The 1,006,913-nt window shown below is 40.1% G+C and overlaps 7 protein-coding genes, 1 long non-coding RNA gene and 1 pseudogene across 52 annotated transcripts; 6 read left to right on the top strand and 3 right to left on the bottom strand.

The window, feature by feature from the left end:
• Positions 1-59,975: 59,975 nt before the first annotated feature.
• On the top strand, positions 59,976-316,857 carry pde4dip (phosphodiesterase 4D interacting protein). 13 transcript variants are annotated; one of them, XM_087990726.1, is made up of 47 exons: positions 59,976-60,163; positions 75,195-75,271; positions 110,292-110,415; positions 114,093-114,259; positions 120,806-120,965; positions 124,392-124,445; positions 128,008-128,055; positions 159,257-159,394; positions 160,407-160,526; positions 164,239-164,331; positions 167,159-167,398; positions 172,422-172,580; positions 174,877-174,990; positions 177,374-177,511; positions 183,140-183,319; positions 184,507-184,701; positions 185,719-185,907; positions 187,816-187,921; positions 191,111-191,238; positions 193,821-193,937; positions 194,502-194,639; positions 196,619-196,731; positions 198,540-198,670; positions 210,584-210,690; positions 212,629-212,852; positions 216,390-216,822; positions 220,076-220,280; positions 221,778-221,894; positions 228,861-229,389; positions 231,146-231,381; positions 233,551-233,593; positions 264,867-265,120; positions 267,946-268,083; positions 270,011-270,187; positions 272,286-272,537; positions 276,266-276,397; positions 277,279-277,401; positions 279,633-279,822; positions 280,906-281,027; positions 281,474-281,683; positions 284,508-284,624; positions 296,586-296,797; positions 298,436-298,579; positions 299,115-299,253; positions 301,378-301,424; positions 303,710-303,770; positions 306,699-308,698. In XM_087990726.1, the coding sequence occupies exons 1-47, from the start codon at positions 60,023-60,025 to the stop codon at positions 306,836-306,838; spliced, it is 7,422 nt and encodes a 2,473-aa protein (XP_087846852.1). In that variant the 5' UTR covers positions 59,976-60,022; the 3' UTR covers positions 306,839-308,698. The 13 variants fall into 13 exon arrangements, with proteins under 13 accessions (XP_087846852.1, XP_087846841.1, XP_087846843.1 ...); XM_087990715.1 differs by lacking the exons at positions 59,976-60,163; positions 75,195-75,271; positions 110,292-110,415; ... (2 more) ...; positions 124,392-124,445; positions 128,008-128,055 and adding an exon at positions 146,413-148,521 and having other exon boundaries at positions 191,114-191,238; XM_087990717.1 differs by lacking the exons at positions 59,976-60,163; positions 75,195-75,271; positions 110,292-110,415; ... (2 more) ...; positions 124,392-124,445; positions 128,008-128,055 and adding an exon at positions 146,413-148,521 and having other exon boundaries at positions 303,719-303,770; positions 306,702-308,698.
• On the bottom strand, positions 310,931-356,355 carry LOC122554443 (5'-AMP-activated protein kinase subunit beta-2-like). 3 transcript variants are annotated; one of them, XM_043699503.2, is made up of 9 exons: positions 356,215-356,302; positions 355,690-355,759; positions 349,209-349,453; positions 341,266-341,432; positions 339,483-339,576; positions 333,301-333,415; positions 318,979-319,112; positions 317,117-317,185; positions 310,931-313,295 (listed from the first exon to the last, which is right to left on the bottom strand). In XM_043699503.2, exons 3-9 carry the CDS (start codon positions 349,374-349,376, stop codon positions 313,218-313,220), a joined length of 825 nt encoding a protein of 274 aa, XP_043555438.1. In that variant the 5' UTR covers positions 349,377-349,453; positions 355,690-355,759; positions 356,215-356,302; the 3' UTR covers positions 310,931-313,217. The 3 variants fall into 3 exon arrangements, 2 of the variants coding, with proteins under 2 accessions (XP_043555438.1, XP_043555437.1); XR_006312998.2 differs by lacking the exon at positions 355,690-355,759 and adding an exon at positions 318,711-318,855 and having other exon boundaries at positions 313,229-313,295; positions 356,215-356,355; XM_043699502.2 differs by lacking the exon at positions 355,690-355,759 and having other exon boundaries at positions 356,215-356,355.
• A 13,875-nt stretch (positions 356,356-370,230) lies between these two features.
• Positions 370,231-401,110, top strand: scyl3 (SCY1-like, kinase-like 3). Of its 5 annotated transcripts, none has more exons than XM_043699487.2 (13): positions 370,231-370,450; positions 374,692-374,877; positions 378,110-378,223; positions 378,379-378,435; positions 379,819-379,921; positions 382,158-382,263; positions 383,254-383,331; positions 384,742-384,881; positions 387,148-387,335; positions 390,167-390,335; positions 392,792-392,977; positions 393,659-394,425; positions 398,606-401,110. In XM_043699487.2, exons 1-13 carry the CDS (start codon positions 370,286-370,288, stop codon positions 398,657-398,659), a joined length of 2,313 nt encoding a protein of 770 aa, XP_043555422.1. In that variant the 5' UTR covers positions 370,231-370,285; the 3' UTR covers positions 398,660-401,110. The 5 variants fall into 5 exon arrangements, with proteins under 5 accessions (XP_043555422.1, XP_043555420.1, XP_043555419.1 ...); XM_043699485.2 differs by having other exon boundaries at positions 383,251-383,331; XM_043699484.2 differs by having other exon boundaries at positions 382,152-382,263.
• firrm (fignl1 interacting regulator of recombination and mitosis) lies at positions 400,187-461,157 on the bottom strand. 5 transcript variants are annotated; one of them, XM_043699475.2, is made up of 24 exons: positions 460,565-461,157; positions 450,612-450,651; positions 447,884-447,972; positions 447,076-447,180; positions 445,858-445,998; positions 443,370-443,535; positions 442,163-442,247; positions 441,675-441,813; positions 439,807-439,896; positions 435,492-435,556; positions 434,045-434,193; positions 432,737-432,866; positions 428,506-428,692; positions 427,030-427,112; positions 426,723-426,774; positions 424,736-424,825; positions 421,772-421,957; positions 419,864-419,986; positions 416,568-416,663; positions 411,818-411,931; positions 411,136-411,240; positions 410,396-410,473; positions 404,604-404,723; positions 400,187-402,371 (listed from the first exon to the last, which is right to left on the bottom strand). In XM_043699475.2, exons 1-24 carry the CDS (start codon positions 460,655-460,657, stop codon positions 402,186-402,188), a joined length of 2,712 nt encoding a protein of 903 aa, XP_043555410.2. In that variant the 5' UTR covers positions 460,658-461,157; the 3' UTR covers positions 400,187-402,185. The 5 variants fall into 5 exon arrangements, with proteins under 5 accessions (XP_043555410.2, XP_043555409.2, XP_043555408.2 ...); XM_043699474.2 differs by having other exon boundaries at positions 410,396-410,476; positions 442,163-442,244; positions 460,565-461,154; XM_043699473.2 differs by having other exon boundaries at positions 410,396-410,476; positions 460,565-461,153.
• Positions 450,421-492,254, top strand: usp1 (ubiquitin specific peptidase 1). Of its 2 annotated transcripts, none has more exons than XM_043699481.2 (9): positions 450,421-450,437; positions 466,571-466,742; positions 469,668-469,797; positions 479,164-479,271; positions 482,956-483,125; positions 485,528-486,285; positions 488,734-488,895; positions 489,251-489,452; positions 490,082-492,254. In XM_043699481.2, exons 2-9 carry the CDS (start codon positions 466,579-466,581, stop codon positions 490,833-490,835), a joined length of 2,448 nt encoding a protein of 815 aa, XP_043555416.2. In that variant the 5' UTR covers positions 450,421-450,437; positions 466,571-466,578; the 3' UTR covers positions 490,836-492,254. The 2 variants fall into 2 exon arrangements, with proteins under 2 accessions (XP_043555416.2, XP_043555414.2); XM_043699479.2 differs by lacking the exon at positions 450,421-450,437 and adding an exon at positions 464,984-465,006.
• A 405-nt stretch (positions 492,255-492,659) lies between these two features.
• dock7 (dedicator of cytokinesis 7) lies at positions 492,660-662,922 on the bottom strand. 16 transcript variants are annotated; one of them, XM_043699462.2, is made up of 51 exons: positions 662,775-662,922; positions 660,112-660,214; positions 646,189-646,364; positions 642,806-642,874; positions 642,580-642,709; positions 633,124-633,336; positions 627,714-627,799; positions 627,543-627,609; positions 625,426-625,575; positions 623,948-624,028; positions 623,486-623,651; positions 620,158-620,300; positions 619,903-619,996; positions 618,843-619,005; positions 602,290-602,407; positions 600,581-600,651; positions 596,715-596,853; positions 595,745-595,846; positions 592,385-592,471; positions 590,733-590,964; positions 582,199-582,363; positions 580,992-581,167; positions 579,997-580,086; positions 575,486-575,572; positions 573,845-573,940; positions 568,922-569,062; positions 568,061-568,174; positions 567,039-567,209; positions 565,594-565,733; positions 562,196-562,365; positions 555,788-555,942; positions 553,765-553,947; positions 553,184-553,319; positions 551,220-551,316; positions 549,049-549,066; positions 538,130-538,226; positions 537,248-537,382; positions 534,997-535,149; positions 534,729-534,887; positions 533,663-533,763; positions 529,981-530,173; positions 523,490-523,633; positions 518,277-518,408; positions 518,001-518,015; positions 506,652-506,777; positions 504,776-504,865; positions 503,614-503,850; positions 498,893-499,036; positions 497,600-497,706; positions 493,808-493,975; positions 492,660-493,138 (listed from the first exon to the last, which is right to left on the bottom strand). In XM_043699462.2, the coding sequence occupies exons 1-51, from the start codon at positions 662,810-662,812 to the stop codon at positions 493,096-493,098; spliced, it is 6,411 nt and encodes a 2,136-aa protein (XP_043555397.2). In that variant the 5' UTR covers positions 662,813-662,922; the 3' UTR covers positions 492,660-493,095. The 16 variants fall into 16 exon arrangements, with proteins under 16 accessions (XP_043555397.2, XP_087846828.1, XP_087846824.1 ...); XM_087990702.1 differs by lacking the exon at positions 549,049-549,066 and having other exon boundaries at positions 493,804-493,975; positions 538,130-538,244; XM_087990698.1 differs by lacking the exon at positions 549,049-549,066 and having other exon boundaries at positions 538,130-538,244.
• Positions 542,507-546,816, top strand: LOC148149154 (uncharacterized; annotated as a pseudogene).
• A 27,433-nt stretch (positions 662,923-690,355) lies between the features above and the next one.
• Positions 690,356-739,422, top strand: atg4c (autophagy related 4C, cysteine peptidase). Of its 5 annotated transcripts, none has more exons than XM_043699453.2 (11): positions 690,356-690,470; positions 695,892-696,075; positions 700,770-700,853; positions 706,368-706,601; positions 707,414-707,768; positions 715,042-715,112; positions 716,990-717,135; positions 726,393-726,471; positions 729,910-729,986; positions 732,222-732,341; positions 738,989-739,422. In XM_043699453.2, the coding sequence occupies exons 2-11, from the start codon at positions 696,000-696,002 to the stop codon at positions 739,166-739,168; spliced, it is 1,422 nt and encodes a 473-aa protein (XP_043555388.1). In that variant the 5' UTR covers positions 690,356-690,470; positions 695,892-695,999; the 3' UTR covers positions 739,169-739,422. The 5 variants fall into 5 exon arrangements, with proteins under 5 accessions (XP_043555388.1, XP_043555393.1, XP_043555389.1 ...); XM_043699454.2 differs by lacking the exon at positions 690,356-690,470 and adding an exon at positions 690,498-690,653; XM_087990696.1 differs by lacking the exon at positions 690,356-690,470 and adding an exon at positions 699,854-700,103 and having other exon boundaries at positions 695,942-696,075.
• A 672-nt stretch (positions 739,423-740,094) lies between these two features.
• Positions 740,095-765,298, top strand: LOC148149153 (uncharacterized). 3 transcript variants are annotated; one of them, XR_015758047.1, is made up of 5 exons: positions 740,095-740,410; positions 742,490-742,598; positions 743,310-743,466; positions 753,207-753,637; positions 764,060-765,298. It is a non-coding gene; the product is annotated as an uncharacterized LOC148149153 (long non-coding RNA). The 3 variants fall into 3 exon arrangements; XR_015758046.1 differs by lacking the exon at positions 764,060-765,298 and having other exon boundaries at positions 753,207-754,344; XR_015758048.1 differs by lacking the exon at positions 764,060-765,298 and having other exon boundaries at positions 742,490-742,602; positions 753,207-754,344.
• The last annotated feature ends 241,615 nt before the right edge of the window (positions 765,299-1,006,913 follow it).

Below are 1,006,913 nucleotides of genomic sequence, written 5' to 3'. Positions count from 1 at the left end.
ACAACATCACTGATGTCACACGCTCAGTGACTTCCGCCACCCCTACTGCCGTGTCTGCCACCACTTCCGCCCCCACCAACACCACTCACCTGCATTCTGCTGACATGCCCCCCACATATCCCACTGTCACCATTCCCGGCCTCCAGAACCCTGAGAGGAGCACCACCCCTGCTTATGACTCCACCCCCATTCCCCCCACCATCATACCCACTCCAGTTACTGGCTCCGCCCCCCACTCCCAGCTCCACACCCACACCAGACCCTAGCTCCCAGCCCTGCCAAGTTTTCACCATCCCTCCAGACCTTCCCCTCACTGAGGACGAACGATCAGTCCTCAGCAAAGGACTCAGCTTCATTCCCCTCCGTCCACACATCAATGAATTTAATACATGTAGTGACGTCGAACACTTCATCCGCCGCCTCCGCCTCTGAGCTTACTTTCACAATCAGGACTCCCGCCCACCTTCCGAGGACCCCTTCGCTCACCTCCAACACACTGCATCCACCTGGACACCCCGCGCTGGCCAATTACACGCCCTCGACCTCTTCATTTCCAACTGCCGCCGGGACATTAACCGCCTCAACCTGTCTACCCCCCTCCCCCACTCCAACCTCTCACCCTCACAACACGCAGCCCTCCAATCCCTCTGCTCCAATCCCAACCTAACCATCTAGCCAGCAGATAAAGGGGGCGCAGTGGTAGTCCGGCGCACTGACCTCTACACCGCTGAAGCCAAACGCCAACTCGAGGACACTTCTTCCTACTGCGCCCTCGACCATGACCCCACCTCCCATCACCAAACCATCATCTCCCAGACCATCCAGAACCTCATCACCTCAGGAGACTTCCAAGCCACAGCTTCCAACCTCATAGTCCGGGAACCCCGCACTGCCCGGTTCTACCTCCTTCCCAAGATCCACAAGCCTGACCACCCTGGCTGACCCATTGTCTCAGCATGCTCCTGCCCCACTGAACTCATCTCTACCTACCTCGACACTGTCCTATCCCCCCTAGTCCACGAACTCCCCACATATGTTCGAGACACCACCCACGCCCTCCACCTCCTCCAAGTCTTCCGTTTCCCCGGCCCCCAATGCCTCATCTTCACCATGGATATCCAATCCCTCTACACCTCCATCCGCCATGACCAGGGCCTCCAAGCCCTCCGTTTTTTCCTCTCTAGACGTCCCCAACAGTACCCTTCCACCGACACTCTCATTCGTTTGGCCGAACTGGTCCTCACGCTTAACAATTTCTCCTTCGAATCCTCCCACTTCCTCCAGACCAAAGGGGTAGCCATGTGCACACGTATGGGCCCCAACTATGCCTGTCTCTTTGTTGGCTACGTAGAACAGTCGATCTTCCTTAAGTACACTGGCATCACTCCCCACCTCTTCCTCCGCTACATTGAAGACTGCATTGGCGCCACCTCGTGCTCCCGCGAGGAGGTTGAGCAATTCGTCAACTTCACCAACACATTCCACCCTGACCTTAAATTTGCCTGGACCATCTCTGTCACCTCCCTCCCCTTCCTGGACCTCTCTATCTCCATTAATGAAGACCGACTTGACACTGACATTTTTTACAAACCCACCGACTCCCACAGCTACCTGGATTACACCTCTTCCCATCCTACCTCTTGCAAAAATGCCATCCCATATTCCCAATTCCTCCACCTCCGCCGTATCTGCTCCCAGGAGGACCAGTTCCACCACAGAACACACCAGATGGCCTCCTTCTTTAGAGACCGCAATTTCCCTTCCCACGTGGTTATAGATGCCCTCCAACGCATCTCATCCACATCCCGCACCTCTGCCCTCAGACCCCACCCCTCCAACCGTAACAAGGACAGAACACCCCTGGTGCTCACCTTCCACCCTACCAACCTTCGCATAAACCAAATCATCCGCCGACATTTCTGCCACCTCCAAATAGACCCCACCACCAGGCATATATTTCCCTCCCCACCTCTTTCCACCTTCCGCAAAGTCGATTCCCTCTGTAACTACCTGGTCAGGTCCATGCCCCTCTACAATCCACCCTCCCATCCTGGCACCTTCCCCTACCACTGCAGGAACTGCAAAACCTGCACCCACACCTCCTCCCTCACCTCCATCCAAAGCCCTAAAGGAGCCTTCCACATCCATCAAAGTTTTACCTGCACATCCACTAATATCATTTATTGCATCCGTTGCTCCCGATGCGGTCTCCTCTATATTGGGGAGACTGGACGCCTCCTAGCAGAGCGCTTTAGGGAACATCTCCAGGACACCCGCACCAATCAACCACACCGCCCCGTGGCCCAACATTTCAACTCCCCCTCCCACTCTGCCAAGGACATGGAGGTCCTGGGCCTCCTTTACCGCCGCTCCCTCACCACCAGACGCCTGGAGGAAGAACACCAAATCATCTTCCGCCTCGGAACACTTCAACCCCAGGGCATCAATGTGGACTTCAACAGTTTCCTCATTTCCCCTTCCCCCACTTCACCCTAGTTCCAAACTTCCAGCTCAGCATTGTCCCCATGACTTGTCCTACCTGCCTATCTTCTTTTCCACCTATCCACTCCACCCTCCTTCCCTGATCTATCACCTTCATCCCCTCCCCCACTCACCTATTGTACTCCATGCTACTTTCTCCCCACCCCCACCCTCCTCTAGCTTATCTCTCCACGCTCCAGGCTCTCTGCCTTTATTCCTGTTGAAGAGCTTTTGCCCGAAACGTCAATTTTGCTGCTCCTCGGCTGCTGCCTGAACTGCTGTGCTCTTCCAGCACCACTAATCCAAAACTATTCATAGACCCATCCAGTGCCTCTTAAATGTTGCAATTGTACCAGACTCCACCACTTCCTCTGGTAGCTCATTCCATACACGTACCACCCTGTGTGTGAAGAAGTTGCTCCTTAGGTCTCTTTTATATCTTTCCCCTCTCACCCTAAACCCATGCCCTCTAGTTCTAGACTCCCCCACCCCAGGGAAAAGACTTTGCCTATTTACCATATCCATGCCCCTCATAATTTTGTAAACCTCTGTAAGGTCACCTCAGTCTCCGACGCTCCAGGGAAAATAGCCCCAGCCTGTTCAGCCTCTCCCTATAGCTCAAATCCTCCAACCCTGGCAACATCCTTGTAAATCTTTTCTGAACCATTTCAAGTTTCACATAATCTTTCCAATAGGGAGGAGACCAGAATTGCATACAATATTCCAAAAGTGGCCTAACCAATGTCCTGTACAGCCACAACATGACCTCCCAACTCCTGTACTCAATACTCTGACCAATTTAAAAAAAAGCATACCAAACGCCTTCTTCATTATGCTATCTACCTGCGACTCCGCTTTCAAGGAGCTATGAACCTGCAATCCAAGGTCTCTTTGTTCAGTAACACTCCCTGGGACCTTACTATTAAGTGTATATGAGTTGTTAAAATTTGCTTTCCCAAATTGCAGCACCTTGCATGTATCTGAATTTAACGCCATCTGCCATTCCTCAGCCCATTGGCCCATCTGGTCCAGATCCTGTTGTAATCTGAGGTAACCTTTTTCGCTGTTCCTCCAATTTTAATGTCATCTGCAAACTGACTATTGGTACCTCTTATGCTTGCATCCAAATCATTTATGTAAATGACAAAAAGTAGAGGACCCAGCACCAATCCTTGTGGCACTCCACTGGTCACAAGCTTCCAGTCTGATAAATAACCCTCCACCACCACCCTCTGTCTTCTACCTTTGAGCCAGTTCTGTATCAAAATGGCTAGTTCTCCCTGTATTCCGTGAGATCTAACCTTGCTAATCAGTCTCCCATGGGGAACCTTGTCGAACGCCTTACTGAAGTCCATATAGATCACGTCTACCGCTCTGCCCTCATCAATCCTCTTTATTACTTCCGCAAAAAGCTCAAACAAGTTTGTGAGACATGATTTCCCATGCACAAAGCCATGTTGACGATCCCTAATCAGTCCTTGCCTTTCCAAATACATGTACATCCTGTCCCTCAGGATTCCCTCCATCAGGCTCACTGGTCTGTAATTCCCTGGCTTGTCCTTACCACTCTTCTTAAACAGTGGCACCATGTTAGCCAACCTCCAGTCTTCCAGCGCCTCACCTGTGACTATCGATGATACAAATATCTCAGCAAGAGGCCCAGCAATCACTTCTCTAGCTTCCCACAGAGTTATAGGGTACACCTGATCAGGTCCTGGGGATGTATCCACCTTTATGCATTTCAAGACATCCAGCACTTCCTCCTCTGTAATATGGACATTTTGCAGGATGTCACCATCTATTTCCCTACTGTCTATATCTTCCATATCCTTTTCCAAAGTAAATACTGATGCAAAATACTCATTTAGTATCTCCCCCATTTTCTACAGCTCCACACAAAGGCCGCCTTGCTGATCTTTGAGAGGCCCTATTCTCTCCCGAGTTACCCTTTTGTCCTTAATGTATTTGTAAAACCTCTTTGGATTCTCCTTAATTCTATTTGCCAAAGCTATCTCATGTCCCCTTTTTGCCCTCCTGATTTCCCTCTTAAATATACTCCTACTTCCTTTATACTCTTCTAAGGATTCACTCAATCTATCCTGTCTTTACCTGATATATGCTTCGTTCTTTTTCTTAACCAAACCCTCAATTTCTTTAGTCATCCAGCATTCCCTATACCTACCAGCCTTTCCTTTCACCCTAACGGGAATATACTTTCTCTGGATTCTCATTATCTCATTTCTGAAGGCTTCCCATTTTCTAGCCGTCCCTTTACCTGCGAACATCTGCCCCCAATCAGCTTTCGAAAGTTCTTGCCTAATACTGTCAAAATTGGCCTTCCTCCAATTTAGGACTTCAACTTTTAGATCTGGTCTATCCTTTTCCATCACTATTTTAAATCTAATAGAATTATGGTCGCTGGCCCCAAAATGCTCCCCCACTGACACCTCAGTCACCTGCCCTGCCTTTTTTCCCAAAAGTAGGTCAAGTTTTGCACCTTCTCTAGTAGGAACATCCACATACTGAATCTGAAAATTGTCTTGTACACACTTAAGAAATTCCTCTCCATCTAAACCCTTAACACTATGGCAGTCCCAGTCTATGTTTGGAAAATTAAAATCCCTCATCATAACCACCCTATTATTCTTAGAGATTGCTGGGATCTCCTTACAAGTTTGTTTCTCAATTTCCCACGGATATTGGGGGGTTTATAATACAATCCCAATAATGTTATCATCCCTTTCTTATTTCTCAGTTCCACCCAAATAATTTTCCTGGATGTATTTCCGGGAATATCCTCCCTCAGTACATTCATTGTCAAAAATGCCTCCCCCCTCCTCTCTTGCCTCCCTTTCTATCCTTACTGTAGCATTTGTATCCTGGAACATTAAGCTGCCAGTCCTGCCCATCCCTGAGCCATGTTTCTGTAATTGCTATGATATCCTAGTAATGCTATCCCTTTTCAAAATGCCACTCCCCATCCTCTCTTGCCTCTCTTTCTGTTCTTCCTGTAGCATTTGTATCCCAGAACATTAAGCTGCCAGTCCTGAGTCACGTTTCTGTAATTGCTATGATATCCCAGTCCCATGTTCCTAACCATGCCCTGAGTTCATCTGCCTTCCCTGTTAGGCCCCTTGCATTGAAATAATGCAGTTTAATTTATTTGTCCTACCTTGTCCCTGCCTGCCCTGACTGTTTGACTCACTTCTGTTCTCAACTGTACCAGTCTCAAATTGATCTCTTTCCTCACTATCTCCCTGCCCTCCCACCACCACCACCCCACCTTACTTGTTTAAATCCTCCCGAGCAGCTCTAGTAAATCTCCCTGCCAGAGCTGTTAGTCCCCTTCCAATTTAGGTGCAATCCGTCCTTCTTGTACAGGTCACCTTTACCACAAAAGAGATTCCAATGATCCAAAAATGTGAATCCTTCTCCCATACACCAGCTCCTCAGCTATGCATTCATCTGCTCTGTCCTCCTATTCCTGCCCTCACTAGCTCGTAGCACCGGGAATAATCCAGATATTACTACTCTCGAGGACCTCCTTTTTAAATTTCTGCCTTACGCTCTGTAATCTCCCTTCAGCATCTTAACCTTTTCCTTTCCTATGTCGTTGGTTCCAATGTGGACAATGACCTCTTGCTGGCCCCTCTCCCCTGTGAGAACATTCTGCATCCTCTCTGAGACATCCTTGATCCTGGCACCAGGGAAGCAACACACCATTCTGCTTTTTCACTCCAGGCCACAGAAACACCTGTGTGTACCTTGGACTAGAGAATCCCCTCACACAATTGATCTCTTGGAACCCGACATACCCCTCGTTGCATGAGAGCCAATCTCAATACCAGAAACTTGGCTGTTCGTGCTACGTTCCCCTGAGAATCCATCACCCCCTACATTTTCCAAAACATGGATATATCCACAAAAGACTCCTGCACTAGCTGCCTACCTGTCTTACCTTTCCTAGAGTTAACCCATCTATGCGACTGTATCTGAGTCTTTCCCCCATTCCTATAATTGCCATCCATCACACATTGTTGTTGCAAATTCGTCATTGCTTCTAACTGGTTCTCCAACCGATCCATTTGATCTGATAAGAGCAAACAGCATTTATGGCAGATATAATCCGCAGTAACCCTTAAACTCCCACATCTGACAAGAAGTACATATCACTCTATTAAAGACCATTTTTGCTCCTTCACAATCTATTGACCCAGAAAATAACACCGTCTTATTCCTCTACAAGAGGGGCCAGCAAGAGGTCATTGTCCACATTGGAACCAACGACATAGGAAAGGAAAAGGTTAAGATGCTGAAGGGAGATTACAGAGCGTAAGGCAGAAATTTAAAAAGGAGGTCCTCGAGAGTAGTAATATCTGGATTATTCCCAGTGCTACGAGCTAGTGAGGGCAGGAATAGGAGGTTAACTTAATAGTTATGGCTTATATTTTAAGTTTAATCAAGAGACATATCTCCAAAAATATATAACAAGAAAAAACCCATCTAGTTTGGCTTTGTTAGTCAAGGATGGTATAACAGTGGCTAAAAGAACTTTTGACGAGGACTCGTCTGCTGAGTATGGGCTGAGGTTAGAAACAGGAGAGGAGAGGTCACACCACTGCCAATCCTCCTCAAACAGGAGAGGAGAGGATTGGCAAATTGATTCTGGGCAGGAGTGAAAGGAACAGGGTGGTCATTATGGGGGACTTTAATTTCCCCAACAGTGTCTGGAAATACTATAACTCTAGTATGTCAGATGGATCAGTTTTTGTCCAATGTGTGCAGGATGGTTTCCTGACACAGTATGTCGAAGGGCCGACAAGAGGGGAGGCCACACTAGATCTGGTACTTGGTAATGAACCAAACCAGGTGTTCGATTTAGTGATAGGTGTGCACTTTGGAGAGAGTGACCATAATTCATTACATTTAGTTTATGCCACAGAGCTAGAGTCGTAGATTGGGGAAGGGCAATTATAATGTGATTAGGCAAGACTTAGGAGACATAGAATGGGGCAGCAAAATGCAGGGAATGGGGACAATTGAAATGTGGAGCTGGTTTAAGGAACAGATATTGCGTGTCTTTGATAGGTATGTCCCTATCAGACAGGGAGGAAGTGATAAGGTAAGAGAACCATGGTTTACTAAAGAAATAGTATTTCTTGTTAAGTGGAAGAGGGAGGTTTATGTGATGTTGAGGTGAGATGGTTCGGATGAGGTGATGGAGAGTTAAAGAATAGCTAGGAAGGATTTAAAGATAGAGTTAAGAAGAGCAAGGAAGGGATATGAGCAGTTTTTAGCAGGGAAAATAAAGGATAACCCTAAAGCTTTTTGTAGACATGTGAGGAATAAAAGGATGACTAGGGTAGGAATAGGGCCTGTCAAAGGCAGAAATGGGAAATTATGTGTGGACCCTGTGGAGATCGGAGTGATGCCGAATGAATATTTCTCATCTGTTTTGACTCAGGAAAAGGAGAATAATGTAGAGGAGAAGACAGAGATAGGGGTTATTAGACTTGAAAGGATTGAGGTTAGTAAGGAGGAGATGTTATCAATTCTAGAACGTCTGAAAGTAGATAAATCCCCTGGGCTGGATGGGATTTTTCTGAGAATTCTCTGCGAAGCTTGGGAGGAAATGGCCAAGCCTTTGGCCTTGATCTTTGAGTCATCATTGTCTACAGGTTTAGTACCAGAGGACTGGAGAATTGCTAATGTTGTGCCCTTGTTCACAAAGGGCAGTAGAGATGACCCAGGTAATTATAGACCAGAGAGCCTTATGTGTGTTGTAGGAAAAGCTTTGGAAAGGATTATAAGAGATAGGATTTATAATCATTGTGCAAGCAACAATGTGATTGGAAATAGTCAACATGGATTCGTCAGGGGCAAGTCGTGTCTCACAAACCTCACTGAATTTTATGAGAAGGTGAACAAGAATGTGGATGAGAGTAGGGCAATTGATGTGGTGTACATGGACTTTGATAAGGTTCCATGTGGTAGGCTGTTGGAGAAAATGTGGAGGCATGGGATTGAAGGTGACTTAGCAGTTTGGACTAGAAACTGGCTTTCTGTAAGAAGGCAACGAGTAGTGATTGATGGAAAATATTCAGCCTGGAGTCCGGTTACTAGTGGTGTGCCACGAGGATCTGTTTTGGGATCATTGCTGTTTGTCATTTTTATAAATGACTTAGATGCAGGTATAGGTGGATGGGTTAGTAAGTTTGCAGGTGACACTAAAGTCAGTGGAGCGGTGGGCAGTCTGGAAGAATGTTGCAGGTTGCAGGGAGACTTGGATAAACTGCAGAATTGGGCTGAAAAATGGCAAATGGAATTCAATGCAGGTAAATGTGAGGTGATTCACTCTGGGGAGAATAACAGGAAGGCAGAGTACTGGGTCAATGAAAAGATTCTTGGTAGTGTGAATGTGCAGAGGGATCTTGGTGTCCATGTACATAGATCCCTGAAAGTTGCCACCCAAGTTGATAGCGCTGTTAAGAAGGCATATGGTGTGTTAGGTCTTATTGGTAGAGGAATTGAGTTCTGAAGCCGTGATGTCATGGTGCAATAGTACAAAATGTTAGTGCAGCCTCACTTGGAATATTGTGTACAGTTCTGGTCACCCCATAGCAGAAAGGATGTGGAAGCATTGGAAAAGGTGCAGAGGAGATTTATCAGGATGCTGCCTGGTCTGGAGTGAAGGTCTTATGAGGGAAGACTGAGGGACTTGGGTCTGATCTCATTGGAGAGAGGAATGCTAAGAGGGGATTTAATAGAGACAAAGACGATGATCAGAGGATTAGATAGTGTGGACAGTGAGAGTCTTTTTCCTAGGATGATGACATCTGCTTGTACGAGGGGGCATAGCTGCAAATTGAGGGGTGATAGATTTAAGACAGATGTCAGAGGCAGGTTCTTCACTCAGAGAGTGATATGGGTGTGGAATGCCCTGTCTGCCAATGTAGTTAACTCCGCCACATTATGGGTACTTAAACAGTCCTTGGATGAACAAATGGATGATGATGGGATAGTGTAGCGTGATGGGCTTAGATTAGTTCCCATGGCGGCGCAACATCCCAAGGGCCGGAGGGCCTGTTCTGCGCTGTATTCTTCTATGTTCTATGTAAGTATTCACTTCTAACCTAGTTCGTACATGTACAGCTGTAAACAAAGAAATATTAATATTATTGAGACTGAAGTTCCAGTATTGATCCTTTCCTGGATAAAGACATCTCCCTTTCCATTGTGGGTAAAAACTTGGTCATCAGGTGTAGATACTCCCACAGTTGCTGCATGTGCACAGATCTGGCCCATTCCATGAAACTGCACCCTAATGGTCCCCTGAGCTATCTTCTGCTTCCTCTGGAGGTCACAAATGGATCATATCTGCAGTGACATAATGTAAAAAGCTCTGGATAAGGGGAGGGAAGGACGTACACCATTCATCCCTCATCCTGATGGCCGCCTTTGCGTGCATGGACCGTCAGTACTCAAACACCAAGTGTTGCTACATATTGAGATTCTACCTGTCCCTGGTGTTATTAAGGATGGGTCTGGCCTCATTGCTGCAAAATCCTACAAGTAGTTGGACTGTTCCAGATCACCTGTCCTTCGTGGGAAAGTTTGCAAAGAAAAACACCTTTGACCACAAGACCATCAGGAAGTAGTCAGCATGTAGCGTCATTGAGTCCATGATGGAAAAGGAAAGGCTGGATCCTGTCATATGGTTCCCTGAGCGGACTGTAAAAGCCATTTGGCAGAATGCCTCATTGCTAGAACTTTCCAATAAGCACCAAGAGGTAGCTTGGTTGATGGTGAAAAGGGCATTGCCATCAGATTCTTCGTGCATGCCCTGTCTCCGTGCATTACCGCGCGCTGCTCTCAAAGTGGCTGTGCTGGTCAAGAGATTTTCACACATCTCCTTTTGGAATGTGGCTTTGCAAAGAATGTCTGGAGAGAGATGCGGTGGGTTTCTTTCTGGGTTTTGGCTCAATGAAACAAGATTTTGCTCTATGGGTTGTTAGCCAGCACGCACACCAAGACAAACATCGACTGCACCTGGAAGACCATCAATTCGGTGAAAGAGGCTCTTTGGTCTGCCTGAATTTTGTTGGTCTTCCACTGTTAAGAGTTGACCTCAACCGAGTGTTGCAGGCTCGCACATTCCAAGGTCCAAGACTAAAACTTGGGGCAGCTGCCAGCAAGTGGAGAAAATCCACCATCTAGAATTTTTCTGCTAAAGCATAAAGAGGATCCTTTCAGTTGTTAGACCCTCTCAGTGCTTCCAATGAACATAAATAGTTTCCTACATAAGCAGAAAATGGTTTTTGTTTTTTGCAACTGGAGAGAAGCTCTGAGAAATGTCATAATCCCAATGTTTTAATGTTATGTTTCTTCTCTGCAAATGCAGACTGATTGAGGATATTCTTATATACTACTAGATCATTTTATGAATAAAGTATATTTTTGAAATTAAGAAAAATCATTTTATCAATTACACCCTTCGATCTACAAAGTTTATTTGATATTAACATGACTGGAACCAGGGATCGCCAACATATAATTAATTTCCTGTCACAAAGTAGCTCACTAGTTTTCCAACTCTGGCCTTTGTTTTTCATTGCTGGATGGTGGAATTTAAATTCAATAAAAATCTGGAATTAAAAGTCTAATGATCTAATGATGCCTATGAAACTATTGTTGATTATCATTTTAAGAAAAAAAAAGTCTGGTACGTTGTTATTCTTTTTGGAGAAGTAAACTGGTGTCTTTATCTGCTCTGGCCTACGTGTCACTCCAGACCCATAGCAGCATGGTTGGCTCTTAACAGGAATTAGAGACAGACAGTAAATGCTGACCCACCCACAAGAGTTCAGTATTAAAGAGGAAATGTGAATGTTATTGACTTTGAAATCCACCATTAGCTTTACAGTGAGGTCAAGAATTATTTTGCAATATCAAATGTGCTATTGGGGAAGCTAGGGAAGATAACACCAATGGCATACCAGCAATGATTGGGTGTCATGCTGGTTTCATTGCAATCTGTAAAGCAGGTCTCAATTTCTTCTCCTTTCCTGAACTACCATTGTAGGAGAAAGTCAGGAAGAAGGGCTCATGCCCGAAACGTCGATTCCCCTGCTCCTTGGATGCTGCCTGACCTACTGCGCTTTTCCAGCAACACATTTTCAGCTCTGAACTACCATTGTATCAGTCATCAACAGGCAGTTTGTGCAAAGTAATGAGGTTGTTAAGTCTCCTGTTGTTAGAACTATTAATCCTTTTTATGGAAAGGCCAAGCATTACAAAAATATAGATGTAATCTATGTGGACTTCAGTAAGGCGTTCGACAAGGTTCCCCATGGGAGACTGGTTAGCAAGGTTAGATCTCATGGAATACAGGAAGAATTTGCCATTTGGATACAGAACTGGCTGAAAGGTAGTTGACAGAATGTGGTGGTGGAGGGTTGTTTTTCAGATTGGAGACCTGTGACCAGTGGAGTGCCACAAGGTTTGGTGCTGGGTCCACTATTTTTGTCATTTATATAAATGATTTGGGTATGAGCATAAGATGTATAGTTAGTAAGTTTGCTGATGACACCAAAATTGGAGGTGTAGTGGACAGCGAAGAAGGTTACCTCAGATTACAACAGGATCTTGATCAGATGGGCCAATGGGCTGAGAAGTGGCAGTTGGAGTTTAATTTAGATAAATGTTAGGTGCTGAACTTTGGGAAAGCAAATCTTAGCAGGACTTATACACTTAATGGTAAGGTCCCAGGGAGTGCTGCTGAACGAAAGGACCTTGGAGTGCAGGTTCATAACTCCTTGAAAATGGAGTTGCAGGTAGATAGGATAGTGAAGAAGTCATTTGGTATGCTTTCTTTTATTGGTCAGAGTATTGAGTACAGGAGTTGGGAGGTCATGTTGTGGCTGTACAGGACATTGGTTAGGCCATTGTTGGAATATTGCGTGCAATTCTAGTCTCCTTCCTATTGGAAAGATGTTGTGAAACTTGAAAGAGTTCAGAAAAGATTTACAAGGATGTTGGAGGATTTGAACTATAGGGAGAGGTTGAATAGGCTAGGGCTGTTTTCCCTGAAGCATCGGAGGCTGAGGGGTGACCTCATAGAGGTTTATAAAATCATGAGGGGCATGGATAGAATAAATAGGCAAAGTCTTTTCCCTGGGGTGGGATAGTCCAAAACTAGAGGGCATAGGTTTGGGGTGAGAGGGAAATGATATAAAAGAGATCTAAGGGGCAACTTTTTCACTCAGAGGGTGGTGCGTATATGGAATGAGCTGCCAGAGGAAGTGGTGGAGGCTGGTACAGTTGCAACATTTAAACAGCATCTGGATGGGTATATGATTAGGAAGGGTTTGGAGGGATATGGGCCAGGTGCTGGCAGGTGAGATTAGATTGGATTGGGATATCTGATCAGCATGGACGAGTTGGACCGAAGGGTCTGTTTCCATGCTTTACATCTCTATGACTCTGTGACATTTCTTGATGAACTATCATCCAAGTAAGTTGATCTTTTGCTGCAGACTGAAATCCTATTGGTTAAGCAGAAGAAACATACTGTGCTGATTTCTTTCAGTTCTGTCAGGAATCAAAGATTTCGTGGAGTTAATAAACAAAGATACCATCTAATGATCAAACATTGTGTGGCTGCTTGATTTGGTATGTTTAATAGATAATGACAGAGAAATTGAATGCCCTTAAACTATGAATTGTGGGGGAAACAGAAAATAATTGTTCACATGATTAGTGCAGTGAAAGCTTTCAAGTTGAAAATAACCTTCCACTACAGCAAGTCCAGACAAGGAAAATGCACTCCAAACTCTGGAAGAAAATGAAACTGTTGTTGGGATCCTGGGCATTGACAAGTACAGTGATTTCCTGACCAGGCTTAGTCAAGAGTTCAGTGACAGATTTAATTATCTTGAGCAGCGGTAGTCCTGCGTGATGTTTACTTCAAACCCTTCATGGAAATGGATGTTAGTAACATTTATGAACAAATTAGAGTGCTATTTAACTTTGATTATGTCACTTTGGAAATGGAGATTGTCATTTTGAAGACTGACATTCTGTTGAAATCAAGGCAATTTGCCACAAATTAGAGGAGTCTTGTGGATAATGAAAAGTATAGTAACATCTGCAAAGCAGCAATGAAGTTAGCTTCCCTATTTGGTTCTATCTTTTGCAAATCTGTCTTTTCCAACTTGAATTTCATCAAATCCAAATTTCAAATCCATCTGAACGACTCAGTGAGTTAGTCTCTCAGAATTCACACAGATTATGCAGCCTGGTAGACAGTCTTCTGTATCAACTTTCATCAACAAAAGTAAATTCAGTTTTTCTTAATTTTTAAGTATATACTTTTGTAATTCAGCTTAATAACTAAATATTTACCCTTATCAATTCATATATTTCCCCATATACTGTATATATTTCTGATTAATCAGAAATAACTCACATTTAAAAGAAATGTTTGGTGACACCAGACCAGGACCATCAGACTTGAATTGGCTTAATATTAAACTAATAGTAAATTACTGGTCAAAATAATCAGTTATTGATTTTCTTTCCCAATTTGTAAGCAGAGCTGCAAGGACACATAGCACACAGGGGCAGGCAACCAACTCACTGATTAGACCAAGCTGTATCTTAGGACTATTTGCTTGTTTTCTTAACAATTGGCACCTTACCTGGGGGACGTACCATATCCCTCCCTTGCCTTTTAGATCCTTGCCCCCTTAGCCAGAGATAATAGACACATTGTACTTCTGTCTTGCCTTTTCGCACAGATTCAAAGACAGGAAGCTTGTCATATATGCCAGCAGTGATCAGTCAAGGGGGGGTGAACATTTTGTTGTATGGCACCATGCTATATCAACATCATACCTGCACCTTGTACCAGCAGCACACACAGCAAATGCACTGCATATACTTCAAAATAGCCAAGTTTCAAAGCCTAAGGGGAGTAGTCCTAAATCTGTTAAAGGAAGACATCATTCAGGCAGGGATCCCATCATACTAAGCCAAGTACAGCATCTGGTATTAATCCAGGGGCTTAGACACAGACAATTGGTTACTCTGGAAACTCCAGTCAGGATCCTCACCTTATAGGGGATGAATGTTGCATCCCAACCCCGCACCCATCTTTGCTCATTCTGCTGTATTGTGAGCTGTTCTCTCCTGGAATGAGAGAAAGAAAGGGATTAAGTGAGATGAATGTGGCTGGCACAGCTATCAGTGCTGGTGCAGGTGGGGGAAAGATAGTGAGGTGTCCTGAATAAGTGAGCAGGCAGTGCAAAGGCCATGCAGGGTTAGCGGTGTGGAGCAATTGGGTGGGCTAAGAGCGAGTGAGAGAAGATGTTGCTTGCAATAATGGGTGATACTGCAGGAATATTGGAGGGACATGTGAGCAGTAGCAGACCCATTCATTTCTGGAACCATTTTTGTAAATCTTGACTGCTCTCCACGCATTTGCATTCTTCCTAAAGTGTAATACCCAGAAATGTACACAATACTCCAATACACAAGTATTTTATATAAGTTCAGCATAACTTCCTTCTTCTTGCACGTTCTGCCCCTCATAATAAAGCCCAGGATATTGAATATCTCTCCACCTGTTCTGCCACCTTCAATGATCTATGCATATATCCCGCAGGTCCCTCTAGTACCAACCCCTTAAGTATTTTATTCCCTATTTTGTATTATCTATCCATGTTCTTTGTACCAAAGTGCTTCACAGTACTCTGGATTGAACTTCATCTGCCTTCTATCTGCTCTTTTCTATCAATTTATCCATGTTCTTTTGGAGTTCTACACTGTCCTGCTCACAGTTTACAATACTTCCAACTTTCATATCTTCAACTTTATTACTCAAACACGATTTCCTCTTTAGAAACCCACCCCAGATAATTGTTTCTGCAAGCTTCCCCACCACTGAAATTAAACTGGTCTTAATTGCCAGGCCTATCCTTATAATTTTTTTTTACATGCAATTCACAAGTCCTCTGGCATCTACCTGAGCTGAGGAAAGATTTAAACCTTATGGTCAGTACCCCTGCAATTTCCACTCTCAGTTCCTTCAGTGTTCTTGAATATATCTTATCCAATCCTAATAACTTGTCAACTGAATATTGATAGCCTATCCAACACTTTCTCTCTATCAATTTTGAACTCTGCCTATGTTGGAATATTACATGCAATTCTGGTCTCCTTCCTATCTGAAAGATGTTGTGACTCTTGAAAGGGTTCAGAAAAGATTTACAAGGATGTTGCCAGGGTTGGAGGATTCGAGCTCTAGGGAGAGGCTGAACAGGCTGGGGCTGTTTTCCCTGGAGCGTCGGAGGCTGAGGGGTGACCTTATAGAGGTTTACAAAATCATGAGGGACATGGATAGGATAAATAGACAAAGTATTTTCCCTGGGGTGAGGGAGTCCAGAACTAGAGGCCATAGGTTTAGGGTGAGAGGGGAAAGATATAAAAGAGACCTTTGCGGCAACGTTTTCAGAGGGTGGTACGTGTATGGAATGAGCTGCCACAGGAGGTGGTGGAGGCTGGTACAATTGCAACATTTAAATGGCATTTAGATGGGTATATGAATAGGAAGAGTTTGGAAGAATATGGGCCGGGTGCTGGCAGGTGGGACTAGATTGGGTTGGGATATCTGGTCGGCATGGACAGGTTGGACCGAAGGGTCTGTTTCCATGCTATACGGGTTTGTTTCCATGCTGTACATCTCTATGACTGTATGAATTTTCATGACAGAGCTTCCTCCTTTCCCACAATAGCCAGTGTAGCATTTACCTCCTTGGTAAAGTATTAATTTAACACCTTAACCATGTACATTAAGATTATAAGGTATAAGAGCAACAGTAGGCCAATCAATCTACAAGTCTGCTGTGCCATTCATTGAGATTGTGGCTGATCTGATAATCCTCAACTCTATTTTCCAGCATTTTCCCAACAATTCTTGATTCCTGTACTTATTGAAAAAGTCTGTCTATCTCAGCCTCGAATATACTTAACTATTAGCCTCAATAGCCCTCTGAGGTAAAGAATTCCATAGATTCACTACCCTCTAAGAGATAAAATTCCTCTTAACCTCTTTCTTAAATGAGCAACTCCTTTTTCAGAGATTAAGTCCTCTGGTCCAAGACTGTCCTACAAGGGGAAATAACCTCTACACATCTACCTGTCAAGTACCCCAAGAATCATTGTCATAACAATTAGCTCCTAACTATCTACAAATGATCTGACAATTGTTATTATATAACCTATTCACTCATTCACCCACATACTAATTCATTCCACCAAATTTCTTTCTGAACTTTAGAAACATACCTAATGATCCCATGAAAAGTTGCTGCACTGTTCTTCTTTTGTCATTTATCTCCACTGTGTTAAGGTATGGTTAAAGTGATCGGGGCTGGAAAGCCTGGCTTGCAAGGACTCAAAAATCAGCAATAATCGCCATTGGATCACTGCTGATGACAGGATTTGGACCAGTTTAAAATATATTATCAAAATGAGAGGAGAAGGTCAATTCACACATATACACACAAAAACAGAAGTTTAAAAAGTTCTATTATTTAACAGTTCCAATTGAAATATTTGAATGTGTGTAAGTCAGGTGAGAAGGGATGATCAAATAATCTTGTGCTAGCCCACACAGCTGATGGAATCCCACCATACCGGTGGTTACAAAACTGGTCATTTGGCGTAGGTTTGAGTGAGCTGAGGAGGAAACGAACCAGGTAACCAGGTAACGAACCAGGTACTGTATACTGGAGCAGAAATCACAATGTACAATAGGGGTTAAATCACTCAGTCTGGTTAATTACAAATCTGAGGTGGAGGAGGGAGCAGGAATGAAAAAATCAGAAAGGTGATGGCCAACTGAGATTGGTACGTCATCTACTGTAACATAGTTAATGTAATACAAGCAGGTGATTTGTGAACAAATTAATTACACAACCATTGAAATGCTTATTTGGTTTATTTGGAAAAATGCTTATTGTATTCCTTTGAAACTCCATGGCACTACTTTAACAAAGGTGTTAACCTGGTTGTAACAAACATAGTAATATGGCTGCGGAGATAACAGGGAAGAGGAATGTCAGAAGAACAGAGTGAGTTCACACACATCCCACAATGATGTTTTGAGACCTAAATTATCCTTAGTGAATTAGCATTGATTTCCAAGCTAAAGTTTGATCTATGTAGCCAGTGCAAAAGCAGCAATATGTAATTCAAATAATGTCAGATAAGGTCGGCGCAACATGGAGGGCCGAAGGGCCTGTACTGTGATGTTATGTTCTATGAAGGTTGTTTTGATTCCTGTAAATATCTCTTGGATTTCAAAAATGCTCTTGTCAGTGCATCAGGCAAAGGAGTTTCATAATATTCCATTATGTTACTGCTGGAGCTTGTAATAGATGCTAGATACTTTGATTTTACAATAATGACTATTTACTTTGAATCTCATGAACCATCGATTAAAACTGCAACAATCCAACATAATGCAGATGTTCTGCCTACCAGCTATTATCGTGCATTAACCGCTGGGAAAAAAAAGAGCAGTTCCATAATTAACAATTAGGGAATTAACTTCTGCAGTTTAAAACCTGAATTTCATGGGAATTAAAGGATCTGCTCTATGTTATTCTTTTCTTTTGCCTCCTTAAAGAGGGATTCATCGTCATACTTTTTAAAAATTGCATATTAAGTCAAAATGGTTCACTTAGATCTTAGTTGAATCCAATTAAAATTAAACAAATTGAAAGTATGCTCATTTGAAAGGGTTGAGCTATGGTCCAGTCACTGGGTCTAACAAAGGTGCTAGTTTTGTGGATGCTGTAACAGAACAGTACACTGTTGAGCTCACCCTGTAATATAAGCACACATTAAAACTGTGTGCCGATTAGTGCAAACGAAATGTCAAACACACGAACATTATGAAGACAGACATTTCCTCAACCTGTTTCCTATTGAAAGAAATTAAATCAAAACCATGAATGAAGCTCTAAGGGAATTGACAAAAACACTGGTGGACTGACATTCTTTAATCTGATACTCCTCTGGATTAAATCGTAATCAACGTGGGGGAACTCTTTAAACACAACATGGCATTATGCCTTGATTAAACATGAACAGGCAGTTTTAATTTCTTTCCACCGCAAAAATGCCCTTAATCTATACTGTGTAATGCTATCAATATGAGCTTTTCTCAGGAGAAAGGTAACAGTACACTTCCTATGAGCTCTCCCTTGATTTCTAAGAGAAGTCTGTCTAATGTTAAACCTTGAAAATTTGTCTCACTGCAGCCCTGCCCTGTCATGTCATGTTGATATTTAAAGAAAAATCCAATTTATATACACTAAGTTTTTCTCTGAACCAGTTTTTATGAGATGGAAAAAGGAGCTTGACCAAATTAAGATATGCATTGCAATTGTGACAGCAGTAATATTAACTTGAGTAATGTAAATTGGGATATTTTGTCATATGAAGTCTGCAACATGGATATGAGTTGTTGTTGAAACATAAAAGATTTTTGGTTCAGTCACAACATAAATGAAAAGCAACTGCAAATGCCAACACAGCAACTGAGTCAGTTGATTCCATCAACAGAATGCATTGGATATGACTAATAGTTTCTTCAACTAACCAGCATATTTAGAAATAAAGCTGACTGTATTATGCAAACTATGTCCTCATCTGAACACTATCCTGATCATAGTACTTTAGATCAGAAACTGATACTTAAATCCATACCATAAATTTCTCCAATTTCCACACTTTATATATTAATTTTGTTAAAATATTCACTGTTGTTGAGTAATAAAGTCTCAAATCACCTGGAGGCCACACCACGTTGCACATGTCTAACTTTTGGCATGAAACGGCTGTTTTTGTGGCTGCCACTTTGTGTTGCTGCGGTTTAGCTTCAGCTACTGAATGGTTGATTAAAATGATTGCAATACAAAATTATGCAAATGGATATTTTGCATCTGTGATTTCTCGGAATTTTGATCTAAGCATAACTTTCCTTGCCAAGCAATTTAGATGTTTACCAGGATTTATCTAGATGTATGCCAAATTCTGAACAGAGCTGGAAAGCATAAAAATCACCAGGGTGGTCTGATGTGAACAGAAATTGCAGACTATGAACAAAAGAAGGAAAAACCTTATAGATAGGCAGCAAATTAGATTTGTCTCAATAACATTGGTTTGGATAATTTTCCAAAATTTAAACACATACTCCTAAATCATTTACCATTTAAAGTCTAGGCTAATGTTGTTACTGGACTAGTAATCTAGAGACCTCCCGGATTAATAATCCAGAAACAGAAGTTAAAATTGTACTGTGCAAACTGGGAAATTTAAACTTTGTTTAAGAAATGCATCAGGAATAATAATCTAGTATCAGTAATAGCGATTCATGTAACTACTGGATTATCATAAGGAAGTGATCTGGATCAGTAATATGCTTCAGGGAATAAAATCTGCCATCTTTGCCTGCATTTGGCCAGGCCTAGATCCACCGCAGTGTGATTGACTTTCAAATTGCATGCAGGCTGCTCAATTGCAAGAAACCACCCAGAGAAACTGTAAATCTCTTCAGCAGTAGAACATAGAACATCACAGCGCATTACAGGCCCTTCAGCCCTCGATGTTGCGCCAACCTGTGGAACCAGTCTGAAACCCATCTATCCTACCTTATTCCATTTTCATCCGTATGTTTCTCCAATGACCATTTAAATGCCTTTAAAGTTGGCAAGTCTACTACTATTGCAGGTTCGCTCCTACTACTTTCTGAATAAACAAACTCTGACCTCTGTCCTATGTCTATCACCCCTCAATTTAAAGTTAAATCCCCTCGTGCTAGCCATCACCATCTGAGAAAAAGGGCTCTCACTGTCCACCCTATCTAGCTCTCTGATTATCTTATATGTCTCAATTAAGTCAGCTCTCAACCTTCTCTCCAATGAAAACAGCCTCAAGTCCCTCAGCCCTTCCTTATAAAACCTTCCCTCCATACCAGGCAATATTCTCTGAGTTCTTTCCAAAGCTACCACATCCTTCCTATAATGCGGTGACCAGACCTGTACCCAATATTCCAAGTGCAGCCGCACCAGAATTTTGTACAGCTGCAGCATGACCTCATGGCTCTGAAACTCAATCCCTCTACCAATAAAAGCTAACATACATATGCCTTCTTAACAACCCTATCAACCTGGGTGGCAATTTTCAGGGATCTATGTACATGGACATCAAGATCTCTCTGCTCATCTACACTACCAAGAATCTTACCATTAGCCCAGTACACTTTATTTCTGTTGCTGTTTCCAAAGTGAATCACCTCACACTTTTCTGCATTAAACTCCGTAGGCCACCTCTTAGCCCAGCTCTGCAACTTACCTATATCCATCTGTAACCTGCAACATCCTTCAGCACTATCCACAACTCCACTGACCTTAATGCCATCATAAATTTACTAACCCATCCTTCTACTCCCTCATCTAGATCATTTGTGAAAATGACAAACAGCAATGGACCCAAAACAGATCCTTGCGGTACACCACGAGTAACTGAACTCCAGGATGAACATTTCCTATCAATCAGCGAGCCAATTTCTGATCCAAACCGCTAAATCACCCTCAATCCGATGCCTCCATATTTTGTGTAGTAGTCTAACATGTGGAACCTTATCAAATTCCTTACTAAAAACCATATACACCACATCAACCACTTTACCTTCGAACACCTGTTTGGTCACCATCGCAAAGAACTCAATAAGGTTTGTGAGTCATGACCTAACCTTCACAAAACCGTGTTGACTATCCGTAATCAATTTATTCCTCTCTAGATGATTATAAATCCTGTCTCTTATAACCTCTTCCAATACTTTACCCTCAACTGAAGTAGGGCTCACCGGTCTATAATTACCAGGGTTGTCTGTATTTCCCTTCTTGAACATGGGGACAACATTTGCTGTCCTCCAATCTTCTGACACTAGACAATGACGACATAAAGATCAAAACCAAAGGCTCTGCAACCTCCCCCCTGGCTTCCCAGAGAATCCTAGGATAAATCCCATCTGGTCCAGGGGACGTATCTATTTCTATCTTCCAGAATTGCTAACACCTCCTCCTTGCAAATGTCAATCCTATCTTGTCTACTTGTCTGTATCTCAGTATTCTCCTCAACAACATTGTCTTTTTCCAGTGTGAATACTGACAAAAAATATACATTTAACGCTTCCCCTATTCCCTCAGACTCCACGCACAACTTCCCACTATCATCATTGATTGGCCCTAATCTTTCTCTAGTCATTGTTTTCTTCCTGATATACCTATAGAAAGCCTTAGGATTTTCCTTGATCCTTCCTGCCAACAAATTTTCATTATCACATTCCATCTGCTACCACCAAGGCTAATGGGCTGCAAGTGAACTGAGAAACCAATCTCATAAATATTTTTAACCAACCTGTCCAGGAGGTTATTATGGCACAGCTATGGGGCAGGTAGGAATTGAGCCTAGACCTTCTGGCAGAAGTTGGGACACTACCACTGCACCACAGGAGCCCTAGCCAATTTTATATTCTCCCACAATAGGTACGCTGTAGCTGATTGGCTGCCTTCAAATTAAATAAAATCCTGTCTTCACACATGTTGAGCAGTTGCTGTCCATTATCATCATAAATTTCACTGGGTATTGAAAATCACCCTTTTGTCCTCCCAACAAAGAAGTGGAGAGGAAGGCGAGAAACTCTATTCTGCAACATCACATAAGTTCATATGTATGTCATCTGAATGCATCTGTGTATATAATCACAAATATATTTGTGTACTGCTACATTATCCATTCCACACCTCCCATCCTTTCACAATATTCCTGAAGGAAGACACCTGCAAAGCTGGACACTTACTGATGTTCAAAAAAGCTTGTAGTGCAATAGATACAAATAGCACATTGAAACCATGGATACTCACAAATGACAAACAATGATAGCCTTCAATGCATCAAATCAGTTTGCATCTGAAAACAAAAGTCACGCACGTGCATGCAAGGAGGTACCAGGTGAAAGAAATGGAGATTTCTTTAGCCATGGGGCCAGAGAAACCATGTTATACCTGGGATTGAATGCTTGCACAGCTCTATATCCAAGACTGAAATAAAACAAAGAACAGCAAAGTGTGCTGTAATCCACGATAATGCACTGGTGCCCTGCAAGGCTGATTACTCAGCTCGATCTGCTATAACGCGCTTTTCGTTAATGTAAATTCGATGTAACCTGGTTCATGAATTGGGGACACTGTTTCTATAGCACGAACCTTTAAAGTGTGCATTGGTTATAATGCGGTTCCAGCCCAATTAGTTTAAATGGTGCTGCTATTCTGCGATTTTCTTGTAACACAGGGTTGCATGAGGACAGAACTTCCGTGTTATAGCAGAACAGACTGTATACCTATACACTCACGACTGTGTGGGCAAATTAACTCCATTTATAAATTTGTTAATAACACCAACGTAATGGGTTGGCTCTCAAACAATGATGAGAGAATACAGGAGATAGAGAGCTAAGGGACATGGTGTAAAGACAACAATCTCTACCTCAATCTCAGCAAAACGAAGGAGCTGGACATGGACTTCAGGAAATGGAGTGGAGGACACGCCCTTCTCTTTATCAATGGTGCTGCAGTGGAGATAGTTTAGCGCTTCAAGTTCGTAGGAGTAAATATCACTAACAATCATCCTGGTCCATCGATGTTGTCACTACAGTAGACCAAGAAAGTACACCAGTGCCTCTACTTCCTCAGAAAGCTAAGGAAATTTGGAATGTCCATGTTTACAGATTTCACCATTGAAAGCATCATATCCAGATGCATCACAACAGGGTATGGCAACTGCTCTGCCCAAGACTGCAAGAAATTGCAGAGAGCTGTGAATGTAGCCCAGTCTGTCATAAAAATTAGCCTTCCTTCTATTGACTCTGTATACTTCCCACTGCCTTGGGAAAGCAACCAACATGAAGACCCTCCCACCTCAGTTATACTCTCATCCACCCTCTTCCATTGGGTAGAAGATACATAAGTTTGAAAACATGTACCAACAGATTCAAGAACAGCTTCTTCCCTACTGTTATCAGACTTATAAATGGACCTCTCATCTATTTAGAATTGATCCTTTCCTGCACCTTATCTGATGACCCTTCGTCAGAATTCCACATAGATTAAGCAGTTGCTGTCCATTTTCATAATCTTCGGTTCTGAAGAAGGGTCACAGAACCCAGACGATTACCTTTGCTTTCTCTCAATAGACGCTGCCAGACCTGCTGAGTTTCTCTAGCAATTTCTGTTTTTGTTCTAGGCAAAGGCATTTTTCCACTGCTATGTATGTTAGGGTGACCACTGACTAATGTTAAGAATACTAGCCCAGACCATTATAGCATTGAGGGAATGTCATCATAGTCACATCACATGCAAAGATAGATGTCATTAGCAGCCTTCTATTCACAACCTTGTGTATATCCTTTAAATAAATAGTAAAAGGCTTCCAAATAGCAAGCCTGCCAGTATTACACTGCTGCAAAGCAGTCACTGTGGGACACAGAGTAGGACCCGTTCATACATCTCAAATACACCGAAAATAAAAGTACTGGATAATCAAGGCAGTTGGAACTGAACAGTGAACAGACCAACTGAAAACTGATTCCACGGTATGAAATGAGATGAGTAGCGAAAATAAGTATAAAATTATCCACTCCATAAAAACCAGGAACTGCACTGGAATGATCATCTTGCTCTCGAAATGAAGCCTCCAATATACTGCCTCTGGATTATTCACAGGGGAATTATCAGATTAATTTTCCTGCGCACTACACACCATTGCTACATGGCATTACACAACTTTTTTTTATTATTTCAAAAATTTACTTTATTCATAAAATATTTTGATGATCTATACAATTGGTCATGCTATACATATGTATACATTCTGTTTCTTTACATAGAGAGATCGGAATTAATCATTCGTATATACAGGTCTGTACATTTACCATCCATATATTTAGCTGAGCCTTCAGCGGAGCCCACTTAGTGAGAGGGCCCCCTGTTCTTCTTTGGCAGGCGGACGTTACATGGTGGTCTTTCCCCACCATGCCTTGGCGGCACCTGTCCCAAGCTTCAGCGCATCCCTCAACACATGGACCTTGGTGTGTGCCAGTCCGCAACACTCAGTCAGGATCAGCTCCTTCAGCTGGAAGATCAACAGGTTTCGGACAGACCAAAGAGTGTCTTTGACCAAGTTAATGATCCTCCAGGCACAGTTGATGTTCATCTCGGTGTGCATCCCAGGGAACAGACCGCAGAGCACGGAGTCCCACGTCACGGAGCTGCTTGGGACGATCCTCGACAAACACCACTGCATTCTTCTCCAGACGTCCTATGCGTAGGCACATTCCAGAAGGAGGTGTGTGACAGTCTCGTACTCCCGCAGCCGCTTCGAGGGCAGCGTGCGGTGCGGCAGAGTGCATATGCGACCAGTTCAAACAGGCCTTGAGGGCCAAGGTCAACCAAGGCAAGAGCGAGGCCATGCTCTTCGGGAACTGGGCCAACCAATCCTCCATCCCCTTCACCGTCAGGACTGACCATCTGAAGGTGCTGGGTATTTGGTTTGGAGGGGCTGGCGCGTGCGCCAAGTCTTGGGATGAGCGTATCAGGAAAGTGAGGCAGAAACTGGGCAGATAGAAGCTACGGTCACTCTCCATCGCGGGTAAAAACCTGGTCATCAGATGTGAGGCACTGTAAGTGTTGTTATATGTGGCTCAGGTCTGGCCTATTCCCAGAACCTGTGCCGTCGCAGTCACCTGGGCTATCTTCCATTTTATGTGGAGATCAAAGATGGACCGGGTCAGAAGGGACTCAATGTATAAAGATCTGGGCAATGGGGGAGAAAACACACCAATGCCACCCTCACCCTGATGGCCACCTTTGTGTGTGGCTGCATCAAGCTGTGCGTGGATCCCCGGTACGCAAACACCCAAGTGTCACTATGTACTGAGGTTCGACCTGTCCCCAGTGTTGCGAAGGATGGGCCTGGCCTCACTGCCGCAGAACGCTCCAAGTAGTTGGACTGTTCCGTATCACCTGTCCTTCGTGGAGAAGTTTATGAAGAAAAACACCTTTGACTACAAGTCCATCAGGAAGTGGTCAGCATGTAGTGTCTTTGAGGTCCTTCGGAAAAAGGAGAGGGCGGATCCTGTCCAGCGGTTCCCTGGGCAGACTCTCAAAGTCATTTGGCAGAATGCCTCATCACCAGAACTTTCCAACAAGCACCAAGACATGGCTTGGCTGGTGGTGAGAAGGGCTCTGCCTGTGAGATCCTTTATGTACATGGCATTATCCAACTACTGCAGAGAGCTGCAACCATGTGTAAAACAGTCAGAAGGTGGAAAATCAGAAATTGTGGGTCTCATATTCAGAAGGGAATATTAGAATTCAGTGTGCCTGTGTTTCACAAATACAGGAAGGGTTCAGGAGTGCATAGAGCTGGTTTCTGGCAAATGGAGCAGATTCCAGAATCAGGGCACCCCTCCCCAAAATGTCAATATTTGTTGAGAAATCGAACAAACAGAAAGTGAAATTGAAATCATGGACAGGACTGCAAATGAAGCACAGTCTGAAATGTGAGCAAAAGGAAGGAGGTATGGGTCATACTGGGTTATTTGGCTTATCAGTTTTACTGTACATACAACATTCATTTGGAAGTAAGGTTAATGCAAGTATTTAGGAATTTCCTATACTAGTAAATTAGAAAACTGATTAACGTGTTATTAAGATATTAATAAAGACTTACAATGCAAATGTTCATGAACCACTGCACATTTGCTTTCATAGTGTTTGACCTCATCAAAGCTATTTACTTGAATCAAAGTCTTTTGGACCCCCACCCAAGAATCTGTTAATCTGAAAATTCATGCACTGTTTCCCTGGAGATTGCATTCTAGTATTAAAATAGATTTTTTGTAATTTCAAAGTTTTAGGTTAAAAGTGAAAATGAATGGATAATGTGAGTGGGTGGTCTTGTCAGTAACTACCATAACGAAAAGGAGGATTTTTCATGGAAATGATAAAATACTATTTATATTTCTGTGAGTTTAGAAGATGCTGGGTGGATTCCCGTATTCATGTTGGAAGTGAGAAGCTCGGCAGGTGGGTGAGCTTAGTTGAGTGGAAGGGCAAAAAAATCATTGCAATAGTGGATGAAACTAAGCTATTAAGTTAAGAGAACCTTGAAGGCAAGCTGACCTTTGTAATGGCAAGCACTAGGAAACCTTTGTGCACCCATGTCAGGGTGCTAATTAAAAGGCAAGCATGCCAGAATTAAGTTTCCTTTCTCAATTGTTATCTGTGAGCATGCATTACAGGTCTTCAGATTTACGATTACACAAAAGCCATATGCAGTAGGCATGGCATTCAACTTGCTGAAGCTTAATTGAGTAGTTTTTCCTTTTTGCACATTGGAGAATGGAGTTCAAATATGGAATGATTGAGATTGGATTGAGGTTATCTAAGGGGCACGGGATAGGGAGGCTGCTCAAGCGAGGGAGTCTGTGGCATGGAGGAGAGGAAGTAGAGTTAACATTTCAAGCCCAGTGAAATGGGGTCACTGGACTCAAAATGTTAACTCTGCTTTTTCTCTATCCATGCTGCTTGTGCTCATAGAGTCATAGAGCATGGAAATAGATCCTTTGGTGCAACCAATCCATGCCGAGCATAATCCCAAACTAAACTAATCTCACCAGCTTGCTCCTGGCCCATATCTCTCCAAGGTAAAAACAATGACTGCAGATGCTGGAAACCAGATTCTGGATCAGTGGTGCTGGAAGAGCACAGCAATTCAGGCAGCATCCGAGGACAGGCAAAATCGACGTTTCGGGCAAAAGCCCTTCATCAGGAATAAAGGCAGAGAGCCTGAAGCATGGAGAGATAAGCTAGAGGAGGGTGGGGGTGGGAGAGAGTGGCATAGAGTACAATAGGTCAGTGGGGAAGGAGATGAAGGTGATAGGTCAGGGAGGAGAGGGTGGAGTGGATAGGTGGAAAAGGAGCTGGGCAGGTCGGACAAGTCCGGACAGGTCAGGGGATCGAGTTTCTGGAGGTTAGAAGCTAGGATGAGGTGGGGGAAGGGGAAATGAGGAAACTGTTAAAATCCACATTGATGCCCTGGGGTTGAAGTGTTCCGAGGCGGAAGATGAGGCGTTCTTCCTCCAGGCGCCCGGTTCTACCTCCTTCCCAAGATCCACAAGCCTGACCACCCTGGCCGACCCATTGTCTCAGCATGCTCCTGCCCCACTGAACTCATCTCTACCTACCTCGACACTGTCCTATCCCCCCTAGTCCAGGAACTCCCCACATACGTTCGAGACACCACCCACGCCCTCCACCTCCTCCAAGACTTCCGTTTCCCCGGCTCCCAACACCTCATCTTCACCATGGATATCCAATCCCTCTACACCTCCATCCGCCATGACCAGGGCCTCCAAGCCCTCCGTTTTTTCCTCTCCAGACGTTCCCAACAGTACCCCTCCACCGACACTCTCATTCGTTTGGCCGAACTGGTCCTCACCCTTAACAATTTCTCCTTTGAATCCTCCCACTTCCTCCAGACCAAAGGGGTAGCCATGGGCACACGTATGGGCCCCAGCTATGCCTGTCTCTTTGTTGGCTACGTAGAGCAGTTGATCTTCCGTAATTACACCGGCACCACTCCCCACCTCTTCCTCCGCTACATTGATGACTGCATTGGCGCCACCTCGTGCTCCCGCGAGGAGGTTGAGCAATTCATCAACTTCACCAACACATTCCACCCTGACCTTAAATTTACCTGGACCATCTCTGACACCTCCCTCCCCTTCCTGGACCTCTCCATCTCCATCAGTGACGACCGACTTGACACTGACATCTTCTACAAACCCACCGACTCCCACAGCTACCTGGATTACACCTCTTCCCACCCTACCTCTTGCAAAAATGCCATCCCGTATTCCCAATTCCTCCGCCTCCGCCGTATCTGCTCCCAGGAGGAGCGGTTCCACCATAGAACACACCAGATGGCCTCCTTCTTTAGAGACCGCAATTTCCCTTCCCACGTGGTTAAAGATGCCCTCCAACGCATCTCATCCACATCCCGCACCTCCGCCCTCAGACCCAACCCCTCCAACCGCAACAAGGACAGAACGCCCCTGGTGCTCACCTTCCACCCTACCAACCTTCGCATAAACCAAATCATCCGCCGACATTTCCGCCACCTCCAAACAGACCCCACCACCAGGGATATATTTCCCTCCCCACCCCTCTCCGCCTTCCGCAAAGACCATTCCCTCCGTGACTACCTGGTCAGGTCCACGCCCCCCTACGACCCACCCTCCCATCCTGGCACTTTCCCCTGCCACCGCAGGAACTGTAAAACCTGCGCCCACACCTCCTCCCTCACCTCCATCCAAGGCCCCAAAGGAGCTTTCCACATCCATCAAAGTTTTACCTGCACATCCACTAATATCATCTATTGTATCCGTTGCTCCCGATGCGGTCTCCTCTACATTGGGGAGACTGGACGCCTCCTAGCAGAGCGCTTTAGGGAACATCTCCGAGACACCCGCACCAATCAACCACATCGCCCAGTGGCTCAACATTTCAACTCCCCCTCCCACTCTGCCGAGGATATGGAGGTGCTGGGCCTCCTCCACCGCCGCTCCCTCACCACCAGACGCCTGGAGGAAGAACGCCTCATCTTCCGCCTTGGAACACTTCAACCCCAGGGCATCAATGTGGATTTTAACAGTTTCCTCATTTCCCCTTCCCCCACCTCATCCTAGCTTCTAACCTCCAGAAACTCGATCCCCTGACCTGTCCGGACTTGTCCGACCTGCCCAGCTCCTTTTCCACCTATCCACTCCACCCTCTCCTCCCTGACCTATCACCTTCATCTCCTTCCCCACTGACCTATTGTACTCTATGCCACTCTCTCCCACCCCCACCCTCCTCTAGCTTATCTCTCCATGCTTCAGGCTCTCTGCCTTTATTCCTGATGAAGGGCTTTTGCCCGAAACGTCGATTTTGCCTGTCCTCGGATGCTGCCTGAATTGCTGTGCTCTTCCAGCACCACTGATCCAGAACCATATCTCTCCAAACCTTTCCTATTCATGTACTTATCCAAATGTCTTTTAAGTATTGTAATTGTACCCAGACCAATGCTTCCCAGGGTCCTATTGTTCATCAAGTATCCCTTGCCTTGTTTGTTCTGCCCAAATGCATCACCTTATATTTATCTGGATTGAATTTCATGTGCCACTGGTCAGCCCAACTGAGCAGCTGTCTGTATCCTCTTGTAGTCTAAAGCTATCCTTCTCACTGTTAACCATGCCACTAATTTTGTGTCTTCTGCAAGCTTACTGATCAACTGTCCTACATTCTATTCTAATTCATTTATATAAGCCAAAGAAAGCAAGGACTCCAATTATGACCTCTGTGAGACCTCATTGGACACAAACTTCCAGTTGGAAAAACACTGCTCAGTCATTACCTCTGTTACCTGCCACTCAGCAAATTGTGGATCCCATTTGGCAAATTTCCTTGGATCTTGTGGACTCTTACATTTGCTATCAGTTTCTCATGCAGGATCTTATCAAAAGCCTTGCTGAAGTCCAGGTAGACTATATCAAAAGTATTGCCCTCATCTTCACACCTGGTCACTGCTTTTGAAAATTGGTCTGATATGGCCTCCCTTAACAAAACCATGCTGACTGTCTATCCGGTTTCCGTAATGACCATTCCCTCCACGATTCCCTCGTCAGGTCTTCGCCCCCCCCCCCCCCCCACCAACCTACCCTCCCCTCCTAGCACCTTCCTCTGCCACTCCAGGAAATGCAAAACCTGTGCCCACCCCTCCCTTCTCGCCTCCATCCAAGGCCCCAAATGAGCCTTCCACATCCAAAGTTTCGCCTGCGCTTCCACAAATGTGATTTATTGTATCCGTTGCTCCCAATGCAGTCTCCTCTACATTGGGGAGATAGGACGCCTACTCACAGAGCACTTCAGAGAACATCTCCAGGACACCCGCACCAACCAACTCTACTGCCCCATGGCTGAACACTTCAACTTCAACTCCCCCTCCCACTCCACCAAGGACATGCAGGTCCTGGGCTTCCTCTATCATCACTCCCTAACCACCTGGAAGAAGAATGTCTCATCTTCCACCTCGGGACCCTCCAACTCCATGGCATGAATGTGGATTTCACCAGTTTCCTAATTTCCCCTCCTCCCACTTTATCTCATTTCCAACTTTCCAAATCAGCACCGCCCTCATGACGTGTCCTACCTGTCCATCTTCCTTCCCACCTATCTGCTTAACCCTCCCCTCTGACCTATCACCTTTACCCCCACCTCCATCCACCTACTGCACTCTCAGCTATCTTCTCCCCAGCTCCACCCCCTCCCATTTATCTCTCCACCCCCAAGGCTCCCAGCCTCATTCCTGATGAAGGGCTTTTGCCCAAAACATTGAGTCTCCTGCTCCTCGGATGCTGCCTGACCTGCTATGCTTTTCTAGCACCACACTCTCAACCTTAATTAATCACTGCCTCTTCAAATGCAGAAAAGTTCTGGCACTGACAATTGCTTCCAGTAGCTTCATAACCACAGAGATTAGATTGACCAGCCTGTAGTTTCTTGGCCTTTTCCTGCTCCATATTTGAATAATAGTACCACACTGACTGTCCTCCAGTATCTCTCCAAGTGCCCCAGTTATTTCCTTCCTTGCCTCACTCAACAACCTAGGATTCATTTCATCCAGCCCTGGAGATTTATCTACTTTTAAGCATACCTGATCACTCGGAACCTCCTCTCTGTCTATGCTTATTTCTTTAATTGTATCACAGACCTTCTCTCTGATTTCTATACCCATATTGTGTCTCTCACTAGTGAATACCAATCTAATGTTCATTTAGATACCTACCTATATTGTCTGGCTCCGTGTATAAATTACCATTGTGTCCATAATGGACCCACTCTTTCCTTCATTATGTTTTAACTCTGAATGTACTTATAAAACTATTTAGGAGTTTATTTTAATTTATTTCCCAGTATCCTTGCATATCCCCTTTTAGCTCTCATATTTTCCCTTTTAAATTTCCTCTTGCACGTTCTGTATTCCTTGAGGGCTTCTATTGTTTTGAACCCTCCACATCTGCCATAAGTCTCCATTTTTCTCGGAATGCAATGCTGTATATCCTTTCATATGCAGGGTTCACAGAATTTAATGGTCACAACCTTTTTCCTTATTGGAACATGGTGGCCCTGTATTCTCCATATTTCCTTCTTAAATGCATCCTGCTATTTTGAGACAAATTTACCTGCAAGTATCTGCTCCCACTCCACTCTGGCCTAATCGTATTTGATCGTATTAAAATCAGGCTTCTTCCACTTGAGAACTTTGATTTTAGTCAAGACGAGAGGAGTGCTGGAAAAGACAGCAGGCCAGGCAGCATCTGAGGAGCAGGAAAATCGATGTTTCAGGCAAAATCCACAGATACTTCAACCACTTATCCAACTTAATGATCTAAATTATGTCCAGGACCATGCCCTGTTTTGTGGGGTCTTCTACGTACTGGCTTAAAAATCTGTCATAGACATATTTAAGAATTCTATTCCCTCCAAACTATTTACACAATAACTACCCCTGTTAATATTGGAAAGTTGAAATCTGTGCACATCACTACCCTCTTACTTTTACACTTCTCTGAAATTTGACCATATCTATGCTCTGCTATTTCTCTTAGACTGTTAGGGAGCTTATAGTACACCCCAGCAATACGATTGCTCCTTTTTGGTTTTTAAGTTCTACCAATACTGCTTCATTTGAGGAGCCTTCTAAAATGCCATCTCTCCTCACTACTGTAACAAGTTGACCTTGTTCCTGCCTCAGCTTAACTGCAGCTGAAACCCCCTTCGTGGTTTTGGTGTTCTCAATGAACCTTCCTAAGCACTATCTGCCTGACCACACTAATCAGCCCTCCACAATTAAGATCATTAAAAATTCTATGTTCTACCTCATGTTAAGTCATGCTCACTCACTTCTCATGTATTCAGTACCATACATTAGCTCCCAGAAAAGTGATGTCTGAATTTTAAAATTCTTTGTATTCAAATCACCTCATGACTTTGCCTCTCACTATTTTTGTGATCTTTTACAGCCATCCAAGCTCTCTGTGCTCTGCTAAATCTGGCCTCTTAAGCTTCCCTCATTTTAATTACTCCACAACTGGCAGCCATGCCTTCAGATGCAAAGGACCTAAGTAAGCTTTGGAATTCCCTTCCTAACTTTCTGCACCTCTCTTTCCTCACTAAAGATGCTCTATAAAATCACATCATAGACCAAATCTTTTTTCATCTAGCCTAAGATCTCATTGCATGGCCCATTGTTATTTTGTTCTTGACAACCTTGTATTGCACCTTAGGAGGCTTTATTCTGTTTAAGATGCCATATAAATGAATATTCCTGTTATGCTTTTCAATGACCATTCTTTTTAGTAATTATGCAACCAGCATTTCAAATATCTGCTACTAAAATAAATGGTAATAGACACAATAAATTCCATCTATTTAGTAATATTATGTCTATTACGAAAAGAAGTTAAAATTTGCTGAAAATCTGGTACTGATTAGAATACCTAGGACTGTGGCTTACAGCCATGTGAGTAGGCTTATCAGCCATAGCCACGGGCTGTCATCTGGGCAGCTCCACCATATGTGCTCACTTAAGATGTTCATGGTTAACATACATTTATTTAATTCAAATATTTTGTTTAATAGACGATGGAATTATTCATGTGATTTACACATTGCAGCAATTGGGCTATGCTCCAATCTTAATCCACCTCTAGCAAGAGAAGAAAAGCTTTAACAGGGCAGAATTGGAAACAGACAAAAAACAATCACTAAATAAAAAATCTGGTTACTGGGGCAGATTTATTTTTTTGAATAGAAAACAATATTAGTGAAACACAATTAGTGAAACCCTTCTTCAGAGCGTAATGAAACGTAAAACAGATTCTAATCTAGACCAGATAGAATTAAAATACATAAGTAGAAAAACAGAATTGAAAGCATGGATTTGGAAGCATGTAAAATATATTCACAGAACATGTCAGTAATGGTTGAAAGCTTGAAAGCAGTTAAAACAGATTAAGAAGAAAATCTTAAAGCCTTAGAAAAAGATAATAGAATGTCAAAGGTAGCAAGGATAGATTGATAAAAGCTAAAACAACAAGAATGGGATAGATTATGATTTGGACATAAAGATCACATACACTGTTGGCAGGTGGCCTTTCAGATTTATTAATTTAAAGAATACCATGTCTGCCAAAAATGATTCTCTCAGAAAACTTATTTTCCAAATTCTATTATTTCCAAATTTAGAATTGCCTGCAGGCATCCTTGAGTAATGTGACAGAATTACAGTCCTCACTACCCTCCTCCAACTTGAATAGTTTTGCCAATTTTTCTCCTCAAACAATCCAGTCAAGATTCCAAACTTCCCTGTTTCCTCACCTCCCTGCTGTAAAAGAAAAATTCATGTAGATACACTGGCGCTTCACTAAATTGGCGTACATCAGCATCCTTTTGGATCAACAGACATTTGACATATAACATCAAGAAAATGACTGTTGGTGATTATAGTGTACTCAAGTCAATGTATTAGTAATTTTAATGTTGCTTATTTACTTGAACACATTATCTATTTAAAAGATTGGCATTTGTTGTATGCAAACAGCAGAGAATATTGATCCATGAAAATAAATATGACCATTCCAGCTAGCTAACCCCCAAAGACCTTCTGCTCTTCACAGCCTTGGTAATTGCCATAAACAAATTAAGTACTTGCATTTGTCTGGTGTTCTTCCACCATCACCAGATACCAAATCACCTTGTAGTCAATTAAGTATTTTGTTAATTATATTTATTGTTATATGAGACAGAGCAGATCATTTCCACACAGCAAGCTTCCTCAAGTTCTAAAATGGAGGCTTTCGGAGCTATCTCCATCAAGTCTACCTCTTTAATTTCCTTAACTGAGGTGGCTAAAGGAAAACGAAGAGCAGAAATCAGGAAACAAAAAATGTGGTAGAATTCTAGGTTTAAGTTACAAATGATTCTTATGTATTAAAAGGCAGCCACCATAGTCCTATCTGACCATAGACTGCTCTCTCATTAGTGAGAGACAATTGATGATAGTTTAACCTAATGGTCACCCCACCTAAGATGAGGGGAGAGGTTGCGAAGGAGCGTCCTTCATGGCAGCCTTAGTCAGATTTGGAACTAAACCACACTGTTAGCATCACGCTGCATTGCAAGCTAGCCATCCAACAAAACTAACCAACCCCCTAATCATAGTCTTATCTGTCACACACAAATTCAATCACAGTTTTCTGTTTCCCAACCCTGACCACAACTGAGAGTGATATTGAAATAAGACCAATGCACTCTGCTGTATAAATGCCTTTGGTTATGCTGCTAGGAATAAAAAGCTCCCCCTTAATTATCAAATGCTGGAATATCTTACACTTTCCGTCAGATCAAAATTCAAATTTGAATCCTGTGAGAATGGCAAGGTGGCTCAATTGTAGCTTTAGTAGAATTAGAATCCCTACAGTGTGAATATAGGCCCTTTGGCCCAACATCCATACCAACCCTTCAAAGAGTAACCCACCTAGACCCATTCCCCTACCCTATATTTACCCCTAACTAATAACCAGACTACAGGCAATTTAGCATGGCCAGTTCACCTAACCTGCACACTTTTGGATTGTGGGAGGAAACCAGAGCACCCAGAGGAAATCCACGCAGACAGGGGGAGAATGTACGAACTTCAAACAGACAGTCACTCGAGGCTGAAATTAAACCTATGTCCCTGGCACTGTGAGGCAGCAGTACTACTCACTGAGCCACCGAATTGGTTAGCTTAGTGAATAAAGCAAAATCTGATTTTGTCCTCTCATGTGAAATTAGAGGGTTGAAATTAAACACATTTGAAAATGTTTTCTGAGATGTCTCACGGGCAAAATAAACTCCATGATATTTATTTTTTTACTAGTACTACAACCATGCTGCTGGTACAAAATAGGGATCCGTTACTCCAACCTTAAGTCTGATTTTTCATTACATAAGCTGCATTCTTATCTGCACTAAACTTGGTATAAATATACCTTTGGAGATTTTCCAAATCAGTCAGTTCAGGAGACTCAGGCTAAAGATTACAATATGCATGGTATGCTGCTGTGCCTATTGCATGTTAATTTTTAAAATAATTGTCAAGAAGACTGCTGTTCATCGCTTTGTACTTGTAAGCTCCATTTCATTGAATGGATACTTTTACCAAGAAGATCAACCTTTAGGATTCCAATGTTTTCTGCATAGAATTTTATTAGTGCAGAAGCCATGAGTTCTTCAGTTTTATGTTGAGCTAAATTTAAAAATAATTCTGTATACAATATTTTAGCTGATGTTCTGCCAGCGTATCTAGCAAGTATGCAAACGCAGCCAAACACTGATGTAGCTGAGAAGGATACTGGCAAGCGTAAAAGGAATGGGCAAGTCTTTCTATCCCCAGTATATTCCATATAACATCATAGAAAGCTTTATTATTCAGATAGTTTACCAAGTATGATTGCTCAAAGGCTAAGATCCTGATGAGACAAATACGATGCAAAAGAAAATAAATAAATAAAACTTGTACTCACTTGCCTTCATGAATAGGAATGCAAAACTTGATTTCAAATTGTACTTGCCCGACGAAAAACAGAGTTATTTGGACATTATTTCACATTTATTTTTGAAAATGCTCACGGTTTTGTGCTTTTGTGACACACTTTTGGTATTTATCACTTAACTGATGTTTCTTGCCGGAGAGACCAATTCTGACCTTTATTTGATTTGAAGTTTCAAATACATTATTTTTGTCAGTGTACTGATTGTATTAACAGAAAATTAGAACATGTAAATTACACTGTTCTTAATGGAGGTTTCCAAATGCAGCTTACATTCTTTCGCATATTATTAGATAATCTTTATTTTCAACACAATGTGTGGTGTAGCATATACCAATCTGTGATTCAAAATTTGATACACATTTACACTACTTCAGATCTTTTCAGACTACTGTGATAGTGTACTTTTAGCAAAGGTGCAATCTGCAAATACGGTCTTGACATTCCCATTTTTTACAATCTTCCCACACATTCTCATCCTGGTCAGCTGCAATGTTCCAGAGAAACCAATGAAAGATGGAGGAACAGTTCTTCATCTTCTAACTACACATATAAAGCCTCTGGACTAACCACTGTTTTCCACAACTTTAGACCATTAATTTTGGGAATTTCACTCCGTGCTCGCAATTCCCCCTCATCCCACCCTATCTCTGTAACCTCATCTTGCTGCCCTACCCTCTGAGATCTCAGTGCCTCCAATTCTGTCAACTTATTCAGCTTATATTGTCAATGAACATCATATTATCCAACACTGGACTTTGCCTTCAGTTGCCATGGCTCTAAGCTAAGGTCTGGAATACCTTCCTTAAACCACCCCTCTCTCTTCTTTAAGAGCTGTTTTAAACACCTATCACTTTGGCCAAGCTTTTGGTCACCTGTGCTAATTCATTTTGGGTTTTTTTCATAGAATCGTAGAATCCTTACAGTGTGGAAACAGGCCATTTGGCCCAATAGGTCCACACCGACCCCCCGAAGAGTAACCCACCCAGACCCATTCCCATACCCTATTACTGACATGTACCTCTGACTAATGTGTCTAACTCACACATGGGCAATTCAGTATGCCCAATTCATCTAACCTGCACATCTTTAATTGTGAGAGGAAACCAGAGCACCTGGAGGATATCCATGCAGACATGGGGAGAATGGGCAAACTCGACACAGACTTTCGCCCGAAGCTGGAATCAAACCTGGGTCCCTGACGCTGTGAGGCAGCAGTGCTAAGTTCCCTTGTTTTGCCAACATTTTGTATAATTTTTTTTATGTCTTTGCTTTAGGCAGTTATTCTGTCATTAACAAACACACTGAACCAAAGCTTTGTTTGTTTATGACAACCATTACTTTTTGCCTTTCATGACATCTTTGTGGTCTATTCTCTCCAGTCCTCTATGCTTTACCAGACTCCACCTTTTGTCCTATCTCCCCCTCCTCGCCTCTAAACAATATAACAACCCATCATATTTCTAGCTTCCTTCTGTTCTGATGAAGAGTCATGTTGGACTTAAACAGTTAATTCCATTTCCCTCTCCAGAACTGCTGCCAGACCTGCTGACGATTTCCAGCACTTTGTTTTTATTTCAGATCTTCAGCATGCACAGTAACTTGCTTTTAATACTTGACTCTTTGATGCTATTTCTATTTTTTCTGTAGCATATTGGCTTCTTTAACTTTACATTTCATTGCCATCCTTATTTGCTTGTGCTTTTACTTGGTTTTTCACCTTTTAATGGGGATTAAATGATTGGGTTCCTAGGAATGTCTATTTTGATACTAAATCTGTCATGATGACATGGGACAAGCCAGATGGACAAGTTGGTCTTTGCCTCCCTGGCATTTTTATATTTTTGTTTTTTAATGTGGTCAGAGTGATTATTTTATTCCTGGTTGCTTTTAGGCTATTTGAGCAAACTAATTGTAACTTTTTAATAAATGTGAGTCTACAGAAACACCAAATACTCAAGGAAAGAAACTCGCTGATGGAGCATTATATCTATATGTTCTAAGCTAAACATAAGTGCAGTCTAAATCTTTTTCAGTGGTTAACCACAGCAAAAATTTCAGAACTAGCTGGGCCACATTTGTCTGCGATTATATTGGTTTTCCAGCATTCTTGATCTGAGAACACTAGGCTCCTAGACTCCTGCCAAAAACCCATCTTCCTTTACATCGTTTTATAACATTTCCAGATGTCATAACTGCTGATATTTAAAGAGAGCTATTTAACTTAAAAATTTAAGTTCAGAATGGTTTGCAAAAAAAATGCCTGTGGGCTTTGTACTCGCTGAGTTAACACTTCAGAACATAGCCCCTTTGGCTATATTTTGTGAACCAGACAATTCAGAACTTTAGTGTTCTATTTGTTGTGAGCTGAGCTTCTGATCCCATCTCTCTCTGTGACCAAGACACCAGATTTCCATTTCTGTAACTTTGCTTACCTCTGAACCTACCTTAGCCCAGCTGAAATTATAATCTATGCCTTTGCCTCCAGTCGCCTCTATTCCAATGTTTTCCTTGCTGTACTCCATAAAATATCTGTTCAATCAAGCGTCTGCTATCTATATCCCAACTCACCCTAGGTCTGTCCAGGCTTCACCCCATGTTCACAATTCCCCCTGTGACCCCATCCCACCCTATCTCTGTAACTTCATCTGTGTGAACTCTGTGCCTCCAATTCTGTCAACTTATGTTGTTTACATTGCTAGTTTAAGTGTCGCATTGTCCAACACTGGATGTGCCTTCAATGGCCATGGCTTTATGCTAAAATTTGAAATACCTTCCTTAAACCACTCCCCTCTCTCCTCCTTCAAGAGCTGCTTTAACATATTCCTCTTTGACAAAGCTTTTCATCACCTCTGCTAATACCTTCTTACATGGCTTGGTGTTATATTTTGTTTAATAACACAGCTGGAAAGTGACATTTTGTGATGTTAAAGGCTCTGTATAAATACAAAATGTTGTTTTTCAATGTAGTTATCTTCTCAATTTGAACTTTTAATAGCACATTTTTTATTTGTGTCCAGTCAGTTTCTAATACTGAGTCATGCCCAGCTCATGCAGGCACCTCTGAGTTAACAAGCCTTTGGAAACCATTATAGTTTCTATTGAACATTCTAAATTCAAGTTATGAGTGCTATGTCTTTGTATAAGTGCTTGTAATATCATTTATCAATTCTGTATCCTCTAACCAGTTGAGTTATAAATAAACGTTGAAATTTGCTACTGAGAATGGGAGGATAGATTTAACTTATTTCTATTATATATTTTCAGTAATTAGTCTTTCCTAATCTTCTTTTGGTTCTTTGTATTTATTTTTATTTGAAATACACATGAGATCACTTTTTGATTATTGCAGCAGCCCATTCCATCTTTCTAATTCTTCAGTTAATTTTGATTTGGACAAGTTATTTGATCAAGCAAGACATATGCATCCTTTTAGTTTAATGTAACTCTCCTTCACTCGTAATCCTATAATATCTTTGGGATCTTTGATTTCCTTATTGATCTTGGAAAATAGCATTCAGTAATAGGATTGTTATACAAAAATGACAGTAAATTTCAGGCCAATTTGCAAGAAAATAATATATTAATGTTAAGTAGGCGGAACTTCCATCAGAACAACTGAAATATCAATGCATTTTTCTTATAAAGATGCTGACTGACCAGCTGTACATTTCCAGCAATTTCTATTTGATTTTAAATTTGTGATTTTTGCTTTTGAATGCAAAAGGCTACACTACAATGCGTGAAGAATCCTATCTGAAATGGATACACTTTAGAAAATAGTAACTAAATGTTTCATAAAAGAGAGGAAATACAGTGCTTATCATTTGCTTTACTTTCTTTTTCTCCATTCCTTACCTGAAAGACCCAATCTGTGTGTGGTGAACAGTTTCACAGGCATCAGACACCCTCCCACTGTTCATATTTTAAGACTGAAGACAGACAATGCAGCAAATATTTCAGACAAACAGTTCATCAATCTCTCAAAGAGACCATCTCCTACAGGCTTTAACTGCCAATGTGTGCCAAATCACTTTTTAATAGTACTCAAGGGACACCACTGAATACCATGTTGTATATAGACTTTTCAATATTTCTGGTGTTAGTAGAGGACTGACACTACCAGTCTGTCCACTGAAGGAATGGAGCACATGTTGAACTCATTGGAACCTGCAGTAACACACAATTTGTACTATAACTCTGATCTGCCAACTCCATGACACATGTCACTGGTATCAGTATTAGACTGCAGATAGACTGTAATACTGCCTGACATTTCAGTAACACAGTGTGTGACTTTGTACTTTTTTTTGTCAACTAAATATTTGTGGAGGGGAAGTACATGACTATGTCTACTGATAGTGCATTTTTAAATGGGTTGTAATTTTTAATCTAAACAAATTCATTGGTCCATCTCCTTCAGAACTCCATATGCATTGTCTTACTAGAAGTAATTATTGACTTTGTCCAATGCACTGATTCCCACCTTGAGTTACAATGGTAATATTAAAAGCAAGTCCAGAATGTCTTGTACTCTTTAACTGCCATTATTCTTTTGAGTGAAGCATGATGCTGTGCATAGCTTTATTTCCATCAGCAATCTCTACCACAGAGCTCTATAAACCATGTCACTTTGCAAAGGCTTAAGTGGCTTATCTCAGCTCACTGCAGTGTTAAATTGCCAAAAGTTTCAAATTCTGTAATTTAATCAAATTCTGTAATTCCTCTTTCTTCTTTTCCTGCAACTTTTCTCACTTCTTTTCCTGATCATATTGACTCTTTGACACTTAGTCATACAGCATGGAAACAGACCTTTCAGTCCAACTGGTCCACGCCAAGCATGTTCCCAAACTAAACTCATCCCATTTGCCTATGTTTGGCTCATATCGTTCCAAACCATTCCTATTCATGTGCTTATCCAAATATCTTGTAAATCTTGTAACTTGTAACTAAATCCTGCATCTGTCACTTCCTCTGGCAATTCATTCTTCATACAAACCACTCTCTGTGTAAGAAACATTGCCCTCATGTCCGGTTTAAATCTTTCTCCTCTTACATTAAAAATATCTGTCTAGTTTTGAAATACCCACTCTAAGGAAAAGACCTTGCTATTCACTATTTGGAGGTGCCAATATTGGACTGGGGTGTACAAAGTTAAAAATCACACAACACCAGATCGTAGTCCAACAGGTTTATTTGGAAGCACTAGCTTTCAGAGCACTATTCACCTTATCCAAGCCCTTCATGATTTTATAAATCTCTAAAGGTTGCCCCTAAACCTCCAGTGGAAAAAAAAAGTCCCACCCTATCTAGCCTATCTTTATAAGTCAAACCTTTTAATCCCAGCAACATTTGGTAAATCGTTTCTGAACCCTCTCAAATTTAATAATATCCTTCCTATAACAGGGTAACCAGAACTGAACACAATACTTCAGACAAGGCCTCACCAATTTCCTGTACAACCTCAACATGATATCCCAACTCCTATACTCAAAGGTCTGAGCAATAAAGGCAAGTGTGCTAAACGCCTTCTTAACCACCCTCTATGAGTTCACCTCTTGCTTCATCCAACTAGCCATATGTGTGAATATTGACCGTGAATACCAGTGACATATTTGACCATAGGGTGCAACATATTTGAGTACTGTTTGATCTTATTAACTTCTACTAAGAGATTCTGCTTAACAGTCAGGAGTACAATCTTATGACAGATCATCAATCTGAAACATTAACTCTGATTCTCTTTCCACAGATGTTGCCTGATTGCTTCCAGCATTCTCTTTTTGTTAGTGGAAATACTTTGGTTATCTTGTCTTCTGAACCTAGCTGTGCCAAGGTTAATTACAGCACCATCACCCCAGCTGAGATCAGCTAATGCAGAACAAATTGAGGAATAATGAATACATTTTGGCAAGAATATTGAAAAAGATCTGTTTCGTTCTTCAAATAGTGCCGGGGATTTTTAATATTTCCTTGACCGGGTAGACAGTGGTTTACCATCTCAACTGAAGGTTGAATAATACAAAGAAATTCAGGGGTAAAAATATCAAAAGCCCATTGTACAGCATAAAAGCAGGATTTAAAAGATTGTGAAACAACATGTGATATTTCAAGAAGCAGTGATAAAGTGACACCCCATTTTAAATTTTACAAGTCTTTATCAAGTTATGCAATTATTTTAAGTCGCTCATTTCTGATATTATTTTCGTTGAGTTCAAAGACAAGTTCACATGGTTATCTGAGATCCGGTACCAGCTCCAATAGTTTCATGGTCATTGACCGTACTGAAATCCAGCCTAGTTCCATGTGTTCAGGGTGTCACAGACATCACCAAAATGTAGGACCTACATTTTACTACTATGAACTTTTTGTTGCTAGTTAAGCAATTGTCACTCACTTCAGCTTATGTTGATTGGCATTGTTACAACTTCCTCATAGAAACTGTTAACATTTAAAAAGAAACTCAAACACGCAGGGATCAACTCAAGGAAGTTATATCATAAAATTCCATTTTTAAAACAGTTTAATTTTACGATGTAAGAAATAAGTAAAACAAACACTACTGTATAAACTACTATATAAACCGTCTTAGGTGCATACCACGATTTGCATCAAAAAACACAAAACATAGGCATGAATACTTTAAACTAAAAATTTCAACAGACCCTCCCAGTTTTCCTGAAACCACCACCCATGATCATGAATTTTCCTTTAGGGACCCATGTGAGCACCCACAACCAAATCTTGCCACTATCTCTCTGCCGATATATTCTATGCCTGTGTGCCTCTCTCCACTTTACCTAATGGGGGGGGGGGGGGAAGGGAGACAGTGCTCTGAAGGCTTGTGATTTTGGATAGAGCTGTTGGAAAATAACCTGGTGTTATGTGACATCTAACTTCATCCACCCCAGTCCAACACTAGCATCACCACATCACAAGCCTTATTGAATTCTTTGAGGATGTGGCAAAATAATTGATGAAGGCAGAGCAGTGAATGTGATGTACATAGACTTTAGCAAGGCATTTGATAAGGTTCCCCATGACTCATTCAGAAAGTAAGGAGGCATGGGATACAGGGAAACCTGCCAGTCTGAATACGGAATTGGCTGGCCTATAAAAGACAGAGGGTGGTGGTAGATGGAAAGTATTCAGCCTGGAGCTCGGTGACCAGTGGTGTTCAAAAGGGATCGGTTCTGGGACCTCTGCTCTTTGTGTTTTTTGTAAATGACTTGGATGAGGAAATGGAAGGATGGGTTAGCAAGTTTGCTGATGACATGAAGGCTGGTAGAGTTGTGGATAATCTGGAGAGTTGTTGTAGGTTGCAACAGGACATTGACAGGATGCAGAACTGGGCTGGTAGTTGGCAGATGTAGTTCAACCTGGAAAAGTGTAAGGTGATTCATTTTAGAAGGTCTAATTTGAATGCAGAATACAGAGTTAAAGGCAGGATCTTGGCAATGTGGAGGAGGAACAGAGGGATCTTAGGGACCATGTCCATAAGTCCCTCAAAGTTGCCACCCAAGTTGAATAGGACTTTTAAGAAGGCTTATGGTGTGTTGGCTTTCATAAACTCAATCCCCTTGTTAAAGAGCCCTGGTTAGACCACACTTGGAATATTGTGTGCAGTTCTGGTCACCTCATTATAGAAAAGATGTGGAAGCTTTAGAGAGGGTGAAGAGATTTACCAGGATGCTGTCTGGACTGGAGGGCATGTCTTATAAAGAAATGTTGAAGGAGCTAGAGTTTTTCTCATTGGAGTGAAGAAGGATGAGAGGTGACTTGATAGAAGTGTAAAAGCTGATGAGAGGCATAGATAGAGTGGATATCCAGAGACTTTTTCCCCAGGTGGAAATGCCTATCATGAGGCGACATAATTTTCAGGTGATTGGAGGAAGGTTTAGGGGAGATGTCAGAGGTAGATTCGTTACACAGAGAGTGGTAGGTGCGTGGAATGCACTGCCAGCAGTGATAGTAGAGTCAGATACATTAGGGACATTGGAACAACTCTTGGATAGGCACATGGAAGATAGTACAATGAAGAGTGTGTAGGTTAGTCTGATCTTAGAGTAGGATAAAAGGTCAGCACAACATCAAGGGCCGAAGCGCCTGTATGAGCTATATTGTTCCATGTTCTATGTTTACTTTCTGGGACCAAAGCAAGTTACCCAGCTCTCAGAAATTCATTTTGTTTTTCCCTCAGTGCTCCAGCTATTCTCCAAGGTGTGAAATTTCATGGGGATCCTCCTATTAGCCTTGGGCTAAGAGATCCTTCAACACTTCTTCAAACCCTCACAACTGTGAACTTTTCAACTCAACCATAATGTTCATTGCCCTCTTGCACAGTGTCTCCACTTTTACGGCCCTTTTGCTTCTGATTTACAGCTGTTAGGAGATCCCCACTCTTCCTTTCTCTGCCTGCTGAATTCAGGGTTTATACCCATCAACTAAGACACTTTTAACTCCAATCCCAAAGACTTCTAAAAAGATTCTGCTAGTGATTCCCAGAATTCCAATCTGGGCTCTATCCCACCTTACTCATGACTATAACAACAGAAACTAGTTGAAATATCTTATATTTTCAGAATAATCAACTATTAATTTCAAAATCAAATGTTTTGACACCCTAGCCTGAATTACTAATTTTAGTTTCTGATAACGACAGGGCAATTCTCACATTTACTGTATGCAGTTAGCCAGCTATACAAAGGTCACCATATTTATGGCTTACACCCTCTGTTTCTTACGTCATAAGTTCTTTCCATGATCTTACCTCCATCACATTTAGTGTAAAGAGGACATGAATTAGGTAAGGAGTTCTCCATACTTGAGTTCCTGCAATACATTCTGCGGATGTGAAACTCACTGACAGGAGTGCTGCATTGTAAAATTTACCGTGATACCTCAATATACTCAAATTAATTCAACAAAAGTTTGACTTGAACAATTGACACTAAAAACATCCAAAGAATCCAGAAATAAATCTATGTAATTGGGAACAAGAATGGTTATGTATTTTTATTTAAAAGAATGATGGAGCAAATGTTGTCAATGGAGTCTGCTGTCCCTAATTGTAATAGAAACAAACTAAGGAATTTGCTACTTGCATTATGTGCATTGTGGCAGTTATATATATTGGATGATGAGATCAGCATAGCAAAACAATAGTGTTAGAAGTTGCATTACTTTGAAAGTGGAGCAGGGTGTTGTAGAAACTGGTCTTCATGAACTCTTGGCTTTTTAAACCTTATTGTGAAAGCCTTGATATTGCACTCCAAACTCCAGCTCAATTGTTAGATTCCAAGTTAGAAACGTGGCAAACCAATCTGTTGTAGTGGAGTATGCATGTTTTCTGGTCTTTTACTAATTATACAAGCTATTTGTTTAACAAGAGTATTTAACATAATACATTTATGCTAAATGCTTCTTCAGAAAAATTTTATGTTTGGATCTAAATGAGGTTATGAACTGTAAAACCTGAGTTTGAATTAACGGTGCATTGATGAGATATTAGTCTCCGTCCACTTTTGCCAGCTAGTGCGCAAGGGTTGACTGCAGTCTTATACCAGTTTCAATATGTTAGTTCATGTGTGTTCTGCCTGAAGACAAGTCATTTAACAACTGTATCCTGCTGCTTTAACTTGAGTCATCTTCCTGGCTGACATTTTTTTAAGCGAATGTTTATTAAATTGGCAATTTCAATTCTAGTAGCCAAATGGCTAAGTTGTGTGAAATGCAAATGGGATTGATTTTGGGGATAATATTGAAGAAGTGTTAATGTGTTGTACCTGATTTGTGAGTGTTTGATAGCAACAATGTGTGCAAAAATTACAAGAGTGGTTTAATTTCAATCACTGGCATCTGCCAACTTGACTCATTAAGAATACAATTTGAAATTAAACATGAAAATGGTGTTTACATTTTCACTAATCAGATAGTTTGTTTGTCTTCCGGATAGTGAGCGACCAGCAAACAGCATGATAACTGGAGTTTGATTACAGTGCTTGAGTTATTTTCTCATCTGCAATTCAGACTGTGGTCATGTGGTGAGCCATACATCCCAATCCCTTTCGCGCCAGGCAATTACTTTCATGCTTTCCATTTACTGTGTTGTGTCCCGCAGTAGGAAAATTTTATACATTTGGAATTTTGCTTCCTATTTAGATCTTTCAGAAACCACACAGGAAGGGGAGTTAAAAAAAATAGGGAATTTATGTTTGATTACCTCTGCAAACCTTCGAATGATCAATTACAGGGCATCTGTGAGGAAACATAGTCTATGCATATCCCCTCAAATTATGGGATGGCAAGTAGAATCGAAGGACGAAAAGAAAAGAAGGGTTACAGAGGCAAGGGAATGAGTAAACAGTAGTCTGGTCTTCTGTACTGAGATTTCTTATTTTCCTGTAATGTGTAACCTTGGAATGACTTTGTTATGTTTGTGCTATATATGTAATGAACTTGTTCCAAAGCAGTGTCAATGTTTTATTTATATATGGTTTAATCTATTAGACTATAATTAGCAGTTAGAAAGTAATTTTACCCAGGCTGTTTATATGATGCCACTATAAATGAGTGTTTCCTCTCAACCTCTGAATAGATACTCATGTACATTAACGAGAGTAGGAATCATTGTACTAACTCAGTAATAACTCAACATCTACGTTAGAGAAAATGTCTATGAGATATAAATCTCTACTGGAATGTTAAGTTTTAAAAAGACCAATGTTTTAATTTTGTCAATATCAATAGTGGAATTACATCGAAGTATGTGGAATTGACAGCTGGTCGAATGCTCATGTTTATTCTCCACATATACCACACCTCAATAGCTTTCATACATTTCAAAGCTGAGTTTGTTTTGTGAAATTTCTCTCTATATATCTTATTTCTTAATCAAGGAGCAGGACAAGTGATCTGAGATATTAGTTTAAATCCCGCCATGACACAGGAGAATTTAAATTCAATTAATTAAGTAAATCCATAACAAGAAAAGCTGTTGTCAGTAATGGTGACCATTAAACTGCTGAATTGTTGTAGTAGTTCATAACTGTTTTGAAAGAAAGGAAATAGAATCATAGAGTCATACAGTGTGGAAACAGACCCTTTGGTCCAACTAGTCCACGCGAACCATGTTCCCAAACTGAATTAATCCTATCTGCTTAGCCCATATGCCTCCAAACCTTTCTTACTCATGTACATATCCAAATGTCTTTTAAATGTTGTAACTGCATCTGCATCCATCACTTCCTCTGGCAGTTCATTCCAAACATAAACCACACTGTTGTAAAAGAAAATGAAAATCAACTGGGTCCTTTTTAATTCTTTCTCCTCTCATCTTAAAAAAAAGCCCCCTAGTTTTGAATTCCCCCACTCTAAGGAAATGATTCTTGTTATTCACCTTATCTATGTCCCTCATAATTTAATAAATCTCAATAAGGCCACCCCTCAACCTACTACGCTCCAATGAAAAAAGTCCCAGTCTTTCCAATCTATTTTTATATCTCAAACCCTGCAATCTTAGCAAGACCCTGGTAAATCTTTCCTGAACTGTCTCCAGTTTAATAATATCCTTCCTATAACAGGGTGACCAGAATTGCATGCAATACTCCAATAGAGGCCGCACCAACATTTTGTATAACCTCAACATAACAGGAAGAAACAATGAAGGCAAGCGAGGCTAAACATCTTCTTAACCACCTTGTCTACCTGTGAAGCAAATTTCAAAGAATTATGTACCTGAACCCCAAGGTCTCTGTTCTACAATATTACCCAGGGCCTTACCATTATACAAGTCCTGTCCTTGTTTGCAATACCTTACAATAATCCAAACTAACCTCCATCTGCCACTTGTCGGTCTATTAACCCAATTGATTTGAAGTAATAGGAGACTGAATAATATTAAACTACCAGCTTGTAGCTGGCAGCTCCAGTTTTAGCATCGTTTCATAGAGCATCAGTTCCGTAGATCATCTCTCAGGTCTATTCACGCTGTTGTCTTTGGATCACATCGTTGATGGGTCTAACAAGAGATCTGATCCCCACCTGAGTGAAAAAGATCATTTTGTTTTATGTAAATACAAAAAACTCAACAATGCTCCTTATTGTGTGATCAATGCATTGGGACTTTGACCTTTTTGCATGGCAATGTGTACTCACCAACTTAAAAGTGAAATCTGCTGTACTTACTCAGTGTAGCTCATGCATCACTCCAGACTCACAGCAATGTGATTAATTCCTACTCAGATATGACCTAACAAGCCACTCTGCTATAGTGAAGAAAGCAGCTGACTATCAGTTTCTCAAGAACAATTAGGGATGGACCATAAATTCTGACCTTGTCAGCGATGGTCAGTTTCATAAATGAATGTTAGAAACAGGGTCATTTTTATGAGCTTACATTTCCAATGGAACACTGAACAATGAATTTGTGAAAGTAACCTTGCAATGACTGTGAATCAGAAGTTTCAGCATAGTATATCCAACCCAATACATTCACAGTTGTCAGCTCTCTTGTGGTTCATCATGTAATGGATAGTAACTTGGCGACTATCAATAAACTCAATATCATTTTCACCTCAGCTTAGATATTTTCATGTTTCAGTCTGAACCAAAATGTGTTCTGATGCAGAGAAATTGTGTGAGGATTTTCTGGTGAAAGATCAATAGAACCCCAGGAGGACCAAGATTAATTGTTAAAATTCACCAATTGCACCATTTCACCTTGGTTTCCTGAATTATTTTATTCAAATTGTGGCAGCAGATAGAAAGAACTCTATAAAAATTCTTCCCCATAGTCTTTAAACACAGATGTGGAACTAATTTTGTTTCACTGGTTATATCTGTTTAGCTTGTGCAGGTAGCTCATTCTCAGAATACCACATTTTAATACTAAAATGTTAAGAGTTTAAGTTTCGATACTGGTGAATTTGCCCCATAGTCCTATTCCTGATGCAGCTAAGATTGGTCTCAATGATTGTAAGATAAGGTAAGCAAAGCCTTGTTCTGCTGGTCACCGAAATACATCACTGCTGCAGTTATTAGGTATTAATGTTGTGTGGGATTCACAGCTTGATAAGGGAAGACAAGCCTAAAACTTCTCCCAATGGCTTAGTCGATAACTGCGTTGCTCAGCAAGTATTAAGCCATACAAATCAGAGAAGATTTGAGCTTGATTTTGATTAGTACTTGGTTGGTTGATCAAGCCATGGTAAATTCTCCTCATTGATCAAGATTAATTCCTCTGTGCTACAGCAGAGCTAACGTGCCATTTATTGTTTCTTTAATTGTTCATGGCATGTTGGTCATAGAGTTGAAAGAACTGAACCCTGTTGGAGTGGTTTATTGCCATCCAAATATGCTGAGCAATCTACTGAAAATGATTTGCAGGAGTTTGCCTAAATGCTAGTGGACCTAGCTCCAAAAAGGACACCAATGATTGTTCAACAGTCTTTCCCTTCAATCCAGAGAATACAACAGGAGAAATTTCTGAGGGGATTTTTATAGATTTTTTTATTTGTCTTTGATGCATGGTCAGTACACTAGGACTTTTATTGACTCGAGAAGTCTTTGTTGTCAAACACTTAGAGTCATAGAGATGCACAGCACAGAAACATTCCGTTTGGTTCAACTCATCCATGCCGACCAGATATCCCAACCCAATCTATCTCACCTCCCAGCACCCGCACATATCCCTCCAGACCCTTCCTATTCGTATACCCATCCAGATGCGTTTTAAATGTACTAGTCTCCACCACTTCCTCTTGCAGCCTATTCCACATACGTACCACCCTCTGCGTGAAAAAGGTTGCCCCTCAGGTCTCTTTTATATCTTTCCCCTCTCATCCTAAACCTATCCCCTCTCGTTCTGGACTAAATATTATGAGAGTTTCTGCTTCTACCACCTTTACGAGCATTGAGTTCCAGATTCCCACCATCCTCTCTGTGAAAACGTTTTTCCTTACATCTCCTTTAAATGTTCTGCTTCTGATCTTAAATGTATCCTGCCTCTATTTACCCTATCCATGCCCCTCATGATTTTATAAACCTCCAAGGAAAACAGCCCTAGTCTATTCAACCTCTCCCTATAGCTGTCCTGTACAGCTGCAACATGACCTCCCAACTCCTGTACTCAATACTCTGACCGATTTAAAAAAAAGCATACCAAACGCCTTCTTCACTATACTATCTACTTGCGACTCCACTTTCAAGGAGCTATGAACTTGCACTCCAAGGTCTCTTTGTTCAGCAACATGCCCGAAGACCTTACCATTAAGTGTATAAATCCTGTTAAGATTTGCTTTCCCAAAATGCACCTCACATTTATCTAAACTAAACTCCACTTGTCAGCCCATTGGCTCATCTGATCAAGATCCTGTTATAATCTGAGGTAACTGTCTTTGCTGTGCACTGCACTTCCAATTTTGGTGTCATCTGCAAACTTACTAACTATACTCTCTTAAGCTCACATCCAATCATTTTTATAAATGATGAAAAGAAGTGGACCCAGCACAGATCGTTGTGGCGCTCCACTGGTCAAAGGCCTCCAGTCTGAAAAATAATCCTCCACCACCACCCTCTGTCTTCTACCTTTGAGCCAGTTCTGTATCCAAATGGCTAGTTCTCCCTGTATTCCATGAGATCTAACCTTGTTAACCAGTCTCCCATGGGGAACCTTGTTGAACGCCTTACTGAATTCCATATAGATCACGCCCACAGCTCTGCCTCATCAATCCTCTTTGTTACTTCTTCAGAAAACTCAATCAAGTTTGTGAGACATGATTGCCCATGCACAAAGCCATGTTGACTATCCCTAATCAGTCCTTGCCTTTCCAAATACATGTACAGCCTGTCTCTCAAGATTCCCTCCAACAACTTGCCTACCACCTACGTCAGGCTCACTGGTCTATAGTTCCCTGGCTTGTCCTTACCACATTTCTTAAATACTGGCACCACGTTAGCCAACCTCTAGTCTTCTGGCACCTCACCTATGACTATTGATGATACAAATATCTCAGCTAGAGGCCCAACCATCACTTCCCTAGCTTCCCACTGAGTTCTAGGGTGCACCTCATCAGGTTCTAGAGATTTGTCCATCTTTATGCATTTCAAGACATCCAGCACTTCCTCCTTTGTAATATGGACATTTTTCAAGATATCACCATTTATTTCCCTACATTCTATATCTTCCATATCCTTTTCCACAGCAAATACTGATGCAAAATACTTGTTTAGTATCTTCCCCATCTCCTGCGGCTTCACACAAAGGCCGCCTTGCGGCCCTATTCTCTCCCTAGTCACCCTTTTGTCCTTAATGTATTTGTAAAAATCCTTTGGATTCTCCTTAACTCTACTTGCCCCCTTTTTGCCCTTCTGATTTCCCTCTTAAGTATATGTCTACTGCCTTTATACTCTTCTAAGGATTCACTCGATCTATCCTGTCTATACCTTACATCTGCTTCCTTCTTTTTCTTAACCAAACCCTCAATTTCTTTTGTCATTCAGCATTCCCTATACCTACCAGCCTTTCCTTTCACCTTAACAGGAATGTACTGTCTCTGGAGTCTCGTTATCTCATTTCTGAAGGCTTTCCATTTTCCAGCCGTCCCTTTACCTGCAAACATCTGCCCCCAATCAGCTTTTGAAAGTTCTTGCCTAATACCGTCAAAATTGGCTTTCCTCCAATTTAAAACTTCAATTTTAAGATCTGGTCTATCTTTTTCCCATCACTATTTTAAAACTAGTAGAATTATGGTCGCTGGCCCCAAAGTGCTCCCCCAGTGACACCTCAGTCACCTGCCCTGTCTTATTTCCCAAGAGTAGATCAAGTTTCTCTAGTATTTACATCCACATACTGAATCAGAAGATTTTCTTGTAAATGCTTAACAAAGTCCTTTCCATCTAAATCCTTAACACTATGGCAGCCCCAGTCTATGTTTGGAAAGTTAAAATTCCCTACAGTAACCACTCTATTTTCCTTACAGATAACTGATTGCTGTCATAGTTTGTAAGATCTCTAGTGGCACAACTGATCTGCTGTTAATTCTCTTTGTCTAAGAAAGTCACCTCCCAAAGTATGAGAGGCAATTAGCAGTTTCCAGACTGTCTCTAACCATATACATGGAAGGCTGACTAGATGAAGGTTGATATAAGTTTTGTTTGTCAACATTCAATGAGTTTCTTGTATGCAGAATCGAAGAGACCAAGAGTGGCTTGCAAGCCTGCTGCAGAGAGTGCAATGGCACTGTAAACATCTGCAAACTACAAATCATGTATACCGACAATGGTTAGTTTAGGTTCAAAATGGTGGCATCTGAGGTTAAAGAGTTTTCTGTCTGGACAGTATTTAATAACATCAGAGGACAATTGATACTTGTTAAGGTGAATAACCATTGTCAGATAGACTGTAAATAGTATGGAGATCATCAAACAGCCTTGCTTGTCTCCACTGTTATGGACTCAACCGAACCTCCTTAAAGTATATCAAGGAGATAGCCCAGACCCTAACCTTTATCTTATATAAAGGTAAATGTAAAGTGCTGTATTCCAGATATGATTCAATGGGTTCACTATTATGTTTTTCAGAAAAATGCACTTTATTCACACAGTGCAACTAACATACAAGCAAAAAAGAAGAATTGACATAATTAAGTATTTCAATAGAGTTAAAGTTAAGTAACATATTGTCTAACTATTCGTCATCAACTGTTCCAATCTAGCAACATCCCAGAAATACATTCTTGGCAAAGTCAAATTCAACAAAACAGATTTTCCTTATGTCCTGTCCAGGAATAAGGAACACCAAAAGAAACAATCTTGCAGCAGAGAGAGAACTTAAGCTTTTTGCTGCAGCAGAGAGAGAGCTGTATTGACCAACTTCAACTCCAAAAGCCCCATCTGAAAGCAAAACTAAAACCCTGGGTCTGTATGAACCTGACTACATCCACTCATGCTTCTTCTGTCTACTTTTAAAAAAGCACTCAGGGTCCTCAAAGCTGTTTACCTATCACTTCTGAAGCAGACATGGTATCAGCACACCTCTTCAAGAGAAACCGGACAGAATATCTCTTCAAAGGCATAGTATCATCACACCAGCTAAATTTTGTGTCTGTTTCAAATCTCCCACTCAAAACATTTGCAATGATATCCATGATGCAATTACAAGACTATGATTAAGTTTCTTAAGCATATAAATCATTGGAGCATAATCCACAGAGCCTTACAATTGTTTCATACATTTGTTTGGTCGGTAATTGCAATTAAGAGCTCTTAGAGTTCTTGACATTTTTCTTGGACAACGTTAGAGGTTGCTGTGGAAGTCCTTAGTCAAACTGTCATCTACAGGATGTAAGCAATTCAGGTAAAGATCTGGACCCACCCCGGGCATGGGGGGGTGGGGAGGTGTCTCTCTGTTCCGTGATCAGTCAATAAGCACTCACAATTGATCTGGTTCTTTAAGACTTCATTCTTTATTTTTTTCTTATGGCCGGGCACAGATCATCCAGAAACACAGAGGTTATACACATAGCCTAAAACAAAGACATTTTTATAGTTTTCTTAAAGAACAGTACAGGCCATAATTGTACAGTACATTCATACAATTGCCAATCAATTTACAATATAGTGTTATTTGACAGCTACTTGGTCCAGTGATATTTCCTGGGAACCAACTTTGTTTTCCAACACTCAGGCCACCCTTATCTCACTGAGTCTTTGCACCTGCAGTTGAAGGTCAGTTAGGATGGCCAGTAATGTCTTGTCTAGTCTAGTTATTTCTGTGCTGTAAAGGAAGCATTGTCCGCTAATCTCTATTGAAGCGGACTGTGGTTGGTCAATTATACAGCTATAGCAGAGTTAAAAGCCATTTTATGCAGCTTTTAGCAGAATTGTCAAATTTGTAGCCGAGAAGCCATTTTGTCATATTATTTGCATTGAAAGCCATTTTATTGCCACCTAACTTAGTAAGAGCATGTGTTAAGTGGTTGTTCCTGACAACAACTCGTTACCTCAGCCTGTATTCAGGTTTCAGATCCTCACAGGATAACGCCATCCAGAATTTTCTGTGCTATGGACAAGGAAAAAAAAAAATTTCACAGCACATTCTATTTTCATTCTTGAAGAATGTTACAATTATCACATTTCTGAATTTCAGTGGGGTTCTTTACCCTTCCAAAGCTACAGGAAGAGTACAAAGGTCTACCAGCTTTGAAGACCTCAGCCAAATAGCACAGAGCTGCAGGTTTTTTGTTCATTCGATTGCTTGTTGCAAATCTTCCATCATTAGGGGTCAGCCATGGATTTGATCACAGGACACTGCATCAACTAACACGGTGCATTGAAGAATTGTTCAAAATGTTCTTTGTAGAGTTGATGGTGGCACTGTCATCCTTCCGAAGAGAAGTCCATTCTGCGAACAAAGGGTATTTTGAAGATTTGATTTTGGTCTGCAGATGACTGTGGTGCCTTTTAAAAATCTTCACATATCATAATGCTCAAAATCTCTTATCATCACATGCCCTTAATCTTCAGATTATCTTTTGACTTCAGCCTTAAGCTGTAGAGCTGGTTTCTTGAGTTTTAACCTTGGTTTTTCCACCAAGCAGTGAAGGCTGCTTGTGTTTGTTTCAGGAGGTCACATATTTGAACATCATTTGCATTGAATCTATCTTTGTGACAATGGGACTTAACCTTGATGATCAGGGTGCAGTAGTTCAACACAGTGCGAAAGTAAGGACTGCAGATGCTGGAGATCAGAGTCAAGATTTGAGTGGTGCTGGAAAGGCACAGCAAGCCAGGCAGCATCCGATGTTTCAGGCAAAAGCCCTTCATCAGGAGATTTTCCTGCTCCTCGGATGCTCCCTGATCTGCTATGACCTGCTATGCTTTTCCAGCACCACTCTAATCTTGACAGTAGTCTAATACAGCTGACTTCATTTGATCTCACTGTTACAGAATTGAGTTGAATAAATGAAGATTTTCCTGATATTTCATGATCTGCACTTGGAATTCAAATCTTCAGTTTTTAGGATTAAAACATTAATCCTTTTCCTTTGGGGCCCTGATGTCTCGGTGCATGTTGGATGGTCATCACTAATTGAACAAGTCAATGATCTGTCCAAAGAGCATCAGTCCCCTGAATGGACCAAGTGACACAGACATTAATTAGATCATTAACCCAAGAAATAGCTTAATCTAACAGGTGTCAATGCTTAGATCTAGGATGCCGTGATGAAGCTCGAAGTAGAGAGCATGTTTTGTGATGAGCAGTGTGGTCACCCAACACAGCTGATTAACCATAACTAATTCTTCGATGCAGGGGATATTGATCTGAAAGAGGACACTCATATTAAAATACCAATCCTGCTTTTGAACTTTCAGGCATTTTCAGAGGTATCACTGATGATATTTCTCCAATGATTTGAGGTGTACATTGTTCATGTCTCTGTCTCACATATGAGTGAAGGTAACATACAGCCTTACATAACTTGAGCTTAGTGCTGTGCTTGAGGTCTTTGACTAAAAAAACAGTTTTTTCCTTAGATGGCAAAGAGCTGTGCTGGCGCACTGGGAGAAGGAGATGTTGAGTTTTGCCATAGATGTCTGCCTTTGCTGAGAGGGGACTCCCAAAAAATAATCCATCTGGGGTCCAATGGCTTATTCTGAACTTACACAGTAAGGGGGCAGTCCTACATAGCAGGATCAGACTGCTGGAAGATTTTCATCTTCAGGATGTTCTGCCTAAGGCCTGTTCTTTCACACCACTCCATGAACGTGCCGCCAATGCTTCAGAGCCTAGCCTCTGTGCATATGTGCAAGGATAATCTGTGTACTACAACTTGATGATGGAGATTGGGGCAATTTTGGTTTTGCACTTGAAGTGATATAGATTGAACAGTTTCCCACTTGTCCTGTAGAGTAGCTTGACACTGTTGAGGAGAGACATAGAGGTAAGGTATCATTGCCACATGAAAGGCAGAGAAAAACATTGGTGTGATGACCGAATTCTGCCTTTTAATGAGTCCACTTTGCACTTGTGTTGGGTCTGTTTTGAATCTGTTCATGCAAATCACAGCTTGCATGTCATCGTGCAATGGGTAAAGGATGGTGACATCAGTGTGTCCTTTTAGGACAGATTGAATACATGTGACAAATTTTTGTGAGTAACTAAATTTGTGGAGGATGTTCCATAATCCGTCCTGGTTACACAGTAGAAGGCTTTCATGAAGTCAAAGTAGGTCACGTATATCAGTTACTGCTGTTCTCTGCAATATTTTGTACTTGATTGCTGTGAAGGTGCCTTTTATTGGATGAAATCCACACTATGACTCAACTAAGAGCTCTTCAGACGCAAGGACGTGGCGATGAGGAGGATTCTTGCACTGACCTTCCCGATGGTAGATGGCAGGTCAAGTCCTTTTAATTATTGCAGTTAGTCTTGTCTTGAACATAGCCACAATTATAGCATTCCTGAAAAAGGGCTCATGCCTGAAACATCGATTCTCCTGCTCCTTGGATGCTGCCTGACCTGCTGCGCTTTTCCAGCAAAACATTTTCAACAATTATAGCATTGCCAAGAATGCTTTTCCATTGTATTTTAGTATTTTGCTGTGGATTCCATTTGCACCAGCACCCTTACTGGTTCCTGGATGTCTGGTGGCCTTTTCAACCTCCCATCAGTCTACGGTTGTGCTGAGATGGTGGTGCGCTGCATACTGTGGGGTGTGCTCAATGGCACTCGTGAGGATTGAGTCTCAGTTGAGGAGATCTTCAAAGTGTTTCTCTTAACAAACACTGACTGCCTCTCTGCCCTTGATCAGCACCACTCTGTTCTTAGCTCTCAGCATCCTAACTCTCACAAAATGAATGGCCATTTCAGGAAGGTTCTTGCACAGGGGACCATATTTCTTCAGTAGCTTTTAGAAAAGTGGAGAGAATAAACATATATTGTACACATATACAGCAAATGATGAATTTGATCAGCATTTTACAGCACAATGTGGTGAAGATTGAAATTTCATGCCATTGTGTAATAGTTAACCAATTCTTTTCTGCATTAACTTGAACGTAGAGAATCAATAGATTGCTAAAGGTAAATATTCCCACTCCATCACAAATGTCAGTCACTACACATTTAGAACAGATATTTAATCCATTGCTCTTTTTGTGGCATAGATATAAGTTACGTTGGCTGACATCAGAAGCAAATATTGCACAATGCTAAGATATTTATGGATATTTTAATAGACATTTTACAGATGCCCTATAATCCGGTGACTCACGTTTAGGCTCTTGTATATTGACGTTCTGTTTTGATCTGGTGAAAACAGAATATTGGGCCTCAGCCTACAGCATTCACGCTAAATACACACATTTCAGAGATAGAATAGTGGGAGGCAATGTGGGACCTTAGGTACTGTACATAGTTATTATACATAATGCTCATCTTGTGTTGACAGGATCAAAGTACAATAATATCCCTTCATGTGTTCTCAGCTGGGTAGAAAAGGGAGCTTTCCAACTGATATTTATTTCATGAATAATCAAATGTTGGAATCCAGTCTTTGGTGTTAGTACAGACTCCTATTCAATTATTAAGTGAACTTACTCTAATATGGTGCATATAAAAAATGTAAGTTCAAGCTTTGCTTACTTTCTAACAAGTTTGCCTCTGATTCATCTCACTTCAGTCCAAAGTGCATGACCTCACACTGAACTCCAGTATCAATATTTTTGATCACTGACTTAATCAGACTACTTCATTTTATCCCCTTGATCTTAGTATCTCCTACATACTTGGATAGGCAACTCACAATTCCTTCAACCAAGTTAGTTAAAGGATATGATGAAAAGTTGAGGCACAAATACAGAGCATGGGGAGTACCATTTGTCTCATCCCACTAGTCAGAGAATTACATACAAACACAGTGAATCATATAGTCCTTATAGTGCTGAAGCAGGCCATTCAGCCCATCAAGTCCACACTGACCCTCTGAAGAGTATCCCTCCTAGACCCACCCCATCCCTGTCATCCTTCATTTCCCATGACTAATCTACTTAACCTACACATTCCTGGACACTATGGGCAGTTTAGCATGGCCAGTCCAATTAAGCTACACACCTTTGAGCTGTGGGAGGAGACTGGAGTACCTGGAGGAAACCCATGCAGACATGGGGAGAATGTGCAAACTTGAGCCTGGGGTTGAACGCAGATCCCTGGTGTTGAGGCAGCAGTGCTAACCACTGAGCCACTCCAATGTGAGGCATTCCCTGATGTTATAGTATGCAATTTCCTGAGTTGCCTGTTCAAGGTATCTGTTATTTTGGTTTTTGTTGAGGAAAGATCCAGCTTCATTCTTTGAGAAACCTCAGATCAAATCTATTTTATTCAGTATATTATTTCCTGAAAAAACCTAATGCAATCAGACATTGTACAATGTACATTGTCAATTTAATCCTAAGTCAACTGAAGTGTGAAATAGACACTGAACCTTTGCTTGACACATTTGTTTACAGAACACAACATGACTATATCTGCTCCCTACTTGCTACTAGACCCCCGCATCCCAACTGTATCTCTTCATTAGCTCTAGGTACTTAATTAAACAATGATCTTCGTCTGTATCTTAATAGAAATAACATTATAACGATAGATCAATACTTGAATCACATGCAAGTATCAGTACACTACAGAAATTATCATAACTTATCATTTTCTTTCTATCTATTAATAAAAGCTGAAATAGAGCCAGTTGATAACATCAGGAGAAGCAATTTAAGTGAGAAATTCAGTCTTACTTGGTCAGCCGATTGTCATATGAACCTGGGTCATAGTTGCCACAGGAGTTTGCATTCTTCCTGCTGCTCATTTTTGCGTCCTGCTTTTCACAGTGCAATTGAAGTAAATGAATCACTGAAACACTTTGGGTTAGAACTATCTCTGCTAATGTTAATTGAACTCCTTAATATGCCTGGCTCATGGTATCTCTTTGCAAGTGGATGATATTATAAGCACTTTTTCTGAAACCAATGCAGTCAAAACAGAAAAACTATTTATTCAGAACTTTTCCCTCTTCTGAAGAAAGAACCTGAAATACTTATTCTGTTTCTTTCTTCAAAGGTACTGCCTGATCTACTTAATTTTTCCTGCATTTTTTGTTTTTCTTTCATACTTTTAATATCTGCTTTTTTATTCAATATAAAGTGAACTTTTCATGATTTAACTTAAATAACTCAGATGTCATAATCCCTTGCATTAAATTGGTATTAAATTTTGACATGACTCTAAAATCCATTGATCAAAATGGTGTTTTTCTACAATTCTATAAGTAGTTCCAAAAATATCTGCTTGATTTGAAATGCCATTGAGTGCGGAGAAGGAGACTAGCAGGCACCTGCCACTGTGAAACTAATAAGATGATGTGAAGTTAGTCAAGGCCTCTCACTAGTAATGGGATCGATTTACATCACTTGTGACACTTGTCATGCAAATGTCACAGTGTGCTGCTCTGTTAAAGATTCCTGTCATTCCTTTATCGGATAAAAAAAACTTTTGGCTTTCTCTCCATTCTAATGTGTGCTACGATGGCACATTGACTGTGTGCTGACAGAGTCCACACAGCTTTTAAAATGTTTCTTTGGTTTTAGTTTGTTTGAGATGTTACTACACTGAGTGGGGAGGGGGGCGGTGGTTTGCCCCCCCCCCCCTTAGCACCTGCCATGTCTAACGGTTACCGTACTCTTTCCCAGCATCTGAACGACTTGAAAAAAGAAAACTTCAGTCTCAAGCTCAGGATCTATTTCCTGGAGGAGAGAATACAACAGAAATATGAAGACAGCAGCGAGGACATCTACAAAAGGGTAGGAAACTTTACATCTTAGTCTGTGTGAGCAAAAAATTGAAAGGACTGTCTACTCAAGATATCAAATTACAACCTTTCTAGATAGACAAAGTAAGAAAATGAACAAGTAGTGCTTAGGAAGGAGTAGAACACAGGTTCAAACCTTTACCTCATTATTTTCTGATTTCAATTCTACTTTCAAATGATACATGTCAAACGGTGTCAAGGTACATTCCCACAGGGAAAAAGGTTACCCCAAGTTGCTAATGCACAACTTAGCTGGCAAATAAAGAGTGGTCCAGAAAGGTTTGTAAGACAGAAAAGGAATGAAATAATCAATAAGGAAAATGGCTTGCATAGTCTAAGCAGTGTTTGCATCAATAATTTGATGATCTTTCTGCCAGGCATTACTTGTGTTCAAATTCTGTACCTAATATACCTCAAATAGAAGTTACACACAAAAACTTCAACTGTAGTTATTCTGTTTGAAGACAATCGTTTCTAATTATCTGCAGCAATCTTGTAGCGGATGGGATGTTGCTTTGCATAAAACGTGGAATACATAATTCATGGTTTATAATGACCTGGAGTCATTGATGGAAAAAGAGCTCATTGTACCTGGATATCTATAATTGGTAGGATTTATTATCTAGTTAGATGTTCATTCTTGTGGGATTTGATATCCAACTGATTGAGCAAAACATCTCAAAAATATCTCATGTTTTAGAATGAAAACACATATGTTTATCAGTACCTATTGGTAAATTGATCAAATGATTTAAATAAGCAATCAAAAGAATAAGAATCTTTGACATCAATTTCAAACCTATCGACCTGGCAGGATTGAGTCAGTGTACTGTTATAATCATATTAGTGAGTTGGACAGAGGCGTGCTCAAAATAAACCACTGTATGATGAGTGGAAAAGTGTTTTTAGATGGAATACACTCAAAAATGTAGCCAATCATCTGGAATTTAAGAAGGATTTAAAGGTGGAGGAGGAAGTGGAAATGTTTAGGAAAGAACTTGAATCTGACCCTAGTTTCTGACATAACCTAGTATTGAAAAAACATTTTAAAAGCTTACCAAAAGCCATGTAACATTGCTTAGGAATCATTTAACAATTAAGTTTAAGATAATATGTTATGTGATCCATTTAGAATCTGCTTTGCAGCAATTTGTGAAAAATCTATGCTGTTCAAACTTTTTAAATGAAATTCATAATTCAGATAAGTAATGCTCAAATTTGCAGTGTCAATCTTTGTGGGCAGATAAAGAGAGGGTAATACCTGCAACAACCTCCATCTATATGATACCCTTACAGTAGGAAATAACATCCCAGTGCAGTTTTTAGGTGTCTAATCAAACAAAAAGCCAAAGAGAGCAATATTAGTAGTGGTGAATAAAAATTTTGTTAAAGAGTTTTCAGGTGGGTGTAAAGGAATGGTGGCAAGGATTAAGGACCTCATGGCCTACTCATAGCAAAGTGAAAGAAGCAAGGAATATCTACAAGATCAGATTTATTTTCTCTCAATTGTCTAAGTGTGGGGCGTGCATGCTTTATCAACATTAAAATGAGAGGCTTGTCATAGATACAATGCTTTGCACAGTTACAAGAGAATTATAAACCATCAATCACAGAATAAAAGCAAAGAAACACCTTTTAGAGACAGGATGCAATAATGAGTTCTTCATCAGTGCAACAGTTAGCATAATGTGTTCGGTTAGTTTATTACAGCGAGGGATAAATTATATAGTCATATGTTTGTTGCACCTAAGCATTTGACTCCACCTTCCTCTGCCTGAAATACTTTTTTATTTCACCAGGAACATTTACTATAGTGATACCATTCCCTTTAATTTCCAAATGAACTGGAGTCAGAGCATGGAATGAGGCTCAAAAGGCCAACATTAAGAGATAATGCTTGCATTGCAAACCTGCAGAATTTGCTGGTTGATTTGCACAACGACCCATTCACTTACCACATACCAAATCTCAACGTTAGCCTCAATTTTACTTTTAAGAATCCAGACCCTTGACTCCCATCCTTTAGTTTAAACTGGTCCTGTGTATCAATTCAAATAGTCTGACTGACATTTTTGCTTTGTGCCTTTGCCTATTCGTTCACACTCAATAGTGGTTTAGTGGTCTAAATGTCAGTATGCAGATCAATTTAGTGGGCTACACATTAACCAGCTCATTGGCAACAAGTTGACATCACTCTAATCTACATGTGTATCTAATTCTCAGTGATGTGATGAGTACATGTGTAATTCTGTGGCCATGTGGAGATAATCGCAATTATGTCAGATCTCTTGCAGTCCTCTGGAGTTTCTTGGAGTATTTTAACTCTACTGCATGGGTAAGCAGTTAAAGTGCTCCAAGCTATTTACTCACTGGAAATCTGCTTGATTCCAGTGTGTCTGATTTGTAACTTTTTCTTATTAACCTATTTTACTAATCAACCTAGTCATAGATTAATTATATGCCTCTGGAGCAGGTGGGACTCAGTCCAGGGTAGGAATATTGCCATCGACCCACATGCAAACCTTTTAACCTGTTCATGACAGCAGTGGGGGGTGAAGGAACTCACTTGAAACCAGTTGTGTCCTAATTGATAGATGTAAAACAAGACTTGATCATTCTTAATCTGATTCTAATAGCATTTTAACATGGATTTCAGTAGAATGGAAATGTAAAGAGATTATGAAGTAAGCTGTTTACGCCTCTTTGGGGCTAGGTGGTATAAGAATACTCTTCTAGACCAGCGGTAGCTCTCTTTCCTGTTCAAGTTATTCTATCTATCCTCTCTGCACTCCCTCCTATGATGTCCTTTTAAAACTCTCTTTACTACGTTTGGATGTATGTGAAGCTACTAATCAGTCTCTGCCTAGAACAACTGGAAAGCAGTGTGGTATTGAGGCCTGACTGTTAAAATTGCCATGGTCTCATACTTCCACTGAATCAGTCAGAAACTGTCTTCTGCAAGTCCTCCTTGGACTCCTGCTGAAAGTTAGAATTCACTCTACCTGTTTGCATGTAGCCTCATTTACTCATATCCCCATATTAATCTAACAGCTCCCATCTTTGGTGATACTTTTAGTTATTCCCCCATCTATAAGTGTATGTTATATGCTTAGTTTAGTTATACCCTGCTTCAACAAAAGTTAACAATTCAGCAGTGATGTTAATCAAGTCAATGGGTGGTGGTGAATCAGGTCATAGGAGAATAGTCACAGTCTGTACACTGTCCTATAAAGTTAAAAATCACACAACACCAGGTTATTGTCCAACAGGTTTAATTGGAAGCACACTAGCTTTTGGAGCGTCGCTCCTTCATCAGGTGGTAGTGGAGGGCTCAATCCTAACACACAGAATTTATAGCAAAAATTTACAGTGTGATGTGACTGAAATTATACATTGAAAAATTGATTGTCTGTTAAGCCTTTCATCTGTTAGAATACCATGATAGTTTCACTTCTTTCATGTGTAAATCACAAAACCTTTTTTTAAAAAGTTGCATTTTTGGGTTAGCTGTTAACAATGGTAATAGCTAGACAATATGTTGAAGGTGTTAGCCCCCTGTGTTCTCTGTCTATGCCATGATGTTTAGATTGATTCTAATCTAAAAAGTGAGATAACGGAGTTTTACATGAATTCATGCAGTTTTTGAGCAAAGTACAATGTAATCCTGCAAGTACAAATTCACCCCACAAAATATATGTGTGCATGTGGGTCTTTGTCTGTCTGGGTTGTGAGTGTGAGAAAGTGTATGTGTGTGTGTAGTGAGTGCAGAGTGTCTTAAGTCTGTGAGGGGGTGCATGTGGGAGTGTGTGTGTGTGTGTGGGTGTCTGTGTGTATAGGAGTGCCTGTGTGTGTAGGAGTATCTGTGTGTGTGTGTACAGTGCAATGGTGGTCACCTGTAATGTGACATGAACCCAAGGTCCCAGTTGAGGCCCTCCCTACGGGTACCGAACTTAGCTATCAGCCTCTGCTCGGCCACTTTTCGCTGCTGCCTGTCCCGAAGTCCGCCTTGGAGGATAGTCACCCGAAGGTCCAAGGTCGAATGTCCTGGACCACTGAAGTGTTCCCCAACTGGGAGGGAACACTCCTGTCTGTTGATTGTTGTGCGGTGCCCATTCATCCGTTGTCGAAGCCTTTGCTCGGTTTCCCCAATGTACCATGCCTCCGGGCATCCTTGCCTGTAACGTATAAGATAGACAACGTTGGCTGAGTCACATGAGTACCTGCCATGTACAAGGCGGGAGGTGTCCCCACGCTTAATGGTGGTATCTATGTCCACACTCTGACACGTCTTGCAGTGTCCTATAAGGTATTCAAAGCCGTCTTGAAAGTGTTAACAATTGTTGCAATACATTTTTATATTAAGACTAAGTTTCCAATCATTATTATAATTTATAAAAATGAAATTCTGCCACAAGCTGTGAATCCAGGTGCTTTATTTTGAGTGGGTACAGTCTTGACATATTGTCTAGATTCAGAGAGGTCGACAAAGTACTAAGTGAAAAATGATTGTGTTGTTGAATAGTGTGTGCAAGTTGAATGAATTTCAAGTACACTTCCCTCAGTCAGAAGGTTGCCAGTTTGACCTCACATTACTTGAAAGAATAACCCAGGCTGACACACTAATGCAATGTTTGGATGAAGGGTTAAACAAAGAGTCTGTCTGCATTTTAGGTCCTCATAAATAAAGATCCTGAGGGCTGGTTTAGTTTGTCATAACAACTTTATAACCAATTACCTACTTTAAGTGTAATCCCTATTCTATGTAATAAGATAGGACAGCCAGTTTGTAAAAAGCAAGGTCCAACAGAAACAATGACATAACTGACAAATTAATATCTTACAGGTATTGGTTGACAATTGAAAATTGGCTCTTGTATTCTTCAGGGTTTTTTTGTTCTGTTTTTGAGGCTATCTAACCAAATTGTGCACATAATCAAAGAAAACATGAGAACTCTAATTTATTTTCCTTTGTCCTGCTTCCTCTTTAATTAACACGTAGGAGAAAAAGTTATCACCCTACTTTGAACTCGACATGGTGAGTCAGTGATACATTAGGTTGTTGTCACAACATACATCTGCACAGTATGGGAATTAAACACCCAATGTTGCAGGATTTTATTTTTGTCCATGGGATATGGAATCGCTGGCTTTCTTTTGCATCAGGTATGACTCCAACTGGTGGAGCGTTTTTCCCTGATTCCTATTGACTCCAGTTTTGCAAGGCTCCTTGATGACACACCCGATCAAATGCAGCTTTAATGTCAAGGACAGTCACTGTCACCTAGCATTCCTACTAAACTACAGGCTGACACTGATCACAGCATTGACTTTGGGTTCTGGAAGTCACTGCCGTGCACAGACCTCAGAATTCCACACAGCCAAAAAAAAATTATCATCAGAGGAACACTGCTCTCCCCTCACTTGTGGAATTTAGCTTTTTGTCCATGTTTGAACTAAGGCTGTAATCAGATCAGGAGCTTAGTGAAGCTCAGTTTGAATTCTGCCAGAGCTAATTAATAGGATTTTGCTTAAAAACAATGCTGTTTGGTAATTCTTTCTATCACTTTACCGATATCAAGAATAAATTGATGGAGCAGCAAATGGCAATTTTGGATGTGTCCTTTTTTTGTGCACAGGACATGCATGGACAATTTTTAATGTTATTGGATGGATGCCATTATGTAGCTGTACTGGAACAGAACATTTGCTACAAGTTCTGGAACATAAGAATCAAAACAAAAATTATCCTGAATACTGTTTGTACACGCCTTAAAGTTTGGATGGATGGTTTCTAATCTTTGTAATCAACCCATTCAGAAATCATTACACATCTGTAGACAGGTGGGACTTGAATCTAGCCTTCCTGGTTCAATGGTAAAGATAATTTAACTGCACCACAAGAGGCCTCTGATTTACCGCGTTATAATCCAATTATTAGTTGTCCTAAATATGACAGACTAGGTAATCAATAACCTAATCAAGCAAATCCTTCTCAGATGTCCACCCTGTGTCTCATTGTAGAGACTTCTGGGAGTGTAGTCAAATGATATTCTCCTTGATAATTAATTTACTCTGTTCAAAAATGTGATGTTGATTTCTTTGTAGGCTGATGCTTTAGGGGAGAACTTGTCTTAGAATCTATTCCTACCATCAAAGCCACAAGATAATTAATAAATATGTGAAGGGTTACCATATGTGGTCGATGTAATGTCATTATCAGTTGGATTAATGCTGGAATATTAGATTCTATTCAGCAGCTAATCTCGGAAATGAAGTTCACACAGGGAGGATCAGCAGATGTCAGCTAAGCCTGTGATTGTGTCTGCTTAGAAGTGCAAAGCCTAGCAGGATTTCTCACCTAAGTATATAATTTTGATTTGTACTTGAATGTTGCAGTGTCCCATTAAATGAGAAGAGACAGAATCTCCTTCAGCTGTTCCACTCCATGTCTTTTTGCATATTTTATTCTCCATATGTACCAATGGTGGTTTTGTAGATCAATTGATGTCCTTTGTGTGATAATGAACCATTCCTGGGAAGGTTTCTAGTCTCTAAGTTTATTGATCTTGACAAAGCTAGCAATAGAGATATGGTAGGACTCAGTACCCTGGCTTTCAGAGGAGAGAAAACTATAATCACATAGGGCCACATTGGGACAGATTTGGACAGGATTTGGCCTAAATGTTTTGTCATCCGTTCTAGAATAACCTTTTCATTATTTATATTTGAAAATAACCACTTGGGTAAACACTAAAGGTTTATTAGCTAAAGTCAAACTGCAGTTTGAATTAATGCTCTGAGAACCTGGGGGTTTTTTTTAAAAAGAACTTTCCTATTTTATGGCAACGACTATACTTCAAAGGAACTGTATTGGCTGTAAAGTGCTTTGGGACAGCATGGTGTAGTCAAAAGCACTATATAAATACAAGTTCTTTCCTCCTTTTATTCTTCATTCAACGCAGTAAAAGAATATTTCTCTCTTGTACACCACTTCAGTGAGTATGATGAATGTGGTAACAGGTTCATTACTGACCTGCTACAAAATCTGCCTTGTACTTGGGAGCTGCCAGCCAATGGGAGAGTCATGTATCATGTGCAAAATTGAATTTATTCTTGGAACTGTTGTCAAGAAGATTAGATACCTAAATATAGAAGCTGATTGCTGGCTTCAGTTGCTGAAACAAATTATCTGAGAGAGTTTGGACATACAATCAGGCTCAGTCACTGCTAAGGAATAAGTAAAATCAGGGTGCTAATACTGATTGTACACAGTCTATATCTGATAATTTGAATGCAAAGATCTGGCTTGGCTAGCACAATTAAAATGGCAATAGTAAAACATGTACAGAATAAAAATCCAGAAATTGAAGTTAGCCAAACTTGAACCAAGGGTAGATTTTTATGTATATTTTATATTCTTCACTTAGATGCTATTCAATATCAATCTCTCATGTTTCCATTTGCTTGACAGAGGCTTAACATGTGGAACGCCATCTTAATTTGAGATAGACCAGCAATTTGAGAGCTATGCTTTAGACAGTTCAGCAACTTTGGTGGCCTAGTGTGGCAGGGGAAAGGCACAGGTGTGCTGTATTTCAGAGACCTAGATCTTCCCTATGCAAATGATATTAAATATGCTGCTTATCTTCAACAAATAAATGTTAGCTTAAAAATAGTTACAGCACTAGCTCAGTGAACTAAGACTGCTGAGCCACCTATATCACTAGGTTTCAAGTTCAGTCTGTAGGATGGGTAGTTGTTGAACAAGCTAATTTCAGCATGGCCAGCATTGAACTTGCAAAATATTTAGTAATCTTTGTTCTGATCATAATAATACAGAAACAGGAGTAGGCCATTTTGCCCATCAAATCTGCTCAGCCATTTTAAGACAACTATGGCGGACCAACCAGTTCATGCCTTTTTTACCTCTGCTATACTCGTAGCCCTTTGCTCAACATTTATTTTAAATATTCTCAAAGATTGAGCTTCTACATCAATGTGGCAGTGATTTTTTTTTGTTCCTTTATGGGGCAGGGGCATTGCTGTCAAGGCCAGCATTTATTGCCCAGGGGGCAATTGAGAATCAACAAAATTGTGAGTCTGGATTCATGTGTAGGTAGGGTCAGCAGTTTCCTTCCCGAAAGGATATAATGAACTAGATAGGTTTTTACAATAATTGACAACAATGGTTACATGGTCATTTTTCATGGTCAGTTCTTAATTTTAGATATGTTTTATTGAATTCAAATTACACAGTCTTCCATAGTGGGATTTGAACTGAGATCCCCAGAAAATTGGACCTTTAGATTAATACTGTAGCAATAATACAACTAGAAGTACAGGCACAGTTTTCCCAATCTGTCTGCAGATGACAGTCATGCTATCCAGGGAACAAGTCTGGTGAACCTTCATTGCAGTACTTCTATGGCAATAATATATTTCCTGAGATAAGGAGACCAAGCTACACACAGTACTCCAGATGCAGTCTAACCAGGTTCCTATACAATTGAAGCAAGATTTTACTATACCTGTACTCAAATCCTCTTGCAATAAATAGTAATGTTCCATTAGCCTTTCTCATAGCTTGCTGCACCTGCTTATTTGCCTTCAGTAACTTACTGGCAAGGACACACAATTCACTTGGCAAATATGCACTTTTCAACCTCTTATATCTGTTCTTTCTACCAAAGCGGATAACCTCTCAACTTTCAATATTATGTTCCAGTTGTTATGTTCTTGTCCAATTCTTGTCTAATTCTTCCTAAGAATGTTTTATATCTTCCTTGTAATACACATTCCTGCTTAGCCTTGTTTCATCTGCAAATTTAGAAATACTACATTGTCTCCACACACCCAAATCATTGATCTACATTGTGAACAGCCAAGGCCCAAGTACTGATCCCTGCAGTACCTCACTAGACAGTCAATGTGAAAATAACCCATTTATTCCTTATGTCTGTTAGCCAATCCTTAATCCATGCCAGTACATTAACTCCTATACAATGTGCTAATCAATTTTTGCTAACCAATCTCCTGTGGGGCACCTTCTCAAAAGCCTTCTAAAAATTCAAATGTGCTATATCCATCAACTCTCCTTTTATTCATTTTGTTAGTAATATCCTCCAATCTCTAAAGGTTCTTTTACAACAAGATTACTAATTAGTCTATTTTTCGTGACTTAATACTAAATCCACAATAGCTGCTTTGACATGCTGCTCTAGAAATCCATCCCAATACACTCCAGAATCTCATCCTCCACATCCTTAGTGCTTAGTGGCTTCACTGAGTCAAATCAGATTGAAGTCACCCATGATTACTGTGTTGCACAAGCTATAAGTTTCTCTCATTTCCTAATTTATACCATGCCCCACATGACCACTGCTAGTTACTATTAAAATCTCAACCAAATATCTGCTACCTCTTCCTGTTTCTTAATTCCAACCAAATTCCAGATACTGTTCTTCCAATCTGGGATCCTCCTTTACTCATGTATTAATTACATTCCAAATTATTCATGCAACTCTACCTCCAACTCCTTCTTGTCTCTCATTCCTAAATGTTGAAAGTTCTGGAGTATTCATTTCCCAAGCCTAGTCACAATGCAGCCATATATCTGTAATGGTAATTACAACCATTTACCTCTATTTGTACCTTTTTTTTGATTTTCTATCTTGTTGTGAATCCTGGGTGCATTCAAGATTCTTTAGTCATTTTGATATAGAGTCAGAGATGTACCGCATGGAAACAGACCCTTCGTTCCAATCCGTCCATGTCAACCAGATATCCCAACCCAATCTAGCCCCACCTGCCAGCACCCGGCCCATATCCCTCCAAACCCTTCCTATTCATATACCCATCCAAATGCCTTTTAAATGTTGCAATTGTACCAGCCTCCACCACGTCCTCTGGCATCTCATTCCATACACGTACCATCCTCTGTGTGAAAAAGTTTTATATCTTTCCCCTTTTGCTCTAAACCTATTCCCTCTAGTTCTGGACTCCCCGGCTCAGGGAAAAGACTTTGTCTATTTATCCTATCCATGCCCCTCATGATTTTGTAAACCTCGTTAAGGTCACCCCTCAACCACCGACGCTCCAGGGAAAACTGCCCCAGCCTGTTCAGCCTCTCCCGATAGCTCAAATCCTCCAACCCTGGCAACATCCCTGTAAATCTTTTCTGAACCCTTTCAAGTTTCACAACATCTTTCCAATAGGAAGGAGACCAGAATTGCTTGCAATATTCCAAAAGTGGCCTAACCAATGTCCTGTACAGCCGCAACATGACCTCCCAACTCCTGTACTCAATACTCTGACCAATAAAAGAAAGCATACCAAACGCCTTCTTCACTATCCTAACTGTGACTTCACTTTCAAGGAGCTATGAACCAGAACTCCAAGGTCTCTTTGTTCAGCAACACTCCCTAGGACCTTACCATTAAGTGTATAAGTCCTGTTAAGATTTGCTTTCCCAAAATGCAGCACCTCGCATTTATCTGAATTAAACTCCATTTGCCACTTCTCAGCCCATTGGCCCATTTGGTCAAGATCCTGTTGTAATCTGAGGTAACCTTCTTCGCTGACCCCTACACCTCCAATTTTGGTGTCATCTGCACTAACTGTACCTCTTATGCTCGCATCCAAATCATTTAAGTAAATGACAAAAAGTAGTGGACCCAGCACCAATCCTTGTGGCACTCCACTGGTCACAGGCCTCCAGTCTGAAAATCAACCCTCTACCACCATTCTCTGTCTTCTACCTTTGAGCCAGTTCAGTATCCAAATGGCTAGTTCTCCCTGTATTCTGTGAGATCTAACCTTGCTAACCAATCTCCCATGGGGAACTTGTTGAACGCCTTACTGAAGTCCATATAGATCACATCTACTGCTCTGCCTCATTAATCCTCTTTGTTACTTCTTCAAAAAACTCAATCAAGTTTGTGAGATATGATTTCCCACGCACAAAGCCATGTTGACTATCCCTAATCAGTCCTTGTCTTTCCAAATACATGTAAATCCTGTCCCTCAAGATTCCCTCCAACAACTTGCCCACCACTGAGGTCAGGCTCACCGGTCTATAGTTCCCTGGCTTGTCTTTACCGCCCTTCTTAAACAGTGGCACCATGTTTGCAAACCTCCAGATTTCTGGCACCTCGCCTGTGACTATCGATGATACAAATATCTCAGCAAGAGGCCCAACCATCACTTCCCACAGAATTCTAGCATACACCTGATCAGGTCCTGGGGACCTATCCACCTTTATGCATTTCAAGACATCCAGCACTTCCTCCTATGTAATATGGACAGTTTGCAAAGTGTCACCATATATTTCCCTACATTCTATATCTTCCATATCCTTTTCCACAGTAAATACTGATGCAAAATACTCGTTTAGTATCTCTTCCATTTTCTGCGGCTCTACACAAAGCCGCCTTGCTGATCTTTGAGGCGCCCTATTCTCTCCCTAGTTACCCTTTTGTCCTTAATATATTTGTAAAAACCCTTTGGATTCTCCTTAATTCTATTTGCCAAAACTATCTCATGTCCCCTTTTTGCCCTCCTGATTTCCCTTTTAAATATACTCCGACTTCCTTTATACTCTTCAAAGGAGTCACTCGATCTATCCGGTCTCTACCTTACATATGCTTCCTTCTTTTTCTTAACCAAACCCTAAATTTCTTTAGTCATCTAGCATTCCTTATACATACCAGCCTTTCCTTTCACCCTGACAGGAATATACTTTCTCTGGATTCTTGTTATCTCATTCCTGAAGGCTTCCCATTTTCCAGCCGTCCCTTTACCTGCAAACATCTGCCCCCAATCAGCTTTCAAATGTTCTTGCCTAATACCGTCAAAATTGGCCTTTCTCCAATTTAGAACTTCAACTTTTAGATCTGGTCTATCCTATATTCAATCCTCAACTTCATTTCTTCCAGTCTGCCTTATTACTTTTTCTACTTCCTATTAGCAGAAAACCTCCCTCCCAATTTGTGTTATCCATTAGGTTCCACAAAACTAACAACATTACTAGCAAATCTCCCTGTGTGGCTATCAGTCCCAGTCCTGTTAAGATGTAACCACTGTCATCTTTCATGGGTGGTATTCATGGAGCATTGTTGAGGTATCTTGAATTCGACAGTACCTCAAGGACACACTGTCTAGGGATAATTTGTGCTATTGGCTAGGCAAATGAAATGTACACTGAGCATTTGTTCGTGACTTGTACAATATTTGGTTTATCACCTTCCCAACTGGCATGCATTTTTAAGTATTTGATGCTTAAACATCTCATTAAACACAGTAATCTGAGAATGATCTGACAGCACAACTATCTGTGGCTACAAGTAAGGATGTTAGTTTTTCTTTCTGAATTTAAAATAAGAACATTTCCAATTGTATCATTACAAAGTCAATACAAGGCAAGTTGGAGTTTTCCAAATTTTACTGCTTTTTCTGATTAAGTTTGCCAGTGAGGTTAAGCTATTGGGATGGACAAGGTTACAAATCCCAGCCTTACCAATATCCACCACACACCTTCCCTTCTGGGCAGCAAGTAGAAATGGGGGGAGTGGGGATAAAAACTGGTGGAGTTGTATCCCCATTTCACAAATGGCAGGCGTGTTGGGTAATGATAAAAACAACAATGGAGAAGTTAAAATGAGAGAGAACGTGCATTAGAAAACGTAATGTACTGCACATCCACATGGTGAAAGAAATCAAATGGTTTGGGTGTGCCTTTTATTTTGTCTGTTATTTCTATAGGGATATTTTTGGCTATCTATTGTGACTTTGGTATAAAATCAGAATAAACAGTGTAGTTCGGTACAACCTCCCCAAAGTTTTTGCCAATTACTATAAAATGAGGCTCCTATGGTTTTCGATTTTTCAATACAGTATTAAATAAGCATTGTATTATGGGAGCTGCTGTGTTTTGGGCGAGAAGATAAACCAAATCCAACTGTACCCCTCTGGGTAGATATTTAAAAAAAATTATTCAAAGTAGAACAGGAAGTTTTTCACCGTCCTAGTTTGGAATTATGAAATTTTACAATGCAGAGGAAGGTCATTTGTTCATCATATCTGTGACATCACTTTAAAGGAGTTGTCCTATTTAGTTACACATCCAAGCTTCACCCTTATGAAGTTATAAGTTAAATCACTTTAAGTACGTGATCAGTTGCTTTTTAAAAGTTCCTGTGAAATCTGATTCATTCCCTTTAGTAGTGTATTTGAAAGTATACCCTTTAAAATAGTGCCATTGAGATTATTCATGTTGTTTCTCTCAAAGTGCATCACTTTGCATCTATCTGCCCATTTAAACATTTTGTCCACATTTTTCTACGGTATGCTACAATACTCTTCCCTATAATTTACTTACAAGCTTTATATTATCCGTTAGCATCAAAATTGCACTCCCTATACCCAAAACCAGTTTATCAATAAACAATGAATGGTCACTACAATATGATGACCCCACTTCATATTTCTGACCTATCAGAAAACAATCATTCAATGCTACACTCCATCTCAATGTTTTCATTCCCAAGTTACCACCATTCCTTTTATGTTTTTGTTTCCTGAATAAATAGCACTTTATTAGATGCTTTTAATGGCCATGTTTACAGCATCTTCTTTACTATCTTCATCAAATCTCTGTTACTTGACAAAAATCAGGTTAATTAGACATGATTTCCTTTCAACCAATTGTGCTGACTGGTGCTATTAACATTCATATCTTCAGGTAAGACTTAATTTTATTCCTGTTTCCAGTAGTTTTCTCAAGATTTACAGGTATCCCTAAAACAGATAATTCATTGTTTGGCTCATTGCTATTCCATTCCTGAAGAAGGGCCTGTGCCCGAAACGTCGAATCTCCTGTTCCCTGGATGCTGCCTGACCTGCTGTGCTGTTCCAGCAATAAAGTTTCAACTCATTGCTATTTATGAAAACTTAGTAATTATAAAGTGGCATTCTTGTTTCCAATAGTACAATGATGATCTTGATTGAAAAGTACTGCAAGTTCCCTTCCATTTTGTTAGGAAAGATGTGAACGCATTGGAGAAAGCACAGAAGAGGTTTACAAGAATAGTTCCAGGGCTGAAAGACTCCAGTTCTGAAGATGAATTGGAGAAATTGGGACTGGTTTTCCTTAGAAGACTGAGAGAAGATTTGATTTGAAGTTTTCAAAATCGTGAAAGTCTGGATAGAGCAGACAGGCAGAACCTTCTTGTTTGTTAAAGGGTCTAGACGACAGGGCACAGATTTTAAATGATTTGCAAAATAAGTAAATGCAATTTACTGTGATTTTTTTTTCCTACGGAGTGGTTAGGGTCTGGAATGTAGTATTCAAAAGGGCATTAAATAATGACTTGAATACAAATGGTGTGTAGGGATATGAGAATAGAGCAGGAGAATGGCATTAAGCCATGATGATCATTCAGAGAGTCACTGCAGACACGATGAGCTGAATGGCCTCTTCCTGCACTGCAGTAATCCTATGAAGTTACAGGCTATCCTGACTTGAAACTGTGTTGCCATTTCTTCAATGTCACTGAGTCATCCAGGAACCTGGAACTCCCCTCCTAACAACTCTGTGGATGTTCCTATACCACAAATACTACAGTGGTTCAAGGAGACAATTCACCACCACCTTCTCCGCAGCAATTTGGGATGGGCAATAATGTTATTTCAGCCAGGGACTCTGACATGCCATGAATAATTTTTTAAAAGTAGAGTGCTTTGAGTTGTGAAAGCTGCAAGTTAAATTCAATTTTGTTTCATTTCTTTAAGATTTAATCATTTTTATCATCTTCAATTTGTAATAATCTTATCTTAGATCATTAACAGAGTAATGTATTTGATCGTGTCAACTTGCAGCATGTGTATTCGATACTTAATGGGCAAAACACCATTAGTGTTTTTTTTTAAATTGCAGACATTGTGAAAGTGTCAGGTGCTAGGTAGACCTGAGCCAAAGCAAGTCGATAACCTAATTCATTGTTTCACCCAAGTCAACTCTCTTTCAGAACATCGAGCTGAAGGTGGAAGTGGAGAGCCTGAAACGAGAACTAAATGAAAAAACTGAACTGCTGGAGAGAGCCTCGTAAGTCACATTTATTGCTTCCTCCTGCACCATTGTGCTTGCTCTAAAGTTTATAATTATTGTAAAGTAACTCCCTCACTGTTTCCAGTGAGGTAATATCTGTCTGGAATAGCAATGTGTCTAATATATCATGCTAATTTGAAAAATTGGACGATAAACCTGTTTGTACTTTTCCTTTGTTTAAGGAAATACTCCAGACTGCATAAAATATATTCTTTCATACAAATGCCTGTTAAAATTATTTATTAGATTTATGCAGATGTGCTACCAAATATCTGCCTGCCATTTGAAGCCACTATGTCTGCTGGTTATTGGAGGCTTGTGTGTAAACAAAAGAACATGGTATTTCCCTGGTTTGAACTACCTTTTGCAGGAAATTTGAAGATTTTCTGAGAGGCCATGCAAACAGTCCCAGAGTGCTTTGTAATATGGCTTTTCGTTTTGCTGTGAAAATTCCAGTAAATCTTTGCGGGGCTCCAGTTTATCCATGTGTTACCATTGCCATCTATGTCACCTGCAGCTACAACTTTTCTCTTTCCCTTTGTGATCACCGTTGTAACTCTGCCCTTAGCTTAAAGCAGGTGAAACTCCATGGAGGCATGGGTCCTATCATCTTTCAGTTCATTTCCTTCCCTGTCTGAATTCCATATATGTAACCATCATCTAGCAGTTCTTCCCCTCCCAGTATCCATGTTCTGATAACTAATATGAACTGAGAGCCTTTAGATTGTGAATTGATTTCTACAATTATTTGATTTCCTCCTGGTGCAAAGATTGGAATTGGGGAGGGAATACATAATTCATGTTTCTTTTAAAAGTAGCTTTGAAATTGTTTGTAAGTTAACCAGCAAAAAAAATTGCCATATTATGGTTTGAGTTATTGTGGAATTAGATAATATTTTCTAACCTTTATTCAAGTTTCATTTGAAGCTAGTATGAGACCTGCAGCAGAATAGAGATTTGAAGCATTTGATTGATCGTGGGATGTTTGCAAGTAGATTTTAAAATCTGATCCTGACATCCTAATCCAACATGTGGTACTCTGCTGTGTCTTGCATTTTGTCCACTACAATGAGTTGAGATGTTGAAATTCATAAACCAGTAATGTGCTTTGCAATATCTAAACTTACGAGGGGAATAACTCAGTTTGGTTTGAGCTGCAATTTTTCCTGAGGAATCTCACTATCCTCTAACAAAACTGTGACATTGAATGGTTCTTAAATCTATGTCAATGTTTATCCACTCTGGTATCTTTTCCACTGCTCTCTCTTTAGGGCAAGGAATCATATGCAAGGGTGTGCTTCCACAGGCACCAATTGGTCATGAATCAAAGTTCCAACGTTTCACTGATGTTTAATTGTCTGTAGAAGGAAATTCAGAAATTACCTCAATCTCATTTCATCCCAGCTGTTACCACGAGATTTTGTAAATGTGGAAAGTTTGAGGGAAGGCAAAAATCTGGGATGTTGTGAAACTTGAAAGGGTTCAGAAAAGATTTACAAGGATGTTGCCAGGGTTGGAGGATTTGACCAATAGGGAGAGGCTAGGGCTGTTTTCCCTGGAGTGTCGGAGGCTGAGGGGTGACCTTATAGAGGTTTATAAAATCATGGGGCATGGATAGGATAAATAGGCAAGTCTTTTCCGTGAAGAGGGGGAGTCCAGAATGAGAGATATAAGTTTAGGGTGAGAGGGGATATATATGAAAGAGACCTAAGGGGCAATTTCTTCACGCAGAGGGTGGTGCATGTATGGAATGAGGTGCCAGAGGAAGTGGTGGAGGCTGGTACAATTGCAACATTTAAAAGGCATCTGGACGGTTATATGAATAGGAAGGGTTTATAGGGATGTGGGCCACGTGCTGGCAGGTGGGACTAGGTTGGGTTGGAATATCTGGTTGGCATTGATGAGTTGGACTGAAGGGTCTGTTTCTGTGCTGTACATCTGACTCTAAATCCAAAACATCATTACCGTAGTGTGTACATATACAATTTCTATATAGGGTCATTGAGTGAGGCCCAGAATTTAATCAAATTAATTGAATTTGTTCTCACCCAGAAGTGCCATTTTAAGTTCACTGCCTTGGTCTCCCCCATTAGAATTTGAAGTATGCAGTGGACAACTTTCACTTGGTTACATACTGAAATTCAACCTGTAAAATATGAGTACCATAGGCATGCTTACTGTGGCACTATCCTCACTCAGTCTAGCGGTATGCAGCTGTTTTATAGGGCATTTATATTGCTGTTAGGAGATTTGGACTAACACTTGAAATATCCATCATAGTTTAGTTAGATAGTCTAGCTACCGTTGCAATCCTCCTGCCCACCCCAAATCATTTCATGACAAATACATTTCTAACATGACAGAGTGGATAGATTTGTCTGCATCCCTCTCCACAGGTCTTCCATTCAAAACCTCGAGCCCTAGGCTTGACACAGTATGGGAGATATACTGAAGTACCTTCAGATACAATTGGTATGAGACTACTTCCTGCATGGAGTGTCTTATTATTTCTTTCAGTGCCCAGCCTACAGATCTAAATCTGCAACATTAGTTCTGGAACAGAGTAAAAATGTGGGAGTTATAGCTTAGACACACCTTTTTGAATGTGTTGGTACAGCTGTACTGTGGAAAGACCAGTTTCAATTACTGTCATGCAGTATCGTGCAATCTCAGTTTGGCAGCAAGTTAAAACAATAAACATGAAGGTTTGTTTAAATTCCACCTCTACTACTCTATAGCATTGACGTGCTATTTAGTATATATGTTTATGTAATACATATATATATATGAAAATGCACAATTCTCTTGAGCTTTGAGGGATGGGCTTTGTTAAATCACAGTCTGTATTCTACTTACATTATATACAGGGTACTTGTGCAATGCAGAGATTTCTGAAATGCCACATGTCTGGCACCATCTGGTGGACTAGTTGTACAGCAGTATTGTATATAATTACGTTACTTGGTCCTGATGTTCTTATAGGTTTATTATAGTAAAAATATTGGTTCAGTTTTCACTTTAGGAATGATGATGAGGATATCAGCATGAAGGATGTGACAATGCAGATCTTTCTCACTAGAATCAACATTAAATGTTAGGGATGGTCCATTCAAGTGTGAGTGCACTTTTAACAGCATGATAAGTCTTAATTACTTTCAACTGACTTCTTTAGGCCTAAGAAAACCTCTAAAAATGTAATCTGATTCTTTCAGATTTCAATTGTTGGAGACTTTATTTTAAAATAATTTTTCTTTCTGCAACCTTTATCTCTCAATGCCATCTACTTTTTACTTAGCTTTTTGCATATACAAATAAATTAATATTTAACTTTGACTTCCTGGTATAAATTCAAATGCATTTCATCAAGGATTCTTCATTATGATGGGTTATAAAGACATCATAATGTGTGCATATATCCTAGATGTTCTGTGGAGATCACCACACCTAAAATAGCTCTCTAATTATTGCAAGTTTCTACAGAAATCTACAGAAAGCCTGTGGGCAGCGGAAAGTGTATAAAACAGCAACTGTGTTTCTTCACTGCTAACCATAACTCTGACCAAAGTTGAGAATGTCATTACGGTTTCTCTTATTGTGTTTTAATTTTGAAGCTTAAACCTCTGTATTAATATGATCTGGAAAGAAAATAGTCATCTAGATGCCTGACATACAGAGATAGAAGATTATACTTCACAGTCTGCAAACAAATTTGCTGCAAATCATACCTGCTTATATAATGGATACATCCATCAAAAAGGATCAGTTTGGCTCTCCTGCTTCTCACACTAAACATGTCTCCTTGAAGCTGGTTAAAACCACTGAAAAAGCCCTGTATGTTTTCAGAAAAATCACCTGCATTTTAAGAAAAAAATCATTTCAGAATTCAGGCATTAAACTTTGAAAGCAATATTTAAATTTTCTGCTGTATTTCCAAAAGAGTCAGAATGGATAGAACCAGTCCAGAATTTCATGACTTTTTAAGATATATTTGGTTTTTGCACCCTCTTGTGGAACTATTGTGGGCAGTGGTTCTAGTATAGATCTGAATTAGTCCTCTCCAATGTGTATAAGTTTTAATTTGACTCTATACAGATTCACAATTTTGTCATTTTAAGCTGCAGACCAAGTGACAAGATCAGATGAGTGATGGATGTAAATAACTCAATATTTATGTGGAGAGGTTGCTCAGTTCTCTCTTTTTGCCACAGGTATATATTTTACTTCTCTAATAGTTATCAATAGTTTTTTTAAAAAAAAGTCATGATGAGGATGGTGCTGTTGTAAGTGTGAGCACTAATGAATTCAACAGAGCAGAATTCAACAGCACACATTCTACTACTTCTGTGCTGCTAAAATGGGCTGCTCTGCAAATGCAAGGAGATGCTGAGCTGAGGCCAGCCAAGTGTAGAAAAGGTTCATGTGGAGCACAGAATTGTGTGTTTTCTTTTCCAGTGACCAGGCAGCAGCACTTGTCTATAGACGTACATATCTCTGTCTGTGCTAGATTCATGTGAAACACAAAATTGATGGGTGAAATTGGGTGGCGATGGAGTCTAATAGTGCAATAGCTTGTCTGATTATGTGCAAGCTACATGTCATTGCCTATGCTCTGCACAGTGCTAGGTGTAGGAGGGTAATTCACAGGTCAGTTTGTTGCCAAATCACTGCCATTCATGTGATAGAGGCATCTTCAGCAATATAACAGGGGCAGGCCTGTAAGTAGGGTACTATTCCATTCTCTTAATTATAGGAAGCATGAGGAAATCTGTAGAATAATTTGGTGCCCGTGTTGTCAATCCAGCAGAGAACTTATTGGCCATGCACTGTCAAGTGAAATATGGAAATTATTATAATTCTCCATTGTGCTGGACTTCAAACTAATCTTTAAAATGAATCTCCTCTTGAATGAATCTTTGCCTCATTGTTTTGTATCAAAAATCAAAATATTGGTTGTTGATGCACATTTGTTCGCAATTCAGTTTGGTCTTGCAACTTTTTTCTGTTGCCCTCCTGAAACTGTTGACTTCTTTTGGTCAACTCAATTTTGAATGTTTTAATATATGAAATGTAGTAGAAAATCATCATTTTCTTCATTCATTCATTCATTCATTCATAGAAGGTAAGCTTCACCATCAAGACCAGCATTTATTACCAATCTTTGTCTATGGGAAGGTACTGGTGAGCCACACCCTTGAATCACCGGTACAGACACACACCAAAGTTTGGTTGTGTAAGGACATCCAGGATTTTGTTCCTAAAGTCGTGAAGTAAAAATGATCTAGTTCAAAGTCAGGATGGTGAGTGACTTCAAGGGAAATTTACAAGTGGTGTAATTCCCATGCTGGAGAGAATGAGGGAATGAACATTCAAGCCATTGGATGGAATGCTAATCAAGCAGGCTGCTTTTCCTGGATGGTGTCAAGCTTCTTTTAGCTGTATTCATCCAGGCAAGTGGGGAGTGTCTCATTACACTTCTGGCAAATGTTTTGTAAGTTCTTAGGAAGTTGGGAGGTACATTACTCACGTCACTGCAGATACCAGCTTCTGACTTTTGTGATCACAGTATTTAAGTAACTCGTCATTTTAGGGATTGGTCAATAGGTGGTGACCACCCTCCCCCAGTGTTGGTGGCGAGGGATTCAGTGATTGGATTGTTGTTGAATTTTGCGAGGAGGTGATTAGACTTTAATATTGATCTTTGCTTCACACTTGTGTGCCATAAATGTTACTTTCCATTTTATCAATCCAAATCTGAATTTTGTCTAGGTCCTGCCACAAGTGGACTTGGCCTGTTTCATTATCTGAGAACTTGTGAATGAAAGTGAATATTGTTCAGTTATCAACAAACAACTCCACTCGTTATATTATGATGAAGGGAAGGTCATTGTCGGAGCTTAGAAGATGATTGTCCTGCCCTGCGGAACTTCTCCAGTGATATTCTGACTTTAAGACAATCGGCTTCTAAGAAGCACAAGGAATTTTTCCACAGTTCCCAGTGACTTAAATTTTATGAAAGTCTTTATGCTACACTTGGTAATGTTGCCTTGATGCTGAGAGCAATCACAAAAACTTATGTGTTGAATTCCATTTTGTCTATATTTGGCCTAAGGTATCCATGACTTTGAAAGCTGAGTAATTTCTAGTCCAATTTAAACGTGAGTATCTCACATTCAAAATGGACATATCCACTTGCATCAAGATCTGGACAACATTCAGATTTGGCTTGATGCATGGAAAGTAGCATTTTTTGCCACACTATTAACTGACACCTTGAACTGTTGCAGTCTGTTTGATTGGGTATGCTCAATGCTGTTAAGGAGGGAGTTACAATCTAATCACCACCTCTTAACATTCAATGGCATTACCATCACTGAATCTCCCACCATCAACTTTGAGGCAGATTAGTCACCATTGAACAGAACCTCAACAGCCAAATTTGTTATGATTCTTAAAGGACACATGCATGTATGTGCACATACAATCCTGCATAATCGTTAGAAACTGTGGCCACTTTTAAAGTTTTTTATTTTACGTGTTAGCTTCAAATGCAAAGGCCTGCTGTGCACCCTTTATTATCACTATATCAGACATCAGCCAACAAAGGCCAGGCAATGGATCAAACCTTAGGTGTTGTCTCAATATCACAATAGGAAGTACAATTTTCATTAATCCCCAGTCCACGGGAGCCTCACTTTAAAATTCAAAAGTAAGGCTGACCTGAGAACTATAAATTTTCAGAATAAATACTAACATTTTTCTGTTCCAGGTTGGTATTAGCTTTAAATACAATTCGTAGGGCTATTTTGTTAGTATAAAAAAAGCTACCAAGCTCGCATTTAGGACTTAGACCTAATGTGACATATTACTGAAAGAGCCTTTTCCCTTCATAGATAATGGCCATTGTTCATCAGGCTCAAGCATACTCAAAATGCCTTTGAGAACAATGGTGCCATGATTTTACCATACTAAAAACAAGGCTAGCTAAACAACTGCTGTGCTGTGAAGGGTTATAAATCAAATAATAGTTCTACCACTTTGGGCGTGTTTACTTTTTTCTTTGTAATGGTAGAAGTGAACTAATATCTGTACTAAGAAAAAAATGTTGATTTATACACAATTAAGCCATGTTACAGAGTGATCAACACTATAAATGGCATCAACATTCTGAATTTCATTTGAGTCGTTCAATAGGACATTTGGTCCGAATTACAAGCCACAATTCATTAATTTGTGTGTGCATAATTTACAATGAGCAAGTCTTTGTTTTTATTGCTGAAGGTAATCATATGTTACTGACATCATTTTTGTCTCCATTAGGCTTTATACCTGATGCAGCAATGCTCACATCATCCCTCATAGTACAAGAAACTAGGCATGGTTATAATGGTAATGAAGAATGCAGCAGACATTTACTACAGTCAGCAATTATATGTTAATTATAAATATTACATTCCTCCCATGGGGCAGAATTTTTCCAGTGTGGGTTTTGACACATCCGTTGGGAAAACAATGAGACCACCTGAAATCCGATTTCTCAGTGTTGAGGAAAACGTCAATTCTGCAATCAAGTTTTGAATGGCGAGAGACAAACTTGCACATTTCAGCATTCAGTTATTAACTAATCTAGCCTCGTTGTTATGCAATTTTCTGTTTCCAACCTCCAGCAAGAAAGTAGATGGTAACAATTCCAGACATGAAACTCAGGTGATTTAATTGGTAACTCCAGCCCACTGCTCGATCCTCTGGGGCTCCACCTTGGACACCAGTCTTCAACATTTCAGAACATGCTCCATGGGACTGCCTGCAATCCTGTCGATGGATGTTAGCATTGGACATGGACCAGCCTCATTACACCCTCCTAGCACATTTCTGATGCACTTACAATATGGTTCTGCATTTCAATGTCGCACTTTGCAGAAACCCAGCACCCTTTCATTGTAATGCTGCTGCCAGGACATTTGTGCACAAATACAGGTATCCATCTCATGGTTGGACTTGGGTGAATCTCAGGATGCCTTGCTTACTCTCTCAGCACTCACTGACATTGTGCCTACTTGGGTGTTCACAGCATCTCTTCCTTGCCTTGTCTTTTTGAGTCTTTATCTCCTCAGCCAGAACTTAAAGATTCACAGTACTTCTGTCTTTCCATGATGTTTAGCACAAACACAAAGTCAGGTAGCTTCTCATGACAGTGATCAGTCAAGGAGATGGACATGTTGTTGTAGAGCATGATGTTATATCAATCGTACATTAGCATCATCTGCCTGCTGCATATGCAGGAAGCACATTTATTGCCCATCCTTAACTTCCCAGAGGGGAGTCAAGAGTCAACCACTTTGCTATAGGTCTGGAGTAATGTTTTAGGCTAGACCAGGTAAGGATAATAGTTTCCTTTCCTAAAGGACATTGGTGAACCTGCTGGACTTTTCTGAAAAGTGTTTCATTATCACCATTCGACTTTTAATTCCAGACTTTTGAATTTTGAGTCTCTGTATTAATAATATTAATAATATTATTAATAATCGAGTGATATTATCAGGAGACCATCGCCTCCCCTCAGGGGCAGTGTCTGATATCAGTTGAGAGGCATGCGTGTGGTCGATCAGCCACTTGGAGCAGTTGATGTTATTGTAACAGTCCAAGGAGTGGGCCACAGTCATCCCTGTAGGTCAAGTGCAAGCAGTCTGGAAAATCAGGGGCTCTATAGAGATTAGTCAGGATCTGGTCAGTCATCAGTAGAAGTTGTCCAAAATGCTGTATGAGAACCTTGTTCATTGACATACTGTGTGGAGTACAAATCCTGGACTCTGACACTTGACCACATCGTGCAATGTTACAAATCAATCCCACTAATGGCAATGATGCACAAACAATGCGTTGTGACCTGGATGGATTCACCATAGTTGCCAATGATGCAATTTTCTGTTTCCAACCTCCAGCAAGAAAGTAGATGGTAACAATTCCAGACATGAAACTCAGGTGATTTAATTGGTAACTCCAGCCCACTGCTCGATCCTCTGTTCCCATAGGGTGCAGGAGCTGCTCATTTCACAATTTGAACCATGAAACATTGTGTAACACAAAGAATGCTGAGCCTTTGTACCTTTATTCTTGTTGCATCTAAAATGATATTCACTCACACAGCTAATGGTAAGAAGTTAACATAAATTTACAAAGTTGAAAATGTCTTTACAATAAAGTGTCATCCATGATATGCCCTCAGAAGGACATTGTCTTCCTTTCCCACCAACTAGCCTAGGTGCAGTCCTCGGCTCCACAGCTGGGATAAAGGGAACCTTTTCAACAATGGAACCTGTTAGCCTTGGACCTTTGGTCAGGTGATCTTGGCGATGTACGTGACTAGAAGGCCCAGATATGTTGAGTGTGTCTTGTCCAGAGGTATGTTGACCCTCCTTGGCTGAACTTCTATGTAGATGATGGCAGCTGACAAATGGAGGATGAAGGCCCAGCTATCTCTAGTATCCCAAGTGGTGGGGTCCTGTACATGGTCCTACTCAGACTACTGTCCTTCCTTGTGAGGAAGGAGCACATGGAGTAAGGTCATCACCCTTCTTTTCCCCTATAGCTGTGCTGAGCAAAAAATGCCTAGTGAGATGGAGTGCAGTCCATATGTGTAACCAGCAGACACTGATTGGCTGGACATGGCTCTCCATGGAGAGTCTGTTTACAGACAGCTAGACTGTCACACGGCAGATGCAGCACTGTACAAACAGCGTCCAAGTCAATTTGTCTATTTTCTCCAACAAATCTGCCTGCTGCTTCAGTGTCTGTTTATGCATTTGGATGAATGATGAATGGCTGATACAATGGGGTCTTCTCTTGCCTTGAGCTAAGCAGGTCTTTGGTAGTCCTTTGAGTGAGTGACAGTGACCTGGGTCATTTCTTTTTCGAGCAGCTGCTGATATGTGCTCACCAGCACATGCCCCCAAATTAACCTCATTTTAAGTGCCCATTGAGTCAATACCTGAGCTGGTGGAGGCCTTGCTGATGTATTCTTTGATAAATTCAAGGCTTCTTCCTCAGAGGTGAAGGAGGAGATGTCTTTCAGATCATCCTCTTGATAGTAGAGACTCTGTAGAAGATAGAAAAAGAGAACAGGTCACAGAAAAGTGATAGAAGCTGGACATGTTAAGAGTACATTCACAGTGAGGTGATGGGAGAGCAACAAAGCAATGGACAATTATTCTTATTTGGTTGTCAAGTCAAGGAGGTTTTGACATCACCTCATGAATAGTCATGGTTCTCAACAGCTGGACAAAGATCCTCTCCTTACTGGGGACAAGGAGACAAATGTTAGTCACCCCATCACCTGTCTTGGCTCTCTCTGTTCTATGTGGGCTGTTTTCTGCTGATGTTGGGAGGGAGATAGGGATTGAATGAGATAAAATAGGATGACACAGATGTTGATACTAATGCATTTGGGGGGGAAAGTTTTGAAGTATCCCAAGTGAGTAAGGATTATCCTAATCTAGTTGAAGATTAAAGTCACCCATGTTTACTGTACTGTCTTTTTTAAATTCCATGCTCTCATCTCTTGGTTTATTCGGTCTTACCAAATAGCTACTATTAGGGTGCCACTTTTTATTTCTTACCTTCACCCAAATGGATTCTACATCTTCCAATCCAAAGTCATTCCTTGCCATTGTCAGTATGAGATGAAACAAGTACAATGTTACCCCCTCCACCTTTTCCCCTTTGCCTGTTGCTTTGGAAAAAAGTCACATACCCCGAATACTCAGTTCCCAGGTTTAATCACCCTGTCGCTGTGTCTCCATAATGGTTACAAGGTCATACCAATTAATCTGTTTTATTTTTCATTCGTTCATGGGGTGTGGGCATCGATGGTTGGATCAGCATTTTGTTGCCCTAGTTGATCTTATATTTGTCATTAATTTTGTTCTGAATACCACATGCATTCAAGAGCCACTAATTTTGTCTTTCTACTGACCTTTTTTTCCCCCTTTTAACCTTATTTAATGCTGTTTTTCTGTGTTTGTATGCTCGCACTTCCTGTCCCACTCTGGGTATCATTATCGAAGTAGCTGCCATATCCTCATCCTTGCAGCTCACATTTCTGCACTCCCAGCACCCTTTCCCCCAACCACCCACCCCACTTAGTTTAAAGCCTTTTCTGCTGCTTTGGCTATTTGATTCAGCAGGGCACAAATTCCTGCATATTCATGTGAAGGTTGTCCAACCAGAACAACTACCTCCTACTGCAATACTGGTACCAGTGCCCCACAAGCTGAAACCCATTCCACTTATATCAATCTGCACCAGAAAAGGGCTCATCCCAGAAACTGGTTGTCCTTCAAGATCAGCAAATACAGCCTGTGCTGGTATCTACGGAGGTGGTTTGGTTCTCCAACACTTCCACGTCCAGAAAGATAATCTTGTGATCTGTTTGACCCCCTTTGTAATGAAGTTGATATCAATTCAATAAAAAAATTCTCTTCAGAGTCCAGGTCACTTTCTTGTCTTGAAAAAAACCCCATGGCACACTCCAAGAGCTTTTAGAAGTTAGATTGCCTCATCTCTTGGCCTGGAATTCTCCTAACTTTCACCAGTGTTTTCTTTTTTTGAAAGCTAGTTACTCCAGAGAGTTCTTGAACTTGGGTTTATCCCTTTATATCAGTGATGGAAATGTGTTGCTGGAAAAGCGCAGCAGGTCAGGCAGCATCTAGGGAACAGGAGAATCGACGTTTCGGGCATTAGCCCTTCTTCGATTCTCCTGTTCCCTAGATGCTGCCTGACCTGCTGCGCTTTTCCAGCAACACATTTCCATCTCTGATCTCCAGCATCTGCAGACCTCACTTTCTCCCTTTATATCAGTGATCTTGTTTGGGACAGGTGAGCAGAGGTTCTGTCTCAAAATAAAGGGATTGCAAATACTTGTATTATTTTAGGATCCCAGGCTTCTGTGCCACTGTGTTTGTGGCACCTTGTAGTATTATTGCAGCAGTCCAGCAGAAAACAGAACAGTTTCTGGACTTGTGACATGTTGCCATTTACAAGCACTTTCACTGTCAACAGATACCCCTTTTTGTAATAACGATCCCAGTCTTTGAAATCAGTAGAGTTCCAGTTCCAGTTAGTGCTGTAACTTTCAAACATTGCTTTTGACCCTTTCTGCTTATATAAGTAGGCAATGATTACTTGTATATTATTAAATCCTTGGGTTGACTCATTCTCTAACAACAATTACTGTATTAGGAAAACTGAACAGTGCATTGTATGCCAACATAAATCTCCCTCACATAGTGTTTCATTCTGCACTCTTGATGCATGTTTCTATACATAGTTCAGTACAATGATAAAGGAGCTATATTGTATTTACTAAATTCCAGGCAGATGCAACCTGATATAGCCAATTGTTTCCCTTCCAGAAAGTGTCAGGTGACAGGACAACTTTAATACTTTTTGAGGAGGTCTAAAGTACAACTGAAAACATTATCCACAACTTTGACAATAATTCCATCTCCCATTATCACCCCTACAACAATCTGCTCTCAATTGGTTTTATATGATCCAAACACAATGACCTGTATTAGGGGGAAGATAACTTTTCACAGCAACTTCATTCCAGTTTTGTCCCTTACTTTCACAAAGGTTGACATATTGCCAACTTTATAAAAGACCGAGTGAGTCATTTTCAGGAACATCCAAATCTCATCCTTCATATGAGCTTGTACGTCCTTTCAATTTGATCCTGATTTCCTCATGACATCACAAATTCCACTAAAGTCACCCAAAAGTGATCAGGAAGAGATATCGGACCTAATTTCTTTCTTCAATAATGTGAACAATATACATTTCACGTTAGGCATACATCCTGACAAAAACATTTCAGATTGGAAATTATGAAGAGTGCAATAGAATTTACATTTTTTCCATACAATCAAAGTGCCTCAATACAATTTCAAATCTTTTGAACCTGCTTAATATTTGCCTTCCCAGAGCAAATTCTGCTAAGGCCATTTGTCATTAACTGACCTCAACCCGCTTCCTAAATAAATATTAGAAAAATCAGAATAGGAGTAGACCATTCAATGAATTTGTAGCTGAACTGTAGATGTTTTAATCACCTTGTTCAAATATGTAATGATGCAGTTCTGGTGCAGGTGAAACTTGAACCTGTGTCTTATGGCTCAGATAAGGCTCAGAACTGGCTGGTCTGTAAATGTTGTTGAATCAACCTATTTAGAGATGGTATTATATACCTCTGGAGCAGGTGGGACTTGAACCCAAGCTTCATAGCTCAGAGTTGGGGGCAGTACACTGCACCACAAAAACTCCTAGGGATGATCTATATCTTAACTCCATCCAACTGCTTCAACTGACGATTGTTTACATTTTTTTAATAGATATTTTTATTAGAAATTTAACATTTTTACAAATTTACAAAAATAAACAAGACTCTCAAGTACAAACATTGATATACAATTAAATCTTAAATAAATAATAACCAAAATTTAACAAAAGAAAAATACCGAGAAAGAAAAAAAACAAAACTCAACTAACTACTAATCTAACCTACAACTAACCAGAGCATAATATTAAGTCTCTTACATTATTCAAATAAGAGAAAGAGAAAAAGAAACACCAACGGATAACACAGAAATTGGGTAGTGAGATACATGCTCGGAATGTGTTAACATCAAATGTAACAAAACCCGTATTCGTGCGGGATTCCTCTTCCAAGGGACCCCGGACCAGCCAGGTTCGTAATCTTAATTAAATAAAAGCCCTTGTTAGGATAGCCGAAATATCTGTATATAATTCAAGAAAGGCTGCCATATTTTATGAAATAATTCGGTCTTTCGGTGCACCATATTTGTAAGGAAGTCAAGGGGAATACATTCCATAATTAATCTGTGCCAATTTGAAAGTCCAGGGGGGCTCTCAGCCACCCAGTTTACCAAAATATTTTTCCTTACACAGAAAGAAAGAATAGAAAATAATCTCTTCCCGTGCGTATCCAGGGAGGGTAAGTTCGAAAAGCCCAAAAGGAGAGATACAGGGTCCACTTTAATTTCCGTTCCTAAAATTTCTGTCAGGGTACTTGCTACTTTAGTCCAGTATCTATGGATCTTATGACAGGTCCATAGGCAATGTAGAAGAGTACCTACCTCTATTTTACATTTGGGACACATTGGAGATGCTCCTGCCTTAAATTTTGCCAATCGATCTGGTGCTATATGGGCCCTATGAAGTATCTTCAGCTGGGTAGCCTGAGTTCTGTTGCAGATGGTGATTCTTCCGGTTTTCCCAAATCTCATTCCACGTTTCTATAGAGATTTCTCGTCCCAAATCCTGATCCCATGTTTTAAGCAGATTGTCCATATCTCCCGATACTTCATCATGTAGTAAATGATAAATAGTACTGACGGAAGATACCCCCGTTGGTCGTAGCACTCTACATTCTCTATCTGATTTATAAAGACTTTCTAATAACATAGTCTTCTTCTGTATATAATCTCGAATTTGGAAGTATCGAAAGAGGTCTCCATTAGGTAATCCGAATTTCTGACGCAGCTGTTCAAAAGACATCAGGACCCCTTCTTTAAATAGGTCCCCTGGAATTGAGATACCCCTGGATCTCCAGAGTTTAAAAGTGGCATCTGTAAACCCCGGTTGGAATCCCCATTGGCGCATAGGGGGATGTTTTATGTGAGTTGCCCTCATTTTGCCGCATTATATTCCAAGCTTTAATTGTGTTTAGTATTATAGGGTTTTTACAGTGATCCATAATGATTTTCCTCTTGTCTGAAAATAAAAGGTTAATAAGTGGGCATTTTACTTGAGAAGCCTCGATGTCCAACCAGATTGATTGCGGATCAGAGAAGACCCAATCAGCTATGTAACTTAAGACCATAAGACATAGGAGCGGAAGTAAGGCCATTCGGCCCATCGAGTCCACTCCGCCATTCAATCATGGCTGATGGGCATTTCAACTCCACTGACCCGCATTCTCCCCGTAGCCCTACATTCCTTGTGACATCAAGAATTTATCAATTTCTGCCTTGAAGACATTTAGCATCCCAGCCTCCACTACACTCTGCGGCAATGAATTCCATAGGCCCACCACTCTCTGGCTGAAGAAATGTCTCCACATTTCTGTTCTGAATTTACCCCCTCTAATTCTAAGGCTGTGTCCACGGGTCCTAGTCTCTTCGCCTAATGGAAACAATTTCCTCGCGTCCACCCTCTCCAAGCCATGTATTATCTTGTAAGTTTCTATTAGATCTCCCTTTAATCTTCTAAACTCCAATGAAATACAATCCCAGGATCCTCAGCCGTTCCTCATATGTTAGACCAAGCATTCCAGGGATCATCCGTGTGAATCTCCGCTGGACACGCTCCAGTGCCAGTAAGTCCTTCCTGAGGTGTGGGGACCAAAACTGGACACAGTACTCCAAATGGGGCCTAACCAGAGCTTTATAAAGTCTCAGTAGCACAACAGTGCTTTTATATTCCAACCCTCTTGAGATAATTGACAACATTGCATTCGCTTTCTTAATCACGGACTCAACCTGCATGTTTACCTTTAGAGAATCCTCAACTAGCACTCCCAGATCCCTCTGTACTTTGGCTTTACAAATGTTCTCACCGTTTAGAAAATAATCCATGCTTCCATTCTTTTTTCCAAAGTGCAAGACCTCGCATTTGCTCACATTGAATTCCATCAGCCATTTCCTGGACCACTCCTCCAAACTGTCTAGATCCTTCTGCAGCCTCCCCACTTCCTCAGTACTACCTGCCTGTCCACCTAACTTTGTATCATCGGCAAACTTCGCTAGATTGCACCCAGTCCCTTCATCCAGATCATTAATATATAATGAGAACAGCTGCGGCCCCAACACTGAACCCTGCGGGACACCGCTTGTCACCGGCTGCCATTCCGAAAAAGAACCTTTTATCCCAACTCTCTGCCTTCTGTCAGACAGCCAATCCTCAATCCATACCACTAGCTCACCTCGAACACCATGGGCCCTCAACTTTCTCAGCAGCCTCCCGTGTGGCACCTTATCAAAGGCCTTTTGGAAGTCGAGGTCGACCACATCCACTGGGTTTCCCCGGTCTAACCTACTTCTCACCTCTTCAAAGAACTCCAACAGGTTTGTCAGGCACAATCTCCCCTTACTAAATCCATGTTGACTTGTTCTAATCTGACCCTGCTCTTCCAAGAATTTAGAAACCTCATCCTTAATAATGGATTCTAGAATTTTACCAACAACCGAGGTTAGGCTAATTGGCCTATAATTTTCCATCTTTTGCCTTGATCCTTTCTTGAACAAGGGGGTTACAACAGCGATCTTCCAATCATCTGGGACTTTCCCTGACTCCAGTGACTTTTGAAAGATCTCAACCAACGCCTCCGCTATTTCCTCAGCCACCTCCCTCAGAACTCTAGGATGTAACCCATCAGGGCCAGGAGATTTATCAATTTTAAGACCTTTTAGCTTTTCTAGCACTTTCTCTTTTGTAATGGCAACCATACTCAACTCAGCCCCCTGACTCCCTTTAATTGTTGGGATATTACTCATGTCTTCCACTGTGAAGACTGACGCAAAGTACTTATTAAGTTCTCCTGCTATTTCCTTATCTCCCATCACGAGGCTTCCAGCATCAGTTTGAAGTGGCCCAATGTCTACTCTTGCCTGTCATTTGTTTCTTATGTATTGAAAGAAACTTTTACTATCATTTCTAATATTACTGGCTAGCCTACCTTCATATTTGATCCTCTCCTTCCTTATTTCTCTCTTTGTTATCCTCTGTTTGTTTTTGTAGCCTTCCCAATCTTCTGATTTCCCAGTGCTCTTGGCCACTTTATAGGCTCTCTCTTTTTCTTTGATAGATTTCCTGACATCCTTTGTCAGCCATGGCTGTCTAATCCCTCCCCGGATAATCTTTCTCTTCTTGGGGATGAACCTCTGTACATTGTCCTCAATTTTACTCTCAAACTCCTGCCATTTTTGCTCTACTGTCTTCCCTGCTAGGCTCAGCTTCCAGTCTATTTTCGTCAGTTCCTCTCTCATGCCCTCATAATTGCCTTTATTTAACTGTAACACCATTACATCCGATTTTGCCTTCTCTCTTTCAAACTGCAGACTGAACTCTACCATATTACGATCGCTGCTTCCTAAGTGTTCCCTTACTTTAAGATTTTTTATAAAGTCTGGTTCATTACATAGCACTAGGTCCAGAATAGCCTGCTCCCTTGTGGGCTCCATGATAAGCTGTTCCAAAAAGCCATCCTGTAAGCATTCCATGAATTCCCTTTCTTTGGATCCACTGGCAACATTATTTACCCAGTCCACCTGCATATTGAAGTCTCCCATGATCACTGTGACCTTGCCTTTCTGACATGCCTTCTCTATTTCCCGGTACATGTTGCGCCCCTGGTCCTGACCACTGTTAGGAGGTCTGTACATAACTCCCACTATGGTTTTTTTGCCTTTGTGGTTCCTCAATTCCACTCACACAGACTCCACATCATCCGACACTATGTCATTCAGCACCATAGATTTAATTTTGTTCTTAACTAACAAGGCAACCCCGCCCCCTCTGCCCACCTCCCTGTCTTTTCAATAAGTTGAAAACCCTTGGATGTTTAACTGCCAGTCCTGATACCCCTGTAACCACGTCTCTGTGATGCCTACCACATCATAATCATTCATGATGATCTGTGCCATTAGTTCCTCTGCTTTGTTATGAATGCTACGAGCATTCAGGTAAAGTGCCTTAATGTTAACTTTCTTATCATTAGAGATATTGGAAGTCATAAGATGTCCTAAGTTATCCTTCCTTTTTGCTGCATTCCCAGTCTGTCTCAAGTTTAAATCTGCCTGCACATATGCTATCCTGCCGCTTATCTTTCCATTTAACTCCATACTCCCTGTCGCTTTCACTTTCCCTTCCCCCCCAACTAGTTTAAAGTTGGGGGGAAGGGAAGTCCTACTAACCACCCTATTTATCCTCTTCGCTAGAACATTGGTGCCTGATCGGTTCAGGTGGAGACCGTCCCAACGGTACAGATCCCCCCAATTCCAAAACTGATGCCAATGCCCCATGACGTGGAATCCCTCTTTCCCACACCAATCCCTTAGCCACCTGTTTACTCCCCTAATTTTCTTATCCCTATGCCAATTGGCACGTGGCTCGGGCAGTAATCCGGAGATTATGACCCTTGAGGACCTGTACTTCAACTTCCTTCCTAGTGCTCGATAATCCCCAAACAGGTCCTCCACCCAAGCTTTGCCTATGTTGTTAGTCCCAACGTCGACCACAACAACTGGATCCTCCCCCTCCCGCTCCAATATCCTTTCAAGCCGGTCAGAGATGTCCCGAACCCTGGCACCGGGTAGGCAACACACCATGCGAGACTCCCGATCTGGCTTGCAAAGGATACTACCTGTCCCCCTAATTATAGAATCCCCTATAACAACTCATTGTCTTTTTGCTCCCCCCTCTTGAATGGCCTTCTGCACCATGGTGCCATGGTCAGCTGGCTCATCCTGTCCAGAGTCCTTTTCCTCATCCGTACAGGGAGCAAGAATCTCATACCTGTTGGACAAGGTCAAGGGCTGAGGCTCCTGCACTCCTGAATTCCGGTTCCCCCTACCTGCCTCACTTACAGTCACACTCTGATGTCCTTGATCACTAACTAGATGTGAATTACTTAATCTCCCAAGTGTGACTGCCTCCTGAAACAAAGCGTCCAGGTAACTCTCCCCCTCCCGGATGCGCCGCAGTGTTTGAAGCTCAGATTCCAGATCATCAACTCTGATCCGGAGTTCTTCCAGCAACCAACACTTGCTGCAGATGTGGTCACTACCATTCACAATGGGATCAGCCAGCTCCCACATCATACAGCTACAGCACACCACCTGACCAGCCATCTCTGCTTAGTTAATTACTTTATTACTTTGTACAGGTTTAAGTTAAAATGTTTCCTGATACCTCTCTGCTATAGTCTTTTTTTAAAAAAACCCAATTAATAGATAAACACTACGGTTGTAGAGTCTTGGGTTTAGCCACCTTCCCGATTTATATACTCACTGCTTTCCTTCCCGGCTGCCCCTCTGGTCGTCGTCACTTCCCCCTGCTGCTCCCGCTCTTTCTGTGAAGAGAGAAAAAAAACACCGCTGCCCGCTACCGCTAAGTAATTTTAAAACAAACTGTCTTACCTTAGCTGTAGCCTTCCGGGTTCGTTTAAACTCAGCTGCTGCTCGCACTCAGAATAGGGAACTTAATAGGGATTAATAGGGTCATAATCTCCGGATTAATAGGGAACTTGACTGATATTTCCTAAAATCTGGGAAGTCCAATCCTCCCCTTGCCTGTGGAAGCTGTAGCTTCTTCAGCTTAATGAGGGGCCATCTATGATTCCAGATAAAGGAACCCAACCAGCCATATAATTTATGTAGTGCCAGCCTCGGCAGCATCACCGGAAGCATTCTCATAGGGTATAGGAGACGGGGCAGGACATTCATTTTAAATAGTGCTATTCTACCCAGCCAGGAAATTGGAAGGTCTCCCCATCGCTGGAGGTCCTGCCTTATCCTTTCCAGTAAATGCACAAAGTTAGCCTTGTATAACTGACCAAATACTGGGGTAATAAAAATGCCTAAATATAAGAAACCCTCCAGGGACCACCGAAAGGGAAAGTGGGATCCATCCACTAAGCGGGGTATCAAAGCAAGGCCACCCATTGGCATAGCCTCCGATTTTGAGAAATTAATTTTATAGCCTGAGAATGCACTAAATGTATTAATAACTTGGATTAAGCGAGGTATGGACCTCAGAGGATTACTGAGGAATAGAAGAACATCATCTGCATAAAGGGTAATTTTGTGTTTACCTGTACCAACCCTCGGGGCCGTTATATTTGGATCAGCCTGTATAGCTTCTGCTAGTGGTTCTATTATTAGCGTAAATAACAATGGCAAGAGAGGACATCCCTGACGGCAGCCCCTACCCACACTGAAGCTATCCGAACCTAATCCATTGATAAGCACAACTGCTTTGGGATCATTATACAGTGTTGAGACCCATTTGGTAAACACCTTTCCAATGCCAAACCTTTCCAATGTGTAAAACAAATATGACCATTCAACACTATCGAATGCCTTTTCCGCGTCTAATGAGACTACTACTTCTGGTATCTTTCCCTGATGGCAGGCCTGAATCATATTCAAAACCCTTCTAATATTATTGGATGTCTACAGCCCTTAATAAACCCCGTCTGATCCTCCTTTATGATATGTGGCAATACCCTTTCTAGTCTCAATGCTAACATTTTAGAAAGGATTTTAAAATCTACATTTAGCAAGGATATTGGTCTGTATGACACACAATCTTCTGGATCCTTTCCTTTTTTAAGGATAAGAGAGATATTTGCCTCTTTCAACGAAGGCGGGAGGCAGCCCTGACTGTATGCGTAGTTATATTTGTCCATAAGTGGACCAGCCAATATTTCTGTAAATTCTTTATAGAATTCAGCTTGAAAACCATCTGGGCCAGGTGCCTTACCGCTCTGAAGTTGCCTGATTACGTCAAGTATTTCTTGGACTGTTAGGGGAGCATTTAAGACCGATACCTGTTCTGGTGTTAGGTCCGGAAAGGTCAAATTTTTAAAAAATGATTGCATCCTCCTAGTCCTGTCTTCACAATCCTGCGATTTATATAAATCAGAATAAAATTTTCTAAAGATTGCATTAATCTTTTTATGATCATGAGTCAAAATACCCGTACTTTCCTTGATAGACGTGATAGTTTGGGGCCTTTTTTTTTCTTTGTAAGAAATGCTAAGTATCTACCCGGTTTGTCGCCAAATTCATATAACCTTTGTTTTGCAAATAATATTTCCCTCTTTGCCGTTTGGGTAAGCGTGGTGTTTAGAGCTGTCCTAAGGGCCATAATCCTTTGCAATTTGATAATAGAAGGTCTATTAGCGTATGCTGTTTCAGCTGCTTTTAAGCGAGCTTCAAACAGACGCTGTTGTTCTCCCTTTAATTTTTTCTGGGTCGCTGAGTATGAAATGATCAAACCTCGCGTGTAAGCTTTGATGGTCTCCCACATCATTGATGGGTTGCTAGCCATACCTAAATTAATTTCTAAAAAAGTTTTAAATTCTTGAGAGAAGTACTTTACAAATTTACTATCTTTCATTAGGAAGGGGTCCATGCGCCAATGCCGAGGGGATGTCCCATTGTTCCTCGCCTTAGTTTCCATATATACAGCAGCGTGATCGGAAATTGCTATACTACCTATTTTACAGGATGATATGGAATTTTTAAAAATCGAGGGGGCAAAAAACATATCGATTCTGGTATGACATTTATGTGGATTGGAGTAAAAAGAAAAATCTCTGCCCTGTGGATGGAGACATCTCCATACATCTACTAATCCTAATTCTTTGTTCAGATCCACCAATTGTCTAGATCTGGAAGATACTCCTGCAGTACTCTTGGGAATCCTATCTATTTCCGGATCCATAATACAATTAAAGTCTCCCCTTTTAATTGTATGACGGGCACCAAGAGCCATCAATTTTGAGAAGGCTTCCGTTATAAATTTAAAGGGGTGTGCCGGGGGGCAGTACAAATTTAAAATCCCATAATCCTCTCCATTTATAAGGGCTTTAATCAGAATATATCGTCTAGATTCGTCTTTTATCTGATTTAGGATTTTGAAAGGGAAATTCTTCCGAATAAGAATAACAACTCCCCTACTTTTTGAGCTAAAAGAAGAAAAAAAGGCCTGATCAAATCCACCCTGTCGTAATTTCAAGTGTTCTTTATCCAACAGGTATGTCTCCTGTAGGAGAGCTACATCAACTCTTTCTTTCTTTAGACTTGATAATATTTTCTTCCTTTTGACTGGCGAATTACTCCCCTTGACATTCCAGGTGCACCACTTAACCATAATCGTCCAGGCAAATCCGAGACCCCTCGGGAGGGGAAACCCTATCCAGAACATCCCGAGCATAGAGCATATAAAATTCACAAAAATAAAGGCTCTCTAATACACTCACAACAGTATCATAAAAAACTATTTCTAAATAATAAAAAAATATGAAACGTATTTAAATGGAGATTTTCCCCCTTGTTCCCAGGGGGTATCACTTCCTTTCCAAAGGTCCATCGTATCCTCTCCCAACCAGTGCCCCACCCTTGACCCAGGCGCTCCTCAATAGGATGAGGAGAATTCAAATATACTACAGAGCTAGAGTTAACAGTGGGCACCCTACCCCCATCCCCACCCCCCCCCACCAACACCAACACCAACACCTGGATATATTTGGTAATGTTAATACCATGTATAAAAATATATAACTATAAAATTACAACCTCAACAAGTAATAATTTAATAATACAAAATAACAAGGGAAAACAACCCTGCTCCTAGAGACAGAGGTAAAATAGAATAAGGTAACCACCTCCCCCCACCAACATTAACTAGACCCCCTGGCTTATATAGGATTTAAAAAAACCAAGGTGGGGGGAGAAAACCGTTAAGTAGAGAACAAATAAATAAATCCCTCTCCCCACCGCCCCAAGATAATATTAAACAGTAAGGTAAAAAAAAAAGAAAAGGGGGGTGATATAAACCGGAGTGGAGGGAAGGCAAACCAACATCCATTATCTCTTACAATTTATCTTAGAGTCCAAAAATTCCTTAGCCTTTTCCGGCGATCCGAAGTTATACACGGATCCTTCATGGTTAAAGCGTAGCATCACTGGGTAGCGTAAGGAGTACTGAATATTTAAGTCCCTTAACCACTTCTTTGCCTCATTGAATTCCTTCCTCTTTCGGACCAGAGCTGGGGAAAAGTCCTGGAATAACATGATCTTGGATCCTTTATAGATCATGGCTTGGGAATCTTTTCCAAGATTTCTAGAGGCTTCTAGGAGTATCTGCCTCTCCTTATAGCTCTGCAGTCGGAACAGGACCGGGCGGTGGACGCTGGTTCGAGCCGGGCCGGCATATTGCAACCCGGTAGGCCCATTCTACCCTTACCCGGCCTGATCCAGCCTCCAGATTTAAAAGTTGTGGAAGCCACCATTCGAGGAACGCTGTAAGCTGGCCTTCCTCTTCCCGTTCAGGAAGGCCCAGCAAACGAATATTTTTTCGACGACCTTGGTTATCGAGTTAAAAATCACACAACACCAGGTTATAGTCCAACAGGTTTAATTGGAAGCGCACTAGTTTTCGGAGCGACGCTCCTTCATCAGGATGAAGGAGCGTCGCTCCGAAAGCTAGTGTGCTTCCAATTAAACCTGTTGGACTATAACCAGGTGTTGTGTGATTTTTAACTTTGTACACCCCAGTCCAACACCGGCATCTCCGAATCTCGATTATCCAGGTCGTCAATGTGGTTCACTAAGGTCCGGACTCGCTGTTCGAGAGTCTGACCCGATCCACGGCCTATTGTGCTGTAGTTTCGGAGGTTGTGGTCTTTAGCTCCACCCCTCTGATTCGGCACTCGATTTCCTTAATGTCTCGGTCGTGCTTTTGCAGCGCAGCCGAGAGTGAGTCCCATCGACTTCAGGACTCTTCAATAAAAGCGTCGATCTTCGCATCCAGTTTGGAGATAATTTCCATGAGGCTCGCCACTGTAGGCATGTCCCCCGGGGCGGCTGCGGACGCCTCTGCTGCAGCTGGAGAGGGTAGGGGAGGGGTTCCTGCTTGCTGAGAGTTGCGGGCTTCCTTCCCTTTAGTCATTTTTACTGAAGATTAGATTGTTTAAATTTAATACTAAGCAACTAATTAAATTAAACAGCTATTTTAAATGATTTGGTGAGTGTGGTGGGGGTGGGTGACCCACTTTGCCCAAGTCATGGGAGGAGCACTGTAGACTCAGAATTACTGGGTCACCGCCATCTTGGATCCCCATTGTTTACATCTTTGTCAAGTAAGAACTTGTTGATTTAACAATATTAATCAAAATTACAACTGAACCGTTTACAAGTCGCCACTCACAACACTATTTTAAGTACAAAATTAAACTTATACCTAGTTTAACACTGAACTGTGAATACAACTAAATAATTGGAGGAATTGAGGGAAAATGTTTATTGATTTTCTTTATCAAATCATTTTCCAGAACAGGATATGTTAGTACTATTTGGTTCTTTTGTGAAGGGTGTATGTTATTGAGAATTTTTGAGCTGCAGGTCGCATGCAATCATTTGAACAACAATCTTAAATCCAAGTCCATATTGTACTTTGATCTGTAATTCATTTTTGTTTTGATTTGGGTTTAACAAAATTCGCACTCACTTGGAGAACTTGCACATATTATACAATAGAAATATCTGGAGTATATTCAAGGGCTTTCTGAACACAGGAAAGCATAATAGGGAATCTGCTGGATCAGGCATAAATATCGAGCACACAGCATGTAGCAAAAAAGTATGTTCCCTACCCTTTGATCAATACTGATGTCAAACTATGAGCATAATGTGTATTATATGTTTGTTTATTTGATTATTTTTGCAAGCGTTTACCTGTCTTATTGCTGTCTTCATCCTCCTTCTATTGACCCTTTCTTTCATGGGCATGAAAAGTTACTTCTCAATCAAATGGGCTGTAGATCTGCATCAGTTTTGCTGGTCAACACTCCTATGTAGAAGCTATGTGCAAATCAAAAAGCAATTCCTTGAAATCAGTCTTTTGCTCTTTCCTTATCACCCCACTGGTGAGCTGACAGCATAGATGTTCCGCTGGTATTCCTTCCCATTTTATCTTAGGAGGAAGATGAAAGAATAAGCATAGGATGCTTACCATTGTTCCTCCTACCGTGTAATCAGAAAGTTTCATGCAAGCTGCACAAGTTTGCTCCTTAACTTACTACAAAAAAAACAAGACAGAGGGCCACACATCTAACCAAATTGCTGCCAAACAATTAGGGGGTGTGCGGATGCCCATTCGATGTTGACCCAGTGGTGTATGTAAAAATACCAGCTATTGCAATCAAATTGACACACTTGCCTGTTGTTGTTCAGGGAATTACACTCAAAGAGAACCTGTTCTTGTATGCTTCAGACTCACTTCCAGTAAAACACCACCATAACCATGCCACTGTCACGGAACATGGCCTGTCATAACCAGCCTTTTGGGAAAGCAAGTGGATGTTGGATAGAGTAATAGATGGTTCTGTTTAGGATTAGTGACAGAGAGTGGGAACAAGTGTACAGGAGGTAGGGTGGAAGTGAGATAATGCCAATCAGAAATAGAGGTACAGTAGGAGGAGGAATGTGCAAAAGGGCACATATTCCCCTTGACTTCACTTTAAATGCTGACGTTGGTGTCTCTATTTCTTTCTGCACCATGTAATCCCATCCCTTCTGCCTGGTTGGAAGGAAGATAAATGTAGATCCATAGACAATAAAGTAACCTTAAACTTTTCACAAACATGTGACATCTGAAAGAGTCAGGGATGTTTTGAAGTGTTGTCACATTTCCAGATTATGATAGTTACTATGTAATGAGCTCACAATTAACTCCCATTCCCACAAACAGCAATGTCATGGTGTCCTGATAATCCTGTTTTTTTTCTGATGTTGCTTGTAGAATAAATATTGATAGGATACTGGGGATAATCTCTTAAAATAGAGTCATGCGTTCAAGCAAGCAGATCTTGGTTTAACATCCCACCCAAAAGACAGTGCCACCTCTCTGCAGCATGCATTCAATATAACACTAGAACGTTAACTTGATTTTGTTTCACAACACCAGGTTATAGTCCAACAGGTTTATTTGGAAGCACTAGCTTTCGGAGCGCTGCTCCTTCATCTGGTGGTTATGGAGCAAAGGTTTACAGTGTGATGCAACTGAAATTATACATTGAAAAATACCTGAATTGTTTAAGTCTCTCATCTTTTAGAATGACTATGTTGGTTCCAGTTCTTTCATATGTAAATCCCAGACTTTTTTTAAAATTTACATTCTCAAATGAACTTTAACAATACAGATTTACACATCTTATACTTCACAACCACCTGATGAAGGAGCAATACTCTGAAAGCTAGTGCCTCCAAATAAACCTATTGGACTATAACCTGGTGTTGTTATTTTTAACTTTGTACACCCCAGTCCAGCACTGGCACCTCCAAATCTTGATTTTGTTTGCAAGCCATCGAGATATTGTTGAACCGTATGATCCTTGGTAGCAGTGTGGTAGAAGAGGGGCTGGGAGAAGAAAGGGACAGAAATGCAAGACACACAGAGATCAACATATATAACAGAGACCTAAATGGGCTCAATATTCTCTGTGAGGGGACAGGTTTTGAATGTGTCAATGTTGGGCTCTACATTATCTGATTTATCATATTTACAGCCCTTTACAAATGACTAATATCAATTTGATACCTGTTTCATGTCTGTGCTGGTCAATAAATATCATACATTAAATGTGGTACCCACCAAAGCTGGCTCATTTTTCTTTGGTTATTTTTCTTTTCGCTGGTACAATACAATTCAGTTTGTTTTAATGTTCTGCACAACTAAGTTTCAACTTTACTGTTGCCAAATGGTTTGAAGTACAGCTGCTCAGGGTACATGTTACTATAAATGGAACTGGTGTAGAGTATTCCTGTGGGGCCTCATATACTCTGAGGCTTACACACCTGCTTTCCCCTTCATACTGGTGATCGCTAAGTAACCTGAGCTGTTGCAGCAAAGGTATTGGATTTACTGTTTAAAATACAGGATATGTTGAATTTCAAGCTTTCCTCTCCAGATTTAGATTGTGTTTTTGCAGTGTTGTATAGCAGCTTTGGGATTTACACTCTGTGCAGTATGGTATTTTAATTCTTGTTGCTTACCTTACTGTTAATCATATGACATTTCTCCTGGTTTGTACATCTTTCTATCACTTTCCTAGGGAAATAGGAAAATTGTCTTTTTTTAAATCTTTGGAGACTGGCAGTATTGTTAGCCGTTTCTTTGGCTGCATTCTGTATAAATGCAAACTGTAATGTTGCACTGTTTCATCTATGCAATGTCACTATTAAACTTCCTGTGTGGGCTGGCATCACTATAGGCTTTATGTTAGCATTATGTTATTGCAGTATTGACATGTGTGCTGCGCTGTCAAAGATGTGTTTAACACAGAATTATAAACTGGGATCCTACCTGCTATCTTAAGGAAAATGTAAAATATTCTATTGTGCAATCAAGAGGAGAGCCTTTTTTTTAAGTGTCTTGGCTAATATGTCCATTTTGTCAAATCTTAAAATGAAACAGTAATAGGATTGTAGGATGCAGCAGGGGCTCATGTGGCCAATCATATCACTTTGTAAGCACGTTCCAATTAGTCTTGCCCCCCGCCCCCAACATTTCATCATAGTCCTGCAAAATTTCTCTTAAAGTATTTGTTAATTTCTAAAAGTTACTGCCCAATCTGCTTTCCCAGGCAGACATCACATTCCCAATCATAATAACATGCTGTGCTAAAAAAAAAGAGGTTTTGCCAATTAGCTTCAAAATAATTTAGTTATAAATTCATTGTGGAATCTTGCTGAGCACAGTTAGTTGTGTTTGATGATATGCACGTCATCACATTAAGTTGCAGCATGGAATAAAACCTTTGTGCCTAATCTTTTGTAGTGTTTCTTTTACTTTGCAAGCAAATGCAATCCAATTTATCGTAACATCTCTGAACAGGTTGATTAGGAAAATATAAACTAACACCAGTCATCTATCTCTAATGAGGGAGCAGTTCTATTGTCCACCAGGACTACAATAACTTTAACTTAAAGTACTGTAGTTCTCTTCAGAATGATTGCACCTGCCAAAGATTCCTAGTTATAATAGTAGCTGCCAGCTTCTGCTTCACTTAATACTGTCTCTTTGTTCATAATCAATTCAATCAGTTGAATAACGAAATAAAATTAGGGAAGAAATTAAAAACAATGGACACTAAAATTCTTAACAATAGAAAGTTTAGATAGAAATCTCATTTAAATTAGATTTGTACTGGTGTGTGAAGAGAGTGTATGCTAGTTTTTGAAGAATTGCCTTCCTAGCCCCAGAAATGACCAGGGACATCCATATCAAAAACTCAATTTCCAAACTACTGGGCTGGTTGCTATAAAAGTTGAGTACAATTTGATGCAGTACAAAATGTTTTAATGGATTATTTGTGTTTCTGTGGGCCTAATTGTCTATGTGACAAAGGCTTTGAATTCAAGGGACACTAAAGTAGAAAGTTAGGAAGTCACATAATAACCCATTTACAGAAGCATCATAAAGGATCAGCAACAGGGAAGACCAATAAAGTAACCAATATAAATGGGTTCAAAGAATGGGTAGTTAATCTATGTTTGCTATTCCCAAAACAACTTAAATTGGTATGGATTTATGGTTTTATTTACCATTTGAAAGCAATGGAAATTTTTACATAAGAGAACTGATAGGTTATAGTAAGAAGAACAGATGAAAATATCCACTTTGGTTCATTCAAACATTGAATTTGAATCCACAATTTTCAAAATTTGCAGCTTAGTGCATACATAAATAATAAACTAACTTGCACTTGTAAAACAGCATATATCAATGAAACATCAGCTCTTTCCTTTTCCCATAGTTGCTGTCTGATCCTTTCAACATTTTCTGTTTATCTTTCAGTTTCAAGCATCTGCAGTTTTTTTCACTGGATTGTACTTGTTTCTTGCCCAGCCCATTATGGTATTCAGTTGAAGCAAAATGATTTCCTATAATCAGATTGCTAGCTGGACATATTAAGAGGGAGAGGAAGAATGTCCTTACAATGAAGGAGAATCTGAAATAAAGGGTGGGGGCAAAGAGAGCATATCGAACGGGGGTTGGAAGGAGAAAAACAATAGGATGTTAACCTGAAAGTGAGATGAGAATGTGAATTTATAAAGGAGGAAACACAATTGCAGAGGGAGAGATGGTGTGAGAGAAATGGTTCGTTTGAACCAGAAAAGAGAGACTGAACCAAAAACAGGGTGTAGGATACCTGAAAAGGGATATGGAAGGAAAACTAGATTAGGATAATAAATTAATCCACCAAAGGAGGTGATATTAACTTTTACCACTAGTGGAAAAAATATGTGTTAAAGCCTACTTTGCACCTCACCTGATTTTCTTTTTTCCTCATGAATGTTAATGATGCAGAAAATCAAAATGAAAATGGGCTGCTGTTTTGCTACCATCCATTTCATCTAACAATTAAAATGGAATAATACCTGCCAACATTGAACAAGATAAATCAAGGTGAAGCAGAAATGAGAGGGAGAGAGCAAGGGATGATAAAGTGGGAGAAAGATAATAGAAATAAATAGCAGAAAAGAATGAAAGGATAAGGAGTTGGAAGAGCTGGCAAGACATAGGGCATGTAGTTCACCTCTGCCAGTCCCTGCATTCTTTAGAATTTGAGGTTGAGATGGCTTTTAACCACTTGGAGAAGATTTTGAAGCATACTTAATAATTTTGTTTCTATTTACTGCTAGTGTTATGAAGATGAGCTGAATATAGCCAGACCTTTAGAAATAGTGGAGTGATCAGCATGAATATAGAGGTATCTATCAAAATGGCCAACTGCACATGTGCAAGTAGCTTGGTGATGTCATTTACTGGCAGAATGAATCTGCACATGCATAACTGATGTCACTATATTCCATACATAACGTGATGCCGGCTGCACATGCAATTGATTTTCAGGGAGCAGGAACAAAGCTTGGGAGTAGAAACATTGGATATGAAGTAATGCAGCCTTTAAGCCAGGTAGCTTCTCATAATAGACAAGGTAAAGATAGCAGCTCCAAGACGAATTTGGACTTGGGCAAGCACTGATAATACCAAGGGCTTTTACCCCCACTACTGAACACCACTTGAGGGCTGGCTCCAGAATTTAAGCGTCTAGCTGGACCCAGTTGCACCTGTCATTTGGCAGTGACATAGCGCTGTTAGATGGTGTTTCTGTGCTTGGGCACTTTTTGCTCCACCTGGAGGTGGCATTCCTAAGAAACACAGTCCGAAGAATAAAATAAACTTTTGCTTAAGCTTCAAAACGATTTGTGACCAGCCCTAAATATATTCAATAACAATGACCAACTGGGAACACTGGCTAGAGAATTTTGTCCAACCATTTGTACATGTGTTTAATGTGGCAACTGTATGAAACATTCTACTTTCATTAAAGCCAGCCATCATCCAAAGAAAAAGTTGTTCAACTGAGGTGGAAGGAATATTGGCAACTTCCTGTGATGCCCTGCCTCAGTATCATATCCACAGACTTTACAGCTATCTCAGTGTTTTATTAATAGTTCATGACAGCTGTGACCTTTGCATTTGCAAATGGACCTGACAGCAGTCTTAACTGCACTAGCAACAAAATATGACCTTCTCAATTGTGCAGACTGTTGTACCATGGAAAAGGCTATGGAATAGTTTAGAATGACATACAGCTTTCCCCCCCACACTGGAATGAAGTTTAAAATGTTAATACATTTTAAACCTCTCGTCCCTGCACAGACTGTATAAAGGCCAATGTTATTTGTGATGCATTCTGTTCTCCAAACTTTATACAATATGTTACACTTAATTACTAACTGCATTGGCGTGCCATAGCTATGGTCAGACTTCTGCATAGTGCAATACAAACTCCCATAAGCAAATTTTTACAATCCTGTTGCATCTTATGTGGCATCAAATGTTCTTTGATGGACACCTTTTGTATAGAGTAGCATATAGCTGGGAAGTTTGAACTCCTGATAGCAGAATATTGCTGCCTGAATCCTTTGGAGAATGTCTCTGACACTGATTGTAATGTTGGAGATTATGATCCTTTGTTCACCTAGATATTTACCTCTTCCTCCTTGTGTTGTTAATCCCAGGAAAAGGTCAATAAGGAGCTATCAGGAATAGGAAGACCTAGGAAAAACACCTTCTAATAACAGTACTCACACCCTCTCTCTCTAAACCCCCTTTCTGACAATATGTTCACTCACTAGCTCCTCAGCCCCTGACAGTGCTCAGTCTCCACATAACACTACTCAGTCTCCCCTGTGCTTGATGCTACTTCTGAGTACTCATCTCCCACCACACCTTCCCCAACATTGCTCAACTCCCAACAATGCTCAACCTCCTTCCTAAAATGCCGCCCTCCAGATGACCAGTAGAAGTGTATCATAAAGTATGAGCCCATTCCATCATCTATGCACAGAAACAATAACTACCAAATAATTTATTGAGATTTTAATAATCCCAGAATTCATGAACACTATCATCACTGCAGGAGTAACGCTGACGTGAACCTGAAACATGCTGTCACTTGCACAAAAGTAGGTTTTTGGAAGATATGCAGCTAGTGACTTTTGTGAATTGTTTGGGATTTTGTATATTTTCTAACTTGTTTGGTCAGGCAAATAGCTGGTATCCAAACTGTAGGTACAAGCACATTCTGTAATCCGTGACTTCAGTCTGTGCCTGTCAGTATGTGCTTGTTTGTACTGCACTGCATGCAGGACATCTTACCCATAGTTGGCTAATCATTAATCATTTGCTTCATGTGTTAACTAGACATTCAAAATAGCTTTCTGAGAAATGGTTTACAATTTCCAGTGTATTTGAACACACAATAACTCACGGGGTCCAATTTACCACTTGTAAATGAAATGATAAGCTCCGAGGATGTCAAAATATATGTAAATATGACGTCAGAGCTATTGCATACTTTGGAGGGTTAATTCTCCAGATAAGTTAAACTTAATTCATCTGTTTTAGAAGACCTGGCATGTTCATCTGGAAAGGAAACACCACAGAATAACTCCAGGACTATTGTTACAATCACCATAGAGACCATTGACTTTTAAAAGAAATTTGAACTTCCACTTAATACTTCAAAGTATGACACAACAAGACTTTATGGTTTAAGACTTCTACTGTAACAATCAGACTAAAAGCATTATTGTATAAATTCTATTATTGTAGGTAATATTTGCTTTAAACTATAGAACAAAACTTTCCCCTTCTCCACTTAAAATAACGGAAAAACCCACTTAACGTGTGTATTTGACATTGCACCTTTTGTTGTCATTCAATTTTGCCAGGACAGTCCAAGGTGATTCTTAACTCCAGTGGGTTTACTTCTGTTCCTTTCTGTCCTAAACTGGTAACTTTTGTAAGATATTGTGTTATAGGTTATCTTTATTAACTCATTAACCAGCTCACTATGTTAACTAATACTGGGTTCCTGTTCATTCATTCATAACCCTTTACTAACCCATTATTTATTATAAAATGGTTTCATTCATTTCATTCATAAAACTGCAGTTCTATAGTATATTTTACTATCACAGGATAGACCAAATTAAAACACCCCTTTCAACTATTTCCACTTTTTTATACCTTCAATTCTTATCAGCCCTTGCTGATATTTACCTCTGAATAAATATCAAAGACGACTAACCTATTCAGAACAATGCCATCCCCACCATTAGTCTCCATGACCTACCCAAAACTATGGAAAGATTATAATATTAATCAGCCCTTACCAACTGTCTCTCAAACCTGAATACGTTACGAACACCAAACGTTTTCCCCAATTAGTACATACTTGTTAAATACTTTTTAACTGGACTGTTATCCCTTTAAGAAACTAACTGTCGAATGAATGAAACTCACACTGGCAAATAGTCAACAAATCTCACAACCCAGCTATGGTAATCAGTTTAATATCCTTTATTCTCTTATTAAGTGTGGATGTAATTTCTAAATTATTTACAGCATATATGCCTCGTATTTTTACTAACACTTAACTTAAAGACAAAAGGGCTAACACCTCTTAATTATGCAAGCAGACCGGACAGACACTCTTAATCCCATCAGAAGTAACAGCCACCATTTAACAGATGTTTAACCCATCTCCGTCTCAAACCTTTGAGTACTATAGATAAAACGATGTAAAACCATAGTGTTGGAATTTTAATCTATGTAAGAACTGTATACAAAGAGGCTACTGTAAGAACTGTATTTCGGGATTCTATTGCCGTCTCGAACTTGTGTTACTGCAGTTGCTGAATAAAGAGGCCATTTTAGCCATTCACCCACTTTGGTCATTATTGAACACGACCCCACACTTTTCACACCATATCAGCCTTTCATGGTGAGGGTTATTGCAGATAATAGTCCCTCTAGTGCAAGCAAGGCCAATCTTCCAACCTCATTTCAAATTGTCACAAATTTAGCTTTTTAATGTAACTGCAACCTCTGATGCACACTGCTATGTTGTGAGCCATAGGGACCTGATCAGCAATGTATCTCGCACCTCTGGCTCAGGTGGGACTTGAACCCAGACCTCCTGCTCCAGCGGTAAGGACACAACCATTATGCTACAAGAGCCCTCCCAATTTTTTTGTTTAAATGTTGGAGGAAAATGAATGAATAGTTTAAAACCTAAATGTTTACAACCTAACCTTTTTAACAACTTCTTGGGAGTTTGGAGACTAGCATATTAACCTCAATGAAACATCAATTCTGCTGCTGTTGTCTCCACATGTGAGCTCTTTATACCTTCTTTCCAGAAAAACAACTCTTGCCTCCCTTTTAATTTTTTTCAGTTTTACCAGCATGGCCTGTTGTGCAGCAGTCAAGAATAGGTCTCACAACCCCCTTCATTTACTCTAATGACATAATGTTGATAAGATTGTTCTGTTTCAAAACTATTTGTAACACCATTCTTAAGTTCTAGTGACTCTTTCAACAAACATCTCTTTGGATAGATTCTGAATCTATGCTGGATGAAAAACTGTAAGATTAAAGTTGTCTAATCATTACATTTGTCATTAAAATATATATTTTTCTTTATTCTTCCATGGGATATTGGCCTCTCGAGCTGTGCCATCATTATTGCCCACCTCTAATTTCCCCTACCCTAAGTGATTTGCGAGGGCATTTCAGAGGGAAGTTGAGAGTCTATCACATTGCTAAGTCTGGAGTCACATGTGAATCAGACTAAATAAAAACAACTGTTTTCTTTCCCTAAAGGACATTAGTGAGGTTGATGGGTTTTTACAACAATCACTATGATCTCTATTAGAAGAGCTTTTAATACAACTTTTTCATTGATTCAAATTTCATTGTGGAATTTGAACCATTTCCCCAAATATTAGCCTGGAAAACCAGGTTAGTTGACAATATTTGGTGCGGCTGCATCTCCAATTCGTACTTTATCCTTCTATTTTCATGCTTTAAAATGTAACAACTTAAAGTGCTGTAACTAAAGTAAATGTGACAAGTAGTACATTGATTTATTGACATGGTGAAGTTTCTACCATCTGCCATAATGAAGAGACTACCAAGTGAACAATAAAAATGCTGATGTTTAAATATCAGTTAGAAGACTTGTGTGGGTGATAACAATATCTTCAGATATAGGAATGAAGTCAAACACAGAATAAATATAAATGGAACATTTTGTCCAATGACAAGAGGGCACAGTCAAAGAAGATGCATCCCACGTAATAGGTCAATTATTATTGGGGTACACAATGGGGTGAACACTCCCACAAGACATTTTAGCTATGAAAATCCTGATGGGTAAGAAGGTTGGTGGATAACTGAGAAGCATATAAAGGCGATTTGGCTGTATAAACAAAACACCAGTGTTTAACTGCCTTCTAAATCCTATATGAAGAGAAGGTTTTTTTCAACAACGTAGTCTAGTGATGAACATCTTTTGACATTGTAGTGATTGAAATGAGGTCAGCCAGCTGGACCTCAGAGAATGAGTTCCCTGATTGGGGCTGTTAATCTGGTTCAATCAGGAAGCCTTGGCTGACATAAAAAAGGTTGAGTGCCAGAGATACTGACACTCTGCCTCATACAGAGTCACATACTAGTACTATAGTCAAGGATTGTTCATCTGTAAATAAAGAGTGACTTGGTAATGGGATAATGGCCTCTGGAGTTATTTCAGCAATTTGAGCAAATAATAATTTCCTCCTCTTACATTTATCAGGAAAGCTGTGGAAAACCTGCACAACCAAAAAGAGGCCGACATTCACCAGAAATATGAAGAGAGACAACTGGAAACTGAGCATGTGCAAGCTATCTTGCATAATAAGATTCAGCTTCTGCAAGAGGTGAGTGAAGATTTGGAACAGCTGCGGCCTTAATCTGTGCTCCTTTAATTTAACTTCCATCATTTGAAGTAATTTGTTTTGTAATATCGCAGCATAGATGTAGAGGGCCCTTTAGCACATCTTCCTTGCCATTGGGAAAATCTTTAATTTTCATAACCTACCTCTACTTCAAACAAGCCTCAATTATTTTTAAAGGATGTTGTGCAGTTTTACTGTAGAGTACTTAAAGTACCAAGGTTACAGGCTGAATTCTCTACTCTCAGATCCTTCCTCACGTGAACGATGCCAAATTGTAATGCATTGTGGGGTCTTCCCATAGAGCAAGTTATGCTGTCTTAACAGATAGCCAAGAGTTATCAAAGTAAAGGTGTTGGAGCAGGCATGAGTACCGATAGATCTAAGAATAAAGAAAATATACATCAGATGAATTACTTGGGATCAGTCCTCATTTAAGTAATCTGGATTTTTAAAGTGGCAGGAAGGCAAGACATATTCTGGGGCAGACTATTCCTGCCATATATGTTATAACTAATGAATTATCACATAAAAACAACATCCTCAACTTGACTTTGTCTCGCACTTGTTAATGTTGTAAATTGTTACAAGTCATTTTGGAGGAGCATAATCAACAAAGTTGACACTGAGACAAAGAAGGAGACATTAGGACAAGTGACCAATGACTTGATGAAAGAGGTTTTGAGGAAGATTTTAAAACAGGAACAAGGCGGAGAGGATGGGAGTAGGGGGCGTGGAGTTCCAGCTTTTAGAGCCTAGATGGATTAAAAAAAAGGCAATAATGTGGCAAACGACCTTTTGGGAGTGGGGGCAAAATAGCCCAGAGTTGGAGAAAAACAGAGCACTTGGAGGGTTGTAAAGTAAGTTGAGTGTTTAGAGATAAGCAAGTATGAGATCATAGAGGAGTTTGAATATGAAAATAAGAATTGTAAAATCACGGGTTTTTGGGGGCCAGAAAACCACGTAGGTTATAAAATTTAGAAACGATGTGTAAATGGGACTGGATGCAAGTTAGGATACAGGCAACAGAGTTTTAGGTTAGCTCACATTTATGGGTGATAATTGGTAGGTTAGCCAAAGAAAGCACTGGAACCAATGAGTTTGGATGAATCAAAAATACTAATGAGAGCTGTGGCAGAAGCAGAAACATGCTATGACAGACCTTCAAACAGCAGCTGTTCCTGCTTTGAGAGATTCTTTCAGCTCATTCATCCAGGTTAGATTTTGCTTGGACTAGTGATGGTTCATGTTCAGAAGTGCTGGCTGGGCCTAGTTCATTTTTTGGTAGATTGAGAAAGGTGTTAGTGAGATTGTAGTAAATTGTTGAGGAACAACATTCCCATCACTTCCAGTAGAAAGAATCACTTGGGGGTTTCATGGTGCAGTTTACTAATTGGTACAGCAAAATCAGAAGTGAAATAGATTTGCATCAAAACCAACAGTTGGCATTTGTTCTTTACTCCCAAAAGGCTCCCTTGCTAATAGTTGAAGAACTTCATTTAGATTTGGAGGAAAGGTTTGGAGTGTTGCCACCTATTACAACTCCTCCTTCACTGCTATTAGCTTTCTTGTCTTTTTAGGGGGAAAAAATGGCAAAGCTATCTTTTCCTTAATGTGATATTGATTTAAATTAGAGTACGGGTACAGTGTATAATGAACATGGTGACAATTGTGTATTGTCAACAATTGCATATTGTGCAAGACATTTAGTGGGATTAAAGCATGTAAGGTTGTGGGTGCAAAAACGCTTGCAGGTGAGGATTAGAGTTATGACAGCACTGTGCTTCCTTCTGATTTTAATGATGTTTAATTTGAGCAGTTCAACACGGTGAAGGGGTGTTATTGCAAATATCATGCTTTGTACATTGAATTCTTCAAAGATGTAACTGATTTTCTGACCTGGTAGATCTATCAAATTCATCCTATTGTCATGCATGGAGGTTAACTGAGTTATTAGCAACTGCCATGTTCATCTGATTTCTTTGTCACTTGGCTTTTCTCCTCAGAATCCAGCAACATCCATTGCCGGGCTTGTCTTCTCTGTTTTACTTTCTCCAGTAGCAGTTCCATAGATAAGAATCTAGGGATACGCTGCCTTCATACAGACCTACCAAACAATATTTCTAAACTTAACCTGCATGATGTGCAATTTTGTAGCAAGGATCCCTGCTAATTTAACAGAAGACACCTTTTTGTGTAAACAGCAGAGATCGAGAGAATCCCTAGAAGAGTATAAAGGCAGCAAGAGCATACTTAAAAGGGAAATCAGAGGGCAAAAAGGGACATGAAATAGCTTTTGGCAAATAGGGTCATGAAAATCCAAGGGATTCTACAAATACAATAAAGACAAAAGATTAACTAGGGAGAGAATAGGACCTGTTAAAGATCAGTAAGATCGCCTACGTGTGGAACCGCAGGAGATAGATGAGATACTAAACAAGTATTTTACTGTGGAGAAGGATACAGAAGATAGAAAATGTGGCAAATAAATAGTGACATCCTGAAAAATCTCCATGTTATAGAGGAGGAGGTGCTGAACATCTTAAAACACGTAAGGTTTATCCACCTTTATCAGGTGTACTCTAGAATTCTGTGGGAAACTAGGGATCTGATTGCTGGGCCTTTTGCTGAGATATTTGGATCATCGATAGTCACAGGTAAAGTGCCAGAAGACTGGATGTTGGCTAATAAAGACTGAATAGGCTGGAACTATTTTCTGTGCGGTGCCGGAGGCTGAGGCGTGACCTTATGTAGGTTTATAAAATCATGAGAGGCATGGATAGCGTAAATAGGCAAAGTCTTTTTCCTTGGGGTGGGGAAGTCCAAAACTAGGTTTAAGGTGAGAGGGGAAAGATATAAAAGGGACCCAAGGGGCAACTTCTTCACGCAGAGGGTGGTGCTGATATGGAATGAGCTGCCAGAGGAAGTGATGGAGGCTGGTAAAATTACAATATTTAAAAGACACCTGGATGGGTATATGACTAGGAAAGGTTTAAAGGGATATGGGCCAAATGCTGGCAAATGGGACTAGATTGATATAGGATATCTGGTTGGCCTGCACAAGTTGGCATTAAAGGTCTGTTTCCATGCTGCATATCTCTATGACTCTAAATCCTCCAGCTGTATGCCAATTCCTAATGTTCCCCTTCAACATTAACCAAACACCAAATTTCAGGATTTCCTGTAACCTGTGCTCACCTGAAATGATTCTAACACACACATCATAATAGGATTAACCCACTTGACAGCAGACAAATGCAAAGCATTTCATTGGTATAAAAAGTTAATATTGTGCTCTCTCCAATCTTTTTCTATTCCCATCGTAGTGTGCTGTCTATCCTTGACTATTTCTTTCATCTATGTTCAGTGCCATAACAACATATACTAATATCAGCAAAGAAGTTGACACAAGTGTAAAGTGGGGACACCGTTTTATACCGCTCTGGACATTTTACCAACAAAAATAGAGATTTCTGGAAAAGCTCAGCAGGTCTGGCAGCATCAGTATGGAGAAGTCAGAGTTGACGTTTCAGGTTGAGTGACCCATCGACATGTCTTTTAGTGAGACAGAAAACCAGATACAACATTTCATCAAATACTTTGAGGTAACAAGCAAAACTTAAAGAAATTTAATGCAATTCTTATTGTGTCGATACAAACAGGAAGTCAGACTGGCCAAGAAAGAAGCAGAGAAGATGGTCGCTGTTGCAGAGGCTGAGAAACTCCGATCCCTTGAGTTGGAGGAGAAACTAAGCAATTGTAATCAGGAAAACCAAGAGAAACTCAAATTATGGGAGTCTCATGAACAAGCTCTAAGAGAAAAAAATAGGTAATGTACAGGGGACCTATGTTAATGTAATGCTTTGGAAATAAAAACACTGGGCCAACTTCTATTTAAATATCTGACAAAAAGGTATGTTGCAGGAATTTAAATCGCTGTTGATTTCTAATTGATATGGAGATCTGAATACATCTAAAATTATTCAGAATTTCAAATCAAGCTATTCCTTTCTTTTGTGATTTGAATATTATGAGACAGAATTTCCATGACTGATGAAAAGCTGATGCTTCAGTTGGTATGTTGTAACAAAGTCTATTGTTATGAAGTTGAAGGTGTGTACTGTACCTTTAAGAGAGAGTGAATGATGTTTTGCTAAGAGAGCTTGTAAGTGCCTGTCATGTGACTGACTAACAGCCTCAGAGTGTACTGGAAAATTGACAATATGTCACATTTGGCTGGGAAATAGATACCTGAGATGGTTGCTGTTTTTGGCAACAATTCAAATTTAACCAATCAGTTTAAATTATGCCTCGGAAACTCAAACCCAATCGAGTTTTAATTTATTGTTTTGCCAACATCAAACCAATGAGACGATCTGATGTTGGGGCGTTCAAAAAAAAGCAGGCAGTTTGAAAGTTAGACAGAGTAACTGCCATCGAGAGAGTAAATGCCATAAAGACAGAGACCCAAAAGAGTAAAATACAGTATGTCAGTTTTTACCTTTTCATATGAAACATCTTCACAGTAAAAACAAAGATGATGACCCAGGGATATCATCAACAAAAGAAGACAGACACAGATGATGACAGCAGCTGTATGGTTTTGAAATTAACTTGATGTAATTTTAATAAGCGTTTTATTGGAACAGTGTATTGTTATCGAGTTGGAGGCAGATAATAAGCAGTTGAGAGGAAACGGGGGTGCTTAGAGTTGTGAATAGTTGTTATTTAATGTTCACTTTTAAAAAATAAATTGAATATAAATAGTGGAATTTGGGGAGTTCTCTGTCATTCATATTTTAACAGATTATGAGGTGAGGTGAGCTTTTCTGGGTGTTGGCATCATTAACAGAGGGGTTCACCGTCATGTCATACCACTATTCTACCTATTTTAATAAAGCTTAAGGATTCTACAACATTATTCAGAGAAAGGTAGAGTGTTATTTTGTTGCAAAGTCTGTTATTTATTTCTCAACAACTAAATTCCTAAAAACACATGTGGTTCAACTTGTCAAGCGACCAGGAGACTTAAGTAAAAATTACAACCATTTACTTATTTATACATATGGAGAGACAATCTTAAAACATTGTCTCTGGCAAAACCCACAAGGTTTCGCCTCTTATAAACCTTAGGTCCGTAAGACCACAAGAAATAGAAACAAGAATAGGCAGTTCAGCTCCTCAAGCCAGCTCTGCCAGCATACAGAATCATGGCTGATCCGAAACTCTTCACATCCACTCTCCTGCTCTCGGCCTTAAATATACACAAGGACTCTGCCCCTACTGCTCTCTGTGGTTAGGAGTTCCAAGGACATTCAACCCTCTGAGAGAAATTCCAGTTATAGGGCTAAATCCACACACAGTCAGCATTAATGCCTAAAATATTGCACAAACATCCAGAAGAATAGATATTTCTTGAAACTGATCATCCTTTGTAGCATCGTCCACAGAGTCATTGCCTGAATGGAACCCATCTTAACTTTTTCCACAAAATTTGGAATTGTAGTATCATTCAGATATCTTTGTGGCTACACTTTTTTCTTTCATTGGTATAAGAGTGGAGTATTTGATATACATCACACCATGCCTTCCATATTCGTAATCAATTATTTTGATGTTTGGAGCCTGATCATATGCATACCATTCCAGTAATTCCTCTTCTGAAAATCTGTTTTCCAGGTGGTCACAAAGCAGTCGACTAAAAGGATTGCAGCACTGTCAGCATCACTCTTTAGAGTAGCCAGAACCACTTAATTTCATCATTCCATTAAAGAAATTCAACTAGATGCTAAATCTTCACTTTATTAATCTTGGCCTTTGCAAATTGCATAGCTTCCATTGGTGCCTAAAACAGCTTCACTGAGAGAATTTGCACGATGATGCCGTTCGCCCAGAATATCATTCAGAACTTTTAATTCAATACAATACTGTGACTTTGTGAGCATTTTTACACAAATTTATTTACTGTATCCTTGCACTTATGTGCAGTAGTTTTTGATCAAGAGTTTGTAGTTTTACATGAGCGCACTTGTGTTACCCGTCTTTGAGAAACATCAGTACATGCATAGATGATCATACAGTGGAGACACTTAAAGCTCTATAAAACCACAAATCATTTATTAAGTACTTACATGAATAACACACACTTTTAACTATTTTAGATATCTCAATACTTGTCTTTCATTACCCTGATTTCTATAACTAAATGCAAACATTATTATCTGGGAGAGTTTTTGTAGCTGGCCAGGCTGAAACCAATTGACGTCGTCACCTGATGTAGGGTACCTCTTTCACAATTTTAATCTTCAAATGTTGTTGAACAAATCGATTTCTTCAGGCTCTTTATACACCAGTCTCTGTGCCAAGTGTGTGCCTTATTTGGAATTACCTGCACACGTGACCCATCCTGAATGTTCTGTCCAAATGCATGCCTTCTTTGGACTTATCCATGCACATGAGCAATCTTGAATGTTTTGTCCAAATAAATGTCTGATCTGATACAACCAGTGGTTCCTAATTTCCTGTAGTTTTAACTGTTGGCAGATTTGACTGACTCAGTGTAATTCCATTCACAAAGCAGCCCATTGTTAGGCCTGTTATCAGGTTCCTGTTAACTTCAGCCTTATCCAACACTTGACAGTCACCTCACTTCATTCAGAGGTCGAAATATCACTGCATCATACTCTGTGACTGTGGCAAATTCTTTAAATTGCCCTTCCATCACAGATGGCCTGCTGAACATCATATGCATTGTTTTTCAAAGCATTTTGATATCATATATAATTTAAGGCCTGCTTCCAAGCATTACCCATTCCAAGATTTTCTCTGTTACATCATTGCATTGATCACAACAAATAGAGTTGTAGAGATGTACAGCACGGAAACAGACCCTTCGGTCCAATTTGTCCATGCTGACCAGATATCCCAACCCAATCCAGTCCCACCTGCCAGCACCTGGCCCATATCCCTCCAAACCCTTCCTATTAATATACCCATCCAGATGTCTTTTAAATGTTGCAATTATACAAGCTTCCACCACTTCCTCTGGCAGCTCATTCCATACACGTACCACCCTCTGTGTGAAAAAGTTGCCCCTTAAGTCTCTTATATATCTTTCCCCTCCCACCCTAAACCTATGTCCTCTAGTTCTGGACTTCCCGACCCCAGGGAGAAGACCTTGCCTATTTGCCCCTCATGATTTTATAAACTTCTATAAGGTCACCCGTCAGCCTCCGACGCTCCAGGGAAAACAGCCCTAAGCCTATTCAACCTCTTCCTACAGCTCAAATCCTCCAACCCTGGCAACATCCTTGTATATCTTTTCTGAACCCTTTCAAGTTTCACAACATCCACAACATGGCTGCAACTTTATTTTTTTCTTTCCAAGCATAACAGTAGCTCCACCTGGTGTAAATGCTGCTATCTTCTCTCAATCACAGTCACTGTTAACATAAAAATTGTTTAGTTGCTGCTACATTGGAGACACATTGGTTAGCATTCAGTTTCAAGATTGCTGCTAAGGTAGTTTAGTAAGCAAGTTCAGATTCTGATTGAAAATCCACTTTTTTGTGTAGAAATGTCTGTACTTTTGTCTACTGTCGACATGCGAAAAGGCAATTTGTGGAATTCATCTAGGAACTTTATCTGTGTGATGAAGTTAATGTACCCCTCAAATTCAAAGACATTATTCTTGCTAAACCAACTCACAATAGACCATACAACCAAAAGATATAAGAGCCGAATTAGGCCACCGAGCCCATTGAGTCTGCTGTACTATTTGATCATGGCTGATAAGTTTCTCCACCTCGTGCTCCTACCTTCGCCCTGTCAGCCTTGATCCCCTTACTAATCAAGATCCTATCAATCTGTCTTAAATATGCTCAGTAACTTGGCCTCCATAGCCTTCTGTGGCAATGAGTTCCACAGATTCACTACCCTCTGGCTGAAGAAATTCTTCCTCATCTCAATTCTAAAGGATTGTCCCTTCACTCTGAGACTGTGCCTTCAGGTTATATTCTCTCCTATTAATGGAAACATCTCAATCTCCACTCTATCCATGCCTCTCAGTAGTCTGTAAGTTTCAATGAGATCCCCCCCTCATTCTACTCAACTCCATCAAGTAGAGACCCAGAGTCAACCGATTCTCGTATGACAAGCCCTTCATCGCTGGGATCATTCTTGTAAACCTCCTCTGGACTCCCTCCAACACCTGCACATTCTTCCTTAGATACGGCAGCCAAAGTGGCTCAGCATATTCAAATGCAGCCAAACCAGAACCTTATACAACCTCAGCAGTACATCTCTGCTCTTGTTTTATAGCCTTCTTGAAATTAATTCTAACATTATATTTGCCTTCCTAACTGCATGTTAACCTTAAGAAAATTCAGAGTTTCTGCATTCTTCGTCATATGATCATAAATATCTTGCAAAGGAACTATTCACATTCATTGCAAGAACAATGTTGTCAGTTAGAGCTGTCACCATATCAGGATTAGTCTTTTTGCACTAATCTCATCCTTAATATTTTTCGTGTTTTGGTATGTATTAATAAAATTCCATTTTTGCATTGATTTTGTAAACTAATAGCAGAATCTGTTGCAGTTTTTAGATCAATACCACTTTTTTAGTTCCAATTTACAATTGTAACACTTTTTTTCCAGTGCCAAACACACCTCCAACATTTGCTTTAGAGCAAATAATGCTTAGGACATCGTCAGTTTAATGATTTGTGAAAATCTTACCAATTCGTACCTTCCATTAATGTGTTGAAATGACATTTTGGTTTTGATCATCTTGGAAAGCTATTTGTTTTTGTGCATAAATTTATTTTTGAGGAGCTTGAAGATTCATTTGCCTTCCTTTTTTCTTAAGAAACCTCAGCTTAAAAATATGAAAATGAATGCACCTTGCTACTTGCATTCTGGAATGCCTGCCTGTATGGTGGCTCAGTGGTTAGCACTGCTGCCTCACAGCATCAGGGACCTGAGTTCAATTCCATGCTCGGATGACAGTGCAAACTTCACAAGATGTTCTCCCCATATCTGTGTGGGTTTCCTCTAGATGTTCCTCCCACATTCCAAAGATGTGCAGGTTAGGTGAGTTGGCAATACTAAATTGCCCAAAATGTCCAAGGATGTGTAGGCTAAATGAATTAACAATGGAAAATGCAAGGTTACAGGGATAGTTTAGGGGGATAGTCTCGGTGGGATGCTCTTTGGAGAGTCAGTATGGACTTGATGGGCCAAATGGCCTGCCTCCACAGTGTAGGGATTCTATGATTCACAAACCTTGCATTGCCTGAACCTCCTCGTGATTGCAGACTGTAAGCTGCCTGCTCCTAGAACTTTCAAGTTGTGGTCTCGCCTCTTTCCCTGCCACAAGCTAACGTCTTCCTGCTTGCCTCTACTGGACTTGCATTCAGTCAGAAGCTGGAGCTCTGCTGCTATGGAAGCTGTTGCATGAGTGCAAAATACCAACTAATGGTTCAGAAGGACAGGGGCTTTGTGGCTATAGGGTGGGCAGACAATCCTGGGGTGTATATAGGTTTTTTCCCAATACATGCACAGCTTGCAGGTTAAGTTGCTCCATCTTTAACTTAATTTTCTTAAAACGCTTCCAGTTGAATCTATATTTAATCTTTCAGGTTTAACCCTTTCACACTCAACTAGTTTATTCATGCAATGCCAATTCTAGAATGTTTGTGTTATTTATAAAGATACAGTATTAATTTGCTTATGCAAAAATAATTACTGCACTCTAAAGATAAATATTTCACTTAAATATTCCACTATTTCATTATGTTATTGCTCTCCAGTAATTTTAAATAATGATTATAATGTGTACAGACTATAAAAGTTGTCCTAGAATTTGTAACTTTATTTTTTACTTTATTTGCAGATGTAGATTTGATCTTCTAAAAAGTTTTAAAGCAAAGCTGCTTTTCTTTCATGAATATGTCTTGAACAAGTAATGCTGGTGATATTTGGCAGTGTTGTTGAATTTGCATTGAAACATCAACTTTTGTTTGTTTGGCAATATTGAATGAATATCCTGCTGCCATTGTCCTTCTAATGACATCACATCTCAGTGGTGCTTCACACTAGATCAACTGGACTTGTGTTGCAATGCAACACCACTAATGCTCCAATGGATACCTCGTAGTGATCTTTCTGTCACAATGATACTGTTTAAAAAGTGATTTACAGTTTGAGCTTGTTAGATCTTTTAAAGGCAGTCCAACTCAACAGACGTGAGTGCAGTAGTCTGCCACTAAGTTAATGGTGTCTATTTTTAATGTACAGTATTAGGATTAAGTGGTCATAACTTTTCATTTAGGATTTTCAAACTAATGTAAATATCTTTTGTGCCTTTGCAGAATAATAGAGCAGCTGACCCAAGCACTAAGAACCAAAGATGTTCATTTAGGTCAATTAAATAAGGAAAATCAGTATGCGGTGGATAACCATGTTGGTGGTTTAGAATATCGTGTTGAAGAGCTCACCGATACATTACGGCAAAAAGAAAGTGAAGTTGAAGTAAGTGCTTGTTTAAAACTAAAACCTGGAAGTCAATTTGATTAATTGCCATCCACTTGATTTTAATTATGCTCTCATGGTGTCAACCTGTGGAAATGGCTGTAATACATTCCATTGTTTAATATTCCTGGTCCTGGATTTTGTGCAATAGGAACAAATGTGGGAAATTCAGACATGAAAGCACTTCATCCACTTCACAGTTCACTTCATTCACTGTCCATTAATTTTAATGGATGAATAATCTTTCAAACAACAATTCTAGCTCACTGACCTCTTAGAATGTTTTACCAGCTATGAATAAGACATGCTATGAATGGTTACTTTAACAAATTGAGGGAAATGACATTAGAAATGTAGCAGACAGGAAGAATCTATGTAAGCCTCACATTTTCGTATATTTCAATTAAATCTCCTGTCACCCACCAATCTTTCTTAATAGCTACATTTTTCCAGTCTAGGCAAGATCCTCATATCTCCTCTGCACCTTGGCTGGTGCATTCACATCCTTATAGTGTAGTGACTGGAACAATACACTGCGTGCACTCCAGTTGCAGCCTAACTAGAGTTTCATATGATTCTACCATAACATCCCTGGCCTTAAATCTGTGCCTCAGCTAAGAAGAAAAAGTATCTCATGTGCCTTTTTAACCAACTTATTTATCTGTCCTGATACCTACATATAGTTTGTGGACAGGCACTCCAAGATTCCTCTGCTCCCCTACCCTTGTAAGTCTTGTACCAATTTTTAATTATTCCCTACCTTTGTTGCTCTTCTCTAAGGCATACTGTCATAATTCTCTGGTCCATTTCTATCTCGGGCGACCAAATCAACACGGACTTTTACTATCAACCGACCGACTCCTACAGCTTCTGGATTAGTGGTGCTGGAAGAGCACAGCAGTTCAGGCAGCATCCAAGGAGCAGCGAAATCGACGTTTCGGGCAAAAGCCCTTCATCTGCATCGATTTCGCTGCTCCTTGGATGCTGCCTGAACTGCTGTGCTCTTCCAGCATCACTAATCCAGAATTTGGTGTCCAGCATCTGCAGTCATTGTTTTTACCTCGACTCCCACAGCTACCTAGACTACACCTCCTCCCACCCTGCCCCCTGTAAAAACGCCATCCCATATTCCCAATTCCTTCGTCTCTACCGCATCTGCTCCCAGGTGTTCCAATACTGAACAACCCTGAATGGCCTCCTTCTTCAAAGACCGCAATTTCCCCCCAGATGTGATCGACGATGCCCTCCACCGCATCTCCTCCACTTCCCGCTCCTCCGCCCTTGAGCCCTGCCCCTCCAATCGCCACCAGGACAGAACCCCACTGGTCCTCACCTACCACCCCACCAACCTCCATATACATCGTATCATCCGTCATCATTTCCGCCACCTCCAAACGGACCGCACCACCAGGGATATATTTCCCTCCCCTCCCCTATCAGCGTTCCGAAAAGACCACTCCCTCTGTGACTCCCTCGTCAGGTCCACACACCCCCACCAACCCAACCTCCACTCCCGGCACCTTCCCCTGCAACCGCAAGAAATGCAAAACTTGCGCCCACACCTCCCCCCAAACATCCCTCTAAGGCTCCAAGGGATCCTTCCATATCCACCACAAATTCACCTGCACCTCCACACACATCATTTACTGCACCCAATGTGGCCTTCTCTATATTGGGGAGACAGGCCGCCTACTTGCAGAACGTTTCAGGGAACACCTCTGGGACACCCAGACCAACCAACCCAACCATCCCGTGGCTCAACACTTCAACTCCCCCTCCCACTTCACCAAGGACCATAGCAACACGACGGCTGGAGGAAAAGTGCCTCATCTTCCACCTAGGAACCCTCCAACCACAAGGGATGAACTCAGATTTCTCCAGTTTCCTCATTTCCCCTCCCCCCACCTTGTCTCAGTCCCAACCCTCAAACTCAGCACCACCTTCCTAACCTGCAATCTTCTTCCTGACCCCTCCGCCCCCACCCCCACTCCAGCCTATCACCCTCACCTTAACTCCTTCCATCTATCGCATATCCAACGCCCCTCCCCCAAGTCCCTCCTCCCTACCTTTTATCTTAGCCTGCTTGGCACACTTTCCTCATTCCTGAAGAAGGGCTCATGCCTTAAACGTCAATTTTCCTGCTCCTTTGATGCTGCCTGACCTGCTGCGCTTTTCCAGCAACACATTTTCAGCTCTGATCTCCAGCATCTGCAGTCCTCACTTTCTCCTAGAAGATTTGAACACTATGGGCCACTTTTCTACTGCTGCAGGCTCTAGCTTTCTTCCCAACTATCAAACACATTGCCGATGTTTTGTATCATTTGATCACTCTGCTTTTTGTAATTTATATAAATGATTAAATGTAAGGAATTCAGTACTCAGCCCTGTAGGACATCACAGGAAACCACTGTTCAGTCATCAAAACGCCCTTTTATAAACTTTGCTTTATGCTACTGAACCAAATTTGGATCCAACTTTTCAATTGCCATTTAAACCATAGGCTCTTACTTTTTTCAAGCCAAACTGTCAGATGGGATTTTGTTAAAGGCCTTGCTAACTTCCACATCGACAACATCAAGTGTGTTCCTCTCATTAATGTTGAATATTACTCCTTGGATAACTCAATCAATTTGGACAAGCTGGTTACTTTTAAAAATGCCAGACCCCTGAATATTTCCTGTTATTATGTTTATACCATGCAATGTTTCACATTCTTCTTTAAATACATCAATTGCATCATACCCCCGTTAGTTGCAAAGTATTCATTTTGAAGCATGCCTCCATACATGTTGCCTTTTCTTTTTTTATCTCATCAGGCCCTTGCCTTTTTCATGCATTTTGTAGAACATTTTTGAGTTCTTCTTGATTTTCCACTTCTGAATGTTTTTATGCCCTCTCTGTGCTCTCCTAACTTCTTTTCAGCTTTATCTTTGGATTTTCTATACTCCTGTAAGCTTTCTGCAGAACTGTGTTGAGTTGTCAGTAAGTGACATAAACAGTCCTTTTTATGCCATACTTCTCCTATTCTCTGTGCACTTAGACATCCAGAGGTGGGGTGCCAGATTTGACAGTCCCACATTTTTCTTTATGGAAGCATGTTTGTCCTGACTGGTGTAGTATGGGTCTTTGAATTTGGAACATCGGAAAATGTACCGTTTTCATTTTAGAATGCTTCTGATGGGAGAACCAGTACATAGAGTCATAGAGATGTACAGCATGGAAACAGACCCTTCGGTTCAACCCAGTAGATAGTAAGTATTAGGTAGTCCATGGCAAGTTAAAGGTTATATGAGTTAGAGGCTAAAATTATGTCACAGTGCTCCTGACCAAGTGCAAAAAGAAGTCTTTCTGGGGAATAGCCTGAGCTGTTGATTAATGGCACATCCTGCCCCACAATTAACCATCAGTTATTTTCTGTGTTGCTAGGATTTGCAAGATGAACTGGGCAGAGAGAAGTTGCGGACCCAACAAGAAATGCAAGTAGGTGTCAATTACTTTATATCCATTACACTACATCAGTGTGAGATTGTGCCTTGTTTCTGTTCATTTTACCAACTTCAGTGTATTCATAGCTCCAATACAGCTAATTATGTTCACTGACACTGGTTCTGCCACATTTAATATCATGAGATACATAATCAAATCTCTATAACTCCATGTTATTTAGTCATCCTTGTTATTAACTACAGAGTTCATCTTGGTGTCTTCTGAAATAATGTGTACTCTGACATAGTTTACAACACAAAATAGGTCTGAAGTGTTATAGAGTGTAGTGAAACAGCTTTGTTTCCATTGCACTGGAAAGGCATTTGAGATCAGCTGAATCTGGGTTTTTTTAAATCCAAAACAATCCTTATATGAATGTAACAATTTGTTTCATTATTTTACTGAAGCTCTAAGTAGAGAATTTCAATTAATCAATTTGTCCAGAGTGGTGAATTAAAGAGATGCACATTATTCAATACTAAAGTGTAAGCTTTGGTTCTCTAATAGCTCCTTTATTAGAGAGTTGTGGGTTCAGATTCTATTTCAGGGATTAAGTACATAATATGGACTCTGTGATTGTCGTGTTTCTGATTAATGCTGCATTTCCGATGTCACTTTAAATAATGGAATTGTCTGTTTGTTCAGGATTTAGAAGATCCTGTGCCAAAAGCCAATTAACCAGTGTCTTATATTTACCTACATTACAATAGTGAGTAACTTCAGAATAATAAAGCCATAGAGTTTTCACAGCACAGGAAGAAGTCCTTGGGCCATCAGGTCTGCGCCAGTCATCAAACATCCTTCTATTCTGATCCCATTTTTCAGCACTTCGCCCATAGCCTTATGTGCTGTAGTGTTTCAGGTGTTCATCTAAGTAGTTCTTAAAAGTCTTGAGCATTCTTCCTCTACCACCTTTCAGACAGTGATTTCCAGATGCTCACAACCCTATGGGTGAAAAAATGTTTCCTCAAATTACTTCTCAAACCTCCTTGACATAAAACTGTGACCCTGGCTATTGACATGTCTAATAAAGGGAAATGTTTCTCCCTACCTACCCTGTCTCTATCTCTCAGAACTCAATCAGAATGTTTTTCCAATATTGTCCCTCCCTGTTAGACTGGTTGACCTGCAGTTTCCTAGTTTATTCCTGTCACCCTCTTAGATAATGATACAACATGAACTGTCCTTCAGTCCTCTGGCAACTCCCCTGTGACCAGAGAGGATGTAAAAATCAATGTCAAGAGTTCCTGCAGTCTTCTCTCTTGCCTCTCACAGCAAACTTGGATATAACTCATCCAGGCCTCGAGGTTTATTGAACTTCAAGCCTGCTATAACCTCTTACACCTCCTCCCTCTTAACAATAATTTGTTCAAGTATATCATAGTGCTCCTTCCTGATTCCAAGACCTACATTGTCCTTCTCTATTGTGATATTTATTTATTTAAAACCTAAGCTACATCTTCCGGCTCCATACAAACTAATGGGCCCTGCTCTTTATTTGGTCATTTGCTTGCTCCTAATATACTTATAAAATGTCTTTGGATTTTTCCTAATGTTATCTGCCAGTGTTTTCTCATGTCCCCTTTTTTGCTCTCCTAATTTCTTTATTATGCAATCCCTTGCACTTTCTATACTCCTCTCTGGCATCTGCTGTTTTGAGCTGTTAGTATTTACCATAAGCTTCCTTTTTATTTTTTATAATCCAATTCTGTACATACTTTGACATCAAGGCGTCTCTGGACTTGCTGGTCTTACCTTTCACCTTTACGGGAACATGTGGCCCAGCAAACTCGCTGTCACCTTTTTGAATATTTTCCAATGCTTTGATGTCAATTTTCCTGCAACTAGCTACTGTTAGTCCACTTTGGCCAGATCCTGTTTTATCTTCTTAATATGAATCTTGCTCCAGCTCAGGATCTCATTATCATTGAAATGCTCCCCCTGAAATGGACACATTTCAAGAATTCTACCCCATTCTGTATCTATACTTTGGGACATCTTGATTATTCTTATACATTTTCTGTCTGGAGATAATGTAAAGTTATTAAATTTACTGCATTTATTTTAATAATTCCTCAATTATCTGTGTATTTGTAAGGACTGGTGGCATATTCATGTGAACATAGAATAATAGGAACAGGCCCTTTAGCCGACCATATATGCATCAACCATGATGCCATTCTAAACTAATCCCATTTGCTTGCACATAGTCTGTATCCCTCTATTTTCTGCTTGTTATGTGTCAATGTAAGTGACTGAAAAGTTTGTGGGTAAATCACCACAAGTAACCTTTAATTTGGCTACTTGTTAAAAAATCTCATAATCAAGTACTGGAATAATAATTTAAGCTTTATTACGTGTGGCAAGCAAAATAACACCTCTCAAGTAAACAAGTTGAGCCTCCCAACCCAACTTGGTTGTGACCTGATTAATAGTAGAACTTGGCCACGATGCCAGTCTACAGTGTCGGTCTCTGAAAGTGTCCAGGGTTTGATCCTGATACAGTTTGTTCTTCAAAGTTCTGCTAAAAGGGGAGTTCTCATGTTTGATTCTTAGATTTTCATCTTTCAGCCTATGAAGCGATATATTGATGATTCTTTTGAGTCCTTTCATCCAAGATATTGATCATTCTCTTGAAATCCTTGAGACTGTAGCTTGCTTCCTTACCAGAAGTAACTTCTTTGTTCCTTGTTACATTTGGCCTTAAATGACTAATCAAAGGCACTCCTTAAATGTTTCTGCAGAGGAATCCTTCTCTTTTGTGGCAATAAAGCATCCAGTTTATCAGGCAGTTGTCAAAGTAGTTTTGTTTGTATAATCTTGACTCCCTGCAAAACATGGCTAATTGCCTTATCTCTATGTAACAGCCTATTTTTGTTGCTTAACAGCTTATTCCTGACAGTCATTGCTGCTGCTGCTTTCTTTGTGTAACAGTTTATCTTTTGATTCATTCAATCCATGAATAGTTAATAAAGTTCTGAAATCTATAATATCACGTGTTGCTATCATATCTGATCCTACTACTTCTCTTGGCAGCATGTTCCAGGCACTTGACACCTTTGTGTAAGACAAAAAGCATTGCCTCACACATCTCCTTTAAACTGTTCCTCTCTCACCTTAAACGTAGTATTTAACATTTCCACCGTGGGGTAAAACATCATCCATGTTTCTCATAATTTTACTTCTATCAGCCTACCCTCAGCCTCTGACACTCTAGTGAAAACAATTCAAGTTTGTTCAATCTCTCCTAAAATCTAATTCACTCCAATGTAACTACTGTACATCCTAGTAAACCTTGTGTGCACCTTCTTTGAAGCATCCATATCCTTCCTATAGTGTGATGACCAGAACTGCAAACAATACTCCAAATGTGGTCTACTAAAGTATTACATGCTACTATTTAAATGCCTTTTGAAATTAGCAAATGAATAAAGGGCCAAAAAATATTTGGAGGCATTGGTTCAAGGATGAATGTTGTCTAGGACTCTTGAAGAATGTTCTGATCATCCTTTGGTTCAGTATCTCACCTGAAAACATGTAACTTTTGACAATGCAGCAATCCCTCAACTACAGTATTTTGAAGCAAGAGGCTAAATTGTTTGAGGTAAGAAAACTACCATGAAGTCTAGCTAACAAAACATGTCTGCAATAAAGTTTGTGCATGCTCAGTGTCTATTTGCTTCTACAAGTTATGAGCAATGCAACTTATTGGAACTTTATGCTTTATTTAATGAGACAACAGTTGACTGACTATATGTTTAAGAGTCAAAGTGTGGCACTGGAAAGGCACAACAGATCAGGCAGCATCCAAAAATTAGGAGAGTCAATGTTTGGGACAAAAGGCCTTCATCAGGAATGGGAAGGGGGCTGAGAAATAAATGTGGGGGTGGGGCTGGGGCTGGGGCTGGTGGGAAGGAAGCCGGGAAGGTGACAGGTGGATGCAGATGGGGGAGTAATTGTGATGGGTCAGTAGGGATGTTGGAGTGCATGGATGGGATAGAAGATGGATGGGTCAGGCTAAGGGGGTGGTGCCGAGATGGAGGGTTGGACCTGGGATGAGGTAAGAGGAGGGGTGATTTGGAAACTAGTGAAGTTGATGCTGATGCTGTGTGATTGTAGGGTCCCAAGGCAGAAGATGAGGTGTTCTTCCTCCAGTTGGCGGATGGCTTTGATTTGGTGGTGAAGGAGGCCCAGGACTTGCACGTCCTTGGGGAAGTGGAAGAGGGAGTTGAAGTAGTTGGCTAAAGGGAGTTGGGATATGTTTAAGAGTCTAATCTCTTCTTGCAAGATTAGTTAATCTCCTTCATTTAATGGATTCACTATTGCACAAATGTTTCATGAAGATGCACATCAATATATTTGGAATTATGGGATGATCATGTTGAAAACATTGCATTGAGTCAAATTCAACACTAGAGCAATGTCAAACACTATTTTAATGAAAGGTCAGTGCAATTGTACCACTCAAACAAAATGATTTTTTGCGAGGCATTAAGACTTCAAATATAGACTATTCGGTGGCATGGTGGCTCAGTGGTTAGCACTGCTGCCTCACAGCACCAGGAACCTGGGTTTGATTCCATCCTCAGGTGACTGTCTGTATGGAGTTTCACATTCTCCCTGTGTCTGTGTGGGTTTCCTCCCACAATCTAAAGATGTGCAGGTTAAGCGAATTGGCCATGCTAAATTGCCCATAGTGCACAGGGATTCATAGGTTAGTTGCATTAGTCAGGGGTAAATATAGGATAAGGGATTGGTTACTTTTCAGAGGGTTCGGTGTGGACTTGTTGGGCCAAAGGGCCTGTTTCCACACTGTAAGGATTCTGTTCACAGACATATTTTCTCTCATTGTTGTGCTCCAGCATGTTAAAAGAAGGATCATGAGAAAGTCATCGTAATTCTGTGTGGCCCTTCCACTATTCCAGTGGTCAAGATCAGCAAATTAGAAAGGAAAACTGGACCTTGTGCATCTAAAAAGTCTAGTATTTCAAAACTTAGAAATACCTTTGACTTGCGTTCCTGTTTTGACCATACATTCTGTTATGTCACACATTGTTGGTTCAAACATAGGCTTGACTTTCTGCACCTTTTTGGAACAAAGTTCCATCAGAATAGGATTTTTACCCATCTTGCCAAATTTACTCCCAATCCAGATCAATTTCCTTGAGTTGGGATCATTGAAAAGGTGCATCTCAGTTGCTTGTGGATGCTTTCTGGCACCCATCAATGCAAACTAAATATTTAGGTGTTGACGCCTTTAATGGGAGATGCTGTCTGATCTTCAGAGTGCTTTAGCCCATGTAATGTTCCTTGCTTGCTCTCCTGACTCTGCAGGATGATATAGCAGTACTGCTGATTCATTCTGTTTGCATTGGTGGGTCCCTCTTAACAGCAAGCATCAGACCAGGTACTCGATATCCCAGTTATCCGTACCATTTGTTGGGAATTGGTGAATGTAAAATGACTTGCAAATCTACGCACAATAACAGAACAAAATACTGTGCACAAAATCTCTGTGCTCTTTTGTGAATTTTTGAAGTATACGGAAAGACTCTAATTAGTCTAATGTTTTTTTCTAAAGCATCATTCAATTTGTGATTTGCATTATTCAAGAAAATTTTAAATAACTATTATCTGAACGTAAAAATTTTGAGCAGGAGCAGATCATACAACTCCCAATCTTTTTCACAATTCAATAAGTTCATGTGATCTTCTGTCTTGAATCTACTTTTCTGCCTATTCCCATGTCCCCTGAAAGAAGAAAATATAGGTCCATGTCAGCCTAAACTCACTCCATAGTGGAACATATCATAATTCTTTAGGGAAAGAGCTCCATATATTCATAGTGAAGGAATTTTCACTTCATTTCAATCCTAAATAATTGATCACCTATCCTGAGGTTATGTCCATGTTATAAATTCCCTAGCCGGGGGAACAACTTTTGTCTGTCTAACCTGTCATGTCCCTTTAGAATTTGGTATGTTTCAATTAGATCACATTTGATTCTTCTCAACTCCAAATGGAATAAGCCCAATTTAGTTGGCCTCTTCTTATAAAGCAACAGCTCAGCCCAGGAATCCAATCTGGTGAACCTTCGCTGCACTGCCTCTAGGACTGCCTAGCTTTCCAATATCCTACCTCTACTGGAACGCTAGTATTAAAGCCATCAGTCCTTGGATTTTAGTCTTGTACATCTTTCTAACACTTTTTCACTGTGGATATTAATCACTTTAGGTTTTTCATTTTTATCAGTCCCTTGTCTACCCTTGCTGTCTGGGCTTCAATTGTCCTTCCTTTGATTTTTGAGACCAGCACTGCAAGCTAAATTGAAGCCATAGCTGAATCAGTAATTTTTTTTCCAAGATTGAGATCAGAGCTATAAGAAAAATGCTTCCTCTCCCTATAGATCTTAGATTTGCAATTTTTATAATCTTCAATTGTTGTCAAACCGGAATTCAGTAATGAAGAAGCATGCCTTTGTTTTATGTGCAGTATTAAAATAAATTGGGAATAGTACCTGGCCAATTAACCCTGACAAATACTTCAAAGGAGAGAGAAGCTAGGATGGAATTAGAAGTTAATAACATTCTCGCCTCATCTCTGGAATTCAGTTATTTTATTCATATTTGAATCAAGGTTGTAATGAGGTCAGGAGCTGAGTGGCCCTGTCGGAACTTAAACTGGATATCAGTGAGCAAATTATTGCTGAGCAGGTGCCACTTGCTAGTGCTGTTGATAACAGCTTCCATCACTTTACTGATGTTCAAAAGTAGACTGATGGGGTGGTAATTGGCTGAGTTACAATTTGTGTAGGCTTGGACTGTTTTCCCTGGAGCAGCGGAGACTGAGGGGTGACCTTATAAAATCGTGAGGGGCATGAATAGGATAAATAGACAAGGTCTTTTCCCTTGGATGGGTGAGTCCAGAAATAGAGAGTGTAGGTTTAGGGTGAGAGGCGAAAGATTTAAAAGGGACATACGGGGCAACTTTTTCATGCAGAGGGTGGTGTGTGTATAGAATGAGCTGTCAGAGAAAGTGTAGAGGCTAGTACAATTACAACATTTAAAAGACATTTGGATGGGCATTTGAATAGGAAGGTTTTAATGGGATATGGGAAATGGGACTAGATTAGTTTAGGATATCTGGTTGGCAAAGAATGTTTCTGGGCTGTACATTTCTATGACTTTATATCTGAGCAACTTTCCATATCTGGGTAGATGGCAGTGTTGGAACAACTTGGCTAGAGGTATAGCAGGTTCTGGAGCACAGTCATCAGTATTGTTATTGGAATGTTGTCAGAGCTCACAGCCTTTGCACTATCCAATGTCTGTAACCATTTCTTGTGATCATGTGAGTCAATCAAATTGGCTAAAGACTAGAATCTGTGATGCCAGAGACCTTTGAAGGAGGCCAAGATAGATCATCCCCTCAGCACTGCCAGCTGAAGATTGTTGCAAATGCTTCAGCCTTTTTCACTAACGTATGAGACTCTGTTGTCATTGAGGATGGAGATATTTGTGAAATCTTCTCCTCCAGTGAATTGTTTATTTGTCCAGATTGGACATGGCAGGACTGCACAACTTAGATCTGATCCATTGGTTATGGAATTACTTAGCTCTGTAATGCACTTGATGTGATTACATGGACTTTAACTAAGCTTGATAAATTTCCTCAAGAAAGTATGAGCCCAAGGAATCCAAGTAAAAGTGGCATATTGGATCCAAAATTGACTGAGAGGCGAGAAGTGGAGGGTGATGGCTCGAAGTCTCTTTTCAGTGGGGTTCCACAGGGCTCAGCGCTGGGGCCATTATTAACTTGTTTGAGGTGCACATTAACAATTTACTTAATGTGGAGAGTATGATCAAGAAATTTCTGAATAGAATCATAGAGTCATACAGATGTACAGCGTGGAAACAGACCCTTCAGTCCAACCCATCCATGCCAACCAGATATCCAAACCCAATCTAGTCCCACCTACCAGCACCCAGCCCATATCCCTCCAAACCTTTCCTATTCACATACCCATCCAGATGCCTTTTAAATAGTGTAATTGTACCAGCCTCCATCACTTCCTCTGGCAGTTCTATTCCATACTCCATACCACCCTGTGTGTGAAAAAGTTGCCCCTTAGGTCTTTTTTATATCTTTCCCCTCTCACCCTAAACCTATGCCCTCTAGTTCTGGTCTCCCTGACCCAGGGAAAAGACTTTGTCTATTTATCCTATCCATGCCCCTTATAATTTTGTAAACCTCTATAAGGTCACCCCTCAGCCTCCGATGCTCCAGGGAAAACAGTCCCAGCCTGTTCAGCCTTTCCTTATAGTTCAAATCCTCCAACCCTGGCAACATCTTTGTAAATCTTTTCTGAACCCTTTCAAGTTTCACAACATCCTTCTGATAGGAAGGAGACCAGAATTGCACACAATATAACTTCGCCCAACGGTCCCTCCAAGATCAGTTGTGAATTTCATTGTTTGTTAATTTCCCAGATGCACTCTGATGTCCAGCCATACATGAATTCAAACAGCAAAGGCAGTGTCAGTATCTTTCTGTCTCTCTCTCTCTCTCTCTCTCTCCTGCACTGACCTCACCATGTGCTTCCTTTGTCTGTTCTTCTCCCTTTTAAAACTACTGTGTTTTGACTTTTTTTTTCTAAAGTTCTAAAATAATATAACAGCATATAGAACAGTAATTGCTGCTCCTGAAATTCGAGGAAATCACCTCCAGCACCTAAAATACCTCAAAAAAGGAGCAGCTCTTACAGCCAGAAGTTTTTTCCGTCCTCCATCTTGGATTACCCAGAATCCTTTTTTGATGACATGAAAAATGGTAGGATGCTAAAACCAGCTGACCAGTCAACTGATCTAATCAGACAAAAGATCTGGTGGTAAGAGTGGAATCAATGATTGTGATAAATGGCCTCATCCTGATTTTCACTAAATTCAACTCGCAAAAGTTGGTGTTCTAGGCCAGAACGAGTTTGTGAGTGGAGAGACCTAAACACAGTTGTAAGGGCAGAATAGGTCAAAGGAAATAAAGAACTGGCTGAAAGTATGTTCTCTAAATTGCACACTCAGCTGTCTGTATTGGAGATGGAAATAAAAACAAGAAAAAAGGAACAAGTGTTATCTCCAACAATGAGCTGCATGCTGATCTCAGCTCAAAAAGATCAAGAACTTCTTTAGAATGTTTTTGTGACAGGAGAGGCAGATTGAGGAGTAGCAGATCAAGACCAGATACCCAGTAGAGAGTGTAGTTTAATGGGTTAGGAGCCTATAAAATAGAGAAGCTTTAATGGCTATGAACAAGCTATGTGGGAAACTAAGCAAAACAAAGAGCTGGACAGATGGAGAGGGTTTGCATATATACAGAGGGCAACCAGCAATGTTCCATAGGTGGCTATATATGGAGAAAGTGCTGCCTGATGGCACACTTAAGGCTAGACTTGTAGCTCAAAGTTTAGAGGAACAATTGGGTGACCCGGAAGTAAAAGTGAACTCTGCAACAGTGGGCAGGACGAAGTGAGTTTGAGAGTTTTCCTAGCACTTTTGATATCAAAGCAGCCTTTTTGGTGAGGGAACAATGTCAAAGGGAAGTATTTTTAAAGCCTCCAAAATAAGCTGGAGATACAGAAGCAAAAGTTATGGAAGTTAAACAAATATGTTTATGGGATAAATGATACATCCAGGGGTGCGGTATTTTTCAGTTAGGTAAAAACTGATTGTATTTGGCTTAAAGCAGATTCAGCAATTTTCCATTGGTACTTTGAAGAAAAACTAGAAGGCATTTTCTTAATGCACTTAGATTTCCTGAGGGTACAATGTGAGGCATTTGTAAAATTATAAACAAATTCAAAATTGAATATCGGGTTTTAAAATACATAGAATTGGATATTAGACTGAACTGGGAATAATCCTGAATCAACAGTCTTGCCTAGAGAATAGTAGTAGGATCCAAATAAATGGGGCCAGACCTACACAAAACAGACTCTACAACCAAAAACGAAGTGGATCATTCGAAAAGTTTTTAACTGTGCAATTAAACTGGTCTTATGTGTTCGACCAAATGTGTTCCATGGCGTACTAAAATTAAGCATTATGTTATAAATATACTATTATTGGAGAAGCATGTAAGGCAAATAAGAGATTTTTAAAAATTGTGTTGAAGACTGAACACTCAGATTTCCAAAGGATCCAGAATGAATGAAATTAATAATTTTTCGTGACATCTTGCACATTAATTTCTCTGATGATTATTTTAGTATTTAAGTAGGGTTTCCTCTGACTCTATTGGCATGAGTTTAGAGGGATTGTGTGGAAATACATTTTCACCCAGAGGGTGATGAGAATCTAGAACCCACTGCCTGTGGGGCTGGTAGAGGCAGAAGCACTCATCATTTAAGAAGCATTTAGATGTACACTTGTGACACCAAGGCATACAAGACAATGGGCCAGGTGCTGCAAAATGGGATTAAAATAGTTTGGTGCTTAGTTTTGACAAGTACAGATCTGAAGGACACTTTTTGGTGTGCTGTAGATGTCAATGATAGCTGCAGACACTTGCATTTGTAGAAGAGATAAATAGTGTGGGATATAGGTAAAGCAGTGTTACTTCTGCAATCATTAACTGCTTATGCAAGGTAAATGAACTCACACCAGTGTATAATTGTTTCAGCCAAGAGCTGAGTTAACAAGAATGAAAACTATGTGAAGGAAATATATAATTGTTTTTGAATTAGCTAAAGTGTGCATACAAGAATGAAATGTGCCTGCAAACAATGGTAGATGTTACAGACAAATAGATAAGGTGCTGTGAGGGGACGGGGTTATGCCTGTACAAACAATAGTTATAAGCGAAAACAAGAACAAACCACAATCAAGAGGTCATAAGGTCATAGCAAGCAAGGAAGCAGATGGCAGTAAAGGAGGGTATACCGAACAATGGTCTACAGCAGGATGTGGTCAAACGGCCTTGTGAGGCCAGAAATAGGCATTTTGTCACAGATAAGGCAACAGATAAACAAGAGTAATGGGCGCCAGTCTTAGAGAATTGGGAGATGTAAACAGGGGAGGAGCAGTGGGAGGAGGGAAGAGGAACGAATTACATAAATATTGTGTACTCGTTAAACTATTTTGTAAATAGACACCACACCCCTCTTGCAAGAGCATAATAAACGATACTACTGCTTCAGATCTTGTCTCAGACTGAAATTATTAAAGTGAGTGAGCTTCGTTTCTCACAATAGTGATGTATTTGTTGAGTATTTTAAAGGAACAAGTGACTGGTGAGTGCTGTGTTGATAACCATTCATTCAAGAACAAATGTCACTTGAACAAGAATGTCTTGGGCAGAAATTGAGGATTGATCTTCCACATCTGAAAATGATGTTGGAAACGAGATTCCAAAATTCAGTGGGTTGATCCAAGTCATCACCTGTTTGATTGCTTTACAAAAGAAGTGCTTGGCTCAACAAATTTCTGGATCTCCTCCAAGAGGGGATGTCTTGTATTATAATAAATTATGAGAACTAAAAAATTTCATAATGTAACCTTTTTTATCAAGATTGCGGTGCATAGAATTTATTACAGACTGCATAATATAAGAATATGATTTGTATTTTATTTTATGATCTTAATTAGTGTAATCAATGACAAGCTAGAATTTGGCTTGATGATTTTATTTTTGGTTTTAATGAGGTGGTCTTTCACTAAAACACAAGTATATGTTGCTGCAGATTTGGTTTTAACAATAAAGCAGGAGCTTATGATGCAAAAGAAATGAAGATGAAATTGAAAACATTGAACTATTTTATATATAACACACATTTTAAATACATTTTAAAGATTTTGTAACATGTCATCATTACATCCAGCAGTTCTCCTTTATCTACAGCATGTTACTTCCTGAAAGAACTCCGGTAAATTGGTTAAGCCTGATTTCCCTTTCATAAACCATGTTCACTCTGCTTGATTGCACTACATGTTCCCAAGTGGCCGGCTATAATTTCTTAAATAATAAGTTCTCGCATTTTCCTTTATAGCAGATATTTAATGGTAGAACAGGCTTGAGGGGCTGCGTGGCCTACTCCTAATCTTATGATATTACTAAGCTAGTTGGGCTGCAATTTCCTACTTTCTTTCTCCCTCCCTTTTTGAATAAAGCAGTTACATTCACTACTTTCTAAGGAGACCTTTCCCAAATCGGGGAATTTTGAATAATTAGAATTAGTGCATCATTAGCCACTACTTTTCAGACCGTAACATGAAAGTCTGTCAGGACTCGGGGATTTGTCAGTATGCACCTCCAGCAATATGTAGTGATTGTATATTTTACTTTTGAATTCCTCCTTCCCTTCTATTTCCTTATTTACAGCTATTTCTGACCTGTTATTTGTATCTTCTATTGTGAAAACTGATGTAAAGTACTTCTTTAATTTACCCATCATCTCCTTATCTTCCCCAGACACTCTCTTTGTCAGAATCCCACTCACTTTGTTTTTTAAAAAGAATAAAGTTAATGGAAACTTACTATCAGTTCTTTTATTTCCAGTTAGCTTTCTTTCTTATTCTAACTTTCCCATCATTAAATATTTGCCATTCTTGCTTTTTATATTCTGCGTAATCTTCTAACTCCCATTCATCTTTGTACAATTTATAGATTTTCTTTTAAGTTTAATAATATATTTAACTTTTTCTGTTAACAAGGAATGGCAGGTCCTTCCCTTGGATTTTTTTCTCAGTAAAATATAATTATTCAGTGTTGCTTATTGAATCCACTTAAAGGTCTGCCATTGCATTTCTATAGGCCTACTCCTTAACCTAATTTGCCAGTTCACTTTAGCTAGCTCTGTTTTCATACCCTGTGCCCTGCATAAAATACCTTAATGTGCTATAAATGAAGTGCAAGTAGTACCATTGAGTGAAGCTGGCACGTAGATTCATAGAGATGTACAGCACAGAAACAGACCCTTCAATCCAACTCATCCATGCTGACCAGATATCCTAAATTAATTTAATCCCATTTGCCAACACTTGGCCCAAATGCTTCTATACCCTTCCTATTCATATTCTGGATTAGTGGTGCTGGAAGAGCACAGCGGTTCAGGCAGCATCCAAGGAGCTTCAAAATCGACGTTTTGGGCAAAAGCCCTTCGTCAGGAATAAAGGCAATGAGCCTGAAGCGTGGAGAGATAAGCTAGAGGAGGGTGCGGGTGGGGAGAAAGTAGCATAGAGTACAATGGGTGAGTGGGGGAGGAGATGAAGGTGATAGGTCAGGGAGGAGAGGGTGGAGTGGATAGGTGGAAAAGGAGATAGGCAGGTAGGACAAGTCCGGACAAGTCATGGGGACAGTGCTGAGCTGGAGGTTTGGAACTAGGGTGAGGTGGGGTAAGGGGAAATGAGGAAACTGTTGAAGTCCACATTGATGCCCTGGGGTTGAAGTGTTCCAAGGCGGAAGTTCTTCCTCCAGGCGTCTGGTGGTGAGGGAGCAGCGGTGAAGGAGGCCCAGGACCTCCATGTCCTCGGCAGAGTGGGAGGGGGAGTTGAAATGTTGGGCCATGGGGCGGTGTGGTTGATTGGTGCAGGTGTCCCGGAGATGTTCCCTAAAGCGCTCTGCTAGGAGGCGCCCAGTCTCCCCAATGTAGAGGAGGCCTCATCGGGAGCAACGGATACAATAAATGATATTAGTGGATGTGCAAGTAAAACTTTGATGGATGTGGAAGGCTCCTTTAGGGCCTTGGATAGAGGTGAGGGAGGAGGTGTGGGCGCAGGTTTTACAGTTCCTGCGGTGGGAAACTGCCAGGATGGGAGGGTGGGTTGTAGGGGGGGGGCGGGGGGGGCCTGACCAGGTAGTCACGGAGGGAACAGTCTTTGCTGAAGATGGAAAGGGGTGGGGAGGGAAATATATTCCTGGTGGTGGGGTCTGTTTGGAGGTGGCGGAAATGTCGGCGGATGATTTGGTTTATGCGAAGCTTGGTAGGGTGGAAGGTGAGCACCAGGGGCGTTCTGTCCTTGTTACGGTTGGAGGGGTGGGGTCTGAGGACGGAGGTGCGGGATGTGGACAAGATGCGTTGGAGGGCATCTTTAACCACGTGGGAAGGGAAATTGCGGTCTCTAAAGAAGGAGGCCATCTGGTGTGTTCTGTGGTGGAACTGGTCCTCCTGGGAGCAGATACGGCGGAGGTGGAGGAATTGGGAATACGGGATGGCATTTTTGCAAGAGGTAGGGTGGAAAGAGGTGTAATCCAGGTAGCTGTGGGAGTCGGTGGGTTTGTAAAAAATGTCAGTGTCAAGTCGGTCGTCATTAATGGAGATGGAGAGGTCCAGGAAGGGGAGGGAGGTGTCAGAGATGGTCCAGGTAAATTTAAGGTCAGGGTGGAATGTGTTGGTGAAGCTGATGAATTGCTCAACCTCCTCACGCGAGCACGAGGTGGCACCGATGCAGTCATCAATGTAGCAGAGGAAGAGGTGGGGAGTGGTGCCGGTGTAATTATGGAAGATCAACTGCTCTACGTAGCCAACAAAGATACAGGCATAGCTGGAGCCCATACGTATGCCCATGGCTACCCCTTTGGTCTGGAGGAAGTGGGAGGATTCAAAGGAGAAATTAAGGGTGAGGACCAGTTCGGCCAAATGAATGAGAGTGTCGGTGGAAGGGTACTGTTGGGGACGTCTGGAGAGGAAAAAACGGAGGGCTTGGAGGCCCTGGTCATGGCGGATGGAGGTGTATAGGGATTGGATATCCATGGTGAAGATGAGGCGTTGGGGGCCGGGGAAACAGAAGTCTTGGAGGAGGTGGAGGGCGTGGGTGGTGTCTCGACCGTATGTGGGGAGTTCCTGGACTAGGGGGGATAGGACAGTGTCGAGGTAGGTGGACATGAATTCAGTGGGGCAGGAGCATGCTGAGACAATGGGTCGGCCAGGGTGGTCAAGCTTGTGGATCTTGGGAAGGAGGTACAACCGGGCAGTGCGGGGTTCCCGGACTATGAGGTTAGAAGCTGTGGGTGGGAGATCTCCTGAGGTGATGAGATTTTGTGTGGTCTGGGAGATGATGGTTTGGTGATGAGGGTGGGATCATGGTCGAGGGGGCGGTAGGAGGAGGTGTCCTCGAGTTGGCGTCTGGCTTCAGCGGTGTAGAGGTCAGTACGCCAGACTACCACTGCACCCCCTTTTATCTGCTGGCTTGATGTTGAGGTTGGGATTGGAGCAGAGGGATTGGAGGGCTGCGCGTTGTGAGGGTGAGAGGTTGGTGTGGGGGAGGTGGATAGACAGGTTGAGGCAGTTAATGTCCCAGCGGCAGTTGGAAATGAAGAGGTCGAGGGCAGGTAATAGGCCAGCACAGGGTGTCCAGGTGGATGCAGTGTGTTGGAGGTGGGCGAAGGGGTCTTCGGAAGATGGGCGGGAATCCTGATTGTGAAAGTAAGCTCGGAGGCAGAGGCGACGGAAGAATTGTTCGACGTCACGGTGTGTATTAAATTCATTGATGCGTGGACGGAGGGGGATGAAGGTGAGTCCTTTGCTGAGGACTGATAGTTTGTCCTCAGTGAGGGGGAGATCTGGGGGGATGGTGAAAACTTGGCAGGGCTGGGAGCTGGGATCTGGTGTGGGTGTAGAGCTGGGAGTGGGGGCGGAACCTGTAACTGGAGTGGGTGTGATGGTGGGGGGAATGGGGGTGGAGTCATGAGCAGAGGTAGTGTTCCCCTCGGGGATCTGGGGGGTGGGGATAGTGACAGTGGGGTCTGTGGGGGGCATGTCAGCAGAATGTAGGTGAGTGGCACTGGTGGGGGCGGAAGTGGTGGTGACCACGGCAGTAGGGGTGGCGGAAGTCACTGAGCATGTGGCATTAGCGATTATGTGAAGGGCGCAAGTGATGTCACATGATGCATGAGGAATTGTGAGGGGTGGAAGTGGTTGTGGGAGTGGCCATGATGGGGGCAGAAGTGACATCATCAATCAGCGTGGGGGTGGCAGCTGCATCAGCCGCATGGCTAATGGCGTCTGAGTAGATTCCGAGGCCAGGGGAATCTTCCTATTCATATACCCATCCAGATGCCTTTTAAATGTTGTAACTGTACCAGCCTCCACCAGTTCCTCTGGCAGCTCATTCCATACACGTACAAATTCTGCATGAAAATGTTTCCCCTTAGGTCCTGTTTAAATCTTTCCCCCTCACCCTAAACTGATGTCCTCTAATTCTAGACTCCCCCACCCCAGGAAAAAGACCTTGTCTCTTTACCCTATCCATGCCGCTCATGATTTTATAAACCTCTATAACATCACCCCTCAGCCTCTGATGCTCCAGGGAAAATAGCATCAGCCTATTCAGCCTTTACCTGTGTAGCTCAAACACTTCAACCCTGGCAACATCCTTGTAAACCTTTTCTGAACCTTTTCACAAAATCCTTCCTATAGGAAGGAGACCAGAATTGAACACAATATTCTGAAAGTGGCCTAACCAATGTCCTGTATAGCCACAATATGACCACCAACTTCCTATACTCCATACTCTGACCAATAAAGGAAAGCATACCAAATGCCTTCTTCATTATTCCACCTACCTGCAGCTCTTCTTTTAAGGAACTATGAACCTGCACTCCAAGGTCTCTTTTTTTCAGCAACACTCCCCAGAACCTTACCATTAAGTGTATATGTCCTGCTCTGATTTGCCTTTCCAAAATGCAGATTGAATTCCATTTGCCACTCCTCGGCCCACTGGCCCACCTCAAAATCTCATTGTACTCTAAAGTCACCTTTGCATGCACTACACCTCCAGTGTTGGTGCCATTGTATAAAACTCTGACATTTCTACCAAACTATACATTTAAATTTCCATTGTAATCAATTTGGTGCTAAATGCATGATCTAAATCTACTTAAACTGCTTTTGCACCTCTTATTCACTTTGTGCAGAGTCAGTAATGATAATAGCTTTTTTTAAAATTTATCTTGTAGCTGGCATCTTTTCTAAGACAGTCAAAGGATACAATAATCAGAATTGAAGTTGGGCCATTTGCCATCTTCTAATTGTTACACCATGCCATTCAGCTTCTGGGCAAAACTATCAGCACCATTCTTTGTTCTCTATTTGAAATCTGATGTTTCCCGAAGATTTATTTACTGTTTTGTGAAGTGTGCAAAAAGTAACCAATTCATTACATTACATTACAGTGTGGAAACAGGCCCTTCGGCGCAACAAGTCCACACCGACCTGCCGAAGCGCAACCCACCCATACCCCTACACTTACCCCTTACCTAACACTACAGGCAATTTAGCATGTTTAATTCACCTGACCTGCACATCTTTGGACTGTGGGAGGAAACCGGAGCACCCGGAGGAAACCCATGCAGACACTGGGAGAACGTGCAAACTCCACACAGTCAGGGAATTGAACCCGGTCTCTGGCACTGTGAGGCAGCAGTGCTAACCACTGTGCCACCGTGCCATTGTAACTACTTGACTTGGTTAAAAGGTGAACTATACTTAAAGCATTTTTCCTCATGCTTTTCCTACTGAGATTTTATTTTTATTCATTCGTAGAATGTGGGATTGTTAACCTGGCCAGCATTCATAAGTTAACTTTAGTTAACTAATCTTGCAATTATAGCACTCTAAATGACAATATCTGGAGTTAGTTTGTTTATTTTCTTCATAGTTCTGATCTTGAATTTTCTTCCACCTTTCATATAACTCCCCACCTCTCCACTCATATACACAAAGAATTCAAGCCAGAGCATTCATCAAGATCTCTTGTCACCAGGTATTTGGTTTAGTGATAGTACACTTTTTTCTTTGAGCTAGGCAGTCATAGATACAAGCGAGCTCTGGAGACTTCAGATAATTTTTATAGAATTAGAAAAACTCCAGTGTCATTGAAAAATAGTGGGTGGAATTTGATTCCTGCCTCCTCCCAGTATTCCAAATTTTGCTGGATTGATGTAAGGACGAAGGTGGCTAGTCCACATCCTGCACTTCCAAGCTGGCAAGATATACTGTGGGAATAGTCTCCTTGCCTCCCACAATTTGCATGAAGTTAGATCAACTTCTGGATCATTCAAAATTCATGGCTCCTCAGAAGAGCTGTGAACTATAATTAGAACATTTTGAAAAATAATTTGAAAAGGCCTTTCATGTGTTTTCCGATCTCCCATTCCAACACAGTACCAACTCATATCCCCCTCCCATCCCCAAAAACACAAAACCACTGATCTGTACAGTAACAGTAATGTGTGTAGACCTGTTCAGAAAACTACCCATCCATTCACAAATCATCTTTTGAAAAAAAAATTATTTCAACAAGCCACAACACACTGCACCACAGAGGAACTACGCAGAGCAGAGAAAAATCACCTATACCGTGTATTCAAAAAGAATGGGTATCCAATGAAAACAGTCTGCCGATTTCTCAGCAACAAACCCCAACAAGCAGACAAGACACATCCAGAAACCCTAGCCACTCTCCCCTACATCAAAGACATCTCGGGAATGACTGCTGGACTACTCAGACCTCTTGGCACCATGGGAGCTGACAAACCCACCAATACACTAAAATAGCAGCTAATGAACTTGAAAGACCCTATATAGACAAGAAGCAAAACTAATGTCATTTACAAAATACCTTGCAAGAACTGTAACAAACACTTACATTGGACAAACAGGCAGAAAAGTAGCCACCAGGATACATGGACATCAACTAGCTACAAAAAGACATGACCCACTCTTACATACAGATGAGGAAGGACACCACTTTAACTGGGACAACATATCCATCCTAGGACAAACCAAACAGAGACACACAAGAATTCCTAGAAGCATGGCATTCCAACCAAAATGTTAACAATAAACATATTGACTTGGATCCCATTTACCATCCCCTGAGAAAAAGAACAGGAAATGATATCACCATCCCAAGGAAACCTAAACACACAAATAGAAAGCAGGTTATGCCATCAGTGCTCCATTTGGAGGCTCACTGATGTTGTTACCTAGAGTGGTGATGAAACATCTGAAAATGAACCTTCCAGCTCAGTGAGCAAAGCCACATCCGTAAAACCATCCATACAATCTTATGAAAAAGGGTCAAACAGATTGTTAAAATATTCATGACAGGTTTCAGACATTTCACACAAGACTTTATAAAACTCTGGTTAGGCCCCATTTGGAGTACTGTGTCCAGTTTTGGTCCCCACACCTCAAGAAAGACATACTGGCACTGGAGCGTGTCCAGCGGAGATTCACACGGATGATCCCTGGAATGGTAGGTCTAACATATGAGGAATGGCTGAGGATTCTGGGATTTTATTCATTGGAGTTTAGAAGATTAAGGGGCGATCTAATAGAAACTTACAAGATAATACATGGCTTGGAGAGGGTGGATGCTAGGAAATTGTTTCCGTTAGGCGAAGAGACTAGGACCCGTGGACACAGCCTTCGAATTAGAGGGGGTAAATTCAGAACAGAAATGCAGAGACATTTCTTCAGCCAGAGAGTGGTGGGCCTGTGGAATTCATTGCCACAGAGTGCAGTGGAGGCTTGGATGCTAAATGTCTTCAAGGCAGAAATTGATAAACTCTTGATGTCACAATGAATTAAGGGCTACGAGGAGAATGCGAGTAAGTGGAGTTGAAATGCCCATCAGCCATGATTGAATGGCAGAGTAGACTCGATGGGCCGAATGGCCTTACTTCCGCTCCTATGTCTTATGGTCTTGAATATACTTGTGCAAATAAACATGTGACATTGAACAGTGATCCCAGAATTTGTTTTAACCACTTAAAGATATCAATCAAGGGAAGTTAAGAATTCTCTTCAATTTTCAAAACAAAAGCTCCTACTGAGATAATTCTTTTGGGTCTTAGCTTCCAGCCAAGGATTCATAACACCAGGTGTAAGAACTCTTTCAGTAGAGTTGGATAGTCATGGGGTAGGTTGGTTGGATGAGAGGATTATGAGGAATGATGGGCTTAAGGGGTGAGTGCATTATATTTTTTAAACACAATTGAGACAATGAACTGAGGCAGGCTTTCTAAACAGCCTGCCATCATGGCCAACAAGCTGCTGAGGTCAGTGGGTCCTGCTTTATCTCATCTTCTCGAACCCCACACCAGAGTATTGATCATGGGATTTGGGGTCTTTGCTAATGAGACAAGTCAGTAAATTGGGAAATCCCCCAATTCAGCTCCCCACTTTAGTAGAAAAAACCCAGCCTTAACGTGTCACTTTACTGAAGTATGGTTAGGAATTTTAATTTCTCAGATGATCCTTTAACTGAGGCCCCACGTGCACCCTCAAAGGAACGTTTTTTTTTAAAGTCACGTGGTACAAGGATCTGAAAGTTTATGGGGGATGAGCAGATAAATAGAGTTGAGGCCTCAATCATGGTCTACTGAACAGCAGGGTGGAACTGATTTGGTTAAATGATGTGTTGAGCTTTTGTTTACATACACAAGTGCTACCATATGGAACTGTGCAACTTTCCCACCACCAAAATCACCTTGGCTTTTTTTAAAAACTACCGCCAGTAATCATCTGTGTAGTTAATTAAATATTTATGTGCAGAGCCTGGTAAGTGCAATGCAAGCTATCAAAAATGAACAGGGGGTTAGGGTGAGAGGGAAGGGTCTAAATCAAAATGGATTTGTGCTCTTGTTTCTTATAATTACTATTAAAACCAGAATAGGTAAAGGTGACTTGGCTCATACTTATCCTTCAACCAATGACTCCAATTATCTGGTTATCTACCTTTGCTGTTTATGGGCCTTGCCTGTGCAAATTGTCTGCTGCATTTCTCTTGCACGAATAACTGCATAACTAATGTGTTTTAAGCAAAATACTACCAATGCTGGAAATCTGCAACAATTACAGAAAATGCTAGAGGCATCACCTGAATTCTGAAGACTAATTATATTGGACTCGAAACGTTAACTTTGTTTCTCGCTCCACAGATGCTGCCAGGCTTGCTGTGGTTCTCCAGCATTTTCGGTGTGCATTTCAAATATATTTTTGGTTGTAAGAGTACAAGATTCTGCAAGACACTATAATAAAGCATTTATTTTTCTTAAGTATCGCAATTTTAAAGGTCAGAACAGCATGGAACAATTAAATGTATTGCGATTTTTATGGATTATTAGATCATACCTGGCGCTATTCTAAACCTTTTGATTTAAACCAGGACTGGAAGCACCAAGTTATTCGTGGCTTACAGATGTTTAAAGAGTACGAGACAAGTAATCAGTTGTATTTTTAAAGTGACTGCACCGTTAAGCCCCAGGGAGTTCCCCCACGATGTGCGCCAACCTCGCACAAAACTACCATTCAAAGATAAATGCAAGACATGTTTTCCGAGACAAAATTATCGAGCCAGGTTGTGGGAACATGCAGTGTTTTCACAGTATTAACCCCTTATTCACAACATGCGGAAACCGATTTCTGTCCTTTTTTTGTGGGGGGTGTGAGTTCGTTTGAGGGTAGGGAGCCGAGTCCATGTTAAAACCTCCCTCCTGACGAGGGGAAAAGGTGTGGTGGAAACCGAGCCGGAGAAAGACATATTCCTCATGTCGACCGGCTGCCGGGGCAGAGAACCGTACCACAATGCAGGCGGGTTCCAATGAGGTTTGGCTGGTCCTTCCCCCTCGGCTTGGGAGTTCTGATTTCCAGCGGGACACCCCCCCGTAATTGTGTCCGGCCGAATGCGGTTACTTTGCTGTCAGTGGCAGTGCAGGGTGTGACTGTAGCACTGGGCTGAGGAGATGCAGAATGTAGCGGGTTCTCCCCAGGTAGCGGGTGGTTTCTCCCAGATGTCTGCCTGGAACAGTGTGTCAGCCTCAGCGACATTGTTGCCACATCACTGCCGGGTTAGATAGTTACAAAACAGCAGTTTCCCGTCCTGCTGACATCGTATCCGGGAAACCCTCCTAACGGGACGTGATTTAATTATTTTTGAGGAGAATCTCTCTCTCTCTCTCATTCTAGTCCCGTTACTCGGCCACTGTAGCTTTGTTTCGTGCCTTCCCTCTGATATGAAATTGCTCGCTTTCCTCCACCACTGACTGCGAGCAGCGAAGACGAAAGGATGATGCCGAGCTGATCACTGGGGGATTTCTTTTAATTGTCTCTGGCCGAGTTAATATCGCACCCCCGTGTAGCCACAGCGTTCCCGGCGACGTGAAGATGTTCCACAAACGAGTCGAGAATAAAACGGGCTGGTGTTCATTCGGCGGCACGATGCAATGACACTTGCTGGTATTGCTCTTCAGCAGACACTCTGAAATGAAATTTCTCGGGGAAATGGATGGCTGGTTGCTCTATGTCTGAAACGTAGGAACCACCGCCCGGTGCTTTTTTTTTCACCTGTAATTGTATTCAATTTAACGAGGATTGCCCTTAAACTGGGGACAAAGAAAACCACGGAACACTCAATTGTACGATAAATGCTGAATTTTAATCAGTTATTGCAGAGTGTTTATGTTTATGGAGTGTTATTAGTTAAACCGTGAACATAATATCAAGACTGGAAGTGGCGCCGCCCTCATACACGTCCAGATAACGCCTGAGTTTTTTTAACCCTGATTTGACGCCAGATAGATGGAGATCCACAAATGACTGACAGTCCAACATTAATGCGGGATACAGCAAAACTGTAAAGGCAGCTGTGTACATTAGGTGGTTTGATTGCACGCACGGATTTTGGTTGACTTCCTGCCGGCCTGGTTATTTGAAGCTTTGCTGCGGATACGTTATTTATTATTGATACAAACGAGCTGGCCTTTTAATTGTTATCCAGAACCCAGTGTCAAAGCCCACGTAGACTTAAGGCTGTGACATTTCTATTTACCTTTTAACACCGTGACTGGTTGGGTTTTTTTGTGCATTTTACCTCCTTTTAGTGTACAGTCAAGTACAAGCTGGAGAATGAAGGAGGTTTGTAGAATCTGTGCCCGGGAACTGTGTGGTAACCAACGGCGATGGATCTTTCACACAGCTTCCAAACTAAACCTACAGGTTATCCTGTCTCACGTACTGGGTAAAGAGGTATCTCGAGATGGCAAGGCAGAGTTTGCTTGTAGCAAATGTGCATTCATGTTAGACCGTATCTACAAATTTGACACAGTTATTGCAAGGATTGAGGCCCTGTCTATTGAGCGTTTGCAGAAGTTGCTCGTAGAGAAGGATCGTATCAAGTACTGCATAGCTAGTCTATACCGTAAAACTAATGAGGAGCCGAGTACTGACAACAAGGGGGAGGATGTTGCAGCGGAGAGCTCCACCCTGCCTGATGTTCGGTACCATGCTCTGCTACAGGATGACTTTGTATATTCTGGATTTGAATCATGGACAGAGCAAGGTGAGGAGGCCATGGAAACGCACAGCTGCCAGACTTCAGATACCTCCGGCTACAAATCCCGGAAGTGTCGCAGCTGTTCAGCCTTGCGTGTAACTGATGCAGACTATGAAGCAGTTTGCAGAGTACCTCGGAAGTTGGCAAAGACTGTTTCTTCTGATCCTTCCATGAAATGTGGAAGTAGTGTGGTGGGCAGCACAACTGCTGAGGAAGGTCTTGCAATGCCAGTCATATGTGAAACTATGCCCATTGGGCAGTGTGAGTCTAGGACATCTGTCTATGCTGATTCACTGGATAAAATGTCTCCAGCCTCTTCTGTTGAATCTCTTGGTCCTACGGTGGAGTCCTGCCCTGGGCACACTGGTGAAGCAGCACAAGTGGAAAAATGTGCCAAAGACGACAAAAGTCCCAAATCAGACTTTTCTGATAGCCAAGGAACCCATTCTTTGTTGCACAGACTAAAGCTAGACTTCATCCTTAGCTTAGTGAAGAATGTTGAATACAGGCCTATATCAAGTCCAAAAGGCAGCAGATTGCCAATTCCAGTCAGGCCTGCTCTACTGGGGTCTCAATCAAGTGGTACTTCGGTGGATGGGATTTCCAGGTCTCATTTACAGAACAATAGTTATGAATTTGTTAACAAAGAGCCCCTCAGGATGCACCTTACCTTTGACGTGGCAGATTTTGAAGAACTCTTTCAGGACATCCTAGATGAATATATTCCAATTTGTACCCAGGTATTTGAAGTATGATGGCTATCTAATTTGTTATCTTCCTATTATTCCTATCACCCAGTTTAACAGTTAGAAACAACAGCCATCAGAAAAATCTCTGTGTAACATTTGAGTATTTTAGTTTAGTTACTCAGTTTTTAAAGTTTAATTATCCATCCCTGTAGCTCAACACAAATAAACACACAACGTGCTAGAAAAGTTCTTAGGACTGGCAGCATCTGTAGCAAGAGAAACAGAGTTAACATTTCAAGTCCAACGACAATGAAGAGTCAGTGAATTTGAAACATTAAGCCTCTCTCTCTCTGTACAGATGCTGCCGGATCTGCTGAATTTCTCTGGCACTTTGTGTGTTTATTTCCGACTTCCAGCATTCACTGTAATTTACTTTTATCTCAGCATAAATAGTTGTTGAACATCTTCTGATGTGAAACCTAAGGCTTTTCTTTTTTATTGCTTTCATGTGCACCATTAGAATGAAACTTTCTGCCATCAGAGAGTGGTCCAGTGACAGATACTGATTGACATGGATAAATAGTTTGTGAAGTATTTAATGCATTCTGTGAAGTCCTAATGTGCTGATTTTTATTTTTGCTCTTCTGCCATTTTTTTTTGCTAGATCTTTGGTAGGCTTTGAAAGGCTTGGGTGTCCACCTTAGCAACAGTGACAGCCCAAAGAATATTGAAGGACATGCACAGAAGTAACATTGGCATTGGTGAAAATGCAGCCTCTTGCATCAAGCGATTTATCATTCTAGTCACTTGGAGTAAATCTCCTTTTGAAATATTGGAGATTAGTTTTTTGTTTAGAAAGAAGGGTCATCAGCAAGGTGGCACAGTGGTTAGCACTGCTGCCTCACAGCACCAGAGACCCGGATTCAATTCCTGCCTCGGGCAACAGGCTATGCGGAGTTTGCACATTCTCCCTATGTCTACGTGGGTTTCCTGCGGGTGCTCTGGTTTCCTCCCACAGTCCAAAGATGTGCAGGTTAGGTGAATTGGCCATGCTAAATTTCCCATAGTGTTAGATGTAGGGGAATGGGTCTGGTTGGGATGCTCTTTGGAGGGTCGGTGTGGACTTGTTGGGCGGAAGGGCCTGTTTCCACACTGTAAGTAATCTAATCTAATCTTAAAAAAAAGTGAGGGAAATCAGTATCGGAGAATGGATGACTCCTGCTGTAGATGGTAACCACCTGGAAGGCAACAGTCAATGATTTGCCCTGGAGAAGTAAATCGGTTCAGCCAAGTTTAATGGGTTGGTCTCATTAGACTGTCATTTTCCTACTTTCCTGCCATAATGGCAGTGAGCTTCGTGGGAAATGACTGTCTGGCTTTTAAAATTGGGCAGTAGGGACCTGACATTGGGAACACAGGAGAATGGTCCCCAGGACAGGCCAGTTGATTGTTGGCACTTGGGGGAATTTAAGTTCAGAGGAAAGGGGGTGACTGAAGACCTTGTCATGTGGTCGAAATGAGCACTCCAGGGCCACAGTTTGCTGAACCTGTTCTGAATTTAGCTGCTGTTCCTGGCAGGTATAGCCTGGTAGGGAAGTCGGGACTGCTGCATTGCTTAGGCTTCGGGTTCACAAGATCCAGCCCCAATGATGTAATCGAAGATCAATTTTATTTAAAAAGACAGGACTGCCTTGGGATGGGTGTATTTGCCACCAGCCATTTAAAATTTATAGTCAGCAAGGTCTAGACTCCAAAGAGAATATGTCATCCCCCACCCCATCCCATTTTTAACTGCCCCTTCTGATTTTTTGCCTGGTCAGCCAGCTATAATTAAAACCCAAATTCCACCATCAAGTCATTTCAAGTCCAGTCTATCAAAGCTAGTTGCAGAGTAAAACTTCCTCTGCTCTCTCAACCAATACGGTTGAAGTCGAGTCTGGATTAGAGTAGTGCTGGAAAAGTACAGCAGGTCAGGCAGCATTCCAAGGAGCAGGAAAATCGATGTTTCAGGCAAAAACCCTTCATCGGGAATAGAGGCAGGGAGCTTGCAGGGGGGAGAGATAAATGAGAAGGGGGGTAGGGGTGGGGAGAAAGTAGCATGGAGTACAATAAGTGAATGGGGGTGGGGATGGAGATGATAGGCCAGAGAGGAGGGTGGGGGAAGGTAGCAAAGAGTACAATGGGTAAATGGGGATAGGGATGAAGGTGATAGGTCAGAGAGGAGGGTGGAGTGGATAGGTGGAAAGGAAGATTGGCAGGTAGGACAAGTCATGGGGACGGTGCTGACTGAAAAGTGTCAAAAGGATTTTGAGGTTAAAGTGTAAATTTTCTGTTTCCCATATCAGTCTCCGATTGAGACTGCTAATTATTACCAGTTTTTGATAGCAAGATTGTGCTATCTTGAGAAGAACAACAGTTACCACCCATGGAAAGGGCATACTTTTATATCATATGAGTCCAGATGTCTGAGGAAAGGATCAGAATGACAGTGTCACCTGTCCCAGTGTCTCTTAGAGTAAAAATGTTTGTAATTTACACATTTAAATTTCTGTCTACTTTGATCAAAAGAAAAAGGAGCATCGGAGGCTGAGGGGTGACTTTATAGAGGTTTATAAAATCATGAGGGGTGTGGATAGGGTGAATACACAAGGTGTTTTCCCTGGGGTGGGGGAGTCCAGAACTAGACGGCATAGGTTTAGGGTGAGAGGGGAAAGATTTGAAAGGGATCTAAGGGGCAACTTTTTCATGCAAATGGTGGTGCGTGTATGGAATGAGCTGCCAGTGAAAGTGGTGGAGGCCAGTTCAACCACAACATTTAAAAGGCATCTGGATGGATATATGAATAGGAAAGGCTTAGAGGGATATGGAGTTCATGCTGGCAAATGGTACCAGATTAATTTGGGATGTCTGATCGGCATTGGGCCAAAGAGTCTGTTTCCATGCTATACATCTCTATGACTAGGCATTCAGCCCTTTGAGCCAACTCTGCTGTTCAGTGAGATCATGGCTGGTCTTCTATTAAACACCATTTTCTTGCACTATCCATGTATCTGTTAATGTTTTAAGATGTAGAATTTTCTTGGTCTCAGTCTCAAATCTACTCAATGACTGAGCCTCCACAACCCTCTGGGTGGTCAGCTCCAAAGATTCTTCGTTGTCAGTGAAGAAATTCCTCTCTCCGTCCTGGAAGACCAGCCTTTGCTTTGTCCAGATTTCTAGATTACACACACACTGAAATACCCCCATAAAATGCAACTGTTATCCCAATAACTGACTCTTCAATACTTGGATATAGACCATCCAGGGGATTTATCTACCCTAAGTCCCATTCAATTCATATAATGTTGGCCTTTAACTAACATTTCTTGCATTTCTTCTTTTATCTTAGTCTCTCAGTTCCTCATTACTTCTGGGAAGTTTTGTTATATTTCTGTCACTGAAGACAGACACACAGTATTTTTCTTTTTAGTTTCTCTGTAATTTATTTATCTGCTATTATAAATTCTCCTGACTTTGTTTTTGCAATGGACCCTCACTTGTTTCTGATGATCTTTCCTTTGTTACATACATATAGAAGCTTTTAGAATCCATTTTTGTTTATTGATAGTTTGCTTTCATTCTATTTTCTTTTTCTTGGACCTTCTCTGCAGAATTCTAAACTATTCTCAGTCCTCAGGGTTACCATTCTTTTGTCAACTTTATAGTTTTTTTTTCCTTTTGTCTAATGCAATCCTTTAATTTATTTTGTTGGTTACTGTTAAAACATTGTCCCTGCTTTTTTAATGCATTAGAGGTATGCATTTTTAATGTACGCTATGTATTAGTCCTTTAAATGTTAGCAATGCCTGTCTCATATCATACCTTTTTAATGTAGTCTGCCAATCTACCAGAGGTCAATTTGTGCCTTGAAGTCTCATCATTTTCTATCTTTAGATTTAAGTCTAGCTTCTGATTGAATACATAACTTGAAAGCTTAATGAGGAATGCTTTTGTATAATGGTCACTCTTTCCTAAATGCTCCTTCTACAATAAAGTTATTAATTAGCCCTTTTCTTCACACAATACGAGGCCTAAACTAACCTATTCCCTAGTTGGTTCCTCAATGTATTCTGCTAAAAGAAAACCTCATATACATTTCAAGAATTTGTCTTCCACAGCATTACCACTCTTTGGTTTACCCAGTCTATATATACATTGAAATCCTCCATGATTACTGTTTTATCCTTGATTAGAATCATAAAGTCCTAAAGCACAGAGACAGGCTCTTCACGTCAAACTGGTCCACGCTGATCAAAATGTCCATCCACACTAACCCTGTTTCCCTGCCCATATTCTTCTAAACCTTACCTAACCATGTATTTGTCCAAATGCCTTTTAAATGTTAATGTACCTGCGTCAACCACTTCTGCTGTCAGCTCATTCCATATGCGTACCACTGTCCGTGACAAGTACCTCTCATTTCTTGATTTATATTATGACTTTCGTTGTCACTGCTGTTAGGTTGCCTGTAAACACTTTTGCTGTTTCTTCAACTGATTCTACATTTCAAACTTTAAAACTTGGGGGTCATCACTTCAGCCCAAATGTTGTCTTTAACGGAGTCAACCGACAACATTTTCCCAAATTCCCGCCTTTCCTAAATGTCAGGTATCCATGGGATATCAAGATCCCAGTTTTAGTTTCCTTGTAGGCACATCTCTGACATGGCTGTCAGGTCATATATATGAATTTGTATTTTGGCTGACAGTGCATTTGCTTTATTCCAAATTCCACAGGATTTCAGATGCAGAGCCCTTAACTCAGTTTATTTTAATTATTTTTGTAAACTCTGACCCTGTCTGCTGGCACACTCTTATTATAATTTTAGTCTCATGTCATTCTCTGATTATCATTACCTTTATTGCTGCCTTATATTTCCCTTTAATTTACTCAATCTTCTGGGGATTGGTTTAGCTCAGCTGGCTGGATGGTTGGTTTCTAGAGCAGTGTGATGCCAACAGTATGGGTTCAATTCCCATCACTGGTTTGAGGTTACCATGAAGGACTTTCCTTCTCAAACTCTTCCCTTGCCTGAGGTCTGGTGGCCTTCAGGTTAAATCACTACCAGTCGCTTCTCTCTCTAATGAGAGAGCAACCCCTATGGTCTGGTAAGAATATGGTGACACAACTCAATCTTCTCCAAAATGATCTCTTTCCATCTCTGTTTAGTTTAAACCCTCTGTACTTCCCTAGCTATACGACTCATTGGATTAGCCCTACACAGTTCAGTTCTAGCCCATCCTACTAGTTTGAGTTCCTCATGAATTGAAACTCATTTCAATTGTTCTATGTTCATTTCTCCACACTAGTTTTTTAAGCCATGCATTCCTTTTTCTAATTGTTGCCTTGCAGCAATTTGCATGTGGCTTAGATAATGAATCCAAGATTATTACCTGTGAGTTTGCTTTGTATTTAGTACAAAGCTCCTCATATAGCCTATCTAGAACCCTATTCCCCAAACTTGCCAAGACTATTGATATATATTCAGACACGCCCCCACAACCACCACCACCACCATGACTTCCGTCACCAAACTCAACTTATTGCATATCCTCTTACTTCCATGCACATCTGAGCAAATATCCTGAACCTTGGCACTGGACAGGCAATACTGCAATCTAGGATTATCACTCTTAGATCAGATAAGGGTCTGATCTCCTTAAACATGCTATCCCCTACCAACAATTTCTATATTGGCAAGAATACTTACATCACTCCAAATGATAGAATAGGCTGGAAATTGTCATCTTCAGATCCCTTCCATCAGGACCAGGGATGAAGAGTCCAGCAAAAGAAATAGCATGAGGCAGCTTGCTCTCCAGAAACACCCCAATACCACCTTTTGAGAATATACCACATTTTAGATTAGATTAGATTAGATTAGATTACAGTGTGGAAACAGGCCCTTTGGCCCAACAAGTCCACACCGACCCGCCGAAGCGAAACCCACCCATACCCCTACATTTACCCCTTACCTAACACTACAGACAATTTAGTATGGCCAGTTCACCTGATCCGCACATCTTTGTGATGGTGGGAGGAAACCAGAGCACCCGGAGGAAACCCACGCAGACACGGGGAGAACGTGCAACTCCACACAGTCAGCCTGAGGCGGGAATTGAACCCGGGTCTCTGACGCTGTGAGGCAGCAGTGCTAACCACTGTGCCACCGTGCTGCCCTCAGGTGACCGGCCTCTCACTTGCTCCCCCTCCCCATTTTCTGTAGATGTCTTGGAACCCTTGCCAGTGAAAGCTGTGAAAATGACACATCAGGCTTTGAATGTTTTATATTATCATAATGATGTGTGAACATGTCTGTGAACCATTCATGCTAGAAATTGATCAGCAAAAATCATTACTACACGGTGATTACTGTTTTGTGTTCATCCAGATGATAGATGTTCCTTCTCGAATGTGTAACCAAGTGTCAGCATTGAGCAATTTCAAATTTGGCAAATTGTGCAGAGCGAAAGACCATCTGATTTGTCCTAATTAATGCCTTTCCTCACCCTGGATTTGTCATACCTACCACCTCTCTGTCCATCAGACAGATTTGAGGTATAGAATGTCTGGTTGCAGATCTACTTCTGTTTTTAAAAAAAGAGTCAGTTAACACCCAGAGCCTAAAATAAAAGTGGAAAATGCAGGTTGTTGATGTCAATAACATCTTAAATTAAAATGACATCCTTGTCATATTCCAAAAATGCTTCACAGAAAATATTGGGAGAGATTCATAAATCTGAAAATAGTCATTTCACTTGACTGTCTGTTCTATGCTTCACTTTGGACAATGTTAAACACCTGAATATTTAACATTGACCAGCAAGTAGAATAGAAAATAACCATTCTGATTTCTGACCGAGATTTAGTATAGGCAAGGATTACTTTGAAAAAGAAGAGACAATTAACCTTCGCTATTAGAAAGTATAGGTCAGAGATAGAGCTGTAACATTGAGTGGTGTAAATTCTCTTCCTGGGTGTATTCCTCATACACGACATGTTAAGGATCCAATTAATTTATCCTTGTGTTATATTTCCTTCAGAGGTTACTGTTCTTTCCAGTGTTCCACCATTTGATCAAGGAATCATTTAACACCTCTGGTCACCTGAGAGTACTGCTTTTTCAGGGCAATTTAACTTTGCTAATAACATTACTGTGCACTACAGTAACTCAAGGCTCTTTCAACAGTACTTTCCAGACCTGTGATCTCTCTCTCACCTTGACTTATTGCCTTACCATTTCCCTGTAATTTACTCAGACTTCCCCAAAATTACCACCCTCTGTAAATTCCTCTCTGGTTTTCACACCATACTGGCTTGGAACCATATCACTGGTTGACACTAGGTAAAACTTCTAGAACTCCCTTAACCGTATGTGGGTGGACTTACACCACACAGATTGCATCAGTTTAAGAAGATAGCTTAGAAACACACTTTTTGGGCTGATTAGGTATAGGTAGTATGGTTTCCTACCAGTGATGTCCACATTCCCATGAATGAATGAATGCATGATTAACAATTATACTGCAGATTTATACAAAGACTATATAAAATTGTTAAATCCAGAAACAGCTATATATCCACTTATAGGTTTATGTCCAATATTGAATACAAGTCTGTCATGTTTGTGTTTTCAATCATGTAATTCTAATAAATTAACCCTAAACATTAATTCTGCTTCTTTCACTGATCAGGCAGCATTTTTAGAGATATTTTGTTTTCAGTCCCAAAATTGCTGAGCCATTCATACTGTCATGAAAAAATATTTTTAAAAAAGATCTTACAGTTTAATAACTGCTCTCAAATATGTTTTACTAAAATACTTCTTGCTTCTAAAGCATCTTTCTTATTCTCTATTGCACTTATAAATTTCAACATTCTGAGAAATGTCATGGGGCTTAAAAGACCAACACTCAGCAATGCTATGCGGCATTTGCTACTGACATCATCCATCAATCACTGGACTGACTTGTTCAGATAATGACATTGCTGTCAAATGCCCTCTTAACATATACTGTGCTGCTGACATATGCTATGATGCAAGCATGCTGGTGTGAACTTGGCTAATGAATTTTGACAGGTCCTTTCAATGTGGGAGAGGTATCACCATGAGCTAATTATTAATTCACCTCTACATATGCCTGTTTACCGAAAGCAAAGTGGAATTTTGCCTGTGGTCATTAATTTCAGCTTTACCATCCTCATCACTACCTTAATGAAAACAGCAAAATCAATTTACATGAAGAATCAAACCTAGAAAAATTATAGGCCAAATGGCATAGGATACAGGTAGTGCATTTCCACACCAATCTGGTCTGTCCATTCATTTTTTTTAAGGAAAGCAATTATACTGTGAGTGGTTATATAATTCCTTTCTTCATTTCAAACTAACATTTATGTTCCTACTTTGCTCGAGTTTTTATTCACGAAGTCTGACTGTCTTTCAGAGAGCTTACAGAAGTGTTAAGAGTGTCCATTAGCAGCCCTGTCTGCTCTTGGCTTCCTAAAACAATTACAAGACAAAGTCAGATCTCAACTGATAGGTTCCTCTACTGCAAGAGAGAAAGGTGCAGGAACATCAATTAGTTAGTTGTAAGCAGTGAGCCTGGGGTTAAGCAGGGTATGAGGCAACTGAAAATTTAAGAAAGAAGAGTCACGAAATGCCTAAAACTTGCTGAGATCTCTCTTCACCTCAGTGGTAAACAAGTCTTCATTTGTAATGGTTTCAGCTAGCAATGAGAACATTAACTCTACAGGGTATTCTGATACCTCTTTTTCAATTTATTCAACTTACCCAATGCTACCTCCACTGAATGCTCAGTAGCAACTGTGCACCATTACCCAGTCTCATCCATTTAGCAGAGAAGCTGATCCGAATGATTGTCAGTTCAATAATCTACACATTTGGGAGGCCCTGAGGATTGTTGCCTAGATCTGCTTCAGCAATAAGTGAAGATGCAAACCCAATATTAATTTTTCTCCCCTACTTTTATGTCCAATGAAATGCATATAAGGTTTATATCAGCAATAAACAGACCTCCAAACTTAAGTCATGATTTCACATTTCAACTACTCAAACTTGCCATTGATTGACTTGGTGAACATTAAACATGTTTTCCTTGTCATCCAGGGATAAATCTGAACTGGGTAACACTCCTGATGCAAATGGTGGCAATCTTAATGTCAGCTACAATGATTTTAGTCTGCACTTGAGTCATCCCAATGATCTTTAATTTCATATTCTTGCAATCCATCAGAGAATGGGGAGCCATAACATTGAGTATTAAATAGACAGATACATCCATGGACTTAGTAATTTTAAACATTGTCAGGTTTTGAAGTCATTTCTTGTGCAGGAGATGTTTTCCCTCAAAGTCTGTCTCAGATTAGGAAGCTGCACGTATGGTGATGTTTGAGTATTGGGGCCAAATGGTTGAGGTTGGTATGACAAAATTAATAGATCAGCTGGTGAGCATGCAAACACCTTTTTGTTACTTTCTACGATTCTGGCTGAGAGTTGTAACACTTATTCCTGCTGTCAAGACATTGTGTTTGTTAATTAAATTTATTGTGATCATTTCCATTTAATGATAGTCAGCCATGGCTCATATTTGTTACTATCACAAGCTGAGAATAAAAGCCACAAAAAAAGCTGATGTTCAACTCGCATGAGTGGCATTTAGTTCAGAAGAAGCAGGCAAAATATTCCATGGTGATTTTTCCTGTGCTCTGTCAGTATTGTGCAAGCTGATAAAATAGATTTAAATAGGGACACCTTGCTGCTTCAGTTGTTTAAGTACAGTGTGTGATGTGATTCTTCAAGGGATCGTGTGGTCAAAACCTAGTTTGTCCTGAGTTAGCTGATCTCCACAATAACAGTAAGTGGCCTATGTGTTGGTGACAGGGTAAGGAGAAAATAACAAGGTTCTTGTTACTCGTTGGGTTTCAATGATTCAAATGTATGTATGGCAGAGGAGCAACACATTCAACTCATTTGTTCTCATGTTCTACACTGTTGAATATTTATGAATCTGACTATTATAGTGTGAATTATTGAGTATTTGGAGAGATTTTTGTTTTGTTTTCAGCACTGTCAGATCTCTTTGTGCCATTGTGATATCCAGAGTAATGAACGTCCGACTGAATGCTCAATTACATTTTGCCAGATTTAAAGGCATCAAAATTCTCAATTACTAAGTTGTGTTATGATTTGATATAAATTTATTCAACAGCACCTTCTAAACCTGCTACTTTGCTGACTGTAGAAGACATGGGCAGCAGCTGCTTGGAAACACCACTACTTCCAAGTTCCCCTCCGAGTCTCTCAATATCCTGGCTTTGAACTGTCACTGGGTCAAAATCCTGGAACTTCATTCCCAATAGCACTGTAGGCAACCATCCCTGGACTTCATTGGTTAAAGAAGATTCATCACCAACTTCTCAAGGCAATTCGAGATAGGCAATAAAGGCTGGTCTCGCCATTGGCACTCTCATTCCTTGTGCTAAATAAAAAGCAACCTTGTCATGCATAAAATAACACAATATGAAGTATGTTACAATGTAGGATCATGACTGAGTTTTTTTTGTTACATGTGCCTCATTTAGAGCAAAATGGACAGTTTGAAATAATGGAAGGAATTACTACGAAATAAGTGAAACTCTAGGCAGATACTTGGTGACTGCATGACGGCACTGCTGAAATATTTGAACAATTAATTAAATGTTTGACCATTCTTTTTCTCCTCAGAACCTGATTGAGGAGCAGCAGCAGCAGTTGAACCAGTATGAGTCAGCAGCTGGACAATGTGTCACTGAACTACAGAAAGCCCAGGCCCAGGTACATGGGCTGCAGGGCAGAATCCAGGAGACTGAGTCTGCCAACAAGGTGAGCAATTTATGATGATGCTGCTCACAGATATTGTTGTTTTGATTTGGATTTATAACCCAGTAGGGAGTACTGTATTACTGTAGCCATAGCAAAGCAGTACAGGTCCTGGAAGTCTTAACCAAAACAGAAACATTTGGTAGCATCTATGGTGAGAGCAGCAGTTCACGTTTTGAATTAAATACGTATTCTTCCAAGAAACTGTTGGACCTTTCTAAATCTTCAGGTACAGTATAATTTTATCGGGACTAGCCAGTAGATCATAAGTAATATGTAGAGCACAAAGCTGTTTTTGCTCTGTGGATCCATGTTGACAGGTGTCAGGAAACATGTTAATCTAATACTACTGGTTGGACAACCTTGCTGTTAAGGTACAAGAAAATACCAGACTGAACTACAATTAGACTTCAACTATTTCCCTAAAATGGTTCAAGGAGTGAGTAGGATGCATCTTTCCACGATGTCAGTGCTTCCTAAATTTTTTCTCGATGTAATCTCATTTTGAGGCTTGAAAACTGACATGATCCTTTGATAACCAGTGAAGGGGGAAAGAAAAGACCTATCAGAACAGGTGAGGGTCAGCCATTGCTGCTTCTGAGTCCATCATTTTGGGTCCCAATTCCCACTTTGGGAAGCCCTGAAGTATATGTCTTTAATTCTTCAAGACTATACTATTACAGTTGAAACCAGCTCATTATCTTTAGATTAGATTAGATTCTCTACAGTGCTCTGTGGAATTTTTAAAAGTTCATTGTCAAGTCTCCCATCAACTCAGAGTTTTTAGTAAATAGCCATCAAACAGATGGTGGTGGGTGGGTGTAGAGGGGGTGGTGGGGGTGATGGTGGAGAAAAAAATGTAACAAACCCCTTCCCCCCGCCCCCCTCAAAAGTCTAGTCTGGATAATAATGCTTTTAAAAATTAAAAATAAAGAAAAGAGTAAAGTTTTTAAATAACATTTCTCTCACCATGCTTAGTGCATGCGGCAAATCCGTTGTGACTTTATTTCCCCAGATGCTGCAAGAGAATCTAAGAGAAATGGAAAGTGAATTAAAGGAAATGCGTTACACACTACAGAAGCAGGATCGAACCCAGCTGGAGCTGAAAGAGGCTTTGAGAAGCAAGGAGAAGGAAGTAAGTGTCACACATATATGTTTGAATGGAATGAAAAAAAAAATTGATGGGAATGAATGAAACCTTAAGCTGAGTTTTCTTGCAAACCTTGAGATCAGGCCCAAATGTGGGTCCCAAGCTCATACTTGCTGATAGTGAGAGTGCATTGTGATAATCCTGGAGGAAGCCTCCTAATTGTTCAGAGCACACGGTTCAGTTGAAGGGAAAATGCAGGCTCCAGTGCTGCTAGCCAAGTAAAAGGCTGGCAGCTCTGAAGCACCAGTAACCTTGGATGGGCGAACGCTGCTGTGCTGATTAGGTGATCAAGAGTCTTTTTAGACAGGCCAACAAGATGCATCTGATGAAATGGAAGGCTAACCCCTCTGAATGACTGTTTGGAGCAAAGCAGGCAGCCTTTCTAGATGTCAGCTTCCTCTTCAGGTGATAGCGTATCTGGTTCTGGTGTACCCCTGTAATGCTGCAGACTATTGGTGGCCTTTGCAGACAGGAGGGGACTAAACCATAGCTAGGGAAATGTCAATAAGTCCTCTTAAGTATCTCCAATCAGAGCCTTGTATATGCAGTGAAAACCAAAAGAACTGTGGATGCTGTAAATCAGAAACAAAAACAGAAGTTGCTGGAAAAGCTCAGCAGGTCTGGCAGCATCTATGAAGAGAAATCAAAGTTAACATTTCAGGTCCGGTGACCCTTCCTTAGAACTTGTATGTACAGCTTGGCTCCCCAGTGAACGGCTAATACACATCCTTACTCAGCTCTTGAGAAACGTTTTCAGAGTATGGATGTTTTCGGAACATTTCCCGATGTGGTTCCGAATGTTTTTCCAGCTGCTCTGCCTTCAGGCTTGTTATCCAAGACAAAGGCTGTTCTACTTATTGAATCAAAGGGAGACCTGTACCAGCATCTTGAAAATGCTCTTGAATTGAGCCCCTAACTTTCCCTTTAATCATGCAAATTAATCATCTTCAAATGAATGCATACTTGCCATTTCATTGTTGGGTGTGATGGATGTGCTTCCACCACCATTTCAGGTTGCACCATCTATTAACCACAACAGCCCTTTTTGTGCAAAATCTCCTCTTTCGTTTCCATTCTCGAACACTTGTTAATTATTTTAAATCTGTGATCCCACTGATAACTAACCCATTAGTCAGGGGAAAATATTTCTCTATTTTTTCTTCCTCTGTTAAAATCCCCAAATTTTCAATACAATTAGCTCTCCTCTTAAGCTTTTCTTGCTGTTGCGAGTAGCGATCCTTGCCAGGAGATCTGTTGTCTTGGTATGCCACTCTTCGCTATGTTATGTCATCTTAATCAATGCACAATAGCTCCCCTGCACCCATTCTGTGGCATTCAGCATCCAACCATTCAGGTCAACCTCACTTTCTGATGCCCTCGTTTTGCCTCCGAGGAAAGTTCTTTGTAGCTTTTCAGCTCCAATCAAAAGACAAAATAGTGACATTTTCTTCTGTTGATGTCACTTCTTAGATTTTCTTTAGTCTTGAAATTTCTTGAAAATTCACCTCTTTATGGTCTATCTGTGGAATTCTTAGCATATACCTCGGCATCCATGTTTCAGACGTCTGTCTTGTCTTCCATGGATATTTATTCATTGTCTAAGTATTTGAGGCAAACAAAAAGTGGATTGAATGCAGCATCTTGAGATTTTACCTTGTTACAAGCTTGAAGTTTTTTTCCAAAACATTCTGGCAATTTCTATCCTTTTTCTGAATTATGCATCACATCTGTTATCACTTGCCCTAAATAGATAAACTTAATCGACCTCTTCAGTGTAACACCATCCACTTCAATCTTCAAGTTAGTTTCTTCTAGTATATTCCTTCAATGGTGTGGAAATTGTGCAGCACTTTCACAGGTGCTGATGCTGACGCTGCAGGAGCTGGACACTCCACTGCTGTTGGCACTGTCTTACCAGCAGTGGACAATGTAAAATAATGAAACTATTGTTTTCAAGGGTAATGTTAAATTCATGCTCAAGCCTAATAAGGCTCCACTCTGACAGCAGCCTATCAATATTTGCAAAAGCAGACTCATCAGGAAACCTTAACAACTCATCATAAAAATATTAGTCTTGATAGAAGAGACTGCAGGCATAATAGTTAAGTGAACTTGTTGTGTGCCATGTGCATTCACAGGCAAAGTAAATGGGTTAAAAGCAAAAAGAACTTGTTTAAACATGCTGGCAACAAATTGGTAAAGCAAAGTGTCAGCGGAATTCTACATTTAATTTCACTTCAGGATAGCTGCCAATTATCTATTGGAGTCTGCAAACTACGCAATCTTTTAAACAAGATTATAATTTTGGCTGCTTACTGTATGTATGTAAACAGCCTGGCTTGTTGATTACCACAATTTCAGTTGGAAAGGGATCTAGAAATGGGATCAGTCTTTCTTTCCCACTTGCATAAATGTTTATTGAGTTATTAAAGTTCTCCTGCATCTGTACTGCATGTTTATTGTCCTACATTTTACCCATCTCAGTCACTTTACCGAGCTGTGCCTTCATATCCTTGTAAATGTGAATAAAAGTAACTATAACACTAATCTTAGAACCAAACTGCTCTTCGAGGTGAATCTAAAATTCTACATACTATGATCATTGTCACCTAGAGGCTTCTTTACCATGTGGTTATAAATTAATCCTGTCTCTCTTGCTCATTAGCAGGTCTAAAATAGCCTGCTCTAAGAAGTTGCCCCGAATATGCTTTATAAATTAAATTCCTCAGCAAGCTTTGCCAATCTGGTTCACCAAATCTACATGTAGATTAAAATTACATGTGAGTGTTGTGATACCTTCCATAATCCAATTATTTCTTCCAGTACACTGTTCTACACTGAAGTCATGATTTGGGGGCCCGCAAATTGTTCCTGCAAATGATCTGTTGCCTTTGCATTTTCTTATTTATATTCAAATTGATTATACATCCTACTGTATCAAAATAAGGTCATTTCTCATTATTATACTAATAACATTCTTAAATAACAGAGCTACCCCTTCACCTGTTCCAGCTTTCCGGTGTGTTCAAAATATCAAATAACTTTAAAGATTTAGGTTCCTCTCATGGTCACCCTGCAACCATGTCTCTGGTAATAGCTATCATGGTATGTGTGTTTATTTCTGTCTCAGCTCACAATTCATCCATTTTATTACCAAAGCTGTCTGCATATATATCCAGAACTTCTAACTTTTTTTTCATTTCTTTCAATCTCTTATTTATTTATTGTTGCATTCTTAACTTTGTACTTTCTGACCTCTCCTGTTGCATTGTTATCATTACTCAAAACGCAACTCTGTTTTATCATCTCTTTGGTTGCCTTTGATTTGCCACGTATTTTCTCACATGATCCTTTCCTGCCTCGTTTTAGTTTAAATTCATTTAAACTGATGCCTAGATACTAGAGTCCGAGGAATGTCAAGATGAATGTGATAAGTATTGGTTGACTAATATGAACAACTGCCATTTTGAAATGGGCAGGCTGTGTTAGCAATTTTGTAATTGTTGTGAGAATTTTTTGAAACTTTACTGCCTTCAGTAGAATTGTTGTGATATACTGATGTGAGAAATTGCAACCAGAGGAAACTCTCTCCCTGGAAGTATGGCCATAAAGCCTTCAAGTAATTAATGGTTTTTTAGCTGGTAATAATAACAATGTGTTTGTCACCTCCTCATCCCCTACTCAACCACCCTTTTAGGTTGAAGAGCTTTATTGTGTCATCGATGGTCAGAATGAGAATCAATCCAAATTGAGGGAAATGCTTCACAGATGTCAGGTTGAAAACCTGAAGGTAGGTAATGAATAAAAAGGTAATTTAAATAGCCATGGGATATACTTCAAACATTTGTTGCCTTTTCTCTAATTCTGTATTTAATGTTCATGAATGGCTTGTTCAAAAATAGAAACTCTTAGAGAAACTCAGCAGTTCTGGCAGTAAGGCAAAAGTGAGGACTGCAGATGCTGGAAACCAGAGTTTAGATCAGAGTGGTGCTGGAAAAGTACAGCAGGTCAGGCAGCATCTGAGGAGCACGAATTCCTGATGAAGGGCTTTTGCCCGAAACGTCGATTTTCCTACTTCTAGAATGCTGCCGGACCTGCTGTGCTTTTCCAGCACCACTCTGATCCAAGATCTGGCAGTAAGCAGAGTTAAAATTTCGGGGTCCAGTGAGTCTTCTTCAGAACTGTTTGTAGGTAGGAAATGATAGTCTAAATGCTGAAGATGGGATGGGGGGAGGGGGAGGAGTACATGATAGGTGGAGCCCAAAGAGATAGATCAGAAGTTGGGCATATTAAGGAATGGGTAATGGTCAGCCTGGGAGAATCAAAAGCCGCTTATGGGGACCATTAATCGCTGACCGTGGGTTGGTTGTATAAGCAGCCCATGTGACAACATGGCCTGGTTGTGTGAGGATAGGGGAGGGACATGGAGAACATGCTCAGACTAAACTTATTGAACTCGCTATTGAGACCTGAAGGCTGCAGGGTCCTCAAGCAGAAAATGAGAAGCTGTTCTTCTAGCTTATGCTGAGCTTTGCAGGAGCACTGCCCAAGGCAGAGATGTTAGCCAGGGCACATCAGTTGTGTGTTAAATTGGCAGGCAACTGGAAGCTCAGCATCATTTTTGCAGACACATCATTTGTGTTCTGGAAAGCAGTCGCTCAGTCTGTGTTTTGTCTCTCCATTGTAGAGGAGACCATTAGCAGCTATTGATTCTCCCAGGCTGTCCACAATTGTTCACTCCTCCCCACCTCCTCTCACCCTATTTTCAGCATATATACTAACCTATATACTAACCTTTTTCTCACTACCATCAGTTCTGAAGAAGGATCACTGGATCTGCTGTTTTGACTCGGATTTCTTTCCACAAGTGTTGCCAGACCTACTGCGTTTTTTCAGGAACTTATTTTTGTTTCAGATCTCCACCATCCGCATTTCAATTTTTTTTGTCTTGTTCCAAATCAGCTTCAAATAATTCTTGCTCTCATTCTGTGTAAATCTTCAAGTATATTGTCCTAGATACTCTTATGCCTCTTTTTTATCCAATTGTGTTGATATCAACATCAGCTTCTTAGTTGAAATCCTCATGGAAATTCATTATATCCCTCATTTCTCATTCTAAAACTTTTTAAAACTGCAACCCAGTTTTCACCCCTGTTACTCTTTCATTTCCAAAAGGAAACCTAGGGTCAATGATTAGGACCTTACACAGCAGGAAGAATTTTTAGAAGTGAACTTATAATTTTCAAATGACTCTCCCTGTATAATCAACAAGATGAAAAATAATTGAGCTTTTGGTAGAATTAGGACAGAAAATGCTCTAAATACTTGGAAGATCAGACAACATATGTAAAGAGAAAAACGTTTAACAGTTCAGATCTGTGACCTCCCATTGTTTTTGTGGTGTTGATTGAAGGTGGTATGGATTCATGTACAGCAAACTCTGCTTGTATTTTATGCACTTTAAGAAGTAACCACACAGTCCTGATCTTCTACGTTGAGCTGGATCATTTACTTGAGTATTTTAGCCAGCAGTATGACATCATCTTGTGATTAAAAAGCTGCTAGTAATCCCACCATGCAGCTTTTGGCTACTGCGATGACGTTCATATTGAAAGAATGCACTAGTGCATTTAATGTAGTTGAGGGAGTGATGCCATCTTTAAGTTCTTTGGAAATGCCATCTTTAAGTTCTTTGAGATTAGATTCCTACAGTGCGGAATCAGGCCCTTCGGCCCAACAAGTCCACACGGACCCTCCGAAGAGTAACCCACCCAGACCCATTCCCCAATTCTCCACTAATGCACCTATCACTATGGACAATTTAGCATGGTCAATTCACCTAACCTGCACATCTTTGAACTGTGGGAGGAAATCGGAGCACCCGGAGGAAACCCACGCAGACACGGAGAGTATGTGCAAACTCCACGCAGACAGTCGACCGAGGCTGGAATTGAACCTGGGTCCCTGGTGCTGAGAGGCAGCAGTGCTAACCACTGAGCCACCGTGCTGCCCCAAAAATTTTGAACTAGTGCTGCTTCTGCTTCTAATTCCATGAGGCAGGATAGGGAGGTTTCAAATAGCATGTGCAGTTACTGAGTATCTGTCCTGACCTTGGGACCCACCAGAAAGCTTCAAAGCCAATTAACTACTTTGAAGTGTATTAATCATCGTAGGGATATTGTGCAAACTAACCAGAAGTGAGATAAATGATGAGATAATCTGTTTGTAGTGGTGTTGAAGATATCATGAGACTTTCTTCAGATAGTGAAAGGGTAGGTAGGGTTCTAACATCTCATCTGGAAGATAGCATTTCCAACAATGCGTCACTCCCTTGACGGCACTAAATGTGTGCTCAGGTTGCTGAATGAAAGGGCATCACCTTTGAATTGGGCTGAATGGAAGTACTGTCTTGAAAGTGAGCTATCTGTCTTTGTTTTGAGTTTGGAGGCAGTGTTCAGTGGGCATGAGGAGTAATGTTGAAGTAAGCAATATTGAGGTAAAGAATTGTATCCAAGATTTGAAAACTCAAATTGTTTTATCCTCATTACAATTTATGTGTGTTCTCTATTCCTTATTCCTCTCCACTCTGTACGTGTTTCTGTTTTCTCTGGGTGCAGCGTTGTGCATCCTGTCAGTGTACTGATGGACAGCTGGTACCACCACATGCCCAACAACAAGCTGAGCTGCTGGAACTGCAAAACGCCTCCTTTTCCAATCAGCTGGAGTTGCAGCAAAAGCAGAGGCTACTTCGGCAGAAGGAATACCAGCTCATTGAAGCCAAACAGAGAAAAGAACTTCTTGAGACTGAACTCAAGGAGATGCATCAGCAGAAGGAAGCTACAATCACTCACAATCAAGTAAGCATCTGGTGTTTCCAAAGATACAATTTATACGAGGAAAGTGTAATAGTTAAGATTGTTTTCTGGTCCAGTACACCTTTTGATGTTTGTTTTTCAAGTTGAGGAATGCCTGTACTATTACTAGATCAGAAAGTTTGCACCACACTGAATATATAATAGAGATTTCAATATACTTCAACAGTTTAATCCACAGAAAAGAACCTTCACCTCAACTTATCATCTGTGCCAATGAATGGTATCAAGAAAATCTTGGAATCATATTGACAATAACTGAGACAAATGAGACTTTCACACCATAGCCTGGCTAGATTTGAAGCCAAGTTTCTGAGGTGGAGAACAAATGGGCTAGATTTTCTAAGGAGTGACAATCATACACACATTACCACTTTGCTCCTTTTTTACAAAACAAAAGAGCATTTCTGATGGGAGATTCTGGTCAGAAATGTGGAGCCATGCTTCTATTCTGACTAGACCCTGTCAGTGGAAGGGAAGCCACGCTCCCTTTTTGACGTTCTGTAATTTAAAGGTCCAGCATCACAAAAAGTCACTTTGACATGCTATGGAAGAGTAAGTACACCAGGTGAGTATGGGATAGGGTGCCAGGTGGATCGGGAATGGGTGCCAGTTAAGTATTGGCATGTTTAGAGTAGATTGGTGTGGGGGGGGGCAATACTGATTTGAGGTTGAGTGTAGTGTTGGGTTTGGTGGCAGTGTTTGGGGATTGGGAGGTGTAGGAGAGTCAGGACCGGTTGTGGGAATTTCAGATTTGGGGAAGTGGGGAGATGTCAGATTAGTTTCTGGAGGACTTGGGAATCTGGCACAGTGTATTTGACAATGAGAGATTCAATTTGACCACTCATTTATTAGTTACCTAGGAGATAGGCTAAGTATTTAAGAGTAACACTTCCTGAGTAGCTATGTACTGAACTGTAGCAGCACCGTCCAAATTCTGCAATGTGAGATTTTCAGTTGTTTCCAAGCATAAGGGAATTGCCAAGCAGAATTTTCAATTTCCAGAAAATTCCTTCAAAGTCCGCTAAGTTGGGGTTTCTGCAGTGTCCCCGTGAGCAACTCCTATCTGAGCCAAAGAAACAATCAGCTGGCCATAGGAAATTTTCTTCTAATCTGCATGGCATAGCACCTTGGAAGTTCCTATGTAGGCCAAGTAGAACTTGGCCTTTTTAAGCAAAATGCAAAGGACTTTAAATGGCTGTCACACTTGAATCTTCAGGCTGTGCACAACACAAAAAATAAAGGTGTTTAGAAAGAACAAGAACAATGGGCTTAACTCGGGTGAAGTAGCAATCCCCATCAGATTGTTAGGCCACTCCTTTGACTTATCATTTCCAGAGTTCACTGTTATTGGCCTGAACTTTCAATTTGGATCTATTGAGAAATGAGCAGCAAACCTGATCTGGGAGTATTCCACACAGCGCAAGATCAGCACTGGCGGTTAAACCACACCCCTTTTTCACAGCAGTGATGACCGAATTCCAGAATTTGACAAGCTGCGTAATGAATGTAGGTGAGGGGTATATTGGCTGGGGAATGGCTGAAGTAGAGTGGCAGCTGGGTGGTTGAGGTGAAAGGGTGCCAGCTGGGGGATGCAAGGCTGGATTAAGTATCAGGTGAATGGGGAGGGTGGCAGGCAGATGGGTCAAGATTACAGGTGCTGTATAAGTAGGCGAGAGAGTAGGGTGGATCAGGTGCAAGTTGGGTTGTGCAGGAGTGTCAAACATGAGGGATAGGAGGTTCGGGTATCTTGGGGGCTTCGACTCCTGAGTGCAAGGCAAATGGTAGATCCGTGGTGACAGTGTTCAGGAAAGGCTCTGGTTGTGAGTGAGGAATCTGGGCTGATTTGAATGCATGCAAGGGGCAGACTACTTGAGGTGGTGTCAGGTGTTCAGCGATTACGAAGTGAGTAAATCTGAGAGATTGGGGGGACAGTTATATAATTTCCCATCTGTGATAGGTTTTGATTTCTCTAACTTCTGGGTAACACAAGGGCAATACTCAGTGGTCATGCCACTCAACTATTAAACTAAACCCCAGGCTAATGTTCTTGGGACCTGAATTTGATCTCTCAATGGGAAATACTGAATTTCAATCTTCACTACAATTTGGAATTAAAATGCTAACCCAATGATTACCATGTAGACATTGTTGATTGTCTGTCTTCTTTAATAATGTCCTTTTCAGAAAGAAATCTATTATCTTTGTGTGTGCTGGCCTACTTCTGACTCCAGATCCATTGCAGTATTGTTGACTCTTAACTGCCTTCTAAGATGGCCTAGCAAACAACTCAGTTGTATCAAACTGCTACAAGGTCTAAAGAAAGGGATGAACCTCTTGTCGATCTCCTCTTATTCCTACCTCTGCTAATGAATCAGTACTCCTCCATGTTGCCACCCTCAGCACCTCCTCCAAGTGGGGTTCAAGGGCGCAGGATGTACACCAGATGGCAGCCTTCAATGCCCATCGTCAAGGGTGGCTCAGTAGCACCACTGCTGACCAAGATATGCAAGCCCTAAAAGACATAAGAGCTAGACTGGATCTGTGGTAAGTAGTGAGGAGACCAATGAGGAAAAATTGTTGAACTCGTCCTCACCAAATTGCATGTCATAGATGTATCTGTCCATGATAGATTAGTGAGAGTGACAAAGTCCCGATTTTATGTTGAGAATGACCTCCTTTTGCATTGAGTGGCACCACCCTATATTAAATGAGAGACAGACTTGAAGTAGAAATAGCAACACTAAACTATTTCATGAGGTGCCGGAGGCCATCAACAGGATTGTACTTTACCACCATCTGTAAATTCATGGATTGGCATCACTCCCAACTCTATCAATACCATCAAGCTGGAAGGTCAACCCTAATTCAATGTTGAGTGCAAGATGGTATGCAAGGAGCAACATCAGGGATCAACCTGGTTAAAAATAGGATAAAATAAACCATGGATGCAGCATGTAATAGACAATGCTAAACAATCTCACAAGCAATGGATCAGTTCTAAGCTCTGCAGTCCTGCCGCATCCAGTCATAAACTAAACAACTAACAGGAGGAGAAGAATCCATAAATATCCCTATTGTTAATGAGGGAGTAGCTAAGCAAATAAATGTGAAAGATAAGGCTAAAGTATTTGCGTCCATCTTCAGCCTAAAGAGCTGAATGAATGATCCCATCTTGGCCATCTCCTGAGGTCATCAGTCAACCAATTTGATTTACTCTGAGTGATATCAAGAAATGGCTGAAGACACTGGATAATGCAAAGAATTTGACCTTGACAAAATTTTGACAATAGTCGTGAAGACACGTGCTCCAGGAATAGCTGCAACCCTAACCAAACTATTTCAGTATAGCTATACAGTGCTCAGTAACATTCTCATCACATCTCAGAAAATAAAGCAAGATCTGGACAAAATCCATGTTTGGACTGATGAGTGGCACAAATGTGACATGAATGTTGCTACTTAAGTGCCAAGCAATGGCTGTTTCCAAAAAGAGAGAATCTAACGATCACCGCTTGACATTCAACAGCATTGTCATCACTGAAACCCTCACTATCAACATCCTAGGGGTTACCAGAAATTGTACTTGACCAGACATGTAAATCCTGTGGCTACAAGAGCAGGTCAGAAGCTAGGGATTTTGTGGCAAATAGCTTACCCCCAGGCCCCCACTCACTGTCAACTGTCTACAAGCATAAGTCAGGGTGTGAGGGAATATTGCCCCTCTATCTGGTTGAATGCAGTTCTAACAAGACTCAAAATTTAACACCAGGACAAGGCTGGCTCGCTGGTGCTCGGTTCACCATCTGAATCAATCACTCCCTTGCACAATGCAGTGGAGCAATGTGCACAATCTACAAGGTACACTGAAGTAACTCAGCAAGGCTTCTCAACAGCAAGTTCCAAAACTGTGATCTCTACCATCTAGAAGGACAAAGGTAGCAGATGCAAGGGATCACTGCCACTTGCAAGTTTCCCTTCAAGTCAAACACCATCCTGACTTGGATGTATATTACTACTTCTTCACAGTTGCTGGTTAAATATGGAATTCACTTCCTAATAACACCCTGAGGGTGCCAAGCGGTGCAGTTTAAGAAGATGGTTTATCACTATCACCTCCTGTTGGAGATTGACTATATGTGCTGGCCCAGCCGGTGATTCCATATCCCATGAATCAAAACTTTTTTAAAAAATCAGGAAATTGGAATCCTCTGCAGCCTGTGACTCAACGCCCCTACTTCCTCAGAAGGTTAAGGAAATTCAGCATGTCCACAATTACTCTTACCAATGTTTATAGATGCACCAAAGAGCACATCTTATCTGGATGCATCACAGCTTGATATGGCAACTATACCTCCCAAGACCTCAAGAAATTAGAGACAGTTGTGAACACAGCCCAGTCCATTACGCAAACCTTCCATCGACTCCATCTACATGTCCCCCTGCCTTGGGAAAGCAGCGTACGTAATCAAAGACCCTTCCTAGTTCAGTTATACCCTCTTGCACCCTATTCCATTGGGCAGAAGATACAAAAGTTTGAAAACACATACCAATGATTTAAGAATAGCCAATTCCCTGCTGTAATCAGACTTATAAACAGTCTTCTGATATATGAGTTGATCTGCACCTTTTCTGTAATACTATATTGTGTTCTGTTACCTGATGTACTTACTTAAAATATGATTTGTCTGGTTAGCACGCAAAATAATACTTCTCACTATTTTGGTACATGTGACAATAATAAATCAAATTTAATCCTAATCTAATGTCTTGACTATATCCAAGTCACCCAGCTCTAAAATTTCATTACAAAAGACCATCTACTGTAGATGTAGATTTCCCACTAAGTTCTTGCTGTTTCTGGGTCCATGATACTGTGGCTAATTTTAATTTTGTTGCATATATGCTAATTCTATTTTGTTTTTATGATTTGCTAATTGATGCAGAGAATCTGTATTCCTTTTGTGGGAGGCTACCAATAATTTTAGTTATTTATAATATTTTTCAGGAGCTGCACAACACATTGCAACAAGTCCGGCAGGCCTACGTGGAGAAGGAACATCACTATCAGGCCCTGGAAAGAGAGCATCAGCGTGAAGTTGCTGTCCAGGAGGAGAACATCCAGTGCCTGAAAGAGCGGTTACAGGACAAGGAACATTTCTTGCAGGTGAAAATAGGCACCCAACCCTGGAATATCTGTGACACAATCCAGTTATTCTCTGCCATATAGATAGACACACTTCTTCTTTCCGTTGGCTTCATTCATTGATTTGTTTTTTTTATGCCATTCCTCCCCATCACATTTGAATTCTCAGCTCTTGTAGAGATATGGTGCTGTTTGGTATTTGCAACCTTCCTTGAAATCCCTGTGTTTCATTGGTGGATGAGCATGCACAGTGCTCAAACATCTCGGTTACTGATTGTATTACAGCTGAGTCTTTTTCAGGTCACTTTCACTTTCTGGGGAAGTCACCAGATCACAGTCAGAAGCATGATGTTGCCTCCTTTTAGTTTTGTACCATGTATTGATGTCATTTGGCACTTGGGTGTAGAAAGCTAACTGTTAGGCACCTGAGGACGGGACAGAGTCCAAGTGAGGAGAGTCGAAATTGTAGTTTGATAGAGCAACACCTGTGTGTATTCTGGTAGATGGTTCAGATGCCAAGTTGGTGAAGTCCCTCTTGAATAAAGTGTGCATGCCAGCATTGTCATTTGGGTGATTCCTTATCTTTGAGGCAGAAGATTGTATGTTCAGTCCTCACTCTGGGCCAAGATCACACCTCAGTGCAGTGCTGGGGAGTACGCATTCATGAATACTATCTGTATTGACAGTTTGTCTGTATTAGTAATTCAGATGGACATTAAAGATTCCATATTGCTATCTCTTTTAAAAAAAGAGAGTGCTCTCACCTGTCCACCAACCAACAAAAGCAAAGACTATAAACTGTAATAAATTCTGAAATAAAAGCAAAGTGCTGGAGAAACTCAGCAAGTCTGGCAGCATCTGTGGAGAGAGAAAACAGTTAACATTTCAAATCCCGTATGACTTTTCTTCAGAACCTTATAAATTTTAATTCATTTCAATGCAACATTTGTCTGAAAATGGTTGCTGCTTTTACCTATAAATTTTTTTTAAAAATTAACTTAAGTAAGTCTTTGTAAGTGAGATACTTTAGGATATTTCTGGAAGATGTGATAAAGTGCTGCAGAAATACAGGTTTTTATATAATATTTGTCAAAAAGTGCTTTCCTGACTAGTACTAGGCTTAACAGGTTAAAATCAGAAAATGAACCTGATTTTGTAGTCAGCAGTGATTGAACAATGCCATTACATTTGGTCTTGTCTTGACTTTCTATGGGCTATTGCATTGGAACTGATAGTGATTATAAATCCATTTTGGCAAAACACCCCCCTACAGCAGAACCAGTACCAGTTGGACACAGCAAGCAACTATGTCTCTGTCTGACCATAAAATTAGAGAGTCCTGACTGAGGCTTGCCAAATCTGAACCAGGAAATGCATGTTAGAATATTCAATTCAAAGTAATATAATGTACATAGAGCAAAATAAAGAAAGCAAGAAGTTCTGAATTGAGACGGAGCGAGAGAATAAACTAGAAGTAAAATAGTTTAAAGAAACTTTCCTTTTGTAGTTTCAGAAACAATTAAAATCCAAAGTTGTGCAACTGTATGCTTCTGATACTTGATTCCCAATGCTGAAGAAGCTGATTGACATAAAATTAAGAGTTCATCACTCTTAAAATATTTGCTTATGTGGGATTGAACACGCCATACCTTTTTCTGACCTCCTTGAAAGAAAGGTGATAGTGAGTCTCTCACTTTTAATTAAAAGCAGAGTAACTTGGAATGTAACTTCTAGATTTCGACATTGAATTTAAGTTGCTGGAAACTTCTGTCCGATTTACACGTTAATAGTGGTCACCACTAAAAGTCTCAGTATTATGGGCTTTTGCCTGAAACATCGATTTTCCTGCTCCTCGGTTGCTGCCTGACCTGCTGTGCTTTTCCAGCACCACTCTACTCTAGACTCTGATTTCCAGCATCTGCAGTCCTCACTTTTGCCTAGTTTCAGTATTATGTCTACAGCAAAAAACAGGTCAGTGTATAAAAATGCCAATTACATTTTCCAAGCAGTCTTTCTCCATCTTCCTGAAATCTGGGCATATTGAAAAAAGATGGTACTGTTCTGATACCAGTTGTCTTGACAGTGAATGAGTAAGTTTGGTTTCAAAATTATAACAGGGATTTTATACCTGCACATTATGTTGGTTGAAAGATGGGTTGACATAACGTCAATTCTTCACTTCGATACTTTAGCAGCTCTTGTAGAGAAATTTTAGTTCAAGCAACCTGGGCTGGAATCACAGCCAGATGTCAGTAAGAAAGGATTCTGTTGTAAGGCAATCACATTTCATCAAGGATTTATCTTGGTATGTTCGCAGCAATATATTGAACTCTTTGAATGCCAGCAGAATGAAGAACAAAGTGGAGAAGAAAGAGATATGCTGGTAGATAAACTGCGAGAGCGAATCAAGGAGAGAGATAAAGCTTTAGAGGTAGGTCAAACACATTGTGCTTTCTATTTATTTACTTCAGCTTAATGTACAAATTATATTGTTTCTTCCTCAATTCTATCTTTTCGGGCTTCTTTTGCTGAATCTATTCCTAACAAATAAGTATTTATTCTATTAAACTTGTTAATGACTAAATTAAAATCTGTCTCTATTTTGCAAGCATTGTTCCTTTAATTCTCAGTTTATCTTAAATGTTCTTTTCCATTACTACATTACAGTGCAATCTGGGGGAGGAAATAATCCATCCCTGGCCAGCATCTATTCGACACATTGTAATCTTAGTGGAAGTAATTTTTGTGCTAACTATTGTAAAAAAAATCATAAAATGACCCTCAAGGATGGGCTTCTGAGAGCTTAAGAAATGCAACTTGTGAGATTTCAATATCTGTCTACGTCCCTTCCCTCATTGAGAGAAGCACAATGAATTAGAAAACACTATTTATTAATGTGTATTTGTTGAGAAAAGGCATCCCATATGATATATTTATGTAGAGAAAAATGTATATATTGAAAGTACTGAATTTGAAACTGTTCATAGATCCCATAAATGTTGAAAGCATGAGCTGTCCATCAGAATAGAAAATAGAAATTTCCTCTCTGTGGAGAGGGGAATACATTTTAAGAAAAACAATCTGCAAGGACTTACTTAGATTTTTATCACAATGTTTTATTGTTTCTTTATTAGTTTAAAAATAAACTATAAAAAGAACACAAGTTAAAATTTATAGCAACAAACGTCTACAACAATTCAATTCACATTACTAAGACAAAGATGTTGAAATACATAGAATAAAATGGATGTAGTGTGCAGGATCAGTAAATTTTCCTGCATTTGTAGATATATAAGTAAGATTGAATATATATTACTCAGGTAAAGGTTGACCTTTAAATTGTATGTTGGAGAAGAAAATAGGCTTAGTAGGCAGAAGAGACTTTTCATATTCAATGCCCTCTTAAGTCAAAACTTTCAGCAATTTGGACAGATTGCATTTGTTCATGCAATCATTGAATGGAAAAAGAGTGACTAAATTCTTACAACTAAAGGAGAAATTTTAACAAGTGGTAGAAAATCCATGCCGTAACATTGCAATTCACAATGGTATGTATTTCTAAAGCCCTTTCTAATACGTTAAAATAACTCAAAATGCTCACTACCTATTTATTATCCATTTATACTTTAGTGTTAAGATCCCAGATCTCAAGGTCTCTGCAGCTTTCTAAAAATTAGGCAAGCATTTCTATCTTGTAGTGAGCTAGAAATACAGGGAGAACTAACCATTTGGATACAGAACTGGCTCAAAGATAGAAGACAGAGGGTGGTGGTGGAGGATCGTTTTTCAGACTGGAGGCCTGTGACCAGTGGAGTGCCACAAGGATCGGTGCTGGGTTCACTACTTTTCGTCATTTATATAAATTACTTGGATGTGAGCACAAGAGGTAGAGTTAGTAAGTTTGCTGATGACACCAAAATTGGAGCTGTGGTGGACATTGAGGAAGGTTACCTTAGATTACAATGGGATCTTGATAAGATGGACCAATGGGCTAAGGAGTGGCAGATGGAGTTTAATTTAGATAAGTGCGAGGTGCTGCATTTTGGGAAAGCAAATCTTAGCAGAACTTCTCCACTTAATGGTGAGGTCCTAGGGAGTATTGCTGAACAGAGAGACCTTGGAGTACAGGTTCATAGCTCCTTGAAAGTAGAATTGTAGGTTGATAGGATCGTGAAGAAGGTGTTTGGTATGGTTTCTTTTATTGGTCAGAGTATTGAGTACAGGAGTTGGGAGGTCATGTTGCGGCTGTACAGGACATAGGTTAGGCCACTTTTGGAATATTGCATGCAATTCTGGTCTCTTTCCTATCAGGATGTTGTGAAACTTGAAAGGGTTCTACAAAGATGTTGCCAGTGTTGGAGGATTTGAGCTATGGGGAAAGTTGAATAAGCTGGAGCTGTTTCCCTGGAATGTCGGAGGCTGAGGGGTGACCTTATAGAGGTTTACAAAATCATGAGGGGAATGGATAGGATAAGTAGACAAAGTCTTTTCCCTGGGACGGGGGAGTCCAGAACTAGAGGGCATAGGTTTAGGGTAATGGGGAAAGATATAAAAGAGACTTAAGGGGTAACTTTTTCATGCAGAGGCTGGTACTTGTATGGAATGAGCTAGTACAGTTGTAACATTTAAAAGGCATCTGGATGGGGAGATGAATAGGAAAGGTGTGAATGGATATGGGTCAGCTGTTGGCAGTTGGGACTAGATTGGGTTGGGATATCTGGTTGGCATGGACGAGTTGGACCGAAGGGTCTGTTTCCGTGCTGTATATCTCTATGACTCTTTGAATCTAAATCATTTATACTGTTTATTTCCAGTATGCCATTGATGAGAAGTTCAGTACTTTGGAAAAAAAGGAGAGTGAAATACAGCAGCTGCACCTGGTTATACGTGAGAAAGAAAAGGATCTGGAAAGATTTCGCTGCATCTTCTCCAACAATGAAGAGACTATCAATGTAAGTGGGCACACTGCAAATCTACATTAATATTTGCAGGAAGTAAAATGGGTGGAGTGATCAACAGAGCTGTGGAAGTGGACATATAGGTTTCCTTTACTCTGTTTCATACCCAGATGCTTTAGGTGGAAACTTAGACTGTTCCAAACCTGTGGGGGCTATTTTCAATTCAAACCCAATTTCCTAATGGGTGCAGTAACAGAGTACTGGGGGATACTATCTGAAATAAAAATAGGAAGTGCTGAAAACACTCTTCAAGCTGAATCAGTATGTTTTGAGAGAGAAACAAAGATAACATTTGAAGTTAATTGTAGGGAATTTAATGTGAACTTGCCTCCAACAGGGTTTGTACTTGATGTAGCATATTGTAGTATTGAAGAATCTCAGATTTATTCCAAGTAACTATTGTGTACAAATATTACACTCCTCGGACACAGAAGTGCATGAGCTAATATTAAGCTATTAGATTACAACAGAGGGACGTGTTTCTAGTGGCATGCAATGGCTCCAGTGATCTGAGGTAAGATAGATTAAGACCTTTAAACCCTTAGGTTACGTGTTATAATACGGACAACATGAGAATGTTTCTTCAGGGAATACTGACATAGTAATTGTGAGGCATAATGCAACAGAGGCTTATCAGAAAAATCACTGGGAGGCAGGATTTACCTATGAGGAGAGATTGAGGAAACTGGTCCTCTATTACCTTGAGTTTTGAAGAAGGTGAGGTGATCTCATCAAAACCGAGGACTGCATAAGTTCAGTCATTGAGCAGGTTCAAGATAAGAATCAGTGGCTTTCTGGAGACTGGTGATATTAAGGTATCTGTGCCTACTGCGGGAAAGTGGTGATGAGGTAAATGATCAGCCATCATCTAATGATGGACCAGACTTGAGGGGATGAATGGCCTACTTCTGCTGAAATGTTTCTGTTTCCTGTCCTTTGAATTGATATGCAGTTGACTGAAAGACCCCTGGTGCTGCTGCTCCTGTTGGAGCAGATGTTGCTGATGTGACTTCTGTTCTTCACTCTCAGCAGAGCTGAAATCTGGATCTGTCTAAACTACTCTCGTGCTATGCTGAAAGCTATCAGCAGGGTAATGCCACTGCAAGTGAATGCAGTCCTATTTAAGTGGAGTGCTTTCTAAGATGTTACCATTCACTGCATGACACTGATTGCTTTGCACAGGTATTGATGGTAGCATCACATTGCTGCAACAGAGCTTTCTGTGCTTGGGTATACTTCTGCATATGAAGATGATGCCTAGTATCATATAGTACACTTCAGAAATAATCACAGAAATAATCACAGAAATTTCCACTAATTCCTTTTCTCTGAGAGAATTTTGCACTGAAATCAGTATTCAACAGTACACAATGTCTTAGATTTCAGAAAGATAATTTCAGAAAATCAGTAAACGACAAAGGTTCCTTTCAACTGAAATAGTGGAGTAAATAACACAAAATAGTAGAGGCAATGTTGGACAGTTGAGTTGTAGAAATTTTACAACGGACTGAGGATCTGCATATTTTACCAAGAGACTAATGTGAAATTTGTCATAAGTTAGAGCAGAGAATCAGCTGAGATACAGACTCACCTCCTCCCCCGTCCCTCTCTTATATAAATACAATGGTTGACATCACTTAATAGGAATATCAATTACATCAAGAATCACATGGAATATTTCCATGAAGGAACCCATAAATTGTGCAGTGCATTTTTTAGATGTAATCTGTGTCTGTGCACTGCTGCAGACAGTGTCTCAGAATTAAAATCTGAAATGAATTATTTCCAGAGCCTTACATTTATGCTCTGTGGGATATCCGTACTGATGTTCATTTTATATGATTGTTTATGATGTGCGGTAGGCTAAAGCAGCATGTTGACTCAGTGGTTAGCACTGCTGCTTCACAGCACCAGGGACTCTGGTTTGATTCGTGCCTCAGGCGACTGTGCAAACTCCATACAGACATTCTCCCCGTGTCCTCGTGGGTTTTCATTGGGTGCTCTGGTTTCCTCCCACAGTCCAAAGATGTTCAGGTCAGGTGTATTGGCCATGTTAAATTGCCCATAGTGTGAAGTCAGGGGTAAATATAGGGTAAGGGAATGGGTCTGGGTGGCTTATTTTCAGAGGGTTGGTGTGGACTTGTTGGGCCAAATGGCCTGTTTCCATACTGTAGGGAATTTAATCTGAATTTGCCTCCAACAGGGTGTTGTACTTGATGTGGCATATTGTAGTATTGAAGAATCTATCATATTTATTCCAAGTAACTATTGTGTACAAATATTACACCTCTCAGACACAGAAGTGCATGAGCTAATATTAAACTATTAGATTACAACAGAGGGACATGTTTCTAGTGGCATGCAGTGGCTCCAGCGATCTGAGGTAAGATAGATTAAGACCTTTAAACCCTTAGGTCACGTGTTATAATACAGATAACATGAGAATGTTTCTTCAGGAGATACTGACATAGTAATTGTGAGGCATAATGCAACAGTTCATTTGCTTTAATTTTGAGCACACAGGTTATGACATCGATATAAGATATGGTTGTGACAAAATATAAAAGTAGAAGATTCTTTAGAATATGATGGCAAAGGTTTGATGCTGGACATTTTTGGGTTTTTTTCAATTATATTGCTTTCAGTTAGGAGTTTTCTTCCAAATATATGGATGAATAACAACATGGCTGAGGGATTGCAGAAATAGCCAACATTTGGTGTTCTATATCAGTACACAGATTCAAGTTACTTGTACAGATGATGATAAAGAGAGAAAGTGAGGACTGCAGATGCTGGAGATCAGAGCTGAAAATGTGTTGCTAGAAAAGCGCAGCAGGTCAGGCAGCATCCAAGGAACAGGAGAATCGACGTTTCGGGCATAAGCCCTTCCTAAAGAAGGGCTTATGCCCGAAACATCGATTTTCCTGTTCCTTGGATGCTGCCTGACCTGCTGCGCTTTTCCAGCAACACATTTTCAGCAGATGATGATAAACAAATACTAAAAGTTAGATGTACAATATTTTGATATACACAGGCAATATCTCTTAAACTTCAGTACATATGTAATTTGTTGCAGGTCTAAACCTTTAACTGCTCATTCACTGACAGCAAGTTCAACAATTCTAACATCCCTCAGCAAAGCAGCGGGAAAGTTTACAGCAAAGCTTGGATAAAGTGAAAGTTATGAACATGCACCCACACCCCACAATTTTGTTTTTGAGAGCTAATGGCAATCTGTAGTATAAACCACTGTCAAGTACCCTGCTTACAGCAGGTTTGTAGACACCGATTCTGAAAGAAGTGTTCCCCTAATTTTCCAGATGTTTTAGCCATCAATACTGAATGGAAGAAATTTGCATTTATAACCAGATAAGAACATCTGTGTAAGAGGTTACATCAACTTCCCTCTCGAGATGAACCCAAGGGGCTTTTTTTTAAAATCTAAGCATAACTGGTTATTGACATTCTCATATTGCTTTACCTGACATTCATGTAGTTACATTTGATCCCAGTATAAGTCCTCTACTTATGTTTGCACACTAGGGCACTCCATTCCCATATAATGTTCTGAATAGTTGATTTCAGTGAAACAACAATGAGGGGTTTGAGTCTCTCCCGCACAGTCATTATAAGGGCAGTGCTGTCTATGTTAGTTGCTGCAGTTCCATAGTTTTGTTTTGGAGTATTATAAACCTGTTCTTTCTACATGTGTGCACTCAGTGCCCCATCTCGAGATGTGACATTGACAACAAATACAGCTGTTTCTTGAAGAAAATTGCTGGGGTTCTTCACTGTAATTCCTCAAAGCAAAACCTTTCCAACTTTTCAGTTTTATTGAAGAAGTTCTTCTCACTCTGTATCCTGTTCAGTGGACCTGACGAGGTGCAAACAGAAGATGAAAACAGCATGCTCTTGGGAAAGAAGAAATTCATGGTTTAAAATACTTTTGATTGCTTTACCACGGACACAGGATTTCCTGCATAATTTGTAACTTTCCTTGTGGAAAACCAAGGAAAATGGGATGGTATTAGAATCCAGACCCAGGCTAATTTCCAGGTCTTGACCCATGTGTATGCAGCAAAACCTGGCTGGAAAAACCTTTTCCCTCTTTTCTGCAACTTCCCAGCGTTGACTTCTTTTAGTTTTTTTAAAATGCTGCATCCTTCACTTTGAATGAAATCACTTTACTGATTTACAGAATTTCTTGGTGATCCATTGTCACTGTTTTTTGCCACTGACTGAAATCATTGAACCTTTAAATTCTATTTTAAACCTTGTTTTCATGAATTAGAATTAGAGCGTCCTTTATTGTCATGTGTACTCAATTACAGGAGTACAGTGAAAAGCTTTACAATATTGACTCTTCTGGTGCCATCTTAGGTACAAGTTTTAGATACAAAAAGTGGAATAAAAGAAGTAGTTGCATTACTTTATCGTAACTCATAGTATAAGTTAGAAATAAGACATAGTTAGAAGGATAGACATAACATCAGATAAGCAAATTATAGATAAAAATTACATTGCAGTAGTTCAGCGCAGGGGCTTCTACACATGGTTTGACTGTCTGCACCAGACCCCAGTCCAACAACCATCCCATACCACTCCAAACCTCCAGTCTGCTCTGCACTGACTCTCAGCTGCTCCAAGGTAAGTTTTCTCAGGATTACTTCCCTGCCCTGGGACTGCAACTCCACGCCAGTCTCTGATTTGATAAATATCAAAGCAAATGCAGACATTCATTGTTTCACCACTAAAACACAATCCTAATTCACAAAACTCTATTGCTAATTTTGAAATTTACCTTGACCAGAAGCAGCAATTTGTGTGATCTCATCATCTAGTGATTGAGAAGTTGTTAATTATTTCATTGGAGTTGGCTGCTATATCTGAGACCCTATTCATTTTAGACAAGGATAGAATTTGCATACATAACCCTCTAAACTTCAGACCTCTCATTGTACTTCACAGTTGCTAAAATATTTTCAAAGTGTAATCACCATGATAACATGGTATTTGTATGCTCAACTAGTTTTCATAAAAGGTAATGTGATGAATAGCCATGATTCCTGATTATTTGAGGACTACGTGTTTGGCACCAGAAGAGCTTGCTTGTTCTTTTTTCTAAAATGGCATGTAAATGGATCCAAGGCCTTTGGATCAGTGTCACACTTGTAGGACCAATGATGCGAATGCCACTGATGCAAATACATTTTGCTGGCAATTCATTGATATGCCCACTTTGATTATATGCTCAAGTCCTGAAAATGAGCTGCTTCCCTGGACTTTTGACTGAAAGGCAAGAGTGATATTTCCTGATTCAAGACTGACCGAGTGTTTTAACTTTATTTTACTGATGAATTGGGCAAAGTATGTTAGTGCTGAAGCTAGATAAAATCATGCTTTGGTGAGGACTTGGCATTTGGGATCTGTTCCAGGTAGTAAGCCAAAGTTGTTGGAATTCAGTAAGTTCATTTTAAATATAAAGAATGCTTTTGCTGTATTGAGCAACGGGGGGAATGTCTGTGTCACATCTGAAATGGCAGATGTTTGATTTAATGAGCTGAGTGGCCTTGATCTGAACTACGCATGTGATTGTGATCTTTTAATTCTCTGATATTTCAGAGTCTGGAGAGCCTCATGAAAGGGAAAGACCTGGAATTAGAGCAGATTATGATGGCATACAAGAAACTCCATTGGCTGAAGCAGGAGATGGAGGCGAAGCATGTTCGTTTCTTGAAGGAAAAGGACGCGGTCAACAGTCAGCTGCAGGCAGCACTGCACAACAGCAACAAGGAGGTTGAGGTAGGAAGCTTGTGAAGCCACTTGAAAGAAAATCTCAAGCAAAGTTTTGACACAATAAATCATATTCATGATGATGCAACAAAATAAATTTCTGGAGATTTGCACTAGTCATGAAAAACAGTTGACATTTTTTTTTCCATGATCAGCCAATTGTGTTGTGCTTGATTATTTTACAGCAGGATATTGAAGTTCATAATCAGCCCAGGGAGCCATATATTGCAAATTTCAAGTGTTCTGTACCCTGAGAAGATCTGTGGTTCCTATTGCTTTCATCTAGTTCTGACCCTGATAGCAAATCTGCCTACAGGAAAAGTAAAATGCTCCCTTTAAGTTATAGAGTCTCTGAAATGAATACAGGAATAGGCAATTCAACCCTTTAAGCCTATACACCATTTATTAAAATCATAGCTAAGGTTGAATTTCAGCTCCACCTTATTGTGTTATTCTCGTTGCCCTTAATTCCCTACTATACAAATATCTATCAGTGTCTGGCTTGAATATGCTCAGTAATTGAGCATTCTTGGCTCTCTGGGGTAGGGAATTCAGCTTTCACAGCCCTTTGATTAAAGAATTTATTCTCATCTCTATTTAATTTGAAAAGAACTATTGGTATATAACTATCCACTCTCTCAATGATGTTCCCAGAAAATCGCAGTGCGCTGCATTTAATGCAGTTAACTGGTTTGGTAGTTGACATCAAAGTTGATAAATGGTGCACACAGGAATTTTACCTCAGCTTGCTAATTAATTAATTTCAAAGTTTCATTGTGGGAAGTAAAGAGTGCCCCTTTTCAAATTGTGATGCAATGTATGAGCGAACTTTTAAGTGTAGCTTAAATAAGACATTCACCTAATGTCTGTATGGCTTTCCTCCCACAGTCCAAGGATGCACAGGTTAGGTGGATTAGCCATGTTTAATTGCCCCATAGTGTGCAGGGGTGTGCAAGCTAGGTGGATTAGCCATTGGAAATGCAGAGTTACAGGGATACGGTAGGTGGGTGGGATGCCCTTCCAAGGGTCGGTATGGATTCAAAGGGCCAAATGGCTTGCTTCCTGTAGGGATTCTCTGAACGACATCTGGAAGAGGCAAAGTCAACATAAAGATATCATTTAGGATTGGCCCTCAGTGGCATGTTGGCAGAACACCAATTCCTACTCTGAACTTTTTGTTCAAATTCCCCGGGCAGGACCTGACCGTAATGTTGATGAGCAAGGTTAGCGCTGGGTCTGATAACATGATGGAACAGCTGAGGCTTCGGCTGCAGCTGAAGGAGCGAATGCTGCAGGAAGTGTTAAAAGATAGAAGCATGTTGACAATTGATCATGAGCAAGAGGTGGCAGAGCTGCTGCAAACCATCAACTCCCGTGATCAGCAGATGAAGGTAATGTGCTGCTTAAATGTTCTGTTCCTGTTTCTGTGGGCTTATTTCCCTAAAAATCTAAATATCAGTTCCTTGTCTACCACAACCTGATTATACAGCACGCATTGATTAAGGTCTCTATGTCCTATAGTTGCTACTTTTCAAATAACTTTGATTTATCTCTGTAATTGGTCTCTCAATTCTTATTAATCATAAACCCAAACTGTTGACGTTATTTATAACTCCTTTTGAAGAACTATCTCTACCTTTGTCTCTAACGTAACATTTTATGAATAAGTTTGCAATCCTGCATGACCGTTTTGGTACTAGAGAAATGCTGACAGAACACTGTCACTGTAATGCAGGTTTTATGTGCCTTCCATTAACACCTATTTGTGTTGCTGTTTCCGAAGGTTTTATTTTCTGATCAATATCCTGCAGATGTCAAGACTGTTCGCTGCACTTGCATTGACAATGACATTGAAATTTTATGGTGTAATAAGGAAAGGCTTTTTTTTCAATTAAGCAATTAGTACTAGGCAAAGCCAATCTAGTAAAGTAAACATTGTCTTAATCGCAGCTAATGTATGTTTCTATGGAAAGCGTGAAATGACATTTGAAGAATCAGATGGAGACATGTGGCTCAGTACTGGTCCCCACACACCACCTTGGAACATTTTACAGTGAAGAACATAATCAGTTACTAAATACATTTCTAGCTGCAATTGTAATTGGTAAATTATAGAACTAATTTTGAGTAGAGTCATTCCCATCAGTGAATGTGACTTATAAACATCCAGCAGCATTGGCAAACTGACCCTCTGTTTAATTTCTTATCTAATGGGCAACACTGCTAACCAAGGCATAATCGTGCACTGAAATGACCTTTTACATCAAGTAGTGAAGTGTGGGGCACAATCTCCAGAACATCCTGCCACAGCAATGAGAATGTTAGCAACCAAACAAAGCTGGGACATTTAATTTGCTGCTGTGGTCAGATGAGAGAACGTTTAATATTTCCTGTGTACTATTTTTCAGGATGCAACAGAGAAGTTGATACATACCTTTGCAGAGAAGAACCATGAGCTTCAGACATTGCGCCGCCAGCTGGTTGAAAAGGATCGAGAAGCAGCAAACTTCACCGAGCAGAATGTGTCCTCATTGGAGATAACAACAGAAATAGCCCACCTCAAAGAACTTCTCCAGGAAAAGGATCGAATAATCCATGTAAAGCCTTCAAGTATTGTTTAACAACAAATGTATTTTGCCCTGCACTGAATTCAGCGGTTTGTAGTGCTTATTAGAATTCCTTTGCTGCGTAACTAGACACAAAGAAACGTTATGGTTGTACAAGTACAAAATGAAACTGTGTAATTATGTGAGCCAATGCATGAGTTACCTGTAACAACAGAATTATCATTCGATGCAAGCTGTGCATATATTTATTGCAAGCCAGAGCCAGAAACGTTGGCAACTGAAGGTAAAGATCCACTGTATGCCTACCATTGTTTGAGTCTATGACTCCAGTTGCTGTCCCAGTAAAATGTCCCATTGCAATATTGATGCTGCAATCTGAGGAGATGGTGGCATATCAGTAACCATAAGATATAGGAGCAGAGTTAGGCCATTTGGCCCATCGAGTCTGCTCTGTCATGATTGTGGCTGATATATTTCTCAATCCCACTTATCTGCCTTCCCCTTGCAACCTTTTTGATTCCCCCTACTAATTAAGAATCTGTCTATCTCTGTCTTAAAGATACTTAATGGTTTGGCCTCTGCAGACTTCTATGAATAACACAGATTTGCTTCCCTCTGAATAAATTCCTCCTCATCTCAGTTTTGAAAGTTTGTTCTTTCACTCTGAGGCTGTGTCCTTGGGTTCCAATCTCTCCCAGTAGGGGAACCATCTTTCATGTCCACTGTATCCAGCCTTGGCCGTATTCTGTAAGTTTCAATGAGATAACCCCCTCATCCTTCTAAACTCCATTGAGTGCAGTCACTAGATTGTTTATTCAAAAGCCTAGACTGAATAGGCTAATTCACAAGTTCAAATCCTATTACTGAAACTGATGGAATTTAATTTCACTGAAATGGTTAGAAGTTGGGAAGTGTTGATGTCCAAAGGGACCTGTGTGGCCTTGTCTATGCATCACTAAAAGTCCAGTGTGCAGTTGCAGCAAGCAATTAGAAAGGTAAATGGGGTTGTGGCCTTCATCACAAGAACGCTAGAGGACAGGTTCATAGTTCCTTGAATGTGGAGTCACAGGTAGATAGGAGAGTGAAGAAGGCATTTGGTCTGCTTTCCTTTACTGGTCAGAGCATTGCGTACAGGAGTTGGGAGGTCATGTTGTGGCTGTACAGGATGTTCATTAGGCCACTTTTGGAATACTGCATGCAATTCTGGTCTCCCTTCTATAAGAAGGGTATTATGAAACTTGAAAGGGTTCAGAAAATATTTACAAGGATGTTGCCAGGGATGGAGGGTTTGAGCTATAGGGAGAGGCTGAATAGGCTGGAGCTATTTTCCCTGGAGCATCAGAGGCTGAGGAGTGACCTTAAAGAGGTTTATAAAATCATGAGGGGCATGGATAGCATAAATAGACAGGCTCGCTTGCTCTCTCGCATGCTCTAGTGCTTGCTCGCCCTCCCTCTCTTGCCACAAAGCAAAATGAAACATTAGCTGCTAGTACACATTCACTTTCACACAAAGAATAACTGGTTGGATCAGATACTGGAGCAATGATAATATTCAAGTAAATACATCCCAAAATATGTCAGCAGCTCGAGAACAACACTTGATGGAGGAATCTTACAAAATTTAGGCCAAAGGTTAATTCGTCTTTTACTTTTCACCTGTCTCAGATGTATGTTCTGTACTTTAGAAGGGCACAGATGTAAGTAGCACATATTTGCTGAAGTATAGATTTATTAGTTAATCAAGAAGTGCCACATGAGATTTCTTGGGATATCCATCCTGCCTGGAGCATCTTAGCTTTCATACCAGATTCTGTCGCTGTGTTGTGGTTTAAAATGCATTGAGATATTTTATAAAATTAACTTTGGTGACCAGCTGAGAGCATTTTACTTGGAGTGGTAATTATTTCCAAACAACTAATCTGAGCTGTTTCTGTTCAGGAGCTGGTGCAGGATTATCAGAGCAAGAATGAGCCTGCCTTCCAAACTGAGAAAATGGAAGCTTCTGAGCCTATTGACACTCAGCAGAAAGCAAATGGAAGGGAAGGTAAGTGAAATTAAGTAAGATTCATAGGCTTTTAGCTTCTTAGCAAACACAAAATAACTTTTCTTCGCTATGTTCTTAATAGGATTTTGACTATTGAATCTCAGTATTGTCAATGATTGCAAAATAGAAGTCGTCATCATTATCAATATTGAATTCTCATGTTACTAGCTGAATTCGAAATGTACTATAAACAGTATTGCTTCAGTAATAAAGGAAGTGGCTAAAACAAGAGCAACAATCACATCTAGAGTGCTCAGATGTCCTTTGGTCAGCATTAAATAGATTTCAGCTGCTAGTTTAACTTCTAAAAGTATTGAGTAAAGAAAGTGGGAAATGTCTCTTTGATGCAGTTGGGCCTACTCTGCTGCACTGTTTGGGTCAGAATTTCTAGCTTCCATGCTGTTATGTAGGGTGGGTAATTTATATATATTTTGATATCTTTTTAAAACTTTTGAGTTTTGTAATAAGGCCATGTGTTTTTTTGTGTTTGAAGAGTTTAACAATCAACTTGTAAGCAATTTTGTAGCCGTGGTTATTTCTTTTCAATATTAGCCTGCAGGACGAATAGGGTTTTTTTTTAATTACAGTAACAGGGTGTATTATTGATCATGTTAAACAACATATGAAACATGTTTCAATAAAGGCTTCTGGACTTTGAGTTCAGTGAAAATACCCATAGCCAAATGGAAAAAATAAGGTTTTGTTTGAATTTCAGTTTGGGGCAGGTTTGCAGACATCTTGGATGGAGATGGTTGTGTAAAGCAGTGCTCTTGAGAAAGCAAGTGGAAAATAGGTGACCTTACCACTGGAGGAGGTGGTTCCACAAATAGCCCCATCCTAAGTGGTAAAAGAGCTTAGCACATCAGCGCAAAAGATGTGGTGTAAGCATTTGCAGTAATCTTCAACCAGATGTGCCAAGTGGATGATCCACCTCTGCCTTCTCCAGTGGTCCCAAGCATCTCAGATCCCAGTCTTCTCACAATTCAATTCACTCCAGTTGGTATTAAGATAAATGTTTGGAGGCATTGGAACATGCAGAAGTTGTGGGCCCTGTCAACATTGTGCCAGAAGATTTGTGCTCCAGAACGTTTTATTCCCCTAGTGAAGCTTTTCCAGTACACTACAACACCGGTAGCTACCCTATAAAGTGGAAAAATGCCCAGGTATGATGTGCAAACAAGAAGCAAAACAAATCAAACCTGGTCAATTACTACCCCATCAGTCTATTCTCGATCATCAGTAAAGTGATGGACAGTGTCATCAGCAGTGCTATGAAGCAGCACCTACTCAGCAATAACCTGCAAATTGACGTCCAGTTTGGGTTTTGCCAGAGCCACTCAGCTCCTGACCTCATTACAGCCTAGGTTGAAACATAATCAATAGAAGTGAATTCTAGAGATGAGGTGAGAGTGACATCAAGGCTGCATTCGACCGAGTTTAGCACCAAGGACCTGTGCAAAACTGGCATCAATGAATATCAGGAGCAAATTCTGTGCTGGCTGGAGCCTTGCCTGGCAAATAGGAAGATAGTTGTGTTTGTTGGAGGTCCTCTCAGCTCCAGGACATCTCTGCAGGAGTCCCTCCGGGTAGTGTTCTAAGCCCAACTACCTTCAGCTGCTTCATCAATGACCTCCCCTCCATTATAAGATTAGAAGTGAGGATGTTCACCAATGGTTGTGCAATGGCAGCATCATTCATGACTCCTCAGATATTGAAGCAGTCCATGTTCAAATGCAATAAGATCTGGACAATATCCAGCCTCGAGCTGACCAGTGGGAAGTAACATTTACCAGTAACAAATGCCAGGCAATAACCATCTCCAGTAACGTAGTCTAACCACTACGCCTTGACATTCAATGGTGTTACTGTTGCTGAATCCCCCACTATCAACATCCTGGGGTTACCATTGTCCAGAAGCTCAATTTGGATTTGACATATAGATACAGTGGTTACAAGAGCAGGTCAGAGGCTCGGCATACTGCAGTAAGTAACTCACTCCTGACTTCCCAAAGCCTGTCCATCATCTTCAAGACACAAATCAGGAGTATGATAAAATCTTCCCCACCTGTCTGGATGGGTGCTACTCTAACAACACTCAAGAAGCCTGACTCCATTTAAGACAAAACAGCCTGCTTGATGGGCACCACATGCACAGGCATCCATTCCCTCCACCTCACTAGTAGCAGTGTGTATTACCCACAAGATGCACTGCAAAAATTCACCAAAGATCATTCGACAGCATCTTCCAAATCCACGACCACTTCCATCTAGAAAGACATGGCAGAATTAGTTCAAGAAGGCGACTCACCACCACCTTTTCAAAGGCAACTAAGACAGATAATAAATGCTGACCAGTCAGTGATAGCCACATGTGACGAGTGAATATAAAAGTAAGGGTTTTGACCCAGACAAGAAGTGCTTTGATCAAATCCTGAAGAAATTTCTTGAAGTTGAGAATATTTAAACTGATGTCTAAAAGCTCCAGGAAATGGCTGTCAGATTTTCCAAACTGGGAGTTGAAGTTACTGTCAAATTAATCTTCTAGTGGTGTTCAAAAAGGTGATTTTTCTCTAATGTATTGTAAAGGTTATTTTTGGGATTTGTAAAAGGACATTTTGGGTGATTGAGGTTATTAATTATTGTGTGCTGCAAAATCTTTTAAGATTTTGCTGTATGTAAATAGGCTGGTTTATTCTATTTTATTTTTATTTCATTTGCTTGATGAATTTGTTCTATTGTTGCAACCAAATCTACAACATTGTGTGCTTGTGTTCCAGTGAAAGACTACCTTATTAAAAACAAAAAAATAATCTACCAAGCCAGATTTCAGTCTGGGATCAGAATTATCCAGTAATATCATTGGCTGGGATCACAACAAAGGCTAGAACACAAATTACGCAAGGATTGCAGTTGATCAGGGAAATAATGTGGCTTCACTGAAATTTCCAGTTGGTTTTGTGCTGAAACAGGGGTGGATTACTGAATGAAATAGATTGAACTAATCATTACCTTCAAGCTACTAAAAAATGCAAGATGCTATATGTCTGTATCGCGGTCACTCATCTCTACTACTGTCTTCCCAATGCACAGTGTGTAAGAAGCAATAATCCTGTTGTGAGTTAAATCCTGTAGGTCATTTCCAATGTGTTGCACAGTCTGTAAATTAACCACATCTTTCTGTCTTAACAGCAGAACAGCCAACTTTAGATGGAGATGAAGCAATGGCTGACCCAGAACAAGAAGATATCAAGCAGATTGAGCTGGACCAGATAAAAGAGGAACTGCAGCTTGCTTTGAGGAAAGAGAAAGAAACTAGGGTGGGTTTTAATATAACTAGGGTTTTAACATTGCAGTATTGCGGTTAGTGAAATAATCTGAGTTTTCCAGGTTTGGGGTGCTTTAAAAGCTTTGCCTTTAGAACATTTTGGTTCAGATGTCATCTTCGGAGTGGTAATGTGGGAGATTCATGACTTTAATGCAGACATAGAGTTCTTGAAATACAAATTTGAGTCAAAAATTCCTATGGGAAGGATGTGATCTCACTATAGTTAATTTTGACTGTTAGCCAAGTGGAAGAAACTCACCCACGTTGCCCACTCCTGATAACTGTCCAAATATCCTACTGGAAAATACATATGTGTGGATGTTGAATGAGATTCTGATGTTTCATGAACAAATAACTGCCAGTACTTCATAATAATTTAAATAAAGAACAGGAGGTACCTTAAGGAAAAATGGGAAGAAATTGGTGTGGAAAATTAAAAACAGGAAACTAAAGCTTAGATTTTAAGAGTTTAAAGATTGTTGGAAAGCATCAACCCTCTGATGTTAAGTAGCATGAGATGTGAGACAAAATCTGGCAGGTATTCAGGCAAATCAAGTTCCAAAGCCAGATCAATATCCATCCAGCTCTGTTACTCAGAACAAAGTAGAAGAAATTCAACTTATTAAGAAGTCGAGCAAGTAAGTTTTCTCTCCAAATTTGATTTGAAGGTGCCGGTGTGTACTGGTGTGTACAAAGTTAAAAATCACACAACACCAAGTTATAGTCTAACAGGTTTATTTGGAAGCACTAGCTTTCGGAATGCTACTCCTTCATCAGTTGGTTGTGGAGAATAAGATCGTAAAACACAGAATTTATAGCAAAAGTTTACAGTGTGATGCAACTGAAATATATATTGAAAAAGACCTGGATTGTTCGTTAAGTCTCTCATCTTTTAGAATGAGTATGTTGGTTTCAGTTCTTTCATGTGTAAAGCTGTATTGTTAAAGTTCATTTGAGAATGTAACTTTTAAAAAATGTTCTGGGATTTACATATGAAAGAACTGAAACCAACATGGTCATTCTAAAAGATGGGGCGGCATGGTGGCTCAGTGGTTAGCACTGCTGCCTCACAGCACCAAGGACCCAGATCCAATTCCTGCCTTGGGTGACTGACTATGTGGAGTTTGCACATTCTCCCCGTGTCTGAGTGGGTTTCCTCTGGGTGCTCTGGTTTCCTCCCACACTCCAAAGATGTACAGATTAGGTGAATTGGTCATGCTAAATTGCCCATAGCCAGGGATGAATATGGGGAATGGGTCTGGGTGGGTTACTCTTCAGAGGGTCGGTATGGACTTGTTGGGCTGAAGGGCCTGTTTCCACCCTATAGGGATTCTAATCTAAACCTGATTAGAGCTGCCAGAGCTGAACTTCTCCAGTGCTGCTTCCTTTTATTTCAGATATTGCGGCACCCACAGTATATTCCTTTTGTCTAAAATTAAAGGAGCAATTTAACTAAAGCTAAATAAGTTTGAAAAAGTTGACAAATTGCAAGTCATTTTCTAGTTTGGAGACCTTGAGGATGAACAGATTGTGAATGGCTTATTTAACCTGCTGCTGTGTGATTTTAACTTTGTACTCTCCAAATTTGAGCTGCAGAATGAAGAACTAAAGAAACTGAATTGAAAAAAAGAAAACATGCTCAGAATAGGAAGGGTAAACTTCGGGGCAAGAAAGGAAAATGTTCTGGTTACTTTGCAGCTGATCGAGCAATCTGCAGTAAATTCCATGATGTGCATATCTTTGTGTATGGAATGAAGACTAAATAAGCCATTCACAATCTGTTCATCCTCAAGGTCTCCAAACTAGAAAATGACTTGCAATTTGTCAACTTTTTCAAACTTATTTAGCTTTAGTTAAATTGCTCCTTTAATTTTAGACAAAAGGAATATACTGTGGGTGCCGCAATATCTGAAATAAAAGGAAGCAGCACTGGAGAAGTTCAGCTCTGGCAGCATCTCTGGAGGGAAAAACCGAGTTAATGTTTTGAGTCCATTATGACTCTTTGAAACTGGGTTCCATCCAACTCTTTTCATCTTTAGTGTTTTGCATTGTGGATGATATTTAACTTTCCTACTTGAATCATAAGTATTAAAAAAAAATTACTGGCATCGGTGAATCTGTAATGAGTGCTGATTCTGTGTGCTCACCTCCAATACCTTTCAGACTATACAATACATATATAGAATGCAAAGCTGACTTTTAAAACCGTTTTAAATGTTTAACCCTTTTCACTTCACTTTTTAGACTTTTAGACTTTTAGACTTTTTATCATCTGTTTTCATTTGTCAGTGTTTGCTAGGTATTTATCACTCTTTATTTAAATATTTTTGAGAGATTTTGTTGCTAGTGCACATGCTTACAGGTATCAGGAACTGCAACCTAAAAAGAATGGTAAATTTTGGGACTTGGAGTGAATCATGAGTATTAGCAATAAATGTGACTTTATTTTGGGTTAGAGATGGTCAAGTGAAATATTCTCAAGTTTTGAGTGTTTTTAAATTTTACCAGCCTCCATACTTGATATATGATATGAGGGCATATGTCTGACTGTGGTTTGTGTTTATTCTTTTTCAGCTTGAGCTGACCAGACTGCAATCTGTACTGTCCAACCAGGGAAGAGAGTTCCAGTGTCAGACTGTGGAGATCGAAGTTCTCTCAAGCAACATTCCTATCAATGAGGAGTGTACTAAGGTCTGATGTGATTTATGCAGAAGTTAGCTTTTTGACATACAGAAGTTGTATGGAAGACCAGCTTCAAGAAGATCATGTGATTTTACCCTTTGTGACCACTCTTATAATCACCTGTCAGTTAGTGAGGTTATTATATTATGGTAAGTTAGGAGCAACTTTGCACTCTGAGCACATTCTAATTAGGAGGTGTACAGTAAGACTTGTGCAGACTGATTTCATAAGGGACTTCCGTGGTCAACAGATAAATGAACCATCCATTCAGTCAGTCTGGACTGGAACCAAACCTGGATTCCTAGGATAGAGAAAAACATCCTATCTCTTGCCTATTTGAGAAGATCTTGTTCAGTTGTCATGTAGCTAATGAAGACATTTTAGAAGATGGGTAAAACCTCATGTGAATGGTTTTATAAGTCTGCCAACATATTCATATATAAAACCTTGAACCATTGATAGTATGCTACACCCATATCTGGATGTATATACACCAGGCTTGGTGCTATTTGTGATTTATCAATTGGATTGCTGCAAAGTTGAAATAGTAATGTTTGTCTTGTTCTGCCATAGGATCTGCAAATGCAACAGGTACAGCAATGTGAATCTCCAGAAATGGAGAGGCATAAGCAGGAGCTCCTGGTCTTGAGGGAACAAGTGGCAGAAATGGAGTCATCTACACAGGAAAACATAAGGAAGAAGCACCATCAGGTATTTATATGTGCATGTACATCTGTGCAGGGAAGTATAATGGAAAATTTAGTGATAATTTAATGCATGGTTTAAGTTAACTTTGTTGGGTTATGACTCTCTTCTTCTTTATGCTAAATAGCAACTAGATCATTTCCTACTCATGAACAAGTCAAAGGTCATGCACATAAGAAACTGACCTGAAAAGAATTGGCAGATAATTGTAAGGTTAATCCTAGAATTCGACTTCAGAATGAGTAAATGCTGTTAGGATGCATGAGTAGCTTTTAAACAAAACCTTTCCCAAGTAAAACAGTGCTAATCTAGTAATAAGGTAATTTGCTCTATATCCTTGGAGGGAAATGGCAACATGATGGTAATGACACTGGATGAGTAATTCAGAGGCCCAGAATAATGCTGTGGGATCAAGGCTTCAAATCAACCACATAAACTAATGGAGTTGAAATTAACCTCATAAATTGAAGTTCAAAAAAAAATTTGAAAGTTACTCAACAGTGATAGTTAACATGAAAGTATCGTCAATTGTCATAAAAACCCATCTCATTTAAAATCTGCCATCCTTTCTTGGTCTAGCCTACATGTGACTCCACCCTCAGCAATACGGTTGATCTTTAACTGTTACTTAAGAGATGGACAAGTGTTAGACTTTGCGGTGCTAGTATCCCATGAATGAAGAAAGCAAAACTCAACAGTGCTGACTGGGTTAAGAGTGAGTGGATATTGCAAAATTTCTAGCACTGATGAGAAATCTATGTCAATTCAACCTCGATCATATTTGAAACTGATAGATGTTTGAGAGCACTAAAAAAGAAGGCAGGAATGACCAAAGATTAGACTGAATCCGGAAATGATTCTTTTAAACCCATTAGGAATGTATTGGTTATTTGTCTACTTTTTAAACACAGTAGTTCCAGTACCTACGGGGAATACCTTCCAAGACCTACCACGGATAGTAGCGAGCCTATTCATTTAAACGGGAAATTTACCTTTTCGGCAGATCCTGGTTCTGGAATGTTCCACATAATATGTTTGGGCCGTGGTAAACCGCTGGTAACTGAGACAGCAGAAACCAAGTCCATGGATATGGCGGTCGCCATGTATCTATTATCTTCTTTTTCTTTCCAATTTCTTAACTGTTCCAAAAACCATCTAGTTTTCCCCTATACACTGGTATTGTCTACAGATATTGGTTGCCTGCTGGTGCTCTACCAATCAGCTATTATTTACATACGCCTTGACAATGAATGTCTGCATATTATTCAGTTACATGGTAAAGTGGGTATCACAACCAAACTTCATCTCACTTTTCATATGTGTATTTCTAGAAAGGTTTTCTGTGTAATCATTGAAAGTGAATAAATAATCCCCTCTCTAACATGTAAGCTGAAAAACCGATTATAATGTTCTAGCGTTCGAGCTGAAAATGTGAAAATTCAGCACTGACATTTGAATAGATATCTGAATTAAGAGGAGGCCCCTTGACTTTACTCCATCATTTCATAAAATCATGACTGATCTGATTATTCCATATTTCTGCCTACCCACAATACCTTTCACTCCGCTTATCAAGAGAGTGTGGCACTGGAAAAGCACAGTAGGTCAGGCAGCATCTGAGGAGCAGGAGAATCAGCATTACGGGCAAGAGCCCTTCATCAGGAATGACCTGTAAGTTTAAAAATAATCAAGGTTCTGCTTGCATCATCTTTGGCAGAAGAGGATTCCAACAACTCTCAACTCTGAGAAAAACTTATGCTTATCTGTCCTAAATGGATAACTGCCTTATTTTGAACCAGTGATTGATTCTAGAATCTTGCACTGAGAAACATCCTTCCCACATGCATCTGTTAAGACCACTCAAAATCTTAATTGTGGAAGTTATAAATGTTTCAAATGAATATCAATATTAATAATCTATTTCATTCCTTGAAATAGTATGATATTTATTCCTAAATCATATGCTTGCTGTTGTTTACTGGCAGCTGATCTGGGCCCTCGAAGAGCAAGTTCAGGAACAGTTACGATTGAGTGAAGCTCTTAGATCTGAACGACAACTCTACATCAGTCTTGTTAAATTCCACAATCAAACTGACAGGTAAGATAAGGACCTGGAAGAACGCAGAACATATGCAGTCCTGTATGCATGTGCGTATGCCTTGAGATTGATTGTATGATTTTGCATTTCTGCATCAATATCCAATTAGTGCGAGCTACCACCTTTGGAAATGAGTGGTGTTCAATTTGATTCCTTAATTTCTAAAAAAGGATACATTTTGTATGTTTCTGCACCACTTACTAAAAAAGTGAAATCATTATAATTAACACATGTTGTAAAGCATTGAATACCACATGCATCATTTACGATGTCTGGCTGTTATTTTTGCCATCCTGTCGAAAGTTGCTCTTAATCTATATGTTGTAGCAAATAACTGTTAACTGCGTGCTGGTACAGCACAGCATGGGATTGTGGTTGCCTTGCAAATGCTGATAAAAAGGAAATGTCTGCTTGCTGCAAACTGAATGTTTAATACTTATTAACTAAACATCTGCAAGTTAATTGACCTGAATTCAGAAAATCATGACTGTTATGGGTTTCCTTCTGTCTCCTAAAGGTTATGATCCATAATGGGCTGCATGCATCCCTCAGAGGAAAAAAAAATTGTTATTTTATGTTATTTTCTTCTCCCAACTTGTGTTAGTCAAATAAGAGCATTGTTCCATCGTGCATTTTTTTTTATTCAAAGGATGAGTCACAGCTTGTTTTTTTTTTCAGGACATCCAAAAATAAGCAATATTCTGGCATTTCATTAATCTAACTTGTATAGAACTTTTCTGGTATCTGCACCAGTGAGCCATTTTATTGCTGATTTGGTGCGTAAATATTCAGAATGAGGATTGAAGAATTGCATGTCTTCATGTGCCAGTGAGCTGTGATTCCCTGTACCTTCTATTTGACACTTTTTAAAAAAAACACCATTAGGCAATTCATCCGTTCTGCAACTTTCTTGTTGTTTAAGTTATTTTGATTTTGGTTTTGCTAATATATTTGATGTCATTGTTATAGGGTTCAAAATATGGTTTACCATGTTTCTTGATCCCCAATAAATTCACATGATCGTCAACTACAAGCTGTATTTCTTGGCAAAATCTGATCTGGTTCATAATCTCGTCTATGTTGCAAAGCCAAACTTCAGTCCATTGTTTGGTAGTTCTTAATTCGGACCTCTTTTCCCTTCCAGTTCAAGGTGACTCCTAAACTCACCACTGTAATTAAGACAGAATTTTACGGTTTTACACCAGCAAGTGGGTTGGACCTGTAATTTTCCCTGCTGAAGAGGGTACATCCACATTCTCCTGAACAGAGGTTAAGGGTGCCCTGCTGGAATTTTGAGGCTGGCAGGAAAAATTCCGCGACAGAAGGGTAATCAACAGATCACATTTGGACAGAGAGGACAGAGGTGTGCATTCTTCAAAGGACTCCCTGTCCACATCTGGTCTGTCTACCCTTCACCACCACCACCCACATCACTGGGCCTCATTTCCCCTACCTAGTGAGAGAACCCTCTGCACTTATCTAGTTCTCGACTTTGGATAGAACCTGGACAGTGCCTGCCGTCCCACTGAGAGTGTGAAATGGCCATGGAACGACTGTGATTCACTAATACTTCGGGTGATGGAAAGGGAAACATGATTTGTCACAGACCTAATACAATGTTAGTAGATTGCGGAAATGGAGGGAATAAGAACAACGTCGTTTTATAATGATTGTGTCCTGCAGTCCTCCAAGCTAAGGGTGATGTAGCTGAGCCCTCTGTCTATTGTCCATTCATCAAGCACTATTTGTGATAATATGATACGGTTGATATTTGTCTCAAAATTCACATCTTTACTTAACTCTGACAGAGAAGATACGTTGCAGGCCGAGCTTTTGGCTATACAGGCACTCCGTGGACAACTGGAAGAGGCCCTCAGGAGGAGTCAGGAGCAGATCAGCCGTCTGGAGAGAGAATCTGAGATGCCAGCAGATTCTGGAGGTGGGGGAATGGAAAGACTGGGAAGTCTGCAAGAGCATGCGGTCTCCCTTACTGAGGGGTCTTGCGCCCAAGCAACATAGCGTGCTACTAGGATGGTGGTTTTCTTGAGAACCTTGCTAACAGGAAGTGCCTGCTTAATGCAAACAAGTTATTAACTGAAAGTGTGCAATGTGAACTGACCTGGATTTAGAAAATCATGATTGTATCCTATATGAGTTTTCTTTGTCTCCTAAAGGTCATGCACCAAATGTTTTGCATGCAACCATTAGAGGAAAAAATACCATTCCGTTTTAAGTTATTACCTTTTCCCTGTTTACGTTGGTTAAATAAAAGCATTTTTCCATCATGTCCTTGCACGTCCTCCATTTTGAATGTATGTATCCCATTGCTTTATCCTACCTATTAAAGAAAAGGTCAAGAATCAAATTGTTAAACAAATCTAGTTACAATTTCCTGAATAACTGCAACTTACTCTGACAACTTAATTGTTTGAATATATATAAAATACACCGTGTGAGTCCAGTTGTAGGTATTTGAAAATTGTGGCTTTATTAATCTGGTTTGCAACTCTTGATGCAGATTTCCCATACACAGATTAATTTTGTTACTCTAAAAGCTATTTTGTTGTGGATAACTCCAGAATTGGCCAAGTAGTAAACCTCGTCCCGAGGTACACTGCCACCAAGGTGGCATGATGTGCTTGAGGGTCTTGCTCTCCATTTGGGGAAGGACTGAGTTTTCACGAGGACCTTAAATGTATTGCATCGGTTGAGAGTGAAAGCACAGACCCTAACCTTCTCTCTGCCATAATGTGGCTAAGGAGACTTGAAACAAATCAAACATAGAAGGAATTTTGAGAACTAATAGCATTAATAAACTTCGTATTTTCAAGTCCTCCTTTGATGTTGGATGCATGAGAATGCAGAGCATGTTGCTAATATTTGCAAAAGCCAAAATTGAACTTAAGACCACCTTGTGACCAATTACTATCCAGTCATTGTACTATTAATAGCCATGAGTTTTATGTGTAACACAATATGCCACTGGATGTTCCAGTTTTATACTAATGCATCTTGCATTAATCATATCACTGAAAAATTATCTCTTGTTAGTTAGAGCTTACATTACAAATTGATGGTGGCCTGCATAATTCACTGTGTACTCTGTGACTCTTGTTGTATTACCCTCCTCCCCATGATGTTATCATTCAGTATAGAGGCACACAGCATCGAAACAGCATAGACCTTCAGTCCAACTTGCCCACACTGACCATGTTCCCAAACTAAACTAATCCCATATGTCTGCATTTGGTCCATATCCCTCCAAGCCTTTCCTATTCATGTACTTATCCAAATGTCTTTTAGATTTTGTAACTGTACCTGCATTCACCACTTCCTCTGGCAGTTCATTCCACACGTGAACTACTGTGTGTAAAAAAAAAAGTTGCCCCTCATGTTTTTTTAAAACTTTCTCCCCTCCCCTTAAAAATATACTCCCTAGTTTTGAACTCCACCACCATAAGGAAAAGACCTTTGCTATTCACCTTATTTATGCCCTGCATGATCTTATAAACCTTAGTAAGGTCACCCCTCACTCACCTAGTGAAGTTAGACCCAGCCTATTTTTGTAACTCAAAACATTCCACTCCCAGCAACATCCTGGTAAATCTTTACTAAAGCCTCTCCAATTTAATAATATCCTTCCTATAACAGGGTGACCAAAAGTGCACGCAGTACTCCAGAAGAGATAGCACCAACATCCTGTACAACTTCAACATGACATCCCAACTCCTATACTCGATGAAGGCAAGTGTGCTAAACGCATGCTTAACCCACCCTATCTACCTATGATGCAAATTTCAAAGAAGTATATACCTGAACTCCTATGTCTGTCTGTTCTACAGCTCCATCCAATTGATCAAGATCTTTTGTAATCTTAGATAATCTTCACTGTCCACTATACCACCAATCTTGCTGTCATCCACAAACTTACTAACCATGTGTCCTATACTCTCATTCAAATCGTTTGTATAAATGACAAACAAAAGTATCCTGGATTTCTCATCTGTTTGGGGTTGGTTAAAGGATGTTACTATACAGAAATGGTTTTTTTTAAGTTGTAAGACTTGCACACCTTGGAAAAGCAAGGAACAGTTTAATACCTTCTTACAGGAGCATTCAATAAGGTGTGTTAAAACAGATTATTATGTCACTATAGCTCAGCCCCTAAGACACACTGCTCTTCAGCTCCAAACCAAAAAAAGGTTGACAAAGTACTCTTTCTCCATAAAAATATGGCACCAGGGGGTTTAATTCTGCAAATACTGCAATTTCCAGAAATTCCACCCAATTAACTATCTTTAATGTGAGTGTCAACAGACTATTCTTCCATGGGGAACTTGGCATGCATGATTGGCACTCAGTTGGATAGCAATCAGGAATGGGAACACAGACCTGCTAATTCACATTTGATATTCTATCCTATTCCTCAGAATCATAATCTCCTGCTTGTACTTGCATTCTGCCTCAGTTTGGTATTTTCTAATATTTATTTGCCAGTGTGTGAAGAAGCAACTAAGGAAGCAGAGTTTGCCATAATTCATAACAGTAGTAAAAGCATATTCTTAAATCCATAGATCCTATAAATTCAATAGAATGTGTTAGCAATTGCTTTGAATGCAGGGAAAATGTCATGTCCATTTTTTTTTCATTTTCTAGGTATAGAAAATGATGATAATACTTCAAATATCATAACATTTGAGGCTGTGATGTGGGGGGGAAAAGAAAGGAGAAAATTAGGGAAAGACTGTAAACCAACCAAGTGAAGCCAATCACATTTTTTCTGACATCAAGTTCTGCCTAGTGAGCAAACTGGTGACACCTCAGGGGCTTCAAAGCAAACACTTAGTGCAGTTTTCCATCTCAGTTTGGAGCTGGTTTCTAATTTGAGGTAGCAATTTCATTTGTATTCAGGTACATTATTTGCTACCTTGTGCCTCTTTGGTTAGTTGTTAGTCTGCACTGAGATAGGTTTCATCCATGAGGTCAAATTTATTTCACGTACGCAAATGAGCAACTTGTGAGTATAAAGTTAAAAGGTGGCAGCATAATTTTAAATTAATAATTCAAGGCATTATGTACATGCCGACTTAGACCATGTTTGATTATTGCTTTGATAAATAAGAGATGATAGGCATTCTATTCATCATGGAATTGTCTTCTAACCCTGACTGTATTTCTGTACACCATTCATACATAATGGGAAGTGGGCTCTCGCTTCATTAGTAACTGTCACACCACTCTCGGAACATGTAAAAAGGTGGTAAGCACATGTCTCAATTAGACAGCAAAAGTTTTCATTTCAAAATACTGCACGAAAGCAACATGGAATTCAAGATGCAACAGAGTGCAATCCAATTTTTTTCTTGCTTCTGCCCACCTAATCCTTGAATTAATTGCTGAGTGGGGAAGGAAGAGAGGCACAAGTAAATGGTGGGTACTGATGAAAACTTCTCCACTATGCAGTGAACTGTGGTATTGAACTAATCTGCATATGTAATTACAACTGATGAATATGTCACTATTAAAGGACTAGATTTGATGAAAAGGCTCATTTTAGTAAGCATTGCGAATTATTGATTTAGTTACATTCTCGTGCAACTCACACAGATATCTGGTGCTGGAATAAAGTCCTGTATGATTGCTACATATTTGAAACTGAGCACTGCTTCTCTGGGCCAATACATATTTATGTATTTGGCATCAGGAGGAAATTATTCCACTGCCTACAGTTTTACAGATTGCAAGGCAGTGCTCCTCTTGCAGATCCAGCTTCATTTTGTCAGATTGTCCTGGTCTAGGTATAGTAAGTTTTGTGAATGGTGAGGTTTGTTGTCAGTATCCAGCAATGTGCAGCCAATAAGATTTTTGTACTATGCTTTCAATGTGACCTGTTTACGAGTAACACTTTTCTGTCTATTCTGTATTCACCAAAAACATAGCAACGCTTATCTTTCGAAAGAGTCACCCTTGATTGTTTATTATACATGGCTCTTAGTTCTGAGGAGAAAGTGAGGACTGCAGATACTGGAGATCCAAGTCAAGAGTGTGTGCTGGAAAGGACCGATGAAGGACTTATGCCCAGAAAGTTGATTCTCCTGTTCCTCGGATACTGCCTGATCTGTGCTTTTCCAGCACCACACTCTCGACTCTTAGTTCAGTGAATATGGCAAGAAAGGCCTTCTGCATGTTTTCAGCAGCATGTTGCATCTATGTGCTGTTTTAATGATCAGGGAACTGGAAAGAATGTGGTTTATATCAGCATGTTAATGAAGAAGATAGCCTTTATTGAACTGTTTCCTTTGTGATTACACACATGCAGCTGCAATTGAAAAGCTATAGGTGAGATACTATGAAACACTTCTGGAGCAGGTAAGACTAAAACCCAGGCCTTCAAGCTCCGACGTAGGGACACTACCACTGCACCACAAGAGCCCTCAAAGGTGTTCAATACAACATAAGATTTCAGTAATGAGCATTTCAGGAAATGCAAAAGTTTTAGGTGAAATTGTAATGTCAAGTTTCCATAGCTGTGTTACCTAAATTAGGTATAACAGGAGGCTATTCAAATCTTCAACTGCTAAGTCAGTATTCAGTATTGCTTTAGATTGTTTTCAGTTCTCTTCTACCTTGGTGTCATCTTTTGCCTCTTGTGAAGTTTGAATCTATTTCCCTTTTTAAATTCTTAAACTGTATATATGTTGAGACAATGCCAACTGGCTGCGTAAAAAGAGATTTCCACAAAACAAGCCCAAATCTTTCTAGGGGCCTTGAAACAAACTTTCTGTTATTGCATCTCCAACCATTAGTTTCTGCAGTGAAAGTTATGTCGAGCTTCCTTCAGCTTGAGTCCATTCAGCTTCTTATCACCACTAACTGTAATATATGCTTATTCTGAAAGTACCCAAGGAGAAATAGATATGCAGTACTGACTTCAGATTTGGTCCAGGCCCTCGTTCTTTCTCAAACTGAGTCCTAAGGCAAGTCATAATTGCTAAGACAATGATTCTCACTCTGCCACCACCAATCTCCTCCCGTGAACAGTCATTACTTCAGCAATGTAGCAGTATTTTACACATCAGTTCTTGACATCTGTTGTTACACTGGAATTAATGGGATTGGTTTTGCTGTCCACTGGACTAGGCAGAGCCACTGTACAAAGGAAATGAAATTACGTGGATAGACTCTTATAAAGCAGGAGAAAGTGAGGACTGCAGATGTTGGAGATCAGAGTTGAGAGTGTGGTGCTGAAAAAGCACAGCAGGTCAGGCAGTATCCAAGGAGCAGGAGAATTGACTTTGCGGGCATAAGCCCATTTCTGATGAAGGGCTTATGCCCGAAACATAGATTCTCCTGCTCCTCGGATGCTGCCTGACCTGCTGTGCTTTTCCAGCACCACACTCTCGGTATATATAAAGCAGTCAGTATTGTTTCCCTGTAATCTGTGGTTAAGGTGGATCTGTAAATCCACTCAAATTTACCCTTTGCAAATTTAGCACAATCCTCAGAAGGTTGCAAAACCAATTTATCATTCTTGAGAGTTGAAAGCATGGTAATCTTCATTTCATTTCATTTGATATCTTCAAACATGATGCGGGTGCATTTCAATGGAGGTTACTAGCACAGCCCAGAAACTGCATTTGGGAAATTCAATTATATATGGATTGGCACTTCACTAACCCAGTGTCTTTGCCAACTTGCTGTGGAACAATAGAGTAGACATTTTTACAGATCTGTTCGGGCTTGTGTGGAGAATAACTTGTACACGATGATTAAATAAAACAGATATCTGTTGATACGTTGTAATGACAAGCATCTAGTTTAGTACATTTACTCTCTGGTGTTGTATTCTATCTTAAGGTACTCAAAGTTAATCTTTTTTTCAATAACGGAAAAGATTTTAAACTTCAAAGTTGAGGCCAGCAAAAGTAAACAGATTTGTTTTATATCAATTTGTTGTTCGTCAAATTTGTTGTTCGACAATCAGGTTTGTCAAATACAAAAGAAGCTCTAATTTGATGTATGCTGAGTTAGTAGGGCTCAGTTAAGGTGCTGGTAGGTGCACTGCAGTCAACCTTAGTGGAATATTCACAGGAGAGCTAACTACCAATAGCTGCCTGGGTTGGCAATATACATGTATAAATGTCAGATGACCTTTCAATTGGCGATGGTTGTAATGCTCACAAAACCCTGGTACAATAGCCTGTTGACACTGAATGTGGGAATGAATTTTTGGAAGGTAATTTTACTTCAGCAAGGAACCAGTAACTTTGGGAGTGTTTAGAAGAGGAGCAGCAAAAACTAATGTGATGGGAAATTGCTATCTGGCCACCCACTTTCCCACATTGGGACATTTCAAAGTTTCTGGATGACTTGCCCTCTCTTTCTCAGTTGCTTTTAACAAAGGTTGAAGAGCAGGAATTCTATTTGCATGATCCACCTCTACAAACAAAAGTAATAGAGTTTGGTGAAGAGAATTGGCACTGCCCAAACACTGCTTACAAATTTCATGCTAGAAATTACAGAGATTACTCTACAAGATAATCTGAAAAAGCTTAAAATTGTGCCTAACATTATAGGAGCTCAATCAGCATTTTAAATGTTGGTCAATCCAAGAAATGTTAAAATTATGCTAATGACCCTGAAGCTTCGTTAGACTGCATGCAATAAGCATGGGCTCGGTTCAGGTTTATTTGGTGTTTGTATGTATTGATAAATTTGTGCTAGAAGACCAATTCTAGTCTGTCTGTTTTAATGCCTTTCTGTTCACAATAAAATATAATTTTAATTACTTTTGAACCAAGTTCTTCTAAGTACAATAGGAATAATCTTTGATCTGAGTCAGGAAACATCAATCCATTCACAGAGATTTTCAGCTCCTGAAAGAGTTAGTTGCTTGTGTGAGAGAAAATTTTCGAATACAATTCTCAGTCTTTATTTGGTTCATTAATCGTACCTGATTGAGCTACTTGACCATAACAGTGCTGCTGAGCAAAGAAGGATATGATGGAATCAGCCAAAACCCTGATGGCCAACCAGTGGTCTGTGGTGGAAATTTCACATGCACAGTGCTGAGTAGGAACTTGATGTAATGCACTCTTGTTGAAATAGCCTGCAGAGATTCATTGTCCATACTCATTTGAAGCATTGCCAATTGGATAGTGTGAAAAATGACTCCTCAGTCCATCATACTCCAGTGTGAATCAGTCCCTTCAGTTTCCAAGTGATTTCTGTAGGACCTGTTGCACAACGTCATAAATGGGAAATATTGCTGGTAATCCAAAGCTGTGGGAATTTCAATTCTTTTCCGGGTGTACCACGCATAGCAGGGTTACAAAAAAATCCCTCTTCACTGTGAATAATTGTGTTGGTATTTCATTGATGTGGTTTACAGTGATAAAGCTTAAAAGAGTTTCAAAGGCATAAAATACCACCTGCTTCACCACAGAGGAAAGCAGAAGTCATTTGATAATGTATACAATGTAGAACATTGATTAGTATCAGATTATCAGACAATAGGATGAGACTGAATGAGTTTGCTAGTGTGTTGCACAATGCAAATCTGGTATAGCCAATTATGCTGTAATCTCCTCGTACATCAATTTGCAATGCAAACTTAAATTATAGCCACTTACACTAGAGACCTCTGGTATACCCACTAACATTGAAAACTTCAAGAAACACCCAATGCAAATCTCAGGTACGTAAGTATGAAGAGATCATTTAGGGCTGAATTCATTGGAACCTAGATGCATGAGGGAAGATCTCACAGAAACTGACAAAATTCTAATAGGACTAGACAGGGTAAACACAGGAAGAATATTCCCAATGCCTGGGGAGTCCAGAACCTCGGGTCACAGTCTAAGGATAAGGGGTAAGCCATTGAGATGAGAAACTATTTCAACTAGAGAGTGGTGAGCCTGTGGAAATCTCTGCCACAGAAAGCAGTTATGGCTAAAACATTGAATGTTTTCAAGAAGCAGTTAGATAAAGTTCTTAAGGTTAAAAGTATCACCGGGTAAGGGGAGAAGGCAGGACCAAGGAACTGAGTTAATGATCAGTGATGATCAGATTGAATGGCAGAACAAGCTTGAAGGGTTGAATGGTCTACTGCTCCTATATTCTATGTTCACACTTACTAGCATTACAAACTCTGAGCTACCTGTTAATATCACAAAACTTTGATGTACTCAATGTATATCTAATCACCTTGGGAACTGTCACAATTATGAAACATTGTGTAGACTCAAGAGTAATCCTGTATGCCACTTTTGCAGATCCTTACACATTGGTAGTGCACTTTAGAAAATTATACATGTACGTGAAGCAGGTGATTCTCCACTTTTAATATGAACAGATGGAAAATTTAGGATCTGTGCATGCAGTTTCATGGTGTATCCTTCAGCTTGACAAGGACCTGCCAAGAGCAAGTGGAAAATTTAGCCTTAAATGAGTATTCAAATATTTTACGCAGAAAATTGTGTTTTTCTACAGGCTAGACATTTGTTTCTTTGTTTCCTCTTCAATTCTCTTGGCTCATCTTTGGGCTGAGGCTCAGTAGTGTAGGATCTGACATCTGGCTTAGGTTTTGGTCTTCAGTAGATTGGACTACAGTTGCCAACTCTCCAGAATTGTCCTGCAGTTTTCAGCAATTGAAAATTAAATTGCTTTGAGCAACATGAGAGATAAATCTCCAAGTCGTTGAAAAGTCATATTCTCGTACTTTACTCTGGACATTTGCTCATTAGTGATAAAAGTGTTGAAGATGATAAGGAAAGGTTGCTTGACTATAGATTATGCTTGACTATGAAGAGTTGGGCAGTCAGTGTAGGATATGTTGCTCCAGATTGATGGACATGATGCGTCATCAGTGGTGAGTGAATGGAGCCAGTCAGTTAAGGAGAGGTGATGGCCTAGTGGTATTATCACTAGATTATTAATTCATAGATCTAGCTGATATTCAAAGAGCCCAGGTTTAAATCCTGGCAAGACTGATGGTGGAATTTGAATTTGATAAAAATTTGGAATTAAGAGCCTAAAGATAACCATGGATCCATTGCCGATTGTTGGAAAAAAACTCATCTGGTTCACTAATCTCCTTTTAGAGAAGGAAACTGCCATCCTTACCAAGTCTGTCATATATGTGACTCCAGACCCGCAGCAATGTGGTTGACTTTTAATTGCCCTCTGAGCAATTAGGGATGAGCAATAAATGCTGGCCTGGCTGGCGATCTTCTCTTCCCATGAATGAAGAAAAATTAAGTATTCTCCAGCTCATATTCCCCTTGGACCAGAGAAGATGCAGAGCTGGTCTTATTGAGGTATTAATTTTGATAGGATATTCTATTTCCATCAGTTGGTATATCAGTAAGTAAGGGTCACAATTTCAAGACTGTCAGCAGGAGAGCTAGGAGTAAAATGAGGGGAAATGTCTTGACTCAAAGTTCTGAGGATTTGGAATGAGCTGCCTGGAAGAGTGATGGAGGTGGGTTCCATGCGAGGTTTCAAAAAAAAAAGAGAACTGCATATATGCTTGAAAGTGATGAATTTAGAGGACTACAGAAAGTAGGGTTGGGGAATGGGACTAGCTAGGTAGCTCTATCAGGAGCTGGTACAAACATGATGGTTCGAATGACCTCCTCCTGTACTCTAAATTTCTACGTATAACTAGGGTTGGCAAATGAAGCCTAAATAGTAAGTAAAATTTGAGTACTCATTCTGGGGTTGAAACAAATGCTGCTTCAGAGTTGCAGGAATGATAACCGCAAGTAGGCATTGTGCCTGAATTTTTTTGATGCTTTTCACATTACCCTCAAATTAGGTATTTCTTCAGAGCAGAGACTTGGGGTAATATATGAAAAAATTCCAATTTATAAGGGTCAGCAGTAAAAGGAAAAGCTGCTTTTTTAAAAAAAAACTTGAGCGTATTTTAAAAATTGAATTAGAGGTAAGCACTTCAAAGTGAATTTTAGTACAGTGACAGCCTTATGAATGTGGCTTTGACTCTCCCCAAATTTTCTTAGACTCTGGCTGATTGCAAGCATGGCTGTCTCTTTAAAAACTCTGAACAGGTTCAGTCAGCTTTTCTGTAATGTGAACATCAAGCTCCGTTGATAAAGTGAGTTATTTAATTTGATCTGCTTCTGTTACACATTAAAGTGATTGTAGTCGAGAGAGAAAGGGATGAGGCATGGATGCTGGAAATCTGAAGTAAGTCAGAAATTGCTGAAATGCACACTAGGTCAATCAACATCTGAAAGTGAAAAGACAGGCCAATGTTTTGGTTCTTCCCTAATTTTTTGCTGGCCAATTTCAACCTGATCTCATTTTTGGAAGAGCATTTTCATCTTTTATAAATGTTCTTTCAACATTGCTTTTAAAATTTTCTATTTGCGGTTTCAGCAGTTGGGGGCTAAAGGAAGCCTGTTAAGTGCTTTTGTTTCCACCCATACTGGAAAGACAACACATATTTTAATTGAATATTTTACGTGTAAGCTACTTAACATCAAAATAGTGAGAGGCTGAAAACTACAAATATTTACTGAAGCCCTCAGTGTACCCACTTAAATTGAAAGTCGAATATCCATTTTTAGCACTGGAAACCCCTGATATCTACATTTGTATTGCAAACCTAGTCTGTTCACCTATACTGCAAATCAAGAATCTGTCCTTTCATATTATATTGCAAATGTTTGCTATGTGCACTTAGCAATATCATTGCCAGGCAATTAATTTATATTGAACTGAAAATGTGTTGCTGGAAAAGCGCAGCAGGTCAGGCAGCATCCAGGGAACAGGAGAATCGACGTTTCGGGCATAAGCCCTTCTTCAGGCATTCCTGAAGAAGGGCTTATGCCCGAAACGTCGATTCTCCTGTTCCCTGGATGCTGCCTGACCTGCTGCGCTTTTCCAGCAACACATTTTCAGCTCTGATCTCCAGCATCTGCAGACCTCACTTTCTCCTCAATTAATTTATATTGAATAATGAAGTCCTCCTTGTTTTGATATGTTCCAAAAATGTGAACATCTGCTTCTACATTGCAGAATACCAGGCTATCTAATAAAAGAATAACATAGTCCATATTGCAGAACTGTGAAATTTGTGTAGTTTTACAGAGACCCTTGTTACAAAAGCCCAGCTTATGTGCCATGCATTGACTGTCAAATAAAATTTGGCAGCATGATAATATATTTGCTACAGAATAAAGTGTTGTGATTCAGTAGCTTCAATCTCTAAATGTCAGGGTACAATTATGGTGCACTTGCAACTAATATTTCACCTTTCATTCCTTTTAAATAATTTCTTGTGTTCTCTGGCATTTAAATTGATTTCACTTGCTCTTTAATGAGTAGTTGAGGAGACAGCAGGAGAAATCAGTTTCATTGAGGGTGGCCCTTCGCTGTGGTTTGGTCTGATTTGTTTGATCAAAGCATCTGCTTTCAGTACAACCCAATTCGAGATTCCAGGAATACAACTGGAAGAGCTTTAGCTTGGTAATGAAAAGATGGTTTATAAAACCAAATCCAACTGATATTCTACCCACAGTAGCAAAAGTGTTTTGCTATTCATCAGTCTGAGGTTGAGGATTTTAATTAACACCATGAAACAGGGAATATGAACACAATGCTTTAATATTTTAATCCCCTGGGAAGATAAGTGTTACTATTTCAGAACACATTGCAACTATAATTTAAATAAAATATGTAATCTTAAACTGGTGATAGTTAATCTAGATTCCTGTTTAAAAATGTTTGTAAATTTGGAAAGGATTTTTGTTTTGTTCTTGAAATGAATAAGTGTCAACCATTTGACATGATCATCCATTTATATACTCTGTCTTGAACCCTCCTTTAGAGCACCAAAGGGAGAATGCAGCAGGTGATGGGAGCGGTCAATGTGCAGACAATGCCCATCATGATGTGTTGAAAAAGCATCTAACACTTATGGAGCAGAATCAGCAGGTAACATCATAGACAACAGCTGAATCTATCTCAATAAAATCTATTCGGAACATAAAAAGAGCTTGCTCTACCCATTTAGCCTGTCCCAACCAACTGCACAAAGGGATACGTGATCTTTTAAAAATGTATTTGTTCAGGTGGACACAAAACTAGTGGTTCTGTAGGTCACAATGATTGTAATAGAAAAGTTGTTACCAACACACTTTCTCAACAGCACAAATATGAAACCAAGATTGAGTTTTAAATTATTGTACATTCCTGAGGATACCGTTTTTTTAAAAAAAATAACTTCCACAGTTCTGATATGATTAAATTAGATTCCCTCCAGTGTGGAAACAGGCCTTTCAGCCCAACAAGTCCACTCTGACCCTCCAATTTCCCTCTGACTTAACACTATGGGCAATGTAGAATGGCCAATTCACCTGACCTGCATGAGGAAACCCGTGCAGACACAGGGAGAATGTGCAAACTACACACACAAAGTTACCTAAGGCTGGAATCGAACCTGGCTCCCTGGTGCTGTGAGGTAGTAGTGCTAACCACTGAGCCACTGTTCTATTTTGACTCAAATGTAAGACTGAGTTTGAACAGGATATGATGGAAGAGCCTCTAGTAGGGATATTTGTGACTTTTAAGAAGAAGGTTCCACAATACCGTGATACCAAAGTACACAAAGAGAAGGAAGCATTAACAAATGTTGCGTTTCTGTTTAAAAACAATAAAAAATGCTGGTCAGTCATTAACTATACATCAGAAAAGATTAACTATTTTAACTGTGTCCTTCATCAGAACTGAATAGGAAAAATGGAGAGAGAATTAGCAAATACACTGGTCCACAGAGGAAGTTAATGGGAAATTGGGGAAACAACATGAAGCAGCAGTGAGAAAGTTTAACCTGGTTCCCCAGTTCATTTGAGGGCCTTGCAGGTCTCCTAGTGAAGTTATGGTCGAAGATTAGTGGACCCCTGTGATTCCTGAAGAAGGACTTATGCCCGAAACGTCGATTCTCCTGCTCCTTGGATGCTGCCTGACCTGCTGCGCTTTTCCAGCAACACATTTTTCAGCTCTGATCTCCAGCATCTGAAGTCCTCACTTTCCCTTTGTGGAATATTGCCCAGTTTAATCATAAAGGAGGTGTTGGGTGAGTGAGCAACAAGGGAACATGAACTTACACAAATATAATTTAAAATTCAACATTGAATAGTTTCTGGCGGGAAGTTAATTTATTCAGAAAGGAAAATACATCACCACAGGGTGGCACTGTAAACAGCAAGGTCATTGATTACAGTACATGAAGGGAGCCAGAACAAAGGATGATGAATCAAGTTCCATCATCACCTTATTCAGGATTTTATTGCTTTGAAATAAAACATACTTTTTAAAGGAATATTCAAACATTTTATTTTTTTCTTTCAATTTAAGAACACTGCATTTTAGCAGCTTTTAAAAGAATAGTGACTAACTCAGTGACTCACTGATTTTGACAGTGTGGCACCAATTGTTTTTGAAAATATATTTTCTCTTTTACTCCTTTATATCCCTTCCCACCTCCTTTCCTGAAGAAAGTGAGTCCTCATTGCAACTGGTGTGTGTTGTCAGAATGTTTAACTGTGAACCCAATGTTGTTATCATATATTGTTCAAAATGTGTACAGTAATTTCAGAAGGGGTCACTGGATAATGATCAGGAACATAGTTAATTTTACTTTCTGTAACTAAGGGGTGATGAAGCATCATCCCAATTCATACTGTGATCAGTGAATTAAAGGGTAAAGAGACATCAAAGTGAGACTGGTGATTAAAGTGGGACAGAAAGTATGTGAAATACAGACCAACTCTTAAAGGGACCTTACCAGAATTACCTACTGGAATCTATTTATTTTACTTTTATTTGTGACTAACATGTTATGAAATAGTAATTTTTTTTTACCTTTTACAGAAAGCTTTGTCTGATTCTAGACTTAAAGAATTTGATGGAAAAACAGATAATAGTATGCTGTCTCACATTACGTTGGCCAACACTACAGATAGTCTCGTCCAGCTCCAGAAGATGAAACTCGAAATGCACGGATTAATAGAGCAGAAAAAACTGGTTGAAGATGAACTAAATGAACTGAAGGCACAGATTGAAGCATCTGGATCCACCTCAGTGCTTGAGATGAGGTAATGAACACATTGCTTCTTGTATTTATTGAAATTTGGGGTTCTCGTTTTACAGTCAAGCCTAGTTTCTATAACATTTCTATAGCTTGGAGAATTTTGTGCTGGCTAAGCGCAGGTTAAGCTGGTTTTCAAGCTAAATTGATGCTGTTGTACAAAGGTATAAGATCAGTTCCTGCCCTTTCTTTTTTATCATTTACTTGCTACCTCTTGGTAATATTATTCACAGACTTGATAACCGCTGCCATGTGCAAAATATTGCTATCTGGACCAACATTGCACTACTTCTCTCCATTCTCCAATACCTTGTTGTCAGACTACTTGTTCAACATCAAATTAGATTAGGATAAAATTTCTCAAATTCAATGTTGGAAAGACCAAAATCATCATCTTTGACTTCTTTCCTGTCTCCATCCACAAGCTTTTCTCTCCCTTTGGACAGTATACAATGGTGAAAGACTGCTCACAACCTTGATATCTTGTTTGACCCTGAACTGAGTTTCCGACCGAATATCCTGAACATTATGACAGCTTACTCAAACCTCACCCATCTCTTCCCCCACCTTAGTCAACTTGCTACTGAATCAGCAATTTTTCCTTTTGTCATCCTTGGAGCTGACTAATCTAAATGAACCTATTTGTTTCAGTGGTCCAAGTTCCAATAGATTGAGTTCATTCTGGTTATTAACTGACCTTTCTTTCTATAAATGTTAATGGGCATGTTGATTTTTTTTCCTTTACTTGAGATTTTGAATTTTAACACTAATAAAGAAATACGTAACTTGGAAAATGAGTCTAGGTCCCAACCTTTACTTTCCTAATATGCGCCTTTACCCAAAAGCAAATTTTTAGACTCATTATTATGGTGGACAACTCATGTGCATCCAGCAGTGTGACCGACAGAAGGGGAGTTACGTTTACTGTTTCCTTTCCTATAAAAGCACCAATTATTTCCCAGACAATGATCATATCCCTTTCTCTTACAATTATCTGAGAATGAAGCAGACTGTACATAACCTTGCATTTTACTTGAGTCCAAAGTGATTCCTATCCATGACTTGTGCCATCATCAAAGCTGCCTTCTTTACAGTGGGATCTTGAAAGCTTTAAAATGAACATATGTTTAGACCATAAGGCAATGTAGGTCAGCCAGCACAGCGATAACGGCTGAACAAAATTTGGTGTGCAGTTTGTCACAAGTAGCAAAGTTTTAGATGAGTGTAAGTTTATGGAGGATACAAGGAGGAGTCTGGCCAAGAAAGATTTGGTATAGTCATCAAAAGCCAACAAAAGCATATATGGGGTTCATAGCAACTGAAGCAGGGTTAGAGACAGGCAATGTATGCAGGTGGAAGAATTATTAATGTTGGATAGTATATAAGATTGGAAGCCCTATTGATGGTCAAATCGTGCACAGGTTGTCAGACAGTGGCTAGGGATAGGAATACGGTTGATAGCAAGGGAATAGAGAATAGAACTATGACTGTAAATAATATGATGAAACTGTCAGTAAAGGTATTCAACTATTGCATTTGATTTTCATTGCAGCCTTGGGGAATCAACTGCTGTGCAGATATTTATCCATTGAAATTAATTGCAGAAAACCCTGCAAAATTGTATGTGTCCTGCAGGCAGAGTTAGATTAAGCATATGATAGCCATGGGTTTCCAACCACTGGAGAGGCTAACCCAGAGACCTCTTTGTATGTCCAGGATTATTTTCATGTGTAGTTTCAAGCCTGAATTCCCCAGAATACAGCTTGCCCCACTTTTATTCAAAACTGAATCAGTAAGATGATAGAAATTGATAAGGCATTGAAAACTAACAACCCCAACATTGCTGCTTAAAGTCATCACAAAGTTTCTGTCTACTAGTTACTTATATCTGAAAATGTGTTGCTGGAAAAGCGCAGCAGGTCAGGCAGCATCCAAGGAGCAGGAGAATCGACGTTTCGAGCATGAGCCCTTCTTCAGGAAAGGATTCCTGAAGAAGGGCTCATGCTCGAAACGTCGATTCTCCTGCTCCTTGGATGCTGCCTGATCTGCTGAGCTTTTCTAGCAACACATTTTCAGTTCTGATCTCCAGCATTTGCAGTCCTCACTTTCTACTAGTTACTTATATGTAAACTTTGAGTTTTTGTTGCCTACTGTATAAAGATTAACTCTTATTCATTCATTCACAGAGTCTGGCTGCCACTTGTCAGGCTAGCATTTATTCTGCATCCCTAATTGTCAAGAGGGCAGTTAAGAGCAAATCATATTGCTTTGGGTCTGGATTCACATATAGGCCAGACCAGGTAAAGGTGGCAGTCATCTTCCCTAAAGGAGATTAGTGAACAAGGTGGTTTTTCTGAAATCAAAAATGGTTTCATGTTGCTTTTGCTGTTGGATGCCAGTTCCAAACCCACGATATGCAACTCTACAGGAGCAAATCCTTAATGATTATGATGTCCTTCCTTAAATATGCAGATCCTTTCCCAATGGTAGTTTAATGTTTGCCCTGACACAGGAAGTAGTTTTAGCTTTCCTGACAGGCTGAAGCTAGTGAGAGCAGGATCAACAGAAGAAACAAAGTCCCCCTGGTAAGTTTAATTCTTATGGGGATCAGGACACATGGGATTGCTCCATTAAGTCTCAAAAAGGGATAACCAGATCACTCTTGCCCCAAATTCCCTGTCAACCTTTGCTGACTGATTTAGAATCCCCAAATGGGCTTAGGCGGCAGACTGCCAACATCAATAACTACGCAGTTAATTAGCACCAATCTCTTGCCCATTTTAGTCAGGGAAATGGCCAACTAAGAGAAGAGATTAAATTAAAATGCAAAAGGCAAAGGAAAGTTTTAAAATAGCAGCTAACGGGAATCTGATTTAATACAAATTAATCTTATTATAATATAGAAGTAACTCTTAACTGTTGGTTGTTCCCACATAGGACCATATACTTCACTTCTGAGTGTGACCATGTTAATTGATCAACTGGCTAATCACTTGAATAAACACAACTATTATCAGTTAATAAGGTGGTGATATGGGGGAGAGATTTGATCACTCTGTATCATTCTCTCAGACAATGAGCCAGCTAATCAAATTAAGTAAACTAGATCTGCAGTTGTCCAAAAGTAGAAAATGCTGGAAATGCTGAACAGGTCACACAGCATTTCTGAACGGAGAAACAAGGCTAACATTTCAAGTAAGCCATAGTTCTACAACAAGATTTGTAAAATTTTAGAGCTGTTGTATTTCTTAATCACTCATTATCTGATTTCAACAAATAGTTATTGAACAGAAAGTAGGAAAACAGTTTGTGGTGAATGAAACCGTGGTGAAGCAGGTTTGTTTTAACGAAAGTTTTGAATGTGTGACCTGTCAATTATCTGCAATACCAGAACTTGACCATTGGAATATGCTACAGTATTTTGATATCCTTAGCCCTATATTATTCCTATCTGGATTGTACAGTGTATGTGTGTATTGGATTTCTAATATATATTAACCACTGATGATATTATGCATTTAAATTTGAATTATCTCTTTGACAGAAATGCATTACTTAATCTGAATTCAGAGAATGCTAAGCAGAAAGAAAGTGTGAGAGAGGACCGATCGCTGCGGGTATGTTGGAAGGAAGGAAAGGAAAATCTGAATTCGTTGGGCCAGAGTGAGGAGATCAGAAAATTAACAGTGAAGCTCCAAAACTCGGAGACTATCATCAGTCTTTTGAAAGAACAGCTGGAACTTAACTCTTCCCAGACTGGAGAAGGACACTTTAATCCTGAGCTCATTGTAAATATGGCGAAAGAAATTGAGCGACTGAAATCACAGCTTAGTTTATCCCAGACACAAGATTCAAGGATCGGGGCATATACTCATGACAGAGGAACTAAGAGAGCCAGACCTTACTCATTGGATCTTGGAACTCTGTTGTCACAAAGCAACAATGAAACCCCAAGTGTGAATGCTGTTGCTCAGCAGGTTAGTTTGAATATACTAACTGTAATTTCACAGAAAATAAGCACTACCCAATGGTAACATAACTTGCACCTCAGCTTTATTTTTAAATTAATTTGCTGAATTATATTTCTGGGAACCATTACGTGATGGTTCCAGATGCAATGATGCTGAGAACAACACGAGAAAAGTTTGAGCCTGCTCTTATTGTCCAGATTTCTATAGTTTGTCTGGAGCAGCCCTGTGATTTGGTAAGACTATGGAGACACAAACAAAAGATTGGTGAGAAATATAGTTGAATAACTTCAAATTCTGGCTAGGATTATTTTCAAAGTTTGTCCAGTGAAAACCATAAAGCACTTAAGAAACTAAACTGAATATCATTTAATCCAGCTCGACAACAACATTTCTTTGTATGATATACACACTAATATCAAAACTTGTAAACTTTTAAAAAGATTTTATCTTCTTAAAATTTCCTTAACTTTTCTTTCACTGCTCTCCTGAAGGTGCTCATTCTTATTGGTCTATAAGGGAAAATACAATGAAATTATACTTTCCCCCAATGAATTTCTACTTGAGTGCATAAATTGTAGACAGGGATATACTGTAAACTGAATGTGATCTGTAGTTTTGTGAGTACAGACCACCCACGGTGCCTAATTCTTTTTTTTTATATTTGAGCCACAACATTAGATGAAAGGCTATGTAAGCATGTTTATGACAGTGGTGAACTACCCTTCCTCATCTTTTTTTTCAATTTGTCCACAACATTTTGATCTGGAGAACCACACTATTCTCCTCCAGTGCCTCTCCATAATTATCCAGCTCTATGGGATTGTTCCTTCCAGATTATATTATTATCCATCAATTCATTGTCAGAGGAAGGTATGATTCTTTGCATATTATACATATAAAACAAAGGCAGAAAATATTTCAACAATAAGGACACTTGTGTGTGGCATTGCTGGGACAGCCTTCGCTCGGGTCATGCTTAAAAGACTTGAGCGATCTGCGGACTAAGTATATTCAGGAATATATTTTGCTATTTCTGTGCTGCCAGATCCAGGAGCTATTTTCTCCTCCATCTCTAGTATCTTTTGTACTTCACACTGATGTGTTCAATACTACATGTCAGAAAACCTCTAAATGATTTTGGAGAAAATTGTCTGACTGCCAAGACGCCACTTCTCATCCACTCCTCTCATTAAAACAAGCACTGCACTTTACAGTTTGATGATACTACTTCAGACAGTTTCAGGATGAAAAATAAAATCAGACAGGGCCATGTCCTAGCTCTCACTTTTGTTCAGTACTTTCTTTGCTTTGCTCTGATCCTTCTTGTCTCTCAGATATAAGAAGAGTTTGCTCACATAGTAGATCAGATAGCAGACTGAAAATGAAAACAGAAATTTGTCACACCTTTTTAAGAGAAACCCCTCTGCACTGCTGCTTTATTTGCTGTCACAAACACCGTTGGACTATCGTCTCCCATGCCTGTATTCTCCTTAACTTTAAGCATCAAGAAACCTGTAGTTATGGGATAGAAGTCACTTTTTAAGTTTATTCGTTGGACGTGAGTGTTGCTAGCTAGGCTATCATTTATTGCCCATTCCTAGATGACCTTGAGAAGGCGGTGGTTTGCTGCCTTATTGAACTACTGCAGACCATTTGGTGTAAGTGCACCTATAATGCTGTTAAGCAGGGAGTCCAGGAGTTTGACCCAGTAACAATGAAGGAATAATGATATATTTCCAGGTGAGGATGTGAGTAGCTTGGACCAGAACTTCCAGATGGTGGTGTTCCCATGTATCTTCTGTTCTTGCCCTTCAAGATAGGGGTGGTCATTCTTCCAAACTATCTAAGGACTCTTCATGAATTTCAGCAGCAGTACATCTTGTAGATGGTACATACTGCCATGACTGATCATTAGTGATGAAGGGAGTGAATGGTACCACATACATAAAAAAGTCAAGCAGACTTCTTTATCCTGGTCAGTATCAAGTTTCTAGATTGTTGTTGGAGCTGCATTCATCCAAAAAGGTTGATTATTCTGAATAACATACATTATTCTGCTACAGACAATCTGTCTTGATACAATAATTTGTTACCTGCTTGAGGAAAACAGCAATCGTCATTGGCCAACTCCAAAAATATACATGTTAACATCAGGCTAACTGGAAGGACCAAGGTACTGCTTTATGGGGCCTCTGTTCTCACCACCTTGTGTGACTGTTAAATATGGATGACTTAAAGTTATCAAGAAGAAAAGCTCAACAACATGCATCTTTACAATTTGTAACATATTCAGACATCTTACGGTTGGTCAATGTCAGATGAAGTGGTCCTATCAAACATAAATCTCCCAAATAACTTGGCACTCATCAAGGAGAGGCAACTTCGCTGGCTCAGGAATATTTGCAGAAAGGAAGACAGACAGGTACCTAAGGATGGCAAGTTAGCCAGCCTCCAATAACCGGTATGATGCCCAAGATTCTGCTTCCACAGACTTAGCGTTACCCATCTATGCATCTGTATCCTTTCTTGCTCAAAGTTCTTTTCACCCATCACCTCTGTGCTCAGTGACCTATGTTGGCTCCCAGATAAGCAATGTCTTGATTTTTAATTCTTGTCTTTGTATTTTAAATCCCTCAGTGGCTTTGTCTGTCCCTCTCTCTCCAATCTCCTCCAGCCCTGGAACCTCAAATATTTGTACTTCTCTAATTCTAACCTCCTTTAGCATCCCTAATTGTAATTGTTCCATCACTGATGGCTATGTCTTCAAATACCTAGGTCCTCATTATTTCCGTGTCTCCTGACACTTCTTAATCTCTCCTGTCTCACTTTCATCCTTCTCGACATTCTATAAGATATATTTCTTTGCAAGGTTTATGGTTGTATGCCATAATAGCTCCCCATTGATTGGTGTCATATTTTGTTTTATACTGCTCCAATGAAAGGTTTCAGGTGTTTTTAAGTGCTATAAAAGTATAAAAAATGCATTTTTATGGGCATCTTTGAAGCTTTAACCTGTTTCAGCATATCTGTAAAATGTCCACTGAATGTACTTCTAATGACCAGTTTGTGTTGCAACTAATACCAGTAAATGTTCACAAGGGGACTGAACAAAATTCAAATGGTATCATTGTCTCTATAATGTGCTTGAAGCTAATTTTCTAAGAGATTGTTACAGAGAAGATAACTATGAAGTATTTGAAGTTCTGCTGGTCAGAAATTGCCTTTTAACTATTCCCTTTTGTTATGTTATGTTGCTCAGGTAACTTTGCAAGGTCTCAGCCCATGGCATCATGCAAATTCAAGTTTGGGGCAGCAGTCCAGTCTTCGACAACAGTCCAATCGGCTTCAGACCGAGCTAGCTGAATACAGACAACAGAACAAGGAGTTGCAGGAGAAACTTGTAGTTACCGAGGCCACGGTCAAGGCCCAGGACAACCAGTTGCAACAATACAGAGACTTACTCAGTACGTATCAGTTCAGTCTGCCAATTAGTAGAAACACCAATAGCAATGTCTTGTGCAAGGGGTTGATTTGGTTGTCTGCTGCTGTCCTTTTGGAAAGAGTTATATTTACATATCAGCTTCATGATTTTCACCGTCAATAAATTATCACTATCAGAAGACATTAGAATGGGGGATGGGGTGGTTTGTATCTGGGGCATAGTGTAATTGGCTGACCTACTAACAATATGCCTGGCACTGTCTGTGTTATCAGACAGTATGCCAATTTAAATGTTCTGTGTTCGCATTCATGGCATTTGCAGTGCAACTTCTGAAGTGAAATGTGCTTAAGTGGAAAGAGTGGGTAACACTTTTGATCTTGCATCCTGCTACGAATTAGTAAACCCATTGACTTGGTGAGAGAAGACAAAGTAACCTTAAGTCAAGGCTAATTTTTTTCCTCTTCCCACTTGCAGCAAAGTTGTCTAGTGAAAACTGACCAATAGATTTTGATGCAGCACGTTCCCCTCTTTCACAAATCTCTGATGATATTGAAGGACAAGAACCCTGATATCCATTGATGATAGAGCCATAAATGAGGAAAGTACTATGTATGACACACTGTACATCCTCAGTGTTAGAACACACTTGTTCATTTATGGACACATAAATAGCTGATACAGATTGTACCTCACTCTCTTGCTGTCCATGCTATGATCTGGGAATTTTGGGGTCAATGTGTATTCCTCTTCAGGTTTCTATTTTTCACCAAAGTTATAAATCATAGTTTCTTGTCAGTAGAAAATTAGATTTCTGTGCTACTCAATTAAATGAATCACTCAGGATGTTACTGTTTAGGGAGGAGAAACTGGAGGCACTAAACATACATTTTCAAAAATCTTTGAGAAAACCAATGGGTAAAGACAAGAGAGTGGAAAAAAAAAATACATTCTGTTCATGGGGAATAAACAAGGAAATTATAGACCTGTTAGTTAGCTCCGTTGTAACTTTGACTCCTGTATTATGGGTTCTATGTATAACACAGCTATTCAGCATGGATTTAAAAAGAGAAAACTGAACTTGATTAACTTGATATTTTGAGAAATACTACATTTCCAACATATATTTGATAAAGTGTCACTTAAGAGCTTATATTTATTATGAGTGAAATGGTGCCAATGGGACTGTAACAACATTGAAGAGAGGTGCAAATTGCAGAAAACAATATGAATGTTTGGCACCATAAATGGTGGTGCTAACTTTATTTGAAGACTCTTCGATATGTTGAGTTTCTGTGTATATCTGATACATTTTTGTCCTGAGAAAGAGAGCTAACAAAATCAATATCTGAAGAGGAACAGCACAAACCAAATCTTCCACCTCATGGTACAATGTATTAAAGTTGTCAATTACTGCACGAATGTGGAACCTCCAGCAATGTTTTATCTTATCAATAGAAAGATGTGTTTGAAATTTACTTGATGTACTATCCTTTCACTGTGGTGTTTGTCCATTTCCTAGCTGAATCATCAGTGGAACAGGAGAGTAAACAGGTGCAAGTGGATCTGCAGGATCTTGGTTATGAGACTTGTGGAAGAAGTGAAAATGAAGCAGAAAGAGAGGAAACCAGTAGCCCAGGTAAATATTGGAGCAACTCAGTGGGACGTTCTATCAGAAAGTGGATTGATGTTCTGATGGTAGTTTAACCTTGTCCTGGAGCCAGGAAAAGGGCACTCTGAAGATCCATAAACTTAGTGAACAGTCTTCCATTTTATTTTCTAATTTCCAAAGATTCCTATATTGAGAAGAATGGAAGCGTTAATGCAAACTTTAAGTTGAGGGCTGATGGCTATTCATGAGACACAGTACATTCTGATCCCTGCAGTTCAGAGAATGGATATTGCACTTGTAATGTTAATGTGTCATTCCTCTTTTAGAGAGGATTTTTGTCATATTTCTAAGTGTTTTTGTTTCAGTTTTCTGACATCTGCAATTTATTTATTATTCCTTTTTCACTGTAATTTCCTGCCAATTCCAAACAACCTTTTTTGTTCTGTATCTCCAGCACACCCTTTGAGTCTGTATATAGTTTTCCTTCATCAACTTCTTATTTGTTTGCATATCTGTGGATGTTGTTGCTGCTGCTGGCAATATTCAATGCTTTTCACTCATTTCTTTGTTCTTGTTTTTCACCAAATGAATGCCAATCAGATGTTTTACCTCTGACTGCTCTTCCTGTCTGATAATTCTCTGAGAACAACTGCTCTATTGCTTTCATTGATAATAAGTTGAATTGCCATATTCTGGCTGCTTGGATTCTGAAACACAACTATTGTTGGCAAAACTGTAGTATTTGGCATTATTACTCCTTGGAAACTGAGTGGTTTCTGTAGTTAGCGATTATCCTACTACTCAAGTAGTGGTTAATCTTGTGTATAAGGTGATGTTTTGGAAACCATAAAATCCAAACTCTTGTATTTATACCAATTTGCCATTGAAGTCACAGTCTCTCTGATGCAAACCTGCACATTGATAGAATCATACCCAAGCACACCAGTGAAGTCAGCTGTTCAGTTCCAGGCATCTGCACATGTTGAAGTGTAAGGTCAAGGGTTACCACCTCACTGATGAATGATGGGTATGTGTGTTTTTAGCAGCACACTAAGTTCATAATTATTGCACATTCCTTTGCCCCTTTAAAACTCATTTTATACTTGTGCATGTCAAATTCTCCAGTGTTATGAAAAAGATTACATGGTGGCTCAGTGGTTAGCACTGCTGCCTCTCAGTGCCAGGGGCAAGAGTTTGATTCCAGCTTTGGGTGATGATTAGTGTCGAGTTTGTACATGTCTGGGTTTTTGTAAGATACTCCGGTTTCCACCAACAGTCCAAATTGTGCAGGTCAGCTGGATTGGATATGCTAAATTTCCCAGTAGTGTCCAGGATAGGTTGGTTAACTATGGAAATGTGGGGATAGGTTGGGAGGCTGTAGGATGCAGTTTGAAAGGTTGTTGCAGACTCGATGGGCTGAATGGCCTTTTCCCGCATTGTAATGATTCTATTTTGAAATAACCATTTTTTAAAGGCCTATTTATGTTTTGGCCTGTATCGTAATCTCATGTATGTGTCTCAATCTTTCCTCTCTGTGCATATCTTTTTAACATTATTTTAATGTTTTTAATTTCCTGAAACAAAGACAGAAATTGCAGGCACAATTTGGTACATCTGGCAGCATCTGTGGGAAGAAAGCAGAGTTACCAGATTTTGCCAGCAATTTCTGTTTTTGTTCCAAATCTCCAGCATCTGCAGTTCGTTGATTTTTTTTTTGACTTCTTTTAACTTCCTGATCTGTTGTCTAAGAATTCTTATTGGAGTTGTTGCTTACCTTCCTTGTTGCCATCACTTTGGCATCAAGACCTTTGTTACAATTTTTCTCCTGTTTCTACTAGTTAAATATTTTAACATCAATTTAACCCCAGCTTACTTCACGACATCATCTCTACTATCTGCAGTGCTTTGTGACATGACCCACACCCCTCACCCACCAGAAGGTAGGTAGGAGGTACATCATATTTTAAAAGCAAGTCCTTGTTATTTTTTGAACATTATTTTTGTAAACATTGATTACTTGAAAAAGTGATTTTGAGAAGCATAAATGGATATTCTCTGAACTGAGTACTCAACAGTGTTAGTGAAAGCAGAGGATTTTCAGAAACCGGTCCAACATATTTTACAACAGTAAAGTAAGTGAATCTGCTTTTGTAAATCATTCACTAGCTGACTCAATTTGTTTACAAATGTGGTGCACCATGAAGGTGAAGACTATTAGTGCTGGGAAATGGCACAATTCCCTCTGTGAAATCTCTGGTCAGTGTTCCCAGGTCGGGTTTGACATAAGATGAAGCTTATCAGTGTTTGCTAGGAGAGGCACAGATGGTGAGAGTGAGGTTGAAAGTAACTCAATGCCCCAGTCAAGGCCAAGGACGAAGTAATTCAGGCAGACTTGATAAGAGCTCATTAACATTTTTAGCTCAGTTTCCTGCCCAGCAACCAGCCACATGAAGAGGTTGTCCAATGGGAAGGAGGAAATAGCAGCCATCAGATCACTGTCATGGACCTTTGGGTACAGTCTCTCGCTGTTGGGAGAGAGACAGCATATGGCTAAGGCAAAGGAGAGAGAGCCCAAGAGAGTAGGAGTGGGAGATATGAACTGACCATTCAGAGATGTTGTGGACATAGCCACAGTTGGGCAAGAGTTTGTAAGCAGAAAGGTGAGAAAGAGCCAATAATCATGACTGCACTTTGGGAGTGAAAGTTTTAATTGAGGGAAGGAGAACAGTAAAGAAAAACAGGGAGTATACTCTCAACCTGTTGTGCAAGCATTAGTTCCTACTTTAATGACTATGAATAATAAGGCATGTCACAATTCCATCTTGGATGGGATGATGCTTCATTAATATCTTTACGTCAGACACCCAAATAACACTTAAATATAGCTGTGACAATCTTTCTCCAGCCATACTCTGAAGTCCCTGCTCCATGATTCAGTTGTCAGGGGTCTACCACCCCAGGATCCTGCTTCTTTCTTAATTCTTTTTTTATACTTTCCATATATTAGCATTGCTGATTAGGCCAGCATTTATTGCGCATCCCTAATTGCCTTGCATAAGATGGTGAGCTGCCTTCTTGAACTATGCACCCAGAGTGCAGTTGGGTAGGGTTCCAGGATTTTGACCCAGCAACATTGATGGAACAGCAAAGTATTTCAAAGTCAGGCAAATATATGGCTTGGAGGGGAATTTGCAGGTGGTGGCGTTCCTATAGATCTGCTGCCCTTGTCCTTCCCGTTGATTGAGGTTATGGATCAAGGAGGTGTGGCAAGTTATTGCAGTGTATCTTCTAGATGGTCCATACTGATGAAAATATGTCAGTTGTAAAATAAGTGCATATTGAATGCGGTGGATGCATCGCTAATCGAGTAGAATGCTTTGGTCTGGATGTAATTGTGCTTCTTTAAGATGTTCCATTGAAAGCATGTGGAAGATATTCCATCATGCTCCTGACAATGTCTTGTAGATCATGCACAGACATTGGCCAGAGAGGAAGGGCCTCCGATCTGTTCTTGTACTGAGAGTATTTAGTGCTGATCCAGCTCAGTTTCTAATCAATGGTAACACCCCTAGGATGTTGTTCATAGGACAATCAGTGTAGTAATGCCATTAAATATTAAGGACCGATGGTTAGGGTCTCTCTTGTTAGAGACGTTCATTGACTGGCACTGATGATCAGTAGAAAGGGAAATTTGCACTACAGATCAAGCCTGGATATTGTTCAGGTCCCACTGCATGTAAACTAAATATTTGGAGTGGCAAAATGTGCTGCACATTATGCAAACATCAGTGAACGTTCCCACTTCTGACCTCATGATGGAGGGAAGATTATTTATGAAGCAGCTGAAGATGTTTGCACTTAAGACAATATCTTAAGAAACTGCCATGATGACCTTGGACAGCCACAATCATCATCTTTTGTGCTCTTTTTAGAATCATATAAGCCCTACAGTATGGAAGCAGGCCATTCAGTCTGAGTCCACACTGACCCTCCAAAGAGTACCCAGACCCAACCCCCTAGTCTATGCCTATAATTCTGCATTTACCATGGCTAATCCATCGAGCTTGCACATCCCTAGAAACTATGGGCAATTTAGCATGGCTAATCCACCTAACACATTTTTGGACTGTGGGAGGAAACCCATGCAGACATGGGAGAATGTACAAACTCCACACAGACAGTCACACGAGGGTGGAATCGTACCCAGGTCCCTGGCTCCGTAAGGCAGCAGGGCTAATCACTGAGCCACCATGCTGCCCAGGAGGGAGTTTGATCCCCTGATTCCCATAGATTTAATTTTTACTAGGGATCCTTGTGGCCATACATGGTCAAATGATGTCTTGATATGAAGGGCAGTCACTCTTACCTCACCTCTGAAATTGAGCTTCTATGTCCATGTCTGAGTAAAGGCAATACCTAAGTCAGTATCTACATGGCCCTGGCAGAATGCAAAGTTGAGTGTCAGTGAGTAGGTTATTGCTGAAAAACTGCTGTTTGATACCACTGTCGATGACCCTATGAATTATTTGGTTGATTACTGAGAATAGACTGGTAATTGACTGGTTTGGATTTGTCCTGTCTTTTGCAGACAGGACATACCTGGGCAATCTTCCATATTTTCTGCTAGATGCCTGTGTTGTAGCTATACTTGGTGCAGTTGGTGCTGGAACACAAGTCTTCCAGTACTATTGCTGGAATGTTGTCAATGTCTACAGCTTCTGAAGTAGTTGGCACCACCTATTTTTTTTTTTTGAGATCACGTGGAATGCATTGAATTAGCTGAAGCCAGCCATCTGTTATGCTCAGGACCTCAGGAGGAGGACAAAATGGATTATCGACTCTGCAGTTCTGACTGGAGATGCAAGCAAGTACTTCAGTCTTACTTTTTGCACTGTTAGCTCCCCTATCATTGATGGGAATCTTTGTGGCACTGCATCCTCCTTTTGGTTAATTGTCCACCTCCATTCAAGACATTGCAGGACTGCAGAGCTTTGATTTGAGCTTCTTTGTTGTAGAATCTCCTTGTCCTGTTTTTAGCATACTGCATCCACTGTTTGGCATGCAAGTAACTTTGTTGTCCTCTAACCAAGTTGACATCTCATTTTTAGGTATGTCTGGTGCTACTAGGTATGTTAGGTGTGAAGATGCACATTGTGCTGGTGAGACCACCTGATTTCTCATTGAGAGATACCCTCCATGGTGTAGTATTGCACTACCACTGCGCTACACGAGACAGATTTCTCATGTGCTCTCTGCACCTAGTATATCCTCCTGTACTCTTAATTTTACCACGGTTAATTTCCTGCCTTGATGGTAATGATGGAGTAGAGGATATGCTGGGCAATGAGATTGCAGATTGTTGTTGAGTACAATTCTGCTGCTACTGATGGCACAAGCACCTCTTTGATGCCCAGTTTTGAGTTGCCCGATCTATTTGAAGTTTCTCTCATTGAGCATTGTATTAGTGTGTCACCATACTATAGAGAGCAACCTTAATGTCTTTGGACATAACCTTAAGGACTTTGTCTCCACCCTGACTATGCTGCTCATTCCTACAGATATAGAGTTTATCAGTGCATCTGCGCTAATTCAATCAATGAAGACAAGGTCAGGTATGTTCTTCCCTCCGTGCTTGCTGCAGACCTGTCTTAGCAGCTGTTCCCTTTAGGTTAGTCAGTAATGGTGTTACTGGTGTTACTCTTGATGATGAATGTTGAAGTTCCACATGAAGAGTACATTCTTGTGCCTTTGTCAACCTCCGTTCGTCCTCCAAGTGGTATTTAACGTGGAGGAGGAGCACTGTCTCATCAGTTTTTGCTTATCGTGACATCTTGTGTCTCTTTCAGCTCCATTGAGTAGCCACTTCTAATTATCCAAATTCCTTTTTACATTTACTCATTATTCTTTATAAGAAATCTTTTAAGGGAAAATGCATTTCTTTCTATCTCTTACATGAAGTCTAATTCCCTCCCTGCTTCCCTATGCCAGATCTAATGTAATACAGTAATATTGATCAGGGCTGAAACTTTCTAGGTTTTTGGAAGTTGGTATGGAGGTGCTTTGGAGAAATCATGACAAAAGAGTTGTCTGCCTGGTTTCCTGATGAATACCTGCCTCCTGTTGCTTTCCCAGGAGTTGGCTGAGTCCAGTGCTGACAAATCCTAAACCTATAGGCAAATGCTAATCAAGCTTGTGGAGTGACTAATTATTAGCAACTTGCACAACACATCATAAAGCAGCTTTGTCAGTGTCCTGTGGGCTTCCTGCTGTGTGGGCACCCTTCAATAAGCAGGATCACCTTCATAGCACAACACCAGAACTCTGAGAGAACTGTAGAAATCTAATGGTTACTGGCAGAAAATGGCAAGGCTGCCATCTTCCCATGTCACAGCCTTACCATTGATTGAGGACTCTCTGATATCAGATATCTCCAAACATTGTCAACTTTATTTCGCTTTTCACAGACGTTGCCTAACCCATTGAAGATTGCCAACATTTTCTCCTTTTTGTTTTTCAAAAGCTATTAGGGTTAAGAAACAAAAATGACTGACACAATATTGTAGGTACAGGAAACTGAAAATCTCCATTGTTAGAGTCTGTACGTGCCTTGAAACCCTGGTATGATTGAGCATCGGATTAAATCTGGCATTCAGCTCAGGAATGATGCCTCCTGCTTTTGAGTAGACAGCCAGCTTTTAAACCATAAGACATAGGAACAGAATTAGGCCATTCAGCCCATTGAATAACAGAGCAAACTCAATCATGGCTGATAAGTTTCTCAACCCCATTCTCCCACTTTCTCCCCATAACTCTGATCCCCTTTCACTGAATAATCCCTCACAAAATAAAAGGGTTCTTGAGTGAAGGTGTAATGGAGGATGGCCAAGATTATCTTTCAGCAACTAATAAGAGAGACAATAGGAAAATAAGAACATTTCAGTTGGTGTTCAGTGGAAAAGTTAATTTAATTCCGTGTTTTATTTCTTATCTCAGAATACAGTGAAGCTGATTTACATCTGCACCCATGCTACAAGGAGAATATGATCCAGCAACATTCTTCACTAGAGAACCCAGGCTCCTCGACCTCAAACACTGCTTTTTCTCTCCCATTGTCAATGAAGTCCTGCCTCAGAAAAGGACTGTCCATTAAAAATGGTGGGAAACCAAATGAAATTGCCATGCTACAACAACATGTCAGTGACCTTAAGGAACAACTGACCGAATCCGACAAGATCATCCGCAGCCTGCAGTCTCGTATCCGCTCCTTCTCCACAACCAGTGATTATGCCTCCAGCCTAGACCGGCCACATAACATTGTCCTGGGTGACATGTTTCAGTCACTGCAGTTTGATGAGCTGTTTGATGATGATGTCTGGCAGTCTGATGGAGGTGACCATTGCCCAGTGATGACGCAGTCCAATACTGAGATTAAGAACCTCATTCACCGGGTGACCACATTAGAATCACAGCTAAAGACTGCCAAAATGACAGGTCCTTCATCTAAAGCTGCTTCTTGGTCAGGGTAAATATACAAATGAATTATTTTATATAAAAATTAATCTCTTTTCTCTCCCTTTGCAATTTAATGCTTCTCCTAAATACAACTATATCTGTTAGATATGTTTCATTGAACACAAGCAGTTATCTAGCACTTCAGTCTAGTGGTTGTTCTTCATTATGATCTTGAATTCAGAGTATTTGACTGACAGTTTTTACAGATGTTGTCCATTGCTGTTGAATCTGGTCTTGTTTTTTTTGGTCAGTGTATTTTCAGCAGTGTTTATTTGTTGGTAGTAATTGAGTATAAGACTTGGCTAATTGCAACTTCCTTCAATTGGGAATACTTGCAGCACACTAAAGTTGCAATGGCAGGGTTTGGAGTCATAAAGTCATACAGTGCAGAAACAGACCCTTAGTCCCAAATCATCCATGCTGAACAAGTTTCTTAAACGGAACTGGCCCCATTTGCCTGCATTTGGCCCATATCCCTCTAAACCTTTCCTATCCATGTACCTGTCCTAATGTTTTTTAAATGTTGCAATTGTACTGACCTCTGTCACTTTCTCTGACAACTCATTTCATATATGCACCATGAAAAAGTTGTTCTTAGGTCCCTTTTAAATCTTTCCCCTCTCACCCTAAACCGATGCCCTCTAGTTTTGGACTCCCCTACCCCGGGGAAAAGACTTGGCTAATCACTTTATCTTTGCCCCTCGTAATTTTATAAACCTCTATAGCATTACCTGGCAGCCTTCTATGCTCCAGACTATCCAGACTCTCCTTTTAACTCAAACCCTCTAGTCTTGGTAACATCTTTGTAAAACCCTTTTGCGTCCTTTCCAGTTTAATAATATCTTTCCTGTGGCAGGGCGACCAGATTTGTACACAGTATCCAAATGTGGCCTTACAAATGTCTTGTACAGATTGGCTAACAGCATATACACCAGAGATAATTTATGAATTTGGGCAGAGCTTTGACCATCGTGATTATTCTTTGGGAATTATTGTTTCTGTCCTTCACTATTTTCCATCGATCAAAATCTCAATGATTGAATAAAATCTGTACGCTTTTCTCATCTGCAATGCTGAAACTAAATGTAACAATTATATGTATTCAATTCTCATTTTCTTTCCTTGTTCATCATGACACTATGCTCTGAACTTGGGAAAGAATGATTTCATCACATAGAAATCTCTGGTCGGATGGAGGAGAAGAAGCATATGTGTTACCCAAATTGAATCCTTTCTTTATGTTATGTCTATCCAATCTAATAAATATCTTGTTCCAATAGGACAGTAGAAGCCTGGTTTCAAATAATTGCTTTTCTGTGAATATCATTTGAGGTTTCATATGACCTTGGGACTTTGAGTCACTTACATGTTTTAACTTCACTTTCAAGACAATGTTGCTAACTGCTTTTCCCACAACAATATCCCATAAAAGGATAGAGTTGAATCACCAGTTAATGATGTGTTTTGAGTGAGCCATGCTGTCTAGTGTATAGAAGAAATCCTGCTATTATATGAATCTTAGCAGAAGTTCTTTAGTTTCCATCTAAACAGAGATTTTGAATATGTCACATTCAGAATATTTCACTTACAACATTACATCATATTTCCAGTAGTGTACTGAATTTCCATCCAGATTGATGTGCCTAAGCTTTCAAATGTGCTTAGTCACTACCATGAAAGAATCCATTGCACTATATTTACCTTATTTTCTTTTGCATCTGTTTTGCTATTTACTCTTATTTGAATTATCCTATTTTACATTCCAGGAAATATGACTGCTTAATCCAAGCCCAAGCACGGGAGCTGTCTCACCTCCGTCAAAAAATGCGTGAAGGCAGGGGCATATGCCACATTCTGAAGCAACATCTGGGAGATACCACCAAGTCCTTTGAGGAGTTGCTCAGATCAAATGATATTGATTATTATATGGGACAGAGCTTTCGAGATCAGCTAGCACAGGGGAGCCAATTGGCAGAGAGAATCACTCTCAAACTGGCTGGTCGTAAGTTGCTTTTACCTTCTCTTGAATTGCTGGGTTTTTTTCACCATTGTACAGTACAGGGCTTTATAATGGTCATACTTATTTCTATCAGCAAATGAGTGAGGGCACTCCCAATCGCTGAATTGAATAAGTGCATTGCATAGTCTAGCCAGCGAGCCATATAACTTCTGTCTCTGTACTGTGCAGCAGTAGCTAATCTTAATCAATTTGGCAATAGAGAAAAAAGTTGTATTTGTATAGTGTCTTTCATGATCTTAGTGTTTCATGGCATTTCACAACCAATTAAATACACATGTGGTGTAATCACAGTAATGTAGATAAAGTGGCATTGTCTCACAATCAATAATGTGGTAAAACAATCATATGATTCATTTTGCAGACTGAAGGATAAATACTGGCCATGATTCAAGGAGAATTTTCTTGCTCTTGGGATTTTTCATGTACACAGAGAGGGGAGCAGTTTCTTGAAATGGCACCATCATTTCTCTTATATTGAAAGATCAGCCTAGATTATGTAAACTCTCTGGAGTGGTTCTTGAACCCATGACCTGGTGATTCATAACTAGCGTGCTATGACTGAGCCAAGGATGTCACACATTATTTGTTTGTGAGGATATTGGCATGGTTGGGTGTTCCATCGTTTGCCTTAGAAAAAGTGGTGGTGAGCTGCTGCTTTGAACTGTTGTAGCCCTCCGAGTATAGCTACACCCACAGTGCTGTTAGGAGATGAGTTTCAACACTTTGATTCTGTGACATTGAAGGAACAGTGACTATAGTTTTAGGTCAGGCTGGCTTGCAGCTTACAGGAGAACTCTGAGACAGTGGTGTTGCCATGTATTTACTGCCCTGCCCTTCCAGGTCAGACCGATTGCAAATTTGTAAGGTGCTATCAAAGGAGCCATGGGAGTGGCTGATGATGCACACTGTCTTGATGGTGAAGGGAATGAATGTTGAAGGTAATGGATTGGGTTCTGGTGAAGCAAGCTGATTTTCCTGGATAGTATCAGATGTCTTGAGCTTGGTTGGAGAATTGCACATGTTCAGGCAAGTGATGGCAATGCTGTTGAATGTCAAGGTGAAATGGTTAGATTCTCGCTTGTTGGAGGTGGTCATTGTCTGGCACTTAGATCATACAGATGTTATTTGCCACTCATCAGCCCTAGACGTCATATTCTGTAGGTCTTCCTGCATATGGACTTGGATTTCTTCAGTATCCAAGGAGTGACAAATGATGCTGAACATGATGCAAACATTGCCACTTCTGATCTTGTGTTAAAGGCGAGGTCATTAATGAAACAGCTGAAGATGGTTTTGTCTCAGCACTATCCTTAGAAACTCCTGCAGTGAAGTCCTAGGACTGAGAAGATTGACCTCCAACAACTTCAACTATCCTTTGAGCTAAGTACGACTCAACTGAACAAAACATTTTCTCCTTGATTCCCAATAACTCTAGTTTTGCTGGGGCTCCTTGATGCCATACTCTGTCAAAGCTTGTCACTCAGCTCACCGATGGAGTTTTGCTCTTTTCTGTATGTTCAGACTGTGACTGTAATCAGATCAGGAACCAAGTCACTTTGGTGGGACCACACTGAATGTCAGTGAGCAGATTACTACTCAGTGAGAGCTTGATAGCATTGTCAACAAATCTTTACAATGCTTTGATTGAGAGGAGACTGACAGGGGCAGTATTTGCCATATTAGATGTACCTTGCATTGTGTATACAGGAAATACCCAGGTGATGGCCTGCACTGGAACTGTACAGAACTTTTTGCTTTTCTAGAACAGCTAGTTTTGTAACACAAATCCTCAGTACTATAGCCAGAATGTTGTCAGGGCCCATAGCCTTTACCGTGTCCAGTGTCTTCAGCTGATTTTTGATGTCACATGTAATGTATCAAATTAGTTGAAGACAGATTATCTGCGATACTGGGAACCTCACCAGGAGGCCTGATAGAACATCCTTTTGACATGTCTGGCTTAGAGACATGCAAAGATACAGAAAGGATATTTAATTTCCTTTATCCCGAATTGAAGAATTTCTATTGTTCATTCAATTTGTAGCTGTTTGCCATGCTGGATTTGGAAATGTGGCATAGCTAGTAATTGAAAACTATTTAATTCACTTCACTGATGTTGCACTGAGGTGATTTTTTTTTGTGCTTTTTCAGGCGACCCTTTTGATAAAGGAGACCAAGAGCTGCTTGTTGTCAGGTAAGACATTACTAAACTGCTCACTCTCAGTGAAATTTCAAGTCAGCGTTTTAAACAAGTTCCATCAGTTATTTAATGGGTAATTTACTATGATATCAGTGCGCTGCAACTGTGATACCAGGTACAACTTTGTCTGAAATTCTTATTACTTTCACAAAGTTAACCCAATAAGTTACTGTTTCTGAATTTTGAGAGGAAAGAAGCTATTATGTGGCCAAGCTCTGTTTTCCATGCTATTTCAGTCACTATATTTGTAAGAAATTGTTTGATGCTCAGAATATCATATGAACTGAATTATCTTGGTACCAATGTAATGTGCTCCAAGTTCTGTTGATAGTGACTGGTCATTTGACTACAATTGCAAAACATTAGTTGAGGGAATGTTTTGAGTGTATATCAACATGGTATACTCAGTCCTTCAAATTTGTCGGATTCAGCTGTACAGAATGGCTGCGCTGTAATTGTTAATTTATCGATGTACACCCAGTGCACCTAATTGCTTGGAATTTTGGGGCCAATATAAATGGTTGACCCTTATAGAAGGTGTTAAAACATTTGAAGGTTCACTCAATTTTTAGATGATATGAATGAAGTGCATGCAATTGTGTGGATTTTCAGACCATACATGATAAGGAGACTGTCAGGAAGTTTGATTTTTTAAAACTTAAGATCTATGATAGAGGAGGAAAAATGTGTATGGTAATCAGAAACAAGTGAGTGGCTTAATGATTGTTGCTGAAATTGATAATTGGTTGGAAGTGTAGTACTGTCATTCTATGCTGAAAGTGAACTGATCACCATGCTGGTTCAGATCTCCTGCTGATTGCTTCCAATACGTAAGCAGTCAATCTATAATAAAAATGAAAATCATCCTGAGAGACTGTGGCAGACCTAGAGAAGCCAGATATACCTGAGATGCACAAGACAATATGAGAAAAAGATCACTGAGCGAAGAAACAAATTGATGTAGAAATAATTGAAACCAAATAAGAAATAACTATTGCACTAAAAGTCAAAAAGAGCAAACACAAAGGAACACTATTTTCTATTTCCTTTCTCTCACCTTTCTAGAATGATCATGTTGCTATCTTCCAATCCATTGAGTTGTTCAGAATCTAAGGAATCTTTGGAAAATTGCAACTAGGGCATCCAATAGCTCTGCAGTCACCACTTCTAGAACATAAGTCTAAAGTTTGTAAAGTCCTGGAGATTTTCTGTTTATTGTCTTTGTAATTTCTCCAGTGCCTGTTTTACTGATTGTTTTAAATTCCTCATCTCATTAACCTTGTGGTTACCCTGCACTTATGTTATTTTATGTGTGTCTTGTGCCTTCCGAGTATTTTCCTGACTGCAGAATCAGTTCCAATGCAGTATGAATTGTTTTTAGCCATCTGTCCAATGGTAAACTAATTATACTTGACTTGGGCAAGGAAGTAGGTGCTGTGTTATCAGCAGATAGCATAACATCATTAAACATTCTCACTCCAATCAGTTAAAGTTACAGTATACAGCAACAGTATATTAAAATACAGTATAACTACCACATTAGGAAGGTATTACTGGGTACAACAACATCAGAGAAAACAGTGTCACTAGGCTACGGTATCTTTGGGTTACAGTGCCAACTGGTTATATGATTATCATGGTGCCATAAGGGCACAGTGCCATTAGGATATAACTTCAACAGACGTACTGTCATCAGAATACGTGTTACCAGGAAAAAGTAAATGAGGCTGTAGTTTCATCATCGTACAGAACCATCACCCGAGTCGTGGCATAGGATTGCTCCTCTTTCTATCTAAAGCACCAATGCATCCTGCAGTACTCTTCCATTGTCCAGCAAAGCCTGATCTGAAGTCTACTGCTGGCAAGTTTGCTGGCCCAAATTGGTTACATCCTGAAACCACCATGCTGCCTTGGATGATAATCTGGTATTCAAAATTTACACCAACTTATAGAATCATAGTACCATAGAACCCTTCAGTGTCGAAGCAGGCCATTCAGCCCATCAGGTTTACATCAACCCTCAGAAGAGCATCACACCCGGATACATACCCCTGATCCTATCATCATAAGCCTGCATTTACCATAGTGAATCTACACATCCCCAAACACAATTGGTAATTTAGCCGTTCCACCTTACCTGCACATCTTTGAATTTTTCTTATCAGAAATTTAGAGCCCTTTACAGAACAAGGTAAGAGTAGAGTGGCAATCTGACTTACACTTCTTGGGAAAATTTAGCCCAGTATTTTTTCAGATGCTGTTAAAAGACATCACCATTGTGGAGACTTTTGTTTAGAAGATTGGAAGATCATTGCGTAGAAGCATTTGGCAGGTGTATTTTTTAGTTTGGTTTGTTATGAAAGTAGCTGAACATTATTGGTTTATTCTACAAATGCTGCTGAGTATTTTCAATGTTTTCTGTTGTTGTTACCTGCATTATGATGCCATTGCACACAAGGCCCATGACACTTACCTTCTTCATTTGTATTATTACAACGCATATTTGAAAAAAGTATTCTCTCTCTGTCATCTTTCCTACTAATAATCTGAGAGCTTTTAGATCATGGTTATACCACAAAACTGATTTTTTCACAGAAGGAAGAATTCCTTTAGTCTCAAACTCTGAGAGTGCCTTTTATCATTTTATTTGAAACTACATAAACAGGGAATCTTTCCATTTTAATTAACGCTTAGCAACCATAGACAATCTTCTCTATCTTCATCTTTTCAATTTCAGTTATAACCTGCACTATTGCCCTTGAATTTCCAGCTAGGTTTCTCAAATGAAAGTGAAGGCTTCTTTGCGCAGATTGTGTCTGTTTACTTTAGCAGAAAAACAAGCAGTTAAAACTAGCTGTATATGGGCATATAGTATGAACAATTTTTAAAAAGTCATTTTGGTGTAAGAGTCGATAAAACCATCTGGAAAATTCTACAAAGTCCTATCTGTTGGTTACTGCAAGCGTACTTGCAGTTATGAATTTCTCTTTGAAAATTTAGAGGACAGTTGAGAAATTTATTTTCTTTTGGCTGACACTTGACCTGGGTGTGTGATGGATTGAATCTTCATTGGAGCCAGCTCAACTGTTACAACAATGTGATGAGCAGAAGAGATGGTTGGCAAAAGCATTGACTTTTGCTGCCAAATGTGTGGACAGGCCAGCTGGCCATTGTGATCTGTTTCTAAGCCATATAAATGAGCTTGAGGAAGAGATTTATGTCAATTTCTGCCTCCATGTTAGAGATAAGAACACAAAGGTTTCTGTTATTTGTTTCATGTGAAGATCTTTCATGTTTCACCAAAGTCCACTGACTTCCTTGGGCTATATGCCAACCAATTCAGAGAGGTTCAGTGGCTCTCTATCATGCTTCCATCAGCACTGCTGAGAGTTTCCAAGACACTCCAGAGCAATTTATACATGGTCGATGCAAGTAGGCAGAACAGCAGACCAAACTGCTTTGGCTATACTTGATGTATTTAATGCAGATAGATACATCATACGTTTTTGTTGCAAATCTTATACATCTCCATTACTCAGTTCACTCTTCCTTGAAGTGTAGTCCCATAGTGGTGGCCACTTTGCATGCAAGTAGCCATTTATCATATGTGACCCAAGGTCATTCATGATAGGGACATTACAAGTGATTTTGGTTTTGTTCTTGCATGATGTATGGTTTAGGGTTACAGGATAGCAATCAAAGGAGTAGGTATTTTTTGCTTTTTTTTTAGGTCAGAAGTGGTGACAATTGTCAAACACCCAATCGCTGCTGAAATTAATATAGGGTAAATTAACAGAGGTCAGGAACTGAGACTGCAACATTCTTTGATTAAATAGCTTTATACACAGTACATTTACCAGTTAATCTACATTTAAGTTGTTTTCAATGTGTTTGTGGTTTAATTTTAGATGCACAGCATTGTGGAACTGCACAAATTAGTCGATGAAATTCCCAGATTTGATTCACAATCAGTGTTCCGTTAACTGATTTCAGCCAGCTGGCAGTGGAAACAGTGCCCTGGACTTTAACAATGCCTCTGTGTATTGAGCTGGGAAGTTGTAAAATTAGGTGGAAAGAAAAGAGATGCTATACTCATTATATTCCAAAATGCTACACTGAGCAAGCTGCTGTCCCAGCAGTGCCTACTGTGGCTTGGTGACAATGCAGGGACTGAAGAGCCAGCAGTTCTTGGGGACAGGATCTCATCCTTTAAACAGACAGAGGTTTAATGTCTGGTAATAAAACTCATTTGGGGCTCCCAGAAACATCCAATATGTCAATGCCTCCAACTTTCTGGTCCTTGGACAAAACCACTGCTGCTGTGTAAAATACAGGCCATTATACAGGGCCGCTGTATCATTGGGCTAGGGAGAGAATTGTATTGAGTTTGAGAATGGCCAATGATGTGAAATGATATTATTAAAGCAGCAGCGCTTATAAAACTGCTTCATGTTCAGCCAGCTTGGTTTGTACTGTGAACACTAATTCCGGCTGAACATGGACAATTACTTTCGGAGCCCGTTATGATTAGAGGGAATTGATGAATTAAAGTAGATTGTAAGCAACATCTTATCTTCTTCCACAGCTCTAACTGTCAGCACTGTGCCATCAGTGGCATTTGCCTTACAGCATTCTGTAATCCGGTGTGGTGAGTCTGTGTTGAAGTAGTCAGCGGCTTCACTAACTATGCTGCAGAGAGTTGAAGGGTAGTTCACATGCTTATGGGCAAGTTCTGAGATGAACAAACATTGCCTTCACTCTTTCGCTGCTGGATCTCAGCAATAACTTTCAAATGAGTTGCATTCCATAACAGGAATGGTAGTGAAATACCAATAAAAATGGCGTTTTTGGTTATTTCTGCACCTGAATGTGTTTAGAAGGAGTTGATTAGATTAGATTAGATTAGATTACTTAGTGTGGAAACAGGCCCTTCGGCCCAACAAGTCCACACCGACTCTCCGAAGAGCAAGCAAGCCTGAAGGGGGGATGCGAGGTGGGTTCAGGTATTGACCGACAGTGCAAACCTCAGGTGGGTTTGTGAGTAACTTGTTGAGCCATAAGACTGATGGCCATTACTTTCTGATGCATAGTTTCATGGTTCTGGCTAAACTTCCTGCAAGCAGCCATTTTTGTCAGAGGAGTGAAGGTTAGGTCCAAAGGGGGAGAAAAAACCTGCAGGCCTGGTTGATCTTTTCATCCCAGAATGTGAAGCACATTATTTTCTCATTATGACATCTACTTGTTTCAGTACTATTGAATGTATTCATTCAATAATTATATTGCACTCTTATATTTGTAAAGTGAATAGTGAGAACTGTAGGCATTGGTGGTGGTTGTTAATATGGTTGACTAATTCCCAAACTGGGATTCACACTTTGGAACATAATTTTGTTGACTCATGACAATGAGCTTAGTGGACTGGCGTGCAGTTGTGGTTGAAAAATTGGTGAGTGAATATTAAGGAATGGGAACAGATCCTTAACAACTTCTTGCCACGAGCCAAGACTGCAGTCGGCAGCTGGATTGGGATTGCACAGGCAGTTAGTTGAGATTGTAAGCATCCAATGGACCATGATTTTGTAGATGTTACCATTTTCCATGGGGGACACAAGTTTCAGATGACATTAATAGCTTGCCTACGGTAAGGAGGTAAGAGCACATGGCAGGTGATTGTTCGCTGAAACTAGTAGCCACTGAATCCTCTTGTGTTTACAGGCAGACAGCCTCAGATCAGAGAATTAAAGGCTTTGGAACTTTAGCTTCAGGTTCAAGGCTGTGGCAGGAATTTTTTCAGATGCAGGGGGTTGTATGTGGCTGTCCGTTCTCCTTTGGAACAGCCAAGCAAGTTTGTAAACAGGAGGGAAGGTCTACTTCTGTTCATATGTTCAAGTTGTCTCTTTTTGCACAAAGCTTCCCCCAATTGTATGCAAGATTCCTGAGAAGTGACCATGACTTTAACATCCTGAGACAATCCTACAGGCCTGAACACTTGACTCCTCCAAACATCACCTTGATGAATCCAGAGTGACAAGACATATCGACTAAATATCCTGTGGCCTTGATATGAATGTATTAAAATCTCTGCTTTCCCCAGTGGCTTGTATTCAGTACCTGCCGTTTGAATGTCTCTACATATGGTCTAGGCCATCAGAAACAGAAATTGCTGAAAAAATTTAGCAGGTTTGGCATATTAAGTCCTGAAGGCTGCAGGCTCCCCAAGCCCATGCCAGCATATAGGCTGCTACCACAACCAAACCACACTCAGCTACTAATAGTCTCTATTTGCAACTATTGATTCCCTAAACTGACTATTACCCATTCCTTTGTCCAACTGATGATCTCTCTCTAGGTTCTATCTCCACTATTGTTTACTCCTCCCCACGTCCCCCTACCCCATTTTCGGCATACATACATACCTTTTCCTAGCTACAGTCAATTCTGAAGAAAGGTCACTGTACCTGAAATATTAACTCTGCTTTCTTTCGACAGATACTGCAGGACTCCAGCAATTTCTCTTTATGTTTCTTTATCTGCAGTGTGTGTGTATATTAGATGGATAGTCATGGCCTACTGGTATAGAAAAGCCTTCAGAGAATAAAGAAAAATTTCAGCAGCTTTTGGTAGCTACAGGTTTGACAGTGACTCTTTCTTTCTCTATTTATCTTTCTCTATCTGGTATAACATTAAATTTATCCATACTAATTTACATTTCCTTCTTATCCTCCTGCACTGCTAGTTTTACAATTGGGTAATCCTGTTAAGATACATCATTTGTTATTCCATAAATATGTGAAGGGGAAAAAAAAAGATAGACAAATGTAGGTCTCTTGCAGTCAGCAACCAAGGCAATTATAATGAGGACTAAAGAAATGGCAAAAGACTTGAAGGCACCAGGCAAAGTGTAATTGAATACTCCTCACTTGCCTAGGTGAGTACAGTTGCAAAAACACTTAAAGCTGGGGCAAAATAGCTTGCTTGACTGGAATCCTATCTACCATCTTAAACATTTGGTGTCTGTACTACTGGTGCCCAGCAGCAGTACTGCATGCTATCTGCAAGATGCAGTCCAATAACTTGGTAGCCAAACAAAGATAGCAAACCTATGAGAATACCATAACTTACTAGTTTCATTCCAATGCACACACCTCCCTGTCTTAAAATGATACTGTTCCTTCAGTGTCACTGAAATTTCCTCCCAAACAATACTTTGGGTTTACTTAAATCTAATGGAGCGCAGTGGTTCACAAAGGCAGTGGGGCAACATGTTCAATGAATGATAAAATATCCACTGTAACAGTTTTCTAGATGTGGCCAAAAAATTTAAATGGTTGAAATGTTGAGCAACTTAAGGATTTAGTTCACAATCTGTCATCAATATACCAGGATATGGAGACATTTTCTTTCAAGAAGTCTAAATTTGCCTATTTAACTACTAATTCTAAGAAATAGAAGATAACTGTTGCTAAATTTGCCCACCTTAATGATTAAATAGGGAATTCACAATTGAATTGAATAATAAACTAGTCAAGGAAAATGGGTATTAAAATAAGGACATTAATTGATGAACTGACCAACAGCAAATCTGTAAAGGTGTAAGAACATCTGAAATAGGAACAGGAGTAAGCATTCAACCAGCTGTACCATTTAATAAGAACATCACTGATCTATCTCAGCACTATGTCTTGTATAATAACCTACCCCCGATGTTTTAATATCTCTATCAATCACTTTTTAACACCAGCCAAAGGGAGCGCACAGTGCTGGATCTAATTCTGGTGAACAAAAGGATACAAGATTGAGAGGGGATGAGCAGGGTGGGTTGGAAGCAGCTGTTTTGAAGGGTCAGTAACAAGGGGGCATAAATATTAAGATGAGGGGTAGGACATTTAGAGGAGATTTGAGAAAAAGTATTTTCACCCAGATGATGGTGGGAATCTGTAATGTCCACCTGGAAGGGTAATAAAGGTGAGAAACTTTGCAACTTTAAAATGTACATGGATAATCACTTGAAATGACTTAGCATTAAAGGCTATGGTAAAACAAAAAACTGCAGTTGCTGGGGATCTGAAACACAAACAAAAATTGTTGGAGAAACTCAGCAGGTCTGGCAGCATCTGTGGGAAGAAAGCAGAGTTAATGTTTCGAGTGTACACGACTCTTCATCAGAACGTCACCAGACTCAAAATGCTAACTCTGCTTTCTTCCCACAAATACTGCCAGATCTGCTGAGTTGCTTCAGAACCTCTATCTTTGATATGAGGATATGGGCTAAGTGCTGGAAAGTTCTCCACAGACTTGAAGGACTCTTCTGTGCTGTGTGACTCTATGAGACAGTCTTGAACCTACTCAACAATGAGTGTCCTCAGCACCCCCCCCCCCCCCCCACCCCCCCCCACCCCCCCCCCGTCATAGAGTTACAAAAATTGATCAGCATCCGCATGAAGCAATTCCTCCTTGTCGGGGTTTTAAAAAACCTTCTCTGTATTGTGACACTGCATTCCTTGGTTCTTCAGATGTAAATAAGATTTCAGGGTTGCCAACTGCTCCAGAATGAAAGAGCCCAAAACCACCTTGTTTAGAAAATAAACGTAAGGTGATGAGGTCGATTTCTCCAATGGTTAATATCGTTTGCCAGTTAGTTGTATTTGTTATTTAAATGTACCAATTTTGAAAGAGTTTTAATCTTTCAAAAATTCTATTTTGAAGCATAGAAATTACTAGTTCCTTCCTTTCTCAAGCTTATTATAGGGTAGTAAAGAGCAGTTGCATTCTGGGCCAGCCCCATAACACTTATGAGAGAGTGGCTCTGTTTCCTTAAAACTACCATTGCATTTGGAGAAAGCAAAAACAGGATTCTCAAACTAGAAGTGGGTTTTCTTCTTCACCATCTCGCCTGCCCCTTCGAGAACATGTCCAATTTTTATTCCATTATAGGACAACAATGTAGCAAATCAATAGGACCATATGGATTCATGCTGCTTTTTAAGTTTGTACCTATAATCACACACAGCTTTATTAACATTCTGCTTACTGAACATCCAGAGTATGTTACATGGCATGTAAAGAAATATTTGCATCAGTGCTAGATTTTGTGAAAATTACTGTGATGTATTCATGCTTAAACATTCTGTCCTTACTGAGCTATTCAAGGAAGGTAGTTGTATGAACAGATGGCTTAACCTTGCATGCCCCTTGCTACTATGGATATGATCACTCTAAGAGTTGTAGGAGCAGCAGGTGAGGAGGATAACAACCAGGTGGATTTCTCTACCAGAGTAGTAATAGAAAAAATAATGATCACAAAGGGGAAGAAGTAGTCTGCCATATATTGAAACTCATACGTACCTTGCTTTATTGTGCACTCTTGTAACTTGCTACACCTAAACCTTGCACACTCCTATCATTTGGTAAGCTTTGAACATGGAAATTTCTGCAAAGGTTACTAAGTTTGCACTGGATGCAGAACAACATGGATGAGACCATCAGGATGACCATCACTGAGCACTCCTCAGTGATAGCTGCAGGATTTGTCAAAAGTCAGTTTTTCAATGAGTTTTGATTTGTTTACTCAAACTGCTTTTGCACCACTACCCTACCTCCTCCTCCCCCATACTGGCAGACAAATGACAAAACCTTTAATTTAGCACCTATCCCAGAATAGATTACTCAATCTTGTAAACATTAATCATCTGAATGACCAAAACAATTGCATTATTTCCTGGATGACCATGAATGAGAAAATCCTATTCAAGCCAAAGAACTCAAAAGTGAACAAAAGCCTGTAATTTCTTACATCATGCCTCTGGATATCAGAGTGCACCATTCTTTGTCTGATAGCAATCTTCCTTCAAAATCAGGAGGTTGTTTGTTTCGGATCCACTCCAGACTTGAGCACATAATCTAGGCTGATACTTCAGTGCAGTGCTAAGGGAGTGCTGCATTGTCAGTGTTGTTATGCTTCAGGTTAAACCAAAACCAAAGAGTCATAGAGATGCACAGCACAGAAACAGACCCTTCCATGTAACTCACCAATGCAAACCAGATATCCTAAATTGATCTAGTCACAATTGTCAGCATTTGGCCCATATCCCTCTAAACCCTTCCTATTCATGAAAACATCCAGATGCCTTTTAAATGTTATACTTCATCCCTCTCGAGTAAGTATGAAAGATCCTATGGCTCTATTCATACAAATACCACACTGTGCTCACGGATTATGTGGAGCTGCTCTCCTCCATGTTCCTTTGTATTAACAGAGGGCTATCTGGCAGGCCCATTAAAGCATCAGTGTCTTAGTTTGAATGTCAATTCAGCCTTGGCCTGTAATCAAAGTGTACAAGGGGCTCTTGTGGTGCAGTGGTAGTGCCCTTACCTGTGAGCCAGGAGGCCTGGGTTCAACTTGCATCTGTTCCAGAGAATTGTCATAACATCTTTGAACAGGTTGATCAAATAATAAGTAATCCTTCATTTTGCCTACCCATTCAACCTATCAATATTTTTGTAATTTTATGCTTCCATTTACACTGCTACAATATTGTCTATATCTATTTCATTCTCAAACTCAACTGTGACCTTCTGTGCTATAATCTAAGTAGTTAACAAATAAGATGATTAGTTGAGGTCCAATCACAGACCCATGTGAGACAGCGTTAGATACAGCCTGCCAATTAAATTACTTACCCATTATCCCTGATCTGATTCCTGCTTCTCAGCCAATTGCCTGAAAAAAGTCAAAATTTTACCTTTTAGTTTACCTGAGCTTCAACTTTAGTTAATTTCTTATGAGGTAATTTATCCAAGATCTTCAAAACGCCTATGCAATTAACTTCCATAGACATCCCTCTGTCCACTACATTAGGTACATCTTCAAAAAATTTACAAAATCACAAAAGTGTTATGGAGCAGAAAGTGGCCATTTGGTCCGTTGTGCTTGCAATGGCTCAATAAATAAGCATCATTATACCTAGTGCCAATCTCCTGCATTTTTCCCCCCCATACTCTTGCACATTTCTTATCCAAATATCCTCTTGATTGAATTGTTCAATCATTCTTGACTTATCTAATATAAATCCATGCTATTTAATGTCACACCAGCTGAAAGTTTTCAAGGTGTTTAGATGTTTATTAGTCTTTAATTGCAGTTTCTGCTAATTTCCCAATGACTGACTGACATTAGGCTAGTTGATGTATATAATAAAACAAAGAACTGCAGATGCTGGAGGTCTGAAACAAAAACATAAATTATTGGTGAACCCCAGTAGGTCTGGCAGTATCTGTTCGGAGAAAGCAGAGTTAATGTTCAGAGTCTGATGAAGAGTTTTGCAGCAATTTCTGTTTTTCCATCTGATTTATAGTTTTAATTTTTGCTCTCTTGCCTTTTTAAAAATAACAGTCCAATGTTATTTGAACATTTCCCAAGTAAAGAGAATTTTGGAAAATTTCAGGTTAGACATCTGAAATGTTCCTACCTCCTTTCTTTAAAAACCCGCTGGGAAGAAAATCTGGTCTTTCGACTTTAGAATCCATTGCCATTATTTTCTTCTTCACTGTTAATTTGCTTATATCAATGTGAGTTTTTGTTCCTGATTCATTAGTAGTTTTCTAAAGATATCCTCCACTAATGATAATGGCACAAAGCAATTATTTCATTCCAATCACCTCGATGTTCTGAAATTGTCCCTATTAAATTTATCATCACCTTGACTGATGCAGCAACTTTCAGTCATTTGCTTATTTAAAGGCTGCAACCCTAATTTCCAAACTACCCAGTATCCCATCAGAATCTACTCATGTTACATGCAAGTTGTGATACTGAATTACCTGTGGATACTTAGATTAATTGTGCCAGCAGTGGCAGGTTAAATCCCGGACTCTAGAATAAAAGGGCCTCCAACGTGACATTCAGAGTCATAGTGATTAAAAATAGCATCTCCCTCAAACTGTACCTCAAATCACAGCTGTTGAAAGGAATTTCTGCAACTTTACTGGATCTGATTCCAGCAAGCCTGTACTGTATTTATTTTGGAGGCTCAATCAGATTTTCAGCTGTAGATATTCAGTCATTGAGTATATTTAAGATAGGCGTTAGTGGGTTTTTGGATACAAAGGGAATTGAAGGATAAGGAACAAATCCAGGAATGTTATGTTGAGATAGATGATTGTCTTATTGAATAGCAGTACAGATCCAATTTCTTGTGACCAATGTAAGAAGCTTTTGCATCATGTGCTTAATTGTTTTACAATGGTAATCAGCAGAATCATCAGTTTGTTTTCAGAAAATCTTGGGAAAGGGTGATAATGCGATAGAGTATATTTTGTCAAACCTCTACAAGTATGTGGAGGGGTTAGTTTTCTTTCTGTGGTGGATCGCTGACTGACACATTGATACAAAATTGCTTTCACGTGATTTTAACTTATTTTCAATGGGTTAATGTCCATACTAAAATAATGCACACTATATTAGTCAATGTAATACCGGAGTGATTGAAACCTCTTGGATCTATTTGGTGCTGCTCACAATCTGCACTGGCTACAAGTCAGATTGCCTGTATCAGTAAAAAAACATGAATATTTAAACGTTGCAATCAAAGCTCTCATTCTCTGAGCACAAATGCCACGCTCCACTTCTCCATAATGGTTTGCCATCAATGTGAGCACTGACAGTCGCCCTTCTCTGTGGCCATGGGTTAGAAGTGTTGCAGTATCTGCATCCTGAAAATATAGCAAAATCAAATTACTAACATTGCTGAACAGCAATGACAATCCCTGCATATACTTGTGGAGGATTTGTAAAATAAATGCACTTTATTAATATCAGCCTTTTCCAAGATTCTCTTTTTACTAAATATGCACCTGTCAAGTTTAATGACTATCACTGTAAAGCAAGAAATTGGAGTATGCAAAATCTTGTTGCATTGACCATAGAATGAGAAGTTGACCATTCATCACTTTGTGAGGACATTCTTCAGCATAGGTATTGCACTTGTTAGACATATCTTGTAGATTCTGGTTTGATGCTTGGCTGGCATTAAGCCTTTGAAGGTTTAGCACTATCATTGTAACCACTTCAAATCTTATTTATTATAACTTCAGGTGAAGTTTGCCTGACTCTATTCATCCTGTTTTGGTTTTGTTTTGGAGAAATTATTCGCAGATAAACAATAGCATACCAACAAACTATTGATCAATCTGCAACAGAACCCTGAATGCCCAGTCTAAAAATTAATAAAAATAGTAAAATGTTAGGATAGTTGAAATACTTTTCATTGTGGACAGGAGTAGGCTGTTTTGTCCCAGCATCTGTCCTGTCATTCAGTGAGATTGTGGCAGTACTACTCTAAATATCTATCTTTGCTTAAATCTGTTGACATGGAATCATAGAGAATAGAGGCAGGAGTAGGTCATTGGGCTCTGCAAGGTTACTCCACCATTCAATATTATCATGTCTGGGCATCAAATTCACTCTCTGTCTCCAGTCCTGCCATCTCAGGAATTGGTCTTATTAATCCTCTTGCAATCACTCCATAGCCAGAAGATATTCCCACTGGTAAGGAGACCAAATCTGCACACAATTCTCCAGGTGTAGTCTTACAAAGGCCCTGTACAATTGCAGCAAGACTTCCTTGGTCCTGTGCTCTAATCCTCTTGCTACCTTCACCGCCTGCTGAACCCACATGCTTACTTTCAGCAAAGCACAAGGGCACCCAGCTCTCATTGCACTTACATCTCTCCCAATCTATTGCCATTCATATAATCATTTTGTTGCCGAAGTGGATAATGTCACATTCATCCACATCATACATAATCTGCCATGCATTTTCCCACTCATTAAATTTGTCCAAATCACACTGAAGCCTCTGCATCCTCCTCAGAGCTCATCCTCCCAACCAGCTTTGTTTTGCCTGCAAACTTGGAAATGCTTTCTTGATCTGTTGCAGTCCATTTTGTGTATGAACCCCCATAATGCTGTTGAGGAGGAAGTTCTAGTATTTTGACCCAGCGTTGAGGGAATGGTGATTTGTTTCCAAATCTGGATGGTATGCGGGTTGTATAGGGAAACTTGCGCATATCTGCTGCCCTTGTCCGTTTAGATGGTAGTAGCTGTGTGTTTGGAAGGTGCTATCATGAGAAGCCGGAGTGAATTTCTGCACTGTATTTTGTTGATGGTACTCACTGCTGCAACTGTGCATCCGTGATGAAGGGTATGAATGTTAAAGGTGATGGAAAGGGTGCCAGTCAAGCAAGCTGCTCGAGTATTGTTGGAGCTACATTTATCCAGGTAAATTGAGAGAATGCCATCACACTCCTGACTTGTAGATGTTCAACTAATTTTAGGAAGTAAGGAGGTGATTTATTCACTGCAGCATTCCTAGCCTCTGATCTGCTTTTGTAGCCACAGCATATATATGAATAGTTCAGTTCAATTTCTGGTCAATGGGATCTCCCAGGATATTGATAGTGAAGGATTCAGCAATGGTAATGCTTTCAAATGTAATTGGGCAATGGTTACATTCTCTCGTTGGATATGATTATTGCCTGGTACTTTATGATGTGATGCACTTGCCACTTATCAGCCCAACTTAGACATTGACCAGGCTTTGCTGCATTTGAACATGGACTGCTTCGTGTCCGTTGAGTCTTAGCTGTTACTGAACATTGTGCAATCATCAGCAACCTTCCCCATTTCTGACCTTTGTGGTAGAGGAAAGGTCAGTGATGAAGTCGCTCGATAGTTGGACCAAGGGACTTTCAACGACCTTGACCATGTTCCTGTGTGCTGGATATGACTCCAAACAGTGGAGTGTTTTCTGATTCCACTTTTTGTAGGGCTTCTCAATGCCACATTTAATCAAATGCTGCCTCAATGTCAAGGCTGGTCACTATCACTTTGCCTCTGGAATTTGGCTCCTTAATCCATGTTTGAACCAAGGTTGTAATGAGGTTAGGAGCTGATTGGTCTGAGTAGTATCCAAACTGCATATCACTGCAGATTATTGCTATGCAAGTCCTGTTTGATAGCTTTATTGATGACTCCTTCCATCAGCTCACTGGTGATTGAGAATAGACTGATAGGGTGGTAATTGGCAGGGTTGAATTAGTCTTGCCTTCTGTGTACAGGATATACAGTATCTGGTCAATTTTCCACATTGTTGGATAGATGCAAGTGCTGTAACTGTATTAGAACAGCTTGGCTATGGAGGCAACACATTCTGGAGCACAACTCTTCAGGACTATCCAGAATGTTGTCAGTCCATAGCCTTTGCAGTATCCGGTGCTTTCAGCCGTTTCTTGATGTTATGTGGAACAAATTGAATTGGTAACCTGCAAATCATCTGCGACATTTTTCTTCCCACTCCCACACTGTTACCTCTGGTTTCCATCAAGAATCAATTCTTGGCTTACTCGTATTTAGCATCACATGATGTCCCTTAGTGACGACATCTGAAACACAGTGCCAGTTGTCATGCGTACACTAATGAAAGCCATCTCTGCCTCACCACCAGCTCTCCCACTTCCTCCACTGTCTGTAAGCTGTCAGACTGGCTGTCTGATGTCCGTTATTGGATGAGCAGAAATTTCATAGAGTCATAGAGGTCAACAGCGCAGAAAAAGTTCTTCAGTCCATTAAGGCTGTGCTGGTCAAAAGTAATCACCTAACTGTTCTAATCCTCTTTTCTAGCACTTGGCACAAAGTCTTGTATGTCTTGGCATTGCAAGTGTATATCGGAACTCTGCTTAAACGTTATGAGGGTTTCTTCCTCCACCACCCTTACAGGCAATGAGCTCCAAATTTCCACCATGTTTCCTAACATCCCCTCTAAATATCCTGCCCCTTAGCTTAAATCTGTGTCTCCTTGTCATTGATACTTTCACCAAGGAGAAAATTCCTACCTACCCTGTTTATGCACCTCATAACTTTATGCTTCTCAAACACTTACCCCTGTCTCCTCTGCTCCAAAGAAAACAATCCCAGTCTATCTGATACACATACACACACTCTCTCACAGACGCTCATATTTCCCCCCCCCCCGACACAGACAGACAGACATAGACAGACAGACACACACACAGACACATACACACACCCACATACACAGACAAGACACACACTAGTGGCATATGTTACCCCACAACAAGCTTCTCACCATGATCAATTACCACTAAGTCTGATTACTTTGACAGTCTTAAAATCATCTGGCTCTGTCACTGCTCAGCTTACCTGCTACTGAAACATCTGTTCATGCCTTGGTTAGCTTTAGATTTGACTACGATAATGCTATACTGGTCAGCCTCCCACATATACCTTTTATAAACTCGAGGCAGTCCAAAATTCTGGTGTTGATTTAATTATTCATTGTAAGTCCTGTACATCTCCTTTGCACTCGTTGATCTACATTAGTTCTGGATAAGACCATTTTAAAATTTTCATCCTCAGTTTCAAAATTCCTCCTAGGCTTCATAACCCTCTGAGTTTGCTGTACTCCTCTAACTCTGGCCTCTTGAGCATCCTGAGTGTAATTTTGCCACAAATGGTCGGCTTCCCCCACCCCTGCTATAAAAACTATTTTCTCCATAAACTTGTCTGCATCGACTCTTTTAAACCTATCTCTATGATTAAAGTTTTGGTCATCTGTCTAAAATGTGGCTAATTTGGGTTTATTATAATCCTATTGTGAAATGCCTTGGGATTTTAAAGATGCTACAGGAATACAGTTTGTTTTTATTGGCCCTTCAATGAAGTAATTCACTGGCAGGAGATCAACTTTCAGATTAGATTCAACACTATCACTTAATGGCTTCTCCTGATCCTATGACCACTTCTTTCTTGGTAGACTGTCTTTCTGGCACCAAAGATGCAGGAGCCATAACTTCTCTGACTGAACCAAAAGGAGAATGAAACTATAATTTCCCTCATCACATGTTCATTTTTTATTTACCACTTTTTCCATCAATCTTGTGCTCATTCCAACTAGCGTCCCCCTCCATGACTCGCTATCTGTTCTCCATCTATTTCTGTTTACTATCTGCTTCCCATTTCTGAAGAGAGATTTGGGATATTTTCTGTATTAAAGACTTAGCTATCATTTAATAATAGTAAACACTAATGGTCGGTTACAATGGAATGTTACAAAATAGTCTTCTGTTGTTTGGGTATGGTTTACTTCCTGGCAATATCAGCAAACCTGACCCATTTAAACACAAACCATATGTAATTCAGAAAATACTGGATGGTTGATGTATCAGTGCTTTTCAGAACAATTGCCTCAGTCTATGATGTTGTTGTCATTCTTATTCAGAAGCATCTTCTTACCTTGCCCCATCACTCCACCCCTGTCCAAAATTCTTTGGGATTGGGTCTGATCATTACTGGCTTTAGCCAGACCTTTTTAAAATTATTTCTGATTGTCTTTAGGGAAATAACCACAATTGTCCTCCGATTGGATTATTGCCAGTAATTCTGTACTTGAGTGGATTATCCTGCAGGGAGTGGGGGATTTTATCTATTGAGGTCTACTCTGTGGTACATCTGTGCTTTGTAATCAGTGTGCAGCTGCTAACCAGCAACTGTCAATTTTTACATCCACTTATATTCATTCAGTTGCAATTTTGTTTACAAAAGGTAATATTTAATCAGTTTGTTGCTGTTTGAGGAATGTTCCAGAATTTGCTATTGGACAAATCAGTTGACCTTTACCCTTTTTGGCAATGTGTTGATATGCTTTGACGTTTGTGTTAAGCCGCAGGGAGGGAAGGCAGCAGGGGAGGAGTAATGATTCTGTTAACAGTTTAAACTGGACAAGACTGAGAAACCGAGAAAGCAAATCCTGACGTGCAAAGAACTGCAGCTTGTTGACTTTGACTGGGGCAGTGTCTTCAGCACTATGAATAGTCAGAGAATAATGGATCTGAGCTTTTCTCTGTATAAAACTGTCACAATCAACTAACTCACTGTTCCTACTTGGCATATGTGAAGATGGATGCGGATGTCCAATCGTATCATTCTTTCCCTCTTCATGGAGCTTGATTTCCTGTCGTTTTTATTAAGGTGAAGTAAATGCTCACAGTGTTTCTCATTGAATGCCTCGAGGTTCTTCTGACTGAGAGATGGCTCCTCTGTGGTTGGCCATGCTGTCAAGGAGCAGCCCTATCTACAGAGACTCCCTCTTTTCCTTCTCCTTGTATAATGCCCGTAACCTGGAGAAGGAAATGAGTTTACTTCGCAAACAGATGGAGAAAGAGCGAAGTCTGCTACATGAGCAGCTGAGAAATTTAAGACAGCAGCAGCAGATCCTGGCTGCAAACAGCAGAGAGGAACTAAACAAGTAAGGAGCACACTCTAGCTTTATCTTAATTGGTGAGGCAATTGATTGTACCCTGAAGACCCTTTATTTAAACAAGCTGTCAAATGCGTAAATAAAATGCTAGTTATGGTTTTTTTGTGAAATATGATGTCTCTGCAAACATGTGGAAACTTAGCCAGTTAAAGATTAAAGGAAGAGAAAGTTGCAGACTCAGTATGACGGTATCAGTTTGAAATGTGGTTAATCAATGAAAATGTCATCAAAGTTCATTGTTCTGTGAGTGAGAAGTCAATATCTGTGACGTAATGAGATTGATGGGGTTTACTTCATTGCAAGTTTTAGATGCTGGGCCTTGATTTAGGAAGACAGAGGTGTGTGCTCTGTTTTTATTGTTAAACTGCAGTAGTTCCATATGTTGTGATTTATATGAGTCATATACAAATTAATACTGTTGTTCTACATAGATTAATTACATTGTACATATAGGTTAAAAATGTCAGTATTGTGTATATTGTGATAGTCTTTGTACATATGGGTTAACATTTTCCATATAAGTTGTTGCAATCTCTATTGCTGATTAATATAGTTACTGCATGTATGTTATCATAGGTTAATGTGTTTGTGGGTTATTACAGGTTAATATGGTCAGTCTGTTTAAGTTATTATGGTCTATAAAATAATATTGCTGCTGTATGTATGTACACAGATCAATTAATACACTACATATATACATATATAGGTTATTACAGCTACTATGTGTAAACATTAATCTCTATATTAATGTTATCGCACATACAACTCATTTTGCATTTAGGTTAGTACAATTGCTATATATACCAGATAACAATCAGAGAGTCATTAGATTCATACAGCACAGAAACAGGCACTTCAGCCCAACTCTTCCATGCTGATCAGGTTTCCCATATTGAATTAGTCCCATTTGCCTGTGTTTGGCTCCTATCTCTCTCAATCTTTCCTATCCTTGAATACAGATGTAGGTGAAGTTATCATATGTAGTGAAAGCAGATACTGTATTCACAGTTTAATGCAATAGTTGTAAATACAGGTCAATACTGCATTCAGGATTTTGTTTTGTGCAAGGCACCAGGAGTTGTATTTTCAAAGCATGTGACTGTATTAAATGTAGCTGAATGCGTTTTTTTTGTACTTTTTTTTTGTATCAAAAGGTTACTCTAGTTTTTGTATTTGCAGGTTAACATGTTCATATTTATGCCATATGCCATCCCAGATGCTATATGTCTAGATCAATATAATCTCTGTAAGTGCGGGTTATATCACTGTATATTCTGATTAAGTGTCTTGTCTTAGTGCATGTGTAGGTTAATTTACTCCATACAGCTACTCTATACAGCTACTCCATACAATGCTTGTCCAAAAAGGCTAAAGTAATTGCTATGTTTACAGGTCATGGCTATTACTTATTTTATATACTGAATGTATATATAATATATGGAACTCTGAAGCTGTTTACACATGTTAAAGTACTTACTGTACAGTTATACCATTGGTGTTTACAGTATTTTGTCTTTGTAGACATAAATTAATGTCCTAAATGTATAGTACATATAATAGAGTAAGTACAGGTTAATGCACTTATGTATAGTTAGTGTGATCGTTGCATATACAAATTAATATTACTATATATAAACACAATGAAGAAGAAACTATGCAAAATAGTTCATTTATTTGTTGTATGTATAAATTAGTCTCATCTGGATTGGTACAAATTACGTAAATTTTATTACATAATCTCTATACAGGGCTAATACAGACAGGTTGGTACAGACCATTTGCAGAGAGATTAACAATTGTTACTACAGGTGACTACAGTTCTTGTGTTTATTGATGAAGCCACAATACAGGTTAACACAGTTGTACACACAATGCAGAACATTGAGCATGCAGGTAAATGAACTGCAGTGTGTATTGTATATGGATGCAAAATGTAGTTGACATGAGTATAAGTTAATATGCTGTATACATGTTAAAAATTGTCATTGTTAGATAATAATGCAGTCACTGCACAGAACTGATATTCTAGGTATTTGGTTGCCGATCATTGAAAACAAAGCCTACAGAAACAAGAAATACAAGGATTATTTCAGCCTCTTTGGCCTTAATGAAATCTGTCTCTGTTTTACTTTTCTAAAATTTTCCTCTCTCCTCAGTTGGTATATTTTTATGATGTCATTTTGGGTGGGTCCATTTTAAGTAACCCTTCTATTTTGGATCACGGTTTATAATTAAGTCTGGGATAGACTGTTAATTATTACCTGCACATCTGAAATGAAAAAAATATGGTTCAGAATCACAATATGTGTTTTAGAGTATAGTGGATTTCATTTCCTCTTTAATAACAAATCTGTGAATGCAAGGTACCCCGTTCCACCCATTTTTTGAGGTAGAAGAGAACTTTACATCCATCACCGTGCATGCTTGAGGCTAACTCTCGGTATTGGATATAAAAAAAAATTCATTTACCTTCTTTACTGTGCAACATACCATCAAATATTCCTCTTTCCTCATCTGAAGCCTAATGGCATACAAGGCAATCAAAGTACCTGCTTTCCAATACCAGATTTTCCGGGAACGTGTTGCTACTGTGTCGCTTGAGATGCAACTCCACCTCAAGCAGGAGACCAGGACACACTCCCACTCTTACACCTTTCACAGCTGGTATCCAGTTGATAATCCTCCATGGGTATCAAGTCCTGCACTAGGAGCAGAACCTAAACTTCAGACTCTGAGGCAGCGATGCTGTCACTGCTTCAGAACCTTCTACACACCCAGAACTGAAGGGAGAGAATTTTAAAACAAAAATAAATTGCTGGATAAACTCAGGAGTCTGGCAGCATCTGTTGGAAGAAAGTCCATCAGACTGTTAGCAGCTAGGAAAAGTTATATTTATGCTGGAGCTGTAGTTCGGGAGGTGGGGGGGGGGGTGAATTTGGGAGTGGAAGTGGGGATAGGTGGAGGTAGAGGTCAGAGAGAGAGAGAGAGAGAGAGAGATATGAAAGGGGTAAGTAAATGAGGAGATTACAGATAGAATGCCAGAACAGAAGAAAAGCTGAATAAGTATAAATTGTAGTTGTAGTAAACGGGAGGATGAGAATAGTGAAGTCAGAACTAAGATTTCAAGATTGGAAGGAGGCACTGGCAGGCAAGAAATTGGTTTGAAGTGTGTCTACTTCAACACTAGGAGCATCTGGAATAAGATGGGTGAACGTGCAGCATGGATTGGTACCTGGGATTTCGATTTGCGGCCATTTCAGAGACATGGGTACAACAGAGACAGGAATGGTTATTGCAGCTTCTGGGATTTAGATGTTTCGGTAAGAAAATAGTAAAAGAGGGGGTGTGGTGGCGCTGTTAGTCAAGGACAGTATTATGGTTGCAGAAAGGATGTTTGAGGACTCCTCTACTGAGATAGTATTGGTTGAGATTAGAAACAGGAAAGGAGAAGTTACCCTGTTGGGAGTTTTCTATCGGCCTCCAAATAGTTCCAGCGATGTAGAGAATAGGAAAGCAAAGATGATTCTGTATAGGAGCGAGAGTGACAGAGTAACCTACATCTGTATTCAAGGATAGGAAAGATTGAGAGAGAAATGAGCCAAACACAGGCAAATGGGACTAATTCCAAATATTGACTAGGAATACTATAGTTCAAGTACTTTAGATGGGTCCGTTTTTGACAAATGTGTGTAGGAGGATTTCTTGACACAGTATGTAGACAAGCCAACAAGGTGCAAGGCCACATTAGATTTGGTACTGAGTAATGAACTCGGCCAGGTGTTAGATTTGGAGGTAGTGGAGCACCAGATAGTGACCTCAATTCTGTTATGTTTACTTTAGTGATGTTTACTTTAGCTGGAGGGAAGGCAACTACAATGCGATTAGGCAAGATCTAGGATGCATAAGATGGTGAAGGAAACTGCAGGGGATAGGCACAATAGAAATGTGGAGTTTATTCAAGGACCAGCTACTGCGGGTCCTTGATAAGTATGTACCGGTCAGACAGGAAAGAGGTTGTCGAACGAGGGAGCTGTGGTTAACTAAGGAAGTTGAATCTCCCTTCAAGAGGAAGAAGAAGGCTCATGTTAGGATGAGATGCTTATGGCTCAGTTAGTGCGTGTGAGAGTTACAGGTTAGCCAAGAAAGACCTAAAGAGAGAGCGAGGAAGAGCCAGGAGGGGACATGAGAAGTCATTGGTGGATAGGATCAAGGAAAACCCCAAGGCTTTCTATAGCTCTATCAGGAATAAAAGAATGACAAGATTAAGATTAGGGCTAAACAAGCATAGTAGAGGTAAGTTGTGCGTGGAGTCTGAGGAGAAAGGGGAAGGACTAAATGAATACTTTTCATCAGTATTCACACTAGAAAAAGACAATGTGGTTGAGGAGAATACTGAGCTACAGGCTACTAGATTAGATGGGATTGAGGTACATAAGGAAGAGATGTTAGCAATTCTCGGAAGTGTAAAAGTAGATAAGTCCCCTGGGCCCGATGAAATTTATCCTAGAATTTTTCTGGGAAGCCAGGGAGGAGATTGCCGAACCTTTGGCTTTGATCTTTATGGCGTCATTGTCCACCGGAATAGTGCCAGAAGACTGGAGGATAGCAAATGTTGTTCCCTTGTTCAAGAAGGGTAGTAGAGACAACCCTGGAAATTATAGGCCTGTGAGCCTTACTTCAGTTGTGGGTAAAGTGTTGAAAGGGTTATAAGAGATAGGATTTATAATCATCTAGAGAGGAATAAGCTGATTAGGGATAGTTAACATGGTTTTGTGAAAGGTAAGTCATGTCTCAAGCCTTAATGAGTTTTTTGACAAGGTGACCAAACAGATGGATGAGGGCAAAGTAGTTCATGTGGTATATATGGATTTCAGTAAGGCATTTGATAAGGTTCCCCACAGTAGGTTATTGCACAAAATATGGAGGCATGGGATTGAGGGTGATTTCGTGGTTAGAATTAGAAATTGGCTAGCTGAAAAAAGGCAGAGGGTGGTGATTGATGGGAAATATTCATCCTGGAGTTCATTTACTAGTGGTGTACCACAAGGATCTGTTTTGGTTCCACTGTTGTTTGTCATTTATATAAATGACCTGGATGAGGGCATAGAAGGTAGAGTTGTGGATATGTGGATAGTGACGAAGAATGTTGTAGGTTACAGATGGACATAGATAAGATGCAGAGCTGGGCTGAGAGGTGGCAAATGGAGTTTAATGTGGAGAAGTGTGAGGTGATTCATTTTGGAAGGAGTAGCAGGAATGCAGACTACTCGGCTAATGGTAAGATCCTTGATAGTGTAGATGAGCAGAGCGATCTCGGTGTCCATGTACATAGATCCTTGAAAGTTGCCACCCAGGTTGACAGGGTTGTTAAGAAGGCATACGGCATGTTAGCTTTTATTGGTTGAGGGATTGAGTTTCGGAACCATGCGATCACTCTACAGCTGTACAAAACTCTGGTGCGGCCACATTTGGAGTATTGCGTACAGTTCTGGTCACTGCATGTGGAAGCCTTGGAAAGGGTTCAGAGGAGATTTACTAGGATGTTGCCTCATATAGAGGCAAAGTCTTACAAAGAGAAGCTGAGGGACTTGAGGCATTTTTCATTAGAGAGAAGAAGGTTGAGAGGTGACTTAATTGAGACGTACAAGATAATCAGAAGGTTAGATAGGTTGGACAGTGAGAGCCTTTTTCCTCAGATGGCAATGGCTAGCACAAGAGGACATAACTTTAAATTCAGGGGTGATAGATATAGGTCAGATGTCAAAGGTAGTTTCTTTACTCAGAGTAGTAGGGGTGTGGAACGCACTACCCTCAACAGTAGTAGACACGCCAACTTTAAGGGCATTTAAATGGTCATTGGATAGGCATATGGACGAGAATGGAGTAATGTAGGATAGATGGGCTTCACATTAGTTCCACAGGTCAGTGCAACATTGAGGGCCAAAGAGCCTGTACTGTTTATAATGTTCTATGTTCTAAGTGATAATATGAATTAAGAGTAGGAGAAAATGGGTGAGCTGTACTGACTGTAATTTGTATAATGTGATAATGGGCCGAGGTGTATGTGAGAATTGGTGACTATGTACTAAAAGCAACCCAAGTCATAACAGGATTGGATGTGGGGTGGCACAGTCTCTAATGTTATTGAACTTGATGTTGAGACCTAGGTCTCAGCTCCCCGTTCTGTAACTGGATCCTTGACTTCCTGACCCATAGATCGCAATCAGTAAAAATGGGTGACAACACCACCTCTATTCTACTCCTCAACACCAGTGCCCTGCCAGACCTTGCTCAGCTCCCTTCTATACTCCTTATACATTCACAACTGAAGCCAAATTCTGCCCCAAATCCATTTGCAAGTTTGCTGACGACATCACTGTTATAAGTTGGATCTCAAGCAATGAGGAGACAGACTACCAAAAGAGATTGAGGACTTAGCAGCATGGTGTAAAAACAACAATCTTTTTATCAAAATTAACAAAACAAAAATTTACAGGCGGCAAAGTGGTTAGCACTGCTGCCTCACAGCTCCAGAGACCTGGGTTCAATTCCCGCCTCAGGCGACTGACTGTGTGGAGTTTGCACGTTCTCCCCGTGTCTGCGTGGGTTTCCTCCGGGTGCTCTGGTTTCCTCCCACAGTCCAAAGATGTGCAGGTCAGGTGAATTGGCCATGCTAAATTGCCCATAGTGTTAGGTAAAGGGTAAATGTAGGGGGTATGGGTGGGTTGCGCTTCGGCGGGGCGGTGTGGACTTGTTGGGCCAAAGGGCCTGTTTCCACACTGTAAGTAATCTAATCTAATCTAAAAGAGCTGGTCATTGACTTCAAGAAATGGAGTAGTAGAGGGCACTCGCCCTGTCTACATCAACGGTGGAGATGTTTAAGAGCGTCAAATTCCTGGTAGTAATGATCATCTATAATCTGTCCTGGTCCATCCACATGAACGCGATGGTCAAGAAAGCACAGCAGCGTCTCTCTTTTTCAGAAGGCTAAGGAAATTCAGCATGTCCACAAAGACACTTACCTTTTTTTAACAGATGCACCACAGAAAGAATTCCATCTGGGTGCACCTCAACATGGTATAGCAACAGAGGGTCAGTTAGACTCGAAATTCAGCTCTTTTCTCCCCTTACAGATGCTGCCAGACCTGCTGAGATTTTCCAGTATTTTCTCTTTTGGTATAGCAACTGCTGTTCCCAAGACGGCAAGAAACTATAGAGAGCTGTGAACACAGCTCAGTCCATTATGCAACCAGCCTCCATTCACTGACTCCATTTATACTTCCCACTGCCTCTGGAAGGCAACCAACATAATCAAAGATGCCTCCCAGTCCAGTTATACTCTCGTCCACCCTCTTCCATTGGACAGAAGATTCAAGAACAGCTTCCCTGCTGTCATCAGATTTTTGAATGGACCTCTCAAAAATTAATTCTGATCTCCCTCTCTGCAACTTCTCTGCAACAGTAACACTGTATTCTGTAATCTGTTCTAATATCCTGATGCACTTTGTGTGGTATGACTTGCCGGTATAGCACATAAAACAACACTTTTCACTGTATCTTGGTACACGTGACAACAATAAGTTAAAACAAATCAAATAGAGGCAGCAGAGTCCCAAGTGGCAAATGAGACACTGCTTCTTTGAGCTTGTGTTGAGGCTTGCCAGAACACTGCAGCAGGCCTGCATCAGAAATATTGGCATGGAACACAGTGGTGTGTTGAGGTGACAGGCAACTGGAAACTTAGGGTCATTTCTGCTGACAGAACGTAGGTGTTCTGTAAAGCAATCACCCACTCTGTTTTTTGTCTCTCCACACTGTGAATAGTGAATAGAGTAGATAATATTGAATGCAACACAAGTAAATTGCTGCTTCACCTGGAAGATATGTCTGGGGCCTTGGATGGTGAGACAGGAGAAGGTAAAAAGACAGGTATTACACTTTCTGCAATGGCAAAGGAAGGTGCCGTGGGAGTGTGAGGAGATGTTGGGAATAGAGGAAGAGTGGACCAGGGTGAGCAGGAGGGGATGGTCTCTGCGAAATGCTGACAAGGGGAAAGAAGAATATGTATCCAGTTGTGGCATCCTTTCGGAGGTAGCAGAAATGGCAGCTTACAGTCCTTTTGGATGTAGAGGCTGGTGAGTGGTAAGTTAGGAGTGAGGGACCCAATCATTGTTGTGGGAATGAAAGGAAGGGGTAAGGGCTGAAGTACGGGAGATGGCTTAATTACAAAGTCAGGGTTGGACCTGACAGCACGGAGTGCAGTCAGTTCAGAGAGAGATAAATTTGAATGGGTAACGGGGCCAGAGAAATTAAGATTGAGAATTGTCAGTGTGACCTCAATGAACAAGTCAAATGTAAGGAAAAGACCAGAGATACAGTTCCAGATGGAGGGAGAGTGTTGAAGGAATCTGAGGGATGGGAAGAGGACTCTCACCTGAAGAAACGGCATGGAAGCGATGGAAGAAAAATTCAACATCATGTCATGCCTGAAATTCATTGAGATGGGGGTTCAGAGGGACAAAACTGAGACCATTGCTGAGGACAGAACATTCAGTATCAGACAGCAGAAGGGCAGAGGGATTGTAAATATCCAATAAATGGTGGGGTTGGGGAAAGGAAACTTTTGACTTGTGCCTTATATAGATGTAAAGTCAGCAAACTGTTCCCAGTTATAGCCTGTGCCATATTTCAGGCCTCATTTACTGCACTATAAATCCACCAAATTATTGTCCTGCTGCTTGTAGGCTAAGAAACAGCTAGTTCAGCTGCCTACAGATTGCATCTGAGGGTGGGTCTGATGTGATACTGCCAGCAGTCACTTGAACACACTGGCAATGGAGCAAAGATTTTCCTGGGCCCACAAGAATAAAAATAATGTATAGCAAAATCTTTTTGGTCTCTACTATCAGAGTCAAGTACAATATCCAATGCATGCTCAGCAAAGGCTGTGCCTGTTCATTGCTGACCTTTTACATTTAAGATGTTATAAGGAGAAATTGAATCTTAGTTTACAGATCTAAGGAGCCTATTAGCTGTTTTAGGCAGACATTCAAGCAACTAAATATCGTTCATGCTTATAATGAAATTAGGAAACCCTCTGGAGGTGGAGGCTCCACAATTATCCATGTCCTAAATGAAGAGTATAATGCATTAGTGCAAAAGACAAGGTTAAAGAATTTGCAACCTCTTTCACCAGAAGCATTGAATTTATGATTGAACACATCGAGAACTCCAGTGTCATAGATACCAGTCTTCAGCCAATTCAATTGATCCTGGATACCACAGCAACCAAAGGTCCTGACAACATTCTGGCAATAGTACTGAAGACATGTGCTCCAGAATTAGTTGTGCCCCTAGCCAAACTGCTCCAATCCTTTAGCTGTACTTGTTAGATAAGGAGTTTTAGGATTTTGACCCAGCAACAGTAAAGGTCTGGTGATGTAGTTCCAAGTCAAAAAGTGTGGCACTGGAAAAGCACAGCAGGTCAGGCAGCATCCAGGGAGCAGGAGAGTCGATGTTTCGGGCATAAGTCCTTCATCAGGAATCAAGTAGTTCCAAGTTCAGAACGTTTGTGGCTTCGAAGGGAACTCACTGTCTAACAGCTCTGTCCTTTAATACTCAGCCAATTCAATCAATTGTAGCATGAAGCTACCTTTGATGATGGATGCTGAAATCCCCCACCTGTTCCACCAAGTGATGTTCACTGTGGAGAAGTATTGATTCAGCAGCTTGGGGTGGGGTTGGGATGGTTTCCTTGTCCATGTTAGATGTCCATACAATCTCATGGATCCCGGAGTCTATGTTAAGGACTCCCAGGTGCACTCATTTTTTCTTTACTGTATGTCACTGTGGTGCCACCTCAGGAGTGGTGATGGTGGTGTTTGGGGCCTGAAAATTTTGATTCTGTAAGAATACCTATATCACACTGTTGCTTCACCTTTCTGTGAGACAGCTCTCCCAATTTTGACACAAGCCCCAAAAAGTCCCAAGGAGGATTTTGTAGGGTAGACAGAGCTAAGTTTATGTTTTTAGTTTCCGGTGCTTACGTTAATAATGGGTGTTCCATCCAGATTCATTAGTCTTTGCAGTGGTTTAATACAGAGTTGAAAAGTGTGGCGCTGGAAAAACACAGGTCCGGCAGCATCCGAGGAGCAGGAGTATCGACATTTTGGGCTAAGCATAGAGTAATGTTATTGTCACATGTAAGGCCAGACGAGGTGTAGTCGATAGATTTCCTTCCCTAAGGCCATGAGCAATCTAGATATGCTCTTGTGGCAATTGATAATGGCTAATAATTTTTAATTCTAGATTCCTATTGAATTCAAATTTCACCATCTGACATGGTGGAATTCAAACCTTATCCTTACAGCAGTAGCCTGGAGCTTTGGATTACTAATCTAGTGATACTGGCACTGACCTGCTGCAAGTCAAAGAGGTGACGGTGGCTTTCCGGAGATGGTGGTATTCCATAAGATGTCAGAGTAGAAACAGGCCATTCAGCCCATCAAGTCTGTTCTGCCATACAGTGAGATCATGGCTGATCTCATTATCCTCAATTCCACTTTCCTGCCTTTTCTCACAATCCTTTGATTTCCTTACTGACTGAAGAGGAAACCTTTCCACATCTAACTTGTCAAGTTCTCTAAGAATCATGTATGCTTCAATAAAGTCACCTCCCATTCTTCTAAATTAAACTAAACAGTATATGCCGAACTGACTCAATGTCTCCTCATAAGACAGTCCCTCTATACCCAAAATCTGTCTAATGAAACTTCTCTAGTCTGCCTCCAATGCCAGTGTGTACTTCTTTAGGGGCCCAAAACTATTCAGTGTTCCAGCTGTGGTCTAACTAATGCTTTGTATAATTTTAGCAAGATGTATCTACTTTCGTATTCCATTTGCTTTGAAATAATGGCCAACAATCCATTTGCCTTCCTGATTAACTGTTGAGTGTATGCTAGCTTTTTAAGATTTATGCATGAGGACTCCAAATCTGATGTAGCTTTCTATAGTGTGTTTTTCATTTAAATAATAATCTCCTCCTCTAACCTTCCTTCCAAAGTGCATAACCTCACAATTTCTCACATCATATTCCATCTGCCAAGACTTTTCCAATCTTGCTTAATCTGTCCATATCCTTCTGTACACACTTTGTGCCAAACTCACCACTTGCCTTCCCACTTTGTGTCATCTACAATCTAGTTAAAGTATATTTACTTTCCTCATCCAGGTCATTACTATATATTGTAAATAATTGTGGCCCCAGCACTGATCCCTGTGGCACTTCACTAGTTAGAAGTTGCCATCCTGAAAATGATCCCCTTATCCCAACTGTCTGTTAGTTAGCCAATGCTGTCTATCCATCAAATAAGACATTAGGCTAACTGTTTCTTTTGACATCTTCCCTTTTTAATGTTTCTTTTGACACCTTCCCTTTTTAAGTAAAGTTGTTATTTTCCCAGATTTCCAATATTCTGGGACTTTCTCAGAATCTAAAGAATCTAAAGATTGTGGGCGGCACGGTGGCACAGTGGTTAGCACTGCTGCCTCACAGCGCCAGAGACCCGGGTTCAATTCCCGCCTCAGGCGACTGACTGTGTGGAGTTTGCACGTTCTTCCCGTGTCTGCGTGGGTTTCCTCCGGGTGCTCCAGTTTCCTCCCACAGTCACAAAGATGTGCAGGTCAGGTGAATTGGCCATGCTAAATTGCCCGTAGTGTTAGGTAAGCGGTAAATGTAAATGTAGGGGTTGGGGTATGGGTGGGTTGCGCTTCGGCGGGGCGGTGTGGACTTGTTGGGCCGAAGGGCCTGTTTCCATACTGTAAGTAATCTAATCTAATTACTACAAGTGCATCGACTATCCCTGTAACCACTTCTTTCAATATTCTAGGATACATCCCATTAGGTCCAGGACACTTAACAGTCTTCAGCCGCATTAGATTCCCTCGCACTTTTTTCTCAAGTAATAGTTTTATATTTATTCCCTTCCCTCTTTTTGCCTCTTGATTATTTAGTAACTCTGGAATGCTATTACAGTCTTCTGTTGTAAAGATTAATGCAAAATTTTTATTCAACTCCTCTAACTTTCCTTGTTCCTCATTACTATTTCCCCAGCCTCATTTTCCAAGTGGCCTATACTAAATTTGACCTCTGTCTTTTTTAAATGTGTTTAAGAAGCTCTTGCAGTCTGTCTCAATATTTAATTGCTTGCAAGTTTACCCTTAAAGTTTTTCTTCTCCCTCTTTATTTCTTTTTGATTTTTTAATGGTTTTCAAAACTTTTCCAATCCTCTGGTTTACTACTAATCTTTGCCACAAATGTCTGTTTTTATTTTCAATTTGATGCTACCCTTAACTTCCCTGGTTAACCATGCTTGACTTATCCCCTTCCTCGAATCTATCTTTCTCACTTGGCTGTATCTGTGCTGTGAGCCATGAACTATTTTCTTAAATATCTGCCATTTTTCCTCAACCTACTGCTATAGTCCTTCCCCAGTACACTGCAGCTAGTGTTGTCCTTTATTATTTTATAATAACCTTCATTTCTGATCCAAGTTCCTCCCCCTCAAACTGATTGTTAAATTCTACTTATTACAGTCACTGTTTTCTAGGGAATCTTTTACTCTCACGTCATTTAGTGAACCTGCTTTATTACGCACCACTAGATCCAAATAAGTCTGATCTTTAGTTGGATCTACAACTTATTGTTCTTGGAAATTGTCCTGAACACCATCTGAAGGGTAGTTGATTCCTCTCACTGGTTCTGAGGTTGGGTCACTCGACCGGAGACGCCAATTCTGATTTATCTCCACAGATGGTGCCAGACCTGCTGAGCTTTTCCAGCAATATTTATTTTATCTCTGATTTACAGCATCAGCAGTTACTTCAGTTTTTATTTTCATTCCTCTCTCACTCAATTGTTACCATAATTGCAGACTGAACAAAGAACTTCAACAGAAGAACAAGCTCATTGAATCCCTCAACTGCAAATTACAGAGTCGAGCAGACACTCCGTCCAGCAGCCATGTTCTCTCAGACTCTGAGCAGTCTGACAGGGCATCGCTCGCATCAGAGGAACAGGATTCTACCAATGATGACCTGCAAGTTTTTCATTATGAAGTTGATTCGAGCAGTGAGTACTCTCACAATGATCAGCAGAGAGCAGAGCTTGAAACATGTACTACAGCAGGTATGTATAAAATTAAGATGATTCAAACTTTTAAACACAAAAAAAAGCAAAGAAACAAAATGGTTTCTGCAGCCTGTTTGATACATATTGAGATTAAATAAGTGCACCAAGTTGTTTCTTCAACACTTGCATGAAGGAATTACAATGGAAATGAAAAATTATTTTGAAGTTTCATGATAATGGAAAGATTACATGATCAGCCTGCTCAGACATGTTAGACACATCTGTGAAGCAAGTAAAACTTAAATCTGGAATTTCTAGTCCAGAGGTAGAGACACGATCACTACATCACAAGAGCCCCAATCATAGGTATTTTCTTATGAACCTGTTCAGAGATGCTATTGCACAACTCTGGAGCAGGTGGGACTTTAACGCTGAGCCAGGAGGTCCACATTCGAGACACTACTGCTGTACCATGAGGACTCTAAAAGACTGGCATTCTCTAATTAACCTGTTCAGAGATGTTATGACATAACTCTGGTGACAGGTGGACCTTGAGCTGGGTCTCCTGGTCAAATGTAGGGACACTACCACAGTGCCACAGGAACTCTTGAGCTGCTCACTGAAGATCAATGAGATGCAGCTGGCCTCTTCAATGTGAGTTTAACTCGGGAGCAATTCCAACTGGATGCACGTCTGAAACTCAAAACCCCCCCGTAATATGGTCAAATCATCAGAAACATTGTACTCCATGACAAAACAAACAGCAGATTGTGACACGAACACATATTTTATCCCATGGGATGCAGTCCAAATTTATGAGCACAATGTGGGATTCTACCCTTTAAATATTTATGCAATATCAATCCAAGCACTTCGCAAAGAAAACACCAAAGTATTACTCACACCTGCATCAATATCATATATCTAGTACAAACATTTATACTAGATATCTCTACTTGTCAAGTAAAATGCCAACTAGGCTCAGCTCTCACCTCTAAATCACAGGTTGTAATTGGGCTTGATGAGCTGGCTTCTACTGCTTTATCTGACATGCTAACTTTCAGAAAATAAATCAAACCAGGTTCCAGTTTGCCTATTCCATTAGTTCAGCTTGGATGTTAAAGATCCCATCGTGCTCTTGAGGAGGGGCAGAACGGTTTCTATGTCCGGGACAATATTCTTCATTGAGAAAACATCAGCACTGGTGTTTTTGGAGTGTTGCTGACACTGAATAGCTGCCACATTGTCTTTAATAACAAGATGCACTGCACTCCACAAAGTAGTGGATTATGTGAAGTGTTTTGTATTTTGCAGTGATTAGACACTGTTATGGGTTTGCTGATTGTCATTTAACCGTAGTTACTGTAATAGCTATTCTGTTGGATGGCTGTCTGTGACAAGCAGCTTCTACTCACTGGTGAGCTAAATGTAAGAAATCAAGGTCTTTGAACACTTGTTCTCCATTCAATCTCTCTCTCATGATATTGCTGCTGGCTATAATGTAGCTCATATGTACTGCTCATTCCAGCCTCAGGTGATTACAGAAATGATCTTGTGTCAGAGCATTACTTAATGACATAACAATGATCTCCCAGCATCAGACACTGAGCTCATCACTTCATCCATCTTAAATGGACTTTATTTCACAGTTCATTTCTTCTGAGCAATTGAAAATAACTATACTAGCAATTTTTAACCTCCTCCTTTATATGAACATTTGATTAAAATTTGACAGCCTACACGATGCACAGTTCTGAAAAGTATTACATTATAATCCATAGCCTGGACTGCTTGGCTGAAGTTCCAAAATTCAGAAATAAAAACTTTCTGGATGATAGAACGATGTTGGCACCTAAACAGAAGTGTCACAGAAAATATTGCAGATATAAATATTATCTGAAACATAAAACAGTAATAAAACATTATAAAGCAGTAATAAAAATTGTTTGACTTATCCAAATAATGTATCCTCTGTGCTTCTGCTCCCAAAGTACTGTAGCAAAATGAAGCTGTATGAAAATGTCTCATTATTTTAAACATCTCCATTAAACCTCTTTAGCCTTCTCTATACTCAATGGAAATGTCTCAGTTTCTCAAGTACTTCTTCCTAGTTTCTCATTCCTTATATCATCCTACACTTGTTGTGTAAGCTTTCTTTAGTGGGCAAGTCAAAACAGCAGACTATACATTTAAACATAGCATAACAAATATTATGCACAAATTCATCACTACTTATTTAAAGTTGTAATCAATATGCCTATTTATAAATCTCCAGATTTAGTTTGCCTTTTTATGGTTTAGTTATCTATCTATCCTTGCACTTTCAGGTTGATGCCCTAAGGTCCCAGTTCAATAACGATGCTGAATTCTTTCATTGCCTGTATTAATAGTCCCACAGTTTTTTTTTTCAAAATATGTTATCTCCATTATGTCACACTTGATACCTATGTAAATATTCTGCTGAACTACTTGTATTTTCCTGAAATCCTTTTAATCTTGTTAATGTTTGCTAAACTTCCCACTTTTGCATCAAAATTTAATTATCTGTTTATTAGACCAAAGTTTTAAATATGTAGATATATACCAATAGCAACAGCTGTTTAACCTGTCTGTCGTGACATTCATTTTTCTATCCAAACTGCTATTCATTTTCTTGTATTGTATGCCTGATTTTTTTTCTAACACGCCTCATTTAAATGACTTTATCAAGTACTTTATTTAGTACTCGTTCCCTTTACATAGCTAGGTTGCAAATTTGGCTTGAAATTGCTCAAAAAAAACCCCAAAAAAAACTAAAATTTCCCGGTCAGAATATTTGTGTGTACATTTGTGTGCTTGTATTATCTGGGACATCTCACGACATTAACATTTACTCTTCTCAGATGATCAAAGTAATTGTGAAAATCCATCCCAACATTCATCTCTCGCATCTGCTTCATCACATGAAAATCAGCCAAAAGGCAGTGCCACCATCACACCCTTACAGCAACCCTGCACGGACACCGTTAAATCAGAAAAAGGTATGGTCAGAGGCTGGTCAATGAATTGAGCTTAAACTGGAGCACTAAGCTGAGTATAGTGGCTTCAATACATGAAGTGGGAGGGAAACCCAGTTTTTCTTTTCTTTTTTGCTGCAGTGTTCTAGAAGCTGCTTTCTCAGTATAATGTTCAACATTGTGTATGCTGAGTTGGTCCAGTGTAGCACTAGCACCACTTGGTGCCACTTGTCTTCAGGGGAAATCTATTGGTAATATACAATTACTACAAGACTTTTAGCATGAAAATGATGATATGAATATGAATGGATGTGTTTGGAGCTGTTTCCCATACTTCTCAGTCACATTTTCTTGCAAAACATCAAAAGAACTCCAAATTAGATATTCACACTTTCCTACTGGTGAAAGGTCTGATAACCTCAGCAAAATAATGTAACGAGTGAATAATTATAGTAGATAAATAGGAGCACCTTCTGCAAAAACTGCCAAAAAGATTTTCCCATGCAGGTAAAACTGGCAGAGCAGCTGGTTGTCATTATGCATCCGTTAATAGTTGCACAGGCTGTATAAGTTGGTTATACTATACTGGAAACTCAGATATTTAGAGTTCAGGTTCCAAATCTGCAACACCGGAAATGAAATTCATCAAATCTGTGCCCAGACCATCTTTGCCATTGAAGCTCATTGTGTTCATCGATCTTCTTTAAGGAGATAAGCCTGTCTCCAAATCCCATTCAATAAAACAGCATGGGATATCATTGATTATAAAACATAGTCACTGTGGTATGTCCATCAGTACTGTCTTGTGTCAACCAAAAGGGCTTAATAAATGCAACATTTTCCAAATCCCAACAACAAGCACATTCTTAAGAGCAACTTGGCAGAAAGATGAATGTTCATTAGCTGCCATAACACACTAAATAGACCCCTCGCTTTGGACCCGCGATAAACCACGGATTGATAAACCTCAGTTGGAGCAGTAAATCTGTACAATGCAAACCAATTTAAAGTGTTTGAAGGGATAATGGTTTGGCCCTGCTCTCTATGAAATCATTTTGATGGTACGTTTGTTACAAATGTTCCTGGGCTAGGGGGAAGAAAAATAAGCCTCGACTTCCATTCTTGATCATTATCCAGTAACTCATGCTGCACAAAGTGTTTGTGTGTAGAGATTGGATGCAGGTTGGATTGGCCCCTTCATTGCCTCACCCTCAGTTTGGATTCTCACATGAAGCATGTCTTTTGGATTAGATTAGATTACATTACATTACAGTGTGGAAACAGGCCCTTCGGCCCAACAAGTCCACACCGACCCGAAAACCACCCATACCCCTACATTTATCCCTTACCTAACACTGAGGGCAATTTATCATGGCCAATTCACCTGACCTGCACATCTTTGGACTGTGGAAGGAAACCGGAGCACCCGGAGGAAACCCACGCAGACACTGGGAGAACGTGCAAACTCCACACAGTCAGTCGCCTGAGGCGGTAACTGAACCCGGGTCTCTGGCGCTGTGAGGCAGCAGTGCTAGCCACTGTGCCACCGTGCCGCCCACGGATGAGAGAGCAGCTGGTGATTCGAATATATCCAAGCAATAACTTGAGCTTTTTGGGAAAAGAAGGGAGAAATTTGGAGGAGAGTAAGAAATATTTCCTTGTAAAACAAGTAGTTTCCAATTCATTAATGTTTTAATCTCTGCACCCTTACCACTTCAGAGAGTTGAACTATCAGACTATTTTTCTCAGATTGTCACCTGCCAATGTAATGTAAATTCAGCAGGACTTGGTGAACAAAAAGAGTCAAACCACAAATTAGCAATTCCTAATCCTACACAACAGGAAATAGGATTTGAAACGTCTCTGCATTTACTGTGTTTTATGTTCAAGTTTCAGTTCTTAAAATATTTTTCATATTATTTCTATTTCCAATTCTCCTGTTAATCTATAGGCCACTATTGCAGCAGTGTGACACCAAGCACTAATACCTGTCAGGCTTCATATTGTGCTGACTTCCCTTGTCAGTTCAGAAGCTTGCCCTTTGGCCCAGCTTACCCCACAGCCTCAACATTTTCCCTGGCCGAGGTCCAGCAGGAACTTCAAATGCTGCAAAGACAGCTGGGAGAAAGTGAGAATTTTGCCTGATATTCTGCTTGGGTAACAGACCTGTGTAACTGAGAGCATGTGCAAAACAGCATGATATGGAGTGGGGGTATAATTGGGACACTAAAATAATTTCTGTATTTTAACTTTTCATTTAATTTTTCTTCTTTAAAACCTGACATTTGTTATATTTTTCTTCTAAACTATCTTTCAACTCAGAGGTTCAATCACTGATCTGTGTTAAACAAATTTGGAGGCTGAATAGGTTGGAACTGTTTTCCCTGGAGCGTTGGAGGCTGAGGAGTGACCTTATAGAGGTTTATAAAATCATGAGGGGCTAGGGTGGGGGAGTCCAGAACTAGAGGGCATAGGTTTAGGGTGAAAGGGGAACAATTTAAAAGGGACCTAAGGGGTGACTATTTTACGCAGAGGGTGGTGCGTGTATGGAATGAGCTGCCAAAGGAAGTGGTAGAGGCTGGTACAATTACAACATTTAAAAGGCATCTGGATGGGTACATGAATAGGAAGGGTTTCGAGGGACCTGGGCCAAGTGCTGGCAAATGGCACTAGATTAATTCAGGTTATCTGGTCAGTATGGACGAGTTAGACCGAAAGGTCTGTTTCCATGTTGTACATCTCTATGACTCTATCATAGCTGAAATGGTTATAGTGACTCTAAATTTGGCCTCAACATTGTAGAAGGAAAAAAAAAAGATGGGCTTCCCATTCCTGAACACAGAGCAGTAATTCTTGTTCGTATATGTTTATGTAAATGTCATGGAACAATAAGATTAAATTAACTGGAATACCCTCAACAGTTGAACAGTCTGCCTGCTCTTCATATTGCGCTAATTGGGTGAAATGTGCATGGCAACTGGAACCATGGAACATACCCACAATTGTTAACACTGTAGGACAATTGTACCTAGGAGAAGGAGAAAATTGGCAAAAAGAAACAGGGAAAATTCAACAAGCCTGTGCCTCTAGCATACCTCCGATGCCAGATGACAAGCAGGCTGGATTAAAATTAGAGTCTAGATTAGAGTGGTGCTGGGAAAGCACAGCAGCTCAGGCAAAAGCCCTTCATCAAGACTGAAGGATTAAAATTACACTACTATATTTCCAATCGGTATTTCGTTGGAGTATGGCTCAGCATTGAAGACATTGAATTTACTCTTCTATCTCAAACCTTGTTGTGGACATGAATTGTGTTGGAATTTCCTAAGAAATTCAAGGGTTGGCATTCAAACAAAACAGGATTAATAAATGTAAAATATGGCAGGCTTGGTGTCAAGGGAATAATTATAACCTATTATTTTAACGTTGTGCTATGCAAATACCTTGCACCGGAAAATTAAGCAATTGAGTAGATGCACAAAACGATGTTTTACATCTCCAGTGATGAGCCGCTGATCAAAATACAGAGTATTTTTGTGATAGATTCACACAATACCCACAATAACCTTTCACTGCAGCTTTGAATGCCTTGTTTGGGCCCAAGAGACATTCATTGTTTAGCATGATGAATACCTATTGCTATTAACACTAAAATTGCTAACCAACAACATTTGCTTGTACAAATGACAAACCTTTTAACCTTTGACACAAACTAACATTAATGAGATTGTTGATCCTCGAATATTTCATGTATAAGCTGCAGTTCTGTATAAACCAATAAGGTGGGTAAAATGCCAAATTCTATTGCATGATTTTTGAAAATATGTCTTGTTGAAAGGACCTCATTGTGGCCTATGAAGTTGAGTAAAGAGGAGCAGATGTGGATATGGTAACATTGTGGAATGAAACAATCTGCTACCAGATCCAACATTTCCTGAAAGAAATCAAGGAATTTGTTCTTCATGAAAAATCTTTGATGTGATACATTTAGTGCTGATGACAAGGCGGTCCTTCAACAGTTGCACATTGTATAAGTACAATAATTGAAAACTACTAATGTTACAAATGGGCATTTATTGTTGGCCAGACATGATGGTTTGAGTTATTTTTGCATTTTGTAGACTTCTGTAACTCTTTGAAAGTCAATAAGATGTACATTTGCTGCTTCTGTTATTTTTTTTCTTCCTCTCAACTTTCTGAACCTCCACTGAAAATAACTCTTGCAGATATGACCTTTTCTGGGACAGGCACCTGTATGTCTCCACATTTAGGACAGGTTGGCTGTATCTCTCAGTCCCACAATGCACTTCACCAACAGCAAAGCAATACCAACAACTTGCAGGAGATCTTGCGAACCAGTAATAGTTATTTGGACAACAGTGCTCTCTGGGAAACAACTATTCGACCAGTGAGAATTGGTACAGTTGGGGATTTGTCCTCTGGATCATCAGGATACCAATCGGGCACTAACATGGCAGGTAAAGAAATTTTTGCTTTTTAATTCATTAGAGCAGCATTTATTGCCCATCTGGAATTTCCATTGAACTGAATGACTTGCTAGGTCATTTCACAGGGCAAATATGAGTCAACCACATTGCAGTGGGTTTGATGTCATTGTAGGTCAGACAGTTTAAGGACAGCAGATTTTCTTTTCTATAAGATATTACTGAGCCAGATTGGTTACTATGACAATTGCAAGTGGTCACATTATATGATTTTTTTTTATTGAATTCAAATTTTACCATATGCCATGATGACATTCAAACCCATATTCCCAGAAGATTAGAGTCTGGGGCTCTGGATTGCTAATCTAGTTGCATTGCCATTATGATAAATACTTGGTTAATGCTTCGTACTGATGTTATACAACTTTTTAGAGACTATTTTTGTAAGGCTAGAAATGAGGAAATGTTATCCAGTGTAAATGCAGTTATGATCTCAGCTTCCCTATCTCTATAAACTCCTCTAGTACTAAAATCATTCCCATGTTCTACATTTCTTTAACTATAGTGTTCTGTATATTTTCTTTACCTTTGCCCATTTTTAACAGCTGTGTTTTCAGGCATTAAGGCACTGCCTTATGGTAATATTCACCCATTTAATTGAAACCATACCCAATCAGGTTGCTGTATTATGCCTCGGCCAGAAAATTGAGCTCAGGATAAGAAGAATCAGAAGGGCACTTACAGTCATAGAGTCATGGAGATGTACAGACAGAAACAGACCCTTCGGTCCAACTTGGGGCGGCATGGTGGCTCAGTGGTTAGTACTGCTGCCTCACAGCGCCAGGGACTCGGGTTCGATTCCGGCTCGGGCAACTGTCTGCGTGGAGCTTGCACGTTCTCCCCGTGTCTGCGTGGGTTTCCTCTGGGTGCTCCGGTTTCCTCGCACAGTCCAAAGATGTGCAGGTCAGGTGCATTGGCCATACTAAATTGTCCATTGTGTTAGGTGGATTAGTCATAGGTAAATGTAGGGGAATGGGTGGGTTGCTCTTCAGAGGGTTGGTGTGGACTTGTTGGGCCGAAGGGCCTGTTTCCACACTGTAGGGAATCTAATCTAATCTAATCTAACTCGTCCATGCCGACCAGATATCCTAACCTAATCTAGTCCCATTTGCCAGCACTTGGCCCATATCCGTCTCCACCCTTCCAAGTCATGTAACACCCCAATGCCTTTTAAATGCTACAATTGTACCAGCCTCTACCACTTCCTCTGGCAGCTCATCCCATACATGCACTACCCTCTGTGTAAAAAAGTTGCCCCTTAGGTCCCTTTTAAATTTTTTTCCTCTTACCCTAAACCTCTGCCCTCTAGTTCTGAACTCCCCCACTCCAGGGAAAAGACCTTGTCTATTTACCCTATCCATGCCTCTCATGATTTTAGACACCTCTATAAGGTCACCCCTCAGCCTCCAATGCTCCCGCACTCTTACAGTTTACATGTCCTCTTTTGTGAAAAATTACAGTTGAGTAGGAGGCATGTGACAGTCATTCCCTGGAATGCATTAAGGCTTTTTTAGAATTCTCTACTGTCTAATATTTTCGAAAGCCATCCTTCCTTCATACCTCTGTTTGTTCGTCTACAATCGTGTTTTTGCTTTGATCACCAATAGTATCTGATTTTAGTGCAGAGTGCTGAGGGACACACTAATAGTCGGGGCAGCTGCCTCCAAGGCACACTGGGGAAAGATCACCTTCTAAGGTATTTCACTAAAGTAAAACGAGGGTCCGTTCAGTTCTTAGACCCCTCATTGCCTCAAAATTAAAGTTAATAGTTTCTTGCATGAGTAGAAAATGCCTTTGTTTTTGCAACTGCAGGGAAGCTCTGAGAAATGTCAAAGTTCTATGTTTTACTGGGTTTTTCTCTGCAAAGATTGAGCTGAACTGATTTAGAACCTTTGTATATAACTTAGAGATGATATTTTTTGACTAAAGAGTATTTTTGCAATTAGAAATATCAGATTTCAGTGCAACTCTGTGAAGTGTCTTTAAGGTCTTTTTTGCATTAGAAAATCATGAAATGCAATTGGGTATTGTAATTATTAAAGCTTTAGCTATCAAATTCTTAAAATTACTGTGACCAATTAAAACATTAGGGAGTGAAATAGATCTTATTATACTCCATATAAATTAATTTGAGGCCTTTTAAAGGGATTGCTGAAAAATGCAGCCAATAAATTGATTTTGAAGAAAAAACACTTGGCTTTGAGTGGAAGCGGAGTGCTTCTCCTGACCCCAATTGAAGACTGTAATTGTTTACAACTTGGAGCTAGAATTCCTTTCCACAATCAGAGAGCTATTAGTCTGTCAGGAGCAAATGAGGATGAGAAACACCCTGTGAATGGAAGAGCACAAGAGAGCCAGATGCTGTGTTTGGAGGAGAAACTTCTCTCTGATTCTGTCTGTATCTCTCTGATTCTGTCTGTATCTCTCATGTGTGGGACAGTGGGGGTCGCTGGTGGCCCACGCAATTGATTCTTTTTCCTGGGTCATTACATGGACAAATTCCGCATATTTGCTCTTTCCTACTACACATGAGATGTGCAGCAAACAAGGTGGGCGGCACGGTGGCACAGTGGTTAGCACTGCTGCCTCACAGCGCCAGAGACCCGGGTTCAATTCCCGCCTCAGGCGACTGACTGTGTGGAGTTTGCACGTTCTCCCCGTGTCTGCGTGGGTTTCCTCCGGGTGCTCTGGTTTCCTCCCACCATCCAAAGATGTGCAGGGTCAGGTGAATTGGCCATACTAAATTGCCCGTAGTGTTAGGTAAGGGGTAAATGTAGGGGTATGGGTGGGTTTCGCTTTGGCGGGTCGGTGTGGACTTGTTGGGCCGAAGGGCCTGTTTCCACACTGTAATCTAATCTAATCTAATCTCTATACTTATTGCTGGACTGTGGAGTAACTAGTTGCTGTTTTGTGGTTTATATCATGCAATGATTATAGTTTGTAGTTTAAGGTGGAAGGGACACCAAGGATGACTGAGGGATTGGGCTGGATTGATATGTGCAGAGGTCACTGACGCTGACCAAAGGTGGGTGAGAAGGCAGCAGGGTAACCAGTGGAGGACCTGAATAGATTAATGTCAGCATCCTCTCCAAGAACAAAGTCAGTGAATGCCTCTGGGTACCCGATTAAATATGGCTTCACAGCTTTCAACTCCTTGAGGTAACAGCAGTAGTGCTGATTTTCTGCTTGCTCCCAGCCAGAAAATTAGCTGTGTTCTTTGTATATCCCTATGAAATGGGCTGAGAGGCAAGGAAAACTAACCTGCCCCTGAGCAGAAGTGATGCTTGCCTCCATGTCTACTGATTAACTTAGACTGTGCTATAGCACTGTTCACCCACTGGGTGAATCCATACCTACTCAGGTCAATGAACTAGCTTTGACGGCAGTAATGTTGTAATTATGTCCAGGTCAGGGGAAGAGGTAGGGATGGGAAAATCAAAAGGGTGCTTTTTTGTGATGCATTCCCCACTCTCTCACATAAAGTTTATGTGCAATCTTTAGTGAAAAATTACCATTGAGTAGGAGGCAAATTGCATTGTTCCCTAGCATATATTACGGTTTGCAGAAGACATGCCAAACAAAAGAAAAAAATGAAAGTAGAAATAAAATTAAAAGTTTGATCATCTCCTTGTTGATGGTAATATATTTTTTAAAAAGTGAGTTGTGCTTTTGTTATAACTTTTTATTTCTTTTGAGTGTAGGTGCAGAGTTGCTGGAAGAACATCTTCGGGAGATTCGTACAATGCGACAACGCCTAGAGGAGTCTATCCATGCAAACAACCGACTTAGGGAGCAACTCGAAATGCGTCTGGCTGCTGCAGCCATGGAAAATGGTAGGATGATCTCAGAATTCATACATTTTACATTCTACTTCAAATAGTTGTGATTTTGATGACAAAGTAACTTACCAAAAGATGTTTGAGGAAAAACCTGTCAAAAATGAGACTATATACTTCATGCTCCCACAGCAACATCAGAACTAACCTAGTAGGTAGTGGGATGATTCTCATTGCAGCTTTCATTCTGAAGGCTAATTCCTAATCTTTACCTCTTACATCTCTGCAGCAACGTGACTGAGATGTGAGGTTCAGCAGATCAGGGCACTAAACCTGTCTCTTTATATTGAATAGGTAAACCCTGGCCGTCTCCCAGTGAGTTCTCGGGTCTTCAATTTGGCATTTCTTGATGGTTCCAGCTGTAGTGGCTGCTCCTGTGGCATTAGCGCCATCTTTCTTTGGAAACCATTTCCTGCCTGTATGATTGGCTCTCCCCTCCGTTATATTACCCTGAGGATACACCTTCAATGATGTGTCCTCTTTCTCCAGATGCAGCATCAGAATGGCCATGTAAATGTTGGTGCAGTTGAACTGTAGATCCTCCCAGATGGGGCGGCAGCCTTTTGGGGGTGAGCTCGTCCTTATTAGGGCGGCAGGCCAGCAGCAAGAACCTGGTAAAATGTGGCCCTGGATTCTGCTATCTGACCAAGAAAGTTCACCCATCCCTTGCTAACTATCTCTCAGACTAGTGGAACAAATCTACACAAAGTATTTTGTATCTTTGTTATTTGTAGATACAAAATAGTACATGTGTCTACAAGTTTATCAGATGACTAATCATTTGACACTTTGTCAAATGCTGATTAACTGGAACCCTTGATGCAGATTTTTCACTCCCAGCATTTGTTTCTGACTTGGTCCTCCTCATTTTCTTGTAGCTGGTGCTCCAAGCAACACCTACATCCAGGGACTGGAAACAATGACTCAACTGTCAGAAGAAAACCGAAAAATGAGAGAAGAGATTCTGACTCTGCAGAGCCGGCTTTCTCAAGTGCCCATGGGTTAGATACAGAACAAAAACTAAAATTCCCTGTTTTTCTCAGTAATTAGCAGTGCACGAATTGCAGTCTCAAATATTGCACTTTTCAAAGCACTTGTTCCAACAGATTATTTTGGTTGTTCATTAGTTGATGAATAAAATGGACAATTCTTAAGAGCTGTTCGATATTTCTCATGTAGAAAGCAGGAACACTGATGGTTACAGCTTGAAGAACTGTGGGGTATCATATGGAGGAATCCTCCACCCATATTCTCACCCTTCACTTTATGTAAAAACATCTTTCAACTGTATCAGTCATTCCTCCAGAGGCCTATGAGGCCAACAGTTCTTCCAAGGAGCTATTTTAAGATAACTGCTTGTTTAGACCAATACTTAGCATGGTGCAGCTGTAGGCTTGTCTTCCTCAAATGTTAAATAACAATCTTGTTTCTAGTTAGTGATGTTTCACCTCTAGCATTTGAAAATGAATAGCACGAATGTTGTTGGCATAGTGCTGAGTTATAGAAGATTGGAAAGAAAGTTTCTCCATCTCTTTGCTTCCATTGCTCAGTTACATCTACATGGATTTAGGTTTGCAATCAAAAAGAGAAATGGTTGAATTCCACATTTAACTAGTCATTCGAGGATATAGATTTGGTGTCAAAGGAAGGAAGAAATTAGTAATTACTGGATGAAGCCTATATATTATCCCAAAAAAGTAGGGCGAACTACATAATGAGTGATAGGTTTTTTTTCTTATTAACCTGCTCTGTCAGGATGTCAAACTTTACTTTAGTATCTTTCTTGTCATCCACAAGTCCTGCTGAATTTAATGGCCCCATCACAATGGCATGCTGCTGGTGGTAGCTCCCACCTTCACCTAATCTACTTTTCAGCACTGCCACTGATGTTACTCTTGCCAGAAGTACAGAAAACTTCCCAAAATGTCTGTACCTTCAGAAGCAGTAATGTCAGTGATAAATGCTAAACAAATTAGCTCTTTGAACATCCTAACTATGTTTATCTTTTGAGTTGTGTAACCCATATAAGGAGCTGGTGCCACAAATACAGCCTTTGTGTAGTAAGCAACAGACTAGCTGAGGAACTTCTTAATCCATTGCTTAAAGTGCCTTTGAATGCTGGCTGGTGTTGCTGTACCTAGTGTAAATTCTCAATAGGAAGTGTAACTCGCAAGCAAACAAAAGTGTAGGTTACACCTACAATGTTGTTAGGAAGGGAGTTCCAGGATTTTGATCAGTGACAGTGAAAGAACAGCAAGTGCATTTTGAGTCACTGAAATGTCATCCTCAAAGCCTATTCATCATCTATCAGCCACAAGTGTAATGGAATACACTCTACTTGTCTGAATGAGTAAAGCTCCAACAGTACTTAAGAAACTCAATACCATCCAAGACAAAGTAGCCCAATTTATTGGCACCCTATCCATCACCCACAATATTCATTCCCTTTATCACTGATCACAGTTGCAGCAGTGTGTATAGTCTGAGATACACTGTAGTGATAAAGCAAAGTTCCTTAAACAGCACCTACCTTCAAAACCATGACCTCTACTATGCAAAAGGACAAGGGCAGCAGATGCACGGGAACACCACCTCCAAGTTTCCCACCAAGCAAAACACCACTCTGTCACTGTATCTTCACCATCACTGTTCAAGATCCTGAAATTCTGTTCTTAACAACACTGTGGATGTATCTACATTATGTGGATTGTAGCAGATACAGAATGTAGCTCACTGCCACTACTTCCAGTGCAGTTAGGGATGGGTATAAATATTGGCATAAATTAAAACGCTTGCATCTGGTGAAATAAATAATAAAAACATCAATGGTATATAGTTTGGAGGGTGGAGAAACTTGTAGGTGGTTTTAGTTACATGCATCTGCTGCCCTTGTCCTTCTAGGTGATAGAGGTCATTGTAATAGGATGTCATTATGTACTATATAACTTTTCATCTCTCCATTTCACTCTGTTCATTTAAGATTCTCCTTAAAACTTACCACTTGATCAGGTTTTGAGGCAAATTCCCCATTCCTCCTCCTTAGCTTGGAGTAGATTTTACTTATACCTTGGTGAAAAGGCAAGAAATGTTTTTCCATATTAATCAAAGCAAGTTATTTTTGTTTTTGTTTAAAAGTAAAATTTGCAACTTTTATATGCAATCTTCATAAATAATACGCAATTAATGTTTAACATTGGTTGTGAAATTAATTGTTTTTATTTTAAATCCACAGAACAGGCCAAAGAAATGGAGCAACTGAGGGAGAGTCTGTTAGCAATCAGGGCTAGATATAAGCTGTTGGAGACAGAGCTGGATCAGTGGAGAGAAGAGAACAACAGATTGCAGGCCCAAGTCAGGGACACACAGGAGGAAGCACTACAGCTCAGAGAGCAACAGCAATGCAGCCAAAACAAAAACAAAAGGTATTGAAATCAATGTTCTATTTTTCTAATTTATGTATATGCCAGTGATGTTCATTCTACTTGTTCCAAGAGCTTGCATTACTCAGCTGGATTCCATCCAGCTTTGAAGTTCCTCAAAAACTGTTCATTGGCATTGTCGATTGTCAGAAAAACCCATCTGGTTCACAGATGTCTTATGGGGTTGGAAGCTGCTGTCCTTACCTGGCCTCACCTACTGTGACTGACTCCAGACCCACAGTGACTCTGAGTTGCCTCTGGGCAATTTGGGATAAACAATAAATGCTGGCCTAGCCATCTACATCCCTTGAATGAATATTTTAAGAAACACAATATGTCCTGTGCATTTCTGATTTTAAGTGAGCTGTTTCAAGGAATTAAAAGTTGACTGTGTATTTTCATGCATGGGTTATGCATTTGCATTCCGTACAGATAATGGGCACAAAAAGTCACAAAATTTAAAGTATTAAGTAAAATGTGTTTGAATAACTTGCATCCAATTCTTAGTGGATGTGAGTCCACATTACAGAATTGGCATCTATAGTTTACAAATATGTTGGCAGTGAAGGTAACAATAGGCAGTGTGTAGAATGGAATTAGTATTTTATACTGAATTGAAGCTGATTGCTGGAGAGTATAGAGAGCTCTACCCAAGAGTTCTACACTTATACAATGCCTCTGTGTGCTGGCTGTGATAACAAAGCAAAGCCAAGTGACATTCTTCATTTATGTTCCGTACATTGGTCCTCACATACCATACTTATATTGAAGCAGAATGGTAGCACGTCAATGTCATAATTAAACCAGCTGATGGGATATGATAGTTCAATGAATTCCATTCCCAAAACAGGGATTAGCTCAAATTGTCAGTGGGGATTTGAAGATCTCACTGAAACAGATTGTCTTAGATGTGTGAGCAATAAGGAGGTAAAAATTTCCTCTGTGTGTATTGTAGGCAAAACCATATCCTTGTTTCAGAACAAAATTTACATTTTTTGCTTCAGAGTAGGCATGGATGAAATCTTATAGACCCACGTTAACTCTATTCTTCCTCTTTTGCCTTATCTGTTTTGTCAATCTGCCCAGGCTTTTGCAGGAGATCACTATGCTACAACAGCAACTAAGTGAAAGTCACCAGCTACTGCATTCTCTCCAGTCTGAGATTCAAGTGTATGAGAGGCTGTATGGAAAGAAGAAACCTTTCCAAGGTAGGAAGAGTCTATTCATATTTAGATTCTTTCAGTTCTATTTGAATTATAAACTATTCTGAAAAGCTAGTGAAATCTAATTCTAGATTTTTGTATTTATTATAAAATGATTAGAATGCATAAGAAACCCACTTAGACTGTCAAGCCCATGCCAGCTCTGCTAGAGAAGTTTAGCTAGTCCCAGTCCCTGGCCCATAGCTCTGCAAATGTTTCCCCCTCTTGTCTTTCTCTATTTCCCATTGGAAATTAAATTTATTTCCACCACCCTTTCAGGCATTGTGTTCCAGATTATAAACACATTGATGTGTCAATATGTTCTCCACTATTTGGAAAATAAGGTATCACTATCCTTCATCAATCACAAAATCTCAGGCAATTTGGCATTATAAATTCCAAACAGAGACATAAAGATCACAATTATAAAAGTTGTGTTTTCTCCCTTACAGTTTACTCTGGAAGTGCTCAGCCCCACAGTGACATCCGTGACTTCCTAACCCAAATCAGAGGCCTTCGGATTCAGCTGGAGCACAGTATCCATACTAACGGCTGCCTACGGAAACAGCTGAAAGAACAGATGGATGAACATCGACCAGCCAATCTTAATATCAATCATTCATCATCTAGCGAACATGGCAACAGTAAACAGATGTTCCAGGGTAAGACGACTAGAGATGCGGTTGATATATAGAGTGAAATTAAAGTCAATGTAATGAGAAATGGTTTGGTGGCCTAGTTAATAGTGCAGTGAAAGGCAGGAGTGGGGATGTAATGGGACAGAATTTAAATCTTCTAATTACTGAAACCATTTAGATTCGTTATGGAATGTGCTCCATTTTTTGCTTTTATTTACAATTTTCCTGAATTACTAATTCAAATACAAAGTATTGAAGCACTTTGTGCTTAACTCAGTTACTGCCAACAAACTTGAGATTCACTGAGAGAAACACAGTTGTCAACTTTATACTCTTAATGTGTTTGGCTCCCTTGGAAAATCTTGAAAAAATTGTAGCTTTTCAATTCTTCTCATTCAATTGGGTCTTATTTTGTTAAGGTTGAAACTTTATTGCTGGAACAGCACAGCAGGTCAGGCAGCATCCAGGGAACAGGAGATTCGACGTTTCGGGCACAGGCCCTTCTTCAGGAATGAGCAGAGAGTGTTCAGCAGGAGAAGATAAAAGGTAGGGAGGAGGGACTTGGAGGAGGGGAGTTGGAAATGTGATAGGTGGAAAGAGGTCAAGGTGAGGGTGATAGGTCGGAGTAGGGTGGAGGCGGAGAGGTCAAGAAGAAGACTGCAGGTCAGGAAGGCGGTGCCGGGCTGGAAGGATCCGGCTGAGACAAGGTGGGGGGAGGGGGGATGAAGAAACTGGTGAAGTCCAAGTTCATCCCCTGCGGTTGGAGGGTTCCCAGTCGGAAGATAAGACGCTCCTCCTCCGACCGTCGGGTTGTTGTGGTTTGGCGGTGGATGAGTCCAATGACCTGCATATCCTCGGTGGAGTGGGAGGGGGAGTTGAAATGCTGTGCCACAGGTTGGTTGGGTTGGTTCGTCCGGGTGGCCCAGAGGTGCTCTCTGAATCGCTCCGCAAGTAGGCGGCCTGTCTCCCCAATATAGAGGAGGCCACACCGGCTGCAGCGGATGCAGTAGATGATGTGGGTGGAGGTGCAGGTGAATCTGTGGCGGATATGGAAGTTTCCCTTGGGGCCTTGGAGAGAAGTGAGGGGGGAGGTGTGGGCGCAAGTGTTGCACCTCCTGCGGTTGCAAGGGAAGGTGCCGGGAGTGGTGGTTGGGTCGGTGGGGGGTGTGGATCTGACAAGGGAGTCGCGGAGGGAGTGGTCTCTACGGAAAGCTGATAGGGGAGGGGAGGGAAATATATCCTTGGTGCTGGGGTCTGTTTGGAGGTGGCGGAAGTGACGGCGGATGATGCGCTGTACATGGAGATTGGTGGGGTGGTAGGTGAGGACCAGTGGGGTTCTGTCCTGGTGGCGGTTGGAGGGGCGGGGCTCAAGGGCGGAGGAGCGGGAAGTGGAGGAGATGCGGTGGAGGGCACCGTCGACCACGTCGGGGGGGAAATTGCGGTCCTTGAAGAAGGAGGCCATCTGTGTTGTACGTATTTTGAACTGGTCCTCCTGGGAGCAGATGCGGCGGAGACGAAGGAATTGGGAGAATGGGATGGCGTTTTTACAGGGGGCAGGATGGGAAGAGGTGTAGTCCAGGTAGCTGTGAGGAATTGCCTCCTCTATATTGGGGAGACAGGCCGCCTACTTGCGGAGCGATTCAGAGAGCACCTCTGGGCCACCCGGAATTGCCTCCTCTATATTGGGGAGACAGGCCGCCTACTTGCGGAGCGATTCAGAGAGCACCTCTGGGCCACCCGGAATTGCCTCCTCTATATTGGGGAGACAGGCCGCCTACTTGCGGAGCGATTCAGAGAGCACCTCTGGGCCACCCGGACGAACCAACCCAACCAACCTGTGGCACAGCATTTCAACTCCCCCTCCCACTCCACCGAGGATATGCAGGTCATTGGACTCATCCACCGCCAAACCACAACAACCCGACGGTCGGAGGAGGAGCGTCTTATCTTCCGACTGGGAACCCTCCAACCGCAGGGGATGAACTTGGACTTCACCAGTTTCTTCATCCCCCCTCCCCCCACCTTGTCTCAGCCGGATCCTTCCAGCCCGGCACCGCCTTCCTGACCTGCAGTCTTCTTCTTGACCTCTCCGCCTCCACCCTACTCCGACCTATCACCCTCACCTTGACCTCTTTCCACCTATCACATTTCCAACTCCCCTCCTCCAAGTCCCTCCTCCCTACCTTTTATCTTCTCCTGCTGAACACTCTCTGCTCATTCCTGAAGAAGGGCCTGTGCCCGAAACGTCGAATCTCCTGTTCCCTGGATGCTGCCTGACCTGCTGTGCTGTTCCAGCAATAAAGTTTCAACTTTGATCTCCAGCATCTGCAGACCTCACTTTCTCCTCTTATTTTGTTAAAGATGGAGAGAGGTGTTAGAAAAATTGTACAGTGTCCTGGCAAGGTCACAGTTGCATATTTTGTCATGATATATCAGCGTGTTATATCTGAATATCTTAAAAGTCTTGCACCAAGTGTGAAAGGGTTACACTTATGGAGCTGCAAATGTAGCAGTCCCTGCTAATCTGCAAATTTCCTTCACAACAGTGGTTAATCTGCAGTTGGCCTCAATACTTTCTGAGCATAAAGGATCAGGAAAAGTTAAACAATTACATTCAAGTTGGAAACTGATTTGGTGTCATCACCACATTTGGAAATACTACAGTTGGTTCCCACATCCAAATCATTTGTATAGATTGTGATAGCACTGGAGCCAACCATTGATCCTTGCAGCAAATCCCTAGTAACACCCTGCCATCCTGAGAATGAGCTGCTCTCTGCTGATTATAGTTCTTCTAAGATTAAACTTAAGTATTGATTTTCCTCTTTCCATTTATACTTCTTTGCAGATTGTGTGCCATCGCCACCTGTTCGAGACACTGGCTTGTTCTCGCCATTCCAAATGCACTCAAAGGCAACTTCATCAATGGAGGATTTTAAAATGGAAGACATATCACGTCAACATGGTGGGTATACAGCTTTATTTGTCACTATTTGCTATCCTTCAATTAACTAAAGTTTGAATATAGCTTCACTTGTTTCCTTCCTACCTCCTTCCTTGCTTTGGATGGGAGAGCAAGGAAAAGCAATATGAAAAATAGAGTACAATTCTGAAGCGTGCACAAGAACAGAGAAATGTGGGACACGAGCATAAACCACTGAAGGAAGCAGGGCTTGTTGAAAGGTGATTAGAAAAGCATATGGGATACTGGGCTTTAGAAATAGAGACAGACACGATAAAGCCAAGGAAATTATGATGAACCTTTATTGAACACTAATTCAACTTCTGATGAAATGTGTCTAATTCCAGACACTACATGAGGAAAGGTGTGAAGATTTTAGACAGGATGCAGAAAGGATTTGCAACAATGGTTCAGGGGATGGGGAACTTCAGTTACAAAGATAGTTTGTAGAAACTGGGACTATTCTCAAAAGAGAAGATTAAGAGGAGATTTGATTGAGATATTTAGAGTAGATAGAAAGAGGCAGCCCTATTACATTAGGGATGGAGAACCAAAGGACACCAATTTAAAGTAATTTGCTTAAAAAAAATCCAAAGGCAACATAGCAAGCCCCTCATTATGTGGCTAGTAATGATCTGCAATGCACTGCCTAAAATAATAGTGTATGTAGAAAAATTGAGCTTTCAAAAGGGAACGGGTTAATCATCTGGAGAGAGATAATTGCAGTACTCTAGGAACACAGCAGGGGAGTGGGACTAGCTAAATTCTTTTTAAAGAAAAAAGCTTGATGAACTCAGTGGCCTCCCTTTGTGATGTAATCATTCTATGGCTGCTGTCTGAAAGAATGGGATTTAGGTCTGTTGCATCCTAGGAGACTGACACTTATACTGAGCTAGGATCAGTGGTGCTGGAAGAACACAGCAATTCAGGCAGCATCCGAGGAGCTTCGAAATCGACGTTTCGGGCAAAAGCCCTTCATCAGGAATAAATGAAGGGCTTTTGCCCGAAACGTCGATTTCGAAGCTCCTCAGATGCTGCCTGAATTGCTGTGCTCTTCCAGCACCACTGATCCAGAATCTGGTTTCCAGCATCTGCAGACATTGTTTTTACCTTATACTGAGCTAGCTCATTTTCACAATGCTAACAAGATGGGAGTGTGAGGAAGTGGAAATATCTGTTCTTTAACTTGATATGCACTTTCAATTATTGGACTCAGATTACACTTGTGGTTGGTATGGAAGTCATGTTGTGGGTTTTAGAGTATGGAAACACTTTTTTTGATACTGTTATGATCCTGGATGGGACATTCAAATTTACATTACAGTCTGGTTAAGGACCAGTAAACATTTCGTTTGGAGACAAAGTTTGAAATCTCAGATAATTACTTAGAGAATAAAGTTACAAGATTCCATAGATTTAAGCAATAAAAATAAACTTTATATTTGCTTATCAAAGTTGTAAGTACGCCTTGTACTCTTAACATCCAGAATGAACATGAGGTAAACACAAATTAAAAGGAAAACTGCACGTGAGATGGTCAATACAATGAAAACCGATCCATCAAATTTCTCAGTAACTCACTGAGACAAGAGTGATTACTTTGAGTCACAAAAATTCTTTAAAACACAATTCTCTCCTGCAAAGAATTTCAGCCTTTCTCCATCAGAGTAAGTTTAATCCGTAGCCCAACAGCAGCTCTGCTCCACCTGTGTTTTATCATATAATAATTTAATGTATTCTGTTATCCCTCTATTATTTCTATCAGTTTCTTCATAAGAGATTTGCACAAAACTATATAAAATGACATGGAGCTCTTAGTTCAGATGCTGAAAACTAAAATGAAATTGAGTATTATTGTGCAGTAATGGGGAGGTGATTGTGTAGTTGCATAGCTGCTTGACTAGTAATCCAGAGACCCAGGTAATGCTTTGTGGGTTCATATATGAATCCAACCATGGTAGATGGTGGAATTTGAATTTTTAAAAAAAAAATTAGATAAACGGTCTAATCATTGAGTGTAATGTTAGTCCTACATGGAGAAAAATCTGTCCTTACCTGGTTAAAACAGAGCCATCACTTAGCATCAGAAACAGCCAAACTTGGCCATGTTGACCCTGCAATATCCTGGTTATAGAATCATAGAGTCATTCAGCACAGAAACTGACCCTTTAGTCCAACCAGTCCATGCCGATCATAATCCCAACTAAACTTGTCCCACCTGCCTGCTCCTGCCCTGTATTCCTCCAAACATTTCCTATTCATGTATTTATCGAAAAGCCTTTTAAACGTTGTAACTGGACCCACGTTCACCACTTCCTCAGAAAGTTATTCCACAAGTGAACCACCCTCTGTGTAAAATAAATTGCCCCTCATGTCTTTTTTTAATTTCTCTCCTCTCACCTTAAAAATATGCTCTCTAGTCTTGAATTCCCTCATCCCGGGGGGAAAAAAACCCTATCATTAACCCTATCTATATTCCTCATGATTTTACAAACTTCTGTAAGGTCCCCTCTCAACCTCCTATGCTCCAGTGAAAAAACTCCAGCCTTCTTTTATAACTCAAATCTTCCATACCCAGCAACATCCTGGTAGATCTCTTCTGAACTCTTTCTAGTTTAAAAACATCCTTTCTATAACAGGATGATCAGTGGACTCAGTGCTCCAGAAGATGCCTCACCAATGTCTTGTACCTCACCTTGCTATTTAAGTCAACATGACTTAAATAGCAAGGAGAAAAGCCTGAGTTGTCTTTGATATTGGTAGGCTTTATGGGCTGACGAGTGGTAAATGGAATTTAATCCCAAAAAATATGAGGGTTTGCATTTTTGGAGGATCAACAGGTACACACTTGCCTTGTTGGATATTAGGACTCTAGGAAGTACAGAGGATCATAGGGACCTTGATTTGCATGTCCATGATCCTTGAGGACAGCAAGATAGTTATGAGGTGGTTAAGAAGGCATATGACATACTTACCTTTATTAGTCAGGGAACTGAATACAATAGCAAGGAGTTAAGATAGAATTGTATATAACATTAGTTAGGCCACAGCTGGAGTACTGTGTGCAGTTCTGATCACCACACTGTAGGAACGATGTGACTGCACTCGAGAGGATGCAGAAGAGATGCACCAATGTGTTGCCTGGATTGGAGCAATTCAGCTATGAAGAAAGACGAGATAGGCTGAGGTTGTTTTCCTTAGAGTAGAGAAGGCTGAGGGGAAAATCTGAATGAGATATTTAAAGGTCTGAGGGGTGTAGATAGAGAGAAACATTTTCCCTTAGTTGTGGGGCCAAAATCTTGGAACTTGAACATAACGGGAGATTCTGTGTGGCAGATGGTAGGGTTATTGGTAGAGTTTACTATTCTGAATTGTGTCAATGTCAGAATAGGGTTCACCCAGTTCAGGGGACAGTTAGGGAAAGTTTCAAGACTAACTGTGAACTCTTTGCTTTAAGGGGGATTAGCATCTCCTCCGTTTCCCGCACCGCTGCCCTAACACAACCACCCTCCAACCACAACAAGGGTAGAGTCCCCCTAGTCCTCACATTCTACCCCACTAGGGTCCAAGTCTATAACATTATCCTCCGCCATTTTTGCCACCTGCTGTCAGACCCCACCACCAAAGTTAATTTCCCTCCCCACCCCTATCCACTTTTCGCAGGGACCGTTCCCTCCACGACTTCTTTGTTAGGTCCACACTACCCACCAAACCCCCCTCCACACCCGGAAGTTTCCCGTGTAGCCGCACAAGTTGCAAAACATCCCCCTCAGCTCCGTCAAAGGCTCCAAAGAATCATTCCAAGTTTGGCAAAGATTCACCTGCATTTTCTCCAACCTGATTTATTTCATCCGTTGCTCTAGATATGGTGTCCTTTACATTGAAGAGGCCAAACACAAATGTATGGCGCGGTTCAGCTGACGTTTTTAGTCAGTATGCTCCAATCAACCCCATCTTCCAATCATCACCCATTTCAACTCCCCCCTCCCATTCTCCCAAAAACATGTCCATCCTGAGCCTCCTCCATCATCAAAACAAAGCTACACACAAGCTTAGAAAAATGCCACCTCATCTTCTGCCTCGGGAGCTTCCAACTAAACGGCCTTAACGTGGAATTCACCAGCATCCAAATCTCTCCACCCCACCCTCCCCACCTCGTCCCAGGTCCAGCCCTCCATCTCCACCCCATCCCCTTAACCTGACCTCCCTGTCCATCTTCCTTCCCAGCTATCTGCTGCATCCGTCCCACTGACCAGTCACAACTATATCCTACCTGCATCCATCTATCACTATCCCACCCACCTTTCCCCCCAGCCCCATCCCACCCTCTATTTATTTCGCAGTCCCTTCCTCCCCCCTCAGTCCTGATGATAGGTTCCAGTCTGAAATGTTGACTCTCCTCCTCTGATGCTGCCTGACTTGCTGTGCTTTTTTCAGCTCAATTCTTTATCCACCATGCAAAACAGTCAATTTAAACTATTGAATAAAAGACCTCATATCCCGTGATACTCTGAATTGTCCTTGCCAACTGGCCTGTAAAATACACAGAGCAAGGGTTTCATTCTAGTGAGTTTGGGGAGAGGAGTAAGATCTTTAATCTGTCAAAACTTTGATAAATCTTTGCTTTGTGCATTTTGGAAGGTGTCCTATCTGAGTCTGGCTTAGTTCAGAATTGATAACAAGAGTCACTGCTTATTCATGATATGTTAAGAGTTGCCAAGATGCTTTTGTGCTTCATCAGTCCAATTGCTGTTCCCATTCTATGCATTTCCTGTCTTTATGGGCTTGATGAGAATGGTTTGTATGGTCTACATAGATTTTGGCAAAGTCTTGACAAAGTTCCATATGGCAGACAGTTGTGAAAGATGAGAACACATTTGATCAATATGTGAGTAGCAAGCCAAAATTGACTCAAGTGGCAGAAAGCAAAGGTTAGCATGCTGTTTTTGTGACTGGAAGACTGTTTCCCATGCAGTTTCATAGGGTTATGTTAGGGATTCTTGCCATTTGTGTTATACATCAGTGAATCAGGTTAAAAATCACACAACACCAGGTTATAGTCCAACAGGTATAATTGGAAGCACTCTAGCTTTCGGAGCATCGCTCCTTCATCAGGTGATAGTGGAGGGCTCAATCCTAACACACAGAATTTATAGCAAAAATGTACAGTGTGATGTAACTGAAATTATACACTGAAAAATTGTCTGTTAAGTCCTTTATCTGTTTGAATACCATGATAGTTTCACTTCTTTCATGTGTAAATCACAAAACCCTTTTTTAAAAAGTTGCATTCTCAAGTTAGCTGTTAACAATGGTGATAGCTAGACAATATGTTGAAGGTGTTAGCCCCCTATGTTCTCTGTCTATGCCATGTTTAGATTGATTCTAATCTAAAAAGTGAGATATTGGAGTTTTACATGAATTCATGCAGTTTTTGAGCAAAGTACAATGTAATCCTGCAAGTACAAATTCACCCCACAAAATATATGTGTGCATGTGGGTCTTTGTCTGTCTGTGTGTGTCTGTCTGGGTTGGGGGTTGTGAGTGTGAGAAAGTGAGTGTGTGTGTGTGTGTAGTGAGCGTAGAGTGTCTTAAGTCTGTGTGGGAGTGTGTGTGTCTATGTGCGCGCCTGTGTGTGTGTAGGAGTGTCTGTGTGTGTGTGTATAGTGCAATGGTGGTCACCTGTAATGTGACATGAACCCAAGGTCCCGGTTGAGACCCTCCCTATGGAAAAGTGGTCCAGGACATTTGACCTCGGACCTTTGGGTGACCATCCTCCAAGGCAGTCTTCGGGACAGGCAGCAGCAAAAAGTGGCCGAGCAGAGGCTGATAGCTAAGATTGGTACACATAGGGAGGGTCTCAACCGGGACCTTGGGTTCATGTCACATTACAGGTAACCACCATTGCACTATACACACACACACAGGCATTCCTATACACACAGACGTGCACACAGACACCCACACACCCTTACAGACACACACACTCCCACACTCTACATGCACCCCCTCACAGACCTAAGACACCAACTCTGATCTTGGCCTTCTCACTGGTGATGTAGCCTTCAGCCGTTTAGGTGGAATACTCTAAAACACTCTCCCTGAAGCATTCCATCTTAATTACCTCATATACAACTATCCTTAAAATTGAATTATTTGATAATCATCTTGATCACCCCTTCTTGCAGCATCTTCTTTGCCTCACCGTAGGTCTTCATCTGATACCTTCCCTGTGAAGTACTTTGAGAAGACTTTCTCTGTTAATACTAAATGGATGCAAGTAATGGTGTTATTATTGATGTTGGAAAGATAGGAGATCAAAATAAACACAAATGAGCTTTGTGTGCAAATCAATTCCAATTCCTCAGGACTAAATGTTAACGACAGTAAAACTTGTACTGATAGTTAGCAAGTAACATTTTGTGTGCACAATTTCAAGCACTGACCATTTCCAACAGAGAAAGTCTAATCAGCTATCCTTGAAGTTCAATGGCTTCACCATCACTTAATCCCCCACCATCGGCATCCTGGGAGGGGGCGGGGGGGGGGGGTTCCCATTGTCCACAAACTGAACTGGACTAGCCATATAAGTACTATGTCTACAACACCAAGTTAAGACTGAGTATTCTGTAGCAAGTAATTCAGCTCCTGACTTTCAAGAGTCTATCTACGTCTACAATGCATAAGTCAGGCATGTGATGGAATACTGTCTATTTGCCTAATTGAGGGCAGGCAAGAAAATGGATTCTATCCAAGCCAAAATATCCTGCTTGATTGGCACTTCATCCTCCACATTAAAAATGCATACCTTTTAATGCACAGTATGGCAGGATTAGGATTAGATTAGATTAGATTACTTACAGTGTGGAAGCATGCCCTTTGGCCCAACAAATCCACACCGACCCGCCAAAGCGCAACCCACCCAGACCTATTCCCCTACACTTACCCCTTCACCTAACACTACGGGCAATTTAACTTGGTCAATTCACCTAATCTGCACATTTTTTTTTGGACTGTGGGAGGAAACCCACGCAGACACTGGGAGAACGTGCAAACTCCACACAGAGTCACCTGAGGCAGGAATTGAACCCGGGTCTCTGGCGCTGTGAGGCAGCAGTGCTAACCACTGTGCCACCATGCGGATGTACCATCAAGAAGATGCAGTACACCAGCTCACCTTCTACAACATAATTAAACCTGTGATTTACACTGTGCTTGAGAACAAGGGGCAGCAGATTAATAGGAACACCATCCCTAAGAAGTTGTGCACCATCTTGACTTGGAACTAAATCAATGCTTTTTTGCTGGTGTAATGTCAAAACCCTTGAACTTTTAACAGCACAGTGGGAATATCCACATGATTCAAACTGCATCAGTTCAATGGATAGATCACCACTGCCTTTTCAATGGCAGTTTGGAATAGACAGTAAATGTTGGCTTTGCCAGTGATGTCTGCATCCCTCATATTGAAGTACTATCATGTTCCCCAGCAGCAGCGATGTAATTTTGAATGCTATAAAATTACATATGCTGCATGGTGACTAACAGCTAGCAGAACAATATACTGATGAGGATTTATTTTCCAATTGTCACTATTTTTATACAAACCTACTAATAAGGAGCATGACGTTGCCTCTTCAGTGTGCTCTCCCATTCAATGAGGTCACGGTTGATTTGATGACTTCACATTCTTGCCTAACCCTGATAACCTTGCACTCACTTGCTTATTAAGAATTTATATAACACCTGCTTATGAATATTCAAATTCCAGGCTTTCCAATGCCTTTTGAGGAAGAGAGTTCCAAAGTCTCACGACCCTCTAAGACAACATTTATCCTCATCTCTGTCTTAAAAACTTTTCATGCATGAAGACGCCCATTGTCTTTCTGAATCTCTCACTCGATAATGTATTTTATTTGTTCTGCCAAAAGAATTTTGCATTTTCCTGCATTTATACCAAGTTTGCTAGATCTTTGACCAATCAAATAATCTATCTATATTCCGTTGTAGTTTCCTTATGCCCTCTTTATAACTTATTTTCTGAGCTATTTTTGTGACATCAGCAAATGAGCAACATTCAGTCCATTCATTTATATGAGTTGTAAGAAGTTGAGGCCTTGGCACTCATCTCTGTGGTATATCACTTGCTACATCTTGCCAACCAGAAAATAACTATGCTTACTCTGTTTCCTGTTAACTATCCAAACTTCTATCCGTGCTAATATGTTACCCCCTATACTATGAGCACTTATTTTCCCAAATAACCTTTAATGTGGCAATTATCAAGTTCGTTCTGGAAATATAAGTACAATACATCTACCGGTTTCCCTTTATCTGCAGCACAAAAAAAACCCTCAAAAAATTGTTTATGCATAATTTTGGTGACCAGAACTATACACAATTCCATATATGGACTAACCACTGTTTTAGACAGTTGCTGCTTTACATCCCTGCTTTTGTAATCTATAACTCGCCAAAGAAAAGAAAGCATTTCACACGCTTTTTCATATTCTCTATCTTTTCTGCAACCTTCAAGGATCTGAGTGGCATACGTTCCAATGTCTCTTAGTTCCTGTGTCCTACTCAATATGCTCCTATTTATTGGGTATGCATGGGTTTATTTGCTCTCCTCAAATGAATTTAATTTTGAACAGATTATTCTATTTAGAGTTATAGATATGTACAGCACAGAAACAGACTCTTCAGTCCAGCTTGTCCATGCCGACCAGATATCCCAAATAGATCTAGTCCCATTTGCCAGCATTTGGCCCATATCCCTCTAAAACATTCCCTTCCATATACCAATTGCCTTTTAAATATTGTAATTGTACTAGCCTCCACCACTTCCACTGGCAGCTCATTCCATACGCGCACCACCCTCTAGTTTTGGCCTCCTCCACCCTGGGGAAAAGACCTTATCTATTCACCCATTCATACCCCTCACGATTTTATAAAATGCTATGAGGTTACCAACGTTCTTTCTATAGTGGAGAGACCACAATCGCGTGCAGTATTCTAAAAGTGGCCTAACCAATGTCCCGGACAGTCATAACATGACCTCCCACCTCCTATACTCAATGCACTGACCAATAAAGCCAAGCATACCAAATGTTGTCTTCACTGTCCTATCTACCTGTGACTTCTCTTTCAGGGTCTCTTTTTTTCAGCAACTCTCCCCAGGACCTTATCATAAAGTGTATAAGTTCTGCCCTGATTTGCCTCTCCAAAATGCTGCACCTCACATTTATCTAAATTAAACTCCATCTGTCACTCCTTAACCCATTTGCTCATATGATCAAGACCCTATTGTCTCTGAGATAATCTCTTTTGCAGGCCATTACACCTCCAACTTTGGTGTCATCTGCAAACTTACTAACCATACCTCCTATGTTCACATCTAAATCCTTTATATGAATGATAAAAAGCAGTAGACCTAGCATCACACCTTGTGGCACACCACTGGTCACAAGGCCTCTAGTCTGAAAAGCAACCCTCCACCACTACCCTCTATCTTCTACCTTTGAGCTAGTTCTGTATCCGAATAAGTAGGTAAAATAGAAATATAGAAGATAGGAGCAGGCTGAGGCCATTCAACCCTTCGAGCTTGCTCTGCTATTCATCACCACCGTGTCTGATCATCTAACTCAATAGTCTAACTCTGCTTTCTCCCCATAACCTTTGATCTTTTTTGCCCCAAACGCTATGTCTAGCCACCCCTTGAATACATTCAATGTTTTGGCATCAACTACTTCCTGTGGCAATGAATTCCACAGACCCACCACTTTTTGGGCGAAGAAATGTCTCCTCATCTCTGGCCTAAATGATCCACCCTGAATCCTCAGACTGTGACCCCTAGTTCTGGACGCACCCACCAACGGGTACATCTTCCCTGCATCTACCCTGTCTAGTCCTGTTAGAATTTTATAAGTCTCTATGAGATTCCCCCCTCACTTGTCTGAACTCCAGTGAAAACAATCCTAACCCAGTCAATCTCTCCACATACATCAGTCCTGCCATACCCAAATCAGTCTGGTCAACCTCGACTGCACTCCCTCGAAAGTAAGAACATCCTTCCTCAGAAAAGGAGACAAAAACTGCGCACAATATTCTAGTTGTTGCCTCACCAAGGGCCTGTATAACTGCAACAACACATCCCTGTTCCTGTACTCGCAACCTTTCGCAATGAAGGCCAACACACCATTTGCCTTCTTTACTACCTGGTACTCCTGAATACCTACCTTCAGTAACTGGTGCACAGAGACACACAGATCCTGCTGCACACTCCCTTCTCCCAATTTACAGCCATTCAGGTCGTAATCTGCCTCCTTGTTTTTGCTTCTAAGGTGAATAACCTTGCACTTATCCAAATTATACTGCATCTGCCATTGATTTTCTCACTGATCCAATCTGTCCAGATCATGCTGAAGCATCTCAGCATCCTCATAACAGTTCACCCTCCCACCCAACTTGGTATTACCTGCAAACTTTGAGATGTTATATTTTGTTCCCTCATCCAAATCATTAATATATATTGTGAATAGTTGCGGTCCCAGCACTGATCCCTGTGGCACCCCACTAGTTACTGCCTGCCATTTTGAAAAGGACTCATTAATTCCTATTCTTTGTTTCCTCTCTGCCAACTAGTTTTCTGTCCATCTCAATACACCTCCCTCTATTCCATGAGATCTAACCTTGCAAACCAGTCTACCATGAGGAACCTTGTTGAAAGCATTACTGAATTCTATATAGATCTTGTTTACCACTCTGCCTTCATTAATCCTCTTTGTTACTTCTTCAAAAAACTCAATCCAATTCGTGAGACAATATCCCAAATCAGTCCTGTCCCTCAGGATTCCCTCCAACAACTTGCCCATCACCGATATCAGGCTTACCAGTCTATACTGGCTTGTCCTTACCACCTTTCTTAAATAGTGGCACCATGTTCGCCAACCTCCAGTCTTATGGCACTTCACCTGTGGCTATCGATGATCCAAATATCTTAGCAAGGGGCCCAGCAATCACTTCCCTAGCTTCCCACAGATTTCTACCCCTGACCAGAGGTAGATCCCGGAGATTTATCCACCTTTATGCATTTTAAGATGTCCAGCACCACCACCTTTGTAGTATGGATATTTTTCAAGATTTCTGAAATAGTTTGTTCGAAAATCTGTGCTGTTTTATACAGATAGCAGTGTGCTCCATCTGTCCTTGGCTGCGTCCCTACGTTCATGGTGGACAGCTTGGATTGGATGTCATGCCTGTTTATGCATTTGTGAAATACTGAGCTGGGAAATTCCTCTGACACACATTCCCTTCAGCATTTCCTGTTTCCTTACAGCCAGTATCCTCATTCACAGATGGATCGATTCCTTATACATTGAAATCAGAAAATGCACAGACTTTTTCATGCAATTTGCTGGTTGGAACCACTGCCCACAAGTTACAACCTGTTAGGTTGAAGGATCCAACTTCCTAAAGTTGGTGAAGGGGCCATGAAATGTTTACCTATATCCACATCTAGAAGCGGACTCAACATTTTTATGAAGATTTTTATTTTCTTGTAGTCAGCAGGACGATTACCCCCATTCCTATCGCATAACAAATATCATAGTCCACTGATAGGTATATTTTTGCCATTCAGTTGCTCCTTAGCAGAGACCAGGGATCTGGCCCCAGACCATGAATAGCCCAGCTAGAATGTTCCTAGGATCAGGGTGGGAGGGGCAGAGATATGCTGTTCAAAGGTGAGTGACAGATCCCAGCCTTTCTCTTGGGAAAAGAGAAACATTAACAGCCCTATGTAGACATTCATCAGTGCACTATTTTTAATTAACTGGTTTCTGTTGGGGTGAAATTTCTGAGTGCTATTTTAAGTTAATTGTGCGATAGTGCAAAGATTTTCAATTATTTAATGTTTAAGGACATGCATTGAGGTCCATGTACTTTCTTTATCCCCGTTTTTAGATGGTTATTTCAGCGATTCCATGAGCCAGGCCTCATGCTCTGGAATAGATGATGAGTTTGCCAAGAAGAATGGCTGTCATGTGATTGGGCATATTGATGACTACAATGCACTTCAACAGCAGATCATGGAGGGCAGAATATTGGTTCAGAGAATGGAGTCTATTGTCCAATCCTGTGTTAATGCTGCTTTTCTAGAAATTAATGGATCTAAGGTAAGAACAGGAAGACGTTAACTTGCTTATCACATTATTGCTAAATGCATTGGACAATTAAAGCTATCATAGAATCCCTACAGTGTGGAAGCAAGTCATTTGGCCCATCGAGTCCACATCGACCCTCTCAACATCCCACCCAGAAGTTGGAGGTGTAGTGGAAAGCGAAGAAGGTTACCTTAGATTACAACAGGATCTTGATCAGATGGACCAGTGGGCTGAGAAGTGGCAGATGGAGTTTAATTTAGATAAATGTGAGATGCTGCATTTTGGAAAAGCAAATCTTAGCAGGACTGTCACACTTAATAGTAAGTCCTAGGGAGTGTTGCTGAACAAAGAGACCTTGGAGTGGAGGTTCATAGCTCCTTGAAAGTGGAGTTGCAGGTAGGTAGGATGGTGAAGAAGGCATTTGGTATGCTTTCCTTTATTGGTCAGAGCATTGAGTACAGGAGTTGGGAGGTCTTGTTGCTGCTGTACAGGACATTGGTTAGGCCACTGTTGGAATATTCTGTGCAATTCTGATCTCCTTCCTATTGGAAAGATGTTGTGAAACTTGAAAAGGTTCAGAAAAGATTTACAAGGATGTTGCCAGGGTTGGAGGATTTGAGCGAGAGGAAGAGGTTGAATAGGCTGGGGCTGTTTTCCCTGGAGCGTCGGAGGCTGAGGAGTTACCTTATAGAGGTTTATAAAATCCTGAGGGACATGGATAGGATAAATAGACAAAGTCTTTTCTCTGGGATAGGGGTGTCCAGAACTAAAGGGCATAGATTTAGATTGAGAGGGGAAAGATATAAAAGAGACCTAAGGGGCAATTTTTTCACTGAGGGTGGTATGTGTATGGAATGAGCTACCAGAGGAAGTGGTGGAGTCTAGTACAATTGCAACATTTAAAAATGATCTGGATGGGTATATGAATAGGAAGGGTTTGGGGGGCTGTGGGCCAGGTGCTGGCAGGTGGGACTAGATTGGGTTGGGATATCTGATTGGCATGAACAAGATGGACCGAAGGGTCTGGTTCTGTGCTGTGCATCTCTATGACTCTAAGTTCAGATAAAACAGCTGTTGCTGTGTGAAATAACTCCACCCAAGGCCAGTATCCTGTCACCAAATATTTTTTTATTTAAATGTGCATAGTACATAACACTGACCAAGCTACCTTAGAATTGGCTCCTCGAATGAACAGAATCCCTGACACTGTTTATATATGTCAGCCAGGACTCTCTGATCAGACCAGATTAACAGCCCCAATCAGGGAACACATATTCTGTCAGGTCTTCCTGGCTGACCTCATTCCAATTAATACATTGTGTCAGTTCATCCTTTCAAATAGATACTGGATAAATATATATTGTTGGGAATGGAATTGTTGTTATAAGAATAGGTAAAGATCAAGTTGATCAGATATTTTACACAATATTGTGCTTTTGTGCTCCTGGAGTCAAAAGTAGGAATATCAAACTTGTGCCTTCATATAACTTAGTGTATCAACTGGTACATTTATCTATTGAAATGTTAATGTTTCATAACATTTTATGAGGAAGGGGTGCATAATATAGTTTTAGTCTGAGTACATTGGGAGAGATGTATAGGGCTAAGGACTGGCACTCATTAAGGTTATCCTTCTTATCTGATGGGCAGGATTTGGATCATCAGACTGTAAAGCAACTGTTCTCCAATACTAACACTTTGCGCCAGATCCTGGATGAAACTTGCTCCTTACTGAAGATGTTCTGGAGAGCTGCTTTACCACATTCAGATGGTGCTATGCAGAACAACCAAAAGGTATAAAATATTTGTGTCTACTGATGGTGGGCAGGCAGGACTGTGGAGTTAACGCTACAATCAGATCAGCCATGGAAGAACAGGCTTGTGTAATCAGTCACCTACCCCTGTTTCTTAAAATGTTATACTCAGGCATAACCCAATACAAATGATGCACAACAGAACATGTTATTGTAAGATTGGTTTATTCCCCAAACACTTAGAAGGCACATTTTTAAAGATGGACTCCATCCTTCTTTTAAATCAGATTAGATATGCTACACATTTTCCATGATCTTGTCACTATAAGACTAGCACGTATGGGAACTTGCTGTGTGCAAATGTCTGCCATATTCCATGCATCATTGTTTTATTGGTTGTAAAGTGCAATGGAACATCTCCCGATGAAGACAAAAGCAATCTTAATGCAAGACTAGTAGCTTTCTTGCTAGCAGTAGCATCCAGTTAGAAGTACAATTAGCATTGCAATATATGGTATCTCATGGCATTATTGTAAACATCATGGTTTAAGTTCAGTTGCTGTGATTATTTACAGGAGCAGTCAATGAAGGAAGAGATATGCAGGCTGAGAAATAAGATAACAGAACAGGAAAGCCTGCTGCAGAATGCAATCAGTCGGCTGAAGGCTACAAATCAAGTGAAGGAAGGAATGGAGCAGTTCATTGTCAATCAGCGTATGTAAAAACAATACTTAAAATTGCCTTACTGTATGTGGATATACAACAGAAAAGCAAATTTATTTGACAAATTGGATTCTCTTATTCCCTTTAACATGTCAAAATGCCATTTTTACACAAATGGAAAGTGACCATAAGCTCTCCCAAACCTTAGGTTAATGCCCAAGGGGATCTTTTTGTGAATCTGAGTCCTTGGGCATAATCTTGTTTAGGTAGTGAGGACCCATCTGCCAGCTGGAGAAATAGAGGGACCAGGGCTGTGTGTTCATGGAGAGGCCCACCAAACCACAACAGGCCTCCTCATAGAAGGATGACCCCAAGGGCAGAGATATTGCCTGGTCATGGTCAACCATTCTGCAGGTGAAGCATTGGCTGCTTTCAGAAGGACATTCTTTTTCACACGTAGATAATCTTCCAGGGGGGCGGGGGTCATGGCAAGGAGAAGGGGCACCAGTAGCAATTGTAGAGAGATGGATACCAGTAACACAATGCCTCACTCCACTCCAATTTCTAACGTCCATTTTCTCAATCATGAACCTAGTGTCATTGATCCAGGGATCCATATATCAAGTGTCTCAGGTGCTGTGTACACCATATGGCAATAGGTCTGCCAGGAGCAGCAGTGATATGAGGCCATTAACTAGCACTTAAGGACCACAACTGGAATGTAGCAGCTTCCACAAACCCCATTATTCTGCCTATAGCAATACTCTTCCTATCTTGCCTCCAAAGCACAGGATTGTGAACCTTTTGTTTAGGAAATGTGCCAAGTTTACTGTCATGTCATAAGGCTGCACAATTGAGAACAGTAACTTTTATTTCCCAAAATGGTTGGATTTGAATAAGATGGGAAGTTAAACATTTAAAGTCTGAAGAAGGAACCCAATCTGCCTTCCATTTGGCTCTGTATAATTTTAAGATGTGGAATGTCTTGCAGGTAACCAATCCACAATGAAGAAGCATTATTTGGTAAACCCTTTGTAAAACTGCAAGCATGTAGCCTTCTTAAAGTTTTTCTGTTTATAACCCTTGTTGATTGGATTTCCCAGGCCTGAGGTGAATAGAGCCGTGTCCATCAGGTAGATCTGTCTCTGGGTCAGGAGGTGCAGAAATGTGCCCTCAGTATCCAACAAGCTAGTCTACAAACACACTTCTATCCCCATAATGTCACCCTGACATTGCTTCCTCCTACCTGGCAACACCACCAATTCTTGTCCAATGATCACACCTGACGGCCTTAACAATGTACTGTACAATCTTTAATTTAACATTGACAGACATTATCCTTGAGCATGGTTTTTTTTCTGAAATTTTTTACCTGGGCTGCGAAGTCTATCTGGCTGGTTTCTGGTGTGGAACTTGTATAAGAAAATCTCATTCCTGCTGTGGATTTAAAATTTCATAGTCTTCATGTTTTCCAAACCATAACTCTTCCCAAAAACTCAATGTGGTGCTAACTAGGACCTCTGATTCTTCAGTAACTCTCTATTTCAGTGACCCAACACATTTGAGTTCAAAAATGTAATACTGATTTAATCCCATGGCAGGAAATTCATTCAAAGAAATTATTGCCGGTTTACCCACGAGTCTATCAGGTGAGAAGAGCAGAGTCCAATTTACATAGACCAAAGCTGCTGGATTTAATAAACCACTGAAATGGCTGCTTCTCTGCCTAATAAAATCCAGGCCCCATGGTAGATAGACCAATTTAGTTTTCCACTCCTTTTACTACTAACAAACTCACCTTACCCTTGATTATGGAGTTAACAAAAGCATTCATGATTCTTGTTCCCATCACTGAACAGAAACTCCTGTTGGAATGGTGCATGGTAGGTGACCACAACAAGACATTCCTTTTTTTATTCCTCATTTTCTAAGTGTTTTTGTAGCCTATTAACGTCCAAGATTTAGATAAAACATAAGACGACCAGTAACTCACATGAGATATTGGAGGGAGGAAGGTTCCAGCTATGTATAGAACTTGCTGAATTACCAACTTAGAAGAGCAATTCATGGGGGAAAACCAGAGGGAAATTGTTTCTGCAATTAACTACTATTAGCAGTTGTTGGGTTTATTTTCTAGTGATCAGAATCTGCTAACAGCTGCAATTCTTCTTTCAGTAACAAGAACACATGATGTTTTGAAGAAGGCAAGGAGTAATTTGGAGGTAAGCTTCCACTTGACTTGAGTTAATTGGAGTAACTTATAAAAAGGTCTTAAAAATATGTACCTTTCTTCCTACATTGTCAATGTAAGTAATTAGAACAACACCCTCTTATTAAATAATCTGTCAATTAAATGTAATTGCAGAGGATTTCATGGTAATTTAGCCACAAATGCAATATCTTTTGAGGCATTCCTCATTTTTAGTCCCATTCCCATTTCCCATGGTCTTTGCCATAAGGAGTAACACTACTCCTTATGTGTTTCAGCTAGATTCATCATCTTGTCACAGAACTGCACCTACCCCAAAGTCACTTGCATAAATTGACAATCTAACAAGGTTTGGTGAAATTTGGTGCAGCCAGCACTGGATCATTGATGAACATAGCTTTCAACTTCTCAATAAGATGCCTGGCACTCCACTCACCAGACTGATTTGATCCAATTGAAGGCCAAGATAGTCAGTGGAACAGCTGTTGTGCTGAAATTTGTGAATTGGCAAAGTTTCATCACAAACTCAGCAGTTTGTAATTTCCTAAAAAAAATTCTAATTATTCCAAGTGGCACTCCCAAGTGTCGCTGTATATCAATACATGAACTACACAATTCAAATACTACCACTTGGTTCAGTCTCTAGAAAGTTGCTGGGGCATTGCCTCAGTTACTGCATTCACTTCTCTGCAGTTATGCAACATCTGGTTGAACCATCATTAGGCAGCAACTTAACCATGCTGTGTGTGTGGTGGTGGTGGTGGGTGGGGGGGGGGGGGGGCGCGGCACGGCGCAGTGGAGGCTCTCCTACTGCTTTAAATGGGTTCAATCAAATGGTTTTCTAATTTGGTTTCACGTGAGTTTATTATTGTCACATGTATTAAGATACAGTGAAAAGTCTTGTTTTGCATGCTATCCAGGCAAATAATGCCAAACACAAGTACATGATGATAACAAAACAGAATGCAGAATCACAGCTACAGGGAAACATCAACTCTAATTTATCAGAGCTCTGTTCAAACATCGCTAATAGCAGGGATATGTAATGTGGACTGGAGTTGTGTTTTCACCTGGTGTCTCAGTGGTTAGCACTGTTGCTTCACAGCACCAGGAACCCGGGTTTCCTGCCTCGGGTGACACTGTGTGGAATTTGCACATTGTCCCCGTGTCTGCGTGGGTTTCCTCCGGGTACTCCAGTTTCCTCCCATAGTCCAAATATATGCAGGTTAGGTAAATTGGCCATACTAAATTGCCCATAGTGTTAGGTGCAGGGTTAATATAGGTTAGGGGAATGGGTCTGGGTGGGTTACTCTTCAGAGGGTCAATCTGGACTTGTTAGGCCAAATGGCCTGTTTCCACACTGTCGGTAATCTAATCTTTTCCTGCTGGTAATGCTATGATTAGCTTGCTTGTATTTTGGTGGCTTATAAGCAGAGTAGGGTAGGTTAGCTCAGTTGGCTTGATAGCCTATTTGGTGATGGCAACAGCATGGGTTCAGTTTGTACATCAGCTGAAGTTACCATGAAGGCTCTCCTTCTCAACCTGTCCCTTGCTGAGGTTAGTGACCTTCAGGTTAAATCACCACCAGTCACCTTTCCCTAATGAGAGAGTCTGTAAGACCATCAGCAACTTTATAAGTAGGAACACATATCCAAACAGATCATGTTCACAACTGCTCAGTTTGCCAGGAAGATTCAGGATAAAGTAAAGCTAATTTGTTTTCCCCTTTGCTCACTATTCATTATTCCCTGATTAAACAAAAATGGAAGACTTCCAACTAGCCCATTAACTATCTACTCAGAGGCAATAATAAAGGCCAGCAGATATTTGACTTACTTTGTGGTCCATTCTGGTTTTTTTCTCTTTCCAAAAATAAACATCTAAAATTTGCTTTTGATAGCAAACCAGAATAATTGAGTCCTATTCTTTTATATGAGCCAACTACAAAGTATTTAGTAGAGTGCGAGTTTATCTCAGGAAAACACAATTTGTACATTTTGCAGCAGATGATACTTTGATATGGATAACAAAAAACCTCTACATGCTGTTTATATTTCATTTTTGTCCAAGGGGCCTAATAAAAAAGAAAGGGCAAAAGGACTCAATTAAGGGATAGTTAATTCTATACTATTCATTTTACAAAAAAAACTGGTGTTCAATAAACCATTATTGCATATATGTGAAGAAACAATTTCAGTAAAATCTCATTGCAATGAAGTTTCAGATTTCCTATCTAGAACCTGTTGTTTCTCCTTTCTGACATTTTCTTCCCTGTGTGCCCTTTGTTTTTTTTGTGAGTCTGTTCAGGTGAATGATTGCACAATTGCTGGTGTAAAACCCTCCCTGAATGACGACAAAGGTTGGTAATGATGTATCTGTATGAGCATGTGTCACAAAAAGCCAGACTGATCTGGCTCTTCACTGATTGTTAACACTGCTATACGTAAAACCATTGCATGAGTCTGTCATTGTAATTTCTGTCATTATCTCGTTTACATCTAACAATTCTGTCCTCAAGCATTCACAAAAAGTGATTAATATTAAAGTAAAACCTCATTGACATCTGCAAGTATTTTATCCAGACGTGAACTGTACATAAAAATTCAGACACGTTACCAGTGGTTACACTTCGAATTAAGTAGTTGTTAAAAGTCACCAAAGCCTAAATTCTTTACTTCAAGCAAAGAAATGAATATACAAAATGGTGAGACTACAGAAATATTAATGCTTACTATATCCATTTTACAAAGCAATCAAATGCAACATCCTACCTAATGCTGATTCATGAAATTAGGAAGTGGGACAAGTAGTGGGAAGAGTGTTTCACTACTGTTTTCACTAACGTAACAGCAACCAGGTGTTCCTGACTTGCAACTGTGACTCTGATCTTCCAGAGGTTATGAGAATAGCGAAGTTCCTCTCTGAGCGTATTTTTGAACCATCATGGACGTGGGGTAGAAAATACTTCGTTTCATACAAAATTACAAATAAAACAAAGTAATGAATGGTCGTTTTCAGAAGTTCATTATGCAGGTTCCCCAGGATCACTGTTTTTCTTTATGTAGTCTTGGGTATCTGGGCAAATTGCAGATGGCAACAAAACTTGGAAGTGTTCTGACTTTTGCGGTACGGTGGTGAATTTCAAGAGGACGAAGACAGGCTGGTGGAATGGTCAGACATGTGGTTGAGAAGTCTGAAATAATTCATTTTGGTAGGAAGAGGCTTTAAGGGGTAAGATTTGAAAATGCGTAGAGAGAGATCGAGGGATACATTTGAACAAATTAACAAAGATTGTAGGGCAGGTTGAGAAGGCAATGGTGCATATGGCATCCTGAATTTGAAAGTATGGATAGGGTACAAAACGGAGTGTGATGAGCCTTAATCTGGAAGCGTTACAATAAGGAAAACTTGTTGATTGCACAGAAATTGTAACTTTTTAAACATATTTGTAAAGGACTTTTAAGAGTTTTTATCAATTAGAAGTTTTTTTAAAGAAGAACTGGTACTAGCAACCTTTGTCCTGAGAGAAGGATAAACATAGGATGGAAAATTCACATATTAAATAACAAAGAGACTGCAGCAGGGAAGATCAGAGAGGCTAGTGTGTGATAGTTAAAGATTTTTCAGGGTAAGAGCAGAATTGTGAAATGGACTGTTCTGCTACTTTGCTTCAAGATTTGCCAGTCTGTTTAACAAGGTTTATTAAAGAATACAGCTAGTCTCTGGGGAACCTGTAGCCTTGTGCCAACAAGACATTTGTAAACCCAAGTGTATAGGAGTATGGTGTTTAGTTGTCAACTGTCTTTATGGATCTTGAAAGGAATGAAGCTGCTATTTCAGATTAGTCAAAGCCCAAATTCATAAATGAGTGGAGATCAAGCATACGAGAGGCAAAGTTGGAAATTGGTGTCACAGTTGTATGGGAAGTGAAAGGAATGGTTGTTACCTCATAATTCTTGCTCGATCAGTGTTTTTTAAAAGAAGTTACTTATATTTACTGAGATCATAACAATAATTTCTTCATTGAGGATTGTTTAGTTAAGAATTCCCCCATGGGGCTTGTATCACAAGGATGTTTTGGTAAACCTATGAGAAACAGTGGATCAGTTTGGAGTAATGTGTCTCATACCAGGTACTACTGATGGGACTGTTGAATAAGAGGAAATTTGATAGCAGTGCTTGAAACCATCCCCATGGACAGGTTCAAGAACGTGGGGACACCAATTTAAGGTGGTTGGTAAAAGAAGCAATAGGAGGGAAAAACCTTTTTACACGTGAATTGTTAACATATAGCCTGAGAGTATGGTGTAAGAAGATTCAACCTTGGCTTTCAAAAGGGACTTGAATAGTTATTAGATAAATTAATACATTTCAGGGCCTCAGTTGCTGTTGGAGAGTTCCAGCATGAATGTAGTGGGTCAAATAACCTCTTTCAATTCAACAGCCATTCTATAACAGTAAATAAGGGAAGTATTTTTGCTGAACATGAAATGGTTAGTAATCGTGACAGCAACCTTTGCAGCAACAATTTAAATTCTTAACTGGAAACTTTTTTAAGGAGTCTGCATTAACCCCTTACTGTAATATAATTATAGATTGGCAATTCAGGATATATGAAATTGAGTAGGGCAGTGTCTCTAACTGTTATGCTTTTTATATAAATGATGTTTAGTTATTTTTACTGTTCGTTAAAAACATACTAGGCTATTTTCCTTTATTGCATTCAGTTGTACTCTACAAACTTAGAATTTACACAGTTTTTCTAATGAAATGACTGGACTAGTAGATTCATAAGTTTTGTACCGGTGCACAATCCTTTAACCAAAATGCTCGGAACTGGCTGGTTTTTGGAGTCCAGAATTTTCCGAATTTCAGAATAAGTGACAGTTTGATGGTGAAATTTTTTAAAAATCTTAACAGAGGAGCACACACATTAAGTAAAACAAGGCCTTGAAACAGAATCAAGGCCTGCTGGTGCTGGGCCACACACCCCACGTCGCATCTGAGTCATATGCATCAAGTGGGTGTTGACTTGGGTTAACTGTTTGCACGCTAAACAATCTTGTTAATAAGAAAAAAAACTTTAAAAACCTTTGGACTTTGGAGCCTTTTGGATAAAGGATTGTCTACCTGTCTGATATAATCTCTCACAGTACCAACACCACAAAAGTTTTCATTTTGGAAACACTTGTATGTCATTTACATGCTTGGCATATCTATTTTATATTATTGCATTTGTGTTTTACCTGGCCATCCATGTTGATGATAGCACTATCTTCCTTCCCAGCAGAAATCTCAAAGCTTGGTTACAGCTGTTCCAGAAGCTGGAACTTCATGAATTCTACTTATCCAGAAGCTGAAGCAAGAAGTCTGGGACAAAGTTCACTGTCTGGGAAGGGTGGAAGATATGGCCACAAGATAGTTTAAGTAGAAAACTTAAGCAGCCACCATTTTATTGGTTTGTTTTCTCGTTCGAAAGACAACACAATATTAGAATCTTATCCAACAAAAATAATTTAGTCCCACAACATTTGAAAACAAAAGTAAATTGCATCCTTTGTGTTTCCAGAAAGAACTAAGCTACATAGTTTGAACCTAACAGTGACTTCCTTCTGATTCTACATAAAAAAAAATGTTTAACTTTCTATTTCAAATTTTTACCTAAACAGAAAAGTTATTGGTGAAAGGATCTTGGTATCTTGTGCCCCCACAAAGGCTATGAGGCTTACAGCCTAATTTAAAATGCAATCTTAAAGGTATTGAGAAATTTAAAAAGAAATGTATTTCAGAAGTCTCAAAATCTACTGAAAATTCTGGTCAAGAGTTATTTGTAGTAATATATATATTACTACAAATATGTTTATTGTGGAGACAAAGAATGTACATCAAGAAACATTGAGCCTAATGGTAGCTTTGGTAAATATTGTCCTGATTTGAGTTTGTGCAATTTAAAGCAGAAAAGTCTAATTTGGTAGTGACTGGAAATATACCTCCCAATATTTGCTGCTAAGTGGAATGCTCACTGAGTAATCATTAAACAAAAAGTATGTGCAATAAGTTTGCCTTTGAGGCCAACTGCTGCAATGTGAGCTTTATCAAGCACTGGAATAAGACAAAACAAATTTAAAAACCTTTAACAATATCTTGCATTGTAAATTTTACTTTACAGCTTTGATTTAATAATGTTGTATAGTGGTTGAGAGTACGGTACAAAGTTAAGACAAGGCTGGATGACATTGTATTTTCTGCTGTAGATTATTAGAAATAGAGAATTTAGCACTGGTATTGTTTTTGCCTGCACTGTATATACAGCATGGTGCACATATAAGGTCAATATGTATGCTTGGGTATCTAATACACAAACAAAAGAATGGGCTTGTAAGAATTAAGGCAATTCAATATATATAGAAAACAGATGTGTATGAAAGGTCATTCTGTGTAATATACACAATACATCTGTATACACACAAGGATTTTTGGGCTAGTTGGCTTTATAATTCAAGACCCAGAACTTCTGTTCTTTAAACAGTTGGACACCAGACACTAAGTGATTATTGGCAACTTCCTAGTGTTTGGAGTACACAATGACAATGTTCCCAATTCTGAGACACAATGGGGTTTTCCTGCATTGGAAGTTTGACCCAGACCCAAAAGTCCTGGGATGGTAAGTACTGTTGGTAATGTTTGCCCAATCTGGGTCAGAAAATAGGAATTTTGGTCCAGATTAGACAATTTGGGTCATTATGTAATATAAGGTGCCATTTTTCTAATTACTGAAAAAGTTCTGCAGCTTGAGAATTTTCCCCATGTGGCTCTATAGTTGAAAATTATGGTTTCAATGGATCATAATTATTAAAACTGTTAATCTGGTTTTCATGGAGAAAAGATGACTTTTCAGTATTCAGAATTTGTTTGGGGTGCCAAAGCATGTGTTTGTGATTTGTTTTGCATGGTCATTGTATATTTAATGACTTTATTTAAAGCCAGGGATCAAGAAAGACTGGGGTTGGTTGTCAGGAAACTCAAGAAAAACAAAATATTTTCCATGATCTAAACAAATGATGATTGATCACTGATGTTTGTTAATAATTCAGGGTTCCTGTACACAGTCTATTTTGCAACAGGCATCTCCTATGGCACCACTGTATAAAGCGTATATACTGATCATTATGTAGTGTCTTTCAGGTTGTATATATTTTCCCAGTGTATATACATTCATTTGTATAATGGATTGTAGCAGTGTATGTATGACACAATTCTGGGAAATAAAGTTGTGTTTTTCCTGGATTGTTTTGCGAAAGCCATTCTGTGAAAACCTAAAGAGGTGTGGTTAATGTATTAAACAAGTTTGTTTTCTTCTCATGGTCCAAATAATAGACATTAAATGCTCAGTGCCTGTTGACTCCTTACTCCTCTGTTTAAGTTCATTTGGTTGTATTCAAACTAATGCTCATTTAGCTTCTTAGATGAGAATTGCAGCAACCAAGACCATTTAAAAAAAAAATGGTGGTGCTGAAAGGAGAACGATCCTTGAAAAACTGTTTCATATATAAAGCTATCTCCTACTTGAACCTTGGTTCAAGTATCTGAAGTAACCACTGTCTGCAACTTAGCGTCATAGCATGGAAACAGATCCTTTGGTCCATCTTGTCCATACCGACTAGATATCCTATCATAATCTAATCGCATTTGCCAGTACTTGGCCCATATCCCTCTAAACCCTTCCTATTCATATACCCATCCAGATGTCTTTTAAATGTTGCAATTGTACTAGCCTTCACCACTTCTTCTGGCAGCTCATTCCATACACACACCATCCTTTGTATGAAAAGTTGCCCCTAGATCCCTTTTATATCTTTGCCCTCACCCTAAACCTATGCCTTCTAATTCTGGACTCCCCACCCCAGGGAAAAGACCTTGTCTATCCATCCTATCCATGCCCTTCATTATAAACCCCTCCGACGCTCCAGGAAAAACAGCCCAGCATCTTTAACCTCTCTCTATAGCTCAAATCCTAAATCTTTTCAGAATCCTTTCACGTTTTGCAACATCCTTCCGATAGGAAGGAGACCAGAACTGTACACAATATTCCAAAAGTGGCCTAACCAATGTCCTGTACAGCTGCAACATGACCCCCCCCAACTCCTATACTCAATGCTCTAACCAATAAAGGAAAGTATACCAAACACCATGTTCACTATCCTATCTACCGGTGACTCCACTTTCAAGGAACTATGAACCTGCACTCCGAAGTCACTTTGTTCAGCAATACTCCCTAGGAGCTTACCATTTTGTGTATAAGTGTATCCTAAGATTTGCTTTTCCAAAATACAGCACCTCGCATTTATCTAAATTAAACTCCATCTGCCACTCCTTAGCCCATCGGCCCATCTGATCAAGGTCCCATTGTACTCTGAGGTAACCTTCTTCACTATCTACCATACCTCCAATTTTGCTGTCACGTGCAAACTTACTAACTGTACCTTCTATGTTCACATCCAAATCAATTATATAAATGACAGAAAGCAGTGGACCCAGCACCGATCCTTGTGGTAGACCACTGGTCACAGGCCTCCAGTCTGAAATGCAACCTCCCACCACCACTTTTCTACCTTTGAGCCAGTTCTGTAGCCAAATAGCTAGTTCTCCCCATATTCCATGAGATCTAACCTTGCTAATGAGTCACCCTTCAGGAACCTTCTCAAATGCCTTACTGAAGTCCATATAGATCACATCCACCACGCTGCCCTCATCAATCCTCTGAGTTTTTTTGAAGAAATAACAAAATCATGTTTGTGAGACGTGATTTCCCATGCACAAAGCTATACTGACTATCCCTTACCGTTCCAAATACCGTTCCAAATTCCCTCCTACTGCTTGCCGACCACCGATATTAGTTTCACTGGTCTATAGTTCCCTGGCTTTTCCTTACCTTATTTTTCTTAAATAGTGGCACCACGTTAGCCAACCTCCAGTCTTCCGGCACCTCACCTGTGGTTTTCAGTGATCCCAAATATCTCAGCAAGAGACTCAATAATCACTTCCCTAGCTTCCCATTGAGTACACCTGAACAGGTCCAGGGATTTATCCACTTTTGTGCATTTCAAGACATCCAGCACCACCTCTTCTGTAATAGAGACATTTTTCAAAGATGTCACCATCTACTTCCCCACATTCTATATCATCCATGTCTTTCTCCACAGTAAACACTGATGCAAATTTAAAAAAAAAAAATTATATTTCTCCTTGGACTTTTGAAAGATGCATTTAAATAATATTTCATTGCAAAAATTTACAAAGAAAGTAAAAGCACTACATTCTTGAATACAGGTGTGGTAACTAACACTAATGCTAAACAAGAAAACAACTGATCCAAGTGGTTTTAATTTCTAACATATATCAAGTTCACCTTATCTTCAATGTCTGTGATAAGAAAATGCATCATCTTTGTAGGTGTGTGTGAACTGTGAATATATTACACAACAAAATTGGGGCTTATGGTTAAGAAAGCACCAGCCATTATGTAATAAGCTGATTTTATTTTTGTTACAACCTTATATAGTATACACATCAATTTATACAGGAAGTGCACTCCAGTATCTGTAAAGACAAATATTCATGCTATTCCACACACAAATCTAGACCACTTTGTGCTCCAACAAAAATCTGTACAGGAAACATACTTGCTATTCAATCACAAAGGAGTGCAAAGAATCAACAATATAAGGCTTTGAAATTCTTCAAACAATTTGTACTGCCCTCAGAACACTGGATCATTTGGTACAACTCAAATGTCATGTTTCCCATTGTTTCAAAGGAAAGCTTTTCCAGGGTGCTAACAAATTTACCTTATAATGCATAGTTACTGTACTCCAGTTCTGCTAGCAAGTGACAAATCAGCCAGCGATTGCTTCAAATACTTGGGAATATAAATTATTTCCCAATTCAGTTTCTGCAGATGAGCAACAACCCCAGCTATTAGACTTTGATATTCAAATAAGATAGTTATTTCAAATCTTCATGCTTGTGCACTTTTAACTTGCAGCTTTAGATTAGTTTCAATTATTAGCACTGATAAAAATTAAATGTCCCTGCAGCACCTGCATCTTAAAATGAAATAAAGACTCTTGACTTGTCACTTGGCAGTAATTCAACTGGCGGAACAATCAGTTAGATCAACTTGATCCGAAATCATTAGCAAAAATGATTCCATGGCTATAATGCTCTCCTAGCTGCCCTTTCATTGAATCGCTGAATGACATGGCACTGAAGGATGCCAGGCGAAAGTGAGGACTGCAGATGCTGGAGATCAGAGTCAAGATTAGAGTGGTGCTGGAAAAGCACAGCAGGTCAGGCAGCATCCAAGGAGCAGGAAAATCGATGTTTCGGGCAAAAACCTTTCATCAGGAGGAAGCCAGTCAATCATTGCACCTGTGCTGGCTCTTCAAAAGAATGATTATCGCACCCTCCTGCTCTTTCCTCATAGCTCTGTAAATATGTTCCCTTCAAGTATTTATCCAATTCCTTTTAGAAGAAACTATTGAATCAATTTCCTTTCAGGCAGTGCAGTCCGGATCATGACAACTTGTTCTTCACAAATGTTGCTTCTAGTCGTTTTGTAGTCAACCTCCATCCATATCCTCTGACTACTGGAAACTACTTTTTCTTTATTTACATTATCAAGATCACTCATAATCTTAATTATTTCTGCCCTCAAGAGAATAACCCCCAGATTTTTAAAATTCTGTTCACTTCACTGAAGTCCCTCATTCTTGGTACATCTTGCAAAAGGCTTTGCTTACTATATGACGTTTCATACTCTGAAGTCACTATTGCTAAAGCCAAGGATCCCAGATGTTTTTCTTTAACAAACAAAACTTCTCAACTTGTCCTGTTGCTCTCTAGGATCTTTGTTCAGTTCCATATCGGTGTTCCCCTGCAGCCAACTGTACAATTTGGTTTATATTACCATTTCTCATTCTGCTATCAAAGTGTATCATTTCACACTTCTCTGCATTTAATTTCACCTATCTGCCAGTTTCACCAGTCAGCAGGATTCTGAACTTATTTACCATTATTTAAAATCACAACAAAAATCCTCTGTTCAATGCATCAACTCTGTGCAAATGGAGTTTTAACCAGTTTCTAATATTAAAACTCTAATTACAATTTTTTGTTTTATTTTTGTCGATCCTTTAAACAGCTTCTTAAATACATTTGCTAGCTGGGGGGAAATCATTATTTGGTGTACTTCACATTTTGCAAACCAATATTCTAGATAATAAGTTCCATCAAAAATATTCACACCAGTGCATCTACATTAAATTAAATAGCTGTGCTGCTACATATAAAGGTTCAGGTATTAAAAGATAGCACATTTCTACATACTAAACAGTCAAAGATTTCAATCAAAAAATTTATTTTACTAAAATAAAAAAGTTGTTTCACTCCCCGAAGTCAAATGTAATAAATTAAAATACTAGGATTTTTGAAATATTTCAAAATCATTTGAATTTCAACTGTAAGTTTTTCCTTGTAAAACAGCTCATCATGGCTGAGATAGCTCCTCAATTTCAGATGCATTTCAAGTTTCCCAAAGTACAAATCTAAAGTAAACATTCTGCATTGCCCTAGTTGATGCCATAGCATTGTGTCACACTTGCACGTCAATCTGGTAAAGTGCTTGTAACTATTATGTAGAAGGCAACCAACACAAACTGCTAAAATCCTAATGAAGCTCCATCACTGAATAGCCAACTAACAGACATTAATTTACCATTTGAGCATGCTGGCTAGAAATGGCAGATCAGATTGGCTTATAGAGTAAAGTAGTAACATATTTCTTCTTATATCGATGGGTGGCACTAAGAACCATCACACCATCCTAGGATAGAAAAGCAAGGTATTTGTTAAAAAACTGAAGTACAGCATTGACTTTAAATTCATCTTGACATGTTTAAGCAGGTTGTTCAAATGAAGATCAGTTGAGGTACTAAATCATTGAGCAACCAATAGTACTGTGGAGTAATGAGCTTCTACTATGTGGAAAATAATGCAGTTAAACTACAATGAAAAACAATTTTCTCATTATTGAGCTAGGAATCAAATTTTGACATAAGTTAAAACAACTCTTCCTTTAATATGAATTGTCAAGTTCACTTACTCAGAAATTGCATAAATCAATTAAATCAGCTCATTGAGGTGCAGTTAAGATTTCTGAATAGAAACAGATCAATTCAGCCTCTCAAGCCTGGCTTGTGAAAATCATGGCTGATGATGGTGTGAATAAGGGGCTCCCCCCCCCCCCCCCACCACAGTAGCTCAATTTTGTAAATCAACTAATTGCTGCACAAATAAGCCACAGAGATTAGGAATGTTTCACATACAATGTATAATCTCTACTGAGTTAACTGACTGTATCTAAATCGCAATAAGTACAATAAGCCACTCAGCTCCCTTGCGGGGGTTACCATTCCAGAGTTCTTCCTGACTATCATTTTGTATGTCCTTCTTCTGTCAGAATGAGACCTAGGTTTGTTTCTGAAAGTTCAATATGTTGGCCTGGGACACAAATTAAGCAATGAGCATTTGAAAATGTTACCAAAGAGTTTTCAGCATCTGTGGAAACATACTCTAGCGGCTATTATTGGAAGTTTGAAAATATAATTATATTAAGTTCAATTCCTTTCTCACCTCAATCTCTCAGACTGAAAAACAATTATCAAATTAGACTAAATGCTCAAGGTGTATAAGGATAAACAGGAGGGCAAGGATATTGACATGTATAGAAAGAAAGAGTCAATATCACACACATTTTAATGTAAAAAATACTATTTTTGTTAAATAGCATGTCTCAGTTTTGGTAAAGAAAGCACAAAGCCCAGAACGAAGACAGGATAGACAATAAACCTTCAGCTTTTAGCTCTCCACTGGAGTGAGCATTCTCAAGGTAGTGGCCAGAGTTTGTGACTTATATCAGATTGGCTGTCCGCTGGCATAAAGAAGCAAGTTTCATGGGGGCCTTGAAGAAATATTGTGGACCAGTATGGACCAGTGCAGCGCTGCAGCAGCCTAGGTTGAATTTATGAAGCCTAGAGAATGCTCCTGTGTCAAGTGCACTTACTTTCTAAATTCTTATTGGCTGCCATTTTCACTTTTATTTGACTTTTTTCTCAACAGCTACAATTGCATAATATATCTTATCTAAAATTTCATTAGTTTGGTTCTCACTTTCGGTTGGCCCACTGAAATCTCATAGGCAACTGTCTATATTGTTAGTATTGGAAAATCTGTATAAACTGAGTACTACATGGAAATTCTTCCTGACTATAAATCCAGTGTTGGGATGAACTAATGTCACTAAGATGTCATGGCATTCATGATTGTTATGGTATCTGGCCACTAGAGAGAGCTCTCTTGCTGGGTGAGTTATGACACTAACTATTTGGCATTCTTAGCAGAGTAGGACCTATCCCTTCATGCCTTGAAATATTCAGACTGCAGCAGAAGAAAATTCAGCAGGAAGACAGAGTATTTTCTCCAGTTGTCTTTCAAATACTAGCTCCAAAAAGATGGCTCATTTTGTATAAGGAAAAGCATTGTTTGGAGGGATATGGGCCAAGCGCAGGCAAGTGGTACGAGTTTACTTTGGGATTATGATCAGCACAGACTGGTTGGACTGAAGGTTGTGTTTCTATGCTGTATAATTCTATGATTCAGTTTTATTTAACCTGTGCTAATTTGCACATTGCACAACCAATCATCTGTCAATTATTTAACTGTAGAGAGAGAAATAAGTTCAGCATTCAAGTCCATTCTTAAAGTCTTAAGTCATATTGGACTTGAAATTTTAACTCTATTTTTCTCTCCACAGATGATGCCAGATATGCTAAGTTTCTCCAGAATTTACTTTTTATTTCAGGTTTACAGAATCCATAGTATTAAGATTTTATTTGACTCTTGTGGAATATTGTAGGCAAACCTTTTGTCAAGACTGTCAGAACTGTGTCTTTAGAAAGCAAGTGAGATGGGGCAACTTAGAAATCCAACTGCACAAGGAATGCCTTTGACAACACTAAGTTTCTTTGTAAGCGTTATGAATTAATAAATTGTCCAGTTCAAAATGATAATAAAACACTGCTATTAGCCTCATCTGAGAAGAGCTGATTGAAGTCCTCCTAACGCCTGAAACGCATTTCTGAGACTTCTGCATTTCTGCAAGCAGCAGCACATACATGAGGGCACTGAAAATCTGCCCCCAAAAGCCCAAATCATCTGATAAGATTCACAGGGATGACCAGAGAAAAGAATGCCTCACAAATAGAATAGAAGGAAAGGATGAAGAATTGCTCCTCCAATTGTAGACTGATTGTTTTCTGTGATAGGTTTATTAGTAAATTTATAAAGCTAGTCTATGGGAAAATTGCAATGAATGCTATTGCAATGAACATTGTCAATTGCTAAATTTAAATCTGAGATGAGATCTGAAATTCAGTAGAAAGGATAGTGGTGATTGTTTAAAATATTCTCACTTTGTAAATATACAATGGAAAAGGTGTGATCTCATCAGTTTGGGGGATGACTTTTACTGTAAAGGAGCATCCAAAAGTTATTTTGAAAACACCATTTGATAACTCACGCTTGTTGACTTGTGATATCGAGAAAATTAATGTTTTTATTCTGTGTTGTCGTTTAAAATCTAATAGGGCTGATATTATTTATTGAGGATATTGATGAACGTCTAAATCTTCCTTTGTGCAAATCCAATGCCCTGGAGATCAACATAAATATAGAAGGCAAAAATAGAAATTGCTGGAAAAGCTCAGCCGGTCTGGCAGCATCTGGGGAGAGTATTCAGAGTTAACATTTCAGGTCAAGTGACCCTTCCCAGTGTTCTGAGGAAAGGTCACTCAACCAGAAATCCAACCAGGTTTTTTTTTATAAATATGGAAGGTAATATTACCACATGACTGCATCAACTAATAACAGAGTTAGTGGGAAAGAAGAGAAAAAGCTCCTAAAACCTTAAAATTAACTCTGAAAATCAAAAAGCAGTCCTCAAGGGGTGCCCCTGAAAGATTATTATTTTGTAACTCGGAGCAGACCAGATTGCACACCATCAACTGTAATGCATCACTTGTTCTGAAAGTAGTGGCTCTGATGAAGAATCCTGAAATATATGGTCTGTCATATGTAGAAAGCACAATATAATCTGCAATGTTCAAAATCAGTCTCAAACAAAAACAACTGTTTGCAACATCAACTAAACTAAAAATAAAACACAGCAGATACTGGAAATCTGAAATAAAAAATGTGCTGAAAATTATAATTGAAATATTAATTTTGTTTTCTGTCCACAGATGCTGCCAGACCTGCCTGCTGAGTTTTCTCAGAATTTCTGTTCTTATTTATGTTCAGAAAATATTGCCTGATCAAATACGACTACCAAGAACAACCTGGAGCCACACAGTCATGCAAGACCTAAAATGTCTGACATAAGGTTCCACAATGAATGGCATACGCGTAAGACAAAGTTTTAAAACACTGCTTATTCCCTTGGAGTTGTAGGTGATAAGTATAGGATTCTCCTAAGTATGTAGCTAAACTCAAGAAGACTGTGCTTAGAGTTTTTAGTAATTCTGAGTAGCTATCAAGGCTTGAATATTTTAAGGACTCAATAGAATTTGAAATATACAACCAACTTACTTTTATGGAAAGTGCATATAGATGATTCAACATCACATGGTTCGGTTCAGGTAGTAAAGCTGGATCACACTAGGTGAACAAGGTAAAATGCTGATTAATCTTGCAGTCTACCAATGGCTTACATAGATTATAGAATAAAGATTAATAATTAGTTGAACTGTAAAACAAGTTTGCAACAGATCTCTGAAGGCTGCTTAAAAATCAACAAATAATATAATTCCAATCTGAACTATTTGTATCAAACTGCAATCCAGATCAAATCCTGAAGTCAGAAGGGAAACAAAAACTTCAGGAAAGGTGAGACAACTGTGGAAGGAAAATAGAAAAGTGCAAGAATGGATTGAAAAAGAACTGGGTTTTAAAGGGTGAAGGATTCATAAATAAAACAGCGAAACAGTAGTTAAGGACTAAATTGGAACTTGAGGAAAATACAGTTTTGTCTTCCAAATTAAATGCATCTCGACTTGCAGGATCATCTGAAATCAGTGCAATGTATTTCATAAATACAAGAGGATTTAACACTGACAAATCCCCTGGACTAGATTATGTTTATGTGAGGAAAACAGGGAAGAATAGAAAAGAAACGTCTGGATTCCTATGAAAGTATGATCTCCAATAACTGATAATTCTATGAGTGACAGGTCTAAGCAGAGACAGTAACACTGAAACAGGTAAAATAATTTAAAATGACACAAATACTTATCTAATAATCAAAATTATTTTAATAGTCAACATTTATTTAAAATGGAGAAGATTCATGGTGAGTAGCCTTATAAATTTATAGAATATCTTTAACAATTTCCTGCACAGAACATTTAGCAAAACTACAAATCATGGAAAACCTGAACAGAATGTGAGATAGAATTTATTTTTGAAAATAAAAAAATGGTGTATACTGGTGAGAAATGTTGTGGTAACTAGGTTGTTGCAGTCAAATTGACTGAAATTGCAGAATTGTGGACCTCAGTACAGTCAGTTCTTCTATAACACGATGTTCACGTTCTTGTGCAATCCCATGTTTGAGAAAAATCACGCTTTAGAAACAGCATTTAAAATGTTGGTACTGTAATCATGTTACAGCCAACATACTTTTAGAAGGTCACTATTGAGAAACAGCGTTCCCAATTCATTAATTGCATTACAGCGAATTTATGTTGACGAAATGCACGATATAGTAGAACAACCTGTATTTGGACTCCAGTAGTTTCATAGCTACATAAGTTGCAAAATTTAGTTAGAAGCTTAAAGCTCCAGAGGGCACCAAAACAGAAGCAGCAATAAGGACAAAAGAAACAGCTTGTAAAGAAAGAGTTGTTTGGTTATTCAGTTGAGCAGACAACTGAAATTTAATATTAATATTACAGGTTGTAGGAAAATGGAGCAACATAAGTAATAGAAAGAACTGGGAATTACATAGTACTTTTCACAATTTCAGGCTGTCACAATAGTTTATAACTAATTAAGTACTTCTGAAATATTTTAACTCTTATAATCTTGTGAAACAAATCCAATTTCTGCACAGAGGTTCCAAAGAGAGCAATGAGATAAATGAATAGATAATCTGTGTGTTTTTTTTTTAAATATTATAACATACCTTTGATGATTCATTGATAGAATTTAAGGTTGGAGTTTATTTCTGGAAAAAACAAAATGTGTCCTTTCTTCCACATAAGCACTTGACAAATGCATTTAAAAACACTGCGTTCCTGCCTCTGTCTTGTATGTACTATTAGAGGGTTCTGAAGATTTAAAATTATATATAAATTGAAATCAGTTGGAATAACGCAGGGACTAAATGAGAAGATGAAATAACAGATTTGTTTGTGGTTACACCAGCAACTTAATCATTTTAATTAACTTACTGAAATGTGTGTGTCCTTGTTGAGAATGACCTGGAGAAGATGGGGAGGTAAAATGGGAGGCGCCTTAAAACGTTCTTCAGGTCTCAACACATATATATCCTGATGATATGGACCTGGAGGGGAGCTTGACAAATCTAAAATAAATGGAATATTACATCAGTATAAAAATGTATACAAATAATAAAAAAATGGTTTGTTTCCTCTCAGACCATAGTGTGGCATCATTGTATACAGCCCATCCAATTCAACACTAAGTTATAGGAGCAGGCTTTTCAGTGCATTGAGCCTATTCAGTCATTCAAGGTCATGGCAATGCTGATGGTGACCTTAACTCCACTTTCTTCCAGGTTCTCCATAACCCTCAACTCCCTTATCAATCAAAGAAAAATCTGTCTGACTCAGCTTTGAATATATTCAATGACCAATCCTAACTGCAGTCTGTGGAAAGGAACTCCAAACACTACTGATCTTCCAAGAAAAGAATTTCCTGCTCATCCATCTTAAATCAGAGACTCCCTCACATTTTTAAACACTAACTAATTCTAGCTTCCACCAGAAGTGGACACCTCCTTTCTGCTTCTACCAAAACTGTTCACAGTACTCCAGTATAGTTCAACCAATGTCCTGGTCATTTAGCAACAGTTCCCCACTTTTAGGTTTCATCCTCCTGGCAAATAAAAATCAACATTACATTTGCTCTTCCAATTACTCCTGTCATTTTTGATTCATGTCCACAGATACCAGGACCCCTTTTACCTTAGCATTCTGCAGCTTCCTACTATTTAATCTTTTTCATTTTTCTTGCCAAAGTGGACAACCTCACATTTTCCCACATTATACTTCATTTGCAAACTGTTGGCCAATCACTCAACTGACCGAAATACCATGGCAGATTCTTTGCACCATCTTCAGAATTTTCTACTTCGATTTAAATCATAAGTAAATTTGGCTATTATACAGTCTGTCCCTTCATCCAAGTCATTAATATAGATAACAGATATAAATCATTAATATAGGTACAATAACAAATCTAGCAACCTCGGAATCAAGGCGGTGCAGAAATTTGGATATTTCCGGATTTTCAGTCATACGTTCCGATCATTCGTAATTCGGGTTAAGCTAGGCCATGTGTGTTCGAGGCTCACTTGGAGCATTAAACAGACAGTACATTAAGCCAGAACTATTCTAGAGACAATGCAGTACCTCACCAAATTTTCCAAGTATGTTTAAAATAATGTATTCAATTAAAATTTATGCCAACAAGTGATGAGTTTTCAGACAATCTGTTTGGATAGCTGGATTTTAGACTCTACTTACAGTTGAGGACTGGGCACTATTCCCAATGGTAATCACTAATTAGCTTGCCAACTTGAGAATAATCCATGTATCTCGACTCTGATTCCTGTTAGTCAGTCTGTCTCTAAGTGTTAATATCTCAATCCTAACACAGTACCTTTATGTGGCATCTTATCAAATACTTGTTTGGAGATGCAAATATGTTACATTTATTGGTTCCTCTTTATTTACTTTCTTGTTACAATATCAACAAACAAAAAAAAATTGTCAAACAAAATTTCTCTTTCACAAAAACATAATAACTTTATTGTAATTTTCTACATACCCGACTACTACCTCCTTAATTATGGAATATTTTAAACTAACTTGTCTATAGTTTCTAGCTTTTTGTCTCTCTCCTTTCTTGAATAGTGGTGTTACATTTGCAACTGTACAAGGCACTGGGGAGGCCACATCTGAAGTACTGGGCACAGTTTTGGTCCACTTATTTTACCAAAGATATTATTTCATTGCGGGCAGTTAAGAAAAGGTTCACTAGGATGATTTTAGGTGTACAGGGATTATCTTATGAACAAAGGATAAACAGGTTAGGACTCTACTCTTTGGAATTTTGACGAATGATGAACCTGTTTGGGAGAGGTCACAGCACAGAAACAGAAGTGAATACTTAAGCGTGGCCTAACAGTAAGTCTGCAGTAATGAGTAGAGTGGGTTCTTTCTTGATTTTATGTTTTATTGAGATATGACTCTTGATTAAAATAAAAGCCATAACAATTAATTTAACCTGGAGCAGTGTTGTGCAGAGGAATAAGACAGTGCTATTTTCTGGGTCTATAGATTGTGAAGGAGCAAACATGGCCTTTACTAGAGTGATATGCTCTTCTTGTCAGATGTGAGTGTTTAGGGAGAGTTTATGGGTTACTGAGGATTATATCTGCAATAAATGCCGTTGGTTGCGAATCTTATCAGATCAAATGGATCGGTTGGAGAGACAGTTAGAGGCAATGAGGAATTTACAAGAGCAAGGGAATGTGATGGATGGCAGTTATGGGAAGGGGGGAAAGTCGCAGATACAGTCACATAGATGGGTTAACTCAAGGAAAGATAAGAGAGGTATGCAGTTAGTGCAGGAGTCTTCTATGGCTATTCCAATTTCAAGCAAGTAATGGATTCTCAGGGGAATGTAGCACAAACAACCAAGTTTCTGGTATTGAGACGTAATGCAATGAGAGGTATGTTGGGTTCCAAGAGATCAATTGTGTTAGGGGACTTTCCAGTCAGAGGTACAGACAGACGTTTCTGTGGCCAACAGCGAAACATCAGAATGGTGTGTTGCTTCCATGGTGCCAGGATCAAGGATCAATGGGGGGGGGGGGAGGGGGAAGAGGGGCCAGCAGGAGGTCATTGTACACACTGGAACCAATGACATAGGAAGGGAAAAGGTTGAGATTCTGAAGGGAGATTACAGAGAGTTAGAAGGAATTTAAAAAGGAGGTTCTCGAGAGTAGTAATATCTGGATTACTCCTGGTGCTATGAGCTAGTGATGGTAAGAATAGGAGGATGGAACAGATGAGCTGGTGTATGGGAGAAGGATTCATAATTTTTTATCATTGGAATCTCTTTTGGGGTAGAAGTGACCTGTACAAGAAGGACGGATAGCACCTAAATTGGAAGGAGACTAATGTACTGGCAGGGAGATTTGCTAGAACTGCTGGGGAGGATTTAAACTAGTAAGGTGGGTGGGCGTGGGACACAGAGACATAGTGAAGAAAGAGATCAATCTGAGACTGGTACAATTGAGAACAGAAGCGAGTCAAACAGGGCAGGCAGGGACAAAGCAGAGAACAAAGTAAGACTGATAAATTAAACTGCATTTATTTCAATGCAAGAGGCCTAATAGGGAAGGCAGATAAACTCAGGGCATGGTGAGGAACATGGGATTGGGATATCATAGCAATTACAGAAACATGGCTCAGGGACGGACAGGACTAGCAGCTTAATGTTCCAGGATACAAATGCTATAGGAAGGATAGAAAGGGAGGCAAGAGAGGAGGGGCAGTCGCATTTTTGATAAGGGATAGCAATACAGCTGCACGGAGGAAGGATATTCCCAGAAATACATCCGGGCAAGTTATTTGTGTGGAACTGAGAAATAGGAAAGGGATGATCACATTATTGGGATTGTATTATAAACCCCCTGATAGTCAGAGGGAAATTGAGAAACAAATTTGTAAGGACATGTCAGGTATCTGTAAGAATAATAGGGTGGTTATGGGTAGGGGATTTTAACTTTCCAAACATAGACTGGAACTGCCATAAGGGTTTAGATGGAGAGGAATTTGTTAAGTGCATACAAGACAATTTTTTGATTCAGTATGTGAATGTACCTACTAGAGAAGGTGCAAAACTTGACCTACTCTTGGGAAATGGGGCAGGGCATGTGACTGAGGTGTCAGTGGGGGAGCACTTTGGGGCCAGTGACCATAATTATATTAGTTTTTAAATAGTGATGGAAAAGGATAGACCAGATCTAAAAGTTGAAGTTCTAAATTGGAGGAAGGCCAATTTTGACAGTATTAGGCAAGAACTTTCAAAAGCTGGTTGGGGGCGGATGTTCGCAGGAAAAGGGAAGCTGGAAAATGGGAAGCCATCAAAAATTAGATAACGAGAGTCCAGAGAAAGTATATTCCTGTTAGGGTGAAAGGAAAGGCTGGTAGGTGTAGGGAATGTTGGATGACTAAAGAAATCGAGGTTTTGGTTAAGAAAGAGGAAGCATATGTAAGGTATAGGCAGGATAGATCGAGTGAATCCTTAGAAGAGTATAAAGGCAGTAGGAGTAAACTTAAGAGGAGGCCAAAAAGGGGACATGAGATAGCTTTGGCAAATAGAATTAAGGAGAATCCAAAGGGTTTTTACAAATACATTAAGGACAAAAGGGTAACTCGGGAGAAAATAGGGCCCCTCAAAGATCAGCAAGGCGGCCTTTGTGTGGAGCCGCAGAAAATGGGGAGATTAGTATTTTGCATCAGTATTTACTGTAGAGAAGGACATGGAAGATATAGAATGTAGGGAAATAGATGGTGACATCTTGAAAAATGCCCATATTACAGAGAAGGAAGTGCTGAATGTCTTGAAATGCATAAAAGTGGATAAATCACCAGGACCTGATCAGATGTACCCTGGAACTCTGTGGGAAGCTGGGGAAGTGATTGCTGGGCCTCTTACGAAGGTATTTGTATCACTGATAATCACAGGTGAGGTGCCGGAAAACTGGAGGTACGCTAATGTGATGCCACTGTTTAAGAAAGGTGGTAAGGACAAGTCAGGGAACTATAGACTAGTGAGCCTGATGTCAGTGGTGGGCATGTTGTTGGAGAGAGTCCTGAGCGACAGGATGTACATGTATTTGGAAAGGCAAGGGCTGATTAGGGATAGTCAACATGACTTTGTGCATGGGAAATCATGTCTCACAAACTTGTTTGAGTTTTTTGAAGAAGTAACAACGGGAATTGATGAGGGCAGAGTGGTGGACGTTATCTAAATGGACGGCATTCAACAAGGTTCCCCATTGGAGACTGGTTAGCAAGGTTAGATCTCATGGAATACAGGGAGAACTAGCCATTTGGATACAGAACTGGCTCAAAGGTAAAGACAAAGGGTGATGGCGGAGGGTTGTGACCAGTGGAGTGCCACAAGGATCAGTGCTGGGTTCACTACTTTTCGTCATTTATGTAAATGACTTGGATGTGAGCATAAAAGTATAGTAAGTTTGCAGATGACACCAAAATTGGAGGTGTAGTGGACAGCGAAGAAAGTTACTTCAGATTACAATGGGACCTTGATCAGATAGGCCAATGGGCTGAGAAGTGGCAGATGGAGTTTAATTTAGGTAAATGCGAGGTGTTGCATTTTGGGAAAGCAAATCTTAGCAGGTTTTATACACTTACTGGTAAGGTCCTAGAGAGTGTTGCTGAACAAAGAGACCTTGCAGTGCAGGTTCATAGCTCCTTGAAAGTGGAGTCGCAGGTAGACAGGATAGTGAAGAAGGTGTTGGTATGCTTTCCTTTATTGGTCAGAATACTAAGCACAGGAGTTGGGAGGTTACATTGCGGCTATACAGGACATTGGTTAGGCCACTGTTGGAATACTGCGTGCAATTCTGGTTTCCTTCCTATTGGAAAGATGATGTGAAACTTGAAAGGGTTCAGCAAAAATTTACAAGGATGTTGCCCGGGTTAGAGCATGTGTGCTATAGGGAGAGGTTCAACAGGCTGGGGCTGTTTTCTCTGGAGCGTCAGAGGCTGAGGGGTGACCTTATAGAGCTTTATAAAATCATGAGAGGCATCGATAGGATAAATAGATAAAGTATTTTCCCTGGGGTGGGGGAATCCAGAACGAGAGGGCATAGGTTTAGGGTGAGAGGGTAAAAGATATAAAAGAGACGTAAGGGGAGACTTTTTCATGCAGAGTGTGGTAAATGTATGGAATGAGCTGCCAGATGAAGTGGTGGATGCGAGTACAATTGCAACATTTAAAAGGCATCTAGATGGGTATATGAATAGGAAGGGTTTGGAAGGACATGGACCGGGTCCTGGCTGGTGGGACTAGATTGGGTTGGGATATCTGGTCGGCATGGATGTGTTGCGTCTGTTTCCATGCTGTACATCTCTATGACTCTATCTCATTGGAAAATAGAGGATTCCTAAGGGGCTTGACAGGCTAAATGCTGAGAGGATGTATCCCCTCATTAGAGGGTCTAAGACCAGAGGATATAATCTCAGAATAAAGGGATGCTAAGTTAAGACTGAAGATGAGGTTAGATTTCTTCTCTGAGAGAGTTCTGAGTCTTTGGCACTTCTTGCCACAGAGAGCTGCAACAGCAGAGTTCTTGTGTATATTCAAGGCTGAGATTCTTATTGCTACCAGTATTAAGATCAAGATAGCCTTTAGGCCCCTTCAGCCTGTTCCGCCAATCAACAGGACCATGGTTGGTCCGAAATTCCTCACATCCATTTTCCTGCCCTTTGCTCGTAATCCTCGATTCCCCAACTGATAAAGAGTCTATCTCAGCCTTGAAAATACACAGACTCTGCCCCCACAGCTCTTGTGACAAGGGGATCTAAAGACTCAAATTCCTCTGAGAAAAGACATTCCTCCTCAACTCAGTCTTAAATTTGAACCCATTTATTTTGAGACTGCCTTCTGGTCTTAGAACCTTCCATGAAAGGAAACACCCTCTCGTTTCCTTTCTATACATTTCAACGAGATGACGACTTCTAAACTCCAGTCGAGTAAAGTCCCAGGCTGTTTAGCCTTTGCTCATAAGACAACACCTCTATACCAGGGATCATCCTAGTGAACCTTCTCTGAACTGCCTCCGATGAAATTATATCTTTCCTTAAATAAGGGGACCAAAACTGCTCACAATACTCCAGATGTGCTCTCATCAGCACCTCATACAATTACAGTAAGACTTCCCTACTCATATACACCAACACACTTGAAATAAGGTCCAATACGCCACTAGCCTTCCTGATTACCGGTTGCACATGTAGCAAGGAGAGTCAAGGCTTATGGGAAAAGGGCAGAAAAGTGGACGTGAGGAATCAGCCAGGACCCTACTGAATGATGCAACAGGTTCAAGGAGCTGAACAGCCTACTCCTGTTCCTATTTCTCATGATCTAGGGAACTTTAGAAGGATACAACTAATTCACCCACTATTTCTTCACCATTCATTTCAGACCCTCAGATGCAGAACATCAGTTCTGGGGACGTCGTCAGCGTTTAGTCTCATTGATTTCCCTATTACTAGCACAAATTCAATGTAAGGAGAACCTTTTTTCACTCGGGGGGGGGGGGGGGGGGGGGGGGGCGGTGAGTGTCTTTGAAATTCTCTACTTCGATGGAGATAGATGTTTTAAATATCTTTAAGGTGCATGTATATAGATTCTTGATCAACAAAGAAATGAAATTGACAATATGCAGGAACGTAGAGTTGAGGTTAAGATCAGATCAACTGTGTGGAACACAGTTGAGGGCCAAGTAGCCGTCTCCAGATCTTAATTGAGATGGTTGTATTTTTCTTCTTGTGATCATAATTATTTCCTCTCTTTTGCATTTTTTTTCACCTATTTTTGAGATGTTTTCTGTATTTTGTATACTGAACACAGATACAATCCAAATCTGCTATTTTATTGTTTGCCATTATTGATTCCCCAGACTCATCCCAAAAGGGGTGAATGCTTATTTTAGCTGGATCTTTTGCTTTTTATACATTTATGGAACTTTTTTTACTGTCTATATTTATATTAGTTGTTAGTTTATTCCAATTTCTCCTTTTTCTTAAGTTTCTTAAGATTTTTAAAAAATTCCCAATTATCTGGACAACCATTAACCATTTGCAGTATCATACAACTTTTTATTTGATTTGATGCCAGACTCAAATTTCACAGATTAACCATGGATCATGCAACTTTCCTGTACAATCTTCTATACAATCACAGAAAATGTGAAATATCTCCTTAAATTTTGTCAATGCTTCTGTACCATCTTTTAACATATCTTTCCATTCTAACTCTGTCTTTATAAGTTTGTAATTGCCTGTATTTAAGTTTAAGACAAGAGTTTGAGACCAAAATTTCCCATTATCAAACAATGTGAAATTCCAGCAGGTTATGATCACTTCTCAGAGGATCCTTTACTATCCTCCTTTCCTAACAGCATTGTGAATTTACCTGCGCCAGAATAACTGCAGTGGCTTGAAAACATGGCTCACCACCACATTTTGGATTAGAGTGGTGCTGGGGCCCATACGGGTGCCCATGGCTACCCCTTTGGTCTGGAGGAAGTGGGTGGATTTGAAAGAGAAATTGTTAAGGGTGAAGACCAGTTCAGCCAAATGAATGAGTGTGTCTGTGGAAGGGTACTGTTGGGGACGTCAGGAGAGGAAGAAACGGAGGTCTTGGAGGCCCTGGTCATGGCGGATGGAGGTGTAGTGGGATTGGATATCCATGGTGAAGATGAAGTGTTGGGGGCCGAGTGAGTCCTTTGCTGAGGACTGATTGTTCAATTTCTGATGAAGGGTTTTTGCCCGAAACGTTGATTTTCCTGCTCCTCGGATGCTGCCTGAACTACTGCGCTTTAGGGAACATCCCTGGGACACCCGCACCAATCAACCACATCGCCCTGTGGCCCAACATTTCAACTCCTCCTCCCACTCAGCCGAGGACATGGAGGTCCTGGGCCTCCTTCACCGCCGCTCCCTCACCACCCGATGCCAGGAGGAAGAACGCCAGGACATCAATGTGGACTTCAACAATTTCCTCATTTCCCCTTCCCCCACCTCACCCCAGTTCCAAACTTCCAGCTCAGCACTGTCCCCATGACTTGTCCTACCTGCCTATCTTCCTTTCCACCTATCCACTCCACCCTCCTCTCTGACCTATCACCTTCATCCCCACCCCCATTCACCTACTCTATGCTACTTTCTCCCCATCCTCCTCTCATTTGTCTCTTCACCTTTCAGGCACTCTGCCTGTATTCCTGATGAAGGGCTTTTGCCCGAAACATTGATTTTCTTGCTCCTCGGATGCTGCTTGAACTGCTCTGCTTTTCCGGCACCACTCTAATCCAAAATTTGGTTTCCAGCATCTGCAGTCATTGTTTTCACCACCACATTTCCAAAGTCAATTAGGGACAGGCAATAAAGCTAGCCTTGTCAGTGATAACATCCCGGGTAAATATGAAGAGTATGCAGTTATTTAATAATCCTGCCTAATTAGATATTACCAAGTCAAAAATAGCCTGTTCCCAGATTGGTTTCAATATGTTTAGCTTCAAAATACTCCCAAAGACACCTTATGAACTCATCCACTCAGCTATTTTTGCCAATTTGATTAATCCAATCTAAATTCAACATTTCAAACAAATATTATAGTACCTTTCTTACAAACGTCCTTTTTTTTATATATATGTATAATTGTCATGTGGCATATAAACCACTCCTACTGTGACTTCTTCCCTTTGTTACTCCTTATCTCTATCCAACTGAGTCTACATTTTGATTCTTCAAACCAAGATAGTTTCTCATTACTGTACTGACCAAAGCCACCACACCCTCCTCTTCCTGTTCTAAAATGTCAAACATCCTTGAATCTTCAGCTCCTAGCCACATTTCCTTTGCAACCATTTCTTTGTAATAACTATCATGTCATACACTAGAACGCTATATGACATAGGAGCAGAAGTAGGCCATTCAGTCAATTAAATCTATTCTTCTATTCAATAAAAGCATGACTGAAAATCCTCTACTTTCCTGTCTTTTCCCCATAACCCATGATGATTAAAAACCTATCTATTGCAGTCTTGAATATAATTACTGACCCGCCTCAATAGCTCTCTGTGGTAAAGAATTTGACAGATTCCCTACCCTCCGAGAAAAGAAATCCCTCCTCATCTCTATCTTAAATTCATGTTCCTTTGTTCTGAGATAATGCCCATAAGGGGAAGCACCCTTTCCACATCTATCTTGTCAATTCTTCTAGGGATCTCATATGTTTCAAGGAGGTCACTTCTCATTCTTCTAAATTCCCATGATTATAGACCCAACCTACTCAACTTGCCCTCAAGCGATACTCCGTCCATACCTGCTATCAACCTAGTGAACTCCAGTGAACTCCTAGCCATTTTATTTTTATTCACAATATTCCAGCTGTGGTCTGGCTAGTGCCGTGTATGCTTTTAGTAAATCCTCCCTGCTTTTATACTCCATTCCCTTTGAAATAAAGGCCAACATCCAATTTGTCTTCCCTGTTACCTGGTGAATTTGGATACTAACTTTTTGTGATTCATGGATCAGGTCTTCCAAAAGCCTCTGTTCCATAGCTTGCTGCAATCTTTTTCCATTTAAATAATATTCTTACTGCCAAAATGCATAACCTCACATTTTCCTAGATTATATTCGACCTAGCCATTTTATTTTTATTTGTTTTCATTTCATCATTCTTTATTATTAATTCACATAGCATTCATAAGAAGAACCTTTCATTCTGTACCCTGAACTTATTTCGCTACGCCCTCTTATGTTTGACATACTATCTCTTCCGGTCACCTTGATTTCCATTTCCACATTGCTAGCCTGAAAAATTGCCTTAATCTTTCACATTAATTTTCTAAATCCTCTCTCACATAGATCTTACCTCCAGTCCATTATTTAGTTTAAAGCTCTCTCAAACAGTTCAAGATATATTTGACAATATGCTGCAGTTCAGGTGCAGGCTGTCCTAATGGTACAGCTTTCTTTTTCCCCAGTCCTCATGCCGATGCCTCATGAATCAAAACACGTTCCTCCCACACCATCTTCAAGCTATGTGTTCAACTCTAATCTTTGTTTGTGACTCAAATAATAATTTAGAGATTATTACCTTTGTTGTTCTGCTTTTTAACTTACCTGTTATCTATTCATACCCCTTCTGTAGAACCACTTTCTTAGTCCTACCTTGTTAATGGCATCCACGTGGAGTACATGGATAATTGGATATTTCCACACTCAATCAAAATTCCTTTCCAGCTTGGGAGTTTTCAAGATTTGTCACCTTGGCCATACAGAATAGTAATTTCCCCCCAAAGACATTCTCCCCTGTGACAACTTCATTAGTTTTTAACTGCACTGACTTGAGTAGCTCCATGCAGCATGGTGCTACGGTCAATTTGTATATCCTCCCTGCAGTTCATATTCTCAACTATAAATCTCAAATCTGTTCGGAATATTGCCAGGACTAAGACTCCTCCATTGCTACCTTCTGAATCCCCAGAAATGTCTTGCTGTAGTCGCAATCTCCTGTCCCTGATCACAAACCTAAACAGAAACAGCTAGCTGAAGTAGTAATGATTACCTTCTGTAATAAACTGCTCAGTTAACTTTCCCCACTTCATCATTGAACATAGAACATTACAGCGCAGTACAGGCCCTTCGGCCATCGATGTTGTACTGACCGATGGAACCAATCTGAAGCCCATCTATCCTGCACTACAGTATTCCATTTTCATCAATATGTTTATCCAATGACTATTTAAATGCCCTTAACACTGGCGAGTCTACTACTGTTGCAGGCAGACGTTCCACTCCCCTACTACTCTTGAGTAAAGAAACTACCTCTGATATCTGTCCTATATCTATCACCTCCCTCATGCTAGCCATCGCCATCGGAGAAAAAGGTTCTCACTGTCCACCCTATCTAACCCTCTGGTTATCTTATATGTCTCAATTAAGTCACCTCTCAACCTTCTCTCTAACAAAAACAAGTCCCTAAGCCTTTCCTTATAAGACGTTCCCTCCATATCGGGCAACAGAGTCATAGAGATAGGAACCCTTTCCAAAACTTCCACATCCTTCCAAAAATGCAGTGTCCAGAACTGTACGCAATGCTCCAAGTGTGGCTGTACCAAAATTTTGTACAGCTGCAGCATGACCTCATGGCTCTGAAACTCAATCCCTCTACCAATAAAAGCTAATACACTGTATGCCTTCTTAACAACCCTATTAGCCTGAGTGGCAACTTTCAGGCATCTATGTACATGGACACCGAGAAATCTTTGCTCATCTACACTACCAGGAATCTTACCATTAGCCCAGTACTCCTTATTTCTGTCGCTCCTTCCAAAGGGAATCAACTCTCACTTTTCTGCATTAAACTCCACTGGCCACCTCTCAGCACAGCTCTGCAGCTTATCTATGTTCCTCTATAAACTGCAACATCCTTCAGCACTATCCACAACTCCACCGACCTTAGTTTCATCCACAAATTTACTAACCCTTCCTTCTACGCCCTCATCCACATTATATATAAAAATGACAAACAACAGCGGCCCCAAAACAGGTGCTTGCGATATACCACTAGTAACTGAATTCCAGGATGAACATTTCCCATCAACCACTACCCTCGGTCTTCTTTCAGCTAGCCAACTTCTGATCCATACTGCTAAATTACCCTCAATCCCATGCCTCCGTATTTTGTGCAATAGCCTACTGTGGGGAACTTTATTAAAGGCCTTACTGATATAGTACTTGCATTTCAGAATCTAGATAATAAACATGAAGCTGCAGTTCCCCAAGTTACAGGCACTCACTGCAGATATACTAACTATGGATCACATAAGTGTTCACCTGTTCCGATATGCTACATCCACAAGTCATCTGCCCTGCCAAATTTAATTAAGCCTTCAAGTTGAGAAATATAATTTCTGCTTGTCTGAAGTTATAAAAGTGGTTTAACTATTAAATTATAAAGTTAATGTAATTCTTACATCTCCCCATTACTGATTTGAATCCTGGTTTTAAAACTACAAGCCATAAGCTGAATGCATTCACTGAATCTCTTCTCAGCTGCTCCTTTTCCACACATTTAAATGGAATTACAGAATATTTCTAATTCAATGCTTGGAAATTACCACAAAAATTATTACTTTATGTTACTTAAGTATAAGCTGTCTTCCTGAGTGCAGTAATTCTGGTGAATAACAGCTTCACAATTGCTGGGTGTTCTCTAGACATTTACCCAAACGTCAAAAAAGACACCATCATCCAAACTCATGACCACTTCCATTGAGAAAGACAAGGATAGCAGAGACATGGGAACACCATCACCTGCAATTTCTTCAACAAGCCACTCACCATTCTGAGTTGGAAATATATCGCCATTCCAGGGTCAAAATCCTGGAATTCCTTCCCTTACAAAATTGTGGGTCAGCCTACAGAACGTGGTAGTTCAAGAAGGCAGGTCACCGCCACCTTCCCAAGAGCAACTATGGAAAAGGTAATAAATGCGAGTCCAACCAGCGATGCCCAAATCTCACAACTGAATTTTAAAAAATGTTCACTTACAAATCAAAACAACATGCATTCGTTGAGTATTTAACAATGGGTTGCATTAGAGGCAAGCCCAATGTAACTTTAAACCAATATCCACTTGAAGAGACACTACAAAGGATCCCTGCTTTTCTTTCCCCCTACCCTAGTCCGTATGTGAAAAGGTCAATTCCAACAGTCTAGTTTCTGTCCGAGCTGAACTCAGCACAGACCAGAAATCAAACCTGGGGCGTTCTTCACTGTTAGGGTTAGAATTACATCAAATTGTAGGTGCAGGAACTCAAAATAACCATTCCATTGAAGTCACTGAAAGGAAGGTCAGTATTCTAAACTACATTATATGGTGTTTTTCTTTAGTATTATTCTCAACTATTTCAGGCCCAAAGTTTACATTGGTAATACATGTGACCAGTCTCCAAATGTCATGACCATTTTCCAGATTTCACACGGACTAGTCAAACATGGATGTTGCCTGGACATTCCCTGTATATATTACTTCTCTCTTGGCACAGAGTACCTCAGTACCACATTAGATAACTTTCACTATACTGTTTAACAAGTCAAATCATCAAAATTACAGATGTCTTTCATACACATGAAGAGTCTTCAATTTTAACGTTCCTTCCAAATACTCTAACAAGAAATGCAAAAATCATAAATTATCTAAAATTTCACACCTATCACTACACAAATAAAATGTTTAGTTGGTGTGTCTTACAAAGATAACTAATTTTCTTTGCAAAATAAGCACACAAATTGGAAAGAAAATGAATACTACCTTAATCAATTTAAAGCATATCAGAGGAATTTACTCCAATATTTTACCAACACTTACCTCTCAGTCAACACCCAAAGTAGATCATCTAGGCATTGACTGCTATGCTTCCAATATTACAATAAGCATTACATTTCAAAAATTTCTCAATGGATCACAGGCATTTGGGACAATCCCAGGTTATAAAAGAGATTATATAAATTCAAGTATTTTCCTTTACTAGAAACAAATGAATATTAATTTGTTAAATACGTTGTCAATTTCATCCTGCCACCCAGATGTACATGTTTTTCCCAATGGATTATCTTTTTTAAAAAAAGCCTTTAATCAACTACTAACATTATTTTGACTGACTGTGCCCCCTACAGCTATACATTCCTCACCTGAAGTATCTGAACACTCTAGCGAGTCCAGTTTAAGAGCATCAAATACTTCAAAATCAGATTTCTTCACTTGAATGACGTTATTGATCGTCCCGAGCTGACTGGTTATTACTGGCTGTAAAGAAAGAGAAAGATAAAGAAAATTCAGGATTCTTTTATAGTTGATTTTAGTGCGCTCTGGTCAGACAATACTCTATGTTCCCTTATTAGTGATTTTGTGGAAAATTATTTCATGCCAAATGTAAATTCCATTTGTCGCCAAAACAAATTAGTCCTTAAAAAAAGTCAAAATTTCCAACACAGGTTGAAACATTTGGCCTTTCACGTCAGTAGTAGCATTCCCCATATGCTTTCACATTTTCTATTTTGAAGCATTTAGCAATTTTTTTTTAGAACGATATGATCTCTACCTCAACTGTTACCTGAAATTAAAATAGTTATTAGAATATGGAATATTTTAAATATTTCTTCTTGTATTAAATCAAACGCACCCCTTTTGCATATTCAATGAAAACAAACAATATTACATTGTTTACCATCTCAAAATATTTATTAGAGTTCTCAATCTTTGTTTTTTTTTCAAAAACCCATTAATAAAACACTTCTGCCCAGTTATAACTTCTCATTTCTGATAATTTTATAAAGTTAATGAATCTTTACTGCATTTGCCACTGGTACAATACCACTTATAACAGACTGTCCAAAACAGCATGCAATACTTCCATTGTGACCTATTCATCATCATTATATCCAATGTCCTTACAGCCAAGAAACAAAATGCCTATGCTCTTACCTTTAAAGGTGTACATACCCCAAAGCCTTAGAACCTGTCATGAGGAGTTTTATTGTTTGGTCCACACTTGATGGAAAGGATATCACATTTCTCTGCACTGAACTAAAAGGGTATATCTACCAGTTTGCTGCCCTGTCTATGTTCTGTTATAATATCCGGCATTGTTTCTCACAATTGCTATCATCAGCAAACGTTGAGACAATTCCTCGATGCGACTTCCAAATTACAAATACATGTCTTCCTTTTTAAATGTTTATTTTAAGATCACTGGAAATCTCAGACTGATTTAAAGCCAATAAAGTACTTTGAAACAGCGACTATGCTTCAAAGGTAGGAAACATGGTGGCCAAAAAGCACTCCAGAAACTCCGACAGCAAAAAGATAGTACACAGAGAATCTGTTGTTGTTTTAGGACAAATATTGGTCAAGATTCAAAACAGGGAGATGGGATCTTTTACATCCACCCAAGTAAGCAAATGAGGTGCCAGTTTCGTGTCTCAATTGAAATCACAATGACTGTGATATTGGCCATACCCAAGTACAAGTCCTGAAGTGGGAGTTAATCCCAAAACCTTATCACTCAGGAGGACAGAATGCTACCAAATCACGCCTGATGTTTACTCAAATGAAAATCCACCTCAAGATAAGTAGTCAGAAGCATGAAGGGAAAAGCTTATTCAGGTCCCAGGTGATCAACATGTGAGATGAGTTGAAATGGACTGAAAATTTTGGATAGCATTAGTAAAATAAATTCTAGAGTAAGGTGTGAATGAGTATTTCTTGGACCTCAATTCATCTGAAGTTAGGTATCAGTTTTGAAGCAATTCACCACACCACTTTCAGAGCTTGAATATCTTTATTATGCCTTAGAAATGACAGTATTTACGCACAGCTAATCTATGGGAAAGATGGCAGAAGGTGAGATGGTTCAAGCAAGAAAAAGATAAAGGGTCCCAGATTCTGGGTAATCCAAGATGGAGGACAGGAAATATTTCTGGTCCTCTTTTGAGGTACTTTAGGTGTTGGAGGCGACTTCCTCGAATTCCAGGAGCTGCAATTAGTGGTTTATGCTGTTGCTTTGTTTTGGAACTTGGGAGAGAAAAAAAGTCAAAACAACAACACATTTAAAAGGGAGAAGGAGAACAAAGACAACACATGGTGAGGTCAGTGCGGAGGCGAGAGAAAGAGTGGGGGGGGGGGAAGGAGAGAGTGGGGGGGGGGGGGGGGGAGGAGAGAGTGGGGAGGGAGGGGGGAAAGGAGAGAGTGGGGGGGGGAAGGAGAGAGTGGGGGGGAAATGAGAGAGTGGGGGGGAAGAGGGGGGTAGAGAGAGAGAGAGAGGAGAAAGAGGGAAAGTGGGTGGGGGGAGGGGGGAGAGAGGGCGGGAGAGAAGGGGAGTAAGTCTGCAGTAGTGAGTAGAGTGGGTTCTTTCTTGATTATGTGTTAAGAGATATGTCCCTTAATTAAACTTATGGCTTATATTTTTAAGTATTAAGTTAGCCTGGAGAGTGTTTTGTAGAGGAATAAGAGATTGCTATTTTCTGGGTCTGTACATTGAAAGAAGCAAAAATGGCCTTCAGTAGAGTGATATGCTCTTCTTGTTGATGTGGAAGTTAAGGGAGAGTTTATGCGTTATTGAGGATTATATCTGTAATAAATGCCACTGGTTGCAAATCCTATCAGATTGAATGGATTGGTTAGAGAGACAGAGGCAATGAAGAATTTACAGGAGCAAGGGGATGTGATGGATAGCAGTATTAGGAAGGGAGAAAAGTTGCAGATACAATCACATAGATGGGTTAACTCCAGGAAAGGTAAGAGAGGCAGGCAGGTATTGTAGGAGTCTTCTGTGGCTATCCCTATTTCAAACAAGTACGCAGTTTTGGAAAATGTAGGGGGTGATGGATTCCCAGGGGAATGTAGCACGAACTGCCAAGTTTCTGGCTCTAATGCAACGAGGGGTATGTCGGATTCCAAGAGATTAATTGTGTCAGGGGACTCTCTAGCCAGAGGCACAGACAGATGTTTCTGTGGCCAGCAGCAAAAAATCAAAATGGTATGTTGCCTCTCTGGTGCCAGGATCAAGAATGTCTCAGAGAGGGTGCAGAATGTTCTCAAGGGGGAAGAGGGACCAGCAGGAGGTCATTGTACACATTGGTTCCAATCACATAGGAAGGGAAAAGGATGAGATTCTGAAGGGGGAATAGAGAGAGTTAGGCAGGAATTTAAAAAGGAGATCCTCGAGTAGTAATATCTGGATTACTCCCATGCTGCAAGCTAGTGAGGGTAGAAATAGGAGGATAGAGCAGGTGCATGCATGGCGGAGGATTCACATTTTTGGCTCATTGGAATCTCTTCTGAGGTAAAAGTAACCTGTGCAAGAAGGACAGATTGTACCTGAATTGGATGGGAACTAATATACTGGCAGGGAGATTTGCTAGAGCTACTCAGGAGGATTTAAACTTTTAAGGTGGGGATGGGGGGGGGGGATCCAGGGAGATTGAGGAAAGAGATCAATCTGAGACTGGTACAGTTGAGAACCATGAGGGCAGAGCGGTGGACGTGATCAATATGGACTTCAATAAGGCGTTCGACAAAGTTCCCCATCGGAGACTGGCTCGCAAGGTAAGATCTCATGGAATACAGGGAAAACTAGCCATTTGGATACAGAACTGGCTCAAAGGTAGAAGACCTTTGAGCCAGGTGGTGGTGGAGGGTTGTTTTTCAGACTGGAGGCCTGTGACCAGTGGAGTGCCACAAGGATCTGTGCTGGGTCCACTATCTTTTGTCACTTTTATAAATGACTTGGATATGAACATAGGAGGTATAGTTAGTAAGTTTGCAGATGACACCAAAATTTGAGGTGTCGTGGACAATGAAGATTACCTCAGATTACAACGGGATCTTGATCAGATGGGCCAATGGGCTGAGAAGTGCCAGATGGAGTTTAATTTAGATAAATTCGAGATGCTGCATTTTGGGAAAGCAAATCTTAGCAGGACTTATACACTTAATGGTAAGGTCCTAGGGAGTGTTGCTGAACAAAGAGACCTTGGAGTGCAGGTTCATAGCTCCTTGAAAGTAGAGTCGCAGGTAGATAGGATAGTGAAAGCAGCATTTGGTATGCTTTCCTTTATTGGTCAGAGTATTGAGAACAGGAGTTGGAAGGTCATGTTGCGGCTGTACAGGACATTGGTTAAGCCAGTTTTGGAATACTGCGTGCAATTCCGGTCTCCTTCCTATTGGTGGGAGGGCTGAAGTTTAGAGTGAGAGGGGAAAGGTATAAAAGAGACCTAAGGGGCAACTTTTTCATGCTGAGGGTGGTACGTATATGGATTGCGCTGCCAGAGGAAGTGGTGGAGGCTGGTACAATTGCAACATTTAAAAGGCATCTGGATGGGTATATGAATAGGAAGAGTTTGGAGGGATATGGCCACGTGCTGGCAGGTGAGACTAGAATGGTTTGGGATATCTGGTTGGCATGGACGAGTTGGACCGAAGGCTCTGTTTCCGTGCTGTACATCTCTATGACTCTATGAATACAGGGCTGGATTAAGATGAAATTTGGAAATAGGTACCAAGAATGTATAATCGATCTAATTAAGCAAATTATTTCTGGCAAAGTCAACTGAAAACTTAACTGAAATCTCTCAACTCAGATTGTGAAACAGAAAACGTTCAGCTTCCCCCTAATGTTTGGACTGTGGCATAAAAAGGTTAAGAGAATGCAGAGTAGATTTTCCAGATGGTTGCAAGATTGAGGGATATTAGCTTCAAGAGTAGGTAGAAGAAGCTGGCATTCCTCTCCTTGTAGCAAAGGAGGTTGAGGGAATATTTGATAGAGGTATACAGGAGTTAAACAGGCACAGGTAGGAAAAGCTGTCTCTATTAGTTGACTACACAGACTAAGGTATACAGGTTTATGGTTTTGGGCAGAAGATGCAGGGATATTGTTAGAAAGAACATTTTTTACGCAGTGATGGTAATATCCTGGAACATGCAGACAGTGGAAAAAGAGATGATAAATTATTTCGTAAGAAAATGGGATAGGCACTTGTGGGAAATGAATTTGCAGGGCTATAGAAGTATAGTAGGAAAATGGGACTGATAAAAATGCTAAACCGTGTTCTAGCATGGATATATACAGGCCAATTTGTTCCCACTGTGCCATTATGACTCTATTGTCTGTCAAAGATTTATACTCAATGATCAATGGCTTTGATAAATAATCATTTTCCTTTAAGACGAAAACATTAGCATTGGTATCATTAGTATCATCAAGATGTGCAATTGTAAAAATATTAATTATGATGCCTCTTTAAATTAAAACGCCCTTAATCTTAGATATCTGCTCAAGGATGTTTACATCTGAGATTTGGAGGACTTCAAGGTATTTCCATACCTAAAAGAATATATTTATCTTGAAGGCTAGCACACAATTGGTTGCTTGGATTAATATGTTGGTCAGTAATGATAGGTTAAGTAAATTGGGCTTTTATTCTCCAGAGTTTGTAAGAATGAGAGGTGAACCTGTTGAAACAATCAAATATTCTGAAGAGGTATGACAGAGGGAACTTAAAAATGGGAGCACATCTTAGGATAAGGGGTTAATCAAATAGGTTTGAGATCAGGATGTTTGCTCACTAAGAGAATAGCAAATCTTTAACATTTTCTATTTCAGGGGATTGTAGATTCTTCATTGTCTCAGCCTTTAATATGCTTACAAACAGAATTTTGGTCTCAGAGAAACATGGAGAACAGGCTGGAAAGTAGAATTGAGACAAACACCAGCCATGGCCATCTTGAATAGCGGAGTAGGATTAAAGTGTTCCATGGTAATTTCTGTTCCTATTTCATACATTTTAGGATGAATGCAGTCTTATTGAAGCAAAGTATGTCAAAATTTGTCTAACTTTAAAACATTAATGAAAATTCTTTACTGACCTTATACTTTTCTCAACTTCGATAGATTTAACTGTAAATATTTTGGAACTTTTCCTGATGATTTTATATGTTTTTAATGAATTTAAACAGTAAGGTATCAGGTCCGTTCTGGATCGAAACAGAGTATGCTTGGTAGTATCCAGCAGTAGCAGGATTATTATTTATGGCCTAAATGACCCAGTAAGGCAGGGGAAAGTCCATTTGAGTCCCTGCTTTGATGCAATACAGCGACCTCATTGAAAGTGTGTGAATACGAATGGCATGTTAAGTTGTCGACTTTCCTCAAAACTTAGAGAAGTGGCATAAGAAAAACAGCCTAATTTATCATATATGTAACATGAATGCTTATCCAATTTGTTTTTTCTCCCTTATTTATTACATTGAAGCTTACAAATACAAGCTCTCAAGTTCCATGCTTAAGTTCATGTTAAATTAATGGCATACTTACCTCTGCAGGATCATGAGCCCACTGCCCATCTACAAAAAATTTGTATTGGTGTTCCCCTTCTGGTAGATCAAGAATAGCAATAAAGTCATTATGGCTGTAAAAAAATATACAAATACTAAATTTACTATCCATCAGTTCATTATGAAACCTTTTTTTTGGTTTTCTCAATTTCCTTCAGTTTATTATAGCATCAACATAGAAATTCAGTTCTAAGTACAGATGACACCATTCAGTTTCTTACCATTAACATTTGTGGAGCAGAGTGGGCATGTTTCATCACGGTTTACTTCTGGACTGCACTTTAAAAGGGCAAGACAGAACCAAAACCCTTTATATGATGTTATGGATTAAACAGCTATTAATAAGAAATCCTATATTATTACAATTTGTTTCTTGCAAACACATTTTATCATGCTTGATGGAAAATGTGAAGTTTCATACAGAAATGAATATTTTTAAGATGAAAATTTGATTTTGATCTTTTGAGCCTGAGCCATAGAGAGAATCTAGTGCTTCTGAAACAGCATGAGAAAGGGAGGGGATGGCAGATTCATGAAGAGTGAGCAAAAGCAGGGATACTGGCTTCATGAAGAGTAGGAGAGACAGTGGAATCAATAGCCTCTCAAACAATGTGACAGAACTGGTCAGCTACACCATAAAGGGAAGATAGACCCTGTATGAGAAGGACAGTGATGGCTTGAAGTGAAAACCAGGGTCACAGAAACTCTTCAACTTGTTTCTTCCTGTAAGAGTTGAATTGAAACACCACAGAAAAGAAGTAGGTGGGTGGGTAATGGTGGGCATTTCTTCCGTGTATTTTGTATGACAACTGATTTAAAACAGGAGACTATTATAGCTGAAGCGTTCTGTTAAGAAATATATCTTTAAAATATTATCCATCCAAATTAATTAGTTAAAGAGAATAGAAATGTAGTATGTGAGAGGTAGTTAACACCAGAGCGAAATACAGTTAAGTATACGTGCATCAAATATTGACTGCTCAAAGAACTGTGGCACAGAGTTGATGAACTGCAGACACTACCACACTTCAGGGAGAGGGACAGAGACGTGGATAATGTGTTTCAGGATGCAGTCACACCCCTTTGATTAATTACATCAATTTAATCCATGCTTAGAGACACGACGATATGACTGTGTACAACAGAGGTTATGGAGATCCAGAATTTGGCATTGGAGGAGTCTCAGCCAGTTGAGGAAGATGTACTGTGTGGTCACATTTTATCAGAGGTAGGGTAGATCACTGTACTCATTCTACCATTGTGGAAGATACATTGGCACTTACTGTTATCCTATCATTGATTCAAACCTATGCACTTCAATTCTCTACAGGCATCAAATGATCCACATTCATTCTACATATTAGGAATAATGCACTTTAAATAAGTGGAAAGCTTATGAACATTCATATTATTAAGCTGTGAAGTATCATACTCTATTTTAATAATACTTCCAAACAGACTTGTAGCTCTTTTGCATTTTGCTGGTCACAACCTTCATCCAGTTTTCTAGACTTACACAACTGCAATATATTGTAACAGGGTGAGAAACATAATCTGCGAATGGAAATCCAATTTCTCAATACTTTTGCTTCAAACTTCAAATCATGTTGTTGGATTAAATTAAATTGAAAAATTTACCAAAATTAAAATGAACCTCAATGCAGCTTTGAAATAGGAACCTTCACTGAGGCTCAAGAACCATGAAGTTTGTTTCTTCTACTATGAGGTAGATTCTCAGCAAGTTGTAAACTGCACATATTTACCTTTTAATAAGTGGAATCTTGGTATGCCAGTTGTTGAAGGATCCAGATATGAACACTTCTTTCCCGCCACCCACCCAGCGAATAACAGTGGGACGAGCTTGCTTAGGAAATTTTACAGATTCGTCTACATCAGGTTGCCAGGATACAAATTCCTTATCAGTGAGAGGCTACAATATCAAAATAAACATTGAGAAGGGGAAACTTGAAGAAAGTTACACACAGAAGTAAACAGCATTAAAACTACAATTTCTATAGAATCATATGGTAGCAGTAAAACAGTGGTTTCTCGGTAACTAGATAGTTAAATTAAACGGTTAGCGAAGAGGGTGAACTTAGCACACAAAGGAAAAGAAAGTTTTTGTTTTAAACACAGAATGGTTACAGCCAAGGAGGTGGCAGTTTTGCCTGCCTATGCCAGTACACTGCAAGAGCAACTTTGACTAGTTCTAATTCAAGATGACGGCAGAATAGAGCTTTTGAGCTCAGGGCTTGCCCGTTTTTCTTTTTTTTTTTCCCTCTTTTCTCATGGTTCTTCTTCTTTTTCTTTACCCCATGAAGAGCTCCGTCGTGGCAATGGTATCAGTGGCGAGTATGGGTTTCCAGCAGCTTCTGCACTAACAAGGTGAGCCCAGCACTGATTCATGGCTGCTACAGCGAAGGTGAGTTTGGTGGCCCGCTGCAACTGCATCCAGCACCGATTCGTGGATTGGCAGTGAAGGTGAGTTTGGGCCCAATATGAGACCCGGTGGCATCAGCAGTGGCTGCATAGGTGAGGTGGACTCTGAGCAGACTCTTGACAGGTTGGGTTTGGGACTATGTGGGACCTGGCAGCATCAGTTGTGGTTGCTTTGGCAAGGTCCAGCAAGGACTCATGTGGCAGCAATATCAGCGGAGGTGAGATGGCACTGAAGAGTGGCAATACTTGTTCTGGCAGCACGGCAAGGGGAGTCATGACTGGCCAATCCAGGCCCATGACTGAGCACTTAACAAGAGGGGTTGAAAACTTGAACTTTATTTCTTTATTTTTCTAGTTGATATTCTAAGTTTTTGTCTCCTTTTCTGTGTTTAAAGGTAGCAACAATATACAACACTTTTCACTGTCTTTTGTGACAAAATACATGTGACAATAAATCAATTCATCCACTTTGTCAATATAATACTGCAAATCTTCTCTTCAGATAATTCTCGAACTCTTTTGAAAGCCATACCTTAACAACATTCTGAGGCAGAGCCTTCCAGCTCCCAAACACTCACTGTGTAAAAATAGATTTCACTTCATACTGGCTTCAGTTATAATGTCAATTACTTATATTCATAATCTTTGATTCTCAACCTATCTGCCAATAGGGCCATTTCTCTGTACAGTTCTCATCTCAAACTTTTCCTCCAAGGAGGACAGTCCGAACTTCACCAGTATATCCATGGTCATATTGTATTTCCCTTAACCAACACACTGCTCCAGCAACCAGAGAATATTTAGTTTAAGATGCCTCCATCTCATTCCCTACAGCACAGTAGCAAAGTTCTTTTTTAAAAGTTAGCACTTAGTATCAGGCAGTTCACTGCTAGTTAACAGACTGGATTTCCTAATTAGCGACTTGGAGATAGTGAGAACTGCAGATGCTAGAGAGTTAAATCGGATAAAGGGTGGAGTTTCCACTCCATCCTTCCCACTGACCAATCACAACCACCTCCTTCCTGTATCCACCTATCATTCCACCCACCTTTCCCCCAACCCCACCCCCCTTATTTATTTCTCAGGCCCTTTCCCCTCCCCCAAGCCTGATAAAAAGTTCCAATTTGAAACATTGACTTCCCTTCTCCTCTGATGCTGCCTGACCTGCTGTGCTTTTTCCAGCTCCACTCTTTATCCAATTTCATAATCAGTGTACTGATTATATCCCCTCCTCATTACTCACAGAACTCCACCAGAAGCTCATGGAATTCCGAAGTGCCTCCTTGAAATTGTCTTTTCTCAATTCCAACACTTCATCCTTCTCTGGAATTTTGTTGCCCAAGATTACGATAGGCAGTAGGCAACAGGCCACATCCTGGGCTTCGATCACAGTGGCAAGTGATGTCACAGGCCAGCAGCCCATTGAAGACACTGATCATGTAACCTCCCAGAATCCAGCAAATTGTTTGGTCTCAAAGGCCAAGTCCTGTTGATACTAGTTTACAGAGGTACAACCTGAAATTGAAGACTCTGATCCCTATCTTTTATGTATCCTTTACAATGCTTTCAAAGTTTTACTAAGGAGTAGCGATGAGAAATGAGGGTGTTTTTGTACACCAAGCCTCTATTTATCAAGACCCATATCCAGTATTCTTACTAACAGCTTTCTCAACTTGCCTTGTCACTTTAAAAGATACCTGCACGTAAAACTCAAGTTCCCTCAGTTTCTGCAAACCCTTTAGAATTGTATACTTTATGCTGCATTGCTCATTTTCATTCTTCCTACCAAAAAGTGTACCAGTTGATGTTTCTCAGTCTTAAATTTAATCTGCCACGTCTCCTGTGGTTAAGCAATAGCCATTACAGTTCACAATGCTTACAATTTTTGTTTATTTTATAAACTTTGAAATTTGTCCAGAACTTTGAAGTTTACATCTTTAACACAGAAAAAATAACGATTCTAATACTGATCTTTGTGGAACCATAAATATGTAATTTTTTATATTCCTCCAGCTCAAAAGACAAGCATTGACTGTTTCTTTCTGCAGAAAACTTCACAGAAATGCTACCACTATCACCTTTATTACACAAGCTCTACATTTGCTCTCAAGCTTGTTATCTGGCACTTTAAAATATATCCTTAGAAGTATATTCAAAGCTGAATTAGACAAATATTTAATCAATAAGGGAATCAGTAAGGGTTATGGGTTATAAGCCTCATCAAGTCTTGTTATTACTTCATCAAAAACTCAGTTTAACTAAACCCTTCATAAATGCACGCTGGCTTTTTGAATTAATCCATGTTGTCCAAGGGACTATTACTTTTATCTTGGATACTGTCTTTATTAGCTTTCCAGCTGAAAGATCAAACAGTTAAACTGACTTTCTTATGTATTTTTACATTCACTCTTAAAAAGTGCAACATCTGTAATTCTCCATTTGTGTGCATATTAGATACATAAAGTTATACAATCCAACAATATGACAAAACAGACATCCTACAAATGTTGACTTAATCATTTAATTAAATGGTTTAACAAATACCTTTATCAAATCTCAATTCCCCCCCCCCCCCCACGCCACACCCAAGTAATACTGCAAAATAAAATTAAAAAATACACTTTTTAAAAAGAGGCATTTCTCGATCATCATTAGAAAAGCATGTAAAAAAAAACTTCCCTTTACGATGAACATATGTTATTTTCATCTCCCATCAAATTTGGGAGTTGCTTAATGCTCAAGACAGAACACATCATAGCGCCAATTGCTGATTCTCTTTTAGCACAAAAACAAATCTACAAATGCATTAGGTTAAAATAAAAAAAAACAACATTCACATCTCTTCTCTCCAAGATATACTATTGCCTGTTCGATATTATAGCTAATATTGTTAAGTGTTTTTAACTTAGAAATCCAAAAAATGGACAACAAAAAGTAAAAGAACAGACACATCTATTCCTCTATAACTGAGGAGGACAGTTGGATTCTGATCAGACATTTCAGCATCGAAAGTTGTGTATTTTGTCAACTGTCTGAAAAAAAATTGAATTATCTGCAGTTTTGCACTTCATGAATCTTGCACTATATCTCTCAATATTTTGATTTTTCACATGTTCAATTAATTTCTAATAAGTGTTTCCTGTATTTAAATGGCAGAATGTAGCTTACTTTGCTTCATTCTTCAATTTCTCTTTTTGATAAATAAATTGGACCCTGCCTAGATGTATCACACACAATTCATGATAATTATAAATTTATATAGTTGAATGGAATGGGTGAATGATTCCACCAATTAATTACAGTTTTGACATAGAAAGTGCAACACAGAAACTGACCATTTAGCACAAACAATCCAGGTGGTGCTTATGTTCCACACAAACCTCTTTAATCAATCTTTTTTTTAAAATGTCATTACATCATAGAGTCATAGAGATGTACAGTATGGAAACAGACCCTTTGGTCCAAACTGTCCATGCTGACCAGATATCCCAACCCAATCTAGTCCCACCTGCCAGCACCTGGCCCATATCCCTCCAAACTCTTCCTATTCATATATCCATCCAAATGCTTTTTAAATGTTGCAATTGTACCAGCCTCCACCACTTCCTCTGGCAGCTCATTCCATATACGTTCCACCCTCTATGTGAAAAAGTTGCCCCTTAGGTCTCTTTTATATCTTTCCCCTTTCACCCTAAACCTATGCCCTCTAGTTCTGGACTCCCCGACCCCAGAGAAAAGACTTTATCTATTTATTCTATCCATGCCCCTCACAATTTTGTAAACCTCTATAAGGTCACCCCTCAACCTCCGACACTCCAGGGAAAACAGCCCCAGCCTGCTTAGCCTCTGCCGATAGCTCAAATCCTCCAATCCTGGCAACATCCTTGTAAATCTTTTCTGAACCCTTTCAAGTTTCACAACATCAAGGTAGCGTATCGTCCAACATGGGGCTTGAACCCACGACCCTGAGATTAAGAGTCTCATGCTCTACTGACTACGTCTTAACTGTTTTAACGTTATTCATTTCAACTACAATTCCTCATAAATTCTAACCACACTCTCAATAAATACTTTGGAATTCCACTAGAATATTTGTGCCATTTTACACTCCGCAGTGAAAATATCTTCCCTAATGTCTACCTAGCTGAACCCTTCCATAATCGTCAAGCTCTTTATTAGGTCACCCCTCATCTATTTCCTGGAAAAAAAGGTCCCATTGTGTTCAATCTTTCTGTTTTTGCTAGTTACAATTTTCAGTTGTGTTACTAAATTAATGTTAGACTTACAAACTGCTAAAAGGAGTCAACTGGACTGCCTGATAAATAATAGAATCATACAGTACAGAAGAGGACCTTAGGCCCATCAAGTCTGCACTGACAATATCTACACTAATTGCATTATCAGTCATTTGGCCCACAACCCTTGAATGTTATGACATCAAGTACTCATCAAGTATTTTTTTTAATAGCTATGAGGTTTCTTGCTCAACTGCTCTTGCAGGCAGTGCATTCCAGATTCCCACCCCCTCTCGGTGAAAAAAAAAGTCCTTTATTTCCCCTCTAAACTGCCTGCATTTCACCTTAAGGTCCATAAGAAATCAGAAAAAACATAGGCAGTTTGGCTCCATAAGATTGTTTCACCATTCAATATGGTCCTGGCCAAATTAATATTCTTCATGTTCACTTTACTGCCCTTTCCTCATAAACTTTGATTCTCCTATTGATCAAGAACTTATGTCAGCCTTAAACATACATAAAGTTTTGCCTCCAAAGCACTGTGACAAGGAGTTCCAAAGACACACAACCCTCAGAGAAGAAATTCCTCCTCATCTCAGTCTTAAACTGGTTCCCCTTTATCCTGAGACTATGCCCTCTAGTCCTAGACTGTCCCATGAGTGGAAACAACCTCTCAGCATCTATCCTGTTGAAACATTTAGTATTCTTAAGGGGCTCAATGAGATCACCTCGTCTGAACTCCAGTTAGTAGAGTCCCAAAATGTTTAGTCTTTGTTCATAAGTTAATCCCTCCATACTAGGAATCATCCTAATGAACCTTCCCTGAACTGTCTCCAATGAAATAAAATATTTCCCTAAATAAGGAGGCCAAAATGGCTTACAGTACTTTGGATGTGGTCTCACCAGCACCTTGCATGTTTGCAGTACAACTTCGACTCATACTCCAAACCCCTTGAAATAAAAGCCAATATCCCATTAGCCTTCCTGATTAACTGCTGCAGCTGTGTGCTAGCTTTCTCTGTTTCATGTACAAGTACTCCAAGTCTGTTTGAGTTGCAGCTTTCTACAGTGTTTCTCTCCATTTAATTAATAATCTGCTCTTTTCTTCTCCCTTTCAAAACAAACACCTTCACATTTTCCTATGACTCCTCATTATGGACCTTTCTACTGAGGTGAACAGATAGTTTCTGTTCACACTGTCCATGCACTTCATAATCTTATACACATCAATCAGGTCCCCTCAGCGTTCTCTATTCTAAAGAAAACAATACTCGCTTATGCAGCCTCTCTTCATAGCTAAACTACTCCATTCCAGGTAACATCTTGGTGCAGTCCTCACCGCAACACCCCCCATCCCATCCCTGCCCATTCCCACTAAGACGCAATGGTAAACACCACCATCTGAGGTCTTCCTGCTGCAGTTAAATAGGGGTCCGCTCCGTTATTGGACTCTGTAGTGCCTCAAACGCTTGTAAGAAATGTCTTCAGTTTGCTTGGATACAGTCAAACTCCAATGCTCGTTTGTTTCCTTAATATGCTACTGGACAGAACACAAACACACACACACACAGACTTTTTTATGAATAAAGTATTTTTTAAATTAAAAATTAATTATGCATGACTGATAAAGGCAAGTGTCCCGCATGCCTTCTTAACTATCTTATAATCCTGTTCTGCCGTTTTCAGAAATCTGTGGACAAGCACTCCAAGATCCCTCTGAGCTTCCTAGTGTCCCACAGTTCATAAAGTACTCCCTTGTTTTCTTATTTTATCTAAAGTGCATCATCTCACATTTACCAGAGTTAAATTTCATCTGCCATTGATGTTCCCAATCCTTCTGTACCCTCCTGTAACCTAAGACCATCTTCCTTACTGTCAACCACTTGACCAATCTTCGTGTCATCACAGGTAAACTTACTTATCATCCCCCATATTTTCTGTTATATAATTTACATGATATAATAATTCAGTTTTACGAAAATATAAATTTTGTAATATAATTTTATTTTTCTCAAGACAAATTAGCTGTGAGTAATTTACACCACTTTACAATTCCATGAGCACTTATTCAGGTAGCCACTCCTCATATCTGGTGAATTGTTTGAACATGGGCACCACTCAGCCAAGCTGATTTCATTCTTACTCGGTGTCAAGTACCATTCAGCAAGATCCATGGGTTACAAATTAGTATAAAAACCAGAGTTTTGTTTTTAAACTCACTCAAAGAGCAACACAAATGTCAATTGTGGCCAATCAAACAGCGCCATGAGGAAATTAGCTAATTTAGCACAGGCCATGGATTCAACTGGGCACCTTCTTGGTCTACAAGTCTCAGTGTAAAATCCCAAGTACATTGTGTCAAAATAATATTTAACTACTTTACTACAAACATTGACTAAAAATCCTTACTCAGCATAACAAGAAATAGTTGAAATTTCATGGTAGTGTGCATGAGCTTAAGTAGACATAACAAGATCCTTGCAACTTCTCAAAAAGCAGGAGGAAAGAGGTGCATTTTTGAATTATAGTCACTATTGTTGCAAACTCACAACAAGCTTGTAAACAGAAAGAATCCATAAATAGTAATAATGATCTCTACTGGAATGAAGGACACTAGGTGTCCAGAGAACTCCTTGCCCTTACAAAAGATTAGATCAATTGGACCTATTATGCCCACCTGAAAGGGGCAATCATGGCCTCAGTTTAACATCTTACCCAAAAGATGACACCTCCTATAGTACTGCATTGAAATGTCAGGTTAGACTATGTGCTCAAATCTCTGAAATGGCGCTTGAACCAATAATCTTTTTAAATAGGATAGACCATTACTGAGGCAAGGCTTTAAACTTGGTGTCTCTAAGGATAATTTTGCTATGTCTTTGTACAAATATATATTTTTATACATATTATAAAAAAACATCCGTTATAGTACAAGTCAACACTTTCAACAACTCAGTTTACAAACTTTTTTTCTTACATGAAGGAGACTGTATACTTATTAGGCTAGAAATTAGTATAGTTTCATACTGTACCTTTGAGTCTTGTGTATGAAAAATATTGGGGTCATCTGTGCTGTCCACCATGATTTTAGGACGTTCATTCTCTTTTGATGATGGTGAAGATCCCATGCTATCACTTCGGTGGGACTTGGATCCTCCATGGCGATCTGTTCCCATACGGTCACTGCTGGTGTTCCCCATTGTTGTGACAGTATTGGTACTATTACTATGGTCAAAATTTCAAAAACAATATAGCTCCACACACACTGTCTGGGTATCTGAAATAAATAAGTGATTTCGGTTTATGGAACTAAAGAAATACTTCTACCTTACAACAGAGGAAAAGCACCCAAGACTGGATAACATTTAGAATGGAATTGATGAGTGGTAAATAACATTCGCATCACACAGTGCCAGGCAACAACCTGAGGTAAGCAAAATATCTTTCCTTGACGTAACCACAGCTGCATCCCCAATTATTAACATTCTGGGATTACCATTGACTAGAGACTTAAGTGGACCAGCATATAATTACCATGGCTACAAAAGCAGGTCACAAGCAGGGGATTCTGCAGGCAGTAACACACCTCTTGACCTCCAAAGCCTACCCATCATTCACACTATGAGTTAAGAGTGTAATTAAATACTTTCCACTTGCAAGACGCTTAACATCATTCAAGCCAAAGTATCCCGCTTGACCAGCATCCTAGACACTAGCTTAAACATTCACTCGCTCTACAATGGTCACAGTGTGCACTAATTACAAGATGCACTGCAGCAAGATACCAAGATTCCTTCCCCATAACAAATGTCAAACCTGTGTCCTCTACATCTGGGTTTCCCAGGCTTCAGCCCGTTTAGTGGCTGAGGCTCAGCTAATGTTGGAAATTTCCCACGGGCCAACCAAGCCCCTTTCCAGGTCCAGTCCGCAACCTCAGGTATGGCACCTTACTCAGCTCCCAGTGTACCCAAATCTTTGAAGTGATCAAGGGATAGGCTTATGAAGGTGCACCAGCTTTTAGAGGAGACCAGAACTCAGGGCCATTGGTATGAAACCTGTCCCATTAGAAATTTGGAGAGTGGGGGAATTTGGAACTTGCTGTCACAGGGAGTAGTTGAGGGGAATAGTATTGATAACACAGAATGTGGAAAAACACAAGGGAGAAAGGAATGGAAATAGTTCCTGAAACAAATATGAGAGAGACCCAAGGGGCAACTTTCTCACACAGAGAGTGGTACGTGCATGGAATGAGATGCCAGGGGAAGTGGTGGAGGCTGGTACAATTTGTAACATTTAAAAGGCATCTGGATGGGTATATGAATAGTAAAGGTTTAGAGGGATATGGGCTGGGTGCTGGCAGGTGGGACTAGATTGGGTTGGGATATCTGGTCGGCATGGACGAGTTGGACCGAAGGGTCGGTTTCCATGCTGTACATCTGATTAGACTGGATTCCCTACAGTGCGGAAACAGGCCCTTCGGCCCAACAAGTCCACACCGACCCTCCGAAGAGTAACCCACCCAGACCCATTTTCCTCTGACTGATGCAACCAACACTATGGACAATTTAGCATGGCCAATTCACCTGACCTGTACATCTTTGGACTGTGGGAGGAAACCAGAGCACCCGGAGGGAACCCACACAGACAGTCACCCAAGGCTGGAATTGAACCTGGGACCCTGGTGCTGTGAGGCAGCAGTGCTAACCACTGAACCACCATGCCGCCCATGACTCTAGCCCTTAGAAGAACCAGGAAGAACACAGACTACAATATCCTGACAGGCATAAAATTCACACTAGAGAACAACAACAGACTCCCATTCCTAGATGTGACAGTTGAACATACAGTTAACAGAGAACTTCAAACCAGCGTCTGCAGAAAAACAAACAGACCAAATACTTAACTTCAGAAGCAATCATCCCAACATCCACAAACAGAGCTGCATCAAGACATTATTTCAATGAGCTACATCACACTCAAGCTCCCAAGAACTACAAAAAGAAGAAAAATATCTCCACAATGTTTTCAAGAAAAACATATACCCAATAAACACAATCTGCTGATTTCTCAGAAACAAACCCAAACAAGCACACACAATGCAACCAAAAACTATAGCCACATTACCTTACATCAAAGACATATCAGAAATGACTTCCAGACTACTCAGATCCCTTGGCATCATGGTAGCCCACAAACCTACCAACACACTTAAAACAGTGACTAGTGAAACTAAAGGATCCATTAGATACTAACAGCAAAACTAACGTCATTTACAAGATACCATGCAAGAAGTGTAAAAAGCACACTGGACAAACAAGCAGGAAACTTGCCACCAGGATACACCATCACAAACTAGCCACTAAAACACATGACCCACTTTCACTAGTTTCCATACATACAGACAAAGAAGGACACCACTTTGACTGGGACAATACACACACCCAAGGACAGGCGAAACAATGACATGCATGAGAATTCTTATAGGCATAGCATTCTAACCAGAATTCCATCAATAAACACATCAATTTAGATCCTATCTACCTTCAGTATCCACCTTAAGAAACCTATAAAAGTGGGGCGGGACATACCAGCGCTTCACTAGGGACTCTCACTGATGTTACCTAGTATGGTGACAAAATATCTGAAAAGAAATCTTCCAGCTCAGTGAGCTAACTTACATACTTATCATCAATCTGAACTACAAATCTTCCCAAAAACTGCTAACACAGGAATACTATCACCTGCGAGTTCCCCTCAAAGCCACACATCATTTCGGTCTTTCTCTGTTCATCATTTTTGCTTGGTAACATCTATAGGGCCATACTTTGCAATTACAGTTTAAAATAGTCTTTGCAAATGACGCTGGTATTAGCAAATCAGACTAAACTGATCATGGAGGTTTAAAATAGTTGCAACAGAAAAACAATGAAATGCAAACATCTGTATAGCTCAATACCATCACAATACACTTACACAAAAAATGATGGTCAAAGAAGCCTCACGGCTCCTGCACATTATTCCTCCTTTGTATTTATTGTATAATGTAAATCAAATTCAATACGGCACAAAATAGATCCTTTATTCATTTAATTCTTATTTTAATACATCAGCTGGAAGATGAATCAGGGTAGAACTGTATTGACACCCTAATGTCTGAAGAAGGACTTATGCCCGAAACGTCGATTCTCCTGTTCCCTGGATGCTGCCTGACCTGCTGCGCTTTTCCAGCAACACATTTCCAGCTCTGATCTCCAGCATCTGCAGACCTCACTTTCTACCCTAATGTCTGTCTAGCAAGAGGTAAATCAGATTCTCTCACTGATGCAATTGGCCCAGTGGATCTTAATAACACCCCCTAGCAAGGTGGCAAAGCTTATCTTCCTTAAAAATGCGAGCAGCAGGAGGCTATAATGCATTTCAAGCCTACTCCATGATTCAGGAGAAAGTGAGGTCTGCAGATGCTGGAGATCAAAGTTGAAACTTTATTGCTGGAACAGCACAGCAGGTCAGGCAGCATCCAGGGAACAGGAGATTCGACATTTCGGGCACAGGCCCTTCTTCAGGAATGAGCAGAGAGTGTTCAGCAGGAGAAGATAAAAGGTAGGGAGGAGGGACTTGGAGGAGGGGCGTTGGAAATGTGATAGGTGGAAAGAGGTCAAGGTAAGGGTGATAGGTCGGAGTAGGATGGAGGCGGAGAGGTCAAGAAGACGACTGCAGGTCAGGAAGGCGGTGCCGGGCTGGAGGGATCCGGCTGAGACAAGGTGGGGGGAGGGGGGATGAAGAAACTGGTGAAGTCCAAGTTCATCCCCTGCGGTTGGAGGGTTCCCAGTCGGAAGATAAGACGCTCCTCCTCCGACCATCGGGTTGTTGTGGTTTGGCGGTGGATGAGTCCAATGACCTGCATATCCTCGGTGGAGTGGGAGGGGGAGTTGAAATGCTGTGCTACAGGGTGGTTGGGTTGGTTCGTCCGGGTGGCCCAGAGGTGCTCTCTGAATCGCTCCGCAAGTAGGCGGCCTGTCTCCCCAATATAGAGGAGGCCACACCGGCTGCAGCGGATGCAGTAGATGATGTGGGTGGAGGTGCAGGTGAATCTGTGGCGGATATGGAAGTTTCCTTTGGGGCCTTGGAGAGAAGTGAGGGGGGAGGTGTGGGCGCAAGTGTTGCACCTCCTGCGGTTGCAAGGGAAGGTGCCGGGAGTGGAGGTTGTGGATCTGACAAGGGAGTCGCGGAGGGAGTGGTCTCTACGGAAAGCTGATAGGGGAGGGGAGGGAAATATATCCTTGGTGCTGGGGTCTGTTTGGAGGTGGCGGAAGTGACGGCGGATGATGCGCTGTACATGGAGATTGGTGGGGTGGTAGGTGAGGACCAGTGGGGTTCTGTCCTGGTGGCGGTTGGAGGGGCGGGGCTCAAGGGCGGAGGAGCGGGAAGTGGAGGAGATGCGGTGGAGGGCACCGTCGACCACGTCGGGGGGGAAATTGCGGTCCTTGAAGAAGGAGGCCATCTGTGTTGTACGTATTTTGAACTGGTCCTGCTGGGAGCAGATGCGGCAGAGACGAAGGAATTGGGAGAATGGGATGGCGTTTTTACAGGGGGCAGGATGGGAGGAGGTGTAGTCCAGGTAGCTGTGGGAGTCGGTTGGTTTGTAGTAGATGTCCGTGTTGATTCGGTCGCCTGAGATAGAAACAGAAAGGTCTAGGAAGGGGAGGGAGGAGTCCGAGACTGTCCAGGTGAATTTGAGGTCGGGGTGGAAGGTGTTAGTGTAGTGGATGAACTGTTCAACCTCCTCGTGGGAGCACGAGGTAGCGCCGATACAGTCATCAATGTAGCGAAGGAAAAGATGGGGGGTGGGGCCAGTGTAGTTGCGGAAGATGGATTGTTCCACATACCCTACGAAGAGGCAGGCATAGCTGGGGCCCATGCGGGTGCCCATGGCTACTCCTTTTGTTTGGAGAAAGTGGGAGGATTCAGTAAGTTCACGATCAAGTTGTTACCTCAACAACATCTTCCTGCCCTACAGTCCAAAATGTACTGATCTCAAAGTTTTAACTATACTCATTAACTGAACATCTATGACTTCCTAATACATGGATCTTTAAAAAAATGGTAGTGAAGAAAGTATTCATGACAGATCAGCCCCCATAAATAAATGGAGAGAGAAGGATGAGAAAGAGGACCCCATGAGGGACATGACAAGACTCTGGGTTTGCCTACAATGCAAGGACTCCAGCTGTTCAAAAAGGTAGCTCACCACCACTTCTACAGGGCAATTAGGAATGGGCAATAAATGCTAGCCTGGTCAGTGATACCCATATCCCATGAACAGATTTTTAGAAAACAGAAGAAAAGGGATTGGCAGATTATAGTAAATCATCTGTGCCGATCCTGACTATGGGGAACTTGGCCCGAGAAGCAAAACTGGGATCTCAGCCACCCTTACCAGATGGATATCCACACTGCAAGACAGACAAAGGGAAAGGTCAGTGGCCAAACTCAAGATGCTCACACCAGACACTGATCAATGGCCTCCAGCTGCCTGAATTAAGTGGCCAACTCCAAAGTGAACCACGTGTTAGTCCTGGTAGTCCCAGACACACACTGGTATTGAGCAACCCAACCTGTTCATTAGGTCAGAATGCAAGAGTCAGAGCAGTGGCAATCAGACATTTCAAAAGGGTGAAAGAGAGAAATTCCCATAAAAGTGAAAGGATGAAACGAAGATACTAAAGGCTGAGTGTAAAACAGAGAAAAAGACTTTAAGGAAGTGAGAGAGAGAAAAATAGATAACCCTGAAGATCCAAAGGGGCCAGCACAAGAGGTAGAGGGGAGAGGTGAAGGATCAAATTGGGGTTGGAAGACTCCCCTCCCCCCTTCAAACAGCATAGGTAATCATAAAGAGATGTCAGCCCTAGACGCGCATGGTCAATTCTGCCAAGAGACCTAGAGTACTGTTTAACTTCGGAATCTCCTTCCGTTCGACTGGGCTGACACGTTTGTGCGCAAATTGATGCAGCTAGGGTCCGGGATTTAGCAAAACGTGAGGTAAATTGGATGAGCGGGGAAGGCAAATAGTTGGTTCAAACTTGACCGTGTTTGCCGCTCGTTGGCCTGTCATGCAATTTCCCTGCTCCAGGATTAAGACTCCGCTTTGCAGGTCACCAGCAACGAGTCGAAGAAAAGGCGGAGGGGGTCTGGCGGGTGAGTGAGTTAAGGGGTGGGGGGCGGATAGTGAGAAGAAGAGGGCTTTTCTAAATCTTTAATCGTTAGGGAAAAATACTGAACTTGTTTGAAATCTGAGCCTTAATAAAAACTATTTAACGTGCTTTAAAACTTTTTTTCATATTTTAATGTCGGTTTATTTTAACTATATAGTAAATATTAGTGGTTTTGTTTCTGAAGTGGCGTTACTCTTTGGATTTTAAAACTGGCTAACATTGGTAAATGTTTTGGGAAGCACTTGACCTCGGCTCAACAGGCTAGAAAACATTCCAAATTCACACCACAAAATTTGACTACCTTTGTTACACTCCAGACCAGTGTATATACATTCTTCCCCAGGCCAGTGTTTCCTCGCAACTTGCAATTGCTTTAATAAAAAAAGTAGCGTTGTAAGATAATGCAAAATGCAGATGACGTGACGGGTACACGAGTTGTTCTTATAAGGTATTTCGATTTCGTTGCGGGTGACCTCCACATACTTATACAAACCGAGTGGGGGGAGGGAAGGTGTTTTTGAATAATAGTTTACAAGGCGCACAACAGCTTGAAGTGAAACACTTTTGTGTGGCAGCGAAATAGGTGGTCAGCTTGCATTTGTAAATATTGCAGCTACATTTGCCACGAAGCAACGAGACAAAAGGGCTTGAGCAGCAAATACAGTTTGTGAGCGCAGTCCGGCCTCTGCTGTCAAGTACAAGAAAAGACAAACTGACTCGACACGACTCACTGTTTAAGATCCTACAAACGTCGTCAACCCGCGTCTGAACAGGAGGAACGAGGCCTCCTTTAAAGGCGCGACTAAATTTAGGTCCGACAACTCACCCCTTCGTTTTGCTTCGAAGGAAGGGGACGTTGAAGACGGTGACAAGAGCTGGGACACTTGCTGATGTGCTGTGCTGCCCCGGCCTCAGGGACGTTATTAGCCGGGACAGGGGTGAACCTGTTGCTCTCGCGCTCTCGGTCCCGCCTCCCCCCCCAGTCAACCGCCGTGACCGCTGCGCGCGCACGTGTTTCTTTTCACCACCTCCCCCCCGGGCGCTCCATCAAGGTTCAGGCCAAGTACCTCATGAAGAAGGCCATCTAAATTTGAACATTCAGATATTGCCAATATCTATCTCCTGCCCAGCATTAGTATTCTGCCAGAGGGGCTAATCTTTTAAATTTTTAGATATTTGTTTGCATTAGCAGCAAGGGATTTGAAGTGTGAATTAAACATGTACGACCTACTTCAGTGCACTAGCAGCCACTGCTCAGTGTCGAGTCAATGAATATGCTGTTTATGTTACGTATCCTGTATTGACATCAATGTTTGTAAATTGAATAATTATAACACTTTTTAACAAAATATCAGTTTTATCTGTATCAATATTTTGGTTTCAAAGAACAAAGTATATATTGTGTAAAATTGGGCCATTGAAAAATATAGGTTACAGAACAGATTCAGATGCAGCATCATCATAGGGCTGGTTTCTAGGACTGATAAATATTTTAAATAAGTTTAATTTTAAAGATGTTAAACTGTCTTTCAGATGACACTCTTTCACAATAGTGACATTTTAAAAAAAAAATCAATACAATTACCTATGAAGGACTTGCTGAGAAGTGGAGGGTGGAGCTGGCCAGAGTTGATTGGAAGGGAAGACGATGGAGCAGCAAAGGTGGGAGCTTCTGGGGGTTGTTCAGGAGGCAAAGCAGAAGAAGAAACATTCTGCAGGGAGGGTGAGGCAACATGGCTGACAAAGGAAGCCAGGGACAGCATGAAAGCAAAAAAAGGTACAATTTGGGAAGCCTTTAAAAACCAGCAGATGGTGATAACTATAAAAGCACAGGAGGAAGACCATGAAATATGAGGGTAAGCTAGCTAGTAGTACAAAAGATTGCATATAGAAGTTTAGATGAATAAAAGAAAAAAGAGAGGCAAGAGTGGAGATTTGATTGCTGATAAATGAGTAGAGTAACTTTATTTGTTGTTTCTACCATATACAGCTGATACAATCAAAATGAGACAGCATTCGTCCAGGATCAAAGTGCTATGTGAACATATACTTTACATGAGAGTACAGTCATACACAGGGCAGCATAAGGTGCATTGAAAAATGCAAGGCAGCAGTAATTCCTGACAAGACAAGACAATAGGCACAGTGGTGGACATTTTGCAATGTAACAATGAATGATCAGTTATAAAATGTTGCTTTAGCAGCAATTCAAAAAGTCGTCCGAAAATTGCAAATGGAATAGAGTGCGATCATACAGTTTTAAGGAGCCCGATGGCTTGGGGAAGAAACTATTGCGCAGTCTGGCGGTGCAAGACCGAATGCTCCGGTATCTTCTACCAGATGGTAGGAGGGAGAAGGATTTAAATTAAGAATTTTGTTAGAAACGAATATCGCTTCTCAATAATCGCTCTAGACAAATTCAGGAAAACAAAGTTTTATTAACAAGTCAAGTCTGCAGAGTCGGGCACCCTTAAAGAAAAGGCGCGCTGAGGCTTACAAAGTCTCCATTATATATAGCACAAGTCCCTCCTCTCCTTGGCTCCAACAAGCCATGAGGTTCACATTCTTAAAAACATCATTATTTTTATCACAAAGTCTGCAACAAAAGGCTCCAGAGTCTCCAAAGTTTGTTGTTTTTCTCACCCTGTAGTCTTATCAGTCAAAGGCTTTAATCTGAAACAGATGTCTCAAGTCGTTCCCCCATCCTGGAGTCTTATCAGTCAAGGACTCATCCTTCCCTGCTGTGTGAATGGCTTCATCAATCAAGAGCCTGCTTGTTTTTACTATCGCTCACAAATTGTCAGCATTCTGCACAATTTAAACTACTCTACTTTTGAGTATATAAAATGGTTGTTAGAAAAGAAACAAAAGTTTTGTCTTTTATTATAGATCAGTCTGTGGTCCAGGCACATCTTAAAGTTTAAACCGAAATTACCTCTCACAATTCCACCCTTTTCTTTCTTTAAGATGTGCCTGACCAAGATAAGCCCCCCTTCCCTCAAGGGCCCGGGAAATCCTTGGTCTTTCGCAGCAACATCACTTTAAGTTCCCGTGTCCCATGTTGTGGAACCACCACTGCCTGGAGTCGGGAAATATTTTTCTGAATTAAAAACTGAATACAGGGAGTTAGGCAGGGTAATACGAGAAGAAGAATCATGCCTCCCCCAACCACCAGCAACGCCGTGCGCCACCAGCTACCACCTAGGAGACCATCCCACCATCCGATGCCACTAAGAGGACGCCAAGATTGTACTGGCACATGGGCCAATCTCCGAATTTCATCGGAAATTTTCAAAACCGCTTTACCATTATCGTCAATTTCTAGACAGCAGTTTGTCAGGTTAAATTTCCCGCACACACCCCCCTCCGAGGCCAACAGATAATCCAAGGCAAGTCGGTTTTGATATATAGCAGCCCTCATCTGATCCTGCTGCTGAGCCAACAGCTCTAGGGCCAGGGCAGTCTGGTTAGTAATGACCTCTACGACTGCTTGGAGCCTGATAATTCGATTTAGCATATAGATAGGAGTGCGATATCCCCATGATCCGTCCTGTGCCCAAGTAGCCGGCCCATAGTATTCAATAATCCGGGCCGGTGGCCACTCATCCCCCCAATCACTGACTTGGATATCCCTTGGCGACCTACGCAGGGAGTCAAAGAGTTTAACTCCCAAATCATCGCCTTCCTCCCGGGGTAATAGGAAGAACGCAGGTCGTATTAGACCTAGGAAGCATACCCCAGCCCATCCCATGGGCAGTTTGGAGTATGCCTGATTACCGCATATCCAAAATAGGCCATCTGGAGCAGGCCCTCCCTGCCTCACAACGTCATCCCACAACTCCTTTACCCCAGGGACGCCCTCATAAGGACCAGGACCACTGCAATTCCAGTATTCGGATTGTTGACCCCGTGGCAGAGTCTGGACAGGATTATTCCAGCATTGATTCCCCTGACAACCACCTCTCCACACTCTTTTCATGCCATCGGAAGGGTCAGCACTTAGCTCGTAAGAGGAGGAATCAGAACGTAACCGAATGCAATTTTGATGACCTCGGTGTGCAATGTACCAAGCAATATTCTCAGGCCACCATACTCGCGTGGTTGCATCCAATATATTCTGACAGGGGCTAATCCCTACCTTCACGGTCCCCTTGCCTTCAATACAGAACTGGCCCTCAGGGCTGTTTGTCAGTCTCCACCCCTGGCTTTTTCTGTCGTTGTCATGAGTCCAAGTGGTTTGCAGCAATTCCCCTATGTCTAAGCTTTGACCAGTCCACGGCCATTGTTCTGACATATGCGGCCCCCCACAGACCCAGCAATTGCTAACATTTAAAACAGTGGCTATTCTAGAGGTGAGATCAATAAACAGGTTTTGTGTAACATCAGGGAGTTCAATCTGTCCTTCTACCTCTTCGTATACAGATGGCACTTTAGGGAGCACGACCGTTCCCTGACGGTCTTGCTCTTTCCCCAACCCCCGATCAGGGATCTGTATCTTGGTCTCCTTGACTCTGTCAACCTGCTCCCTGAGCAACACGAAGGATAGGTCCCACCTCCCAGTTTTGCTAATACACACCCAGCGGTCATTTATAGGGCATCCATGGATTTTGCCACCGTATCCTTTATTATATACCTGATAATAGGGTCTCCCATCCTCCCAACATTCATGGCGTGCACTCACATCGTAACACCTATCGTCCACATAGGAATGGGACACAAATGATCCCGAATAGATTCGAATCCCAAGTCTTACTGTAGTTCGACATTTGTCACATCTCCCCTCACCCTCCCCCACATACAGGAGTAAACTGATCAATATCCCCACCAATACAGTCCAAGTAGAGTTCATTATTGCTGTCTTTTCAGTTTTACCGACAACGGCTTGTCCCCTTGCTCGCATGTCCAGGTGCTTTCTTCTTCAGGCGGAACAGGCCCCTTTATCCTTGATGCGTGGACCCACCCTTTTTCTTTCGTCCGAACAGCTGCTTCAGTTGTTAACAGAACCAGGAACGGTCCTTCCCACCGCAGCTGGAGCTTTTCGGCCTTCCAGGTCTTAACAAGTATCCAATCTCCGGGCTCCACCTTATGCAGGAGGAAGTCGAGTGGCGGAGTCTGAGCCAAGAGACCTTTCCTCCGGAGTTCTGCAAAAGAACGGGATAAGGCCAGTAAATAGGTTCGGATAAATACATCCCCCCCTTGTAGAGTGGGACATCCATCAACCTTACTCCAATACGGTAATCCGAAGAGCATTTCATAGGGGGAAACCCCGACATCTCGGCGAGGTGCCGTACGTATCCTCATTAGGGCAATGGGCAGGCACTTTGGCCAGGGTAACTTAGTTTCTAACATCAGCTTAGTCAATTGGGTCTTGAGCGTGCCATTCATTCTCTCAACTCGACCCGAACTCTGAGGATGCCAGGGTGTGTGGAATTTCCATTGGATACCCAGGGCATTACAGATCAAATGGTGTAGCTTAGAAATAAAATGCGTCCCGCAATCGGAGTCAATAGATTCCATTATGCCATATCTCGGGATTATGTTCTCTAACAACAGTCGGGCCACGGTTGGTGCATCGTCTTTGGCAGTTGGGAAAGCCTCTACCCAGTGAGTGAAATGGTCTACTATTACTAGCAGATATTTCCATCTCTGTACTGGGGGTAATTCTGTAAAGTCGACTTGGATCCTCTGAAATGGCCTAATCGCTAGGGGCTGACCACCAGCTGGCATAGAACGCATGGCTTTCTGATTAATACGCCGGCAAGTGGGGCATCCGACTACCTCTTGTTGGGCTAATGTGTATATCCCCCTGCATACATAGTCTCTCAGGATTGTGTCACACATGGCTTGCACCCCCCAGTGGGTCTGATGGTGTAATCGGTGCAGAATACCCCGGGTGATCTGTTTGTTCAGTACTTGTCTCCCATCAGGAACCGTCCACTTCCCGTTAGTATCTAGCCGGGCACCCAATTGATCCATTTTATCAATCTCCCCCTGGGTGAAGACGGGTTGTTTAGCGAGCCCTTCCCTCAACGGTATTAACGTTAACAATTGGACGGATTTTTCGACCGCTGCCCGCTTGGCTTCCTCGTCTGCCAGCCGGTTTCCCACCGCTTCCGGTGTCGACCCCTTCTGGTGACCGGGTACATGGACTACTGCAAGTTCCGTAGGTAACGCCAGGGCTTCCAACGTTAGGCTGATCATTTGTTCGTGAGCTAATTCCTTTCCCCGGGAAGTTATCAATCCTCGCTCTTTCCAGATTTTCCCGAAAGTATGAACGACTCCGTATGCATACTTTGAGTCAGTATATATGGTCCCCACTTTCCCTTCCAACAACTTCAGGGCCCTCTGGAGGGCGTACAACTCACAGGATTGGGCTGACCACTTCCCGGGCAGTCGTCCAGACTCAATCGTCCGTTTCGTTGCACCATCTATAACAGCATAGCCACTGTATCGTACTCCACTGATGCACCGGGAGGACCCGTCGATATACAGTTCCTGTCCCTCACCCAGCGGGGCTTCTTGCAGGTCCTCTCGGCTTTTGGTCTGCAAGTCCACAAATTCCACACAATCATGCTCCTGTTCCCCGTCTGCAGGACGTCCGTACAGAAACTGGGCTGGGTTGCAACTGAGATCTTTTGCAAAATTGAGATCGTTCCCGGTCATCAAAATCGTCTCATACTTTAGGATGCGAGAGTCTGTTAACCAGCGGTGAGCCTTTTGAGCCAGTATGGCACTAACCGAATGTGGGGAGTATACTGTGATCCTTCCTCCAAAGGTAAGTTTTCGGGCCTCTTCTACTAACATTGCCGTAGCTGCCACTGCCTGTATACAGGTCGGCCATCCACATGACACAGGGTCTAACATTTTTGACAAAAATGCAACCGGCTGACGTTTCCCTGCCCGCAGCTGAGTAAGCACACCCTGGGCAATTCCGCCGGCGCTATTAACATATAACTGGAACGGTTCCTTCAGGGTGGGTAAAGCCAATACCGGAGCTCGAATCAGTTTATTTTTAATAATATTAAATCGCTGCTCCTCCTCATCTGACCAGTCCACCTTTTGTCCTTCTTGTCCCAGTTTGTCGTACAAAAATTTTACTAAAGTGGTGTAACTTTCAATCCATATCCGGCAATACCCTACTAGTCCCAGGAATTGTCTGACTTCCTTCTTCGTCCTGGGTATTGGCATACCCGTAATTCCTGATATTCGTTCTGGCGTGATACGGCGGTGCCCCTTACTGACTTGATGGCCCAGATATCTTACTTCTCGCTCCACAAACTGGAGTTTTGTCCTGGAGACGCGTAGACCCTGTTTCCCCAGGAAGTTCAACAGGGCAACGGTGTCTGCTCGTACCTCCTCTTCTCTTGGTCCTGAGAGTAAGAGATCATCGACATATTGGAGCAATTGATTCTCCGCGTTACACTGAAATCCTCCTAAGATCTGCTCCAGTATTTGTCCAAACAAATTAGGTGACTCCGTGAATCCCTGCGGCAAGACCGTCCATCTTAACTGTCGCTTTCGTCCTGTGAAGGGATTCTCCCATTCAAAGGCAAAAAGGTTCCGACTTTCTTCGTCAAGGGGGCAACTCCAGAAAGCATCCTTCAGATCTATTACACTGAACCATTCATGTTCGGGGGGAATTTTACTCATTAACGTGTAGGGATTAGGTACCACCGGGTATCTAGCCTGGACTACTTTATTCAACCCCCGCAGGTCTTGCACCAGCCTATATATCCCGTCCGGCTTCCTCACAGGGAGTATTGGAGTATTGAAAGGGGACATGCATTCCTCCAGTAGTCCATCTGTGATTAATCTTTCTATCACAGGTTGTAACCCCTCCCGTCCTTCCATAGCAATCGGGTATTGTTTCCTTCTTACCGGGTCTCTTCCTGGTAACATGGTGATTTGGAGAGGTTTGATGTTTAGACCCCCTCTGTTCCCCTCTCGGTACCAAACTTCCGGGTCTATTTGTTGATCATCTTCTTCGGTGAGGGCGAACAACCTTACCACCATTTCCCCGTTACTTGGTACCGTTCCGATCCCTAGTTTGACCTGCAAGTCTCTTCCTAACAAATTAAACCCCGCCGATGGCAGTAGAAGGAGGTCTCGTTTAGTAGTTCTGTTTTCATATCCAATTTCCACGTCCTCCACCACTGGGACTTGTAATTTATGTCCTCCAATTCCAGATACCCCCATAACTTTTCCTCCTGCTCGGATGCCGGGAGGTATTTGGATTATACTTGATCTTTCGGCTCCCGAGTCCACCATAAATGTGATCTCCGATCCTTGGGGCCCTACTTTCAAGTTTACCAGGGGTTCCTGTCGATAGTCCTTTTGCCCCAAGGGTAGGAACCCCCGACCTCCCTAATCTTCCTCCATCAGGGCGTACGACCTCACCTCCCGCTTGTAGCGGGAGCACTCCCGTTTAAAATGTCCCTCTTCATTACAATAGTAACATCTGAGTGTCCTCTTCGTTTCCCTGTCGCGGTCTCACGTTCCTCCACTCTTCCTTTGTTCCGGCCACGGTTCTCTTTTCCTCTGCTCTTGCCACGACTCTCCCCTTTCCTGTTTCTGCCACGGCTCTCCCTTTTCCTTTCTTCCAGCTGTCATTTGTTGCACCGTTTGCATCATTATCTTTGTCGCCTTCCTTTGCTTCTCATCGTCCCTTCTCACAAACACCTTTTGCGCCTCCCGTAGTAATTCACTTAAAGATTTACTATCCCAATCATCCATTTTCTCTAACTTCTTTCGTATGTCCGGCCAGGCTTTTGATACAAACTCTACCCGTATGAGTTGTTGCCCCACGTCCGTCTCAGTGTCCACCCCAGCAAACTGCTGCAAATTCTTCCTAATCCTGTCTAGGAAGTCCGTAGGGGTTTCCTCCGGGTTTTGATGATTACCAAAGGCCTTGGTAAAATTGTGCCCCTTCGGGGCTGCGTGTCTTATTCCTTTTATCCAATATTCCCGCATGTCTCTCATGTTGCGCCGTCCTCCCTCCGTGTTCTTATCCCACTCGGGGTCGGTGAGGGGAAACTTCTGCTCCCCTCCTTCTCCCCCCTCTCTCTCCCAGACCAAGAGCGCAGCTTGTCGTATCATCTGACGCTCCTGGCTAGAGAACAATGTTTTCATGATGGAACACATCTCTTCCCACGTGTAAGTATTCGGACCCAGGAACTGATCCAATTGTTCAGCAAGTCCCAAGGGGTCCTCTAGAAGACCCTTCATCTCCCTCCTGAAATTCCGTACTTCAGTACTCATCAAGGGAACGTTCACATATCCCGTCCTTCCTTCCTCGCCCCCCATGGGCACTTCCTGGAGTGGATTCATTCTTGCAATCGAGACAGGGTTTTGTCTGTGACCCTTTTCAGCTTGAGATCTGGTCTGTACCCCTGAGGTAGTTTGTGATTCCTCCCCATTTTCTTCCCCTTCCCCTGAATCGTCGTCACCCGAAGGAACATTTTGTGGGGCAGACGGGGTCACGTAGGGCGGCGGTAAGTGATCTAAAGGGTCCCATTCTTTCTGCCCTTTCGAGTCTTTATTAGTTACTTGCATTTGGCAAGATATCGTAACCGGCAGCCAACAAAGGGCATAATCACTTTCTTCCAGATTAACATCAGGTTTTGAATTGACATATAAAATGAGGGCTTGCCGGACCCAGTCTTCGTCAGTACCGAATCTAGGCCACCACACTGAGTCGCCCTGAATAGGTTTCTGGGACCACTTTTGACAGTATTTTACCATCTTCCTTTTAGATTTTCCCTTTCTTCCACCCTGATCCCAATTATTTAGCATTTTCCCTAACGGACTATCGTCAGGTACCCCGGGGTATGTGTCATTGTCCCTGTTTAAGCCTACCTTTCCCTTAATCACCTTAGATCCCTTATTTCCCATTTCCGAGGACTTCGTATTTTTCCCGTGATAATCTATCACAATGTAGCCAATTCCCGGACCTTCAGTCCCGTGATCGCCCAGGTTCCTTTGCAGGCACCCCCGGTCTTTGGATTCCTGTGTCCTACGTCTCTGTGACACAAATCACAGGCACGCCGTAGGTACACGTTCCTCCTCAAACACGGTCTCTGCAAAATCCCTCACAGGCGAGCCCCGGTCTCTAGATTCCTGAGTCCCACGTCTCTGTAGAAAAAATCCACAGGCACCCCGTAGGTACCCAGTCCTCCGGAAACACGGTCCCCGCAAGTTTTTTCTTACCTGGGTTCGGTGCACCGAAATTACTCGATCGTTAACCGTCCCCACTGCCTCGGGTACACCCCTCCTTTGTTTTCCTGAGCCTCCCGGATATCACTCGCTCAAGCCGCGCGGGGCGACAAGCAAGGAATCAGGGACTGCTGAACTCAGCAGGGTGCACCTTCTCCGATATCCTTCCTCAACTCCCCTTGCGGCCGGAGTGTTGATCCCGGATGACGAGCCCCCAAGTTGTTAGAAAAGAAACAAAAGTTTTGTCTTTTATTATAGATCAGTCTGTGGTCCAGGCACATCTTAAAGTTTAAACCGAAATTACCTCTCACAAATTTAATGCAGGGAAAAGAGACCCCGATGATCTTCTCAGCTTTCCTCACTATCCATTGTCGGGTCTTATGATCCGAGATGGTGCAATTCCTGAACCAGGCAGTGTTGCAGCTGGAGAGTAGTAATATGAAACAAAAAAAAGGCAGAGGAACTGAATAGGTACTTTGTTTTTGTCTTCATGGTAGAAGACACCAGTTGCATAGCTGAACTTTGAGACTCGGGTCAGAAGTGAGTGTAGTGGCCATCACTAAGGAAAAGATCTGTGGGAGCTGAAAGATGGAAAATCACCTGGACCGGAGAGAAACAACCATGGGTTCTGAAATACAGTCGGTTCAGATATAACACAATATTTCTGGTCCCGTGCAATCTTGTGTTATAAGAAAATCGCATAATAGCTGTTCCATTTAAACTAATGGGGCTAGAGTTGTGTTATAGTCAATGCACCATTTAAACTAATGGGGCTAGAGTTGTGTTATAGTCAATGCAAGTAAGGAAAGTTCACATTCTTACAAATAACTATCCTATCTACCTGTGACTCTACTTTCAAGTAACTATGAACCTGCACGCCAAGGTCTTTGTTCAGCAATGCTCCCCAGGACCTACCATTAAGTGTATAAGTCCTGCTCTGATTTGCCTTTCCAAGTTGCAGTACCTCACATTTATCTACATCCAGGTTCAGTTGGAAGGATGTCTGGCCTTGGAGGGCATCCAGAGGAGTTTTACAAGAATGATCCTGGTACAGATGGTTTTGTCATATGAGGAGTGATTTAGGATTCTGGGTTTGTATTTCATGGAGTTTAGAAGAATGAGGGGGATCTCATTAAAATTTACAGAATACTGAAGGCCTATGCACAGTTACAAAAATAGAAATTGTAACATCTGTGGACAGAAATCAGAGTTCACACTTCAGATCTAACAACTCTTCCTCAACTGTCTCCAACGGATGTGGAGTCATAGGAGGCACTTGGACCTAAGGACACAGCCTCAAAGTGTAGAATTGAGATGAGGACAAATTTCTTCAGCCAGAGTGTGGTGAATATGTAAAACTCATTGCAGCAGAAGGCTTAGTCCAAGTCATTGAGCGTGTTTAAGTCAGAGATAGATTAATTTGTCACTAGTAAGGGGATTAAGGGTTATTACCTAGGTTTGAATACAGTACTTCAAAGCCCTGTATTTGTGTTTGTATACCCCCAGAGAATTAACTATTTATTTATACAATTTCTTTTTTGTTCCTTTTGTAGTCTGGAGGCATGGGCTGGGGTGGAAGGACTGTAATTCTGAAACTTTTTATTTCTTTATGTTTCTATTTTATTATGATTTTTGTATTTTTCAAATTTATTCCTCAGAATCTGTAATTAGGCACCTTTGTACCTAATCTGGCATCATAAGTGGTGACTTGTAAACGTTTCACTGTCCTCATGTGAGTACATGTGACAATAAAGCTAATTCTAATTCTGTGTCAGGTAGCAAACATGGTAATTGGTCAGACTCGTTTTTGAAGCCTTCCCGAGAGCTTCAGTGGGTAAGGGAGGACTCCCTACTGGAGTCTACTGAACTTTACCTGGTTCTTTCCCTGTGATCATTCAATTGCCTGGAATAAAATTCTTACAAGCAGTCCGTTAAAGGTTTAGCACATTTATTTAAACATTTACTACAGTATCACAGTTACAGAGTAACAAGACACCAAGCCCTAGTCTATTTAGAGGTTCTAAAACCTCAGCAGAGTAGCGGTACCAGCATTTACCAACCTCTGCTCTCTCAGACTACTCCGAAAATGGCACTCACAATCTTTAGTATTCATAAAATTTTTGTCCACTAAACATGTCAACCAAACTCATGCTGTTGAATATGATGCCCTTCCCGCATTCCTGCTGTGCTTGTGATGAACTTGTTAGTCTTTTGATCACATTTTATAGAATAGCAATGACGAAACTGCCCTTGTACTGACTCGGGTGATGACAATAAGTATTGATATCTCTTAGGTTTGGTCACATACTCATTACCTCATGTCCTTGTTTAAACCTGATTACTGACTTTTTTTTTAATGCCTTAAACTCATTCCTCATTGTTTTCCACCTCATGTGCTTGTTCATTAAACTCTTTATTCAAACCCCTTTTGTCTTTCCTCGTAGGTACTTGAAGTGATCTAGATTAGAGTGGTGCTAGAAAAACACAGTAGGTCAGGCAGTATCCGAGCTCACTTAAAGTGATCTGTCAAAGGCTTTTGTTCCTCCTTAATAACTAATTGTTAAGTTCCATAGCTGCCTAAATTTGTTCTTGTACAGAGCTGGACTTCCTGCTTTTCCCAGCAAAGTTATCTTTCTTAATACTTTTTTCCTTTTGCTTTATTTCTAACATTCTTTGGGCTCTTTAATTTTATGCTTTTCCTTCGTGTTCTTTCTCATCATGATCAGCATTTGAACATATTAGTCAAACTTCCACAGTATTAACAATCAAGTAAAAGGGTATTCTTCAGGTGAATCAGAGTTGCCACCTGGTAAGGAGTATACAGATGTACTTCAGAATCCTGTTTGTGCTAATTTTTACATCTTCCCACCTTAAACTTCAATTTCTACAATAACAACGGAACTACCTGATCTAAGTCTGCAACATTGCATTTACACGCCCACCAATTCTTTTGATAGCACCCTAAATTAAGTAGGAATTTGTCAGGATATTGTTAATATGTGCTACAAATAGGGTGGCATGGTGGCTGAGTGGTTAGCACTGCTGCCTCATAGCACCAGGGACCCAGGTTCGATCCCAGCCTCGGGCGACTGTCTGTGTGGAGTTTGCACACTCTCCCCATGTCTGCGTGGGTTTCCTCCCACAATTCAAAGATGTGCAGGTCAGGTGAATTGGCCATGCTAAATTACCCATAGTGTTAGTGCATTAGTTGGGAGTAAATATAGGTGAATGGGTCTGGGCGGGTTACTCTTTGGAGGGTTGGTGTATTCTTGTTGGGCCAAAGGGCCTGTTTCCATACTGTAGGGAATCTAGTCTTAATATGCACCTGTTTTCCCTCTGACTCTTAGATGATACCAAACAGTCATAGAGATGTACAGCATGGAAACAGACCCTTTGGTCCAACCCGTCCATGCCGACCAGATATCTCAACCCGATCTAGTCCCACCTGCCAGCACCCGGCCCATATCCCTCCAAACCCTTCTTATTCAAATACCCATCCAAATGCCTCTTAAATGTTGCAATTGTCCTGTAAAACATTGGAATCCTGTGGCTCATCTAGAATTGCAAATACAAAAAAAACCTTTGCCAAGCTGGTCTATAAAATGAAAAATCACACAATACTGGATTGTGGTCTGACAAGTTTATGTGAAAGTGCAAACTTTCAGAGGTCCTGCTCTTTCCTCAGCAGAGGGTCCAAAGGCTTGCAGTTTCAAATAAACCTGTTGGACTATAATCAGGTGTCGTGTGATTATTGACTTTGTCCACCCCAATTTAACACTTTTGGTGCCTCCATATCATGTCTATAAGATGCCAAATGGGCACTGATCCCAAACACAGGTTTATATTTGAGGAGCTAAAAATCTTAGTGTTAGAAATCTTCTCCGTTTTCTAGTTTCTAATTTTTCAATTTTTTAAAAGATTTTATCTCATTTCAGATAAATAACCATCCCTTAAGTTCCAGATGAAATATTCCAAGTGTCCTCATTGTTTTTCCTTTCCCTAATGTCTGAAGGTATTATTTATTGCATTATTTATGCATATTCATTCAAGAAATTCAAACAATTGGTGACACAGTGCTCACTTCTTTCTACCATCTGGAGACGTCTACAAAGTTAAAAGTCATACAACACCAGTTTATAGTCTAATATAACCTGGTGTTGAGTGATTTTTAACTTTCTACATCTCCACGTTGCATGAATTAATGACTGTCAATGATTTCATCCTTTCTTCTCTTGTACCTTGACAGATGGGCCTGAGTATATTCTCAGGGGTTTTACATGATTCTCAATGAGGAAGAATGGGAGACGAAGACCACTCATTCTGAAGAAGGGTTACTGGTCCCGAAACGTTAGCTCTGCTTGCTCTCCACAAACGCTGCCAGACCTGCTGAGTTTTTTTTACTGCAGTTCTTATTTTCGTTTTAGATTTCCAACATCCGCAGTTTTGTTTTATTTTAAAGAGCCATCATTGTTAGGGTGTTGGTACCAAACTCTGTGCCTGTGAGAGCAGCTGACTGTTTACACCACAGTCTCAGCCCCTGATCCTGAGGGCGCTCCTCGCAATGCGCATGAATGGGTGCACAGACAGTGCTTCCGGGTCAGCCGGAAGTGTTGGGGGGGTCACTTGTTCTTTGGAGATTGTTGTCCGGTTTCCCAGCGGATTCGGACGCCCTGCTTTCCCAGGACATGGGCGCAGAGAGCAGTGCGGCCCGGAGCTGCCGGCTGGAAGAGCCGCCGTTCACTCTGCCCGCCGGTCTGAGCGTCTATCGGGCGGTTTTGGAGGAAGAGCAGCCGGTGTCCGTGTTCATCTATCAGCGGGGGAACGAGGAGGCCGTCAACAAGGCAGCCAAGGTAGTGGAGGCCCCTGGGGAGGGTGATGCTGCCCTGAGGGAAGGGGGTGTGTGGGTAAGCATGTTTCTAGCCCTGCCCTGCCATTCCCTTCCCCTCCCCCAGACTTTGGGGTGATCCTGCCTCTGCCGTGAGAGTTTGGGGAGGGGGAACCTGTTCCTGCTCCAAGGTGGGGAGAGCCCTTAACTCGAAGACGGCCAAAGTAGACCATAAGATGATGAGGAGGCTTCTCGCCTCATCATGGGGGAGAACTTTAGAGATCAGCAAGGCCACTTATGTGGAGTTACAGGAGATGGGTGAGATACTAAACGTGTGTTTACTGTGGAGAAGGTTATGGAAGCAAGAGAACTTGGGGAAATAAGTCACGATGTTAGGTTCTTTTCCTGAGATTTCACACATGAGATGCAATTCGCACACACCAACTTCTGCTAGGTGACCCCTCTGATAGTCTTCGCAGGCGTGCAAAATTGAGTCAGAAGAGAGACCCCAACCAAAGAAAACACATCCCCTTTTCCAGATCAGTTGGCAATGCTTATAGATACTCTGGCCACCCCCACCCCACGATGATGGAAGTGCCCTAATCCTGGGGAATCGTTATGCAGATGATTTTGCGTTGGGGAATCACTGAGTCACGATGTAGGTGTGATGTGTCCTAGCTTCGGGGTGGCCCCGCAAATGAGTTCAGGCTCTGCTTGTTCCTCAGAAAATGTAGGTGTGATAGGCTTCAGCATTAGGGATGATCACGCAAACGAACCTGATTGGTTGGGGAATGGCTATGAAAGTATTTCTGAATGGAAGAGATTGAATGAGAGTTTAATTTGATAATAGTAGGGGGTAGTAGTAAACGACTGTCTAAATGGAGTGGGAGTAATCTGCATTCATGTTTGAATGTCATCCCCACCCACTTTCAGAATGTTCAGTCAGTGCAGCTTAACCATTTAATATTACATTAATGTCCAGAGAGATATTCAAATTTAATCTTTTGACATTACAGCGATATCTTGATTTGGAGATGCCAGTGTTGGAGTGGGGTGTACAAAGTTAAAAATCACAACAGTTTATAGTCTAATAAGTTCAATTAGAAACAGTGCTCTGAAAGCTAGTGCTTCCAATTAAACCTGTTGTCTGGTGTTGTCTGATTTTTATCTTGAAAAGTGTAAATATTACAGAGGAGGTAGTGTTGGATATCTTAAATCCCTGGGAGCTGATCAGGTGTACCCTAGAACTTTGTCAGGCACTAGGGAAGTGCATGCTGGGCTCCTTGGTGAGATATTTGTATCATCAACAGCCACAGATAAGATGCTGGAAGACCTGGAGGTTGGCTATCGTGGTGCCACTATTTAAGATAGCTAGTAAGGAAAAGCCAGGGAACTATAGACTGGTGAGCCTGACATCAGTGATGGGCAAGTTTTTGGAGGAGTTTCTAAGGGACAAAATTTACATGTGTTTGGAAAGGCAAAGTCTGATTAGGAACAGTCAACATAGCTTTGTGCATGGGAAATCATGTCTCACTAACTTTGAATATTTGAAGAAATGACGAAGAAGATTGATGAAGGCAGGATGGTTGACATGATCTACATGGACTTCAGTAAGGCCTTCGATAAGGTTCGGTATGGTAGACTGGGTAATAAGGTTAAATCACATGGAATATAGGGAAAATTAGCCATTTGGATACAGAACTGGCTGAAAGGTAGGAACTAGAGGGTGTTGGTGGAGGGTTGCTTTTCGGACTAGAAGCCTGTGACCATTGGTGTGTTGCAAAGATTGATGCTGGGTCCACTGCATTTTGTTGATTTGGATGTGACTGTAGGAGGTGTCGTTAGAAAGTTTGAAGATGCCACCAAAATTGGTGGTGTAGTGGACAGTGAAGAACATTGGCCCAGCTGGTTAAGGTCCCAGTGCATTTTGAGGAAATGGGCTAAAGAATGGTAGATGGAGTTTAATTTAGATAAAGTGAGGTGCTGAATTTTGGGAGGGCAATTCAGGGCATGACTTAAAAGTCCTGGAGAGCATTACCAAACAAAGAGACCTTGGAATGCAGGTTCATAGTTTCTTGAATGTGGAGTCGCAGGTAGACAGGATAGTGAAGAAGGCATTTGGTACACTTGCCTTTATTGGTCAGTGTATTGAATATAAGATTTGGGAGGTCATGTTGCGGTTGTACAGCTCATTGGTTAGGCCACTTTTGGAATACTGCGTTCAGTTCTGGTCTCCTTGCTATAGGAAAGATATTGTGAAACTTGAAAGAGTTCAATAAAGATTTACAAGGATGTTGCCAGAGTTGGATGATTTGAGCTTTAGGGGGAGGCTGAATTGACTGGGGCTATTTTCTCTGGAGCATTGAAAGCTGAGGGGTGACCTTATAAAGTTTATAAAATCATGAGGGGCATGGATAGGATGAATAGCCAAGATCTTTTTCCCAGCATGGGCGAGTCCAAAACTAGAGGGCCTAAGGTTTAAGGTGAGAGGGGAACGATTTAAAAGGGACCTAAAGGGCAACTTTTTCATGCTGAGGGTGGTACGTGTATGGAATGACCTGCAAGGAAGTGGTGGAGGCTGGTAAGATTACAACATTTGAAAAGCATCTGGATGGATATACAAATAGGAAGGGTTTAGAGGGATATGGGCAAATGCTGGCAAATGGGACTATATTAATTTAGGATATCTGGTTGGCATGGACAAGTTGGACTGAAGGATCTGTTTCTGTGCTGTACATCTCTATGACTCTAGGCTTTTTCACTCTACTTCTCCACTACCATGATAAGAAGTGCGTGGCGATGAGTGAGCTTTCAACTTGTGATAGATGCTTTATGACATTGTGGAAGTATTATTGCACCTGTCAAGCAGAGGTTGCTACTGTAAGTGACATGCTTTCTTAGGGATTGATGCCAGCCATTTTATGGCTGCATTCTGTTGGAGTTTCTTTCTTCCATGTTAGCTAAGGGAGGAAATTGGAGCTGGGAAAATCAGATGTGGAAGGGACCGTGATTAACCAGGTATCAGTTGTTTCAATGAAATAGTCCAGGTTACTATTAGTAATTTGTCAACTTTTGGACTCTTTGAAACTGACCTCAACTGTAACTGATGGTTGTTATGCCATTATAGCCTTCCACCCAAGTTCTTTCATACCCAAATGTGTAGGTAGGGGTATGTCTGCCACTTTGCATTGTTAGGTATAGGGGTCTGGGTGGGTTGCTGTTTGGAGGGTCGGTGTGGACTAGTTGGGCCGAAGGGCCTGTTTCCACTCTGTAGGGAATCTAATCTAATCAATTGAAAGCAAACATTGTGTGTAGTGTTGTGTCCCGGATAGCCTTGTTTCAACTGCAGAATAACTCAGCAAGGAAACGTTGGTATGAATGATCAAGGCAACACAATTTAAGTTTATTTGCTATGTATCCGTCTTCATCTGTAAAGAGAAAGGGCAAGTTTGTACTTCAGATGTTAACTGATTTTGGTGTTCTTTCAACATTCTGTTTGTGTTTCATTGTACAAAATTAAATCAGGAGATTTTTGCATCTGGTTTCATCAAAGAATGAGTGAGCATGCACATTCACAACTGCAACATCTCAGCATTTTAGAGTAAAATGAAATATTTTGAATGCAGTCACTCTGGTAATTAAGAAAACATGACAATTTATTTGCAAACAGCAAGGCCTCATAAACAGTGAGACAAGGATGATCTATTTTAGTGCTGTTTGTTGAGGAATAAATACTGACCGTGGCACTTTGGAGAATTCCCAACTGAACAACCACCTGCTCCATCGTCAACATGTAACTGAAAAGGAATATTAGAAATGGACGTAAAAAGAATAGATTCTGGAACTGTAAAAGGTTTCAATATTTGCAAGCATGTTAAGATTTAGAGTTAACATTTACAGTAAGTGTTTCAGTTTAACCTTTCAATGGAACAATGTTGATTAGCTTTATGATGACCAGTTGTTTGCACACAATTTTAGTTACAGCAGTTTTGGTTTAGTCTTGATACAGTGATTATAGTCATGGAGGTGTTGAATTTAGGTAAATGGTGTCAGACTTGGAGGAAGTATCTAGTGTTTTCTTTAATGTGTGGAGGAAACTTTTTCAAGTTAGCAAAGCACTTCTTTCAATAACAGTAAAGTTAATATGCATTCAGAAGCCCGTGAATTCTGTTTGTAGGATACAACAGTTAAATGCTCTGAAAAAGGATATCTATTGCAGTTGTTTTGAGAGTTAAAAATGTAAATATCACCACCTGTATATTTCAGCATTTGAAAACTTTACGCCATCCATGCCTGTTGAGGTTCTTATCAAGCACAGTTGAAGTTGATGGAATCCACTTGGTTACTGAACGTGTGCAACCTCTGCATATCATCCTTGAAGATCTTTCAGCAGACGAGATCTGTGCAGGTATCTTTGATGTGCTCCAAGCACTGATCTTTCTGCATGACCGAGTAAGTACAAGGTTTGGAAGCAAGCACTTGTTAAATTTAGCTGAGATAAGCATCATTGTCTTGTTTGTGTGAAAGCTATCATCAAATTTTGTGATTATGTTTGGGAGATGAGTTACACTTATAAATCTGCCCCTTTCTATTTCCCATGGGAAGATTGGGTTTTCTCCTTGAACAGCTACAATCCTTGTGGTGATGCTGCCAAACTTTGTTTCCATTATTCTGACACAGCAATAGGGAAGGTATGATGATGGCGGTTCAAGTCTGGATGGTATATGACTTTGAGGAAAAAACTTGAAAGTGATGGGTATTCCCATTACATTCTGGCTATTTTCTTTCTTATTTGTGGTAGTTATCAAGGAAATATGTGACGTTATAAATGAATCTCCATGCATCTTTGGAATCACGCTGCAAGACTATTGCTGACAATTGAAGTGGTGTTTTTGAGTCAAATGGCACCCACCAATCAAACTGTTCTGCCAATGTTCTTGTGTTGCAGCTACTTCCAACTAGGCATATGGTCAATAGCCATTATGTTAATGATGTAAGCTTTGTGGGTGATTTAAGCAGGAACGGTGATGATTCATTTGTTGCTGACTATCCAGCCTTGTTCTACTGTTCGCCGAGCTGGGCATTTGTGTTGCAGACGTTTCGTCCCCTGTCTAGGTGACATCCTCAATGCTTGGGAGCCTCCTGTGAAGCGCTTCTGTGATGTTTCCTCCGGCATTTATAGTGGTTTGTCTCTGCCGCTTCCGGTTGTCAGTTCCAGCTGTCCATTGCAGTGGTCGGTATATTGGGTCCAGGTCGATGTGCTTATTGATTTGAATCTGTGGATGAGTGCCATGCCTCTAGGAATTCCCTGGCTGTTCTCTGTTTGGCTTGTCCTATAATAGTAGTGTTGTCCCAGTCGAACTCATGTTGCTTGTCATCTGCGTGTGTAGCTACTAAGGATAGCTGATCGTGTCGTTTTGTGGCTAGTTGGTGTTCATGGATGCGGATCGTTAGCTGTCTTCCTGTTTGTCCTATGTAGTGTTTTGTGCTTACATCATTAACATAATGGCTATTGACCATATGCCTAGTTGGAAGTAGCTGCAACACAAGAACATTGGCAGAACAGTTTGATTGGTGGGTGCCATTTGACTCAAAAACACCACTTCAATTGTCAGCAATAGTCTTGCAGTGTGATTCCAAAGATGCACGGAGATTCATTTATAACGTCACATATTTCCTTGATAACTACCACAAATAAGAAAGAAATAAGTTGCATCAAGACACTGTTCAAAAAGGGCCACAACACCTTGCAATGCACCTGCAAAAAAAGGAGTAAGAAGAACACTTTTACAATGTATTTGCCAAAAACGGATACCCGTGCAATTTCATCAACAGATGCCGAAGGGAAAGACAACGGAACGAGGACATGCCGCAACCCAAAGGACTAGCCACACGACCATACATCAAGAGCATTTCCGAACTGACAGCCAGACTACTGCGATCACTAGGACTCATAACAGCACACAAACCAACAGCCACTCTCAGACAACAACTCACCAGAACGAAGGACCTGATACCCAGCATGAGCAAAACCAATGTAGTGTACAAAATCCCACGCAAGGACTGCACAAAACACTACATAGGACAAACAGGAAGACAGCTAACGATCCGCATCCATGAACACCAACTAGCCACGAAACGACACGACCAGCTATCCTTAGTAGTCACACATGCAGATGACAAGCAACATGAGTTCGACTGGGACAACACTACTATTATAGGACAAGCCAAACCGAGAACAGCCAGGGAATTCCTAGAAGCATGGCACTCATCCACAGATTCAAATCAATAAGCACATTGACCTGGACCCAATATACCGACCACTGCAATGGACAGCTGAAACTGACAACCGGAAGCGGCAGAGACAAACCACTATAAATGCCGGAGGAAACATCACAGGAGGCTTCCAAGCACTGAGGATGTCACCTAGACAGGGAACGAAACGTCTGCAACACAAATTCCCAGCTCAGCGAACAGAACCACAACAATGAGCACCCGAGCTACAGATCTTCTCCCAAACTTTGAGCCTTGTTCTACTCTTGCAGCCACATGTTGACATTGCTAGTTCTATTAATTTCTGGTTAATGATGATTCCCAAAATCTTGATGAAGGTCTCGGACATGGCAGTCTGGTTGAATGTCAGAGGAGTAGTTAAGCTTTCTCTCATTTCAAATGAATGTCACTGCTATTTGTTTGTCATTCATCAACCTAATCTGTAAAGCACTATGGGCTCCTTGTAGTATTGGAGGTGTATTAGATTAGATTAGATTACATTACATTACATTACATTTTAGTGTGGAAACAGGCCCTTCGGCCCAACAAGTCCACACCGACCCGCCGAAGCGCAACCCACTCATACCCCTACATTTACTCCTTACCTAACACTACGGGCAATTTAGCATGGCCAATTCACCTGACCTGCACATCTTTGGACTGTGGGAGGAAACCGGAGCACCCGGAGGAAACCCACGCAGACACGGGGAGAACGTGCAAACTCCACACAGTCAGTCGCCTGAGGCGGGAATTGAACCCGGGTCTCAGGCGCTGTGAGGCAGCAGTGCTAACCACTGTGCCACCGTGCCGCCCACTAAATATAGTTGAAGGCCCTACAATAGGCAAGAACAAAACGCTATTCAGCCCTTTTGCTGCTTCGCCATAAGGATCTTCCCTTAAGCAATGGTTTGAGTTAAATCCTGGGATTGAGAGATTTTTCATAACCTCAAGGTCACGTTGTACATGAAGTATAACTTCACCTGCCAGACAGTATTTTTATTTTTGCTCTTTACTGTTGTTTTGATAGATTCCTTGGTGCCACAGTTGGTTTAATGTGGGTGGCCTTGATGTCAAAGAGAGTACTAATCTGTTCACTGAGCAAATATTTGGATTATTGAAACATCCCGGATCTCGTTTTAGGGCCGTTTGGCTTAATATTTGATTTAGTCCTATAGCTAGAAATAATTTGTCTAGCATTCTTGGCTTGCAATTTTCTCAACAAGTCCTTTGTTTTCACTGCAAATGAATTGCGTCTACTGTTATTGTCACATTAATTTCATCAGAATGAAGTCATTTTGCGAAAAGACATTCCTTGCATAGAATTGCATTAAAGACACTTTCATCTTTTAGCCATTACTAAAATATTTCAAAGTATAAAATTGCATCACAATATTATTCCATTGTATCACAGGGAAAACTGAGCCACAATAATGTATGCATTTCATCTGTGTTTGTAAGTGAGGATGGTCACTGGAAGCTGGGCGGTATGGAGTCCATGTGTCAATTCTCTCAAGCATCAGCTGAGGTGAGAATATTTCATTTTAGTCCTTTTCGCAAAAGTCCATTTGGTCAATATTACCTTTATCTATTGCAGAATAAAACTTGATTTGTACTGTTCTTGGAAGTTATTTTAAAACTTTTTTTTAAAAAAGGTTTAATACGTGTTGTTTCTTTTTACAGTTCTTGTCCAGCATCAACTCGTTGAGAGATTTGAGTAGCATTGCTCCTGAGGAGCAGGTGTGTCCATAATTATAAAATACAAGCAATGTTTTAATTCTTTATGAAAATCAATCTTAAGATTTTTTAACAAAATGGGGAACTGCTGTATGAGATATTATAGCATTCTGGCTAACAACCATGATTTCAGATATTTTTGTGTTACGAGCACCTTCATAATTGAACAATTCTAACATGCAGAATTTGCAAGAATGAAGAACAGTTGTGTGTTAGTGCCCTGAATGCATTTTGTTTTATTCATGTACATTACTGAAAAGACAATTGGCAGAGGAGAAAAGAATAACTCTTTCCACATTCCATCCACATGTCTCCCTCATTCCTGCTCCTGCCTGAAGGCTTTGCTGTAACAATGTTTCATGATAACAATAGCTCACTGTCTGTAACCAATGACCCTATATCTGGATTGCACTGCCTTTAGACTGTGGTGGATGCAACTTTAATTGGGACGTTGAAAAAGGAATTGGACTGTTACTTGAAGGGGAAAAATTTGCAAAGGAGTGGTACCGGGTTGATTGCTCATTCCATTGTCGGATTGTGTGTTAGCTGATAATTTGACTGAAGCTCACAGTAGGAGAAAGTGAGGACTGAAGTTCACAGGAGTCAAAGCAAAACTGTGAAGGGACATGCAAAAAAGGGAACGCCCCTTCCTTTCTCTTTACCCTGTCTCCTCACCCAATTCTTCCTGATCCTGGCAATGTTAAGACCAGATGTATATTATCTATTATCTCAGCAGAAATAAGATATTTGCCCGGAGATCTTCCTGATTTGTTCAATATAACACGGAGCATTGCTCTACCTTGCTAGCAGTCTGTGTTGTTCTGCAAGGTACAGTACTTCCAAAAAGTATTTGTTTTCACCTGAGGATGTAGGAAAAAAATTAAGTGATGAAGTTGAGACTAACACTGAACCAACATACACGACTGCTTTAAAAAAAAATGAGGGAAAATAAGCCTCTGTGTTGGGCTGTGGGCAAGCGATAATATAACGCATAAATGGTGTAGTGAGATTCATTTTCTTTTGATTAGAGTTAGGAGACTGCACTAACAATCCCAAACCTGGCGATGCTGGAAATATGAAACATGCAGATGATTCTGAAATCACTCAGCAACTCAGTAGAACATATGGGGAAATAACAAAACAACTAATTTTTCAGTACAACCTTTTGTCAAAACTCACCAGTCAGGTTGTCATTAAATATATGCATAAATCTTGTTCAATATGTTTGATGCCTGAAATTTCCTGACAAGAGTGTTGTTAAACAGTCAGGAAGACAGCATGTGCCATTGTAATGTATAGCAGTACTGTCTGAAGTATCGGTTTGATGCAGATAGGATGCAACTTAAGGGCAACAGCATGTTATTAAAAGAAGAAAAATGTATTTAGTCTGCAGGCTTTCAGATTCTTCCTGAAACGCATGGACATGCTCGAGATGCTTACTCATTTGGGGTGATGGTTGAGAAACTCCTTCCATTGCTAGGTGAAATGGGTAAGGATTTTCATGTTTTTCGGTTATCATACATAATATGTGTAATTAATATAGCTAATGACTGTCAACAAACTATCAGAAATATTTTGGTCAATTCAATTATTTGTTTCTTCCCACATAAGAATCGCAGGTAGATAGGCTAGTGAAGAAGGCGTTTGGTATGCTTTCCTTTATTGGTCAGAGTATTGAGTACAGGAGTTGGGAGGTCGTTGCGGCTGTACAGGACATTGGTTAAGCCACTGTTGGAATATTGCCTGCAATTCTGGTCTCCTTCCTATCCGAAAGATGTTGTGAAACTTGAAAGGGTTCAGAAAACATTTACAAGGATGTTGCCAGGGTTGGAGGATCTGAGCTATAGGGAGAGGCTGAACAGGCTTGGGCTGTTTTCCCTGGAGTGTCGGAGGCTGAGGGGTGACCTTATAGAGGTTTACAAAATTATGAGGGGCATGGATAGGATAAATAGATAAATTCTTTTCCCTGGGGTCAGAGAGTCCAGAATTAGAGGGCATAGGTTTAGGGTGAGAGGGGAAAGATATAAAAGAGACCTAAGGGGCAATTTTTTCACGCAGAGGGTGGTACGTCTATGGAATGAGCTGCCAGAGGATGTGGTGGAGGCTGGTACAATTGCAACATTTAAGAGGTATTTGGATGGTATATGAATAGGAAGGGTTTGGAGGGATATGGGCTGGGTGCTGGCAGGTGGGACTGAATTGAGTTGGGATATCTGGATGGGTTGGACCAAAGGGTCTGTTTCCATGCTGTACATCTCTATGACTCTAATTAGTTTAGGTGCTTCACTCTGTTATTTCTAGCTTTTTTCAGAAGATCAGAAGCTTTTCAAGCAGAATAGGCCATTTGGTCCATTGGATGCCAATTGGCTGCTCAGGAAGGACATACTTGATCTCCTTTGATTAAAAATCTAACTCCGCCTTTCATATATTCAGTTTCACAGCCTCCACAGCTCACTGGGGAAGAGAATTCCAAATAGTCTCGAATAAACTCCACATTAAGATCACTTCTCATTCTTGTAAACCCCAAAGAGTGTAGGACCACCTTCTTGACTTCGTCCCAGGAATCCGTCTTTAGACCATTACAAATACAGTTATGTCCTTCCCTAAGGAAAAGAGACAAAGAAAAGGGGAGGTACTAGTACTCTAGGTGTAGTATCAGCAAAGTTATGTACAGCTGTAGCGTGGTTTCCCTATGCCTTTCCCTTGCAATAGCCAAAATTCCATTTACCTTCCTAATTACTTGCTGTACCTGCATGCTAAAGTTTTGTGATTTTCCTTTTTTCCTTGTCATCATTGTGCTCTTTGTTACAACAGATGTTGAATAGGATTGTCAGAAATCATTTTGAAGCATATTGATAATCTGGAGAGTTCAAAATGGTTGTATTGAGCAGTAATCCAGAAACCAAGCAGCATTGGTTAGATACTGTGATGTGGGGATGAAAAGTATCATTTTGTGCAAATTTGTCTGTGACTCTAGAATCATTAGAGAATTTGAATGGGAATCTTGAAAGTCTATATGCTTTTTGCTGAAACCTCTAACTTTTACAAACCTGTGTAATAATATTTCAGGACTCTGAGAAAGAAAATTTGAGTTAAGAATTCTGGATTAATGAAAGTGAAATTTGAAAGGGAACATTAGATAACTCATGATGCAGTGATGGTTAGGATTTTGGCAATGGAGGAAAAACATACAAAAGTAATGTTCAAGGAAAACCTTGAAATGCTTACTTTTTGAAAACTAATTATTTCCTGAACCCTGGAAACCAACTGAGACTAGTTGGATAGCTCTTCAAAGAGCTAACATTGGCACAAGGGGCTGAATAGCTGCTTCGGTTAAGTATCATTGATTCCATAATTCAACAGGGAAAATATATTCATGTAAATTGTGTTGTCATTAACAAGAAACTTTTATCAAAGATGTTGCAAATCAATGAAGTCCATTTGAAGTGTTGCAGGAAATGAGGAAGTATGTGGCAAGTATAATTCTGTAAACAGCAGTGAGATAGTGATTAGTTAGACTATCTTAGTGATGATTGAGGGATAAATGTTAAACAAATGCTAATGAAATAGTGGCATCAAATGTCAATAGGTATATTTTGTCCTAATGCAATATCTAAGATACATAGATTTTTAAAAAAAATTCGTTAAATGAAGTTTATTGGTCTTTTGTGTGTTGTATGTTAAGCTGTGTGTGCGCAGTTAATGTACTTATCCTCTAGTTGCAGAACATTTGCTGACAAGTTTTCAAGAAGCCTTAAAGGTTTCCCTCTTAAACCCAGACCCAATGCAACGTCCATCTTTACAGAGTTTACTGACTCATGAATTCTTTAGGTAAGCATAGACATCTTTCTCATTTCTTCAGCAGGTTCTTAAATGGACCATCTTTTACAATATTGCTTCCTTATTTAGTGCAGTTTGTGGGTGTGAAATAGTGTTATTGCCACTTCACTGAAAATTTGTTTGACAGTATGAAATAGCAAGTAATTAAACAATCATTGGTGACAGTGTACCTCATGAGATCTATTTGTTTTGTGTGCATGATTTGCTATCAGTGCTGTCAAATCTTCAACCTACTAACACCATCATCTATCTTCAGTATGTCAAAGAAACCAAAGAATAATTTATTGTGCTCGAATGCATCAGTTTGAGCATTGAACAAATTTATGTTAATGTAGTAAATTGTCAAAACTTCAGTTGTCTAGAGGGTGTAGTTTGACTGCCATATTTAGAAATGATTAAAATAAATCATAAAGTTCATAGTACTTTCCACACACACATCTAAATTATCACAGAAAATGCAATGCCATTTTGTCACTGTACAAATGGTAACAGTATTCCATTTTTTAAATTTCAGTGACACCTTTGTAAAAAAAAAATTAATGTGTATATTTTGGCAAAGGTATTCAGTGTTCAGAAAGCATATTCTGTAGATTTCTATTGCAGAGTATATAATTTTCACGCAATGGTTAAATGAAGAGTAGTGTCGTGATAAATCTGATACTCATTTAACTCCATTTAGAAAACAGAAGAAAAATTGTAAACCGATGGCAGTGTGTTCATCTGTCTATGAATACCCTGTGTACATTTGCTTGATGCTGATAACAGACCTTTTGAATTGCTTTGAATTTTATTTGTAATAGGTTGTCATTTTGTGGAATTAGACTTAGTAAATTTTGGGTAGCTTCCTGGTATTTTCGATTGTCAATGAGAAAAATATGTCTCTGATCAAACCCATTTTATGCACTGACACAGTTTAGAAAGTTGATGTTTGGTACTTGGTGATTGTAACAGTTGGTTGATAAATGTTCTCTCTCACAGCAGGAATGAGTTCTTGGAAGTAGTGAATTTTTTAAAAAGCTTGACATTAAAAACTGAGGAAGAAAAGAATGAGTTTTTCAAGTAGGTATTTTGTTTCTGTTACTGAGTTTTATTTTTAAAATAAAAATTATATTGTACAAGTGCTACAAAATGATGATTATCTGACAATTACTTTTAAATATATTCAGCAACTGAAAGGTGGGCTGTTAATATTTTCACTTTTGTCCCTACCTACATCCATATGAAGCAAGTAAACAGTGGAAGCACTAACTGACATTTTACTCCATCGTTATTGATGCTGAAGTCAATTATAGCACTCCTACACCAACTCCACATAAACATGTCAATCAAACCTGGGACTTCCAAAAGCTTGAACCTGCTGTAGTTAGTGCATTTATGCGCTCAGCTATCCAAGGAGATAAATCCATTCAACCCACTTGTTTCATCCTTTCACTGATAATATTTAAATATTTTCTTATCAATCTGTTCAGAGATGTTGTGGCATCTCTCTGGAGCAGGTGGGACTTGAATCTGGGTCTCCTGACTCAGAGCTAAGGAAAATGTTACTGTGCCACAAGAGCTCCTATCATTGCTATTACATATTAAATACTTTTTGAAAGTTAGGTTAATTCAGCAACTTCGGAAACAGCACCATTCTAGTTATTTTACTAATGGGGAAGCAATGACCTAGTAGTATTATCACTAGACTATTAATTCAGAGACCCTGGTAATATTCTGGGGACATGGGTTTGAATCCTGCAAAGACATTTTGGTTAAGTTTTAATTCAATAAATATCTGGAATTAGAATGATAACTAATGATAACCATGAAACTATTGTCAATTGTTGGGAAAATCCATCTGGTTCGTTAATGTCCTTTAGAGAAAGTAAGTGATGCCCTTACCTGGTCTGGCCTACCTGTGTCTCAGACCCATTGCAATATAATTGACACTTAACACAATTAGGGATGGGTAATAAACGTTGGCCTGGCCAATAACACCCACATTCTGTGAATAAATGAAAGAAGGGCTAATTTAGAGGCCTGGACTAATGACCTGTGGGTGTGAGTTCAAATCTCTCCATGGCACCTGGGGAAGCTAAAAAGCTAGAATCAGTAATGGTGATCAGTGTACTTATGGGTGCAGTGGTGATGTGATTCCTTACATCATATTGGATTGCAAATAATACTGTATTAATGTCGTATTTTCCATTCTGTGACCTTTGTGTGTTTCCTCAAATTAATTGCAATTAATGTTGAAAATGGGAAGAGTTCTGTGAAGCGCAAACTAAATTGGGTTGATATTGCCCAAATCTATTTTGCCAAAAAAGTTAAAGCAAGAAGGGGATTTTCATCAGAATTGCAAATTTTCATGCAGCACTCTACTTTGCATGTAGAAATATGCCAGACCCATTATATTTCCTAAACTGTTAGCATTTTCCCCAAAGTAGGGTTTGCACCTCTAGAAGTATTTGATTCTGTTTTGTCATGCAGATTCCTATTGGATCGTATTCAGGGCTTACCTGAAGGTCTCATGGCCTCCCGCCTGGTGCCACAGCTGCTAACTCCATTGGTGTTTGCAGAACCAGTAGCAATTAAAAGCTTCCTTCCTCACCTTCTCAGGCCAAAGAAGGGTATGTTCAGTGTATGTATTCATCATACAGTCTAATAGCGTATAGTTGGTTCTGATATAACACAATAGCTTGCATGAGAAACAAACTCGTGTTATAAGAAAATCGCACAATAGCCGTGCCATTTAAACTAATGGAGCCGGAATACTGTTATAGCCAATACAGGTAAGGAAAGTTTGTATTCTGCAAATAACTGTTTAAATTCTTCAAATTTGTTAAAGCCAATTTATGTTCAAGAAACATATGTTATAGCAAAACTGCCTTTATCTTTCAAATTAATATTCTTCAGTTTGAGGATATGCCTTTATGAACGTCATATATATGTTATGAGGTTGAAGGTGTGCACTGTACCTTTGAGAGAAAGAATGCTGTTCTGAACTGAGAGATTACAAGCACCTGTGTATACCACTGGTGTACTGTACAATTGAAAATATGTAACATTTGGCTGTGAAATGGATTCCTGAGTTTTGGTTGCTGTTTTGAAAACAATTCAAATTTAACCAATCAGTTTGAATTATGCTCCATGATACTGAAACCCAATCGAGTTTTAATTTATTATTTTGCCAACATCAAACCAATCAGACGATCAATGTTGGGGGTATAAGAATGTGGACATTTTGAAAATTGGTCAGAGGGCAACCACTCTCTCTCTCGAGAGAAACTGCTGAGAGCTAATTGCCCATCTAACATCTTGCTCTCAGAGAAATTAGAAAACACTCTCTGTCAAAGGTACCTTTTCATGTGAAACATACTCGCAGTAAAAAGAAAGATGACGACCCAGGGAGATCAGTAGGAAAATGGAAGACAGCAGAGAAGACAACGACTGTGTGATTTTCAGATTAAGCTAATGTAATTTTAATAAGTGTCTTATTGGAACAGCATATTGTTATAGAGTTGGAGTCAGAGAGTTAGCATTTGAGAGAGGGGATTAGATTACTGAATAATTTTTTTTTTGATTGTTCACTTTTAGAGTAAGAAAATAAATTGATGTTAAACAGTGGAATTTAGGTGTTCTCTGTCACTCCTATTTTAACAGATTACGAAGCGAAGCGAGCTTTTCCAGGTATTTGGTTTAATTAACAGAAAAGGATCGCTTCTGTGTTGTAACATTATATGAGGAATTTTAGTTTAGGTGTGACAGCAAGACCAATTGATCAGCAATGCTATAGCCTATCGAATGGAAATCTGTTATTGGGGATCCACATGAATGGTTGGGAAATGACCTGCTATGTATAATTAGGAACCAATGTGACCTGTTACAAAATAGTAGACTAACATGTGCAAGAGAAACATCAATTGACCTTTTGGGATTTGACCTTTTGGGATTTGACCTTCAACTCTCCGGCAAAGTTACATTGTTATTTTCTTTTCATTGTTGACTTGACTTGCCGTATGCTTCCAGTATTTGTCGTTTTTCTTGATAATCTTGTCACTGATTTACCATTTTTGGTTAAGTCCCAAGTTTGACTAACCCATGGCGTTTTCTGTTAATGTAATAATTATTTTGCCTCCAAATAAACCTGTTGGACTATAACGTGGTGTTGTGATTTTTAATTTTGTCCACCCCAGTCCAACAACACCTCCTCCAAATCTTTGCTGTTTGATGTGATTTAGTGGTCTTGCAACCAGCATGCGATTTATATTGATAGGATTTTGTGCTAATACTTTGCAATTTCTTAAAAATTTAAATCACCTTTTAGACTGATGGGTGTTGACCTCTGCTTTCTATCACCTGCAAGTGTCCTTATGAAGTCAGTTCTGTCCACCCTAATTGAGTTCCAAATGACAATGCAAAAAGTATAAAACAACCCGAAATTGTCACTCTCTGAAAAGCAAATTATTTAAGTTGTGGCTTACATCACATCAATATCTACACTTATTGTACATAGTACAATTTAATGTGCAAGTACTTGAAATTTGTACCTAAAAAGTCTCAAATCATGAAAGTGGTTGATTGTTTCAGTGCAGTACATTTAGATGCCCCAGCCATAAAATGTCTGATACCTGTGGTTAGGGTCAGGCACAATTTTGGAGGATCATATTTTGTATTTGTTTGTTTTAGATTAGCATGGAATGTCTGACCCTGACAATAGATAACTGAAGTGACAGGAGTTTAAATTTCAGCACTTATTCTCCATATCTTGATGAACACAGTGATGTCCGTTGAAATAAATGTTCTGTTGAGGAGAAAAATATGAAATATTGCACGGTGTTCGCTGCAAACAAAAGTACATAAAAAGATTAAGTTGTTTTGTTTGTATTTCTCTAGACTCACCTAGTGATGATGAATTCAATAGCCTCCTGTCACCCAATGTCTTTCGAGATCATGTGATCCCAATTCTGTTGAAACTTTATAGTGTGCGAGAGGAGCATGTGCGAATGGTGCTGTTATCTCATCTGGACACTTATGCTGATCTTTTTCAATTGGAAGACCTACAGGAAATTGTTCTTCCACAGGTCAGTGAAAGATAAGAAGTTTAAATTACCGGGACAAATAAGATAGAAGACAAAAAAAAAACAAAGGACTCCAGATGCTGGAAAACTCAGTAGGTCTGGCAGCATTTGTGGCGAGAAAGCAGAGTTAATGTTTCATGTCCAGTGACCCTTCTTCAGAACTTGCTGTGGTGGTGCTCTGATGCATCAGCTGCCCCTATCCTTTTAGATGGAGGTGTTCATGATTTGGAAGGTACTGTGAGGATCTTTGGTGAATTTGAGCAGTGCATCCTGTAGTTAGTACACACTGCTGCTACTGAGCATCTGTGATGGAGGGAATTGATGTTTGTAAACGTGGTGCCAATCACGTCGGCTGCTTTGACCTGGATGGTGTTGAGCTTCGAGTGTTAGAGCTGCACACGTCCAGGTAAGTGGGGAGCATTTGATCACACTCCTGACTTGTGCCTGAGGGTGAACAAGCTTTGGGAAGTCAGGAGCTGAATTACTTGCAGTATTCCTAGCCCCTTATCTGCTCTTGTAGCCGCGGTGTTTATGTGGCAGGTCCAGTTGAGTTTCTGGACAATGGTAACCCCAATATTAGTGGGGGAATAAGTGGAGGTGGCACCATTGCATGTCAAGGGGCGATGGTTAGATTATTTATGTTAAGTGACAGTCATAGCCTACCGTTTTATAGGAAAGATAGAGGCTTTGGAGAGGGTGCAAACAAGGTTTACCAGGATACTGCCTGGACTGGAGGGCTTGCCTTATGAATAGAGGTTGACTAAGCTCGGACTTTTCTCTCTAGAGAGGAGGAGGAAGAGAGGTGACCTGATCGAGGTATACAAGGTAATGAGAGGCATGGATAGAGTCAATAGCCAGAAACCTTTCCCCAGGGTAGGATTGACTGGCATGAGGGATCATAGTTTTAAGATATTAGGAGAATAGTGTAGAGGAGACGTCAGAGATAGGTTCTATATGCAGAGAGTTGTAAATGCATGGAATGCGTTGCCAGTGGTGCTTATAGAAGCAGAGTCATTAGGGACATTTTAAGTGACTGCTGGACATGCACATGGACAGCAGTGAATTGAGGGGTGCGTACGTTAGGTTATTTTAGTCTATATTAGGGTATAATCCTCGGCACAACATCGTGGGCCAAAGGGCCTGTTCTCTGCTGTACTTTTCTATGTTCTATTTGTGTGGCACGAACGTTACTTGCCACTTGTCAACTCAAGCCTGGGTATTGTCCAGATCTTGCATTTGAACATGGACTGTTTCAGTACCTGAGGAGTCGCAAATGGTTCTGAGCAAACATTCCTACTTCTGATCTTATGGTGGAAAAGTCATTGATGCAGCCGCTGAACATGATTGGGTGTGAACGCTACCCTGAGGAACGCCTGCAAGGATATCCTGGAACTGAGATAACTAATCTCCAACAGCCACAACTAGCTTCCAACCAGTGGAGTGTTTGCCCCCGATACCCATTGATTCCAGGTTTTCTAGGACTCATTGATGCCACATTCAGTTAAATGCAACCTTGATGTTAAGAACTGCTAACCTCATTTCTGGAATTCTGCTGTTTTGTCCATGTTTGAATCAAGGCTGTAATGAGGTCAGGAACTAAATGACGCTAGTGGAACCCAAACTGGCATCAGTGAGGAGGTTATTGCTGAGCAGGTGTTGCTTGATGACACCTTACATTATTGACTGTTGAGGATGTGGAAAGGATATATGTCATTTGAGAATCTAGTAATGAGTGCCACTTTTTCAAAATAAGGCGTTACCCATTTAAAACTGAGGGGTTTTTTTTCTCCTGGAGGATTGTGTCCCTCTGGAACTAACCCCATCAAAAGGTGGTGGATGCATAGCCCTTGAATATTTTTAAAGATATTTTTCAAAAGCTGGTGAAGTGTTATGAGGGTACATGGGAATGTGAATCAGCCATGATTTTATTGAAGGTAGAACAGGCTTGAAAGATTAAATGGCCTCCTCTTCCTAATTTGGATGTTCCTGGATTAGACATTGTGCTGTACATTAGTGCTTAATGATAATAGTTGTATTTTATTCATGAAACAGGTTTGCAGCCAAAAGGCTGATTTCCAGTAAAACTTGCATTACTTGGGCTATATGTGAATTTGCAATCAAGTTAGAAACATGATTTCATTGTAGTAACAAAAACAGTTGCAATGGGTAATGGAAGTTCTAAAACTTATTAAGCAGATACAGTTGCCTGCCCTAATCACATAAGTACAGATTATTGTGGAGAGTGCTGTGGTTTTGCAAGGTACAATGACAGTAAGTTGTGACAAAAATTCTTGTAGAACATCTGGACCAAACAAAGTCTAATGAAAAGCTTTTTATATTAGTTGAGGGATAAATACTCATCAAAATACTGGAAAGAATTCCACTGCTCTTTAGATTCACTTAAAGAATCTGTTACACTCCCGTAGGACAGCTGGGTAATTGTCTAGATCTTGCATTTGAACATGGACTGTTTCAGTATCTGAGGAGTCGCAAATGGTCTCATTCGAAAGCCAACACTTCCAATAGTATAGAATATTCTAAGTATTACACTCGATGTGTTCGACATCTTTTTTTTCACCGAGTCATGGGTAAGAGTGCTACCAATGATCAACAGGTGCAAAATCCATTGCAGCTAACAATGGCAGACTTGACTTGAGACATCCTTCTAAGCTTATCTGCAGCTGAGACTAAAATACTATCAACTGGGTGTGTAGACATTAGAGGTCCTTAAAGGATATTGAGTGCTTCATTGCAGTAAGTGCATCTTCCTTCAATCAAGATATTTACTTCTGATATTCATGGAAAATGTACCAAACACACCTTTTCCTGTTTAGGTGCTACTAGGACTAAGAGATACCAGTAATAGTCTGGTATCAGGAACACTCTGCAGCCTAGCAGTGTTGGTGCCACTTCTTGGAGCTGATGTAGTTGTTGGAGGTGAGAGAGCAAAGATCTTCAAACGTACAACACCTAACTTCAGATCAACTGAGATCACCCCTGAAGGTAGGTAACAAAGTTTCTGATGTTTTCTGTGCATCCCACATCTTTACCAGAGAGTTATAAATAGATTATCTAAGGAAAGAAATTATTTGCCTTAGCGGCTATACTAAATTGATTCTGGGATGAGAGGCTGAGTAAGTTGGGCATGCGCTTCTGAAATTTAAAAGAATGAGTGATGATCTCATTGAAACATTCTAGATTATAAAGAAACTTCCCAGGATAGACATTGAGAGTTTGTTTCCCCTTTAGGTTCCCTTCCAGAACATGAGCAAAATCTCAGGATAAGGGGTTCTCCATTAGGATTAAAATGAAGAGAAACTTCTTCACTGAATATCTTTGGAATTCTCGACACCAGTGGGTTGTGGATGCTCCATTGTTGAGTGTATTCAAGACTGTAATAGACAGATTTTCATTGTCTGAGGGGTGTGGGAAGCATGCGGAAAAGCCAGTTAAGACAGAAGGTCAACCATGACTATGTTCAATTTCAGAGCTGATTTGAGGGGCAGTATGGCATACTCCCGTCCTATTTCTTACCATAATAAGTAGCCAAAATAATGCAAAAAGGCTACAGAGAGATATAGACAGGTTGTATGAGTGTAAGAACACGGCAGAATGTCGTGAAAATTGTGTTTTTAGAATGGTAATGGTAAGAAACTGGAAATTGTTGACTTTGGAAGGACCTGGGTGTCCTTTTACATTAGTCAGAGAAAGTTAACATTCAGGTACAGTAAGCAATTTGGAAGGCAAATTGTTAGTTTTTACTTCTAAGGGGGTCAGGAATACAAGAGTCAATAAGTTTCACTGCACTTATACAAGGCATTGGTGAGGCCATACTAAGATTATAATGTCCAGATTTGGTGTCATGCCCAAGAAAGGACATATTTATCTTTGAGCGAGTATGACAAAATTAATTTGAGAAAATCTTGGCTATTCTTCTATCTCAATCCACTTTCCGATGCGATTCCCTCTTCCCTTAATAACCAAAAAAATCTATTGACCTGTGAGAAAATTGTCCATGTTGAGAGAAGTAGATTAAACATATTCTTCTGAACTCCAGAAAGCATAAGAGATGATTGAAGTGAAACATCAATTCTTAAGGGGCTTGAGAAGGATAAATGCGAAGAAAATATTTTTCCTGGCTTAGGAATCTAGAAAATTTCACAACATAAGGGAATGGGTTTGGGTGGAATACTCTTGAGGGTTGATGTGGACTTGTTGGGCCGAAGGGCCTGTTTTGACACTGTTGGGATTCTGTAAGAGAGATGGCTGCTTGAGCCATGCATGTTTCAATATGATCTCTGCTGATCATCAGTTTTAACTGAATTTTTCCTAGTTCTTCCACATTGTTTGACTTATTGAGAAACAAAAAATGTTTATCCCAGTCTTGAATAAATTTGTCAAATTTTCACAAGCTCCTGGGGCAGACGATTCCAAAGATTCATATCACTTAGTTTAGGAGTTCAATGAAGAGGATTTCTTCACTATCAGCTTTTTCTTCTATAATTACCAGCTGGGAAAGAAGAACCTATAAATGTCTGCCCTATCAAACCCCATTGGAATCTTTTATGCTTCAATGAGATCACCTCTCACTATTCTAATCTCTAGTGTGTTTAGGTCTAATTTACTCAACCTCTGTTCATAGAACAGATCTCTCATCCTGGGGCCCATTAATTGAACCTTTGTACTATATTCAATGCAAGTATCACCTTCCTTAAATGTGGGGACCACAACTGAACACAGTACTCTACGCAAGGTCTTGTCAAAATAGTAAGGCATGCTTATTTTTGTGTTCCAGTCCTTTTGTAATAAAGGCCAAATTGCTATTTGCCTTCCTAACATGCTAACCTTGTGTTCCTTGTACAATTGCTCATTTAGGTCCTGCTGAACAACATTTACAAGTTTGATACTAAGTTCTACTTTGCCATTCATATTGACAAAGTGAATAACTGTACACTCTTCCATGTTATACTACATTTGCCAACTTATTGCCCACTCCACTTGATCTGTCTATATCTCTTAGCAACCTCTTTGTCTTCCTCAATTTCTATTTCCACCTAGCCTTGTTTCCTACATTACTCCAGGTCTATCTAAATCAATAACATCCAGTGAAAATAGAGTGCCAAGTCCTGATCCATACTACATTCTGATAGTTACTGCCTAGCAACTTAAATATGTCCTGTTTAACTCTACTTTTTGCTCCTGCTCAGTAACCAATCCTTCGTTCCCCATTATTTACATTTACAGAATTTTATTTCATATCTTGATTGATTAACCATACCACCTCATTGAAATGTCAACTTAACGTTGTTTTTGTTTTGTGCGCAATGAGCATAGAGTTGCAATGTTAGAGTTCTATTTGGAGGGATTAAAATGTTATTAATGGAAATCTATGATATTATTCTGATGTAAAAATGCAACAATAGCTAAAGCAAATTTGATTTATCTTACATTTTTCTAAGGCTCCCCTGCACATGTCAACAATAGTCATGACCTTCACAGTTCTCTGGCCTTAAACAACAATTCATTCAAACTGTTTTCCAAGATCTCTGAGCCAAAGAAGAAACCCACATATGAGAAAGAAAAAGGGCACACAAATCTTGCTCAAATTCAACACCCTTCAAGGTTTCAGATACTGGGAAAAGCAGGTAAACTTTAGAAAGGCAAGTCTGAATTTGTGCAATGCACTGCAGTGAAATTGGGCTTTTCTGAACTGTCACATATTGAATGCATGTGAGAATGATCCAGTTGTCAAATATTTATTTGAAACTGAGTTGGCAATCAGTACACAATTGAGGACTGTGGAATCATAAATAAATTAAAATCGTGCTTTCATATATTCTAACTGTTGATTAGGGGGTTTTACATTAACACATTGGCACTGAAATACACAGGTAAGATTTTCATTGGCATAAAGGCTGAACCATTTGAAGCAGATCCAAGTTTCATTAAAAAAGGTCTATTTATAATGAACATTAAGGTTTTTTTTTTTTAGCAATTCTCTAAGCAGCTAAGCTGGACATTTGTCTTTTTAAAAAAATTGTTTCCATTTTCTGAAGGCCATAACATTGGAAAAGGAGAAGAAAATGATGTCTGGTCAATAGTTAAATTATAGGTGTGTGCACCCATACAAGCTTTTCCGAGTATTAAATATATACTAGATCTCCAAACTTGCCTAACTCAGTCTTTGCATTGCCTGTTTAATATGTTTGAACAGTTTCTAATAGGTAAATATGGTTCTGACTAATAGTGATCACAGTTAATTTTTATTCCATATATTTTTATTGTAGTTATAACTTAAGTTTTATTTTAATCCTTTATGGACATAGCCCAGTATGAAGCACCAACATCCATAATGTCAATGAATGGTATTCGTGGGAATGATATTTCTGGAGCTGGTAGTACACAAAATTCAGTTCTGATCCATGAATTTGCTGAGGATTGGCCAGACTGGAGCAAGTCAGAGGAGAATGAAAGAAATGTAGGAATTAAGATTGAACGTACAAAGGATTGCATCAGCACAGGTAATCAATCTGAGATGAAAGACAAATCATGGGATGACTTTGAACCTACTCTCGATGATCATCCTTGCACAATAAAACCAGAACAATCAAATAAGCAGCAGACTTCTGACTTGCCTATTACTGGCAGTAAGGCCCAGTCCAAAGGCATGAAACTTTCTTTAGCACTGAAAACTCGTTCTGTTACATCATGTGAGAATTGGAGGAATGATAACTGGAACCAGCAGAACATATCAAAAAAGGAAAGTCAAAAAGCAGTTTCAACTGGACAGACATTCTCCAGGCAGAAAACTACTGCACAGAAAACCTCTTTAAACACTGGGCTCGGAGAGGAATTCACTATAAATGTCAAGAAAAAGCCACAGAGGGACCCTGAATTAGATCTGTTTGCTGATATGATACCAGACATTAAAGTTTCTTCCACAGGTTTGTTAATGCCAGCACAAAGAACAGAACTAAATGTTACAGCCAAAGCAACTGAAGAAGCATCAAAATGTACAGAGAAGACTCTGAGAGCAGACAGTAATTCACCAACTCTAGCACTTGCATCAAAGTTTGCAGCAGACATTGTTGAGGTGAGTTGAAACTTTAAATCAAGGGGCACGACACATTTTCCTGGTACTTTTTAACTATGGTCTGAAAGAGTAGGATAGAAAATTTAGAAAATGTAGGCTTCCTCTTGTATCTTGAAAATATGTTTTCGATTGTTCAACACTATAGTGATCAACACTATAGTGATCAACAGTTCAACACCTACTAGTACTTTATCAAAAAACTGAGTAATGTGTCCTGTGTATCTTGAACTGCTCTGTCCATTTGTTGGTTACAATGGTGTAAGGTTTCAATCTATAATGCAGTAGAGACCAAGATCTTCAAATCTATGAATGATTGCATAACTTCCTTAATTTTTTTTAAAATATAAATGAAGTAAATTCTACTCAGCATTTAAATATGGACTCTCAATACATGAGTAAAATTAGATAAAATCTGCATGGATTTGGAGCAGGAGTACTGAAGCACATGGAATACACATTTCTAAGTTTTAGAACATAGAAAGTTACAGCGCAGTACAGGCTCTTCGGCCCTCGATGTTGCGCCGATTTGTGAAATTAATCCGATGCCCATCTAACCTACACTATTCCATTATTATCCATATGTATGTCCAATGCCAATTTAAATGCCCTTAATGTCGGCAAGTTTACTCCTGTTGCAGGCAGGCCGTTCCACTCCCCTACTACTCTGAGTGAACAAACTTACCCTGATATCTTTCCTAAATCTACCATCACTCAATTTAAAGCTGTGTCCCCTCGTGTTAGCCTTCACCATCCGAGGAAAAAGGCTATCACCATCCACCCTATCTAACCCTCTGATTATCTTGTACACCTCTCAACCTTCTTCTCTCCAATGAAACAGCCTCAGTTCCCTCAGCCTTTCCTTGTAAGACCTACCTTCCATACCAGGCCACATCCTAGTAAATCTCCTTTGAATCCTTTCCAAAGCTTCCACGTCCTTCCTATAATGTGGTGACTAGAAGTTTGCAACACTCCAGGTGTGGCCTTACCCGTATCTTGTACAGCTGAAGCATGACCACATGGCTCCAAAACTCAATCCTCCTACCAATAAATGCCAACACACCATATGCCTTCTTAACAACTCTAATCAACTTGGGTAGCAACTTTCAGGGACACAGGTTCATCCATACTGCCAAGAGTTTTACCATTAGCCCAGTACTCTGCATTCCTATTACTTCTTCCGAAGTGAAATACGTCACACTTTTCCGCATTAAACTCCATTTGCCACTTCTCAGCCCAGTTCTGAATCTTATCTATGTCCCTCTGTAACCCATAACATCCTTTGGCACTATCACAAGTCTGCCTACCTTAGTGTCATCCGCAAATTTATTAACCCATCCTTCTACACCCACATACAGATCATTTATAAAACTGACAACAGTGGCCTCAAAACTGATCTTTGTGGCACACCACTGGTAACTGAGCTCAGGATGATCATTTCCCATCAATCTCCACCCTCTGTCTTCTTTCAGCTAGCTAATTTCTGATTCAAACTGCTAAATCACCTTCAATCCTGAAACTCCGTATTTTGTGCAATAGTCTACTGTGAGGAACCTTATCAAACACCTTATTGAAGTCCATATACACCACATCAACCGCTTTACCATCTTCCACCTGTTTTGTCACCTTCTCGAAGAAGTCAAGTTAGTTAGGCACAACCTACCTTTCAGAAAACCGTGTTGACTATCCCTAATCAAATTCATCCTTTCCAGATGATTATAAATCCAATTCAACTTTTTCCAACACCTTATGCACAACCGAAGGAAGGCTCAGTAGCCTGTACCAGGGTTGTCCCGACTCCCCCTTCTTAAACAAGGGAACGACATTTGCTATTCTCCGGTCTTCTGGCACTACACCCTGTCGACAGTGATGACATAAAGATCAAAGCCAAAGGCTCTGCAGTCTCCTCCCTGGCTTCCCAGAGAGTCTGAGGATAAACCCCATCCAGCCCTGGGGTGAATTTTCTGATCTTCCAAAATTGGCATATCCTCCTCTTTGTCAACCACAAGCCCATCTAATCTGGGAGCCTGTGTCTCCGTATTCTCACTAACATTACACTTTTTCAGTGTGAATATTGATGAAAAGTATTCATTACGCGCTTCCCCTATGTCCTCGGATTCCACACACAACTTTCCAGTACGGTCTTTGATTGGCCCTAATCTTTGAGTCATTTTTTTTTATTCCTGATATACATATAGAGGGCTTTAGGGTTTTCCTTGATCCTATCCGCCAACAACTTCTCATGTCCCCTCCTGGCTCTTCTTTGCCCTCTCTTTAGATCATTTCTGGCTAATTTACAACTCTCAAGCCCCCTAACTAAGCCTTCACGCTTCACTCTCACGTAAGTCTTCCTCTTCCTCTTGACAAGAGCTTCAACTTCTTTAGTAAACCATGGCTCCCTCTCTTGACAACTACCTCCCTGACTGATAGGTATATACTTATCAAGGACCTGCAATAGCTGTTCCTTGAATAAACTCCACATTTCAAGTGGTTGCAAAATACTTTTTATTAGCACTGTTGGCTCTCAAATTCTTAATCATAATATTGAGTTACTGGCATGTATAATTTGAGACGTGGATTAATAACTTCCAATTTATATTTGTCAAATTCTAGTTTTAGTTACCTCTACCTCTAAATCTACTGTAGGATACATTTTGAGAGTTTTACATGCCAGCACAATGTTGAGTACGTAAGCATTATTGTTTCAGTAACCCAATGATATCCATATGGATATATTCTGATTTAAGAAATCTTTAAACAAAATCCATGGGTTGTTTCAATGTAATTTATTGTTCACCCAATTGCTGTTAATATTGTTTTCAGTATCTGTTCAGTTTAGCACAAGTTTTAAAATTATCGTAAAATTTAGGGAATTTCTTGTTAATTATTGTTTTATAGTGTATGTATGATATGTGAAGGAAGTACTATTTTTGATGGTGCTTTGCAAAATTTCTAAAGGGGAATCAATATCTTTTATCATTTTCAATTCCAAAATTTCACTAGAGATTTCCATAGCTTTGATAGTACATTGTGTTTGATGACCCAACAATTTATGCGAGACGAAGTTAGTGTCACAGACGACTCAGCAGGAGAGAAAGATGATCATGGAATATTCTTGTGGAGTGATTGTGATGAACCCTAATTTCTGATGCAAAAGCAAGGGATGGCGTAAAGCAAAATTGAGTGCAAAACAGTAGGCCAAGAAACATCATATGCACTTCTCTGATTGCAGTCTCATTTTACAGTGGTGTGGTGCAGGAAATTAACACTGGCCCTAATACTAAACTTGCTGGGCCTTTCACTGGGGCAGATGCATGATAATGTTCAATAAATCTAGAAGTTCTTAGAAGTCTTTCATACCTTAAATGTTTCCCATCCAACAGCCAGCCTTGAGACCACCTGCAGCGTAAAGGCTCATTCAATCAGTTGGGGAAGTTGGAAGATCATGTGCTTGTGTGATAAGCAGGTAGTGGCTAGAGAAATCGGTACTTGTTTGGAAGCAGTCTTGCTGCAGGCCAGTTGAAAAGGCACATAACTTATTGACTTAGCCTTGCTCATTTCCTTTCACTTGCCAGGCATGCTGCTGTTGGTTAAAATGAAAGTAGCCAATTGGGTTACATGTTGCCAATCAATTCCCCTCCCAAGATTTGATTGGGTATACTGCATCTTTAAAGAGATGTCTGCATTGTCGGGTTGGCTTAAAATTTTAAAAAGTTACTGGACATAAGTGTGTCCATTTTGTTCATTAATTTTAAAGTGGAAAATGGGGTACACGTGTATTCTAAAGGAGCAGAGGAGAAAGCAGATCTAGAATGGGTCACTGTGACAAGCAACTCTGACTGAAACATCTCTGAATATGTAGTACTTCTAATGACAGTGGACCCAGTCTACATGCAAGCTGGCAGGAAGTCTGGGAGCACCAGAGGCAAATAGAAAATCTAGAAAAGATGTTTTCCAATGACAAAAAGATAAAAATTTCTCCCACAGTCCGCTGTATATTTACTATAAATATATTTATTAAAATGCAAGATACTGGGGTATAACAATACATTGTCACTGCTCTGCACATGTAACTATTTGATGCCTTAAGTCTTTTTGCCTAAGGAGAGCCTAGTTTATGGGAAGGTAAGATATTGTATATATTATTATATCTTAAATATGTACTGTGTTTGGTCTTTTTCAGGTGGAAACTGAAGGCTGGGAGGATGATCTGAATTGGGAGGATAATAGTTGGTGAAATTGAAACTGTGCCTAAAACAATTTTGTAAACTAAGGTCAACATCTTTGATACTCAAAACTCAAACACTCTGGCCATATCACCTCTCCCTATTCTTTGACCAGTTTAGCTTTTGTTTAGTACAGTAAATATTGCTGGCTGCAATAAAGATCGTGGTATTTTGTTGCCTCTGCAAATACGTGAAGAAACAGTTTTTAAGGGTATCTGAGAAAGATATGTTGGGAACTACACGATGCCATCAGCTTGTTCATGTTTACTGAGATGCCATCTTATTGATATTTACCAAGTACCAGAAAATCTTTATTTTGAAATGGATTCTAATAGTAAAAATCTTATATGTTATTTGGAGGAAAGGTGTACTGATGGCTTTTCCTCTGTGACTTGCGACTAACTTACCCTCCAGATTAAAATACAAGTTTCTTTGGTGAAATGTTCAAGTAATCTAGATTTGGGTAAAAAGTGATCATTTACTGTTTTTCTGTGTACATTTAAACTAAGTGTAACAAAGCAATTTTGCTTGCACTTCAGCATAAAATGCAACCTGAGGCTAGCCCAGTGCTCCCTATTAATACAGTAGATTAAGACTCCCTGGAGGAGTTAATCTCATGCAGAAGTCACACTAACCTTAAAAAAAACTAATTTATGCTCTACAGCTTTAGAGGTAGAGCTGCTGGTGAAGTCAGCGTGCAGATACCAAAACTGAGTAAGTGCCCCATTAAATGCCAAATGTTTCTCTCCAATATAGCATTTATATTTATTAACAGTGTAAAGTCCTACCTTAGAAGCTCCTTACTACCTGTTTAAATTGGTAAATGTAAATATTGCAGTGCCACATTGGAGAGATTGCGATTAGTTTCTTTTTTCCTGTCAAACAACAGTTTTAATACAGTTAAGTATCAATTCTGTCATGATACATTAGGGAGATTAAGATGGCAGAAAGATATGTTTTTAGATTATTGAGTGGAGGCAGGGCCAAAGTTTTTCATTTTGGTGCCATGTACATCTAGACTAATTTTAACCCCATATCAAACCAATGACTTAAGTTTTGGGAAATCACCAGGTTAGCGAAGTCTTTGAAATATTTGTTTCAGGTGCATGTAAATACTTTGACTCAAAATACCAAATATAATATTTAAATCAAGAGCTTGATACATTTTGCATATTCATTTGTGCAGAAATATTGATGGGATTGTACTGATTACTTTCATAATTACAACTATTGTGTTTGTGAACTACGCCAAAATAGTTCTAATCGAACATGTGGTTGTATTTCTGAACGTATAAATTTTAGAAGTTTTTTTTCTGATGGAAATATTTGCTTTCAGTTAGTAAATGTGACTTTAAGCTCTTGAAGTCTGTTTTCACAGTTGATGTTCCAACTCAGCAGCAAATAAATAATTCTGTGACTATTTAGTTACACATCAAATATACATAGGAATCCACTACTTACAACCAAAACGTTCTGGGTACTGAAGTCCTGTTAGAATGAAGAAGCAATTTGGTAGAACAAAAGTTAAAACAACGGCCTTCATTTTTTGCATATTGAGTCTTTATATTTGAATTAAATTATCCCTATTTACTAGCTGTCTATTTGAATTCACTTAAAATAGTTCTTACTGAGAATATGTACACAATGCAAAATAACTTCAAATTCAACTGTGATAATTAAACTTGTAGATCACAATATTTGGCATGAAAACCAAAAGTTGCATAGTACAAAAATGAAGCACGTTATATGGTAAAGCTTTTCCTGTTCAATATTAATCTATCTCTGGCATTCAATGTCAGATTGACTTGATCCTTGCCTTAGCACTGTCACGGAGGATAAAATTCAGATTTTTTCTTTTTAATTTTATTTAGTAGATCAGACTTAGATTCAGAATAAAATGCAATCTCTATGGACAATTACTGAATACACACTACTTTGACACAAAGAATTGCCAATGAACAGTTGAATTAGCAAATATCCATTTATAATGTTTGATTCTACATAATTTTAGTTATACAAACTAGCTTAAGTAATTTAAGTGAAAGGTATAAAACTGTTCATTTGTAGTCAGTTTAGAAATTGCAGGATTTAAGCAGATCAAATATGAAGGACTTAGAACTGGAACACTGGGCAAATTAATGTGAATAATCTGGGATTGGTAGTTTAATCACTTTAATTTCTCTTTTTCCCTTCAAAATTGTTAGATCAAGACATTTAAGCATCAGTGACAGTGCATTTGGAAGTTAACATAAGTAAAATGTATTTACACAAATCCTTATTCAGCAGTGTACCAAGTTAGATTAATTTAAGGATATTCACTCAACTGATTTATTTAAAATGTTTAGGTTTATTTTGAAAGTGAATTCCCAATTTTAAAAAAGCCAACTTTAAAAAGTAAAATAATTTATTGGATTCAAATGTATTAATTTTATATAATAAAGACCTATTTGAAAAAAAAGTTACATTTAACATTGGTTTTGTACTTAATTGCAACAGTGACCACATCCAGCAACAAAATCTTGATACTTCCAATTTTAAAAACACATTCTCATTGCAGATTTAAGCACTCCTTTGCAGCAGAAAAAGGAAGATCAGCTTCTTGCTGGCTGGCAGAATGTCAACACAAAGTAAGATTATCACCTCGTGCATGTTCACTTTAGCTCTTACAGAATTACTGTTTCAGAAAGCAACAAAAAATTCTAAATCTGTATCTAAACACATTAAAAATTTACTAACGAATGAGCAACAAGTACATTATGTATGGTTAATTTGATGCAAATCAATCCTGGAACATTAGTCACATGCAATTCTAGACTCTTTTGGTGATCCTGAGCAAACCTGCTTCGCATATGTTCAGACATTCACAGCTCCACTCAGTTGTAAAATGTTGGTAGAGTTAAGAATCAGTACTGTTCATTATTAAACAGAATTTGTTCCATTGGAACTCTGCACTGCTTTTAGGATCTTTTGAGGGTACTGTACATATGGTGAATTGCAGAATGCTAGAGAAGTGTGGCCCTTTTGATCTGAACTTTCAATAAAACCTGTGTAAATTTGATAACATTCGCTTGAGTAATCCCAACTTTCACATCAATTATTAGACTCTGAACTCAGTTGAGAATTTAGCACTGTGGTCACAGTTGTTTCATCAGCTTTGTGACTGTCTTAATTGTGTTGTTTAACTCCAGTACCACAGATTTTTTAAAATATTGGTCAATTAGATGCTCAGTTATCTACCTGACTAGCTCAAGTAGGTACTGCTGATTCACTTTAGCTCTTACAGAATTACTGTTTCAGAAAGCAACAAAAAATTCTAAATCTGTATCTAAACACATTAAAAATTTACTAACGAATGAGCAACAAGTACATTATGTATGGTTAATTTGATGCAAATCAATCCTGGAACATTAGTCACATGCAATTCTAGACTCTCAAAAGATGGTTGACGGACATTACTGATCAATTCCATTATAGTGATGATGGTCTTGCTGCAGGGAGGAATAACGATGTTGTAATTTCTTTAGACTGTCATGTACTTTATTGCCTGCAATTGTTCAAAGCAGTGATCGTTGTATGTAGGGCTTGTAAACGGGCCTTTATCCATTCGGGTGCTGGTCCCTGTTTTATCAAGGTCTGCAGTGTTTTAAAAGCATTTTCTGCCGCTTCCAAGGCTCTCTCATACTCTTCATCAAATTGTTCCAACCGGGCACGTTTAGCAGATGGCTGAGAAAACAAAAAAAAAATTCAGTCCTACTAACAAATTCTGATGGTACGAGCTCCTGTAATGGTTCTTCACATCTGCTTGAAGCACATTTTACTCCCCTTGAGGGTTCCTGTAGGAACAGGTGTAGGCCATTCAGCCCCTCAAGCCTGTTCTTCCACTCACTAAGTCCAAATGCTGATACTCTTGATACTCTTCCTTAAATCTAAAAGAGACAAATTTTTATTAACTGAATAAAATAACTGCCATTTGAGGAAGTATTCCAAGCCTCTAGTGGTTTTTACATGTAGGAGAATTTTCTAATGTCTCTCGAGTAGCCTATTTGTAGGCCTTGTCCTTGTTCTAGAATCTTAAATCAGTGGAATTAGTTTTGTCTGTCCTGTCTTTTCCTGTTAATATCCTGAAGACCACTATTAAATTGCCCCTTTAACCTTCTAAATTCCAGAGAACAAAGGCCAAATTTATCTATTTTCCTCAATATGATCCCTGAAGTCCAGGTATCATCCTTTGTAAACCTGCATTGAACTCCCTCCAGGGCCAAAACATCCGAAGTGAGGTCTACCAAGTGTTTTGTATAACTGCAACATAACATCTTCATCCTTGTCCTGCAGCCCTTTAGGTATGAAAACCAGCATTATCAGTTTTGATTATTTCTGCATCTTTTATGTCATTTTAAAGAATTTTGCACCTAAACCCTCAAATCTTGTTGGATAGCCACTGTATTTAACATTGATTTCTTTCAGAAGGCACAATCATTTTCAATCCAAAATGGATAACCTCACATTTGCTTGCATTAAAATCCATTTGCCATACTTTGTCCATTACCTAATCTATCCATGTCCTATTGTAATTTTATGCTGTGCTGTCATCATCACTATCTACAATGCTGCCTAGTTTTGTTTTCAGCAAATTTGCATTTTTGACTTTTAATGACTTGGATAAAGGCATAAAATGAATATTGTGAATAATTCAGGCCCCAACACCAATCCCTGCAGACACCCTAGTCAAACCTTGTCAAGTTCAGTACCCTTTATTCCCTCTACTTTCTCACATACTGACCATTGCTCCACTTCCCAAATGGCACTAGCAAAAATCCTCAAGGAAAGTGGTGTAACTCCAGTTTAAATGTAATCTATCCACCTGACCTGGAAGGGATTTGATGATTCAGATATCTGAATCCCTCCCTCCTACACCAGCTCTTTAATTATGTATTCAGTTGTACTACCTTCCTAGTTCTGGCTTCACAAGCATGTGGCATGAGGGTTATCCCAAAATTACAACACTAGAGGTCCTTTTTTTTAAAGATCATCATAGAATCCCTATAGTGTGGAAACAGGCCTTTTGGCCTAACAAGTCCACAATGACCCTCTGAAGAGTAACCCACCCAGCCCCATTCCCTTACATTCCTGTCACTAATGCACCTAACCTACACACCTCTGCACTGTGGGAGGAAACCAGAACATCCAGAGGAAACCCACGCAGATGAGGAGAATGTGCAAACTCCACACACAGTTGCCAGAGGCTGGAATCGAACCTGGGTTCCTGGCACTGAGTGTGCTAACAACTGAGCAACCGTGCTGCTCCAAATTTGTTCCTCATTCCCTAAATTCCTTTTGCAGGACCACATCACCTTTCCTGCCTGGGTCATTCGTTCCAAAATGAACCATAATAATGTCTGCTGTTCACACTCTCCTGTCCACTAGCCTCCACTGGAGCACTGATTCCCTTCTCATTCTTTCCTCTAACACAAATACAACAACTCTCAGCAAAAGTCACGTGCTGGAGGCAACTAATTTTCTTCACTGCTGTCAGTACTTGTATTGATTGGTGAAAGGTACCAGCTGTCATTACAACACCATGTGACACGTGAGTTGACACCAGATTTTCGAAATATTTCCAAGAACAAAAAAGGATTATATTTATAAATAGGGAACAATTGTCTTTGCTGATCTCATTCAGGGTAGCAACTTAGATACTATACCCTGTTTTAGGTTTTTGGAAATGAGTCAAGCTATCTGGTGCTGATAGCCATTGTAAAACTCCATTTGGAAATATGCATGAATGATTAAGCCATGACAGATTAGGCTCAGTTGTGTTGCATTACATTGTCGAAGTCTGTCAAAATTCATAACAATTGCCACAAAGACAAAGTACCAGACCATGGTCACTAATCATAATTAAGAAATAGTGAGCCTGCAGTTAAAATCTTCTAAAGGAAGTAGCAAAGTACATACCTCCACCACAGAGTCATTCACTGCACATCGATTTAGGTGAGTGAAATGTGCATCTAGAATTGCATTTTGTTGTTTTAACCTTTCCACTTGTAATTCCTTGGATTCAACTGTTGTGATCACCTGTGAAACAAAAAGAAAACATTTAACACTGGAAGGGGTCCTACAGAGAATAAAACTTTCTTCATTTGGTTTTTGCAGAAGTTTAAGTTTTAGAAATTTCATGAGGTTTGCGAGGGTGGGCACTGCATTTAAGTAATCAATCAAATTCCAGAGAAACCTAGCAAACTCTGATCACCAACTCTGGTTTGATTGCAACTCCTTTGTTGACATCTTTAACATCTTGTCTGAAGGTATAACAACTAACTTGATGAAAAGAGTTAGCTTAATGTTATCACTGAAAAATCCAGGATCCAACCAATCTTATAACCCTGACCAAAAACATTGTTTTCCAAATTTAGATAATTTCCATGTCTTCATTTCTGTTAATACAATCCAAGCGGAAGGACATTAAGCCTAGATTGTCTTGGATTTTCATTAGCTAGGAGATCTTGCATTCCTATTCAATAAGACCATTAGACATAGGAGTGGAAGTAAGGCCATTTCGGCTCATTAAGTCCACTGTGCAATTTAATCATGGCTGATGGGCATTTCAACTCCACTCACCCTGGCCCTTAAGTTCTTGATCGCGCAAGGAATTATCAAACTCTGCCTTGAAGACATTTAATGTCCTGGCCTCCACTGTGCTCCTTGGCAGGCCCACCACATTCTGGCTGAAGAAATGTCTCCTCATTTCTGTTCTAAGCTGACCCCTCTAATTCTAAGGCTGTGCCCACAGGTCCTAGTCACCCTGACTAACGGAAACAAATTCCCAGCATCCACCCTTTCTAAGCCATGCATTATCTTAAGTTTCTATTTGATCTCCCCTCAAGCTTCTAAACTCTAATGAATACAATCCCAGGTTCCTCAGCCGTCCATCATATGTTAGGCCTACCATTCCAGGGATCATCTGCTGGACACGCTCCAGTGCCAGTATGTCCTTGCTAAGGTGTAGGGCTGAAATTGGACACAGTATTCCAAATGGGGACTAACTAGAGCTTTATAAAGTCTCAGAAGCACATTGCTGCTTTTATATTCCAATCCTCTTGAGATAAATGACAACATTACATTCGCTTTCTTAATCACGGACTCAACTTTCAAGTTTACCTTTACAGAATCTTGGACTAGCACTCCCAGATCCCTTTGTACTTCAGCTTTATGAAATTTCTCACCATTTGGAAAAAAAAAGAACACAGGCATGGACTATTTTCTAAAGTGCAAGACCTCGCATTTACTCATGTTGAACTTCATCAGCCATTTCCTGGATCACTCTCCTAAACCTTCTAAATCTTTCTGCAGCCTCCCCAACTCCTCAGAACTATCCACCTAACTTTGTATTATCGGCAAACTTCGCCAAGATGCCCCCAGTTCCTTCATCCAAATCATTAATATATAAAGTGAACAGCTGCGACTCCAACACTGAACCCTGCGGGACACCACTTGTCACTGGCTGCCGTTCCAAAAATGAACCTTTTATCCCAACTCTTTGCCTTCTGTCAGACAGCCATGCCAGTACCTCACCTCTCACACCATAGGCCCTCACCTTACTCAACAGACTCCCATTAGGCACTTTATCAAAGGCCTTTTGGAAGTCTAGATAGATAACATCCACTGGGTTTCCCTGGTCTAACCTACTTGTTACCTCTTCAAAGAATTCTAACAGCTTTGTCAGGCACAACCTCCCCTTAACTTATTCCATGCTGACTTGTTCTAATCCGACCCTGCACTTCCAAGAATTTAGAAATCTCATTCTTAATGGATTCTAGAATTTTACCAACAACCGAGGTTAGGCTAACCGGCCTATAATCCATCTTTTGTCTTAATCCTTTCTTGAACAAGGGGGTTACAACAGTGATTTTCCAATAATCTAGTGCTTTCCCTGACTCCAGTGACTTTTGAAAGATCACAACCCACACTTCTGCTATTTCCTCAGCCACCTCCCTCAGAACTCTAGGATGTAGCCCATCAGGGCCAGAAGATTTATAAATTTTTAGACCTTTTAGCTTTTCTAGCACTTTCTCTTTTGTAACAGCTACCATCCTTAACTCTGCCCCTGACTCTCCTTAATTGTTGGGATATTACTCATGTCTTTCACTGTGAAGACTAATGCAATGTACTTATTAAGTTCTTCAGCTATTGCCTTATCTCCCATCACTAGTCTTCCAGCATCAGTTTGGAGCAGCCCAATGTCTACTTTTGCATCTCGATTATGTATTGAAAGAAACTTTGACTATCATTTCTAATATTACTGGCTAGCCTACCTTCATATTTGATCCTCTCCTTCTTTATTTATATCTTTGTTATCCTCTTTGTTTTTGTAGCCTTCCCAATCTTGATTTCCCAGTGCTGTTGGCCACTTTATAGGCTCTCTCTCTTTCTCTGATACATTTCCTGCTTTCCTTTGTCAGCCATGGCTATCTAATGCCCCCCAGTCCCAGTTGTTGCTCTACTGTCCTCCCCGCTAGGCTCTGCTTCCAGTCTATTTTTGTCAGTTCCTCTCTCATGCCCCTGTAATTACCTTTTATTTAACTGTAACATCACTACATCCGATTTTGCCTTCTCTCAAGCTGCAGACTGAACTCTACCATATCATGAATCGCTGCCTCCTAAATGTTCCCTTGCATTAAGATTGTTTATAAAACTGGCTCATTACATAGCTCTAAATCCAGAATAACCTGCTCCCTTGTGGGCTCCATCACAAGCTGTAAGCATTCCATGAATTCCCTTTCTTTGGATCCACTGGCAACATTATTCACCCAGTCCACCCGAATATTGAAGTTCCCCATGATCACTGTGACCTTACCTTTTTGACATGCCCTATCTATTTCCCGTTACATCTTGCACCCCTGGTCCTGACCACTACTGGGAGGTCTGTACATCACTCCCATTATGTTTTTTTTGCCTTTGTGGTTCCTCAAGTCCAGAACACAGACTCCACAATTTGACCCTATGTAATTCAGTGCCACAGATTTATTTTCATTCTTAACTAACAAGGCAACCCCACCCCCTCTGCTCACCTCCCTGTCTTTTCGATAAGTTGTAAATCCTTGGATGTTTAACTGCCAGTCCTGAACCCCCTGCAACCATGTCTCTATGATGCCTACCACATCATAATCATTCACGATGATTTGTGCCGTTGAATTCATCTACTTTATGAATGCTACAAGCGTTCAGGTAAAGTGCTTTAATGCTAACTTTCTTACCATTATTAGGGATATTGGAAATCATTTATTGTCTTAAGTTATCCTTCCTTTTTTGCTGCATTCCTAGTCTGTCTTGAGCTTAAGCCCACCTGCACACATGCTATCCTGCTGCTTCTTTCCCTTTCTCTTCCCTCTGACTCAGAAGTTTAAAGTTCTACTGACCACCCTATTTATTTTATAAGATTACTATGCAAATTAATAGCTGCCTATAACATAGCGTTTATTGTTAAAACAATAATCAGATTAGAATTCTGAAAACACTTGTCCAACAAACTACATAGCAAGCAACATAGCCTGTTGTGTGCATACAGCCTTGAATTCTGACTTCTGTGCGATTGTACTTTTATTTTCTACAATTCTATAAACTAAGAACAAAACAGTTTAGACACTAAGTTCCACTAGTATACATCCCAATCTTCAAATGATGGGTAGGTCAGCACATCAATGCAAAAGGTGAGGCTTAAGTACTTGCAACTACCTTCACCCAGAAGGCCAAGTGGATGATCAATCTCAGCCTCCATTGGTTATCCTAGCATCATGGATGCCGGTCTTAAGCCAATTAGATTCACGCCATGTGACAACAAGAAATGGCTGGAGGTAATGGATACTGCAAAGGCTTTGAGCCCTCAACATTCTGGGAATAGTACTAAATGAGCTTGCTCCAGAACTTACTGCACCCCTAGCCAAAGTGTTCCAGTATAACTACAACACATTTCAGCCTTGGTTCAAACATGGCCACCTCAACTGCTTTTGAGAGGTGAGTTGGGAGTGACTGCCTTTGACATCAAGGCCACATTTGACAAAGGAGCCCAAGCAAAACTAGAGTCAGTGGGTAGGGTGGAGAATCTCTGCTAGTTGACGTCAAACCTGGCACCATGGAAGATCAGTGTGGCTGTTTGAGGTCAGTCACTTCAGCTCCAGGACTTATTCCTGGAGGACTTTGTCAAGATAGTGTCCTTGGCCCAACCACCTTCATTAAATGATCGTCCATCCATCCTAAACTGAGTGGTGGGGATGTTCACTGCTGAATGCAGAAGGTTCAGTACCAGTTGTAACTCCTCAGATGTTCAAGCTGTCTATATTCATTTACAAGACCTAGACAATATCAAAAGACCTAGACAATATCAAAAGAACCACGCAATGACCAACTTCAACAATGAATGTCAAAGGATGATGGTTATATTTTATGGTATCACTGAATACTCATTATCAACATCTTGGGGGTTTCCACAAACCAGAAATTGAACTGAACTAGCTACATAAATACCAAGACTATTCTTGTAGTGTTGGTATTTAAGAGCAGATCAGAGATTAAGAATCCTACAGTGAGTAACTGAACTTCCAACACCTGTCCATCATTTGCAAGAGACAAGTCAGGAATATGATGGAATACTCTTCACTTGCCTAGGTAAGTCCAGCTCCAACAACACTCAAGAAGATTGACACCACGCAGGATAGAACAACTGACTTTTGCCACCACACCTATAAATATTCACTTCCTCCACCATCAGCACTCAGCGGTGCACTGAATACCATTGACAAGGTGCATTGCAGAAATTCACCAAGGCTCTGGGTATAGGTTTGCTCGCTTAGCTGGGAGGTAACACCATAGTAGGTAACACCATCAGTGAGCCTCTGGATGAAGCACTGGTGGCATAGCCTGCTTTCTATTTAGGTGTTGAGATTTCCTTGGGTTGGTGATGTCATTTCCTGATCCTGAGAAGAAAACCTCAACACAAACAGAAAGCAGGCCATGCCACCAGTGCTTCATCCGGAGGCTCACTGATGATTTTATTTGTACAGTGATGAAACATCTGAGAATGAACCTTCCAGCTCAGCAAGCAAACCTACATTCAGAACCTCAACCTGAGCTACAAGTCTTCTCAAAACTTTCTATTCACCAAGACTCCTTAGGCAATTCCTTCCAAACCTAGGACCACTACCATCTAGAAGGGCAAGGGCAGGAGATTTTTGGGAAAACCACCATTTCCAAGTTCCCCTCAAAGCCATTCATCACCCAGACTTGGAAATATATTGTTGCTCCTTCAGTGTTGCTGGGTCAAAAATTCTGGATCTCCCTCCCTAATGGCATTGTGTGTCTACTTATACCAAAGAGACTGCAGTGGTTCAAGATGGCAGTTCACCACTACCTTCTCAAGCTGAACTAGGGATGAGCATTAAATAGTGACCCAGTCAGCAACACTCCCATCCCATGAATGAATAAAAAAAATGCCAGAACTGTTTGCTTACTTCTGAGCTTCTTTTTCTGCTTTATTAATAATTGAATACACCTTGTTTTTGGTTCCATGAATGGGCTTCAAACTTTAAATATTAGGTTTAATATTAAGTTGAGCTAACTTTTTCTCTCATGGTAGTTCTACAAATAAAATAAAGCAGAAAAAGAAGCTCAGAAGTAAGCAAATTTTATCATTAAACAACTTAAAAAAAATAGGAAATTAGACTTTCATAGGAAACAGTTTAAGTTAAATGTACCTTGTTCAAGAAGCTTACAACTCTGCACTTTGATTCTCCTGACTCAAGGCTTTGAGGAACCACTTCCTCATGGCATGTCTTCTAAAACAAGAAGAAGTTTTATCAGTGACAGACTATTGAGTCAAAATGGTTAATGACAAAACTACAAATTGAATCATGTATCCTGCATTATAAATCAACCACACTAGTTAACATTTAAGTGGGTTGGAATAGTGCTGTCTTACGGAAAAGTCACTTTTTCAAAGCTGAAGGGGCAAGTTTTTGTTAACATGAATGGACTACAAACTTCCTCTCTTTTGAAGTGATAACCTTACATAACCTCAAACATCATTATTGAAGGAAAAATAATTTAATTTGATCAACTTTATTCATAGTTATTAGTTGTCATTCAACAATCTATAAATTCCCATGAGCCAGGCTGTGCAGTGAGTACTATATAAATTCAAGTATTGATTATTGTTTGAAACCATTTACACTGCATGCTTCGTCAGAGTTCACAATTCACTACACAGCAGATCCAACAACAGATCAGTTTTGCACACTCATTACAAAAATAGCTCAGTCCATTCATAGCAGATATGAAATAACAGACTATTATACGTCGATGATTGTTCCCAGACGTAACTGATTAACTGTCCTAGAAATATTTAATATGCATAAGTTAGTAACTTATACCTGCAGTATAAATCAAACTGTGTAACTGCACTGAATACTATAACTATGTAAGAGTGATTTGTTACCTCAGCAAACAATGTGAATCCTTGTAGTGCATGTTGAAGAATTAGCCAGGATTTGTCTTCTAGAAGGGATGCAAAGAGGCAAGGCAGCTTCAGAAGGACTGCATGCTGCAGGGAATTGAAACAAACTCTCAAATCTTTATAGTTGAAGGTAAAATCGCCACGTTATCAGGGGTAAACTAAATGGTTTATTCAACTAGATATACTGTCTTTACCCTCAATCCCAGAATAGACCTGTAATTACAGCAGCATCAACACTTAGTTACAAAGTAGACACTTATAAAAAGCACTATGTAAAAGTAAATGCAGGTCTTTGTATTTAGATGGATTGAATGGAAATTTTGTAAACTCTCATTTCTTCGGAGTAGATGTAAATTTAACCTAATTTCTAACACATAGTCTGCAACTCAAATAGTTTTGCAATTATTAGAAATTTATCTGCTGTGAAATGTGAAAGCTAGACCAATAGGGTAGATAATGTTCATCTAAGGATGATCCAGATTACATCTGCCTGAGGAATACTTCATAATCGCAGAGTATAAAACCTAAAAAAGTGGTCCATTCCCTAGTCATGACATACCACAGATTCATAAAACAAAAAAAGTTAAAGAATGAGAGCAGTAAAATAATTTTAAAGGTTTCCTTAGGAGACATTGGGATTTAAAGATGACAAAACACAGAATACCTGAACATCTGGTGGTATAATTATCTTTCCAAGGGAACTTAAGAAGTCCAGCGCAGCAATACGAACAATATCAGGGGGATTCAGAGGAAGAAGGGAATTGAGGAATAATACCACCTATTGCACAAATAGGATAATTATTATTCTAATAAGAAAAATCCAACAGTATTGAATTTCTTTTCCTGAATTGTAAGATTCTCCTAACCATATCAGAAAACCACTAGACTTGGCTTTTGACTAATAGCTACATCTATGTCTTCTCATTAACCGCTAAATCATGCCCTATTTTACAGCATTTCCCATCTTGAGAAAGCGCATAAATATTATAGTTCTTCAGTAACTAGCATTTATCCTAAAACCAATTAATATTATACTGAGAATTTGATGATTTATCTTTCTATACATTCATATTATTACAAGATATACACACAGATCTCATCATGAGGTGCCGGAAGACTGGAGGTTGGCAAATGTGGTGCCACTGTTTAAGAAGGGCAGTAAAGGCCAGCCAGGGAACCATAGACCGGTGAGCTTGACCTCGGTGGTGGGCAAGTTGTTGAAGGGAATCCTGAGGGACAGGATGTACATGTATTTGGAAAGGCAAAGACTGATTAGGGATAGTCGACATGGCTTTGTACGTGGGAAATCATGTCTCACAAACTTGATTGAGTTTTTTGAAGAAGTAACAAAGAGGATTGATTAGAGCAGAGCAGTAGATGTGATCTATATGGACTTCAATAAGGCGTTTGACAAGGTTCCCCATGGGAGACTGATTAGCAAAGTTAGATTCCATGGAATACAAGGAGAACTAGCCATTTGGATACAGAACTGGCTCAAAGGTAGAAGACAGAGGGTGGTGGTGGAGGGTTGTTTTTTTCAGACAGGAGGCCTGTGACGAGTGGAGTACCACAAGGATTGGTGCTGGGCCCTCTATTTTTTGTCATTTACATAAATGATTTGGATGTGAGCATAAGAGGTACAGTTAGTAAGTTTGCAGATGACACCAAAATTGGAGGTGTAGTGGACAGCGAAGAGGGTTACCTCAGATTACAACAGGATCTTGACCAGATGGGCCAATGGGCTGAGAAGTGGCAGATGGAGTTTACTTCAGATAAATGCGAGGTGCTGCATTTTGGGAAAGCAAATCTTAGCAGGACTTATACACTTAATGGTAAGGTCCTAGGGAATGTTGCTGGACAAAGAGACCTTGGAGTGCAGGTTCATAGCTCCTTGAAAGTAGAGTCACAGGTAGATAGGATAGTGAAGAAGGCATTTGATATGCTTTCCTTTATTGGTCAGAGTATTGAGTACTGGAGTCGGGAGGTCATGTTGAGGCTGTACAGGACATTGGTTAGGCCACTGTTGGACTATTGTGTTCAAAGTTTGTGAGAAGATTTGTAGCTCGGGTGCTCGCTGTTGTGGTTGTGTTCCCAGCTCGGTGAACAGAACCATAACGACTATTGTGTGCAATTCTGGTCTCCTTCCTATCGGAAAGATGTTGTGAAACTTGAAAGAGTGCAGAAAAGATTTACAACTACGTTGCCAGGGTTGGAGGATCTGAGCTACAGGGAGAGGCTGAACAGGTTGTGGCTGTTTTCCCTGGAGCGTCGGAGGCTGAGGGGTGACCTTATAGAGGTTTACAATATTATGAGGGGCATGGATAGGGTAAACAGGCAAAGTCTTTTCCCTGGGGTTGGGGAGTCCAGAACTAGAGGGAATAGGTTTAGGGTGAGAGGAGAAAGATATAAAAGAGACCTGAAGGGCAATGTTTTCACGCAGAGGGTGGTACGTGTATGGAATGGGCTGCCAGAGGAAGTAGTGGAGGCAGGTACAATTGCAACATTTAAGAGGCATTTGGATGGGTATATGAATAGGAAGGGTTTGGAGGGATATGGGCCGGGTGCTGGCAGTTGGGACGAGATTGAGTTGGGATATCTGGTCGGCATGGACAGGTTGGACCGAAGGGTCTGTTTCCATGCTGTACATCTCTTTATGACCCTATGTGGCCTCAAGACACCTCCATCCCAATTGTTACAAATGCAAATTTTATAAGATTGTTATGTTTTGGGGGTCTTTGAAATTTAGGGCAAAATTAAGATGGGCATTGAGAAGGAAGAATCCACAGGTTATGTACTATTAGCTTACAGGATATTTTCTTAACAACACTGAACCTCACAGTGTCATCTGTAAGGATCCAAGAGAGCAGAGTTAGAGGAAGCAGTTCTCTATGGTTCACCAAACAAGACAGTATGTGGAAACCTGTGCTTGGGTTGAAGGGAATGATTTCATGAGGATTTAAACAAGAATGGAAAATCTGCCCAAAGATCTCCAGGATAATCCTAATGCTCAGGATTTAGAAGTTGTTGCTGTAAAAGGAAATAAAAAGCAACTAATCCACAGGAAATAAGAATCACTTTGGAATCATTTTGGGAGAACTGTGTGTCTACTTAAGGAACAGAGTAAAGTATAACCCTGGAGAGAGATTTTTCAGACATTTTAAGTAAGGGCTATTCTCTGTATTTTAGAGTATAAGTTGCCTACTGAAATAGTGTTTAGTCAATGTTACTGTAAGTTTCAGTATTACAGTATAAGTCTTAAAACTTAATCTTGTCATGTGATCCTTTCAACTTTCACTGGAAGACTGACTTACTTTCAAGATGGTATTGGTCTCAATTAGAATCGTAAGAACATTACAAACACTTCACAGAAACATAACAGAAAAAACATGAGAACAGAAGGAGTGACCAAAAGTTTGATCGAAGTGGAGATTCTTAAAGAGAGATAGCCACAGAAAGGCAAAAAAGTTTGGAACATGGAGTCGTATACAACATTTGCAGAAGTAAGCCACTGAGGGTAATGCACAGGAAACCAGCATGAAATAGGTTGAAACTTTAGGGGAGGCTTATTGTGATTGAGGAGGTTACAATGATAGACAAGGCCACAAAAATATCTAAATTGTGTCCGAGCTGAAGACATGAGACCCAACTGCCTTCGCAACCTTTATTCTCCCTTCGAATAGATTTATGTGCAACTCTTCCCAATTATCCACCATTTCCCAGTTTTTGAATTCTTTCTGAGGCCTTAAATCACATCACGGTTTCACAATTCACAGTTTGTGTGGTCAAGAGAGGAGGGGAGGCTGCGAGATAGGTGAATAAACTGACTAAATCACTGCATGGCAGTGTTCAAGCCGTTTTGGAGAATGCAGTTTTAGTCATTGTGGTTGTGTTTTTTTTAAAGCAACAGGGACAAAAATCACAAAAAAGAGAATTCAATGAATTGAGAGAAAACTATCTTAAAGTCTTTAACACAGATTGTAAATATTTGTCGGCACTCCTTAGAAAAATAAACTACTAATGTCAGTATACCTCCCTTGAACAAGACAGTGGAATTATCAATAGAAAACACTGAGCTAGTGGAAATATCAAACAGTTTATTTTGTCTGTCTTCACTGTGACAATGCTGTCACTTGAAAAAAAGCAAGGACACATAGTTTTGTGAAGGGGAGGTCGTGCCTCACAAACCTTATTGAGTTCTTTGTGAAGGTGACCAAACAGGTGAATGAGGGTAAAGCGGTTGATGTGGAGTGTAAAGATTTCAGTAAGGCATTTGATAAGATTCCCCATGGTAGGCTATTGCACAAAATACAGAGACATGGGATTGAGGGTGATTTAGTGGTTTGGATCAGAAATTAGCTAGCTGAAAGAAGACAGAGGGTGATGGTTGATGGGAAATATTCATCCTGGTGGGGTACCACAAGTATCTATTTTAGGTTCACTTTTATTTGTCATTTTTTATAAATGACCTGGATAAGGGCATAGAAGGATGAGTCAGTAAATTTGTGGATGACACTAAGGTCGGTAGAGTTGTGGATAGTGACGAAGGATGTTATAGGTTACAGAGAGACATAGATAAGCTGCAGAGCTGAGCTGAGAGTTTAATGCGGAAAAGTGTGAGGTGATTCACTTTGGAAGGAGTAACTGGAATGCAGAGTACTAATGGTAAGATTCTTGGCAGTGTAGATGAGCAGAGAGATCTTGGTGTTAGCTTGTATTGGTAGAGGGGTTGAGTTTTGGAACCATGAGATCATCTTGCAGCTGTACAAAACTCTGGTGGGGCCATAGTTGGAGTATTGCATACAGTTCTGGTCACCGCATTATAGAAAGGATGTGGAAGCTGTGGAAAGGGTTCAGAGGAGATTTATTGGGATGTTACCTGATATGGAGGGAAGGTCTTATGAAGAAAGGCTGAGGGACTTGAGGCTGTTTTCATTAGAGAGAAGAAGGTTGAGAGGTGACTTAATTAAGGCATAAGAGGGTTAGATAGATTGGACAGTGAGAGCCTTTTTCCTCAGATGGTGATGGCTCGCACGAGGGGACACAGCTTTAAATTGAGAGATGATAGATATAAGACTGACGTCTGAGGTAGTTTCTTTACTCAGAGACACAATAAATGACATGTGGAAGAGCAGGTGAAACTTTGATGAATGTGGAAGACTACTTTGGGCCTTGGACAGAGATGAGGGGGGAGTTGTGGGTGCAGGTTTTGCAATTCCTGCAGTGGCAGAGGAAGGTACCAGGAGGGGAGGGTGGGTTGTTAGGGGTGCGGACTTGACCAGGTAGTCGCGGAGGGAACGGTCTTTGCAGAAAGCAGATGGGTTGGGGATGGAAATATATCTCTGGTGGTGGGGTAGGGGGGTAGAATGCACTGCCTGCAACAGTAGTAGGCTCGCCAATTTCAAGGGCATCCTTACCTGAGCTATCAATAATGGCCCTACTGCTTGAATCAACAGTGAAACGAGAGAAAGAAGCAGAGAGGTTGTCTGCTGAATACAACGCTGGCTCAGGACCTGTTTGAAGAAAAGGAAAACTGTGTTCATATGGAAGCAAAATAAGATTATCAACATTTTAAAAAGTAAATAACTTAATTTCTGTTCCACGCTCCTAACAAATGTTTGCTTTAGTTTGAGTGCTGATACAAAGATATTATTGGAGGATACTAAGCACCAGGACATTTGAGAGAAACCCAGCAGTACATCAAAACCAAAAACTGAAACTGCTGGAAAACTCAGCAGGTCTTGCACCTGTGGACAAAAGACAGAGTTAATGTTTTGGGTCTACAGACCCTTCTTCAGAACATTATCAAAAATATACTCAGGGAGAAACTACAAGTACTGGTTTCCTTCCAAGAGGCTATATTGAAGCAGAAAAATATAATGGAGAAATAAGGAGAATCGTTAGAGATGAATGAAGGCAATATATTGCAAATGCTGGAAATCTGCTACAAACAGAGAATGCTCAAGAAACTCAGTAGTTCTGGCAGTACCTGTGGAGAGAGAAGCGGAGTTAACATTTTGAGTTTGGTAGGACTCTTATTCAGATGTTAGAAAATGTCTTCAATATATATCTTTGAGGCAGAGAACTAGTACATATAGTCATAGAGTTGTACAGCACGGAAAAATAGACCCTTCGGTCCAACTCACCCACGCCGACTAGATATCCTGACCTAATCTAGTCCCATTTGCCTGTACTTGGCCCATAAGCATCTCATCCACATCCCGCACCTCCACCCTTGAACCCCAGCCCTCCAACCACAACAAGGACAGAACCCCCTGGTCCTCACCTTCACCCCACCAACCTCTGCATAAATCACATCATCCATCGACATTTCCGCCACCTACAAACGGACCCCACCACCAGAGATATATTTCCATCCCCAACCCATCTGCTTTCTGCAAAGACCGTTCCCTCCGCGACTACCTGGTCAAGTCCGCACCCCTAACAACCCACCCTCCCCTCCTGGTACCTTCCTCTGCCACTGCAGGAATTGCAAAACCTGCACCCACAACTCCCCCCTCATCTCTGTCCAAGGCCCAAAGTAGTCTTCCACATTCATCAAAGTTTCACCTGCCCTTCCACATGTCATTTATTGTGTCTGTTGCTCCCTTTGCGATCTCCTCTACACTGGAAAGACTGGACGCCTTCTAGCAGAGCACATCAGAGAACATCTCCGGGACACCCCAGCAAACAACCCCACCTCCCCACAGCCAAACATTTCAACTCCCCCTCCCACTTTGCCAAGGACATGCAGTTCCTGGGCCTCCTCCATTGCCACTCCCTCACCACCTGAAGCCTGGAGGAAGAACGCCTCATCTTCCGCCTTGAGACTCTTCAACCCCATGGCATCAATGTGGACATCACCAATATCCTCATTCTCCACCCCCCACCTTACCGCAGTTCCAACCTTCCAGCTCAGCACCAGCCTCATGACCGGTCCCACCTGTCAACCTTCCTTCCCATCTATCTGCTCCACCCTATCACCTTTCCCCCACCTCCATCCACCTATTGCACTCTCAGCTACCTTCTCCCCAGCCCCACCCCCCCTCCCATTTATCTCTCCACCCTCGAGGTTCTCAGCCTCTCCTGATGAAGGGCTTTTGCCTGAAACGTTGATTTTCCTGCTCCTCGGATGCTGCCTGACCTGCTGTGCTTTTCCAGTACCACTCTAATTTAGACTTGGCTCATATCCCTCCAATCCCTTCCTATTCATATATCCATCCAGATGCTGTTTAAATGTTGCAATTTGTACCAGCCTCCACCACTTCCTCTGGCAGCTCATTCCATACACGCACCACCCTCTGTGTGAAAAAGTTGCCCCTTAGGTCCCTTTTATATCTTTTCCCTCTCACCCTAAAACCAATGCTCTCTATTTCTGGACTCCCCTAAGACAGGGAAAAGACCTGGTCTATTTATCCTATCCATGCACCTCATGATTTTATAAACCATTATGAGGCCACCCCTCAGTCTTCGACGCTCCAGGGGGGAAAACAGCCTGAGTCTATTCAGCCTCTCCCTATCACTCAAATCCTCCAACCCTTGCAACATCCTTGCAAATCTTTTCTGAACGCTTTCAAGTTTCACAAAATCCTTAGGATAGGAAGGTGATCAGAATTGCATGCCATTCCAAAAGTGGCCTAACCAACGTCCTGTAAAGCTGCAACATGACCTCCCAACTAAAGACTAAAAAGGTTGTTAATAGTGGAGTAAAAGAAAGAAATGTAAAATAGGTGTAAATATAATTGTGAAAGGGAGGGAAAATGTCCTCTGTATGAACAGCAAAGTCAACAAGGCACAAACAAGACAAGGGTATGGTTGGGAGGTGGAAGACAACATATTATAAGAAAAATAGATAACAGACATAGTGCAATCAACTTCTGAAGCTTTTGAATTCAAATATCAAATCCTCAAAGCTGCAAAGTGCCGAAGCAGAAAATGTGGTATTGTTCCTCCAAATTGCTTTGTGTTTTGTGTAGAAAGGCTTATCATGTGAGCATGACAATTTACTGAAATGACAAGGAACTGGGAGGTCAGGATCATTCCTATGGACAGAGCAGTGGTGTTCTGCAAAGTAGTCACCCACTCTGCATCTGGTCTCGCCAAAGTAATTAAGATCGTGTTGTGAACAGTGAATGCAGTAGATAGATTGAAAGAACTACAAGATTGTACGGCTTTGGACTGTATGGAGGGAGGAGGTGAATGGGCAAGTTGCGATTGTATGGTAAGGTACTTTGGGGGAGTGAGAAAGTATTCGGAATGATGGATCAAGATGTCATGGAGAAAGCAGTTGCTGCAGAATGCTGAAAGTGGAGGGGAGGAAAAGGTGTGTTTGGTGGTGGCATTCTGCTGGAGGTGATAAAAGTTACTGATGACACTTCTGTGGAGGAGAAAGACGTGCTGTGTAAAAAGACAGGACATTCTAGTTATAACAAAGGAATCAAGAATTTCAATTTTATCATTACTGGTGGTATCTTAAATAGTTTAACAGTACATGTACAGCCAGTTCAATTATTGTACTAAGCCATTCTAGCTGAATCAGGACTGGCTCAGATAAATATGGATCAGATAAATATACTACTATCGAAGGTCATGCTGCTTAACAACAGTTGTATTTTCTGGTCACATGATCAAATGTGCAAGCAATGCAGTATTCTACACATTTTAGCAATGTTTGTAGATGAAAACATCTGGTTCATTTTAACTGCCTGCTCACCTGTTCCACAGTGAGGACTGACCACATTGGACCAAGTACTTCTGTGATCAATAATTGCAACTCTGAAGTCAAGGCTTCCCCATCGGCATGACACACAGCGACCATAGCAGCAAGTGCAACATTCTGACAAAACAGAAAACCGCTTATGACCAATGAATTGTTTATCATAATTAAGCAGACAAAATATCTGGCTGTTATTGTTGATTTACATCAAAATTAAAAAAAAAACTTCAGCAGTCACAGGCTAGTAAATTAAACAACATTGATATGAAAAAATACAATTTCATTATGAAAAACAAACATTTCCAGAAAAGTAGAGAGATGTGAATGCTGTTATGTTATGCTTTGGACTTTTGATTTGGCTATTCTAAATTGGACTCTAGTTTCAATTGAATATTATAATTTATCTTTTCAAAGTTGCCTATAGTACTACCAGTAGTTCTGTTGGCTGGTTGATCCCCTGGTGAAGGTTTTGCAAAAAATATTCATTTGATTGTACAGAACTTGAATACTACTGAAAAGAGAGTTAAGTTGCAGATGCTTTACATCTTGCAATCGTCAGGACAAAAGGTATGAACATCAAATTTCAAATAATCAAATAGTTTATATTCCTGATGAAAGAGGTTGATTGCTTGTTAAGTCAACACTGAACAGATAGGTTGTTACCATGAAGAAAGCAATGAAAAACTATAGGCTCCAGATTAATCAAAAAAAGGTGAAAAAGGTAATTTTTGTTTTTAATAAGCACCATGCATTGAAATTGATTCTCTGCAAACTAATTGTGCCTTCTTCTAATTACTTGAGAGCTTGGGGGGAAATTAGTTTCCTGTTATGGCAATGTCTCAGCTAGTCTTGAAGTAATATCTGTTCTGAATGTTTGAAATTTGACATCTTGCAATTACTTAGTCAAAAATAAGACAAAAAGCTGTGGCAACGTTTTTCTTTTTAGCAGTAAATGAAAATTGAGAACACATGCACGTTCTGAAGAGGAGTACACTGGACTTGAAACAATAACTCTATTTCCCTCTCCACTTATGTAACCAGACCTGCTGAGTTTTTCCAGCACAGTGTTTTTATTTTTGCTTTTTGTGGGACTGGAATGGGCAACCCCACTCCTAAAAGTGTGCTGTCTACTTTGGGAGAATATTAATGTGCACTAGGTACTACATTCTATGATTTATATTTTGGCAAAGTAAATTAACATCACTGAATCTGTGACAAAGTTGCAACATATAACAACATCAATGATGCAGAACAAGGAAATCTATTTGTTGTATAGTGCTAATTACCTTTGAGGTTTGGCATCTCAAGGGCTCCAGGGCTGTACCAGTTAAAGTTTACTGATAGTTAGAGGGGATGCATTCATTTTGCACATTTCCCCAACCCGATAAGAATCTTGTGTTGCTGGGTGGGTGAGTGGCTGCTGAAATCAAAGTTTGTCATTTTTGTTTGTGTCAGGTAAATCCCAGTTTAAGCTGGCCAAAGTTGCAGCTCAAATGCAGAACTACATGTCCAATATAGGAGATGATGTAGGCTTGCTGGTTAGTTGTATTTTGCTTCAGCAAGTAGATGGTGAACTACTCCAAAGATCCCACCCCTATCAAGTCCCTGCTCTGACCCCAAGTTCTGAGTGTGGCAGTAACATCTTATAAGTTGAGATGGATCACTGGAGTGGAAACAGACTCCTCTGTCTTGGTGGGGAGGGGAGAGGGTTTAAAGAGATGGTGGAACATAAGATTCATTCTGCTACTGGGGGGAGCAAAGACTGGAATAGACCATCCATACTCCTAAAAGTGCACTGTTTCAGGAAGATATTCTAAGAGTACTGCTTTCACCTATGATGTAGAGCAAGGGAATCTATTGTTCTATCTTTGTTAATCTCAAATGAAATTAATCATTGTTTCTTACCACTTGTTCCAATTCTCCCAAGGTATGCTTGCTACTCTGCCACTTTAGGCACTGATCAACCGCTGTCCTGATGATGTCAGAAGTGACAGGTTTCTGAAGGTCAGCAGGGAGAGCTTTAACACTAACTTGCCACCATATCAATAAGTTGCTAGGGTCCTTAGGAGAAAATGTGTCTGTAAATAGAGCCTGTAAACAGAGTGAAATGAGATTGATGGCTCAAATGAAAGTGCATTATCACCAACCAGCAAGTATTTTAAGCTACTCCTCAGATATGCATTAGCTGACAAGCGAAGGACAAAAAAAAACTTTGACCAACCATTTATGAACAAGTCTCAGCCTGGAAAGCAAATTCTTAATTTAATATGCTAAAAGAGAACAGGAAAATATTAAACAGCTCATAAAAATTGAGTTTGCCTTTTGAATTCTGAAAGCTTTTCCTTTTCTTCACGCACCACTATCCTGAAACCTTCATCAAGCAGTAACTCTGTGATATCTATTTGTTGTTTACGCTGTCCATTGCTCACGTTAGGAACTGATGGTATGTACGAGTAGAATGTATGATCACAGAAAACATCTCAACCAATTATCATTCATTTAGGGTAAAGAAAAAAGTTTAAAAATTCATTCATGGAACATGACTATCACTTGATAAGGCTAGTATTTATTCAATCGATAATTGCCTTATTAAGACTGTAGTGAGTACTTTCTGTACTTTGTTAGACTCCCTGTAAATTAAAAGCAAAATGTGGTAGAAACTAAGTGGATCTGGCAGCATCTAGGGAAACAGAGAAACAGAGTCAATGGTTTAATTTAATGAATAACCTTTCTTTGGAACCAAGGCTATGTAATGTAAACACAGTACACCCAGAGTGTTGCTAAAGGAGTCCCAAGATTTTGACCCATCAACAGTGATATACTTACAGGTCAGGATGTTCTGTGACTTGGAGGAGAATGTATTCTTATGTGTTTGTTGTTCCTGTTCTGCTAGATCATGAAGGTTATGGCTTTGGATACTACTGACAGAAGTGCATTAGTAAGGTGCAGTATTGCACTGTGTAGGACATTAATTTCTTTTATCACGAGTGCACCGTGGAAACAATGTTTGAAGTGGCAAATGTAGAAAAAAGTGTAGGCTACGTTCCTTAGGGACGGTTGCCTCTCTGCAGATGAGAGCATTTCTAGGATTCCATCAGAAAATAGAAGTGCCTCATTATTTGTGAGAAAATACACTTCTAGATCAGAATCTAAAGACGTTTGTGCATATCCCTGTGATTTGTACATTGGGTGGACAGTTGGGTTGGATGGGAAAATGAAAGTTATTGACATCTTTGCTAACTCATTTACATGTAGCTGCAGAGAGAGTTTTTGGTTCTTAACTCTACCAACAAAATTGATGCTGGCGTACTTCAAAGTAGAACTCTAGCACTTGCTTAACTCGTTAAAACCTCTTGGTCGCACATGTGCAATTACTTATTTGCAACCCTTCCAAATGTAGAACTTTCAGTCTAGAGTCATAATTTCATGTTCCTATTTACTTTATACTACAGGTTGGCACTGCTCTAAGTACTGTCCTACAGTCAGAATCTGGCCGTTCCATTAGCAGACACTATGGTTACTTCACAGTTGTGTAGTAAAACCAGTAGAACTTTTCTGTACAACAATAACCCATTAAACTGTCATTTACTCATACAATTTCATTGTCTCAAACAAATTCATACACACTCACCTCATTCACTTTCTGTTACCCATACTAACACACTCTCTCACACTCGAAGGGGAAAGAGCCATTTTCAGCCAGGCTGCAATGGGGACTGGACCTCAGGTGGAAGACAGGGCAAAGGAGCCATTTGTAACCATGTTGAACTCACAATCAGAACAAACTCCAGCAGCCTCTCAGTCATACCATCTTTCATGCTCACTCACTCCCCTCATATCCTTGTCTCACACCTTCTATCACATATTTACTCTCTCCCTCCACCACATATTAGATTAGATTAGATTACTTACAGTGTGGACACAGGCCCTTCGGCCCAACAAGTCCACACCGACCCGCCGAAGCACAACCCACCCATACCCCTACATTTACCCCTTACCTAACACTACGGGCAATTTAGCATGGCCAATTCACCTGACCTGCACATCTTTGGATGGTGGGAGGAAACCGGAGCACCCGGAGGAAACCCACGCAGACACGGGGAGAACGTGCAAACTCCACACAGTCAGTCACGTGAGGCGGGAATTGAACCCAGGTCTCTGGCGCTGTGAGGTAGCAGTGCTAACCACTGTGCCACATTCTCTCATCCTCTCTCTTCGACATACACTCTCACTTATTCACATTCTTCCTCTCTCACTCTCGGTCACAAATACTCACTCTTAGTCTCCCTCTTTCTCTGTCTCACACATGCAGGGGGAAGGAGCCATTATCAGCCAAGCTACAGTGAAGAGTGAACCTTAAGGACAAGGCAGGGTGAAAGGAGCCATGCCCATGTTAAACTCACCTGTTAGAAAAGTCTTCAGTAGTTTTTGACAGAACTGTCCACAACTCAAATCAGATAATATAGAAAGAACTTCACAGATTCTGGCACTTCCTAATGGTCTAATCTTTGCAATTGTTCACAATAACAACACTAGTTAGGTTGTTTGGCCTGTCAATGGGGGTGTTCTGCAGCAGATTGGCAGTTTTGGTTACTGGCCATCCCTGTGATGGAGTATTCAGCAGAGCCACTCTGTGATGCAACCTCTGTCCATCATCGTCGTCGTCGTCATCATCATAGATTGGAAGTCATGACCCACAGTTTGGGAAGTCCTGCATTGAACTATTTAATTCTAAGCTGAGTACTTTACAGCTATAGATAGCATTATATCAGTTCAAAGCTCATCTCAATTTGTCAGCAAGATCCACTGAGATAAATGCATCTGCCAAAATCCAGTATTATTTCCAGCCCTGCCCTCTTAAAGACTAACCTGGTGGTTTGCTGCCATGAGAAAAAACATACGACGGAGCAGTAAGGATAGATGGGACAGCTGGTAACACTCTCCAGAACAAGATTTTACCTGAAATTTAAAGTATGATACAACATCAGTAAATTACAAAATGCACGAAACTAGGATACGGTTCTTCTAAAGTAAAGACTTGCTTGCTATTTACAATACAGATGAAACAGAACCACATATTTTTCGCAAAACATAAATACAGCATAGATGCAGCTGTTATATAATCTCAAACAACCTTAAACTTTCTCTTTATGTGTCTGGACCTACAGTATAAATCTATCCATAATATAGTTAATTCATAACAGTGGATTAAATTAATATAAAAGAAAACTCATTATCTTTGGAAGGGAAAAACTGATGGATCTTTAATCAATGATAACTTTAGCAAACATCTAGCTAAAAAGAAAATCGAAACAAATGTAGATCAGATTCCCTAAAGTGTGTAAACAGGCCCTTTGGCCCAACAAGTCCACAGTGACCTTCCGAAGAGTAACCCACCTCGACCCATTTCCCTCTGGCTAATGTATCCAACACTATGAGCAATTTAACATGGCCACTTCACCTGACCTGCACATTTTTGGACTGTGGGATGAAACCGGACCACATGGAGGAAACCTACGCAGACACAGGGATAATGTGCAAACTCAACACAGAATAGTCGCCCGAGGCTGGAATTAAACCCAGGTCCTTGGCACTGTGAGGTAGCAGTGCTAACCACTGAGCTACCATGCCACTCCAACATGAATTTCAAAAGGACCAATTGACAAAGTTTGATAAGATGAGGAAATGCACTATACACAGCCTTTTGAAAAGTCCTTATCATATGAAGTTGCTGGGGAAGAATAAATGATGTGAAATTAGGGAGAGCAACACATGAATTAAAAATTTGGTTTGAAAATTGGAGAAAACTAAGTTTCAATTAAATGCCAAATAGTTGGAAGTGACTTATTGTATTCCACGTATCACTTCTGTGTATATTATCGATTTGAATATTAGCCTAATTGCTAACATTTTACCATGTCATGTTTTATTAAGATCTGTATGGATTTTTTGTTTTACAATGAAACAGACAAAATTTAAAGTTTGAATGTGAGGATGTATTTTGGCTAAAAATAAACAGCTGTCATGGTACTGAATGAAGATAGGCCTGATGCTCTAAATGGAGATTTAGATTCACAGATTATTAAAAACACATCAGGTGATAAGTTAACATGAAATCTTAAATGAAACCTTAAAGAAGACTTCAGATAAACTATCATGGACAGTAACATGTTTCAAATACACAAGGGATACATGCACATTCAGTAGAGTGGTGCCTGGTATGAGGAAATGTACATACAAATAAAGTGTGAAAAATAAATCCGTTGTTCATTAAAATACCACAGATTATGGGTGAAGTATTAAATGTACTTAAAATTCTGAAAGGATGGCCCAGAGTAGCTATAAGTAGTTCATTTTCAATAGCTGTAGAGTCACAAATAGAAGGTCTTAGCTTATACTTAAGTTTTTACATTTTTAGAACAGAGGGCAGGAAAAAACTTATTTTATATTGAATATTATGAAACTATAAAATTCCTATCCAAGGTTAGTAATTCATGCAGAAATAGTCAACATGCAAAATTAGTTTTGAAAGTGCGATGTGGAAAAAGAGGTTGAAGAGATATTGAAACAGGGTAGGTAAATGGGATTAGAATTATTTGGTCACTTAACAACATAGAAATTGGTCGATGATAAAGATCAAGGCCCATCATTTTTACCATGTCAGTAATGCATGCTATAACAATTATGGAGTTGTTGACTAATAAGGAGCAATTATTTTCAAAAGCCGAGAAACAAGGCAAGGCAGTTTTTAAATAAATCAGATCTTCATTTGGATGGTTTGGCACTTTCAGTTTTCGTTGTCTCCCTAAAAACTGTAATGACAGACATGGCTACATTTAAACATGATTTTGCTTACCAACTGGGCTATGAGAGACACATGATGGGCACAAAGTTCAGCACTTCCATAACTGCAAATGAAAACATAGTATAAGATACTTCAGTAGAGGATATGACTATCAAAAAATAAGCCTAATCATTCAGCTTTCAATGAATGAATTTACATCCCCAAAATAGTTGTATAACACTATTCACAATGTACATTAACTCATTGAATTTAAACCCATGTCAGCATTTTTAAAACATTTATTTGCCACTATCAAAAAGGTATAGGCTAAAAGACTTATGCAGATCACACATTATATTTAATTTTGCTCAATACCTACCGTGCAAGAAAACACCATGCATCTGCAGCCAGTAATGCAGTTAACATATGAGGATTGAGTACAGCATCCAATAAAGCATACTCCTGTCATAAACAGCACAGATTTGAAATAAAAACGATATAAATTTAAATTGAAGCTAATTATGGTGTACTAAAATATTTAACTGCAAAGATATTTTCTATAATAATAACTATTCTCAATACTTCAAAATCAGGTTAAATTGGTTTGTCACAGCATGAACATGCAGTTATTTGTATGCTTTTGTACAACTATAAATTTACTATCTCAAATTTTGCAGACATGAAGAGCAAGAAGAAAAATATTTTAAACAAAGGAATACAAAACCAGTAGGAATCAAGACTAACTGAAAAATCACCAGATAAAAGATTGTAAGAGATTGTAGCAAAAAACACCTGGGTCCAGATGTTCTGATGGCAAGATAATTGTTGCAAGAGCATGGACAACCGTGCATTTTGAGACCATTGAGAAGTCCTGATGCAGCTGACCCTTGGGTATTATTCTTGATGCTAAAGCCTCTCATGGGAAGGTACCTGCCACCTGGAAGCCTTCAAAAATGTTCCCAGCTCTGACCCAGAATCAGGGACACCAGAGGATTCTAACTGATTTAGCTCAAATGTTATGCAGGAAAAGTTAGTGGAACTAAAAACTGCTTAGACTCCGCGCTATTAAAGTGGCCTAGTCCCTGACTCACCACTAACCAGCACCCCACAAATCCCTATTCCCTTGCCCCACCCCCTAATACGTCTGTCACTCTCCCACATCCCACCAAGCCTCATTTAGAACCAAAAAATCTTAAGTCCAGACCAAAAACCCTTCAGACTCCCCAAGGACCAACACCGTCCAACAAATTCTCCACAACAATCCCCAAGATAACCCACCCCAATTAGGTCAACTCATCAGTCAACTTCCATCCAACATCCCCCCCACCCCACTCAATTTGGAGCACTTATCTACTTACCTGGCAGGCTATACTCTCACTCAGGTGGCATCACAGCCCCCTCACCCAGCTGGCATTATCAGCCCTTTTACTTAGCTTACACAACACCTTTCCTTAATGGATGTGAAGTTGATGTTAGCACCTATAAATCGGAATTACTGCAGGAATTTTCAATGCTGATAAACATCACTGCTGGCTACATGGAAACTCCAATAACTCAACCAAAGACTTCTATATTTTTGATCCTGATCTTACCATCAGGACCAAAGACATAAATGAATACTAAAGTTCATATTAACCACCATGCTAATGATTTCTGGTATGCTTTGTAAATGATGGTACTACGCTACCATATATAGCAGCAGCTCGTGGAAATACACTTCATCTTCATTTTGTAACGGATCTTGTGAATAATTCTTAGTACTTTTTTTCGCAAAAGGAGAATACAAGGAAAGAAAATTTTCTTCAAAATAGCTCAAAGAATGGAATGCTTACTTTAAGTCAAAGTTCACACTTACCAAATCTGGAAAAAGAGAAGCTGGAAGAGACGTGATAAAGGAGCACAGATGAGTGCATACATATTCATAAAGGCTGATATTTTTTAGAGCCTGTCCATTACTCATTACTCCTGGCAACTGCACTGGCAAAGAAAGCTCTGCATAGCATCGGTGGAAGTTATGAAACAGTACATGGACCAAAGGTAACCTAAGGACAAATAAAGAGATAAAAGGTAGGTGCAAATGTCTGTTTCTTGCTGAAAAACATCTGTCATCCTTTGTTATTCCCAGTACAAATTATGTCAGCCTTGACAGTCCTCTGTGGTAAAGAATTCCACAGATTCATACCGTCCGCAAAGAAATTCTTCATCATGCTGCCTCACAGCGCCAGAGACCTGGGTTCATTTCCTACCTCAGGCGATGGTCTAGGTGGAGTTTGCACGTTCTCCCCGTGTCTGCCTGGGTTTCCTCCGGTTTCCTCCCACAGTCCAAAAATGTGCAGGTTAGGTGAATTGGCCATGCTAAATTGCCCATAGTGTTAGGTGAACGGGTAAATGTAAGGGAATGGGTCTGGGTGGGTTGCACTTCGGCGGGTCGGTGTGGACTTGTTGGGCCAAAGGGCCTGTTTCCACACTGTAATCTAATCTAATCTAATCTAATCTAATCTAATCTAATCTATTTTAAATTTGCAAACCCTTATTCTGAGATTATGCCCCTTAACCTTAAATTCTCCCATAGCAGGAAACGACCTTTCTGCCATTACACTTTAAAGTCCCCAAATAATCTCCTGTTTCAATACGATTGCCTCTCATTCTTCTAAATTCCAATAAGTACATACTGAACTGCTCACTGAGGCTCAGTCCTGCCACTCAGCCCCTGACTTCATTCCAGCCTTGGTCCAAACATAGTCAAGAGAGCTGAATTCCAGAGATGAGGTGATATTGACTGCACTTAACATCAAAGCCACATTTTACTGAGTGTGGTATCAAGGATGAAAATGTGTTGCTGGAAAAGCGCAGCAGGTCAGGCAGCATCCAAGGAGCAGGAGAATCGACGTTTCGGGCATGAGCCCTTCTTCAGGCCTGAAGAAGGGCTCATGCCCGAAATGTCGATTCTCCTGCTCCTTGGATGCTGCCTGACCTGCTGCGCTTTTTCAGCAATACATTTTCAGCTCTGATCTCCAGCATCTGCAGTCCTCACTTTCTCCTATGGTACCAAGGAGCCATATCAAAACTGTAGTCAATGGAAATCTAGGGAAAACTCTCCACTGGTTAGAGTCATACCTGGCACAAAGATAGTTGAGGCTGGAGTCAGTCCTCTCAGCTCCAGGAGTTCCTTAGAGAGTATTCCAGGCCAAACCATCTTCAGCTGCTCAACCTTTACAGATAATTGCGCTATTGCACCCTTTGTGACATATTGAAGCAGTCCATGCCCAAATGCAATACTGAAGTGGAGGTGCGGTGTTGGACTGGGGTGTACCAAGTTAAAAATCACACAGCACCAAGTTATACTACAAAAGGTTTATTTGGACTATAAGCTGGTGTTGTATGATTTTTAACCAAATGCAATATGACCTGGCAAATTCCAGGCTTGGGTTGATAGTTGGCAACTAATATTCACACCACACAAATGCCAGGTATAACCATCTCCAACAAGAGAGAATCTAACTGTCGCCCCCTTGACGTTGAATTCCTCCGCCATCAACATCCTGGGGGTAACCAGAAGGTGAACTGGACCAATCCTTTAAGTACTGTGGCTGCAACAGCAGGTCAGAGGCTGGAAGTTTCACAGTGAATAATTCAGCTTCTTAAAAATTCATTTGTAGGAGGAGGCCATCACCAGCTAGGTGAGCATCTCTATTGCCCATCCCTAATTACCTAGAAGGCAGTTAAGAGTCAACCACATTGCCAAGGGTCTGGAGTTACATGAAGGCCAAGTAAAGATGGCAGTTTCATACCCTAAAAGGACACTAATGAACTAGGTGGATTTTTCCTACAATCAATATGGTTATCATTAGACTCCTAATTCCAGATTTTTAAAAAAAATTCCAATTCCACCATCTGCCATGATGAGATTTGAAATTGGATCCCCAGAACATTACCTGGCTCAATGGATTAATAATCTAGGTTAATACCACTAGGCCATTTTCTCCCAATTCCTCAAACCTGTTCACCATCTACAAGGTACAAATCAGGAGTGTGATGGAATGCTCACCACTTGCCTGGTTGACTGCAGCTCCAGAAACTCAAGAAGCTTCACACTATCCAAGACAAGTAGTCTGCTTGACTGGTTACAGATGTGGTGCCACATTCATTCTCTCCACCACCAATACTCAGGTGAAGCAGTGTGCAAGACATACTACAGAAATTCATCCAGCTCCTTTGACAGCACCTTCCAAACTCATGTCCATGATCATATAGAAGGCCAAGATCAGTAGATATCTGGGAACACCACCACTTCCAAGTTGCTCACCATCCAGGGGTGGCACGGTGGCTCAGTGGTTAGCACTGCAGCCTCACAGCAGCAGGGTCCCAGGTTTGATTCCAGCCTCGGGCGACTGTCTGTGTGGAGTTTGCACATTCTCCCCGTGTCTGCGTGGGTTTCCTCTGGGTGCTCCGGTTTCCTCCCACAGGTTCAAGGATGTGCAGGTTAGGTGAATTGGCCATACTAAATTGTCCCATAGTGATTGGTGCATTAGTCAGCAGGAAGTGGGTCTGGTGGGTTGCTCTTCAGAGGGTCGGTGGAGACTGGTTGGGCCGAAGGGCCTGTTTCCACACTGTAGGGAATCTAATCTAATCTTGAAATGCATTACAGTTCCTTCAGTTTCCTTAGGTCAGTATACTGCAACTCCTTCCCTAATGGCATTGTAGGTGTACCTACGCCAAACTGATTGCAGGAGTTCAAGAAGGCAGTATACTTTCTCAAGGGCAACTAGGGTTGGAATAAAATGCTGGTTTTGCTACCGATACCCACATCCTGGGAGTGAATGAGAAAAGCCAAGTCAAGGAAATAAATTGAACAGCAATGCTTGCTATTCTATTACAGATAATAAGTCGTACAAAATCAAATACAGAAAGGGAATTGGAAATTTCCAGCACAATACCTTGTGAGTCTAGGCATGAGATCAAGAAAATAGGAGCTGCCCAATATGGGTGGAAATAGGTTAATACATTGGAGTGCCACATATGCCACTCACTATGATAATGTCATGTGGACTTGTAGTAGTAGTGGGACGTACAGTGTAGGATCTCGAGGCAGTGAGACTGAATATCTGGTTCTACTCAAAGTCTCTGTAACGATATCTATAATTTCAATGTGACCTGTAACTAGTTGCCAACATGTGAAAAATTACATCTTGTTAACTACAGCAAACCTTTCTAGTTTCTCTACCATATTAGAACAAGCAGACCCTATAGTTTCCTACACTTAAAGAGGATAATGGAAGCAATGCTCATCAATAGCAACAGTTTAAACAGCATAGTGAGCTGGCTTATGCATACAAAAGGAAGCATTGGTGCTAGCATTAGTATATTCGCCTCACAGTATCCTACTGTAATCCCAAATGAAAGCTTTCTGCCACCAACACAACTGAGCAATGTCAAGCACAATTTCAGTGCTGGTGTGATACTCGCTAGGCAAGCTGTATGTCCCAACAAATCTGCACTGCACTGCTTAATCAAACAACATGTTTCCTTCAGCTGTTCACAACAGGAAGAGTACAGACCATTCTCAGCCAGCCTATGTTTGAAAAACCCAAAACATCTTCTCTTTGACGTGATTCCATGACTGGGATGCACTTGCTTTACAATTCTGACTTTGGAATATATGAACAACAAACTTAAAATAATCAGTTGAGCTCATAAAAAAGCTCACTCATGCTTGCTAGAAGTCACATAACATTCATAAACAAGCCCTATTCTTCACAAATAAAATGAATATGTTCAAGTGCCATACCATTTTTGAATTATCCAGGAGGTTGAGGAGGGAAAGAGATTAGCAGATGAAATAATTTGCAATTCATGTATTGCTCAGTTCCACACCATATTGCATAATGATCCAGTAGGCTACTGAAACTTAATTCATGAATGAAAATATGTGGAGTGAGAGAGGATTATGTTAGACTTACAGCATAAAGTCTTGTACAACAGGTTGCCATTAGAGGTTTATTCAATTATCATCCAGTACTTTCTACTGGAACCAAACAACTAAGCATGGTTGCGTTTGAAAATATTCATGCAGTGGTGGCCCTTACCTTGGCTTTTCCTCTGAAAACTGGCTGCCAGAACACCAAAGACTTTGAATCTCACAGGACTGCGAGGAAAGTTTGCCTATTATATTAATCAGCAGCAAACATTGTGGAAGGGCCAGCTCCAAACTGAAATCTTAATATGAATGAGAGAGATATTGAGCAAAGTTCCATCACAAAGGCCACAGTTGGCTGAATCAAACATTTCATTACTAATTAAACGAGATATTAAAAATCTGTTGCACCAAAATTCAAATTGACAAGTACAATTGATTAATTAAAATAATTGTTCTGTTTTAATTGATAACCACTATTAAATGCCTTCGTCTGGAGGTTCACTGAAGATGTTACCTAATATGGTGACGAAATATCTGAAAATGAATCTTCCAGCTCAGCGAACAATCCAGAGACTAGTATCTTTACTAAGATGGCTTTAAGCAAAATAGAATCAGAACACAGAAACAGAATATTCATTCTCTCTCTTTGCAGCATCCCAATCCACAAAATTGTTTGAAAAGAACAAAATTTCTGAAGAAAATGAGCTAGTTTTTCTCTTTAATTTCTAACTCAGACTGCAGCTAAAGAAATGAGTATTGATGAATTAGAATGCAGAGGTGCTCACTACCATGCTATCTTTCACATAGTTGTGGGAAGAAACTGGTTCACATCATGTGACACTGTCTTTTTTTAAAATGGGCTATTAATTGAGTAGTATTCTGATATCAATGATGAAAGCCAAATTGGCTGCACAGATGCAAGCCTGCTGAACTGCCTGTTCTAGGAATTCTCAGATGTCTATCTAGCATCCTGCGATGCGGTATCACACAAATTAATTCCTCTCCCTTAATTTGTTAAAATCCTTTAAAACTAACCTACTTAGCTATTGGAACAATGGACTAGATTCAAGCTCAACTGCTGCAAGTAACACTATACACAAAATAAGGCTATACTTAGTACTTTACAATGACTTTTTTTGAAGCAAAGGAAAATGTATCAAGCAGGAAATGTCATCAAGTGCCACCAGCGGTTTGTGAATGCAATTATGACAGAGAATTTTCTTTGCTGTATATTACAAGCATATTTATGATTTTATTCCAAATTTATTACACTAATGTCACTGTTACTTCTCTCACATTTCATTATCTCAGACCAAGTAACTACGTAAGCCCTTGATATTCATTAGAGTCGTAGAGACTCTAACTCTAAAGCAATTTTGACTGGAATTGTGTTCTGTTCCAACTGGAAAAGGATTTAACCTCACGGACAAAGCTATTTTAAAGAGATGAAATCAATGTTATTTTACCATGAACTCACCTTGGTTGATTTGTAAAACTGTCTCCACAAAGGGCCTGAATGATAGCAGCTGAGACATAAGAGTATCCATAGCAACTGGGACAATGGAAGCAAGTTGATCATATAGTTCATCAGACAAAACCGGTGCATACAAACTTGGAGGTAGTTTACTGCACAAAGAATTATAATGATAAATTAGAATTTTCCACTAAATGCAAAAGTGATCATATTTCAGAATCACATTTTACCCATTTTCATTATCTTATAACCATGAAAATTATTTCAAAAAACTGATTAAAGCGCATCAATCTGAAATATTGGAAAATACGGGCCAATCTGAGTTGGAATCTCCATTTCCAATACATATTAAACAAAAATTTACTAATTTAGCCACCCATGATTTTCCAGGCCAGACTTCCAATTAGATAGCTAACCATGCGTGGAGAATCTTTTTTTCACTGTCACATTCCAGTAAATAATCAAATGTTAAAGGTCCCAAAGGCTCTTTGAAAAGTTACTGAGAGAAGATAAGCGTGCAACCTAAGCCACAGAAGGAGTGTGATAGCACATGGTTAAGAGAATAAGATTGCAGATTGATTAGGTGCAGGTGGCAGGAAGACGAGAGGATAGCATAGGAATACTTGGATATAGGAATAGAGGGGGTGGAGGGTTTGGAGTGGGGAAAGTGGGAGATGGGTGTGGTTGGAGGGTCAGTGGAAATGATTCAGGAGTCCAGTGGACAGATGAGGTGAACCATGATAGAATTATCCAGAAGTCAGAGCAGAGTCAGTTTTAATCCTCCAATTTTTCCTAGGTAACCACTCAGGCAACTGAGTTGAACCCTCTGAAGTCTCCAACTCCAGCTCAAAGCTAGAGATTTTTTCAGAGGGTTCTGGAAGTAGGGCAATTGCCCATCATAAGTCTAAACATCTTGAGCAATCACCAGAACTTCTGAGAGATGCAATAGCTATCTGTAAGTGACTGTTTAACCAGACAGAAACTGTAAGATCAGGGCCATCAATTCTGTTTCTCTTCATTAATGCTACCTAACCTTCTTCAGTAACATTCATACCCTGTGAACAAATAATGAAGAAATGCATTCGAGACATATCCTAGCATGGCTGAAAATGTGTTCAGGAAGAAGGACTCATGCCCGAAATGTCAATTCTCCAGCTCCTTGGATGCTGCCTGACCTGCTGCGCTTTTCCAGCAACACATTTTCAGCTCTGATCTCCAGCATCTGCAGTCCTCACTTTCTCCTCGAAGATTATATTCTAACATGGGTCAGCAACATCAGGAAAAAGGGGAAAACTGAGGGAATAAAACAACCCACCCAAACGAAACATTATCCACCAGATTTTAAACCTGTGACATTCAGTCGGACTATACCTCATCTATATTCTAAATTTACTCCAGAGATCAGTGATCAAATACAGAACTGCTGATGTTTACTGATATGTAGCCTTACCTGTACATCTGAAGGTAAAAATGGTGCAGACGATGACAAGAACTTGAAAGGAAATCAATAAATTCCTAAAATCGAGAGTCAGAAACAGAAATCAAACTTAGGTTGATGCTATAATCAAATTATAAATGAAAATACCAGTTAATCCTAGTTCAACAGAAATCATCATCTGAAACTTCAAATGCATTTAATTCATTCAAACACAGATTATTAAAACTCATGGCATTTTTATTTCTAATGTAAATAATAGTTATTGGCAAAGATATTTTCAAAATTTAGAGTTTCCTTTGATAGTTATTGATGCATTTAAGGATAATTTATCCAAAATTTGGAATCTACCACTTCTTTACTGTGATACTAATAAACATACACATTCTTGCTATGTAATGCTGAACCAGTAGTGCAACAGAATGATACTTTGCCTCGAAATATTTAAGCAGCAAGTATATTGTATTTTGTGTAATTTTAAGCAGGACTGAATGATCCATGCCAAGTTATAAAATCCAGTTTCTTTCTTTCAAATAATCAATGTAAAAATAGAAATATGTCTAAAATGATTGCAAGAATTACGTCTCTAAATGAAAGAAAGGTCTCTGCATTAAGCCTTTTACGAAATGGTAACTTTAAAATGTGCAGCATTCACTCATGTAATATATACATAAGATCATAAAGCACTTAGTACAGGAATATGCTGTTTAACCCAAGTCTGTTTCGCTATACAATGAGGTCATGACTGATCTGTGAACTAACTGAAACTACACACTTTCTCCCCATATCCTTCAACAAAGCTGCTTTCCAAAAAAACTGCCAGTTTTATGTTTAAAATGAACAACTGACTTTTACAATAATTGTCATTGTTTAGTTTAGAGTTTCCAAACTTCATTCCTGATTTTTAGACAATGCCACCTAGGCCGAGATTTTTCCAACTAGACAGAACAGTTTCTCCCCCTCTACATTACCCGTTCCCCTGGCACTACTTAAACCTTCTAAATTCCAGGAATGCAACTCTGGTTTGTTAAAGCTTCCCTTAATTTAAAGCTTAGAATCTAGGCAACAATCTGGTAAGATTGTACTGCACTATTTCCAAGACCAATGTATTCCACTTAACTGTAGCATAATTTCTCCTCTTGATTATTTCTTTCATAAATGACAGGCAGGTTGGATTTGAAGTATGATGAAATGTAATCCTCTCTCCATTTCTACTTACTGCGTTTGGTACATTTTATTTGGTTACATCAAGTACAACACTTTCAATGGCTGCCATTGGGACAGTTCATAAATAATTATTTAAGAGTTTCATATAGGCATGTAACGTTTGAGCTGTTTTAGATCTATGAGATCATTAACTCCCTTGCTTGCATCTTGTGATGTTTTACTGTTTGAATATACAACTTTAATTTCAAGGTTTGTGTAAAGATTTGTAGCTCTGGTGTCAGTTGTCGTGGTTGTGGGTATGTTCGCCGAGCTGGGAAGCTGATTTTCATTTTTTGTCCGTTAGTTTTGAGGATACATTCTAGTGCAGCTGGAAAGTCTTTAGCTTTTGCATCCCTATGGTTATAGTTGAGTCCCTCAGCTAGTAAGGCTTTTTCTGTGACTGTAAGTTGCCTGTTGGAGAGGTTTCTAACCCAGGTGTCTATCATGTTGTCTTCTCTGCTGTTGGTTAGCTTAGTCATTTTGTCTTGTAGTGCCGTTCCCTTCCTGTATGTGGTCCTGTTCTGTCTTATACCTGTTCAATTGTCACGGTTCACTTCTGATTTGCTGTTTTTGAAATTAATGATTTCTGGCATGCAATTTCTTGTCTGCACCTGACTAGTCTGTTGTGTGTGCCAGTAATCATAACCTGGATCATCCTGAGACTGTTTCATCTGACTGTTTCCCTGGTTTGTGGTTTATTGATTGGTCTGTATCTGACACAGGGTAGTAGTATCCGATTCCTTCAGCATTCATGTAGGGATCAGAGTTATTCGCAGGTAGCGCTTAGGCAGTTGGCACAGGATTCCCATTTCCTTGCCTGTCTTAGCGTTTCTCACCCGTAGGTGTTCAAGATGTGTGTAAAGATTTGTAACTCGGATGTCAGTTGTTGTGATTATAGGTATGCTCGCCAAGTTGGGAAGTTGATCTGCAAATCCCAACAACCACAACAACTACTTTAGTTTATTTAACTTGTGCAAGGTGTAGTATGGGTAATTGAATACTTCTTTCAAAGATCTACCAAGGCACGAGAGGTTAATTAGCCAACATCCGTGCTGTATCATTATATCACTTTGCTTCAGTACTTCAATAAGTATAATTAGCTTTTTTGGTTATTTTCTGCACCTATCCATGACATGTTAATCATCTACGTATGTGGACACAAGTTTCTTGGATCTCTACTGTTTCTATCTTTTTACTTTTTAGCAATTGTATGCACTTTGCAGGTCAAATTTACTAACATGGAAATTCATTTGGCATAATTTTGCTCACTCACCTATTCTAAAAGTATCGCCGTAATTATGTTTTCATCTACACTGTTTATAATGACTTGCTTCATAATCATACTTGGATAAGTGCTTTTCTATTCAATTACAAAAATCTTCAGTGAATGAAGTGAATAATTGAAGTTCATCACAAATGTTTGTGGGAAGGTACAAATTTGAACAATTTGAGTATCTATCCAAACTTCCTAACCCATCTCCTGCAATGCAGATCATTTCCTAAACAGGATTAATAATCTAGTTTCAATCCCATGAGTTGCAACATTGTTAACATTCTTCAATGTGAAACTTTATACCCTATGTAAAACCACAAAAAAATTGTAGCCCAAAAAGAAAAGGCATTCAGCACATCATATCGTGCTGGCTGAATAAATTAGTTGCCCACTAATTCCACTTCCCAGCATATAGTCTGTATCATTGATAGTGAAGAGAGTGGTGGTCAATTATAGGATGACGATGAACCCTGGCCACATCTTCTGTACCAACACACAAGTTACCATATAACTTTCTAATGGGTTCAGCTTTTTCTTCATACATCCTCTTGCTCTAATGTACTGATAAAAGATCTTCAGATTTTCCTTAATTTTACTGATGAATATTCTTTCGTACACTTTTTGTTTTCCTTCACCCCTGTACTTTCCATACTCTATGCTTCCTAAGTCATTCACTTTGTTTGGATTGTCATAGCTCTATTTTTCTGATTTACCACAACCTGCATGCTTCTGGATAACAGTGGGCTCTAGATTTGGCAGATTCTGAATTAGTGGTGCTGGAAGAGCACAGCAGTCTTGGATGCTGCCTGAACTGCTGTGCTCTTCCAGCACCATTAATTCAGAATCTGGTTTCCAGCATCTGCAGTCATTGTTTTTACCTCTAGATTTGGCAGTACCATTCTTTTTGTAAGGACTGTCTACACTCTCCATCAAATCCTACTTTGAAGACCTCCCACTTATTTTCCTAAGTAGCTCTTTCAGTCCACTTTTGCCAAATCAATGTTCAGCTTTATCCAGTTTGAATCATAGAATGTTTGACTTCCTCCGATTTGGAATTTTTACTGATGTTATATCTTTATCCTTGACTCATTCGACATTATGAACTTATCCAGGTTTGCTCCTAAGATTAACTCCAGAAATGTGCTCCTGGTTGGGTTTATTAAGTACTTTCAGCTGTATCTGCAAGTGCATACAATGAATATACACAGACAATCTCCTGCCCGATATGTTCATGAACTATTCAAAAATAAATCGAATTAGCTTTGTCAGGAATGACCTACCATTACAAATATATGCTAGTTGTCTCTCTGACTGGGTGAAAATTATCAAGGTGTTCAGCTGCTCGATTCCTAATTATACACTCTAATAATTACTCAACAATAGACAGTAAGTTAACCAGTCTACAATTCTATAGTTCTCCTCAACCTCCCAAAGTAGCAGAGTGACATGTACAAGTTTGGAATATAAAGGAATACTGCCAAATAGCGAAATTATTTGGAAGATTATCATTCAGGAATCTACAATGTTCATATCTATTTCTACTAAAACCTTTGAATGGAAGCCCTTGAGATTTATCATTCTTCAGTATCACAATTTTCTTCATTACAGTCACTTGCCTTACATTAATTTTAATGAATCCAAACCCCCAATTCAATATTAATTTCCTTGGGAATTCACGTTATCCTGTTTCCTATTATAAACACTAACATAATCATTCAACATGTCCAACATTTTAATGTTTTAATTTAGAAATCTCATGTTATTAATTTTCAGGGATACAAATTGTTCCTGATCATCCTCCTTTTCCCAAAATAATTTGAAAAATCAGTACTTGATAACAGCTTGTATTACCTTGACATAATGCACCAATGTGTTGGCAAAAAAACGGCAGAGCTTCATGGTCTTCTGGAAGAGTTTGCAATCAGTTGTATTTGTATTGCCCTAAATGAAATGCAGACATTTAGTAAGGTATAAACTTCAGTTCTATTGCATTAACTCATGAAAGCTTATGTGGAAATGATAACTCTTAGAAAGATTTAAATTTAAGTTAACTCATATCACAGTAAAAATTTACAAAAATCAGCAGTTAAAGGACTTCTATAACTATGTCTAAAATAGCTAAGGGTTTCAACATCCTCTGTTTAAAGACATTAGGAACTAGTTAGCAAGAAATCTCAGCAAAATTAGTCAATACAACAAATAGTGAATATATAAGGAGCAGGTGGAACAAAAAGGATATGTTGCTAAACTTGGGAAGCACAAACAAATTTCTTGGTGTATCTAAAAAAAATTCAAATTGTTGGATACATTCAGTGATAAGAATAGTAAATTTTTAAACAAGTATGTTAGCATTTGGAAAATTAATTGAAAAATAATAAATCATTGGTGGAATGGGATAAGAAGGAATGAACTTCCTGAGGAAGTGGCAAAATTGGGTAGAATTACAATGTTTAAAAGACATTTGGATTGGTACATGAATAGGAAAGGTTTGGAGAGATATGGGCCAGGACTAGACAGGTGGGACTAGTTTAGTTTGGGATTATATTCGGCATGGACTGTTAGGATAGAAGGGTTTGTTTCCATGCTGTATGACTCTGAGTCGAAGAGAGTAATGATTCCTACTGCTGATCACAATCTAACACACCTGTTAGAAACTGTGCACATAGCAGCAAGATTCACTTGGTTGCAGTAATGCTCTAACAGACAAATAGCTCTCAACGTTTTTAGCATTTAGGCACACATAGGAACAATGACCACTTGAATGATTTATCACAGGCTGTTGGTGCTTAAGTTAATAGCTTTCAATTTATTTTTCAAATTTAGAGTAGTGGAGAGGAACTAAAATAGAATTTATGTTCAGAGCCCAAATTTCCAGACATATTCTTTCTTATTGGCTGGATGAGCCAATGGCTAGGGGATCTTTTGGCGGTGGCCAGGGGAAGGGGCAGACTGGAGAGGAAAATGTTGAAAGCAAGAAAAATCTCATTTCCATCCCAAGATAAAGTCAACAATGACTTCCTTGTTCTACTAAGCTATTCAAATACATCTAAATATTGGTGAGACATGATCGGTTTCAAGAAAGATTCTTTTGTTTAGTTTAGGTCTTGCACATATCTCATTTGCCACAACTTGCTCTTCCTCTTTTCCTACTGGGAGAAAATGAGAACTGCAGATACTGGAAATCAGAGTCAAAGAGTGTGATGTTAGAAAGTTATCTAAGGCTTAAAAGACTGAACAGCAATCTAGGTTTGTGGAATACATTGTTTTAATTGCACGTAACTGTGATCTTTTGCTATTACATTCTACGTCTTATGGTCCTGCCCTACTAGTTACCCGATGAAGGAGCAGCACTCCGAAAGCTAGTGCTTCCAAATAAACCTGTTGGACTACAATCTGGTGCTGCATGACTTTTAACTAGGTTTTACTCAAGTAAGAGCTGTACTACTTTTTAAACGTGTTTTGTCAAAGTCAGCACTACCAGTGACTTAAGAGTGACTGAACCTGGCAGCTTAGATAACAATTGATTAGCTCCCTATCTCTATCTCCTCATATCGTAGATGCTCAGTTGTGCTACTTTAGAGGAGGATAACTGATAATCATTCTTGGAGATGCTAATGACAATGTTTATGAGAATGGTAATGCTTAGCTAAGGTTTATTGACTGAAAAATATCACACATTAAGTAAGTTTCATACTTAAATGCCAAGAACCAATAATTACCATTCCTGTAGATTGGTGAATTTGTTCAGCTAATTGCAGACACGAGTTGTAAGAATAGAGAATGTCCTCACAGAGACCAGTAATAAGCTCATCATGTGGCAGCTTTGTCTCAATCAATGCCCGGTGCTTCACACTTATTCTGGAAAGGATGTCAAGTTGTTTTTAAAATCATGTATAACTATGCTTATTTTTCTCTAGCCAACGGAATTGAAAAGTAATTCAATTTTAAATCAAAGATACATACATGCTCTGTTATAGTTCACTCTGTATCTTTCCTTTCCATGACTTATGGTCAGAGGTGGCCAGCACTTAACAGACAAGTATCAGTTGTACAGTACTGTCTGTTTCATGAAGAAATATCCTTAGAATTGGGTGGTGTAATAACTATTTTTGTGAAATATTCTAAAATAACAGCATTGGTCTTCTAGAAAACAAAACAGGGCATTGGGAGACAAAGAAAATGTTTTACCAATACAGTTTGTACTTACTTAATAAGGAATTTCCATGTGTTAGCATGTAAAGCATGATCCATTTTGGAAATGACTGAACAAATCTTCAAAATGTTGTGAACTACTGAAAAATTGGAGATAATTTTAAATAAATATGTGTACCATAATGTCAAAACCACAAACAATGATGATAAATATTACTCCCAAACATTGTCAATATCCAAGAAGCATTAAGATCATCTTAATGAGTCAAGTAAAGCAATTTCTCAGAACAACTTTTTTTAAAAAATCAGTGATAGGTTAAATTTCATGCAGAGAACTGTGTTGTGATGTATTTTGATTAGAAAGACAAAATGCTGCAGGTGACAAGGCCGATTGTGAAAAATGTTTAAAATGCATTTTGGATGCTGGGCTTTAGAAATAGAACAATAAAGCACAAAGGCAAATTTATAATACAGTTGTATATTAAAAAAGCAATCTGGGCAATACCCTTTGAAAGGTTGTGAAGGCACTGGAAATGGTGATGCTAATAATGAGAACAGCGGTAGGGATAAGGAATTAAATTACATGGATAGATTGAAGAAGCTGGCATTGACCTCCTTTGAGAATATTAGGAGATTTGATGGAAATCATCAAAATCAAGACTGACCTATACCAGAGGACACCAATTTATGTGCGTTATTAATAGTGACATCGTTAGCATCACCATTATTTTCACAATAAAATCCAGTTGAACTGAACCGCTACGAAATAAAGTAACATTTTTTTTAGATTACTTAGATTAGATTACTTACAGTGTGGAAACAGGCCCTTCGGCCCAACAAGTCCACACCGATCCGCCGAAGCGCAACCCACCCATACCCCTACATTTACCCCTTTAACCTAACACTACGGGCAATTTAGCATGGCCAATTCACCTGATCCGCACATCTTTGGACTGTGGGAGGAAACCGGAGCACCCGGAGGAAACCCACGCAGACACGGGGAGAATGTGCAAACTCCACACAGTCAGTCGCCTGTGTCGGGAATTGAACCCGGGTCCCTGGCGCTGTGAGGCAGCAGTGCTAACCACTGCCCACAATTTGTTTGCAAATTGACAGATTACCAGAAACCAAGGGAAAACGTTAAATATTTTTAAGAAAGTATTATTGAACATGCAGACATAAAATCAGATAAATTAAAAAAATTATATAGTTGCTTAAAGAGATAGCAGACAAAAAAATACAATAGAATATTCCAAACGCACCTACCACCATACATGCAATATCATCATCAGAAGCACCTGTTGATTCCAAAACTATCCGATCCAAGAGTTCCATGAACCCCTTTTGAAGGGAATATGCTTCCTTAAATAAACATTGTAGCAGGTCTGCAACCAAGTGCAAGTGACCACCGTACAAAGTCTCACTGTCCTGAATACAAGTAAAAAGCAGAGGTGTCAACAAGAGCAATTATGTACAAGACAGTTTATCAATATCATGACAAGTCACTTGTTTGAATTCACTACAAATATTCCAGAATGTCTTTTTTACACTTGAGTACTTGGCCTGAAGTAGAAACTCAGTGAAATTTAACGCCCTCCAGTGGCAGGTTTGGTGCAAGAGTGGCAAGTGAGGATCTGCCACTTATAATCCCTATAGTGTGGAAGCAGGCCATTTGGCCCATCAAGTCTACACCAACCTTCCAAAGAGCATCCCACCCAAACCCAATCCCTACACTATAAATCTGCATTTCCCATAGTTAATCCACCTAGCCTGCACATCCTTGGAAGGAACCACAGTATCCAGAGGAAGTCCATGCAGACATGGGAGAATATGCAAGTCCACAAGGCAATCGCCTAAGGTTGGAATTGAACCTTTATTCCACCTCTGTCCAGATTAGGACCCATGGACAAATTTGTCATCCCTATCGAGGTGCTAAAGGGAATATTATCACCCACTTAAAGGTCTCATCCTGCCACTGTTGATATTTACATAGCGGGAGGCAGGGTACACAACACACAGGGAGCCCAAAAAAGTAAATATCGTTCGGGTTTCTTGAAATTTTCCAGGGGCATGGTCCATAATTCAATGCCTGATTGAGGGTATCTAAAATCAGTAGGTGTTGGAGCGGAGAGGTATTCTCTGGGCTTTAATATCCTCCCCATTGCTCCATACCACTCCTAATTTATTCACAGTGCCTGGGTCCATCAGTGATTTTAAGCCGCTGGTGACTGCATCCACTGCCTTCTTACTGTCAAGTGATGAAAAGCTACTGATTTCTGACTTGCCAGCAGATCTCAGTGGGTGAGAACCCCAGAGCTTTTAGTTCTGGGAAAATCCTGCCATTGCCTAGTTATGTGCCGCATGACACTTAATTCCCAGGGAGATGAGATGGAGCTCCTATCGGCTCTCAAGTCTGCAGGGGAGATCACCATCACCTCCATTACATACCATCTTCAATTTTGCTTACAATATAATTTCATAAAATGTATAGATATTTCCTAGCCTAAACATACTCTGCTGAATAATAGAAATAAAAAAGTGTTATAAACAGTGCAAATGTCTGCTTTTACAGAAGAACTATTCTATTCTGTCTCTTTGACTCTATTCCCTCCCTTTTACTCCCCCCTGAGAAATTACTATAGATGACAAGAGAAAAACAAAAAAGAGAATGATAAGAACACTGATAGCAAGAGATTAAGAAACTAACTTGAATTTATAGAGACCCTTTAATGTCTTAAAAAAAGACCAGAAGTACAAAAAAATACATTTCTATTTGATGGGAAGATAATGACGATAGCAATTTTAAAGGGAGAAAGAAAGTAGCTAGAGTGAAAGGTTGACTTCAACTATTTGCTAGCATGGACCAGAAGGGTACTAGCACTGGGAATGAGTTAAAGGAAGAGGTTGGTAAGTTTCAAAAAAAGCTTCAGTAGTACTTGGGGGGGTGGGGGAATACAAGATTCTCAGATTCAGTGCTAGGATAGAGGATAATCGGGGAGAGATTGAGCATGAAGGAGGATAAATCTATCCTAAAAAAAGCTATAACTAACAACCTTCTGATGTTTTGTTTAGTAGTCACTATCATATTTGGTAGTGCAAATAGTTATGCTTCAAAGATAGAATATTGAGATTCCAGAAATGTGGGCACATGTTCTAAAATGACAATGAGAGGAAGCTGCATCAATGTGTCATAACAAGAAAATGTTGTTGTCTTTTGGATGAATGGTTAAATTGTGGCTCTATCTGCTTTCTCAAATGGACAAAGAAGATCTTATGGCACTACGTGAAGAAAAACAAGTTCTCTCAGTATCTGAAATTTATGCCTCAATAAACATCACAGATATAGATTATCTAGTTATTAATGTTGTTATTGAGACTCTAAGATATCATTGAGACTCTGATTGACATTGTTACCTGTATCACAACAGGGTCAAAACTTCAAATTTTTTTCTGTCATGAAGTAACTACATAAATGTAAGTTCTTTTTTGAGTCAGTCAGTCTCAATGGAGATTACAGACGATTTCTAGTACTTCCCAATTTAAATTTTTCAGCATTTTAGTATTTTGCATTCTGCAAAAAAAAAATTCCTGCCCCCATTCACACATCAGAAGGAGAGTAAATTCCACTTAAAAAGGGATGATACACCTTACACTTGTTCAACTGTACCAAAGTTCACCCTCATAAACACAGAATGAGAAATATCCAAACAGAAAATAAAGCATTGCTACAGACAATTTCACATGTTTCACCTTGCAATGACTAAAGGTATTCTTCAGGACATGAAAGACAGCCAGAGATAATGAATGGACGCTTGACAAGGTTAGAGCTTCCTCAAGAGTGCACATATGCTGCACAATATTCATCAAAACTTCCAAAAGTTGGACTTGAGTCTGCATATAGAGAGCAACAAAATTATATGAGCAGTTTACAGATGAAAACATCCAGGGGCATCATAACCCATGTTCGAAAACATTCTGTTTTGAAAGTACTGAAGTTACATTAATATTATTAAATTTCACACCCCTCCCAACAAGCCTATGGTACTGACAGAACTAATAAAAATGAGTACAGTTTTATAGGGGGAGGGGAATTAATGAAAATAAAGTCTATAAAATGTAATGGTATACAAAGCCATGGTAAAAGAAGTTCCATTTCAGGTTCTACATTACACCAAATTTTGCATTGGTTTGGCAGATAAGATTTCAAATATAAGACAGCTGGTCAGCCACTACTGTGTCTTTAGCAATTTCAAAGCCACTCATGAAGTTCACGTGGTACTCTCTCTTATTTTCTGCATCAAATGTTACCTTCCATTATTCTATTCACTTACATTGTCTAACTCATTCCATAATTTCTGAATTGCCTGCTGCAATTTCACTGCCTTTCATAGTTTGACATAATCTTCAAATTTGACCATTTTGCATTGAATGCCTCAGTCCAAGTAATTCATGTAAATAAGAAACTATAATCATGCCAGCGTTGGAACATGATGAATCCCACTCAATTTCTTCACCCACACTTCCATAATGTGTGCACATTATCCATCTTCTTTTTCCATTCCAAGGACATATATGAAATACCCATGGTTAAGTTTAACAAACAGCATTAGTTTTAAAATTTTCCAAATGCCTTTTCAATGTCTAGGTATATCATTATAGGGCTCACCACAATTCACTAGACATGTCACTTTCTCAAAGGAGTTGCTTAAATCAGTTAATCAGAATCATTCCTCTGAATCTACACTGACTTCAGTTTACTAAGCTTTTATTATACAGGTAATCTTCAAGTTTACTTGTTATATATCAGATTTAATATTTTACAAGGGATAGAAGTAAAACTAATGGCTCAAATGCATGTATTTGAAATCAATCATTCAGTGGATAATTCACATCACTAGTATAATTTAAAAGAAACTGTAATTATAACACGAAGATTAGTAATACTATTTAAATTTTAAAAGGTCCTACCTGTATAGCGTTCCTCAGTACTGCCTGCAGTTCACTGTTCTGACTGGATAATGCTCCTGCCTGTTGACATAATTTACTTGCAAGCTCATCAAACAATGTCATGGCCTAGATGGAAAAAAAATCATGGATTAATCTTTTAATTGGGAATCATTTGTGGTCAGTGAAGCTAAAAAATGAGGAAGTTGCTTTAAAACTGGTAAAAGAAATAAATATGGGTAACGGTGTGTAATTGCAAAATTTTCTTTTGACTTACGAACTATAAAGCAGCTTCATAGTGTTGTTTCATTATTTTTACTCTAGCCCAATGCTTATTTTTTATCTTAAGCAAAATCCATATGTCAGTTAGGCTTAGAAATAGCAGTAAATAGCATCATATATCAAAGGAAACTGAAGGGTGATGGCCTATATATTCAATAGCCACCAATGCTTGTCCAGTATGTCCAGTTTTTTTGTTAATGGGGGAAAAAACAAGAGAATTTATGTCAGCCTGGATGATGCTAAAGGGGTCTCACTGCCTTTAGGGTAGGGAGAAAGGAGACAGCCAGAATTCCCTCCCCTGATCACCAGGCCATGAACCCTTCCAACAATGAACCAAAGACGAAGTAGGTGAGGACCCAATGGAGAAACATTCTGTCAATACCCTACACAGTTTGATGGCCACTTGGTCCCTATGAAACAGTTATTGAGCAAGGAGTGAAGAATATTGGTAGAATAAAACAAAGCAGGCTGCATGTTTTGGAATTTTGTTTTAAATAGTATCTATAAAATAAATTTTAAAATGTACAATCAAACTGGAAATTTCACATACCTTGGGTAACACCTCAGAAAAGAAGGTATGCTCTATATCAAAAAGGCTGATGTGTGGCAGAAACTTGCCTGTGAGAATCTTCAATATTCCTTAAAAAAAAATTAAGAAATTTTAGCCTTTGATTCTCTGGAGAATCTAGAACACTGTCTCAGGACATGGCGATTTATGTTTAGGACTGAAATGAGGAAACATTCATTCAAAGAGTTGCAAATCTTTAAGACTGCTGAAGGTTATGGATGCTTCATTGTTAAGTACTTTCAAGGTGGAGACACCCATTTTTATTTGGTCTAAGGCAATCAAGACATATGAGAGCAGACAGACAAGTGAAGCTGAGCCAATTGATCAGCTATGATTAAAATGAATGGCAAAGGAGCATGGAGGAGTCATATAGTTTAGTTTTTGTGAAGGGGGTGCAAACTGCCCAGACATAATTGAGATGGAGATTTTGGGAAGTAAGGTGAGAAGAATTATGCAGATGGTTATGCTACTGTTCACTTGGAATAGAGTACATTTGTAATACAGATTACAATCTTTTATTAACAGGAGATTCTATAAAGAACATCTGGAAGGGTCAGGAATAGAGTATATATTGAGGAAAGGGTTTTGAACTTCAAATCGCAAATAATGACAGAAAAAGAATCAGCAAAAGCACGAAGTGGCACTAACCATCATCAATGTAGCATAGGAAGATAGTCAAGGTAAGTCTAATTAGGCATAAATAAATTGTTTTAAAAAGTGGATAGAAATCCTTTGGGTCCTATTGCAACATCATTAATTTGAAAGGCTTCAGAAATATGAAGCACAAAAGGGACTTTGCAGACCTAGTTTAGGATTCTCAAAGATAACGTGCAGGTTTAGTTGGCAGCTTGGAAGGCAAATGCAATGTTAGCATTCATTATGAGAGGACTTGAATACAACAGCGGGGATGTACCATTGAAATTATATAAGTATCAGGTCAGTCAGCATTTGGAGCAGTATGAACAATTTTGGGCCCCATATCTAAGGAAGGATACTCTGGGGTTGGAGTAGGTTCAGAGGAGGTTTACAAGAATGATCATAGGGATGAAGGACTTCTCACATTAGGGGTGGTTGAGCTCTCTGGGTCTGTACTCAATGGAGTTTAGAAGGATATGGGTGGAGTGGGATGGGGAATCTCATTGAAACTTACAGAATACCAGAGAAGCCTGGATATCGTTGAAGTAGAGGAGACTCTTCCACTAGTAGGAGATACTAGGACATCAGTATACAGCTTCAGAATGAAGGCACCACCCTTTAGAACTGAGATAATGAGGAATTTCTTTGGCCAAAGAGTGATGAATCTGTGAAACTCAGCTTCTACAGATTCTTGTGGCATTGAGTCATTGAGTGTATTTATGACAGAGATAGATTGATTCTTGAATAGATAAATAAATAAAGAGGTAATGGTAAAGTCAGTTTAAATGGACAGGAGGAGACTGAAATAAATGAAATATAGTGACAATTCTGCTACCATCTCTAATGGAGAAGATGGAAAAAGACTGTGTAATTTTGAAACGTATGGAACCAGCAGACAGAGGAAGATGTCGAGAGACATGAGATTTGTGGTATTACAAATGATCTACTAATTTTGCGTACCCTTGTGAAATGTATAGATTTTTATAATCATTCCCAACAACAAAGTAGAATTGTAGCAGAATCATAGAATGCTTAGAGTGCAGCAAGAGGTCATTTGGCCCATCAAGTCTGTACTGACTCTCCAAAAAGCATCCTCCCCACACCCAACATCCCCACCCATATCCCTGTGACCCCAAACTTATCACAACTGATCCACCTAATCTGCACATCTGTGGGTATTACAGGGCAATTTAACATGGCCATTCGACCTCACCTACATATCTTTGGACTGTGGGAGGAAATCGGAGCACCCAGCAGAAACCCACACAAACACACAGAGAACATGCAAGCTCCACACAGTCACCCATGGCTGGAATTGAACACAGGTCTCTGGCTATGAAGCAGTACAGTGTACATGGAAAATTAAAACCTGTGTAGCAGTCCATTATATAATTAAAACTCAAAATACATTAAGTTGATTTGTGCTGAAACATGTCTCAAATAATGTTATGCAATTAAGTGGCTTTTCACCCCATCACCAATGACTCCAGTCTCCATCAGTGCAAAGCCTCATTAGTAACCCTGTATAGGATTAGTTTACTTCCGTTAACTCCAGGATACATACTAGACAATTCCATAGCAAATTCATTGTCAACTGTTGCCAACCTTCCTGTCTTCAAACCTACTCAGTAAACAATCAATGAGGGCATAAGTCTTTAGATAACTGTTAAACAATAACTTATTTCTGTTCAATAAGACATGAGGAATGGGGAGGTAGATGGTGTCAAAGCTCAAGATGACATATTTATATTGCGTGGCAGAGCAGGCATGCGTGGCTATATGGTCTATTGCTGTTCCCACGCAGTGTGCTCTTGTGACATGGACTAAGCTGAAAACTGAGATAAGTTTATCACAGGGAAATTGCAAAGGACTCAAGATGTAAATTACATTCAGATAAATGGTAAGAAGCAGAGTACTTTATTTTGAAAGTTGTCCTTCCTACATATTTTCTTGAACTGTTAAGCATTTAAATGGGAGGTATTGTACAGCCATTATTTCAGCTCTTGATTCTGTCTATATAGTTATTGTGCCCTACAGAAAGGTAAGACAGCTGACATACATAGTCAGTACTTACGTAATTGTTCATTACTGCTTTCATCATTCTGATATATAGAGTAACTGGTGTTAAAGAGAATATCACAAGTGAAACATAAATCCCTGACCAATTGCATGGATGAAATAAAATTTAAAATTACCCACAGCCAGAAACTGACAACAAAATAAATCATTGTTAAATAATAGATCATAAGTTTACAGAATAAAGTACGCTATTTGTCCATCAACCCTACCCCAACCCTGAACCAGATCATGACTGATTTGGTTATGGCCTTTACGGCCACATTCCTGCTGGTCATTCCAAACACCACTTTACCCTCGACTTGTTTTGGTAATCAAAAACCATCTATCAATCTTGAATAAAGTCAATGATTCAGCTTCCACTGTTCTGTGGAAGAGAATTCACAAGATTAATTCCTGTTAGAAAATAAATTCCTGCACCTCTCTATCTTAAATGGCCACTGCTTATTATAATTGATTTATAGTTCTCGAACACCTCATGCGCCTCCTCATTTTCTGGGCATCTACTCTGAGAAGTCCCTTATGAATCTTGTACTTTTCAATAAGATTATTTTCCATTTGTATAAATCTCAATAAATTTAGGCTCAACCTACACAACTATTTCTCATAAGATAAATCTTCTCTGCACTGATTCCAATGCAAATATATTCCTCCTTAAGGAGAACAAAAATGTATACAGTGTTCTAGGTGCAGTCTTAACAATGCCTTGTATAGTTATAGTAAAACATCCCTATTTTTATACAACATCCTCTTTGCAATAATGACCACCATTCTATTTGCCTTCTTAATTATTTATGTTATCTGTATTAGTGACCATGAGAAGATTTGTAGCTCAGGTCGAGGTTCTGAAAGTAAGTTTGCTTTAGAGTTCCAGTTGGAATGCCATTCTTCAAAGAATTCTCGTGCGTGTCTCAGTTTGGATTGTCTTAGGGTAGATGTGTTGTCCCAGTCAAAGTGGTGTCCTTCTTCATCTGTATTTCAGGATACTATTGATAGTGAAAAAACAGCTCTCCCAACCATCCAGGCTTAAACTTTGAGTCCGCTACATGGACGACATCTTTGTCATCACCAAACAAAACAAATTAGAAGAAACCTACAACACCATCAATAACATCCTCACAAAAGTGAAGGAGAAGAACAACAAACTGCCATTCCTATGTGTCACAGTAGAACAAACACTCAAACGGGGGACTTCAAACCTGCATCTACAGGAAAACAACACACATAGCTAACTACAAAAGCAATCATCCCAATACCCACAAACAAAGCTGCATTAGGACATTAGTTCAATGAGCCACCTTACACTGCAGCACAGAGGAACTACGAACAGAAGAGAAATACCTATACAGCATATTCAAGAAGAGCGGGTATGCAATAAACACAGTCTGCTGATTCCTCAGCAACAAACCCAAACAAGCAGACACAATGCGCCCAGAAACCTTAGCCATTTTACCCTACATCAAAGACATCTCTGAAATGACTTCCAGACTACTCACATCTCTTGGGATATCATGGTGGCCCATAAACCTACCAATACACTAAAACTGAGGCTGATAAACTTAAAAGACCTGATACAAACAACAAGCAAAATGAATATCATTTACAAAATACCTTGCAAGGACTGTTACAAACACTACATTGGACAAACAGGCAGAAAACTAGCCACCAGGATACATGAACATCAACTAGCCACAAAAAGACATGACCCACTATCACTAGTGTCCTTACATATAGACGAAGAAGGACACCACTTTGACTGGGACAACACATCCATCCTTGGACAAACAGAGACAAGCACGAGAATTCCTTGAAGCCTGGCATTCCAACCAGAACTCTATCAATAAACACAGGGATTTAGACCCCATCTACCATCCTCTGAGAAAAAGAACCAGAAATTACATCACCTGCCCAAAGAAACCTAAACACATAAATAGAAAGTTTGGGAGAATATTTGTAGCTCGGGTGCTCGTTGTTGTGGTTCTGTTCGCCGAGCTGGAAATTTTTGTTGTCTAGGTGACATCCTCAGTGCTAAGGATAGCTGGTCGTGTCGGATACCCGCGCAATTTCATCAACAGATGCCTAAGAGAAAGACAACGAAACGAGGACATAGAACAATAGAACATAGAACATAGAACAATACAGCACAGAACAGGCCCTTCAGCCCACGATGTTGTGCCGAACTTCTAACCTAGATTAAGTACCCATCCATGTACCTATCCAAATGCCGCTTAATGGTCGCCAATGATTCCGACTCTACCACTCCCACGGGCAGCGCATTCCATGCCCCCACCACTCTCTGGGTAAAGAACCCACCCCTGACATCTCCCCTATACCTTCCACCCTTCACCTTAAATTTATGTCCCCTTGTAACACTCTGTTGTACCCGGGGAAAAAGTTTCTGACTGTCTACTCTATCTATTCCTCTGATCATCTTATAAACCTCTATCAAGTCACCCCTCATCCTTCGCCGTTCCAACGAGAAAAGGCCGAGAACTCTCAACCTATCCTCGTATGACTTCCTCTCCATTCCAGGCAACATCCTGGTAAATCTTCTCTGCACCCTCTCCAAAGCTTCCACATCTTTCCTAAAGTGAGGCGACCAGAACTGCACACAGTACTCCAACTGTGGCCTAACCAAAATCCTGTACAGCTGCAACATCACTTCACGACTCTTGAATTCAATCCCTCTGCTAATGAACGATAATACTCCATCGGCCTTCTTACAAACTCTATCCACCTGAGTGGCAACCTTCAAAGATCTATGTACATAGACCCCAAGATCCCTCTGTTCCTCCACCTGACTAAGAACCCTACCATTAACCCTGTATTCCGCATTCTTATTTGTTCTTCCAAAATGGACAACCTCACACTTGGCAGGGTTGAACTCCATCTGCCACTCCTCAGCCCAGCTCTGCATCATATCTAAGTCCCTCTGCAGCCGACAACAGCCCTCCTCACTGTCCACAACTCCACCTATCTTTGTATCATCTGCAAATTTACTGACCCACCCTTCGACTCCCTCATCTAAGTCATTAATAAAAATTACAAACAGCAGAGGACCCAGAACTGATCCCTGCGGAACTCCACTTGTAACTGGGCTCCAGGCTGAATATTTACCATCTACCACCACTCTCTGCCTTCGACCGGTTAGCCAGTTTTCTATCCAATTGGCCAAATTTCCCTCTATCCCATGCCTCCTGACTTTCCGCATAAGACTACCATGGGGAACCTTATCAAATGCCTTACTAAAATCCATGTACACTACATCCACTGCTCTACCCTCATCCACATGCTTGGTCACCTCCTCGAAGAATTCAATAAGACTTGTAAGGCAAGACCTACCCTTCACAAATCCGTGCTGGCTGTCCCTAATCAAGCAGTGTCTTTCCAGATACTCATAAATCCTATCCCTCAGTACCCTTTTCGTTACTTTGCCTACCACAGAAGTAAGACTAACAGGCCTGTAATTCCCGGGGTTATCCCTATTCCCTTTTTTGAACAGGGGCACAACATTCGCTACTCTCCAGTCCCCTGGTACCACCCCCGTTGCCAGTGAAGACGAGAAGATCATTGCCAACGGTACTGCAATTTCCTCTCTTGCTTCCCACATAATCCTAGGATATATCCCGTCAGGCCCGGGGGACTTGTCTATCCTCAAGTTGTTCAAAATGTCCAACACATCTTCCTTCCTAACAGGTATCTCTTCTAGCTTACCAGTCCATTTCACACTCTCCTCTTCTACAGTACGGTCCCTCTCGTTCGTAAATACTGAAGAGAAGTACTTGTTCAAGACCTCTCCTATCTCTTCCGACTCAATACACAGTCTCCCACTACTGTCCTTGATCGGACCTACCCTCGTTCTCGTCATTCTCAGGTTTCTCACATACGCATAAAATGCCTTGGGGTTATCCTTGATCCTATCCGCCAACGATTTTTCATGCCCTCTCTTAGCTCTCCTAATCCCTTTCTTCAGGTCCCTTCTGGCTATCCTGTATCCCTCCACTGCTCTGTCTGAATCCTGTTTCCTCAACCTTATGTAAGCCTCCTTCTTCCTCTTTACCAGACATTCAACCTCTCTCGTCAACCAAGGCTCCCTCACACGACCATTTCTTTCCTGCCTGATAGGTACATACATATCATGGACACGTTGTATCTGCTCTTTGAAAAAGTTCCACATTTCCACCACATCCTTCCCTGACAGCCTATGCTCCCAACGTATGCTCCTCAAATCCTGCCTTACAGCATCGTAATTTCCCTTCCCCCAATTATAAAATCTACCTTGTTGTGCGCACCTATCTCACTCCATAACCAAGGTGAAAGTCACAGAATTGTGGTCACCGTCACCAAAATGTTCACCCACTAACAAGCCCACCACTTGTCCCGGTTCATTACCGAGTACCAAATCCAATATGGCCTCCCCTCTGGTTGGACAATCTACATACTGCGTTAGAAAAGTTTCCTGGACACACTGCACAAACACCGCCCCATCCAATCTACTTGATCTAAAGAGCTTCCAATCAATATTTGGGAAGTTGAAGTCGCCCATGACTACGACCCTGTGGCTTCTGCACCTTTCCAAAATCTGTTTCCCAATCTGTTTCTCCACATCTCTGCTGCTATTGGGGGGCCTATAGTAAACACCCAACAAGGTGACTGCACCTTTCCTATTTCTGACTTCAGCCCATACTACCTCCAGAGGCAGATCCCCCTCAAACTTCCTTTCTGCAGCCGTTATACCATTTCTAATTAGCAATGCCACCCCCCCTCCTTTTTTCCCACCCTCCCTAATCATACTGAAACACCTGTAACCAGGAACCTCCAACAGCCATTCCTGTCCCTCATCTATCCACGTTTCCGTGATGGCCACAACATCGTAGTCCCAGGTACCGATCCACGCCTTAAGTTCACCCACCTTATTTCTGATACTCCTTGCGTTGAAGTATACGCACTTGAGCCCATCTCTGTGTCCGCAAGTAGTCCCTGTCAGTGCTACCTTCTCCACAGCCTCCCTACAGTCTTGGGCATCCTGACACACAGCTAGCTTACTTGCTGGACTACAAGTCCGGATCCCATCCCCCTGCCAAATTAGTTTAAACCCCCCCGAAGAGTGCTAGCAAACCTACCCCCCAGGATATTGGTGCCCTTCTGGTTCAGGTGCAACCCGTCCTGTTTGTACAGGTCCCACCTTCCCCAGAATGCAGTCCAATTGTCCAAATATCTGAAGCCCTCCCTCCTACACCAGCCTTGCAGCCACGTGTTCAACTGCACTCTCTCCCTATTCTTTGCCTCACTGTCACGTGGCACCGGCAACAACCCAGAGATGACGACTCTGTCTGTCCTAGCTTTTAGCTTCCAGCCTAACTCCTTGAGCTCTTGAATGACCTCCCCACCCCTCTTCCTACCTATGTCGTTGGTGCCAATGTGTACCATGACTTCTGGCTGCACACCCTCCCCCTTAAGGATTCTGAAGACACGGTCTGAGACGTCTCGGACCCTAGCACCCGGGAGGCAACAAACCATCCGTGAGTCTCGCCCATGTCCACAGAACCGCCTGTCCGTTCCTCTAACTAGAGAGTCCCCTATAACTAGCGCTCTCCTCCTCTCCCCCTTTCCCTTCTGAGTCTCAGAGCCACAGACCCCTTCCATGCCACCTACACCTGCAACGCTGTCCCCCCCAACAGTTTCCAAAGCTGTATACTTATTTTTTAGGGGAACGACCACAGGGGAACCCTGCACTGCCTGCTTCTTCCCCTTCCCACCTCTAACTGTTACCCAGCTACCTCTGTTCTCCGGTGTAACTATGTCCCTGTAGCTTCTATCAATCACCCTCTCAGCCTCTCGAATAATCCTCAGTTCATCCAACTCCAGTTCCAGTTCCCTAACTCGTTCGGTGAGGATCAGGATCTGACTGCATTTCCTGCAGACAAAGTCGGCAGGAGTATCGGTGGTCACCCCTACCTCAAACATCCTGCAGGAGGAACATTCCACCGCCTGCGCTGCCATGACTGTACACTTTCTCCAAAAACAAGAACACTGAGTCAATAACACTGAGTCACTTACCTGGGGTCTAGAACACACCTACTCAAATACTAATCACTTACCTTCCCGCCCATCTATGCGCTCCAACCTCACTTCCGCTGCTCCCACTCAAATGACCGTTGGTGATTAAAGGGTGAGTATTTATACTCACAGTTCTCCTTCCCGGCTGCCCCTCTGTTTGCCGTCACTTCCTCTGCTGCTCCCGCTCTTTTTGTGAAGAGAAAAAAAAACACCGCTGCCCGCTACAGGTAAGTAATTTTGAAACAAACTGTCTTACCTTAGCTGTAGTCTCCCGGGTTCGCCTTTACTCGGCCGCTGCCACAACCCAAAGGACTAGCCACACTACCATATATCAGGAGCATTTCAGAACTGACAGCCAGACTACTGCGACCACTAGGACTTATAACGGCACACAAACCAACAGCCACCCTCAGACAACAACTCACCAGAACGAAGGACCCGATACCCAGCATGAGCAAAACTAATGTAGTGTGACAAAATCCCATGCAAGGACTGCACAAAACACTATATAGGACAAACAGGAAGACAGCTAACGATCCACATCCATGAACATCAACTAGCCACGAAACGACACGACCAGCTATCCTTAGTAGCCACACACGCACACGACAAGCAACATGAATTCGACTGGGACAACACTTCCATTATAGGGCAAGCCAAACAAAGAACAGCCAGGGAATTCCTAGAAGCATGGCACTCATCTACAAACTCCATCAACAAACACATCGACCTGGACCCAATATACCGACCACTACAGCGGACAGCTGAAACTAACAACCGGAAGCAGCAGGGACAGGCCACTATAAATGCCAGAGGAAACACCCACAGAAGCGCTTCACAGGAGGCTCCCAAGCACTGAGGATGTCACCTAGACAGGGGACGAAACGTTTCCAAAAAAATTTCCAGTTCGGCGAACAGAACCACAATAACATAAATAGAAAGTGGGACATACCACCAGTGCTTCACCAGAGGCTCACTGATGATGTTACCTAGTATGGTGAAGAAATGTCTGAAAACAAACCTTCCAGCTCAGCGGACAAACATACATCTAGAACATTACCTATATGTTACCATCTTGTGATTTATGTACAATGAAACACTGATTCCTCTGTCCTGCAGCATACTCTCACAATTTAAATGATGATCTGCTCTGCACCTGTCAAATTGTTGCCCACTCACCTAACCTATTTATATCACTTTGCAGACACTTTATATTCTTCTCATAACCTGTTTTCCTATCTCTGTATCTTCAGAAAATTTGGCTTCAATTTGTCCCTCCATCGAAGTCATCAACATATATGGTAAATAGTTGAGGCCCCAGAACACCTATTTGCAGTTCTCCAATAGATATTTTGTCAACTTGAAACTGACCTACTTATCTCAACTCTCAGTTTCCTATTAGTTAGCATGTGCTCTGTCTGTGCTAAATACATCACTCCCAACCCACAAGCTCTTATGTTGTAACCTTAACGTTACACCAGAACAAACACTTTCTGGAAATCCAAATACATACTTCTACAGATCTCTTTATCTACCTTGCTTATTGCATCCACTGTTAGATCTGTCAAACATGATTTCCTTTCACAAAACCATTTCAATTCTGCCTGATAGTAGCAGAACACAGATACAACATCTATAATAATGGATTTGAACATTTTCCCAAAGTCAGATGTTAAACTAACTGGCCTATATATTTTTCCTTTCCATTTCTTTCGTTTCTTGAATAATGGCGTTACATTTTCAGTTTTCAAATCCACTGGGACCTATTCAGAATCTCAGGGATTTTGGAAGCTTACAACCAATGAATTCCTTTCCTCTGTAACCACTTCCTTTAAGACCCGAGAATACAGGTCATCAGATCCAGGAAACCAGTCAGCTTTTAGTCCCATCAGTTTTCTCATAAATTCTCACTTGTGATGGTTTTAACTTTGAGGTGAAGATAGGGAGTGGCACAAGATGAACTGCTCCTTCAGAGCCAGTACAAACAACAGAACAAAAGGACTTGTTTGACTCCATTCTATGAAGTTCCTTCCTTCATTTATGTCCCTCGCTTTTCTATTGTCCTTAGGATGCTTTTTGTGTTTTCAACTACAAAGGTGGACACAAAATACTTGTTCAGTCTTTACCATTTCCTTGTTTCTCACTGTTAATTTCCCAGTCTCACCTTGGAGGACCAACACTCATGTTAACTACTCCTTTCCTTTTTATGTAATTTGTAGAATCTTTTGCTGCTTTTAATAATTCTTGCTAGTTTTCTCACATACTACAACTCCTCATTTTCCTTTATAGTCATCCTTTGCTGGCTTCTAAAACTTTCACAAACTGGCTACCACTAATCTTTGCAGCAATGTATGCCTTGTTTTCAATATGATGTCATCCTTAACTTACTGATTAAGTCAATTTCCAATGAGAGATGACAACAAAAAAAATGTACCGCTGTAATATATAGTGCATACATATTTATATTCATAATAGATACATCTAAAGAATGGATAATTAGTTTACAATCACTGTTAATTTCTTGTTACGTCTAATCATATCATAAGGCATTTAACCACAACTATCATTGTGCATCACTGCTGCTGCTGCTACAAAATAGTAGAGCTAACAACCAACCTGAAAAGTACTCAGTATGGAAAAGATAAAATTCTTTAAGTAATATCTATTATCATTAGATTCCAAGCATCAGAAATACCCCTCAAGATGGTATCTCATGAAGTACCGTGCAAATTCATTTTAGCTGCTCAGTATGGAAAAGCAACAGAGGGACAACATCACTCATGATATTAGTTTCAAAGAATGCATGATGAAATCTACCAATGTTGTACCAAAACATATAACACAGCCTGAGGCAGTATCATATGCCCCTTCACAAATTAAGGATGAGTGTGATCCAAGGAGACAATTGCCCTGGATATCAGAATCTCTGTTGCAGTCTTGCACATAAGCCAGAAGGCCCTGGAAAGGGAAAATACAGAATCCGCTGGTACACTCAAAGCCTTTCACAACAAGTGAACGTTACAGGGCACTTTTGGGTACTCCTTGACATTTAGTGCTCCTAAAGTATGCCCTTGGTCTTGATCAAACAGAGTTTAATTCCAGAGTTTAATTACTGGAGGGAAAAATTATGAGAATCATCCTAAAGACCGAAAATGCTCTGACAAAATTGGTTACAGTGTTTACTTCATTACAAAAGTGACTTCACTTCAAATTACTTCAGTGGCTGTGAAGTGTTTTGAGACAGTCATTGTGAAAAGCACCTTTTAATTCCAAACTTTCTTTCAATTCAAAGCTAGGCACAGACTGCATGACAGCCATATTCTGTAATTACTTGGCTGAAACTAGTGGTATCAATGAAGATTTATTTTAGGTATTAACTTGACTCCAAAAAAAAGGGACATTGTTGCTCTCGTGCCCGATTTCATTTTGATTTAGGATTTCAACTTTTTTCACATTATAACTGCAGTTATTGTACAATGCATTAGTTAAGTTTCCTTTGCCAGGTCCAGAGTTGCTCCTGGTTAACATTTCGATAACTTATGACTATCGTTATCCCATAATTCATTACGTATCACATTTTTAAAAAAACATATTTACCCCATTCTAATTAATCAAGAACATTCACTTGGTAACTCTGCTATAAGATTTGCTAGGAGAAAGTGAGGACTGCAGATGCTGGCGATCACAGCTGAAAATGTGTTGCTGGAAAAGCACAGCAGGTCAGGCAGCATCCAAGGAGCAGGAGAATTGACGTTTCGGGCAAGGAGCCCTGCTCCTTGGATGCTGCCTGACCTGCTGCACTTTTCCAGTATAAGCTTTGCTATAACTGTTCCAGTTATCATTTTTGGTAATAACAATTAAACTACACAACATCAAACAGTTAAAGGATATAATAAGTTCAGAGAGAACAGTTCCCATCTTTTTCTTACACATCTCCTCATTCCACTGGCAGATCTCTTCTAATAGACTGTTCTGAGACATCATAAAAGTTTCAAAATACTCCAGGTTAATGAAAAGGCAGACTGTATGATATGTACTCTTCGTCGGAAGGAGTCACAGAAGAAGTGAACTAGTATCTGACATTTCAGCAACAATTGACGATTATCACTCAGGCCTGTTCTCGTGTCTGAGACCGAGGGGCCATCATTAGCTACCAGCGGTTTCCGTGGAAACCAGTAAACTTGCCATGAAATCCAACAGTGCCCCGTCTTATATTTTTCTCCGTCGTTTCAGCAAAGCCTTGAGCTTGTTAGTCTTTAAGTATAGATGCAGTATTGTGCCAACTGAGGACTTAATCCAGTTGCCCACCTCCTCCTTGCTCGGGACAATTTCCAGCAACTCATTACCGGCGGGAATATGTGCGCATGTGCACAGCATGCCCGTGCGCGGGCAGGGGGCGGGTCATGACCGCTGATCTACCACGCTTGTCCATGACCTGACTATGTTGAGACAGTCGATCAGTTGTATCTGGACCATGTCTCATTTCATGCTTCACACTGACCTGTGGAAGTCCTGGGAATGTGTTAAGTCGGTTGTGGAAGCAAAATAGTGGAGATATTGGAAATCTGAAATAACAGAGCGGCTGGAGAAGAGTCTTATTGGACTCATAATGTTAACTCTGCCTGTCAAACATGCTGAGTTTCTCCAGATTTGGAGGTGTTGGTCGGGGATGTACAAAGTTAAAAATCACACAACACCAGGTGTCCAACAGATGTATTTGGAAGCACTAGCTTTCGGAGCGCTGCTACTTCATCAGGTGGTTGTGGAGTATAAGTTGCTCCAGGACTTTGTTGTTGACATTGTGTTCACTATACTTTTGCAGAAGCACAACCAGTAATACGTTTGAATGAAAGCTGCTTTGATTTCATCCCTATTCCCTCTAACTAATCTAATGATAATTCCTGGTAATATGTACTGTAGCGGCTCTTCAAATTGTAGGGAATATAATTGATTTCCGATTCTTGTTAAGAAAAAGTTAGAACTGCCATAAAGCTTAAAATTGCTCAAATTAAACTCATCAAGAAAACTTGCACAAGTACACTGAACCTCCTCTGTAACCAAGTATCCAACAATTAAGTCTGAGATTGTTTTTAATCTGATGAATCGACATCTAAACAAGACAACAAATCTCTCAAATAAAACCTGAAAGGAAAATTTACCAATTTTAAAAACTTGAAAAGTCAGCAACTTGTGAAACAGAATGCATTCCTGAAGAAGGGCCTGTGCCCGAAACGTCAAATCTCCTGTTCCCTGGATGCTGCCTGACCTGCTGTGCTGTTCCAGCAATAAAGTTTCAACAAACAGAATGCATGTACATTGCATTTGAAAGTTGCTGGCAAAGACTTACCTCAATGCATGGAGTTGTGATTTTTTTAATTGAAGAGTTAGATAACAGGTTTCCAAAGGTCATTGTCATATTATTATGTTCCTCTTCATTTATCATTTATTTTGTCTGATGATTTTTATTTTATTTTGGTTTAAAGTATAATGTGATTCCATATAGATTCAATCTTAGATTATGCACTACCTAAATCACCCAACAGCTTCACTATACATTTACCTGATCATGTTTTCAGCACCAAACATATATTTCTCCTAACTGCTTCATAATCAATAGATAAAATTAAGAGGTGAATTGTTTTTCACAAATTCATTAAATTCCACCTTGAAAGGATTCTCCTTCTCCCAAAATCATTGACTTTGGTCTTGACATTATTGTCCAAAGCTGTGACATTGATAGCTGATTCCAAATATTATTGCATTTGAAAGAATATAATCTCAGAATTTCCCTGGATGCTTCAATAATATTTAAACTAACCAAATGAAGAATACTTCTGGGATCATGAAATCTACGTATTTTCAAATGTCTTGGTGTTAAGAGCAAACTTGAAAAGCATTATTCACTTAAAATTTATATTTTAAAAACATGGTTTGAGAGGAAAAAAAATCAAATGTTTATGCACCTTTTGTACCATTTAAATTTTACATTCTACAGAAAGCTATATGAAAGGTCTTTCAATGTCCTGGTTTAACTTCACTTAAAATAATCTAATTAATTTTTAAATTAATTAAAATAGTCTAGTTATCTTGTCTGCATTGCCAAGCAATAGAAAAATAATTTTTTATTGATTTTTGATGTACTTTTAAAAAAGAATCTTAAATAAGTTAACAAAACATTTTTGAAAATAAATGATAAAGAACAAGGAAATGAGTTGTGAGAAGGATTTTTCTTCTTTCCACTTGGAAAGTAGATGGTGACTTATAGGTGTGGTAACTGCCAGCAGAGCAGGTGGGACGAGATCATGGTTGCATAGTTTAAAGTGTAATAAAAAATGGTGTGGGGTAAGATAAAGGCAAAAGGGATGATGTTGTTTAGGGTAGTATTTCCCAACACTTCATCCAACTCTAGCATTCAGCTGTCCCTGATTCATTTCCCATACCCAGCAGCCACAATCAACAGATGGATGCTGGAGTCCTTCTCTGGTTTCTATTCTTCCTGATATCCCAATTAAAACTCATTTCTGAGTTGCTCCTTTGCTTTAGTACCCATCCTTTCTCTAATCTCCATACATTTAAGATACTGTGGTTTTCTATTTCCCTTAAGCATCTCTAATATTAATCATTCCACTATTGGTGGCAGTTGCCAAGAACGAAAGTTCAAAATCCCAACTATGCCTTTTTCCCATTTTGAAATACTCCTTAAAACTCATTCCTTAGCCAAACATTTGGCCAGCCGCCTTACAGTCAAGTATATACCTAAGACTGCAGATGCTGGAGATCAGAATCAAGATTAGAGTGGTGCTAAAAATGCACAGCAGGTCAGCAGCATCCGAGGAGCAGGAAAATTGACGTTTCGGGCAGGAGCCCTTACCTAGGTCCCTAATCTTGCATTGTAACAGCCATGTGAATCTCCTTAAGTTTAAGGTACTTGAAACATTTTACCATGTGCAAGGTGATGGGTGTTCTGTTAATTAACTGGTTGTTATCTTTAAAAATAAATATTAGTCTCAAAAATATTTTAATTACATTGGAGAAAATCTGATAGCTCTGGGCAATCCTGAAACATAGGAGAAAGTGAGGACCGCAGATGCTGGAGATCAGAGTCAAGAGTGTGTTGCTGGAAAAGCACAGGTCAGGTAGCATCCAAAAAGCAGGAGAATCAACTTTTAGGGCATAAACCTTTCATCACAAATCCTGAAACCTACACTGTGTGGCTGAGACAAGAGAATAGTTCTGAAGAAGGGGTACTGGTACCGAAACATTAACTCTGATTTCTCTTCACAGATGCTGCCATACCTACTGAGCTTTTTCAGCAACTTCTGTATTTGTTTCTGACAAGGGAATGTTTCTTGGCTCTGTGCAGGGATTTGTTGCTGAGTGCCAGGGATCTTTCATAGTTCTCAGCGATTGTGTAAGCAATGATTCCTAACTCTCATTCTGGTTGAATAATGACTCCTGCCTATGGTTAAACAATGATTCCTGACTCTCAATAAACAGTATTCCAGCATCTGGTTAACAAACGATTCCTGACTCTTGATAAACAGATTCCTGTCTCTAGTTAATGAATGATTCCTGACACTTGATAAACAGTATTCCAGCATCTGGTTAACCAATAATTCCTGACTTGATAAACAGTATTTCTGCCTCTGGTTAAACAATAATTCCTGACTCGATAAACAATTCCTGCCTCTGGTTAAACAATAATTCCTGACTTGATAAACAGTATTCCTGCCTCTTGTTAAACAATAATTCCTGACTCGATAAACAGTATTCCTGCCGCTTGTTAAACAATAATTCCTGACTCGATAAACAGTATTCCTGCCTCTTGTTAAACAATAATTCCTGACTCGATAAACAGTATTCCTGCCGCTTGTTAAACAATAATTCCTGACTCGATAAACAGTATTCCTGCCTCTTGTTAAACAATAATTCCTGACTCGATAAACAGTATTCCTGCCTCTTGTTAAACAATAATTCCTGACTCGATAAACAGTATTCCTGCCTCTTGTTAAACAATAATTCCTGACTCGATAAACAGTATTCCTGACTACAATCCGACCCCGTTGCCTCACGCCGGCTGCTACTGCGTGCGCTCACCGTACGGACCCATTTAGTTCACTAAGAAACCTCCTGCAAAAATTAAAGGTGGAAGGTCAAAAACTAATGAATATCAATTTAAATGACAATTAAGAGGGCTATTTTAACACCGTTCAAACGCACAGAGATTAATATAAATATCATTTTAAGTAACGGAAGGACGAAACAGGCGTTTACACTAGACAGTTTTAATGGGTCCTAGTACTGGAAAAGGCGCCAAGCTCTGTTGACAGACGGTGAGTTTGTGCGGTAGGGAGTAACGTCCTATCGGATATCCCCTACCCCCGGGGAGGGAATGGAGACCTCTGACATCCCCCTACCCCCGGGAAAGGGAATGGAGACCCCTGACACCCCGACCCTGGAGGAGGGTAGAGACCCCTCCCCCGACATCCTCCTGTCCCGAGGGAAGGGAGTGGGACAACCTCATCTCCGTGCCCCTTGGGGAAGAGAATAGAGAGCCACCCGTCCAGCCCTGTCTGGGGGAATGGACAGAGATGTCCTCTCCTTCCCCCACCCCACCCCACCCCACCTGGGCAGGGGACAACGATTCCCCACCAACATCGGGACGAGACGTCTCTCACCCCTTCCCGGAGGGTGGATGACGAGCGGCTGAGAAAGACCCCTTGGGGATGAAGGAGGGCTGGGGCTCGCCCACTTTTGGGGGAGGGAGCGCAGATGCGCCGGATCCAGGTGCGGGGGCAGCGCCAATCTCGGTGGCACCGAGTCTGTCTGTAGTCGATATACCTTTATGTACGGAGTCCGAGGAGTAGTTCAGAGAGAGTGATGGGGGCCTGAGATAGGGGCGGTGGAGAGAGCGCAGAGGCTGGGAATGCGGTGAGAGAAGTTAGTTGGGGTAGGGTATGTGGGCAACTTGGAGGTGGAAAGCAGGGGATGGGAGAAGGGAAGGCTGAGAGAGGTGAGCGCCAAGTGGCCGAAATTACTAAAATAAGCATCTTCAAATCTCTCCTTCGGGTTATTGAAACTAAACATGTTTAGATCTATGCATTAGATATATCAATCCTATTACTTTATTCACCTGATAAATTTAAAAAATACTCTCATTCACGAGAGAGTGGCAAGAATCAAGGATAGATGTTTATGGTGTCATAATGCCAGTGACATCACAAACTAGCTTGAACTGATTTTGTATACAAATACTTAGATCTTTTTTCAGTTGAAATTCTAGAAACCGTTTTCTTTTACCAATTGAAAGTATTCATGATTACAGCTGACCATAATATTCCTGACTTTTCCCCTTCCAATACAGGTGATGAGTTTCCACATGTTTGTCAACAGGTCTGTTAATACACAGTACTAGGATGGATTCTGATTCCTGTGTAAATTCAGTAGACGATAATGTATCAAAACAGAAATTGCTGGAAAAACTAGAAAGGCCTGGAGCAGCATCTATGGAGAGACAGCAGAGTTAACATTTCAGAACCAGTGACCCTTCAGAATGGGTTAATATTCAGAAATATTAACTCTGCTTTCTTTCCACAGATAGTGTCAGACCTGAATTTTTCCAGCAATTTCTGTTTTTGTTTCTGAACTTCAGCAACTGCAGTCCTGTTTTATTTTATTGAGGAGATAATTATGTATATTCAATCGACAATATTGTTTCATAATTTATATTTAACATTGGTTTCGTAATGCAATCAGGTTGAGATTGAGAACTGGTTTTAAATATGAAAGAACTTATCATGTAGAAAAATGATATTTAATGAGCTTCTAGACTATAAGTGTAAACAGAAAGCTGTTTTAAATTCTTTAATCAGTGAAATTAATATCTTTGTTTTATAGTGAATAAGATGCCTGGACTTGTGCAAAATGAGAGCAATGGAAGGGGGAGCCCAACCAAAAGGAAACGACTTTCTCTTAAGTTCTTTCAGAAAAAAGAAACCAAACGAGCACTGGATTTTACTGAGAAGCAAGAAAGTGAACAAGGCCCTTCAGAGACAAAAAAACTGGATAAGTATGATGTGTAATGAATTAGTCCAAATATTCCTGCAAAATTGGGTCTTGGATGATCACATTTGTTCAAACACCTATGTTTAGTAAAGATCTGACAGCTGAAGTGCACTAATCCAAAGTTATAAAACTGCATATAGAAACCATAAGAGAAAATGCTGGAAAATCTCAGCAGATCTGGCAGCATCTGTAAGGAGAGAAGAGAGCTGATGTTTCGAGTCTAACTTAGTCTAACTGAGTTAGACTCGAAACGTCAGTTCTTTTATCTCCTTACAGATGCTGCCAGACCTGCTGAGATTTTCCAGCATTTTCTCTTTTGGTTTCAGATTCCAGCATCCGCAGTAATTTGCTTTTATCCAGTGCATATAGAAATGTATTCTGGTTTGTATGTTGTTTCAAACATGGTGCTGTTTTTGTTGTACATTACATATTCGTGCTGCTTTGGCAGAGGAAGTGCAGTTAATATTTTGCCATTGTTAGTGCTTGAGATCATTGCAAATCAGTAATTTCTAGATCCTACAAGACTGAACTGAATGGAGAATATTTGAAAGGTGGAGTACAGCTATGATATGGGAGAAATGGTGTAATCGAGAATATCGTGAGTAAATACGTTTATGTGTCTGATGTAAGATGCTGTCTAGATTATAGTGGTGCTGGAAAAGTACAGCAGGTCAGGCAGCATCCGAGGAGCAGGAAAATCGACGTTTCGGCCAAAAGCCCTTCAGCAGGAATGAAGGGCCTTTTTACCATTCCCCAGACCCCCCCCCCCCCCCCCCCTCACTGAGAACAAATGATCAGTCCTCAGCAAAGGCCTTACTTTTACGCCCCTCCGTCCACACATCAATGAATTTAATACGCATTGTGATATCAACACTCCTTCCACAGCCTCCGAGCTTACTTTTTCAATCAGGACTCCCGCCCACCCTCCAAGGACCCCTTCAGTCACCTCCAACACACTCCATCCACCTGGACACCCTGTGCTGGCCTACTACTCGCCCTCGATCACTTCATTTCCACCTGTTGCTGAGACATTAATCTTGACCTGTCTACCTCTCTCCCACTCCAACCTCTCACCCTCACAACGCGCAGCCATCCACTCCCTCTGCTCCAATCCCTTCATTCCTGATGAAGGACCTTTGCCCGAAATGTCAATTTTCCTGCTCCTCGGATGCTACCTGACCTACTGTTGCTTTTCCAGAACCGCTCTAATCTAGACTCTGATTTTCAGCATCTGCAGTCCTCACGTTTGCTTGATGTAAGATGATGTTAAAATAGGCAAAATTATAACATACACCAACAAGGAAACTCGTAAGATTAACTACATGTAAACTGTTTTGAAGCCAGTTGCTAGGTAACATTGCATTTAATGTGCCATCAGTCTGTCCTGAGGTGTTCTCCATGAAAAAATGTCTAGCAAAAATAGAAGCTCTTTTTATTTTGTTAAAATATTTCATAATTTAAAAAAAAATCTTATTTTAGCGAATTTAAAATATTCACGCAAGTATCTAATCAGGACTTCAAATTTGTACATTAGATAATTTTTAACTTCATAGAATATAATTGCAAATGGAAATTTACATAAAACTATGACCTGCTTCTAGTGTAACATTTATATAACAATGCATCACAACATATAAATTGAATTAAACCTGGGTGAGGGAAAGCAGCGGTGAACTCAGGGAGAAACAAACAAGAAAATCAGTGCCTCTGATTAAATGTCACCAATCAGTATTTGCAAGTTTGGTTTGATACCTTCAATAGGCTAAGGCTGTTTTCCCTGGAGCATTGGAGACTGAGGGGTGACCTTTATAGAGGTTAATAAAATCATGAGGGGCACAGATAGGATAAATAGACAAAGTCATTTCCCTGGGGTGGGGGGAGTCCATAACTAGAGGGCATAGATTTAGGGTGAGAGGGGAAAGATGAGAGATCTAAGGGGCAACTTTTTCACGTAGAGGGTGGTACGTGTATGGAATGGGCTGCCAGAGGAAGTGGTGGAGGCTAGTACAATTGCAAAATTTAAAAGGCATCTGGATGGGCATATGAATAGGAAGGAAGGGAGGGATATAGGCCAGGTGCTGGCAGGTGGGACTAGATTGTTGGGATATCTGGTCGGCATGGACTAGTTGGACCGAAGGATCTGTTTCCGTGCTGTACATCTCTATGACTAACATGGAATTTCTGCTAAGAGATGCTCAGAGGCTCCCAACTATGTTTGGTACTCTGAATTAGCCTGTTCAGAGGAATCTTGACTAATCTACACATTTGTGACCCATCTACTTGACACCTTGTTTTCACAAGATGGTTTTATAAATGGTTGAAGGATGGCAGTTAAAAACAAAACTTTTTTTTTCACGAAGGTATACTGGCTACAAATTTCTTAGCTCATCAATTAACTACAACATTTTCCTGACAAAAATAGATTTTGGCTGACTAAAGGTTCTGTGGAAAACTTGTTTATTTGAATCTGTGTTTTTTTTCCTTTGTGTAATTATTGCTTGTAACAACATTGTATCATTTACAAGTTGAGTAATTTTTTCCCTTTTATCCAGCAGTCAAATAGGAAATATGGGGAATAATTCCAAATAGGTACAATATTCCTCTTTCCACTCCCTTCAAATTCTGTCTCTAAGTCACACAGTTTCTGTTAATTTAGATTTATTTGTATTGTAATATTTTTGCCCCCAGCATGTCAAGATCTCTCTCAGGCTAATTTCTTGCTCATTCTGAGCACATAATGAGCAATATTTGTGTCAGTTTATTTATCTGATTTGCAATGGTCCCATGCAGAACTTAGTGATTTTTTTTTCTCTCTAGTTTATGGCAATTTGTGTTTTTACCCGATGTGAATACTTCAATGCAATCATTGAAAATAGTTTGATCCTTTTTGTTCAGAATTACTGACTATTGTATTTTATCACTGAAATAGATGTGAGAAGATTGTGTCTGGAGCCCCTTTGATATCTTCTGCTGTTGGGTATGAAAAGAGGGAAGAGCTTCTACCTTTTGTGGGCCTGAACAACCTTGGAAATACATGTTACCTCAATAGTGTACTTCAGGTAAAGTAGTCATCTTAAAGGTAGTGTCAATTCATGAATTATCTTCATTACTACATTTAATACAAATACATTAATTTTAATTTTCTGATTTTGTATTTTGGGAGCATGTACTCTGAAATACGTTAATCAACTGGTGCTTTTTTATTTGTTTAGAATTTTTCAAATCACTTATTCATTTAGACTAGACTAGACTCCCCACAGTGTGGAAACAGGCTCTTCGGCCCAACTAGTCCACACCGACCCTTTGAAGAGTAACCCACCTAGACCCATCTCCCTCTGACTAATGCACCTAACACTATGGGCAATTTAGCATGGCCAATTCACCTGACCTGCACATCTTTGGACTGTGGGAGGAAACCGGAGCACCCAGAGGAAACGCACGCAGACATGAGGAGAATGTGCAAACTCCACGCAGACAGTCTGGAATCGAACCTCAGACCCTGGTGCTGTAAAGAGATAGACTAGCCTAAAGCAAAGAATTCCATTCCCTCAAACAACATTGTAGACATTCTAATAGTAATAAAATTGCACGTGTGCATCTGTTCTACTTCAGTTGCTCCATTTATCCATGTGAATTTATTTTGTGTATCAACACTGAAGGATTGCAAAATAGATTATGGTTAATGCAATTTGTTCAAATTCAGTTTGCAGTCATTTATAATGTGCATAGCTGCACAGGCTATTTTCTTATGATACAAATTTGTCTACAGTGTGTTTTGTGGTGCTGCTGCTTTCTCGACCATGATATTTGCTTTTGATTACATTGTTCAAATCAATTACTTTTCCTGCTGGTCCATTTAAAGAAAAAAATGGATATTTCAGAATTTTAGGATAAATTTATCTTTCGTCTTCATAAATGTAGCACCTTTTTACTTACAAACTAAGTCACTTTCAAATGCATACCAAAAAAAACCCAAAGTTGCTAAGTGTTTGATCAAGACTTACCACTAAAACACTATAAGTTAGTGAAAATCAGCAGTTTTGGCGCTGCAGTAGTGAGTTTCCTTTGTAATTTCTAAATTCATGACATCATGAATAATAATTGAGATAAAGTGGCTGGTTAAAAGTTCTATTGGCCCGTTGAAGGCTGAGAGTGGAATATTGTCAATGACCATGAGGAAATGGCAGTCATGCTGGACGATTATTTTGCTTCAGCATTCATAGCAGAAAAGGGGGGTAGCTTGCTGGAAGTCCCAGAAAGAAATTAAGAGGATCAGGGACAGGGTCGAAACAAAATTAGCTTGGGTAAATCATCAATAATGGGGAAATTTAACAGAACTGAATCCACAAGATCTGATTGTTTCCACAAACGGGTGTTAAAGGAGATAAGAAAGCACATCGCCAATGCCCATACAATAACCTTTCAGAGTTCACTGAATTCAGGAATTGATCCTCTGGATTAGAAATTTGCTTGTGCCACCCTACTCTTTAAGAAGGATTACAGGGAAAACTGGGGAATGACTGACCAGTTCACTAACACATTACGGTAAGAAATTGTTGGACCCCTGTAATCAAGGATAGGATAATTGATCATCTCAAAGATTTGGTTAAACCGAGAGAGTCAACATAGATTCATGAAGGTAGGTCATGCCTGACACACTTTTGTAGAGTTCTTTTTTGAAGAGATAACAGAAGTAGCGAACATATGTGGACTTCCAGAAGGCATTTGATATTGTCCCACGCTAATGTGAAAACCCAGGGAACTGAGAGCAAATTACTGACATGATAGGAAATTGGTTGAGCATCAAGATGCAATTGGAATGATGGATAAGTACTCAAATTAGCAAATGTGACTAGTAATGTCCAACAATGATCTGTGAGGCTTCAGTTATTCACAGTATGCATTAACAAATTAGATAATGGCGTGAAAAGTCAAATATCTAGATTTCTGAAGACAAAACATTGGGCAGCATTGTAGATACTGTTGACTCCAGTATAAAATGACAGCAGGATATGGATTGATTTTTGGTGAATGGGCAAAGCTGTGGCAGAATGGATTGTAACATAGGCAAGTGTGTGGTTGTCGGTTCTGGACCAAAAAGGGGTAAATTATGGTATCATTTGGAAGCACAAAGTTAAAATACAATGGATGTTCAGGTGGTTCAGGTTCATAGCTCTTTAACATGCCACGAATAAATGCAGAAAATAATCAAGAAGGCTCATGGAATGCTGGCCTTCATATCTAAAGGGTGGAAGTATTGGGATGTAGACGTTAAGCTGCAGTTATATAAAACCCTAGTTAGACCCCACTTGAGCGCTGTGAGCAGATCTGGGCACCACACCTTTAGGAAGGATGTTTGGCCCTGGAGGGAGTTCAGTGCTGGTTTACAAAGATGATACCTGGACCTCAGGGGTTATGCTATGAGGAGAGATCACACAAAGTAGGCATTTGCTCTCTAGATCACCCTTAGCCTTCCTAAAATCTAATCAAAGTCTTCAGGATATTAACACAGAAAGACAGGGTAGATAAAGAGAAGTTATTTTCATGGGTTGAAGATTCTAGAACCAGGGCATGGTTTAAGAATTAGGGCCAGGACATTCAGGAGAGATGTTAGAAAACACTTTTACACAAAAAGAGTTGTGGAGATTTGTAACTTTTCCTCAAATGTTGGTTGATGCTAGAGGCAAGGTACTAGTATGGCTGTCTGGCGGAAGGCAGAGAGTGGTGATAAAAGGGTCTTTAGAACATAGAACATAGAAGAATACAGCGCAATACAGGCCCTTTGGCCCTCGATGTTGCGCCGATCCAAGCCCACCTAACCTATACTAACCCACTATCCTCCATATACCTATCCAATGCCCGCTTAAATGCCCATAAAGAGGGAGAGTCCACCACTGCTACTGGCAGGGCATTCCATGAACTTACGACTCGCTGAGTGAAGTACCTACCCCTAACTTCAGTCCTATATCTACCCCCCCTTAATTTAAAGCTATGCCCCCTTGTAATACCCGACTCCATACGCGGGAAAAGGTTCACACTGTCAACCCTATCTAACCCCCTAATCATCTTGTACACCTCAATCAAGTCACCCCTAAACCTTCTTTTCTCTAATGAAAACAGCCCCAAGTGTCTCAGTCTTTCCTCATACGATCTTCCTTCCATACCAGGCAACATCCTGGTAAACCTCCTCTGCACCCGTTCCAGTGCCTCCACATCCTTCCTATAGTATGGCGACCAAAACTGCACACAATATTCCAGATGCGGCCGCACCAGAGTCTTATACAACTGCATCATGACCTCAGGACTCCGGAACTCAATTCCTCTACCAATAAAAGCCAGTACGCCATATGCCTTCCTCACCGCACTATTTACCTGGGTGGCAACTTTCAGAGATCTGTGTACATGGATACCAAGATCCCTCTGCTCATCCACACTACCAAGTATCCGACCATTAGCCCAGTACCCCATCTTTTTGTTATTCTTCCCAAAGTGAATCACCTCACACTTAGCTACATTGAATTCCATTTGCCACCTTTCTGCCCAGCTCTGCAGCTTCTCTATATCCTGCTGTAACCTGCCACATCCTTCCTCACTGTCAACAACTCCTCCGACTTTCGTATCATCCGCAAACTTGCTCACCCAACCTTCTAACCCCTCTTCAAGGTCATTTATAAAAATGACAAACAGCAATGGTCCCAAAACAGATCCTTGCGGAACACCGCTAGTGACGGCACTCCATGAAGAAACTTTGCCATCAACTACTACCCTCTGTCTTCTTCCATCCAGCCAATTCCTAATCCAAACCTCCAACTCACCCTCAATGCCATATCTCCGTATTTTCTGCAGTAGCCTACCATGGGGAACCTTATCAAACGCCTTACTAAAATCCATATATACCACATCTACCGCTTTCCCCTCATCAACCTCCTTCGTCACCTTTTCAAAGAATTCAATAAGGTTTGTGAGGCACGACCTGCCCTTCACAAAACCATGCTGACTATCCTTGATCACATTATTCCTATCCAGATGTGCATAAATTCTATCCCTTACAATTCTCTCTAAGACTTTGCCCACAACAGAAGTGAGACTCACCGGCCTATAGTTACTAGGGTTATCCCTACTCCCCTTTTTGAACAAGGGAACCACATTTGCTATCCTCCAGTCTTCTGGCACTACTCCTGTAGACAAAGAGGACATAAAAATCAAGGCCAATGGCTCTGCAATCTCCTCCCTTGCTTCCCAGAGAATCCTAGGATAAATGCCATCAGGCCCAGGGGACTTATCTATTTTCACCTTTTCCAGGATTTCCAACACCTCTTCTCTACATACCTCAAAGCCATCCAATCTTCTTATTTGTGACTCAGTATTCACATCGACGACAATGCCCTGTTCCTGAGTAAATACTGAAGAAAAGTATTCATTCAGTGTCTCCCCAATCTCTTCCGCCTCCACACGCAACTTCCCACTACTATCCTTGACTGGACCTATTCCTACCCTAGTCATTCTTTTATTCCTAACATACCTATAGAAAGCCTTAGGGTTTTCCCTAATCCTACTGACTAAGGACCTTTCATGTCCCCTCCTTGCTGCTCTTAGCTCTCTCTTCGGGTCCTTCCTGGCTACCCTATACCTCTCAATCGCCACAATTGAACCTTCACGTCTCATCTTGAGATAAGCCGCCCTCTTCCATTTAACAAGGGATTCCAATTCCTTATTAAACCACGGCTCCCTCGCACGACCCTTTCCTCCCTGCCTGACAGGTACATAATTATCAAGGACACTCAATAGTTGCTCCTTGAACAAGCTCCACATATCATTTACACTCTTGCCTTGGAGTCTACTTTTCCAAGCCACACATCCTAAGTCATGCCTCACCGCATCATAATTTCCCTGACCCCAGCTATAACTCTTGCCCTGTAGTACACACTTATCCCTCTCCATCACGAGAGTAAAAATCACCGAATTATGGTCACTATCCCCAAAGTGCTCACCTACCTCTAATTCTAACACCTGGCCTGGTTCGTTACCCAGAACCAAATCCAGTATGGCCTCACCTCTTGTTGGCCTGTCTACATATTGTGTCAGGAAACTCTCCTGCACACATTGAACAAACACTGACCCATCTAACGAACTTGAGCTATAGCTTTCCCAATCAATATCAGGAAAGTTAAAGTCCCCCATAACAACCACCCTATTACTGTCACTCATCTCCTGAATCACCTTCCCTATCCTTTCTTCAATGATTCTAGGACTATTAGGAGGCCTGTAAAAGACTCCTAACAGGGTGACCTCACCTTTCCTATTCCTAACCTCAGCCCAAACTACCTCAGATGGCAAGTCCTCATCCATCGTCCTTTCCACCGCTGTAATACTATCTTTGACAAGCAATGCCACACCTCCCCCTCTTTTACCCCCACCTCTGACCCTACTAAAACATTTAAATCCTGGAACCTGCAACAGCCAATCCTGTCCCTGTTCTAGCCATGTCTCCGTAATAGCCACAACATCGAAGTCCCAGGTACCAACCCACGCTGCAAGTTCACCTACCTTATTTCGTATACTTCTTGCATTGAAGTATACACACTTCAAGCCACTTTCCTGTTTACAGACACCCTCCTTGGAAATTGATGCCATGTTCCTAACCTCCCTACACTCCAGGCCCTGCACCCTGAAGCTACAATCTGGGTTCCCATGCCCCTGCAGAGTTAGTTTAAACCCCCCCCAAGAGCACTAGCAAACCTCCCCCCAAGGATACTGGTGCCCCTCAGGTTCAGGTGTAGACCATCCTGTTTATAGAGGTCCCACCGTCCCCAGAAAGAACCCCAGTTATCCAAAAACCGGAATCCCTCCCTCCTGCACCATCCCTGTAGCCACGCATTTAAGTGTTGTCTTTCCCTATTCCTCGAATCTCTATCACGTGGCACGGGTAACAAACCAGAGACAACAACTCTGTTCGTTCTAACTCTGAGCTTCCAACCTAGCTCCCTGAAAGCCTGTCTAACATCCTCGGCACTCCTCCTACCTATGTCGTTGGTGCCAATATGGACCACGACTTTGGGCTGCTCCCCCTCCCCCTCCAGGACCCGGAAAACACGATCAGAGACATCACGTACCCTTGCACCTGGGAGGCAACATACCAAACGTGTGTCTCTCTCGTTCCCACAAAACCGCCTATCTGTGCCCCTAACTATCGAGTCCCCAATTACTACTGCTCTGCTCTTCTTCACCCTTCGCTTCTGAGTAACGGGGACAGGCTCCGTGCCAGAGACCTGAGCCCCGTTACTTACCCCTGGTAAGTCATCCCCCCTCTCCTTCGCGCTTTTAAAGGGGGAAAAAACCTACCCAGATAAGCTTACACTAACTGCTTCCGGGTCTCGGCTGCCCCTCTGGTCGTCGTCACTTCCCCCTGGTGCTCCCGCTCTTTCTATGAAGAGAGAGTGAAAGAGAAAAAAAAAACCGCTGCCCGCTACCGGTAAGCACTTTTAAAACCAAACGGTCTTACCTTCGCTGCTGCTCGCACTGGAAATGACCGACGGCTTCGAAGGGTGAGTATAAATACTCACCGCTTTCCTTCCCGGCTGCCCCTCTGGTCGTCGTCACTTCCCCCTGGTGCTCCCGCTCTTTCTGTGAAGAGAGAGTGAAAGAGAAAAAAAAAAACACCGCTGCCCGCTACCAGTAAGCACTTTTAAAACCAAACGGTCTTACCTTCGCTGCTGCTCGCACTGGAAATGACCGACGGCTTCGAAGGGTGGAAACCTACTGGGATGGAAACCAGTAACTCGTGGTGTTCCACAAGGGTCACTGTATACATTAATGAACTGGATGAAGGAGCTGAGGGCATTCTGGCTAAGTTTGCAGACAGTACAAAGATAGTTAGAGGGGAGGCTACAAAAAGATTTAGACAGGGTGGGAGAGTGGCCAAAGAAGTGGCAGGTGAAGTACAGTATGGGAAAGTGTGAGCTTATGCACTTTGGTAGGAAGAATAGAAGCATGGACTATCTCCTAATTGGGGAGAAAATTCAGAAATCTGAAGTGCAAAGGAACTTGGGAGTTCTAGTCCAGGTTTCTCTTGTTAAACTTGCAGGTTGAGTCATTAGTTAGGAAGGAAAATACAATGTTGTCATTCATCTAGACTGTACTAGAATATAATACCAGGGATGTACTTCTGAGGCTTTATAAGGCTCTGCTCAGAACACATTTAGAACATTGGGAGCAATTCTGGGCCCCAAACTTACAGAATACTGAATGGCCTGAACAGAGTGGATGTTGGGAAAATGTTTCCATTGGTAAGCGAGAAGAGGACCCAAGGGCACAGCCTTAAGAGTAATAGAAATACCCTTTCAAAATGGAGATCAGGAGAAATTTACTTAGCCCGAGAGTGGTGAATCTGTGGAATTCATTGCCATGGAATGCTGTGGAGGCCATGTCATTGAGTACATTTAAAACAGAGATAAGTTCTTGATTGCCATGGGGATCAAAGGTGACAGGGAGAAAGCAGGAAAATGGGGTTGAAAAATCTATCAGCCATGATTGCATGGCAGATCAGACTCGATGGGCCAAATGGCCTAATTTCTGCTCCTGTCTTGTGGTCTTAATTGTTAAATTTAAATCTGAGATTGACAATTTTTTTATTAAGCAAAGGATAAAGGTCACAGATCAGCCATAACCTTATTGGGTGATAGAGCTGCCTGAAGTGGCTTAGTGGCCTGCTCCTGTTCCTAATTGGTCGGTGTATCTTTTTTATTTTGTGGTTTCATAACCTGAAATTGACTGTCGCAATTGTTTCAGTAATTCATTATTCTGAAGTGCTTTGAGACCTTTGAGAAATATGAGGTAGTGGTGCTACTTCTGTTTCCCTTTTCCTGGATAAGCATGTGAGCAAACAGGAAAAACAAAGAGCTACAAGTCAGACAAAAGGAAAAGCTGCATAGAGTTGTTAGACCCTTCAGTCCAACTTGTCCGTGTTGACCAGATATCCTAAATAAATGTAATCCCATTTGCCTGTGTGTGGCCCATATCCCTCTAGACCTTTCCTATTCATGTAGCTATCCTCCCATTTCACCTTTGTTTCTGTGCTATTTAAAAGTCCCCAAAACCAATGCTAAAATAAAAATTTACAACTTCAAAGGACAGGGGAAATCCAATTGCAGTGCTGGGGAAAACCTCTAAACCCAGGAGCAGTTCAAAGGTCATGATCTTCACTGTCCAACATTTTTGCTTTTGTAAAATGCATCTGCTTTGGTTAATAAGCTAAGAGTCTTTGTTACCTTTTAACAAAAACTTGGATTATTTTTAAGTTAGATTTTTAAAAAGTGGTTTTGAGTTTTAATAACATTACATGTTCAGTGTTCATTTCTTTTAGCTTTACTTCCATTTTCAATATTACTTGCTTAGTCAAACATCAGATAAAATAAACTCATTTTAAATATGGATAGATTTCGCCTCCCACTGACCACTAGGGGGTAACATATTAAAATAATTTATATTAGACTTAGTGTGGAAACAGGCCCTTTGGCCCAATAAGTCCACACCGACCCGCCGAAGCACACCCACCCAGACCCATTCCCCTACATTTACCCCTGCACCTAACACTAAGGGCAATTTAGCATGGCCAATTCACCTAACCTGCACATTTTTGGACTGTGGGAGGAAACCAGAGCACCCAGAGGAAACCCACGCAGACATGGGAGAGTGTGCAAACTCCACACAGTCAGTCGCCTGAGGCGGGAATTGAACCTGGGTCTCTGGCGCTGTGAGGCAGCAGTGCTAACCACTGTGCCACCCATGGCACGGCACTAAAGTCATAGAGTCATAAAGATGTACAGCATGGAAAAAAATATTTAATTACAATGAAGGCTATTTGAATTTACTGAATATGGTTAATTGTCATTTGTGGTTTAGTTGGTTGCATTGTTGATAATCAGACAAATGTAAAAAAAATCTAATGATGCTACTTTGAAGAGGTACAGGGGAGTTCTCCTCATGGTCCCAGAGTATATCTCCATCAAACAAATCATTTTAAAAATTAACTACCTGGCTGTTACTGTTGGTGAGACCTTTCTTGGAACAGAGGTTACTACCTCTCCAATATGACAGCAATGAGTACATTTCAAATAGTACTTGCCTGGTGTAAAAGGCATTGGGATATCTTGAAGTTGTGAAAATTACTCTTTTATAAAAAAGATCTTTCTTAGAGTAGGATTGATAATTTATTTTAAGTTGGAATTATATAATTGATTCAAAGTATTAGTTTTCAAGAATTATAGAATTTAGATGAGGGGTTAATGAAACACTTTGTCACAGTTTTGATGAACGAAAGAGCCTGTTTCTATGCTATAATGTATGATTATTCGGCGGATCTGTGTGAAAATTTGTATTGAATTATGATCACATTTGGTTAAAATGTAGCTTTTGTAACAACATAGGTGTTGTATTATTGCCCTGGATTTAAAACTGGGATGAAATACATGTATGACATAATCTCTGAGAAACAAGGGATACTGAAGAGTGAGGAGGATCCCAAAAAAGACCAGGTAATCACTTATAAAATAACTTGCCAGTGTTTTTATGGGATGTTTTCCTGCTTGCTTGGGAAATTTTAAAATGTTGCTACTATTGTAACTGCATACTCAACTGTCTGTTTTATGTTCAGAAAATAGCTTATTGATGTGTGGTTCTACTGCCATTGGTAGACTTCTGGTATTTTAAATGTTTATTGATATGTCATCTGGTTGATTGATGGAAATACTGTGGATAAGGTGAACTTTTCTTTTGCCATCATAAAATTTCCATTCTGGGAATAAAAAAAGCTTCTCCTGTTCTCCCCCATACCCTGCCGCTAACCTCTCTGTTCCCTCCTCCTGCCCTCCCCAACCCCCATCATTCTTTTCTCTTTGAGGGTCACTGATGTGGTTTATGGCCAACAGGAGTAATTGGATTAAATTGAATACCTTTCTGACCCATTACATAGTACTGCATCACACTGGGCATTAGCAAATCAGTGCTAATTGCATCCAGGAGAACATGTTTAGTCAGCATTTAAAAAACCTAGCAAGGGAAATTGTTCTAGGACCTAATAATCAGAAATGAGTCTGGATAGGTGGAAAGCATATTGATGAGTAAGCATTTTGGAGATTGTGAATAATACTCAGATTTAGTATAGTTATGGAAAGGATAATGATGGGCTGGGAATAACAGTTTTAAATTCAGGGAAAGCTAATTTTACTAAGAAAATACAATTTGCCCCAAGTGGACTTGCACATAAAACCGTCAGAGCAATAAACGGCATGCAAGGAGGAAATAGTGGGAGTATTTGGGATCTCTACAAGAGAATCTTCGATGACAAGAGATATAATGATTTAGGATTAAGAATAATATTGACAAATACTGAGGGCTCAGTATGGCAGAGTCCCTAGAACAGCGTATAGGGCACGATGGAGCAAAAAAAAGTTAAGAAAGCAAAGAGAGTTCATTAGAAAGTGTCAGTAGAATAAAGGAAAGCTGATAGGTGTGCTTTAAATACATAAAGGGCAAAAGAATAACTTGGGAAAGATTTGAGGCTCATTAGGTAATGTGTGTAGACCTGGAAGACATGAGTACAATCCTCAATGAATACTTTGTGTCCATCTTCCCAATAGAAAAAGAAAGTGCAGATATGTTAAAGTACAGATATGAGACAGCTCAGGGAATCCCTTGTGGACTCAGACTTGTAAGCCTCTCTCATGGTTCGTCCCAGAAGTCGAACTCATTAGTGGTATGAAATAAAAAACTCTTACAGACAGTTTAGTTTAATCATTCCCTTCATTTAAAAATAGCATCACTGTTCCAACATAACACTGATACCTATAAGCCAAGCTAACTGGATTCTTATAATCCAGGGAGTAGAAATCGCTCTTCTTTCAAGAGCCCTGGCCAGCTACTCTGTCATACTATCAAAAACACAGGTTTACGTTGGCATTACTGTCACAAACACAAAAGTTAATAAAAGCACTGCATGTTCTGAAGTAGACAGATAATAGTGAAGGACAACAATTCAGGAGAGAAGTTAATTTGATATCCAGTTTCATTCACCGGTCAGAATTAAACATTTTTATTCATTTCACAAAGGAACAGCCATGAATGTTATCACTCAGTGTCTTGTTTATACAGACTCACTGATGTTAAGGCAAATGTTCTTAATTATCTTATCCTCCCAGCTACACCATTTTCTAGTATGCAGCAAATGTGTTCTATAATTCAAAATTACATTTTAGTCTAAATGTGTAAGGACAACATTTAAGGCTTTAAACTTCCTTAGGTATCGACATCAGGGTGGAGGACTATGACATATTAGATGAAATTAACATTGGGGAACAGGTAGTATAAGCAGATTTGAGAGACTTAAAGATGGATAAATCTGCAGGCCCAGAAGATGTATATCCCAGGCTGTTGAGGAAGGTAAGGGAGGAGATATCAGGGGTCTTCACAATAATTTTCAAATCTTCTCTGGCCATAGGTGAAGTGTCAGAAGACAGGGGACCTGCTACACTGTCCCATTATTTTAAAAAAAAAAGGGAGGAAGGGATAGAACAGAAAATTACAGGCCAGTCAGACTAACATCAGTGATGGGGAAGTTGTTAGAATTCTGAGGGACAAAATACATCTGCAGTTGGAGAGACATGGATTAATCCAGGATAGTCAGCATGGATTTAAGAGAAGATAGTGTTTGATAAATTTAATTGAATTCTTTGAACAAATAACAAGAGGTGTTGATAAGGTTAATGCATTTGTTGATATTGTCCTCAAAGCTTTCTTGATTTTCATAACAGAATGGTCACGGAAGTGAGAGCTAATGGAAACTAAAGCAAAGTGACATACTGTGTCCAAAATTTGGCTGTGAGCCAAGAAGCAAAAGATGATGGCAGAGGGCTGTCCCTGTGATTAGAAATCTGCTTCCAGTGGATTTGCAGAGGGATCGGTACTGGGGCCCTTTCGGTTTGTGGGGGCATTAATGATTTGAATTTAAATGTAAAGGGTGTGGTTGAATTGGATGTAGATGATAGGAACATCAGCAGGGTGGTGAATAGTGAGGAGGATATCCAAGAGACTGGTCAGCTGGGCAAAACTGTGGCAAATGGAATTCATTGTGGAAAAGTGTGAAGTAATTCAGTTGGGGAGGGGGGCTAATGGGGCAAGGAATTACATAATGAATGGTAGGACCTTGGTGTGCATAGCTGCAGACTCCTGAAGATAGAAAGTCAGGTATATAAAGCAAGTGGGATACTTGCCTTTATTAACCAAGGTGTGGAATATAAGAGCAGGGAGGTTTTGCTGGAACTGTACGAAGCACTGGATAGGCCAGAAGTGGAATTTGTTATAAAAAGCATTTGAGTGTTCCAGAGGAGGAGATTTACCAGGAAATTGCCAGCCTGAGCAGTAAGGACAAATTGAATAGGTTGAGGTTGTTTTCAACAAAGGTTGAGAAGGGACATATTAAGTGTAAAACTGAGAGACATAATATGTTAGTAGAAAGCAAAGTTGGGATGACCACCTCCATCCCCCAGTGGTGGGACTCTGGAACTCACTACAGGTACACAATCCTTGATCCGAAATCTTTGGGGCCTGTCTTTTTGGAATTTGGAATGTTTCTGATTTTGGAATAAATGACATTTTCACAGTGAAATTTTAAAAAATTACCAAACAGCAGACGCATGTATGAATAGTACCTGCACTAAGACACAATTGACGCCTGCCAGTGCTGGGTCACCTATTCGCATGCAAAGATGACCTTTCACAACCCACAAATAAAATCAGATTTTGTAGCTTTTTGGATAAAGGATTGTGTACCTGTACCTGAAAAGTGTTGGTCTCCTAATGTTTTGGTAGCATTTAGATATTAATTTGTAAAGCATTGTCTCTTAAGTCTGAAGGCAGGAGCTGGAATTGAGATGTGTAGTCAGATCTTTTTTTTTGATTAGTAGAGATATGATGGGCCAAATGGCTGCCTCCTGTGCTGCAAATGTCTTTGAGTTTAAAACTGTCAGCAAAGTTAAACTTTTAAGAGGCAAACAATGGCTACGTAACCAAGATGATACTTGCAGTATTTTTAAGGTTTTTTCTCTCTAAAGAACAATGTAGAACTGTTAACCTAATTAAATGTATCATGACAGTTGCTACATTTGACAGATTTGAGACAACTAAACTTTGAAATAATGATCTGTAAATGCTCTGTACTATAGGACATATTACATAGTCAAGAGGAGTTGCCAATCTGTTTAGAGCTGATCTGCAACTTGCACAGCTTGATTGTATCAATGGAACAGATACAAGCCAACTATCTTCTAAATGCAGAGAATTACATTGAGGGTGAACTTGCTGCTCAGCCTAAGAGACTGATGAGTACACTGAAGTAAGTTTGTTTTAAAAGTGTAATAGAAACATTTGAATGAGAAAGTGATGAAATCAGAAATTAGATCCTGTGTTTAAAATATTTTTAAGGCACTTCTGAACAATACACCTATATTGAATGGTTAATTGTGAACTTAAAAGAAAATTGAGTATTTATTCAGCCAGAGACTTTTTAAAATTATGGTGCATGTCTTTAATATAATAGAAGTGAGCAATTATGAAAAGTTTTTTTTTTCCCTTTTTCCTCCTTTCTGCTACTTCTGAGTCTTCTAGGACAGTGATAGCTATTTATTAACTTGCTGATGTGCCAATTTCTCATCTGTGAACATTTTGAAATGTCTGCTCAACATTTAGCCCTGAAACACACTGCTTGCAAAAAAAACTGAAACCTTTTTCATGTTTATGCTATTTACAAGGCTGAACACTGACGTGTGTTTTTTTTTGGCTGCTGATGTTGAACGATCATATTTGACATTCAATACGATTTCCTAACCTAGCCTTGGAAATGGCATTAGGGAGGTCGGCAGTTGGGAAGTTAACTTCATTCTGCTTCAAAACAAAAAAAGCCGGAAGCCACTTACTTCCTACTAGGATAATTCGTCCATGTAGATATTATGAGTGTGTCTGTGGGATGCTGATCCTTTGGGTAATCAGACCCTGTCTCAGTTTTCTCCTTGCTTACGGTTGCTAGAATACAATTTTCTCACCTAACCCGGGTAAGCATTGTAGCTGATTTGTAATAATTCTCCTGTCACACCAGTTGAGATAATTAAATCGTGGAATTGAACCAAATGAAACAACTATTCTTCTAATCTTTTTATCTCTAATTCACTGCAGCAATGTACTGATAATAGAACAATTTATGGCACTGAGGGAGGTCATTTAGCGTTTGAGGTCTTCAGCATAGCAAAGGGTAATTGTTTTTGACCAGTACAGACTCAATCACCTAATTATCCTAGTCCCATTTTCCAGTGCTTGGCCCAAAGCCTTGTATGTCTTGGCATTAAGAGTGTACAACTGAATATGCCTTAAACGTTACGAGGGATTTTGCATCAACCACCTTACAGGCAGTGAGTTCCAAATTCTCATCACCCTCCGGGTGAAAAAAAATTCTCACATTCCCTTCTATTGGGTCATTCTCAGTTTGTGACTACTGGGTTACTGCAATGATTAGTGTTTTGTTCCAGCCATTTACAATCCACATCAGTAGATGTGGAGACCAAATGCAATATTTCTAAGTTTGCTGATAAGAGAAAACTACTGAAAATAGGAGTTGTGAAATTTTAAGGGGATTTAGACCGGTTAAGTGAGTGGGCAAGAAGATGGAATATAATGTGGAAAAATGTCAAGTATTTATTAAAGGGTGAAAGATTGATAAATGTTGATGTCCAAAGGTACTTGGATGTCCTTAAGTCACTGAAAGATAACATGCAAGTGCAGTAAGCAGTTGGGAAGGTAGATAGCATGTTGGCTTTTAATGCAAGAGGTAGGAGCAAAGGAAGGTACAAAACCTTGGAGTGACTGTACCTGGGAAGGTTCACCACACTTGGGTGTAAGAGGTAAGGAATCCTAAAGCAGTTAACTAGCCATTGACTGCACAAAGCCTATCCACCATCTACAAGTCACAGGTCAGGAGTGTGATGAATCCTTCTAATTTGGCGGCACATGCAACTTCAAGAACATTTTAAGAAGCTTGGTACCATCAGGGAAAAGCAGCTCACTTGATTGACATAATGTCTGTAAATATATATTCCCTTCATCACTGATGCTCAGTAGCAACAAACATTACCTTCCAAACTCATGATCGCTGCCGGGCAAGAGAATTGATCTAATTGAAGCATAAGTTCTTGAATAATGCTTAACAGGGTAGTTGCAGGAAAGATGCTTCCCCCAAATGGGTGTTTAGAAACAAGGGTTATCATCTCCGAACTGAGATCGTGAATTTCTTTACGTAAATCTTCACCTCCACCTCCAAGGGTTGTGAAGGTTCAATCGTAGTGTACATTCAAGGCAGACATCAATGGATTTCTAGTTAAAAATATCAAGGAAACATAAGGATTGTGCAGGAAAATGTGTTGCAGTAAAATATCAGCCATTTTTAGTTGAATGGAGGAGCAGGCTTGAGGGGCCAAATGGTCTATTTCTGCCGCTGTTTCCTTTTTTCTTTAAAAAATATATTCATTTGTTCCTTGCTTTTTATTGATAAATGTAATCCTTCTGGAAACACTGATATAACGTTAAGAGTCTATTGTACTTCTACTCTATTAGGCCATATGATAGATTTGAGTTGTGCTTACGATGAACAATGCCTAATAGAATCAGTAAAGTTTTTTGGTTTTTGTAAAAATAAAGTTAAATGATATTTGAATGGAATAATATATACATTGTCCATCTGTACTTTAGAGAGCTGAATCCAATGTATGATGGATACCTACAGCATGATGCTCAAGAAGTTTTGCAATGTATTTTGGGATATGTCCTGGAGGCTTGTCAGTTGTTAAAGAAAAGTGCATCTGTTGAAGAAAACATCAACTCTGACACAACTGTGAAGAATAAAATAAACAGGCCACTTGAAACTTTATCCTCTAATAACCTGATAACTAGAAATAATGCAGTGCAAAATGACCATGAAATTCCTGATCTAGAAAAAGAGGAAATGCTGAAGAAAAAGAAAAATGGGAAAAGAAAAAGTGATACACAAGCTGGAAATGCCATGAAAAAATCAAAGCTGCCTAGGGATCTGAAAAAACTAGAAGAGAAACGGCAAACAAGGCAGAACAGAAAACTTTCTGGAGATTCTATTGAACAAGAACCTGATGTTGATGCTCAGAGTGTATATGAAAATGGTACTGCACGCTCATTTCCTCTGAAGAAAACAGAACTTGGGTTAAGATGGCTGAAACCGACAGTGAAGCAGCCAAGTATATTTTCCAAATTCTGTAGTCTTGGCAAGCTAACATCAAATCAGGGCATCAAAGAGACAAGAAAGGATGGTGAAGTAAATGGAAATCAACCACGTTGTACAGATGTGGCAAAAGAGGACAGTCCAACAGACTACCACTGTTCTGTATCAGACTGCAAGACCTATTTTGCCACAGGAACCACTGATGAAACAAATGGAGGGCTATGTGAAATTGAAGACAAGAACACAAGGAAAGCAGGTTGGTGAGCCTAACTATTCCTGAGAGTTACTTTCTCTTGATCTAAAACTGGAACAGCAAAGCAGGATTTATTAAATATCTCAACAAAACTTCTCAATACCAGCATGATGTAGGCAAACATAATTTCCAACTAAATATTCTTAGTGCTGTGCAATTATGCTCTCAGCATCTCTGTCTAGTTTTCACACCCATGGAGCTAGAAAAGGTCAAATAAGAGCAAGCCTGGGGAAGAGAATGAAAAGGAAAGCTAAGAGGTAAGAATGATGAACTAATTTATTTTAATTAAGAAACCATTGGACTTAATGAGGTGGATGTTGAGATATTCAAAATCCGTGAGGTGAAACAGATGAAATTACCTAAAGGTGATATTGGCTAAACTCAGTTATTTGTGTAAATTTAGTTTGCTTCTGTATATTGCTTTTTATAGTTGGGGCTGAAAAAAAGATGTAAAGTTACCATATTGACATTTCTTTGATTAACTATATTCTATCTAATACAACATGTCTATGTTTTTTGTGAAATATGACTGAAAGGACCCCAGTCAAATTTCATAGAACTAATCATTTATTCTCCTGTTGCACAACTTGTGCTCTTTTTCAAACTTCATATCTTTTTATTTACAAGGGGGGAAAAAAGTAGGGTTTTTGTAATTAAATCAGTCCAAAGGACTTAGCACATTATTAAATCAATGGAAAGAAAATAAGTCGTTGAGACACCAAAGTTAACTCATTTGTCATTCTTCTGTGGTCTGTTAAAGAATCTTGTTTGGTTGACCATGCTTCTCTCTAAAGCATGTCAGATTGACTTGCTTAATCTGTGATGCTATGAGAACACATACTCTTAACTTCAATGGATTGACCAATAACTGGGTCCAGTTGCTTAAATTTAATGAATTAATACTTAAAATATGTTTCTCCTACTTCTAGTATGCATGGTGAGAACTGGAAGGGGTAGTAATTAGTTTTTACAAAGAATGTTTTAAAATAAATGGTATAAATAAATCATTACTTACTTTTGTTCTTCATAATTACAGCAAGTTATTCCTGATATGCGTTGCATGTTACTTTTACTTCAGTGTTATCTGAAAACTTGTATGATCCTTTTATACCAGGAATAGTTATTTCTTGATCTTGTTTCAAGCCACATTTTTTTTCTCTTTTGCCTGTGTGTTATTCGTAATAGAAACCTGACCCGTCTTTCCGCAAATGCAAAATGCAATTTAGCAAGTTGAGTGAAAAATAAATATTCACTTCCAGAATATATTGCTCCACTTTCAGTTTTCAGCCTGTCATCTTTTTAATTTACAAATACTCAAGTGCATTTTTCCTTATTCTTTACCTTGTCTTCCCTTTGCTAAATTGTGTTTTGCATTTGGGGAAAGATAGGCCAGGTTTCTATTACTAATAAAACAGGCAAAAGAAAAAAAACGTGGCTGGAAATAGATCAAGAAATAACTATTCCTGGCATAAAAGTAATATGACCATGAAATTAAATTACGAAGTAGCTCTTTCTGTAATAAAGACCCTGTGCAAAATAAGCATTTAAAGAGGTAGCATAGAAAAAAAGTAACTTTTTCAAAGTTGATTTAAAAAAAATACTCAACACATCAATTCTTTCCTCCCTAATGAGAATTCACATTTCTTTCTTAATCTAAAGGATTATAATGTGAGGTAGAAACCTCATTCCTTGCACTGTTACTTTAAACTAGCTGGTTCAGTATTGTCTGATTTGATTGAGTGTACGACATGATCCACCTGATTCAAGCACTTTTTTTTTCTGATGTTAGGCCATTCTTCACTGGCTCTGATTTAAGATCAGCCTTAAAACTAGTTAATCTGTAGTTTCTTACTGAAAAAGTTAAAGTCTGTTTGTCTTTCATGCCCACTCATTCCTTTTTGATGTATTGCTGTTCCTTTGACTTTTTTAGTGTTTTTGATTTTCTTTCTACCTGCATTCTACTTACCTCCATTTGTTTTCTCTAAGCAACCTATGTAATTTAAATACAACTGAAGAATCCTTTGTATTGTTCTTTACCTCCACTTCCTGCATTCTCAGATGACCAGTTCCATTTCTAAAAGAGTCTCTAAAAGGGAAGCACAGGTAAAGAATAAGGTAAAATGCACTAGAGTATTTGTGACCCATAAATGTTGAAATTGCCTGAAGTTTTTCTCCACATCCACTTCCTCCTGAACGACAGTTACTCAAAGTTTCAATCCTTCAGAGAGTATCAAGAAATAATTGCATCTCATTGCTTCCTATCATTAATACCCCCATTCAGAGTGCCTTAATAGAACCTAAAACAGGGAGATTGTAGATGGTCCCGTAAACTGAAGCATCCCCTTCCTATATAACATAGAAATTTGGGACATCTTAACAAATTATACTTTCATGATCATGGGTCATCACACTAGCGCTATTGACAGTAACAATTACTTTTGATGTGTTTAGAGTTGTCTGGCTTTGAACTGCTGGATGGAATGTTCCAAGGACAGTTAGTTTTGAGAACACGGTGTTTGGAGTGTGAGTGTTACTCTGAACGAAGAGAGAATTTCCAGGATATCAGTGTCCCTGTTCAAGAAAGTGACCCAAAGGAAGGCGATGGTTCTGAGGGTAAGTGAATAAGCAAAAGGTATCTTTACAGGTGTAGTGAAAATGATTCCGTTTAGGGTCAGGAAATGTAATACAGGATTTTACTGTGGATCACATGGTTTTAATTCTGCATTTAGGTGAGGTGGTGAGGGAAGGCTTTGGAAAAGAGTAGAGCTGGATTGTTCCTCTGCCTTCCATGAAAGTTAGCTTTTTGAACAATAACTTGTGTAAGAATGTAGTACAATGGTCAAATTACTCGAGTACTGCATCCAGTTCAGCCAAGACACAAACCACAAGGCTAATTCCTCACGTGAAAGGGCTGAGCTGTTAAGATAAACTGGAGTAACTTTAAATAGTCATATCCCTTTTCTTCCAGTATCTCCAGAACCAAAAATGGAGGTGAAAACATTAAAATGGGCAATATCTCAGTTCGCTTCAGTGGAACGAATAGTTGGTGAAGACAAATATTTCTGTGAAAACTGTCACCATTACACAGAGGCTGAACGCAGCTTGTTGTTTGACAAGATGCCAGAGGTTGTTACTATCCATTTGAAGTGTTTTGCAGCATGTAGCTCAGAGTAAGTATTAAAATATGAAACTGCAAAATTGCTAAGAATCCTGTGGGTTCAGAAATTTATTGGAGAAGATAAAATTGCATGGCAAAATTGAAGATTAAAATAAAATTAAAATATTTAAACTTCATAGTTACTTTTTTTTTACTATGTCGAAGGGCTGAGGGAGGGTAACTCCCTTTTCTTGCGAACGTTTTAAACAAATGATTGGTTAAAGTCAAAGTCTGTAAAAATGGTATACACATTTTGGATACACAGAAAGGGGGAATGTTCATGGTAATTAATCTGAAATTGCTTTGCCAGCTTGTGTGGGCCAAGATGAACACCTAAAACTAATTGCAAGCTCAGTGACAAGTTGCTCATGGTGGACAGAGAACCAAATCAATTCCCGTACGGTATTTGCTACTTCCAGCAAGTGTCTTGCTATAAATGGTGTACAAGCCTGTGTTAGTTACAATGCAGCAATTTACTGGAACATGGCCATTTATCCTGGACATCTTTACAATTAAAATGTTTACTATTTAAATGTCACATTTCGAATGTAAACATACTATATTTTTTTTCCAATGTTATTTCAATAACATTGTATTCTTGCTGAATGTGATCATTGTTGTTGGTTCTGGGCTTATTTTTAGGTTGGAGCCCTATGGCAATCTATCAAAAGTGAATACTCCTTTGCTGACTCCTCTTCAGCTTTCTCTGGAAGAATGGAGCACAAGAGAGACCAGTGACTTCTATGAGCTGTTTGCTGTAGTTATGCACAATGGGGTGAGCATTAGTAGTGGTCATTACACAGCTTATGTAAAAATGTCGTATTTGGGCAATCAGGAGATGCCCAAAGAAGAATCTGCATCAAACTGTGCAAATGATATGAAACAAGAACCATTCTGTGAAGAGGAGGCAAGAGGCTCTGTTTGTTCACAAGAATATGATGGGGAGAGATCAGTGAAATTGAAGGGAAACTTCCAAACAGCAACAACTGGTAAAACAACAAAGAAGAATGCAGAAAGTGTTGGGCTCCTTGGTGGACAGAAAAGTATATCCAGTTTTGATCTGCTTGTCCCCAACAACGATCCTGAAAAACCTGGGACAAGACTGAAAGAAAATATGAAATCTGATAATTTCAAAGAAAAACCTGTTCATTCTGTTAAAAACCAAAGTTTTTGCAACCAGCAGCTGAGAGTGTTTGAAACTGGGAGAAATAAACCTGAAAATCAGATTTCTCAAAGCTGCTGTAGTCTGCTGGAATATGAAGGAAAATGGATGCTGTTTGATGATGCTGAAGTGAAGCTTACAGATGAGCAAGAATTTCTTAGCTCTCTTTCTCCATCAACCTCTTGCACATCAACCCCATACCTGTTGTTTTACAAGAAAATGGCAAACCCTTAAAACAACTTCACCTGAAAGAAATTGCTAAGAGTGACTTTACCACAGGATGTTTTCTTTCACTGCTTATTCTTGTACATATAACATAGCGCAGTGTTTTTAAACCTTGAGTCCTTTGTGTCATTTGCCAGTATAAGCTGTCTGAACCACTAATCGAGCACACCTAAACCAGCCTGATAAAAGTGTCTTTCCAGGTTTGTTTAAATATGAAGATTTCTAGGCACTAATTTTAAAAGCACATTTTTTTGCAAATAATTGTGGGTTCAAAATTGGTTTGTTGCCTACCTGCAGCAGAATTAAATTTTACAACTGTGCATCTCTGTATCCCATTATTATTGAATGTTTAAAACTCCTTGACACATTTTGTCCATAGTGTCCCAACAGCCAACAACTGTAAACCTAAAGAATATGATCACTTTCAAATTAGGGTTGCATTGTAGCAAATACTTGACGAACTTTATATTTTACTGAAAACCCCTTCTCCCAGTGCAGTGACATCATTGCTTTCACCATTTCTCCTCTTACAATTCAAGGACAAGATCCTCAATATCTCTTTTCCTGCAATCCTGAGGTCAGTCAGAATTTGTGCACTGAGTACCACAGCAGATAGTCCTAGCTGAACACTTTTTGTGGTACAAATGATTGGTTTTTAACTGAAATGTTGGTGATTTGTGACCGTCAAGGGATGAAAAGTACTCCATTTTGGTGGATTGGTTAGCTTAATCTGGAATATATTGACAGGTGTGCTTTTTAAATTTGTATTATAGATATTTGTACTGTAAATATAAATAAATTTGTATAAAGTTTAATTGTATAACTTATAGTATGTAGTTTCTAAGAATTTGAAAAACATTTCCTCTAAATTTCCACATCCCTGTAAATGCAATTGTCAAAGTTGTATATAAAAGACCAATGGGGACTAACGTTTAATAACCTTTACTTGAAATATGTCTTGCATAAACATACATAGATGCATTACTTGCCTTGGGTCATCATTAAGGTGTATCCTCTGACATAGCTAGAGTTGAGTCAGATCTCATCAGATATGGCATTGATAACCCAATGAGCAGATGTACTGCACAGTATAAAACAGCCTACAAGATGTAAATCACTACTTATTTAAAAACAACCCACTACCATGCATGTCTGGCACAGTTCCATGTTTTTTTTTTAAAAAAAACTAAAATTCAGCATTGCCATTTTTTCTTTTTTTTTTCCCCTGTGAATTGTGGGATTTCAATTAGGAAAACATGCAATGTTTTTTTTTCCATAATTTTTGACTGGGTACAGTATGAAACCTATTGTGAAACAACATTATTCATGCTGGATGGTGTGAGAGTGAGTTCAGGCTCTTTGTATTTCTTTTTTCAATTCTACTGTAAATTGGGAAAGTCACTTTCAATAAACAGAACAATGAGTCTATATCCTCTGTGCTAAATTTTATTTTGACTCTTCTAGCTATTTTTACCCTCATTGACTCGGTGTGTGATACATTTTCATGTAAATTCCTCACAAAGCTGAGATAGTTATAGCAGCTATCAGAACCGTTTCTAATCCAGCTTTCGGCCAAGGCACTAATAATAAGTATATTACCTGCATAAGAGAAATCTGACTTGGGGAATTCTCATCTTTTTGATTATAACTTATTTCAATCAAGGTTGCTTCAGCAAGTGGAAAGTATTCGCATACTTTTTATCCAGATGAGTTTTCAAATAATGTTGGTGATTTAATGAAACTTAAACCTCAGTGGTATCTGCTTAGGTTGATTAAACAGAAGCAGAAACTACTACAAAAATGAACAAGTTAGAGAAAAATCAAGAAAGCTACCACGTTTAAGTAATTTCAAAATTTAATAGTACCTTTTTCAAAAATAAAAATGGACTTATCAATGCCAATGACAAACTTCAAATCTTGTGTGAATTTCTTATAAATAATACATCAACTAATAGTAAACAACATTAAGAACTTTTAATACATAATGGTAGATAAATAGCAGGTAATGACTGATTAGTGAATCTTAACAGTTGTTACTGCTAATAACACTAACTACAGAGACTGTGCAAGCAAATGTAACCATGTGTTGTAGTAATTACTAGTACCATAACAAGCCTCACTTAACCTCTTCACATCATTTAAAGAAATGTAGTGTATCAAAATCTGAGGTATGAATTTGTTTTGATGTCCATATTTGTTTGAAATGAATAGGGTTTTGTTTTGCTCCTTTCATCACTTGCAAGTATAGGTAAGTACCAAGTCCATCTTTTCAGATGTCCACTTTGCGAAGACTCAATCTGCTGAAAGAATCTCTGTAAACATAACATGTAGGAATTAACCAGTTTGCATTTCCCATGTTTCTCATTTAGGCCAACAATATTAGAAAACACTTCTTCACCCTTTTTCTTAAATGGTGTGACTCATGCTGGAGTACATCTCCAAAGGATTGTGTCCAAGTGGCATGGTTTTATCAGGATTCCGGTTCTTAAATTAACATCATACGTACACATTTCTAGCTCAGTTGGAAACTGACTGGTTTTTGTGATTATTGCAACAACCATTTAAGATGAAAGCTAATTTGTTGAGTTTGGGAACTAAAGTTAAACCCTTGTTATATGGCTTATATTAAGTTCATCAGATGGTAGATGATTGAACCTTGCCAACTATGATTTTCAAATCAGCAGCTGTATGATAAATGCAATGGACTTGTTTTGTTCTTCAGTTATAACGCAACCCTTCATGAAATCCACTGTAGAACATGATATTAATTAGATTGTAAGAGAGAACGAAGTTTATAATGCATATGAACAATTAACATCTTGCCTTAATGAAATGTCTCCTGCTCTTGCATAAGAATTTCTTGTCCAGCACTAATGCAAATAATTTGTATCACAAAAGTATATGTGCCAAACATACTTAATTGCAGTCTTATGAACTAAAGCAACTTGGGTGTTGTTCAACACTAATTTGAACCTACCTACCTATGGCAGCTGATTGGCAGGACAGGTTTGTAAAGCTGTGGAATTTTCCTGCTTATCAAAGGCTGAAGAGCTTCCTTGAGGCGGTGATAGTTCCGTTCAAGCTCACGTTGATATTCCTTCTGATCAGGACCTATCAAGCTTTTGTTTTTCCGCAGGGCATCCTCACATCTTAATTAAACAAACTGTAATTAGGAAATGTATAACACCCCATCTCCCTGATTAATGAACGTGAAATGAAATTGTCTAGCTACTGTACATTGAGTAGGCCTTTTTAACCATGGTAGTCATTTGAAAATTTAAATTGCATGCCAATGTTTTTATTCAATATATTTAAACTCATTTTTCACCTTTTGATTGCTCCCATCTTCGCCATCAAAGTGAATGACCTGTAACTAGCATCAGTTAGTCAATTCTTCTAGGAAGATTTTTTTTTTGCATTTAGACCAGAATCCCTACAGTGTGAAGAGGTCAATCAACCAATGGAGACCCAGTACCCCTAACCTATACCCGCAACCCATGTTACCATGCTGATCGACATAGCCTACACATCCCTGTATGCAACAGACAATTTAGCATGGCCAATTCGCCGAAAGTGCATTTCTGAGAGAGGAAACTAGTGGAAACCTATGCAGACCCAGGGAAAATGTGCAAATTCCACACGGGCAGTCACCCGAAGCTGGAATTAAACCCCAATCCCTGGTGTGTGAGGCAGCAGTACTAACCACTGAACCACCAGGCCACCCATTGTACTATACTTAGATTTTTTTTTCTCTCTTTCCTCTTCCCCCCCCCCACACACTTGAGTGAACTTTGCACAAAATATTTCAAACTGTCACCCTGCCTCAAACTTATTTTGAAAATCAAGGAAGTTCTCTTAGAGTCATAGAGATGTACGGCACGGAAACAGACCCTTTGGTCCAACTTGCCCATGCCGACCAGACATGCCAACCCAATCTAATCCCACCTGCCAGCACCCGGCTCATATCCCTCCAAACCCTTCCTATTCATATACCCATCCAAATGCCTCTTAAATGCTGCAATTCTACCAGTCTCCATCACATCCTCTGGCAGCTTATTCCATACACGTACCACCTTCTGCATGAAAGAGTTGCCCCTTAGGTCTCTTTTATATCTTTCCTCCAACCCTGGCAACATCCTTGTAAATCTTTTCTGAACCCTTTCAAGTTTCACAACATCCTTCCGATAGTAAGGAGACCAGAATTGCATGCAATATTCCAACAGTGGCCTAACCAATGTCCTGTACAGCTGCAACATGACTCCCAAATCCTGTACTCAATACTCTGACCAATAAAGGAAAGCATACCAAACGCCTTCTTCACTATCCTATCTACTTGCGACTCCACTTTCAAGGAGCTATGAACCTGCACTCCAAGGTCTCTTTGTTCAGCAACACTCCCTAGGACCTTACCATTAAGTGTATAAGTCCTGCTAAGATTTGCTTTCCTGAAATGCAGCACCTCGCATTTATCTGAATTAAACTCCATCTGCCACTTCTCAGCCCATTGGCCCATCTGGTCCAGATCCTGTTGTAATCTGAGGTAACCCTCTTCGCTGTCCACTACACCTCCAATTTTGGTGTCGTCTGCAAACTTACTAACTGTACCTCTTGATCAAGCCTTGAAGCAAAATCACCCAAAATTCTGGTCGTTAAAATGTGAGAGTTTGCTGATTATTTAGGTTATTTAGCATATTATTTAGGTTATAATTTAACAATTTATAAAGCATTTCATCGGCTATAAAATTGAGAACCACTTTCACAACATCAGGACATACCAATGCGTTTTACTGAAATTCCTGTGTCATTCATTCTATTCATCTTTTAAAGAAAAATAAATGTGTGACGGGAACAAGTAAAACTTTGAAACAAAAACAGACATTGCTGGAAAAGCTCAGCAGGTCTGGCAGCACCTGAGCAGAGAAATCAAAGTTTTGGGTCTGGTAACCTTTCCAGACCCAAAACATTAACTTTGATTTCTTTTCACAGATGCTGCCAGACCCGCTGAGTTTTTCCAACCACTTGTTTTTGTTTCTGATTTACAACATTTGGTTTTTAAGTAGAACTTTTTGAGTGGGCTACTGCTCTTCTCGCCAGGATGGCACTTGACAATTCAAGAAATTTTCTAAACAATCTGTTTGGATGTCATTGCACATCTCTAGAGCAGGTGGAACTTGATCCTGGACTGAGAGTGTGTTGGTGGAAAAGCACAGCAGGTCAGGAGCAGGAAAATCGATGTTTCAGGCTGGAGCTGTTCATCGGGAATTGGCCTGAAATATCGTTTTTTTTTTTGTTTTTTTCCTGCTCCTCAGTTGCTCTCAACTCTGATCTCCAGCATCTGCAGACCTCACTCTCTCCGAACTTGATCCTGTGCCTCCCAACTCGTAGGTAAAGATATACTACCACTACACCACAAGGGACCCATAACAATTTTACACTGGGCCCAACTTCAAGAACAGTCAGTGTTCAACAACTTATACTACTCCCAACCAGATGGTTTAAATAAACAATGTGCACACCAAACTGCAGTCTACCACTCCATGGAGTGGCAATGTAAAGTATGACAGCATGTATAATTTCAAACATTTGATTTCAAATGTAACTGACTTATAGTGTTCTGAATCCAGCTGTCTGAAGTTTGGTACTAAATGGTTGTCAATACTTTATCTTTCTGAGTATGACCATTGGAAGAAGGTGGTTGGAACTGTCATACCAGGGTACGGCAAATTAATTTTAGAAAGGTGGTGATAAATACAGGAATCCTCGAAATCAAATGCTTATTTAGCCCCACAGTATTTAGTCTGGATTCAATAGCCCTATTTTGAGCAATAACAATGTGATATGCAAGATTAATCGTTGGATGATTATGTAGTAATGCAAAGACTCTTGTAGTATTAATCTGCTATATCATAAAATTACACCTCCAATGCTGAAATTAGTTATAAAACGTACATAATTGTAATATCCATTCCTATGCAAGTAATCAGTACATTGCAGTCTGAAAAACAAACTGACAATGTCAGGTGAGCAGAGATTTGCTGAATGTTGTTTTGACTGCTAAAGTGAATGCTTGAACATAAAATGTATGTTATGCTTCAGTTGTACATACATTGGAGACAATTCAGTGGTTTACTAAATAGTTGCAAAGAACAAATTGTTTTATGGTGATAGGTTAGATAGGCTGGGCCTCTCCAATCAGAGAAGTGAGGGGGCTTGATTGAAATGTGCAAACTGATCTTGGCAAGGTGGATATGAAAAGGATGTGTGCACTTGTAGATCAGCCCAGAACTAGGGAGCATTTTCAAAGTTAAGGATCACTCTTTTAGGACCGGGATGAGAATTTCTAATGAAGGCTATGTGACTTTGAATCTCTGCCTCAAGATCAGAGTATTTTTAAGGCAGAGGTGGATAGATTCTTGTTAGACAGAGAATCGAACGTTATTAGGAACAGATGTGAATGTAGAATTCAAAATCTAAATATATCAGTCATGATCTTATTGAATGGTGGGGCAGGCTCAAGGAGCTGAATGTCTACTCCTAATTTATATAATTATATAGTAATACAAAGGAGGAGTGTTGTTCAGCAATAGGACACACCATCGCCTGATGCTTTATCCTTGAAACATGATTTTTTTGTTATAACCTTAGGTGGTTGAAAGCCACAACTGAATATGGGCTTTTCTGATGTTGCTAGTCTCTGAATTTATGACACAGTGTAATCAACAGCAAAGGTAAACACTGCACTGCATACTGTGGAAAACAGTATAAATTTATACCTTTTGGTGAAGTCTTTGAAGCATAGACGTAATTTGTTGTGATGTCGGAAAAGTTTGGGATCATTGGGTATTTCAGACAAAAACACTTGAGCAACTTCTAAAGGACCCTGTGTGGAGAATAAACGTAATGTAAAAGCCCAGCAATTGTTTTGCCTTCCATTACCAAAGAACGTTTACAGCAAAATGCAGGTGCAATACTAAGAATTTTAAATAACATGCTTGACTACAGAATAAGGAAAAAATTCATGTCTTTGGCTGACTAGTGTTGTGAGTTTTCAATTCATTCAAAACAATACTAAAATAAAACCAAATTTTGAAGAGCTTCATTTTAATAATGAAAAATTATACAAATTATACTTTGAACCTTTGCCCATTAGTGTTTACACTTTTTGTCAAATATTCTGGCTTTTTAGTTTAACCTTCTCATCTAACCTACTGCTTCGCTTCACTTTTGTTATTTTATACTATGTTCCTTCCATCAAACTTAAAGGTGATTTTTTTTGTTTTGAAAGATTTTCTCGGTGACTAGGTAGATTTTGATCCCAAAATTATCAGAACTGGTTGTGATACATAGCATTGACAACACTGATCTAGGCATAGGAGATAAGCATTTCTATTTGCTGGCCCTAATAGCAATTAAATCTAACATCTATTCTATTTACACACATTACACAATCAATTTAAATACAAGTAATTATGTAACTATTTTAAACTGGACTTAATACTGCAGTATTTATTTGTGCCTTAATCCCTACAATTGAATCAACGTGCTTTTCTTGTTTTAGAATGTTTGTTAGTATCAAATGTTCCTTTTCATCGCACAATTTCATGGGAAGGAGCTGCTGTGTGTACTCTAAATACTGATTATTCAGTTGTGAGCCCAAGCTGCATGCGTACTACTGTATTTGATTTGGAGTATGAGCAAGTAATGCTACTGTCAAACCTGTTCACATTTTGAAAGACACACTTCCTGAATGGGAATTAGCAGTAGACATTTGAGCTGATGTTATCCTCCACTCAGCCAGAGGTAAATGAGGTCAATTATATAATGATGATTATTAACTATTAATATTAACAACCTAAAAACAAAGTGGAGACTAAGCTTGGCCCTACCTGGACATTCTGGCTTACATGGTGGTACATTTGTCAAATAACCTTTCTTTGAATTTCCCTGAATGGGGTTCCTACATTGGTACAGAATCTAAAAGAACATTGTCATACAACTTTCATTGCCTGAGTATACAATTTGGCTAATGTGCCAACAGGTTTCTTTCTGTTAGTCTGAATCCATACTTGATTAACTGTTGTTCCCACTGAGCCCTGCAACACCATTTGAAGCATCTTGGGATCAGCTGGATCTTGATGTGTTGCAAAAGCAAGCTCTTGAGTTTTCTTCTGCATGTCTTCTATCGCCACTTCAATTGGTGTTAAAATAACCTGCAGACAACAGTTTGATCAGCTATAATTTCGAGCTATGGTTTCAAGCATAACTTTCTCAGACCACATACATCATTAAAAGACTGCTTATTTATTAATCCTGGCTGAATTCATACATGAGGTACAAGCATAGAGGATTAGTGTCAGATTTCATAGCTCTCACCAGTATACATACTGAATGTAGCAATTGCATTTGCACAGGTTTGACTTATCCATTCACTTAACCCAGTCAGACAATGGGAGAAAAATAAAATTGAATGAACAGCAGTTTATTATGGGATCTCATTCATTCCAAGAATCTGGACGAGCCAGCATTTATTGCCCATCCCTAATTGCCCTTAATGTGGTGGTGTCTTCTTCAACTGCTGCAGTCCATAGGGTTTGGGTTCAGTCATAGTGCTGTTGGGAAGTGAGTTCCATTATATTGACCCAGTGACAGTGAAGGAATGGAGACACGGTTCCAAATCAGAAAGGTATGTGGCTAGGAGGGAATTTGCAGATGCTGGTGTTGCCACGCTGACCATGTCTTTCCAGGTGGTAGATATTGTGGGTTTGGAAAGTGGTCTTGAAGGAATCTAGGTGAATTTCTGCAGTGCTTCTTGTAGACTATACATACTACTGTTACAATGCATTGATGGTGAATGGACAGAAAGTTAAAAATGGTAGTTGCTAATTAGGCAGGTTGCTTTGACCTGATGGTGTCAAGCGTATTAATAGTTTTCAGAGATGCAAGTTGAAAGCATTCCATCCCATTCCAGACTTGCACATTGGAACAAGCTTTGGGGAGACAGGGGCTGAGTTACTTGCTGCAGAATTCATAGTCTCTGACCTTCTTTGGCAGCCATAGTATTTATATGGTGGTTTTAGTTCAGTTTATGGTTAATTGTAATTCCTATGATAACAGGGGATTCAGAGGTGATGTTGCCATTGATGAGTAGATTCTCTCATTTGAGATATGTAATTGCCAGACAATAACTGACATATATGTAATTTACCACTTATCAGCCCCAAACTGAAATGTAGTCTACATCTTATTTCATATGGACACAGACTGCTGCAGAATCTGTGGAATTGCACACAATGCTGAACAGTGTGTAATCATCAGCAAACGTTCCCACTTCTGACTTTATAATATGGTGAACCACCTGAAGATTGTTTGACTAAGAATAGTACCCTGAGGAACGCCAGCAGTTAGTTCCTGGGACTGAGATGATTCACCTCCAACAACCATCTTTCTTTGTGCTAGATATAGCTCCAACCAGTAGATTCATTTGACCATGGTTGATTAGGAACGTAAAGGACTGTATCTTTCAATCTGATACTGTGGCAAAGATTAGTGGTAAATTCAGAGAATTGGAAAGGTTCCAAAGAATACAATATGGTGAAAGGAATAATAATGAGGGAGAAAATAAAGCATGAAAGCAAGGTAGCATAATATAAGATCAGACAGTAAAAAAGGAAAATAAAGCCACTATAAACATAAGCCTCTTAGAGAACAAGGCAGGTAAATAATGAGAAGCCTGGGAATGGTAGAGGAGTTGAAAAAATATTTTGCATCAGTTATCATGGAGGACAACAGACTAATACCCCTCCACAGCCCGATAGCCCCTTCCCCCACAACTGTAGGTGTAACACCTACCCATTTACTTCCTCCACCCTCAGTATCCAAAGGCCCAAAAACATCTTCCAGGTGAAGCAGCACTTTACTCAACCTAGTCTACTGCATTTACTGTTCACAATGTGGTCTCCTCTGCATTGGGGAAATGAAGCACAGACTGGGTGATCGGTTTGCAGAACACCCCTGTTCTGTCCTCAAAAAAGACCCTGAGCTTCCAGTTGCCTGCCGCTTCAACACTCCTTGGCCAACATCTCGCTCTCAGGTTTGCAAGCAGTGCTCCAGTGAAGCTCAGCACAAGCTGGAAAAACAGCTCCTCATGTTCTGCTTGAGAACTCTACAACCTTGTTTACAAGGGTGTTGCCAGGGTTGGAGGATTTGAGCTATAGGGAGAGGCTGAATTAGCTGGGGCTGTTTTCCCTGGAGTGTCGGAGGCTGAGAGGTGACCTTATAGAGGTTTATAAAATCATGAGGGGCATGGATAGGGTAAATAGACAAGGTCTTTTCCCTGGAGGCGGGGGGAGACCAGAGCTAGAGGTCATAGGTTTAGGGTGAGAGGGGAAAAATTTAAAAGGGACCTAAGGGGCAACTTTTTCATGCAGAGGGTGATACGTGTTTGGAATGAAGCTGCAAGAGGAAGTGGTGGAGGCTGGTACAATTGCAACATTTAAAAGGCATCTGGATGGGTAGATGAATAGGAAGGGTTAGAGGGATATGACTCTATGACTGGTGCCATAGCAAGGCTATTCCAGTACAGCTACGTGGAAATTTAGAAATAAAAACAGAAATTGCTAGAAAAGCTCAGCAGGTCTGGCAGCATCTATGGAGAGAATTCAAAGTTAATATTTCGGGTCTTGTGACCCTACTTCCGAACTGATGGTAGCTTGGAAAAAAGCTGTTTTTTTTATACAGAAGATAGGGTAGGGTAGGGGTTAAGGAGTGAATGATAGGTAAAGATAGAGCCCAACGAGAGAGAAGATCAGTTGGACAGACAAACGATTGGATAACGGTCGGCTCAGCAGAATGAATAGCTACTAATGGAGACTAGTAGTGGCTCACAATGAGTTGTGTGTAATAGCAGACCATGTGATGAGTAGGCCTGGTGTGTGGAGGTTGGAGTAAGCACATGGAAAAATGTGCCTTAAGCCCTAACATTGTAAGCAGACTTAATGGATTGAGTCTCCAGTCTCAGATGAGATGTATCCCATGCGGCCTTAAAAAGGGAAGGGAGTAGATTGCAGAGGGTTGGACATTCACTTTGAAATCCTCTCTAGACACAGGAGAAGTGCTAGAGGATAGGAGAAAGTTAATATCGTACCATTATTTAAAAACAGTAAAGGGTAAGCCAGAGAGCTATAGGCCAGCTAGTTTAACATCAGTGGTAGGGAAACTATCTGAGAGGTATTCTGAGGAACAAAATTAATCTCCACTTGGAGAGACAAGATTTAATCAAGGAATCAGCATGTCTTTGTCACGGGGAGATCATATCTAAGAGATTTGATTGGGTTTTCAAGGAGTTGACTAGATGTTTGGAAGAGGGTAGTGCCTACTTGCGGAACACTTAAGAGAATACCTCCGGGACACATGCACGGAACAACCCCATTGCCCCGTGGCCTAACACCTTAACTCCCCCTCCCACTTCATCAAGGACATGCAGGTCCTGGACCTCCTCCATTGCCAAACCCTTACCACCTGATGCCTAGAAAGAATGCCTCATCCTCCATCTTGAGACTCTCCAACCACATGGGATCAATGTGGATTTCACCAGTTTCCTAATTTCCCTTCCCCCAACCTTATCCCATATCCAACTTTCCAACTCGGCACCTGACCGTCTTCCTTCCTGTCTATATGCTCCAACCTCATCTCCGACTTTACACCTTCACACCCACCTTCATCTACCTATCCCATTCTCAGCTACATTTTCCCCACCCACCCCTCTCCCATTTATCTTCAGCCCCCTTAGCCCACAAGCCTCATTCCTGATGAAGAGCTTATGCTCGAAACGTCGATTCTCCTGCTCCTCGGATGCAGCCTGACTGGCTGTGCTTTTCCAGCACTGCACTCTCGACTGTGATAGCACTGCAGACAGTGCAGAAGAGATTCACTTGGATGTTCACAAGGAATGGAGCGATTCAGCTATGAAGACAGACTATATAGGCTATGTTTGATTTCTTCAGAGCAGAGAAAGTTAAGTGGAGGCCTAACTGAAATGAGGCATAGATAGGGTAGATTGGAAGAAACTTTTTCCCCTTAGTAGGGAGGTGAAGAGATTTAAGATAATGGGACAGGTGTTTTGGAGGTGATACAGGGGAAGAATGTATTCACTTAGAGGGTGGTTGGTATTTGGGGGTGGTTGGTATTTGGAGCTGGATGCCCAGAATGAACCATCACAACATATAAAATGGACCTAGAGCAGATAAGTACTTGAAGGCCAACATGTTCACAATGGGCTGAAGGGCCTCTTTCTGTGCTGTAAAACTGACTCTAAGCCTTTTGGATGTAATTTGTTTAGAATGCATGGAGGAAAAGATTACTTTTGGAAAAAAAGGAGCAGTCTTATTTCTAACAAAACATTTTCCACATGCTTTTAAGAGGATATCGTAAAAATACTGGACTTCTCATGGAAACACCAGACTGTATGAATGGATTTCAATAATCTATTAGTTGCTGATGAGTCAAAATAGATTGTATAATCCAACTGTATTAAAGTAGTGATGACATATATCTCAGGATCTGTGCAAAAATAAAATGATGAAAATGGGAATGTTGTAGTCTATTGCTGCGTATGTTTGCTACTCCCTTTTAAAGAGAGTTATACGATGTTACAAATGAAATGGCAACATTCCTGCAACAAATGTTTACAGCAAAATAAAATTTACAAGTTTACAATATTCACAATATTTGTTTCAACTTTGAATTTCATCAAAATGGTGTATGGTGAAACATTGGTTCATTTCCTTACCTCTTCTTTCTGGGTGACATTGATCCTGGTTTTAATGTAAGGGAACGTGTGCGAGACAGTCAGGATGGTCTTCCGTTTGAACTGTTCATGAAGGTCACCATGAGCTCGGCCATCCAGTGTGAATGGTGTGCAATACATGAAACGTCTCAAATTGTAGTTTTTGTCAAAATAAGTAATCCTGTCCTTCATTTCGTACGTATCAAAATATGGTTCCACATAAGTTATTTGGATGTAGGCCTGTAAAATGTTGTAAACCAGACGAATGTCACACACAGCTCACATGGAAATCTATTTCATTCAAATCACTTTACTACACTGATTCTGGATAGATGTCTTGGAATTTCTCATTATCTGTATCATTACAGCATTGTGAAGAATTTTAATATGATAAGACAGGATCTGGCCAAAGAGGAATGAGTAGTTACCGGCAGGTATAAAAATGTTGCTACAATAGTACAATAACACAACTCACAAATGCCATTTCCAGCATATCTATGCCATGCTCATTCCTTCAGTTGGTTTTTTTCACTGGTGATCATGTCACTGCTTTGTTAAAATGATCCCATCCCCACTATTTTCAAACTGCAGGAACAGTTCCTCGAATCCAGTAATCTGTCTCTCTGCCTGAAGCTTTCCTATTATTTCCTCCTGCTTTTTTTTCCACTTTCCCCAGATCCCAAATTTCGCTGCAGTTAGTGGGATGTGGCACCACATTTCAACTGCACTGTGAATCGGCTAAAATGTAAATGGGTTCAGTGGAAAATTGTGGCAACTAACATATTGCACCTTCAAAGCTTTAACCTTCATTTTTCATTATTTACTCATGAGTTTTAGAATCAATGTCAATGAATGAAAACTGTCCATGATTGTTATAACATCAACTAGGGCACTATTACTAACATTCAACTCTAACCAAGGAAGGTAAAAGCCTCAGATTTAGTGCAAAGTTTTTGAGTGGATATTCATTAAGAATCAGTACCAACTATAATGCCATGCATGGCCAAATAACCTGGCAGTACTTATGGCTGGTGTCGCCAGGAAAAAAAAGGAATGAAAATTTGAGGTACAGGATTTGACTAACTAAGCCCAATAAGGAACAACGTGTTTGGGAAATGATGGGGAGAAAAGTGATAAGTAGCTAATTCTACAACAAGTTATTCACCTTATTAGGATCCAATTTACACTTGTCCACTGGATTGGAATCTTTGATGACTTCTACAACGTCCTCACCAAAGCGTTCACCATAAAATGCCTAATACAAGACAAAATGCATAGATAACACTGATAAGTAATACAATATCATATCTGAAGTATTTGAAAATTCATATCTATGGTAAAATCCCCCATTGTAAAATGACATTTGCAGCACCAATTATGACTTATTTTCCAATTTAATCAAATGCTTCATTGTTGAACTAATGGTACAAAGACAGCCCGGGCATATATATTTAGTTTAAAAATTACACTGAGTTTGCCCACAGCTTCAGAAATTATGTCAAACATATTCAGATCTGTCCACTTGTACTTTACTAGATCAACATATTGTTTTGTGGGAAGTATACTTCAGGATAAGTCATTTTTCATCATTTATTTACATCTAGAAACATAGAAAATAGGAGCAGGTGTAGACCATTCAGCCCTTTCAGCCTGCTCTGCCAATCAATATGATCATGGCTTATCGTGTTCCCACTTTATCCCCCCGTTCCCCTTGATCACTGTAGTCCTAAGAACTATATCTCATTGCTTACCGAAAACAGTCAATGTTTTGGCTTCAACTGCTTTCCGTGGCAGAGAATTCAACAGGCTCAACACTCTGTAGACATTTATTTTCATCTCTTCATGTTTTATGGCTTTCTTTGAAGCTTTTCTCTCACTTCTTTGTTCATTTAAACAGCAGGTACATACCCTGTTTTTGGATTTTAAATGTCTGCCTCCTCTCATGACTGTTACCTCCAAACTCAGAAAAATCCTTTTGGGTGAATACATCTGGCTTTGAGGCTACTGTTATCCCTGCCTTTAATAATTTCCAGCCAGATGTTGTCCACTGCCGTACTGTGATCTTTTCTGGGACATTCCCCCCACACACATGGTTATTTACAACTGTATCCCACTAGGTAAACTCAGTGCTCCCAAACAACAAGCCAAGCTGTTCCCCCACAGAAAACATGGAATTCCCTTCTGATTTTTCATGGTTGTACTCTGCTTTCTACTGCTTTTGCCCAGTGTTCTGCTCTGTCAATTAAATCATCTCCTGTAGTGTTCAGCTGTTTTACTTTAAGCTCCCAAAGAATTCAAGAGGGCTTTCTGCACAAGCTTATGTTCTTTCAGGTATCTGTCAAGGACAGCAGACTTTCACACCACCCTCAGCAACAAACCCTTTCCTATTTGTGCAATTGCTTCCTTTGGGCTGCATCCCTTTGCCATCCTTCAGTTTTCTTCACAATCCTGTCTGCTATGCCCACCTACTTTACTCTTCCTTTTCCCAGTCATATTGTTTACCTTTATCTCTACCTCCTAGCTACTAACCCCTGAATAAGAGCTTATGCTCAAAACGTCGAATCTCCTGCTCCTCGGATGCTGCCTGACCGGCTGTGCTTTTCCAGCACCACACTTTTCGACTCTGATCTCCAGCATCTGCAGTTCTCACTTTCTCCTAGCTATTAACTCAGTCTATCTTCACATTCTCTGGCATCTGAATCTTCTCCGTATTCTCTTCCCTGCTTCTAATCTTATTTCACCTACTCCTCTATCCTGCTCCAGTTTACCCTCTGCTGCTTTCCTATCCAGTCAGAACATTTCATTTTAACAGCTTCAGTCCGATGCTGTCACACACTCATCTGTCTACTCCAAACCAATAATCTTCCTACTTCTAACCTTGTTTGACTTGGAGACTTCAAGTTGGTTTCAATTCTGCACAAACAAACCCAAGCTTTACTGCCTAGAATATATTTTAAAATTAAAAACAACTTGCTGACAATTTATTGAAAAATATTTTTTCAAAATAGATCATTCTTAAAGTTACATCAGAGCTACCTCACCTCAAGCCGATGAGAGATTTCAGCCAGTTTTGTTATAGCTGGCTCTTTGTAAACAAACTCTTGTTCATCCAGGTCACCAAACTTGGATCCATAAAAGCCAACGCGGAAATAGGTACCAAACATCCTCTTTCCATCCTACAGAAGGGAATTTTTATGGTTATCTTGTGAATAATCACACAATCCCACTGAAGCAATGATTCTACTTTCATTTCTCAAGTATAATACATGAAGCACTAAAAGTCCATTCTGTTCATCTTTTCCACTCCCTCCACAGCCTGCATATATCCTATACCACTCACTTTAACTAAACAGAAAGTCTAAATATTCATTTATTCCCAAAAACAACAAATTAACTGGAATCTTATGATCTCTGTCATTTATCCTCACCTCTGGAATAAGTTCCCTCTCACATTCAACGTCAATCATATACCTTCTAAAAGGTATTTCCTTCCCTCCATCCCAGAAAATTTAATATGGTGGGTATGGTAAACTAAGGGGTGTATGTCAGTGTCATTCTGGAGATAGCTACTGAAAAACATGTGGCCAAAGAAGTGTGAAAACATAACTGAGAAATGCACAATATATTTTGCCCACAGTTGCCACTTGCCAGAACATTTGCAAAAAATGTAATATCAAATGTACTGCTTCTTCCAAAAAGTACTGAAAATTGCTTCCCACTCTTTCTCTCCCAAAATATAGGTCCTCCCTCTTACTCAGAACAGCTTTGCCTCAACATAGCATCTCTCTGAGACATGATGGTGGCATTTATATTCTGCCTTCCTGTAAGTGCTTTGTTGGTATCAATATTTTGCAGGTCCATGCTTTCCTACATACATTACTTCAAAGCAATGATTGATTGGGTTGTGATTACTGTTACGACATTGCATTTTAAATCATTACTAGTGAAATTTAATTCTTTCAATACTAAATGAATACTGTAAATAATATTCAATGTAACACTTTTAACATTCTCCCACAGCTATTGTGAAGGCACTGACCCAACACTGGAGTTTAGTTTCATGAGACCAACATACTTTTTCTTGTCCTACAGCCTACACACTGAGATACCAGTCTGGAGCATCTTTGGTTCTGGGTATCTGCACACTATTATTCATGCTGCTTCCTTCTGATCTCTAAATAAAATGTTTCAATCTCCTAAGAGTCATGGGGTCATACAGCATGGAAACAGACCGCACAGTCCAACTCACCAGCACCAACCAGACATCCCAATCTGACCTAGTCCCATTTACCAGCATTTGGCCCATATCCCTCTAAACACTTCCCATTCATATATACATTCGGATGCTTTTAAATCTTGTAATTGTACCAGCCTCCACCATTTCTTCTGGCAGCTCATTCCAGATATGCACCACCCTCTGCATGAAGAAGTTGCCCCTCAGGTCCTTTTCAAATCTTTCCCTTCTCACCTTAAAACTATGTCTTCTGGTTTTGGATTCTCCCACCAGAGGAAGCTGATCTTGGCTATTCACCTGACCCTTGTCCCTCATGATCTTATAAATCTCTACAAGGTCACCCCTCAGTCTCTGACACTCTAGAGAAGACAGCCCCAGCCTACTCAGCCTCTCCCAAAAGCTCAAACCCTCCAAATCTGGCAACATCTTTGTAAATCTTTTCTCCATCCTCTCAAGTTTAACAACATCCTCCTTATAGAAGAGTGACCAGAATTGTACATATTACTCCAAACGTGGCGTCACCAACGTCCTGTACAATCACATGACACCCCAACTCCTATACTCAATGTTATGATCAATGAAGACAAATATGCCAAACTCCTTCTTCAGTGCTATTACAACTATGTTGTTCGGGCCCATAAACTTTGTAGTATCTAGTGCCTTCAGGTATTTCTTGGTACCATAGAATGAATTGAAGGCTGAGGACTACAGGAAGAGACAGAGATGGATCATCCACTTAGCACTTCTGGTTGAAGTTCTGCCTGAAGAAGGAACCAAATATTTCATCCCTGTCTTTCACACTGAAGCAGAGCTCTATCATTGTAATGGGCAGGGATATTTTTGCAACTTCCTCTTCCTGTTAGTTCTTCAATTGTCTACCACCATTCATAACCGAACGTGGCAGGACTGCAGAATTTATTTCTGATCATTGTGTGCAGGATGATTCACACTACTTCTTTTATTTGGCGTACAAAAATCATACGTTGTAACTTCACCAGTTTCAAACCTCATTTATAGGTGTGCGTGCTGGTGCTTCTCACAGAACAATGACAGATTCCTCAGCTTAATGGCAGAGTGGAGGATAAGCCAAACCATGAGGTTATTTGCTGTCATGGATGAGTAATTTCAGTGCAATGTTGTCAGTAGCTGGAAGCTAGACATCCAATAAACAATTACAATAAGAAGAAGGGATGATATTTTAGAAGGTTCCTCAAGTGAGGCCATATGGTAGAACTTGAAAACAAAAAGGAAGAAGCACATTGTTGTGAGTGTACAATTGATCCCCAAACAGCCAGGGATAGATGAAAGGATAGATATGTAACAGATTTAAGAGAAAGGATTATATTCATTGGAGTTTAAAAGAAAGAAGGGAGATCTCATAGAAACCTATAAAATTCTAACAAGATTATACAGGTTAGACGCAAGAAGGATATTCCCATGGTGTAAGAGTCCAGAACCAGGGGTCATGGTTTAAAGATTAATGTAAACCTTTTAGGATTGAGAGGAAGAGAAATTTATTTACCAGAGAGTGGTGAATCTGTGGAATTTACTGTCAGAGAAAGAAGCTGAGGCCAAAATATTACATATTTTCAAGAAGGAAGTAGATACAGTTCTGGCAGCTAAAAGTTTATAAGGTCACCCCTCAGCCTCCAAGCTCCAGGGAAAATAGCTCCAGCCTATTCAGCCTCTCCCTATAGCTCAACCCTCCAAACCTAGTAATTGTAAATCTTTTCTGCACCCTTCCAAGCTTAACAACATCTTTCCTACAGAAGGGTGACCAGAATTGTACGTAATATTCTAAAAATGGCCTCACTAATGTTCTGTAAAGCCACAGCATGACATCCCAAGTCCTATACTCAATATTATGACCACTGAGACAAGCATGCCAAACACCTTCTTCACCACCTTAGAACATAGAACATAGAACAATACAGCACAGAACAGGCCCTTCGGCCCACGATGTTGTGCCGAACTTCTAACCTAGATTAAGTACCCATCCATGTACCTATCCAAATGCCGCTTAAAGGTCGCCAATGATTCCGACTCTACCACACCCACGGGCAGCGCATTCCATGCCCCCACCACTCTCTGGGTAAAGAACCCACCCCTGACATCTCCCCTATACCTTCCACCCTTCACCTTAAATTTATGTCCCCTTGTAACACTCTGTTGTACCCGGGGAAAAAGTTTCTGACTGTCTACTCTATCTATTCCTCTGATCATCTTATAAACCTCTATCAAGTCACCCCTCATCCTTCGCCGTTCCAACGAGAAAAGGCCGAGAACTCTCAACCTATCCTCGTACGACTTCCTCTCCATTCCAGGCAACATCCTGGTAAATCTTCTCTGCACCCTCTCCAAAGCTTCCACATCTTTCCTAAAGTGAGGCGACCAGAACTGCACACAGTACTCCAACTGTGGCCTAACCAAAGTCCTGTACAGCTGCAACATCACTTCACGACTCTTGATATCAATCCCTCTGCTAATGAACGATAATACTCCATAGGCCTTCTTACAAACTCTATCCACCTGAGTGGCAACCTTCAAAGATCTATGTACATAGACCCCAAGATCCCTCTGTTCCTCCACCTGACTAAGAACCCTACCATTAACCCTGTATTCCGCATTCTTATTTGTTCTTCCAAAATGGACAACCTCACACTTGGCAGGGTTGAACTCCATCTGCCACTCCTCAGCCCAGCTCTGCACTTCACTTTCAAGGAACTTTGCACCTTTACCCCAAGATTTCTTTGTTTGGCAAGGCTCCTCAGGTTGCTATCATTAACTGTGTAAGTTCTGCCATGGTTTGCGCTACAAAAATGCAACATCTCACATTTATCTAAATTAAACTCCGTCTGCACATTGGTTCATCTAATCAAGATCCCATTGTACTCTGAGATAATCTTCTACGCTGTCCACTACACTACCTAGTTTGGTGTCATCTGCAAACTTACTAACCATACCCCCTTTATTCACATCCAAATCATATATATAAATGACAAAAAGCAGTGAAACCAGCACGGATCCTTGAGGCACACCACTACTCAGAGGCCTCCAGTTTGAATAACAACCCTCCACCCACTACCCATCTTCTGACTCCCATCTTCAAGCTAATTTTGCATCCAGTTGGCTAGCTCCCCTCGGATCCCATGTGACCTAACCTTACTAACCAATCTACCATGTGGAACCTTGCCAAACGCTTTACTGAATTCCATATGGACAAAGTCTACCACTCTGCCTTTATCAATCTTCCTTGTCACCTCTTCAAAAAATTTAATCAAGTTAGTGAGACATGATTTCCCACCATGCTGACTATCCCCAATCAGTCCTTCCCTTTCCAAATGCATGCAAATCCTGTCCCTCAGAATCCCTTCCAACAACCTACCTATCACAGACATAAGGCTCACCAGTCTATAATTTCTGGCTCTTATATACTGTAACATTCCTTTATTTACATCTGTAAAGGCTACGCTCTTCAGCACCATGTTTAAGATATCTCTCTTTCCTCATGCACATCCTGGACTGGTCTCTTCCCTCTTATTGATTCCAGAGTCACATCATCAGTTACACATATGTATATCACAATGTTTCACATTAGGTAGTACTTTGTCTCTAAGTGGGCATCCTTCACAGGTAAATTTAGAACATGTTTGTGGGATCATCACAGCTGAACCCAATTCTGTCTTTACCCAAAGCCTGTCAATTAGAAACAATTATTCCTGCCCTCTAGTCTACAGGGTTACTGATGTGATGGTGGCTCAGTTGCTAACTCGGGTGAGATAAGATTGCTTAATACATTTTACAGATTGGCCAGAGGATGTTCCTGATGTGGTTTGTATCGACACTGTGCAATCTGTTTGGCAGCTGAGACAAAAATTATTTTTATATTTTAAAAAACTGAAACAAACTTCTCCCTCCAAGAAACCTCAAATGCCTAATATTGCAGCATTTAAAATACATAAATCACAAAAGATTAAACCATTACAATCCTATTTTTTTTGCTTTTTCTGCTTCAGCAATGGGACGTATACTAAAATTACTGTAATAATGACCGATGCTCCAAACATTTAGCTCTGGTGGTTGCTGGGAGCACAGAAAGAGGTGGTTCAATTGTGTTGAATATCAATGTGTAAGTCTCGAATTTATCAAAAGATAATAATCTAGGCTATACTAATCTGGAAAGTACTATTGGATGAATAGAGTCAATTCTCTCTGAATGATGTTACAGCAATAAAATTCAACAAGTGTCCACTATAGAACTAAAATACAATTCACCAAAAGCTTTGGGTAAGTCTAAATTAAAATAAAATCTTTTAATTGGTAATCCACACCAACATATGCATTGAGAACGAGAAGTACACACAATTGTTAATCAAAAAAATAAAAACCTTTAGAATGTTAACGAATGTTAGAGAATTAGAATATCACAGAGAAATGATTGCTTATCATTCAATATGGATGAGAATGAAAACTAAAATACATAAACTGCTTTGCAAACATGGAACTTTGCCCAATTAATCTATTTTGTATATTTTATATTGACTCATTTTTATGTGAATGCAGCTTTCAAAATGTAATTCCTCTCTCAGCCACATGTCTCTCATTATTTCTGTTTATTTCAATGGGCTGATTTGGAATCTCCATGGAAATGTTTGACACCAGTTCAAAGTCTGTAATCTGCATAATCCTTTTTTCCAGAAAGGCAGAAGGATTAATTTTACATAGATTTCTACTCTTTGGAACTGCATCCTTTTATTTCTTTCATTAATCAGGATTGATACTCACCAGGATTATGCTTCAAGAAAACAACAAGTTGTTGCTAGTCCTTCTGCCACTGAGAGGGCAAGTGAGTAGCCTGTCGCTCTTCTCTGGCACTGCTTTTTCAGTAGTGCATAAGAACCAATGATGTGGCAACAAATCACTGAGAATTTAAAACTGTCTTCACAAAGTACATCAATTTTTAGCATTTTACTTTGATAATGCTGTAGAGTGGGTGAACCAAACTTGTGTCTTTCCATTCTGTCATGTCACATTTGAATTACTATTGTGTATATACTTTAGAAGTGTTTTCGGGTATATACCTTATTCAGTGTAATATTGCCTACATTTTGGCAACACATAGAAAATATACATGCAAATAACAGGCAAGGCAGATTAACAGTGGAATTAGCAACGCAGAACACACAAATCAGCCACAAATCAACACAGGAATAAATACTAAACTTAATGGCAAATTATTTAAAATAATAAAAATTGCAACATGCACGACGTGATACAGAGATCATTTAACAAAACATATTGTGGTATATTCACTCCTGATTTCCCCTTTTATGTAACATGGCATTAAGTACAAATATTTACGGTTAGTCCTCCTCATAGAAGTATTTGAAAGATCTGCTTCTTTGTAAATATGCATGCATAGTTTTGTTAAGGTTAAGTCATGGCTGACTAACCTAATCAGGTTTTTTGATGTGGTCACGAATCATAGAATAGTTAGAATAGAGGAGGCCATTTGGCCCACCATTGTCTACACTAGCTTTCTGAAAAACAATTCGGCTAGATTCCCAGCCCGCTCCACTTTCCTTTCCCTGTGCTGCTGTACGTTTTCTCCCTTCAGGTGGTTATATAAATTTTGTCTGAAAGCCATGACTGAATCTGCCTCTACCACCTCTCAAGCAGTACATTACAGATCACAAGACCATAACACTCAGGAGCAGAAGTAGGCCATTCAACCCATCAAGTTTTCTCTTCCATTCAATGATATCATGGCTGATCTGATAATCCTCAACTTCACTTTCCTGTTTTTACAACACAACCCTTGAATTCTTGATTAAAAATCAGTCTATATCAGCCTTAGATACACTTAATGATCGAGCCTCAAATGCCCGCTGTGGTAAAGGATTCCACAAATTCACTAACATCTGAGAAAAAAAAATTATTTTCATCTGTCCTAAATGGTGACCCCTTATTCTGTGATAACATCCTCTGATCCTAGACTCTCCCACAAGGGGAAAAAACCTTTCTGCATCTACAGCATCAAATCTCCTAAGAATCTGGTAGGTTTCAATAAGGTCACCTCTCATTCTTCAAAATCCCAATGGGTACAGGCTATACCTACTCAATCTGTCCTCATGAGACAGTCCCTCCAATCCTGGGAGCAGCCTCATGAACGATCACTGACGGCCTCCATTGCCAGATTATCATTCCTTAGATAAAAGGCCCAAAACTGTTCAGAGTCTTCCAACTGTGCCTTTGCATAGTTTTAGCAACATTTTAGCAAAGGTTTCCTACTGTTATAGTCCATTTCTTTTGAAATAAAAGCCAACAATCTATATGCCCTCTCTATCACCCACTGAACATAAACTTTAGATTTCTGAGATTCATGGACGAAGACTCCCTAGAACTTTTATTCTGTAACTTTCTGCAGCCCAATCCTCATGAGTCTTTGCAAAAATAAGAATTTCCCTCATGTACCACTGCTTCTTTTCCCAATCATTTTGAATCATTGCCACCAGTTTTTGATCCACCCATCAGTTACTATCTACTTTGTCCAGACATTTCATAATTTTCAACCCCTGCATCAAATCTCTTCTCGACCTGCTATTTTGTAAATAGAACAGCATAGCTATTCCAATCCAGCCATCTATCACTCATCCCTGAAGACGTTACCTGAAATTTTGTCAGGCCTTTTCTGAACCCTTCACACATTTCCTAAAGTACTGAGACCAGAATTAGAAACAATGCTGTTGGTGAGGCTGTCATTCTTTTATAAAGATCCATTGAAATCTTCCTCATCTTGTCCTTTAAACCTCTGTTTTTAAAGCCAAGGGTCCTACATGCCTTTATAACTACTTCCCAAACTTGTCCTGACATCTTGATAAGTGAGTATCAAAGGTCCACATGGATGTCCAGAAGGCATTCAATAAGACTACAGACAACAAGTATTAGACAAAATGGGTGTGCAAAGATTTGGAGGTAGTCTTTTCGTTGGCAACTAAATGTAAGAGGCAGAGAACAGGAAGAAATAATTTATTCTCGAATTAATGAGATGTGGTAAATGGTCTTCCTTAGGGATATGCCTCATCTTTTCACTATTTATTGACGATTCACAATAAGATAGTGAATGAAGAAATAAAGAAAGATGACTCTATTCTGTTAGGTGCAACATCATGTCATGTAGATTTTGCAGTAAGTTATGGACAAATTAGGGGAGTAATCAAAATTAAGGCGGAGCAAGTTTAATATGTGCACGTGTAAGGCCATCCACTATGGCCTCAATACAAATATTTTCGAAAGGGCAAGAAATAGGACAGTAAAAGAGGGTAAAGATTTGGAAGTCTAATTCAATATCATTAAAAACTGGTAAGCATGTACAAAAAGCAATCAAGAAGTTAATTAAATGCTGCCTTTATCTCAAAGGGATTGGAATACAAATGAAAGGAAATTATCCTTAGTCACATACAGTATTGGCTCAACACAACAGGATCAAAAGACAGACTGAACAAATTTAACTTTGTATTTCCTTCACAGAAGATTGAAGGATGATCTGATTGAGATGTTGAAGTTGTTAAGAAAAACTGAGATGGCTCATGCTGCAAAAATGTAGCGGCGTGATCTTAAAAAAGGTAAAGTTAGGCTAAGAGTGAAACCAGAAAGCATTTCTTCATACAAAGTGGAGAACAAGAACTCTTCTTCAAAAATCCAAGAATGCTCTAATAATTGGAGCTTTTGAGACTGAAACAGATTCTGGTGGGTAAGGATGTGGAGCAATGGTGGACAAAGAGAAATAAAGTGTTGATCAGCACAGCTTAATTAAATGGCAAAACAAGTTCAAGAGATTGAATGGTCTACTCCGATTTCACATCTCTCAGAAACTTTGTTTGCAATTCCTGTTGTTATCTAAGCAAATGTAGCACCCATTCTGCATACCTATCCTCGGCACATTAATGTGATGAACTGATGCTGATTTGATTTTTGTGATTTCAGTTCAGTGGAATCAAGGTGGAATTAGGAATTTGCAAATGCATGGATTTCATAAGAAAATGTTGTTCCTGAGACAAATGTCAGCAGAACAATGGAAGTTATTCTGCTTTTCTTTTAAGAATACCCCAGGTTCATGGGTGTCAAATATTCCTGTTCATGTATCCAAAATATGAATGACATTATCATCCCAATTTTCATATAACTTTCAATGAGGGAATGCTTATTCTTCCTGTGCAAAGTGACAGAGAGTATCAGTTTTGGGATTTCTAAAATTCCATACTCCTGAGTGGTGGGGTGACTGCACCTCAACAAGCACAAGCAAAATATTACCAGGAGACAGCAGGAAGTTCTCATCCTTCTCAACGCAATTTCCATCACTGGCCCTTTCCATTTTCAACAATACTTCAAGGTGAGAACTAATCCTGGCAGCAGCTTCCTTCTGATCGGGGATTATGTAGAGACAGGTAGCAAATAAAAAGGGTCCAAGAGCAAATCCCTTATTTGACTGAATTATTGAACGATAATCCAAACTGGAGACCTCCTAACTGTGTGGACAATAGTTATACTAAGCTGACAAGACAGCCACTGCAATAGGAACAGACTTTCTCTTTTCAGTTGCTGGTGAACACTGAGGGTGTGCCTGAAATCTTTAAGTGACCAAACTCTGCAACTACAAGTGGATTCAATCCAATTAGGCATAATATACTTTGGTTATGTTGTGATGATTTCTACTCAATAGGAAACTCAGTTCTTTGGTTCACAGGCATTACGATGTTTTGGGCAATAATCGTTCACTCATAAGTTAACCAAAATGTGGCAAATGCAGGATATCTACATAGTGATTTAGACATTATAAAACACAGCTTAAATCTAGTGAACTCCACCTGTTTTATTTGGAGCTTCAATTGTGAATTCACACTTACAGATAAGTCTTTCACATATTAAACTTCACAGGGGACATATTCATTTTTACCAATTCTGGTTAACAAGCTTTTGTACAGCAATTAAAGACTTATTGGCAGGGCTCCAATTCAACCTTAATTGAGTACAGTTTAAAGCTAGCCTACAGTATTCTAAACTAAATACTGTTCAATAATCACATAAAATAGAAAGGATGTGGCCTAGGCTAGGGTGGTATTGACCTGCCAAAATTTGCAGAACATGTAATGTTCAAAGCTTATGGGACTGAACAAATTGGAGTGAATTTTGCAGAATTATTAAAAATATTTAGTCATATAAGACAACGATCTTGATCCCAATAAAATAAATGTTCGTGTATGGGTTGAATGATAAAATCAAAGATTTCTCCCACAGGAGAAAACAGAAGGTGTGTGACTGACATCAAATTGTAATTTCTTTCCCCAAAACAAAATGTCATCGAATGCATCAGGCGTCACAATAGGTCAACAAAGTGGAAAACTTACCACAATAAGATAGTTATAAAAGCAGGAGGAAGGGGTCAGCATCAGGGCGAGAGAGAGAGAGAGAGAGGGAAAGAGAGAGAGAAAGGAGAAAACATAAATTACTTGAAAAGGGCAGGGATTATTGAAACAAAAAAAGCTACAATTCTGGCAATAAAAATAAATTTTTAAAGACAGCAGCTATTAGCTCCACTCTAAACATCACAGCACAGCGTGCACTAAGCAGTATAAAAGGGATAGCATACTCAGCACATCACAAGATAAATGATGGAGGAAGTAGTGGAGATCAACATTAATCACAACTGGAGAGGTAAACAGGCTAGGGAGATACTTTACCATGCAATGTTGCAATGTGTGACTTGTGAACAATGGACACAAATAATTGCATTGAGAAAAACATGTACAAACTAAGACTAATAAAATAAAGAAAACCTTACTGCTAGTAGCTGTGAGAGGCAAATACATGTTGGTGAAACAAACATAATTAAAAGCTAGTGATAATGGAAGTGACTCATTCACAGGACTCTTCATTAGTGAGAAAATGTCTATTTACAAGTACCGACTGTGAGATCTGTTTATCTCAAAGCATTTCGCATGACCATGGCAGAAAAATCTTACAATTCTGCGGCCAAAGGAAATGGCTTCGTAGCCAGACAATACAGAACACCCACAGCCAGTACAGATGGGCAAAGCATTGGCATGAATCTTACATTAAACATTAGTGTTCCAACATCAACAGAAATAACACCTACCTCCCAGCCAGTGCTCTGTATAACAGAAAGTAGAGTCGTGTCAAGAAATTACACAACAAAAAAGATCCTGTAATGTTTGGGTCAGGTGCAAGAAGAAAAGCATGCAGACGCAACTTTAAATAAGCACTTTTTACATATTATTTTCAAGGATACACTGAATTCTAACAGCAAAAAACAGAACTAGTCAACTTTAAGAAAATAATCTAAAATCAACTATCCATCTATTAAAGAGAATATTTGAAATTAAATTTAAATGAAGTGTGTGAAATAAATTACCTGATGGACTATCTTGCTGAAAGCATCTTGGAGTTTACCATGAATAGTTGCCAGTTTTTTTGCATCACGATTAGCCTCATGGATTGGAATAAGAACTTTGTAAACTTCATTAACTGCCTCATACATTCCAGCCTGTTAAAAGTCCAAAATTGTGCAACAAGTGAAAAACAGAAAATTCAGATTCCTGCTCAGTTATGCTACCAAAGGTAGCGACAACCAATTGATAACTTACAAAACCTCAGACAGCAAGTATCGACATCTCATTTCACCATACACCCACCTGTTCTGTCCTAATATTTATACAGTGGGTTCCCTAATTACGAACATCTGACTTATGAACGTCATACTTACAAGCGCAATCCCAAATAGGAATGTAATTTTAAAGATCCATCGCACAAACATTTCCTCTACATAATAAATCCTCTAAACATAAGTTTATCCTGTGTTGTGTTCTGACTTGCCTACAAAATGACTTGCAAATGGACTTGACAATAGTATTACCCACAGATACTTGGTAGGCTAATGATTGTAACTTGAGCACAAATGCACACTCAAATCTAATGAATGGCTGACTGGAATCAGCATATTCAGAACTTCTGCTGAATACGATGCTTCCTGTCACATTTCTAATATCTCCTACTTTAATTCAAGACTTCAGAGGATTCTAGTGAATTAACTAAGTAGTTACTCAAAAAACGTCATACTAAATACATAGTCTGGAGTAGCTATTAAACTGGAGGAGGAAGTGAGGACTGCAGATGCTGGAGATCAGAGCTGAAAATGTGTTGCTGGAAAAGTGCAGCAGGTCAGGGAGCATCCAAGGAACAGGAGAATCGACGTTTCGGGCATAAGCCTTCTTCAGGCTTACTGTCAATTCTATCAATGCAATCTTCCAATCATAGAATTGGGTACAAATCTGTTTTCATAACTGTATTTATCTTTCTATAATCAATAAAAATGTCAGCTTGATCCATCTGGTTTCAGAACCAACACAATTAATGAACTCCAGTGATTTTGACTAGGATCAATCAAGTGGCCCGCAAGTATGTTTCCACCTGAGCTAGTTTTTCAGGATTTTACTGATAAGGATGTCATTTTATCAAAGCTGACTCTGCTACATCCACATCATGTCTGGTTAGTACATCCAGGTATATCTCAACAGATTACTGCATACTTTCTCAGTAAGACTCTCCCATTGCCTATTCTCCAAATATGAGAACACAATGTCTAACTGCCCTAATATTTCTGTGTTAGCCAATCAAATTGCCAGAAGTTCACTTTGAGAACTGTCTACCTCTCCTATTTCACCTTCATTACCTCTGTCATTTTCGACTCCTCTTACCACTTGACACATTTGCTCTTCTTTATCCTTTTCTACACATGAAATTTTTTCAGCATGTTAATGTGACATTGATTCTTCTTCCTCCAATCAGGGATACTTATTATATGCCACTTTATTAAACATTCTAGCTACTTTATACAGACCACTGAAGGTTCCCCCTTTAAAGATGACAACACCAATACTTCAACTCCCACCTGAAGCACATTAGTTGCTCAATGTTTATCTTCCTAGTCTATCATTTTCACCTGTGGAATGTTTAAATGTCCCTGTGCCACTCTACATGCTCCTGCGAGTCTTTCTAGAAACAGGGACCTATAATCCAACATTCAGTATTCATCTTTCTCATTCAAGAATTTCTCCCTAACTAATTTTAATGGAGCTCTAGTCTCATGATCACAAACTAATTCAAATGAGGTAAATCCAGTAGATTAATTTGGAGAACATCTGGTAACAAATAATTTAAAAATCTAACCCTTATCCCAACCCTGTGGATATTCTTGACATTATGCCTTAATCATGGTTTTGAGTCTGATCGTACCTCTCAAAAGCTCCTTGATTATGTAGACCACTTGATTAACCGCTATACTCATGGTCTCATAGGCGCTGGTTAATAAAAAGTTTGCTTTATCTATAAATATGAAGATATACTGAGGTCCTGTTTACACTTTTGGCAATGGTCGTACACAATCCGCTATCATGTATCTAAATTGTTCTTCAAAAGCTGATATAGGTATCAAAGGTAAAAAAATAAAAATTACAAGTCAAAAAATCAAAAACAAAACAAAACGATCTTTACACTTTGCCTGATACAAAAAAAATGGATTAACAGGAATTTTGAACATGATTCTAATTAGTAGGTGCATTTCTGGAGACAAAACCAATTTTGACTTTTACAAATGTATAACCATCTAATATATAGCTACCAGAGATAATCATTTACTGTTCAATAAATGAACTTCGCGTTTTCTGTAGGATATTTTTGGATTACATCGGATATGAGGCACAGAGGCAGAAAATTCAAACATCCAGTACAAGACAACATTTACACTTCACATAAGACCATAAAACTTGAGAGCAGAAGTAAGCCATACAGCTCATTGAGTCTGCTCCATCATGCAGCGAGATCATGGATGAACTGACAGTCCTCAACTCCACTTTCATGACTTTTCCTTACAACCCTTGATATACTTATTGATGAAAAATCTATCTATTTCAGCCTTGAATAACAACACAGTCTGACAGCCCTCTGCGGTAAAGAATTCCACAAATTCACCATCCTCGGACAGAAGGAAGCTTTCCTCTAATCTGTCTTAAATGTACGACCATGTTGTCTGAGATTGTGTCCTCTAGTCCAAGACTCACCCATGAGGGGAAACAACCTTTCCACATTTAGCCTGACAAGTCCCTCAGAATCTTGTATTTTTCAAAAAGGTCCCTCTCATTCTTCTAAATTCCAATAAGTACAGACTCAACGTACTTAGTTTCTCCTCATAAAACAGTCCCACCATACGTGGGATCAGCCTCGTAAACCTTCTCTGGACTACCTCCAAAGGCAGGATATCTTTTCTTAGATAAGGTGCCCAACTAGTTATACTTGTTACCTCCTCAAGGAATTCTTGTAAATTTGACAGGCATGATTGCCCCTTCATTAAGCCGTGTACTCTGCTTGATTACATAATGCATTTCGGAATGCGCTGCAATTACATCCTCTATAATATACTCTAACATTTTCCTAATTACAAGTATTAAGCTATGGTTTTAAGGAAAATAATTATTTACCATTTCTAACACCTCCATATTATTGCCTGCACTATTATCATGCCTGTCCCTTCATGCTCTATTCCTACCAGAGCCTTCCTTTCTTTAGTGACATGCCTGTGAAATATTTTGCCATTTTGTGTTCCTTGATAATTTAATTTTGGAGTTACGCTTTGTCTGCATAACATTATAAGATTCTTTCCTAATCTGATTGTATTCACGCTAATCGTTTGCTGTATCGTCTATCATCTACCTTGTTAATGGTTGCCTCTTTCTATACCCTCATTTATTCCTTAATGTCTTTATTTGTAATGGAGTTTCACTCGTGTTTAATTTATTCTTTCCTTTCAATGAATTACATTTTTCCTATACTCTGTTGACTGTTTCAATTATTTCTCACTCGTGTTGCACATTTTCTTTTCCCAGTTCTATTCTCAGTACCACACAGTTAGTTTTTCTGTAATCTATTAATGTGGGTTTCATCATAATCCTATACCCTTCTACTGAATCTTAATGCATGTTATATTATAATCACTATTGCCGAGATACTCCCCCTACTTTTTTTTTTAATCTGCTCTACTTCAATACCCATTACGATTCTCAACAGCAAATCCTTCCTACTCGGATTTGTTTTCTTACAAACAGAGTTAGAAAGAGACCTATACATATTGTACTAGTTCCATTCAATTATCTCCTTTACCCATGTCTTCTGTTCAACTAATATCAGGTAGTTAAAATCTACCATTATTATTATTCCATGCTCTTTAACTATCTTCCCCAACATGAATCATCTGTTGATTCCTTGACATGGCAGAATTATGTTGATTTTGAGCAAATATCAGCACACTCAGGGTTGTGAAAAGTGAATTTCAACTAAGAGATAAATTCTAATCCTGAATTCAAAAGTATAAAAATTTGAAATGGACCATATTGATCATGAATTTAACAACATAGACTGGCATCAAACCCAGATGAATTTTGGATACTTCATTGGCAAATAATAAGGCCATCAGGTCAACAATCTAAGGCTGAGTTAAGTAGATTCTTGATAGGGGAGTCAAAGGTATAAAGGGTAGACAGGAAAGTGGAGTTAAGGTCACAATCAGATCAGCAATGGTGAAGCAGTCTCAAGAGATTGAATGGTTTACTCATGCTTCTAATTTCTAAGTTCATTTGATTGTATATTTGTTTCAGGCATGTTGGTCTCTACGTAACGGCGATTTGCACTAACTGCGAGGAGGCTTGACAAAATGATCCTTGGAATGACCTTGCTATCTATTTTTTGGGAGTTAAACCTGAAATGATACAAAAGAGTTCAACAGAGCATCAAAGCAAAAGGGAAACCTATGTTTCTACACTTTGAAATACAGCACATTGGCATAAGAGCACAATGTGCTACCAGAACAAATATTCCTGATGAAGGGCTTTTGCCCGAAATATCGATTTCCCTGCTCCTCGGATGCTGCCTGACCTGCTGTGCTTTTCCAGCACCACTCTAATCTAGACTCTGGTTTCCAGTATCTGCAGTCCTTGTTTTTACCGACCAGACCAAATAGTCTATGCAAGACATGGGCCACTTGTTAAAAGATTTTCCTAACCAAAATTTCACCAACAGGACCAAAGAATGCATCAAATATTGTAATGCTTAATCCTTGGGCAATGGAATCTCATCTCTGCTAGCATCATCAGTAATCAGAAATTAGAAGATCAGGAAGTAAATTACAGAAACAGGTGTTACCTATTGGCCCAAACTGCATAATACATATTGTAGATTGGATTTGTCACTGATACGGGATAAAACTATTCTAACAATATTACAAATGGAGAAAAAGTGAATCATGAAAAGGGGAAGAAAAATGCAGAATGAAAAGTAACTTCAAGTCATCCAATCCATTCTATTTGCACACCATGCAAGGTTCATCCAATAAAGGGGTCTATCTACGTCGTTTACTTTCATGACGGAAACTCTTTGACTACATGCCTCGCTCTCCAAAGCTTGTCAAGTAATACCAATTATTCATTCATTTCTAAATCTCTACTATTCAACACTGCCTGTTGCCCATCATAGATACCATACCAAAGCACAGAGTTGACAAATTGAAATAATACTTACCATTGAAAACAGATCTGCAGCTTGCTCCAACAATCCCACAAGACCCGCCTCTGTGAAATACTTCCCAGAGCAGATTCCTTCCTCATCTGGTGAAAGAACATCGTCTGAAACTGCAGACTCTTCCAAAACATTGAAAGAAATATTCTACAAGAAACCAAATAAAGGTGTAATTACTAAGGACAACATATATTAGATTAGATTAGATTACATTACAGTGTGGAAATATGAACATAAATCTTGTAATTATTAGTCAAAGCAGTGTGGTACATCTTTCATTTATTAAAGTTTCTACTAATGCAACACATAGAAAACAAATGTAGTTATAACAGCTCAACTGCATTATTGTCAAGAGTCACAAATAAAATCAGAGTGGAACTATCAAGTCGGCCTTGTTTCATGGGAATCTTGAGTTTCTTGTCCTCCCACCCGAGGAAACATTTATCTCTATTGCACTGGCATTTTCATGGTTTTCCTTCACTTTATCTTATTAGAGTCGATATGGATGTGAGATTATCTCTGACACTATTATACAACAGTCATGAAATACTCTGTCAAAAATCCAGGGTAAGTAGAGAGAGATGTTAGGATAACCCTGCTTCTAGTGTTAATTTGTTTTTGCTACAACTCCCACATGTGAAAATGTGCATCACAAGTGTATAATACAGCAAAACAGACTGAGAGAGAGAGAGGGAAGCAGAAGAATGAAAAGGACAAATATATCATAAACCAATGCTATAGTTTACAGCATTATAGGATGCGATATCTGCTTGATTTTCAGAACAAAGCAGGCATGTTATCAATATCTGGGCACATCACTCTGATATTGACATGGCAGTGATCCAACAACAGTACATAAAGCCATAGTCACAAGCATACCACTACAAATTTGATTATTCATTAACCTTCTTGGGATCGAGTTTCTGGTAGCTTTACATCTGGATTCTGGCAGAATCAGCTGACCCAGTGAAGAAAAAAGAAATTCTGAGTTACACCTAAAAGCATTTACAGGGGAATCCTACAGGGATTCCCCTGTAAATGGGTGATGCGGGTTATGGTCAAATGCATGGAACATTCAGGTAACACTGGGAGCATCTCGCTCCGTCTTTCACCTTTTTCACAAGCGGTGTGACAGGTTTCTGACTATGTCGCATCCACTTGCCAATTAAGGAGGATTGCTAGTTGTTAAACACTTTGTTAACAGCCCAATATACATCACTGATATTTATCAGTATTGTCAAATAAGCCAAAGCCAATAAAACACAACATAGAAATCAGAGTGTGCACCTGGGAGATTCACCTCTCCACTTGTTCTGAATCCAACATCTCAGCGCACTCTCGATGGACACCAACACACACATCCCATATTCACAAAAATCGGCACCCGTTATGTACCAGGCTCTGAAATCTTTATAGCACATCTCTGATTTTTGTACTTAATGTTGCATGGGCAATTCTCATTGCAGTGAGCTGTAAGGACAATGTGCACTTAGGGACATGCACCCAGTTCACACACAGGACCAGTTAGGTACCAGTCAAGTCAAGGGAGATAACTTTCGTACGGGGGTCCTGACACAGTAAGTATAGGACAGCTTCCAATACCAGTTCATGGCAGGCTCAGGGTGGTCAGACTTAGGATCCTCTCCACAGAAGGAGTGAGTAGCTGAATGTCAGGCAGCCCACGACCCTTCTCAACTCTCTCTGCCTTACTGCAGGCTGTTTTATTCCTGAAATGAGAAAGTGAGTGCCAGCAATGTTACTTTTGATGCAGTTGGAGAGGTGACCCAGATGAGTGAGTAGGCAGCAGTAGGGGGAACATGTTGCAGGAAATAGTAGTACAGCATGATTCTTGATTAGAGATGGAAACATTTGCATAGACAGAGTGAACGTAAGATATCAGAGAGAAGGTGGTGGCACTTACCCTGCTAGAATGGAGACTGCTGTAATTTGGATGAAAACCTCAGACAAGGCTGATGTATTCTGTATTGTGACCTCCACTGATGTCATAGGGGACAAGGAAGCCCTGCCTCTGAATCACCTCATCAGCAGAACCTCCAGGTCTCTGCCCACATAGCGAGGTGCCCATTTACCCTAGTCTGCCACTTCCAAGGCAACTATCATGAATCTCGTAGGTAGGGCAGCTCAGGATTTTCGATGCTTGTCTGGGTACATTATGGGCTTTCAAATATGGCCGTGCGCCTAAGATACCAGTCTTTTGGCAGATCTCTACTGTATGGCAAATCATTCGGGGAATGGCACATGGTAGGATGGAGTGGAAATCAGATGTGCAGGGCATCATCAGGCAGGATAGGTAATTAAAGTAGCAAAGTTAGTGTGTGAGAGAGAGAGAGAGAGAGAGAGAGAGAAAACACACTAGGACTTGTGGTGAAAAGCCCTACGAAGAACACAATCAAACTCGGACTTCATCTAAAAACAAAGTAAATTCAGTCTATAATTTCAGGTTTTCTGCTATCTTTAATGCAGATTTAATAGGAAATTTTCTAGATCAGGTCCCACCCATAAAACCAGTTGTGTCACCAGGTCAACAATTCAACTTTCTGCTATACCAGAAAAGCTCAAATTGAAATTATTGTCTTATCAACACATGTACTAACATATTAAATGCATTTATGTATCTATTGGATGTGGACGGATTCACTGGTTGGACCCATCCCAAAGTGCCCTCAAGAAAGTGGTAATGAGCTGTTTTCTTGACCACTGTAGTCCATCTGGTCCACAGTGCTGATAGGGAGGGAGTTTCATGATTTTGACCCAGCGACATTGAAGGAACAGTGAAATAGTTTCAAGTCAGTATGTGGCTTGTAGGGTAATTTGTAGGTGGTGCTGGAAAAGCACAGCCGGTTAAGAAGCAGGAGAGTCAATGTTTCAAGCATACAACTCATCAGGAATGAGGGAGTGGCCCAAGGGGACTGAGAGATAAATGGAGGGAGGTGGGGCTGGGGGAAAGGTAGCTAGGAATGCAACAGGTAGATGAAGGTGGGGATGAAGGTGATAGATCAGAGAGAAGGGTGGAGCAGATAGGTGGGAAGGAAGATGGACACGTAGGACAGTTCAGGAGGGCAGTGCCAAGTCGGAAGGTTGGATCTGGGATAAGGTGGGGGGATGGGAAATGGGGAAACCGGTGAAATCCACATTGATCCCTGTTGTTGGAGGGTTCTGGTGTTGAGTGGCTAGAGTTTGGCAGTGGAGGAGGCTCAGGCCTTGCATGTCCTTGGTGGAGTGGGAGAGGAATTAAAGTGTTCAGCCATAGGGTGGTGGAGTTATTTAGTGCATCTGTCCCAGAGATGCCGCTCTCATCCTTCTAGATGCTAGTTGTCACAGGTTTGGAAGTTGCTGCCTAAGAGGTCTTCGTAAATTTCTGCTGTGCATCTTGTGGGTGGTACAAACTGTTTGCTCCCTGATCATTGTTTACTCTGAATTTGCTAGGTCTCCCTGATGTCATATTTCGTCAAGTGTGGTCTTGATTTCAAAGGTTTTCATTCTCACCTCCCCTTTCAGCTCTTTTGTCCATGTTTGAATCAAAGCTCCAATGAGTTCAGGAGCAAAGTGGCCCCAGCAAAATCCAAAGTTAGCATCCAAGAGGAGGTTATTGTTAAGGAATTTTGAAATACTGCATTCCATCAGGATGTTGTGAAACTTGAAAGGGTTCAGAAAAGATTTACAAGGATGTTGCCAGAGTTGGAGGGATTTAGCTACACTGAGAGGCTGAATACACAGGGACTGTCTTCCCTGGAGCATCAGAGGCTGAGGAGTGACCTTATAGATGTTTATAAAATCATGAGGGGCATAGATAGGATAAATATCCAAAGTCTTTTCCCCAGGGGAGTGAAGTCCAAAACTAGAGGGCATAGGTTTAAGGTGAGATGGGAAAGATTTAAAAGGGACTTAAGAGGATCTTTTTCACGCTGAGGGTGGTGCGTGTATGGAATGAGCTGCCGGAGGAAGTTGTGGAGGCTGGTACAATTACAACATTGAAGAGGCATCTAGATGGCCATATGAATAGGAAGGGTTTCAAGGGATATGGGCCAAATACTAGCAAATGGGACTAGAGTAATTTAGGATATCTGGTCGACGTGGATGATTTGGACCTAAGGATCGGTTTCCATGCTGTACAGCTCTATGACTGAGTGCTGTTTGATTGCAATGATGAGGAACCCTTCCATCATTTTATTGATAGCTGAGAGTAGACTGACAGGGTGGTAATTGACTGGGTTGGATTTGTCCTGCTTTTGTGAACTTGGACATACCTGAGCAATTTTCCACATGGATGTGTAGATGCTACTGTTGTAGCTGAACTGGAACAGTTTGGTTAGGGCCACAATAAGTTCTGGAGCACATATCTTCAGCTCAATTGCTGGAATATTGTCAGGGCCTATAGACTTTGCAGTAACCAGTGCCTTCAACTGTTTCTTTATAACATGTTTGATGAAGAAACTCACTAGTATAGCAACAAAAATAATAAATGATTGAGCGCACTTTTTGTTAAAGTAGTCATGTTTTAAAATGTAGTTATAAACAGAAGGCGGATTCAGAACTTATGAAACGTACAATTTTTGTGATCAACCTCTTTTTTGCTGTTTTAATAAAACAGCAACTGGTTAGGTACATCACAGAATTTCTTTTAGTTCAAAGAAAGAAGAGAAAAATAAACAACACTTTTTTTTATATTGTCCGATGATACTGTTTCATGAAAGAGTTTGCAAGTTTGGTGTCACTTTAGACCTCGAGATGAGCTTCCAAGCAAAAATCAATGGCATCAGTAAGATTGCTTATTTTTGATTTTGCAACATCCCTGAGTTGTTCTAGTGCTGAACATCTCATCCATGCTTTTGAGACTTGCAATCTTGTCTATTTAGATTCACAGAATTGTTCTGATCCTTGAGGACGCCATTCGGCAGATTCTTGTCTCTACACATTTCAACTTAATGTCAATCTCCTGATTTTTCCCATAGCACTGCATGTTAGCTCTATTTAAATAATCATCAAAAACACTCTTGAATCGGACCTGACTCCACATTTCCAGGCAGTATTCCACATCCTAACACTTCATTGTGTAACATTGCTTTTTTTCACCTCACATTCGCTTCTTCAGCAAACTTTAAAACTGTGCCCTCTGATTTCCGATCCTTTTGAATGGGAATGGTTTCTTCCTATTGTCCAATTCATTCATGATTTTGAAAATTTCTATCAAATCTCTTCAGTTCTTCTCCTCTCCAAGGTCCTTATAATTGAAGTCTTTCTCGTCAATTTCTCCTGTGAAATCACTTTCCACATTCAACCCCTTGAGATCAACACTTGCATCAATACAGCTTGCATTATCAATATGTATTATGAAATTGTTCTTCTGTGCTTCATCACTTTAAATAACTGAAAAGGAGAGGTTCAGATGCTGTGTATATTGGACCCAATCACTCCTGAACATCCTCAACATTGATCCAGAATCTCAGACCATGAACTCTTAACAAAATAGCATGTCCCAACACACATCTGAAATGCTCTGAATAAAAGTCAGTCACTCAAGACTCTCCCAAATAGGTCCACAGAACTTAACTGTAAAGTAGAACCATGAAACCAATCTGTCCTCCCTTAAGTAATCCAAACAGATGATTGTTTCATACCAGCTAATGGAAAACAGAAAGCAAAATAATTTTGATAATCAGAAAATGTGAATGAATGATAATGCACGAGGCAAGATTTAAAAAAATGTTAATGCAAGTTTGTAATGGGGGAAGGGAGGCATGTGCAGGAGGGCTCCACATCTGCAGACATTTATTCCTTCTGAGGTAAAACCATCTGCTGTGAGTAATTTCTGTGCAGGGGATGCAGCTTCCTGTATATGAGGTGATATCGGACTGACTCACAACAGAAACGCTCACATTTGGATTTTATCCATTGTTCCAAATAATGTCATATTTGTGAGCATTATTAACTAATTTCAACCAGGACCATGCAGCAACCATCAAGTTGAGACTAGGTATTTCTCTGTGCTAAAGGGGATGAAAAATCAACGGACTGAAAGGTGAAGACTGAATAACAAAACTCCTTCTACAGCAAGAGGAATGTGAATTATGCATAACCCACTTGTCAGGGTGATTCCTTTTGGATTGTTCTGAACATATGTATGGAAGTGAAATTTCTCTGTTAGGGTTGGATTGCCAGCATTGTATTACAACATCGGTGTCTGTGCTGCTTAGACGGTAAAGGCATATTACATGCAGGCTGATGATTACATAGAAGTTGCTGTGCAGAAGCATGGGCGTTTGGTCCAAGCTTCTATGCCTTTATTAATTGTCCACAAAAGCCTGCTCCCACTGAACTTCATCTAACCCTGTCTTCAACATATCCTTCTCTTCCTTTCTTTGAATAGGGTTTCCCTTTCAGAGGAAGCAAAAATCATGTTACAATTCCATATTCAATATAATATACACAAAATAAACAGAGAAGAAATATGACAATAACTTACAAACTCCTACCTGAAAAGTTACACATCCTACAGGAAGATACTTGCGATCTTCCAACATACTTAAGTACTCTGCCACTAAAGCTGCTGAATGAACAAGGCACTGTGCTGCTTCAGCACGATTGCTCTTCTCTGAATGTTTTCCAGCCATGTTTTGGAGCCAGGTTAGCCGCAGATCTGGTGATGTCTGGTATCCTTTAGCAATTCTTCGAGGAGCAAATGGAAAACAGAATTACCAATCATTGATAAGCATCCAGTCTGAAATTTAAGTTATTGCCAGTACACTGATTTACCTTTCCTTCTTCTCCCATCCCACCAATGCCCATCCCTAAAGGTTCTTCTTCCTCTCTTGAAGATGTTGCCTCATCTCAACATTCATTGTATCCATTGCTCCCGATGCGGTTTCCTCTACATTGCGGAGACTGGACACCTCCTAGCAGAGTGCTTTAGGGAACATCACTGGGACACCCGCACCAATCAACCATACTGCCCTGTGGCCCAACATTTCAACTCCCCCTCCCACTCAGCCGAGGTCCTGGGCCTCCTTCACCGCTGCTCCCTCACCACTCGATGCCTGGAGGAAGAACATCTCATCTTCCGCCTCGGAACACTTCAACCCCAGGGCATCAATGTGGACTTCACCAGTTTCCTCATTTCCCATTCCCCCTCACCCCAGCTCCAAACTTCCAGCTCAGCACTGTCCCCATAACTTGTCCTACCTGCCTATCTTCCTTTCACCTGCCTATCCATTCCACCCTCCTTTCTGACCTATCACCTTCAACCCCACCCGCATTGTACTCTTTGCTATCTTGCCCCACTCCTCCCCGACCTATCACCTTCATCCTCACCCCCACTCACTTATTGTACTCTATGCTACTTTCTCCCCACCCCCACCCTCCTTTCATTTATCTCTCCACCCTTCAGGCACTCTGCCTGTATTCCTGATGAAGGGCTTTTGCCCGAAACATTGATTTTCCTGCTCCTTGGATGCTATCTGAACTACTGTGCTTTTCCAGCACCACTCTAATCCAGGATCTGGTTTCCAGCATCTGAAGTCATTGTTTTTACCATCTCAAAATGCCTCAACAGTACTATCCACTCTTTGGTATTACATTTCACTTTGCTGCCTAGGCAGCCAGAAATGGCACACGGTTCAATTATGAACAGCATTCCAATCTGGTTCATACCTCAATCTATGGACATGAGTATAGGGTTTGGGAGGTCATGTTGCTGCTGTACAGGACGTTGGTTAGGCCAGTTTTGGAATATTGCACGCAATCCTGGTCTCCTTCCTATCAGAAGGATGTTGTGAAACTTGAAAGAGTTCAGAAAAGATTTACAAGGATGTTGCAGGTTTGGAGGATTTGAGCTTTATAGGGAGAGGCTGAATAGGCTGGGACTGTTTTTCCTGGAGCGTCCCAGGCTGAGGGGTGACCTTATAGAGGTTTAAAAAATCATGACGGGAATAGAAAGGATAAAAAGACAAAGTCTTTTCCTTTGGGTGGGGGAGTCCAGCACTAGAGGGCATAGATTAGGGTGAGAGGGGAAAGTTATAAAAGGGATTTAAAGGGCAACTTTTTTGCGCAGAGGATGGTGTGTGAATGGAAGGAGCTGCCAGAGGAAGTGGAGGAGGCTGGTACAATTACTGCATTTAAAAGTGATTTGGAGATGCTGGTGTTGGACTGGGGTGTACAAAGTTAAAAATCACACAACACCAGGTTATAGTCCAACAGGTTTAATTGGAAGCACACTATCTTTTGGAGCGACACTCCTTCATCAGGTAGTAGAGGACTACCACCTGATAAAGGAGCGCCGCTCCGAAAGCTAGTGTGCTTCCATTAAACCTGAAGCATTTAAAAGGCATGTGGATAGGTATATGAATAGGAAGGGTTTGGAGGGATATGGGCCAAGTGCTGGCAAATGGGACTAGATTAGGTTGGGATATCTGGTGGGCATGGACGAGTTGGACCGAAGGGTCTCTTTCTGTGCTGTACTTCTCTAAGATTCTATGTGTAATTTCGAACAGGTCCTCTTTGGTATCAAGCAATACTGGCTAATTTTCTTGTTACCTCTTCTGCTAAGGGCTACAGAAACCAATTATAGCATTACAATGCCTGCCCTTTCTGAGATCAGAGCAAGCACTGCAGCCCTTCTAGCTGCTGACTGAATTGCACATCAGATAGTGCATTCTATAATGCTGCACCAGGACTCTCCACGCTGGTGGTTAGATTAAATTGTTTTACCTATTAGTGAAATCAGCCAAATGAGGCTGGAGTGTTTTTTATTTCAGGTCTCCAAACAATGGCAGTACTTGGTTTTTATCCTACAGCACTTGCTACCCAAAGAATTTCTTTTTAATTTTAAAATTGATGAATACTTAGTTTTATCTATTTCTATAGTTCTAATCAGATATGTTGTATGAATTTTTTATTGGTTATATAACACTATTATCCATTGCACCGCACACAAGCCAGCTTAAATTGCAAGAGAATGATAGTAAGTATAACTCTGATATTCCCTGGGTTGGAGGCGAAGCTCAGCTGCTACACTTGCCCACCATTAGGAATGTACGGCAGGTTTTAGATTTATCATGTGAAGAGTTATATTATGGTAAGGTGAAGTACATCCTGCAGAAAAAATGCATTATTTCTCTAAACAACATTGGTGATACACTAGTACTTTAACCAAATGACCTTCCTTGATATGGCTCACAGAATCTATAACTCTAATGCTATATGTTTTTCAAGGTTCAAATGGAAATTTCTTACAGACCCTGTTGGGTTTCACTAAAATTCTTGTTTCAACAAAATTAATACATTGTAGAACCACTAGTTTGGAGATTAATTTATTTTGCTCTGCTGAGTTGCCAATCACAGATATACTGTGGTTGGAGATACAGAATCTAGGCTGGCATTTTTCTATCAAGTTGAAAAGGAAGGGACTGCCAAGCACACTCTGGACACTAGCTTCACAGTTGGAAAGCAAGTAAGAGGCATTTCTGCTGCTTTTGAACAGCTGACGGCTTAGCTAGATTAGGAGCAGAGAAAGAAAAAAGGCTTATGAAAGGATTGGACATTCTGGCAGCAGGAAACATGTTTCCGCTGATGGGTGAGTGCGGAACCAGAGGACACAGCTTAAAAATACGGGGTAGACCATTTAGGACAGAGATGAGGAGAAACGTCTTCACCCAGAGAGTGGTGGCTGTGTGGAATGCTCTGCCCCAGAGGGCAGTGGAGGCCCAGTCTCTGGATTCATTTAAGAAAGCGTTGGATAGAGCTCTCAAAGATAGCGGAATCAAGGGTTATGGAGATAAGGCAGGAAGAGGATACTGATTAGGAATGATCAGCCATGATCATATTGAATGGCGGTGTAAGCTCGAAGGGCTGAATGGCCTACTCCTGCACCTATTGTCTATTGCTTGGTATTGTTCCAGATTCTTATGCAATGATCCCACTAAAGTGCTCATTTGACTATCGAGGAGGCAGAATGATGCTCTATAGATCACAATTAAATTGCCAAATGACACTCATGGCCCATGTTTACACTTGGTTACTTGAACAAGATACCGGAAACAAACACTGAATTGCATTTGTATGAATTGGATCTTTGAGTAAAGCAGTGACAAGTGGTATGAATTTGGAAGAAAGATAGAAATGACCATGTCCATTTGAGAGGTGAATATCTTCAAGGTATACCTGTACATCAGATCAATGAGCATCTCTGGATCTTCTTGGTGTTCTTTCATTTTCACGGTGTCTGACAGGATCATATGGAGATTGAATACTAGATCCTGGACCTACAGCATGGTAATAATGAACTCCATTACAATCAACAAATCCATCCGAATTCTAAACACACCCAAACGGAGAACCATTTTTGGAAATTATTGAAATACAGTCCAACCAGGATAAAGAAAACAAACAAAATAAAAATGGCAATTTCAACCAAACCTCTGTCAATTCAGAAACTGACTCAAAGATTTGTTTTCTTTGGTAATAATATTGTGCATGGTAATATGAAAAGAAACTTTAAGAGACTTTAAATCATTTGATGAAGTGGATATATCTTAATTTCAATGTGAGAAACATGACAAATATCTGACTTAATTAAGGGAACACTGTACTAATGAAGATCAGACTTATTCTCTACAATAGCTGATATTCTACAACAACTTCTAAGTGAACCAATTACAAACTGCTTTATGATCATGTGGATAGAGTGTGATTAATTTTTCTTCACCTTTCTAAGATATTTCTGTTTCTCAGTGGTTCCCCGAAGTGCAAATTCCTGACACTATGAATCTGATATAGTAAAAACTTACATGGGTTGGTGGATAATTTATACAGCAAAAGGGAAACAATTTTAGACTCAAATAAGGAAACCTTTATTGAATTATGAAGTAAGGCCATTAAAACCAACTAAGTATAACCACATATCAAAATAGAAAATGCTGGAAATACCAGTGGGTCTGAAAGCATCTGTGGAAAGAGAAGAGGAATTAATGATTTTGATTGGTTACCTTTCAGCATTAGGAGCAGAAAGTTCTCCAATTGTCATGGTCAATGTTTATTCTTTCACCCAACATCATTAAAAACCTGGTCACATATCTCATTTCTATATGTGGGATCTTGCTCTGTGCAAATTGGCTAGTACATTTCCCTACATCACAAAAATGACTCTGTTACAAAAAGTGCTTTAATTTGCCAGAAAGCATTTTGTGATAACCTAAGCTTGGGATAGACACTCTGTAGACTTACATACCTGGTCAGGAAAGGTAGTTTCTCTCAGTTCCAAGTCTTCTTCAGCATATGTCAAAATTGTCTTTAAAGATCGCCTAAGGAATTCTTCATTAAAGTTCTGGGATGTACCAACCAGTGAGGAAAGTGACATAGTTACTTGCATCTTCACTCTTGCAAAATTCTGTAAGCAATACAATTTTTTTTCAAAATGTCAATGGTATAGTTTATAAACATAAAGTATAAGAAATGCATTATTCTTTGAGGGAAAATGTGGTTCAAACATTGCTTACATTGCCAATCTCAAAATTTTGTCTCATTAGGAGATAGAGTGAGGCACTTGCATGTGCTCGGATTGTGCCAATACTGCTGCTGCAGTGTCGTAAAAGCCTTAGGCACAGATCAGCACACAGTTCAGTTTCTTCTTCAAAAAGGAGTTCAGGAAACTGTAACAACAGGAAAAAAAATTAACCATTTTTGAACTGGTTTTGATCTCCCCTACCCTCTGGAAAATACCCTTGCTATTCACCTTATCTATGCCCTCATGATTTTATAAACTTCTATAAGGTCACCCCTCAATCTCCCGAGTATGATTTTACCTTTAAAGAAGTTTCTTGACGAGGTATTAAATTGTAAAAGAAAGGGTACAAGCACATTTTAAACATTGATGCAGTCGTACAAGTTTTTAAAACTTAACAAGGATGATTCACTGTATGGACCAACAAGCCAATGCCAAGTAGCTGTAGTGACCAAATCTAATCTATTGCTATTAATGATCTCTTAAAATCCTAAATTCGAGAGGGCAACAGATTTCCTCAACCCGAAAGAAGGAAAAAAGGGGAAATCCACTTTTGAACTCCCCATTTTAAATGATCCCTCTCTAACACGTATTTATAAAATAAATTCACAGGATGTGGACATCACCAGCTGTGCCACCATCTACTGCTCATCACTAATTAGCACTGAGAAGGTGATGGTGAGCTGCTTCCTTGAAATGCTGCAGTCCATATGGTACAGGGATAACCACAGTGCTGTGAGGGAAAGACTTTTAGAATCCTGACCCAGCAACAGTGAAGGAATGACAATATACTTACAGATCAATTAGAATGAAAATATCAGTAAAGCAAGAAGGAAGAGCGAGAAGAAATCTTTGAGTTAACAGAAGAGATTACACATTGATTATGAGATATATTGAAATGAGGTGGACATATGGAACATAACACACTTATCCTATTCCTAAGAATTTCTACATTCACAATTATTGAAATGTACCCAAGCATTGAATAAACAAACACAACAATTTGACCATTAATTTGCCAAAATTAGAATAGCTACTTTAAGCACAGGCATATCCTAAAATGTGTTAAATGCCTTTGCCAGGACGAACAAGTTACCTTGACCACACATTGACTGTCAATCACAAAACAATGGATGGAATCTTTCTATCCCAAAAAGCTGAGGAGAACGTGGTATGAGGGAACATAATCAGACAGGTTGGATCGGGAAGGACCTACCTTACCTTCCCACTATCACCACAGGAATAAAGTTCTAGGTGGGAAAGTCTTCTCACACCGTCACCAACTGAGACCTTTAAATGATTAATTGAAGAAAACTTAAAGGCCTCTTTATACAATCATCTGCCTTCCTTACATTCAAATGATAATGTGAGCCTGCCAGATTGGGGTGAGGAGTCTCAATTTGTCTCAATCTGAGGATGATAGGAGGTACAGATAGGGGCTGGGGGTCAGCCAATGAAAACCAAATTTTGCCTTGCTTTGTACACCCCCAACTGCCCTCTAATCTCAAGCCACAGCCAAGAAAGAGGCGTATCAGCTATTCCTGGGTTTCTACATTGCTATGCTAGCAGCAGTTGTGGCCGCTGATGTGGTATTGCTGCAGCTCCCAGCGGCTGCCAACCTCTCATCGGTCAGCAGCTTCATGCAAGGCAGGACATCGCTGTCCTAGGAAGAGATCCTAATTAAAGCCCAGCGGGTGACCATTTAAGTGCCTGATAGGCTTTCATGTTGGGGTGGAATTTTGACTTGTTTTGTTCCCATCTCCACCAATGCTTTTACATTTCATTTAAATATTACAGTTGTACTATATAATATGAACTGTTGGCATTTCATCAGAACTGCTCCTGATGATGGTTTGGGTTTCCAATTTCAAGACTGCTGAGCAAATGGATACCACTGGACCTGAGATCCAGTGCTACAACCTCACTGTCCCATGTTCTCAAATAAGAGAATGCAGGGTAATGACTTTGTCTTATCTCAGCTTCAGTAGATTTAATGAGAAAATTTCAAAGAACACAACCTCTTAAAATGATTAATGATTTTTCTACATTCCTGCAAGGAATGGCACAATGCCCACTCAGTAATAGCGTGGACTGGTGCAACTAAAACAAGTTCAACATGAATTGCAAACAAAAATAAATTTATTTCCTTAATTTAATTTGCTGCAGTGTGCTTGAGTAGAATGCGGTTTGGTCTGAGATCTTCAACAAAAAATTCTAACAATTACCTATAATACCATAACACCTACCTTAGATACCAAGGCTCTCTGGGTAGCAAAACAATGTTGTAGGTAAAGTGCACTCTGATTACATGCCATAGTGTGTAGAAGAACCTTCAAGACCCCTCCCAGCACACTCTCTTTGGATTCTGTCACGGAAACAGTCTAAACATGTAGATGGTAAAGATTAAAAATAAATAATTATGTATTTAACAAGATTCAAATAGAATCTTTTTTACAGTATCAACACTCAGGTAATCCTACTGTTACAATTTTGTAAACTTAAATTCTTTTTTAAAATAGTGTACTCATTAATAAAAGGATCCTAATGCAGGCAATCAGGATACATCATGAATGCTTAGATGTGAACTATCACATTAGTTAGGTATAGAGATGTCCCAACACAAGCCCAATTACCATTCCAGGAAAGGGATAGTACTGAATGATGCAGATCTCTTTACTCTACCCAGACTTCCAAAGCTCAAAGTTCATCCTCTTTAACACCAGAATGTAACCCATTTATCAGAAGCCATTTATGGTGCATCAAAGAGATTTCCATTTTTCGCCCAGTACGAGGGACATTTAAGACTCTGTGTTTATGCAAGTTAAGAAATAGGTTGTAATTGTCCTAATTCCATTTCACACAGGACTCTTACGACTGACAAAGATAAACTTTCATAAATTTTATAAACTTTATAAATCTGGGCTGAATTTGAACATGCACAATACTGCCCTTAGCATTATGTCAACCTAATTACATGAAACCTAAGTCAGTGAGTTAATTTACAGGATCAGGTGAATGAAAAGATGTCAAAAATCAAATATGATAGCGTACTGACAGTGGAAAACTTCTAAGTTCCCACAGATACCTCACCATCACAGTCTTTTGGCAGCTATTTATTGATCTCTTACCTGAACAATTATTTCCAAAGTGTCCAAAATAATAAGGTTTGCCTCGGTTGCAAGGTTACCATCAATCAGTGCCTCATGTTCCAACTCAGCCCTTGATCTGTCACATATAAATATCCTGTCAGAAAAGGTTCAGATTCTTGCTTTAGATGTTTAAATGTTATAATCTTTTTTAACATTTATGGTTAAGAATGCAGACTAAGTCAATCTATATATTTACTTTATATTTTGTGTGTTAGAAGTTAGTCTTTGAAACCAATTTCATTCTGTTTTGTTTTCTATTTCCTTTACTATGCTCTTACAGGCTTACTCTAGTTCTATGGAATAATGCAGGATAAACTCCAATGCCTCAGGAAATGTGTGAACCTAGACAGTGAGTGTGGAAAGGCTATTCCATGAGGGCAGAAGCTAAGACAGGCATATTCTTGATTATTTTGTTTCACAGAACACACTAGGAAACAACTTAAAACAAGAACAATGATTAATGTTCCTTTCTTAATTTATGATTTGATGTTTAAAAATAGGTTCCAAGTACTTTTTTGATTGCATTTAGTTGACTAACTCCAGGTTTAAACAGGGGAGGTCACTGATATATATAGCTCAGATTAGAGTGCACTTATACACAGCCATCAGAAGAAGTGAAAAGTATGTATTTTAATTTGCACAGTTAATCACACATCCAGCACAATATCATTGGGAGAACAAAAAGAGAAATATAATCTGGAGACAAGGAAGAAAATTACTTTTTCTACAGTAGATGGAGCTCCATTTCTGAAACAGTCAATGCATACAATTTTTCATGAAGCAAACTACATAAAGTTTACAACTGAACATCATCTCTGTTTTTTTGATAAATATATTGTTCAATACTCAGTTTCTGAAAAATATATTTCTATTATCTTTTTATTAACTACCAGGATAATGATTGTCCCAAAGCACAAGGATGGTAGCTTCAATGTTTTGACTTGATTACATGGTTCCTTTTAGATTCAGCGCAAATTGGGCTTTATTGTGGATTCAATTTAAAGACAATATTTCAATAGAATTTACTTATTGTTTCCTTGAGAAAAAAATAAAAAAAATTCAAATCACATGACTGTGCCTTTATTCTGAACCCACACCACACCTGTACTTATCCTACATTTTGCATTTGGAAAAGCCATGTTTCCAATGCAATGATAAAAGTACCTACTAAATCACCTCAGCCCTTTCCAGTTTTTCTAAATTGTGAAACACTATATTGAGGACAAGTTCATGCTCAAAAAAGATGGTTTAAAAAAAGCCAAATAAAATTCAGCCAATTAGCATTAAAAGGCAATAATTTCAGATTTTGAACAGTGGAATATAGTAGATGGGAAAGATGGGAGGATATAAAATAATTGAGTGTTGTGGAAAGAACAAAGTGGAGAAGAAGTCTAGGATAAATTAATTTTAATAGAAAAAGGAATGACATAAAGTAATGCACTTTCATTCCTGAAAAGTTCAGAGAAGTAATTACTGCAATAAAATAGAAAGATAAGATGTTGGTCTGATTCTGATTCTAAAGTAAACTGTTCAACTTGAACAGGTCCCAGCTCCGCCAGAAATGGTCCCAATGCCTTAGGAATCTAAAGCACTTGCTTCTGCACCATCTCTCCAGCCACAAATTCATCTGCTTTATCCTTCCATTTCTATACTCACTACAGTGTGGCACCCGGAATAAAATGAAGCTTAATACCTTTAAAGACCTACTTTTCAATACCTTACTTTACTCTCTACAGTCAGTTTGCAGGAGCTTTCTTCCTTTGTAACTGATCCCAACAAAGATCACAACCTCTGGCTGTTCACCCTTCCTCTTCAGAATGCCCTGCAGCCATTCTGCAACGTCTTTGCCCTTGGCAGGCAACATGCCATCCTGGAGTCATAGCTATTGCTACAGAAACACCTCACTAATGAATCTCCTATCACCTCTATCTTTTCACTTTCTTGCACTCCAACTGAGTGGCTGAACCAGCCACAGTGCCATGGCCTTGGCTCTGATAGCCTCCACATAGGAAATCTCATTCTCACTGTTTTCCAAGGCCAAAACACGATTTGTGGGTGAGATGCACTTGGGAAATGCCCCCCTTACTTGCCTGGTCCCCTTCTTTTGCCCATTCATTTTTGTCCTGCAGCTACTTAAGCTGCAGGGGAACCACATTCTGAAATTAGTTATCCATGAACCTCTCAGCCCCATGAATGCACTGTAGTTTGGGTTCAAAGTTTGGGTTGCTCCAGCCAGAGACAGCTTTTGCATACCCAGTCATCCAGACAGATGGGAGTGTCAAAGACTTTCCAAACAATGCAGATGAGCAAATGATTGGCATGAGCTCCCCAGACATAACAACTAAATATTATATGCATCCCAGCTTTAATTTTACTCTTATTCCTACTTGAGTATACACTTGAAAAATTCTTATTTTGTTTATGTCAATAAGCCCTTAATTCTATCAAGTGAAGAAATTTAGATTTGAATTTCAAAAATTTTAATTATCTATGCGAAGTTTTAAGCTGAACTTACTGTCTTAACCTATATTAGTAATATCCACAAGAGTAAGGCACAAGAGATAAGATAGAAATTCTGACAAATTATTACTGGCCCTCCTGTGACCTCATTCATTGATTTTTTTGAAGTTGCTGCACTGCCTGTTTACTTCTGGGATCTCTAAACTCTCATCCATTCTTTCAACCTCACTCATGCTCTGGCTTCCAAATCCCACACATGTCTGTCACCAGTCTGACTGCTTGTAGGACCACTCTGCTCTTGTTTCTCCATTTAACCTCACTACCACTGCTACCAAGACCTAGATAGATCCACCACTGGTCTGTTTGCATTTTGTGGGCATCTAAACAACCATGTGAAAAAGTGCCTCGGTTTTATACTGTTGGTAAAAAACAACACAAACCCAACTTAGTTAATTGCCACTCCATACGTCAACTCTCTATCATCAGCAGAGTGACGGAAGGAGGCATCAACAGTGCTACCAAGCAGCACTTGCAAAAGAATTACTGGCTCAGTTTATATTTCACCTTGGCCGTGCAGTGCAACTCCGGTCCAAACATGAACAAAAGAGCTAACGTCAAAAGAGAGGTGAGAATGATTGCATTTGAGATCAGACAGCATTTGATCCATATGATCAAATGTAAAATCAAGAAGCCCCAATGAAACTGAAGCAAATGGGAAAGGGAAAAATTCTCTGCTGTTTGGAGTAACAGTTAGCATAAAAGCAGAATGTTGTAGTTTGTGGAGGTCAATCATCATAATCTCTGCAGGGATTCATCAGGATAGTGTCCTAGGCCCGAGAAACTTTAATGCTTCATCAATGACCTTCTATCCCTCGTATGGTCAGAAATGTGGATATTCGCTGATAGTTGCACAATGTTCATTGCTTTTCCCAACTCCTCAGACACTGAAGGAGTTCATGTCCATTCACAGCACGACCTGGACAACATTGATGTTTGGACTGAAAAGTGGCAAATAACATTCATGCTACATCAACACCAGGCAATGACCACTTCCAACAAGAAAGAATGCATCCCTTTACATTCAATGGCATTACCATCAATGAAACTCCACTATCAATATCCTGGTGGGGGTTATCATTAGCCAGAAACTGCAATCAGCCAACTACATAAATACCATTGCAGCAAAAGCAGTTCAGGGTATTCCCCAGCAAGTAATTCACTTCCTAACTGCCCAAAGCCTGACCACGATCTACAAGGCACAAGTCAAGAGTGTGATGAAATACTCCCCACTTGTCTGGATAGGTGAAGCTCCAACAAGACTCAAGAAACTCAACATAATTCAGTACAAAGCAGCCTGCATGATTGGCACCTGACCTAACATTTTCAACATTCTTTTCCTCTATCACAACACAGAGTGGCAGCTGTGTGAACCATATACAAGGTGTTCTGCAGTAACTCACCAAGGCATCTCTGAAAGCAGCACCTCTCAAACTGGTGATCTCTACCACCTAGAAGGACAAGGGCAGCAGGTGAACAGGGAAACCACCAGCTGCAAGTACCCCTTCAAGCCACATACCACCTTGACTAGAATTTTATCATCATTCCATCAATTTTGCTGAGTCAAACTCCTGGAGCTCCCTTCCTAACAGCACTATTGGTGTCCCTACCACCCTAAGGGCTGCAACGTTTCAAGAGGGCAGCTCAACACTGCATTCTTCAGGGCAATTACGGGTTGGCAATAATCAATGGTCTTGTCCATGCCCATATCCACAAATTTAGAAAACCAAAATACTGTACTTTTAGTGATATCACCAATGGGTAACATATAGATGTAAAAATGAAAGGACCAAAGATAGGTGTTGGCGACACCAAGGATATACAGTGTAGAAATAAAACATGAAGACATTAGATGTGATTATAGGTAAGAAAGGAAAAATGTGAGAACAGTCTCACCAAGGTGAATGAAACCTTACACTGTACAAGTATACAAGATAAATGTCAGAATTTCCGTGGATGTTTGGACCTCAAAGAGAATCAAGGGTTGTTTAGTTGATGCAAAAGATGAAAAACCAAGTTTTTGGAGGTTCCTTGTGCAATGGCGAGACTTCGACTGGAGACATAAGAGAAACAGAGAATCCAACACAGGTCAACAGATACGGAGTGACAGCTAATATCTGAATTCATGTTTGAAGGTGCCACGGTGGGAGGTTAGCAATATCACATTCAAAGATTAAGATGCAACAACTGGAACTGTAAAACTATTCCTTCACTGCTGCAGCAGCAAAACCCTGGAAGGTGCTTCCCAGCAGCACTGTGGGTGTACTTGCAGAAGACAGACCACAGCAGTTCACCACCACCTTCTCAAGACGAATGACGTACAACAAATGCTGACCTTGCCAGTGATATCCACATTCTGTGAAACAACTAAAATTGGCAAAGCACTAAAATAAATGTAAGTCTGGCTGAAAATATAAAAAGATCTCCAGGGATGGTGTGAAGTAGTGTCCACTTAAGTTTCTCAGCAGAAATGAGCAGCTTCCCTATAGTTTTTGCACCTAAATGCAGCAACATTGCGGATATGTAAAATAACCTAGGATGATGCTTTTTAATGTATTGTTACTGTTTAGATTCTAAAGTGCATCTAAATGAGTTTTTGGATTTTGTTCTTTGAAATTTCTTTTTAATCAGGGTCAGGTTGTAATTTGGAACAATAAGCTGGAGATGGATTTTCCAAGAAATCATGTGCCTTTAGCTGAATAACTGTAAAGGCAAACTGGTCAGATAATTGCTGTTTTTCTTGTGACTTGAGGTTTTATGACCTGAAGAGAACTCCAGGGGTCAGATACAGTTGGCAGTTCAGAAGAAATGTCTCACCACAGCGGAAGGGCTGTTTAGATTTGTCAATCTTCAGCTCAGCAATAGTCTTAAGCTGTTTTATCAGTCCAAGAAGACAAGGCTAAAAAAAGGCTTTACTTGGTTTTCCTTAGAATTCACTGAGAAAAATCAGACATTATAGCCTATATCTGTTTGTCACAGTGAGAGACAACATGAAGTGAATCACATCTAATAAATGTGCTGAAAGTTGTCAAAAAGAAACACAACCTCATCAGTTAATTAAGAAATTTTAAAGTGAAGAATGAGAGCGATGCTTCATTAGCATTGAGTATCTGTAAAGGATATTACTTGGAAAATAATTTGATTGAATCCTTTTGCTGTTTATGATAAATTCTTTCCAATTTATCACTGTACTGAACTTTGTTTTCTTTGCTTGTGTATAATAAACTTATGTTCTTTGTTAAAATACATTTACAGCCTACTGTGAGTATGTTCAGTGACTGATTACCATAGTAATTGAATTGCAAAATTAAAACTTGTGGTCTAACAAGTTAGCTTTCCTCTGGAATCCCAATCAGCTGGGATCATAACAACGCTGGCAAAATAAGATAATGGCTCAAGCAACAGGAGATGATAATTAATCTGGAATGTTGTCCTGTTCGCATATACTTAAGGACTGAAACAGATGACTACCTTGAACAACAAAACCTACAGACAAATCAATGGAACACCCATGGGATCTCCGATATCAGGGTTCTTAGCAGAGGCAGTAATGCAGATACTTGAGCAAACAGCTCTGCCAACCATCCAACCCAAACTCTGGGTCCGCTACGTGGATGACACCTTTGTCATCACTAAACAAAACAAGTTAAAGGAAACCTTCAAGACCATCAATAATACCCTAACTGAGATAAAATTCACTAAAGAGGAAAATAACAACAAACTGCCATTTCTAGATGTCACAGTAGAGCGAACAGCCAATGGGAAACTTCAAACCAGAGTCCACAGAAAAACAACACATACAGACCAAATATTGAACTACAGAAGCAAACAGCCCAACACCCACAAACGAAGCTGCAGCAGAAGATTATTTCAACGAGCCTACACACACTGCTGCACATAGGAACTACGCAGAGCAGAGGAAAATCACCTATATCGTGTATTCAAAAAGGATGGGTACCCAATGAACACAATCCGCCAATTTCTCATTAACAAACCCAAACAAACAGACAAAACACATCCGGAAACTCTAGCCACTCTCCCCTACATCAAAGACATCTCGGAAATGACTGCCAGACTACTCAGACTCCTGGGCATCATGCTAGCCCACAAACCCACCAACACACTAAAACAGCAGCTAATGAACTTGAAAAACCCTGTACAGACAATGAGCAAAACTAACGTCATTTACAAAATACCGTGCAAGGACTGTAACAAACACTACATTGGACAAACAGGCAGAAACCTAGCCACCAGGATACATGAACACCAACTAGCCACAAAAAGACATGACCCTCTCTCACTAGTATCCTCACATACGGATGAGGAAGGACACCACTTCGACTGGGACAACACATCCATCCTAGGACAAGCCAAACAAAGACACACACGAGAATTCCTAGAAGCATGGCATTCCAACTGGAACGCTATCAACAAACACATCGAGTTAGACCCCATCTATCACCCCTTGAGAAAAGGAACAGGAAGTGACTTCACCACAGGAAATGACATCACCAACCCAAAGAAACCCAAACATATAAATAGAAAGCACAAATTTTCAGCATTGCCTCGCATGAAGCCTACTGAAGATGTTACCTAGTAAGGTAACGAAACGTCTGGAAATGAAACACCAAGCTCAGCGAGCAAACCTATATCCAAAACCTCAACCTGAGCTACAAATCTTCTCAAAACTCATTATAACAGATTACATTTAAGAGGGATAATATGTACTTGATAGAAACTCCCAAAACCAGATTTAAAGGCACAAAGCTAACAAAATACAATACAATGCTGAGTTTTGCTGGAGAATTCAAAAGACAGCATTTATATGTAGTTCTTAGTGAGCTCAAAGTCTTCTCCTAAAAGAGGCAAAAACTGATGACACTGTTTATTTGTGATTGATGGGAATACTATGAAATGGGAGCAGATAAATATGTGAAAAAGTGGTGAGGGGTGGCAAATGATTATTCTATCTACAACATTTAATGAAAGTATAAACATGCTTTTACAAATAATTTACAGAGCCAATCCAGTTCATCCCAGAGAGGCAGGATGAGTGAAGAGCTATAGAGAGGAATAAAGAGCTAGATGAAAGTAGACCAACGCATCTCAACAGAGGGGAAACAGATAGAGATGCTAGAGAGAGAAAAGGATTAAAAGAATGAAATATTCACTGGCAATATCTGACCAAGTAACAAAGAACGTTTGAGTGTAAAGTACAATTGTCAAGTTAATCATAAAACCTACTCTGAACCAACAAAGTTACACTTCGGGACATCACTGACAACCTTAAAATTACTGGCATAATAAGACTCAGTATGCACCACAAGTAAAATTGTCAGACAAGTATTTTCATTATGAACGGGAAATATCCTATTATCTGCTTAGAGAAAAATGAAATTAATAACAAAAAGAACCTCATTTATATCATAAATAAAGTGTTGTTTACAATAGATCAATTGAACAAATCACACCAAATAAAGCATTACAAATATGAACAGGTTAATGCCAAATTTTGCATTTCTTCATTCGTGCTTCACTTTTTCTGTAAGTGCAGTTTTAGTGTTTTATCTCCAAGCTGCATGCAAATCAGCAAACAGACCAGCACAAGCAGAATTCCCCCAGAACTTTCAATGACCAGGCTCATATGCTGAGGAAGCATTCTGCAAACATATTTCAAGCATTGAAACAAAAGCACACAAACAGCAATCGCACAAGAAGACTGAATAAGTCAAACAACTTAGGTAAAGATAAGCTGATTCTTCCATGGTGTTCACTGGTCATTTTAGTTTGATAACAGTACTATTAGTTTTCTACCTATAACATTAATTTTGTGAAATCATTTGGATTCGACAGCAGAAAATGCATACATATCAGTGGCCATAGCAGCATTAAGGCAAACTAGACTGAAAAATTATAAAATTTTATCTCACTCAAAGCATATGTGATCTCATTTGCATATACTCAAAACTTTGTTATTTTGTGTGTTACTACATTCTAGTCAACATCAATTTGTAATGTGTCAGTGTTCCAACATCTCGCTGAGCAATATTGCCAGCTTCTCTTCCACTCTTTCAATATTAAGCGAATGTGACTAATATTTTGTCTAATACTATATATAATCCTCTTTCTGTATCTTCTTTCTCAGGTAACGGAACTATGGGGTATAACTATCTTGTAATTATTGCAGTGATAAAACTGTTTCCGCTATTTTTATGGTCCAGTATAAGATAAACACAATATCGTAAATTTATTTGGAGGTGGGGAACACTGTTTGGTTAGTGGATTTGTCTCAGCTTTCAAAGACAAAGCGTCACTGGCAACAAAATGAATGGCTATCATATTATTCTGAGAACCGGCAAAGTAACCATTTTGTAAAAGTGTCTGGACATTTGAATTGACCATCTTTGAATATTTTTTCAGTTATCCCAGAGTTGCTAAATCTACCCTGCTATACAATTTGGATGAAATCAGGGGAATGGATCTAAGTTATTTTACAGAAATAACTTCTGTTGGAAGTGGTTCTGCTATTAACAATATAGTTATGTCCCAAAGCCATGGTATGTAAGAGTACTGGAGCCACAACATGCTACACCATGGAAAGAGGGAAAAGGTTGCACCTATAACTTGCTATTAGACAAGTTGCTGCAGCACATGAGAAAATATTTGTGAGCATCAGAGGGACAACCTCTTGGTGCCCATTTCAGGGACAGTATATTAAAGGAAGCAGTTCTATCCTTTTGTGTTGGGATGTAGTTTACAATGAGAATAAAGAATTATTAGGAAGAAGTACTTCCAAAAATGAAATGTCAACCTCAGAAAAAGAAACTTGGATTTGTAGTAAGTGCTTTAAAGGCAATGAAGTACTTCTGATGTATAATTATTGCAGTAGTGTAGGAAATGAACACGATTCAGACCAAATCATTATTTGGCATTCAGACACTCAATAACATGCACCCTGCATTATTTTAATTTTTGTCTTTACTTCTTGACTCATGCCGGGATACAATATGAAAAATGCCAGCGACCCTCAGTATTCTACCCAAGGAAACAGTTTACATGCGTGAATCATGATAATGAGTGTTTATACTCAATTTGATTGGGCAGCCCATCACAGCTCATATCACTGTCCACAATCAAACTCATCATGTTGTCACTAAAGAGTGATCAGGAACAGGGATCTTAAATATCTGACAGTAAATTGTAGCTTTCCTGCCATTCCCCAGCTAAGATCAGCAAGAGAAGTGAAATTTCCTTGCGAATTGACTTTTGGGTAAGGGTGTGGCAAAATATGCGATGTCATCACTGCGTTTGTATTGAAATTGTAAGACAATTTATAAGGTTATGGTATTGACTTTGTCACTCAGTATTGAGATGAAATGCTCCCCCTAGATAAAAACACTTAGTACCATATCATCTACAGCATCCATAAAAGATACCACTAGAGCTTAAATGCAGAGGAATTTGAAGAAAGAACAGGAACATCATCAAAATATTGACACATGAGTTTTCTTGATAATGTTGAAAATCAACACTAGCATTGGCAACTAAAAGTGGGGAGTATTATTGTAAAAAGAGACATCCCATCAAAGTTTCACACCTTGTTCTTATTGGGACAGATGCAAGAATACCAAGTTTCAAAGACTATACAAAGGAATTATTATCCTCCGTGCTTTTGTTTAATTCTCAATGGTAACACTACAATCAACCAGAGTGAACTTACAAACCATCATTACCCTTTGCGCATACAGTATCAAGTGATGTTCCTCTGAGATTTGGTATTCTTGAAATTCCATCCTGATGAGTGCAAGAAGCTATTTGAGAACATGCTTCCTTTTTAGTAATACTGAAGTTCTGTACTGCCAAGCAGTATTCAGAAGATTCAGAAGATAAGCAATTTATAAAATGTACTAGCACTTACAAAACATGTTGTATTTTTGAATCTTGTCACAAAATTCATAGACTACAGCTAAAATTAGCAAAGTTAGTCAAAGTTTCTTGCACATCACTATTCAATAAACCCTGGTTTGGTAGCGAATATGCATGAATGTCAGAATCAAGCTTAGCAACTATCACTTCAGTGTAGCAGCCTACTGAACAAATAAAATAGCCCCATAGATATGGGAGGGATGCAGGCATTCATGGAATATCAATTATATTTATCATGTCTATGCTTTCAGGAGAGCGAAATAGTTTCTTGCCGTTCTCACACTATAATTATTAATACAAGCAAAAACACACACACCCTCCACTAGCAGGTTAATGCACCACATAGAAAGTAATCTCATCCCAGATATAACCCAGGGATGAATTTACAAACTTTTATTCTTTTCATCCACATTATGCAGAAGCAGGAATGGAAGCAGCAGCCAGTGTTACCATACCTGACAGATTTCTGGCTTCTTTAACAAAACAGCACATGTGAAGAAATAATTACAGCTGTGGGTTAGGATATAGGCAGTGAGACAGAACAAGAACAAACCTTAACACCCAATAATGTTAAAGTAAGGTTACTACTGGCAACCAGAACTGACTAAGTTGGTGAAAGCTATTATCTGTGTTGTAGTCAGCCATACAGACTGGGAACAATAAGAGGTTCTGTCCTCAGTTTGTGCTAAGCTAACAAATATGAGACAAGTTAATGGCAGTGGCACTAAAGGTGAGCTTAGTACAAGCATAGGAAGATATAAGAAGTACAGTAGTCCATTGGGCTCATTATATGCTTACATCAACTTGCACAGAATATTGTCACAAAATTCATGGACTCAAGATGAAATTAGCAAAGTTAGTCAAGCACTAGTTAGCCCAGCACTACTTAATAAACCCTAGTGGATAGCAAATATGCAAGAATGTCAGGTGAAGAAAGATTCAAGCTCAGCAACAATCATTTCAGTGTTGTAGCAGCCTACTGAACATATAAAGTAGCCCATGGATAAGATGTAGAAGAGATGCAGGCATTCATGGAATATCTATCATATTTATCATTTCTACGCTTTCAGGAGAGGAAAATAGTATAAAGGCTCATTATATCTTTTAAAATATTCCAAACACTTCACATAGAATAAAAAATCAGTGAAATTAGGTTAGATTAGATTACTTACAGTGTGGAAACAGGCCCTTCGGCCCAACAAGTCCACACCGACCCGCCGAAGCGCACCCACCCAGACCTAACACCTAACACCACGGGCAATTTAGCATGACCAACTCACCTAACCTGGACATTTTTTGGACTGTGGGAGGAAACCGGAGCACCCGGAGGAAACCCACGCAGACACGGGGAGAATGTGCAAACTCCACACAGAGAGTCGCCTGAGGCGGGAATTGAACCCGGGTCTCTGGCGCTGTGAGGCAGCAGCACTGTGCCACCATGCCACCCACAAAATGTGGGAACTACTTCATATTAATAAAAGCAGATAGTGCAATACAGCAGAAGAACAGGCCCTTTGGTCCACCAATGTGATACTATTCTAAACCAATCCTACTTGTATGCACATGGTCCATATTCTTCTATTCCCTGCCTGTTCATGTACCTGTTTGAATGTATTTTAAACAGTGCTCTCACATCTGCTTCTACCACCTCATGAGAGCAAATGAAAGAGTTGCTTTTCAACTAATGTATGATTCCTATATGGCAGATTCTTCTAGACCATCAGCAAGTCCCCATTCTCCTTGTGCAGACCAATGAGTTTGGTAAGTATGGCAGTCCCCAGGCAGGATCTTATTATTTTTAGAGAAAATGGTAAGTTGGAACAGCTTTTGGGTCTCAGGGCAGCACTTACAGGCACCCACTCATGCAACTTTACAGGATGTGGCTTCCTACTTACTCATTCCTACACTAATTATTTGAATAAAGGTGGCTGTTGAGCTCACAAAACTACAGGCCAATCAGAGGACCTGCTTGGAAGGACAGCTTTACGACCATGTTTATGGGGCAGCCTTTGACTACTTGGGCAACATTGCGGTTTTGGTTCCTCTAATCCCTGCAGTTCGGAACTCTGAATGAGACTTTTCATCCAGGATCCCTAGCCAACCACTGGCAAGTCACCATCAGAAACCTGCCCAACCTCAGCCTCAGGGAGAGGAGGGGCCTGTCTGGGCATCACCAATCAGCCTCTAAGCTCCTATTGGAATGATGGCCATTATCCATTTCATCTCATCTCCAACATGATGAGTCAGAGAAGGAAGCAACACCCTAGTGCTCAACCTTCCCTCTGATTCCACCCTTAAATTGCTTCGGTGGAACCAGTAAGATTTGTTCCATCAGGTCCAAGTCCGAACTGTTCCTGACCTGACACTTTTGTATGTTCACTCTCCAACAACAGTTATCTGAATTGTTAGGAAGAACAAAGACTCTGGTATTATTTTTTTCAAAAAAAACCTTTCCTTAGCTGAACTCACTGAGAGTAGTTGCAAAATTTCTAGCACAATATTACCTCCAACATAAAGAGCATTATTACACATGTGCACTGTTAATGATAACTATCTACTTCTATGTGCCAAAACTGGAGCTTCAGTTTTCTCAACAAGTCAATTAATCTTCAAATACTTAACTTACTTGTCGAGTTTTTCACTATTTTGTCGCCAGTGGGTCATATCTTTCCTCCATCTCAGATTTTCTTGGCTTCCAAATGCACTTCCAGAAGGACTTCGCTCTGCATATCAAGCACAAAGATGGAGCATTAAATTGAGGTCCCAGTGACTGATGCTTAAAGGGCAAAACAGCACTTGCTATTCAAAGCTCTGCTCCAAAAGATGATGTGAAAAATTATGAACTGTCAGCTCCATACAAGGATCAGTTAAATTTTATTACCAATGCAAAATCAGATATACACGTGACAGAAAAAGTTTAACAAATATGCAGAAATATCATTTCAGAGAGTAAGCAATTGCCCATGGTAAAATCAGACTTCTCAAAGGCAGAAAGGTGAAAGTCAAAGAAGATTTTCGAAAACTAATACACCAAAATGGGATGGAAAAGAGACAAGGTCAGAAGATAGTGAAAGCAAAGAAAATTTCTGGGATTGGCTGGTTTGGAACCACAGTTGCCATTTATTACTGTCTAAAAGGAACAAAGGTTTCTTGCTTAAAAGAAGATGGAGTAAAATGTGGTACAGAAGGTGTTGCAATACAGATTGAACTAATCTGTGTTGGAGAAGCTGACTTGCATTTATGCAGCAATAGGTAAGAGAGAGGATGAATTGTATTAAACAAGTATATTTGCTAAAACATGAAATATGATGAACACTTCAGTGCATGTTCAACTGGAATTCATGAGAATTTAGTTGTGCTTGGAGAACAGAGATATGCTGGAGGCTGGAAGAACACAATAAGCCAGGCAGTATCAGGAGGTGGAGAAGTCGATGTTTCAGGTGTAACCCTTCTTCAGGACTGGAGGTGGGTGTAGAGGTAGCTGCAGATAAAAGGGGTGGCAGGGGCAGGGTGGTGGTGGGGATAGGTGAAGACAGGTAGAGGGTACAACTTGGTTGGTAAATGGGAAGAATGAATCCAGTCGATGGAGGGAGGAGTGGGAGGGAGAGAGGCTGGAGAGGGAGTCGGGGGATGGGAAGGGAGGTTATTTGAAATTGAAGAGCTCAATGTTGAATCCTCCAGGCTGTAGGCTGCTCAGGCAGAAGATGAGATATTGTTTCTCCAACTTGTGGTGTGGTTCACTGTGGCAATGGAGGAGGCCGATGATGGTCATATCGGAAAGGGAGTAGGAAGGGGACTTGAAATGGGAGGTGACTGGGAGGTCCGGTCGGTCCCTGCAGGCCCTGCTGCAATGCTCAGTCCCTAAAGTTATGTTCGGTCTCCCCAATGTAAAGAAGACCACACATTGCTCCTGATGTGGTCTTCTCTACATCGGGAAGTCCAAATGTAAATTTAAGGAATGGTTCACTGAGTATCGCAGCCAGACCTGCAGGAGATGACCAGGCCTCCCAGTCAGCGCCCATTTCAAGTCCCCTTCCTACTCCCTTTCTGATATGACCATCCTCGGCCTCCTCCATTGCCACAGTGAACCACAACGCAAATTGGAGGAACAACACCTCATCTTCCACCTGGACAGCCTACACCACAGAGAACTCAACACTGAGTTTTCCAATTTCAAATAACCTCCCTTCCCATCCCCCAACTCCCTTCCCAGCCCCTCCCCCTTCCTTCCACTCCTCTCTGCCACCAACCGGAGTCATTCTTCCCACTGACCAATCAGGTTGTACCCTCTACTTGTCTTCACCTACCCCCACTTCACCACCCTGCCCCTGCCACCTCCTTTACCTGCAGCATCCCCTCCACCCACTCCCAGTCATGAAGAAGGGTTACACCTAAACATCGACTTCTCCACCTACTGATGCTACATGGCTTGCCGTGTTCTTCCAGCCTCCTGTCTGTCTAGTTTGGATTTCAGCATCTGCAGTTTTTTGTCGCAAACAGAGATATGGTTGTGAAACAAGGGACTGACAAATATACAGTGACAAAAAAAAGGTAAATAGAGAATAATGATAGTGAACCAGATTAATATACCTAGTTGCCCTCTACTACGACGAACCATCTCCTGCCGTGCGCCAATGCTCCCAAGTATTGCTTCTTCAAGTTTCGCTTTCATGTCCTTCGATTTTTTGAATGTCAGACTATTCATTCGTTCAAAAGCTTTCTTCCCCTGTATTGATTTGACCATAAGGTTAGTCAATGTTAAGAAATTGTCCCCTAAACGCTTATGTTTTTGCAAGTGCTCATTTTTCTTGGGATAAATTCAAGAAGCGGCTACATTTTTGGGGTGTCTTCTGGTGAACTTGGACAAAAAGTGTTAGTAAGGCATTTGACCACAGAGGGCATCAGAAAAAAAGTTCAATTCTAACTTCATCTGACAACCATATGTATGTGAACATTGCAGCAAAAAGCAAAGGGTAACAGTCAAAAGCATGAATGTAGATGGTTTTAAACCTTTCACCCGAGTGAAATAACTCATACCAATTGTGGTACCTCCGCTGTTGCCCCTACTATTCATGGTTGACAAAGTGTGCAATGTACAAGCTTCTCAACATATTTTAAAAGAGACCATAAAAGAAACACAAAAGTTAACAGTGCTTCTGCTGCAACCGTACCTTGTATTCAAAGCATGACACACACAGATACATCAAGTCCAACAGGCGGTTTAGTTGGAGAATGGAGAGATCTGCAAACCACTTTTGTAAAATCATGTTGTCTGCATTTTTTAAAACCCAGAGAAGGCAAATCAACAAGCTGCGGCTTGATTCTGCTGAGAAAGCTGTATACTGGCGCCCTGTCTAAAACAAATCAAGGAAAAAGTCTGTTATTCATATTCCAACTTTATGGTTTCTAAGTATTATTGAAATTCTATCATTGACTAACACTCATTTGCTTTCTGCCATTTCCAGTATCCCACCTTTATATTTCCTATTTCATAAATGCTGTTCTTAGATAATCTAATTGGGAAGTCTAAGCTTGGGTTAAGGTAGCATTTCTGCCTGAGCCAGATCTTTGGGTTTAGTGCCACCCCAGAAAGTGAGGTAAATAATCTAAGATTACAGGTCCATGCAGTACTGTGGGAGTACTGCATTGCTGCAGGCACAATCTTTCAAATTAGAAACTGTAATAAGGTTATCTGCTCTCTTAAATGGACATAAAAGATTCTGTTTGAAGGGAGACAATTCACCCAACATGCCAGCTAAAATCTATCCCTCAAATGATATCACAAACAGATTATCTTATCATTTATCTTACAATGGAAAAGGATATGGAAGATATAGATTGTAGGGAAATAGATGGTGACATCTTGCAAAATGTCCAGATTACAGAGGAGGAAGTGCTGGATGTCTTGAAATGGTTAAAGGTGGATAAATCCCCAGGACCTGATCAGGGGTACAGGACATTGGTTAGGCCAGTGTTGGAATATTACATGCAATTCTGGTCTCCTTCCTATCGGAAAGATGTTGTGAAACTTGAAAAGGTTCAGAAAAGGTTTACAAGGGTGTTGCCAGGGTTGGAGGATTTGAGCTCGGAAGAGGCTGAACTGGCTGGGGCTGTTTTCCCTGGAGAGTCGGAGGCTGAGGGGTGACCTTATAGAGGTTTACAAAATTATGATGGGCATGGATAGGATAAATAGACAAAGTCTTTTCCCTGGGGTCAAGGAGTCCAGAACTAGAGGGCATAGGTTTAGGGTGAGAGGGGAAAGATATAAAAGAGACCTAAGGGGCAACTTTTTCACGCAGAGGGTGCTATGTGTATGGAATGAGCTGCCAGAGGATGTGTTGGAGACTGGTACAATTGCAACATTTAAGAGGTATTTGGATGGGTATATGAATAGGAAGGGTTTGGAGGGATATGGGCCGGGTGCTGGCAGGTGGGACTAGATTGTGTTGGGATATCTGGTCGGCATGGACAGGTTGGACCGAAGGGTCTGTTTCCATGCTGTACATCTCTATGACTCTATCAGCTGTTTGTGATACATAGCTCTGAGCAAATTAGCTGCCATTATCCCATACATTACAACAGTGACAAAGTACCTAATCAGCTATGAAGTGCCTTAGCATAAAGTTACAACGAAACAGACTAGTCACCCCAGCCAATCCATTCTACATGAGCCTTCTTTCACCATACTTTGAGTAATCTTATCAGCATAACCTCCAATCAAACAGGCTTCAGGAGTTGAGACTGATGAAAATTAAGAGAGAAAATATGAAGTATTTCATTTCAGTAGAAAGATCGAGAGACAATATAAACTAAACAGTGACATTTTAAAGAAGGGCAGGAACAAAAAGACCAGTGGTCCCAATAAGGGGACACTCTTTGAAGTTAGCAACATAAATTGAGTGGCCCTTTAACAGAAGATAATTAAGTGCAAGTAACTTTTTTTTAATATCTTGTTCTGAAAGTTATTTTCAAATTACTGTCCATTAAAGGCACGACAGTCAGCTCCTTATCTAATTCTTTCACAAAGTATCAAACAGTGGAACTCTTTATCCTCTTAGTCCTTGTTTCTAGATAAAACCTTAAAACTGTTAGAGCTCAATCTTGTCTACTCTTTTTTAAATGGGTGATGATGCATTTGAGCCTACGGCTCTCACTTAAACTCCCTAGTAATAAAAAGAGAAAGGTTTGTGTTACCCCAGAAGTCAGCAAGAAACTACTCGGTCGGGAAAGCTGTGGAACTGAGGCTCCTGCGATTGCCATGGCGACGGTTTGATTGATCATGTTGCTGCTTTCACTCTCATAATCATCTGCAGTTACAACATTGGGACGTCCTCGCTGATTGAGGGATTCTTGCAAGAGAGGAAGGCAGAAGAAAGGGGAAAAGATAATATCTAATATCATACCCGAAATGTTTACCTCTGAAAAAACATTCTGGAGCAACTAACTCCCCAGTAATACTGATTCAAAAATTAAAGTGTGAATGTTGCCTAGACAGATTTGTCATGTTTTTAGGAGACTGGATCTAAATTTCTCTCTTGTGACTTATTTCTGATTTACAGTCTCTTGGAAACAACTTCCAACAAAAACTGGCTTTCTGTTAAAAGAAAACAAACCTGTTCAGATATGCTATAACACACCTCCATGTCGGATTGTGCTTGAACCCAGGCCTTCTGGAAAGGTTAATCTCTCAGCAGCTAACTACCAGATAAGAAGCACCTGAGATGTTGGCACTCATCCAATTCTTACCTCTTGATAATTGCCAACAATTAATCCTTCCATAAATGGAGACCATGCCTTCAAACACCAAAGTCCCAAACTCTGATATTCCAACCCCACCCTTCCCCCAACCACATCTCTTTCCCTTTCTTTTCTCCTTTAAGAGACTCTTCAAATAAAACGTAGATTTGACTTAGCTTTTGGTCATCTGTCCTACGTGCAACTGTATGTCAAATTTTGTTTGATAATACTCTTATTAGCATCGTGGGGAATTTTGCAACAGGAAAGGTGCTTTATAAATACAAAATGTTGTTGGTGAAAGAAGTCCAGAGGAGGGGGGATTTCCTGTACCAACAGTGGAGTTGAAAAAGGAGCCAAGTCACACTCCTCGTCCTTTCTTTGCAGCTGCAACAGGCCTCATCTTCTCCTGCTACTCCTCCCCAAAACCAAGGGCAACCCCTCACAAAATCCCCAAAACAAAGCACTCCTTTCTACTGGTGGCTCATTTCAGGGCTCCAGTAAGGTAGAATAGCATAGCACTCATTCTCCATAGTTGAAGGCCTCAGAATATTTCCAGGAAAAGTGTTGATACAGTGTTGTTGAAGTCATTTTCAGATGCAATGTCTTATTCAAATGCACTTTATCTCCATGGCAACAGTAAAAACTGAGCATGAATTTAAGTAGCATTCAAATCCTCCGAACAATTTTTTACTCCCATTTGGAAAGGCTGTTGATTGAAGTGTTATCCATCTTAATAGTATGCAATCTCTTCATGGTAATTTTAAAAATATCAACCTGTTAGAATGTTTATGTCACAACTTTATGGTTATCTGAGGTGGGACTTGATCCTTGGGTCAGCTGTTTCTAGAACATACTTCAACACCTTACTGAAGACAATGTGCCAAAAGTGGGCTCAACTGACATTGATCATGAGCCAATGTTGGATATCACAGAATTCCTTTAGCACCTAAATGTACCAGGAAAATCCATCCCATAAAATGTAAAAAGTATATTTGACATTAAAAAAATGGAGGACAAAGAGATAAATAGAAAGGGACATAAGAAGAGTTCCAGTCGCAACTACAGAACAAGTTGTATTTTTGTTTATGGAATCATCAAAGGGCATACATGTTATGCAACACATTGTTCATTTCAGAGGGCAGTTAAGAATCAAGTAGATTGTAGTGGTCTGGAGTTACATGTCAGCCAGACTGGCTAAGGACAGCAGATTTATTTTCCTAAAGGAAAGTAGTAAAACAGCTGGGTTTTTATGATACCAAAACAGAAAATGATGGAAAATCTCAGCAGGTCTGGCAGCATCTGTCAGGAGAGAAAAGAGCTGACTTTTTGAGTCTAAAAGCTTTGATAAAGGGTCAGTTAGACTCGAAACGTCAGTTCTTTTCTCTCCTTACAGATGCTGCCAGACACGCTGAGATTTTCCAGCATTTTCTCTTTTAGTTTCAGATTCCAGCATCCGCAGTAATTTGCTTTTATCCTGGGTTTTTATGATAATCATTGATTGTTGCATGGCACCAAAACTGAAACTAGGGAAGAGGTGGGATAGTATGAAGTTATAAAGGAATATATCTTCCAACTCAAAATGAATATCAAATTCCTTCAAAAGTAACTGATGATTGAACCATGTATTCATTAAAACATGGTTATGTTCATTGTACTAGCAAGAATAGTGTTTTTGTTTTGTGCTAAAACTTTTAAATGGATTAAACAGCAGGAGACATTGTGATGGGGATTCTTTTAGAATCGATGAGCTTGGATTCATATATATCTTCTGGTCTTAGCTCTTTTCCAGTTTCGCTTCACTTCTTCAAGGAGGCACAGGTGAATGATGCACTAACATGCAAAGTTTCTTAGTCACTGATTGAAGGCTACACCTGGTGTACATAGATTACAGCACCTGGTGAGGAGAAATAAATCAGCATTCTTCAGGCTTCAGAGTTTTTAATGAAAAGAAAAATGTACCAGCTGCAGCCGTCTCAAAGCTCCTGCCAGTATTTTGCAAACTCATAAGCTGTTCAGCTGCCCAGAATCCAATCAAATAATTGTTGTTATATCCAACAGTCTCTCTTATTCACAACAGGTCACAACTCCACACACCAATCAGCTACCTGTTGCTGGCTGAATTTCACTTTGTACAGGATTACAGAGAAAAAGCAAGAGAATGGAACCCAATGCTTATTCAGACAGACAGTGCAGGTACAATGGGTCAAATGGCTTCCTTCTGCAATGCAACAATTCGGTGATTCAAGAGAGAGGTGGCAGTGACTACACATGACAAAGTATAGCATTAACGAGACTTGCTAAACCAAAGGCATTGCGAATTAGGGGAAAACTCTCACTGGTCAGAGTCATACAAGCACAAAGGAAGATGGTTATAACTGCTGGAAATGAATCATTTCAGTCCCAGAAGGTCAGTGCAGAAGATCCTCAGGTGAGGTATTTTCGAATTTGTTCAGAGATGTTATTCCAAATTTCTGGAGCAAGTGGGACTTGAACCTGGGTCTCTTGATGTAGAGGTAGAGACACTACCACTGCACACGAGAGTCCCGTAGTGTCCTCGGTCCAATCATCTTCAGCTGCTCCATCAATGACCTTCCCTCCATCATAAAGTCAGAAATGGGGATATTCACTGACTGTACAATGTTCAGTACGATTTCTACTTGCTCAGATCATGAAGCAGTCCATTCTTATTGCAGCAACAGCTGGACAAAATTCAAGCTTTGGCGACTAAGTGACAAGTTACGTTCATATCACTTAAATGCCAAACAAAAAGCAATTACTCCTTGACATTCAATGCATTACCATGAATCCCTCACTGTTAGAATCCAGGTTACCATTGAAAACAAATTGAACTGGACCAGCCATATATCTACTGTGGTTGCAAGAGCAGGCTGACTCTGCGAATTCTAAGGCACATAATTTACTTCCAGACTTCCCAAAGCCTGTCCACCCTCTGGAAGGCAGAATGAGACGGATTATTCTCCACTTGCCTGGATGATGCATCTTCAACAACGTTCAAGAAACTCAACATCATCCAGAATACATCAGTTCATGCTCTCGGCACCCAATCTACCTTGAGCATTCAATTTAAACAACCACTTGCTCCACCACAAATGCACAGTGGCAGCAGTGCATAATATATCCAAGATGCACTGTGACAAATCAACATGAGTTCTCTGACAACACTTTCAAATCTGTAATCACCTCAAGGGATAAGGGGAGTATAGAGCATGGAACACCACCATCTGCAAGTGGAGGGGAGGTGGCATAGTGGCAATGTCATTAGATGAGTAACCCTGAACCCCAAATTATTATTCAAGAGATGTGGGTTCAAATGTAAGCAAATATTCAGTAAAATCTGGAACATGCAACAGTTAGCTTAATGGTGACTATCTAAGTGTTTACATTTGTCATAAAAACAAATCTGATTTACAAAAGTCTTCAGGGAAGGCTAAAAAAATCTGCCATCCTTACCTCATCTGATCTAATTGTGACTCCGGACCCACAGCACTGTGGTTGACAATTTGACTAACCTCGCAGACCACACAGTTCAAGTGCATTTAGGGAAAGGCAATAAATGCCAGAACAGCCAGATTGTCCACACTCATGAATGAATAAAGCAAAAATGCCCCTCCAAACCACACACTTTCTTTTACTATCACTATTTCAAAATCCTAGAAATCCCTTCCAAACAGTAATACAGAGGTACCCTAACAAGATGGCCTATGATTCAAGAGGGCAGCTCACCACCATCTTCAAGGGCAATTTAAGAATGGAGAACAAATGTTGACTTCACCAGAGAAGCTCACATTAAACATTTTTTAAAATCCACAGATTCTACAGGATTTAAATTTCATCAAGTGCCCCTCGAGTGTGGATATTATTAGACAGTTCAACTCTAAAGGAGGCACTATGGCCTCTTTTGTTTTAATCAATTCAAGTACACATCCAATAGGAACATGGGATAATAATCTGAAATATGAATATAACAGCAATTCATTCCACTTTAACTCCAGTCATCACTGAAATAATGATCAAGTGCAGTTAAAGATTGACAGTTTCAAAACACTTCTTTTGCTTCTCAATACAAGAACACAATGCAATGAATTCCCATTCTGGATCAACTCCCCCTCTGACAGCACTGTGGGTGTACCTTCAACACATGGACCACACCCAGTCAAGAAGGCAGCTCAATAGCACCTTCTTAAAGTCAATTTGAGATGCACAATCTAGCCAGTAATGCCCACACCGATGAAGAAATAAAGAGTTAAAGCAGTTTGTATAAATATCATACACAGCATTTTTAGGTCTTCCCTTCTCGAACTTTGCAGTTTACTGATGTCTCATAAAGACAGTCCTTTTTAAAGCATTCTTCTGAACTTGAACTTAACTATCAGTTTCCTTGATATGGAGGTGCCACTGTTGGACAAGTCCAAAGTCACACAACACCAGGTATAGTTAAGTCACCTGATAAAGGGGTTACATTCCAAGAGCTTCTTTACTTCAAATAAACCTGCTGGACTAAAACCTGGTTTTATTTTCATTCAAAGGGAAACCCATTGGGGTTGATGTGAGATGTTTTGCTCTTACTCGTATTTCGGGTGCACTTTTGATGCCAAGCATTAGTTTTTAAGTTACTTGCAATATCAAGGAAACTTCCGGCCATCTGAGTTCACTGGTTTTGTAAAATATCAGCTGCTGCACTGAGTAACTTACCCTCAGCATTGTGCTGGAAATGTAAGAAATGCCAACAATTCAGTTTTTCTTGTTTGCTCACCCTCAATATCTCTCTTTTTAATGGTCTCCCATTTTAGGTCTGTTATTTACCTTTTATCTTGAAAAAAAACGTTTTGTTTGCTGCAAGCTGATTTTTAAGATCATTTTTCATGCACTCAAAACCCTGAAGCTTATTCATGAGCAAGGAACAACCAAATCTAGTAGGGGCACTAATCTAATGAGTAAACCTGGCAACACACCAGATTAAAATGAGCTGCAGAACTCATTCATGACTTAACATCTCCTAATCCTTTCCTAAGTCCTTTTGACATTATGTTACCTACCAGATCTGTGCAAAGTTCTGCAGATTGTTCCCAAATATAGCATCCTTATCAACACTAAGCTGCATTTCTGAATCAATATTGTCTCCACTACAAAGATCTCAACCAGTGTAACATCATGTAACTCAGCCCTGCTTTTGTCACATATGCTTTTGTCACCTTCAGACTCAATGGATCTCCATTTCCCTGGTTAGCCTCCCATTGTCCTGAAACTTCAATTCATCTAAATCTCTATGAGCTGTTTCAAATGCTACCTAATCTTCTGTATTACCCTTGTAATACTGGCTTATATTAGCTACAGTTGCCTTACATTTCAAACTCTAAATTTTCATCTCCGTGTTCAACTCACTTCACTACTTTCCCTATTTTTTCAACCTCTTCCAGACTTACAACCAGCCCCAATTGCCAAAGCATCTGTTCCTCTTCTTCTTCCATCTCGCTCAACCCTCCTCCCATTGGTTGCCCCTTCAGCCATGCTCTTGAATTCCTTCCCTATGCCCATCCATCACTCTGCTTCAATTTTGTGCTTCAGAACCCTTCTAAACTTCACTTCTAAATCTAAATTTTTGGTCACCCCTCTTGTTAGTTCCTTCAGCAGTCCACTAATTTTCCCTCAATATTAATAAAAAACAATTCGGAATGTGTTTTTATTTTATTGCAGCATTTAAGTGCAACTTGTTGCAAGACAAACTTTGTTAACCTTGTGAGTGGCCATGCAATGGAATTCTAACAATCCACTCTATATTATTACATGCCTTTACAACAAACAACTTTTCTAATTTCAAAGAGACTCAGCAAAAGGTTAAATTACCTGTGAAATCATATAGCTGTGGCACAGACTCCATTATGATACCAATTATCGGTAAGTATAATGTGGCTACCCGAGCTTTCACATCTACATCAGCATATCGAGGATCGGAATCATGACTCGACAGCAAATTATGAACAACGTTGATAACCTTCTTGTGCAGTCCAAACAAGCTGTAAAATTTCAAATTATTCTGAAAGATCATCGAAACCACCAGCACAACATTAACATTTACTAGCTCAAATACTATTCCTATTTGTATCAAAAAGTTTGCCACCACAAGAATTAGATTAGAATCAGAGATTCATAGCCAAGATCAAAGTTAAGAGTGATAGGTTTACCTAGGGCACATTTCCAAACAAGTCCTTTTAAAAACATTCAAATATATAATTATCATCAATATCTTTTATTTTGTTTTTCTATTTAGCTAATTTTTCTATCCGCAAATGAGCACTTCTTCTACTTCATCCCTTCACTATTCTTACAGCTTCTTTCTTTGAGTTTCAACCACACTTTTAGCCTGTATGTAATAAGCACAAAGACAGAGTGCAGCTCTGAAGTTAGTTTTAAGAAATGAAGCTGGACAGGTGAAACGTGTAGCAGTAGAAAAAGTGTTGTTGGTAATTTTAACATAGTTACAGAAAAGGACAAAGACAAAGCAATAGTTGGAGTTCTAAATTGGGGTAAAGTAATTTTATTAAGTTGAGGAAAAATTTGTCAAAAAAGTAGACTGGGAGCAGATGTTTGAGCATAAATCAGTTTCAGAGCACTGATAAGTATTCAAGGAGGAGATTGAACAGGTTCAGAGTAAGCATGTTCCCACAAAGAAAAAGAATAAGATGCCCAAATGTACAGCTGCCAGATGTCAACCGTTTACAGCATAAGATAAGGCAGAAAAGAAAAGCTTATATCTGACACCAAGAATTACAGAAAGCTGAGGAGAATAAAAATGGAGGGGGAAATTAAAAAGGTAATTAGGAAGGCAAGGAGCAGGCTTGAAAAGATATTGGGAAATACCATCAAGGATGGTTTATGAATACATTAAGAGTAGGAGGATAACTAAGGAAAGACATGGTCCCTTAAAACACGGTAGATGCAGATGACATTGGTATGGCTCTTGAAATATATTTTGTGTTCATCTTTTTGAAAAAGGGAAATAATGCAGATATTGTACTTAAGGAGGTGATGCATGATAATTATAAGGAGAGAAGTATAAATGGGATTAACATGCAATGAAGTGAATAGAAAGCCAGGGATGATGAAATGTATCTCAGACTGTTAAAAGAACCAAGAGAGATAATAGAAGAAATCACGATTTCCAATCCTCATTAAATACAGGAGGATGCAGCCCAGACTGCTAATGTTCTGGCTCTCTTTAAAAAGGGAGTGAGGGATAGGCCAAATAATTGTAGGCAAAAGTGAGGACTGCAGATGCTGGAAACCAGAGTTTAGATCAGAGTGGTGCTGGAAAAGCACAGCAGGTCAGGCAGCATCCGAGTAGCAGGAAAATCAACGTTTCAGGCAAAAGCCCTTCATATTTAATTGTAAGCCAATCAGTACAAGTTCAGTAGTGGGCAATTTTTTAAAATCAATTCTGAGAGATGGGAAAAACTGTCACTTAGAAAGGCACAGATTATTCAAGGACACTCAGCACGAAGTCGTAAAGGGAAGATTTTGTCTTACAAACATCATGGAATTTTTTAAGGAATTAACAAGAAGGATGGATGAGGATAATGCAGTTTGTGTGGTCTACATGGATCATAGCAAGCCTCTTGACAAGGTCCCACATGGCAGACTGGTTAAAAATAATTAATATCCATGGGAACCAGGGGTATATACCAAGCTGGACACAAAATTGGTTCAGTTCAGGAAACAAAGGGCAATCACTGATTGATAGCTTTGCAATTGCAAGCCCATTTCCAGTGAGGTTCTGCAGAGATCAGCACTAGGACTCCTGCATTTTGCAATATATGTTAACAATTTGGATGAAAATGTAGGGGGCACGATCAAGAAATTTTTCAGACAATACAAAACATTGACCATGTGTTTAAAAATGAGAAGAATAGCTGAAAACTGCGAGAAAATATCAATGGGGAATGGTCAGTTAGGCAATAAAGTGACAAATGGAATTCAAACTAGAAACGTATAAGACAATGCACTTGAGAAGGTCAAATAAAGAAAAAGAATAAACAATTCTTGGAAGAATTCTGCAAAGAAATGGAGGATGCCGGAGTGAATATCCAGAGATTCTTGAAGGGAGAAGGATACACCAATTAGGTGGTTAAGAAGGCATATGGAATCCTTTTGCTTATTAGCTGAGATACAGAATGTCACAGCACTGTTATGCTGGGACTGTATAACTTAATACTCAGGCCACAACATGAGTGCTATGTGCAGTAATGAACACTTCATCATAAAATGGATGTAACTGCATCAAAGAGGGTGCAGAGGGCATTTTCAGGAATGTTGCCAGGACTGGAAAAATGCAGCAAAGAGGAAAGAATAGACAGGCTGGGTTTGTTCTTCTTGGATACTTGACTGAGATGTTCAAAATTCCGAAGGGCCTGGATAGATTGGATGAGAAGGGCCTTTTTACTTTAGCAAGATGATGAGTGCCTAGGGGCAGACGTTTAAAGTGATTGGTGGAAAGAGTTCAGGGGAGATGAAGAAAAGATAGTTCATCATGCAGGTGGTAAGGGTCTGTAACTCACTACCTAAAAGAGTAGTAGAAGCAGCAACCCTCACCTCATTTAAAAGGTGTCTGGATATGCATCTCAAGTGCCATAACACATTCTTTTGTATTAAAGGCTATTGGGCAGTTTTCTTCCTAAATACTTACTGTACTTGTATTTTAACATATGTGATTTGTGTATGCCCAGGCATCTGGATTCCTCTGAACACCAACATTTTCCAGTTGATCACAATGTAGAAAATATTTTCAATTTTTCCAAGATTGATTATTTCATGTTATTTTATATTTTATCGCATTTGCCACTTTCTTGTCTACGCACTTAATCTATCCAAATCCTTTCTGTAGTTTCTTTATGTCTTTCTTACAGTCTCTTTTCCCACTTAACTGTGTACCAAATTTAGATATATTAATCTCAATCCTTTCATTTAAGTCACTGATATATGATTCTAAATAGCTGCAGGCCAAACACTGATGTTTATAGTACTGCACTACTCACTACCTGCCAAATGCAGAAAAAACTGTTATTCCTATTATGTGTTTTCTATCTGTTAGCCAATCCTTAATCCATACTGTTACGATGTTCTTTCATCAGGACTAATGCGAAACAAACTTTAATTCCCTCCCAGCAGCGCAAAGAAGGTTTTTTTTGACATAAGTAATAAAGACCCGAAGACAAACATACTACAAACACACATCTTTTACAACTTACCCCTCTGCCTCTGGGTCTAGAATAAGTGCTAACTCAGTAAGTACAAGTCCCGCTAGGTAGTGTTGCTGACGGAATGGAACTGACAATTCAAACATATTAGCAATCTTCTGGTCTTGAACAATTGTAGAAAACCCAGAACTCTGGAAAATTCAAACAAATTGGAATTAATAACAACATCAGAACAGACAATTGAATTTAACTAAATCAAACTTATTCTTCAAACAATTCCACTGTCATATGTCAGCCTTTTTCCCAAATCCCTTTATTGGTCTTTTCTTAGATCAGTTTTTGGACTAGTCTTAAACATTGTCTTGGTGACTGCTGCAATCTCTCACCCTGATGGTGTATTCCACAGTCGCAGAACTCCACTTGTAATGTAAATTTTCCTGTTCTTTCTTTAAATTTTCCCATCCTTTCAATATTTCAAGGATCCCAATTAAATTGTTTCAGAATTACACTCTATTCCAAGAAGAACCATTTTTGACAGATGTTTCTTGTATTTTTCTCAGACAGACATCATCTTGGAGACTTTGTGTTGTGCTTTACATTTCTACACCTTTCTTATGGTGTGGAGCACCACTCTAATCTTGACTCTGATCTCCAGCATCTGCAGTCCTCACTTTCACCCAAATGTGCATTAGCAGAGTGAAGTCTTGAGCTAACAAAGGTATGAATGAGGCCTTCAGCAGCTGAGGCAAAGGTGGAGTTAAGTGATGTTATTAAGGTGAAAATAGACGGTGTCAGTGATGGTGCAAATAAAAGTTTGGAAACTCATCTCCAGATTCAAGTGACACCAAGGCTTTGAAGAGTTTGGAATCAATAACTGGTGGTTGCAATTTGTTGTGATAAAGGAAATGTAAAAGGAAATGTCTTCCCAACATTTCATAACATCCTGATTTTTTTTAAATTTTGCCATAAACCCACCATTTCATCAACTTTTCATGGTCATTTTCACTTGAGGCACACTTGCTCTCATGTAAATCAAACCCCTCTGCTTTTCTACATTACTTGTTTTTCCAGGTACAATTACTATTTTTAGTTAAAGTTACAAAATTTACTGTCTCACATTTACTGACTTTGTACTTCAAGTACAATCTTTTGTCCATTCTGCCATCTTGTCTTTCTCTCTTTGCAGCATCCTTTGGACCTCAAAATTATTTACTATTCCTTTTTTTTTGTAGCATCTGCAAATTTGGATCCAATTCACTCTTGCCTTATATCTAAATTATTGCTGGGCACAGTGAACAGAAATGGTCTTACACAGAATACCACAAGACACTTCCAAACATTCTAAGAAATTACAGGTACCTGCAATTCTGTATCCCCTCTTCTAAACAGTGTACAATTCACCTTATTTAACCTTATCCAATAATCTTGTGTCTAGTAGCTTTTCAATGGGTTTCTGAAAAAAAACTTCAACATCACATGGCAGTGACAAAGTGTACCTGGCTTGTTGCAGAAGATACAGAGGGAGATGGAGAGGATGGAGGTGTAAGAAGACTGCATGGTAAGTTCAGTGTCACATAATGCTCATGACTGCAGACGATTCGCAGGAAGTCCAATCTCAATGACACAAGCATACTTGGAGTCTGTAATGCATAAAGCTTTGAAGAAACCTAGACAAATAGTAGGCAGAACTTTTAAATAATAAAATCACTAAAAATAACTAAATAAAACTAAAGTGCACAGATCTGTAGGCCAATCAAAATAAATAAATTGTTTACGACAACGATAATGATTAAAGTGAGTCTTTCTATTTGGTGGACGGAGTTATGCTCAAACTTTCAGCGGTGTTGCTGTATTTGTCGACAGTAACTATATTTCAGAAAGTAATGGAGAAACACAGCAGGTCTAGCAGCATGTGTTCAGAGAAAAACAGAGACAATGTTTCAAGTGCAAGGGACCCTCAAGTAATGTTGCATATAAAATAAGATGGGATTTTTTGCCATACTATGGAAGGAAAAATTGCTATAATTGCAAATTCTTTCTTTTATTATCATACCTAAAAAATTTATTATCAATTTTACTATTTTAAAAAACTGCTTACAGTAAAGATAACCCAAACAATTTTAAACCAACTTATCTGTTTCCTGTAGAATTGATTTTCATTACGCATGACACTTCAAAATTTTCTGCTGAGTGGGGTAATGGAGGTTTGTGGGTGTGAGGGGTATATTTTCCATTTCAATGCATCTAGGAACTGGACCAAGCTTTCATCAGTTTAATGCAGCACTAGTATGACGTTGTCCAGTTTGCTGCCAGCTAGCTGACCAAGGAATAGATCTGAGGATCTTCCTGGTATCTGTGGTTCAGCATTACATTAGATAGCAATTGAAACATCTGCGGTTCTTTAACTCTCTAGCTATTAGATGGTAATGACAAACTGTAAATCACATATTTTTAAAATGTCACAATCTGTTTAAAGATTTTTACATCCTGAAAAGTTAGGTAGGTATGTGTTCATTACCTGCTTCCAGTATGTTTTGGTTAGGGTAAAGACAAAGCCACGATCCATCACTGAAAACAGGTCATTAAGAAAAAACGCAAGACTGACATTAAGTCGCTCAATCAGTTCTATATCCTAAAAATAAAGAATAAATCATTTGCACCATGAGCATCCTTTTGTAACTCTGAATTCAGGGAATAGGGCATATCATTAAAACACACAGAAAATTTTCCACTGGGATTGACTAAGTCCAAAATTCACTAGGATAAATTTAGCTCAATGCAAATAATAGGTCTGCTGGCTAGGTTAACTTTTAGCACCCTTTTCTTACTGTTCTCCCAATCATCTATAAAGGCATTTACTTATATTTGAATGGGTTCATGTTGCCATCCAAAATCCTGTACCCTGTCCAATAAAGTCATTCTTCATGCTTTTACCCAGACAATACGAAGAAAACCATGTCTAGCACAACAATTAGTAAACCCACATTGTGATAAGCCTTCACTGGACCCACTGGATAACAATCAGGGGAAGAAATTTTGGCTGATCATTTTGCTCATTAACCCAGAAGTACCCCGACTGGTACTATTCCTGTACTCATGATGGTGACTGATTGATTTTTGGATATCAAAGTATTACGGAATATAGGAAAAACTTGGAGAGGTGGAGTTCATGTAGAAGAGCAGCCATAATTGTGCAGAATGGTGAGGTGGGTTCAAAGGGCTGGAAGGTCCGCTCTTGGCTCCCATTTCCACATGAACTATTCCCCGACATAAAACATTAAACATAGCATAAACTGGGGTCAAATGTGGTTCTATCTGGCTAACAGGTTCACATGCTCATATGTGTAAAATCTGAAATAAGACTAAATTCAGCTGTTACCTTCTGAAATCTTGTCACTATATCCCCTGCAATCATGCTAACCAATGCAGCAATGTCATCCATGAATCTTTCTGGAAATCGGGCTTTTCTTGAGGTGTCAAGTTTGTCAGAAAAATATAAATGGTGCACCATGCTTTTCACCTATTCAATCAATAACATATTACACAAACATTAGTTCTAGATGTAAATATTAATAAGAACATGCAGAATATTTTGGTTCAAGTATGGAGACAGAATCAATGCAATAATCTCTGGAAACTGGAAACTGCTATCTGAACCATAAGGCCTATCCTTCTACTCTTATAGCTTCAACCCACTGACCCACCTACAACCACCAACCCATCACCCTACCTCCCCATTAGCTAACTAACTCTCTTCAAAAACATAGCTGAAAATGTGTTGCTGGAAAAGCGCAGCAGGTCAGGCAGCATCCAAGGAACAGGAGAATCGACGTTTCGGGCATAAGCCCTTCAGGCTGCCTGACCTGCTGCACTTTTCCAGCAACACATTTTCAGCTCTGATCTCCAGCAACTGCAGCCCTCACTTTCTCTCTTCAAAAACATATACAATTGTTGGCTACACCAGCATTTATTGTATCCATCCACAAATGACCTGCAGAAGGTGGTCTTGAGCGGCCTTCTTGAGCCACTGTTTTATCAACATGAATTGGCTTGAACGTGATTGAAGAATTTAGACCGTTACTTGTAGAATGCTAACTTTCATCAACTGTATCGGTTATAATGCGATATCGGCCCCATTAGTTTAAATTACGTGGCTACTGCGCGATTTTCTTATAAACCAAGATTGCATGATAACAGGACTATCGCATAATATCAGAACCGACTATACTGTATCTCCCCCAAGACGACCTTACATATATGGTGCACCATAAAACGGAGCAGCTTTATAAGATGTGGCGGCCCTTTCTAAATTATATAGACACAGACTTAACAGTAATAGTATCAGGGCCTTATATAGCCATGGGAGTCAGTTTGGGCAGCTTGTGGGTCCGTGGGAGGGGAAAGCAGGAAAAAATATGGGTACAATGACTGGTGCTCCGCGGATAGGAGCTTCAGTGGAGGTGTGGTGAGTGAAATAGAATAAAGTAATGTGATATAATTTAATTTAAGTTAATTTGAATTCAGCTTAATTTAACTTTTATTCAATTTGATTGTAGTTTAGTTTAAGTTAAGCAGATATGTTTGTTCTGGTAGAATAGTAGACAGTTTATTATTAATAGTATTGTGATATGACACTGTTGTACTATCTCTACTTTTTGTATTTTGGTATTTTCTTATATACAGTTGCTTTTGTAAAAAATTTGAAAACGCTTTTAATAAAAATATTTATTAAAAAAAAGGAGTGAGTGCCATGATTTTGACCTAGCCACAATGATGGAACAGTAATACAATTACAAGTGAGAATAGTGTGTGGCTTGCAGAGCTTCTTGTTCCCATCAAGCTGCTTTCCTTGTTCTTCTAGATGGTAGAAGTCATGAATTTGGAAGGTACTGTTGAAGAAGCCTTGGTGAGTTACTGCAGTACATCTTGCATATGATCCATTGCTGGCACTATACGTTGGTAGTGGAGGAAGTGAATGGTAATGGTACTGGAAGGGTGTCAACCAAATGGGCTGCTTTGTCCTGAATGGTTTCAAGCTTCTTGAGTGTCGTTGGAGCTACACTCATCCAGGCAAGCGGGGATTATTCTATCACATTCTTGACTTGTGCTTTGTAGATGGTGGACAAGCCGTGAAGGGTCAGGAGGTGGGCTTTGTGCTGCAGAATTCCCAGCTTCTGACCTGCCATTGTAATCACAGTAATTATGTGTCTTGTCCAGTTCAGTTTCTGTTCAATGGTAACCCCCAAGATGTTGAAGGTGGGGTATTCATGATAGTAATGCCACTGAATGTCAAGATTTGATGTTTGGACACTCTTGTTAGAGATGGTCATTGCCTGGCACCTTTCTTTTTCTTTATCCTTTCATAGAATGAGGACATTTTTCTGGCAAGACCAGCATGAGTTGCCCATCATTAGGTCCCCTAGACCTGAATGGTTTTCTCAACCATTTCAAAGGCAAAAAAGATGAGTTTTTATAACAATTAATGACAGTTTTATCAGCACCATTACTAAGGCGAGCTTTTATATTCCAAATGTATTAACTCATTTCGAATTCCAACAATCCATGACATTTGCCTGAGTCTCTAAAGTACTAGTCCAGTCTAATTAACATTACACCACTACTTCCACATTGCATTTGTGGGCTGCTAATGTTACTTTCCCTTCTAGTTGTCAACCAGGCCTGACTCTTGGTCCAGGTCTTTCTACATTTATAGAAATACCACTTCAGCATCTGAGGAGTTGCAAATAATGTTTAATATGTGCAATCATCAGCAAACACCCCCACTTCTGACCTCACGAAGAAAGGAAGATCATTGAGAAGCAGCTGAAGATGGTAGGTACAAGAATACTAAACTGAGGAACTCCTGCAGAGATGTCCTGTGGCTGAGATGATTGTCATCCATAATCACAATCACCCTCTTTTGTGCTGGATATAACTACAACCAGCAAAATGCTTTACCTTAAATATCTTTTGACCCCTCTTACAAATAGAGGCAGACAGCTGAACCAAATCAGATTTCTACCTCTGTATTTACAACACAGTAAAATTAAACTAGCGAAAACCCCAGTAGTTACTCCAATGATGTACCAGGCTTTTGAATAACTAATCCAAGACTTAGTGAATAATTAATACCAGACATGGGTCTTGTATCTCAAATAAGACTTAACTATTTATTAAATACACAATAACTACGGCAGAGAAAAAAAAATTAAACAAAGAGTTAAACTGATTGATGCCTATTCTTTAAACCCCAAACATTTGTTTTCAGCCTCCATTCTCACAAAAAGACAGACAGGCAAACAAACATAGTTAAGGGATAAATAGAAGAAAGTAACAAAACTGATCATATTATTTAAATGGGTTTAGTGGGGCATTGTTTCATAGGTATTAATGTGGACTCCTTAGTTGCTTTTCTGAAATGTTGATCAGGGTCACCTTTTCAGTTCACTCAGGTATAGGTAGTAATACTTCTAACTCAGCTTTATATTCTCAGGTTCTGGAAGCTGGTGTGGGAGATTGGGCAGAGAACTTTGAAAACTTGTTACGTTGTCAGAAGCCAAGGTCATCTCCCCCAGAAAATACAGCTCAAAAACAACTCAAATATTGATTCTACTCTGACAGGCTGATTGTCTCTTCCTAAGACCTCAATTACCATTCAATGACTGCCATCTGCTTGAACATAGTGTCTTTTCCAGACTTGCTGGAACCAGTTCCTAGGTACTGACCTTATTAATAGTCAACTTCTACACTCTGTCTAAATACATCGTTCTTCCTAGGGTCACTGCATCTGTTGGATCATTTTTGGGCAAGACTCAGCTTGCAATTAGCCTTTTGGCCTGGTCTCAGAAACATAAAAAAGTTTATTTAGTCTGTTATTCTTCTTTTACCATAAAATGTTTCATAAAGTCCAAAAGTCATCTTTAGTCCCAAACCAAAATCACTAAAAGAGTAAAATCAAAAATAATGAATAATCAGCAAGATTTCTACCACTCCAGTTTTTCCTACATGCCATTCTCAGCCAAATCTTGCCTTATATTAAAGGGAGTCACCTCACTTCCCCTTTTGAATTCAGCTCTTTTATCCATATTTAGTCCAAGGTTGTAATAAGATCAGTTGAGTGACTGATCCAAACTGAACATCAGTAGGCAGTTTATTGTTGCATATGTGTCACTTGGTAGCACTGTAGGTGATATCTTACATCACTTCGCTGAAAATCAAAAGTAGTCTGATAGGGCAGTAATTCACCAGGTTCGATTTGTCCTTCTTTTTGTGTAACAGGACATAACCAGGCACATTGCCAAGTAGATGCCAGTGTTATAACTGTATGTCTAGGAATCTAAACTCATAATTCAGATTCTTAATTGCTAGAATCATAATTAGATTAGATTACTTACAGTGTGGAAACAGGCCCTTCGGCCCAACAAGTCCACACTGACCCGCCGAAGCACAACCCACCCAGACCCATTCCCCTACATTTACCCCTTCATCCAACACTACGGGAAATTTAATTTGGATTGTGGGAGGAAACCGGAGCACCCAGAGGAAACCCATGCAAGGCACGAGGAGAATGTGCAAACTCCACTCAGAGAGTCGCCTGAGGCGGGAATTGAACCCGGGTCTCTGGTGCTGTGAGGCAGCAGTGCTAACCACCGTGCCACCCATAATATTCATTCAAAGTTTTTCCAAGTTCATTAATTAAGACAGGTAGAGCCAATAAATGAGTTGGCTCAGTAAATTGAGTTAAATGAAAGATGGCTGTCACATGAGCTAACCGCACACAATTTCAAAGAAGCCTCTATCCATATAACAGCATTACTTTCAGAGGCAACACTGCCTCATATAAAATGGGTAGATGTATGCTTTAGGAGACAAAGTCAAATGGTCCTGGTGCCTGAGCTCTTAAATTACTATACAAATAAAATAAAACTAATTTCATAATTGAGGGCTGAAACTGACTTCTCTATCAACCAGGAAGGCACCCTGCCAAGATGGTTGTTGAACTGAATTTTAATATAACCGCAAATCCATAGCATGAACAAGGTTCATCCAGCAAATATGGATCAGGTTCATATTGCAGAATCAGTTCCACCTTTGGTAGGTACAAGAGTGGTTTGTGATTTAGGATATTCTTTTATCGGGCTGGAGCTAAAATCATCAGTGTGCTCAGAAATTAAATCATCATAACAAAGATCAAGCCTTTCCCACAAATTTCTTTACCAGCTAATGATGAAATCTTTAGGAATCATTAGCAGGATTAAATTGGAGAGTTCACAAAGATGTTGCTTAATGCTATTCTACTCACCATTAATTCAAAGAAGAACCAGGCCTGGTGTAAAGCAGATTCACGCACACTCCCACTGCTCACAACCCATTGCAGCGCCAGTTCCTCGTGTAATAGCTGAGTCACAACACAGTAAGAATTATAAACTCTTCCAATATAAATTCCAGAATAAGGACATAGTCATTCTGCCTGACCTCTACAAACATAACGAGATGGTAAATTAAGTATTTTCAATCTTAGGGGTTTTTTTCAGTCCCAGCTGAATTTAATTAACTGTCTATTTTTAAACAATAACCAAATCTGTTTGTAAAACAATAAGTATGAAAGCAACACATCTCATGAAATAGAATGCTTTTATCTCTGAGGGAGATAAAGGGAAGACAAGTAGTTTCAATCCCTAATTGGCACTGGGTTTCATTCCATTACATTTGCATGCTGGACACCTGGGATGATGAAAATGAGGACCTCCACTTGACATGAAGAAGTTTACCAAATAGCAGATCCACAATTGAAATCAAAAAGATTTATTCTTCATCTGAAAATCTGATTTTCTAGATCTCTAGCAGCTTTTACTATTTTACTATTCCAAAATGACTTTCCTGCTATATGCTGTACTAGCAACAAAGGGTCACTGTACTCAAAACATTAACTCTGTCTTCTCTCTTTAGATGCCATCAGATCTGCTGTGTTTCTTCAGCACTCTGTCTTTGCTTCAGATTTCCAGCATTTGCAGGTCTTTTGAGTTTTACACAACATTCCTAATGTTGTTTTGACAGTGAACAGATAACTTAGTGGAGCCCAAAGATGAAGCTAAGACCTTCTGAATTGATGTCTGGAATAGAGTGGTGCTGGAAAAGCACAGCAATTCAGGCAGTATCAAGGAGCAGGAAAATCGACGTTTCGGGCAAAAGCCCTTCAAGATAGATTCATATCCAGTTATGATCTGTTCAATGCTGGTGTAGGCTCGAAAAACCAAATGGCCTACTCCTGCTCCCAATTCTCACCCTCTGAAAGACCATAAGACATAGGAGCAGAAATTAGGCCATTACCCTTTTTATCTTCTGAATTGATGTGACTTAGTGCATTACTTGGGTGCATTTATTCAATGAATAAAGGTAGATTCAATTTTAACCTCTTAGCATTTCTAAGGGAAGAACTATCAAAAGACTGTGAAATGCATGAATTGTCTCCATTGCTGAATGATTTTGAATGATTCCTTTATAAAACTTCAATATCATTACAGAATTAAAATATCAGCCACTGCTGCAGTTGTTAAATATGCCCAGTGCAAATTTTAGACATGGATGATAATTAACCACCAATTTGTTGAGAATATGTCCCCAATAATAAACTGCACGGGCAAGGAGGAATCACCATTCTGATGTTTGCTTAAAGAAAATTTTGTTTCAAGTTCAGCCCACTGACTGCGTTCTGATGATTTGTGACAATCGAGCAGTGCAATTTTACACAATGTAATACATAAACTGAATTAGGACACTGCAGACTATAAATGCTGCGAACGTTCCTCAGCAAAACTCAACTTGATCAGGACTGTAATCTCCTGAATCTGATTAGGCAGAATTAGAGATAACATTCAAGACTTCCTGGCGTAGACTTATCCCACCTTCCTCACTTGCCTCACACAATAGTACTGTGCACTACCTTCTTAGTTGGTAATCGTCCTGTTAACGTTTGTAAGAAACTTGTGCTCTCGGTATGCGATGACATGCGATTACTTCGGTCCATCGCCTATGGAGTGGAATGAATGTTGGTAATAGATTGGTGAAGTCAGATATGGCATAATGAATTTATTAAAGCTAATGCAGAGGAGTTGGAAGCATAAAATACCTTCTGCCAAATTATATTCCAAGAACTATGACTGTAATTTCACATCCATAATAGGGGTTTTCACGTTATTTATGTCTAAAACTGATTTGAGAGCAGAACAAGAATTTGAATAATACATTATGTTCTGATGTGTGCTTTGCTACTGATATTATTTGTCATAAAATGGATTGGAACATCAACATACAGTACTTCTTGTTCAAATTATTCTATTAAAGTGCACATTAAACAAAATATTGCATTTCTTGTGTACATCATCTGTGTTGAGTTGATTACCTACATATCCAAGTCAGTTAACTTCATTCTTCCTGATTGTTTAAGTGTATCCAGTAGAGAGTTTTCAAATATTACATGGACTTATATATTGACAACCATTTCTTCTTTGATATACTCTCTGTCACATATTCCTATTGCTATTTTAATCAAAAATATTATGATGAATGATGTTCTAATGTTCTTTTTTCTTTCACATAAGTGACATATTTTTATGCAGAATGTCAGAACTGCAAAGTGCTTTGCCTTCTCTTCGCTTAGAAAATCATAAAATGATTACATAGAGTCAGTATGGTATTATGAAAATTAAATTATGTTTGACATATGTATTAGAATTTTCTGAGGATTTAACTAGCAGGACAGGTTAAAGAGAACCTGTGGATGCTGTATACATGGATTTTCAAAAGATATTCAATAAGGTGCCACGTAAGAGGTTCTGCACAAGATTCAGAATAAGGGTACTGAGGATAATATATTAGTCTGGATTGAGAATTAATTAGCAGACAGAAAACAAAGAGTAAGAATAGACCCAACAGTTTCAGATTGAGAGGGTGTAACTAGTGTGTTGTCAAAAGGATAAATGTTTGGGCCTCAGCTATTTATGATTAAATCAATAGCATAGATGAGGGGACTCAGCATAATGTATTCAAGTTTATTAATTGTACAAACTTAGGCAGGAAATTAAGATGTGAGGAGGCACAAAGAAGCTATGTAAGGATACAAACAGGGTAAGTGATTGGACAATAATGTGACAGATGCTGTATGATGTGAGGAAATGTGAAGTTATCCACATTGGTAGAAAGAATAGAAAAGCAGGACTGATTTTTTTAAAGAAGGTGAGAGACTAATAAAAATTGTGGGATACATGGAATTTAGAGACAATCCATGGGAAGTTAACATGCAAACACAGAAAACAAATAGGAAGGCATATGTCAGCCTCCATTCCAACAAGGTTAGAATTCAAGGCTAAAAAAATTTTGTTTCAATTATATACAACATTGACAAAACCACATCTGGTGTACTATATATACTGACAGTCTCCTTACCTAAGGATATAGTTCTCTCAGAGATAGTATAAAAGATTCAGTAGATTGATTTTGGGCAAGACAGGGTAAGTCTATTGACAGTAATTGAATGGAATGAACCTAAATTTTCAGGTTTTTAGGCAAATGAAATCTTAGTGAATTGTGAAATTCTTAGGAGGACTTCATGAAGTAGATCATGAAAAGCTGTTTCCCTGGCTGGACAGTAGACAATGAAGGATAACAGACATTTTTTTAAACTTCATTTGTGGATTGAGTGTTGCTGGCTGGCCAGCATTTATTGCTTCCCCCAGTTGCCCTTGAGAATATGGTGGTAGACTGCCTTCTTGAACTGCCACAGTCATGTGCGGAAGGTACACCCACAATACCATTAGGGAGCAAATTCTAGAATTTTGACAGTGAAGGACATATTTCCAAGTCAGGATGGTGAATGGATTGGAAGGGAATTTGCAGGTGGTGTTGTTCCCATGTATCGGCTGCCCATGTCCTTCTAGGTAGAAATGGTCATGGATTTGGAAGATGCTGTCTAAGGATTTCTGGTGAATTTCTGCAGTGCATCCTGTAGATAGTGCACAATGCTGCTACTGAGCATTAGTGGTGAAGGTAGTGGGTACTTGTGGATGTGGTGCCAATCAAGCAGACTGTTTTGACCTGGATGGTGTCAAGCTTCTTAAGTATTGTTGGAAATGCACCCATTTAGGTAAATGGGGAGTATCTCATTTCACTCCTGATTTGTACCTTGTCGATGATGGCCAGGCTTTGGAAAATCAAGAGGTGAGTTACTTGCCAGAGTACTCCTAGCTGTTGACCTCCTCTTGTAGCTATTGTGGTTATGTGGTGAGTCCAGTTGAATGTCTGGTCTATGGTAACTATAGGGATGCTGATAGTGGGGAATTCAGTGATGGTAATACCATTGAATGCCCAGGGTGGTGGTTAGATTGTCTTTTATTGGAGATGGTCATTGCCTGGTATTTGTGTGGTGTGATTTTACTTGCCACTTGTCAGCCTAAGCCTGGATATTGTCCAGATCTTATTTGCTTTGAACACAGATTACTTCAGTACCTGAGGGGTCACAAATGGTGCTGAACATTGTACAATCATCAGCGAATATCCCCATTTCTGACCCTTTCAATTATATTACAGGAAGTCAGCCATTAAGGACCAAGAGAAGAAGACATTTCTTAATGTATTCGTTGAAAATCTTTGGAATATTCTACTCAGATTGGGATGAATGGATTTTTGGAAACAACTAGAATCAAGAGAGTTTGGATAAGAAGGTGGAGTTGAGGCAGACAATCAGCATTTTCTTTTTGAATGAGGGATCATTTGGCTGATTCTTATTCTTATTTCTTACGTTCTACTGTCTTGCAATTTTCATGCTCTGAAAACCCAAGCTCAGTACTACCTCAGTAATTTCAGGTTTATATAATCTTTTATTTTATGCTTTTGAATTTTGATAATCACCCAATTTCTTCCTTATTTTTCTTGTCCACCAATATCAGCTAAGCATGTTTCTATAATTTACAAATTAGAACATTGTACAGCTTTTCTCTTCTTTTTAACTGGGATCAGTTATACATGTGAAATTACAGTGCAAATAGTTTTGAAAGATTTACACACAAACCTTTGTAGTTATTTGGTGCTTAGGTATTCTGCAGCTCAACTCACAAGAACACAGGTTTCAACATGAAGAAAATAGATTTGGATGAACATGTAACACACAATTCAACTCCAAATTAATGAAATGTTAATGTAAATACTTAACTTAAATGTTCCAATTTCAATCCATTATTCTCAAGCCTTTTGGATGTCTATTTGCATCATCTTGATGTAGAAGTAGTGTGTAACCTTCACTTCCCATCAACTATTCTAGGACTCATCATACCAGAAATTATGGCTGCAGATGTTCACCTCTTCACACTTTCCTCAACATCTGTATATTGAGGTTTATGTCCAGGTTACCTTAAGCCGCACCTTGAAGTCACAAACTTCTTGATGAAGAAAGCAAACCACTTACAGAGTTTGGCCAAAACTAACAAGAGAAGCCTTCCTGAAATAATCTACTTTCATCTGTATTTTTGAAACTAGAGAACAGGGTTTCATTGGAGTCCTTTTTAAACAATGCACGAAGTAATATATTTCTAAGCATATGGATGCTGTGATAACAAAATAAGTCATGATTTGTTTTCATAACTTGTCCAAACTTGTCCATAAAATGATGGTAATTGATGACTCATGAGTATGTGGCACGAGGCACAAGTCAAGATGCTTCACTTCAGTTGCAGTAATATATCTACAATTTCGGTAAAGTTTAAAAGTCGACATAAAAGTTTTTTAAACCACGGCCAGGTCAAGTGTGAAAAAACAAAAACAAAACTAATACTATTCTTTCAAATTTAATTTAGGGATTGTACCTATATCTATGCAACACTATAGGTGTGTCACTAGCAATGACAGAAACTTGAAGTCATGAGTTAGTCCTCACATGCAAGAGTTATGTACACCTATTAACTGTATAGACCAGAAATGTCACTTTCTCAGAATTCACTGGTACAAACTTGGTAAAGCAGCCTGGAACAGTATGTTCAGGCAACTTTCAACACCCCTGGAAATGATTCAACTGTTAAAAAGTGAGACATAAATGATTAAATAAACAGTGAAACACATCTCTCTCCTGAAGTAATTAAGGATTGTTAATTTGTTAATTTCATAACATTGAAAAAAATACATACTATAGAACTGTGTGATCATGAGATAATGCACCATGTATTCCATGCATTTTTATACAATAGCATGCACAAGGACTCAAGCATTAAGTTGTAGAAAATGGTCTTAAATGAAGTAAGTAATAACTTACAAATAAAACTATTGAACACAGGCAAATACTAGGAAAACTCAAGAGAACTGAAGTCCAGAATACTCAAATAATGAAAATAATGGGAAATGGATGGAAGTAAAAAATTAAGCTGCAAAATAATGTCCTGAAGAAGATATATTAGCATCTGAATCCACCTGCATTACTTCAGTGCTTGATCTGGGGGGACTTCTCCATGGGACAGTTGGGCCACCAGCATTAACCCAGGAATTGGAACGATCTAGTCCCTGAACAAGTGAACGAAGCAGATGGGAGAGGGAATTTTAAAACATTTAGCTGGAAGGTGTATTAATTTCTCAAAAAATATATAAAGTACAAGGAAAATGTATTTAAAGAATCTCCTATAACTCAACTACAACAAAAGTGTTGACTCTTTCTGAAGTTTGAATGAGAAGCCCTCGAGATGCTCAAAATGGCCATTCTTTGATTTGATAATGGCAGTTAAAGAGGGTAGAGAAAAAGAACAACAAGGTAGAACTACATATTAATTCCCACTTGATTACAACACCTGTACTTTCAAGTAGGCAATGATCAATGAATACAACTCACTGATTTTATTTGGTCATTGTCAAGCAAACGGTCTTGTGTTACAACATGTTAACACAGTAGAGACTACAAGTCAAATTTTCCTGGTCTACATGATTTAGAACTAGGCAGTTCACATAAAAGCTATGCCATTAAAGTAGTTATGGAACAATTTTTAGTGACTGAAACGAAAGGTTAAAATTGCACAATGAAATACCTGTGCCAAAAAATAGCAAATTTTACTTAAAGTTCTTGAACTATTTAAATGGCTTAATTAAAACACAGCAAACTGATTAATACAAAGCATTATCTCAACTTTGCAGCTGCTTCCTACCACAGGGTTTAGTGGTGTGCAAAACTATAAAGTGATAAGCTAATCTAAATCCGGGTCTGGAGATGAAGGATAGAACAGAAAGTATTTCAACTGGAAAAGAAGATAATCAAAAAGGACAATTCTATCCTTTCTACTCACATTATCTTGAATTATGTTTTACTTTATTGTAAATAAGATGTTCCTGTTTAATAATTCATAAGTTCAGTTTGAACACTACATGTATCTTAAATCCTTATTATGCACATCTGTGCCTAAAAATAGGAGATCATTTACCTTGCTGCCAATAATAGTCCTCACTTCATCATCTGGTGAAGTTGGAGTACCTGAGATATCAGGGTTGCTGTTACTGAGACTCCGGGACCGACTAAGACTCAGGCTGGCCAGCCTTGCTGCTGAACGTGCCATCGTAGCATAATGCATAGACCCACCCAATACACAGCCACCGGGACCTGTGCCAAGGATTCAATCATGATCAGTGCACAATTTCAAATTCAATGCAAATTCAGCTGATGCAACTCAGGACAGGACATGAGTTATATATAAACTTGAAAATGCAATTTTTGACAAGACTCAAACTCAGGTGGGTAAATAATGATATAGATCAGACACTATTAATTTGGGAAATTTGGTTTGAAATGGAAGTGCAGAAAGAGATGTCAAGAACAATAGAGCTAATAGAGTTTGGTTCAGTCAGAAACGCCTTTCTGATTCCAGTTTGTCATTAATGCAGCAAGTGTCACCTTTTTTCTCAAGTCTTTCATATCAATTGATTATAACTAAACAGGATTAAAATGGATATTTACTTTGGCCAGGGATGGTGTGCCTGGAAAGGGGGAAAGAGGGCTGGCAACACATTACTTAAGGAATTATATGAGGTAAACAGTGACAAATATTAAAAAAACAACAGAAAACATAATGAAATACATCTTAAGGGTCTGTTATCAACTGGAAAGCAGGACAGCCCTCAACCTGTTTTGTGATGATGAACCAAATTATTTTTAAAATATTTTCAAGAGATAACCAGGGCCAGCATTTGTTGCCCATCTCTAATTGTCCTTGAACTGAGAGATTTGCTGAGCCATTTCAGAGGACAATTAAGAGTCAACCACATTTCTGTGGATTTGCCATGTCGGCATACTAGATAAAGAACATTACTGAATCAGATGACGTTCTGCAGGATTCAATGATAGTTGTTACCATTATTGAGACTTTATCCCAGACTTTATTAATTGAATTTCATTGCCATGGTGGGATTTGAAGCAATGTCCCCAAAGTATTAACCTGGGACTTTGGATTGCAAGTTCAGTGACAGTACCGAAATGCCACTGTCTTCCATGAAAACATGAGGCAAATTTAACCCTATTTTGCACTCTCAGTCATCATTTGAGATGGCACTTCAAGGTAGCTGGTGCTTTTATATTACTATACTCTTTAGTCGTGTGGGACACATTAAGTTATGGTGCTCAAATTCTGGTCTCACCTGGTGACGAGGGGTTTGACTCTGTGCTTGGGAGACGGAAAACATAGTAAATGTATGATGCCAGCAAATTGTTTCTGCCATGCTGGTCCTGGTTTGCTTCTAGGTTTTTGTGAAGTCTGTTAACAATGGATGTCATTGCTTCAAATGATGGTTGTCCCATATTTACTAAAGAATAGAAAGAAAAGTGTATAGAAGGATACAATCACAGAAAACGAAACTGCTGTTTACAAACATATGAATTAGGAGCAAAACTAGGCCCATGAGCCAAGGGACCGTTAATCATGGTCTTCCAGGGAAAGTCTTAAACCCTAGATTGGATAACATTAAGTTTTCGACTCATAAAATCTGACAACGGAACAAATAACAATATTCATCATGGATAATTTCAGAGGTTAGTGCTAGCTTTGTCCCTGATCTACAGAAATATGCATTCAATGTCTGATTACAACTTAAAAAGAAAGACAACCAATTATTGCTCTCTTTGGTCCTGCATTATTTCTCTATTTCCATAATCTTCTTCAAAAATGAAACTTCAATTTTCTTTTCTGGAAATCTAATCAATTTGTATTTTTATCTCTGTAGAAACTAATTTTCCATCTTGTCCTCCTCAGCCAGATTCCCAAGCCATCACTTAAAAATTCAATGGGGAATGTACCCAGGTCCTGGTACCCAGCAGCCATTTAATACAGTACAGTATTAATTGGATGGAGACGGAGAGGATATCCTTCCCCAGAAAGCAGCCAGCCAACCTGACTGTCCAGTGGGGACAGCAGACTTCACATGCTGGATCCCAATCAGAAGATGGGAACCTTGATGGAGGAACCCCTGCTTCAATTCTCACTCAAGATTCAAGAAAGAAAACTTGCCAGGCTTCCCCACCATCATCCAAAGCCAACCTGACCTCCTTCCTATCCTAAAAATTATAGCTGTGCAGGAAGTGACACTTGTAAATTTCAGTTCTCCCACAATCCGCTTGTCTGACTCCAAAGTTGCCAGTGGGTGGTTATAAAATTCTGTCCCTCTTTCCACTCTATATGGAGGAAATGGAGCAGATGTTCCAAAAGACATGCATCAAAGTCCAAGATTGACTTTGTTACAAATGATGTAACACTATAACCAAATCAAACACTTCACAACAAATATTGTGTGCAACCTATCAACAACTGAATTTTTTGGCAGGTAAATACATTTGTCCACAGCACTGAAAGCCTAGCTGTTTAAGAAAAAGGCATGAGCACAAAATGCACTGAGTACATTGGACAAGTAGGTGGCAGATGGAGTCTGACATAGAAATATACAAAATAATGCATTTTGAAAGTGAGACCAAGAAAAGGAAATGTTCTGGATGTAGGTTTGCTTGCTGACCTGGAAAGTTCATTTTCATGTATAGGGTCTTGAACTTGAAACACCTTATACAGACAACAAGCAAAACTAATGTCATTTACAAACTACTGTGCAAGAACTGTAACAAACTGTAACAAACACTACATTGGACAAACAGGCAGAAAACTAGCCACCAGGATACATAAATGTCATCTAGCCATAAAATGACATGACCCTCTCTCACTAGTATCCTTACATACAGATAAGGAAGGACACCACTTCGACTGGGACAACACATCCATCCTAGGACAAGCCAAACAGAGACTCGCATGAGAATTCCTAGAAGCATGGCATTCCAACCAAAACTCTATCAACAAATACATTGACTTGGACCCCATTTACCACCCGCTGAGAAAAAGAACCGGAAGTGACATCACCATAGGAAACGACATCATCACAAGAAATGACATCACCAACCCAAAGAAACCCAAACATAAAAGTAGAAAGCAGGAAATATCAGCAGTGCTTCGTGCAGAGGCTCACTGAAGATGTTACCTAGTATGGTGACGAAACGTCTGAAAATGAACTTTCCAAGTCAGCAAGCAAACCTACATCCAGAACCTCAAAATGAGCTACAAATCGTCTCAAAACTCACTAAAAGAAAATGTAGCTTAAATGGTAACATTTTATTCAGTGTCGAGGAGCAGGCATTGATATGGAGATCATCGGTGGTGCTACTCTAAGTAGATATGGCCTTATAAAAGCAAACGCAATTTTTGATTTAAATCTGCGAACAGAATAAAATAAAAGATTTTACAGCAAGTGTCTGTTGTTATAGCCCTCACTGATTATTTTTACTTTATTCTTTTATAAATTTTAGGCTGTATCTATGAACTACGGAATGTGAGCTGAAATATAACTTTTGGACTGTGAGTAACAGTCCATGTTCAAGGGAAAAAAACAGATCAAACAAGCATTTGTTTATCCACAATGCCAGGTTTGGAAGTGAATTGCAGGTTGGTCCCTGATCAAAACATTCTGTAGATACTTCAGCAGCAAGTAAAGCTTTATGTTTAAACAGATTGCAGAGGTTGGCTATTAATGAGGCAAGTACCTATGAGTTGGTTAAGCAAGTTTGGAAAAGTCTTTATGCCCAAGTAGATGCTGAATGGTAACTGCAATCTCGCAGAGGAGACAGTCAGTTTGTCAAGGAGTGGTCGGCATTAGAATTGGGTTTTGGACTATGTTTCTTGTGAAATCGGAGTCTGACTATTGATGCTACAGCATGAAGTTTTGAAAGCTCCATGCCTAACCTTCCACAAAGTGAACTGAAAAGGGGACCCTAATCAACATCTTTAGAAAATCAACCAAGAAACCATCATTATGCCTATAGAAGAGCACATCATGAAAACCACTAACATAATCTAGCCAGCCTTGTCATTTTCTTTTACTTATCCCATAACTGTGTTTGTCTGTCTTGTCTTTTGTGGAGCTATAAATAAAGGTTTTTGGGTTAATAACATTTTCCAATTAGATTAATTTGTTATTTAATTTTGCTCCACTCAAGTTACTATATTGCTAATAAATTGCTATGTCTTTTACTTAAGCCACAAGCTGGTGTTGAGAATTGATTATTTGCAAGTCTAGGATTGGTTATTCAAAATGTCTGGTTAGGAACCACTGAGGTCAATTTTGAGGGTTTCAATTTTACTCTTGAGAATACAGGGGTAGAAACGCTATTTAATTCGGCCATCTGTCTCCAAGCCATATCACTGCAGAAATATCGAACGCTTTTGTCAAAATATTGCAGAACTCACTGGATGCCGTAGGGTTTGGCAGACTGTAAAACCGTTAATGTGAGATCAGTTAGCCTAACATATATTGCTTGGAAAATACTAGAATCCAATATTAAAAAAGAAATAGCATGACATTTAGAAAACATAAGAAAGGGAAATCATATTAAAGTTTGGTAGAGTCCTTTGAAGATATAACAAGCAAAGCTGATAAAGGCAAGTTCTGTAGATATACACTCTATTTTGATTTCTGCAAAATATGCAATAAAGGTTCAGCATAACAGTGGGTATGTATTAGCATACATTGGGGATTGGTTAACACAGAGAGCAAAAACAGTCAGGATTAATGTGCCTTTTTCAGGTTGGAAAGTTGTAACAAGTGGAGAACCACATGGATTAGGCTTACGGCCTCAATTGTTTACTGTCAATTCTACCTCCTGCCCAAAATTCACAAGCTTGACCACCCTGGCCGACCCATTGTCTCAGCATGCTCCTGCCCCACTGAACTCATCTCTACCTAACTCGACACTGTCCTATCACCCCTAGTCCAGGAACTCTCCACATACATTCGAGACACCACCCACGCCCTCCAACTCCTCCAAGACATCCATTTCCCCGGCCCCCAACGCTTCATCTTCACCACTGATATCCAATCCCCCCACACCTCCATCCGCCATGACCAGGGCCTCCAAGCCCTCCGTTTTTTCCTCTCCTGACATCCCCAACAGTACCCTTCCACCGACACTCTCATTTGTTTGGGTGAACTGGTCCTCACCCTTAACAATTTCTCCTTCGAATGCTCCAACTTCCTCCAAACCAAAGGGGTAGCCATGGGCACCCGTATGGGCCCCAGCTATGCCTGTCTCTTTGTTGGCTACGTAGAACAGTCCATCTTCCATAGTTACACCGGCACCACTCCCCACCTCTTCCTCTGCTACATTGATGACTGCATTGGCGCCACCTCGTACTCCCGCGAGGAGGTTGAGCAATTCATCAACTCCACCAACACATTCCATCCTGACCTTAAATTTACCTGGACCATCTCTGACACCTCCCTCCCCTTCCTGGACCTCTCCATCTCCATTAATGACGACCGACTTGACACCGACACTTTTTTACAAACCCACCAACTCCCACAACTACCTGGATTATACCTCTTCCCACCCCACCTCCTGCAAAAATGGCATCCCATATTCCCAATTCCTCCACCTCCACCGTATCTGCTCCCAGGAGGCCCAGTTCCACCACAGAACACACCAAATGGCCTCCTTCTTTAGAGACCGCAATTTCCCTTCCCACATGGTTATAGATACCCTCCGATGCATCTCGTCCACATCCTGCACCTCCGCCCTCAGACCCCACCCCTCCAACAGTAACAAGGACAGAACCCCCCTGGTGCTCACCTTTCACCCTACCAACCTTCGCATAAACCAAATTATTAGATTTTAGATTACATTACATTACAGTGTGGAAACAGGCCCTTCGGCACAACAAGTCCACACCGACCCACTGAAGCGCAACCCACCCATCCCCTACATTTACCCCTTACCTAACACTACGGGCAATTTAGCATGGCCAATTCACCTGACCTGCACATCTTTGGACTGTGGGAGGAAACCGGAGCACCCGGAGGAAACCCACGCAGACACGGGGAGAACGTGCAAACTCCACACAGTCAGTCGCCTGAGGCGGGAATTGAACCCGGGTCTCTGGCACTGTGAGGCAGCAGTGCTAACCACTGTGCCACTGTGCTGCCCTAAATCATCCGATGACATTTCCGCCATCTCCAAATGGACCCCACCACCAGGGATATATTTCCCTCCCCACTCCCTTCTGCAAAGACCGTTCCCTCCGTGACTACCTAGTCAGATCCACGCCCCCCCAAAAACCCACCCCTCCCATCGTGGCATCTTCCCCTGCCACCGCAGGAATTGCAAAACCTGCGCCCACACCTCCTCCCTCACCTCCATCCAAGGTCCCAAAGGAGCCTTCCACATCGATCAAAGTTTTACCTGCACTTCCACCAATATCATTTATTGTATCCGTTGCTCCCGATGCGGTCTCCTCTACATTGGGGAGACTGGATGCCTCCTAGCAAAGCGTTTTAGGGAACATCTCTGGTAAATCCGCACCAATCAACCACACCGCCCTGTGGCCCAACATTTCAACTCCCCCTCCCACTCAGCCGAGGACATGGAGGTCCTGGGCCTCCTTCACCACCGCTCCCTCACCACCCGACGCCTGGAGTAAGAACGTCTCATCTTCCACCTTGGTACACTTCAACCCCAGGGCATCAATGTGGATTTCACCAGTTTCCTCATTTCCCCTTCCCCCACCTCACCCCAGTTCCAAACTTCCAGCTCAGCACTGTCCCCAGGACTTGTCCTACCTACCTATCTTCCTTTCCACCTATCCACTCCACCTTCCTCTCTGACCTATCACCTTCATCTCCACCCCCATTCACCCAGTGTACTCTTTGCTACCTTCCCCCACCCTCCTCCCTGACCTATCACCTCCATCCCCACCCCCATTCATCCTATTGTACTCTATGCTACTTTCTCCCCACCCTCCTCTCATTTATCTCTCTACCCTGCAGGCACTCTGCCTCTATTCCTGATGAAGGCTTTTGCCTGAAACGTCGACTTTCCTGCTCCTTGGTTGCTGCCTGAACTGCTGTGCTTTTCCAGCACCACTCTAATCTAGAATCTGGTTTCCAGCATCTGCAGTCATTGTTTTTACCTTGTCAATATACACGGTAGAGTGCAATGTTACCACAGCTGTTGACAATACAAAAATAGCTAGGATGGAATGTTGTGATGGGGACAGAATAAATCATCAAGTGTAATCAATAGGTTGAATGAGTGGACAAAAACCTGGCAGATTAAGTATAGTGTAGGAAAGTATGAGGTCATGCACTTTGGTTGGAAGAATCAAAAGGCAGACTATTAATAAAATGGAAAGAGACTCCAAAAAGATTGCAACACAGACAGATCTGGGCATTCTATTGCATGAAACACAAAACGTGAGCAGGCAAGTACAGCAAGTAATTAAGAAGGCAAACAGAAATTTAGACACACAGAGAACAGGAGCAGAAATAGGCTATTTGGTCCTTGAAGGTGCTCTGTCAATCATTGTGGTCATGGCCCATCATCCAGCTCAATAACCTGTCCTGCTTTTCCCCCAAATCTTTTGATTCCTCTAGCCAGAGATGCTAAAACCAAATTTTTTTTTCAAAATGATACAATTTTTTGGCCTCAACTGCTTTCTGTGAAAGTGAATTCCACAGGCTCACCACTCTGTGGTGAAGAAATTTCTCCTCATCTCAGTCTGAAATGGTTTGCCCCATATCGTTAGACTGTGACCCTTGGATCTGAACTCCACTGCCATTGGGAACATCCTTCCTGCATCTACCCTGTCTCGACCTATTAGAATTTTATAGATTTCTATGTGATCCCCCCTCATTCATCTGAACTTGAGTAAATGTAATCTGAAAGAATTCAACCACTCCTCATACAATAGTCCTGCCATATCAGGAATCAGTTTGCTACGTTACCTCTGTAGCAAGAATATCCTTCCTCAGATAAGGAGACCAAAACTGCATACAGTACTCCAGGTGCAGTAAATTTCACCTTATTGCTGTGAAATTGGAGCTTAAAAACAGGGAAAACTTGTTACAAAGGTCTTGGTAAGACTGCACCTGGAGTACTATGTAAAGCTTTCATCCATATGTATAAGAAAAGATATACTAGCACTGGAAAGAGTTGAAAAGAGATTTACTTAACTGATTCCTGAAATGAAGGTGATGAATTATCAAGAGTGGCTAAATAGCTCAGGCATTTATCCATTAGAGCTAAGAAGAATAAGTACTTAATTTATTGAAATATACAAGTTTCTGATGGTTCTTAAACGAAAGCTATTGAGAAGATGTTTCCAGTAGTGGGAGAGTCTCAAACTAAGAGACATTGTTATAGAACAAAGGGAAACTCATTTAAATCTGAGATGCAAAAGAATTTCTTCTCTCAGCGGATGACGAATATCTGGAATACTCTATCTTCAAAAGCCCAGCAAGTTGTGGAATATAGATTACTGAAAGAGGAGGTAGACAGATTTTTCAAATATTGAACAGTTAAAGGTTATGAGGAGCTAGTACAAAAAAGGAGTTGAATTTTGAGGCGGATTAGCCATGTTCATTTCGAATGGTGGGGAAGGCTTAAGGGACTGAATGATCTTCTCCTGCTTTTACTTCTAGGTTCTTACACATTGTCCATCTTTGCCCCACCTCAGTGCATCTGCTACTGAAATCCTCAATGATGCTTTTATTACTTACAGGTTCAACTATTTCAATTTGCTCCTGAACAGGATCTCATCTTCCACTCTAGATAAACTTGTAGCTTATCCAAAACTCTATCCTACTTGTAGCAAGTTCCACATAACTATGCTTAATATAACCTAAGACTTCACTTCCACCAATATTTCTATTCTGAGATTTTCATCTGTGTTCAAATTTCTCCAAGGCCTCAATCTTCCCTATTACTGTTAAATGTTCTGTTTACTGTGATTCTGTCCTAATTCCCCACTCCTTTTGCCACGTCACTAATGTTCAGTATCTGCAATCTTGCCTTGAATTTTGTAATGCCTCTTAATTATCTCCTTGATTGGATTGGTATCCACGTGTGTCTGACTCTACTCCTGTCAACACCTTGGTATTTTGTTATATAGGCTAATGGTAGTATTAATCCAATTATCAGACATATTAATAAATGATGTTAGGTCCTGTATATTTTTACCTGCCCAACTTGGATCTGGCACAAAAGAGATATTTGCTAATTTACTTTGGGAGGGGCAGCATTGCCATTGAAAGCTATTTTTTATTATGAATCATTGTTAATTTGATAATTGAAATGAGCCATTTGTCATTGAAAGGTAGATTACAATAATCCTGGTATAAGTACATAATCCTATTTAAAATTTCACACAAATTTCCCATTTTTCAATTTGCTTTCTGAAATTTGTCTAAATAATGCTTGGGTAAAATGCACTCTCCATAAACTCAGATAAGAGATCATTGCTCGTGTACATACCTAAACAGTAGGTATTAGCTAGTTACTTCACTGACATTTGCATTCACACTCATATATTTAAAGCTCAGTGATAAATGTACAGTGATCAGGATCACTGCATAGTCCGGAGTATGACTGAAACAATCTTAACACTGAAATAGCTTTGTATTTTAATATAATATCTCACAATGCAATTGCCAACAATGAAATGACTGGAAAATATTCATAATTAAATGTGAATCAATTATTGTGCCGTAAAAGTGCAGCCCACATCCAACTAAAAATGTGGACCACATGGTTAATGACACATCCAAAAGAAAAGTCACAATGAAAATAAGGATTGATGAATTTGACATACCAATCTGTCCAGCGATTATAGGAGGCCTCACAACCAGTAAGACGAGTTTATCCAGAAGCTGGTGGAGGAATCGTACCACAGGCTCCAGTTGAGCTGAACTCAAGGCCGATATACTGTTCTTCAGCTCATTCTCCAGGTCATTCTCCAGAATTCTCAGATCTCCAATTCGTACAGGAAATGCATGCTCCTCCAGGGCATGGACCAAAGCAAAAAACTTATCAAGGTATGGATCCTGCGTTAAATATTTAATGCATATCTTAAAAACAAAATTCATGTCAAACATATCTCTGCTTTCAGTCTTTACAAGTACAAAGGGTATCAGAGCTGACTTTTAGACTTGGACAACATAAGTTTATTTCCTTATATTATTTAGAACAATGTCAGTTCTAGTACTGTAATCATTGTTTTGATAATATTTGTGACGATTTATGTACACATCTCAGTGAGTGGTCTTGATGCTGGAACTTTATGCATTCACTGCTCCAATAACCCACTTTATGAAGACATTTCTTGCAAACTTTCCCTCCTCACATTCTTGATAATGTTTAGTGGTTTCTCTTCACCAAACCTCCCACCAGCTGGCAAAATAATTTCATTCTTCAAAAGTTTGAAAATCTTTAATAGATTTCCCCACCAAAACCTCCAATACAATCTATGTCAAAGTGCTCAAGAACCTGATACCCCTTCTTCCTGAATTCTGTATCACATTCTCCTTCTGCAAAGTGAAGATAAATGTGAAACACTCATTTAACACACTACCTCTGGTCCCAAGCACAGATTGCCCTCTTGATCCTAATGATCGCTGCTCTTGGTTATCATCTTCCTCTTCATATACTTATAGAATAGCTTGGGATTCTCCCTAATCTTACCTGCCAGTGCTTTTTCATGCCCTGCTTTCCTCTCCTAATTGCTTTCATAAGTTCATTCTACACTTTTTATACTCCACTGGAGCCACCATTGATTTGCTCCCCTTGTACCTCTTAAAAGTCTCTCTTTTCCTTCTTATGCAGTCCTGAATATTCCTAGACATTAAAGGCTCTCTGGGCCTGTGTAAAGGGAAAATGCCCTCCACAATTCTGCTGTAGATTTCCCAGAAGTGTATGTAATTTACTCTCACTCCTATTTATTATCCGTTACGTGCTCATTTTTAGAACACCACTTCCTGTACATTTTTATTTATTGTAATACGAGTCTTACAGGGCTGTCCTTATTATCTTTAAGATTTTGGGCTCTTTAACTAATTTTCAATCAATTTTAATATTTCTGTTATATCTCAGGAGGAGAAAAGATGATCAGGTCCACATTCACTCATCTCATTTCTTTCTCAATAAAGCCCCATACCACCACACCTGGCAAAAACCTAGAAACGTACAGGCAAGTCATGAATCTCTGTCAAAACTTTCCACTTAAAATATGTTGAAATAGCATCTTTTCTACATCCTTCCTTCCACGGACCTACTCCACCATTTTCTTACCGAAGTTATGAATGGATAAAAACATTCAAAATTCAAAGAATATGCTTGTGATATAAGAATATATATCGGATTTAATGCATATTCAGTTTAGGGAGAAACTATGAAGCTAAATTCAATCCTCAAAAAGAGCAGCTTTATTTTATAACTAAGGGCAAATCAGGCATGGTTTATTCTCACCTGAGTGTGAACAGAGGATACAGCTATCACCTCCACGTTGAATACTCCCTTATGGTTATCCACCCACTTCATTCCAGGCAGTGGTACCTGCAATAGTAACAGGATCCTGTACATTCAGAGATATAATATGCCCTAGTAAAGGTTCATTCAGTAAATATAATATTCATATCCCTGACAAACATGAGCTTCAATTATTGAATAATCAATTCTAAAAGAGAAGCCTGTTCTGGAAAGAGAGAACTTACCAGAGAAGCAATACAGGAAAAGGGAAAGAGACTTGACTGCAGTTTAAGGTTAAGGTTGCCAGTCACACTTGAGCAGTTTCAGCTAATCTGGCTTTGTTTACATTTCGCACTGGAAACTAGGAAATGGCTGCAGCTGCCGAAATTACATTGTTGTTGAAAACATGAATCTTCATCTAGAGGAGTTACTGAAAGCAATTACAAAGAACCTGTTGGACTGTCCAAAACTTCTAATTATGCTTGTCTTTTTACAACTCAAACTTTCACAATTAACTAGTAATTTAAACGTTTGGATCAAACAGAGCATCTGGCGCAAGAAAAGCTGGCAGAGTTGAGACATGAAGCTCTTACTTACAATACTTCCAGGTACAGCTCTACCTGGAAATATTGAGTCAAATCTTTCTCAGGCCTTAGGAAAACAGAGACCTGGGCTCATCTTGGTTCACAAATGAGAGACTGTGAGACTTCACAAGAAGCCATGTTTTAACATGGAGTTTGCAAGCCCTGAACAAGTGCTACTATGTACCATGCATAAGTACATTGTAAAAAACGTGATCATTCTGAATTTACAATAACTGAAACTAGAAGCTCACACTTGGAAATGTACCGTTACTTTATATGATCACCTATCTGACCAACTATAATTCTAAGATTGAAGATAAATAGACCTGTCCTCCTAATTGCCATACAATGTCTAAGAGACTGCTATCTTTCCCTAACACCCAGTGTAGCAAAACATCTTGTCATTGTTTAAGACTAACCATGATCCACCCTTCTGACTGACTTAGGATAGCCCAACCTGATGAGTGACAAGACATATTGAAGCTCCATCACTGAGTTATCACTAATCCCCTGGCCAGTTGCCCGACTGGTTGTGGTCCAATGCCTGGATTTTAATGAAATAGCACTCCTGATTTTGAATGTCCCAATGGCTGATGAACCATGTCAAAAGACCTATACTGAGATCAGGCACTGCTCTTGACTTACTGTGCTGGTGTCCCCTGAGTGATGATAGTGTTACTTGGCTGAAGACTGGTGCCCTTAGGCATGGCTATCCGGTTTAAGCACAGATAATGTATTTGCTAGCATGTGCTGTAGGAGTGTCACTGACATAGCTTAGTGTAGTATGACATCATGTTCACCCAATTCTGAAGAAGGGATACCAGACTCAAAATGTTAACTGTTTCTCTATCCACAGTTGCTACCTGACCTGCTGAATGTCTCCAGCATTATCTGTCTTTGTTTCAGATTTCCAGCATCTGCAGTAGTTTATCTTTATTCAAATTTTTAATCCACTGCCACTTTGCTTCCAGGTATGCCCATTTTGATGTTATTCTACTCTGCGACAGAATTCCCATTTTAATCTTTTGGATTGATCACCTTCATTGCTTTCCACCTTTCTCCCAGTGTTTGCTGAAATTTGCTGTTACGGGTACATCTCCTTCCTCAGTAATTATTTCCAGATCCACCTTAACCCCACATGGATTCCAACTCAAGTTCCATCCTTCATTTTCTGAATCCACCCAAAGTTTCAGCTATTTCTAAGACATTCGACATGAGACAGCTGTGCCCACTGCATTCTGAGATCTTTGCTTAGTGCCATGCGCTGTCACATGCACACTCAACCTTTCTCTCCATTGGCATCACCTTCTGCAGTCTCAAAGCAGTCCTGGTCCCCAGTTCCATTTCATTCTTCATCTCACTTCACTCCTTAACAAGGAACATTTTCTCTTCCTTTCAGGTGCAAGTTACTGATGCCTGTCTGGATTCTTCTTCCTTTCCCCTTTCAACCACCTCCATCCCTTCATCCAATTCCACTTCTTGCTGTGAATTCACCAGTTCTGACTCACAGATACTGCCAGACATGCTGAGCTTCTCCAGTAACTGTTTCAGATTTCCAGCATCAGTAGTATTTTGCCTTTGTTCACCTCTTGACTGATAACTGCTGCCAGCCCCAAGAAGCCTCCTAGCTTTGTATCTGTGCTAAAAGGCAATGCAAGACAGATATATGGTAAGTTCTGAATGAGGCAGCAATACGTAGGAAGGCAAGTCAGCGATGCTATAAGCATCCAAGTAGTGCAAAGTGAGAGAGCACTAAATGAGCAACCTAAGTACCCTGAGATGGACCCTGCTCCACAAGATGGGTGCCTGTCTCTGCGAGCAGTGACCTGACAGCAGCAACTCAACGCAAGATGCTGATACATTCTGAAGTACCGTACTGATGTAGGTAACTGTAATCGAAGTAAGTTGGAAATGTGCCTTGATGATGTGGTGAGCCAGGGCGTGTCCAATGCCAAGCTCCATGGATAAAGGATGCAGGTGATCATTACCTTGGAGCATGCCCTGTGATGTTGGGAAATGATGGGCAAGGTGGAACGCTGGAGATCAGCTGGAGGTCAGCCCATCATGACTTCCATGTCAAAAATTGTTGCTCTGTGGTTTCTCTCCACATGTGGGAGTATAGCAAGCTGCATATAGCTGAGGTAATGATGAGATGTCAAATCATGCAAATAACCTTTCACTGTTTACTAACATAGATTTTGTCTCACCATTCAAAACTTGGGTTCAAAATTTGATTTCCTTTTTCTTTATGTCACTGTACTTTCACCATTGCCTACATGATTCAGAGACTGGGAAAATTCATCCCTATGTCTCTAATTATCTATTCAAAATCTATTCTTTTTAAAAATCCAAAACATATTTATAAATCTTTCTGTAACAATCCAGTTCCAAAATGATTGCCGTGCTACAGATCACACAGCTTTACACAGCAGATGTGGCTCAGAAGGTAATGCCTTGCCTCTGAGATGAAAGCTCTACATTACAGTCTCATCTGTTGGCAATAAAAGGAGTATTCACAACATGGTTCAATAGGTTAATCATTTCAATACTTCCTCACTATTCTCCAAAGGGAAAGAAATGCACATTAAGATATGAAACAAATAAATATGTAATTACTGTCAGCAGGAGTGGAACTCAAACACTGTTGTCAGAGATGAAAGGGTATCTGCTTAATTACTGCATCATCCTGTCAGCCTCGCCCAGCAAGCAGTAAACCTGTCTAATTATCACGCAGAAAGAAGGCAATCCAAACTTTGAATTATTTTCAACAACTTACTTCTGGAGATAATACTGAGTAAGATTGTGGAGGCTTCTCAAGAGACACAGGAAGGCAGAACTGACCAGTTTTCAGGCGTCCATTCTGCAGCATTGGAATCCACTATAATTAAAAGAACAAAGTGAATAAAATGCTACTAACACCAATTTTCAATGTCCACATTTTGTGCATCTGCTTGGACTGTGCGTGTGGTGGCAAACTTTAAGTTATTCCCATAAATTATACTTCCCCAGGACTGCATGGATGAATACGCTGAGAATGACCTGTACCCGAGGATATTACTTTGAAACTCTTACAAAAATAACTGCATGCATGTCACTGGTATCCCTTAATGAAATGAGCTAATACCAGGAAATTAAGAGGCATATTATAATAATAAATAATAACATCCTTCCAGGACTGTGTGTGCTATATCACATCTGGAGGAATTTGTTCACAGCAAGTGTCACATGTATTTTCTATGTTTTTAGCACATTGCAGGATTAAACAACAATCGTGATAAATCCAATAGAAACAAATACAGTTAAAACAGCTTTAAGTTTTGCAGGGTAGTTCAAATACAGGGACCAAAGTGCTTCCAGTTTTCAGTCCTTAAATTTCTTCATCGAACCCTGACTTCAGCTGAGTGCACCCAGCCCAAGGACAGAAAGCATTCACACTCCCGACCGCCAGTTGGTAGCAAATGCTAGAAAGTGTAAGTATTTGTGGACACTGAGTACAAACAGATTAGCCTTGATCACAATGGCCACATCGCCTCTCTTAACTCAAATAACTTATTTACACTCACTCATTAAGACTCTGCAAAGTATGAGAGTCTATGTCTTTCAGAGAAGATAGAAGTGGTTGTGGGAAAAAATAAAAACAGCATTCACAAAGGAGAAGTTTAAACGTTTTGAAATTCTATTTTTGAATATCACACAAGCACTAGCACCATGTCATACGCCATAAAATCAGAAAATGTGGCTGGTACCGTGTATCCAACTGGGGTCTCCAAAGGTGTATTCTGCTTCTGTTGGCAGCTGACATGATAGAAAGTGAACAGCAGATGATGGTGATCAGTCAGATAAGCAGGAAGTTTGATTTTTATTTCTTCATGAAAGTCAGGTGATCTATCAAAACAAAAAAAGAAGCATTTCACATAAAAATATATTTTGTCTTTGTACTTTGCCTTTGTGCAATATGATAGAGCTGTATCACCCAATAGCAACAAAGGTGATCATCTCAAACATCTTACATGGTTCCCTCATTCACTGAGTTAATCACCCCACCTCATGTACTAGAAGGAGTCTGATCTTCTCCACAGATATTGATCCAAGCTAGTTGCCATAACTGAAATAAGCAGCCTTAGATAAGGAAGAGAATAATCTTCCATTGCCAATGAATATCCAGTAACACCATGAAAAAAGTGTACATTCATACAGTATGAGAGAATGTCTATTCTTGGGTTCAAACTGTGCATTTTCAGGGCAGAGGACTATAACTCCCAGCATGCCCAGAGCTCCAGCACAAATTCAGACAGTGGCAATGCATTTGCAAAGGATTTCAAAACAATTATTTTTTAATCAAAATTGCAACCACAGTACCATGAGTTTGGTGTGAAAATGTGACTGTGTGACTTATTGTGCAGTATAAAGCACATACCACGGGACTGCAGATGGTTTGAATTTGAGCCCATATGTCAACACCAGCCTGGAGCTGAATAAGCAGCAGAACGGCACAAGATTCACGTGACCAAAGTGCAGTTCTATCAGCTCTGAGGAGTCTGCAGGGAGCTAAAGCTCAATATTGATCTGGTTGATTTCTCACTGCTGCTGAGGGGCTGGGACTCAGAGAAGCCCAGAAGCAAACATCAGGTCACTGAAGGTGTCTGTTCCATAAAGCTAGGTATAAGTGAGGATTGCAGATGCTGGAGAGTCAAAGTTAAAAAGTGTGGCACTGGAAAAAGCACAGCAGGTCAGGCAGCATCCAAGCAGCAGAAGAGTCGATGTTTCGGGTATTAGCCCTTCAACCTCATCATCCCAGGAGATCTCCCATCCACAGCCTCCAACCTCGTAGTTCCCTAACCTCACACCAACCGGTTCTACCACATTCTTGATGAAGGGCTTATGCTCGAAACTTATGCCCAAAACATCGACTCTCCAGCTCCTTGGATGCTGCCTAACCTGCTGTGCTTTTTCCAGTGCCAGGCTTTTCGACTCTGTTCCATAAAGCTGACAACTGGGGCACAGAAAATCCTATGTGCTGTTGTGCTTTGCTCAAAGTAGCTACAAAGCTGGAATCATGCTGGTGTTTGCAGACTTTTAAAGTCAGTGGAATGCATTCCTCTTAATTTTAATTGAGCAGCAAGTAGACGTTCAGGAAGTCTAAGTTGGTGCAGAAGTTGAAGGGAAATCAAAAGCTTATCCTCGAAAGAAATACATAATTTTAAAGGATTTTTGTGACTGACAGTGATCACTGATGCCTGGATTGTTTGTTCATAGGATCTGCTGAGTTTTTGTTTGAATCATTTGGCTCTTACCTCCAGATTTTTATTGAACTCAAATCCAATGAGATAATAGAAACTAAGAGAACAACGTGGTACAGTAGACAACCCTTTATCCAAATCCAAAAAGCTCCAAAATCCAAAGTTTTTTGGGAAGTTTTTTTTCTCATTAACAAGGTTGTTTGGCATGTAAACAGATAACCAACTCCACACCCAAACAATGCATGTCACTCGGATGCAATGGGGGGGTGGGGGGGGGGGCGGGCGTCAGCGTGGCCCAGCACTGGTAGGCCTCAATTCTATTTCAGGGCCCATTTTACCCAGTGAGTCTGCTGTTAGGTAAGATTTTTTAATATTTCGCCATCAAACTGTCACTTAGTCTGAAATTCGAAAAATTCGAAAAATTCTGAATTCCGAAAACCAGCTGATCCCAACCATTTCGGATAAAGTATTGTGCAGCTGTATTTACTTTGACTCTGTGTGCTCGTGGAAATCAGTCCAAATCACTCTCGGCCTTTTCTCACTAAAATATTACTGAAGGACTAGAGCACATGCAAACAATACAAATTTTGTTCAGTTTATAAGAGATTTCGATCATGACACCTGTGGGTATAATTTTAAGCAATATCACAGTACGGACACACTGTTGAATGTGAGACATTCAGCTTACAAAGCTCCCAATATATCTGATAGACTAATAAATGAATGCTAATGCTTATAGCAACTTCAGGACAGTCCAAAGAGGTGATGGCCTAATATTGCTAGATTGTTAATCCTGAGACCTGATAATATTCTAGGGACCCAGGTTTGAATCCTGCCATGGCACATGGTGGAATCTGAATTCAATAAATATCTGGAACTAAGAATCTATTGAACCCATTGCCAGTTGTCAGAAAAACCCATCTGGTTTACTAATGTCTCTTGGGGAATGAAACTGTCATCCTTACCTGGCTTAGCAGGAGGCTGGAAGAATACAAAAAACCTAGTAGCATCGGGAAGTGGAGACGTCAATATTCTGGGTCTAACCCTTCCAGGCCCTGAAGAAGGGTTACAACTGAAACATTGACTTCTCCACCTCCTGATGTGGCCTGGCTTGCTGTGTTCTTCCAGTCTCCCGCTTGTCTACCATGGATTCCAGCACCTGCAGTTTTTTTTGTTTCTAATCCTTACCTGGCCTGGCCGACATGTGATTCCAGACCACAGCAATGCTGTTGGCTCTTAACTGCCCTCTGGGATGGGCAATAAATTCTGGTGTAGACAGATCATCCCACGAATAAATTTTAAAAAGTGAGAAAACATGCACCTTGTCCCTTCTGCAAGCTGGCTAGTTGCATCTGAGATCATTTTTCCTGATAACAAGTCCTATCATTTCTCAATTCTAATTGCGAAAACTGACCTAATAATTTTTATCTTTCAAGTCAAGTTTTAGGGTGAAACCTGATTAAAACCTCACTATCCATAAGTCACTCCTATGTTGTTCTCTACTTAGTGCAGAAAGTAGAAGTGCGTAGACTTTAAATTCATCGCAAATGGGCCTGTGAATAAAACTCTCTCCAAAGAACACATTCACAACAGACCCCTCATACCAGGCAAGCATGAGCAAGAATACTCTTAAACAAGAAAAAACAAACTTCCATTTTTCAAATACATTTAAAAATCTCAAAATATATCAAAGCACTTCCACAGCCAATTAATTAAAGTTGAAGTGCAGTTTCTACTGCTTTATAGTCGAACACTATTATAGCCCAAAAAATATGAAGGATAAATGTTGACCAGGATACAGTAAAGATACTGTTCAAATACTGACATTGATCCTTTATATCTTCTTGAATAGCTTAATGATGAATACCAGTCTGGCTAGTGACCACTGCAGCCTGACAAGGATTAGTTTTTTAAAATTCACAGAAATGTTTTTACTATTTTAAGGGTTCAGGATTGAATTCTTCATTTAAATCATACCAGAAAGTTCTCAGCTGTGTAACTTTATGAATCAAATGATGGCAACACATAATAGTAACATTTTAACATCAATTACACCTTCAGCGGTAGTATTGGCAAAAACTTCTAAAATGTGACACTTCTCAACATACAACTGCTATTGCTTATGGTGTGTGGAAGAGTACATAGGAAAAAGGTGAACAAAAATAAGCAGGAAAGCAAAAAGCTCAATTTAATCAATGAACCATTCATTTCATTAAAATTTAAGTCTCTATAAATGAATATCTGATTTCTATGTTTGTCTTTCTTCCTCATCTGTGTAATTCTAAACTGAACTACATATGTTGCTATAATGCCCTAGTGAACAGTGATGTTAAATGCAAGTAAGACAGAAACGTTTCTTGACATTTTCTTACCTATTGTGGTATATTACTGCAGTATACGATTCTTTTGTAAACTCTGCACAACTTGACTTGCCAAAAATGACCTGAAATGGTAATAAAATCAGCTGCATGAGTAAAGTTCAACGAAGACGCATTATTTAAGTAATAGCAATGGCTTGCCTCTGAGTCACTGGTTCAAGCTTCACTCTACAAACAAACAGCGAATCTTGGTAGACACTTCAGCGCATTGCTGCATGGTTCATAGAATCACAGCAGTGTTATGTTCAGAGAGAGATCAGTTGGCCCACTTTGTCTGCACCAACTGTTCATTACTACTGCTTTTTCCTTCCGTGTTTGCACATTATTTCTATCCAAATAATTATCTAATATTCCCTTGAGAGTCTCAATTGAACCTACCTCTGCCACACTCCCAAAGCATTCTTGCTGTGTGAATAAGGTTTTTTTTATCACCTCACATTTACTTCTTTTGCAAATTACTTTTAATCTTTTCCCTATGGTTCTTGATCCTTTTATGAGAAGGTACAGTTCGATCCCTATCTACATTATTTACATGTCTCACTATTTTGAAAACCTCCATCAAATCTTCTCTTAGCCTTCTTCTCTCCAAGGAGAACAGTCCAAACTTCTTTTATCTATTCTCAAAAATTACATTTTTCACCATTCTGCTAAATTTCTTCTGCATTCTCTCTCCAATGTATTCACATCCTTCCAGTAATGCGGTGCCCAATTCTTCAGCTGAGGTCTAACAACTGTCTTACATAAGTTCAACATCACCTCCTTGCTCTTGTGCCCTATGTCCCTATTAACAAACAAACACAGAAAATGCTGGAGCAACTCAGTAGGTCTGGTAGCATCTATGAAGAAAGAAACAGAGTTAATGTTTTGAGTCAGTATGACTCTTCTTCGGTGATTTTCTTATGTGGAGATGTTGTATAGTTTGGGGACTGTAGTCATTGGAATTTAGAAGAATGAGAGGCGATCTTCTTGAAACATAGAAGAATCTTAGAGGAGCAGACAGGTTAGATGCAGAGCAGTCGTTTCCCCTTGTGAGAGAGTCTAGGACCAGAGGAAATGATCTCAGAACAAGTGGTAACACATTCAAGACACGAGTGAGGAGGAATTTCTTCTCTCAAACACTAGTGAATCTGTGGAATTCTTTACCGTACAGGGCTGCTGAGACTGGGTTATTAAATATATTCAAAGATGGGATAGACAGATTGTTAATCAGTAAGGGAATCAAACGTTATCGGGAAGAGACAGAAAAGTGGTGTTGACAATTATTAGATCAGCTATAATTTCATTGAATGGCAGAGCAGACTCGTTGGGCTGAATGGCCCACTTCTGCACCTATGTCTTACAGTCTTATCATAGCATTAAGTACCTTGTTGATGGCAGTATAATGCGTAAAGTCAATTCCTATTTCCCCCTACATCTAACCCTGGCATCACCTGATAGCTTTCAACTGATTTACCTTTTCGTCTTTCCTACTCTATTCAAATTTATTTGCTCTGCACAAAAACCTTAAAAACTCAACAAACTTCAAAATTAACAAGTTTGAGAAGATTTGTAGCTCAGGTTGAGGTTCTGGATGTAGGTTTGCTCACTGAGCTGGAAGGTTTGTTTTCATGTAAACAAACTTTCCAGCTCAGCGAGCAAATCTACATCCAAAACTGTCACAATTTTGATAGAAATTATACAAAGTTTGAGACCATTTGCTTTACCTGCATTGCATTGTTTTGGTCTTCTCCAGACATAAACTGCACTTTCACCGTAATATTTCTGGCAGAGCCCTGACGATTTGCAAAATTGAGACTCTGAGGATACACATAAAGTAAATTCCTATGGAATTAAACAACAGCATTAATGAAATGTAAACATGCAGCTAGGATTTTCTTATATCAATAACACCACCTTGTTACAAAATTCAAAAAATGAAAAAGAATACAGAAGTTGTTTAATCTTTCAGATAACTGGATAAAAACTGTAAGATCCAGTTCAATGTGGCTAAATGTTGAGGTCTGGAACATGGAACCAAAAATAGAGTTGACAGTTCTGTTCCCATCTGTCCTTACTCTTAACTGTTCACATGGCATTGCCATCTCAATTGCATTAAGAAGATGGCATTGCACTGCCTTTGTGGCCACTTGCTCAGACATTTCAGACAGTAGTTAAAAGTCAACTAAGTTGTTATGAATCTAGAGTCAGGTAAGAAACAGATTTCAACTTTTTTACCACACCCTAGAGATCTGTGCCAATTACCCTAAAAGCTGCCGTGATGTGTATATCCATGATAACATTCAGATTCCTGTGGCATTTCAAAGGTTCAATGTCTTACAAGATGGGTACTGGGAGACAGGGGCTACTCTCCAGATCAATGGGTGATAACTGTACACAGCCCCTTAACTGAGACAGCACACAGATCCAATGTAGCCTGTTCTTCCACCACGACCACTGGAACAGACTGGCACTGGGAGGCCTTGCTAAATATTCTAGACACAGCATGCTGTGCTCTGCAAAACTAGATCTGGGAGAGTTCTGTGGAGCAAGATGAGGACACTGAGCAGTAGGATGATAGAGGTGCACTGTTTGGTACAACAAGCTAGATAGATCTTAACTGACATCCACTTCCAATAGATGTGAGTTTGATGAGGTTATCATTCAATGAAAGTAAATCAATTGGTGTTTAAAAGCAAGCAGAGTATTTTTGGTTTGGATTTTATTTGATCTTGCTTTTCCTGTCATTCAATAAAAGTGAATGTTATGAAACCTTTTCAACATGTGATGTTCCCACATTGAACAATGACAAGGTGTTATGCTTCTCTGGACCTTAGGGAAAGAGTAGCACTCCTTCAGATAGGGTTCTAACATGGTATGGCTCTAAGGACAAGGAGCCTCTGTATCTTGATTTTTGCAGCTGTGATTACTATGGCACTTATAAAGAGTCAATACATCTACAATTGTGATATTTTACTTCCAATGAAATATCACCCATGCCACCTAGGTGTCTTCAGCAGCTTTTCTTTATCATTGGTCTCGCCACGTTGAGTACTGTGAAGGAATATTTCTGGCCAGCAGTGTTTGACCTGGTGCACAGCTGGTCTTTAAATATGGCGTCAGTGTTACGAATCCAGGAAGTTCTAGGCAAGAAAGCAACTTCTGTCGTTGGTGAGTACTCAATAGTCCAAGCACAGTGCCATGGAGGCCTGGTGTATTCATACTGATGTGTACAGTGGAGAATTGCATGGGAGAAGCCCTTCACCAATCGCCCTGAAATTGACACTTAGCTGATTTTTGCAAAAAACCAGAGACTTGGTGTTGACCTCCACCCTGTGCTGAATCAAAAATCCAAGAGCTGTGGTTTGCCTGTAGAGTTGCAGCACTGCTTTAATATCTACTATCCATAACCTAAATCAAGTTTCTTGAGTTACTGTACTAGATTGTGCCTGTTGTTTATTGGTTAAAGTCTCACATGAACAAATTAATATGAGGAGAGAAGACAGAGTTAACACTTTGGTCCAGTAACCTTCCTTCAGGACCAATTCTGAAACATTAATTCTGCTTCCTCTCCAGAGATGCTGTCAGACCTGCTGACTTCTCCCAGCCATTTCTGTTTTCATTTCTGATTTCCAGCATCCATAGTTCTTTGTTTTTTAAAAAATTAGTATTTGGATTTGAGCTCAAATTATAAAGCCTGAACTTATAAATTCTAGGCAGTCTTGAAGGTAAATTACCTAAACAGACCAAAACAAAGACCGGAAATTGGAGTTAAAGGTGTTCCCATCTCTAAGAGTATATGCATTCTCCTGTAAAATGCAATATGTTTCTCCCTATATACTGAGAACAGAAAGAGTTTAAACATGATCCCTCATTTGTGTAGCTTTGTAACAGCAATTTCCCTCCGTAAGCTAGGGGGATGTGCAATGAGGCCTGGTGGTCCTCATACACCAGTCAATGAAGTTAAGAATGCAGGTGCAGCGAGTGGTAGCTAAAGGCGAATGGTATGTTGGGCTTTACAGTGCCTTGGTGATACCACAGCTGGTATACTGTGTGCAGTTTTAGTCTCCTCATCAGAGGAAAGAGTTCTTGCCATAGAGGGAGTGCAGTAAGAGTTTACCAGACTGATTCCTGGGATGGCAGGACTGATGTTTAAGGAGTGGTTAAATCAGTTAGGATTATATTCACTGGAGTTCAGAGAATAAGAGACAATCTCACACTAACATATAAAGTTCTAACGGGATTAACAGTTCCGAATGACTGGGACCTCCAGATCCAGAAATCACAGTCTTAGGATACAGGGCAAACCATTTAGAACTGAGATGAGGAGAAATTTCCTCACCCAGAGAGTGGTGAGTCTGTGGATTTTGCTATCACAGGCAACAGTCAAAGCCAAAAACACTGTATAATTTCAAAAAGGAATTGGATATAGCACTTGGGACTAAAAGGATCAAAGGATATGGGTGAAAATCTTGACAGGTGATTGAGTTAGATGACCAGCCATGATCACAATGAACAATGGAGCAGACTTGAAGGGTCTGCATGACAGATGAAATATAATGTGGCTAAGCGTGCTTGCTGTAGTGGCCGGTATATTGGGTCCACGTCTATTTGTTTGTTGATGGAGTCCGTGGATGAGTGCCATGTTCCTAGAAATTCACTGGCTGAACTCTGTTTAGCTTGTCCTATGATCGTTGTGTTGTCCCAATCGAATTTGTGGTTCTTGTCATCCGTGTATTGCGACTAGGGACAGCCGGTCATGGCATTTAGTGGCTAGTTAGTATTCTTGGATGCAGATTGTTAGTTGGCTGCCTGTTTGTCCTATACAGTATTTCTTGCAGTCTTTGTATGCAATCTTGTAAATTACATTTGTTTTGCACATGATGGGTATAGGGTCTTTTGTCCTGGTGAGTTATAGAGTCATGGAGTCATAGAGATGTACAGCAGGGAAACAGACTCTTCGGTCCAACCCGTACATGCAGACAAGATATCCCCACCCAGTCTAGTCCCACCTGCCAGCACCCGGCCTATATCCCTCCAAACCCTTCCTATGCATATACCCATCCAAATGCCTCTTAAATGTTGCAATTGTACCAGCATCCAACACATCCTCTGGCAGCTCATTCCATACACGTACCACCCTCTGCGTGAAAATGTTGACCCTTAGGTATCTTTTATATCTTTCCCCTCTCACCCTAAATCTATGCCCTCTAGTTGTGGACTCCCCGACCCCAGGGAAAAGACATTGTCCATTTATCGTGTCTATGCCCCTCATAATTTTGTAAACCTCTATAAGGTTACCCTTCAGACTCTGACGCTCCAGGGAAAACAGCCCCAGCCTGTTCAGCCTCTCCCTGTAGCTCAGATCCTCCAACCCATCTGCAAACTTACTAACTGTACCTCTTATGCTCGCATCCAAATCATTTATGTAAATGACAAAAAATAGAAGGCCAATATATTTATAAAAACCCTTTGGATTCTCCTTAATTCTATTTACCAAAGCTATCTCATGTCCCCGTTTTGCCCTCATGAATTCCCTCTTAAGCATACTGCTACTTTCTTTATACTCTTCTAAGGATTCACTCGATCTATCCTGTCTATACCTGACATATGCTTCGTTCTTTTTCTTAACCAAACCCTCAATTTCTTTAGTCATCCAGCATTCCCTATACCTACCAGCCTTCCCTTTCACCATGACAGGAATATACTTTCTCTGGATTCTTGTTATCTCATTTCTGAAGGCTTCCCAATTTCCAGCTGTCCCTTTACCTGCAAACATCTGCCCCCAATCAGCTTTCAAAAGTTCTTGCCTAATATTGTCAAAATTGGCCTTTCTCCAATTTAGAACTGCAACTTTTAGATCTGGTCTATCCTTTTCCATCACTATTTTAAAACGAATAGAATTATAGTCGCTGGCCCCGAAGTGCTCCCCCAATGACACCTCAGTCACCTGCCCTGCCTTATTTCCCAAGAGTAGGTCAAGTTTTGCACCTTCTCTAGTAGGTACATCCACATACTGAATCAGAAAATTGTCTTGTATACACTTTAGAAATTCCTCTCCATCTAAACCTTTAACACTATGGCAGTCCCAGTCGATGTTTGGAAAGTTAAAATCCCCTACCATAACTACCCTATTATTCTTACAGATAGCTGAGATCTCCTTACAAGTTTGTTTCTCAATTTCCCTCTGACTATTGGTGGGTCTATAATACAATCCCAATAAGGTGTTCTTCCCTTTCTTATTTCTCAGTTCCACCCAAATAACTTCCCTGGATGTATTTCCAGGAATATCCTCCCTCAGCACAGCTGTAAGCTCTCCCTTATCAAATATGCCACTCCCCCTCCTCTCTTGCCTCCCTTTCTATCCTTCCTATAGCATTTGTATCCTGGAACATTAAGCTGCCAGTCCTGCCCATCCCTGAGCTGTGTTTCTGTAATTGCTATGATATCCCAGTCACATGTTCCTAACCATGCCCTGAGTTCATCTGCCTTCCCTGTTAGGCCCCTTGCATTGAAATAAATGCAGTTTACTTTATTAGTCCTACCTTGTCCCTGCCTGCCCTGACTGTTTGACTCACTTCTGTTCTCAGCTGTACCCGTCTCAGATCGCTCTCTTTCCTCACTATCTTCCTGGGTCCCACCCCCTCTCCACCTTACTAGTTTAGATCCTCCCAAGCAGTTCTAGCAAATTTCCCTGCCAGTATTTTAGTCTCCTTCCAATTTAGGGGCAACCCGTCCTTCTTGTACATGTCACGTCTACCCCAAAAGAGATTCCAATGATCCAAAAATGTGAATCTTTCTCCCATACACCAGCTCCTCAGCCATGCATTCATCTGCTCTATCCTCCTATTCCTGCCCTCACTAGCTCATAGCACTGGGAGTAATCCAGATATTACTACCCTTGTGGACCTCCTTTTCAAATTTCTGCCTAACTCTCTGTAATCTCCCTTCAAAGTCTCAATCTTTTCCCTTCCAATGTTGTTGGTTCCAATGTTGTCTGAGCATTATTGTCGGAACCATGGTTGCCTGTCATGAATCTCAGTGGTCGGAGACATCTAGCTGTCAATTCTGAGACCCTTTTTATAGAAGGTAGTGTGGCTACTGAGTTAAGTTGTGGCATGTCCTCGTTATGTTATTTGTCTATTAGGCTTCTGCAGATGAAGTTTCGAGGATATCCGTTCTTGGCAAAGACTCTGTAGAGGTGCTCTTCTCTTCATATATCAAGAGAGCTGCAGTGTGTTGTAGCCCTTTTGAACAGGGTCCTATTGCAGTTTCTCTTGTGTGTGTTCGGGTGGTTGCTGTTGTAGTTCAGGATCTGGTCCGTGTGTGGCTTTTCTGTACACTTTTGTGGTACATTCACCATTCTGTGGTCTTTCTACCATCGCATCCAGGAATGGGAGCTGATTGTTAGTTTCCTCCTCTCTTGTAAAGCTGATCCCTGTGAGCATGGTGTTGATAATCCGATGTGTGTTGTCGATTTCTGTTCTCTCAATAATAACAAAAGTATCATCCACATATCTGATCCAGCGTTTGGGTGGGATTTGTGGGAGGGCTGTTTGTTCCAGTCTTTGCATCACTGTTTCTGCTTAAAGCCCAGAGATAGCTTCCATGGAAAGTATCAGATTGCCATGCTTTCTCACAGATGTTGCATTTGCTTCTGATGAACTCCTCTAATAAATTACCAATCCTCACAAGCCAAAACATTCAGTAACAAATTTAGAGCAATCAAGACAACTCAGAACTAAATTCAACTCCATAAGATTCAGTATGGAGAAGTACTGCGGTAATCTATGTCTTACATGGTTCGAGTCCTCAATTAAGTACAGGCAATTTTGGACCTGTTGATTTGTAATGAGGCAGATTTAATAATTGATGCTTAGAGTAAAGGATCCCCTCAAAAACACTAACCACAACATGGTACAATTTAACATGCAGGTTGTAATGGAGGAACTTGGTTCGGAAACAACTCTACTAAGTTTAAATAAGAGCAATTACAAAGGAATGAGGTCAGAGCTGGTTGGGGTGTACTGGGAAAGGCGTTTCACAACAAAGGTGGTTGATGGTTTATGATTTACTATATGGTTTATAGTTCATGGTTTACAGCAAAGACATTCCAATGAGGAAGAAGGATTCTGGGTAGGGGATAAGCCTAACATGGATAACCAGGGAAATTAAGGAAACCATCAGATTGAAAAAAAAATACAATATGGCAAAGATTAGCAGAATGCAGAGGTTCGGGCAAGGTTGAAAAACTAACAAGACATGACCAAGAAATTAATAATAGAAAAAATATTTGATAAGCTTACAATTAATATGAAAACAGACAGCAAGAGCTTCTTTAAATATATCAAAAGGAAGAGAGAAGCCAAAGTGAACATATATCCCTTAGAGAATGAGGCTGGAGAAACAAGAATTGGGAATCAGGAAATGACAGAGGATTTGAAGAAATACTTTGTACCAGTGTTCAAAGTAGAAGACAGTAATCGCATTCCAAAATTACTAAATATCCAAGGGGCAAATTGAGGACAGGAAATAAGTACAATATATGTCTCTGGAGAAAAAGGAATTAGGGAAAGTCTTGGCATAATATAAACAAGCTGAGTCAGTATGGCTTCATGAAGAGGAATTATGCCGACAAATTTATTATAATCTTTGAGGAGCTAACAAGCAGAATGGAAAAACAGAAAGTAGTGGATAGAGGATTGGCTAACTATTAGAGGACAAGAAAGTTGGGATAAGGTGACCATTTTCAGGCTGGGTAATCTGTAACTGGTGGTGTGCCACACAGATCAATGATGAGGCAACAATTATTTACAATATGTATTAATGACTTGAATAAGGAACGTGAACGTACTACAGTCAAGTTTGCGGATGACATAAAAATAGGTGGAAAAGTAAGCAGTGGGATCATATGAAATCTGTTGAGGGATATAGACAGATAAGTGAAAGTGCAAAAACTTAACAGATGGAATACAATGTAGGGAAATGTGAAGTCATGCACTATAACAGCAGAATTGACGAGTTGAATATAATTACATTTTTTTTAAAACTGCAGAAATCTACAGAGCAGAGGGATTTGGGGATCCTTATGCGTAAATCATAAAAAGCTAGCATGAAATACATCAGATAAAAGGGAAGCTAAATACAATGGTGACCTTTATTTCAATGAGAACGGAGTATAAAGGCAAGGTTTTGCTAAAACTACAGAAGGCACTAGTCAGACCACAGCTGGAATACTGTGAACAGTTTTGGGTCCCTTATCTAAGGAAAGATGTACTCATATGGAAGCAACCCAGAAAAAGAATGATACCACGTCTGAAGGAACTATATTATGAGGACAGTTTGAATAGATTGGGCCTATACTTATTGGAATAAAGAAGAATGACAGGAAACTTTATTGAAAAATATGAATTTCTTAGGAGAATTGGCAGTGCAGATGTGAAATGGTTATTTCTCCTTATGGGGTAAAAACAATGACTGCAGATGCTGGAAACCAGATTCTGGAATAGTGGTGTTGAAGCTCCTTGGATGCTGCCTGAACTGCTGTGCTCTTCCATATTTCTCCTTATGGGAGAGTCTAGAACCAGAGGGCATAATCTCAGAAGAAGGGGTCACATATTTATGACAGATATGAGGATGAATTTCTTCTTCAGAGGGGTGTGAATCACTGGAATCCTTTACTACAGAGGGTTATTGAAGCTGGATCATTAAGTGTGTTCAAGACTGAGAGATGTAGATTTTTAATCAGTGTGGGAATTAAAGGATATGGGGAAAAGGAAAGTGGAGTTGAGAAGCATCAGATCAGACATGATCACATTCACTGGGGTAACAGTGAGTCTACTTCTGCTCATATGTCATCTGATCTTATGAAATGAAAATGTATTTCAGGGCCTTTAGTGTAGGAATGGTACACTAGTTTGTAATTTTAATGTTAATTTTGTTCAACATTATGTTTTTCTTAATATCTTATCAACTATCTCCCTGTTACTTGCTGAATTTATTCGTTTATTTTTGTTACTGCATAATTGATATATTGTTGCGTGTTTTTAACATGATTACTTATTCTATACATTAATTTTTCAATTTAAGTGACACTGTAATTCAGTCTTTGGGTTGCAGATGTATTCCTTGAATACCTTACAACTGTAACTATGTAGAATCATGCATGATGAGCAAGTGCTTGGATGAGGTATCAGAGAGCCAGCAGTTGTTCAAGGAGCTGTACTGGTGTATAAGTTAGCATGTGTGAAGGTGAGATGAGGATTAAATTGGATAGTACATAATATCATACTATTAAATAGTCTGCTGGCATTCCCAAGCCTGCTCTAGTGAAGTATATCAATCTGGATGACAGGAGTTGCCTGCAGAAATGAACCCCAAGCAGAGGGGTAGAAAATTGGCCAACCTGTCTTCCTGGAGGCCCAGTAACATCAGTATGCCCCCATCATTCTGGTTTGGAAATCTCAGCCCTAGTGTATGAATACCCAAAGCTCAAAGAAAAGGTGTACAGAGGTGTTGCTACAGTTCTGATTTTTAAATGCAAACCTTCAAAACATTTGTCTTTAGTGTGGTTAGGGCTAGAAAATATGCACCATGCTGTGGTTCTGTTCGCCGAGCTGGAAGTTTTTGTTGCAAACGTTTCGTCCCCTGTCTAGGTGACATCCTCAGTGCTTGGGAGCCTCCTGTGAAGCGCTTCTGTGGTGTTTCCTCCGGCATTTATAGTGGCCTGTCCCTGCTGCTTCCGGTTGTCAGTTTCAGCTGTCCGCTGTAGTGGCCGGTATATTTGGTCCAGGTCTATGTGTTTGTTGATGGAGTTTGTGGATGAGTGCCATGCTTCTAGGAATTCCCTGGCTATTAAAAGAAAAAAATGGCCAAACTAACACACAACAAAGAGGACACCACAACACACACCTGGGTTAAAAACCTCTCCCACAGACAGCTCACAGACACGGAAAGAACAATACTGGCCAAGGGACTCAACTACAACCACAGGGACGCCAAGACAGCAGACTTCCTAGCAGCACTAGAATGCACACTCAGGAACAATGGACTGACAGAAGAGACACAACAAACAGTGAGACAAAGTATTGTACCCCTGATAACAAGGAAAAGACAAACACATAACCTCAACACCAAGGAGAGGGAAGCACTAAAATCACTAAGAAACGATAAGAACATAATCATACTACCAGCAGACAAAGGCAGAATGACGGTCATCCTGGACAAAGCAGAGTACATCCAAAAAGCACAACAACTACTTGCAGATACCAACAACTACCAAAAGAGGGAGTTTGACCCCCCCCACAGCTCACAAATAGGATAAACAACATACTAAGGAACCTACAAAAAAACGGACAGATAACCAGGTCGGACCTGCAAAGAATGAAACCTGAAAGCAACAACACCCCCAGATTCTATGGACTACCTAAAGTGCACAAACCAGACATCCCACTCAGACCAATAGTATCACTACCAGGCACTCTATACAATCAACACAGGAATTCTTGGATATCATCAGAAATATACACATTGACAAGGAAGAAACCATGGTCTCATTCGACGTAACGGCACTGTTCACGTCTATTGACAAAGCCCTAGCCAGAGAAACAATAGCCAACCTGCTGAACAGACATAACAGACAACAGGACGTTGAACCCAACAACAAAGACGGCATACTTAAACTACTGGACCTGTGCCTCACAACACACTTCACATTCAACAACCAGATATATGAACAAATCAACGGAACACCCACGGGCTCACCGATCTCGGTACTCATAGCAGAAGCAGTAATGCAAAGGTTAGAACAAACAGTCTTACCACAAATTCAACCCAAACTCTGGGTCAGATACGTTGATGACACCTTTGTAATCATTAAAAACACGGAAATAGAGAATACACACCGGATCATCAACTCCACACTCACAGGAATCCGATTCACGAGAGAGGAAGAAAAGGACAACCAACTCCCATTCCTAGACATGAGGGTACAGAGAACACCAAACGGAGAATTCACCACTAAGGTACACAGGAAAGCCACACACACAGACCAAGTCCTGAACTATGAAAGCAACCACCCCAATACACACAAACGAAATTGCATCAAGACACTATTCAAAAGGGCCACAACACACTGCAGCACACCAGAACTGCAAAAAGATGAAGAGGAACATCTATACAAGGTATTTGCAAAAAACGGATATCCTCGCAATTTCATCAACAGATGCCTAAGGGAAAGACAACAGAACGAGGACATGCCGCAACCCAAAGGACTAGCCACACTACCATACAACAAGAACATCTCTGAAAAGACAGCCAGACTACTGCGACCACTAGGACTTATAACAGCACACAAACCAACAGCCACTCTCAGATAACAACTCACCAAAACGAAGGACCCGATACCCAGCATGAGCAAAACTAATGTAGTGTACAAAATCCCATGCAAGGACTGCACAAAACACTATATAGGACAAACAGGAAGACAGCTAACGATCCGCATCCACGAACATCAACTAGCCACGAAACGACACGACCAGCTATCCCTAGTAGCCACACACGTAGTTGACAAGCAACATGAATTTGACTGGGACAACACTACCATTATAGGGCAAGCGAAACAAAGAACAGCCAGGGAATTCCTAGAAGCATGGCACTCATCCACAAACTCCATCAACAAACACATAGACCTGGACCAAATATACCGGCCACTACAGCGGACAGCTGAAACTGACAACCGGAAGCGGCAGGGACAGGCCACTATAAATGCCGGAGGAAACACCACAGAAGCGCTTCACAGGAGGCTCCCAAGCACTGAGGATGTCGCCTAGCCAGGGGACGAAACGTTTGCAACAAAAACTTACAGCTCGGCGAACAGAACCACAGCAACAAGCACCCGAGCTACAAATCTTCTCACAAACTTTGACTGTGCACCATATTACACATCAGGGTGATTACTGCATACTGATTCAGAAAACACCGCATTTCATAAAGTATACATTCAGCCAAGGAAAGAGAAAGACAGATTGCAGCATACAACTCTCTGACATTCTCTTGGGAAATCTTTACATTGCAATGACCGGACAGGCAGGAATGAAATTTTCCACCCAGGATAGTGGCAGTGACATGAGAAATTATGCTAACGGTGCTGCAAGTTACTCAGGTAACTATAATGTTAAAACTCACTAGGCATCTATTGTTCACTATGACAATGGATTCAAATATCAAATAAAAATCAGGGTGCTTGGGAAGTCAGATGGGTCTTTTTACTAGGCTAATCGCATTGTGGCAGCAGAGAAGTCAACTGCAACAGATTGTATACACAGTTCAAGGGATATCTGGGACACACTTCCAAAGATTAAATGCAATATCAAAAAGAAGAATAAGTAGGATTCACAATCAAAATAAGGCAGGACTTTTGGGTACACGAGATATTATTTACTTTAGGTTTAATTAGATGCATCATTGAAGGATCTCTAAATAATTTATAATGTCAGAAGAGAATATATAGGATCAGGAAAAGTATTAGTACCATAATTATAACTGGTAGACGGACAAAGCATTAGAATTAGTCACCCACATAGATACTTTCCATCTAAAAGACTTCCTGTGGACAATGTCAGTGTTGCTGTACCGTTCGAGTGAAACAGTTTCTCATTCAGTGAAAATCATTCTCCTTAAACAATCTAAGTGTTACAGACTGGTTAAAAGTATAACTCAGAAATACTGCCCTAGTGTTGGAAACAAATGTGCCATCTGCTTTTGCATTTAATCATATAAGTCCAGCCTTCTTCAGTTACTTCATCAATGATCTTCCATCTATCATGAGGAGGTCAAGAAGCTGGACAGAATCCAGAACAAAGCACAGAATCCCTATAGTGCAGATAGAGACCATTTGATCCATCATGTCTACACTAACCCTCCGAAGAGCAGCCCACTCAGACCATCCCTCTGTGCAACCCCCCCCCCCACAATTCAGCTAGCCTACATATCCTTGGACTCTATGGGGCAATTTAACAGGACCAATCCATTTAACCTGCACATCTTTGGACTGAGGGAGGAAACTAGAGCACTCAGCGGAAACCCATACAGACAGTCACCCAAGGCCAGAATCGAAACTGGGTCCCTAATGCTGCAAGGAAGCAACGCTAACCACTGTGCAACTGTGCTGTCCCAAGTAGCCCGCTTGATGGCTTCACATCCATAAGCATTCAATATCTCAAACACTAACAGACAACAGCAGCAATGTGTATCATCCACAAGATGCACTGCAATTCATCAAGGCTCCTTCCTAACCCACAATCACTTCCATCTCAAAGAACAGTGGCAGCAACCAGAGAGGAACATCAATAGTTGCAAATTACTCTCCAAGCAACACATACCATCGCTGGAAATATACCAATGTTTCTACAATGTCGCTGGGTCAAAATCCTGGAACTCCCTCCCGAAAAACATTGTAGGTGTAGCTACAGCAAATAGAGCTACAGCAATTCAAAAAGACAGCTCACTGCACCTTCTAGGGCATTATGGATGGGCAATAAATGTTGGTCCAGATGCCGATGCCTTTAAACCCCTGAATGAAGAAATTTTCAAAAATGTCCAGGGAGACCAAAGGTTGAAATCTCTAAGTTCAACAGAGTTTGTTGATCTCAGCTTGGAAACAAGTTGGAATTGTCATTACTGGAACTGCAATGTGTTTGTGGGTGTGCAAGTTATGATATTGTTTCAGTTGAACTGCCTACCAATTATTATTACTTAGGTTCACACATAACAAATGGTCACTTGGCCAAAGTGCCTGATAGAGCCAGGGATTGTGGAAATGTATCAGTTACTGCTTTCAGGAGAAGAGAATCAACTTGGAGAAAAACAATAAACCATCCAACTGTTCATTCTATTTATTGTACAAAATTAAAGAATTATTTCTCTATGGGAATTACGGATTATGAGCTGAATTTTAACTTGCAGGAAGCAGAGGTTGAAGGCAGGAAAATTAACAGTTCATCAGGGACTGGGCTTCCACATTTATTTGAAGGACATTAGACTGCACATGAGCATCATTTCATTAAAGGCAGCTATCATTTTCAATCTGTTAAATGGTCAATTATAGCTCAAGGAAGTCGATAAGAGATTGTGGTGGTGTAGCGCACTGCATCACCAGTGTCCATGTGGCACCTATCCCATTGGAAGTGAGCCTAAAATAAACTCCAAAAGAACTGCGGATGCTGGAAATCAGAAATAAAAACAGAAGTTGTTGGAAAAGCTCAGCAGGTCTGGCAGCATCTGTGAAGAGAAATCAGAGTTAGCGTTTCAAGTCTGGTGATCTACTGTACTCACTGTATACCCATGACTGCATTGCCAAATACCAGACTAATGCCATTTACAAGTTCGCTGATGACACCGCCATAGTCGATCGAATCTCAGATGGCGATGAAACAGACTACAGACTGGAGGTGGAAGACCTGGAAAAATGGTGCACTGAGAACAACCTAGCTCTCAATGCCAGCAAAATCAAGGAGCTCATTATTGACTTTCGGCGGGATGTTACTCATCCCCTTACACATTAAAAACACAGAGGTATATGAGTGGAGAATGTCAAGCTCCTGGGAGTGGTCATCAACAACAAGCTTTCTCGGACTCTTCATGTGGACGCACTGGTTACAAAGGCCCAACAACGTCTCTTCTTCCTCAGGCAGCTGAGGAAATTTGGCACGACAGCGAATACCCTTGCCAACTTTTATAGGTGCGCCATTGAGAGCATTCTGTCTGGACATATCACTACCTGGTATGGGAACTGTACCATTCAAGATCGGAGACAGTTACAGAGAGTGGTGAACTCGGCCTGGACAATCACAAAGGCAAACCTCCCATCTACAGAATTCATCTGCCAGGCCCGCTGTCAAGAAAAGGCCGCCAGCATTCTCAAAGCTCCATCCCACCCTAGCAATGTTTTTCTACAACCTCTACCATTGGGGAGAAGGTACAGAAGCCTGAACACATGCACCAGCGGGTTTCAAAACAGTTTCTACCCTACTGTTGTTAGAATACTGAATGGACTCAAACTCTTAACATTCGCTTGTACCGGTGTTTTGTCGCTGTTTACCTATTATTTACTTATTTATGCTACTTAACTCTGATCTGCCTGTATTGCTCGCAAGACAAAGCTTTTCACTGTGCCTCGGTACACGTGACAATAAATTCAATTCAATTCAATTCAGAACAACTTTCCTTCTTCCCTTATATTGATTCAAAATAGTTACAGGCCATGTTTGAAAAATTAAACTGAAAACTGTTCACTCTATCAATAACTCTGTGACATTTTCATTTTATTTCATATTTTACTCATCCTGTTATATAACTGCGGTAAACTATATTAAGATTTTCCATTACTTAGTAAAAACATGATTTTCTTGATCAGATCAAGGCCTTTCATGAGATATTTTTACACAGAGACATTAAAAATCAATAAGTTTCCCCTTTTTGTATAAAACATTTATTGAAAGATTAATCCTTAAAAGACAATATATCACAAATAACACTACAATTTAAACTTTAATTGGGGTAAACAACATTTAGATGAAAGAAAAATAATGAATTTCAAAAATAAGGATAAAGGTGTGCAGTATTCCAAACCAAACGAAAAAGAGAAGAAATTGAACATTTCACCCATGATTTCTCATCGGAACTATTCTCTTGCAGCATCATACACCTAATCCCACTGATTCTAACCTTCTTATCCTACTATTTACAGTTGGCCACTTCCAATTTCTTCCCACAAAAACAACTAAAATGTTATAGCATTCCCCAGAAAGAGATAAATGAACACTGTATAAAGTTGTTGTGGTTCTGTTCGCCAAGCTGGGAATTTGTGTTGCAGACGTTTCGTCCCCTGTCTAGGTGACATCCTCAGTGCTTGGGAGCCTCCTGTGAAGCGCTTCTGTGATTTTTCCTCCGGCATTTGTAGTGGTTTGAATCTGTCACTTCTGGTTGTCAGTTCCAGCTGTCCGTTGCAGTGGCCGGTATATTGGGTCCAGATCGATGTGCTTATTGATTGAGTGTATGGATGAGTGCCATGCCTCTAGGAATTCCCTGGCTGTTCTCTGTTTGGCTTGTCCTATAATAGTAGTGTTGTCCCAGTCGAATTCATGTTGCTTGTCATCTGCGTGTGTGACGCACGCAGATGACAAGCAACATGAATTCGACTGGGACAACACTATTATTATAGGACAAGCCAAACAGAGAACAGCCAGGGAATTCCTAGAGGCATGGCACTCATCCACACACTCAATCAATAAGCACATCATCTGGACCCAATATACCGGCCACTGCAACGGACAGCTGGAACTGACAACCGGAAGCGGCAGAGACAAACCACTATAAATGCCAGAGGAAACATCACAGGAGCGCTTCACAGGAGGCTCCCAAGCACTGAGGATGTCACCTAGACAGGGGATGAAACGTCTGCAACACAAATTCCCAGCTCGGCGAACAGAACCACAACAATGAGCACCCAAGCTACAGATCTTCTCACAAACTTTGAACTGTATAAAGTAGCAGAAAAGAATAAAAAGAGAAAATAAGTTTAAAATATCAATCACATCTCTGGATCCCTCGTAGTTATCCAGCAATCTTAATGGATTGACAGATTAGGAAGGGAATCAGATCCCTATTGGTTACAATCATTTAACAGTAATCAGCACGATTAATCAACTTGCTGAGAATCATCATTTTACTAGTTGATGACATTCCAGACAAAGTTTCATAATAGTTTGAAAAAGTCTTAAAATCTTAGTCTGAAAGCAGTATCCAAGTTCACCTTATCAGCTTTACTCAAAACTGCATAGATACCACATTGCATGCTGTACTGCACTGACAGGCATATTTACACAAGGTGGGGTTAAAAGCTGACAACGTAAATTCCAGTTATAGTTGACAAGGTTCATTCAGATACCAACTTCAGTCCAACAATTGACTTTGTTGTATTTGCAATTTTATACAAGCTTCATACCTATTACAAGGAGTACAGACTGCTGCCCTCTGCTGTTCAACAGGATTAGCTGTAACTCACACAAAGAAGAATCCACTGTCCTGAAGCACAATGTTACATCAAACCTTTCACTGAACTTCTCAGTAGCACACGACTAAACATCTTTTACATAACTCATATTCAATAAATGCCAGAATGCAATTGCAAATAGTGAAAATTTTGTCCTCAGTGTTTATTTTTAAACATTAGAATTACTTATGCACTGCACTGATTTAAAAATATGACCATCATTCGCACCTGTAGGTAGTGTATGGCACGTAAACATCCCTTGATGGGAATTCCAGGATATCCTTCGTTGGTCTGACTCTTGTATCTGGATATGGTTTCACTTGCAGTAATTCAGGAGTCAGGCAATAATGGGGATTTTCTGGAGCCGGCGAGATATCTATTTTCAGCTGAGCTATATACAGATAACAACAAAAAAATGAAATACTGACAAAATTAAAAGATGCCATTCCACAAAAAAATTAACTGAGATAACATTTTCATTTATTTGCTTTTGAAGCTTCAGCTTTGTTTTTAAAGCTGTCATAGAAACAGAAGAAGGTCATTCAGCCCATCCCAGCCTGCTTCCCCAATCAATTCCATCATGACTGATCATCTACATCAATGCCACTTGCCCGCACTAGCGCCATGTCCGTGATGTTATTAATATACAGGAGTCTATTAATAGTTTTTTTTCTTGAATAAACTCAATGTCTGAGCTTCTACAGTCCTCTGGGGTAGACAATGCCAAAGACGTACTACACTCTGAGTCAAGAAATTCCTCCTCATTTGAGTCTTAAATGATCTTATTCTAAGATTATGTCCCAAAAAAGTCCAAGAAACACCTCAGTTACATCCACCCATCATATCCTATATGAATTTTGTAAATATCAATCACATCACCATTCATTCTTCAAAACTTTGAAGAATACTGGCCCAGTCTCCTAATGAAGAACTCCCACAATCCCAGGGATTAGGTTGCTGCAGCTCGAAGGCATCCCCTCTCTGTCAAGTTTATCCTTTTTGTCCAGTCTGTCCAATATGCCAGGGAGATTAAAGCTAAAAGATGTAAATCTGAATTAAAGGCAGAACATTTTGGAATTGATTAACTCTAAGACAGATTTCGAAAAGTTAGGAGAAAGTGAGGACTGCAGATGCTGGAGATCAGAGTTGAGAGTGTGGTGCTGGAAAAGCACAGCAGGTCAGGCAGCATCCACAGGGCTGGAGAATCAACGTTTCAAGCATAAGCCCTTCATCAGAAATGAGGCCCCTCCAGCCTCATCAGGCGGACACTATTCAAAGAATAACTTGCCTGTGATTGGGCGTAGTCTCCGCAGAACCGATGAAGGTCTTCTCATATCAGCAAGGAATTTATACAAGTCTTCATCACTCAGCCGATCTCCTTCCTAGATATTGCCATGAGGCGGAAGAAAGTGGGTAAAGGGGCAAAAAAGGAGAATGAAAGGGATTCAAGTTCTATTTATAGATATATTCCACACTGATGTAACAGTCTGTTTTAGTTCTCATTATATATGATACAAAGTGGTTTCAAATTATTTCAGATTACCTGTTTGAAGAAATTTGTGACAGTCAGTGTGGCCGGTCTGAAGCTCGAAAGGTTACACGATTCATCTCCACTGGTCGTGCGCTCAAGAGACCGCCTTCCAACAAGACCAGAATTCCTTCTTTCTGACCAGGAACCCTTCCGCTCTATCAGAAAATAGTGTCACACCAGTTAAAGGAACAGTCAGTAGCATAGGAAACGCCTTACTTTCACACATCTAAACAATGCTAAATGAGCTTGCAACAGTTAATTTTCCCATCACAGTGCTAGGATAGAAGCTTTCATGAAATAACCCACTCAAGCAACCATTCTTAATGAGTAAAGCGAATAATAATTGCCAGTGACGTGTGTGTGTAAGTTTCAATGTGTTTCACTTTGCACTCAAGTTCACATTCAGCAGAATTTCTCCTGATCACCTGCTGTTACCGTCAGAAGCCAGAGGACTGTTTCACAATTTCCCTCAGGTTTCTGCCAATGCTCTGCAAAGTTACACTAAAAAGTAGTGAACTGTTAAATGTTGGTATGATGCTGAAATTAATTTTCATTAGTATTAAACTTTTAAAGGCAGCTTAAAAAATTCTATGTTTAGTTACAGTACTTAACTGCTCAAAAAACTTCATAACATGATCAAGGACTCAAATCAAAAGGGTAATGGCTCAAGGTCCAAGATTAGAATGGAAAATGCTAAGGTAAATAAAGAGAGACAGTTTCCACTGATTTAGAGAGGTCTGACAAGACCACACATTATGTTGTCCCATTAATGGGGAAATATATAGCAAGTTAGGTTTGTATGTGGAAATTATGTCACAAATCTTTCTTGAAGCAGTCCTTTGATTCTTTTCAAAGGAAATGACATAATTGAAGAAATATAGTGGGGACGTGAGGAAAGTACAAGAATCGAATTAGATTAGAGGCTCATGTAAAGTAAATATTTGCCTTGGTAGACGGAATGACCTGTTCCTGTTTTAACAATCAAGCATTAGGTAATTCTATATCACAAAACCAAATACCTTTCGCTCAAGGGTCAAAGTAGCAAAAAACTACAGTACAACTTATCAATACATAGAACCAAACATTGTTATCTAAAACATTTTTGTTTTACATAACCTTGTTTTTATATTGGTAATATTTTAAACTGCATTTTGCAAACCAAATTATACTTTTGTTACTTCATCAATTCAATATCATATTTATGTTGAAACAACACATGAAAGCCACCATTCCTGATGGAACAATTCTAGGATTCTGTGACTTAGATTTATATAATCCATTATTACATCTTTCAGAAGTAACTTAAACTGGACAAAGCAAGGCATCCAAATGCATATAGCAAGATCGTATAAAGAACAATGTTTCATTTCTTTTTTTGGGAAGGAGGAAAGTTGGTTGGGATAACTGTGAGAATACTTTGTATGTTTTTCCAATCCTATCTGAGGAATAACATTCAAGTACGGCAACAGAATAAGATAGGACCCTAGTTTAATGGCTTACCTGAAGGGAACACTTCACAATATCTGCTTGAACTTTCCAGCCACAAAGTTTGGCCTGCACTCTCTAATTTTGTTGCTCTAGCAGATTATCTGAAAATACCATACCCTGTTTACTTCCTCTATTCTCTCCTAAATCTTCAGTAGGCCTGGAATTTCACTTCAGTGATCGGTTTGTGGCCCAAAAACCTAGATTCTCAGGTATTTCTCATATTTAATCCCGCCAGCTCTAGAAATTATCTTTCATTTTCTTCTTTGCACCACCTATAACCTTACTTTTGAGAACCATAATTGTGTTCAGGACTCCAGAAGCAGTCTACCCAGAGTACCATCTAGAAATTGAGCTCAAGTGATTTAGTAATAGCCATACTGCTATGCACCTCTGAAGTTGCTATTTCACAATACTCAGTGCCCAATTGGTACTTGTCATGCAAAAGCAGCATTTTGATACATCAAAACCTGATCTGTAGCCTTATTGAACTGCTGACATAGTGTTAGGCCACTGTCCTTCTGTTTCACAATAAAGTTAAGATGCAAATTAGAAACAGGAGGAGGTCATTCACTCCCCCAAGCCTGCTCTGCCATTTAATAAAATCATGGCAGCTCTGATTGTGACCGCAACTCCACATTCCCACCTAACCTTGATACCTTTTAACTTGCTTGTTAGTCAAGAATCTACCCACCTCTGCCTTAGAAATACTCAGTTAAAAATCACACAACACCAGGTTATAGTCCAACAGGTTTATGTAGAAGCACTAACTTTCGGAGCGCTGCTCCTTCTTCAGGTGGTTGTGAAGCAGGACCATAAGACACAGAATCTATAGGAAAAGATTACAGTGTTATGCAAGCAAAACCTAGGTTTATTAAATACATCATTTTACTTGCATGACACTGTAATCTTTTGCTACAAATTCTGTGTCTTATGGTCCTGCTTCATAACCACCTGATGAAGGAGCAGCGCTCCTAAAAGTTAGTGCTTCCAAATAAACCTGTTGGACTATAACTTGGTGTTGTGCAATTTTTAACTTTGTACACCCCAGTCCAACACTGGCTGCTCCACAGCTTAAAAATACTCAGTGATTTTTCTTCCATCACTCTCGGGGGGGGGGAGAAAAAATCTCCTGTCTTAAATGGGAGACCCTTATCTTAAACTGTGACATCTCTGTCTATTCTCTCTCTTACAAGGAAACATCCTATGAGCATTTATCCTGTAAAAGTTCTTTCAGGATCTTAAATCCTTCCATAAGATCCTCTCATATTCTTCTTCTAAATCCAATGCATTCAGGGCCAACAATACCCAACTTTTCCACAGGAGAGAATCCCTCATCTGAGGGATTTTTTTTTATTTAATCATTTAAATAAATGGAGATAACTCATTTTTAAAAACAAGCAACCTGGGCTGATGCAGAAGGTTATAAACTCACATTTTTGGGAGCTGGGTTCAAATCTAATCCAAACTAATGGAACTGTGAACCATCTGAAATTCATTTGTTAAGTCTCAGTCCAATTTCTGAAAGACTTTATCCCAAATTGCGCTAAATCTGTCTTGGGGACTCCAACATGAGTAACATGAGAAATTGATAAACAGACTCTGGTGCGTTTCAAGAACATTTTTAAAGTTGGGGCTTAACACAGAGCAAACCTTTGCAACAAAACTGTATTATGCTAATACTGGGAGTGATTGGTACTGACCCTGTGTCCCTGAAACGACTGCAGTCACCATCTCAGAAATCCCTCAATTTAACATAGAAGGTAAGGCCACCAAATAATAAATATCTAAATACAGATGTATACACTGTTATTAGAATTTATAACAAATATACTATTCTGGAAAAGGGTTCTACCTCCTGCTCCAATCTCAGAGTCTGTACTATCTCGCTCTAGGCTTCCCGCACTGTTAACAATGTTCATTAGATGTATGGCAGTCCAAGCAAAAGGCATGCGGTACTTTCCCAGTCTGAGACAAAACTGCTCCGCTTGACTTCTTAGCTTCTCCAACTTTTCTTTGTTCTGTAGTAAAAATAGAAAATTAAAAGCAAATAGTCTACAAAACACAACGAAACAAAAGTGAAACTACTGTCCTCCTCTTCTTCAAAGTTGCAACTCAATCTCGCAAATCAGTCACCAACACGATCTAATGTCCTTTCCTTGAACAGACCAAAATAAAACACACACACTTGTTGAAATTGGAACAAAGTTACTGTGTCTCAATTACAATTTACAATCAAAGTTAACCTCATTTTGAAATCACCATTTGTTGAACATTAATTCCTAATATTTCCAAAATATTTCAGAAAAGTTCCTACTTTGGTTGTATCAGATTCCTTGAATATCATGTATGGTTCTGCACATTCACCAATATCTCCTTGTTGTAGGACTTTCTCCAGCTGAAAAAAAAGCACAAGAAATAAACATTATGGTAGCAGCAGGAACATATTCTTCCAATGCACCACCGAATGCAAAAGTTTCATCATTTATATTACAAAATTCTACTGATCACTGATTCTATAGTGAAGCTATCTTGGCATTGAATATCATCGTCGACCTTGCAGCAATTTAAATGTGCCATTTAATTCAAAGAGGCATGAAACAAATGGGTGTCAAGCTAAAATGATATTAGGAGTGGTGACCAAAAGTTTACTCGAGCTGAGTTTGAACTAGGATGATGAGAAAGGAGAGGAAGCTTCAGGGCTTTATGAAAATCATTTCACAGAAGAACATAGATGATTGACAGGAGTGCACAATAGGGTGAATGCAAGGAAACAATGAACAGAAGATTGTTTGAACAAGAGATTATTCCATCTAGATGGAGCACTACCCTAGAAGGATTGAGATACAAACCTAGGAAATATAACTTTGTGGCCTTTGTGGACTTGTACTATAAAAAGTGTAAACAACAAAGAATTTGGATATGGTGCAGGTTAGAAAAACAATATCAGAGTTTTGGAAATGAAGTCCGTGCAAAGTGAAGAATAGGAGGCGAGACCAGCAAGCAAAAGAGTAATCAAGTGACATGACAAAAGACAAGGATGTTGGTTTCAGCCGCTGTTGGACTTTAAGAACAGAGGCTGGCAATGTTATAGATTAGAAGGCAGGAAGGTTTATGATTATAGAACATAACGATATAGAAGCAAACCAAAGAGTAGTGTAGTGAACACCCTTGGACAACGGCGATGTGAGCCTGAGCGCGGAGTTGAAAAAAATCAGTCAGGGTTAGATACTTTTATGAAGGCAAAAGGAAATTTGTTCTCCATTCTCATTACTTTGTACTGCCTTTAGCAAGAAAGCACAGGGTATAAAATCAATCACCTCTCTTCCTACTACATAACAAAAAGTATTGATCATTTTGACTCCTACACATAGACTCAAGGACAAGATAGGTATTAGATTAGATTAGATTACTTACAGTGTAGAAACAGGCCCTTCAGCCCAACAAGTCCACACCGACCCGCCGAAGCGCAACCCACCCAGACCCATTCCCCAAATTTACCCCTTCACCTAACACTACGGGCAATTTACCATGGCCAATTCACCTAACCTGCACATTTTTTTTTGGACTGTGGGAGGAAACCGGAGTACCCGGAGGAAACCCACGCAGACACGAGGAGAATGTGCAAACTCCACACAGTCAGTCGCCTGAGGTGGGAACTGAACCCGGGTCTCTGGCGCTGTGAGACAGGAGTGCCAACCACTGTGCCACCTACGGTATCTGGTACGTTACATATCGTTAGTCAGTAGCTTGAAGGAGGAAGAACAAATAATGCAAAATAATATTTATTCTTACCTTTATAACTAAAAAAACATCTTGGCATGGGTATGTGATTGAGAAGATTGCTGATCGAGCCAGTGTTGAAATGGCTGCAGGAGGAACATGAGGCCGCAGCATGCCTTTAATTTGCTCAGAATTCAAATCAAAGAAAAAATTTTCTGAAATCTGTTTTTTAAAAAACATTACCAGTTAGAAAATTATGGCTTTTTATTTCTGAATTTTGCAAATACAGTTATCTGCGAAATCAAGGGACAGATGCAGAACAGTTCTACACTGCTCTCTAGAGATGTACAAATGAAACTTCAGTTCATAGAGAACCTCGCATTACAAGCAAGGCAAGAGCAATAAACTAGCTCTTCTAAAAGATTGTTACTGGTAAATAAAACATGCTACTTAAAAATAATGAAAATATTCAGTTGTGAATTTGTATAATTTTTTTAAAAAGTGCCTGTGTCATTCCCCAGATCAGGTGCTACAGTTTAGGTATATTGTGAAGCTCCCAACTTGCTCATAGACATCATAGAAAAAAATGCTATTGCAACAGTATAATCATTTTGAATTCCTAGAATGGGTACTATTTGGCCATCTGAATCTGCTTCCCAAATAATGCTAAACAATGGATAGTTCTCAGATATGGACTCATCGCACCTAATATCAATACAACTTTTGGAGTAAAGAGAAAGAAAAATGGATAGAGGAGGAGATGAAGAATTTCCATCCCTCAAAAAGTACATGGATAATATAGCAGATCTGACAGGACTGGAAAAGAAATAATAAGGTTCCAAGTTTCTGATGAGCCGAAGCCTACTTCCTGTGTCCTGCCAACCTAATTCAGATAAAAGGCACAATCACTTTTCCTTGTTAACTGTTTCCATCATTTCGACTTCACTCACCTACAATCCCATAACCAGTTCTCACAATCCCTACAATCTTAAGTACGTTTTAACCTTGAGCAGTACAACACATCGCTTTTTGAAAATTGTGACATTATCTGCGTAGGTCAATTATTTGCATTGCTTTTAGCTGCTAATTGATTTATTCTTCTGTGTAAATGTATTTCTGATAATAAATCCTTTCTATCACTTTAACCCAAACTCTATGGTCCATTAATGTGGTATTTTTCTGTTTATCAAAAGATTAGGAATGCAACACACAAACACTACATAATCCCTTATATCAAACCAGCGTTATAAGCACAGAAATATCTTGTAACTCTAATGCATATTTGCCTTATGCTGTACAATTTATGTTTCTACCCATAGGTAATGTGAATTTGTCTTTGGAAACTAGAACCTGCTTTTTTATATCAGCAGCAACAATTCAAAAATAGTTCAAATCCAGACATTAGTTGCAAAAATCAGCTGCATAATATTAAAATGGTGTAATATTTTCAGTCAGCATTTTACAAAAAGTTTGATTACCATTAGACTGGTGACTGCAAATCACAGTTACAATACACAGTTCAATTTGCTGGGTGACAAATACAAATTTTACCAAAACAGAACCATATGATAAGTGGTTTAAATGAGAGCTCAGCTCGAAGTTATGTTATTCAAAATATCTCATTTAAGATTTACTTCTATTCTGTTTTGTTCATGCATGATTGAGCCAGAACTGGAAGATCCCACAATTGTGCTTTTAAACAATTGATCTCAGCCAAGTAGTAGCTGAATTCTCAATGTCCCTGGGATTGGTGGACCAAAATTATTACACTCTCCACTCTCAATTCCTATCCAGTGAAAATTGTAAATGTATGTGTAGACTCACTACTACCTGTTAATCACATAAATAAAAGTGCTGGAGAAATTCCACAATTGTGGTACCATCTGTGGTGATAGAAACAGAGCTAATGTTTTGAGTCCAATGACTCCAGTACTTTTTGTTTTTATTTAACTTTCTCTAGATTCTGCAGTATATATTAGTCATATATATACTTATATAAAATCATATATTTTATATTATTCATACATTCTTTGTTAAACACATAATTATAAAAGTCATTTCAGTACCTTTGAGGTACTATAGAAGATATTGTCATTATTAGTGGAATCACTTAAATAGGCTTCACACTATCTTCAGGACAGGGGGAAAACATAGGAATGAGATTGGCAAAAAACATAAAGAATACCAACCTTTTTTTTCTCTCTAACATCATATAAAGCCAAACTTGCAAAAATTGGCTCAATTTCAATTTCAAATCTATAAAGAGAAGAATTATTTTGTTTTTAGATCACAAGGTATTGTTTTATAAATGATGTATAATTTAATAATTCACGTCTCTTCATGAAATAAAGTACACATACTTCAGCGATAAACATTTTACAAGCAGTCTTTGACCGAAGTGCTCTCTAGGAACTTCAGGAATACTGTGCCTTTCTATTGTATCATCCTGTAATCATTTTGAAATACAAAAGTTAGATCATCTTTAATATAAGGCCTATCAACCAATAAAGCCACCTGAAAAAATAGATCATGAAATATCTGACAAGTATGTCACACAGTCACAGTTTTCATTTGACAATTTTAGAGACCTTCCATTGTGTGGAATTGAGCTATGTCGGGATAGATAGTTCTAGCTTCAGCTCTTTGTCCTGACTTTGCTTATTTCCAACTGGGATAGCAGATGAAGTTGCAACAATTAGCCTTGCCATTTCTGAAATAGCTATAGAAATCAGGTATTGATAGCTACCCACTGCAAAATGCATAAGGACAGATTTGTGAGGTTTGCAGAACAACGACAAATATATTAACATGGAAAAATATCCAAGGACAGTTCAGATGGGACATCATTCGAACATAGTTTCACCCAAACCCAGAACTGGAGCTCACAGTCTATGAAGGTTATAGAAGCAGAGGTAATAATTGATTTAAAAAGAGAAGCTGCATGGGCACTTGAGAAAAATAAATGTAAAGGTCATGGGGATACAGCAGAAGAATTGAATTGATTTTACTTCTTGACAGATAGTCAGTTTGGTCTCAAAAGTTTGCTGGACACATTCTTTATATGACCAAGAAACATAAGGTGCTATTAGAGCAACTGTCTAAATGTTTCTGACTTGGAGAGAGAGCTGTGGGTATCCGTGAACTTTGGGTTGGATTTTACAGAGCGATAGATTACCAGACGTTCAAGCTAAAAGTTGCTCAGCCCTTCACTGACAATAAATCTGACCACCCAACAGCGTTAGCATGCAGTGGGTGGCCTTATGAAGAATGACTTCTCTAAAGTGGGTGAGAAAAATAGGCTAAGGGGAAAGTCAGTCGGTAAGCAATGGTAGACATTTAAGCAGATTTTTCAGAATACTCCGCAAAAATGTATTTGCTCAAAAAGAGCTTGATGAGAAGGATGAACGATCCATAGTCAAAAAAGGGTTCAAGGAGAGTATGAAACCAAAAATTAAGGCATACAAAATGGTAAAACTAATGATAGGCCAGAGGTTTAGGATTTCTTTTAGGAATCAGCAGAAGATCACTAAACAGGAAGACAATTGATTGTAAAAGTAAATTGGCAAGAAATATGAAAACAAACAGCAAGAACTTCTATGATTATATAATATGAAAGCGAGTTGCTACAGGGAGTGTGGTACCCATGAAGATGTACTGAGGAATTGATCACAGAAAACATATTTTGCATCAGTCTTCATGTGGAGAACACTATAAATATCCCAAGATGTCAGGTAAGCAAGATACTAATGAGAGACATAGTCTGGTATCTCAAGAGACAAAATATTTGACAAATTAATGGAATTAAAGGCAGTTAAGTTGCCAGGACCTGACCACTTGCTTCCAAAGGTTATAAAGGAACTGGCTGCAGAGATAGTAGAGGCATTGGTAAAAATATTCCAGAACTCATTGGATTTGAGGAGGGTCCCAGTAGATTGGAAAACTGATAATGTGATGCTCCTGCGCAAGGAGGGAACAGAAAGCAGGAAACTCTTGACCAGTAAATCTAATGTCTGTCATTAGGAAAATGCTAAAGTCTGTTATTAAGGAAGAAATAGCAGAATATTTAGAAGAACGTAACTCAATGAAATAGAATCAACATGGTTTTGTGAAGGAGAAATCACATTTGACAAGAGTTCTTTGAGGATATAATAATCAGACTGAATAAAGGAGAATTGGTAAATATAGTGTATTTGGATTTCCAGAAGGCACACAGTAAGATGCCACAGAAAAGGATATTGCACAAGATAAGAGTCCATGGTATTGGGAATAATATATGAGTGTGAATTGAGGAATGCTTAACACAGAAGTCAAAGAATCGGGATTAGTATGTCTTCTTCTGGTTGGAAAGATGTACTGAATGGTATACCAGAAGGATAAGGTTCATTAATCCTGATTCTTTGTCTTCTGTGTTAAGCATTCCTCAATTCACACTCATACATTATTCACAATACCATGGACTGTTATCTTGTGCAATATCCTTTTCTGGGGCATCTTATTGTGTGTCTTAGAGTCATAGAGATGGATAGCATGGAAACAGACCCTTCGGTCCACCAAACGCCTTCTTCGTTATCCTATCTACCTGCGACTCCACTTTCAAGGAGTTATGAACCTGTACTCCAAGGTCTCTTTGTTCAGCAACACTCCCTAGGACCTTACCATTAGGTGTATAAGTCCTGCTAAGATTTGCTTTCCCAAAATGCAGCACCTCGCATTTATTTGAATTAAACTCCATCTGCTACTTCTCAGCCCATTGGCCCATCTGGTCCAGATCCTGTTGTAATCTGAGGTAACCCTCTTCGCTGTCCACTACACCTCCAATTTTGGTGTCATCTGCAAACTTATTAACTGCACCTCTTATGTTCACATCCAAATCATTTATGTAAATGACAAAACGTAGAGAACCCAGCACCGATCCTTGTGGCACTCCACTGGTCACAGGCCTTAAGTCTGAAAAACAACCCTCTACCACCACACCCTCTGTCTTCTACCTTTGCGCCAGTTCTGTATCCAAATGGCTAGTTCTCCCTGTATTCTCTGAGATCTAACCTTGCTAATCAGTCTCCCATGGGGAACATTGTCGAACGCCTTACTTAAGTCCACATAGATCACATCTACTGCTCTGCCCTCATCAATCTTCTTTGTTACTTCTTCTGGAAATCCAAATACACTATATTTACCAATTCCCCTTTATTCAGTCTAATTATTATATCCTCAAAGAACTCTTGTCAAATGATTCTATTTCATTGAGTATCACATTATCAGTTTTCCAATCTACTGGGACCCTCCTCAAATACAATGATTTCTGGAATATTTTTACCAATGCCTCTACTATCTCCGCAGCCAGTTCCTTTAGAACCTTTGGAAGCAAGTGGTCAGGTCCTGGCAACTTAATTGCCTTTAATTCCATTAATTTGTCAAATATTTTGCCTCTTGAGATACAAGAATACCCCTCTCATTTGTATCTTGCTTATCTGACATTTGGGATATTTATAGCATTCTCCACATGAAGACTGATGCAAAATATGTTCCCTGTGATCAATTCCCCAGTCCAAGGGCCTCAATTATTTACTATCTGCATGAATGACTTGGAGGAGGGGGGCAATTATAATGTGTCAAAAATTGCTGACAATACAAAAATAGGTGGGAAGGCATCTTGTAGCAAGGGCAGAGGAATTTGCAAGAGGTTACAGATAAGTTGAATAAGTGGCAGAAATTTGGAGGAAATTTTTTCATGCAGGAAATTAAGAAGTCATGCACTTTGGTAAGAAGAATCAAAAGGCTGACTATTACTTAAGTGGAGAGTGGCTCCATTTAAGTGAAGCACTGAGGGATCTGGGTGGTCTTATGCATGAGACACAAAACAGTGAGCTTATGAGTGCAGCAAGTAATTAAGGTAAATGGATTCTTTACTTTCATTGGGAGGTTGGAACTAAATAATAGGGAAGTCTTGTTGCAACCATACAGTGGGGGTATACCAAGAGTACTGTGTACAGTTTTAGTTCTTGTATTTTAGAAAGGCCAAACTGGCAATGGAGGCTGTTCAAAAGAATTTCAACAGACTGATTCCTGGGAGGAAAGGGTTGACTTGTCAAGAACAGCTGACCAGGTTAGCCTTATCAGTAAGTTTGGAGCATGAGAGGTGCTTTTATAGAAACATGCAAGATTCTTTGGGTATCTGGCAGGGTAGAGGCTGAGATGATGTTTCTACAAGTGGGAGACATCTCAAACTAGGAGACATGGTTACAGAATAAGGGGACATTCATTTAAAACTGAGAGGTGAAGGAATTTCTTCTCCGAAAGGGCGCTGAATGTCTGGAATTCTCTACCCCAGAGAGTTGTAGGGACTAGAACACTGAAAGTATTTGAAGAAGTAGATTTTTCAAATATGAAGGAGTTGAAGGCTGTGTGAAATTGCTACAAGTGAGCAGTTGAGGCCCTTGGCAGGTCAACTATGAAAGCAGAAGGCAGGAAAGGCTTGAAGGCTGAATGGCCTACTTCTTTCCCTATTTCTTATGTTCTGAGTTGCATCAGCATTGGACTTGCCCCTCCCCCAGTGACAGGAAGTGTGGTGGTTCAGAAAGAGGCCAAGGGATTGTACTATCTTGGAAGTAGGCACAGGGCACCTTCGACAAAGTATTCAGCCTTTTCCTGCCTGCAATGAAAGGTGCTATGACCCCGCAGATCAAAAACATGCAGTGGATACACTAGAACACTACTAATTGGCAGTCAATTGTCAAGGTAATGACTTCAACAGACCTGAAGGTAAATCGGCTGCCCAACACCATAATTCCCACTCTGGAATATGCGGGATGGGTCAGGAGACAAGAGAAGGCAGCGAGCTCGTCACCCATTTTATTTTGTATGCCCCATCCTCCAAATGTGGCTTCTTCAAAGAGCAGGGAGAAAACTGCATTTTGCCAGTGGCGACCATAAATATTATTTAAAAGGAACTTCCAGAAAAATACACGTCGCTCAATAAGTGCATAACTCCTGTTCTATTGCTTATATGAGAGTGAGGAATTGAAAAATAACAAAGCAAAGGACCAGTAGAGTAAGTATGATAGTGCTGAAGGAAATGAGGCAGAGTCACTCCCAAATCAATTTCCACACATGGCTGATCTCAAGCCAGCAACTGGGAAGCAGCAACCAAAGCACCTGTTTGACGTCTAAATGCAACTAACCACAAGCTCAGTTTGGTTGGGGTGTGCCCATGATAGTCTGAGGAGCAGAAGTTAAAATTATATTAAATAAAAAGAGGAACTTATCATTGTACTATTCCCAAAAAGTTAATTTATACCAAAAAGGCTTAAACATTTTGAAAGTGGAATTAAAACTGCTCATATCACGGTGTATGACTCAGTCGGTTATTGTTAGTTTATTCACAGTACAAGTTATGTTGTAACATCCACAAAATATAATAATTATTTAGTTTGTGAATCATTGTTTTGCTTATCATCGAATGGAATGATAATACTGGATATCAGAACACTTCCCAATGTAAGGAATGGTCTGTCAGCAACAAGCCCTCCCAGGACAGGCATAGCACAGGAAAGGTACAGAGGAAAACATCATCTATTCTCAGAAAGTTCCCCTTTCTATATCAGTCTAACACTTCCTACATCTGCAATCCCACAGATTCTTAGTGAGGTGACCAGTTAAACAATATTATTTTGCACTATTATTGCTAAACAATGTTATATGAAAATGACAAGAAAAAAATTAAAACTAGATAGCACACAGCACTGTCAAACACATGAGTAATTTTCCAACCTCATCCGGTGCAGGATAAAGTGCAAATAGCTCTTTGTGTCGATTTGCCTTCCTCTGTTCTTCATTCTGCTGATCTATTTCTTCAATTGGAGAGCGATCAAGTAGATTTGGAAGGACAGCATCAGGAAGTGAATTTTTCAGATCAAAAATACTACATGCCCAACTACCTCTAGGTGTATCATCTATTGATACAGAACGGCGTTTCAAATCATCCTGTAATCAGAGAGACATTTATTTAGATCTATGCTCAAATGTTTTGTTTAAGATCACAGTAAAAGTTGTTCAAGGGCCACTCTCAGAATACTAAACTGCAGAGAGCAGAATCAGGCCCACAATTCCACAATGAGGTCCTAATTTCAAATATACTGTGAAAACGCAAGTGCTCAATGAAACCCTGCATTTTTTGCTCTGGAAGACAAAAACTGCATGGTGTATATAAATCCAACAAACAGGGGCAATTCACTTGCTCTGTGAATGCCAGCAAACCCTTCTAATATTAATCTTGCAACTCATTCCACTTTAATGATCAAAGAGAGAACAAAACACTGCAATAAAAGAAAGTTAAGAAGACACATGGAACAACAAATCTGCTTGGGCATTATCTGCGACTTCACTGCTACTTTAAGCACATTTTGCAAAACAAAGGTCCGAGGGGATGTTGCTGAACAAAGAGACCTTGGAGTGCAGGTTCATAGCTCATTGAAAGTGGAGTCGCAGGTAGACAGGATAGTGAAGAAGGAGTTTGGTGTGCCCTCCTTTATTGGTCAGAGTATTGAGTACAGGAGTTGGGAGGTCATGTTGCAGCTGTACAGGGCATTGGTTAGGCCACCGTTGGAATATTGCATGCAATTCTGGTCTCCTTCCTAGCAGAAGGATGTTGTGAAACTTGAAAGGGGTCAGAAAAGATTTACAATGAGTTGCCAGGGTTGGAGGATTTGAGCTACAGGGAGAGGTTGAATAGGCTGGGGCTGTTTTCCCTGGAGAATCGGAGGCAGAGGGGTCACCTTATCGAGGTTTATAAAATCATGAGGGGCCCCACCCCCAATCAGATGACATACCCTAATCCACCCTACCTCCACTAAGCCAGACATCCACCACACAGCCTATCTACCTATCCATCCTTGACTCACTCCCAACTCATCATTTATTCATTCACTAACCACACTGGAACACTTGAGACCTTTCAAAAATTGGCTAAATATGGCAGCTGATGTTGAAAAAACTGGGAGGGTATGGAATAAATGGCAGAGAAGTTGAACAAATTGTTATCATTAGTCTTCACCTTACAAGTGTTACGGACCTGACCAAACCCCCCTCAAAATGTATTAAGAAGACAGCCCAGACTCCAACTTCTTATTTTAAAGACAATTGTAAGGTGTTACCTTCCAGATGCAATTTGATTGATCAAACTACTCAACGTTAAGCAAAGCACACCTCATTATTACGCTACAGTTAAAATACAGACAAAATAAAAATAAAAGATTTGGCTTAACTGTAATTCTATTGGAATGCTTAACAAAATAATATATACATGAACTACTACTAATTAACAGTTCCAATATGATAGCATCGCATAAACATACTCTTGGCAATGGCAAATTCAGTAAAATAGATCGTCTCGCATGCAATTCCAGCTTTTAGCTGCAACAGAGAGAGGAATAAAAACTTCCACGTCCAGCCTCAAGATCCCAGCAACTGCTGAAAGCTAAAGCTTAAAAATCCTGGTTCTGTGGGAGCTAGACCCTACATGTTCAGGCTGCTTCAATTTCCAAATTTTAAAAAAATCCCAAGGCCTCACAAGCTGTTTACTTCATTGGCTTTGAGCAATCTGCATGGCACCTCTGTCTCAACCTTTCTTCATAAAAAGGACAAAATGCAACTCTAAATGCCACAAAACACATTATAGCCTTCCAAAAATACAAACAATCAAGTGACAAATGGAGGTGAGGAAATAAATACAATAACTAGTAATAGAGAAAAGTGCCAGGGAAACTTGTGAGAGTAACGACCAATAAAGGACCTGATGCGATGACGAAGTAAAAGAAGTAACTATAGCAACAGTTCATGCACTGTAGTGATCTTCGAAGAACCTTAGATTCTGGAAAACTCCCAGAGGATTGAAAATTGTCAATGCAACACTTAATTAAAAAGGGAATTAAACAAAAACAGGTAACTATAAGCCATTTAACCTAACATCTGTTATTTCAGAAAATGTTCCAGTCTAATTTAAAGGATGAAATAACATAGCATCAAGAAATAATACAGGTTGTTCTGCTTTAATGCGCGTTTCTCTAAAGTGAATTCGCTGTATTACGATTGACAAATTGGAGACACTGTTTCTAAAGTACAACCTTTTAAAATATATGTTGACTGTAACGTGATTACACTGACAACATTTTAAGTGCTGGTTCTAAAGCATGATTTTTCTATAATGCAGGACTGCACAAGAACACAACCATCGTGCTATAGAAACATTACCTGTATGATGAAGCAAAGCAAGATTGGCTTCACAAAGGGGAATCCTTTGGAGAGGTAATAAGCAGGATAGATATAGGGAAAGCAGTGGATATAATACATTTGGATTTTAGAAGGCATTTGATAAGATACCACGGTTTAGGCTACTTAAGATAAGAGTTGGATGTGATATATTAGAACGGATAGAGGACTGACTAACTAATGGAAGTCAGAGAGTTGGCATTTGATGGAAATTTTAAGGATGGCAATCTGTAACCAGCGGAGTGCCATAGGGATTGACACTGAGGCACAATTATTTATAATATATATTAATGGCATAATCGAGGAAAATAAATGTACCATAGCCAAGTTTGCAGGTGATGCAAAAATAAGCAGGAAGGCAAGAACTGAACATGACACAAAGAGTCTGCTGAGGGTTATAAACAGGTTACGCAAGTGGGTAAAAACTTGATAGATCAAAAATAATATGGGAAAATGTATGGTTCTGAATTTAGCACGAAGAAGAGGAGTTGAATTTATTTAAATAGAGAAAGACTGCAGAAAGCTACAGCTCAGAGAGATTTGGGATAGTCCTACACGAATCACAGCTAGAATGTAAGTTCAGCAGGTAATAAGGAGTACAATTGGATTGTTAGCCTTTATTTCAAAGGAAATGGAGGATGAAAAAGAGACATTTTGTGAAAATTAGACCACAGCTGAAATACTTTTGATAATTTTGCTCCCCTTATGTAAGGAAAGACTTACTAGCATTAAAGGCAATCAGAGAAGGTTCACTAGGTTAATCCCAAGTATAGAGGGACTGTTTTATGAGAAGAAATTGAGTAGCTTGAGCCTGTACTCATTAGAGTTCAGAAGAATCAAAGGTGACCTTTTGAAGCACAAAAGATTTTCAGGGGATGTGACATGGTAGATGTGGAAAGATGTTTCCTGCTGTACAGTCTCGGGCTAGAAGACATAATGTCACAATAAGGCAGATGATAAGGAATTGCTCCTCTCAGCGTGTCATGAATCTATGGAATTCTATACCACAGAGGACTGTGTGGATAACTATGTTCAAGGCTGAGATAGACAGATTTTTATTCAGTAAGGGAATCAAGGATTAACAGGAAAAGACAGGAAAATGGTCTTGAGGATTATCAGACCAGCCATGATCTCACTCAATGACAGTGAAGACTCAGTTGGCTGATGGCCTATGTCTTTTCCAGGGATGGCTGCACGTGTCCGCTGAAAGTGCAGCATCACTGCTGATTAGAAGACCTGCCCCATTATTTCAGATATATTTTGTAATCCTAGATATATATAATCCAATCTGTGAGAAAGGAAGGATCTGTGTTGAAGCACAGAGGAACTTCTTCTTTGCTCAAGAAATATATAATTATAGACAACAAATTTACAAATGAATTATATCTGGTAAATTAAGTCAATGGTTGTGAGCATTTATGTGGTTAGTATTTCATTTTTTTATTCAAGGAAAAATGAAGATTGACTTCAACATCCTTCTCAATGGAGTACAAACATGGATGAGTGATGTCCCTGCAACAAGTGGAATGAGTTTACACTGCTCCTTGTTTCCACTAGTTTGCTGTCATCTCACAAAGACTGTGTGTACTGTGTCCGACAATCTATAATGTTTGTTCTGGTCTACAATCAAAAACTTAACTCAGAAAGCACCCCATAATGAAGCAGGATGGACTTCTTTTACTTCACTGAAGTCTTATAATCAACATCTTTGTGGTCGCCTAATCAGTGTCATTTATCATTAAGTTAAAAGTGGCATTTTGCTGTGGGCCCAGTAAGACTGTCTCAAAGGCATTTACTGTAAGAAAACTGCAGCCAGCATACAAAGGAAATTCTCATCTCAATAACAAGAGCCACATTTAAATTGAGGTCAAGAGGTGAAAGGTCATTATTTGATTTATTCATCTTAACTTACACTGTTTATAATTAAGCAGCCCACAATCTTTTTTGTGAAGGAAACTGATGAGGATCAAACTGTTGAGATGTAAGGAGGTGAATATTCAGTAATTTACTAAATTTAACTCTGGGATGGGGGTTCTTCTGCAGAACATTTTACTATTACTACTGATCCATCTTTTCTTACACAATAAGTCTGTCAACTGGACATATGTATCAATGCTGTTTGTTGGGCCTTTCTTGGGTAGATGCCTTGTTTGTTTCTCTAAGTGAGCAGAACTCAAGCAACTGACTGTGTGACTTTTAGAGGTTTCAAAATACATCAGGAAGCACTAAATAAAATTTAAATATTATGATGTCATGTAACTTTAGATACCGGCAAAACAATTGTAAATACAGACAACTAACATTCAACTTCCCATCATCTGTGCCCAAGCTCTTCATAAATTGAAATGATTTTCTAAAAGGACAAATACTGACATAAAAAGCTGCAATAATCATGAACATATGAAAGCAACAGCACTGAAATTAGGATGTCATTTCATGACTCTGTAATGGCCGATCAGTCAGGGTAGGCGCATGTGTGTAAAAAACTATGTTTTCTTCATAAGACCATAAGACATAGGAGTGGAAGTAAGGTCATTCGGCCCATCGAGTCCACTCCGCCATTTAATCATGACCGATGGGCATTTCAACTCCACTTACCCGCATTCTCCCCGTAGCCCTTAATTCCTTGTGACATCAAGAATTTATCAATCTCTACCTTGAAGACATTTAGCGTCCCGGCCTCCACTGCACTCCGCGGCAATGAATTCCGCAGGCCCACCACTCTCTGGCTGAAGAAATGTCTCCGCATTTCTGTTCTGAATTGACCCCCTCTAATTCTAAGGCTGTGCCCACGGGTCCTAGTCTCCTCGCCTAATGGAAACAATTTCTTAGCATCCACCCTTTCCAAGCCATGTATTATCTTGTAAGTTTCTATTAGATCTCCCCTTAACCTTCTAAACTCCAATGAGTACAATCCCAGGATCCTCAGCTGTTCCTCGCATGTTAGACATACCATTCCAGGGATCATCCATGTGAATCTCCGCTGGACACGCTCCAGTGCCAGTATGTCCCTCCTGAAGTGTGGGGCCCAAAACTGGACACAGTACTCCAAATGGGGCCTAACCAGAGCTTTATAAAGTCTCAGTAGCACATCACTGCTTTTACATTCCAACCCTCTTGAGATAAATGACAACATTGCATTCGCTTTCTTAATCACGGATTCAACCTGCATGTTTACCTTTAGAGAATCCTTGACTAGCACTCCCAGATCCCTTTGTACTTTGGCTTTATGAATTTTCTCACCGTTTAGAAAGTAGTCCATGCTTGTATTCTTTTTTCCAAAGTGCAAGACCTCGCATTTGCTCACATTGAACTTCATCAGCCATTTCCTGGCCCACTCTCCAAACTGTCTAGATCCTTCTGCAGCCTCCCCACTTCCTCATTGTCCTTTACAATTTTCTTTTAAACAAGAAATGGTAAACACTGCCCGACTGAAGATGGCAGCTATAGTCACTTACTGGAAATGATCAGGACGTTCCAGAACATTCTTTAAATCAAAGCAAACCAGCCCAGTAGCACATCCTTTAACTCATGGAGATTTGACCTGCTACCTATTGTGACTATAAGCTGCCTATAGGTGTCCTGACTTCCAAGATGATCATGATATAAACGAATTGCAACTTAATACTAAGAATGAAATGCATTCTATTGATCACTGAGATGGACGTACAGTATCTCTTTAGCCTACACTAGAAATGGGATGAGGACAATCAAATTATCTAATTTCTCTGAATAGTTTTGCAGAAATCCCCTGTCACATGACTGGAACCTGGGTTTGTTGAAAAGTTTAAGCGTAAAGATATATCTTCTGACTTTAATCACTATCTTAGATCACAAGAGTTGCTTTTGGCATAGTGACTTAGCCTGCCTCTCCATCTTCCACTCTCAAAAGTCTCATCTCTACAAATAATCACTTTGCCTGCCAAATTTGACCATTTCTCTGAGCATAATACAGCACTTCCAATTTCTATTTGTCTACATACCAGCTCCCACAGGAAAAGAACTGCTATAAGATCAGCCAACTGACAGGTTGAACAGTGACTCGCCAGACTCTTAAATCACGAGAATTAATACCATTATTTCTTTTTGAGAAATTCATAATTGTACCTTCTTTCCTTTCTACTTGGGATGCCAGTATTTGTGAACAAAGTAGTGTTTTGAATGCTTTGTTTAAAAAGCCTTACCTCTGGTTTTATTTGAAGAGGTTTTGCTATGAGTTTACTTCTAAGATTGAAACTGAAAAGAAATGGGTTTTGGGAAGATTTACCTCAGTAAGGCACAGGAGTAAAAATGAAAAGGAGTAAACCTCTCTGTTTTAGGCTTAAAAAAGAAAAAGCAATCATGATTTATTCTACTTCCTCCCTGTGGTAGTTACAATATTGAAAACAAGTAGCTCAGTCAGCTTCAATTGATTCAAATCTCCTGTTTAATTCACACCTGTGTGATAAATTGCATATATAAGACATTGATTGTTCAACTTGAAAAAACAATGAAGGCAGACTCGGGAATATACAAAACGATCCAATTTAATTGCTATGTTAGAATAACAAAGCAGAGAGAAGAACATGGATGCATAACAACAGAATCCAGAACGTTGGCTTGCTCACTCATTCTCTCTCCCTGTCTGATTTATTCAACATCTCTGAATTCTCATTCACTCTGAACTCAAATTATTTACAGATTCTGTTACTGCTGCTGGACAAGTCCACAATTAATCAACTGTATCCTCAGGTTGAAAATGTGTTGCTGGAAAAGCGCAGCAGGTCAGGCAGCATCCAAAGAACAGGAGAATCGACGTTTCGGGCATAAGCCCTTCTTCAGGAATGAGGAAAGTGTGTCCAGCAGGCTAAGATAAAAGGTAGGGAGGAGGGACTTGGGGGAGGGGCGTTGGAAATGCGATAGGTGGAGGGAGGTCAAGGTGAGGGTGATAGACCGGAGTGGGGTGGGGGCGGAGAGGTCAGGAAGAAGATTGCAGGTTAGGAAGGCGGTGCTGAGTTCGAGGGATTTGATTGAGACAAGGTGGGGGGAGGGGAAATGAGGAAACTGGAGAAATCTGAGTTCATCCCTTGTGGTTGGAGGGTTCCCAGGCAGAAGATGAGGCGCTCTTCCTCCAACCGTCATGTTGCCATGGTCAATCCTCAGGTTTAAAATCTAATATAGAGTCATAGAGATGTACAGCATGGAAAGAGACTCTTCAGTCCAACTCAGCCATGTCGACCAGATATCCAAAATTAATCTAGTCCCATTTGCCAGCACTTGGACCATATCCCTCTAAACCTTTCCTCTTCATATGCCCATCCAGGTGCCTTTTAAATGATGTAATTGTACCAACCTCCACCACTTCCTCTGACATCCCATTCCATACATGCACCACCCTCTGCGTGAAAAGGTTGCCCCTTAAGTCCGTTTTAAATCATTCACTTCTCATCTGAAACCTATGTCCTCTAGTTCTGGACTCCCCTAACTGAGGGAAAAGACCTTGTCTATTTACCCGATCCATGCCCCTCATGATTTTATAAACCTCTACAAAGTTATCCATCAGCCTCCAACACTCCAGGAAAAACAGCCCCACCTTATTCAGCCTCTCCCTATAGCTCAAACTCTCCAAACCTGGCAACATCCTTGTAAATCTTTGCTGAACCCTTTCAAGTTTTACAACATCATTCTGAAAGGAAGGACACCAGGACTGCATACAATATTCTAAAAGTGGCCTAACCAATGTCTGTACAGCCCAACATGACCTCCCAATTCCTCTAATCAATACTCTGACCAATAAAGAAAAGCATACCAAACGCCTTCTTCACTATCCTATCTACCTGTGACTCCACTTTCAAGGAGCTATGAACCTGCACTTCAAGTTCTCTTTGTTCAGCAACACTCCCTAAGACCGTGCCATTAAGTATATAAGTCCTGCCCTGATTTGTCTTTCCAAAATGCAGCACCTCATATTTACCTAAATTAAACTCTATCTGCCACTCCTTGGCCCATTGGCCCACCTGATCAAGATTCCGTTGTACTCTGAGGTAACCTTCTTCACAGTCTACTACACCTCCAATTTTGGTGTCATCTGCAAACTTACTAACTATACCTCCTATGTTGACATCCAAGTCATTTATTTCACAGAGTCTAATGTGTAGTCTTATTTCTCCCTGTCTGTCTTTTAAACTCTCTCTTTTAAACTTATTACCTGTGTTTGTCAATGTGTCTCATGTTGCGCCTTTGATTATTTTTTTCTCAGGGTTTTTGGCTAATAAGATTCCTCGTTCTTTCACTCAGGAAAACCTTGGCAATTGGCTCCTTCATCTTCTAGTGAACTACATTTTACATGAATTGTGATATCAACGTGCTAAAAAATTGCAACCAATTATGAAGGGGTTAAAAAGAGGGTAACTAAAAGAGGTAGCTAAATCCTCAATCTGTGTACTTATTATTCTATACAAATAAACCACACGGACTCTTGACTGGATAGAAAGGAAAACTTGAATTTATACAGCACCATGGGGTGCCATAGTGGCTCAGTGGTTAGCACTGCTGCCTCATAGCATTAGGGACCCAAATGTGATTCTACCCTCAGACAAATGTCTGTGTGGAGACTGCTCATTCTCCCCATGTCTGCGTGGGTTTCCACGAGGTGCTCTGGTTTCTTCCCAAAGCCAAAGATTATGTGGATCAGCCATGGAAAATGCAGGGTTCCAGGGACAGGGTTGGGAGATAGGTCTGGGTGGGATGCTCTTTGGAGGATCGGTGCTTCCATCCTGTAAGGATTCTATGATTTAGAGCCTCAAGATGTCCCAGTTATGACCAATTAAGTACTTTTGAATTGTAAATGTAGGAAACACACATAGCCAACACCTGAAGCATGTGATAATCGCCACATACAGTAATCTGTTTTTGCAGTGTTGATACAAACCTGTACTTCACACATAATTTTGTTTAAATATTTTATAGTAAATACTTCACCTGATCATCTTGATAACTGTTGGTGTCTGGGATTTCATCCGACTCAAAGATCTGTTTTGGTAAACCCTTCTGCCTTTCTTTCTGTTTGTCAAGTGTATTAGGATTGAATCCTGTGCTGAGTTTGTGGTACCTGGTTAAATGAATTTTAAAAACATCACGCTACTGTTGAACTTCACTCAAAATTTGAAATGAACTTTGGTGAAAAAATATAAAACTAAATATTTACTTGCGATTCACGATAGCCCAATCCTCAGTATAAGTTTTTACACAGTCCCTGACATGGGGATCCACATCACTGAAAATAAAGATTTAAATATCATTAATTATAAAAATTGTATTTCAAACAATGTGGATAAATTAATTTTCACAAGATATGCACTACTTTGAAACGGTTTCATTGATGATATAAGATAATGGTAATAGGACCAGTACCCTTAAAATGCCACCAGTGTGTGGGAAGTGGAAAGGAAATTCCTCCATAACTTGAAGAAACTACTGTGCTCAGTTCTGGAAAACCCACCTTAAGAAGGATGATGAAGCCATGGACAGGGAGATAAGAAATTTGGATGGTGCAAAGATTAAGATGTTTTAGTCAGAAAGAGAAGAGAAGCAAGAATTCTCCTAAATATAGCAGAAAAAAGTAAAGAAAAAGGCATTGTGTTAACTGTGTTAAAATTGTTTTGGGTTTTTTTTTAAACCAGGTAAATAAAGAACTAACATTTCTACTAAGTGACAAGACTGGTCATAAGTTTTAGATCAGCAACAATAAAGATACAGGAATTATTTTTTCAAGTGTTAATAAAAAAACTGAAACATCCCTTTCCTATACAAGTCAGCTCTCAGATTGTCCACATAAAACTGCCAAATTAAGACCCCTTTAATTGTTAGCATATGCATTGTGAAGTAGGCCAGTATGTCAATTGTTTTATTTCACACAGTCATAACTTTCATCTCATTGCCTGGGTTCAAACCCTAAGTTCTAATATTGAAAGGGCAGGGTACTGACTTACGACACCACATGTTCCACACGTTATAAGTAACTTCATGAATATATTTCATCTTGCTGCGCTTCATATACATCACTAATTGATGTTTTCTTCAAATATTTACTCAATCCGTTCTGTAAAGCTAGTTTGGATTTTGCTTCCAACCCGGTTTCTAGCAGTATACTCCAGGTTTCAGATTATGGAATAGTCCCATGAATGTAGACTTTAAACCAAATAAACATTAGTTCCCTTCCACAGCTTAATATTTAGAATATTCACCTGAATACAAAAAAAGCATTCAATACAATTTCAAGAATTTAAATATTAAAAAAACTTGTTTGGACATATTTTTGAAGTATGCGGGCCTGATCTGTGTACGTGAGGGGGTTTAGTGATTAACTTGTTCGTATGTGAGAAAGAGAAAGAGAGAGAGAGAGAGACTTGGAATAATAATAGGAATTTGTTAGCAGTGTTAGAGGTTTATGTCCAGCATCAAGAGAACTTTGAAAGATGATGATCAGTTTCCACAGAGCTCCTGTCTACTTTCTTTCAAACCCTTCACCAAGCTGCCTGGTCCTGGGAATATGGCACTACATAATAGCAGCATGTCCCCATTAAACATTCCCTGGACAGGTACAGCATGGGATTAGACACAGAGTAAAGCTCCTTTTACTATTTTAAACTGTAAGTAAATCTCTCTCTACACTGACCTCATCAAACACTCCCACATCAGGGACAGCACAGGGTCATAAATAATGTAAAGTTCCCTCTGCAATATCCTCATCAAACATTCCCAAGCTAGGGACAGCACAGGGTTAGAGTAAAGATCTCTCTACACTGACCCCATCAAACACTCCCTGGACGGTGGCAGCATGGGTTTAGATACAGAGTAAAGATCTCTCCACACTGTCCCATTTAACATTCCCAGGAGAGGTACAGCATGTGGTTATATACCTCCTTTTTTCAAAGAAGTAAACCACCCTCTGCACTGTCCCCATCATTCACTCCCAGGACAGGGACAGCATGGGGCTCAATACAGAGTAAAGCTTCCTCATCACAGGGTGATGAAAGAAGTGTCATAGTTGTGAAAGGAGGGACAGAGACATAGAAGCAAATTGTTCTCAGTAATTAAGAGGTGCAAAACAAGAGGCCAGAGATACAAGATTAAATAGAAGAGATTTAGAACAGAGTGTAGGAGAAATTCTTCAAACAATTAATCTGTGGAATTTACCATGAAGGTTAGAGACTGAGACAGAAATGGTTAGGATATAGGAAAAGGTGGTGAATTAAATGGTGGATAAGGTGGGTAAATCTGATTAGATAGAATATTTGTGAGGAAGAAGTTAAACATCGACTCAGGCTGGTGGAGCAGAATGGCCTGTATTCTGCTTTGCATTTGCTACGTGCATTTACAAAGTTACCGAATGATTTTCCTCACAAGTAACTATGGTGGAAAACAATTCAGATCCTGCTCTAATCTTCTTCCCAGGAAGTTCCAAGATAGGTCTGTGAGTGCTGTGTGTGTTGTGTGTTACTGCTTACAAATGTTTCAGGTGTGCTCTGAAAATGTATGACAGATTTATGGTTAACCTGAATGTCAAACACGTCTCACCTGAGGAGCTGACTATAAAGATTGTCGATTACTTTGTGGAGTTTTGTGGCGAGCACAGAGGTGGAGGAATTCAAAACTAAAGGTCATAATTTTAAGGTGAGAGGAGAAAGATTTCAAAAGGACTTGAAGGAGACCTTTTTCACACAGCGGGTGATTTGTATGTGGAATAAACTTCCAGAGGAAGTGGTAGATGCAGGTTCAGTTACATTTAAAAGACTTTTGGATAAGTACATGAATAGGAAAGGTTTGGAGGGATATGGACCAATGCAGGCAAGCTGGACTAGTTTGGTTTGGGAATGTGGTTAGTGTGGACTAGTTTGACTGAAGGGTCTGTTTCCATGCTGTTTGACTCTATGACATTCTGTGATCATAAAAGACATTGTAGAAATGCAATCCTCCGATCCTTTCTATATTATTCAAGAATAATTTGCATATAGAAATCAACTCAAACTTGCTCAAGCGTTCAATCACTCGACCTCCAACTTTTCCAGAACTTAAACGTGCAAATCTGTGGCTACCTTGTTTCTCTCCTCTTCCAACTGAAGGCACAAATCAGAACATTTACAATCTCCTTAGGAATTTCTTCAAACAACTAGCCACACTATATTTGATAAGACCCAATCTTTGATTTGTCTGCCTCTTTAGTTCCTCCACATGATTTTGAAATCTGCCAGTATATTCTTAAAATTAGCATTAAATAATCAAAAACATGCAGCTCGACAAAGTAAATAACTTTTATTTCAGCCTCATTTTTCTAATTAAGTTATAGAAAGATAAAATAAAAACTGTGAAATAATGAAATAAAAACAGAAAAGTTTGAAAATGTATAAACAGACATATCATTATCAGCAGCATGTATTGTTTCAAATGGAACTCTTTAAACAATGAAACTTTCTGTTTCTGTGGTAGGCTATTGTGCAGTTATAATCTTATTGTTACAATTTTTCTTTTTACATTTAACATTAAGATTACACCTATTTTGGTTACACTGTTGGGAATTATTTATCTTACCTTTCTTCAGGGACAGCTTGCACCAATGTTCGGCATTCCCTGGGGCTGTAGATAACTTCAATGTCATCTGGAGGAAATTCCAGCAAGTCCCTCAAGGGACCTGCATCAATTATTGGGGGGTGCATTAACACATAATCCTCGAAGTCCACTGGATCAACTGCCTCAGTTAATGGAACCTAGAAATTACAAATTCAGAATTTATAATCTGCCATCTGACAATAATTCCATTAACACAGCACCTAGCAAGTCAGCTGTGACAGTCAACTGGGTGGCGACAAAACATTTGTAGATGAAAAAGGATGTTTCCAGATGTAGGAAAATCTACAATGAGAGGTTATTGTTGTAGTTGTTCAAGGCATATTTGCCGAGCTGGGAAGTTGGCCTTCTAGGTTACATCCTCAGTGCTGTGGAGCCTCCTGTGAAGTGCTGCTGTCCTGCATCTGTTGGAATTTATTTGATTTTGCTCCTACTGCTTCCAGTTGCCGGTTCTGGTTGTTCATTGCAGTGGTCAGTATTTTTGGTCTAGGTCAATGTGCTTATTGATGGAGACCATGGATGAGTTCCATGCTTCTCGAAATTCTATGCTATCCTCTGTTTGGCTTGTCCTATTATTGTTATGTTGTCCCAGTCAAATTTGTGGTCCTTGTCATCTGTATGCATAGCTACTAGGGGCAACCGGTTATGGTGTTTAGTGGTTTGTTGATGTTCATGAATGCGGATCACTAGTTGTCTCCCTGTTTGTCCTGTATAACGTTTTGTGCAGTCTCTGCATGGAATCTTGTAAATTACGTTGGTCCTGCACACAATGGATATTGGGTGTTTTGTTCTGGTGAGATATAAAACTAAGATGAAGAGAAGTTGTTGTCATTAATCTATGAAATTCACAACCGCAGAGTGCAGTGGATTCTGGGCCAATGAGTCAATTTAAGAGATTAGATTCCCTACAGTGTGGAAACAGGCCCTTTGGCCCAACAAGTCCACACCAACCCTCCAAAGAGTAACCCACCCAGACCCATTTCCTTCTGACTAATGAAGCTAACACTATGGGCAATTTAGCATGGCCAATTCACTTGACCTGCATATCTTTGGATTGTGGGAGGAAACCGGAGCAAACGGAGGAAACCCACGCAGACACGGGGAGAGTGTGCAAACTCCTGAGGCTGGAATTGAACCCGGGTCCCTGGTGCTGTGAGGCAACAGTGCCATGTCTATCTCAAGAGGGAGAGAAACAGATTTTTTTAAAAATACTAAGAGTTAAAGGATTAAGTAGAGCAGGTAGGAAAGTGGAGTTGAGGCTAAGATGAGATCAGCCATGATCATATCAAATGGCAGAACAGCCTCGAGAAACTGAACTGCCTGCTTTTAATTCTTATGTTTTTATTAAACATAATCACTTATAGAGCCATAGAGATGTACAGCATGGAAACAGACCCTTCGGTCCAACCTGTTCACGCCGACCAGATATCCCAACCCAATCTAGTCCCACCTGCCAGCACCCGGCCCATATCCCTCCAAACTCTTCCTATTCATATACCCATCCAAATGCCTCTTAAATGTTGCAACTGTTCCAGCCTCCACCACATCCTCTGGCAGCTCATTCCATACACGTACCACCGTCTGCATGAAAAAGTTGCCCCTTAGGTCTCTTTTATATCTTTCCCCTCTCACCCTAGACCTATGCCCTCTAGTTCTGGACTCCCCGATCCCAGGGAAAGGACTTTGTTTATTTATCCTATCCATGCCCCTCATAATTTTGTAAACCTCTATAAGGTCACCCCTCAGCCTCCGACGCTCCAGGGAAAACAGCACCAGCCTGTTCCGCCTCTCCCAATAGCTCAAATCCTCCAACCCCGGCAACATTCTTGTAAATCTTTTCTGAACCCTTTCAAGTTTCACAACATCTTTCCGATAGGAAGGAGACCAGAATTGCACGCAATATTCCAACAGTGGCCTAACCAATGTCCTGTACTACCGAACATGACCTCCCAACTCCTGTACTCAATACTCTGACCAATAAAAGAAAGCATACCAAACGCCTTCTTCACTATCCTATCTATCTGCGACTCCACTTTCAAGGAGCTATGAACCTGCACTCCAAGGTCTCTTTGTTCAGCAACACTCCCTAGGACCTTACCATTAAGTGTATAAGTCCTACTAAGATTTGCTTTCCCAAAATGCAGCACCTCGCATTTATCTGAGTTAAACTCCATCTGCCATTTCTCAGCCCATTGGCCCATCTAGTCCAGATCCTGTTGTAATCTGAGGTAATCCTCTTCACTGTCCACTACACCTCCAATTTTGGTGTCATCTGCAAACTTACTAACTGTACCTCTTTTGCTCGCATCCAAATCATTTATGTTAATGACAAAAAGTAGAGGACCTAGCACTGATCCCTGTGGCATTCCACTAGTCACAGGCCTCCAGTCTGGAAAACAACCCTCCACCACCACCTTTGAGGCAGTTCTGTATCCAAATGGCTAGTTCTCCCTGTATTCCATGAGATCTAACCTTGCTAGCTAATCAGTCTCCCATGGGGAACCTTGTCGAAAGCCTTACTGAAGTCCATATAGATCACATCTACTGCTCTGCCCTCATCAATCTTCTTTGTTACTTCTTCAAAAAGTTTGTGAGGCTTGATTTCCCAAGCACAAAGCCATGTTGACTATACCTAATCAGTCCTTGCCTTTCCAAATACATGTACATCTTGTCCCTCAGGATTCCCTCCAACAACTTGCCCACCACCGAGGTCAGGCTCACCGGTCTATAGTTCCCTGGCTTGTCTTTACCACCCTTCTTAAACAGTGGCACCACTTGAGCAATGGGATTCTGGCTATGAAAGGAATGTGTTCAGACATAATCACATTATATGATCCAGGTGACTGGAATACATAACCATGACTTTATTTGGATCACTGGCAGTTGAAGAGAGCAGGTAATATGAAAAATCGACCCTCTGTGTTTTTACCAATCTATAGAACTGGACAAGCAATTGAGAAACACTTGTTCTCGCTATCCAAGCATGCCTACTGATCTTGACAATACAAGTACTACAGACAGATTTAAGAATAACTAACCCAACACTGTGACTCCAAAAGAACAGAGAAGTCAGAAGCAGTAGGAGTACCAAGTGAAAACAGCAAAACCACTGAATTCAACCTGAGGTCTGCCAAGTCACCAAATTTATAATAATAAATAATTTCAATTTTACTGGACTCTAACTTATGTAATCCACCCTTCCCACTCTGTATTCAGCATGTTAACGTTGATTGCGTGCATGTGAAAGAGCTTTTTTTTAATCATTTTACTTAGACCAGATTAAATCAATAAAACATTCCTCTTCTCTTTTATAAAAATATCCAAGAAAACCAATCACGCCTTTTATTGTGGCAACACATAAACAGTTAAACACTCGCAGAATTGACAAGCATATCCATTGATTTTTTTTTAAATCCTGTTGTGGTCAAATGAAGAGCAGGAAAAGAGGGAAACCCATTCAACCGCTCATCATTTGTTCATTACAAAGAAGAGAGAAGCAGAGATGCAGACAGATTTTGGAAGGGAATTTGAGAGCTGAGAATCTAGGGAGATGCAGGGACCGCTGTCAATGGTGAAAAATTAAAATCAGGGTTGCACAGGAGGTTAGAGTTTGAGAAGTGCAGAGAACTGAGGATTGTAGAGGAGAACCCAAGGAATAGGAAGGCTAGGCAGTGAATGGGGTTTGAAATCAAGAAGGAGAATTTTGAAACCAAGCATTGATGGATGGAAGCCAGTGTCAGTCAGTGAGTTCAGGGTGATGGATGAACGAAAGTGAGAGGTGAGAGTTATGAAGTGACCAATAGAATTGTGAATTATATCAAATTTCCATAGAGCTCAAAGTATAAGCTTGGCAAGAGAGCATTAAAATAGTTGAGTGGAGGTAAAGGTTTTAATAACAAATAGGATAAGGCAATGACAGTAACCATAATGGTTCTTGGGTGGAAACAAGCAATCTTGGTGACTAAGATGGTGTGGGGTTATATGACCCTTATCCTTCTGAAATTTAACAAGGTTATATAATAAAAGAACTCCAGAGTGTTTTGCAATCAGGCCTAAATCCAAGGGAAACAATGAATAATAAAGACATGATTCAGTTTGATATTTTTGTTTTAAAACAAAGGTAGTTTAGGCTTTGCTGGACTGGAAACCAATGTAAGTCAGTGAACTCAAGAGTAATAGATGAACAGAACTTGGGTGCAAGTTAATAAAACCAAGGTTAAGAATTCAAGCTACAAAAGAGAAGTTCAACTTTCAAGAAGAAAATAAATCCATTCATTAGAAAATAGAAGTCTCTCAAAACAAGCTATACTGTAGAAATTTCAGACATAATACACACAATGATATAGATACGGTTGATTATTTTAAGACCATAAGACCATAAGACATAGGAGCGGAAGTAAGGCCATTCGGCCCATTGAGTCCACTCCGCCATTCGATCATGGCTGATGGGCATTTCAACTCCACTTACCCGCATTCTCCCCGTAGCCCTTAATTCCTTGTGACATCAAGGAATTTTATTTTATTTTATTCTATTTTATTAAACAGTGACCATATTTTATTGCATACCATATGTTACATTCTTAGCATCACCTCAACTGGGTCAGACATCAAGAGAAAGGGTCTGAAACAAATAATTGCAGTGATTTGGTTGGTTTATTTTTCATTTTCTCTTCACTAAATTGCTCACTTTAGAAATTAGATGACTTATTTGGATTTAATGTGCATATGCTGCTTTGGTTACTTATACTTAAACCTGTCAAACATTTGAACAAATCAGAATTTCTGAATGAACAGTTATTAATTAAGCCAAACCGAAAAATGAGATTTGGATATTTTCACTGTTAAAGATGTGCAAATATTTAGATGCGGCATACAGATTAACACTGTATAGAAAATATTGTTCAATCATAATGCAAGTTCATATATTAAGATACAAAATACAGGGTTAACATTGCAGGAATAACATTATAAAAAATTAACTGCATTCATGCAATACTAGTATTTATTTCAGCCCATAGGGTACAAGTTCACAATGCAAGAGAATGATCAAAGAGTTGAGAGAAATCTTTGACTTTATCAGAAAATCGCCAATAGAACTTTTAAAGCATCACTCAGATTCAATACAGTGCATAATATTCTATTCCCAGTCTCACAAACTGAGCAGAGTCAAGCTAATTTAGCAAACAAAAATCTAAATGATTTCACATTTGTCAAAAAGCCCCACGAGCGTTCAAGGAAAAAAATCCAACTCAAGCTCGGCGAAATTTTGCCAAGTGCTTAGAAGTTATAGAGGGAACAAATCAATTTAGAAAAGTTATATACATGTAACCCAATTCATAGTCAGCTTCTAGCAAAGCTAAATCCAAGGTCAAATGAATGGAATTCACTGGTCCAACTTGATTAAAATCCTAAAATTAGTGAAATCATTAAGTCTTTTCTCACAGATGTGCAAATAGGAAATAAGGCATCCACATATAAATCTTCTCTTCAAGAAATAAAGGATGTGATACTCCACTCTGCGGATGGTTCAACAATTTTAGCCAGTATATAATAAATCACAGATGTCAGCCAATACCAGATTGGTCTTCTGGTTTGTGAGGAGTGAGATATCAGCCAAGGCAATGCATAGTGTAGAAATGCAACTAGATTGTGGTCTTGGGTTGTGATGGAAATTAAATAAGGAAAATAAAATTTGGCAATTCTTTCTACTCCCAATCACTGCTCTCAGACTGCTTGGTGAATGTGCACACTTGTGCACTCCACATGTCAATTGCCAATTGACACTCAGAGTGTACTTTACAGGAACTGTCATTTACGTGAGTGACTAAAATATGGCCAGTTGCTATGGTACTGTAATACAAGTTAGCATCTTTGGAAAAATGAGAACAATAAGTTGGAAAAAGACAGTTAGTCTTTTTAAAAAGGAATATTATATACCAAGAATAAATTAAATATTGCCATACCTTGACATCACAGAAGATACACTGGCAGTATAAAAAACCCGTCGGGTCATGTTTACGCATGCAAGGCTATTTTATAAGATCTTCTATTTATCAATTTTGCTCATCCCTAAAGATCTGTGATTTAGCACGTATTTTTTTTATAGGGTCATATGGCATAGAAACAGGCCCTTCGGTCCAACTCGTCCTTGCCATACAGATTTCCCAAACTAAACTTGTCCCACTTGCTTGTGTTTGGTTCATATCCCCCTAAACTGTACCTATCAAAATGTCTCTTCAATGTTGTAACGACACCTGCTTCTACCACTTCCTCTTCCAGTTCATTCCACACACAAATCAACACAAAATGTTGTCCCTCAGGTCCCTTTCAAATCTTTCTCCTCTCACTTTAAAAATATGCCTTCTAGTTTTGAACTCCCCCACCCTATGGAAAAGGCCTTTGCCATTCACCTTATCCATGCCCCTCATGATTTTATACACCTCTATAAGGTCACCTCTAAACCGCCTACACCCCAGTGAAAAAAGTCCCAGCCTATTCAGCCTCTACTTATAACTCAAACCCTCCAGCCCCAGCAACTTCCTCGTAAACCTTTTCTGAACCCTTTCCATTTTAATAATATCCTTCCTATAGTAGGGCAACGAGCCCCATACACAGTACTCCAAAGGTGGCCTCGGCAACATCCTACACAATTACAACATGATGTGTCCCAATTTCTATACTCAATGGTCTTCTGCTTAAACTGTAAAGAACAGAACTTTGTTCATTAAAAATGTTGCTCCTGGGTGTTTTTTTTAATGGTTGATTGCAGATTGATACTAAATGAGACTACAGATTAGCTTCCCTACAGTGTATCCCTTCAGCCCAACAAGTCCACACTGACCTTCCAAAGAGTAATCCACCCAGACCCATTTCCCTCTGACAAATGTTTCTAACACTATGGGCAATTTAGCATGGCCAATTCACCTGATCTGCACGTCTTTGGACTGTGGGGGGGATACTGGAGCACCCAGAGGAAACCCACACAGACGCGTGCAAGCTCCACACAGACAGTCACCTGAGGCTGGAATCAAACCTGGGTCTCTGGCACTGTGAGGCAGCAGTGCTAACCACTGAGTGACCATGCTGCCCTATACTGCAGTTGATGTCAATGGTACTTCTGCTATAGGGCGTCTTTCGTTAACACAATTGGGCTTTTGCCCAAAACGTTGATTTTTCTGCTCCTCGGATGTTGCCTGAACTGCTGTACTTTTCCAGCACCACTCTAATCTTGACTCTGATCTCCAGCATCTGCAGTACTCACTTCCACAATTGGTTGTAATGCAACTGGGTGAATAGGGAACACTTTTTCTAAAATGTAAATTTTTCAAGTGCGTTGGCTATAACGCAATACATCGTCAACACTTTAAGTGTATTAGTATTGTGTGATTTTTGTACAGAGTGGGGCCACATAGGAACACAGCCACAACATAATAGCAGAGCTACCTGTTTGGGGTTAAGATTAACTAGAAAAATGAGATGGCATTGATGAATTGTCTTTCAGCAACTGTATATCCATTAAAGGGAATTACCTGTCATGGAGGTGTGATAACATGTCTGAAGAGGTTGATGGGAAAAAAGGGTCGTTCAGCACAGAGGTAGTGTCCCTATCTCTGAGTCAGGAAGTCCAACCTGAAGTCCCACCTGCTCTGCAGCAGTGTCATAACATGTCAACAAAGGTTGATTTAAAATACTGGAGTACTGAAGGATAGTTAGGAGACAGAGATCAGGATTAGGGTACTGCTGGAAAAGCACAGCAGGTCAGGCAGCATCCGAGGAGCAGGAAAATCGACATTTCAGGCAAAAGCCCACAGAGATCTAGAAGTGCATCTTGTGAATAGACCAACTATTAATGCTGAATTCTTGCCTTGTTTTCTACTTCATCAGCTGGCTTGGATCCAATTTAGCAGTCTACTGTTGATATAATTGTGAACTCTTGAGACTTACTTCTCACAAGCTGTTAACTACTTTCAATATAATTAGCTACTTCAATTGTACTTACACATTTTCAAACATTTATAGAACTATCATATTAATAGTCTACTGCATGTGCACCACTGGAATTGTTCATCAACTTCTGTATGAAGCATTATTTACATTTCAAAAAACAATAGCAGTTATATAATTAATCTATTTCTGTTTTTGAATCACTAACAAGGTGACTTGGTTTGGTGAATTGGTACTGCTCGTTGTCAACCCAAGGTGTAACAGACTAGGAAAGACATATAGTGGAACTGTCAAAGCCACTGAACGATCTGGACAATGGTGAGTCAGTGGAGAAGATAGAGCAAGATCAGCAGAAAAATGGTTCTCTGTTTTGAGAAACAAAATATTTAACTCACCGACCAAGTTTTGAATGGCAAGATAAGAATCTCATTAGGAATACTTAGTTGCCTATTTGCATCCATTTGCATGTATTAGCATGCCATTATTACCTAACCTCACCACTTTGATATCTGCTTCCCACTTCTCCAGTCACCAGATAAAAACTGCATGTGCCAATTCCTGACATGAAAGCAATAGAGGGTTCCTGATGATTTAACTTGCTGCTTGACCCTCTGGCCTTCACCTTAGACAACAGTCCCCATTATTTCAGGACACACTCCATGGGCTGCAATTGCCCTCACCCGCACCAGCATCTGCCCCTCCACCACATCTCTGTCTATAGATATTGATAGCAGATATGTACCACCACCACTACCCCCTCGTGGCACATCTTCAATTTACACAAAATATGGTTCTGCACTTCAGTGCTGACTTTGCAGCACACCTACATCTCTTGTAGCAATGTTACTGCCAGGAGACTTTGCACACAAGGAGAGGACCCATCGAATGGACCACGGTGCATCTCAAGGTTGCTCGTCTCGCATCCACTTGGATACTCACAGCATCTCTGCTTTGCCTTGCCTTTTTTGCTGTTTACTCTATCAGCCAGAGCTTAAAGGCTTGTCATGACTGCCAGCAGTCATCAGCCACAAGAGTGTATGGCACCAGGATACATCAACTTCATCTCACACACACACTGCGCATGATTCAACCAGATGGCCATGTCTCAAAGCCTAAGGGAAGCAGCCATCACTCAGACCAAAGCGGACAGATTTCACACAGGGTTTTCCAGCGCAGTAAGCCAAAGGCAGCATCTTACATCAGGAGGAGAAATTGAGGACTGCAGATGCTGGAAATTGGAGTCGAGAGTGTGGTGCTGGAAAAGCACTGCAGGTCAGGCAGCATCCAAGGAGCAGGAAAATCAACGCTTCAGGCAAAAGCCTTTGAAGGGCTTTGCCCGAAACATCGATTCTCCTGCTCCTTGGATGCTGCCTGACCTGCTGTGCTTTTTCAGTCCCACACAGCATCTTACATCAGTCCAGGGACTTGGGCAGTCAGGGAAAAGGTATTAATAATCATACAGCACTGAGAATCTCATACTGTATTTGTGCAACTTGGCTTCCCTTACATTCATCTGAATAAGGTTCCTATGTTAAAGGTCTATGTTGAAGCATTGCATGGCTCTCCTTAATCCCACTGTATGGAAGAGTAATCATAAATGTCCAGGACCAGGTGCCTCACAGGATGTTCACGGAGGGACGAGAGCTATCTTCTGCAACCATGGTTGATGAATCGATTATGCAAGTCCCTGAATACAGCCAAGTGTAGAGACAATGCAGGCTAATCTTCAAATAGGGCCACAGAGGTGCAGATGATGAGCTTCCTGAAGATAAGGTTGCAATACCTGCATTAGTTTGGGAGAAGCCTTGTAATGGGTGGCACGGTGGCACAGTGGTTAGCACTGCTGCCTCACAGCACCGAAGACCCGGGTTCAATTCCCGCCTCAGGCGACTGACTGTGTGGAGTTTGCACGTTCTCCCCGTGTCTGCGTGGGTTTCCTCCGGGTGCTCCGGTTTCCTCCCACAGTCCAAAGATGTGCAGGTCAGGTGAATTGGTCATGCTAAATTGCCCGTAGTGTTAGGTAAGGGGTAAATGTAGGGGTATGGGTGGGTTGCGCTTCAGCGGGTCGGTGTGGACTTGGGCCGAAGGGCCTGTTTCCACACTGTAATGTAATGTAATCTAATCTACACACCAAACAAATGTGCCACATAATCCTAGCATACCGTGTTTTGTGTGACCGTTGCAGGCAAACAGGGGATGTGATGGACTGTGAAGATCTGGGAGAGCAGCAGTTGGCTTCTGAGGAGGAAGATGAGGACATTGAGCAGGAGGAAAATCACCCTCAACAACGACAGAGCCATGCAGCGTCAGGCAAACAAACCAGACAGGACTTAATTGGCCCCCACTTCCAATAGATAAGAGTTAGATATGATTATCATTCACTGACTGTAAAGTATGACTGCTCAAAATGCAAGCAGTCCCATCTGTTCCCAGATGCGAATACACCTTTTGTTTGTTCCTTCTTCATTTTTGCTGTTGCTGAATGTAAGTGACAGTCTTTAACCATTTGCAGATTTTCCAGTCAGTGGTGATCCTACACTGAACAATTAGAAGATATTAGACCACACTGGATATTGGGGAAAATAGACGTACTTCGTTAGATAGGATGATGGCAAGATCAGGCAACCTGTGTAGTTTTTGTTCTTAATTAGCAATACATTGACAAATATGCCACTGATGTGCCCTGTGAAGTATTTCCTTTGGTTGCTCTCCCAGTACATGCACAATGAAGAACAACTCTGGGCTGGTAATGCTTGACCAGATGCATGGCTAAGTTTTAAATTTAGCACTGCCATTGGGAATCCAGAAGGTCCCTTCAGTCTTGAGTGCTTCCACCTTTGGCAAGAGGGAAGACAGGATAAGCAAGATGCCATAGAGTTGTGGTACCTCGGTAATGAGGCTAGCTTCGGAGAATAGCATGAAAAATCTCACCGGGGTTCGTGGAGAGAGAAACCCTCTTGAAACTCACCAAAATTGACGTTTAGTTGATTTTGGATCATATTCAGCCAATAAGATCAAACATTGCTCTACAACAAGGTAGTTAATGTCAGTAGAAATGGCATTAGAGACTCTACAATTTATTTTAGCATTTTTGGTCTAGGTAAGAAGATTCATCCTGGTCATTTTTTTGTGATCTTTATCCAATAATTTCTGTTCCATTCAAGGTTAGGGCAACATTATGCTTGGCTATGAAACCATTCGCACATAAATACAGTCAGTCATTTGGGTGAATTTTCCCATGGGCTTCAAAACCTCAACACTGGGTCCAGAAGAGGTCCTGAGCCCAATAATATCATCTTCCTGGGAGTGGACTCCAAACTGATTGCCTTCCCATTCACCATCCTCGGAATCAAATTCAAAACTCTAAATCCTGGAGTACTGATAGCAATTCTTTGATCATGCACCACAAATTATTTCTTCCCCCACCCCCGACTTCACACCTGTCATCCTCTTTACATTCATGATTTTTTTACCTGTGTTTTCTCATTTTCTAATTTATTAAAGAAAATTAATTTACTGTTTATTTCAACTTCTAAAAACAGATTCCTAAATTGGTAAAGTTATCAAACTCATGGAAGAAATGAATCCTGAAATATCTAGAAGTTTAGTATATTATCTCAAATAATGCCATGGTCACGGTGGGAAATTGAACAGTTTACTTTGGGCATACACTATCAGCATTGAGTACGCCTATGTGTTACAGCTTATACGCAGTTGAAGTCCCCTTACAAAAGAGACAAGAGTTCAATTCCTCCTCACTTCTAACCATTCCCAACCTGTTGTCCTTTATATACAATGATCACTCACACTGTCATAACAATAAAGTAACCTTCACATTATTACATTGGCCTGGATTTTGCAATAGAAATGGCAATAAAACTATTAGCTATCATTACTCCTCTGAAAAAACAGTAAATCATGGAATTCACACATGAGCAATTAAATGTGGAAATCCAGAAGGTGATGTCAGTGATTCAATGCTTCTTTATAAGGTGTTGCTTATGTACTTCCAGCCTATAATTAATTACTTCAATGTTTAAATTATTAGCTTCACTAAAAAGTCCCTTGAAAATGACACACCTTATCGAATAAGGTATAATCTAAGGTATCTTAAATTCGTAATGACTGTTGAATAACATTTCTATCACTGATAAACCTATTAGTTGAAATCTCAAATTTCTAAATTATGAAAAACAAATTCATATATTTTTGAAATTAGCTATTTTAAGCATTATGATATTTCAATTTTTATCTTAATCACTCATGTACAACACAACTTTTATTTTGCTCCCCGTAAAATTATATTACAAGGTGAAAGTATCTTCAGTGCTGTCAACATTCTGAGTAGCTGTCTATGAGAATTATTCAACGGGATTACCCTGTTTGACAACATCACTGTTGCTGAACACCTGTAGACTCCTTTCATTTGGTGATAGATGCAAATTAACATCAAAAAAGGTGAAATCCACACCACAGAGATCGCTAGATCTTCATGGGCAGCTTTCTTCAAAGTCAGCAGTGAGCAGCATTGCGTTGCCGCTGATCACAAAACCTGGACAACTAAGACAAATCATTGAAATATGTAGAACAAACATTAAGCAGATGTCTTAAATAAACCAATCAACTACATCAGTCAACATAAAACGTTGGAAACAGTTTACCAAGTATCAATAGAGTTAATATATCTGCTTATCTTTAGAATAGAAAAAAGATTAAAATTATTGTTCATTATTATACTAAAACAATGGATGTTTGGCAAGGCAATCATTCAAATTTCAGTTGTTCTTCCAGTAAAAAGGAGACCACTCTTTGAGCAGTGAATACAACATATTTAATACAACATATTTATCTTCCAGTACTGTCAACAGGTTTCCATTTTAAATTTTAAGCATTCTTTTCTCTTTTAACTCAATGATTAACCTATCCTTTTTTTCCCACTTTTACTGTTTTATTTCAGATTTTAAGTTTTTCATTGTTTTGTTTCAATAATTACTTATTTAGTTGTGGGAGGTTTAAGGACATCTTCAATTATCTTCAATTTCATTCCAGTTATTCAAAATGCCGGACTTTACTGATTGCCAAAACATGCAAACCAAATGGCAGTTCAGAAGTATACCTTCTTTGATAGAATCAGAACAGAAGAGACAAGCTATAAAAACTGATGGTTAACTTAGCTAACATACAGTGTTTGCAAAGATTGTCATAATGGCAGTCCAGCATAAGTCACAGAATTGAATTAGCTTAAAATAATTCAATAAATTCTAAATGTTTGGTTACCCACGTGTCACTAACGTGGGGGTAGACAAATCTGTGGAAAATGCCTTAAAAACATGTGCTGTTTGATGCGCTCTGTGTGGTATATAACCAGCTTGTTACTCATATTTACCTCATGTTAATTGTAGGCATTAGAATGGAAGTCCTATTACAAATTGTAAATTATTTCACTGTTCGGACTTTGAACTGTAAAGTTTAATTTGATTATTCAAAACCATATCATTGCAAAGATTTTGTTTCTTTGGAAGTATCCGGAATCTCAAACTTTGCCTACATTAAAGAAAAGTTACTATCCTCAGCCAGTAATAATTGTAATCTGTTTGTTTTGTCAACAATCACAACTGTTTGTAGATACCTTTACAGTGGAGCTCAAACCGTCCTCCTCCAACCTCCACACTCTAGTACTTTACAGTATGGATGGATGTATAGAAAATTAGGAACTGGTTATAGAAACCCTACTGTTACCTTGATGGAGGAGCAAATAACCCAGCATACATCTGAGATCAAATATAAGACTGTTGTTCTCTAATGGCTTAGCTACACTCTTCAGTAGTGTGATTACTAATTAAAAATTGAGGAAACATCAGATTTAACAAAAATATTTGATGAAGAAAAATAAAGGCCAACAATTTCTGAACATTCTAAAACATAATTTTTAAATTAACTTACTGAATGGTGAGAAATATTTGCCCCTACATTGAGGTTCTTGAGCAGCTGTGGTGAACTACCATATTGGCCAGAAATCTGCTTCCTTACTTCAGCTGCTACAGTCCTAGATGGAAGAAAAATACTCTACTTCAGAATATTGTATCAGGGATCTCAAGCATATTGTATTGTGTCCAGGTTAGATTCAGAACACATCAACATTTTTGTTAAAAGTACTACAGTACTATGTCAGAGTAACATTAGAAATGACACCATGAAATTTGACCTATGGAGAACGTGGGATCATGTGTATAAAACAAAGGCATGCTAAACCCTGTTTACAATATGTATCAGCTTCAGGTGCAATAATAAATAATGAAAGTTAGCAAATAAAACACTTATCATAGGTGACTCAGAATTTCAGAGAATTTGATAATTTACATGGGTCAAAGCAAAACCTTCAGGAAAAAAATGTTTTACAAATTAAATTTAATCTGATGTACAGGAGATGATTTGTAATGCTCTTGCTTTTCTGGTGAAAACCCCAAATTCTTCAATGCCTTCAATGGGCGGCACAGTGGTTAGCACTGCTGCCTCACAGCGCCAGAGACCCGGGTTCAATTCCCGCCTCAGGCGACTGACTGTGTGGAGTTTGCACGTTCTCCCCGTGTCTGTGTGGGTTTCCTCCGGGTGCTCCGGTTTCCTCCCACAGTCCAAAAAATGTGCAGGGTCAGGTGAATTGGCCATGCTAAAATTGCCCGTAATGTTAGGTGTAGGGGTATGGGTGGGTTGCGCTTCGGCGGGTCGGTGTGGACTTGTTGGGCCGAAGGGCCTGTTTCCACACTGTAATGTAATCTAATCTAATAATAGCATTAGCTATTTTGATGTTGAGTCATGTCAACTGAGAACATTCTAAGGTTGACTCTGCTCTCTGGTGAATTAACTGGTTTCAGGTTGGGTGTCAAAAATATATGATCTGGGAAATATTTTGATCCTGATCTCAATGGCTATATGGGAAAGGCATAATTCTTAATTAGAGAAAGGTACTGCTGTCCTCTACTCAGCTAATTTCTATAAACTACATTTGGATAAAACTCTTCCCTAGCATCCAATCATTATTAGAATTATTGGACAAAATAGAGTTAATATAAATCATTCTTCAAAGTCATTTTCTAAACTTTGATGTTAAAAGTTGTTTTGGAATGAGTTGCAGTGCAATGAAGCAATGCCAGACTTACATCATTCACAGAATTATAACCTTTAAATGAGTGATAGAAGCTGAGAATCAGAATGCATCAAGTTGGAAGTTGCAGGCCACAATTGGACCTTTTTTTTGTGTCACCTCTTTGGGTTCTGGGATTTCCTGCGGATTCCACAAATGAAATTCTCCAGCCACAAATTCCATGGTCAATAACATACTTTCCAATTTTTGATCGCATAGTGTAAAATGCCATCATTGTTTCATTTAAATTTTAGTATTTTAAAATCACATTTGTAATGTAGAATGATTCAAATAAAGATCCAATTTCTGTAAATCCTGAATACAGTTCTGTAAATTCCATTCCTCCCCAAAATTAAGTAATAATTCTGAAAAAAGTTTAAACATTACAACTCATGGATAGTTAAATAGTTTTTAAGTCTTTCAAATGAAATATTTTCAGAAACATTTTAAAAATATTTTATCTCTGCGCAGATGCAGCATGTTTCAATGGTGTTACTAAAAAGGTTTTTTCAATTCAAAAATATATATTTTGCAGACTTCCTTGGAATTAGCACACTTGATAATCCTTTAAATTTACTTGAGATTTAATGAGTAAAAGTGTATTCTGGACTTCAATCATCTTTTTAAAAACAATTTAAAACTTGCTCAAGTTGACTCTTCATTATCTTCCTGCGTGTGTAAAAACTCATATTTTAACAGTTCAATTACTTTTCACACTTAAATATTAGCTGTACCAGTTTCCCTGTGCACAAAATAACAGCATTAATTGTATCCTGTAAAAGTGAACCAGGAATAACAACACTGTAATGTTTGCTCGTGTACCATTTACTCGTGTACTTTTTTTTAACATAACGTACACTATTTATTGATGCAGCATGTCAGATGGCCGTTTATTTTATAATATTTAGTACACAGTGAAGAAAATTGTATTCTATTGAGTTACACTGTATCCATCATGACATTTTCTCTAGTGTTCTTCCCGACTGCATTTCGATTGCAGATTACATTTCACACCGTAGTGTTAAAACAATGTGCACCACATCCCATCATTGTGCCTAGCGATGCGCTTTCTGTCGAGTCTGTATCACAACACATCTCCTCACATTACAGTGGATTGTATAGTGAATGCTACTATTGTATAAGATGCTCTTGCACAGTATTTAAAACTGCCCTGATTTAATCGCAATCGGTCATTTATGATTCTGCAACATTTGCATTTATTCGTTATTATATATCTCCTGCATTATAGTTTATTAGTTGCAGCAAATTGATCATTCCTCCTGCAAATGCGATGCCCTATGCTAGGGTTTTTCTTTGCTCCTCTGGGGGTGACAAAGCGGGGGCCACTTGGGCTGGGCTGGGCTGGGCAGCCGGGGGTGCTCAGGCCTCCACTACCGACCGACCGCTGTTCAAGGGGCAGCCACGGTTCTACGGAGCAGTCGGTGGGGAGGGGGAGATCGTTTACCTGCTGATTTTCTGCGCGAAGGCGCGGCGCTCGGCCATTTGTACCAGCAGAAGAATCAGCGATCAGGGCGGCGGCGGCAGCAGCAGAAATCAGAGCCCCCGGCCGGAGGACACTGCAGGCTGGGGCCTCTACCGTAATATGCCCAAGATTGCCACCTCTACCATAATACACCGAAGACTGGAGCAATCGCCCACCCGGGAATGATCCCGTCGTCAGAGGTTCAGTGGAGGGACTCGCCCACTGTCATGCACTTTGGGAAGGTTTCTCCCATCTCACCTAAGCAACGATTGAGCATTACAACTAAATTCAGTGCCTAAACTGGCTGCAGCCAAAGGTGAAAATCAGCTCAGGTTACAGAAAGTTTTGCTGTATAAACATTAGGTGAGAACATAATCAGCCAATACTTGTCTGTTGTCAATTAGCTTATTGTCAAATGAGAAAATTAGGAATAGGGTAATATTGACAAATATTCACAACTGAAGAACATATGCTGACATTAAAATAGACCCTGTAAGTCAAAATAGTTTAATAGAAACACATAGTAATACAGGTTAGTAGAAAAAAGTGACAGTTGGAGAAATATTTTCAGCAGTGACTGGCTATACATCTAAATCTACTGGTAAATTATAAATATTTGTATTGACTAGTAATTTATATATACACAATTAATCCTCCTTAAGACTGGAGTTATACTTAGCATCATTACCAACAATGTCATTTTAGTTAATTAGCCTGCTTCATATTGAAACAAACACAGGAATTGCTGAAGAAGTTCAGCAGGTCTGGCAGCATCTGATGGAAGAAATCAGAGCTAATGTTTTGAGTCTGGTAACTTTGAAATTTCTCTAGAGTTTCAGAAATCAGAGTTCTCCAGCAATTTCTGTTTTTGTTTCAGATCTCCAGCACAAGCAGTTGTTTTACTTGATATGGATGCTTGTTTATAAAATGCGAATATAATCTCACCCAGTTAAATTTAAAGTGCAACCAGATATTGACCCAGTTTAATTATCATCTTAAATTCTTTTTTTGTTAGTTCTTTATTTCTAAGAAACTGCTTCTTGTTTTCCCTTTCTAAAAAATCTTGCAATTATTTTTCCTGAAGTTGTTGACACTCCCAGGATATTGTTGAGGATGTGTTAGACATCATCCAATAACTGTTCCAAAAGGACTTTCTTCTTATGTCAGCATGTATGTGACCTTGAATGAGGCAGTTTGCCAATCTGAAATTGATTGTCCTTGTATATGACATTTACAGATCTACATTTTGCAGCAGGCAAATGATTGCAATAAGGACTGGGAATGCTGTCTGTCTCCTAGTCTATGATGCTAATGAAATTCTTATCATGGCATGGACTGAGATTAGTGAACTCAACACAAACTGAGCATCTATTTGGGACTTTCTGGTTTCGATGAGTCTGTGCTAAATTCATTAAGTTATCTTATCCATTAAGGTAAACATTGTTTTGGAACTGAATATAGAATAATTATTACAATGTGTTTGTGACAAAAGAAGACAGCTATTATGTTGTATTTCAATATTAATCTATATGGATAGAGTAAATTTGTTTTAAAAATTGAATTCAACAAAAATGAAAAGGTGAAACATTGTTGATATATTGACTGTCAAAGTGAACAGCCCTAGAAAGATTTGCTGGAGCTGTGATATCCATAAAGTCAGTGGTATCGACTCCTCAAAGATATAACCTAGTAAAGAAAACTGCTCTCTTCCTTTGGCGCAAGATAAAAATGTTTAGAGAAAGCTCAAAACTTAGTAACAAATTTTGTAGTATAGAAATTGCTTTTCTTGATACATATAGAATTTTGCATGGTTGCCTCCAGAAAACAATTACAAGTGTAGTTTGATAATGTATGCAATGTCACGGCAATCCCCAAGTACATCACAGCTACTGAAGTGCTTTTAAAATGTCACAATCAGCAAATGCAGCAGAAAATGTGTGCACTGTACAACCCACAAACTGGCAACACCAGACAAATCATCAAAAATATCTGTATTTGTTGTTAGCGGATGAGCCTAAAATTTGGACAAGAATACTGTGCTGCTCTTCTACAAGCTGTGTTGTGGGATCTTTTACAACTGCCTCAAGTAAGCTCATACAGTCCTCATTTAAAATCACATCTGAGAAACAGCATCCCTCTCAATAAAATACTTCCTCGGTACTCTACTGAATTGTCAGGTAGATTACAAAATTAAATCCAAGACCAACACTTAAACATACACTTTCTGCCTCAGAGACAAGAATGATATAATTAAACCAAGGTTGATATTCGCATTACAAAAGCAAAATACTGCAGACACTGGAAATCTGAACTTAAAACTGAAATATTCAGCAGGTCTGGAAAGAAAAAAACAGGGTTAGTAGTGTCAGAACTCTCTGCATATCTATAAAATGGTGGATGGGAGGTCCACCCATATTTCTGAAGATCTATTGTTTGCTGTTCAAAAGAGGATGGGATGGATTTCAACAAGAACTTAACTTAACGGACCTTCAGTGCTGAGTTCAAACAGACCTCATTCTGGCTGTTGCAGGGGCTATAATCTGTAATGTGAAAATAAATGAATTGATTGAGTACACCAAAATGCTTGTGAAAGGCAGATAAGGTCTGTGAAACTCCTTTTCAATCACTCTTTATGAAAAAAACAGCCTTACGTTTTCAGTGAGAGTTAAAACAAACCCCTGCTGGATTGCTTTGATGACTAGGCCATTTAGCTTAGAAGGAAACTTATCATTTGGTTGTGCAGTTTCAATAGAGATCATTGCTGATGTTTCCCCAGAGGCTGATATTATGCCATTATCAATGCTTGGATGAATTTCAAAAACTATATTTATCTCAGCAGAAATGTTGGGTTCACAGTTTGATTGACAGTTTAGAGTTGAAGGATTAGCTACTTTTGTTGTGGGGTTTGAACCAAAATGTGTTTGTTTGTAACCACTTGAGGAAATTTAGAAGCTTTGAATGGATTTATCGAACAGCAGTTTTTAATAATCAAGTGTGTATGAGTAAGTGTTGTAGTGGATTGTTAGAATTCTTTTATTTTTCCACATGACCCCCGAGCAGTACCCATGATAGATACCAGGGAATGGCTACAGAGATGGCATGAGACCATTGCAAGTTATTAGGAGATAGCTATATGGGGACATCACAGTGGGTGGGAGGCACATAACTATGGGGTGAAGGAAACTTAGGGGTGTGTGAGCATGAGTTGGCATAGAGGTATGAAGTCATGAGAGGGTGTGAGTGATGAGGGCCACAGGGTCTAACAATATCTAGAACAACTGGGATAAGCTTTCAGCAAATTTGGACAGGCTTTCTAACCAGCTCCCTTTGAGATTTGGTTAGGGGAAAATGATCAAGGGAGTCGATGAGCTGGCAAGGAGAGCATGAGCAGCTCTCGGTAGGGGGAGTTAGGTAAGGGCCAAGTGATAGATGAAGAACTTGGGAGGAAAGGAACAAATGGGCAGACTTAGATGTTAAGGATTGGAAGATGTAATAGTGTTTGAAACATCTGGAGTGAAGTCAAATGAACTGAGGAGGGCTTTCTAACCAGCCTGCCTTCTCAGGCACTGCTTATGTTCTGCTTCCAAGGAGATTAGGCCTGTCTACAATCCATAAAATACCCTCCACCCCACGTGAAAATTACATGTTTGGAGTATTTTGTTCTCAAAGCATGCCTTATCAATTGGAAAATTTCATGACTTGAGCTATTCACCTGGTCCATCTCAAAGCCCTTTATAATCATCCAGTGAATTTCTCCACACCTCCCTATCCCACATCCAGCAGCTGAGAACTTTTAGCAGCCCTGGTATACATCATAGATATTGCCTGTAAGACACTAGGTATGTCTTGGCTTTTAATTCTCAGACATTAATCTGCTTGTTTGTACAAAGGCAAAATACTGTGGATGCTGGAAATCTGAAGCAACTATAGAGAATGCTGGAGAAATTGAGGAGGTCTGGCAACATTTATGGAGAGAGAAGCCAAGTTAATGTTTCATGTCTGATATGATTCCTTTGAAAAAGTCTTACGAAGACTCTTCTTAAAAAGAGTTATATCAAAGATGAAATGCTAAATCTGTCTCTACACTTTATCAGGGCAAAAGTGAGGATTGCAGATGCTGGAGATTAGAGTCGAGAGTGCAGTGCTGGAAAAGTACAGCAGGTCAGGCAGCCCCTGAGGAGCAGGAAAATCCATGTTTCGGGCAAAAGCCCTTCATCAGGAATGATCATTTGCCTGAAACATCTTCTGTCTGGTCTCATTATGACCATTCCCATATTCTTTCACATTATCCAATGTAGAAACATTGCCTTTACCTATCCATCCTTCTTACATGTAATTATATCTTCACATTCTGAAATACTCTACAAAATGAATTTTATCTTTCAGTTTTTTGGCCACTCATTCAACATTCTTCTTCGACAATGCCACTATTTTCCACATTTTGAACAAGGATTTTCTGCAGAAGAAGTCATGGATGAAAAGAAAAAATATGAAAAAACACAATAATATCAAATAAATGTAACTCTCTTCTACCTCTTAAATATAATGAAACAAAACACAGAAACTGTACCACAACTGTCTAGCAACAAACCTATAGATCTGAGATACAATTAAATGATAAAAATACAAACCAGGAAGTAAGCATCTGAGAACAATGCTCTCCGGGTCATTGTTCAATGACTGACATGTGCCTTCTGCTTTCAACTTCTACGTGCACACTTTCCTAATGGAGTGGTGTTTTCTGTGCACTGTGCGATGCTTGTACTATTTTCTACCATTTGATGTATTAATATAATTACTCATGTTAAGTGTCCAGCAAAAACAGGCTAATCCGTGGTACAGGGTAATTCACAATAGCAATTCAGTAGGTGGACTCCCCTTAATTTTATGATGGAGTTCCAATTCTAACATATGTCAGTTTATTAATCCAGTGCTGTTGACTTGCTCCTAGCTGGTCCTGAAAGACTGCAGGTCCGTTGATGCAGTCAGGGCAGAAAAGTAGATGAGCAGTTTCTACTTGGCCTGTAGAGATGTGAGAAAGACTACTCTTCTTAATAGAGTCATAGAGATGTACAGCACAGAACAGACCCTTGGGTCCAACTCTTCCATGTCGACCAGATATCCTAACCTAATCTAGTCCCATTTGCCAGCACTTGGCCCATATCCCTCTAAACCCGCCTATTCATATACCCATCCAGCTATCTTTTAAATGTTGCAATTGTACTAGCCTCCACCACTTCCTTTGGCAGCTCATTCCATACACGCACCACCCTCTGTTGGAAAAAGTTGCCCCTTAGGTCCATTTTATAACTTTCCCCTTTCACCTAAACCTATGCCCTCTAGTTCTGGACTCTCCCACCCCAGGGAAAAAACCTCATTTATTTACCCTATCCATGCCCCTCATGATTTTATAAACCTCTATAAGGTCACCCCTCAGCTTCCAACACTCCAGGAAAAACAGCCCCAGCCTATTCAGCCTCTCCCTATAGCTCAAATCCGCCAACTCTGCAACATTCCTTGTAAAACTTCCCTGAAACCTTTCAAGTTTCACAACCTCCATCTGATAGGAAGGAGACCAGAATTGGATGCAACATTCCAAAAGTGGCCTAACCAACGTCCTGTACAGCCGCAAAATGACCTCCCAATTCCTATACTCAATACTCTGAACAATAAAGGAAAGCATACCAAACATCTTCTTCACTGTCCTATCTACCTGCGACTCTAATTTCAATATCAATGAATCTGCACTCCAAGGTCTCTTTGTTCAGCAACACTCCCTAGGATCTTACCATTAAGTGTATAGGTCCTGCTCTGATTTGCTTTTCCAAAATGTAGCACCTCGCATTTATCTAAATTAAACTCCATCTGCCACACACAGAGTCATAGAGATATACAGCACTGAAACAGACCCTTCGGTCCAACCCGTCCATGCCGACAAGATATCCTAAATTAGTCTAGTCCCATTTGCAGGATTTGGCCCATATCCCTCTAAAGGCTTCCAATTCATAAACCCATTCAGATGCCTTTTAAATGTTGTAATTGTGCCAACCTCCACCACTTCCTCTGGCAGCTCATTTCATACATGCACCACCCTCACTGTGAGATAATAAGTAAGCTTTAGACAGACTGAAGTTTATAGAGCTGGAAGTCATCTGGGAAGGAATAATCAAATCTGGAACTAACAAAGTTATGTTTCAGTAGGGTGGAGCTAAATGATGTTAATTGGATGGATATGTTCTTTGCAATGGAGAGTATATGAGATTGATTCAGCTTAGTTCAAAAAGCACTAATTCATTTTAACTAAAGCCATTCAATTTGAGGGAGGGATTGGAGCTGTGGAGATGATTTCCTTGATCTTTCGGATATTATAAAATTATCCAGGAAAGAATGTTGGACAGGCAGTCTGACAGTGTAAGTGAAGTAGATGAGAGGTAAATGTCATCAGTGTACAGACAACATGTTTATCAAGTGATCACACTCAAGTGAACTCAAGTGAATAACTAATTTGAAAACTTAACAAAGTTAGCAAGTTTTGAGAAGATTTGTAGCTCAGGTTGAGGTTCTGGATGTAGGCTTGCTCGCTGAGCTAGAAGGTTCATTTTCAGACATTTTGTCACCATACTAGGTAATATCTTCAGTGAGCTGGGAGTGTAGCCCGCTTTCTATCTATGTGTTTGGGTTTCCTTGGTTTGGTGGTGTCATTTCCAGTGGTGATATCATTTCCTATGGCGATGTCATTTCCTGTGGTGGCATCATTTCCTATGGTGATGCCATTTCCTGTTCTTTTTCTCAGGTGGTGGGAAATGGGATCCAAGTCAATGTGTTTGTTGATAGAGTTCCAGTTGAAATGCCATGCTTCTTGGAATTCTCGAGCATGTCACTGTTTGGCTTGGCCTAAGATGAATGTGTTGTCCCAGTCGAAGTGATGTCCTTCCTCATCCGTATGTAAGGATACTTATGAGAGTGGGTCATGTCTTTTTGTGGTCAGTTGATGTTCATGTATCCTGGTGGCTAGTTTTCTGCCTGTTTGTCCAATGTAGTCTTTGTTACAGTTCTTGCAATAATGCAGAGACTCGAAAAACAGCTCTGCCAACCGTCCAACCCAAACTTTGGATCCGCTATGTGGATGACACCTTTGTCATCACTAAACTGAAGAAATTAGAGAAAACCTTCAAGACCATTGATAATACCCCTACTGGCATAAAATTCACTAAAGTGGAGGAAAACAACAACAAACATCCATTCCTAGATGTCACAGTACAGCAAACAGCCAATGGGAAACTTCAAACCAGAGTCTACAGGAAAACAACACATACAGACCAAATATTGAACTACAGAAGCAAACATCCCAACATCCACAAACGAAGCTACCTTAGAACATTATTTCAATGAGCCACCACACATTGCAGCACAGAGGAACTACGCAGAGCAGAGGAAAATCACCTATACAGTGTATTCAAAAAGAACGAGTACCCAATGAACAGAGTCCACCAAACTCTCAGCAACAATCCCAAAAAAGCAGACAAAACATGTCCAGAAATCCTAACCACTCTCCCCTACATCAAAGACATATTGGAAGTGACTGCCAGACTACTTAGACCCCTGGGTATCATGGTAGCACACAAATCCACCAACATACTAAAACAGCAGCTAATGAACTTGAAAGACCCTATACAGACAACAAGCAAAACTGTCATTTACAAACTACGTTGCAAGAACTGTAACAAACACTACATTGGACAAACCAGGCAGAAAACTAGCCACCAGGATACATAAACTTCAACTAGCCACAAAAAGACATGACCCATTTTCACTAGTATCCTTACATATGGATGAAGAAGGTCACCACTTTGACTGGGACAACACATTCATCCTAGAACAAGCCAAACAGAGACACACTCGAGAATTCCTAGAAGCATGACATTCCAACCAGAATTCTATCAACAAACACATTGACTTGGATCCCATTTACCACCCCCTGAGAAAAAGAACAGAAAATGACATCGCCATAGGAAATGAAGTCACCACAGGACATTACATCACCAACCCAAGGAAACCCAAACTCATAAATAGAAAGCGGGCTACACCACCAGTACTTCATTGAAAGGCTCACTGAAAATGTCACCGAGTTTGGTGATGAAACATCTGAAAACAAACCTACAGGCTCAGTGAGCAAACCTACATCCTTAACACCAAGTAACTAGTTCAGTTTATTATGATCCATTGGGGCCAAAGAGAGCTTTACATTTATATTTACTTGCAGAATCTCAAGAAGTCACTAAATACTTTGCAGGCAATTTAATATTTTGAAGTGTAGTCACATGCAAGAATTGTGACAACCAGTGTATGTATAACAAGCAACCAACAAACAGCAACATGACAATAACTGGATAATCTAATATTGTGATGTTGGCGAAGGAGGAATCAGGACACCAGGAGATCTATCTCCCTGCTCTTCTTCAAAAACTGCCATGGGATTTTTATATATCTGTCTGAAGGGCAAATGTGGCTTTAATTTAACATTTCATCTGAAAAATTGAACTTCCAGAAATGCATAGATCCCTCAGCAGATTTCTTTTCATAAAAAAGTTAGGGCTTTGTTAGCAAGGGCAGCATGTATTTCCCATCCCTAGCTACTCTGTACTGTATTGGCATGTCAACCTAGATTTTGTGCTCATCCCTTGGGTGAAATTTGAACTCACAACCTCCTGGCTCATAGCTGAATGAGTTACCACTGCGTCACAACTAACATTCAAATATGTATTATTATGTCTTATAATTGACTAGGTATCTGATTTTTATTGATGAGAATGAGAAAGTGTTTCAATCAGCAACAATTTGTACAGTAAATCAATGCAATTCATGCAAATTGTATTCATTTTGCTGAGTACGGATGCTAAATTTAAAAATCTGTCTCCTTCTTATCATGAATCATGTTTGTATTGGCATTGAAGTCTTTGGAGATTAGTGTCAGGCAGGCATTGAATAAGATTTGGTGTGCAAGGGCGAGGGGTATTGGGTGCAAAGTACATGCAGATGTCAATTTGGACTCCGAAATGATCAAGCTCCAATGTTTTGCACCACATGCCTTTAGATTAGTGGTTCTCCAACATTTTTTGCTGAAGAATCAGTTTTCAAATGGATTAGTATCACGGACCCCAACTGAATGATAATATTATGCTCTAATTGAACACCTAAAATGTTTTTTTAATATCATACTTATAAAGACCAGTTTTACTTGCATATGTCAGTGAGGTGGGTGCACCTGCAAATGTCAACCTATCCTTGAATATTCCCCAACTTTGAGAGATATCCAGTCCCTCTGCGCTGCAGATGTAGTGATTAGAATTCAGTTTGCATGTCATATTGTTTTACAGACCTCCGGGCAATTACAATATTAATTGATTAAGAAGGAATAGCCTAGATCTTATTTTTGTAGGAATAAATTGGAAGCTTTATCTGCTGTACTTCTACCTCAGTATAATTCACAATCTCAAATGCCATCTCCACCCTAGACTTTCTCTGAAGAACAACCTGATCTGTGTCAGGCAATTTTAAAAATAGCCATAATATATAAATGCAATTTATTACATATAGTCTCTGTTGTATTGCTAGGTTACACGTCACATTCAATTTATTATACATTGAGTTGTATAGTCATCAAAATAATTTACATTAATGTGCAGAAAACTGCTACCTTGTATACATTCATAATATACATAAACTGAACAATAGTATGTCCAATATACATTGTGAATTTAATGTTATGCAGTTTGATACTGTTACGACATGGTAATGAATCCTTCTGCAATTAAACCAAACACTCAGAAAAGCTCACCTCACCTTGTAATCACCATCATCTCATTGGTTCGAGGCAATGGCAAAAACAATAAATTCTAATTTGATTGGGTTTTAGTATCCTGGGGGATAATTTTAAACTGATTGGTTAAATTTGAACTGTTGTGAAAACAGCATCCAAACCTCAGGTCTTTGTTTCACAGCCAAATGTTACATATTTTCAATTTTCCATTACACTCTGAGACTGCTAGTCAAGCACATGACAGGTGCCTGTAGGCTCTCAGTGCAAAACAGCTTTCATTCTCTCTTCAACTTCATAACAATACACTTATAGCTTATGATATTGTCAGGTCCTATTATGCAGTGTGTTATATTTACATTTTATGCACTATATACAGCTGGTCTTAATTATTATGAAGTTGAAGACATGTACTGTACCTTTAAGAGAGTGAATGTTGTTCTGAACTGAGAGATTACAAGCACCTGCGATATGACTAGATGGCAGTGCCAGAGTGTACTGGAAAATTGAAAATATGTAACATTTTCCTGTGAAAGGGATGCCTGAGTTTTGGTTGCTGTTTTGACAACAATACAATTTAACCAATTAGTTTAAATTATGCCCCAATACACTAAAACCCTATTGAGTTTGAATTTATTGTTTTGCCAACATTGAACCAATGAGACAATCTGATGTTGAGGGGGAGATAAAAGGCAGACCTTTTGAAAATTGGTCAGAGAGAGCTACTGCTATCGAGACAGAAAAGCCTAGAGATCTAACATCTTGCTCTCCAAGAAATTAGGAAACACTCTCTATCAAAGGTATCTTTTCATATGAAACATACTCGCAGGAAAAAGAAAGATGATGACCCAGGGACATCTTCAGCTGGAAGAAGACAGACACAGGAGATGACAGTGGCTGTGTGGTTTTGAAATTAAGTTGATGTAATTTTAATAAGTGTCTTATTGGAACAGCATATTGTTATAAAGTTGGAGGCAGATAAAAAGCAGTTAAGGGAAAGGGGGCTTAAAGTTGTGAATAGCTGTTTAACATCCACTTTTAGAGTTAAAACATAAATTTATGTTATTTTCTTTAAATAGTGGAATTTGGGAGTTCTCTGTCACCCATACTTTCACAGATTAAGAAGAGAGGTGAGATTGTCTGGGTGTTTGGGTTTAATTAATGGAGGGGTTCACCTATGTGTCGTCACAGTTAATTATGCTGTAAATAATGCATTCGACTTGTTCTAACATATTTAAAATGTATGTTGTATCATTGCTGATCCTGTTGTGTCATTTGTTTGCAATTTGTACTACAGGTACAAATTCACAATGTGTACTACATATTTTCTGTACCATGTTGTGCAATTTACAATTTATTATGCAATATTTACAATATGTATTAGAACCATAGAGTCATACAGCACAGAAACAGGCTCTTCGGACCAACTCATCCACACTGACCGTACATCCCATTTTGAACTGGTGCCATTTGCCAGCATTTGCCCCATTTCCCTCAAAACCCTTCCTATTCATATAGGAATAGCTATTCAGATGCCTTTTAAATGTTGTAATTCTACCCACCTGCACCACTTCCTTTGGCAGCTCATTCCATACATGTACCACCCTCTGCATGAAAAAGTTACCCCTCAGGTCCTTTTTAAATCTTTTCCCTCTAACTTTAAAGCCTAGCCCTTTAATTTTAGATTCTTCCACTCTCGGAAAAATACCTTGGCTGTTATGCCCCTCATGCTTTTATAAACCTCTATAAAGGTCACCTATCAGCCTTGGCATTCCAGGGAAAAAAGGCCCCAGCCTCTTCAGCCTTTTCCTATTACTCAAACCCTCCAGTACCGACAACATCTTTGTAAATCTATTCTTCACCCTCTCAAGTTTAACAACATCTTTCCTATAGAAGGACAACCAGAATTATAGGCAGTATTCTAAAAGTGGCCTCAACAATATTCAGTATAGCTAGAACATGACATCCCAACTCCTATACTCAATATTCTGACAAATGAAGGCAAGCATGCTGCTACAATGCGGGGTAAACTATCCTGCATAACTTAAACCAGAAACACTGAAAAGATTTATCCTGTGCAGCAATCTGTGAAAATTTGAGAGGCCAGGAGCTATTTAAAGTATAACAGAGAATAATTAACGAACAACTTTTTACAACTTCTTCCTCAAACCTATCTTTTACTTTCCCCTTCTACAATACTAGCCCGATAAAACCCCCAATTAAGATTTATAAAACAAAACTTCTTATCTCAAAACCAGGCAGCTTTTGGCTCTTCTCTGTATTCCTGACTTCTTTTCTTCTTCTTAGGGATCATGCTCTATGGGTAACTGATCGATAAAGGTACCTTTCAGAGTGCTATTTTTCGGGCAGTCTCTACATGCTAGCTTAGCATTTTACTCCCAACTATTCAATTCTCCTCGGTCTTATACCCCCAAAGCATCATATTGTGTCATTGGCTTTTAAGATTGTCAATATACTAAATTCAAACTTGATTGGAATTTGGTATTTTTCGAGGTAAACTTAAACTGATTGGCCTAATTCAAATCTGTTTTTATCTCCAGGCAGCCAGCTACCCTAGCTCCCCTGTGTTGCATTGTATCTTATTGAGTACACTTGGTGCTGTCACTGGTGGCTTTTAACTCTTTTAAAGGTACAATACACCCACATTTTCATAACACCTCCCCCCTTAAGAAAAAATGAACCATCATAATGAAGGATGGCTTCATTTTTTCTATCTTTTTAAACACATTACCTTAACATACAGATAACATTAATATAACTTCATCTTAATTTCTTCCCAGTATGTATTTAAAACATTAAATAAATACAAATCTCATCTAAACTCTTATCAGTTAAATCCACGATAACGCATCTGCGATTACATTCTTCCCACCCGCAACATGTATGATTTTTAAATTAAAAGTCTGTAACATAAGACTCCAACGAAATAATCTCTTACTCTTGTCTTTAAAGCGTTCTAAAAATGTAAGTGGACTGTGATCCGTGTACACAACCGTCTCCGACACATTGTTGGTGACATACACATTAAAATGCTTAAGGCCAGTACCAAACTCAATAGGTTCCTTTTCAATTGTGGAGAATTTCCTCTGGTGGATGTTGATTTTTTTCAAAAAGTAACCAACTGGCAATTCAATCCCATCCTCATCTTCCTGCAGGAGTGCAGCTCCAACTGCTATGTCACTAGCATTGATGGCAACTTTAAAAGATTTTGAAAAGTTTGGTGTATCTAAAATTGGTTTGGTGGTTAATATTGGCTTTCAAATGGTTGAATGCCCCCTGTCTTTGTTCTGTCCACTGAAACTTTGTGTTCTTCTTCAGCAAATCGGTTAATGGTGCCACTACACTGTTGAAGTTTGGAACAAACTTTCAATACAAACCGCTGAGTCCTAAGAATCGAAGCACCTCTTCCTTTGAGGTTGGTCGTGGAAATTCTTTGATGGCTTTCGTCTTTGAATGCAGTGGAGTCACCTTCCATGACTGATGTAACGTCCCAAGAAGGTCACCTCTGCTTTCATGAATTCAGTTTTATTTATCACCAGTTTTGTTTCTCATAGTCGTTCAACGAGCTCTGCCAATTGTACCATGTGATCCTTCCAGGACACACTAAAGATCACTACATTATCCAAATAGACTGCACAGCTTGTTAACCCAGCCACAACTCTGTTCGTGTGTCTTTGGAATGTGGTGAGTGTGTTCTTCATTCCAAAGGGCATCAATTTAAACTGATATAGCCCATTTGGGGTTACAAACACAGAAATTTATTTCGCCGTCTCTAATAAAGCGGCCAGTAACCACGCATTAAGTCCAACTTGGTGATGTAACAGGCTTGTCCAACTCTCTCAATACATTCCGCCAATCAAGGAATTGGATATGAATCCAATTTTGTAACAATGTTGACCTTCCGATGATCCACGCAGAATCGTTGAGTCCTGTCCGATTTGGGAACTAAGACAATCAGCAAATTCCATTCACTCTGGCTTGGTTCGATGATGTCCTTGTCGAGCATGGCTTCCATCTCAATATGGACCTGTCTTGCTTTGAAAGTATTAAGCTGGTAGCGGTGTTGTTTTATTGGAGCAGTATTCCCTATGTCTACTTCATGTACAATAGCATTCATCCTCCCCATCTGATTCTTACAAATGTCCTTATACTGCAGTAACAAATCTTTCAACTGTGTTCTATGCTCTTGAGACAGATAGCTTACTAACCTATCCCACTCCTCAAGGACTTCTTCATTTTTTAATCTATTTTGAGGCACATCAAAATCCACATCATCTGGATTTGATTCCTCACCGTGCGAGGCAGTAATTGACCCTCTTTCTTTAGTTCTTTCTCTCTAGTATAATACGGTTTCAACATGTTCACATGACATACCCAATACCTTTTTTTTCCTATCTGGCATCTTTACTTTTTCTCAATTTGACAGGGACCATTAAACCTGGCTTTGAAGCAATCTACTATTACTGGTATCAGTACTAATACATTGTCCTCTCAGGAAAACATTCAGAACTTTATCTACCACCTGCTTCATTCTACACTGTGCCCTCTTTAGGTGCTGTTTAGCTCACTCACCTACTCAATTTAATCTCTCCCTCACCTCTGATACATAATCTAAGTGTGAGATCTCCAACTTTGGTCCTGTCAATTTTTCTTTAATTAATTTCAAAGGGCCTCTCACATCATGACCGAATATTAACTCAAAGGGAGTGAACTGAGTAGATTTGTTTGGGGCATCTCTAATGGCAAACAATACAAGTGGGATATCTTTATCCCAACCATTCGGGTAATCCTGACAGCATGCTCTCAACATGGCCTTCAAGGTGTGATGCCACCTTTCTAAAGCTCCCTGGGATTCAGGATGATACACACACTGGATTTAAAGTGCTATACGTAAGCTATCCATAACCTCCTTAAACAGCCTAGGAGTAAATTTGGACCCTTGGTCTGACTGAATCTCTTTGGGTAGCCCAGAAGAAAACTACTGACTCCTCTAGCACCTTTTTTGCCTTGATACTCCATAATGGAATTGCCTCCAGAAATCTGGTAGACACATCCATTATGGTTAACAAGTACTGGTTCCTGCTTTTAGTTCTTGGGCGGGGACCTACACAATCAATTATAATCCGCATGAAAGGTTCTTCAAATGCGGAAATTGGCAACAAAGGTGCTGGATTTAGTATCGCCTGTGGCTTACCTATCATTTGGCATGTATAACACATACAGCAAAAGTTAACCACATCCTTGTGCATTCCAGACCAATAAAAATGTTTTTGTATCTTAGTCTGAGTCTTTTGTACTCCTAGGTGATCTCCTACAGGTAGTTCATGTGCTACTTGTAAGACCTCCTGTCTGTATGCTATTGCTAACACAATCTGGAGCACTTCGGCCCATTTTTCTTTTGTAATAACCTCCCCATTTCTGCCTTTAAGATAATAACCCTCTGGAATATTCTTTGCCTCCTTTTCAGTGTATGCATCCACATATATGTATGTTTTATTGTCTTGTCTTGCTGTTGCAAGTCCCTTAGCCTTTCAGGACTAAACACTTCTGTCTGACCCTCTGTCTGTTCAGGTCTTTCCTGCACCATTACATCAAACAGGGTATCTGCTAACTGAACCTCAACTCCTTCATCTTTCTCTTTACTTTTCACTTCATGCTGTGACTTATGATAGTGCAATCTGGTTACCACACAGTCTGGGAAAATACCAGATATTTCTGTTTTAACCTCCTCGGTTTCTTGGTCTTCCTTGGGCTTCCCCACAACAAGGGGTGTCACACCCATCTTGGATCCTGCCAAATCATTCCCAAAGAACAAACAGAATTCCTGGAACTGGCACTCTGTCAATCAGTCCCACTGTAACATCCCCAGTCCTGAGTTGGCACTCCAACCTGATCTTACATAGGGGAATGGTAAATTTCTGTCCACCTATCCCACAAATTACCACACTCTCGGGTAACAGATCAGAAAGAGTGCATATTCGCTCGTCCCTTACTATCAGCGACTAGTTAGATCCTGTATCTCTCAAAATTATAACTTCTTGTCCCTCTCCCCCGTTCTTTTTCAGTAAACTTTGCCCACAGAGGTGAATTCTTTGTAGAGATCAGGTATTAACCCCATACCCAGCCCTTGCCAAAGCTGTGCACTCTCCTGCAGCTTCTTGACTCTTCTCGGGGTCTCCTTTACTATCTTCACAAACGCCACTGGCTTAGCTTCTTTTATCCCAGAATGCCTTTCGTTAATGGCCAGCACTGTGTCCTTAAGTGTCCCTTTCCCACAGTGGAAACACCTGAAGCTTTTCACCTTCTTTCCACCCTCTTGGGCTTCTTTTTCACACTGTGGTAAATTCTTACCACTGCTTTCTACTCTTGGTTTCATAGTGTAGGATCTCCCCTTCTCCCAACTTCTATCCCTCACAGGACGAAATTCTGGCCAGAAGCTTGTCTTATGCACCAAAATGTATTCATCTGCTAATTCTGTTGCCCTTCTCACTTCCTGAATATTCTATTCCTCCACGAGAATTCTAACCATCTCTGGAAGTAAGTTTCTAAACTCCTCAAGTAGCATAATCTCTCTTAGAGCCTCAAAGGTCCTATCTTTACGTCAAACAGGGTATCCGCTAACTGAACCTCAACTACTTCATCTTTCTCTTTACTTTTTGCTTCATGCTGTGACTTATGACAGTGGGGTCTGGTTACCACACAGTCTGGGAAAATACCAAGATATTTCTGTTTTAACTCCTTGGTTTTGATCCCATCGATCAAAGTGTCTATGTTTAGTTCTTTCAAACTCAACATAAGTCTGACCTAGTTCCTTCTGTGTGTTCCTGAACCATTGTCTATGTGCTTTGGTACCAATTCAGAAATACTTACAATAGCCGATTGAACCTCTTCATAATCTATTGACCCCTCATCTGACAGTGCGGCAAACACCTCACCAGCCCTGCCTACCAGTTTAGTCTGAAGTAGCATTACCCACTCTATCTGCATCACCAATTTTTCAAATGAAATAAAGAAGGCTTCAACATCTTTTTCATCAACTGTGGCAGAGTTTTGACATATTTATATATATCACTACCTAGTCTTTTAAACTCCATCATGTTGACTTTACTTTGCTGACTAAGTTGCATCTTCTCAAGTTCAAATTCTCTCTCTTTTTGCTCAGTTAAGAACCTTCTCTTTTTCTTTTTCCTCTCTCACCCTTCCTTCTCGCTCTCTTTGCTCAGCCAAGAATCTTCTCTCTCTCTCTGTTTTTTCTCTCTCTGCCTCTCTCTATTTATCTTCTAATTCCATTTTCCTCAATTGTAATTTAAATTTTATTACCTCTATTACACTTGTCTGTTTCTCTGACACACCTAATTGTTTGAGTAATTCCCTGACAATTTCAACTTTACTTTTGTCCTTGGTTAAACCCAAATCTACCTTATTTGCTAATTCTAATTTGCTATTTGCCTTTTTCTTTCCTTATATACTTTCTTCGCAAATTTGAGAATAATCTTCAATTCCCAGAACTGCTTTAGCAATTTCAAGAGCCATTTTTCTCACTTTTAATTTAATCAACCACAAGTCACTGAAATTAAACAAAATGCCTGACCTAAGTTTTATTTAAAGATCTAGGACACTCACCTGAAAGTGTTTAAGTCTGCTGGGATTTTTTGTACTCCCAAATCTATTCAAATCTGTCTAAGTTAGTTCAAATCATGAAGACGAGCCCCCAAACTGTTACAACATGGGGTAAACTATCCTGCTTAATTTAAACCAGCAGCACAGAAAAGATTTATCCAGGGCAGCAATCTGTGAAAATTTGAGAGGCCAAGAACTATTTAAAATAAAAATTAATTAACTAACAACTATTTACAACTTCCTCAAACCTATCTTTTACCTTCTCCTTCGAATACTAGTCTGATAAAACCCCCAATTAAGATTTACAAAACAAAACTTCTTATCTCAAAACCAACCAGCTTTCGGTTCTCTGTATTTCCATCTCCTTTTCTTCTTCTTGGGGATTCTGCTTTATAGGTTAATGATCGATAAAGGTACTTTCAGAGAACTTTTTCGGGCAATCTCTTCATGCTGGCTTGGCATTCTACTCCCAACAGTTTAATTTTCCCCGGTCTTATACCCCAAACCATCATATTGTGTTATTGGTTTTTAAGATTGTCAATATACTAAATTCAAACTTGATTGGAGTTTGGTATTTTTCGAGGTATAATTTAAACTGATTGGCCTAATTAAAATCTGTTTTTGTCTCCAGGCAACCAGCTACCCTAGCTACCCCAGTAGCTGGACCACATGTCACCTTGTGTCTTATTGAGAACACTTGGTGCTGTCACTGCTAGCTTTTAACTCTCTTAAACGTACAGTACACCTACATCTTCATAACAATACCAAATACCTTCGCCACCCTATATAACTGCAACTCTATTTTCAAGAAAATATGCAACTGCATCTCCAGGTCTCTTTATTCAGCAACACTCCCCTGGGCCCTACGATTAACTGTATAGGTCCTGCCCTACTTTGCCTTACCAAAATGCAACATCTCACATTTATTTAAATTAAGCTGTGTCTGTCATTCCTGAGCCCATCTGATCATGATCACATTTTACTCTGAGATAATCTTCTGCACTGTCCACTACACCACCTATTTTGGTGTCATCTGCAAACTTACTAACCATATCTCCTATATTCACATCCAAATCATTTATATAAGTGATGAAAAGCAGTGGACCCAGCACCAATCCTTGTGGTTCACTGCTGGTCACAGGTCTCCAGTCTGAAAAAATCCCTCTACATCCATCCTCTGTCTCCAATCTTCAAGGTGTGGACAAATTTAAAAATCACACAACACCAGGTTATAGTCCAACAGGTTTATTTTGAAGTACTAGCTTTCAGAGTGCTGCTACTTCATCAGGTATCTGTCCTTAATTTTGTCTCCAACTGGCTTGCTCACCGTCAATCCCAAATAATCCAACCGTACCAATCGGTCTGCTATGTAAAGCTTTGTTGAAGTTCATACAGACAACGTCTACAGCTCTGTGTTCATTAATCTTTTGTGTCACCTTTTCAAAAGAACACAATCAAGTTATTGAGACAGAATTTCCCATGAACAGGTACAATATCACAATTCCACTGCCCTTGGGACTGAATCCATGCCAGATTTTGTATATTTAGTCCATAGCTGCATGGTGTAAAGACAATGTTGTGGACTCGGCCCGACTCCTCAAAACATTTTTAAGCAGGTAGCCCAGACTGTAACTTTGCTATTTGTTTCAGGTAAGTGTACAGTGGATATCCCCAGAGTGAATTAGCTGGTCGAACTGCCAAGTTTTAAACAAGCAGAATTTATTTCCAAAATTATGGAATGAAACACAATGAACAGAAAATAGAATCCTGAATAACTTATCCTATCCAAAAACACAACAGACTATCCCGACCTTAAGATGTTGTTCCAAACATATTTGCAACAATCCCCATAAATACCGTCTTGGCACAAAAAGTAAAATCAAGCAAAGACTGATAGGTTTTCAGTCAGAGAGAGAGTACCAGGGTGGATTTGCTTCCAGCAGTTTTTCTTTACACACCCTGCTGCTGAACCAACTCTAAACGAAGACTAGCTGCACAGCTATTCTGGCCACTCCACTTTGATTATACCGGATTTTTTTTAAGAACATAGAACATAGAACATTACAGCACAGTACAGGCCCTTTGGCCTTCCATGTTGCACTGACCTGTCATACCAATCTGAAGCCCATCTAACCTACACTATTCCATGTACGTCCATATGCTTATTCAATGACGATTTAAATGTACTTAAAGTTGGCGGATCTACTACCGTTGCAGGCAAAGCGTTCCATACCCTGACCACTCTCTGAGTAAAGAAATTACTTCTGACATCTGTCCTATATCTATCACCCCTCAATTTAAAGCTATGCCCCCTCGTGCTTGCCATCACCATTCTTGGAAAAAGGCTCTCTCTGTCCACCCTATCTAACCCTCTGATTATCTTATATGTCTCTATTAAGTCACCTCTCAACCTTCTTCTCTCTAATGAAAACAGCCTCAAGTGCCTCAACCTTCCCTCGTAAGACCTTCCCTCCAGACCAGGCAACATCCTAGTAAATCTCCTCTGCACCCTTTCCGAAGTTTCCACATCCTTAAAGACATGAAAGACTTAGGCTGGGCCCCAATGAACCTTTCAAACCCAGCCTAGTTGGAGCCTGGTCAAATACCCCCTCTCTGGAAAAAAATCAAGGGCACAGTAACTTTGAGAAAAGGTGGTGACCTTATAGAGGTTTACATAATCATGAGGAGCATGGATAGGATAAATAGACAAAGTCTTTTCCCTGGGATCAGGGAGTCCAGAACTAAAAGGCATAGGTTTACGGTGAGAGGGGAAAGATATAAAAGAGACCTAAGGGGCAACTTTTTCACACAGAGGGCTGTACGTGTATGGAATGAGCTGCGAAAGGAAGTGATGGAGGCTGGTACAATTGCAACATTTGAAAGGCATTTGGATGGGTATATGAATAGGAAGGGTTTGGAGGGATATGGGCCGGGTGCTGGCAGGTGGGATTAGATTGGGTTGGGACATCTGGTCGGCATGGACGGTTGGACCGAAGGGTCTGTTTCAATGCTTCACATCTCTATGACTCTATGGATCTATGACCAGCTTTGTGACAACAACAATCTCTCAATGTCAGCTAAACAAAGGAGCTGGTCATTGATGTCAGGAAGCAGAATGGAGGGAACATTTTTGTCCGCATCAATAGTAGATATCAACAAGCTCCTGGGAGTGATAATCACCAACAATCTGTCCTGGTCTATGCACGTCAATGTGATGGTCAAGAAAGGACAGCAAGGTCTCTCTCTCTATTTCCTCTGGATGCTAAGGAAATTTAGCATGTCCACAAAGACTCTTACTAATTTTTGGAGGTGCACCACAGAAGCATCTATCTGGATCCATCATAGCATGGTATGGCTGCTATTCTTCCCAAGATCACAAGAAATTACAGAGAGCCATGAACACAGCACAGTAATTCGCTCAAACCAGTCTTCCAACTATATATGTCCCACTGCCTCGGGAAAACAACTAAGACCCCTCCCACCCTGACAATACTCCCTTCCATCCTCTTCCTTCAGGCAGAAGGTATAAAAGTTTGAATACGCTTACAAACAAATTCAATAACAGTTTCTTCCCTGTTATCAGACTTTTGAAAGGGCCTCTCAAATTTTAATTCTGATCGCTGTATCTGTGGCTGTAACACTGTATTCTGCATTCTGTTCTGCTCCCCTGATGCACTTTGCATGGATGATCTGCCTGTACATCACACAAAACAACACTTTTCACTGTCTTTCCATACATGTGACAACAATAAATCAAACTATATTAATCTATTTCCAGATTTCAGTTTGGACTATCTGGAAATCTACTGTCCCAATGCAATTAAGTCGTCTGGTTAGGTTTTTTAAAAAAAATAAAACACAATTAAAATCAATGATTGGAAGATTATACAGATGTGCAGTTTTTAGAAGCTTGAACTGAAGTACTCTAGGTATATATATTTGCCAGTTTCTGGTGTTCAGTAATGTATATGCATACATGCAAAATACTGCAGATGCTGAAAATCTGAAATCAATATGGAAAGTGTTCTAGAGACTCAGCAAGCCCAGCAGCACCTCAGGAGGGAAACGTGAATCTATGGTTCTCTCTTTACAGATGCTGCTAGACCTGCTGAGTTTCTCCAGCACTTCTTTTTTTCTTTTGGTATGTTGCAAATTCTTAATGTGCATTATATTTACAATCTATTTACAATGATTAGGAGTAGTCAGCATGGTTTTGTGAGTGGGAGATCATGCCTCACAAATTTGTTAGAGTTCTTTGATGAAGTGACTAGGAAGGTTGATGAAGGTTTGGTAGTAGAAATAGTCTATCTGGATTTCAGTAAGGTCTTTGATAAAGTTCCACATGGTAGGCTGCTCTGGAAGATTAGATCGCATAGAATGCAGTGAGAGCTGGCAAATTGGATACAAAATTGGCTTGATGGTAGGAAACAGAGGATAATGGTGGAAAGGTGCTTGTTGGACTGGAGGTCTGTGATTAGTGGTCCAGGATCGGTGCTAGGCCCATTACTGTTTTTCTATCTATATTAATGATTTGGATAAGAATGTACAAGGCATGATTAGTAATTTTGTTGATGACATTAAAATATGCGGTTTCATGAACAGTGAGGAAGGTTATCAGAAATTGCAACAGGACCTTGATCAGCTGAGGAAGTGGGCCAAGAAATGGCAAATGAAATTTAATATAAATAAGTGTAAGGTATTGCATTTTAGAAAGTCAAATCATGGTGAATGGTAGGACCTTAAGGAGTGTAGTGGAACAGGTAGGCAGGGCAGTGAATCAGGCTTTTGACATTTTGGCATTCATCAATCAGGGCATTGAGTATAAACGTTAGGAAGTTATGTTGCTGTTGTACAGGACGTTGGTGAAGCCGCATATGGAGGGACAGTGTTCAGTTTTCATAAACCTTGTTATAGGAGTGATGTTATTAAGCTGGAAAGAGTGCAGAAGAAATTTACAAGGATATTGCCTGGACTCAATGGTCTGAGTTAGAGGGAGAGATTGGATAGAGTCATAGAGATGTACAGCACAGAAACAGACCCTTCAGTCCAACTCGTCCATGCCAACCAGATATCCCAACCCAATCTAGTCCCACCTGCCAGCACCTGGCCCATATTCCTCCAAACCCTTCCTATTCATATACCCATCCAGATGCCTTTTAAATGTTGCAATTATACTAGCCTCCACTACTTCATTTGGCAGCTCATTCTTTACACGTTCAATCCTCTGTGTGAAAAAGTTGCCCCTTAGGTCTCTTATATCTTTCCCCTCTCAACCTGAACCTATGCTCTCTACTTCTGGACTCCCCGACCCCAGGGAAAAGACTTTGTCTATTTACCCTATCCATGCTCCTCATAATTTTGTAAACCTCTATAAGATCACCCCTCAGCCTCCGACGCCTCAGGGAAAACAGCCCTAGCCTATTCAACCTCTCCCTGTAGCTCAAATCCTCCAACCCTGGCAACATCCTTGTAAATCTTTTCTGAACCATTTCAAGTTCATAACATCTTTCCGATAGGAAGGAAACCAGAATTGCACGCAATATTCCAGCAGTGGCCTAACCAATGTCCTGTACAACCGCAACATGACCTCCCAACTCCTGTACTCAATACTCTGACCAATAAAGGAAAGCATACCAAATGCCTTCTCACTATCCTATCTACCTGCAACTTCACTTTCAAGGAGCTATGAACCTGCACTCCAATGTCTATTTGTTCAGCAACACTCCCTAGGACCTAGGACTGTGGGCGGCACGGTGGCTAGCACTGCTGCCTCACAACACCAGAGACCTGAGTTCAATTCCAGCCTCAGGCAACTATCTGTGTGGAGTCTGTACATTCTCCCCGTGTCTGTGTGGGTTTCCTCCGGTTTCCTCCCACAGTCCAAAAATGTGCAGTTTAGGTGAATTGGCCATGCTAAATTGCCTGTAATGTTAGGTGAAAGGATAAATGAATGGGTCTGGGTGGGTTGCTTTTTGGAGGGTCGGTGTGAACTTGTTGGGCCGAAGGGCCTGTTTCCGCACTGTAAGTAATCTAAATCTAAAAACCTTACCATTATGTGTATAAGTCCTGCTAAGATTTGCCTTCCCTAAATGCAGCACCTCGCATTTGTCTGCATTAAACTCCATCTGCCACTTCTCAGCCCATTGGCCCATCTGATCAAGATCCCGTTGTAATCAGAGGTATCCCTCTTCGCTATCCACTACACCTCCAACTTTGGTGTCATCTGCAAACTTACTAACTGTACCTCTTATGCTCACATCCAAATCATTTAATAAATAATGAAAAGTAGTGGACCCAGCACTGATCCTTGTAGCACTCACTGGTCACAGGCCTCTATTCCGAAAAACAACCCTCCACCACCACCCTCTGTCGTCTACCTTTGAACCAGTTCTGTATCTAAATGACTAGTTCTCCCTTTATTCGGTGAGATCTAACCTTGCTAACCAGTCTCCCATGGGGAACCTTGTCGAACGCCTCACTGAAGTTCATATAGATCACTTCCAATGTTCTGCCCTCATGAATCCTCTTTGTTACTTCTTCAAAAAACTCAGTCAAGTTTGTGAGACATGATTTCCCACGCACAAAAGCCATGTTGATTATCCCTCATTAGTCCTTGCCTTTCCAAATACATGTACATCCTGTCCCTTAGGATTCCCTCCAACAACTTGCTGACCACTGACGTCAGGCTCACTGGTCTATAGTTCCCTGGCTTGCCCTTTCCATCTTTCTTAAACAGTAGCACCACATTAGCCAACCTCCAGGCTTCTGGCACCTCACGTGTGACTATTGATGCCTCAGTAAGAGGCCTAGCAATCACTTCCCTAGCTTCCCACAGAGTTCTTGGGTACACCTGGGGATTTATCTACTTTTATACGTTTCAAGACATCCAGCACTTCCTCCTCTGTAATATGGACATTTTTCAAGATGTCACCATCTATTTCCCTACATTCTATATCTTCCATGTCCTTTTCCACAGTAAATACTGATGCAAAATACTCATTTAATATCTCCCCTATCTCCTGCAGTTCCACATAAAAGCCACCTTGCTGATCTTCAAGGGGCCCTATTCTCTCCCTAGTTACCCTTTTGACCTTAAGGTATTTGTAAAAACCCTTTGGATTCTCCTTAACTCTATTTGCCACAGCTATCTCATGTCCCCTTTTTGCCCCCTGATTTTTCTCTAAAGTATACTCCTACTGCCTTTCTACCCTTTTAAGGATTCACTCGATCTATCCTGTCTATACCTTACATATGCTTCCTTCTTTTTCTTTAGTCATCCAGCATTCCCTATACCTACCAGCCTTTCCTTTCAACCTAACAGGAATATACTTTCCCTGGACTCTCGTTATCTCATTTCTCGTTATCTCATTTTCCAGCCGTCCCTTTATCTTCGAACATTTGCGGCCAATCAGCTTTTGAAAGTTCTTGCCTAATGCTGTCAAAATTGGCCTTCCTCCAATTTAGAACTTCAACTTTTAGATCTGGTCGAACATTTTCCAACACTATTTTAAAACTAATAGAATGGTCGCTGGCCCCAAAATGCTTCCCCACAGGCCCTGAAGAAGGGCCTGTGCCCGAAACGTCGAATCTCCTGTTCCCTGGATGCTGCCTGACCTGCTGTGCTGTTCCAGCAATAAAGTTTCAACTTTGATCTCCAGCATCTGCAGACCTCACTTTCTCCACCTCAGTCACCTACCCTGCCTTATTTCCCAAGAGTAGGTCAAGTTTTGCACCTTCCCTCGTGGGTACATCCACATACTGAATCAGAAAATTTTCTTGTACACACTTAACAAATTCCTCTCCATCTAAACCTTTAACACTATGGTAGTCCCAATCTATGTTTGGAAAGTTAAAATCCCCTACCATAACCACTCTATTATTCTTACAGATAACTGAGATTTCCTGACAAATTTGTTTCTCAATTTCCCTCTGACTATAAGGGGTCTATAATAAAATCCCAATAAGGTAATCATCCCTTTCCCTTATTTCTTAGTTCCACCCAAATAACTTCCCTGGATGTATTTCCGGGAATATCCTCCCTCAGTACAGCTGTAATGCTATCCCTGATCAAACACACCACTTCCCCTCCTCTCTTGTCTCCCTTTCTATCCTTCCTGTAGCATTTGTATCCTGGAACATTAAGCTGCCAGTCCTGTCCACCCCTGAGCCATCCTCTTGAGCAGTTCTAGCAAATCTCCTTGCCAGTATATTCGTCCCCTTCCAATTTAGTTGCAATCCGTCCTTCTTGTACAGATCACTTCTACCAGAAAAGAGATTCCAATGATCCAAAAATGTGAATCCTTCTTCCATACACCAGCTCCTCAGCCATGCATTCATCTGCTCTATCCTCCTATTCCTGCCCTCACTAGCTTGTAGCACCGGGAGTAATCCAGATATTACTACTCTCGATAACCTCCTTTTTAAAATTCCTGCCTAACTCTCTGTAATCTCCCTACAGAATGTCATCCTTTTCCCTTCCAATGTCATTGGTTCCAATGTGTAAAATGACCTCCTGCTGCCCCTCTCCCCCTTGAGAACATTCTGCACCCTCTGAGACATCCTTGATCCTGGAACCACGGAAGCAACACACCATTCTGATTTTTTGCTGCTGGCCACATAAACGTCTGTCTGTACCTCAGACTAGAGTCCCTTAAGACAATCGATCGCTTGGAACCCGACGTACCTCTCATTACATTAGAGCCTGTTTCAATACCAGAAACATGGCTGTTTGTGCTACGTTCCCTTGAGAATCCATCACCCCCCACGGTGGCACAGTGGTTAGCACTGCTGCCTCACAGTGCCAGAGACCTGGGTTCAATTCCCGCATCAGGCGACTGACTGCGTGGAGTTTGCACGTTCTCCGCGTGTCTGCGTGGGTTTCCTCCGGGCGCTCTGGTTTCCTCCCACAATCCAAAAAAGTGCAGGTTGGGTGGATTGACCATGGTAAATTGCCCATAGTGTTAGGCGAAGGGGTAAATGTAGGGGAATGGGTCTGGGTGGGTCGCGCTTCGGTGGGTCGGTGTGGACTTATTGGGCCGAAGGGCCTGTTTCCACACTGTAAGTAATCTAATCTAATTTTCCAAAACAATATACTTGTTTGAAATGGGGATAGCCATGGGCTTTTCAATTCCTCATTGCCTCTAACTGCCTCTCCAACTGATCCATTTGATCTGATAAGATTCGCAACGAATGGCATTTATTGCAGATATAATCCTCAGTAACCCGTAAACTCTCCCTGAACTCCCACATCTGACAAGAAAGTGTATCACTCTACTAAGGGCCATTTTTGCTTCTTTCAATCTACAGACCCAGAAAATAGCACTGTCTTCAAAACACCGCTCCAGGTTAAAGTAATACTTATGGCTTATATTTTAAGTTTAATCAAGAGACATATCTCAATAAAACATATAATCAAGAAAGAACCTAATCCATTCACTACTGCAGAATTATTTTAAAACCATGCTTAAAACATCCACTTATCTGTTTCTGTGCTGTGACCTCTCCTAACAGATTCCTCCAAGATATGCTTAGACTTTTTCTTGAGAGCATAGGAGACTGAGGGGGGAACTTTATAAAGGTGTATAAGACCATGAGAGGCATGGATAAGCTTGAATGAACTCAGTCATTTTCCCAGCGTTGGGGGATCGAAGACGAAAGGGCATCAATTTAATGTTAGAGGGGAAAAAATAAAGGGGAACCTGAAGGGCAACTTTTTTACACAGTGTGGTAGGCATCTGGAATGAGATGCTAGCGAAATTTGTTGAGGGAGGTATGTTAACAATATTTAAAAGGCAAATACATGGATAGGAAAAGATTAGAATGATATGGACCAAGTATAGGGAAATGGGGTTAGTTGGACGGACATTTTAATCGGTTTGGACCAAAAGGCATGTCTCAGCGCTATAATATTCTATAACACATTTGTCGATCCCATTTACAATCTATTATAAATATCAATTCCTAATTTACAGTCTCATGACAACTTATATTTTATAACGTGTGCTGATTCCTCTTATCAAATACTGCACTGTCGCCACCTTGATCCAACTGTCACGTCACGTGCGGCTATCTGGCTCCGAGCATGCGCCACTGCTCCATCCCGGTCAGAGATGTTGGGCGGCGCCATCTTGGGGAAGGAGTTGATCTTGCTGTCTCCTTCCGTGTGAATATGAATAATGTATAGGCACATATTGTATCAGAATGGGGATCTCGCAGTGATGGTATGTACAAGTGTCCTCGGAGAATGGGAACGGCTGTGGCTTGTGCTTGGTTTTTCGCTTGTTCCCTGTTGTACGCTCAGTGTTACTGCATGATTGACAAGGGAAGCCAAGAACAAATCTGCGATAATCGTCTCCACTCGAACAGGGCGATGTAACTCACAGTAACAGTGCATTATTTCACAGGTCAATAACTATTTAAACAATAATCTGTTATAGTTTATTTGCTACTAGTTACAAAAGCATCCGCATTCATTTTGAATTATTTGTAAGTGGATTACCTGGATGGAAAATCGCCCGAAATGGGAAGACACCTAAAAAGTTAATTACTTTTTCTTTGCCTTGGTGTCATTTTAGAATATGGTTATCCGGGAAGCAGCACTTTTAAAGGTTTTAAACAACTAGTGCGAGATGAAATCCTAGAATCATGCTGTATTTCATTTTCCCTGCCCGCCCAATTTTGATAATTGACAGGACTGAATTGGGCAAAGTTAAGGAGAATAATTGAATTTTAAGTTCTGAATTTGCCTTTGACAATAAAAACCTTAAAATCTAATGCTGGTGCATCACAAGACACAGAAGTAAAGAAAAATTTGTTAACTTCTGAAGGCCAAGGCAGAGTCCAAACAATCCAGTCAAAATTCCCCAAGCTTTCCCTTCTCTCAGCTGCCATTTTTATATTCCTCATTAAAAGAGAAACCGTAGTGAAGAATTCTTCTGGAGTCTGAACCCTTGGAATAAAGTGGCAATTGTACTGTCACTTGGGTTGATTTCTTCACATTATATTTATATATCAGTTCCATTTACATTTGACTTTGAAATGTAATCATTACAGTAGCTTTTGAATAGGACAGAAAATGTAATAGTTTGGAACCAAAAGTATAACGTGCTTTGCAAATAAAGCTGTGACTGAAATATCTATTTGATTTTTAAGGTAAATATTTCTTTGTATACTGCTAGGTTGTATGGTAAACAGCAACTGACGTTTGAGGGAATATGATCATTTTGACGGTTATAGCTTGGTTTGGTTCACCAGCAAATCAGATGATTTCCAAAAATAATTGTCTTATTACGTACCATGGCAACTTACGTTTGTGCCTTTTACATTGAATATTTATCAGCAACGTAGATATAGCGCTAGAGTCAACATGAGGACTTAATGGCTTGCTGTAGCTATTTTACGGGAAAATATAACTTTTTTGTGATCTCAAAGTTCTGTCTTTGCCATGTCTAAAACAAGTGCGGGTAGTACTCCTATGATCCTAAACCTTGTATTAATAGTCATCTACTTAGCTAATCAGAATAACATTTTAACCAATCTACCCTCTTACTGTTGGCATCCAGGCACGATTAAATTCTGCTCAATGAAAGGGGACTCATAACTATAGCATTCATCAAACTTAAAACACCTTTTATGTAGTATAATCTGTTTAGATTTATCATTATCTTCATCATCCTCATGTCATATCAAAGACCACGCCTGTTCACTCTGAAATTCACAAACCATCGTACTTAAGTCACATCTAAAGCACCTGTTAGCATTTCTTAGGTATTCCCAAGACTTGTTTATTGCTGTTACTTTTTAATTTTCTGCTAATATAAGTAGATTTGCTTTATGTGTTTTTATAGGTGTCAGTGTGTTTTCAGTCAGTCAGGTGTACTGTCTCCTGTCATGGTGTTTGAACTATTTAGAAACCTGGTAACTGTCAAGATTTTTCATTCCTTGTGTCACAGTGGAATACTTAATTTGTTCCATGAAATCTGAAGGGAATAACTTTCTTCAGTTTTTCTTAAAAGTAGCGGGCAGTGTTCAACAGAGGATCCTTTTCTGACATGTGGTCATCAATTAGAGCCAGTTATTTGTCTGTAAAAGATACCATAGCACAATCTAGTAACTTAAACACTAGAACTGAGACTGGCATCTTAAGTTGAACTTTTTTAACCTTTTGTATCATTTTCAAAATGTAATTACGTATTCTACCATGGATTATCCATTCATTTTCCAAACTCTATCAAGTCTAACCATGATTTGGAGATGCCGGAGTTGGTCTGGGTGTACAAAGTTTAAAAATTACACAACACCAGGTTATAGTCCAATAAGTTTAATTGGAAGCACAAGCTTTCGGAGCATCGCTCCTTCATCAGGTATTTGCTAACCAGGCCTTGCAGAAATTTAACAATTCATTTTTCTTGTAGATTCTATCCAGGAATTCTACTGAATCCAATCCTTCAAGGGTTAATGACTCTCATCTAGTTGCTAATGCCTTCCTTATAATTTGACTTTGTGCAGTAAGCTGTGCCACGTTTTGTTTTCTTTTTGCTGTATCCTGTGCCCACATATTACTTTCATTCTTCTTATGGTCCAGACTCCAAAAACATCAAAGGCTAATCATGCTCTAACAATTTAAATTTGATTTTTGAAATTTTTCACAAGCCCCTAGGATTTTAGTTTTGGGCCCAAGAAAATGTAGTTCTCAAACTTCACTTTTGATAACCATCCAGTGGTACCATGTCAATTCAAGGCAAAAAGGTATTAAAGGTAAAAATGCAGATGCCTTTGTCAACAAATAAGCTTTTATTTATAAAGCTACAAATACATTGTCCACCTCCAATCCATATTGGTGCTTAGAGTCTGTTATATCTGAGCACAGTGCAATTTCCCCCAATTAATCCACAGGGATCAATGCTAGGTCCACTTTTGCTTGTCATTTTATATAAATGATTTAGATGAGAATATGGAAGGCATGGTTAATAAGTTTGCGGAAGACACCATGTTTGGTGGTATAGCGGATAGTAAAGAGGTTATCTAGGATTACAAAGAGTTCTTGATCAGTTAGGTCAATGGACTGAAGAATGGCAGAGGAAGTTTAATTTGGATAAATGTGAATATTGCATTTTGGTGAAACAAATAAGAGTAGGACTTATACAATTAAATGTAGGGCTTTGGGTAGTGTTATAGAACAGAAAGACCTAGTGGCTCAGATACATAATTCTCTGAAGTTTGCATCACATTATAGATAGGAGAAAATGAGGACTGCAGATGCTGGAGATTAGAGCTGAAAATGTGTTGCTGGAAAAGCACAGCAGGTTAGGCAGCATCCAAGGAGCAGGAGAATCGACGTTTCGGGCATGAGCCCTTCTTCAGGAAGGGATCATTCCTGAAGAAGGGCTCATGCCCAAAACATCGATTCTCCTGCTCCTTGGATGCTGCCTGACCTGCTGCGCTTTTCCAGCAACACATTTTCAGATCACATTATAGATAGGCTAGTTAAGAGTGTGTTTAGCATGCTTGCCCTCATTGCTCAGACCTTTTGAGTATCGGTGTTGGGATGTTATGTTGAGCTTGTATAGGATATTGGTAAGACCTCTTCTGGAGTACTGTGTCCAGTTCTGATCATCCTGTTATAGGAATGATATTATTAAGTGGGAGTGGGTTCAGAAGAGTTTTACCAGGATGTTGCCAGGAATGGAGGGTTTGATTTATAAGAGGCTTAATAGGCTGGAGCGTAGGCGGTTGAGGGATGACCATATGGAGGCTTATAAAATCATGAAGGGTATAAATAAGGTGAACGGAAGGTGTCTTTTCCCTAGTTTGGGGGATTTTAAGACCAGAGAACATATTTTTAAGGTGAGAGGAGAAAATCTTTAAAAAGTTATGAGGGACAGTGTTTTACAAGGACAGTGGTTCGTGTATGGAATGAATTTCCAGAGAAAGTGGTGGATGTGGGTACAGTTACAATGTTTAAAAGACATTTGGATACGTACGTAAATAAGAAATGTTTCGAGAGATATAGGCCAAGCTAGGACTGGTTTTAGTTTGGAAATATGGACGGCTTGGACCGAAGTGTCTGTTTCTCTGCTGTATGACTTTAATACCACCATCTGAATAAACTAAATAAAGGGGGGGGGGGGGGGGGGGTTCTTGTGGAACAGTGATGGTGTTCCTAGCTCTGAGACAGGAGATTTAGGTTACATACCAGTGGTGTGTAATAACATCTGAGTAGGTTGATTAGGAAATATCTATATAAATAAAGGGGGGGGACCTCTTGTGACACAATGATTGTGTCCCTCCTCTGGGCCAGGAGGCCTGGATTCAAATCCAATCTGGCAGTGTTTGATAACATATCCAGATAGTTTGATTAAAAGTAACTACATGTAAATAAAATTAATAAAGGTTTTCAAAATAGACCTTAAACTTAGCACCTCTGGAAGTGCAGCTTTTCCTCAGTAATGAATACAAGTATGAGTCTTATGTATTTAAATATTTGGAGCGGAGCTTGATCAAATGGTCATATGACAAAGGAAAATGTTCCGTCAGGACTGATGCTATCAGGAGTTTAATGGGAGCAGGATTGGTGAGGAAAATTGGAGAAAGGAACAGAGAATATTTAATAAGTTAATCTCATTATCTAAAATTGATCTGAGAAAATAAATGGATGAGTTGTATAGTAAGATAGAACCCTCAATATGAGTTTGCTGTCATCTTTTAATCATATGCTGGAAATTTGCCTGCACTGACTAAACATAGCTGCAATCCCAGACTTAACTCATTTCTCAGCCAATTAGAAGTACTAAAGATGCTGACTTTACTTCAATACCCAAGTCTCAGGAATTAATTGAATAAAATATTTCCAAGTATTGATTCCATCATCAAAAACGTCAGGATAATATTAAAACAAGTATGTTTTAAAGAAATAATTTTAAATATTAAAGAATAATTAATATGTTAGAAATAAAGTAAATGTTTAAACAACAGAGGGAATGAGAAAGAAAAACGTTAATTTTGAAAATAACCTTTCTCTATATAAAATTGGGCATTTGAAATATCCCCTTAAATATGTGCAGTTTGTATTACAATAAGAAAATGACTTATGACACTAGGATAGCTCAATACAGTATACTCTGGATATCTATGTTCATCTACTCAGGTCTCTTAAGCTCCCCAGTTTCACTTGTTCCACCATGAGTAACCATGCATCCAGTTATCTAGTTCCTAAATTTTGGAAATACCGCTCTTCACCTCAATGCCTGTCTGCCTCATTTTCTTTTTGAGATACTTTGTCAAACCTATTTGTCATCTGATCTAAGTCTCCTTGTGTGACTTCATATACAGTATCTTATTCTATAATGTTCCAGTGGAGTCCTTTGGGACATTATATTACATGGATATAAGTTGTTGCCATACTTTTGTCGCAGGGGTATGTATTTGAGTTAAGAATGTTTAATCAAAATTGCTTGTCATTGCAGTTATTTAATCCATTTAGTGTGGGGAGCTGGTGGCTAGAGGATTCACTCATTGGTCTTTCATATTACAAAGTATAGTTACCATTGAGTCATTTTAGCAATGTTTGTATCTTGAATTGCAGGAGAACCCTTCTCAATTCAAATATTACATAACCAATACTTCACTGTTTCATCTCTCAGTGAGTTCTGTGCCTTGTGTTTGATGTCTGCTCCAATCTGGAATAGAGCAAAGTATTCCTGCATCAAAAGAACAGAAACTGGAATGGCAACATCAGCCAAAGGCTGAAAATGGAGGATACCGAACCTGATGAAGTGGATAAACTGAAGGCGAAGTTTATGTCAGCATGGCACAATATGAAGTACAGTAGGTGTTATTTGTACATTTTCAGAGTGATTAGATTAAGCATACACATCGAACTATCAAAAGGCTACTAAATTTCAAACTAAGTGCTCATGTTAAAAAGTACAAACCAGCTGCTCCAGTGACATGTGTAAGCCATGCACGTGAGGCAATACCGCGTTTGTTCTCTGATCTGGTTTAATTTTGGTGGTCTCTGGTAGTATAGTTAGCCTCAGCTGGGGAGGAGAAGGGTACTACTGTTCCTTCTCTTGGTCTTGCTTCATTGGCTGTTGACGGAAGTCATGTTGTGGATGTTGAATGAGAATAGAATTGGACATGCTGTGATGGTCTCTATGATTGAGTAAGCACAGCAGATCAGGCAACATCAGAGGAGCAGGAAAATCGTCTGATGAAGGGCTTTTGCCCGAAATGTCAATTCTTCTGTTCCTTGGATGTTGCCTGACCTGCTGTGCTTTTCTAGCACCACACTCTTGACTCTGATCTCCGGCATCTGCAGTTCTCACTTTCCACTCTAATTGTGTAAGCTATTCCATAGCATAATTTATGGGTTAGGAAGTTACTCAACTCAATGGGTCCATGCCAGTTCCCTGTAAAGGAATCTAGTAGCTCCCTATAGCGATCTATTTGCACCCCGTAGCCCTACAGGTTTATTTCTTTCAAGTACCCATCCAATTTCCTTTCAAAATCTTTCATTGTTTTTGCTTCCATCACTCTCATAGACAGCAAGTTCTTCCTTACATTCCCCTGCTTTTCTTGCCCAAAGTCTTAAACCTGTGACCCCCTAGTCATAGTGCAATCAGCTAATGGGAAGAGTTTTTCCTTGTGTTACATTATCTCAACCTATCACAATCTTCTACACATCTATCAAATCTCCCCTCAATCTCTTTTAGGTAACTCCAGCCTTTCCAAACTAGATTTTTAAGTAAACAAGCCCCATCCTTGAGATCAGGGATCCTGCTAAAGTATGTGGTCGTGCAGCTACTCCAAGGTTCTCTGCATGCTGAGCTGCGTGCTAATGCATTGACTTCCAGGTTCAGAAGTTGCTGCTGTGCAGGAGCCTTGGAGGTCCATGCACCAGAAATAAAATTCTGATAAATCTCCTCTGCAATCCTCCGCTGCTTTCTTAAAATGTGACCAGAACTAGATGCAGTATTCTGATTGGGACCTAACCAAACATCAACTTCAATGCCTTGTGTACTCAATGCCTCTGTTCCACTATTTTGAAGCCCAAAAATCCCATGTGTTCAACTAACTGCTCTCTCAGTAATCTTGTCACTTTCGAAGAACAATTCACATGAAATCACAGGTTCTTCTGCTCCTGTGGGCTACTTGGAATTAAGCTAGTAAGTCTATATTGCTTCTCCCATCCCTTCTACAAAATGCATACCTTACACCATCTACCAGAACCTGCTGCTTTCCATTCTAAAGCCAACTTTTAAAAATTAACTTGCATACTGGCTGTCCTAGTCTATAAAGGTAAGTTTTCAACCAACCTTTTTTATATGTTTAAAAAAAAGCAAAGAATTGCAGATGCTGGGGGAAATATGAAATAAAAACAGAAAGGGCTGGAGAAACTCAGCAGGTCTGACAGCATCTGTAAAGCGAAAAGGTGTTAATTTTCCAAGTCCAGTGATCCTTTGTCAGAACATTTGTCAAAAGGTCACCGAACTCGAAATGTTAACTCTGCTTTTTTTTTCTCTGTAGTGGTTGCCAGATCTGCTAAGTTTCTCTAGTACTTTTTGTTTTTGTCTTTTATATGCTACATTTACTTGCACTTTTTTAAAATCCATTTAGACAGCAGCCATTATATTTTGTTCATCAACTTTCTCTGCTACGTCATTAAAAAATTCAATTAGATTTGTACAGCAAGATCTCGCCATTATGAACGACCAGTTGGAAGTGAAACTGCATCGTAACTGGCAGTAATGGAACTAGATCTTGACATAACCCAAAACCATTAGAAGGGAAAAGGAAATGAGTCTGTGTCAATAAAGACCGCACTAATTGAGACCTTGTTGATGCCTGGAGAATCTTGTCTGTGGCATGAATATTTACAAGCTTAACCCCTGTTTCAAGACTTGAATGCATCTAGCCTGATACTTCAGTCTACATAGAGGAAGTGAGATATTGTTGAATGTAGTCTTTCAGATGCATCATTAAATGGAAACTTTCACTGCCTAGGTGGATATTCAGTTGCTAATTCCTTGTTTATTGTGAGGGAATTGAATATAAAAGTAGGGAGTATACTGGTGAGATCACATCTCGGCTACAGTGTACAATATTTGTTTCTATATTTAAGATAGGACAGAAAGGTGTTGGAAGCAGTTTAGAACAGGTTTTCCACACGAATACCTAGAATGGGTGGTTGACTTATGAGAACAGGTTAGATAGACTAGGCTTGTATCCATTGAAGTTTAGAAGAGCAGGAATTGACTTGTTCGAAATATCAATGATTTAGAGAGTATTTGACAGGATGGATGTTGAAAGCATGTTTCCCCTGGTGAAATTAATCTGGAAGTAGAGATGACTGTTTCAGGAATTGTCCGTTTAAGACAGATGAGAATTTTTTTCTGAGATTTGTGAATCTTTGGAACTTTCTTTCTCAGAAGACAGTGGAATTGAGAATCCTTGACAAAATTTAAGGCAGAAGTAGGCAGATACTTGATAAGCAAAAGCCTTGGAGTTGAAATTAAAATCTGATCGGTCGTGATCTTTCAGAATGTCAGAGCAGGCTTGAAGGTCCGAGAGCCTACTCCTGTGCCTAATTTACATGAATATAAAAAGTTCCTGTGGGTCTCTTCAAAAAGGAGCAGATATGTTCTCCAAGGTTATCAATTAACATTTGTTGCCCAATACAAACTGCATAAACAAATTATCTGTTTCATTGCTATTTGTGACATCCTAATCCCATAATTCACTGACACATTTGCATTCAAAGCAACATTGCCTAATTTCAAATGTGATAAATTGGCTGTGAAGATCTTTGGGACATCCTAGGGGTGTGAAAAATGCTTAAAAAAAAGAGAGATATACCTGGCAACCACAGACCACTGGGCTTAATGTAAATAGTGGAGAAAGTTTTAAAGATGTTAAATTAGACCAAAATTTAATTGGCATTTCAAAAATATGGTTTTTATAAATGTAAATCAACACAAATTTGTGAAAGGCAAATCATGCTTGCCTACCCTTTGATGAACTAATGGAGAGGGTCATGCAATGATATTGTGTTATACAGACTTTCAAAACGCATTTGATAAAAGTAAAACATAATAGGCCTCTTAGTAAATTGGAGTGCATAAAAGGAAAGGGGCAGTTGATCTGTTTATACAACTTAGGAATAGAAAGTGGTAAATGATTAGCTTTAGTGCCAACTTTGGTACAGTTGCTCTTTTTAGCATTGTGGAGATCTAGACTTGGGCATAATTGCAAATGTTGCGAATTACACAAAATATCAAAATGTAATGTCCTATACAGCTGGACCCTCAAGTTCTTTCGACTGCCATTGTTTCTAACTTTTCATTGTTAAGAATGTTCTAGTCTTTTTAAATATAAAACCTTTATCTACCTACATTAAATCCATTTGCCACAGTTTATCATTTACAAGTCTAGATATGTGGCTTTCCATCCTACCACCTAATTTAGTGATTTTGATGGTTTTTCTAAAGTAAATAAGGAACAACTATTTCATGTGGCAGGCAAGTTGGTAAGCAAAGGGTGCAGATTTAAACATTAAACAATAAAGGAATGAAGGTGCCAAAAGTAAAATATTGTTGTTACACAGTGCATTCCAGATCAGAAGTCACCATCTGACAGGATGGTTGAAACATATTCAACAGTAACTTTTAAAGGGGAACTGGATAAATATTTGAAGAAGAAACATTTGCAAGGCGATGAGAGATGGTGGAGAAGAGGACAACTGACTGGAAAGCTCTTTGACCAGGCTATTGAAGTTACAAGTGATAAAAGTGCAATATGTTTTGACCACACTGCTACTCTGTAACAAAGTGAAGTTGAGTACTTCTGAAATTCAGGTTAATAAGGAAAGTATTTTGGAATGAAATGAAGTGCTGATGCTCTTAAATTTATTCTGTAACCTTTTTTTGACAAAAGACCTTATTCACCATAATCAAGTTTATAAAATTCATGGTATTTCAAATTTGTTTGTGATAAATGTTTGTAAAAACTTGTTTTTAAATGTAGCACAGATTTGTCTACCAATAATTTGACACAGACCAGAGGTAGAACTGGCCTGCGTGACTCATTACATGCTAGATAGCGCAATTATTACCTAAAGCCTTGGGAGCAATTATCAAATATTTGCTTGGCAAATGCAAGTTTTAATGTGTAAGTAAGCTCTATTTTGTTGTATAACAATTCACTTTGAGCACGACTGAAAGTATTGATGATGTCAACACTATAAATGTTCTATATTTATTCTCTCACCTTACCAGCAAGCTAATTTTATGCTGCTACCCCCACGTACAATTGCACACATTAGTGAAATCTAATTTCTTCAGATGCTAACTGTGCAGCTTTTTGCCAATGGTGGTTTTATTTAAAGAAAGTTAAAACAATGGGCTTCTGTATTCTGTCAGTGAAGCTTTGTCAGTCATTCTGGAAGTATTAGAAAATGCCCCATGAAGTGCTTTGTAGTGTTTCTAGCTAATAATACTCTTGTCTGTTTTCTATTCCTTCAGGCTGGGTTGTGAGAACCAAAACAAATTTTAGCAGAGATACTCCTGTCTTTTTGCTGGGAAAATGCTATCATTTCAAGTCAGAGGGTATGTACCAATACTTGCTTTTGATTTTCTAAAATGCTTTATTCATTTCCGTTTATAATTTGACATGAGGGACGTTTTGTAGGTTTGCATTGTTATTTCATTTTAAGGACTAAATTTGTGTATAATGATTTTAAATAAAAATAGATAATGCAAAAGGGAGCATACAACTCAGCCTCCAAAAGAGCAAGATTCCATGATAGGTATGAATCTCTGAGAAGGAGGTGACCTGAAACATTGGCTCACCAATTCGGTCTTCAATATTCACTAAATTCCTAGCATTTTCTGTTTTCTTTATTCATCTTTATAACATGCAGGGTTTCTTCTTTACCTGTGGAATCAGAAGTCAAATCACTCTTCTTGATGTTAGATGGTATTGCAGCAAGTTGGAAAGCGGCAATCCATTTCCCAAAATTCACCAACATACAGGCCAATATTAGCCAAAGTTGTTATTCTTCCTCTCTGTTGAACAATGTTCCATTTTGTACAAAGATGCTTCAAGATGTTGGAATACGACTGTGGTTTCTCATGTTGTTTACAAAATCCATTTCTGATAGTTATAATTGGGATAGAATGCATAGAAACATCCATGGCAGACCTAATGACCACCTGATTGATTTTGGAGTCATTTTAAAACTAGAGAAATTTCCTGACATCATCTTTCTTCTAGTTCAGTAGAGTTATACTTTAACATTAGATTAACATATTGAGTGATATACAGCATCAAATGCCGTAACAGGAAAAATTAATTTAAGAGTACATGCACCTTTGTCTGCTTAGTGCTTTGTAATACAACATATCTAGATGCTTCGTAGGAGCATTATCAAACAAAATTTGTAACACGGAGAAATATTGTGCCCTATTTTGAAAAAAAGGTGTAGTCATAAAGGTGATTGGTTTTAAAAAGCATTATAAATGAGGAAACGGTGGCAAAAATATAGAGAGGAAATTTCAGTGTTTGAGGCCTTGGCATCTGAGCATGGCTGCCAATAGTGGAGCGATTTAAAAACTGGGAACCAGAATTGGAGGAGCGCAAAAATTGCAGAGGGTGATAAGGCTGGAGGAGATTGCAAGTGCAAAGCCAGGCCAATGGAGGAATTGCTAGCCAAGAATTGAAATTTTGGCTATGGTTGATAGGAGCCTTCCTAAATCAGTGGTGAATGAATGGGACATGGATAGCAGAGTTTGGATGAATTCAGGTTTATGGAGGATAAACATGATGGGGCAGCCAAGATAGCATTGGAATTGTTACGTGTGGAGATAATGGTTGAAAATTGTAGCAGCATATGAGCTGAAGAGAGATAAGATTGTACGTTGCCATGGAGGTGGAAATGGGTGGCCAAAGTAATAGTATAAGTATTGAAAGAATGGCTACATTTGTTTGTTCCAAATAGGCTGGTTCACTTTCTGATTTTTTTGCCAGGAAGAAAAACTGTGTTGGTGGCAAAGGAATTTGATTTGTGTCCGAGAAAACATTTAAAGCACTGGACAATGCATGTGACAGTTCAATTTGCAATTATTGTTGACACATACACAAATATATTAAGAAATGAAAGCAACCCCTGATTTGTGAAAGGCAAATTATGTTTGCGTAACTTTTGATAAACTAATGGAATGAGTTGAGGAAGCTAGTGCAATTTGTGTTGTGTTAGCTATTGCAATTTGTGATGTGTTATACAGATTTTCCAAAGACACAATTTAAAGGATGATATAATAGATTTGTTAACAAATTGACGTCTGTTGGATTAAAGAAGTAGTTGTTCTGTTGAAAGAAAATTTACTAAGGACAGAAAGCAGCGAGTAGTGGTCAAAGGTTGTCTTCCAATTCAGGGAGATGTGCAGTGGCATTCCACAATGATCATTAACCCTGTTTTTTGTGATTATAAATGTTGGCTTGAACCGTGGAAAACCCCTTGCTCTTTTTTTTTAACAGTATCACTGTGTTCTTTAAAAGCCATCAGAACAGATTCAAGTTCTCATCTGATGGACAGGATCTCAACAGTATAGTGTTTCCTTAGTACGGTATCATGAGCAAAGGATATGGGTTTAGATGTGGGAGAAGGATTTGTTTGAGGTGATTGTGCTACCAGCTGAGCTGTGCTAGAATGAAGTGAATTACATCAGATGAGAGAACAGGTGAAAATGATCCGCTGGTTCAGTTCAAAACTTGCAAATCATTATTCAGAGAAACATCTGGACAATTATTGATCTATTTTGTTTTTATGTTTTGAGACTGCCTAGGTATAGATTGTTTGTGTAGAATTAAATTTGATTTTTCTTCAAAAGAATCTTTAAAACATGGATATTACACAGTCTCGAATTGCTAACAGTGCTCTGAAAAATTGTTTCTCACTTGTGAAAGCTTTACCCATTTGAGTATTGTATCACTGAGAGGCAGTTGATGCATAATAATCTTTCACTGCAAGTACTGTTTGATTTCATATCTCTTTGCAGAAGATCATTATTTGAAGAGTATTTGTTCATTTTGTAAGAACATAAATAACAATGTTAAAAATTGCACAACACCAGGTTATAGTCTAAGGTACCTTATCAAGGAGCAGAACTCCGAAAGCTAGTGCTTCCAAATAAACCTGTTGGACTATAACTTCTTGTGTGATTTTTAACTTTGTCCAGCCCAGTCCAACACCAGCTCCTCCACATGGTAAATAACAATGTCAGAGTGCAATATTTTTAATAGTGCAGTACCTCATTCTTAGCACTTGATGTCACTGCAATCAACATTTAGATTAAAATATGTTACATTGTTGTGGTACTTGATTTCGGCCACTGAGTGGCATTGCAGGAAATCGCGTTGTGTGTAGCAATATTTTATAGTGCTGTCTGTGGCTGGTACTGAATATCATGTTATGATATTTGATATGCAGTATAAGAATCAGGCATTATATACATCAGGAATTTGTAAGCAATAAAAATGACTTTCATTGGTGCAAAAGGGTTTTTAAATTTTCTGTAGGGAAAAAGAAATCAGAATGTTGGAAAAAAGTGCGATTAGAAAAGCGGAAAAGTTTCAAAAGGAAATTGGGTGGCTTCTTGAGGAAAATAAACCTGCTGGGCTTCAGAGATACAGCAGTGAACAGTAATGGAACTGACTAAATTGTTGTGTGAGAGTTCACATTAATTTAATGCTCAAATGGCCTTCTTCTGCACAGTGAATCTCATTCATTAAAATCAGAGACAGAAGTTTGTGATTCAGACTTCTCAGCCTTTGACCTGTCTTGTAACCACTATTTATTTGTTGACCAGATCTTGTTGCAGACAGCCATTGCCTGCTTCATTAAAGAGGTACTAATGGAACAGTCAGTGACCATGCCCAATTCTGACATTCTGAGAGATGAAGAGTCAGTAGCAAGGCAACTGAAGGTGATTGGGCCTTGGCATAATCCTGAGGAACCCCAGCATTGATGTCTTAGAGCTGATACTATTGCCCTCTAATAGCTATTAACTTGTTGACTTGATATTAGGTGTGGTTCTAACAAATGGTGAATTTTCTCCCATTCCCATTAACTTTACATTTTGCTGAGCTCCTGGGTAGCATGCTAGATTAATTGTGCTTTGATATCAAGGTTAGTCACTTTCCCTTCACCTCTTGAATTTACTGCTTTTTTCTCCACATTACTTACTGAAGCATTCTGAATATTGGTTTGTAAGTGTCACTTAACACCACTGTCTTCCATTACTTCGGTAATTGAAAATAGACTGTTTGGATGATAATTGGTGAATTGGATTTATCCAACATTTGTAAATGACATGTACCTAGACAAGTTTGCATATTGTCAAGTAAATACCAATTTGTGTTTGTTATAGAAAGATATCGATAATTCTGGAGAATAGAGCTTCAAAACTATAACTGAAATGTAGTCAGGGCAAGTACCCTTTGCTCTTTCTAATGCTACTGGATATTATGTTGAATTAATTGAAATGGCTGTAAAGGATCTACAAATATGGGTAGCTCAAGAGGAGATAGAAATGGATAATTCACTTGACATTCTGGCTGGACTTGGTGACTAATGCCTCAGCAATGTTTTTGTTTGCACACACATCATTAATCTAAATGATGTATTTTCTGAAATACAGAGAAATCTATGACTACATGTTCATAAGTTTTGAAGGTGACATGGCAAGTTGATAAATTATTTAAGAATGCATGTGTCGTACTACACTATGTAAATAGCAGCATCAAATTCAAAATCAAACAAGTCATGATGAACGTCAATGAATTTCTATTTAGTTCTTCTACTGCTATAATTTGGACTCCTACTTTAGGAAAGTGTGGAAGAAGACACAGCATGACATAAAGGACGAAGAGCTTAAGTTATGCAGCAAAGTTGACAAAACTGACATTGTTCTCCATAGACTAGAGAGGTTGAGGGGAGATTTTTATGAAATATTTAAAACTGAAAAAGTTTGATAGAGCAAGTATGTAAAAACTACTTCCTTTGGCAAGTGCACTGGCAAGAAGCCACAGATTTAAAAGTGTGATGGATTCTGTGAAAGTAAGTTTTTCCTAATAGCCAATCTAATCCTACTTCCACTGTTTTTACAGTTACACTGTAGTGGTAGCTTATTTCTTTAGTTCAAATAATCTATTCACATGAACAAAACATTATTTCTTCATTATTTGGAAACAAAAATTTTCATCTTTTTAAGTCTACTGTTGAACTAGCGTGAACTCTAGAGTGTACTCGTGAACTTTAGCTACTCTTGAAATAAATGCATTGAACTAGAAATCAATGCCTTCACAAATTAGCTATTGCATTTTCCTAAAATACAGCATTGGACACCCTTCAAAAGTAACACTTTGGCCACAAAACACTTGTATGTGTGCTTAGGCTAAAGACATCCTGTACTGAAAAGCTGCAATTTCTTCCTTTCTGTTCAGTCTGCTTTAGTCATTCATTCTACAAAAGGGGAAGGAAAGTCTTGAGGGATAATACTTTTGTTTTAAAGTATACCCCCAATGTTTGCCTTTAGTTTTTTAAGTCAAACTTCTGCCTAAACAAGAGAGGGACAAAGGGCTTAACTTTTTAGTTGCTTGAGTGGTGCCTGTGACCTCAAACAGTCAGCTGTTTCTTAAAGACAGCCAATTAGCTACAATGTGAGGCTTCAATAACAGACATAGTAGAGGCATCCTGCCCCCTTCAGGTTTTGCTGGCCAAGTAGTTTTCAGTCGATTGTAGTTCAATTATAAGCAAACGTGGAATAAAAATGCACTTTGACACATCAACTTCACTCCTTTCACAGACCAGATACAATACACCCTTTCACAATTTCTATCTAATCTATTTAGTCAGTTGATGGAAGTTTCTGCATAAGTAGTCCCGGATCTCCAAGGTAATCAAGTAAGCCTCTAATGTTCATCCATCCTCGTTCTCCACCATTCAGCCCTTGCTTGCACTTCTCCGCAGGCAGAACAAAATACCTTTTCTCTGTCTGTCAGTTTAAGTAAGTGCTTAAAGGCCTTTTTTAAAAATATATTTTGCTGTTTGCACTTTTTAGGAATGGTTGAAAGTGCGTCAGGCTGCAGAGATGCAGCTACAAGCACGGAAATGGTTTTGTGTAATGTGAATCAATTCCGTAAAGATTTCATCACTAGAATCTGGCTAACGTATCGCCGTGAGTTCCCACAGTTAAAAGGTTGTACACTCACAACAGATTGTGGCTGGGGCTGCACACTGAGATCTGGTCAAATGCTTTTGGCCCAAAGTCTTCTGCTCCATTTCCTTGGACGAGGTGAGTTTGTTTTGTTCTGATTTAATAGGTAATAAATTTTATAATGCTAGTTCAGTTAAACATTAAAATGCTTAGAGGATGAATTCACTGAATCTTATTTGAACCTTCGCTTGATCATTATTCTGTGCTATGTTGTTCTGCAATGGGATGGTGATGGTGTTACAACATTTGACTGCTGAAAGGAAGATATCATTGAAAATCACTACCTGGTGGCCCATACTGGAAATATATATGTTTAGTACTGCAAGTGAACACAGGGTCAGGTTCTACAATGAAGAATGGCCATTGATAAAATACCAGAAGGCACCAGGCATTTGTGTGACCACACCCTGGAGAATCATTGCTTTCAAAGGGTAAATTAAGTAACAGGAAAGTAAAGTACCATTTATGGCTACAATAAATCATCTTAAACCATTTGATTGCAGTGAAGGACATTGTAAATGAGTATGCATAACCCTTAACATGTTCTCCCCAAAGCTCTGTACTTCCTCCATTGTATTCCTTAGCTTAGAGGTCAGATGGATGACCTGGTTCAATACCTCTACCAGTGCTAACCCTACTATTATACTTAACAAGAATATTAAACTGCATTGAAAAGTGAAGAATCCAGGCAGATTGATGCTTTTTTTTAAGGACTGTGAGACTAATTGAGATGCTGCTCCTGCATGCTTGATAAAAATAACTAAGTCATGATTGGATGACAATGAACCACCAGTCTTTTGTCCCACCGCAACATCAGTTTTCTGTATCATGAAGAGAATCTCTAATTTTATTTTTCAAAACTCTAATTGATGTGTTATATTCCCTTGCAGATTGGCTCTGGCCAGATGCACTTCAAATGGTTACCTTAGAAACTGAGCTATTCAAAGCCAAGCAACCAACAATGTCTGATGACTTTGCAGGTTTTACCTTCCTGCCACCTTTAGAAAGTCCACTACAGCATATGAGTGAACAGCTGGGCTCATCAAGTAATGAAAAACAAACACTAAAGTTAAATCCTGTTAGTACAGCAAACGAGGATGAAAAGTTCCATAGGAAAATAATTTCCTGGTTTGCAGACATTCCAGCAGCTACCTTTGGAATGCATAAGTTGATAGAATTGGGAGAAAACTCTGGAAAGCGAGCTGGGGATTGGTATGGGCCAGCTGTTGTTGCCCACATTTTAAGGTAAGTGGATATTAATTCTTTTTATTGTTAGCATAGGAACATAGGATTCCAGAACAAGAATAGGCTATTTGGTCTTTCAAGTCTGCTCTACAGTTTAAATAAGATCATTATTGGTCTGGTTGTGGTCTTAATTCTACTGTGCCTCAAAACCTTCACTCCCTTGTTCATGAAAAATCTAAGACTGTCTTGAATAAATTCAATAACTCAGCCTCCATTACTTTACGTGAAAGAGAATTCCACATACTGACATCTTCTGAGAGAAGAGGAAATTTCATTTCCATCTTAAAAGGGAAATCACTTATTCCTAAACTACATCCCCTAATTCAAGTTACCCTGACAAGAGAAACATTCTCCCTGTATCCACTTTATCAAGTATCTTCAGGATCTTATGTTTCAAAAAATGACAACACTTGACAATGTGGAAAATTGCTCAGGGATACTCTATATACACAAAGCGGTTAAATCCAGCTTGGCCAATTACCGTCCTGTCATTCTACTCTAGATCATCAGTGGAGTAATGGGGAGTTCATCAACAGAGCCATCAAGCAACACTTGCTTAACAATAACCTGCTTACTGAAGTTTCGTTTGGGTTCCACTAAAGCCACTCAATGCCTGGCCTCATTACAGCCTTTGTTCAAACATAAACAGAAGAGCAGAATTCTGTAGGAGAGATGAGAGTAACTGCTCTTGACATCAAGGATGCACTTGAGTGAATGTGGTATCACAATGTCCTAGCAAAACTAGAGTCAAAGGGGATCGAGGAGCAAACCTTCTGCTGGTTTGAGTCACACTGAACATAAAAGAAGGTAGTTGAAGTTGTTGGAGGTCAGTCACCCCAGCTTGAGACATCTCTGCAGGTTAATCTACTAGCCCCAACCACCTTCAGCTGCACTGTCATAAGGTCAAAAGTGGAGATGTTTGCTGCTGTTTGCAGAATATCCTGCACTATTTGCAACTCATCATTTATGAAGCAATTCGTGTCCAACTGCAGCAAGACTTGGACAATATCCAGGCTTGGGTAGACAAGTGACATTCATGTCACACAAGCTCTTGGCAATGACTATATTTCTAACAAGAGAGAATCTAACCATTGTCCCCTTGACATTCAAAGACATTACTCTATCTGAATCCACTGCTCTCAACATTCTGGGAGTTACTGTTGAACAGAAAATGTTTGAACTAGTTGTATAAAAACTGTGGCTTCAGAAGCAGGCCAGAGACTAAGATTCCAGTGTTGAGTCACCTCCTGACTCTCCAAAGCCTGTCCACCATTTATAAGGCACATGTCAAGAGTGTGATGGAATACTACCCAGTTGGTTGGATGAGTGGAACTCTAACATTTTTCTTTACCTCTAATTGATTCTGTATCTTGCTCTTTCCAAGTCATTGCTTACTATTGTGCTAATGGCATTCTTAATTCATAGATCTGCCATTTTACGCACTTTCTGTCTTTGCTAAATGCCAGATTTCTTTCAATATTCAGGTGTCAGCCTTGATAATTCTGCAATCATGTCTCTAACAGCTCATATTTCCATCTGTGCTAACAATCTGTGCTGTGTTGTAAATTCTTCACATTTTTAGAAACCAGGACTTTCACTACTTTTCAACCATCTTTTCAAACTCTAATTTTATCTTCTGGTAAACTGTTAAGTTTGCACTTTGTATCACATCCTGTTAAACTCTAGTTTAATAAACCAAATTGCTGTCCTGTTCTAGAATTTCTTTGTTATGCTCTGATTTGCCAATCTCCTCTCACAAGATCCCTTCTGCCAACTACTTGATTAAAATCTTCTCTGTTGCCTTATGGTAGTGATATGACTTGCCAAGACACTACTTCCAGCATGGTTTAGATGATGTGTCCCCAAACAGTCCAGTTCCCCCTGACCTGTCTATGTCATTGGAAACCACGTGAAACACAACAACTCAGTTTGACCCCTTCTACTCCAGATTCCTCTCCAGCTCAGAACAAATGACCTAAACCCTGGTATAAGGCAGGTAACTCAGTCATCCAGACTGAGGCTGTCAGGTGCAGAGAACTATAATCCATGTTACCGTATGTACCCTACTACCGCAAAATTCCTTTTTACTCTTCCCATTTGAATGGCTTCCTGTATCATGTTGCCATAGAAATTTGCTCATCTACTTTGCAGCCCTTGCCGTCATCCATGCTAGCTACCAGATCTTTGAAAATTTTCGACAATTGCAAGTGCTGAGGCTCTTTCACTTCTACCTTCTTAGCTTTACTTGTCTCTTCTCCTGTCTCACATCCTCCTGTTCCTGGCCACTGATCAAATTATAAGACCGTTAATTATTCCCCCATTCTAATACATCACAGTGTCTGTAGTCAGCTTCAAGCTCATGAAATCTGAACCACAGTTTCTCAAATTGCACTATTTAACTCCAGGTGTGATCATATTGTATCATCCTTGGGTCTATTGATTGCCACACACCACAACTCAACACATCTCCTTGCCTGACATCTTTATTGAGTTTAATTTAAGTAATTCAATTTAAAAATAACACTCAATGATTATCTGTACTTTTACCAAGTGGTTTAACTAGTAAGATGCAAATCTAAAGGAATACTTGTGTTCAATCAGTACCAGTTTAAACTGCTGCTCCTCCATTTATGGATAGCGGAAAATAAGTAAAACTAACTTTGGCTCCATGCTCAACCAATGAATGCTGATAGCTTTTAGCTCAGATGTCCTGCTGTTGGTTTTTCACTCCCTCTCTCAACCCACTCCTTTTGTGTTTCAGCTCAGGACAATACCACTTTCTTTGCAGTATCAAATCTCTGCGGTCTCTAACTTCTCAAGTTCATGCTTTATCCAGATGTGCTGAGTGACAAGCTGCTCTCTTCATCTTTATTTACAAACTCAGTACAGGACACTATTCAGACCTAAAAAATATAGATAAAATGACAAAAAACAATTAGAAGAGAGTTAACAATTGACAGTACTGTGGGTTCCAGAGTTTCATGGTGCAGAAAATTCAAGATGCAAATTGCACTATGTCTTGGTTATCCCCAGTAAAGTTTTAACTCGCAAGAAGGAAATCTGCAATGGCATATTTGCTGCTGAGAAGAAATGAGAAAAAGTTTAGAGGAATGTTGTATCTAGAAAGCAGAGTTAAGGAAAGTTGAGGATGAGAGAGGGCACAGAATCTGACCGGCATTACCTTTATATTTGATATTTTGAATACGTTTTTGCTCCTTCCTTGCCCAGCTAGCCAGATAACTACAAATAAAAGAGCTGGCATATACCATGCTGGATGGTGCCAAGTGTCTTTTCATCTGCCTTCTCCTGTAGTATCTGAGTGGAGTAAGGTTCAAATTTACATTTATTTAGTACACAAAGGCATTGTGTATTAATATGCATGGCATCCAATATAAACTAGGTGTGTCACATTGCGAGGCCGACTGATACTCTTAAGTTGATTGTCAGTGTAAATCTTTTCTCTCTCAAAATTATTTTGCAAGTGTTGTCCAATCACTGAATCACACCTAATGTCATTTGTTCTGTTATGTCTTTGGCAAGGGTTAGCTATTTATGTATGGTCAGTAACATGTTTCTTGTGAACAGCTGAAATATTCTGTTTGACGTGATCCACATGTCTTTGGCATATACAGTCTATATATCCAGCAGAAATTCAAAAACCACATTACTCATTTGTGTGATAAGCAGACCATCTCAGGAGTGTTCAAAGAATTACATTGACAACCAATTTTGCATTGTTACTCGAGCTCACAGTGTAGCACACTGGTAGCTGTATGTATTAATATACAAAACCCTGCTCTTTACAGGCAAAAGAATGTGTACACAAATTGCATCTGTTTCAATTCAACAAAATACCATGTGCAGATCTGATTCCTACAATATAAGAAGAATGTGACTGCACTAGAAAGGGTGATACACCACAAGCTGCCTGGGGTAGAGAATGTGAGTTATGAAGAAAGATTGGATGTAGGCTGTGGTTGATTTCCTCAGAGTAGTAAAGATAGAGAGTGGGAATATGATAGAAGTATGTAATATTTTGAAAAGGGGCACAGTTAGTGTGATTAGATTAGATTAGGTTAGATTAGATTAGATTAGATTACTTACAGTGTGGAAACAGGCCCTTCGGCCCAACAAGTCCACACCGACCCGCCGAAGCGTATTCCACCCAGACCCATACTCCTACGTTTACCCCTTCACCTAACACTACGGGCAATATAGCATGGCCAATTCACCTAACCTGCACTTTTTTGGATTGTGGGTAGGAAGGCATTTGTTTCATTAATTCATCAGTCAGTACCCAATGGGAACAAACTTTATGAATTTAAGCAGGATTAGATATTCACTTAGGAGAGCTTGAAAATGGGATTAGTTGACCAGTATGGACACAGTGCATTGAATGACTGCCTGCTGTGCTGTATATATCTGAGTCTATAAATTGGTGTGAACCATTCTTTGGCTCATTGACCAAGATCTTGTACTCTCTGGTTTAAAGTTAAGCAGAGTTTGGCACTTAATTGTCAGTCATCATTAGCTTGTACATTCATCATGTCAGTATCTCGAATCAGAATCCATTTCCCAACCAATTAGGACTTTCCTCTCATTCTCCCATACAGTAGTATTTCTTTCAGTTTGTTCTGATTATTTTTTTCAGCAGTACTGAAGTTCAGTACTGCCAAGCAAACTACTTTAGATATGTTCAAATTGGGATGATATTGAATTTGGGATGGAATTTGCAACTATTTATATTTCCAAGACATTTTGAAGCTATATGCTTTTTTGGTAGTGGCGTTGCAATGAGCTTGATAATTTGGTGCAGTGAATCCTTTAAATAGTATTTGCTGTAACTACAGTATAATAGTGATGGAAGGATGAACATTAATACCATACAGCACAGGAACAGGCCCTTCGGCCCAAGCCTATGCCAATTCCTAGTCCTTACATAGATATGCCACATATTGCCCATCTATCCCTCTGCTCGCCTCCCATTCATGTCAATCAAGATTCATCTTAAACATTACTTATTTGCCTGCTTCCACCAGCTCCACTGGTAGTGTTTTCCAGGCACCCACCACCCTCTTGTGTAGAAACATTTTCCCTGACTTCACCAGTCTACCATCAGGAGTACAACTCAAGTGTTTGCTTTGAACAAGGTAGTATTCAATTGCTTAAGTGTTGTTGCAGCTTCATCTGTCCAGAGACTAGTGGATTATTGAGCCCTCCAGATCTACAAAGGCTTTGAAGGTCGAAGAGGTACTACACATGTTACAGATTGTCAATCCTTGCCCATTATTTCTATGACCAACTCAGCTAAGTTCCTGGACACCACAGTGATTTTGCTGATAAAGGAGCTAAGCGCTGGCTTTTGATTTTTGGGCTTTCGCTTGTTCAAGATGGCCATTATTTGAAGTGAATGTACTAAATGTCAGCTCCAGTGTAGATATTTTCCAAGTCCTGTGAGCAAGGGCTGTTTGATTAACAAAGAATTGTGCATGGAGCTGAGCACTAGAATTGTCAGTGAACAATCGCACTTCTGCCTTTACAATAGTGGGAAAATCATTGAGCAGTTGGGGATAAGCCAGGGATTTTGCCTAAATGAATTCTTGTTGTGATATTCCAGGGTGGTAGTGATTGTTCTCTGACAACCACAGAGAACCACACCTCTTTTTGTCAGGTGTGATACAAACTGTCAGTGAGATTTGCTTCAGCACCCGTTGACTTAGTTTTTTACTCAGCTTTAGTTGCATATAATTTGACCTTGAGGGCAGCTACTCCAGCCTGTCTGTCTTGCATCTAATCCTAGAGTTCTGAAGTGAATGGTACATTCTGAACCTGAAGTGTGCATATGGAGCAGGTTATTGCTGATTATTCTCATTGTGTTAATTAGGAGGAGTCTGTTAATTGGTCAAATTAGAATTGTCTTGGATTATTTGTGTTCTGCAGATCTTCTGCATCACAATTGGAAAATTGTCAGATTCCACAATCTTTGATATTTAAATGACGCACAGTAATTGTTATTAATTAACAAGAATGATAATTAAACTTGCTTCATAATTGAACCTTATTGCATTTCAGAAACCCATGTTATGATCTTTTCCTTCTGTTTCCTCATTGAATACTTCCATTCCAAGTCGGCCTCTTGTCTTTGCTTCCACATGACAAAGTCATTTTCAGTCTTATTGCCTCCCACTTTGTTTCTTTTCTCCCTAAATGCTTAAACTGGAGCATTCTCTTCCTCTCCAGACAAGATAATTATTATTGCAAAGATTGGAAAGTGATCTTTTGGTCCATTTCACTAGCTCCAGCATTCAGAACTCAGAGTTGGTAAGTTGTTTCAGCTGTAAGCACTAGACATCCAATATGATAATCTCATGCCTAAGCCCCAAGAACACTCTTTTAATGTGAGAAAATGCATCCTTCAAGTGGGACCTAAACACAATGCAATTTTACAAGATATAAACTTGTATATTTCCTCTGTGTGATAGAAATGGACTTCACAGTTTGAATCTGATAAGTGCTACTATTTGGCCTATTCAATACTTTAATTGGGTCTGAATTAGTCTAGCCAGGGACGGGGAATGACTTGTGTTGACTGGGGCAAGATTGATTACTTTTAAAGAAGTACAAAGCATTCAAATATTTTTTACATTGACCCTAGATAGCACAAAACATAAATCTACTACACTTCCTTCTATTGTAACACCTGCATAATATTAAGAAGTGAAAGTGTTCTTGTGTAAGAACAGCTTGAAAGTTAGCCATTGAGGAGATTTGGTGCTGAAACAGATTAACGTACTTTGATCTACTGTTAGAACTGATGGAATATTGTAACCCCACTGTATATTCAATTTCAGTATTAAATTGGTAAATTCACGCATGCCTTTAAAATACAGAAAAGAGATTAAAAATATAACAAAACAGTAAGGGTAAGCTTAATTAACATTGGAATAGAGGCACATTTTGGGCAGAGTTGAGGATTTACTGCGCGTGTATTGTTGCTGTGTTTAGAAGTGTTTGCCATTGAAATAAAATTCCTGAAATGGGCATTTCATTTTCAACATTGATGTATTGAGTACAAAATAAGTACTTCAGATAAAAAAAGTTGCTTAAAATGCTGCTGAATTGCTGCACAATATTGATGCATTGTACTCTGACCTCAAATTATTTCCTCTCAGTTAAAATTCAGCTGTTTGAGTTTTTCAAAATAAAATCAGTCCAACTCAATTAGCATTGATTCCAAGGTGACTGTCTAAACCTATTTAAATCCATTGCTTAGGAGAGCAGTGGAAGATGCAGTGGAGCCCGAGCTGCAAGGAATAACAGTTTACGTTGCTCAGGACTGTACAGGTGAGTGACACAGTATGGTAATGGGAAAAACTGACTGGGCATCTTGCCCAGTTCTGCCAGTCATATGAAATTGATGATGCCAGGCAGAGCTTAACATTACTGAACATAACTCATGTTTGATATGTTGAGTCAGTGCTTCTCTGTTGTACATAAGGGTAATTTAAATCCCTTTTTTAATGCTTTCACTTCAAAATGAAGATCAAGGGGGTTGTGGCTACTCGTGTATTTACTTATGTATATAAAATGTCATTGTATTGTAAACTAGAACATGCATTTTCAATTAGTATAAAAGTCAGAAATACATGCGGTATTGAGCAGGCCAAACAGCAACAGTTTAGTTGGAATCATACAACTGGAGAGCTTCTTCATGTTTGAAACAAAAAGGGGGAACAACGAAGACTAAGTGTAGTAATACATGTAAACACCTGTACATATATAAATACACGAATGGTATTTACAAATCAATTTAAATACTTTTGCTGGATAGGTTAGAAACAGTACTCAAAAAAGGAGTGAGTTCTGTTTTTATTTCAATGGGAGTGACAATGACCTTAATGGGAATGTCACTGAACTAGAACTCCAGAATGTGCTGTTCCAGCATAAAAGTTCAAACTTGAATCTTACCTTGGCAGACGATGAAATTTGATATCAATTAAAAGCTGGTCTAGTGTTGACCATACAACCACAATCAATTGTCATAAAAGAAAGTCTAGTTCACAGATGTCCTTTAGGGAGGGAAACCTGCCATTCTTTCTTGATCTGGCCTGCACCTAACTGCAGAACATAACAATATGGTTGATTATGAACTATCATCTTGGCAAATAAGGATAGGCAATAAATCCAGCCTATTCATCAACACCCTCACCCATGAACTAATAAAAACATTTTACATGGCTGTTTAAAAGTAATTGGCTTTGCCTTTTCATAAGCATTTTAAAAAATGTATTTTTATTCAGTATTTTCATACTTTTTTTGTACTCTAGAATTAGAATGACTATGAATGGAATGCAATATGTCACTTTATATATTATGTGAAGCTATTTAATACATTAAAATTATGGGTTCATTTTGTAAGATATTTGAATGTTAGTGATAGTGTTCATGGGTATTCTTCAAGTTATAAATTGTTTCTAATATGTTAAAGATGCTGTTAATACACTATGCCATATCTCTTAAATCCAGAATCTTATGCATCCCAGAAGGTATAAAAGTCTACCTCTTTCAGCTATAATGTATCTTGCTTGAAAGAGGTTTGGTGAAGTCTCAACTTGGGCCCACAGTATAATACTAGCTTTTATTTAGCAGTGGTTGACAGTAAAATTGGCAACGCCACTCAGGCTACAAGATGGTTAGTATGAAAAAAGGTAAATGTCAAATTCTGAAGAAGGGCTTGAGTGCACAGGAATAGCCTAGCGGACATTTTATTTGAACATAATTTTATGAAATGTACTCTTTGTATTTATTATTTCAAAGCAATAAAACAGCTTTTACATTCTCAGAAATCTAATATTGCCATTTTTGGTTTAAAAGGAAAAAACTGAATTTGAAGTCAGACTAAGTAAAATATGTTCTTTCATTAATGGGAAACATAGGTGAAAGGCTGAGAGCCATTGTGAAGAACATGATTGTAAAGGCTGAAAAAAAGCTGTAAAATAAATACAGGCACTAAGCTTGACCATCTAAGGCTTGAAGTATATCAGACTAAAAGTGATGACAGTTTCAGTATCTTGAGAGAGAATAAATTGGAATAAGAGACGATACTGAATGTTTTGGATTCAACACCCAATAAATCCAGGGAAAAGTGAGTGCAAATTGGAAAACACAACTGGCATGTTGGAAGAACAAAACTATTATTAAAGTGTTACTATCTTTTTCAGTTTATATTGCTGATGTAATAGAAAAACATTCACAAGTTATTGGATATGGAGTACCAAAATCATCAGACAGGACAGCTGTTGTTATCCTAATACCAGTGAGACTTGGAGGGGAGAAGGTCAACCTTGAGTACAAAGAGATTGTAAAGGTAATGGTGATTTAATATTACTTCAGCATCTAAGACATATATTAAGTTTATAACTCCTTAAATTCTTCCATTTTTCAACAGGAGGCATGTTAGATCACCAATGGTGAAGATTTAAAAGGGCAAGTTCACTTTTTGTAATGCTTGATTTTGGTTTGAGATAGAGTGGTGATTGGGACATATTAATAAACCTTGGAATCCTTGCCTAAAGAGGAATAGCCACCTTCCCGTTGTTCATCCTGTAATGTCTGCTGAGTAGTGTATGTGTCAAATGAAACAAGCTTCATCTTGATTATAGCACCGCCCTTGGTTACATAACTTGTTTGGCATTGACATTAGCTCTCATGTAAATACCATAATTCCCATTTGAGTAAGACACTGGAGGTTGATGGGTGCTGAAAAACGAATGCATCAAATTTATCAGCTGGTGGGTTTGTTAGGTGGATATGGTGAAGGGACAAATAAGCTACTAAACTATCTTTATTTAGAAGTATACAGATTGATGGGTGTTGACATTTGGAATGCCAACAAATTGAAACATAATACTTGGACTCTAATCTTTACACTTTTTGAACTCCGTCAGTTAATCTGGTCATTGTAAAACATTGTATCATTTTATTGAAGCAAATGTATCCAGACCGACGAATTGCAGGAAATTTATAATTGCTCTCTTGTACAAATGCTGTTCCGTTGACTGGATTAGTATCCAGCTATTTCATGGACAACTGTAAAATTTATTTATTGTCAACAAACTCATTGGTTTGGTTAATTTATCTATCAAAAATTAATCTGTTAAACTACCAATTCTGGGTTTCTCTCAAATTGCAAAACCACTCCATTAAAGTCGCATTCAGGCAAAGGCATTCTTTTAGGCCTGCTGGTCGTGAGGCAAATGGGTGAGTTGTATATGGTGGCAGAAGGGCTGTCACATTAGCTGAATAATGTAACAAGGCCTAAAGCTCAGGTTCTGGCTGATCTCTGACCTGCAAGTTTGGACTCGTGCTGTCTGCACCTGATTAGGATGCAAACTGGTCATAATGAATTCCCAGGACATTGATTCATTGAAAGGCTGCAGTTCCATAGTGGAAGGTGGCTTCAGCATCTTGGCCATTTGGCTGTGGTTTGAATGTAAGGTGTATTACTTCCAGTTCTGCCGTCCATTTCAATGTACACGCATTTCAATGCACACGCATTTCAACAGAGAATTTTTAATAAAAATTGAAAAAGGGAAACTCCTCAGTTCACTAATTCTAGACAATTTATAATGCAACCTTTGTCATTTCAGCTGAGTTTATCTAAATTAGTAGTCACTAGGATTTGAAATCAGGACTTTCCATTGTTTGGAAATTATCCAGCTGAACTAGGCAAGGAGTAAGTTTATGTTAATTTTGTATTTTCACTGAAATTAGTTGTAACATTTTCGAAAGCATTAAAGCACATTGAATGGACCTATAAAAATGTTGTCTTGCCTTTGTATTAAAAGCCTCTTGAGCCACACAATAAATTACCTTTTCCTTTGGCCTTGAAATTATCCACATGATGAACTTTTATTGTACTTCACTTAACATATGAAAAGTATGCTAACTAAGCAGGCTAAACTTGGCAGGTAGTAAATACCTTGAATATTTCTACAGTCAAGGCCACTTTGTCATTTAAAAAGTATACTGTTGTTATGTTCATTGTAGAGAATTGTCTATAAATGTAAGTCAAGGCTAACAGCTCTTTAACATTTGTCTTTTTGTGGTCAGTGAAAATATTTGATTTGAGTATTTATAAACCTTTAAGGTGTTTTAAAAATGCTGCTTAAAAAAAATTGAAGCTTCCTGATTTTCATGATAGGTTTTTTTTCCCACTATGCTAATGACCAATTTGGATCAACAAAGTTCCAGATTCCTCAAGTAACTAGTTTCTGTTAGAATGCTGGTATTGCTCCCTGTTGAGAGGAAAATCATTAGCCAGAATTCCTGCTCCTGATGTTGTCCAGTTACCATCACTTGCTGGGGTGGGGAGAGATGATCTCTTTGTGTTTGAATACATACAAATTAGGAGCATAAATAGGCCACATAGCTCTGTAGAATCAGGGCATGATACTGTTGCCTTCTGGATAATGTACTAACTGTTCAGGAACAGGCATAGTAAATATCAGAGGAAGTACACTGTGGTTCAGTGCAATCCTTCAGTATAACTCAAAATGTAATATAATTTCCTGGAAAAATGACAGAGAAGAAAATAAAAACTGACATTAGAGCTTCTTTAAATGTTATAAAAAGGAAGAATGCGGTCAAAGTAAACATAGGGCCCCTTAAAAATGAATCTGGGGAGATAGTTATGGAGGACAAGAAAATAGCAGAGGAGTTAAACAGATATTCTCCAATGGTCTTTGTTTTGGAAGGCACTTGGACCTTCAGGGGAGGAATTAAGTGGAATCACCATAATTAGTGAAGTAGTATTAGACGAATAGGGCTAGAGGCAGATGAGTCCTCAGGTGCTGATGACTTGCATCCAAGGATCCTAAGAAGTGATATTAAATGCATTAGTTTGTAATTTTCCAAAAGTCCTTGGATTCTAGTGAAATACCGGAGGATTGGAAAACGGCCAAAGTGACATGCCTATTCAAAGAGAGAGGAAGATGAAAATGTGGGTAACTATAGGTGGACAAGCTTGACATCTATTTTTGGAAAAATGTTGGAATCAATTATTAACATAGTAATAACACATTTGGAATATCATAATCAATAGAAGCATGGCATCATGAAAGGGAAATCCTGTCTTGACTAATTAATTAAAGTTTTTGAGAAAGTCTCAACTAGAGTGAGTAGAGGAAAACCAAAATATGTGTTGAATTTGGACTCTGATAAGACATTTGACAGATACCACACAAAAGGTTAAGTCTCAAGAGGCTATGGTTTTGGAGGTAACAAATCAGCATAGATTGAGAATTGGCGAATGGCAGAAAACAGCTAGTGAGGATGAGGGGTTCTTTTTCAGGTTCCCAAATGGTGGGGTTCCACAGGAATCAGTGCTGGGACCACAACTGTTTACAATATATATCAATTACTTTGAGGAAGGGCATGTATGTACTGTAGCTAAATTTGCAGACAACTTAATAGGTGGAATAGCAAGTTACAAAGGGGACACAAACTGTTTAGAGAGAGATATTACTAGGTTAAGTAAGTGGCCAAAAGGTTGGCAACTGGAGTATGATATGGGAAAATGTAAAGTTGTTTACTTAGAAAGGGAGAAGCTGAAAACTGTGTTGCTGGAAAAGCGCAGCAGGTCAGGCATCATCCAAGGAGCAGGAGAATCGACGTTTCGGGCATAAGCCCTTCTTCAGGGCTTATGCCCGAAACGCCGATTCCCCTGCTCCTTGGATGCTGCCTGACCTGCTGCGCTTTTCCAGCAACACATTTTTCAGCTTAGGAAGGGAAAACAAAAGAACAGTATTATTTAAATTGAGAAAAACTGTAACAGTGGCCTAACCAATGTCCTGTACAGCCGCAACGTGACCTCCCAACTCCTGTACTCAGTACTCTGACCAATAAAAGAAAGCATACCAAACACCTTCTTCACTATCCTATCTATCTGCGACTCCACTTTCAAGGAGCTATGAACCTGCACTCCAAGGTCTCTTTGTTCAGCAACACTCCCTAGGACCTTACCATTAAGTGTATAAGTCCTGCTAAATTTTGCTTTCCCAAAATGCAGCACCTTGCATTTATCTGAATTAAACTCCATCTGCCACTTCTCAGCCCATTGGCCCATCTGGTCAAGATCCTGTTGTAATCTGAGGTAACCCTCTTCACTGTCCACTACACCTCCAATTTTGGTGTCATCTGCAAACTTACTAACTATACCTCATGCTCGCATCCAAATCATTTATGTAAATTACAAAACGTAGTGGACCTAGCACCGATCATTGTGGCACTCCACTGGTCACAGGCCTCCAGTCTGAAAAACAACCTTCCACCAGCACCCTCTATCTTCTACCTTTGAGCCATTCTGTATCCAAATGGCTAGTTCTCCCTGTATTCCATGAGATCTAACCTTGCTAATCAGTCTCCCATGGGGAACCTTGTTGAACGCCTTACTGAAGTCCATATAGATCACATCTACCGCTCTGCCCTCATCAATCCTCTTTGTTACTTCTTCAAAAAACCCAATCAAGTTTGTGAGACATGATTTCCCACGCACAAAGTCATGTTGACTATCCCTAATCAGTCCTTGCCTTTCCAAATACATGTACATCCTGTCCCTCAGGATTCCCTCCAACAACTTGCCCACCACCGAGGTCAGGCTCACTGGTCTATAGTTCCCTGGCTTGTCCTTACCACCCTTCTTAAACAGTGGCACCACATTAGCCAACCTCCACTCTTACGGCACCTCACCTTTGTGGGCGGCACAGTGGCACAGTGGTTAGCATTGCTGCCTCACAGCACCAGAGACCCGGGTTCAATTCCCGCCTCAGGCGACTGACTGTGTGGAGTTTGCACATTCTCCCCATGTCTGCGTGGTGCTCCGGTTTCCTCCCACAGACCAAAAATGTGCAGGTTAGGTGAATTGGCCATGCTAAATTGCCCGTAGTGTTAGGTGAAGGAATAAATGTAGGGGAATGGGTCTGTGTGGGTTGCGCTTCGGCGGGTCGGAGTGGACTTGTTGGGCTGAAGGGCCTGTTTCCACACTGTAAGTAATCTAACCTAATCTCACCTGTGACTATCGATGATACAAATATCTCAGCAAGAGGCCCAGCAATCACTTCTCTAGCTTCCCTATAGAGTTCTCGGGTACACCTGATCAGGTCCTGGAGATTATCCACCTTTACCCATTTCAAGACATCCAGCACTTCCTCTGCTGTAATCTGGACATTTTACAAGATGTCACCATCTATTTCCCTACAGTCTATATTTTCCATTTCCTTTTCCACAGTAAATACTGATGCAAAATACTCATTTAGTATCTCCCCAATTTTCTGCAGCTCCACACAAAGGCCACCTTGCTGATCTTTTGGGGGCCCTATTCTCTCCCTAGTTACCCCTTTGTCGTTAATGTATCTGCAAAAACCCTTTGGATTCTCCTTAATTCTATTTGCCAAAGCTATCTCATGTCCCCGTTTTGCCCTCCTGATTTCCCTCTTAAGTATACTCCTACTTCCTTTATACTCTTCTTAGGATTCACTCGATCTATCCTGTCTATACCTGACATATGCTTCCTTCTTTTTCTTAACCAAACCCTCAATTTCTTTAGTTATCCAGCATTCCCTATACCTACCAGCCTTTCCTTTCACCCTAACAGGAATAGACTTTCTCTGGATTCTCGTTATCTCATTTCTGAAGGCTTCCCATTTTCCAGCCGTCCCTTTACCTGCAAACATCTGCCCCCAATCAGCTTTCGAAAGTTCTTGCCTAATACTGTCAAAATTGGCATTTCTCCAATTTAGAACTTCAACTTTTAGATCTGGTCTATCCTTTTCCATCACTATTTTAAATCTAATAGAATTATGGTCGCTGGCCCCAAAGTGCTCTCCCATTGACACTTCAGTCACCTGCCCTGCCTTATTTCCCAAGAGTCGGTCAAGTTTTGCACCTTCTCTAGTAGGTACCTCCACATACTGAATCAGAAAATTGTCTTATACGCACTTAACAAATTCCTCTCCATCTAAACCTTTAACACTTTTGAAGTCCCAGTCGATGTTTGGAAAGTTAAAATCCCCTACCATAACCACCCTACTATTCTTACAGATAGCTGAGATCTCCTTACAAATTTGTTTCTCAATTTCCCTCTGACTATTGGTGGGTCTATAATACAATCCCAATAAGGTCATCATCCCTTTCTTATTTCTCAGTTCAACCCAAATAACTTCACTGGATATATTTCCGGGAACATTCTCCCTCAGCAAAGCTGTAATGCTATCCCTTATCAAAAATGTCACTCCCCCTCCTCTCTCGCCTCCCTTCTATCCTTCCTGTAGCATTTGTATCCTGGAACATTAAGCTGCCAGTCCTGCCCATCCCTAAGCCATGTTTCTGTAATTGCTACGATATCCCAGTCCCATGTTCCTAACCATGCCCCGAGTTCATCTGCCTTCCCTGTTAGGCCCCTTGCATTGAAATAAATGCAGTTTAATTTATTAGTCCTACCTTGTCCCTGCCTGCCCTGACTGTTTGACTCAAAGAGCTTTTTGAGAATGAAAACTTGCTATAATTTGTGCTCATAATCCAGCAGGCTTGGGATTGGATCTTTGCCAGACCAGGGAATTTGCCAGATCATGGGAGGTCGTGTGGGCTTCTGGCTGGTGCCATCCCCTCACAATGAGACCAAACCCCAACATATGGCCTGTCCGTCTGCTCTTTCTGACTGCCTTAGCCATTGATATTCCAAAGGAGGATGAGGTGTTGGTGCTGAAGAAAGACAGCATCGTATCTGTGCTTCAGAATACCAGCACCTAGAAGACTGAGAGTGACAGAGAAAGGGATCTGATCAGGACACTTGATTAGTATACCCAATATGTAACTAGTAGTAAACTAGATCAGCAACTAGCATTTAATCATTTGATAGGAAGTATTGACTTTTTTAAATGGACATCAAAATTGCCCAATAGGGAATGTTTGTGGGTGTATCTTAAACCGGACATATTTTGGATAATAAGACTACTGAGGTTGCCCTGCTTAAGTTTGCTAAATTAGCAGGGCACAACCTGCACTGTAAAAAGTAGATTAAAAACAGAAGGTGCTGGAAACCTGATATAAAAATAGAAAGTGATGGAGAAACTCAGCAGATCTGCTGGTAGCTGTGGAGAGAGAAACAATTAATATTTCAAGTCTAGCACCTCTCACTGATAATTTACATTTTATATTGGTGTATAAGTTAACTTTTTTTTAAGCATGTTCGTTACAAAGTGAAACCAGCAGATCTTGTATTCAAATTTCAAAAAGATATTCAATAAAGTGTATCAAAAAAAGTTAATGCACAGAGTACTGGCTCAAAGATTTTGGATGAATAAAGAATTGGTCAACAGATGGGACTTGTGCAAATGGGCCCTTTTCGAGGCTGTAGCTATTGATTTGCTGCAAAGTTTAGTGGTGGGGCTTGCTATGTACAGTCTATATTAGTAACTCAGATGAAAAGACTGAGAATAGCATATCTAATTTTGTTGACATTTTAAAGCTACTTGGGAATACAAACTGTGGAGAGGACACAGAGATTCTGTAAAATGATATAAACAGGTTTAGTTCTGAAGGTCACTGAACTCGAAATGTTAACTCTGCTTTCTCTCCACAGATGCTGCCAGACTTCCTGTGTTTTTCCTGAAATTTCTATTTTTGTTTCTAATTCTCAGCAACCCCAGTTGTTTTTCTCTTTGAGCAGGTTTAGTGATTGGGCACCAAGCTGAAATGTGAGATTATTCACTTTGGTTTTGTGTATAGAAAGCCAGAATATGTTTTCAAGGCATTAAACTTGTAAATATTCTTGTGCAAGGAGTACAAAAGCTTGTGTGTATTACAAGTAATTGGGAAAGCAAATAGCTTGTTTGCCTTCATAGCGAGACTTTGAGTACAAGAATAAAAACCTCTTGCTGCAATTGGATGGAACTTTGGTGAGCCACACCTAGAATACTGTGTGAAATTATAATGAAGAAAATGCTCTCATTAGAGGCAGTACATCATAAGTTTTGCAAAAGTGGTCCCTCCAGGGATTGTCATATGATTAAGGCTAAGTAAATTGTTTCTATGTTCTTCATATCTTAGTAGAATGAGCATTGATCTCATTGTAATACAGTCAAGATTATGATTTACATACCAGGACAGACACTAAGATCATTTCCCTTGACTGAGGAATGTATGTCATGGGGCCACAGTTTTAGAATAGGGACCTAAGTTAAGTGGACTGAGGTGAGGAGAAATTCCTTCATAGATTTTTTTAACAGCATGGAGCAAGTCTCTTCAGCCCATCATGTCTGTGTCAATCATTAAACATCCATTTGTTCTAATCCTATTTTTCAGCACTTGGCTCATAGCTCAGCAACTCTTCAGTCAAAGGGTTGTGACACTTTAGAATTCTCTACCCCAGAGAGTTGTGGATATACCATTAAGACTGAGGTAGATTTTTGGTGTCTCTGAGACTTAAGAGATATGGGGAGCAAGTGGGAAAGTGTAGTTGAAGCTGAAGATGAGCTTTTTTATATTAGATTCCCTACAGTGTGGAAACAGGCCATTCTGCCCAATGAGTCCACACTGACCCTCCACAGAGTAACCCACCCAGTCCCATTTCCCTCTGACTAATGCACCTAACACTATGAGCAATTTAGCATGGCCAGTTCACCTAACCTGCACATCTTTGGACTGTGGGAGGAAACCGGAGCACCTGGCGGAAACCCACACAGATCCTGGGAGAATATGTAAGCTCCACACAGACAGTCACCCGAGGCTGGAGTCAAACCTGGGACCCTGGTGCTGTGAGGCAGCAATGCTAACTTTGATCATATTGAATGATGGAACAGGCACAGCAGACTATATGGTCTTCTCTTGCTCCTATTTCTTATGTCCTTAACTTAGAATCATCGAGCAAAAGAGGGAATTTGAAGGGGGAAGCTTTGTTTTAATATACCTTAATTTATTTGCAATCTATTATCATCTAGGCAATTAACGAGCAGTGGATGTTTGATTGATACCCATATCTTCACTAGAACCATCTGTTGGAATCTCTTGAGAGCAGCCCACATTTCACAGCAGGCGTCTCTTTATTTCAGAAATAGGATACTGAAAAGTGTTGAGTTCAACCTCATTCGGGTGATGAGCAGAGGAACTTGGAAGTTGGGTATTTTCTTTACTGTGGGAAGTAGTCTGCTTGTTGGTTCGTCCAATGACTGTGGCTGAAGTAGCCTTCATAGGTGATGGAGATGATTTGTCTGTGCGATAGAGTAAGCTAGGTAACAGCAAATCAATAGCCTTTCTTGCACCTCCTGATTTAATTCAAGGCAATGGAGATAAAAGTCAGGAGAAATGTGTAACTGGCTGCTGATCCATTATCACCTGTGTTACTTTATATAGTAATATTACACCATATCTGTTCTACCTCACCAAGTGAAAACTTGCATTTTTATCAGTTCGAAAGATGTGCAAATTGGTTAGATTAAGAAATTTGGGTAGGATTGAAAATAGAACTGTCTTCACCTTTTTCCTGATTTAGAAAAAAAATTTGGTATATTTGGCATGAGTTGGACAAAGAAGAACATACCCTTAAAAAGATTCAATTTTTTTAAATAGGGGATCTTGAGTCTTGAGTTCTGCGTTGGAATTATTGGTGGAAAGCCAAAACAATCTTTCTACTTTGTGGGATTTCAAGGTTTGTGAATTTTAAATACTGTGATTTTGCAAATACTCAGCAATGTAACTATAGATTTCCCCTTTTGTGTTGTAACGGTGTGTTTGTATTGTATGATATATTAGGATATTGACAGTGGTTTTGTTATTACATAAAATTTTCATGTGCTTTTGCATAAGTTCTATTTTCCCAACAGAGTATGAGTTCTAATATTCTAAATGAACATAGTGACAACATTGAGATATTCACTTCTTAACATAGCAATGTTTACCTCGCGAGTCTGTCATTTGCTTCAGTGCTGTAAATGCAAAGGGACTAACTGTTGTCATGATGGAATGAGAGGGTAGAATGTCTAAACATAATTTCTTGCATAATGACATCATGCAAAAAAAGCCAACATTTTGTAATATATTTTGGTATGAATTGTATTGTTATTACATAAAAATTGAACAAAATGATTTAATAATTTTGCAGTGGCTCTAAGAACTTTATAGAGCTAATTTTAGTCTACAAAACAAAGTATCAAGACAAATAATATTTTCAGATTTAATGCAACCAAAAAAGACCAGTGTTGTTGCCTATTAGATTGTAAATGGGTTTATTCATGAAGAGTGTGCTGTTCTTCCAGTGCTCACTGACAACCATACATTTAGCAGTAACTTTCTGTTTAAGATTAAGAAATGTTTTAAAATGTTAATCTGTCCCCTTCACAACCATGTTAATTCTAATTGTTTTGGCATGAATTTTTGAAAAATGGGTTTTAAATTAATTGACAATGTTTTTTTTTCTATTTTGATCTCCAAAATGTATGGTGGGAACATTGACACAACAAAGGAAGAAATAAATGACTTTAAATGGTTCACAAATACTGTATTAGTCAGGAACAAAATGCAATTAAAGTTTTTTTTTAAAATGATGAATGGAAACCATGTGAAACAAAGTTGTTGGCTGCATATACAAATAATGTGTTTTTAATTTTTAATCTTTTTAGAGTTAATTTTAGTTGTCCTTGATTATAAACTGTCTCTTCCTAAATGAATGGTACTGTCATTCAATTTTTTTTTCCCAGTAATTTGCTTACTGCCAGGCTTATGCTGACTGTAGTTACTCAATTTCGTCACACCCCAGTAAAATTGGCTTTCTCCGATTATGAACTTTTACTCCAGGCTTATTTCTGTCCTATTCTATGGTGATGTAAAATCTGATTGCTACCACCGAATTATTCTCCCAATAATATCCTTCCAATCTGCTCAGCTCCATTCCTAAAACTAAGTCCAGAACCCCTCCTTTTCTTTTAGGGCTTGCTATATTCTAGTTCAAAATGTTATTCTTCACACATTTTGCAAATCCTACATCTTTTCCGTTTATACTGATTCGATCCTAAATAATGTTAGAGCATTTGAGTCCACCTACAATCACAGCTGTATCATTGGTGTTCCTTTAAAAGTTGTTTATTCTCTTTTTTTTAATCTGACTGTTTGGAAGTCTACTGTACACTCCAAGAAATGTGATTGTCCCTTTTTGTTCTTTAGTTCATCCTGTGGACTTGTTGATGATCTTTCTAGCTTATCATCCCCTTTACAGTTGTAATTGTTCTTTTAACCAATGTTGCAACCCTTTTTGTTTTTATCCATCTGTTAGTCTCATCTCAAAATTCTTTAACAAGGAATATTGCGCTGCTGTATTTTCCTTCTTTAAGCCATATTTCAGTAAGACCTATGATATAATCCTTCTGAATATTTAAATGTGCCTTTAGCTAATCTGTCTTGTTTGCTAAAATTCCTGAATTGAAATCTATACCATTAGGCAATAGTAAATCCATTTGTCTGTATTGTAGTGTATATCCTCTGCCGCCTTCAATCAGTCACTGATTTTCTGCTTTGCATTTCCAACGTTGCTCATTTCTCTTCTGAACCTGTGTTGGGATAATTTAATTGAATGGTGGAACAGACTCAAGGGGCTGAATGGCCTGCATTAGTTCATATTCTCTCTGAACGCTGTTGTTTACCTACTTGGATTACACAATTAAATAATTGGATATTGGCTATCAATTTATATTAAAATCATAAAATACAAGCCAGCTGTTCACACAACCAATCTTTTGTTGGTGCTCATCCTCCACATGAACAAATCCAAATCCCATGATCTGGTCTTGTTCCAGTATCCATTTATTTAAGCCACATATCTAACCTATTTTAAATGTTGACATAATCTCAACTTCAATCACAAACATTGATAACATTTCATAGTCTAGTTTCTTTCTGTATAAAAAGAAATTTCTCCTTTTTATCCTAAATAGTCTCCATTTAATCTTGTACCTATGTCCCCTCATTTCAGCTGCCTCCAACTCAATATAAACATCATGTTTCTATCAATTCTGCCACATTAATAATAAATGCATCCATTAAAACATCACCTAACCTCTGTTTTAATGTAAGTGGTTCCAATTTTTTCTAAATCTTTGTGTTTGAATTTTATCAGACCAGGCAGCTTCCTGGTGAATTTGTTTTGCCCAAATATTCTTCCTTAAATTTGAAGCTTAAAACTGCACTCAGTACTCCAACTGTAGTCTTAAGTTTTTAAATAAATTCACTGTTACATTTCAATTTTTATATTCTATACCCCTTGCTATAAAACTCAGTATTCCATTAGCTTTTTATAGCCTATCCATTTTAGTTTTTAATCTCTTGTGAACCTGACTCCCTGTGACACTGCTGCCACAAATCCTCTCATCTTTCACATTCAAATTGTAATTATTTTACTTCTTTAACAAAATTTTTAAAATTCACATTTATTGGCATTAAATTCCATCTGCCACTTTTTTGCGCATTCAGTCATCTTTGAAACTTCCTTTGTTCCTCCAGTATTATTTACCATGCCTCATATCTCAGTTGTTTACAAAGTTTTACATCAGTACAGGATCCCCAAACTGCGTGGACCACTTATGAGGGTGACCAGCATTATATTGCCTAAGGAAATGTCTAAAGCAAGATTGTAAACTTGTAACATGCAAACTGTTGCCTCCAATGCTTTACATGAGTTATCAATGTCTACATGTTCGTCAACTAAGACAGAACTCGTTCTTTCTTTACATCATTGCATGTAAGTTTTTTCACCATGATCACTGGATAATAGTTGACTTCTTTTGTTCCAAAGGCTTAGAGATCTTTTAAGACCAGCTGCCTTGAGTTCAAACTTTGGCTCAGCTATATACAGTTCTTTTAATGATGTTTTATAAAGATTTCTTAAATAAGATTGAAAATACTGTGTAAACGTTTTCCTAGGCAGTGCAATTTGACAGCTCAAAATGCAATCTTACTTGAAAATAGAGTTCAAACAGCAAACTATATTAGCAACATGATGTGGTGGACATTAATTATTCTACAAACTGTCTTGATAAGTTTGGAGGATTCTCATTATATATTTTTGAATTTCTTGTGTTTTGTTTGGACTTTCAAGATGATAGTTTGATCTACATGGACCCTCATTACTGCCAGTCATTTGTGGATGTCACACCGAAGGATTTTCCACTTGAGGTGAAGTTTTGTATGTTGTGTGAAAAGTTTACGTTATTTTGTCCTTTTTGATTTGATTGAATTTTTTTAACCAAAGTACATTTTATTCCTAAAATAAATAAAACAATTCTATCTTAGTTGAAATTAAAACAAAGGTTGGCATTTACCAGTGAGGATAGATGTCAGGACCAAATGTGGATCCTGAGCCTACTTTGGCAGGCAGTTAGTTTGCTATGGTTCTAGCACAGCTGGAGGGCTGACAGCTCTGCAGACTTAACCAAATACGTGGATGCTGTTGAGGCACAGAAAGAAAAAGAGGATACCTCCGTTTTGAAGCAAGTGGGAAAGGGTACAGTTCACTTTACTAGGAGAAATTGAGTACTGCAGACACTGGAGCTCAGAGTCGAGAGTGTAGTGCTGTAAAAGCACAGCAGGTCAGGCAGGATCCGAGGAGTAGAAGAATCGATGTTTTGGGCATAAGCCCTTCATCAGGAATGAGGTTTGTGGGTCGGGGCTGAGAGATAAATGGGAGGGGGGGTTGGGGGAGAAGGTAGCTGGGAAAGCGATAGCTGGATGAAGGTGAGGGAGGAGGTGATAGGTCAGAGGGGAGAGTGATGGACAAGTCCAGAGGGCTGTGCCGAGTTGGAGGCTTGGGACTGGGATAATGTGGGGGGGGAGGGAAGCTGTTGAAATCCACACTTATCCTTTGTGGTCGAAGGGTCCCATGGCGGAATATGAGGCGTTCCTCCTCCAAGAGTCGGGTGGTAACAGTTTAGTGGTGGAGGAGGCCTAGGACATGCAGGTCCTGGGCCTCCTCCACATTACCAATGTCATCTACTGCATCCGTTGCACACAGTGTGGTCTCCTCTGCATCGGGGAGACAGGACGCCTTCTTGTGGATCTTTTCGGAGAACATCTCTGGGACACTTGCACCTACCGACACCACCACCCCGTGACTGAACACTTCAACTCCCCCTCCCTACTCCGTCAATGAGCTTCCTCATTTCCCCTCCCCCCACATTAGCCCAGTCCCAAGCCTCCAACTCGGACTTGTCGATCACTACCCCGTCTGGCCTATCACCTTCTCCCTCAACTTCATCCACCTATCCCTTTCCCAGCTACCTTGCCCCCAACACCCCCCTCCCCCCCAGCCCCGATCCACAAACCTCATCCCTGATGAAGGACTTATGCCCAAAACATCGATTCTCTTGCTCCTCAGATGCTGCCTGACCTGCTGTGCCTTTCCAGCACTATACTCGCAACCCAGTTCACTTTACTGCCAAGGCCAGCAACTGCATAGGATCACAGGAGCAGCACTATTGTTGTTGTGGGCCCCTACATTGGGCTCTAGAGCCTCCCCAGAGTTCCTGAGAGACCTGTCAAAATCACTGTCAATTAGACCTTTAATTATTCAAATTGGTTGCTGTGCCTCCACTCAGCAATTGGACAACTCACACAATGGCTGGTAAAATCATGCCTTCCTCACCAATAATGTGCAATTGAACAGCTTTTTGAGCTATTGCTTTTTGTAAATTCTTTCTAAACTTGATAAGGAACGTTTTTATTGCCATGATAGTCAAATGGAATGCATTTCATTTTCAGGCTCTTCCATACATATGGTACAGTGCAAGTAAGATGGAGATTACAGTTTCCTCTATAAACTGTTGACTTCGCAAGCATCCTATTCTACCAGTGCATAATTTCCATTTAGCCATTGTATTCTTCCTGAATGAGGTCAATGCTAAATAACATATAGTTCAATACATACAGCATATACTGATCAGGAGCTGGTTTGAAACCAGCTTAAGGATGTTTTTACGTGTGACTTTTAGTGAGAAAAATGAAAAGAGCCTTTCATCTGATTTGCCTTGTTATACTGGAGCATAAGTCCTAATAGTGTCCAATTTACTGAATCTTTTTTATTAATAACACTGCCCTGCGTAAGGTTTTTATATTGTGTTCTATCGAAAGTCAGTTATAGAATGTGTGTTGCAATGTCTGTTATGAAGTGCGCTTTCTGCAGAACAATGCATATTATGTAAAGAAAGGTGAAGCTGCATGTAATGATATCAAACTAATCAATGTTAGTCTTAGTGTGCCTTTTGCTGAATGGTCTCTTTCTGTGCCATAATATTTTTTGTTTTCCACGGTTCTGTGGTTCAGATGATTTGGTTACATTAATAGTACTGTATAAATATTCTTGAATCAGTGGAACCTTTTTTCTGATAGACTCATTCTGCTACTTTGTACTTTCAGTCATATCACTGTCCTTCTCCGAAAAAGATGCCATTTAGTAAGATGGATCCCAGCTGCACAATAGGGTTTTATTCACACAGTAAAGCTGATTTTGACAAAATAATTGATGAAGTAACAAAGGTGAGTCTTAAGAATTGTTATTGAAATAAGCTGAAGTGTTCCTTCAGTATTTCTTCACAAATATTCCAAAAGAAGGATGGAAATCTGCCACCCTCACCTGATGTGGCCCACATGTGACTCCAGACCGGCAGCAATGGGGGTGACTCTTAACTGTCCTGTGGCACTGTGCAGGAAAACTACACAGTTCGATACAGATACCCCAAGGAGTCAGGTCAGCACCAACCTACCTCATGGGGCCATTAGGGATGGGCATTTAATGCTGGCTTGGCCAATGGTACCCATATCCCATGAATGAATATATAACGTCATTATCAGACAGTCACACTGTGTTTTGTCTGCTCTAAGGTTGGCAGTGTGAAGCGAGAGGACAGTTGGTTGTTTCCTGACGTTATCCTGACAAATGAGACACTGAGAGAATATTTGCATGTTTAGCGTTAATGAGGCTGGTTTTAGACTTCTGATTTTGGCACCATGCCAGCTGGTTGTCAGAGCCCCCTTCAGCCTGTCCTGCAGTGTCACTGTCTTGTCAGAACTGTCCGTCTCAGGGAGATACACAGATGTTTCAGTGCTGCAGTCAGATGTCATTCTCTCGCCCTCCTCGGAAAGGAAGGTATTCTTGCATGTGTGTTGGGGATCTGGACACTGTGCAGTGCTGATGTTGTTAGCACACAATCAGCTGCTCTGAGGAGGTCCAGCTGCAACGAGAGAGGTTCCAAACATCCAACACCATTGAGCCCCTCCTGGAGGAGAGGGGACGTGGGTGGAGCCTGTGTGAGATTTTCTATTTCCCATTGCCATTCATCCCCTTGCCGTGGAGTCTGCCAGATTTTGTAATTATTTCTGTGTTGTCTCTGATATGAAAGTTTACACCAGCGAGGTGGTGGAAATGTCAGCGGATGATGTGGTTTATGCAAAGGTTGGTAGGGTGGAGAGTGAGGACCAGGGGAATCTGTCCTTGTTACGGTTGGAGGGGTGGTGGTTGAGGGCGGAGGTACGGGATATGGATGAAATGCGTTGGAGGGCATCTTCAACCACGTGAGAAGGAAAATTGCGATCTCTAAAGAAGGAGGCCATCTGGTGTGTTCTGTGGTGGAACTGGTCCTCCTGGGAGCAGATACAGCGGAGGCGGAGGAATTGGGAATACGGGATGGGATTTTTTTCAGGAGGTAGGGTGGGAAGAGGTGTAATCTAGGTAGCTGTGGGAGTCGGGTTTGTAAAAAAAAAAATGCCAGTGTCAAGTCAGTCGTCATTAATGGAGATGGAGAGGTCCAGGAAGGGGAGGGAGGTTTCAGAGATGGTCCACCTCCACCTCCAAACGGACCCCACCACTAGGGATATATTTCCCTCCCCACCCCTTTCCGATTTCTGCAAAGACCGTTCCCTCCATGACTACCTGGTCAGGTCCACGCCCTCCAACAAACGACCCTCCCATCCTGGCACCCTCCCCTGCCACCGCAGGAATTGCAAAACCTGCGCCCACACCTCCTCCCTCACCTCCATCCAAGGCCCCAAAGGAACCTTCCACATCATCAAAGTTTCACCTGCACATCCACCAATGTCATTTATTGTATCCGTTGGTCCCGATGCAGTCTCCTCTACATTGGGGAGACTGGACGCCTCCTCGCAGAGCGCTTCAGGGAACATCTCCGGGACACCCGCACCAATCAATTACACCGCCCTGTGGCCCAACATTTCAACTCCCCATACCACTCTGCCGAGGACTGCAGGTCCTGGGCCGCCTCCACCGCCGCTCCCTCACCACCCGACACCTGGAGGAAGAACGCTTCATCTTCTGCCTCAGAACACTTCAACCCCAGGGCATCAATGTGGACTTCACCAGTTTCTTCATTTCCCCTCCCACTACCTTACCTCTGTTCCAACCTTCCAGCTCAGCACTGTCCTCATGACCTGTCCTACCTGCCAATCTCCCTTCCCATCTATCTGTTCCACTCTCCTCTCTTACCTATCACCTCCATCCCCACCTCCATTCACCTATTGTACTCTTTGCTACCTTCTCCCCAGCACCCCACCATTTATCTCTCCACCCTGGAGGTTTCCTGCTTCTATTCCTGATGAAGGGCCTTTGCCCGAAACGTCGATTTTCCTGCTTCTCGGATGCTGCCTGACCTGCTGTGCTTTTCCAGCACCACTCTGATCTAAACTCTGGGGAGTTAGCTCAGTTGGCTGGATGACTAATTTGTGATGCAGACTGCTGCCAACAGTGTCGGTCAATTCCTGAATTGGCTGGGTGAGAATAACATCTCCCTTCGCCTGAGGAATGACAACCGTCGTGGATAAATCACCACCTCTCTTCTCTCTTTCTATTGAGAGAGCAGCCTTATGGTCTGGTAGGACTGTGGTGACTTTACCTATACCTTACAGTTGTTGGCCTTGTATCCATTAGCTTAATATTTCTCTCACAATTCTTAGGAATTATACAGCCACACTGAATCTATTGTAGGACCTGTTTTTGAAGCTATAAAAAGGTTTGCTAAACTGTTGTGCTTGTAACAACTACATTTTTAATACATTTGTGCTTTGGTTATAGTGCATTTTAATTAATATTAACAAAATTCCAATACCAAGCCAACTCTGCGCATCAGCCAAAATGTGGTCAATTGGACGGATGTGGTTCACCCTTTGTTGGGTGTTGAGGGGTGTAGGGAATCAGGCAGTTCATAGAAATGTACTTCTCAAGTGCATCTTGTTTATTTGTAGTTTAATACCAGCAGTGTACTGAAAAGACATTGACATATTATCCTTTCAGTTGAAAGTTGGGGGCAAAAGGTGATGAGTTGAAATCCTCATGGTTGTATTTCAATTTCATAAGAATTCTTTGGAAAAGAGAACTGAGAAGTCAGAGAAATAGTTAGAGTTATAGAGATGTACAGCATGGAAACAGACCCTTCGGTCCAACCAGTCCACGCCGACCAGATATCCCAACCCAATCTAGTCCCACCTGCCAGCACCCGGCCCATATCCCTCCAAACCCTTCCTATTCATATACCCATCCAAATGCCTCTGAAATGTTGCAATTGTACCAGCCTCCACCACCTCCTCTGGCAGCTCATTCCATACACGTACCACCCTCTGTGTGAAAAAGTTGCTCCTTAGGTCTCTTTTATATCTTTCCCCTCTCACCCTAAATCTATGCCCTCTAGTTCTGGACTCTCCGATCCCAGGGAAAAGACTTTGTCTATTTATCCTATCCATGCCCATCATAATTTTGTAAACCTCTATAAGGTCACCCCTCAGCCTCTGATGCTCCAGGGAAAACAGCCCCAGCCTGTTCAGCATCTCCATATAGCTCAAATCATCCAATCCTGGCAACATCCTTGTAAATCTTTTCTGAACCCTTTCAAGTTTCACAACATCTTTCCGATAGGAAGGAGATCAGAATTGCAGGCAATATTCCAACAGTGGCCTAACCAATGTCCTGTACTACCGCAACATGACCTCCCAACTCCTGTACTCAATATTCTGACCAATAAAGGAGAGCATACCAAACACCTTCTTCACTATCCTATCTACCTGCAACTCCACTTTCAAGGAGCTATGAATCTGCACTCCAAGGTCTCTTTGTTCAGCAACACTCCCTAGGACCTTACCATTAAGTGTATAAGTTCTGCTCAGATTTGCTTTCTCAAAATGCAACACCTTGCATTTATCTGAATTAAACTCCATCTGCCACTTCTCAGCCCATTGGCTCATCTGGTCCAGATCCTGTTGTAGCCCTCTTTGCTGTCCACTACACCTCCAATTTTGGTGTCATCTGCAAACTTACTAACTGTACCTTACGCCCTTTTTGATTCCCACTATGCCCCTGGCCTTTCCCTCTGTAGAAACTTGTATAATTGCTTCTTGAAGACATTAATATTATTCACTTCTTGAAGACATTAATATTATTCAAGAGATGCTTCTGATTTATTGTACATAGGCTATAAAGTCTTATTGGTGAGAAAGTTCTGCCTCATTTCCCTTTTTCATAACTTGTTCATAACTTGGATCCCTTGATATTTAAATCCTTAAGTTCAATGAGCAGTTTGACTGGGCAAACTTTGTCAATTTACTTCATCATATTAAACTTCAATCAATGCACTTCTTGAAGTATTATATTTTTGAATCCTATTGTTGTTGCTCTTCTCTCCAACTTATGCTTTTCTGAAGTGCAATATTCCAAAATTTATCTCTGTCAATGAAGAGTCTAACGTTGAAGTAACCATAAATATTAATGCGTTGATTTGGCCTTCCAGCATTTTTCATGTGGCTGTCCCATATTATCACCAGCAGGTGGCAATATTGAAAGTAAAATAAATTGAGATTTGGCAAATCACCTACATTAGCACTCTGACTTAAATGAAGCTTTTCACTGTGTGGTTCTGATTAATTTGCGACACAAATGAAATAATTTAAGTTAGTTTGAATGGGGAAAAAGTGATTGTATTAATGAGTATGAAGATGTGCTTAACTGTACAGAAAGTTAATTTATTCTCAAGTTCCTATTCTGGATAAAAATTAGAATTGGCTATTTTAAATGTAAAAACTATTGATTTAACAGATACAGTAGTTCAACTGTGGTCAGAATATTAGCAAACTGTTGCTCAGGTGCTTTCTGCAAAGTATCTTATGTAATACTTGTGCTCTTTTGCCTTTACTCTAACTGGTCATGCTGTACAAATCAATCAATCTTATAAAATGAAAAATTGAAATGCTGCCTTTACATTCTCCTTATATTTCAGTGAAGAGCCATGTTTGGCGGAATGTAAAATTGATGTTGAAGTTTATCTTGTTTAGTTTAGGGCTGGTGAGTTAAATTAAAATAACACCCAATCTCCCTTTCAAATCAGGGCACGAAGCCCTCCATAAAAGCCAACTTAGTTCACTTATTCACTTCAGTTATTGATTAATCTTTAAATTTTCTTCTGGTTTTAAGATCCTTGAATCTCTCATGGCTTCCTTTTCTATCCTCTTGTAACTTGAGAGCATTACTTTTTAGCATCAGATACAGCTTGTATTTGACAGAATTTGGGACTCCTTTTCATAATTTAACCCTAATTTGATTAATTATTACCATCCTCAGTTATTTTACACAAGGTATCCTGCAGATTTGATGTTAGCACACTAATATTTCATAGCACAAAATGTCAAATAAGCATTGTACAATTGAAAATTTCACTAGAAAATTAGTTTGCTCGGGCGAATGCCTGAAAAAGGTGGCCTTACAATTCGTAAAGTACATCACATACTCAGACCAATGGTCTATTAATTGAAAACCAAAAAAACTCAGGTGGTCTTTCAATGTGTGACATTAAAGAGGAGCAGTGACTGACATCAGCTTTCTTCAATCACTTATTGTTTTATCAGAGGTCAGTCATCCACACTGTGCAACTGAATACATATATATGAAATGTATGAATGCCTTCTACCAATGCACAGTGAGTAGATGTAACCCAACTGTCTGCCTGTGGGAATTTTAAACTGTAAGCACTGACAAACTTAGTGGCTTTGTTTTAGTGATAATCCCTGGTATGCTAGACAGCCCAGGAGATTCCCAGGTTTAGCTACTGCTAAATTGACTAATTGGAGTATGGTCAGTGGTAAAGTGTTATGGTTAACTTTACACAGATAGGGAAATATTAGCCAAGTTTTCTGCTCTGAATCATTAGCTCAGGCTGCTATTCTAAATTACAATCTCTGAATTCTGAGAATGTAATATATATTGGAGCCAGAACTTTTAATGATGTTGGTTGTTGTGTATTAAGATCAAAAACAGCAGAGGAGCCTGCATGGATGATCATGAGCCCTGAATAGCTTGTTGCTAGAAGTGGCCAATTAAAAGACTACTGCTGGGACTGCTCCCCAGAGCTGTTGACTCAAGAAACATTGATAGATTTAGTGGCTGCTGAGGCTGTGGGAAGAAGAAGGCACTTCCATGTTGAAGGCCAAATACATTTTCTAATTTAATATGCCAGGGCCGGGATGGTGAATCCCTCCCACCCCAAGTAATCTTAGTTTTAATACCTCTACCATGACTCACTTTTGAGGCAGGATCTCTGATAGTATCAGCAAGCTGCAAAACCAAACCTGATCCCTTGCGCACCAACTAGATTTTATCAGGAACCGCATTAATGCCCATTGCTGCCAGACGGTGCTCCATTGTCCATTGTGTTTAAAGGTGGCTCTGCTCTTCCAATAGAACCTGTTAGGGGGCTGCCAGGATTCACTTAGCATTCTACCATGTACAGAGACGGTCATGACAACAGTTAAATACTTGCAGAGTCAAGTTGGTCCATTAATTGATCACAGGCCTCTGGTTAGTGGATGACCATGTCACTACCATTCTTATAGTGCCTTCTCATGCCATTTTATCTCCCAAATTGCTTCTGAGCCTGTCTTCATAGAGCTGTTAAAATCCAACCAACAGAGTGAAAAGGGCCAGATTGAGCTACTGTGACCTTGTGATACTCACTAGGTAGAGTCCTGCTTGCATAAAGCCAGTTTTAATAGCGGTATCAGAATACGACTGTTTTGGAGGTGGACAGAATGTCAAAGACACAAGTAAAAATAACTTACCCTTTGTAGAAATGAAATGTGATTCAAAAACGTAAAAAACAAATTCTGAGAAGTTTTTTTTATTTAAACTTCAGGTTCTGAATTCACCGTCTTCCAAGGAGAAGTATCCATTGTTTACTTTTTCAAGTGGACATGCTAGAGATTATGATATTGATAAACTTTGCATGCCGAAAACTGATACAGCTGCACAACTCTCAGAGGTTCCAAGGAGAAAATCAGAGAAATTGAGTAATGAGGAGTTTGTCTTGCTGTAACAGGAATTTCATGGTAAATATAGTGGGACTACCCTGTCAGTGCTGGCACCTGTGGGTGCCCATTAATACTGATGTACAGAAAAATCTGTAATTATACAACTAGATGCTGTTCAATTAAAACTATTTTGCAAAAGTACAAAGATATTTTACTGTATATAAGAAATGTAATCTTACCTAATATGTTAGTTTCTGAATATGTATAATTGAAATAAACTTTTTAAATTGATTATAAATAAAATTATGTAAATATTGAGTTTATTTTCCCATTTTAACAGTTTTTCTTAATCCAGTTTTCTACATATATTTTTATTTTACCTGAGCCTCTAACCTACATCACAGCCACTGATCAGCAGAAAGAGTGACCAGAGATCATCTCAGTGGGACAGATAACTGAACCAGTAATTAAGCAATAGCCAAAACATTTCTCTGCCATTCTATGTCACCCTTGACATAGATTTCTTCACAGCCAACTCTGCTATTTCATTATGGCTTCTCTCTACCCAAGGTCTCAATTGCTGTAAAGTATGACCTCTGACCTCTTCCTCTCCTCCTTTAACATTTATGGGACCTCCCATCCTATAATTCCATTGCACTCACAATGGGGATAAAATATTTCTTAACTCCATTAGGAATTAAATTTAATCCAAAATGCACTTTTTTATTTTGTTCTCTGCTAGGTGCTACTTGCACTTAACTGAGCCTTGGTGACCTGTACTGGCTGCCTGTCCCAAATTTAAAAAGCAACCCATTTCTGCTTTTGGGTTGATGGCTTTTCTTATGGGTAAACTAAAAGACGCAGCACTTGGCATCCTTATTAATGAGTATAAGTATACTAAAAGTATTATGGACCTGGCCAGATCCCTCAAAATGTTTTAAGAAGGTAGCCCAGATCCTAAATTTTTTATTTTTGTTTAGGCAGATGGAAAATGGATATTCCAGGGGTGATGCAGTTGGTCAACCCATTCAGCTTTAAACCAAACAGAATTTATTTAAACATTACGGATGAAACACTTAACAAAAGAAAACAGAATTTAGAATAACAATTTATATGATACGGCGAAAGTGAGGACTGCAGATACTGGAGATTAGAGTCGAGGGTGTGGTGCTGGAAAGCACAACCGATCAGGCTGCATCAGAAGAGCAGGAGAATCGACGTTTCATAACCCAACTGACGTGGTACCACAAGTTAACAAAGCTGTTCCAATCTCTGCAACATCCCATAAGTACACAACTTGGCAAAAGGTAAATTCAAATACAGGTTCTTACAGGCAGCTGAGATTTCAGAGACAAAGTCCAAGCAAGACCTCTGTTGAAGCATGGAACCTCTTTTCACTGTAGCTGCTTCTCTAGATCCCCGGCATTTCCTGACTCCTGCTAAAACTAAATCAAGCTTTAACAAAAACCTGAACTGGGAGAACTCGCCACTCCTTTGCCGTTGGTCAAAATAACCATTCCAGACAAATTGGCACATTTGCCTTTATGGCTTCTCTTCAGAAAAACAAGGATAACATAACCTAATTAAAGGGGCAGCATCGTCACAAAAGAGAGTGAAGGTAGTTGATCATAATTTCACTGAAATATTAATCCATAGGCCCAAGATAATGCTCTGGATGAAGGAATCAAATCCCACCATTGGAAATGATTTTAAATTAAATTAATAAATCTTAAATTGAAAGCTAGTTTCAGAAACCATAATTGATTATTGTAAAAAAAACTCATCTGGTTCACTAACGTCCTTTAGAAAAAGAAAGCTGCCATTGTACCCAATCTGGTCTACATGTGACTCCTGACCTACAGCAATTTAGTTGACTTAAGTTGTCAATGATGTGGCCTGAAACTCAGTTCACAGGCAATTAGGATGGGCAACAAATGTTGGCCTTGCTAGTGTCACCCATGTTCCATGAAAGAATAAAGGTAAAAATCAAGGTGTACAGAATTTATTTCTGGGAGTTATGGTTGATTTGAAAAATCAAGGATGTCCATCTTTCTTCTCACCTATCAACTCCACCCTTCCCATGAGCGATGTGATTGTTTGCTGACAATTTTTGTACATAGCATTTTATGGCTTTTGATTGGTTTGCATTTAGTTAAAATCAGCATCAAATAGAAGCTGAACATGGGACCTAATTCTGAGAACTTCAGCCTATCCATTTTCAGGGAGGATATTACATTCTTGATGTGGAAATTATTTTAATAGATTTTCTAAGCACTAGAAAGGACATGTGAACCCGTCTGACCGATTGCAAAAGGACATTGATGGATTTACAGTTAATGATTATGGAAGATAATGTATGTGTCTGGTTTTTTTTTTAAGGGGGAGGGTGGTAATTAATTTTGTGTTTATCTGGTCAGTATTGGGAATAGAGCAATTTCTAATTCAGGGACCCAGTGCCAACACCAAATGCTGTCAGGTAACTTGAAGCATGGTTTGGAGGTTTTCGCAACATGGCCTTACCAAGCACTCTGAAATGAGGTGTAGCATTGATTAGATGCAGGATAAAGCTTCCTCAATACTGTTCATTCAAAATATTCAGCTTAGTTTTCCATTGTATTTTCTTTACTGTTTATGTTACAAAAAACACCAAATGTTGGAACTGTTCAGCAGGTCAAACAATATCGGTGGAGAGAAATAACATTTTTTTACTCATAAGATGATACCCAACCTGCTGAATATTTCCACTATTTTCTGTTTTTATTTCAGGTTTCTAGAATATTTAGCATGTTGTTTTTGCCAAACTCTAGTTAGTATTAAGTGCCAGTGCAACAATGAGCTTCAATATCTTTCATGATCAATCTTCTAGCATGAGACAGAACAGTGAAAGCCCCAGAATATTTAACTCACCATGTACTGAGTGTCCATATGGTGGAGGGAGTTCATAATCTAATCCTGTCCACACCCAATGTCCATGTGGGCACACATTTCACAAGAGACCCAGGATTGTATTCATCAGTGGGAACTGGCTGAATTTTCCCCTTTCAAGAGTGAGGATCCTGAGATTAATTACAGCTTTGCCACTAACTGATCCCAACTAACTCAACGCAGGCCCAGCATTGAACCTGGAACCTTCAAAATCAATGTAATTAAAAATCTCAGCAAACAAATGTAAGGGCATTAGTTAAGCAGATTTTAAAAACATGTTTAAAGCGAGCAGACACAGAAGTTGAATCTGAGAAATATGAAAATGCTGTCTATTTATGGGTTGTACACTGAGCATTTAAACCACAGGAAACAACCCACATGTAAGATCTGTTTTTATGACTGTTCAATTGGCAATGTAAGCAATGGTTTGTTGTCATGCTAAATACAAATTCTTGTTATAGGTTGGTGCCTGGCTTTCTTCATCTGTATTTGAGAGTCCATTGAATTGATGGTAAACAGGGGAACAGAAGGAGAATTCATTGAGAGTTTCTTGGTTACAGATTAAAAATGGTTGGTATGTTGCAATGAAAGAATAATTTTTAATTTAATTGTGTGACCATGAACATTTTGCAATCGGTCAGACGGGTTCACATGTCCTTTTTGAAAATGGCGTAGAGAGTTACATACATTATAAATTCAAAAACATGACCACATGTTCTGAGGATTTTTTTGTTGCAGTTTTTACATGAAAGGATGCTTGTACTGGGATCCTTTTCTCTGAGGGGATACACTGTTCAGTGTGTATTTACAGAGAGGTATGAATATTTGATTAAATGAGTCATGGTCTCTGGAGAAATTTAATAACTGTGGCATACACAGCACGTTCCTTTCACTGTTAACACAGCTGCCAATAATGTCAGTGACATTCAGACCTTCCAAATCTAATATATTCTGTGGAGTAAATTCCTGGTTACAAAGAGATCTATAAAGTGACACTATTCAGATATCAGTTTTGAACTATTATCAGACCAATTTACTGTGTCTAATTTGTAAAGATTTTTTTTCCTGTGGAAATGAGCAACCATGGGAAAGAGACAGAAGCTTACACACCAAGCACATGACATTTGGGGCCACATAACTTCAGTCATTTTGTTTAAAAGCAGCTAATGTCAGAAAAATAACATTAAAGTACAAATAATGCCATAGAAACTATTTTTAAGTTTGATGTTCATGGATAAGCAGGTTGTTTTTCAATAACTTAATCAATTTCTCCCTGTTCAGTTTCAGCCAAAGCTTCTTTGCCCAAAGTGACAACATCTCATGAATGAATCAAAATGATGACTGCTGGACAGCTGTTACTTTATTGGAGAGGGCTAATCACAGCCAAACCTGATCCTATCCTCAACTTGAATCTACACACAGCAGGAATCACTAGATGGTGAGGATTAAATTGGAATTTAAAGAGTACTCCGCCTTCTTAAATTTTATCCTGACATTATCAAGATTAGCTTTCTTCCCAGAGTGATGAAGTTTTAAAACTCCAAAAAAAACCAAGAAGCATAAAGTCAGAGTGTGTCAACAAAAATGGCTTTTTACGAATGCTCTGTATGTTCCAATCAACACCACCTTCTGCTGCCAGCTATTTCAACTCCCCCTCCAATTTTCCTGGCAACATGTCTACCCTGGGCCGCCTCCACTGTCAAATTGAGGTCACACGCAAACTGAAGGAACAAGACCTTACCTTATAGCCCAATTACCTCATCATAAAGTTCACCAGCTTCAAAATCTCCCCACCCAAACCTCACCCAAGTCCAGCCCTCACTCGCCTCCCTGCTTCATTGACATTACCTAAGCTGTCCATCTTTCTTCTCACCGATCAACTCCATCTTTCCCACTGCCCATCCCCACCCTCCTCTAGCTTATCTCTCCATTCTTCAGGCTCACTGCCTTTATTCCTGATGAAGGGCTTTTGCCCGAAACGTCGATTTCGAAGCTCCTTGGATGCTGCCTGAACTGCTGTGTTCTTCCAGCACCACTAATCCAGAATCTGGTTTCCAGCATCTGCAGTCATTGTTTTTACCTCAATCACAATAACCTACCTGCATGCACCTCTCAAATATCACCTACCTTTCCCACATCCACCTATCACTATCCCACTTACATTTTCCCCCAGCCACCCTCCCTCTATTTATTTCTGAGCTCCCTTCCCCCTCAGTCCTGATGAAGGCTCCCGACCCAAAGCGTTATCTTTCCTGCCCCTCTGAAGCTGTTGGTCCTGCTGTGCCTTTCCAGCTCCACGTTTTATTGGTCCTGATTTGCTTCACAATGTTAAATATTCAATTATTTCCTATGCAAATCTGCAAACTGTAGAGAATGGTCAAGTTCTGGAAGTCATTTTGAATGTGCCTGGATGCCAAAAATACAATAACAGCCTTTTTGATATCACTGTGTTGGATCAAGCATCAGGACAGAGACATTTGAGGAGGAAGAACTGAGAACAGCTGGGATGTTGCATTAAAGTATATTCAGGTTACTTGCCTGTAGTTTCTGGCAGCAGACCATCAGAGATGTGATTAAAAGGCAACATCAGTAAATCTATGATTCAAATAATGACATCACCAATGAGGAAGTGATGGGATATGATGGCCAAGGAATTAGCAGCACTGAGGAATTTAGAAAATGGAATTCAGTTGATCCAGTTATATTTAACAGCAGCAAGAATCACCCAGGAGAGAGAAATCTGCAGAAATGTTCATCTCTATGGAACAGGATATTGAGGCAATTTGTAAAAACTTGACTGCCATACTCGTTAGGATCAGGTAGCATGAAAAGATTGGATACAAATGCATGATCTATATAATTTAGCATTGTTTGGGACAGTGCTTTAAATAAATGAGATGGCTACTTCATCACATGCTTTGCAGAAATTTAACATGTGAAGGAAAATAATTTCTGTGTGTTTCAATCGATGCATGTTTATTACATGTTTATTAGATTCCCTTCTAAATGCACTGAATATCATTGTTGTTAACCTTTGTGGATGGAATAGTTTTTAAAAAACTTTCAACTTTGGAAATATTCCTTATTAGCAAGGCAATCATAAGGATTAGGGTGGGGTTTCCTAAACTTTATCCTGGTTACTGCCCCCCCCCCAAAAAAAAAATTACTGCCTCAGATTTTGTGATACCAGAATGAAACTTTGGGATATACAGATTTTTGAGTCATATGATGAGGTGTGCTTTGGTTCTTGAATAGAGGGGTTGGGTGGAAGACAAAAATAGAAGTTGAACATGGGAAAAGTTGATGAAAATATCGGGTTTCTCCAAACATGTAACGTACTCATACACAAGCTTTATTTTGCAGTGTCAATCAAGTCTCCAAGATCAGTGCCTAAGGCCATGTCCACTAACAAAAAAGACAGTAACTAGTTAAGAGGTGGCCACATCTGCTAGAAATCAGTATGAGCTCCACAGTAACCAATGCTGTCTCGGAAGCCGCATACTCAAAATCTCATCTCATTATCTTAGTATGGTTTGCACAGTTTAAATTCTCGCACCACGATAATTCTTTTACATATGGTGATTGCAAGAACTTGTTAACTCATTCCAATCTTATTTCCAAATATAAAGTAAATGTCTAGTGTACAGACTTGTAGATTTTTAAAATATGAGATTAACTTTTTTCTTTGAACAAGTACCTTGACTGTATATGCTTTTTGTCCATGGGCAGAAAGCAAGGCAGCATGAAGCATAGCAAGAAACCAGAAATCTTCAGCAGTAGCATGGGCTGCCCTAAGCAAATATTCCAAACTTGTGGTAGTTACCATCTTAGCAGTCCAAACTTTAATCTTGAACAGTGGGCCAATTTTATACACAATCTGTGGCTAGCAACTGATGCATTCTATTTCACTGTTTTTTCCAGTGCTATCTTTGAACACGGGCAGTGGGAGTCCAGATAAGAAAGCCTTGAAGTTGCAGTTGATGGGAGTTCCATCTTCAGATATACATCAAGCCATTTCGGAAGTTTGCTTAATCCAGTAAAATATAGAACTACTAACAGAGTTCTGGAAAAGCTTGGCAGGGCATTAAATATCGAAAAGAAAGTGTCTTAAGTGGAACCCAAATCACAATTGCTCTGGAACTGTATTTGTTTCAGGTAGTAGAGGATCTGTGGAATTCTTTACCGCAGAGAGATATCAAGGCAGTGTCACTAAGTATATTCACAGCCGAGTTGATTGGATGTTTGATCAGTAAATGACTCAAGGATTCTCAGGAAAAAACAGGAAAGTGGAGTTGAGGATTGTCAAATCAGCCATGTCACACTCAATGGGGCAAATAGCCTCTGCTGCTCCTCTGTCCTACGGTCTTATATTTGCCAGAAGGAAGAAAGGTGGAATAAGGAAGGTGAGTGTACGAAAGCACTGATCCTCTGATAGCCAAGGATCATGTTTACTGACAGCTGTTCAGAAGAATGGTTCAGCCTTCATTGGTCTCCCCATTATGGAGGTAACCATACTGTGTGTAGTGGATACATTGTATGAGCTTGATGTCAGATATTTAAAAGGTGTTGGGAACTTGAGTTACTGGCATGGGTAGAACTGGCAGGGCAGGTAATCCAACTGGTTTCATTACACAAGACTGTTAGGATCCTTTTGTTTTCATTAGAAATTCATTTCTTTTTTAAAACAGAATCTACTTTGAATTTCATGATTTACATTTGGTATGATCAGAAGGGAATAAATTTAAGTAGCATCAAAATAGCGCACTGAAAAATTGAAATTGAAGCAGAAAATAATGGAAAATCATAGTTAATATTTTGAGCAAACTTATTAGAAATTTTATCTCATGATATGCAAAAACATTCACATCTGATGCTTTTATTGCCCACCAACACTTTTTGCATAACAGTTTCAGTTATGCCATAGAAAAACAGTGAGGAAAAGAATATTTTGCCTTTGTCCACTTTTGACATGCAAGCAATTAAATAGTTTGTTACAGGGTTGCAATAAACATTGTGCTAACTCAACAGCAGTCAGCTGTAATTGTGATCATGAATCACATCAATTGATAATCACAGTGAGCAAAGCGTCAGCAACTTAATGTTTTAATCTAATCTTTTGTCAAGCATGAACTGTTTACATTTAAAACAAAAAGGTAATGCTTCATGGGCAGCTATCTGAACATTACCAATTACATATTTATAACATGTTCAAACACTTGTTTTTCAAAATATCATTTTAATTTTTAGTGAGTTGAGGATAAAATACTATTATCATGATAGATGTATTCGATTGCAATTTATAACATGTTAAAGAATGTGTTTCAGTAAGAACAACCATTTAACAATAATTTTTGAATTAGGAGGTTGAGACTAGAGGTTGATGGTGCTGATTGGATGGGGGAATGCTGAATTATGTAAAATACATTTAAATGTTAACGCTATTTTTAAAAAAACAACTATTTAAAGTACAAAAAAATGAGTGGTGTTGTCCTTGTAGAGTAATGTAATCACTAAATATACAGAGTACTGTATTAAGGTGAGGTATTTCGTACCTACTATCTGTATCCACCTATCACCATTGCACCTACCTTACCTCCAGCCCCACCCCCCCCCCAACCCCCATTTATTTCTGAGCTCCCTTCCCCCTCTGCAGACCTGATGAAGGGTCCTGACTGAAATGTTGACTTTCCTGCTCCTCTGATGTTGTCTGGTCTGCTATGCTTTTCCAGCTCAACATTTTATTGACTGTAACTTCCAGCATCTGCAATCCTTACTATCTCTGAGACATTTAGTATAATTTGTTTACCAGATACCATTTCTGACTTGAAGACATTAGGAAAACAGCGTTCGACCTACCAACTTGAAAGGCCATTTTACACCTGTTTGATTTTGTTTTCTATTGAAGTCAATGGAAAAGAAGATCAAGCAATGTGTATTCATTGTCACCTGATTTGCACTATTACCAAAGATGAATTTCACTCGTTGGGTAGCATTCAAAAATAAAACTGGATTCTTGCTTTCAGTTCACATGCTGAAAACCTCTGCTAAATCATCAGATCAGTAAACTATTTCAAGCACCAGGATTGGTGGCTAAATCTGCTTAATAAAAACCGAAATCGTTAGAAAGACGTGGGTCTCACAGCAAGAAATAAAATGTGAGATTGATGACCTTGCATCAGAATTTGTGAATTAGAAGTGTGGCAATTAACCACAGTAACCTTAACAAAAGTACAGATAATAAAGCACAGATCTCCTTGATTGTTATCCTACATTGTTTAAAAAAAAGTATAGCTTTATATGGAGAAGTCAACCCAAACTAACTGCAAATCCTGTGATGCTAGATAGGTATCCAAAAACCAAATAATAAAGCTCCACATGAGATTATTAATTAAAATCAGAACTGTTGGAAATTGCCACAAACGGTGAAGATGAGAAGTTGGCTGAAATGCAGTTAGGAAACAATGGGTACTAAAGGATTAATGTAAGAATGGAGGAAGATTGCTGACAGAGTTGCCCTTTTTCATGTAAAACTAACTGATCTCAGAAACTTGGATACAGACTCAACATTGGACAACAATGCAGAAGATGCAAAACCTTTGCTGCTTCTGCTCTGACTGCACCTGACCGTTGTGTCCAGTTCTGGTCAGACTGCATCTTGAATAATTGGTCCACTTCTGGTAACATTGCAAACTGAGCATCATTTGCAGTGTTATACCTCATTGGGTAGCATGCTGGAAATCAAACTCCTCTATGCCATGAGTACAGGATTTGGGACTTCTGTTGAGGTTGTACAGGACATTGGTGAGGCCACTTTTGGAGTATTGTGTTGTGTTCTGGTCGTCCTGCTATAGAAAGGATATTACTAATTTGGAGAGGATGCAGAAAAAAAATTAAACGATGTTACCAGGATTGGAAGGTTTGAGTTATAAGGAGAGGCAGGATGTTTTTCACTGGAGTGTAAGAGGTTGAGGGGTAACCTTATGGAGGTTTATAAAATCATGAGGGGCATGGATAAGAAGAAGAGCAAAGGTCTTTTCCCCAGGGTTGGGGAGTTCAATACTAGAGGGCATAATTTTAAAGTGAGAGGAGAAAGATTTAAAAGAGACATAAGGGGCAATATTTTCACACAGTGGTGGTTTGTCTGTGAAATATCTGCCAGAGAAAGTGGTGGATGCAGGTACAGTTACAACATTTAAGAGAAACTGGATAGGTACACAAATAGAAAAAATTAGAAGCAAATGGGCCAACTGCAGGCAATGGGACCAATTTAGTTTGGGAAAGATGGACAAGTTGGACTGAAGGGTCTGTTTCTGTGCTGTATGACTCAATGACTCAAATTTAAAGACCTTATCAAAGTTTGTATAATTCTCCAACTTACCTGTCTTTTCAGAGCCAGGATAACAGCAAATATGGACTAGAGTTCTGTACTTAATAAAAATTACTATTTATTATAAATAGATTCTAGCTAGAGGGAAATAACTATGAACTGTTGGCATATAATTCCATTAGTTAAAACTCTAACTTCCTGACAAATTCTCTGTAGACACACATACAGATAGACACACACAAAAATAAAATGGTGTATTGGTGGAGGAAAGGCAGCTCAATGGTCCCTGATCACAAGGTTCATTGAGATGTACCTTTTGGTTTGTCGTGTCTTGCTACCAGGTACCTTCACTTGCAGGAAGCACAGAATGACAGGTTCACGACTTATAACGTCTCTGACTTATTCGTTAAAAGCAATAGATTAAAGCAACTAATGATCAAAAATAAACTATCTTACTTCAGGATTGAGGTATTTTTTAACTTCAGAGAAAAGGACTCCACCTCCCCTCCAGAGAACTGAAGGTTTCTGGTAATATTATTCACAGCCACAAGCTGTTTAGCATTCTGGGAGCCAATCACACAGTTTTGGTAGGCAAAAGGATTTTGTCACAGACAACTGGTTCCCGAACCCATGGACTAGTCGGCTACATGTTATCAGCAGAGTCTCACTTTGTACATGCCCCCTTGGCGTAAGTCTATTTGTAGACTTTTACTGCTTTCTCCCCATAATCCTAAATCCTTTTATCAATGAAGAACCTATTTCTGCTTTAAACACATTCAATGACTTTGCCTCCATAGTCCCCTGCAGCAATGAGTTCCACAGGTTCACCAGCCTCTGGCTGAAGAAATTCCTCTTCTTCTCAGTTCACTCTGAGGCTGTGCCCTAGTCTCTCCTATTTGTAGAAACATCTCCACATTCACTCTATCCGGGGTCTCTCAGTATTCTATAAATTTCAATTAGACCACATCTTTATCCTTATAAACTCAGAGTACAGCCCCAGAATCCTCAACTGCTCCTCATATGACCAGGCCTTCAACCCCGGGATCATTCTTGTAAACCTTCTCTGGATCCCTTTCAATGCCAGAACATTCTTCCTTAGAATTGTGCCCCAAAACTGCTGACAGTATTCCAAATATGCCTCATCAGAGCCTTACACAGCCTCAACAGTACATCCCTGCTCTTGTATTCTAGCCCTCTTCAAATGAATGCTAACATTATATTAACCTTCCCAACAGACATCTGAACCTGCATGTTAACCTTAAGAGAATCCTGGACTTGGAACCTAAGTCCCTTTATGCTTCATATTTCTGAAGCATTTCCCCATTTGGAAAATACTCTGTCTCTATTTTTCCTATGCAAGTATATAACTCTATACTTTGCCACATTGTATTCCATCTGCCACCTTTTTGTTCATTCTCCTAGCCTATTAAAGTTCCTCTGCAGTCTCCCTGCTTCCTCAACACTACCTTTCCCTCGGTCTATCTTTGTGTCATCTGCAAACTTAGCAACAATGCCCTCAGTTCCTTCACCCAGATCATTAGTGTATAGTGTGAATAATTGTAGTCCCAACAGTGACCCTGCAGAACTCCGGTTGGAATCCTGATAAAGATCCTTTAAACTTCCACTCTTTGCCTTTTGCCAGTCAGCCAATTCTCTATCTTTGCCAATACCTTGCCTCCAGCAACATCTTTTTGAGCAGCCTCCTGCATGGCACCTTGTTAAAGGCCTTCTAGTTAACCTACAGCCAACTGGGCTCACTCTGCTATTCAACATGTTTAGGGCTGATCCTCTATCTCGAGGCCTTACTTCAATGCTCTCCCCTATCCTTTGACATCTTTAACTTCTATCAACCTTTTTTTTTCATAAATATATTAATTCATTTGCACCTCCACAGCCTTCTGTAGCAGACAATTCCACAGGTTCACCACCAATGAAGTGAAGAAATTTCCCCTCATCTCAGTCCGAAATGGCCTATCATGTATCCTGTAACTATGACATTTTGTCCTGGGGAAACATAATTCCTGTATCTAGTCTGTCCATTCCTGTTAGAATTATATGCATTTTAATGGGAGCCCTTCTCATTCTTCTAATCTCCAGTGAATACTGGCCCAGTCAACCCAATCTTGCAGCATAAGTCAAACCTACTATCCCAGGAGCCACTCTGATAAACATTTGCTGTACTCCCTTTCTGGAAATTATATCTTTTCTTAGGTGAGAAGATCAAAACTGTCATACTCAAAGTGTACTCTCACCAAGGCCCTGCACAGCAGTAAGACTTTCTTGTTCCTGTAATCAATCCTATTGCAACGAAGCCAACATTTCAGCTGTCTTCCGGATTGCTTGCTGCACCTGAATGTTTCCTTTCAAGGACAACCAGTTCCCTTTGACATGAACTTTTCCCAATCTATCATGATTTTAGTAATACTCTGCCATTCTGCTTTTCCTACTAAAGTAGACAGCCTAAGATGTATCCATGCTATAGTGCATCTGCCATGTATTTGCACACTCACTCACCTTGTCTAAGTCACCCTGACACCCCTTTATTTCCTACCTCAACACTTACACTCCCACCTAACTTTGTCATTATCAATTTGGAAATTTTACATTTGATTCCCTCATAAAAATTGTGAACAGCTGGGACTAAACTGATACCTGCACACAGCACTTGTCACCACCTTACACTCCAAAATCAACCCATTTATTCCTATTCTCTGTTTCCCATTTTTAAACAATTTTCAGTCCATGCCGTATATTTCCACCAATCCCATATGCTTTGATTTGGCTCAATAAGGTCCTTTGTAGCACTTTCTCAAAAGCAATCTGAAAATCTAAATGCACTACCTCCACTGGTTATCCCTTGTCTAATCCACTAGTGACATCCTCAAAAATATCCAGTAGATTTTTCAACCATGAGTTCCCTTGCATAAATCCATGTTGATTTTGTGTAATTAAGCTGGTATTTTCTAAGTGTACTATTATCACATCCTTTACAATGGATTCCAGCAGTTTTTTCACTATTGATATTAGGCTAACTTAAATATCTGTGAGTCTCAGTTTCCAATCTCTGTTCTTTTTCAAACAGTGTGGTTATATTTGGCAATATTTATTTCAATCTTTTAGAACTACAGAACTTTGGAAGAGAAAATACTGTGTGCAGTTCTGGTCACCACACTATAGGAAAGATGTGATTGCACTGGCAGATGTACAAAGGAGATACAGTTGAGTGTGGACCTGATATGAATGTATAAGATTATGAAGAGCATCGACAGGGTGAATAGAAAGTTGCTATTTCTCTTAGTGAAGGGTCATTATCAAGGGGGCATTATTTTAAGGTGAAAGGCTGGAGGTTTAGAGGGGAATTGAGGAAAAATGTTTTTAACCAGAGGCTAATGGAGGTCTGGAATGGACTGCCTAGGAGGGTAGTTGAGCGGAAAACCTCACAAAGTTTAAAAACTTGGATGAGGACTTGGAATGGAGTAACTTTCAAGGTTACTGGCCTAGTGCAGAAAAGTAGAAATAGTGTAGACAGCAGTAAATTTTTGGCAGTACAAACTTGATGGGCTGAACAGCCTCTTCTGTACTTAATGGTGCTACGATTCGATGACAACTAATGCATCCACTGTTTCCTTGATTGCCTCTTTGAGTATCGTAAGATATGCATTGTCACATCTGGGGATTTATCAGCTTTCAATCTTATCATGTTCTCCAGCACTACATTTTATTGATATTCACTTCTTTTATGCATCCTTCTCAAAAGACCCTTGCTTGCCTAACATTTTTGAGGAGTTATTTGTGTCTGGTTGTGAATACAGAACAAAAATAGTTGTTTAATTGTTCTGTTTAATTGTCAGTTCCTTGCCATACATTCTCAATGTTTGGGTGAAGATTTAGCCACGAAACGCCACGACCAGCTATCCTGAGTAGCCACACACGCAGACGACAAGCAACATGAATTCGACTGGGACAACACTACCATTATAGGGCAAGCCAAACAAAGAACAGCCAGGGAATTCCTAGAAGCATGGCACTCATCCACAAACTCCATCAACAAACACATCAACCTGGACCCAATATACCGGCCATTACAGCGGACAGTTGAAACTGAGAACCGGAAGCGGCAGGGACAGGCCACTATAAATGCCGGAGGAAACACCACAGAAGCGCTTCACAGGAAGCTCCCAAGCACTGAGGATGTCACCTAGACAGGGGACGAAACGTTTGCAACAAAAATTTCCAGCTCGGCGAACAGAACCATACATTCTCAATTCTCCAGTTTCAGACTGTAAGGGGCCTATGTTTGTTTTCACTCATCGTTTTCTTTTTGCATTCTTATGGAAACTCTGACAGTCTGTTTTTATGTTCCTTTTAAGTTTACACTCATACTCTATTTTTCTCCTGTTAATTAACCTCTTGGTCCTCATCTGCTGAATTCTAAACAGCTCTTAATCCTCAAGCTTGCTACATTTTCTAGCAAATTTATCTGTTTCTTGTTTGGATCTATAATGTCTTTGATTTCTTCTGTTAGCCATGGTTGTGCCACATCTCCTGTCGTGTTCTTTTGCCTTCAAAGAATGTATAAATGCATAAATACTTAAATATTAAGTATTTGTTATGCCTTTTAGTGAAGTTAACCAGTTGATTACAGCCAACTCACTTTTCACACCTTCATAGTTTTTTTGTTTGAATTTAGGATCTTAGGTTTGGACTGGACATTTCATTTTCTATCCCAATGAAGAATTCTACTGTGTTATGGTCACTTTTTCCTAAAAGACCTCTCACTGCAAGTTTACTAATTATGCCTTCTCATTGCAGAAAATCTTGAATAGTTTGTTGTCTAGTTGGTTCCTCAATGTACTGGACTAAAAAAAACTTGCATACGCTCAAAGAATTCTTCCACCACAACCTTATTGCTAATGTGGGTTCACCCAGTCTTTACATAGATTAAAATCACATATATCAACTGTAGCGCACTTATTGCATTTATTTCTAATTTCCTGTTTAATGCAATTCGTTATCTCTATTATTGTTAGAAGGTGTATAGACATGTCCCATTAATATTCTCTGCACTCTATTGCTTCTTAGCTCCATTCAATATCTAGAGTTCCTGTGCTAATATCCTTTCTCAGCATTGCACTGATTTCACCTTTCAATAAGAACACTACCCTCCCTCCTTTTTCATTTTGCTAGTCCTTCCTAAAGATTGAATTCCTTTGGATATTCAGTTCCCATCCTTGGTCATCTCACAGCCATGTCTCCATGATCACAATCATGTCATAACTGTTTCCAACTATCTACCTTTTGTGAATGCTTAATACATTCAAATGTAGAATTTTTAGATTTGTTTATTTGACATTTTTGCACATTTTATTGTATCCTATCCTTACTTGCTGCTAAATCATCATTCCGGTGCCTTTTACATTGGCTTTCTATTGTTCTATTTAACATTTCCACTTTTGTTTCCTTCAGGCTTGTCTTCCTGTGCAGGTTCCTGTGTCCCTTCCACTCTTGTTTAAACCATCCCGCAATATTGGTGAACATTTATTAAGGAGTGTGAAGCAGGGTTTCCATATCTGCTCTAACTGCGCATTGAGCATTGTGTCCAATTCTCATCAGACAATACCTCGAGAATTGTGTGATAGGTTGTGCTGACAAGGCCTAAGGATTACAGGCTGGCTGTGTAAAGGCATGAGGGATAGAGTGGCCTAGTGTTATTATCATTGGACTGTTAATTTCTAAGATCCAGATAATGTTCTGGGAACCTGGGTTCAAATCCCACCATGGCAGATGGTGGAATTTGAATTCAATAAAAATCTGGAATTGAGAGTTTAATGATGACTGTGAACCTATTGTTGATTATCAGGAAAAAATCCATCTGGCTGATTAATGTCCTTTAAGGAAGGAAACTACCATCCTTACCTGGCCTGGCCTACATGTGACTCCAAACCCACAGTAATGTAGTTGAATAGGGATGGGCAATAAACACTAGACTAGCCAGCAATGCCCATGTCCGGTGAATGAATAAAAACGGACAAGGGGCACAGATGAGGCTTTGGAGAGGCATATCTGATTGACAGACCCTTTTTCCTTCCCTGTCCCCTGACTTATCTGTATCCCTCTCATCCTCCTTTGGTCTACCCTTCCTCCTCATAGCTACACAGACCACATCCCTTGCCTTGATCACCTACTTGAGCCTCTTACCTATCCATATTGGGTTCTCCTGACCACTTTCCTTCTTTCCTGCTAACAATTGTAACTTCAGTTTTTAGCTTAAATTGGAAGTTGGTTTCTCGACCTGAAAAGATGGTCTTGAAGAGGTAATTTGACAGGGTTATATATGATCGCATGCAATATAGAAAACTTTTATATAGAACACAACTTTAAAATAAACCATGGGAGTGGATGAAGGAGAGAATGTGTTTAAATTGGTAAAAGTTAACCCTACCTGAAAGTTCCTTGCACAGTGATCAAAGCATGAAGTAGAATTCCAAGTAGAGTTCTACATAAAAATCCTGAACTCATTGAAGACAAAAAGTATATACTGCATGGAATTTGACAGGTACTCTCAGTGCTCGAAGAGATAGTATTCTGGATGGGTGAATTAAGATAGTCCAAAGGGATTTCTCATCCACTAATACCTTGATATGTTGTGTTTCCTGGTAGAAGCAGAAATGGGCATGTTGGATGAAAACCCAGCTGTGGTTTCTTTCTACAGTGTAACAGCCTGCTTACATTCACTAGTTATAGTCACCTTAAAGATCTGAGGCAAACAGTCAGGTCCCTACAGGACATGAAGCATGTGCAAAGCCAATGCCTTCACCCATGACTAATGACTTGGCATGTAATATTTGCAATCAGATCTGCAAATCAAGATTAGGTTCAAACATCACACAAGACACTCACCTTGACTGTAATTATATATTTTCCATGCCTTCATTTACCACAACTGAATTTATCAAAGAAAGACCACTTGGTTAAGGTTTCAGAAGGTACATGGCATCCACATGGAACTGGAGCTCGGTATGACCCAGCTCCCCTAGCAGAAAAGAAAGCAGAAATTTGAATATAGTGGCAGTGGTGATAGGAGGGGGAGAATTGAAGATGAAACATCCCTCCAGTTGTATGTGCTCTTACTCCTTGAAATAATTCATTTCATTGGTACTGAAACAGCAATAACCTCAAAAGAAACCTATTCCTGTAACTATATGGGAAGATTTTATTTACATCAGGATCAAATTGCAAAGAAAAACATATTGATCAATTCATCGTCTCATTTCTAGGAGTGTGTTGACAAAAGCCCTTCCCTGAATTTGTCTAATTTCTTGCACCTGTTTAAATTTTTATAAGAGGGAATGAATGAATCCCACAGTAATGTTTTATAGAGCTTATTTCTGTACTATGCACCAATGCCCTGCAGCAATTTACTTTGTTTTCTAGGCCCTGTCCTGAGTGAGGCTGTTCAACTTGTGTACAGATGGGTCTCTGACAGGCCTACAGCTGTTCCCTAATTGTCCATTAAGTGTTCTATTGATTGTATGATTCGAACTACATGTGTCTTTCTGTGAAGAGCTCTCATGTAAAGTGGCAGGAACATTCTGGGCAGGATGACAGAGTCAGTCCAAAGCTAAAATGTGAGCTGCCAGTTTCAATAGAGGAGAGCCTGCAGTGAATGGTGAAGCCTACAAGTACCAAGCAGCTTTTTAAGATTAGATATGTTTTATTTTTTTCCAACTTTTAATGTCAATCAATTAAACCTTCAGAAAAAAAAATCATTTTTTCTTTACTGAAAAAGATCAAGCTGACAAATTCTTTAATAGAGCATTTTTTTGTAAATCACGTACTCATCAAAGTGAGGCATTTTAGTGCTAGGGATTCAAATATTCTTTTCATTGCAGGTTCTGTATGGTTAGCAGTAAGCACTGCTTAGTCAGATGTAGCCCTAACAATATAATTCAGTTCTAAATTTGGACAACATCCTAACTGCAAAATCTTTCACCATCTCCCATGCTCACTTATTCTGGAGTCTATCTGACTGTGATTCCCAATTACTAACTTGGGGTAGATTTATGTTGGAATCCAATAACCAAACTGATGTGAAACTCCCCTACTTTGTTTTAGTCTTTTCCTGGGTTGTGAGCATCACTGGAAGGGCAGCATCTGTTCCTCATCCCTAAATGCCCTGGCAAAGATGTTGGTGTCCTTCATGAGCTACTGTAGTCCATCAAGTGCAAGTACATCCATAATGAAAGGACCTCCAGGATTTTGAATGAACAATAGTGAAGGAATGGCAATATAGTTCCAAGTCAGAATGGTTTGACGTGGAGGGAAACTTACAGATTATGGTGTTCCCATGTGATCTTGACCTTCTAGATGTGATAGAGGTGGTGGGTTTGGAAGTTGTTGATGATGTTACCTTGGTGTGTTAATAAAGTGTATTTTGTAGATGGTGCATTTCTCTTTATTGCCATAAGAGAAAAGGATCTCTATCCTATCAATCTAGACTGGATTTAAACTAGATCAAAGAGGTGAAAGGGTCATGTGATAAACTGGTTAAATGTGTGGTTAAATGAAGCTACCATGTGCCAAGGCATCTCATTTAGTTGTATTGACAAGTACTGCTTCCAATTTTATCTCCTGATCTGCTAAAAGCCACTAACTGGGGCAGAATGCCACAGCTGAAAATAACTATTCAGTAATTATCCACTGGACACACTTTATGTATCAATCTGAATAGTGAGCAGATAACAGTATGGGGTGTCAACATATTTAAATCAATCCAGTCAGGCATGTTCTGACTCTTTCTGGCACGGGTAGGACTCGACCACAGACCTTTTGAGACACTATCATGATACACAAGAGCCCATCCCATAGCCTGTTTCTAATCAACCTGCTCAGAGATGTTATTTTTTACCTCTGCACTCAGGCCTCCTGGCTCAGAGATGGGGAAGCTACCACTGAACCTCATCACCCACTGTCCGCTGTTAATATTATTTGAAACCATTAAAATCATAGGATTGCAATTAAGAATGGGATTCCTTGTTGAATTACCTCACATAATCCAGGAATATTCTTATGAGCTGCAAACAGCTAAAAGCACAGGGTGTGGACCTCGGACATTCCTGACCTATATGATTCAGGACAACACCAAGCACTGCAAGGGAAAGAACATTTGTGGTTCAGAGTTATGTCAGTCAGAATGCAAATTCTTCAGCCTTTCCTTTTAAACTGAAAGCAGTAAAGTGCCGTGATTGTAAAGATACTTAACTAGGACAGTGGTCATGAATCTTTGAGAAATAAGCTGAACTCATTTAGATTCCCATAAACAGTGCAATATACATCACTTTAATATTTTAACACAAAGAGTTGTCATTCTAATGTTCATTATAGTTTATTGCATTTGTGCCTTAATTATAGTTTTTTGAGCTGACATTTTTAGGTTACAATGTGATTATTAAGGCTTATTTTCATTGCTGAATAAAGAAAAAGCAATGATAGTTACAAAGAGTTTTTGGTTAGATCTACATTACAAAAAGGAACTTACTAAATGAAGGGATTAAAAAGTGTAATAAATCCCTGGTGCACAAGAAGGAGGCAGAGCAGATGAGCACAAACTGATCTCAGCTGGAAGGGCCATACAATTGGCTTCACTGCATTGGTCCCAGTGAAAAGAGTAATCAGTTTGGGTTCTGACTTCTGCTCACTTATTGGTGTCTCCTGTTGCAAAGTGTGGACTGGAAAGGATACTGGGTAAGGAGTGAATAAGACTCAACTTTGATTCTTTATAGTTGAATAAATTTATTTTTACACTCTCAGGCTGGCCTCAAAAAGAAATCAGTCTCTAGAGTGAGATATCAGAGAGCGACTGGTTGGTGTATACCTCAAGAAGAAGTTAACATCCCCAGAAGTACAAGGATAGAAATTAGAAGTTGGGACAAAATATAAATAAAATTGCTAAAACTGACTTTAAGAAACTGGAAGGCTTGGTGGCTGAAGTGACTCCTAAAAGTCAGCTTCTGATTTTACCAATATAGTTGCCCCACCACCCATTTAACTTAGTCAGGTGAGTTATGTCAGTTTTCACAATTGAGCAACTGCAGCAAGAAGGATGGAAAACATGAACCAGGAAGAAAGAGCAAAAACAAATTTGAATAAAGGCAGAAGAGACTATTTTATATTATCATATTTCAGCTTCATTTAAAAGTTAGCCAGAGGGCAACCATGGCAGAAGTAATGTCGACATTCATACCCCTATCTATTGTGCTTAGGACTTACTGTCGATACAAGATGGAAACAGAATTAGAATAAAGAAATAAATACACTTCTTGGTACAACCAGACTGACTGAATAAGCCCCACTTACAGTTCCCAGTCTGCTGATTTCAAAGAGGATGTTGCTCAGTGCCTCTGGATTTAGGTAGTTAGAAAGCTGGCCTGGATTCTGGCAGCTAAGTCTATCCAATAATAGTCCCTTGCAGTGTTGTATTTGTGAATGTCAGGATGGGACAGCAATGGACATAATATGGCACCCCCACTTTCCTCTTGCAGGAGGGAAGTAAATAAATAATGGCCAATAATGAGCAAGACAGTAGATGCTATTGAGTGTCCATTAAATAGTAACTGCAGCAATAATAACAGAGAAGGGTAAAAATGATTAAATAAAGTACCTGCTTTTTTGCAAACCCAAGAAGTGTATCTGGGTTGAATGTGTGCAGTGCAAAATAATGCAAACATGGATATTAAAATATTCAATCTTTATTTTCTTAAAAAGCGCCACCTAATTGCAGGTAAGCAAGTAAGGTAAAAAAACAGACTGTTTGATTAGGCAGGAATTGATTTTTTGGTACACTTGAATTTTTCTTTACATTTGAAAGAGATGTAAAGAGTCAGGAACTGAACGATAGAGCTCTTTACTTCAGTCAGCTTTTAGCACTGGGGTAAGATGTTTATTGTAGGGGATGGTTACAGTGACAGTGTTTTGTCAGTGTCACCACATTGCTATGCTTTGTGTAATAATATGTAGTTTGGCACTGCTCCCTGATGTTTCAAATTATCATTTAGAGATGTGCTAAGTGTATGTGGTATTAAAATGGAATCATTTAGCGAGATTACAGTGTGGTTGTCTGCATATGACAGGGGAGGAGGGTGGAGAGAGGAGTCTCCCTGCAGTGCATGGGGATTGGTAATACTTGCAATCTTTTGACCACACTCCTGTTTCATGGCAGAGTGATTGATGACGGTTCAGAACCAAAATTGAGTAAGCTAACATTATTACTGTCTAGCATTTCAAGCTATTTTCTATTACAAGGAAAAGGCTACATGATTGAAAATTATATAAGGATTATCATGATGAGCACCTTGCAACTTGACACCTGAATTGTTTTAGGATCACTGCATCCTCTTTTAAAGTGGCATTGTCTTCACGGGATAGATGATATAATTTTTGGAGGGAATAGATGTAATAGAAACTTCTTTTGACTTATTTTTCTCACTTGTGAGTGTTGTGATGATATTCATTTCAATATATTGCCATGCTATCTCCTTGTATGAAAATTGTGCAAGGGTTTGCTGTGGTTAAATGAGTGATGTTATATTGGGCCATACAGTCCTGGATGCAGTTGCACTGGCAGTTGTTGTAGTGGACATACTACAATTGACTTCAATAATTAGTGAAGGGAAAATTCGATCAGAGTATCTGGTTTCGATTGGTACTAATGATTTGCATGAGAAAAGGTGAATATCTGAGTGAAAGCGGTGATTTTAGGCTAGGAAAGATCAAATTTCAATGTGATGCCTTCTACAGTCAACAGTCACTGTGAGATGCTGACACCAAAAGAACAGTAATTTGGGCAAGAGGTGAGAAAACTCAAGTAATTGTATCTAGCGTGGTCAAAATCATCCAAAACAGGGAGAACATAGAAATTAAAATTATGAAATAATCCCTTAAAGACACTGCACTCTTATAGTGTTGTTTGGAGTTTGCAGTTTGACCATATTTTTGTTTTCTGTCAATTGTGAACAGAACTTAGGCTTTAAAGGTGACTCTGCTCTGCACAACAAATATGTTTCAAAAAGCTTTTTGTTGGGAATGGTCAAGGGGTAATTTTTGTCATGATGATCTCAACGTTGTGCTTTATTACAGTTTAAGTCATATCAAGTTCCATTTTTATAAAAATAAAATAATTAATTATTATACCAAAGTATAATTGAATGTGCTGTAGGATATAACTTTAATACAAAATTCTCAAGAGTTTATTTTCGTTGGAAGATTATAATTTTGACCTTGTATTATACAGGAATGCACCATGTGCAAAGAAATATAATACTTCATCACAGTTGGGTTTATAATTCTCGATTTGACAGTTTCATTACATTCAAAGGATGAGTGCTACAGAATTTTATTAGATTGCTTTTCTCCCTATGAGTAAGATTGACAATTAGCACCAAATTGTACACGGTTTGAGATCTGTGTCTCCACCCAGAAGGAATTGAACTGTGATTGCCCAAACCGTTCCTTCTTAGGCTGAATTAGATTTAAACATTCACCATGAGGTGATGCTAGATGTGCTTTTTCAAATAGTATTACAATGCATTGTGTCAGATTATTGAAAGATTATTTTAATGAATCATAGTTGTCCATTGATGTCAATTCAATAAAGGAACATGGGATGCAACGTAAAGATTCCTTTACAGCTCCAACAATATCTCTCATTTTTAGTCTCTGGTGGACAACTCTTTATCATAGGAACTATCTGAGTTCTGAGGAAAGGTCACATATGTGAAACATTGAATAGAATCAAATTTGGAGGAAGGAAGCATTCAACTGGATGGGACAGTATGGTGTAGGGACCCCACAACATTCCCACCTCTTCCTCAGTTAAGCTTGGGATTGGAAAACTCATGTGACCAACATCATTTGAGGCTCATAAATGGAAAACTGACGCCCAAAGAATACCCAAAGGGAATCATCCCTAGCTGGTATTCAACAATGTATAGCCCAGAGCCCCCAGCCCATGAGCTCCATCCCACCTTTTCTAACCTCTGGTTTGCAGCCATTAGTGATCCTAGGCCTCTCGCTGCCTTTATTACCAGATATGTCCCGTAATAAACAGCTACTCACCACTGGTTGGTTGGCAGCTCTCAAGGGTGGGGTTTCTATCCATGGATATCTTATTCCCAGGAAAGTTATTTTGCAGCCACCAAAGTACTCAAGGAGCATTTAATCCTGATGAATCTTTCCTAAAGATGGCAATGGTGAGTTCTTGTTGGTTTTCCGGCCAAAAGGCAAAACTCCTGTTGTGTTAATTAAACACTGTCCTCAACTCTGTTTCTAGTTGAAAATATACTGCCAAATATTAAGTATTCCCCAAATTATTTATGTTTATTTAATTCTTACAATCATTGGCATTTTTGTATTTTCCAGTCATCTGTTCTGTGCTCTTTTATGAAAATATTACAGGTTTGGGTGCAGTTTACCACAATGGGCGTACATCCACTTGGAGTGCATTATAATTACCCACATTCATTTTGCATTAACTGCAGTCAGACTTTCATTTCACGAGTCTCTAGAAGTGAAAGTTCAATCACTACTATTCAGTTGGTCAGCGTTGCAGGAAAAAGTTGCAAAATTAAACACCACCCCAGGATTTGACAATTTAGTCTATGCTGACAATTCAATGAAATGTGTGCGGTATTTTTGGAGGCACTGTCTTTCAGATGAAATAGTAAATCAAGACTCTTGCCTGTTTATTCATGTAAAAAGTCCCATGGAGTAACAGTAATTGAACAAAAAAGTATGGAGTTCATTACATGTTTGGCTCAACACTTTTTGCTCAAAGGGAAATAAGAAATGAACTGGTCCTTTATCTCAGTTACTTTTTATAAGACATTGCTATGTAACTTACCCCTGCTACATTTACTCTTTGTCCAATACAATAGCAGTGATTGAACTTTTAAAAGTACTTATTTGATGCCTTGGAGAATCCTAAGGCCATGACAATATGCCATATAAATAAAAGGTTGTTTATTTCTTTTATACAATCATCACCATTAAAGGGCAGAATTTGAAAATAATTACAAGTTAGAGGAATGTATATACAGTTGAAATTATAAAAATGAATCTCCATTTACACAAGCTTTCAGTTTTAATATTTTATTGAGAAATATACCTCCTTTCCAACTGTTGTACAAAGTATGTTTTTGTGTTAAGTAAATAAAATGTACCATAATACTATCTCACTACCAGAGACTCAATTCTGACCTTGTTTCCATTACAAAATGGCATATTATTAAGCTATTCAGTTTTTCAGAGTCTTACAATATACATTTTTGAACAATATACATTATTTTATAAACTAAAATTCAATGCAAAGTTGAAAATGTATTAGAAAGAAGGTATATGATTTTGCAAAGCTGAAGGCAAAAATATTTCTAAGTGCTTCTTGTTTACAAGATAGAGAAAAATAACTAACGTACTCAGTAGGAAAGACAATATTGCAGAATATTTCAGGTTTAAAATATACTTATTAAGAGAATTGTTTGCATGAAATACTTGCTCCTTCTCAAATGTTTGTACTGTAGCTTAAATGCTCCCATCCATTTTCAATGCTCTTCAAATCAATATCTATCATATTATCTTTAACATATTCCTTCCAAGAGTCTTAAAAAGTAACTCCTCACATTCCTTAATCTTCCTTTCTTTCTATTTTCAGCACAAGTCAGAAGTGTGATGGAATACAGTAGTTTCCATTTGCCTGGATGAGTGCAGCTCCACCAACATTCAAGAAGCTCACCATCATCCTGGTCAAAGCAGTCTGCCTCATTGGCATGCCAGGCACCACCTTAAGCATTCACCTTCTTCACAAACAGCATGTTTACAAGATCATTTGCAGCAATTCCCCAGGGATCCTTTGATAGCATCTTTCAAACTCATGGCATCTAGAAAAGCCAAGCACAAATTCTTTAATAAGTATTCAGAACTATACCTGGGGGTTCTTGTAAAAAAAAAGGTAAATAGAGAGTCTACATTCAGCAGATAGCACCCAAAGCAAGCAGGGTTCATGGATGTTGAAGGAAGAAACTAACAAAAATATCAGAATTACAGCTAATCAATTATTAATTTATCCAATCCACGAGAATGCAAGTTATGTGTGGGATATTTATATGGTGAGTAATATAAATAAGATTGAAGCATTCCAAAGATGTGCTGCCCAATTCTGCATGCATCAGTGGGAAATACAACGCTGTCAAACGTGTGCTCAAAGATTTAGGAAGTTACTACAGCAAAGGAGGGAGAAACGTAGACTGATCATGTTCTATAAAGTATGAAATGGGCTGTTGGGATTGACCATTACGGGTACCCAGTGCCCCCTCTAGCAATAACAAAACAGAAAGTAGCTGTCCACACCATTTGTTTCAAGGATAGTGCACAAACAATCTTCCCGAGGACAATCCCAATCAAAAGAGCTGCAAAAGTATTCAGTTGCAACAAGATAACTTGAAATCTTCAAGGTTCATCTGCAGATTATTTAAATTTATAATTTTTTTCATTATCAGAAATACCATATTACCAGGTTATGCCTGATATCCAGCACTATCCATGATATGTTGGCACAATAAAGATGTTATTCTGTGGTGCCAATTAAACAAAAGCAAAAAAATCACAAACCACACTTTTCTCTCCAGATTTCACACTATCTTCATCATTATCAGAGCTGCTGGGTCAAAATCCTGGAACTCTCTCTAACATGCCTACAGACCGTGAACTGAAGTGGTTCAAGAAGGGAGCTCATCAACATCATCTCAATAACAATTAGGGATAGACAATTAATACTGGCATTGCCAGCCACATTCTGTGAATAAACATAAAAAATGAGAGAAACACAAGAAAATTGTAATAAAATATGTCATTCCACTCTGTCTGATGGTATTGCCATAACATCTCCCTCTGCTCCAATCCCGACCTCACCATCAAGCCAGCAGATAAAGGGGGCGCAATGGTAGTCTGGCGCACTGACCTCTACACCGCTGAAGCCAGACGCCAACTCGAGGACACCTCCTCCTACTGCCCCCTCAACCATGAACCCACCCCCCATCACCAAACCATCATCTCCCAGACCATACAGAACCTCATCACCTCAGGAGATCTCCCACCCACAGCTTCCAACCTCATAGTCCGGGAACCCCGCACTGCCCGGTTCTACCTCCTTCCCAAGATCCACAAGCCTGACCACCCTGGCCGACCCGTTGTCTCAGCATGCTCCTGCCCCACTGAACTCATCTCTACCGACCTCGACACTGACCTATCTCCCCTAGTCCAGGAACTCCCCACATATGTTCGAGACACCACCCATGCCCTTCACCTTCTCCAAGACGTCCGTTTCCCCAGCCCCCAATGCCTCATCTTCACCATGGATATCCAGTCCCTCTACACTTCCATCCGCCATGACCAGGGCCTCCAAGCCCTCCGTTTCTTCCTCCCCCGACATCCCCAACAGTACCCTTCCACCAACACTCATTCGTTTGGCCGAACTGGTCCTCACCCTTAACAATTTCTCCTTCGAATCCTCCCACTTCCTCCAGACCAAAGGGGTAGCCATGGGCATACGTATGGGCCCCAGCTATGCCTGTCTCTTTGTTGGCTACGTAGAACAGTCCATCTTCCATAATTACAGCGGCACTACTCCCCACCTCTTCCTCTGCTACATGAATGACTGCATTGGCGCCACCTCATGCTCCCGCGAGAAGGTTGAGCAATTCATCAACTTCACCAACACATTCCACCCTTACCTTAAATTTACCTGGACCATCTCTGACACCTCCCTCCCCTTCCTAGACCTCTCCATCTCCATTAATGACAACCGACTTGACACTGACATTTTTTACAAACCCACCGACTCCCACAGCTACCTGAATTACACCTCTTCCCACCCTACCTCCTGCAAAAATGCCATCCCGTATTCCCAATTCCTCCGCCTCCGCCGTATCTGCTCCCAGGAAGACCAGTTCCACCACAGAACACACCAGATGGCCTTCTTCTTTAGAGACTGCAATTTCCCTTCCCACATGGTTAAAGATGCCCTCCAACGCATCTCATCCACATCCCACACCTCAGACCCCACCCCTCCAACAGTAACAAGGACAGAACCCCCCCGGTGCTCACCTTTCACCCTACCAACCTTCGCATAAACCAAATCATCTGGCAACATTTCCACCACCTTCAAACGGACCCCACCACCAGGGATATATTTCCCTCCCCACCCCTTTCCGCCTTCCGCAAAGACCGTTCCCTCCGTGACTACCTGGTCAGGTCCACGCCCCCCCAACAACCCACCCTCCCATCCTGGCACTTTCCCTTGCCACCGCAGGAATTCCAAACCTGCGCCCACACCTCCTCCCTCACCTCCATCCAAAGCCCTAAAGGAGCCTTCCACATCCATCAAAGTTTTACCTGCACATCCACCAATATCATTTATTTTATCCATTGCTCCCGATGCAGTCTCCTCTACACAGGGGAGACAGGACACCTCCTAGCAGAGCGCTTTAGGGAACAACCCACCCAATCAACCACACCGCCCTGTGGCCCATCATTTCAACTCCCCCTCCCACTCTGCCGAGAACACGGAGTTCCTGGGCCTCCTTCACCCGCTGCTCCCTCACCACCCGACGCCTGGAGGAAGAACGCCTCATCTTCCGCCTCGGAACACTTCAACCCCAGGGCATCAATGTGGACTTCAACGGTTTCCTCATTTCCCCTTTCCCCACCTCACCCCAGTTCCAAACTTCCAGCTCAGCACTGTTCCCATGACTTGTCCTACCTGCTTATCTTCTTTTCCACCTATACACTCCACCCTCCTCTCTGACCTATCACCTTCAACCCACCCCTATCCACCCATTGTACTCTTTGCTACCTTCCCCCACCCTCCTCCCTGACTTATCACCTTCATCCCCACCCCCACTCACGCTGCTTTCTCCCCACCCCCACCTTCCTCTCATTTATCTCTCCACACTTCAGGCACTCTGCTTGTATTCCTGATGAAAGGCCTTTGCCCGAAACGTCGATTTTACTGCGCCTTGGATGCTGCCTGAACTGCTGTGCTTTTCCAGCACCACTAATCCAGAATCTGGTTTCCAGCATCTGCAGTCATTGTTTTTACCCCTTCGCCATAACATGCTAATGCAGAAGTTAGTTTCTCCTGATTTTATTGCAAATATTTAAATATGTTGGACTAACCATTGACTATGTACACATTGTTATACATTTAAAACAATGTCCTTCAAATCCTATGGTTTAATAAACAGATTGTATAGGGGTACTGAGTGACATAATGACTAACAGACTTCAAGAATACGTTTCAATTTTGCCACTTGGATACAGCAGCGAACAGTGAATTGCCAGTTCATTGTAGAACCCATTCAATTCTCATCCAGTTGTGCCAAGTAAATACCCGTTTTACCATTGAAGCTAGCCCTGATTATGGAGTGAAAGTTTCTTTTCTCTGCAATCAACAGGAGGCTGAATGAATTAAGATTTGACAGTTTCAATTCAGTTTCTTCATAGTAGAGAACTCAATATCGCAATTAATTTGGCATTAATGGAGACTGCAGGAAGGCTCCAATCAATTCTTTTGTGTTAGGGCTAAGTCACATTACTTAAATAATGTTTTGCTTTGTTTCTAAGTTGCGATTTATAATCTAATAGTGATGTTGACACACAGAAAACATAGTATTAATACAAACACATGTATTATCATACTAACAAATGCAGAACCACAATATTTAGGAATAATGAGCAAAAGACAAATAACAATGGCAGTTGTAAAAAATGTATTTTCTTCTGTGACTGTAAACATCAAGCAAAAAAAAAGCCATTCCCATGATGAACATTTTTTTAAAAAAATCAATTATTTTCTTTAAAAGATTCTTTAACATAAATACAAATCTACATTAGAAACCAAATTTCAAATGAATTGTAAATAGATTTCTGAGTCAAAAGCATGATTGTGTGGGTGAGTGGTCATTCACACAATCCTCATATAAGCACAAGTAATACTAACATAAAACTTGTCACATGGTTGCAAATAGGAAAAGCTAGACAATGTTTCAAAACTCTAAATTGCATAAATCCCTTAGTAGCTAGTGAGCAGAACTGCCACCCAGCATATTACTGATATGACATACTGATCATAGGTCACAGGCTTGAGTCTCAACCATGCTGAGCTCCTCATCTCACCGGAGCAGGTAGTGGAGGGCATCAATTATTCTTGGTGCCCCGGAAAAGACAGAAGAAAAATCAACTTCTTGCTTCTGATTGCAATTCTACAGTGACTTCTGTTGGAAACATGGTTGAGGGTAGAATAGGATTCAGTAGTTCCTTCATATAGTTGAGTAGGCTTTTGATACTTATAGAGGCTGCAAAGGCATGATTGCTGAATTTTCATATAATGACTTGGAAAGTGTGTAGGTGAGGACAGCAACTGGCTCCGCTATGATGTGACCCATGGGGGAATAGCCACTAGTCCCAGGGAAATGCTGCATGGATAAGGTCGAAGAGGGCGCCCAACAGCTGTGAAATTATAACCCACCATGAATTAACACCAAACCACAGGCAGAGCCGAATATATACGTTACAAAGTATTAGAGTTCAGACAAATATCAGATGGACAAGGACCTGTACCACTTAAAAGAGTGTGAGCTTTGTGACATCATTCCTGTTTCTGAGCAGGCTCAGCGAATAGTTCAAACGCTGAGCAAAATGAAACCAGGAGTATGGGTTTGGTCTGCATTCTGTGTGGGTGTTTTAACTCCCTGATTGTTGTGTAAGTGACATAGAGCCCATAAAGTTCTCCATGGTGTTTGGGACTAGCCACCCTATTGACTGCTATAAAATTAGTCATCTCCATGGAAAGAGAATCCTTTAGACAAGGCATAGTTTTCTGATGTATTAGCAAATGGCCATTCTTAAAGTTATGAGGCTTTTGAGTGAGTGAGATTCTGCAGCTTTAACAACAGCGAGCATTGATCCGAATCGGCTCCTTTGCCATGCACTGTAGCCACTGCAGTCCAATGGCCAGTAGGCAGGAGCAGTTATCCTCGATAACGTTTCGTTTGTCTGGTTCAGAAATGCTAAAGACTATATCATTCCCATCATAACCTTGGTTGAGATCTACTACTTCAGTGCTGGCCAAGTATAGAACTTGGTGCAATCCAAGTGTTTCAATATCACACCATTTTGTATTTATTTAAAAGTGACATTTCACGTTATATCAGGATTTGCCTGCATTGTACCTTACCACATAACATGGCTATATTCCAAAACAGGGTAAAAACAATGATTGCAGATGCTGGAAACCAGATTCTAGATTAGCAGTGTGCTTGTGGATGAGAAAGTGGCGACCATTTTGTTCAGAGCAAGATACATAATAATTCACTCATCTGTGTTTGCTAGTATCCGTCCAAAGTGTAACATTGGAGAGAACGGTGTGATGATGCTGATCTTCCTTTGAATAGCGCCAATGGATCACTGACGTTCACTTGAGTTAGCAGACAGGGCTGCATCTAACATCGCATCTGAAAGTCTCATTATCACTGTTTAGTTTTTTTTCCCAATTCAATATTTAAACAAACATAATTTTGCTGAGACGGGCAAGTTCAGGATGAAAGCATTCCAATGCTCTGTTATCTTTTATTTGGTAGTTAGCCAATGCACTAAAAGACTATTCTAAAGCAAGGTTTATTAAAGAGAAACGCTTGTAGCCAACGCTGGCAAGATTCATAGCTGGAGAGAATAATAAAGATCTACCTTTAAGCACACGGAACATAATAAAAACTAAAGGGTCACCGTAAAGTTTGGGTTTATTGACAAGAACAAATAACTTTAACATTTGGCAGAGGCACTGAACCCTGAGCAGCGATTGTATTTGACACATCAGCAGCCAACTAGCCGTGACTGTTCCTCCACTTGTGCACATCTCCGACTACAATGATTCACGCTCTGAGCATGGCAGGTGTCCATTTATAGAGTCATTCACTTGGAAATTGTAGCATGTTCTGGGGTTTGGAGCCCTAGATAATTGTCAGTGCACAGATGTCACCCCCAACCCATCCCCACGACCCCCGCCGAACCTTACCCCTCATTTGTACCTATTGTGTGAGCAGCAGTGCGTCGATTTTCACAGGCTGAAAACAACCTATGTATAAATTAATAGTATTTTTTAACAATGGGATTAGAATCAAATATATTACAGCCTCGAAACACTTAACCCGGTGCGAAAAAAGTCAAAAAATGTAATAGCTGGATCATGTGGCTCTTGTGGATTTATCCGGACACAGCTGCTTTTGCCAATTGCCTGTATTTGTGAAACAACCACATCACTGTAATCTTTTATTTTTATATGCCAGGCACTGACTGTTGTAACGGAGTGGGTTGATGGTCTGGACTCATAACTGTTGGTAAAATGTTATGCTAATTTCTCCACGTGGTCACGAAGCTGGATACCCAGGGGACTGCTTGACAGAAGAGCCGTGATGATTATCATAATTAACACCAGCTTTGGAACAGGCGCAGATCCAAGAGTTTCCTGCAACCCTTCCTTGTCTACTAAATGTTTCCCTATTATTCTAAAACAATAGCTGGTGCTAATATAGAAAAACCTGGGGCCAGATGTACAATGCTATTCTCGGGGATTGCAACAACTCTCTGGTGACAATAAAAAAAGAAACTTTAGTTTAAACAAAAAAAAGTTCCACCATATTTGCTCAGACTAACTATGATGAAAGGCAATGAAGGCAAAAAGGCTTCTCATGTAAGTATCAATATAAATATTACTGCAAGGTCAATTAATATGTAAATTAACTCCTACATTTAATTAGCTATTTAACTATTTTCTGAAGCATGGACATATTAAATCATGCTTAAAGACCCCTCTAACTAGCCTCATGACAATAGTGCTGGGGAGTCGCAGGCTCATAAAACACCGACTTGACCTATAAAGGGCTTTGAGTCTGCTAATTCCATCTCAGCCTAATTTTATTACTTGCATAAAATAACCATAGTGTAGCTTTGTGGCTGTAAAACTGATAAGGATAATAAAACATACCCAGGAAAGCATCTGAAATCTCCTCTTTTTACCCGTGTCCTCATTTATTATTCTATTATTCTTTGCAAGATACCAAACTCATGCAAAAGACAAATGACCTTATTATATTAAATAATTTGTGAGGATATTAACCGTTAATCACACATAAACAGCATTTAAAGGGTATTGATTTTCCGCACTCTCAACAGCTTGTAAAATTTATGTCCAATAACAAGATTATAGATAATCCGGTGAATTATACGAGTCAGAAAGGGACAAAGAGAGATGAGGTCAAAACGCAGGGGTCAAACTTGCACATGAGCGGTGCTATAGTATGGCCTTTGGGAAAACACTTTCTGCTGACCACTTCCAATAATTTAGAGCAACATCCAGATTTTTACAAAAATGGAAATTAAAACTAGAAAATTCATAGCTGGTCAGTCAGCAGTTGAAAAGGAAAATAAGTCAGTACTTTGGATACAACCTTGATCACACTAACAGATGTTAGCTGAGCTGCCATATACCTCTTTCTTTAAAAATGAAGAGATGGTTCTGCATTTCTTCCCTCATCTTGACTTACGCTAGGATCTGGTTCTACGGGCACCTACTACCCTCTGGTACCTTTCTGAATTGACCATACTTCTTGACTTTTGATAACTGGCAAACTGTTTGACTTTAGGAAATCATTTTTAGCTAAACCTAATTCAGTCCTCACCTGGTGTCCATGTACATGCATTTTCCAGCAGGTGTCACTGGATAGCAATTAGAGGCAGAAATACTAATTTCCCTCCCCTGACCCATGGGTACTGAACACAGACAATTACACTAACCCTAACTTCTCCCCAATAGTGATTAACTAATTAAATAAGATGAAGGACCAAATTCAAGTCTTTCTGTATGTACAGCTCACTGCCAGGTTAGGTAGTACACATACAATTGGATGAAGCTGGGCATATTAAAAACATTACTAACAGTGATAGGTACTTAGTTATTTACGAGTAATTATTTGTAAATTAAAAATTTAATGGAATGTGGTAATCATTTTTGTGCTAATATACTAACTCATTTTCTTGTATGGTCTGAATATTGTGGCTGTTCTCAGTTGTTCAGACCATCCTCTTTTAATTCTGCAATACTAGTGCTCCTGTCTGTTACAATTTTGTAACCAGGATGGCAAAATACAGCTCTCAGGATTCGATGTCTATGACTCTAACAGCATTACTCTCTGCCCAGAATCAATTCCTTTCTGTTTACAGACCATTTCACAGCCCTTTACCTGCACCGGCACTTGTGTCATTCATATAAACACTTTCAGATATAACGCTTGAATTAACATAATGGTAAATGCATAGTGCTCGAAAAATGCAAGGCAAAAATAGCAACTGTCAACATGGTTCTTTCACTGAGATAATTAGAGCCATTATACTGCTTCACTGGAACTATCATCAAGGTTAAACCCTATCCCAACAACCCCTCCAACCTTTTTATACCTAGTCCATTAAATGAAGCATAGAAACTGATATGTTAGTAAACAATTTTGCTTTCCAGCCTTTTTGACTTCAGAGTTAATCAGCTCAGTTATTTCCTGAATGCAACCTGTAATGAGTTCTCAGATCTTAAGATTTTGAGGGTATCCTCTTCCTCAATTACATTCCTGTTCTGAAGATGTTGCCGCCTGCCAGAGCACATTTCCACAAGTACCTTGAGCCCTCCAGTATCACAGCCAAATCAATATTCTTCACATGCGAAGCTAACCAGTGAATTGTAGTGGACTATTTGACTGTAAGAGGCACCACTGCTGAACTTGATCCTTTCTTAACCCATTGTCTAGAAACACAATTTCCAGCAAGAATCGCTGGATAGCAATCAGGAAGAAGGATCCTAGATAGTATTCATCAAACCCTGCCCCCCACCCCATGAGACCCCTGTGTGTAGACCAGAAGTAGTTAAGTAAATGATAGGAATTAAAATTGAGGCCGTACCTGCCTCAATTTAGATCAATTTATTTAACATATCGCAGGGATTGAACTGAGTGCTGTTAGATTGCTGCAGTTTGCCTGTAACGCCTTTGTTTTTGGAAGATATATTTTGATGTATTAGTTGTTGCTTCTTTTCTTTGTATTGTCTCAGCCTGTGTAGACTGGATAGATTAGGTAAGGAGAAATTGTTCTCATTGGCGGAAAGCTTGAGAACCAGAGGATATCAATTTAGGATGAATGGCGAAAGAACCAATCACACCAGAAAGAAAATCTTCACCCAGTGAGTGGTCAGGATCTGGAATGTTGGTTAAGAATGTGCTGGAAGTAGATCCATCATGGTTTTCAAAAGGAAACTGGATAATTATTTGAAGAGAAATAATTTCCAGAGCCAAAAGGAAAGAGTGAGGGAGTGGGGCTAGGTGAGTTGCTCTGACACAGAGTTAGCATGGACATGGAATTGCAAAATGTTATCCTTCTATACTGTAAATATTCTTTAATTCTATGCATATTGTTAAATTGATGAGATGAAAAGTGGATAAGTGAGAATATTGTCCCTGGACTTTGCAAGACAACAGTAAGGTTATGAAATGCACACTGAACCAGACCTAAATGCTCTGTCCTTATCTTGTCAGCAACACTTAAAAATACATTGGGGTTTCCCCTAATGCCATACAATTGATGAAATTAAAAATCACAAAACACCAGGTTACAGACCAACAGGTTTTATTTGGAAGCACTAGCTTTCGGAGCGCTGCTCTTTCATCAGGCTGAGAGCTAGTTGATTTTTACTTCCATCCAAAGGAATGTTTTATAGGATTTTTTAAAATGTTCTTTGTTATCTTCTTTTATTCTACTTTTTTTTATACTTCTTTCAGACACCTCACCTAAATGCTTACGCTTAATATGGAAGCCAAGACAGTTGGCTATTCCACTGGAAGATATCACAAACATCCAAACCCTGTACTGACTTGGCATTCACAAAGGCAGACTTTCCAACAAAAGGTTATCAATAACAATTAGTAATGTGAATCCTGGCTGCTTTATTTGAGGATTGTGAGGCAAGTTGCAGTGCTCTAGTTGCTGCCCAGCCAAGAGCTACCGGTACAAGCTGAGATTGAATTGGATCTTTCTAATCATTATGGCATGTTACCCCACTGGATGGTAGACTTACCAAAAAAACCACCAAGAGAGCTGAATAAAGATAATGGAGAGAACCTTTACAACGAGCTGGTATGCTCATGACCTGTGAGTTATGACTCCCTTACGCTGATAAAAGACCGGCTGTAATACACATCATTGATACAATGTGTATTAGGCTCCAATTTTACCTTTAGAAAAAAACCATTAAATAGAATCATCTGTATTACTGTAATTTTTGATTGCAAAATCTGTATTATTGAATTGCAGACAGGTTAATAATAACAGCAAGAATTAAACTAAATAAACTCTGGAATTCAGCACCAACACCTCGCACATATCTCGAATGAAATTGCAGTACTTGTAAATTCTTTCCTTGCAGGATGGTCATTAATTTTTTTTTCTGGCGTTTGAAAATTGCAATTTTTGCTACCTGGCACACTTAAATTCTGTTAACCTGACGTGACGGATTCTGATATTTTGACTGTTAATACGTTTGAAATGAAAATTATTTATACATATATTTTGCGGCTGACCAGCTTGTATTTGATCACTGCTGTTGGAAATGAAAGCAGAACACCACGAAATTTACATGTCATCTCCTGATGTATTTGCAGATTACAAGATGATCAGAAACACGTAAAATAATTTGCATCAAACTATGGCTATCGTCACTCTCCTGACAAGCCTTCTTGATTTCACCCCCTCTGTTTTTGATGCATTTCATGCGATTTCAATCTATTGACAAGACCAGCTATTAAACATACTCAGTGGAGACAGCAAGAAGAATTTCTAAAGGTTATTTTTCCTTCACTCTCCGTTGCACACATACACTGTGTAGAATCAGGAGTGAATCATATTTAGAATCTGCATGCATTATGATACGCTACATGGCATTCATCAACTCTGTTTAGTTATGGTTAGGCTGAGAGGTAAAGGATGCAATCTAGCCTCTGCATGGGGTCTGAAATAGAGATGTGTGGAGCCACAATAAATTATTCACGTCTTACAAGGAAGGAGAAAAATTTCTTTTCAGCTGCATAAAATGACAATTTGCCATTGAAGGTGGAAGGAATGCCATCATTTTTTGTTCAATTACAAAGGCAAATATTTATTATTTATAAGTACTAATCTTGTAGGGGCTTAATGTTATTTATAAACCTGTTGCACGGTGATTTTCAATGTAACTCATTATTTTTAGCCTAAGGGTGTTGTAAAAGAGCAGGGATATATTTAATGACACTAGGCTAGTCAGCGCAATTACAGTGTAATCATTATGTAAAATGTGCTATTAATTAAACCAAATTCTTGCTGGTACGTGGTTGTCTGTGGAGACTTTAATCTTGATCTCCCGCAATTTTTCTTGCTGTTTTTCACCTGTTACTTTCTGTTGTTAGTTAGTGAATTAAATATTTCAGATGGGGTGCGGGAATTATTCATTTTTAAAGCACCTTTCAATGTTACCCAGTTGTTGGAAATCCTTTTCGGTGGCATTTAAGTGGAACATATCAGCAAGGGGTTAAAAGTCAAATGGTTCCCCTTACAGTTTCTGATCATTGAAAATAACCTGTGAAATCTGGATGGAGAACCATGTAAGTCAGAACTGAACCAGAAGTGCAGAACAGGAAATTAGAAGATCAGGAAAGCAAACCATAGCAGTTAAATAGATGTCAACTTGAAATCTTCAAAACCTGTGGATGATCAGAGGAAGGGAAGAATAAGTTAAACTAACTTTGGAAGAAGTTCCATGGTCATAAGGAAAGAATGAGTTAAAATGGAAGTGGCATTAATAATAATCTTAACTTCACCATAAGTGAAAATGTATGAGTATGTAGGAGCAAAATGAAAGACCAAAGGAGGAAGATTCATGTAATATAAAGTCCATACATTAAAGCTTTGAAAGAATAAAAACAGGTGCCAAAGATGAACAAGTATTCTAGTTGGTTAACTTGACCAAACAACACAAATAGTCTACAGGTTCAGGTTGTTATTTAATTATCATTGTGCCCGTGATTGCTGTGTTACTTGTTACCTTCTCGGGAGACAAGTACAATACAGAAAATATCAGAGGGACTATGTTGCCCCAATTCTCTAGTTATTTAGACACTGTCCTTTACCTCTGGTTTTAGGCTCTCACTCTAGTCTTTCTGATGTGATTAAAGTTTTATTTTGTTAACTTTGAAGGTCTAAAATGAAATATGTGGCATAGACTTACTTAGCTTTATAGCCAGCATGGGACCACGAGACAAAGCCAGCTCATTTGTGGTATTAATATTGGCAATCGTTCTCAGAGAGATGACAGGATCATTAGTGGAGAAAGTGAGTACTGCAGATGCTAGAGATTCTTGATGAAGGGCTTGTGCCCGAAATGTCTATTCTTCTGCTCCTCAGATGCTGCCTGACCTGTTGTGCTTTTCCAGCACTGCAGGATCATTGGTGTTGAGATGTAAGAAACATCACAATGGTAGAAGGAATTCTCCTGTGATTGGCATATTATTATGCACAGAAAGGAAATTTAACTTCACATATATCTGGCAAAGTATTTCACTATACAGCAATATCACACTCAATAAAATATGCAAAGGAATTTACAGAAAGAAAATAACAAGAAAAGGCTATTCAGCCCCTCATGCCATTTCTTCCTAGTTTATATACCATCTATCATTTAATATCATGAGGGGAAGTTCTATTGAAGTTTTCCTGATCCTAAAAATTAATTGAGTAAATTAGTTAAATATTCATTCATCCTCATAATTTGGGAAATCAAATCTGGTTAGCTGCCTTCCACTGACAATACCTTATTTTCAGCCCCCATTGTATCCCTCGGAGTGTTCAATCATCTACCCCCACACTTACCCACAGACACTAATCCCATTCCCAAGGGATATTTATGCAACTCAATTTTTGAAGGAGTTAATCACCACTGTAAGATAAAGCTGAACAATGATTAACAGCTTTAGAAGATAATAATGGGTAAGAGGCAATTAGGTAAAAGAAATATGAATGGAAAGAAATTAATTTTTGTTGTGGATACATGACAGAAAATAATTAGACAACGGAAAAGAGCATGTTAATTGTTAAAATGATTTTTATTTTGTATCTTAACAGGGGTTATCTGGTGAGAATCTTAAAGACAAATTGGGAAGATGAAAATGATTTATACTGCTCTAAGATTTTCACTTAAGTGCTCTTTGGGTCAAAAACCTTCAAAGAACTTCCTCCTCTTGGAAATTAGATAAACTTGACTGTCTAAATTTTACTTGATCTGTGAAAGGTGAGGACTTAATAGGCTGACTGTTCTTGTCAACAAAGATACGAAATAGCTTTATCTGAGAAATCAAACAAAGATAATTACCAAGCACATCTGCCCAATTAGACTTTAGTTCTTGCTTGGAGAAAGGAAATTTTGGAGAAATTATACTGGACATCAAGAGGCACTTCTCATTGTCCCAAAACCTAATGCCTATTTTAAAGCGCTGCCTTTATCCAATTACAGTAATTGCTCCTCTAAATGTTCTCTTGATTATCATAAGCATTTAATACACATTGTGCATGCTCTTCTTCCTCACTATGTCTGGCTTCAGTACATTTTATCAGGGCACATAACTGTGGATCTCTACTTTCCTTAGTCTTTCCTATCCAATGGATGCATTCAGAACTTAAATTCTGTAAAAGGATGTTCTGTGATGCATATCTTATGCACAAGAGCACATGTATCTCCCAGAGATAATAGTTGACAAGTTGACATTGTGTTCACTTGGGCGGAAATGAGGCATTATCAATTCCTTGAATATCCATGAACTGACGAAGTGGAAAATCAATCAGGGTTCTCCCCCCTGAGTGCTATCCAATGATCTTTTCTTGATGCTATGCACAAGAATAAGCCAAAGAGATGATGCTACTCCTATTTGAACATCTCACCAATGCTTAACGTAGAGACTATGACTTGCATATGAAGAAATGTTACTTGGGTAAAGCATCACAGAGTGAATGAAGTCAGTGGAACTTTACATTATATTTGCAATGATCTCTGATCCAAATCGATTATATACCCCTGGTTTCTAGCAGATATAACTGGATATCAATTGGGGGCAGGGATACTGCCTTATTTTCCTCTCGATCCTCATCCCAAGATGTTGAGTCCAGTTATGGAACACGGCTAAAGTTAGATAACCTGATTTTGAAGGATTGTATTTTTTGATTCTTAATGGCTCACTATCATGTTGGACAGTGCACGTGACAACTGAGCTCACTGGAGAGTGCATTCACTCATAGCCAGCCCAAACAAGCATTAGTTCCTGATACGTACATTTTTTTTGGAAATGTTGTTTACTTTTGCTGATGAACTAGAGTATTTTGAGAATTTATTTTAAATTATTTCATATCTGGTCATTTTGATGCAACATTATAGTTACAATTTATGCAGAATTCAGTTATGTTAATATTCTGAAGACTAGTTCGTGTTTTGTGACTCACCTTATGTGCAAGATGGATGTGTTATAAAAATTTTTATGGCACTGTGTGCACTGTGTAATATATCGACACCTTCAGAAAAGTAACATTAAGACAGAGACGTACAGTATTTGATGAAACATAAATCACACCCTGCTTTTGGTTTTAGCACTTGGTTTTTGTGAACTCATATAAGTCACACCAGAGTATAAGCTGCACTTGATATATTATGGACAGGTGACTTCAATTTAGGAATAAAACAAATGTCAATCAAAAGCTTCAGTCTCACATTTGGACTGTAATATTTATAAGGGTTTATTTGAATATTTTTACATTGGCAATGTAGGTAAACTAAAAATTTGTTTGTAGATTTGTAGGCAATTGTATTTTTCTGGATATAACCAGTATAATATTTTTGTTATTGTTTCTTTTACTTACTGTTGTTGAGTATGAATACTGTATTGCATGAAGATATACAATTTTTAACAACAGGCTGGATCATAATGCCTTACTCGGCTACTTTTTTTGAATGAATCAATTCCGCTTTTTCTAAGTATTCCATAATCACTTTTATTTCTAAGAATGCTTTTAATTGTGCCTTGTATTTAATTATACGTTTCACTTGTATGAAATTCCCAGCAAATGAATCTGCCTTTTGATGAAATATTCCACCTTCATTATTTTCTTACTCCTAAATTCACAATGAGTAACTTATATCCTTTGATATTTGAAATCTTTAACTTGTCTAGATTAAATTCAATAATTTTCCTTATAATCTTGAAAATGCTATATTGTTTATTCAAAGGTACATCTCTTTTCAGCTTAATTTATATTTCTAATACCAGGAATCATTTGGGTTGCTCATCAAACAGTTTACTCTGGCAGATAGGCGTCACAAAATAAAGTCAGGGAGCTGACTTTGATCGTTATATTTTGCCAAATACAGATCTGGAATTTGGCAGATTCTATGAAGCCATTATCTGTTATTTTCTTCCCTTTTTTAAGACTCTGGCACAAGGTTCCATGTGGCATATTTTTTTTAAAAAATGGATGCACTTGCATTCATAGAGTACCTTTCATCACCCCAGAATTTCTCAAAGCACTTTAGAACTAATTACTAACTTTTGAAGTGTAGTCACTGTTATAATGTAGGAAACAGAACAGTCAATATGTGCACATCAACATCCCATAAACAGCAATGTGAAAAGGAACAAATAATTGTTTCCATGATGTTAGTTGAGCATTAAATATTGATTAAGATGCTGCGGAAAACTCCTCTAATCTTATTCAAATACTGCTATAGTGTCTTTTAGTCTCACACTACATCTGAAAAATATTCAGGCCAACATGGCCAAAAGCTTCTATCTGGATAAACACTGACTGAGGGCAACTGTGATGGTGCTGCTAACATTTGGAATCCTCTATTGAAGGTGGTTTGAATAAAGTTGAGCAGTTTCATATCAGGATGTTTTGGGGACGAGCCTGAACACTGAAAAACAGAAATTCTCTGTTTTGTATTTCTGGACTCATGACTTCTAATTGGTCAAACATAGTGGACCAATGAATACTCAATGGATACAGAACCAAAATCCAGAACCTCTTCTCCTTCCAGAAGAAGGAGCATGTAAAGGAACAATTAACCTACCAGGAAAGAAAATAAAAAATCTTTAAAAATAAAATCAGCTTCTTAGTTGGCATAATTAGCCAGTCATACTTTGAGCCAAATAGACCATCATACAACGCGTTTTAATGACTAAATTGTGTTCAGATAGCCGATTTATCCAAACTGTTGGTAGAAGCAGGTAAGAACATTACCATGGAGTCAAACCCTTCGACTTGGAAGAAATAGAAATGTACTCAAGGCTATTACTGCTATCACTGAAAAGTGCAAATGTAAAACTCAGACACTGAGAGCTCTGTTTTCCTAGTCAAACCCAAACTTAATGAATTATTATAGGAAATATGTACAAAAAAGCCAGAACAGGAAATATTCCATGGAGACTTGCCATGATATGAATAACACATCACAAAGTTTACATAACGATTTAATCAAATAGACCTATATCTGTCACTATAACCTTCAATCTCACTCTTATCCAAACAAATATCCAACTTACGTTTTTGATAGAAGCTCAATGGATTAACAGTATTTAGTTTTCAGGGGAGTCAAGGACTATGAGGGGCAGGCAGAAAATTGGAGTCAATGCCACAGTCAGATCAACCAACATCTTATTGAACGTTAGAGCAGAATTGAAGGACTAAATTATTTACCCCGCTTCTACTTTAATAACACCGTGGGGCGGCACGATGGCTCAGTGGTTAGCACTGCTGCCTCACAGCGCCAGGGACCTGAGTTTGATTCCAGCCTCAGGTGACTGTCTGTGTGGAGTTTGCACATTCTCCCCATGTCTGCATGGGTTTTCTCCGGGTGCTCTGGTTTCCTCCCACAGTCCAAAGATGTGCAGCTTAGGTGAATTAGCCATGCTAAATTGCCCGTAGTGTTAGGTGCATTAGTCAGAGAGAAATGGGTCCGGGTGGGTTACTCTTTGGGGGGGTCAGTGTGGACTTGTTGGGCCGAAGGGCCTGTTTCCACACTGTAGGGAATCTAATCTAATCTAATCAAAACTCTACCTCTGATGGAAGTCCATTCTGCATATCACTCAATCTGAGAACAAATCCTTAATGAATCTTTAGCAACAATAGTGGGTTGACTTTCTTCAGTCAATATCCTTTATTCCTGAAACCTCACCTGAATTACCAGAATGACTGTATGTTTATCATTCATTTTGCTCATTATTTTAAAGTCTTGAAACATGTCTCAATCTGCAATTCTTGAATGAACATAGTTCCATCAGTTTTATGTCCTCAGCTAATCCAAGTTTTTTTTAAGATAATGGAGAAAATAGTTGATCAGAGTTCTTTTTGCAAATGATCAATGATGGAAAATCTTGATTAGAATTTTCAAAAACAGGCAATCCCATTGAGGTCCTTTATGAAACACCAGAATTACCTACCCATCTTATCACTATAGTTTCAACCCCTCATATCTCAGAAGCACATTTAATTGTCTGTCAAACCCATTTACACTGCAATAAAAAAAACAGGAAATGCTGGAAGTGCTCAGCAGGTTTTGAAGCATCTGTGGAGGTATAAACAGAATTAAAGTTTCAGGTCATGACCATTCATCTCCTGATATATTATTGTACAAATCTATCAGCTTTTGTTTGCTGATATTCCTTCTGACCCTTAATTTCATAACTCCCACCATATCATAGCTAAAACTATTAACTCCGAGATATTATATCCAGGTCAATTGTTCTACCCCTCTGTTTCATGTACGGTGATGCACTGTGATTTACATGCTTTAAACTTTCACCTATGATGCTTGGCTCTCACACCTGATTGAGAGTTGTTATCATTATAACTGGACCATCAACTTTGGAACCCGAGAGATATGAAACATCAATGCTCTGGTCAAGGGTCTGCCACTAAAATATTAATTTATCTTGTCTTTACAGATTCTGATGGAGAATGTATACATTTTTAGAATTTATTTTAGCCTGGGCGACAACTTTACAAACACCAGCTTCCCTCTGTGTTTCATGTCCATTGATCATGTGTGAATGCAGATTAGGGGAATGAAATTTGTTTCAGAGAGAGTGCAAAATGTGAGCAATTTGGCAAATCCATTTCACACTTTTTTACACCTATAAAATCTGTTTGGTTATATGTCAGGCTTACAGCACTATCCAATTCCATCCTCCTTCACCATCCACACCCCTGCATTTTCCATCAGGCATCACTGGCTCAGGAACCAAAATCCTAGCTTATCTTTTTACCCTCAGTAGTTCAGGGACAGTGAGGTTAATTGTTGAGTACACACAATAAAAACTGGCCAAGCATTGAATCTTGAATCTTTCTGTTGATCTGATTTATCATCCGAGGCAGTTCATTCACTAAAATAATCATTTAGAGGAGGTGCACATTTTAAGTTGGTGTCTACAGAAAGAAAGGTAGACCATAAAATATCTTCCAAATTGGATCAAACATGAGCGTTAAAATCATCAGAATGTTTCTAAAGTATTCTTGACGTGGCTCAATACATTCAGAAATAAGGTGGCAGATAAATCTTCAACCACTTCTTTACAGCATGTCATAAATGTCAATACAACAGCACTTGAAACTTTCCAAATGCAACGATATGTTTCTAATTTTTTTCAGCACAATGTGGCTGAATTGCAGGCACAAGGTTAGCTGACCCTCCCATACAACTAGTAATATTTTCCTCTCACAGCTAAATTCCCATGGGTCTGTAGAAAAGATTGCACTGGGAGTGCTTGTTTACACCCTCAAAGTCCAACACTTCAACAGTAACATCACAGAATACAGAAATGCCTTTTCGAAATCTGAAGTCTAAAAGCCTTCTAAAATGCCTTTAGTTTTTAATCTCACTGCTGAGTTGTACAGGGAGGCGTGCCACTATCACTTAAAGATTAATGTGCTCTTGGGATGCACTGAAATGTGCAAGAATTCTCTATTCATACTTTGTTTGGCTATGAGATTGAACATTTAATAAATTCACTAGTGTACATTCCATTGGAGCAAAATTAAGTGAATTAGCAGAATTAGTCATTACAGTATCTTGACAATGAGAATCGAGCGCTGAGAGTATATTGCTCTTCTAAAAAGAGGCAAGCCTTTTTTTATTGTAATGTTAAGCTTTGAACATACAGAGCTAAGCTTCCTTTTCAAAACCTTTCTTTTTTTAAAAAAACAAACTTTTTGAAAAATGTTTGGAAATTATTTCTAACCAATGAAATATGTTAAAAATATAATTGAAACAAGGTTTTACACTATGGTTGGTTAGATTAAGAAAAGATAGCATCACCCAATCCAGGAGCCTGCTAGTCCGTAAGAACTGGCCATCTTTCTCTGTGTGTGTCAGTGAAAATAGACTGATGGATCACTTTGCTGTGTCAAAAGCTGCGACTGGTGACAATCAGGGAAATGATTGTGTCTGCCTCTACACATATTTGTAATTGATTGCCCAAACCCTAAGACTCTCTTTTGCTGTTGATATGATGGAACATTGTACCACAATCACTCCAGATGAGGAGGAGCTGAGGCCATTTGTTATTTACTTGTGAGAGTTGCTCCTCTCTCACTCTTTTCGAACTGTGCCGCAAGAACGCGTTATGGTAATAGGAGGGAATGTGTGTACAGGAATCAATCAAAGAGAGACTCTTCACAAGAGTTATGACGTTCTAAAGTCTATTTGTAACTTTTGATTTATGAAAGGATTTCAATTTTATAAATTGAGAAAGAGGCATGGTGGGAAACATTAACCCCTTAACTAGAGTAAAACCTCCTAGCACTAACACAGTCCATCACCTTTGTGTAACTTTAAACATGTGGGTGCATTGCTGAAAAGGCTAACTGCACCTAAACTTACATTAAAACTGTGGTGTAATCTTGTTAAACACTAATCATTGATTAGTTAGTTATCACTTATGACAAAAGCATTAAAAATCTTACCAAACAATCTGACCATTGCTCAAGTTGCAAAGTTGCATTTACTAAGGCAGTTTTGACTTGAAATGAGGGGTGTATGAATGTGTGAAGATGCATCATGGGCAGGGGTTGGGCACAGTAGTGCCTGGGTAGAGATAGGCATCATTTTGGGTTTCTTTCCATAAGAGTTCCGAAATTCCCATGCAATTTTGTAACTGAGAATGTTGTCCTGGATCTTAAGCTAGTTTAATAAAAACTGTTTGTTTCTATTGGACTGAGATGGAATTGGTTTCCTCCTCCTCCCCGCAATATGCTCATGGAATGATATATTACATGTGGCAAGAACAACTTTTAAGATATAGTTGTAAAATGTAAGCTACATCTTTTATTCAGAAAGGTTGTCAATGATTTCTGACAGCATTGAAACAACTCAGATTCCAGCTGGAATCCCTGCCAGTTTATATATTAGGACTGAAGCTACTTTTGGTTGGAATTAGTATCTACAAAGACCAAGGCATGCTCAACGGCTCTATTTTTTGTTGAAATGAATGAATGACCAAGCTCATTCTCATTCAAACATTAAATAGCGAAATTGTGCATCACAAATGTACAATAATTTTTAAAAGCAATTAAAGAAAGGGTAGAGACTAAAGTATCATCTGATTAAAGAAAAAAATCATCTGAGCTCCATTTCAGAAATAGCACAGAAAGATTATGGCTACAGGGTAAATACTGCAACTTCTCTGGTAACATCAATGTAAAACATTCCAATTGCACAATGTTCAAAATCCATTGAATAAAGCAGTCAAAAGTAAGAGAATATGAAAGGAAGAATTGCTCTTTCTTTCAGCTACTTGGAATTCTTAAATTTCAATTTGAATGCTAGCTCAGTGGGTAAATGTATCACCATTGCTAAACCATGGAAGTCAGGAAAATTTTATGTTTTTGCCTTGCCTTGGTTGAATGATCTGATCTTAGAAAGGATAATGTGCAGACAGAAGAGGGTTCTCTGGTCTATCGAAGTTGGAAATTTCAACCAGTGTTCTTGTTCCTAATTGGTGTCTAAGAGCATGTTGGGTTCAGCCATGATGCACCCACAGGCGAATAGTTTGCCAACATTATATTATGATAACCAGTTAGTTGGGTAAGGTCCTATATGGTAGACTGCCCTATTTGAATACTGAAGCATCTGCAATAGACAAGTTAGCAATTTACATTTTACCATGTGCCTTCCATATGTAAATTTGATGAGTGAACCTTTTGATCAATTTTGAAATTTGCCAGTTTTATTTATCATTTTCTGTCTTATTATCAAGTGCAGGTGGATGATGTGTATAAGAAAATGAGAAGTATCTGTGAAATAACAAATTGCCTTGATGAGTTTTATGGCCTTTGCTGTTTCTGATAATTGTTGCATTCCAAATGAACTTTTACCTGCTTAGGACAATGCCAGGTAAATGACATTGTTCTGATTAAAAATGCCTCAAATTAGATTTCATGTGCGTTTTCTTTGGTTAGAAAGCCTAAAGAAAAACACAATATACGCAGATCCACCTAAAGTGGTAGAGCTAAATCAAGATATAGCAGTGAAGTCAAGATTGTAAAGTTTTATGAAATGTAATAAACAAGGGAAAATAAGTTTTAAATTTGAATGTCTTGGAAATAATCAGTTACACAAAAAGGTAGAGCGATGAGTATTTATTTTAATGCATCAGTGTATAGGTAGGGGGAAGAGAACATAGGGAATTTTGTGGAACCTTTTGAATGAGCTGAAGACGGAAGTTCTGAATAGCATTGTCCACAACAGCATGGAAAATAGAGAGTAAATCGACAGGGCACAATGAGCAGGAGAGAAAGAAGTTGCATGTTACAGTCAGGAGAAGAATCACCATCAGACATCGAGTGCTGTCCTGAATACAGCAAACAGCATCAGTTTGGAGAGCTGAATATCACATGGATTAAAGCAGACTCTTACCCCAGAGAGGAAAGCAGATTGGACTGCATTCCTAAAGTGTGTTGTCAGCAGCCCTGGGAACTTCAGATGATATTAGGTCTGTAAATCCAAGGGGCAAATTGTTTGTGGGATCTTCATTAAGCTCCTTATAATATTGTCATTTGCAATCAGCTCAGTAGGAAAACAGAGCACTGAAAGGGGAGGAAAATCGTTTGATCCACTGAACCATCATGGGTCTGAATATGCAGATAAGGTCAGCGGTCAGGTTACAGGTGACATTTTGGGTCAGAACACAGGACCAGAGAGACAGAATCTTTTTTATATATCTGCGAATGACCTGATGAAACAAAGCTCTCAAGAGAACCATTTTTTTCATAAAGTCAGCTGCTTTCTTTACAGAATGCTACCTTGGCTTGTAAATCCTGCTGACAGTACTGGTAGCTGTGCCCAGGTCAAAGACTCGGTGCCTGGCTTGATAGCAATTGATATATTAGAGGAAACATTTTGAGCAAACACGCTTTGTTAGACTCTTGCAGCTAACATCTCAACTAAATAAATATGTACATTATATAATTTTTTTTTCACTTTTTGACATTTTATAAAGAAGAACATCCAAGAGCACAAATATAAACTTTGACAGACAATTGATTGAAGATGGCAGCGGAGTAGCAGGGCTGTGGGTGGGCTCTTGCCTGGGGCTCATCCACTCCGACATAATTTCTTTTATTCTTCTTTCTTTTTATTTCTGCTCTTTTTCTTTAATATTTTTCTTTCATCTTTATTTCCTTTTGGAGCCTTTCGTGGCGGATTATTTGGTGAAATTGAGCGACAGCTAGAGTGGGCCGTGAGCGGCATGGTGGCTACTCTCAATGGTTGGTGGTGGCAGTGAACGTGGCTCATCACGGAAACTGGAGGTGGCAGTGGTGGCAGCAGGGACATTCTTGGGACATTTTGGGTTGGCAGTGCCAGAGGTGGGTCCAGGAGCGAACAGATAACATTTCAAGAGCAGCGACTCCTATGTTGGTGAATCTGGCAGAGAGGTGGTGGAGGAGGGTTGTCAGTGCATGTATTGTTGGTGAGCTGGCTCAGGGCTCAGAACTCTCTTTCAGTTATATCTTTCATCCTCTTTAGACTTAAACTATTCAAAATGGCACAGGAATGTGGCAACCGTTGAAGCTTTTCACTGTATTTTATTGTCTTATTCACTGTAAAATGCAAGTGACAATAATAAATCATTCATAAACATTAGAAGTGTCTCTAAAGAGATAATAGGATGGGGGGATAGAGTAAGAAGGTTTGTCAATGGTATCAATGTATCAAAAAGACATGGCTTTTTTGACCTGTTCTGAACAATTCTTGTGTTCTTTTGAAATCCACCCCATTTGTAAGCAAGTTGTAGTACAACTGTTCCACAATCCCATTGTATCCTTCCTTTCTTTTAACCGAGTGGTGGGGAGAAAACAAACCTGCTTGGTATTCTGACGAGTAGCTGTCCTACAATCCTTGTCAACAAGAGGAAAGATTCAATCCAAAACTAATCAACAAGTTACCTCCCCCAGTGAAGGATATCATGTGTAGCCAGCTCAGTCTATGGTAACTATATTTGCTGAAAACAGACCAAATTAATACAGATACTTCATCTCACTTGTAGTCACCAACTAGATGATTTTCAGAAAAATGAGAGAAGTTTTCTCTGATTGAATGAATGAAAATTCTGTGGATCTGATTTTTTTTGTGTGATAATGCCAGGCAATTGGTTATAGGTGCAAAAAGATCTGATGCAGGATATGATGCAGCTGGCAAAGTTCTGCATCAGGAAAGGCAGCTGTACATCTTTACTCTCACACTACATAAGAGAAATGAGACAAGTCTTTGCAGCACAATGAATTGTAAGTGAGAGTTTATCACATCTTTTTGTTTGTAGGTTGATTTTAAATTGCTCTGTAAGAAGTTCAGAATTAGGTTGTACTAAAATATAATAAACATTTCAAACAAAATAGAAATTTCATTATCTTACTAAATTAGTCTTTATAAATAAAGACTAAAACATTTTCTTACCACAGCGGATCATCTTGAGAAATACTTTTGTCTTTAGTTCAAAATGTAAACACTAAATAGATTGACAATGGATAAATAACAATTTGTCCTATCTGTGAGAATGAAATAATTTTGTTGACGTGCAGTGTAAAAATGATTAAAAATGAAACAACTTTTAGAAAAAGATATTTGCTTGTCATAAAATTTCAAGACTTTTATGTTGAAGACTAAATTTTCACTTTTAGCCACCTCTTACATACTAGGACAGTATACGTTAAATAGAGAGTAAAACTGCCTCTATAGTGGCCCAACAAACATTCCTCATAGCTTAGATCTACCATAGCTTTGATGCAGAGTAAAGCTCTGTCACAGCAATATAACTTAACCTTAGCTTCAACAGAGCATCAGATGAGCTCCAGACACTGCGTTGTCATCTTTTTTCCAGAGTGGGCAGTTTGAAGGGATATGGGGCAGGAGGAGGCAGATGGGATTAGTTTAGTTTGGGATTATGTTCGGCATGGACTGGTTGGACCGAAGGGTCTATTTCTGTGTTGTATGACTATATGACTCTATCAAACCCAGTGTTAAGGTATATTGCTGGGAAAGAGTTGAGAATGATTAATTAAGAGTAAACAATAAAATAAAGAGAGTGGTAAAATGTAAAAGATGGATCAGTGCCCAAAAAAAAATGAAAGAGGAAGGTAAGGAAGTGAAATATTCTGAAATGTAAGACATGTTGCTGAAGTTTTTTATCTTGGGTTCAATAGCACAAAATCAATAATACCAAATTTCAAGTGATTACAACACCTTATACCACAGGAGAGAAGGGACCGAAGATTAATTGGGGAGTTGACTCTGATTAGCTGAGGCATTGTCATAGAGAAAAAGGGAACAACAAGTTCCCATGCTTCGAGGATTTTAAAAAAAGTTCAAGGTTAGAACATATTCTTTTTGTTTGGAGAAAACAGATCCCTTGCTATAAATGTATTTGCTCCTAGCAAGCATTAAAAAGTTATATTAAATGCTTGATTGATGATCTTAAGTTGGTTGTTAATATAACCATTAGCACAGTGAGGATTATTCAGCAATTATAATTGCTTCCTAATTATAGAAACAAATCTAGCAGTAGATATTTTGCCAAGTAGCTGTATGATCCAACAATTGTTTTATCAAGTCAAACAACATATTCCTCTGCCTGTTTGAAATAGGTAAAGTATGGACCATGGACCATGTTGAACCAACCAGCCTGCACTTGTAAAACTCGAAACAAAATGTCTACTATTAGATGTGATCCCATTGCAGTGTAGCACTTGGTGAATAATCATGAATGTGCTAATAGCTATATTAGCAAGCAATTTAACATAATCAGTCAAGCTTCTACCAATTGTGGGAATCCCTGCCCAGTGATGCAGTTGAGGCTACCTCATTGAATGTTTTTCAAGCAAAGATAGATAGTTGTTTGAACTGTAAAGAAAGTAAGGGTTATGGTGAGCTGGTGGGTAAATGGAGCTGAGTCCATGAAAAGATCAGTCATGAGCATCGACGGGCCAGATGGCCTACTCCTGCTCCTATTTCTTATGTAATTGTAAGTTCTGTTCTAGCATGCCACTGTGTATCTAAAAATGTCTTATTTTAATTGTCAGAGGTTAATGATAAAACACAAATACCTACTGCTATTTGTGTAGCTTTATCATGTAATCAATGCTGCATTGAGAATTCTTCCAGCACAGGGCAGGGTATCAAGAAAAGCTTGCTCTGCACTGTTCTTCTCTCTCATTACAGTACAACAATGCAATAAAATGCCCAACAATTAAATATCTACTCTGGCAACCCAATAATTAAATATCTGTCCTGGCAAAGAACTGCAGAATCTTCCAGACATTCTTCCACCATGGCACTGTGCAGATTTTGTGATGGCACTTTCTTGCTATTGACACAACCTCTGGGCAGCACGGTGGCACAGTGGTTAGCACTGCTGCCTCACAGCGCCAGAGACCCGGGTTCAATTCCCGCCTCAGGCGACTGACTGTGTGGATTTTGCACGTTCTCCCTGTGTATGCGTGGGTTTCCTCCAGGTGCTCCGGTTTCCTCCCACAGTCCAAAAATGTGCAGGTTAGGTGAATTGGCCATGCTAAATTGCCCGTAGTGTTAGGTAGGGGTAAATGTAGGGGTATGGGTGGGTTGCGCTTCGGCGGGTCGGTGTGGACTTGTTGGGCCGAAGGGCCTGTTTCCACACTGTAATCTAATCTAATCTAATCATAGAGGCAGGTATGGATCAGTGGTGCTGGAAGAGCACAGCAATTCGAGGAGCTTCGAAGCTCCTCGGATGCTGCCTGAATTGCTGTGCTCTTCCAGCACCACTGATCCAGAATCTGGTTTCCAGCATCTGCAGTCATTGTTTTTACCTCATAGAGGCAGGTATGACTAGTTGGATAAATATTGCTCCCCCAGCCAAACAATGCTGTTTAACTTCACGTTGAAGTGTATTAGCAAAGCCTCTGTTACAACATTTGACCAGGGCTGTTAGGCATGGATCCCCATGTTTTTCAACCGTGTATGTCATATCAGACACCATGTTTCAATCAATGAAAAGCAGAAAACTGGGCAACTTAGAGAAATTAAAACTCTTTTGTGCCTCGCTCAGTCACTGTGATCTTAATGAGGCAAATAATGGGATGAGAAAGTAATACTTTAGCAAATATCAAAATGCAACTGTAATTTGGAAAATAGGTTGCAACAGGTTATTGAGTTAAATGTTGCTGTGCTTATCTTGCTGAAGATGTACAGAATTTCAATATAAAAGCAAAAAGTGTTGGAGAAACTCAACAGGCCTGGCAACATCGACCGAGAGAGAAATAGAGTTAACATTTCAAATCTGACACAACTCTTCTTCAGAACTTCAGAACTACAGAATTCCAATTATTGCTCTGAATTCCAGGCCAAGACGACTGCCCCTCACTCCTGTAAGCTATTCCCTAAACCCTACCTCTTTGACAAAGCTTTTGGCCACTAATGTCTCCTTCTTTAGCTCAGTTGCAATTTTGGTTTATTTACAATTGTGGGAAGTGCATTAAGACATTAAGAATGCTATATAGATGCACACTGTCAATATTTGAAACACCATAGGGCATGTTTCAAATGCCAGGACTAATAATGGCTGTACTATGATCAATGTTACAGAGGAACATCCCTCCTTCCCTAGAATACTCAAATCACATTCATATCTCACTGTCAGCTATAAATTTCCTTGGTATGGACACCACTACAATCTTGCTAGGCCTGCTGAGGCAACAGTTGATATGAGTAGACGAAGTTTCTTCCACACATTTCAAGGAGCACCAAGCAGCCCTGAGGGAACACTTGACTGATTTTTCCTCATCTTTGTAGACCCCAATTTCCTGGTGCTAATATCATTAACATTCAGATTTTCATTTTAAAGTTTTTCTTTAATGATATGATTTAAAAACAGCCGATTCAACAGCTTGTAACAATGCTGCAGTTCAGCTAGCTATCAATAACATTCATGAAGTTAAATGCAGGTTTACTGTCAATTTCCTCCTCCCTTCACCTGAAGGGGTTTCCTGATACAAAGGTAAAACTCCACAGACCAAGCTAACTCTGACACCTCCCTGTCAGCCCCATCAAGAGGAGCTTCAAATGTTTATTTTCCAAATTATAAAGTGAAAATGCTGGAAATACATTGGGTCTAGACAATAAAAGTAGGATATTATATTGGGTATGTACGTCTACAGAACACAGTTTAAATAGCTCATCATCACTTAGACTGCTGTTCAGCACAACAGTATTTGACTGAACGAAGCAGAAAAATTGAATCTATTTATTGATTAGCCACTGGGTCTCAAAATACTTCTGATCAATGGAACAAAAAAAGCAGAAATCGCCTTTGCTTACATGTAATGTTCTTTTGTCTGATGACGCAGACAGTATGTATTAAATGTTTTTCAGGACATCCAGATGTTGTTTATAATTTCTTTATTTTCTATTACAGTACTTTTGTCTTTAATATTTTAGGCTTCTTTGTTCAATCTTGTATTTTAATCACTTTTGGTAATCCTTCATCACCTGCTGCACATCATACAATTGGAGCATTAAAATCAGCTTAGTCCTGAGGCCCAGCTTTGGGAAATGTAGATAATAGGGAGAGATGCACATGCAAACAATTGAACTTACTGTTGCAGCATAAGCCATTGATTAGACATGATCTGGAAGTACTGTATGTAAACCTGGTCTCTGAACCATAGGAAGAATGCTACTGTTGTCTGCGGTGCTTGGGGTGAGCAGTCCATAATGATTACATAAATTGCACCAAAAGAAAAGGTAAAAGAATTTGAAGTTGTTTTCAATTTTGGAAGAAAGGAGGCAAAAAAATCAATTGAAATAATTTTTCAAGATGAAGCAGAGAAACGTTAAACAGAAGTTGGCCATTCGGCCCTTTGAGCCCATACCACCATTCAACATGATTATGGCTGAATCCCTATCTCAGTGCCTTTTACTCTCCATATTCCTTGATGCCTTTAAAATCTAAACATTTAAATATGTAAGTTAGCTCGCTGAGCTTGAAGGTTTGTTTTCAGATGTTTCATCACCATACTAGGTAGCATCAGTAAGAGTTTCTGGTGAAGCGCTGGTGGTATGTCCCACCTTCTATTTATAGGTCTTGGTTTCTTAAGGTGGGTGATGTTATTTCTGGTTATTTTTTCAAGGAAAGGTAGATAGAGTCTAAATCGATGTGTTTATTGATGGAATTCTAAGAATTCGCATGCGTGTCTTTGTTTTGCCTGTCCTAGGATGTGTGTGTTGTCCCAGTCAAAATGGTATCCTTCTTTGTCTGTATGTATAGAAACTAGTGGGTTGTGTATTTTGAAAACCAGTTGGTGTTCGTGTATCCTGGAAGCAAGTTTCTTGCTAGTTTGTCTGATGTAGTGTTTTTTATAATTCTTGTGTGGTATCTTGTAAATGATGTTAGTTTTGCTGGTGGTAACTACTGGATCCTTTAGGTTCATTAGTAATTGTTTAAGTGTGTTGGTAGGTTTGTGGGCTACCATGATACCAAGGAGTCTGAGTAGTCTGGAAGTCATTTCTGATATGTGTTTGATGTAAGGTAATGTGGCAATAGTTTTTGGTTGCATTGTGTCTGCTTGTTTGGGTTTGTTTCTGAGGAATGGGTGGATTGTGTTTATTGGGTACCATCTTGAAAACAATGTATAGATATTTTTCTTTTGCTTATTGTAGTTCTTGGGAGCTGCAGTGTGATGCAGCTCATTGAATTAATGTCTTGATGCAGATCTGTTTGTGGGTGTTGGGATGATTGCTTCTGAAGTTAAGTATTTGGTCTGTGTTTGTTGTTTTTCAGTAGACTCTGGTTTGAAGCTGGAAATGTGTTGCTGGAAAAGCGCAGCAGGTCAGGCAGCATCCAGGGAACAGGAGAATCGACGTTTCAGGCATAAGCCCTTCTTCAGGAATGAAGAAGGGCTTATGCATTCCTGAAGAAGGGCTTATGCCCGAAACGTCGATTCTCCTGTTCCCTGGATGCTGCCTGACCTGCTGCGCTTTTCCAGCAACACATTTCCAGCTCTGATCTCCAGCATCTGCAGACCTCACTTTCTCCTCTGGTTTGAAGCTCTCCATTATCTGTACGTTCAACTGTTAGGTCTAGGAATGGGAGTCTGTTGTCATTTTCCTCATTGTTTGTGAATTTTATGCCTGTCAGGATACTGTTGATGGTGTTGTATGCTCCCTCTAATTTGTTACGTTTTGTGATAACAAAGGTGTCATCCAAGTAGCGGACCCAAAGTTTGGGTTGGATAGATGGGAGGGCAGCTTGTTCAAGCCTCTGCATTACTGCTTCCGCTATGAGCCCTGATACTGGTGATCCCATTGACTGTTTGTGTTGAATGTGAAGTGGATGGTGAGGCACAGTTCCACTAGCTTAAGAAGGTTGTCTTTGCTGATGAAGTTGGTGCTGTCTGGTATTTGTGGTCCTGGCTTTCCTAGTAGTGATGCCAGTGTTTCTTTGGCCAGGTCAATGTTAATTGATGGGAAAAGGGCTGTAATGTCAAAGGAGACCATTATATCATCCTCTTCTACCTTGATATCTTTGATGATGTTCAGGAGTGAATGGAATGGTGTGAATCTTCAATTAGGTGTTTTAGCTTTTGGTGAAGTTCTTTGGCTAGTTAGTCTGTTGTTGTACCATATAGGGAGACTATGGTTCTGAGGAGTGGAGGTGTGTGTGTGGTGGTGGTGGAGGGGTGGTGGCACTAGTTTGTATATTTTTGGAGATCACTGATGATGTTACCTAGCATGGTGATGAAACATCTGAAAACAAACCTTCAAGCTCAGCGAGCTAACTTATGTACTTATCATCAACCTGAGCTACAAATCTTCTCAAAAATCACTAAACATTTATGTATTTATTACCAAGTGCATTATTCAAGGTTTACAGTAACAAGGGTCACAACTTCAAATGAAAAGAGTAGGTTATGAAAAGAGGGCACTCATGGAGAATGCATTTTTTTCAGAAGTGAAGTATGTTACTGAAAATCCAAGAAAGGCATATTATAATTAGATTTAAAATGAATTTGATGCCTTTTTGAGGGAGCAATGGGTTGAGGGACATAGTGAGCACATGGTCAGGTGAGGTCTCATTAAAATTTGTTGTTGTTATGATCTTCTCCAACTCCTTCAAGCAATATCTTCAAATTAATGTCCTCTCTCATTAATTGAGCTAAAGAAGATGGTCAAAACTTTTGTCAAAGAGGTAGGGTTTAAGTTATACCTTAAAGGAGTGAGGGGCAGAGGTCTTGGCCTGGAATTCAGAACAATAATTGGAATCCTGTAATTTTGAAGAAGAGTTGTGTCAGATATGAAAAGTTACCTCTCAAATTAATGTCTTGTTCCTTTGTATTCCCTTTGTACAGTGCGAGTATTGGTGTAACAAACCAAATAGGCAGAGCGACCCTTAAATTAAGTGAGGTGCCATGTCTAGGCCCAAAGTCCTTAACACTACTGGCCCTGGCCATCTGAAGTGTCCTGAGTGGAGGTGCAACTTCTCTCTAATTCCCAGACTGAAGACAATCAGGGAAGGTCTTATGGCAGCAATGTAATAGGTAGGAGAGCTTTTAGGACAAGAGTCTAGTGAATGGCACCAAGGTGAAAAATAGTTAATGGGAAAATAGCTGAATTTTCAAATGTTTTGTTGCTCATAACTTACTTAGTGAATATTTAAAGGCCATTCAGAACTTTATGCTTACATTTGGGGCAGTCCTCAAGAAGGTGGAAAGACTAGGACTAATAGTTTGAGAGACAGTGGATGCACGGTAATGATGAGTTTTCAGCTGACACTCTTCCAACTGATTTGTGAACGAAAAGCTCTTTTAGCTAGCATTGCAAGCAGGCCTTAACCTCATCCTCAGTGTCTGACTATCACACATGATCCTCTGCTCCCAAGTTTCTTTCTGTATTGAGTTAGCAAATTACTATCAACTTAATTATAGTATAATGGTGTGTGGTCAGATTCTCTGGAACCAAGATGCCTTGGGTAGCTTCAATGTCACTAGTCTCTCACTTTATTGCCAGTCTAAGTTACTAATGCTGAATTGGAAGGATGCCCATAAAATGTCTGCTGAAGAATATAGATTGCCAACAACTTTTGACAAACTGTAAAGTTATGACATATTTAGGGAGGTTATGTTTAACTTATATAAGGGATTTGTAAAAATGACATCTGGAATACTGTGTGCAGTATTGGTCTTCTTATTTGAGGATAGATGCAAACATTTTGGAAGAATTTCAGAGAATATTTACTAGCCTAGGATTTGAATGGGTGAGTTCTCTTATAAGGTAAGATTGGACAGTCTATCTAGGGAAGCTGGGAAAGGTAGGAAGTGAAAAGATTGAAATATATAAATCCTGAGAGGGTCTTGATAGGTCAGATGTGGAAAGAAATTTTCTTGTTGTGGCAGAATCTTGAACTAGAAATTTCTGTTTAAAAATCATTGGTCACCCATTTAGAGTCATAGAGTCATATTGATGGAAACAGACCCTTCGGTCCAACCCGTCCATGCCGACCAGATATCCCAACCCAATCTAGTCTCACCTGCCAGCACCTGGCCCATATCCCTCAAAACCCTAACCAATGTCCTGTACAGCCGCAACATGACCTCCCAACTCCTGTATTCAATACTCTGATCAATAAAGGAAAGCATACCAAACGCCTTCTTCACTATCCTATCTACCTGCGACTCCACTTTCAAGGAGCTATGAACCTGCACTCCAAGGTCTCTTTGTTCAGCAACACTCCCTAGGACCTTACCATTAAGTGTATAAGTCCTGCTAAGATTTGCTTTCCCAAAATGCAACACCTTGCATTTATCTGAATTAAACTCCATCTGCCACTTCTCAGCCCATTGGTCCATCTGGTCAAGATCCTGTTGTAATCTGAGGTAACCTTCTTCGCTGTCCACTTGAATGGGTGAGAGAGATGGGGAGAAATATTTTTCTCACTGAGTATGGTGTCAAATCTTTGGAACTCTCTTCCTAAAAAGGTCGTGGAAGGAGAGTATTTGGACATTGTTAAGGCAGAGATATTTAGATTCTTGGTAAACAAGGGGATGAAAGTGGTTAGTGTAAACAGAATTATGGAGCAATAAAGCAGCCATGATCTTATTGAATCTTACGGAGCAGACTGAGGGACCAAATTGTCTACTTCTGTTCCTGATTCAAGTATTTGCATGTTCATTCCGGGTAATGAAGATGAATTGCTAATAAAGCTTTTTAATTAGGAACGTTTGCTAATTTAATGAATATTTTTAAGTTATACCTACTTATTTTTCTTTTCAGAAATGTTCTTTAATTTCTGTCAATTAAAGGTGAAAACTTCTAAACTTTTTGAACGATCTTCTATTTGTGCCGAATAAATTATCTTTCAAGCAAGCAAAGATCAGTGAACTGTAAAAATGCAGTATATTTATTTCTCCCAAGATGGAAGAAAGTCTATCAGCTTGTGCTTTTATCCCTTGCTTCTTAGTGGATTTAATTCCTTTTTTAACAACGTGGATGATTTGTGCCTTTTCTGCTTCCTGTCTGTGGTGTTCGTGTTGTTTCAGATTGAAAAAATAGCATTCCACTGTTATGACTTTACAGAAATTATCAGCTGCATTAGAAGTTCATTTTTCTACTGAAATTCTGATTTAAAAAAAACATTTGGAGTCATAGTGTTATATTGATATACAGCATGGAAACAGACCTTTCAGTCCAACTCATATGTACTGACTAGATATCCTAAATTAATTTAATCCCATTTGCCAGCCTTTGGCCTTTATCCCTCTAAATCCTTCTTATACATATGCCCATCCAGATGCCTTTTAAATGACGTAATTGTACTAACCTCCACCACTTCCTCTGGCATCCCATTCTATACATGCAGCACCCTCTGTGTGAAAAAGTTGCCCCTTAGGTCCCTTTTTCATCTTTTCACTCTCACCTTAAACCTATGCCCTCTAGTTCTGGACTCCCCCATGCTCCTCATGATTTTATAAACCTCTATAAGTTTCCCCCTCAGCCTCTGACACTCTAGGGAAAATTGCCCCAGTCTATTCAGCCTCTCCCTATAGCTCAAACCCTCCAACCTTGCTAAATCTTTTCTGAGCCTTTTCTACAGCCTTTGATATTTTTCAAATTAATTGGAAGCATAATACTGCTATTTTAATTGCATTCTTAATAATTGTTCCTTTTCAAAGATTTTTTTGCAGCTTTTCATAATAATTTTAAATGATTATAACAATGCTTGTTTAGTAACCGTAGCAATTTTAACTTCCCACTTATAGTCTTTTTCCTTAAATGTGAGAATTTTTACCCTTCCCTTATGAGACTTAATTTATTTTGCGTATCTTTTGGCGACTGCTGTTTCCTGGGTTTATGATCAATGATCCCTCTAAGCTACTGGTACCTTCACTTCCAGTTTCTCCAGCTACTGTTGCACCTGGACCTCAGAGCACCACAAAGTGGCTGGAGACATTAGTGGGAATGTGCTTTATAATTTAGATCTTTCCCCTTATAACTTTGCTGAGATTTTGCAGATCCTTCATAATCTTTTTCAATTTTTTTCACTGTTTCAAACAGTTTTAAATTTCTCTAAGAAGGCCTGTTGCTGCTATCAGTCTTGCTATTTAAAATTGCTGGCTGCTATATTCATAGAAGCTAACAGACTTTGTGTGTATTTGTGCTGCTGAAAATTTGAAAATGCACTTTGTTTTTTGATTGGCTTTTTGTTTCTTCTTCTTGGATGGCTATGCCTTCTTTTAGAACCAAAGAGTTTTTAAGAAGATTAGCATGTTCTATGTGACACCACTACCATCACGAAGGTGCAATATACCATTAGGCTGCTCTCTCATTAGAGAGAGATGATATGGCGAGTTTAACCTAATGGTCACCACACCCCAGGTAATGTGCAAAATTGAAGAGATGGGTCCTTTATAGTAAGCTCAATTAGCTGGACAGCTAATTTGTGATGCAGTATGTTGCCAACAATAAGGAACAATTAAGTATGCTGCAGGCACAGATTCAAATTGGAAAGTATGATGTAATAGTAATTTTATTGGAGGCATGGTTGCAGGATGGTCAGGACTGGGAACAAAACATAGCAGGTTATAAGGCTAACAGAAGGGATGGAGAAAATGGCAGTGGAGGTGTATGGAGTAGCATTATTGTTTAGAAACAGAATCCCTTCTATGGTGAGAGAGGATGTAAAGAGGGGAGAGCACCCAGTACAGTCCTTACGAGTGGAACTGAGGAACTGTAAAAGAACTAAAACTGCAATAGCTGTCAAACAAAGGCCACCTAGTAGCAGTTCAGAAGTATTAGATTATATAAATTCTGAAATTAGGCAGCTATATAGCAAAAGCAGTGTAGTATTAATGGGTGATTTTAATTTTAATACAGACTGGACGAGACAAGCAACATCTGCCAGAAAGGTTGCGAATTTCTAAAGTGTGTCTTGGATAGTTTCTATGGCAGTGCATCTCGGATGTGACAAGGGGACAAGTAATATTGGATCTAGTATTGAGCAATGAGCCTGATTTAATCAGTAATTGAGTTGCTCGTGAACATTGTCAAATAGCGATCATAACATGATTGAGTTTCACATAGCATTTGTAAGAGATAAGCAAATTTGAACACGAGAATTTTCTTTTTAAGTAAGGCAGACTTCAATGGGATGAGTCAAAGACCATCTACAGTAATCCCTGATAATAGGTAGATGTTCAAAGAAACATTTAATTCTCTTCAGAGGCAGTTTGTATCCTTGAGAAAGGAAAGTTTCACTTCACAAAAAAAAAGGCATAGCATCTAAGGAGGTAAGGGAGAGCATTAAACTAATAAAAGGGCTTATAAAAATGTCAAGAACATGACAGATCCCACAGAATGGGACAAATATGAAGACCAACAAAATTCTTTAGTAGTGTATAAAAGCAACTTAAAAACCATTATGAAAAGAAACTTGCAAGGGACATAAAAAGACAACAAGAAGAGAATTTATAGTTATATAAAAGTTCACAGAAAGTGGCTGGTTAAGAGTACAATTGGCCACTGAAGACTGAGGGTGAGCATATTGTCAATGACTGTGGGGAAAAGGCCGCCAGAAGTCCCAAAGAAATTAACAGAGGATCAAGGACAGGGTCTAAATAAAATTAGCTAAATCAATAATTGGAAAATTATTGGAACTAAAGAGTGACAAAACTCCAGGACCTGTTGGTTTCCATCCATGACTGTTAAAGGAGGTAGGAGAGCATATAGCTGATGTCTTAACCATAATCTTTCAGAGTTCCCTGAATTCAGGAGTTGTACTCTGGATTAGAAATTTGCTCATATCATTCAGCTCTTTAAAATGGTGAAACCAAAGAATTACAGAGCAGTTAGCCTAAGATCTGTGGTGGGAAATTGTTGGACTCTATATTCAAGGATTACGGTAACTGGTCATTTCAAAAAAATTCACTTAAACAGGGAGAGTCAGCATGGATTCATGCCTGACAAACCTCAGAGTTTTTTGAAGAGGTGACAAAGGTAGTGGATAGAGTTAAGTTGATAGATATTATTTTGTATGGAGTTCCAGAGGTATTTGATAAATTCCCACACAAGAGACTGTAGATAAGGTAGAAGCCTGTGAATTGAGGGCAAATTACTGACATGGATTGGAAATTGCTTTGAGTGGTAGGATACAGTTGGAATAATGGGTAAGTACTCAAATTGGCAGGCCGTGACTAGTGGTGTCCCGCAGGGATCTGTATTGGAGCCTCAATTATTCACAATATTCATTGATGGCTCGGATAATTACATAAAATGTCAAATATCCAAATTTGCTGATGACAAAAAATTGGGCAGCATTGTAAACAGGCTTGACAACAGCATAAAATTACAACAGGATATCGATAGATCAGGAAAATGGGGAAATGCTGTGGCAGATGGCTTTTAATATAAGCAGATGCGAGGTTATCCACTGTAGAGCTAAACTGGATAAACCAGGGTATTTTTCAAAAGCACAATGTTAAATACAGCGGATGTCCAACCGAATTTGGGGATTCAGGTGCACAACTGTTTATAATGCCGTGAACTAATGTAGAAAATAATGGAATTCTGGTCTGCATATCTAAAGGTATGGAGCTTAGGGATGTAAACATTATGCTGCAGTTATATAAAAGCCGAGTTAGACCCCATTTGGAGTGCTGTCAGCAGATCTGGGCACCACACCTTTAAGGAAGATGTTTTGGCCCTGGAGGGAGTTCAATGCAGGTTTACAAGGATGATACCTGGACTTCAGGGGTTAAATTATGAGGAGAGATTACACAAATTATTCTTTAGAATTTAGGAAGGTTGAAGGATGATCTAACTGAGTCTTCAGGAGATTAACAGATAAATAAAGATAAACTATTTCCACTGGTTGAAGATTCTAGAACTGGGGGCATTGTCTAAGAATTAGGGCCCAGCCATTCAGGAGAGATGTTAGAAAGCATTTCTACACGCGGAGTTGTGGAGGTTAGGAACTCTCTTCCTCAAATGGTGGCTGGTGCAAGTCAATAGTTGAATTTCAATCTGCGATAGACAAATTTTTATTAAGCAAGGGTAACAAGGGCTTTGGGCCGGAGGCAGGAAAATGGAGTTAGATCAAAGATCAACCGTGGTTTTATTAAAGTGCAGAGTGGGCTTGATGGGCTGAATGGTCTATTCTTGTTCTTGTGTTCTTAATATGGGTTTAATTCCTGTGCTGGCTGAGGTGATCAGGAAGGTGCTGCTATTGCGGTAGAATGGTGTCTGGTTGTATTCCTTGGAACCAACTGAGCGAGATTCCTTGACTTGATTTGATACTGCCAATTCTTCTTCATTGTATTAGTCGAACTTACTGAAACCAAATGGGGAAGGATATTCACGTGAAATCTTTGGCTGAAGGTAGAATCAGTCTTCATAAACAGCAAAGGCTTACTACATATTACAAAACATTTGTGAAAAAAAGGTACATTTTGTGGAAACTTTTCATCTTGCATTCATCAGCCATTTCTCAAGAATACAAATTTAAGGGAAAACCAACAGTTCTACTATGTGAGAGAAGAGTGCCGATTTCTTGAAAAGCTTAGGCAAACTATGTCTTTTTTCAGCAATCCTCAAATTCTGTAGTACCAAACAACTACATTATATTATTTATCAGCTAGTTACAGTACATCTCAGAGGGTCTGCGTGAGTGTGTAAGAGACTGTGTGTATGTGTGCTTGTGATAAAGTGTATAATGTAGTGGGGGTCACCTGGAATGTGACATGAATCCAAGGTCCCAGTTGAGGCCACCCTCATGGGTACTGAACTTGGCTATCAGCCTCTGCTCAGTCACTTTGCATTGTTGTGTAGTGGCCAAGCAATGATTGTGTCATTTGTGCTGAAACGAGGATGCTTGAGTATAAGGCAATCATCCTTCCGACTCTTCTGTTTATTTCCAAAAATTGGATTACATACGGACGCCATCTCTAGGCTCTGGAGAAGTATTAATATCAGCACCTTTGATGGAACTAATAGCACCCGAATTGGGCCATAATCATCCAAAACCAACTCCACTGGGCTGTTGTGAGACATACAGTCTTAACTTAGGAGAAAGTATGCATTTCTGCTACTGAAGCACTGTAGTCCACAACAAAACTACACTCAACACTGGTTAGCTCCTCTCAAAAACAGTCTAAACTAACCTTATGGGTGGAACTTTCATGTACTAACTGCCTTATATGCAATTACTATCAATTTCAAGAGAAAATAGCTTGGAAAAGCTCAAAATTCCCTGAAATCACAAGACGAGACAAGTCAAAAATGTAGAACACTCATAAAAGATTACCTTCAGTTAATCAAGAAATAAAATCTAAACTCAGCTGGCACAATAGGGTAGAAATATTCAAATGATGAAAATCAGTCTCATTAATCTCTAAAACTGCTGCTTTTGATTTCTGTGACAGTGACAATATTGTCATCAGATTAATCAGAAGCATTTTAGGGATCTAAGCAATGTCACACCCAATAGGTATGTTCATGAGTGTACTGAAAAATTATTTTAAAATAAACAGCATGGAGAATAGACAATCTATATTATAACAAGGTGGAGTCAAACAGTCTGGTGACCTTCCTCCTTGTGTGCAAATATGCCTGGCATTCCTCCTGGGTCGGTTAGCTTAGTTGGTTGGATGGCTAATTTGTGATGCAGAGTGATTCAATTCCTGCATCAGCTGAAGTTACCATGAAGGACTCTCCCTCTTCACCTCATCCCTCACCTGAGATGTGATGACCCTCAGGGTTACGCCAGCACAATCATCACTCTCTAATGCAAGAAAAGACCTATGATCATCTGGGATTATGGTGACTTTGCTATTTAAAATTGCTGGAAGGAGACTGCTTGTTTGGTCAGCATATTAAAATGTGAACAACTTTTTGGGACATTTAATTGAGAAAACCATAAATACAACAGATCTCTCAGGTAGATTAATTGTCCAAAATACCTACCAAACCTGACATACAATTCCCTCACAGTTGTCTCGAATGAAATTCAACAGAATGGCTGTGAAATGAAAACACTCTATCACAGGGAATTGAAATTCAAAACCACATTGTTTATCAATGACAACATCATCAGGAAACTTTTGTGTAGACATTGGGAATACTGATATTATTGTCACCTGACAGAAATTAGTTTTGGATAACAAACATCTTGAAAGCAGAAAGTCAATCAGCTTGACAGGCAAAGAGAACACAGACAGATGAGATCCCACCGGCAAAGAAAGGATCCTGTCTAAAATCCACTACCAGAGAAAGAAGAAGAGCTATCTCCTGACCTCTAGATTTACAGAATCAAGTCAGCAAAGCCAGAAACATAATGTTGCAAAGAATGAGTTGCTGTGAATTCATTGCCAGAAACCTCTAACTTCTGCTTGCTTCTATTAAGTAAGGACCAAATAAGAATCTTGAAGGCTATAACATTTCCAGTCTCTATCTCATAAAACAAGTGTAATAATGACCTTTTGGACTCTTTAAATATCTATCTGCATGCTACCTTTTTGTAATCACTTTTTTTGCTTGTGTGTGTGGATGCCGTTGCAATTACATTTGGGTGTTGAAGAATAACCTTTTGTTTTAAAGCATACAAGAAAACTTGTCTTCTGTCTTTTCTTGAGAGTTGCAACAGTCAAGGGTTAAATGTGTCTTTAAAACACATCTTGTCACAGTTAGTCAAGAAGTTGAAAAAAGGGGCTATCATCCCACTTTCTCTCTCCTGTCCATAATAAAGAGCACATGCCCCTGATTAGCATGCTTAAATAGGCACCCATTGATTGTAAACAGGCCTCTCGGACACCTGTAAGAAGCCCTAGTTCAAAATGATGATTGCTGAATTCTGTGCACAAAATAGGTATGCAATGTCAAGATTATATTTTCATTGCCTCAACATTAATTTTTTAAAGGTAAATGCATGATCCCAAGCTGAAAGTTATCTTGACTGTTATACAGTATGCAGTTGAGGGAGATAAGACTCAAGAATAAGGAGAAAGAGGACAAAAATAAAAATTGTGCTTTATTCTGGCAATTAATATTTAAGAGCTCTATTAATCTCATCCAATACTCTGGTCTCCTTTCCTTTTAAAAATTGTTTTTATCAGTCTGAGCATAAATGCTGAACAGGGACAAGATGAAAGAAGAGCAATATTTATGCTGGTGTAACATTTACATTATTTTTCTCAATAACAATTCATTGCGCCATTCTAACTGAGGAAAACTAAAGAAATTGAAAAGGAAATAAAGGGGAGAATTACACACAAAAATAATTACATCATTTTGTGACTAATTGCAAGAATTCAATTCTGGAATGTTATGACATTTCCACATTCACAAAAACCCATTGGTCAAACCTTTATTTAAGATATTGGGACAGAATAAATTATATTAACATTCATCACATCTTTTGCACAAATTGAAAGCGATGCACCAAAAAAAATCGGTTTGCCAAAACACATTTTTAATGATATCTGAGCCCTTTTAAAATATTTAAAGTCAGGTCATCACTTTAATTTGTATTCAATAATCTCCTCCAAAGTAAACCAATCAAAACAGCTATTTTGGTTGCCACAGCCTGTTTATCAGGAGCTGCTATGTATAGATGTGTCACTGTTTGACATATATCAGATATGTCCAAGTTATTCCATATACCACCAATATGAGAAAAGAGGGCAAAGGAGATGGAGGGTACAGATCCTTTTAGATATACCCTCTGACACTATCAGTATCAATTGTCTTTTGCTCGCACTAGTCATCACCTCAATTATCTGGTGTCCAGCCTACCTGATAGGTTTTTACCAAACATATCTCATCTGTTGATGGGCACTGAATAATGACAACCAGAGAAAGATGGGCAGCATACAAAAGTGTTGGAGCAATAATGACACAAAACAAGATGAGAAGGACTGAAAGATGAAAGCAGCAACCTTGAAAAATTGAATCGTTTAAGGCTACTCTTCTATCCTGAAAGGTCTGATCTTTGTTTTTTTACTGATAGCAAATAGTTTAAATATAAATATACGTTCAGTGATTCGGCTTTCTTGTCTAATTTACGGATTCTATAGCCAAGAGATTCAATATGCATTCCCACTTTTTAGATGCTAAACAAAGCATCCAATATAGTGGACATGTCAATCTGCTTAGTATATATCAGAAACAGAGACATTCCGGGTCCTTGCCAGAAACAGGCATCAGGCCTCAAAATAGAGCTCCATGTAATCCTTCTTTGCAATTATAAATCTTATTATAAATCTCACTCACTCACTCACTCTGTCCCTCTACATTGGTGATGGCATCAGTGTGTGCACAGGGAATTTCTGTTGGAATTATGTAGATTGAGCAGATCATGATGTCAATCAGTGTTGCCATTTGGCAATGCTCACTCCATCCATTCACTGTTTAACATCCACAACTTAAAATGCATTCAATAGTTAGAAAGATACCATGCTATTTAGAGATTATTCTGCAGGTTAATTGTTATTTGAGTTTGATAGTTCTTGCTGCAATTATAGAAGTGTTTGTTGGTTTTCATATTTGTTCATAGTCATAAAAGTCTTCAAAAAGTGATATGATATGTGCTGATAGAATTTGTTCAAATTTAAAGAATCCTTCTCCTGAATGTGGCAGTTACAGTGGAGGGGGTGGGTTTGGTGTAGGAAGCCATATCTATCAAGGTGTTATGGGAGGCATTAGAGTCATAGAGTCATAGGGATATATAGTATGGAAACAGACCCTTCGGTCCAACTTGTCCATGCCGACCAGATATTCTAAATAAATCTAGTCCCATTCACAAGCTTTTGGCCCATATCCCTCTAAACTCTTCCTATTCATATATCCTCCAGATGCCTTTAAATAGTGTAGTTGTACCAGCCTCCACCACTTCCTCTGGCAGCTCATTCCACACACACACACACACCATCCTTTGTGTGAAAAAGTTACCCATTAGGTCTCTTGTAAATTCTTCCAGTCTCACCTTAAACTTATGCCCTCGAGTTTTGGATGCCCCCACTTGAGGAAAACTACCTTGCCTATTTAACTTATCAATGCCCCTCATGATTTTATTAACCTCAATAAGGTCAGCCCTCACCCTTCTCTGCTCCAGGGAAAACAGCCCCAGTCTATTCAGCCTCTCTCTATTGCTCTAACCCTCCAATCCGGACTTGGAGATGCCGGTGTTGGACTGGGGTGTACAAAGTTAAAAATCACCTGATGAAGGAGCGACGCTCTGAAAGCTAGTGTGCTTCCAATTAAACCTGTTGTACTATAACTTGATGTTGTGTGATTTTTAACTTTGTCCAATCCTGACAACAGGAGAAAGTGAGGTCTGCAGATGCTGGAGATCAAAGTTGAAACTTTATTGCTGGAACAGCACAGCAGGTCAGGCAGCATCCAGGGAACAGGAGATTCGACGTTTCGGGCACAGGCCCTTCTTCAGGAATGAGCAGAGAGTGTTCAGCAGGAGAAGATAAAAGGTAGGGAGGAGGGACTTGGAGGAGGGGCGTTGGAAATGTGATAGGCAACGCCCCTCCTCCAAGTCCCTCCTCCCTACCTTTTATCTTCTCCTGCTGAACACTCTCTGCTCATTCCTGAAGAAGGGCCTGTGCCCGAAACGTCGAATCTCCTGTTCCCTGGATGCTGCCTGACCTGCTGTGCTGTTCCAGCAATAAAGTTTCAATCCTGACAACATCCTTGTCAATAATTTCTGAACCCTTTCAAGTTTCACAATATCCTTCCTATAGCAGGGAGACCAGAATTGCACGCAGTATTCCAATAGTGGCCTAACCAATGTCCCCTAGAACTGCAACATGACCTCTCAATACCTATACTCAATGCATTGACCATTGCAGGCAAGCATACCAAATGCCTTCTTTACTATCCTACCTATGAGCTATGAACCTGCACTCCAAGGTCTCTCTGTTCAGCAACACTCCCCAGAACATTACAATTAAGTGTAGAAGTCCTGTCCTAATTTGCCATTCTAAAATGCAACACCTCATATTTATCTAAATTAAACCCCATCTGCCACTCTTTCTGGCCCATTGGCCCATCCGATCAAGTTTCCGTTTTACTCTAAGGTAACCTTCTTCACTGTCTACTACACCTCCCCTTTTGATGTCATCTGCAAACTTACCAGCTATACCTCCTATGTTCATTTCCAAATCATTTATATAAATAATGTAAAGCAGTGGATCCAGCACCCACTCTTGTGGCACACCACTGGCTACAAGCCTCCAGTCTGAAAAGCACCTGTCCACTATCACCTTATGTCTTCTACCTTTGAGCCAGTTATGTATCCAAATAGCTAGTTCTCCCTCTATTCAGTGTGATCTAACGAGTCTACCATGAGGAACTTTGTGAATGCCTTACTGAAATCCATATAGATCACGTCCACTGCTCTGCCCTTATCAATCCAGTTTGTTACTTCTTTAAAAAACTCAATCAAGTTCGTGAGACATGATTTCCCATGTTGACTTGGAAAACCATGTTGACTATCCCTAATCAGTCCTTGTGTGACCAAATATGTGTAAATCCTGTGGATTTGATTGAAGGATGCCCTCCAACAACTTGTCCACCATGGATGTCAGGCTCACTGGTCTGTTGATCCCTGGCTTTTCCTTACCACCTTTCTTAAGTGGTGACATCACATTGGCCAACCTCCAGTCTTCCAGCAACTCGCCTGTGGCTATCTATGAGACATATATCTCAGCATGGGGCTTGTATGAGCAAGCAACAATTGTAGGAACAAGCAACAATTGTAGGAACATAGGACAAAGAAACAAAAGTAGGTCATTTGGCCTTTTGAGCTATCATTTTATAAGATCATGACTAATCTGGTTGTGGTCTCAAGTCACATTCTTGTCTGCCCACATAACCACTTGACTCCCTTGTCTATCAAAAATCCTTCTAACTTAACCTTTGACAAATTTAATGACTCAGTTTCCACTACTTTCTGAAGAAGAAAGATCTATTCCATGATTTAGTCATTGAGATCTGGGTGCTGTCAGCTAGATCAGTAGTTATGGACCATCCTTAATATCCTTGAGAAGGAGTTAGTGAGCCTCTCTCTTGAACCAACTGCTGTACTCCAAGTGACGTAGATAACCCCAGCGATGATCAAGCAATAGCAATTTTCTTTCAAGTCAGGGTGGTGTGTGACTTGAAGGGGAATTTGCTAATGATAGTGTTTGGCTACATCTACTAAACGTGTTCTCCTATGTTGTAGAGAATAAGGATGTGAAATGTACTGTTATAGGAACCCTGGTGAGCCACGGCAATACAACTTTTAGATGGTATGCCACTATGTTCCACTGGAAGAAAGAATTAATATCTAAGATGGAGAATGGAGTGCCAATCAAATGTGCTGCTTTGTCTTCGATGTTGTCAAGTTTCTTGAGTCAGCAGATGAGTTATGTGACACAGAATTTCCAACCTCTGAGCACCTCCTGTCGACACAAATAAATATATGGCTGGTCCAGGTAAGGTTTTGGTCAGTGGAAACCCCAGGATGTTGACTGTGGAGAATTAAACAATCGTAATGCTATAGAAGGTCAAGGGAAGGTGTTTGGATCCTCTCAGATGGTAATTTTTCCTGTCCGACATGCTTTTGTGCCTCATGAATAGTACTTGCCACTTACCAGTCAAGGCTTAAATGTTGCCCAGGTTCAGGCTGCACATGACTAGGGACTGCTTCACTATTTCAGGAATTGCAAATTGTAGTCAACGCCATACAATCATGCATAAACATAATCAGTTCTGACCTTATGATGGTAGGCAGGCCATTGATGTACAATTGAAGATGTTTAGGATTCTTTCTTTTTAGGTAAGCCCCTCAGGATGGAGGATGAATTTCGTCCATTCTGGTGTTGTAAATCCTGTTGGATGTGCAAACCCTGGTGTTTGCTGAACTGGGCGGGTGGATTATTCTGGGTTTCATACATTCCTTCTGCTCACCTGTTAGAGAAATTCAAAATGCTTGGTAGCTTCATGGTTTATTCTTCTCCACTCAGGTGGTCTTTGCATGACACTTTTTTCAAGGGGAATTTGAGAATGTCCTTGAAGTATTTCTTTTACGCTCTTAATAACCACTTGCCATGCAAAGGCTTGATGTAGAGAGCTTATTTTGTCAGGCATGTGGAAGAAGTGGCCCACTCAATATAGCTGATTGATGGAACTAGTACCTCAATACTGGAGATGTTGACCTGAGCGAGAGAGAGAGAGCACCGATATTATCCTGCCAAGTATTTGTAGAGGTTGGAGCTAGGACATGACCCTGAGGAATTCTGGCAGTGACATCCTGGGGCTGAAATGATCGGACTCCAAAAACCACAATCATCTTCCTTTGTGCAAGATGTGACGCCAACCCCTGGAAATATTTCCTCCTCATTCCATTGTTGTTGATTTTATTGGAGCTCCTTCATTGCACACTTCGTAAAATTCTACTTTGATGTCAAGGGCAGTCACTCTCACCTTGTCTTTAAAATTCTGTTCTTTTATCCATGTTCGATAAAAGTTGTAATAATGTTTGGATTGAGTGAACTGACAGAACCCAAGCTCAATGATAGTGAGTAAGTATTGCTTGATGGCATTGTCAGTGATATCTTCTAGCACTTTATTAATGATTAAGTCATAGAATCATAGAGTCATACAGCACGGAAACAGACCCTTTAGTCCAACTAGTCCACACTGACCATGTTCCCAAACTAAACTAGTCCCACTTGCCTGCACTTGGCCCATATCTCTCCAAACCTTTCTTATTCATGCACTTATCCAAATGTCTTTTAAATGTTGTAACTGTACCTGCATCCATCACTTCCTCTGGCATTCTGTACTTTTGACTGAAGGTGGTCACAAACGTTTCAGCATTATCTTCTGTACTGATGCACTCAGCTCCTCCATCACTATAGTGGTGGACTCTTAATTAACAGAATGAGAAGGCTCCAAAAATATCCACAACTTCAGTCTACGACTGTTTGTGGCAATACTGAAGAACTTTGATCTGATCTGTTAATTGTAGGATCAACCGGCTCTGTTCTGCTCTATTGCATGATTCCCATGTTGTAGCTTCAGCAGGTTGACACCTCATTTTGAGGTATGTCTGGTGTTATTCCTGACATGTTTTGCCACATTCGTCAGTGAACCAGAGTTAATACCCTGGCTAGGTGGAAACATAGCCAAACCATGAGATTAAATGAGATTAAAAATGGTGGTAGCATAACATTCTGCTGTTGCTAATAGCTCAGTATTCTGAATCTATCCCACATAGTATGGTTGTGGTGTACACAACATAATAGTTCTCAGTGTGAAGACGGGACTTTGTTTTCACAAGGACCATGTGGTGGTCCCACCTATTAATATTGTCCTGCTCAAGTACATCTGTGGTGAGGCCAATACCAGCTAGGTTTTTCCTTACTGCTAGTTCTCTCACTACTTGCTACGGGCCCATATTGAATGTATATCCTTCAGGACTTGGGCAGAAGCGGTGCTACTGAGTGACCTGTAGTGATGAACCTTGAGCTTCCACACCTGTTCTATACCTTTGTTATGCTCCTTCCAGGTCTTCAAAATGGAGGAAGACTGCTGAGGGAGGTAACAGGTTGTAAGAAGTGGGAGGTTTTCTTGCCCACTTGAAGCCATGAGATTTAATGGTGTCCACTTGCCACCATCTCCAGTGAGTTTAACCTGCCAATTGAACAGGACACAACTTAATGTGGAGGGGAGAGACATTGAACAAATATTTTATACCTGTTTTCACAGTAGAAGACATAAAGTAAATATCAGAAGTAGAGGTTAACTATAGGGCTAATAAGAGCAAGAAACTTCAGGTAATTAACTTTAGTTGAGAAAAAGTATTGAAAACACTTAAAGGACAAAAAGCCAACCGGACGTGATGACCTGCATGGTAACATTTTAAAAGAGATAACTGCAAAGATAATAGATACACTGGTTATGAATTTCTAAAATTCTCTGGATTCTAGCAGACTTGATATTAGCGAATGTAAAGCCACTTTTCAAGAAATGAGAGAGGCAGAAAACCAGGAACTACAGGACAGTTAGCCTGACATCAGTCATCAGGAAAATGCTAGAAGCTATTATAAGGTAGCCCTAATAATATACTTAAAGAATCATGGTGTGATCAAACAAAGTCAACAATGTTTACAAAGGGAAATTGTGTTTGTCAACTTTGTTAGTGTCTTTTGAGGATGTAATTAGAAGCTGACCTAGCAGGTGTAATAGCTGTAATTTTCAAAGGACATTTGGTAACACAAAAAAATGCAAAATACTGGCTCAAGGAGTTGAGGTAGTATCTAAAAAGATAGAGGATTGCTGAATGACCAGGAAGCAGAGTTTAGGGATAAATAGGGCATTTTCAAGTTTGCAGTTGTAAGTATCAATGCGTGAGCATCACAAATTATATTTATAACTTAGACAAAGACATTGAGAATAATGAATCTGATTTGTCAATGATACAATGCCGAATAAAATTGTAATCTGTGAAAAGCGCACAAAGGTGGCGTAGAAGGTGAAAGAATGTAAGGATATTTGCTTTGGGAGTGGTGCGTAACTGTAAATTTTGATGTTAGGGGGATATATGTGTATTCATACTAGTGATACAGAAAATAACCATGCATATATAGCAAGCAGTGCCATAGGCAAATGTCATCTTGGCCTTTATTACAGTGGATTGGAGTGCAGGAGTAAGGAATTAATGTCACAATTGTACCAGGCTTTCATGAGACAACATTTGGATTACTGCGACCAGTTTCACTCTATGGAGTTTAGGAAGAATACACTTGTCATGAAGGCGGTACAGCAAATATTCACTAGATTGGCTTTCTGGGATCAGAGGGAGAGACTATGTGGGAGTTAGAAGAATGATAGGTGATCTTATTGAAACAACAAGATTCTCAAGGGGCCTGACAGGTTAAACACAGAGAGGGGGGCAGCCAAGAAAGTAGTGAGCAGAGATCTTATGACTTCATCAGAGCCTCCACTGCAGCACTGAAACATCGGGGGGTTATTTCATGTGCTGTAAAGAAAGCTGAAATATCAGCCATCAGGTACAGCACCATGACTGGGTCTATAATCTCTAACATAGAGTTAGCCACCATTTCTATATTGTAAAGGTCAATGACAAGTTGGTGCTGGGCTTTGGCATGCTGCATGCAGTGAAAGTATGCTTCTGGCATGTCTGCTAATGTTCCAGTATTTCAGTATGTATCCATCAGCCATCAAAATCCTCATCTGAGTCCTCCACAGCAGAATTTGTGTGCATTCTCACTCTATGGTGAGTTGCCAATTGATCTTCCCTATCCTGGATACAGGCATCTCATGCTCAGATACTTACAACGTGTAAATTCCTCTTCTAGGTTATCGTTTAAATTTTACTCAGTGACACTAGCTGGTGGTCAGGAATGTGAGAATGAATGATGGTTATTCTTCCCTATCACTGTCTTTCTGCTTTTTGACCTGTTGTAGTTCCACCACTACCTGCACAGGTAACAAATCTTGACTATCTGAAAGGATAAGCCTCATTCCTGATGAAGGGCTTTTGCCCGAAATGTTTACTTTCCTGGTCCTCAGACGCTGTCTGACCTGCTGTGCTAATCTTGATTCTAATCTCCAGTATCTGCAGTACCCACTTTTGCCTCTCTGTAAGGATAAGGCTATGGTGAGAGTGAGTTTGGGGTCGGGAGGGAAGAAGTGGATATTTACATTATCTGCACTTTTTACATCAAAATAGATCATGGATGACAAGCAAGTTGTATACAAGAAGGAGTACTAGGCAGGAGGAACCTCACGACTGTCCACAGCCTCAGTCATGGCCACTCTAATGATGGTTCTCACTGTCTCCCCTCTATAAATAAAAAGAGCTTCATTTATTTATTTTTAGGAATCGCTGAGCATCTCAGTGCAAATTATTGTGATTGAAATACTCTTTGAGATGTAGTCACAGTTGAGATTTTGAAACACAATAGTCAATTTGCATGTAGGAAACTCCCACAAACATTAACATAATAACATAATTTGGCTTTCTCTGTTGATTGAAAGATAGCTATTGGACACAAAAGTGGAGATACCTCCCTTGTTCTTCTTCAAAATCATATCATATGTGATCTTCTACATCCACTCTAACAAGGTCTCGGTTTAACATCTCATCCAAAAGATAGCATCTCTGACAGTGCAGTGCTCCTTCTGGACCGCACTGAAATGTCAGCCCTGACTGTTATGCTCAAGTACAGGAGCGGTAATTTGAAAAGTGTGCTTCAAAATGATCTTCTGGCCACACTGCAGTCAGGAAGCTGTTGCTAATTTCATTCTCTCCGTTCCCTCCCTTCTGTTTTCCTCCTTCTGCATCTTACCTGTTCTTCCCCGAAACATATGAAAGAGCTGCTGCTAGTAATGCAATAGCAGGAAGTTCAAACCCTCTTTGACTGATGATATCCAGCATAAATCTATCTCCTGTTGGTCTGAGATCTGAAAGCTTTGAGTCCGATCCGCCCAATTTCTCAAGCTTTGTTCTATAATTATAAGACTTAATAGATGTTTTGGGGCAGAGGTTTGTCTTGGGTTGTGGCAAGAAATGGACGTTATCAAAGTGACCATTCTGTGCTACCTCACCATCTCTGTTCAGTGTTTGAGAAATAATCAACAATATTTTTATGAGATTAAAAATATATCATGTCTTCTTGAAAGTCACTGATTTCCAGTCAGATTAACATTGCTTTAATATGATTTCAAATTTCTGTTGTACCTCTATTCAAAGTAGCTAAGAATATGAATTTATAAATTAGACTTATCTACTTGCAAATTATTTTTGAATTACAATATCTTTTAATTTATCACGATAAAATATTAAAATGCATTAGTAACTTTTTTTTGTTTTCTGCTCTCCACGACCTTGGACAGTCACAGTTGCTGGAATATGATTCCATTCATGCTGACCACTCTTGATGACTTAATGGCCATTCTTGTTTGTGAAACTGAATATTGAAAATTGGGTCAATATTTGACTTAGGGGCTAAGAGAATTGCAGAACATTTTGTTCTCTGCTGACCCAACTTTTGCAAACACAAGAGTCACCGATGAAGATCTGAAGCTGGGCTCCCAACTGAAATTCACATTAAGTCAATTGTTTGATACTGACTGATGTTTATACCATCATAAAGCCTATTGACCTTTATACTTGATGCATTGCTACTTCAGTGAGGTGCTGGAGATCTGGAGAAAAGTTTCTGTCTGTGGATTCACAGAATCAATGTTTGAAGAGGAAGAGAAGAAACTGATGATGTCAGTGAAAATTGAGACATGTACAACGGGCAGTTAATGTGATATTGCATGTTTTAGCCTACAACCCAAAGTTAATATTATCCAGTTTGTAGCAATGAATAAGTGAGCTGGGGTCTAGCAAAAGCGAGTGTCTTGTATACCTAATTAACTTCTTTTCACATCTATAATATTTATGTTCTCAATTCAAAATTAATAACCACACATGTGATTATCAACAATATTACATCAATGTGTAAAATGCCAAAGGCTGGGCATTGATTTCAATTTTAAAAGTAATTGATTGTTTGAAGCTTATTCTGTAAGGCTGGAACAAATAAAAAGAAAGACAAAGTAAATCAAGCATTATTATTTCAGTGTCAAGTTTGAGTTATCAAAGTTTGAGTTGTACTGAGAAGGGTAAGGACTTTCACAGTTCTATATAACCAATCATAAACCACAAGGCACCTTGATTTTTACAAAGGATTTCAAGAATTACCTAGAAGCCTTCTTAGACAGGGAAGGGAATAAGTAAGAATCTTGAAAATGGTTACAGTAATCTTAGATCTGTCATGAAGAGTTTGAATTGTTAATTGTAATAGCCTCTCATACTTTGAAAAGATTCTTATGCTACTTAATTTGCTCATGCCATCCATCTGTGACTGTTTAATCAACTTCTCTGTTAATGAGGCCTTATTTTGTTGAAGATCAGCCTGAACTCATGATAAAAAGATCCACCAGATTTCTTTTCTTGTAAATGCATTCAATCCTTGCGGGTTTTTTTGGAAGTCACTACATCTGTGGAAGTGCAGCTGTAAATTAATAAATCCTCTGCAGTGAACTTTCAGCCATAAGTCTTTAAATAGTTTTGATTTAATCCAATTATTCTAATAAAGTGTAAGCAATTGTTGAAGTGGATTTGAGGGTCTAGTTCATTGTCGTGATTAGGATCTCTTTATTAGATGGAAACAAAGATGTGAAACAAAATAGCATATTAAGTCACTGGCTTCTTTGCTGTCCATAGCTTCACTAATCTAAACTTCCTGAACTTACTTTAAGTTTAAGGATGGGTAATTTGGAGCTGTCTGAGTGTTAATCTGCAGGAGCTTGTCTGCAGGGATCAGGCTCCTTTGCCTGAGCCAGGGTTTTGCTCAAGAGATTCCAGTCTTAATCCAATTTACTCAGCTGTATCAGTATCACTGCTGCAGCCTGTCACAAAATTAAAACCTTTGCTTCATAAAAACACTTCAAATTTAGAACTTATCAGCGAAGCAGAGAGCCTTGAAACTTCATTTACTCTGGGTAACTTCTCAATTATCTTCTCAGCGCTGGAGATGTGTAAAACTGCAGAAATCAATAGGATTCTATTCTTCTTATATTGGAAAGGGAGAAATTAATGAGATAGGACATTCTCTTAATCAGAAATAAATGTTTTAATTCAGATAATGACATAGTTTTCTCTTGCAGAAGGATGACAAATAAGATGCTGCACCCCCAGAAGAGGCAGTTTCAATTTTATTGTAAATATAAAAGGTATTGATTCGAGAGATGTACAAACCCTATTGCTTACAAAAGCCATTCAGAGAGACTGGGAAAACTATTAACCATCGGGTCAGAAATCAATAAACAACACTGAAATGTATCAGAGGTCGCCCTTTACAGCACTTTGGAAAGCAAAATGGCAGAGCTTGTGACAGAACTGTCTCTTGTGAGGCAATGTTAGGGATGAGGAGGTCAGACATTTAATCTCATCTGCGGTTTGACAGGTCCTTTGACAGTCCGAATGTAGTTCCAGCGAATCTCCAATTATTAAAGACACTGATTCTCTGTGTTAGACTCAGTTATGGTTTCTGTCCTGATGAGCCACACAAGACTGGGCTATTACTTATTGGTGATTGCTTTGTGAAATTAGCATTACAGAACAATTATGTTTATTAAATACACAGTAAGCCATGAAATCAAAATGAGTGTCCTTTATGTTTGAAATCATTGTGATGCAAAATGTGCTTCAGTTATTATCCATTTTATTAAAAATATGTATTTTTTTTAAAGAAAAGAGTAAATGTTGTGTTAATCTAGGTGTGAAATATTAGTGTTGAAGAAGGGAACACTTTATCTTTTAGTTCACCAATGTCTGTATCAGGTGCTCTTTAAGCTCCAAAGCAGTGAGTTAGGTGCTGGGCAAAGTTCTCTCCAATCCAAAATTTTGCCTATAACAGATTGATTTGTAACTTTCTAACTATTTCTCTTTCCATTTAACTTGTTTCAATAGCAATACTATCAAACATTTTATGAGGACTGACTTAGCATTCTATCAGGATGAAATGTATGGGCTGACATGATGTACAGGACTAATTGCTGTGCTGTAACATTTTATTTTTCCCAATATGAGTTTTTAAAAATATAATGATTACGTTTTGGAAATGAACATGTTGAATGAATTTCACATGTTGGATGAAGTACTTGTTACAAAAATACAGTAGTAATTTAGATTTTCATTAATTTATAAATACAAAACATTCTTCTCAAGTAACATATATTAAATTTACTTAGCACATTTTGCAGCACTTTTCAGTTCAAGTGTGATATTTCCAGAAATATTTACTATTTTAATCCATATGCACACAGGATATAACAGTAATGAGAATTTCTCAAATTACAATGTTGGAATCCTTTAAGTGTACCATTTAACGCGCTGCAAAATATCTTCGGAATATCTTTGTTTTTCCAAATTATTTAAAACTAAATTGCAGTGTGAATTTAAGATTTAGAGAAGTAGAGGTATGCGGTCAATACAGCCTGTTGAAGTACAATTAGATTAAATTAGATTAGATTAGATTTCCTATGGTGTTGAAACAGGCCATTTGGCCCAACAAGTCCACAATAACTCTCTGAAGAGTAACCCACCCAGACCCATTTCCCTCTGACTAATGCACCTAACACTATGGGCAATTTATCATGGCTGATCCACCTGACTGGCACGTCTTTTGATTGTGGGAGGAAACCAGAGCACCCAGAGGAAACCTACACAGACATGTGGAAAATGTACAAACTCCACACAGACAGTCACCCAAGGCTGGAATCGAGCTCGGGTCCCTGATGCTGTGAGGATATAATCATAACCAGGCTTTCGAAGTTCCTGCATCTAGAACACTGAAAAGCAGGGAAACAACGTTGAACTTTTGCAAGAATTTAAGAGGGGAGCAGCTTGAGCATTGTATTCAGATAGTGGAAGGATATTCACGAACTGGAAAAATGCATAGTTTAGTTATTATGTTACTAGGTATGAGGAGTTACAGTTAAGAAAAAGTTAAGAAGCAAGGATATTTTTAACTGTACCTGGGGAACCTAAATAAAGATTTTCAAGAGTGTAAAGGATTATAATCAGGTAAACTATGACATTATTTTGTCTAAGTGTTATCTTCTCAAGCTTCATGAAAAGTTTCTCTCCACGAGGCCTAGCGAGTTCTCTGACAACATCTTACCCAGCCTTGTGGTGGCCCTCTTGGCCAATTCTCGACTCACTCGACTACTCCCCATACTTGGAACAACTCTGCACTGCAGGATGTCCCAGAAAGGACCAGCATCTCTGGTGCCAGCACCATTTTAAAAGGTAGTAGTGCACCTAGACAACCACCAGTAGTCAGGAGCTGCCCTGCAAGGTTCCTGACATTTGCCCAGGACACAGGAGAGAAGGGAAAATTGACACCTCACTTTGTGGGCAGGGCCCTGGATGTCCGGGTCATACAGAGATGGGATGCTGTGTACCCCAGGACAAGCTGGGGAGGATGTGACTCTGGATCATGCCAGCCTGATCTGCAATTGCCACCTCGGTCTGTGCAGTCCCAGGTGTTTGGCGGAAACTGTGGTAAAGTAGGAAGAAGGCTTTCTCCACTCCACCAGCAATACCTCATACTCTCTGTATCTCTGCTCCTGTACCCATCTCCACCAGGGCTCATGCTCTACCTCGCTCAGTGTTGTCTGCAGCATCTTTTGTGTTTGCTGTCACCCATCCCCTTCCATCCACTGACACTTCTAAATACACTCTATATTGCCTACTCATTCACTTAGGACACCTCACCAAAAACTCTGCCATTCACTTTCATCTCCATTAATGTCCGCCTCAATGCCATTTCCAGGAGGAAACTAGCCCACATCAAGCTAGAAAGAATGAGAACGGGTGGTGGGCTGCCTGGCATTCAGCTTCTGACTCTGACCATCCCGATTGGATGACTGACTAGTCCAATCCTTTGAACTGGTATCAGAGGCTGCCCTGGACTTTACTGTGCTAGAAGCAGTGATCCTGCTAACTTGACCGCTGAGCTCCATGCACGACAGTAACTTATGGAACTGAGTCAATGCTGTGAATGGCAATGGGATAGCAATCAATGCACGTGGACCCTCTGAGTGGCTGCCCACACGCACAGTCACACAGTTTAGAAGGACAATGGTCGGGACATCCTGACTGCAGACCATGTCCCTTGACATGTCCGAGGACTCATGACAACGATGATAAATTTCCTGACTTTCTGTCTGTGCTAAATGGCAAAGCAGTGCAGCCGTAGTTTGAGTCAATCATTTCTGGCTGAGGGGGTAAAGTACAAAATGGAAAGCCACAACAGGGCAGGGTAGAGAAGCTGTCAGCATTCAGGTAGAGTAAAAGCACAAGCAGAGTAAGAGATCAGCTCAGATATGCAGCTTGGTCCAGTCCATGAGCTGGGTGCATGTCTCTGACCTCAGAGGGTCCTTACTGCAGCATTACAACAATATTTGCCATTACATCCTGAGCTGCAGCTTTGAAGGGAAAAAAAACAGTTAGTGTGGATTGGAGTTGTGTCGTGAGGGTTCTGAGAATCTGGCAAATGTTGAATGTCAATCACATTGAATGTGGATAGCATGTGACCAGTGCCCATGGACTGTGACCTGAGTTTCTGTTATGTGGGGACCAATACGGAGATTCTTCACAGCCAATGGCAACCTGAAGCTTCCAGGTAACCATTCTGACTTCCACATCGAGAATTCCTGGCAACATATTTGCTCACGACTGATAATACGATAGAAACCTGCACATTAATGAGGTGAGATCTGCAGTTAATAACGTCGTTAACCAGCAATAATTCTCCTTCATAGGTGACTCATCTTTGCCTAGCAAGAATCTTACCTCAACGCCTGGAACTTGCACAAAATGCAAAGAGTTGCTCCCAACAATGCAACAAACCTTATCTGAATTCCTATCTGATTCTGCTGCATTTTTTGTCATAGCCACATCATTCAGTCCTGATAGGATTCCATCCCCATTGTTTCTTCTGATTTGCAAGAAAGAAAAGTAGACACAAAATTAAGGTAATCACAATACAATGTTTTTGTATAGAGTACAATGTTTATTTTTACTCCAATTTTCCACTGAAGCAGAGACTTTAAAATCTCTTCAAGATTAATCAGATTTTACTTGAAAAAGAGGAATTAAAATGCAGTATATGGGGATTGAATTGAAGAGACCGGCGTTCATTTGGAGAACACCAGTACAGACCAGATGTACAGAATTAACTGCTTCTGTATTGTAACATTTCTTCAAACAATCACCCTTCCTATATGATATATTATTTTAAAATGAGAAACAAACCCCACAATCAAGTATTTGCCCTGTTTTTGTACTCGAATTGACACATAGCAAGACCAGTGCCAAAGAGGAATTAACTCCACTGGTTGGTAATCCTTTTGTTTTCACATTGATGCCAAAGGACATGTAAAATCTCACTCTATAGACAAGAAGAATGGGATTACGACAAGAACCTCAGAAATGTTTCACCTTCTTAAATCAGACTAAACTTAATTTTAAAACATATATTAAAATAATACTCAGGGTCATTGGATTAGTTTAGAACATATGTTTTGTAGAAATTTAAATTCAAATAATTGGCTGGATTGTAGGATACAGGGTAATAGTTAATAGACATTTTTTTGAACTGGAGGAAAGTTTGTAATGGATTTCCCAGCAACTGGTGTTAGAATCTTTGCTTTTCCTGATGGATATAATGCTTGAGCTTGACGTAGAGATATAGTTTCAAACTTTGTGGATTAAACAAACCTCTGAAGTATTGTGAACTGTGAGGAAGTAGTTTGTGTGGATGGATTTCCTTGATTATCTGTAAAGACTTCTCAAGGGCACAGTCAGGTTGGTGGAATAGGCAGACAAGTGGCAAATGAAATTCATTGCATAGAATTGCAAAGTGATTCAGTTTGGTAGGAAGAATGAGTAGAGACAGCACAAAATAATGAGTACAACTCAAAATGATGTACAGGAGCATAGGAACCTGGATAATTGAAGGACATGACAGACTGAGAGAAACATTCATAAAGCACACATCATCCTTTATATAACCTTATAAGGCTTTAATAACTGGGACTTAGACTACATGAACAAGTGATGTTAAACTTGTATAGAACACTGATTGAACATCAACTGGAGTATTGTGTCCAGCTAATCAGAGGGACTAAGACCGAGAGAGATGTGATTCACTGCTTTAAAATGTTGGATGGTATGAATGATGTTGCTGTAAACAGGTTATTTGATTTATTCAAATTTGGTGATACAGGTTGAACATTGGCAAGATCAAATTAAGGGTTGAGAGTCTGGTGCTGGAAAAGCACAGCAGGTCAGACAGCATCCAAGGAGCAGGGAGAATCGAAGTTTCGGGCATGAAGGGCTTATGCCCGAAAGGTCGATTCTCCTGCGCCTTACATCCTGCTGTGCTTTTCCAGCACCACACTCTCGACTCTACAGTCCTCACTTTCTCCAAAATTAAATTAAAACTGGATGTTAAAGAGAAGCACTTTTCCCACAAACAGTATGCAGGGCAAAATAAGTGACGCAGAGACAAATATATTCTGGTAATAAGAAAAACATGAGCAGAATAAAATGATTAGATATTCGGCAGAAGGGAGCAATAGAAAAGACAGGGAAAAGAGTAGAAGCGGGGGGAGTCTTTTCTATAAATTAGCAAGCTTGGGTTGAATATTTATGTGGATGCAAGAATATTTTGAGTTTTTCTTCATTATTTGTGAGGATCAAGGACTATCTGTGAATAATCTTCTCACAAGGTGGGGTAATGACCACTTAAGAGAAGATTACGTATCAGTTGAGAAAGATGCAGCTCAGTGTTTTAATGTCATCTTGAGTTAAATGAATATTTGGTGGTCCATGCAGATTTTGTTGGCAATTAGTTGGGAATCTCACAATGCACAAAACGATGAATTTCAGTGGATAAGTACAATGGGATGCTAGCAGTTTGGCCACCCTTTTTAAACCCTCTCTAAGTTTCCTTTCTATTGATTTCATTTAAATCACAAAATCAGATGAGTTGCCCTGTGGGGGGGTAAACCAACTTTCAGCAGTTTCATGCACCCACTGGATTTGAATGCTTGGAGTTATGGACCCCTCTTACAGTCTTATTCAGCAAAGAAACAAACCAAAGGCCAACATGAGATAATACCTGAGTCACTCTTACAAACATTCAAGTGCTCAGTAACAACATAATTGACAAAAATCTAGGAGTAGGTCACTTGTCTGTTCACAGCATGATATCATTCTGAATGTTATGAAGAAATTAAAAGACAGAATTGAAGATATAAGGACGTTGTGGCTAAGTCTTTTATACCTTGAATCTGAGTAGAAATCCAGCCCAGACTGACTGAATTTGACAAACTCTAATGTCTGTAAATGACTCCAGAACTACTGTATCTTGTAGGTATGGGCTACGACATAAAGCTGAATTGTCAGTCTCACTGAGGTGCAACCTGACATGTAAGAAGTGAGGTGGAATCTGACATGTAAGAAGTGAGGTGGAATCAGCCTGGTACATATGGATGCTTTTTTGAGGTTCTGGTTACTGCATATTGTTGAGATTGTTATGTTCTGTAACTATGTGTTGGGTGTCCTTGATGTTGTCATTGGATGCTGAAACAGAAGCAGGAACAGAAGAGATACCACTCCCCAGTCACAAAATCATTCTTTTTGATAAGCAACAAGTATTATGCAAAGAAAAGACCACCTTCTATAGCACAAAATTAACAGTTATATAAAAACCCTGAAAAACATAAAATATCTTTCAGACAATATCTGTGCTATACTATAAAGATGCAACCTTTGCAAAACTTTTTAAACTGTGCTTTGGCAACTATGTCACAGTATAATTTTAATAGTATCAGCAGCAGAATAAAAGTACTAGAATATTCTATTCTTTCATTGGAATTGCAGCAATGAAAGCACAGGCGTGATAAACCTCGTCAGGGGTCAGGCTAGCTATCAGCAGGTGAAATGTTCAGCAGCAATGGATTTTAGTCCCATCTCACCTCAACTGAAGATGGGGGATTGTGTCAGCTTCATGTCATTTTCATCACCAAGTGAATGATTTCAGGGGGCTTTCTGTGTCCCCTGTTATTGCGGTCACTTGACCCCAGATGTAATTCCCATTTAATGCCATCATTTTAACAAAGCCTGGATTTTAGGCCACACATAGCGACCACTTGACCTCCCACTCTCTCTCAATGCAGTTGGTTGCAGCTTGATTTCCTGCTGGCCTGATCATTTCAAACAAATAAATTTAAAATCCTAGCAAATGTATTAGGTTAACATTTAAAACAGAGAGCATCTATAATCTGTTGCCATTTTGAAAAGCATGGGTAAACTCACTGCTTCTCACTGAAAACAGGAAATAAAATATTGCTCATTGCTTGAAATATAATTGGGTTTATTTGAATTGAGAGATTTTTCCTATTATAGAATTTCTATGCATTGTATTTGTAATAACTGTGTTAAATGTTGTATGCAAATTATATATTTTTTAATATTAAACTGTTTTTCTAAATCATCTTGGGTTATTACTAATGCAGCCTCTTAAGGATCTCACTTGAAATGTTAACACTATGTATTCCCCTTGATGCTGAGTAATCCAAATATTCCAACATTTTATACCTAGTTTTGAATTTTCTAAATTGTCAGGTTTTGTTTTTTGCCTTAATGATTAGCAACTTTGACACTGCATTTTCTCCTTTCACCATTTTTACCCTTTTTCTGAAAGTGGTAATTTGTCTAGGGTACAGTTTCTATTAACCAGGGGTTTTCCAGTATCCTGCCGTAGGGTTGTTAGTCATGTTGGAGAATTGACTGTAGTTATTGGAAGTATGTTCAGCATGGGGTGCTTCACTTCAGCTCTGATCATGTCTGCACTGGACACCTACACATGTACCAGTCAGCAGGAGTCACCATTCATGCAGAGATCAACTAATTTGACACAGGTCATGGATTATACTATAAACCAAAGATCCAGCAGTCCCCTCTGTTGGGCATTCTATTTTAAGGAAGTGTTACTCCCAATGACTTGACCAACATTTAGTCCCAAACCACCACCTAAAACAGATGATTTGGGCACTTACGTATCTGAGGCTTGTGGGATCTTGGTCTGTTCGAATTGGCTGCTGCATGCCCGAGAACATAACAGTGACCACACTTAGCAACTACCTCCTACTATTAACTGTTTGGGACTTCCTGTTAAACAATAGCTGAGCCTTTGAGGGAATCCATTTGCATCCTTACTTATCAAGTGTTTGAGTGATTATTCATGTTGAAATTGTTTTCTTTTTGGTAATTTGGAGTTCCAGGCAGGGCTTCTGACCTCAGAACAACTAGGCTTCAAGGAAGGAAATTCGGGTCAGAGTTGTGCTCCTACTAATATTTTATAGCTGAACAGCTGGCACTTACAACCTGGATCCATGAACAAGAGTAACTAATTAGTCAAGATCACTCCCTAGGAGAGTGTAGGAGGCAGATTCCATAAGAGATTTCAAAAGAGAGCTGGCTGTATATTTGAAAGTAACGAATATAGAGTTAGGGTTGGAGAATGGGATTAGCTGGCTCACTCTCTCAGGGACCGATATAGACATAATGTTGAATGGCCTCCTTCTGCACAGTAAAATTGTTTGATTCGATGATTCTAGTACTTTTGGGCAGGGAAGAGTAACAGGAGATCTTAAAGAAAGAACTTCCATTTATATGAACCTTTTTGTGATTGCAGGAAGTCCCAAACAGTTAATAGTAGGAGATAGTTGTTAAGTGTGGTCACTGTTGTGTTCTCGGGAATGCAGCAGCCAATTCGCACAGACCAAGATCCCACAAGCCTCAAATACGTAAGTGCCCAAATCATCTGTTTTAGGTGGTGGTTTGGGACTAAATATCGGGCAAGCCGTTGGGAGTAACACTTCTTTAAAATAGAATGCCAAACAGAGAGAACTGCTGGATCATTAGTTTATAGTGTAATCTGAAAGAATAATTAAACAATAGAAAGACAATTGAACTTTTTTTAACATAGGTTGTGTCATTTCATTTTAACTGTCTTTGCTACATTATTAACTTCATTTTTGTAGTTTTTCTCTCTTAGCTCTGTGGTCAGCTACAATTAACCAATGATTAAAGCCTTGAGCAAAAAGTGACATTTTTTCTTAACTTCTACTAGCCCACCTTTGTAAATATTTATTTGACGTGGTCAAAGTGTTTTTTTTTAATTCTTAAACATTGTTATGTCTGTCCTTTGCATGTTTCAAAATCTCAAGGGTATTGCAGGCTTTTTTTTCCTATCCTAGTAGTAACTTAACTACACTGTGAGCATTTAAAAAAGGAGAAAGATTGCAAACTTTTACCTAGGGTGTAGGGTTGTCTTCTGTTTTATGGCAGAATAAACTCCCCATTTTTCATAATGCCTGATGTATACTATGCTTCTGACTAGTCCATAATTCAGTGTAAAGAATACAGGCACTTTCTGAGCATTGTTGCCTTATGAAGGACTGCCCTGGGAGCTTCTGCACTCGAGCACGAAGGGAAGACAATTTATGATTCAGTGACACAAGCAGAGGGTGTGATTTATAGTTTAATTTGCTGTCGTAATGGACACAGCATAATAACATGTAAAATATTAATCAATGTGTAGCTACAGCAGACACCATTTGCTAAGCTTGTTATCTGCTGGTCTACCCCTGACAGTGAACAATTAAACTGACATCGTATTGCTCTCAAACGAGAAACTGAGAATGCATGGGCGACTGTCAGAAAAAAGCAGGCAGAAACCTCCCAAGGCCATGGGAAATTGGGAAAATAAGATACCTGATACATTTCATAAATTGTTTCATTCTTACTTAAAAATGCAGAGATCTTTAAATAGGTAATTATTTTTTGTGTTATAAAGACAGGCCAGCAGTATGTTGCTGCAGTTGTTACTTCCATCTCCCACCTCCCCTCCAGTGCATGGAATCAATTTCTAAACCGTCTGCTTGTTTTTTTATAAATTCCATCAGCAATCTCTCTGCCAAGGGCTATGAAGGCAACAAGAAAGTATGGCACTAGATCTATGTAAGGTCAGCGCGGGAGATGAGCAATGCAATGAGAGTTTAACAAGAACCCTTCAAAAATTCAATTACAGCCAAAGAAATTAATAAATCTTTTCTGTTGGTATGGAACAAAAATTTGTCAACCTGTCCATTTTTTCAGCATCTCCCTCTGACCCCGGTCAATTACATTGCTTGTAAATAGTTTTTATACATGTTCAAATAATTGCTCATCCTAATGTGCAGTGATCTGTATTCGTCACGCTCCGCGGCCCTATCCCATCACTACGCTGCCACCAGGACCCATTACTTGCAGTTAAGTGAAATCGAAATTGAAGTTATAATTGATATCAGGGCCCATCACCATAATGGGTTCATCATAGCTCCCATCTAAAATATTAATTTTCTAATTATGGATAAATGATCGGACAAGCTGAGCCAGTGCTTGCAATGGAGCCCCTGGGAATTTAGACTTGCACGATGGGAGGACAGGGCCTTGTAATGCCTACAGATCTTTTATTATTCTCTTCCAAAGGCTGGCGAGATTCAATTCTATCCAATAATGGGCAAATAATAGTTAAGGATCAGTCTGTTAGGCTCAATTCTCATTCTCTCTCTCTCTCTCTCTCTCTAGTTTTGTATCTGTTTTGATTTTACAGCAATATTGTTGTCGCTGTACCTCACGCAGCTGTCAAACCAGCCTAGTTAATCATTTAACTTTTAATTATATAGGGACAAAAAAGATGGTGTGTTATTAAGTCAAGAGCCATTTGTTAAGACACAAATGCTATTTGTTTATATTTGGCCTTGTTTTTGAATAAAAAATAATATGTATTTTGCTTAATTGTTTTTCTGTAATTGGGGGCTTTGACTGTCATAATAGTTTAGTTGCTCATTCGCTTTGATGGCCGGGCTATACACGACTTTGCAGAGTCACCTTTTCATCCCTGCCTCAGCATCCCAATCATTGCACCCAGGTCAGTCCTACATTAGGATTATCATCAACGGGCATAGCAAATTGCCACACCACCAGTGTAACTGTTCCTACACAGTGTACAAACTGGTTGGACCATCATAAGCCTAACAGAAGAAAAAGAAAGAGGCAATGTAATCTGAGTGTAGGTAGATGAAGAAGTAATTTATATCAAGAGAGGCGATTTACACTCATGACTTCTGCAGAGCTGCTTATCTGTTAACATGTCGGAGGTTGGCAGTCTTCATCAGCCTGAGGGGGGAGCCTAATGGAGCCTGATCAGGTGCACAGCTTCCTGCTCATTTCATGACTCAGTGGGGCTCCCAGACACAGAGTCACTATCACAGTGCCCACTGGAGAGTGGTCAAACCAATGGATGAACTGCTTATGCATGCTTGGCAAACAACTACAATAACCACTTTCTTTATTATGTTACCTTCATGGTACATCAAAGATTATGCTTTTTCAATATATTCAAAAAGTAAGTTTATAATAAATCTATAATAATGTTAATGAATATGTCTTTATCTAATTTACATTTTTTAAGAAAATGGATTCTGAGGGGATGGGGTCATTGCAGAAAAGGCCACATGCCCTTGCCCAAATAGCTGTTCCGTCATATGTGTGTGGCACTAGGCAGTGAGAGCTACCCAACTATCAAGCTCACATCCATCTCAGTTAACCCCAATAACCCACAAACTCTCCAGCAGTGATAACAAGATAGGAAATAGGTGCTGCACCCCTGGTGGTGGGTTCTCCTACCCTTCGCCACATGGGAATTAAGACAAACCCCATATTCCGCACTGGTAACACAGACTGAAATTTCCAGATGACACATTCCTGTTCTTTGTGCCATTGCTGCATTCCTCAAGCACATTTGCCAATTAAAGCCTTCGAGAAACTTTTAATTGATAGGTCACAATAATTGAAATGTTTTAATAGTTGGAGTATCCTTTTCTTTCAGAAGAAAGGACCTAATAGATGTTGATAAAAGAATTACTACTTCTGATTAAATAATGTTTCTTTCATCATTATATTGAAGTTTTAAATGTGCATGTCTGCCTAATAGTTCAATCTATTCCAATTAATCTGACTCATAGCTTTTGTGAATGGCACATTTCTTAGAATCATTGTCTTAAATGTGTAATGAAACATTGGTGAGTTAACAGAGTTTAAATCTTTTCTTCTGAGTTTTCCAGCAAACTACACAATAAGTGATTTTGGCAGACTGTCTAATTGGCTGGAGAGTTAGAGTGTCCTGGTGTACTACTGACTGTCGAAAACTTTAGTCTGTACTGAGTTATTTGATCTCACTCATGCAACAGTTCTTCTTATGTTTGTTATCAAATGACCCTTACTGGAAAGTACCCCTTGATGGATGTTGTATAAGGCAGAACATGACTAGGGCAAAGGGACAATTTTAACCCTATCCTCTCATAGACAGTTAAAGTTACCTTCAAGACCTAGCTGCTGAGGTCCTGCTCTCTTCCCACAGGCTCTGAATTGAACATGCTTTTCAGAACAATGGGGAAAGATATCAGTCAGAAGCCAATGAAGTCCCGTATAATTATGCACATCCAGGTACTGATTTCATCAGCATCAGCCTGCCTAAAATAAATGGATTAAACACACGAGAACACAACATAAGCCTACTTGACATTAGTATATGAACTTTGCGACTCAAGAGTTCTTACTTTGTGGTTTCAAGACTAAATGGTGTGTCACAGTGAAGAAACACATGAATATTTCAGGCAAAAATGTCAAGACTGTTCGTGAGGGGCAAATACATTTGATTTGATCAGAGAAGATCATCGGAATTCAAGGAATGAAAAATACAACACTTGATGAAGCCAGAAAAAATAGATAGTTGTACTAAAGCTATTAACTGTACAAATTGGGAGTTTCTGTCCTTGGTCTTTCTTGATTTTACTTGAGATGGGGTACTATAACTATTACGTCTAAATTAAGGTAATGAAAATGCAGTCAGGCTGTAATTCCTGATTGCAGTGTGCAATCTAACTTGAGAAACAGCTCTATTAAGTTGTAAAGAGGCAATGTTAAATAACTCCCTTTCGTATATGGAAAAGTAAAACGAGGCACAAACACTGCTGATTCTTTAATACTTTCCAACGGACTGTCCTTTCTTGCAGGTTAGTAGTGGTTAATTTTGTAGTCACAGAGACTGCTGCTATAACCATGTGAAATGTGTTTAATTGGCATGAAAGAACACTTAATGGTGGGTTTTGGAAGACTTGAGTTGGCCTTCTTAGACATCTTATTTACTTCAGCGCGGACATAGAACCTGAAGTGGTGAGCTCTCCATACTTTGGTATTTTTAATAATAAAGGTCATGAGTTATGCGTTATGCATCTTAAACATTTCAAACATTTTGGCCTGATTGCTGTCAACAGATAGCAGACAACATGGGTAAATTAAAGATTTATTTTAACATATGATGGAACAAACATTCAAAGGGATTATGCGGACTGAGTGATTTATGGTTTATAATATATTCTACCATATTTGATTAAAAACCACAACCTGAAAAAGAAGAATTAAGGTGTTAAATTGTAAGCCATGTGCCGTAGTATTATGCCAGTGTTACTATTTATTACACCACTGCAAAGTTTTATCCCACTGATCATGCAAATAATTCAATGCTTTTGAGTAGATTAATGGCAACCTCCGTATCATAGAAATCTGCTTACAGTTCTCAAAACAAGAATACGTGACAGCTACAAAATGTAATTCACCCTCCCATTGTTCTGCTAACTCCTTCCAGGGTATGCTTCCAACAATTTATTGCAGTGCTTGCCAACCCTTTGCCTCTACACCAGAATAACTACAGGTAGTTCTTATATAATGTGATGGCTGAGTTATTATGCAATCCTGCATTATAGAAAATTTGCACTTTAGAAACAGCGCTTAAAGTGTTGGCGATGTAATCTTGTTACAGCCAACACACGTTTTAAAAATTTGCGCTTTAGAAATAATGTCCCCAATTCGTCAATCGTGTTACAGCGAATCTGCATTAATGAAACGCATGTTATCGCAGAATGACCTGTATTTCCTCACATCTCTTAGTTCTCCCCAACCTTGTCCACTGACTTTAGTTTATTCACAGGGTATGGATAATGCCAGCAATTATTGTCCATCTTCAGTTGTCCTTAAGGAAGTCATGATAAGCTCCAAATTACTACAATCTGTGTGGTGAAGGGCTGTTAGTTAGCAAATCCCAAGATTTTGACTCAGCAACAATAATATGTTTCCAAATCAGGATGATGTGTAACTTTGAGGGGAACTTGCAGATGATAGTTTTCCCATGTATTCGATTTTCCAAATAGCAGAGGGTTCTTTTTAATTCATCCATGGGATAAGGGTACCTCTGGCTTTGCCAGTATTTATTGCCTGACCCTAATTGCCCAGGAGGCAATTAAGTGTCAACCACATTGCTATGGGCCTGGAGTCACATGTAATCCAGACCAGATAAGAATAACAGTTTCCTTCCCTAAAGGACATTAGTGATGCAGATGGGCTTTTTCTAATAACTGACAACGGATTCATGGTTGTCATTAGACTTTTACTTCCATATTTCATTGTTTTAATTGAATTCAAATTCCACCAACTGCCATGGCAGGATTTGAACCAGTTCCTCAGAACATTACCTGTGTCTCCAGGTTAACAATCCAGCGATAATACCAATAGGCAATCACTTACTCTTACAGTTACAGTTTCAGAAGGTGCTACTGGCCAAGCCTTTGGGATTTGCTACAAGCTGGTGTAATAGTATACAGGAGGTTGAGGAATTATATGTTTAAGGTGGTGCTTAGCAACAAGTGAGTTATTTTGTTTTGGATGGAGTTGACTTTCGTGACTAGCCTGAATGCTATAGAAGCTGCACTTATGCAGACAAGTAAAGGGTAGTCCAGCACATTCTTAATTTATACATTGTAGGCGGTGGGCAGTTTTGGGGGGTCATTACTTGCTGCAGAATACTAAAACTCTTGTAACGCACTAGGCAAGTGGCTGATCAATTTATGTTTCTGGGTCAATGTTAACAAGCAGGATGTTGATGGAAGTGGAGGGCAAGAGAGGTGGAAATCAGCAATGTTAATGCTGTTGAATGTAAAATGGAGATGATTGGATTTTCTCATTTGAGATGATCATTGCAAGGCACTTGTGTGACTTGAATGTTACTTGTCATATATTAATACAAGCCAGAATGTTATTCAGTCGTATGTAAGCATGGGTTACTATCTGAACAGGTTTACATGGAAGTGAACACTCTACCATCATTGGCAAATGAAAATTTATTTGTAATTTATAACTGGATGAAGATGAAAAGCTGGAAGCAGGGCTGAGTTTTCCCCAACTATGTTCAGCTGCACTGGGGCAGATGTTGTCGAATTCTGCTATTGCTCAGCTCAAAGATCTAAATCAGTACAGACCAGGGATCAAAATTAGCAAGGTGCTAACTTGTATCCTTTGGTATATTGCCAGATTTACTCACGATGCTTTCAGGTAACTAAAACAAACGATGTCAAACCATTTGCAGCCTTGGGCATTACAGAATTTCATAGGATCATATGATACTTCAGCAACTTAAACCTCCATTAAATATTAAACCTCAACATTTAACAAATATTGCCAATGATTTATATTTCAAGAGTATACACTTCAACTGCAAGTTCTTGAAATTTTCCTGTCAAACATTTCTCAATATGTAAACATGGACATCACATACAATTCTTGTAAATTAATTTGAACCCTCAGTAGTATGGGCATATTTTTCAGTAGTGGTGGGTAATTGAAGTCATTAAAGAATACAGTCAGCAAAGTTCCTGACTCATTACCAGTTCCAGAGGTCCATGTGTTCCCCATTCATGACATGAACCTGCTAAGCATTAGAATTGCATCATAATCCCACCTCAGCTAAGAAAAACTGATTCGGCTCAGCTCAAGTATTTAAACATGGAACTTTTGTGTCTGTGTGTTAAATCAAGTCATATTTGATGATTTTTTTTTTCAAATTTGATCTTCTCCTGTCTTAATATTGTTGACTTTTGTAAAGTGATAGTTCCACAAGTATGTCATCCAGATGGTCATTATGGTGTGATCCCAGAAAAGATTGCCAGCCATTTTGAGCTCAGATTTGCCGTCGATAACTTAACTCAGATCCCCACTTTTCAACAAGATTAACAAGGTTCAGGAATTCACATTGGGTTCTTTTCCTAACGACAGATGCACTGAGACCAAATGTGGCTTCTTACTTACTGTTCCAAAGTAATCACCTCACTCCGAATAGACTGAACTAGCTGACCTCCCCTGGTTACCTGTGGTCTAGTATTACAAAGGTGGCATCTTTATCCTTTAGGCTAGCTGGGGAACCATTTAATATTTCTGGTTCTTAACTTTTAATTGTCTTTTTCTGTGGCCTTTGAGGAGCTACCTTTTTCTGAAAGATGCCAAAGATACATTTATACATTAGAAATATTTTCAAATAGCTACTGTCTCTTCTGTGATTATGTTATATGTTCATCACAAACCAGGTCATAGACATCACATGGCCTCTCCATTGCCTTCTTCCCTCTCATAGTCATGCAATTCACTAGTTTTTGTCATTTTATTTAGAGTTTTCTGCAAACTGCCTCAATATTGCAACTTTGGTATTCCACGTGATTGTTCTCTACTTGCACCCGCATCTTTTACCATACAACAATATTGATCTTCAGCAATATGTCACAGAATCCTTGCCATCCATAATCTTCTCACTGTAAGACAATCTGCTGTTGCAACCAGGCCACTCCTCATTAAATTGAAATTGGTTGCTCTGTCCTTTCAATTCGCATTTAACATCCCTCATGTATTGAACATTTCAAAGGGACCTAGCTTTATTTCCATGCCTTCTTCAGTTTTCAGTGACATATTGAAGTACAGCAGATAAATGAATGTTACATTTACGTTGGAGGGATAGATAGCTGTGAGGAAAAACAACTCTAGATAACACCAAACCAGGAAGGCCTAGGTTCAATACCTGCAGTCTTATTTGAGTCTCTATAAATGGCTTTCATGCCCATTAGGATAGGGAAAGGGAAATCAGCCACAATTCCTAATGGAAAGTAGGTGAGTATGAATGCTAGGTTAGGACAGGATGAGCATTCACTGAGACAACCCAGCCCAGATGCCTATGATCCTGTGCCCTATCAGAAAATTACACATTAGGAGAGGAAGAGAAAAACTGGGAAGAGGAATCCTTCTGTCTAAGAATGGAATGTAAACCTTACTATCTTCTAATCATTTCTTCTTACTTCTCTGCTTGAAATAATACAGTTCATTTCTGTGCAACATAGGTCCACAAGTTGCTCTCAAAACCAGGCAAACCATTTCAACTGTGTTTTTCCTTACATCAGTAGCTGAAGAACTCCAGTGAGATTGAGCCATTTCCAGCTGCTTTCAGTGACTTTTACCCAGTTTCTAAAATGAAACAGCAATATATCAAAGCTGGATGACCCTTTGCACCATTTATGAATTATCTGTTTTAGAACGTTTTGATCCAACAATCTTTTATCTGTGGCATAATAGATATTTTGAAAATACGGATCAATATGGAATAAGTTCACTGGGTGTAGTTAATAGCTGTCATAGGGGCATTCTGACATTGACCTGTGACCTTTTAAAGAAAAAGAAATCTATATACACAAAGGTTGTGACACCGATGTTCATATTTTACAGATTTAAGGCCTGAATGAATTTAAATGCTTTAATCTTAATTGGTTTATCTCATAAAGATATTCAGGAGTTTGAATTTGGAAAATGAACAGTATGTATATTCAATTAATTTTGTTATAGGATTATTGAAGTAACTTCAACCCACAGATCTAATGTAAAACATAACTCTCCAACTAATTATTTTTATAAGAGGTAATATTGTTTGGAGTAAAGAGGAACTGTAAAAGGTTGTTGTCACCATGAATTACACAGATTTTATTCTTATCACCTCAAATATACAGTGACCTTAATTTGATTCTATTTCCATTACTGGAGATGTAAGAAGTGGGAAAAGTTTATGCTTTGGTACCACTGAGCTTGAGCATTGAGAACTTGCCTGCTGTTAAGTATCATGGAAAACCCATTTGTCCAGCCTGTTCTTTTCACTTTATCCCCTCCTGTTGTGCAAAACTGATCATGGCTTGATCCAGAACAATTATTCTGTTAGGGACAGCTCACGGTGAGTTATTCTCAGAGTCTCCCACTGCTAAACATTCTTCATTAGTTTAATAAAACAAGGACAACACATTAACTCAATATTGTCTATGCCATGAAGATGATCATTTTTAGAAAGATATTACGTCATATTATGAGCATAGTTGCTACAGCAACATTCTGTGAGAATCTAAAATAAATCCATCCAAATTAGCAAAATTGAAATGTTCTAAGTTTCTTCTCCTACATACTCAGAATAGTTGTTGTTCTTCTGTACTTGCAATGACAGTCTTACATACTCTTTCTGCTCATGCCATTTTCACTGTGAAAATACTCAGTTTTAGTATAACTTACATTGTAAACATCATATTGTAGTGTGTCTGCTTCCTAGCACCACACAACTCACAACACAATCTTACCTTCATTCTTTCACATCCTGGCACAATTTAAAATCCAATTTTACAATCTCCGAATCACTATTTTTGTATTTACCTCATGTTCTTTCCTACACTTTTCAACCTTGGTGGTGTCTTGCACTATGTGCTTTAGTCTTTCACTTAGCTTTCTTAATAAATAAAAAAAGTACAGGTGCCTGACACTCTCCCCTGAGCACAGAAGTACAAATGTTAAATTAGCTATCACTGAGATAGGGTTGTTGAAGCGTGCATTAGACCATTGAAAATCTGAGGCACCAGTTTCTCCAATTCTTTTATACTTGCAGCAGACACCAGGGTCAAGTTTCTGAGACTTATGCCCTTATAACAGCAATCTCCACCTGTAGCAAGCAAAGGATAAAACGTGCGCACCAAGTTTCCCTTAATTCAACAGCAAATGATGGCAATGCAACAACCTAATAAATTACCATCACAGATAGTAACTGAGGTGAATTGTCATGAAGTATTTAAGCGGAGTCTAGATATGCATAAGAGGAAGGAGGAATGAGAGGGCTGATGGAGTTAGAAGAAGAATCTTCAGTGGAGCCGAAACATTGAGCTCATATCCTGTTTTTATGCTGTATATTCGTTGACTTTTTTGATTAAAAACACCACAAGGTGGCAGCATGGGAAACAACAATCACACCAATGCAATTGGGTATGCTTTTCTGAAATTGAGTTGAGTTACATTGTTGGGGTAATCGTGAAGGAACCTTCAACTCTGCTAATACCCAATCTAGCAGCCCTTCATACTGAAATGGAGAAATCCCTTATTTTCTTACAGCACCACTACAACTGTTTAAGCACAAAATGCATCCCAGTAATGTTAAAACGGAAGACAAATGCCAGTAACAATTCTCCAGTTCAGATGCCGACAGTCCAGCAAAGCCTGCAGTCTCCAGGAATAATAGATTAATCTTCTGGGCATTGGTGTGAGCAACCTAAATATATATCTTAGGGAAATCAACATATTGTGTGTTTTTCTTTAGTTTCTTGAACATTTTTCTTTTTTTCATTATGAAAATATCATAGTAGCTGCTTGATCTGGTGGAGAGCAGATAGAAGAAAGAAATGATCTGTTGAAATCACCAGGAAGATTTTTCAGCCAGAACTGGTTCCCCTAACTGTGCATGTTCATCAATGTCCGTCTGCTTCATTTAAGACTTGTGAATACTACATTCCTGGGCATTCTCACTGATAGACCAAGAAGGTGAACTTTAGTAATGTGGCAAGTTTGATTAAGATAAAAAGATTTCCAAGAATTAAGTTCTATAAGCATAGACTCCAATATTAAAACGGAATCTAAGACTTATAGCAGGAGCAGCTCCTTCCCAATTCTATTTTACATTTTCTGAGGACTCCAGGGTTTTATTCCGGCCAAGGTAGTGGTAAGGCTACTACAATTGGCCCTTGTAGGTTCCAGAAACCTAGCTTCAGATCAATATCCATTGACTCCAGCTGGTTAGTTTATGCTATGGATGGGGAAATAGGATTATGTTGTGATATGATGCCCTCTATGGTTGACTAATCAATTGATGCTCACTATCTAGGATAATTAAGGAAGAATTATTACCCGTTGTGGGACCACAGTGTGATAGTTGCATATAAAACTTTACCCACACATGAGTCAGTACCTTTGGGAGATAAGGGAAGGAAGGTGGATGAGAAAAGATAGAGTTTAAATGAATCAAATATTATAATCTCAGAGTTGGCCTATTGTACTGAAGATGCTAGTTTGATAGTCTAAATAACGTTTTCTCATTCCATGCCTTCCATCCTCTGGGGAAGTAACAAGGTTGCACACAGCATTTCTGATATGACAGCTGAGATACAGAGTCAACCTTTGATGTGCTACTCACTGATATAGATGACTGGAATATCGATAAAGTGCACCTGCACATCATCAGTAAATAAATTAATTCGATTGTACAAATGGATTTGCAACAATAATAATACAGATTAGAGAAACTGGAATTGTTTTACACTGTCTCAAATATAGGTTTGAGTTGAAGTTACAGATGTAAATGATCTTGAATGTTGGCAACTTAGAATATGAGGCAAGGTTAAGAGTGATTGCTTTGATTTCTGAAAAACAGAAGTCACCAAAGTGATCAGTTTGAGGTTGTCAAGATCGAGGGGAGTTACAAAGTTAAATTAGACAAAGTGTTTAGTGTGGTGGAGAATTCAGATAGTAAGGGATATTGTTCACATTAGGATGTTATGAGAAAGAAGGGAAATTGAGCTAAACTTTGCCACACAAAGGAGAATAGTCTGTGGTATACATTTGAGAGGAAAACCAGTAATGACAAACACCACTGGGACAATTTGAATCCAGGTGAGATTAGTATGGGGGATCTGAAACAGCCAGTTATATAGGGCAGACTTATTGGACATTTTTTTGGTAATGCAGAGGAGTAATTTATATAAACTGTTCTCCTTCTTTGCTATATAAATAAAAATACAATGTAACATTCTATCATTTGAAATAAACGATTATGAATGTAGTAAGTTAGATTTTGTGTTAGATTAAAAACAATTCTCCAGAATTGTGACTTATTTAGTACCGAGGTAATTTATGCATGTTGAAAGGTAATGATTTACCCTGTAATATCCATTAAAAACAGATGTGTACAATAATTTGTAATCAATAGCTCATTGATAAAACATTCTTGTAGTGATCTGGGTTAATGAGGAGGTAAAGTACTGGTGCTGGCATTTAGAATGAAGAGCTTGCTTGCTAAGAAATGTGATGTTAACCACCTGGGTCCAGCTATTGCCATGGCACCTACCTTTGGAAGCTAGTGCTTTGCGTAAAATATATTTTAAAGATTTCCCAAAGGGCTGCTGGATGAAAGTGCAGTTCGATGTACCATTAAACCACATAATCTAGAACATCATGCTTTGATTCCTGGATTGGACCGGACTGTGATTGGAGTGCTGTCATCCGCTGGGAGAAGAAGGTCAAGCAGAGTTTTTAACGCTGTCCCGTGACCCCTGCTGGAAAATAATGGAGTGGGATGAGATAGTGTTTGCCTGTGATACCCTCCATGATGGATCCGGCCAATACTTGCCAGTGTGTCATTAACACTCTGCTGCCCTATTAGTGAGCAGTCCCACCTGATATTGTACAACTGGGCTTCAGTTACATAAGTTTGGATTTGATACTGGAACTTTGCCAGAAAGGCAGATGGGGATTGTAAGTAGTCCCCTTTAAAGGATGGATATTCTAGGGTACACAATGGCTGTCTGGGTAACATTAAAAAAGTCCCCAATCAGTGACAAAACAAATGCGGAGGCAGGAATCTAAGGACTAAATTTTGCCATAGGCTTTGCATCTCCGATACTGGGGTGAAAAGTGGGATCCAAGCCCCCACAGTGGGATTGGTTGAATAATATTACTACAGCTGTTGACCTGATTAGCCACACTGCCACTTGCTTGGCAGTGCCACTGGGAGAGGTATTTGATAATGAGGCAGGCAGAGGGCCTCAAGCCCCTGGCAAGTAACAAAGAAAAAATAAAAATGCAGGATTTCAAGGATTAAACAACTGCCTGAAAAGATTGATGTGGCCATGGGAAATGACTTCCTTCCCCATCTTTGGGCTATGGAGCCCCATATAAACAAAAGGCTCAGAAAACCAGGCTCAAAATACAGTTATACATTTTACAATGGCTACAGTAAATACATTTCTCAGCACAGTTACAGCCTTTATCAATCCTGGATGTCCTTCTTCCATGGGAGTTGTTAAATCAAAGTAAATTCAGCTCAAATACCAAAAAATTGCATAATACCTCAGTAACAACGTTGAGACTTCTTTGAATTATTGCAATCTCTGTATTTTGGTGTACTTTGTCTAATTTACCCTCATTTATCAGTCATAACTGTGAGGAGAATCCAGCCTACTGAGAGCTAACAACATGAGGATTGTGGAGTTGTGTGCTATCACGAATCTGCAAAAAAAATGCAGATGCTGTAATCCAAAATAGACAGGCAAGAGGCTGGAAGAACACAGCAAGCCAGGCAGCATCGGGAAGTGGAGAAGTCGACGTTTTGGGTGTAACCTATATTCCATGAAAGAATATAAAAATCTCCACCCAGCTCTCTTCTTATAATATTCTCCAATCCCCTTAATTAAGGAATATATCTTGTTGCCTCTTGAATCTATTTATACGATCAACTTCAGCATCTTTCCTTGTTGGTAGTTTATTAACCCATGTGTTAAAATGTTCTGCTCTGCTTCCTTAATGGCTCAGTTAGTAAAAGCAGATGTAGCTAAGTCACACAGATCATAAAGTCTCTGATTTGGTGCTTTCTCTGTGCAAAATTTCTTAATCTCACTATGATTATAGAGCAGGCTTGATGCTTGTCTTAGTATTCCTACACCAGGGAAAGAAAATCAGACAATTTCTGATTGCGATCCACTCAACACTTGGAAATTGAATGTTGACTAAGAATAAGATCGGACTTCGGACTGATTTCCAAGGAGTTAGTAATCAACCCCTTCAAGTCATATGTGAAAAAGGAACATGAATAAGGTCCTAAAGAATAGTTTAATCCAAAAGTGGTCAATATACAGTCATCGATACATACAGCACAAAAACAGGCCCTTTGGTTCAACTCGTCCATGCCAACCAGATATCTTAAATTAATCTAAGTCAGTATTAGGCACATATCCCTCTAAACCCGTCTTATTCATGGACCCATCCAGATGCCTTTTAAATGTTGTAATTGTACCAACCTCCATCACTTCCTCTGGCAGCTCATTCCATACACGCACCACCCTCTGCATGAAAAGGTTGTTCGTTTGGTCCCTTTAAAATCTTTCCCTTCTCACTTAAAATCTATGCCCTCTAGTTTTGGATTCCCCTACCTTTAGAAAAAGACCTTGGCTACTCATGCTACCTATGTCCCTCATGATTTTGTAAACCTCTAAAGTTATCCCTCAATCTCCAACCTAGGTAAACCTTTTCAGGACATTTGTAGGAATCTTGAGAAAACAGATGGCAAAATGCGACTTAAATGCGATATGTTGCTGCCTTTGTCTTAACTCTTGTGATCCAAGGAAACAGAATCTATTGCTATAATAAAGAGTGCCACTGACCCAATTGTGGCATTTCCCTTCACTATCTTGATTATTTTAATTAACTCATATTTTTGCCTAATTTCAAAAAAAGAAAATCCAATTACCCTTCTCTTATAAATTAAGTTCCTGATAAGAGTAATTAGTATGGCTTCTTGCCACGTAGTCTTTCTGAAGTATCATTGCTGTTTTAACTAGGTTAACAAAGCAAATAGTTCTTTTTCATAAGTAGTTGCATAAGAATAAATTGAAACTGTGCAGACTTGATAGAACAGTTGGTGAGAATAGTGCCATATCACTGAAAGTGGAGCCTGGGTTCAATCCAGCCCTGACAGATGGAATACAATATCTCCTCTCCCTCATTGTCCGTGGCTGTAAAAGGTACTAGGCAAATTAACTTAGACAGTCTTGATCTCATGTCTAGTGGATATAAATGCAGAGAACAAAACTGGCTCCAATTTTGTATTCATTGGGGCCAATTGTCCAATCTTGCTGAGAGAAGCTGTGGGGATAGATCGTACTAGGTAACGAAATGTTGTGTCATTGCAGTGTGATCTGTGTTGACGATGGACCTCAGTCACATTGATAAAGAACTGGTATTGTGAAAAACTCTACACTGCATCTAATCCAGCCTAAAATTACATTTTTGACAAGGGAGTAAATAGTTCTGAGCTTAAAATTCAGTCTTTATTTTCAGTTCCTTTGAGAAATTATCTGTCTGCATTTTTCCTATATTCGAATTTACAATTTGAGTTGTACATCCTGCATCAAAAAGTAGATCAATTTTTGTGATAGCAATAAATTGAAACTTGAAAGTTGCCTCTCTGCTCCGCTTTTGCTTTTCCTATTTTCTTGCTCTTTTTATCCATTGAATGGCATTGAGCAGCATAGTGGCTCAGTGGTTAGCACTGCAGCCTCACAGCACCTGGGTCCCAGGTTCAATTCCAGCTTTGGGCGACTGTATGTGTGGAGTTTGCATATTCTCCCTGTGTCTGCGTGGGTGTGCTCTGGTTTCCTCCCACAGTCTGAAGATGTGCAGGTCAGGTGAATTGGCCATGCTAACTTACCCATAGTGTGAGGTGCATTAGTCAGAGGGAAATGGGTCTGGGTGGGTTACTCTTCGGAGGGTCGGTGTGGACTTGTTGGACTGAAGGGCCTGTTTCCACACTGTAGGGAATCTAATATAATGTCTGACTCAGTACTGAAATTAATGATTATGGTTAAAAATTGCAATCTTACTCAAAATGTAAAACAGCTGGACTGCTTCAATTCTTCCCTGTCCACCTTGAGGTAATGTAAAACATTATCTTACAATTTAAAATAAAAACATGCCTTAAATTTCCTTATTGCTACAAAACAAAAAGAGATACAGAACATTTGTGCCTTGTATTGACCTCCTGAATGTGAATTAGCAGGAGGTGCCTGAAAAGTAAACTGTGATAATGGGAAACTTCAACCAATACGTATTATAAGGGTAGCACGGTCGCTCACCGCTTAACACACTGCTGCCTCACACACCAGGGACCCGGGCTCAATTCCACCCTTGGGTAACTGTCTGTGTGGATTTTGTGCATTCTCCCTGTGGTTGTGCAGCTTTCCTCCAGGTGCTCTAGTTTCCTCCCATAGCCCAAAGGTATTAGGTGGATTGGCCATGCTAAATTGCTCACAGTGTCACAATGATGTGCAGGTTAGGTGGATTAGTCATGGGAACTGCAGGGTTACAGGGACAGAGTAGCGGGGTGGAATGTTCTTTAGAGGGCTAGTGTGGCTTGCTTCCATACTGGAGGGATTCTATAACTAGATGGGGAGAGAAATCACAACGCAAGTAAGAAAGAGAGTAGATTTGTGGCTTATATTCTGGACAGCTTCTGAGAGAAGCAAGACTTTACCTCAACAAGGTATGAGCTGTGAATCAGAATGTTAACAATCTGGCAATAACAGAGAGATTTGAGATTTTGAGATTAACACTTTCTCTAACATTAACATAGAAGGTGCTGGAGAAACATATCAGGACCGGCAGAATCTGTAGAGAGCAGAAAATACATACCAGACATGAAATATTAACTCTGTTTCTCACTCTACAGATGCTGCCAAACCTGCTGAGTTTCTCCAACACTATCTGCGCTAATGTCAGAGAAAGTGTGAATTGGTAAATCTATGGATAAAAAGTGGAAGGAATTGGTACACTCTAAAACAAATACCATAGAGAACTTTACGGGATGTATTTTTCGCATAGAGGGTGGTGCATGTATGGAATAAGCTGCCAGAGGAAGTGATGGAGGCTGGTACAATTACAACATTTAAAAGGCATCTTTATGGGTTTATGAACAATAAGAATTTAGAGGGATGTGGGCCAAATGCTGGCAAATGGGACTAGATTTATTTAGGATATGTGGTTGGCATGGTTGGGTTGCACCAAAGGACCTGTTTCCATGCTGTACACCTCTGTTACTATTTGACTCTATATGATGGTATGACTGATATCAAATGAAAGAAGGGAACATACTCAAAATTAAGAAATTGTGCAAAGTTGATAATTAGGCATTATAAATACCAACAAATGGAGATCTATGAATAATAAGGACAAAAAGGGAGTGTGAGAAAGGGAGAGTGATAAAGGATATGAAAAAGGCTGAAAAACACGAGCCTGGGCAAAGTGCTGGTGATTCTGGATCAGTGGTGCTGGAAGAGCACAGCAATTCAGGCAGCATCCGAGGACAGGCAAAATCGACGTTTCGGGCAAAAGCCCTTCATCAGGAATAAAAGTGCTGGTGAGTCCATCAAAACGGATTTAGGTATAATAATGATAGAGGTTAGAACATGAAAAAAAGACTAAAGGAATATTTTGTTTTTGTCCTCACAGTGGAGAAGAGGATATTACGAACTGAAGTTAGACAAAGCCAAGTGAAGGTGAGAAACCAATATGCATAGAAAACACTTAATGAATGAAATCATTACTTGAAATTAGGCAATCCTCAACACCAAGATGTTTTCAGTCCATGGGATTAAAATATGGAAGTAAGGAAATTTGGGGTAAATTAGTTCTTCCAATGTTCACCAAAAAATATCAAAAATGATCTCTATTCAAACAGTGAGGAAGTGACATTAAAAGTCTTAATTAAAAGTCAATAGATTTAACATCAATTTGAGAAATATTACCAAAATTCACAGTCATTTATATGGATTTTCAGTATCCATTTGATAGAATTCTGTACATGAAGTTGTGATCTAATATTTCAATAAACAGAACTAGAAACAAACCTATTCTTAATACTTGTTCATGGGGTGCAGGTGCCAAAGGCTGAGCCAGTACTTACTGCCCACCACTAATTGTCCTTTAGAAGCTGTCGCCTTTAACAATTGCAGTCACTGGGTTGTAGGGACATCCACAGAGCTGCTAGGAAGGAAGTTCCAGGTTTGCCAAGGAATGAACGAATGGTGATATATTCCAAGTCAGGATAATCTATGAATTGGACGAGAATTTGGAGATGATGATGTTTTCATACATCTTCTTCACTTTCTCTTCTGGGTGGTAGAGGTCATGGGTTTTGAAGATGCTGCAGGAGGAGCCTTGGTGAATTACTGCAGTACACCCTGTAGATGGTGAACACTGCAGTACTGTGAGTCAGTGGTGGAAGGAGTGAATGATGAAAGTGGTAGATTGGTGCCAAACAGTGGGCTTGTTTAGGAGAAAGTGAAGACTGCAGATGCTGGAGATCAGAGCTGAAAATGTGTTGCTGGAAAAGCGCAGCAGGTCAAGCAGCATCCAAGGAGCAGGAGAATCAACGTTTCGGGCATGAGCCCTTCTTCAGGAATGAGGAAAGTGTGCCAAGCAGGCTAAGATAAAAGGTAGGGAGGAGGGTCTTGGGGGAGGGGTGTTGGAAATGCAATAGGTGGAAGGAGGTTAAGGTGAGGGTGATAAGGTGAGGGTGATAGGCTGGAGTGGGGGTGGGCGCGGAGAGGTCAGGAAGAAGATTGTAGGTTAGGAAGGTGGTGCTGAGTTCGAGGGTTGGGACTGAGACAAGGTGGGGGGTGGGGAAATGAGGAAACTGGAAAAATCTGAGTTCATCCCTTGGGGTTGGAGGGTTCCTAGGCGGAAGATGAGGCGCTCTTCCTCCAGCTGTCGTGTTGCTATGGTCTGGCAATGGAGGAGTCCAAGGACCTGCATGTCCTTGGTCGAGTGGGTGGGGGAGTTGAAGTGTTGAGCCACGGGGTGGTTGGGTTGGTTGGTCCAGGTGTCCCAGAGGTGTTCTCTGAAACGTTCCGCAAGTAGGCGGCCTGTCTCCCCAATATAGAGGAGGCCACATCGGGTGCAGCGGATGCAGTAAATGATGTGTGTAGAGGTGCAGGTGAATTTGTGGTGGAATTGGAAGGATCCCTTGGGGCCTTGCAGGGAAGTAAGGGGGGAGCTGTGGGCGCAAGTTTTGTATTTCTTGCGGTTGCAGGGGAAGGTGCCGGGAGTGGAGTTTGGGTTGGTGGGGGGTGTGGACCTGATGAGGGAGTCACGGAGTGAGTGGTCTTTTCGGAACACTGATAGGGGAGGGGAGGGAAATATATCGCTGGTGGTGGGGTCCATTTGGAGGTGGCGGAAATGACGACGGATGATACGATGTACATGGAGGTTGGTGGGGTGGTAGGTGAGGACCAGTGGGGTTCTTTCCTGGTGGTGATTGGAGGGGTGGGGCTCAAGGGCAGAGGAGCGGGAAGTGGAGGAGATGCAGTGGAGAGCATCGTCGACCATGTCTGGGGGGAAATTGTGGTCTTTGAAGAAGGAGGCCATCTGGGTTGTTCGGTATTGGAACTGGTCCTCCTGGGAGCAGATGCGGCAGAGACGAAGGAATTGGGAATATGGGATGTCATTTTTACAGGGGGAAGGGTGGGAGGAGGTGTAGTCTAGGTAGCTGTGGGATTCAGTCGGTTTATAGTAAATGTCCGTGTTGATTCGATTGCCCGAGATAGAAATGGAGAGGTCAAGGAAGGGGAGGGAGGAATCTGAGACGGTCCAGGTAAATTTGAGGTCGGGTGGAAGGTGTTAGTAAAGTGGATAAACTGTTCAACCTCCTCGTGGGAGCACGAGGCAGCACCGATACAGTCATCGATGTAGCGGAGGAAACAGTGGGGGGTGGTGCCAGTGTAGCTGTGGAAGATGGACTGTTCCACATATCCTACGAAGAGGCAGGCATAGCTGGGGCCCATGCCGGTGCCCATGGCTATTCCTTTGGTTTGGAGGAAGTGGGAGGATTGGAAAGAGAAGTTGTTCAGAGTGAGTATCAGTTCAGTCAGTCGAAGGAGGGTGTTAGTGGAAGAGCCCTGGAGAATGTCATGCTTCTTCAGTGTTGTTGAAACCGCACTGATCAGGCAAAAAGGGAGTATTCCATCACATTACTGACTTGTACATTGGAAACAAGGTTTTGGGAGTTAGTAGGTGTGTTACTTGACACAAAATTCATAGCTTCCTAACTGCTCTTGTAAACACAGTACTTAAATGGCTTGTCCAGTTCAGTTTCAGGTCACTGGTATTCCACAGAATATTGGTATAGGAGGATTCGGCAATGGTAATGCCATTGAATATCAAGAGGCAAATGGTTGGATTCTCTCTTGGTGATTGCTCAGCACTTGTGGTTGTTAATGTTTATTAGGCCAGACCTGGATCTTTTCCAGGTCTTGCTGCATTAGGACACAAATTACTTGCTTCAATATCTGAGGAACAGTGAATGGTGCTGGACATTGTGCAATTATCAGATAACATCCCTACTTCTGGTGTTATGACAGAGGCAAAGTCATTGATAAAGCAGCTAATGATGGTTGGGCCTTGTGCACTATCTTGAGGAACTCCTGCAAAGATGTTCTGGAGCTGAGATAACAGGCCTCCAGCAATCACAACCATCTTTCATGCCAAGTATGATTTTAACCAGCAAAGAATTCTCCCCTGATTTCCATTGACTCCAGTTTTGCTTGGATTCCTTAATCATCACTTAGTCAAACGTGGCTTTGCTGTCTAGGTCAATCACTCTCACCTCACCTCTGGAATGCAGCGATTTTTTCCATGTTTGAACCAAGGCTTTAATGAGGTCAGAAGCTGTATGGCCCTGGCAGGACCCAAACTGAGAGTCAGGGAGCAGGTTATTCGTATGTGTTCCTTGATGGCACTGTCAATGCTCTCTTCCATCAGATTGGATAGTAATAATGGATGGTAGACTGACAGCTCCCTCCCCTTCCTGGATCACCAACACATTCCACCCTGACCTTAAATTTACCTGGACCATCTCTGACACCTTCCTGGACCTCTCCATCTCCATCAGTGACGACCGACTTGACACCGACATTTTCTACAAACCCACCGACTCCCACAGCTACCTGGATTACACCTCTTCCCACCCTATCGCTTGCAAAAATGCCATCCCGTATTCCCAATTCCTCCGCCTCCGCCGTATCTGCTCCCAGGAGGACCAGTTCCACCATAGAACACACCAGATGGCCTCCTTCTTCAGAGACCGCAATTTCCCTTCCCACGTGGTTAAAGATGCCCTCCAACGCATCTCGTCCACATCCCACACCTCCGCCCTCAGATCCAACCCCTCCAACCACAACAAGGACAGAACGCCCCTGGTGCTCACCTTCCACCCTACCAATCTTCGCATAAACCAAATCATCCGCCAACATTTCCGCCACCTCCAAACAGACCCCACCACCAGGGATATATTTCCCTCCCCACCCCTCTCCGCCTTCCGCAAAGACCGTTCCCTCCGTGACTACCTGGTCAGGTCCACGCCCCCCTACAATCCAGCCTCCCATCCTGGCACTTTCCCCTGCCACCGCAGGAACTGTAAAACCTGTGCCCACACCTCCTCCCTCACCTCCATCCAAGGCCCTAAAGGAGTCTTCCACATCCATCAAAGTTTCACCTGCACATCCACTAATATCATTTATTGTATCCGTTGCTCCCGATGCGGTCTCCTCTACATTGGGGAGACTGGGCGCCTCCCAGCAGAGCGCTTTCAGGAACATCTCCGAGACACCCGCACCAATCAACCAAACTGCCCCGTGGCCCAACATTTCAACTCCCCCTCCCACTTTGCCGAGGATATGGAGGTGCTGGGCCTCCTCCACCGCCGCTCCCTCACCACCAGACGCATGGAAGAAGAACGCCTCATCTTCCGCCTCGGAACACTTCAACTCCAGGGCATCAATGTGGACTTCAACAGCTTCCTCATTTCCCCTTCCCCCACCTCATCCTAGTTTCTAACCTCCAGCTCAACACTGTCCCCTTGTCTTGTCCGGACTTGTCCGACCTGCCCAGCTCTTTTTCCACCTATCCACTCCACCCTCTCCTCCCTGACCTATCACCTTCATCTCCTCCCCCACTGACCTATTGTACTCTATGCTACTCTTACCCCACCCCCACCCTCCTCTAGCTTATCTCTCCACGCTTCAGGCTCATTGCCTTTATTCCTGATGAAGGGCTTTTGCCCGAAACGTCAATTTTGCCTGTCCTCGGATGCTGCCTGAATTGCTGTGCTCTTCCAGCACCACTAATCCAGAAACTGGTTTCCAGCATCTGTGGTCATTGTTTTTACCACCTCGACGAGTAAATGGCCCAGTTTGATTTATCCTGATTTTGGTGTTCAGGACAAACCTGGGCAATTTTCCCCATTGTTAATTATATGTCAGTGTGGTACCTAAACTAGCACAGCTTGGCTAGATGTAAAGCTAATCCAAAAGCAGAAGTTTCAGTATTTTTGCTGGAACATTTTCAGAGTGCATAGCTTTTGCAGTACCCTGTGCCTTCAGCCACATGTAGTGAAGTGAGTTGGTTGAAGGCTGACATCTGTGATGCTTGGAACCTCTAGAGGAGGCTGAGATGGATTATCCACTCGACATTTCTGGCTGAAGTTTGATGCCTTATCTTTTGTGTTGATGTGCTGGGCTCCCCCATTGTTGAGGCTGGAGATATGTGTGGATCCTGCAGTTCATAGTAACCAGCAGGAGGTTTCCTTGTCCATGTTTGAGCTGATGTCCTGACCATTCAAGTGCTCGGGAGCTGATGTTGAGAGCACCCAGGAAAAATCCCTCCCAACTCTATTGCATTGTGTTTCCACCATTGGTGAGACAGGACATTCCCAAGGATGGTGAAGGAGTCAACTGGGACATTGTATATAGGGAATGATTCTATGAGAGTGACTACATTAGGCTGTTGCTTGACTAGACTGTCTGCCTGCTATTCCAATTTTGGCACAAGCCTCCAGATAGTAGTAAGGAGGACTTTGCAGGGCCAGCATGGCAGTGTTTGTCTGTTGTCATGCTTGGAGCTTAGGAAATGTCAGCTGGTCCATCTGATTTCATTCCTTTCTTTAGAATTTGTAGTGGTTTGATACAGAGTTGAAAAGTATGGCGCTGGAAAAACACAGCAGGTCAGGCAGCATCATCAGGAATGTTAAAGGGCTTATGTCTGAAACGTCAATTCTCCTGCTCCTCAGATGCTGCCTGACCTGCTGTGCTTTTCCAGAGCCACACTTTTCAATTCTGACTCTTCAGTATCTGCAGTCCTCACTTTCTCTCAGTGGCTTGATACAGTCAACTTTCCATAATCTCTATGAGACCATAAGGCTGTTCTCTCATTAGAAAGAGACAGCTGGTGGTAGTTTAATCTGAGGGCCACCATACCTCAGGCAAGGGGAGAGATTCAGAAGGACAGTCCTTCATTGTAACCATTGCCGGAGTGGGGATTGAAGCCATACTGTCTGCATCACACTGTTTCACAAACTGGCTAAGCAGCCAAAAGAGTTAAATCCACTGAGTGGCATCCCGGTCTCCAAAGCAGGAGGAAAGGTCAGCAACTAGAATGGTCACACCAGCAACCAGAGTAGGGACACCAGCAACCAGAGTAGGGAAATCAGCAACCAGAGTGGGGACACCAGCAGCTAGAGTGGGTATACCAGCAGCCAGAGTAGGGACACCAGCAACCTGAGTGGTCACACCAGCAGCCAGAGTAGGGACACCAGCAGCTTGAGTGGGTATACCAGCAACCAGAGTGATCACACCAGCAACCAGAATGATCACACCAGCAGCCAGAATGGTCATACCAGCAGCCAGAGTGGTCACACCAGCAACCAAAATGGTCACACCAGCAGCCAGAGTGGGGACACCAGCAACCATAGCAGGGACACCATCAGCCAGAGTGGGGACACCAGCGAACAGAGTGGGGACGCCAGTGACCAGTGACCCAGTGTCAATCAGGAGCAGTGTCCTTGTGCTGAGCCTGGTGGCAGCCAGAGGTCAGACCACATGGAGGCCCCCCCATGCTTGTCTGCTGCAGAGAGCCTTTGGAGACAACTGTGATGTTTGCCTTTTTATCTTGTTTCTTGTTTTTTTCTGACCTGTGGTTGTACTGTGTACAGCTGTAATGTAATTTCTTTTCTTTGTCTCTTTATTCTGTAACTAAGGACTCCACCTAGGTACTCTGTATAGCACGTATTTATTAAATAGAGAGATGAAGAAAAACAATTACTCTGTACGTAAGTGGTGCTGTGAGTGGCAATTTGTAAACTTTTCCCTGTACTCATTTGAGTGTATGTGACAATAAAACTAATTCAATTCAGTTCAATTCAATTCATTTCAGATAGCGGTTAAGAGTCAACCAAATTGCTGTGACTCAGTAGTAACAGGTAGGCCAGACCAGGTGAGCATGGTGAATTTTCATTCCCTAAAGAATATTAGTGAACCAGATTTTTTTTATATGGCAACCAACATGATCACCTTTGCAGTAGTTTTTAATTTCAGATTCATTGAATACCATTTTCATTATTTACTATGCTGAGATGTGAACCCATGTCCTCAGAACATTAGCCTAGCCATTACTAGTCCAGTGACATTAGCATGACACCAACGCTTCCCTCTATGGAGATATCTAATCTTACTAAAAGATTGAGGGCATAACGTTCGAATAGAAGAAACATCATTTGAATTCTGGGCAATGACAAATAATGTTCTCCAGAAGTTATGCTGAACCAGAATATATCAATGGTCAAAATTTGGGAAGAGACAGGTTCATATCCAAATTTGCAAATTGAACTAATTTCAAATATATATTGATTTGTGAATTGGCTAGAACATTGCAAAATGACACTGACGTGGAAGTGAATGGAAAGAATAGTGGGGCTGATGTTTTCTGTAACAAAAACAAGAATGGATGAGAAAATGATATGTGGAAATATAATCTGTATCAGGTAATAAATAAAGAGGGTCCTGGTGTCAAAGGTATTGAAAAGGTTGCTGAAATACTGAGCTTCACCACAAAACGTAAAAGTGAGGAAATATTTCTGCAATCTGTACAGGACTTTATTGAAACCTTATCTCACCATAGAGTATACTTAACTTGTTTTTTGCGATGGTGATTCAGGGATAGATTTAGGCCAGATCACTGGTACAGCTCTCCTGCAAAATAGAGCCATAGGATTGTTTTCATCTACATAGGCAAGGTGCTGGGGCCTTAGTTTAATGCGTCATCTGAAAGGCACATTCTCCCATAGTGCAGCACTGGAGAAGCAGCCTTGATTTCTATGTTCTCACACTCTGATGTGGGACCTGAACTTAGATCTTGTGTTTCAAAGGCAAAAGAACTACTGAGTGAGCCAGAGTTGAAACCATTTTGGGAGGCAAATGAGCAGGAGCAACAGTAGTGTTGGCTGCCTTCTCTTTAGCCCCACATCCCTTTATAGGATACATGGATAGAGAATCAAGATACAGCTGGAAGGTGGTTGGCTAGTTACCTGTCCCCTAAGAGACAGTAAGGTCTGCAGATGCTGAAGATCAGAGTTGAGAGTGTGTTGTTGGAAAAGCACAGGAAGTCAGGCAGCATTCGAGGAGCAGGAAAATCGACATTTCAGGCCTGAGCCCTTCATCAGGAAAGGAGATACCTGTCACCCTCAGGCCTGGGCCACTGCCAGTCCTTGAGATACTGAAGAACATACAAACATAAGAAATAGGAGCAGACATGGACCATTCAACCCATTATGATCTTCCCATCAACAGCTGATGTGCTTCACACCTCTACTCCTCTTTCATGTCAGCTTAACTCAATTCCCTGCTATACCAGAAATCTACCTATCTCCTCTTTAAATAATTTGAGTCGTCAAGCCTCCACAACTATGTGAGGCTGAGAATTCCTGATATTCACACCTTCGTAGGCAGAAGAAATTATTCCACATTTCTGTTTAAGTGACTGTACCTTTTGTCTGAATAATGTCCCCTAGTTCAAGATTTGCCCACTAATAGAAAGGTGTTCTCAACATTTACCATAACAAACTCTCTCAGAATGACAGTGGACTGGTTCTTCTGAGGGGGAGGCCTCTTCAGGGGGTGTCAGTGGGCTTTTCACTGGAAGGATAGTTATGTGGTTTTGATGAGGAGAGATGGGGGTGAAGTGTTGAGGGGAAGTTGGGAAGAGTCTAGTTAGGATATCCCAGCCATTATGAGTGTGAGATAGGCTTGTTTTTGTTTTCCGCCCATTAAATTATATGTTCATATTTGACAATGTGTAAGCTCCATTTGTTTTTACCAGGGAATGGGTTTTAAGCCTGAAATGAACCAGGCAAGGGTATTTGGAGTTAGTTCCCAGGATGAATGGCAGATCAGGTGAATTGGCCATGCTAAATTGCCCGTAGTGTTAGGTAAGGGGTAAATGTAGGGGCATGGGTGGGTTGCGCTTCGGTGGGGCGGTGTGGACTTGTTGGGCCGAAGGGCCTGTTTCCACACTGTAAGTAATCTAATCTAATCTAATCTAATCTAATAAAGCTCAAGGAGAAGAGTGGCCTACTCCTATGATTCTAGATTGTGTGAGTAGCTTTAGACTTTTTGGCCTTGTTTCTTACTTCAACCTATGTCTGTACTGTTTGTTGATCATAAGGAAGCAGAGGGGAGCTAATTAACTGCAGAGTCCCATAAGTAAGATTAGAAAATCAGGCTACGTTTCTGCTGCTAAGCACTACTCAGAAAAATGCACCCAAACATCATCTGAAAACTGTCCCATATTTACTGTGGCAGAATAGACTTGTTAATCCTTATACTATATTACCATGATGCTGATTGTAGAGGAAGGAAAGCCACTTGCAGGTGGAATACTGGAGTCTGCTCAGTACCAATGGGACCATGGACCAGCAAAGAGAAAAACCTTCTGAAATAGTTGAAGAAAATTAAGGGGGAAATCAATGCTTATAAAATTGTTTCAATGTGATTGTGGGATATACATTGTGAAAACCATAAATGGATAGACATGTATTAAGTGGAAAGTGGAATCCATATTAGACTGGAATCACTTGCAATAACTCACTTCAGCTTACTGCTTCATGGTGCTTGACTCTTTTTAAGTCAGAATACAGAGCAAGGAAAGCATTTTGACAACTAGGAACCAATGATGAAGAATGTCGCATGAATGTGACCTTTGACACCCAATGTGCTTGGAGTAAGGTAATATTAGTACAATGTAGTCACAGCTGCTCCCCCGACCTGGAAGGAGTTCAGACAAACTAAGTGTAGAATCCACACATTCATCTGAGAGACATAGAGAGGAAGAGCGACAGAGCTGTTGGAATAGAAAACAAGCCGCTGGCGGATGAAAACCGGACTGTGTGCACATCTGTCTCTCTTTTTGATGTTGGAGCTTTAATACGTTCACATACATGCAAGGGAACAAGAAATATTGTGCCTTCAACATAGAGGCAATTCCTGTGGAACAATTGGCAAATGCTGTCTTTTACTAACTACATTTTCTTCCTTTGTTCAAATTATTTCCAATTTTTCTGATCTTGTAGCTAATGAAACCATCAAAACAAAAATCAAAAGCAAATGATATTACACAAAAATGTGGAAAATAAGCTCTTTAAAAAAAAATCATTGTGAGTTCTCTCAAAGTCAAGCTGATTTATAACGTTGTCGACCATCTAGCATTAGTGGTTTATAGTTTCTCAAGGCCAGATTTCTGCCTCCAGTGTTTTGCTGTGTCTTTTTTTTATTTTTTTTTACACCAATGTCCTACTTCCCTCATCATTTTTATGATTTGTGTACAGCCAGCTGTATCTCCTTCTAAGTTCAACGTGTGGGCAAGTCTCAGAACTAGACAGTGATGAAAGCCATTTCTACCTTGGGCCCTCTGAGCAACCCAATCGTTGACAAATAGTTTCTCTCCCCATACTCTCATCAGCCAACTAGATCTCCACTGTGAATTTCTTCAGCAAACAGGTCAATTTGATGGGCAAATGTTTGTCCACGATCCAAGGTGTAGTTGTCTGGAATTTTTGAAGGGTAAATCTTTGATCGGTATTTCATTTCTAAATAAATCTGAACCTGCTTCTTGTGTTTCTCCAAGGTCAGGCTTTCAATGTTTGAAGAATGTACCATCTATATTATTGGATAGAGTTTAATAACACTGCCTCAAAGATGGTTAATTCCAATCCTTTATTATTTAAAAAAAAGTTGTTAATGTTAAAATAGAAAGGTTATTGCCATGTCATGAACTTTCAAAACTAAACAAAAGAAAATCAGCACCAAAGTTTCCAAGTGCAAAGGACAAAGAAACAAATTAACTTTGTGAAATACTAAAATTCATAAATGATTTCTTTGTTAAACAAAAAGTGAGCAATGAAAATGTCAAAAGCTAATGGCTGTTTTGGAAATAAAGGTGATTTAATCAGCTCATGACATTTACACATTTAATTGCAAATCCGTTCAATTAAGCTCTGTTTTTACATCAGCTCACTAAATGAACTAAAGCGACTTTTTAAAAGGCAGCTAAAATAAGTTTTTAAAATAAAAATCTAGTATTCAATTATATCTGGAGAAAAAATTGAATTCATATTAATTTTCTTTCACAGTATTCACTATAGGTGTCTTCTAATAACAGATCATTTCTTTTTTAACTTTAATCTGGTCCTGCTTGACAAGCTCCATTCTTTTCATTGAAGGGTAAGACCACTTAAAGAAAGGCCAATAAGCACTTGCACAACCCAGCTGACTGGGGTGATTTGTCACCCTGTGCTCCGGTGGTCACAGGAATATATTTATCTCAAGGTAAATGGAGATGCTGAGGACCTGGATTCTGTAGCTATGATTAAGCCCCCTACACACCCTCCCCCATCTCTTTTTTTGTTGTCTTGATAGATGTTGCTTGTGTTTATCTATTTGAAATGCCACTAAATCTGCGAATACAATGTAGAAAAAGATAGCCAGAAAAAATGCGGAAGTGATTTATGTAAGTAAAGATAGGACAATGAAAAGTCAGTGAATTACTGAAGAGCACCACTGTCAAAGAGAAATGTGCTTTTTGGCATAAATGTTGTGTTTAAAAAAAGTGCTGCACCTGGGTCTCGGCGATTTCAGTAAGTTTGCGGCTTTGCCAGCCTGCATAACACCTGGACATCATCTGCTGTGCTCTAGTTTACTGACCTGACTGCTTATGGTGAGCATTCTTAAGGCCTTTCTTTCAGGTTCTGAATTATGACAAGTTATTAATTAATGTCATTATCGGGAGCAGTATGGCCAGGATCTGTGCTGCTCTCTGGAGGTGAAATCGTATGTGAAATGCTGAATACTGAAAATGCAGGACTAAAATCATCGAAGCAAACTACGCAACACACCGCAAAAGGGATTGTGAGATTGTAAATAATTTATTAGAAAACATTTTTCTTTGTCCTTCCTGCTGAGCTACAAATCCTCTCTAAGCTCCCTTTACCAGGCTAGGCAATAATGTACTCACACATCCAAGAGCTTTGTGAAAGATACTGTAGAGCCTCAGGGTACTGTCTTGTCTGGCTGTTTGGTAAAGGCCTAGTGCAGGCCAAAGATTTGACTATTTAAGCCAATGTGTTATCTCCCATCAGCGAGCAAGTTAACATTTGTTTCTCAAGGAATGAATCGTGTGACTGTGAAGAGTTCACTTACACTTTAACACCTACTCTCCCTCTGTGGTTGCTTCTTATATAACAGACAGCTTTTTCAATGGTCCTTCCATCTGTGTTTTTTCTCCTGCAGTTGTTAAAATTTTAATTAACAACTCTAACTAGTATGTTACTATTTTTTGAAGAGGTGTGAATTATTGCAAAGACAAACTATGAATGATATTATGCTGTACTGGGCAGGCTCTTCAAAACACTTAGTTTAGAGAATTCTGTGTGAATAAACTGTGGTTAACTTTACAATGCCGCTCATTTAGCTCAATCATTCTGCAGTATCTATTCAAAACGATGCATGATTTATTTCATTACTTCTCTTTCTGAAACATCTCATTTTTCAATACAACATTAAAGTGATATTATTACTCTTGTCTGACTACCCTTTTCATCTCCTTCACTTTTTTACATCAAATTTTTCTTTTCTTCCCTTTTCTGTTTTACTTTTGTCCATCTTTATTTAACCCTGCTTTATACATCATGTTTTTATTTCTATGTATGTAGCTAGGTGCAGCTAAGTGTGTCACTACTGGAGGAGAGTAAGGAATGAGAAAAAAACTAGGCAGATTTCCTATTGCTGCATTCATGTTAGTGGTGAAAGACGATATTAAAATTATAAGCCTTGTAATTTTAATAGAGGTTTTTCAATGTCACTGTGGACACATAGGAAAGCTGTACTTTCTTGGCATTCTATCATGATTTATCATGCTTTCTATCACAGAAAAGCAGAAGAAAATCAGAAAGTCATAATTTATCAGTCCTGAGTCCGAAACCTATCTGGTCTCTAACACTGTGTATCAGGTTAGGAAGTGCATTATAGCCAACAATGTTTTTCTACCCAAAGGATGACATATATCTCTATCAAATATCATCAGCCCATTGCATGTTCTGTTTCTTCAGAAACAAAACAAAATCTTTGGAAAACTTACTATAAGAGTCAAATTTTTGAGATCAATACTTTATGCCAAAATTCAGTGGTTTTATTTTTATATTAGTGCTGTGTCTGAGGGATTGACATACATGCTTGATTTGGGCCCAATGGAATAGTCATAATGGAATAAAAAAACACTAAATAATTCATATTAACTCTAACATTTAATTATTAGATAAAGTGGTAAGTGTAAAAATCGAACCACAGGAGGGATTCTCCTAACTATTATATTTCTAGACAGATGCTCCAAATCTGTGTGAGGAAGGATGAACTGGCGCCTCTCTTCTTTATTCACCTGCCCCCTTGGTTGGCGGCAACAAAGTTAATTTGAAAAGGACCCTTTCTTTGGGGATGCCATTCTCTCAGACCAAGTCAATGTATGTTTTAAAATGAGCCAATTTAACAAGGTTTTCTTGAGTTCAGAAAAGAGTCAATTTATTAATTATCAAATATGTAAAGGAAAAATAATAGCACATATTCAGACAGTTTCGGAATTAGAAGTGAGTACAAGAAAGGATAAAAATTAAAAGATATACAGATCAATCTCATTGAGAGGTTCATGAAGAGTAGATAGAGGCTGATTGATAGCTGAATAATAGATGGGAGTTTTGGCCATGCCAGTATTTGAAACCTATTTGTGCGGTTTCCTTTTTATGTTAGTTGGTTGGCAGCACTCTGAGCAAAATAGTCCTTCATTTTGTTTTTATTTTGACTGGCCTGCTAACTAGCTGGCTTCCAGCACATAGAGCAAGAGGGTCCTTTTACCTCAACTCAGGAATGACATTACACACAGGGCATTTTTCAACTGTGACCTTCATAACACACCCATGCTTGAACACAGGCTAGTGCACACAGGTGTACATTAGTACACTTTTTACACTGACACGCCATCTACCAGTGGTACACTCAAAGCAGAGTTGCAGATGGGTTTTAACCCCATTTTCGGTATATTCCTGAAGGGTCAAAATGCAAAAATAAACTGCAAGAAGTGGATTTTTGTGAAGGGTTCGGTGAGTGGGATAGTCAGCACCCCATTGCCTCTTCCTAATATATTTTACTCTCTCTATTTGAAGTTTTCCTGACACTCTGCATTCCATGCACCCACACAAGACTTTGCCAGACAGTACTGAATTTACATTCACTGTCTCTTTTTGTGTGTAGTGCTCCTCTTTTGAAAAACACATTATGCAATAAAATGTTATAAATGTCCGCAGTATATCAGTGTTCTGTTCCATTGTCATGACAAAAACTATATACATCTCATCCAAAAGTAAAGGAAATACATACCTGAATGAGTTGTCTTCATGTTGAAACCATTCAAAATCACTCCGATCGCTATCTTAAATATTGAACAATTTGTCCTAATAGTCTGGTTGCATAGTGTCATCATATGTATAAGGGATCCTATATTTTCCCTTTCTGGACTTATAAACTAAAATAGAAGTTGATTTGCTAAATAGCTGCAATACCAGGTGAGGTTTGCAACTTGGAAAATCACGTGGGCATGTTTTTAGCTGTGCAACACAATGTTGTCTTTCAAAGCTGTGAGGGAGATACTTTCAGACAGAATGGCACTGTGAGTCTTTGTGAGAAGAAATTTCTGCTTGATGACAGCTGTTTGGTTGAGCTGTAGTTTGTTACAAAGCTATAAGTGCAAGGAAAAGCAGAGACTTCCAGAGTTTTTGAACTGAAAACATTCCACTCGCCCTTTCTATCTCTCCACGTATCTGTATGAAACTGTCTGTTTATTGTTTGTCTTAATCATGAATGACTATGTATGTATTTCGATTTTTTTTAACTGGGGTATAGTTTAAGTTGCATAGTTACTAGATTAGGAATTAAAAACAAAGAACTGCAGATGCTGGAAATCTTAAAACAAAAACAGAATGTGCCTAAGAGACTCAGCCAGTTTGGCAGCTTTTGTAGAGAGAACCACAGTGATAATGTATTGAGTCCAGTAACAAAGGGTCACTGGACTCAAAACGTTAAACTATGTTTTTCTCTCTTCAGAGGCGGCCAGACCTATTGAGTTCTCTGGTGCTTTCTGGCTTTGCGCTAGATTAGGAATCCTTTCTTTTCTCTAACATTTCCCAAAGTGTTATTAATAATAGAGCTAATTTCTGTCGATGTCAAAACCTAAGATTGCTTTTACCCTGAAAAGTAGTAAGTCAGCCAAAGTGATCATTTTGGTGGCCTAATTAGGATTTCATGCCTTTTGTGGCGGGTGGTGGAACAGTGGGGCATGATTATCAATGCATTCTTCCCTGCAATGTCATGACATATCAATCTTTCTTGTCGACATCATCATTCACAGGCAACTTCAACATTGTCATTCTACAAGTTATTAGCATTGTACTGATGAATGTATTCGATCTTCCACATTTTAGAAATTATTTTTCATCAATATTTTATCATGTGCATTCTATGCATATATGATTCATTGGGGGCAATGGTGCTAGTGAGAATGCTCTCAGATTTACACTTGAAATAAATATTCTTTCACTTTCCAAAATCCAATTGTTCCACATCTTTTGGATATAATCCATTCAAAGGAGGAGCAACACTCATAAGACAGTTGAGAATAACTCCAATGTTAGTGTGTATTGATCTCACATCATGAACTACATCATTAACAAGGTGAGACATGAACAAGTCCCAGTTGAGCCAATATTTTTTCTTTGCATAGTCCTACCAGTCTCAAATTCCAGACTTCTTTGATTCATTTCTTGCAACTGCCTTCAACCAGATGCAGTGACGTTACTTTTTCAAAGTCTGCAAGATTCTGGAAAGATTCCATCAGGCTAGTAAGTAGCAAATATTATTTCTCCATTCATAAATGGAAAAGGCCAAAACAATGGAACCTATAGGCTAATAATGTTGAAGTTTGTCATGGGAAAGGGATTAGAGTTGATTATTATAAAGGTTATATATCTGGCCAGTCAAGGTAAGAGTTAGCATGATTTTGTGAAAGGGACGTCAGATATTTGATCCCAGCTGGAAGTATATAGGTGACAATGTTGGATGAAGTCAATGTTGGGTTCCCTGAGTTGACTGGCATGAACCAATAGCCTGATATCACATAAAAGCCTTGGCTCAGACATGATGACTATGATGAACCAAAAGCTGACATAAACCTGTGGAAGTAGAAACAACACATTCACTGGAATGGGTAGGTGGATGGTGAGCTGTTGGAACACATTGAAGAGAAGAAGAATTGAGAGAAACTCCTTTTGTGTCTGTACGCCGCTATCAAATGAACTTAGGAACAATGTATGCTCCTCTGAGATTGCTATTTCTGCTAAGTAAGAAAGCCAACCCAACATGTAATAATTTGCTAAAAACTGTGAGTGATTTAATGTTGTCAGAAATATTCCAAAATTTGTGGCAGGACATCACTAGTAACGACCTTTTTCAGACATATTATTGAGGAATATGTTGCCGAGATCAGAAATTCTGACATTGGAAAAATTCTGCACAAGGCCACAATGTGGAAAAATACCTGATAATAATTTGATAGCGGGAAGTCAACATTGGAAAATGGCAGATTTGCAGCCATGTGCTGCCATTGAGAGTTCAGCCAATTCCATTTATTGTGTGACACTCCTGTTGGACACTGACCTCCAGCGATACTATCATTGTTAGACACAATCCCTCAGCATGAATGAAGCACTACGGATGCCTGGGTGTCCATTACATTTTTGGTTGCCTCTCTAATACGTTTAGATTTCTTAGTAACATTTCATTGCAGCAACTCTGAACAGTTCTAGTTAGCAAACAGATTTTGCAAGCACTGTTTTAAATAAGTAACAAAATACATTATGATTTATGTGGTACGTGATAACTAATTGTTGATGAGAACCCTAGTTCCTGTAAACTGAAGTCTTTACAGTGTAGATTAGGTCATTACTTTTGAATAAATTTCAGAATATTTACATATATTATAAAATTGATAAACTGTCTATTCTTGCCTAAAAGACAATAGCTGAGCTATTGATTTATCCTTTTTTGAATGAATTATTATATTTTTATAACTTGCAATAAAGAAGACAAAGTTGTTTGCTAGTGTAATGGTGGAGCCTTTCCATATTCAATCCAATAAATAAATCACATCACCTTGATGCTGCCTTCCCAACATTAACCAGTTCAAAAACTGCAAAGAGACTGAAACATTTTGGGGACAGGAGCATGAGTATTGATTGGCATGACTTACAGAAATCAAATAGCATAGGTCATAATTGCAGCTGCAAACTGGATACTTGCTTATCATCACGACATGGTTTGAACATTGACATTTCCTCAGCAAGAGTTTTATAAGTAATATTTACACATCATAAGGTACAGATTTAAATGAGGAAAAAACATGCTGCTTGTGACATTGGATCTTATGTTATCGTATATTTATCAAGGACAGTGACCATATGCAAAATCATTAAAAATGGAAAATAGTGGACAGCGAAGAAGGTTACCTCAGATTACAACAGATCTTGATCAGATGGGCCAATGGGCCGAAAGTGGCAGATGGAGTTTAATTTAGATAAATGCCAGGTGCTGCATTTTGGGAAAGCAAATCTTAGCAGGACTTGTACACTTAATGGTAAGGTCCTAGGGAGTGCTGCTGAACAAAGAGACGTTGGAGTCCAGGTTCATAGCTTCTTGAAAGTGGAGTCGCAGTGAAAGCGTGAAGAAGGCATTTGGTATGCTTTCTTTTATTTGTCAGAGTATTGAGTACAGGAGTTAAGAGGTCATGTTGCGGCTGTACAGGACATTGGTTAGGCCACTGTTGGAATATTGCGTGCAATTCTGGTCTCCTTCCTATTGGAAAGATGTTGCGAAACTTGAAAGGGTTCAGAAAAAATTTACAAGGGTGTTGCCAGGGTTGGAGGATTTGAGCTACAGGGAGAGGCTGAACAGGCTGGGGCTGTTTTCCCAGGTGTGTCGGAGGCTGAGGGGTGACCTCATAGAGGTTTATAAAATTAATGGGGGGCATGGATAGGATAAACAGACAAAGTCTTTTCCCTGGGGTGGGGGAGTCCAGAACTAGAGGGTATAGGTTTAGGATGAGAGGGGAAAGATATAAAAGAGACCTAAGGGGCAACTTTTTCACACGGATGGTAGTATGTGTATGGAATGTGCTGCCAGAGGAAGTGGTGGAGGCTGGTACAATTGCAACATTTAAAAGGCATTTGGATGGGTATATGAATAGGAAGGGTTTGGAGAGATATGGGCCAGGTGCTGGCAGTTGGGACTAGATTGGTTGGGTTAGGATATCTGGTTGGCACGGATGGGTTGGACCGAAGGGTCTGTTTCCATGCTGTATATCTCTATGACTCTATCTGATGTTGGTGTTATTTTGATTCCAACTCACTGCCACAAAAGGTGGGTGTTAAATTCTTACAAGCAATTTCAAGACACCTGGAGCTGCTTGCATCATTGTGTATTAATTGGATATCTGAGATCTGTAAAAACAATACTTTCAGAAAGACATATGTTGAAAACAAAACTCATATCTTGTTAACCTATGTATCTGATCCAGAATTCTCCTGCTTTTTTATGCTTTTTTTTATGTCATTTTGCTACCTGGCACCCTCTTCGGTGCTCTTAATAATCCTATACTTTCTGCCACTCTTTAACCCTTGGTTCAGGACCATTGCTACTTCTGACTTTGAGTCACTTCTTAAGTGTTGGTTAGAAGCATCTATTCCTGAAGGTGGCAAGCTTGGAAATGGGAAGGGCATTTAAATAGGCAGGGAGTTAGAGCACCTAAAGCCGGTCACCTTCTCAAGTCCACCGGAATGACATTCTAAGCAAGTGGTAAGGCCTTTCCAGCCTACAGCCAACTGAGGCCTTTTGGTGGTCAGTCACTTAGCCTGTTTCAGCTGAACAAAATAGGGGCCAGCCTTCTTCTAGCTCATTCCTCAGAGCAAACCCTTGACCAATCAGAGCTAACATATCTGATTTAACTTTAAACAAATCTTGGGCATTCTGATGGAACAGCTCCACCAATCAGAGTCAACTTGCCAACCAAACGACATATTTTTTCATTCTGTATAATCACATTGTTTCCCTATATGCTGATCTTTCAGAAGAGTACCAGATGAAAACATTTGACAAAATGTGTCTCTTTTCAGCAAAATTCAAAGGCTTGATTGGTAGACCACACATTGCGTGGAAGGAAATTCACTGTGAACCACCCCTTCCACTTGAATCTGATTCCCTTGCTCTACCTCTCCACTCCACAAACTTTAAGAAACACAGGTCCACCTTGCCAACAAATCATTTACTTTAGTCCTAGCTCACTCCACCATCATGGAACTCCAGGCTGTTCTTCTGACAACAGTAACTGCCTCCTTCTTGGTGCTGCACTGTGCAATAGTTGTTGGTCAACTAATGGTTTATCCATTACTCTGATATGCTGGAAAACTCTCTTGCTGCTCCATGGGAAAGCAACAGTTCTTGACTTGATACATATACTTCTCCTCCTAATAATCTATAGGTTGCACACCTTGAATGCCTGGGGGAAAAAAAATCCAAATGTAGGCAAAGTCAACCTATTCTTGTGCAAGTGTAGTGAGTGGATGTACAGTGCTGGTCCCAATTAGACTAAAGTGGAGCCATATTATCAACCCATGCCCTCCTTCCCCCATCCCCGCCTCAACTTACATCAACAAGAAGGTTAGAAACAACAACTTGTATTTGCATAATACCTTCAACAAAGAAATACATATGAGATCCTTAATTTCCAGAAATAGCTGGAGTTTTTTTTTAATAGTTATGTATTTTTGTACCATTTGGTTTTTGATCTTGTTTTACAATTTCTATGTAGCCTAGGGAGTTTGTCAAGTTTCTGCTTTTCAGTTTTCGCTAACTAGCTGCACTGTAGCAGTTTATTTCCACCTCAGTCAGTTGAAAATATGCTGTGGAATATTGGAAATGAATGCACTCGTGGAAAATTTATTTCTTTTATTGAACAAAAAGTTTAATCCATTTTTACCAAGCTTGTACGGTGCAGCTGTGACACTGGGGACTATTTACCTGATAGCGCGGAAAATTGCCCAGTCATTTTTGTCAACACAGTTGGGCATAAACTTAACCAAAAAATTCCTGCTCCATAAAAGATTGGAGTGGGTGCTCAACATCCATCATTTGACACTGATTCGCCTTTAACCTGCACCTTGATACACACTTTGTGTTCTGCCAGGATAATTCAGCACCAGACCTTGTCATAGGCATTGATTCAGATATGGACACAAGAACAGAAAGCAGCCGACTTCGGTGCTAAGATGACATCCAATTGAGTCTCACAGCAAAAGACTCTAACATAGATGAACTCTATGATGTTTGAAGGGAAAACCCCTCAGTGTCATACAATATATAAAGAAAAATAGCTGTGCTAGTTGGAAACTGATGATGGCAGCTCTAAGGGCAGCACTATCCAAGTTCCTCAGGGAAATGTCCTCCGTCCAAACTTGTTCAGGTGCTTCTTCAATGACCTTTCTTCAGTCAGGAGGTCAAGAGTCCTGTTAGCTGATGACTACATAGTGTTTAGTTCTATTTACATATACTTCAACTATGAAGTAGTCCACGTCAATTTACTGTACAATGTATAACGTTTGGGTTGATAAATGATGAGTAGTATTGTTGCTGTCAATTAATGACCCTCTCAAACCTTTAACTGGAGAACCATTGTCAAGTTTTTCTAATATTAATGCCTCCCCTTTTTCAGCATTCCCGGACAGTTCCCTCAGATGCTGGCCTAAACCTCAGTAACCCCAACATGTCCTCCTTTTCTACTGCTTCTTTCCTTGCAAATGCATGAGCCTTTAAAAAGTGTTGTTCTGTTCACTTTCTCTCTTTGCACAATGTAATCATTTGTCATTTTATTTTTAGAGTATTCCAACTTTTTACTCTTCCTACTCCTCGCTCCTTCCACTGATTGAAAAACAATAATATCATATTGTGGGTTCTGAGCAGGAGTCAGAGTGGATTCAAAGTGTTAACTCTCATTTTCCCTCCACAGTTGGTACCAGATCTGCTGAGTTTCTCCAGCATTTCCTGTTTTATGTCAGATTGCCGGCATTTGCAGTGTTTTGCTTTTGTGACATTTCTATTTTTCTTCATTTCTGAAAAATTATCTCAACCTAAAACATAAACGCGGCTTCTTGCCACAGATGCTGCATGACCTTCTGAGCTTTTCTAATGCTTTAGGTCTTCATGTTAGACTTCTAACACCAGAAATCTTTTGTTTGTGTATTACAATTACATTAACAACCTCACTTTCCAAGCAACATCTACCATGGTTCAGGATAACAGGTACCAAGTGTATGGGGGGCTAGGTTGGCAGGAGGTAGAATGGCCCTTCATCAGGACTGAAAATCCCGATGAAGGGCTTTTGCCTGAAACGTCGATTTTCTTACATCTCGGATGCTGCCTGACCTGCTGTGCTTTTCCAGCACTACTCTAACCAAGACTCTGATTTCCAGCATCTGCAGTCCTCACTTTTGCCTAGGAGGTAGAATTCCAGACAGGTAGGATGCCAGGGAATCATGTGGCAAGGGGCCAAGTAGCTGATGTAGCTTTAGGGTGGGCGGGTTGGGTGAGTGGGATTCAGGGAGGGTGGGGTAGAGTGTGTGTTGGGTCGGAGGGAGGTGACTTGAGTAGCCGCTGAGGGGATGTCAAGAGAGAGGGTGGGGGGGTGGGTTAAGGGGAATTGTCAGGTCCTAGGATTAGGAGGACAAAAGGAGATCAAGTCCAGAGTGGAAATAGGGTTTTATGGGGTTGGGGCAATGAGTCTGAAGAGGACGGTCAGCTCCCAGTGGGTGAAGCGGGTGTTGGATCTGGAGCAGGTGAAGCAGGGTCAGGTCCAGAGTGGGGGAGAAAAGTGGCCAGCTCTTCATTCAGACAGTCACCAGGGTGGAGGTTGGCCAATGGTGTGAAAGGCTCTTCCCATTACATCATGTGCCTGGAGTCACATCCTATCCACTTGGTAACTTTAGGTGGTAGCGGTGGGAAAGCAGCTATTTTCCACTTCCCCTTGGAATGTGCATTTGCATAGAAGGTTTGGAGAGAGATGCTGTGTTTTTTCTTAAAGATCATCCTGAGAAGCTCCACTACATAGGGCTCTGTGCACTTCCAGCTGTTCCCTGGGACACATATTGAGATAAGTATCAAATGAGCCTGGAGGACCAAGCAGTGCATTCCAGATCTTAACTACTCACTGCGTGCAGAAGTTCCTCCTCGTGTCACCGTGGCTTTTTCTCAAATTACTCTGAATCTAGATACTCTAACTCTTGATGCTTACACCAACAGGAATAGTTTCTCTCTCTCTGCTCTAAGCAGATCCCTCATGATTTTGAATATCATATCAAACCTCCGGCAACCTTTTCTTCTCCAGACAAAACTATCCCAACTTCTCCAATCTCTTTACAAAACTGAAGTTCCTCATCCCTGAAATGTTTCCTGTGCTCTCTTTAATGCCTTCAAATCCTCCGTGAAGTGCAGCACAAACAACTGGATGCAATATTCCATTTGAGGCTTAACCATTGTTTTATACAAGTTTGACATAACCTCCTTACTCTTATACTCCATGCCTTTCAGATACTGTGTGCTTTACGAATTATTCTCCCATCACCTTCAATAACTGATCCACGTGTACACCTTGGCCCACCTGCTCCTGGACTCCTTTTAGAATTGTACTTTATATTGTCTCTCCAAGTTCTTCCTATCAAATTGAATCACTTCACATTTCTCTGCACTGAATTTTACCTCCCATTTGTCGGCCCTTTCCATCAACTTGTCTAGTTACTGTTGAAGCATAACAGTATCTTCCTTCCAAACTTTTCATTATGTGATGTCTCACAGTTAGTCAGTATGCACTTAAGAGACACAATATATCAGTATGTCTTTAAGAGACATGTTCAAATGCCATCACTACATCACAGCATGTGACCTATGACTAAAAAGATACTCTACCTTAACATAGGTCACTTGAAGCATGACATGTTTCTGTAGGCATGCTACTCTCTGCACACTTAGAGCTTAACATTAGCCCAGATATTTCAGTGTCTATGAATGTAATGTTTGTAAGAAATAGCTAGCTGTAATAAATATCTGTTGGATAATTTCAATACAATCAGTTCTTCTGTAACATGACGGTTGTGTTCTTATGCAACCTGGTGTTATGGAAAATTGTGCTTTAGAAACTGCATTTAGTGTGTTGGCAATGTAATCACGTTACAGCAACACATGTTTTAAAAGTTTACACTTTAGAAACAGCGTCCCCAATTCATTAATCATGTTGCAGTGAATTTGTGTTGATGATATGTGTGTTATAACAGAATGAATTGTACACTATATCCACATCTAGTTTTGAATGTTCTGAGGGTTAATATGATCAATCCACATCATGGTTAGCAATAGTTGCCATCTAGAAAATACTCCATTGTCTTGGTAGTAGGTATTCAGAAAACCAATCTTGTCCAACTGGACAACAGCCTTAGACAGCAGAGAATTCAGAAAAGGCATCAACTTCTGTGAGTAAAACCAATCACATAGATTTGTAGAGAGGGTATTGACCTGCAAGAGGACAGTAGTAATTTCTGTTAGATATTCTGAATGCTTTACCCAAAAACAAAAAGGTTAAAAAGAATACCAAAAACAAACAAAACTGAAGGTACAGACCTGTACTGAAACCAAAAGCTTGCTTTTTAAAAAAAAATCAGTTAAATGGTACTGATAGCACATCTCCAAAGATCTCCAAGATGAATATTGAACTTAATAAACAATTTTTAAAGAACAATTTTCTACATTAAGAAGGTTTACCTGTGCCCAGAGTTCAGTTAGTTGTCATTTTCTTTCTCCAAATTGCCACAACTGTTTGAGCAAATTCCATGTGACAACATTACTCCTTACTTGGCATGAACACCACCTACAGGCAGAAACCTGTAACTGAAAACCAGCAACTCTTGAACTACAAGACAAAAGTGAGGACTGCAGCTGCAGAGATTGAAGTTGAGAGTTTGGTGCTAGAAAAGCACAGCAGGTCAGGCAGCATCCGAGGAGCAGGAAAATTGACTTTTTGGGCAAAAACCCTTCATTAGAAATAGCTTTTATAGGAAGCAAGACCAGTACAGGGAAACAGAAAGGAGAAAAATGAAAGGAGAAGCAACACTAGTGAAAGAAATAAATTAATATTGCACTGCACTCTGCTTCTAAAAAATACAAAAACCTGAAAAGAAAATGGAAGGCAGATATAAATTATGGGCATCATTCATTGGAGCTCCAGTGACATCTTTATGGCATTACATCCATTCAGATATTATATTGTTATGGACTAGACCAAGCCCCTTCAAAATGTATTAAAAAGATAGTCGAGACCCCTAATGCTTTCTTATTTTAAAGATAAGTCTAAAGTGTTGTATTCCAGATGCAATTTGATTGGTAAAACTATTTGACTTTAAACAAAATACTTTCTACTTTTACACTACAGTTAAAATACAGACAAAATACAAAAGTAATTGGCTTAACTGTAACTCCATCGAAAGCTTAGCAAAGTAATATTTATATTAACTATTACTAATTAATTGTTCCAATATTGTCACATCCCACAAACACACTCTTGGCAAAAGCAAATTCAGTAAAATAGATTGCCTTACATGTAATTCTAGCAGCAAGAATAGAACCCCAGCTTTTGGTTGTAACAGACAGAGGAATAAGCACTTCAACATCCCGCTTCAAGACCCCATCAACTGCAGAAAATTAAAGCTAGAACTCCTGGTTCTGTGGGAGCTTGACCCCACCCATTCAGGCTGCTTCTATTGTTCCTGCTTTAAAAAACATCACAAGGCCTCACAAGCTGTTTACTTTAACAGCTTTGAGTAGGCTGCTATTCACCTCTGTCTCAACCTTTCTTCATAAAACCTGGACAAAATACCTTTCAAAGCCATAGTACCGTCACAGTATGCAATTCTATTTTACAGATTGAGCAATAATTGACCCCAAGAAAAGAGTTTTAAAAATCTTTCATGTCACTGGGACTTTGCAGAATTAACACACCCTGTCTTTCTATGGATGATCAAATAAAACAATCTGGAAGCTATTCAAAGATCAGTTTAGGTTAAGAATTAACTCCTCAACTTACAGACTCTAACTCATGTCATACAGACAACAATCCAAGAATCCTTTGACTTGTTTGTCAGAAGATGCTGCAGTAAAGAACATGAGTGTGAGGGACTCACTGAGGTAGTGATTACCTTGACATCAATTAAAGTCTTTGGAAGGAATCTTCTGAGCAAGAATAAGGCCATGTCATTTATGCATTACTTGAGATGGACATAAACATGAAGACATGGTGGCAGGTCAATAGCAATTATATGCTTTGGATGCAGCCAATTCCATTGCTGTGGTAAGCAAAAAAAGCCTGCCTAGCTTTTCTTGATATCTGCAAAGGGACATTACTTAACTGGGAAGACTACACAAATGATTCTGTCCCACTGTTCCACAATTCATCACAAAATGTATAAAATCCCAATGAGAGCACCAAGATGATCAATATGCCTAATAGATTGCTATTTAGGACAAAAGCAATTAATCATTAATAGAAAATAGCACATTTAACAAATGACACAGAAAAGAAAGGATTCCTACTAATGTGTGACTTAAATTATATACCTTTAAAGCTCTGAATATACACACATATTAAAGTTTGAGTTGCCAGTCTTGTTATCCCTGTTTGTATAAATATGACATTGACCAAATATGTCTATATGAAACAATTGTATTTGTTTGCACAGTAACCTTTAATCTTTGGAACAGGTGTAAGTTATAAAGTCATAGAGCCATTGAGATGAACAGCACAGAAACAGACCCTTCAGTCCAACTCGTCCATGCCAACTAGATATCCCAACCCAATCTATCAGTCAGCATTTCTTTAAACAACACAATATAGCAGCATGTCTTTAAGAGACATGCTCACAATGTCATTACTGCATCATAACATGTGACCTGAGAATAAATGATCTCAGCTTCCATCTTACCTTGTATCACTTGAAGCATGATACACAACTGGAAGCATGTTCCACTTTGCAACTCCATAGCTTAACTTTAACCAGATTCTTACATGCCTGTGAATATAAAATTTGTATATAATTGCTGGCTGTGATAAATGTCTATTGGATTCTTCAATACCACTCTATCTAGCCCAATTCCTTATCTTACATCAGATAATGTAAGCATTGTCACATCAGGTAAAAACACCCTGACAGAGGAGCAGTCACCTCACTTTGTATTGTCCAAACATTGTGACTAAAGTCTCAGCCATCAATATATATTAGGAAGAGTAAGGGTGCCAACAGCACCGCCTGGAGAGCTTCACTAAAAACCTTCTTCCAGTCCAAAAGACAGCCAGTGACCACTATTTACTGGTTTCCTGACAGTCAGACAATTTCCTATCCACGTTGCTTGCTGCACATTGGAGGAACATCACCTCATCTTCTGTTTCACCAGCCAACAGCCCGGAGGACTCAATTTCAAATAACCTCCCTTCCCATCCCCCTGACTCCATTTCCAGCCCTTCCCCCTTCCTTCTATTCCTCCCTACCACCAACTGGATTCATCCCTCCCATCAATCAATCAGGTTGTACCCGTTACATGTCTTCACCTATCACCACCTCACCACCCTCCCCCCCCCCCCCACCCCCTTTATCTGCAGCTCCCCCACACCCAGTCCCTGTCCTGAAGAAGGGTTATACCCAAAACATCGACTTCTTCACCTCCTAATGCTGCCTGGCCTGCTGGGTTCTTCCAGCTTTCTGTCTATCTATCTTTGATTTGACAAGCCAAGAGTTTGCTCCCAAGTCTGCATTATATTCAGTGCTCTCTTTTTTAACCTCTTAAAAAAACTCTAGCAAATTAGTTCCTCACAACTTGTCCTTAACAAATCCATTCAAGCCTTTCTTAATTAAATTACTCAAACAACAATTAATTTTGTCCAAATTATTGTATCTAGAAACTTACCTATAACTAAAGTTATAGACATTCTTGACACTTCCTGATACAAACCCTTCTTATTGCTTCTTCATGTTCAGTATTGCACTTTGAGTATACTTGGCTAATTAAAGCATCAGCAGATCTGATCTGACTCTTTTATACTGTAATGGATCCCTCAAACTTATGCCAAAAACATCCACTGCACATCCTGGTGAGTAAGAATAAGCCCAGGCTCCTCACGTTTACTCTGATCTCGTCTTTTCCTCATCCCATTTCCCTTGTACACTGAGACCTGAAACTGTACTTGAGTATTTCCTTTCCATCTTTGCAAAGCATATTGGAACAATTTCCTCACTGAAAGTGTTGCATAAGTGCAATTTATTGTTAAATTAACTGTTTGCAGTTTGGGCATACATTTGTTTTCATTCAGGAATTTGGGCTTTGTTGGTTGGGCAATTATTGCCAACTGGCTCGAAGGAAGAAGACAGAGGGGGTGGTGGAGGGTTGCTTTTCAGACTAGAGGCCTGTGACCAGTGGTATGCCACAAGGATCAGTGCAGAGTCTACTGTTTTTCATCATTTATATAAATGATTTGATTGTGAACATAGGAGGTATGGTTAGTAAGTTTACAGATGACATCAAAATTGGAGGTGTAGTGGACAGCAAAGAAGGTTACCTCAGAATAGAATGGCATCTTGTTCAGATGGGCCAATGGGCCGAGGAGTGGCAAATGGAGTTTAATTTACAGAAATGTGAGGTGTTGCATTTTGGAAAGTCAAATCTGAGCAGGATTTGTACACTTAATGGTAGAGTTCTGGGGAGTGTTGCTGAACAAAGAGACTTTGGAGTGCAGGTTCATAGTTCCTTAAAAGTGGAGTTACATGCAGATAGGATAGTGAAGAAGGCATTTGGTATGCTTGCCTTTATTGGTCACAGCATTGAGAACAGCAGTTGGGAGGTCATGTTGCTACATTGGTTAGGCCACGTTTAGAAATTGGTTAGGCCACGTTTAGAATACTGAAAGTCCGGTCTCCCTCCAATAGAAATGATGTTGTGAAACTTGAAAGAGTTCAGAAAAGATAGACAAAGATGCTTGAGCTATAGGGAGAGGCTGGGACTATTTTTCCCTGCAATGTTGGAGGCTGAGGGGTGACCTTATAGAGATTTATAAAATCATGAGGGGCATGGATAGGGTAAATGTACAAGGGTCTTCCTTGGGGTGGGTGAGTCCAAAGCTAGAGAGCATTGATTTAAGGAGAGAAGGGAAATATTTAAAAGGGACCTAAGGGGCAACGTTTTCATGCAGAGGGTGGTGCGTGTATGGAATGAACTGCCAGAGGAAGTGGTGGAGGCTGGTACAATTACAGCATTTAAAAGGCATCTGAATGGGTAAATGAATAGGAAAGTTTTAGAGGTATATGGGCCAAATGCTGACAAATTAGACTCAATTTATTTCGGATATCTGGTCAGCTGGATGAGTTGGACTGAAGGGTCTGTTTCCATTCTTTATATCTCTTCAACACCAGGGCATCAATGTGGATTTCACCAGTTTCCTCATTTCCCCTTCCCCCACCTCACCCTAGTTCCAAACTTCCAGCTCAGCACTGTCCCCATGACTTGTCCTACCTGCCTATCTTCTTTTCCATCTATCCACTCCACCCTCCCCCCCCCCGACCTATCACCTTCATCCCCACCCCCACTCACCTATTGTACTCTATGCTATTTTCTTCCCACCCCCACCCTCCTCTCATTTATCTCTCCACCCTTCAGGCAGTCTGCCTGTATTCCTGATGAAGGGCTTTTACCCAAAACGTCGATTTCCCTGCTCCTTGGATGCTGCCTGAACTGCTGTGCTTTTCCAGCACCACTAATCCAGAATCTGGTTTCCAGCATCTGCAGTCATTGTTTTTGCCTAGTTTATATCTCTATGTCTCTTTGACTGTTTGCATATGTGGATGTTATGAACTGCTGCAGTCCATGTGCTGTAGGTAGACCCAAAATGTGTTTAGGGAGGGAATTCCTGGAATTTGATTCAGTGACATCGAAGGAACAGTGATATATTTCCATGTCAGCTGGTGAGTGGCTTGGAGGGGAATTTGCAGGTGGTATTGTTCCAATGTATCTGCTGCCCTTGTCCTTCTAGATGGTTGTAGTTATTGGCTTTGAAGGGACTGTTTAAGGAGCCTTGGTGAATTAGACTCACCTATTTACAGAATGGTAAGTATAACTCAGATTGCTGTTCCTTATTGTTAGTCTGTGTCTCTGGTAGTGGCCAATACACACTTGGCAATCATTCCCTGAGACAGTTATGAAAATTAATTTTAAAAGGACATAACTGGTTCTAAAAGCACTTGCTGAAGCACGGAAATTATGGTGTTCTCCCAAAATTATTTACTTATGAAAATGACTGAAAAGTACAATCTGTGAAGGTTAATGTCTTTATTGAGTCATTTTCGTCTCTAAAATAGTTATAAGTTTTAAGCTAATGCTGCTTTCCAGTCATAATTTTGGCGTATTTAAGACATCTACTTTTTGCTAATCAATTAGCACTGTTTATGATTATTTGTACTGACTCTCTTGTTCTCTTTCTCCTTAATTTCCAAGCTTCACATTTTCTCTTTTTTAGGCACTGAGAGGGATCTTGTGATGCAGTTACTGTTGCCAGGCGACAGGCACTCTGTGTGAAGGCATGCAGGTCCATACGTCTTATACCTCAGGCTGTCATGGCCCATGGTGCCTTGCTTCCCTATTGCTTGCTGTCGGCAATGCAGACTTTTTACATTGAGCATTTATCAAAGAACAGCATAGTAATGACCACTCACCAGAGGGGAAATTGAGATGACCCATAGGCCAAAGCTGTTAGGGAGACTAGTGGGAAGGGTAAAGGGGTCAGGGCACCCCTGTCTCACCCACTTAGTGGCCAGTTAGCACCGGAACAGCAGTGTTCTGTTCTCCATTGTCTCTTAAGCCTCGATATCAAACAATAAACATTTACTTGACAGCTACAGTAGAACAAAGAAAGGATAGAACAAAAGTTTAACTAATTCCACAGAGACTTTAAAATATTTTTGTCATCATTTTCTAAATTAATTGCAAATAACATTTCAGTCTGTGATATGTTTTTTTGTTGGGAAAGAAAGGAAACACATAGCTCTCTGGACAAACTGCCTAACATTTCCTATGTAAGTTGTCTTCCCTCGTACCTCTTTGCTCCTGGCATCAGATTATTGAGTGTGATTTATGAGGCAGTGGGAAGCAGAGACACAGGTCTTTTAATTCTCAGTTGCCCCTCCACAACAAGTCTTTGATAGCAGTGAGAATGTTTGGGAGTGTCTAACCTGGTCAAATGGTGACACAACCTTTTTTCTTAAAAAGAAAACGAGACAATATGATCAACAAACACTTCTATGCAACCTTTCATTTGTTCATTTGTAACCTTTACAAATGTTTTGTTCAATACATGATTTGTCCCACCATTTCCCCCCAAAAATGGTCCAAGTCCTTGAAAGGAAAAGCAGCAATATACTCATTTGTTTTGGTTAAGGTAATTCCCTTGAAATATTTCAAATAAAATCTGAACTTTAAACTTGATCAAGATTCACCACGCTGACTTGATGTCATGACAGAGAGCTCTTTGGAGAGACATTATTTTAACTTTGGCACTTCTCTAACATTACAGAAAAATTTAGAATGGTAATTCAAGCTGTACTATACCAGCCCGGTTCTCAACTCCATCAGTTTTCTCCCATATTATTGATAGAGAAGCATGAAAACTGTCAGTGTTTGTTGCAAACACATCAGAGCATTTCATTTGGGAATGCTCCACCAATATCAGATTGCAAAGACAATTTAACATTTAATTACTGAGAAAAGAATACTTGGGAACTGAGGCACTTCTTGAAGAAGGTTAAGAGCTAATTCATTGTATTAGTTCTCCTATACAGATAAATAATACAATAGAATTGCATAGAAATTAAAGCACTGAAACAGGTAATTCAGCCAGACTGCTCAATGCTGGTGTTTGTAAGAACATATTCCACTCCCCCACCCTTGACTTTATTTAACCCCGTCAATGTAACCTCCTTTACCTTTCTCTCTCACGTATATGAGCTGCTTTCACCTTACTCTGTCTACTTCAATGATGCTAAAAATCACACAACACCAAGTTATAGTCCAACAGGTTTAATTGGAAGCACACTAGCTTTCGGAGTGATGCTCCTTCATCAGGTCGTAGTGGAGGGCTCAATCCTAACACACAGAATTTATAGCAAAAATTTACAGTGTGATGTAACTGAAATTATACATTGAAAAATTGATTGGGAGGACCAGTTCCAATACCGTACAACCCAGATGGCCCCCTTCTTCAAAGACCGCAACTTCCCCCCAGACATGGTCGACGATGCCCTCCACCACATCTCCTCCACTTCCCGCTCCTCCAACCGCCACCAGGACAGAACCCCAATGGTCCTCACCTATCACCCCACCAACCTCCATGTACATCGTATCATCCGTCGTCATTTCCGCCACCTCCAAACGGACCCCACCACCAGCGATACATTTCCCTCCCATCCCCTATCAGCGTTCCGAAAAGACCACTCCCTCCATGACTCCCTCGTCGGGTCCACACCCCCCACCAACCCAACATCCACTCCCGGCACCTTCCCCTGCAACCGCAAGAAATGCAAAACTTGCGCCCACACCTCCCCCCCTTACTTCCCTGCAAGGCCCCAAGGGATCCTTCCATATCTGCCACAAATTCACCTGCACCTCCACACACATCATTTATTGCATCCGCTGCACCCGATGTGGCCTCCTCTATATTGGGGAGACAGGCTGCCTACTTGCGGAACGTTTCAAAGAACACCTCTGGGACACCCGGACCAACCAACCCAACCACCCTGTGGCTCAACACTTCAACTCCCCCTCCCACTCCACCAAGGACATGCAGGTCCTTGGACTCCTCCATCGCCAGACCATAGCAACACGACGGTTGGAGGAAGAGCGCCTCATCTTCCGCCTAGGAACCCTCCAACCACAAGGGATGAACTCAGATTTCTCCAGTTTCCTCATTTCCCCTCACCCCACCTTGTCTCAATCAAATCCCTTGAACTCAGCACCGCCTTCCTAACCTGCAATCTTCTTCCTGTCCTCTCCGCCCCCACCCCACTCTGGCCTATCACCCTCACCTTGACCTCCTTCCACCTATCGCATTTCCAACGCCCCTCCCCCAAGTCCCTCCTCCTTACCTTTTATCTTAGCCTGCTGGACACAGTTTGCTCATTCCTGAAGAAGGGCTTATGCCCGAAACGTCGATTCTCCTTCTCCTTGGATGCTGCCTGACCTGCTGCGCTTTTCCAGCAACACATTTTCAGCTCTGATCTCCAGCATCTGCAGTCCTCACTTTCTCCTCAAACACTCTCAGTAGACACTTCTACTGAATTCCATATCACATTTATTAATAATGATCTCATATTTTTGACCCCAAGTTTGAAGGACCTATTAACTGTTTACATGAATGTTTGGCTATCAGAATGGGAAGTGTTGGAATTGGCTAGATGAGTTATTACTCCAGCGCCAACTACCGAGCTCAGTCATTAGATGATGCTGGGGGTGGTGAGGATTGAAGTCAGTATCTGAGGCTCCAGTCAAGGAATCTGCTTTGCCCTGAATGATGCTGATCTCCTTAACTGCTTATGTTCCTGATTGTTTAATTTTGGAAACACAATGTTTGACCAGCAATAGCATTAGGACAATAAAGTTGGTTGCTCAGATTGGATCCAATTAAGAAGAAATGCAATAGTTTGTAGGTTCCACAGCTGAGAGATCCTTCACCGTTAAACATTTATCCAATGAAAGAAAAGTCAAGACCTTTGGAGTTCAAATAGGATCAGCTAAGGTCCATATTGTTCAGTCAATAGCCTTCTCTCTATTCACACTGACAGGTCACATAGCTGTGACATTGCCAGAATCCTGTGCCAAGAGAACGATGTTAATAAAGTTTACAATATCATGCAAAATAAACCTATTTCCAGTGAAGGACACTTGATTAGGATGTCTTTAGAATCAAGAATCAAAGGGTTATACAAGGTTATAGCATAGAAGGAGACCATTCATTCAATTGAGACTTAGCCTACTCTCTTCAAGAGTAGCTTAGCTACTCCTGGACCTTTCCTAATTGTCGTGTAATTTTGTTTTCCCTTCAGGTGATTTTTCCAGTTGCCTTTTGAAGATCTTGAGTGATTCTGCTTCCTCCAACCTTTCTGACAGTAGGCTACATTATAATTACTCGTTGCATAATTTCATTTCCTTCATAGCTCCTTTATTCCTCTTGCCAATTATTTTAAACATATCTTTTCTAGTTCTCAATTCTTTCAGCCATGGGCAAGTTCCTTTCTCTCTACACCATCTAGACCCATTGTGATTTTAGCCACGTCTATCAAGTTCCCTCTGAACCTTCTCTCCTCGAAGGATAACAATCAGTTTTCCGATCTATCCTAACATCTAAAATCATTCTCATAAACATTTTCTGCACAATCTCTAAAGCCTTTACATTCTTCCTAAAGTGATTGAGACACAATTCTCCACCTGAGGCCAGATCAGGATTCACCGCAACTTTCTTTTGTATTTCTATTCCTGTTTATAAAAGCTGGGAACCCATCTGCTTTTTAAAATGATTTCTTAACCTCCTCTGCCTCCTTTAGAGACTTGAGCACATATGTTTCAATGTTTCTCAGTTCTTGCATATCCTTAAGCATCGTATTTTTTACTTCTTCTCACAGTTTACAGTTCTTCTAATTTTTGTGTAATCTGCAAACCTTTATGTATCCCCTGTACACCTGAGTCCAAGACAATAATATCCGTCAGAAAGGTATGGGTTCTAGAACTGACACCACAGTGAACTTCATTGTATGTCTTCTTTAAGTTCAAAGACAACATTCATCACTAATCTCTGTTGCCTGTGGTTTAGTAAATCTCATGGACATGCAGCCACTTCAATTCTGTCACTTTTATTTACATTCCATGGGCTTCAAGTTTCGTAGAAAGTTTGTGATGTAGCATTTTATAAATTCTTGATCATTCTTTCTGTGGAGATATTTGCAAAATCTTCAGCATATTTACCATACTTTACCATATTTAGATTTTTGATTTTCCTATATTACACAGAATTACATACACCTTTCATACAATAACACTCCAAGTAATCTCCCTTTTTACTATCAAGAGTCCGAGCTAAAGGCTTTGTAATGCAGGCACCATCAAAGGTCAGAATAATATTAAAGGATAAGATAAAGTAGGAGTTCTATGATGTAACCCTAAGTTTTAAAACACAGTAAACTATAGAGGAAAGACAAAGACTGGAGGAGAAAAGGTATACCTGGTAAGGTATATATTTGTGGCAGAGATTATACAATGATTACAAATTCAGGAAGAAGAGTGGGTAATATATTTGAGCTTAGGAAAAGCAAGTTAGGAAAGTTGTGAGAAGACCATTGTAGCATGGTGAGGTGAGAAAGGTTTAGGTTACTGTTTGCTGAAGATCAACTGCTCTGCTGGTATCTTATCATAACTGAGGAATATAACATTAAATGTTTTCATTACTCAAGAAGCTGTCGAGAGCCTTGGATCAATTTTACACAAGATGTTTTGATTTCAGCAATGTCTAACTGTATATAAATCTCACTTGACAGCAAGCATTTCTGTATTTCCCACGGTCGGAAAGATGTGTGGTTTCATTGGAGAAATTCTAAAATTCTGTCCCTTACAGAATTGTTAATGTGCATATTTTCTGCAGATGAGAAGCTATTTTGGCTTTGCATTAACACAAAATGTGAGTGAATTCACCCAACTAATTCGAAATTCGTATTTTCACCAGTGTCACACTGGTGGTTTCATAAAAGTTTGGTTTCTCAAACCAGCGGCAGTGTAGCTGGAACTGGTCAAATGAAATTTTAGAAATTATTTATTAGATTTTGGATGTTGGTGAACTGAGCTCTGGATGTACGTCCTTTCTTAAATTATGTTACGGTGTAAAGCCTAATGCTGATACATGCCTTAAGTGTTAGCCATTAAGGAAATATGAACCTGGTGGGAGAAGAGCCTAGAATCATGAAGGAGTAAGATCTACCATCTGGGTCTTCCTCCTAGTCTCGGTGACCATGATTATTATGTTAATTTAACTTGTATATAATTGCTATCATTTAAGACAAGAGCTCTTCTTATTAGACTGCCAAGTGGTGTTCCATTGCCACACTAGAACAAGCAGGCTCTAGTGCCAGCAATCTATCTGGTAGTTGTACAATATGATAAGTAATGGTGAAGATTCATTTTACAGATGATGGCAAGTGGTGCAGACTCCACTTAGCTGCCTCCTACATGCTGTCAGTAGTAGACATCTCAAGATTTTTTCAGCCATAGGTTTAAGAAAATAGCTCAGGCAAACAGTCAGTCATTGGAACAACTGAACATTCAAGAACTTTACAGAAGAGAACATCATTCGAACAAGACAGAATCTACATTCGATGGTTAAAAAGCATCTCAAACCTGGTAAGAGGTACATGAGCAAGAGTGAGCAAGGAACTCCTTGGAGCTGGAGCATAAATTGCATTAAGTGCATGGATCAGGACACAGTCAAGAAAAAAACTATGTAGACCAGAGATCCAGGATACTACAAAACAAAAGTGACCGTTTTAACAGGGCAGCTGTCCTCAGTGAAGGAAATTCATGAGATTAAAGGTCCGAGGATATTACAGATGAACAATTACCTGTTACAGCAGAAAAGAGATTCTTCACTAAGGTCCTTAGTTTTAAGAGATTTTCAAACCTCACGCTGTCCAGAATAGAGTCAAAATCAATAGCCTTCAACACAGTAACCTGCCAATCTTCCAATTTAAAAAAACATTTTGGGAGAATAGTGAAATCTCCAGATTATCTGAAGTTGGGAAGTCAGAGATGTAGGGGATGGGGGGAGTGAATGATATTGGTAAAAGTGATTATCTATACAAATGTGTAAACATGAATAATGGCAAAAATAAATTGGGGGAGATTAAAGGTCTGAAAACTAATGCTGAAGAGATTCTGAAGCATCACCCTCTATTCTGGTGATGTTGATAGAACTTTAAGAAAAGAGCTTGGGATCTTGAAAGGGTTAAGAACTACATCCAGATCATCCTCATAATCTCTATAATGATGTTTCTCATATAGAAGTAACTTAGACATAGTTGTTATGATAGAATAAACCAGCAATTGTTTAAGATAAGAAACTCTCCTTATCAGAGGTTTTGTTCTATCGTACCAAACCAAGCATTCACTATTGATCACTATAATAAAAGCAAAGTATTTCAGAAGATCTGAAATAAAAACAGAAAGTATTGCAGAAACTCAGCAAGTCTGGCAGCCATGCTGGCGAGAAAAACAGAATTCATGTTTCAAGTCCAATATGAATCTTCTTTGGAACTGTAGATTTCTACTAGCACACAGGATGGTGGCAAAAGATTTACCAGATAGCTTGTACAATATGAAGAGTAGTAGTAAGGATTCATTTTACAACAAGTTACAGAAAGAAAAAAACATCTTTGATGAGGGAATGACCAGAAATAGCAATAACTTACTTCGGCTGAACTTTCCAATGGTATTAACAATTACCTACCTCAAACTAGTGCCACTTGGATTACTGTGCCTTTGTAATGTATCCCAAGTACCATTCTTGGGATTGCTCACTCACAAACAGTTTTCTGGATTTCTGACCTGTCAACAAACGAAGCATACCCATCTTTCAATTCGTTTTTAAAGTCTCATGCATCTGCTACCTGGGGGAAAGTGAAGCAGCCTGACTGAAGGTCCCTACTACTGCATCCTTTGATGAGTTGCTTAAAGGTGTACTGTGAACTGTAACACAGTATTGACAGCCTAGCAGCAGCAGCAGCAGCAGCAGCAGCAAGGCACTGGAGGGGACCATAGTAATAATATCAGTTTTGGCAAGATTACATTGTGCATGGGTAAGAAGACATCAATTTGTCCTTTCAATGATTTCTTTTGACTTAATCTGTTTCATTATATCAGTACTTCCTACACAGAGAGCAAAAATACTTATTAAACACTGAACTCCTTTAAACAGAAAATGCCTTGTTAATGTATTTGGTACATGAAAAGAATTGGAAATTCCCCTGGACAGTCCATTGCCAAATGCACCACAGGATGTATTACTCAACCATTTGGACTTGGAAGGCTCAAGTGTTCTTTACTGAGTCAGCTGATGTCAGCTGATCTTGCAGTGGTTAACACAACTGACCTTAGTCGATGAAAAGAAAAGGTATAACAAAGACTTGACAAACATCTGACAGTTCAGTGTGTGATGTAGCATCAGTGCGCAGAAAATACTTTATATCTGTGCACAATTTCAGATCATAAATGCAATTTGCTGTTTGAGTTATTCCCACTGCAAGAATTTTTAAGATTCTGTTTCTAATGTTGGGCTTATTGCATGGACTGTCGCACAGAGAATTTATGAACCATTTAAAACATCTATGAAGATTTGTTTTTCAAAATAACACTACAAACTGTTGTTTGTGTAAACTGTGTTTATTCAAAGTGACCAGTTATCCAAACAAAAGGGCTCTGTAATAACAATGTGTGAGGGGGTGTACAATTATGCACAGTCTTCAGTTCAAAATCAACTAGCTTGAAATTCAGCATTATGCATTTATCCAGTATTACATTGCTATTCTCAATTCTGCATTGTTCAGCAATTGTTAATACCTTAGCTCCAGTTATGTTGAATATTCAACAAGATTCATCATTGAATCTTATTCAAAAAGATTTACTGGGTAAAATGACACCAAACAGGGTCGACTCGATTCATTTAGACCAGGAAAGTTCCAGATTCAAGTTCTGTCAAGGCTCAATTAGTGGATCTTTGGATTGGTATAATTTGCCATAGTGCCCACTGGTCACCATTTGTAAAACTCAATACTGCTCATGATTCTTGTATTTAAATATATATTTTTTAGTCTGTGAAGTTTAAGCATAAATGCAGAAATTGGGATAAATGCAACTGTAGCACCTTGAAGGTTAGTGCATTCAAACGTTAGGGTCGTGTAACTTTAAGAGAGTAACAGCGAAGCAGATAAGGTAATTAAAGCACTGGGTTTTAGAGACTGTCAGAACACCTACAACATGGCAATTCAAAATTTTATCTATGATTCTTTAAAATAATTGTAACTGAAGAGTTAGAGCTGATAAGATAGAAGTGGCTTACTTATTGTAGGATGTGGCATCCGCAAAGCTCACAGTAATAACAGTCCAGAAGGAGTTAAAGCCAAAGTAGCTTAAAAATATTGTGTGATACAGAAAGGACAGGTAAATAGCCTAAAAGTGGCTATGGGTGTAGCTAAAGGAAGTTCTCTGGTTTTGTGTTATCTAGGTGTATATTTATTGGGAGAAATTAGTTTGGAGCTGGGAATTTACTGAAGCAGAAATGCAGCTAATAGTAGACTCCCAGCAGTTAGAGCAGGAGAACTCCCCGGGTGCTATTGATAGTTCAGTGCAGCTGAGAGTGAGGCAAAGGAAGAATACAGGCATATTTGCTTAATGCAGCTCCAAAAGATTGGAGCTTATGCAAATGCAACAGCAATTTGTTGATGCTCACTGTTTGAGTGAAGCTGAAATAGCGCCATTAAGTAAACTTGTTCAAGAAGTCTGAGGCATGCTGGGGAACTCAGTCTCAGAAGAAAAGCTTGAATGATCAAGACATGAACAGTCATTGAGGCAGTCTGAAGAGAAGATGGTTTTGAGGGAGTTTTGATAGTGAAATGTTGGAATCCCTTGAAAAAGAGACAGAGTTTTAAGGAAATCTGAGAGATCCACAGTGCCCTAATGTTTAGGTTGCACGTGTGTTTACCACATTGACAATTCAGTGGGATGTTTAACCATAGTTTGTCTATTAAGTCATATTTGCCTTCCATTAATCCTGAATGTTAGAGTATAATTTGCACATATATTGTTCAGAATTATTACTTTACTTGTTTAGTGTACATATTTAGTCATGCTTGTTTATCCAAGTTTGTATAATAAAAATTATTTTTTAGCATTTCAATTCAACCACAAAATACTGTCACTTATTTTCTTGACCAATATTCTTACAATTGGGATCATAACAATCTATTGATCTTGTCTCAGATCTTGTCACTACATTCCTGTTTTTGATCATCCATGCTACCTTGCAAAAGAAAAAGATCAGATCAGACTTGTCATGGGCAAATAACCTACTAATATTCATTACGAAAGTTAATATGTGAATGACAACATGAAGCACCAAAGGATAATTAGAATTGCTGGCACTGATCATGAAATAACTCCACAAAGGCCGGTATCCTGACACCAAGTCACCCTTTATTCACACAGGGAGAGTCCTTGACGCTGACTCAGCTTCCTCAGAGCCAGCTCTCAGAATGAACAGGATGTCTGACACTCCTGTTGTTATCTGTCAGTCAGGGCTCTCTGACTGGACCAGATTAACAGCCTCAATCAGCGAATTCATATTCTATGAGGTCTTCCTAGCTGACCTCATTACAATCACTACAGATCACTTCCTTCATGAGCAGAGGAGAAATAATCATCATGGTGGTGAAAGTAATGAATGTATTCTTCATTTACATTTTCTAGTGTAATTGTTTTAAAAGTGGCTTATGAAAGTTATGAAACAGACGTTTCTTTTTCTTCGGGAAACTGAGTAATAAGTGGAGAATTCAACATTTTGATGAATCAAATTCACCAACTGAATTTAGGTGTATTTTTCCAATAGAGGCCTAAAGATGTCACTGGCATTTGAATGTTGCTCTTGGTCTAGTTGTGGAAAGATTCTAACAATGAATTTTCTGGAGTCAGGTGTCACTGCATATTCATAGTGAGCTCCCAGAGTGTAATTCCACATTTAAAGTTGAGTAGCAGCTCTCTGATGAGAAATGTATACCTGTATTTTGGTGCCAAGATGTTCTGCCACATTCGCTCAAGGCTACACACATGGGAATGGAGCAGTAGGAATGTCATAGTGTCTGAGAGGAGATAGTGCTCTGCACTTACCATAAAGAGGACCTACTCCAAATATAGTAAAAGCTCTCAGACCCTACATGATGAGTTGACTTTGCTTATCTGTAATAAGATCTTGCTTACCCATCTAAACATTTGAACTTTCAGTTTACCTTCTGAAGGTTACCCACCTAAACACTTGACCTTTCAGTTTACCCCCAGTGTAGCAGTTACGTTATATCACCTTTCTATTCTAGACTTTCTAAATGTGGCTATTGGCTAGGGCCAAAGAGAATTAGTTGCAGGGATCTGCATATTTCATATTCCTTTACCTTCACCTAGGCATCCATCTAGGCATCTGGGCTCCCATCAAGTTGTAGGCATTCATGTGCATAATTCTATGTTCAAAGACCATCTGCATTTAAATAGGGAGGAATGTCTTCTTCGCTCAGGAAGGCTGTGTAATCGCATGCCGTCCATAATTACCTGCACTGCTGTGAGACTGGCCACAAGGAAATAGTGCTTTGCTCTTTTATTCAGCTGTCTGCTTTCTGCGGAGAAATGGATGAAGAAGTTCACCCTGGTGAACAAATCATCTGTCAATTGCTTGATGTATCAGTGCAATGGTTGTTGTGCAATTTAGCATGCATCTCCTGCTGTTGTTTAAAAGGATCTGATGGTATGGATTTTCAACTCTCTGTTCACCTTGATAGCAGCAGAAAGTGTTGACTGTGTTGTGGAACTGGCCTAAAGGTCCTTTAGAAGAAGGTACATTCTGTAACTGCTTCCAAATTAAAACAGACCTGATTAGACAATGTTTTGAAAGGTGTCCTTTACCCTTAGACATTGATTTTTTTGGAAAACTGTCCAGGTGTAAACTTACCCAACCTTGTCTTTGTCCCCTTCTATTTCTTTTTCCAAAACAAAGAATGACACTGTCAATAGAATGTTAATGTACAGAGTTTTTTTTTGGTACCTTAAATTGTACCTATTCATCAGGGGCAAAATAGCAGGCTGAAAGAGAATCCTAACATCACAAAAACATTGCATTTAGATGTGGTCATTGAACATAGCTGCTGTCCATTATCTAGCAAATGGCAACTGCAGAGCCCCCAGTAAAGGAGGCCCTAAATCTTTTGCTCCAATCTACAGTGGGTTTTCAACTTGCTAAAATATTCAATCTTGACAGCGATTGATTATCACTACACTGTGGTCCATTCCCATTGGATCAATGCATTTCTTGACAAGCCTTCTTGGCAAGGAAGTTGGTGAAAGGCTGGAGGGATCACAAGCGAGCTCGTTACCTGCTGAGGAAAAATCACACGTGGACCATCAAGCTGCCTTCTCAATCCCTGGAAGCATGTAGATGGGACTAACTGTAACGTCAGTCAGTTGTAATGCTGATTATATGTCATGCTGTTATTTTTAATTTTGCCATCAAAGCTAGAGTCGTCTATTGAACTTGGACCCTGCAGCAGTGATATTTAAAGGGCTCTTGATAGCTTGCAGGTTATTTGGTGTTTAATTTCCAATGGTTCTGTCTGAGTTTTTAGAGGCGTTTGCTGATATGCAGAGTTGAGTAAAGTTTAGAAGTTGACAGGGATTGTGTAGACGGCCTTAGCTTTGACTTTATTTGTTTTGGTCACTTGCCCTAGTCATTGGAGCCCTGGATGCTGTGTGAGACAGAGGTGGAGCAGAGGCAGCATAGAGAGCAACCTGCTCTCAGAGGGAGGAGAGCAGAACTCCCAGCAGGAAGCCTCATCCCACCAGCAGCATTTCTCTTGTCTCCATCTAGGCCAGGAAAAGTGTCTGTGTTATACAAAGGAAATTCTCCCACAATCTTGTGTGTTTTGCTCTCCAAATAAATAAGAACTGCCGATTTGTTGAGCCTTGGTACAAGAATGGAAAGTGCAAGAATAACAAGAGTCTGCTGAAGAAGAAACACTGCCACTTGATCTCAAACTCACAGCCACCAGTCACACTGTGATGACCTGTAACACAGGGATGGTAAGTTGTATAACTGACGGATAATTTGAAATTGCAGCTGTGCTGAGTGATCACACACAGTTCAACAGCTTGTCTTTCCCACCCTCTCCTTCTAAGCTGCCCACTCAATCCCAGGTAACACAGTGTGCTTCCAATTAAACCTGGTCTAGTGTGATTTTTAACCTGGTAACACAGGCTATGCCTCCATGATGGGTCAGGTTGTGGAGGGTACAGAGCACCATGAATAGGATATATGCTGCACTAAGTCCTACAGATCTCCTCCAGAGTGCTCTAAGCAGTGACTTCAGTATTCTGATGCTCTCCATGATGATGCTCGGTGTGGCAGCATAGCTCTCATGATACACATACTGCTCATGTATGGTTCAGTTTGGAGCATGATCCAGGTGTTAAACGAGTAACATTTCCCAGGCAGCTGGAGCCCTGCAGTTTGATGTGATGGCTCAAGTACTGGTACAGAATGGAAGCATGATGAATGTTGCCAGGATAGCAACATTCAGTAGCCTGATGTGTTGAGCAACTGTACATCCAGCAAGTGTTAATCCTTTGTGATTTTCGTACATCTTAGCATTAAAATACAGCATCCATAAAGTCCCATCAGTATGGTCATGGCAACCTGCACCTTGGAGAAGCCACTGTCCTGAAGAAATTCAGGACTAGCGTCATTGTCAAAGCCCTCCCTGCTGTGGGTTGTGGGTCTAGTTATGAGAGATAGCAAAACCTGGGAGAATTTCCTTTGTGTAACACAGACATTGCTCCTAGCCTAGATGGAGACAAGAGAAATGCTCCTGCAAGAATGTAGCTGGATGAAGCTTCCAGCTGGGAGCTCTGCTCCCCACATTCAGGGAACTCTTTGATTGGGTTGTGGTGAAGGAATGGACTGAAAGTAAAGAGTTCATGATTATACCATCTGCAACTTGTACTCAGAATGGGTTTTGGAGTGGACGGGAGAAGTGGGATGTGAGCAGTTGGATTGGCAAGAACATATAGTCATCCTGCAAGATTCTAGCCCATCATTGACATGGCCTAGTTAATGCTGAGGCCATTTCCATAAGATCTGTTGGAGCTTCCATCTCCCACTGAGATCATCACCCTGCACGGATTGAATCTGGAAATTTTCTTGTTGTGTCTTTCTAGATTGTGAAGTCACTCACACTTGTTGAGTTCCTGTTTACTACTGGATTTGACAATTATTTGCGCCTTATTTTAGTACCTCGGTGGACAAGATGGAAAAGTAAGTAGTAGTAAGCATACCAGACATGTAGCCATACGTACACAGAGTGACATTCCGAGCCAAGTCACAGAAAGTAGAAATCACATGATGGGCAAAATTAGGCAAATTGACAAGTATGTTGGCTTTGCAGGTGAAAACCAATAAGAAAAGATAAAGCTTAAACACATGCTGTTGTCATTGTATCAGATCATATCAGGTCTGTCTCGAATTGTGGTGTAAGTCTTGTGTCTGACAGCAGAATATCTCCACCATGATCATTTCAGTCCTTCCTGATCTGAATAAATTGCTCTGCCATTTATTCATTTTTAATTGGGGAATGATTTGTAACCATAACAACGAGGTCTGCTGCAGCACCAGCTCGAACAGAGACATTGACTTGCACTGTGCAGGAACACCTGGAGGATATGATATTTCCTGGCATTACCTTATAAACTTAGTCCCACTCTCACTTCTAATCTAATCACATGTGGGACAACAGGGATTGTGTTGCTGGCACCAGTCTGCCATGTCATCTCCATTGGTACCGATATTTCTTTACAAACCTCAAAGCTGGTCAACTGAAAGAAATAGAAAAGGCAAGAAATTGCTGAGTTTCTGAATATTACTAAACATAACATACTCTGGGCTTTACTGTCAGCCATTTGCAAGTTTAATGCTTCACAAAATAGTAATTTAATAAAACCTAGATGTTATATTCTGTGTAATGCATAGAGTAGTTCTCTTTCTATATGCAATATTATATAATGTATACCATAGTGTTGCATATTATACAAAGTGACCTATAGCAATGTATAGAGGAATATAATGCATAGGATCTGCTATTTACAGGATGTCCCCATTTTAAATTTCCTTTTTTAAGCCATTCCATGTTAATGATGTGGATAACATTACACCTGTATGCAAATATAGCGTCATAGAGTCACAGAGATGTACAGCATGGAAACAGACCCTTCGGTCCAACCCGTCCATGCCGACCAGATATCCCAACCCAATCTAGTCCCACCTGCCAGCACCCAGCCCATATGCCTCCAAACCATAGCTTCAGGCTTTTCATTTTAATGATGTTTCATATTTGGCCAACATTTCACATGCAACATTATCAGCAACCTTCCCAATCCCACTCTCTCCTAGCATACCACCTTCCTCGCCCAATTCAACTTCCTCCCAGCTCACCACCTCCCTCTCCCAATCCCAGTCCCTGCCGGTTTACCACCTCCTTTCCCCAAACCCAGTCCCTCCCAGCTCACCATCTTCCTAACCCAATCCCAGACTTTCCAAGCTCACCACCTCTGTCCCCCATCCCAAAATCTTCCAACTCACTATCACACTCCCCAAATCCTAATACCTCCCAGCTCACCACCGCCCTCCCCAATCCCAGACTCTGCCAGCTCACCACCGCCCTCCCCAATCCCAGACTCTGCCAGCTCACCACCGCTCTCCCCAATCCCAGACTCTGCCAGCTCACCAACGCCCTCCCCCAATCCCAGTCTCTCCCAGCTCACCACCTCCCTCCCCCAATCGCAGACTCTGCCAGCTCACCACCTCCCTCCCCCAATCCCAGACTCTCCAAACTCACCACCTCCCTTGCCCAATCCCAGTCCCTCCCAGCTCACCACCTCCCTCCCCCAATCCCAGACTCTGCCAACTCACCACCTCCCTCCTCTAGATTAGAGTGGTGCTGGAAAAGCACAGCAGGTCGGGCAGCATCCAAGGAGCAGGAAAATTGACGTTTCGGGCAAAAGCCCTTCATCAGGAATAGAGGCAGGGTGCCTACAGGGTGGAGAGATAAATGAGAGGGGAGTGGGAGTGGGGAGAAAGTAGAATAGAGTACAATAGGTGAATGGGGGTGGGGATAGAGGTGATTGATAGGTCAGAGAGGAGGGTGGGGGAAAGTAGCAAAGAGTACAATGGGTGAATGGGAGTGGAGATGAAGGTGATAGGTCAGAGAGGAGGGTGGAGTGTTTAGGTGGAAAGGAAGATAGGCAGGTAGGACAGGTCATGAGGATGGTGCTGAGCTGGAAGGTTGGAACTGGGATGAGATGGGGAAGGGGAAATGAGGAAACTGGTGAAGTCCACCTTGATGCCCTGGGGTTGAAGTGTTACAAGTCGGAAGATGAGGCGTTCTTCCTCCAGGTGTCGGGTGGTGAGGAAGCGGTGGTGGAGGAGGCCCAGGGCCTGCATGTTCTCAGCAGAGTGGGAGGGGGAGTTGAAATATTGGGCCACAGGGCGGTGGGGTTGATTGGTGCGGTTGTCCCAGAGATGTTCCCTAAAGCGGTCTGCTAGGAGGCGACCAGTCTCCCCAATGTTTAGGAGACTGCATCGGAAGCAAAGGATACAATAAATGATATTGGTGGATGTGCAGGTAAAACTTTGATGGATATGGAAGGCTCCTTTGGGGCCTTGGATGGAGGTGAGGGAGGAGGTGTGGGTGCAAATTTTGCAATTCCTGCGGTGCCAGGGGAGGGTGCCAGGACGGGAGGGAGGGTTGTTGGGGGGCGTGGATCTGACCAGTTAGTCACGGAGGGAACGGTCTTTGCGGTAAGCGGAAAGGGGTGGGGAGGGAAATATATCCCTGGTGGTGGGGTCCGTTTGGAGGTGGCGGAAATGTTGTCGGATGATTTGGTTTATGCGAAGGTTGGTAGGGTGGAAGGTGAGCACTGGGGTAATTTGGCCTTGTTATGGTTGGAGGGGTGGGGTCTGAGGGCGGAGGTGCGGGATGTGGACGAGATGCATTGGAGGGCATCTTTAACCATGTGGGAAGGGAAATTGCGATCTCTAAAGAAGGAGGCTATCTGGTGTGTTGAGCAACTGTACATCCAGCAACTGTTAACCCATGTGATTTTCGTACATCTTAGCATTGAAATACCTTCCTCCTCCACTCCCAGTCTCTCCTGGCTCACCATCATCCTCCCCCAATTCCTGTTTCTCCCAATTCATCTCATCCTCCCCCAATCCCAGTCCCTCCAACTCACCACCTCCCTCCCCCATTTCCAGACTCTCCCAGATTACCACCTCCCTCCCTCAGTCCCAGTTCCTCCCAGCTCACCACCTCCCTCTCCCAATCCCTAACCCTCCCAGCTCGTCACTTCCCTGTCTTAACCCCAGACTTTCCCAGCTCAGCACCTCCCTACCCCATCCCAAGCTCTACCAGCTCACTACTTCCCTCTCCCCCAATCCCTGACCTTCCCAACTCACCATCACTTTCTCCCGTTGAGCAACCCTCCTCCGAGAACATCTGCAGACTGGGGAGAGGGAATCAGCCAGTGAAATGACACAGGAGAGAGATGTAAAAGATGAGAGACTTAGTGTGAGAGTTGAGAGCTGTCAAATTGGTCAGTGCTCTTGGAGTGGGAAGGCTAGGCAATGGGAGAGAGATGGAGAGGGGAAGGGTCAAGGAATGGAAGATAGGCAGGGAGCAGGGTGATTGGGAGACAAAGGATTAGGGAATGGAGGGTCATGGTGTGGAACATAGGCAGTGAATGGGAGTAGGATAGTGTGAGATGGATTGGTGGTGGGGTCAGGGAGTTGGATCCCAGAAACAGGGAAAGTAGGGAGCTGGAGAGACAGAGAGAGAGAGATAAATAGAATATGAGGAGCTTTGCAGAGAGGGAGAGAGGCAGGGAGTAGAAGAATCGGGTTGGGAATGCTGGGGACTGGGAGGTTCAGGAATGGGTGGATTGGGAAGGAGGAGTGTTGTGGAATGAGAGAGTGGCAGGGAGCAGAAGGATCAAGGAGTGGGGGAACCGAGAGTAGAAGTGCCAGGAAAGGGAGGGTCAGCAAATAGGAGGGACAGGGAGTGGAAGGGTCAACAAGTTGAGTTTAAGTAGAAAGACTTAGCACAATTCTTTTATATTGTTAAATGTTGTTATTTTATTTCATTCAGAAGTATAAGAGTTTAGGAATACACAGTATTTCAGTTTACGCAGTATAATGTTTTAACTTTTTTTTTAGTCTCAAGGTCCTACTTGCTGCAGCTTCAATTTTTACTTGGATGGGAATTTCTAATTTTCTTCAATTCTGAAAAAGAGTCATGCCTGACACAAAACATTAACTCTGTTTTCTTCCACAGATGCTGCCAGACCTGCTGAGTTTCTCTAGCATTCTCTGTACTTGTTTCTAATTTTCCCAAGACTGTTTCATTTAACACTGCATTTTTCAGGAATGCAATGATAACAGTAAGCAAGGGATTATCACACTGGCAATGTATGACAAGTTAAAGTCTTGGGATCTTGTAATTGAGTCGCAGAATAGTTACAGCTATGATTGCAGCTTTGCAGATGTTACCTTTCAGTGAATTATGATCAAGAATCAGTTGAGAAACTAGCACATTGTCCATTCATTCAAAAAAACGTTCATGCACCAAAAACAAATCTGATTTAGTTTTTATGCATAAAGAGCCATAATTGTATATAACAATATGCATAAAAATAATGGACTGGAGTGGTTGCAGTAGAAATCATTCTGCCCCGAGAGTTTCAGTGATAATAAACCACTTGAGTTTTAGCAAGTCCTTGCAATCATTGAATAAGATTGTTTCTCTGAATCATTTCAGACCCACTCTATTGATGACTCAAATAACCAAGGAGTGCCTTGGGCTTGTTTATCCTTTTAACACATTAATGTTAAACAAACATTACAGGGATAAAAAGCTTTTCCTCTTCACCTGTTGGCAGTATTACTCTCCACAGTACATGTACTTCAAGTCATTTATAAAATATTAATTATCATTTGTTTCTCCAAGATTTTCATCCAAATAATGTACCTTCATGGTTTTATGCTTGAAGACTCACAATAGAATCTGGTTCCATAGTTGCTGATAGTTTTGTGCTATCTCACACAAAAGCCACATTTTGCGTGTAAGCCTGAGTAAGTACTGTTCTTAGTTATTTATCTGTGGGGAGGAAAAGGGTACAAAAGATCACAAAGAACTAAGTCCAATCCAATTTACACCAGACTTTTGAATCAAATTTTCCAACTGGGATCACTGGACAGTGATAGTGAAAGGGAAATACAGCTAATAATTTTTAGTCCTTTACCCAGCTCCTGATGCTGAGCTAAATTACAGTCTCCAAATTCTAGCCCAGATGAAATGTCAATTTAACACTTTTAACAAATTATATTCAGCAACCTTCCTATTTTATATGACTCAGTTCTGAGTTGTTAGGGAGCATCATTCAAAAGTAATCTTAAATGGAAATAACAAACCACAGAGACCAAGAGAAAAGAATTACAAACTCAAATGTGTGACTGGGAAAAAATTTGCAACATATTTGATTTACAAAAACCGCTTATTTGAGCAGTTGCTTTAGGCCATGGCAATACAATTGTTAGAACTTAATAAATAATATACAAGATGAAAAGATGATAGAATGTAGTAGACATGAGTCACAGTGTAAAAATGCCCATTTTTTTGCTCTGAAAGCGCTCTTTGTTGCAACAAAAAACAACATTTTTGTGTGTTTGCTCTTTTACATTACATCCCATCATTCCAGGGATGTGGCTAATTAGGATTTGAATGATTTCCATTATTCTTGTGTCCTCCTTGTAACATGCCAGATACAGTCCAGAAATGGCCACAAACACGCCTCAGTGTTAGGTAAAAAGAAGGCTATGGGACACATCTGTTTAAAGGGTTAATGTCATTCACACCCACTCAAGGTTGATTCATTGGACAATGGACCTTCTGTGGTCTATTCTGGGCCAGCTGTGTTGAATTGTCTAAGTTTGAATCCTTTGTACAATGCAGTAGAAAAAGTAGTAAAAGTCAGTCTTTGTGAATCTTTCCAAAAGACTATTTTACAAAAGACTCAAATGTAACTATTAGGACGTTTGAGTTTCAACTGGACCGATGAAAGTTTGTTTAAGTCCAAGAGAATTCTTTCAAGTTTTGTGTCGACAAACAGCTGGATCATAAATACAAACAGCCAAGTCAACCCTTTCGTAGTTTGAGCTGCTATAACTCCACATTTGAATTTAGTAATTATTCACACGACAGTTGGAAATTTCTCTAAATTTTAAGCACCTTTGATCACATACCTTTAGTCCATGTAAATATTTCCTTTATAGTTCAGTGAGTAAAAGTATCATAAATGCTATGAATTTGACATCCACTTCCAATATCAGGTGCTCTCAGTTGAGGCAGTGGTGATGTATGACATTTTTACTCTGTTTCTTTAAACTGGTAAAAGAAAAGCTGTTCATGATCACAAATCATTGGAATTGTGTGAATGTCTGTGGATGAGAACAACTTTGGATTTAGCTGCAATGCCTCAAGTAGTCAATGATACTCTATCTGCCCTCATATAGCATGTGCATTGTCAGCCGTACTATGGCCTAACACAATTTTGTGGATCTGAATTCCACTCATCACCCTATGTTGGGTACGAAATAGGGTGATGCTGCCAATATGCCTTGGTGTGGACAACTTGCATAGTTCAAGTCCACTTCCACCCAAGGGGTCATGATGCAAGATCCACCACTTCAAGATGTACCGGAAAGAATACTCTGCCCTCGATGTCCTCTGACCTCTGAGCAGAGAGCCCTCTGTAGCACCAGTCAGAGAGTGAGCTGGTGCAATAGCTGTAAAGCAACATATGCAGCTGACTATCTAAAGCCTGTCACAGGCCCTATTTGAAGAAGGGGGTATTGTTCACTGCCTGTTTCAGTTCCTCTGAATGTTTAGCACACTCAGGATAGATGGACCTCTACTCCTCTTCTTCTACAGGAAACATGGGAGGGGGCAACATTAAATCTTTATATTATCTTGACATTTTAGTTGGGCTAAACAGATTTTTTAAAATCTGTAGACCTTTTGAAAACATTTAGTCTTTTAAAAATTGTGATTACTTGAAGGGCTTAAATTTTGCAACTTTTCAGGAAAAAAATTATTTTATAATTTCAACATTTCAGGAAACTGTGTGCAACTTTAGTTTATGTCAATTTTGATCCGCTTTTTCTGCCTTTAATAGATTTATTTTGTTCCAAACTATAGCGTGACAATCTATCATTATATCACTTGCATGACTCACAAAAGTGATGAAATCTTTTAAAAAAAGGTACGGTTACCGTAGTCCTATCAGACCCATAGGGTGACTCTCTCATTAGTGGTTTAACTTGAGGGTCACCATGTCTCAGGTGAGGAGAGAGATTGAGAAAGTGGGGTTGTTGTGGTAACCTCAGCTGGTATGGGAATTGAACCCATGCTATCGGTGTTACATTGCATTACAAACCAACTATCCAACAAAATGAGTTAACCAAGGTTAAGACTGAAAGCTATTTGCAGGGGCATTTTGTCTATAGTACAATAATGGAGACTCAAGGATGATTATAACTGGATTACTCACATTTGTAAATATAAAGCCAAATAATTGCTCACCCAAAATGTGGTAAAAAGCTAGCCAATAATTTGAGCAATAATCATTTGAAAATAAATCAAAATGGTAAATTTTAGTTTGACAAATGGACTATTATACCTCCTCAATCTGAACTTCAGAAGATTACCTTCCTGGAATTTGATATTTCTATTCTTTATGAAAGACACTATATCCTACCTGAATGAGATTGGCATTTGTGCTGTGCTCTTTGATACCAGCCGGTTCAAGCCCCTGCAGAAATCTGGGTGACCACCCATCCCACTGATGTGGGCATCACTGAGTAGCATTTATTAAGCATTCCTAGTTGCCCTGAATGAATTTCTAAGTCACTTCCATGAAGTTTATTCACGAACCAATTGCATGTCATAACATTCCAATAGCTTCACGCTGACTTTTACTCACATCAGCTTTTTTTATTTCCAGCTTCTTCCAGTTCTGCCATGGTGGAATTTGAAATCACACTCTCTGGATTACTCATCCAGATTCCTATATTTTGGGTCCTTGTTACATTATCTTAATGTAACATATCCTATACATCCAAGAGGAAGATTGAGGAAATAACTTATCTCCCAAATAAAAGAATCATTGAAAAGCAATGTTAAGTTTGTCACGGATATTCATTTGTCTGTTTTCCAAACAGGAAGCAGGTCCAGTTGCAAGCGTTAGTAATTTTTACTCTAACAATTAACAGGATAGTTTTATTGCATGTATGTTCAGTTGCTAGCGAATCATGTTAGATATCTCACTTTATGGTTGAGGTTGTGTGATTGTAAATGATTTCAGTCTAGTTTTGTTGTATCCCTGATGTGAACAGATGGTAAGAAGAGAAATGGAGTTTCCTTAGATTCAGAATTTTTTGAATGATGTTCCACTGCAACTTTTCCCTCCATTTCTGCATTGTGTTTAGTTGTTTCAGATTAAATGTTTCAGGACCCAGTTGCTCTCCAGTATCAAATGTTAATGCCTGGTGGATAGACTTGAATAATGTCTGTGTTAGAAATCTGGACTTTTTAAGACTGTTATGTTTGAAACTGTCTCCTTTTATTCAAGGTAAAAAATAAAGTAATTTAGAAAGAGGAATGAGACCTTCCATGAAATCTGGCCAGAGACAAACCCATGTGACCTGGCTGCCATGGAAACAGAGGTGTAGTTCAAAAATTAAAAATAAGGTCTGGATTTAACATTTGGACAGAAAGGAAGATGAAGCTTCTTCTCTGTGCCCAGACCCACAGAATTTCAGAGATTGTCAGATTGATAATTGTGACGAAGGACACCCACAAAGTGTGCTAATACATGAAGCAAAGCAAAAGGATTGTTTTTGGTTTACCACTCAGCTGAGTGCAGACTCTCAGCTTAAAGAAACGAGGCCTGTGGAGAGTTAAAGACAAAAAAATCACCAAGGTGTCTTGCTACTGGAAGTCCATATGAGTATGCCAGAAGATTGAGTGAAGGGGACATTGTTTGAAAAAAAACTAAGTGATTCAATTTGGTGGACAGAGAAAATATCCTGTACAAACTGGAAGGGACTCAGAACTTTAAACCCAAGACTATATTTCTGCTGAGAGTAGAATTTAAGTTTAGTGTGGGGTTTTCATTTTTGTGAAAAAAATTAATAAATAATACCTGTTCTGCAGCTGAGTGTATTAGTTGCTACGAAGTAATGTTTAATCAATGTAGATTGTAACATATTTGGTACAGGAAAAGTCTTAAAATATGAAATCTTGTTGTCTGGTTCTTTCTGTTACATTATTGGGACATTAATATCTCTTTTTTAAAAGAATTATTGATCTCATAAGAAATTGAAGCAGGCTATTCCTCACTCTGGGATATCAGTACCAAAGTTGATCAATTCCTCACCAGATGTCTGCACACACAAATCGCCAAAACATGCACATCTACCATTAAGCATGAAGATAATAGTGGTTACAGGTGGAAACCTTGGATAATTTTGACCCTTCCATAGCATCAGGACTTCAAGAACGACTGTGGATAGCAACAGCCATGACACAAAAGCAACTTAACTTTAACTTGCCTCCATGAATGAAGAATGGCACAAAAAAGTTGCCTTCCATAGGAAGATCATTCACTGAGTGTGTGGTTCTCACAATTACTATAATATGTCTGTTGTTGACGGTGCGAAATGACAAGGAATAAAAGAGGACTGATAAAGCGTTGATCTCTCAGACCCACTGGCCCATTAGCCTCATTCCTGATGAAGGGCTTATGCCCAAAACATGGTTGACCCGCTTTGCCTTTCCAACACCACACTCTCGACACTGAAAAAGCAGTCAGACTCAGGTCGAAAAATTTTAGTTCTGCTGGCCAGACATGGCAATGAAAATAGGCTGAATGACTCAGCCATCAATATCCCACCTGGTTCTTACCATTTTCAATTTAACCTATTGGCTAATACATGACCTGCTGTGGAATAAACCCAATGATGGCTCAGTGCCTCTTTCAAGAGAAAAGAGAAAAAAAACCGGGGGGGAAATAAATACTTAAATTTGTTTTTCTAAAATGTTCCATTTGATAAAAATTTCAGTACAGAAGAAAGACATTTTAAATCTACAACTAAACCATAAAGTTTTACAGGCACGAATGGTCTGTGATTACTAATGAAGGTTTCAACTCTGTGCTGCATCTAAATATGTCAAGACTAATGGTGCTGTTGATCTTGATGTGCTGTAAGTATTTGAAGATCTATAAACAAATTAGTTAATGGGTAAGCAACACTACATCTTGCCACTGCAGATGTTTGTGTGCCGAGTCTCAGATGCATTTCAAAGAGATTTCATGATCTGTAATGTTGTTGTCATTAAGGGTTTGGTGCTCTCCGCTGGGAGAGGCAATAGGCAGCAAACAGAGCCAAGCATGCTGTGTAAAGGAATGATTAGAAATGGGTTTGTTACTGGTAATAAGAGAATTAGATTATGTAAACTGTAATTAGCCTCATGCTAAACAGCCAAACTCTCTCAGTTCATGACAGTAGTTTTTAATATACTGCAGTTATTTTTTCATTCAGCATTTAACACATTTAATTGCTCATTTTCTCAAGCAGGAAGCCCAGATGAGATCAAAATTATGTGGTTTCATTGTGCAGGTGGGAGAAGTATTTGGAGTGACACAAAGGGTGAAAATCCCACTGAACCTCATCATTGTGCCACTTGCACATCACACCATTGTGGGAACAACGAATAGAAAGCTCTTTTTCTTTCCCATAAAAAAAGTGCTTGACCCTTTTATTCTAGAAGATGGTGGCACTTCAAGCAGATTATTTGCATATTCTTTGCAAATCACTCAGTTTAATTGTAAAAGTGGGTCCGCTTAGCTAGCCAAAAGGCTTTAAATGTTAAAAAGATCTGTTCATTTTCACCATGTCTGGGAATTGTTTTTATTTTGGATTTCTGCAATCTTTGAGGATTATTCACTGCCCCTCAGGTTGAAACATTCAACGCTTGCTTGCAACAGAACTGAGAATGATAGGATGTGTTATCTGGAGAAAGAAATGGTCATTAAAGGGTTAAAGAGCAAGCAGCGTACAAAGGAGAAGACATGCACTTGATGGACACTAGCTCATAGATCCCTGATGTCTCAAAATATTAGGTTTCTCTTCCAATAATGTTGGAAATATTGCTTACTGTCACGACTAATTTCCACAGCAGTGTGTGTTGATTGTGGGTGACACGGTCACAGCAGAGTGCCTGTGTTAGTTTCCACACGCCGTCAAATCTACTACACATGCAGGGTGAAGGGAAAAAGAACTGTGATACCAAACTTTGCAGTGGCTAATAGATTGTGACAAGAGAGAAGGAAACCTTTGTTTTAATTTGAAAAACAAGAAAAACCAAATAGCAAAACTTCAGTACGTGCCTAACTTTGTGAAGTCAAGTGAAAAACATTTAGCACCCCTCCCCTGTATCAATTCTTGGCTGGGATCAAGGGAAAGAGAAGATATTTGCAGATGTGGAGGAAGACATGAAAAACATTTTTTGAATAAAAAGCCTGAATTATTCCTCTTGAGTTCACTAAGTTTCACAGGCATTTATACACACCCATTGTCCTACCACAAGAACAAATCTCTCTTTCTTCAATGGGCGATAAGCAAGCCAGCATTTCTCATAATTAAATCTATACATTTCGGCCAGTCCATTTATGACTGGGAAATTCTTTTGTGCTGACAATCCAACAATGGCAACATTGATTTTAGAATCGAAGAATTTTGGTGCGTTGAACAAACTGGGGAGAAAACAAGGAAAATTGTCTGTGCTACAGTGACAACAGTGTGCTTACACAAACTTGCCTTTTCTCACCACTTTTGCATAGTGACAGATTGACTTGACTCATTCAAACAACGTTATTAAATGCAATCCATCAAGCAGTTACTTTAATAGAATGCTCATTGCTGACAAAAGTTATGTCATCTTCCGTTCAGTAAAATTTGGCGCAGATAATTCCCTCTGTTGTATCTCTACAATCAAAGCCTTGTTTATGAAGTCACATTTATGAAGTGAAAGTACTTTTTGAGACTGATAGGACATTGATGTTCGGCTTGCCAAAGGCAGTGGTCATCATGAAAAGTCACGACCTCCCCCATTTTGCCACATAGCAACTAATTGAAACGATACAAATTACTGCAATTCTTTGTATGCCAATTTAGCTGCTGGTTGTGGTCAAAGGTCAAATGATTCCTATTCATGAGATAGTGTTTGAAGTTGCTGGTGCCACAGCGAGCAGCCCAGAGTGGACCCTCTGACTCCTCTGGACACTACCCCATACTGGGGAAAGGAGTACAGTAAATGACAGTAGCACAAAGACCTAGCAGACAACCCCTCATCAAGCACATCAAAAGCTCCCTTCTTGTCAGTTTGTGCTTGTCGCCAGCACAGGACATGGTTTTCCAGATGGAGGGTAAACGTTTAATTCAGCGGAACTCTTTAGGAAACGAAATGAAGAAAATGTCAGCAGTTTGATTTTTCTCAAATGCTGCATCAACTAGAAGTTTTGAAAGAATTTGTAGTCAAACACACCTACAAACCCTTTTATCTTGCATTTAGGTTTAGCTTCCTTTTACCCACTAATATTCCTCATTTTCTCCTAAAGGTAGTCACTTGTATTAAATGTAGTTCAATAAATTATACATTGTGTCCTTCTGTACCTTGCAAAATAGCCATTCTGTACAAGTGTCTTTAGAAATTAGGTGCAGAGCTGCAGAGGCAACGTGTTACTATTCACTCGTGACATCTGAACATACAAGAATAAAAATTACTGATTAGCAGTCAATTAGAGGAACCCTGGCAAGTGTTTCTTCCCCAAACCTGAGGCACTGAAGCTAACTACAGCACAGTACTAATCTATTGTCCCTGATGGGGACCAGTTATATCTGTGACTGCATCTGGTCCAAATGACTCACTGAGTGAAATGCGTTTGAGTGATGTCAGCTAAGTGAGATTGTGGCAGAAGCGGACAGGACATCCAGCGAGGCCCATCTCAACATTGGGAGCATTTTGCTCCAGGTTTATGTTTTTTCAAGTGTTGAGACAAGTTTTTCACAAGGCAGTAGTGAGTTGTCAATTAAAAGCAATTTCAACTTGTTAAATGCCTTGTTAGTGACACAACTTGCCTCAATTGTATTCAGCTTTCTATCTTACCAAATGTGTAATTTGGAAGGAGCGATGTCTCAGTGTGAAAATTAGAACAAGTATCTGGTTCCTTCAGCTCACCACTTACTCTGGAGATCCTCCATGTTTTTAGGGCCAAACATCACTTGAGGGCATAATCCATAGAGATCAGGCAAATGCACCCTTTGTCCATGGATATTGGCATCTGGCATGTGTCAACCCCTCAACACCATCATGGCACCTCGCTGATTAACTTGCAGACCTGCATTGAAGGGAGCACCACCAACCAGCATTGAACGGCTGCACAGGGATCATTTGTGCACTCGGACAGGCACCCCACTCATAGATTGGACCAGCCAACATCTCAGGGTTGCTTACTGAATCTCTTAATACCCATTTTCCTAGCTTCCACAGGCTCACAACATCCAGGCCTTGCTTTACCGGTCAGAGCAAATGCATGACCAGGCAGCTTGTTTTGTTGCTCAGCAGTGCTCAGTCTTGTGAGAGGGGGTGAGGGAGTGAGGGGAAGTGGACATCTTGCTGTGTGACAGTATGTGCCCTCAGTCCCACCCTGTATGGTTTACCAGTCTGTTTCCAGCTTCTTTGGTAAACACATGGCCTGAGCAGCAAGCATGCAGTCAGAGCTCACAAGCTGAGGCACTGCTCCTGACCAAGGTTCAGGGAGGCCTTTGTCAGTCAGGGGGTCCCAGCTCAATAAGTCAGGAGGGTCTTTGTCTCTGCAGTCCAGGGAGTGAGTCAGGGTTAATTCTGTGCCTCCATAGCAGCCATCCCGGGGTGGAGGTGAGGTCGGGGGTAGGGGCACAGGGCTAACATGATCAGGGATGTGAGGGCTTTTAAAATGAAACAACATTACACACAGTGCACTGTATAGGAAAAAGTACTGCAGGGTCTGCCCAAACATAGACCTGGATGCCCCCATAGCTAAAAAGAAAATTAGTGGGAATGCTACTCAGGATGCCGAGACAATATAGGAGGCTCATAGTCTTTCACCTTCAATGGAATTTCCTCCATATGACTGAGCTGCCAAACGAGGATGACCTCAGACATAACCACCAAATGCTGATATCTGCTGGAACACATTAGGTGCAAGGCAATATAGACTGCACACATGTATCATTGATAACACCACATCATAAACCTCATTATTAGGAAATCATTACATTTAGTCATCATTTTACTTCTCTGTGATCATCGATGAAGTCTGCGCCCATTATGCTTCAAACTCCCCTGCTACCTATCTTGTTTATAACTCTCAGGTTCCAGCTTCAATCCAAGGACTACGTGCTTTCAAAGATGGCTGCTTTAATTCCAGGGCGATATGCCTACAAAGATGGCTGCTGGTTCTGTTACATAACTCCCTGGTTAAGACCGAATATAGATAAAATGCAAAGTAAACAGACTTTGTATAAGTCTGTGATACTACGGTAATATAAAAAGTTAGTGCTGTTAATAAACTTCAAGACATCTGTCTCAACAACAACCAGATCTTTGTGGTATATGTTAAATGAACTAACATACAGGGCAGCCATATTGTAATGGCATTGGTGTTTAGCCCAGGACATTATGACATGATGGCAACAAGTGAGCACTCAAAACTAATGATAACAGCTAATTAGTGGCAGCTAGTTAGCACTAATAGCTGAAAAGGGGATAGCAATAGGAACAGCTGTAAAGACTTCTTTTTCCTAATAGTCATTTTTCATCTACCTGAGTTCAGAGCTGAAATTAATAACCAAGACTAAAGAGCTACAACCTGCAGAAGAAACAGTTGTGAGCCCACTCTCTCTGTTTGTAGCAAAATGATCATCAACAGAACTTTTAAGGTGCTGAAAGATAGTTCCAAATTACTAAAGTAGAACAGTTCTCAAGTAGAAAACAGGGAGAGAACACTGAAAAGAACTATATTCTGTATGAGAAACGCTCCAGATGTGGTTGATCCTGCCATCTTATTTTTACCTTTGGAAACAATGCAAAAATAATTAAAAGGCATGTATGATTTCACCATTCCTTTTTAGGGTGTGAATACCATATACAGGCATTAGACCACTACTTTTAAACCTACAGCATCAATAAAAGAGTAAAACAGAAGAGAAGCTCACAACAAGTGAGAAAGACGAATTAAGAGTAACTCTACAACACAGACTTTTATACATGCGTTTTAAAAAAGCATGATAAAGATGAAAATCAAACTTCTAAGCATCGATTAGCACTTCATTGACATTCTGCCAGAATTTCAGTTATTTAAAGCAAAAATCTATCTTTTCTCTTTGGATCAATAGATAGTTGATTAAGAGACAGGCAGTGAAACTACTTATTGTTTATTGACACAGAGGATTCAGAAGAGTAAAATTCTCAGGTATTTCGAATGATAACCACAAAGATCCTAACAAAACTTTCCAAATTTTGGAAGGCCTGCTTAATGTTTGAGACAACTTCAGAATGCATAGGCTTGGAATGATGTCACCCTTACAACAATTGACCAACTGTAGATTAGTCATAGAGAGTCATAGAGATGTACAGCATGGAAACAGACCCTTCAGTCCAACTCATCCATGCCAACCAGATATCCCAACCCAATGTAGTCCCACCTGCCAGCACCAGGCCCATATCCCTCCAAACTCTTCCTATTCATATACCCATCCAGATGCCTTTTAAATGTTGCACTTGTACTGGCCTCCATCATTTCCTCTGTCAGCTCCTTCCATACACGTACCACCCTCTGAGTGAAAACGTTGCCTCTTCGGTCTCTTTTATATATTTCCTCTCTCACCCTAAACCTATGCCCCCTAGTTCTGGACTCCCCCACCCCAGGGAAACGACCTTGTCTATTTATCCTATCATGTCCCTCATGATTTTGTATACCTCTATAAGGTCACCCCTCAGCCTCCAATGCTCCAGGGAAAACAGCCCTAGCCTATTCAACCTCTCCCTCCCTATAGCTCAAATCCTCTAACCCTGGCAACATCCTTGTAAATCTTTTTTGAACCCTTTCAAGTTTCACAACATCTTTCCGATAGGAAGGAGACCAGAATTGCACGCAATATTCCAACAGTAGCCTAACCAATGTCCTGTACAGCCGCAACATGACCTCCCAACTCCTGTACTCAATATTCAGACCAATAAAGGAAAGCATACCAAATGCCTTCTTCACTATCCTATCTACCTGCAACTCCACTTTCAAGTTAGTTTTGAAGCAAATCTGATTTTACTGAAACTAACTTAGATATAAGCTGGGACTGGTGATTGTTCTACACCCATTAAAGCCAAAAGTCATTTCCAGACAAACCTAAAGAATTTGCTATAAACACATTATTGGAATAAGATTGCAAGTTTGGAGTAATCGTAGCAAGTCAGTCATATCTTCAGATACTTGACGTTTGATAATTTGTTGTAACCATCAATAGTTTCACTTAAGCGTTCAAATCTTATATGAGGTATGGCTGTCTCACCACTAAGACTATATTAGCATTTGAATGGCATATACAAACTATTATTAACAAAAGCACAATGTGCTAAAATGTGCAAGAAATCTATTGCTCAATGAAAACCAAGGTGCAGCTCCTCACTCCACAGTAGCATGTGAAAAAGCATCGCCCAAGGAATAATGTCAAGGATGTTTCCAAAGTTCCATTGATAGCAAGCCAATAAAGTCCAAGAAAATTCAGCAAGTTCACAGCAGTAGACCCCAGTCAGATGTTTATCTCCATCCAAATGATATATTCCAATACAGAATGGACAGCATGCACTAAATACCAAGTTTGATAATGGTGTAAGTGAAAAAACATCCCTTTATGCCTCTTACAAGAGATGCACTCAGGAAACTGTCAAAATGTGATGTGGTAACACATGATAAACTTACTGTTTACCACTGATCAGACAGTCCATGCATTGGCACCATCCATCTTTAATATCAATATGGCTCATGAAAGACATTTGAAAACATTTACATTGTTGATAAGCAGGACCTTGTATTAATGATTTGCCAGCATGGACAGATCCACATATTATCCTGAAATACAAAGTAACATTTTGGATGTGGTAACACACTAGTTACAACACCAAAGATTCCAGAATAGAATATCAAGGCTATCCATCACCTGACCAACCTTTACTGAGACTGATTTGATCCTATTAGCAGCTTAAAAGGTGGAGAATTATTACCTCTGAATGATGATGCCCACTCAGCATTGACTGTCCTCAGAAGTGTAGCATTCCACTCAAGAAAAGCTCAAACAGGAGTTGGATTCCATGATATAACACAACACTAGGCGGACATTTGAGCATCACGTTGATGGTGCAGGTGCTTACATTTGAAGAAAGATGGCACTATTCATCTATGTCTCGATCTCAAGTGACAATATATTGCAATAAAAAGATGCTCACAGAGCTTAGTCTCAAATTCTCAAAAGTCAAAATTATTTTCCAACCTCAGAGCAAAATATGGGTCAGAATCCTGGAATTCCCTTCCTAATGGTGTTATTGCTCAACAAGGCAGTTCACCACTACCTCCTCAAGGGTAACTTGGCAATAAAGCCTGGCTCAGTCAACAATGTCCATGTTCTGTGAGTGAAATTAAAAAATGGATATTGATCCCTAATTCTTTGCCCTGATTCACAGGAACTGACAATTTTTGAAACATGTTTCAGTAGATTCTGTTTTCTCATGTTTTCATTGGGATTATTTGTTAGCTGGTATATATTCCAACAACATATGGATCATATCATTGAGAATCTACCAGGGTTGTCTCTGTATCGCAGATAACATCACAAGCCTCAGAGAAACTAAGCATGAGCATCGTATAAGCATCCATGAAGTCATGACAATGGCAATTAAACAATAAAAAATATCAAATTAACATGACCCAAATCAATTTCTTGAGTTCAATCTGCTAGCCTCCTGGTAATAGACTGGATCCCACCAAAATAGAAGAAGCATAGAACGTGATGACACTACATCAAACCTAATTTATAAAGATGTTTCCTGATCTTCAACCTTTTATTCTGTATTAAACTGAATTCTGTCAACAACATATCTCCTCTTTGAGGTCTTCTCTGACAAAATATACCACAGATATGGCAGGAAGGTCACCAGCATATTTTTCAATCTCTCAAAATGGTTTCATCACCCAGATAGTCTGCTCTTCATTATTATGATCCCCTAAAGCTTATCACTTTGGAGGTAAATGAATCCCAGAAAAATCTCAGTGTGTCTGTAAGAAGATGAAGTTATGACACGACACCGGGTTATAATCCAACAGGTTCATTTGAAAGTACAAGCTTAACCTGTTGGACTATAACCTGGTGTCATGTCATAACTTAGTCCACCCTGGTCCAACACTGGCACCTCCACATTATAAGAAGGTGTTAAGACTGAACATTTGCTTCTAAGGTCCTTGCGACAACTTCATCAAACTACTCCAACAATGAAAGAGAAACTCTTGCTCTCATTTTCAGGATATAATGGTTTTACCCCTATCTATTTGCAAAGTATTTCATTGTTTATTTAACTACAAACTGTTTGAAATGATCTGTCATAAACAAGTGTGCATCCATATCTCTGGCTGCCGTGGGGTGGCACGGTGGCACAGTGGTTAGCACTACTGCCTCACAGCGCCAGGAACCCGGATTCAATTCCCACCTCGGGCAACTGTCTGTGTGGAGTTTATACATTCTCCCCGTGTCTGCGTGGTTTCCTCTGGTTTCCTCCCACAGCCCAAAGATGTGCAGGTTAGGTGAATTGGACATGCTAAATTGTCCCCCGTAGTGTTAGGTGGATTAGTCAGGAGTAAACGTAGGGCAATGGATCTGGGTGGGTTGCTCTTCAGAGGGTTGGTGTGGACTTGTTGGGCCAAAGGGCCTGTTTCCACACTTTAGGTAATCTAATCTAATAAGGTTATCATTCAAGTCATGGGAAACCCACTGTTTCAACTTCATCAATCTCAACAATTGAGAGAATCTTTCCTCACATATGAAATTTCTTTTGAGCCATGATACAAGATTGCGGTTGATACTTTCCATGTCCAAGGACATAGTTACAGCCTTATGTTCCCCTGAAAGCAAGAAGGAAGTATTCCTTTGTGGGACAGTCTAGAACTCAAGGGACACAGTTTGAAAAACTCTAGAGATTCGATCATGGAAAATATTCGAGACTGAGTTGGATAAAGTTTTGTTTTAAAAGAGAGTCAAAGATTAAAGTGATGGTGGAGAGCATGCAGGGAAATGGAGTTAAGGGCACAATCAGATCATCCATAATCTTATTAAATTGTTTATATTTAATACCATTTTATTGTCTGACAAGATCAGAGAGGAATGTTGAAACAGACAGCCCCATGGAGTTACTTTCGGTGAGGATGTTAGAATGCTGAAGCATCCTTCCACTGATTTTATGGAGCTGCACATCCCTGTGTGGTGGAGTTAGAACACTGGGAGAAGACTGCAGCATTACACTACAACTCAACTCTTTGGAAGAATTATCAAGAACACACAGAAATGAAATAGATTAAGTTTTTACCTGATACAACTGGGATTGGAGACTGATATAGATTAGATTTTAGATTAGATTACATTACAGTGTGGAAACAGGCCCTTCGGCCCAACAAGTCCACACTGACCCGCCGAAGCGCAACCCACCCATACGTATTACCCCTTACCTAACACTACGACCAATTTAGCATGGCCAATTCACCTGACCTGCACATCTTTGGACTGTGGGAGGAAACCGGAGCACCCGGAGGAAACCCACGCAGACACGGGGAGAATGTGCAAACTCCACACAGACAGTCGCCTGAGGCAGGAATTGCACCCGGGTCTCTGGCGCTGTGAGGCAGCAGTGCTAACCACTGTGCCACCGTGCCGCCCACTAGCTAAGAGTACTATGTACCACATTATTTAGTATTAATATACAATATAAAGTGTTACTTTGAAGTCTAAGCCCAAGGACAGTCTTTGAGTTTGCCTTCTACTTCACCAGGCCATAAAGAACCCGAATTCATTGTGTGACATCAAACCACATGGCAAAAGATGGTGGCAACAATGGGTATCAATGCCAAGACATGTATATAACAAATGATGTGACTTTCAAGACCTGTGCATGCAATAGCTTCATCCTTGCCTTAACTCACCAATTAGAGTGTGCATGGAGACACAGCAACTGTTTGGTCATGTGACATGTAGCTTACAGGGAAAGATGTTCCTCAGGCTTAAAGATAATCAGTCAGAAAACGCGAAGAAATCAGAAATAAAGATCATTATTTGAAGTATCAGAGCCCTATCAGTGAAGTTTGTGAAATCTTTATTATTCTAAAGGTTTGAACAACAATTTCAAAACTTTTGTCAACCATGAAGGAATTTAACCAATTTTATTCATTCAAAGAATCAGATAAAGTTGAAGAGTACAAATCTGTTCAAGTGGTGTCAAATTTAGCACAAAAATATATCGGATGCAGAAAAAAATTGACATCAATGACATTATGGCAGATATTTTTGGTTCAATCAGAAAATCATTGGAATAATATTTACCAAAAATCAGTTGTGTCAATTTCATGGGAGCTTCATGGAAGGTTTCTCATTTTGAGCTCCAGTAAGTTATCACACACCATTTTCCACAGATTACCTCATTACAGAGATAGCATTGTGGCTATGGCAGATGTGACCGCCGAGGTCTAATGAGACCCACTCACACTAATGTGCACTCTCCATTGATGAAAATACTCGACACTGCCCACACTTCCCAGGATTCCACATGTTAGTGCTATATTTAATCCACAGCTGTGCACCAGGTCAAGTGATGTCAGTCAGGAGCTGCCCTTTTTACAGTTGCAGTGTTGGGAGAAATGCCCCAGAGATGGGCAACAGAAGCACCTTGGCACCCCATTTCATCAACAAGGAGCTGGAGGTCCTGGTGGACAGGGTGATGGAGAAGAAGGCCATCCGTTTCCCCCAGGATTGTCAGAAGAGTTTATGGCACCAGATATAGCCAGCCTGGTCCGAAGCTGTCACCTGGGTCAGTGCAATGTCCACGATCTGGAGAAATGCCCAGTGCTGTAGAAAGAAGGTTCCTGACCTTCTTTACTCCATAATCATAAGTGCCACCATCTTCTCTCTGGGACCTCACAGTCATTCTAACTCTGCCTCTGCACCTCTAGCCATAAGCCCTGGGGTTGTCCCCTCAAAATTGCAAGGCCAAAAGGCTCTACTACAGGGCAGATTCCCTTCACCCTAGCTGCAAACACTGGACTGTGGGAGGGGAAGGAAGAGGGAAGCCTTCTAAAGGCACATAGATGGCATATGCAAAATTTTACTCTAAGTATTTTGTAGATGGTCACTTTTCATTACCAGTTGTGTGAGTGCATGTCATTGTTGCTGGAACTACAGGAAAGAAGGTCGAGAGGGTAACCATCCTTAGTTCCTCACAATGTCCTTTCCACAGTGTCCAAGTTGTATAATCATAAATGTCTACATCATAGAAAAAGGGCCTTTGGCCCATCAACTCTGTGCCAGTCAAAAAATACGGTCAAACTATTCTAATCCCATTTTCCAAGAGTTGGCCAATAGTCTTGTATGCTTTAGCATCACAAGTGTACTTCTAAATACTTCTTAATTGCCATGAGGGTTGCTTCCTCAACAACCGTTTACAGGCAGCGAGTTCCAACTTCCCACCACCTTCTCGGTGAAAATAATTTTCTTCACATTCCCTCTAAACCTCCTGCCCCTGACTCTGAATCCATGCCCCTGGTCATCAATCCCTCCACTAAGAGGAAAGCTTCCTTCCTTCCTACCCTAGCTATCTCCCTCAATTTTATATATCTCAGTCATCATAGTCCACTGCTCTAAGGAAAACATCCCCAGTCTATCCAATCTCTCTTCTTAGCTAAGACTCTCCAGTCCTGGTCAACATCCTGGTAAATCTCATCTGCATCATCTTCAGTGTAATCGCATCCCTTTTACAATGTGAATTCCAGAAATGCACATAATACTGTGGCCTATTTAATATTTTATTATCTATTTAATGTTCTATTATCACCTCCCTGCTTTTAAAACTCTATACCTCAGCTACTAAAAGCAAGTATTTGTCTTCCTAACCACTTTATCTATACCCCCAACTAGCTTAAGGGACTGGTGGACATGCACACGGTAAGGTCCCTCTGATCCTTGTTGCTGCCTAAAGTCCTACCGTTCATCAGGTATTCCCTTGCTTTGCTTGTCCTGCTTAAGTGCATCACCTCACTCTTATCAGGATTGAGTTTTATTTGCCGCTAATCAGCTTGTCTGACCAGCTAGTCTATATCCTCCTGTAATCTAAAGCTAACCTGCCATTTCCCACCCTACCAATTTTTGTCCTGCTTAAGTGCATCACCTCACTCTTATCAGGATTGAGTTTTATTTGCCGCTAATCAGCTTGTCTGACCAGCTAGTCTATATCCTCCTGTAATCTAAAGCTAACCTGCCATTTCCCACCCTACCAATTTTTGTAAATTCTGTAAACTTACTGATCAACCCTCGTACAGTCAAGCCTCAAACACACCTACAGGACTAACCATGGCCTACTTCCTGACCAACCTGGAAAGACATCTCTGACTGAACAGTGACCAAACCCATGACTGATCTCCCCACCTGACTTATTGCTAATCCCTGGACTTGATGAACTGGACCTGCAGAACAATGACTCCGCTATCCCCAGACCCCAAAGTCATAATGAAATGTGCCCAAGCCCTTGGATGTTGCCCTTGGCAACTGGACTGGGAATCCCTGAGTGAAGGCAGTCTCCCTTGTCCTGACTGAGGTCTACTCCCTTTCGACTTTGAGACATAGCCAGTTGGTTGATGCACTGCTGTGTGCTGCTGCATAAGCTGCTGAAATATGCTGTAGGTGTGACACTGATATAGCACAGTGCCCTATAGCAAGATGTGTACCCCATTAACTAGTCACTGTGGACAACCATGACAAGTTGCCTAGCCTTGTGTTTGCGCTAAAAGACAAGGCAGAAGTGCTGTGAATATTTAAGTTTCAGATCAAGCAACACAATACAGAAAAGCAAGTCAAGGCCGAGATGTTGTGAGCATCCAAATAGTCTCAGCGTGAGTGAATGGAGTTTTGAAGTGGAGATCTGTATTATAAATAAGTCAGAGTGTGCCATGAGGATTTAGTTAGGCTGGTGCTGATTGCAGAATCTTCTTTTCCCATTTGTCATTGACACGTCATTCAGGGGCTATAAAAGTTGAGTCTATTGAATCTTTCTGAGCCATTTGAGAATGTTGATACTTACAAACCTTTGAAAAATCCTTTAGCTACATGGGAATATTTTCATTGATCATATTGGAGGCCATCATATTGGTAAAGAAGAACTGAACTTTACATTGAAAAGAACATTTAAAAAAGTAAAACCTTTAACAATTCGTAGTTTTAGTAATACAATTACAATCTTTACAGTAATAAAAGTTTAGCAACTTTAATCAATTCAGAATACCACAGGGTAACAAAATGTGTATGATACAAGGACAACGCAATCCTAAAAATATTCCTGTATATCAGGAAGATAATCAATAACTTAAAATTCCATTAATAATCAAACAATACAACAAAATTCAGTTTTCCATAGTGAAATGTAAGCTTTCAGATCCATTTATACAGCAGTGAATTGGCACATTTGAAAAGCACAATTCCTAAGATGTTGAACATTCTGCATTGGACGCTTAAATCAAATTCAGAACAGATGAACACACTTCTGTACTACATGGGAGCAGGGGTTTGAATTCATCCTGGTAGATGCCTTGCTCCGTCTGAATCATGCAGCAATGGAAGCTTACAACAAAAGCTCATTTGTGATTGAAATGTCATTGGTCTCTTAGATAGATTAGTCACTGAAGTTCTTCAAATCAAAAGAGAATCTAATTCTGGAATGAGCAATCTAAATAGCACTTGATGCAGTCTAGAAAACTGTTCAAGAAGCATTAAACTGCAAATGTAAAATAGACTAATACTGCAACACTCCCCACACTGGATGAAACACCAAGGATACATAGAAAGGTACACATGAAGAAGGTACAAAGTTAAAAATTACATAACACCAGGTTATAGTCCAACAGGTTTAATTGGAAGCACTAGCTTTCAGAGCGCTGCTGCTTATCAGGTGGTTGAGGAGCAGTGCTCCAAAAGCTAGTGCATCCAATTAAACCTGTTGGACTATAAACTGTTGTTGTGAATTTTTAATTTTGTACACCCAGTCCAACACTGGCACCTCCAAATCATGAAGAAGATAGGTTAGTCATTCCCAGTTCACAGTAAGATTGGAGCTTAGTGTCTCTTAGATTACTGTGTGTTACCGTATTTTGTACTAATATATAATAGCTTTTCTTTGATGTCTAAGACTGAAGACACTCCTTCATTTTGCCTTCTCGATAAAGAACTCCATAAAGAACCCAAACTCTCATGTGACATCAAACCACATGATAAAGACTTCTGTGTGACCACAAGTCCCAGAATAGTACTTGTGGAATCTAGGCAGTAAGTCAGACATGAACCAAACAATTAATGATGATTCTAAAACACCTCTAAAAAGTGAGGACAAAAGAAAAGAAAACATTGTGTCTTTTTTCTCTTCAGCCTGAGTTCTGAGAAAATCATCATTGAACTATTATTTCTATAGAACCTGTTCTAAAAGATCAAAATAAAACTATGGTATAAATTTGTATATTTCAAAGTTAGCTGACTGGCCATCTAAGAAACAAAAGCAATCGCTTAAAAATCTCAGCAGATCTGGCAGCATCTGTGGAGAGAAAAATCAGAATTAACATTTTGGGTTCAGTGACCCTTGACCAGAACTGATAGTAGTTAGGAAAAGTTTTTTTTAACACAGAAGTTAGGTTCGGTGGGGGAGGGGGGGTGAGGGGTGGAGAGTGGTGGCAGTAAGCATTAGATGGAGATGGAGATGGAGCACAAAGAGAGAGAAGAACAGTTGGGCAGACAAAGAAGTGGTCAGCCGAGGAGAATGAATGGCTGCTAATAGGGATATTAGTGGCTAACAGTGGGTAGTGTGTAATAACAGACCATGTGATAAGAAGGCCAGGTGTATGGGGGTTGGCGTAAGGACATGGGAGAAGGTGCCTCAAGCCCTAAACATGAGCTCCCAATAAACAATGTGAAAGCCACTGCCTATTATATTCTACCAGAGAGCTTTTGCATGTAAACTTCTCTTGGCTAGCTCTGCTAAGATGTTACTAAGATTGGAAATCATAACACTCAATTTTGACTGGTATCTGGACATTGTGTGTCAGTCAGTTGACACAACACAAGAATTATCTGTCATTTAATGTTGCTAATGTTTGACATTTGCTGCAGGCTCACAGAGAGTACAGTGTTGCAAATGAACTAAGGTTTGATTCTAACCCTCTTCTTCTGTCAGCAGTGATAATGATGAATTGATACTGCACTATGCAGCTACCTGGGTCTCTTTTTCCTATTGTTCAAGACTAGGAAAAGTAAATGAAGCATAGGAGGTGCTATGCTGACTCAGTTCTGGATGTTTTAAAACCTGTTAACCTGGATTGACTCATTGATTCCAAGTTGGATGGCCATGTACTAGGATTGGATAAATTTAAGAATAATATAGTTCGAAGAGTGTTGGGGATAAGTCAATGATTCTTTCCAAAGAAAATTAATAAATACAAAGCCGGGACGATACTTTGAAAATGATGTTTTGACTTTGACCACTACGTAGATGAAATGACTAAGCAGAGAGTGGGCTGAAACAGTCTATCTAACAATGAGCCATCTGGATACAGATGCAAAAATAAAAGGCTTGATGATTTAATTATACCGATCAATTGATAAAAAAAAATGAAGTAGGGCAGTATTAAGGAATAGCCGATGGCCATAGAATCCTTTGAGTACGGTTACAAAGTATATTGCATCATTAAGTTGCTGTGAAAGGAAAGTAAAGCATAATAATGCTGATAGGAGGAAGAGAGTTTAATGCTTTGGGTAGGACTGTATATCAAAATTCACAAAATGCACAATTCCAATGGGTCAACAATAAATAAAAATAAATTAAAATCTTGAGAAAATGAACACAATTTCTTCAAGGATGGTTTATTTGACAGAACAATGGCAGGGAATAAAATGGTTGCAAACTAAAAACTAGAAATAAAAAAACAGAAAATGCTGGAAAATTTCTAGGAGGACATTTAGCACCTAAAGGAGAAAGATGAGCTAATTGTTACTTGGAATCAGAATTTGCTGCTTATAATTGGCCTTTGTTTTTAGCCTTATAGCAGATATAATGGTTTATCTTTACAATGAGGGAGAACATTTTTGTGTTTTATTTTCCAATGTCTCACTCCATCTCTTGAACAAGCTGACTCCTTGAGAGGACATAGTTTTCATCGTCACGGGCTGACATCTCTCTCCCCAGAATTAAATTCTTCACTTGCAAACAGAGAAAGTAAATGCCAGCAGCCTATTCAACCTAGGCAGGCAGCACAACTACATTTGAGTCAGTTCTTGCCTAACACACAGGCAGGGCGTGCATTTTCCAGCAGGGGTCAGCGGGCTAGGGTGGAGATAAAAGTAATCCCTGCTCTCTGTGCTCCTCTTGAGTCGGAGGTTGTGGGATGCCTAATGTGGCTGAAATTAGTGAACTGTGCATATCCTTTGGATCATTACTGAAGAGTGCATTTATCCCCAAGGGGCAAATAATAGAATGGTGGAAGGATACTAATTATTAAACAGAGACTCAGAAAATATTTAGGGCTTTCTAAATCTAAATTCACTTCACTGACATTTTGTTCCTCTTCTGAGACAGACATACGATAATACCTAACGGGAACAGCATCTATATTAATTAGGGTTATTCTTTCTGTGTCTGCTCAAATGCTCCATGTGGCAAAATTTTGATGAAATTATCATTTTCTTTTGGTCCTTACAAGCTCATAAATTAGTTCCGAAAGTAGTCAATTAATGGATTATTATTTCATTATGTACTAAAAATGGAGACTAAAAAGTAATTATTCAAAAAGATCAGTTTGAATACATTTTAAATAATCCTTTCTTGGTTGAGAACGGTGGGAAATAATGAACTTTAAATAGACATTTTAATTACTGAAAAAGCACGGACGTCTTTTTTTTGAAAATGTTATGGCATTTTGAAACAGATTAATAGTTCAGTGTGAGTGCAGTCACCCTGCAGTGCAATGACTAGAGTACCCTGGTAATCTCAGACTCAAGAGCCCTGCATGACTGTAGAATATAATTATTCCAATGAACCCTCCCATTCTCACAACAAGATGCCTCCACAAATAAAGTAAATGTGTTTTTTTTGACCAACAACACTCCACTCAAGATAAGACACTCTATCACTGAACTGTGCCAATAACTGGCTCCGTCTAACAATTCAAATAATACCGTTGAAATGTTTAGATATATGTATCATGCAAATTTAATATTTGCTTATGGGCCATTACCTCTATTTATTTGTGAATCTTTCTGTTTATCAAGGTGAAAGATTCAGATTGGTGCCATTCTTCATCTTTCCTTCATTTAGTGCAACACTTCACATCCCTTCCCCATCTCATTTGGTACTAAAACTGCTGTCACCTCTCACCCTTTGTTTCAATTTGAATTTTTTTCTGTCCTTTTCCCTGTTCATATCAGCTCATCCACCCCTCCCAATAACATCCACCTCTTCTTCATCCCCCATGACTTGATTCAATTCATCTTCTCTGCGCCGTTCAGCTTTGGTGGTGAATAAAACTGGAGATTTAGCCTTACACCTAAGTTTCTTATTTAAAGAAAGATAAAAGTAGCGACTCACCTTCCACCCTGAGTAATCAAATCAGGTATGAATATTGCAACAGAGAGGAGGTCTCAAGTATTAAAATCCTGTCAAAAGCTCGAGTTTTACTGAAGTATTGTTAATAATAGTTTTGTATTGCTAAAAGCTAGATCGCAGTAAATAAAAGAATAATGCTGATTCAAACATAAATCACATTAATGGGATTTATATCATCAGTAAAGGAAGGAGGTGTAGTGGTGGATAATGTCCTTCTAAAATATTTAACAAACCACCTCTGTTCTCCTGAATTTTGTTCTGATCGCCTTTGCATTCCACAATGACATCCTCATTACAGAGTTCCAATTTTTTTTTTAAAGTAACAGTCATACCAGTAATGCACTTTGTGTATTTTGCCTGGCAGAATTGTAATCACTACAGCCAAAATGGTCTGTATCAGAGCTAAAGGCACATGAAAAATTCCAATGATTTGTTGTAAATTCTAATGTCTAGATCGCAGCTCCAAGAACATTTTGTAACCTAAGGATACAGGTTAGAAAACAATTTATGCAATTTTGTTATAGATGGTACAAAAAAGTATGTCCAAGTACAAAATTAGACTCCATTTTCTACTCAAGATTCTTTCTTGACCTCAAAATGAGCCATGGTTTTTAATTTTTTAACAAGCAAGAAGGTGGCTGGGAGAAATGAACAAACTCACTCCTCACCTGCCAACTCTTAATTAACCCTACACAGTATTATCCATTTGAGGCCCAGGCTGTTTTAACTCTCAGGTCTATCTCAATATCCAAAGTAGACATAAAGAGGCAATTAGGAGTGGTTTGCTGGTCTCTGAAAATTGAATAATTTGCTGCCATTCAAATAAGTCCCAGGAAGTGGGTTTCAGCAGCATCTCAATGATGGTTATAGGACCCAAGGTTTCAAACATCCCAATGTTTGTTTGGTCCCTGGAGCAATATTCCCGCTTTGGTTTTAATCACTGAACTTACCTTTCAGGGCCTACAATCATTCCCGAATAACTTTTACTGTGGAAGTGGGCTGCACTGATTTTCCTGCACAGTTTGTAGTTAAAATGCAATTGACACCCTAACAACATATTTAACACTGATTTGTATGTATTAATGAGGTATCAGCCACAGTGAAGTTGACTCCTTTGGTTGTTTAGATGAAGGTCATAGTTGAAATGTCAGTGGACAAGAATGGAGCAAACGTGTGTTCCTAAGTTTTTGGATGAATTTACAATTACGCAGCTAATTGCTAGGTTAGTTGAGTTAAAATGACCTCCACACAGCTGTTCAAGCGAAAGATGGAAGAGGTATAATGGGAGGTAGCAGTCCCTTTCTTAAGTAATTATATTAGAATGGAAGTGGTTCAGATTTTATGATATCAGGCAGGAAACATTATCACTGGCTCATTTTTTGTCTATTTGAGTATTGCTGAGAAAAGCCACATTTTGTCTTGGACTCATCATGAAAATTCACAAGCATATCAATAAGAGAGAAAAAAAATTATACTGTGTGAGAGGAGCATGCTGATTAGCTGGTAAGTGGACTCTGATTAGTAAAGGCATGGCCACAAAGAATGCAGTAGTTAATGATGATTGACTAATAACTGCCAGGCTTTGTTTAGATTTCAAACAGGCAGGTTGGCTCTGAATGGCCAGGGCATTGCCTTGAGAAATGGACCAGCAAATGGCTGTCACCTATTTTGTTGAGTTCCTTAGTTTACATTCTCGATAGACAATGTATTCGAAAGAAACAGAACCTCTTACCCAACCACTCTACCTGGGGACACCAATGATGGAGATAGATTGGAAACTAAAACAATAGTGTAGATGGAAGTGTTTCTCTTGGTGGTTAATTTAGAGAAATATTATATCAGAAAACATCTAATAGAGCAAAATTACTTTTCTATGGATCAAGATTATTGCTTCCTATGAGAAATGATACATTCCACTCCCGAAACACTCATGAAGTTATTTGGCACAGCACTGAAATCCAGATTGCTATACGTAAATTATTGACACAGTAGAATTAATGCATCCTCCTGGTGCTATGCTTCATAATGCTTTATAGTGGAAACTCCTACCTTAAAAATACGATAATTTACAGGAATATCTATAAAATTGAAAAGATCATGCAGGCTGTGCAGTTTTGTGAATGTGGCTACATTGCATAACTGAGAACAATGACATGCTCTTATTACAGAGGATCATTTACTGCTCATACTCCTACCATGAGGTTCTATTATAAAATCCCAATTTTTAAAAACATTGATTTTTTTTATTCATTCATAGGATGATGACATTGCTGGCCAAGCCAGCATTTATTGCCCAGAGGGCAGTTAAGTGTCAATGACATTGCTGTGGGTCTGGAGTCACATGTAGGCCAGACCAGGTAAGGATTGCAGTTTCCTTCTCTGAAGAGCATTTGTGAACCAGATGGGCTTTTCCAACAATCAATCCATAGTCATCATTAGACTCTTAATTCCAGATTTTTTTTTGTTGAATTCTAATTCCACCATGGCAGGATTTGAACCCCGGTCCCCAGACCATCATCTGTGTCTCTAGATTAACAGCCTAGTGATGATAATACTAAACCATCACCTCCCACGAGTTGGAGTTGATGGATTCAATCTCTCATCTGTCCAAAATGAGTTGATCTCAGCCAAGGTGGTATTTAGAGTCTTGTGAGAGCAAACTATTAATCAATAGTATAGTTTCTTTTTAGTAGTTCAGTACCTCCTGCTGGAAGGTGTGAATTTGTATGATTGTCTGAGAGGGCACTATCACACACTATGTGATCCCAGTCAACCCTCCCCCCCGACCCTGCCATCTTTGCCACATTTTCACATGGCAAAACTTACTGTCTCTGTTCACAAATGAAAAATGGCCACTTAGCCAAAGTATCAGAAGGCAGCCATCACCTGTGGCACATTAATGCGGCTAGAGCTGACCTGATCAGGATAAAGAGAAGAAAGGCAATAAGTAAGAAAGGGAAAAAAACAGTTCCTTCATATCAGTAACCAGTAATTATATTTGTGCTGTTTGGGAGGACACTTGTTATTAGTGTTATAGTCAATATGACTATTTTATGGTTCTGAAAACATTTTTCTGTGCCTCACTCATGAAGCAAAGATTTAGCCTTACTGTTGCAATTTGATAAATATCCTTCATGAAATACATAGGTGGTGTGCAGCCTAATAGATTAAAATTCAGTCCCCGTATAGAGCTCAGCTGGCCCTTTCTTTTGTTTCCCTTTCACTTTTTCTGCACGATATATCTTCTATTTGGGTTCCATGGGGGCTTCGGGTGTTCTGTCATCCTCCCCCCTAACCTTGTCGGTGTCAACTGGGTACAAAAGGCTCCAGTGCTCTGGGCCTTGTGAAGCTGATTACTGTGAGTGACAAACTAGAGCAGTGAGTCCACTCAGCCTTCATAATAAATCTATCAAAAGGAAATAGAATTCCATCAATCCAACACTGTCCCCCAGGGTCACTGTGCTGGGATGAAGAGCGAGTTCCGTTGGGATTGTACAACTGTTATTATTCAATTACGATCTTTCCTTCTTGTTAAAGACCGTGATATCATTATCACTTAATGAATACATATAATTGGATCTGGACTATCCGTTCGGCTGATGAATGCCATTCACTATTCATTCAGGCTCAGCTCATCTTCAAGTCATTTATTATACACATTTAGTGGAAATCATGATGATGACGGGGGAATTCTGAATTAGCCTTGCATTCATTCAATGCTCAGTTAAACAGAGGCTAATAGAAGCTAAAAAAAATTTTTTGTTTCAGCTAAAAAGCAGACTGCTGACCTCTTGCAGACTGCAAGTTGCATCTGACAATTGGCACCCAAAAGGAAACCGGTACCTCCTATTCTCATTGTTGCTAGTAAACGCACCGTACCGCCTTGTGATCACTGGTGAACAGATCGCCTCATTAATCCTACTTAGGATCTGCTGTTGGGTACAGAGAGAGAGAGAGACCCAGTCCAGCTGCTACCCCGGTGCTCCTGTAAGCAGAAGGGAACACACACTACCACCCGAAGCCTTTTCATACATCACTTCAAATTAAATTTACATCAAGCACTACTCCATCAGAGATACAGATCCTGACATCTTTTTGCAAAACTCAGCTGATAATCCATTAAATCTTACTACATACATGTCCCTTAATCTTACCTGAGCCTATGCATACCAAATAGAAAGTTTATGTTAAAAATTAAAGACCGTTTTACAAGAACAAAGGACTTTATGATATGTTGACTTTGGGTGGGTTTTGTTACTATATTGGATCAGTCCGTCAAATCAGACAGAGATCCTTTGTCTCTCCAGGGTTTTGGGGGAGGTTGGGGGGAGTTAATGATTTATTTGGGGGACCATCCTATTGCTTCTCCTAATGGTGTGTCTGTTTTATTTCAGATTCTTGGTATTCTCCAGTCTTCATCTTAATCTAATGTTATGAAAGGAACAGTAGGGCACATATTGTCTCCTTAGCAATTAAGAAAATATTTGCAGGCAGAATCTAGAAGCAGTAACAGTAAAGACGTGTTGTAAAATCATTACAATGAAAGAACTCAGGGTTTAATTACCTCATTACCACATATGTTAATCCTTTTACATTTTCACAGTCCTCACTTATAGCTAGCCTTAATTTGCTCAGCTCCCAGTTTGTCTCCTAGGATTTATTCTCCTCTTCCCCTCTGAGTCATTGGTACTTGTTGAGTTTTCCTTTTACCCCATTTCCTTGTAGGTAAATCAGCTTTTAATTTTAAAACAACACAAAATTTGAAAATAAGCATAATTTTTTAACCACTTGACTAGTGAAAATTATTTTCATGTTGCAACATACATTGCTTTATCCTCGTGAACAAAATCACAATGATTCAATATTTAATGTTTTTTTCCCCATTTGTGCCCAACATTATATCAGGCTATACTGTATATTTTCCTTTATGAGGGCACTAACTGGAGATTGGATATAACTCCATGGTGCTAAATACCTCACCCAAGTTATTATTCTTTTGCCTACACATGCACAGAATTTAAGTGGGCTGATTTACCATGGGGGCATTGTAACAGAGCCCAGTACTGCTCTGATATTGCAAACATGCTTTCAGCAGTGATCACTTAGAAGTACAAATTGCTGATGCTTCTTTCTTTCAAAAACACCCATGCCCTAACATTATTGATGTGCTGAAGGCAATTGCAGACTGTCCCAAATCAGGATGGACTTTTAAAGCCAATAGTCACAGAGGTTTTTCATTCCATCAGAATGAGCTGGATCTGAAACCAGACATGATTACAAAAGACTAATGTAGTAATATAGTCTACCACGGTACAGGGAGTTATTCAAGTGAGGGGAGGGAAAAAAAGTAACAGTGGTAGGGACCAGTATAATTAGGGACATCGATCTGTTCCCTGTGGACATGGATGTGAGTCCCAAAGCCCTGCCCAGTGCCAGGTTTAAGGACATCTTCTTGTCCTTAACTTGGAGAGGAACTTGGAATGACAAGAGAAGAATTCAGCAGTGGTCCATGTTGTACCAACAAATTTGATAAGGCTGGGAAGGAGGTTCTGCTGAAAGGATTTGAACAGATAGGAGGTAAATTAAAAAGCAGAACCTGCAAGGTATTAACTTCTGCATGACCCACATCACAGGGAAACTAGCATAGTGTAAAGACAAGGAATTAAATGTGCGGTTCAAAGATTGGTACAGATGGAATGCGTTTCAGTTTGTGGGGCACTGACACCAGAACTGGGGTAGATGAGAGCTACTCCAGTGGGACAGGCTGCACTTGAATCATGCAGGAACCAGTGTCCTGGTGAATCAAATAGCTAGGGCCATTGAGAGAGCTTTAAACTAAATTGATAGGGGGAGTGTTCAGGAGAGGGGAAACATAGGCTTTCAAAGCAAAACAACATGACAACATTGCAGAATATTTCACTAATGATACCAGAATGTGACAGAAGGGCTCAGAGTGTAAAATATAGATAAAAAGCAGCAAATATGGTCAAGGGGAGAATTGTAATAAAAGGCAAAAATTAGTGACTCTTTACTAAAACATGCATAGTACTAGAAAAAACGAATTAGTGGCAGAAAGGCAAATCAGGGCAGGACTTATACACTTAATGGTAAGGTCCTAGGGAGTGTTGTTGAACAAAGAGACCTTGGAGTGCAGGTTCATAGTTCCTTGAAAGTGGAGTTGCAAGTTGATAGGATAGTGAAGAAGGTGTTTGGTATGCTTTCCTTTATTGGTCAGAGTATTGAGTACAGGAGTTGGGAGGTCATATTGTGGCTGTACAGGATATTGGTTAGGCCACTTTTGAACTACTCTGTGCAATTCTGACCTCCCTGCTATAGGAAGAATGCTGTGAAACCTGAAAGGGTTCAGAAAAGATTTACAAGGATGTTCCCAGGGTTTGAGCTATAGGGAGAAGCTGAATAGGCTGGGACTATTTTCTCTGGAGTGTCAGAGGCTGAGGGGTAACCTGTATAGAGTTTTCTAAAATCATGAGAGGCATGGAAAGGGTAAATAGACAAGTCTTTTCACTGGGCTCAGGGCCCCCAAAACTAGAGAGCATAGGTTTAAGGAGAGAGGGAAAAGATTTAAAAGGACCTAGGGGCAACTTTTTCATGCAGAGGATATATGGAATGAACTGCCAGAGGAAGTGGTGGGCTCTGGTACAATTACAACATTTAAAAGGCATCTGGATAAGTATATGAATAGGAAGGGTTTAGAGGGATATGGGCCAAATGCTCGCAAATGGGACTAGATTAATTTAGTATGTTGTGTTAGCATAGAAGCAGTGGACCAAAGGGTCTGTTTCCATGCTGTACATCTCCATGTCTCTACGACTCTCAATAAAGATTAAAGGTTTTGTAGTCATTGCAGAGACTAGGAGAACAAAGCTGGGAATGAAACATTCAGATATTTTTCACAAGGACAGGCAGGGAAGAAAGGTTAGGGGTAGCTTTGTCATACAAGTTGGAATAAGTACAATAGCAATAATTGATCTTGGATCAGAAGATCTATCAGAAGAGATACGAAAGGTAAGAGGTAAGAAAGAAGGTGAGGAAGTCATTGGTGTGTGTGGTCTCTAGGTTCCCTAATAGTACCTATACTCTAGGACAAGGGCTAATCACAAGATAATGGGAGAATGCAAAAAGGGTAGTGCATTAACAATGGGTGACTTTAATCTTCATGTTAGTTAGGAAATCAAATTTACTGTGGTAAATAATTCATTGAGTGTATTTGGACAGTTTCCTAGAGCAATCATGTTATGGATTCAACCAAGGATAAAGATATTTTGGACATGGTGAAAGGTAATGAGGCATTAATAAATGATCTCAGAATAAAGGGTCCCATAGGAAACAATGACCATAACATGGTAGAATTTAGCATTCAATTCAAGAGTCAGAAACTTGGGTTGGAAACAGCTGTGCTGAATCTAAATAATGATGATTCCGAAGGAATAAGGGCAAAGTTAGCTGGAGTGGTCTAGGTAAGGAACGTAGCAAATAAAAACAATTGATGGGCAGGCATTTACGAAAATTGTCCATGACTCACAACAAAAATATATCCCAGTGATGAAGGATTATAGGAAGGGGATAAATCAATTAAAGTTAACCAAGAAAGTTAAGGGTAGTATCAAATTGAAAGAAAATAAAAATAATGTGGCAAATATAAGTGGTAAGCCAGAGGATTGGGAAAGTTTTTTAAAACCAACAAAGATGATCGAAAATATAATAAAGTGAAAGAAAATTACCTTTGAGGGCAAACTTGCAAGTAATATCAGAGCTGGCAGCAAGAATTTCTAAAGCTACATAGAAAGGAAAACAAAGACCAAAGTCAGCATTGATCTTTGAGAAAATAAGGCTGGGGAAATAACAACAGGGACCCAGGAAATGGCAGAGGAGTTGAATAAATACTTTGCATCAATTTTCATGGTAGAAGACATTAATAGTATTCCAAAAATACTAAATAATCAAGAGGCCCTAAGGAGGAGATGTAATAAACATGATAACTATCACTACAGAAAAGATACTATAGAAACTAATGGGGCTAAAAGCCAACTAGTCCCAGGGTAGTAAAGGAAGTTACAGAGATAATAGCTGCATTGGTAGTAACCCTTCACAAATCCTTAGATTCTGGAAAAGTATCAGAGGGCTAGAAAAATTGTAATATAGCACCCTTATTCAAAAAGGGAAGGACACACATATAAAACAGACCAGGTAACAACATCTGTCATTAGTAAAATGTTATTGAGCTCAGGCAAGAATGTGGAATTGAGGATTATCAGCCATGATCTGATTGACTGATGGGCTGAATGGTCTACTTCAGTACCCACATCTTATGGTCCTACTGTCTTTTTTTAAAAAATTCAATTCCCTACAGTATGGAAACAGGCCCTTCCAAGAAGCAACCCACCCAGACCCACTCCCATGCATCTAACAGTATGGGCAATTTAACATGGCCAATCCACCTAACCTGCACATCTTTGGATCAAAGACATGGGGAAGATTGTGCAGCCTGAGAATTGAACCCAGGTCCCTGGCACTATGAGGCAGCATTGCTAGCCACTGTGCCACCCTTTACTAATGAGTTTGCAGTTTCTCCAACTGATTGTTTTTTATTTGTTATTCTCTTTCAATTTCCTGTTACCTTATGCTGTTATACAGATAATCTGCAGTTTTTAACAGATTTGCAGCTATGGGCCGGCTACCTTTTATTGACTCTTCTTCCCCCTCACCTCCCATGCAAATGGTAATTCGAGTCACAGCACTACTTTTAAAATATTATAAGTTTTGAAGGGATACATAGGTAAGCAAACAAGATGATTCCAGAAAGCTACAATTTCAGTTATGAAAAACACTGAGGTTGTTCGACCTGTTTCCTCAGGGGAAAAAAAATGGCAATCTAAAGTCTGATCTTGGAAAATTGCTTACTATGTTCAAATATTAGTAAAATAAAGTGATGAGTAATACAGAAAAGGCACTGAGTAAGTGTAAAGTCACCATAGTCTGGGTGCAGCTCTCATTCAAGAAGGACAACTAGTGGTTTTAACCTGAGGATTTCCACACCTCAGGCAAGGGGAAAGTCTTTCATGTTAACCTCATCCAGTGCAGGAACTGAACCCACAATATTACCATCACTCTACAGCACAAATGAGCCATCCAGTCAACTGATCTATTGGTAAGGACAGGAATGCATGCAAATGACTTCAAGTGACAATTGTATGTATATTTAGAGAGGACGAATGTATTGATGGTTATGGACAGAGGCAGATTGGTTGGTCTCCAAAATAGGTTTTAGTTGTTTGCCTTAATTTTCCTAAGATATTTGTTGCATCAGTAGATAGAACAGAATAGTAATTTATTGTCACCTGTATTTTTACTTTACTACAGTGAACAGTGTTTAAGTTGCCATACTCTGATGCCTATATTAATAACAGAAATGTAGCATTAATGAGCTTAGTTTAGATATTCACTGATTGGAGTATATTTTTCATAACATGACATGTGGTAACTGTAAGTGACACAGTAAAATCACTGACAATAATAAATGATAATCTGTAAACAAACTTTAAGTGCGTCATGTGAATATATTGCTTTATAAATAACCCAAGATGTTATTTTCTCTCCACTTTTCTACCCTTGCCATTCATTTCTAATGAGGCAAAACTTAATCTTGGATGATCATACTTAACAGTTCCACTGAGATTAATAACGCTGAGTATTTAGCATTAAATGCAACAGGTGGCGGGTACAATAATGCTTATTTGGTGTTACTGCACAAGACATTTAATCCTAGTACTCCAAATGGAGTATGGTTTCACAGGCATTGTCAACCCTTCAATCAATCACCCAAGTGATTTTGGGCATTGATTATTAATGAGGTATTTGACCATGTAGGAGACCATTGTTAAACCTGAGCCTGTCCTCAGCTAACAACCACCCTTTAGCATTTCCAGCCAGTCTCACAGAATAGAGATCACAAGTGGGAACTTTGGTTGATATTTTTCCTTTCCAGCTTGAGGGAGTTTAGGCTAATTCCAGCACCTTTAATTGATACCATAGCTGAGATGATGAACGGCTCACAGCAAAAGAATAGGCAACTAGGCAATGTATCATTCCTCTGAATGTCATTTTGTTAACAGTGATGAGAAATAGATATATACCACAATACCTCTGTAATAACATTTTTCAAATAGGCAAAGGTTCTCTTTAGTAGTGTGAGCCTCGCTTAGTTAATAGCACTGAGTCAGGAAGTTGTGAGCTTCAGCCCCACTTCAGGATTTGATCATATAATTGATACTAGCTATTCCATGTGTTGAGGCTTTGCAGAAGTACCATCTTTCAGATGAGACATTAACCTGAGGCCTGTCTGACAGATCAGGTAAAAGGTTCCATTGTATTATTCAAAGACAGCATGTGCACTTAGAGATAGAGAATAAACACTGATTTTGCAAGTGATCTTCATCTTTTTGAACAAATGGAAGAAAGTTCTCCAAGTTCTATCCAAATCATCCAAATCATTCTCTCATCCGAATTCAAATTAACCAAGTCAAATCAACAGTCAGTTGTTCATCTACTTTTTGTAGCACTGGGCCTATGTAGATTGTTCCTTTCATTTTAGAACATAACACTAGTGATTCATTTTATAGGTTGCATTGGTTACAATGCACGTTTGAATGTTCTACAGACCTTCTAAGACCTATGTAAGTACAATGTTATTAGCTTGTAGAATACTACTACAGTAAAACAGTTAAAAGGCATCCGAATGGGTATATGAATAGAAGGTTTTAGAGGCATATGGGCCAAATGCTGGCAATTGGGACTAAATTAATTTAGGATATCTGATTGGTATGGGCAAGTTGGACTGAAGGGTCTAATTTGTGTTGTCCATCTCAATGACTCTGATTCCTGAAGCGAGAAAAACTCACTTGGTGTAGATTTACTCATTTGATATGAATGAAGCAATGAAGTGACAAAGTCTGTTTTGCAGGAAGTGATTAAAAAAGACCACATACCCCTGCTGGGTCTACTTAAAGAGGACAAGGCGGTGCCAGCCATAGATTCAGGCCAAATTCAGCAGTGGGCTCTATTACGAAATGTGCATAATTACAAGTTGGGACACTGTCTGGGAGGCCAAGTAGCAAGTTTCTGGACAGACTTCCAGTCACAGCTGACAACAACAGACTTTGGACGCAGAAAACTCTGTTCCTGGCAAAACTGAAACAGCAGGTGACGATAGGTTAAACTATAGGGCCATCTCAATCAGAATTATAACCTTTTGGACCCGGAGGGACTAAATCACAGTAGAGGACGGCCTATTATTACGGGGACCAAGAGTGATTGTCCTGAACAAAGGTCACTACCAGACTGGCTGACCTTCACCAGGTCATCGAAGGTTTCCAAAATGAAGATGTTGGTGAGGCATTATGCCTGGTGGAAATGAGTGGATGCAGACATAACTGTGTTTATGGGGCAGTGCCCAGAGTGCCAACAAGGACAAACATAACCGCCAGCAGCTCCCCCACATTCATGGGAATGGCTGGATAAACCCTGGACTCAGTTACATGTTGACTATGCAGTTCCTTTCAATGCATCAATGTTCTCAGTCATTGTGGATGCCCACTAAAAGTGTTTGGATGTGCAAAGAGTTCATTCGTCAAACATGGGGACGATGATAGAAAAGCCGTGCACATCTTTTGCAATGCATGGACACCTGGAAGTGTTGGTCACAGATAATGGGTCATCATTTATCAGCAGGGAGTTTGATTTTTTCCTAATGCTGAATGGTATTCAACATATAAGGACAGCTCCATACCATCCATCATCCAATGGTCTGGCAGAAAGAGCAGTCTAAAACTTTGAAGGCAGGCTTAAAGAAACAGCCTACAACTTCAATAGATACCACACTGTCCCCATTCATATTTGCTGATAGGACAACCCCTCATGCAATGACAAGAATAGCACCAGCAAGTTGCTAACGGGAAGAAGACTCTACACCAGTTTAAATTGACCTTACTGGACCTGAGGGTGGGTGGTGGGGGTGAAGGGTGAAGGGTGAAATGGCATCCAGAATGCCAATGCCAGACACAAAACACAAAGTTTGATGTAGGAACAATGGGAATGGCCCTGCATGGATAAGAGGCATGGTTGACGGGAGGTCTGGTCCAGTGAGGTATAAAGTTCAGGCAGGTGCAACCATCCTGAACAAGAGCATATGAAAGCTGCAAACTCGCAAACAGTGCGAGAGCAAGGCATGTCCAGCTCCTCGACAGCCTTTCTAACTGTCCCAGAATCGGTGGCTTCTCCCTCTCCATCAAACATTAATGATACCTTGGAATGGAGATGGACATGCGGATGTAATCGCCTCAACGCCTTTGGCACTTGAAGAGGAGAATAAGTTTCTTCTGAGTCTCTCCAGGTGCAAGAGGTGAGGCACTGTGTGTTACAAGCTGCCTGTATCAGAAGCAGAGTTGGAGGAACCTGGCCTGGTGCTAAAACACCCCAAGAGGAGCTACAAACAAAAGAACCAGCCGATGTTCTCAGACTGAGAGGGGGAGGAATGCACTGATTGTAACGGTTTCAGCCAGTTGACCTTATAGAATATGAGTTCCCTGTTTTGTGCTGTTAATCTGGTCCAATCAGGGAGCCCTGGCTGACAAATATAAACATCAGTGTCCCCCTTCACTGTTTGATCACGCAGCATTGCCCTTTGATGTCAAGGGCACTGCTTGTCACTGGCCACTTGGGTGTTTCCTTTCTTCCTGGTGGTGGAAATTTGAATAAAGATTTGTGCACCTTGTGTCTCACACCTGCACACACACAACATGAGTGCTGGGGAAAAAAATAAGCACTACTGCAGTTAGGCGGTAGTGAGGGGGAGAAAAAGAAAGGACAAAAAAAATCAGTGTCAGACATTCTGTTCACTCTTGAGAGGGAGCTGGATCAAAGACTCTCCATGTGTAAATAAAGGGTGATTGGTAAGGGGATATCAGCCTATGTGGAGTTTTTTCAGCTTTGTTTGAGTGTGGAAATAAAATTAAGATAGATTTGCATCAAAGCTGACAAAAAATATGACTTAACGGAAGCATTCTTTGTAGAATTAAATGAAATTGTGTCAACACGCAGTTATGTTAATACTATAACGTTTAAATTTTGCTGATCATATTTTTTAGATGTTTTGTTTGAGTAATCTTTCATAGTTTTATTGAAAATAATCTGCAAGGAAGTATATGGCAGGTTTATCCCTATAATCTGTAATAAGTTGTTTGTTAGAAGTCTATCCTTAGTGGTTGGTGTATTTTCAAAGCCATGGTAAAGAAACTTTGACCATTATGAAGCTTTATTTCTTCTTCGGGGCTTGGTGTGATGATAATATCCTTTTTGTCGTTTCAATTTGTGTTGCAGGGGCCAACACATGGTGGATGTTGTAACATCCATGGATACAGACCCAAGGAAGTTACATCTAACTGTCATAAAATATTGAATTCTGCTTGACAATTGAGGTGGAGTCTGTTGTAAGGATTCTAATAAATCACTCAGAATAGTTCAGTGGGCACTGAAGAGGAGCTGCAAGGAGGAGGTAAAAAGCTTGAAGACAATGTATGAGAGTGAATTGGATTCTGTGTTCGGCAGGGGTGCTGCTAGCTGTGCTGGTAACGGCTATTGAACTACACAAGGTCTGCACAGTTGAGACTCAGAAGCCTTAGAGCAGTTGAAGAAGTCTATGTAGTAAAGACTGAGGGAAATACTAGGAGCTTTGAAGACTTAAAAGAAGTGGGTGTAAAATTAATATTTCTGTGCTGATTAGAGTTTGAAAACTGACAAGTAGTAATTAGTTGGTGCAACTAAGCGAGGTTAGAGCTCAGGAAAACAATCTGGGGTAGCATTAGTTTGGTTAAGATAGCTAAGATAGCTAGGGCAGCCAGTGGCCTAGTGGTATTATTGCTAGACTATTAATCCAGAGACCCAGGTAATGTCCTGGGGACTCCGGTTTGAATCCCACTGTGGCAGATGCTAAAATTTGAACTCAGTAAAATCTGGAAGCAAGCATCTAATGATGACTTTGAATCCATTGTTGATTGTTGGAAAAACCCATCTGGCTTACTAATGTCCTTTAGGGAAGGAAACCGCCATCCTTACATGGTCTGGCGTACATGTGACTCCAGACCCACAACAATGTAGTTGACTCTTAACAATTAGGTATGGGCAATAAAAGCTGGCCTGGCCAGTGATACCTTCATCTTGTGAATGAATTTTAAAAATTGTGAAAAGCTGAAACTATCCCCATGGGTAACTGCTGGAACACAGTATCCAAGAATCTAAGGAAGTGTAGTCCCTAGAAAGGAAGTGGACCATTGAATGTCAGCAGTCATTGAAGTGACCTAGGTCAAAAGTCACAAAACACCAGGTTATAATCCAACAGGTTTATTTGAAATCACAAGCTTTTGGTATACTGCCCCTTTGTCAGCTGAAGTGGGCAGAGATTCAGGGCCAGATCATTAGAAGTAAAGTAACATAGTCTCCTGTAAAGTTTTATTCATATTTAATGATTCACAAAGTGACAAACATCTTGAGATGATTACTGAGAAATCCATAGAATCTTTGATTTCATTTGCTGTTTAATGTGTCTGTGGATTGTCATTTGTTGGTTGCCATTATTTTGCTGAAGTTAAGGGTTGGATTAGTCATATCTATGATGATATCAAGGCTACGCCTTTTTCTGTCAATAATCTTTATATACTTATTTGCATGAGTTCTATTTGTGGTAAAGTCATTTATATTGTTGATAAGAGAAACCTGGCTGAATTGTGTCAAATACTAAACCAGATGTGATCTTAAACCTTCATAATGAACTGTATCACCATTTAGTTCAACTTAAAATCTGTTATGACCAGCTGATTAGTGGGACGAGAAGGGAGTTAGTGCACACCTCCAGCCTCACTTGTAAAATCGTACTACAGCCATCATTGACAATGTTGAAGGTTGGCACCAAGCAGGACAGTTGGAGCAGTCTCAAGCAGAAAGGGCAAAATGGCGGGAAGGAGGCATCATGGGTTGAAGAATCAGGTAAACAATTTCCTCTATCAGATGTAAACAGCATGTGTAATTCCATGTAAATACTGTATCTTCCTAGTTTAACCTTAATTTCTTTTCATGTTTGTAAAAACCTGGAATCAGTGGAATAAAGAATTCCTCATTCATTTTTATCGAAATTGAGTTGGCATCCAGAAATTCGTATCTCCTGTTTAATTCTCATGTGTGTAATAATTTGACACTTTGGGAATGAAATGTTGGCCGACCAATTGGCCAGCTTGAAAAGACAATGTAACCACCAACCCAAGTTTACACTGAACTATATTTCAACAAATCTTTTTGAGCAGCAGAACAGAAAGAAGGAAAAATGAATCTATGACAACAAATGTTGGAACTCTTCTGTCTTCCTGGATCCCTCATTGTCTCAGAAAAAGAATGCTCAGTTTAAAAAAAACTCAGAAATTCACCAATTCACCAAGAACTCAAGATACCTATTGTTACTGCTGCTTTGGATATCAATCAACAATTAATCAACTGTGGCCTCAGGTTTAAAATCTAAAATCTCAAAGATTCTAAGAATTGTTTAATTGTATAGCCTTATTTCTCCTTCTTCATACCACTTTCCCTTTTAAAATTATTACCTGCGTTTGTGTGTACATTCAGTGTTATATTTTTATTATTATTTTCACAGGATTAGGAAGAATTGAAATTTCTCTATCATTCATTCAAGAAAACTGTTATTTAGCTCAGTCACTTTCTGGTGAATTTTTTTTTAATTGAAGTGTGATAACTGCATTCGAAGAAGAATATGAAAACATTTAAAGGTTTGAAAAGAAGAGTTCTGAGTGCCCCCTCTCATTTTGTCATAAGACACTCTACATAAGCTTACAATAGTTATATTTTGTTTTTAAGATTGAGTTTGCACGAGCTTGGAATAACTTGGGGAGGGAAGGGTCCACAGAACTACAATTGAATTGAATTTATTGTCACGTGTACCAAGGCACAGTGAAAAGCTTTGTCTTGCGAGCAATACAGGCAGATCACAGAGTTAAGTAACATAGATAAGTAAATAATAGGTATACAGCAGCAAAAACAAAAATACAGGTACAGACAAATGTTAAGAGTTTGTGAGTCCATTCAGTATGCTAACAAGAGTAGGTAGAAACTGTTTTGAAACCGGCTGGTGCTTGTGTTCCAGTTTTTGTACATTCTCTCCAATGGTAGAGGTTGTTGAAAAGCATTGCCAGGTGGGATGGATCTTTGAGAATGCTGATAGCCTTTCCTTGACAGCGGGCCTGCTAGATGGATTCTATAGATGGGAGGTTGGCCTTTGTGATTGTCAGGGTCAAGTTCATCACTCTCTGTAACCATATCCAATCTTGAATGGTACAGTTGCCATACCAGGTAGCGATACATCCAGACAGAATGCTCTCGATGGCGCACCTATAAAAGTTGGCAAGGGTATTCACCATCATGCCAAATTTCCTTAGCTGTCTGAGGAAGAAGAGACATTGTTGGGCTTTTGTTCCAGTGCATCCACATGAAGAGTCTAAGAAAGCTTTTTGTGGATGACCACTTACAGGAGCTTGACACTTTCCACTCGATCCACCTCTGTCCTGTTAATGTATAGGTGGGGCATGAGTAACATCCCGCCGAAAGTCAATAATGAGTTCCTTGGTTTTGCTGGCAGTGACAGCTAGGTTGTTCTCAGTGCACCATTTTTCCAGGTCTTCCATCTCCCGTCTGTAGTCTGTTTTGTCGCCATCTGAGATTCAACCGACTATGGTGGTGTCATCAGCGAACTTGTAAGTGGCATTAATCTGGTATTTTGGTGACGCGGTAATGTGTATACAGCAAGTACAGTAGGGGGCTGAGTACACACCCCTGGGGGGCTCCAGTGTTGAGTGTTAGTGAGGATCAAATATTGTCTCTAATCTTCACTCATTGTGGCCTATTGGTCAGGAAACTGAGGATCCAGTTGCATAGAGTGGGGCTTAGTCTGAGATCACCAAGTTTAGTAATCAGTCTGCAGGGGATAATAGTGTTGAAGGCTGAATTGTAGTCAATGAGTAGGATTCTTACATAGCTGTTCTTGGTGTCAAGATGTTCGAGGGAAGAGTGAAGGGCAAGTGATATAGCAGCTGAGGTGGATCAGTTGATCCGATAGGCAAATTGGAGTGGGTCAAGAGTGGTGGGGAGACTGGAGACAGGTTTAATAATTGTTTATTCTATGATTTTTATAAAAGGTTACACCACCAATTTCTGATGAGGGTTATGGATAAACACACAATAGTCCATACAATAGCAATATACTAACAAATGAACATGTCTGTCTCTTCATTCAGGTGTGGGAGGGAAAACCAAAGTATACAAGGCAGATCCAAACAACCTCAGTTACTTGCCAAATATTCATCACCATATTCACTTGAAGCAAACACCAGCTGAAATATACATACTGCAGGCGAACATTATTTATGAAATTGAGAAGGAAACACAAAGGGGTGGCTCTGAGCCAAAGTGTTAAAAGGTTAGCAGTTACGTGGAATTAAGTTCAACTAATTCTGGACAGATCCCATTGACAGAAGGTTCTAGAACAATGTTTCTTCTAAACTGTGCCAATTGGCTTATGGTCCCATTGACTTCCAGTTCATAAAGTCACTGTCACACAAGACCTCAGGGGTCATTCAAAGACAGCATAGATTACATGGAACATATTTCCAGGACTAGAGGATTCTGATCCAGGAGGAGAAATATTTTTTCTGCAAGACATGTTGTGGAGATACATTCCTTCAAGGACTTTGAAAAGAGAATGATATAATTATCTAAAGATGAAAAAGAAATGCACGACCACAAGGAGAAAGCAGAGAAGTGGGAAGTGGGTGAGTTGCCATTGCAGAGACATGAGAAGGCATATGGCTTCCTTCTTTGCCTTTACCATTCTGTGATTCTAGGATTCAATGATACATAATGATGTGTTGGCAGACTTACTTGGTACAATATTGTTTTGTCAACTGCAACTACAATGACTGTAGACATGGTATGTGCATCACTCTTATTCCTCAGGGGAGTGTCATAGCCCCAGCCACCTTCAACTGTCTCATCAATGACCTTGCCTCCATCATAATATCAGAATGTTCACGAATGATCAAACAATGTTCGGTACCATTCACAATGCCTCAGAAACTGTTTTCTCATTTTTCTTTAGACGTTTGTGGGGATTTGAGTCTGCTTTCAGACTAGCATCAGTGAATGAAAGGCAGACTTTGAAGAAGGAGGCCATCTGGGTTGTTCGGTATTTGAATTGGTCCTCCTGGGAGCAGATGCGGCGGAGGCGAAGGAATTGGGAATATTGACGAACAGTTCATCCACATTACTAACACCTTCCACCTCGACCTCAAATTTACCTGGACCGTCTCAGACTCCTCCCTCCCCTTCCTAGACCTCTCCATTTCTATCTCGGGCGACTGACTCAACAGGGACATTTACTATAAACCGACCGAATCCCACAGCTACCTAGATTATACCTCCTCCCACCCTGCCCCCTGTAAAAACGCTATCCCATATCCCCAATTCCTTCGCCTCCGCCGCATCTGCTCCCAGGAGGACCAATTCCAATACCGAACAACCCAGATGGCCTCCTTCTTCAAAGACCGCAATTTCCCCCCAGACGTGGTTGATGATGCCCTCCACTGCATCTCCTCCACTTCCTGCTCCTCCGCCCTTGAACCCCGCCCCTCCAATTGCCACCAGGACAGAACCCCACTGGTCCTTACCTACCACCCCACCAACCTCCAGATACATCGTATCATCCTTCGTCATTTCCGCCACCTCCAAACAGATCCCACCTCCAATGATATATTTCTCTCCCCTCCCCTATCAGTGTTCCGGAAAGACCACTCCCTCCCCGACTCCCTCGTCAGGTCCACACCCCCCACCAACCCAACGTCCACTCCCGGCGCCTTCCCCTGCAACCGCAAGAAATGCAAAACTTGCACCCACACCTCCCCTCTCACTTCCCTCCAAGGCCCCGAGGGATCCTTCCATATCCGTCACAAATTCACCTGCACCTCCACACACATCATTTACTGCATCCGCTGCACCCAATGTGGCCTCCTCTACATTGGGGAGACAGGCCGCCTACTTGCGGAACGTTTCAGACAACACCTCTGGGACACCCGCACCAACCAACCCAACCGCCCCGTGGCTGAACACTTTAACTCCCCCTCCCACTCTGCCAAGGACATGCAGGTCCTTGGCCTCCTCCATCGCAAGACCATGGCAACACAATGCCTGGAGGAAGAGCGCCTCATCTTCTGCCTAGGAATCCTCCAACCACAAGGGATGAATGCAGATTTCTCCAGCTTCCTCATTTCCCCTCCCCCCACCTTATCTCAGTCTCAACCCTCGGACTCAGCACCGCCTTCTTGACCTGCAATCTTCTTCCCAATCTCTCCGACCCCACCCCCTCTCCGGCCTATCACCCTCACCTTAACCTCCTTCCACCTATCGCATTCCCAACACCCCTCCCCCAAGTCCCTCCTCCCTACCTTTTATCTTAGCCTGCTTGGCACACCTTCCTTATTCCTGAAGAAGGGCTTATGCCCGAAACGTTGATTCTCCTGCTCCTTGGATGCTGCCTCACCTGCTGCGCTTTTCCAGCAACACATTTTCAGCTCTGATCTCCAGCATCTGCAGTCCTCACTTTCTCCTTTATGTTGTCTTGTTTGGAATATTCATTCTATGTCACATTCCAGAGTGGTGAATTCAGTTTTGACCTGGTAATTGTTGGACTTTTCTGGAAGCAGTCCTTTTGCTCATTTTGTGTTTAATAACAGCTATTTTAAATCCAGAAAGAGTGCTTTCTTTTAAGAAAGAGCAGTTAAAACAAGACAGTACAGCTTTTAAGAAAACAGTTTAAGATCTCTCTGTGCCTGTATTCTGGGCATGAATTTACTTTTACCACCAGGGGAGAAATGAATTCTAATTCATTTTAATTTGAATTTGTTTTTGCCTGAACATATTCAAACTTAAGAGAAAGAGTAGAGGTGCACATTCATTCTCTCATTCATTCATGAAAGACAAAAGCACAGGTAGCAAGGGATAAATCAGTTTGTTGCTACATTCTGAGTTTAAATACAGGACAAAATATCAGTGAGGACATTGTTCTTTGCTGTTGTACGATTGATTTTAGGTTAAAGAGCAAATTCCAGCAGAACACCCTAGCGTTAGTCATATTTGTCAACATTTCGAAATGTTGGTGAACTAATAGGAGACCTGGGGTTTCTTTGTCTCCTATAGAATGCCTTTCCTGGTATTTCTTGAGCTTTTTGGAAAACTAGCCAAAGCGTATTTATGCTGGAATCATTTTCCTGGAGTAAGAATGCCCCTACCTCGAAATGGTGGACATCAATAGTCAATCTAAAAAGTTGGTCAATTTAAACTTGCACAGTAACTAGTCAACCCTCAAGTCCTTCCTTGTCAGCTGTTCCCTCCTGGCTGTTCTCAGATAATTCCACCCTCTGGCAAACACCCAGCGGTTGACTAGTCTCTAAGCTGTGAAATCTCTTGTTAAGGTAGCTAAGCTGGTGTTTTCCTTCTATCAGGCATGTGGATCAGGTAATTGATCCCTTTTGCCACTCATACAGACCACTGAATTTGACTCAGAACAGGGGCAGTGCGTAGCAGTACAACAGTGGACCTAGTGTCTAAGTTGGAGCATCTGGCCTGGCCCTATCTGTAGCCCTGTCTCTTTTTACAGAGAGGTTTGTAAATGCTCCTTGGCTTCCTCTCACTCATCAAAAAATCATTCCTGGAATATGTAGGAGTACTAAAGCATGGCTTCAGAAACTTCTTTTAAGAGCTTCAGGGGACCTTGCATGGCATGGCTGCACTCCATGGACTCTTTTGGTGAGTCCTTGAGATAAACAGTAGGAAATGCAAATGCTTATCCCAGGCATGTGGGTATTGACAGTGGTGGGTACTGATCATGGTTTTTAAGATCTTGGTGATATGAGGTCCCTCAGGTAATACACTGAGAACTCCAGCTGTGTGATCTTGAAACCGTACCTCAACCCCAGAAGCACTCAGGATGTGATGTTAGTTCCCAGATCTGTTTAATCCTCTCTCAGCGGCCTGTACTGGATAAAGAATTGGCTTAGTCCTTCGACCGAGGCCTGGGCTTTAATGTTTTTCAGGGGAAAGCCCTTGGGGATTCTGGTGCTTAATTCCATTATGGTGAGAATGTATTGATGGCCAGACTTGATTCTGGGTCACTCCCCACAGTTCATCAGGACTCGGTCAAACAGATCGCCAAGTGCTGGGATGGATTTGGCTGGGCCAGTTGGAAGAGGCTGTAGGGTCACAGGAAGCTGACAAGCATGGCTTTGTGGTATTTTGCCACACCAGGCTGGAGGCAAGACCAGAAAAATGTGTCCTTACTCGAGTTAACATTTTTTGAGTCTGCTCATTGGGGTAGTATGGCCTATTCTTAGACTCTCCAAATGGTTTTCTGGAGCCATTACAGTCTAACGGAGCAACGTCCACTCTTCATCTATAGATCTCCCGGGATGTATTTTGCTCAATGTTTTGGTTCATTTTATTGTTCAATCCAATAAGTGAGGTTCCACTGTCTGTCACGGAGAGATTAATTGAATGATTTTACTATTCTCCTGTACTGTCTATAACAGAAATGCTTTTTACTTTTCCTTTCTTATTTTACCATTTAAAAATTAAGATGTTTTCCTAACCTTGATTATCAAGACCAACCTTAAAATGATTCACAGCAAATTCCTTACACTTGAAAACTTTTTTTTATTCAGTCATGGGATATGGGTGTCACCGGATGGTCAGCATTTATTGCCTGTCTCGAGATGGCCTTGGGAAGGTGGGGGTGAACTGCCTTCTTGAGCACTGCAGTCCATCTACTGTAAACCACAATGTCTTAGGGACAGAGTTCCAGGACTTTGACCCATCGAAAATGAAAGAATGACAATATGTTTCCAAGTTAGAATGGTGAGTAGCTTGAAAGAGAACTTGCAGTGGGGTTGTTCCCATGTTCTGCTCTCCTTAACCTTCTGGGTGGAAATGGTTGTTGGTGTGGAAGGTGCTATCTGAGGATCTTTTGGTGAATTTGTTGTAGATAGTTCATGCAGCTGCTACTGAACACCATTGGTAGAGGGAACGGATGATTGTGGATGTGGTGTCTATAAAGTGGGCAGCTTTGTCCTGGATGATATCAAACTTCCTGAGTGTTGTTGGAGCTGCATCTATCCAGATGAGTGGGGAGTATTCCATCATACTTCTGACTCGTGTCTAGTTGGTGATGGACGGGCTTTGGGGAGTGAGCAGGTGAGTTACTCACTGCAGTATTCCAAACCTCTAATTTGCTCTTGTAGCTACTGTGTTTATGTGACAAGTCCATTTGAGTTTCTGGTCATTGTTAACCCATAGGGTGTTGATAGTGACCAGATAGATAACCAGTGATAGTTAACACCATTGAATGTCATGGGGCAGTGGTTAGATTGTCTCTTATTGAAGATGGTCATTGCTTGACATTTGTGTGGTTTGAATGTTACTTGCTACTTGTCAGCCCCAGCCTTGGTTTTGTCCAGATTCTGTTACATTTGTATATAGACTCTTAATTATCTGCGGGGTTGTGAATGGTGCTGAGCATTGTGCAATCACTGGTGAACATCCCCACTTCTAGCCTTATGATGGAGGAATGATCACTGAAGCAGCTGAAGATGGTTGGTACCTCAGGGAACTCCTGCAGGGATGACTTAGAGCTGATATGACTGAGCTCCAACAACTGCAACCATCTTTTGATGTGCCAGTCTGACTCCAACTAGAGGAGAGCTTACCTACTGATGACCATTGATTACAGTTCTGTTATGACTCCTTGATGTCACATTCTGTCGCTCTCACCTCGCCTCTGGAGTTCAGCACTTTTGTCCATGTTTGAACCAAGGCTGTAATGCGGTCAGGAGCTGAGTGGCTCTGGTTGAATCCAAACTGGGTATTGCTGAGCAGGCTATTGCTGATCAGGCGCTGCTGGTTAGTGCTGTTACTGACACCTTCAAGCATTTTACTGTATTTTTCATCTTTTTTATGCATTCAAAACCTGAAAAAATGGTTCATGACAGACATTCACATAAATATCCATTCAAAGAAGAAAAGGATGAGTACATATGAGCATGCAAAATAGGAGCAGACATTGACCATTTCATTCTTCAACCCTGTTCCACCATTTGCGAGGACCATGGCTGGTCTGTTTGTGTTTTGAATTCTGCATTCCAATCTTAGATTCTGGTTAGGCAAAAGAATCAATCTTAACCTTAACCATATTCAGTGTGTATGCCTCCACCAGATTCTGAGGCAAAGAATTCCAAACTTGCAAAACCCTCTGAGAAAAAACATTTCGCCTCCTCTTGATCCGAAAGGGCCACCCCTAATTTTTAAACAGTACCCCTGGCTGTGTGCGCACCCACAAAAGTCAACATCTTTTCCACATTCACCTTGTCAAAACCATTCACAATATTATCTTCAATCAAATCACTCAGTGATCCTGTTAAAACAAACCAATCTATCCAACCTTTCCTCGTAAGACAACCTGCACATTTCAGGTATCAATCTGCTAAACCTCTCCCTACCACCTACTGTACATTTATAAACATCTATTCTCTAGAGTGGGGGAGTTCAAAACAAGAGGGCATAATTTTAAGGTGAGAAGGGAAAGATTTAAAAGTGACCTAAGGGGAAACTTCTTCAAGCAGAGGATGGTTCGTATGGAGAATGAACTGACAGAGGAAGTGATAAATGCAGGTCTGTTATGATATTTAAAACTCATTTGGATGGATGTGGATAGAAAATATTTTGAGGGATATGGGCCAAATGCAGGCAAAGGACTAGTTCAGTTTGGGAAACCTGATCTGCTTGGACAAGTTGGACTGAAGGGTTTGTTTCCATGCTGTACGACTCTATAACTCTATATCTTTCATTGAATAAGAAGACCAAAACTGCACACAGTATTTGAGATGTGGTCTCATCAATGTCCTGTCTAACTGAAACTTAACATTCTTACTTTTCTATCCTTCTCATAATAAAGGATAATATTCAATTAGCCTTCTTAATTACTTGGTTTACATACACATTAACATTTTATAACTCATACACTAGAACACCTAGATCCCTTTGCAAATTGGAATTCTATTTAAATAGTGCCCTGATTTTCTATTCTTCTTGTCAAACTTAACCTCACATTTTTTGCATTTTATACTGCATCTACCAAATTTTTGCTCACTCACTCATCCTATCTATATTGGTCTGGTTCCTTGTTATGTCATCTTCACAACATTCCTATTTATCTTATGCAAATTTAGCCACCATGCCTTTATCCCCCCTTATCTAAGTCATAGAGTCAGACAGCACAGAAACAGACTCATCGGTTCAACACGTCTGTGCCAACCAGACATCCAAATCTGACCCAATCCCATTTTCCAGTATTTGGCCCATATCCCTCTTAACCCTTCCTATTGATATACCCATCCAGATATCTTTTAAATGTTGTAATGGGACCCACCTCCACCACTTCCTCCTAGCTATGGATATAAATTGTAAAAGGTTAACAGTCAAGCTTTGACCCCAGTGGGATCCTATTCACCCCATTCTGCCAATCTAAAAAATAACTTTTATACATATTATCTTTTTTTCTGACAGTCAGCCAATCTTCTATTCATGTCATTCCCTATACAATGAGCTCCTATGTTCCACAACCACTCTTTATGTGAAAACTTGTCAAATATCTTCTGGAAATCCAATACATCATTGCAAGTTACAGTGCATACAGTGCACGTTACTTCTTGAACGAATTTCATTTCTCTTTCAATAAGCCATGATTATTCTTCCTAATTAGCTTGGGTTTTTCCAAATGCTCAGTTATAACCTCCTTAATGATTGACTAACAACTTCCCACGATAGAAATCGAGAGCTAGCTGGTCTATAGTTTACAAAAAACAAAACCAAAGAATTGAAGATGTTGGAAATCTGAAAAATAAACAGAAATTGCTGGAAAAGCTCAGGACGTCTGGCAGCATCTATGGAGAGAAAAGAACTGGTCCTCACCCTTAACAACATCTCCTTTGAATCCTCCCACTTCCTTCAGACCAAAGCGGTAGCCATGGGCACTGGCATGGACCCCATCTATGCCTGCCTCTTCATAGGATGCATGGAACAGTCCATCTTCCGCATTTACACTGGTACCAATTCCCACCTTTTCCTCTGTTACATTGATGACTGTAACATCACCACCTCATACTCCCATGAGAAGGTTGAACAGTTCATCAACTTCATAAACCTTCCACCCAACCTCACGTTTACCTAGACCATCCCAGACACCTCCCTCCCCTTCTTGGACCTCTGACTCCATCTCTGGTGATGAACTAAACACAGACATCTACTTCAAACCAACTGACTCCCACAGCTACCTGGACTACACCTCCTCCTACCCTGTCCTGTAAAAACGCTATCCCTTACTACCAATTTCTCCTCCTCCGCTGTATCTGCTCTAAAGAGGAACAATTCCACTATAAGATATCCTAGATGGCCTCCTATTTCAAGGTTCGCAATTTCCCCTCCCACATGATCAACAATGCCCTCCAGCGCCTTTCCTCCACTTCCCGCATCTCTACCCTTGAACTCCATCCCTCCAACCGCAACAAGGATAAAACATTCCTGGTCCTCACTTTCCACCACACTAATCTCCGGATATCGTGCATTACTCTCTGCCATATCCTCCACCTACAATCAAACCCCACTATCAGAGATATATTTCCCTCCCCACCCATCTGCATTCCGCAGACATCATTCCTCTGTGACTCCCTTGTTAGGTCCATGTCCCCCACCAACCCACCCTCCACTCCCGGCACCTTCCCTTGCCGCCACAAGAGGTGTAAAACCAGCACCCACACCTTGCCCCTCACCTCTGTCCAAGGCCCCAGAAGATCTTTCCACATCCAGCAGAGATTTTCCTGCACATCCAAACACGTCATCTACTGTATCCATTGTTCTCAATGTGGTCTCCTCTACACTGCAGAGACAGGATGCCAAATCGCATAACATTTCAGAGAACATCTCTGAGACACACATACTAAACAACCCCACTGCCCTGTGGTTGACCACTTCCACTCCCCCTCCCACTCCACCAAGAACATGCAAGTCCTGGGCCTCCTCCATCACCAAATCCAAGCCAATCGATGCCTCATCTTCTGCCTTGGGACCGTTCAACCACACTGCTTCAATGTCAACCTCACCAGTTTCCAAATCTCCCCTTCCCCCACCACATTATAGATCCAACCCTCCAACTCAGCACCACCTTCTTGACCTGTCCCACCTATCCATCTTCCTTCCCACCTATTCGCTCCACTCTCCCCACCGACCTAAACAATCACCCCCCCACCTGCATCTACCTATCGCCTTCCTAGCAACCTTCACCTCCACCCCACCCTCCTATTAATTTCTCAGCCCCCTTCCTCCCCCCACATTCTCGATGAAGGGCTGATGCCTGAAACGTCAACTCTCCTGCTCCTCGGATGCTGCCTGACCTGCTGTGCTTTTACAGCACCACACTTTTTTACTCTGTAGAGATAAAGCAGACTCAACATTTTGGATCCAGTGAGTCTTCTTCAGAACCCTATAATGTATATGTGTCCTGTTTTCTGACTCCCTTCCCTCTTGAATAGAAGGAATGTCCAGAATCTAGTGAGTTTTGGAAAATTGACACCAATACACCAGAACATCATGAGTTACATAGAATATAGAACATAAAACATTACAGTGCAGCACAGGCTATTTGGCTCTTGATGTTGCGCTGACATGTGAAACCAATCTGAAGCCCATCTAATCTACACTATTCCCTTTTCATCCATATACCTATCCAATGACCATTTAAATGCTCTTAAAGTTGGGGTGTCTACTACTGTTGCAGGCAGGCCATTCCACGCCTCTACTACTCTCTGAGTAAAGAAACTACCTCTGACATCTATCCTATGAAGATGTTCAGGGCTTGTTAATCCACAGAACCATAATTTTGCTCAGTTCCACTTCCCTCTTATTTATAATTTCACTAAGTTCCTCTCTTTCTTTAACCTCCCAATTTATAATTATTGTATCATAAGACCATATAACCTAAGACATGGGAACAGAAATTAGGCCATTCAGCCCATCGAGTCTGCTCCACCATTCAATCATGGCTGATAAGTTTCTCAACCTCATTCTCCCACCTTCTTCCCATAATCCTTGATCCCTTTGATACTCAAGAACCTATTTCAGTCTTAAATACAGTGAAGGAAGAAGCAAAATATTTATTCATTTATTCCACTATCTCTTTATGATGCCCCATTCTTACTCTGTAGAGAACCAAACTAACTTTACTCACTCTTTATTTTAGATATCCATAGAAACTCTTGTTGTCTGATTTTACATTTCTAGCTAGCTTCCTGTCATGTTCTAATTTATTCATCTTGATTATCCGTTCAGTCATTCTCTGCTGCTTTTTCTATCCTGACCAGTTATCTGATCTAAGTATCCCGGGATTAAGAATTGGTCTCCGGTGATTTCTACTCCAAAGTATATCAGATAGGAACATAATTTGGCTGTATTTTAATGGCTGTCGATTTGCACTTGCTAGTTCCTTACTTAAAATGGTGGCCAGATGAGATACTGGAGTGTGGTCATTACCTGTGGAACTCCCCATTCCCACTTTCAGAAGAGGGGAATAATTTTGAAATCACATCTAAAATAGTTTTGCAGCACGTTACTACTGAAAAGACTGCATAATCCATCTCTTTTGCCGCCATTAATTACTAAATTGAAATAGTTCATTTAGTTAAACAATTAAAATAAAATCAGAGTGCTTCATTTGTTTTACTTCCTCAGAAATAAGTAATGAGCCAGTTGATACAAATCAGAGTAGTAGGTGATAATGTGATTACATCTTTAGCCCTAAATAGAGACACATGATGTGAAAGGGCAATTGCTTTAACTGCGCACGGCGCAGCACGATGATCCCACAATCAAAGCACAGCCCATCAGCCTGTCTTGAGCTTGGAACAAAACTTCTTTCACAGAGATTGTTGGAGCTCATTAAATATTCCCAGGCTGCTTCTCCTAAGTAATTAGATTTTAACAGGATTTGCAACAGATCAGAGCAATCTCTGTGGGTGCCGGTGAGAGGCTCTCCTTCTGGCTTTACCAGCAAGGCGGCATTGAAAAGCATCCAAACTGGGAGTTAATGGAATCATTAAGGGGCTCTCTGAAATAATTACATTAATGCATTAACCCTAAGTGACTCTGGATAGGTCAGAGCAAAACTAAAGAAACTGATATGTAATTGAATCATCTCAAGTTTTCATTATCCACTTTAATTTTCTTATCCCATCCCACTCAGTCACACTTAGATATATTCTATGGACTTGGGTGACCACCAGAGTCTCCCAAATGGTCATTCTTCATCTGTAGGTCTAGATAGTACATAAATACTGACAGTCTATTTGAGTTTGGAAAGGGCATTGTAACAGTGCCCTGTCTTGCTTAGATAAAAGCATTAAGAAGGGGAAAGGTAGCTTCAGAATTTTAAATATCTTGCAGTTACCATTTGAACAGATGATTTTTCGATATGATTGTTTTTTTAAAAAGCAATTGGATGTGGTTCTAAAGGCATACCTATCTGACTGACATCCATTTTCCTGTGTGAAGTAAAAGGTCCAGTTGAAAGCTGATTTCTTTTAATTAGTTTATTAGATGTGGACACCAGTGACTGGGCCAGTATTTATGGCCAATCCCTAATTCTCCAGAAGCTGTTATGAGTCAACCACATCTGTGGGTTGTAAACCCCCCACAGACCAAATAAGGACAACACATTTCCTTCTCTAAAGAACATTAGTGAACTAAATGTGTTTTCTCAACAATCAGCAGTGATTACATTGATAACATAAGATTAGCTTGTTTTTAATTCAATATTTTTGTTGAATTTAGATTTTGCCATTTGCCATAGTGGGATTCCAACCCATTTCCTCTGATCAATAACCTGTGTTTCAGAATTACTAGTCAAGTGACATTTATCACTACATGACAGCTACCTCTCATTCTTTGTCATAATGTTGTAAAGTTAAGCATTAATTTCTTTATTACTTTCTGATATTGTATGAAAGAGTGAATCTTGCATTCAGCAATTATCTAATGAATAAATATACTGCATGGTGAAAAACAAATTGTGCAGATTAGGAAGGAGCAGGTACAGTCCATGATTTCTCAAGATTGGATGACACCAGCAGACCACAGAATCTTTTTAACCAGGCCTGTGGTGCTGGGCTTGGAGGTGGGGGAGGTCACAAAAACATAGTGGCAACTCATATCAGGAAAGCTCTTCAATGTATTCCAGTCACCAGGGAAGCTTTCCCAGGGGCAGGCTAGCAATAGTATTGGCTGCCCACGTCACAGAGGTTAAGGCCTACCGCAGATGGGTTTGCTAAGCCTGTCTTGCTGCCACTAAGTGTGGACTTGGGACCACCATTTAGGCAGAATGCCCACAGCAACACCCCACTCAGATTGTCTGTGGGAGCACCACCCTTCTCTTCGTCTCCCCTTGATGAGGGTGGTTAAACAGCCAATGGAAGGAAGTGGCAATGCTAATGAATGTCAATTTCTTAACCTTCAGATCATTAAAATATTGGAGGATGGGCTTGAAGACACACGTGGTGGTTTTGAAAGCTGTAAACCTGACCTTAAACTCAATAAATCACCCACTGGACTTAATGACCTGAAGTGATACTAGTGTGTGGAAAGGGTCAGTTCAGTTGGTGCAACATCCAACAGCGAATCCATGCACATTGAAGGCTCATTACTTTGGTGAAACTTCCAAAAAAGATGTAATGAGAATGCTTTATTAGATACCAAGTTCAACAGTCAGTGACTAATAACAATCATTCTTTTGTCACACAGAGAAGAATGATGCATGGTTTCTGCAAAGGACAGACTATAGCAGTAGGTAAAGAAATCCATGAGAATGTACAAACTGAAATAGATTATTGAACATCTATGTCTACGGATTGATTATGGCAACTAAGTAGAGCGCTAGAGTCATACAGTGCGTAAATAGACCTCTCCTCATATCTCAAACCCTGCATTCCTGGTAGTATCCTTGTAACACTTTTATGTACCCTCTCCAATTTAATAACATCTTTCCTATAGGACAGGTGACCAAAAGTGTACACAGTACTCCAAACGTGGTCTCACCAACATCCTGTGCAATCACAACATGACATCCCAACTCGTACACGCAATGGTCTGAGCAATGAAGGCAAGTGTGCTAAACACCTTCCGTACCACTCCATCTACCTGTGACTCTACTTTCAAGGACTTATGTACCTGAATCCCTACCTCTCCCTGGTCTACAACACTCCCCAGTGCCCTATTATACATTGTATAAGTCCTGCCCTTATTTGTCTTATCAAAATGTAAAACACTAACCTCCATAGGCCCAATTTACCAAGATTCCTTTGTAATCTTAGAAAACTTTCCTCTCTGTCTACTATACCACCAATTTTGATGTCATCCACAAACTCCATGGAAGCCAAACCAATACTCACAGATTCAGAACACACTCAAAAAGAAGAAACTAGCTGACTTAAAAATTCAGGACTCTGAAAGAAGAAAGTACTTGTTTCTACTGAGCAACCAGCTTCCATCATGGAAATTTGTGAAAGTAAATGTCTCCCAGATGTTGTTAAGCATCTGTTTCACCAGGCAAGGATCCCTGCGTTAAAGACAATGCAAGACATTAGTCTTCCAGATTGGAAGACCTGGTTTAGCAGGAATTATATCCACAATAAAGGACATCCAAGTGATAACAGATTCTGCAGGGAAGAGGGATTTTATGGACCATGCAAGGTCAAGAATAGAAATAAGGTCAACAATCCTGCTACCAAGTGAATTCACCTGGACAGTACATGTGATTAAGTGTCAACTGGGGACAGAATATTTATTTTCTATCTAAACAAGGATAAAAGACAGAAAAAGGATGTTCATTTAAAAAACATATTTTTGTGATCTGTGATGTTCCAAGTTGCTTCACAGATGAAGAATATTTTGAGATTCACTAACTTTTTCACTATAGGGAAGTATAGCAACCAATCTGTACACAGTAAGGTCCAACCAACTGCAATGTCATACTTGACCAAATTATTTTTTTTTTTGGTTGTGTTGCTTGAAGGATAAATGAAGCAATTCATTTGAATAAAGTATCAGTTAGGGAATTGGTGATGATAGAACCATGCTCCTAAAGATATCTGTCAAAATATTTCCCAGTTTCAATTTGTCCAGCTGTAAAAGGGTTAAAGATAACTGAAGAAGGTTGAACACAGTAGTACAACATGAATGAACATTACCTGTCATCAGTTAGTTTTTTTTTTGTCTGGGCTTGACGTATGAAGCCATTACATACATAAACAATTTGCAATAACCCCAAAAATGAATTAGCTATTCTCAATAATATTAGCATTCTTTTAATCATTTGACTGGGACCAAATGCTTCTTAATTACTAAGATAGACTGTTTTCCATGTAATCTTGGTCTTTCTTCAAGTTATTATTGAATTAAATGTTTTCCTGTCATTCTGCAATCACAGACTATCCTTTATAATGTAGCTATTAAGACTGAATTTAGAACATTCTAACTAATGTACCCCTTATTCCTCTGCTGATAGAGAAAGGAATGTGTCTTGGCTCTTTACCTCCAGAATCTCTCAATCGCTAGTTTTTTGAATACTACAATGTTAATGTATAAATAACTCATGCTTGGCTTCTCTGACCATGGACTGGAACGTATTTGCATTTTATCCATTTTCTTACATGGACACTGTACTTTAATGAATTGTGTAAACTTCTGCAGCTCTTATGGAAACCTATTCATCACAGGAAACTTGGAGACAGGAAATTAATGTACTGCTGTTGCCCTTCTTGCCACTTTACTAAAAACCTTTCAGAGAACAATAATTTGTCATTATTATGGTCGAAATGCTCGGTTTTCTTCATTATATTGCCGATTTATTTTATTTCTACTGGATTGTAATTATTTCTTCCTCATTCAAATTCCAGAATATTTTCTCACCTTTGCTGAAGGAGCTGAGCTTTGCTGGATTGCAGTTCCATGGTCACTGCAGCTCCAAGCCCCAAGAGATTGTCCATTGTACGCCAGCATAAACTGCCAGTGATTTGCTGTTTGACAATGGGGGCATCACAGATTCACCCAATTCTATCATCATCCAATTGCTAGAAGCATTTCTAGTATAATAAGCATCATTATATCGCAGTCACAAAAGGGAACATTGGCTAATGTTGCCTTCCCTTAACTCAGGCATATTGAGGACAGTTCTGGAGCCACAGCACATGTTCTGGCTAAGATCAGTGAATGCTGAAAAGAATCTACTGGCCATTTGACTGAACGGCTCAATTTCACACTGGGTGTTTGAGAAACTGTATATTAAATGTGGGTGACCCTTCTGTGCAACAGGAAGACTTGGCTTTGGGACCCCAAACTCTCCACTTTATTTGTTCACCAAACTTTGATAGAGAAATGCCATTGCACCTTCTTGCAAATTGAAAGAAAATTTCTGGCCTGCTCAAGTGGACAATAGTGGGCGTCTGTGGATCTCGAGCAGTGTCAGCATCTTCAGGTGGGGAGTGGGGATATGGAATTGGATGAAGAAATATATTCAATTTATTTTCATTCGAGGATAACACAGAGGGTAGCAATCTATGTTTATGCATTAGTTGTCAAGGCAACATATGTCCGAAGTCAGAAAGGTCATAATGAACCAGATTTAGATTTCAAGAATCAAAGAAGCATAGAGATAATAAGAAAGATGGAGCCAAACAGAGAGTATATACATAATAAATAAAAAGTAATTTATTGAACTAACATTTTTTGTACAAATACAAAAACCACTTCCTTTTTTTAATTTACAAAACATAGACTTATGGTACACTCTAATGCATCAGACAAATAACTTACTTCCATTTTTAGATTAGATTAGACTACCTACAGCATAGAAACAGGCCCTTCGGCAAAGCATGTCCACACCAACTATCCGAAGAGCAACCCATCCAGACCCATTCCCCTACACCTAACATTACAGGCAATTTAGCATGGCCAATCACCTAACCTGCACATTTTTGGACTGTAGGAGGAAACTGGAGGAAACCCACGCAGACACAGGGAGAACGTGCAAACTCCACACAGATAGTTGCCTGAGGTGGAAATTGAACTCAGGTCTCTGGCACTGTGAGGCAGCAGTGCTAACCACTGTGCCATCGTGCCGCCCATTTAACAATATTTTAACAGGTACACTTCATACACAATCATCAAAAATGCATCTTCCTCAGATGTTTAGATTTTGTCAATGACACTGTGAATATTTCTTGTTAAACTTTCCTCCTTTGTTTTTTCGAGCTTCAAATGTACCATTCTGCATATTCCTCCTTTCTGGGACATTGAAAACAAGGATTCTGGAAGCTGCCGTGATTCTTACATACTAGGGAGCTCTCAGTGAGTCTATGTGCATATTTGGAGGACATTGTGAATGCAAGGCCTGGTCTTCAAGACAATGGCCAATTAGTCTGTGGAGGATGCAACCCTTTTGGGGCCAGTACTAATAATAGAGTCATATAGTACAGAAACAGACCCTTCAGTACAACCAAGCTGTGTGGACTAGAATCCCGAATTAAACTAGTCCAGCCTTCCCGCACTTGGCCGATATCCCTCCAAACCTTTCCTATCATGCATTGATCTAAATGTCTTTTAATGTTGTAACTGTAGCCACACACACCACTTCCTCTGGAATGTTGGTAGACTGCTCCATCCTTCAATCCAATTTTCCACCTGCCTCTGACAAATCTGTCTGCTGTTCTGTGCCAGGCTGTACATTTTGACAATATTATTAATGGCTGAGGCCATGGGATCACCTTCTGCCTGAGCAGATATCTGCCTCTGGTAGGCCTCTGAAGGTCAGAGACAAGGGACATCGCTTCCTGATCTAGCTCTGGAGAATGAAATCCAGAAAGTGTACCAACTGAAGTCAAAATCTCTGAGCTGGTGAAAATCTTGTAAGTACATCCTCCAGGGTTTAGTGGGTTCCTCCTCAGAGATGAAGGTGGACAAGGAGCTGAGGGTGTCTGACATAGGAGCAGTGTGGTACAGTACAATGAAGCTTACTGCATTGGTTTGCCAATGAGTTCTCCCTATCCCACATGAGCATCGTGCTTCTCACCAGCCAAACCCAGAAATTTCTCCTCATACAGAGTGGGGAAACCTGTTGTCTGCCACTCCCTCGATGGTCTGGGATCTTTCGGCCCAGTTGTGGGTAAATGTTTCCTGCAATGAGATCAAAAGGAGAATTGACAATGGTGAAAGTAGGCGGAGCAGTAATTAGTTGGAATGCACAAATAGGAGGGGCGGTGTCTCCACTGAGTGAGTAAGAAGGACAGAGGACAGGAATGGTTCATCATTTGAGAGGAGGATTTGAGCTGGGTGGGAGCAGCTGACTAAGTAAAGCATGTAATGCTTAGAGTTGTAGTCTATAAGCATTACTGAGAGGTGTGTGCAGTGGCAGAGCTAGGGTGGGTTGTGGCCCTGTACATGTGAAGTAGCAGATGAAAGGTGGTAGTACTTACTCTGGTGGAGCATAGTGATCATTCAGCTTGGTCCAGTACAGCTTGGCATTCCTTTTCATCTGGGCCACAGTTCTGTACCAGAGTAGATGAAAATGCTCCTTTTCATCTGGGTGGGCCGGTGGCCGCCTCATAGCATCAGCAACCCGGGTTTGATTCCATCCTCAGGCGACTGTCTGTGTGGAGTTTGCACATTCTCCCCATGTCTGCATGGGTTTCCTCCGGGTGCTCTGGTTTCTTCCACTATCCAAAGATGTGCAGGTTAGGTGAATTGGCCATGCTAAATTGCCTATACTGTTCAGTGATGTGGAGGTTAGGTCAATTAGTCAGGGGCAAATGTAGGGGAATGGGTCTGGGTGGGTTACTCTTCGGAGGGTTGAAATGGACTTGTTGGGACGAATGGCCTGTTTCCACTGTAGAGATTCTATACTTCTATGATTCTAAGTACTGGGTCACTGGCTGTGCCGGGTGGTATGGCCACCTTTGGCAGCTCTGCAGGGTAAAGGATGGCCCTCCTCTTCACCAGCCCATCACCCGGCACCTTCGGGTCCCTCACAGTGAAGCAAGGAGTGAGCTTTGCTCTTTGGTGTCCTGGTGATAATGGTGGGCAGCATCTGTAACTGAATTTTAAATGTGGAACATTGGAAGTCCTGGCAGGGGATGAGGACTTCCACAAGAAGACCAGGTACATAATTGCGCCAAGCCATGGCTGTCCAGGTGCCATGAATCATGCTCAATGAAGCACTTTATCAGAAATTAGGAAAATTCCATCCTCCATCACTGTTCCTTCACTGTTCTTGAGTGAATTTTCTGGAACTGCCTGCCCACCAGCACTGTGGGCTAATGACTGCTGCAGCTAAAGAAGGCAGCTCACTGTGACCTTCTCAACAACACTTGAGGAAAGAGCAATAAATGCTGACTCAGCCAGCAAGGCTTCCATCATGTGAACAAATAAAAGAAATAGATCACTGTATGTCATTCATTCTTTGGAATAGAAGACAGAGAAGATGTTTTCTCGATGGTACAGATCAAGCTATTGGAGAGGTTGTGAAAGATCTGGTAGTCATGGATTCTGCAGAAACCAGAGTCAATCACTGCTGAGTTAATTGCTTGCAATTAACCAAGCAAGCAGGGATTTAGGGTTAAAGCAGTAAGAGTTTCATCAGATCAAGATGAAGCTATGGAATGTCTTGTCACTTGAACACCATATTCAGTGCTTGCCACTGGGAAACATCCAAGGCCCAGATGGCTACAAGATAGTCAGTGAGGGTGATTTTAAGTGATCAGGTCTGTTTCTGTGCTGTACATCTCTATGACTCTATGGCTGTATTATGACTCTACGACAAGCGAGTAATGGACTCTTCAGCTTTGAAAAAAGGTCTCAAAGAAAAGCTTAATTGAGGTATACGGGATGATGAGAGGCTCAGATGAAATTAATCCTGAACGGTATATCATGTTAAAGCACAATCCATTGGTGACATGGGTACACACAAAAAAAAGCCTGAGCTTATCAGGAAACACCCTTTCACATGAGGATTGGTCAGTAACTGCAATAACCTTCTAAGTGAGAGAATGGAGATAAAAATTCTGAAATGATTTAGAAAGCAGTTCGATACTTTGGAGCAGATTGCAAGTTTATACAAAAAGGCATGCTACATGGGTCTAAAGGTCTACATTTTAATGTATCTTTGTAGATTTATTACTCAGATATGAACCATCGGAACTCCTTGATTAGAATTTCTCTTCAGATCACTCTCAGGTATCAGTTCTTCTATGTGCATCATCATCATTCACATATTACAGTTAAGTACGTCTTGCAGCTGACTGCTGGCTCCCATTGTTATCTCCAGAAACAATCTGCACTCCTCAGCGATTCCATCTGGTAATTCACTGACTTCAATGTATCCATTCTTCTATTTATTGTGCAATGTTAACATTTGATTTTGGTAATTAGAAGATAGTGTAAAATAGACATAGATTTTCTTTCTCTTGCATTTAGGCATAATGGTTCATCTAGTCCAGATTCATAGTTATAGGGATGTACAGCACAGAAACAGACTCTTTGGTCCAACTCATCCATGCTGAGTAGATATTAGATTAGATTCCAAATAGTATGGAACAGGCCCTTCAGCCCAACAAGTCCACACTGACACTCCGAAGAGTAACCCATCCCCCTACATTTGCCCCTGACTAATGCTAACACTATGGGCAAGTTAGCATGGCCAATCCACCTGACCTGCACACCTTTGGACTGTGGGAGGAAACCAGAGCACCCGGAGGAAACCCATGCAGACACAGGGAGAACATGCAAACTCCACACAGACAGTTACCTGAGGTGGAAATCGAATCTGGGTCCCTGACGCTGTGAGGCAGCAATGCCACACTGAACCACCGTGCCGCCCCAAACAATTGAGAAGCAAGCTCCACACAGTGGATGGAAGATTGCAACCACTCAACATGAACACAAACACACACTAACTCATTCTGGCATTCTTTGATGAATAAGAGTGGTGTTAGACAGATAATTAGCCATAGTCTATTAAAGATCATGATGGGCGTCTCTCTCTATCAGAGAGATAAACTGGTTATAGATAACTTCTAATTAACCTGTTCTGGGTTGTTTTTGCGCACCTCTAGAGTCGGTGGGACTTGAACCCAGGCCTCCTGGCACAAAGGCAGGGACACTACCACTTCATAGGTAAAGTCACAAGTCCATTATCTACATTCATCTCATCCTACTTAATCTGATCAATTAATCCTTGCCAGTATTCCGCCCATATCCCTCTAAACTCCTCCTATTCATACACCCATCCAGATTCCTTTTATATGTTTTACCATCCTCCAGTATAAATAGAAATCAGATAAATTCACAACGGGAGTCTAAATCTCTTATGATCAACTTTAGTGTAACAAGGAGTATGATGACGGAGGGATGTGGTCAGTTAGCAGGAATCTAACTTAAATATTGTAAATATTCCCTCAGATTTTGTCTGCGGTTTCAATTTAATCCAGATCAGTTAGGTTTCCTGAGCCTCAGGAAGCTCAGCAGCCACAGACAAGTGAGAACAATGTGGGAGAAGGATGGAGCTGCCTGTTCCAGCACAAATAGCAACCAGCAATTCCTCCAGGTCAAGTTAAACACCTCCCTCCTGATAATCAGACTGCACCATGGTTAGACACCAGCAACTGGGCAAGCATCATCTCCCTCATAATTGGTCACTCACTCAATTCATGATTGTACCCGGTCATGATTGGACTTCCCCATTACTCTGCTTTGGACATGCCTTCTCTGATTGGAACCCCTCACAATCAAATCCCGTCGTAATCAAATTCTCGTGATTAGGCATTCTGCATTTAGACACCACCCCTCCTTCCCCTCTCCCCACCACAATCAGACCCTCACTGCACAAATAGACCACAGCCTGTGCAATTGGACAGCACTGTGATTGGACCCAGTGATCAGGACCCCAAAATGAGTCGGCAACCTGTATAATCACAACTCTTCAATTTCAAGATTACCCCTGTTCATAACCCTATGTTCTCACACTATTGGAGAGCTTGTGATCAGTTTCTTCACAATCTGACTGGAAATCATAATCAGATCACCTACCGATTGGAGCCTCTGTAATTGGAATCTCAATACAATAGGATCCACTCATAATCAAAATACCGCCATGACCAAACCTCCCCTCCACTGACTCAGACTCTCACCCCACAGATCTTCCCCATATCAGATCCCTCTTGCACACAATTATATCCCTGCCCATGATCAAATCCTCCACACAACAATCAGATCCTTATCTATGATCAGATCCTCTGCACGACAAGAAGATTCCTGTCCACAACCAGATCCTATTCACAAAGCTCAGATCCTTTTCCATGATCAGATTCTGCTTGTAATAATCAGATCCTCTGATTATTGTAATTTATTGTTTCATGTATTTATGAAAATACAGTAAAAAGTTTATAAGTTGCCATAATTAATACAGTGCTATTTTAACTACATAAACTATGAAACAGCAATAATGCACACCAAGTTAAGACAGATTTCATTTCCTTTTCCAAAATGGCTTCCTGATTTTAGAAGTGGCTATGAATAGCCACTAAAGCTGTCCCTGAAGCTGCAACACAGAGGAGGAAGCATGTTGACACAGCCTCCAGCCCCCCGCCACTCCCACCACAGGCCAGACACAGAATGCTGCCTCTGCCAAAGCCACCTCATCACAGACAATACTCCAGCTGCTGTCATAGCCAGGAGACTGTCCCACCTCTTGAGGACTGGGCTCCATCTCAACCTCTGAGAACTGATTGACTGTTCAAATCAACTCCTGAGGATGGAGGGATCATTTACTCCACTGTTACAGACACTGCCAAAACACCAAAGGAAAACAACATTGATGCTGGAGGCATTGCTCAAGCCATTACCGCCATGGCCACGAGGAACGGACTGGATCTGATACTCTACAGCTCCCCACAACTCCTCTCCACCCCCACAGCCACAGAAAGAAGAAAATGTTTATTTGTTTCAAAAGTTAAATTAAGAGAATTTTTTAAAACAAGATGCAGTTGGCCATGCGAGAAGAAGTGGATGGGCTGCTTGTACCCTGCCATCTCCACCATCATTCAACAATCAGATCGCTGTCCCCAATCAGATCCCTGCCCTCAATCAGATCCCTGTCGCCAATCAGATCCCTCCACAATGATCAAATCCCTTTCCACAACCAGATCCTGTTCACAGCAATCAGATCCCTGTCCACAATGATCAGATCCCTGTCCACAATCAGATTCTCTCCCACAATGACCAGATCCCCAACCATGAGCAAATGTTCTCTGCAATGATCCAATCATTCCCATAGCAATCAGATTCATGTCTATGATCAGATGCCCCCTCTAAAATAGAACCCCTGCACGATTTGATGCCCTCACCACATTTAGATCCCCATATTACTGACTCCAAACCCCCACGACTGGACTACAGCATCATCGATCTTTCTGTAATTGAACCCCACTCTTACCATGCTTATCATGGCTCATATTTCTTTCCCCCCAACCCCCCACCCCCCCCCCCCAATGCCTTCTCACAGTCTCTACCCCAGCTCCTAAGGTGTACTGCTGATATTCTGGGACATGGGTTCAAGCTTCATCATGGCAAATGGTGGAACTTGAATTCATTAAAACTTGGAATTAAAGCTAGCTTAATGGAAAATATCTAACCATTGCAAAATATCAGAAAAACCCTTATAGTTCACTAATATCCTTTAGGGAAAGAAATATATCACCCATACCTTGTGGCACAGTGACGCTTTTCCTACTCTGGACTGGGAGGCTTCAAGTCCCACCTGCTCCAGCAGTTGTAATTACATCTCTGAACAGGTGGATTAGAAAAATAAGTTAATAGAAAAAAATTATAATTTTTACCCTATCTGACCTACACATGACTCCAGACCCATAGCGATGTGGTTAACTCTTATTTGCCTTCTGAAATGACCTTAACAAGTACCACAGTTTAAGGCACAGTTAGGGATGGTCAATAATGACAGTAAAATGAAGGCTATGTAGGTTAGTTTGATCTTAGAGTAAAATAAAAGGGCCGAAGGGCCTGTACTATGCTGTACTGTTCTATGTTCTATAAATGCTGGCCCAGCCATTAATCCCCATATCCTATCAACAAATGAAAAAGAAACCTCTCTTCCATGCCTCTCCACTAAACAAGAAATAAGGTTATGACTCAGGCTGGCTCCTAGGTGCCGATCATCTGTGGAATCAACACACCTTACTATTTGGGTGGCCATAACTCCTCCCTTACTAGAAAGTCCCATCCACCTTTCCAAGTTGATGACCAGTTCTGACAAAAGATAATTGGTTTGAAATATTGATGTGAACTTTCATGTGGGGATGAGTGAAGAGGGAGGTGTGCTGACAATTTCTCACCAGTGGGTGATAGGTCAATATGCCCACATGCTCCTTCCTGCTTCCAGCCTTTTTTCAAGAAGGTGCCTTCTGGAAGGTCTTGGCTTCCCATCTAAACAATGCTGGGTAACCGACTGGGCCAAATGAGGGCACTTTTGGCATGAATTTCCAGTTGCAGAATGTGGCTGCTGGAGTGACTGGATTGAATGTTGGCAGTTGCAAGCAGCAGATTTCTGGGTCACGTGGTCCACAGCAATGGCAGTTTCCTCTCTACAACGATGGTTTGGCAGCTGCCGACGCTATTATTTGCAGTCTTCAAAGGCAGCTCCACCTTGAGATGCCATTTCTGTCCCCCTTACACAATGGCAATTCTTAACTCTACAAGTAGGAAAGGCCTAACAGGGTAGGCAGATGAACTCAGGGCATGGTTAGGAACGTGGGACTGGGATGTCATAGTGATTACAGAAACATGGCTCAGGGATGGTCAGGACTGGCAGCTTATTGCTAGAGGAAGGATAGAAAGGGGGGCAAGACAGGAGGGGGAGTGGTGTTTTTGATAAGGGATAGCAGTACTGGTGTATGTAGGGAGTATATTTCTGGGAACACATCCAGGGAAGTTATTTGGGTGAAACTGAGAAATAAGAAAAGAATGATCACCTTGTTGGGATTGTATTGTAGACCCCCTAATAGTCAGTGGGAAGTTGAGAAACAAGTTTGTAAAGGAGAGTTCAGTTACCTGTAAGAATAATAGGGTGGTTATGGTAGAGGATTTTAACTTTCCAAACATAAACTGGGACTGCCATAATGTTATAGGTTTAGTTGGAGTGGAAGTTTGTTAAGTGTACACAAGACAATTTTCTGATTCAGTATGTGGATGTACCTACTAGAGAAGGTGCAAAACTTGACCTACTCTTAGGAAATAAGGCAGGGCAAGTGACTGAGGTGTCAGTTGGGGAGCAGTTTGGGGCCAGCGACCATAATTCTATTAGATTTAAAATAGTGATGGAAAAAGATAGACCAGATCTAAAAGTTGAAGTGCTAAATTGGAGAAAGGCCAATTTTGACAGTATTAGCCAAGAACTTTCAAAAGCTGATTGGGGGCAGATATTCGCAGGTAAATGACAGCTGGAAAATGAGAAGCCTTCGGAAATGGGATAACGAGAATCCAGAGACAATATATTTCAGTTAGGGTGAAAGGAAAGGCTGGTAGGTGTAGGGAATGCTGGATGAGTGGAGAAATTGAGGTTTCGGTTAAGAAAAAGAAGGAAGCATATGTCAGGTATAGACAGGATAGATCGAGAGAATCCTTAGAAGAGTATAAAGACAGTAAGGGTATACTTAAGAGGGAAATCAAGAGGGCAAAAAGGGGATATGAGTTAGCTGTGGCAAATAGGGTTAAGGAGAATCCAAAGGGTTTCTATAAATACATTAATAACAAAAGGGTAACTAAGGAGAGAATAGGACTCCTCAAAGATCAGCAAGGCGCTTATATGTGGACCCTGCAGGAGATGGAGGAGATACTAAACGAATATTTTGCATCAGTGTTTACTGTGGAAAAGGGCATGGAAGATATAAAATGTGGGGAAATAGATGGTGACATCTTGAAAAATGTCTATATTACAGAGGAGGAGGTGCTGGATGTCTTAAAACACATAAAAGTGAATATATCCTCAGAACCTGATCAGGTGTACACGAGAACTCTGTGGGAAGCGAGGGAAGTGATTGCTAGGCCCCTTGCTGAAATATGTGTATCATTGATAGTCACAGGTGAGGTGCTGGAAGACTGGAGATTGGTTAACGTGGTGTCACTATTTAAGAAAGGTGGTAAGGACTAGCCAGGGAACTATAGACCAGTGAGCCTGACATCGGTAGGGGGCAAGGTATTGCAGGGAATCCTGATTTGGAAAAACAAGGACTGATTAGAGATAGTCAGGATGGCTTTGTGCATGTGAAATCATGTCTCACGAACTTAACTGTGTTTTTTGAAGAAGTAACAATGAGGATTGATGAAGGCAGAGCGGCGGATGTGAACTGGACGTGTATATGGACTTCAGTAAGACCTTTGACAACGTTCCCCATGAGAGACTGGTTAGTATAGTTAGATTTCATGGAATATAGGGAGAACTAGTCATTTGGATACAGAACTGACTCAAAGGTAGAAGACAGAGGGTGGTGGTGGAGGGTTGTTTTTCAGACTGGAGGCTTGTGATCAGTGGAGTGCCACAAGGATTGGTGCTGGGTCCACTATTTTTCATCATTTATATAAATGATTTGGATGTGAACATAAGAGGTATAGTTAGTAAATTTGCAGATGACACCAAACTTGGAGGTGTAGTGGACAGCGAAGAAGGTTACCTCAGAGTTCAACGGGATCTTGATCAGATGGGCCAATGAGCTGAGGAGTGGCAGATGGAGTTTAAATTAGATAAATGTGAGGTGCTACGTTTTGGCAAAGGAAATCAGAGCAGGACTTATACACTTAATGGTAAGGTCCTGGAGCGTGTTGTTGAACAAAGAGACCTTGGAGTGCATGTTCATAGTTCTTTGAAAGTGGAGTCTCAGGTAGATAGGATAGGGAAGAAGGCATGTGGTATGCTTTCCTTTATTGGTCAGTGCATTGTGTACAGAGTTGGGAGGTCTTGTTGCAGCTGTACAGGACATTGGTTAGGCCATTTATGGAATATTGTGTGCAAATCTGGTGTCTGTCCTATCGGAAGGATGTTGTGAAACTTGAAAGGGTTCAGAAAAGATTTACAAGGATGTTGCCAGGGTTGGAGGATTTGAACTAAAGGGAGAGGCTAAATAGGCTGGGGCTGTTTTCCCTGGAGCATCGGAGGCTGAGGGGTGACCTTATAGAGATTTATGAAATCATGAGGGGCATGGATAGGATAACCAGATAAGTCCCCTGGGATGGGGGATTCTAGAACTAGAGGCCATAGGTTTAGGATGAGAGGGAGCTAAGGGACAACATTTTCATGCAGAAGGTGGTATGTGTATGGAATGAGCTTCCAGAGGAAGTGGTAGAGGCTGGTACAATTGCAACATTTAAAATGCATCTGGATGGGTATATGAATAGGAAGGGTTTAGAGGGATATTGGCCAAGCGCTGGCAAATGGGACTAGATTAGGTTGGGATATCTGGTCGGCATGGACAGGTTGGACCGAAGGGTCTGTTTCTGTGCTGTACATCTCTATGACTCTCTGACTGTGATTTTTCCATTCTGTCTCTCACGTAGTCCCTTCAGAAGTCTCATCCATGGCCTGCCACAGCCAGTACTGTGTTCCTGAGTTCCAAGTCAGGAATGATGAGTGTGATTTGAATTGGTGTGATTAGGGATCATGGAACTGAAACCAGGCAAGTAAACTCTAGTTGCTGTTAGACACTATCTGACCTGCTGGGTGTTTGCAGCATATTTCAGAGTTCTAGTTTCTGATTTATTTTGCTTTTGCACAAGAATTTAATCCAGTCCATCACCCAATCCTTTGAATCTCACATATTTCTTTTGTAAACTTCTAATCCTCTAAATACTGGAATATTAAACTATTTTAAAAACGGAAAACAGAATGCACAGCACTCTTACCAACAGTGACAAAACAAAGGAGAGTTCAATGTTTCTAGTGAAACAATTGCAATGTAAGGTTTCACCTGAAAAATAAATCCATAACTTACCTTGATGTAGATGGAATATTGTATATCTCTATGTTCTATTTTCGGTTTAAATTTCTCGTGCTCATGATCTTTCCTTTATTTCTTTGTTTGAACAATTGCATAACATGTTGTACTTCCAACAGCATTCTCATGGAAACAGTTCATTCCTGTTCAATCTTGCCTCTTGAGTCTTCATTCCTGAAGACTGACACTTGCTACTGTCTTGTTCCACAATTTGACCGTTGCCTGACCCAAGTGGTCATTATTTATAGGTGAGCCTAGACTCTCAGTATCGGCAGGTTATGGCAGGTTATGAGCCCTATCATGACCTCAGCTGATGCACACTTTTCAACAGGAATGACTGGATAAAAATCCGAAATTGAAACCATGATCAATTTAGCTGCCCCTAACCCATAGTTATTGAAGCACTCATATCCCATATATCAGCAAATTTGCTGAGATGCAGCACAAATTAATAGTGAAGCCTTGAATGTTCATCATCTGTGTAGCCCAACATCACAATACAGATTTTAGGGTAGCTAAATGGGATTGTTTTTAATCCAGACTTAATGAAAGACTGTTACCCTTTTTACAACAGAGAGAAATGCACCTACATCAGCCCTTACATTCCAACAAACTCACTTCAGTCCCCACTGTCCTCAGCAGTTTCTGCAATGCAATAAAAAATTGGAATCATTACATTCATGCAAGGACTGAGTGATCTTTTTAATTATTCCAAACCTCATCTTAGATCCCACTCTTCAAACCTACCGTTAGAACTGATTGTCTTAAATCAGTCAACTAATCTTTTAGATCGTAAATAACCTAGCTATTAAAGACAAAGAAATGCTAAATATTAAATTGTAACCTTTATTATTCAGAAAATTAACCTCAGGATAATAGGATAGTATCCTCTTCAGAGAAGGAGAAAGTGAATTTGTTTTCTTGTGATTCCTTGCGTATTATAAAATGGAAATTTTTTTGAATGTCAGTCTCTGAAATGGAAATGGGTTGGGAACGTTTTATTGTTCTATAAGGTCATTACACTGAATTCTGTAATTATGGAAATGATCTGTCCAGTTTCTAGCCAATGTTTTCTCCCATCCATAAGGTAAAGGAATGTTCAATCATGCATCTCATGGGAAAGTAAGGTCATAACTGTAAGAATCAGCAGAATCGAATTAAGCAAAGAAATTTCATTAGTGTTTAGCCAGAAGGCATCTGTAAAAGAAAAGTACAGGGCAAAGAACTTACGTGGGAGTTAAAAAGGAAAAAATGGTTTGTTGATGACAAAGGGTTTTTGAAAGGGATACAAGGATGTCTTTTTTAAATAAAGACTTATTGGTTGCATCTGGAGGTGGTGTGGTTGGTAGGTTGAAGTTGAATAATATTGATTTTGTCTATCATATTAAATTACATACATTTTCAATACTATCAAAGTTAGCACCTGTGATGAGATCCATTATATTCTCAAAGAAGATCAGTGGAAAGAAATATTTTAAATAAAATTTTACCCCCTTTCAATTTCCTACTATCTTCAGAAGGTATTAATGTTTCTTAAGATAGTTTCTAGTGGCCTCCAAAATCTCAGCCGAGAGATATTTCTTCACATGGGAGCCACAACAGAGAGAGTTTGCAGGTTAATTATTCATATGAAGGGGATCATAGCTGAGTGTGAACCTTTTCACTCTCAAGTCATATACATCCCTTTACTAGCACGATCCACTTACTCCCTCTACCACTAATATAATACTGAGGCCGTTAGTAACACTACTACTGATACTCTGGTTAAAAGCAACTATCAGCACAGGCTAAAGGCCAAATCTTAACTGAACTCTCTGATTCAAAGAAAGAAAACATTTGAATTTACAGAGTTCTTTATCATGTCCAAAGGTGATTTACTTTCATTACTTTTTTCCAGTTACTGTCCGTGTGGAAATGTGGTTGCCAATTTCTGCCCAGCAGAATCACAAGATCATTAAGTAAGTGATTAGTCGATCTGAAACCAAAACAACAATTGCTGGAAAAGCTCAGCACGTCTGGCAGCACGTGTAGAGAGAAATCACATAACATTTCGGATTGAGTGATCCTTTCCTCGGTAGATCAGTTTTGGTGCAGTTGTCAGCTGGAAGAATGTTGTCCATGACAATGGAAAAGTCAATTTACCCACTGAGATAGTTGGGATTTTATTTTGTCTAAAAACAGTAAAATTTGTTTGATTAATAAAAAAAACTTACAAACTGTACAACCTGACGTGAAGGTGTAATTCTGCCCAGAATTTATTACTTGGGTTATAAAAGGCTTCAGGGTGCATAGTTTTTGCATGTTTTGCCAAAAAAAAGAAATTTGAAGAAATGAGTAAAATCATTATATGCTGAATTTAATGGAAGAAATGGACAATTTAGCAGCTAGCAGCATTACTAACAGAAGTGTATGCCGATTCTAATCTCTCCAGGAGTCACTGGGACCAAAGCATTTTGTTTTTGGATCCCTGCTGGTAAGGTACAAAGCTGCCTCAACAAGAGCTAAGCGATTAGTGGTATTAATAATAGCATGCTTACTCCAAATAAAAGCTTTCCTTTAATCAAAAGCCACACTGAGAGAAATCCTGCTGGACAGTTAAAAAGGGACCGGGGATAAAACATAGGATAAGGCCTGACAGATTGTTAAATAGAAGGCTTTTCTTAAAATTGAATTTAATTTACTGTGATATGATAGATATTTATGCCTCAATGAGTATGTGCAGATTGAGTTCAAGGGTCATCTCCATTGCTTATTTGACAAGCAATGCATAATGGGACAAAAAAAGAATGACAGTTGCCTTTGCCAGAAATAGAGGTTTATTAACCTGTATTTTCTCTCTTTTTTCACAGCACAGTACCTCAGGGAGGCATTTCCAATGCAAATAAGCCAAACTGTGATCTGTGTTCAAGCCATGAGTTCTTTCCTTTGAATCACTTCCTACATAAAGTCAAAAAACCAAAGAAAATGGAAAAGGCTAAATTGTTTAGTCTCAGAGATGATAAAATTAAATGTGGTTAAAGCACTCATGTGAGCCCAATATCCTCTCATTTTTGACAAAAACTGTGAAATCGTTTACTGTAAGCTCAAAAAGATTCACTGAAGTGGTAAAGTAATTCGCCAATATTATGACCTGAGTTTCCTATTCTATCTAACTTAATAGTCATTTTTATATTAGCATAGTTTACTCATGTCTGCATTTCGAGAGTGAATCTAGGGTCACATTGTTTGAGATAAATTTGTATTTAAAACATATTACAGTGGAAAACTATTAAACGCAAAATGCCTGCACAGACAGATTTTACACACTGCATGTGTAACGTCTTTAGGAATAAAGACTATTATCACAAGTGAGATCATCTAATATATGATTGCATTTCTGTATTCCAATGTGATTTTGTTCCCCTTGCAAGCGTTCTTGTATATTTTCTGCAATAAACTCTTCTCACTACACAGCTATAATTTGAACGAAACTGATAAAACAGCGTAGGTCCTTGGAACATAGAAAAGTATATCACCAAAGGTGAATGAGATAGAGCAGGGAGGAAAGCTACTGGTAAGATGAAGTATTTAGATCTTAGAAGGATCAGTGAAGGAAATTTGAGAGATAGATTGTTTTTCTTGCATTTCTTTCATTAGTGCTTACTGTAATGGTGTTGGTAAATTAGCGACAGGAAAATAGTGAGCCAGGAGGGACTGTAAGGCAGTTATTCATGGATATGGGAAATTGCAATAGAAAATAATTTTCAGGTCTTATTTTAATGCTGCAATTAGATTATTGTATTTAAATTAGTCCTGCAATTATGTCTTCCCATCTTTTCAAATTTTCTCTCTTCCCCTCTGCAGATTGCTAGTACAGACAGGGCCCAGTCTCCCTATTGCTGCCAATAGCTGGCCCAAGTGACCATTGTAGATGCATGAACCTAGCCAATGACTGTCAGCAGGTCATTCAACCATGGCAAACATATCCAAGGCTGAACCTGTCTGCCTGACCTGCTGCGCTTTTCCAGCAACACATTTTCAGCTCTGAACCTGTCTTTGACAAGTATCCATGTATTTTCTCCCATTAGGGGTCACTGGATAGCAGTAAGAAACTGAATATCTTTGCCTGAAAACATAGAACAATTGCACCATCCTTGCATTAAAAAAAAGCTGTGTAATTTTCATAGTGACCCTCATATTAAAAACTTTAAACAACATACTCACAATCAAAGGTATCAAGCTATGGGTATCACATGGTGGCTAACAATAGTCCTTTAAGCTGATGTTGCTGTTATTCAGTGCTGAACAACTGAGTCAGAACTGGTGCCTACAAGATGATGTGCTCCTAACTATTCACTTACCAGAAATAATTATGCAGAAAATGGCTGTCTTATCAACATGGTGTGAAGTCCACTTGTAAAGTGTAATTCTTAAGTATTAAAACAAACACACAAGGGTGAGCCTTTAACTCAAAACCCAGTCACTTATGCAGAGACAAAATTGGGGCCTTGAAGTGCACTGCACCACCATTCAACTTGCAATGATTGAAAAAGATAAATTTTTAGATACGTGTAATTATTGAAAATCACACTTGCAGTGGGATCCTGTTAAACTGCAATCCTCAGATGCATCTAAGCAGCAGACATAAAAAAACCTCCCTTTCTCAATATCACAATGATGTGAGCAGGGAGTGATCACAGTGACCCTGCATGTATGGTGGTGAAATGGAGCCCAGTGATCTGTGCTCAGGGCAGTGGAAGGTAGCATTCATGTTCCAAATTGTTTAATCCTTGTTTTCTGGTGTATTTGCATCTTTTCTTTGTTCTTATCAGTTGCGATGTCTTTCCTTGTTTCTGTTTCCAATTACAGAGCCAACCCACTTGCGAGTGTGAATGCCATTACATTGGAATACAGAAATGCAATCACATATTAGGTGATCTCACTTGTGATAATAGTCCTTATTCCTAAAGACGTTACACATTCAGCATGTAAAACTGTGATGTTCTAAACCTATGAGTTTAGAAAGAGACTTTCATTTTTGTTATAGAATCAAGAGTGTCCCTGCCTGCATTTTTCTCTTACTTTATTTTGCTCAACAAAGAATTAAACTACAAAAGTGAGGTTTACTGCCAGCGGAAGTGTAAGTTTGCTGTCCTCGGGCAGTGGGGTGTGACTTTATGATCTCCTGTGTGAGACTCCTGCTGAAAGCAGGAGAGATGGTGAAAGGCTTCTTGGTGTCTAGGTTTGAATACCACACCAGGTAGTGGCTTTAGTCCTAGAACCATCCTGTGAGCTATTGTTAATTTCTCATAATAGATTTGTGGCATTTACAGTGAGAATGGGAAGTGAATTGCTGTTTGTTATGTGCAGCAACATTACAAATGCATTCAAAAGAAGGTGTTTCTGACGATGCTTTAGAGTAATGCCATTGACATTACTTTTTCCAAACAGTATCATGCTAGATATTGACTGTTAGGGACATCTATGTAGCTGACAACAACCACACTGACTACAACATCATAAAATAATTATCTCTAGCTCCATATTAGAAAATACATGACCTACTCTGTGTTTTCTGTGAAGTTGAGGAGGCTGGGACATGTACCTGTCTGCTTGTAATTGTCCTTACTGCCCTGTTGTCTGATATTAGAAAAGGAACTTGTGATGTTATTTTCTTTTACTCCCTCCTGTCTTCATTGTGTATTTGCCCCTTTTAGTGTGTGGAGAAATAAATTGACCAAATCAGCAATTTATAGAAATTAGGTAAAATCCAATTTTAAAAAACTACAATAGACAGATACTGGAAGCACTGAAAATTCAGAAATGTGGTTTTGTATTGTGTCTGACCATAATTATATACTAGGAAGACTGAAGTCCTATTATAACCTTTTCCACCATTTTGACCCTGAGGTAAGCTTACAACCACAGATTTGTGCAATTACTAACACTACTGATTTCTAACATGTAATAATGCAAAAATCAAAATCAAATCAGTAACACTGCTTAACTACCACCCTGCATCAGCTCATAGAATCCTTACAGTGTGGAAGCAGGCCATTTGGCCCATCGAGTCCACAGCGACCATCTGAGGAGCATTCCACTCAGACTCCCCCCTACTATACCCTTATAACCCTGCATTCTCCATGGCCAATCCACCTAACCTGCACATCTTTCAACTGTGAGGAGAAAGTGAGGTCTGCAGATGCTGGAGATCAAAGTTGAAACTTTATTGCTGGAACAGCACAGCAGGTCAGGCAGCATCCAGGGAACAGGAGATTCAACGTTTCGGGCACAGGCCCTTCTTCAGGAAACTGTGGAACTGTGGAAGGAAACCGGAGCACCTGGAGGAAACCCGCACAGATATGGGGAGAATGTTCCCTGATGTACTAAAGGACTGAGGAGGCTGTACAGGGGACATATAGGTTTAGTGATGTGGGAGGCTGAGGGAGGAGAGTGGGTAAGGGAAGATGTGGTGCAGCATGGGCCTTGGTCGGAGATGGTGCAGAAGCAGAGATTCCTGAAGAAGGGCCTGTGCCCGAAACGTCGAATCTCCTGTTCCCTGGATGCTGCCTGACCTGCTGTGCTGTTCCAGCAATAAAGTTTCATCTTTCAACTGTGGAAGGAAACCGGAGCACCTGGAGGAAACCCGCACAGATATGGGGAGAATGTGCAAACTCCACACATTCAGTCGCAAAAGGGTGGAATCAAACCCAGGTCCCTGGTGCTGTGAGGCAGCAGTGCTAACCACTGAGCCACCGTGCCACCCATCTGCTGCTGAAACCCTCTGACATGCCAGACCTGCCTGTTCCAATGGACTTCTGATCGTCCTTCAATGTTCTGTAAATTGAGGTTTTCCAGAAGATTGCTGTCTTTGTCCAAACTCTCAACAAATCCTGTTCACCTATTACCCCTGTACTGACTGACCTACACCGTATTAGTTTTAACATTCTCATATTTATTTTAAAATCCCTTTCTGACCTTGCCCTTTTTCTTCCTCTGCAATCTCCCCCAGTTCCAAGAAATCTGCACTTGTCTAATTCTGGCATCTTCAGTATTCCCAGTTTTAATCTGGTAACTGTGCCTTCAGCTGCCTCGGTCCTAAGCTCTGAAATTTCTTCTTCAAACCACTCCATTCCACTACTTCACCTGTTTCCTTAAAACATACCTCTTTGATCAAACTTTTGGTCACTTGCCCTAACATTTCGTTACAAGACTCATGTAATGATTTGGTTTAGAATGGCCCTGTCAAACACACTGGGAGGTTTTATTATGCAAAAGGTACCATATAAATACACATTGTTATCATGTAACTCCAGGTTACTTTTCAGGGAACACCATTGTTCAGTACAATACCTTAATGCCTCTAAAGCAGGATTACAACAATAGTATTTCTGCACAAGTATCTTTTATAGGTGCATGAGAATAATAATACAATATGATTTTGTACATCAATTGCAGAAACTTTAAATAAAATGTTCCAGAAATAAAGTGATGTTTGGTGGAATGTTATAGGGGCCTAAATGATGTGGATTTTAGCAGAATCACTTGAAAAGTCCAGCAAGGCCTATCTCGATATAGAACTGCACCTCTTAACTAAGTTCTAGGCACTGAGATTTTGCTAGGCAGTGCTAAATCATCTATGAAGAAGGATTATTGCTTGTAAGTGACCTTATTAACTGCATCTCTCACCTCACAGGTTCATAGCCTACCAACCATGGGAAGGGCTTTCAGGAAGGGGATCTGATCTGCAGGGCCTCACAGACACATAAAAAACAGAGGCAAAAGTGAGGACTGCAGATGTTGGAAATCAGAGTCTAGATTAGAGTGGTGCTGGAAAAGCACAGCCGGTCAGGCTGCATTCAAGGAGCAGGAAAATCGACGTTTCAGGCAAAAGCCGAGTTCTGATGAAGGGCTTTTGCCCAAAATGTCGATTTTCATGCTCCTCGGATGCTGCCTGACTGGCTGTGCTTTTCCAGCACCACTCTAACCTAGACCCACATAAAAAACAGAGGCTGGGAAGCACTGGCCTAAGAATATCCTCTGCCATCTTCCATCGTGATTTAAATTGAAAGTGCGTCATGGGAAAGAAAATAGTCTGCACCCAGTGGGTGCAAGGTATGTATTCTGACCTGTGAGGTATGACACTGTAAGATCCACAAATGGAATGATGACTGGAACTTACTCGGCTGCTGGGATGTGGGTATCTCAGCATCGCCATATGAGCAGTCCCAGTCTACTCCTGGATTCTGTCCTGAAGAGGGTGAGGAACGTGATGTTGGACAGCCCTCCACCAATCCAGGTCATTTCTGATCAAACTGCAGGCTGCCTTCTCCTGGAATGAGAGAAAGGGGAGGATTGAGTGAGTGAGATTGGAGTGAGTGGAATGGTTGTTAGTGCTGGTGAAAGTTGGGAAAAGGTGTTTTCCACAGCCCTCTGGGGGCCAGTAGCCGGGGGGGGGGGGGGAAGGAGAGACAAGGGGAGAGGGAGGGTCCTCCTTGGCCAGCTGCAGAGCTGTTGCAGTGAGATACTCACCAGGCTGTGCTCCCACACTCTCTACTTCAATAGTTCACCCTGAGGTGGCAGTATCTGAGCTGGTGGGAGTGTGCAGGAAGCTGCCTTACTGCTGCTTCCTTTGAGGCCTCAGTACTCTGTTCTTCTGGTGGGGCTTCTAGTGGAGCTGGCCATTTCAATATAAAGGTTAAGAGTGTGCTGACAGAAACTACAAGACATGAGAGAGAAGGTGTAACAGCCAGTGGTTAGACATGATTTCCAATAATTGTAATTACAACAGTGTTAATGGGAGATTGGCAGTGGCATGCAGAGAGATACTTACTCATTGATGGTCATGAATGTTTCTCCATCCCTGCAGGAGCGATCCCCGTCTTCTCCTATGATAGCCAAAAGTCTCTTCTAGTAGAGGGTATGGAACTTGATGATGGGCATATCTCCCCCCCAGTCAGTGCGCTCAGTGCCCCATTATGGGCTATCTTCTGTTGCAGTGAGAGAAAGAAGGCATACGAGTGAGTTTACAGTAGGTGGCATGAGGGTGTGCATGTGGGGAAAAGGTGGGTTGATGTACTAAAGGACTGAGGAGGCTGTACAGGGGACATATAGGTTTAGTGATGTGGGAGGCTGAGGGAGGAGAGTGGGTAAGGGAAGATGTGGTGCAGCATGGGCCTTGGTCGGAGATGGTGCAGAAGCAGAGATGGGAGAAAGATGGGAGAATCTAATCCTAGATTCAAATATAAGTTGCGTATCTTCCATAGATCCTTTGCTTCATGTCTGAGCCACTTGGCTATCAGATCTTGCAAATTCACAGCCTCAAACTGATGCAAACCGACATGTGGTAGCCATGACATTATTGAGCACTGAGACTAATATTCTAGAGTGCTATGATGGTGTTTAATCTGAAGAATCTTTTCTGCCAGTCCCGGTTACAATATCTAGACTGCAGTTTACCCTAAAGACAGCTTGAGGAATTCTAAATCAGCCATGCAAGCAAGCTGTCCTGAATAATGTAACTGCATTTTATTGATTGCAACCTCAATTCTAGTTATATTGCAGTGCTTTGGGGCATAAGTGTTAGCTACCCTGTCCTGCCATACAATGACAATGATGCATTGTAGACAATTCACAGGGAGGTGGCCAAGTAGCTGGACGTGGCACTGTAGGAGATCCATGCCAACTGTATTGTAAGGTGGTGAGCATAATAACTTGATATACTGGAGAGTTGTTGGCATTTGAGGAACTGTATCATAGAAGGAGTGAGTGCCTTTGGATGACCTGGGGGATTAAAAGGAGAAATGAGGTTTAAGTGTTTTTTTTATTTTAAGAAAGCTCATCAGTCTTTAGAGCAACAATATTGCAGTGTCAGAAATGACCTTCCAAGCAGTAACAAACATCTGAAAAAAATTATACTAAGTTGAAAGAAAGTAAGTCTTATTTATCTAAATGCTTTCATTATTGTTTCTCCAGTGTTCTTTGATTAACATTGCTCAATACAGGCCCTTTGTATCCTGAAGAATTTCAAGATATTGTTATAGGAGCAGGGGTTTCTTAGAAAGCCATTAGGATTATAAATCAAAACTGCATTGGACTTTGACAGTTTATACTATTGTCCATTGAGTTGGGTTTCAGAGGACTTTACATATGCAAACACAAACTATTCCCCCCCAGGGTAATTCTCCCTATTGCTGTTTAGTAACGACAGTTGTTTCAATGCTGACACAGTAATGACCATTGATTCAGATCATGTCTTGCCCAGAATTGCCTTCTTCAGAGAGAGCAGACAAATTAACAAACTATGAAAAAGGCTCCAGTGAAGCAGGCAACAGACACTGAAATTCACTATGTCTCTTGTCCTTGTAACACTCTGTCATTTCATGGTTGAGGTCAAAGTTAGTGACTGACATTTCAAAGAAAATAGAATAGAAAAGAATTGTATACAATCTTAACCTAGGGTGCCTGTTGTGCTTTACACAAAAACAGAAAAAGGTCATGTCTGGGCTGCTTTCTCTGGCTGACAACAATGAGGAGAGAATTAAATAATATAAAAATATTGCAAGTACTTGAATAAAGGCATTAGGCTTTTTGAGTACCCCTTTCTTTGTGTTGCCATCAATTTTTCCCTCATTCTTTCATGAAAGACCAGAAGGTGGGCGGCACGGTGGCACTGTGGTTAGCACTGCTGCCTCACAGCGCCAGAAACCCGGGTTCAATTCCCGCTTCAGGCGACTGACTGTATGGAGTTTGCACATTCTCCCCGTGTCTGCGTGGGTTTCCTCCGGGTGCTCCGGTTTCCTCCCACAGTCCAAAGATGTGCAGGCCAGGTGAATCGGCCATGCTAAATTGCCCGTAGTGTTAGGTAAGGGGTAAATGGAGGGGTATGGGTGGGTTGCGCTTCGGTGGGTCGGTGTGGACTTGTTGGGCCGGAGGGCCTGTTTCTACACTGTAATGTAATCTGTAATCTGTAAGACATTGAAACAGAAGCAGCCCATCAAGGCTACTCTGCTCTTCATTGAGATCATGGCTGATCTGATTGTGCTCAACTCCACTTTCCTGCCTTTTTCCCCATAGCCCCTAATCCTCATACTGATTAAAAATCTGTTTATCTAAGCCTTGAAAACAGTTAATGACCCTGCTGCAACAGAATTCCACAAACTCACTATCCTCTGAAAGAAGCATTTCCTCCCCAACTCTGTCTTCAAAGCTAATGCCCTCTGGTCCAGGGACTCTCCAAAAAGAGGAAACAACCTTTCCTTATCTAACCTGTCAAGTCCCCTAAGAATCTTCTATTTTTCAATAGAGTCATCCCTTGTTCTTCGAAACAACAATGAGTATAGGCCCAAAATACTAAACTCTCCTCATAAAATAGACCCTTCAATCCCAGGATTAGCCCCTTAGTGAACCTTCTCTGAACTGTCTCCAATGTCACTACATATTTCCTTAGAGAAGGAGCCCAAAGCATAAAACATAAAAACTTGGAACAGGAGTAGGCCATCTGGCCCTTCGATCCTGTTGCACCATTCAATAAGGTCATGGCTGATCTTCTCGTGGACTCAGCTACACATACCCGCCCTCTCACCGTATCCTTTAATTCCTTTATTGTTCAAAAAAAAATTTAAAACATTTACTGAAGTTGCGTCAACTATTTCATTGGGCAGGGAATTCCATAGATTCACAATCCTCTGAGTGAAGAAGTTCCTTCTCAATTCAGTCCTAAATCTGCTCCCCCTAATTTTGAGGCTATGCCCTCTTATCTGTGCTCTTCCAGCACCACTAATCCAGAATCTTAGTTTTACCCACCAGTGGGAACATCCTCTCTATGTCTATCTTATCTATTCCCTTCATAATTTTATGTGGTTCTATAAGATTCTCCCCTCATTCTTCTGAATTCCATTGAATATAATCCCAGTCTATTCAGACTCTCCTCATAAGCCAACCCTCCTTAACTCTGGAATCAACCTAGTGAACTTCCTCTGCACTCTCTCTCATGCCAGCACATCCTTTCTCAAATAAGGAGACCACACAGTAATGCAGGTGTGGCCTCACCAGTACACTGTACAGCTGCAACATAACCCTGCTGCTTTTAAAACTGCTCACAGTATTCCAGTTGTTGTCTAACTAGTCCCTTGTATAATTTTAGCAAGACTTCCCTACCTTCATACTCCATTCCCATTGAAATAAAAGCCAACATTCCATTTGACTTTCTTATTACCAACTGAACTTAGATGCTAGCTTTCTGAAACTTACACACAGGCTCCTAAATCCCTCTATGCAGCAGCTTTCTGTAGTCTTTTTCCAGTTAAATTATATTCAGCTTTTTTGTTCTTCTTGCGAAAGTGTATAGCCTCACATTTTCCCACATTAGATTCTATGTGTCAAGTTTTTGCCCATTCGCTTAACCTGTCTATATTTTTCTGTAGTCTCTTTGTGTCATCCTCACAATTTACATTGCCATTTATTTTTATGTCATCTACAAGCTTAACAATAATACATTCACTTCTGTCATACAATTCATTAATATATATTGTAAACAAATGTGGCCCAGCACTGGTGCCTGTGACATTCCACTAATTACAGGCTGCCGTCCTGAAAAATCCCCATCCCCCTATTCCCAACTCTCTATTATATTAGTTAGTTAATCCTCTATCCATGTTAATATACTATCTCCAAAACCATTGGCTCTTACCTTATTAAGGAGCATATCTTGTGATAACTTATTACATCCACTGCTTCCCCTTTATCTATTCTGCTTGCTACTTCCTCAAAGAATTCTAATGAATTTGCCAGGCATGATTTGTGAAGCCTCGTTGACTCTGCTTGATCATATTATGTATAGCGAAAAGCCACCTCGTGCAGACATTTGTTTGTGTTTGATCTTGCCGAAATAAGTGAAGAAAGCAAAATAATAGCCAAATGCATCTCCAGTCTGTTCATATTAGTGGGAGACAGTGTGCTAGTGAACTGTGGTTTGTATGTTATAAAACCAGAAAAGGCTGGGGAAACTCAGCAGGTCTGGCAGGCAGCATCTGTGGAGAGAAAAACAGAGTGAATGTTTTGAGTCCAGTTTGACTTGTTTTGAGTCTGAAGGCCAGTCTGCAAGAATAAAAAGGGATAATGTAGAAAATGACAACACCTACAAAATGAATTAACAGCTTGGTAGCAGTGAAACCAGCTGGAAAATTAAGAGTATGCATTGACTTAAATAATCTAAATAAAGCTTTGAAGATATCTCACTCTTTCATGCCAAATATTGAAGCATTTGCTTCAACTTACAATGGCAAAAATCTTCACTGCCCCAGATGCAAAGGATGGTTATGATGTAAGTGCTTTTGGATGTCATTCAGGAGAGACAAGTGGATGTTGGCTGTTTGACATTTCCATGGCTCAAGAGGACAATCAATGCAGGCAGCATGAAATAGTTAGTGATATTTTCAGAGTGGAAGCAATGGTGGATGACCCGTTGGTTTATGGATGTGGGGATGCAATGGAAGAAACCATTGTTGACTACAGTCCAAATCTAATACAACTGCTAGAAAGAGCTCACCAGATCAAGCATAAATCCCAGATGTCGACAGTCCACACAATGGAAATCAAACAACATGGGAATGATACTCTCCAGAGAAAGGAGATGAACACCCAGATGTTCACCCAGATGAGCAGCCAATTATGATGTGCGCACATACCACTACATAAAGGTCATGAGTGCAATACGAGAATAGCAAACTGCCAATGTATGACAACAGTTGTGATCATTGTGGGTAACTGGGCAATGCACAGTGTAAATGGTAATGCATTAATTTCTTTTGTTTTGTCCAAAAAAAAGATGTTTGGGTTAGAAATGCAATACTGTATCAATGTGCCTTCTAGCACGTTGTAGTCAAATACCTTCTACCATGAAGATCTTACTGAAGTCATCCACCTTACAGCTAATTCTGTAAAGACACAATACAAGCAAGACTGTTGTCCTATAAGCCACCATGTCGGAAGACTGAAAGTGAAGGTAAGATAGAATGTTAAGGAGCTGTATAAAAGTACAGATCCAAAAAGAGAGAATTTAACCAGTGCTTCCTGTCATTCAATCGAATAATTGTCACTGGATATCCCATCATCAACATCCTGGGAGTTAACATGGATCAGAAACATAACTGAACTAGCCATTCAAAATTGTGCTACAAGGTAAGGTTGGAGACTAGAAATTCTGTGGTCAGTAACTCACCTCCTACTGCCTACAGCCTGCTTGCCATAAACAAGGCACGAGTCAAAATAATGATGAAATATTGCATCTGGACAAGTGCACCTCCAACACTACTCAAAAATGTCAAAAACATCATGACAAAACAATACACTTCATTGGCACACCGGTCACCCCCTAAACGTTGACTTGCTCTGCAACCAATGTTAAGGGTATGGAATGTACCACAACTCACCGAAGTTACTATTCCTGAGCCTTCTAAACCTTCAGATGTCACAAGTCAGGAGCATGATGGAAAACTCTCCATTCAGATTTGACTTCTTGTACCTACTGTAGTCACATGTACCTAGGTGGAGCAAAAAGCTTTATTTGCGTGCAGTACAGGTAGATCATAGCAAGCAGGGACATATAGATTATAGAGTGCTTAGCATGAGGCACACAGGCACCCAATATACCAACCACTACAGTGGACAGCTGAAACTGACAACCGGAAGCGGCAGGGACAGACCACTATAAACACCGGAGGAAACATCAAAGAAGCGCTTCGCAGGAGGCTCCCAAGCACTGATGATGTCACCTTGTCGTTTGCAACAAAAACTTCCAACTCGGCGAACAGAACCACAGCAACACAGGATACACTGCACAGGAGGTGGGTGAAGCAAGTTCAACATTATTTGAGGTTACAGAGTCCATTCATCAGTCTAACAATGGCCAGGAAGAAGCTGTTCTTGAACCTGTTGGTTTCTGTATCTTTTATCTGACAGAAGTGTATCTGTGTCAAAATTCAGGAACTCATTCCTAACAAAACTATGAGTTGGATTACCATGGACTACCATGGATCAAAAGGCAATTCACCATCACCTTCTCAAGTGCAATGAGGAATACACAATTAATATTGGCTATGCTAGCAATGCCTACATTCCATGAAAGAATAAAAAGAAAAAGAAAAGATTAGTTGGGTGCTCTTGCAAAAGAATTGACTTTCTTGAAACTGTTTAATTAATGCCATGACCTTACTAGAGATGTGAGTATACAAATAGTCAAACTATTTGATGATGCCAACCCACATTTTTCAGAAAGGTCTTAATAGCCAAATGCGTCTTTGAATCATTCTTACTGTTATTTTTGACGTGGGGTCACTACATTGAAATGTTAACTCTGCTTTTCGCTCAATGTATGCTGCCAGACTTGCTGAGTTTCTCCAGCATTTTCTGTTTTTGTATCACATGAGTATGGGGTTAGGACTGAGGAAGTTTAAAAGGTAAATACTTGTAAGACATTTTTAACTTTGTTAAGGATTCTATCTCAGTCCTTTGTGAGTTTTGCTATCAATTCTGAGCACCAGGTTGCAACAATGCTTTGGTCTCTGTTCATACCCTGAAATAGTAAAGAAATGTATCCAAACGCAATGAAAGAAAGTCAGAGGGAGGTTACTAATCTGTCCTATTGGGCAGGAATGGACAGGTTAAAATAGCATCGATGAGTGTGGTGCTGGAAAAGCACAGCTGGTTAGGCAGTATCTGAGGAGCAGAAGAGTCGACGTTTCAAGCATAATCTCATCATCAGGAATGAGGTCATTCCTGATGAAGAGCTTATGCTCAAAATGTTGACTTTCTGCCCCTCAGATGCTGCTTAACCAGTTGCGCATTTCCAGCACCACACTCTTCAACTCTGCTCTCCAGCATCTACGGTCCTCACTTCCTCAGGTTAAAATAGCATATTTAGTTTTACTCTTGTATATATTGGAGTCACATTAGCCACCATTTTAGCTGCTCACTTTTTCCAGTTCATGTGACAGGAGACTCATAAATGTTGCAAATCATACTTTAGGAGGTGGAGATTTGATTTTGACTGGAGCCCCTCCTGGCTTTCCCACCAGGAGGGGGCAGACCAGCAGCTGTCAGGATGTCACAAAGGCTGCTGACAGGTGGTCAAAACCTTAAAAATAAAGAAGAAAATACTGTACATTCTAGAAATGTGAAACAAAACCAGAAAATGCTGGAGAAACTCAGCAGATCTGGCCACATCTGTAGAGGGAAAGGCAGAGTTAACATTTCAATCTAGTGTCTGGATTAGTGGTGCTGGAAGAGCACAGCAGTTCAGGCAGCATCCGAGGAGCAGTAAAATCGACGTTTCGGGCAAAAGCCCTTCATCAGGAATAAAGGCAGTGAGCCTGAAGCGTGGAGAGATAAGCTAGAGGAGGGTGGGGGTGGGGAGAAAGTAGCATAGAGTACAATCGGTGAGTGGGGAAGGGAATGAAGATGATAGGTCAGGGGCGGGGGGAGGGTGGAGTGGATAGGTGGAAAAGAAGATAGGCAGGTAGGACAAGTCATGGGGACAGTGCTGAGCTTGAAGTTTGGAACTGGGGTGGGGTTGGGGAAGGGGAAATGAGGAAACTGTTGAAGTCCACATTAATGCCCTGGGGTTGAAGTGTTCCGAGGCTGAAGATGAGGCGTTCTTCCTCCAGGCATCTGGTGGTGAGGGAGCAGTGGTGAAGGAGGCCCAGGACCTCCATGTCCTCGTCAGAGTGGGAGGGGGAGTTGAAATGTTGGGCCACAGGGCGGTGTGGTTGATTGGTGCGGGTGTCCCAGAGATGTTCCCTAAAGCACTCTGCTGGAGGCGTCCAGTCTCCCCAATGTACAGGAGACCGCATCGGGAGCAACGGATACAATAAATGATATTCGTGGATGTGCAGGTAAAACTTTGATGGATATGGAAGGCTCCTTTAGGGCCTTGGATGGAGGTGAGGGAGGAGGTGCGGGCGCAGGCTTTGCAGTTCCTGCGGTGGCAGGGGGAGGTGCCAGGATGGGAGGGTGGGTTGTAGGGGAACGTGGACCTGACCAGGTAGTCACGGACGGAACGGTCTTTGCAGAAGGCGGAAAGGGGTGGGGAGGGAAATATATGCATGGATTTAGTAAGGGGAGGTCGTGCCTGACAAACCTGTTGGAATTTTTTGAAGAGGTGACAAGTGAATGTGGTCTATCTAGACTTCCAAAAGGCCTTTGATAAGGTGCCACACGGGAGGCTGCTGAGCAAGGTCAGGGCTCATGGTGTTTGAGGTGAGCTACTGGTATGGATTGAGGATTGGCTGTCTGAAAGAAGGCAGAGAGTTGGGATAAAAGGTTCTTTTTCAGAATGGCAAGCGGTGTCCCGCAGGGCTCAGGGTTGGGGCCGCAGCTGTTCACGTTATATATTAATGATCTGGATGAAGGGACTGGGTGCATTCTAGCGAAGTTTGCCGATGATACGAAGTTAGGTGGACAGGCAGGTAGTACTGAGGAAGTGGGGAGGCTGCAGAAGGATCTAGACAGTTTAGGAGAGTGGACCAGGAAATGGCTGATGGAATTCAATGTGAGCAAATGCGAGGTCTTGCACTTTGGAAAAAAGAATAGGAGCATGGACTACTTTCTAAACAGTGAGAAAATTCATAAAGCCAAAGTACAAAGGGATCTGGGTGTGCTAGTCGAGGATTCTCTAAAGGTAAACATGCAGGTTGAGTCCGTGATTAAGAAAGCAAATGCAATGTTGTCATTTATCTCAAGAGGGTTGAAATATAAAAGCACCGTTGTACTACTGAGACTTTATAAAGCTCTGGTTAGGCCCCATTTGGAGTACTGTGTCCAGTTTTGGTCCCCACACCTCAGGAGGGACATACTGGCACTGGAGCATGTCCAGCGGAGATTCACAAGGATGATCCCTGGAATGGTAGGTCTAACATACGACGAACGGCTGAGGATCCTGGGGTTGTATTCATTGGAGTTTAGAAGATTAAGGGGAAATCTAATAGAAACTTACAAGATAATACATGGCTTGGAGAGGGTGGACGCTAGGAAATTGTTTCCGTTAGGTGAGGAGACTAGGACCCGTGGACACAACCTCAGAATCAGAGGGGGTAAATTCAGAACAGAAATGCGGAGAAATTTCTTCAACCAGAGAGTGGTGGGCCTGTGGAAGTCATTGCCGTGGAGTGCAGTGGAGGCTGGGATGCTAAATGTCTTCAAGGCAGAGATTGATAAATTCTTAATGTCACAAGGAATTAAGGGCTACGGGGAGAATGCGGGTAAGTGGAGTTGAAATGCCCATCAGCCATGATTGAATGGCGGAGTGGACTCAATGGGCCGAATGTCCTTACTTCCACTCCTATGTCTTATGGTCTTATGGTCTTATGGTGGTGGGGTCTTTTTGGAAGTGGCGGAAATGTCGGTGGATGATTTGGTTTATGCGAAGGTTGGTAGGGTAGAAGCTGAGCACCAGGGGCGTTCTGTCCTTGTTACGGTTGGAGGGGTGGGGTCTGAGGGCGGAGGTGCGGGATGTGGACAAGATGCATTGGAGGGCATCTTTAACCATGTGGGAAGGGAAATTACGGTCTCTAAATAAGGAGGCCATCTGGTGTGTTCTGTGGTGAAACTGGTCCTCCTGGGAGCAGATACGGTGGAGGCGGAGGAATTGGGAATACGGGATGGCATTTTTGCAGGAGGTAGGGTGGGAAGAGGTGTAATCCAAGTAGTTGTGGGAGTCAGTGGGTTTGTAAAAAATATCAGTGTCAAGTCAGTCTTCATTAATGGAGATGGAGAGGTCCAGGAAGGGGAGGGAGGTGTCAGAGATGGTCCAGGTAAATTTAAGGTCAGGGTGGAATTTGTTGGTGAAGTTGATGAATTGCTCAACCTCCTCGCGGGAGCACGAGATGGCACCAATGCAGTCATCAATGTAGCGGAGGAAGAGGTGGGGAGTGGTGCCGGTGTAATTATGGAAGATCGACTGTTTTACGTAGCCAACAAAGAGACAGGCATAGCTGGGGCCCATACGTGTGCCCATGGCTACCCCTTTGGCTGGAGGAAGTGGGAGGATTCGAAGGAGAAATTGTTAAGGGTGAGGACCGGTTCGGCAAAACGAATGAGAGTGTTGGTGGAAGGGTATTGTTGGGGACGTCGGGAGAGGAAAAAACGGAGGGCTTGGAGGCCCTGGTCATAGCAGATAGAGGTGTAGAGGGATTGGATATCCATGGTGAAGATGAGGCGTTGGGGGCCGGGGAAACGGAAGTCTTGGAGGAGGTGGAGGGCGTGGGTGGTGTCTCGAACGTATGGATCTTGGGAGGGAGGTAGAACCGGGCAGTGTGGGGTTCCTGGACTATGAGGTTGGAAGCTGTGGGTGGGAGATCTCCTGAGGTGATGAGGTTTAGTGATGGGGGGTGGGGTCATGGTCGAGGGGGCGGTAGAAAGAGGTGTCCTCGAGTTGGCGCTTGGCTTCAGCAGTGTAGAGGTCAGTGCGCCAGACTACCACTGCGCCCCCTTTATCTGCTGGCTTGATGGTGAGGTTGAGATTGGAGCAGAGGGATTGGAGGGCTGCGCGTTGTGAGGGTGAGAGGTTGGAGTGGGGGATGGGGATAGACAGGTTGAGGCGGTTAATGTCCCGGCAGCAGTTGGAAATGAAGAGGTCGAGGGCAGGTAATAGGCCAGCGCGGGGTGTCCAGGTGGATGCTGTGTGTTGGAGGTGGGCGAAGGGGTCTCGGAAGGTGGGTGGGAGTCCTGATTGTGAGAATAACAGTAAGAAAGATTCAAATGGATGTGACCATAGTAGGTATGGTTAGTAAGTTTGCATATGACACCAAAATTGGAGGTGTAGTGGACAGCGAAGAAGGTTACCTCAGAGTAGAGTGGGATCTTGATCAGATGGGCCAATAGACTGAGGAATGGCAGATGGAGTTTAATTTAGATAAATTATATTTGGAAAGGCAAAACAGAGCAGGATTTATACACTTAAGGGTAAGGTCCTGGGGAGTATTATTGAACAAAACGATCTCAGATTGCAGATTCATTGTTCCTTGAAAGTGGAATCGCAGGTAGACAGGATAGTGAAGAAGGCATTTGGTATGCCATTATTTATTGGCCAGTGCATTGAGTATAGGAGTTGGGTGGTCATGTTGAAGCTGTACAGGACATTAGTTAGGCCACTTTTGGAATATCGCATGCAATTCTGGTCTCCCTCCTATCAGAAGGATGTTGTGAAACATAAAAGGGTTCAGAAAAGATTGACAAGGATGTTGCCAGGTTTGGAGGGTTTGAGCTGGAGGGAGAGGCTGAATAGGCTGGGGCTGTTTACCCTGGAGCATCAGAGGCTGAGGGGTGACCTTACAGATGTTTATAAAATCATGAGTTGCACAGACAGGGTGAAAAGATCTTTTCCCCAGGGTGGGCTAGTCGAAAACTAGAGGGTATAGGTTTAGGGTGAGAGGGGAAAGATTTAAAAGGGACCTAAGAGGCATTGTTTTCCATGCAGAAGGTGGTGTGTGTATGGAATGTGTTGTCAAAGGTGGTGGTAGAGGCTGGTACAATTACAAAATTTAAAAGGCATTTGGACGGGTATATGAATAGGAAAGATTAAGAGGAATATGGGGCAAATTTTGGCAAGTGGAACTAGATTAGTTTAGGTTATCTGGTCGGCATGGATGAGTGGACTGAAAGGTCAGTTTCGATGCTGTAAAACTCTATGACTCTATGACTCTAAATGGAAAGACCTGCAGAGTTTCTCCTGCACTTCTTGCTTTTTTCAAAGTCTTTTCTATGTTTGGTTTTGAGGAACTAATTACACAAAGTAATTAGGAGGAATATAGAATTATAGAATGCAAAATCAGAAACACATTCTGAAGTAGTCCTTGTTTCATTTCAGGAATCATGGACAAATTCTAGAGAACTTTTCCTTAGGAGATTAAATGGGTTGAGTAGAATCCATGAATAGAACAAATTGTGCATGATCTGTGGAAGTGGTAATTGGCTAATTCCTTCTCTTGTTCTCTGTTTCTTGCTATTCTCTAGTGTAAATGTTTTGATTGCTTCAAGTTAAAGTACATTCACACATCATTAAATAACTCCTGGTGTTATATGCAACTAATTGACAGGAACAATATACCACAGTGATAGAGAAGCAACTGATACTTTACTTTGATGCAGGTGTTATGAATCAGCGAGGAAGCTAAACTTACCCAGCACTGAAACATTAAAAGAAATGGCCTAGGTGTAGTATTAGAAAATACTATGGTGGGGAGATTACTTTAATTTCAAAATTATGCTTTATTCTCAAAAATCAAGTACATGCAAAGGCTCTAAATCATTTCTGTATAGTCTTTGCAGAGAGAAAAAAACAAATAAAACTTTGGAATTATGACATTTCTCATTTAATGTGTAAGTATGAACATACAAATTAGGAGAAGGAGCAGGCTCTCCGCCATTACATCGGTGACTGCTTCGGTGCAGCGTCCTGCACCCAGGCTGAACTGGAGCAGTTCATCAAATTCGTCCACAACTTCCACCCCACCCACACATTCACTTGCTCCATCACGGATACCTCCCTCCCCTTTCTTGACCTCATCATTTCCATCTCCAGTATCAGTGTCCAGACGGATGTCTACTACAAACTCACAGACTCCCATAACTACCTAGACGACACCTCCTCCCACCCAGTATCATACAAAAAACTCCATCCCATTCTCCCAATTCCTCCGCCTTCTCCACCTCTTCTCAGGCAAGGAGACATTCCACTCGCGAGTATCCCAGATGTCCACCTATTTTGAACAACATGCTTTTCCTCCCTCTGTCATCCAAACAGCCCTCTGCCGCACCACCTCCATTCCCCATTCCACTACTCTAAACTCCCCCTCCCAACGTAATAAAGACAGAGGCCACTTGTCCTCAACTACAATCCCACCAGTCTCCGCATCCAATACATCATCCTCAAACACTTCCACCAACTCCAACGAGATCCCACCACCCAAGAATATCTTCCCCTCCCCACCCCTCTCTGCCTTCCGCAAGGACTGTTCCCTCTGACAGTCCTTGGTTCACACCATCCCCAATACCAAACTTCCAGGTACCTTCCTCTGCAACCAGAAAAGATGCAAAACCTGCCGGTACACCATCCCCCTCACCTCCATCCAGTGCCCCAAACAGTCCCTCGAGGTGAGACAGAAGTTCACCTGCCTCTCTTCCAACCTAGCTTACTGCATCAGGTGCTCCCGATGTGGTCTTCTCTACACCAGGGAAACTGAACGTAAACTTAGGGAACGGTTCACCGAGCATCATAGCCGGGCCCGCAGGAGCCAATCGGACCTCCCAGTCACCGTCCATTTCAATTCCTCCAACCACTCCCTTTCCGACATGACCATCCTTGGCCTCCTTCATTGCCAAAACAAACCACAGCTCCTACTGGAGAAACAACATCTTATTTAGATTAGATTACTTACAGTGTGGAAACAGGCCCTTCAGCCCAACAAGTCCACACTGACCCTTCGAAGAGCAACCCAGCCAGACCCAATCCCCTACACCTAACACTACGGGCAATTTACCAAGGCCAATTCACCTCACCTGCACATCTTTGTGACCGTGGGAAGTCAGAGCACCCGGAGGAAACCCACGCAGACACGGGGACAATGTGCAAACTCCACACAGACAGTTGCCCGAGGTGGGAATTGAACCTGGGTCTCTGGCACTGTGAGGCAGGAGTGCTAACCACTGTGTCAACATGCCGCCCACCTGGGCAGCCTACAACCCGGAGGACTCAACATTGAGTTCCCCAATTTCAAACAACCTCCCTCCCCATGCCCCGATTCACTTCCCAGCCCCTCTCCCTCCCTTCCAGTCCTCCCGGCCACCAACCGGATTCATTCCTGTCCTTGACCAACCAGGTCGTACCTGCTACCTATCTTCACCTATCTCCCCTCTATCTGCAGCTCCCCCCACCCCCAGTCCCGAAGAAGGGTTACACCATAACGTCGACTTCTGCACCTCCTGATGCTGCCTGGCCTACTGTGTTCTTCCAGCCTCCTACCTGTCTACTTTGGATTCCAGCACCTGTAGTTTTTTTTGTCTCTATTCAATTATATCACAACTGATCTGACGACTCCACAATACTGCCTGCTCCTGATAACTTTTGCTTGTCAAGAATATGATTGACACATTTCTAAAGATCAGAGTTCCTGCGCGTTGATGGAATGGATGCCACAACAAAGACTTTAGTCAAGTATGAAAAGAGAATTAGTATCATCAGTAAAATTAACTTCTTAATAGGTGAGAACTGATTGAAAAAGATCACAGATCACTGAGCATCACCACAACCTGATTCTGACAATTAATTGAATGTTCCAGAACACAAGGTAACAACCTCAAAAGTACTTGGCCTTTGATCACTGGAATAGCACAAAGTTCGAAACCTTGAAAATTAGCGACAATACTGGTGGATGAATGCAAAATTCACATGTTAATTATTTTAATGGGCGTTTCACTTGTAAATTAAAACGTCAACATCTGCATTAAAATAAACCTCAGAGTAATGCCAAATATCTCTGGTATTACAGCTGTGGAAAGGACGATGGATGAAGACTCGCCATCTGAGGTAGTTTGGGTTGAGGTTAGGAATAGGAAAGGTGAGCTCACCCTGTTAGGAGTTTTTTACAGGCCTCCTAATAGTCCTAGAAACGTAGAAGAAAGGATTGCGAGGATGATTCAAGAGAAGAGTGAAAGTAATAGGGTGGTTGTTATGGGGGACTTTAACTTTCCTGATATTGATTGGGAAAGCTATAGCTTGAGTTCATTAGATGGGTCAGTGTTTGTCCAATGTGTGCAGGAGGGTTTCCTGACACAATATGTAGATAGGCCAACAAGAGGTGAGGCCATACTGGATTTGGTTCTGGGTAATGAACCAGGCCAGGTGTTAGAATTAGAGGTAGGTGAGCACTTTGGGGACAGTGACCACAATTCGGTGACTTTTACTCTAGTGATGGAGAGGGATAAGTGTGCACTACAGGGCAAGAGTTATAGCTGGGGGCAGGGAAATTATGATGCGGTGAGGCATGACTTAGGATGTGTGGCTTGGAAAAGTAAGCTTCAAGGCAAGGGCGTAATTGATATGTGGAGCTTGTTCAAGGAGCAACTATTGAGTGTCCTTGATAAGTATGTACCCGTCAGGCAGGGAGGAAAGGGTCGTGTGAGGGAGACATGGTTTAATAAGGAATTGGAATCCCTTGTTAAATGGAAGAGGGCGGCCTATGTAAAGATGAGGCGTGAAGGTTCAATTGGGTCGATTGAGAGTTATAAGGTAGCCAGGAAGGACCTGAAGAGAGAGCTAAGAGCAGCAAGGAGGGGACATGAAAGGTCCTTAGTTGGTAGGATTAGGGAAAACCCTAAGGCTTTCTATAGGTATGTCAGGAATAAAAGAATGACTAGGGTAGGAATAGGTCCAGTCAAGGATAGTAGTGGGAAGTTGCGTGTGGAGGCTGAAGAGATTGGGGAGACAGTGAATGAATACTTTTCGTCAGTATTCAATCAGGAACAGGACATTGTTGTCAATGTGAGTACTGAGTCACAATTAAGTAGAATGGATGGCTTTGAGGTATGTAGAGAAGAGGTGTTGGAAATTCTGGAAAGGGTGAAAATAGATAAGTCCCCTGGGCCTGATGGCATTTATTCTAGGATTCTCTGGGAAGCAAGGGAGGAGATTGCAAAGCCATTGGCCTTGATTTTTATGTCCTTGTTGTCTACAGGAGTAGTGCCAGAAGATTGGAGGCTAGCAAATGTGGTTCCCTTGTTCAAGAAGGGGAGTAGGGATAACCCTAGTAACTATAGGCCGGTGAGTCTCACTTCTGTTGTGGGCAAAATCTTAGAGAGAATTGTAAGGGATAGGATTTATGAACATCTGGATAGGAATAATGTGATCAAGGATAGTCAGCATGGTTTTGTGAAGGGCAGGTTGTGCCTCACAAACCTTATTGAATTCTTTGAGAAGGTGACTAAGGAGGTGGACGAGGGGAAAGCGGTAGATGTGGTGTATATGGATTTAGTAAGGCGTTTGATAAGGTTCCCCATGGTAGACTACTGCAAAAGATACGGAGGTATGGCATTGAGGGTGAGTTGGAGGTTTGGATTAGGAGTTGGCTGGCTGGAAGAAGACAGAGGGTAGTAGTTGATGGCAAAGGTTCATCTTGGAGTGCCGTCACTAGTGGTGTTCCGCAAGGATCTGTTTTGGGACCATTGCTGTTTGTCATTTTTATAAATGACCTGGAGGAGGGGTTAGAAGGTTGGGTGAGCAAGTTTGCGGATGATACGAAAGTCGGAGGAGTTGTAGACAGTGAGGAAGGATGTGGCAGGTTACAGCGGGATATAGATAAGCTGCAGAACTGGGCAGAAAGGTGGCAAATGGAGTTCAATGTAGCTAAGTGTGAGGTGATTCACTTTGGTAAGAGTAATAAAAAGATGGGGTACTGGGCTAATGGACGGATACTTGGTAGTGTGGATGAGCAGAGGGATCTTGGTGTCCATGTACACAGATCTTTGAAAGTTGCCACCTAGGTAAATAGTGCGGTGAAGAAGGCATATGGCGTACTGGCTTTTATTGGTAGAGGAATTGAGTTCCGGAGTACTGAGGTCATGTTGCAGTTGTATAAGACTCTGGTGCGGCCGCATCTGGAGTATTGTGTGCAGTTTTGGTCGCCATACTATAGGAAGGATGTGGAGGCACTGGAACGGGTGCAGAGGAGGTTTACCAGGATGTTGCCTGGTATGGTAGGAAGATCGTATGAGGAAAGGCTGAGGCACTTGGGGCTGTATTCATTGGAGAAAAGAAGGTTTAGGGGTGACTTGATAGAGGTGTACAAGATGATTAGGGGTTTAGATAGGGTCGACAGTGAGAATCTTTTTCCACATATGGAGTCAGCTATTACAAGGGGGCATAGCTTTAAATTAAGGGGGGGGTAGGTATAGGACAGATGTTAGGGGTAGGTTCTTTACTCAGCGAGTCGTGAGTTCATGGAATGCCCTGCCAGTAGCAGTGGTGGACTCTCCCTCATTATGGGCATTTAAGCGGGCATTGGATAGGCATATGGAGGATAGTGGGCTAATGTAGGTTAGGTGGGCTTGGATTGGCGCAACATCGAGGGCCGAAGGGCCTGTACTGCGCTGTATTCTTCTATGTTCTATGTTCTACCTCTAAGTATTTTTTCATTATTATTGCCATTAATAATATCTTGACTGTATTTTAACCACCAACATCGAGAGTGTGTTGCTGGAAAAGTACAGCAGGTCAGGCATTAGCCGAGGAGCAGGAGAATTGATGTTTTGGGCATCAGCCCTTCATCAGGAATGCGGCTTGTGGGTCGGGCGGCTGAGAGATAAATGGGAGGGGGGTGGGGTAAGGTAGCTGAGAAAGCAATAGGTGGATGAAGGTGAGGGAGAAGGTGATAGGTCAGGGGGGTGGACCAGACAGATGGGAAAGGTGGTGGACAGGTCAGGAGGACGGTGTTGGGTTGGAGGCTTGGAACTGGGATAATGTGCAGAGAGGGGAAATGTGGAAACAGTTGAAATCCCAGTCTTCACTTTCTCCCTTTTAACTATCAACACCAAGTACACCTTATAAATATGGATTTTGGTTTTCTAGAAATGTTATTCATTACATTGGACATCAGAAACAAAATCAGAAATTGCTGGAAAACTCAGCAGGTCTAGCAGCGTTGTGGAAACAAAGCAGTCAATGCTTTGACTCCACAGACCTTTCTTCAGAATGTTTCAGAATGGTAGATTTATTAAACACAGAGGAGTTCCAAGAGATACATATTGCGAGGAAGAGTGAGGACAGGTGAAACTAAAGGATACAAGTAAGTGCAGGAAAAAAAACACCTGAGAGAAAATGTGTACAGAACTTTGACGATTACAGAGCAGGTTGAAAGAGTGGTTAGAAATACATACAGAATTTTGGTTATAAAGCAAGGTAAAGAACAGAAATAAGAAAATTATGAGCATTTATAAAGTACTGGTTCTAATTCAAAACTAATATTGTGTCTAATTCTAGGCACTGTAAATTTTTAGGAATATCAAGACTATGGCAACGGCGCAAAAAGGAGTTCTGAGACTAATTCCAGGGATGAGAGAGTCTCATTATGTGGTTAGATTGGAGAAGTTGGGCTTGCTCTCTTTTGAGAAGTGCAAGTCGAGAGGAGATTTGATAGAGATATTCAAAATGATGAGGGGTCTGGACAGAATCATTAGAGAGTAGCTGAGTAGGAGATTCAAAACAAAGCAAGCTGATTTGAATGAATGAATGATTTATTGTCACAAATATCCAGGGAGATGCAGTGAAAAGAGCTCTGTCTCCTCAGTCCAGCAGCATTTTGAGGTACAAAAAGAATGAAAAGAACATATTTAAATAGAGTTCATCTTCATCAGCCAGGGCCCCAAAGACAGCTCCAGGATTTTTACAAGGTCCCTGCTCCGGACCTTCTGCAGCATGATTTGTCATGTATGATCACAAACTAGCTACATGCTGTGGGATCTAAATCTTTTTCAGTTTCACTGCTGAGGAGAGACGATATGCTGTGTATCAACAGTCACTGTTGCATGATGGGGGAACCTGCCATCTTGGCAAAGTCACTTGCTCATTCTATCTAGAATGGAAAACAATGTATTCTCTCACAATCCATCTATTTCTCACCTGCATGCTGATCCTCAGCAACAGTCAAGGGATTGTTTTTCACATTTATTCTGATGTTCATCACCATCTCCAGCTCTCCCACCACTACCTTCCCAGTTTTCAATAACCTGCTTGTATTGCCTGAATTCTACATGGGCAGCAGATTTGTTACTTCAACTGGACTTGATACTCCTGGCCTGGAGATAGAAATGTTTCTCTTTCTGATTACCAATTGCTGAGCCCCGCAGGGAATAGTATGTCTGATGAGAACTTGATCAGGCTCAACCATGACATCCACCATGGTCAAATGTCATGTCAATGTTCATTAGCTCGGTCCACAACTGGAGAATGGCTGCTTAGATGAGGTACTGGAAAGCCACCAGGGCAAGCTGCAGAAGAGGCAAAAAATGCAAGTGAATTTGCATTTACTTAAGCAAAGATTAGGAATTCATGAAAATAAAAAAAACCTTCAGAATAACTATTGTTTAAAGGAAGCCCATGATGGTGTTGAAAATTAATGACTGCACTGGGGACAAAACAGAAAAAAAATCATTAAAACTCTCTATGTTCATTCCACAGAGAATATATTTACACACAGAAATTATTATTGATTTTCTTTGATTAGTTTGTATATACAAAAGAAAACCACACTGTTGTGAAGAAAATTAATTTCAGAGGCAGACATTTTCAACCTGCTTTTGACAAAAATTTATTTTCCTGGTCAGTTTACATGATACAGTTTATTGATTATCTGGTTGGCCATGTCACTTAAAAAGCAAACTCCACCATAGATCCATTCATAAAATGAAAGAGCACTTGCTCAGGTGAAAACGTGAAAAAAATATTAAATTGGACATTTCAGGGAATTTGAATGCTCTTAATTTTGAAAATCGATTTTGAAATGGGGTGAAAGTATCATAGTGTTTTTTTGAAACTGTATGTTATATATTCATAAGCAATGCTCAATAAATTGAGCTTTCATATCCATGAATGAGGAACAGTAATTTGCGTTAAATAAATCATTATATGAACACAATGGGTTACGTTATGGAAATCATGACATGCCAGATTTACATTCCAAAAAGCTCTGGCCCATAATCTGAAATCAATTAATACAAAAATTCATCAGAAAAGGGTCCTCCCACACTTTGTGTTTTAATTTATGAGCTAGATTGATCAATATGATTCCAGGTCAAGTTCTCATCTTTGCTAGTTACCTGAGTATCAGTTAAAGAAATAAGTGCACCATTCTTCCTCCAGGAAAAATACAGATCAATTATTAATATTGCTCTTCCCTATCTCGTGGCCTCCACAAGAAGGTGTACATGTAGATATTCGAAGAAGGCAATTGGAATTGGTTGGGGTCAAGTTAAAAGGCTTGTCAGCAACTAATATTCAGATTTTTATGTGAGGAATGGGCAAGCAGACAAGGTATTGGTTGTAGTACAGCTCAAATAAATCTACCTCCAACAAGTGGAGGAGAAAACTGGGTGTGTGAGAGTGGAGGGATAATTTAGCATTTAGTCAATCTGGCTGGCAGATTCAGTGAGTAACTGTGTACAGTAGTGACCTGGGTAAATTCAGCATTCCAGTGCTGCCAGTGGGAGGTCACCCTCATAGGGAGTGTGACTGGAGACCAGGCTACTATATTCAATTCTCTAAGTTTTTGGTGAAGCTCCCTGTTGAGAGAAGTGGAGCGACAATACAGTTTATTGAAAAGAGCAAAATCAACAATTCACAGCACAAATTAATTTCAATTTCTATTTTTCAATCTCAAAACAATAAAATCATTAACTTAAATGGAAATTAATCCTATATTTCAAGTGAAAATTAACACAACATTTTCCAACAGTACATTTTTTAAAAATAGAAGCAAGTTATGTTCATGGTATAATCAACTTACACTGTCATACAGCCAATTTACATTATGAGATAAACATCCTTCTTTATTTCAAAACCATTTTCATAAAAAAGTCATTTACAGGTCGATACAAATATTCTAAATCAGTTCTGTACAGGGTTTTCTGACAAAAAAACAAACAAAACATTGAAATTTTGACATTTTTCAGAGCTTCTCTACAGTTCTAAAACCAAAGGCATTTTCTGCATATGCAGGAAACTATTTATGTTCATTTTGAGGCACCAAGTTGGTCTGACAACTGAAGGGACCCTTATTAATCTTTGGTAGAAAGATCTTAAGTGGTGGCCTTTCCCAACCACACCTTGGCAGCAGCAATCCTAAACTTCCCTCAGCATGTCTTCCTGGACCTTGGAATGTGCCAGTCTGCTACACCTAGTCGGGGTCAACTCATTACACTGGAAAACCAACTACTGTTGGGCAGACCAAAGAGCATCTTTCACTAAGCTGATGGTCTTCCAGGTGCAGTCGAAGCTTATGTTGGTGTGCAACCCGGAGAACAGACCATAGAGCAGAATCATGGAGCTGCTCTGGACAAAGTTTGACAAAAAGCATTGCATCTTTCTCCAGAACATCTTTGCAAAGGCACATTCCAAAAGGGTGTGTGTGACAGTCTCTTCCTCTCCCCCACAGCCACTTTGAGGGCAGTGCATGGTGGTGCACAGAGGCTGGGCGTGCATGAAGGATCTATCGGGCAGAGCCTTTTTCACCACCAACCAAACTTTGTCTTGGTGCTTGTTGGAAAATTCTGGTGATGAGGCATTCTGCCAAATGACTTTGACAGTTGTGACAATACAACGACTTAAGGAGGTGTATTTTGTCCTTTTTGTTTATATGAGGCTAGACTGAGACAGAGGTGGAGAATAGTCTACTCAAATGAGTAAACAGCTTGTGAGGCCTTGGGTTTTTTTTAAGCTAGAACAATAGAAGTAGCCTAAATGGGTGGACTCAAACTCCCACAGAACCAGGATTTTTTTTGTTTTAGTTTTTCGGTAGAGGTTGTCACTGGGGTCTTGAAGCTGGATGTGGAAGCTCTTATTCCTCTCTCTGCTACATCTCTGTAAAGGCTGGAGATCTCTTCCTGCTGCTGGCATTGCATGTGAAACAATATTAGAATTTGCCTTTGCTAAGAGTGTGTTTATGGGATGTTACTATATTGGAACAGTTAATTAGTAGTATTTGTTAAGTATTTTGATAAAGTTAGAGTTAAGCCAATTATTTTCTTCTCTTTTTTTAATTTGACTGTATATTAACTCTAGTGTTGAAATAAAGTGTATTTTGCTTAAAGTTGATAATTTGACCAATTGAATTGCATCTGGAATGCAACCTCTTACACTTACTTTTAAAATAAGAATGGTTAGACTCGGCAAGAAGGTGGTGATTCTGTAGGACTGCTGTGGACAGCTCTGCCTAACAGCCAAGGCATACTGGTGCTTTTTGCCATCCCTGGCCAACTTATGTGGTGGAAATATTAGTTTAAAACCTTACAGAACACATATTTGTTAATATTTGGGAGGGGGAAGGATGCCAAAGGGAAAAGGAGCAATCAAACAGCAACAGGGAGGACACTCCCCTGCAGCACCTACACACGCAGCAGCAGCCTCTCCTGAACCCCCAGGGACCTGACAGACTCACAGGAATTGGCTGCGGCGATGGAGAGACTTACCTTGAAAGTTGCAGCTGCGATTGAGGAAATCCGTGGGGAGATTCGTGCCCAGCTGCAACTTATTGCATCTATGCTGCAGAAGCACGAGTAGGAGATCCAGGGCCTCAGGAAGAGGCTGGAGGAGGTTGAGGGTCGAACTAAGGCCTCGGAAGCTGGAATGGGATCCTCATCCAGTCAGATCCAGGTGCTGGAGCGAGAGGTGCGGGCCTTGCGAAACCATGTCGACGACCTCGAAAATCGAGGTCGGAGGATAAAACTCCGAATTGTCGGGCTCCCTGAAGGTGAGGAAGATGAGCAGCCAGTCAGTTTCTTTGAAAACTGGCTGCCGAAGGTTTTGGGCCTTCACATCGAGTCCAGCAAGCTTCAGATTGAAAGGGGTTACAGTGCACAGGTCCGGGCCGGTGTAGCATCCCCGCCTGGTCCTAGTGCACTTCCACTCACATAAGGACAAGCAAAAAGTCAAAGAAGCTTCCAGATCCCTGGGAAAAGATCCGCAGGCGCTGCTGTACAAGGGGTCAAAAATCATGTTTTTCCAGGATTTTCCAGCAGCTGTAATCTGAAAGAGGAAGTCCTTCGATGAAGTTAAAAAGTGGCTGAGGAACCTGGGCATCCAGTACTCCATGAGATACCCTGCAGTACTTCGTTTCAGCCATGAGGGCTCAGTTTGTACATTTGACTCAGCAGATAAGGCTAAAAACTTTGTGGACACTTTAAAATAGATGGATTGGCCTGAAGAATATGGTTAATGTTTGTTCTCTATTTGTTCTCTTTTCTATTTTTTCCCATGTTCTCCCTTCCTTTGTTTTATTCCTTTCTTTTTCCCTAATAATTTCCTTTTTGGAAAGGGGGGCAAAAGACTTTTGAATAAGTTGTTCCTATTTTTTTTAATAACTGGATTTTCTGATGGGAAATTTTGTGGATGTTCTTTGTTGTCTCTCTCTCTCCCTTTTTTTGTTTGTTCTGCTTCTCTTTTAGTCACAGGTAGGGGTGTCATGAAGCCTGGGATGGGTGGGATGCTCATCCTGACTTTGTCTTTTGATTTAAGGATCATCTCCTTGTTTTTTTTCTGGCCTAAGGCTGGGGCACAGTCCAGGTTTGAAGGAGCTGTGAAGGAGGGGATGGGTAGGGTGAGTGCCCCCTATGGCCAGGGGGAAGAGTCTTCCATTCAAGGTTCTATAGTTGGTTTTCTTTGTAGTTTTTTGGTAGTAATAGTTGTTTATAGTTATGATAGAGTAGTTTTTTTATATATAGTTTTTCGATTCTATGAGTCTTTATTTACTTATGCTTGGCGCTTTGTAAGCAGAGTTCTCCCTCCAAGGGGTTCAAGGGTGTCTGAAAGGGGATATGGCTAAGTGTCTTATTAAATGGTGCACCTGGAACATTAAGGGAAGTCATTCGCCTATTAAAAGCAAAAAAGTGCTTTCTAGCCTTAAGAGGGAAAGGGTTGATATCGCTTTGTTGCAGGAAACCCATCTTGATTATGGGGAATACCTGAAATTACAACAGGGGGGTTATGACCGGGTATTCTTTTCATCCTTTACGATTAAAAGTAGGGGAGTGGCGGTACTTATCCAGAAAAATCTTCCATTCACATTGTTAGAGCAAGTGAAAGATGAGCAGGGATGGTTTGTGATACTTAAAGTCCTGATACATGGGGAGGAATATGGCATTTTAAATGTCTACAGACCTCCAGCGCAACCCCTCAAATTTTTGATTAGTGCTTTCTCTAAGTTGAGTGCTTTTGGAACAAGGCACATTATTATAGGAGGGGATTTTAATTGCCTTTTGGATCTGACAGTGGACAGGATGCCTTGTGGGCCCCCAACTATTTCTTCGCAGGCCAAGCAGGTGGTTGACTTATGCGAGGAGTTGAGGCTGGTGGATATTTGGAGATGTCTTCACCCTACCGGCAGGGACTTCACCTTTTTTTCAAACCCACATAAATGTCACATGAGGATTGACCGCTTTCTGGCTCCCTCGGCCCTCCTGGATTTGATTATGGGTTGTAAAATTGGGAGTATAGCTATCTCTGATCATGCAGCAGTATATTTGGAGGTTAAGGCCAAGAGTGAAGGGCTAGGTTTGCGGCACTGGCATTTGGACCCCTTTCTCCTTAAGGGTTCCAAATTTGTGGAATACGTTTTGAAGGAGCTTCAGGAATTCTTGACTACCAACTCAGGCACGTCTAGTAGTCCATCTATGTTATGGGAGACTGCTAAGGCCTTTGCTAGGGGATTAGCTATTTCCTATTCGGCTAGCCAGAAATGACAGGAGGGGGCACAACAGCATCTGTTTGAGACACGTTGAAAGCCGCGGAGGCAGCACATTTTGCATGGCATTCAGTGACTAAGCTACAGTGAATCACAGCCCTTTGGGCTGCCTTGAATTCAATACTGACACAAAACACAAAGAAAGAACTTGCTTTAGCTAGACAAAGGCTGTTCGAATATGGGGATAGGCCAGGGAAGTATTTAGCATAGCTGACTAGGAAAAAGCGTTCTCCCCAATCCATTACTGCAATCAGAGACAGCGCCGGGGTCCTTACAATGCTAAAAAGATTAATGAGGCTTTCGGAGCTTTTACTCTGAATTGTATCAGTCTGAAGGTTGCGAGGACAGGAGGGCTAAAATGGAGGCCTTTTTTAAGAACCTGGACCTCCCAGGGGTAACCTTGGAACAGGCTTCTTTCCTTAATGCTGAAAATGTGTTGCTGGGAAAGCGTAGCAGGTCAGGCAGCATCCAGGGAACAGGAGAATCAACGTTTCGGGCATAAGCCCTTCTTCAGGAATGAGGAAAGTGTGTCCAGCAGGCTAAGAAAAAAGGTAGGGAGGAGGGACTTGGGGGAGGGGCATCAAAAATGCGATAGGTGGAAAGAGGTCAAGGTGAGGGTGATAGGTCAGACTGGGGTGGGGGCGGAGAGGTCAGGAAGAAGATTGCAGGTTAGGAAGGCGGTGCTGAGTTCGATGGATTTGACTGAGACAAGGTGGGGGGAGGGGAAATGAGGAAACTGGTGAAATCCGAGTTCATCCCTTGTGGTTGGAGGGTTCCTAGGCGGAAGATGAGGCGCTCTTCCTCCAACCGTCGTGTTGTTGTGGTCTGGCGATGGAGGAGTCCAAAGACCTGCATGTCCTTGGTGGAGTGCGAGGGGGAGTTGAAGTGTTGAGCCACAGGGTGGTTGGGTTGGTTGGTGCGGGTGTCCCAGAGCTGTTCTCTGAAACGTTCCGCAAGTAGGCGGCCTGTCTCCCCAATATAGAGGAGGCCACATCGGGTACAGAGGATGCAATAGATGATGTGTGTGGAGGTGCAGGTGAATTTGTGGCGGATATGGAAGTTTCCTTTGGGGCCTTGGAGGGAGGTGAAGGGGGAGGTGTGGGCGCAAGACTTGCACCTCCTACGGTTGCAGGGGAAGGTGCCGGGAGTGGAGGTTGGGTTGGTGGGGGGTGTGGATCTGACGAGGGAGTCACGGAGGGTGTGGTCTTTACGGAATGCTGATAGGGGAGGGGAGGGACTCCGTAAATCATTTCTGACGCCCCTCCCCCAAGTCCCTCCTCCCTACCTTTTAAGTTAGCGTGCTGGACACACTTTCTTCATTCCTGAAGAAGGGCTTGTGCCGGAAATGTCGATTCTCCTGTTCCCTGGATGCTGCCTGACCTGCTGCGCTTTTCCAGCAACACATTTTCAGCTCTGATCTCCAGCATCTGCAGACCTCACTTTCTTCTCTCCTTAATGCCCCCTTGACAGTTCAGGAAATACAGGAGGCAGCTAGGCAACTTCAGAGTGGGAAAGCGCCTGGCCCTGATAGTCTTCCGGGTGAGTTTTATAAGGAGTTTATAGGGATTCTGTCAGAGCCGATGTTGGAGATGTACAATCACTCCTATATGCATGAATGCCTACCACCATCTTTGAAAGAAGTTAATATTTCCTTAATTCTTAAGAAGGGGAAGGTTCCTGAGGATTGTGCCTCATACAGGCCAATCTCTCTATTAAATTCAGATTTCAAGATTCTGTCCAAGATCCTAGCGCTGAGATTGGAAAGGGTGTTGCCCCATATTATTAAAGAGGACCAGACAGGCTTTATAAGGGGCCGTAGGTTCTCTAATAATATTAGAAGGTTGCTGAATGCGGTCCAAGTTTGTCAGCAACGATCGATTCAGGGGTTGGTGATTTCCTTAGATGCAGAGAAAGCATTTGACCCGGTGGAATGGCCATATCTTTTTTATGTCTTAGAATAGTTTGGGTTGGGTGGAGTCTTTGCTAGATGGGTGGATGTTTTATATCGCCACCCTCTGGCCGCGATCATCACCAACGGGATGAAGTCTGGGAATTTTATAATTGGTAGGGGTAGTCGGCAAGGCTGCCCCCTCTCACCGTTGTTGTTTACGTTGGTGATAGAGCCGCTGGCAGAGGCTATTCATCAGAACATCCACATAACTGCTCCGGAAGTGGGATTGAGGGCAAACAAGATTACATTGTACGCGGATGGTGTCTTTCTGTTTTTACCGAACCCGATCATCTCTGTACCCCATTTGATACAATGTATCAATTCATTTGGGGCTATTTCAGGATATAAGATTAACTTTGCAAAATCGAAGGCTATGCCTTTGGGGAACGTTAAGGATGTGCCAGAAGTTGAAGGTGGCCCTAAGTTCCCTTTAAAGTGGTCACGGGCAGGGTTCCGGTACCTCGGCATTTTTATTACCCCCAAGTTTGAACTGTTATTTCGGACTAACTTTGCTCATTTGCTCAACAATATTAGGCGAGATCTCAAGAGATGGGAGGCTCTTCAATTTTATGGCTGGGCCGAATATCTCTCATTAAGATAAATGTTCTTCCTCGTTTGCTTTATCCCATGCATATGCTCCCTATAATGTTTCCCAGGTCAACGCTGCAGAAGCTTATGGGGTGGTTTGGTTCATTTGTCTGGCATCGTGGACGGCCCCTCATCAAACTTACTAAATTGCAGTTGCCTCAAGGAGGGGTAGGAGTTGATTTCCCAGACATCAGAAAGTATCAATTGAGTTCCCTGCTGTCCTTTGTCTGCAACTGGGTAGGTAACAATCCAAACTCAATATGGCTGAATATTGAGGCCTCCCAAGCAAAGTGTCGTCTTATTAACCTATTGTTCATGGATAAGATGAGGACAGTTATGGACCACTGCCCAAACCCCATTGTCATTAGTACAGTCAAGACATGGAGGGCGATGCATCAGAGTGAGGGTTGTTTATCCAAGACTTCGCCACTTACACCTATAGTTGGCATGTCAGGGTTCTGACCAGGGATGATGGACTCAGGGTTCAAACTATGGGCAGCGAGAGGAGTTTCTAATTTGGGAGACTTGTTTGAGGGGGAGGTTATGATGTCTTTTGAGCAACTGAGCCACAAATAAGGGTTGCCCAGCAGAAACCTTTTCTGTTTTTTTCAGGTTAGGGATTTCATCCAGAAGAAGACTACACTTCTCACTAAGCCGTATAAGCCCGATAGAGAGAGGTTGTTGCTACGTTCCACTAGCACCCTTTCGGTTAGTGCCCTCTATTGCCTGCTGGGTGGCAGGGCCTGGCAGGATATTAACTGGTCTGGGAGCAAGAGCTGGGAGTGGAGATCTCTTCTAAAACATGGGAGTATATATGGGAGAATATTCGAAAGATCTCACTCCGTAACAGGACATGCGCTACGCAGTTAAAAGTTCTACACAAGGCTTATCTGGCACCAGACCGTCTGGCGAAGTTTAAAAAAGGGGCATCTTCAATGTGCCCCAAATGTAAAATAAGTGTAGGTACTCTTACACATTGCTCCTGGACATGCCACAGGCTCCGTGTTTATTGGAGCGCTGTGGCGGGAGAGATAGGGAGGGTATTGAGGACTGAAGTCAAAGTAGACCCGATATCTCTCCTCTTAGGTCTACCGAATTTACCATCTTTAGATAGGCATGGGAAGATACTATTTAATATTCTTGCACACTGTGCATGGAAGAATATTCTGATGAACTGGGTGTCTGAGAACCCGCTGGGCTTGCTGGGATGGCAGAAGTTAAGTATGGAGCACATTCCCTTGGACTTTTTCACAAACATGGTGCACTGCACAACAGACAATTTTTATAAGACATGGCAGCCCTACTTGAGTTATTTGGATATAGATTTATCAGTTATCTTAACTAGGCCATTTGTTTAACCAGGATGATTAGATTTGTCAAGCTCCGGGCCCTGGAGGGGGTCTCCCGAGTTAATACGGGTATGTATACAATGCTCCTGTTCCTTTGTATGGGAGCCTTGCGCTGAGCATAGCTGTTCTGTATTTTGTGTTTTTTTTGCTTTTCTTTTTTTTGGTGTTGCTTTGGACAGTGTTAGGGTTTGCTTTGTATTATAGAATAGGTTAGTAGTTGTATTGTAATTTGTGTTTTTTTTCTTTTTATTATATATTTTATATTTGTTATTGATTTTTTTTCAATAATTTTATATGTTTGTAAAGTTTTTAAAAATTGCTAATAAATATATTTACAAAAAAAAAATAAGAATGGTTAGGGTCTAACTATCTTCTTAATATATTTTGAGGGAGTTTGGTCTGGTCCATAACACACTTTGTTCAAGGAACCATGCGACAGGAGGTCCCCTCTCCTTTTCCAATAGGATCTTAGGATGTTACATGCTGACCATTTCCTGATGGACTTGCTGTCAAAGATGGTTTTCTTTGCAAATTTTTCCGAGAGACAGGTGATACAGAATGGGTTCAACTATTTGGAATATTGTAAGGCAATGAAACCAGATTCAGATCCTTATTTTATTCATTGCAAACATATAGTTTATTCATAAAAAATGTTTATATACATGCACAGGTACTAAAGCAGTTTTATACAGTTTTATACAGGTACTAAAGCAGTTTTATATCAAGAAAAGTAAACCTAAGATTTGACACTGCCTGCAGTTGCAAAGGCCAAAGACATTTCTAACTTATGTTGGACACTATTTATACTCATTTGAGGTAACAAGATAAGTCTGACAACAGAATGGACCCCAGTGTATTATGGCAGAATGATCTTAGATGGTGGTCTTTCCCCACTGTGCCTTGCTCGCCACTTTATTCAGCACCAACAAAGGCTAAGAAAAGAAGGATGTTCAAATTACAGGAGTTCCATAAGGCCAGAGGAACAGGAGTAGGCCATTCAACTCATCAAGTCTGCTCCACGTTTAATTCAATCATGGCTTCAAAGCTTTTCATCCATCCCATCCCCATATTCCTTTACAGCATCGATAGTTAATCTCTAAATACACACAAAGACTGAGTTTCCACAACTTCTGGGGTAGAGGATTCCAATGAATTATCATGTACCTCGGAATAAAAGAAATTTTCATCTGGGTCTGAAATGGCATGGCCATTTTTGTTTAAATTGTGCCCATTGGTTCTAGACTCCTCAGTCAGGGAAAACATCTAACCTGCAGCTATCCTGTCTATCCTTTTAAGTATTTAGTAATCTTCAAAGAGGTTGCCTCATTCTTCATAACACAAGTGAATACAGGCTCAGTTTGCCGAGTCTGTCTTCATTAGCAGTCCTGCCATCCCAGTAACACATCTGGTGAGCCTTCACTCATGCTCCCGCGAGGAGGTTGATTCATCAACTTCACCAACACATTCCACCCTGATCTTAAAGTTACCTGGACCATCTCTGACACCTCCCTCCCCTTCCTGGACCTCTCCATCTCCATTAATGATGACCGACTTGACACTGACATTTTTTACAAACCCACCGACTCCCACAGCTACCTGGATTACACCTCTTCCCACCCTACCTCTTGCAGAAATGCCATCCCGTATTCCCAATTCCTCCGCCTCCGCCGTATCTGCTCCTTGGATGCTGCCTGAACTGCTGCGCTCTTCCAGCACCACTAATCCAGAATCTGGTTTCCAGCATCTGCAGTCATTGTTTTTACCTCCCAGGAGGAGCAGTTCCACCACAGAACACACCAGATGGCCTCCTTCTTTAGAGACCGCAATTTCCCTTCCCACGTGGTTAAAGATGCCCTCCAACGCATCTCGTCCACATCCCGCACCTCCGCCCTCAGACCACACCCCTCCAACCGTAACAAGGACAGAACGCCCCTGGTGCTCACCTTCCACCCCACCAACCTTCGCATAAACTAAATCATCCGCCAACATTTCCGCCACCTCCAAAAAGACCCCACCACCAGAGATATATTTCCCTCCACACCCTTTTCCACCTTCCGCAAAGACCGTTCCCTCCATGACTATCTGGTCAGGTCCACGTTCCCCTACAACCCACCCTCCCATCCTGGCACCTTCCCCTGCCACCACAGGAACTGCAAAACCTGCGCCCACACTTCCTCCCTCACCTCCATCCAAGGCCCTAAAGGAGCCTTCCACATCCAAAGTTTTACCTGCACATCCACTAATATCATTTATTGCAGCGGTTGCTCCCGATGTGGACTCCTCTACAGTGAGGAGACTAGACGCCTCCTAGCAGAGCGCTTTAGGGATCATCTCTGGGACACCCGCACCAATCAACCACACCGCCCTGTAGCCCAACATTTCAACTCCCCCTCCCACTCTGACGAGGACATGGAGGTCCTGGGCCTCCTTCACCGCCGCTCCCTCACCACCAGACGCCTGGAGGAAGAACGCCTCATCTTCCGCCTCGGAACACTTCAACCCCAGGGCATCAATGTGAACTTCAACAGTTTCCTCATTTCCCCTTCCCCCACCTCACCCTAGTTCCAAACTTCCAGCTCAGCACTGTCCCCATGACTTGTCCTACCTGCCTATCTTCTTTTCCACCTATCCACTCCACCCTCCTCCCTGACCTATCACCTTCATCCCCTCCCCCACTCACCTATTGTACTCTATGCTACTTTCTCCCCACACCCACCCTCCCTAGCTTGTCTCTCCACACTTTAGGCTCTCTGCCTTTATTCCTGATGAAGGGCTTTTGACCGAACGTCGATTTTGCTGCTCCTCGGATGCTGCCTGAACTGCTGTGCTCTTCCAGCACCACTAATCCAAAATCTGGTTTCCACCATCTGCAGTCATTGTTTTTACCTACCTTCATTGCACTCCCTCAATGGCAATAGTGCCTTTCTTGCGGTAAGGAGACCAAAACTGTATCCAGTACTCAAGGTGCAACCTGAGTTCCTATTAAATTGAAACAAGGTTTTGCTACTCCTATAATCACATCCTTTTGTAACTCAGCCTAACATTACTTTCAACATCTTAATAGCTTGCTGCATATATAGATATACAGAATATAGAATGTTACAGTGCAGTACAGGCCTTCGATGTTGCACTGAACTGTGGAAATAATCTGATGCCCATCTAACCTACATCATTCTATTATTATTCATATATATGTCCAATGACCATTTAAATGCCCTTAACATCGGCCAGTCTTCTACTGTTGTAGGCAGGTCATTCCATGTGCCTACTACTCTCTGAGTGAAGAAATTACCCCTGATATCTGTTCTATATCTATCACCCATCAATTTAAAACTATGCACACTCGTGTTAGCCTTCACTATCCAAGGAAAAAGGCTCTCACTGTCCACCCTATCTAACCCTCTGATTATCTTATACATCTCAATTAAGTCACTTCTCAACCTTCCTCTCTTCAATGAAAACAGCCTCAGTTCCCTCAGCCTTTCCTTGTAAGACCTTCTTCCTTCCATACTAGGCAACATCCTAGTAAATCTCCTCTGAATCCTTTCCAAAGCTTCCACATCCTTCCTATAATGCGGTGACCAGAACTGCATGCAATACTCCAGGCGCGGTCTTACCAATGTCTTGTAAGGCTGAAGCATGACCTCGTGGCTCCAAAACTCAATCCTCCGACCAATAAATGCCAACACAACATATGCCTTCTTAACAACTCTAACAACCTGGGTGGCAACTTACAGGGATTTATGTACCAGGACACTGAGATCTTTCTGTTCATCCACACTGTCAAGATTTTTACCATTAGCCCAGTACTCTGCATTCCTGTTACTTCTTCCGAAGTGAACTACCTCACACTTTTCCACATTAAACTCCATTTGCCACTTCTCAGCCCAGCTCTGCATTTTAACTATGTCTCTCTGTAACCCATAGCATCCTTTGGCACTATCCACAAGTCTGCCTACCTTAGTGTCATCTGCAAATTTACTAACCCACCTTCTACGCCCTCATCCAGATCATTTATAAAAATGGCAACAGCAGTGGCCGCAAAACAGATCCTTGTGGCACGCCACTGGTAACTGAGCTCCAGGATGAATGTTTCCCATCAACCACCACCTTCTGTCTTCTTTCAGCGAGCCAATTTCTGATCCAAACTGCTAAATCACCTTCAATCACGAAACTCCATATTTTGTGCAATAGCCTACCATGTGAAATCATATCAAATGCCTTACTGAAGTCCATAGACACCACATTATTGCTTTACCTTCATCTACCTGTTTTGTCACCTTTTCGAAGAACTCAATAAGGTTAGTGAGGCATGACCCACCCTTCATAAAACCATGTCGACTATCCCTAACCAAATTATTCCTTTCCAGATGATTATAAATCCTATCCCTTATAACCTTTTCCAACACCTTACCCACCACTGAAGTAAGGCTCACTGGCCAATAATTGCCGGGGTTTTCCCGACTCCTCTTTCTTCAACAAGGGAACAATATATGCTAGCCTCCAGTCTTCTGGCATTACTCCTGTCGACAATGATGACATAAAGCTTGAAGCCAAAGGCTCTGCAATCTCCTCCCTGGTTTCCCAGAGAATCCAGGGATAAATACCATCCGGCCCAGGGGTCTTATCTATTTTCAGATCTTCTAAAATTACTAAAACCTCCTCTTTGTCAACCTCAATCCCATGTAATCTTGTAGCCTGTATCTCCATGCACATTACCCTTTTCCAATGTGAATACTGATGAAAAGTGTTCATTAAGCACTTCCCTATGTCCTCAGATTCCACACACGACTTTCCACTACTATCTTTGATTGGCCCTAATCTTACTCGATTCATTCTTTTATTCCTGCTATATATATATGGAAGTCCTTAGGGTTTTCCTTGATCCTATCCACCAACAACTTCTCATGTCCCCTCGTGGCTTTTCTTAACCCTCTTGTTAGATTTTTTCTGGCTAACTTATAACTCTCAAACCCCCTAACTGAGCCTTCATCCCTCATCCTCACATAAACCTTCTTCTTCATCTTGACAAGAGCTTCTACTTCTTTAGTAAACCATGGCTCCCTCTCTTGACAACTACCTCCCTGCCTGATGGGTATATACTTATCAAGGACCCGCAGTAGCTGTGTCCATCCCCTGCAGTTTCCTTCCCCATCCCATGCATCCTACATCTTGCCTAATTGCATCATAATTGTCTTTCCCCCAGTTATACCTCTTTCCCTGCGGTATATACATATCCCTGCCCATTGCTATTGCAAAATTAACCGAACTGTGGTCACTATCGCCAAAGTGCTCACCTACCTACAAATCTAACACCTGGCCGGGTTCATTCCCCAGTACCAAATCCAATATAGCATCATTCCTTGTTGGCCTGTTTACATACTGTGTCAGAAAACCCTCCTGCACACATTGAACAAAGTCTGACCATCTAAGCTACTTGAACTATAGTATTCCCAGTCAATATTGGGGAGGTTAAAGTCCCCCATAACAACTACCCTGTTACTCTCGCTCCTATCGAGAATCATGTTTCTATCCTTTCCTCTACATCCCTGGAACAATTCTGAGGCCTTTGGAAACTCTCAACAGGGTGACCACTCCTTTCCTGTTTCTAACCTCAGCCCAAACTACCTCAGTGGATGAGTCCGCAACTGTTATTTCAGCTGCTGTAATACTACCCTTGGTTAGCAATGCCAGATCACCGCTCCTTTTACCATCATCTGTTCTTCCTGAAATATCTAAATCCCAGAATCTGCAACAACCATTCCTGTCCCTCCTCTAGCCATGTTTAAAAAAATGGCCAAAATATTGAAATCCCAGGTACCAACCCATGCTGCAAGTTCACCCACCCTATTCTGGATGCTCCTGGCATTGAAGTACAAACATTTCAAATCAACATCCTGATTGCCAGTGCCCTCTTGTAAATCTACCCCTGACTTCACTACCTTCAACCTCTTATGCACTGAAACTATAATTCAGGTTCCCATCCTCCTGCTGCATATTAGTCTTCAGTGACTCATTGACAAGGACAACCAAGTCATTTTGCACATATACAATTTCCAATCTCTCACTTCTTTAATGGCCCAGCAAGACACGCAGTTATATCTAACCACTCAAAAAAGGAATTACACTAGAGAAGTTATCTGGTATCGACCCAAGCACTGGAAATAACAATGGCACCCTCAGCCCTGTCAATCCCTCAGGATTCACCAACGCCTGAGAGTCTGTCAAAACTGGAAAAGATGTCCCAGAGACCAGTCAAGCATCATCCTGCTGTTGTCATATTTACAGAATCATATCTTACAGACAGTGGGAGGGAGTTGCCCTGACGGCGCTCAACATTGACTCCAGACCCCATGAAGTTTCATGGCATCAGGTCAAAGGAAACCTCCTGCTGATTATCATTTCAACACCCCCTTCCTGCTAATGAATCATGTTGAGCACAACTTAAATGAAGCACTGAGGATATGAAGGATCTAGTGAATTGACAACACTACTATTGACTGAGCTGGTCGAGTTTTGAAGAATATAGCTGTTATAGTGCATCAGTGGCAAGATATACTGAAACAAACAGGAGGGAGAAAGATACTTGACATCATCCTCACCAATCTGCCTACTGCAGATACATCTTCTGTTTGAAGATGGTTGCAAATTCTTCCATCTTACTTTTTGCATGATATGCTGGGCTCCTCCGTCATTGAAGATGGGGACATATGGGGGTACTCCATGTCCTGTTACTTGTTTAATTGTCCATCACCATTCATAACATGACATGGCAAGACTGAAGAGCTTAAATCTGATCCATTGATTTTGTGACTACTTACCTCTGTCTATCATTTATAGCTTATGCTGCTTGGTATGTAGGCAGTTCTCTATTGACACCTAATCTTTAGGTATGTTTGATGCTGCTCTTTGCATGTCCTCCTGCACCTTCATTGACCCAGAGCTGATTTCCTCACTTGATGATTAAGATAGAGTGGGAGATGTGCCAGGCAATGGAATAAGATTGCGTTTGCATACACATTTACTGCTGCTGATAGCCCATGGTCCACAGAGGTGAGCTGCTACACCTGTTTAAAGTCTGTCCGACTGAGCACAGTTGTAGTGCTAAATGGATCAGGGGAAAATCATACCTAGCACAAAGGAAGATGGCCGCATTCATTGAAGATCAGTCATCTCAGCTGCAGGATATCACACAACAGCCATTCCTCAGAATAGTGTCCTAGACCCAAAAATCTTCAGCTAATTCATCCATGACATTCGTTCCAATGTAAGGTGAAAATGGGGATGTTCACTGACTGTTGCATAATGTTCAGCACTAATTGTCTGTCCTCAATGCTGAAGCAATCTATGTCCAAATGCACCAAGATCTGGACAAATTTAGGTTTGGATTGACAAGTAGCAAGTAACATTTGTGCCACACAAGTGCCAAGCAATGGCAATCTTCAAGATGAACAAATCTATCCATTACTCCGTGACATTCAATGGTGTTACCATCACTGAAACCCCAAGATCTGTGTCCTGGGGGATATTGTTGGCCAAAAACTGACTGGAATGGCCATATAAATACTGTGGTTACAGTGGTACATCTGAGATCAGGAATACTATGGACCGTAAATCACTTCTTATCTTCCCAAAGTCTTTCCACTATCTAAAAAGTACAAGTTAGGATTGTAATAAAATACTCCTCACTTGCTCAGATGTATACAGCTCCAACAAAACTCAAGAAGTTTGATACCTGAAATGTGTACCCCATCCATCGGCTTCAACATTCACTTCCTTCACCACCAGTACACAGTGGTAGCAGTGTGTGCCATCTGCAGCAATTCACCAACGCCCTTCCAACAACACTTTTCAAACCTGTCACTTCTATTTTGTAGAAAGACAGGGGCAGCAATTACATTGTAGTAGAATCACTTGTAAGTTCCCCTCCAGGTCACAAGCTATCCCAACTTAGAAATATTTTGCAATTTCATCACTGCTCAAAGTCCTGGAGATCTCTTTATAATGGTACTGTGGGTCTTCCCTATACCTCAAGGACTGCATCACTTCAAGAAGACATTGTATCACAAACTTCAGCAGGGCAGTTAGGGATAGGCTGGCTGAGACAACAATATCCACATCGCATGAACAAAAGTTACTGTGATCAGTCTACCTTTGGATATGGAATCAGTCATATGCTGTTTCCCAATGCCCCCTCCACACCTCTTCTTGAACCACTTCCCTTAAAAACACTTGGTGGTATGTTGTGATCAGTTTATCTGTTTTTGGGTCTTCAAATTCCTGTAATGATTTTGGGAGATTCTGTGACTTTCTGTATCACAATGTCCTTACCCACTAAGCTATCAGAGCAGCCCAACTTGTTGGTTTACAATCTCCACCATATTTACTTCAAAAATGGTTATTAATCAGACTGCAGGAAAAGTTCACCATTTTTAGCTCTATATGTTTACTACTGTCCTTTAATTGTCTTAGGCTGTCACTGAAACTACATCAATGAATTGGCACTTTTCATCTGTATGGTATTGGCTGAAATGTAAAAATGAATGCTGTAGGGCAAACTCTGTAAATCAATTCTGATCATTTCCTGCAAGAATAATTTGTCATATTAGCTTCGGTGATTGGCCTATGACTGACTCCGAATGTAGAACTGAAAATATAAGTCAGAATTCCCACATCTATATACTATCCAGTAAACCCCTGCTATAAAGAGTGTATGTAGGGAAAGCATGAGGAAATGTGCTGAAGATGGGATTAAATCTAAATGCAACACTTCCTCCTCCAAAAGATTCAAGACTTACCATGGAAAAGTGTGAAAAGGGTATCCCTCAGATGTCATTGAAAATGTTGAAAAAAAGCCTTCAAAACATCACAAATAAGCTTCTAAAATATTATGTAATATTTATCATGGTGATGCTAAAAATAAAGTGACATTGAAATTCCCAAGCAGCATCGATAATAATAAAATGGATCACAATACAAAAATGAAGAGGCAGATAAGGACAATAACCCAAAAGAGTTGTGGATACTGGAAATCAGAAGCAAAAACAGAAGTTGCTAGAATAAATCAGCAGATGAGGCAGTGTCTGTGGAGAGAAAGCAGAGTTAATATTTCTGGTCCAGTGACCCTTCTTCAGAACTGATAAGGACAATGATTGCTACTACATGAAAGTGCAGTCATAGGACCCAGCTATTAGCTAATAACCTATAAGTTCAAAGTGCATACGAATAGATCCAAAAAACAATTTGCTAACAAAGGACCAAAAGAAAGCAAATTGGGAAAAACTTGTGTTCAGGTGCCTCTGAACTTCAAAACATTGAAGACTGAGTGAACGCTTTACAAACAGAAGAACGTATTGGTTCCAGAAAAGTACACAGTGAAAGTGGATCAATTATACAGTAGAGAAACTCATAAGACAAAAGAAAAGATGCCAATATCCAAAAGAACAACTAAAATGGAAAATATAAGAGTGAAAAATCAAAGGAAGTGTAAGAATTGAACAGAGTAATTGGAATGATAGCACAGGCAAAGTAGCAGCAGACAGGAAGTTGACGGCATTGTATAAAAGATGCTAAATTTGTATTAGATGTGGAAAGACTCTTGTATTTCAGTGCATAAGTCTGCTTTTACTTAGATTATAGAAAAACACAGGGTCAAACAATTGAACAAATGTTTTTAGGAAATTATGAACAATCCAAAAAAACACAGGAAAAGTTGAATATTCCAAATAAAAATAAACTCAAAGAAAACCTGAAGTTGCAAAACATGGTTTTATAATGCCTCTAGTATTAATATTAATGGGATTCAAAGATGATGGTATATCCACCATCAGTGCAACCCATTTAGATGCCAACTTGTAAGGGTGCCAGCATCAGCGTGCCATAGGATGCATCAGAAGCAAAGAGTGAACAGATTGTGACATTGCCTAGCATCTTGTTACATTTTGGACATCACAGATTCTCTATTAGGAGAGCATGGACCTCCCTGCTAGTAATAATTCATTGGATCAGCATAGTCCTTCCAGGGTAGAAGTCTTTTGACTTTCTTCTGTTGCTGCAGAGTGAATTGAAATACTTTGTGGTGTAGCCCTTCTTGAGCTGCACTGCTGCTGGGAGATGGCAGTAAGCAACAGCTGCTTGGACCCTAGGGAGAGCCCCACAGGATTCAAAGAAACACATCTCCATATTTATGATGATTTGCTCCACAACCCGGATCCCGTGTTGGAGCAGTTCTCGCCACTATGCTATGGCGAGGAGCCTGTCAAAAGTAAAGGAGAAAGTAGGGGAGGCATCTGGGACCTCACTGCTCCAAGCATCCCAATAGCGAGCTTTAATTCAAATTCTAGTTCCCCTAAAGTCTTCCCCAAACCACCATGCTTCATAGCACACTACATTTTCTATCCTCCTGCACCAGACCATCACATCCATATCATCTTCTTGACCAAGATCTTGAATGGAAGTACATCTTGAAAAAACACTCCACAACAATGTTAACTAGCAGAGAATACTGAGAAAAACAAAAGTAAACGATTCATGCTTGTGCATCATTTAGTTGCTGTCTTACTGTTCTAGCCTCATGCTCTTTGTAGTGCAACCCATTGACTGCAAGGGATAGAAGGCTGGAGGAAAGCTGAAGGCTTTTACTGGAGGAGATTGTAGATGCTCTTGAAGGGTGCTCTTGGATAACTCTGGACCTGGAAGGCCCAGCATAAGACTACATTATCCTGGGATGGGCAGCCTCAATCTAGGATGGCTGAGTGGCAAGAGCATTGGCATAGTACTGCAAGGTCCACTTGATTGCTGTACGTCTGAGAGAGACAGAAAAACAGACTCCACAGAGTCACTAACAATGCCCTGGGGTCAGGCCTCAGAATCCCAGTAATCTTTTCAGAGACATATTGCTGGATGGCTATGATACCCTGCAAATCCCTTTGAGCACTGGTATTCACAGCCATGATAGTAGCAGTCTGAGCCTGCATGGCACCAAACTTAACTTGCATGGATCTCATGACCTCAGCCAGACCTTACACGACTGCAATTAAAATCCGGTGTCTTCTGTCTCGGCTGCAATTGAGACTAAGACTTTGGTATTACATCATGACTGGGCCAAAAATGGTTTCATGGAAGTGGCCAACATTTCTCATTCTGGAAAGCATGGACACTGAGCTCTTTGAAAAGCCCTGTTTCAAGTTGTGACTGGATTCCTTCATTGTTCTGGAAGATGGTGATAAGCTTCATGTCAGGAATGCAATGAATCAATCATATTGATGTACATGCCTATTAGAACCCACATAGATACCACCAACAAAGTCATCATCTAATTCTTCTGCAGGAGAATTTGTCTGTGACCTCGTCCCCTCAT

The sequence above is a fragment of the Chiloscyllium plagiosum genome, unplaced genomic scaffold (genome assembly GCF_037043375.1).
Source record: "Chiloscyllium plagiosum isolate Xiang-an unplaced genomic scaffold, Cpla_swu_hap1 HiC_scaffold_9, whole genome shotgun sequence".
NCBI classification, from domain to species: Eukaryota; Metazoa; Chordata; class Chondrichthyes; order Orectolobiformes; family Hemiscylliidae; genus Chiloscyllium; species Chiloscyllium plagiosum.
This window is presented reverse-complemented; position numbering and strand designations above follow the sequence as displayed.

Bases quoted from the DNA above. Each gene is read 5' to 3' on its own strand.
- pde4dip (XM_087990713.1), top strand. From the start codon at position 147,355: ATGAAGGAGGTTTGTAGAATCTGTGCCCGGGAACTGTGTGGTAACCAA. The intron at 276,398-277,278 runs GTAGGATGATCT...ATTTTCTTGTAG, and splicing joins TGCTGCAGCCATGGAAAATG to CTGGTGCTCCAAGCAACACC. The intron at 279,823-280,905 runs GTATTGAAATCA...CAATCTGCCCAG, and splicing joins AGCCAAAACAAAAACAAAAG to GCTTTTGCAGGAGATCACTA.
- LOC122554443 (XM_043699502.2), bottom strand. From the start codon at position 349,376: ATGGGGAACACCAGCAGTGACCGTATGGGAACAGATCGCCATGGAGGA. The intron at 333,416-339,482 runs GTAAGTATGCCA...CTTTCTTTACAG, and splicing joins GGGCTCATGATCCTGCAGAG to CCAGTAATAACCAGTCAGCT. The intron at 313,296-317,116 runs GTAAGTTGGTTG...TTTCTATCCTAG, and splicing joins TATATGCACTTTCCATAAAA to GATGGTGTGATGGTTCTTAG.
- scyl3 (XM_043699483.2), top strand. From the start codon at position 370,286: ATGGGCGCAGAGAGCAGTGCGGCCCGGAGCTGCCGGCTGGAAGAGCCG. The intron at 378,224-378,378 runs GTGAGAATATTT...TTCTTTTTACAG, and splicing joins TCTCTCAAGCATCAGCTGAG to TTCTTGTCCAGCATCAACTC. The intron at 392,978-393,658 runs GTAAACTTTAGA...TTATGGACATAG, and splicing joins TCAGATACTGGGAAAAGCAG to CCCAGTATGAAGCACCAACA.
- firrm (XM_043699473.2), bottom strand. From the start codon at position 460,657: ATGATGTCTCAGAACAGTCTATTAGAAGAGATCTGCCAGTGGAATGAG. The intron at 427,113-428,505 runs GTAAGTGTGAAC...TGTTTATGACAG, and splicing joins CTTCTCTTTTTCCAGATTTG to GAGTATGCTTTATTGGATGC. The intron at 411,932-416,567 runs GTAAGGATGCCC...TTTGTGCAATAG, and splicing joins GGCCATTATTGATAGCTCAG to GTGGTATTATTCCTCAATTC.
- usp1 (XM_043699481.2), top strand. From the start codon at position 466,579: ATGCCTGGACTTGTGCAAAATGAGAGCAATGGAAGGGGGAGCCCAACC. The intron at 469,798-479,163 runs GTAAAGTAGTCA...GTAACAACATAG, and splicing joins ACCTCAATAGTGTACTTCAG to GTGTTGTATTATTGCCCTGG. The intron at 486,286-488,733 runs GTTGGTGAGCCT...TGATGTGTTTAG, and splicing joins CAAGAACACAAGGAAAGCAG to AGTTGTCTGGCTTTGAACTG.
- dock7 (XM_043699462.2), bottom strand. From the start codon at position 662,812: ATGGCCGAGCGCCGCGCCTTCGCGCAGAAAATCAGCAG. The intron at 565,734-567,038 runs GTACACTTTGTC...TGAATTTTCCAG, and splicing joins TATCTTCTGCAACAAGCCAG to AGTTCTGGGTTTTCTACAAT. The intron at 534,888-534,996 runs GTAAGCAATGTT...TATTGCTTACAG, and splicing joins AAAATTTTGAGATTGGCAAT to AATTTTGCAAGAGTGAAGAT.
- atg4c (XM_043699453.2), top strand. From the start codon at position 696,000: ATGGAGGATACCGAACCTGATGAAGTGGATAAACTGAAGGCGAAGTTT. The intron at 700,854-706,367 runs GTATGTACCAAT...TGCACTTTTTAG, and splicing joins CTATCATTTCAAGTCAGAGG to GAATGGTTGAAAGTGCGTCA. The intron at 706,602-707,413 runs GTGAGTTTGTTT...ATTCCCTTGCAG, and splicing joins GCTCCATTTCCTTGGACGAG to ATTGGCTCTGGCCAGATGCA.